This window comes from Ursus americanus, chromosome 16 (assembly GCF_024610735.1).
Source record: "Ursus americanus isolate L20-20 chromosome 16, mUrsAme1.1.p, whole genome shotgun sequence".
NCBI classification, from domain to species: Eukaryota; Metazoa; Chordata; class Mammalia; order Carnivora; family Ursidae; genus Ursus; species Ursus americanus.
In genome coordinates this window covers 2280771-3434203 of record NC_142142.1, presented here as the reverse complement: position 1 = coordinate 3434203, position 1153433 = coordinate 2280771, and the positions used below count along the sequence as shown (strand labels likewise).

At 43.1% G+C, this 1153433-nt stretch overlaps 36 protein-coding genes, 1 long non-coding RNA gene and 4 pseudogenes across 60 annotated transcripts; 21 read left to right on the top strand and 20 right to left on the bottom strand.

Annotated features, from left to right (window-relative positions):
- The first annotated feature begins 10245 nt into the window (after positions 1 to 10245).
- LOC123782778 (olfactory receptor 2D3-like) lies at positions 10246 to 11196 on the top strand. Its single transcript, XM_045783086.2, has one exon. It carries the CDS (start codon positions 10273 to 10275, stop codon positions 11194 to 11196), a length of 924 nt encoding a protein of 307 aa, XP_045639042.1. The 5' UTR covers positions 10246 to 10272.
- Positions 11197 to 21093: 9897 nt separating this feature from the next.
- On the top strand, positions 21094 to 22044 carry LOC123787621 (olfactory receptor 2AG2-like). Its single transcript, XM_045790428.2, has one exon. The coding sequence runs from the start codon at positions 21094 to 21096 to the stop codon at positions 22042 to 22044; it is 951 nt and encodes a 316-aa protein (XP_045646384.2).
- An 11001-nt stretch (positions 22045 to 33045) lies between these two features.
- On the top strand, positions 33046 to 33996 carry LOC148108736 (olfactory receptor 2AG2-like). The gene has a single exon (XM_087868533.1). The coding sequence runs from the start codon at positions 33046 to 33048 to the stop codon at positions 33994 to 33996; it is 951 nt and encodes a 316-aa protein (XP_087724659.1).
- Positions 33997 to 43451: 9455 nt separating this feature from the next.
- Positions 43452 to 44384, top strand: LOC123782780 (olfactory receptor 2AG1-like). The gene has a single exon (XM_045783088.2). It carries the CDS (start codon positions 43452 to 43454, stop codon positions 44382 to 44384), a length of 933 nt encoding a protein of 310 aa, XP_045639044.2.
- Positions 44385 to 57167: 12783 nt separating this feature from the next.
- Positions 57168 to 58100, bottom strand: LOC123782775 (olfactory receptor 2D3-like). Its single transcript, XM_045783084.2, has one exon. The coding sequence runs from the start codon at positions 58098 to 58100 to the stop codon at positions 57168 to 57170; it is 933 nt and encodes a 310-aa protein (XP_045639040.2).
- Positions 58101 to 64988: 6888 nt separating this feature from the next.
- On the bottom strand, positions 64989 to 65933 carry LOC123782792 (olfactory receptor 2D3-like). Its single transcript, XM_045783102.2, has one exon. The coding sequence runs from the start codon at positions 65910 to 65912 to the stop codon at positions 64989 to 64991; it is 924 nt and encodes a 307-aa protein (XP_045639058.1). The 5' UTR covers positions 65913 to 65933.
- Positions 65934 to 75302: 9369 nt separating this feature from the next.
- On the bottom strand, positions 75303 to 76255 carry LOC123782781 (olfactory receptor 2AG1-like; annotated as a pseudogene).
- Positions 76256 to 87901: 11646 nt separating this feature from the next.
- Positions 87902 to 88858, bottom strand: LOC123782797 (olfactory receptor 6B9). Its single transcript, XM_045783108.1, has one exon. It carries the CDS (start codon positions 88856 to 88858, stop codon positions 87902 to 87904), a length of 957 nt encoding a protein of 318 aa, XP_045639064.1.
- A 16871-nt stretch (positions 88859 to 105729) lies between these two features.
- LOC123782801 (olfactory receptor 6B9-like) lies at positions 105730 to 106686 on the bottom strand. The gene has a single exon (XM_045783114.2). The coding sequence runs from the start codon at positions 106672 to 106674 to the stop codon at positions 105730 to 105732; it is 945 nt and encodes a 314-aa protein (XP_045639070.2). The 5' UTR covers positions 106675 to 106686.
- A 9392-nt stretch (positions 106687 to 116078) lies between these two features.
- OR6A2 (olfactory receptor family 6 subfamily A member 2) lies at positions 116079 to 117065 on the bottom strand. The gene has a single exon (XM_045783105.2). The coding sequence runs from the start codon at positions 117060 to 117062 to the stop codon at positions 116079 to 116081; it is 984 nt and encodes a 327-aa protein (XP_045639061.2). The 5' UTR covers positions 117063 to 117065.
- Positions 117066 to 147404: 30339 nt separating this feature from the next.
- LOC123782755 (olfactory receptor 10A2) lies at positions 147405 to 148358 on the top strand. The gene has a single exon (XM_045783062.2). The coding sequence runs from the start codon at positions 147405 to 147407 to the stop codon at positions 148356 to 148358; it is 954 nt and encodes a 317-aa protein (XP_045639018.2).
- Positions 148359 to 164944: 16586 nt separating this feature from the next.
- On the top strand, positions 164945 to 165898 carry LOC123782756 (olfactory receptor 10A2-like). Its single transcript, XM_045783063.2, has one exon. The coding sequence runs from the start codon at positions 164945 to 164947 to the stop codon at positions 165896 to 165898; it is 954 nt and encodes a 317-aa protein (XP_045639019.2).
- Positions 165899 to 182718: 16820 nt separating this feature from the next.
- On the top strand, positions 182719 to 183693 carry OR10A4 (olfactory receptor family 10 subfamily A member 4). The gene has a single exon (XM_045783065.2). The coding sequence runs from the start codon at positions 182719 to 182721 to the stop codon at positions 183691 to 183693; it is 975 nt and encodes a 324-aa protein (XP_045639021.2).
- Positions 183694 to 188372: 4679 nt separating this feature from the next.
- On the bottom strand, positions 188373 to 189320 carry LOC123782747 (olfactory receptor 2D2). The gene has a single exon (XM_045783034.2). The coding sequence runs from the start codon at positions 189318 to 189320 to the stop codon at positions 188373 to 188375; it is 948 nt and encodes a 315-aa protein (XP_045638990.2).
- A 20565-nt stretch (positions 189321 to 209885) lies between these two features.
- LOC123782759 (olfactory receptor 2D3) lies at positions 209886 to 210830 on the top strand. Its single transcript, XM_045783067.2, has one exon. The coding sequence runs from the start codon at positions 209886 to 209888 to the stop codon at positions 210828 to 210830; it is 945 nt and encodes a 314-aa protein (XP_045639023.2).
- A 7326-nt stretch (positions 210831 to 218156) lies between these two features.
- LOC148108735 (olfactory receptor 10A4-like) lies at positions 218157 to 220961 on the top strand (annotated as a pseudogene).
- Positions 220962 to 222920: 1959 nt separating this feature from the next.
- Positions 222921 to 223866, bottom strand: LOC123782762 (olfactory receptor 2D2-like). The gene is given in 2 exon segments (XM_045783070.2): positions 222921 to 223656; positions 223658 to 223866. Coding segments are annotated over 2 exon segments (945 nt in total).
- Positions 223867 to 254394: 30528 nt separating this feature from the next.
- Positions 254395 to 257118, top strand: LOC123782746 (olfactory receptor 2D3). The gene has a single exon (XM_045783033.2). It carries the CDS (start codon positions 255054 to 255056, stop codon positions 255996 to 255998), a length of 945 nt encoding a protein of 314 aa, XP_045638989.2. The 5' UTR covers positions 254395 to 255053; the 3' UTR covers positions 255999 to 257118.
- A 4950-nt stretch (positions 257119 to 262068) lies between these two features.
- ZNF215 (zinc finger protein 215) lies at positions 262069 to 289061 on the top strand. 2 transcript variants are annotated; one of them, XM_045782994.2, is made up of 6 exons: positions 262069 to 262317; positions 269814 to 270390; positions 276255 to 276340; positions 277724 to 277856; positions 278178 to 278273; positions 287491 to 289061. In XM_045782994.2, the coding sequence occupies exons 2-6, from the start codon at positions 269991 to 269993 to the stop codon at positions 288429 to 288431; spliced, it is 1656 nt and encodes a 551-aa protein (XP_045638950.2). In that variant the 5' UTR covers positions 262069 to 262317; positions 269814 to 269990; the 3' UTR covers positions 288432 to 289061. The 2 variants fall into 2 exon arrangements, with proteins under 2 accessions (XP_045638950.2, XP_087724197.1); XM_087868071.1 differs by lacking the exon at positions 262069 to 262317 and having other exon boundaries at positions 267467 to 270390.
- Positions 289062 to 294004: 4943 nt separating this feature from the next.
- Positions 294005 to 314521, bottom strand: ZNF214 (zinc finger protein 214). 2 transcript variants are annotated; one of them, XM_045782992.2, is made up of 5 exons: positions 314276 to 314521; positions 313832 to 313890; positions 313139 to 313227; positions 301857 to 302018; positions 294005 to 300731 (listed from the first exon to the last, which is right to left on the bottom strand). In XM_045782992.2, exons 2-5 carry the CDS (start codon positions 313846 to 313848, stop codon positions 299035 to 299037), a joined length of 1965 nt encoding a protein of 654 aa, XP_045638948.2. In that variant the 5' UTR covers positions 313849 to 313890; positions 314276 to 314521; the 3' UTR covers positions 294005 to 299034. The 2 variants fall into 2 exon arrangements, with proteins under 2 accessions (XP_045638948.2, XP_045638949.2); XM_045782993.2 differs by lacking the exons at positions 313139 to 313227; positions 314276 to 314521 and having other exon boundaries at positions 313832 to 313892.
- Positions 314522 to 319613: 5092 nt separating this feature from the next.
- Positions 319614 to 382042, top strand: NLRP14 (NLR family pyrin domain containing 14). The gene is given in 23 exon segments (XM_045783091.2): positions 319614 to 319753; positions 327018 to 327313; positions 328079 to 328145; positions 331757 to 331910; positions 331912 to 332034; positions 332036 to 332621; positions 332624 to 332692; positions 332695 to 332730; positions 332733 to 333339; positions 336350 to 336380; positions 336382 to 336512; positions 336686 to 336688; positions 338889 to 339053; positions 347544 to 347714; positions 348102 to 348272; positions 350513 to 350536; positions 350538 to 350678; positions 353024 to 353135; positions 353137 to 353198; positions 362929 to 363099; positions 364279 to 364325; positions 364328 to 364403; positions 381814 to 382042. Coding segments are annotated over 23 exon segments (3612 nt in total).
- On the bottom strand, positions 348836 to 349022 carry LOC123782739 (large ribosomal subunit protein eL39-like). Its single transcript, XM_045783022.2, has one exon. The coding sequence runs from the start codon at positions 349004 to 349006 to the stop codon at positions 348851 to 348853; it is 156 nt and encodes a 51-aa protein (XP_045638978.1). The 5' UTR covers positions 349007 to 349022; the 3' UTR covers positions 348836 to 348850.
- A 1-nt stretch (position 382043) lies between the features above and the next one.
- Positions 382044 to 383564, top strand: RBMXL2 (RBMX like 2). Its single transcript, XM_045783116.2, has one exon. It carries the CDS (start codon positions 382129 to 382131, stop codon positions 383305 to 383307), a length of 1179 nt encoding a protein of 392 aa, XP_045639072.1. The 5' UTR covers positions 382044 to 382128; the 3' UTR covers positions 383308 to 383564.
- Positions 383565 to 510117: 126553 nt separating this feature from the next.
- On the bottom strand, positions 510118 to 510548 carry LOC123782723 (MICOS complex subunit MIC10-like; annotated as a pseudogene).
- A 23432-nt stretch (positions 510549 to 533980) lies between these two features.
- SYT9 (synaptotagmin 9) lies at positions 533981 to 722681 on the top strand. Of its 3 annotated transcripts, none has more exons than XM_045783121.2 (7): positions 533981 to 534376; positions 588285 to 588636; positions 597720 to 598266; positions 670652 to 670772; positions 672173 to 672344; positions 674399 to 674528; positions 720278 to 722681. In XM_045783121.2, the coding sequence occupies exons 1-7, from the start codon at positions 534232 to 534234 to the stop codon at positions 720284 to 720286; spliced, it is 1476 nt and encodes a 491-aa protein (XP_045639077.1). In that variant the 5' UTR covers positions 533981 to 534231; the 3' UTR covers positions 720287 to 722681. The 3 variants fall into 3 exon arrangements, with proteins under 3 accessions (XP_045639077.1, XP_087724196.1, XP_045639078.1); XM_087868070.1 differs by lacking the exon at positions 720278 to 722681 and adding an exon at positions 713743 to 714422; XM_045783122.2 differs by lacking the exon at positions 720278 to 722681 and having other exon boundaries at positions 674404 to 674503.
- Positions 541641 to 542133, bottom strand: LOC148108734 (ubiquitin-ribosomal protein eL40 fusion protein pseudogene; annotated as a pseudogene).
- A 14002-nt stretch (positions 722682 to 736683) lies between the features above and the next one.
- Positions 736684 to 758267, top strand: OLFML1 (olfactomedin like 1). The gene is made up of 3 exons (XM_045783058.2): positions 736684 to 737335; positions 739444 to 739732; positions 756449 to 758267. Exons 1-3 carry the CDS (start codon positions 737210 to 737212, stop codon positions 757237 to 757239), a joined length of 1206 nt encoding a protein of 401 aa, XP_045639014.1. The 5' UTR covers positions 736684 to 737209; the 3' UTR covers positions 757240 to 758267.
- Positions 739605 to 906589, top strand: PPFIBP2 (PPFIB scaffold protein 2). 18 transcript variants are annotated; one of them, XM_087868061.1, is made up of 29 exons: positions 760845 to 761074; positions 763727 to 764043; positions 791466 to 791562; positions 810168 to 810370; positions 838910 to 839002; positions 842885 to 842998; positions 853800 to 853931; positions 862944 to 863156; positions 866427 to 866519; positions 870776 to 870887; positions 873219 to 873280; positions 874674 to 874749; positions 875748 to 875851; positions 877636 to 877703; positions 879311 to 879368; positions 880311 to 880352; positions 883836 to 883974; positions 885129 to 885161; positions 885559 to 885700; positions 886330 to 886458; positions 893032 to 893182; positions 893490 to 893601; positions 893831 to 893919; positions 894226 to 894348; positions 895525 to 895650; positions 895956 to 896144; positions 897442 to 897618; positions 899860 to 899925; positions 901137 to 906589. In XM_087868061.1, the coding sequence occupies exons 3-29, from the start codon at positions 791499 to 791501 to the stop codon at positions 901206 to 901208; spliced, it is 2982 nt and encodes a 993-aa protein (XP_087724187.1). In that variant the 5' UTR covers positions 760845 to 761074; positions 763727 to 764043; positions 791466 to 791498; the 3' UTR covers positions 901209 to 906589. The 18 variants fall into 18 exon arrangements, with proteins under 18 accessions (XP_087724190.1, XP_087724188.1, XP_087724189.1 ...); XM_045783046.2 differs by having other exon boundaries at positions 763722 to 764043; XM_087868064.1 differs by lacking the exons at positions 760845 to 761074; positions 763727 to 764043 and adding an exon at positions 739605 to 739732.
- On the bottom strand, positions 904716 to 913161 carry CYB5R2 (cytochrome b5 reductase 2). Of its 2 annotated transcripts, none has more exons than XM_045783060.2 (9): positions 913044 to 913161; positions 911614 to 911754; positions 911250 to 911322; positions 908774 to 908880; positions 908371 to 908500; positions 907686 to 907769; positions 906886 to 906971; positions 905737 to 905836; positions 904716 to 904888 (listed from the first exon to the last, which is right to left on the bottom strand). In XM_045783060.2, the coding sequence occupies exons 1-9, from the start codon at positions 913062 to 913064 to the stop codon at positions 904716 to 904718; spliced, it is 915 nt and encodes a 304-aa protein (XP_045639016.1). In that variant the 5' UTR covers positions 913065 to 913161. The 2 variants fall into 2 exon arrangements, with proteins under 2 accessions (XP_045639016.1, XP_045639017.1); XM_045783061.2 differs by lacking the exon at positions 913044 to 913161 and adding an exon at positions 912700 to 912869.
- Positions 913162 to 916074: 2913 nt separating this feature from the next.
- On the top strand, positions 916075 to 1044886 carry LOC123782766 (olfactory receptor 5M5-like). Of its 2 annotated transcripts, none has more exons than XR_015726915.1 (4): positions 916075 to 917255; positions 917361 to 917504; positions 1011218 to 1011350; positions 1044562 to 1044886. XR_015726915.1 is itself a non-coding variant. In XM_045783074.2 (4 exons), the coding sequence occupies exon 4, from the start codon at positions 1016568 to 1016570 to the stop codon at positions 1017501 to 1017503; it is 936 nt and encodes a 311-aa protein (XP_045639030.2). In that variant the 5' UTR covers positions 916075 to 917255; positions 917361 to 917504; positions 1011218 to 1011350; positions 1016556 to 1016567; the 3' UTR covers positions 1017504 to 1019830. The 2 variants fall into 2 exon arrangements, 1 of the variants encoding a protein (XP_045639030.2); XM_045783074.2 differs by lacking the exon at positions 1044562 to 1044886 and adding an exon at positions 1016556 to 1019830.
- OVCH2 (ovochymase 2) lies at positions 925300 to 941737 on the bottom strand. Its single transcript, XM_045783092.2, has 15 exons — positions 941650 to 941737; positions 939478 to 939587; positions 937380 to 937471; positions 935603 to 935775; positions 935138 to 935233; positions 934750 to 934901; positions 933908 to 934097; positions 932787 to 932810; positions 930904 to 930994; positions 930657 to 930781; positions 929805 to 929945; positions 929352 to 929482; positions 927196 to 927289; positions 926575 to 926706; positions 925300 to 925406 (listed from the first exon to the last, which is right to left on the bottom strand). The coding sequence occupies exons 1-15, from the start codon at positions 941735 to 941737 to the stop codon at positions 925303 to 925305; spliced, it is 1743 nt and encodes a 580-aa protein (XP_045639048.2). The 3' UTR covers positions 925300 to 925302.
- LOC123782767 (olfactory receptor 5P4-like) lies at positions 949528 to 951250 on the top strand. The gene has a single exon (XM_087868532.1). The coding sequence runs from the start codon at positions 949528 to 949530 to the stop codon at positions 950464 to 950466; it is 939 nt and encodes a 312-aa protein (XP_087724658.1). The 3' UTR covers positions 950467 to 951250.
- LOC123782784 (olfactory receptor 5P4) lies at positions 957514 to 958452 on the top strand. Its single transcript, XM_045783093.1, has one exon. It carries the CDS (start codon positions 957514 to 957516, stop codon positions 958450 to 958452), a length of 939 nt encoding a protein of 312 aa, XP_045639049.1.
- On the bottom strand, positions 967407 to 968371 carry LOC123782785 (olfactory receptor 10T2-like). The gene is given in 2 exon segments (XM_045783094.2): positions 967407 to 967456; positions 967459 to 968371. Coding segments are annotated over 2 exon segments (963 nt in total).
- Positions 996995 to 997939, bottom strand: LOC123782765 (olfactory receptor 5P76-like). Its single transcript, XM_045783073.2, has one exon. It carries the CDS (start codon positions 997937 to 997939, stop codon positions 996995 to 996997), a length of 945 nt encoding a protein of 314 aa, XP_045639029.2.
- Positions 1044887 to 1051142: 6256 nt separating the features above from the next.
- Positions 1051143 to 1052087, bottom strand: LOC123782806 (olfactory receptor 10A6). The gene has a single exon (XM_045783119.2). The coding sequence runs from the start codon at positions 1052085 to 1052087 to the stop codon at positions 1051143 to 1051145; it is 945 nt and encodes a 314-aa protein (XP_045639075.2).
- A 9931-nt stretch (positions 1052088 to 1062018) lies between these two features.
- Positions 1062019 to 1063083, bottom strand: LOC123782802 (olfactory receptor 10A3). Its single transcript, XM_045783115.2, has one exon. The coding sequence runs from the start codon at positions 1062961 to 1062963 to the stop codon at positions 1062019 to 1062021; it is 945 nt and encodes a 314-aa protein (XP_045639071.1). The 5' UTR covers positions 1062964 to 1063083.
- Positions 1063084 to 1076184: 13101 nt separating this feature from the next.
- LOC123782804 (olfactory receptor 10A3-like) lies at positions 1076185 to 1077162 on the bottom strand. The gene has a single exon (XM_045783117.2). The coding sequence runs from the start codon at positions 1077103 to 1077105 to the stop codon at positions 1076185 to 1076187; it is 921 nt and encodes a 306-aa protein (XP_045639073.2). The 5' UTR covers positions 1077106 to 1077162.
- An 8400-nt stretch (positions 1077163 to 1085562) lies between these two features.
- NLRP10 (NLR family pyrin domain containing 10) lies at positions 1085563 to 1088646 on the bottom strand. The gene is given in 3 exon segments (XM_045783095.2): positions 1085563 to 1086773; positions 1086776 to 1087204; positions 1088364 to 1088646. Coding segments are annotated over 3 exon segments (1923 nt in total).
- An 8564-nt stretch (positions 1088647 to 1097210) lies between these two features.
- EIF3F (eukaryotic translation initiation factor 3 subunit F) lies at positions 1097211 to 1105068 on the top strand. Its single transcript, XM_045783025.2, has 8 exons — positions 1097211 to 1097623; positions 1100302 to 1100372; positions 1100627 to 1100706; positions 1101131 to 1101268; positions 1103339 to 1103430; positions 1103870 to 1104006; positions 1104142 to 1104255; positions 1104842 to 1105068. Exons 1-8 carry the CDS (start codon positions 1097236 to 1097238, stop codon positions 1104917 to 1104919), a joined length of 1098 nt encoding a protein of 365 aa, XP_045638981.1. The 5' UTR covers positions 1097211 to 1097235; the 3' UTR covers positions 1104920 to 1105068.
- A 39289-nt stretch (positions 1105069 to 1144357) lies between these two features.
- LOC148108733 (uncharacterized) lies at positions 1144358 to 1145405 on the top strand. The gene is made up of 3 exons (XR_015726914.1): positions 1144358 to 1144436; positions 1144942 to 1144989; positions 1145204 to 1145405. It is a non-coding gene; the product is annotated as an uncharacterized LOC148108733 (long non-coding RNA).
- Positions 1145406 to 1153433: the final 8028 nt, after the last annotated feature.

Sequence of the window (1153433 nt, the reverse complement as noted above, 5' to 3'; positions counted from 1 at the left end):
CTTTGTATTTAAAGGTCTGATTCTACTTTTGTTGTGTGTGTGTGTTTTCTTGTTTGTTTTTCGATTCCACATATGAGTGATATCATATGGTATTTGTCTTTCTCTAACTGGCTTATTTCACTTAGCATAATAGCTTCTAGGTCGATCCATGTTGTCACAAATGGCACAATTACATCTTTTTTAAGGCTGAGTAATATTCCATTATGTATGTGTGTGTGTATATATAGATATATATACCACATCTTCATTATCCATTTGTCTATTAACAGACGCTTAGGTTGCTTCCATATCTTGGCTATTGTAAATAATGCTGAAATAAACATAGAGGTGCATGTATCTTTTCAAAATAGTGTTCTCTTTTTCTTTGGGTCAATACCCAGTAGTGGCATTATTGGATCATATGGTATTTCTATTTGTAAGGTTTTTTTAAAAGATTTTATTTATTAATTTGAGAGTTAGAGTGAGTGAGAGAAAGAGAGAGAGCACATGAGCAGGGGCAGAGGGAGAGAGAGAAACAGGCTCCCTTGCTGAAAAAGAAGCCCAGTGTGGGACTTGATCCCAGTACCCTGGGATCATGACCTGAGCCTAAGGGAGATACTTAACCAACTGAGCCACCCAGGCACCCCTCTATTTGTAAGTTTTTGAGGAACCTTTATCCTGTTTTCCACAGTGGCTGTACAATTTTACATTTATGGATTATAATTTCAATATAATAAAATACATCTATTTAAAACACACAGTTAAATTATTTTTGACAAATATATGCCCTTACGTAACTAGCTCCACAATTCTTTTGCGTCAGAAAATTTCCTTGTGCCCCATTGCTGTCAATTCCTATACACTGGTCCCCAAGTAACTACTGACCCAATTCATAAAACTACCACACTGATCCCCAAGTAACTATTGACCCTAGAATTTCATAAAAATGGAATCATACAGTATGAACTCTTTTTTTTCCCTACTTCTTTTGTTCAGCAGAATGTTTCTGGGATTCAACCATGTTGTTGCATTCATCGGCAGTTCACTTTTTAAAAAATCCTGAGTAGTATCCTTTTAAATGGACGCACCATAGGGATACACAACAGTTTATTTGTGCATTCATCTATTGATACACACTTGTTTTTGGTTTTCAAATTTTTGGCTAGTTTGAATAAAGATGATAACAATTATAAATTTTTGTGGACAAAATTTTTCATTTCTCTTAGGAACCTGGAAATAGAATTACCAGGTTGCATAACAAATGTACATTGGATTTCATATGCCTATTTAAAATTTTGTCTCTTTTTAATAGAGTTTGAAATCAAGGGAGACCCAGAGATTGTAGTCTGTGTCTATAAGCATAATACAAAAGGCTTCAGAGAATTTTATGAAGTCAGACCTATGGGAATGCACTGTTTACCTCAGCATTCAGGACTTAATTTTTAATAACTTCCTCTTAGGAAAATCCACCATTCAAGCCCTTGGAGAATTTAGATTTGTGTCTTTGACAAGTGGTTAGCAAAGGTTTAAGATAGAGAAATATTCTGAGTGTCTAGGAATAAAAATCCAGTGAAAACTGCCAAGTGAGATTTGGCTCTTCGGGCTGCAGATTTCACCAACCTATACTCAGTCCTTGACCCCTTCACCAGTGACTCCACTGCTCTGTGCTTAGCTCAGCCCAGCAGGTAAGAGTAGGGAATTGTCCAGGGGACTACGTCTCTTCAGGAGCTTCTGTAAAGTTTGTGAAGAATTGGCCTTTTCTCTTCAACACCATCTTTCCTTTCTTGGTGTGTGTGTGTGGGCAATTATCTTTAATTCTCCTTGCAAGAACTCGGTATAGAAATTCTGCTCCAAGGTGCCTGCAGGGATCAGATTCTGTACAGCAGATATAAAATTAGGATTTTTACCCTAAAATCTCTAGGATAATAACCTTCCACATTGACCTCATTTTCTAACAACTGGACCCTGGCAGATACTTCTCTGTCCTTTGCTGACTCTGTTCCCATCCCCTTGCACTTTTCCCATTGCTACAGGCAGAAGGCTACATGGAAACCTGGTATTTTGATTTTGAAAATCTCTGGATCTAGAAATTGGGATGAATATGACAGCTTTTGAGGACTTTTGTTACTGTAAGACCCAATACCTTGCTCTGTCATCTCTGTCACATTGTATATACCTTACCCTGATCTCATGTGGAAGGTAAAGTGTTTGACCAAGTTATAATCTTTGCTTCTTCTGGAGCTTAAGGTAGGAAAGAGAAAAAGCCCATTATTTCTGAAACTTTACCTACTCCCAAGCCCAGGTGAACATGCCTTATTTTTCCTGCTAGTCATCTGTGGGCATCCATGCTAATAGATATTGTGTTTTTTATTCTTAACTCATGTTTTGTTGTGCCTGTTTGTATAAGTGCTTGTGTTTGGAAATGTAAGTAAAAATATGTATGAATTTATATGGTAATATGTGCATGGAATATACAGTTATTGATTTGTTAAATAGATATTTATTGAAAAACTTATCTGTGTCAAGAGATGGGGATAAAATCACTGATGATCTTTGTCTTTTAAGAATTCACAAAATATTTAAAAACAGTGTTGAAAGTAAATATATATGACAGAAAATATGTATTAATAGTGATAAGTATAAAACCTAGAGAAGCAGAGAGATGGAAAATAACTCAGCTTAATGGACTTCTTGAAAGCTGGGGAAGTGACATGAGAGGAGAGCACTAAAATATGACTAGGATTTTATCTAGTTGATAAAGCAGAAGTGAACTTCCATAGAGGAAATGGCACAGGCAAAGACACAGGTTCATGTACCTTTGGGTATGGCAGAAGCGTGGGTTAGGAGTTAGGAAGAGGGGAAAGATGGCCTTGCAGATATTTGGAGTCAGGCAGATGTGCTGTAGGATTTGATCATGCATTTGGACTTCAGTCTATAAACAATGGATAGTCATTGAATTGGTTTAATGGGGAGTTGAAAATGATACAATTATTTTCTAAAGATTATTCTATTCTATTTTTTGAAAGAGCAATACAGGAGACAGAGAGATCATAGAGGTATAAGAAATAGAAAGTATAGGGTCAGAAAATAGGTTGGTGATAACTGGGAAAAGAGGGGAAGAGAGAGATTTGAAATCTGAGATACTATCTAGTGACTATTTAAACTATCCAGTAGTAGAAATGAAAGGAAGGAAGGAAGGAAGGAAGGAAGGAAGGAAGGAAGGAAGGAAGGAAGGGAAAGTGGCTCCCCTTTCCAACCTTAGTTGTCTTAGTACTTGTGTCAGTATAAGAAAGAAAGGGAGTATTTAGGTAGAAAATAAATTATGGAAAAAACAGTCTAACAGCTTCAATTTTGGTTGTGCTAAATTGAAATTTAAATGAGAAAAAGTGTGTAGAGTGACTGTCCATATGTATATATTAAGTAATATATATTTGTTATTATTATAGATAAAGTATGTCATGTACCAAATAACTGTGTTTATATAAATTATTACATTTAATTCTTGTAGCAAATGGAGAAATTAGAGACTAATATTCTCATTTTACAGATGTGTAAACTGAGGCTTATGTAACTTAAATTACTTACTCGAGATATTCTATATATTAATTTATAGAGCTCAGATTCAAACCAAGTTGTCTGTCCTCAAAACTTATGCCATCATCATCATCATTATCATCATCATTTCTATTATATACATAAGGGAATTGTCACTGAGGTCCACTAAGATGTTTGATATGTGAATCAGAACTTTGAAAAAAAAAGCCTCAGTTGGCTAGAGATTCAGAAGTCATCAACAATTAAATGACAGCTGAAGTCAGAGGAGTAGATGAGGTCATTCAGAGAGAATGTGTAGACTCAGAATGTGAAGAAAAGAAGAAAATGTCAGTTAAACGATGAGCAAAAGGAAAAAGATGCTAAAGGAGGAGATGTCATTAGAGGGAAAAAGGAGTAAGAGAAGGCAAGGGAGAATACATCTTTAAGAGTATCTACAATTTTAATTATGACTGAGAAATCAAGTAAGATAACCAAAAGCAAAATTAATATGTTTGGTCATTGAAAGCTCTCTTTGAATTGTGCAGAATAAATTCATTGAAGAGATGAAAGCACATTATAAAGAGAAGCTTAAAGTGAAGGGTAAGATGATAAATATTCTTTTATTAGAAGGAAAAGCAATAACGTAGGAGATAGAGGGGATAAAAAGAAAAAAGAAGTTATAATTGTTAGAGAAATAACCAGAAAAGAGGTATGAGGAGTTGAGCACAGGAGAATACCCTTACTAGAGTTAAGACAACTTTTTTTTTTTTTTTTTAAAGACGACTCTTCTCTGTGAGGAAAGAATGGACGGATTTCTACAGTTTTGTAGGCATATGTATTTGGAGAGGTGAGTGGCTGAACTTATTTATGTTGAGGCTTTTAATTTCTCTGTGGTATGATCAGAAAAACAAAATCCTGAGAGTGATGGGATGGAACTGGGTTGGATTAGGGTAAGGAGTAGAAAAGAATACCGTTCCCCAACTATGGAAGTGGTATTGGAAAGACACAAGGAAAAAGTAAAGAAAGGAGGCTGTTTGTGGAAGCACTGGCTGTCATAAAAAACTTTTGCATTAGTTGTGATTATTCTCTAGTTTAACCTAGTGGCTGGAATATATATGAGACAAAATCAAATATTAAATGACTTCAGGTTCAGGAAACAGAGAAGAGTTTTGAGGAGTGTCAGACTGCCAAAAACCCTAACAACTAACTAACTAACTAACTAACTAACTAACTAACTTATCAACTAATAAGAATGCAGTCAGGAAAAGCATATTTGATAAGTAGCAAATTATGGAAATTTTGGAAAAGCAGTTTCAGTAGAGTCATGGTAAAAGGTAAAAAATGGTAAAGTGATAAAAAGGGAAAAATGGATGAAAATTTTCAATCATAAATATATTTGGCAATGAAAGAAGACAGAGTGATTGGAAATTTGACAACAAAATGAAAAAAAATTAGTGGCTATAAAGGGTAGCAGAACCAAAGAAAGGCTCTGTGTGTTTGTGTGTGTGTGTTTGTGTGCACGTGCACATGTATGCATTTTAATATAGAGGATATTATAACATATAATAAATGGAGGGGAAGGTATAATAAATGGAGGGGAAAAGAAAAAAAATAACAAAGGAATGTCAAATTGTATTGATATCTCTGAATGACAAACAAAGAAGCTTCTTGTTTTTGTTATTAATTCTTTAAAAGTAAAGTGGACTTCTTCCACAACTATGTGGTCAATTAATCTTCAACAAAGCAGGAAAGAATATCCAATGGGAAAAAAGTCTCTTCAACAAATGTTGTTGGGAAAACTGGACAGCAACATGCAGAAGAATGAAACTGAACCACTTTCTTACACCATACACAAAAATAAATTCAAAATGGGTTAAAGACCTAAATTGAGAACTGAAATCATAAAAATCCTAGAGGAGAACACACTCAGTAACCTTTTTGACACCAGTCATAGCAACTTCTTACTAGATTTATCTCCTGAGGCAAGGGAAGCAAAAACAAATCTAAACTATTGGGACTTCATAAAAATAAAAACTACACAGCAAAGGAAACAATCAACAAAACTAAAAGGCAACCTATGGAATGGGAGAAGATATTTGCAAATAATATATCTGATAAAGGGTTAGTGTACAAAATCTATAAAGAACTTATGAAACTCAACACCCAAAAAACAAATAATCCAGTTAAAACATGGGCAGAAGACATGGGCCAAGAGATACATGAAAAGATGCTCAACATCACTCATCATCAGGGAAATACATATCAACACTACAATGATATATCATCTCACATTAGTCAAAATGGCTAAAATCAACCACACAAGAAACAAAGGATGTTGGCAATTATGTGAGGAAAGGGTAACCCTCCTGCACTGTTGGTGGGAATGAAAACTGGTGCAGCCACTCTGGAAAACAGTATGGAGGTTTCTCAAAAAGTTAAAAATAGAACTACCCTATGACCTAGCAATGGCACTACTAGATATTTACCCTAAGAATACAAAAATACTAATTCAAAGGGATACATGCACTACTAGCAATGGCACTACTAGATATTTACCCTAAGAATACAAAAATACTAATTCAAAGGGATACATGCACCCCAATGTTTATAGCAGCATTATCTACAATAGCTAAACTTTACCCAACATTGACAGATGAATGGGTAAAGAAGATGTGGTATATATATATACAATGGGATATTACTCAGCCATTAAAATGAATGAAGTTGTGCCATTTGCAATGACATGGATGGAGCTATAGAGTATAGTTATGCTAAGTGAAATAAGTCAGTTAGATAAAGATAAATACCTTATGATTTCACTCATATTTGGAATGTAAGAAACAAAACAAAAGAGCATAGGGGGAAAAAAGAGAGAGAGAGGCAAACCAAGAAACAGACTCTTAACTATAGAGAACAAACTGATGGTTACCAAGGAGATGGGTGGGGGGATGGGTTAAATAGGTGATGGGGATTAAGGAGTGCCCTCATTGTGATAAGCATCAGGTGTTGTATGGAAGTTTTGAATCAGTAAATTGTACACCTGAAACTAATATTACACTGTATGTTAACTAACTGGAATTTAAATAAAAACTTAAAAAAAATTAAAGTAATGTGGATTTCTTGAGGAATTTGATTCTAGAGTATGGCAGTCAATTACTTGTTGAATAAGTAGAGCAATGAGTATGTAGTCAGATTCTTATTTTCTTTATGGCTAGTGTATTTGGTGTCATAGTTTTTTCTTATTCAAAGACCGAAACAGAATTCTTTTATTTACTCTTAAATTTTTATATTCTGGATTTTGATATACAGATTATTACTCCATATTCAATGTAATTTTGTCTATAATATTAGGTTGTGATGTAACTTTTATTTTTATGAAAGAATAGTAAAATAAATTCAGCTATCTATTTAATAATCTTTCCTTTCCTAACTGAATTGAAATACCAACATAATTATTTATTATGTTCTCATATCCATTAATATGACTTATTATCTTAATGGGATTCTCTCCACTTCACCCAAACAAAAACAAAACCATCCATTACAGAAATTTTGCTTAATTACCCTTGCATATTTTTTAAAAGGAAACCATCCCAAATCCATAAAGACTGAATTTATAGAAAATAATTATAAATATTGTTATTGTTGAAAAATATTAATGAGTGGAATCAATACCACATTGAGAAAATAATACATCATTACAAAGTGGGTTATATTTCAGGAATGCAAGGTTGGTTCTGTATCATTTGATTTTTAGTCCTCTTTTGTCTAACAGATACCCTAAGTTTTCTCCTTTTGCTTCTTTATCCTTTCACTCCCTAATCCCCAAAATTGTTTCTCTCCTAGAAATTATGCCTTTCCAAGACCATTACTTTGAATCATACACATTCTTAAACTCTTCCTTGTGGTAAGTGCCCTGATTTTCAGGAGTTTTTGTTTGTTGGTTTTGTGTTTTGTGTTTTTGTTTTTGCAGTGTTTCCGTGCTGAAGAAGGACTTTCTCTTTCAGGTGATGATAATAGATGAATCTTGAGCTTTCTATTGCCATCTCTTTTTCTTTTTTTCCACGCAGTTTTCATAGGACTGTTATAGCTTTCTGAAAAGATTTACATCAGGAATATAAGAGATAGTTTTCTGGGATGGTGGGATTTTTTTCCCTCCCTAATTCAGGTAATTTAAAGCTTAGGCATTCTCTATCTTTTAATTATAATAAGCTCGTGATTTTTGTGTAGCTTAATTATTTTTATTGTTTTTATTTATTGCCATGGAAAAATACATTATGAGATTTAAATTTACACAGCCATCATTTAGCTTCACTCTGTCACATTTATTAAATATATAGCTTGATGGTTTTTTATCAATTTTGAAAAATTCTCAACTATTACCTCCTTAAATGTTCCTTTCAACCTATTTTCTCTTTTCTCTCCCTCTGAGACTTCAATTATACTTCCTGGACTTTTTTTTCACATATTCCACATGTCTTGTTTTTACTTCTTATTTTTTGCCTTTCCATCCTTCAATCTGGATATTTTCTTCTTATCTATCTTCATGTTTACTGGTCCTGTTTTTATCTATGTCTAATATGCTGTTAAACCATCTTTTGTGTTCTCATTTTAATAATTTTATTTTTTAGTACTAAAAATTCTTTATTTTTTCCTAATGTTTTTTAATCCTCTAATTAAATTCTCTAATTTATTATCTAATATAAATATTTTTTAACTGACAGTATTTGAAAGATTTTATCTGATAACACAAATATTTGGATTTCCCATGTTGGCTCATGTTATTTTTTGGGCACTCTCCCTCTTTCTCTCCCTGTCCCTCACTTCCCCCCTCCCTGCCTCACTTCTTCTTCTCCCTTTATCCTCATCTTTTCTTTTAAGAAGTAGTTCTGGTTTTTACATTTTATTTTGCTTAGTCCAAGACATTGTGCGTGGAATATTATAAAGCTAATTTGAGGTTCTGAATATGTTACCTTCTCCAAGAGACAATTTATTTTGCTTTTGTCAGAGATCTAGGGAAAGAGAAGACTGTCTTATGTGAACCAGAGATTGTGTTGATTAAATGAGATGGTTCATATATTTCCATTTCACTCCCCATTCTAAAGGTATAGCTCTTCGTGTAACACTTGCCAGACACCATAGTAAGCACTCAGTAACTCAGTTCGTCATTATCATCAGGCATAGCTGGGACTCCCTGGTTGAAGAAGGCAGCCTTGCCATATTACCTTCATCTAGTCTCCATCTCGGGAGACTTTTCTTTCTTAGTATAAGTTCCTGAAAGCAGAGCCTAAGAAAAGAACTTTGGTGCAGATAGTTTATTTGACAAGTGATTCCAGGAAGTGGTGTAAGGAAGCAGTAAGAGTAAGACAAGATGCAACTAAACACCAATGAAGTTTGGATTATTGAAGTTGTTACTCTAGGCCATACATTCTTTATGGGGGCAATATAGACACCAAAGTTCTTAGAAGAAGAAAGAAATCTTAAATATTGCAATGGTTTGTAGCCCTCTAGAGGGCTGCAGCATATAAATAGATGTACAGTATATCTGTGCTGTTAAAATTTAATGGAGATTGATGATTAAGAAAAAAATTCTGAAAAAGCTTCTTAGGGGATATAATAATAATAATAATAATAATAATAATAATAATAATAATAATGATAAATATGGCATAGACAATGGGGGACTTAACTCCATAGAGCTCAACCTGTAAGAAGCATACAGAATGCCTCCCAGGAATATCTAGTGCCTTTATTCATCGATTTCCATTGCCCTCTGGTTAAAGATTGCCTCTGGGGCATTAACTTGCCCATCCTTCCAGCATCTTGGGCAGAATGCCAAAAGACAAGGCAGGAGGTCCTAAAAGTAGAATGTAAGCAGTGCCAAGCAAGTCAAAATTGTCCACTATAGCTGAAGCGGAGGTCAGAGGTGAGCTGAGATTGGGTGTTATGGAGCTGTAAAATTCACTAATATCCAGTTCAGAAGGTCAAGCTCCTGCTTAGTACTGGCTTTTTTGGTTGATGTTGAACAGGACCCTAGACACTCAAGTATCATTAGGTTACATTTTTGAATGCCACATTTTTTCATGCTACTTTTCCTCTTTGTCATGTGAAATATTTGCACCGGGGCAGGATTATGATCCATGGATATAATTTTTTCTTTTCTTCCTTTACCCTTTTGGATTGCTGCTTAAGAAGCCTCTTTTAAAAATGCTATGGAAAAAAGCAAGAACTAATAGCTGCAATTTACCTGTTGATTCTCTAAACCATATTTGAACCTTCTACTCTATTATAAACAAATTTGTCATTGACCTCTGTGTTTTGATTTTGAATTATAAAAACAAAAATAGTTTTTATTGACTAAACAAGTTCACCTTATTCTTAGACTGCTAATTCAGGTAAATACAAAATATTTATTGAGAAGAAAAATAATCAATTGAATCAAAGACAATTCCTCTGATAAAACTTCATAATAGTTAGCAATATGTAAATATGTCAACATCAGGATTATTTGAGAAGCTGTATTGAGTGTGCTACTCAGCCTACCGAATAGATCAAGCAAGGAAAAATGTGCTTAAAAACTATGTAACAACAATATGCATCCTAATGCTAACTGGCACACGCACTAGGAAGTATCTGAAAGCCAATAGTCCAACAAGGTACACTCGCTATCATTGAGCTTGTTTATAAAGCTTGTGAAAATTGAACGTTCAGAATACACGTATTTTCTTTCTGATGACAGGTAAACAGGAATAAACATCAATGGGAGAAGGAAACCAAACTTCTGTGGCTGAATTTATCTTGCTGGGACTTTCACAGGATCCAAAGATCCAGATCTTGCTCTTCTGTGTTTTCCTGACCATTTACCTTCTCTCTCTGTTTGGAAACCTGCTCATAATAATCCTCATTCAGACTGACTCTCGACTTCACACTCCCATGTACTTCTTCCTCAAAAACTTGTCCTTTGCTGACCTCTGTTTCTCTACAAGCATTGTTCCTCAGATGTTGGTCCACTTCCTTGTAAAAAGGAAAACCATTTCCTTTGCTGGATGCTCGCTACAGATAATTGTCTTCCTTCTTGCAGGGTGTACAGAGTGCGTACTTCTGGCAGTGATGTCTTATGATCGCTATGTGGCTGTCTGCAAGCCCCTGCATTATTCCACTGTCATGACCCAAAGGGTTTGTGTCCAGTTGGTCATAGTGTCTTGGATCAGTGGGGCATTTGTATGTTCAGTAGACAGTGCATTTACACTGTGTCTTCCCTACCAGGGTCAGAATGTAATTAATCATTATTTTTGTGAACCTCCTGCACTCCTGAAGCTGGCTTCAGCCGACACGTACAAGGCTGAGATGGCCCTATTTTCAATGGGTGTGATTATCCTCTTGGCACCTCTCTCCCTCATCCTTGTCTCCTACTGGCATATTATCTCCTCAGTGATTCAGATGCAGTCAGGGGAAGGGAGGCTCAAGGTCTTCTCTACCTGTGGGTCCCATCTCACTGTTGTGGTTCTCTACTATGGCTCTGGAATATTTGCCTACATGAGACCCAATTCCAAGACAATGAATGAAAAGGATCAGGTCATCTCTGTGTTTTATTCAGTTATGACTTCCATGTTGAACCCCATCATTTACAGCCTGAGGAACAAGGATGTGAAGGGGGCTCTCAGGAACCTGGTTAGAAGATAGTCTACCTTTAGAGGCAGTGATTGCTGACATTTTTCTTAAGCACTTGGAAGATTGTGATTGACAATAGCTCTACTATTCTCATCCTTGCTTCCCCTCACTTTATATGCCTCAGTTGATGTTCTCCTCCACAAATATTCATTAAATGCCTATTTTGTGCAAGCACTGTGTCCAGAACATCACAATATGAATAAACCTTCATGCCTTCTTAGAAGTTTTCATTACCTTTGGGACAAGAGAGAGCCATGCTCTGTCCTAAGGAGAGTTGCACTCTTTTGTTGTCTTATGGTCTCTCTGCAGTTCTTCCCTGAGGGAAATATATGAAGGGAAAGTAAACTTACCCTTGAAATGTTGGACGAAGAAAAATAATTTGATTAATCTCCTTGAATATATTTCTATCATCCTTCACCCACTAAGGGTGAGGTGAACTGGGTGAACTGGGAAGCCTAAGTTGTCATACCGTCACCTATGGGCTTGCTGAGGTTCTGTTTCCACATTCCTGACTAAATCAACAGTAACTGGTTAAAAAGCCAGCATTCAGTTCAGACATAAGGGTGTCTTCTGGGATCTATGGAATGTTCCCCATAGATGCACTACCTCCAGTTGCCTTATTTCCAATTAAAAGTGATGGAACACTATAGTGTTTCTGCAACTTTCAAGCCCTTGCTGCAATGAGTTTAACTGCACTGCATCATGACCCTTCCTAAAGCATTCCTTTCTTCTTTCTGTTTTCTATTTCCTCCATTTTTTGGTGGGTGATTTTATGCATAGCACCTGCAGATATGAAAGACTGTGCCAGTATGTGCAGTTGTCTGTGTGTGTATGTGTATCTGTTGTCTGTGACAAGTAAGCTTGACCATGTAGAATTCTCTCCCAATAGTATTGAATCTGATTCCTTCTCCCCCCTTTACTAAGTACTACTTTATCTCAGGCCAATTTCATGTGTCACCTAATTGTTTTCCATACCCTCCTCTTCTTCTCTTTTTCTTTTCTGGAGTTTTTTTATTATTAATATATAATGTATTATTTGTTTCAGGGGTACAGGCCTATGATTCATCAGTCTTATACAACACACCATGCTCACCACAACACATGCCATCCCCAGTGTCCATCACCCAGCCACCCCATCCCCCCATCACTCCCCTCTGGCAACCCTGTTTGTTTCCTGAGATTGAGTCTCTTATTATTTGTCTCCCTCTCTGGTTTTGTCTTGTTTCATTTTTTCCTCTCTTCCCCTATGATCTTCTGCCTTGTTTCTCAAATTCCACATATCAGTGAGATCATATGATAATTGTCTTTCTTTGATTGACTTATTTTGCTTAGCATGATACTCTCTAGTTCCATCCATGTCACTGCAAATGTCAGGATTTCATTTTTGTGATGGCTGTGTAATATTCTAGCATGCATATATATATATATATATATATATATGCCACATCTTCTTTATCCATTCATCTGTCGATGGACATTTGGGCTCTTTCCATAGTTTGGCTATTGGGGACTTTGCTGCTATAAACATTGAGGTGCAGGTGCCCCTTCGGATCACTACACATACCCTCCTCATCTTTGTAGCTGTCTGCAATGTCTTATACCAATAAGTGTGAGAGTGCTTTCAAGTTTATCATTCTTTGTTTTTGAGGGAGTAGAGAGAACAGGTGAATTCAACCTCAGAAAATAAAATTAAATGTGTCCTTTTCTGATAGGGAAGGAATAATGTGAGAAGTATTTAAAAAAACAAAATCACATATGATTCCCCCTCCAGAAATAAGTCCTGCCAACATTTCAATCTTATCCTTTCAGAATTCTTTCTTTCTTTCTTTCTTTCTTTCTTTCTTTCTTTCTTTCTTTCTTTCTTTCTTTCTCTTTCTTTTTCTTTCTTTCTCTCTCTCTCTTCCTTCCTTCCTTCCTTCCTTCTCCCTTTCTTTCTTTCTTTCTTTCTTTCTTTCTTTCTTTCTTTTTCTCAAGAAAGCGTGCAGTGGTGGTGAGGTAATAAAAATTAAAATTGCTTCATATACACGAAGAACTTGAATAAGTCTCATTGCTTTGAATGGGGTTTTTTTTATACATTTCACCAAACCCCCAGTGAAAGGAATTTGAATAGAATTGCTGCTAATCTTTCTAGTGGGTATGGAGCTATAGAGAGCTGTCAGCCCAAGAAGATTGGAGGACAATAGCATAATATTAAAACCAATTATACAAACTTTTGGGTTTGCTGATAGGGACAAGAGCTACAAAATATTATTATAAGATTTGGTACTGAAAGTGGCTGGTGTGAACACCCACTGGAAATATTTTGGATAGGAAAAATTAATCACTGAATTGGGGTGAGATTGCCAAATGGAGGGGGGGGGGTGGAAAGAAGGAAAAGAGAAAGAAAAGAGAGAAAAGAGAAAGAAAAGACAAGTCCAAGGTCAAGTTATTGGCAGGTTTGGTTTCTTCTGAGTCCTCTCTACTTGGTTTACATATGGCCACCTTCTCTCTGTGTCCTCACGGGGCCTTTCCTCCATGTGCATGTACCCCATATATCTCTTTGTGTGTCTAAATTTCCTTTTCTTATAAGGATACCACTCAGATTAAACTAGGGCCCACCATAATGACCAAAATTAACTTAATCACCTTTTTAAAGGCCTTCTTTTAGCTGGTCACATATGACTCCCCCTTAATAGTGTACCCCTCTGTTGGGAGGTCATCTAAACCTCTCAGGTGGTTCTATTGCCCTGAGTCACCTTTACAAAGAGTCTGGGCTAATTCTCTTCCATATTCACATATGGTTAATTGGAGTCATGCTTGATTCTATTTTGTTAAATTTGGAGTGTGGAATGCTGTCTCTTCTCTTCAACTAGGGAGATTATGGAAGTCCATAATTGACCTTTAGATTTTTTATTTGTGAAGAAGTACTTCTTATAACATTCATCAAATTCCAGATAAGACACATGAAGTACTCCAGTAGTACTTTTGAAGCTCTTGTCACTTAAGGTGAGGGGAAGCACCTTATTTTCTCATGGAAGGAGGAGTAAAAGACTGCCCTGAAACTTATCTTCCGGGTATTCCTCTCCACCAGCTTTCAACTATCTTTCTTTTATACCCTACAAGTGTTTATGGTTTAATGCCTATATCCTCTATTGATCATCTCCATGTGAGTCCTCTCTCATGTTTAGAATTTGGAGGTACATGGCAAATACTGTCTTATTTTTGGATTTCCAATAATATTTCTATTCCATTACATTAGTGTAGATGCAATATCTACCTGAAATTCTAGGAAATTAAGTCAGTAGTACAATTTAAAAATCATATACCATATGTTATATTTATTTATTCTCCATTACACTCATCATTCAACCATTTTTAAATCTCTTCATCATTTTGTACATTCTAGTAAATTTAAGACTATATTCCTGAGCACTTATTTATCTTAAACATTACTGTCTTACAATATAGCAATTAGGGCAATGCCCTCCACATATTCTTTTGACCCTTATCATTTCAGGACAGCTTGACTTCCAAGTGCCATTATCTGCATCTTTTGAATCCAGACTTTCTTTGGCTGATACTATCAGTTCTGCTCACATGCCCAGAAGGCCAGAATGGCCCAGGGAATTAAGGTCCCCTGCAGCAACCAGATCTTAATTGATGACTGATGAGAGCTGGAGTACAAATACCCCAGGTCCCTCCCACCCTAGGTGTGATACACCTCTGAGGTACATGTTCTAATCTCTTTCTCAGAGTTCCCCAGGAGGATTAAGATCCAGTTGCCCACAGTAACTTGTTTGATGATACAACCTTTATTTGCTCTTTTGCTTTTCTGTTCCACTTCCCCATTCTGCTAATTTTTGCTGAATCACTTCCTAAATAAACTCTTTTTCATTCAAATCCTTGCTCAGGGTCAACTTCTGAGGGACCCTAAATTAAAACGCACTCATTGTTTATAATTATGTTTCCCTTGCTACAAATTGTCTCAGACTGGGCATGCTATCTCCTAGTCCTTTGATGTTAATTGAAAACTGTGTACTCTGGGTATCTGAATGAAGGAAGTAGAAGAAGGGGGAAAAACTAGGAAAAGCTCTGACTTGCACTAGCTTCTGTACCATTAGATGATATTTTTCCATTTTCTGGTCTGGGGAGTCTCTTTATTCCGGAATTAGACATAAATAAAACAGTCTAAGTTCTTTGGGTATGTCAAATTGTAAATTTCCAGATTTGAAGTAAAACTTGTTTTTTAAATATACTCTTTGTTAAATGATAGGGTTGGTGGACATTTTGTCTAAACCTTATCCTATAACCTTTCTTATCTTTAGTTTATGACCTGAAGTCAGCTTTATAAAATACTTATATCTTCAGGGTTATTTTATTTATATATTTGTTTACTGCCTTACTTACTGATTTCCAGACCAAATATTTAATCTAACAACAGTTACAGAAGGTAAAGGTACTATGTAGAGATTGTGTATTTGGATTATAGTTAATTGTTACTGTTTACTGTTATTTTAAAATTTTTAAATATTTATTATTCAAGTACAGTTGACATTTGATGTTATATTAGTTTTGAGTATACAGCATAGTGATCCAAAAATTCTATACATTGTTCAGTACTCACCACAATAAGTATAGAGACCATCCATTACCATACAATGTTACTAAAATATTATTGACTATGTTTCCTATGCTGTACTTTTCATCTCCCTGACTTACTTATTTTACAACTGAAAGTTTGTACCTCTTAATCCCCTTCACCTATTTTCCCATTCCCAAACTCCCCTCTCCTCTAGCAACCGTCAGTTTGTTCTCTATATTTATGGATCTGTTTTTTTGTTTGTTTGTTCATCCGTTTTGCTTTTTAGATTCTACATACAAGTGAAATCATATGGTATTTGTCTTTTTCTGTCTGACACATTTCACTTAGCACAATACCCTCTAGGTCCATCCATGTTGCAAATGGCAAGATATTCTTTTTTATGGCTGAATATTTTATTAGATATACATATCAAATCTTTTTTTATCCATTCATCTACGGATGGATACTTGGGTTGCTTCCATTATCTTAGCTATTGTAAATAATGTTGCAATAAACAAAGAAACATATATGTCTTTCAAGTTAGTGTTTTCATTTATTTGGGTAAATACCCCTACTGGAATTACTGGATCATATGGTATTTCTATTTTTAATTTTTTGAGAAACCTCCACACTGTTTTCCATAGTGGTTGCACCTAGTTATATTCCCACCAATAGTGTATGAGGGTTCCCTTTTCTCCACATCCTCACCAACACTTGTTATTTCTTACTGTTTTGATACTAGGCATTCTGATTAGTGTGAGGTGATATGTTTTTGTGGTTTTGATTTGCATTTCCCTGATAATTTGTGATATTGACTATCTTTTTTTTAATAATATTTTTTATTATATTATGCTAGTTACCATACAGTACATCCCTAGTTTTTGATGTAAAGTTCCATGATTCATTACTTGCATATAACACCCAGTGCACCATGCAATACGTGCCCTCCTTAATACCCATCACCAGCCTATCCCATTGACTATCTTTTCATGTGTCTGTTGGCTCTCTGTATGTCTTCTTTGGAAAATGTCAAGCAAAGCTGGAGGTATCACAATCCTTGATTTCAAGATATACTACAAAGTCATAGTAACAGTAACAGTATGGTTCTGGCACAAAAATAGACATATAGATCAATGAAATAGAATAGAAACCCAGAAATAAACCCACTTGATTAATCTATGACAAAAGAGGCATGAATATACAATGGGGAAAAGCCAATCTTTTCATTTAATGGTGCTGGGAAAACTGGACAGCTAGATGCAAAAGAATGAAACTGTACCACTTTCTTATACTGAACACAGAAATACACTCAAAATGGATTAGAGACCTAAATGTGAGACCTGACCATAAAACTCCTAAAAGAAACATAGGCAGTAATTTCTCAGACATCAGCCTTAGCAACATGCTTATGGATATGTCTCCTCAGACAAGGAAACAAAAGCAAAAATAAACTATTGGGACTACACCAAAATAAAAAGCTTCTGCACCATGGCAGACACCATCAACAAAACAAAAGGCAACCTAGTGAATGGGAGAAGATACTTGCAAATGATATATTCAACAGGGGGTTAATATAAAAAATATATAAAGAATTTTTACAGCTCAACACCAAAAAAAAAAAAAAAAACCCCAAACAATCTGGTTAAAAAAATGGGCAGAGGACCTGTATAGACATTTTCATGTATATTTTAGTTGGAATTTGAGAGCAACTGTGGTGGACACTCATTCATTCACTCATTTATTAATTTAGCAAACATTTATTGGGTACCAACCCTGTGCAGTTACCAGGCTAGAAGCTAGAAATGTGATTGGGAACAAAACAGGCCTAGTTCCTGTCCTTCTGGACTTATATATTAGTGTAGTATGCTACCAGATTAACCCAGAGATCAGAAGGAAAAAGAAATTATTCATGTTAATATGGAACAGACAAAGCTTTAGTCTTTTTGCACCAGAATAAGGAGGAATATGGGAATTTAGAGAGTTTAAAACAAACCCAGTAACACAAAATAATACATACTACTGGATTTTGCAAAGAGGACTTTGGAGATCTCGATACAAAATATGTCACTTCAGCTCATGTAGGGTACATGGCAGGAGGTGAAACAAATGGGCTGAGGAGTGTAATGAAATGAAGTGTGCCACAAAGTGTGCCATGAAGTGAAGTCTGAGCCAGAAAAAGCACCTACACGCGATGCAATAGGATCTCTTTCCTTTCAGACTACCCAGAATGGAGAGGATATTTGTCAACCTGGAAATCACCTATTGAAAATGTTGATTGGCTCCACCAATGGAAACACCCTGAGTCCCCACACCACCCCATACAGGAGAACAGTTAAGGACAACTCTCTAAACAAGAAATCTGCACTGAACTGTTAAAGAGTGAGAAATACAATTTTATTGGGTTATCCTACTATTATTTGGGGTTCTCCGATTAGGTTATGATACTGTTATTTCTGGGTTCTCTAATGTAGCAGGTGGCAAGTGTTATCTTCACATACAAAAAATGAGCAATTGAGAGTAGAAGAAGATCCAGTTTTATAAATGCCTTTTGAAAAAGTTTGTGGCAAAACTGGAGGGGATTTAGAGATATAGTCCAAAAGGAAAGAAAGACTGAAATATTGTTTGTTTGAACAGGGAAATCTTTATTATATTTGGAGGCTGAATGAGGTTGGAGGGAGAGCTTATAACACAAGAAGACCATGTAAATGAGAGAGCAAACAGGACAGGGAATGAACATGAGGAAATAGAATATTGGTAATAACTACAAGGTCAACTCCTCCACAGAAGGCACTCTGGGAGTGTCCTATGGCTGACACAAAACCCACCTTAAGATGTGGGGCAGAGCCCTGATCATGAAAAGGACCCTTGCTTCCTGGTCTATGCAGTCAGCAGTCCATAGAAATGAGCCATCAGTGCCTCCTTAGGGTAGGATAGAACCGTGGAGCGTCTGAACTCATTTAGCAAGAGAACAGGGCAGGGATACCAGGCCAGGAAACATGCCCAAGAGGACTCATTAACATCCTGTTTCCTGGACCAGCATTTCCAGGGGAGGCCATTTCAGCTGAGAAGAGAAGTCCCTGGGAATGTAGGAGTGGAATAAAGTAGAGAGGGTAGGGTCATGGGATAAGGAGGCAGAACAGCCTCCCCAAGGACAGGGCCCTGGCTCACTGTTCTCCCCAGGGACAGTGAAGCCACGCACAGCACGGTCTCCCTTGGGCAGCTCTTCCAATATCTACTTCCTCCAGATTCCTGCTGCTTTCATCTTTGCTCCCAGACCCTAGCAAGAGTAAATGACAGTCTGCGCACCTGGACCCAAGAACTCAGTCTGACAATTTCTCCAGAGCTGGATGGGTTCTCAACCTGGGGACCTGAGAGATAGAAGCAGTTTCTCCTAATTCTCCATAGGTGTGAGAACAGGAAATCCATCTCTGAAGTAGAGCTCCACAGAAACTACCCAAGGACTGTATTAGCCCTCTGTCTCTATTTCATCTCCGGAGCAGAACTGTAGAGGAATAGAAGGACCAAAAGCGGCCCTGACACCTATCTTGGTCAGACTTCTCATACTCTTAACACAACTTAGCAAAATTTAAAGCAGTTGGACACTGCTGGAAAAGCTTATGCTTCCCCCATTTCTACAGGAAAATCCTTGACTCTCAAACACCCCCCACGGCAGTTTGCCTGGTTGGGCAGCTTGGCTTCTCAATACCTGAGGTAAAGACTTTATCTCTCTTTCAGGGAATTGTGCAGCCGCTAGATTTGTTGAGTTGAGGAACAGAGCCCAAAGCAGACCCTAAGAACTTAAGCTACTCTGTTTTCCAGATTCCCTAGTGCTTTGGGCTCTGTACCCCATCCTAATGACCTCTATTCTTGGTTTTCTAAACATGAAGAAAAAAATCCATGAAAATGAAGAAAGAGTCTGTGCCACATCCCAGGTCTGAGTGTCTGCTTCCTGGTGGGAGTATCGGTACCTGTCCTTAGAGCCCAGGCTTTGCTGGCCTCTGATATGGGACTTTTGCACCTATCTGGTGACAAATGCCTCCAAATCAAAGGGCCACCTAAGAACCAATGATATGCCTGTCATATGCTGTAATACCTTTCTACCATTAAAACCCTGTGAACCCAGGAGAGACCAGTAGAAGAACCAGTGAAATGTCCAAATATAGAAGCCACAATATAGAGTAAGGATTTAGAGAAAGATGCTTCACTTACAGATTCTTTGACACAGGATCAGAATTGGATTATCTGCCTAGTTCCCATGATGCATGACCTTGATGCTTGTCAATCCCAAGTCCCATTCTCTTCTGACTTTTCTCTGGGGTTGGGTGTCATACCCTAACAGCAGCTTTCCAGAACAGGAATTCATCCTCCCTATCCCTGTGGCCCTTCAATCCAGTGTAGATACTCTGGCCCTGCAGGAGGGAGAGTGGGGATCTGGGTCAGGTGCAATAGAGGGAATAGAGGATTATTGAGCCTGATTACAACATACAACACATGCTCTTTTGTTGCCAGCACCTTTCACCCTTTCTCCCAAACACAAACACTCTGATCTTCCTGGGCAGGACATCGTCAGTTATCAGATCTTTGAGTTCTCCCAGGCTCACGTGTTTGCGTAACCTGTAAAGAAACACCTATGTTGTCATTGATCCTAAAGGTTTAGCTCATAAAAGTGACACCATGTCAAACACTCCACCCCCTAGTGTCAGACAGTCTAGAATCCCCTCTCTCTCAGACACATGGAGAGTATGGAGCTGGTCCAGAGACGTGACTAAGGTGGACATATTTTAGCTCTTCCTGCGAGGCTTACATCTATAGCCTTCAAACAAATGTGGGCATAAATTGTATGGAAAATGAAGTGGAAGTGCTCGGTTGAAATCACACTTCTGTACCTGCTTTAGAATTTTATATTCAGCACAGGTCTGTTAGGGCACTAACGGGATATTTAAATCGTTAGACAAGCATTATACTTACAACATAGGTACAAAAATAACCAAGGGCTTGGGTTCTGAGATATTACTTTCTAGTGCGAGAGAGATGACTTAATCATTCTGGAAAGATACATGTCCAGGTTTGATGTCCTGAATAATATTTTCGTGTAGTGACGTCTTAATGTTTAGCTATTACTGTGGTGCCTGCTCTCCATTCAGATGGTTCTTTCATCAAGGTACAACCAAAAGTGTCAGAAACTGAGAGATGAAAAGGTAAAGTCCATTTCCAGTAGGAAAGACATTGCCTCATTGGACTCATGTTGGCCATCACTAGGAGCCTGTGATGTTACAAACTAGGGACCACCTTAGCAAAAATTCACTGAGAATGTGTTTGGTTCTAGGCAACTAAAGAAACAACACAGAATGGAGTACGGGAATTCCACCTTGGGCAGTGGCTTTATATTGATGGGGATTCTGAATGACAGTGGGTCTCCTGAACTGCTCTGTGCCACAATCACAGTCCTGTACATGTTGGCCCTGACCAGCAATGGCCTGCTGCTCTTGGTCATCACAATGGATTCCCGGCTCCACGTGCCCATGTACTTCCTGCTCGGGCAGCTCTCACTCATGGACCTTCTCTTCACGTCTGTTGTCACTCCCAAGGCCCTCATGAGTTTTCTGCACAGTGAAAACACCATCTCCTTTGGGGGCTGTGCCCTTCAGATGTTTCTGGCACTGATGCTGGGTGGTGCAGAGGATCTGCTATTGGCCTTCATGGCCTATGATAGATATCTGGCCATTTGTCATCCTCTGAACTATGTGGTCTTCATGAGGCCAAGGGTCAGCTGGCTCATGGTGGCCACAGCCTGGCTACTGGCATCTCTGAATGCTCTAGGACATACCTTGTATACGATGCACTATCCCTTCTGCATGTCCCGGAAGATCAGGCACCTGCTCTGTGAGATCCCACCTTTGCTGAAGTTGGCCTGTGCGGATACCTCCAGATATGAACTCTTGGTGTATGTGACAGGAGTGACTTTCCTTTTTCTTCCTCTTTCTGCCATCATTGCCTCCTATGCACTAATCCTGTGTACTGTGCTTCGAATGCCCTCAAGTGAGGGGAAGCAGAAAGCCCTAGTCACCTGCTCTTCCCACCTGACAGTGGTTGGGATGTTCTATGGAGCTGCCACATTCATGTATGTCCTGCCCAGTTCACTCCACAGCCCCAGGCAAGACAACATCATCTCTGTTTTCTACACGGTTGTCACTCCAGCTCTGAACCCCCTTATTTACAGCCTGAGGAATAAGGAGGTCATGGGGGCCTTGAGGAGGGTCCTAGGAAAATATATATTGCCAACACACTTCACAATCTAAGGAGGATTATGGCTTGTCTCTCACCATGTCTTCTGCCAATCAAAAGTGGTACACAACTGGTCTATATAAGGTACTCTGAGGAGATACAAACACTCAAAATTTCTATTTCAGTGTAGTTGTGAGCATTGAGATCTTAAGCTGTACTCACATGGGACATGTCACCTTGACCTTGGAAGCCCATATTGTAAAAGGCACTAGAAGAAGGATAGCATGGAAGGGGTATCATAGACTCACTCCATGGTAGGGCACCATCCTGACATGATTAGCAAGTAGACCAAGTTTCAGTTTCAATATGCAGCAGTGAGAAACAGCATTAGTTTTAGGGTTACCAAACTCCAGTGGCCTCTAAATATCAGAGGAGGACTGCTCTCTTAGACAGTTAAAGAGGAAAGTATGGTCAGAAGGTAAATTGACCTTTTTGTTTATTAGGCAGATGGTTTTTCAAGCAATTATATTAGAAAGAGTAATAGATTTGTTTATTTATTTAAAAAAAATTTTTAATAATATTATGTTAGTCACCATACAGTACATCCCCGGTTTCTGATGTAAAGTTCGATGATTCATTAGTTGCATATATCATCCAGTGCACCATGCAATACGTGCCCTCCTTACTACCCATCACCAGTCTGTCCCATTCCCCCACCCCCCACCCCTCTGAGGCCCTCAGTTTGTCTCTCATAGTCCTTAGTCTCTCATGCTTCATTGCCCCTTCTGATTACCCCCCTTTCTTTATCCCTTTCTTCCCCTACCGATCTTCCTAGTTCTTATGTTCCATAGATGAGAGAAATCATATGATAATTGTCTTTCTCTGCTTGACTTATTTCACTTAGCATTATCTCCTCCAGTGCCGTCCATGTTGCAGCAAATGTTGAGAATTCGTTCTTTTTTTTTTTTTTTAAAGATTTTATTTATTTATGTGACAGAGAGACAGCCAGTGAGAAAGGGAACACAGCAGGGGGAGTGGGAGAGGAAGAAGCAGGCTCATAGCAGAGGAGCCCGATGTGGGACTCGATCCTGGTACGCCGGGATCACGCCCTGAGCCAAAGGCAGACGCTTTAATGACTGCGCTACCCAGGCGCCCCGAGAATTCGTTCTTTCTGATAGCTGAGTAATATTCCATTGTATATATGGACCACAACTTCTTAATCCAGTCATCTGTTGAAGGGCATCTCGGTTCCTTCCACGCTTTGGCTATTGTGGACAATGCTGCTATGAACATTGGGGTGCATATGGCCCTTCTCTTCACTACGTCTGTATCTTTGGGGTAAATACCCAGTATTGCAATGGCTGGGTCATAGGGTAGCTCAATTTTTAACTTTTTAAGGGACCTCCACAGTGTTTTCCAGAGTGGCCGTACCAACTTGCATTCCCACCAACAATGTAGGAGGGATCCCCTTTCTTCACATCCTCTCCAACAATTGTTGTTTCTTGCCTTGTCTATCTTTGTCATTCTAACCGGTGTAAGGTGGTATCTTAGTGTGCTTTTGATTTGAATTTCCCTGATGGCTAATGATTTTGAACATTTTTTCATGTGTCTATTAGCCATTTGTATGTCTTCATTGAAAAAGTGTCTGTTCATATCTTCTGCCCATTTTTTGATTTGTTTATTTTTTTCTCATGTATTGAGTTTGAGAAGTTCTTTGTAGATCTTGGATACCAGTCTTTTATCTGTAGTGTCATTTGCAAATATATTCTCCCATTCCGTGGGCTGCCTCTTAGTTTTTTTGACTGTTTCCTTGGCTGTGCAGAAGCTTTTTATCTTTTTTTTTTCTTAAAGATTTTTTATTTATTCATTTGACAGAGATAGGGACAGCTGGCGAGAGAGGGAACACAAGCAGGGGGAGTGGGAGAGGAAGATGCAGGCTTCCCGTGGAGGAGCCTGATGTGGGGCTCAATCCCAGAACGCCGGGATCACACCCTGAGCCGAAGGCAGATGCTTAACAACTGAGCCACCCAGGCGCCCCGAAGCTTTTTATCTTGATGAAGTCCCACAAGTTCATTTTATCTTTTGTTTCTAGAAAGAGTAATAGATTTGTAACTGCATTTGTACTCAAGACTTAAGAAGTAGTCCACATCGAATAGATTGTAAATAAAGATAATACCTATGTTGAGATAGTGGATGAAGTAAGTGGGGCATTTCTATACTGTCGAAAACTAAAATTAAAAGAAAAAAGAAAAATGAGTAAAATAGAATGTGAAAGTACCAGCTTTGATGCAAGGTAGAAATACAATAACAGAGACATCTGTTGTATATATTACTTGAATTTTTAAAAAATGTGACTTTACATGTGTACAGACATGTTTTGAAACATCAAAACAATGCGAGGAGCTCATATTCTTGAGGTGACTGTATGTATATGTCTGTGTCCGTAGGAAAGGAGGGATAAAATATGTATATTGATTTTCTAGCTAGCTTATATATGCTTTATTTTGTCGTTTGATACTGGTGTGGGAAGATTATTAACAAAAGGTGGGAACTGAAATGTGTTTAATTAAGAAGTTTTTAAATACCCTGGCTCACATGGTTGGATTTTTTTTTTTAAGTTAATGCTTTGTGAAAATTCAGAAATACTTTTTTTTGTCTTTATAGGAAAATCTTCAATTGCTTAATATGTAAAGCTGAATCATAAGAGCTAAAGCTAATTTATAAAACTAAACCAGGTTCATTATAAGAACAGAAAATTCAGAAATTTAGAATGAAGCTAAAATTACCTGTAACGTTGTCCTTTCATTTTTTTGTTATCCATATATGTATTTTACTTGTTACTGTACATGATGGCTTTAATCGTGTACATGTTTGTACATGTCTGTAATATAAAATTTAGTGAACTTTATTCCTTGTTGGGGGGAACGTTATAGTGTACGAGTAGGGAGTGAGTGACAGAGAGGGAATGGGTCAGAGTATGTGAGAGTGATCTCCGGTCTCCCTTTATTATTTGTGCATCTGGGGATATTAAATTAAGCTCTTTGTGCCTCAGTTTGCTTATCTTAAAAGTGGTGATAATAATAGGACTCATGATGATCTCATGATGTTTTTAGGATGATTGAATAAGATAATAAATATCAGGCACTGAGAGCAGAGCCTGGCAAATAGTGCTTAAGACAATAAATAGTAGGTAGTCTTGAAAAAACTCAATTTTAAATGGCTACATAATATTCCATCATATAAATAAATCTTTAATATAGTTAGGAAATTGCTTACATTTAGTTTTGGTTCCCCAAATTTTCTTGTGAGGGTTTGATTTTAGGTCAAATTTCTAGGAGTGAAATTACTGACAAATGGCAAAGATACTATTTAAAATTACTATTGCAAAGAGCCAAATTGCTTTTCAGAAAGTTAGAAACACTTTGCATTCTGGCTAGCATTCTGCAGGAGTGCCTGCCTTTCTATAGTCTTTCTAGTGCTGTCTTATCATATGAATTCTTTTTGCCAATTCAGTAAACACGAAAGAGATGTAACAGATGTTTTCCTTGATATTACTTATTTGATTTTATCCTAATGATTTTTTTGTAGTTCTTTATAGAAGAAGATTATGAACAATTTGATAGTATTATATGTGGCAACATTTGTTTTCAGTTTCTCATTTAGATACATGATAGGATTTGTGGGCTAGGGAAGTGTTAGAGTATTTACACAGTTGGTATATATCCATCTTTTTCCTTTGTATTCTTCAGAAGATTGTACCCTTCTAATTCTCATTCTTAATTCAGAAAATATTAACATATATTTCTTTTAGATTTCCTTAATGATTTCATAAGTGATATTTAAGTCTTTAATTTTTGTGCAATTTATTTTGGTACATGAAGTAGGGTGAGGCTTTAAGTTAATTGTGTTTCCAAATAGCTGATTTTCCTATTAATTTATCATTATTATTTTTTTTTTTTACAATTGCTTGGCTATATGCTATCTTCTTATAAATATAACAATAAAGAGTATCTCTGGGCTAGTTCTCTAGTTCCAGTGGTCTATTAAGACTTTCCTCCCTCATTTTTCCTCACTAACTTTTCCTGAAGTTTTATTATCTATTTAATCTTCCTGGTTAACTTTTGAATCATCAGCTATATGTCCCCCAAAATATTGGTATATTCATTGCAATTGTATTTAACTTAAATTGATGTGGAAATTTTGACTTTTTGCGATACAGTCTTACCATCCCATCACACCACCCTAATTCAATCTGTTGTTCTCTGAAAATACCATTTCACACCTCACTCTCAGCTTATGACTTTGTATCATACAACCTTGAGAAAAAGAGGAGTCATACAGGACTTCCTCATCTTCCACTACCAAATTTACCAGCACATCTGCACATAGCTTTTTGTCTTTTAAAAGAATCCATTTTAAGGCCAGATCTTCCAATAGTGCTTTTGATACCTAGCTCTCTTACTACTCAGAGAAATTGGTCCTGGAATTACTTGTTCTCCACTGGATCATCTCCATCTCTGTTGGAACATTTGCCATAGGTTACAGACATGCACAGGTGTCTCCCATCTTAAAGTACTTTTCCTTGAACCATATTCCCCCTCCAGGTATACTCCATTTCTTAGAGAAAATCATCTTGAGAGACATGTGTATACCCATGGTTTCCACATTCTTTTCTACCATTCATGACTCATGCCATGGTAATCAGGGTCCCCCCATCGTGCCTGTCCACCCCTCAACCCCTGCAATGCAGTTGTGCTTGTCAACAACGCAGGGGTTTATGACTCAGTTGTCTGACAAAAAAAAAAGTTTGCATATTTTATAAAATGATAAATGTAAATTTTAATATCTTTACCTATGAGGACCAATGATTGTGAAAGGGCTTAGAGATTAAAAACTATATTACAATGGGATACAATAAATTTTTGTAATCCTCATATCTCAAAAATTTTTAAGTAATTTTGTAAGAATATTTCCAACAGTGCTAACTAAACAGGACTTAATTGTCATTAATGTTTTTATTCTCTATCTCTGTGTGTGTGTGTGTGTATTTCCCTAGATGACATTCTGTCTTGAATCGCACTTCCTTCTTAACTTGCATAAATCATCCTGCTCACTTCTCCAAACTCCTTTTTTTCTCCTTAAATGCTAATTGGGAAGACTTGCAATTTGAGGCCTCAGGAAAAATAGTTCATTCATTTTGAATAAAAATTTAAAGAGCATGTATTTTACAGCTTAATAAAATGTAAAATTAGAATAGAATTGGTAATGCAAAATGGTTCAGTCACTGTGGTAAACAGTTTGCCAGTTTCTTATAAACTTAAGCATGCACATATACAACTGAGAAAGTTGACTCTGAGGTATTTACCCCAGTGAACTGACAATTTGTACTCATTCGAAAATCTTTCCATGGATGTTTATAATTTTTTTTATAACTAACAAAAGTGGAAACATCACAAATGTTCTTCAACTGGTGAATGGATTAACAAACAATGATACATTCATACAATTGTATACTACTCAAATAAATGGGAATGGTGGGAATAAACTACTAATACAGGAATATGGATGAATCTCAAGCATATTATGCTAAGTGGAAGAAGCTAGACTCAAAATGTCTGATACCATTTTTCATGACATTGTGGAAAAGACCAAACACTGGTGACAGTCAACAAATCAGATAGCTAGCCTGCCTTAGGTGAGCACTTGGTGAGAATTTAGGGGCTGATGAAATTTGGTATCTTGATTTTGGTAGCGGCTACATAACTATACAAAGTTGTCAAAATTTGCAGAACTGTGTACTAAAAAAGGTGAATTTCACTGGATACAAATTTTACTTCAATAAAAAATTTTAAAATAGGAAATGATAATTTTATGTAAATGAGTGAGGTTTTTAATATTCTGCTTCTGTACCTTCCTTTAAGTACCCATAGAAAAATCCCACTTCCACCTTGTTATTTATGTCAAGACTTTTAATTTTACTATTTTAATATATTGGATACTAAGCCTTTATCAGATATGTCATTAGCAAATATCTTCTCCCATTCCATAGGTCGCCTTTTAGTTCTGTTGATTGCTTCCTTTGCTGTATAGAAATACTTTGATGAAGCCCGATAGTTTATTTTTGCTTTTGTTTCCCTTGCCTCAGAAGACATACCTAGAAAGAAGTTGCTACAGCCGATGTCATCAAGGTTACTGCCTGTGTTCTCCTCTAGGATTTTTATGGTTTCCTGTCTCACACTCAGGTCTTTAATCCATTTTGTTCTTTTTGTGTGTGGTGGAAGAAAGTAGTCCAGTTTCTTTCTTTGCATATTGCTGTCCAGTTTTTGCAACACTATTTGTTCAATAGACTGTCCTTTTCCCGTTGGATATCCTTTCTTGCTTTCTCAAAGATTAATTGGCCATATAGTTGTGGGTCCATTTCTGGGTTTTCTATTCTGTTCTATAGATCTATATGTCAGTTTTTGTGCCAGTACCATATTGTTTTGATCATTACAGTTTTATGATATAACTTCAAGTCCAGCTTTGCTTTTCTTTTTCAAGACTGTTTTGGCTATTCAGCACCTTTTGTAATTCCACACTAATTTTAGGATTGTTTGTTCTAGCTCTGTGAAAAATGCTGTTAGTATTTTGGTAGGGATTGCATTAAAAATGTGTAGCTCGTTTTGGGTATAGTATAGACATTTTAACAATATTTGTTCTTCCAATCCATGAGCATGGAATGTCTTCCCATTTGTTTGTGCCATCTTCAATTCCTTTCATCAGTGTTTTAAATATATATATTTATATGTATATATATATATATATATATATATTTTCAATTAATGAAGTTTACCAACTCATTTAGTGAACTTCTGTGTTTACCATTGCACTCCGTATTATAGAATTCCCTAGGCATCACTTTTCTTCTTGCTGAAATTACATATTTTATTGGGGTGGGTCTTTGGGAATGAATTTTTTTGTTTTGTTTTTAATTTGTCTTCTCTCTTTAATTATGATTTATCTGTACATAGAATTCCAAGTGTACAGTTATATTCCCTCACTGCTTTTGATGGTATTTCTCTCATCGTATTACTGCCAGGAAAAGACCATTATAATCTGTCTTTACTTATCTCTGGGAGAAATTAAAGATTTTAATTAACATTGACATTCTGCAGGTTCAGTACTGTGTGTATTTCTTTTTTTTTTTAATACAAGTAAAAACTTTATTTGTCCACACCAGGATTAAATCACTTAACAGAAACACAAAAGATGGTGGGAAGTTGGCATACACAGCACCTCATTTACATCATATCTTTAGGAGGCAGAGTGTTAATCCCACCACTGTATCATCACTTCTACAAGCAACGCCACCTTCTCTTCCTTGTCCTTCCTTAAATGTCTCTTGCACCATCAGCGGGCTGTTGGACCTAGCACACAGCAGCGCTAATGTGCCTCAGGGTCTTCTTCCCCATTACTGTCACAACACAGTGCCTTCTATGTCTGAAAGCGTTTTTACATTCATCTGTTCATTTGGCCTTCACAACATTCCTGTGAGGTAGGTAGGAGAGTTATTCATTCCTCCCTCTGTAGGTAAGGAACCTGAGTCACAGAATGGTAAAATGACCTGCTAAAAGACAGGCAGCTACCAATGGCTGGGCCTAGAGCCTAGGCAGGATTTCTTTCTTTTCTTTCTTTCTTTCTTTTTTTTTTTAATTTTCTATTATGTTAGTCACCATACAGTACATCCTTAGTTTTTGATGTAATGTTCCATGATTCATTGTTTGTGTATAACACCCAGTGCTCCATGCAATATGTGCCCTCCTTAATACCCGTCACCAGCCTATCCCAATCCCCCACCCCCTCCCCTCTGAAGCCCTCAGTTTGTTTCTCAGAGTCCATAGTCTCTCGTGGTTCATTCCCCCTTCTGTTTACCCCCCCCTTCATTCTTCCCTTCCTTCTCCTACAGATCTCTCTGCTATTTCTTATGTTCCATAAATGACTGAAACCATATGATAATTGTCTTTCTCTGCTTGATTTATTTCACTTAGCATAATCTCCTCCAGTCCTGTCCATGTTGCTGCAAATGTTGTGTAATCGTTCTTTCTGATGGCTGAGTAATATTCCATTGTATATATGGACCACATCTTCTCTATTCATTCGTATGTTGAAGGGCATCTCGGCTCCTTCCACAATTTAGCTATTGTGGACAATGCTGCTATTTCTGAGCTTGTTCTCATTCGTATGGCCTCCTCTTAACAATATTTCACCACTTTTTGTTTATTTCATTAAGAACTTTCTTTTTATTTTCCCTGCTCAATGCTTACAACCTGGTTCACTCTCTTTTCAAGTATCACTGGTGGCAGACAACAATAACACCAAGACTTACATTTCCACACAAAGGCCAAATTGGAAAGCCAAAGGTAAATGAAGGGAAGATCTCATAACTATAGGCTCCACAGGGCACAGTCCTAAGGACTGGAAGTAGTCATGTTAAGAGGATCATAAAGGAAGCGTTGGAGGTGGTGGGTGAGGAAGGATGTGGAAGGAGTATCCTACACTGACACAAAACCCACCTTAAGATGTGGGGCAGAGCCCTGATCATGAAAAGGACCCTTGCTTCCTGGTCTATGCAGTCAGCAGTCCATAGAAATGAGCCATCAGTGCCTCCTTAGGGTAGGATAGAACCGTGGAGCGTCTGAACTCATTTAGCAAGAGAACAGGGCAGGGATACCAGGCCAGGAAACATGCCCAAGAGGACTCATTAACATCCTGTTTCCTGGACCAGCATTTCCAGGGGAGGCCATTTCAGCTGAGAAGAGAAGTCCCTGGGAATGTAGGAGTGGAATAAAGTAGAGAGGGTAGGGTCATGGGATAAGGAGGCAGAACAGCCTCCCCAAGGACAGGGCCCTGGCTCACTGTTCTCCCCAGGGACAGTGAAGCCACGCACAGCACGGTCTCCCTTGGGCAGCTCTTCCAATATCTACTTCCTCCAGATTCCTGCTGCTTTCATCTTTGCTCCCAGACCCTAGCAAGAGTAAATGACAGTCTGCGCACCTGGACCCAAGAACTCAGTCTGACAACTTCTCCAGAGCTGGATGGGCTCTCAACCTGGGGACCTGAGAGATAGAAGCAGTTTCTCCTAATTCTCCACAGGTGTGAGAACAGGAAATCCATCTCTGAAGTAGAGTTCCACAGAAACTACCCAAGGACTGTATTAGCCCTCTGTCTCTATTTCATCTCCGGAGCAGAACTGTAGAGGAATAGAAGGACCAAAAGCGGCCCTGACACCTATCTTGGTCAGACTCCTCATACTCTTAACACAACTTAGCAAAATTTAAAGCAGTTGGACACTGCTGGAAAAGCTTATGCTTCCCCCATTTCTACAGGAAAATCCTTGACTCTCAAACACCCCCCACGGCAGTTTGCCTGGTTGGGCAGCTTGGCTTCTCAATACCTGAGGTAAAGACTTTATCTCTCTTTCAGGGAATTGTGCAGCCGCTAGATTTGTTGAGTTGAGGAACAGAGCCCAAAGCAGACCCTAAGAACTTAAGCTACTCTGTTTTCCAGATTCCCTAGTGCTTTGGGCTCTGTACCCCATCCTAATGACCTCTATTCTTGGTTTTCTAAACATGAAGAAAAAAATCCATGAAAATGAAGAAAGAGTCTGTGCCACATCCCAGGTCTGAGTGTCTGCTTCCTGGTGGGAGTATCAGTACCTGCCCTTAGAGCCCAGGCTTTGCTGGCCTCTGATATGGGACTTTTGCACCTATCTGGTGACAAATGCCTCCAAATCAAAGGGCCACCTAAGAACCAATGATATGCCTGTCATATGCTGTAATACCTTTCTACCATTAAAACCCTGTGAACCCAGGAGAGACCAGTAGAAGAACCAGTGAAATGTCCAAATATAGAAGCCACAATATAGAGTAAGGATTTAGAGAAAGATGCTTCACTTACAGATTCTTTGACACAGGATCAGAATTGGATTATCTGCCTAGTTCCCATGATGCATGACCTTGATGCTTGTCAATCCCAAGTCCCATTCTCTTCTGACTTTTCTCTGGGGTTGGGTGTCATACCCTAACAGCAGCTTTCCAGAACAGGAATTCATCCTCCCTATCCCTGTGGCCCTTCAATCCAGTGTAGATACTCTGGCCCTGCAGGAGGGAGAGTGGGGATCTGGGTCAGGTGCAATAGAGGGAATAGAGGATTATTGAGCCTGATTACAACATACAACACATGCTCTTTTGTTGCCAGCACCTTTCACCCTTTCTCCCAAACACAAACACTCTGATCTTCCTGGGCAGGACATCGTCAGTTATCAGATCTTTGAGTTCTCCCAGGCTCACGTGTTTGCGTAACCTGTAAAGAAACACCTATGTTGTCATTGATCCTAAAGGTTTAGCTCATAAAAGTGACACCATGTCAAACACTCCACCCCCTAGTGTCAGACAGTCTAGAATCCCCTCTCTCTCAGACACATGGAGAGTATGGAGCTGGTCCAGAGACGTGACTAAGGTGGACATATTTTAGCTCTTCCTGCGAGGCTTACATCTATAGCCTTCAAACAAATGTGGACATAAATTGTATGGAAAATGAAGTGGAAGTGCTCGGTTGAAATCACACTTCTGTACCTGCTTTAGAATTTTATATTCAGCACAGGTCTGTTAGGGCACTAACGGGATATTTAAATCGTTAGACAAGCATTATACTTACAACATAGGTACAAAAATAACCAAGGGCTTGGGTTCTGAGATATTACTTTCTAGTGCGAGAGAGATGACTTAATCATTCTGGAAAGATACATGTCCAGGTTTGATGTCCTGAATAATATTTTCGTGTAGTGACGTCTTAATGTTTAGCTATTACTGTGGTGCCTGCTCTCCATTCAGATGGTTCTTTCATCAAGGTACAACCAAAAGTGTCAGAAACTGAGAGATGAAAAGGTAAAGTCCATTTCCAGTAGGAAAGACATTGCCTCATTGGACTCATGTTGGCCATCACTAGGAGCCTGTGATGTTACAAACTAGGGACCACCTTAGCAAAAATTCACTGAGAATGTGTTTGGTTCTAGGCAACTAAAGAAACAACACAGAATGGAGTACGGGAATTCCACCTTGGGCAGTGGCTTTATATTGATGGGGATTCTGAATGACAGTGGGTCTCCTGAACTGCTCTGTGCCACAATCACAGTCCTGTACATGTTGGCCCTGACCAGCAATGGCCTGCTGCTCTTGGTCATCACAATGGATTCCCGGCTCCACGTGCCCATGTACTTCCTGCTCGGGCAGCTCTCACTCATGGACCTTCTCTTCACGTCTGTTGTCACTCCCAAGGCGCTCATGAGTTTTCTGCACAGTGAAAACACCATCTCCTTTGGGGGCTGTGCCCTTCAGATGTTTCTGGCACTGATGCTGGGTGGTGCAGAGGATCTGCTATTGGCCTTCATGGCCTATGATAGATATGTGGCCATTTGTCATCCTCTGAACTACGTGGTCTTCATGAGGCCAAGGGTCAGCTGGCTCATGGTGGCCACAGCCTGGCTACTGGCATCTCTGAATGCTCTAGGACATACCTTGTACACGATGCACTATCCCTTCTGCATGTCCCGGAAGATCAGGCACCTGCTCTGTGAGATCCCACCTTTGCTGAAGTTGGCCTGTGCGGATACCTCCAGATATGAACTCTTGGTGTATGTGACAGGAGTGACTTTCCTTTTTCTTCCTCTTTCTGCCATTGTTGCCTCCTATGCACTAATCCTGTGTACTGTGCTTCGAATGCCCTCAAGTGAGGGGAAGCAGAAAGCCCTAGTCACCTGCTCTTCCCACCTGACAGTGGTTGGGATGTTCTATGGAGCTGCCACATTCATGTATGTCCTGCCCAGTTCACTCCACAGCCCCAGGCAAGACAACATCATCTCTGTTTTGTACACTGTTGTCACTCCAGCTCTGAACCCCCTTATTTACAGCCTGAGGAATAAGGAGGTCATGGGGGCCTTGAGGAGGGTCCTAGGAAAATATATATTGCCAACACACTTCACAATCTAAGGAGGATTATGGCTTGTCTCTCACCATGTCTTCTGCCAATCAAAAGTGGTACACAACTGGTCTATATAAGGTACTCTGAGGAGATACAAACACTCAAAATTTCTATTTCAGTGTAGTTGTGAGCATTGAGATCTTAAGCTGTACTCACATGGGACATGTCACCTTGACCTTGGAAGCCCATATTGTAAAAGGCACTAGAAGAAGGAAAGCATGGAAGGGGTATCATAGACTCACTCCATGGTAGGGCACCATCCTGACATGATTAGCAAGTAGACCAAGTTTCAGTTTCAATATCATGCAGCAGTGAGAAACAGCATTAGTTTTAGGGTTACCAAACTCCAGTGGCCTCTAAATATCAGAGGAGGACTGCTCTCTTAGACAGTTAAAGAGGAAAGTATGGTCAGAAGGTAAATTGACCTTTTTGTTTATTAGGCAGATGTTTTTTCAAGCAATTATACCAGAAAGAGTAATAGATTTGTAACTGCATTTGTACTCAAGACTTAAGAAGTAGTCCACATCGAATAGATTATAAATAAAGATAATACCTATGTTGAGATAGTGGATGAAGCATTGGGACATTTCTATACTGTCTAAAGCTAAAATTAAAAGAAAAATGAGTAAAATAGAATGTGAAAGTACCAGCTTTGATGCAAGGTAGAGATACAATAATAGAGACATCTGTTGTATATATTACTTGAATTTTTAAAAAAATGTGACTTTACATGTGTACAGACATGTTTTGAAACATCAAAACAATTGCGAGGAGCTCATATTCTTGAGGTGACTGTATGCATATGTCTGTGTCCATAGGAAAGGAGGGATAAAATATATATATTGACTTTCTAGCTAGCTTATATATGCTTTATTTTGTCGTTTGATACTGGTGTGGGAAGATTAGTAACAAAAGGTGGGAACTGAAATCTATTTAATTAAGAAGTTTTGAAATACCCTGGCTCACATGGTTGGATTTTTTTTTTTTGAGGTTAATGCTTTGTGAAAATTCAGAAATACTTTTTTTTTGTCTTTATAGGAAAATCTTAAATTGCTTAATATATAAAGCTGAGTCATAAGAGCTAAAGCTAATTTATAAAACTAAACCAGGTTCATTATAAGAACAGAAAATTCAGAAATTTAGAATGAAGCTAAAATTACCTGTAACGTTGTCCTTGCATTTTTTTGCTATCCATATATGTATTTTACTTGTTATTGTACATGATGACTTTAATCGTGTACATGTTTGTACATGTCTGTAATATAAAATTTAGTGAACTTTATTCCTTGTTGGGGGGGAACGTTATAGTGTACGAGTAGGGAGTGAGTGACAGAGAGGGAATGGGTCAGAGTATGTGAGAGTGATCTCCGGTCTCCCTTTATTATTTGTGCATCTGGGGATATTAAATTAAGCTCTTTGTGCCTCAGTTTGCTTATCTTAAAAGTGGTGATAATAAAAGGACTCATGATGATCTCATGATGTTTTTAGGATGATTGAATAAGATAATAAATATCAGGTACTGAGAGCAGAGCCTGGCAAATAGTGCTTAAGACAATAAATAGTAGGTAGTCTTGAAAAAACTTAATTTTAAATGGCTACATAATATTCCATCATATAAGTAAATCTTTAATATAGTTAGGAAATTGCTAACATTTAGTTTTGGTTCCCCAAATTTTCTTATGAGGGTTTGATTTTAGGTCAAATTTCTAGGAGTGAAATTACTGACAAATGGCAAAGATACTATTTAAAATTACTATTGCAAAGAGCCAAATTGCGTTTCAGAAAGTTAGAAACACTTTGCATTCTGGCTAGCATTCTGCAGGAGTGCCTGCCTTTCTATAGTCTTTCTAGTGCTGTCTTATCATATGAATTCTTTTTGCCAATTCAGTAAACACGAAAGAGATGTAACAGATGTTTTCCTTGATATTACTTATTTGATTTTATCCTAATGATTTTTTTGTAGTTCTTTATAGAAGAAGATTATGAACAATTTGATAGTAATATATATGGCAACATTTGTTTTCAGTTTCTCATTTAGATACATGATAGGATTTGTTGGCTAGGGAAGTGTTAAAGTATTTACACAGTTGGTATATATTCATCTTTTTCCTTTGTATTCTTCAGAAGATTGTACCCTTCTAATTCTCATTCTTAATTCAGAAAATATTAACATATATTTCTTTTAGATTCCCTTAATGATTTCATAAGTGATATTTAAGTTTTTAATTTTTGTGCAATTTATTTTGGTACATGAAGTAGGATGAGGCTTTAAGTTAATTGTGTTTCCAAATAGCTGATTTTCCTATTAATTTATCATTATTATTATTTTTTTTTACAATTACTTGGCTATATGCTATCTTCTTATAAATATAACAATAAAGAGTATCTCTGGGCTAGTTCTGTAGTTCCAGTGGTCTATTAAGACTTTCCTCCCTCATTTTTCCTCACTAACTTTTTCTGAAGTTTTATTATCTATTTAATCTTCCTGGTTAACTTTTGAATCATCAGCTATATGTCCCCAAAATTCTATTGGTATATTCATTGCAATTGTATTTAACTTAAATTGATTTGGAAATTTTGACTTTTTGCGATACAGTCTTACCATCCCATCACACCACCCTAATTCAATCTGTTGCTCTCTGAAAATACCATTTCACACCTTCACTCTCAGCTTATGACTTTGCATCATACAACCTTGAGAAAAAGAGGAGTCATACAGGACTTCCTCATCTTCCACTACCAAATTTACCAGCACATCTGCACATAGCTTTTTGTCTTTTAAAAGAATTCATTTTGAGGCCAGATCTTCCAATAGTGCTTTTGATACCTAGCTCTCTTACTACTCAGAGAAATTGGTCCTGGAATTACTTGTTCTCCTCTGGATCATCTCCATCTCTGTTGGAACATTTGCCATAGGTTACAGACATGCACAGGTGTCTCCCATCTTAAAGTACTTTTCCTTGAACCATATTCCCCCTCCAGGTATACTCCATTTCTTAGAGAAAATCATCTTGAGAGACATGTGTATACTCATGGTTTCCACATCCTTTTCTACCATTCATGACTCATGTCATGGTAATCAGGGTCCCCCCATCGTGCCTGTCCACCCCTCAACCCCCGCAATGCAGTTGTGCTTGTCAACAACGCAGGGGTTTATGACTCAGTTGTCTGACAAAAAAAAAAAGTTTGCATATTTTATAAAATGATAAATGTAAATTTTAATATCTTTACCTATGAGGACCAATGATCATGAAAGGGTTTAGAGATTAAAAACTATATTACAATGGGATACAATAAATTTTTGTAATCCTCATATCTCAAAAATTTTTAAGTAATTTTGTAAGAATATTTCCAACAGTGCTAACTAAACAGGACTTAATTGTCATTAATGTTTTTATTCTCTATCTCTGTGTGTATGTGTGTGTGTGTGTGTGTGTGTATTTCCCTAGATGACGTTCTGTCTTGAATGGCACTTCCTTCTTAACTTGCATAAATCATCCTGCTCACTTCTCCAAACTCCTTTTTTCTGCTTAAATGCTAATTTGGAAGACTTGCAATTTGAGGCCTCAGGAAAAATAGTTCATTCATTTTGAATAAAAATTTAAGAGCATGTATTTTACAGCTTAATAAAATGTAAAATTAGAATAGAATTGGTAACGCAAAATGGTTCAGTCACTGTGGAAAACAGTTTGCCAGTTTCTTATAAACTTAAGCATGCACATATACAACTGAGAAAGTTGACTCTGAGGTATTTACCCCAGTGAACTGATAATTTGTACTCATTCGAAAATCTTTCCATGGATGTTTATAATTTTTTTTATAACTAACAAAAGTGGAAACATCACAAATGTCCTTCAACCGGTGAATGGATTAACAAACAATGATACATTCATACAACTGTATACTACTCAAATAAATGGGAATGGTGGGAATAAACTACTAATACAGGAATATGGATGAATCTCAAGCATATTATGCTAAGTGGAAGAAGCTAGACTCAAAATGTCTGATACCATTTTCATGACATTGTGGAAAAGACCAAACACTGGTGACAGTCAACAAATCAGATAGCTAGCCTGCCTTAGGTGAGCACTTGGTGAGAATTTAGGGGCTGATGAAATTTGGTATCTTGATTTTGGTAGCGGCTACATAACTATACAAAGTTGTCAAAATTTGCAGAACTGTGTACTAAAAAAGGTGAATTTCATTGGATACAAATTTTACCTCAATAAAAAATTTTAAAATAGGAAATGATAATTTTATGTAAATGAGTGAGGTTTTTAATATTCTGCTTCTGTACCTTCCTTTAAGTACCCATAGAAAAATCCCACTTCCACCTTGTTATTTATGTCAAGACTTTTAATTTTACTATTTTAATATATTGGATACTAAGCCTTTATCAGATATGTCATTAGCAAATATCTTCTCCCATTCCATAGGTCGCCTTTTAGTTCTGTTGATTGCTTCCTTTGCTGTATAGAAATACTTTGATGAAGCCCGATAGTTTATTTTTGCTTTTGTTTCCCTTGCCTCAGAAGACATACCTAGAAAGAAGTTGCTACAGCCGATGTCATCAAGGTTACTGCCTGTGTTCTCCTCTAGGATTTTTATGGTTTCCTGTCTCACACTCAGGTCTTTAATCCATTTTGTTCTTTTTGTGTGTGGTGGAAGAAAGTAGTCCAGTTTCTTTCTTTGCATATTGCTGTCCAGTTTTTGCAACACTATTTGTTCAATAGACTGTCCTTTTCCCGTTGGATATCCTTTCTTGCTTTCTCAAAGATTAATTGGCCATATAGTTGTGGGTCCATTTCTGGGTTTTCTATTCTGTTCTATAGATCTATATGTCAGTTTTTGTGCCAGTACCATATTGTTTTGATCATTACAGTTTTATGATATAACTTCAAGTCCAGCTTTGCTTTTCTTTTTCAAGACTGTTTTGGCTATTCAGCACCTTTTGTAATTCCACACTAATTTTAGGATTGTTTGTTCTAGCTCTGTGAAAAATGCTGTTAGTATTTTGGTAGGGATTGCATTAAAAATGTGTAGCTCGTTTTGGGTATAGTATAGACATTTTAACAATATTTGTTCTTCCAATCCATGAGCATGGAATGTCTTCCCATTTGTTTATGCCATCTTCAATTCCTTTCATCAGTGTTTTAAATATATATATTTATATGTATATATATATATATATATATATTTTCAATTAATGAAGTTTACCAACTCATTTAGTGAACTTCTGTGTTTACCATTGCACTCCGTATTATAGAATTCCCTAGGCATCACTTTTCTTCTTGCTGAAATTACATATTTTATTGGGGTGGGTCTTTGGGAATGAATTTTTTTGTTTTGTTTTTAATTTGTCTTCTCTCTTTAATTATGATTTATCTGTACATAGAATTCCAAGTGTACAGTTATATTCCCTCACTGCTTTTGATGGTATTTCTCTCATCGTATTACTGCCAGGAAAAGACCATTATAATCTGTCTTTACTTATCTCTGGGAGAAATTAAAGATTTTAATTAACATTGACATTCTGCAGGTTCAGTACTGTGTGTATTTCTTTTTTTTTTTAATACAAGTAAAAACTTTATTTGTCCACACCAGGATTAAATCACTTAACAGAAACACAAAAGATGGTGGGAAGTTGGCATACACAGCACCTCATTTACATCATATCTTTAGGAGGCAGAGTGTTAATCCCACCACTGTATCATCACTTCTACAAGCAACGCCACCTTCTCTTCCTTGTCCTTCCTTAAATGTCTCTTGCACCATCAGCGGGCTGTTGGACCTAGCACACAGCAGCGCTAATGTGCCTCAGGGTCTTCTTCCCCATTACTGTCACAACACAGTGCCTTCTATGTCTGAAAGCGTTTTTACATTCATCTGTTCATTTGGCCTTCACAACATTCCTGTGAGGTAGGTAGGAGAGTTATTCATTCCTCCCTCTGTAGGTAAGGAACCTGAGTCACAGAATGGTAAAATGACCTGCTAAAAGACAGGCAGCTACCAATGGCTGGGCCTAGAGCCTAGGCAGGATTTCTTTCTTTTCTTTCTTTCTTTCTTTTTTTTTTTAATTTTCTATTATGTTAGTCACCATACAGTACATCCTTAGTTTTTGATGTAATGTTCCATGATTCATTGTTTGTGTATAACACCCAGTGCTCCATGCAATATGTGCCCTCCTTAATACCCGTCACCAGCCTATCCCAATCCCCCACCCCCTCCCCTCTGAAGCCCTCAGTTTGTTTCTCAGAGTCCATAGTCTCTCGTGGTTCATTCCCCCTTCTGTTTACCCCCCCCTTCATTCTTCCCTTCCTTCTCCTACAGATCTCTCTGCTATTTCTTATGTTCCATAAATGACTGAAACCATATGATAATTGTCTTTCTCTGCTTGATTTATTTCACTTAGCATAATCTCCTCCAGTCCTGTCCATGTTGCTGCAAATGTTGTGTAATCGTTCTTTCTGATGGCTGAGTAATATTCCATTGTATATATGGACCACATCTTCTCTATTCATTCGTATGTTGAAGGGCATCTCGGCTCCTTCCACAATTTAGCTATTGTGGACAATGCTGCTATTTCTGAGCTTGTTCTCATTCGTATGGCCTCCTCTTAACAATATTTCACCACTTTTTGTTTATTTCATTAAGAACTTTCTTTTTATTTTCCCTGCTCAATGCTTACAACCTGGTTCACTCTCTTTTCAAGTATCACTGGTGGCAGACAACAATAACACCAAGACTTACATTTCCACACAAAGGCCAAATTGGAAAGCCAAAGGTAAATGAAGGGAAGATCTCATAACTATAGGCTCCACAGGGCACAGTCCTAAGGACTGGAAGTAGTCATGTTAAGAGGATCATAAAGGAAGCGTTGGAGGTGGTGGGTGAGGAAGGATGTGGAAGGAGTATCCTACACTGACACAAAACCCACCTTAAGATGTGGGGCAGAGCCCTGATCATGAAAAGGACCCTTGCTTCCTGGTCTATGCAGTCAGCAGTCCATAGAAATGAGCCATCAGTGCCTCCTTAGGGTAGGATAGAACCGTGGAGCGTCTGAACTCATTTAGCAAGAGAACAGGGCAGGGATACCAGGCCAGGAAACATGCCCAAGAGGACTCATTAACATCCTGTTTCCTGGACCAGCATTTCCAGGGGAGGCCATTTCAGCTGAGAAGAGAAGTCCCTGGGAATGTAGGAGTGGAATAAAGTAGAGAGGGTAGGGTCATGGGATAAGGAGGCAGAACAGCCTCCCCAAGGACAGGGCCCTGGCTCACTGTTCTCCCCAGGGACAGTGAAGCCACGCACAGCACGGTCTCCCTTGGGCAGCTCTTCCAATATCTACTTCCTCCAGATTCCTGCTGCTTTCATCTTTGCTCCCAGACCCTAGCAAGAGTAAATGACAGTCTGCGCACCTGGACCCAAGAACTCAGTCTGACAATTTCTCCAGAGCTGGATGGGTTCTCAACCTGGGGACCTGAGAGATAGAAGCAGTTTCTCCTAATTCTCCACAGGTGTGAGAACAGGAAATCCATCTCTGAAGTAGAGCTCCACAGAAACTACCCAAGGACTGTATTAGCCCTCTGTCTCTATTTCATCTCCGGAGCAGAACTGTAGAGGAATAGAAGGACCAAAAGCGGCCCTGACACCTATCTTGGTCAGACTTCTCATACTCTTAACACAACTTAGCAAAATTTAAAGCAGTTGGACACTGCTGGAAAAGCTTATGCTTCCCCCATTTCTACAGGAAAATCCTTGACTCTCAAACACCCCCCACGGCAGTTTGCCTGGTTGGGCAGCTTGGCTTCTCAATACCTGAGGTAAAGACTTTATCTCTCTTTCAGGGAATTGTGCAGCCGCTAGATTTGTTGAGTTGAGGAACAGAGCCCAAAGCAGACCCTAAGAACTTAAGCTACTCTGTTTTCCAGATTCCCTAGTGCTTTGGGCTCTGTACCCCATCCTAATGACCTCTATTCTTGGTTTTCTAAACATGAAGAAAAAAATCCATGAAAATGAAGAAAGAGTCTGTGCCACATCCCAGGTCTGAGTGTCTGCTTCCTGGTGGGAGTATCGGTACCTGTCCTTAGAGCCCAGGCTTTGCTGGCCTCTGATATGGGACTTTTGCACCTATCTGGTGACAAATGCCTCCAAATCAAAGGGCCACCTAAGAACCAATGATATGCCTGTCATATGCTGTAATACCTTTCTACCATTAAAACCCTGTGAACCCAGGAGAGACCAGTAGAAGAACCAGTGAAATGTCCAAATATAGAAGCCACAATATAGAGTAAGGATTTAGAGAAAGATGCTTCACTTACAGATTCTTTGACACAGGATCAGAATTGGATTATCTGCCTAGTTCCCATGATGCATGACCTTGATGCTTGTCAATCCCAAGTCCCATTCTCTTCTGACTTTTCTCTGGGGTTGGGTGTCATACCCTAACAGCAGCTTTCCAGAACAGGAATTCATCCTCCCTATCCCTGTGGCCCTTCAATCCAGTGTAGATACTCTGGCCCTGCAGGAGGGAGAGTGGGGATCTGGGTCAGGTGCAATAGAGGGAATAGAGGATTATTGAGCCTGATTACAACATACAACACATGCTCTTTTGTTGCCAGCACCTTTCACCCTTTCTCCCAAACACAAACACTCTGATCTTCCTGGGCAGGACATCGTCAGTTATCAGATCTTTGAGTTCTCCCAGGCTCACGTGTTTGCGTAACCTGTAAAGAAACACCTATGTTGTCATTGATCCTAAAGGTTTAGCTCATAAAAGTGACACCATGTCAAACACTCCACCCCCTAGTGTCAGACAGTCTAGAATCCCCTCTCTCTCAGACACATGGAGAGTATGGAGCTGGTCCAGAGACGTGACTAAGGTGGACATATTTTAGCTCTTCCTGCGAGGCTTACATCTATAGCCTTCAAACAAATGTGGGCATAAATTGTATGGAAAATGAAGTGGAAGTGCTCGGTTGAAATCACACTTCTGTACCTGCTTTAGAATTTTATATTCAGCACAGGTCTGTTAGGGCACTAACGGGATATTTAAATCGTTAGACAAGCATTATACTTACAACATAGGTACAAAAATAACCAAGGGCTTGGGTTCTGAGATATTACTTTCTAGTGCGAGAGAGATGACTTAATCATTCTGGAAAGATACATGTCCAGGTTTGATGTCCTGAATAATATTTTCGTGTAGTGACGTCTTAATGTTTAGCTATTACTGTGGTGCCTGCTCTCCATTCAGATGGTTCTTTCATCAAGGTACAACCAAAAGTGTCAGAAACTGAGAGATGAAAAGGTAAAGTCCATTTCCAGTAGGAAAGACATTGCCTCATTGGACTCATGTTGGCCATCACTAGGAGCCTGTGATGTTACAAACTAGGGACCACCTTAGCAAAAATTCACTGAGAATGTGTTTGGTTCTAGGCAACTAAAGAAACAACACAGAATGGAGTACGGGAATTCCACCTTGGGCAGTGGCTTTATATTGATGGGGATTCTGAATGACAGTGGGTCTCCTGAACTGCTCTGTGCCACAATCACAGTCCTGTACATGTTGGCCCTGACCAGCAATGGCCTGCTGCTCTTGGTCATCACAATGGATTCCCGGCTCCACGTGCCCATGTACTTCCTGCTCGGGCAGCTCTCACTCATGGACCTTCTCTTCACGTCTGTTGTCACTCCCAAGGCGCTCATGAGTTTTCTGCACAGTGAAAACACCATCTCCTTTGGGGGCTGTGCCCTTCAGATGTTTCTGGCACTGATGCTGGGTGGTGCAGAGGATCTGCTATTGGCCTTCATGGCCTATGATAGATATGTGGCCATTTGTCATCCTCTGAACTACGTGGTCTTCATGAGGCCAAGGGTCTGCTGGCTCTTGGTGGCCACAGCCTGGCTATTGGCCTCCTTAAGTGCCTTTGTTTATACCTTGTACACGATGCACTATCCCTTCTGCATGTCCCGGAAGATCAGGCACCTGCTCTGTGAGATCCCACCTTTGCTGAAGTTGGCCTGTGCAGATACCTCCAGATATGAACTGTTTGTGTATGTGATGGGTGTAACCTTCCTGATTCCCCCTCTTGTTACTATCATTTCCTCCTATGCACTAATCCTGTGTACTGTGCTTCGAATGCCCTCAAGTGAGGGGAAGCAGAAAGCCCTAGTCACCTGCTCTTCCCACCTGACAGTGGTTGGGATGTTCTATGGAGCTGCCACATTCATGTATGTCCTGCCCAGTTCACTCCACAGCCCCAGGCAAGACAACATCATCTCTGTTTTCTACACTGTTGTCACTCCAGCTCTGAACCCCCTTATCTACAGCCTGAGGAATAAGGAGGTCATGGGAGCCTTGAAGAGAGTCCTGGGAAAATACATGCTGTGACACACTCTACCATCTAGGGAGAGCTTATGGTTGGCCCCCAAAATTAATTTCTCTCCAAAGTCAGATTTCTGCTAATTCCCATGGCGAAAACACCATAATGCAAAGGGAATCTTTTACTAGTAAAATGAGGGAATATAATTTGACTGGTCAAATGAATTTGTGTGTCTGTATTTTTACCATTTTATTTTATTTTTTGAAGTGTAGTTGACACAGAATATTACATTATTTTCAGGAGTGCAGCATAGTTATTTGACCGATCTATACTTTGTGGGATGGTTGCCAGAAATGTAGCTACCATGTATTACCCTACAACACTATTATAGTATCATGGACTACAGCCCTTTATCCCCACTGTACCTTTTATTCTGGTGACTAATTTATTCTATAACTGAAGCCTGTATCTCCCACTGCTCTTCAACCATTTTCACCATTCTTCAATCCCTTCCCCACGATGCTCTGGTAACCACCAGTTTATTCTCTGTATTTATGGTCTGTTTTTGTTGTTTCTTTATTTGTTCTTTTCTTCTGTTTTTTATTTTTCTTTATTTTTTTGATGGTATTTTTTTAATGTTTTTTTAATTATATTATGTTAGTCACCATACAGTACACCCCTGGTTTCCGATGTAAAGTTCGTTGATTCATTAGTTGTGTATAACACCCACTGCACCATGCAATACGTGACTTCCTTACTACCCATCACCGGTCTATCCCATTCCCCTGCCTCCCTCCCCTCTGAAGCCCTCAGTTTGTTTCTCATAGTCCATAGTCTCTCATGTTTGTTCTTTTCTTTTGTTTTTTAAAATTCCATGTATAAGTGAAATCATATGGTATTTGTCTTTCTCTTACTTACTTCACTTAGCATTAAACCCTCAAGGTCCATCCATGTTATCATAAATGGCAAGATTTCATTGCTTTTTATGGCTGATTAATATTCCACTGTATAAATATATACACACCACATCTTTATCCATTCATCTATCAATGGGTACTTTGGTTGCTTTCATTATCTTGGCTATTGTAAATAATGTAGCAATAAACACAGGGACGTTTATATCTTTACGAATTGGCGTTTTCATTTTCTTGGGTAAGTACCCAGTAGTGGAACTACTGAATCATATAGTATTTCTCTTTTAATTTTTTGAGGAATCTCCATACTGTTTCCACAGTGGCTGCACCAATTTCTATTCCCACCAACATCGTACAAAGGTTTCTTTTTCTTCACATCCTCGCCAACACTTATTTCTTGTCTTTTTGATAATACCCATTCTGGCATGTTTAAGGTGATATTTCATGATCAAATGCTGTAAATCTTTTTTTTCCATCAGGTAATTTATTTAAAAAAATTATTCACACTTTATTTAAAATTTGCTCTCTGTTTTCCCATGTAGCTACTGAGTTAAATGAGGGTAGGTGATTTTATCAATTTTGGACATGACCTCTGACTGGGGAGTCTATACTGGACCAACAAATGAACCAAAGAAAAGAAAGTTTCAAGTGGGAAGCCTAAGCAAGGCCCATCAGGGGAGCAGACCTTGCAATTTGCACAAATTTTAGACCAACTGACCTTGTTTAAAGATCATGTAGGTAGCCTAATTAACTATTAGTAGTTTATATGTATTGGCATCATGTTCTCTCCTTTTTCCAAACAGCCATTATACGGACCCTCCAACAGGTGTTTTTGTTTGTCTTTGTTTTTGACATGGAGAATTTTTATACTTCCTAAAAAATACTTCCAAATATTACTGAAATAAATAAAATAGAAAGGGTATCTCATTAGCAAGGTCCATGGGAAACAACTATACTTATTTCTTGGCAATAAACAAAACAGACAAACAGACAGAACCAGTTTCTGTCTTGAAATGTCCCTACACTTGCAAAGGGTTCATACGCTTGATATGTGTGAATGTATGAGTCTGCGGATGTGTATTTGTGCTGGAAAGGATGGGACAACATATCAGTTAATTTTCTAGTGGCCTAAATATGCTCTACTACTACCATTTGTTTGTAAACCTGGAAATACTTAAACAAAACCTGTAAGTTGTTTTGAAGCTTCAAAATAACACAGGTCATCCAAATGGCACTATTTTGGGGAATAAAAATATTGTTCTTTTTGGAAATTTGCTAATGCTTTCTCTTTAAAAAAATAAAACAGCACTGTTTCATCTAACACTAAGGAGTAACAATAAGGAGTTTTTTGGAAAAAAATTAATAAAATTAAGAATACTAAAAGAAAGGCAAAAATTAAATAGAATCTTATCTAGAGGTAACATCCACACATTTAGATGCATTTTCTTTCATTTTTAATGCAGGCATGCATTTTACTGAGTTGATATGTGCACATAAAAGAGATTTTTTTCACTTATTAATACATAGTGAATTTTCCCCCTTCATTATATGGCAGCTATATAGAGCAGTGACAAAGAGAGTCTTGGGTCAGTTGTCAGAGTACCGAGGTTTGAATTCAACACATCCCCACTTACTTATATAACTTTGAGCATGTTTCTTAACTTCTCTGTACCTGTCTGCACATCTCTAAACTGTAAATTGGCAGTAATAGTTAGATCTACTCCATAGTCATCGTGAAGATTAAATAAATTAGCAAATATAAATGTAAGACATTTAGAATAGCACCTGGCATATAATGAGTATTTAATAAATCTTAATTCTTACATGAGTAAATAGCCTTGAAAATATTTTTATGTGATGACATAATAGTATATCATATGGATGTTTTATAATAGAGTTGGCTATTTCATCACTTATACATTTAGTGTGTGTGTGCGTGTGTGTGTGCCTGAAAACAACAATGTTAACCTTTGGGTATATGACTGATTTTTTTCCTTTAGAATAAATTCTTGGGGGCGGAATTACTAAAACCAAAGTAAAAAATCTATTTAATATTATTGATATAAAAAGATGAACTGGGGGCGCCTGGGTGGCACAGCGGTTGGGCGTCTGCCTTCGGCTCAGGGCGTGATCCCAGCATTATGGGATCGAGTCCCACATCAGGCTCCTCCGCTATGAGCCTGCTTCTTCCTCTCCCACTCCCCCTGCTTGTGTTCCCTCTCTCGCTGGCTGTCTCTATCTCTGTCGAATGAATAAAATAAAAATCTAAAAAAAAAAAAAAAAGGTGAACTGATTTTTATGTGTTAAACATTTTGCATGTTTACCAGCAACATATAAGTATACTCAATTCATCGCATCTTTTTCATATTAAATTTAATATATAAACAGCTTTTACTAATTTATTAAGTATAACATTTAAATATATTTAATTTGCATAATTCATATTTTTCTTTTTGAGTTGTTGGAGTTCTTTACAGATTAGGGATGCTGATACTTTGTTATATTTGTGGTATTACTTCATGAATTTTTTATTTTTTAATATCTCCGTGGTAAGGATTTTTAGACAGAGAAGTACTGAAAATATTTATGTAGTGAAATCTGTTCATCTTTTCTTTTCTGTTTTCTTTCACTGATTTTACTGCTAGGATATAATTTTCTACTCTCTCTTTAGGTAACAATTTATATTTTTTTCTTCCTAATTTTATAATTTGCATTTAACTTTTAGAATAAATTTCTCATTTATTTTGATTTGGTAAAGTTTTAACTTTCTTTCAAAGTTGCCACCTTCTTAGTAATATTTTAAAATAATTCTTCTCCATTAATTTCTTCTATTTTTAAAATCATATATTATGTCTCATAAATGTAGTATTAAGCTACATTTCTTTGCTATCTGTTCTGTTCTAGCTTCTTTGTCTCCTTACTCTTTCTGAAGATATTTGATTCTGTCATCTACATCTTAAAAACCCACTGGTAATTTGATCATGAATATATTCAATGGGTAAAGTAATTTTTAATTTGCAATCTAGTTTGCAGTACTCAGGCATGCCCTCCAGAACATAGTAAACTTCTGCACCTTTGGAACCCAGTCTTGTTTCCTTTCTGAAAATGACTATTTAACACCTTCAGTCTCAGATGATGACCTTACCCCGTATGTATTTCACTTGGAATGGAAAGTAAAGTATGTGGTAAGAAGGGCAAGGGAAGTAAGAAAGGGCAGCCCCTTATGTTCCCCTCTTCAAACCTCCCACCCACCTGTATGAACCTGCATGTTCATGTTTGATTTTCCCCCTTTACAACTGTCTATTAAAAGCTGACCCCTTCACTTTTACTCTGAATCCCAGTCTCACCTACCAAAGATTTTGCTTCTGCAGAATCTCTTTAATCTGAAACCATTTTCTTCTTCTCTTCTGGGTGATAACCACAAAGATACAAATATGCTCTGATTATCCCATCATAAAGAACGCTTTCCATGGCTCCACATCCCTTTCAGTTACTGACCCATTTTTTCAGCTTCTCTTCAGGCAAAAAAAGAATCTTAAAAAGTGTGTCTATGCCTACTTTCTCCTCTGCTGATTTTCTATTCATATATTAGCCCATTTCCAATCAGCTCTGATTTCTTTCCTTGGACCTGTCCTTTGTCAAAGTCATCATTGCTGTTTCAAATAAAGTGGTCATCTCTCTTTTTTTTTAAGGTTTATTTATTTGTTGTAGAGGGTGAGAGAGCACAAGCAGGAGGGAGTGAGGGGGAGGGGCAGAGGGAGAGAACCCTCATGCAGACTCCCTGCTGAGCACAGAACCCAAAGCAGGGCTCAGTCCCAGGACCCTCAGATCATGATCTGAGCTGAAATCAAGAATGGGTGGCTTAACTGACTGAGCCACCCAGGCACTCCTAAAGTGGTCATTTCTATATCTTCCTCCTTGACCTTTCAGCAACTTCAACACAGTTGACTAGTCCCTTCCTCTTGAAACTGTTTCTTCTCTTGGCTTCCAGATTCCACACACACTTGGTTTTCCTCCTTCTTCCCTTAACTCTCTGCACCTTATTGAATCCCCTTTGCTTTCTGAATTTGGAACTTCCGCTTGGTACAAATATGGACCTCTCTTTCTTCTCATTCAATAATCTCTTCCTGAGTAATTAATCTATTTGTATAGGTTTAAATACCACTTACACACTGTTGACGGCCAAAGACCTGACTACTTCCATAAATCTCAGGCTCATATATCAAATTGCCTACTTGCCATGTCTAATAGGAGTTTCAAACTTAATCTAAAACATAACTCTTGATACATTCTCCTGCCAATCTGTTCTTCCCTCATTCTTTTTTATCTAAATCAGTAAGCACCATCCACGCAGCTGATCAAACTAAAAACTTACATGCATTGTTTTCATCTTTTGCCTTACTGCACCAATATGTAAATAAATCCTCTTGGCTTCAACTATACAGTATATTCCAAATATGTGTACTTCTTTTGGTGTCCCCCTACAAGTATCTTAGTCCAAGTCATCATAATCTGTTATCTGTTGCTCTACAATAGCTTCCTAATAGGTCTTTCCTCTTTCACTTTTGTCCCACAACAATCTGTTTTCTCCCTAGTGTACAGATTGACCGTCATAAATACAAATCAGATTATGTCACTTTTTAAAATTTAAATTCAATTAGCCAACGTACAGTACATCGTTAGTTTTGGATGTAGAGTTCATCAGTTGCATATAACACCCAGTGCTCATCACATCACGTGCTCTCCTTAATGCCCATCACCCAATTACCCCATCTCCCCCTCTCACGTCCCCTCCAGAAACCCTCAGTTTGTTTCCTATAGTTAAGAGTCTCTCTTGGTTTGTCTCCCTCTCTGATTTCTTTCAGATTATGTCACTTTTTGACAAGGGTTCACATGTTCTTGGCCCTGCCTACCTTTCAGTCCATATTTAAAACTGTGCTCTCTTATAGACACTTTAATCTAACTCCATTGACCCCTTGCTTTCCATCACATGATTCAAAATTGTTTCTGCTTTAGGGCCAGTTAGAATCTATTCTCCTACCCTGTGATATTTTGTCATCAAATCTTCTTGGCTTAGTAAAGTCCCGTCTTAAAAATGTTAACTTCTCAAAGAGATTAGCAGTCTACGTGGCATGTACTCAAACCAAAAGGCACTATCACACCCTATGTTTTATTGTCTTCATTGCACTTATCATTATGTGAAACTTTCTTATTTATACTTTAGTTTACTTGTTACTCTCTCTCTCCACTTTTCAAAACGAAAACTTCATGGGAGCATGGACTATGCAATGTATGCGTCATAGCTGCTTCTCCATAAAATCTAGGAATATATAAAACGCAGTCTCTACCATGCAATGTGAAAAGATATGCACATGTGTATGTCTTTACTGATAGAACTAGAGGAATATGCCATGTTCCTAGGTGAAAAGGCTTAACATTTTAAAATATATTTTTTGCTAAATAATCTATAAATTCAGTGTAATAACCATTAGACTTCTAATGGTATTTTTAGAAGTGGATTTTGACAAGCTGAGAAGTAGAAAGTTTATGAACTATCAAGAAAATTGTGGAATAGAAGAAAAATAGAAGAGTTCTGTCTTTCCAGCTAAATCTATAGTAATTGAAATACAGCAAAACAAGTGCAGTAATTGACAAATATGCCAATATGCATATTGAAATTTAGTGTATATTATGGCAGTATTTGAAATTAATGGGCAAAGAATGACTTACCATGGTATTAGAACAAATGGCTCAAATATTTAGGAAAAAAGTGCCATATTAACTCACGTACAGAAATTCTCATAAAATAAATTCCAGATATCTTAAAGATCTAATGGTTAAAAAGAAAATCCTGTGTCAGACTGCCCATCCCAGATTCATGTCTTACTTGTTTCCCAGCATTTATGTGGGGCCATATTATTGGGTTTCAGTGAATGGAATGTGAGCAGAAGTGCTGTCCTCCTTCTAAGCTACAAAGCCTACCAGTGAACAACTTTTTTTTTTATATTTCTTTTTTTTAATTTTTTATAATAATTTTTTATTATGTTATGTTAGTCACCATACAGTGCATCCCTAGTTTTTGATGTAATGTTCCATGATTCATTACTTGTGTATAACACCCAGTGCACCATGCAATATGTGCCCTCCTTACTACCCATCACCGGCCTATCCCAATCCCCCACTCCCCTCCCCTCTGAAACCCTCAGTTTGTTTCTCAGAGTCCATAGTCTCTCATGGTTCATTCCCCCTTCTGTTTACCCCCCCTTCATTCTTCCCTTCCTTCTCTTACCAGTCTTCCTATTTCTTATGTTCCATAAATGAGTGAAACCATATGATAATTGTCTTTCTCTGCTTGACTGATTTCACTTAGCATAATCTCCTCGAAGATGTCGTCCATATATACAATGGAATATTACTCAGCCATCAAAAAGAACGATTTCACAACATTTGCAGCGACATGGTTGGGACTGGAGGAGATTATGCTAAGTGAACAACTTTTTTTATCTTCATCTTTATGGATAGTGACATGCAGGATGACCTCAAAATCCCCAGATTAAAGAGCTCTATCAGCTTGGGTCCATATACCTGTCACTTCATCCCTCAATTAGAATTTACATAAGTGGTTTAAGTTAATCAGAGGAATACAATTATCATATGGTTTCACTCATATGTGGAATATATGAAATAGTGCAGAGGATCATAGGAGAAGTAAGGGAAAACTGAATGGGAAGAAATCAGAGAGGGAGACAAACCATGAGAGACTCTTGACTCTGGGAAGCAAACTGAGGGTTGTGGAAAGGGAAATGGGTGGAGGGATGGGGTAATTGGGGGATGGGCATTAAGGAGGGCACGTGACGTGATGTGCACTGGGTGTTATACACAACTGATGAATTGTTGAACACTATATCTGAAACTAATGATGTACTATATGTTGGTTATTTGAATTTAAATTTAAAAAAGGAATTTATGTAAGTGAAAAATAAACTTCTACCTGTTAAGCCACTGAGATTTGGGATTTATCTGCTAAAGCAGGGTTCAGCAAACATGTCCCTGGGGCAACATCCAAACTGCCTGGTTTTAGGAATAAAGTTTTATTGTAGCACATTCATTTTTTGTATGAGCTATGACTGTTTTCCTGCTACGATGGTATGGTTGAGTACTTATGATAGGGACAGTATGGGCTATAAAGACTAGAATATTTATGATCTGGCCCATTATAGAAAAAGTTTGCTGATCCCTATGTTGGAGTAACTAGTGACACCTTGCATAAAGGAGAACTAGAACTAGAGCATAACACAGGAGACTATTTTTATTACTTTAGGGATGAAGAAAGCCTCTCTTAGTAAAAAAGGAAATCTATGTACTCCTCCCCCTGCTTATTCTGTCCCTTCCTACCTTTTACCTCCTACCACACCTTTACTTGATTAATTCTTTCATCCTTCAGTTTTCAACGCAAAAATCACCTCCTCAAGAATTATTCTGTATGCTTTCTAAAAGTCTATAACTATATGCAAATCCAATAGCCTTTTATCAAAACATACAAGTTTGAGACGTTTGAGAAATTTTTCCTGGAAGACCTCTCCTCTTGCCACTTCTGACACACATTTATTCAGCCTCTTTTTCTGTTACTCTGATTCTCGGTCCTCTGGGCCTGATTTGCTACTCTTCATCCACCTTGAAACATTGGTAACTCCAAGGTTCTATCTTGGATTCTTCCCTGTATCTGTCTCCAACACTATGTCTCATCCAGGATGGCACTTCAGAATTACCTTGGGATATTTTCACAAAACGTAAGTATTGATAAAACCTTTGGGTGTGTCAAAATTCACTTGCATTTATATGTAGTAAATTTCTAAATCTATCTCTCCAGAGCATCTCTCTCTCTTAAACTCCAGCTTTATTTATTCATTCAAAATGATATTTCTTGAGCAACAACAATGGCTGGGCACTTTTCTACAAGTGATAATATAGAGATCAGCAAAGGAGTCACAGTCTTTATTGCCATGGAATTTACACACTAATGGGGAAGTCAGACATTAAGCAAATAATCACGCAATTCTTTTAAATAAAAGCCACCCCATTGCCTAAAAAGCAGCACACGATTTTTACTGTGCTGAAGAATCACCTGGGGCTTGTTACAGACGGAGATTCTGAGATCGACTAACCAATCCTAAGCTGAGAAATATTTTCTTTTTTTAATCTTTTTTTATTTTAATGTTTTTTTATTATATTATGTTAGTCACCATACAGTACATCCCTGGTTTCTGATGTAAAGTTCGATGATTCATTACTTGCGTATAACACCCAGTGCACCATGCAATACGTGCCCTCCTTACTACCCATCACCAGTCTATCAACCCAGGGACCGCTTCAAGTCATGATTTACAAAACAATGGTCTATATTCTTTTTTTTTTTTAAAGATTTTATTTATTTATTCGACAGAGATAGAGACAGCCAGCGAGAGAGGGAACACAAGCAGGAGGAGTGGGAGAGGAAGAAGCAGGCTCATAGCGGAGGAGCCCAATGTGGGGCTCGATCCCATAACGCTGGGATCACACTGTGAGCCAAAGGCAGACGCTTAACCGCTGTGCCACCCAGGCACTCCAATGGTCTATATTCTAAATGCCTTACTAAGGCATAAAACAGGTATTCCTGCCCTCCTTTTCTTAACTTTATCCTTATTTTCCATCACTGTCCCATAAATGTCCCAATCTTCAGCATTTAAAGGATTACAAATGGGGCCAATTCTTTGGTATTGAATTCAAAGCATTTCTCAGTCTGGACTCTTCATCTTGCTCTCTAGCTTCGTAGCTCACTATTTTCCTAATATTACACATTACTCTTAGAAAAAGTCTACCATTTTTTATTCCTTAAATGTACTTTTACATCTCAGAAATCATTAAATTTAGAATTTAAGGCCATGTTAGAACTGAACATCATGAAGACCTTACTTTTCATGTCTATATCCCCAGCTTCTAGAAATGCTCCTGTTCAAAATATATTTGATGAATGCATGAAAAAATGAAGGAAATAATTCCATTTGCCAGAATGTATTCTAATATTTGTGATAGTTTTATTTGTTTATTTGGTTCCTTGTAGCCCCCCCCCATATAGTTGTATGTCTATTTGTTTTAATTTCCGTATTAGCTTGTATGGGCCCAGAGAGTAGACTGTCTCCTTACCCACATTTCATTTTCTCTTCCCTCCCTATTTCCCCCTTCCCTCTCTCTCTCCATCTCTCTTTCTTTCCTCATTTCCTTTCTTCCTCCCTCCTTCCGTTCCTTTCCTTTTCCCCCTTCCTTTCTGTATTTCTTTTTCTCCCCCTTTCTATTCATTATTTAAGTATGATTGACATACAATGTTATATTAGTTTCAGGTGTACAGCATATTGATTCAACAATTAATACATTACTCAGTGCTCACCATAAGTGTTAGTCACCATCTGTCACCATATAATGTTATTATAATATTATTGACTATATCCCCTATGATGTACTTTTCATCTCTGTGACTTATTTATTTTATAACTGGAAGTTTGTACCTCTTTTTTAAAGTTTTTATTTAAATTCCAGTTCGTTAACATACAGTTTAATACCAGTTTCAGGTGTACAATTTAGTGATTCAACACATACATCACCTTGTGCTCATCATAACAAGTGCACTCCTTAATCCCCATCACCTATTTCACTATCCTCTCATCCACTTCCCCTCTGGTAACAATCAGTTTGTTCTCTATAGTTAAGAGTCTGTTTCCTGGTTTGCCTCTCTCTTTTTCCCCCATGATTGTTTTGTTTTTTAATTCCACATATGAATGAAATCATATGGTATTTGTCTTTCTCTGATTGACTTGTATTTCACTTAGCATAGTACTTTCCAGCTCCATCCATGTTGTTGCAATTGGCAAGATTTCATTCTTTTTGATGGCTGTGGAATATTCCATTGTATATAGATACACCACCTCTTCTTTATCCATTCATCAGTTGATGGACAGTTGGGCTCTTTCCATAATATGGCTATTGTTGATAATGCTGCTATAAACATCAGGGTGCATGTATCTTTTTGAATTAGTATTTTTGTATTTTTTGACTAACTACCTAGTAGTGCAATTGCTGGATCATAAGGTAGTTCTATTTTTAACTTTTTGAGAAACCTCCATACTGTTTTCCAGAGGGGCTGCACCAGTTTGCATTCCCACCAACAGTGTAAGAAGATTCCTCTTTCTCCACATCCTCTCCAATACCTGTTGTTTCTTGTGTTGTTCATTTTAGCCATTCTGATTGATATGAGGTGATATCTCATTCTAGTGTTGATTCGTATTTCTCTGATGATGAGAGATGTTCAGCATCTTTTCATGTATCTCTTAGACATCTGTATGTCTTCTTTGGAAAAATATCTATTCATGTCTTCTGCCCATTTTTTAACTGGATTATTTGTTTTTTGGGGGGGTATTGACTTTGATAAGTTCTTTATAGATTTTGGATACTAACCCTTTATCAGATATGTTATTAACAAATATCTTCTTACATTCCATAGTTTGCCTTTAGTTTTGTTGATTGTTTCCTTCTCTATACAGAACCTTTTTATCTTGATGAAAGCCCAGTAGTTTATTTTTGCTTTTGTTTTCCTTGCCTCAGAAGACATATCTAGAAAGAATTTGCTACAGCTAATATCAAAGACATTACTGCCTGTGTTCTCCTCTAAGGTCTTGATGGTTTCCTGTCTTATACTTAGGTCTTTAATCCATTTTGAATTTATTTTTTTTTGTATAGCGTAAGAAAGTAGTCCAGTTTCATTCTTCTGCATGTTGCTGTCCAGTTTTCCCAACACCATTTGTTGAAGAGACCATCTTTTTCCCATTGGATATTCTTTCCTGTTTTGTCAAAGATTAATTGACCATATAGTTGTGGGTCCATTTCTGGGTTTTCTATTCTGTTCTATTGATCTATGTGTGTTTTTGTGCCACTGCCATACTGTCTTGTTCACTATGGCTTTGTAATATAACTTAAAGTATAGAATTGTGATGTTTCCAGCTTTGCTTTTCTTCTTCAATGTTGCTTGGCTATTTGGGGTCTTCTGTAGCTCCATACAAATTTTAGGATTGTTTGTTCTAGCTTTGTGGAAAATTCTCTTGGTATTTTGACAGGGATTGCATTAAATATGTAGGGTGTTTTGGGTAGTGTAGACATTTTAACAATATTTTTCTCCCAATCCATGAGCTTGGAATGTCTTTCCATTTCTTTGTGTTATTTTCAATTTCTTTCATCAGTGTTTTATAGTTTTCAGAGTACAGATCTTTTACCTCTTTGGTTAGGTTTATTCCTAGGTATCTTATGGGTTTTAGTGCAGTTGTGAATGGGATCAATTCCTCGATTTTCTGCTGCTTCATTATTGATGTATAGAAATGCAACAAATTTCTGCACATTGATTTTGTATCCTGCAACTTTACTGAATTCATGTATCAGTTCTAGCAATTTTTTGGCGGGATCTTTTGGGTTTTCTATATAGAGTATCATGTCATCTGCAAATAGTGACAGTTTGATTTCTTCCTTGCCAATTTGGATGCCTTTTATTTCTTTTTTTTTTTAAGTTTTAATTTAAATTCCGGTTAGTTAACTTACAGTGTAAATATTAATTTCAGGTGTACAATTTGGCAGTTCAACACATAAAACACCAGGTGCTCATCACAAGTGCACTCCTTAATCCCCATCACCTATTTAACCCATACCCCCACCTTCCTCCCCTTCTATATTTCTTTCCTAAGTCTACCAAGGTGTCTTACTTTGAACAGGCAAGTTACTGAATTTATCTTAGAAGAGACATAGGAAAATAGGAGAAGGAAAATAAGTGGAGGAATGGGATGAAAATGGGAAAAGTTTACAAGAAAATCACATCTCTCTACATCCCTAAAATGTTGTCATGGCTAAAGCTCCCCACCTTCAAAAAGACGATTTTGCAGTCACTCTCCTGAGAGCCCCTTTGACATCCTTGTTTCTCAGACTATAAATGATGGGGTTCAGCATGGGTGTCACTGCTGAGTAGAACACAGAGATCATTTTATCCCTTTCATTCATTATCTTGGAGTTTGGCCTCATGTAGGCAAATATTGCTGAACCATAGAAGAGGACAACAACAATGAGATGGGAACCACAGGTAGAGAAAGTCTTGAGCCTCCCCTCCCCAGACTGCATCTGGATCACAGTGGAGATAATATTCCAGTAGGAGACAAGGATCAGGCAGACAGGAGCTAAGAGGATGACCACGCCCATTGCAAAGATGGCCATTTCTGTGCTGTAGGTGTTTGTTGAAGCCAGCTTCAGGAGGGCAGGAGGTTCACAAAAAAAATGGTTGATAATATTGTTCCCTTTGTAGGGCAGACGCAGTGTGAATGTGGTGTCCACCAGAGACACAAACGCTCCACTGACCCAGGACCCTATGGCCAGCTGGACACATAACCACCGTGTCATGATGGTGGAGTAGTGCAGGGGCTTGCAGACAGCCACATACCGGTCATAGGACATCACCGCCAGCAGTGCACACTCTGTACACCCAACCAGAAGTAAAACAAGTATCTGTGTTGAGCATCCAGCAAAGGAAATGGTTTTCCTCTTTACCAGGAAGTGGACCAGCACCTGGGGCACTGTGGTGGTAGAAAACCAGAGATCAGCAAAGGACAGGTTTCTAAGGAAAAAGTACATGGGTGTGTGGAGTCTAGAGTCTATGTGAATGAGCACAATGATAAGCAGATTTCCCAGTACAGTCAGCAGATAGATGATCAGAAAAAGGAAAAAGAGCAGGACTTGTGTCTGTGGATCCTGTGAGAGGCCCAGGAAGACAAATTCAGTCACATAGGTTTGGTTTCCTTCTCCCATGAAAATTTATTACTGTTTATAGGTCAGCACCAAGAAAAGAAACACATATTGTTCAGTTATAGAATATATATCTATATCTATATCTATATCTATATCTATATATCTGTGTAACTTAGGTAATAATCAGCATCAGAACTGGGCTATTGATTTCCATCTCTTAACAGGTCCCATATGTCAGAAGACAGAATTCTCTTTTTGCTCAGCAGTTTTGACAGATGAGTCATTTCTGATTTTCTCTCCCTTGAATCTTTTAGTAGCACCAGAGGGGCAGAAATCATCCTGAATATGCTACATGACCAAACCTTAGCAGGACTACATATAGTCCTGATAAGACTATAGTGCTGCTCACAGTGCATCCTTCCTTTTATGTAGGTTTGGAAAGCAAAGAAATTGATGTTGCTTTAAACTAGTTAGATTTTTATGCTGCTGACTATCTGATAACATTTATGAAGGCTGATTTTTTTCATTATTTTTGCAAAATAATCCTAAAGAAGCAATCTGAGCAAGGAATGGGAAATTAAGGGATGATGTAGTCTGTGATCCTGGCCCTTAAATAATTTCTTCCCTTATTTGTTTTTAGTGTGAAGAGGCTGCTGAGGAACATCAGTAAAAAAAGGCTGCCACTCAGTAGCATCCTTTAAACATGCCTTAATCCGTCCTCTGCACTTTATCTCTCTTTGCACAAGGTCCTTTGGCAATAATAATACTAATTTTCATGTGTCGGGCCCTATCCTGGTGCCAGTCATCGTGTACACTTATTTTTAAGTCTTATGTTCATTTGAGGTAGTTATTATTATCCCCAGTACACAGATGATGAAACAAAGATTCAGAAAAAAATTTAAGCTTTCTCACTTTGTCTGTATCCTGCAATTCTTTTTCTTTCTTACTCAAAAACTCATTGTAGATAAGGTTAAATTTTCACCCAATTGTATGTACCTATTCCCCACATCCACTCCTTGAGGACAAATCCACAGACCTCCATTTCATGGTTTTAGAGCTAATCCACTGTGGCAGAGCTATCTGTAGGCACAAAAACAGTCATATATGAACAGATATTTTTAAATAATTTTGGGTGGTCTTAGCCAACAGACACATGAAAAAATGTCCATCAGCAACAGGAAAATACAAATCAAAACCACAATGAGATACCACCTCACACCAGTCAGAATGGCTAACATTAACAACTCAGGAAACAACAGATGTTGGCAAGGATGCAGAGAAAGGGGAACCCTCTTACACTGCTGGTGGGAATGCAAGGTGGTACAGCCACTCTGGAAAACAGTATGGAAGTTCCTCAAAAAGTTAAAAGTAGAGCTGCCCTATGACCCAGCAATTGCACTACTAGTTATTTATCCAAAGGATATAAACATAGTGATTTGAAGGGGCAACTGCACCCCAATGTTTATAGCAGCAACGGCCACAATTGCCAAACTATGGAAAGAGCCCAGATGTCCATCAACAGATGAATGGATAAAGAAGATGTGGTGTATGTTTATATACAATGGAATATTACTCAGCCATCAAAAAATGAAATCTTACCATTTGCAATGATGTGGATGGAAATAAAGGGTATTATGCTAAGTGAAAGAAGTCAGAGGAAGACAATTATCAAAGATTTCACTCATGTGTGGAATTTAAGAAATAAAACAGAGGATCATAGGGGAAGGGAGGGAAAAATAAAATAAGACGAAATCAGAGAGGAAGACAAACCACAAGAGACTCTTAACTATAGGAAACAAACTGAGGGTTGCTGGAGGGAAGGTGGAGGCGGGAATGGGGTAACTGGGTGATGGGCATTAAGAAGGGCACTTGAAATAATGAGCACTGGGTGTTATATGCAATTGATGAATCACTAAATTCTACCCCTGAAGCTAACAATAATCTAATAACAGTATATGTTAACTAAATTGGATGTAGATAAAAAATTAAACAAACTAACTAACTAAAAGAAAGTAAGTACATAAAAATTTACTTTAGACAATTATTGGGTGGTTAAAGTCAGAGGGACCAGAATGATTCTGTGAAGGAATTTGAAGTTTCTTTCTTTCTTTCTTTCTTTCTTTCTTTCTTTCTTTCTTTCTTTCTTTCTTTCTTTCTTCCTTCCTTCCTTCCTTCCTTCCTTCCTTCCTTCCTTCCTTCCTTCTTTCTTTCTTTCTTTCTTTCTTTCTTTCTTTCTTTCTTTCTTTCTTTCTTTCTTTCTCTCTCTCTCTCTCTCTCTCTCTTTGGGAGGGGCGCCTGGCTGGCTCAGTTGGCAGAGCATGTGACTCTTGATCTTGGGGTGTGAGTTCAAGCCTCACGTCAGGTATAGAGATACTTAAAAATAAAATCTTAAAAAAAAAAGCTGAATGAGTGAACAAATAGAGTCAATGCTGACACTCCACACCAACACATTAGCACACCAACATATTCCCTCTCTCAAGAGAAATGTAAGTGAAAAGAAGGGGCTATGTTGACTGTTGAGATGTTGAACTCTGACCCGGGATTAGGACAGTCTTGGTTTAGAAAATCTCAGGATTGATCACCAGGTTAAAGAGAGTGAATGAACTGACTGGTACCCACATCCAAAGAAGGGTGAGTTCAGTGTGACAAGGGACAAGATACCTGGATTTGTGTATACCTGCACATACAAATTAGCATATTCACACAGTCTTGTTTGCCATCCAGGGATGTCTGACTGCAAGAAGATTCTGCCTGTGTGCCCTAGGGCAGGTGGTCAAGGTTCTATCCTGGTCCTGCCTACTCCCACTGTCCAAACTCAGTGACTAAATGGAATAAGGAGGGAATCCCTGAAAAGAGAACATTGAGACAGCAAGGGGCAAAGGAGAATCTGACAGATTAGCTTTTGGTGCAAAAGGAGAGGCAGTGGGTATTCGCAGCCCTTGCAGTCACTCAGGTATCCCTGGTCAGTAGTTTAATCCTCTCCAGAGGAGTTGTAAAACAGGATTCATGAGGCTATCTCTCAAGAGAATCAGTAAAAAAGAAGAGCATGTATTCTCTGTAGAAGCCAGATGAAAAAGAAAGAGGGAAGTGAAGGGCAGAGCCCATCCCAAAGAACAGAACCAAAATTTGAGACTCTCTGAAAGGATTAATTCCCCCTAATCACCTTACCCGCTCTCACCTGGAGGACTGGCCTGGGACAACACAGGACAGCGGGAAGAGAAAGCTAATGAATGAAGGAAGTTACGGTTTTTGCAGCCTGCTAATCCATAGCCCAATAGGCAACTTCCGCTGCCATTTACCACATACTCTGAAGTTGGGACATCATCTGGACTATGAGTCCTATTATACCCCAAGCCAAGGAGCACCATTTTACTAAAATCTCCAAATCACCAAGGAACCTGCCTTAAGGATTTTCTTGGGAGTAAGCCTTTAAGCCTGAGGTCCTAAGAGCTATTGTAAACAGGGCATTCCCTGGAGAAATTTGTGCTATTAACTTTTTAAAACCTTTCTACAATAAGAGATACCCTGGGGCATTTTTCTTTGTGATCACAAACTGAAATATCTGAATCTTATCTGATAATCAGGTACTACTCTGCTGTTTCTCAAACCAATCCTGTCTCTAAATTCTGTCAGAATTTTTAAAATGGAGGTTTCAATAAGGATGGTAACATAAAAGACAGCTGACAAAAGTATATTTTGCATCATCTGGATGATGACTACTGAATAAACTACTGCCAAGGACTTCAGAACTCATGTGTGCAATTGTATTCAAAATGCTTTAAAGTCTTCAGCTAATGGAAGGGGGCAGAGACAAAACCCTAAACTACAGGTGGGCAATGCAGCTTAAGATGTCAGGACTGTTTAAATGAAGGCTTTATTGTAGCTATTCGAATATAGAAGGGTGGTGTGAGAACAAAGTCAGCATATAACAAAGGGCCATATTAACAAATCCAGAAGAGAATTCTTGATTTCCTCATCAGACTCCTCCCTTTCTGAGTCTCCCCCATCATCCACAGCATTGTTCAGGCCAAGAACTTAAGGATATTTCATTACTCTCTTTTTTCATCTTGTATATCCTATCTACGTATGTGTCTTACCACCTCCTCTGGCTCCCCATTGCTGGAACCCCAGTTAAGACCAGCATCTCTCTCCTGGGCTACTGCAATAAAACTCAGTCTTATTGATTGCTTTTCTTGTTTCCATGCTTGTCCACTTAAAATCCACTCTCCACACAATACTCAAAGTGACCTTTTAAAAGTGTAATATCATGATGGCTTTCTGTGGAACCTAAAATAAAATCAATCACCTTTTTAGGACTTCCAAGGTTGTAATGGGTTGAGTTGTATCATGCAAAAAAACATGTCCACTTGGAACCTCATAACGTGACCTTATTTGGAATAAAGATCTTTGCCAGTGTAGTTAAGGGAAGGTTCAAGATGAAATCATCCTGGATTGGAGTGACCCCTAAGCCAGTGACAGATATCTTTTTAAGAAAAGGGGAAGATAGGGGCACCTAGGCGGCTCAGTTGGTTGATCATCTGACTCTGTTGGTTTAAGCCTAGGTCATGATCTCAGGGTCCTGAGATCAAGCCCTGAGTTGGGCTCCATGCTCAACAGGGAGTCTGCTTGAGATTCTCTCTCCCTCCCTCTCTGACCCTTCCCTTGCTTGTGTGCTTTCCCTTTCTCTGTCTCTCTCTCTCTCTCTCAAATAAATAAATAAATCTTTAAAAAAGAAAGAAGTGGGGGAAGACACAGAGACAGAGGGAAGGCCATGTGAAGACAGAGGCAGAGATTGAAGTTATGCTGCCAGAAACCAGGGAATACCTCAGTACCAAAAGCTGGAAGAAGCAAGGAAAGCTTCTCCCCCAGGGCCTTCTGAGGGAGCATAGTCTACAAGATGGAGCAAGATGCCTTGATTTCAGACTTCTGGTCTCCAGAACTATGAATTTCTGTTGTTGTAAGCTAGAAAGTTTATGATAATTTGTTATGGCAGTCCTAAGAAACTAATACAATGGCCCTACCAATCTTGCCTCTGCCTGTTTCTGTGATCTCATTCATTGCCATTCTTTCTGTCACTTATCAGCCTCCAGTCACTCTGACTTCTCTGTTCTGATCTCAACAAATTTATTCCCATCCAAGTCATTCAGTTTTTGGTTTCCTCATGTAAGATCATGCTGGCACACATAATCTGAAAATAATACACCTCACACCTGCCTAGTGAATCTATTATTGCATACATTTATTCTCCCATGCAGAATCATTCTGCACACAATGCATTCAATTCAGCAAAGACATCATGACACAGAATGGCCAGCACTGAATACCCAGGACAGGATGTGGATTTTGAAGCTGGTGCAGCCAGAGACCTCAATGTGACAAGCTTGATTTTCATCAAGGTCTTCTCATTTTCTCTGGCTCCTGCCATTCTTCATCCATAATTACTTTGTTTATAGATGGTCAGGAAGTGAGAGCAGAACTCCAAGTTGAAATGGCTCCTGCTAAAAGATAAAATTTCCCGTATTCTTCTTGCTGTGTGAAAAGAGGGTTTGGCTATGGTTAGCAGCACTCTTTTCTATATGACAAGAATCCCTACAAACAGCTGCATGGCAGATGGGGTGGGACAATTGGGATATTTGTAAGTCTGGAAAATGAAGTACAAATGGTATATGTTTGTGTCATAGGACTTCTGCCAAGAGAAAGAGACAATCAGAGGGGAGAAATGGGCAGAACTTTGATGGTCCCTAGCTATGTTTTTTCATGGCTCACAGACCCTGCAACCAGGGATGGAAATTGGTAGTGTTTCTACATGCAATGAAGTGTTAGGTCAATTCCACTTAATACCTGCAGTTAGAGCTTTAGCTGAAGGTAGAGGACAACAGTGGATTTTCTTCCAAGGGAGGGGCAATGCACTTGCTGAACATCAGTGAGTAGCCGCAAGCATCACCAGTGGTGATTTTGCTATAACTGAAGTTATAGCAGTTGTTAAAAAGGCTAAAGGGGCCATTTAATCCCACAGAACAAGCTACATCTTCTGGGATTGCTTCTCATATGTCAGCCATCCTTTTCCACTTTCCTAAAAGGAGAACTTAATGGGTACTGGCACAATCAAGCCTGCAGAAGAGGGAAGAGCATGTCTGAGGAGGGAAAAGCTGTGGTATATTGGTGTCTCAGATGTTTCTGATAAGAAAGTTCCGATGTAGGAATGTTGCTTCTTAATTCTAGTTCCTTCAACGCAGCAATTGTCCTTGGAGGGAAGAAGTGTGTGATATATGAAAGATGTATGCAGGAATATGAGATCCCACACATTATTGTCTAAGCTAGTAGCTCCCCCATGTGTAGTTGAATTGACTATAGCAGTATTTTGGGACTCTACAGCAAAACAGAACACCCCCCCAAAACAAAACGAAACAAGAAAAAGAGTTCCATATCAGAGTTTAAGTTAAAAAAAATAGTTGATATTTTCTCAAAGGAAATTGTAGAGTCTAGCATATTGACATCAGGTAGGATTCTAGCATCTGTGGATGGCTATAGATGATGTTAGCTTGGGATGAGGCTAACAAGCAGCTATGGAGTTTAGAACCAAAAGGCACTATCTCTGGGTGAAAATGGATTAGTGAACCCGTAATGCAGTATAAATGAAGATCCTGTTTGATATATAAAACTATTCATATAATATGATATGTAAATATAATTTATAATATGTAATATAATAACAAAAAAAGCTATTATGAGGCAAGCAAGCTATAACCACAGAGAAGAAGCTTGAGCAAGATGCAGTTGACAAACTTGAAAACATCCCAAATGTACAAGGGTAAATATATGACCCTTACTGATCTATCAGCCTAAAGATAGTTTAGAGGGAAAGCTGTTAAAAATGTTGAACCAGTTTGGAATGTCTTCATTCCCACAGTTGTATATCAATATAAAGATCATTGCCTCTGAAAGGGCCTATCTTCCAAACACTTTCCTAAATGCCTCCTTCACATCCTTGTTTCTCAGGCTATAAATGAATGGGTTCATCATGGATGTTATGACTGAGTAGAACACAGAAATCACCTTATCCCCTTCACTTATTTTCTTGGAATTTGGACGCATGTAGGTAAATACTGTTGAGCCATAGAAGAAGACAACAACGATGAGATGAGAACCACAAGTAGAAAAGACCTTGAGCCTCCCCTCACCTGACTCTATCTGAATCACAGTGGAGATAATATTCCAGTAGGAGAAAAGGATGAGGGAGACAGGACCAAGGAGAATTAACACACCCATTGCAAAGATGGCCATCTCAGCTTTGTAGGTTTCTTCTGAAGCCAACTTCAAGAGTGCAGGAGGTTCACAAAAATAATGATTAATTATGTTCTGTCCGTGGTATGACAGACATAAAGTAAATGTTGTATCTACTAGAGACACAAATGCTCCAGTGGCCCAGGACGCTATGGTCAGCTGTACACACATCCTCTGGGTCATGAGGGTGGAGTAGTGAAGGGGTTTGCAGACAGCCACATAACGGTCATAGGACATCACTGCTAGGAGGGAACTTTCTGTACACCCAGCTACTAGGAAAAAAATCATCTGAATTGAACACCCAACAAAGGAAATTGTTTTTCTCATTACCAGCAAATGGAATAACACCTGGGGGACGATCGTTGTAGAGAAACAGAGATCAGTAAATGACAAGTTTTTAAGGAAGAAGTACATTGGTATATGAAGTCGAGAGTCAATATGAATTAGCACTATGATGAGAAGATTTCCAAACAGAGTTAGCAGATAGATGATGAGAAACACCACAAACAGTATGATCTGGATCTGCCAATCTGAAGAAAAGCCCAGCAAGATGAATTCAGTCAGATAGGTTTGGTTTTCTGTGCCCATTGATGTTTCTTTCTGTCTAAACATTAGCATAAATAGAGCAATCAGAAGTTGAGTATGATGGAAATCCAAATCCTGAAAGCAAAGATCTCATTGGAAGAACAAATGTATTTGATAGAAAAAATTCTTGGAAGCATTTAAGGTGCTTGATTTTTCTAAAATTTCCATTCCCAATTCTTACTGAAGCTATTTGGAAAAGGATGCTGACATATTATATGGATTTGAAAAAAATATGAAGAGTTCTGCCTTTAGTAGAAATCCCAGGTTTTTCTTTTTTCTAGTTTACTTTTCAGTCAGCAGATTTTGACTTTCATTTCATCAAGGAGCAGAATGAATAATTATCTTTTCCTTTGTGTTTCCAAGGGATCCTTTAACATCCTTCCTAGTAGGAAGGGAATTTTAAGAAACCACTTAGATCATGTTATAATCTACAGTCCTGGTCCTTTCCTAAATTCTTTACTGTGTCAGAGAATCAAGGCTTGATGGCAGTGTTGAAGATTAAGGAATGATGGGCCCTCATCATTACTGAGTCAAGATGTTGGAGACAAGGCCAGACTTAGGTAGCACCACACACTATGGAAGCAGGGACAGCCTTTTGTGGAGACCAAATGGTACCACAATAGCTGTCTGCACAGTCTCTTTTCTGGTGTGACTAGTGTTTGAACTCATTCATGCTGCAGTTTGCTTCAGAGTATCCAATGAGTTGGATAGGTGCATCAGTAGGAAATCAGGCACTGGTCCAATGCTTTGCAGTTAGGCAGAAATACTATTCAGTCTATATATTACTGTACATCAGGAACAAGCAAGGAATAACATGGCTGGATATAAGCTAATGGAGAAGGATATTAGAAAGAGGGAAGGTAGCTGGGGGCATGGGCAAATGGTTGGCACTTGGGGTTGGGGTCTTCTATCCCTGAGAAAGGTTGAAGTACTAGTCTTAGAATTGACCTTTAGAATGATGTCAGAACAGATAGCCCACCTGGGAGGGCTACCTTGAGATAGACGGAAATCAAAGCATGCAAACATAGAAAGGTTTGTTTTCACACATAAGACTCTACATCTAGCTGAACGGTATAGGAAAGATGTGGTCAGATCAGTTGTGGCTGGACCACTGGCTCATGAGCTGCCAAGTACTACTTGATTTCAAGACCACAAGTTGACAGTGAGGTTTCTATTCATGAATTTTCATCCAGATGGAAATAAAATGGGTCCAGCCTGAACCTATAGTAGAGTCCATTGGTCTTTAAGAGAAGGAAGGCAGAGACAGGGAATGATTTGAGGAATTGGCAAAATTAAATGAGAAATATCTTTTCTCAAGAGGATCACTGATAAAGTCTATAACCTCAGTTATAGCCAAGAGGATCACTGATAAAGTCTATAACCTCAGTTATAGCCAAAATAATACATACTGAACTCATTTTCAAATAATTTTTGATAAGTGCATTTTTTCACTGCTTCATCATGGTAAATTTACTTGCAATGAACTATGCATATTTCACGTGTACAATTTGGTGAGTTTTGGTATATGTATATAATAATACATTTTTAAAAGGCTTTTATTGACATATATGATTGTTTATTTACAATCCTATCTTCTGACTGGGCTGTACGTTTCTTCAGGGTCAGAATTCTATCTCAACCCGTATATCTGCATTACCTGGCATATAGTAAATTTTCAAGAAATGTTCACTGAATGGATGAATGAATAACCGAATGTATGCAGCAATGAACAAACTCCTCCTCAACACATAATCCCTGTCACACACACTGCATCCTAGGCAGTGCCCTGTGAGTCCAGTGGGTATCATCCAGACAGTGTGGGAAAACTGAAAGAAGAAAAAATATCTATAATAACAAGGATAAAAGGTCAGAGTAAAGGAAGATTCTGGGAGTTGAAAAGGGGTAGCTAGTTTGAGAGACAATGGATCTTTTGGTTCCTTGCACGTCTCAGCACATAAACTGACCCCCTCAAAAAGAGTACAGTAGCAAGATTCTAAGACTGAGGATTCTAGAGAAGAGAGAAAAAGAAAAATCTCCTCTCACAAATAGGCTGTGGGTTATAAAAATAGGGATGTGACGCTTCTTCCAAGATAGACGCAAAATTTCTGGTTCTGGAGAGGTTTTATTCCTCACTATCTTCCTTCTTCTTACCTGGAGACATGGGATGAGTTTGTTTTGAGATGCATGGAACTACATGGGAGGGTATCTCACAGAGAGTACAGAAGAATGAGATCCAGAAATCCAAGGTGCAGATCCAGAGTTGGGTATTGGATCCCAGTGATTCTCAGCCCTCTCTCCTAACAGCTGGATACATTGAAATGGACTTTTCAGTGGATTCCATTCAAACTCAGGCTGTATTCTTGGATGAGTTAAATACTTATTGAGCACCAGCAGTGAAATGAACCTTATTCTGAGAGGTTCTTGAAAGATGAGGCCCTGAGAAGTGATGCACATGGGACGGTCCCTAGGGTTCTCCTTGGGCACAGCTTACTCTATTATCTCTACACACAATGAGATACCATGGGACTTTTTTTTTTTTTTGGTAGTCATATGGAATACTATGATTCTCTTTTTTTTTCTTATAATAATATTTTTTTATTATATTATGTTAGTCACCATACAGTACATCCCTGGTTTTTGATGTAAAGTTCGATGATTCATTAGTTGCATATAACACCCAGTGCACCATGCAATACGTGCCCTCCTTACTACCCATCACCAGCCTATCCCATTCCCCCACCCCCCTCCCCTCTGAGGCCCTCAGTTTGTTTCTCAGAGTCCATAGTCTTTCATGCTTCATTCCCCCTTCTGATTACCCCCCTTTCTTTATCCCTTTCTTCCCCTACCGATCTTCCTAGTTCTTATGTTCCATAGATGAGAGAAACCATATGATAATTGTCTTTCTCTGCTTGACTTATTTCACTTAGCATTATCTCCTCCAGTGCCATCCATGTTGCAGCAAATGTTGAGAAATCGTTCTTTTTGATAGCTGAATAATATTCCATTGTATATATGGACCACATCTTCTTAATCCAGTCATCTGTTGAAGGGCATCTAGGCTCCTTCCATGATTTAGCCATTGTGGACAATGCTGCTATGAACATTGGGGTGCATATGGCCCTTCTCTTCACTATGTCTGTATCTTTGGGGTAAATACCCAGTAGTGCAATGGCTGGATCATAGGTGTTTTTACATTTGTCCTGATAAAGAATTTGTGGGAGAATTAGTATAACTAGCTATTATTACTGTTCTCATATTATAGGAAAAGACATTGAAAGTCATAAAGATTAAGTGACTAGTTTAAGGTCAATCACATTTGAAATAAGCGAAGACTCTAATCTTTAACATTAAGACTAATCTTAAGGCTATCTCTTTTACTTCATGCTGTACCACTTCCTAATATTCAATACCCTTTAGCAAGCATAAGGTTCATACATTAGTTGTAAGGCCAATGTGTGTTATCTGGGTTATCTCAAACTTTAGGACAAGCATGTGAAAGTGTGTCTGCATAGAGGTGGAGAACTGCCTGAGAGCCCTTGAGTCTGCTACGCAACAATGACATGGACCCAGATAAACAGTTCATCCCTATGGGCCAGGATCTGTGTACTTGCCAGGTGGACATAGGAAATGAAGAGAAGAAATGGCCTACTTTCCCAGAATGTTCAATGTCTTTTTACCTTCTCATTCACGTTCAGTAGTGCAAGAAAGGATATGGACTTTAAGCTTGGCCCTCTTAGGACACAGGTACCCTGATCACCAGGAAAGGCATGCCCAAATTCATGTCCTGTATTATTCCCTATATTACTTTTTTTTCTTGTACAGAAGCTAGAAAATATGCTCAGAATAGTAAAAAATGGAAGTAGAATAGTTTTCCTCTTTTGCATAGACAGAGGAAGAAATACAATGAGAGACATGAAACATTCTATCCTTGCCAACACTGCCCACCTGATGGCCTCAGACTACATAAGAGAGCAATGATAGCTAATGTGTCTGTGGCCTCATAAATGTTAAAGTAGAGTTTACCTGATCCTCTCTTCTTATCCCTCAAGAGGAAGAAACATACCTCTGTTTGACATATGATTGTCTGTTAAATCCACTGGGGAAACAAAAAAAGTGTGTGTGATAGGAAACCTAAGAGTAAGGACTCTTGGACCATATCTCCTCATGTATTACTGGTGCAGAACTCAGAAAAGAAGGGGGCTGCTCATTGTCTCTCCTTCAGGACAGTGGGTAGGACCTAGACATTGCTAGTTGTCTGCTCATAATTCATATATATCACAAGTAATTATTACACCATTAAATTCTCTCCTTAAGCTATAACAAATCAGGCACCAAGTTCTATCATTTCTAATTTATAAATAACTCTGAAAAACACCCTTTTCTCTTTATTTCTTCAGACTATCTTAGTTCAGGTGGTTTTGACTATGATTTCATGACTGTATTGTTGCTATACCTTACTAAATGTTTTTGCTGTCTTCTGTGTTAAGAATATTTGAGAGGTGGGGCCTTGGATTTGATAGGGCCAAGTCTGTTAAATTCTAACTTGTTTTTTGATTGATATTTCTATGGATGGAGAGAAATTTATATTTTCCTAAAAGTAGGAAGAATATTTACATGTCTGGTGAGTTAAACTACATTTAAGTATTTGAAGAAATTACCCAATTTCATTTATGTATGTATGTATGTATGTATATTTTAATTCCAGTATAATTAACACACAATGTTATATTGGTTCAGGTGAATAATATAATGTTCTAACAATTCTTTACATTACTCAGTGCTCATCATGATAAGTGTACTCTTAATCCCCTTCACCTATTTCACCCATCCCCCCACAATAACCTCCCCTCTGGTAACCATCAGTTTGTTCTTTATAGTTAAGAGTCTGTTTTTTGGCTTATCTCTTGAAATTACCCATTTTATTAACCACAGAAGCCAACCAAATTAAATTACTTCTCTGAATCCTTTTTCATTTGGTGATTCAAAAACTAAAAAAATCAATTAACTTTGATTAACTTAGAACTTTATTAAAAATTTTTTTGTATTTTTTTTGCTTTTCATGGAGGCATTGCAGAAAGATGAAAAGGCCTACAGTTGTGTCTTTATAGGGTTACAATTTATGTTTGGAAGGAATATGACTAAAATCCTATGGATTACTATTCAAATAACTGAGTCTTATGTGGATGTATTTTAGTAATGGATGAAACATAAATGTGATCTGAGCTCAAAGTCTGATGAATCCAGATTAAAGTTGTTGGGAAAATGTGGGAGGGCCTGTGGAACCATCCTTTTGAAGTGGTGGAGTGAGGTTTAGCCCTCTGGCATCAGTGAGTCATCAAAAGACATATCAATAGAGGTGATAGTTACCACATAGGAAAGTGAAATCTCATTGTATAATAAGGAAGTTTCTTGACATAGTAATATTAAGTTGAAGTAGTCCAGTTGCAACAAAGCAATAGTGGTGGACATAAGATCTCCATTACTTTTTCCATATGTACTAGGTCTTGTCAGAGAGGAAAAAATCACTATGGTGAAATGAGGGTATATTGTAAACTTACCTACTGTGACAGAATATAGTAAGAATTCAAGGCTATTGCTCAGATGGGACTCACCAACCAGAATTGTGCTATATATTCCCACACCTCTGCACCCCATAAAAAGATGAGGCCTTGCAGTGCCTGGGTGCCTCAGTCCGTTGAGTGTTCAACTCTTGATTTTGGCTCAGGTTGTGATCTTGGGGTAGTGAAATTAAACCCTGCATCGGGCTCTGCACTGGGCATGGAACGTGCTTGGGATTCTCTCTTCCTCTTCCTCTGCCCCCGCTGCTTGTACTTTCTCTCTCTCTAAAATAATAAGTAATAAGTAAATCTTAAAAAAAAAAAAAGATGAGCTTTGGTGAAAAGATGAATGAAAGGTACATTTTAAGTTTACATTTTGGATCATTATGAGTTTAAATTGATAATTTAAAACTTAAATTGGCATGAAATTGCCAATCCCAAGAAGGAAGAGTAAGTATGAAAGATAAAGGTACTTTCTCAACCTGTGCTTGCACCAACCCCCTTATGATAGGTCCTCCAGAATTTATTACTTCATCTCTTCCTCTCTTTCCTCACCTGGAGTCTCCTTGAGAATCACTCCAAGGTGGGAGTGGGACCAAAAGCCTGTCAATGAATGTATTAAATAAATCTCAATTTTATGATTGTTTGAATAGAAAATTATCTATTGGAAAATCTTATCCCTAGGGCAAATGGGTGAAGGAAAGTCTTATGATGGCAGTTTCTACAACAATCAAGGTTCAGGGACTTTTGGTCAGGATTTATTTATTTCTCACACAAATTATTTACATTTCAGCTGGGACTAAAAGCTCTTGCTGTGTTAAACTTGGGATACACACATACACACACTCACAGGCACATATATGTAGCTAATTTACTTGTTAATATATTTATTTCTTCTTTTAATTTATTTCTCCTATTAGTTATAGATCTTCAACAATATGATCACAATTTTATTACAATGTTTAAGTACTTTTACTGTTCACAATTATTTCACTGATTCTACTTTATTTTTACTTTTGTACAAGCAGCAATAAGAAATTTTTACAGCAATTTGACAGAGTAATTGAACAATAGTATTCACTGATCATGTCTCTGTTCAAGACAGCAAAAAGTCAGCAGAGGAATGAATATATGCTCAGCACTGAATAAAAATTCTTTTTTCAGTAGAAGCAAAAGAGAAACCCCCTTTGATTAGAGATAACATGTAATGGTTGTGTGAATATAGATAAGGAGAGAATATTTAATAGCTGTGTGAATATGGATAAGCCACCAAACATTTCTGGGAATTAGTCATTTTATATGTGGAATAGAATAATATTTGTCCTGCTTATATCTTTATAATTCTAAAGACTTAAAATTAACAGTTATTAATATTTATACCTGCAATAATAATGTTCACAAAGCAGACTCTACAGGAGATGCAATGAGGTATACACAGAAATATGTGAAGAGAGACTATTTTAATATACCTTTCGTAATTCAAGACAGATCAAAAGGACAAAAATAGCAAGAATAAAAAGACCTAAAAATAAAACCAATAACGTAGATAATATAAGTACATATCAAACTGTAAACCATCATAATAAAAATTATATCTTCCTTCAAATGTACCTGAAACATTGCAAATATTTTTATAAACCCAATCTCAATTTCAGTGAATAGTTATAATACACACAGTATACATAGATAGTTATCCATAGAGAATGGGAGTGAATAAATTGGACAAGACAGAGATATCAGCTAGACTTCTCTGGTTAGACATTGTTTTATAGGTTGATTTTTTTTTATCAGGAAAATATTTTACATAATTATAAAACAAAATAAAAAATTAAAAGCAATCCCTAAAAACTGAAAGAAAAGTGAAATAAACAAATCCAGCTATGTATCCAGTTCATGATGTGTGTATGGTAAGATCATACAACTGAGTAGTATATTGTTGCCATCGGGAACTGGGATATTTGGTGAAAGGCAAGGAATAATAGGCAGAAGGCCTCAATAGTGTTGCTAATGCTAGATGGTGGTATTTAGGAAGATCAGTTAGTAAGCTGCTGTAGTAAAAGCTCAGGGCAGAGGTGATGGTAATTTGGACCAGAGTGGAATATTTGTGTGTTGAGAGCTGGTATAATCTGGGATGTATTCAGGGGAAAAAATACAACCTAGGATTTGCTGATAGATTGTATACTAGTTGTGAGAGAGAGGGAAAAATTATGAATGATTCCTAAGATTTTGGCTTGAGTGAGTATATGATATCTCTTTCCTTCATGAGCATTAATTTCAGTATCTGTTCTGCCTTTTTTGTTTGTTTTTTAACTCTTGTCCAAAGGAAATATTAATTCTGTTTGTGTGTGTGTGTGTGTGTGTGTGTGTGTGTGTGTGTGTGTGTGTGTGGAAAGGTACCTTTTAATCTTTTTCATTACGAGTCAGCTTCAAGCATTACAGAGTAACTGATTTGGTTGGTTTTCAGGCAAGGGGCTTGGAATAAAGAGGAGTCCCATTTCTTTTTAATTTTAATTTTTAGTTTAGTTTGTGGAACGGTTTTATTTTAACAGATTCATTGGATCTGGGTCTTCTAGATTAATAGTACCAGATAAGAACATTTCTTGCATTTCTGAAACATATCTTAGTGCCTGGCACATGGAAAATGTTTGGTAAATGCTTTTGGAAACATAAAGAAATAAGCAATTGAGCTCCAACTTCGACAAGATACTTTTCATGATAGAAACGTTTCAGTGACAGGTCCTGCAGGTAAGGGCTTTAAACTGTATTAGGAGAGAAAGACTTTCAAATTCTTTTCATGCAGTGGGAAAAAGAGAAGCTGGGACTCAACTAGAAATTGGTTCAAATTCTGATTCTATTGTTTTTTTGTTTTGTTTTGTTTTTTGTTTTTTGTTTTTTTTTTTTAAAAAAAAACCTCTTAAATTGGGAATTCAAGCAAAGTTGAAAGGATTGGATCAGGAAGGAGACATAAAGGAAAAACCTACTCACTGGCCAAAGTGTAATTGGCAATGATGCAGATACAGGAAAGTTGTTGGAAAGACCATTTTTGTTTCAGATGTTGAGTTCAACCATTTGTTCACATTCAGTATTAATTGGGGCTGAGGCTTTTATGGAGCAGGTTCCCAGCAGAGAACATTTGCAGTATGGTTCTCACTACCATGTGCGCTGGCTGCTTTCACACACAAGCTTTAAGGCATTAATATTTTGTAATGAAGCTTATTTATAAATAATATGACATGTAATGCATGTGGCTGTCCTAATGTAATATGGACAGCTTAAGGAGCTGATGCTAGAATCCAAAACATAGGTATCTGATAGGAACTTTTTTCAGAGTCTGGAACTCTGATGTGGACGTGGGAAGATCCCTCCGCAGTAAAACATTTAATATTATTGTGACTACAGACTCATACTAATAAAGAGGTAAGAATTGAGAAATTTTGTCACTAGCAACTAGTAAAATCTAACATTTGTATCTTCAGTTTCTTCATTTTCCTCTTTAGTTTTTATTTCCTGCTTTAAATAGAACTATCAAGAAAAAATTCTGGCCAACTTCCTGTGTTGTTGGGTGTAGGATTGTTGTAGAGGAAAGAAAAACATGAAGTGAAAAATAAAATAATCTCTGTTAGAACAGAAAGGGAATTTCACCCAGATTCTGGGGTGTTGATCAGAGAAATGAATGCATCCTTAGCTATTGATACATAGCTCACGAAACATGAGGACTTATCTCCAATGTGGCAGATTTTCAGAATTTTCAAAATGTGGAAGATGTGAACTCAAAACCAAGAGCAGATATGGAGTCCCATCTAGAAGCTATAGGGCTTCCACATGACATTGGCATCTACTGTCTCTGGATGGACGTGAATCTCCCCAGTACTCTCCTGAAGGCTTCCATTACCTCCTTATTTCTCAGGCTATAGATAAGAGGGTTCAGTGTTGGAGTAATGAAAATATAAAATACAGAGAGGATGTTGTCCTCTATGGCCTATGGTAGGGACTATGGTAGGAATTGGGCCAGATGTACATAAACATGGCAGCTCCATAGTACATTCCTACCACAGTCAGGTGAGAAGAGCATGTGTTGAGGGCTTTCTGCAGTCCCTCACCTGAGGACATGTGAAGGACAGCAATTAGGACAAATGTATAAGAGTCAAGGATAACAGCAAGGGTAAGGACGAGAAAGGTCACACCTATCACATATACCATGAGCACATATATGGAGGTATCTACACAGGCCAACTTCAGCAAGGACAGGATTTCACAGAACAGGTGCCTGATTTCCTGGGACATGCAGAAAGGAACGTGCATAGTATATGAAGTGTATATCACACCATTTAGGAATGCCAGAATCCAAGATGTTATCAGGAGCCAGCAGATCCTTGGCCTCATGAGGACCATGTAGTTCAGAGGATGACAAATAGCCACGTACCCGTAATAGGCCATTAACCCCAGTAGGAGGTCCTTTGCAGCTCCCAAAGTGAGAACTACTAACATCTGAAAGGTGCAGCCTTCAAAGGAGATGGTGTTCTTCCCACAGAGATAATCCGCAAGTATTTTGGGAGTAACTACAAATGCAAAGATCAAGTCCATGAGAGATAGCTGGCTGAGCAGGAAGTACATCGGCACATGGAGCCAAGCATCCATTGTAATGACCAAGAGCAGCAGGCCATTGCTGGTCAGGGCAAACACGCACGGGACAGCATTTGGGGCACAGAGTAGTTTAGGAGCCCCATTGTCATTCAGAATCCCTACCAAGATGAAGCCATTTCCCAAGGTGAAATTCCACAGCTCCATTCTGTGGTTTCTTTACCTATCTGAAATTACATAAGATCTTGGCAAAATAGTTCTGATGTGGTACCTGGGGACTTTCTGGCTTTACAATGTTATAGCCCTTGATCAGCAGGATTGGTTGTTCAATTTATCATATCATATTATACTTTTTCATTCATGAATTAACTCACCAAATATGTACTGATCACATACTCTTATAAGAGCACATTTCTTCTCACTTCTGATGTTTTCTTCAATGTTAGGGGAGTCCCACTGTACAATAATTCTGGGCTTATCTCTGCCTTTCATCCCATTTACTTTTTCTGAGAAATGTGGAGCAACTTAATGTGAAATATTAAAGGGAAAATCTGGACACATACTGTCCAGCCTTCTTTTCAGGAGATTCAGGGTCTTTGAGAGGGCCTAATATGTATCTCCCTCTATCCCATCCAGGTTTTGAACCAATTGAGAAAGAAGATATTTGTGCAGGCCAAAGTATTACCTCTATTTTTCATAAAGCAGAAATTCAAGAATGACTCTTATATGTCAGTGGACAATGGGCTTAGTAATACTAAGCCCCAAATGCATAATTACCTTTGCAATCACAGACAATATAGGAATAAACTGGTATTCCCACAAGGAAGGAATAGTGGGAAAGGGGAACAGATAGATCAAGTACTAGCCATAGTATCTTCCAAAAAAAGAGAAATTTACCCCAGTTCATTCTCCAATTTGATTATGTTTCTCCTTCCCTTGAGAAGAAACGAGAGAGTAAAGACTAGGTATCTTACATTACCATTCACTTGACATAGAGAAAGAACCATCCCCTCCCATTGCTCTTATGTGCCAGGCATTGTGATAGCTCCCAAGTATAGCAGGGAGTACATAAAATATAGAATACCTGACCACATTTTTTTTTTACCATCTCTGAGTTTTACTTTGTTTCTTAAAATTTTAATTCCAGTATAGTTAACATACAGTGTTAGTGTCATGTGTGCAATATAGTGATTCAACAATCCTACGTATTACTCAGTGCTCATCAAGATAAGTATACACTTACCTTGAAGAGTACACTTATCTTTAATTACATTCTTGTGAACAGCATTTAAAGATGGGTGTAATTACAAATGTGAAAACTCATAAAGGTAAATAATAATGGTTATCATGTAGATTGGTAATTAAGGAAATACCTCTCTCAGACTGAATTTCAGGCTCAGTTTTTAACGATGAGCATGAATTATTCGAATGAAGAGGAGTGAAGAGGTACCCGAGCAGAGGATACACTGTATGCAGAATCTCTGAAAAAGAAAGGAGCTTATACTTTCTGAGGAGCTAAATAAAGACTGATGATGTGGGTACTAACTGAGATAAATATGGAGAGATACACATGTTCCAAGTCATCCTTGGCCTTTTAGGGGATATGGACTGCAGTGCAAAGCTCTACACACACACACACACACACACACACACACACACACACACACTCACATAGATGTGACACTAGGCAATTTATATTTTTAAAGGATAACTCTTACAGTTGTACAAAGGAGTAATAGGTAGAAGATGGGCAGGAGTAAGTTATATGTAAGTGATGAATCACTAAATTCTACTCCTGAAACCAATATTACACTAAATGTTAACTAACTAGAATTTAAATAAAAACTTGGAAAAACAATAAAAAAAGATATGTGCAGAAGCGATTGTGATCATACAGGTAAGATGAATCAGGGAAATAGCACAGGTATGATAGATTCAAGATACATGTTGGAAGCAGAAACAACAAAAATTGGTGATTGGCTAGATATTTGCAATGGAAATAAGTCAAGAAAAGCCAGTTTGGGAGGTGATAACTAGAAGAATTAAGAGTGGGTAAGGAACCAGAAACTCCCAAGAGAATGAAGTCTATTTGCTCAGTGTGTATAGATAAATGAGATGGATGGAAGGAAAAGAGGTATTGACTTAGTGGGAAAGCTCGGAATTCAGGGACTGTTTCCTCTTGCAAAATGCATAGTCTTAGCATCTATTCTAGAATTAAGTGACTTATGTATCACAATGACAATATTACAATGTTCTGTATTGTCTACATATTTACCTCTGTCAGCTAACTTATGTTATCCAGTTCAACATGTTTCAGATCCTTATTCAATATTCCTAGTCCTTAATTATTTTTTATTTATTTTTTTATAGCCTGGAGAGACTGCTCTTATTGCTACTGGTGTCAGCCCCACTTGTCCTGAAGAGACTTAGTACACTTTATTGACTCACGTGCAGTAGGCAGGTAATGTCCTTACACAAGACTACTTCAAAGACAAATTTTCCAAAAAAGTTATTTTAAACTCTAATATTAAAATATCTCTGCCAATTCTGTCCCATTGTTGTCACCTCTGAATCAGCGTGGTGAATCCCAAAAGAAAAGGGGCAATTGCAGAGGTGTCTGAGGCTATTCCTGGAGTCCTGTACCTTATATATCATAGGTTATGGCCAGGGTCCAAAGAATTATTGTCAGAATAGTAGACAAAATATATTAAACTCTCATTATGTGCCAGATTTATTCTGAGAGCTTTCTTCCTTCAATCCTATGAAGTGGATGAATTATTAAATCTACTTTACTGATAAGGAAATAGGCACAGAGATATTATCTGGCTCTCTAGGATTATATAGTTACTGAATGACAGAGTCAGAATGTGAACCCAATCTGGTGCCAGAGAAACTTCTTAACTGCCATGTTATTCAGCCCATATTATAAAGAATTTTAAAACACATCATATTACTTTGCCTCAAGACAAAACCTCTAAGCTATATATATTTTGTATATCAGTAGGGAAACCCATTTTTTTATAATAATATTTTTTATTATATTATGTTAGTCACCATACAGCACATCCCTGGTTTTTGATGTAAAGTTCGATGATTCATTAGTTGCATATAACACCCAGTGCACCATGCAATATGTGCCCTCCTTACTACCCATCACCAGCCTATCCCATTCCCCCATCCCCCTCCCCTCTGAAGCCCTCAGTTTGTTTCTCAGAGTCCATAGTCTCTCATGCTTCATTCCCCCTTCTGATTACCCCACCTTTCTTTATCCCTTTCTTCTCCTACCGATCTTCCTAGTTCTTATGTTCCATAGAAGAGAGAAACCATACCCATACGCATTTTTTAAAAATAATTTTATTCTGACTCACAAATGACTCAAATTGATCCTAAGCAAACAAAATTTTCTAGATCATGAACAGAATATTCCAAACCTATCTATAGGAAGCAAAATATGTAATATTTATAATATGTTAATATATGTTAAGCTAGCCCTCCTACTGTCAAATTCCTTCTTTAAGCATAATGATAGATTCAAAAATTTCCTTGCATGTCTGGTGTCTACCTGGTTCATTCCAATTCTTTCCATATAATAGGCTTTCTAATTAATATTAGGTCTGCATAATATTGGACCTTCAAAATTTCTCCTTAATATTCCAAATGCCTTCAAACCACCAATTTAAGGCATATATATAACACATTATTTAATTTTGACATTCCCCTGTGCGAGCTATTTTGACAGCTTTTGCAAAATCTTTCAGGAGTCAGCAAACACCAGGGAGACTTTGGGTTCTCAGGAAACAACAATCCAAGCCTGACAATACGAATACAACATTAAAACTTGCCACTCAGTCAATGTTCAAAGAGCATTTAAGCATTTGTCTAGTGAAATATATGTTTGGTGCCTAGTAGTAACCTAGTACTTTGATGAGCAAAAATTTTTGGTCGGTGCCCTTAAGAATTTCACAGTCTAAAAGGAAAGACATATCCTTAATAAACAGATATTCATAATACAATGTGGAAGAGGCGTAAATGAAGGATAGAGACTTTGTAGGACATCTAAATCTACGGGGCAGGAAAGAAAAAGTGAAGAAATATTTCACCCACTGGAATGGGTGGCTTAAATTATCTAAACATGTAAGTTATTTGAGTTTTAACAATATGGAACTAAAATGAGTCATTCCCATGGACACTAAAATCATCCAAAATAATGACAACTAGGGAATGAAAAGAAGGCTATGATCTAAGTCCCTAGGGTAACACTGAGGATGGATTTTAAAATTAAATATATCTTTGGCAAAGAGAACTGAGAGGAAATAATGACCTCAAAGTTATGTAACTCACTAGGCTTCTCCCTGGATTTAGTTTTATCTCCTGCAATCCATTTCTACACTGTTATAGAAATCTTAATATTACAACTCTGATGTTACTCTGTTACTTAACATACTTTAATAACTTCCCTCAAGATCTACTCCAATCTCTTGGCATATTATGCAACATAGTTCATAATCTGGGGCACCTGGGTGACTCAGTCAGTTAAGTGCCTGCTTCAGCTAAGGTCATGATCTTAGAGTCCTGAGATCGAGCCCTGTGTCGGGCTCCCTGCCCAGTGAGAGCCTGCTTCTCCCTCTGCCTGCTGTTCCACCTACTTGTTCTCTTTCTCTCAAACTCTTGCTCTATCTCAAATAAATAAATAAAATCTTTTTTAAAAAGTTCATAATCTGGCTAGGCTGATCTCTCCAGCCTCACTTCTTATAGTGAGACCTATCCTCCCCTCCCTCCTCCATCCCTATCCAAACCCCACTTCGCTCCACAGTGATCAATTTGGAATTGCCCAAGAAACTGTTTTCTCTTGCTGCTAGGCCTTTCCACCTGCATGTCCCTCTGCCTAGAATGCTTCATTTCTTTCCTCTCATCCCATCCTTCATACCCTTGATCTTTTATTCTTGGTTATAGCTTCCTGGTACTCCAGAACATCAGCTGCCACTACCTCCTAGAAACCTGCCTGTTTCTCACAGAGTGAGCAGCTACCCTGACTATGGTATTTACATATTCTTATACTGATCCTTAGATACAGGGTTTGTGTCTTATTCACAGGGTTTGTTCAACATACAGCACAGAGTCTGAATTATAGAATACCCTTAATGATTATTTGTTGAATGGATGAATGAGACCAACATTACTGCGGTGTTCATTACCAAGACTAACATTACTGAGATGGTCAAAGGGACAGGTAATGGTTCCTAACCAGCCACATTTCCTAACTAGGATCCTGCCCAATTCCTAATCACTCACAGACACTTACTTCATAATATCCACTCAAACGGAGATAAAATCCTTACCTCAGATAAATTAGAGACACTGCTGGTAGATTTTACCATAAGATGTAGTAGCTTGTTTGAGGGAGCCAAGGAGTGCAAACAGAAATTGGTGAATAAAGTGGCTTTTGCCAGTATTGGGGAGGGTACCAGCTGTGAGGAGGTATGTGAGATCAGTGATTCAGGGCCCTCCCATTCTTCTGGCTTTGCAGACCCCCTCTTGGGAATGAGCAACCTTGTCTCTGAGTGGCCAACACTACTGAGAGAAGATTCACATAGGAACAAGAAGCTGCCTGTCTCCTCTTATGTGAGGAGTTAGGATAGACTGCTTCTCTGACCCAGTCACCCTTTGAAGGAATTTTTCTAGCCACCAAGGAATTGTCAGGCTGAGATATTACTTAGAATTTTAAAAACACTTTCACTCCTACTGAGCTCTGAAGGAAAAGCTGAATAAAGGAAAAATCCAAGAAAGAGGCTATGTTAAGAAGACCCAAAAGTAGAACTTAAAATGCCTGGCCACACTTTCCCTGGTGGCCACAGTGAGCCAGGGCTCTGTCTTTTTTTTTTTTTTTTTTTTGAAGATTTTATTTGTTTATTTGAGAGAGAGAGAGAGCGCGCACGCCAAAGCACACTAGAGAGAGAGAGAGTGCACAACCAGGGGGAGCAGCAGGCAGAGGGAGAAGCAGGCAGGGAACACAATGTGGGGCTCGATCCCAGGACCCTGAGATCATGACCTGAGCCAAAGGCAGGTGCTTAACTGACTGAGCCACCCAGCTGCCTCCAGTGCCTTGTCTTTGAGGATGGCTCTTCTGCCTTCCTGTGTGACAATGACTTTGACCTTCCACTTATTTAAAAGGAAATCTCTCCCCAGCTGATGTGTTCCCTCACTGGAGATGCTAGCCTAGGAGACGAGATTTTAATAAATCCCCTAGGTGTGATTCCTGACCTTCCACCTCTGCTTTCTTCTCCTAGTTAATGAGCTCTGCTGGTCCAGAGAGAACCCTCCACCTGTAAAGGAAACATGGAGGGCCATTTTCATGTCTCTGACTGTGCACTTAGTGACCATGCCTTGGGATAGTACTGTGTATATATATATATGTCCCCCATGTGGGTATAGTGAAGACCCCACGTGGTCTCAGAAAACCTGTGGAAGCAGGACTGTCTTAATCTTTCCCCAAGAGGTAATCCTTTGAACACAAATGAGTATCTCAGAGTAAATTAACCAGAACGAATGCATACAGAGTTTCCTGCTTTGTTTTCCCTCCACAGATCTGTTTTCTTTTTGAATTTTCTCATTCAATATTTATTGAACTCCTATGTGCTAGATGCAAGATGCTAAATTATATAGCAATGAAAAAAATAGACAACTGTCCCTCTGTCATGGATCTTACATTGGAACACTTGCAACATGGAAGGGGCAGCACTATGTTCTCGCTGGAAGAGACACTAACCCTGGATAAAGATTTGCCTTTCCTAAATGCAGTGCTTCTGTCAAAACTACTATCTGTGGACTTACAGAATGACCTTATACACTGTCATGCTATTTCACATAGCATTGCTTTTTTTTTTCCTGTGACTTTTCTTTTTTTTTTTTTAATAATTTTTATTTTGTTATATTAGTCACCATACAGTACATCCCCAGTTTTTGATGCAATGTTCGATGATTCATTATTTGCGTATAACACCCAGTGCACCATGCAATATGTGCCCTCCTTACTACCCATCACCGGTCTATCCCAATCCCCCACCCCCCTCCCCTCTGAAGCCCTCAGTTTGTTTTCCAGAGTCCACAGTCTCTCATGCTTCATTCCCTCTTCTGTTTACCCCCCCTTCATTCTTCCCTTCCTTCTCCTACCGATCTTCCTAGTTCTTATGTTCCATAAATGAGTGAACCCATTATTTCACATAGCATTGCTTTTGATCAATAAATGAAGTATACCTTACAGTAAATGAACTATAGCAAAGGGCCCATCCTCATGGAATTCACTGATCTTAGCATGTTCTCCACCATCACTGAAGTAGCTGGTTAGATCGTATGGTGGGAAAACCTTTTAAAGATGCAGTTACAGCACCAGCTAGCTGTCAATACTTTGTAGGGCTGGGGTAATGTCCTCCAGGATGCTGTCTATGCTCTGAATCAGCATCCAATATATAGTGATGTTTCTCCCACTACCAATATTCATATGTCCAGGAACGAAGGGGTTAAAATGGGAGCAGCTCCATTCCTTATTACCTCTACTGAGTCTTAGAAACTAACTTTTGCTTCCTGTCCCTGTGACTTTTCTAGTCTAGAGGCCTTAGTTCCAAAAGAAGGGATGTTTCCACTAGGAGATACAATAATTTCATTGAACTACGATTTGAGACTGCCACCTGGCCACTTTGGTCTCTTGTGTCTTAAATCAATAGGTGATTGATCCTGATCCAAGGGGAAATTGGTTGCTACTATATAATGGAGGTAAGGGAGAGTATGTCTGGAATACAAGAGATCTCTTGGGTATCTCTTAAAACTACCATGACTGTGATTATAGTTAATGGAAAATTATGACAATCTAGTTTAGGCAGTACTTCTAATGGCTCAGACCTTTCAGAAATGAAGGCTTGGGTTACCCTACCTGTCAAAGAACTATGAACCGCTGAGGTGCTTTTTGAGAGCAAAAAGAATATGGCATGGGTAGTTGAAGAAGGCAATCAGAAATACTAGTTAAGACCCTGTGAGCTGTTGCGAAAATGAGATGAGATTTGTAATAGTTTAATAGTTATTAGTATTTCTTCTATTATGAATACACACACGATATTTGGTATATAAATAAACGTATATCTATATATCACAAATATGTTTTCATTTTCTTATCTCCTTTATCCCTGTACCACCTAACATAAGATATATTAATAAATTAACTTTATATCACAGTATTTAAGTTATAGGATATCAAAGGAGAAGAGCAAACATTCTCCAAGGACTTTGCATCTTCTGGAACGAAGGTTAGCCTATTTTCAGTTTTACACAGGATAGTTGTGTTGTGGTAGGTGGAAGTGTGACTTTGTTATTGTCTTGATTTGGAGATTGTGTGGTTTAAAGAGTGTGTACGAGTGCCAGGTTGACAAGAGATGGACTGTGGTAGTCAGTTTTATGTGTCCAGTTGGCTAGGCTTTAGTCCCCAGTTTTTCCATCAAACGTTAATCTAGGTGTTGCTGTGAAGGTATTTTGTAGATGTGATTAAAGTCTATAATCAGTTGACTTTAAGTATGGAAAATTATTCTAGATAATCTAGAGGAGCCTGATTCAATCAGTTGAAAGGCTATAAGAGCAGAACTGAGATTTCCCTGAGGAAAAATAGATTTCACCTGTGGGGAAGCAACTTCAGCTCATGCCCAAGACTTCCAGGCTGCCCTTCCTGACAGCCTGCCCTATACTTTTCAGATTTGCCTTGCCAGCCCCCACAATTGCATAAGCCAGCTCCACGTAATAAATCTCTTAATTTATATCTTCCACTGGTTCTGTTTGTTTGGTTTAAGTCTTACTTGTACATCCAATACAAATTTTTCTGCAATAAAGGGAAAATGTTACCAATTTAGTCATCTAGAAAACTTCCTGCTACTCTCAGTTTTGACAATTTATCTATTACTTTCTTGCTGGTTCACTGTCTGATATCCAAAACCATAGCCTTTTCCTATCTACCTCCTTCTCTGCAGATTTCTATTCAGCTACAGGTCATTCTGTCTTTCCTTTTTGAATGCCACTCTTCCAGTTTTGAATAAAGTAATATAGTTATAACTGGAGTGCAACAGTAACAATGTAGCATAATTATAAAATCTAATTACATACAGCTTTTGATCTTCAATTTTTAAAATCTGAGTTGTGGATGAAGTTGTTAATTTTACTATTTTTCTACTTTCTGAATGTTTTAAACATTTAAAAGTAAAATATTTTAAATATTAAAGTAAAATATAAAAAGCAAACATCATAAATGGAGAAAGAACAATGTACTGTTATGGAAAAAATAAGTTAACTTTCTTGGAAAGCAAGTTCATCAAATAAATTAGAAGATAAGTAAGTACACAGAGGATTTGTATAACAAATGATCTAATGGCTATATAGAAAACTTTAAAAGTCAGACAGTCTAGGCCAGAAAGGCAATATCAGGTTATAAACATAGATGATACTTGAAGTTATAACAATAAATGACCACAGGGATGCTTAACCAAAATTGAAATGAATTTTAAGAATAAAAAATAAAATAGTGAGATTTCAAAATAACATTAATTATCTATTAGGAATTAACAGAGATTTTTGAGCAGAAATATATATATATTTATATGTAAATATATAATGCTGCTCTCTTTTGATAAAAAGACTAGAAAATTCTAGCTTTGGGTAAGAAATTCTCTGATTCAAAATAGAGCATCTTATATTATTTTTAGTGTCTGTGTGAAGGCGATGGCCCATAACGTTTCTTTTTGGCTAAAGAAAAATGATACATATCATTATGGATATACAGTTGTTAGGCTAAAAGTAATGAAAGCCAGGAGACTATAACAGGTTTAGATAAATTGGAAACTACCACAGTCTATAAAATGTAATAATCTATATAAAATAAATTAAAACAATTTCATGTGACCTTATACAAAAACTTAATACCAAATGGGAAGACAATGTAGTTACAATGTAAATAAAATCAAATATGGTATTTAAGCCAATAACCCAATTAAAACTTATGAAATGTGGTTTCCAAAGTGTTGGGGTTAAGTAGTATGCCTGCAATCCTTAAATTCTTGGCAGACTATATTTCATTAACTCACTCATCCAATATTGTTGCTGAGCCAGACAGAATCCATCTCTCTTCTCTCATTTTATAATGGCTGAGTGAAAGCAGTTACTAGGATATTGCATCCACCTTTCCAAAATCAAAAGTAAAACAAATGAGAAGAGGGAAAATCCTGCATATCCAGGCCAAGTACCATCTAAGCAAAAGCACTTTGTGACCTCTTGTCAATGTCAATGCTTCCTTTACCTGAAAAGGAATGGGCTTTAATGAATTGCTACTAGGTTTTCTGAAGGTCTAGCTGCTGACTCTGTTACATCTAAAAGATTATATATGTAGAAATTCCAACAAAGGAAGAAAATTAAAGCCTGAAATTATATATTACACATATAATTTGTTGGAACTTCTACATTATAAAATTATAAATTTTATGTACAAATACATATCATAATATATAACTATATACACACCCAAACACATACATATACACACATATGTATATTAATCTTGTTTTCTCTCTGCCATGATAAGTTTTGCATGCTGTGTACCTTATGGTGTTTCTGTTCCATCCTAAAAGGAGTTGTCTCTCATATTTCCTTAAATTTGAAAAAGTAATTACAATGAAATATCATCAATTGATCATAAAAGGAACCAGGTCCCTAACCCTCTAGGACGCAGTAAACAGGTCCTAGCCATGAAACTGATGATTGCAGAATCTCTTTTTGTGAACTCCTCCTAAGACAGAGAGGGCTTTTAAAACAAAACAAAATCCGTGTTTTGATTTTTAACATTATCTTCAAAGTCCCATTAGAGGATACTTACTTTAAAAAATAAATGTACTTTCCCTGACTTAACCTAACAGTTTTACTGATTTTTCAGTGTGCCCATCCCTTTATTAGTTCTGAAGAGAGTATTTGGTTAGTTGAAATAATTAATACAATTTTCTTTTACTCTTTTTGTTCAACATTATTTGTGTTTTGCTTTTTTAACATAATATTTTTGTTGTGTGTTTTCCTTGAGCAGTTCTTAGTCCTTGAAAGTATTGACATTTCATGATTTATTTCTTCTTAGAGGTTTTCAAAAGAACAAAGAGAAAATTTACTTTTTTAAAATATTTTTTTATTATATTATGTTAGTCACCATACAGTACATCCCAGGTTTTTGATGTAAAGTTCGATGATTCATTAGTTGCGTATAACACCCAGTGCACCATGCAATACGTGCCCTCCTTACTACCCATCACCAGCCTGTCCCATTGCCCCACCCCCCTCCCCTCTGAAGCCCTCAGTTTGTTTCTCAGAGTTCATAGTCTGTCATGCTTCATTCCCCCTTCTGATTACCCCCCTAAATTTACTTTTAAAAAAATTGAATAAAGTTCATTCTAATCTGCCATTAAAAATAAATAAATAAATAAATAAATAAATAAATAAATAAATAAATAAAACAAAACAAAATCAAAATGGAGAAATCCCACCAATAGAACTCTAAAAACTAGTTGGTTAATAACTGATTATTTCTTAGCATCTTTATAAAAATAAAATGATTTTATAACTCTGGTACCAATGCACATCTCATAAAATTCTGGTTATTTCACTCACCACATTATAAAAGGAAGCATTTAATTAAAGCCTAAAAGAAAAGATTTTCTTTGATATCTGGCCTCTTATCCTTTAATTGTGTACTAAGTCAGTATGTTTATAATTGCAGACTTTCACCTAATGTAGGTGCATTTTGAGATTAACTCAAATGAAAAGAGAAGGAATGTGTGAGTCTCTTTAGCAAAGAGAATCTTTCAAGAAAAGGGCTTGGCCACTTGACATGGTTTTTCTGATGGCATCTTTGACCTCCTTGTTCCTCAGGCAGTAGATAATAGGGTTGAGCAGGGGAGTAAAGACTGCATATATGGCTGAGATCAATTTGTTAGAATTCAATGAAGCAATGGCCCGAGGTCGGACATACATGAAGATCACAGCTGTATAGAAGATGACCACCACTGTTAGGTGAGAGGCACAGGTAGAGAAGGCCTTCCGCTGCCCAGTGGCTGAGGGAATGTGCAGAATGGTAGAGACAATGAAGCCATAGGAAAGGACAGTGGCTGAGAGAGGAAACACAAGGATGAGAATGGCTAGCACAAAGTCTACCATCTCAGCCATAGAAAAGTCCATGCAGGCCAGTTTGAGGATTGGGGAAACATCACAGAAAAAATGGTTCAAGATATTATTGCCACAGAAAGCAACTTGGGAGATGAAGTATACCTTTGCCATGGAGGTGGTGAAGCCACTCACCCAGGAACTGATTGTCAGCTGCACACAAAATCCTGTGGTCATCATGGCTGGATAACGAAGAGGACAACATATAGCCACGTAACGGTCATAGGCCATGGCAGCCAAGAGCACACATTCAGTACAGGCAAGTGAGATGAAGAAATAGAGTTGGATCATGCATCCCAGAAAGGAGATGGTATTGGGACGAAGTAGGAATCCAGCCAACATCTTGGGTACTGTGACAGATACATACCAAGTCTCCAGAAACGACATGGTGCCCAGAAAATAGTACATGGGCTTGTGCAGAGACCCAGTGATCCATACAGTGAGAATGATGACCAAATTCTCCAACAGAACAAACAGGTAGGTGATGAGGAAAAGGAGGAAAAGCAGAACCTGTAGCCAAGGGGAAGTAGGGAAGCCCACCAGGATGAATTCACTAATATGGGTGATATTTTCCTTTGACATGGCTAGGACACCAAAAGACAAAGGATTTAATGAAAATAGCACAAGTGAGATCCACATTAGCAGCAAGGTGCCCTTGGGCTATTGGTACTTTATCATTAAACTTAACCCTAGTGCCACAATCTGGTCCTGGGGTGTGATTTGAGAGTCATGAGAGGACAAGATCCTCTCCAGAAAATCAGACATTAGAACAGAACCTGAAAACAAATCCACCAAAGACACAAAGTTAAGAGTCTCAAAGCAGAATCATGAGGTCAGATTCAGGATTTAGGCCTTCAAATCTGGGTTAGAAGGAGGGCTTCAGGTAGTCCTAGGAGTAAATACTTTACTTATCAGCATATTTCCAGATTTCACAGGCAGCTATAAGGCAGGAAACCATCATGATTGGAGTAAGTGCCAAAGCTGATCTAGGGCAAGGCCAGGAAGCAAGGTAGTTCAAATTCCGGAGAAAATAAAAGCAAAATATCAACTGGAAAACACCCTTCTGACAGGAGAATTGCTGACTTTGGCCAACTCCTCGGCTATATAGTATTTCTCTTGAAAATGCTGGCAAAACTGGTTAACAATTACTTGCCTATTTTTAGGGCCATGGCTTAAAAAATTGAAGAAATGTCTGCTCTATTGAGTAATTAAATACATTTGGATTTTTTAGATGGCTCCTAATAGTAATTATATATATATATATATATATATATATAGAGAGAGAGAGAGAGAGAGAGAGAGACTCTATATATATATATATATATATATATATATATATATATATATATTAGTTGTATATATACATATAAAATAGTTCACATTTGATCTCAAATTAATTTGTACAGTTCATCTATACCCTCTCCAAAGACTGGTTCAAAATTTTTATACTACCAGAATTGTTACCTGATTAATTCTATCTACTCCTTGACTCTGAAACTTCTCCTCAATATGGATACTGCTGAGCACAAGTTGCATTTAAGGAGCTGCCTTGAGAGTGGAGAGTCAGGAACTTCAACAACTCAGAAGAGTCCTGGGCTTCCTAGGGTACAGTAGGATCTGAAGAGAGAATTGAAATTTAAAAACACTTTCTTCACAAGTGGGGATAGAAGAAAGAGAAAAGTAGAGATAAAAGTTTGAGCACTGGGTGTTATATGCAACTCATTTAATGAATCATTGAACACTACATCAAAAACTAATGATGTACTGTATGTTGGCTAATTGAATTTAAATTTTTAGGAAAGGGGGAAAAGCCAATAAAAAAAGTTTGCTTGACATTATAAATAAAATTAATCTGAAAAGAGAAACATATTTTTCAAGCACACCAGTAGAGATGACCTGGAAAGGGAAAGGCATAATTTAGGGACCTGAAAAGCACAAGATACAGAATTTTCTAAATGTTTAGTACTGATTTCTGATTTATTATATACCGTGTGGGCCAAAGCCCCCAGATCTCCAATAAAGTAGTTGGTTATACGCGTTGGAAAAATTACCACGGTAAAATAGAACTCAAATTTGACTTCTTTCTCCACTAAAAATAATTATCCTTTAATTAATTTTTAACGACTCTCTCAGGGAGGTCATTTTTGCCCATTGTGAGGCAGTATGGAAGTACCTAGCCTAAACTGAACCAATTACAGAACAAGACTGTGAAGGAATTTTTACATGTGAATGCACACTCATTCTTGTCTGTTATTTTAGGAATCATAGAAAACAAAAGAGTAGCATAAGAGACTTGACAATGACAAAAGGAGCTCCAATACTCAGCATATACTAAAGCATGAAGAAAACTTCAGACCACTGGAACAAATAATTTTAAGAGCTGAATTCTTGTCCATTATCTATCTCTTACCAATTTTGCAATCTGAAGCAAACCTCAGATTATCTAAATTTTAATTCCCTTGAGAGTGAAAATGAATGCAGACAATTTATAGCATTGTTAGTGGTTAAGAGAAAGATCTATTTAATATTTATTGGGGCCTGGTCCCACAATGCATTTTGAAAATATAAAGATGAAAAAGTCAGATATCCTTATTCAAAGTCTTTAGAAGTAGATTACACAAGTAAATAAGCTGTTATAGTCCAATGTGTTACAGCCATAAGATAGATACGTATTCAAGTAGTCCATATGAGGAGGGTCCTAACATTGCCTTTAGAAGTGTTTTATTATTATTATTATTATTATTATTATTATTATTATTATATGTTAGTCACCATACAGTACATCATTAGCTTTTGATGTAGTGTTGCATGATTCATTGTTTGCATAAAACACCCAGTGCTCCACGCAATATGTGCCCTGCTTAATATCCTTCACCAGGCTAGCCCATCCCCTCACCCCCTCCCATCTAAAACCCTCAGTTTTCTTCCTGGAGTCCATAGTCTCTCATGGTTCATCTCCCCCTCTGTTTTCCTCACATTCATTACAAAAAAAAAAAGTGGCCTTCAAAGAAAACAATGGATAGAATTGGAGGGTACTATGCTGAGTGGAAGTCAATCAGAGAAAGACAATTATTATATGGTTTCACTCATATATGCAATATAAGAAACAGAGCAGAGGACCATTGGGGAAGAGAGGGAAAACTGAATGGGAAGTCATCAGAGAGGGAGAAAAACCGTGAGAGACACTTAACTATAGGAAACAAACTGAGGGTTCCTGGAGGGGAGATAGGGATGGGGTAATTGGGTGATGGGCATTAAGGAGGGCATGTGATGTGATGGGCACTGGGTGTTATATGCAACTGATAAATTGTTGAACACTTCATCTGAAACTAATGATGTACTGTAAGTTGGTTAATTGAATTTAAATTTTTTAAAAAAGGAAGAAAGCAATGGAGCTTTTTTATCTGCATCTGGGCAGCTGAGCCCTGCTAGAGAAAAATCACAAAAGAAGACAGATGATACTGCCACAAAAGAAGACAGGTGACACTGCCATAATTTATGGTCATGGAACTCAACTGATTCACAAATAATGGCTGGCTATCCTACACTATGTTTTAAATCAATTCACTCTCCACACTTCCCAAAGACTCTTTGCTGTGATCGCCAATCTGCCACCCTTACTCTCTTCTCTCTCAGCAGACTATTTTACCTTTTATTTTACAAATGAGGCTATAGGAGGCATATTTATTCCATTTCCTGCTATCAATTCATTGTGCTCACTTTCTCACATCTTTGCCCATTCCTTCTTTACTTCTTATCCAAGACCAGTTCCTCCGTCTGCTCTACACATCTCATTTTTCAGGAAAATCATCTATCAGAGACCCCATCTCTTTCTGTATATTAAAATCATTCTTTTCACAAATATTCATTGAACATCTACTATGTGACAGGCACTATTCTAGATACTTGAACTAGCTCACTGAACAAAACAGACAAGAGCTCTAATGTTAAGAAGTTACATCCTAGTGGAAGGATACAGGTAGTAAATACAGTTCTTCTCAAGACTTTGAATAAATACAGTAGGGATATAAATGTAAGAATTGATAAGTTCTGTGGAGAAAATAGAGCAAGGAAGGTAAAGAAAATCAGGACTGCAGAGAGTTGAGCAGGTTCATATTTCAAATAGGATGATCATTATAAGTCTCATTGAGAAGAATCATGAAGAAGTTGACGGTCATTTGGTTGTCTGATGGGAGAGCTTTCCAGACAAAGGGACCAGGTAGTTCAAAGACCCTAAAGTGAAATAAAATGTGAGAACAGCAAGTCCAGTTGGTTGGTGTAGAGTGAGTGGAAGGGAGAAATGAAATCAGAGAAGAAGGGGTAGGAGAGGTGATGATGAGCAGATCACCACAGGCCTTTTAAGCAGTTGTAGTAATGTTGGCCTTTACTCTGAGTAGATTGGGAATACTTGGAAAGGGTTAGAGCAGTTGAATGACCTGATCTTGTTCATGTTTTAAGAATTCTTCTGGCATTGGTCACATGGGTGGCTCAGTCAGTTAAGTGGCTGCCTTTGGCTCAGGTCATGAGCTCAGAGTCCTGAGACCAAGCCCCATGCCTGGTGCTCCCTCTTGCCACCCCTGCTCATGCTCAATCTCTCTCTCTCTCTAATAAATAAATAAAATCTTAAAAAAAGAGAATTCTTCTGGCAGGTTCTTCTTATTTAAATCATTTCCTACAATTTTGAAATGGTTGATGAATTATCTCTTTCTAAAAATAATTCTTCTTTACTGGTCATATTTTTGCACCTGCCTGAAAAAATTGTGCATCAATTCCTCTCTTTCCTCTCCTTTGATTGCCTACTTTCTACTGCTACTACCTCTCTGGTAATATTGCCATTTAAAAAATCTTAGCTTTAGTTTCCCACTCCCTGACTTCTCACCTAACCTTAGCCCCCACTTCTTCAACCCTACCACGACAGTTCCATGTACTGAGAACACTAAGACAAATAGATATTGGAGCTATTTAGTAAAGGAGAAAGAAAAGGGAAGACAATTAGAATATAATGTAATAAGCATTGAAATAGAATATTGAGCATTCTAATTATCAATAAAGTACTAAGTATTGGGAACCCAGGGTAAAGAATAACTCTTTGACAGAGGAGCCCAGAAAGCCCCTTCACAAAGGAGGTGCCATTTGAACTGAAATGAAGCTTGTAGAGTTTTGGAGAGGAGGTGAAATATCAAGGAGACAAAACAGCAAATGCAAAGGCACAAAGTAAAAATAAAAAGTTAATGATGTAATGATATGCATTTTGATTAGAAAGAATTGGTGGCGTGGAGGAGGGAAATGGATCAAGATAAGGCTGGAGCATGAGGTTATATATGACTAGTCCTCTTCACACTTTTTCCCATAACTTTTCACTAATTACCTCCCCATTTCCAGCACACTGAGTCCTACAGCATCTGACAAAATACCTCTTGTCACACTGACCACATGTGGAAAAAAAGATGAGTCTCATTTGCACATTCTCTAATTTTAGCCTGAACTCCCTTGATTTTTAAGATTAGTATTTCATTCTTGAAACTTTGAGGAAGTTGATATTACTGTATTTCCTCCAGCATGACCTAGATCTCTGCACACACTCCACCATTCTGAGTACGTGAATGTGGGCCACATAGGACTACTGTCCTTCACTTTCTCCAAGTTTTCCTACTTGGCCTTCATCATCTTCACTCCTCATCTCTTCCTTCCCCAATATAATCTGTCCAATAATAAAAATATTCATCATTTACTGGGTATCTATCATATGGCAGAATTTGTACTAGGTTCTTTCCATATTTCAGCTCACTTAATTCTCACAACAATCTAATAAGGTAGATAATATTGGTCCCACATTACAGATAATAGGGTCAATAATTTGGCTAAATTCATACAAGTAAAAAGTAGTGGAGATGGAATTATAACCTAAAACTATTAGTTCCCAGAGCCTATGCTCCTTCTACTAAGTAATAATCCTCCCTCTTTAAGTATTGCTTCCCACCTCTCTTGCTTCTCACTGCCACGCTCCCAGTTCACACCCCAGTATTGTGTGTATCCAATCTGCTTTTTTCTTATTTCTTTACCATCTCGTCCATTCTCCTGATCTTCAGTCTTAACCCTCAAATTGAAACCAATTTTCCTTTTTATTCAAGTTTTTCATGTCCAAGCTCCTCATAGCTTTTATACCAATGTGAGCCTTGTGATCAGGTTAAGTTCCAAAACTTGATTTCTCTAGTCATTTCCCATAGTAACTTGCCTCCCAAATATGTATAACATTTAAGACCTCCTAGTACTCATGATGCTTTTCACCCCATCCCTAGTTAGACCTCCATACATGTCTGAATCTACATGGCCTTTCCCACTGCACATTGACCTCTGATCCAGCCACTGACCTGGTATGCTCCACTTAGTCACCATTTCCTAACCCCGAAGGTCTTTATTAGGAATAGAGTGTTGGTTCAGTCAGAGGAGGGGCTCACTGATTGAGTCAAAGGAATAGATGCATGTGTATTTTTTAAAAGATTTTATTTATTTATTTATTTATTTATTTATTTATTTATTTGACAGAGTGGGTGAGAGAGAGAGCATGAGTCGGGGGAGGGGGGGCAAGGGCAGAGGGAGAGAGAGAAGCAGACTCCTCTTGGAGCAAAGATCCTGACATAAGCCTTGATCCCAGGACCCTGGGATCATGACCCGAGCTGAAGGCAGATGCTTAACCAACATAGCCACCCAGGTGCCCCTAGATTGATGTGTATTACTCGGAAGATACTATGGGTGGGAAATAGAAGGAAGGGGAGTTAGGTGAGAACCCAGGGATAGTGCAAATAGAGGGATGTGGTTTGTATAATTTAGGTGGAAGATAGGATGGAAAGAAAAATTGAAAGTTCAAGTCTCAGCAAAGGTAGAGTGGGCATGCATTACAAAGGGCTAGAACCCATACAGGCTATCAAAAAGGACTTGTCCACTGGAGACAACATACATAGATACTAAACAGCATTCCTTTCTCCAGACTGAGCGATTTTGCTAAAATAAATATGATTATGGTCTCTCCAGTTCAAATCCTGTAGTGACAACTGTACATCTGAACTCCTTACATTGCATAGCAGGTCTCTCATGATCTGACTCCCCACATTCCTCATGTCTTAATCTTCTTCCTTTGTTAGATATGCAACTGAAGCTCAAGCCACATTGAAGAATTTTTAGTGTTCAGGGCAACATCTTTCTTCAAGACCGTGCAGTTGTGCATACTGTGTCCTCTACCTGAAACTCTTTGTAGCTCTTGCCATCTGGCAAAAGCCTACTCAGTTCATCCTCTCTATAAACCCCCTACCCACCTTCTTCTATCACCTACCTCCTGCCCATCATCCCCAGCTATCTGGTTTTGTAACATTTTGGACCTTAGAGCATCATACCATGATAACATGTATCACTTTGCTTACCTTTCACCGCTACTAGATTTGTGAGCTCCTTGAAAATACCAATTTTATCCTGTTTTCATCTTATTCATCTTTTTATCTCTAGTGTCCAGCATAGTTCCTGATGCATGGCTGGCACTCAATAAGCAAATAATTCGTGATATTTAATTAAGAATAGGTGTCTTACCATAGTGCATTCTGTTTACTTCTCTTTAGGGATCTGGGTGAAGTAGGTTGTTTTGGTTGAGTCTGGTGTGGAGACCTTGGTTCAGTTGCCCAGTGGCCAGATGTGTGGAGGGGTACTCACAGAGAATATGGCCTATGTTGCCTCTCCACCTGAAAGGACTTGCAGATAAGTTATAGAAAGGAAAAGGGGAAAGGAAATAAAAAAGAGCCTTTGGAATAGCCTGATCTAAAATCCTGGAAAATTGTTTCTCTATGAAACTCAAGAGTTCCATGACTTTGTGATTCTCCTTGCCTGGGAAAGACTCTGGGGTCCAGATGGATTATAAGGAAATGAAAATTTAATCAGCTATTGATTCAAAGAAAATGTAACATAACCAAAATGCAAAGGTTACTTCTTGGCCTGTTGAATGCCCCTGTTGGATGATAGCCCAAATGAGAAGAAATTTTTCTGTTTTGTATGTTTTTTTTTTCTGTAGCTGTTTTATGTGTATCTTTTACCATTCCTCTCTCTCTTGCTCTCATTCTGTTTCTCTGCCACTGAACTTGGGCTGGCTTTGCATGTTGACTCTTCCCACAGACCTACCTCATTCAGGTAGAACCTGGAGATGAATAGGTCAAGGACGCAACAAGCCCGCTGCTCAGTAGAGACAACCATTCTTTAAAAGACACATCCTTGGGGATCTGGTTCACAAGTGCTATAGGATTTTCAAGAACAACAGTGACAAAGAAATTAGAGAAATTTCCCTAGTGATCTCCAAAGGTCAACAAACAGAGAAGATGCTAGATGATTATCAGATGGAGAAACAGAGAACAGCAACAGTTTCATAGCAAATCAGCCTGGGATTGATCCTAATCCTGATTCCAAGCCTTGATTTTCTTTTCTGTCTCTGGTTGTCTGGGAGGTAACTATTACTCATGATGTAGGACTTTAAGGCATTATTATTACTCAAAGGAGTGCTGGTGAGAGGCTAAAAATACAGAAAAGATGATTGAACAGTGTTAATAGTACAAGCTAAACTCTAGGGAGAAGCACAACTTTCTCTCTATTCCCTTCACTCAAGAGAAGAGTACTCCTAAGCATCAAAGACAAACAACTGTACATAGAGTTAAGGATCAAGCTTTGGGGGGTGAAGCAAATTTAGAAGTTGCCAGTTTTGTCTCTTATCTTTTAAGGAAACTTCTCTTATCTTGGCTCTTCCTTTTGGAATGTTTTACATTACTCTTCTCTTCTGTGTTTCATGTGAATAGTTATTGAGAATAACCTGAGGAAGCGGTTTTAGAAGGAGGAATATCCATTTCTAGAGACCCAAGAAGAAAAAAAGCAGGGATTCCAAGCAAAGGAGGGCAGGAGGCAAGGCAAAGGGCATGTGAAACAGGCAGCTGATGGCATCTCTGCTCTAAACCTTAAGATTGAAAGCTTCTCTTTGCTCATTTAATCTTTTAATGTCTCCTTTAACCACCAAAATGTTAAGACCTTGAGGGCTGTGTTTAGACTGTGGGTGGGTCTGGGGGAAAGTACAAAGAGGCTGCTCAGACTTTTAAAGTCTAGGAGTTAGATCAGAACAAGAAATGACCTTGTGTCTCAGATCTGGTCCAGGCCTGCTGACCAATTAAGAGACTGAGGACACATAATCTAACATGCAACAGAATGTGTCTTTGCCTACAATATTCCTTTTGCATGCATCTCTCTTTGAAAACGGCATGTGTGGTAGCAGCAGCTGAAGGCTATTGTCCAATATTTGAAAATTTTCTTAGTTTCCTGTTAAATACTTTTGATTAGAAGTAAGACCATCAAACATAAGTAGAATTTTGGTGCCATCTATATAGCATTAAAGTGAACATATTTTCTGGACTAAAATTCATAAGAACAGAGATAATTTTTTATGTGTGGATTTTTTTATACAAACACATAGTTATAATCTATGTTAATTTATATAAAAATATATCAATTTATCCATTCAATTAGTGAATATTCAAAAGGTGAATATCCTTTATTAAAAATAAATTTAGGTGAAGTGATTATGAAATTCAACAAGAAAATAGTTATTACTATATTTATGTGATTATTTTCATCATTCATCTAATGTGAGGGCTTACATGATATTTTTCCGTTTATGCTTATAAGGAACTCTGCTTCTGTCAATATTCATAAAGTTTACTGACTTGGTTGATTTGATTATCAGTAGCTGAAACACTGGAATTCTAGGATAATTCCAGATACCTTAGAAAGTAATTAAACTATCCATTCAAGCTCTCATGCCAGAAACCTTTGAATTATTCTAAACTTTAATTCCTTTACCCTGAAACACCTTCATCAATCAAATGACTAAGTTCATCTCTATTTAAAAAATTCAAGGACTACCATCAGTAGGGACTTAAGGACATCCGTGAGTACATAAGAGCAAGAGCAACTCTTAACAGAAAACTGAGACTAACTAATAAATAACAATTTTCCCAGGGTGATTGTGTCATCAGTGTTCTGTTATAGGTAACGGAATTCACCTTAGTTAGTTTAGGTAGAAAGAGAATTTGATTCTTTAAAATCATGGAGAGAGCTGGCATTGGGGCTTTAGGCTGAACCCCAGGAACAACATTCAACCTCCAGAATCCCCTCATCTCAATCACTGTAGAAAAAGTTGCTGCTGCTACTGCTGCTGCTTCCTCTTCAGGGCTGATGAACCAGAATCAACTGGCTCCAAAACTGGCCATAATTTATATCAGCTAAATCAATGTCCCACACCCTCCCTCCCTCTGCATATGACTTATGTGTGAATCAGAGTCCCATATAAGCACATTGGAGAGGAACCTAAAGATGAACGAAGTCTGAGAACTGTAGGTTTAGGTTTTCCAGCCTCAGCTTGTTAGAAAGTATTGAAATGGATATGAAGAACTAACACATGATATTTACCTCAGTCTAAAAATTGGAAGAGTTTGAAAGAATAGGGTATGTAAAAATTAGAGCTATGCCAGAAGATTTGGAAGGTGTGGGCACTCTAGCTTTTGACTGAGAGTAGACATACATTCACACAGGGATTTACTCATCAAATATCTATTGACTATTGAATAGATAATAAATAGAAATAATTTTTAGTAATTGTGAGTCATACAGAAATGTCTATGATATAAGAAACTTATAATCTAGTATGAGAAATAATATGTATATTTGAATCATTATCAGAATAAGACAGAGTCTGGAACAGTGTTATAACCAAGATATGGTCACACTAAATAGGAGTTAAATACAGCTAGAGATCATTTCTTTCTAATGGTGTGGGGATAAATAACCAAAAGCTGGAAGTTGGAAAAAATGAGGAAAGCTTCATGGAGGACTTAGGACTGCAGCCCAAGTTTTAAAGATACTATGATCAATCCTGTTTATCTTATATTTTGATGAAAAATTTAGAATAATATGTCAAACACCGTGCCAGATGTTTCACGTATATCCATTACAATTTTTTTTTATTTGAGTATAGTTGACACACAATGTTATATTAGTTTCAGGTATGCAACATAGTGGTTCAACAAGTTCATAGGTTATGTTATGGTCACCGCAAGTGTAGCTAACATCTGTCACCATTCCATTACTGGAAGCCTGTATCTACCATTCCCCTTGATCCATTTCACCCCTACTCCCCTCCCCTCTGGCAACAATCAGTTGGTTCTCTGTATTTACAGGTCTGATTCTGCTTTTTGTTTGCTTGTTTATTTATTTGTTTTGTTACTTAGATTCCACATATGAATGAAATCATATGGTATTTGTCTTTCTCCGACTGACTTATTTCAGTTAGCATAATACCCATCCATGTTGTAAATGGCATAATCTCATTCTTTTTTATGGCTGAGTATCATTCCATTGTATATCTATACCACATCTTTATCTATTCATCTATTGATGGACAATTCAGTTGGTTCCATATCATGTCTATGAGAAATAATACTGCAATAAACATAGGGATGCACATATCTTTTTGAATTACTGTTTTTGTTTCCTTTTAGTAAATACCCAGTAGTGGAATTATTGGATCATTTTAAAAATTTTTTGAGGAACCTCCATACTGTTTTCCACAGTGGCTATACCAATTTACATTCCCACCAGCAGTGCATGAGGGTTCCTTTTTCTCCACATCCTCACCAACACTTGTTATTTCTTGTCTTTTTCATTTTAGCCATTTGGACAAGTGTAAGGTGATATCTCATTGTGGTTTTGATTTGCATTTCTCTGATGATTAGTGATGTGGAGCATCTTCTCCTGTGTCTATTGGCCATCTGTATGTCTTCATTGGGAAGATGTCTGTTCAGGTCTTCTGCCTATTTTTCCCCCCTAAGATTTATTGATTGATTGATTGATTTGAGAGAGAGCAAGAGAGAGCAGGAGAACACAGTGGAGAGGGGCAGAGGAGAGGGAGAAAGAATCCCAAGCAGACTCCGTGCTAAGTGTGGAGCCCCACATGAGGCTCAATCCCACAACCCTGAGATCATGACCTGAGCTGAAACCAACAACCGGACACTCAACGAACTGTGTCACCCAGATGCCCCCCAAGTGTTCTGCCCATCTTTTAATCAAATGGCTGGGGTTTTGTTTTGGTGTTGAGTTGTATAAGTTCTTTATGTATTTTGGATATTAGCCTTTTATTGGATATATTATTTGCAAATATCTTCTTCCATTCAGTAGGTTGCCTTTTTGTTTTGTTGACGATTTCCTTCATTGTGCAAACTCTTTTTATTTTGGTGTAGTCCCAAGAGTTTAATTTTGCTTCTGTTTCCCTGAGGAGACATACAGAAAAATGTTTCTATGGCTAATGTTAAAGAAATTACCACCTATGTTTTCTATGAGTGTATGGTTTCAATCTTCACATTTAGGTCTTTAATCCATTTTGAGCTTATTTTTGTATATATGCTGTAAGAAAGTGGTTCAGTTTCATTCTTTTGCATGTAGCCGTCCAGTTTTTCAAGAGACTGTCTTTTCCCAATTATATATTCTTGCCTCCTTTGTCATAAATTAACATACAAATATGGGTTTATTTCTGGACTCTTTATTCTGTTCCATTGATCTATTTTTGTGCAGTACCACACTGTTTTTATTACTACAGCTTTGTAGTCTATCTTGAAATCTGCAATAGGCAATAGTGATAACTCCAGCTTTGTTTTTCTTTCTCAAGATTGCATTGGCTATTTGAGGTCTTCTGTGGTTCCATAAAAATTTTAGGATTATTTGCTCTAAAAGTTTTGTGAAAAATGCTGTTAGTATTTTGTTAGGTTTTGCACTGAATCTGTAGGTTGCTTTTGATAGTATGGACATTTTAACAATATTAATTCTTCCAATTCATGAGCATGGAATATCTTTCCATTTGTTTGTGTCATCTTCAATTTCTTTCATCAATGTTTTATAGTTTTAGGTGTACAAGTTTTTCACCTCCTTGGTTAAGTTTATTGCTAGGTATGTTATTCTTTCTGGTGCAATAGTAAATAGAATTGTTTTCTTAATTTCTCTTTCTGATAATTTATTATTCGTGCACAGAAATGCTACTGATTTCCTCGGTATTAATTTTGTGTCCTGCAATTTTATTGAATTCATGTATTACTTATAGTAGTTTTTTGGTGGAGTCTTTAGGATTTTCTATGTATAATATCATGTCATCTGCAAATAGTGACAGCTTAACTTCTTATTTACCAATATAGATGCCTCTCACTTCCTTCTTGTCTGATTGCTGTGGCTATGACTTCCAGTATTATATTGAATAAAAGTGTGAGAGTGGACATCCTTGGCTGATTTCTCATTTTAGACAAAAAGCTCTCAGTTTTTCACCAATGAATATGATGTTAGCTGTGGGTTTTTCATATATGGCTTTTAATATGTTGAGTTATGTTCCCTCTAAACCTACTTTGTTGCGAGTTTTTATCATGAATCGGTGTTGAATTTTGTCAAATGCTTTTTCTGCATCTATTGAGATGATCATATGATTTTATTTCTTCATCACATATATTCATTTTTATTTAATTTTCATGCCAACCTTTGAAGGTAGATATTATGACCCACATTTCATAAATGAGGAAACTGAAGCTCAAGGAAATCAAAGTTCTAATAACCTAAGGAATAGTCAAAGCTAACAACTGGTAATGTCAGAGTCTGAAGCAAAATATTTGCCTCCCAATTATTTTCCCAGGTACCCAGTTGCCAGTGAGGCTGTTTTAAAAGCCTGATTATGTTATTTATTGGTAAACCTGAGTGAATGAATTAGAAGCACCTAGAAAAATATATTGGGGGAAATTCTTTTATAGATCCTAAAATATGGTCTGACTTACTGTGATAAGAAAAGAAGTACAACCTAAGAAGGAAAGACTAAGGGATTAGTTCTGTGCAGTAAAGTAACTTATGCTTATTCTGAGAGGAACTAAGTGTTTCCTAAAGGCATACACACACTTACAATAAATGGCAGAAAAGCTGGGCATGATATATTCAATACCCGAGTTTAAATTTGCTGAATGTGTTACTCAGAACTCTCAGAATCAATTCAGTTTGGCAGTAACATCATGTGAATGGAAGAAAAGTAGAAAGTATTATGGAGAAATACTTGAAAAACTAAGTGGGAACAAATGGTTTTATATTTTAATTCAAGTTCGGTCATGTATCATACTTAAGTAGAAAATGAGGTTTGCCTGTGTTATGTTATTGATTTCAAAATCTAAATACATGTGACTTTTTTAGAGTGGTATATTTATTCCAAGCATTCCCACTGAGATTTATTTCAATTTGACTAATATTTATCAAGTGTCTTATCAGTCGGGATTCCAATAAGAAGCAGAAAACAATGTTTGCTGACATTTTTGAGTAGAATTAAATGTCATGACTAATTCACTGAAGCTGGGCAAGATAATGACAACCAACAAAGGATGCTGAGCCAAATAAGGATTAGCAGTGCAGAAACCCAGCGATGGCTGCAGCCTCCAAGGGGGCACCCTTGTTGCAGGAGCTGTATTTGTGGCCAGTCACCCACCCAGGAAAGCAGAAATGAATCCCTTGCCATCTCTTGCCTGGCATCCTTCAACTTCCTGCTGGTGCCTCCTATTCACTCAACCAAATTGGAAGCCAGAAGCCAACAGAAACAGGGTGTACAGTCAACAGAACCAACTCCTCCCATCCCCTCAGTGTTAAAGGAGTGCAAAAAATAGATAACTGGGGGGCAAGGGGATAGAGAATAACCAGCGCAGTTGCCTACTGTGCCAAGGACTGTGGCTGGTATTTTAGACTCGAGGATGAATAAGGTTAGTTTCTGCCCTAGAGGAACTCACAATCTAATGAGGAGCCAAACACAAACTGGCATCTATCAATCAGAATGAAAAGTTACTGTGGTTGAGGCCTTGTTCCTGCTTCACTCTCTGTGGCTACCATTCATGTGGTAGAAGTGCTACAAGCTAAAGATCTAGTACATGCAGAAACTGAAAATGCCTCTGTAGAACTTATTATATGTTTATAAACCTATATAGTAAGAAATTCCACAAATTGGTAAGATCTGTATAGGTAAACATGAATCTATTTTCTCATGTGACCCCTTTGTCCCTCATGTCACTTTGTGCTAATCATCTTTCAGATCTTTGAGTGTGCCGCTATTTCTCTTGCCATCAGCCTTTCCTACCTCTGCAACACCTGACCTTCACTACTGTCCACCATTTTTTCATCTAATTCCTTCAAGTGTTAGCCTAAATGTTACCTCTGCTGGAACATTTTCCCTGTACTTGCATCATCACTGTTCTAACACTGAAGGTAATTGTGCCTTTATCTTCCCTACTAATCTCTGAACTGTTTGAAGGAAGAATCTGTGTCTATTTTTGTTGTTGTTGTTGACCAGTATATTCTCATGGGCTATAATAGTCCAAAGAATAGGGGCACAAAAAATACTGAATGAATGAGTAAATAAATGAATGAGTGAAGTTAAGCAAGATAAGACTTAGTATATTGTAAGTATTGAGTATATTCAGGTGACTAATATCATCAAAATGGATATCGGTAAAAAAGTGGGGTTGGTGTAGGTGGGGAAAAGATTAGATATTAATGAGGTTCATGAATGCTAGAGTGATTCTAAAGTAATAATAAATAGAATGAGTAGGTACTATTTAACTCAAATTGAGAATTCTGAAGTGGTAAAGTAACATTATAAGAGCAATATACATATAAGAAAAATTAGTCCACAAATGTTGAATAGCATTCAACATTCAGGAGACCAATTTTAGACTCCTACTTAAAATGGATAGGATATGGGGCACCTGAGTGGTGCAGTCGTTAAGTGTCTGCCTTCGGCTCAGGGCATGATCCCAGCGTTCTGGGGTCGAGCCCCACATCAGGCTTCTCTGCTAGGAGCCTGCTTCTTCCTCTCCCACTCCCCCTGCTTGTGTTCCCTCTCTCACTGGCTGTCTCTCTCTGTCAAATAAATACATAAAATCTTTAAAAAAATTATTTTAAATTTAAAAAATAAAATGGATAGGATATAGAGAGGCAAGGTAGCTCTTTCTGATTTTTTTTTTAATATTTTAGTTTCTGTTTTTTCTCAATTTTAGTTTCAACTCTGTAGAATTCTCCCTGGTATGCTTCTTTTTCTAATCAGCAGATCCCTCAATCTACCAATCTCATTTGTCTTGGAAAATTTTGTATTCATTTTTTCACATTACTTATGTGTAGGACATATTTTATATTGATAAATTGAGGCTTTCAGCTCAAACATATATTGATGTAATGGTATTCCATTTGTTTGCTGATAATAGTCTTTTTTTTTAAAGATTTTATTTATTTATTTGACAGAGATAGAGACAGCCAGTGAGAGAGGGAACACAAGCAGGGGGAGTGGGAGAGGAAGAAGCAGGCTCATAGCAGAAGAGCCTGATGTGGGGCTCGATCCCATCACGCCGGGATCACGCCCTGAGCCGAAGGCAGACACCCAACCGCTGTGCCACTCAGGCGCTCCTGTTTGCTGATAATAGTCTTATTACAGCATGGAAGGCCACAAGAATTCAAGAGCCCAAAAGACAATTTCTCAAGAGACATATAACAACTGCAAAATTTGCAGTAATACAAATTATTTCATCTCTCATGAAACTATTGTTCCCATCCCTAGAATGAGAAATGAGCTATTATAGTTCTGGAAGGAGGCAACAATTGGAAAAAAAATTGTGAAATGCTCAACAATATTATTAGTATCAGTGGAATTTTGTCATCACTAACCCAATGCAATCATAAACATCATTATAACCACCATCCCTACTACCACCGCCACTACCATACCGTTATCACTTATCCTCACATTTACACATATCTTACTGACTGGATTGCTTATTCCTTCCAGGAATTAATGTTTTTTAACTAATGTGCCCCTAGAGCTACTATCACAGACTCTTATATATAGAGAGAATCCAATACAGTGGATTGTGGAACTAGACTCCACAGGTTCAGATAATGGTTTTGATATTTATTCACTATGCAATGTTGAACAACTTATTTAACCTCTCCGTGTATGTTTCAGTTTCCTGATCCATAAGATCAGGCAAGTAGTCATAACTAACTCATAAAGGTGTTATGAGAATAAGATAGTTATTATATGTAAAGTGCTAATAACACCTAAAATTTATATATGTCAAATATTTATTATTATTTCTCTGCATGTCAAAGTAATTTTTAAATATATACAGTGTGTATTAAAACTAATTCAAGATTAAAGAAATACATAATGTGTCCTGTTTCTAGCTTTAATTTTTTCTCTCTTCCCATGCTGTGATTTCTTTAAGAATGTAGATTTATAGAATAACACTAGTAAGCAGAACCATGAAGTGTCACAGGAATGACATCCTTGCCGAGACACTGTCTCGTCCTCAAGGTAGCAGGGCTTAGCTGAGCAGGAGGCACTGTCCAACACCCATGGTCTTTTTGATAGCATTTTTGACTTCCTGGTTCCTAAGGCAGTAGATGAATGGATTTAGCATGGGTGTGAGGACTGCATACACAGCTGAGATTAGTTTGTTGGAATTAAATGATGTAATAGCTCTGGGCCGAACATACATAAAAATCATGGCTGTATAATAAATTATGACTACAGTGAGGTGTGATGCACAGGTGGAGAAGGCTTTCTTCCTTCCCTGGGTGGAGGGTATCCGCAGAATGGTGGAGACAATGTAGACATAGGAAAGGACAGTGGTGATGAGTGGGAAGACAAGAATGACAATAGCCAAAGCAAAGTCCACTAGCTCAGCTGTGGACATGTCTTTGCAAGCCAGCTTGAGGATTGGTGAGATGTCACAGAAAAAGTGGTTCATGACATTGGAACCACAAAAGGCAACATGTGAAATGAAATAAACCTTGATGACAGAGACCATGAAACCACTCACATAGGAGAAAGCCACCAGCTGTACACAATAACCTGTGGTCATAATGACTGGGTATTGGAGAGGGTGGCAGATAGCCACATAGCGGTCATAGGCCATGGCGGCCAGAAGCACACACTCTGTGCAGGCAAGTGAGATAAAGAAGTAGAGTTGGGTCATGCAACCTGTGAAGGAGATGTGCCGTCTCTGTAGGAGGAATCCATCCAGCATCTTGGGGACTGTGACGGAGACATACCAGACCTCCAGAAAGGACAAGCTACTCAGAAAATAGTACATGGGCTTATGGAGGGAGCCAGTGATCCAAACAGTGAGCATGATGATAAGATTCTCTACCACCACCAGCAAGTAGACCACAAGGAAGAAGAAGAAGAGCAGGACTTGTAGCCATGGGGCAGTGGGGAAGCCCACCAGGATGAATTCACTGACCAGAGTGATATTTTTCCCCAGCATGACTAAAAGCACTGAGAGGTATTGAAGTCTTATATAATGGCACTACGAATAATGAAGATGATTATGCTATCAGACAAGAGACCAAAAGAAGTTAGTAAATCAGACTTCCCTGCAAATGACTCATAAAATAACTTCTGTTAATACAAAGTAATCTTGAAATGTGAAAGCACACATTTCCATCAAAGTTTTTTGTTGTTCTTTTTTTTTTAATTTTTATTATGTTACGTTAGTCACCATACAGTACATCATTCGTTTTTGATATAGTGTTCCATGATTCATTGTTTGTGTGTAACAGCCAGTGCTCCATGCAATATGTGCCCTCCTTAATACCCATCACTGGCTAACCCATCCCCCCACTCCCCTCCCCTCTAAAACCTTCAGTTTGTTTCCCAGAGCCCATAGTCTCCCATGGTTTGTCTCCCTCTCTGATTTCTCCCCCCTACATTTTTCCCTTCCTTCTTCTAATGTCCTCCATGCTTTTTGTGTTTGTTTTTTTGAGAAAGTCTCTCAGAATCAAAATGCAGTCCTAGAAACCAGTGTTGAACTGTTTGTTAACTACCAAAAATTTAAATTAAAAAAAAATGCAGCCCCACCCCTAATTCTCACTCACCTGATGAAATATTTGAATGTCACTACCCATGTCGCTCTTAGGTCCTTTGTCAATAAACATAGATAGTCTCTCCCTTGTGGGTTCCAGATCTCTGTTTAATGAGGAACTCACTTCATGAAGATTTCCTTCCTCCCTAAAGGAAATGTGAGGGATAACCTCACGTCAGAAAAAGTTTCAAAGTTTAATATTTGGGTGATCCATTGGCTATAGTCCTTTGATCAGCACAGTTTCTTCAACTTTATTTGTGGAAATAAGAGATAGTAATTCTTGGAAAGTTCCTTAGTGACTCTCCAGTTGCTTTCAGACAAAAATGGGAATGTTTTTGCTATCACACAGAGGATGCACTTCATATATTGATCCAGCCGTGTATTTCTTCAGACTCATCACTTATGACCCTCTAAGTGGTTTCCATGATCCAGCCGTACTCAACTAGTTTCTGCTTCCCAAACACACTAATCACTCTCACGCTTTGTTTACACTCTTCCCTCTTCCCACTGTGCCCATCCCCCAATCTTTATTGGCTGATTCAAGATTCAAGATTCCACTTAGGAGACATCTCACCAAAACTCAGTCAAATGCCTCAAAAGTATTTGAAACATATCTTTTGGGCCTGGTCCAACACCCAAAAGATCCTATAGCTGCCCACATTTCCCTGACCTTGGGTACAACCTCTTCACGTGTTGAGATTTCTCTCCATTACACTGCAATTTTCTAAAACTCAGGGAGATGTTGGTAAAAGGGTGTAAATTTCCAGTTATAAAATGAATAAGCTCTGGGGATCTGATATGCAGCAAGGTGACTGTAGTTAACAATACTGTATCATATACTTGAAAGTTACTGAGATTGTATCTTAAGTGTTCTCACCATACACAAAAAGTGATAATTATGTGATGTCCTGGAGATACCACCTAATCTTATTGTGACAATAATTTCACAACATATACATGTATCAAATCCTCACACTGTACACCTTTAACGTGCCCTTATAGCTCAATAAAACTGGAGGACAAAAGACTTTGCCTTCATGACTGTGAATCCAATGCTTAGGACAGTGATTAGAAAATACATGAATATTAAATGACTATGGATTAACAGGTGAATTAATGAATCCCTTGGAGCTTTTGGATCCACAGAAAATAGATCAGGGGCAGAGGAATATGAATTCAGGGTACTTTGCTGGCAGAAGGCATCTATCTATCAGGCTGCACATCTTTGGACATAGCCTCAGCTTGCATATCCAGTGTATTGTCACAGCAAACATATCCACAGGGTCTGAACACAGTGGATATGATCCCTGGTCTCAGGTTACTTGGTAGGTTGGGTCTGTAAATATCAGCCAGTGTCTCAGGTCTCCTACAGGAGTAAGGAGAACGGAGGCAGGAGGGCATGTGAATATAGTGTAAGGACAGGCACATCTTATGATGCTGGAAGAAAGCATATTTGTGAGGTAGCCCAACTATTTTAATCTTTGGTCCACAGGGTGTCTTTTGAAAACACACAAATGAATATGCCTCTCTGTTAAATATCACACTCATCCATAAAGATCCATAAGGACTGAGGTCAAGTCCTGCCTTTAGAACAGTGCTCACTCCTGGCAAACAGTTTGTCCATCTTACTCTTCACTTGACACACAGAGGGTGGGAGGCTGATCAGGGACTCATTGGACTAGAGATCTTATGGCCATAGCTCATGGCAAGGGACAGAAGAATGAGGCAGTGAAATACACATTACTGACACCACTGCCTCCTTTCCATAGCAGTATATATTAGCAGAGCTCAGGCTGCTTCCTGGGTGGAAAGGGATTGTACAGTACATCCAGGCGTCCAACCAACACCTTCACCCTAAAGTAGTTCTGGCCTAGTTTTTCAGTGCCTTTGACCTAATTCTTTTCCTTGGGAAAAGCAACTGGTTCTGGGAGCCGAAAATAGTGAGCTTTCCCATGTTCTCGTCTCAGTGGGAAGAATGTAGAGACTGTCCTTTAGGGCGTGTATAATATTCCACATTCTCACCATCAGCCACACAATTTCCCACACATTTACCTTTGTCTACTAGTTAAGAGCATTGAATTTAGAGTCAGAACAAGGCTACTAGTTGTGTCATCTTGAACAGAATATTCAACAATTATGGACTTAAAGATACATTGCTGTGAAATAGAATAATGTTAATAATGCCTACCTTACTGGTTTGCTGTGAAAATAAATGTGATAATGTACAGAAAGCACTTAACATAGGAATTGGTCCATGGTTTTTCTGTCTAAGTGTTAGCTATTACTATATTATGTCACGTTAGACTCACACATGCTACTCACTCACATGTATTCATATAAACACACAGACATTCATTCTCTCTCTCTCTCTCTCTCTCTCTCTCTCTCTTTTACTCATCTTTTTTCTGTTATATTCTGGGGGAATGAGAGAAGCCAAATTTCCTGAACAGGACTATAGCATCTTTGAAGAGCTCTGAGTTACAAATCACTCATGCCTCTTTCTTATCCTCTTTCTAGAATATTGCTTTCATATATTCAAGCATACCCCTGTTACTTCATATTTTCCTCCACTTTTTGGCCATGGATATACCTCTCAGCAGGTTCTATTTTGTATCAGAGAGAAATGAAGAATTCTCTCTTACTATTTTCTTTGTTTTCAGAACTGAAAGCACTAAGCTCTGGAGTCTCCTCTATGGTATCTGAGGAAAGAAATCCTTTCGTTGTACTATAGAATCTTTTTTCCAATCTTCTATGTGCTTATTTCCAAGAGACAATATGGACACCAACAGACTTCTTCTAGAATAAGAAACATGTCTTTTGGGCCTGGTCCAACATCCAAAAGATCCTAGAGCTGCCCACATTTCCCCGACCTTGGGTAAAGAAGTAGTGAATCTTTGTTTTCCCATTCATTCTCCACAATACCCTTTCTCCTGTCCAATCATGGTGCTTGCGGCCACTTCCCCCAATTCCCTCTTCATCTTTCTTGGAGCTTTCTTGAATCAAGATATCAGATCGACCAATCTCACCTGGAACTTTCAACCACTCACCACGGTCCACCTGCCCTCTCTTCAAGAGTGGAAAATTTTGCAGATATTTGCAACTAAACATAGAAAATCAGGCTGGTTTGCCTATTTTTTTACTTCCTGGAGATCCACATTTGGTTTCTGCTTAGACTGCATGATAAGTATTGCAGCATTAAGAAAGTCTGGAGCTGAGGCAGGAGAATATATTTAACCTCTGGCTTGCCCATGTCTTTTTCCCAGGAGGCTCACTGACAGTCTCTCCTGGCTCTAGGGAAACTGTATGTGCTGCTTAGACTATGTCCAGGGGATTTTGACAGGAAAGCTGAATCTCCATTTACCTACTAGTTCCTGTTTATACCTGGACCAAGTTTACTGATATCTGTGGGTGGGATGTAGCCCTTTTCTCTTACTACTGTATGCAATGTAATCCAACACTAAGTCATTCAAAAGCCAAGATAAGAAACCTAACTGGGTTAATAAGATAACCAATACATTCATTTGCTTATTCACAAAATCACAACCAGCTTTTATTAAGCTCTTATTATGTGTAGGGTACTGTGCTATATGTTCTTTGGAATAAAAATGTACGTCATGGTTTCTGCCCTTCAGGAACTTGTAGTATTCTAAGTAAAATGATAAATATACACTATAATGAGCACAGAATGTGACATGTACCAAAAGAGAAGTACAATGTGCTCTAGGAACTCCAATGAGGGAGTAATGCTTTCTAACTTAGGAATTTAGAAAAAAAATTCAAGAGGTGTGATTCCAGACTCATATAGGAAGATAGTGTGGAAATAGTGTGAGGGGAAATAATTTTGGTTCAGCAGTCGGAAGATCCAGTTCCTAATTTAAGTTCTACCATTTTTAAGAACTTTGATCTTATAAAATTGTCTTTATTCCTCAGTTTACTCACCCATAAGATGGGATAACAATAATTCACTTGTTAACATCATATCATTAATGTTAGTTTCAAAAGTAATATGTATTTGAAAGCAATTCATATACAGACGGAGAGGGAGAACCAGGCTTCCTGCTGAGCAAGGAGCTGATGCAGAGCTGCTAAATGTAAAGCAAGAACTATTTGTCAAATATACTCCAACTCTCTCTTATCAGCAAAGTAAAACAGCATCATTATATGGCTTTCATGAGACTGAAAAATCCAGGAAAATTTGAAAAAGAGGTTTTCAACATAGCACATAAAAGCCAAATGTTTGCTGTACATATTGCCATAAGCAAAAAGGGACAGCTTACTTTTTTTATTATAATAATATTTTTTATTATGTTATGTTAGTCACCATACAGTACATCCCTGGTTTTTGATGTAAAGTTCCATGATTCATTAGTTGCGTATAACACCCAGTGCACCATGCAATACTTGCCCTCCTTACCACCCATCACCAGTCTATCCCATTCCCCCACCTCCCTCCCCTCTGAAGCCCTCAGTTTGTTTCTCAGAGTCTATAGTTTACTTTTAGTATTACGAAGTCACTGAAATCAGCCAAGGTCCATTAAATTATGTTCTTTTAAATAAAATTTTTATTTTAGGATAATATTTGTTTTACAGAAAACTTTTAAAGATAGTAAAGAAAGTTCTCATATTCTCCTCTTCCAGTCTTGGTTCCCCTAATATTATCATATTTTATTGCCCTGTACACTTTCAAAAGTGAGAAACCAAAACTGGTATATTATTGTTAACTAAATTCCAGGTTTTATTTAGATTTTACCAGTTTTTCCTTATCCTTTTTATGTCACAGGATCCACTCTAAGATATCACATTCCATTGCACTATTTTGTCTCTTAAGTCCTCTCTGATAGTTTCTCGGTCTTTACTTATGCTTATACTTATAAGGGCTTTTTAAGCAAAATAGGGTTTTCAGTACTATAGAAGAACTCTTGTTTCTAAAATGCTCTTTTTCAGAAAGATTTTTGGATATTTTCTGACTCTGTTTAATGTGAAATGTTAGCAAATTATAAAAGGATTGGATTATAACGTTCAAGTAAAAAAAATCACAATCTAAAATTCATCTGCACAAGGTTGTATTGGGCAAGAAATTAAAGACCAAAAGGGGGGCAAAAAGACCAAAAGGAAAACAGACCATACTGTGAAAAAACTTGAAAGGCAGAGTAAGAAACTTGAAGTTTATGAAAGTTGATGGGAACCAGTAGATATTTTTGAACATGGAAGTCCTCTATGATGTTAATCCTCACTTGTTCTGTAGATGTGAGTTACCTCTGGCCACTCTGAGTATCTCTCCCACCTGAAAGACCCAGTCTGGATCATTACTGTTATCGCCTGTAATGATGAAGAATACTGGAGACTTCCCCAGACACTGCTCTGGCAAAAGAGAATTATAAAAGAATCATATTATCTATGCAATAATTTTAAAGAATGGCAGACTATAAAGATGGTTTGAAACAAACAAGATCAAATGTAACAGGGATAAAATAAAGTCCTCTATGTAAGTTGGGGGCAGAATTAATCAATGGAGAATGAGGAGTACTTCATCTGACAATTAATAGTTTACTTGAAAAATCTTAGGTTTTGTGACATCAAATTCAATATGAGCTATGAGGATCACCACACAACTATGAAAATGCAGTCCAAGTCAAGAGAAGTTTTGATCTTGCTATAATTCACATGGACTCAAGCATCTTTTCATTCATTGTTATAGAGAAATGAATATATGCAGGAAACTGTGTTAAAGACTTTTCCTATACCTGAAATAATTGTTTTTTTTACTTTTTTATAATAATTTTTTTATTATATTGTTAGTCACCATACAGTACATCCCTAGTTTTTGATGTAAAGTTCCATGATTCATTACTTGCGTATAACACCCAGTGCACCATGCAATAAATTTTGAATTCAGAATTCGAGGTGGTTTTTAAAACAAGAAAATAATGCATCTTACTATAAAAAGCTTGGACAATAAAGAAGAGCACAATGAAGGAAATCAGCTTCATGTTTTTACTTCCTATTAACTGGAACTAACCTGTAAGGGGGTTCATATAATAGCTACAACAATGATGCCCAGAGGATGACACTCCAATCCCAGATTGTAACCCCATTTCAGGAATTTATTCTATGGAGATGGTTGGGAGATGTGCCTTAGATGAACTTTTATCTAGTCATTATAAATATAAATTACAATAACATAAAATATAAAAATAAATTATAATAAAAATATTTATAAGGTTATGTAATTGTTTTGGCACAAAAAGATGTGAATATTATATTCGAATTTTAATTAGTAGCAATAAGCAAATAATGCTTGATTTTCTTGCTAGTAGCCTTTCATACTTTATTAAGCAGCGTTAAACTATGGAAAGACAGGCTGCAGCAACAGAAGTCTCCCACATCTGGAGAGAGAAGCTACATGTGGGCTGTTGTCCTCAGGATTCTAGGTCTTGGGTAATTGTACGGAGCTATATTTCTAAAAATCATGCTGAAATACCCTGTCACTATCTCTCCATCCAGACAAATAAGGTTGTGTATTTTATTGGGTAAGAAATATTTATTTAAATAAATATGTTGGTAACAATACCTTTGCCACAGATTGCAATTTATAAGAGTAAGGGCTACATTGCATAGTTACAGCTAACATTTCAGTTAATTTCCTTCTAGTCTAATTTAAACAAATCAGTAAGACTGATACTTTTTCTTTTTTTGAGATAGTCAGATTTTAGATATGTTTTTACAGGTAGAACCAGCATCTGCTTCTTTTTTTGAGATAGTCAGATTTTAGATATGTTTTTACAGGTAGAACCAGCATCTGCTTCAGGGATATAACATCTGTGCTATCTCCAGTATTCTTTGTTCAGAAAAGCATATGCTTTGGGGTGTCTGGGTGGCTTAGTTGGTTATGTGTCCAACTCTTGATCTAACCTCAGGTCTTGACCTCAGGGTCGTGAGTTCAAGCCGGTGATGCTGGGCATGGTGTCTACTTTAAAAAAAATATTTTTAAAAAGCCTGTGCTTAGGTTTATGCTGGGCTGTCATAAGCTTTTTTTTTTTTTTAATATTTATTTATCTGAAAGAGAGAGCACAAGCACAGGGAGCGGCAGGCAAAGGCGGCGGGAGAAGTCGGCTCCCTGCTGAGCAAGGAACCCAATGCAGGGCTTGATCCCAGGACCCTGGGATCATGACCTGAGCCAAAGGCAGATGCTTAACCAACTGAGCCACCCAGGCGTCCCTGTCATAAGCTTTTTAAAATTAATTTTTTAATTTTTTTAAAAGATTTTATTTATTTATTTGAGAGACAGCAAGCTAGAGAGAGAGAGGGAGAGCACAAGCAGGGGGAAGGGCAGAGGGAGAAGCAGACTCCCCACTGAGCAGTGAGCCAGATGTGGGGCTCAATCCCAGGACCCTGAGACCATGACCTGAGTTGAAGGCCGATGCTTAACCAACTGAGCCACCCAGGGGGCCCCTTAAATTAATTTTAAAAACTCTAGTACAGTTGACATACAATAGTACATTACTTGACGTACAATGGTACATAGTAATTCGACTTCTCTATATGTTATGTACATTCACAAGTGTAGCTGCAATCAGTCTCAGTACATTACTATTACAATATCATCAACTGTATTCCCTATGCTGTGTTTTTTATTCCCGTGACATTCATTCTGTAAATGAAAGCCTGTGTCTCCCACTCCTCTTCACCCATTTTATCCATCCTATACCTTCCTCCCCTTTGGCAACCATCAGTTTGTTCTCTATACTTACAGGTCTAATTCTGTTTTTTGTTTATTTATTCATTTGGTTTTTTAGATTCACTATGAGTGAAATCACATGGTATTTTTCTTCCTTAATCTGACTTATTTCACTTAGTGTAATGCCCTCTAGGTCCATCCATATTGCTGCAAATGGTACATCTCATCCGTTTTTACAGCTGAGTAATATTTCAGTGTGTGTGTGTGTAAATCTATATCATATCTTTTTTATCCATTTTAAGCCTGATACTTTTGATGCTGTTACATAACCTAATATTCGCATTTATTATATTAGGAATATTTTATCTGTCATTAGCTCTGTGTTATTTTAAGACCTACATAGGATTCCATTTAATATATAAACTATAAGTCTATGGAGACAGAAGATTAAATAAAGAACTGCACTCAGTCACTAGCTCCCCTAACCTAGGTAAACAAGGAAATGAAGCTAGAAATCTCTATAGTCCAGGATGTGATATGTTGCCAACAAAAAATTCTGTTTCCTGTCTGCTTGCCTTGTAATTCATACTAGAATTATCACGTGGGTCCCTGCTACTCATAGGTTACAGTCAGTGGCTTGTGGCTAGAAGAGATCTCACCAGAAGTCTCCTAATGCTATTCCATAATGAAGCCTGTGCTTCCTTGAATGGCTTCCTCCTTCTGCTTTCCTTTTCTACATTTTCAGCTTCAGAATTAAAACAAAGAGCAAATCCAGGAAAGGCCATTTAGAGAGATAATAGTTCTGCATTTGTTTGCTTATTTAAATATTGAAGTGCAATCAGTCTTCTGCTCAGAGTCAATCCTTTCTGCCCCACCAGGATGCATGATTCATGAACCTGTTCTATGTAAATTACAATAGAGCAGATAACATGGGAACTTCTAGCATGTATTTACAGTAAATGTATTTACAGTGCTGTCTAGAAATCCAGCTGTCAGTTTACAATCCATCCCTCTTCTTTCTCCTGGATTAGTTCCTTGATGGTGCTTTTGAACCCTAGTCCTTAATGTAGGCCATAAGAGCTCCTCCAGACTTCACAGAAAATATAGATCCCAAGCTTAAGAGCACTTTCTACCCATCTCTGCTAGCTTTCCCATCCTTAGCATCTTGGCCCTGGAATAGGTGCAGGGTACGGCGTAGGGCTCTCTTGACCTCTTGATTGCGCAAGCAGTAAATGATAGGGTTAAGCAATGGTACGATGACAGCATAGAGTACAGAAACCAGCTTGTTGGTGTCAAAAGCTGAGAGTGCCTTTGGCCGGGCATAGATGAAGATACTGGCTGCGTAGAAGATGATCACAACAGTGAGATGAGAGGCACAGGTGGAAAAGGCTTTATGGCGCCCAGCAGCTGAAGGAATGCGCACCACAGCACCAGTGATGGCCATGTAGGAGGCCCCAGTGACAGAGAGTGGCCCCAGCAGGATAAAAATGGCCAGAACAAAGTCTGTAAGCTCTGCTGTTGACATGTCAGTGCATGAAAGATTGAGCAATGGGGAGACATCACAGAAAAAGTGGTTGATGATGTTGGGTCCACAGTAGGAGAGGCGAGAAATGAGAAAAACCTTGACCATGGAGATGCCGAAACCTCCAGCCCAGGAGCCAGCTGCCAGCTGCACACACAGCCAACCACTGACAATGACAGCGTAGTGGAGAGGATGGCAGATGGCCACATAGCGATCGTAGGCCATAACAGCAAGAAGGACACACTCAGTGCAGCCCAGTCCCAAGAAAAAGTAAAGCTGTGTCATGCAGCCCTCAAAGGAAATTAGCTGTCCATGGCTCTGTTTGGACCCAACAAAGCCAGCTAACATTTTGGGAATAGTGACAGTAACATACCAGATCTCCAAGAAGGACATATTAGCCAGAAAAAAGTACATGGGTTTGTGAAGGGTGGGGTGGTTCCTAATTGCCATAATGATGAGGGTATTTTCAGTCAGCACCAACACATAGGCCAGCAGAGAAAGAGCAAATAAAAGTGCCCGCACTGGTGCAGGAGCTGGGAAGCCCAGCAACACAAACTCACTTACCCTTCCGCTCTGGTTCTTCTGCTCCATTGCATCGGTCTTGCCCGCTGCTCTTTAGGAGAGAGAAGAGAGGATCCTCAGGAGCCAACAGTAAGAACCCAGCCTTACTCTTGGTGGGTTTATATTGACAGAATGTATGTAATGCATGTAATTCATCACTGAACTGAGGCCATCAGTTTCTTCTGTAGTCTTGAAATGAGCTGAGACAAAAGTGGACAAAAATAAACTGCTTCATATTGATGATAGGATAAAAATCTGTTATGGCCCTTGGAGAAATGTATACTGATAAACTCTTGTAAAAGTGATACTAGTTGGTCCCTGAAGAATATAGATCAAACCCAAAAATAGTAAGAGAGTCTAGGCTGTCCTAAAGTGAGTAAGTGTTTGTAAGCTAGATTGTGACTCTGTTTTGAGGAAATAAGTTACATAGTGGAGGAATAACAGTAATGTATAACACAATTGAGTATTTCCTAGGCATTGATAGTGTGTGCACTGTTTTAAAATATTTGCAGACACTTAATCTTCAGAAGAACCCTGTGAGTTAGTACTATTATTAACCCCACTTAACCCCTAAGAAAACTGAGGCATAAAGAGATTAAGTAGCTTGTTCCGGGTCACACGGACAGTAAGAGATGGAACCAGGAAGTCAGGACCTCAGAGCTTCAAAAATATTCAGGCAACACAAAGAAGGGATTGTAAACTACATCCTGGATTTACATCTAGGGGAGAGAATCTTTAGAGCTCAGCTACAGAAATGACTCCATACTACAAGAAAGAGGGAACAAAGTAGAACCCAAGAAAGTCACAGCATCTATAGAAAGAAAATTCTACGTAACTGAGCACTTAAGAGGAGGACTTGGGACCCACCTAGAAATTATATCAGGAAGTGGATCTGGATGGTGGAAGAACTGAGAATCCCATCAGTTCTGAAAGTTGTGCTCCCTTGGAATGAGTAGAACACCTTCCTTTAGTATTGTTAAAAATTAAACTGAGGCATATTAAAATTTTCAAGCATTTAATTGAGCAACATTGATTTAAATTGGGCAGCACCATGGGGTGCCTGGGTGGCTCAGTTGTTAAGCGTCTGCCTTCTGCTCAGGGCGTGATCCCAGAGTCCTGGGATCGAGCCCCACATCAGGCTCTTCCACTGGGAGCCTGCTGCTTCCTCTCCCACTCCCCCTGCCTGTGTTCCCTCTTTCGCTGGTTGTCTCTCTCTTTGTCAAATAAATAAATAAAATCTTAAAAATAAATAAATAAATAAATAAATAAATAAATAAATAGGGCAGCACCAAACTGAAAGTGGTAAAGTGTGCTCTACTGACAGAAGCTAGTGGAAAGGCTTTTATAGAGCAGACTCAAAAGCAAAGCAAAGGCATTATTTGATTGGCTACATTTTAAGTGGTTGCCTTATTTGGGAAAGTTGTGATTGGTTATTCTTAAATTTTGTTTTCTTGGTTATGAGCACATTTATAACTGACTCTAGCTTAAGTTTTGGTTTGCTTAAGCAGACAACTAAGGCAAGAGAGCCATCTCAATCTAATGGCTTCCTTTTTAAAAATATTTTGCCAATAACAAGACCAGTATAAAAGCATACATGAAGTAGAGGACTGTCTTTGTTTACCTTGGTATTGAAAATAAAATTTGCCCTTTCAAAACTTCAAGCCTCTTCTGGATTTGATGTGAAACAGAAGTGGACATAGTCACATGGGAGTTGGTGCAAAGAAAGGGTTACTGTCTCCCTAGTGTCTCTATATGGTCATAGCATTGGAAGGGAGTCTGGAGATTAGAAAGGAGAATAGGAGAGAATCAGCCAAACACCAGGGTTCTATTTCCCCTCAGGAGTTTCCTTACTCTTTAGTCTCAGGCCTGTTCCTCTGAGGTTAGCAGGGGCAGAATGTGCTCACATATCAAACTTTAACTTGCTAATGATTTTTTCTAGCTTTATTGAGATATAATTGACATATAACATTGTATAAGATATACTATGTGACAATTTGATACAAGTATATATTGTGAAATGTTTACCACAATGTTTACCTCACACAATTACCATTTTGTTGTTGTTATGATGGGAACACTAAAGCTCTACTCTCAGAGCAACCTTCAAGTAAGCAATACAGTATTGTTAATTATAGTCACCATGCTATACATTAAATCTCCAGAACTTATTCATCTTATAACTGAAAGTTTGTACCCATTGACCAACATCTCCCCATTTCCTCCACTCCCTAGCCCCTGGCAACCACCATTATAACTCTATTCTCTGTTTCTTTTTTTTTTTTATTATGTTCAGTTAGCCAACATATAATACATCATTAGTTTTTGATGTAGTGTTCAACGATTCATTAGTTGCATATAACACCCAGCGCTCTGTTTCTATGAATAGCCAAGATACTGAAACAACCTAAGTCAACAATGGATGAGTGGATAAAGAAAATGTGAGATATATATAATATACATGTATATCTTGATGTATAGGTATATATGCACATACATGTATATAATATACATGTAAAATATGATATATATATATAATACACACACACACACACACACACACACACACACACACACACATATATATATATATACTTATGTATAATGCAGTGTCATTCAGTCATAGAAAAGAAGGAAATCCTGACATTGTGACTATACGGATGGACCTTGAGGGCATTATGATAAATGAAATAAGCAAGACAGAAAAAGACAAATACTGTATGCCTCACTTATATATGGACTCTAAAATTATCAAATCTGCTGATGATTTTATACCTGAGTTTCTCTTCGCTTTATGATTTGCCATCAGTATGTCACCATTATTAAGTACCTGAGCCCCTTGCATTTCTCTCAGTACTAAAGTACTTTATTTTTTTTAATAATAATTTTTTTATTATGTTAGTCACCATACAGTACTTAGTTTTTGATGCAATGTTCCATGATTCATCACTTGCATATAACACCCAGTGCACCATGCAATACGTGCCCTCCTTAATACCCATCACCGGCCTATCCCAATCTCCCACCCTCCTCCCCTCTAAAGCCCTCAGTTTGTTTCCCAGAGTCCATAGTCTCTCATGGTTCATTCCCCCTTCTGTTTACCCCCTTCCTTCTTGCCTTTCTTCTCCTACCGATTTCCTACTTCTTATGTTCCATAAATGAGTGAAACCCTATGATAATTGTCTTTCTCTGCTTGACTTATTTCGCTTAGCATTATCTCCTCCAGTCCCGTCCAAGTTGCTGCAAATGTTGTGAAATCGTTCTTTTTGATGGCTGAGTAATATTCCATTGTATTTGCAGTTACAAAATGCCCATATCCCTGGCTGCATTTCTCATCACTCCCTTCCTTAACATTCACACTCAAAGTTTTTATTTATTTCAGAATTCATGAGGGATCAACTGTGCTCCAGGCCACAGATTCAGAGATTTGATACATAAAAAGTATATAAGATATGAAGTCTTTAAATAGTTTATGATCTAGTGGTGGGGACATATCTTCATCTTCTCACCCCTGAAAGTTTAAACTGTTATACTTACCCCTATACTATATACGAGCTTCATAAAAGGGAACCTTAAAATTACAACTGTCATTTGTATCCTTACCCTTGGTCCTTTCTCCTCAATAACTGCCTCATATACCATTTATTGTTCATTTGACCCTCTTGGCCTCAGACATTTTGCTCATCCTTTAATTTTCTCTACTCTCATGTTTGATGCTCTGCATGCTAAAAAAAAAAGAAAAAGAAGGAAAAATTAGCCTTTCACATGGGGACTCCTAATTGGTTTCACTGCCTATAGTTTCTCCCTGAAGCTCAAATCTGACCATTTCACTTCCCTATTTAAAATTCTTCCATAGTACCCCACTGTCTACACAATAAGGTTCAAGCTATTTAACAGGGCATGTAAGTATTCATGATATGCCACTACTATTACCAAAACCTCGTTTCTTGCCACAGCATACATTGTATTTTATACCTTGCAGCTCTTGGCATACAACATGCTTATCACCTCTGTACCTTTGCTCATTCTGCAATCTCCACGAGGGGAGCTAACTCCTAATTAACCTTCAAATCTTGGTTCATGTGGCATCTCCACATAGAGACATTCTTTCTTTCCTTTCCCTGACACTGGTTTGGTGAAGTTCGTCTCATTACTGTTTCCAGTAGAGCCCGTGAAAGCCCAGGTACTCTTCTGCTAGCTCTATCACTGCTGCTATTACTCAGGTGGACATGAAGGAGGAACTTTATGCCAAAGTGCCCTATATGTCCTTAATGGTATAGCAAGGAGTGGACATAATTCTCTTGATGTCACATGAGTCCCTCAAATACAAAATGTCTAAAAAAATGATTCCTAAGCCTGTTATTCCTTTATCACAACCAATAACATCAGTTTCCATGCAGTCACCTATACCAGAAATCTGAAAGTTTCCTAGGTCTTCCATACCTATTCTCCCTACCCAAACCCACATCTCTCCCACAACTAATCCAAGTTCTATCTCAGTTACCTCTTTAATTGTCTCTCATGTCTGCCCTTTCTCCTGTCCTATTTCTCCTGCCTATACTGGTCTTGTTATTGGCAAATCTTTTTTAAAAAAGAAGCCATTAGATTGAGATGGCTCTCTTGCCTTGGTTGCCTGCTTAAGCAAACCAAAACTTCTCCTTGTTTTTTCTTAATTTATCTATTTCAATAGCCTATTACCTGATCTTTCTTCCTTCATCCTCAACCCTCATCAATCTAACTGCCATTTTTGTCTAGAGTGAAATTTTACATAGAAATCTAACCATATCACTGACCCTAAATATATCCAATTTTGGGGAAATACATACTAAACCCCCCAAAATATATTTCTTCTTAACTGTCCTACAATAATCCAGTCATTGCCCACTGTTTCCATTTTTCTAAATATGTCATGATATTCTCTAACTTTGTGATTTGCAGTCTTCTTTCTGTCAAAAACACACAACCCTGCTCCTACAAATTCTTGTTTATCATGTTTCAGTTTGTTAGTTGTGATGCTCCCAAACTACCTGTATTTCTAGACATAGGTTATTTACTAATATTTCTGTCTCTCCTTTTGACAATGTTCTTATTACAAGGTCTGCTTTAGTAACTGATAAATAAAGGTATTATAATGGTTGTATGGGTGAATGGGAAAATGATGAAGGTATGAGATGGGCAGAACTGATGAGATGCAGATAATAGGAATGGCATATAAAGAAGGCAGAATATAAAAAGGAGTTGGTTAGAAATGATCTGGAGTAGGGAATTTAAATGAATTACCAGAAAATTTGACAGAGTTGGAATAATATGTAAGGAAAACAAACATCGAATACAGAAGAGTGAGTAAATCTGCAGGGACGACATAAAACACAAGGAAGTTACATTAAGCTCAAGAGGTTAGACCTTCTGTAGATAAGACAGATGATGTTTGGGTAGGATAAATTTGCCATGTAGACAACAGGTCCAATGAAAGAAGATTAGGTGAAGATATCTATAATATAGAAAGAATTGACTCGAGTGGAGGATTACAAAAGCCATAGGGAGGCCAAGCAGAGTATGAATAAATAAAGAAACCACCTATGAGTGGAAAAGATGTGAAAAGTGATATTAGTCTGAGTATTAGGATGGACCAGATGTGGAAAATGCTGATAGGAGTTTGGGTTTTATTAGGTGTAGAGAGTAACAGGAAGAGGGATGTATTGGACAGAAAGAAAACATGGGGAAATTGACCATTTGAAGAGGAATGAAGCAGGAAATAGAATACACTCACTTTATCCAGATGCCTTTGACTCAGGGTCTTCCTAAGATGACCAGGCTAGTTAGGAAAAGACTTAGGGAATGTGTATAAAAGAAAGTTGTTGCATCAGGACAAAGAAAGATGGTATAGAAATTCCATCTTCTCTTTCTCCCACGATCAGAGAACACAGCCAAATCAGGGAAAAAAAAGATTCTTTTATCTTGCACCTCCCTCCTATAATCTCCCTTTGGTCCTCCTCCTTCTGGTGCATTGGGTTGGCTTAGATGCAGGAGCCCAAGAGACCAAAAGAGATACAAGAGAAAAAAAAGACTGGGACAGACTAAAAAGGATATGTCTGGGAAACTTAGGAAATAGATGTTTATCAGGAAAGCTACATGAAGGAGAAGGTGTCACAATACCCTAGAACCTCATAGATTCTCCCCTTGCCTTCTTCCTTGTTAGTCTCTAATTCATTCTATCATGCCACATTCTTGTTTAAGGGAAACCTTTCAGCTTTGGGCCAGCCCAATCTGAGTTTATATCCTAGCTCAGTTATGAAATCTTGGGCAATTTATTGAACTTCTTTGAGCCTTAGATTGCTAATCTATAAAGTGGGATTAATGTACCTCACAGAGTTGCTGAGAGGAGTAAATGTTATGATATATATAATGTGCTTGGAACATGATAGGTGCTCAACAATGCTAGACTGTTTCTTACTTTATCTTTCAATACCATATGGGTAACATTTCTTAATTCCATGATGTCATAAAGGAGCACTGAATTGAGGGGCGCTTGGGTGACTCAGTCGTTAAGCATCTGCCTTTGCCTGAGGGCATGATCCCAGGGTCCTGGGATCAAGCCCTGCATCGGGCTCCCTGCTCTGCTGGGAGCCTGCTTCTTCCTCCCCCACTCTCCCTGCTTGTGTTCCCTCTCTCACTGGCTGTGTCTCTCTCTGTCAAATAAATAAATAAAATCTTTAAAAAAAAAAAAGGAGCACTGAATTGAGAGTTAAGGTTTCTGGGTTTTAGTTTCATGTTTGTAGTTGATATTTTGTTTAGTGTAGGGTTTGTTAAAAATCAGTTTACTTTCCATAAAATGAAACATATATTATGGGTATTCTGAAGATTAAATGAAACAAAGTTTGTGAAAAGACTTGGCAGAGTCTCAGTCCATAGTAAGCAGTATAAGTAGAAGTTAATAATGTGGGCTCCAGGGGCACCTGGGTGGCTCAATCAGTTAAGCATCTGCCTTCAGCTCAGGTCATGATCTCAGGGTCCTGGGATTGAGCCCTGTGTTGGGCTCCCTGCTTAACGAGGAGCCTGCTTCTCCCTCTTCCTCTGCCCCTCCCCTCTGCTCATGCTCTCTCTCTCTCTCTCTCTCTCTCTCTCTTAAATAAATAAATAAATAAATATCTTTTAAAAAAGATAATGTGGGCTCCACAGTCATACCACTTCTGTTTAACTATTTGAACTTGGAGAAATTATTTAACCTCTCTGTGCCTCAATTTTTTTATCTGTAAAGTGGGAATAAGTCTAATAATCTCACGGAGTTATAAAGATTAAACAAAGATTAAATATATGGATGGGAGTTTCTTAGAACAGTATTTGGAGTGTGGTATTTTTCAATAAACGTTAGCTAGAGTTTAAGAAATATTTGTTAAATTTGAGTCTTGAGACTGGAGAGAAATTATTAGTGGGAATATTAAAGATATAAGAGAAGAATCTTTGAGATTTGGGATTTAAGAGGGATTCTTACAAGTAACTGGGAGGAAACGGTTCTCAGAATTTAAATAAACAATACAAAATAAGTGTGATTGGGCAGTTATCATCATTTGGATCAATGTGTTATTCATAAGCCTCAGCTGATCCCATGATAGGAACAAAGTTCATTGCTCCAGGAAGGGAAATGGCTCAGTTTCCAAAGCTGCTTGGATTTTGGAATTGCAGGTAAGGGCTTATGGAATCTATAACTAAATGCATATAACAAATGGGGAAATACTAGATATATTCTTATTAAAACAGAAGATGGCAAAAGTAGTCTTTATACCCATTATTTCATATTGCTTTGGCAGTTTTTATCAATACAATACAACATGAGAGAAATGAATAATGCATATTTAAAGATAGATGCAGAAATATTTTCATATATGATTATGCTCATGAAAAATAAGAGTACTAAACTAAAACCTGTTAGATAGTTGTAATACTACATGAAGAAGAGTCCATGTACTCTTTGCCCAGTTTCCCGCAATAGTAACACGTTACAAACTATAGTACGTTAATCACTAACAGGGTGTTGACATGGATGCAGGCAGGATAAAGAATAACTTCATCACAAGGATCCTCATGTTGCCCTTTAATAGGGAAACCCATTTCTCCCCTGCTCCTATCGTTTCCTTAAGTCCTGGCAACCACCGTCTGTTCTCCATTTCTATAATTTGTCATTTCAGAAGTGCTACATAATTGGAATCATTAGGAATAGGCTTTTTTCACTGAGCATCATTCTCTGGAGGTTCATCCAGGTGGGGAACCTGTATCAATAGTTCCAACTTTTGTTTTTTATTGCTGAGCAGTATTCCATGCTATGGATGTTCCTCTGTTTATTTAAACATGCACCCCTTGAAGGACATCTGTGTTGATTCAACTTTAGGCTACTATGAATAAAGCTGCTATAAACATATGTACATAAGTTTTCATTTCGTGAGGATAAAAGCACAGAAATGCAATTACTGAGTCATATATTAATTGCATGTTTAGGGGTTTTGTTTGTTTTTTGTTTTTGTTTTTGTTTTTGTTTTTCTTTAGGGGGAGAGGATGGGGAGGGGCAGAGGGAGAGGGAAAGAGATCATCTTAAGCAGGCTCCATGTCCAGCACAGAGCCCCATGCAGGGTTCAATCTCACATCAATCACGGCCTGAGCCAAAATCAAGAGTCCCATGCTTAACTGAACCACCCAGGTGCCTGTGCATGTTTAGTTTTTTAAGAAACTGCAGACTATTTTCCAGAGTGGATGTATCATTTTACATCGCCACCAGAAATGTATGAGTGATAGTTTCTCTGCATCCTTGCCATCATTTGATGTTGTCACTGTTTTAGTGTTTTTGATAGATGTGTACTGATACATTATTGTGATTCAATTTGAATTGCTCTAATGGTCAATGAAATTAAACATCTTTCATGTGTGTATTTGCCACCAGTATATTGCCTCAATGAAATGTCTCATTGTATCTTTTGCCCACTTTCTACTTGGATTGATGTTACTGTTTTTAAACTTGGTGTTTTGAGAGTTCCTTATATGTTCTAGAGTGTAGTATTGTTTACAAATGTATTATCCCAATCCACTGCTTCTCTTTGAGACTCTTTTCTTAGTTTAAATTCAATTAGCCAACAAATAGTGCATTAGCTGCAGATGTAGAGTTCAGTTATTCATCAGTTGCATAAAACACCCAGTGCACATTACATCACGTGACTTCCTTAATGCCCATCACCCAGGTACCCCATCATCCCACCCACCCCTCCTTCCACAACCCTCAGTTTCTTTCCCTAGTTAAGAGTCTGTCATGGTTTGTCTCCTTCTCTGATTTCTTCCCATTCAGTTTTCCCTCCCTTCCCCTATGATCCTCTGCACTGTTTCTTATATTTCACATGTGAATGAAATCATATGGTATTTGTCTTTCTCTGATTGACTTCTTTCACTCAGCATAATACCCTCCAGTTCCATCCACGTCGATGTAAATGGTAAGATTTCAATCTTTTTTTTTTAAACAATTTTTTTAAAAGATTTTATTTTTTTATTTGACAGAGAGACAGCCAGCGAGAGAGGGAACACAAGCAGGGGGAGTGGGAGAGGAAGAAGCAGGCTCCCAGCGGAGGAGCCTGATGTGGGGCTCAATCCCAGAACGCCGGGATCACGCCCTGAGCTGAAGGCAGACGCTTAACAACTGAGCCACTCAGGTGCCCCAGATTTCATCCTTTTTGATGGCTGAGTAATATTCCATTGTATTTATACAGCACATCTTCTTTATCCATTCATCTGTCAATGAACATCTCAACTCTTTCCACAGTTTTGCTCTTGTGGACATTGCTTCTGTAAACATTGGGGTGCAGGTGCCCCTTTGGATCACTACGTTTGTATCTTTGGGGTAAATACCTCGTAGTGCAATTGCTTGGTCCTACAGTAGCTCTATTTTTAACTTCTTGAAGAACTTCCGTACTGTTTTCCAGATTGGCTATACCAGTGTGCATTCCCACCAACAATTTAAGAGGGAAGCCTCTTTTGAGTCTCTTCACAGTCTTCCACAGAGAAGAACTTTTTAATTTTGATAAAGTCTGCTTTATCAATTTTTTCTTTTATGAATTTTTTGGGGCCTGAATTCTAAGAATTTTTTGTTTTACTCTAGTTCCCAAAGATTTTCTCTTATGTTTTTCCTCAGAGTTTTATAGTTTTATATTTTACATTTAAGTCCATGTTCCATCTTGAGTTAATTTTTGTATAAGATGTGAGACTTGGGTCAAGGTTAATTTTTTCATCCAGGGATGCTCAAATGTTCCGGCACCATTTGTTGAAAAGGCTTTCTTTTCTCCATTGAATTACTTTTTCACATTTTTAAGAAATTAATGAGCATATGTTTATGGGTCTATTTTTAGATTCTCTTTTCTGTTTCATTGATCTATATGTCTATGCCTCCATAAATTACACAATGGCCTTGCTTACTGTAGCTTATGTGATAGAGGTGTTAGCTAATGCTATGATGGTAATCACAGTGCAATATATAAATGTATCAAATCAACATATTGTACACCTGAAACTGAATGTTATATGTCAGTTATAAAACTGAAATTCTCTTATAGTTACCCATGCTTTTGCTTACTGTATTCTTCCTTCCTTATTTCAAACTTCTTTTATCATTTCCTTTCAGTTTAGAGAACTTCTTATGCCCATTATTTAAGGTTATGTCTGCTGGTAACATATTCTTTTAGTTTCCCTTCATCTGAGAATGTATAAATTTCCCCCTTATTCTTGTAAGATTTTTTCACTGGATATTGGGTTCAAAGTTGACTGTTTTTCTTCAGCATTTGAAAACTAGGGTGCTCCTTATTTCTAGCCACCATGGTTTCTGATGAGAAATTTGCTATCATTCAAATTGTTTTCCCTTATAAACAAGGTGTTTCTCCCTTGCTGCCTTCCAAAATATTTTTTTTTAATTTTAAGTTTTCAGAAATGTGTCTCTGGATGGCTTGTGGATTTCATTGGGCTTATTCTGTTTAGAGTTCATGCAATTTATTGAATCTGTAGATTTATCTTTTGCCAAATTGAGGGATTTTCAGCCACTACTTGAGTACTTTTTCAGCCCCAATCAAGAGATTGCTCCTCTCCTTCCTGGACTCTGATAACCTGAATATCAAGAGTTTTTGTTATAATCTCTCCAGTCTCCTCCATTCTTTCCTTTTCCCCCTTCATTCCGATGTTGAGCCCATCAATTAGCTTTCTTATTTCCTTATTTTGCTTTTTAACTACAAGATTTCATCTGTATCTTTGCATGTTCTATTTCTTTGCTGAGATTCTATTTTTTCATTTAAGTGTGCTCATAATTCTTCATTATAATGGCTACTTTAAAATCTTTTTCCATAATTCTAACATTTCTGTAATTTTAGAATTGGCATCCTTGATTGTTTTTTTCATTCAGTTTGAGATCTTCCTTGTTCTTGGTATGATGACTAAATTTCTGTTGATAACAGAATATATTGGGTATTCTCTTATGAGATTTGCATCTGATTTAAACCTCCTTTAGCTGGTTTTCTCTGACATTTCTCCTACATGAGAGGGAGGAGAGACATGGCCTTGTTATTGCCAGGTGTGGGTAGAATTCTCGATTCATTATTCACTGTCCATTGACATCCAGATGTGGAGCTTCTCATTACTGCTGGGCAAGGATGAGTGTTCTAGCTAACTATTATTCCACTGACTCCTTCCCAGGAGGAGTAAGAGTGCTTTAGTTACTGCTCCCTATGTGGCCTCTACTGATACTATATGGGTGGCCTCATTACTGCTGGGTGGTGGCCAAAGTCCTGACTCTCCTCTAGGCATCTTCTGACATAACTTTCAGACGAAGGGAGAAGGATATCTTATTACTGCCGGGTGGGAGAAGTCCAAACTCTCCACTGACACCTGGTGGCAGTGGGGCAGAGGAGCTCAGCACCTCCCAGTGGGGGTGAAATTCCTGGCTTCTCACCCAGCCTGGTGATGGTGGAAGTCTAAACTCCCCACTCAACCTTTGCTAGTATGCGTAAGGATAGGACCATAGTTTTTTCTATTGTGTTTGCCGAAGTAGAATGGTCTTTGTCTAAAACATTCTATCTTGCTAGTTTGCCCCTTTCCTGGTTATTTACCTAGAAAGAACACACTTTGGTTGGAGCTTTTTTGTCTGCACCTATCTGCATGTCTAGATTTCTGACTTCTTCAGTATCAAGTCTGGAATATATAAAATCAAATACAAACCCAGAGAACTCACTACCATTTCATTCCTTGGGCCACAACGTCCCTAGCTAGTCAGCCTTTCCTCCACTTTTCAGAGTCTTATGTTTTATACATAATGTCCAGGGTGTTTAGTTGCACTAAGTGGACAGAATCAGTAAAAGTGGAAAATCAATTTTTATAGCAAAATAATAACAACGTGTTGTGAAATTTATAAAATATGTATAAGTAAAATGTATGACAGCAATAGCACAAAAGAAAGAGAGGTAAATGGAAGCTTACCTTTAAAAAAATGTTGCATTACATATGAATAGTTATATTACTTCAGGGTAGATTGCTAAATGTTAAGGATGCAAATGGTAATCCCTAGAGCAAACACATAAGCTAACAATAATTCGATAAGCATAGTTAAAATACCAAAAGAGAAGAAAAATGTTCAATTTAAAGGAAGGCAGGAAATGATGGCAGATACAAACCCAACCATATCAAAATTAGTTGTAAGTTTAGTCTGTTTTAACAGAAATTCATATTTATACTGATAAATTTCACAATAAGCAATTATTTTAGTGTAATTTGGGAGTCATTATGTAGTAATCTTTATGTCTATAAAATTTACTGTATTATTCATGATAAATGAATAGTAGTGTTATATTATAATGCCTATCATGATAAAAATACTTATGGATTAAAATTGGAAAATAAATATTCTCCATATTTACTCTACTTATGCATATTTAATAGGAGTAGACTAATATTTCTATTAAGAGGCAAAGGTCATCACTCTGGGTTAAAAAGCATAACCCAAATATATGCTGTTAACGAGAAATGCCTTTTAAATATAAAGACTATAAAAATAAGCTATGAAAAAAGAATGAAGAAGTGGTGTATAAAGCAAACACTAATTGTAAGAAAATTGGAGCAGCTGAGTTAATAAACTGTATCAAGAATTTTCAAAAAAATAAATACTACCAAAGAAAAAAAGAAAATAACTTCCTAATACCAAAAAGATCAATTCATCACATTGATATAATAATCCTAAATTTGAATGTCTCTAGTAACATAGCTTCAAAATGTATGAAACTAAAATGACAGAATTTAAAAGATAAATAGGTAAGTTTACAATTATAGTAGGAACTTTCACCCATCTTTTCCCAGTAAGTGATGTAATAACAACAAAAATTCAGTAAGGCTGTAAAAGACTTGAGCATAATGTGCTTCTTTTCTGGCCTATGTACAGATAAGTAAGTATACTAAAATAAAAAATAAAAATCTCTATTAGTATTACTTGACTAGCCAAATTTAGCATTTCATGTTATAGTTCGTATTATTTTCCTTTTGTTTAAGAATGGAATTGCTTAGTTTCCAATTTTAATCTATAGGAATTATTATCATGACAGACATAATAATGTAATATTACTATTCATTTAACATCAGTAACCCACAGAGTAAATGCTGTAGACATAAGGATCACTACATAGTGGTTCCCTAATTACATTAAAGTAATTGCTTATTTTTGTGAATTTTTGTCTGTATAAAAATCAACTTCTGTTAAAATTTTGTGACTTGTCACATATATATTATTTTTAAATGTTATAAATTCAAAAATAAAATACTAAGATATATTTATTTATAGACATTAGAAATTAATTCTTCAAAAGTATCAGTATTTGAAAAGAGATTTTTTTCCTGGGGCAAATGAAAAAATTGGATTGTCAGATACATTTTTAGAGAAAATAGATGGAATGCTTTAAAAAAGAAAAGACATCAGACCTACTGGTTTCAAAAGAATGTGGTACAAATACATCATTGATGTGACAATATTTTCTACCCCTCTGTATACACTTCACTGATAATTTCAGTAACAAATAAAAAACTGGCAAGTGAAACAACTTTGAGAATCTGTTACAAATAAATGTACTTTCTGCCAGTCTAGTTACACGGCTGTATTAATTGAATATTAAACAAGATATTTGTTGGAAATTATCCATTTCAGTTATGAAATTTTAACTTTCCAAAAGATAATACAGGCAGTGGGATATAGTGTGTTACTGTTTACAGTTCTTTTCTCTCTAGAGCAATTATATATTCTTGCAATGCTAAGGTCCAACATGGCCAAGAGACTTGCTGTACCTCTCCTTGGTACAAGAATTTTACATCTCTTCCTGCTAAATTCGGATTTAGCCATGTGACTTCCTTTGGTCCATGAAATGTGGATGGAAGTCTATGTCTTTTCTGAGTTGAAGCTTTAAAAGCTATCTTGTAGTTTACCACCTTTCTATTCTTCCTCAGTCATGAGACAATGTTTAAGATAGAGGATGCTCCGTTTACCCAGGTCCTCCAGTGAAGAAAACATGGAGCAACATTGCAATAAATCCACACTGAAAATGTAGCATAAGTAAAATATAAACCATTGTTGGGATGCCTGGGTGGCTCAGTCAAAGTGTCTGCCTTCAGCTCACATCATGATCCCAGGGTCATGGGTTCAAGTCCTGCATCAGACTCCTTGCTCAGAGGGGAGCCTCCTTCTTCCTCTACCTACTGCTCCCCCAGCTTGTGCTTGTGCTCTTTCTCTCTCTCTGACAAATAAATAAATAAAATCTTTTTAAAAAGTAAGATATAAACCATTGTTGATGAAAGCCACTGAGATTTTAGTGTTGCTTTTTACTCCATCATGATCTGTAGTATCCTGACTGACAGCTACATGTGTAATACTTCTGTAACAAATATTCCAAAATTCCTTCCATTTAGGCAAAATGGCTCAGGGAAAATATAACAAAGATGTCGCTCTTCAATAGATGACCCTGAGCAATACTTCCAATTGAATCTAAAGAAAGAAAAGCATGGGAGTTCCAATTCAAGATGACAACATAGGAGGATCCTGAACTTACCTCCTCCAGTAGACACACTGAACCCACAGTCACATACAGAAAAACTTACTCTGAAAGAAAACCAAAACCAGATGAGCAACTCCCACACATTGGGAGAATGAGAAAACAAACAAACAAACAAAAGCAACAACAAAAAAACCCTACATTGAAACAGATGAAGAAGCTGAGACACAATGTCAGCATAAACCCCATCCCCAGCACTGCAGCCCACAAGGAGGAAGCTCACAACTCTAAGCTTCTCACTGAAGAGCTAAGGGTTTGAATCCCTAATCTGGTACCCAATTTTTAAGACTTGCCTCTGAGAGACAAGCCCCCAAACATCTAGCTTTGAAACCAGCAGAGCTGTGTCCGTGAGGCCCACAAGACTACAGTGAGCTCAGAACAGTTCTTAAAGAGCTTCTGCAGACTCACCCACCCCAGGGCCCAGCACGGAGGCAGCCAACTGAAAAGCACTCAGACTTTTTGTAAAATAGGCCTATTTGCTTATCTTGAAGCTTGGCCTGAAGGATGGACATCTAATTTAACACATGTTTGGCAGCCTACTGAAATACTCTCCTAACGCAAATGCTAGTGGGTACCATCTCTGTGCTCTCCCTCTGCCCCACCCCAGGTTGCCAGTAACTCCTGGAAAGGAACTTGTGCACTTGTCTGTTCTTAACTGGCTACATCCCAGGCCACAGAGAAGAGGAAATGTGCTCACTGAGCTCAAGAAAACAATGGATGAACAAAGTGAGATTTCAGCAAAGAGATAAAAAATATAAGTAACAATTAGAAGTTACAGAGCTGAAGAATAATATAATTGAGCTGAAAAACACAATAAAGGGATTCAATAGCACACTAGATGAAGCAGAAGAAAGAATTAGTGAACTCAAAGACAGGATAGTGGAACTCACCCAAACAGAGCAGCAAGAAGTAAACAAGAATGAAAAAGAGTGAAGATAGTTTTTGAGGGACTTACAACAACAGTAAGTGGAATAATATTTACATTATAGGTATCCCAGAAGGAGAAAGGGACAAGAAACTTATTTGAAGAAATAATGGCTGAAAATCCCCTAACCTGGGAAAGGAAAGAGACATCTAGATCCAGGAAGCCCAGGGAAGTTCTCAAATAAGATGAACTCAATTCCCAATTCTCCACAACAAGACACATTTTAATTAAAGTATCAACAGTTAAAGAGAAGGAAATAATCTTAAAAGCAGCAAAAGAAAAACAATTTGTTACATATATGGGAACCCCATAACACTATCAGCAGATTTTTCAGCAGAAACTTTACATGCCAGGGGCGCCTGGGTGGCACAGCGGTTAAGCGTCTGCCTTCAGCTCAGGGCGTGATCCCGGTGTTACGGGATCGAGCCCCACATCAGGCTCCTCCGCTATGAGTCTGCTTCTTCCTCTCCCACTCTCCCTGCTTGTGTTCCCTCTCTCGCTGGCTGTCTCTCTCTCTGTTGAATAAATAAATAAAATCTTTAAAAAAAAAAAAAAAAGAAACTTTACATGCCAGAAGGGAGTTGCACATTATATTCAAAATGCTGAAAGAAAAAAAAAAAAAAAACAGAACCCACCCAACAAAATACTATACCAGGCAAAGGAGTTTACCACTGCTAGACTGACTTTATAAGAAATGTTAAAGTGACTTCTTTAAGCTGAAATGCTGAAATGAAAGGACACTAATTAGTAACAATAAAACATATGAAAGTATAAATCTCACTGGTAAAGGTAAATATAAAGTAAAATTCAGAATAATCTAATATTTAAAGGTTGTGGGTTAAGCATTTATAAAGCTAGTATGAAGTTTAAAGGACAAAAGAAGTAAAAATAAGTATAACTTATATTACATTATAAAATATTATAACAATAATTTGTTAGGGAATACACAAATAAAAAGATGTAAATTGTGACACCAAAAACATAAAACACAGTGAGGGAGGTGTAAAAATGTAGAGCTTTAGGATGGGATCAAACTTAGTTTGTTATCAATTTATAATAGACTGTTCTAACTTGTTTTATGTAAGCCTCATGGTAACCACAAGGCAAAAACCTTTAGTAGATATGCAAAAGATAAAGAGAAAGACATATTAGCATACCACCACAGAAAAATCATCAAATTACAAATGAAGAAAACAAAAAAGAAGAAAGGGACAAAGGAATTACAAAACAACCAGAAAACAATGAATAAAATGGAAATAATTACTACCTGCTTATCAATAATCACATTACATGTAATTAAATTAAATTCTTCAATCCAAAGACATAGAAACAAATGAAGCACAGTTAGTACAAGGAAGGAAATAAAGGTCAGAGCCGAGATAAACGAAATTCAGACAAAAAATAAATAAATAAACAAGAGAAATGATGAATGAAACTAAGAGTTAGGGTTTTTTTCTTTCTTTTTTTTTGAAAAAAATTAACAAAATTTACAAACATTTAGTTAGACTTACCAAGAAAAAAGTGAGAGGACCCAAAGAAATAAAATCAGAAATGATAGAGGACATGCTATAACCAACACAAGAAATACGAAGGATTATATGAACAATTACATGGCAACAAACTAGACAACCTAGAAGAAATAGATAAATTCTTAGAAACATACAGTGTATCAATACTTGAATCATGAAAGAGATAGAAAAACTGAACAAATTGATAACTAGTAAGGAGATTGAATCAACTATCAAAAACCTCTTAACAATCAAAAGGTCAGAACTACATCAAAAACTAATGATGTACTGTATGGTGACTAACATAACATAATAAAATTTAAAAAAATAAAAGAATAAAAAATAAATTCACACACACACACAAAAGTCCAGGACTAGATGGTTTCACTTCTGAATTCTATCAAACTTTTAAAGAAAAATGAATACCAATCGTTTTCAAACTCTTCCAAAAAATAGAACACTTCCAAGCTCATTTTATGAGGCCAGCACTACCTTGATACCAAAACAAGACAAGGACACCACAAGAAAAGAAAATTAGAGGCCAATACTCCTGATGAACATAGATACGAAAATCCTCAACAAAACATTAGCAAACTGAATTCAACAATACAGTAAAATGATCATACACCACGATGAAGTGGGATTTATTCCAAGGATGCAAATATAGTTGAACATCCACAAATGAATCAGTGTGACTCACCACATTAACAGAATAAAGAATAAAAATCACACGAGCATCTCAATAGATGAAGAAGCATCTAACAGTATTCAAAATTGACAATATTCATATCCATTCATGATAAAAAAAACTCTTAACAAAGTAGGTATAGAAAGAATGCACTTCAACATAATAAGGTCCATATATGAGAAGCCCACAGCTAACATTATTCTCAAAGAAAAAAATGGAAAGCTTTTTCTCTAAGATCAGGCAAAAGACGATGATGCCCATTCTCACCACTTTTAATCAGGCAGTATTGGAAGCCCTCACCGGAGCAACTAGGCAAGAAAAAGAAATAAAAGGCATCCAAACTGGAAAGGAAGAAGTAAAACTATCACACTATATAAAAACCTAAAGATTGCACCAAAAACTATTAAAACTACTAAATGAATTCAGTGAAGTTGCTGGATACAAAGTCACATAAAAAATCAGTTGTATATCTATACACTAAAAACAAGCTATTACAAAGAGAAATTAAGGAACAAATCCCATTTACAATTGCATCAAAAAGAACAAAATATTTAGAAATTAACTCAAACAAGGAGTTTAAAGACCTGTATACTGGAAATTATAAGACATTGGTGAAAGAAATTGAAGAAGACACAAATATATGGGAAGATATCCCATGCTCATGCATTGGAAGGATTAATATTGTCAAAATATCCATATTGCTCAAAGCAATCAAGGTTATCCCTACCAAAATTCCAATGGCACTTTTTCACAGAAATGGAACAAATAATCCTAAAATTTGTATGAGACCACAAAAGATCCCCAGTAGCCAAAGCAATCTTAAGAAAGAAAACAAAGCTGGAGGCATCATGTCTCCTGATTTCAAACTATATTACAAAGCTGTAATAACCAAACAGTATGGTATTGGCATAAGAACAGACACATAGATCAATGGAAAAGAATAGAAATTCCAGGAATAAATCCATACATATATGGTCAATTAATTTATGACAAAGATTATACAACAGGGAAAGGATAGTTTTTTCAGTAAATTGTGTTGGGAGAACTGGACAGCCACATGCAAAAGAATGAAACTAGACCACTCTCTTACACCATATACAAAAACTAACTCAACATGGATTAAAGACTTGAATGTAAATCCATAAACTCTAAAACTCTTAGAAGAAAACTTAGGTGGCAAGGTCCTTGACATTGATCTTGATGACTTTTTGGATTTGTCACCAAAAGCAAGGGCAACAAAAACAAAAGTAAACAAGTGGAACTATGTCAAACTAAAAATCTTTTTTGCACAACAAAAGAAACCATCAACAAAACAAAAAGGCAACCTACAGAATGGCAGAAAATATTTGCATGTCATGTGTCTCATAAGGGATTAATATAAAAAACACATAAAGAAGTTATAAAACTCAGTAATAAAAAGAGCAACGTGGTTAAAAGATGGGTAGAGATTTGAATAGACGTTTTTCCAAAGAAGACATAAGATAGCCAACAGGTACATGAAAAGTTGTTCAACATCAATAATCATCACAGAAATGCAAATCAAAACCACAACGAGCTATCACTTTACACCTGTTAGAGTGGCTATTATCAAAAAGACAAGAAATAACAAGTATTGGTGAGGATGTGAAGAAAAGGGAACCCATGTGCACTGTTGGTGAGAATGTAAATTGGTATAGCCACTGTGGAAAAGAGCATTAAGATTCCTGAAAAAATTAAAAATAGAACTACCATATAATCCAGCAAGTCCACTTCTGGGTATTCATCTGAAAAAATGAAAACACTAAGTTGAAGAGATACATGCATCCATATTTTTATTGGAACATTATTTACAATAGCCAAGATATGGAAATAGTCTAGGTGTCCATCAGTGGATGAATGGATGAAAAAGATGTGGTTTATATACACAATGGAATACTGTTTGGCCATAAAAAGAAGAAGATCTTGCCATTTGTGACAACACAAATGATCCTTGAGGGCATTATGCTAAGTGAAATAAGTCAGACAGAGAAAGACAAATACTGTATGACTTGACTTATATGTGGAATCTAAAACAAAAACAAAGACAAAAAACTGAGGTCATGGATACAGGGAAAAGACTAGTGGTTGCCAGAGAAGTGAGGTGTGGGTGGAGGGGTAAAATAGGTAAAGGGGGTTAAAAGGTACAAACTTCCAGTTATAAAGTAAATAAGTCATAGGGATATAATAGGCAGCATGGAGACTATAGTTAATAATATTGCACTGCATATTTGAAAGTTGCTAAGAGAATAAATCTTAAAAGTTCACATAATAAACAAATTTGTAACTATGGTGATGGATGTTAACTACATTTATTTGTGGATCATTTCACAATATACATGAATATTGAGTCTTTATGTTGTACACCTTAAACAAAAGTTTTTTTAAACAATCCTTTATTTAAATTCAATTTAATTAACATATAGTGTATTAGTTTCAGAGGTAGGATTTTGTGATTCATTAGTTGCATATAACACCCAGTGCTCATTACATCAAATGCCCTCCTTAATGCCCATCACCCAGTTACCCCATCCTCCCCCGCCACCTTCCCTCCAGCAACCCTCAGTTTGTTTCCTATAGTTCAGGTTCTCTTATGGTTTGTCTCCCTCTCTGATTTTATCTTATTTTATTTTTCCTTTTCTTCCCCTATGTTCACCTGTTTTGTTCCTGAAATTCCACATATGAGTGAAATCATCTGATATTTGTCTTTCACTAATTAACTTATTTCCCTTAGTGTAATACCATCTAGTTGCATACATGTCCTTACAAATGGCAAGATTTCATTCTTTCTCGTGGCTGAGTAATAGTCCATTATATATATTACACACACACACACACACACACACACACACACACAAAACCTCTTCTTTATCCATTCTTCAGTCGATGGACATTTGGGATCTTTCCATAATTTGGCTATCGTCAATAGTGCTGCCATAAGCATTGGGGTGTATGTGCCCCTTTGAATCAGCATTTTTGTAACCTTTGGATAAATACCTAATCATGCTAAATGCTGGGTCATAGGATAATTCTATTTTTAACTTTTTGGGAAACGTCCATAGTGTTTTCCAGAGTGGCTCTGCTGGTTTGCATTCCCACCAACACCGCAGAAGAGTTCCCCTTTCTCCACATCCTTGCCAACATCTGTTGTCTCCTGAGATGTTAATTTTAGCCATTCTGTTGAATGTGAGGTGGTATGTCATTGTGGTTTTGATTTGTATTTCCCTGATGATAGTGATGTTGAGCATCTTTTCATGTGTCTGTTAGGCATTTCTGTGTCTTCTTTTGAGAAATGTCTGTTCATGTCTTCTGCCCATATCTTAACTTGATTATTTATTTTGGAAAATTGATTTTGCTGAGTTCTTTATCCATTATTTCATTTGCAGATATCTTCTCCCATTCCACTGGTTGCCTTTTAGTTTTGTTGATTGTTTCTTTCTCTGTGCAGAAGCTTTTTATCTTGATGAGGTCCCAGTAGTTCATTTTTCCTGTTGTTTCCTTTGCCTCTGGAGACATGCCTAGTAAAAATTGCTGTGGCCAAGGTCAAAAATTGCTGCATGCTTTCTCCACTAGGTCTTTGATGGTTTTCTGTGTTACATTTAGGTCTTTCATCCATTTTGAATTTATTTTTGTGTATAGTGTAAGAAAGTGGCCCAGTTTCATTCATGTGTGTGTTGCATCCAGTTTTCCCAACACCATTTTTTGAAGAGATTGTCATTTTTTTCCATTGGATATTCTTTGCTGCTTTGTTGAAGATTAGTTGGCCATATAGTTGTGGATCCATTTCTGGGTTCTCTATGCTGTTCTGCTCATTTATGTGTCTGTTCTTCTGCCAGTACCATACTGTCTTAATGATAACAGCTTTGTATACAGCTTGTAGTCTGGAATCGTGATGCCTCCCACTTTGCTTTTTTTTTTTTTTCTTCCAAAATTACTTTGGCTATTCAGGGTCTTTTCTGGTTCCATACAAATTCTAGGATTGTTCATTCTAGCTCTTTGAAAAATGGTGGTGGTATTTTGATAAGGATTGCATTCAATATGTATATAGCTTTGGGTAGTATACACATTTTAACAATGTTCTTCCAATCCATGCATGGAATTCCTAGCATGTAGTAATCAGTCAATACATATTTGCTGATGAGCAATTCTTGGCAATATGATTGGTTATTTTAGCATTATATTCATATGAGATATGCATACACATGCTGTAATATATGAACATCAAGACTAATAATATATCCCATCTAATCATATCAATGCTATAAACTCAACATATTATTATTGTCTCAGCAATATGGAAAGTGAAATTCAGAGAGTTTAACAAAATTGCTAAGCCGCACAAATCAGAGAGCTCCAGTACTGGAATTAAACCAAAGTCCCCGTGCTCATCCCAACACATGTCCTCCTTAATAAGCATCACCCAAGCACTGGGTGTTATACCCAACTAATGAATCATTGAACACTACAACAAAAACTTATAATGTACTATCTGTTGCTTAATTGATGATAATGAAAATTAAAAATTAAAAAATAGGAAAAAAGACATTCAGACCCCCACATAAAGAATATTTGCAGATCTCTTTCCACAGAATATAAAACAGAAGAATAAACTTCTGCTACAAATAAAATAAAAAATAAAATAAAATAAAAAATATACTGCAGTCCCTCAGAATCCAAAACTTCTGTGCTTTTCTCTACACAATGCTACATTCCTAGAGTATGGGTTTAGTTTCTTGAACTTCATCCTATTGGCATCTGATATTCCTGAGGACCCCAAAGGACAGTGGATCCAAGAGAGGTCAGGTACCCTTGAGGAAGGGAAGGAAGAGGAACTAAGGTGAGCCCAATTATACCTGGAGGGAAAACAGATGTCAGCCCTTCAACTGGCCCTGAGGGCAAAAGAGACACAGCTGGGAATAACTCTCCTAAGTCAGGACTGGGAGCATGGCCAGCTCATGGAGTGTGCTCACTTGTGCCTGACAAAGGAGGCAGCAGGGACCTGGCTGATTCAGGTCCAGCCATTAATGGCCCCTCCAGGCTAGAGAGTAAGACTTCCCTGGTTCCTCTTCTGGTTCTTCTGACAACAGAGCCAGAGCTCGGCAAATACTCAAGGGCAAGCATGAAGTATGGGTGTCAGGCAGAGCTGAGGAAGGCAGATCTCCTAATGGGCACAGGTAAGCCTCCCTGCAAGGGCCAGGTCAGCCAAGCACTCCTCTCCAGGTTCAGATGCTCAACTGGACCAGGTTTGGCAGGCGTGGGAGGGACACCTCATTCTCTTCCGGTGTCCACATTGGTAAGATCTCATCCATTCCTCTCATGCGTAGGCCTCAGTTTCCTCTCTCTACTTCATAAGATAAGTGACATCTGAGACCACAAAAAGATTGAGTTTACCAGTTTTCCAAATCTGTCCTCTAAAGCTTTCTGGGTCAGAAACCTTCCAAGCCCTGCAGCCTCCACAGGACATACACTTCCTCTAAGTTTGACTCTCCTCTCATTAACTCAGGGAAGACTTGCCTCAGTGGAACATTCATGAAGCAGAGCACATCCGAGTACACTACTGCTTTCGGGCGATATCATGGGTGCCGAAGGCCTAGAAGAGTGGGTTCTTATTCTGGGGCAGTCAGTCAAATGATTAGCAGAGAGATGTTCCTGCAGAAGTTCTGGAGGGACTGGGTGGGAAGGAGCCTGTGGGCCGGCCATGAGCCATCAGGTTCCGTGATGCCTCCCACTCTTGCACCAGGGTGCCATCTCCTCTTCCCCAGTAGTTTCCAGAAGTTCTATGGGAATCCAAAGGGCCGTTCCATCTCTCCTCCCTCTACCTTTCCAATCCTCTTCACCAGCACCAAACACTACACTTTGTCCTGGAAAGGAGTTTCTCATGAAAGTGGTTTTAGTAGAGAGTATGAGTAGATAGGGAATCCAATGGAAACTCCAGGAATAATAAACTTTCTGAAACTCTTGTATTCTTTTTTCCATCCGTTTATCCAAAAGTACATATAAACAGCTAACTCTGGGTGTGCCTTCGGCCTATGCCTGTAAATAATGAGCAGATCCTGCCCTAAAGGAACTCACAGATTAAATTGGGAAATTCTGAGACCAGTCGATAATTAAAACATAACTGAATAACTAAGTATTTTTAAAAGTACCCACGAATAACCCTATCTGGAAGCATCACAGAGGAAACATATCTGAGTTTTGAAAATGGGAAGGAAGAAGTCAGCTAGGTAGAGGAGGCAGCATGTACAAACACAGATGAGTTTATATGCAAAGATATCAGAGCAGAGATCAGCCAACTACAGCCCATGGGTGAAATCCACTTACTCCCCTGTTTTATATGGCCCAGAGCTAAATGGACTTTTACAGTGTTTAAATGGTTAAATAAATCAAACCAAGAATAGTGCACATAGCATCTGAAAATTACATGAAATTCAAATTTTGACATCTATAAATAAATTCTTATTGGAACTCAGCCAAGCTCATTTGTTTGGGTATCGCATGTATTTGTATTCCTAATGTTTATTAGTTTACCTGTACATCAGGTGTTAAGTATGTGTGTGTGCACTTTTGTTTAGATACTGAGCAGTTGCCACGGAGATCACATGATCCACAAAGTCTAAAATATTTTCTATCTGACCTTTTACAGAAAAACTTTGTTGACCTCTGGTATGGAATCATAAAGCAAAGTAATTATCAGTAAACGGTGAGAGACTCAACATTGGTGGACACTAACGTACCTGGATGAGGAGGAGGAAAAAGGTAAGAACTAAGAACTATTCTGTATTCATATTGCATGTCTTGCTGAAAACCCAAGTGTTGCTTCTATTATATTTTTTCTCATTATGCTTCTGAGCGCAGTCTCTGCCTTGTACTGCCCATGCAGACAAGTTACCAAATTCCTTAACTACACAATTACTTAATCACCTAAACTTCAGTTCATCCATTGGCAATTTGGGGAGGGGTAATAATAGCATCTAAGCCAGACAGTTGTGAGAAGAATACGAAAAAAGTAAAAGTAAAAATACACAATGTAATTCTACTGTGTCCCCAGTAAATACTACCAGCATGTGGTCATCATTCTCATTTCTATTGTGACTGCTTTTATGGCTGCTATATAACAAAGGCAGCTCACTATAAAATGTCTAAAAGCCCCGAAATGAAGTTGTAAATGAGATAACCCCATCCCTTTTCCAACTACTTAAGGGCAATTATTGCTAAAATTTTGCACATTCTTAGTCCGTTTTTTCTGTGCACACATTTATGAAGTTGGAAGCTTACACGTGCACATGTGTGTTGTGTTTTTCTCATTTACTATTATGTGATGGGTATTATTCAATAGCAGTAAATGTCCTTGAAAAAAGACTTAGGTGATTGCATGTTATTTTCTTAATCGTTTGATGCATTGCTGACATGGTCATTTATGGATCAGTGGGTTTTTTCCAAATTTTGACATGATAGCGATACAACATTATCTATGGTTCTGATTATTGGCCTAGATTAGAAACCCTGAAGAAATTCTTGAAGCAGAATGTATGAAACTTTAAGGGACTTCATACACATTCTCTAAAATGCTTTTCAGAAAAATTACGTTGATTTACAGTCAAACTCTATACCATCCCTCTCATTAGCACTGAGCCTTGAGATTATTTTCGCTTTTCTGAGTTTGATGAGAACAGTTGAGCTTCTGTGTTTTTTACAGATTTGTTTAATTTTTGCTTATTTCTACTACTGGGAAAATTGAGTAATTTTATATGCTTCTTCCTTATTGGCGTTTTTGGCAAACTGAACCTTTGTGGCCTCTGTTTTTGTGGACAGAGGTGATGTTTTTCCTTAATGAGGTGTATGACCTCTTTACAAATCATTAGATACTTTTAATTGTTTGTTGAGTGACTACGAATATTCTTCCAAGTTTACCATTTGCGTTTAAAATTTTTAAGAGTTGTTTTGAGTTACAGGGGCACTTGGGTGGCTCTGTTGGAAGAGCATGGGACTCTTGATCTTGGGGTCATGAGTTCAAGCCCCATGTTGGGCATAGAGTGTACTTAAAAAAAAAAAGAGAGAAAGGAGCCTAAAGAGAGAGTTGTTCTGAGTTACAAAAGTATTGTATTCTTAGTAATATATGTGTTTGTGTCAATACAAAGTTTAGATTGTCAACATGAATAATGTAGCATATATGAAACACAAAGAAGAAATTCAAAACACTTATCTTCACACCACTAAGATTGTGACATTTAACTGAATACAACTGCAGTTTTTCGATGTATGGATATAATTTAATATTTTAAAATAAATGTCTTCACATTGGACATAGTATTTTGTGACATATACCATCCACTTAGCTAAATATATTGATTATTTCTCATGCCATTAAGTGTTTTTCTAGAACATAATTCTTGATCCATGCAGAATTCCATAGCAGAGATATAACATTATTTAACTAATTTCTATTTTTATTCTTTTATTCATTTGTTTGCTACTACATTATCATACATAAAATTGAGAAGAACAGTCTTGTAAATACAATTTGCACTCAAGCTTAATCTACTTGTAGCCTGGGTATTGTTAGTTTAAAGTATCTTTGATATATTTTGTGAAGTGTACATATCACTTTGATTTATCATGTTTAGTTCCCTTCACTTTTAACATAAATGAGCTTTACAAGTTTTTAAAATATTACTTTTTAAAAATATTATTATTTAATTTTTTATTTTAGAGAGAGAGAGCGATAGGTGTAAAAGTGGGGTTGGTGGGAGGGGCAGAGGAAGAAGCAGGCTCCCCGCTACCTAGAGAGCCCAAAGTGGGGCTCAATCCCAGGACTCTGGGATGATGATCCTAGCTCACCATGTTACATTAGTTTTAGGGGTGCAATTTAGTGATTTGAGAAGTTTATATTATGTATTCTGCAGTGTTCACCACAAGTATAGCTACATTACGTCACTGTCCCATTACATCACTATTACAGTTTCATCAGCTGTATTCCTCATGCTCTCTGCTTTGTATTCTCATGACTTACTCATTCTATAACTAGAAGCCTATATCTCCCTCTCCCCTTCACCTGTTTTGCCCAATGCCCCATCCCCTCCTCTCTGGCAAGCATCAGTTTGTTCTCTGTATTTATACTTCTGGTTCTGGTTTTGTTTGTGTATTCGGTTTTTTTAGACTCCATTTATGAATGGAATCATAAGGCATTTGTCCTTCTCAGTCTGACTAAAAAATCTTGTTTTTAATTTCCATTTACTTTCTGGTAACTTCTTACATTTTTTTCCATATTTTATAGCCATACTGATTTCAAATGTATGATTATATCTCTTGCCTACTTTTCTTTTCTTCCCCCTTGTCTTAAAATTTTTTTATTGTTGTAAAAACACTTAAGATGAGATATTCCTCTTACATTTTTAATTACACCATACAGTATTGTTAACCACAAGCACAACATTGTACAGCAGATGTCTAGAACCATCACTTAAGCTCAGAATGGGCTCTTGTTTTATAAAAATATTCAGGTTGCATTAAGAAAGTAGTCTTCTATTTATGAGTTAGTAAAATTTACTGGATTGCGTTTTTTTTTTCTTTGAGGTAAATGTCGAATTCATCATTCTCAGCATCTACTGAGATTAATAAATTTTTTCAATTGAATTTTTGATGGGATTAATTATATTTGATTATTTTTAAAGTTACAAACCATACTTGCATTCCCTGAATAAATCCTACTTGGCTCTACAGATAGTTTTTTATTATTAAAGGGCTCAATTTATTTGATATTTTGCACTGGTATTCCCAAATAGGATTGATTTTGGGGCTTTTTTTGTGTGTATTAAATTTGCAACCTTTGAAAACAGGTATACGTAGTTGTCATAATGTTAACTGGGAAACTCTACTTCTTTTTCTTTGTTCTGGTAAATCACAAGATTTATCTGTTCTTGAAGGACTGGATTATTACATCTGTTAAAATATCTCAGCTCGTGGCTTTTTAGTAAATTTTTGGTAAAATTACTTCAACCCACTCATGTTTTATCTTTTTTTAAATCAAAGTAAACCCTACCTATGACTACAAAACCATCAATTTCATTTAAAAACTCACACATTTATTATGTTATTGTATTCTCTTATAATCTAAAAATTTCTATTCTATTTCTAAGGTTATTTTCCATTTCTTATTCTTAACATTGTATATTTTTGTTTTCTCTATTTTTTTTTAAAGATTTTATTTATTTATTTGACAGAGATAGAGACAAGCAGCGAGAGAGGGAACACAAGCAGGGGGAGTGGGAGAGGAAGAAGCAGGCTCATAGCAGAGGAGCCTGATGTGGGGCTCGATCCCATAACGCCGGGATCACGCCCTGAGCTGAAGGCAGACGCTCAACCTCTGTGCCACCCAGGCGCCGCTGTTTTCTCTATTTCTTATTAGATTTTCCAACAATTTACCGACACTTTTTAACTTTTCAAAGGAGAAACTAAGATCTATTTACTAATTTTACAATGTTTAAATTAATTTCTGCTTTTAATTCTATTTCCTTCTTTCAGTGTCCATTTTGCTTTCTAGTTGATTTAAAAACCCAGTTGATTTATTTATTTTCATTTTCATTTTTTATTTATTTATTTACTTTTTAAAGAAATAATACATGTTCCTGCCACATAGTTCAAACACTACTTGTAACAAGTCTAGGAAAAATTCTAAGAAGTTCATATTTTTATCTTTATTTATATTGAGATGTAAACTAAACAGAAGAAATATAAATCTATAAAGATCTACACCTATAATTTGATATGGAAGTCTAAGTTCTTTTTATGTTCAGTTAGCCAATATATAGTACATCATTAGTTTTTGATGTAGTGTTCAACAGATCATTAGTTGTGTATAACACCCAGTGCTCATCCCAACACATGCCCTCCTTAATACCCATCACCCAGCTACCCATCCCCTCATCCCCTCCCTTCTATAACCCTCCGTTTGTTTCCAAGAGTCCAGAGTCTCTCATGATTTGTCTTCCTCTCTGATTTCTTCCCATTCAGTTTCCTGGTTGATTTATCTTAATTATTTCTTATGGTATAATAATAAGTCTTAATTCTCCCCTCCAAAATTTTTAACCTGAATACAGTGTGTTAGGTCAAGTTTGTTGTCAGCAGAAATCTATTGTTCCTCCTAATCCCTTTAATTCTGGCTTTATTGGAATATAATTGATAATTAACATTGTATAAGGTATACAATGTGATGATTTGTTACGTGAATGTATTGTGAAATGATTACCGCATTAAAGTGAGTTAACATATCCTTCACCTCCCATAATTACCTTGTGTGTGTGTATGTGTGTGGGGTGAAGACATTTAATCTACTCTTTGCAACTTTCAAGTATATAATACAATATTGTTACCTACAACCACCATGCTGTATAATATATCCCTTATTTGTCTTATAACTGGAAATTTGTGCCCTTTAACCAACATCTCTCCACTTCCCCCACCTCCCAGGCCCTGACCACCATCAGTCCATTCTCTGTTTCCATGAGTTTGGCTCTTTCAGACACTACACATAAGTGAGATCATATAGTGCTTGTCTTTCTGTGTCTAATTTACATAGCTTAATGCCCTCGAGGTCCATCCAAGTTGTTTGCTGCAAATGGCAGGATTACCGCCTTTGTTATGGCTGAATAATATTCCTGTGTGTGTGTGTGTGTGTGTGTGTGTGTGTGTGTGACATTTTCTTTATCCATTCATCCACTGATGGATGTTTAGATTGTTTCCGTATCTTAGCTATGGTGAATAATGACACAATGAGCACGGGAGAGTAGATATCACTTAACCCCACCTCAAAGGTGTTAAGTGTGCAGCAGTAAATGGGTGTGGTAAATATGATCTGATTTGTTTTAGTAAATATGGTTTTAAAAAAAGCACAAAAAGATCATAAAAAAGAGTAACGGTAGGGAATGATGAACTATTACCCATTCCAGAGCTCAGGCTCTGGCCATTCTTCCTTGTGTCTTTATTCTTAGACAATACAAGGCCCTTCCTCTTCCAACTGAGATCTTGACCTTGCCTCTTCTCCTGACACTAAAAAAGAGTCTGAAAATCAAATCCAGAGTCTGACTCTTCCAATCAAGAATCTCTCTCCATGACCACAGCTGGGGATTCATTTGTACGTCTATGGCTGGAGGAAACTGGACAAGAGTTGAGGAGTTTATCCTCATGAGCTTCTCTTCCCTACCTACTGAAATACAGTCATTACTCTTCCTGACATTTCTAATCATCTACCTGGTCACCCTGATGGGAAACAGCCTCATCATTCTGGTTACCTTGGCTGACCCCATGCTGCACAGTCCCATGTACTTCTTCCTCAGGAACTTGTCCTTCTTAGAGATTGGCTTCAACCTAGTCATTGTGCCCAAGATGCTGGGGACCCTGCTTGCCTGGGACACAACCATCTCCTTCCTTGGCTGTGCCACACAGATGTATTTCTTCTTTTTCTTTGGAGTTGATGAATGCTTCCTCCTGGCCACCATGGCATATGACCGCTATGTAGCCATCTGCAGTCCCTTGCACTACCCAGTCATCATGAACCAAAGGACACGTGCCAAACTGGCTATTGCCTCCTGGTTTCCAGGCTTTCCCGTAGCTACTGTGCAGACCACGTGGCTCTTCAGCTTTCCATTCTGTGGCACCAACAAGGTGAATCACTTCTTCTGTGACAGCCCACCTGTACTGAGGCTGGTCTGTGCAGACACAGCACTGTTTGAGATCTATGCAATTGTTGGAACCATTCTTGTTGTCATGACACCCTGTTTGCTGATCCTGTGTTCCTATACTCACATTGCTGCTGCCATCCTTAAGATTCCATCAGCTAAGGGGAAGCATAAAGCCTTCTCTACCTGTTCCTCCCACCTCCTTGTTGTCTCCCTGTTCTATGTATCTTCAAGCCTCACCTACTTCCGGCCTAAATCCAATAATTCTCCTGAGAGCAAAAAGCTGCTGTCGTTATCCTACACTGTTGTGACTCCCATGTTGAACCCCATCATCTATAGCCTGAGAAATAATGAGGTGAAGAATGCCCTTGGCCGGACCTTCCGCAAGGCTTTAGGCCTTAGAAATGGCATCCCATAGACATTAAGAAGAATAAAGTGTACTGAATGGGGAGCAATCAATTTCCTATTTGGGATTCTTCTGCTCTCTTCCCTTCTCTGTTGGGATGAAACCCAGCTGCTGAAATGACTTTTGGGAAGCTCAGTGGAGGGAAAAGAGCACAGAAGTGGATAAGACCTATTGCTACCACATGGAAAACTCTTCTGCTCATTGTAGGCTTACATTATTTTTCTTCTTGGTACAATGGTATTTTTTTTATTATGATATGTTAGTCATCATACGGTATATCTTTACCTTTTGATGTAGTGTTCCATGATTCATTGTTTGCGTATAACACCCAGTGCTCCCCGCGATACGTGTCCTCCTTAATACCCTTTACCAGGCTAGCCCAACCCCCTACCCCCTTCCCCTCTAAAACCCTCAGTCTGTTTCCCAGAGTCCATCGTCTCTCATCGTTCATCTGCCCCTTTGTTTCCCCTCTCTTCATTTTTCCCTTCCTTCTCCTAACAATCTCCCTGCTGTTCCTTATATTCCACAAATAAGTGAAACCATATGATAATTGTCTTTCTCTGCTTGACTTATTTCACTTACCATAATCTCCTCCAGCTCCATCCATGTCGATGCAAATGTTGGGTAATCATTCTTTCTGATGACTGAGTAATATTCCATTGTATGTAGGGACCGCAACTTCTTTATCCATTCGTCTCTTGAAGGGCATCTCGGCTACTTCCAGAGTTTGGCTATTGTGGATATTGCTGCTATGATCATTGGGGTGCATATGGCCCTTCTTGTCATTACATCTGTATCTTTGGGGTAAATACCCAGTAGTGCAATTGCTGGGTCATAGGGTAGCTCTAGTTTTGACTTTTTGAGGAACCTCCACACTGTTTTCCAAAGCAGCTATAACAACTTGCATTCCACCAACAGTGTAAGTGGATTCCCCTTTCTCCACATCCTCTCCAATGGTAAAATGGTATTTTGACAATTCTATAACCTATCCATTCCAGGTATTTACTTTGTTAATGTGTGTCAATGTGACATACACTGGGATAATATGAAACTGCTTATAATATGAACTTTGAGACACATCTTGGCACTTTATCTTGTTGTGGATAAGTCTTCATTCAATTGGTAAAAAGCCTATAACCCTGTTTACATAATTTATTCATTTCATTTTTGTATGCTCCTGAGACAGTACTGGCTCTTAAGTTAGTTGGTATTTAACATGGACAGAGGAAAGTAGAACAGTAATCTCCATGTGTATTCCTTTATAACCCCAAGAGCCTTAATCACTTCCTTCTTCAGGCTATTTTTCCCAGGTAATATTGTATTACAAAAAAATTATACTCAATATTATCAACTCATCACCAGTAAAGACTTTTGTTGTTTGGCTAACAAATAAGCCACTTAGAAACTTACTTTGGTTGCAGCTTCATTATCATTTTTATTTGTGTGAAGAAATTTACTTGAGATATTCCACTTAAAATTTTCAGATTTCTCTGTTCCTTTCTGTGAGTTGGAAGTAATTTCAATAAGTATTTAATCTAGATGTCTACATATGCTCTATTCTTTAACATTGAGTATCATTAGGTAATAAACACAATCATTTACCACCTAATTTGATAACAGAATTATCTACACTCCTCTGTACTTTTTAAAGTTTTTATTTTCATTCTAAATAGTTAACATATAGTGTTATATTAGTTTCAGGTGTACAATATAGTGATTCAACAATTCCATACATCACCTGGTGCTCATCACAAGTGTGCTTCTTAATCACCATCACCTGTTTAACCCATCCCCCTCTCTCCCTGCCCTCTGGAAACCATCAATCTGTTCCCTATAATTAAAAGTCTGTTTCTTGGTTTGTGTATCTTTCTCTCTCTTTTGTCCCTTTTGCCCATTTGCTTTGTTTCTTAAATTCCACATATGGGTGAAATCATACAGTATTTGTCTTTCTGACTGACTTATTAACTTAGCATTATATTCTCTAGCTCCAAATATGTCATTGCAAATGGGAAGATTTCCTTCTTTTTTATGGCTGAATAATATATATATATATATATATATACACACACACATATATAAATGAATAATTAAATATATGTATACACGCACCACATCTTCTTTATCCATTCATCAATTGATGGAATGGACACTTGGTCTTCTTCCATAATTTGGCTATTGTAAATAATGCTACTGTAAACGTAGGGGTACATATATCCATATGAATTAGTGTTTTTGTGTTCTTTGGGTAAATACTCAGTAACACTCCACTCTACTTTTAAATGTGACATTTTACGCTCAGTCAGTTAAGTGACTGACTCTTGATTTCAGATCAGGTCATGGTCTCAGGGTCTTGAGATGGAGCCTCATGTCAGGCTCCACACTCGCCACAGAGTCGCTTGAGATTCTCTGCCTCCGATTCTCTCTCCCCTACCCCCTCTCATGTGCACTAAATAAATAAATAAATAAATAAAATCTTTAACAAAAAAAAGATTCTCTCTTTCTGTCTCCCTCCACCCATGCCCCCTGATTGTGTGCTGTCTCTCTCTTAAAAAAAATTAATAAAAAAATAAAATAAAATGTGGGGTACTGAGTGGATCAATTGATTGGACATTTACTCTTGATTTTGACTCAGGTCATGATCTCAGGGTCATGAGATTGAGCCCCCCACCAGGCTCCGTGCTCAGCTTAGAGCCTGTTTGAGATTCTCTCTCTCCCTCTGCCTGACTCCTCCCCTGCTTGCACTCTCTCTTTCAAAATAAATAAACAAAATCTTTAAAAAATAAAATAAAGGAAAATGTGATGTTTGAATTTAGGTCATTTTCTGATTTTGACATGATAGGCATACACTGGTAATAAAATAAGTAAATAAATTGTTGAAGTACAGAGATGCCCATGGCACTCAAATTGCTGTCAAGTAATAACTGTAACACTGTGACATTTTTTAACTTAATATTTATTCTTAGCAGCAATCAAGGTGATGATCACACTGATCATGAGTCTCGTGTGTACAGTGTAATGACTTGACATATGTATATATTGTAAAATAATTACCACAGTAACTTCAGTTACCTTCCATTACCTCACATAGTTAAATTTTTTTTCTTGGGGATTACTATGATTTTTAATACCCCAGGTAGCAAATGAAAGTACCACTATGTATGAGTTCTGCACAGCTGCTTAGCTTTTGTACTATAAAAGCAGCCATAATATATAAATGAATTTGCATGGCTGTGTTTCAATAAAACATTTCTGGATATTAGAATTTGAATTTCATATACTTTTCATGTGTCAAGGAATATTCTTCCTCTGATTATTTTTTCTAACCATTGAAAAATGTAAAAATCATTCTCAACTCAAGAACTACATAAAGATCGTTGGAGGGTGGGATTTGGCCTATAGGCTATAGTTTGCCAACATCTGGGTAAAAGCATGAACTCTGAAGCTAAAATGCCTAGGTTTTATCCTGGTTCTGTCACTTGATAACTTGGTGATATTGGGTAAGTTATTTTGCACCTCTGTGCTTTAGTTTCTTCTTCTATAAAGTGAAGATAATCATAGCACTGATTTCTCCTTTTTCACCTTGGCTGAGAGGATTAAATGAGTTAATATATGTCAATCGCTAAGGAACAGTACTTTACAAGTAGTAATTTCTATAGAAATGTTAGCCATTATAGCAATCTGATTATTGGGCGGGGTAGTGATGATGATGGTGAGAATAACAGAAATTATGACATGGGAGGGAAAATTGGGGAAAGATGAGGGCGGAAGTGTTGGTAGGAGTCAAAACCTGAAAGGCCTTCCATGCCAAAGAGTTTGAACACTATTTTGTGCACAATAAAGATCAGTTGAATGGTTTTCAGCATGAAGAAACAATCAACTCTGTTTTTTGGAAATGTTACTTGGCAGTGGTGAGAAAAATGGGTGGTAGAGGAACACAACCTATGAAAGAGACTCCAGTCAAAGACCTTTGTAATTGGGCAGCTAAGAGATTATTAGACCAAAATTCAGTGCAAGGAAAACCACTTCCTAATCTCAGAATTTGAAGTCCTCCACCAAAACGGGTCAGCAGAGTAGGCATTCAGCAGAGCTGACAGATCAGAATAAAATCACTGCTTCTCTGTACTGCATCCGCTCCTGTTAGCCTGCGGGCCAGCAGGGGTTTGAGCTTCAAAGCTGGCCTGCTTGCCAAGATGAGTTCATTGGGAGGTGTGGCTCTGCAGCCTGAGTTCATTAGCCCTGTCCCCAGATCTGATCCTACCTATTCACCTAAGCTTTCCCTTCAGGCCCCAGGATAGGCCACTGGGAGCCTCAGTCAACTGTACTCCCTTAGCAGCAGTGTGCCTCATTAACAACTTTTTAATGAGGTCACAGGCTGTGACTGCTCATTAATAGGCTGGTTAGCCTGCAACCCCAGGGATGGAGGAGAGTGAGATTAGGAGCCAGTGAGAACAGAGCTCAGCCTGCATCAGAGCTGCATCAGAGGGAGAGAGAACGAATCCCCTTTAGTGGAGACTCCTAGGCTTTCACTCTCAGGTCCTCAGGGTCTCCTCTGGCCCTCAGAGACTGATTCTGCAGAAAGAGGCCTGGAGGGACCAAGGCCTTAGAGGGGAGGTATTCCAACAGAGTCCAGTGATCCCACACTTGGGCCAGAGACTCTTGAGGAAATCAAATGCTCTTCCGGTTTTCTTTGATGCTTGCATAAATGGAATATTGCCCTTGCAACATTTTCCCCCTTGCTTTCCATAACCATGACTTTCCTTGCTATTCTCCCTCACACATCCAAGTGCAGGTTCTTTTGCATTATTTCTCAAGTCCTTTTGAACTATACTTGTCCTGGGAGTTCAGAGGTTGGCCCTCGTCTTCTGTCTTCCTTGTGTACTATCTCTTAGAAATCCTATCCATTGCCAGGGTTTTAACAAATCCTGTGGAGATGAAGCCTCCTTGTGGAGATGAAACTTGGGTGTTGGCTTATATCTCCCACCAGAATTATTGCTAGAGTCTCCTAACTGATCTCCCAGTCTCCAGTCATATTGCAGAATTACATGTGCCCCTCATTCTAATTCATCCTCCTTACCGTCTCCAGCATTCTAAGTATGCATTAAAGGCATTGCAATTGTATTTTCCACAGTAAAGACAGTTTGTCATTCATGTTTGTATTTCTGAGGTCTAATTCAGTGCCTGTTGTACAGTAAGTGCAAAATATATGAATAAATGAATGCATAATCCCTAAATTATTTCCTTAACCCTCACCTCTCACTGATATTGAGTTCCATATTTCCAACTGCTTCTGAGACTTTTCTGCTTAGGTGTCAAGGCCTAAGTCTAGCACTGTGCTTCCAGACAAACTTACTCTCCCAATCTCCAATCTTGAAAAAAAATTCCTCTTACGTCTTCTTTTTTTTTATTATTATGTGCAGTTAGCCACTTATAGTACATCATTAGTTTTTGATGTAGTGTTCAATTATTCATTAGTTGCGTATAACACCCAGTGCTCATCACAACTCATACCCTCCTTAATACCCATCACCCTGTTACCCCATCCCCAACACCCCTCCTCTCTGAACCCCTCAGTTTGTTTCCCAGGGTCCATAGTCTCTCATCTCCCCCTTCTGATTTCTCCGCCTTCAGCTTCCCTCCCTTCCCCTATCACCCTCCATGCTATTGCTTATGTTCTACATATGAGTGAAACCATATGATGATTGTCTTTCTCTGCTTGCCTTACTTCACTTAGACCATAATCCCCTCCAGTTCCATCCAATTTGATGCAAATGGTGGGTATTCATCCTTTCTGATGGCTGAATAATATTCCAACTTCTTCTTTTTTTTTAACCCCACCATTCATTGACATAGTCTTTCATTTAATCAGTGAGTACTTACATACTGAATCTCGAGAGTGTAAGAATGAACAAGGTACTGCTCTCACGGAGTTTTTGGCAACTACACAATACAGTTATATAGAAGTAGACAAGTACACAAACAGCTGGAGAGCAAAAAGACAGCCATGAAAAGTGCTGTACTGTGTCATAATTCTTCACTTTGATAAATGCTATCGTAGAAATGTTCACCCAGTCTCTTAATCCTGCTAATTCTTTCTTGGCAAAATTCTTACTCAAATCTTGGCTCAATTCCCATGTTCATTGGCCCTGCCTTTATACACCACAAGCCAGACCCTGAATTCTAAACTATTATCATAAAGGCCTCCTCACTCTTCTCATTGCTCCCCTGCTCACTTCCCAATGCCCCTTTACACTCACTGCTAAGTACAGGATTTACAAGGATGAGCAAAACAGAGTCCTTGCCCTTGGGGACATTGCAGTCCAGTGGAGATGAGAGATATTAAACAAAGAACTGCACAAATAAATAAATAATTACAAATCAATATCATTGCTATGAAGGAAAAGTACTCTGAGAAAGAATTAAAGGAGGGATTCCTAATTTGCATTTGGATCAGAGAAAACCTCACCAAGAAAGTAACTTTTTTAAGGTTTTTATTTTAATTCCAGTTAGTTAATATATAGTGTAATATTAGATTCTGGTGTGCAATATAGTAATTCAACACCTCCCTACAACACTCAGTGCTCATCACAAGTGCACTCTTTAGTCCCCATAACCTATTTAACACGTCCTCTCTTTCTCCCCTCTGGTAACCATTAATGTGTTCTCTATAGTTAAGAGTCTGTTTCTTGATTGGTCCCTCCCCCCTTTTCCCCCCTTTGCTCATTTGTTTCTTGAACCCCACATGTGAGTGAAATCGTATGGTATTTGTCTTTCTCTGACAGACCTATTCTGCTGAGATTGATACTCTCCAGCTCCATCTGTGTCATTGCAAATGGCAAGATTTCATTCTTTTTTATAGCTAATATTCAATATTCCACTGTGTGTGTATTTTATATATATATTTTCCCCCCCTCGGATCTAGGATTAGGGTTCAATTTAGGACTAGGATAAGAGTTAGGGTTAAGGTTATTGCCAGTGAGAGAGTATGGGCCTAATATCCTTCAGTACAGAGACCTTTCTAGAGGGATATGTTTAGGGCGAGTGTTATGGTCAGGATGAGGGGTTAGGGTTAAGGGTTAGTGGGTAACCATTAGTAATTAGCAGTTAGGGTTTGGGTTAAGATTAGGTTGTCAGTTAGAAGAATACTCTCTACTTCCATCCATGTTATCACACACAGCAAGATTTCCTTCTTCTCAAGGAAGTAACATTTAAACTGGTATCAGAAGTAGGAGTTAACCAAGTAAAAATAAAGAGGAATAATATACAAAGCAAAGGGATTTGTATACACAAATATCTCAGTCAGTAATTGCAGAAATGGTGTTGGTGGCAGTATTAATAGTGATGTTGGTCATCAGATAGTCAGCTGGAATGCTCTTTCCCTCTTTGATGGCAACTTTCAAGTCCCAGGTCAAATAGCATCCTAATGTTTTCTATACTTTATCTCTTTTCCTAGCATGTTTTCTATGCTTTATCTCATTTCCTTCTTGAGATATCCTTACTGGGCATGGAATAATTTTTTCCAGGTCACAAGGTTAGGAATCAGTGGAGGAAACCAGAACATTTCTTTTGCTTCAGATATCTCTTTGCTATATTAAAACAACAACAACAACAGTAACAACAACAAATACTTGCACGTGATAAAAATTCAGCCAGATTCCTTCCTTTTGGTGGTGGAGATAAATTTCCCTTCCTTGCATGTGGGTTAGACTTAGCAAGTCACCTCTAAGGAATAGAATATGGAAAGGGGGTAGTGATAAGTCATGTTTATATCATGCACATTCCAATGTGGTGTGATGAGAAGGGTACTTCCCTTTGTGGTACTTCCCCCCTCTCCATACCAAACCCAACCCAACCAAACCCAACCCAACCCAACCCAACCCAACCCAACCCAACCAAACCATCTAATCATGAAAAAACAAGAGACAAGAATATCACAGATTAGAGAAAAGTAAGGATATATGACAACTAAATGCGATGTGGTACCCTGTAATGAATCCTGGTAAAGAAAAGAAACATCTGTGGGAAACTGATCAAATTCAAATAAGGCCTGCGGTCTACTTAATAGTATTGTACCCATGTTAATTTTTTAAGTTATGAGAAATTAACTTTAAGATGTTAAAACTAGGGAAACCTGTACGGAGTGTAGAAAGGAATTCTTACTCTATCTTTGCAACATTTAAGTAAAAAATTTAACCAATATAAAATTATATACAATCAAAAGTAGATATCTGTCTCAATACTGTTGACTTTTTAAATCACCTTTTAAAGTTGCTAAGCATCAGAGAACTGGCTGGCTCAGTCTGTGGAACCTGCCACTCTTAATCTCAGGGTTGTGGATTTGAGTCCCAAGTTGGGTGTAGATACTGCTTAAAAATAAAATCTTTTTTAAAATAAATAAATTTTAAAAAGTTGCTAAGCATCACAAACCAGAAAGATCCAGTTCTAGAATTAAATTTAGGTCACTCTGACTTCAAATTAATTCTTTATTCTACAAAATGCTACTTCCCCTTAGCCAAGAGTTTTGTTTTTTTGTTTTGGGGGTTTGGGGGGGGGTTGTTTTCTTTTCTTTTCTTGAAATTCATCCTGTTGTCATCTGAAATTCATTGTGGTCTCAAAGGACAATAGATTCAAGAAAGGTCAGACGCCATTGAAGAAGGGAAGAAAGGGGAACTAAGGTAAGCCCAATAACACCTGAGGGAAAAAACAGATGCCAGCCCTTTACCTGGCTCTGAGGACAAAAGAGGCATAGCTGGGAATAACTCTCCTATGTCAGGACTGGGTGTGCTCACACATGCCTGAAAAAGAAGGCAGCAGGGACCTGGCTTTGAGTCCAGCCACTAATGGCTCATGCAGGATAGAAAGTAAGACTTCCTTGGTTCCTCTTCTGGTTCTTCTGACAACAGAGCCAGAGCTCTTCAAACACTCAAGGGCAGGCATGAAGTATGGGTGTCAGGCAGAGCTGAACAAGGCAGATTTCCCTACTGGGCACAGGTAAGGTTTCTGCCAATGGCCAGATTAGCTAACGACCCCTCTCCAAGTTCAGGTGCTCAACTGGACCGGGTTTGGCAGGGTTTGGAGGAACACCCCATTCTATTCCTGTGTCCACACTGGGAAGATCTCATCAGTTCCTCTCTTGCTGTGTCATAAGTGAGATCTAAAACCACAAAAAGATTGAGATTACTGGGTTTTTTTCCCCCAGTTCTATCCTCTAAAGCTTTCTGACCCAGACCTGCAGCCACCACAGGACATACACTTCCTCCAAGTTCGACTTTCCTCTGATTAACTCAGGGAAGACTTGCCTGAGTGGAACATTCATGAAGCAGAGCACATCAGAGTATACTACTGCTTTCGGGCCATATCATGGGTGCCGAAGGCCTAGAAGAGTGGGTTCTTATTCTGGGGCAGTCAGTCAAATGATTAGCAGAGAGATGTTCCTGCAGAAGTTCTGGAGGGACTGGGTGGGAAGGAGCCTGTGGGCCGGCCATGAGCCATCAGGTTCCGTGATGCCTCCCACTCTTGAGCCAGGGTGCCATCTCTTCTTCCCCAGTAGTTTCCAGAAATTCCATGGAAATCCAATGGGCTCTTTCATCTCTCCTCCCTCTACCTTTCCAATCCTCTTCACCAGCACCAAACACTACACTATGTCCTGAAATGGAGCTTTTAAATGAAAGTAGATTTCTGACTAAAGGGAGAAAAATCATTGAGAAAAGTAAGAATTCCAATGATGAATGGAAACTCCGGGGAGAATGAACTGTGTCCGGTTCATGTTTTCATTCATCCAGTCATCCTGAAGCACATATTAATAGCTTATCTGGCTAGACGATCTGTAACGATGACTGAGACAGTTACTTTTCTGAAGGAGCTTACAGATCTAGATGTAAATAGGTAATTATAATATCTGAATAATTGAAATATTTTTAAAGGGTATAGGAAAGTAGAGAAGATGACTAGTCCCTTTGGAAGCACCACACAAAAGAGCTGAATTTTGAAGATCAGAAAGGTTAGCCAGGTGGAGACGGGAGTGTATGTAGGCAGGAATGATGTCACATGCAAAGGAAGCTGTCACAGAGACAAAGGAAGCTGACCTGTCAAATAAATGGTAAGAACCTCAACAGTGAAGCAGAGGAAGGACCAAAGGTGACACTTAAAGTTTAGGTTATGTTCATTTTGTATGCTTTGTTGAAAACCTCATAATTGCTCTTATTGTAAGTTTTTCTGATTGTGGCTCTGTCACTTAATTTCTATGCAATTACAAAGTTTCTTGACTACAAAATTATTTATCTGCTCTCAATTTACATTTACTCATCTCTGATATAGAAAAGACAATGATGGCATTTAAATCATAGTTGTAAGAAGAAAATGAGAGAATGAATGTAAAGCACAAAGCATAAATCTATTACTCAGTCAGCATTGCCAGCTTGGTCATCCGTATGGTTATCAACACTTTCATTCATAATGTGTTTAGTGCTATATATTATATAACAAACATAGCTCACTGTAGAAAATTTAGAAATATAGGAAATAAAAATAAGAAAATAAATCCCCACTTTTTACCAGTTGAAGTACATCACTTTTAAATTTTGCTTATACCCTTTCAGCTTCTTTCTATAAGCATATATTTACAAAATTAGAAATTACATGTGTGCAGGGTTGGCATTTTATCTTTTCATTTAATATTATGTGGTGATTGTTGCACTACAGCAATAAATGTTCTTCAAAATTAAATTGTTGCATGATAGTTGCTTAAATTCATGCTTTATAATTGAACCATTCATTCATTTACCTGTTAATGATTATTTTCAAGTTATCACTAATGTTTGGCACTGAACAAACTTACATATGAAATCATTGCCTCCATCTCTTCAACAGAAGAGTTCTTGCATCAAAATGTATGAACAGTAGAGAATCCTCACCCAATTGTGCCAAATTTTTAGAGAGATTAAATTACACAGCCCTAAACAAAATAAGATATTGCTTACTTTACTACCCCTGACTAACACTGAATATTTTTCAATTTTTCAAATTTGATGAAGAAATTGAATTTCTATGTTAATTTTTAATTTTATTACTAGCAAAATAGAAGAATTTTTATATGCTACTGGCCATTGGCACTTTTTGGTGAAATAAAATTTTGCATCTTTTCTTTCTTTTTTGGGGAGGTCATGTCTTTTAAAAAATTATTTATATGACTCATTACTTATCAAGTAGAGAAATGCTTTTTATTTGTGGCCATTACTGCAAATATTTTTCTGTTTGCCATTTTTACCTTTTATTCATGGGTTTTTTTGTGTGTGTTATAAGTATGCTATTCCTTATTATGTCCAAGTATTTGTTCTTCAAATAAAAACCAATATATTTCACTGTAGATAGTATAAAAATATACAAAGAAGAAATTTAAAGCACTTGTAATTATATTACTAAGATATTAACAAAAGAATAGAACTGAAGGTTTCTATATGTATATTCATGCATGTATGCATATATATAAATTTTCATTTTGAAATAACTGTCTTACATTGAACATACTATTTCATAGCCTAATTTATCAACTTTGCAAAACATATTGAATATTTTCCCATGTCATTTGATATTCTTACAACATACTTTAAAATTGCTTCATACCATATGATTTCACTCATAGGTGGAATTTAAGAAACAAAACAAATGAACAGAGGGGAAGGGAAGGAAGAACAAAATAAGATGAAAATTGAGAGGGAGGAGAACTATAAGAGATGCTGAACTGTAGGAAACAAACTGAAGGCTGCTGGAGGGGAGGTTGGTGGGGGGAAGGGATAATTGGGTGATGGGCATTAAGTAGGGCACTTGATGTAATGAGCACTGGGTGTTATATGCAACTGATGAATCACTAAATTCTACCTCTGAAACTCATACAAAGAATTCATAGCATTCCATAGTGTAGATATAGTACAATTTATTTCACTGATCTATTTTTATACATTTAGACTATCCTTTATTATTTGTTTCAATTACTCTATTGTAAATAGAGTTGAGAGGAGAATTCTAGCAGATGAAATTTACACATAATCTTAATCTAAAATTGTAGACATGGAATTGCTAGTTCAGAGTCTCTGATACATACTGTGAAATCCCCCTATTATTTGGACCTACAATGTTCAAATGTTTATATTCTTTCACTTTTACCCAAAATAAATAATTAATATTTTAAATTTTTGAGAAATATAATCTCTTGTTAAAAATTGTATTTCATTTCTGATTAATTTGAATATTTTTCATGTTTTTTTGGCATTTGATTTCTGATTATGTGAATTGAATGATTATAGCTTTACCTAATTTTCTCTTGGATAAACCACAACAATCTCTTAAAATTTATCTTATATATATTGTCCCTATTTGGAATTTATCTTTAATTTCTATGTTAGGCTTTTAATGTTCAAACATTTAATTTTATATGTTCAAATCAATGAATCTTATCTTTTTTAGATTCTGTTTTAGAGTTTATGCTGCAAAAGACCTTCAGAAAGCTAATGTAAATATTAACATACATTTTTTTTCAAATTCAACTATGGCTTCCTATTTACACTTAAATCATCCATATTTGATGTATTTTGGTGTATTGTTTAAGGTGAGAATGTAACATTTATTTTCCCCTCAAGTTGACCTGAAGCTGTTTATTGAATTTGTCTCATATAAGCACTGCTGTTGGGAGTCATTCTGTTTCAATTATTTGCCTAAAGTACAATTCTTCAAAGCATGCACACATAAACATAATAAAACATTTGAATATTAAGAGAGAATATAATAAAACATTGTAAAGTAGTATTATAATATGTTCTAATATCTGACTGTGTATATACTTCTTGCTCTACTTTTCTTAATGTTTTGGAATTAAATTAAATTTACTTTTTTATTTGTTGGTAATTGGCATCTTTATAACACTATTGTTTTCTTCATAAAGACAATATAGCACTCAATTTGTCTAAGACAGTTTTCTAACATTATGTAAGTACATTACATTCCATAAGGGCATGTCTACTTTTAACATGCTTATTCTAAAGTACTCTGTATTTTAATGATACAGTGAAACTTTTTCCCTACTTAGCTTTTTTTCATGAATATTGGAAAACCACTTATTTGCTATGTCAATCCTGAAACTGGCCAACCAATTGAATCTCTTAATATTGATAGTTTTTCATCTTCTTTTAATAATAATGTCATCTTTTTCTTTCTAATATTTACTTCTCATTTATTTTCCTGGTCTAATTGCATTGGCCAAAATCTCCAAAATTTATTGTGAAACTAAGTTGGGAGTCTCCAGAAGGACTTCAGGGATCTGAGACTTCTTCCAAAATGCATACAATATTATACATATTTTTTGAAGGAGAAAGATTCCATAGTTTTTGTCAGATTCTCAAAAGATTGCATGATCTCCTGAATTTAAGAATCTCTGCTCTAATATTTTACTTGTAAGTATAGTGTTGACTGTTATTTTTTACATAGATATTCAGGTTATATTGAGAAAGTAGTCTGGGTTATATGAGGCAAAATTAAATCCCAATGGACTTACTACCATGACCTTCCTTGGGTTCTGAGATGCCTAGCTCCCCTAACTTCTGTCCATCTTTCATAATCTTCTTACACTCTTTTCACATATAATGTCTAGGGGTTTTAGTTATACTTAGTGGAAAGAATAAGGAAAAGCACATCTCTCCCATCTTCCTAGAAATAGAGTTCTCTGATTTTCTTTTCCTTTACAGTTGAGCTAAAGTTTTTGTTTGGATGTGGTTTATAGGGGTCATTAAAATTACTTTTGTGGGGCGCCTGGGTGGCTCAGTTGTTAAGTGTCTGCCTTCAGCTCAGGGCCTGATCCCAGGGTCCTGGGATCGAGCCCTGCATTAGGCTCCCTGCTCCACCGGGAGCACTGGGAGCCTGCTTCTTCCTCTCCCACTTCCCCTGCTTGTGTTCCCTCTCTTGCTGGCTATCTCTCTGTCAAATAAATAAATAAAATCTTTTAAAAAAATAAAAAAATAAAATTATTTTTGTTTTATTTTTATCATTTTCCAGTCCAGTTACTTAACAGAATTTTTCCCTTTCTTCAAGTTAAAAAAAGAAAACTTTCACTAATATAAAGAAATGTTTGTGTAAACCTTTTTAAATTTATTTTGTTTTGTACCTAGAGATTCTTTCAGTTCAAAAAGTCATGCCTTCCTTTAGCTCAGAGATGTTTGTTCTTCCCCTGGTACTTCTTTGAGTATTGTCTCTCTTTTCTTTGTCATGTCATTCTGGAATGCGTATCAAATTGATTTTATTTCCTGTACTTTACTTCATTATTCTCATTATCTTCCTATTTTCAAATTTTTTCTCAGTAATGTGAGTATAATTTCTCAAACTTGTATTCTAATTCACCAATTCAGTTTTCTTAAGTTTCCAACACTATGCTCCACAGCCTTTTAATTTTATAATCATGGTCACCATCCTCACCGCCCCCCCCCCCAGCTACCATGGTCTTTTCTGACGTAAGACTCTCATTTTTATAACTACTTATTCAATATTTAATATCATATAGCATTTTTTGGGAGTATATATTGAAAAAAATTAATGTGTCTTCAGTTTCTTTTAGTTTCTTTTTTAAGAAAGGGAAGAACTATTCTGATGTCTTGGATTCATCCCATTAATTTGGATTATTGTCTTCATACCTCTCATGATTTCTCTATTTACTTATTTTCTCTATTTACTTATTCCGAAAAGCACAGGGCTGGGTTGTATTAAATGACAGTAGGAGTTTCTAATTAAGACCCTCTGTTTGCCGCATCAGTGATCCTTTTATTATTGTTTTTTTGAAGCTTATATTTGGTTTTTCTGAATTTGAGTTCAAAGCTGTAGACATTGCTTCATTTAATTTTTGGTGTTTCAGAGATATCTTAGATTGATCATTATCCTTTGTCAAAAATGATTTTCTCTTCCTGAATAGATGTTTTAGAGTTTTAAATACAATCTTGAAATTCAAATTACTCACCATGACCTGACTAATATTAGTTTGTCTACTCTCTCTTCATTAGTTTTATTGCTTAAAAATGGATTATATATGTCATTAGTTTGTCTACTGCTTAAAAACGTATTATATATGAAATAGGGATGAACATACCATCTGGTCTTCTTGATCTCGGGTATACAGATTTGATTACTCCACTAATTTCACCCTATACTGTCCATTCTCAATGTCAGAGTGATCTTTCTGCATGGCATATATAACAACGTCTCCCCTGTGCTTCAAATATTCAGATGGCTTTCTTTATAGAGTAAGGTCGAAATTGTTGAGCATAGAATAAAAGTCTATTGCTGGAATGTATCCAAAACAAGGACCACATGTTCGTTTGTCTTCTACTTTGTTTCAATTCTGGTTTCTACTGCTCTTAATGTTTTAATTTCTGTTTTTAAGCTTGTGGGGTTTTTTTGTACAGTAGTTCCCAAACCTTTTTTTTTTTTCTCTAATTCTTTTTTATTTATCTTCCAATTTCATCTAATAATTCCTCTATTAGAACTCAATATTCTAGATTACCAAAATAACAAGAAAAGAAGAGCATATGATAGTAAATTACAAAGTAGAAATAAATAATACAAAATGTGATTTTGCAGAAATTCCTATTTTGATTTTCTTAAGTATTGATGAGTTGGTCCTCAGATCAAGGCAGAGCAGTCCAATGATGCATGGTCCAGTGGAAATCTGAGAACTCTGGAATCCAACAAATCTGTTTTGGATTTGAGATTTACCATTTTAATTGCTGTTCTTTAACTTCTCTGGGATCAGTTTCCTCACCTATAAAAGGCACATATAAAAGGACAAAACAAAGGCATGTGTTAACTGTCCTCAATACATACTAAGCCCCTCACTCACCTCCCAAATTTCAGCTGGCAAGAAAGATTCATGAAGAGTAGAAAAATTGTTAATGCATTATTCTGCATTATAATTGTAAATATATTCCTAAAGCTTTGATAAATGCACATGTATTGGGGTATTTTTTTAAAGATTTTATTTATTTATTTGTCAGATAGAGAGAGAGAGCACACAAGCAGGGGAGTGACAGAGTAAGAAGTGGGCAGAGGGAAAAGCAGGCTCCCCACTGAGCAAGAAGCCCAGTGAGGAACTCAATCCCGTGACCCTGGGATCATGACCTGAGCCAAAGGCTGACACTTAACTGAATGAATCACCCAGGCATCCCCCATGTATGTGTTTTTAATGAAATCATGAACATTGGTCTTGTTTCTCAAAAGGTTAGATGTTCTCGGGACTATCACTTCTCCCAAAATATGCCCGTTGGTGGCCCTTTCAGGGACTTATAGTTTTGGTTTGGTATAACTTTTCTGTATACGTTAATGTACAAATAAAGAAATATCAAATCCTCCAGAAGCTGGCCCAGGCCCATCTCTGAGTTTAAACACTGGCCATTCTTCCCTGTGTCTTTATTCTTAGACAATACAACGCCTTTCCTCTTCCAACTGAGATCTTGACCTTGCCTCTTCTCCTGACACTAAAAAAGAGTCTGAAAATCAAATCCAGAGTCTGACTCTTCCAATCAAGAATCTCTCTCCATGACCACAGCTGGGGATTCATTTGTACGTCTATGGCTGGAGGAAACTGGACAAGAGTTGGGGAGTTTATCCTCATGAGCTTCTCTTCCCTACCTACTGAAATACAGTCATTACTCTTCCTGACATTTCTAATCATCTACCTGGTCACCCTAATGGGAAACAGCCTCATCATTCTGGTTACCTTGGCTGACCCCATGCTGCACAGTCCCATGTACTTCTTCCTCAGGAACTTGTCCTTCTTAGAGATTGGCCTCAACCTAGTCATTGTGCCCAAGATGCTGGGGACCCTGCTTGCCTGGGACACAACCATCTCCTTCCTTGGCTGTGCCACACAGATGTATTTCTTCTTTTTCTTTGGAGTTGATGAATGCTTCCTCCTGGCCACCATGGCATATGACCGCTATGTAGCCATCTGCAGTCCCTTGCACTACGCAGTCATCATGAACCAAAGGACACGTGCCAAACTGGCTATTGCCTCCTGGTTTCCAGGCTTTCCCGTAGCTACTGTGCAGACCACGTGGCTCTTCAGCTTTCCATTCTGTGGCACCAACAAGGTGAATCACTTCTTCTGTGACAGCCCACCTGTGCTGAGGCTGGTCTGTGCAGACACAGCACTGTTTGAGATCTATGCAATTGTTGGAACCATTCTTGTTGTCATGACACCCTGCTTGCTGATCCTGTGTTCCTATACTCGCATTGCTGCTGCCATCCTTAAGATTCCATCAGCTAAAGGGAAGCATAAAGCCTTCTCTACCTGTTCCTCCCACCTCCTTGTTGTCTCCCTGTTCTACGTATCTTTAAGCCTCACCTACTTCCGGCCTAAATCCAATAATTCTCCTGAGAGCAAAAAGTTGCTGTCATTGTCCTACACTGTTGTGACTCCCATGTTGAACCCCATCATCTATAGCCTGAGAAATAATGAGGTGAAGAATGCCCTTGGCCGGACCCTCCACAAGGCTTTAGGCCTTAGAAATGTCATCCCATAGACATTAAGAAGAGTAGTGGGTACTGAATGGGGAGCAATCAATTTCCTATTTGGGATTCTTCTGCTCTCTTCCCTTCTCTGTTGGGATGAAACCCAACTGCTGAAGCTCAGTGTAGGGAAAAGAGCACAGAAGTAGATAAAACCTATTGCTACCACATGGAAAACTCATCTGATCATTGTAGGCTTATTTTATTTTTCTTATTGGTATTTCAACAATTCTGTGCCAAGTAATTCCAGATATTCACATTCCTATGTCCACATTTTGAATATTTAAAAACTGCTTATAATCCTAATGTGGGAACACATTTAATAACAGGACAAAATCGGTAAAAATCATCATGTCACTTTCTCTTCCTTTTGGCAGATCTGACTCCATTCATCAGATAGAAAACCACCATATGATCCCTCCCATGCATAACTTTCATTATTGTCTTACTTCAGTTCGCCTGCCCTTGAAGCAGTTCTAAGCTCACTGGCATGTGTTATGAATATAGGAAAGTGTATTGATAATCTCTATGCTTACACCGTTATAACCCCCACAATCATTTTATTTCTTACTCTATTGTTCCCAGAAAGAATGAGCTGAGCTTCCGTGGGCTCTCTCTCTATCCCATATTCAGGTTCTTAAACCTTGTTGAAGTAATGTTATAAATTTCTTTCTTTTTTTAAAATTCTTTTTTTAATAATAATTTTTTATTATATTAGTCACCATACAGTATATCCTTAGTTTTTGATGTAATGTTCCATGATTCATTATTTGCGTATAACACCCAGTGCACCATGCAATACGTGCCCTCCTTAATACCCATCACCAGCCTATCCCAATCCCCCACCCCCCTCCCCTCTGAAGCCCTTAGTTTGTTTCCGAGATTCCACAGTCTCTCATGGTTGATTCCCCCTTCTGTTTATCCCCCCTTCATTCTTCCCTTCCTTCTCCCACCGATCTTCCTATTTCTTATGTTCCATAAATGAGTGAAACCATATGATAATTGTCTTTCTCTGCTTGACTTATTTCACTTAGCATAATCTCCTCCAGTCCCATCCATGTTGTTATTGTGATTCTGTTTTTTGAGATTTAAATGCAATTAATTAACATATAATGTATTATTAGTTTCAGAGGTAGAGGTCAGTGATTCATCAGTCTTATATAATACCCAGTACTCATTACATCACATGCGCTCCTTAATGTCTTATGATTCTGTTTTCATCAAAGTTTAAAATGGATCTAGTTAACTGCAACATTAGCTCTTCTTTAACCACAAAAATATTTCTCATTCTTTTTATAATTTCATAGTACTCTGTTTTCTAGATATACCATAGTTTACTTAATGAATCTTTTACAATTACAAATCATGCTATAAAAAATAGCTTTATATAAGCATTTTCATATTTTTGCCAGTATATCTGACAGACGGAAATCTGGAAATTGGGAAAAGGGTAAATATGTGTATCATGTTGTTATATATTGGCACATTTCCCTCAAAACTGATTGTACCATTTTACACTCCCACCAGAAGTTTACAAGTGTTCTTGTTTCCCCACAGCCACATCAATAACATTTGTTATCAAACATTTGAAATTTTGCTTATATAATAGGCAAAAAATAAGTAAAATTTTAACTTGAAGGAAATAAATTTTGAAGAATATGGAAGAAATATTTGAGTAAGTTGAGAAAATGGTGAATTTAATTCAGACTTCTGAGTTAATAGTTTAGGTGATTAGCAGCTGGTGATGCTTGGTACTCTATTTTCTTTACTTGAAAGGTTCTTTCCATCTTTATTTTAGACAGATCCATCTCATCTTTTAAGGTCCCACTGTGATCCCTCAAGCAGCATAAATCATTCTCTCCTACATGCATCTATTCCAATTTTATCAACAGATATGTTAAATTTTGGATAAACTATGCTGTACTTGTTTTTACATGTTTGTCTTCCCCCAGTGTACCTGTAACTCTTTGAAAATGAAAGTTGCACAAGTATTTCTGTTTTATATGATGTGGGCATTCCTGAAAAACTTATGTTCTGAAAAACTCTACACTGAAAATACTGTGGGAAAATGGGGTTAGGGCAGACCACTCAGAATATATGCAACTCCGAAGCCAGAGTTTTAACAGAAACACAGCTGGTACTTGGAGAGACAACATAGACTGCTCAGACATGCAGTTCAGTGATACTGGAGGTTGCCACAGTAGATAGTTAACATGTATAGTAACAATAGAATGAAAATGTCAGTGATGGTTTATTTAGTAAAAGGATATTTGGTGCCAAGATAATGCAGATGATGTGATGCTCTGAACCAGTGGGGCAGCCCTTATATGGTCATGAGAGTCAGTGCCACTTTCCAGGAACCAAAAGCTGCACAAAACAAGAGATGCTCCCCTTTGTGAATGGAGCCTCAAGTACAGTCATACTTAGGAGATGCCAAGGTCTTATGACTTTCACTTCAGTGTTGAAGGATATCACTTTATCTATTCTGATTTACTTTGCCCAATACAAAATTTACATTATAATGAAATTATTCTCCAATTTTTCAATAGTGTATGAAAGATGAATAAATGAATGGGTAATCTGGTTGAGAAATGGTGGTGACTTGGAATAAAGAATGTAATTTATCAGGTATCTGTAGAAATTAATTCTAAATAATTTTTAGAGGAAGAATTGATAGGATTTGATGGTGGATTGCATGTGAGGAAATACAGTGCTCAAGAAAGGGGATTTGATTCTAGAGCAAGACCAATTCCTGCAGTAGAGTATAGGTGTTCTGAAAGTCTGGAGGAGACCCATGAAAAAGGTATGAAAGAGATTTTTTCTGGAAGGTCAAGCCTTTTCCTTCATATCCCTGCTATGAATCTTATTTCACCTTTTAGAAACATCTTCCCCAAACTTGCAATAACTGAACTTGTCTTGAGACTAGTTGCTTTCATCAGGTTGTCCCAGAACCAGATATGGAACCAAGGACTCAAGTGCAAGTGAGTTATTAAGGAGAAATCATTAAATGAGTGGGGGAAAATAGAGTAGGAATGGAGAAGAAGCTACGCAAACATAATTTTGGGTGCAATCCCAGACTCAGCCTAATACAGCTGGGAGCTCCAGAGCATAAATAAAGCTTAGTCATAAGAAGTAGGCTTTTGTACTTTCATTCCAGTCATCCACTGGCTCCTGGCAGACTGGTGGGTAGGGAAGAGTGAGAATTAATCTCCCAGGCACCACTCTCCCAGTGCCTTAGGGGCATTCTTCTGAAGGTCTCAGGTACATGCTACTAGAAGTAAAGATTTCAGAAGCTGACAAAGGATGCTCAGAGCTAGTCAAAATGACCGAGGAGGATTGAAGAGAAACTCCAGCATTGTCTACTGCAGTCTGCCCTTCAGAAGTGCTATTCATCATCTGAGTGTTTGGGTCAAGAAAAAACTCCAAAGTCTCTAATCAGAACATTAAAAAATGGTCATTGAAAAAAATAACTACTGAAACGCTAAATCTAGAGCTGAGTTCAACATACAGCAACCTCTCCAAGTTCAACATCTACCCAGCAGTGTGAATTTTGATACATTTATTTTTTTCCAGATGAGTAGTTTGAATCAAACACACAAATCCAAACTCATCTCCCAAGATATGCATCGTTCATCAGAAACAATGGAGTCAAACATATACGTATGAAATAAATATTTTCTTATTTAATTCATCATTTTCAAGGCATCTTTATTTTTCACAATAGACTCAGAGGCACACATCATTATATAGGGCAATGATACTTCGTTTCATCTTCCGCTGTTACAGAGGCCTCTTTGGGATTGCTGGGAGTGAGAAAATAGCTCGTGATGATTAATTTATATTTGAAAGGCTTTTGTCTTAGGCGAAGACATGGCTGAAACTTTGGGATTGTTGCTCATAACTTTATTAAATTGTAAGCCAGTCCCTACTCAGAGTTATGTCCAGAGAAATGGGAAATGGTGATGCTATTTTTGTAGCTACATCATTTTCTCCTAGTTACATATCCATCACAGTTGTAATTTCACATTTTTATATGGTTCTTTAATATTTGTCTTCTCATTTAAACCGTATGTTCCATGAGGACAAGAACAATGTTTATAAAATTTCCTACTGAAACTCCACTGCCTGGTTCATGTTAGGCATCCAAGAATTATTTGTTGAATGAATGAACAAACATTCAAAGTGAACCTTGTGCATTTGCTTATTGGCCATTGGAGCCTGTAATACAATTTTTCCTCCTCCAAATGCAAGTACTCAGTATTTGAGAAGAGGGAAAGGATGAGAGGAAGAATGGCAGAGAGAACTCATGTAGCTATTTCTATTCTCACACTACTTTTGGTTGTAATTCCAAGTAAACATGGGAACTAACAGAAATTTATGTTATATACTAGACAAAGAGAAAGGTTATTGGGGGAAGAATAAATAGCTATTCGTTTTTATCCACTGAGCCACCTTTGTTATCACTTTTGTTGGAAATATGGTACACTTCCCTAGAGCAAACTGCAAGATGAATGTGCCATCCTAATTAATTGAAATGGAAAATCCCAGATCATATAGGTGAAGGACGATGCAGAAGGTCAGTATTTTAAATACAGCTTGTGCAAAAATTCGAGCACATATTTGCAGAAACTATGTTAAATACTAAGCAAACAATAATGAAGTCAGATATGGTTACCGCTTTCAGTAAGGAACATGCAATAAAATTTCTGTTTTAGAAGCACTATAAGAAATGTTCAGATATGCATTAGGGTCTTTGGATGAAGTCCTAATCAGCTTGGGGAAATTTTATCTCAAAGCATGGACATCATCTTACTCCTTCAACTTCAATTCTTTTTTTTTTAAAGATTTTATTTATTTATTCGACAGAGATAGAAACAGCCAGCGAGAGAGGGAACACAAGCAGGGAGAGTGGGGGAGGAAGAAGCAGGCTCATAGCGGAGGAGCCTGATGTGGGGCTCGATCCCATAACGCCAGGATCACGCCCTGAGCCGAAGGCAGACGTTTAATCGCTGTGCCACCCAGGCGCCCCTCAACTTCAATTCTTACTCCAGAAGGGTGAGGATTTTAAGACTGTTAGTCAGACTTTCTTCTTTTCATCTTAACCAGGAGTTAATAGTTCCTCAACCAACAATACCCCCATCAACTGCTTATGGTTTTCATTAATATTCTCCACTTGGCTTAGACAATGATTAACAAGTTCTCCTCTCCATGCCTGAAAACAGTCCAGGTCAGAAACATTCCCAAAGAACCAGCCCAATGAGACTCAAAAGTGAGGGGAGATGTAAAAGAATCTGGCATGAAAGAAATGAAATCACTGTCTTAAAGAGACACCTGCACTCCCATGTTCGTTATAGCATTTTTCCCGATAGCCAAGACATGGGAACAACCTAAGTGTCCATTTACAGGTGAAAGGATAAAGAAAATGTGGCATTTGTGTGGATATATAGGATGGGATATTAATCACCCATAACAAAGAAGGAAATCCTGCCATTGGACAACATGGATGGACCTCAAGAGCATTATGCTAAAGAAGTCAAAGAAAGACAAATACTATATGATCTCACTTCTATGTGTAATCTGAAAAAAGCCGAAATCAAAGGAAAAGAGAGTAGGATAGTGGTTAACAGGGGTTGGGGTAGGGTGATGTTGGTCAAAGGGTACAAACTCAGTTATAGGATGAATAAGCTGTGGGGATCAAATGCACAGCATAGTGACTATCATTAACATTACTGTATTATATACTTGAAAGTTGCTGAGAGAGTGGATCTTAAAGGTTTTCACCACACGCATATACAGAAAGGTAATTATGTGAAGTAATGGACATGTTAACTAACTCTATTGTGCTAATCATTCCAATATAAATACATGTATCAAATCATCATATTATATACCTTAAACTTACACAATGTTATACGTCAATTTGTCTCAATAAAGCTGAGGGGGAAAAAGGACACTGGCATGCTCTTCTAATCTTTCTCTGGTGCAAACCTTAGAGAATAGACAGACCCTTAAGTTTTTTCCCTTCGCTCTCGTAGCCTCATGAGTGCAGGAAAGTTGGAGCTGCAGCAAAGATCTTCCTCTATTTATGAGATTGCAGAATCTTCACAAATTTTTGCACTCCTAGGAATTCCTCAAAACTCACACCTGTCAGAAAGTGAACCTATGACTTGACCTGAGGAAGAGGAAGCATTCGGGGAATCACTCTATTACAGTAAACAGCAGGGACCAAAATAGTCCTGAGACCCAGCGTGGAATCCTCTAGAGTGATTGACACAGGCCCAGCTCAGAGCTTCTTTGGAATGACTAATGCTGCACAACTCAGGGCTTCTTTACAGGGACTGACTCACCCACAGCCCAGGATCTACCTGGGGTGTCTGGCACAGCCCTGGACAAAGTTTCTCAGAGAATGTGACATGGCAGAACCCCAGGGTTCACCAGCAATGAGGACTGAGACAAGTACAACCCAGAGTACCTTTGAAATGATTGGCACAGACACAATCCAGGGCTTTTCTGAAATGATTTGCACGGATATAGCCATATTTTAGGACTCCCCTGGAGTGGCTCATTCGGATATAGTCTCAGGGTACTCTAGAGCAGCTGACACAGACCAGGGGTTCTCTGGAATGTGATACAAATTTCATTCACAGGAGGTAAGTAAAGAGCAAAGTGGACGGAGCATAGACTTGAGCTCTCTAGTAAAGAGGATGATGCTTATTACCAAGAAAATGTATCTTCTTTGACATATTTCTAGGAAACGAGAAGGAAGGGCAAAGGTCTCAGGTAAAAAAAAAAAAAACAAAAAAAAGGAGTTTTATAAGAGTTGACAAATTAACTAATCTGGGAAAAGATGGAAAACACAGATAATATATGTATTGGGGTTTAGAATGGTCGAAGCATTTGCACATAGATTATCTAATTTCACAGGGTTAGAGCATCTATGATAATAGTCATTTTACAGTTGAGAAAATAACTCAGAAAATGTCATGTCAGTAGCTCTGTGTCTCACAGCTAAAAAATAACAACCAGAACTTTAACTCTGAAATTATGACTCCAAAGTCCTTGTCATTGTAACTATGTGGCCTCAAACTATCATTTATGTGGGAGTTTCACAAATTTTTCTATTCATTCACTCATTCTTTTATGAGAGAGTGATCGAGCAGGGTGAGGAGGGACAGAGGGAGAGAGTCTTATGCAGACTCCCTGCTGAGCAGAAAGCCTGAGGCAGGGCTTAATCCTGGACCCTGAGACCACCACCTGAGCTGAAACCAAGAGTCAGAAGCTCAACCGACTGTGCCACCCATGCACCGCCCCAGTTTCACAAAGTTTTCTTAAGTATGTTTTCTAGTTCTTCCTTGTTGAAGCAGTGCATGGAATGTCCAAGATGTTACCACAGGAAGGAGACATTCCGGATAGAAGTGTAGCTGGCCAGACCACCTCAGCTAAGTTTCTGTATAACTTCCCCTTCCATAGGGTTCTCTCCCACTCTGATGGCTGCAAACACAATTACATTTATTCAAGGCTCTGTGCTTGCAAGACCAGTAGTAAAACAGTAGCTGGATTATACTTCATTGATAACATCCTGACAACCACAATTGCATGCATGCAGCGACGGGAGATCAGTTCTTCAGAATACCGTCCCAGGAACCTTCCTTCCACCATCTCTTCCCTGCTTAGCAGAGGAAAACAGATCAAAATGTGAAAACCGAAGAGAAAGGTGAGAGAAACGGAAGAGAAAGAGAGGAAAGGCAATATGGAGGGATGGTAAGAGAAAGATCAAGGCAGATGAAGGAAAATACAGAATTAGAACTGTGGGAGGGAGGCAAATGCAAAGTTTTGAATCATGCCTTCATATTGTTTTGTGCAGCCCTAGGGCCCTATAAAGAAGCATGAAGGGGCTGTTTCAGGGGACAGGAGAAAAGTGAAAGCCAAGCAAGTGGGGTTCTGAGCCCCTGCCCCTGTCCCTGACCTTATTCCTCTTCATCGGACTTAAGTGTGGAGATTCTCTGTAGGATGTGGATTGAAAGAAAAAGGAAGGTCATCTCTGCTACCTTAGCTGAGGTTTTCTTTGATAACATCTGAACTTTTGGCGTGAGAACCTTTTCTGAGAAACTTTCTAGCCTTTTGTAACATAATGACTAGTGTCTAAGTAGTATCATCTGGTTGTGTGTCATTAGGACATTCTCAGTACATATAACTGTTTATTTATACCCAGCTCATGTCTGAAATGATTTAAAGTCGCTGACAGAAAAAAAATAGATCACTTTGCTAAACAGCCCAGAAAGTAGAGACTAAAATTTTGGTGCCAACTCATTTTGGGGTATGGCTTAAGTGATGTGCCCCAGAGTTGTGGCTCTGTCCTAGGAAACATTTTGATTAAATATTTGAGGGGAGTGGACATCTGTGGCACAATGAGTGATACAAAGCTATTATAATAAGCTTTTAAAATAATTCTCAGGACATAACAAAACATTTAAAATAAATATATATTGGAAGACAAAACTGAATGTACCATCTATAACACACACACACACATTCAGAGGTCTTACTTAGCTCTAAGCTCAACTGGAGATGCTGTAGCACCATTAAACTGCTCTAAAAATAATTAAATCTTAGGCTACATTAATTACCAAGCACTTAGAGTTAACACTCTGTTAGGTGCAAAAGATACAATGATGACTGAATAGATTTTCCTCCTGGAATTAACAATTAGATAATATAAATATATGCACACTTACACAATTGTATAGTGCTCCAATAGAGTTTTACACAAAGTGTTATACAAGAGTAGAAGAATAATCCTTTTTTTGAGAGAGAGAGACAGAGTGCGAGCTGTGCAGGGTGTGATGGAGGGAGGGGTAGAGGGAGAGGGAGAGAGAGAATCCCAAACAGGCTCCACATTCAGCATGGAGCCCAACTCAGGGCTAGATATCATAACCCTGAGATCATGACCTGAGCAGAAATCAAGTCAGACACTCAGATGACTGAGCCACCCAGGCACCCCAAGAATAATCCCTTGATTACACCAAGGGATCGCAGGGAACTTCACAAAGAAAACGATGTTTCAGCTGAGACTTGCAAGATGAGAAGAAATTATACATAATTGCAGGAAGAGGTTTCCAAAAGCAGAGAGTCACCAGCACAAGTAGGAGGAGGAGTGCGAGAACATGATGTACGCACAGAACAGAAAGTACTTTTGTGTAACCAAGCATCAGCTATGTAGGGAAACATGCAGCTGAAACTGGAAAAGTAAAGCAGACACCAGAGAAAAAGACCTTGTTAAAGGATTTGTACTTATACCAGGGACAGTAGGCAGTGATTGAAAGACATTAAGTGGGTAACTTGATTGGAGTTGCTGTCCAACCACACACAAGTCAAGGCCGGTTTGAAGAGAACCAGAATCAGTTTCCTGCAATATTACAGGTCAGAAGAAAAAAGAGCCAGAATCTACAGGCAGTTGTGGTGGGGATGTAGAAGATGACACTGAATTGGTGTTTAAGAGGAAAAATCGTCAAGTTTGGTGGATGAATTAAAGGATTTGTGTCCAATTCCTGGGTCATGCAGCCGGGTGTGTCATTTCCTGAAATGAGGTAGATAAAAGGAGGCAGGTTGGGGTAGGGGAAGATGATGAGTGTAATTTATAACCCTTATCACTCTTTAAATCTGTGTAAGTTGTATGAGGCTGTATCATTGATGTATGTAGTCTTTGTATCTAAGTTCCTTCTGAATGGGGCTCACTGTGCCTGCATTCTGTCTATACAGATATTTCCATGATCATTTCCCACATTTTGTTCATTGTTCATTCATTTATTTGATAACAATTTACTGGACATCTACCTTGCTAGGAATTGGGATGAAAAGTTGAATAACACAATTTCTACTGTCAAGTAGTATGCCATCTACAGCATGGAGATGGAGATACAAATTAACAATTATTCTAGTATTAAGAGTATGAAAGGGGTATTCCAGCTCTCCAGTGTGCTAATACCTTTCAGATCTTCTCTAGAAATTGTCTTGCTTTTTGCTCTATTACTACCACCCAGTGCCCAAAACTCCTGCTTGCCCTCACCTGTGAGCTCAGACTCATTCCTATTCTCAGAGTGGGTGAGTTGCCTGGTGGGTAAAGCCATGACTCAGAGTCAGACTGCCCAGGAGGAATATCCTGATACCAACACTTGCTGGCTGTCTAACTTTGGAAAAATTATTCAACTTTTCTGTGCCTCCTTGGCTGTGAAGTGGGCCTAATAACAATCCCTGTATCTTCAGTTTGTTGTGAGACTTAACATAGTGCATGCAAAACACTTAGAATAGTGGTCTGGCACTTATTTGGTGCTTATTAAATGTTAACTCTTATTTGAAAATTGACAAAGTATCAAAGTAGTCATTAAAATAAGCAATGCCCAGGTTGAGTTTTTTAAAATGGATAGGAATCAGCAAAAATTCTAAAATAGCATTTTCTCACTGTTTTTGCTCTTTACCTCCTTCCTTCCTTTACTGCCCCTACTCATGTCCTGTACCTGCTGAGTACTTTACTCAAAAACATCTGCTCAGGGAAGGCTTCTCTGACACTCCTCACACCCCAAATGCCTATCTCCTTCTCCACTGTTTTATTCTTCCCCATTGTTCTTACCACCACCTAACATATTATACATCCTATTTACATAATTTGCATATAATCTGTTTCCTTTGCTAGAAGGTGAGGGCAGATTTAAAAAATTTTTTTTATTATGTTATGTTAGTCACAATACAATACTTCATTAGTTTTTGATGTAGTGTTCCATGATTCATTATTTGCGTATAACACTCAGTGCTCATTGCAATACATGCCCTCAATGCCCTTTACCGGGCTAGCCCATCCCCCCACCCCCCTCCCCTCTGAAACCCTCAGTTTGTTTCCTGGAGTCCATAGTCTCTCATAGTTCGTCTCCCCCTCTGATTGCCCCCCCCCTTCAGTTTTCCTTCTTTTTCCTCATGTCCTCCATGCTATTCCTTATGTTCCACACGTGAGTGAAACCATATGATAATTATCTTTCTCTGCTTGACTTATTTCACTTAGCGTAACGCCCTTCAGTTCCATCCATGTTGATGCAAATGGTGGGTATTCCTCCTTTCTGATGGCAGAGTAATATCCCATTGTATATATGAACCACATCTTTATCCATTTGTCTGTTGAAGGGCATCTCAGCTCCTCCCACAGTTTGGCTATTGTGGACATTGCTGCTATGAACATTGGGGTGCAGGTGCCCCTTCTTTTCACTACATCTGTATCTTTGGGATAAATACTCAGTAGTGCAATTGCTGGGTCATAGGGTAGCTCTATTTTTAACTTTTTGCGGAACCTCCATACTGTTTTCCAAAGTGGCTATACCAACTTACGTTCCCAACAAAGGTGTAAAAAGGTCCCCCTTTCTTCACATCCTCTCCAACATTTGTTGTTTCCTGCTTTGTTAATTTTTGCCATTCTAACTGGTGTAAGGTGATATCTCAATGTGTGGTGGTTTTTTTTTTAAGATTTTATTTATTTATTTAACAGAGAGAGAGAGCCAGCGAGAGAAGGAACACAAGCAGGGGGAGTGGGAGAAGAAGAAGCAGGCTCCCAGTGGAGCAGGGAGCCCGATGCGGGGCTTAATCCCAAGACCCTGGGATCATGACCTGAGTCGAAGGCAGACACATAACAACTGAGCCACCCAGGCGCCCCTCAGTGTGGTTTTAATTTGAATTTCCCTGATGGCTAATGATGTTGAACATTTTTTCATGTGTCTGTTAGCCATTTTTATGTCTTCTTTGGAGAAGAGTCTGTTCATGTCTTCTGCCCATTTTTTGACTTGATTATTTGTTTTTTGGGTGTTGAGTTTGAGAAGTTCTTTATAGATATTGGATACCTGCCCTTTATTTGTAATGTCATTTGCAAATATCTTCTCTCATTCTGTGGGTTGCCTCTTTGTTTGTTGACTGTTTCCTTTGCTGTGCAGAAGCTTTTTGTCTTGAGGAAGTCCCAGAAGTTCACTTTTGCATTTGCTTACCGTGCCTTTGGACACATGTCATGAAAGAAGTTGCTGTGGCTGATGTCGAAGAGGTTACTGCTTATGTTCTCCTCTGGGATTTTGATGGACTCCTGTCTCACATTGTCTTTCATCCATTTTGAGTTTATCTTTGTGTATGGTGTAAGGGAATGGTCGAGTTTCATTCTTCCGTATATAGCTGTCCAATTTTCCCACACCATTTATTGAAGAGATTGTCTTCTTTCCATTGGATATTTTTTCCTGCTTTGTCTAAGATTAGTTGACCATAGAATTGAGGGCCATATCTGGGCTCTCTATTCTGTTCCATTGCTCTATGTGCCGATGCCATGTTGTTTTGATGATCACAGCTTTGTAATATAGCTTGAAATCAGGCAACGTGATGCCCCCAGCTTTGTTTTTCTTTTTCAACATTCCCTTGGCAATTTGGGGTCTTTTCTGGTTCCATACAAATTTTAAGATTGTTTGTTCCAGCTCTTTGAAAAATGCCATTGGTATTTTGATCAGGATGGCTTTGAAAGTATAGATTGTTCTGGGCAGCATAGACGTTTTAACAATGTTTATTCTTCCAATCCATGAGCATGGAATGTTTTTTCATCTTTTGTGTCTTCTTCCATTTCTTTCATAAGTGTTCCGTAGTTTCTAGAGTATAGATCCTTTGCGTCTTTGGTTAGGTTGATTCCTAGGTATCTTATGGTTTTTGGTGCTGTTGTAAATGGAATTGATTCCCTAATTTCTCTTTCTTCAGTCTCATTGTTAGTGTATAGAAATGCAACTGACTTCTGTGCATTGATTTTGTATCCTGCCACATTACTGAATTACTGTACGAGTTCTAATAATTTGGGGGTGGAGTCTTTTGGGTTTTCCACATAAAGTATCATGTCATCTGCGAAGAGAGAGTTTCACTTCTTCTTTGCCAATTTTATTCTTTTTTGTTGTCTGATTGCTGACTCTAGGACTTCGACTACTATGTTGAACAATAGTGGCAAGAGTGGGCATCCTTGTCATGTTCCTGAAAGCTGAGAGCTTTTCCCCATTGAGAATGATATTCTCTGTGGGATTTTCATAGATGGTTTTTATGAAATTGAATAATGTAACCTCTATCTCTACACTCTGAAGGGTTTTAATCAGGAAAGGATGCTGTATTTTGTAAAATGCTTTTTCTGCGTTAATTGAGAGGATCGTATCGTTCTTGTCTCTTCTTTAATTAATGTGTTCTATCACACTGATTGATTCGTGAATGTTGAACCACCCTTGCATCCCAGGAATGAATCCCACCTGGTGGTGATGAATAATACTTTTAATGTACTATTGGATCCTATTGGCTAGGATCTTGTTGAGAATTTTGGCATCCATATTCATCAGGGATATTGGTCTGTAATTCTTTTTGTTGGTGTCTTTGTCTGGTTTTGGGATCAAGGTAATGCTGGCCTCATAGAATGAGTTTGGAAGTTTTCCTTCTGTTTCTATTTTTTGAAACAGCTTCAGTAGAATAGATATGCTTTCTTCTTTAAATGTTTGGTAGAATTCCTCCTGGGAATCCATCAGGCTCTGAACTCTTGTTTTTTGGGAGGTTTTTGATCACTGCTTCAATTCCATTACTGGTTATTGGTCTATTCAGATGGTCAATTTCTTCCTGTTTCAGTCTTGGTAGTTTATAAGTTTCCAGGAAGGCATCCATTTCTTCCAGGTTGCTTAATTTATTGGCATATATTTGCTGATAATAATTTCTAATAATTGTTTCTATTTCCTTGGTGTTAGTTGTGATCTCTCCCCTTTCATTCATACTGTTATTAACTTGGGTCCTTTCTCTTTCCTTTTGGATAAGTCTGGCCAGAGGTTTATTGATCTTACTAATTCTTTCAAAGAACCAGCTTCTAATTTCATTGAGCTTCTCTACTGTTTTTCTGGTTTCTATTTCATTGATATCTGCTCTAATCTTCATTATTTCTCTTCTCCTGCTTGGTTTAGGTTTTATTTGCTGTTCTTTTTCCAGTTTCTTTAGATGTAAGGTTAACTTGTGTATTCAGGATTTTTCTACTTTTTTGAGTGAGTCTTGGATGGCTATGTATCTCCCCCTTAGGACCACATTTGCACTATCCCATAGGTTTTGGACCCATGTGTTTTCATTCTAATCAATTTCCATGAATTGTTTAAGTTCTTTAATTTCCTGGTTGACCCAAACATTCTTTAGCAGGATGGTCTTTAGCTTCCAAGTGTTTGAATTCCTTCCAAATTTTTTCTTGTGATTGAGTTCTAGTTTCAAAGCATTGTGGTCTGATAACATGCAGGGAATAACCTCAATCTTTGGTATCGGTTGAGACCTGATTTGTGACCCAATATGTGGTCTATTATGGAGAAAGTTCCATATGTGTTTAAGAAGAATGAGTATTCTGTTGTTTTAGGGTGGAATGTTCTGTATGTATCTATGAAGTCTTTCTGGTCCAGTGTGTCATTCAGAGCTCTTGTTTCTTTGTTGATCTTCTGCTTAGATGATCTGTCTATTGCTGAGAGTGTAGCGTTGAGGTCTCCAATATTAAAGTATTCTTATCAATATGTTTCTTTATTTTGTTTAACACTTGGCTTATGTAGTTGGCTGTTCCCATGTTGGGGGCATAGATGTTTACAATTGTTAGGTCTTCTTGTTGGAGAGACCCTTTAAGAATGATATAGTGTCCCTCTGTATCTCTTACTACAGTCTTTAGCTTAAAATCTAATTTGTCTGATATGAGAATTGCTTCCCCAGCTTTCTTTTAAGATCCGTTAGCATGAAAAATGGTTCCCTTGCTTGCAGTCTGGATGTATCTTTAGGTTCAAAATGAGTCTCTTGTAGACAGCATATGGATGGGTCATGTCTTTTTATCCAATCTGCAACCCTCTGCCATTTCATGTTGAGAGTTATTATAGAAAGATATGATTTTAGTGCCATCATATTGCCTGTGAAGGGCTTGTTTCTATAGATTGTCTCTGTAAATTTCTGGTCTATATTACTTTTGGGATCTTTCTTCTTTTATAGAACCCCCCTTAATATTTCATGCAGGGCTGTCTTGGTGGTCACACATTCTTTCAGTTTCTGCTGGTCTGGGAAGCTTCTTGTCTTTCCATCCATTCTGAATGATAGCCTTGATGGATAAAGTATCCTTGGCTGCATGTTATTCTCATTTAGTACCCTGAATATGTCTTGCCAGCCCTTTCTGGCTGGCCAGGTGTCTATGGACAGATCTGACGTTATTCTGATATTCCTCCTTCACTACGAAAGAAATGCTTTTCCAATAGCCACTTTCAGGATTATTTCCTTGGATCTAAGTTTTGCGAGTTCTACTATTATATGTGGGGGTGTTGGTCCTCCCTCCCAAGATCAATGAGAACGGTCCTCTAGGGCAGAGATTTTTGTTTGTTTAATTTACAGGTGTATTATCTTCAGTATATAGAACAGTGTCTGGTACACAGAAGATAATATTAATGAATAAATTACACTTTTTTTCTAGGGATTGAAAAGTAGAGACTACAGTGAGAATGGGACATAGGTTAAACAAGAAGTAGATTTTGAAAGATAGATCTAATATTATATTATAGTAACTATAATGGTTAACATTTATGGTTAGCATGTGTTATGTAACAGTCACCATGCAAGTGCTTTAGATATATTCCTTCATGTAAGTTTATAATAATCAGAATATCATGGGTCACAATTTTGAAGTTTAGTTATTAATGTCCTGATGAAACCTTCTGCTTCTTTCTCACAGGATTTAATATTATTAGTCTGCCTATTTGAGTTGGTCTCTATTAACATGTAACACTTGAACTCATATTTTTTGAAAGTCAAGACAAATTCAACCAACAAAAGCTGACGAAAAGGTTTATATGTAATACACCTGGATTCTTTCTACTGTCTGACACTATTTTGAGTCTGTGTTCCCTTTTCTTTTTTTTTTTAAGATTTTATTTATTTATTTAACAGAGAGAGCGAGCCAGCGAGAGAGGGAACACAAGCAGGGGGAGTGGGAGAGGAAGAAGCAGGCTCCCAGCAGAAGAGCCTGATGTGGGGCTCGATCCCAGAACGCTGGGATCACGCCCTGAGCCAAAGGCAGACGCTTAACAACTGCACCACCCAGGCGCCCCTGTGTTCCCTTTTCTAATCACATAGAGCCACATGGAGAATAGTTAGCCCAGGGATCAAAATAAGCCACAGTCTCATATTCCATGTCTCCTTGTATAAACTGCCATATTCTGAGTTTGGAAATGAAAAAATACTCTAATATATTGAAGATTCCTCCAAAATACTGAAATCATCCTGAGTATAGGCTGCTTGAGATTAGGACACATTCAGGTCTCCTCCTTGGGGATCATTGGTAACTGATGGCTCACTTTCCTTAACTTTCTCTTTTGTATCTTTCATTTTGCAGAAAACATACCCTGGCTGACCTCACCACCTTTCATTGTGCATTAAGACCCCTCTCCTCAGAAATGCTTAGCCTGACTTCTTTTTTAGTACCCCTGACTATTGAAGAAAGATAGAGTAGGAGACTCAAAGGGAAGCTGTGATTTTGAACTTCTCTATAGAGCAAGGAAAAACCAAGGAATGTATAGAAATATATGGGTGTGTCTCAGTTCAGTCTGAAAACAGGTTAGGATTCTGCCAAAATATCATAAGCCCCAAGGACAGGCTTATTTTCTTACATTTTGGAAGATACAGCTTTTGACTAGCAACCACTATAACAAGAAACATGGACAATGAGGCCATGGGAGGTTTTCTTTCTAAAGGTATAATAGAGGTTTAAGTAATATATGGAGACATCTACCTTCCTAGAACATGAATGCCCAATGAAATCCTAGTAAGAAGAATGATGTGGGAAAACTGGACAATTGTAAGTGAATTTGTTCTTGTGGGCTTTTCAACCTTGTCCTCTAGTTTACAATGTCTACTGTTTCTCCTTTTTCTGACTATTTATCTGGTTACCCTAATGGGCAATGTTCTCATCATCCTGGTCACTACAGCTGATTCTACTCTACAAAATCCTATGTACTTCTTCCTCAGGAACTTGTCCTTCCTGGAGATAGGATTCAACTTGGTCATTGTGCCCAAGATGCTGGGGACTCTGATCATCCAAGACACAACCATCTCCTTCCTTGGCTGTGCCACTCAGATGTACTTCTTCTTCTTCTTTGGGGCTGCTGAGTGCTGCCTCCTGGCCACAATGGCATATGACCGCTATGTGGCCATCTGCGACCCTTTGCGCTACCCAATCATTATGAGCCGCAGGGCCTGTGCCCAGCTAGCAGCTACCTCCTGGTTCTCAGGGTTTCCAGTGGCCACCGTGCAAACCACATGGATTTTCAGCTTCCCTTTTTGTGGCCCCAACAGAGTGAACCACTTTTTCTGTGACAGCCCCCCTATCATTGCCCTGGTGTGTGCTGATACCTCTCTGTTTGAACTGGAGGCTCTGACAGCCACTATCTTATTCATTCTCTTCCCTTTCTTGCTGATCCTGGGGTCCTATGTCCGGATCCTCTCCACTATTTTCAGGATGCCCTCAGCTGAGGGGAAACACAAGGCCTTCTCCACCTGCTCCTCCCACCTCCTGGTTGTCTCGCTCTTCTACAGCACTGCCATCCTCACATACTTCCGACCCCGATCTAGCACCTCTCCTGAGAGCAAGAAACTGCTATCACTCTCCTACACAGTGGTGACTCCCATGTTGAATCCCATCATCTACAGCTTAAGGAATAGTGAAGTGAAGGCTGCACTGAGGCGAGTCATCCACAGGACCTTGGGCCCTCAGAAACTATGACAGATGGAGATGCAAACCAAAGGGGTGTCATGCAAGGACAAAGGAAAGAAAACAGAACTCCTCAACTGGGTTTTGGCCCCTACTCATTCTAAGAGCCATGATATACCCACTAGGATTTTGGACTTTACTAGGATCTGTTTCTGAATGAAAGAACATGAATGATAAGGAAAACTTCTGTAGGCCCAGGATTCTGTAGGACCACAGGACCAACATATCTGAGGATGCTGCTAGTTTACACAGAATGGGAGTCTATCTGAAGGTTGGCAGTTGTGGTGACAACACTACAATTTGCCATTCTTTACTTGTATTAACTTTTCTTGAACTTCTAAATCCATTTTTTTAAACCTCCTGCTTTACATTTTCTATTTGTCCAAAAACTCTGCCTGTAACGTTCAAGGATCTTTTTGCTTAGAAGATCAAGTTATGATAGTGATGATAATAAATAGTAGAGCTTTGTTTCATTTTTTCACTCATTTTTTTTGAACTCACAATTTCAGTACATTTTGATTCAGCATTCAGCATGTGTCAGACACTGTTTAGGTCCCGAAGACACAGTGCTGAATAAAATAGACAAATTTCTTACCTTGTAGAATTTATATTCTAGTGAGAAAGAAAGCAATAAACCTATACTTAAAAACTTCCCCTGGTTTATAAAGTACCCATGTACTACTAGGCTAGCAAATGAGGACTTCTTATTCTGCTACCGTAATTAGTCTGCGCCTCATCTGGAGAAAGACTACTCCACACAGACACTGTGTCAATCTCAAATTATTCACCTTGAATATGAGAATTGTTTGACAGAAAGGGTGTAAGGAATACCAATTTATTTTTTGAAACAACTTCAGGAGAATAGGTATTATTTCTTCTTTGAATGTTTGGTAGAATTCCCTGGGGAATTCAGGCCCTGGACTCTTGTTTTGGGGCAGGTTTTTGATCACTGCTTCAATCTCTTCATAATTAATTGGTCTGTTTAAATAATCAATTTCTTCCTGTTTCAGTCTTGGTAGTTTATAGGTTTCCAGGAAGGCATCCATTTCTTCCAGGCTGTTTAATTTATTGGCATAAAGCTGTCGATAAAAGTTTCTAATGATCCTTCCTATTTCGTTGGTGTTGGTCATGATCTCTCCCCTTTGTTCATAATTTTATTAATTTGGGTCCTTTCTCTATTCCTTTGAATAAGTCTGGCCAGTGGCTTACCGATCTCATTTATTCTTTCAAAGAACCGGCTTCTAGTTCTGTTGATCTGCTCTACTGTGCTCCTGGTTTCTAATTCATTGATCTCTGCTCTAATCTTGATCACCTGCCTTCTCGTGTGTGGGTTAGGCCTGTTCTTCTGTTCCAGCTCCAGCTTCTTGAGGTGAGAATATAAAAACTGCATTTTAGATTTTTCTATTCTTTTGAGTGAGGCTTGGATGGCTATGTATTTTCCCCATACGACCACCTTTGCAGTGTCCCATAGGTTTTGGACTGATGTGTTTTCATTTTTGTTGGTCTCCAAAAATTGTTGCTTAATCTCCTTCTTAATTACCTGGTTTACCCAATCATTCTTGAGCAGGATGGTTCTTAGTTTCCAAGTGTTTGAATTTCTTCCAAATTTTTCCTTGTGATTGAGTTCCAGTTTCGAAGCATTGTGGTCTGAGAATATGCAGGGAATAATCAGTCTTTTGGTAATGGTTGAGACCTGTTTTGTGACCCAGTTATATGGTCTATTCTGGAGAAAGTTCCATGTGCATTCGAAAAGAATGAGTATTCTGTTGTTCTGGGGTGTAGTGTTCTGTATATATCTATGAGGTCCATCTGGGGTGTAGTGTTCTGTATATATCTATGAGGTCCATCTGGTCTAGTATATCATTCAAAGCTCTTGTTTCTTTGTTGATTTTCTGCTTACGTGATCTGTCTATTGCTGAGAGAGGAGTGTTGAGGTCCCCTACTATTAATGTATTATTATCTATATGTCTTTTTATTCTGGTTAAGAGTTGGCTTGTGTATCTAGCTGCTCCCCTGTTATAATTGTCATATCTGCTTGTTGGATACTTCCTTTAAGAATAATATAGTATCCTTCTGTATCTCTAACTACAGTCTTTAGTTTAAAATCTAATCTGTCTGATATGAGAATTGCTACCCCAGCTTTCTTTTGAGGTCCATTGGCATGAAAAATAGTTTTCCATCCCTTCACTTTCAGTCTGGATGTATCTTTAGGTTCAAAATGAGTCTCTTGTAGACAGCAAACGGATGGGTCATGTCTTTTTAATCCAATCTGCAACCCTGTGTCATTTATGGGAGCATTTAGGCCATTCACATTGAGAGTGATTATTGAGAGATATGATTTTAATGATGTCATGTTGCCTGTGAAGTCTTTGTTTGTATAGATTGTAAATTTCTGTTCTGTATCACTCTTAGGGCCTTTTTACTTTTAGAGAACCCCCCCTTAATATCTCTTGTGGGACTGGCTTGGTGGTCACAAATTCCTTCAGTTCCTGCCGGTCTTGGAAGGTCCTTATCTCCCCATCAATTCTGAATGACAGCTTTGCTGGGTAAAGGATCCTTGGCTGCATGTTCTTCTCAGTTAGAGCTTTGAAAATACCCTGCCAACCCTTCCTGGCGTGCCAGGTCTCTGTAAACAGGTCTGACGTTATTCTGATATTTTCCCCTCTGTATGTAAGGATTTTCTTTCCCCTGGCCACTTTCAAGACTGTATCCTTGGATCTAATATTTGTGAATTGCACTATGACGTGATGTGGTGTAGGCCTGCTCTCATTGATCTTGGGCGGGGTCCTCTCTGCTTCTTGGACACAAATGCTTGTTCCTTTGCCAGATTAGGGACGTTCTCAGCTACAATTTGTTCAAATATCTCTTTTAGACCTCTCTCTCTCTCTCTTTTTTTTTTCCATCCCCTCGGGGATGCAGATGATTCTGATATTGGAATGTTTCATTGAGTCAGTAATCTCCTGTAATCTACATTCTTGAGATTGGATTTTTGTTGAGCCAAGTTTCCATTTTTACTTTCTCTTCTACCATTCATTCTTCTGCCTTATTTACCCTGGCTGTCAGGGCATCTAGTTTAGACTGCATTTGATTCATAGCATTCTTAATTTCTGCCAGATTCACTCTCATTTCTGCCCTTACAGATTCTATATTCTCGTTAATATTTTCGTTAATATTTTTTTCAAGACTACACATATCTTGACCATTATTACTCTGAACTCCATTTCTGACAATTTGGATATATCCATATCCATCAGTTCTGTGGCAGAGGCCACAGACTCTGTATCTTTTCTTTGTTGGGGGGATTTCTCCTCCTCGTCATTCTGATGAGGAGAGGTTGCGGGGATGCCCAGAGCCCAGATTATTGACCAGGACCCAGGCAGTGTGCAGTTGTTTTATAGCGACCTTAGGAATGTGGGCTTCCTGATTTTTCAACCTGCCTTCTGGGGGAGGGGCCTGCCACGCTGATATTCAGACAACCCTGTTTGGGTAGAGTCACGCTGCACCTGTGAGGGGGGGATGGGGATGGGCACAATGTGAGCTGGTATTTCCGGGCTTTTGTTCTCTGGCGGCTTTCCCTGGCAGTTTTCCGTGCCTCTTCTGAGAGTCAGAGCAGCAGTGGCCATATCCTAGCCTCTGTCTCAGAACAGAGAGATTGCAATCCACTCTCCACTGAGCTCTTCTGGCCATGTTAACTCTGTTTCTGTCAGTGCCGCTAAAAACCCCACAGCGTCCCGGGATGTGCACCCCACAGCCAGTGTCCCAGCCCTCACTTCCGGGGCTGGCACATCTCTGTCCTTTGTGCTTCTAACACTGCCAGCCGCCCCCCCGGTTCCCGTGCACTCTCCCGAGCTCCCTGTTTCAGTGTGGTTCACACGCGCTCTGGAGCGCCGGTTTTCCATCTGGTTACGCACGCGCGCTCCTGAGCTCCTGGTTTTACTCCAGTTCCAGTGAGCGCTCCAGAGCTCCGGTATTCAGTCTGGTTGCGCCACGTTCCCGGGCTCACGGTCTCAGTCTGCTCTCTCGCGGGTGCCGATCCGTGAGTCCGGCTGCTCCCCAGTGCAGCTGGCTACCGCTTCCCAGTGCCTGAGCGCGGCGGTTCCCTCCCTCTTGCGTTTATCTTCTGATACCTGTGCGTGGATTCACGGCTCCCTGATTTGTACCTCAATACTCAGTGCTGGAGATGCTCGTTTTAGAGATCCAAATGTATCTTCCTGCGTCTCAAGCTGATTTCGTGGGTGTTCAGGATGGTATGGTAGATATTCAGCTCAATTCAGGGAACCAGATGAAAAAAGGGTCCCCTACTCCTCCTCCATCTTTTCCCCGAGATTCATAAATAACAAAGAAAAAAGAATTGGAGTAGGTGCTGGGATCGATTGATAGTAATATATAACATGGAAAAAAAAGATGGATTTTAGAGGTTCCAGTGTTTATAAAATGTGAATGTATTTTACAGGCTTTCCTAATTCTGAAGTGCCAAAAAACAAAAAACAAAAACAAAACAAGAAAGAAGCAGACCCTCCTTGTATTGGTCTGTGAATTATTGTCCTTCTTCTTTTACAAAGAAAGTGCGTGATGAAGGATGGAAGGTAGGTCAGGACAAGGCCCAAGGATAAAAATCTTACCATATTTCAATCTTGCTAAGGCAACTACTCAGCAAGTCTTCTAAGTAGGAATCCAAAAGGTGCTCACAGTCAGTGGCAGATTTCAAGACCGCATGGGAAATTCCTTGTTGCTACTTTCCTCAGAGCTCCCTTCACATCCTTGTTCCTCAGGCTGTAGATGAGGGGATTAAGCATGGGTGTCACCATTGCATAGAACACAGATACCAATCTTTCCTGTTCTTTGGAAGACTTTGGTGTCATGTAAGTCACAATTGCTGATCCATAAAAAAGGATGACCACCAGGAGGTGGGAGCCACAGGTAGAGAATGCCTTGAGCCTCCTCACAGCTGACTTCATCCTGACCACAGTCACTATGATGTAGCAATAGGACACCAGAATTAGGGAAACAGGTACAAGGAGAATCACGACGCCCATGAGGAAAATGGCCATCTCTGAAGTGCGGGTGTCTGTGGATGCCAGGATCAACAGTGCAGGGGCCTCACAAAAGAAATGAGCAATACTATTGCTGCCTCGGTAGGGTAGCCTTAGTATAAAAGTAGTATCCACCACAGACACCACAATGCCGCTGGTCCATGATCCTGCAGCCAGCTGGACACACACCCTCCAAGTCATGGTGCTAGGGTAACGCAAAGGGTTGCAGATGGCCACATACCGATCATAGGACATCACTGCCAGAAAGGCACACTGTGTACCCCCAAAAATGAGGAAGAGTAGAAGTTGAGCTGCACAACGTGTGAATGAAATAACCTTCCTCCTGGATAGCAGGTGGACTAGGGCCTGAGGAACGATGTTGGTAGAAAAACAGAGGTCAGCCAGAGATAAGTTGCAGAGGAAAAAATACATGGGTGTGTGAAGCCGGGAGTCAGCCTGAACAAGGCACATGAGAAGCAGGTTTGCAAGCACAGTGACCAGGTAGACACCCAGGAATAAAATGAACAGCAGCTTCTGGGTGTGGGGGTCATCAGAGAGTCCCAGAAGGAGGAATTCAGTCACCTGTGTCTGATTTGTTTGTCTCATAGTTTGTCTGTTTTTTCAGTAAGAAGTCACTTCATGCTAAACATAGGTCCATATAACCTGTGAAATTATATAAATCAGGTTTGGAGGGCTTTGGAATTGCCCTCAATCACTACCAGCCATTTCCAGTATCCCCTTTATGTAGAAGATGGTCATGCTGTTTTAGTTGGAACATTCTCAGTGTTGGAAAATGTAATATTTTTAAGATGGTGCATTCACTTTTGTGTCATCTGCAAATGTAGAGTAGATCGAAAGAATCATCTTTATTCTGAATATAAAACTTCTGATATAAAAAGATTCAATTAATCTATAAAGCTGGCACGTAAATCACTTTATTATCAACTACAACTCGAGTCTTTTGCTGCTATCGCCACATCTCCCATGTCTTAGGATGGTGTTTTGTTGTAGTTGTTGTTGTTGTTGTTTTTAATTCTTTGGGTATGAGACTCTTGTCTCTTCCCTGAAAGACAGCCACTAAGGTATAAGAAATCAAAAAGAGCCAAAGTACCTTGCAGAACTGACATGTTTTGGAGAAAATGACCTGTTTTTGAAAGAGCTGGGAAACCAAGGTGTAATTGGATAGTATGCCATTATCTCTTTGGCAATCCCATCCCCAGCTTCAGCTGGAATTCTTAAGCATTCATAAACTTCAAAAATAGCAGACACACAATCACAACATTTCATCTGAAGCCATCAGGTGGAGTAGTTATTGTGTTCGAACTAAACAGCACTAATCCATCCACCATCACCTCTCTCTGCCTTGCATTATCTGTCTATTCCTCCCGGAGATTAAAAACTCCTTTGAAAACTGCATCTTTTTCATTTTTGTGCCCTTTGTTAGACACGACATAGGGACTTATATGATTGATTATCATTAAAGTAAATAAAAATCATTTGATCATATGCTTTAGTAGAGTTGTTTAAAGAGCATAGCCCATTCTGATGCACTCAGATGGGAACACAGCTTGTTCTTGACTTTGGTTCCCCTCACAAGAATAACAAACAACTATTCAAGAATAAGACACCGCCTGGAGAAACCTAGAACATGGGGGTGAGGAAACCATATATCTGACAAGGGGTTAATATATAGAATATATGAAGAACTTATACAACTCATTAGTCATTAGTGAAACCAGAGGGACACATATTAGCACATGCCTATTAGAATCACCATAGTGACACAAGAGATAACAAATGCTGCATAGATGTGGAGAAATGGACCCTTACACACTATTGGTGGCATTGTAAATTGGTACAGCCACTGTGGAAAACACTATGAACGATCCTCAGAAAAATAAAATAGAGCTACCACATAATCCAACAATTCCACTTTGGAATACAAAAGAAATGAAAACACTAACTTGAAAAGATATCTGCACCGCAGTGTTCATAGCAACACCATTTACAATAGCCATAACATGAAAACAACCTAATTGTCCATTGGTGGATTAATGAATAATTGTGAAATTGTATATATACAATGGAATATTACTCAGCCATTAAAAATTAGGGAATCCTACCACTTGCAGTACCGTGGATGGTCCTTGAAGGAATTATGCTAAGTGGCATTTACTCAAAGACCAATACTGTATGATCTCATTTTTAGGTGGAATCTAAAACAAACAAATCAAATAATAGAAAAAGACATCAGATTTGTTGCCAGAGTGGAGGGTATGGGGAGAACGATTTGGAGGAAGGTGACTAAAAAGTATAAACTTCCAGTTATGAGATCAATAAATCTGAGGGATGGAATGGACAACATGGTGACTATCACTAACACTGCTTTATAATATATATGAAAGTCTACATCCTAAGAGTTCTTCTCACAAGGTGAATTTTTTTTCCTTTTTTTTTTCTTTTTAATTGTATCTATAGGAAAAGATTGATGTTCACTGAACCTACTGTGGTAATCATGTCACAATATATGTAAATCAGGTCATTAAGCTATATATGGTGATATACGCTGATTATTTCTCAGTAAAACTGGGAGGGTAGAGGGTGGAAGAGTGTCATTATTCGGAGAGATTTGCAAGACTTTTGGAGCAATAATAAAACTTTATGGAACTGTTCAAAAAGAAGGGAGAGAAATTTGAAGTCTAAAATTTAAGACCCTATGCAAAGTTTAGGCTTTCAATCCTTTATCTGTTTAGTAAATACAGTGTTTTTCTCAATATATTGTTTTAAATACATCCCATAGGATGGATAGGATTACCAGGAAAACCAATCATATCAAAGTAGAGTTTTTCAAACAGTTTTAGAAAGCGAATATGTAGTATAATAATACAGGTGCTTCTCTATTAACACATTAGATTTCAAAATGTTGTGGCAGGTCTAATAACCACCTTAAGTTAATTTCAAAATAATGAGCTCAAAGGAGATTTTGAGGTATCTTCAACACCTGCAATGTGATATAAAAATACCTGTGATTCCTTTGGCGATGAAGTCATAGATACTGCTAAGGATAGTTTGGCTTAGTTACCAACATTCAAACAAGAAGGAAATTTTGAATTCCAGTTAGGGTAAAGTACAAATAAAGAAGTAACGTTCACATCTTAATTGAAGAACACTCTGCAGTTCAAGTGAAGAACTCCTGGGCGGAAGAAATGCCCAGTTTTCTCCAAAAGACATGATCACGTTCTATATAATCTGATGATGGAGTCTTAGGCATCTGGATAGGTTCTAATTCATCATTGAAAGAATACATGAATAAATAAAACATTAACGTGAACAGTCACATCTCTGCTGGATGATCGTTTATGGTTCCCTTACAGACCATAGCCCATCTTTCCAGCCATTTTCCCTGCCACACAGCTAGGACAGACTGTATTTTTATACCCACTGATTTTTGCTGGATATAATCCTTTTATTCAGAAGTATAACCACACTACTAGAGTTAGCATCACTTTCCTTGAACATTCATCACACTTTGAAGACTCAGTCACCTTATTTGTAGATCCACTGTCATTAGCCAAGCACATGCTTGGTACTAGGGATAGAGAAAAAGACCCAGCTCCTGAGGCCAAGAATCTCAGATAGGAAGAACCAAACTGTGGTCATGTTTCATCCTCCACATCAGTGTGGTCCCAGGAACATCACAGATTCACAGCAAATAATAGTTTAATGAATGCATGTACTGGACCAAGTGAGCCTTTATGACCTAACAACCACTTAAATCAAACTAATAAAGAATTGCTTCTAAAGAAAAATGTAGTCTGTTGCTGAAATAGCTGACATAAAAATAAATTTTGAGACCACACACCATTTTAAGTTAGTTACTTTCGGAATTATCGTCCATCTAGTGGAAGATACTACCTGGTTAGTTCTTAGAGTCTCCCCAGATCCTTTAGACTTTGCTTCTCTCTCCACCACAGCTCACACCCTTCCCACAGTAGAAATTAACACGTCTCTAATAGCAGGGAAAGTTAAATGGTAAGCAAACATTCTCAGTTCTGATGAAAGAGAGAGAGCATACAACTAAACACTTCTCACAAAGTTTTAAGTGATGCCTGTAATCAGTGGTTAACTTAATGGAAGGACAACCACAGGATATTGCTGATTTCTATACCTTCATCTGGCTAGTAACTACAGGTTTTAAAAGAGTCCATTTAGGAAAAGTATTATCCAGGAACACCTTCCTTTCTTACCCGCATGTTTCCCATTCTCCACTCCCACTCACTCCCAACACATACAAACTCTACAACTAAAGACATCACAAACTTCTAGATACTAGATACATTAGTGTACCTTCAGCATCATGGACTTCCATCATAGCTAAGAACATTACGTTGAAATTACTTTCTCTGTGGCAGGAAGATGTACAAGGGCAGGGACCTCATCTGACTCATTTATTCACAGCAAATACAATAAGCTGGTACAGACTAAGTGTACAACACATGGTTTTTGAGCTAATTTGACTTGAGCCAAACACTGGGAGACAGCATGAGTCAGAAATGAGTGTGACTTGTGATCTGTCAGATGGTAGGAGCTCTCCCTGACCTGGCACAATAGTAGAAGGCTACACCCCTGACCTCTCCTGATTTGTTTTTGAAAGCATATTATTCTCTAATGCAAATGTGGAGTTGAAAATGTTCCCCCAGGTGACTGTGAATCTGCCCCCAGGGTCAGGAAGCTTCTGAAAGGAAATCATGTGTACTGTCAACCTTTCTCTCCTACTATTCTGCCTTTTCCCTAGATTTAACATCCGCTTTTAAGTTCATTTCTCTAAAAATGACATATGAATCAAGAGGATAGGGTCACAGAGCCATGCATTGTCAAATCATCTGACATTTCTTTTAAGAAGATTCTGCAGGAATCCATAGGAACCAAGAGAAAATACTAAATTTCAGTTCTGATTCCAAGGTGTTTTGTGCTCAAAATTACCCATTCCCTACCCTCCATACCCACTTACTGTCTTCCAAACCCAGCTCAACAGAGGCATAAAAATCCCCACGCAAAGGATCAATACTGACTCCAGGGAAGGTCTGCTTATGTCTCCTCTAAGTGAGGACCATGGTTCTTCTTCACAGGGAATTTGACATTGCAGGTGTGGTTTGCTAAGTTAGATCCACTGTGGAAAATACCTTGGCTAAATCTAATTACAGAGGATTTAGCCCTAAGAATGTGATTATTTGGACAAAATCAGTTAAATTTTAAAAGCCAAATTTATGAAGAGATTGAAACCAATTCGCTCTCAATATATGCCAGATTATTACCTTTGTTCACCTTTGCCTTCTCTTTCCATCTAATAGTCTTACCAAGTTTTCTCATCTGGTGAAGGAAGAAGGATCAAATTAGCATGTCAAAGCCAGTAAAAACATGTGAGTGTTGAGGAGGAATCCACTGCAGGTGTATTGGCTGCAGGAGTGGGCAAAGTGGAGACTGCAAGACTGAGGGCATCTTGTCCTAAGTCCTCTGAGTCAAAGAGCTCAGTAAACCCTCTGAGGTCAAAATCAAGGACAAGGCAGAGAAGGGAATCCCCAGCACTCCCTTGTCCTTCTGTTCCATCCAAAGGTCTTACTGACAGCAGGTCATGCTATGCTGCAACAGTTCCATTTAAATGAGGACAACAAAAGGATAGTAGGAGCAGTCTCTGGAGTGGCTGAAGTGCTCAGGAGAATTCTGAATCACTAGGGTGGATCTTGAGCTGTGTGACCTCTCAGAGGTTCCCAAATGGTTATAAGGAGAACAGAAAATAACATGCACTTAGCACTCACATCTCCATTTATGGGCCCCATTACCAGTTCTTCTTACCTGTCTTCTTTTTTGGGAAGTTGTATTGTTGCAATCAAGTATTTGGTTTCTAGGTTCTAGGTTGCAGCCCAGTTATATTACATACTGTATGTATGATTTTTAAGAACTTCATCATTTGTAGAATGGCAATATGATGTGCCCCAGATAATGATATTCTTTGATTATTAACATTTTAACAGTATTTTCTTTATTTGTCTCTATTTGTACCCATAGTTGTTTTAATAACCTGATGCTAAGTTGTAGACTTAATGCCCAGAATATATAAGGAATTCCTACAAATAAGAAAAGTCAGAAAAATCCAGTTTTTATAACGGGCAAAGACCAGAACATATACTTAGATATAGGAAATACAAATAGCTAATAAGCATATAAAAAGATACACAACATAATTAGCCACCAGAATACATATAGTAAAACCACAGTGAGGGGAACCTGGGTGGCTCATCTGATTAGGTGTCTGACTCTTGATTTCAGCTCAGGTCATCATCTCAGGTTTGTAGGATCAAGCCCCCATGTCCCGCTCTGGGTTCAGCATGCAGTCTGCTTGACCCTCTCACTTACCTCTCACTTGCCTCACGAGGGAAGGCTCGTTTTCTCTCTCTCTCTCTCATTAATTAATTAATTAATTAATTAATTAAATTCTTAACAAAATAAAACTACATTGAAATAATACTCAGCTTAATAAAAAATGGATTGAACTGACTGAGTATATGGAGCAATTTACTTTGCTCATTGGGAGCACAATTTGGTACAATCAATTCAAAAGTCTATTTGGAAGCATCTTTGAAAACTAACCTTAAATATATGCCTTCCCTCCTACAATGCAGTCGTTTCACTCCTTTGTGGTATGCATGCCTCACGGAAATGAGTGTTTATATCCACCACAAGTATGTACAAGCATTTTTATAACAGCCTTACTCATAATAACTGGAAGTGGAAACGATATAAAGGTTCATGGACAATAGAAAGGATAAATTTGGCTACAGTCATGCAGGGGGATATTATTAAATATTTTTAAAAGAATGAACTACTTCTACATGCAACTCCACAGACAGAAAGATGTTTAGTAAAAGAAGTGGAACATATAGGAAGTATATTCTACAGGATTCCATTTCTTTGAAGCTCAAGAACAGGCAAAATTAATTTATATTTTTAGAATTCCAAGTAACAGTTACCTTTGAGAGACTGTTGATTTGGACTTAACTGGGAGCCTTTTGGTGCCTGTGAGGATTCTACATTCTGATCTGTATAATAGTGATACAGACATATGCATACATAAGACCACCTTGCTAACTACAGACTGGTGCACAGTCTGTGTGTAAGTAATACCTCATTTAAAGAGAGGGAGAGAGAAAAGAGAAAAAATGAAGTTAAGCATTTAATTCAAACTGCTGGAGACAGGGGTGTGAAATAGCAGAGCAAATCCAAACGCACAAACAGGTAAATAATAAAGAAGAAAACGGGTAAAAAAATAAAAGAAGAAAGCAGTGAAATAGAAAACAAAATATAAATATGATAAGTGTAACAAAATCCCAAATTTTTCTTTATAATGATTACTAAGATAGCCAAAATGGTATCAAAAATTATTTATTAGAGGGAAAATAGTAAAGTAGGGAACTCCAAGTGGCCCTCCCTCCAAAGAAATACAAAAAACATGACAAATACTGTCAGAGCAAACTTTATCAGATTCTGGAAAATAGAAGTTTAGAGCAACCCAATGAATGTTTAGTCGGGAAAAAGACAACACAGGTTTGTGTTGTTTAACTTTCTCTACTATGAAAATGAAATGACATCTCACAGAATGAGATATCTGAGGAGGGTCTAGTATGCAGGATATATAAAGAACTCAGGTAATGCAAAACCAAAAAAGATGAACAACACAATTGAAACATGGACAAAGGACTTAAAAGGTGTATCTCCCAAGAAGACATACAAAAGGCTGACGAGAACATGAAAGGATGCTGCACACCATTAGGCAGGCATTTGGGAATTGCAAATTAAAACCACAGTTAGAAATAGAACCTCTTCCTTTTCTACTGGCAATATTGCCAAGCCACAAAATTTAAAGCCAGGTAGCACTGGTGAAAGAAAAAATAAAAAAGGACTAAATGTGGAACAGAATTGAGCGCTCATACACTGGCTGTTACACGCAACTGATGAATTATTGAACACTGCATCAGAAACTAATGATGTGTACTATATGTTGCCTAATTGATTTTAAATTTTAAAGAAAAGAATTGAGACCTCTTAGATAGACATATGTGAAATGTAACGTACAACAAAGTTAATTTCAAAAATCATTTGGAAGAGGGCAAAGAGTGAAGTAAACAGTATTGGTAAATACTAGTTTACTACCTAGAGAAAAATATACCTGGATTTCTACCTAACGTGACACAAGAAGGTAGACTCTAAATGGGCTAAATAACTAAAAGTTAAAATAGAACAATGACATTATAGGTGAAAACATAAGAGAACATCTTTCTGACCTAGAGCAAGGAACCACCAAAACACAGACCGTAACGAAAAACTTGATGAATTTGATTTCCTCAAAATCTGGGATTTGTCTTCAAAGAACATTATGAACAAAGTTAGAAAGATAGATGAGAAAATGGATGAGATAGTTGAGCTATGTAAAACAAATAAGAAATAAGAACTTAACATCAGGAATTCATAATAAATTATAAAAAATCAAGAAGAAAAGGAAGTAACCCCCAATAGAAGAAAAGCAGAGGATGACAAGGGAATTCACAAAAAATTAACTTCAAAGGGCTACAAGAATAAAAACAATACAGAAATTCATTAGTATTGGTTGGTATACAAACTGAAACAACAAAGAGACCCTATTTACCCCTATTAGGCATGCAGACACTAGAAAGTCAGATACTGTAAAGTATTGGCAAAAAGTAGAGGAGAGAGGAACACTCACTTTCATTTGAAAAAATGTGGAGAGATACAGATATTCTGGGAAGGAATCTGGTATTACTGGGTCACCTTATGCCTGCACAAAGGAAATAGTCACATCACAGAAAAGGAAATGAAAATGATCAAGGAACATAGAAAATTATGCTCATCCTCAAGTATAATTAATATCATATAACAAACTAACAGTGAGATGCCATTTTTTTAACCTAACGGATTAACAAAATTGAAGAGTTTCACAATACCAAATGTTAGTACAGGTGTAACTAAATAGGAACTTTTATGCAATTTTGATAACTATAAATTAATGCAACTTTTTAACAGGACAGTTGACAATATCTGTTGACATTTTAAAGGAATGTACCTTTAGATCCTGCAATTAAACCTCGGGAAGTTATCCTTCAAATATATTTGACAAGGACACAACAATATATGTTCAAGGAAGTTCACTGTGGCACTGTATTCATGTCTAAAGAATAGAAAATCCATATGTCCATTAATATGGATATGGTTAAGTAAATTACAGCATATTTATATGATGGACATAATTTATTTTTAACGAGTTAGATTTATAGGTGCTGTGAAATCAAAACTAAACTATAAGTAATGTGCAAGTCAAAACACAAACACAAACAATAAAATTCAAATTACTAGTATTTCGTTAAGGTGATGAATGATGCTTTGTGGAACCTAAATTGCCACCTGCAATATGATTGGGGGATTAACAAGTGCAGGGCATTTCCTTGAATCCCACGTGGCTATACTACCATCTGATAACCTGATTCTTCCACCTGTTCTCTCTTACATTTTTTGACTTTAAGAGGATATGAATGCATCATTTCGATCTAAAATTTACCCTTTAAAAAATATTTTCATTAGCTTGAGAGAGCTATAGCAATAGTTCCATTTCCATGTGGTCAAACCAAAGTCTTAATTTAAGAGTTGAAAAGTCTCATTCTGTAAAACCGTCCTTTGTGAACTATTCCTACAAAAGAAAAGCTTGGACTTTATGTCCAGTAATTAACAACTTTAATATAAGAGCCCACCCAAACCCCGGCTACCATGTTGCTATTAAGGCCATGCTAACCAAATTCAACTCCACCACTTAAGGTGATCACGTGGCACCAGAACAACCACAAACCAAAATGACAGCACAAGGCCTGCAGTGCAGCTGTAGTACTCAGAAAGTTGGCATCCAGACAATCCAATATCTGCTAATTTTCACGTCTTTTAATTACCATACAAATGAAAACACATGTTTGATAACACACACTGAGAATATATCTGCTGAGCTATTTGGAATGACCTGGGTGTAAGGTTCGGCAGAGGGGTGTTAGAATGAGCTGGAGACTTTAGTCTGTGACCTCAGGTATAACTCCGAGTGCCCTAGGATGTCTCAGAGGATGGCAAGGTAATAAAGTTGAGGGCTTTTAAAGCTCCAGGGAATGCCCTGTTTACGTACCCTCAGGACCTCACCTCTAAATACATTGTTGAAGGGAAACTGCTCTGTTCATAACTGGGACCTAGGAGAATTGGAGTTTGTACGTTGAATGAAGTGAGGCAGAGAGGCTGGGGGTGGAGCCAGACTCCTAGGGATGACTCTAGCCAGGCCCTGGGAGGCATTGCTTAGGAGCCAACCCACAACGGGTGCTGTCCTTCGAGGCTGGATCTGCAGGCTGCAGAAATCATTCCCTCCCACACTCTATCCTCGATGCCTTCACCACTGACCCTGCAGCCCAGTTGCTGCCTCCTCTCTGTCCTCAGGTGAGAGTGGACAAGCTGTTGCTGGGTCTCAGTCTGTAGGAATACTCAGAACCGGTTGGAGGTTGGGAGGTGGGCATGGCATTGGGAAAGGTAAAGTTGGGCATTTACTTTCTTACACATCAATGTTTTTCCTTCCTGGACTCCGAGAGACAACAGTTGTATTCCCACTCTTCTCCAGAGAGCCAGCCCAAAACTCCTTTTCCAGACTTTCTTCATCAGGGATGGGGCTCCTTCCAGGGATCACAGAGGCTGTGCCTTTGCTGTTCTTGCTGTTGAAAAGCAACTGCCTGATTTTCCCTTTCCCTCCCGTGTCAGCCCTTCAGGCTTCCTTGTTTCTCTCAGCTTGCGTGTGTTCCACCATCTCCCATGAGCAGGCAAGGGGCTGGAAGGAAAACAGGAAGCTTGCTTTGAGGAACCCCATCAAGAGCTCCTTGGTCTTGACTGTTCCCTGGGTCTAGGCGATGTGAAGGAATCAGGACTGCACGGTACACTGTTCTGGGAAGGCTGGCACTGCTGCCTCCAAGCCCCTGGTGAGTTAGGACAGACAGCAGAGCGTGGGTCCCATTACAATCCGTGCTGTCCTTCTAGTCCAGAGGAGGATACTCGCCCCCACTGCTGGTGCCCTCACACACACCCCATACTGTGGTATCCTTCACGTACAAGTCAGGCGTGCTGGGTTCCCAAAACACCAGCCTTGCTCAGTATCCAGTTGGCTCAGTATCTGTGACGTCTTATTGCGAAAGAGTTGGTGGCCGTGGGGGTACATGTATGAGAACATGAAATACTTCAGTGAGTACATCTGTGGTGTGTGTTGTCTGCGTGTTTATATAAGATCTTGTGAAGTTGGCAGTGAGTGGGTATATGCGGCCTGTGGCGTGTGCATAGGACAAGGAATAATGCCACATATGCAACTGTGTGTGTGCGAGCCACAGTCACTAAGAGAAGATATCTGGAAAGGCCATAGTAGTTACAGCGTTATTAGGGCCTCAGAGGATAAAAGATGCATTGCCTGTCCCTTCAGTTTGGGGACACAGCCAGACTTAAGATCTCTTCCTGTCTTTCTTCCTTCTTCTTTTTCTCCACGTCTCCAGATTCCTGTCCTCCAAGTCCAACTTCTGTTCCCTGATTTCTTCTAACTTTTCTCCTTATTGTATTTTCCCACTCTGATTTTTTCTTCGTCATTTTTTATCTGAATTAGATAAAGATACATCATTGCTTACTTAATTAGTACAGTTGGCAGTGTTACATGCAATCTTTAGAACATGAAAGAATCCTTGTCCCCAGCCTTCTTTGGAATAGAAAGGATACTACATTTCATCTTATTTCCTTCCTTTCTCACTGATTTGTATTATTCTCCTGTATGGAGCTTTTCCTAATCCACATACACACTTACATATGTAAATGTACAAATCCTACCTTTAAGAGATAGAGAGATAGTTTTTAAGTATACTGTGCAGTCTCTCCCTGGATACTAAGTTTTTGTTGTGCGTTCAGAGTTTATCAATAAGGTAACGGTATTATTTAATGGAACCATGTCTAGAGAGAAAGAAAGATACACAACATGCCTACACACACACACACGTATGAATCTTACCCATACATGTTATTTCACAACACTCTTTTGAAACTCAACAGTGTGAACAACATCTTTCTATGGAAGATACAGATCTACTTACTTTTAATGGCTTAAGGTTAGTGCACCATGATCACAGCAGCTGTTTCTTGAAATGGAGCTGTCTGACATTATGCGAACTACTTTCCAGTAAATTCTTAATTTAATCTTTATACCCACACTGTGGTTTGTGGTGTTCTATCCATTTCACACTAGGAAACAGAGGCATAACGGAGCTGAATCAATTGGCCAAGGCCACAGAGCTAAGAAATAGGGGAAAAGCATTCGACCTATGTCTGTATGATTCACACATCTTTATACTGTTACCCATTTCTCTATATGATATAGATTATACCATATAAGAAAACAATAATTAATTTAATGCCATCACCTGTTGTTAGACTGTGAGTTGTTTTATTCTGGAAACAATCCTGTAAGTGAATATCCTTTGAAACAAAGTTTTATGCATACCTGTAATTATTTCCGATATGTAAAGTCCTAAAAATAGCATTGTTCAGAAAAAAAAGGCAAGTCCATTTTGTAACTTTATAATACTTTTGATTGCCTTCCGGAGAGGTTTTATAAATGTTTCATGCCTACATTTTTCATATCTGTTTGCCCCATTCTCAAAAATACAGTTGGAGATTTCAATCTATTTCAGCTTTGCTAATGTAATGTGAGAGACACAATAGCTACTATTTTATTTCCTATTTCTCTAAGTGAGGATGAATATTCTTTACACAGTTTGTCATTTGCATTTCTTCTCTGAATTGCCTATTTAACATCCTGTTTGCATCATTTCCATTCATATTATTTTACTATTTTTAAAAGCTCTTTGAAGTCAGAGTTTCCTATTTGTTGTTTATATATTTCAATGTATCTGTTCTTGTGGTTTGATTTGTAAATTCTCTTTTTTTATTTTAATGTTTTTTTAATTATATTATGTTAGTCAGCATACAGTACATCCCTGGTTTCTGATGTAAAGTTCGATGATTCATTAGTGCGTATCACACCCAGTGCACCATGCAATACGTGCCCTCCTTACTACCCATCACCAGTCTATCCCATTCCCCCACCCCCCTCCCCTCTGAAGCCCTCAGTTTGTTTCTCATAGTCCATAGTCTTTCATGTTTCATTCCCCCTTCTGATTACCCCCCCTTTCTTTATCCCTTTCTTCCCCTACCGATCATCCTAGTTCTTATGTTCCATAGATGAGAGAAATCAAATGATAATTGTCTTTCTCTGCTTGACTTATTTCACTTAGCATTATCTCCTCCAGTGCCGTCCATGTTGCAGCAAATGTTGAGAAATAGTTCTTTTTGATAGCTGAGTAATATTCCATTGTATATATGGACCACAACTTCTTAATCCAGTCATCTGTTGAAGGGCATCTCGGTTCCTTCCACGATTAAGCTATTGTGGACAATGCTGCTATGAACATTGGGGCGCATATGGCCCTTCTCTTCACTACGTCTGTATCTTTGGGGTAAATACCTAGTAGTGCAATGGCTGGGTCATAGGGTAGCTCAATTTTTAACTTTTTAAGGGACCTCCACACTGTTTTCCAGAGTGGCTGTACCAACTTGCATTCCCACCAACAATGTAGGAGGGATCCCCTTTCTCCACATCCTCTCCAGCAATTGTTGTTTCTTGCCTTGTCAATTTTTGCCATTCTAACTGGCATAAGGTGGTATCTTAGTGTGGTTTTGATTTGAATTTCCCTGATGGCTAATGATTTTGAACATTTTTTCGTGTGTCTGTTAGCCATTTGTATGTCATTATTGGAAAAGTGTCTGTTCATATCTTCTGCCCATTTTTTGATTTGTTTATTTGTTTCTCGTGTATTGAGTTTGAGAAGTTCTTTGTAGATCTTGGATACCAGTCTTTTATCTGTAGCATCATTTGCAAATATCTTCTCCCATTCCGTGGGCTGCCTCTTAGTTTTCCTGACTGTTTCCTTGGCCGTGTAGAAGCTTTTTATCTTGATGAAGTCCCACAAGTTCATTTTTTCTTTTGTTTCTCTTACCTTTGGAGATGTGTCATGAAAAAAGTTGCTGTGGCCGATGTCAAAGAGGTTGCAGCCTATGTTCTCCTCTAGGATTTTGATGGATTCCTGTCTCACATCGTGGTCTTTCATCCATTTGGAGTTTATCTTTGTGTATGGTGTGAGAGTGGTCAAGTTTCATTCCTTTGCATTTAGCTGTCCAATTTTCCCAGCAGCATTTATTGAAGAGACTGTCTTTTTCCCACCGGATGTTTTTTCCTGCTTTATCAAAGATTAGTTCCCCAAAGAGCCGAGGGTCCATTTCTGGGTTATCTATTCTGTTCCAGTGGTCTATGTGTCTGTTTTTGTGCCAGTACCATGCTGTCTTTGTGATCACAGCTTTGTAGTACAGCTCGAAATCCGGCATTGTGATGCCCCCAGATTTGTTAGTAAATTCTTGAGGATTAGTGATGTTGAGCATCTTTTTATGTGTCTGTTGTCCGTCTGTATGTTTTCTTTGGATAAATGTCTGTTCATGTCATCTGACTATTTTTTTATTGGATTATTTGGGTTTACAGTGTTGGGTTGTATAAATTCTTAATATATTTGGATACTTACCCTTTACTGGATATATTATTCGGAAATGTCTTCTCCCATTCAGTAGGTTGTCTTTTAGTTTTGTTGATTGTTTCCTTTGCTGTGCAGAAGACTTGTATTTTGAAGTAGTCCTAATAGTTTATTTTTGGTTTTGTTTCCCTTGCCCCAGGAGACATATCTAGAAAGATGTTGCTATGGCCAATGCAGAGAAATTCCTGCCTGTGTGCTCTCTTCTAGGATTTTTATGGTTTCAGGTCTCACACGTAGGTCCTTAACCCATTTTGAGTTTATTTTTGCTTAGGGCGTAAGGAAGTGGTCTTGTTTCATTCTTTTGCATGTAGCTGTCCAGTTTTCCCAACACCATTTGCGAAAAGCCTGTCTGTTTCCCATTGCATATGTTTGCCTCCTTTGTCAAAGATTAATCCACCATATAATGATGGGTTTATTTCCGGGCTCTCTGTTCTAACCTATACATCTATACATCTATTGTTGTGCCAGTACTATATTGCCTTGATTACTACAGTTTTGCAGTATATCTGGAAACTGGGACTATGGTACCTATAGTTTCTCTTCTTTCTCAGGATTGCTTTGGCTAGTCAGGTTCTTTTGTGGTTGGTTCCATACATATTTTAGGATTATTTGAATTAGTCCTGTGAAAAATGTTGATGTTTTGATAAGGATTGTGTTAAATCTGTAGATTGCTCTGGGCAGTGTGGATATTCTAACAATATTTGTTTTTCCAATGCATGAGCATGGAATATTTTTCCATTTGTGTCATCTTTAATTTCTTTCATCAGTGTTTTATAGTTTTCAGAGTAGAGGTCTTTCACGTCAGTTCATTCCTAGGTAAATTGTTCTCTTTGGTGTAGTTATAAAGGGGATTGTTTCTTAATCTCCCTTTCTGCTGCTTCTATTATTAGTGTGTAGAAATGCTTCAGGAAGTGTCTTCTGTGTGTGCTTCATTTGCCCTGCTGCTGAGTCCTGGCTATTTTTTCCTTCAGTCCAGTAGTCTGCAGAGGCTCTCTTTGCCCTTTGTGTACAGTGCGTGGTCCCCAGATGAGTGGGTCACATTTTGATAAGGTGTGCACTGGTCTACATGTGAATCGAGGCCTGCTGCTGCTTCCAGTACTGAGGTCCTACAAACTGTGTGGGTCAGAAGATGAGGTGTTGGTGGGGTTTGTGATGGTCTTCTGTGGGAGGTATCTCCTGGAGCTGGGACCAAGGCAAGTGTGACTGGGAAGGATGGAACTGCCAAAGTGTGGGTGGGCAGGGCTTGGTGTGAGCAAGTTAGGTAGTGAGTGGCAGCACTGTGCTGGTTCCCAAAAGTGGCCCTGTGTTTATGTTGGGATAAGAGAGGAAAATGGTACCTGACAGCTCCTTTGTTCCTCAAGAGTCTCCCTGTGATCACTGCCTATCTGTGGCATACTCCGAGATGAGCAAATTACTCGCCCTCCTGTCTGCCCCCAGTGTTTTCGAAACTCTTGCTTCCATGTATCTTCCCTGGCTGTTTGCTGTTTCTTCCCTGGCTGTTTATTGTACTGTCTCTTTAAGGGGGGGAACTTTGCTTCCTAACACCCTCTGGGCTCTGCTAGAACCAAGTCTGCTGATTTTTATAAATTCCAGTCTTTAAGTCCCACTGGTTGTAAGAACTCACAAGGTTTGGTCCCTCTCACTTTCAAAGCCAAACGTTATGGGGTTTCATCTTCCCTGTGCAGGCTCCCTGGTATGATAGTCTATATTTGCACCACTGGCTACCTCCCCGCTGCATACTGCCACAGTCCATTTCACTCCCAAAGCATGACTTTACCCTTCCTACCTCATTCATTGTGGGCTCTTTTCTACATTTAGTTGTGGGATTTGTTCTGCTGGTCGTCAGGTCATTTTCTGGGTTACTTACTGATGTAACTGTTACCTAGTTGTATTCATGGGATAAGACAAGCTTAGGTTCCTTCACCATCTTCCCAGGGTCTCAATGTCTTCCTTTTAATTAGAATATTTTATCCATTTACTTTTAATGTAATTCTGAATACAATTGGGATTAAGTCTACCATCTTATTATTCGCTTTCTATTTTTCCCAAGTATTCCTTCTTCTTTTCATCTTATTGGCCTTATGTTTGAGTATTTTTTATTCCATTTTATATAGTCTGTTTGATTTCTTGCTATGCCTATGGTTTTATATATTGAGGTTTATAGTATTCATCCCAGTTTTATTCCTTAGACTTGTCCTCTGAGAAGTAGCAACTCATTGCCAGGAGTTTTCAGTGAAGCTCCTCAATTCTGGATGGCTGGAATTCCAAAATCTTGCTGCTTTACCTGACTTCCCTAATAATTGCCTTCTGGGAGGCTTGCCCAGTCTTATACTATGCCTGCCTTGCTTAATATTCAGCCCAAACTTGTTCAGATTCCTAAAACCACTTTACTGTGCAGCCACTTCCTTTCTGATGCTCTCTTTCACTTGTTCCAAATGCTTTGGCACCATCAGTTATGGATCTCTGTTTCCTCACCTCAGTGAGGCCATAGTGCTCTGCTTAGGCTCCAGATCCATGGACCATGGTCCTCAGAGTGCCTCTTGACATTAAGTTAGTGGGACCATGGAACTGACCTTGCTTATTTCCTTGCTGTGCAAGATTGCTTTCTGAACTGGCTATTGTCCAATGTCTGAATATAGGTATTCCATACTTCCATTTCATATTTGCTTCTAGCAAGATAGCTGGTCCTATAGCAGTTACTTTATTAAGACTGAAAGCAGGGCGCCTGGGTGGCTCAGTGGGTTAAACCTCTGCCTTCAGCTCAGGTCATGATCTCAGGGTCCTGGGATTGAGTCCCACATTGGGCTTTCTGCTCAGCGGGGAGCCTGCTTCTACCTCTGTGCTTTCTCTCTCTCTCAAAAATAAATAAATACAGTCTTTAAAAAAAAAGACAAAGCAGATGCAATAACGTGACTTTAGAGCATCCTCAGCTAAGTGCTGTTTAGATTTTCCCATGTTTATATTTTTCCAATATTGGCAATAGAGGATGACCTATTAAAAACAACATGAAAGAACAAGAACATTAAAAAAGAAAAAAAATAACCCACCCATAATTCCAATATCCAGAGTCAATCACTCCCAACATTTTGGAGATTTTTTCTTTCGGTGCTTTCTGTGCACTTTGAAAGCCTTTATTAACATTGGTCCCTAAGGTATTAGCAATACCACTTGTGGTAAGTACCAGTGGAAGATGATTGTCATTATTATTATTAAGGATATTAATCATTATCTGTGGGATATAGAGGAAACAGAGATGCTCAGGTAACAGCTAGACAATAAGGGGAAAAAGAAAGTGACCAACGTTACATTACTGACAGTGCTGAGAACAGTTATTACCTGTGGAATTTTAGAAGTAATCGTGGGAGAGGAAGTAGTTCTTTGAGTAACTGTCAGCACGATGCTGTACAGTATATCCCTAGGGCTTACTCGTTTTACAAAACTGAAACTTAGTATCGTTTGACCAATATCTAATTTGACTAATAATTGCCTCCTTCCACAAGCCCCTGGCAATGACTATACCACTCTCTGCTTCTATGAGTTTGACTATTTTACATAAGTGATATCATGTAGTATTTGTCCTTTTTGTGAGCATGTTGTGTGTGTATGTGTATTTGTTCTTCTGTATCTGGCTTACTTCACTTAGCATGATGTCCTCCAGGTTCATCCGTGTTGTCACATATGGCAGGATTTCCTTCCTTTTTAAGGGTGAATAATATTCTATTGTGTGTATATTCAAGATTTTCTTTATGCATTTGTTAATGGACATTTAAATGGCTACTATGTCTTGACTGTTATGAATAATGCTGCAATGAACATGGGAGTTCAGATATTTTTTAACATGGGAGTTCAGATTTTTTTTCAAAATCTTGATTTCAATTCCTTTGGATATATACTCAGAAGTGAGATTGCTGGATCATATGATAATTCTATTCTTAATTTTTTGAGATACCTCCGAACTGTTTTCCCTAGTAGCTGCCCCAATTTACATTCCCACCAACAATGTACAAGGTTTTCCTTTTCTCCACATCCTTGCCAACACTAGTTACCGTCTGGGTTTTGTATTTTTTAACTTTTTGTATAGTACCCACCCCAACGGGGGTAATGTAATATTTCAGTGTTTTGATTGACACTTGCATGATGATTAGTGATGATGTGCAACTTTTCATGTACCTCTTGGCCCTTTGAATGTCTTCTCTGGAGACATGTTTATTCATTTTTCACGTCCACTTAAAAAATTGGATTATTTGCTTTATTTCTTTATTTATTTGGCCATTCAGTTGTATGAGTTCCTTATATATTTCATATATTAACACTTTATCAGATACATGGTTCGCAAATATTTTCTATTTCATAGGTTGCCTTTTCATTTTGTTGATTGTTTCCTTTCCTGTACAGAAGCTTTTTGTTAGGTGTTTGTTTGTTTGTTTGTTTGTTTTACCTCACTTGTCTTTTCATTGCTTGTGCTTTAGGTGTCAAATCCAAAATCATTGCCAAGTCTAATCTCCCAAAGTTTACTCCTTTGTTTTCTTCATCAAGTTTTATAGTTTCAGGTGTTCTGTTAATCCATTTTAAGTTGATTTTTGTATATGATGTAAGGTAAAGGTCCAATTTCTTTTCTTTTCCTTTTTTTTCTTTTTTTCTTTTTTTTTTTACATGTGCATATCCAGTTTTCCCAATACCATTTATTAGAGAGACTATCATTTCCTCACTGTGTGTTCTTGGCACCCTTGTCAAAGATCAGTTGACTGTATATGTGTGGGTTTATTTCTGGGTTCTGTATTATATTCCATTTGTCTGTATGTCTGTTTTTAACCATTATTATATAACATGATACACAAATATCCTTGTGAATATTTTTCTTCAATTTGGAGTATTTATTTAGAATAGATTTATTTATTTAGAATAGATTCCTAGAATTGGATTTAGAAATTGGGACAATTATTGATGGTATTATATGATATTAGGCCTAGGGGATTCCTTTCCTTGGAGTTCTACAAAAGAAATGAGAAATATGAAAACTAAGACACTGCTTTTTATTAATTGCACTAGTCCCTAATGTCACTCAAGTTCAGAACTCTGGTAAGCCTAGGTTGGAGTAGGGATTCGTTTTTCCCCTCTCTCTCTCTTCCTCCACCCTGCTCCTGCTCTCTCGCGTTCTCTCTCTCAAATAAATAAATAAAATCTTTTTAAAAAAATACTAGTTACTATTTTGTGATGTGCTTGTTTTGTTTAAGTATTAGCTAATAGCGCAGGTGAAAAAACGTATCTCTCATTGTTGTGTTGTACTTATGTAGTTATAATACTATCGACTGTTTTTATTATACTTAATATCTATTTGCATTTCTTCTTTGTAAGTATTCCTTGGCCCATTATTTCTTGGCCTCAACCATTTTCATAGTGTTTACTATGTAATCTTAATGTAATAAAGGTATTAACTATTTTGTCTGATGTCTCCTTCAAATATTTTCCTCAGTTTGTAGTTTATCTATTATTTTATTCATGATATTACTATCTCAAGAAGTCTTTCGATTTATGTTATACATTCTATATGTTTTCCTTCATGGTTTTTTTAGACAGATTGTATATCAGTCTGATCCTATCCAGATATCACAAGAATTTTAACTTATTCTTCCTGTTTTTTGTTGTTTTACTTTCAGTATTTTACTCTTTAATCCAAATAGAATAATATTCAGTGTATTAAATGATAAGGCTTTATTTTTTTAAAGATTTTATTTAGTCATTTGTCAGAGAGAAAGAGAGAGCACAAGCAGGGGGAGCAGCAGGCAGAGAGGGAGGCAAGCTCCCTGCCCAGCAAGGAGACAAATGCAGGATTCCATCCCAGGACCCTGGGATCATGACATGAGCCAGAGGCAGATGCCACCCTGGTATCCCAAGGCCTTCTTTTTAAAGCAAGAATAATTTATTGTTTTTTAAGAGGTCAAATTAAGTTTAATGCCTGGAAGCTGTTTCACATTTTTCAAGCATATGTTATAATTAAATATGTGGTATTTTGAACAGTTAGTGGTGCAGTTATATACAAGGTAATCCTGCTAACAGTATACATAGTCATTTTGTAACAATATGTGTACAGGCATTTAGTAAAATCCACATGAAGTCCAATATCCTCATATCAGAACTAGCCAAGAAGGCTTTAACAATGTCACACTCCATAAGTAAGTGGCCTGGGAAGAGGGGATTTGGGAAACAATGAAGTGGATTTACATTAGAACCAACTAATAAGAATTAAAATATTCTATTTAGCATTAATTAGAATGGCATGAATAGCAACAAGCTAGAAATATCCGATTTGGTTTGAAATGAGCTTGAATGATACTCTTCTACAATACTTGATGTCACAAATCCAAAGTTTGTTCCTTTTAATTGTGCAAACAGATAAAGAGCCATAAACTCAATGGGAGAGGAAAACCAAACCTTCCTGGCTGAATTTCTTTTCCTTGGCCTTTCCCAGGACTTGCAGACCCAGATCCTGCTATTTATTCTTTTTCTCATCATTTATCTTTTGACCGTGCTTGGAAACCTGCTCATCATCATTCTCATCTTCATGGATTCTCGACTTCACACTCCCATGTACTTTTTTCTTAGAAACCTGTCTTTCGCAGATCTCTGCTTCTCCACTAGCATTGTCCCTCAAGTGTTGGTCCACTTCCTTGTAAAGAGGAAAACTATTTCTTTTTTTGGGTGTATGGCACAGATAGCTGTCTTCCTTCTGGTTGGGTGTACAGAGTGTGCACTGCTGGCGGTGATGTCCTACGACCGGTACGTGGCTGTCTGCAAGCCCCTGCACTACACCACCATCATGACCCCAAAGGTGTGTCTCCAGTTGGCCATAGGATCCTGGGCCAGTGGGGCACTAGTTTCTCTGGTGGATACCACCTTTACGTTCCAACTACCCTATCAAGGACAGAACATTATCAATCACTACTTTTGTGAACCTCCTGCCCTCCTGAAGCTGGCTTCAGCAGACACTTACAGCACCGAAATGGCCATCTTTGCAATGGGGGTGGTCATCCTTTTAGCTCCTGTCTGCCTGATCCTTGTCTCCTACTGGAATATTATTTCCACTGTGATCCAGATGCAGTCTGGGGAGGGGAGGCTCAAGGCTTTCTCTACCTGTGGCTCCCATCTGATTGTTGTTGTCCTCTTCTATGGCTCAGGAATATTCGCGTACATGCAGCCAAACTCCAAGACCACAAGAAAGGGGAATAAAACGATATCTGTGTTCTATACAGTGGTGACTCCAATGTTGAACCCCATAATTTATAGCCTGAGAAACAAGGATGTCAAAGGGGCTCTCAGAAAACTAGCTGGCAGAAAGTCCTTTTCTCAGAGGCAGTGATCTCTGGGTCTGACGTTTAGTTTAGTTAGTTTAGTTTAGTTCAGTTTAGTTTAGTTTTTTGGAGAGAGAAGAGGTAGAGAGCATGCACACGCGAGGGAGGGCAGAGGGAGAGAGAGAATCTTCAGCAGCCTCCCTGACAGTGCAGAGCTGACTCAGGGCTCCGTTTCATGACCCTGAGATCATGGCTGAGCTGAAATGGTCAGACGCTCAACTGCCCGAGGCTACCAAGCACCCCTCTGGGTCTGACTTTTAGAACTATGGTAACATTCTTAAAAGAGGTATGGTACTTTGGTGGACAGTTATGAGTTAGTTCAGGAGACATAAAAGTGAAGGACAATGTGCTAAAATCTATGAGCTCCGTGCTAAGCTAGAACACAGAAGAGAGATGAAAGGATAAAAAGTCAGGTTTTCACATCAAGCGCTATTTTGGAGTTTGTAGTTAATTCAGTTAACGTGGATATGTTTTAAGCATGATCACAATTGAATCTAAGAGGTTGAAACTGGATTATTTTGAAACAACATCTAATATGAGTTGCATACATGATTTTGACACCAAAGGCATTTCAGGTTTAGATGTCCTAGTCATACAAACCTAGGAATAGGCTCTGACAGAAACAATCAATAAATCTGGAAGAGTCTTTAATACTGGGATCATTCATGGCTCAGAGCATTTCCACCTGTAAAATGGCACCAAAAGCAAAATACTTACTAGTTCATAATGTTCTCTCCTGGAAGCTTCAAAAACTGAGTATTTTATCTTACCCCAAATTTCACAGAAACATAGACTGTCAGGGTAAAAATGGAAATTACAGTCATTTAACACAAACACAGGTCTGAGGCTTAAACCACTCCACAATATTTCTATTGAGTAATTATCCAGAATTGGCCTAAACAAGTATAGCTCCCTACTCTCTTGGATCATTCCCTTCCCTTTTTCCAGTTGATTCTTGAACAACATGTGCCAGCCCCACATATTGGAAAATCCTCATACAATTTTTGACTCCCCTGAAATTTAATTTCTAATAGCCTACTGTTGACTGGAAGCCTTCCCAATTACATACAGTCGATTAACACATATTTTGTATGTTTTATGTATTGTATACTGTATTCTTACAATAAGGCTAGAGAAAAGAAAATGTTCTTAAGAAGATTGTAAGAGAGGGGCGCCTGGGTGGCATAGCGGTTAAGCGTCTGCCTTCGGCTCAGGGCATGATCCCTGCGTTATGGGATCGAGCCCCACATCAGGCTCCTCCTCTGGGAGCCTGCTTATTCCTCTCCCACTCTCCCTGCTTGTGTTCCCCCTCGCTGGCTGTCTCTATCTCTGTCAGATAAATAAATAAAATCTTAAAAAAAAAAGAAGAAGATTGTAAGAGAAAATACATTCACAATACTGTACTGTATCCAAAAAAATCCACATTTAAGTGGAGACATGCAGTCCAATTCTGCATTGTTCAAGGGTCAACTATAGATAGTTCTTTGCTATTACTAAGACCTTCCTTATGGTAACTCAAAATCAATTCTCCTGTATCTTGAACCCACTTTCTCTAGTTTTAGTCCTAGAACAATTTTCAGTATCCTGTACCACAACCCACCGACGTCAGTTTCTGTATTGGCCCAAGTACAATTCTCACAGCCAACCACCCACTTGTTTCTGGGGTGCTTTGGCACCCTGTATTCATTCTGGTCATCCTCCTTTGATTGAGCCCACTTTACCCAATGAATACCTCTTCCAAAACCAAAAGAGAAATTAGGATTTTAAAATTGGAGCTTACCACTCTGAGGCTGACCCCTCCATAGGCTTAGATGCCTGTAAGCACATCTCACTGTGGCTCAGCGTCTCCGGAACGGTCGATTCTGGGGTCTACTTTAGGTTTCATAAACCCTTAGTCCAAACAATCTGGCTGACAGCCACTTGCCTGTTTTACCCATACTTTTACTCAGTCACATGTTTAGAGGGGATTCCATGACAACCATTCTACAGTTGCCATGGATATGATTCCAGGAACAAGAGACCTCAGTAGTCAGGAACTGCTGATTCTGCAGTAGAAGACCTCCCCTGACGTAATATCTAGTAGCTACATTTCTTACTTCTTCCATTCATGCTTCCATGCATTCATTTTAAAGCCATTTATTGAGCCCTTACTTCATTTTATCTTATCTGACTCTAGTTGTAGCCAGTATGCCCAGAGCAATGCCTGACACAGAATGTGTTTCAATCAACATTTTTGCATTTGTTACTATCCTTTTAGAATTACTGGATCTGCACCACAATAGACAATCTCTAATCTGGGGTGTGTGAGGATCAGAGAACAATCTCATACAAACAGCACGTGCTAGTTGAAGTAATATAGACAAGGATAAAACAGTAATAGGTGAACTTGGTGACTTGGCTGCCCTTGATCATCTAAATGAGATCTATTTCAATAACAGGAAGAGAAGTAAGGAAATGTAAATGGACAGTTTGGACACTAATTTAGAGAAGTGTCCGCATGAGGAAGAAGGACTAAAGAAGGTTTGGTGGAGAAAGTGGGGTTGTGAGCTTTTCTTTCTTCTTTCTTTCTTTCTTTCTTTCTTTCTTTCTTTCTTTCTTTCTTTCTTTCTTTCTTTCTTTTTCTTTCTTCCTTTCCTTTCCTTTCCTTTCCTTTCCTTTCCTTTCCTTTCTTCAAGATTCCTAAGTCACTTCTCCCTTTTCCTTGAAGACTTTCACCCCTGAATCACTGTCACTTTCCCCAACACGCTACTCTTATTATAGATCTTAGGTATTCTAATTTTCACATAAAATGAAATATTCAACTACTCTGCCTTCTCAGAATTCCTTGATCTCTGTCCTCCAGTGACCTCAGCCACCCGCACCATGGTCATTTCTTCAGTATTCTCATTACCAATAGTTGGATCCCCACTCCAAATTCTGAAACCACTGAATCCTAAGCAAAATAAAATGATTACTGTTTTAAGGCACTAAATGAATAAATAACTGAACAAATAATGGAAAAGCTGAGAGAATTATGCTCCCATTCATTCCAACAAAATAGACACTGATGGGATTTTTTCACACTAACAAAAGCTGCAGTGTCTTTCTGAAAACAAAACGAAACAAAACCAAACCCCCAAACATGCTCTCTCTCCTGCTATGGAGGGAGAGAGGGAATAAACGGCCAGAAACCTTCTAAAGAAAAAATTTCATGCACACACCCAAAAATAATAATGAAGATAATGTATAGATTAGGGTTCTTAGTTGCAAGTAACAGAGGCCGACTATGTGTGATTTAAGCTAAAAGGAAAAATATTGAAATAATGGTAATTCTGGTCCTGCAGCCAGCACCACAGGCCAAAATCCTATAGAATGGGTGTGATGAGACCATCACTGCCATTCAGCACTAGATGGCGCACTTTACTCCGCAACACGTTCAGCCCAGGCCCTGCTGCTGGAGCTGTTGATTCACTGAGGCTGGAACTTGGGATGTTGGTGCTTCTTCTGCCACTTAAAAAAAAAAAAAAAAAGAAAGAAAGAAACTGTGCTGACAAACACCACATCAGTCAGGTGATCAAGGTTAACAGCAGTAGGGGCTCCTGGGGGCTCAGTCCATGAAGTGTCTGCCTTTGGCTCAGGTCATGATCTTGGGATCCTGGGATCAAATCCTGTGTCAGGCACCCAGCAGGGAGTCCGCTTCTCCCTCTGCCCGCCTCGTCCGCTCCGACTCGTGGTCTCTTGTTCTTTCTGTCTCTAATACATAAAATCTTAAAAAAGAAAGAAAATCGAAATAACTTATGATTTTTGTTAATAATGTGTCAGTCGGGTGCCTGCGTGGTCAGTTGCTTGGGGATCCAACTCTTCAGTTCAGGTCCTGGTTTCAGGGTCTCAGGGTCATGGGATTGAGCCCCACATGAGGCTTTGCACTCAGTATGGAGTCTGCTTGGGATGTCTCTCTCCCTTCGACTCTGCCTCTCCCCTCTGCTCTCTCTCTAAAATTAATAAAAACTTAAAAGAAAATATTGGGGTATCAATGTTGATTTTGTTAATTGCAACAAATACCATAATTAATGCAAGATACAATAATAGGAGAAAGTGGGTATATGAGGACTCAGTAGGTACTTCTCAGTTTTTCTGTAAGTCTAAAACAGATCTACAAAATAAAGGCTGTTTTTAAAAAAGGAACGGTTTGCTATCCTTGCTTTTTCAAGTCACTAGCCATTCAGAGTCTACACTGGGAGTATCTAATTGATCGAGTCCAAGTTACATGCTATACCCTAGCTGCGGTGAAGACAAAGAATGTGAATTTCAAGTGGATTCAGATTGGATGGAAGCAGACAGGCTCTAACTAGCCCAAGACTCCCAGATGACTATAAACATGGAAAGGGTACTCAAATGATCAGAAGCCAAAAATTGACACATGTCCACTACCCGTGGCCTATGAAACCAAATCACCCCACTAATGTCTTGACAGATTCCAGACTGGCCATGTGACTCATAATCTACATAACACAATATTCTGAGGATGTGTAGAACACAGAATGTTGGGTGAAGAGATACAGTAGCATAGCACGGCGAATGCTTCTGTTGGGCATTAAGATTGTCCTCATCTGACTGTGCTACTGATGCATCCCCTCCTGCTAGTACAATATCTGCCACATATTAGGTCATCAGTAAAAATTTGCTGAATGAATATGTGGTCTAGGAAACGTATTGGCTCAAGTCCGTTTTCTCTGTATTTTCTTAAATACAGATAGGTTTTAATTCAGAACATGTGGATGTCATGGTGCTACAAGGAAATGGAGTTTGTAGCAAACAATTGGATGCATCTCAAGGATCGAGTCCCCCATAGCGTCAGAGTCCTTTACCTTTCAATGAAAGTCATATGTTGAGAGAAATCTTATACGATTATTCCACTAAAAAATATCTGGACCTTTAGTGAAGTGACTGCAATCTGAAAATTACCCTGTTCAGTTAGACAGCAGATCAGTGCTTCAGTGACCTTTGAAGGCACATGGTCAGAAACCTCATATGTATAAGGTATGAGAGAAAGGCTGGTCATTCTCCTTCCTACTTTGTGCCTTTTCCCTTTCCCTGCTCTTTAATTGGCTGTGGAACATGTTTGAGTCTACGTGCTGGCAATACTTACAAGTTACAATTTTGATTTTGCCTCGCTACTTTACTATGACTTTGATAAAGGTCAACCTCATCACAAACAATTCATAGCACGCACCATACCCCCAATCTTGGAAAATATCATCCATAATTCTGCAATAACTTACTAATGGCCCCCTGAATATTGAAGCATTGAGGGAACAGCAGCGGTACAAGTAAGAAGTGGACTGAGCTTGGAGTTCAGCTTTGTGAGATTTTAGTTTCAAAATACTGAGGGATGGTAATGACTACCTCATAGTTGTGGTGATGGGTGAGATGATATTTACAATTTGCTTAAGACAGTAATGAGCACAGAGGAGGTTAGGAAAAATCTTCTACTTCCCCTTTTCTTTTACCTTGTTCAACTCACCATCTAGATTTAAAGCTCTCGCTGTGGGAGGCTCTCCCTGACATCCTAGTTTGAGTTCTTCCTCTGGGGCTCAATCCTAGACCCTCTCCTCTTAGCGTTTTCGGTTTCTCTCTCTCTTTCTGCAGTGTCATCCTCACCCATAGCCTCGACTCTCACCTACCCACAACTGACACGAATTTCACTCCTCTGGCCTGAGACACCTCGAAGCTCCAGACCGCTCTATCCATATGTCTTTTTGATAATGCTTCTTGGACGCCACAAAGTATCTCATAGTCAACAAGCGAAAACTGAACTCATGGACTTCCGAGAGACTTTTTACTTGGATACGAAACAGAAGGAATGAAGGAGTCAATCAGTCAATCAGTGAAAACCCTGTTATGTACTAATCGGTATCTTTTCGAAATTCTGCCACGGTTTTTGGTTCTATGCAAGTGGGGTGGGGGGTAGCACGGAGAAGGTGAGGAAGATTTTGGCCAGTTCTCCCGGATGGGATGGGGCAGCTGAGAATGTTCCACAGGCCATCCTCCCTGCACCTCACCCTCACCTCCACCCTGACAAGACCCGCACCCACCCACCCATTCCTGGCCCTAGGCTTGGACCTCAGTCTGCGGGGTGGGCGGGGTCTGCGGAAGGGGCGGGACGAAGGGGCGGGACTGGGAGAAGTCCGCGGACTGGGGCCGCGGGGGCTGCTGGGGGCTCGCTCCAGGGGTGGTGCGCGTGCGTGCGGCGGCGGCGCGCCTTGGCTTTTCTGAGAGCCAGATCCCGCGGCGGCGTTTAGGGGCCGGGGTGGTCACGGCTTCGTAGCTGTGGCGTCATTATCCACGCCGGCTCCCTCCGCCCGCGAGGCCGGCGGCCCCCGCGGCTCCTGGCGGACCTGGCGCCTGAGTGTGACTGAACCGAGCCTCAGCTGGGAGCGGTGCCCGCAGGTATCCCCGGGTCAGCGGGCGGTGAGGACGCGGGTGTGCGGGATTGGGAATCCCGCTTGAGTGCGGCGGCCGGTGGGCAGTTAGGCGGCTTCCGGCGCGGCGCCCCGCTGTCTCTGCGGGACCACCTGGCTGGGGCTCGGGGAGCGGGGGAGGCGTGGGCTGCAGAAGCAAGTGGGTGTGCGGGAGGGCGCCGGTCAACAGCGTTTAGCGCCGGCCTCGCTCGCATTCTGTAACGGGGGCAGTGTCCAGGCGCTCGACCTGATGGAAGTGGCTTCATCCGTGGGTTTGGGAATCTGGTGTCGATTCCCCGTGGAAATACCGGGTGTGGTCGGATCGATCAGCTGGCAAAGAAAATGGACAAAACTTCATTCCAACTTGCCTTCTTTCCTAATCGTTCCCAGCCGCTCCTCCAAACACAAAACTTAAGGCATCGTTCTTATTTTCAGACGTGTCATTTGCAAACTGCTTTCTGCGCCCCTTTCTCTGCGCGGATCTCCACAGGCTCCTTTTACCTCAAGCGACTGCCCCACCTGTCAGCTGATTGGTTTAAACAACCCTCTGCCCACAGATACTACCAGCGCACCATAGTCACCTGTTCAGTTTCCTCAGTGCTGTAAAATCCTTTGAACCTGGGTCACCTGGGTGTTTAAGGCTCCAGATGCCTGTCCCCTGCGCCTTATTGAGCCCTCCCTTCCCCTGGTGCTGGCTCACACTCCTGGCTCTTCCTTCTCACTGCCACCATCCTCCTGAGAGGCGTCCGTTCCCTACTTTAGAGTTTGAACTTTAACTGTCCTTGACTTGGTTAATTCCAGTGTTGGTCGCTTACAGACCGCTTGAGCTTCTGGCAGTCACAGCCATACCGTGGACCGTCTATCATCCAGACTGTTCCTTTTTCCAAATCTTAAATGCACGCACGTCGTCCTGAACGGCTCTGTTCTCCTAGTTCTGTTATTATTGATTCCCAGTAAGGTATTAAATTGTATTTAAACCTATACATTCCCAGTATATTGTGTTGCTTTTTCTCACTTTGAGTTGAATGTTTAATTCATCTCCTTCTTGTTTAATTACAGATGAGAGGCTTTGACATTGCCTAACAGTGGAACTTAAGCTGTGTTCTATAGATCTTGATGTGCAGTGTTTTTATTGGTTTTCATTTGAGTTGTATATTGATGCAAAATTTAAATTTAAAATTAGCTGAGAGTGTGTTTTTCTATTTGTGTTAAATTCTAGTTTTCATTCTGATAATAAGTGTGGTCTGTACCATGGGTAGATACTTTTTATATAGGGAACTTTTTTTTGTACCTAATATATAGTAGCTTTTGTAAACGTTTTTGTAAGTGATGGAATAGAAACTACATTCTATCTAGTTTTATATGTTACACTAAGCACGTCTTTCATATCTACTATATTATTACATATTTAGTTTACTTTATCTGTTAATGATTAAGAAAGTAGCCTTAGTCTCTCCTGTTTCCAGTTGGTCTTTATTTATTAACACATAAATTTGAGCTTTTGTATCTTCAGAGTCAAGACGCAAGTCAACCAACAAAAGCTGTTGGAAAGTTTATATGTAATACATCTGGATTCTTTCTACGGTCTGACACTATCTTCAGTCTGTGTTCCCTTTTCTGATCACATACAACCATGTGCAGAATAGTTAACCCAGGGATCCAAATAAACCACAGTCTCATATTCCAGGTCTCCTTCTATAAACTGCCATATTCTGAGTTTAGAAATGAAGAAATACTCTAATATATTGAAGATTCCTCCAGTATACTGAAATCATCCTGAGTGTGGGCTGCTTGAGATTAGGACACATTCAGGTCTCCATCTTGGGGATCATTGGTAACTGATGGTTCACGTTCCTTGACTTTCTCTTTCGCACCCTTTCATTTTGCAGACGACGCACCCTGGCTGACCTCACCACCTTTCATTGTGCATTAAGACCCCTCTCTTCAGAAATGGTGGCCTGGCTTCTTTTTTAGTACCCCTGTCTGTCGAAGAAAGATAGCGTAGGAGCCCCAAAGGGAAGCTGTGATTTTGAACTTCTCTGTAGAGCAAAGAAAATCAGGGGATGTACAGATATATGTGGTGTGCGTCAGTTTAGTCCGAAAACAGGTTAGTTTTCTTCCAGAAAATTGTGAATCCCATGGAGGGGCTTATTTTTATACATTGTGGAAGGTACAGCCTTTTATTTGAACCACTATAACAAGAAAGGTGGAGAATGAGGCCATAGGAGGTTTTCTTTGAAGCGTATGGTAGAGGTTTAAATAACATATGGAGACTTCTACCTTCCTGGAGCATGAAAGCCCAATGACATCCTGGGCAGAAGAATATGGTGGGGGAACTGGACAGTTGTCAGTGAGTTTGTTTTTGTGAGCTTTTCAACCTTGTCCTCTGAGCTACGAGGTCTACCGTTTCTCCCTTTTTTGACTATTTACCTGGTTACCCTAATGGGCAATGTTCTCATCATCCTGGCCACTACAGCGGACTCTGTTCTACAAAATCCTATGTACTTCTTCCTCAGGAACTTGTCCTTCCTGGAGATAGGCCTCAGCTTGGTCATTGTGCCCAAGATGCTGGGGACTCTGATCATCCAAGACACAACCATCTCCTTCCTTGGCTGTGGCACTCAGCTGTATTTCTTCTCGTCCTTGGGGCTGCTGAGTGCTGCCTCCTGGCCACAGTGGCATATGACCACTACGTGGCCATCTGCGACCCTTTGTGCTACCCAGTCTTTATAAGCCCCAGGACTGGTGGCCAGCTAGCAGCTGCCTCCTGGTTCTCAGGGTTTCCGGTGGCCGCTGTGCACACCACATCGATTTTCAGCTTCCCATTTTTGGGCCCCAATACAGTGAACGCCTTTTACTGTCACAGCCCCGCTGTCATTGCCCTGGTGTGTGTTAATAGCTCTCTGTGTGAACTGGAGGTTCTGACAGCCACTGTCTTATTCATTCTCTTCCCTTTCTTGCTGATCCTGGGTCCTGTGTCTGCATCCTGTCCACTATCTTCAGGATGCCCTCAGCTGAGGGGAAACGCAAGGCCTTCTCCACCTGCTGCTCCCACCCCCTCTTCTAAGCATTGCCATCCTCCCAGACTTCCAGCCCGGATCCAGCTCCTCTCCTGAGCGCAAGAAACTGCTATCGCTCTCCTGCACAGTGGCGACTCCCATGTTGAAGCCCATCATCTACAGCTGAAGGAAGAGTGAAGTGAAGGCTGCGCTGAGGCGAGTCATCCACAGGACCCTGGGCCCTCAGAACCTATGACGGACAGAGATGCAAACCAAAGGGGTGGCATGCAAGGACACAGGAAAGAAAACAGAACTCCTCAACTGGGTTTTGGCCCCTACTCATTCTAAGAGCCATGATATACCCACTAGGATTTTGGACTTTACTGGGATCTGTTTCTGAATGAAAACGTGAATGATGCCTGAGAACTTCTATAGGCCCAGGATTCCGTGGGACTGTGGGACCAATGTCTCTGGGGATGCTGCTGGTTTACACAGTTTGGGAGCCCATCTGAAGGTGGACAACGTCACTACAAATTGCCATTCTTGTTTTTTTTCTTGAACTTCTTCATCCATGTTTTTTTAAAACTTCTTCTTTACATGTTCTATTTGTCCAAAAACTCTGCCTGCAACTTTCAAAGATCTTTTTCTTAGGAGGTAAAGTTATGATAATGATGATAATAAATAGTAGAGGTTTGTTTCATTCTTTCACTCATTTGTTTTGAACTCGCAGTTTCAGTACATTTTGATTCAGCATTCAGCATGTGTCAGACCCTGTTTAGGTCCCGAAGACACAGTGCTGAATAAAATAGACAAATTTCTTACTTGTGGAATTTATATTCTACGGAGGAAAAAAAAATTAATAAGGCAATACTTAAAAACTTCCCCTGGCTTATAAAGTGCCCATGTACTACTAGGCTAGCAACTGAGGACTTCTACTCCGCGGCCATAATTAGTCTGCGCCTCATCTAGAGAAAGACTGCTGCACACAGACACTGTCTCAATCTCAGGTTATTCACCTTGGCTGTGAGAATTGCTTGACAGAAAGGGCAAGGCATCCCAAATTAAGAGGACAAGATTCTAGGAAACTGCTGTGAGTAACCCAAAGATTTTTTGTTTACTAGATTTGTATATAGTCGTATTGGGATTAGATGAAATCAACTGTCCTTCTTCAACTTGCTTATCACTCAACCAGTGTAGGAGCCCATCTTTATGATTTTGTCCAGTGAACATAGGCCAACTCTGGATTCTTGAAAAATAGCAGACTTGGGGTGTGGCACCATAGCTTTTAATTTATTGATAATTAACAGAATAAAATGGCATTTACTGCATAGGCATGTCCTCTCCGCAAACTCTATAAATAACTCTAACTCTGTGTGCCATGGAGGTACCAGGACCAGTTCAATCTCCCACACAGGGTACCCTTCACCTATCCTGTAGCAACGGTTCTAGAAAGGCAGCACATTCTGAATGATCACTGTAAGAATTTGCAAATGAAAAGAAAGAGCCTGGGGTTCCGTTTGGATGATAGCAATCAACAATTTAGGAGATTGGCACCATTATACATTTATAATCTCCAATTTAGGCTAAATTAATCACTCCTTCACATGTATTTTACTTGTCCTTGTATGCTAGGCAGAGTAATGGTCCCCCAAAAATGTCCATGTACTCATCCATACCAGGACCCATAAATATGTTACCTACACAGGAATAGGGACTTCGTAGACAGAATTAAAATAACCTTTAGATAGGGAGTTATTCCTTGATTTTCTCTTCCTTCCTTCCTTCCTTCCTTCCTTCCTTCCTTCCTTCCTTCCTTCCTCTCCCCCCTCCCTCCCTCTGTCTCTCTCTCTTTCTTTCTTTCTTTTTTGAATACAGTAACGGGAAATCAGAAGGTAGGTAGGGAATGGGCTTGAAATATTTATCCCTTGGCCTTCTCACCTATATACACCTAAGCCCACAACTCCTGTCTCATGGTTTTCTATATACAGCTACCCTCTCCAAGTCCAAGTTGTCCTTCAGGCCCAGGGTTGGTGCCAGCATCTTTCTCACTCGTGCTAGCCCTGGGATGTCACTATTTCTTGTTAGTTTTCAGAATCCTGTCTTTACCTTTATCTGATGAGTAAAATACCCATGAGCCTAATATGAGTGTAAGAAGGACAGCAGAAGTCACATATTCTCTTCATTCTACCCATGCTTTTCACTACCCGCTTCAAACACACAGACGCATCTGCAGGAACATATACATCTGACACCTGGCTGATAGTAAGTGGTTAAGTAATGCTTGATGATTTATTATTTGATGATGCAAAGATATTCAGAAATACCAAAAAAAAAAAAAAAAGAATTGGAGTATGATCTAAGGTAGATTGATAGTATTATACAACATAAGAAAAAAAAGATACTGCAGGTTCCAGGGTTTATAAAAGGTGAATGTTCTTTACAGGACTTCCTAACTTTTAGGGGCCAAAAAAACAGCAAGAAGGAAGCATCCCTCCTTCTACTGGCCAGTGAATTCTTGTCCTTCTTCTTTTACAAAGAAAGTGCTTGATGAAGGATAGAGGGTGGGTGCAGACCTCCAAGGATGAAGATCTTAACATATTCCAATCTTGCTGAGGGAACTACTCAAGTCATACAGGTAGGGAGCTGATGGTTCTCACCCTCAGTGGCAGATTTCAGGCCCGCATGGGAAATTCCTTGTTGCTACTTTCCTCAGAGCTCCCTTTACATCCTTGTTCCTCAGGCTGTAGATGAGGGGATTAAGCATGGGTGTCACCATTGCATAGAACACAGACACCAGTTTTTTTTGTTCTTTGGAAGAGTTTGGTGTCATGTAAGTCACAATTGCTGATCCATAAAAAAGGATGACCACCAGGAGGTGGGAGCCACAGGTAGAGAACGCCTTGAGCCTCCTCACAGCTGACTTCATCCTGACCACAGTCACTATGATGTGGCAATAGGACACCAGAATTAAGGAAACAGGTATGAAGAGAATCACGACGCCCATGAGGAAAATGGCCATCTCTGAAGTGCGGGTGTCTGTGGATGCCAGGATCAACAGTGCAGGGGCCTCACAAAAGAAATGAGCAATACTATTGCTGCCTCGGTAGGGTAGCCTTAGTATAAAAGTAGTATCCACCACAGACACCACAATGCCGCTGGTCCATGATCCTGCAGCCAGCTGGACACACACCCTCCAAGTCATGGTGCTAGGGTAACGCAAAGGGTTGCAGATGGCCACATACCGATCATAGGACATCACTGCCAGAAAGGCACACTGTGTACCCCCCAAAATGAGGAAGAGTAGAAGTTGAGCTGCACAGCGTGTGAATGAAATGACCTTCTTCCTGGATAGCAGGTGGACTAGGGCCTGAGGAACGATGTTGGTAGAAAAACAGGTCAGCCAGAGATAAGTTGCAGAGGAAAAAATACATGGGTGTGTGAAGCCGGGAGTCAGCCTGAACAAGGCACATGAGAAGCAGGTTTGCAAGCACAGTGACCAGGTAGACACCCAGGAATAAAATGAACAGCAGCTTCTGGGTGTGGGGGTCATCAGAGAGTCCCAGAAGGAGGAATTCGGTCACCTGTGTCTGATTTGTTTGTCTCATAGTTTGTCTGTTTTTTCAGTAAGAAGTCACTTCATGCTAAACATAAGTCCATATAACCTATGAAATTATATAAATCAGGTTTGGAGGGCTTTGGAATGGCCCTCAATCACTACCAGCCATTTCCAGTATCCTCTTTATGTAGAAGATGGTCATGCTGTTTTAGTTGGAACATTCTCAGTGTTGGAAAATGTAATATTTTTAAGATGGTGCATTCACTTTTGTGTCATCTGCAAATGTAGAGTAGATCAAAAGAATCATCATCTTTATTCTGAATATGAAACTTGTAATAATAAAAAAAGATTCAATTAATCTATAATGCATGGCGCTTAATTTCACTTTATTATCAACTAAAACTCTTGAGTTTATTTTATTTTTTTAAAGATTTTATTTATTTATTTGACATAGAGAGAGACAGCCAGCGAGAGAGGGAACACAAGCAGGAGGGGTGGGGGAGGAAGAAGCAGGCTCCCAGCGGGGGAGCCTGATGTGGGGCTCGATCCCAGAACGTTGGGATCACGCCCTGAGCCGAAGGCAGACGCTTAACGACTGTGCCACCTAGGTGCCTCTAAAACTCTTCAGTTTTATGCTGCTATTGCTATACCTTCTCTCACCTACCCCGTGTTGTGTTTTTTGTGGGGTTTTTTTTTTTTTTTGATGCCTTATGCATACAACTGTTGTCTCTTCCCCAAAAGAACAGTCATTAAAGTATAAGAAATCAAAAAGAGCCCAAGGACCTTGCAGAAGTGACATTTTGTTTGGAGAAAATAACCTGTTATTGAAACAGCTGGGAAACCAAGGAGTAACTGGATAGTGTGCCATCATCAGTGGCAGTTCCATCCCCAGCTTCGCCTGGAACTCTTAACCGTAAGGAAACTTCCAGAATAGCTGACATACCATCACGACATTTCCATTTGAAGTCACCAAGTTGACTAGTTTTCTGTGTTCAGACTTAACACTAATCCACCACCCCTAGCCCATTATCTCTCACTGCCTTGCATTATCAGTCTGTTCCTCCCAGAGATTAAAAGCTCCCTTGAAAACTATATCTTTGTCATTTTATTTAAAGATTTTATTTGTTTGAGAGAGACCAAGAGAGCACAAGTAGGGCGAGCACTAGAGGGAGAGGGAGAAGCAGGTTCCCCGCTGAGCAGGGAGCCTGATGTGGGGCTCAATCCCAGGACCCTGAGATCATGACCTGAGTCTAAGGCAGACACTTAACCTATTGAGCCACCCAGGCACCTCTGTATCTTTTTCATTTTTGTGCCTTTTTAAAAGATATGACAGGGGTTTAAACAATCAATTATCATTAATTAGAGAAAATAATTTGATCATATGGTTTAGTAGAGTTCTTTAAAAAGCCTACCACATTCTGATGTCACTAAGAAGTCAACATAGGTTGTTTCTGACTTTGTTCCCCCTCACAAGGAGAACCACTGGCAATACTGAAGAATAAGACACCAATGAGAGAATCCTAGAACACGGGGCTGTACCACAGAGACCAAGACAGATGGCATTAGAAAGGTAAGAGAATATTAAGGAGGGCACGTGTTGTGATGAGCACTGTGTGTTATACACAACTAATGAATTGTTGAACACTACATCAAAAACTAATAATGTACTATATATTGGCTAACTGAACATAATAAAAAAAATAGGTAAGAGAAGCAGCTACACAGTGATGCATTGTCCTTCCGTCAGGCCAGTGCAACATCATGTGGGGAGGTCTCCCCTTTGCCTCCTGTTCCTCTACTAGGAAAAGAAAACGGCAGGGAGACAATCTGCAGCACCCTAACATTGTGGGTTGCTTTCTAGGAGCCCTTGCTCTGATCTCACACCACTGGAACGTCAGGGGAATCAATGGGGCTCAACCACCAGGAATCTGATTGTGATAGAGAAGGGGGGAGGGGCTTGCAACAGTCAGGACACAGATTTTGGCAGACCAAATTCATAGGTGCAGTGCCCAAGGACTAATCCCAACCAGCAGTTTTTCTCATCTGCAAGACCAACTCGGGGTGGGGGGTACTCTGATCAGAGAACAAGGTGGGGTGCAGATCTGCTTGATTCAAATCCTCAAAGGAGTTTTGCTGATCCTAGAGCCTGGTTTGCCCACGCCCAGGAAGGGAGCTGAATCACAGCCCTACCTGCTGTGAAGAGCATCTTCTGGCCCCATCTGACCAGATCCTAGAAGCAGTACAGCCCAGCAGCACTCAAGCTGGGACGTGGGTCGGAAGAGTTGATTGCACCCAGAGCAAAACCAGTACCAGTGGAACGTTCTTGTGCTACACACAGGCAGGGGACTTAATGCATAGCCTTGACTGAAGGTAAATCCCAGTCCTTCCCAACTCTCCCAAGGAGAGCCTTCCTGAGAAATTGAGAGTAGCCTGGAGTGGCCCACTCCTTCCAACTCAGGCAAGAAAGCTGGGACATAACACCATCCACTGTAAAGAGTATCTTCTGACCCCGTCTAACAACTCCGGGAAGCAGTGCAGCCCAGGGGCACTCAAGCTAAGTGACGGGTGCACAGAACTGAGAGTTCGCAGTGCATAGCCAGTGGTTCTGCTCCATCAGGAAACTTGGGGTGTGTAAGACAACAGAGAGTTTAACCAACTTTAGAGCTGCTCTGCCAGGCAAGAATCTAATTGTAGCCCCACTTATCACTGAATACAGCCTTCAGCTAGTCCAACCAAAGAGCCTAACCAGAGCACACTGGAAGCTGCAGAGCCATCCACCAGTCCTACACAGAGTGGCACTAGAGCAGAGAGCACAGCTGTGGCTTCCCTCATCTGCAGAGCAAAACTGGTGACTTCACTTGACCAGGGAATTCAGTGCACACTCTGGAGAATTGATTGGGTTCCTTAAACAATGAGTTGTACAGGCTTTGGGTTCTGTCCTGCTGCCCTGCCAGTGGAGGGAAGCTATTTCATATACTGTTACTGAATATAGTACCCAGTCCTGATCATCTAATAAGCCTGACCAGAGAATCCAGGCAACCACAGAACCCATCCTACAGCCTCACTTGGGTAGGGAACTAAGACAGCAGTCCTACCCAACTGTTTTCAGCCAGTGGCATACCTTCCATGACATTAAAAATGAAAGAAAAGAATCATATGATCATCTCAATAGACACAGAAAAAAAAGGATGTGACAAAATTCAACATTCATTTGTGATTAAAAAGAAAAAACTCTTAACATATTACACATAGAAGGAACATATTTCAGTATAATAAAGGCCATGTGTGACAAACCCAGAGTTAACATCATACTTAATGGTGAATAGTTGAAAGCTTTTCCTCTAAGATCAGAAATAAGACAGGTGCCCACTCTCACCACTCCTATTTAACATAGTACTAGAAGTCCTAGCTAGGGTAATCAGGTAAGAAAAACAAAAATTATCACAATTGAAAAAGAAGCAAAAGTGTCTTTATTTGCAGATGATATTTCATATATAGAAAATCCTAAATGCAAAAATAAAAAAACAAGCAAACAGCCCAGGCTATATCTAATCAATGAATTCCATAAAGATGCAGGATACAAAATTAATATAAAAAATCAGCATTTCTATATGCTATCAACCAATTTTCTAAAAAATCAATCCCATTTACAATAGCATCAAAACAAAATACTTAGAAATAAATTTAAGGAGGTGAAAGTTCCCTACCAAGAAAACTAAATGACATTGATGAAAGAAATCAGACACAAATAAATGGAAAGCTATATCATGTTCATGCTTGGAAGAATTAATACTGTAAAATGTCGATTCTACCAAAAGCTTGCTATGGATTCAATGCAATCCTTATCAAGTATGCAATGGCATTTTTACAGAAGTAGATAAAACACTCCTAAAATTTATATGGAACCCCAAAAGACCCCAAATAGCCAAAGAAATCCTGAGAAAGAAGAACAAAGCAGGAGGCATCACATTTCCTGATTTCAAGCTATATTATAAAGCTATAGTCATCAAAACAGTATGGTACTGGCATAAATACAGACAAATAAACCAATGAAACAGAATTGAGAACCTAGAAATAAACCCAAATATATACAGACAGCTAATATTGTACAAGGGAACCAAGAATGCTCGAGGAAGGAAAGATGGTTTCTTCAGTCAATGGTGTTGGGATAATTGGATATTTACATGTGTTAGAAACTAGACTCACAAAAATTAACTTCAAATGAATTAGACTTAAGTGTAAGTTCTGAAACAAGGAAACCCCTAGAAGAAACATAGGAATAAGGTTTCTTGAGATGGGTCTTGATAATGAATTTTTGATATGACATCTAAGGATAAGCAACAAAATGAAGAATAAGCAAGTGGGACTACATCAAACTAAAAAGCTTCTGCACAGCTAAAGAAACCACCAACAAAGTGAAAACCAGCCTATGGAAGGGGAACAAATATTTGCAAACCACATATCTGACAAGGGGTTAATATACAGAATGTATGAACTTTCACAGCCCATTAGTCATTAGGAAAGCCACAGGGACACGTATCACCACATGCCTGTTAGAATGCCCATCGTGAGAAGATAAGAGATAACAAATGCTGGCATGGATGTGGAGAAAAAGGAACCCTTATGCACTGTTGGTGGTATTGCAAACTGGTACAGTCACTATGGAAAACAGTGTGAAGGATCCTCAGAAAAATAAAAAGAGAACTACTACATGATCCCGCAATTCCACTTCTGGAAACATACATATCCAAAGGAAATAAAACAATAACTTGAAAGGGTACCCCCGGGTTCATAGCAGCATTATTGGTAATAGCCATGACATGGAAACAACCTAAGTATCCACTGATGAATAAATGAGTAAAGAAACTGTGGTATATATACAATGGAATATTATTCATCCATGAAAAACTAGGGCATCATACCATTTGCAATACTATGGATGGACCTTGAAGGAATTATGCTAAGTGGCATTTACTCCAAGACCAGTACTGTATGATCTCATTTTTAGGTGGAATCTAAAACAAACAAATCAAATAATAGAAAAATACATCAGATTTGTTGCCAGAGTGGAGGGTGTGGGGAGAACGATTTGGAGGAAGGTGATCAAAAAGTATAAACTTCCGGGGCGCCTGGGTGGCACAGCGGTTAAGCGTCTGCCTTCGGCTCAGGGCGTGATCCCGGCGTTATGGGATCGAGCCCCACATCAGGCTCCTCCGCTATGAGCCTGCTTCTTTCTCTCCCGCTCCCCCTGCTTGTGTTCCCTCTCTCGCTGGCTGTCTCTCTGTCAAATAAATAAATAAAATCTTAAAAAAAAAATCAGAATACATTAAAAAAAAAGAAGTATAAACTTCCAGTTATGAGATAAATAAATCTGAGGGATGGAATGGACAACATGGTGACTTTATAATATATATGAAAGTCTACATCCTAAGAGTTCTTATCACAAGGAGAACTTTTTTCTTTTTCCTTTTTTTTCTTTTTTAATTGTATCTATAGGAAAAGATTGATGTTCACTGAACCTACTGTGGTAATCATGTCACAATATATGTAAATCAAGTCATTATGCTATATATAGTGATATATGCCGATTATTTCTCAGTAAAACTGGGAGGGTAGAGGGTGGAAGAGTGTCATTATTCGGAGAGATTTGCAAGACTTTCAGAGCAATAATAAAATTTCATGGAACTGTTCAAAAAGAAGGGAGAGAAATTTGAAGTCTAAAATTTAAGACCCTATGCAAAGTTTAGGCTTTCAATCCTTTATCTGTTTAGTAAATATATTGTTTTCCTCAATATACTGTTTTAAATACATCCCATAGGATGGATAGGATTACCAGGAAAACCAATCATATCGAAGTAGAGTTTTTCAAAAAAGTTTTAGAAAGCAAATATGTAGTATAATAATACAGGTGCTTCTCTATTAACACATTAGATTTCAAAATGTTGTGGCAGGTCTAATAACCACCTTAAGTTAATTTCAAAATAATGAGCTCAAAGGAGATTTTGAGGTATCTTCAACACCTGCAATGTGATATAAAAATACCTGTGATTCCTTTGGCGATGAAGTCATAGATACTGCTAAGGATAGTTTGGCTTAGTTACCAACATTCAAACAAGAAGGAAATTTTGAATTCCAGTTAGGGTAAAGTACAAATAAAGAAGTAACGTTCACATCTTAATTGAAGAACACTCTGCAGTTCAAGTGAAGAACTCCTGGGCGGAAGAAATGCCCAGTTTTCTCCAAAAGACATGATCACGTTCTATGTAATCTGATGATGGAGTCTTAGGCCTCTGGATAGGTTCTAATTCATCATTGAAAGAATACATGAATAAATAAAACATTAACGTGAACAATCACATCTCTGCTGGATGATCGTTTATGGTTCCCTTACAGACCATAGCCCATCTTTCCAGCCATTTTCCCTGCCACACAGCTAGGACACACTGTATTTTTATACCCACTGATTTTTGCTGGATATAATCCCTTTATTCAGAAGTATACCCACACTACTAGAGTTAGCATCACTTTCCTTGAACATTCATCACACTTTGAAAACTCAGTCACCTTATTTGTAGATCCAATGTCATTAGCCAAGCACATGCTTGATACTAGGGATAGAGAAGAAAGACCCAGCTCCTGAGGCCAAGAATCTCAGATAGGAAGAACCAAACTGTGGTCATGTTTCATCCTCCACATCAGTGTGGTCCCAGGAACATCACAGATTCACAGCAAATAATAGTTTAATGAATGCATGTACTGGGCCAAAGTGAGTCTCTATGAACTAACAATTACTTAAACATAATTAATAAAGAATTGCTTCTAAAGAAAAATGTAGTCTGTTGCTGAAATAGCTGACATAAAAATAAATTTTGAGACCACACACCATTTTAAGTTACTTTCAGAATTACCGTCCATCTAGTGGAAGATACTACCTGGTTAGTTCTTAGAGTCTCCCCAGATCCTTTAGACTTTGCTTCTCTCTCCACCACAGCTCACACCCTTCCCACAATAGAAATTAACACATGTCTCTAATCTCAGGGAAAATTAAATGGTAAGCAAACATTCTCAGTTCTGATGAAAGAGAGAGAGCATACAACTAAACACTTCTCACAACGTTTTAGGTGATGCCTATAATCAGTGGTTAACTTAATGGAAGGACAACCACAGGATATTGCTGATTTCTATACCTTCATCTGGCTAGTAACTACAGGTTTTAAAAGAGTCCATTTAGGAAAAGTATTATCCAGGAACACCTTCCTTTCTTACCCGCACGTTTCCCATTCTCCACTCCCACTCACTCCCAACACATACAAACTCTACAACTAAAGACATCACAAACATCTAGATACTAGATACATTAGTGTACCTTCAGCATCATGGACTTCCATCATAGCTAAGAACATTACGTTGAAATTACTTTCTTTCTCTGTGGCAGGAAGATGTACAAGGGCAGGGACCTCATCTGACTCATTTATTCACAGCAAATACAATAAGCTGGTACAGACTAAGTGTACAACACATGGTTTTTGAGCTAATTTGACTTGAGCCAAACACTGGGAGACAGCATGAGTCAGAGATGAGTGTGACTTGTGATCTGTCAGATGATAGGAGCTCTCACTGACCTGGCACAACAGTAGAAGGCTACACCCCTGACCTCTCCTGATTTGTTTTTGAAAGCATATTATTCTCTAATGCCAATGTGGAGTTGAAAATGTTCCCCCAGGTGACTGTGAATCTGCCCCCAGGGTCAGGAAGCTTCTGAAAGGAAATCATGTGTACTGTCAACCTTTCTCTCCTACTATTCTGCCTTTTCCCTAGATTTAACATACGCTTTTAAGTTCATTTCTCTAAAAATGACAGATGAATCAAGAGGATAGGGTCACAGAGCCATGCATTGTCAAATCATCTGACATTTCTTTTAAGAAGAAGATTCTGCGGGAATCCATAGGAACCAAGAGAAAATACTAAATTTCAGTTCTGATTCCAAGGTCTTTTGTGCTCAAGATTACCCATTCCCTACCCTCCATACCCACTTACTGTCTTCCAAACCCAGCTCAACAGAGGCATAAAAATCCCCACGCAAAGGATCAATACTGACTCCAGGGAAGGTCTGCTTATGTCTCCTCTAAGTGAGGACCATGGTTCTTCTTCACAGGGAATTTGACGTTGCAGGTGTGGTTTGATAAGTTAGATCCACTGTGGAAAATACCTTGGCTAAATCTAATTACAGAGGATTTAGCCCTAAGAATGTGATTGTTTGGACAAAATCAGTTGAATTTTAAAAGCCAAATTTATGAAGAGATTGAAACCAATTCACTCTTAATACATGCCAGATTATTACCTTTGTTCACCTTTGCCTTCTCTTTCCATCCCTTTAATAGTCTTACCAGCATTTTCTCATCTGGTGAAGGAAGAAGGATCAAATTAGCATGTCAAAGCCAGTAAAAACATGTGAGTGTTGAGGAGGAATCCACTGCAGGTGTATTGGCTGCAGGAGTGGGCAAAGTGGAGACTGCAAGACTGAGGGCATCTTGTCCTAAGTCCTCTGAGTCAAAGAGCTCAGTAAACCCTCTGAGGTCAAAATCAAGGACAAGGCAGAGAAGGGAATCCCCAGCACTCCCTTGTCCTTCTGTTCCATCCAAAGGTCTTACTGACAGCAGGTCATGCTATGCTGCAACAGTTCCATTTAAATGAGGACAACAAAAGGATAGTAGGAGCAGTCTCTGGAGTGGCTGAAGTGCTCAGGAGAATTCTGAATCACTAGGGTGGATCTTGAGCTGTGTGACCTCTCAGAGGTTCCCAAATGGTTATAAGGAGAACAGAAAATAACATGCACTTAGCACTCACATCTCCATTTATGGGCCCCATTACCAGTTCTTCTTACCTGTCTTCTTTTTTGGGAAGTTGTATTGTTGCAATCAAGTATTTGGTTTCTAGGTTCTAGGTTGCAGCCCAGTTATATTACATACTGTATGTATGATTTTTAAGAACTTCATCATTTGTAGAATGGCAATATGATGTGCCCCAGATAATGATATTCTTTGATTATTAACATTTTAACAGTATTTTCTTTGTCTTCATTTAGACACATAGTTATTTTAATAACTTGATGCTAAGTTGTAGACTTAATGCCCAGAATACATAAGGAATTCCTACAAATAAGAGAAGTCAGAAAAATCCAGTTTTTAAAATGGGCAAAGACCAGAACATATACTTAGACATAGGAAATACAAATAGCTAATAAGCATATAAAAGTTACACAACATAATTAGCCACCAGAATACATATATTAAAACCACAGTGAGGGGAACCTGGGTGGCTCAGTTGGGTAGGTGTCTGACTCTTGATTTTGGCTCAGGTCATCATCTCAGGTTTGTGGGATCAAGCTGATGTGTGGCTTCATGTTCAGGGTGGAGTATGCTTGTCCCTCTCTCTCTCCTCCCCCTGTTCATTCTCTCTCTCTCATAAATAAATAAAATCTTAAAAAATAAAACTGCAGTGAAATACCACCAAGTTTCTTAAAACTGGATTACAATGACTGAGGATGTGGAGCAATTTTCATTGTTCATTGGGAGCATAATTTGGTACAATGAATTCAAAAAGTCTATTTGGAAGCATATTTGAAAACTAACCTAAAATATATGCCTTCCCTCCCACAATGCAGTCGTTTCACTCCTCTGTGGTATGCATGCCTCATGGAGGTGAGTGTTTATATCCACCACAAGTATGTACAAGCATTTTTATAACAGCCTTCCTCAAAATGACCACAAATGGAAGCAATACAAATTTGCATGGACAAGAAAAAGATAAATTGTGATACAGTTAGTCATGCATGGGGATGTTATTAAATATTTTTAAAAGAATGAGCTACTGCTACATGCAACCACGTAGACAGAAGATGTTTAGTAAAACAAGCCAGACATATAAAAAGTATATTCTATTTATTTGAAGCTCAAGAACAGGCAAAACTAATTTATATTTTTAGAATTCCAAATCATGGTTACCTTTGAGAGACTGTTGATTTGGACTTGACCAGGAGCCTTTTGATGGGTGTGAGGGTTCTACATTCTGATCTGTATAATAGTTTTACAGACATATACATATATAAGATTTTCTTGAGCTATCCTGAAGATTGGTGCACATTCTATGCAAATAATACCTCATTTAAAGAGAGGGAGAGAGAGAGGAGAAAAAAATGAAGTTAAGCATTAAATTCAAACTGCTGAGTGTTTCACAGAAGTGTGAAATAGCAGAGCAAATCCAAAGTCACACTCAAGTAAGGAAAAAAGAAGAAATCAATGAAACAGAAAACAAAATATAAATATGATAAGATTAACAAAATCCCAAATTTTTCTTTATTATGATTACTAAGATAGCCAAAACTGTATCAAAAATTATTTATTAGAGGGGAAAATGGTAGAGTAGGGAACTCCAAGTGGCCCTCCCTCCAAAGAAATAAAAAAAAATGACAAATACTGTCAGAGCAAACTTTATCAGATTCTGGAAAATAGAAGTTTATAGCAACCAAATGATTGTTTAGTCAGAAAAAAGACAACTGAAACCGTATTTGTGTTGTTTAACTTACTCTCACCATGAAAATGAAATGACATCTCACAGAATGAGTTATCTGAGGAGAATATATAAAGAAATCATGCAACTCAAAACCAAAAAAGATGAACACAATTGAAAAATAGACAAAGGACTTAAAAGGTGTATCTCCCAAGAAGATATACAAATGGCTGACAAGAACATGAAAGGATGCTGTGCATCATTAGGCAGGCTTTGGGGAATTGCAAATTAAAACCACAGTTAGAAATAGAACCTCTCCAGCATGTCTGTCATAATCCCTGGGGGAGAGGGGAGAACATATTGTCCCAGTTTGGGAAGGAAAGAGGATTTGCAGCCTTATCTCCTATTTGCCACATTCTTTTTCTTTCTTCCTTGTATCACCATTTCTGCCCATTCATCCTACGTTCAGTTCAGATGCTGAGTGCTTCTGAATATGAGTAGGTTTTCTAAATTCCCAGCCCCTGCCAGTGAATTTGACCTCTGCATGCTGGAGAAGAGGTTTTGATTGAGGTGTGGTGTTGCGAAGCTACTAAGACTACTTGAAGACTTTTGGTTTGTTCAAGACTAAAGGAGAATACTGATCACCTTTCTCCTTAATCCTTGCCCAGCTAACTCAGCAATGGAGGGTGGCTAGAGGCTGGTTAGACTAGAAGATATTTAGAAAATACTTGCAGCATCAGGTGCTAGAGGGATGGTTACTTTTGGCTATCAGATCGGTAAATGAGGCTAGAGGCAATAGTGTTTAGGGTATGGATTAGTAGGGCCTGGGGATTGGAGCCTCACCATGGTTGCCCTTCCTTGTCCCAGGGACTAGACACGTTGAGGACAATGTGGCTATAACAGATGGTCATGGCAGTCAGTGGCAGTGGAAAGAGGCAGCAGAAGGTGAAGAGGTTATAGGTGATCTCTTGCTATTGAGCCCTGAAACTGCCTTTGGTGACACACTGAGTGAAGGGGACTGGGCCTGCTTGGTGGATGGTGTGGAACAGGAAGAGCTGGAGTGGAGTTTGAGGACTGTTAGAGCTGGTCCCCCTTCACCCTTCCTACCAGTCACACTATCCCAATTCATCCTTAATTCTCTGCAGAGCTGTGTAGTGCTGAGTTCATCCATAGGTTCATATTTAAAAGGTTAAAAACTTGAGAATCCCTATCTTCCCCTTATGCTATGGAGCTAATCATTAAGTTTGGTAAATCCTGGGACTTAGTGAATCTTGCCTTCTTAAGTACTATTCTGTTTTTTTAAATGTTTTTTTATTATGTTAGTCACCGTACAGTACATCCCCGGTTTCCGATGTAAAGTTCGATGAATCATTAGTTGTGTATAACACCCAGTGCACCATGCAATACGTGCCCTCCTTACTACCCATCACCAGTCTATCCCATTCCCCCGCACCCTCCCCTCTGAGGTCCTCAGTTTGTTTCTCATAGTCCATAGTCTCTCATGCTTCATTCCCCCTTCTGATTACCCCCCCTTTCTTTATCCCTTTCTTCTCCTGCCGATATTCCTACTTCTTATGTTCCGTAGATGAGAGAAATCATATGATAATTGTCTTTCTCTGCTTGACTTATTTCACTTAGCATTATCTCCTCCAGTGCCGTCCATGTTGCAGCAAATGTTGATAATTCATTTTTTCTGATAGCTGAGTAATATTCCATTGTATATATGGACCACAACTTCTTAATCCAGTCATCTGTTGAAGGGCATCTCGGTTCCTTCCACGATTTAGCTATTGTGGACAATGCTGCTATGAACATTGGGGTACATATGGCCCTTCTCTTCACTACGTCTGTATCTTTGGGGTAAATACCTAGTAGTGCAATGGCTGGGTCATAGGGTAGCTCAATTTTTAGCTTTTTAAGGGACCTCCACACTGTTTTCCAGAGTGGCTGTACCAACTTGCATTCCCACCAACAATGTAGGAGGGATCCCCTTTCTCCACATCCTCTCCAGCAATTGTTGTTTCTTGCCTTGTCAATTTTTGCCGTTCTAACTGGCGTAAGGTGGTATCTTAGTGTGGTTTTGATTTGATTTGAATTGGCTAATGATTTTGAACATTTTTTCATGTGTCTGTTAGCCATTTGTATGTCTTCATTGGAAAAGTGTCTGTTCATATGTTCTGCCCATTTTATGATTTGTTTATTTGTTTCTCGTGTATTGAGTTTGAGAAGTTCTTTGTAGATCTTGGATACCAGTCTTTTATCTGTAGTGTCATTTGCAAATATCTTCTCCCATTCCGTGGGCTGCCTCTTAGTTTTTTTGACTGTTTCCTTGGCTGTGCAGAAGCTTTTTATCTTGATGAAGTCCCACAGGTTCATTTTTTCTTTTGTTTCTCTTGCCTTTGGAGATGTGTCATGAAAAAGGTTACTTTGGCCAATGTTGTATAGGTTGCTGCTTATGTTCTCCTCTAGGATTTTGATGGATTCCTGTCTCACATCGAGGTCTTTCATCCATTTGGAGTTTATCTTTGTGTATGCTGTGAGAGAGTGGTCAAGTTTCATTCTTTTGCATGTAGCTGTCCAATTTTCCCAGCAGCATTTATTGAAGAGACTGTCTTTTTTCCACCGGATGTTTTTTCCTGCTTTATCAAAGATTAGAGGCCCAGAGAGCCGAGGGTCCATTTCTGGGTTCTCTATTCTGTTCCACTGGTCTGCGTGTCTGTTTTTGTGCCAGTACCATGCTGTCTTTGTGATCACAGCTTTGTAGTACAGCTCGAAATCCAGCATTGTGATGCCCCCAGCATTGTTTTTCCTTTTCAACAGTTCCTTGGCGATTCGGGGCCTTTTCTGGTTCCACACAAATTTAAGGACTATTTGTTCCAGTTCTTTGAAAAATGTTATCGGTATTTTGATCGGGATAGCATTGAAAGTGTAGATTGCTCTGGGGAGCATGGACATTTTAACCATGTTAATTCTTCCGATCCATGAGCATGGAATATTTTTGTGTCTTCCTCAATGTCTCTCAAGAGTGATTTATAGTTTCTAGAATATAGATCCTTTACGTCTCCGGTTAAGTTAATTCCAAGGTAATGTATGGTTTTTGGTGCTATTGTAAATGGGATGGATTCCCTAATTTCTCTTTCTTCAGTCTCATTATTCGTGTATAGAAATGCAACTGATTTCTGAGCATTGATTTTGTATCCTGCCACATTACTGAATTGCTCTATAACTTCTAATAGTTTGGGAGTGGATTCTTTTGGGTTTTCCATATAGAGTATCATGTCATCTGCGAAGAGAGACATTTTGACTTCTTCTCTGCCGATTTGGATACCTTTGATCCCTTTTTGTTGTCTGATTGCTGTTGCCAGGACTTCCAGTACTATGTTGAATACTAGTGGCGAGAGTGGGCATCCTTGTCGTGTTCCTGATCTTAAGGGAAAGGCTTCCAGCTTTTCCCCATTGAGAATAATATTTGCTGTAGGCTTTTCATAGATGGCTTTTATGAGCTTGAGAAGTGTACCCTCTATTCCTACACTCTGAAGGGTTTTAATCAGGAAAGGATGCTGTATTTTGTCAAATGCTTGTTCTGCATCAATTGAGAGGATCATATGGTTCCTGAGTCTTTTCTTGTTGATATGATGTATCACGCTGATCGACTTGCGAATGTTGAACCACGCTTGCATCCCAGGTATGAATCCCACTTGGTCATGATGGATAATCCTTTTAATGTACTGTTGGATTCTATTAGCCAGGATCTTGTTGAGGATTTTGGCATCCATATTCATTAGGGAAATCGATCTGTAATTCTCCTTTTTGATGGGGTCTTTGCCTGGTTTTGGAATCAAGGTAATATTGGCCTCATAGAATGAGTTTGGTAGCTTTCCTTCCGTTTCTATTTTTTGAAATAGCTTTAGGGGAATAGGTATTATTTCTTCTTTGAATGTTTGGTAGAATTCCCCAGGAAAACCATCCGGGCCTGGAGTTTTGTTATTTGGAAGGTTGTTTATCACTGACTCAATCTCTTCACAATTAATTGGCCTGTTTAAAAAATCAATTTCTTCCTGTTTCAGTCTTGGTAGTTTATAGGTTTCCAGGAAGGCCTCCATCTCTTCCAGATTGCTTAATTTATTGGCATAAATTGATAAATTGATAGCTGTTGATAAAAGGTTCTAATTATCCTTCCAATTTCATTGGTGTTGGTCGTGACCTCTCCTTTTTCATTCATAATTTTATTAATTTGAGTCCTTTCTCTATTCTTTTGGATAAGCCTTGCCAGCAGTTTGTCAATTTTATTGATTCTCTCAAAGAACCAGCTTCTAGTCCTGTCGATCTGCTCTACTGTACTTCTGGTTTCTAATTCATTGATTTCTGCTCTAATCTTGGTCACCTGCTTCCTCGTGAGTGGATTAGGCCTGTCCCTCTGTTGCTGTTCCAGCTTCTTGATGTGAGAATATAAAAACTGCATTTTAGATTTTTCTATTCTTCTGAGTGAGGCTTGGATGGCTGTGTATTTCCCCCTTAGGACTGCCTTTGCAGTATCCCATAGGCTTTGGGCTGTTGTGTTTTCATTCTTTTTGGTCTCCATAAATTGTTTAAATTGATTTTTTATTTCCTGGTTTATCGAGTCATTCCTGAGCAGGATGGTTCTTAGTCTCCAAGTGTTTGAGTTTCTTCCAAATTTTTCCTTGTGGTTGAGTTCCAATTTCAGAGCGTTGTGGTCTGAGAATATGCAGGGAATAATTTCAGTCTTTTGGTATCAGTTGAGACCTGTTTTGTGTCCCAGAACATGGTCTATTCTTGAGAATGTTCCATGGGCATTAGAATATAATGAGTATTCTTTGGTTCTGGGGTGTAGTGTTCTATGTATATCTATGAGGTCCAACTCGTCGAGTATGGCATTCAAAGCTCTTGTTTCTATGTTGGTTTTCTGCTCTGGTGCTCTGTCTATTGCTGATAGTGGAGTGTTGAGGTCCCCTACTATTAACGTATTTTTATCTATATGTCTCTTTATTGTGGTTAAGAGTTGGCTTGTGTATCTTGCTGCTCCCCTCTTGGGGGCATATATGTTTATAACTGTCATATCCACTTGTTGGATACATCCTTTAAGAATAATTTAGTGCCCTTCTGTGTCCCTAACTATAGTCTTTAGTTTAAAATCCAATCTGTCTGATATGAGAATTGCTACCCCAGCTTTCTTTTGAGGTCCATTGGCGTGAAAGATGGTATTCCATCCCTTTACTTTCAGTTTGAATGTATCTTTAGGTTCAAAATGAGTCTCTTGTAGACAGCAAATGGATGGGTCATGTCTTACTATCCAATCTGCAACCCTGTGGCTTTATGGGAGCATTTAGGCCATTTACATTGAGACTGATTATTGAGAGATATGATTTTAATGATGCCATGTTGCCAGTAAAGTCTTTGTTTCTATAAATTGTAACTTTCTGTTCTGTATCACTCTTGGGGCCTTTTTACTTTGATAGAACCCCCCTTAATATCTCCTGTAGGGCTGGTTTCGTGATTATGAAATTGGCCAATGACTGGCAATTCTGGAAGGTCTTTATTTCTCCATCCATTCCGAATGACAGCCTTGCTGGATAGAGGATCCTTGGCTGCATGTTTTTCTCTGAAAGAGCTTTAAAAATGCCCGCCCAACCCTTTCTCTCATTCCAGGTCTGTGTAGACAGGTCTGACGTAATTCTGATACCTTTGCCTTGGTATGTGAGAAATTTCTTTGCCCTGGCTGCTTTCAATACTGTATCCTTGAATCTAATATTTGCGAAATGCACTATGACGTGACGTGGCGTAGGTTTGTCGTGGTTGAGCTTGGGAGGGGTCCTCTCTGCCTCTTGGACACGAATGCTTGTTTCCCTTGCTAGATTAGGGAAGTTTTCAGCTACAATTTGTCCAAATATCTCTTCTAGACCTCTGTTTTTCTCCACCCCCTTGGGGATGCCGATGATTCTGACATTGGATCATTTCATTGAGTCAGTAATCTCCCATAACCTACATTCGTGGGCTTGGATTTTTTTAAGTCCAGATTCTATTTTCGCTTTTTCTTCTACTAACCCATCCTCCAATTCGCTAATATGTTCTTCTGCCTCAGTGATCCTGGCCGTCAGAGCCTCTAGTTTTGACTGCATTTGGCTTATAGAATTTTTAATTTCTGCCAGATTCGCTCTCATTTCCACCCTTAGAGATTCTATATTCTCATTAACATTTTCGTTAATACTTTTTTCAAGTCTATACATCATCTTGACCATTGTTACTCTGAATTCCATTTCTGATAATTTGGTTATATCCATATCCATTAGTTCTGTGGCAGAGCCCACAGACTCATTGTCTTTTCTTTGCTGGGGGGGACTTCTCCTTCTCGTCATTCTGATGAGGAGAGGTTGCGGGGCTGTCCAGAGCCCAAATTATTGACCGGGACCCAGGCCGTGCGCCCTTGTTTTATAGGGATCTTAGGGATGTGGGCTTCTTTTTTTCTTTTTTTTTTTTAAAGATTTTATTTATTTATGTGACAGAGAGACAGCCAGCGAGAGAGGGAACACAGCAGGGGAGTGGGAGAGGAAGAAGCAGGCTCCCAGCGGAGGAGCCCGATGAGGGACTCCTTTCCAGAACGCTGGGATCACGCCCTGAGTCGAAGACAGGCGCTTAATGACTGCACCACCGAGGCGCCCCTGGATGTGGGCTTCTTGATTTTTCAGCCTGCCTTCTGGGGGAGGGGCCTGCCGCGCCGATACTCAGGTAACCCTGTTTGGGTAGAGTCTCCGTGTCCCCTGCGAGGGGGGATGGGGATGGGCACGCTGTGAGCCGGTACTTCCTGGCTTTTGTTCTCTGGCGGCTTTCCCTGGCGGTTTGTTGTGCCTCTTCTGAGAGTCAGAGCAGCAGCGGCCGAATTTCAGCCTCTGTCTCAGAACAGAGTGATCGCGGACCGTTCTCCACAGATGTTCTGGCCACTTTAACTCTGTTACTGTTGGTGCTGCTCAACCCTGCAGCGTCCCGGGATGTGCGCCCCATACCCGGTGTCCCAGCCCTCACTTCCAGGGCCGGCGCGTCTCTGTCCTTTGTGTTTCTAACACCACCAGCCGCCAGCCACCCCCATGCGCTCCCGGAGCTCCCAGTCTCAGTCTGCTTCCAGTGAGCACATCGGAGTTCCGTTTCTGGTCGCACGTGTTCCCCAGCTCACGGTTTCAGTCCGCTCTCTAGCGGGTGCTGGTCCGAGAGTCCTCCCGCTCCCCCGTGCAGGTGGCTACCGCTTCCCGGCGCCCAAACGCGGTGGATCCCTCCCCCTTCCGTTTATCTTCCGATATCTGTGCGCGGTTTCACGGCTCCCCGCTTCGTACCTCAATACTCAGCTCTGGAGATGTTCATTTGTAGAGATCCAAATGTATCTTCCTGCGTCTCAGGCTGATTCCGTGGATGTCAGGCTGGTCTGGTACCTATCCAGCTCGACTCAGGGGACCGGCTGAAAAAGGGGTCCCCTACTCCTCCGCCATCTTAACTCCTCCCCTCCTTAATTACTATTCTAACACTGTACTTTGTAAAAGGACGTTTCTACCACCTCACCAACATTTTTAGCTGACATGTATTTCTTCATGGTTTAATTCTGTTGAAAAAGAAATTTTGTATAAAATGGATGCTGCTACAATTTCAGGCCATTTTGTAGCCACTCTGTGAAGTGACCTTTAATAATAGTCTTATGTACAATAATTATAACAATGAAACAATGTTAAGTAATAAAACTTAACATTTTCCAAAAGAAAGAAAGAAAGAAAGAAAGAAAGAAAGAACCTCTTCCTTTTCTACTTGCAATATTTCCTAGCTACAAAAATTAAAGCCAGGTGTCAGTTGTTGTGGGGAGGGGGAAAACTAAAAAGTGGAACAGAATAGAAAGCTCATACACTGGCTGTTACACGTAACTGATAAATTATTGAACACTGCATCAGAAATTAATGATGTGTACTATATGTTGGCTAATTGAATTTAAATTTTAAAAAATTGAGAGCTCTTAGATAAACATATGTGAAATAAATGTACAACAGGGTTATTCCAAAAACCATTCAGAAGAGGACAAATAGTGAAGTAAAAAGTATTGATAAATACTAGTTTATTACATAGGGAAAAATAAAACTGGATTTCTGCCTAACGTGACAAAAGTAGTTAGACTTTAAATGGGCTAAATAAGAGTTCAAATAGAGCAATGACATTATAGGAGAAAACATAGGAGAACATCTTTTGACCTACATCAAGGAAACTTCAAAACACAGACCATAATGGAAAACTTGATGAATTTGATTTCGTCAAAATCTAGGATTTGCCTTCAATGAAGAACATGATGAATAAAGTTAAAAGGTTGATGAGAAAATGGATGAGATAGTTGAGCTATGTAAAACAAATAAGAAATAAGAACTTAATATCAGGAATTCATAATAAATTCTAAAAAACAAGAAGAAAAGGAAGTAACCCCCAATAGAAAAAAGCAGAGGATAACAAGGGAACTCACAAAAATTAATTTCAGAGGGCAACAAGAATAGAAAACAATACTGAAATTCATTAGTATTGGTTGGTATACAAACTTAAACAACAAAGAGACCCTATTTACCAATATTAGGTATGCAGAAACTGGAAAGTCAGATACTGTAAAGTATTGGCAAAAAGTAGAGGAGAGAGGAACACTCACTTTCATTTGGAAAAATGTAGAGACATACAGCCATTCTGGGAAGGAATCTGGTGTTGCTGGGTCACCTTATGCCTGTACAAAGGAAATAGTCACATCACAGAAAAGGAAATGAAAATGATCAAGAAACATAGAAAATTATGCTCATCCTCAAGTATAATTAATATCATATAACAAACTAACAGTGAGATGCCATTTTTTAACCTAATTGATTAACAAAATTGCAGAGTTTCACAATACCAAATGTTAGTACAGGTGTAACTAAATAGGAACTTTTATACAATTTGGTAACTGTAAATTAATGCAACTTTTTAATAGAACAATTGACAATATCTATTGACATTTTAAAGGAATGTACCTTTAGATCCTGCAATTAAACCTCGGGAAGTTATCCTTCAAATTTATTTGACAAGGACACAACAATATATGTTCAAGGAAGTTCACTGTGGCACTGTATTCGTGTCTAAAGAATAGAAAATCCATATGTCCATTAATATGGATATGGTTAAGTAAATTATAGCATATTTATATAATGGACATAATTTATTTTTAACGAGTTAGATTTATAGGTGCTGTGAAATCAAAACTAAACTATAAATAATGTGCAAGTCAAAACACAAACACAAACAATAAAATTCAAATTACTAGTATTTCGTTAAGGTGATGAATGATGCTTTGTGGAAACTAAATTGCCACTTGAAATATGATTGGAGGATTAACAAGTGCAGGGCATTTCCTTGAATCCCACGTGGCTGTACTACCATCTGATAACCTGATTCTTCCACCTGTTCTCTCTTACATTTTTTTTCCCTTAAGAGGATATGAATGCATCATTTCGATCTAAAATTTACCCTTTAAAAAATATTTTCATTAGCTTGAGAGAGCTATAGCAATAGTTCCATTTCCATGTGGTCAAACCAAAGTCTTAATTTAAGAGTTGAAAAGTCTCATTCTGTAAAACCGTCCTTTGTGAACTATTCCTACAAAAGAAAAGCTTGGACTTTATGTCCAGTAAATTAACAACTTTAATATAAGAGCCCACCCAAACCCCGGCTACCATGTTGCTATTAAGGCCATGCTAACCAAATTCAACTCCACCACTTAAGGTGGTCACGTGGCACCAGAACAACCACAAACCAAAATGACAGCACAAGGCCTGCAGTGCGGCTGTAGTACTCAGAAAGTTGGCATCCAGACAATCCAATATCTGCTAATTTTCACGTCTTTTAATTACCATACAAATGAAAACACACGTTTGATAACACACACTGAGAATATATCTGGTGAGCTATTTGGAATGACCTGGGTGTAAGGTTCGGCAGAGGGGTGTTAGAATGAGCTGGAGACTTTAGTCTGTGACCTCAGGTATAACTCCAAGTGCCCTAGGATGTCTCAGAGGATGGCAAGGTAATAAAGTTGAGGGCTTTTAAAGCTCCAGGGAATGCCCTGTTTACGTACCCTCAGGACCTCACCTCTAAATACATTGTTGAAGGGAAACTGCTCTGTTCATAACTGGGACCTAGGAGAATTGGAGTTTGTACGTTGAATGAAGTGAGGCAGAGAGGCTGGGGGTGGAGCCAGACTCCTAGGGATGACTCTAGCCAGGCCCTGGGAGGCATTGCTTAGGAGCCAACCCACAACGGGTGCTGTCCTTCGAGGCTGGATCTGCAGGCTGCAGAAATCATTCCCTCCCACACTCTATCCTCGATGCCTTCACCACTGACCCTGCAGCCCAGTTGCTGCCTCCTCTCTGTCCTCAGGTGAGAGTGGACAAGCTGTTGCTGGGTCTCAGTCTGTAGGAATGCTCAGAACCGGTTGGAGGTTGGGAGGTGGGCATGGCATTGGGAAAGGTAAAGTTGGGCATTTACTTTCTTACTCATCAATGTTTTTCCTTCCTGGACTCCGAGAAACAACAGTTGTCTTCCCACTCTTCTCCAGAGAGCCAGCCCAAAACTCCTTTTACAGACTTTCTTCATCAGGGATGGGGCTCCTTCCAGAGAGATCACAGAGGCTGTGCCTCTTGCTGTTGAAAAGCAACTGCCTGATTTTCCCTTTCCCTCCCGTGTCAGCCCTTCAGGCTTCCTTGTTTCTCTCAGCTTGCATGTGTTCCACCATCTCCCATGAGCAGGCAAGGGGCTGGAAGGAAGACAGGAAGCTTGCTTTGAGGAACCCCATCAAGAGCTCCTTGGTCTTGAGTGTTCCCTGGGTGTAGGAGATGCGAAGGAATCAGGACTGCATGGTACACTGCTCTGGGAAGGCTGGCACTGCCGCCTCCAAGCCCCTGGTGAGTTAGGACAGACAGCAGAGCGTGGGTCCCCTTAAAATCCGTGCTGTCCTTCTAGTCCAGAGGAGGATACTTGCCCCCACTGCTGGTGCCCTCACACACACCCCATACTGTGGTATCCTTCACGTACAAGTCAGGCGTGCTGGGTTCCCAAAACACCAGCCTTGCTCAGTATCCAGTTGGCTCAGTATCTGTGACGTCTTATTGCGAAAGAGTTGGTGGCCGTGGGGGTACATGTATGAGAACATGAAATACTTCAGTGAGTACATCTGTGGTGTGTGTTGTCTGCGTGTTTATATAAGATCTTGTGAAGCCGGCAGTGAGTGGGTATATGCGGCCTGTGGCGTGTGCATAGGACAAGGAATAACGCCACATATGCAACTGTGTGTGTGCGAGCCACAGTCACTAAGAGAAGATATCTGGAAAGGCCATAGTAGTTACAGCGTTATTAGGGCCTCAGAGGATAAAAGATGCATTGCCTGTCCCTTCAGTTTGGGGACACAGCCAGACTTACAGATCTCTTCCTGTCTTTCTTCCTTCTTCTTTTTCTCCACATCTCTAGATTCCTGTCCTCCAAGTCCAACTTCTGTTCCCTGATTTCTTCTAACTTTTCTCTTTATTGTATTTTCCCACTCTGATTTTTTCTTCGTCATTTTTTATCTGAATTAGATAAAGATACATCATTGCTTACTTAATTAGTACAGTTGGCAGTGTTATATGCAATCTTTAGAACATGAAAGAATCCTTGTCCCCGGCCTTCTTTGGAATAGAAAGGATACTACATTTCATCTTATTTCCTTCCTTTCTCACTGATTTGTATTACTCTCCTGTTTGGAGCTTTTCCTAATCCACATACACACTTACATATGTAAATGTACAAATCCTACCTTTAAGAGATAGAGAGAGAGTCAGTTTTTAAGTATACTCTGCAGTCTCTCCCTGGATACTAAGTTTTTGTTGTGCGTTCAGAGTTTATCAATGAGGTAAGAGTATTATTTAATGGAACCATGTCTAGAGAGAAAGAAAGATACACAACATGCCTACACACACACACACACACACACGTATGAATCTTACCCATACATGTTATTTCACAACACTCTTTTGAAACTCAACAGTGTGAACATCTTTCTATGGAAGATACAGATCTACTTACTTTTAATGGCTTAAGGTTAGTGCACCATGATCACAGCAGCCGTTTCTTGAAATGGAGCTGTCAGACATTGTGCGAACTACTTTCCAGTAAATTCTTAATTTAATCTTTATACCCACACTGTGCGTTTGTGGTGTTATATCCGTTTCACGCTAGGAAACAGAGGCATAACGGAGCTGAATCAATTGCCCAAGGCCACAGAGCTAAGAAATAGGGGAAGATGTTACAACCTATGTCTGTATGATTCACACATCTTTATACTGTTACCCATTTCTCTATATGATATAGATTATACCATATAAGAAAACAGTAATTAATTTAATGCATCACCTGTTGTTAGACCATGAGTTGTTTTATTCTGGAAACAATCCTGTAAGTGAATATCCTTTGAAACAAAGTTTTATGCATACCTGTAATTATTTCCAATATGTAAAGTCCTAAAAATAGCATTATTCAGAAAAAAAAGGCAAGTCCATTTTGTAACTTTATAATACTTTTGATTGCCTTCCAGAGAGATTTTATAAATGTTTCATGCCTACTTTTTTCATATCTGTTTGCCCCCTTCTCAAAAATACAGTTGGAGATTTCAGTCTATTTCAGCTTTGCTAATGTAATGCGAGAGAAACAACAGCTACTATTTTATTTTCTATTTCTCTAAGTGAGGATGAATGTTCTTTACACAGTTTTTGGCATTTGCTTTTCTTCTGTGAATTACCTATTTAACATCCTGTTTGCATCATTTCCATTGGTATTATTTTACTATTTTTAAAAGCTCTTTGAAGTCAGAGTTTCCTATTTGTTGTTTATATATTTCAGTGATCTGATCTTGTGGTTTGATTTGTAAATTCTTGAGGATTAGTGATGTTGAGCATCTTTTTATGTGTCTGCTTGGAGAAATGTCTGTTCATGTCTTCTGACCATTTTTTTATTGGATTATTTGGGTTTACAGTGTTGGGTTGTATAAATTCTTTTTTTTTTTTTTAAGATTTTATTTATTTATTCGACAGAGATAGAGACAGCCAGCGAGAGAGGGAACACAAGCAGGGGGAGTGGGAGAGGAAGAAGCAGGCTCCCAGCAGAGGAGTCTGATGTGGGGCTCGATCCCATAACGCCGGGATCACGCCCTGAGCCGAAGGCAGACGCTTAACCGCTGTGCCACCCAGGCGCCCCGGGTTGTATAAATTCTTAATATATTTGGATACTTATCCTTTACTGGATATGTTATTCGGAAATATCTTCTCCCATTCAGTAGGTTGTCTTTTAGTTTTGTTGATTGTTTCCTTTGCCGTGGAGACTTGTATTTTGAAGTAGTCCCAATAGTTTATTTTTGCTTTTGTTTCCCTTGCCCCAGGAGACATATCTAGAAAGATGTTGCTATGGCCAATGCAGAGAAATTCCTGCCTGTGCACTCTCTTCTAGGATTTTTATGGTTTCAGGTCTCACACGTAGGTCCTTAACCTATTTTGAGTTTATTTTTGCATGGGGTGTAAGGAGTGGTTTTGTTTCATTCTTTTGCATGTAGCTGTCCAGTTTTCCCAACACCATTTGCACAAAGCATGTCTGTTTCCCACTGCATATGTTTGCCTCCTTTGTCAAAGATTAATCCACCATATAATGATGGGTTTATTTCCGGGCTCTCTGTTCTAACCTATACGTGTATACATCTATTGCTGTGCCCATACTATATTGCTTTGATTTCTACAGTTTTGCAGTATATCTAGAAATCTGGGACTGTGGTACCTATGGTTTCTCTTCTTTCTCAGGATTGCTTTGGCTAGTCAGGTTCTTTTGTGGTTGTTGGTTCCATACATATTTTAGAATTATTTGAATTAGTCCTGTGAAAAATGTTGATGTTTTGATAAGGATTGTGTTAAAACTGTAGATTGCTCTGGGCAGTGTGGATATTCTAACAATATTTGTTTTTCCAATGCATGAGCATGGAATATTTTTCCATTTGTGTCATCTTTAATTTCTTTCATCAGTGTTTTATAGTTTTCAGAGTAGAGGTCTTTCACGTCAGTTCATTCCTAGCTATCTTGTTCTCTTTGGTGTAGTTATAAAGGGGATTGTTTCTTAATCTCCCTTTCTGCTGCTTCAATTATTAGTGTGTAGAAATGCTTCAGGAAGTATCTTCTATGTGTGCTTCATATGCCCTGCTGTTGAGTCCTGGCCATTTTTTCCTTCAGTCCAGTAGTCTGCAGAGGCTCTCTTTGCCCTTTGTGTACAGTGCGTGGTCCCCAGATGAGTGGGTCACATTTTGATAAGGTGTGCACTGGTCTGCATGTGAATCGAGGCCTGCTGCTGCTTCCAGTACTGAGGTCCTACAAACTGTGTGGGTCAGAAGATGAGGTGTTGGTGGGGTTTGTGATGGTCTTCTGCGGGAGCTATATCCTGAAGCTGGGACGAAGGCAAGTGTGACTGGGAAGGATGGAACTGCCAAAGTGTGGGTGGGCAGGGCTTGGTGTGAGCAAGTTAGGTAGTGAGTGGCAGCACTGTGCTGGTTCCCAAAAGTGGCCCTGTGTTTATGTTGGGATAAGAGAGGAAAATGGTACCTGACAGCTCCTTTGTTCCTCGAGAGTCTCCCTGTGATCACTGCCTATCTGTGGCATACTCCGAGATGAGCAAATTACTCGCCCTCCTGTCTGCCCCCAGTGTTTTCGAAACTCTTGCTTCCATGTATCTTCCCTGGCTGTTTGCTGTTTCTTCCCTGGCTGTTTATTGTACTGTCTCTTTAAGGGGGGGGAACTTTGCTTCCTAACACCCTCTGGGCTCTGCTAGAACCAAGTCTGCTGATTTTTATAAATTCCAGTCTTTAAGTCCCACTGGTTGTAAGAACTCACAAGGTTTGGTCCCTCTCACTTTCAAAGCCAAACGTTATGGGGTTTCATCTTCCCTGTGCAGGCTCCCTGGTATGATAGTCTATATTTGCACCACTGGCTACCTCCCCGCTGCGTACTGCCACAGTCCATTTCATTCCCAAAGCATGACTTTACCCTTCCTACCTCATTCATTGTGGGCTCTTTTCTACATTTAGTTGTGGGATTTGTTCTGCTGGTCGTCAGGTCATTTTCTGGGTTATCTACTGATGTAACTGTTACCTAGTTGTATTCATGGGATAAGACAAGCTTAGGTTCCTTCACCATCTTCCCAGGGTCTCAATATCTTCCTTTTAATTAGAATATATTATCCATTTACTTTTAATGTAATTCTGAATACAATTGGGATTAAGTCTACCATCTTATTATTCGCTTTCTATTTTTCTCATGTATTCCTTTTCTTTTCATCTTATTGGCCTTATGTTTGAGTATTTTTTATTCCATTTTATATAGTCTGTTTGATTTTTTGCTATGCCTATGGTTTTATATATTGAGGTTTACAGTATTCATCCCAGTTTTATTCCTTAGACCTGTCCTCTGAGAAGTAGCAACTCATTGCCAGGAGTTTTCAGTGAAGCTCCTCAATTCTGGATGGCTGGAATTCCAAAATCTTGCTGCTTTACCTGACTTCCCTAATAATTGCCTTCTGGGAGGCTTGCCCAGCCTTATACTATGCCTGCCTTGCTTAATATTCAGCCCAAACTTGTTCAGATTCCTAAAACCCCTTTACTGTGCAGCCACTTCCTTTCTGATGCTCTCTTTCACCTGTTCCAAATGCTTTGGCACCATCAGTTATGGATCTCTGTTTCCTCACCTCAGTGAGGCCATAGTGCTCTGCTTAGGCTCCAGATCCATGGACCATGGTCCTGAGAGTGCCCCTTGGCATTAAGTTAGTGGGACCATGGAACTGACCTTGCTTATTTCCTTGCTGTGCAAGATTGCTTTCTGAACTGGCTATTGTCCAATGTCTGAATATAGGTATTCCATACTTCCATTTCATATTTGCTTCTAGCAAGATAGCTGGTCCTATGGCAGTTACTTTATTAAGACTGAAAGCAGGGCACCTGGGTGGCTCAGTGGGTTAAACCTCTGCCTTCAGCTCAGGTCATGATCTCAGGGTCCTGGGATTGAATCCCACATTGGGCTTTCTGCTCAGCGGGGAACCTGCTTCTACCTCTGTGCTTTTTCTCTCTCTCAAAAATAAATAAATAACGTCTTTAAAAGAAAAAAAGAGAAAGCAGATGCAATAACGTGACTTTAGTTTAAAGCATCCTCAGCTAAGTGCTGTTTAGATTTTCCCATGTTTATATTTTTCCTATATTGGCAATAGACGATGACCTATTAAAAACAACATTAAAGAACAAGATCATTAAAAAGGAAAAAATAACCCACCCATAATTCCAATACCCAGAGTCAATCACTCCCAACATTTTCGAGATATTTTTCTTTCAGTGCTTTCTGTGTGCTTTGAAAACCTATATTAACATTGGTCCCTAGGGGCGCCTGGGTGGCACAGCGGTTAAGCGTCTGCCTTCGGCTCAGGGCGTGATCCCGGCGTTATGGGATCGAGCCCCACATCAGGCTCCTCCGCTATGAGCCTGCTTCTTCCTCTCCCACTCCCCTTGCTTGTGTTCCCTCTCTCGCTGGCTGTCTCTATCTCTGTCGAATAAATAAACAAAATTAAAAAAAAAAAAAACATTGGTCCCTAAGCAATACCACTTGTGGTAAGTACCAGTGGAAGATGATTGTCATTATTATTATTAAGGATATTAATCATTATCTGTAGGATATAGAGGAAACAGAGATGCTCAGGTAACAGCTACAAAATAAAATAAGGGGAAAAAGAAAGTGACCAACGTTACATTACTGACAGTGCTGAGAACAGTTATTACCTGTGGAATTTTAGAAGTAATTGTGGGAGAGGAAGTAGTTCTTTGAGTAACTGTAGGCACGATGCTGTACAGTATATCCCTAGGGCTTACTCGTTTTACAAAACTCAAACTTAGTATCCTTTGTCTAATACTTAATTTGACTAATAATTGCCTCCTTCCACAAGCCCCTGGCAATGACTATACACCTCTCTGCTTCTATGAGTTTGACTATTTTACATTAAGTGATATCATGTAGTATTTGTCCTTTTTGTGAGCATGTTGTGTGTGTGTGTGTATTTGTTCTTCTGTATCTGGCTTACTTCACTTAGCATGATGTCCTCCAGGTTCATCCGTGTTGTCACATATGGCAGGATTTCCTTCCTTTATAAGGGTGAATAATATTCTATTGTGTGTATATTCAAGATTTTCTTTATGCATTTGTTAATGGACATTTAAATGGCTACTATGTCTTGACTCTTATGAATAATGCTGCAATAAACATGGGAGTTCAGATGTTTTTTCAAGATCTTGATTTCGATTCCTTTGGATATATACCCAGAAGTGAGATTGCTGGATCATATGATAATTCTATTCTTAATTTTTTGAGATACCTCCAAACTGTTTTCCATAGTAGCTGCCCCAATTTACATTCCTACCAACAATGTACAAGGTTTTCCTTTTCTCCACATCCTTGTCAACACTAGTTACCTTCTGGGTTTTGTATTTTTTAACTTTTTTTCTAGTAACCACCCTAACAGGGGTAATGTAATATTTCAGTGTTTTGATTGACACTTGCATGATGATTAGTGATGATGTGCAACTTTTCATGTACCTCTTGGCCATTTGTATGTCTTCTCTGGAGACATGTTTATTCAGTTTTCTTGTCCATTTAAAAAATTAGATTATTGGGGCGCTTGGGTGGCTGAGTCGTTCAGCGTCTGCCTTCGGCTCAGGGTATGATCCCAAGGTCCTGGGGTCGAGCACCACATGGGGCTCCTCCACTGGGAGCCTGCTTCTTCCTCTCCCACTCCCCCTGCTTGTGTTCCCTCTCTCACTGGCTGTCTCGCTCTCTTTCAAATAAATAAATAAAATCTTTTTTAAAAATTGGATTATTTGCTTTATTTTTTTGGCCATTCGGTTATATGAGTTCCTTATATATTTCAGATATTAACACTTTATGAGATATATGGTTTGCAAATATTTTCTCCTATTTCATGGGATGCCTTTTCATTTTGTTGATCGTTTCCTTTGCTGTGCAGAAACTTTTTCTTAGGTATTTGTTTGTTTGTTTTATCTCACTTGTCTTTTCATTGCTTGTGCTTTAGGTGTCAAATCCAAAATCATTGCCAAGTCTAATCTCCCAAAGTTTTCCCCTTTATCTTCTTCATCACGTTTTATAGTTTCAGGTCTTCTGTGAACCCATTTTGGGTTGATTTTTGTATATGATGTAAGGTAAAGGTCCAATTTCTTTTCTTTTTTCTTTCTTTTTTTGCATGTGCATATCCAGTTTTCCCAACACTATTTATTGGTGAGACCGTCATTTCCTCACTGTGTGTTCTTGGCACCCTTGTCAAAGATCAGTTGACTGTACATGTGTGGGTTTATTTCTGGGTTCTGTATTATATTCCATTTGTCTGTATGTCTGTTTTTTACCATTATTATATAACATGATACACAAATTTCCTTGTGAATATTTTTCTTCAATTTGGAGTATTTATTTAGAATAGATTTATTTATTTGGAATAGATTCCTAGAATTCGATTTAGAAATTGGGACAATATTTGGCGGTATTATATGATATTAGGCCTAGGGGATTCCTTTCCTTGGAGTTCTCCGAAAGAAATGAGAAATATGAAAACTAAGACACTGCTTTTTATTAATTGCACTAGTCCCTAATGTCACTCAAGTTCAGAACTCTGATAAGCCTAGGTTGGGGTACTTGGTCTAATGTAAAGTCTTTCAAAATCTTCAATCTCCCTTACAGCTTAAGTTTGACTTTGCCAAATTTATCAGTCCAATTCCATGAAGAAGTGAGGAAATGGAACATGCATGACTCTTTAAAGCACAATAACCCTAACGAGTAGTAAATATGGACCAAGCAACATCCTAGAATGTCACAAATCAGATTCTTCCTCACGAGGAAGAAAGGACTAGTAAAAAGGGAATTTCTCCCTTCCCCATATTATTGAGCCCTGGGTCAAATTTAAATTTTAAAATATATGACAAAATTATTTTCCAGAAAGATTGGACTAATTTTCCTACCCACTTACATTGTACAAAAATGTCTTTTTTTCCCCTGCATCCTCGTTTTACAGTTAAAAAATTCTGCCATTTTAAAATTGTATAATTTGGGGAAGGTAGCTGAACTTTCTGTGCCTCAGTTTTTTCATCTGCAAAGTAAGATGAATAATGTCTACCATATAATGTTATTGGGACACTGTAATTATGTAAACCCTTCATGCCTGTCATGAGTTAAATTTTCAATAAAATACTAGTTACTAGGGCACCTCATGGCTCAGTCAGTTAAGTGTTTGCCTTCAGCTCAGGTCATGATCCCAGCTTCCCCCTCTCCTTCTCCCCCTCCCCCCTGCTGGTGCTCTCTTAGCTCACTCTCTGTCTCTCAAAAAATAAATAAAGTCTTTTTAAAAAATACTAGTTACTATTTTGTGATGTGCTTGTTCCGTTAAAATATTAGCTAATAGCGCAGGTGAAAAAATGAAAAAAATCTCTCGTTGTATTGTACTCATGTAGTTATAATAATATCGAATATTTTTCTTATACTGAAAATCTGTTTGCGTTTCTTCTTTGTAAGTATTCCTTGGCCCATTATTGCTTCGCCTCAACCATTTTCATAGTGTTTTATATTTAATCTTAATGTAATAAAGGTATTAACTATTGTCTGATGTCTCCTTCAAATATTTTCCTCAGTTTGTAGTTTAACTTTTAATTTTATTCATGATATTACTCTCTCAAGAAGTCTTTCGATTTATGTTGTACATTCTATATGTTTTCCTTCATGGTTTTTTAGACAGATTGTATATCAGTCTGATCCTATCCAGATATCACAAGAATTTTAACTTATTCTTCCTGTCTTTTGTTGTTTTACTTTCAGTATTTTACTCTTTAATCCAAATAGAATAATATTCAGTGTATTCAATGATAAGGCTTTATTTTTTTAAAGATTTTATTTAGTCATTTGTCAGAGAGAAAGAGAGAGCACAAGCAGGGGGAGCAGCAGGCAGAGAGGGAGGCAAGTTCCCTGCCCAGCAAGGAGACCAATGCAGGATTCCATCCCTGGACACTGGGATCATGACATGAGCCAGAGGCAGATGCTACCCTGGTATCCCAAGGCCTTCTTTTTAAAGCAAGAATAATTTATTGTTTTTTAAGAGGTCAAATTAAGTTTGATGCCTGAAAGCCGTTTCACATTTTTCAAGAATATATTATAATTAAATATGCAGTATTTTGAATAGTTATTGGTGCAATTTTATACATGGTAACAGTGCTAACAATATGCACATCATTTTGTAACAATATGTGTACAGGCATTTAGTAAAATCCACGTGAAGTCCAATATCCTCATATCAGAACTAGCAAAGAAGGCTTTAACAATGTCACACTCCGTAAGTAAGTGGCCTGGGAAGAGGAGATTTGGGAAACAATGAAGTGGATTTACATTAGAAAAAACTAATAAGAATTAAAATATTCTATTTAGCATTATTTCGAATGACATGAATAACAACAAGCTAGAAATATCCGATTTGGTTTGAAATGAGCTAGAATGATACTCTTCTACAAGACTTGATGTCACAAACCCAACGTTTGTCCTTTCTATTTGTGCAGACAGATAAAGAGCCATAAACTCAATGGGAGAGGAAAACCAAACCTTTGTGGCTGAGTTTCTTTTCCTTGGCCTTTCCCAGGACTTGCAGACCCAGATCCTGCTATTTATTCTTTTTCTCATCGTTTATCTTTTGACCGTGCTTGGAAACCTGCTCATCATCATTCTCATCTTCATGGATTCTCGACTTCACACTCCCATGTACTTTTTTCTTAGAAACCTGTCTTTCGCAGATCTCTGCTTCGCCACTAGCATTGTCCCTCAAGTGTTGGTCCACTTCCTTGTAAAGAGGAAAACTATTTCTTTTTTTGGGTGTATGGCACAGACAGCTGTCTTCCTTTTGGTTGGGTGTACAGAGTGTGCACTGCTGGTGGTGATGTCCTATGACCGGTACGTGGCTGTCTGCAAGCCTCTGCACTACTCCACCATCATGACCCCAAAGGTGTGTCTCCAGTTGGCTATAGGATCCTGGGCCAGCGGGGCAGTAGCGTCTCTGGTGGATACCACCATTACGTTCCAACTACCCTATCAAGGACAGAACATTATCAATCACTACTTTTGTGAACCTCCTGCCCTCGTGAAGCTGGCTTCAGCAGACACTTACAGCACCGAAATGACCATCTTTGCAATGGGCGTGGTCATGCTCTTAACTCCTGTCTGCCTGATCCTTGTCTCCTACTGGAATATTATCTCCACTGTGCTCCAGATGCAGTCTGGGGAGGGGAGGCTCAAGGCTTTCTCTACCTGTGGCTCCCATCTGATTGTTGTTGTCCTCTTCTATGGCTCAGGAATATTCGCGTACATGCAGCCAAACTCCAAGACCACAAGAAAGGGGAATAAAACGATATCTGTGTTCTATACAGTGGTGACTCCAATGTTGAACCCCATAATTTATAGCCTGAGAAACAAGGATGTCAAAGGGGCTCTCAGAAAACTAGCTGGCAGGAAGTCCTTTTCTCAGAGGCAATGATCTCTGGGTCTGACGTTTAGTTTAGTTAGTTTAGTTTAGTTCAGTTTCGTTTTTTGGAGAGAGAAGAGAGGTAGAGAGAGTGTGTGCACACGCGAGGGAGGCCAGAGGGAGAGAGAGAATCTTCAGCAGCCTCCCTGATAGTGCAGAGCTGACTCAGGGCTCCGTTTCATGACCCTGAGATCATGGCTGAGCTGAAATGGTCAGATGCTTAACTGACCGAGGCTACCAAGCACCCCTCTGGGTCTGACTTTTAGAACTATGGTAACATTCTTAAAAGAGGTACGGTACTTTGGTGGACAGTTATGAATTAGTTCAGGAGACATAAAAGTGAAGGACAATGTGCTAAAATCTATGAGCTCCATGATAAGGCAGAACACAGAGGAGAGATGTAAGGATAAATAGGTTTTCACATCAAGCGCTATTTTGGAGTTTGTGGTTAATTCAGTTAACGTGGATATGTTTTAAGCATGATCACAATTGAATCCAAGAGGTTGAAACTGGATTATTTTGAAATAACATCTAATGTGAGTTGTATACATGATTCTGACACCAAAGGTATTTCAGGTTTAGATGTCCCAGTCATACAAACCTAGGAATAGGCTCTGACAGAAACAATCAATAAATCTGGAAGAGTCTTTAATACTGGGATCATTCATGGCTCAGAGCATTTCCACCTGTAAAATGGCACCCAAAGCAAAATACTTACAAGTTCGTAACATTCTCTCCTGGAAGCTTCAAAAACTGAGTTTTATCTTACCCCAAATTTCACAGAAACATAGACTATCAGAATAGAAAGGGAAATTACAGTCATTTAACACGAACACAGGTCTGAGGCATAAACCACTCTACAGTATTTCCATTGAGTAATTATCTAGATTGGCCTAAACAAGTATAGCTCCCTACTCTCTTGGATCATTCCCTTTCATTTTTACAGTTGATTCTTGAACAACATGTGCCAGCCCCACATATTGGAAAATCCTCACACAACCACTGACTCCTCCAAAATTTAAGTTCTAATAGCCTACTGTTGACTGGAAGCCTTCCCAATTACATAAGCATTCCGTTGACACATATTTTATAAGCTATATGTATTATATACTGTATTCTTAAAATAAAGTAACCTAGAGAAAAGAAAATGTTCTTAAGATTGTAAGAGAAAATACATTCATATCACTGACTGTATCCAAAAACATCCACATTTAAGTGGAGCCATGCAGTCCAAACCTGCATTGTTCCAGGGTCAACTATAGATAGTTCTTTGCTGTTACTGAGACCTTCCTTATGGTAACTCAAAATCAATTTTCCTATATCTTGAATGCACTTTCTCTAGTTTTGGTCCTAGAACAATTTTCAGTATTCTGTACCACAACCCACCGACGTCAGTTTCTGTATTGGCCCAAATTCAATTTTCACAGCTAACCACCCACTTGTTTCTGGGGTGCTTTGGCACCCTGTATTCATTCTGGTCATCCTCCTTTGATTGACCCCACTTTACCCAATGAATACCTCTTCCAAAACCAAAAGAGAAATTAGGATTTTAAAACTCGAGCTTACCACTCTGCAGCTGACCCCTCCATAGGCTTAGATGCCTGTAAGCACATCTCACTGTGGCTCAACGTCTCTGGAACGGTCGATTCTGGGGTCTACTTTAGGCTTCATAAACCCTTAGTCCAAACAATCTGGTTGACAGCCACTTGCCTGTTTTACCCATACTTTTACTCAGTCACATGTTTAGAGGGGATTCCATGACAACCATTCTACAGTTGGCATGGATATGATTCCAGGAACAAGAGACCTCAGTAGTCAGGAACTACTGATTCTGCAGTAGAAGACCTCCCCTGACGTAATATCTAGTAGCTACATTTCTTACTTCTTCCATTCATGCTTCCATGCATTCATTTTAAAGCCATTTATTGAGCTCTTACTTCATTTTATCTTACCTGGCTCTCATTGTAGCCCGTATACCCAGAGCAATGCCTGACACAGAATGTGTTTCAATCAACATTTTTGCATTTGTTACTATCCTTTTAGAATTACTGTATCTGCACCACAATAGACAATCTGTAATCTGGGGTGTGTGAGGATCAGAGAACAATCTCATACAAACAGCACGTGCTAGTTGAAGTAATATAGACAAGGATAAAACAGTAATAGGTGTGGGGCGCAGGGGTAGCACAGCGGTTAAGCGCCTGCCTTCGGCTCAGGGCGTGATCCCGGTGTTCTGGGATCGAGCCCCACATCAGGCTCCTCCGCTATGAGCCTGCTTCTTCCTCTCCCACTCCCCCTGCTTGTGTTCCCTCTCTCGCTGGCTGTCTCTGTCTCTGTTGAATAAGTAAATAAAATCTTTAAAAAAAAAAACCAGTAATTGGTGAAGCTGGTGAAGTGGCTGCCCTTGATCATCTAAATGAGATCGATTTCAATAACAGAAAGAAAAGTAAGGAAATGTAAATGAACAATTTACATTTAGAGAAGTCTCCACATGAGGAAGAAGGACTAAAGAAGGTTCATGGGAGAAAATGGGGTTGTGAGCTTTTCTTCTTTCTTTTTTCTTTTCTTCCTTTCCTTTCCTTTCCTTCCCTTTCTTCAAGATTCGTAAGTCACTTCTCCTTTTTCCTTGAGGACTTTCACCCCTGAATCACTGTCACTTTTCCCAACTCCTACTCTTGTTATAGATCTTAGGTATTCTAATTTTCACATAAAATGAAATATTCAACTACTCTGCCTTCTCGGAATTCCTTGATCTCTGTCCTCCAGTGACCTCAGCCACCCGCACCATGGTCATTTCTTCAGTAATCCCATTACCAATAGTTGCCATCCCAACTCCAAATTCTGAAACCACTGAATCCTAAGCAAAATAAAATGGTTACTGTTTTAAGGCACTAAATGAATAAATAACTGAACAAATAATGGAAAAGCTGAGAGAATTATGCTCCCATTCATTCCAACAAAATAGACACTGATGGGACTTTTTCACACTAACAAAAGCTGCTATCTCTTTCTGAAAACAAAACGAAACAAAACGAAACCCCCAAACATGCTCTCTCTCTCCTGCTATGGAGGGGGAGAAGGAATAAAGGGCCAGAAACCTTCTAAAGAAAAAATTTCATGCACACACCCAAAAATAATAATGAAGATAATGTATAGATTAGGGTTCTTAGTTGCAAGTAACAGAGGCCGACTATGTGTGATTTAAGCTAAAAGGAAAAATATTGAAATAATGGTAATTCTGGTCCTGCAGCCAGCACCACAGGCCAAAATCCTATAGAATGGGTGTGATGAGACCATCACTGCCATTCAGCACTAGATGGCGCACTTTACTCCGCAACACGTTCAGCCCAGGCCCTGCTGCTGGAGCTGTTGATTCACTGAGGCTGGAACTTGGGATGTTGGTGCTTCTTCTGCCACTTAAAAAAAAAAAGAAAGAAAGAAACTGTGCTGACAAACACCACATCAGTCAGGTGATCAAGGTTAACAGCAATAGGGGCTCCTGGGTGGCTCAGGCCATGAAGTGTCTGCCTTTGGCTCAGGTCATGATCTTGGGATCCTGGGATCAAATCCTGTGTCAGGCACCCAGCAGGGGTCCGCTTCTCCCTCTGCCCGCCCTGTCCCCCCCCCCACTCGTGGTCTCTTGTTCTTTCTCTCTCTAATACATAAAATCTTATAAAAGAAAGAAAATCGAAATAACTTATGATTTTAGTTAATAATGTGTCAGTGGGGTGCCTGCGTGGTCAGTTGCTTGGGGATCAACTCTTCAGTTCAGGAAATGGTTTCAGGGTCTCAGGGTCATGGGATTGAGCCCCACATGAGGCTTTGCACTCAGTATGGAGTCTGCTTGGGATGTCTCTCTCCCTTCCACTCTGCCCCTCCCCCTGCTCTCTCTGTCTTTAAAATTAATAAAAACTTAAAAGAAAATATTGGGGTATCAATGTTGATTTTGTTAATTGCAACAAATACCATAATTTTAATGTAAGATGCAGTAATAGGAGAAAGTGGGTATATGAGGACTCAGGTAGGTACTTCTCAGTTTTTCTGTAAGTCTAAAACAGATCTACAAAATAAAGTCTGTTTTTTAAAAAGGAACGGTTTGCTATGCTTGCTTTTTCAAGTCACTAGCCATTCAGAGTCTACACTGGGAGTATCTAATCCATCGAGTCCAAGTTACATGCTATACCCTAGCTGCGGTGAAGACAAAGAATGTGAATTTCAAGTGGATTCAGATTGGATGGAGGGAGACAGGCTCTAACTAGCCCAAGACTCCCAGATGACTATAAACATGGAAAGGGTACTCAAATGATCAGAAGCCAAAAATTGACACACGTCCCCTACCCGTGGCCTATGAAACCAAATCACCCCACTAATGTCTTGACAGATTCCAGACTGGCCATGTGACTCATAATCTACATAACACAATATTCTGAGGATGTGTAGAACACAGAATGTTGGGTGAAGAGATACAGTAGCATAGCACGGCGAATGCTTCTGTTGGGCATTAAGATTGTCCTCATCTGATTGTGCTACTGATGCATCCCCTCCTGCTAGTACAATATCTGCCACATATTAGGTCATCAGTAAAAATTTGCTGAATGAATATGTGGTCTAGGAAATGTATTGGCTCAAGTCCGTTTTCTCTGTATTTTCTTAAATACAGATAGGTTTTAATTCAGAACATGTGGATGTCATGGTACTACAAGGAAATGGAGTTTGTAGCAAACAATTGCATGCATCTCAAGGATCGAGTCCCCCATAGCGTCAGAGTCCTTTACCTTTCAATGAAAGTCATATGTTGAGAGAAATTTTATTCCACTAAAAAGTATCTGGACCTTTAGTGAAGTGACTGCAACCTGAAAATTACCCTGAGCATAGTCAGTGCTTCAGTGACCTTTGAAGGCACATGGTCAGAAACCTCATATGTATAAGGTATGAGAGAAAGGCTGGTCATTCTCCTTCCTACTTTGTGCCTTTTCCCTTTCCCTGCTCTTTAATTGGCTGTGGAACATGTTTGAGTCTATGTGCTGGCAATACTTACAAGTTACAATTTTGATTTTGCCTAGCTACTTTACTATGACTTTGATAAAGGTCAGCCTCATCACAAACAATTCATAGCACGCACCATACCCCCAATCTTGGAAAATATCATCCATAATTCTGCAATAACTTACTAATGGCCCCCTGAATATTGAAGCATTGAGGGAACAGCAGCGGTACAAGTAAGAAGTGGACTGAGCTTGGAGTTCAGCTTTGTGAGATTTTAGTTTCAAAATACTGAGGGATGGTAATGACTACCTCATAGTTGTGGTGATGGGTGAGATGATATTTACAATTTGCTTAAGACAGTAATGAGCACAGAGGAGGTTAGGAAAAATCTTCTACTTCCCCTTTTCTTTTACCTTGTTCAACTCACCATCTAGATTTAAAGCTCTCTCTGTGGGAGGCTCTCCCTGACATCCCAGTTTGAATTCTTCCTCTGGGGCTCAATCCTAGACCCTCTCCTCTTAGCGTTTTCGGTTTCTCTCTCTCTTTCTGCAGTGTCATCCTCACCCATAGCCTCGACTCTCACCTACCCACAACTGACACGAATTTCACACCTCTGGCCTGAGACACCTCGAAGCTCCAGACCGCTCTATCCATATGTCTTTTTGATAATGCTTCTTGGACGCCACAAAGTATCTCATAGTCAAGCGAAAACTGAACTCATGGACTTCCGAGAGACTTTTTACTTGGATATGAAACAGAAGGACTGAAGGAGGGAGTCATTCAATCAGTGAAAACCATGTTATATACAAATCGGTATCCTTTCGAAATTCTGCCACGTTGTTTGGTTCTATGCAAGTGGGGTGGGGGGTGTCACGGAGAAGGTGAGGAAGATTTTGGCCAGTTCTCCCGGATGGGATGGGGCAGCTGAGAATGTTCCACAGGCCATCCTCCCTGCACCTCACCCTCACCTCCACCCTGACAAGACCCGCACTCACCCATTCCTGGCCCTAGGCTTGGACCTCAGTCTACGGGGTGGGCGGGGTCTGCGGAAGGGGGGGACGAAGGGGCGGGACTGGGAGAAGTCCGCGGACTGGGGCCGCGGGGGCTGCTGGGGGCTCGCTCCAGGGGTGGTGCGCGTGCGTGCGGCGGCGGCGCGCCTTGGCTTTTCTGAGAGCCAGATCCCGCGGCGGCGTTTAGGGGCCGGGGTGGTCACGGCTTCGTAGCTGTGGCGTCATTATCCACGCCGGCTCCCTCCGCCCGCGAGGCCGGCGGCCCCCGCGGCTCCTGGCGGACCTGGCGCTTGAGTGTGACTGAACGGAGCCTCAGCTGGGAGCGGTGCCCGCAGGTATCCCCGGGTCAGCGGGCGGTGAGGACGCGGGTGTGCGGGATTGGGAATCCCGCTTGAGTGCGGCGGCCGGTGGGCAGTTAGGCGGCTTCCGGCGCGGCGCCCCGCTGTCTCTGCGGGACCACCTGGCTGGGGCTCGGGGAGCGGGGGAGGCGTGGGCTGCAGAAGCAAGTGGGTGCGCGGGAGGGCGCCGGTCAACAGCGTTTAGCGCCGGCCTCGCTCGCATTCTGTAACGGGGGCAGTGTCCAGGCGCTCGACCTGATGGAAGTGGCTTCATCCGTGGGTTTGGGAATCTGGTGTCGATTCCCCGTGGAAATACCGGGTGTGGCCGGATCGATCAGCTGGCAAAGAAAATGGACAAAACTTCTTTCCTAATCGTTCCCAGCCACTCCTCCAAACACAAAACTTAAGGCATCGTTATTTTCAGACGTGTCATTTGCAAACTGCTTTCTGCGCCCCTTTCTCTGCGCGGATCTCCACAGGCTCCTTTTACCTCAAGCGACTGCCCCACCTGTCAGCTGATTGGTTTAAACAACCCTCTGCCCACAGATAATACCAGCGCACCATAGTCACCTGTTCAGTTTCCTCAGTGCTGTAAAATCCTTTGAACCTGGGTCACCTGGGTGTTTAAGGCTCCAGATGCCTGTCCCCTGCGCCTTATTGAGCCCTCCCTTCCCCTGGTGCTGGCTCACACTCCTGGCTCTTCCTTCTCACTGCCACCATCCTCCTGAGAGGCGTCCGTTCCCTACTTTAGAGTTTGAACTTTAACTGTCCTTGACTTGGTTAATTCCAGTGTTGGTCGCTTACAGACCGCTTGAGCTTCTGGCAGTCACAGCCATACCGTGGACCGTCTATCATCCAGACTGTTCCTTTTTCCAAATCTTAAATGCACTCATGTCGTCCTGAACGTCTCTGTTCTCCTAGTTCTGTAATTATTGATACCCGGTAAGGTATTAAATTGTATTTAAACCTATACATTCCCAGTATATTGTGTTGCTTTTTCTCACTTTGAGTTGAATGTTTAATTCATCATCTTCTTGTTTAATTACAGATGTGAGGCTTTGACATTGCCTAACAGTGGAACTTCAGCTGTGCTCTATAGATCTTGATGTGCATTGTTTTTATTGGTTTTCATTTGAGTTGTATTTTTTAAAAATATTTTATTTATTTATTTGACAGGGAGAGAGAGACAACCAGCGAGAGAGGGAACACAAGCAGGGGGAATGGGAGAGGAAGTAGCAGTCTCCCAGCTGAGCAGGGAGCCTTATGGGGAGCTAGATCCCAGGACCCTGGGATCATGTCTGAGCTGAAGGCAGACGCTTAAGGACTGAGCCACCCAGGAGCCCCACATTTGAGTTGTATATTGATTCAAAGTTTAAATTTCAAATCAGTTGAAAATGTTTTTTGTTTGTGTTAAATTCTAGGATTCGTTCTGATAGTAAGTGTGGTCTGTACCACTCGTAGATACTTTTTTATTTGAGGAGGTTTTTTGTAACCTGATATATAGTAGCCTTTGTAAACATTTTCATAAGTACTTGAATAGAAACTACGTTCTATCTGGTTTTATATATACTAAACACATTTTCATATCTACTATATTCTTACTTAGTTTTAGTTTATGTGTTAAGTTTTTAGAAAGTTGCCCTAGTCTCTCCCATTTCTGGGTGTCATTGTTGATTTCATCTTTTGTTTTCTGAGGATTTACAATAAATATGTTCCAGTTCTGTTATTTGGTACATTTAACAAGTCATACTTCATTATAATTTGTACCTTCAGTCATTTAAAGTTTCCTTTTTGTCTGCTTTAATACATTTTTGCTTTTAAATCATTACATCCCTGCACATTATTATGTTTTTAATCTTCCCTTTATTTTCAACTTTCCCTTTCCTTTGTTTTTGATGTCTTTTGAGTGTTTATATAGTAAAATTTTTTATCCAGTACATTTACTGTTAAGTGGATATCCGTGGTATTATTTCTACCTTCAATTTAAAAAAAAAATTTTGTGCTTCCTTGGTGTTTGTTTCATTTTAACATTTGCCTGTGAGCTTTTTTCCCTTCTTTCTCCCTTTATGGTAATTTGAAAAGTATCTGGGCATGTAGTTCATTCTTTGGTGGGACTCCATGATACTTCTGAAGCACTTTGAAACTTTTTTCTTTTTTTAATGAACCATGCTTTCTTTAAGCTTAGAGGAGGTTTGTGTTGGATCTCAAAATCTTCCTTCAGTTGATCCACTTTGCCCTGTTTCTGGCGGACATATAGTGGTGGTACTAATGAGCGTATAAATGGTGTTAATACATTGCTACAAGATGGCGAGTGGAGAGAAACACAAGTTTTGAAGGCACTGTAGAAAGGGCCACAAGTTAGAATGTACTGTGAGGTAACTACAGTGGAGGTGGAAGCTGCCTCCGTGTCTCACAGCTAGCTCCAACAGAGTGTGGGAGTGAGAATCCAACAGAACAGAGGGATCAGTAAAGGATTACATGTGAAACGTCTCTTTCAGTCATCTCCCCAACTTCCTATTTCCCTTCCCACCTGTGTAGAGAAGCAGTTCAGCTAAAGTGCCTTCCTCCCACAAAAAGGTTTTTCCTAAATTGAATAAACCGTCTGAGGAGAACTAAGGCTTTTAATGTGGGTGTTGCTTTTCAAAGTTAAATCTTTTCACTCTGTTATGTGGGGGGGGGGGGGGAGGCACAGCCTGACAGCCAGCTCCCGCACTCACTCTAAATCAAAGCCTGCCAATCTGTGCGTTTCACCCATATCCACAAGGCTCTCAGGAAGATCTCCCATTCAGAGTAGATGCCCATTAGGAAACCAACCTGCTGATAGAGCTGAAGTAGAAATTGGTATGGCTCTCTGGAATAGCTACCCTAACTCTTGATTCTTAAGTATGAACAGAAAACTAAGGAACACCAGATGTCTAAAAAACAAGATAAACAGAAATCCTGACCACAGAATAAAAGGGAATTTAAGAAACAGAAAACCTAAATTAGAATTGCCAGAGAAATTTGAAATATTGCAACAACCAGACAAGCACAATGCAATGGAAAAAGAACCATTAATGAACAAGAAAAAGCTCTTATATTTAAAATATGACTGGTAGAAGTGGGTTTTTTTAAATGAAATCTACAAGGTCAAATGACAGAAATCTCCCATAACACAAAAAAAATTTCCAAAAAAATCACCTCTTGGTAGTAAACATGAGCATAGAAAGGCGGGTAGGATGGAAGACTGTTGATTTTCATCATAAAAGTTCTCTTGCGCTTTTGATAATTTTTCCTTTTGCCATGTGCATGGATCCTTTGATTTGCAAAAAGTTTTCCATAATTTTAATTTATTTTTCACCATAAGATTTTGTTCTCTATTATCTTGGCATTTTGGGAGAGACTTTTAAATTTGTCTATCATATCACTGGTTCAGTGAAGTGTCCCTTTTGTTCTTTACTCCTTCTAGTCAAGATTGTCAGTCTCTTAATCCATTTTAATATTTACCTTAATCTCATCCTGTTTTACTAAATGGCTCCCTAATTCTGTTTCATAAATTTACCACTCATCCTTTTGAATCTAAATACATCAGGCAAGTGTCTTTTAATTTTTTAAATAAAATTTTTATTTTACAACAATTTCAGATTTACAGAAAAATTGAGAATATAGTACAAAGAGTTCCCATATACCCCATACCCATTTCCCCTATTAGTAACAAATTAGTATGTTAATTAGACCTATTAATTAGATCCATTAACTAAAGTCCATACTTTAATCATACTTTGATTTTTGCCTAACGTCCTTTTTCTGATCCAGCATCCCACCGAGGAAGCCACGTTACATTTAGTTGTCCTGTCTCCTTAGGCTCCCCTTGGCTGTGACAGTTTTTGAGACTTGTTTTTAATGACCTTTACAATTTTGAGTACTGGTCAGGTATACTATAGGAAGCCCATCTTTTAGAATTTGTTAGAATTTTTCTCATGATTAGATGGGGGTTATGGGTTTGGGGAAGGCAAATCACAGAGATAAAGTGCTATTTCTACCACATCATCTCAAAGGTACATACTGTCAACATGACCTGTCATTACTGATGTTGACTTTGATCCTGTGGCTGAGGTATATGTTTTGGGTTTCTCCACTATAAATTTATTCTTTTTCCCCTCTTCCCACGTTTACTCTTTGGGAGGGATTCAGTATGCAGAGCCCAAACTCAAGGGATGGAAAGTTATGCTCCACCTCTTGGAGGGCTGAGTATCTACACAAATTATTTGCAATTCTTCTGCGTGACAGATTGGTCTGTTCTTTTCCGTTTATTTATTATTTGAGTCAGTCATGTATATTAGTATAGCTTATGGGTATTAATTTTATAGTTTGGATTATTTATTGCTCATATTGTTTCAGCTTTGGCCATTGGGAGCTCTTTCACTTGGCTCCTATGCCTTGGACATGTCTCAGTAAATATGTTTTTGTTTTTGAGTTCTTATCTAGTTTCTAGTACTTCAAGACGCTCCAAGCTTATCTTGTATATTTCTTTATTTTATTTTATTTTATTTTATTTTATTTTATTTTATTTTTTTATTTTATTTTTTTATTTTATTTTATTTTTTTATTTTATTTTATTTTATTTTATTTATTTTTTTATTTTATTTGAGAGAGAGAGCACAAGTGGAAGAGAGGGGCAAAGGGAGAGGCAGAGGGAGAAGCTGACTCCCTGCGGAGCAGGGAGCCTGGTGTGGGGCTGTATTCCAGGACCTGGAGATCATGACCTGAGCCGAAGGCGGACGCTTAACCTACTGAGCCACCCAGGTGCCCCCATCTTGTATATTTCTTGCTCCAGTTCTGGAATAAGCCATTTCTCCATGGAGCCCTGGTTCCTTGTGTTGAAGAATGGTATTAAAAACTGAGATCTGGGAGACCTTTGACCCCCTTTACCCATTTCTCCCACCTACCGCTCTTCTCTGGCAACCACCAATTTGTTCTCTGAGCTTTTATTTTTGTTCGTTTGTTTGTTTTTAAGATTACACATATAAGAGAGATCATACAGTATTTTTCTTTCTCTGACTTTATTTCACTTATCATAATTCCCTCAGAGTACATCCATGTTGTTGCAAATGGTAAGATTTTATTCTTTTTATGGCTGAATAATATTCCTCTGTGTGTGTGTGTGTGTGTGTGTGTGTGTGTGTGTGTAAATTTCTTTATCCATTCATCTGTTGATGGACATTTAGGTTGTTTTCGTATCTTGGCTATTGTAAGCAATGCTGCAATGAACATGAGGGTGCATATATCTTTCCCAGTTAGTGTTTTCATCTTCTTTGGATAAATACTCAGAAGTGGAGTTGCTTGATATAGGGTAGTTCTGTTTTAATTTTTTAAGGAATCTCCGTACTGTTTTTCATACCTCCCCCACTCACCTCCACTCTGGCAACCACCAGTTCTCTATATTTAAGAGTCTTTTGGTTTGTTTGTTCATTTGTTTTGGTTTTTAGATTCCACGTGTAAGTGAAATCACATGGTATTTATTTTTCTGTCTTATTTCACTTAGCATAATACCCTCTAGATCCATCCATGTTGTTGCAAGTAGCAAGATCTCATCCTTTTTTATGGCTGAGTAATATGCCATTGTATGTGTATACTATCTCTTCTTTATCCATTCATCTTGGGTTGCTTTCATATCTTAGCTATTGTAAATAATTCAGTAAACGTAGGGGTACATATATCTTTTCAAATTAGTGTCTTCATTTTCTTTGGCTAAATACCCAGTGGTGAAATTAAACTGGATCATACGTATTGTATTTCTGTTTTTAATTTTTTGACAAACCTCCATACTGTTTCCACAGTGGTTTGCACCAGTTGACATTCCCACCAACAGCACACAAGGTTCCCTTTTCTCCACATTCTTACCAACACTTGTTATTTCTTGTCTTTTTGATACTAGCCGTTTTCTGATAGGTGTGAAATGATAGCCCATTGTGGTTTTGATCTGCGTTTCCTGATGATTACTGATGTTGAGCATCTTTTCACGTACCTGTTGGCCATTTGTATATCTTCTTTGGGAAAATGTCTATTCAGGTCCTCTGCCCATTTTTTAATCGAATTGTGTGTGTGTGCGCGCGCGTGCACGAGCACGCATCAAGTTGTAGAAATTCTTTATATATTTTGGATATTAACCGCTTATCGGGTATGTCATTTTCAAATATATTCTCCCATTAAGTAGGTTGCCTTTTTGTTTTGTTGATGGTTTCCTTTACTGTGCAAAAGTTTTTATTTTGATGTAGTCCCAATAGTTTATTTTTGCTTTTGTTTTTTTTATCTGAGGAGACATATCCATAAATATGTTGCTAAGGTTGATGTCCAAGAGATTACTGCCTGTATTTCTGTTAGGAGTTTTATGGCTTCAGATCTCATATTTAGATTTTTAAATCCATTTTGAGTTTATTTTTGTATATGGTGTAAGAAAGTGGTCCAGTTTCATTCGTTTGGATGTAGCTGCCCAGTTTTCCAGCACCATTTGTTGGAGAGACTGTCCTTTCCCCAGTACGTATTCTTGCCTCCTTGTCACAGATTAATTAAACATATAGTCCTGGGATTTCTCCTGGGCTCTCTACCCATTGATCTATGTGTCTATTTTTGTGTCATTGCAATGTACTTTTTGATTTATCCCTGACAATGAAATGACTCCTATTTCTTCTCTTATTTTTTTTTTTAAAGATTTTATTTATTTATTCGACAGAGATAGAGACAGCCAGCGAGAGAGGGAACACAGCAGGGGGAGTGGGAGAGGAAGAAGCAGGCTCATAGCGGAGGAGCCTGATGTGGGGCTCGATCCCACAACGCCGGGATCACGCCCTGAGCCGAAGGCAGACACTTAACCGCTGTGCCACCCAGGCGCCCCTCTTCTCTTATTTTTTAAGTAAATTGTTTCGTAACTTAATTTCTAGTGGTACTTCCAATTTTACTCATTTTTTATAATCTTATTGATATTTTAGTGAGAATTTATTTTTTAGGTATCGCTAGTATAAAGTCTTAATATGTTAAGCATCTGCCTTTGGCTCAGGTCATGATCCCAGGGTCCTGGGATCGAGCCGCATGTTGGGCTCCCTGTTTAGTAGGGAATCTGCTTCTCCTTCTCCCTCTGCCTGCTGCTCCTCCTGCTTGTGCTCTCTCTCTTTCTCTCTGTTAAATAAATAAATAAAAATTAAAAAAAATAAAGCAAAAATGGGTTGTCACCTGGTGCAGGAGAAATTGCAATTAAATTATGAGGTTTGTTTTAAAAGGACTATTTCATTTATCACTTTTTGTGTGATGTCTGTGTTTTCTGTCTTTTGGGTGGGTGATGAAGGGAAAGAGACAGTATATTGTTATAAAAAGGAAGCAAGAATGGAAGATAATCCATAATATTTATTTTATTAGACAATCTTAAGAATATTATGTGTATTATTTTATCTTTTAACACTATACAAAACATGTTTGTTAAATATAGGTCATATTGGTGTCTTTTTTCATTCTCTCAGGTACCTGAATGTTGTCTTTCTGTCTGAAGCTCCTGGAACTTTTCTCTTATTGAGATAGAACTTGGCTGAAATCACATTGCGCATATATTGTACACAAGTGCTTAGCCCAAGCCCAAGAATTACTAGAATCCTCTAGTTAGACAAATTCAAACTACAGTGGGAGTTCTGTCTAGGAAGATGCAGCCTCTGAACAAGTTGATGGCTATCTCAAAACCTCAAAACCTGATTCTACATGAACGAAGTGAGGCCCTGAGAGCAGATGCGTCCTGGCCACAGGAATCCGTCCCCATCATGGAAACGTACGACTCTGAGGCCTGTCGTCAAAAGTTCAGACATTTCCGGTATCTGGCAGTGTCTGGGCCTCATGAAGCCCTGTGCCAACTCTGGGAGCTCTGTCTTCAGTGGCTGAGACCAGAGGTTCATACAAAACAGCAGATCCTAGAGCTGTTGGTGTTAGAACAATTTCTGACAATTCTCCCTGAAGACATCAGGACTTGGGTGAATTTACAACATCCAAAGAACAGCAAAGAAGTGGTGACCCTCATAGAGGATGTGATTGAAATGCCTAAAGATGAAGGTAGGAATGTAGAAAATTGGCAGTAGAATAACAGTTGACCCTTATGTGGAATCTTTAAAAAAAAAAAAAAGGAAAAAGGAGCTCATAGATACAGAGAACAGATTGGTGGTTGCCAGGGTGGGAGTGGAGGATGGGCAAAATGGGTGGAGGGTCACAAGGTATAGAAACTTCCAGGTATAAAATAAATAAGTCAGGGGGCTGTAATGTACAGGGTAGTGACTATAGTTGATAATACTGTATTGCATATTTGAAGGTTGTTAAGACATTAGATCTTAAGAGCTCTCATTACAAGAAAAAAATTTTTGTAACCATATAGTGACAGATGTTAACTAGACTTATTGTGGTGATCATCGTGCAATATACATAAATATTGAATCAATACGTTGTACACCTGAAGCTAATACAGTTGACCCTTGAACAACATGGGTTTAAACTGTGTGGGTCCAATTATACATGGGTGTTTTTCAATAAATACAGCACAGTACTATAAATGTATTTTTTCTTACGATTTTCTTAACATTTTCTTTTCTCTAGCTCACTTTATTGTAAGAATACCGTATGTAATATATATATAAAATATGCTTAGACTGCTTATTGGTATGGCTTCTGGTCAGTGGTAGGCTATTAGTAGTTAAGTTTTGGGGGAGTCTAAAGTTATATGCAGATTTCCAACTGCTCAGGAGGTTGGTGCCCCTGACCCGTTTTTGTCAGGGGTCAACTGTATGGTTTTATATGTCAGCTATACCTCAATTAAAAAGAAAAAAAGAACCTTAAAAAAAAAAGTAATTGACTCTTCCCATATGAAAAGAAATTATCTTTTCTGAAGCTAGAGGGTGTCAAGGGCAGATCTTGAAGGACTTTACAGTATCAGGAAACATGGATTTTATTCTGTAGGAAATAGAAATAGAGAATGAGATCTCGCAGCATGGGTAGGAGAGTAAAACGATTTGATTTGCCTTTTAAAATATCATTTTGATATCGATATAGAGTAGTGGTTGGCAAACTGTGGCCCAAAGGCCAAATATTTTGGGAGATAGTGTTTTTGGAACACAGCCATGCCCACTGATTGACATTTAGTCTAAGCTGCTTTCATGCTATGACCAGAGTTGATTAGTTATAGCAGAGACTGTATTGCCTGCAAAACCCAGAATCTTTACTATCTGGATCTTCACGGAAAAAGTTTATCAACATCTTGTTTAAAGGATAGACCTGAGGACTCTAAAAACAGGAAAATCAGTTAAGATAGATGAGGTGTTAAAGATGAAGGAGTATTGGGAAAACAAGAGTTTGAACCTGAAGGAATTACGAGCTGCATGTAAGGTGTGAGTGGGTAAGATTTGATGTGAATGTGCAGGTTCTGCCGTAAATGAACGTGGCATAAGTAGCAGATTTTAGGGAGGGGATTTATACAGTAATCATGTGGCACGTTGAGTCTGAGATCTCTATGGGTTTGGAAAGTTACAGGTATGAATAGAAGTAGGAGAAATACATATGCTTAGGGAGCATCAATATTTAAGGGCTATCATAGATCTAACTACCCATTACAGGATGAACGGAGGATGGAGGAACATGTTAAATTATATCATGGGAATGCCATTAGTAAAATCTAAACTCTGGGAAACTACAAGACAATCCAGTTTCTAAAACAAAATAATTTTATTTTTTTTAAAAGATTTTATTTATTTAGAGCATGCATGCACAAGCAGGGGGTGAGGGGGAGAGAGAATGAGAAAGAGAGGGAGGGAGAATCTCCAGCAGACTCTGCACTGAGCACGGAGCCCAACGCGGGGCTCCATCGCATGACCCTGAGGTCATGACTGAGCCGAAATCAAGGGTTGGACGTTTAACCGGCTGAGCCACCCAGGTGCCCCTCTAAAACGAAATAATTTTAAGGGAGAAGTGGAGATATGGAAGAGGAATTAGAAATTAAATGTAAAAGATGTATAACCAGTCACGTGAATGTATGAACTTTCTGTCATGAGGCAATTGATTGAATATTTGACAAGGAATTACTGACTGGGAAGAGTGATGATACTGTTATTGTTGCTGTATTTAGTCCTTATTTGAAAAAGAAATTAAGGATTAAACAGAAAAAGAAAAGCCAGGTAATAAGCAGGCTAGAAAAGCGTAATCTAGGACATCAGAGAACCAGGAAACGTTAGTATCTTGAGCTAAGAAAAGGGAAATATTCAAGAAGGGAGTGTTCAGCAATGCTGTGACAAAAAGATTCTCCTATTAAGATGAATATTGAAGTAATTTACTGAAATTATTGATTATGAAGAAATTGTTAAGTTTTAGAACAGATTCAGAGAAGGAGTTGAGGTGGTGCTTATTTGTAGTTAGTTATATTGGTTTTCCATTACCGTCATAATAAATAACCACAAAGTTAGTGGCTTAAAACAGTGTGAATGTATTATCCTACAGGTCTGTAGATCACTAGTCCAACATGGGTCTCCCTGGACGAAAATCAAGGCATCAGTAGGACTACATTCCTTTCGGGGCCTTGTGATTCCCTTTACCCGTCTTCGGAGTTGGCAGTGGCAAGCCATGTCCGTGTCCTTTCCACACCGCCTTCTCTTCCCCTCCACTCAGCGGCAGTACGCGCACTTGCTCAGGTGAGCATGTTTGCTCGCTCTCTCTCACACTGACCACAGCTGGGAAACCCGTGTTTTAGGATTCGTGTGATTAGATTGTGATTACCCAAATAATACACGGTGATTCCTCATCGCTCAAGGTCCTTAACTTTAATCATATCCGCTGAGTCTCTTTTACCAGTGTATCAAATCAGGGATTAGGGGTGTGGGTATTTCTGGGGTCTGTTACTCTCCCTATCACATGTTCCCCACCACCACTACCAAAAAAGATGGATGGCTGAGGTGTGAATGTGATCATGATTGTAGACTATTCTTAAAGTCTGGGAGGGAAGGAAAGGAGAGGTTGCCAGCTAATAGAGGACTGAGAAAGGTTTTTAGTTTCTTTTAACCTGTCTTGGCTCTCTGAAGAACCCACCCAAAGGGCTTGCCCTTATTTTATCTGACTCAGAACTCTCCCAGGGCAGAGATGGCCACCTGGGGGGCATTTGTCAAAGCATTTAATGGGAAATGTATTAGCCTCTGCCACCTAAGACCATGAACACAAAAAGATTGGGAGGAAAGACTGGGGTATGAGTTGCTTTGTGGAATAAGGTTTTGAAAAGTTCTTACGTATCCTAGAGATCTAGAAGGCTGGGCACATGTTCTGAAAGACCTGATAAGGCCTTAACTCTCACCTCTGGCTGACCGTCAGGCTTCGCATAAACAAAAACTAAAGATGAAGGTAATGTTGAAAAATTACCTGAGTGGTGTAGGCAAGCCTCAACACCTGCAGCCCATCTGCAAAGACTAGGAAATGGTTTCTGTTTGTGGGGTTTTTGTGGGTTTTTTTTTTTTGATTCCAGGTATCTGAGGAAATCTCTGAGGAATCACGAGCTGACCACTAAGCTAAGGGAACAGATTTAAGTGGGCACACACAACAAAGAATACAGACTTTCCAAATCAGTTCAAAAAAGTAAGTGAGCAAGAATTACAACAATCAGGCCCACAAATATATGAAGCAAAAATTGACAGAAATGAGGGAGAAATAGATTAAGAATAATAGTCTTCAGCACCCCACTTTCTTTAGTGGATAGAACAACTAGAAAAAAGACAAAAAAGGAAATGGAAGAACTGTATTAACAACTCTATAAACTAAACTAGACCTAACAAATATATAAGCACTCTACCCAACAACAGAATATATAGTTTTCTCAAGTGCACATGGCACATTTTCCAGGATAGACCAAATGTTGGGCCAAAACAAGTCACAATTATTTTAAACATTTAAGTCATCCAAAGGATCTTTTTTGACCACAACAGAATGAAATTAGAAATCAATAATAGAAGGAAATCTGGAAGGGCACCTGGGTCGCTCAGTTGGTTAACAGTCTGCCTTCAGCTCAGGTCATGATCCCAGGGTCCTGGGATCAAGCCCCTCATTGGGCTCCCTGCTCAGTGGGGAGCCTGCTTCTCCCTCTCCTGCTGCTCCCCCTGCTTATGTTCTCTCACACTCTCTGTCAACTAAAATCTTTTTTAAAAAAAAGAAGGAAATCTGGAAAATGCGCAAATATGTAGAAATTAAAATAAGAAAGATTAAACAGAGATAAATAGAGAATAGAAAAACAATAGGATCAATGAAACTGGAAGTGGGTCATTTGAAAAAAAAAAATTGACAAAGTCTTAACTACACCGACCAAAAAAAAAAAAGACTTCCTAACTTACTCTGTGGTGAGTTTTAACTTGATGCCAAAGCCAGACAAAGACCTCATGAGAAAAGAAAACTAGCAAGCCAAATCCAGCATCGTGTTAAGAGGATTATACACCATGACCAAATGGGATTTATCCCAGGAATACAGGATGGTTCAACATATGAAAATCAACATTCTACACCATACTAATAGGGGAAAATCACAAAGTCCTCTTTTTTTTAAATAAGATTTTATTTATTTGAGAGAAAGAGAGCATGTGCACAAGTGGGGGGGGGGGAGGCACGGGGAGAGGTGGAAGGAAACTCCTTGCTGAGCAGGGAGCCTGATGCGGGACTCAGTCCCAGGACCCTGAGATCATGACCTGAGCTGAAGGTAGACACTTAACTAACTGAGCCACCCAGGAGCCCACAAGGTCCTCTTGATGTAGAAAAAGCATTTGACAAAATCCAGTGCCTTTTCATGGTAAAAGCACTCAACATACTAGGAATAGAAGGGAATTTCTTCTATGTGATAAAGGGCATCTATGGAAAACGTACAGGAAGCATCATACTTAATGGTTAAAGACTAAAAGCTTTACCCTTAGGTTAAGGAACAAAACAAGGATGTCCACTCTGGCCACTTCCGTTCAGCATTATACTGGAGGTGTTAGCCAGTGCAGCTAAACAGGAAAAATAAATAAAATGTATCCCAATTGGAAAGGAAAAAGTAAAGCTATCTTTACTGTCTTGTGATCTGTTCTTATGCAGTTGACCCTTGAACAACATGGGTTTAAACTGCATGGGTCATTTTTATGTGAGTTTTTTTTTTTTTAATTTCATAGCAAAAGCCATAAGGCATTTATTTACAACTGCCCACCCCAGTCTCCGCAGGTCAGATGGAAGACGACTGGTTCGGAGTTCACACCTGCTGCCCTTTGAGTACCCAGAGAGGCCTGCAGAGCCCTTCAGCAGCCCTTGGGATCCCAGGGACTGTGTTACCTGTCAAATTTTTTCACTAAAAAACAATTTTAAAAAAGCCTGTGTTCCTGTATTGGATGTCTTAATGTTGTCAAGATGATAATACTCTTTAAAGTGGTCTGCAGATTCAAATGCAATTCATGGCAAAATTCCAGCTGCCTTTTTTTTGTAGAAATGGACAGGCCGATCCTAAAATGAATATGAAATTGCAAAGGATTCAAAGTAACCAAAACAGCCTTGATGAAGAACAGACTTTAAGGATGCATACTTTCAATTTCAAAACTTACTACAAAGCTACAGATTTTGTAAGGACAGAATTAAAGTAATTTTTTGAATCTGCTACAACCGCGGATGAAGCCTCAAAATGCTATTTTGGCCTTCTTCTCCCTGATCCAGTACTTCTCAACTTCTGGTAGAATATCAGAATCATTTTTATAGTTTTTAAAAACTGTAACATCTGAGCCCCACCTTTGGAGATTCTGGTTGCTGGTAGGGCCTGACACCGTTATTTTTCCAAAGCTCTAAAGATGATTCCTACGAATAGCATGTTAAAGCTCTTACTATAGTCATTAAATGTTTCTCCAGCGCAAGTCTTGTCTCCCTAACGTTTTCCTTCATCTTCCCAGATATAGCCTGCAAGGATTCTGTCCTGCTCCAGAAGGGCAGCATCCAGGGGGAAATGGAAGCTGACTCGCTAACTGGCCATTCCCAGGTGAATTAGGATTCTACTCTTTACTGAAATCTGCTTTTTCTTTTTCAGCTTTTGAACTTTTGCTAAATATAGGTCCTCTAAGGATGTAGGACTGTTACTTCTCCCATAGGACATTGGATCTATTTTATTTTAGTTGATGATACACTCTTTGGGAAATATTCAATCTTTATATTTTTCTGTGCATCTGTTCCTTCAGAATTCAGGACAATAATCAAAGCCATAGAAATAGAGCCCACCAGAGAATGTTCAGAATTACAAGTGAAGGGAGCCAAGAGCAGGATCCCGAGTCATGTCATTAAATAGGCAGGAGCAGAAGAAATCTCAAAGGATACTGAAATGAAAGCATCAAAGTGGTAGAGGAAGACCAAGGAGATGCCACCGAAAGCCAAGGATGAGAGTATTTCAGGGATAAATCCTTTAAAAAATTCAGGAAAATTCAGCCTGAGTAGTGCCTGTTCCCTTACCATCACGGAGATCCTGCTCCTCATGGGAATAGAAGCCAGGTTGCAGGGGGTTGAGGGAAGAAGGTGAGGATGTAGGCAAAGCTGACGTAGATGATTTACTACCAAGTCACTCATGTCTCAGAGTCCTCTGGCTCTGACGGAGAGGGAGGGAGGGATTGGTATATTTCGTCGTGTTCGAAGGTGCCCGTCATGACAAGGTTGAGAATGCTAGACAGGGAAGTGCAGCAAGTGATGGTGTGAAGGTCCTCGTAAGAAATATCTACGCAGTGTCTGATACGCCACTGCTAAGGGCTGGGAATGTGATGGTAAACGAAGGGAAATCCTTTGTGGAAATGACGGTAGAGCAGACAGGCACGCACTGGCAAATAAGGTGATTGCAGATAGTAATAATTATTACAGAGAAAAGAAAGAAGCATAATGCAATGGGAGACTGATGAGGAGGGTGGCTACTCCGTTTTGGGTAATCAGGAAAGGACTGCCTGCCCTGGATGGGAGATGCTGGCAGGCTGCATTTCTCAGTCAGAGAAAACGCCCTACCTCTTCTGCTGCCAGAGGCTCCGTCTTCGTTACAAGTTCCCCTCAGATCTCTCCAAAACTCTGCCTGTTCTGAACTCCTTTTATGTCAGCTATTTTTACTCTATAGTAATTTTTTGTTCCACAATTATTCCAACTGTCTTTTTTTCCTCAACCAAAATAAAAGTTAGTTTAGGTTAAGACTGCACTGGATTTTCCTTTCGCAGCCCTCACAGTGCCAAGTCCATAAGCCTCTAGTATAACTTAATTTCCATCACTTAGAACCCCAAACGTTTGTCAGTTTCTTACGTATTCTGACGACCTACCTTGTTCTTTCCAAATTCATTTCTCCGCTAGTAATATTTTTAGAAGTGACCTTTGATTAAAAAGAAATTTAATGTTTTAGGAACCAGTAACATTCAAAGATGTGATTGTGGAATTCAACGAGGAAGAGTGGGGACAGCTGGACCCTGCTGTAAAGACCCTGTACAGGGATGTGATGCTGGAAAACTATAGGAACCTGAACTCATTGCATCAAGGTGGCTTCCGTGTTATTTACCTCTTCTGCCCGTCGGTAGTCTCTTCATCTGCTAAAAACTAGAGGACGGCTGCAGTGGTTAAGGGCACTTGGGTTTGGGTTCGGGTTTCCTAATATCCTTTGGGCACAATAGCAGATTTTCCTGCTGTGTATCTGAGTGGAAGTCCTTTCTGGTGGAGAGATAAATGTCCACAGATCCGTGGTGACCGCTGGCCTTACCTTTCAGCAGCTCTGAGACTACTGCGGAGGGAGGGAATCTCTTCCTTATGAAAATGGCTGAAGTGTCTGTTTGTTGTTGTTGTTTCATTTTCCCCATGAACAGAACAACTACTTTTCAAGCCAGTTGAGATCTCCAAGCTGGAGAGTAAGGAGAGAAGATGGACAGTAGAGCAAGAAACCGCAAGCACATCTGTTTCAGGTAAGAGCCAGGCAGATACGAGGCAGGTGTAAGAAGCTTGTTTGTTAAACGCACAGTGTACTGTTACCAGCCTTCGAGTAAGAGTCGGGTGGGGGGCGGACAACAAAACCTGGAGGCTTTGGAGGAAGAAGGACACCATTGCCTTTTGTTGGCAGATTCTTTTTCTTCATCGGATAGACGAATGAATGTTACAGGGGAGGGACACGGAGGCTTGTAAAGCCGTGTGGCCCGGAGCGGCCTCCCTGCCCGTCTCCTCATCTGCAACAGGGAGTCGATAACAGTCCTTACCTCCACGTTCCTGTGAGGCTCAAGTGCGTCGGTGTGGGTAGCATGCTTAGAACAGCGCCTGGCGCACAGTAGGGCTACGTAAACGAACATTAGCCAGCCCAGCATGAAATCATGTGCTTCCTTCTAAAGAAAGCAAAGTTCTGCTTCATACTAGAGTGACTTTAGTAGTGTTCCATTCTTTGTTTACCATAGAACTTCTTGTGCCCTTACTTTCTACTTTCATGTAATCTCTTTATTCTTATTAACATTTTGTTTGTGGGACATTATCAATTATTATGTGCTTAATATAAATTTTAGTACATATAGAAAAGTATGAAGAAGAATAGAAATCACCCCATTACCTCACTCCCGAGAGCTATGCAGTATTAACGTTTTGATTTATTTTCTTAGGCTTTTTTCTTTGTGATGATGTGTCTCTGTGACTTGTGAAGATTTGTTTTTTTCCAAAATTGGGATTGTCAGGGATATGTCACTTTATATTCTGCTCTTCTCACCTAATACGATACCGTGGACAATTACCTGTGTCACTAAATAGTCCGTGCAAATGTGGTTTCTCATTCACGTGTAACTTCCCATCGTACACATGTATCATAATATATTTAACCATTCCCCCCGGCTGTTGGACATTCAGGTTGTTGCCAGGTTTTCAGGCATATCTGGTAAGTTCCACAGGATATACCTTGTTAGAAGAGAAACTTCAGCATCAAAGGGCATGAATGTATTTAAAAGTCCTGTTACATTGTGCTGTAGTGTCTACAGAGAGATTATGCCGAGCCGTACTGTCACTACTAGCATATTCTCTCTCTCATTATCACCCTGGCACCCTCTCGTTTGCCTGAAATCTTTATTGATTTGATAGGCAAAGTATTCAGTTTCTTTCTTTCTTAGGTAAATTCCCCCACCTTCCACCCTTTTCCTTTGGACCCCATTTCTCCCTGCCTTCTTTCACTTATATTTTTACCATTTCTGCTTCATCCTCCCATTAGCTTTTCAACATTTTCAGGTCATTGCTGATGTCAACGATTTTTCTCTCAACCTATTACTCTATTTCTCGCCTCTTTGTAGCCAGTCTTCTCAAAATAGTTTCTACTTTTCTCATTTCCTCACCCCATTCCAGTTTAGCTGTTATTCCAGATCTCCGTCTGGAACAGTCCTTACTAAAGTCGTAGAAGACTTTCTTGTAGCGAAGTCTCGTGGATACTTTTTCATTCCTTGTCTTACGTTACCTGCTCCTCGCTCTAAAACACTCGTAGGTTCTTATAATGCTTCCCATTTTCCTCCTCTGTTTCTGGCCTTTCTCGGTCTGTATGGTGGAGACTTCTCTTTGTCTAGCTGTAATTTCAGTTTCTCAACATGTCTCATTTTGTCTTTTCTTACTCTGTGTTTTCTTCTCTATGTTAGCACATCCACAGCTGCAACTCCACTTAGCGCACACGTGTAGGTGACTTACAAATGTGTGTCCCCAGCCCAGGCTGCTTCTCCGAATTGAACAATTTATTTATTTATTTTTAAATAAAATTTTTTTATGATGTTATGTTAGTCACCATACAGTACATCCCAAGTTTTTGATGTAAAGTTCCATGGTTCATTACTTGTGTATAACACCCAGTGCACCATGCAATACGTGCCCTCCTTACTACCCATCACCGGTCTATCCCGATCGCCCACCCCCCTCCCCTCTAAAGCCCTTAGTTTGAATTGAACAATTTATAGACATGTGACATTTCTCTTGGATGTTTTAAAGACGACTCCAATTCTGTAAAACCAAAGCCATAACTTTTTCTTTTCCAGTCCTCCTCTGTTCCCTGAGTGAATGGCACTGCCATCCATCCAATTACATAAGTACGGTGTATTATCTTTGACACAACTTCTTCTCCTTCACCTCTCTAATACTTGGTTTCGTCCTTCTAAATATCCTTTGAACGTCTCCACTTCTCTCCATCTGTAGGGCCACTACCCTAGTCCAGGTGCCAGTGCCATCTCTCATCTCAGCTATCCCCGCAGCCTCTTAATTCATCGTACTGGAAGATCTTGCCAGGCCTCTTTGCTCTTTTTCCCCAGCTCCAGGGTTTGAGCCACATTGCAGTCAAAGAGATCAAGTTCTGTCATGTACTTGCTTAAGTCACTTATGCTGACTGCAGTTTTGCTTACTTCAGAACACACTGCTTCTCCAGCCTGCTTCTCCAGCCTCACCTGCTTCTCCAGCCTCACCTCACCCTGCATCCTCCCCTCGCTCTTCGCACCCAAACCACACTGCTCTGCTTTCAGTCAGCATCACGTGTGTATTTGCATCTCCTGTGCCCTAAGCTCTCTGATAGGTGTTGGAGGACTGCAGAGAAAAGAGTTCCACAGGCCACACGTTCCGTATGTCCGTTGAGTGGGACTTGCCCTCCATCTCAGGGCCTCTGTACATGCAGTTTCCTTACATAAAATGGTCATTCTCCTGTTCTTTGCCTAGTTGACTCCTTGTCTTCCTTCAGATCTCAGATAGTTTCACATTTCCTCAGGGAAACCTGTCTTGATTCATTTTTTTCTGTTATATACTCCCATAGGACCATAATCTTCTCTTTTTAGCATTTATCACAATTATATTTTACTTGTATCTATGTAGGTCTTTGTCTCTCACATTAGGCTTTATGTTCCTTGAGGGCAGACACCATGTCTCTTTTCACCCTGCCTTTTTATCTCAAGCTTTTGCACATTTATAGGAACCAAAGGAAAAAAACTGGGTAGATAAATATTGGATTATGAGAAAGGTAAAAATTATTTTATTTGCTTTGGTCATTTGTAATTCAGTAAATGGTTTTATGTCCTTTATCTATTAAGCCTTTAGAGGTTTATAAGTAAGATCTCATGGAAATTCCCATTATTGATCACAGAGCAAATGAAATACCGCTGAAGTTTTTTATTATTTTCTTTATGGTGTCTGCCATACATATTTTAAAATTTATGTTACCGCATATCTTCCCCCCAGTGCTTTATATCTGTTATTTTTAGGCATAAGAATTTTTCCATCCGCAAATTAAAAACATTTCCTGATTTTTTTTCTGATTTCATCTATTTCATCATTTAAATATAATACTTCAATCAATCTGGAATTTACCTCGGTAAATGTAGTTTATTTTCCAAAACAGTTAATGGACTACAGTGGATTAAAGGTGGCTACAGAATCTTTGTCACTTTCTCCCTCAGGATGTAGCCTTTGTACACCTGAAACTAATGTAACATGGTGCCAACTATACTTCAATCAGAAAAAAAAGTTGCAGACTTTGTTTCCCCTCCCTTTGAATCTCAGCTGGCACTGGACTGTTTAATCAGTAAAATACATCAGAGGTGACACTGCCGGTTCCAGGTCTAACCTGTAATAGGACGTGAGGCTGCCACTTCTCTCTCGGAAGTTAGCAGCCACTACTTCAGCTAGCTGCACATCGCGATGTTTGTGAGAAGCCCAGCACAGCCACACGGAATGTACATACATCACACATGTGTGCACATGTATGTACTTCAGAGGCTCGTCAGATGATCAGAGTCACATCTAGATTTAAGGGCTAATGATCTGAGTTTATTATAAACAGTTTAAGGTAAATTTGGATAGAGAATATAAAACCAGATTTAATTAAACCAGCTTAATTAACTAGTCAGAACCTACGAAAAAAGAATCCTGTGGATTTTAATCTATAAATACAGATAAGCCATTGGAATGATTGGAGAAGTTGGGGAAAACTTTCAGATAGGCCAAAGAAAGGCAGAGATGGTCTGGCATGGGCTGGTGTCCAGGGGAGTTGTGCGCAGACACCCAGGTTTGGGATGACAGGCTAAGGTTTCAAGTGTTCGTTTGTGTTTCAGGTTAGAGGCAGGAGCAAAGTCTTGTAGGTAAAGCATAGTTTGTGCGTTTGGGATTAATAGGAATAAGACAGTGACTCAAAATCTGTTTAGTGCAAAAGGAGAACAAATCATGGGTGTAAAGACAAACTGGTGTTGCCGCTAGAATCAATAGATAAGAGTATCTGTTGCTATAATTATTTAATGTTGACCTGAAAGACGTAACTAATGAATAAAAAAAAATGAGAAATTTAATTAGTAGAAAAGAGGAAAAAAGACTTATTTGTAAATGATAACTTTCTACTTAGAAAACCAAGAAACTCATAGTCAAAACTATTACATCTGTTAAGAGTTTTGTAAGGTGGCCAGATATAAAATAAAAATATTGGTAGTTTTCCTATATGTTAGAACTAAGTGATTTGAAAATAACAAAATACATGAAAGTGATTTTAAAAATAGGAGTAAATAAGTTATATGAAAAATGGGTCATGGAAATATGAGAACAGAGATTTGCTTAGAGAAATACATTTAGGAATTTTGCCATTCAGTAAATACTGCTGGAACAGCTTGTGTTTCGGTTACCTATTGTTTCTAACAAATTGCCCCAAAACTTACTGACTTGAAACAGCAATCATTTTATTAACTCTCACAAGAGTTAGGAGTTGACTTCGGAGTTCTCAGGATCCATCTGATGTTGGCTGAGGGTACAGTGTCTGCTGGGATGGGATGATCACGATGGCTTATCACACCGCTGGAAGTTGATGCTGGCTGCCACTGGGAACATCGGCCCTGTGGAGCAGCGCACCTCCATGTGGCCCCTTTTGAGGGATGGGCTGCTCATAGCATGCCCATCAGGTTCTGGGAATATCCTGAGAGGAGTTGGAAATTGTCAGTCTCCTAAAGGCCAGGCCCAGAAGTGGCATGGTATCACTTCTACCATATTCTGTTGGCTAAGCTGTCACAGGAGTAGCCCATTTGCAAGGGGAAGAAAAATAAACTCCACTTCTCTATGGGAAGGTGTCAAAGAATGTGCATCTATTTCTTTTTATTACTCAAGTATAATTAATATATGGTGTTGTGTTAGTTTCAGCTGTACAGTATAATGATTCAACAATTCTGTGCATGACTCCGTGCTCGTCATGATAAGTGTGCTCTTTATTGTCCTGTCCTCACCCATTCCCCCATTCACCTCCCCTCTGGCAAGCATCAGTTTGTTCATTATATTTAAGACTCTGGTTTTTTGTTTTTCTTTTTTCCTTTGTTTGTTTCTTAAATTCCACTTATGAGTGAAATCTTAAGGTATTTGTCTTTGAATTATTTCACTTACCATGATACCTCTAGATCTATTCATGTTGTTGCAAATAGTGAAGTTTCATTCTTTTTTATGACTGAGTAGTATTCCATCATATGTATGTGTGTGTATACACGCACATATATATACATACACATATATGTGTGTGTATACACACCTATATAACACACACACACATATATCACATCTTCTTTATACATTCCTCTATGAATGAATATTTTGGTTGCCTCTGTATCTTGGCTATTGTAAATAATTCTGCAGTAAACATAAGGGTGCCTGTATCTTTTTGAATTAGTGTTTTCATTTTCTTTGGCTAAATACCCAGTGGTGGAATTACTAGATCATATAGGATTTCTATTTTTAATTTTTTGAGTAATCTCCATACTGTTTTCTACAGTGGGTATACCAGCTGGCATTCCCCCAACAGTGCACAAGCGTTCCTTTTTCTCCACATCCTTGCCAACACTGTTATTTTTTGTGTTTCTGATTTTAGCCATTCTGACCAGTGTGAGGTGATGTCTCATTGTGGTTTTGATTTACATTTCTCTGGTGATAAGTGATGTTGAACATCTTTTCATGTGTCTGTTGGCCATCTAATGTCTGTTTTGGAAAAATGGCTATTCAGGTCCTCTGCGCATTTTTTAATTGGATTGTTGTTGGCTTTTGTCCTGTTGAGTTGTATAAGTTCCTATATACTTTGGATTCTAACCCTTTATTGGATATGTCATTTGAAAATATCATCTCCCATTCAGTAGGTTATTCTTGATTTTGTTGATGGTTTCCTTCACTGTGCAAAAGATTTTTACTTTGGTGTAGTCTCAGTAGTTTACTTTTGCTTTTGTTTTCCTTGCCAAAGGAGACATGTCTAGAAAATATTGCTATGGCCTATGTCAGAGAAATTACTGCCTACGTTTTCTGTTAGGAATTTTACGGTTTCAGGTCTCACATTTAGGTCTTTAATCCATTTTGAGTTTATTTTTGTATATAGTGTAAGAAGGGTCCAGTTTCATTCTTTTGCATGTAGCTGTCCAGTTTTCCCAACACCATTTGTTGAAGAGACTTTTTCCTGTTGTATATTCTTGCCTCCTTTGTCATAGATCAATTAATTGATCATAAAGCTGTGGGTTTATTTCTGGCTCTCTGTTTTGTTCCATTGATCTATGTGTCTATTTTTTTATGCCAGTACCATTCTGTTTTGATTACTTCAGCTTTGCTTAATATGTCTTGATACCTCCGGGTTTTTTTTTTTTTCTTTTACAAGATTGGTTTGGTTATTCAGGGTCTTTCTTGTTCCATACAAATTTTAGGATTCTTTGTTCTAGTTCTGTGAAAAGTGCTAGTGGTATTTTGATAGGGATTGCATTAAATATGTAAATTGCTTTGAGTAGTATGGACATTTTAACAATACTGGTTCTCCCAATCCATGAGCGTGGAATATCTTTCCATTTCTTAGTGTCATCTTCAGTCTTTTTCATCACTGTTTTATAGTTCTCAAAGTACAGGTCTTTGACTCTTTTGGTTAAATTTATTCCTATGTTTTTAATATTTTTTTCTATTTTTGATTTAAATTCCATTTAATAACATATACTGTATTATTAGTTCCAGAGGTAGAATTTAGTGATTCATCAGTTGCATACAACACCCAATGCTCATTACTTTAGGTGCCCATCACCCAGTTACCCCATCCCTCCACCCACCTCCCCTACGTATTTTATTCTTTTTGGTACAATTGTAAATGGGACTGTTTGCTCCCGCCTTCCTCTCCCGTTCCCTCTCCTCCCATTGGGATTGTTTTCTTAATTTCTCTTTGTGCTACTTCATTTTAAAGTATAGAAATGCAACATATTTCTATAAATTTTGTATCCTGCAACTGTACTAAATTAATGTATCAGTTCTGGTAGTTTTCGGTGGAGTCTTTAGGATTTTTTGTATATAGTATCATGTCATCTGTAAATAGGTAAATAGAGTTTTACTTCTTATTTACCAATATGAATGCCTTTTATTTCTTTTTCTTGTCTGATTGCTGTGGCTAGGACTCCCAGTACTATGTTGAATGAAAGTAGTGAGAGTGGACATCTTTGTTTTGTTCCTGATCTTAAAGGAATAGCTCTCAGTTTTTTCCCCTTTGAGTATGATGTTAGCTGTGGGTTTTTTGTTTTTTGTTTTTTAATGAATGTGCAGCCATTTTGATCTACTCTAGTCTGTCCTCTGGCCACAAATTATTTTTTTATTTTTTCCCCCTCGTTAAATACATTTACTGTCTCCTAAGAGACCTCATCTCATTATGGCACCAGGCTTGAAGTCCAGGATCTCACCATCTAAATTATAAATTAGGTCCAAGTTTGAAGAGGTTTCTCTCTCACTGAAGACCTGTGAATTAAATTACAGGTTATCTGCCCACACACCCAGTATACACTGGTGAGGCAGAAACAGAGAAACTATAGTCAATACTCTCATTATATTCCTAGACTCCGCTCTAGGAGATTGCTTTAGTAGTCTAGTTTTCAGTGTAAGTATTATTCAGACGATAATTTCTGCTAGAAATTAGACTAAATCAGGCTGAATTAATAGGTATTTGACAAAGCTGGATGTATCATTGGGCTGCTTTGAGGCAAAAGTCCTCAAAATAGTACCTCAGGGTAGATTAGAAAGGGGAGAGAGAGAGCATGGTTATTCAAGATCTCTTTCTAGACTCTAGTGTAAATATTAGAAGAACAATGACTCACCGAACAGATGAGGATGTTGAGGGAAGTTCTTTCTACATGAAAGATGACATTCTCAGGCTCATTTGTGAGTTGGAAGAGAGTAGTAGGATAGCCAAGTGGCATTGTCTTGGAGACAGGTTTAAAAAAAAAAAGTGAGACTACAAAGCTGAAAATGTGTTTTGGCTACCAATAAAGTGTGGAAGTAAAAGCATTAGATAAAGCTGAAGTTATGTGCAGAAGGATAATAGGAAGTCAGTGAATTTTAGTTATTAAAAAATTGCTAGAATATATAGTATATTGGATGTATTTATACAGAAGCTAAGTGAGAAAGGAATTTTGAGAAGGAAGGTGAGACATTATTAAATGAAACAAATTGAAGACAGGTGAAAACGAGAACTGAATCTTAACTGGAACAGGTAAAGTTTTGAGTTCTAGGAAATACATAGAAAAATAACATAGCACTGTTAGAATCAGGGGTGATTTTGAGCCTAGGAAAAAGGGTGGTTTCTCTGCTACTTTTGATCATAGGTTTTTTTTCTGCCTTTGTTAAATATGGGGAATAATTGCAACTCGTCTGGAAAATAGAAGCACTGATTGTAAGCTTATTGTAGCTGGTTAAGATGTGGCTCCTGTAAATGTAGACATGTTTTTAAAGATACAACTAAATTGCTATTTTAGAAGGGTGTATTTATTATTGATGAGTAGCATAGGTTAAAAGAGACAAAGACAAGATGCTAGAGAAAGGAAGGTTAGGTATAACCCACACAGACTAGTTACAAAGCAGTAATAATTTGAACTATGATATGCCACCCTATCGCAGTTCATATGCTGGACATTTTCCCAAGCCCTCTGTATTCTCTCTAATATTTCTGAATCGCTCTCCTCATATTTTACGATCTCCTAACCTCCCTTTTGATACTTTTATCCCTTTTATTTCTTCTATAATTCTCCTTTTTCTAATCTCACTTCACATTCCCATTCTGTAATTAAGGCCTAAAAAGATGCATATTCCCTTATGTGGTTTAGCATGACTTTCCTAATTAAACAATTTCCCTTCTTCTAGTTCATGGAATTTTTAATTTCTTTTTAGACAGAGAGATAATTTCAGAAAACCAAGATTCAGTTCCAAAGCAGAGAATTTCTGGAAAAGAATCATCTTCTGGAGTGATTATGACAAGACTGACCAAAAGTGGATCCCCTTCTTTAGATGCTTGGATGAGCAATGATTGGTTATATAGGAACCAGGAACATTGGGACATAAATTTACCAGAAGAAGCTTTTGTTCATAAGACAGTCTACACTGAGGTGGGAAACTTTGAAGGTAGTGAGAATAAGAAAATCTTAGATATTGAGACAGTTAATTCAGTTTTGGGTATACAACAAGGAATTCCTATGAGAAAGGGGTCCTCAAAATGTGCTAAGTTTAAAACTAATTTCAAATTTAATTTAGACTCAGGTAAGCAATATTCAGAATATAACGAATGTGGAAATGCCTTGAGCCTGAGTATAGATATTCAGCAGCCAAAAAGTCATACCTTGGTGAATTCCTATGAATGCTATCAGTGTGGAAGAGCCTTCAGCCGGAGTTCATCCCTCATTCGACATCAGATCATTCACACAGGAGAGAAACCCTATAAATGTAGTGAATGTGGGAGATTCTTCAACAGACGTACAAACCTTACTAAGCATCAAAAAATTCATACTGAAGCAAAGGTCTGTGAAGGCAATAAATATAGAAAAGCTTTCAGTGAGAGTGAAGACAGTAATAAAAATTCAAGACTTCGTTCTAGAGATAATCCCTATGAATGTGTTAACTGTGGGAAATCCTTCAGCCGGAGCTCCTCCCTTATTCGACATCAAATGATTCATACAGGAGAGAAACCGTTCAAATGTAAGGAATGTGAGAAAACCTTCAACAGGAGTTCAAACCTTAAAAAACACCAAAAAATTCATACTCAAGAGAAGTCTTATAAAAGGAAGAAACACAGGATTACCTACATCAATGAATTTATAGTAGAGGGAATCCTGTGAATAAATTAAATGCAAGAAAACATTTGTCAGGGGTTCTTCTTTAATTGATATAATTTAATTGAATTAGTGCTGGAGAGAAATCTGTTATTGGGTAGGAATCTGCTCCCAAGTGAAGCCACAAGGGTTTGGAGTTAAATGTATCACAGTACAAGTCTTTGCCTGTCATCATTCTGATATCCATTGCCATCATCATTTCTAGTTCATAAATGGGACCTATGGCATCCTTATATTCACATGATTTATTGAAGTTAGGGAGGAGCCAAGCAATACCCTTGGAATTGATATTTAATAAAACTGAAACTTTCAGTCCTAAGAAGGACATGAGAAACCAGGAGCTCACGAGAATATAGGAAGACTATACTTCTAAGGACTGAACTCTCTGAATTAATGGCAGAGACCACAAGAATGGCAGATTACTCCATGATAATATCCTCGGCTGTCTTGGTGCTGAGCGGGGACTAGAATTGGAGGAGGATTATCACCTGCAGTGGGAAGTGGATTCTACATATAGTCGTCAAATCTGCGTTTTTGAAAGTACTCTTTGGGATGTAGGCTGGAGCAACATCCATTGTCTTGGGTCTATCATTTATTCCAAACATTAAGAGGTCAATAAAGTGTCTTAATACTCTGTGTACTAGTTTCCTCGTTCTTCTGTAAGTTATTTCTGTAATTTACCCTTGGGATCCTGAGCCAAGAAACTTATCTTTAATCTGCCCCCAAATATCATATTGGAGAGATTCCCAATGAATGATGATGGTGGCTTTTTGTTAAAGCTCATATCTTATTCAAAAACAGAAAAGGCACACTGGAGTGTGAACACTTAGGATGAGTTAATGTGCAAAATTATTCTGTCTTCATTTGTTCTATGGTTTCAGGTCTTTAATCCATTTTTTATTTAATTTTTGTGTATGATACAAGAGTGGTCCATTTTCATCCTTTATTGCATGTGACTGTCCAGTTTTCCCAACACTATTTATTGAAGAGACTATCCTTTCCCAGTTGGGTATTTTTGACCCCTTTGTAGCAAATTAATTGACCACATATATATGAGGGTTTATTTCTGGGCACTGTTCTCTTCCATTGATCTATGTGTCTGTGTTTATGCCAGTACCATACTGTTTTGGTTACTATTGCTTTCTAATATAGTTTGAAGTCAGGAAGTGTGATACCTCCAGGTTTGTTCTTCTTTCTCAAGATTGCTTTGACTGTTCAGGGTCTTTTGTGGTTTCATACAAATTTTAGGATTTTTTTTCTATTTCTGTGAAAAATGCCATTGGGATTTTGATAGGGGTTGCATTGAATCTGTAGACTCTTTGGGTAATATGGACATTTTAACGGTATTAATTCTTCTAAGCCGTGAGCATGGAAGATCTTCCCATTTATTTGTGCCTTAACTTTATCCATAGGTATTTAATTCTTTTTATGCAGTTGTAAATAGTATTACAACTGCATAAATTTAACCAAGGAGATGAAAGATCTGTACATTGAAAACTATCAGACACTCATGTGAAAGAAATTGAAGAAGGCACAAATAAATGGGAAGATCTTTGCCATTCAGCCTCAGTGCAGGGAATGACCCACTTGTCTGTCAAAAACCTGTCCCCTCTCTTTGTGCCCATATGCCATATCCCATGAATCACTAAGGCATTCTGCTAGTCGTTATCCATTATATTTATTCACTTTCATTGTTACAGAAGTTTAGCTGGGCACATAGCCACCCAGCATTAAATTTCTCTCTGTTAATAAGTACTGGTCAATGGGGTGTGAACAGAAGTGATGTATGTCACTTCCAAGTCTTGCCCTTCAAGCCTCTAGGCATCATTCTATTCTGCTGACACCTTTCTGTCTCCCTGCTGGCTGGAGAACCGTGAAAACTGTTACAGTGGACTGCAAGTGGAAGCCAGTATTAGGAACGGAATCCTGGGCCACCCATCTACCTCCAGACAGTTAGAGGGAAATAAACTTCAGTCATGTAGAAGCTCCTGGTTTTGTTGTTTTGTTTCTTTTGTACCACAGGTTGCCCTGTACCTTAGTTAATATGCTCACCAAATCTTTTCTGACTCTTCCTTGCATCTATCTGCATATATCCCTACTGGTACTATATTTATATTTCTGGTTACTGTCCTCTCTCTTACATCAACTAGTGTCTCTCCCTTGAAATTCTGTAAGATGCAGGCAGAGGATTTTTGTGAAATACAAATTTTAATGATTGCGCACAAATGCTTAAACCTTTCAAAGACTCCCCGTGAACTTTTAGGTGGAATCTAAACTCTGAAACGACTTCTCTTGGCTTTCATGTTCTAATGTTCTCTTACACTGCACCCTTTGTATTCCACGTGTCAGCCATGCAGCAGCTTCCAACTTCCCATCCGCCGCAGGTGCTTAGCTCTAGGGTTTTCCATATATTTCCTACTCATGGAGACCACTTTCTCTTCATCTAATTTTCACTCCTTGGAGTTATACTAAAGAGATTTCCTTCCTTGAAAGCCACTTCTGACAACTGAAGACTGAGAAAATACATGTACTAAATTCCACATACTTACGTGTTTACAGCACTTACAGGAATTCTATTACAATTACTTATTGGACTGTATCCTAACTACTTAGTATGGCTTGGGGGGGACAAGTGGTCTGTAAAATGTAGCATACTGGCTGGCAACAAATAGTATTGAATGTGAGTAGGAAATAGACCTGACCGCTTATTTTTTACATCTCATTGTAAAATGATGTAACCAAAGACATTTTTTTAAGTATTACTTATTTTGAGAGAGAGTGTGTGAGCAGGGGTGAGGCACAGAGGCAGAGGGAAAGAGAGGATCCCAAGCTGATTGCATGCAGAGCGTGGAAACCTAGGAGGGACCTGATCTCACAACCCTGAGATCATGACCTGAGCCAAAATCAAGAATCTCATGCTTTACAAACTGAGCCGCCCAGGCGCCCCCTCCAAAGACATTTTTAAATGTATACTAATGACCCCACTACTATAACATCAGGACTTTTTTCAAATTTGTGTATTTCTTTGAATAAAAAAAGTATTCTCTTCACACTGAATTAGGATTGAATTATGATCAATGGCCCTGACTGGGCTCTATTTGCTATCATCTTCATAAATGTGAGCTTTGAATTTAGTAATTTACCAATACTGGTTCTGCTCTATCAACCTTTTCCCAAGCACTCCTTGATATCCAGGTTGTTTATTCTTGCCCCCATTACTTCATTTTGATACTGTAATGGATGGAATCGGTTATTTTAAAAAAAGATCCACAGTTGTCATAGACATTAACTATGTACCAGTCTAGCAAGTGAGGAAAATCGTATTACAGAATTTTCCTTGACATCTTCATTGAGGGAAGATGGTAACAGTGGGTTTGACTTCTGAATGAAAATGCGTAAGAGGGCGAGGGGCGGGAGAAGAGTGTAAGGACAGTCCCTCTTGCAGTCTTATGAGATCATTTCTCTAGGAGAGACACTATAAAGTGATCTGAACTCCCACATACTTATGGAATCGGATGGGATTCCAAAGCCTTCCCGTCATTTCCAGAATAAAATCCACCTGGCTCAGCCCAAGTGGTTTGAGCTCACTGTAGGCAGTCCAAGAGCCGCAGGAAGTTCCGACTGAGACCTATGAGGTCTCCAGTAAGTGCGTCTACAATTCGTAGCTTCGGCCTATCAGCAAAAACAAGAAATCAAGCCTAAGCCTCTGCTTGCCCTGAAGTGCTCTAGTGTGAGAGGGCAGGCTGGAAGGTTCGAATGGTCAGCCCGCCACGGCAGTAGTACCCAACTCCATCCCTAAGGGCCTCTCAAGCCAGGGTAGCCTTAAGGATTTTTCCCGCCCGGAAGGCACCGCCCCCGTGGGGCCTGGGCAGGGCAGAGAAGCCGGAAGTGGAACGACACGGAGCCTGGGTAGTAGTCTGCGGCTGCGTCCGTCCTTCTGCGCAAGCGCGATGGGGTTCAGCTGGCCGGGTGGGTTTTCCACCCGAGCCTTCGTGTCAGCTCTGTGGTCCTGGAATTGACAAGATTTCCCAGGAAGACCGGGTAAGCGTTCTGACTTTTAGGCTTCTCTTCTCTCGCATGTGTCACTGGAAGTGTACCGGGACCTCTATTCCCCAGTGCCATGAAAGCCGTTGCTGTTTGGTGTCTGAAGACTTAGTGGTTTCCGGCCGCCTGGGCCTCTCCGCGTGGTGTATTCGGGCTAATAGCGAACCTTTCAGGCAACCTAGCTCTTACCCACCAGGCTGTATTTATTCCTAAGACTACATATTTTGCTCGGTCTGCTTGAAATAACCAGCTCCCATCCCCTGCCTTCTCTTCAGGTTATTTCAGTTTACTCGGACTAAGATTGGAATCACACCCTAACTCCTACCCAAGGTTGGGCTGGACTAGTCCTATGGCACAGTTTTAACTTCATATTATGCAGATGAAAAAACCCTGCATCTGAAGGGGTAGCTCCAACTCCAAAATGAAATCATTAATCTAGACAATAATTTCACTCTTCCTAAAACCCTGTGTGCTCAACTACTAGTTTTTACAAACAGTTCCTCCTGTCTGTGAACTATTTTGGTCTTCTTTTTACATATTAAAATGCTATCCAAAGCCCAATTTTCAGATTACCTTCTGATATATTCATCATACTCAAAATCTATCCAAAATTTGATTCTCTCACCTCCCCTGTTAATACGAGGTTAACAGCTTATCTCGTGGAGGCGTTACTGCAATACCTCCTAAGTGGAATCCTTGCTTTGCCTCTAGCCCCTACCTTTGGTCAATTCCTCCCAGCCTTCAGAGCGACCCTGTTAAGTTGAATCATGTCCTTTAAAACCCTCCAGTGGCTTTTCATGCTATCTTTAACCTTATTTTTTTATTTAGATTCGGTTATTTAACATATAGTGTTATTAGTTTCAGAAGTAAACTTCATTTAACCTTATTTCTTTTTTAGTGAGTATGTTTTCCAAATTTACACTGGTGAGTGCACAAGGGAAAAGTAAAACAATTAAAGAAGGAAACTATCTCCTACTGTCAAAGCTCATCGACACCACCTAGTGGTGTACTAAATGATCTTGTGGCCTCCATTCTTGCTCATTCTCTTCCACTTACTCAACAACATATCCAATCTCCACACTGTTGTTAAAGTCATCTTTCCAAAACGATAGTATTGCACCCTCCTTTAAGATTTGTAATGTTTCTTCATGACTAACATTTTTAAGGACTTCCTGTCCTAAAAATTAGGATGGCCATGATCTGGCCATCCTCTAACCTCTCCTTCCACTTTCACACTTTCTATGCCCTCAGTGTCAAGCTACTTATAGCCGGCCGTCTACATCATTTATTTTCATGATTTCATTTCTTTGCACGAATTACACTTCTGAGACCTATATTTCAATCCAGTAATTGAATATAGAAAATTATAAAAGTTGACAAAAGTAATTGGGAACTCCATACATGATGACATTTATAGCAGTTAAATTCATGATATGAAAATGAAAAGTCTGAATCCCTGATAATGTAGAGATAATTAAGCACCATGGTACAGTAACACAAGGGAATATCATGTAACCATTAACATTTTAAATAAGTTGTATGTAAAAACGTGATTTTATTTTTTATGAAAATAAAACACCAATAAAAATATAAAAAAATAGAAAAGTATGAAGAACATAAAGATAGCCACAATCCATCCTATCAAATAGATCCACTAAGAACATTGTGTGTGTGTGTGTGTGTATGCATATATGCATATATATACTTTTCCCCATGGGAGTATCTATATAAATATATATATATATATAAATAGAATCTTACCCATATACAGTTCTGTATCTTGTACTTTTCACATAAACCGTAAGTATATTATCATTACAATATTCTTGGAAAATATAAGTTTTAATGACTGCATAACATTACACATATAGGACCTTTCCCCTATTTGGGGGGGGAGGGTTGCAGCATAAAAAAATACTGCAGTAAATATCTTAAACATTTATTTATCTTTGTGTGTTCTAATGGAGTTCAGAATGCCGAAACCTGCCACTTTCTGGGGAAATCTTTTGGAACATGAGCCCTTAAGGGCCATGTTATATGCCTTATTATCCCAGCCCTGGGCATGTCTGAAGGGACCAGAGTGAACATCTGATACAAAGCTAGCCAATCCAAAGGCTTCCCATTAGCGTAAGGTTTAGCCTGGCCTCAAAGGCTTGTGTAGAGGTAGTAATGAAAATTGAGCCAATCATCTTCCCCCACTCAGAAGTCTGAATAGAAACCCAGAAGGAAGTTACAAGTTAGTGATACAGAATTTAAAAACATATATTCATGGATGTGGTGGCAATTCTAGACCTGCGGAGTAAGTAAACAGGAGGTCAGTGTGTAGAGAGGAGAGGCTACCGAAAGAGAAAAAAGTTTTTGAGAGAGTGGCTTTGTCTAATAGCTTTCTAGAGCAAGTTCCCATGTGAGAGCTTCTGTTCTTGGATTTTTTTCAATGAGATTTTAAAACATGAATGTTATATAGCTCTATTTTTGAATTAGATAACTTAAGTGGGTCTCTGTTCTTTGGAAATAGAATTGCCCTAATAATGTGTAATCTATTTCCAAAAGATATATGCCTAGACATGAAATCACTGTCAGGAAGAATATCAACAATTTTAAGGCTTATGATTAGCCAAATAGCTTTCCAGAGTCTATCAATTTACCCTTATTGTAAGTAGTGTATAAGTATCGATCACTCTGTACTCTCACTGAAAATAGCTATTATAATTGTTAGTAGAAGTGTTTATAGCTTTAATCTGCTGATGTCCTTTGCCAATTTTTAGATGTCCGTCTTCCTTATTAATTTATGAAAGTTCTTAACTGTCATAATTATGACAAATATTTTCCTATTGTGATTTTCATGTTTTTCACCTACTTTAGAAAATTTTATGTGGACAAATTCCTAGGTATTTTTTCTGAGTTCTTCCTTTTTATCTAATTCTCAAAAAAAGTGCCTATGTGTATGTGTGTTTTCAACCATATAAAAATCCACTTTGGTGAATTTTAAACATTTATGTTAAAGTAGCACAACCCTCTTTAGAAAGAAATCTTATACTAATCCTTATGAATCAGATAAAAATGGGGTTAAATTTGTAGTTCATTTCTGATGCACCAGCCTTCATGAAATCACATGGACGTTCATGGAAGTCAGCCTGAAAACTTGTGCTTTAATTAATACATATTAGAACAATATATATACGATGTATGTCATGAAAGCCCAATTTTTTCACCAAAGAGTTAATCATTTTCTTAGCACCATTTACTGAATAATCCTTTTCCTATTCATAGATCTTCTTAATATGTAAAGTATATATGCATATATACTAAATATGTTATATTACGTTATCCATATACTGGTCTGTTTCTAAGCGATTTACTGACTGAGCATTCTGAACATTTTTTTTTGAAATGTACAAGCAAGTTCGCCATTAATTTCAATATATCATTTACTTTTTACTTTAGGGCAATCTCGTTCTTATAAATTATCTTTGCTCTTCTCCAATGTCTGTTTTTCTTAATAGATTTTTTAAATTTCAAATCTCATTGGGGTTTTGATGAAATTTGAAATAAATCTATAGATTAACTTAGGAACATTTCCTCTAAAAAAATTGTAAGACTGCTCTATGCAAGCCCTCTTTTATTTTCCTCAGATTTTTTTCACTATTTTCATTCTACATTTTTACTTGTTCTTTTTTTTAGAAAAGAAATTTAAGTGTTATTATAAACCATACTTTTTTCTACCCATTCTATTTTCTGATTATAGCAAGGATTTAGGAAACTACTGGTTTTTGTATTTTTATTCACCCTATGGGTTTAACTAGTTCATTTTTATTGACTTTTAAAAACATATTGTAGATATGTTTTTAAGAACATATTGCACTCCCTTATGTTTGCTGAATAAACCTTTGCCTATTCTTTTATATGAATAAAATTAATCAGTAAATTAATATTGAGCATTCGATCAATTAATAATGGATAGTTACTGATCAGTATCATTTTGCTTTAATTTCTTTTGTCTTTTGCTAATAGGGACTAAATAGTCTTTGTTTTTACTTTCTCCTGTTTTGAAAGGTATATGTGCTTTAGTTCTATGAGTTGCAGTTTCTAAGTTTGAAAAAAAATGTATTTATTACACCTTTATTTCTTCAGTTGTTAAAGATGTAGAGTCCCTGCTATTTAAGATCAGAAATGTAGCACATTTTCTTTTGCTGCAGCACATGAACGTAGCGCATTTCTTTTGCTGGATTTCCAAATGAAAACACAGGACGCCTAATTAAATTTGAATTCATATAAGCAAATAATTTCTTAGTGTAAGTCCCATGCAATATTTGGGATATACTTACACTAAAAAATTATTCATTGTAGATCTGAAATCTAAACTCTAAATTGTTGTATTTTATCTGACAGTCATAGTCTCCCTCTCAGGCATTTATATACAGTCTGCTTTTATACTCAGCATTTGTATATCAAATATTTTTTTTGCAGAGCTATTTAAAATTTTGGACATTTTGTAAACAAAATAACAGTTATTCCGTTTAACTGATGTTAGTGCTCACTACTAGTTTTAGGCCATAATTTCCACATTCTTGAGCTCTCTTTAAGAAAGGAACATGTGATGAGCACTACTGGGTGTCATACAGAGCTAATGAATCATTGAACACTACGTCAGAAACTAATGATGTGCTATATGGTGGCTAACTGAACATTAAAAAAAAAGGAACATGTATCATGTCCCCTGTTTTCTTATCTAATCCGTTACCTGCACAATTTAGACAATAATGACGAGTGAGCTGATTAAAAATACTACCATAGGTGATAATAGGGTTTTTAATCTCTCAATTCTGAAGGTGTCATTTCACTGTCTTTTTGACATTTTGTTTTTGGAGTTCTTTATCCGTTCTCTTTTCACGAGCTTTGTAGATAACCAGAATTTTTCTTTCTGCATGCTTTCAACTGTTCTTTTCCCTAAGCTGGTTCTAAGCATGGTTTTTATATTGGTTTTCCCTAAAATCTAGTGAGCATATATGCATTTAGCTCAGATAAAATGTCTTAAGTTCTTTGATCATTGATTCTATTCCACATTCTTTTATCTTCCTTAGAAACACCTTCAGTTCCTACATTGGATCTCCATTCTTTGCATTTCCTATCTGTCTTTTCTCCTTGTTTCCATCTCATTGTCCTTTTTGTATACACTGAAGATCATCTCAAGTGTATTCATTACAGTATTCGATATTCCGCAGTGCCAATTCTGCTCCTATTGCCTTGTACTGTGATCCATTTTAAATTTCCCTGTAGTCCTTCATTATTTTTCTTTTTATTTTAGAGGCTCTTCTCTACTTACGGATTTCTACTCTAGTTTTACTGCTTTCAGGTTTTCTGTCATGCTACTCAAGACAGACACCAGTTTTTTAAAAATTTCTTCAGGAGACTGAAGTGACTAATTTTCATGGGTATCAGGTTTTAACTCTTCACGGTGGTATTCTTTCTTTGGTACTGCAATTCCCTATTATTTCACTGAACAAGTCCCCTTAATTTAGTTTCTCTTGGGCAGTGATGTCTATACATATTTATTTTATCGGTAGTTAGGACTTGTGTATTCCTGCTGACTCCACTCCATTTTACAATGGCCACCTTCTGTCTTCTTCCGTAATTAGGTTACTAGTTCAGTTTTGCACATAGCTCTGAGCTTAGTTCTGCTTCCAGCAGCTACTTCTGTTACCTCTCTGTTCTGAGAATGAATCAGTCTACTGCTTAAATCCCTAACTCTGAACAGATGGAGTATCTTCAGTCTCCTGAAGATTCACTTCTATTAGCTTTTGCGGACATCTTTCACACCCTTAAAGACATTAAATATTGTACTTCTTGTTATGTGGTGTCTGAAGCTATGAATCAACTTGGAATCCTGGGGAGGGGGATGTGAGAGTGCAACGTGGCAACCTCAAAGTGCAGCACCCCTGCAAAAGATGGTTCCTGACTTTTCTGGTTGACAGAACATCTCCAAGACATCCTGTCTCAGATAAAGGGTCATGCAGTGCTTTCCTATCTTAGGTCATAAGCAATCGAATTGTCCTGCCCTATAGTTAATTCTTCCACATTTGAACAACAGGTTATCTACCAGTTTGAGTTTCAAGTTTTGTGTGTGTTTTTCCTGTGGCTTCCTAGGGACTTTAATATAGAGGAGCCAGGATGCTGTTTCATAGCTAGCTAGCCAATTTCCATTCAGACAAAATGTAAGTAAATGTTTTGAAGTCAGTGAAAATAGAGTTGAATATACAGTACACGATTTCATGCATATGAAAATGCACAAAAAAAGGCTAGAATAAAACAGGATGAAGAGTTTTCTCCTTGAATCTTTCATATATTTTATAATGGATATGTATGATAGAAAAAGTAAATACATTTTCATTTTAAATATACAGGCATCCTCCTAAGGATTTCTTCTTAAAGCAAATGATTCTTAGCGGGAGTTGGGGGAAACTATAAATGGTGCTTGGGATTATTTGGGTTATTTATAGAATTTTCTTCCCAGCAGCATTTATTGGGCTAAATGTTAAGCTTTGATTAAAGCAGTTAACTAAATAAATTATAAGGTTTCTTGTGTGTGATTATTGTGGAGATGTGAATTCTGGTCAAATCCCTTATAATATTCATGGCATTTATGAGGTTTATCTCCTGTGTGGACTCTCTGATGAATTCGAAGAGCTGAGCTATGACTGAAACCCTTGCCACACTTGGTGCATTGATAAGGCTTCTCTCCTGTGTGGACCCTCTGATGAATGTGAAGATTAGAGCTGTGACTAAAGCCCTTTCCACAGTCATCACATTTATAGGGTTTTTCTCCTGTGTGGACTCTCTGATGAATGAGAAGATGTGAACGCTGACTGAATCCCTTACCACACTGTTCACATTTATAGGGTTTCTCTCCAGTATGTACTCTTTGATGAGTATGAAGCTTCGAACTCTTGCTGAAGCCCTTCCCACATTCATGACAAGTATAGGGTTTCTCCCCAGTATGGACCCTCTGATGAATACGAAGATCAGAGCTGTGACTGAAGTCCTTCCCACAGTCGTCGCATTTATAAGGCTTCTCTCCTGTATGTACTCTCTGATGAATTTGGAGGTTTGAGCGCTGGGTAAAGCCCTTACCACAGTCATCACATTTATAGGACTTCTCTCCCGTGTGCACTAACTGGTGAATTCGAAGATTTGAGCTCTGACTGAAGCCCTTGCCACATTCATCACACTTGTACGGTTTCTCTCCGGTGTGGACTCTCTGATGAACATGAAGTACTGAACTCCGACTAAAACTCTTACCACACTGATCGCACTTAAAAGGCTTCTCTCCTATGTGAAGTCTCTGGTGAATGTGAAGTAATGAATTTCTACTGAGGTCCTTATTACACTCAAATGTACAGAGTTTCTCTCCTGTATGGACTCTTTGATGATTGTGAAGACTAGAGATCTGACCGAAGCTCTTACCACACACGTGGCATATGTAAGAAACTTCCCCTGTGCAGACTCTTTGATGAAAGTGAACACCTAAGCTTTGACTGAAGTTACCATCAACTTCATCACATCCATACAGCTTCTTACCTATGTGAATTCTTGGATGTCTGTGTAGGTCTGATTTCTGAGAGAAGCATGCTGTGCTGATAGAGCATTGATAGAACTTTTCTCCACGTTGATTTCTCTTGTGGAGAACACACTGTGAGTTCCAATAATAAATTTCTTTACATTTATTACATCCACAGTATTTCTCTTCCATAGTTTTTTTCAGTAGGTCATGTTGACATAGCTCCCCAGTGTACTCCGGAAGGGCTTCTACTGTTGGGACATAAGAATGCTGAACTATGAGCTTCTGTTCTTTTTCCACAGAGAGATTTTTCCTAGATATGCCAAGATGGCATCTGCTTCCTTCAAAACCATGTGAATCATTCCCATAGATTTCTCTAGCATGGTCTCGAGGGGTACGTTTTATTTCTAAGTACTGCCAAGGTATAAACTTTGTATATTTTAAGTTCCTGGGACTTTTGCCTTCAAAAGTCAGTTCGTAGTTCCCATACCCTGGTACTTGGGTGGAGAGTATTAACCATTCTTGATGGTGGGAAAGATCTTGTTGCTTTAGGTCTTTGGATTCTATTCCTTGGACAGTTTCCACATAGTTTCTATTCTCATATATCTGAGCGCTGGCATTCCTCCAGCCTTGCCAGGAGAGATGATTTTCATGTTCTAAATACCTGAGTCTTTCTTCTTGGGGTTTGGAGCTCTCTTTCCAGTTTCCTGGAAGAATAAGCAGATAATCCATTGGTGAGATAAAGGTGGTTTTAAAAAAATCTCAATGTCTCAAACACTGACTTCCAGAATTATAGGAATATATGTGTGAGTGGGAGTGGGAAAGGATTATGACTTAGGCTGCTCCATATCTGGTCTGAAATTCATGTGTTTGTTCATTCATATATGTATTCATTCATTCACTTATTCAGTCATTCCATAGATATATCTGACCATGTACTACTTACCAAGTACTGTTAGAAATAAACAAGTAAGGCTGACTGCTTCATGGAAATCATCTTAAAAACTGAGATTTAATGAGGTTACTCTATTTGGGGCATTATTATAAGAAATAAAATATTGTTTCTATTTTTCTGTTATAGCAGAGTGTGACAGATTGTGTGAAAAAATGGCTGCATTAACTCTGTACCTTTGGGTGTTCCCCTTCCACACTGACTTTAGCTTGGCTGTACAATTTGCTTTGTTTAATGGGACAATAGCAAAAGTGATACAAGCAGAGACTTGCAAGTGCTTACGTACTGGGGCTTGCCCTCTCTCTTTGCTAGTTTTGAAAATCCTATGACCACCACCAGGTAAACAAGCCTGGGCTAGCCTCCTTGAAGAGGGACAAATAGTCAACACATTCCCATTATCCCCACTGATATCTACCAACTGCCAGACATGTAAGTCAGACTGTCCAGCCTCATCTTAGACCATCCAGCCCCAATCAGATCACTCTATGATAGAATACCCATCTAACCAATTAGAATCGTGAAAAATAATGTTTGTTTTAAGTCACTAAGTTTGGGGTAGTTTGTTATACAGCAAAAGCTATAAATAGTCGAAGAGAGAACAAATTTAGGACCACACAAAATTGGTTATGTGTGGAGATCTGTATTTTAGATGTAATCCAGAAAATAAATAAGAATAAAAATCACAAACACCTATTAATTACATAGCCTACGTGTCTTGGGAGATGTCTTGCTCTATCTTCTGTCATCTGATATATGACCCATTTCTGAGAGTCAGATTTCTTCTATCTCAATACAATACCTAGATGAAGAACCAAAATACTCAACAAAATTGGTCCCAGAAGAAACTAATTCTATTACCCAAGAGCTAGGATAACTTTACCTACTGACATGACATTTGTGTAGTTCTCCCACATGACCTCTCGGTAGAGCTTTTTTTGAGAAGAATCCAGGAATTTCCACTCCTCCCAGGTAAAAATAACAGTCACATCTTCAAATGTTACTGCCATCTGGTCAAAGATCAGGTTTTCCAGGAAGAAGAGATCTAAGGGAGAAGATGGAGAAAGAAACAGCCATTCAGCAGGTAATATAAGTGACAAACGATATCAAAAAAGAAAGAACTTCAGTAATGAAGAAAAACAAGAAAGGTACAAGGAGACATAATAATGGGGACGGCTCAATAATGTACGCGGTCACTGAAGCCCATCACGTCATAAGAAACATTTATATGTCTGCTGACCACTGGGCTAAGGACTTCACATATATTTCACGTAGTCCTCACAGCCACCCTCTCGTAGATACTATTATCATCCCAGTTTTAAAAATTAGTAAGTAATGGTTGAAGAAGATTAAGTCAGTTGATCCCCAACCCTTTTTATTCTGGAAATGTTCATCATCTTGCTCCAGTCTGGGCTGGCTGTTCTTTAGTGCTCCCATTTTCTAGATCATACACTTCTTTCCTTTTTGTGATTTACTCCATTAATTGGGAGGTATACACCCAAATGAGTTCAGTCAAGCTTATGAATGTTAATTCCATGGCCACTGAATAAAAGCAAAGGTGAGAAACAGGCAAGGTTTTCTTCAGGACACACATTTGGTTTAAAGGAGAATCTCCAAGCGTGGTTACACTATATGCTTGAAGTCCTTATCATCACTCACAAGTGGCTGGGTATCAAATTCTAGAGTGAAAAGAATTTTTCTCAGAATTGCTTCACTATTGATATGGCTTCATTGTTGTGTCTTAGACCCTTTTTTTTTTTTTTTTTTTTTTTACTCTAATTCCTTTGCAGGCAACTTTTTCTTTGCTCTCTGGAAATATTTTAGGATCCTCTTTTGACTGGCCTTCTGGCTTCAATGGTATGGCTGCATCCTCTGCTTCCCTGAAGTTCACAGGGCTATCAAATCCTTCTTGTGCTTACTCCCCTGTGGAGCATTCCAGGACGTAATGTCTGTAGCCCTATGCAGCTCTTACCACTGTTTCTCCTGTTCCTTTCCAAGTTTTGGGGTTTGGGGGTTTTTTAGGTATTTATTTGTTTGTTTGTTTGTTTGTTTATTTTACTGAGAGAGTGAGTGCACACATGGGGGTTGGTGGGGTTGCAGAGGAAGAGAGAGAGAAAAGTCCCAAGAAGACTCTGGGCTGAGAGTGGAGCCTGAGGCGAGGCTTAATCCCACCACCCGAAGATCGTGACCTGAGCTGAAATCAAGAGCCAGACGCCCAACTGACTGAGGCACCCAGGCACCTCTTCCAAGTTTCTGTTGAAATTCCTCATTTGCTGATGGCTCATTACTTCATCATTGCAGGTTCATACAGTTTTTAGTTTCTTATTATCATCATGAAGTTTTAGAAAGAAGAGATAAATATATGTATTCAAAGTGCCTAAAAATACTTCTTTTAGTGGAGAGAACAGCTCATAAATTGGTTATGTGACAAATTCGTTTCTTTGATGACATTCTCAATTCCAAGTTCAATTAAAAATGTTTAGTAAACACTATGAATAAAGGAAATATACTTTTCATGGAGGAAAACTAGAATTCATGACTATCAAATCATAATCATAGCAGTTAAATAATCAAGAAGTTATGTGAAAAAGGCTGTTATCTCATTTATTATCTCATTATCTCATTATCTCATTTATAGTAAGGTATAATTGTCAACACTAAAGGAATAAGGAAACCAACATTTAGCAAGATTAAGTAACTTTGTACAAGGTCATACAGTTACAAAATAGTGGCCTCCCTACTAAGTCGAAGTCAGAGAAGTCAAAAACAACTTGGGAAAGGGCTGTTAATCAAGATTTCCATGTACGTCCTTATTGTGTTAAAAAGGACAACGGGAAGATATACTGAAATATTCAGGGGTTCAAAATATACCACCCAGGTACTGCTTTCCAGATAAACTACATGAAAATCCATGCCTAAACAATTTAGTACTAACCACAAATAAGAACTCAAGAATGAGAAAATTAAATGTTATTTTTAAATGTTTATAAAATAAATGTTAAAACTTATCATACAAATGAAAATATAAATAAGAAAAATTGGATGCTTAGAAGCCCAGACTAGAAGACTGAAAACTGGAATCAAACAGAAAATAAATGAACTCACTGGTTCCTTATTTTGTAAAAAGTACAGAAAAAGAAAACTCAGCCTGTTGTTATTGGCTTTGTTATTTTTTAAAATATTTAAGAATTTCTTTAAAAAATTATACTAGAGGGGCACCTGGGTAGCTCAGTCAGTTAAGTGGCCAACTCTTGATTTCAGCTCAGGTCATGACCCCTGGGTTCTGGGATTGAGCCCTGCCTCAGGCTACATGTTCAGTGGGGAGTCTGCTTGAGGATTCTCTCTCTCCCTCTACCCCTCCCCTTGCTCACGTGTTCTCTCTCTCTCCCTCCCCCCTTTCTCTCCTTCCCTCCCTAACATAAATAAATCTTAAAAATATATACTAGAGATTGGGTCTAGTTGCTCTTACTGAAAATTCATAAAATTTTTAAATAATTCTGAAGTAATATAAGTAAAAACTGAAAGCCTACCCTCCAGAAATAACTTGAGAAGTAAGCAGGATAGTTTCTACTGTGTCCTTTCTTTTTTTCATGCATACCCACAAATACACATATCCCACTGACATTTTTTTCTTAACAAAGACATAATTCTGGTTTGCATTTTTCACATAATATATAACATACAGCTTCACATATCAGTACATACAGGTCTATCTTATTTGTGGTGGTATTAAAATATGTCCACAAATTATTTGATTCCCTTCCCTTCAAGAGCCAGGTCCCCACCTTTGAGCGTGGGCTGGACTTAAGGACTCACTTCTGATGAATATTATGTAAAAACACAGAAGGGGTGCAACTTTTAAGACTAGCTCTTAAGGGCACTGCAGCTTCCTCCTTGCCCTTTTTCTTGGATCACTCACTCAGGGAGAAACTGCCTTCCATGTGGTGAGAATACTTAAGGAGTCCTGTGAAGAGGCCATGTGGCAAGGAACTGAGGCCTTCTGTCCTCAGTGAGAAATGAGGCATCCTGCCAACAGCCACACGAGTGAACCATCTTAGCAGAGGATCCTCCAGCCCTGTGAAGCCTTCCAACGTCTGCAGTCCTGCTGACAGCTTGGTGCAGCCTCGTGAGAGGCCCTGGGAGTTCTGCCGCTCCCAGCTTCCTGACCCTTAGAAATTCAGTGACATAATAAATGTGTGTTATTTTAAACTGCTAACTGTAATTTACTATGCAATAAATATTACTGTTCTAGCAAACATTCCATTAGCAATTAATTACTATTACAATCAAATTGTTTTAGAAAATAGAAAGTGAAAATTGCTAGCTCATTATGTGGCTAGTGTAATCTTGACTCCCAAGACCAGATAAAGACAATACAAAATGTTAGATTATAATCCCTTTTGTAAATTTCACAAATCTATAAAAATCCTAAATAAAGTATTAGCGAATTGAGAAATATATTAAAAATATGCATCATGATCAAGCATGGTTTACTATAGGAAGGAAGGACAGTTTAATGAGAAAAATCTGTCAATATAATTTACTATATTAATAGGCTACAGAAGAAAACCATAATTAACTGATGAAGAGAAATCATGTGATAAAGTTAATAATGTTCAACACTTTTATATGGTCTTTAAAAACTTTTAGCAAAGTAGGAATAAAAAACCCTCTCAGTTGGTAAAGGTTACATATTAGGAACCTGTATCAAACATTAAGCTGAATGGACAAACTCTGTATGTGTTCCTTTTATTATGGTAAACGAGTGACTACCATCCCCATTGCTTTCAACATAGTACCAAAGGCCTGACAAATACGGTAAGAAAATGAAACGAGGCACAAGGATTAGAAGTAAAAACAAAAAATTTAACTATTTGCATATATTACAGCAATCTACCTAGAAAAACCGAGAGTACACAGATAAACCATAAACTAAACAGAGCTCAGCAAAATTACCAGATACAATAAAGCATAACTGTATCAGCAATCAACTGCTAGAAAATAGAAGACACCATTCACAAAAAGCAAAACAAAGAACAAACACTATCTTAACCAAGAATATAAAGAACTCTTTGAAGATAACATTTAAATTTGAATAAGCAGAAAGAAGACGACCTAAATAAAAGGAGAAGCATACTACCATGTTCTTGGATGGGTTGAATTAAATTCAATATACCCCCAGTCAAATTCCAACTGGATTTTTTTGAGGAACGCAATATACTTTTCCCCCTAAAATTTACAGGGAAGGAAAAGAAGGATATAATATAGAGATTTAAGAAAACCAAGCAGGAAGACTTGACCTACCAAATAGTGACATACCGCCAAACTACAACAGTAAAATCAGAACTGACAAATAGGGGCACCTGGGTGGCACAGCGGTTAAGCGTCTGCCTTCGGCTCAGGGCGTGATCCCGACGTTCTGGGATCGAGCCCCACATCAGGTTCCTCGGCTATGAGCCTGCTTCTTCCTCTCCCACTCCCCCTGCTTGTGTTCCCTCTCCCGCTGGCTGTCTCTATCTCTGTCGAATAAATAAATAAAATCTTAAAAAAAAAAAAAAGAACTGACAAATAGACCAGTCGAACAGCATGGAAGATTCGGACTGCTTGTTTATATATGACACATTAATAATAAAGATGGCATTAAAAATGAAAGGATGGATTATTTACTACATGGTGTTGTGAAAACTGACTATGAGAAAAAAGTGGATTCCAACTTAGTATCATATACAGTGTGGTCACTAGACAGATTAAACACTTAAAGTGGGGGGCGCCTGGGTGGTTCAGTTGGTTAAGCGTCTGCCTTCGGCTCAGGTCATGATCCCAAGGTCCTGGGATAGAGCCCCGCATCAGGCTCCCTGCATAGTGGGGAGCCTGCTTTTCCCTCTCCCTCTGCCTGCTGCTTCCCCCTGCTTATGCTGTCTCCCAAATATTTTTTTTAAAAAAAGGGAAAGCTATAGAGTAAGCAAAAGAAAATGGTGGAGTTGAAAAACATTTACCATTCGGAAATGAATCCAAGAGCCAGTTCTTTGGAAGAAAAATATTAATAAATTAGATAAATTACCAGCTAGCTAACCAAAGGGGAAAAAAGGAGTGAGTATAAATTTTAAAAAAGTTAGAATTGACGTGGGGAAATGGCAACAGATAAAACTCTAACTGAAAGTTAGGTAGGCACTTCCCACAGCTCTTTAAAAATAAATCTTAATAGGAAATATATTTTTTCCTAGAAAACCAATATGTCATAAAGAGAAAAAACCTGAACAGGTCAGTTTTATGAAAGAAATTGCTCAAGGCATCAAAGAACTCTGACCTTCAAAAATAACCAACCCGGAAGTTTTCTCACATAAATTTTCAACAAACTATATATAGAGAGAAACTATCAAAATTTTTAAAACATTCAGGAAAACACTGAGACAGTAAAAGTCAGAAAACTAAATATCTATACTGTATTATTAATGAATATTGATATAAACTTCAAGAATAAATAAAGGAGGGGCGCCTGGGTGGCACAGCGGTTAAGCGTCTGCCTTCGGCTCAGGGCGTGATCCCGGCGTTATGGGATCGAGCCCCACATCAGGCTCTTCCGCTAGGAGCCTACTTCTTCCTCTCCCACTCCCCCTGCTGTGTTCCCTCTCTCGCTGGCTGTCTCTATCTCTGTCAAATAAATAAATAAAATCTTTAAAAAAAAAAAAAGAATAAATAAAGGAAAATATAAGGCCAATAAAATCCAGCAACACCTATATTTATAAAATACTGCCACAGAACTAATTACTCTAAAATGTGGTGGCTTCACACAACAATAATTATTCTCTCTCACAATTTCTCTAGGTCAGAAATTCAGGAATGGCCTAGCTGTGCAGTTCTACCTCAGATCCCTCACGAGACTGTTGTTTTTTTTTTTTTTTAAGATTTTATTTATTTATTTGACAGAGAGAGAGACAGCCAGCGAGAGAGGGAACACAAGCAGGGGGAGTGGGAGAGGAAGAAGCAGGCTCATAGCAGAGGAGCCTGATGTGGGACTCAATCCCAGGACTCTGGGATCACGCCCTGAGCTGAAGGCAGACGCCCCCCCTCACGAGATTGTTGAGTAGTGGCTTGACTGGGCTGAAGGATTCACTTCCAGGGTGGCTCACTCACATGGCTGCCAGGCTGCTTGTGACTGTCGATGGAGGGTCTCAGTTTCTTTGCACTTGGTTATATGGCCTGGGCTACCTCTCAACATAGAGGCAAGCAAACGCTGCATCCTTTCTGACTTAGCTTTGCAAGTCACACAGCATCACTTCTGCTGTACTCCACTGGTTGAGGTGATCACAGCCCCACCAGATTTGAGGAGCAGGGACACAGATCCTACTTTTTGGCGGGAAGAGTAAGTCACACAGTAAGACAAGCATGAAGAGTGAGATATGTTATAGGTGTGGCCTCTTTGGAAAATGCAAATACAATCTGCTATAATACCAAGCACATTAGAGCATGATGGAGTGGTGGTTTATTCCAAAAGGTAAAGAAAGGCCCAAATGAAGAAATCTATAAACTGTCGTAATAATGTCCAATAAGAAAAGCCATATATTTTACTCAGTGCCAAAAGTACTTCTTAAAATGCAACATGGGCCCTTCATTTAAAACTACAAACAAAGCAAGTTAGCAAAACAAAAATAAAGACATGCAAATATATCTCAAATCCAAAAATAAAGCATTAAAAGCATTCCCATTAAGACTGGAAACTCAACAAAGATACTGCAAATTCATTATTTTTAAACCACTAATGAAAGCACTTGACAATACAAGTAGACAATTATAGAGGGTATGGTTGTATATAGGAAACCCAGGAAATCAACTGAAAGTTGTTAGTAATTTTAAGGAAAGTCAATGTCCCTGAAATTTTAATACTAGGTTTGTACACTAGAGAAACTTACACATGTATACCAGAAGATATGTACAACAACATTTTCAGTATAACTGCTGTAATAGCAAAAAACTAGAAGCAATACAAAAGGCCCAACAACAGGAGGATGGATAAATCAGGTGTCATTCTGTGAAACAGTACACAGCAGTGAAAACGCTGTAGCTACATAAATCAACACGGATGCACTATAAAAATTAACATTATACTAAAGAAGCAAATCACAAAAGACTATATAGAGTGATTCCATTTATATAAAACTAAGGAATAATAAACACAACATTTAAGATAGCAGTTGCCTCTTTAGGAAAAGGAGGGAATGAAATTGTGGGGTCAGCAGGGGTTTTTTTTAAATATTTGCTGGTCTAGAGGGTAAGTGTTGATGTTATTTTAAATGATACTTAATATTTTAGTATATTCTTTTGCATGCATGTAATGCATCACAAGTTCAAATTAATTAACCATGTAAAATATAATTACATAATTTAGAAAGTTCAGACATATAATCATTAAAAGATACTTTAACCCACTGAGCCACCCAGGTGCCCCTTTTAAAAGGTATTTTTAAAATGCATTTATGGGGGTGCCTGGGTGGCTCATTCAGGGTTAAACAGCTGCCTTCGGCTCAGGTCATGATCTCGGGGTCCTGGGATAGAGCCCTGCATCAGGCTCCCTGCTCAGCAGGGGGTCCTCTTTTCCCTCTGCCCCCATCCATGCTTGCTCGCTCTCTCAAATAAATAAAACTAAATACATTTTTTAAAATGACATTTACAATAGCAATTAAAAAATACAATCTCCAGGTCCTGGGATCGAGCCCCATGTTGGGCTCCCAGCTCAGCAGGGAGTCTGTTTCTCCTTCTCCCTCTGCCTCTACCTCTCCCCCTCCTTTTACTCTCTCTGTCTCTCTCTCTCAAATAAATGAATAAATCTTTAAATATATATATATTAACAAAAATACTTAGAACCTAGATAAATGTAGCTTTTGAATTTAGAAAACACTCCTCAATCTCAGGTAGGAGAAATAAACATAATTTTGTTATCACTAAACTTATCTACATTTTCAGTGATACAGCAGGTTTGGGGGAGGGCCTGAGAAACTGATTTTCAAGCACTTTTGTGAGAAAAAGGAAAAGTGTTAAAAAGAAATGAGAGGAGACTAACCCAATGGTATATTAAAACTCTGTAACTCTAATTATAACACCATGAGGTTGACAAAGGAATAGAGAAGATCAATGGAAAAGAATAGAAACCTGGATATGGACCTAAATATAGCAGTAAATTCTAAACATGGTAAAGGTAATATCAAATTTGTGGGGATAAAATGGCTTATATAATTCATTATGCTGGAACATCTGACTAGCCGTTGGCCAAAAAAAGAGAAAAAAGGCTGGATTCCCTGCCTCAATTCTTACGTCTTAGTGACTAGAGAGAGTTGTATCAGATATGCATGATATTTTAAACAATAATTAACATAATAGCAACCATTGTTAGTGATTCTGTTTGTCAGGCACTGTGCTGGTTTTTACATGTTTACATCTTAACCCTAGTAAGTTCTATTTCCCCACTTTAGAGTTGAGAAACTGGTTAAGTAATGCTAGATTATATATATATAGATTATATATATATTAACTGAAAAGTTAATATATTCGATATCTAAAACTTATAAGAAACTTTTCTTTTTCCAAAACGAGCCATTTTCCTTTTCTTTATCCCTAAATGTGGAAAAAGAAAGGCTAAATTCCTCTGCATTGCCTATTAAGCACACTACATGCATATAAAGGAACAAAATTAAATACACTCGGACAGCAGTATAAGAAATGAGAGATGGGCCCATGAAAAAGGACACCCCCAAAAGTGGTCTGTGTGTACATTTGTATATTTGTGTGTGTATGTAAAAAATTTAGTAATTTGGTATATAAAAAGGCAGCACCACAGTCAATGGAGAAAGTAAATATTACTAGAAAAATAAAATAACTAAGTGGGAGGAAAAATGTTTAAGTTCTGTCATTTTTCATACCAAAATAAATACCTGATAGGTTTCAGAGTTAAACTTTTAAAATACTTGAAACTATAAAAAACAGTTGAGAAAAACAAAAGTAATTATGTATTATATTTGGGGGTGAAGAAGAGCTCTCAAAGCATAATACTATATAAATAAAAAGAAATAAGATTCCACTTTATACAAATGTGAAACGCATATAAACAAAGAATTCCTTAAAAGCAAAAGGCAAACAATTAGAGAAATACAGCCTTTAACAAATGGTTTATGTCTTTTACATACAAAGAATATCTTTTATCAAATAGAAACAAAAAATTTAGTAGGAAAAAAAGTAATGCATGTCAAGAAGCATACATTACTATGTCAAAGAAGGAATGCAAATGACCAGTAAATGTATGTTAAAAACAGTCAACCTTACTAAAGACTTAAGGGATCCAATTCAAAGCAAAATCTTAAAGATAATACTCAAACCTGGTAAAGGTTCAGAAAAATAGTATCTTTCCTCAGATGGTTATAAAAGTTAATTCATGTAGTATTTCTAAAAAAAGAACTTAAGTTTTTCAAAAGTCTAAAACATGTTTATATTCCTTAACTCTGTTATCCTATTTCTCAGAGCATACCTTGAGGGTATAAAGAGATACACTAAATAGATTATAAGAATATTTAATAGAAAATTTTTATGACAGCAAAATATTGAGAATTACTTAAGTTTTTCCCCCAAAAGAATTTTTTTTAATGTTTTTTTATTATATTATGTTAGTCACCATACAGTACATCCCCGGTTTCTGATGTAAAGTTCGATGATTCATTAGTTGCGTATAACACCCAGTGCACCATGCAATACGTGCCCTCCTTACTACCCATCACCGGCCTATCCCATTCCCCCACCCCCCTCCCCTCTGAAGCCCTCAGTTTGTTTCTCAGAGTCCATAGTCTCTCATGCTTCATTCCCCCTTCTGATTACCCCCCCTTCCAAAAAAGAAGATTTAAGGGGCACCTGAGTGGCTCAGCCATTAAGCGTCTGCCTTCGGCTCAGGTCATGATCCCAGGGTCCTGGGATGGAGCCCCACATCGGGCTCCCTGCTCAGCGGGAAGCCTGCTTCTCCCTCTCACACTCCCCTTTCTTGTGTTCCCTCTCTTGCTGTCTCTCTCTGTCAAATAAATAAATAAAATCTTTAAAATATATATGTATATATATAATTTAAATGAAGTACATATGGCTGGAAGGGAACATATCTAGAATAAAGCCCATATATCTGGAATGGAATGATACATACTTGGAATGGAATATTATATAGTCATTAAAACTCAGGCTACCAAAAAATATTTGGAAAAAATGTTATTTATATATAATATATATTTAACAATGAAAAAATTATACATATAACAGCTATCCATATAGCCAACAAATATTCAATGAGGGCTTACTACATGCTAGGAAATGTTCTCTGCCCTCTTAGAATATATTTATCATGTTCAAACTTTTTTATATATAATAATCTCTCTACATACACGAATGTTAGATTACCTATGTGGCTATATTTGTATGTATGTGTATATGCATGTATGTATATGTATTAGTGTCTGTACAGATTATGTATGGATGTATATCAAATATTAGATATAAGACTAAGTAAATAGATCCAAATGTCAGTAATGGCTGCCTCTGGTTGAAGTGCAGAGGCCTGAGTGGCGCACAGGAATAAGTAACCAATTAAACATGAATAGCCTTCCACAATGTGGCCTCACTTTATACATGCATTCTTAAATGCTCTACAGTTACTAGCCCAGTTTTCTCATTTTCCCCTCAATTTCTGCCTAAGACTAAATGATCATCTTCTGTCTAGAATAATATCTTCCTATTCATGATGATTTTTGAAACCTGAGCTTCTGTTTCTTTTAAGTGCCACTCATTCTGACACTGTTTAATGTGTGATAACTTGAGAAATTATTATTAACCCCATGTGGCTTATCTCCCCAATGTTAGAAAAAGACATTCTTATATATTTCCTTATCTCAGAGCATCAAGAACAGTACAAATTATACAACAGACCTGGATGACTGGCTGAATAAATGAGTAAATGTTGGAAAAAGACACGGGATGGGAGGCAGGGAAATGCTACATCGGGGTTTGGAAGCTTCTCAGGCAAGGGAGGAACATTTTCTTTTCTATCTGGCCCATCCATCCCCACTGCAGCTTCCTCTTACTCCCACCACCCGTGGAGAATTCAGGGGCATCTTATAAATGAGAAAAGACCACCCTACTCACCTGGGATCAGACTATGAGGAAAATAGTGAACATTCCTTCCTCGTTTATGCTCCTCTTTTGGGGAAGGGTGGAGTTTTGAGGAGTCTGAGCTGAGGGAGAAGAAAGGAATGAAAGATTGGGCATGCCTTGCAATTCCCAAACTCACTACATTCCCCATATACTAACTGGGTGTGACCCCCAAACCTCTTACAAAGAGGCCAGAAAAAACCCAAGAATATTTCTGTTCCGTTTCAAGGGCCAGATAGGAGAGTTGTGAGAATTTGCACCCAGCATTTTATTTCTGAACCTTTAAAAACTTAAAAGGTACGATTCTAGTTTGGGCAGGAAAACAGAATTTGATCTCACAGTCCTTCCAGGGATGCAGATGCTCTCTTTGTAATTTAACCTCTGAGTCTCAAGGCTTTCTTAGTTAATTATTAACAAGCTTAAAAAAAACAATAGAAATGCGACCCTTAGTTTCTTTCTAAAAATATTTTTCTTGTTTAATCAGTAAAGTAGAAAAATAATTCCATTGTTCTCTTGTACTTTACTACAACAAATACTGATTTACTATCAAGAGTACCTAGAATCTTAAAGAAGGATCCCAGATCTAACGTTCCCAGGAACTGATCAGTCTCAAGTCTATTACTAACCACTTGTAGAACTTTGAAAATGACCAAACTTCTAGACCTTCTAGGGCCTCACTTTCCTCACCTGTAAAATGGGGGCATGAGCCTTTGCTACCGCGGTCCTGCCTTGGTGATCACAGGTCCCTGAGGAAAATGATAAACAGTTAAGAGCCCTCTTTCTCTAGAGAGAGAGAAACAACAACAACAACAACAACACGATTCATGGACGTTTCAAGAGCAGCACAGGTTTGGGCTCCCCCAACTTGCCACGGGCTGCCCGAGTGTTTTTGGATTCAGGTTCTCAAGGACTGGGATTTGCCCGCGTCGGGGCCACGGATCTGCGCGGCCTCTGCTCCCGCAGCGAAGACGCGCGCGGCCTCCGTTCCACGTCCAGACCCCAACCCGAGCCCCGCCCCAACACTTTTCCAACCCCGAGCACCCCGGCTCCAGGGTCCAAGCTGCCTCTGTCCTCCTCTCCCACTCCCCATACTCGGTTTTAACTTGAGGAGGGCGGCTGTGAAGGACCCACCTACACGGGTGTCTTCGGTATTTCTAAGCCGGAGCCGCTTCTCGGCCCCTCGCCCTCCCTTTTCTGCCACTCTTTCTTCAGCCACAGCTCTCCCCGCCCTTGTCCGCTTCTGGCTCGGTGCTCCCGAGAGTCCGCGTCACTTATGGAGTCTCTGAGGGGGACGCCACCGGCCAAAATAGTCCGTCTACACAAACAATGGCCGCAGCCCGGCTAGATCGAAATGGAAGCCCCGGGCCTCGGAGTAGACACTCGGAGCGTTTCCATGGAGACGGGAGGGGCGGGGCTCGAAAGGAGAGCGCAGGAGAACGTGGCTCCTGATTGGCCAGAAGGTTCGGGGCGCAGTCCAGCTCTCAGCCACCGGCGTTCGGGGGCAGACCTGTGCTGTCTGCGCTCTGAACGCAGGTCGGGGTCTAGTCACCCCCAATGCTAAAGAAATAGGACTGTTCTAGGAGCTTTTAGGGCCCCTGGGAAGGGCGGGGCTGGGGATTCTGGGCAATGAGCGGCTGGCCTCGGAGAATTCTGGGACCCTCAGAACCCGCGAGTAGGGAACCCCCCAATAGGAATCTGGGGAAACCCTTGCTGTCACTTTGCCTTTGGGGGCGAGGGATGGTTGCGCCCGCTATCCCGAGCCCTCGGCGGAATAGGCACCCCACTAGCTCTGGCCCTAGCACTGTCCCTAAACTCGAGGTTGGAGTCGCGCAGCCGCGAAGAGGACCTTTCAAATTCCAGGTTGCCGTTGCCCGGGACCCGCTTGGCTCCTGCTGACGTGCTTGGTGGGGTCGCGCTTTCCTCCTGCCTCTTTTCTTGCCAAGTCCTGGACTTCTCTGGAGACTCCACGCAGAGAGAAGAAAGGCAAGGTGGGACCGAGGCGGAGCTCTGGGAAAGAGCCCCAGAAAAAGATCCAGCCCCTTGCTCTTCTATTATCTTGGTCAGTGTTCTGTTAGGAAATGTTTTCGTTTCCTTAAAGCACTTTTCCTCAAACTTAGACTGAATCAGTAGTATTCAACTATTAGGTAAGGAACGCTTTTTAGAGTAGTCTTCAAAAGCAAGGGATTCCTTGGATTCTATTCTGACAATACTACCCACTCATGATGTGATCTTGGCTGAATAACAACCTTTTTGTGTCACCTTTAAAATAGGCACAATAATAGTAACTATTTTACAGGTTTGTTGTTAGAATTAACTGAGTTAATATCCTCAAAATACTTTTTTTTTTTAAGATTTTATTTATTTATTTGACAGAGACAACCAGTGAGAGAGGGAACACAAGCAGGGGGAGTGGGAGAGGAAGAAGCAGACTCCTACTGATGAAGCCTGATGTGGGGCTCGATCCCAGAACAACGGGATCACGCCCTGAGCCGAAGGCAGACGCTTAACGACTGCACCACCCAGGCGCCCCAATGTCCTCAAAATGCTTAAACTGGTTCCAGGCACATAGAAAGTGATATATGTTAACCATGTCTGCAGTTCAACATTTAGCAGAAGTAGGTGGTCCAGGGCCTACCCCTCTGGCCTCTACCAGGAAATGAACACCTGAATTTCTATGACTCCCAAGATCACATTTTGAAAATCATTGTGTGGGCCCCTCCCTGGCTTACATATTCAGAGTCTATATGGCACAGTGTTTAAAGGCTTGGGTTTTGCTGTCTAACAGAACTGACTTTAAAACCTGTCGTGTTACCCATCAGGTGATTTTGGGCAAGTTATTTAATCTTTCACCCCCAGTTTTCTCATCTGTAAGATGAAGATTTTAATGTGGTTAAACAGTTCTAGTTAAGATCCTGAATGCACACATGTTACAGAGAGCACAAGCAGGAGGGGCAGAGGGAGAGGGAGGGAGAATCTCAAGCAGACTCTGCCCTGAGCGCAGAGCCTGATGTGGGGCTTGAGGTGGGACTCTCGGTAAGGCTCGATCTCACAACCCTGAGATCATGACCTGAGCCAAACCAAGAGTCAGACGCTTAACCCACTGTACCACCCAGATGTCCCTATAGTCTCATTTTTAAGATGTGTTTTGAGACTAAACTATTGTGTATCCAAGGGTCTCAGAGGTGTGACTGGGTCTCCTGGATTTTGAGCTTTTTTGAACTTATTTTGAGAGGGAAGTGGAACCAGAGTTTTGTTTCAAACAACTGGAATCCTTAAGACCTTTCATCGCAGACATGTGTCTTCTCCATGTTAAGGTTGGCAAATACTGGGGGGGGGGGGAGGGATCAGGGCTTTTTCATATATAAGAAAGTGAATGGGTCTCCCGTTTCATAAGGTCATTCACAGAAAGAGCAGTAGCTCTCTACTAAAGTTAGATGTGCGTCATGGGGGAGATTTGTAATGAGCTCTTCTATTCCCTATTCTGATGTCTGCTTCTCCAAAACTAGAGAACTTAGACCTTAGGTCTGTGGATCCCTTAGGAGAGCTGTATAAATTTACTGGAGTTCTTTGACTCCCAGGAGGCCAAGAAGAAGCTAAAGCTGACTGCTGTACTGAGTCTGAGAGATTATAAGTAGACTAGGAAGCAAGAGGGTTTTATCCAGGTGCCTCAGTAGGAAAATGGCAGGAGTCATACTTCTTACTCAACAGCCAACTGCAGTAAAGAAGAAGGCAAGGAAGCTTGCCTCTTTGTCTTCTCCTATCTATGGGACTGCTACCACTTAAAATAGTCATTAACTAGACGTGAGACTCAGTGAAATGACAAAACAAAACATACATACATACATATATGTGTGTATACTTTCAAAAGTAGAAATTTAAATTTAAAAATGTGTGAATTTGTATCTATCTACCTATATCTTCCTAATTCATCAATTTAGCAAGTGAATTGAAATGGTCATTTTTGAGACCCAAGAAGTAGCCTAGATAACTTAAAGAAATACCCCAAACCATAGAGGAAAAGAAAGAGATAGAAATCATAAGAAAAAAAGCTGATAGGCTTAAAGGGTAGATCTATGAGATCTAATATGCAGACACAGAAGTTCCAGAAGGAGAGAAAAAAAAAAAGTGCATAGAAGTAAAAAAATAAATGAATAACAAAATAATAGAAAAATTTTCTGGGCTGAAAAAAATTTTAAAGGCTTGAGTCTGTAGATCTAAAGAACTCACTGTGTTTCAGTCTGGATTAATGAGTAAAGACACTAGGCATATACAGACGTCATTCCTACATGCTAAGAAAAAAAAAAGAAAGCTCATAAGCTTTCAGGCAGAAAGGGCAAGTGATCTAAAAAGAAAAATAACGTTAGACTTCTCATTTGTAATGTTGGAAGCTAGAAAACAGCAGCTATTGACTCTGCTAAAATAAAGGGGCTGCAACCCATCAGCCAAAATATACTCATCTGTCCTCATGAAATGAATATTTCAGGATTTGCAAGAATTCAGAGTCTGTATCATCCAGGCCTCTTCCATCTGAAGAAAGAGCTCAAGAAAGGACTCTAAGCAAATAACAAACTAAAGACAAAGGTAAATCAGAGCAATTATGGGAAAGGGAACAGAGAAATCCATGATGTAAAATAAATAGTGAACCCAAAGTAACATAACGAATGTAATAGATTTTCAGTCCGTGTGCTGAAGGTGAATGGACTGAATTTTCTTATGTAAAGGCAGAGACAGACTGGGTCAAGCTAACAAAATCCAGACATATGCTGTTTACAAGAAAAACCCGTGAGGTTGGTCAATAAGCTGCCGAGCAAACAAAAAGCAGAAATTGCGGAAAACTAATTGAAAGTTCAGAATCAGGGATGGATTTTATACACTGAAAAAAGGCACAATTTATGAGGAAGAATAGTATCAAACCTGCTAAATACATAGGGCAAAAAATTATCAATCTGAGAACTTATTAAATACAGTTCTGTGGGAAAATTCAGTACATTTGTGTCAGAGTTACATCTAGGAGACAAAAGATGAGGTCCTACAGAAATTGCATAGTATAAAAATGTTGGTTTAAGAGTTGTATAGAAACTTATATCCCTGGAACAGAGAACATGTTTTTGTGTCCATAGGAAATGAACACAGATGAATTGTGAGTTTTGCCGTCCTCATCCACATAGACGAATGTGCTCTTAATTGCCTTTATTATGTTCCCACCCTCTTAGTTTAGTTTCATTAAGAATAGTGTCTCTTCTTCCAGCTGCAAGGGCATGAAGAGACATCTTAAAATTTTTTTTCTAAGATGCCTTCTTGCTAGTACTTGTTAAATAAGTAGGCCTGCATTTTCCACTATATTATGGAGGATTTTAAGACAAAGAAGGCCTGAAAAATTAAATTTTAGCAAAACAGGGAAACAACAAAACTGAATTTTCTTTAATAATGCAATAAAGGGCAAGCGATCCTCTTCCTTACGGAAGTTGCTTTGTATGGTAGGGCTAAACCAAAGGGGAAAAGAAACAAAAAAGATGGCACTAAGATGTAGAATCATTAAGTGTTTATGTAAAATTAAATATGCCAGGTATACATCAATTAAATGAAAAGGGGGTAAAAGTCTAATTCACTTTATTAAGCACAGTTTGGGACCCTCAGCTTCTAAAACTGTTACTCTAACAGTCTCCTCTGTTTTTCATGGAATAAATATGTTCTATTTCATGATTTTATAAGCATGTTAGAAATGGTTTGGGAACCCAAACTTTTAACACTCATAGTTTCTCTTAAGATGTATGTACGTGTGAACCTCGGATGTTTTATTCCCCGCTAGAAAGGGCCTAGAAGCCTGCCAGGCCTGAAGCAGGTGCTCAGTAATTATATGGTTTACTGGATGGATTAGTAAAGGGATGCAGTTTATTGGGAGTCAGCCTGTCTGGGAAAGGTCCATCCGCAGCCAGGGTCCAGCTCCCAGACCCTCACTTTCACACGTGTTCTCGTTTATGGGGAAAGCAAGAAGGCTGTGCGCCCACAGGTGTCCTGAGCGGCCACAGGTGTGCCGAGCGCAGAGCGCTGAGTGCAGGGCGAGCTGAGAACCTGACGCCCCCGCCCCCCCCCCCCCAACCAATAGGAAGAGCGGCTGCCGCGCCGGCCGGGAGGGTCTCTTGGCGCGCGCCCTTGGCGCTTGTCTCTGCGCATTTGCTGGGCGCGCAGCCGACGAGGGAGCTTGGGCATGAAAGGCCAGAGAGTGAGTCCCCCATTTCGCCTCAAGCAACAGGTACTTGTTGAGGCGTTTCTTTCACTTTTTCCTTTCCTTCTTTGGCTCTTGGCTTTCAGCGCTGGGATTTAACTTTCGCCCCCGACGCCCTCTGCGACCCACGGTATGGGATGGCCCTCCTCTTCTCTGGGGGTGTTTTGCTTGCTCTAAAATAGGAGCTTAGGTCTCGTGAAGGTCTTCCGAGCGCCCACATTCTTATGGAAGGCAAGGAAGGGAATGGAGACCCTGACCGGAGATCCAGGAGGAGGAGCTGTCAGGCCTCTGGGTGGAGAACGCGGCGGACGTGCGGGGGCCGCCTTGACCCTGCAGGAGAGGCAGCTTTCCCAGCGCGAGGCCGCGGCCACGTGCGCACGTGGGTAAAGAGGCCACTTCGGGTGGGGACCCAGTGTGGCCTTTAAATTGCGTGCAGTATCTGCTTCTTAACTCTCCTGAGGGCAGGTGGGATGATTATCCTCACTTTCGCCAAACTTTGTAAATTCAGGCACGCCTCTCACCTCCCTGCGCGGGACCAGGCGTTTAGCCTTCAATGTGAGAATACTCTCTCCAGCTGGGCTCAGTGGTTTCTCCACGCTGAGCCCTCTCTCAGCCCCTCCTCCTACTGCAGACGAAGCAAACAGCCAAAAACTTTATAGACCCTGTGTTCCACGCTACCAGTTTCTCTCTCCTAATGAGCAAAGTTCGAGAAAGAATTGCGCATGCTTGCTCCCTAGACTGGTCACTTCTACCCACAGGAGTGAGGCTTTAAATAACTGCCCCCAGTGTCCCTCAGCAGTGACCTAAAAATGCCCCGTTTACAGTGGTTGCCCGTGAGCTCCCACCCGCCAGATTTAAGTACCATCAACAGGCATTCATTTCTTCACCTTTTTGGGATTTGACAAATTGATATTGCCTTCCATTTTATCTTAATTGTCCACTTATTTAAGGAATGTATTCTGATTAAGATCGTCACAAATTGACTTAAACCCCACCAAGGTTAGTATTTTGGTATATTTTGTCTGCTTTTACACAGAGGTTTTGTTTTAATTACTTAGTTTTAATTCTCATATTCTTACCATACGCTTTTAATCCTCCATGTGTTGCTTGTTGCTGCATGAAGAGGTCATTTTAATGACTAAAAAAAAAAAAAACGCGTGCCATATTTTTTAAAAAATTCTTTTATGTAGGCTCGCCACCCAGTCTGGAGCCAAACCCAAGGCTTGAACTCTCGACCCTGAGGTTGAGACCTGAGCTGAGATCTAGAGATGATCGCTTAACTGCCTGAGCCACCCAGATGCCCTAAATATGTGCTATATTTTTAATGCATCTGTTTCATTAATCAACGTTGAATTTTAACGACAATTATTTGCTATTTTAAAAAATACCTTTATGCAGAAAACTTTATTTCTATATTTGGGATTCTTGCCATTAGATAATTTCCCAGAGGGGGTTACTGATTGAAAAGTCAGCATGTTTTTAAAGTTCTTCATAGGTGGACACTCAGCTTTCCAAGAGTGTAGCTATTAACATTTATGCTAACAACATCTGCTCCATTCCATTCTCCTCGTCATATTGTATTGTGTTTTTTTTTACAGCTAAATATTTTTGCCATTTTGATAATTGTGAAGTGATATCCTCTGGTTTGTATTAGTTTCGATCTCTCCTTTGGTTTGAACATTTTCTGAAATACTTGTTAGCCATTTACCTCTTTCCCCCCTTTATGAATAGGCTATTAGCAATAATTTGCTATTAGTGCTTTTCTAATCTATTTGTATTAGGTCTTTCTGGTAATATGAACGTTTTTAAAGCCATATTTTAGTGTGAACTATAATGCATATAGAAGACAGCATTAAATGTGCAGCTTAGTGATTGCCACCCGATCATCCACATAAGCCAATACAGAGTCAAGGAAAAGAACGGTGCCAGTGCCCACGCACCCCAGGGCATCTCCCTGATCGTGAACCCCTCCCTCCCTGCAGAGGTGGTGTTTAATCAACTTTTATAGGTGGTTACCTCCTTACCCCCGGCCCATTTAAAAAGTATTGCGTTATCATCTGTACATGCATCCATAAACAGTATAGTTTAGCTTTCTTTTTTCCAGTTTTGATCTCCTTATAAAGTTTATTAAGTAATCTCTACACCCAACGTGGGGCTCAAATTCATGAGGTCAAGCTGCATGCCCTTCCCGCTGAGCCAGCCAGGTGCCCCTAATTCTGATCTTTTTACAAATGGAATTATAGGCTACATAATCTTTTTGGGTTTGGCTTCTTTCACTGATTATGCTTGTGAGATTCGTCGTAGCGGGTAGGTGCATATCCTATATGTTCATTGCTGTGCAGGATTCCATTGTGTGAATGTACCACAGTGGACTTACTGGTTCTACTTGCGGTGGGCTCGGGTTTTTTCCAGGACTTGTGAATTACAAACAATGCTGCCGTGGCTGTTCTTATATGTCTCTTAGTATTCGTGCACACACATTTCTGTTGGGTGCATTCTGAGGACTATAATCATTAGTCGGTAGGGGATGTGTACCTTTCTGGCACTATGAGCTTTAGGCTCATCTTGTATATTCCCAACCCCAGCCCGAGAATCTGCAATTTCTCCAAGAAGCCCTGATTCCTCTTACTGGAGAACAGTATTAGAACCAAGATCTGAGTCTGGGTAAGTATCTACAATTTTAGTAGTTAATGTCAACAGTGCTGAAGTGGTTTTTCCTGATTTATACTCCAACTATTTTTGCCAAATTTCCTATAAATTTTTTTAAAAGATTTTATTTATTTATTTGACAGAGATAGAGACAGCCAGCGAGTGAGGGAACACAAGCAGGGGGAGTGGGAGAGGGAGAAGCAGGCTCCCAGTGGAGCAGGGAGCCCGATGTGGGGCTCGATCCCAGGACCCTGGGATCACGCCCTGAGCCGAAGGCAGACACTTAATGACTGAGCCACCCAGGCGCCCCAATCCTATAAAAATTTTTGCTGTTTTCTTTGATTTGTCATTTGTGTTTGAATTCTTTGAAAACAGCAAGAGGTTTTAATTTCAACATAGTTAACTATATCTTCTAATATCCATTCAGATTCTCGATCATTTCCCTTATGGTGCCCAAGCTGGTGAGTCCCTCCTCTCCTAAGGTGTAATGAATATTCTCTGTTTTCCCCCCTCTGGTTTGAAGTATTAATGCCTTGCGGATTAACTCTGAGATTTGTTCTCTGAGGGTCCTAATTAATTTTTTCTGAATGGTTTACCGGTTGTCCTAATAATTTGCACTGAAATGCTTCCCTTTTCAGTTACAGTATTTCTGTTACACCTAAAATCTTATCAGATTGTCTTTTCCTGAGTTACCTACTCTGTTGCTTTGTTTGTTATGGTTGCATCATAGAGAAGGATCGATGGAGTTACATATTCAGCAATAGAGTGTAAGGCTTTGGAAGTGGTTTCGACCTGGGGCAGTTGGCTGCCCTGGGGACATCTGGCAATGTCTGAAGACACTTTGTCACAACTTAGGGAGACTGAAAGTTCTCATAGTATCTAGTGGGTAGAGGCCAGCAATACTGCTAAACACCATTTAGTGCACCTAAGTGTCCCTCAAATAAAGAATTATGTGGCTAACAATGTTAGTAGTCGTGAGGTTGAAAACTGCTATAGGAGATTCCATTAAAGAAACGAAGAAAGAAAATCAGGCCAGGGTGTATTAAAAGGGTGGGAATATCCTGCTTTCTAGATAAAATGTCACTTCCCCCAGGCCTTCTCATCTCTGCGCTTTCTAGAAAAAGAATCCCTCCTTCCTTTGTGCTCTAGAGTCCTACTAGAGCTCAGAAGGTTGCCATTACATATTTAGAAGTCCTCATCTTCCCAAAGCCCAGTGTTCTGCTCAGGGTCCAGTATCACAGAACAGGTCACACAGATTGCATTTAACCCTGAGTTCCCTGTGCCTAGAAAAGCAAAGTGAAATTAAGAAGCAGTGGTACCTACTAGAAAGAGAGTAAGCTTTGTAGTTTGATCGGCTACTTGTCAGATCTGACCTGGGCAAGTTTCAGGACTATTTTTAAGACTAAAGAAAATTTTCACGAAGAATCTATACACGGTAGACCCTCAACAAATGTGGTCATTATTAACGTGGGCTGAATGGATATTTTGAACAAATGGGCTTTAATTATAAGGGGCAAACATTTACATCAATAGATTGGCAGATTGAAATAAAACCCCTTGGCCATGGATTCCCATTTTAGTTCAGAACATGTTGGGACTTAGGAATGCCTTCACATAAGAGCAACACCAGGCAGACAGCATCTGTTTTCCTCTTCCCAAAAATATAAACAAAGGAAGACAGAACAAAAAAACAGTTCCTTCAAGAAGAGCATGAAATCTTCGGGAAGGAGGCCAGAGTACGTGGTGCTTTCTGTCAGAATTGTAGACGTCATGTAGCAGTAGAAACCCAGTAGGATTCAGAACCATACAGATTTTGGCTCAGAGACACCCGGGAAGGCAAGAGGAAAATGAAGAAAGTGTGGGATTATGAAAGCAAAGGGGAAAGAGAACATCAAGAAGGCATTGTTTTTTTTTTTTTTATAATTTTTTATTATATTATGTTAGTCACCATACAGTACATCCCCGGTTTTCGATGTAAGGCTCGATGACTCATTAGTTGTGTATAACACCCAGTGCACCATGCAATATGTGCCCTCCTTACTACCCATCACCGGTCTATCCCATTCCCCCACCCCCCTCCCCTCTGTAGCTCAAGAAGGCATTGTTAAAACAGCAATTATTAATGTGGATAGCACCCTATTGATGAGGTTGTAGAATATACGTGACGTTCAGTGGGGTGGAGTCCGGGGCCGATGACCAAGAAAGAATTCTTGAGGGGTCTTTGGTGCAAAATTGGTGGTTTATTAAAGCACAGGGACAGGACCCGTGGGCAGAAAGAGCTGCAGCCCCGGGTTGTGAGGGGTGGCTCATTATATACCACGGGGTTGGGGGAGGTGAGGAAAAAGGGAGGCTGAGAAAATACTTTCATATGTTAAAGAAGATTCACAGGATACCGGAAGCCTTGCCATTGTCAAGTTAAGGTGGTTTTGCCCTCCAGCAAGGCATTAACATTAAGGTGGTTGGGAACTTCTGGAGGCTGCAGATTATAAGGACATTTAATTGTATCTACATTCCCTTCCGGAAGCTAGGTTATTGATAGAAATGCTTCGATCTTGTAAACTGCTAAAGACATTTGTAAACTGAGGGAGACTTAAGTCTTGCAGGATTGTGGTATCCCTAGGTTAACTATTTCTTTGTCCTTTAGGGCAGCCAGGAGTGCCTGAGGAATGTCACATACATCCCATGGGGGAGGGGGGTTGCAGGGTGTCAGTTTCTGCTTTGTCCCCAGCTTGCCTTCTGTTCCCTCATCACTATAAGTTAGCTGTGTGCAGTAACTTCAATCTTTGCAGAGGTAGGGACTGTTCTTTTCCTGGTTATAGATACGAAAGTTGAATCCAAAAATAAATACCTATTGGGTTTTGCAACAGGGTGGTAATTGGTGTAAGTTACATCAGTGGAATTCTGGTTGCAAAAGTGAGATTGCAGTGGATTGTGGAAGAATAACAGGTTACGTATAGAAGACTCTGAAGAAGTTTGAGCATGAAGATGAAGTGGATGAGGAGTAAAGGGAACACTTATGTAAGACTAGATTTGGGCATGTTTATAGATCAATGAAAAAGACTGAGAGGTCAGGGAGAAGCCTTTCGGTCCTGAGAAATTTCGGTGTTCCTTTGAAGTTTCCTCAAATTTATTCCTTTTTGCTTCTTTTTAAAAAATTACTATGGAACCTGTTTGGTCACATCCTAATCTGGAATCTAGAATATTTCTGCAGTGCAGTTAAAAAAAAAAAAAAAAAAGACAAGGTCCTAAAATAGCGGATAGCTCCCTAATTACTGTGGGATGAAGTCCCGATTTACTCTGTAATTTTGGATAATTCAGTTTCTGCTTAAGAAGTAAAATCCCCCTTCTGTACATTTTTGTTTCCCTCATCCTTTTCCAGGCCCATTAGCAAGATAGGGGTAAGTGTTTTGGAGGACGGAAGGATCTCAGAGTTCTGTCTGTGCCACTTGCTAGCTCTGTCTCTCTAGTTGCTCAAGAGGAGTTGAGGCATTGAGGACACAGTTTAAGGGATGAACTGGAGGAGCCTGTGCTGAATAAGAAACTGAATACGGCACTTAAGTGGCTGATAAATAAGAGAAAAACAGGCCTCAGAAGAAGAGGATTTGATTGTATTTGAAGAACTGTCGCAGTGGGAGGGAGGGCACGGAAGCGCTCCGTTGCCTGGAGGGTGTTAGGAGAGAATGCGTGATAGGAGCCTGCGGTGAAGTGTGGGTAGTGCTTGCTGATAGTCTGGGGTGAGAGCGTCAGAACACCCTGCTGGAGTGGAACATGGTCAGGGGACCAAGGTCAGTGCTGTGAGAGAGAGCTGTTTTGGGAGCTTTAGCTTGGAACACACCCAGAATATGTGCGGTGTTGGGGAGCGGGCGCGAAAGGAGCTCGGGAGCTGGGAGCGCAGACCCTCACTGGCTGTGTATGGATTTGTGACCAGAGAGCACAGGACAAAAAGCGGTAGGTGGTGGCATATTCCAGTTGTTTGTGCTTCAAGAGTAATGCTGTGTTGGTGGGGCTGCAATAACGATGCTTTATGGGGGGAGGTTTATGTTGGGTGTTGGTCGGGGAGAGAAGGCGTGAGGAGAGTGGCCAGTACTTAGGAGCCTGGTCTGTGCCAGGTGATCGGTGAACTCGACCTCCTTTAATCCGAACTGCGGTTCTCGAAGGGTGATTCTGATCTGCTCGCTGCAGGAGAGTAAACTGAGGCTCAGAGGGTAGAATTGCGTTTATGTCTTACAGCTCATAAGTGGTGGGACTGGGAGTGACTTTGGGAAGGTGAAAGAAACCTAGAGTGGTCTGTATTAGAGGAATGTTTTTATGATAGCAAATGTAGTAAGGGGGCACTGAGTCCTGAGCCTAACACTGGGGCTTCAGTACGTGTTTGTGGAATTTATATTTTTATAAGCATTTCATTATTTTTTTAATGAACCTGTTCTTTATTATTTTTTTTTTGTTAGTTTAACTTTAGCTCTTTTCCTTCTTTTCTTTTTTTCCTTTCTTTTGTTTTCTTTCCTTTACTTTTATTTCCTTGCCTCGCCCTTCCCTGTCCGGCCCTTCCCTCCCCCTTTCCTTTCTTAACATATATGTATTATTTGATTCGAGGGTACAGGTCTGTGATTCATCAGTCTTACACAACACCCAGCGCTCACCACAACACATACCCTCCGGTGTCCATCACCCAGCCACCCCACTCCGCACCCCATCCCCCTCCAGCAACCCTCAGTTTGTTTCCTGAGATTATGAGTCTCTTACGGTTTTTCTTTAAGGATTTATTTTTATTTTAGAGAGAGTGTGTGCAGGAGGAGGGGCAGAGGGAAAGGAGTAAAGAGTCTTAAGCCGACTCTGCGCGCTGAGCACGGAGCCGTGCACCGGGCTCGATTTCACGACCCTGAGATCCCCACCTGAGCAGAAACCAAGAGTCTGATGCTCAGCCAACTGCACCACCCAGGTGCCCCTGTTCATATTTCTCTGATGTTTCCCACTGAAGCCTGAATTTTGATCCGTGAGCAAACTGACAGATGGGTCGTCACCTTCCCTCTTTCCTGATTTTGGGCTGCTGTCGCATCTGGAAGAGCTAAACAAAGAGGAATTGAATAAGTTCAAATTACTTTTAAAGAATGAGACCGTGGAGCCCAGGGACTGCCAGATACCCTGGGCTGAGGTGAAGAAGGCCAGTCGAGAGGACCTGGCTTATTTGATGAAAAAATATTTTCCAGGGGACCAAGCCTGGGATGTGGCTCTCAAAGTCTGTGGCAAGATGAACCTGAAGGATCTGTGTGAGAGAGCAACAGCAGAGATCAGCTGTGAGTGATGATCCGACGGGTCTGGGGCTGGGGGCAGGATGTGCTTCTGAGGCCCGTCGCCATGATTCCATGAGAGGGACTTGGGGGTTAAACCGTTGGATCATTTGAGAAACCCTGAAGAGGCAGGAGGGTTTTGAGTACTATTACTCAGCCTGGCTCCTTAATTGGGGATGATTCAACCATCTTGTACCAATTCGGGTGATTAAAGGAATTGAGTGGTAAGAATTGTCCCATCTAGTGTTCCTTTGCCTGAACTGCAAATGGCCAGAGGTTACATTAAATTTTAAATACCTTAAAATCGGATTTAAAATCTTTGCTAAAATATGAGGAATGAGAAAAATATTAAGGGGCGTAAGCCAAGCTGATATTTCTCGTCATTCCTCAGTATGAAATACTATAGACATCAAAAACTTCTTGTGTACTTGACAAGGCTTTACAGCTACAAAGTTGTATCCATTATTTCCTACGAGCCTCACCATATTCCTGGGAGGTCAGCGTAGACAGGAAGCAGACTTAGACTACGGCACCTGCCTTAGGATTACAGAACGGAGGGCCTGGCAAGAGTCCCTGCTTCAGTGCGGTTGGACAACACGTCACTTCTCCCTTAGCTAAGCTGGTGCAGTCTGAGGCTCTGTTGGCGCCAGTTTTGTTAAGCCCAGATGTCCTAGAATTGGGCCGCTGGGGACAATTCTAGCCCCTGTTCTAGCTATCACTAGAGTTCCCCTTGTCTTTGGTAATCTCACGATCCTGCTGGAATTTGTGCAGGGACAGCCCAGATGGTAGGACCAGAGGACGCCAGGACACAAGACGAACGAGATAATCAGGAGGCAATGCAGGGAGAGTAGATGTGTTTTGTTTTGTTTTTAGACTTGGGAGGAGCCTGAGGGTTTGAAGTGTGATGGGGGTTTATGCCCCAGGGGACAGTTGTTGATGATTATTCAAAAAGAGTCAACCAAACTGGCTCTCTGGCCAAGGTCAGAATCAGGGCCATGTTAATTTCGGTGCCTCAGTGAGAGGAGTGTATGCAAATGCCCAGTCGGGAGTTCACAGTCTCATGCAGAAGGGTATATTCTTGTCTTACTTTACAGATTAAAGAGTCCCTGAGTTTGGCAGGGGCTGTTGGGTTTATGACATCCACTCTCTTCCTTTAGAAATTATCCTGTAATTGAGTTCCAGGAGTGGTGACCAACTAGTCCATATAGAATGTAATTTCTAGAACCAGGTCTTCTTAGTCTTAGTTCAATACCATTTCCATTCCCCCTACGTTGTTTTCAATTCCATGTAGTTGAATTCTAGTTTGTATAAATGGAATTACAGTAGAAAGAAAACTGGAACAGGTGAGCAATTATTCTTAACCTAGCTATGCTGCTTTCTGATGGGCCACATTATTTCATTCAAGAAGTAATTGAGACCTACTTTATTCCAAGCACTAATAAGTAAGAATTGCTTATTGTGTTAAATGATCTTGAAGATAACTTTCTGCTTTGACCTTAATTTCTGATTCAGTATAAGGAAGTTTGTTCTTGTGGTATTACTGGCCATAAATTTAGGAAATCAGGATTCCACCTCATAGAAGTTAATTGTTAGAAAATTTGGAAGATAGATAAAAGTATAATGAAGGAAGTAAAAATCATCCTCATAATCCGAATTTTCTTTTAAGTACTGCATTGTACAAGATATTATACCATAAAGAGTGTCTGCCTTGTAACATGTACCTTCTGGAGGCAATCTAAGCTTGAACTAGTGGGATAGGAATTATGTTAGATGTTCGTACTGAGTACCCTGGTAGAACAAAGAAAAGAATTATTTACTTTAAAAAAATATAGCTTGTGAGATATGCTGTGAAAAATATACCATGTTTTGAGAAATATGAAAGGAACTATTCTAGCGTTGGGGTTCACAGAAGATTTCTCTGAAATAGTGACATTTAAGATCTAAAAAAGGAATTGGACTTTATAGGGTGAAACTGTTTTCATTCTGCTTGGACACTTGGGAATATTTTTAAAATTTTAATTCCAGTACAGTTAACACACAGTATTGCATTAGTTTCAGATGTACAATATAGTGATTCCACAATTCTGTACATTACTCAGTGCTCACCATGATAAGTGTCCTCTTAATCCCCTTCACCTCTTTCCCCCGTCCCCCCACCCACCTCCCCTCTGGTGACCATCAGTTCTCTATAGTTAAGAATCTGTTTCTTGGGGCGCCTGGGTGGCTCAGTCATTAAGCGTCTGCCTTCGGCTCAGGGCGTGATCCAGGCGTTCTGGGATCGAGTCCCACGTCAGGCTCCTCCGCTGGGAGCCTGCTTCTTCCTCTCCCACTCCCCCTGCTTGTGTTCCCTCTCTCTCTGGCTGTCTCTATCTCTGTTAAATAAATAAATAAAATCTTAAAAAAAAAAAAAAGAATCTGTTTCTTGGTTTTCTCTTTTTTTTCCTTTGTCCATTTATTTTGTTTCTTAAATTCTACATATGAGTGAAATCATGTGGTATTTGTCTTTCTCTGACTTATTTCACTTAGCATTATATTCTCTAGATCCATCCATGTTGTTGCAGATGGCAAGATGTCATTTTTTATGGCTGAGTAATATTCCATTGTAGAGATACACCACTTATTTATCCATTCATCTATTAATAAACATTTGAGTTGCTTCCATGTCTGACAATTGTAAGTAATGCTGCAATAAAATAAGGGTGCTTATATCTTTTTGAATTAGTGTTTTCATATTCTTTGGGTAAATACCCAGTAGTGGAATTACTGGATCACATGGTAATTCTGTTTTTAATTTTTGGAGGAACCTGCATACGAGGAACCTCTACTGTTCTCCACAGTGGCTGCACCACCAACAGTGCACGAGGGTTTCTTTTTCTCCACATCCTCACCAGCACTTGTTGTTTCTTGTGGTGTTAATTTTAGCCATTCTGACAGGTGTGAGGTGATAACTCAGTATAGTTTTGATTCGCATTTCCCTGATGATGAGTGATGTTGAGCATCTTGTGTTTGTTGGCATCTGTATGTCTTCTTTGGAGAAATGCCTGTTCATATCTTCCCATTTTTTTTTTTAAAGATTTTATTTATTCGACAGAGATAGAGACAGCCAGCAAGAGAGGGAACACAAGCAGGGGGAGTGGGAGAGGAAGAAGCAGGCTCATAGTGGAGGAGCCTGATGTGGGGCTCGATCCCAGAACGCTGGGATCACGCCCTGAGCTAAAGGCAGACGCTTAACCACTGTGCCACCCATGCGCCCCCAATATCTTCCCATTTTTAACTGAAATATTCGTTTTTTGGTGTTGAGTTGTAGAAGTTCTTTTTTTTCTTCTTCTTTTTTTTAATGTTAAGTAATCTCTATACCCAACATGGGGCTTGAATTTACAACCGAGAGTCAGTCACATGCTCCGCCGACTGAGCCAGCCAGGAGCCCCAACTTGTAGAAGTTCTTTATATAGTTTGGGTACTAACCCTTTATCAGATATATCCTTTGCAAATATCTTCTCTCATTCAGTAGGCTGTGTTTTAGTTTTGTCGATTTGTTTCCTTTGCTGTGCAAAAGATTTTTATTTTCATGCGGTCCCAGTAGTTTATTTTTACTTTTGTTTTCCTTGCCTGAGGAAACATATCTAGAGAAGGGAATACTTTGCTTTTTTTTTTTTTTTTAATATTCTTCAGGCTCTGCTTCAATGTTCGTTTCTATTAATGTTTTACTATAAACAGGATTACTTTAATCTGTGGATTCAGATATATCTTCAGGTCCTCCCTGGCTGTCGCCGTTAATTCTGTTCTTTTCGCGTGGGGCTGATCAGTCTCATCTCCATATAGTCCTCTTTTTTTTCTCTTTAGAGGAAAAGTACAAAGAAAACCTACTTCTTTTTTTTTTGTTTTATTTAAATTCAAGTTAGTTAACATACAGTGTATTATTAGTTTCGGGAGGAGAAATTAGTGATTCATCAGTTGCGTAGAACACCCAGTGCTCATTACATCAGGTGCCTTCCTTAATGCCCATCACCAGTCACCTCTTCGCCCGCACCCACCTCCCCTCTAGGAACGCTCAGTTTGTTTCCTAGAGTCCAGCATCTCTTACGGTTTGTATCCCTCTCAATTTTCATCTTTTTATTTTTCCTTCCCTTCCCCTATATTCATCTGTTTTGTTTTTTAAATTTCACGTATGAGTGAAATCATGTGGTATTTGTCTTAAGAGAACGTATTTCTAGAGTGAATCTAATTTTTACTTTCCACCCCAGATTCATGCTTTTGCATGATCAGTTTTGTTTTTTCACAATTTCTTATGCAGCTTTTAAATCTACAGGAAGCTTTTTTTGTTTTACTTATATTCTTATCTAAACTAGCTGCGCTTTTATTTGAGCCAAGTCCAGTGTTCTTAACACTGCAATTCATAGAATTTGCTTTGATATGTTTATCTCTGTGTTTTATCCTGCTACATTCTGACTTAGGTGATGGAACAGAATACAGAATCCAAATAAAGGAAAAATATTGTATCATGTGGGATAAGAAGTGTGTGTTTGGAGAACCTGAAGATTTCCATCCTGGAGTTGCTTAGGAAGATGGAGAACTGTGGGAGCATCTGTTCAACGTGAATGTTAAAAACTGGTGAGCAGCCACAGACGGTCGTGCTCCAGGGGGCTGCTGGAGTTGGGAAAACAACCTTGGTGAGAAAAGCAATAGTAGGTTGGGCCTCGGGCAATCTCTATCAGCAGAGGTTTAGCTGTGCTTTTTTATTTCAATGCAAGAGAAATCGACCAGTTGAGAGAAGGAATCTTTGTTCAAATGATATCAAAGGACTGGCCCAGCACGGAAGGCCCTATTGAAAGGATAATGTCCCAGCCGAGTAGTCTCCTTTTTCTTACTGATAGTTTCGATGAACTGAGCTTTGCCTTTGAGGAACCTGAGTTTGTGCTATGCAGCGACTGGACCCCACTACACCCAGTGTCCTTCCTTATGAGTAGGCTGCCGAGGATAGTGATGCTCCCTGCGTCATCTTTATTGGTGACAACCAGACTCACAGCTTTTAAGAAACTAAAGCCTTTATTGAAGAACCGGCGTTCTGTAGAGCTGCTGGGTATGTCCAAGGGTGCAAGAAAGGAGTATATTTACCAGTTTTTTGAAGACAAGAAGAGGGCCTTGCGGGTATTCAGTTCACTAAGAAGCAATGAGATGCTTTTCAGCATGTGCAAAGTCCCCCTGGTGTCCTGGGCCATCTGCACCTGTCTGGAGCAGCAGATGGAGATGGGTGCTGATGTCTCATTAACCTGCAAAACAGCCACAGCTGTGTTCACCTGCTCTTTCTCTAGCCTCTCCCACCAGTAGATCCCAGTCTACCCAACCAAACCCAATTGAGGAGCCTGCGCCACTTGGCTGCCAGAGGACTATGACATCTGTGTTTTACAGGGAAGATCTCAGAAGCATGGTTTAACTAAAGCGGATGTGTCGATTTTCCTGGACATGAATTTTCTTCAAAAGGACATGGAGTATGAAAATTGCTATGTGTTCACCCACCTGCATGTTCAGGAGTTTCTTGCAGCTATGTTCTACGTGTTGAAAGACAGGTGGGGGACCAGGGACCGTTCCCTTCAGTCTTTGGAAGATTTCAAGCTACTGCTTGAGAGCAGCAGTGGTAAAGATCCCCATATGATGCAGATGAAATGCTTTTTGTTTGGTCTTTTGAATGAAGATCTAGTAAAACCACTGGAGACCACTTTGAACTGTAAAATGTCACTGGACATAAAAGGGAAGATCCTTCGGTGGCTGGAGATACTGGAGAACAGCGAACATTTCCCAGCATAGCTAGAATTTCTGGAGTTGTTTCTCTAGCTGTATGAGACTCAAGATGAAGCATTTATAAGCCAGGCAATGAGATGTTTCCAAAAGGTCGTCATCGATGTTTGTGGGAAAGTCCATTTGCTTGTGTCTTCATTCTGCCTTAAGCACTGCCTATGTTTATGGACCATTAAACTGTCTGTAACTGTGTTATTTGAGAAGATGTTAAACTCAAGCCCCCCATCTGAACTTTGGTAAGTGGGGAAGTGCCCCCCTCGGGGTGTGAGGGAAGTAAATTTCATCAGAGGGAGGGGAGGGGAATTGTTTAGCTGAGGTCCCAGAGCCGGGTTTACCCTTCAGAGTTGTCCCACCGTGAGGCAAGGAGGCCAAACACTAAAATCCCGCACTGACCAGTTATAGCTACTGGTGGGGAAAGGACAAAAACTTGCCTGTCTTGGCCTGAGGGCAAGATCGAGAAAGGGGCGTGGCTGAGAGCAGTCACCTGGTAACACTCAACAACTAGAACTAATCTCTAGTCCTCCGGGAGGGATGTGGCCTAGTGCAAAGTTGGATCCATTATGGTAGATAGATTTAACTTTAAAAAGAATGCACTCCAGAAGGACTAGAGACCGGAAATTTCTTGCTGAAGCTAGTTGACACAGGGCATCTGTCTGGGCCATGTTCCTCTGTAAGCTACCGGCCTAGCTTACCTTCCCCATTGCCTGGACACAGGTCAGCCTTTGCTTTGTAGTCCATGAAAGGTCTCAGCCCTTTAACACCTAACAGGAGTGTCTGGTTTGGGTAAGAAATAGTAGGAGCTGAATGAGTATTTTGAAAGAATAAATGAATCTTTAGTGTTTGATGCCTATTTTACTCTCTTCCGTGAGTTGCCTTTTCTGACTCGATCCATCTATGTCTAGGGGAAGAATTGAACTATGGGATTTGCTCTAGATTTAACTGAAATTGAGGGTTTACTGTGTGGTTTATAGTTGTATAATACATGGGATATTTAACCAGTTATCCAACTTGATGTTGGTCAAAAGCGTATCCCTATTTTTGATATTAGAAAACTGTGATTCAGAGAAGTTCACCTAGAAAGTAAGTGTACCATCATTGATGCCAGCACACATCAGATAATAGCCAGCATCTGCTTGACGCATGCCGACAGTCTTCTGAGTCCCAGTTCTCCTCATCTCTCAACAATCCCAGGAAGATGCTGTTATTTTCATTTTACTAGTAAAACCCTGAGGTACCAAGAAGATACAAACTTGACTGAGGTCACACATCTGATTAAGTCCTTGGTTTTCCAGCTCAACCCACGCTGCCTCATTGCCATTAGGTACAGTTGCAGAACCATGTCTCTTACAAGGACCTACATTTTTATTTCTCTTCTGCTGTGGGAATAGGAATTGTAGGCTGAGATGCTGTGACCTTTACTGTCCTTGGGGTGTTGTAAATAATCTCCTTTAGTCTGTTTCCTTCATTCTGACTTAGTAGTTCGGTTTAGAGCTCTGATTGAACCCAGGGCATTAGAATGTATTTTATGTCCGATAATATTAGGAAGGCATTCTGGCCTTTATATTGCTAGTCCTCATGCTGCCTTCCCCTCACCTGTGTTCTAGTGTTATCTAATATTAGAGTTGGCATTGTTGCTGAAGCAAGTCTGAGAGCCCAGTATTTTAAGAGGCGCACTATAGGTGGGTGTCTTCTATGACGTAACGTAAATTTAACAACATCTCTGTCCACCATTATATCCTGTGGCATTTCTACATAGTAAGCACTTAAATGTTTGATTTATTGCCTAGTTTTGTCAAATTTAAGGCCTCAGGTGATGTAGAGACAACACTCTGCAATGTTATTCAATCCAAGGTAAGAAAGGTCTGGGGGAATCAATATTTATTGAGTAGTGAAGGAGATAAGGATATGCCACCCCAAAATATGCCACTTTTCCATAAGAAGTAAGAACTCAGCTGTCTTAAATCTCCTCCCTGGAAGCATTTTCTCTACTTTCTTCTTGGAGACAGAAGTTGGCCCTGTGCCCAGGCCGACTCTGTCACAAACTGTCCTGTCTCCTCTGTTCTCTTTAGGGTCCATTTATCTCTCTAACAAGTCATTTGTTTTTCCATAAGTGCCTTTTCTCCCCCTGCCTTTTTCCTGCTAAATTAGCTATATTAACCCCAAATTCTACCTACCCCTTTAAGTTACTCACTGAATTTCACCCACATGTATCCAAAATGCACATGCTAATCCAACTTGTATGCTTTTCTCTTGTCCTTTGTCCCATTTACAGGGCCCCAGCTAGAAGCTTAGGAGGGCACGAGGAAAATACTTTTCCTCTCCTACAGCAGCTGTCTGGATAAGGCAACGTGCTAGACTTTTATATGTCTTAATATGAATAAGGGCAGCTACCAGTTGTAAGGACTTACAATGGAAAACATTTGCCAAGCCTTTTCTATAGATTGTCTTATTGAATATTCACAGTAATCGTAAGAAATAGATACTGTTATCTTGTTTAATGAAGATAATATGTCAGCTGAGGCTCACCTAAGTTAGTAGCGCTGCCGGCATCACCCGTGTTAGTGAAATGGGAGAGCTGGGACGCAGGACTGGCGTTCTAGAGCTTAATCATAAGGCTGTTCTGTTTTATTCCTTATTAACCTTTGTTTGTCATGAGCTTGTTGAAAGTATGCCTGATAAATTATACAACATTTACGAATTCAGAGTGCTTTTGTGTCTGCACTAAACTTGACTATTAGAGCCTCACAATCCTGTGAAGGGAGATGGAATTCCCATTTCATAGATGAAGAAAGCTCAGAGTTCCTAGAACTGAAGTGACTTACCTAAAGTCAGGTAGCTAGTAGACTGGAGAACTGGAGCTCATAGCCCATGGTTCTTAATCTCCGCCCATGTGCCTGGATCTCTACCCACCATGCCTATCCTTACTCTTTGTGGTCTTACATTATTTTTCTTCTTGATACTGGCTCTTTGGATATTTGAAGACCTCTGTTCTCCTTCATAAGTCTCGTGCTCCAAAATGAAGTCTCTCCGGCGTAATTTTGTATGTTGAAGGGGTGAGGGAGTTACTGGGCAAACAAAGCCTCCCAGAGTGCCCAGACTTTTGGGTGCACTGCACCCGCGCCAGGCCTGCCCTGATGCACTCGCCATTTCCAGAATAACTTACTTCCACCTGATACCATCTTCTGAGACTCCCCGGGCTGAAACAGATACATCGGTCTTGTCTTTTTCTCGATTATTTAGGGAAAGGGATGGTGGTCACATTACTCACTGCTGGCAAAGATGTCTGTTCTGTGCTTCATACAAATGAGCGCTTGAGAGAACAGGACCTGTGTGGTAGCAGCCTCGATGAATTAGCCGTGAAGACTTTTTATCAAGACCTGAGACACCCAAACTGTAAACTACAAAAACTGTTATAAGTTTGTCATGGTAAAATTTCGTGGAATTATTTCAGTGTTCTTTGTCCCACCTCCCACTACTACTTATTAGGGAGATCCAATGACAAACGGATACTTCAAATCCACTGTGTAAAATACTCTAAGAACACCCACAGTAGAAACTCTGGGCATGTGGGGGCATGACTAGCTTGTTCTGGGAAAGATTGCATGCAGTGTAGCAGCTGCTGGCGTGTGGTTTTTGAGGCTTGATAAAGAATTTTCTAGGTGAAGAACAACAAAGAGGTAAGGCATTCTAGGCAGCTCAACAGAGCACTTTCAAAGGTAAGCTCTGGAGCATGCTATTTTCAAAATTTTTCTGTTGAGTAATTTACATTTAATAAAACGCAGAGCTATGTCTAGTTAAGTTTTGGCAATTGCATATACCTGTGTAACCAAACAGTCAAGATAGAAAACATCACCTCTGGAAGTTTCCTTCTTCCCTCTTCTATTCAGTTTTCTTACCCTATCCAGTCTCAGCAGCAACCACTTCTAACCTTTTATCACTACAGATGAGCTTGTTCTGTTCCTGTAAATAACTGAGATCGTTCCACATGGTTAGCATGTACTTGTCGTGTCAGTACTCTTTCGCGCAACAAAATATTCTTAAAGATTTACCCGTGCGGGTGGTTGCATGTTTTGATAGTTCATTGCTGATGAGGAGGCCACCATATGCTGGACTGCAACTCCTTCCTTCTCTTTTGAATAGACCCCCGGGCCGTTTCCAGTTTTTGGCTCTTATAAATAAGGCTGCTAGGACTATTCTTGGACACATTTTGTGTGTGATACAGGTTTTCGGCTCTCGGGCTAATACTTCAGAATGGAATTGCTAGTTCACAGATGGGTGTTAACTTGTTAGGAAATTGCCAACTGGTTCTTTAGAGTGGTGGTACCATTTTTTAGGCTTACCAGCAACATAGGAAAGTCCCCACTGCTCCTCATCCTTGCCAGCATTTGCTGTTTCGGTCTTTATTATCTCTTAATTTGATTCTACAGACCCTATCACTTACTTACTTTGGCTGGTTTACGCATCTTTCTCCTTGTCTCCTGGCTGTGCTAGGAGCTGGAACTGACCCTGGTAGTCCTATATTCGGTGCCCATCACTGCTCAAGGCCTCATCGGTGCTCAGTAATATGTGCTGAGTGCTGAACAAATGATTAGCACTGGAGATTGATGCTCTTTGGGTGGGGTGGGGAGGAGACGGGCTTCCCCCTAAGTATTTCCCTTGGAATCTCCATGTGTTTAGTGAGATTGACCTTAGCTTTCAAGTAACCAGACTTGGCCTGGTTTTGATTAAGGGGTTCCTGGAAATGCTCTTCCTTCACCTGCAGACATCTCCCCTACATTTCACTTTCACTGAATGTCATCAGTCTAAAGCCCTAACAAGAGCTACTGCCTTCTTTTGGGCTAAATGGCTTCCTCTTCTACAATGCGAGGGCTCCTTGGGGGAGGACACCATGAAGGTGGCACGTAGTCTTTCCCACCATAGAGTAGCCTACCTTCTTCAAGTCCTTTTTCCTTAACACATGCAATTGTACTTTCGGTGTATATTTAGTGAGTGCATTAGGCACTTTTCCCAGATGATGATGGCTAGGGCTGTAAACAGGTAGAAGCTTTGTTTTCTTTTGCCTGGCCGGAAGGACGGTGAGGGTGAAGGGTAGGTGGTGGGCAAAAGGGAGGAGAGGTGATGTTACAAAGGGATGTTTTGAACAGTTAGCAGTGTGAACATGTTGGGCATTGGGGGCTAGCAGAGCCATTTAGGGAAGAATCTGGTATAGCTAAGAGTGCCTGAGTAGCAGATAACAACTAGGAAGAAAGATGGGCATATTTAATTTCCTCCCGTATTTAGCTTCAGGCGATCTCCGCACATCTAAGTCCATGAGAGGACAGCATATTTTGCAGTAATAGGTTTCTCTAATGATGCCCATCAAACAGTTGCTATCAACTGTGAGCTCACCCTGGGTTATTTAAAGGGTTAAATATTGTGAATTAATGCTGTAATTGAAGTATTTGGAATATCCCCCATTATTTGAGGTAGTCCTTACTGGAATTGAGTTCAAAAACTCTCCTTCTGCTTTTCCTGATGTTATTACCTTCTTTTCCTTCAAAGTCAAAAAAAGTTGAGAGTATCCGTTGTCAGGATGTAATGGACATCTAAGTTGTAACCCAACTGTTTCACTAAGCAACGTCCTCAAACTGGTTTATAACCACCTGTGAAATACGAGAAACTCCAAGTAAGATAAGAAATGACGGGAATATTTAGATATCTAAGAGTTGTATTTGAAAAGCAAGGGAACGCTGTATCCAGGATAGAGATAATTTTGTAATTCTTCCTGCATATTTTTCCTCTGAAGGATGAAATTTCTTTCTTTCCCCGGCGGTTGTCAGGATATTGCTAGTTCTTTGACTCACAGCCAGAATCTGATGCATCTTGACCTGAAAGGGAGTGATATTGGGGACAATGGAGTAGAGTCATGCAAAGCCTTGAAACACCTAGAGTGTAAACTACAGAATCTGAGGTAAGTCATGAGTTATTTTTGTTACAATTGAGACTTTTGTCTGTCCAAATACACTCTTACAGCCTTGACTTGCTGTTCATAGGGCCAGCTTCAATCTATTTTCATGATATGGAATAGCAGGAATCAGATTCAGGGTGATTTCCTCCTGATAGGACTTTTAACTGCTCCCATCCCCCCACTGAAGACCCCCCCCCCTTATTGTACAGTTCCATGTCTCCATTTCCTAAATTAAAAAAAAAAAATTTATAAGGATTTAAAATTTTTCATATTTAAGTGCAGCCTTATGTATATTCGTTGTATCTTCAAATGCTTACAGGAAAGAATGCACTAATGGTAACTGGGGACAGTGCTCAGCAGGCTCAGTTTTACTTTTTTTTTTTTTTAAGGTTTTTGTTGTTGTTGTTGTTGTTGTTGTTTTAATTCATGAAAGATAGGGAGGGAAGCAGAGGAGAAGCAAGCTCCTCATGGAGCAGGGACCCTATGCGGGACTCCATCCCAGGACCCTGGGATCACGACCCAAGCTGAAGGCAGACACCTAACTGACTGAGCCACCCAGGTGCCTACTTCTTCTTCTTCTTCTTTTTTTTTTTTTTTAATAAAGAGGAGTTTTACTTGTTTTGATAGTGAATCACCCTCACCTTATAATTGCAACTCAGTGACCCATACAGAAAGGTGAGGAGAAAGAGCACAGCGGCTGTCAGCTGTCATGGTGCTTGTGTGCTCCCACACACTGTGGATCCTAGTGGTGGGTCTGATTTTTTTTTTTTGTCCCTGAAAGTGAGAGGGTTGACAGTCCTACTTTGTCGCCACATTATGTGACTGATTTCAAGGGAGATCTCATTTTCCAGTGAAAGGTTTTTAATTCTGTTTCTTACAAAATAAAACCAAAAGCAAAACAAAAAAATCCTTGTAGTAAATTTACCTTAGAAATTTTTATAGGGGCACCTGGGTAGCGCAGTCGTTAAGGCGTCTGCCTTCGGCTCAGGGCGTGGTCCTGGCGTTCTGGGATCGAGTCCCACATCGGGCTCCTCCGCTGGGAGCCTGCTTCTTCCTCTCCCACTCCCCCTGCTGTGTTCCCTCTCTCGCTGGCTGTCTCTGTCAAATAAATAAATAAAATCTTTTAAAAAAAAAAAAAAAAGAAATTTTTATAATCCCTGGATTCACTTGGAGGTGGGGCAAGACAGAACCCTGATGCGTGAAAGGCCAGGATAGGTCTGTATTTGTCAGAAGCAAATTATAAACTATACATAGAAAGCATAAGTAAAATCTGGACCAAGCCCTTTTTGACAGTAGGCAGGTGAACTGTATTACCACTGGACATTCTTGAAGTCTCACGAGGTTTTATAGGATGAGATTCACTTAGAGCATGTCTGGAAAGTTGCTGGATGCTTCCTGAACATGGGTTGAGTTCAGTTGTTGGCAGAGACCAGATTGGGGTATTGGTTTTACTGTCAAGTAGTCTTAGGACATTGTGAGGATTTTTCCAGTAACCTGCAGACTCTAGTCTGGAACCCAGGTGAGAAGTAGGTCATTGGTTCTTGCTACTAGCATGTTAGTAGCAAAAAGCTGTTAAATGGAGGGAAAGAGGTTTTCTTAAAGTGGGAGCCATGAGTCCAAGACAAAATGCCTTGGCACTTGACAGAGCAGTAGGACTTGCTAAGATCTTTTTCATCAGTTGACATTTGAACAATATTTTCCACTGATAGACCCAGTTACTAGGCTTTCAAATAGGAAACTGTCTGTCTGGGTCAATTAGTAGGGCTCCTTGTACCAGTAAATAAAATGTTTTGGCAGCAAAAGTCATCAGAGCTTTGTAATCATTGAACATGGCATTATGTAGGACTGGATGTTCTCCCATTGTGGCTGACCCCCGGAAGTAATCGATGGTCTTATAGACCTCCTATTAACACTCTGGAAGAAGGTTCGGATTTGTGCTTGCTTTAGCCCTCATGACAGCTGTGGGCAGTCGACTGGCCACGGTAGTCTGGTTTGTGCACAGATCGTGCTGAGCTTAACACTGTAGAATCGCATTTTGATATTGTACTTTCCCACTGATTCTAGGTGATGTGAGCAGTGAGTATTGATGAATTAGGAGGTCTTTGCCAGGCTGCCTCACAAAATATCCCCAATTAGCATAGGAACTTTGAAAATTTAAAGTATTTAAGAAAACTTTAAATTGCTGAGAGACTCCTATTGTCCCTTGTACGTGAGCATACTAGAAAGGTACATTCAATCGCTGATTTTCATGTGAATATTTCACTGTAATATTTACTAAATGTTCCCCTCCAGTAGAGGAGAAAGATCTGTTCTCCTTGTCCTGATAACTTTTCCGCATGTGGGCCTGATCATAGGGTAGCTTTTAAAGTATGTTGAGCAAATAAGGGGAAAAACAAAAATCTTGGGCATACTAGTAACACCTCATTGTGCCCAGAATCGTTTTTTTGAAGTTTTTTTATTTATTAATTAGAGAGTGAGAGCGTGTAAGGGGGCCGGGTCAGAGGGAGAGGGAAAAGTAGGCTCCCCGCTGAGCAGGGACATGGGGCTCAGTCCCAGGACCCGGGGATCATGACCTGAGCAGAAGGCAGATGCTTAACCGACAGCCACCCAGGCGCCCCTGCCCAGAATCGTTATTTTGCCTAGGCTCTGCAACTGGGGGTTACAAAAGCAAGGGGAGGGAGCAATTGTTGATTCCACCAAATAGCCAAAATGCAAAACACACCCTACATCTTCAAAGATTTTTGAATTAGAGGACTAATATTCCAGAAGGGTAGCTCATAAAATAGTTGCCAGGACAAACTCTTTAGTCGATCAGGATAAGAGGAAGGTGCCCGAGAATGACAACTACAGCCTTGACTTTATTACTAACTTGAATAAAATCTTTTTAAAAGATTTTATTTATTTATTTGAGAGAGAGACAGCCAGCGAGAGAGGGAACACAAGCAGGGGGAGTGGGAGAGGAAGAAGCAGGCTCCCAGTGGAAGAGCCTGATGTGGGGCTTGATCCCAGAACTCCAGGATCACGCCCTGAGCCGAAGGCAGACGCTTAACAACTGAGCCACCCAGAGGCCCCTAGAATAAAATATTTTATAAGAGGTAGATAGCTTACGGACCAGTGGAAAATTTTTGCTTTTCCAGGAGTTTAGAATCCTTTAGCTTATTACAATTATTTATAATCCCGAAGGGCTCAAAAATGAGTCCTCATAAATATGAACAGGCTTTGGAAAAGTGAGTGCACACTTTGAGGTCGGAGTTTCTGCCACCCGCATGGGTTACCCAGCACACAGAGACTTGAGTTGACACCTGAACTACTAGTCCTCTTTTCTCAATTATAAAAATGTCTCTTTTATTCATTAACTTTAATAAACCTTGATAGGTTTGTATCCACAGCTTCATAATCATACCACACAGGGTTTAAATGAAATATCATTTAAAGATTTCAGCCCTAACTTCAAACATACAGTATGGATAAGATAATACATTGATTTTTGCTATCTTAATTTGAATAATATGAAAAGTAAACTGTAACAAATAGGTAAGAATGTAATTTTCTTTGAAGTTCAACATTTGTAGAAAGTTTTAGAGAAACATAATTATTTTTAAAAATATTTTATTACTCCAAGTTCCTAAAATCAATGTTTGGAAACTATATTTAAGTTAACATTAAAGACTGTATAACCGCCATTAACTAAGAATATAGCAAAGGAGAATGATACCTCAAAAGTTGATCCAGATAGTATACTATTTACAATACTGTCTGATTCCAAGATTTACAAGATTCCAATTTATAAAGCTGTTGGTCATTTATGTAACTCATTTTAATTATATATTCAGATTTATATTTATATGCATCTAAATATTAATATAAGTAATAACTATTTGACCTCCAAAGGAACTCTAAGAGTTATAGGAAGTTCTTTAGATTTTTTTGGTTAAATACAAAGCCGTATAATGACCTAAAAAAAACTGTTTGCATTTGTATTTCTCACTGTGGTAAATTCAAGCATAAGTCCCATCATCATCTTTTAAATCTCAGGTTACAGAACAAATGAACTTAATGATTTACGTTGCTTTGTATGAGGCCCTTGAAGCCTGCCCGTTCATCCAGAAGCTCTTCTTGCTGGAACAATTTCTGCAACCGTGTTGTTTTAGAAACAACTCTCCTGCCACCTCTCAATTTCTAATGCCTATCAAAAAAATAATCTCTCACTCAAACAACAAAAAAGACAAAATTCTTGGGCAACCTGGAAATGACATAGCAGACCTTTTCAGGAAAGAACACGCAGCTGTTGTGAGCGCCTGGGGCTCACCCTCGGGCAGCGGACTCTCCTTACTGTGGGAGGGTTGCTCTCTCTGTCCAGGCCTCTTGATCCAGAGATGCTAGCAGCACAGGGGAGCTCGCTCCACTGGACCTCAACTCCTAAAAGAAATTCTGGCATCTTGCATCAGACAGACTCCTCCCCAACCATGTTTTACACCACGAGATGCTTGTTCTTGGAACGTGGGTTCCTCCTCCTGAGTGACCTGCGTCTAGGACCACGTGATGGGCCTGCTGGTCAGAGCCACAGACAGAAATCAATGAGAACAACAACAAAATTATAATTTGCTTGCTTTAATCTTAAAAATTATAATTTGCCTGGAAATCTTCAGTCCTTGTAGGGGCACAATTAAGAGATAGTTGGGTCATTTCCGCAGCTGGACCCAAGTGGAAGTTAATGTGTCTCCTCCATTTTGCTGGCCCATATGTAGGGGTCAGTTTGGAGTCCCCGTCCTCAGCTGAGCTTTTGATTGAGTCATTGGTGGTTGAGGTTACATATTAATATAATTGAGACAAGACCTTCAAACTCTAGAAAAAGTTACGTGTTTTTTTCCTTATGCAGGTCAGAGGAGAGTATTGGTGATCTTCTGGTTTGACAAAATCTGTTCCATGTTTGTAACATTTAGAAATTCAGAAATACCAATTTGAATATTACAAGAGGGACACATTGAAACAATTGATCAAAATTAGAGACTTACTACTACTTAAGGGTTGTTTTCATAAGACATAGCAACAATTTCTAAAGTCCATGTGTCTTATAAGATTCCCTTGTTATGATAAAACAAAGTAAAAACTATTGTTACAAAATATTTTCAGACTTGTAATACCCTCTGCTTTTCTTTTTAGCTGCAAGGGAAAGGGAACATTTTCTTATGAGGCTGAGATTTCATTGGTCAAGAATTAGGAGGTCCATAGCTGAAATTGTGTTAGCACTAAGGAAAAAGAAGAAAGCTTGTAATATAGAAAGGATAAGAACAAGATAGATGTAGGCCATGTAATATTTATATTCCAGTTCAAAACCTTTCTTTAAAGTTTTTTTTATTGTTTCTATTTTTTGCTTCTTACATGCACTACATTGTTTCATTTTTGTGTGATGTGTGTCCAGAAGTGTGCAAGTTATATTGCCCATCTTTAATTGATTAGTTATTACCCTTCAGGGCTCCCCCCCTAAATATATGCTTGAATTACCAAATCCAAAAGGATTAAAATATTTAGAATACCTTTATGTAAGTCATTACAGTCATACAGTTGCCAGCATGTTAATTTAATCTCGTATTACAGAAGCTACATAGTTTACATTTTGAGCTCTTTCAAAACTTTTCTCATTTTTTTGTCATGGCAACACACATGAATATGACCAACTTAATTTTACATACTTTTTATCAATGTATATGGCTACCTTTTTGTTAGACTCTTCTTTCTCACTTTATAAAATCTTAATTTCGGGTCATTGTATTATTGGCTGGTATAATTTTTAATTACTGTTTTCATGAAATATATGTGAATGATAGGCTTTAGGACTTTATAGCCTTCAGCTGCCCTCACAGATGACTGACATCTGATCTGGGTCTTAGGTCTCCATTTCTGTTCTTAGCATTTTGACTTTGATATTTTGCTTTGTAGCATTTGGTATTCTAAAGAGAAGTCTGAGGATAACCTGCCAGTTCACTTCAACCTTTACCTTCCTTCCCACCTTCCCAATTCATAGGCATCTGTTTTCTCTCATTGGTGTTGTCAGGTGTTTTCCTAACTGTGGCGTAAAAGTACTTCTCGAACTGCTGGCAGCCTTTTCCTGCTCAGACATTATTTAAATTGGATTTTTATTTTTATTTATTTATTTATTTATTTATTTATTTTTTAAAGACTTTGTTTATTTGACAGAGAGACAGCCAGCGAGAGAGGGAACACAAGCAGGGGGAGTGGGAGAGGAAGAAGCAGGCTCCCAGCGGAGGAGCCTGTTGCGGGGCTCGATCCCAGAACGCTGGGATCACGCCCTGAGCCAAAGGCAGACGCTTAATGACTGCGCCACCCAGGCGCCCCAAATTGGGTTTTTAAAAATGGTTTTAGTTCTCGTGCTCTGTTTTTCAAGAGCCTCTCTTAGTCATTGATCGTAGCTCTTTTCCTATGTAGATCTTTTTGTCATTTTTTAAAAAGATGATTTATTTGAGATAGAGCGAAAAAGCAAGCGAGTGTGAGCGAGGGGGGAGAGAGGCCGAGAGGAAGGGAGAAGGAGGCTCCCCACTGAGCAGGGACCCTGACGTGGGGCTCCATCCCAGGACCCTGGGATCATGACCTGAGCCAAAGGCAGATGTTTAATCCACTGTGCCACCCAGGCGCCCAATTTTTTTGTCATTTTAATCTTTCTTTCCCCTTCCTTCTTGGGGTGTTTCTCAGATTGTCATTGATTTTTGTTCTTTATTGCTTGAAATATGGATTTCAGTTTTCTCTTGCTTTTTAAACCCATCGCACCCTTTTTATCTGAAGCCAGCTCCCTTCTCAGTCTGACCTCCACTTAGGATGTGCTCTTCTTTCAGAGAATTTGCATCTTCTTGTACATTTAAAGTGTAAAGCAAGCCATTCTAAACATTTTCTTCTGCTTCCCCGTTTTTTCTTTTTCATAAATGGTTCTTATTTTCTGTCCCTTAGTTAAGCTTTAATATTTTATCCACAGGCCCCATAATATTGGAATCTTTTTCCATCTAGAAGACCTCTGTCTAAACCCAGTGTTTCCCTTGTTTCTCTAACTGCCGGCTTGGCTGCTGATATAACACTCCTTTGTATCACTCTGTTTGAGCTGCTGTCACCAAATACTACTGACTGCATGGCTTAAACAGAAATTTATTTTTCACAGCTTTGGAGCCTAGAAGTTCAAGATCAGGGTGCGGGGGAGTGGGGGGTGGTGCATTTCTAGTGAGGCTTCTCTCTTAGGCTTGTAGATTAGCCCCCTTCTCACGGTGTCTTCACGTGCCTTTTGGGTGTGTGCGTATTCCTGGTGTCTTTCTTCTTATAAGGACACTAGTCCTGTTGGATCAGGAGTCCTGTCTTATGACCTCATTTAAACTTAATTATCTCCTTAAAGACCTTGTCTCCAAATACAGTCACACTGGGAGTTCAGGCTTCAACATATGAATTTTTGGGAACACAATTCAGTCTATAACACCTTTTCAGGGCAAGTTGAGATTTTCAGCCTTAGGCTGTGTCCTAAGTCATCCACTGAAGTCTAATTCTGGACCAAGGAGGCTGCTTCTCTTTCCTACTTATGTACACGCTTATTTTGATGAAGAGAAGCAATTCCTGAGGGACTGAGTCGCTAAGTGCTTCATTCAAGGAAGTAACTAAAACAACTCCAAGTTCCCGGAACTTGCTGCCACCTGCCGCCTCTTACTAAGAGCTGGCGGGCCCAGCCTTCTCCCAGTGCAAGCTGTCTCTAAGTAAGTCTCCAGAAGTGTGGGCTCTGCATGCACTGCTTCCTTTCTTCTTCTGCTTCCCTTCTTTATTTTTAGAAACTATTTTATTTCTGATTCATTTTTGCTTTTACTCTTAAGGACTGGGTTCTGCAGAAAACATGAATTGACTCCCACGAGTAGGTGAGCTCTTATTGTGGGAATCACAGCTTCTGCTCCTGACTTCCTGCCCATTTGTTTCAGAAGTCAGAGTGCAAGGACACAGCATCCTTCAGTCCACCTTCCATGTTGTAGTTGGAAGAAATTCCTCCTAGCTTAAAAATTATTATTTAAAAATATTTTTTAGGGGGCACCTGGGTGGCTCAATCAGTTAAGTATCTGACTCTTAATTTCAGCTCAGGTCATGATCTCAGGATCATGGCATCGAGCCCCACATTGGGCTCTGTGCTCAGCAGGAAGTCTCTTTAAGGATTCTCTCTCTTCTCCCTCATGTGCAGACTTGCTCTTGCTCTCTCAATCTTTAAAAAATATTTTTAGTATAGTCATTCATATTTTCATAGGGAATTGGGGAGGTGGGGATGGAAGAGACAAGCCTCCCACCCCTCCCCTTCCTGATTCTCTTATCAGAGACTTGTGCTAAGGAACTCACTCCATGTGGGGAAGCTGGTCTTCAGAATGGGTCACAAAGCCTGGGAGACGACACCCTCTGGCTGGTGAGTGGTGGTCATAGCTCTTCTCTGAGGAGGGTCATCTGTTCTTTGCTGTTTTCCAGCTTGGAATCCTGCGACCTAACTACAGTTTGCTGTCTAAATATCTCTAAGGCTCTCGTCAGAAGCCAGAGCCTGAGATTTCTGAATTTGTCAACCAGTCACCTATTGGATGATGGAATCAAGCTGCTGTGCGAGGCCTTGGGACATCCCAAGTGTTACCTAGAGAGGCTGTCGTTGAGTCTTGCTGATTTGTTTTCCGTGGAATCCTTTTGTGCAGTCTTGTGTGGCTTAGTGAGGAGCTGAAAGGGCAAACTGCTTGGGCCTTGACCCGACTTGGCTCATTTGTCAAGCCTGTGTGAACTCTACATGAAGACCTCCTTTGCTTCCTCTTTTGACTTTTCAATGCTGCTGTTCTTCATGACTGCTTATTTTTACTATTTTCCTCCTCCTCCTCTCCCCTGAACGTTGCTGCAGTGGCATTTGTGATTTTAATAGGTTTGAAAAGGTCGATTCTATAGTAGAGGTGTAAGGGCTGGAAGTACCAGCCAGTGTCCCTGCAGAGGAGAAGAGAAACAAGAACTTTGGGATTTGACTGATCCCTTCCCATCTTTCTCCTTCAGCCTAGAAAGCTGTGGCCTCACAGTAGCTGGTGGTGAGGATCTTTCTCTGGCTCTCATCAGCAACAAAAGGTTGACACATTTGTGCTTGGCAGACAACGTCTTGGGAGATGATGGAGTAAAGCTTGTGAGTGATGCTTTGAAAAATCCACAGTGCAATCTCCAGAGCCTCGTGTAAGAGTCTACTAGGTTTCATGCTTCCGATGTATATTACATTTTGAAATTTATTTTTTTTAAAGACTTTATTTATTTGAGAAAGAGCATGAGCAGGGGGAAGGGCAGAGGGGAGAGACAAGCAGACTCCCCACTGAATGGGGAGCCTGATGTGGGGCTCCAATCCCAGGACCCCGAGATCATGACCTGAGTGGAAGACAGACACTTAACTGACTGAGCCACCCAGGCACCCCCTAGCCACCCTTCAAATACTTGGTTGTGGAGAGACCTTTCTATCACTGCAGAAAGTCTGTTGGACTGTGCTATGTGAGATCTGGCAGGAGGAGGAATTCAGTAATTCACAAATCAGAACACAACAGCAGTTCAGCCGAAAGTCTCACATTTATTACTGAACCAACTTACTGGGGTAAAGGCAAAGTAACAGAGAAAAATCATCTCCCTGGTAAAACATATCTATTGGCCAGGTAGGAGGGATGTTAACAGAGTGAGAACAGGAACATGTGGGGAAAAAGAAAAAGGATAGGAACGTGATCTTCATGCAGCTTAAATATGGGTGCCATCTCAGGAAGTGTGATGCCTTACAGACCCAGCTTGGTTCTTCTCCAGTGACGCCTCTTGGAGTTGTACCTGATTTTATTACCAGTTTTCATCTGAATCCACTGGGGAATGGGACGATTCTGCTTTTGTTTCTTGGCCAGGAATCTCTTGATTCTGAAAGTCTTGTGAGAAGACATGGCGAGGAGCAGTCAACCACACACCAAGATGGCAGCGAAAAGGAGAAACAAAGCTGAAATGTATTTTAAAAGGGAGAATGTTATGAACATATTCTGTTCCCTGCTTTTTCCCTTCTGTTTTCCATAATGATAATGAAGATGACAAGAATGATGGTGTTAATAACTGCCATTTATTTTGTCCCTACTCTGTCCTGGGCCCTGTGCTAAACTGGTTTAATCTGTACAAAAGTACCTATTGGTGTCACATTGGCCACCTGAGTTCTAAGTGCCTCATTGGACAGGTAGGAAATGTGAGGCTTAAAAAGATGATGTAGCTTGCCTAACGCTCACAAGGTGATGGATTCTGAACTAAAGCCTGCCTGTCCAGCTCCATATTCTGGGCATAGAACAGGTAAGAGTGTGTGTGTGTGTGTGTGTGTGTGTGTGTGTGTGTGTGTGTATACATATGTATAGACACCATTAAACAGAAATGCAGCATCCCATGGTATGGGTGGATCACAGTGTGATTATTTTGTTCATGGCTCTTAGACAATTTTAGAATTGATGATGAGCCAAAATTTTTATTTTTTCAGATATGGTTAAATTTTCTCCAGATTGTTCCTATTTCCTGAGCAGTCTAGAGGCCTGTATTTTAATATCTTCACTGGGTATCTATTTTTTTGATCAATATTATTTAGATAATTGAAAATAACTAAAAATTTGATGTTGAGCATCTTTTCAAATGTTCTTGACCTTTAGTATTCTAGGAATTGCCTCTTCATAGGCTCAGTTTTCCTCTGGATGTTTTCTGTTATGTTATATGCTATGGTTATTGATAGCACATATACATTACAGCCATTATTTTTTATATATTGCAAATAACTTACCTAGTGTGTTGCTGTATTCCTAACTTTCTTATGGTCATTTTTAGAATACAGAAGTTTAAAATTTTTGTGAAGTTAAATTACCTTCCTCCTCATGACTTCTCAAAGTTTTGTCATAATTGCAAATATCTTTCTTTAAAAAAAACCTGTCATACTGTTTATGGTTTAATTTTTAAAATGTTGAATTATTCCTAATTTGTTATAAGGCTTAAACTGACTTCCCCCATATGTCAGGTCTGCCTTCCCAAATTATTTATGGTATAATAGATCTTTTCCCTACTGGTTAGAAATGCCACTTTCATTACGTACAGAAAGTACTTTATTTTGATGACTCCCATTCTGTCCCAGATGCCTGCTTTGCTCCATGTAGCCACCTCGGCAACAGGGCACTGTATTTCTGCACGGTGTAAAGAGGTTATTTCATTTATAGTAAGAAACATTCTGAAGAACATGGGTCCAGTTTGTGCAATTTGGTGCAAACCTAAGTATCCCAAGTGAGACCAGCAAAGATGTAATGAGGGAAGAGGGTATCTGATGAGTGTTGGCAAATAGATAAGGGACCAGAGCATGAAATCTGCAAAGGTAGAAATCTCTGGGCAGGAAAGCGGTGATTCTGTCTTTGCTCACACTGTGCTTCCCCCAGGCTGAAGCAGTGCCACTCCACTTCACAGTGAACTCCTCTCGTCTGCTCTCCTGTGCGACAGGAGCCAGACATATCTGGATCTGGGGTCAAACTGGCTGTGAGATGATGGAGTGAAGCTTCTGTGTGATGCCTTTTGGCATCCAAGCTGTCACCTTCAGGACCTGGAGGAGGTTTTCTGTGACCTTCCTTTGGGTGCTTTCACTACTGTGAGGGCAGGGGAGATGAGGAAAGAAGGGATGAGCTGAGTGTCTGTCAGAGAAAAGAATAAACAGCTGATTCCTGCTATCTCACCCTGCCTGAGACAAGCTGGGGAAGTATGTTCATCAGATTTTTCTTAACAGTTACTAGAGTAATTCAACCTCCCTCAGGGAAGGAGGACCAGAGACAACAGACTGAACAGCAGCCATTTTATTTATATATACGTGTGTGTGTGTGTGTGTGTGTGTGTGTGTGTGTGTGTGTGTGTGTGTGTGTATTTATATTTGGTTGTGCCCCAATGAGTCTACTGTGTGTCCTCTGCCTTAACAGCCATAAGGCAGAAACTGTGCTCTACTAGTTTTTCAGGTTTTGGTGTTCTTCAGTTCAGGTTTATAACTAGGTCAACTTTTAAAGAAACTAGGAAGGGATTTTTTTTTTTTCCTTTTGGAGAGAGTCTGCATGCATGAGTGGGGTGGCTGGGGCAGAGGCAGAGGCAGAGAATCTCAAGCAGACTCCAAGCCCTGCGCAGAGCCGTACGTGGGGCTCAATCTCACGACCCTGACACTGTGACCTGAGCTGAAATCAAGAGTCGGATGCTTAATGGACTGAGCCACCCAGGCACCTGCTAGGAAGGGAATTTTTTAAAATATCCAACTAGCCAGTCATTATTAAACAACTGTTTTTATTCTTATTCTGTTCTCTCATTCTGTGGGTGGGTGTACACATCCATGGTATGTGTATATGTAATTGTGATTACTGTACAGATAGGACTTCAAGGTTTCCTTTTCCTAGGATAGTATTTCAGAAACATTTAAATACTTGTATACAAGTTATCTTATTGGATATTGAATATATCTTATCAATCTTATTGAATATTCAATATCTTATTGGATAATGGATGTACTATATTTAGTATTTAATATTTCATTATGTGAATATTGTGGCTAGAGTGAAGCAATATAGAGGTGTCATTTAGTGATCTCAGTTCACTTTCCCACCAGGGTCTCCCATGGGACTAGTCACCTGGGTGAGTCATTACGGGTCTAACCCCCAGCGTTGTTTTTTTTAGAACCACAAACTCTAGATCGTTGGTATACCCAGAGGTGTTTACCTGGACCGGACTGACTCAGGATAACCAAATTTCCACAAGAATGTAACAGTTGATTGTCACATTGGTAAACACCAAGGTGATTGAACTCTTGGGTCCAATAAGTACCTGTACTTTCTTTAGGAAAATATATACAGTGTGATTCTCTGAAGTTTCCTTGATTATTATTCAACTGGAAGACAAAATTTTACTTCATGGAAATTGTTACATCCGATACCTTTACTTTAGCCACAATTTCTGAGTGACCTGGACACACAAGATGTTCGCTGAGCCCACTTTCTCTCCTTACCATTGCTGTAAACACACAGACAAGCTTGTGCTCTCAGCTACCTTCACAGCCTCTATGCAGGCCATGCCAATTCTCTCAATTAAAATGTACAACAAATAGAAGCTACATTCTGAGGGCTTTAAAGGTTTTTGCTAAGGTGAGGCACTTGCCCTCCGGTAACTCATACAATGCTGATGGCAGAGAAATAAATACAAAGCCAATTATAACACAGTCCACGTGTTATTATAAAAGTCCCAAGGAGCAAGGAGTGGGACAGAGGGGACTGAGTTACCCTAGCCTTGAAAGGTGAAGAGGATGTTGTATGCAGATATCCTTGGCAGAAGACAGAAGGGACATGAAGATAGGTGCGGTAGATTTGGAGAAAAAGAGTAGATGGATATGCTTGGTGAATAGGTTGGGGATGAAACATGGGAAGCGAACACTTGAGGGCCGATTGCGAATGCTCTTGAATGCCCTACAGAGGATCGAAAGTATCTTCTTACATGTAGTCTGCTGCTTCTTGGAAAACAGCACTTTAAGATAGATTCCTGGGAAGTGTTTTTATTTCAAAAATATATTCGAAACTGAAAGCCCAGAGATCTGTGGGTTCCTTGGGTAAGCTTCTATTCTGTTTTGTTTTTTGGTTTTTGTTTTTTTAGTTTTGACAGAAAAAAATGTTTATACCCTTGATTTGGGAAGCTTGGTGGATAATAACCTATTTGTGGGAGAAAGGGGCTTTATCCACTGTGTTTTTTTTTTTCCTGCTTATTAAGAAATCCCATTTGTTTCTGCTGGTCATGTTAGACATTCCTCTGTGTGTCCTGGATTGTGGAGAGAAAAGGGTCAAGAAAAAGACTCAGATAACTTGGCTTCTCTCCTAGGAATAAATTAATTAAACTTCACAATTAAGGTCTCACCTCTTTTGTATTTCTTGCAGATTGATGGGCTGTGTTCTTACTAGTACGTGTTGTCTGTATCCGGCTTCTGCTATTCTGAACAACGCACACCTGCGGAGCCTGGACCTTGGATACAATGACCTGCAGGATGATGGGAGTAAAAATTCTGCATGAGGCTTTGAGACCTCCACACTGCAATATTCAGAGGGTTGGTGAGTTCAGTTTTCCATTAGGAAAATGATACCTATTTGGTGGCTTGTGTGGCTAGAAGAAATTTAGTACATGAGCGAGGATGATAAATGGGATAAAAGGTAAGTTACTCTCAGAAATGAGAATCTGAATTTCAGATATATGGATCAATGTGTATTATGTGCTGTTAGTACTGAAGCCATATTTCACATTTCTTTGTGTCCTACTTAGTGCCTTGGACAGAGTATATATTAAGTAAATGGTACTTGCTTTAAGGTCTTCCATGTCCTGTCATCCTTCAGATATTCTATCTGTCTTTGAATTTTTCTAATTAAGGTGAAGATTTTGGGGCACCTGGGTGGCTCAGTTGGTAAAGTGCCCAACTCTTGATTTTTGGCTCAGGTCATGATCTCAGGGTCGCGAGACCGAGCCCTGCCCTGGGTGTGGAGCCTGCTTAAGATTCTCTCTCTCTCTCTCTCTCTCTCTCTCTCTCTCTCCCTTTCCCTCTCCCTCTCCCCCTCTCTCCCTCCCCGCCCCTCCTCCCCTCATCCCACCCCAGCTTGTGCTAGATCTCTTGCACGTGTGCTCTTTCTCAAAAAAAAAAAAAAAAAAAAGATTTTGCTAATCATTTTTTATCTGGAAAAATGCTATCTATGCTGGTTTTTTTTTTAAGATTTTATTTATCTTACAGGGATAGCATGAACAGGGGTAGGGTAGAGGCAGAGCAAGAGAGAAGAGGGAGAGAACCCCAGCCACTCTACGCATCGCGTCTGATGCAGAGCTTGAGCTCATGACCACGAGCTCATGCACGACCTGAACTGAAATCAAGAGTTGGCTACTTAACCGACTGAGCCACCCAGGCGCCCTGCTATTTATGCAGGAGCCCGTGGTCTAATAAAACCTTATCCTGTGTTTTAAGTACTTTTTATGTTTAATCATATATTGTTTAGATGGTTTTTAAAAAAAAAATCTTTAACGGATATTGGCTAGTACATTTTTACTTACATAGCATGAATTATTGACCTCTGGGTCAAGAATTTTGCTCCATATGTGGGAAACCTAAATATTATGTTTCCCTGACTCTTAGAAGAAGGTGCCACTTTACCTATGTATCCATTGACTGTTGATATATTTTTATCACAACAATGATGATATTGTAACTACTGGGTCTGGAATTTAATTTTATCCTGCTTACAACCTAATAAATTAGGCTATCAGTATTTCTTGGATACTGGCAGGAAACACAGTATCGCATCAGAGACCAAGCACTTTATTTCTCCTAGCATCACAGCATAAGCACTAGTGTTTCTGTGTCCGTTTCCTTTGTCCCCAAGTCCCACAGGGTGGATGTGGACAGCTTGGGTGGACACCTGCACATGGTAGTGGGTTATGTCCTAGGAGAGAAACATGGAGCTTGGGAGAACCACCATTTTATAGCAGGCACTAAGCAAGCCTGCTCTTTGTCCTGGAGGGAGACATTACCTCATCCTCATTGCATACACACCCTGGGAAATGGCCCATGTGAAGAGTTGTCAGGGTCCTGCATTTTTGTCAATGAAACATGTAGGAGACCAAAAGACCCACAGAAGAATGTCTTCCCGCAATATTCATCCCTTTTTTCTGCACAGTAGAGTCTTGGTTAATTTTCACATGGATATGCCATTCCACTGGCCACTCTCATTAATCTGACCAACAGAAGTTGGGGCCAAATCTGTTCAGTTTGTCTCCTACACAGTTTAATTAGGGCCACCATCATTAGGACTCCAAGCACAGGATTAGGTCAGACTGCAGTGTTGATTTCAGCTATGCCCTCAGCATCCTGGACTCAGCCAACTGAATGCAGAGAGGACCAATAGGTCTTGTTATCTATTACAACTCACGAAAGGGGGTTTGGGTTGACCTGCTTATCTTGGTATTTTTGGTAATAAAGGGAGCAAAAAATTGGCCCAAAGCAGTCCCATCCCCAATAAAGAGAATCAGTGGTCCATACCTCCACATATAACAAACATATAACCTGAAGGAACACAGCTCACTCCAAAGTGGGATGTGGTGGTCTGTTGATTTGGGTCACCATTACGGTGGTTTGGTTATGTCAGGTAGGTTGGCAGTGTCATCAAGTAATTACAGATGCCTTGTTAGCCATACATGGCATAACTCAGAGCCGTACTGGCATCAGGTGAAGCTTATGAGTTTGTATCAGACTGAAACAAGGTTGTACCAGTTGTGTGTGTACACATGTGACAGGGGTCCAGGTTTGGGGGCTGCCACTGATGACATCAGGCTCAGCAGAATAGTTAGGACCTGCCGTGTCGACTTGAGATTTTCCATTTTCACAGCATGTGGACAAACCTGGCAGTGGGTCAGGTTGCCAGCTGCAGCTGCTACTTAAGCAGACCGCATAATTTTGCCAGGCAGCAGTGCTGGGTCTAGGGAAGGAAAAGAAGTCATGAATTGTTCTTCCTACTCCCTGCACCTTCCAGGTTCTGAGCTGTTCTTCCCCAGGTGTTGGAGTAACTGTTCTTCCCCACAGTGGTGAAATCAGTGTGTCTCATCCCATTGCCTGTAACTTGGCTTTTTCTCCAATCATCCCCTAAAAATCTGCCTATGTTCATCTGTTTTGTTTCTTAAATTCCACATATGAGTGAAATCCTATGGTATTTGTCTTTGACTTATTTCCCTTAGCATAATACTCTCTAGTTCCATTCACATTGTTGCAAATGGCAAGATTTCATTTTGAAGGCTAAATAATATTCTGTTGTGATATATATGAATATGAGATAGATATATATCTCACATCTTCATTATCCATTCATCAGTTGATGGACACTTGGGCTCTTTCCATAATTTCACCATTGTCGATAATGCCTCCATAAACACCGGGATGCATGTATCCCTCTGAATCAGTATTTTGGTGTCCGTTGAGTAAATACCTAGTACTGCAGTTGCTGGATTGTGAGATTAAAAAAAAAGAGAAAGGCAAACATAAAACAACTCTTGGGGCGCCTGGGTGGCACAGCGGTTGGGCGTCTGCCTTCGGCTCAGGGCGTGATCCCAGCGTTATGGGATCGAGCCCCACATCAGGCTCCTCTGCTATAAGCCTGCTTCTTCCTCTCCCACTCCCCCTGCTTGTGTTCCCTCTCTCGCTGGCTGTCTCTATCTGTCAAATAAATAAAATCTTAAAAACAAAAAACAAAACTCTTAACAATAGAGAACAAACCCTAGATTGATGGAGGAAGGTGGGTGGGGGATGGGCTAGACGGGGGATGGGTATTAGGAGGGTATTAGGAGGGCACTTGTGATGAGCACTAGATGTCGTATGTAGGTCTACATACTTACATAGGTGTAAGTCTACACCTGAAACAAATATTACACTGTATGTTCACTGAAATTTAAATAAAAACTTAAAGAATGTTTATATACAGAAAAAAAAGATTTGCCAAGTCCATATATTAAACATTTTCACCATGAAATATAAAATACATAGAAACAAGCGAATAAAGCTGTTTAAAAAAAAATGTGCATAACCTCACCCAGGTCAGTAAACTGAATTTGCCCAGGGAACTAAATTCCCCTGTTCCTCCCTTACGAATTGCTTCTTCCCTCCTCCCTAAGAAGTAACCATTATCCTGATTTTTGTGGCCATCGTTTATTTATCTGCACAGTTACTGTGAGTGTATATAGTCCTAAGCAATATAGTGTTGAATTTTGCCAGGTTTTGCATTTTATATACAGGGAATCCCACTCTATATTCTTTTGTGTTATGTTTTTTTTTCTCATTGTTACGAGTTTGTCATCCAGTTGTTTCATGTAGTTGTAATTAGTTCATTTTTATTGCAGTAGAGTATTCCAGTGAATGACCATACCACAAACTAACCGTTCTGTTATACCTGGACTTCTGTGTTGTTTTCATTTATTTTATGAACAGTGCTGATGAATATTTCAGTAATTAATTCTCAGGCACATACATATATGTTTATCCAGCATAAGTAGGAGTGGATTTATTACGTCATGGGGAAAAGGTTTTCAAGAAGACTACTAATTTATTCTGCCCCCGGTAGTGGGTGGTAGTTGCTGTTCTCTATTCTTGCCATTTTCTCTGACTTTATTTTTAAAGTTTTAGTGAATCAGGTGTGAGTTTTGGCATCTCACTGTGGTTTTAATTGATGTGTCTGGTTAAAGAGGTTGAACACCTTTTCATATACTTAATAGCCATTTGGATTTCCTTTTGTCGAGTTCCTTTTTCACTTATTTTGTTCATTTTTCCATTTGGTGAGCCATTTTTGCCCTTACTGCTCTTGATCTGTAGTGTTCCCCCCCCCCAATATATTTGGTTATGAGCCTTTGTCACTTATATATGTGACAGTAACTTGGGCTTTTCTTTTTTTTTTTTAATGATTTTTTATTATATTGTGTTAGTCACCATACAGTACATCCCCGGTTTCCCATGTAAGGCTCGATGATTCATTAGTTGTGTATAACACCCAGTGCACCATGCAATATGTGCCCTCCTTACTACCCATCACCGGTCTATCCCATTCCCCCACCCCCCTCCCCTCTGAAGCCCTCAGTTTGTTTCTCAGAGTCCATAGTCTCTCATGTTTCATTCCCCCTTCTGATTACCCCCCCTTTCTTTATCCCTTTCTTCCCCTACTGATCATTTTAGTTCTTATGTTCCATAGATGAGAGATTCATATGATAGTTGTCTTTCTCTGCTTGACTTATTTCACTTAGCATTATCTCCTCCAGTGCCGTCCATGTTGTAGCAAATGTTGAGAACTCGTTCTTTCTGATTGCTGAGTAATATTCCATTGTATATATGGACCACAATTTATTGATCCAGTCATCTGTTGAAGGGCATCTCGGCTCCTTCCACGATTTAGCTATTGTGGACATTGCTGCTATGAACATTGGGGTGCATATGGCCCTTCTCTTCACTACGTCTGTATCTTTGGGGTAAACACCCAGTAGTGCAATGGCTGGATCATAGGGTAGCTCAGTTTTTAACTTTTTAAGGGACCTCCACACTGTTTTCCAGAGTGGCTGTACCAACTTGCATTCCCACCAACAATGTAGGAGGGATCCCCTTTCTCCACATCCTCTCCAACAATTGTTGTTTCTTGCCTTGTCTATTTTTGCCATTCTAACTGGTGTAAGGTGGTATCTCAGTGTGGTTTTGATTTGAATTTCCTTGATGGCTAATGATTTTGAACATTTTTTCATGTGTCTGTTAGCCATTTGTATGTCTTCATTGGAAAAGTGTCTGTTCATATCTTCTGCCCATTTTTTGATTTGTTTATTTATTTCTCGTGTATTGAGTTTGAGAAGTTCTTTGTAGATCTTGGATACCAGTCCTTTATCTGTAGTGTCATTTGCAAATATCTTCTCCCATTCCGTGGGCTGCCTCTTAGTTTTTCTGACTGTTTCCTTGGCTGTGCAGAAACTTTTAATCTTGATGAAGTCCCATAAATTCATTTTATCTTTTGTTTCTCTTGCCTTTGGGGATGTATCATGAAAAAGGTTACTTTGGCCGATGTCGTAGAGGTTGCTGCCTATGTTCTCCTCTAGAATTTTGATGGATTCCTGTCTCACATCGAGGTCTTTCATCCATTTGGAGTTTATTTTTGTGTATGGTGTGAGATAGTGGTCAAGTTTCATTCTTTTGCATGTAGCTGTCCAATTTTCCCAGCACCATTTATTGAAGAGACTGTCTTTTTCCCACCGGATGTTCTTTCCTGCTTTATTAAATATTAGTTGCCCAAAGAGCCAAGGGTCCATTTCTGGGCTCCCTATTCTGTTCCATTGGTCTATGTGTCTGTTTTTGTGCCAGTACCATGCTGTCTTTGTGATCACAGCTTTGTAGTACAGCTCGAAATCCGGCATTGTGATGCCCCCAGCTTTGTTTTTCCTTTTCAACAGTTCCTTGGAGATTCGGGGTCTTTTCTGGTTCCATACAAATTTATGGGGCCTTTTATGGAACTGAAGAATTTAACTGTGACATCGGATTATTCTTTTATTGTGAGTGCTTTTTGTAATTGTTCAAGACATTTTTCCCGATGCTGGGATTATGAAGACATTCTATTTTCTAAATGTAAAAGGCAGCTTATGAAGCATTTGAGACTTTAAAATATGGTTGGAGGTCAGTCCAATTTAATATTTTTCCTATGTGGATACTCATCTTTTCTGGCAAAATTTATTGACTCTTTTTCTTCCCTCACTGTTTGGCAGGGCCACCTTTGGTATAAGTCGAGTCTTCATTGGTGCATGGGTCTGTTGCTGGGTTCTCCCTTTGCATTTCCAAACAAAATTTTAAATATCGGCTTACTAAGTTACACACACGTGCATGTGAACCTCTCCTTGTACCTGTGCCTACCCATATGCTGGCATTTTGAATGGAATTGCACTGAATCTATCAATCGTGACAGATCCTTGTTTACTTAGCTCTATCAATAAAGCTTAGTCCTTTTTCCTGTAGTGGCTCTCTATTTTGCTGTTTAACTTTATTTCTAAGTACTTGCTATATTGCAATACTGTTTGGAAATGGGTATTTGTTTTTAAAGATTTATTTATTTGACAGAAAGAGAGCACAAGCAGAGGGAGTGGCAGGTAGAGGCAGAGGGAGAAGCAGGCTCCCCACTGAGCAAAGAGCCCTGTGCGGTGCTCCATCCCAGGACCCTGGGATCAAGACCTGAGGCAAAGGCAGATGCTTAACCCACTGAGCCAGCCAGGTGGAAATACCCCCCGGAAATGGATATTTTTGTTATTTTTTCGTTTTATTCTTTATACATAGAAACACGGTTGGGTTTTGTATATTAACTTCCCATCCAGTAGCCTACCACGTCCTCTAGTTGATTATAACTGCTTATTCATATTTGTTTGGATTTTCTAGGTACAGAGTCCTCTTTTGGGAATAACAGTTGTTTTGTTTTCCCCATTTCTATTCTTTTCCTTTTTTCTTTTTATTGCCTTAGTATCTTGTAAGACACGTGATAGAATGTTAATATGTCTGGAGATAGTGGGCTTCCTGTGTTATTTTCAATGTCAAAAGCAAAATTTTTCAAAAGTAAAATTTCAGTGTTTCTCTCATTTATTAATTTAAAAAGGTTCCTATCTTTAGTTTGCTAAGAACTTGTCTTTATTTTCTTTCTAAATTATGAATACATGTTGAGCTTTATGAAATGTGCCAAATGTGGTCAATCACATTGATTTTTATTATATATATTAGATCTTTTTTTGGGCTCAAAACCAACTTGGTCATGATATCTCTTATATACATTGTGCAGTTTATTTTGTTGATATATGACTATTTTAACTAAATCTTTGTTTATAAGGAGGTTATAATTTTCTTCTTGTGCAGTTCCCATCAAGTTTTGGTATCCAGATTACAGTATTTTCGAAAAATAAGTTCGGGAGCGATCCTTCTTTCTTTTTCCTGGGAGGTTTGTGTAAGATTGGAATTATTTCTTCCTTGAGCTTCGTAGAAATTTCTGGTGAAGCTATATGATCCAGAATTTCCTTCGTGTGGAGACTGACTTCTGATTCTATTTTTATTTATTTATTTATTTATTTTTTATTTTTTTTTTTTAAAGATTTTATTTATTTGACAGAGATAGAGACAGCCAGCGAGAGAGGGAACACAAGCAGGGGGAGTGGGAGAGGAAGAAGCAGGCTCATAGCGGAGGAGCCTGACGTGGGACTCGATCCCAGAACGCTGGGATCACGCCCTGAGCCGAAGGCAGACACTTAACCGCTGTGCCACCCAGGCGCCCCTCTGATTCTATTTTTTAAATAATCATACATTTATATAAGTTTTCTCTTACTGATTAATTTTTCATAAGGTTATTCCTATGATTTTATCCATTTCATCTAAATTTTAAACTCTGTTGGCAAGTGTCTGATATTGTCTGCTCAACTTCTGATTATCTCCAGTGATTTAGACATCTGGTGATGTCTCTCTTCCTGATATTGGCAGTTTAAGCTTTTTCTCATTTTACTTTTCAAAGAACACAACATTGATCTTCTCTATGCATACTTTTTATTTCCTTAATTATTTCTCCTTTTGAGTTTATTTTACCATTCTTCAAGAATTTTTACTTCTTTATCAGAGAGAGAGAGAGCACGTGTGCATGCTTAACAGCACAAGCAGGGGAAGTGGCAGGCAGAGGGAGAAGCAGACTGCCCGCTGAGCAAGGAGCCTGATGCGGGACTCGATCCCACAACTCTGGGATCATGACCTGAGCCAAAGGCCGATTAACCGACTGAGCCACCCAGGCATCCTTATTTTACTGTTCTTAAATTCTTGAGCTGGATGGTTAGCTCATAAATATTTCCTCCTTTTCCAACACTTACGGGGTGTGACTTTTCCTTCAAATCATTGCATTAACTCCATCCTATAACTGATATATGTAGCATTTGTTATTATTGAGTCTAAAATGTTTACCTTCCCTTATGATATTTTTTCTTCAATCCACTGGTTATTTTAAAGTGTATTCCTCAATTTTCAAACGTAAGAGGAGTTTCTTGTCATCTTTTTATATTTAATCTCTAGCATTGTGGTCTGAGAACATACTGTGCATGATTACAGTTCTTTGAATTTACTTGCTTCGTGACCCAGTCTATAGTCCGTTTTTATATATGTACCATAATGCACTTAATATGAAGAGTTGTTGGTTGCCGTATTGTATATAAGTTAATTAAGATTGTTAATTCTGTTATTCAAATCATCTATTTTTAGTGATTTTTTTGATAATTCAGTTGTTCTGAAAAGTATGTTAAAATATCCATTATAATTGTAGAATTGTGTCTTTCACTTTGTAGTTCTGTTAGTTTTAGTTTTCTATATTTTGAGACCATTATTAGTGACTGCAAACTTAGAATGATTGTTTCCTGATGAATTCTTGAAATTTTTTATGTCTCATAGTGCCTTTTGCCCTACGGTTTATTTGTGTGATATTTATCTTGTGTCATAAATAGTGGGAGTGTTGCTCTACCACATTAATGCCAGTTCTGTGTAGGCAGTAACTTAATTTTTTTTTTTTTAATACTCAGCGCCTATATAGGCACTCAATTGTCGAATGGCTCGGTAAAAAGTGAAAATTAAAATTAGTTGGTTGGCGATATCATCAGGTATAGAAGGTTGAGTTTAACATACTTCTTCAGTTCATGGTATTATTATATTGTTATTGGTTTATGCAGGGGTCCTCTAATGACTATTGGTTGGGTAGCTGGTTAATTTATCTCTTTTAACTATTCTCCTTCCCCTGTATAGGCAGCTGGCCTAGTGTGTTTGAAATATGCCATAGAGTTGTGAGTATCCTTGTAAAAGATGTAATTTTTTTTGGTGTATGCATTTTTATTTGCATAAATGGCATGGTGCTAAGAGACCTCATTATATACCTTGCTTTTGAAATACTCAGTATCACATTTCAAAAGTCTACTTAAGTATCTATAATTTTTAATGATGATCAAAGATTCAACGGCTTCAGCTTTTCTTAGTGTGCTTCCCTTTTTATTCCCTGGACTATAATTATGTACTTGCAATTCATGATTTAGGAAGGAATATATTCAGTCTATAAATATCTAGTAATAATGAATATTATAAGTACTTACATTCTTTGAATTTACCCTAATTGTGACCCCCCCCCCCAATTTTTTTCTTCTTCTTAAGCTTCTGGAGTCGTCCTACACTCCCAGCCCACAGATCTACATGCTTGCTCTATGGGGTAAATTTAATTTTATCTTCAGTCTCTCTTCCCTTCAGGTTGGAATACTGTGGTTTGACCTCCCTGTGTTGTCAGGATCTCTCCTCTACTCTTAGAAGCAACCAAAACCTGATAAAAATAAACCTGAGACAGAATACTTTAGGGCATGAAGGAATGATGAAGTTATGTGAAGTCTTGAGGTCTCCTGAGTGTAAACTGAAAGTTCTAGGGTAAGTCTTCATTGGCTTCTCAGGGCGAACGTTTCTTGTAACAAGGGATTTGGGAAGCCACTGGTTTACTGCAGGCCTAAGGATCAACCTGAGTGGGTCCCTGCTTATTTCTGAGGCCCTTATTTTTTTTCCCATAGGACACAATTTTGAGAGATCTACTGTAGCAACTCTAAAGCCAGACTACCTGAGTTTGAAATCTAGCTGGAACTTACTAGATATTTGAACTTACACTAGTCTCCAACCTCTGTGTTTTGGTTTCCTTACCTATAAATGGGTGAAATGATTATATCTATCCATGGTTTATTGTGAGGATTGATCAGCTGAGTCAGTAAGGCAGTACACGTGTTCCCCTACTACTGAAGGTAGAGTGTTCCTATGAAACCTTTCATAAGCCAAAATGGTATAAATCAGAGAAGCAATTACCATTAATTTAGCTGGAAAATTTTTTGAGCATTCCGAGACCCCCAAAATAACCTCTTTTAGGCTTTTCTGATACCTTAGGACAATACGCACAAAATAAATTGACATAAAAGCACTGATACCCACAGACACAGTTCAGAGCTGCAGCAGCTTGGTGCTGAGGTGCATTGTAGGTCCTGGGGAAGGAGCTTGGAGGGGCTGCTCTTGCTGCTTGGGTTCCTGCTGCCTCTATAACGGCTTTGCAACCCAAAAGCCAAATGCTGTTTTCCGTGTGTGTGTGTGTGTGTGTGTGTGTGTGTGTGTGTGTATGTGTGTATGTGTGTATGTGTATGTTAAAAGCAAAAATCTTTGGACTTCCTTCAGTTATCAAAAGCAGCTGCTAATGTAGGTCTCTCATAAAGGTGAAGTCGTGTAACCACAACCTTTGGAAAAGCAGAGGTAGGATACCTGTATTTAGAACCGTGCATATAACACATAACAGGGTTGTGTGTTAGCTCTTGTCATCATTAGCAGTACTGTTTTGCTTCAGTAGAAAAAGGCTCTTCGAGGATCCTCTTAAATCTTAATCTATTTCTACTCTATATTCCATTTTCCTTCACGTGCTGTATTCCCTCAGTGTATCCCTCACACTCCCTTGCCCCACTCCCCATGTTCATTTGTCTCTACTTCAACAGTCTTTCTCTGAGAAACAAATTCTTCAGAGAAATTACCGGACTGTGGGAAGACAGTACAAGAAGAGGTGCTCCCTTGTTTTCTCAGGGTGTGCAAAGACACGTCTGATGAGGAAGCCCAGAAGTTGCTGGACGCTCAAGAGTTAGGAATCCACACCTTATCGTTAAGGGTGATTATAATGATCACAGTGGCGAAGGTGGTTCCTGGTAGTGGTGCCCCTGATTTTAGAAAATGAGATAAGGCCTCAGGGTGACAAGGCCTGGGGCTCTTAGCCTTAGATGCTTTGTGCCCAGACAGTGTTTGGTGTCCGTTGGATGTAGGTGAGTCACTTCTCTGTAAAATGTCTGTTCTACTTCACATGGGGGTTGAGAGGCTAAAATAAAATGAAAAACATAAAGCTCTGTAAAAAGTACAACATGTTTTTAATTGGATGCGAGAAGCCTGGAAATGAGACTGGAGGGCCAGGCCAGGGCAGCTAGAGCATCTGGCTTCCTTTCTCTCCCTTGCACGGATGGCTTACTTCACAGCCTCACCATCTCTGGCATGTTTTACTGACTACTTTGGTTTGTGTTCCGGGGGCCACTGGGTCTAAATCACTTGGGTGTTTCTTAGAATGCAGATTCTTGAGCCCCATATCGGACTTACTGAATCAGAATATCTGGATGAGGGTCCTAGGAACTGGCGTTTTAAATTATTTCCCAGGCAAATTTTAGATACATTACTATTTGAGAATTGCTGGTCTCAACTGAAATGGGAGTCCACTTTCTCAGGGAACATTTTCTGTAGCCTGTTGTGAAGATATCAGATATAGGATTATTGGGATTAGAGCTAAAGACATGTTCTTCCGTTTGACAGAAACCTGACACAGTAACATTTTCTGTGAAAGACTAACTAAACCATTTCAGAGCATCATTGAGGAGGGTAACTTCACCATTTTCTTTTATAAAGTTATGCAACTTTGATAGTAGAACCTGAAAAAGGTAGCACTATAAGGAAATTCACAGTCAGATGTTACTTATAAATATATATGCAAAGACTAAATATAAATATTTGAAAATTCCAAGATTCAATTTAAATATACCATGAATTAGGGATGCCTGGCTGGCTCAGTTGATAGAGCATGTGACTCTTGATCTCAGGGTTGTGTTTGAGTCCCATGTTGGGTGTAGAGATAACTTAAATATAAAATCTTAAAAAATATATACCATGAATATATTATGATTTAGAACAGAAGGACAAGAAGACAAATAATAGGAGGAATGTTATAATTTATGATACCAATTGATTGATGGAAAAAGACTAAATAATCACTTCATTATATGCTGATGAGGCATTTAATAAAATTCAATCTTGTTTTTTGGTCAGGTACTTATTTCAAAAAATGATATGGAATTTTTACCTTGCACTATAACAGCATACTAGAAGCACAGTCATTTAAATTTTGGAAACATACCTGGTGTCCCTGCGATCATATAATCCACAGGCCAGGATTAGGGTGAGGGGAGTGAAGTACTTACTGGAGGTGGGTGTGGGCTGGGGCCAACCTTGTGCAAGTGCAGGGTCAGACTCTGTCTTTAATTTTTTGTATTCAGTTATCATGGATATTTTGCATTAATTTTGACTTACAAAATATTCCACTAAAATGTTTATCTTGATTAGAGTCTTTCCATATCTTCTTAAAGTTGTGCATCACCCAAGTTACTCCCCTCATCCTAAATCCAGCCCTGGAGAAGGAGGGGTTTGCGATTTCAAATAGTGTAGTTATGGAGTCAAAAAGGATAGTCAAAGAATCAAACGGTGATCAAAATAAACTTTAGATTTGTTGGATCTTTTTTTTTCTTTGATTCTTTACATTTTCTTTTAAATAAATTTATTTTGTAAATTCTTGTTACATTTGAATTTATTCTGTCAGTATGTTACCTTCTTAAGTTAGATTCTTACTGATTTCTAGCTTTTTTACTATAAGCATTAAGGTAAAAATTTCCCTTAATACATATTTTAGCTGAATTCCCATGCTTGAATATGGAGTATTTTCGGTAGCATTCATGTCCAGATATTTCCTTACACTGGGTTTTTTTTTTTTCTATGACCCATATGTCAAACAGAAGTGTTTGTAATTTCCAGACTTCAGGGTTTTTAAAGTTACCTTTATTATTTTTAACCTAATTGAGTTATAAGATAATGTGTTCTGTTGGAAAATATTTTTTTGAAATTAGGTAAAACAGACTTTATGGCCTGCTGTCTAATCAGTTTTCTGTGTGTTTCAAAAGAATGTACACTTTCCTTACCTGAGTGGCCTACACATACATATACACGTAAACACCCATTAAATCCAGCTTTTTAATTATGCAGTTCAAATCTTCCTGTACTAATTTTTGCTGTTTAATCAATTATTGAGAATGTTTGCTTTAAATCCTCTAATATGATGGAATTTTCTTTTTTTTTCTGTACTTTAAATTTTTGCTTTAGATATTTTGACGCCATGGTTATCCAGTAACTATGACAGAATTATGTCTCAGGCAGATTTGAACTTGCCTTTTGTCAGCTTAGCAACCAAGGAGAAACGATGTCTTTTATTATACTGCTTTAGTTTAAAATGTCTTTCAAAGACTCTAATTGGTTCACTATGGTTCCAGTGGTGGAGTAAAACACACTTTTTAGGGATTTAAAATCATGGCTCTTACGTAAGTGCAGAATGAGCACTTGTCAAAGACTTCTCAATGCATTAGTAGGGGAACCAGTGGGGCGTTGCTCTAAAAAGCATTTAAGGAACGAAGGTGTATATGTCCGTCAGAAATGGCATTTTTAAAAAAGTCAGAATAACATTTCAAGGTAAATATAAAACTGGTAAATGTCCGGGGTGCTTCGGTGGCTGAGTTGGTTGGGCCTCTGACTTTGACTCCAGGGTCCATCATATCCCCAGGTCCTGGGCTAGAGCTCAGGGGTTAGTCAGCTTGTCCCTCTGCCCCTCCCCCAGTTCGTTCTCTCTCTCTCTCTCTCTCTCTCTAAATCTTTAACTACTTTTTTTCTTTTGAAATGTCCTACAATGTAACAAGTGAGCTTTGGGATTATCTTTCAGTCACACAGAAGTCCTTTGCACTGCTAGCTCATAAGAATGATTTACATTGCTATCAGGTTTCTACAAAATAATCTCTACACCCTTAGCTGTGAATCTCCTGATCAGATAGCAGATTGAGAGTCAAAGAACTGTTAGATTTTTTAGTATGCCTCAGTTTATCTTTTTAAGAGCTTATTTGAGGGAAATCAGTTTCAACTGCGCAGCATCAAAGGAAGTGGCAAGAAGGGCTCCACCCAAAAACAGCGAGGAAAAAGTCTTTTAATAGAGGTGTGAGAGCAGAACAAATTATTTGAATGGCGATAGCTTATGCGTCATAAGCTTTCTTTGGAAAAGGCTAGTTGGCTGTTTGTGATTGGTTGTCCTTAGGTTTCTGTTTACCTTGAGGCATTTACAGGTTTATGTTTTGATCTGCTTGGCTAGTGTCAGCACGCTATGAAGGCGCACACGGGAGTGTCCTTCCGCAACGTCAGCTTCATTCAGTCATAAAGCAAAGTTAGCATAATTATAAAGCACCATGTGATTAACGGGGCTTCTTATAAGACACACAAAGCAATGCACAAGACAAGTCCTACAACAAACAACCTCTGTAACAAACCGAACGTGTTCTGTCTTCACAAACCAAACGTCAAGTCAGCGCATTGTTAAGTTCCTGGCCCCGTGTAGGTTGGCTCTCAGCACTTACTGCTTGTTATGTTCAAGTGGTGAAGGATCGCTGTTCTTTGCAGAGATCAGAGCCTACAGCAGCTAACTTTTTGAAGTGGTCAGACATAAAGGGGTTAGTGCTTGGAGAGTCTAACAGTTGCTGCAAAAATCCTGCCTTGTTGAAGGTATTAGTCAGTCTTGGGCCCTCGCAGACCTGCTCTGTTTCTGCTGGTTCTAAGTTCTGAGGGTGTCATCAGCCGGTGCTGGTCTTTGCAATATCTGGTCTCAGCTGAAATGCCCTAGTTGCTTGTGTCACTGCTTGATGCCGTCTTGCTCGCTACAATTGACTACCACAGGCTGCTACGATTTTAGAAGCATTATGATTTTCTTTATATAGATTTTATTTATTTATTTGACAGAGATAGAGACAGCCAGCGAGAGAGGGAACACAAGCAGGAAGAGTGGGAGAGGAAGAAGCAGGCTCACAACGGAGGAGCCTGATGTGGGGCTCGATCCCATAACGCCGGGATCACGCCCTGAGCCGAAGGCAGACGCTCAACCGCTATGCCACCCAGGCGCCCCAAAGCATTATGATTTTCATACCTCAATTGAGTTATCTTTTAAAATGGAGGCTAAAAGATATTTATGTCTCACTAACCCCTCTGAATCTTAGTCTAGGAGCAAATGAACTTTAGGGTGAGGGAGGTGTAGAAAAAGGCAGGACAACCGTCTTCACCCAACTGTGCTACTGTGATTTATGATAAATATATTTCGGTCTTCAAGCTTCCTGGCTCACAGCTCTAGAAATTTCCTAAGAAAACCCTTGGAATTTCCTAAGCCATAAGAGCAAAGGGTGCATCTTTTGTTATAATATTTGGACTTTCATCCTCAGTTCCTGAAATTGCCCCAGAGCCATGAAGGTGATATCAGTGTCTTGTTATTCGTAATGAGCCCCTTCCAATGATGAGTTTTTGTTAATGAGGTGACCTTTGGAAATCCCCTGAGGATGAGGGGCTGGCTGGGGGGGGGGGTGGACCAACCTTGATTTGGAGCTTAGAATTTTCAGTCGCAGCCCCTGATGGGGGTGGGGTGGGGGGGGGAGTGTTGGAGGTTGAATTCCAATAGCCAGTGGTTTTATCAGTCCTATGTAATGGAGCCTCCATAAAAACCCAAGAGTGTTTGGAGAACTTCCAGGATGGTGAACCTGAATGTATGATCCTGCTAGTCCCCAACTCCATGGGAACAGAAGCTCCTGCTCTTAGGGACCTTGCCCTACATCTCTCTTCATCTGGCTGTTCATATACTACTTCTATAGTATTGTAATAATCCAGTAATAGTGAGGTGCCGAACAAAGGTAAAAGAAAAATTAGACCTCCTTACAACTTAACAGCCCATTGACAAGTACTTAAGACCAGCAGAGTGACCTTCCTCATTGCTTGGCTGCCTCAATGTCAATACTTTGTTAGAGGCAAAAGGCAACCACTGCTTGATGCGTGACATTAGCCTGACCTCCAGGATCCTGTAAAAATCCCTTTGGAAACTTACTTTATCTCTACCCTGCCCCCCCCACCCCCAAGATAGATGTTAGCAGTCATCCTCCAAGCATATGGCCCACCGATCAACTTCTGAAGGATCTCATGATTAGTTTCACTAGACAGTAGTAAATGACCTTTTCCTAACAGCAGCTGGGCCCTTCAAGGTCCTAGAAACCTTGCTTCGAAATTCCTTAGACTTATGCTATCCCCAGCCCCCTCCCAACTTGACAGTATATAATTGGCCACTCCTCACAACCCCAATGCAGCTCTCTTTGCTCACAGGTCCTGTCTTCATGCTTTAATAAAAACACCCTTTTTGCACCAAAGATATCTCAAGAATTCTTTCTTACTGTTCAGTCCCAAACCCCAGCATTTCATATCAGTAAGTATACTGCTTTCCTGAGTCTGTGAGCCACTCTAGCAAGTTAATCGACCCCAAGGAGGGGGCCATGGTGTCACCAAACTATCACAGGTGCTAAAAAAGAATGGCTGAGCCTCGGCCCACTGCCACAGCCAACTGCTCCCTTCCAGGGAATCCCAAGGGGGCTGCACACATTGAAAGCATAGTTCCTGGCTGGGTCTGCCAACACTGCTGCTGAACAAACTGATAAACTTGTCATAAGAGAAGTCAGTAACTCAAGAAACAAGAGTTAGGAAGAGAAAGGAAGAAATTTATTTTGGGTGCTGGTAGCTGAGGGAGGTGAGGCTCAGGCCTGAACAGCCTCTCCAACAGCAGGATGGACACCCAGAGTTTTGCAGACAGGTTCAAGGTTGGAGGGGGGGTGGTACCTGTGAGACAGCAGGCAGAGAGCACGTGATGGGGGGGGGTCGGTATGTGTTCAGCACATGATCTTGGGCAGGGAAGGGGACTTGTGGGGTGTGGTCTCCTAGGCATTCCATTGCTATCAGGGCTTTTCTGGTCTGGCCACTGGAATGTTCCAGTTACCCTCAATGCCTCAGGAAAGTGCAATAAATAACTGTTGGGTGTTGAGGAAGAGGGGTCGCTGACCGACTGTGACTTATGAATAGCCAGTTCGAAGCACAGATTAACAACCGGGACTTCCAATCGGCATCTGATGTGGGGGCAGGCTTGTGGGACTCAGTTCTTCCTAACCTGTGGAATGTGATGCTATTTCTAGGTAGGTGGTGTCTGAATTGAGTGAATTTGTAGGATATTCAGTCAGTGTCTCAGGAGAATTAATTGGTGGGAAAAATACATGGTACCTTAACATGGTCAATATACTTCTTTAAGAGTGAAAGAGAGAAGGGAAAACTAGATTGAAAAGGTATGTTCTTTCCAGTCTACTTAGTACAGCTTATTTTAGGTCATCATTTCCTGTCTGGTCTCCTGGCTTCTCCCTTATTGCATTCTACTCTGTTCTCCACACCAAAGTAGTTTTTTTAAAAACAAAATAGAAAACTATATTGAGGTCTTTTTTCCCTTTCCTTCCACCTCTAATGCTTTACATTCAGCTTTGTCTCTTGACCCCCTCCAACAGTGTAAACCTTTGACAGTGTTATTTCAAACAGAATACTGTGTCCAGCTTATCATTTTGTCCCCATTTCCTTTTGCACATGATGTTCCCTCTAATATTTTTGTCTTCATTCCTTTATTTTTTAATCATAGGTCCTTTACCAGAAGATAAGTAAGGTCTAAGAGCAGATTAAAGGGTGGGAACTAGCAGGTTCCTTTATAGCAATAGGAGGAAGAAAGACTATGAACTCACATATTGTTAATATTTTTGTCTTTCAGATGAAATTAGTTGTTTAAGCAGCGCCCTCTCCTATTTGTCTTTACCTCAGAATCTCCAATACCTAGTACAGTGCCTGACTTATCATAGGTGCCCAATAAATATTTTTTGAATGAATGGAAGAGTATGTGAATGATGTGAGAGCTGGATCAAATTCTCCTTATTTAAAAGGCAGCATAATTTGGGCACCTAGGTGGCTCAGTCGGTCAAATGTCTGATTCTTGGTTTTGGCTCAGGTCATGATTTCAGGGGTCCTGGGTTGAGACCGGCATCGGGTTGGGTTCTCTGCTTGAAGATTCTTTCTCTCTGCCCCTCCCCCCACTTGCATGCTTGAGCATGCTCTCAAAAATTTTAATAACAAAAAGAATTTTGTTCCACTTTCCAATATGTCACTCTCCCCTCTCACCGAACAACATAGTGATTTCTTCTCAATATCTTGAATGTTGCAAGTTTTTCACCACCAGTCCTTTGCATCGGTGATCTTCTCTGTCCACTGTGCGTTTCCACAGAGCTGACTCTTGACCATCCTTCACACGGCAGTTTAAATATCCCTTGTCAAAAATTTGGTTGAGCACTGTTCTCTGAAATACCACTGCCCCCCCTTTCCTAACAGAGCATAGGTGTTTCTTTCCTACAGCTGCTCAAAGATTTCCTTATTGTCTATTTTCATCGACACAGTGTAAGTTCAGTGAGTGCAGGAACCATGGCTTTTTTTTTCCTTCACTGTTCTATTTCCAGCCCACAGCACAGTGTCTTGAGCAATGTGGGCTTTCATTGAATGACTGAATGAAAGCAAAAATATCCCACTCCTCCTGGAGGCATCTGTATTACTTCCCAACGTACTAGCAACTCAGTGAAGTTGTGACTCCCACAGCTTGGGAATGCCCAACTTTTAGGAAACTCCTGGATTCGCATCCTCTGCATTCTGCTGTTGTCCCTGGATTCCAACTCTGGTGGGGAGGAGGACGCTTATTTCCATTTCGCTTTTGTGAATCATTAAGTGCGGGAATCTGCCCTTGGGACCTGGACGAAGCCTGGAAGGAAGGCGGGCCAGGAGATTCATGCGGAGCTTCCGGGTTGATGTGGAGGGGGAGAAGGCAAGCTCAGCAGGCTGGGGAGGGCAGAGCAGGGTGCACAGATGCGTCGGGGGCGCGGTGCTGCTGGCGGGCCTAGCTTTTGGCAGGTGGGGGCGAGGTCTGTCCTGACCAGGCTTGCGGGGAGCAGGAGTCACAGGTCATGTAGCCTTCTCCTGGAGCTTGTGTCCCTAAGGCAGGCACCCTCAGAACTCGGCTTGGGGCGCCATTCATGGCATGGAAGTGCTTGGAAAGGAAGGAACCTCAACCCTGGTCTCCAAAGCCAGAGAAAGCAGGACCCTGGACAGCGCTTAGAGGCTGCTGGGGCAATTTCGGCACTCCTAATAAAGCTGAGATCCCAATCTGTGGGGCCACTCTCCTAAAGTTGGGCAGAAATGGATTTCCTAAAAATGGACACCTGTTATCATTCACCAAAATAATATAAATATCTTTGAATCAAGAGGAACATTAAAAAAACAGTCTTTTGGTTCATATTATTTGAATAAATGAGGGAGTATTAATAGATTCATAGAGAAGTACAAACGTGGTAGCCAGGGGCTGGAGGGAATGTGGAGTTGTTTAATGGGTACAGTCTTAGTTTTGCTAGATGAAAAGAATTCTGAGATTGGTTTCACGAAGTGAATGTACTTAATGCTACTGTAAAGAGAAACTCTTATTTTCATTTACATTAAACACAATACTCTGAATACTGCACTACCTCTGACACTTCAGGTCACCACATGTGTACACATCCAGAAATTCTCCAACACCAGCTGGGTGTCCTGCAGTTCACCTCAGCTCTGACACCTGGAGAGAGCCTCAGATCCCACAGGTTGAAAGCTCAGTCCTGCAACACTGCCCCTCCTCCCGGCTCTTTAGATGCCTATCACAAGTCCAGATTGTACCTGTGCTTCTGACCCACCAGCTATGAAGCAGAGATTCCCAGGACCCCCTCTTCAGGTTTGATTAATTTGTTAGAGTGGTTCACAAAACTGAGGAAAACATTTTACTTAAGAATACCAGTTTGTTACAAATGGTATAACTCAGAAACAACCAGATGGAAGACATGCTTAGGGCAAGGTATGGGGAAAGGGTGCAGAGCTTCCATGCACTTCCTGAGCAAGACTGCCACTCTCCCAGCATCTCCTCATTCACCAGCCTGGAAGCTCTCCAAACCCAATGCTTTTGGATTTTTATGGAGGCTTTGTTACGTATGTGTGATTGATTAAATCACTGGCCATGGTGATTGAGTTCAATCTCCTGCCCCTCTCCTCTCCAGAGATGTGGGGGCGGGTGGGGCTGAAAGTTCCAACCCTCTAATCATGAGGTTGATTCCCTTGGCAACCAGCCACCATCCTCAGGTGCTTTCCAAAAGTTACTACATTAACATAAACTTAGGTGTGACTATAAGGGGCTTGCTATGGTTAACAAGACACTCCTTTCACCGTTATGGCCCTGGAGCTATTTCAGGAATCTATGACAAAAGACTAAATATTAAGAGATGCTCCCATTGTTCTTATTCCTCAGGAAATGCCAAGGGTTTTAGGAGCTATGAACCAGAAATCATGGACCAACACCAAAATATAGAATAAACCACAACATCACAGCTACTCAACTGTATACCTAAAAATGGTTAAGGTGGCAAATTTTATGTTAGGTGTATTTACCACAATTTTAAAAAATTAAAATTTAAAAAAGGCAGTGCCCAAGCTGCAGAGTGACTGGGAGGCTCCCTCCTCACTGTCACGGAGCTTGTGGCATGGTATAGTGCCACGGGATCATTCCATGTGTCTGGATAGCTGGACCGGAACTCAGTCCCTGAAGATACTGGAAACAGACTCAGGGTCCCAGTCCACAAGCGTTAGTGCTGCTTCCACAGATACTCCCCTGACCTTCCTATTAGGAAGGACAGGGATCTCATTCAGTTGACTCTCCTTTCTACGCTGAGGAAATGGGGACCTTCATGGCAGTACCTTTGTTCTCTCCAGCTCTTCCTTGTCAGGGCTTAGCCCTTTGCAGAGATTATTATTGTTACTAGAGAAGGGTGATTCTTCTTTTTCTTGAAATGTCATCTTTATTCCCTGATAGTGGATAGATTTCTTTTTTCGTCTTGGAGCTTCTCTACCCGCTAAGTCCCCATACTGTAGCTGGTGCGGTACTCCATAGGGAATGCCTCTGCACCCCCTTGCCTGGCTCTCCGTCCTTTGATGTACCCTTCCCCATCCACCAGTATTCACATCTTCGTTAATTATTAAGATCTATAGTTTGCTGCCAGTAGTTGTAAAAGGAGTGGCAAATAGTATTCTTTTTCATGGACACCTGGGGGACAGCTGTAAACATATAAAATGCTTATCCATTATCATTTTGCAATTTCAGGTATTGTAATTATTACTTAAAAATATTTCAAAATGAGGGGTACCTGGCTAGCTCAGTCAATTAAGCCTCCAACTCTTGATCTCAGCTTAGGTCTTGATCTCAGGGTCTTGAGTTCAAGCCCTGTGGTTGGGCTCCACGCTGGGTGTGGAACCTGCTTAGAAAACAAAATTCAAAATCAGTGGCCCAGACCATGAGTGTTAGAACTTAAAACAACCATGTATGTTAGAACCTCTTCATTGTAATTTAGCAGGGCAGAAATTCAGGTGGCCTGGGGCTCCCATGTGCAACTGGCAGTTTTGTTGGGACTGAGCCCTTAATCTGTGGGGTCTGTGATAACTCCAGGGAATTAGTGTCAGAAGTGAGTTGAGTTGTATGACACCCCACTGGTGTCAAAGAATTGAGAACTGTTGTTAGAAAATGACACACCACCTCCCCCTTGATTACTAAAATAGCCTCCTGGCCACCTACAAATTTAGGAATAACCACAACCTCCTCAGTTTCCATAATTCACTAGAAAGACCCACAGAACTCAGTGAAGTGCTACAGTTAACGATTACAGTTTATTATAAAGGACGCAAATAAACAACCAAATGAAGAGGTACGTAAGGCAAGTTCAGGGAGTGGGTCTGCAGCTGCCACACCCCCTCCAGGCAAGTGACCCTCCCAGCACATCCGTGTGGTCACTGAACAGGAAGCTCCCTGAACTCTGTTGTTTAATGTTTTCATATGACCTTTCACTGCAGAGGCATGATTGATTAAATCATTGGCCATGGTGAATGAACCCAATCTTCAGGCCCTTTCCCCTTTTCAGAGTCAGGTTCTAACCCTCTGATCACATGGCTGGTTCCTCTAGTGACCAGCTACCATCCTGAAGCTATTTAGGGGCCCCCTAGGAGTTACCCCATTAGCATAAACTCAGATATGGTGGAAAGAGTTTATGGGTAACAAAAGACACCTCTATTGCTTAGGAAATACCAAGGGTTTTAGACAAAGATTAAGTATGTTTTTTATTGTGCCCCAGGCCACCTCTGGTCTTTGACCATAAATCCCTTATAGCAAAAAGATCCTATCTGTCTGAACATAACAGATAACAGCAACATTTGGAGGAGTCAATGTGGGGTAGAGATAGGAGGCTTTTAACTCAATTTCCCAATACATCTGACCATCAATATCAGTATTACAATTTTACCAACAATGTAGGTATAAGACCATATTTCATTATGGTAAACAATATGAAAAATAAAAGTCAAAAGATACTGGCCTATTACAAAAGTCCCATTCAGTCCAGGCCTTCATCATATTGTATGAAAATATCTCCAAGAATGAGGTCACTCATGTTCACAGGCTTCCATTTGATCTTGGCATGTTCCAAAAGCAGGAGTGGCCTCAGTACTACATAGTTTCACTCTTTCAGGCATCTGGTATAATTGAGCTAAGAGATAGTATCATCTCCTGCTTTGAGCCTCTTTCTAAGTGTTAATGAATTTGAGTTTCCCTCATTATGTAACTTATTAATCTGTTTGTTTTCTCTCCATTTATACCCAAACGTTTCCACCTTTCGAAGGGACATTAAGTTCACTCACTGTGCAGATCTAGATTGCAGACAGCAATATTAGTCTAGCAGATACCTCCCCCTCAGTCCACTCCCATTTATTTAGAGTAGGGTTACACAGATACAGAATTAGTGGGCTATTTTTACTATTAGACATAGCTGCATTCACTGTTAATCACAGTTTTCCCAAATAGGGAAAGGTACACTCCATCAGGTCCTTAGGAATTCTGACATAAGGATTTAAAATATAGTTTCTTACTTAGGAGTCATCCGTGCTTTTGGAACTTATAGCTGAAGCCTTGGTCCTGTGACCATTAGGTAAGAAAAAGAAAGTTGGGTGATAAGGGGAAGAAAGAAAATTTATAATGATTAGTCATCTTCCCACGGGAAGGTGAATAGTCGTGCTACCATCCTCTTCCAGTCGTCTTTCCCAGATCCACCAGGAAAAAAAAAAAAAGGAGTCTGTTTAGTGAGGACAATACTTTAGCCCTGCTTATGCTGACTGTGAGCACATACTCAGGAGGACATGTAAGCCAGCCGTCATGTCTTTATCTCCCCATTTCAGATGAACAATGTTTAATTGCCCATTCCAATTCTCTATCAAACTATTACTATGAGGAAGATACATCTCTACTCTTTTTTGGACATTATGGGCTATAAAGCATGTTCCTTGGTCTGAAGAAATATGACTTGGTGATCCAAATTGGTGCAGTCTCTTCTGTCATGGTTCTTTTATAATACTCTGAATATTTGCATCTTCCACTGGGCTTACCCAAAGTCTACTTCAAAGTCAATAACTATTCTTATTAAGACCCCTTGGCTACCAGTATCAGTTTCACTTGCTAGCTGTGTTCCCCCAGGGAATTTGCCATATATCATCTGTAGTCTGTCTCTTTTGTTGGCAGAAAGAACAGTTGTTCGTGGCATTTTGTGCTCTAGGGGTGCAAGAGGAGTATGTCTAGATTCGGGCCATATCCGCATTGCTCCAATGTCTCTGCATTTCATACACGCAGGTAGCCGCCTCACACAAGTACATCGGCCTGTCCACTAGTGAATTCCAATCACCTTGGCAACCTGTGAAGTGGTTCTTGTGATGGGCATCAACATGTTCTACTGTAACACATCCCTCACATTCTCACAGTGATTTCAATAGGGCCATGCCTCATAGGGACATCTTTTTTAAATCTTTTATTTATTAAATAATCTCTACCCCCCACATGGGGTTCAAACTTATGACCCCAAGATCAAGAGTCACATGCTCTGTCTACTGAGCCAGCCAGGTGCTCCAAGGGTATCTCTTTAATAGGTAAGCTTTCCATTGCTTTTCTGTCTGACCATATGGCCAGGCCAATGGACACCACCCACAAGTCAGTAAAAGCTCAAACCTAGGGGCTTATCATTGTTCAGTTCTTCAGTCACCACTAGGAAAACAGCATGTAATTCAGCCAACCACACTGATTTGTTTTTACCCTCCTCAAACACAGTTTTTAGCCTTCTAAACAGGATGCTGTCTGTTCACCTTGGAACTGCCATCCATAAACCAAGCAGCTACTTGTTGGTCAGTTAAAAAGCTGTTTACAGGGCACTGTTAATAAAACAGAATCTTGCAGCTCTCATGTGGCTCCAAAGTCAGTCCAGGGGGCAGAGTCTGCTTGCCTTGCTTGTAAATCCACTGGGTAACTTTCTGTGTTCCTCTGACAGCATATTCCTATACAAACTGTTTCCACTTTATTATAGAAGTCTTCTGGGCACTGCCATCCCCAGTAGTGTGTTGCTGTGACCTCACCCAATTATCAGTGATATTTCTGGGCTAAAGATTATTATTTTTCATTTAAAAATTTTTAATTATGGTTAAATACACTTAACATGAGGTCTACCATCAGCCGTTTTTACGTGTACAGTTCAGTAGTGTTAAGTATATTTACATCATTGTGCAACCAATCCCTGGAATTTTTTCATCTTGCAAAATTGAAGCTCTGTACCAATTAAACAACAACTCATCACCCTCAGCCCCTAGCAACCACTGCTCTACTTTCTCTTCCTATGAACTTGACCATTCTAGATACTTCGTATAAGTGCAATCATTATTCATTATCTTTTTGTGACTGGCATGTTTCACATAGCATACTGTCCTCAAGGTTCCTCCATATTGTAGCAGGTGTCAGGATTTCCTTCCTTTTTCAGGCTAATATTATATGTACATATACACTACATTTTGTTTATCCAGTCATCTGTGCATGGACAGTTGAGTTGCTTCCACCTCTTGGCTATTCACCTCTTGTGAATAATGTTGCTATGAATATGGGTGGGTGTACAAATACCCGAGACCCTGCTTTCAATTTTTTTGGATATATACCCAGAAGTAGATTGCTAGATCATATGATAATTCAGTTCTTTTTTTTTTTTTTTTTTTTTAAGAACCACCATACTGTTTCCCATAGTGGCTGCACCATTTTACATTCCTACCAGCATTGTAGAAGTGTTCCAATTTCCCCATGTCCTTGCCAACATTTGTTATTTTCTGGGGGTTTGTTTGTTTTGGTTCTTTGATAGTAACCTTCCTAATGGGTGTGAGGTTATATGATCATTTATATCCTTTAGTCATAGGGCAGTTTCAGTTAATATCTAATAGCAAGCTAGTAACTGCCTCTCAAATGGAAACTCTCTAGTTCAAAGTCCCGGTAGTCATCACTGTGGGGCATTCACAGGCTTTGCCATAAGCTCCAGTTTATATTCCACATGGGTCTTTGGTACAGAGAATTTGCCCATACCAGCACTCCCGTTTTTATTTTATACTGTGTGGGCTTGGGAGTCTTATTTGTTCCCATTTAGCATGTCTCACTAATATTGCTTGAAGGGTGGATTTACATGCTTGGAGTTTTACAATACTAGGTAGGGGAAACATTACCAAACACAATATCCATCCACGTAATATACCCAGGTAAAAGAGAAATAGAGACCCAGTCACTTCATGTAAACATTCTAGTTTTCACCCAAATCTCTACTTTAATCCTATCAATGCTTAACATTTCTATATTCTCTTGATCTGATTACAGCTCCTGTTAGGGAGACACCAATGGGTTTTTTTTTTAATATTTTATTATTTTAGTCACCATACAGTACATCCCTGGTTTTTGATGTAAAGTTCCATGATTCATTAGTTGCGTATAACACCCAGTGCACCATGCAATATGTGCCCAATGGGTTTTGATATTGCAGTGCACAAGGTTCCCTTGTCTAGGAGTCCCGGAAACTACTCTTGTCCACTGCTGCCCATATGTAAAAATTAATCAGGCAGTAAATATAAGATTCTATAAATAAACTTACAAACTTAGTGATTATAAGTTAGCCCTAAATAAAAACTTTCAAGGTAAACATTCGAAGAATAGAAGTTGAAGGCAAAACTTCCATGTTAGTAGAAGAAAAAGAAAGAAGGAAAGACAAATCATTTGATACAAGAGAATGCAAGAAAGTTGGAAAAAAAGAGGCAACAAAGGTGTGGTTAACAGCACACAATAAGCTGGCAGAAAGAAATCTGAAAAATATTGAGCTATATAAGTATTAGTTTAAAATAAAAATAGATAATGAGGATCATTACATAATAAAGACATTTATCAGAAATACATAGCAGTTCTCAATTTATATATCCAACAATATAATCTTAAATTATATGGAGCAAAAATGTACATAAAAATAAAGAGAAATTGCCAAATCCACAATTATGGGAAATTTTAAAAGCATTCTCAGTGATTGATAATTCTATCAGATAAAAATAGGATAAGCTAGATTTAAATATCTAAGGAAAGAATTCTACCCCAGTATTTAGAGAATACACTTTCCTCTCAAGCATATATGGAACATTACACAGACAGACACAGATGCACAGCAGGTCACAAAACATGTCTCAATAAGAACCAAAGAATGGAGATCATACAAAGCATTTTAAGAAATTACCTCCAAAATCTGTATGTTTGAAAATTTGAAAACATACTTCTTTGTAATTCATGAGTCAAGAAAGAACGATGTGAAAATGAGAAAATGTTAGGAACTGAACAACAGTGAAAACACCATTATCACAGCTCAGGACGTGATGTTAACTAGTACACAGAGAATAAGTTTTAAACTTAGATACAGCAATTAGAAGAAACATATTTTAAAACTCTTAATGCACTGTCTTACCTAAAAATTTAGAACAAAAATAATACAAACTGTAAATCCAAAGAATGTGGAAAAAAGAAAAGAAACACAATAATAGCAAAATCAAAACAGAGTATCAATGAAGAAAAAGGGTGCTTCTTTGAAAAGATAAAAACTTCTCGTGAGACTGGTTACAAAACACAGCAAAACAGAACACAGCTATCCATAAAATAAAATTTTAAATTAAAGAAAAATTAATAACTTAGAAAAGCGTATCCTACAAAAACCAAATCAAGAAGAAATTTTTAAAAATCTGAATAGACTTAAAACTAAAAGAAATTTAGGAAAAAATCTTCCCAGCTCAATAAAGGAATGAAAATTATAGGCCAATGCCCTTTATGCTGAGAAAGGTAAAATTTCTAAGTAAAGTATATGCAAACAAAAATAAATTTCTTTAAAAATAAATACATCCTGACCAGGTAGGCTTACCTTAGAAATAAAATGATTTAATAAAATCTGTTACAGCAACTTATCTCATGAACTGATGTGACGCATTTAACTTACATTCATGCACATTAAAAAAATATTAAAACCTTAAAAATGTATGCAGTAAAGTCAGAAACATAAAAATGCCTGCTTTCACCACCTCTTTCAACATTATGGAGCTGCTGCGGTAAAGCAGTGTAACACGTGCACATGTATATGTACACACATCACATACACAAATACTCAGGACTATTCAGTTAACTTTTCACATAGCAGCCTTTGGAAAAAATCTATTATTTTAAAAAGCCCCCAAACACACTATAGTATTTTTTTTTTAGAAAGTAGAGTAGGATGTCAGAATCTCAAGCAAAGCTATGTTCACCAAGTTACTCTTCACACTTAGTTCCATTCAGAGAATATTAAGGAACAAATGTGAATTGTGTAATTTGTTTGAACCCAAAATGTTTTGTTTCCCTGAAATGTACCTCCTCTTCGGAGAGTAAGAGGCAAAGGCTTTAGCTTGTTTTGCTTGCTCAGGTGCGACTGTGAGAAATGTTCAAGATTATAAAGTCCTTTTATTCCCTAAAGGTGACTTTCTGTGGAATACCTTTATTTTAAAGGGCAGCGCTACGGAAAACTGTGAGCCCTTTGAAGGTTGGCAAACGGAAGAAAATGGCGCCGAACAGGAAAATGGTGCATCCAAAAGAATGACTCCCTCTTTTTTTGTTTTCCAGCAACCAACACCTTCCCCCACCAGGTCGTCTTCTCTTCCCCATTGACAAGTGCAAAAATTCTTAATACATTTTACGTACAAACTGCATTTTTAAACTTTAAATTTTTATTTCATTCTTCAGTGGATTTTTTTCCTGTTTAAAAATGGTTTGGCTAACTTGGATTAGAATGCATTATAATTTTTCTCATTAAGACTAATAGGGAATTTTTTTTTTTTTTTTTAACCTAACGGCTTTTCTTTACGCAACTGAGCTTTCAGGAGTGACTTAAAGACAGTAAGCCAGGGACAGGCTGTCAAGCCGAAGTGGAAAGACTTTCCCCGAAGGCGTCCCCCCCCCCCCCCGGGCCCACCAGCCAATCACGACCAGAAAGAGCCCGGCCGGCTGCGCGCCCAGCCCCGAAGGCACCCACCCTGGCGTTCCGCCTGCGCAGCGGGGACGCCGACCGCGGTTCCGGGGCTCTGCGACGACGCGCTGCCCGACCGGTAGGAGCCGCCGTCGTCGAGCGGGCTCCCAGGCCACGACGGCTGCCGTCCCTTCGCCTACCCCCGCCACCGAGCCCTCGACCAGCAGACATGGTTGAGGCGGATCGCCCCGGGAAGCTTTTCATTGGCGGGCTCAACCCCGAAACCGATGAGAAAGGCCTCGAGGCCGCGTTTGGCAAGTATGGCCGCATCAGCGAGGTTCTCTTGATGAAAGATAGAGAAACCAGCAAGTCCAGGGGCTTCGCGTTCGTCACCTTCGAAAGCCCCGCAGACGCCAAGGCCGCCGCCAGAGACATGAACGGCAAGTCCCTGGATGGTAAGGCCATCAAGGTGGCCCAGGCCACCAAGCCGGCGTTTGAGAGCGGGCGGCGGGGCGGGCCGCCGCCGTCCCGCAGCCGCGGTCGCCCGAGGGGCCTGCGCGGGACCCGCGGGGGCGGCGGCGGCCCGCGGCGACCCCCGTCCCGGGGCGGGCCGGCGGATGACGGCAGCTACGCGGGGGATTTCGACCCGCGGCCCTCCAGGGCCCCACTGCCCATGAAGCGCGGGCCGCCGCCGCGCAGGCCCGGGCCGCCCCCCAAGAGGGCCGCGCCGTCGGGCCCGGCTCGCAGCGGCGGCGGAATGCGCGGGCGGGTGCCGGCCGCGCGGGGGCGAGATGGCTATGCGGGCCCGCCGCGCCGGGAACCGCCGCCCCCGCGCCGCGACCCCTACTTGGGCCCCCGGGAGGAGGGCTACTCGCCCAGAGACGGCTACTCGAGCCGAGACTACCCGAGCGCCCGCGACCCCCGCGAGTTTGCTCCCTCGCCGCGCGAGTACACCTACCGCGATTACGGCCACTCCAGTGCCCGGGACGACTGCCCGTCGAGAGGCTACGGTGACCGAGACGGCTATGGGGGGCGCGACCGCGACTACGCGGACCATCCGAGTGGAGGCTCCTACCGAGACCCCTTCGAGAGCTACGGGGACCCGCGCAGCGTCGGCGCAGCGCGGGGGCCCCCGCCTTCTTACGGCGGAGGAGGCCGCTACGACGACTACCGCGGCTGCTCGCCTGACGTCTACGGCGGCGGCCGCGACGGTTACGGCGGCGGCCGAAGCGACCGCTACTCGAGGGGCCGCGACCGGGTAGGCAGAGCCGACCGCGGGCTCTCCCCGTCCTTGGAAAGGGGGTGCCCTCCCCCGCGCGATTCTTACAGCCGCTCAGGCCGCAGGGTCCCCCGGGGCGGAGGCCGCCTGGGAAGCCGCTCGGAGAGAGGGGGAGGCCGAAGATACTAAGTACCAACAGACTTGGGACCAAAATTCCGTTTTCAAAGAAACTAACGAAGAGAAGAGTCTGTGCTCTGGTAAACTACCCAAGGACTAGTACAAGAAAGAGTTGTTTTTACCTTTTAAGAATTTTCTGTTAACTTCCTCTCCATAATTTTTGTGGTTTTGGGAGGAAAAAGTTAAAACTCGTTTAATTGCGTTTTGGAATTGTTAACGTTTCTTTCAACAAGCTCATGTTAAAAGTATAAGACTTGAACCTGCGTACTAGTCTTCTTATATTTTCAAGTAAAAATTCTTCTAAAGGCTTCCTCCCTTCTCAGTTTTCCTGATAAATGAGACAAACAGTTCTAAGATCTTTTACAAACATCTGCCCACCAAAAATGGAAAAACGGATCATTCTGTTATTTCAAACCAACTAGATTTTTTGGGGGGAAGAGTGAGAGGGAATTGGTGAATGCTACTCTTAAGATTTCAGGGTATCTTTCAAACCCAGGCTCAGTATATTTTTTTAAATGACTGGCAGCAACAACAGAAATCACTTAGATGCTTATTTAAAGGAAGTTCTAGTCACTCTGTAAGTCTTAAAAAAGCAGGTGGACAATACTGGCCACATTTTGGTTTTTTTGCCTTTACTTTGGGAATCTGCAGGACCTCCTGTCCCCTTTCTCCCAAAAATACTGTTCATATGTGTTGAACAAGGATGGAATACTAAAAGGTTTGGCGAACCAACCACAGAGCTGCAAAAATTCCAGATAAACATCAATTAATAGCATTTATTTTCACCACCAACAAATAACTAAGAAATAAGTAGAAAATACACCAATAGTGGATTTGGGGATCATATGGCTTCCATTTCTAACTCCAAGCTACTTGCCCTTGGCTCTAGAGCCAGCCACTGGCTCCTGTGGAGAGAATTAGGCTTCTACCGCAGGGGTGGAAGAATCAAATGTGAGCTGCATCAGTGCTCAGAAGCTCAGAGAATTCCTGAGAGAGATTGGCATTTCAACATCTGAGGATTTCTTCCTGGTATGAGGGACCTGGGTCTACCTGTTCACAAAAGGCAAGGGGATGGGTTGAGTGTTCTGTACTGTTAACTTGGGGAGAAGGGCTTGAGCAGACCGAGATCAGAGAGGCTCCCTCCAGAGTGCCTCAGGAGGGATGTAATAGTCTTCTCTTTCCACCCCAAGCTCAGGGCAAGAAATACCTTTTCCAGTCAGCACCTGTGGAATTTCCTGGTTTATTTGAGAGAAAGGTAATTGCACAGTCAAGGAGCTCTAGTAGCCGCCAGAGAGAAAGGATCAGGTTAAAATAGTAGGATTCATGTTCTGCGTAATAATTGCTGGAGGAAACAGATGAGCACCTGAACAACAACAACAACAACAACAAGGTACTTAAAGAGATCTGAATGTACCACACCCACATACACAACTCTAAAAATACGGTTTTTTGACAAAATAATAAAGTAGGTGAATTACAGGAGAGGCTGCATTAGTGGCCCAGAAGATCAAATGCAAAAAATAGCTTAAAAAAAAAAAAAGTCCAGGAATCAATCTGGTAAAAATGTGTAATAGCTTCGTGGAAAAATTGTTAATGTTTATTAAAGGACCTAAAAGAATAAATAAATGGGAGGTTTGTATCATGTCATGGTTGGGAACACTTTTTATTGTAACCATTCTCATTCTTACCAAATTAATTTGGAAAATCAATACAACTTCAGATGAAGTTACAACATGACTTTTCCACACAGCTCTCTTCTCTTTCTCAATAATACCCATTTATTTGTGTGATCAACAATGGAATACTGAATAAAAGATTGGGCCAACCAGCCACAGAACGAAAAAAAAGATAGCTTCAATTCACTACAAACAAATGATTAAGAAACAGGTAAGAAAAAGACACTAATGGGAGATTTAACTAATAATCCTAAAGCTTATATGGTGGACTAAAGAGCAAGAAGAGCCAAAGCAATTCTGGAAAAAAACAGTAATTAGAAAAGACTCACCCTACCAGATATCAAAACTTGTTACAAAATTAGAGTAATGTAAGCTGTGTGGTATCAACAGAAAAGGATAGACAGACCAACAGAGCCAAAATAGTGAGCCTAGAAACAGGCCCACTTGCAAAAAAAAACATGGTATATGACAGAGGTAGCTTTGAAAGTCTCTGATGAAAGGATGGACTTTTTATTTTTGATGGCATTCTCTGCAAAAAGGTAAAATGAGATTCCATAACCCAGCATACACAAAAATACATTCCTGATGGTTTGAAGATACAAACCTGAAGAGGAAGTTTTTTTAAATACTTAGAAGAAAATAAAGAAGAAATGTATCACACTGGGGTAGAGAACTTTTTAAGACATAAAACAATACTAGAAGGAAAATGTTGATAGAATTTTCCACGTTATTAAGATATGTTTTTATGATAGGATACTTAACAGTGAAATATGAAACCATAGATTGGAAGAATTTATTTGCATTGAAATGGCTTCCAAAAGAATGCTTAGGAACCGGTAAGAAAGAAAAGGAAAAAAAAGGGGGCGAAAGGACTGATACCTTTCTGATAGAGGTATAAATTGACATAATCACTGGAAATAATTTTGGCAATGCCTAGTAAAGTTGGAGGGTGCATACCTTATGACCCAGAAATTCCACTTCAAGGAGAGGACCTAGAGAAACGTGCACATGCACACGTGAGGTTTGCTCGAGATTGAGCCTTACTGCACTCCTGGAATGTTAAAGTAGAACCGGTCTGCCTGGAGTGGATCAACGTGAGGTTTATTCTTATGATGAAGTTCAATGTAGAAGCCAGTGTGAATCAACCAGATCCACATGTAACAACATAGGTAAATATCTCAATATTTGTTGGGTGGAAAAGGCAAATTGCATAAATACAAGTGTATTAAAAAAATATGTGATGGGAGTGACACAAGAAATCGGGAAGTTTAGTGTGAGGAAAGGAAGGTGGGATGAAGAATGGGCTTTAGCTGAACCTGTAGTGTTTTGTTTCTTTAACAGGTGGGTTTTAAGCAAAAATGACAGTGTTAACATCTTAAATTTGTGTCTGTACATTCGCATCTCTTTGGTATTCTATAAATTTGATACATTTCATACTATAAACTTGAACGTGAAAAATAGAGCTTAGCACAGCACCAGCATATAATAGCTATTCAAAAATGTTAGCTATTACACTGAAACTGTCTTGCAGATATAACAGTCTTGACAATGACTGTCCCTCTTGGCTTTGTTTATGGGTGGTGCCTTATTCTATTTGACTCCGTTTATAGAGCCCCCTGTCCTAGACTGTGGTCACAGCTAGCTCACCATAACCTCAAGGGTGGAACTTGCGTATCTGAGAACCAGATCTTAGAGGAAAGTAGGTTTTCCCTTTGACATTCTTTCTGAAGTATAATAGTGATGAAAACCTTTTTCCAATTAACAAAATGCCAATTTCTGAAGAGTAATCTCCTGAATTTTGAACTATTAATAACTTTTAAAAAAAAGTGAGGTGTAAACACTTGGAGATAAAGTCTCCTGCAGAGCTTAGGTGAGTTCAAGAGGCCATAGCATACAAAGGCTGTGGATTTCTCATGTACATATACAGTAGAGAGGCCACAAAGCTTCTTTACTGGAAATTAATGTATAAAGCTATTTTTGTAGGAAGATACGTAAGAGAGCAATTGAGAACTCTTGTTTATAATTGCTTTCATAATGATGAGAGAAAAAGCAGGTATTTCACAGGACTTAACTACTGGGTATAATAGAATGTGCATCTCATATCCAGAGCCTTTATGTTCTCTATCTTGAGCTTGGCTTAGTCTCCTCCTGAGACCCTTATCTCCACATCCTTCTGTCCAGAACAGGATTCCAGGAGCATCCAAAGTATCCATGTGGTACCTGACAGCCTTACCGAGTGTTCCATGGAACATCTTCCATCTCGGGTTGCAACCTGAATCTCGTTGTGGGTCCTGGGGCTCTCCTAGAGTGTTGGAGGTAGACCTCTTTCCTAGAGAGCAGTAGCTTCCCCTTTTCCCTTGCCTCAAGCCAGGTAAGATGGGGAAGAATTTTCTGCTTATATTCCTTCCACCTGGAATCTCTAACATTTCTCAGCCTTTAGATTATTGGGGTTCGTGCTGCCACCCTTTTAGGTGCTACCTTAAAAAAGGTGATACGATTTCCCTTCTCTTCTTGCACAGAAATTTCCTTTTTGGGGACAGTTACTCTGTTCTTGACTCTTGAGCATATTTAAGAACTCCCCAAGCAGAATCGAATTGTGTTTTTCTGTGCACACAGAATCCAGTGGTAGTGGGAATTCTTTTTAGAATTCAAATATTATGTTTGTCGTGACGTTGTTTCTGAAGCTAATTTCTCATACAGTATGGCACATCTAAAAACTCTTCAAAAATTATTCTGAGTGTAAATATTTTGAGGGTGACATTTAATATGGGTATCAAGTGCAAAAATAAACTAGCAACTACAAAGCAGCGATGACTCAGTGGAATGCATTCCACTATCATGTTTACTAAAATGCTCTAGGAGAATGAAGAAAATCTGAGGATGTATTATGAAATTCTTAGGGAGAGCATTAGGAAAAAATAGTGAATCGCTTCCTTGTTATGTTTGGAGGCTGCTTGTTACAGTAAAAGGGTAATCTTGGTCATATGTATGAGTCTTCATTCTGTTATTGAGGTGACTTGGGAAATTTTTTTTTTTAAAGATTTTATTTGAGAGAGAGAGAGTACAAGAGGTGGGGGGGGCAGCTGAAGAGAGGGAGGGAGAAGCAGACTCCCTGCTGAGCGGGGAGCCCCACATGCGGCTTGATCCCAGGACCCTCAGATCATGACCTGAGCGGAGATCTGATGCTTAACCGGCCGAGCCACCCAGGTACCCCTGGGCAATTTTCTTAAAAATTTTGACCTTCAGTTTTTTTCATGTGCAAATGGCAATGATGGAACTATTTTGCAAGTTTAAAATAAAATAATGCACGTCAAGCAGGCAGCACAGTGAGTGGACTTGGGGGGGCCTCATTACAGTCGCGCCACTGTGCTGGGCACAGAGCCGTAGTACAGACTTCCCCTTGCAGTTACCATTCCATTGACCAGTAAAACTGCTTATGTACTAGAAGTCTTCAGAAAGTTCAACTTGAGAGTTTTATTGTATTTATATTCCAGCTGGAAATCTTGGAAACATCTTTGACTCTTTGCAGTCCCCACTCTGCCTCTGCCTTCTGTACTTCCTGACAGCTTGGGTGACCAAAAACTTCTGCTGGCCGGCTGTGCCCCATTCCTAACCAGTCTGAAGGGACAGATGTCATCAAGACCTTTTTTCCCTCAAATCTACTAGGGTTTAGAATTCTTACTCTTGTATAATTGTCTTAGACTTCACTTCACCTCATAACTAAAACAGCTAATACCATGCCTGAATTTTAAAGGGCATGGCTGTTGTTGTTACTTAAAACTGACCCGGGGCCCAGTGCACCTCAGGAAGGCCCTGAGTTGCCGTAGAGTGTAGTGATCTCAAATAAGTAGCACGGAATCTGGTAGACCTGGATTCAGATCCCGTATCCACCTCTTAACTAACTGTGTGATCCTGGTCAGGCTTCTTTCTAACTCTGCTTTGCTTCCCTTACCTATGAAACAGAGACAAGAGTGCTCACCTGGTGAGGTTGTCCAGCTATCTGTGTACTCATTAAATCCAATGACGAGCAGACACTTATGTGGTACCCACTCTGTGTCAAGCACCTTGTTAATATGGGGACAAGGCAGACGACACAGTGGCACATATACTTGGCTGCTGGATTCATGTTCGTTAAGGAAGAATCACAGAGCATTAGCAGTTGGTGGTTGCCCAGATGCATACTAGGGGAATGCATAGGGATCTAACAGGACTAGACGTCAGGGTCCTCCCACCCCCTCCCCCACCTGGGACTCCAGTTTCCTTTTACTTCTTTGCTTTTTGTTCTTTGAGTATAGTTGACACACAGTGTTACATTAGTTTTAGGTGTACAACTTACTGATTTGACAAGCGTATGCATTATGCTGTGTGCACAAGTGTAGCTGCCATCTGTCACCATACAATGCTCTTGCAATATCATTGACTCTATTCCTTATGCTGCGATGTTTATTCCTGTGACTTGTTCATCCTGTATCTGTCCCTCCCCTTCACTTATTTTGCCCAACAACCCCCTCTCCCCTCTAGAAACCACGTGTTCCCTGTATTTATAGGTCTGATTCTGCTTTTTGTTTGTTTATTCATTTGGGTTTTTTGGTTTTTGGTTTTTTAGATTCCACTTATGAGTGGGATCTTACGGTATTTGTCTTTCTCAGTCTGAGTTATTTCAGTTAACACAATATCCTCTAGATCCATCCATGTTGTTTCAAATGGCACGGACATACCTTTTTTTTTTATGGCTGTATAGTGCTCCTCTGTGCTCGTGTGTGTGTGTGTGTGTGTGTGTGTGTGTGTGTGTGTGCGCGCGCGCGCGCGCGCACATGCATGCGTGTGTATGTGTGTGTATTCCTCATCCATTTGTCTGTTGATGAACACTTAGATTGTTTCCATATCTTGGCTATAAACATAAGGGTGTGTATATCTATTCAAATTATTGTTTTCCTTTTCTTTGGGTAAATACCCAATAGTGAAATTTTTGGATCATATGATATTTCTTAATATTTTCAGAAATCTTTTTTTAAAATATTTTATTTATTCGGGAGAGAGAGAGCGCACAAGGAGGGGGAGGGGCAGAGGGAAAGGGAGAGGGAGACACAGACTCCTCACTGAGCAGGGAGGCCGATGTGGGACTCGATCCCAGGACCCTGGGATCATAACCTGAGCTGAAGGCAGACGCTTAACCGACTGAGCCACCCAGGCGCCCTATTTTCAGAAATCTTAGTACTGTTTTCCACAGTGGCTATACCAATTTACATTCCCACCAGCAGTGCATAAGGGTTCCTTTTTCTTCACATCCTCACCAGCAACTTGTTGTTTCTTGTCATTTTGTTTTTGCCATTCTAACTGGTATAAGCTGATACCTCGTTGCAGTTTTGATTTGCATTTCCCTGATGATTAATGTGATGTTGAGCGTCTTTTCATGTGTCTGGTGGCCATCTGGATGTCTTCTATGGAGAAATGTCTGTTCAAGTCCTTCGCCTATATTTCAATCAAATTGTTTTTTTGGTGTCAAGTCACAGAAGTTCTTTATATATTTTGGATATTAAGCCCTTATTGGATATCTTTTGCAAATCTGCAAATATCTTCTCCCATTCAGTACATTGTCTTTTAGTTTTGTTAATGGTTTCCTTTGCTGTGCAGAAGCTTCTTATTTTAATGTAGTTCTGATAGTTTATTTTTGTTTTTGTTTCCCTTGCCTCAGTGAGACATATCTAGAAAAACGTGGCTACGACTGATAGAGAAATTATTGCCTGTGCTCTCTCCTAGGATTTTTATGGTTTCAGGTCTCACATTTAGGTCTTTAATGAACTGTTTTGAGTTTATTTTTGTGTTTGGTGTTAGAAAAATGGTCCATTTTCATTCTTTTACATGTAGCTGTCCAGTTTTCCCAGCACCATTTATTAAGAGAGTGTCTTTTCCCCATTATATAGAAATTAGTTGACCATAAATTGTGGGTTTATTTTTGGAGTCTCTGTTCTGTTCCGTTGATCTGTGTGTCTGTTCTTGTGCCAGTACCATACTGTTTAGATTACTGCAGCTTTGCAATACATCTAGAAATCTGGGGTTGTTGTACCTACCACTTTGTTCTTCTTTCTCAAGATCACTTTGGCTATTCAGGGTCTTCTCTGGTTCCATACAAATTTTAGTATTATTTGTCATAGGTCTGTGAAAAATGCAGTTGATATTTTATAGGGACTGCACTGAGTCTGTTTGTCCACGTAGTGTGGACATTTTAACAATATCAGGTCCTCCAATCAGACATCAGCTTTGGGAGAGGAACTTCTATGTTTGGGCTCTGGGGCTTTTGCATAATAGAGAAAGTGCCAGCTGGAATGAGGTACCAGGATTAAGGTACCACCGTGGCATTATGTCATGACAGAACTTTATCTCTAACCCTGCCCCCACTCATTGCTTGTGGATGGGGTTAGAAGGAGTCGAGGTCTTGATAATAAAACCTCTGCCTACCTCAGACCGATTAAAAAATGGGACACGGAGACTCCTGGTGAGGGTTTTGACCAGCCCAGATGTCAAGAACTGGAGAAGGCAGGCACAGTGGAACATAAACGGTGTTGTAACGTAATGGCTGTGAAGGCATTACTCTGCATAACACCTCTTCTGAGATGTTGGGGGGATGGGACCAAGGTCTTGCAATTGAATCCATATGACATAGCCAGCTAGCAGTAGCATTTGCTACCTCAGCTGTCATGATTGTGAAAGGATTAGCCCTTTCCTAACATCATAGCTGTAGGGGCAACTGTGGTCCAAGCTGTGCCGCTGACCGTGATTGATTGCCTTAAAACCAGGTCTCCCCAGTTTCCCCTGATACTCTGCATAAGGCCAATCTCTTTCCAGGAGGCCAATCTGCTGGGGATTAGTTTTGGACAAGTTAATCCTTATCTCTTAGCTAAGCAATGGAGACACTGTATGAACAAAAGTAGACATCATAAATCCTCAAAGGGATTAGTTCAAAAGAGATAGACTTTGGTTAAGAAACGCAAAATTTTAACTGTGATACGCGTTATGAGAGAGCTGCCTAGTGCTATGAGATACTATAGTGATGAAGGTGTAGTGTGTACAGGATGTTGGAGGACGCATCCTTAAGGAAGCGATTGAATTCAGACGTGAAGGATGAGTAAGAGCTACGTTGCTGGGAAATTAAATGAGACAATATGTAAAGCACGTAGCACATAGGAAGCTCTCCTTAAATAGAGACTGGTTTTCTTACTGCTGTTCTTTTTGGGCATCGAGATAGTTTTTGCTGGAAGTTTAAGCTACATGGATAAGGGTGAAGGAACACAGATAAATCACTAACATATTAATTTAAGAAGGCACACCTTGAGGTTGGTTCCCAGGAGAGCACAAAAGAAGGATGCCCAGCTGTGAATCAACGGAGGCAGAAAGTATGAGATCAGTTTGAGGTCAAACTAATAAGAAAATTAACAGGGAGAATGTAGAGACTGGGAAATAGGCATGGACTATTGGGAATTGCATTTGTATGACTACCCTTTAAAGTCTGAATCACCTTCCTGGAGAATGTCACTTTTCTTCTTTTTCTTTTTTTTTTTATTTATAGAGAGCACGAGCAGAGGCGGGGTCGGGGGGTTGCAGAGGGAGAGGGAGAAGCAGATTCCCCACTGAGTAGGGAGCCCAACACAGGGCTCCATCCCAGGACCCTGGGATCATGACCTGAGCTGACCTGAGTGGAAGACGCCCAACCAACTGAGCCATCCTGGCACCCCTAATTTTTTTTTTTTTAGTAAAATTTTTTATTACTTCACTTGAGAGCGAGTGAGAGAGCCAGAGCAGAAGCAGGGTGGAGGGTCAGAGGGAGAGGCAGACTCTCCACCAAGTGGGGAGCCAGACTCCGGTCTGGATCCCAGGACCGGGGGTTCATAACCTGAGGTAAAGGCCGATACTTAACTGAATGAGCCACCCAGGCGCCCCAGAAAGTCACTTTCTTAAAGGTGTCCGGGCTGTTTGAGTCTGGGACGAACCAGATCCTGTCTTTATCCTTAAGGCGCTCACGGTCTAGTGTGGTTGGCAGATTTTTCTGCATCAAATTACCTTCAGCGCAAAGCAGAGAGAGACTAAGCGCTGTGAGATAGGTGTGGGCCACGTGCTAAGGGAGGAAAGGAATTCTGAGTAGAGGAAACTTTCCAGAGGGTGTGAATTTCAAGGTTTTCCCTGAAACAGGGAAGCTTCTCCTCAGTGTGTGCATATTGTATGTTTTAGAGACAGCTGGGTCCATTTTTTTCCAATTTGCACTTAATTTTAGGATTGTTCTCATCTTTGTTGATTTAATTTCCCTCTGCTAATTTACATCTACTTTATTTTATTGCCAATTGAAAGCCATTGGAACTTCTGAAGTCAGGAGTAGTGATCTGAGCTGCCCTTGACTGTTATATCCCTGGCATCTGAAAGATGGACCGCAGAGAAAGGCTGGAGGCAGAGGGCCCTCCTGTACATGATAAGGCTTACATTTTTTATATTAAAATTGCCCTAGTGGGTTAAGAAACTGGGTGGTGGAGAATGTTTCCGGACTCTGAACAGAGGTTAACCCATGAAAACAGTCCACTAGGTGGCACCAAAAGCTTAAGGATTGTGGCTTCACGGTTCCTTGTACTTGGCACCTAGAATTTGAGCTCCAGGGCCCGCAGCTATGTGGCTGAGTGGTATCTTCCTTCTGGGTATGAGGAAAATGAAATAAGGACAACTGGAAATCCTCCCTGACTCAGATACTGAGCATTGGGTACGGTTGGAAAGGCCAGAAATACATCCAAGTGTATCCAAGTATTCAAACTGGTAGGGAAAGACAAATAAAGCAGTAAATCATGCTGATTTAATTGGATAAGTATTGTGGGGGGGGGGATACACTTTTATACTCCCACATAAATTCCAAGTGGATTAACTTGTATTTTAGGTATTTTTTTCTAAAAAAGTTCCCAGTTTTCTTGAGATATAATTGACATATATCACTGTACGTTTAAGGTGTACAGCATAATGGTTTGACTTACGTGTTGTGGAACGTTCACCAAAATAAGCTTAGTAAGCATCATCTCCTATAGATACAATAAGAAAAAAAAAAAAGGAGAAACATTTTTTTTCCTTGTGTAAGAACTCTCAAGATGTCCTCTCTTAGCAACTTTCCTGTATGTCGTACAGTGGTGTTAGCTGTGCTCGTGAGGTATTTATGTCCCTAGTGCTTACTTACAACTGGAAATTTATACCTTTGACCACTTTCCTTCCATTTTCCCTCCCCTCACCCCCCCCCCACTCCTGGTAACCACAAATCTGAGATCGTTTTCTAGGGTTTAAAATCATTTTATTGTGGTTTAATACACATGCAAGTTACCATTTTTAAGTGTATAGCTCGGTGACATGAAGCCCATTCACAGTCTTGTGCTGGCATCACCACCGCCCAGCCACAGAACTCTTTTCATCTTGTAAAATGGTAAATTAACTTTTCAAGTATAAAAACCAGAGACTACAAAAAGCTTAGGTGTGTTTTAGATAATCTTGAGTTGGGTAAGATTTTTTGAAGCCCAACAGCAGAAGTATTAAAAGTTAAATAATGATACATTTGATTGCATAAATTTTAATTTAGTTTCCATATATATAAGCCTCAGAATTTATGAATTTATCATACATATTTATTCTGTTTTTGCCGAATTTATCTTCATGTGGTCAGAGGACTGTAAGACCGAGGTCCCTATTTCTTGCTGGCTGTCAGCAGGTGCTGCTCTCGGCTCCTAGGGCTACCCCCCAATTCCTGGCCACGTGACCCTCTCACAGGCCCTTTCAGAACATGGCAGCTTATTTCTTCAAAGCCTGCAAGAGAGAGTCTGTCCAGTCCGCTAATGTAGACTCTTGTATATAACAACAGAACAGAACATTAGTTTTACATAACATCTGTATAGCACCTCCATAATCACAGTAGTGATATCCCATCACCTGTGCCATGTAATGTAACCTCATCAAGGGAGTAGCCCCTGCATGTATGTTTATCATATGGAGGAAACATGAAATATGAGTCTTTTTTTTTTTTTTTTTAAGATTTCATTTATTTATTTGACAGAGAGAGACAGCCAGCGAGAGAGGGAACACAAGCAGGGGGAGTGGGAGAGGGAGAAGCAGGCTTCCCGCTGAGCAGGGATCCCGATGTGGGGCTCCATCCCAGGACCCTGGGATCATGCCCTGGGCCGAAGGCAGACGCTTAACCACTGAGTCACCCAGGCGCCCCATGAAATATGAGTCTTAAGAAGATACTAAAAAATCGAATAAGAATATGGGTTTTGTGGGGCTTTCAGAATGTATAGATTATAATTCTATTTCATTTTTAATAAATTTAAAGTCTAAATTCATATTGGAACTTATTGCTATAAAGAAACTATACAATTAAAGAAAAGAGGTTTATGTACTTAGGATAAATATTAGAATATTAATGGAAATAATGCAGTCATTTAGCCACTTAGCCTAATATTGTCCAAATTAAAAAATAAGAAATGGAAAGAGGTTAAGATAATTTTGATCTATATGATTTCTAAGTTTTCTTGCTGGTTCTACTGATAATAACAGAAACAACTAATATTTTTGAGTGATTCTTCTGAACAGGCACTGAGATAATTTACCTCATTTACTCTTCACAGTGATCCTAGGAAGTAGATAACTTTTTTTTTTTTAAGATTTTATTTATTTATTTGTCCGAAGAGAGAGAGAGAGCACAAGCAGGGGGAGAGGCAAAGGGAGAGAGAGAAGCAAACTCCCCACTGAGCAGGGAGCCCGATGCAGGACTCGATCCCGGGACCCTGGGATCATGACCTGAGCCGAAGGCAGACATTTAACTGACTGAGCCATGCAGGTGTCCCAGTAACTACCTTTTTATATCCATTTTACAGATGAGAAAAGCAAGGCCCAGAGAAGGTGGTAGATTTCTATGATGTCAATCCAAGTGGCTCGTTTCTCAGCTTGAAGTTCTAGGAAAAGTTACTAAATGGGCAATGTTCTTTTCCTACTTAATAAGCACTCATATTTCAAAATTACAGAAAATATTTAATGAGAAGGAATATATTAAAAATTAGCATGTAGATTACTTAACAGAGATAAAGCTCCACTGATCCCTAGTTTCTCCGATGTGTATCTTTTGTAAATCACACTCCATTCTTCTCCAAGGACGGGATGATAAGGATAGAACAGGAGGACACCTTGGGTGGCAGCAGTGGCATTGTGCTGTGCAAATTGTAATTTCTTTACAGTTAGCATCTTATCCCTCCATCGTGACAGCTGTTCTGAATTAAGAAATCTCACAATGAATCTTGAATGGTAATTGATATGTTCTTTAAAGATCCTATAGTGATTTTTGGTATCACATCCAGAGAAGCTTAGCTTTGTCAGAATCTTGGGACATCCACTAGCTTTAAATTGACCACTTTTTGGTCGCAGTTGTCTGGATGGAAATTGAAATCACTCCTCTCAGTATTCGATTCCCTATCATGTCTAAGTTCAGTCGTGTCCTCACCTGAATCCTCCAGTTACCTCACAGGCAGCAACTCATTGACTCTTGTCTGGTTTGAGATTGTAAACTCAAAGATGCCCTACTTTCCCCATTATATTATGATACCATTTGCTTTTATTTTTCCAATAACCTCAAGATACATAATAGGATTCTGTCTCCAGACTTGAATTTGTGCCAGAGAACTCAATCATTACAACATTCTTATTTTCTTTTTTTTTTTTTTTTTTTTTTTTAAAGATTTTATTTATTTATGTGACAGAGAGACAGCCAGCGAGAGAGGGAACACAGCAGGGGGAGTGGGAGAGGAAGAAGCAGGCTCCCAGCAGAGGAGCCCGATGTGGGACTCGATCCCGGTACGCCAGGATCACGCCCTGAGCCGAAGGCAGACGCTTTAACGACTGCGCTACCCAGGCGCCCCCAACATTCTTATTTTCATTTGTGTTTTATTTCATTATTGAGGCCACATGTACCAGTGTATGGGTTAGCCTTCCTTTCAGTCTGAAAATTTAATTGTTACAAGCTTTTTCCTGCAGACCTCATTCTGGTTTTGGGTGAGATTCTAAACCTTCTGAAGTTGATATTATGGTGGGTGATTCTACCAAAATTAGAGACCTGAAAAAGGGAACCATCTGTATATTTAATTATGGGGGAAATGTTCCTGGGGTCGTTTGTAATCAGTCTGGGCATCTAGACAGGATGGACATGTAGTTCCGCTTTTCAGATGCTCAGTGGTTTCCAAGAAAATGTCCAGCCAGCTGGTGAGGAATGAAGGGGCACGGAGCGTGTGAGAAGGAGCCTCTTCATGCTTGTGGCTGTCCTCAGCCTTCTGCTCATTTGTTAGTAAAGATTGATTCCACACTTAGGACTGGCCGAGCATGATTCTGAAAGGTGGATGTGAAGATTGGGACCCCAGCGACGATCTCTCTCTTGGTCCAGGGGGGGAAGAAAACCACAAACTAGCAGTTGTAACCCAGCTCCTGTAATAAGGGTACCCATGAAAACATTTCATCTCAGGAGGAGAAAACAGACTGTTGCTTTAGAACCAAAGGAAAATTGAAGACCAGAAATGAAGCTAAGTAAAAGGCTGAAGTGAAGCAGGGTCTGGGTAAAGCTGTTGTGTGTTTCCTCTTCTACGTCTGGTGAAATATTTTTGACACTGGAACTCCAAAAATACTATATAACAAAGTGAATTGAAAAATTGCTTTCTAGAAGCTTTGCGGATGCATCATTACTCTGATGTAAGGGAGTCGTAAGTACTATGAACATTTTGATACGCTAAAATAGCAAACTAAGAAGATTAGCTTTTGCCAAATGGATTTGATGGCCTCGGTAATAACACTGCTTCATTTATTTTCATTATTTCCAGTGGAGTAAAGACTCCACATGTAACTAATATATTTGGATTAACTCCTCTGTGCTTCAATTTTCCTGGGAAGGATTAACAACAAAGCTAGCTTTACGAACCTTGGGGGAGGGAGGTACTTTGTTGAACCCCTCATCTGATTTTATGTGTGTTTCTAAATAGCCGTGTTCACAGGCCTCCAGTGGTGCCCAGGAGAGATGATTACCCAGGCCTCGGCTCCCTAAGGGTGTAACTGCTGGCTGACCTGGACAACTACATAATTAGGGGTGGCTGTGGAGCAGCGCTCAGCTGGGGCTAATCCACTCCTGTGGCAAAAAAGCACGATTCCTGGCCTGGTGCGTGGGCCGGGCACTCTTCCTTCCTAATCCTTTTGGATGGTGCTTTCTCAGCCTCAGACTGTTTCCTCAGACACATTCGCCGGTCAGCGCTTGGCTGAACCCCCAAGCGGATCCTCCGCAGATGTCCGGAGTTCTTTGTGCTGCGTGGCTCTCTGGTCCTTGGGTGTGTGTGTGGCGGAGGCCTTGGTCTCCTCTGGACTCCTGTCCCTGGATCCTCAACTAAGGGCTTCTTACTTAGGTCAGGCTCAGCCTGGGTTCCTTCCCTGCTCTCACTGGAAGTGGGCATTGCATAAGAAAATATGAATTGTAGAAATAGATCCAAGAATACACAGAATATATAAATAGGATAATGATCATGGAAGTAATCTAAAATGTGAAAGAATTCTCTAAAACCACACTTGTTTTGTTCAGATTTCAAAGAAAGAAGTAATTCCCGTGCCATATAAAGTATTGAAGAACATTTTAAAAGACAGTGTCTAAGTTCGTTTTAAGCCAGTATATAAACTTGTTACCAAAACCTGGCAAAAATATAAAAATACGAAAATTATAGGTGCCTTTCACCTATATAGATTAAAAATATTCTCAATAATATAATAGTAATGAGTCACATAACATTGAAAGAATAATATAGCGTGAATAAGTAGGAATGTGGTTTTATAAAATCTAATATTTTATACAGTAGATCAAAGGAGAAAAAAAGTCACAACTGTCTCCATAGTTTCCAATGAAGCATTAATAAAAATTCAGTATCCATTTTTGATACAGACTCAGGAAACCAAAAATATAACATGATAAAATGTATCTATTTTAAGTTATCAACTGACAGCATTCTTTTTTTATTTAAAGATTTATTTATTCATTTTAGAGAGAGAGAGCATGCGTGCATGTGGGGAGGGGCAGAGGGAGAGAGAGAAGCAGATTCCCTGCTGAGCACGGAGCCCAACTCAGGGTTCCATCCCAAGACCCTGGGATCATGACCTGAGCCAAATCAAGAGTCGGAGACTTAACCAACTGAGCCACTCAGGTATCCCTCAACTGACAGCATTCTTAATACCAGAGCAGAAGGAAACTGATTGGAGTAAGACATAGACAGAGATATTGCCATCATAATTATTCAGTATTGCTCTATGGTGTCAGCATATGAAAAAAGGCAAAAGGAATTAAATAAGGAGACGAAATATAATGATGTGCTGATAACATGATTATTTACTTTTAACTGCTTATAAATGAGGAAGGAGCTATTGCTTTTACTGTCAAGAATGAAACCGTATTTTTCACCCCCCCTCATTTTTCAAAAAGAGAAGATTAGAATGTTCCTACATTCTAATTTCTCCCATCGCCCTTCACAGTTTAGAATCATTGGGATTTTAGACATTTATTGTTTCATGTAGCTTCTCTGGCAAAAATAATTAGTGACCTGAAACTAAAACATTGTATGTTAATTATACTTCAATAAAAAAAAAAGAAAAAAATCAGTGACAAGTATTTAACTCCATTAGGATATTTTAAAATTATGTAGTATAACTTTTGTTTTCAATACTTACTGCCAATTTTTTATACCATCTTCCTTTTCATTAAGTTTAAAAAAATTTTAAAGTTATATGATAGTCAGCAAAAGTAGAATCTGGAATAGCTTTTAAGGACAGAAATGTGGTTGTTAGATTTTAAGTTCTTCTGTGGTTGGGAATGTTTTTCAGCAGATTCTGGAAGGGATGCTTGCAAGACCAGATAGAAAATGTGGGTGTGTCTATCGTTTTCAAGGTTCTGCAGTTAATGCTAAACTGTTTTCTGGCATTTATTATCCTAAAGCAGACATCTGAGGCCACCAGGACTCTGTCTTTTCCTCTGTGGTCCATCTTTTCTTTTTGCTTGAATGCTGGGTTGAATTTGTTTTTTCATCCTTGGAATTACAGGTTTTATGAGGTTATACCTTCCCCTCCCCCATTACATTTGCTGTGAAACGTTTCAACCTAAAAATTCAGCCGGTTCTTTAGTTCAAGGCATGTTTTTCTTTTACTTAATTGATTTTGAACCACACAACATATTTAAAGAATAATATGCCATGAGCAAATAAGAATGTGGTTTTTAAAATCTATTAATGTAGTCTTTTATATCAGTAGACCAGAAGAAAAAAGATCACACAGTCATACCCATAGTTCTCAATGAAGCATTAATGAAAATTCAATATCCATTTTGATACAAGCTCTTAGTAAACCAAAAATAGAATGTGTTTCTATTTCTCTTTTAAGGATACTTCTTGTATGTGTATTTCACATGCCTGATTTGTCTTCTGTGTCTCTAGTATTTTCTCCTATCAGTTCTGTCCATACGGGGTCATTTGTTTTGAGGTTCAAGAGTTTTTTTTGAGTATGTATTTACTTTGTTATCTCAGTTTTTTTTTTTTAAATCTCCATTTAAAAAATTTACCTGTCATGCTTTTTCAAACCCTGAAAAATATCTCCTAATCTCACATTGTGCTTTTCTTGTAATTTTGTATTCTGTTTTCATAAATCATAATGTACTCCCAAATCTGGTTAGGTGGGTGAATTGTGGATTTTCTAATTTTTCTTTTTAGGGCAAGAAGTCAGTTTACTTGGGGTGGCCAGAAGATGGGACATGCTCAGATCTGGCAGCTTGGTCCCTCTTTTTCAAGGCTGTTTCCATAGTAAAATTATCTTTGTTCCTTTTCATTTTATCTGCCGAGGGGTATCTCTTTTACTGGAGGGGAAGCAAGGTGGCCTTAGTCAGAGACCGTGTTGGTCCCTTTTAGATACTTGAAGCACCAGCACGTACAAGGAGACATTCTAGATTTTCTCAAGTTTTACTTTGCCATTGTAAAGATGCAAACACCTGTAAGGGAAATTAAAGTTGTAGAGCTAGGCGTGGCCAAAGCCAGAGGCATCGTCTTGGTCCTCAAGATAGGTTTCCGTGTTTGTTCTGACAATCCAAGTTAGCTATGTGCCTTTGGTTTTCCTCCTTTTCTCCCTGCTCCTTTGTTCTCCTCCTCCTTCTCTTAGTTTTGTTTATTTTTGTCCTGGTTTCCTTTTTTTTTTTTTTTTTAAGATTTTTTGTTTATTTGACAGAGAGACAGCCAGCGAGAGAGGGAACACAAGCAGGGGGAGTGGGAGAGGAGGAAGCAGGCTCCCAGCAGAGGAGCCTGATGTGGGGCTCGATCCCGGAACGCTGGGATCACGCCCTGAGCCGAAGGCAGACGCTTAACCGCTGTGCCACCCAGGCGCCCTGTCCTGGTTTCCTTTTTAATGTTAATTGCAAAATATATCATATGTACAGAAGAGAATGGAAATTTCCACATTTAGTTTAAAGAAAAATTGTAAAATGAATTATACTGTATTTTTTCTTTTGTGACTTGACTTTTTCACTCAATATTTTGTGAGATTTATTCATGTTCTTGAATGAAGTAGTAGTTTATTTTCATTATATTGTATGAGTATAGCATAATTTATTTGCCCATTTTGTGGTTTAAATATCAGAATCTTTTCCAGTTCGGGACCATTTTGAACAATGTTTCTCTCAACATCCTTGTATCTCTGGGCCTAGAATATTTACTAAATAATGCTTAGCTGCTTTTCAAGTGTCGTGGGCTCTGGATAGAGTTCATCTCGTCATGTTTGTGAATACCTGTTGTCTTACCTCCTTCCAGCTCGCAACGTCAGCACCCATTTACTTACCAGTGTGATGGGTACTCAGCTCAGTACCAAAGTAATCCCCTGGGTGTGTGGGGTAGGGGAAGCAGCTGGACGTCTCTCTTGCCCTTACCCTGAGGGCACAGCTCTTGGGAGGGAGGCTCTCCTTCCAGAATCCTCGCCTTGATGTACCCTGGATTTGGCTTTCTGTCTCCCAGGCCACCTCGGAAACTCCTGTTAAAGTTCCAAGGATTTGGCAAATGTCCTAGCAAAAATTTCTTCACTTACATTTTTTACTATTGGGCAGATCTTTGATGCATTCAGGATTTATTTTTGTTCTATATACTTTGTCCAAAAGTTTAGTTCTTAAGTTGTTTTTTGAAATCTCTGCAGAGCAGATCAGGTTGGTTCAAATAGCCTTAAGTCTGTATTCTTGTTCCTTTATAATTGGCACGATTGCCTGTTTTAGATACCACCACAGCAGGGCCCTCACCTTCATTAGCTGGTAGTCTGTGCTGTGGGGCTGGATTCTTTCTTTGGACAATGTCATTTTCCCTAAGGTGCCGGTAGGAATTAAATAGGCCTCCTCTCCTGTGAAGGCTCGAGTTTGCCCTCCTTTCAGCCCCAAGTGAAGGTGCAGCGAAGGAGACGAGGGGACTAGCTCTGGTTACTTAGGAATTGACTTGGCATTACTTTCCACTTATTCCTGCACAGGCTTTTCAGTCTCTTGCAGGAAATTATAGTTTGGTATTCCTTTTTCCTGTCTTCTATCTGTTATATCTTTAAATTTTCAATGTAACTGACAGGTAAAATTCAACCTTCCAGAGCCCCTTCACTGATTGATTTTTTTTCTCCTTTCATTATATCCTTCTAGTCCTTTCAATGAGAATTTGGAAGGGATTGGAGATAGGATTTTATCTAATATGTTCATGATGCCACCCTGAGCAAGAATTCTTTTTTTTTTTTTTTAAAGATTTTATTTATTTATTTGACAGAGATAGACAGCCAGCGAGAGAGGGAACACAAGCAGGGGGAGTGGGAGAGGAAGAAGCAGGCTCATAGCAGAGGAGCCCGATGTGGGGCTCGATCCCATAACGCCGGGATCACGCCCTGAGCCGAAGGCAGACGCTTAACCGCTGTGCCACCTAGGCGCCCCCCGAGCAAGAATTCTGTTTTGTGTATTCTGAAACAGTGTTAGCGTGTAAATGTTCATTTCGTTATGACTTTTGGGAATGTACCGTACTCCTCAGCTATTTAGGAAACTTATGCTAATATTTTTTTCTTCAATTTCAGCTTCTTGCCCTGTACTGGATTTTCTCCATCAGGATCTAAATGTGCTCAAACCTCTGAAAAAGCTCTCTTGATCACCGAACCCTCTCTAGCTGTTAGCCTATGACTCTCCTTCCCTTCTCAGCCACGTCTGTCTGTTTCCTTATCCTCAGACTGGTGGGGTTCTTCCCTGAATGAGAAAATGGGAAATCAACCTGTTAAGTCCCTTTAAATTCTATTTTATATTTTAATTGGGAATACATCAAAATTATAGATCAATTTTGTGTGAATTATTATTTTTTAAAATACTGAGTTTTCTCATTCAAGCATACAGGGTGCTTTTCTATTTAATAAAATTTCTTTCATAGCCTTGGATAAAGTAGAGTCATCTTTTTAATATAGATTTCATTAGGTTTATTGCAACATATTTAACAATTTTTCTTCATACAATGAATGCTTTTCCTTCTCAGTCTGCTCTAATTATCACGGTTGCTGCAGGTTGCTGTAGGAGGCTATTGATCTTTGTAGACTTTTCTCATATGGGGCAACTTACTCAATACTTATTACTTCGGATAGTTATGTAGTTGATTTTATTGTATATTCTAAGGAGGCAATTTGCAAAATAGCACTTTTTGTCTCTTTTTTCTTATTTTCATATCTCTGTGTTTTTCTTGTCTTACTAAAATGGGCATAACTGTCAATAAAGTTTTTATTAGTAGCAGTGATAATGAGAATCCTCATTAACTGTGTTTTGTGGGATTCCTTCTAGTAGTTAACTGAGGCATGGTATTTGCTGTAGGGTTTGTTAAAGGACTTTTCCTTTTTCCTAGTTTGCTACAAGTAGTGAGGTTTTGGTTTGTGTGCTTTAAACTGAGAATAGTTGTTTAACATTAACAACTGCTTATGAGAAATCTATCGGGTCATATGTTCCCTTTAAACTGAGAGTGTAGAAATATCTTCAGATAAACCCTACATAGCAAGATGTCTCATTTTTTAATGCACTGATGGGTTCGATCTTCTGATACTGATTTATAATTTTTTCGTCTATATTCATAAGTGAGTCTAGTCTATAGTTTGTGTTTATGTTTGTTTTTCTTTTCTTAAAGTTTAGGTATCAGGGTTAAAGTTTAGGTTGGCCTGTTGGAATTCTGCTATTTTACTGTAAGTCTGTGTATTACTTGCAGATAATATGATGATTTCCATACAGAGAATGGGAATAATCAATAGATAAATTATTAGAATAATTAAGCAAGTAAGCAAGATTGCTGGGTATCAACTTCCAAAAATAGGTACCATTCCTCTATGTGGACAGTTATTATTTCTAGAAAACAGAAAATGAGATAACATTACAGTAATGCAAAAAGCATAAATTATCTGGAAACCAGCCTAACAAAGTCTTCACAAGCCCTTTAAGTAGAAAAATATTAAAAGCTGTATGAGAACCTAACGAAAACTTGATGTGCCGTGTTTTAAGGCAGATTGACTTAACATTGTGGAGGTTAAATTCTTTACATGGGTTAACATATAAATAAAATGAGATTTGAACAAATATTCTAATAGATTTTTTGAGGAACTCAACACATAGAGTATATATAATGTATATTAATATTTTCTCAATTTTAGATATAAATATCTTCTTCCAGATGAGAATTCATCTGTTATCTTTGCTTGTGGCAATCTTCGCCAAAAAAGATTCCTTATTTTTGATGTAGACAAAGCCATCAATGCCTTTTTGTCTAAAAAAGTATTATTCCAGGTCCAAGTTATAAGATATTCTTCTGCATCTTTTTCTTTGTTTCTTTTTTCCTGGAGAATGACATGTCTGTTCTGCCCTGTAGATGTTAGCTGGAAATGGGTTCATTCTATTGAGGAAAATAGAATGAGATCACTGCCTCTCATCATAAACATGGATAGATTTAAGATCAGGTAAATTAAGGCTAGCATGTCAATAGTAACATTGTAGACCTAATGGGCAAGGGATCAATATCTCTAAAAGAATAGCCACTGACTCTTGGCCAACTGGCATTTGTGAACATGAGCCTCGTGTTGCTAGATAGTCTCTATTTTTTCAAAAGAGGGCAGAAATACAACTTTCATGTGAAATCTCCAAATTTCAATTATTTACTTTAATTTGTAAAGTTAAAATTATTTTGTGAGTCCTTATTTGGCTCACAGACCAATGATTTAATGCATCTGAACAGATGTGAAGCCTACCAGTTGCTAATTTCCTCCCAATGTACAGAGCTTCCAGTCAGTCTTACTCCCTTATTATTAAATATGAATGGACAACTATGAATCACCAGATATTTAAGGAATGCCTACAACACAACCAAGGTAGACATACTGAAAACTGATCCCTTGGGAAGCAGAGATAATTCTGGCAACAGAAGACAAGTTTAACTGCATCACACACGTAGTAATCTCCTTCACAAGTCTGATAACTATTTTTAAACTGTAAGCTCTAGAGGGTGTCCTAAATGTGAGGCTTGTGCTTATGGGGAATTCGATACCTAGTGTAGAATGTAATCCACATTACAAAATCCTACTGTGTTGTTAGATTGGTCGCCTCTGGCTCTTTCTCCACACTGTTTGCAGAATAAGAGAAATGTCCTCACACTACCACAGAGTGCTCAGGTTGCCGACAGAATGATGACAGATGTAGTTCGTGTGAGAAACACTGCCATGTCAGTGCCATGTGTCATCGTTCTCGAGATGCAGCAGGCTCCACAGGCCTAGGACAGGATTTGATGACAGGACTTTCTTTGTGGCTTTTGCATTATGTTATCCTAGGATATTTTTAGAACTACATAAAAGGAAAGTGTCAATTCCTTTATATTTTCTTCCATTTTTTTTTCTAGAGCAATAAGACAGAATAAGGCCAACAGCAAATATTTTAGTATAATAGGCTATATGCTTTTAAGGAATAATTAGAGCAAATCACAGATGTCCTTAGTTTGAATTCCAGTCCTACCATGGATTTGTGCTTTAAGATTGGTGAATTCTGAGCTTTTAATGGAAGAGTTGAACAGAAGAATTTATTTGAATGTCTTTACCATTTATCCCTTAAATAAAATTCTGTGCCTTTTAGTGATTCTGTTAGTGACTGAAGTCTACATTTCTCCCCGTTCAAAGTTACTTGCCACTTACTAACTGTAGAAGTTCTTGTTCTCTTTTCTTATACTGAGCAACTACCAAAGCCTAAGGCTGGGGTGTGGTGGGGGAGGAATACAAAGATAAATCAGATGTAAGCTCAGCCCACAGGGTAGTCTTGCTCACCATGCGGAAAGTCGTTGGTCGTTTGCGTTAGGTCCAAAGAGAATGCCATATTATACTTTGCCAGAAATAGAATAATATAGTGGTTTAAAACTGTAGGCTCTGGAGTCAGACTGCTTGAATTCAGATCAGCTCCACAATTTAATAGCTATGTGACCTTGGATAAATTCCTAAACCTTTCTGTATCTCTGTTTTCTCAACTGTAAAGTTGTAGTAAGAAATAGTACCACAAAGATGGTGTGAAGATTTAATGCAATACTATTTGTAAAGGCTTGGGGGCCTGTGTCCCAGAATATAGTCTGTGTACTATAATTTCTATAATCCTCACTGCCTCTTTATGAATGACTGGGATTTTTAAGTCTCAAGCCCCAGAAAGTGTTTAGAGAAGGGGAAGTTTGAAAAAAAAGGTAACACCTTCCTATTTTTTTTTTTTAATAGGCTCTACACCCAGCGTGAAGCCCAGTGTGGGGCTTGAACTCATGACTGTGAGATCAAGACCTGAGCTGAGATCAAGAGTTGGACAATTAATCAGCTGAGCCACCCAGGTGCCCCAATACCTTCCTATTTCAGAGAAAGTTCTGGGGTTTTGGAAGACCATATTCTGCTTGTATCTTTCTTTCAGCCCACACTCCTGGTCTTGCATAGTGATGTCAATTGGTGTGATTTAAGGAAAATCTCCCTGCACTAAAGTTCTTTCTTGAGAGATTGGATGAACAGACACCCCAGAGAGACATAAATTGACTCTCAGAAACTAACACCCTTGTATGGTTATGGTTTGATTTAATCAGCTTGCTTTCCTAATGCAAAGTCAAGCCTAGCTGAAGGAACAAATAGAAATTTTGTTGGGCTAAGAGTAAAGTGAGGAAGACAATGGCATTAGTGAATGCCAGCGTAGAAGTAGAATGCTCAGTGGGTCCGAGGAAAGGAGGAGAGAACATAGTGAGGTAGAAAGAGGCAGCAATTGGGAAGTGAGAGGGATAGAGATTGAGGAAAGGTATATAGGGAGGTGTTTTATATGCTGAGGGAGATAGGAGAAAAGGCATAGAGTACTCTAAACCCTTGCTACTCAAAGTGTGGTCCTCCCATCAACCGAACAGTTGCAGCATGTCACCGGGGAACTTGCACTTTAGCGGGATCCCCAAGTGACACGAATGCACATTAGACTTTGTGAAGAGAGCATAAAAGACACAAGTCCCCACTGTCTCACTGTGGTGAGAGAAACATGCAGGGGTATAGTGGAAGGGAGCAGCCTAGTGGATGAGATGGAGATGCATATATGGGTCCAAAGATCTTCCAGGAGAAAAGTGGTTATAGAGTAGTTTGTGAGGGGTTAAGCTGACTATGAATTATATTTTAGTCTCCACCCTGGCCATCAGAGCCTCAGTGGTATGAGACAAAGCCTGGAAGTTTTTAAGGATTAAAGTTACTGGAGATTCCTAAAATATCCTGCTATTGTTGGGTATTGGTTTTAATTTTCAGCATTTGGTGCTAAACGTACATTTTTGTTCTCTTTTTGTTGAGTATTTAGTTGGGGAGGCTGTATTGTGGGGAGTTATGCAGAGGTAAAATTAGACAGGCAGGCATTCCCCTCACTTGTCTTCCAAACATTCTTGTTTCCAAACACAGCCTCATTCTCGAACCATTCCTTCAAGGGGCCTTTTGCAAGTGAGCAGCTCTGGGATGTTTTTGTTTACAGGCTGTGTCATTGGCTATCTCCTCTCTTCACAGAACAAACTTCTATAGGTTGTATCATTTATTATTGTGAGTTCCACTCCCACCAACAAATTGCCGCCTAAGATTTATCTTCAGTCTTGTTCAGTCTTCAGAGCCCTAGAACTACTGCTCGGTATCTTACTGAATATTCAGTAGGCAACTCAGGCTCAACAGATCACAAACTGAATTCATCTTTTCTTTAAAATACTTTCTCTAGTCTTGGTGAACGTCGCCAACGTGAACTCATTCCTGTGTGCCTGGGGTCGGGGCGGAGAAAGTACAAGGTGAGTGCAAAATATCTTAATTTGAAGCAAGGATTTGATGAAAATTTATGAGCACTTGTCAAAAAGACACAGTAGCCAGCATGAAGAACAGCTGGGACAATTTGAGCATCAAAATAAGTAGGACTGTAACAGATTATAACCTATGGATTAGTATAAGGATTAATGGGTCTATAAATAAATGAACAAATAAATGAATATGTGAAAAGGAAAAGCTTTTTCTTCTAGTACAGTATCAACAAATAAACATGGAAGAAATGATAGAGTTACAAAGTCATTATTAGCAAATATCACAGCAATTATTTAGTCAAGAATCATTAATAGAGTAAAAAACTGTTGGGTAAAAGTTTGATGACAAATAGGATAACAGTGTAATTTCAAAGGATCTCCCTACGAAGTACTTCTTAATGTCAAAGGGAAAACTGTAACTTCATAGAGAAGAATTTTGATAGGTACCACCTTAACCCAGTGCTGAAAATTAGCCTCACTAGGAATGGTACAAATCAACATTGTGTTCTTGGTAAGATGCCTTGAGAAAAACACAGCATCACTTCTGTGACATCCCTGCCAAAAATACAAAACCTGAATTTAATACTGGGGAGACATGAGTAAAATCAAATTGAGGGGAAGTTGACAAAATAACTACCTTGTACTGTTCAAAAATGTCAAGATCAGGAACGAAGCAAGACTGAGGAACTGTTCCAGACTAAAAAAAAATAAATAAGTAAAAAGACATCTCAGTGAAATGTAACACTTGATCCACAGATGGATCTTTTTTTTTTTTTTAAAGATTTTATTTATTTATTTGACAGAGACAGAGACAGCCAGCGAGAGAGGGAACACAAGCAGGGGGAGTGGGAGAGGAAGAAGCAGGCTCATAGTGGAGGAGCCTGATGTGGGGCTCGATCCCATAACGCCGGGATCACGCCCTGAGCCGAAGGCAGACGCTTAACCGCTGTGCCACCCAGGAGCCCCCCCCCCCCTTTTTTTAAGATTTTTTTATTTATTCGACAGAGATAGAGACAGCCAGCGAGAGAGGGAACACAAGCAGGGGGAGTGGGAGAGGGAGAAGCAGGCTCCCAGCAGAGGAGCCCGATACGGGGCTCAATCCCAGGACTCTGGGATCATGCCCTGAGCCGAAGGCAGATGCTTAACGACTGAGCCACCCAGGCGCCCCCCATAGATGGATCTTGAACCAGAAGAAGATCCTTGTACTGTTCTTTGCTCTGAAATACTTTGTTGGGGCAATTTGTGATATTTGAATGGGGTTTGTGGATTAAATGGCCTCAGTATTAATTTTCTCAATTTTGTGGTTATATAGGAGAGTGTCCTTTTCTCTCGGAAACAGCAGTAATGGGTCATCATGCCTGCAACCTGTTCTACACTATTTTGGGAAAGAATGTGTGTGGTGGCCGGGGTGGGGAGTGAGAGGGAGAAGGAATGATGCAGAAAATGTGCCAGATGTTAACAACTGGGCTACCTGGCCGAAGGCATACAGGAGTTCTTTTTGCTATTCCTGCAGCCTTTCTGTAGCTTAGGTAATTACTGAAAATTTATAAAGTTTTAAAAAAAATCACTCTTTCTCTGACACTTTCTTTACTTCATGTTATTTTCTGACCACAGCTTCCTTCTAATGATTCCCCAGAGTGCATGGAAACAAATTAGTAAACTCTAGAAGTAAATTCATTAGATGAAGAAGTAGTAAAACATGATGGTTAAGCTTCTGAGCTCTTCGTCAGACTGCCTGAGTTCAAATCCCATCCCTGTGTGATTTCGAGACAAGCCACTTAACCCCTCCATGTCTCTTATCTGTAGAATGAACATGGTAATAACGCTTACTTCATGATGGTTTAGAGAGAATTATGCCATTTAATGGGCACATTTAAAACACTTAGCACAGTGCCCAGCGTGTGGTAAATAACTAAATTAATGTATACTCCGTTTTTCCCAAAGGACTTATTGAGAGAGATTCCTGCTGAAGAAGAGCTGGTTTGTGTGGCATTTGGTTTACTGGATCTGTAGTGAGCTCTTGCGTGGCTGACAGTCCCATCCACACAATATTGACTTAATTCAATGTCTTCAGTCCATGAAAATGCAAGGTGTTTGGTATCACAGGCTGAGGAATCACCCCTCTGTGAGATTTTGATTAATTAGCATGAGTGGGGTGTTTTTTGTGAATGTAACTTAAAAACCACTTGCTACCACTGTCTGGAATCATCAGAGAATAGGGAGGATGGAGGGAAGGATGAGGCCGCTACTGTTAGAGAGTCAGAAGAACAGAACAAACTTGGCGCTGCAGGCAATGCCTGAGAATGATTCCAGGAGCTATTTAGAAGCTTATTTTAAGAAATATTGGATTTTATCAGGTCAGTCAGTGAGGCGCAAAAAAGCTCAGCTTGCTTGTGATGCTTCTGGAATACAAGAAATGTATCTGCACCAGAGCTTAGAGGAGCAGTGTAGGGGAGGAGATAATAAGGAGCAACCACTGGATGAGGGAAAAAAATTACAGTCTCAAGCTCCTAACTCTCAATCCAAAATAAAGTCCTGCCCAAGTGACACTCAACATAGATTGTCTTTGAAGGACATTATGGAGGTTAAGAGCACCAGTTTTAGAGCCAGGCAAGTCTGCGGTGAATCGTGACTCTGTTATTTAATAACCCGACAGTGTGATCTTTGTAAGTTACTTAACTTCTCTAAGCCTGAGATACTGCAAATAGAAAATGGAGATACTATTACTAGTTTCACAGTGTTATGTAAGCATTAAATGAAGTACTATTAGAATGCCTGTCACATCATGTGTTCAGTAAATATTGCTCCTATTCTGATAGGGAGCATAAAGCAAGGACAAAATAAAGACAAAATCTGGAAGAAAAATTTCTACTCGTCGTTGAAGATGAAATTAATCTTGTCTCAGTTTTTCTTAACGTTTTATTTTGAGCTAAGTATAGATTCATAAGACATTGTAAGAAATAATACAGAGAGATCCCAGTTTACAGGATCTTTGCTCTGTTTACTCAGTCTAGAGTACCCTTCCCTTGACCTCTGGTAACCACTAGACAGCTCTGCACGTCTATGATTTGGTCATTTTAGGAATGTTGTATAAGTGTAATCATATAACATTTATAACCTTTTGGTATTAGCTTTTTTTTTTACACATCATAATTTTGTGGACATTCGTGTAGATTTTTGTGCGTATCAATAGTTTGTTCCTTTTTATTGCTGAGTAGTACTTCAAGATATGGATGTACCCCAGTTAGTTTAACTATTCACCCACTGAAGAATTTCAGGGATGTTTTGGCTCTTATGAATAAAACCCTGTACACATTTGTTCATAGGCTTTTGTGTTAATCTGGGATAAATGCCCAGGAGTGCAGTTGCTAGATCATATAGTAGTTGCATGTTAGTTTTTAAAAATACTGCCAAATTGTTTTCCATAGGGGCTGTACTGTTTTACATTTCTACCAGCAATGTGTGAGTGATTCGGTTTCTCTGCAACTTTGGTGTCTATTTTTAATTTTGGCCATTCTGATAGGTATGTGATGACATCTCTTTCATTGTTTTATTTTTTAAAATTTTTTTATAATAATATTTTTTTATTATATTATGTTAGTCACCATACAGTACATCGCTGGTTTTTTATGTAAAGTTCGATGATTTCTTTTGTTGTTTTAATTTGCGTTTCCAAAATGGCTAATGATGTTGAACATCTTTTCATGTGCTTATTTGCCATCTGCTTATCCTCTTTGGTAAAATGTCTTTTTATGCCCTTTTTCCATTTTTTTATTTGGATTGTTGGTTTTATTACTGGTGAGTTTTGAGAACTCTTTATATATTCTAGATATAAGTACTTTGTCAAATAAATGGTTTGCAAATATTTTCTTCTATAACTTGCTTTTTCATTCTCTTTACAGCTTATAGAGAGAAAATGATTTAATTCTGATGAAGGTCCAACTTACAAATTTTTCCTTTTACAGATCATGGTGACAGCTCTAAGTAATCCTTGCCTAGCCATGATTCCCTAAGATTTTCTTGTAGATTTTTAATAAAATACTATAGTTTTTCATTTTACATTTTAGTCCATGACCCATTTAAGTTAATTTTGTGTAAGGTATGAAACTTAGGTCAAGGGTTTTACCTACAGATGTCCAATTGCTTCAGCATCATTTGTTGAAAAGTTTATCTTTCCTCTATTGAATTACCTAATATTACCTTTGGACCCTTGTCCACAATCTATCAGGCATATCTTTTTGGGTTCCAGTGCCTTGGAACCCAGGCATTTCTGGGTTCTCTATTGTTTTCCATTGTTCTGTTTGTCAATACTACACAGTCTTGATTAATGTAGCTATATAATAAGTCTTAAAATTGAGTAGACTATTTGCTCCTAATTCTTGTTTTCAAAATTATTTTAGTTCCTTTGCCTTTCCATGTAAATTTTAAAGTCGTCTTATCTCATCTGGATCTACAAAAGTCTTTCTGGGACCTTGGTAGTTGTATTATACTTGCATATCAGGGGCGCCTGGGTGGCGCAGTCGTTAAGTGTCTGCCTTCGGCTCAGGGCGTGATCCCGGCGTTATGGGATCGAGCCCCACATCAGGCTCCTCCGCTGGGAGCCTGCTTCTTCCTCTCCCACTCCCGCTGCTTGTGTTCCCTCTCTCGCTGGCTGTCTCTATCTCTGTTAAATAAATAAATAAAATATTAAAAAAAAATAAACCTGCATATCAGTGTGGGGGAGAATTGATGTATTTACTGTGTTGAGTCTTAGAACCCATGAACCGAATATGTCTCTCCATGTATTTTGATCTTTGATTTCTTTCATCAGCATTTTGTAATTTTTAGCATGTAAAGTCCCATATATATGTTTTGTTAGATTTATACTTCAGTGTGTCATTTTTCTAGTGATTGTATATGGTGATATATTTTAAATTTCATTGTTTGTGTAATCATAGCTAGTGTAATAATATTTGTATGTTTATCTTGTATACAATTATCTCGTTGAACCTATTTACTAGTTCTAGGAGAATTTTGTGGATTCCTTGATATTTTCTGCCTAAACAATCATGTCATCTGCATATAGGGTTTTATTTTTGCCTTTTCTATGTATATGTCTTTTATTTCTTTTTCTTTCCTTATTGCACTGGCTGGCACTTCCAGCACTATGTTAAATATGAGTGGTGAATGTCTTGTTCCAATTTTGGGGGAAAGTATTTAGGCTTTTTCCCATTAACTATAATGTTGTTGTTGGGTTTTTTTGTAGATGCTCTATCAAGTTGAGGAAGCTCCCCTCTATTCCTGTTTTCCTGAGAATTTTTACCATGAATGAATGATGAATTTTGGCAAATTCCTTTTCTGTATTGATTATTATGTTAATTCATTTTTTCCCTTTAATCTGTTAATATGGCAGATTACATTGATTTTTTAAAGATTTTATTAATTAACTTATTTATTAGAGAGAGAGAGTGGGGGAGTGAGAGGGAGAGAGACTCTCAAGCAGACTCTGCACTGAGCATGGAGCCTGATGCAGGGCTTGGTCTCATGACCCTGAGATCAAGACCTGAGCTGAAACCAAGAGTCAGAGGCTTAACCAACTGAGCCACCTTGGTGCCCCACATTGATTGATTTTTGAATACTGAATCAGCCTTACATCTCTGGAATAATCCTAACTTGGTCGTAGTGTATAATTCTTTTTATAGATTGTTAACTGTATTTGTACATATTTCATTAAGGATTTTTTTCATCTATATTCATGAGGGATATTGGTCTTTAGCTTTATATTTAAAATATGCTCTCTGTTTTGTTTTGGTATGGGGTAATATTAGCTTCATAAAATAAATTGGGAAGTGATCCCTCATCTTCTGTGTTCTGGAAGAGATTATGTATAATTGATGCTAATTATACTTTAAATATTTGATAGAATTCTCTGGTTAAACCATCTGAGTCTGGAGATTTTGGGGGGGAGTTTTAAAAATCATGAATGCAATTTCCTTAATAGTCACAGTTACTAAAATTATCTTTCATATTGGGTGAGTTGTAATAGTTTATATTTTTTTGAGGAATGGCTTATTTCATCTAAGTTGATAAATTTATGGGTGCAGAGTTATTCATAGTATTCATCTATTAAACTTTAGATGTCTGCAGAGTCTGATTGATATTCCTTGCTCATTCCTGATACTAGTAATTTTTGTCTTCTCTCTGTTTTTTCTCAGTATTGCTAAATTTTTGTTAATTTTACTGATTTTCCATTTTTCTTTCATTATTTTTATTCTTTTTCTGTTTTCATTTTCACTAACTTCTGTTTTATTATTTCTTCTTGCTTTGGTTTTATTTTGCTTTTTTTTAAAGTTTTTGAGAGGGCAGCTTAGATTATTGATTTGAGATTTTCCCTCTTTTCTATTATATAAACCATTTAGGATATATTTATAAATATTGTATTTATCCACATTTTGCTTACCGTCTGCTTTCTTCTTTCCTAATGTTCCTTTTTTATCATTTCCTTTCTTTTTAGAGAACTTCTTTTAGACATTGTTTTAGGGTAGATTTGTTGGCAACAAATTCTTCATTTTCCTTCATTTGAGAATGTCTTGATTTCCTCTTCATTCCTGAAGGGTATTTCCACTGGGTCTAGGATTCTGGATTGGCAGTTCTTTTAGCACTTGAACTATATTGTGCTACTTCCTTTTGGCCTCCGTGGTTTCTGATGAGAAATCTGTCATTTCTCTTATTGGTTGCTTTCAAGAATTTTCCTTTACCTTTAGATTTCAGAAGTGTAGTTAGTTTAAGTTTGGGTGGATTTCTTTCGGTTTATCGTGTTTGGAATTTGCTCAGCCTCTTAAACCTTTAAATTAATATCTTTTGCTAAATTTGGGAAAATCTCATCCATTATTTTTTGAGTACTTTTTAAGTCCCTCTTTCTCCTCTCTTCCCGGGGCTCTAGATTTTGTTTGTTGGTTTGTTTTGTTTTAATCTATCTTGTCTCTGTAGTTCCAATTAGGTAATTACTATAGCTCCTTCTTCAGGTTTACTAATTCTTTCCTCTGTCTTCTCCAGCAGGAAGGGAGAGAAGCATCTTGTTAGTGTCAGGTGGAGGTAGAATTCCAGAATCCCCACGTGAATTATTGTGGTTTTAATGCAAAGTCACTTAGAGAAAAGTCTGGCTTCCTCTTTGGAACTTGGCTGGTCATCCAGACAGATCCTTCAGGTTGGCATTTCCTTGGCAAATTCATGACAGGCCTGCGTATGGCTATCAGGCCATCAGCTTGAAAACATAATTGTCATTATGATGAGAACTAGATCTGCTTCTCAGAGTGGACTCACATTAAACAAGCTCATGGAGGCCATTGACTAAAACCTACAATGCCAATTAATTTAAAATAAGAAGCTTAGCCAGTATATAGGCTCAAAAATAAATGCTTTCTCTGGAGACAAATGAAAACAGAAAGCTTAATTATTAGAAGGCTGCTTAGGGAGCCTACAACTAGGAAAAGAGCAGTTAGTTGGAGATTTTAATGCCTGTGTCATGAAGCCCTGAAAATTGCCGAGTGTACCTCTCCCATAGGGTCATACCTGCCACACCCCCTGATTGGTCATCATACTTGGCTGGACATTCTCTTCTGACTGTGAAATAAAATACTATCAATGTTTGACTTTTCTTTTTCTAAACTTCCTCTGCTGACTAAATCTCTTAAAGACTGTCAAGTTATTTGTGTTAGTACATTTAATGTAGTTTTGTGCAAGTCCTGGCCAGAGCTCATTCTTTCTGTTTTGCAACTTTACATTATCTCTAATTAAAACCATCATTTAAAAAATTGTTTAAAACTCCAGCTGAAGCTTCTTTCCGCATTCTTGAAGGGAATCTTATTGGTGTCCCTGTGAACCCTACTAAAATTGGAAACATTATTTGACAACAAAGACTAAGTGCAAGTTGTTCCTTTTCTTTTCCCAAAAAAAGCATCTTCTTAAGGGACTAAGAGCTGGCAAGAGTATGTCTCCTCTATAACTTCAACTTTAGGAAATAGAGAGATTAGAGAACTTAGAAGGTGGTACAGATGCCTGATTTTGGGGACTTTGGAGGAAAACTGTGGAGGAGGCAGACGTTGGGCTGTAAGGTATCACCTCGTGCCCCACAGAGACATTCTCCCGCAGCTGCTGTCTTTGGAGAATGGTGGACTGCCTTTACTGGACCTGGAAGGTTTCCTTTAGTGTGTGCTGGAGGAATTCTTTTCTCTAGTCAGATAGTTATCATGCTTAGTTAGAATACTACAAATTGACTTCTTATTATCTCATAATAATTTCCAATTTAGGAGCCATTTAAGGAGAGAATTAAACTTTTCTCACGTTTAGGGAGAAAATACAAATTCTCTACTGTTTAATAACAACTCGTTCTGTTGTTCAATAACAAGTTGAATGACAGCTTGTTGAGCTGGTGATTAATCTGATAACCGTAAGTCAGTTTCTGTTGTAAAAAGCACGACTTCGAGTAAAATTTTAAAATTATGTCCAATATGATACTCCATTCCTCATAGGAAACTGCTTACAGGATCAAATTAAAATTCCCTAGCCTAACATACAAGTCTTTATGATAGAGCCCTTGCTTAACTTCCAAGCCTCATTTCCTCCAATTCCCTCTGCTCCTCATAGGCTTCCTGACCTTACGGAGCATGTGCAGATGGTAGACAGTAGTCAGACAATCAGGCAAATAGAAGAAATACCACAACTAGAACAAGTGTAATGAGGGAGAAGAGTGTGTTATTATAAGAACATGAAATAAGATATTTTTTACGTTATCAAGGACACAGGCAGGTCAGGAAGGACTTCTCTGTGGAAATGATGATTGAGTTGGGATTTGGAGAAAGAGGTGGAGTTAAAAAAGCAAAGAGGGGAAGGGCAAATACTGAAGTAAGGAGGAAATGATATGTTCAGAAACCTGCAGCCAGAATGCAGACTGTAGTATGCAAAAGACCAGCGCAGCTTGAGTCGAGGGAGTGATGGAGGAGCGTGTTCAGTTCAGATGTTACTAGAAAGATAGGTATGGGATAAGTCATGTTGAGGAATTTATCTTTATTTTATATGTATATACACAATGGATTATTACTTTTTATTTCACAAAAAGAATGAAATCTTGCCGTTTGCAACCACGATGATGGAACTAGAGAGTATTATGCTAAGTGAAATAAGTCAATCAGAGAAAGACAAATACCATATGATCTCACTTATATGTGGGATTTAAGAAACAAAACGAACAAACTAAAGGAAAAAAAAAAGGCAAACCCAAACCAGACTCTTAACTGTAGAGAACAGACTGATAGTCACCAGCGGGGAGGTGGGTGGGGGGCAGGGAAGTAGGTGACGAGGATCAAGAGGACACTTATCATGATGATCGCTGAGAAATGTATAGAATTGTCGAATCGCTACATTGTACACCCGGAACAAATGTAACACGGTACGCTAACTATATTGGAATTAAAATAAAATTTGAAGAAAAGAGCAACGGGAAGGCACTGACGTATCTTATACAGTAAGGTGGCCTGATAAAATGTGTGTTTTCACAATAACACCCTGGCTGCTGTGTGGGAAACAGATTGCAAAGGTCCAAAGGTAGATTCAGGAAGATCATATAGTTCTCAGACTACTGGAATAGTTTAAACAACTAATGGTGTAGGGGAGGGAGAAATTTCCTTCTTTCCCTCAAGATCTAGCTGGCTTCGGAATTAAATTGTTATGAGACAGATTAATAGGAGAAACAAACCAAAGTTTTATGATGTGTGCAAGAAGGTCCAATAAGGAAATTGAGACCCAAAGGAATGACCCAAGCAGGCAGTTTTATACATTTTAGACAAAGAGAAGATAAGCTTGTAAGGAACTGACAGGATAAATAAAACAGGTATTTGGGAGCTTTAGTTAGTAAGGAATTCTAAGCAGAATTTAGGCTGAGATAGTAGATTTAAAAAAAAATAACAAGATGTGTTTCTGCAACTTTCTCTACTTTAAAGCCCCTATCTCTGGTGATAAGGATGTCTTTATACTTCTGGTCCAGGGCGATTTATTTCCCACTTTCAGGGGGACGAAGGACGGTCTGAGTGTCTTTGTACTGGCTGTTTCCCAAGTAACTTGAATTCAAAATAATCAGTATACCATGTGGTGCATTTTGGGGCAGCCTTCCCTGGGCCCCTACAGTGACAGTAGTTTGGCTGAGCCACACGGTGTGGTAGGAATGAAGTTCGGATAGATCTTAGAGATACTTAGGAAGCAAAATCAAATAGGGAGGGAAGTGGGAGGTAGGAAATCCTTCTTGACTGCATATTCGCAAGGTCTGGGCTCGGAGCTCTTCCTATGCATATTTATAACTCGTTGTACTTGCCACCTTCAAAGCCTTTTAAATAAAGTAGTGAAAATTGCCTACCTACTCTGTATATTGTAAGCTCCATGTGTTGGCTCATTATTATAGCCGCAGCACCTAGTGCCACGCCTGGTACACATTAGTTTTCAGAATTTGTACAAAGAAAGAGTAGAAATAGAAAGACTTTGAAGTGGAGTTCAAATGTTAATAGTTTTTCAGAAAAAGGAATAACATCTTTAATCTGAAAAGCAGTAAGATATCCTGTAAGTAAGATATAATGTTTAACTCTTGATTGTTCTCTGAACTCTTGATTTACGAGTTCAGAAACAGAGCAGGCATGCTTTGTACTCCAGTAATACCCACATCCAATGAAAGCAAAACGAATAGCAACTTTAATTGCAGTTTTGAACAAACACCCTCAGACACAGACACTAATTCTAAGACACAAGAAGCCAGCATCTCTGAAACTGCCTCCCAGCAGTTATGCTCAGAGCTCTAGTCAATTCTTAGAGCTGGGTCAGTGGTGCCCCACTCTCCAGGCCACCTTGAAATAGAAAAGAGCACCTGTACATACCTTCCTCTAATGCAGTGCTGTTTTTGAAATCCGCTTCTTTTGTGCCATCCTCCATCTTCTTTTGGCCCATCACCCCTTCTTGCTGCTTGTAAAATATATCTAAGGATACCGATCCATGTTTCTAGCAACTTGTTCCTTTTGCTTTGTTTTTAAGCATTCTCTCCTGCACCCTTGTGAGTTTATCTGGAGTCACATTTTACATTGGATTGCTTTGGTCTTTTTCTTTCATGCCGCAGGTTTTCTCCACATGTCCAGTAATCCTTTTTTGCCTACTGTAGGCAGCCAGCCTCCAAGATGGTCTCTAACAGTGTCACCTTCTGATATTCTTGTCCTTGTGTTGTTCCCTCTGCCACTGTATCAAGATTGGTCTGTGTGACCTGTAGAATATGGCTGACATGATGGTATACAATTTCACAGTTTGGGGCTTACAAATGGCTGTGACTTCCTACTTCCTGTTTTGCCCTCTCTCTTGCATTACTCCCTCTGGAGAAGCTAACTACAATAACATGAAGAGAGGTCCACACAGCAAGAAACCAAGGCCTCTTGATAACAGCCATACCAGTGAGCTTGGGAGTGGATCCTTGAGTCTCCATCAAGCCTTCAGATAACTGTAGCCCCAGCCAAAATCTGGACTGCAATCTCATGAGACCCTGAGGCAGAATGACCCAGCTAAGCCACATCTGAATTCCTGACCCTCAGAAACTATGTGAGGTCAAATGTTAGTTATTTTAAGCTACTGAGTACTGGAGTAACTTGTAACACAGCAGTAAATAAAAACTATTGATATTTAAGAATGGAGGGAATAGAAGGTGTCAAGTAGGAGTTCTGTGTGTGTGGGTGGGCTTATTTTACTTAAAATGAAGTCTTAGAAAACTTTGTGAAAAATAGGGCCTAGGTCCTGTGTGACAGCAGTCTCATTAGGCACCCTACTTCTCCCTTAGTACTTCAATTAACTTCTTTAGAGACTTTTTTCCAGTGACAAATGTTGGGCTGCTTAAGCTCTTCTCGTGGTAGTAAGGCTGGAATAGTCTGTTCTGTACAGAGATCTTCAATGGATCTTTTTGCTTTCCAGCTCACTTCTAACCTTCACCTTATTTTTAAAGTTAATTAATTAATTATATTTTTATTTTAATGCCAGTATAGTTAACATACAGTGTTATATTAGTTTCAGGTGTACAATATAGTGATTCAACAATTCTATATATTACTCAGTGCTCACCATGCTAAGTCTACTCTTAATTCTCTTTATCTATTTCACCCATCCCCCCACCCACTGCCCCTTTGGTAACCATCTGTTTGTTCTCTGTATTTAACGGTCTGTTTTTTGGTTTGTCTTTTCTTTTTCTTTGTTTGTTTCGATTTTTAAATTCCACATATAAACGAGATCATATGGTTTTTGTCTTTCTCTGACTTATTTCACTTAGCATTATACCCTCTAGGTCCATCCCAGTTGTTGCAAATGGCAAGATTTCATTCTTTTTTTTTTTTTTTTTTAAGATTTATTCATTTATTTGAGAGAGAGAGAGAGAGAATGTGGGGAGGGGCAGAGGGAGAGGGAAAGAGAATCTCAAGCAGATTCCCCGCTGAGCATGGAGCCTGATGCAGGGCTTTATCTCATGACCCTGAGATCATGACCTGAGCCAAATTCAAGAGTCAGATGCTTAACCAACTGAGCCACCCAGGTGCCTTGGCAAGATTTCATTCTTTATTATGGCTGAATAATATTTCATTGTATATGTACCACCTCTTCTTTATCTATTCATCTGTTGACGGACACTGGGGCTGCTTCTATAATTTGCCCATTGTAAGTAATGCTGCAATAAGTATAGGGGTACATACATTTTTTTGAATTAATGTTTTTGTATTCTTTAGGTAAATACCTGGTAGTGGAATTACTGGATCATATAGTAATTCTGTTTTTAATTATTTGAGGAACCTCCGTTGTGTTTTTCAAAGTGGTTGCACCAGCTTGCATTCCCACCAACTGTGCAGGAGGATTCATTTTACTTCACATACTAACCAGCGCTTGTTGTTTCCTGTGTTCTTGATTTTAGCCATTGTGACAGGTGTGAGGTGATATCTCATTGTGGGTTCAATTTGCATTTCCCTGTTGATTAGTGATGTTGAGCATCTTTTCATGTGTCTGTTGGCCATCTGGGTGTCTTCTTTAGAGAAATGTTGGTTCGTGTCTTCTGCCCATATTTTAATAGAATGCTTTGTTTTTTTGGTGTTGAGTTTTATAAGATCTTTATGTATTTTGGATACTAACCCTTTATCTGATATGCCATTTGCAAATATCTCCTCCCATTCAGTAGGTTGTCTTTTACTTTTGTTGGTTGTTTTCTTTTCTGTGCAAATGCTTTTTATTTTGGTGTAGTCCTGTTAGTTTATTTTTGCCTTTATATTGTTGCCTCACAAAACACATCTAGAAAAATGTTGCTATGGCTGATGTGAAAGAATTTACTGCCTGTGTTGTCTTCAAGAATTTTTATGGTTTCAGGTCTCACATTTAAGTCCTTAATCCATTTGTGTTTATTTTTGTGTATGATGTAAGAGGTCCAGTTTCATTCTTTTGCATGTAGCTGTCTGGTTTTCCCAACACCACTTGTTGAAGAGACTGTCTTTCTTCCATTGCATATTCTTACCTCCTTTGTTGAAGATTAATTGACCATATAATCGTGGGTTTATTTCCAGGCTCTCTATTCTGTTACATTAATCTATGTGTCTGTTTTTGTGCCAACACCATATTGTTTTGATTACTACAATTTTAGTATAACTTGAAATCTGGGAATGTGATACCCCTAGTTTTGTTCTTCTTTTCCAAATTGCTTTGGCTCTTCAAGGTCTTTTGTGGTTCCATAGAAATTTTAGGACTATTTGTTCTAGTTCTGTGAAAAATGCTGTTGGTATTTTGATAGAGATTGCATTAAATCTGTAGTTTGCTTTGGGTAGTATGGACATTTGAACAATATTTGTTCTTCCAATCCATGAGCATGGAATTTCTTTCCATTTGTTTTTGTTGTCTTCAGATTCTTTCATCAGTGTTTTATAGTTTTCAGAGTATAGGTCTTTCACCTCTTTGGTTAAGTCTTTTGCTAGGTATTTTATTCCTTTTGGTGAAATTGTAAATAGGATTGTTTTCTTAATTTCCCTTTCTTCTACTTCACTATTTGTGTGTAGAAATGCAGTGGATTTCTATATATTGATTATGTATTCTGTGACCTTACTAAATTCATTTATCAGTTCTAGTAGTTTTTTGGTGGAGTCTTCAGGATTTTCTCTATATAGTATCAAGTCATCTGCAGATAGTGAGAGTTTAGCTTCCTCCTTGCTGATTTGGATGCCTTTTATTTCTTTTTCTTGTGATTGCTGTGGTTAGGACTTCGAGTACTATGTTGAATAAAAGGGGTGAGAGTGGACATCCTTGCCTTTTTCCTGATCTTAAGAGAAAAGCTGTCAGTTTTTCACTATTGAATATGATGTTCACTGTGGGTTTTTCATAAATGGCCTTTATTAGGGTGAGGTGTGCTCCCTCTAAACCTACTCTGTTGAGGGTTTTATTCTGCATGGATGTTGTACTTTGTGAAATGCTTTTTCTGCATGTACTGAAATGATCATATTGTTCTTATCTTTTTTCTCTTGTTGATGTGATATAGCATGTTAATTGATTTGCAAATATTAAACTGCCCTTGCATCCCAGGAATAAATCATACGTGATTGCGGTGAACGATTTTTTAATGTATTGGGATTTGGTTTGCTAATATTTTGTTGAGGATTTTTGCATCTGTGTTCATCAGAGGTATTGGCCTGTAGTTCTCTTTTTTTGTAATGTCCTTATCTGATTTTGGTATCAGGGTAATTCTGGCCTCATAGAATGAATTTGGAAGCTTTCCTTCCTCTTCTATTTTTTTTGTAATAATTTGAGAAGAATAGGTATTAACTCTTCTTTGAATGTCTGGTAGAATGGACCTATGAAGCCTTCTGGTCCTGGACTTTTGTTTGTTGGGAATTTTGTTGTTGTTGTTGGGAGGGTTTTTTTGGTTACTTTTTCAATTTCATTGCTGGTAATCAGTCTGTTCAAATTTTCTATTTATTCCTGATTCAGTTTTTGGAGGTTATATGTTCCTAGGAATCTATCCATTTCTTCTAGGCTTCCCAATTTGTTGGCATATAATTTTTCATAATATGCTTTTATAATCCTTTGTATTTCTGTTGTGTCAGTTGCTCTTTCTCCTCTTTCATTTCTGATTTCATTTATTTGAGTCCTTTCTCCCCCTGCTTTGATGAGTCTGACTAAAGGTTTATTAATATTATTGATATTTTCAAAGAACCAGTTTCTGGTTTCACTCATCTGTTCTCTATTGTTTTTCTAGTTTCTATTTTGTTTATTTCTCCTCTAATCTTATTATTTCCTTCCTTCTACTGGATTTGGGTTTTGTTCTTTTTCTGACTCCTTTAGGTATAAGATTAGGTTGTTTATTTGAGATTTTTCTTGCTTCTTGAGGTGGGCCTGTATTGCTATAAACTTCCCTCTTAGAACAGATTTTGCTGCATCCCAAATATTTTAGACCTTTGTGTTTTCATTTCATTTCTATCCATGTATACTTTGAGTTCTTCTTTGATTTCCTAGTTGACCCATTCATTGTTTAGTAGCATGTTATTTAGCCTCTGTGTATTTGTGGTCTTCCCAGAGCTTTTCTTGTGGTTGATTTTTCATAGTGTTATGGTCAGAAAAGATGCATTCTATGACTTCAGTGTTTTTGAATTTGTTGAGATTTGTTTTGTGGCCTATTTTGAATGAGAGCCTTGCTAAGTAGAGTAATCTTGGCTGCAGGTTTTTTTTTTTTTTTTCTTTCAGTACTTTAAATAAATCATGCCACTGCCTTCTGGCCTGCAGAGTTTTTGCCGAAAAATCAGCATATAACCTTACTGGTTTTTCCTTGTAACTGTTTTCTTTTCTCTTGCTGCTTTTAAAATGCTCTCTTCTTCCCTACTTTTTGCATTTTAATTACTATGTGTCTTGGTGTGGACCTCTTTGGGTTGAATTTATTGGGGCTCTCTGTGCCTCCTGGATCTAGATTTCTGTTTCCTTCCCTAGATTTGGGATGTTTTCAGCTATTATTTCTTCAAATAAATTTTCTGCCCCCTTTACTCTCTCTTCTCCTTCTGGGATCCCTAGGGTGTGAATGTTATTATGCTTGATGAGTTCCCTACGTCTATTTTCATTTATTATTATTTTTCTCTCTCCTGTTCACCGTGATTGCTCTCCATTATTTTGTCCTCGAAGTTGCTGATCCGTTCTTCTGCTTCGTCTAGTCTACTACATATGCCATCTAATATAGTTTTAATTATAGCAAAAAATGTTTTAAATTTATATTTCAGTTATTATTTTGGGCTCTGTGCTGGAGCCTGCTTAAGATTCTCTCTCTCCCTCTGGCCTCCTCCCCCCACTCTCACATGTGTACATGGGCACACTCTCTCCCTCTCTCTCTCTAAAATGACAACAACAAAACAACAATAAAACCAAAAGAGGTCCTGTAGGGCCCTGCAATGCAGTGTCCCCTGTTCACCAGAACCTGGCACCTCTAGAGTGTCTCCCGTGTGTGTCGTGTTCACCCTGCTGTTGTGGCTGAGCTGTTTTTGCCTTCAATCTAGTTGTCTGCAATGGCTCTCTTTGCCGTTATGGGCGGGGTTTGGTCCCTGTGTTGTTAGTGCTAGTCTGGGGCCGCCTTGGGCTTGATGTGAGTCAGACCAGGCATTTGCCAGAGATTCAGCACCAAACTGCAGGGTCCTTTCCCTGTGACGTCCCCTGAAAAGCTTTTGCTGATGGACAGGGCCAGTAGGCATACCAGATGTCTGACCCCAGCCCGCTGCTGGGACCACAGTTGGACTGGTGTGTGTGGTTATCTTTTCCTCTCCCCAGGGTGGGAGTCATTTTGGAGTGGTGCTGGCCCCTGTCAGGGCCGCTTGCACCTGGTGGTATCAGTCTGGATGGACTCCAGCCAAAGGCTTATTGGAGAGTGCAGGTGTGTAGAAGAGTGCAGGAAGGGGTGAGGAGGTGAGGCATGTGGTATTAGCAAGGTTTACCTGGGTCTTCTGTGGGAGGGGACCTGGGGCCAAAGCCTGGCTGGAGGGGGTGTGTCGGTAGGAGAACAGTGGGGTGGGGCATGCTGTTCCCAAGTTAAGTGTAGAGTGTTGGCTGCTGCACTAGTTCCTACAGGTAACTATGTATCTATTGGTGGATGGGGGAGGGAAATGGTGCCCGCCATCTTGGTTGTTCCTGGACAGGTCCCCTAAAGATCCTAAAGATCCCTACTCCTCCAGTAAACGCTCTGAGATTAGAAAATAAATCTTTCCATATACCTCAGGCATTTTTTCAAACTGCTGCTTCTATGCTGTATCTCTGTGGGGTTGTTTGTTATGCTGTCTCTAAGGGTGGGGACTCAGTTTCCTGTCACCTTCCCAGCTCTCCCAGAGCCGAGCCTGCTGATATTTAAAATTCTAGGTTTTAAGTTCTGCTGGTTGTAAGAACTCATAAAATTCGGCCCCTCTGGTTTGCAAAGCCAAATGTTGTGGGGATTTGTCTTCACCGTGTAGGTTCACTGTGTCTGGGTGCCCGGTGCGGGGGTCTGATCCTCTCCCCTCTCTGTGCCTGTGGCATCCTTCTCTCCTGTGACAATCCCGTAGGTCTGCTTAGCTCCCAACTGTGTCTCTGCCTTTCCCACCCTGTTTGATGTGCCCTTTTCTCTATATTTAGCTGTGGAGAGTCTGCTCTGCCAGTCCTCAGGTCTTCTTCTGGGTTATTTACACTGTGGGGGTGTTACCTAGCTGTATCTGTGGGGCAGGGTGAGTTTAGGATCTTCTTACTCTACCATCTTCCCCGGAACCCCTTCACCTTCTGAGTATAGAGTTTTGCGGGTATATGGTTTCCTCTACCCTATGGTACCTTACAACTCTAGTCAGGCTATGATTTCTTCTGGTTTATTGCATTTGTCGGCATTCTTCAATCTGCTACGAGAAGTATGTTGAAATATTTTGTCTGCTGGAACTGCATCCTCACACTTTCCCTCTACCTTCTGTTGTTGTCTTTGCTGTTGTTTACACTATTTAAAAGGTGTTTTTTGTTAATATTTTAGTGGGACTTAGAAATTGGGAAAGGCAAAGTAGCTCTGTCTGCCATCTTGAACCAGAAGTCGTCTGTGTAGCATCCTGTATTCCATTCATTCATTACACAACACTTCACTTTGAAAGATCTCAAGCAGGTTACTGTTATTATGTGTTTTTTCCTGAAAGGTCTCTGGAACCATTGTACCCCCTTCATTTACTCTTTGTCTAGCCCTGCCACTGGGGTCACTGTTTTCTCTCCAGGTTATCCCCATTCTCTTCAACTTTTCCCCTCACTGCCCCCGCCCCATTGCAAACAATCACAGGTATTTTATGAATCCCAGTCTTATGAACAAATGATCCTCTCTTGTCTGGAGACAAGACCTCTAGGAAAGTCCTGGTTAGGAATGATCTGGTGGCACAGAACTCTAGTAAGCTATACCAAATGGGGCTGGAGAGATAGTGCTAAGGTTAGCAGAGAAAGTGAGTATGACAAGGGACGAAAACTCCATTCATGTTTCTTCTTCTGGAAGTGTCCACAATCTTCCTGGGCCACAGGAAACTCCTTCCCATAGATGATTATATCACAAGAAGCCCTGGGGTATAGAAAAAGAAAGCACAGTTCTTGGAATAAAAGAATCCCCTGCTTCTGCCTCTCTAAACCACAGAGAAAGGCAGTTCTGGAAAAGAGACTCCTGATAGCTGTCCAAGTTCCCAAACTGGCTCTATGTATGTGTTTCACATCAAGGTTTAGGAAATGACAACTGCCACTTTATATTTTGAATTTCTTTTTTTTTTTTAAGTTTGTTTCTTTAAGCAATCTCTACCCCCAATGTGGGGCTTGGAGTTAAGACCCCAAGATCAAGAGCTGTATGCTCCTCCAACTGAGCCAGCCAGGCATCCCGATATTTTGAATTTCTGATAGTGATGCTGTCCACGTGTGAACTGTGTGTAATTCCTCTTTTCCACATGTAGAATATTGATAAACAACAGTCATAATTTAAATTTCGAGTCTGTTAATTAGAGTCTAAGTCTTTAATTATTACAATATTGATCCCAAAAAATTGTATTTCATGTGAGCAGCTGGGGACAAATCCAAGAAAGTGGTGCATCTTAACATGTGGACAAAGTATAGTGGGGAAGAATGCAATGTAAATCGTATTTGGAGGTATCTTGGCATGTTTTCAGCATTTGGAAGGTCTAGTCACAGAGGTAGGGGATTCATTTAGGGAAGTAACTCCAGTATTGAGCTTTCCAAGAATGTGACAGAGCCTCAGTTCCAGAAAGGGAATGGAGGATGAGGCGGGTCACAGGTCAGGAACTCAAGAACTGAAGGACTAGTTTCACCAGAGACCTGGGGGAAATGCCAAAATCCATGTAATGCTTTGCTTTTCTTCCTGTTTGAACTAAGTTTTAAAGAATTCAACCTCATTAAATAGAACAAAATCCAGACTTAGTGTGGCTTATGTCTGGAAGAAGAATTACTAGGAATGTAGGGGCTGCTTAAAAATAGTGTTAACCCTGTGCCCTGAGTCTCCTCCAGTCTTTGGAGACTCTCTCACCCAGCTTCCCATCACTGTGGGCCTGGGGATCACTAGGGCTTTCCTTTTAGCAGGTCTAAGACAGATGGAAAATCCCAAAGCCTTTGTTAGATATGAAAGAAAAGCACAGGAAAATAATCAGTAAAAGATGGAATGTCAAAACACGTCATTCCACAAAATCCAGGGATCCCATCCCATTTGTATCTACTTTGTTAAGATTTCTCTGTTTGGCCCTACTTCATTGGAATCTGTGGCCCTTCCTTCCTAGTTTTCTGTATCAGTTTTAATGTTGACTAACTTCTTCCCACCCCTCACTGGTGAACTCCATGAAAATCTTGTCACTTTCCAGTGCAGTCTAAAAGAGAGACTTTGTGGATCTGTTGTCCACTTCTTAAATTCTGATTTTCAGTCTGAAAAAATGGGCTTATTGCTTGTGTGACTGACACCAGGAATGACTTTCAGGGGAGACTTTGACCCAGCTCCTTGTCTACAGACCCATGGCTTTATATCACGGGCTGCGAAGTTTAACCCTCTCACGATCACGCAAATGGTGAACACACTGTCCTTATAACTGGGTTACCCACAAACGGTAACAGGTGAGTTGTTCCCTCAGCTAGGGGCCCATTTTTATTTATGTCAATCAGAATGGTCATTCTGTTTCATGGAAGTAAAGGGGTTTAAGAAAAGCTCCTCTACTCTCTTACATATGGGGAGGAGGAAGAGTTCTTAGAGAGAATGGAGGAAATACTGCAAATAGTAAAGCTGAAAGTAGAAGATTTTAATGACCTGAGAAGGAGTTAAAGCCTGGTCATGAGTTAGGAGTGTGGACAAAGGTGCCTGGAGGTGGCAATGGTCCAGAACAAACTACGAACAACTGCAGATACACAATCAGCATGACCACCGTGGAGAGGAAGACAGGTTCTGGGGGAGAAAGCTCAGAGTAAGGAATGTATCCTTGTCAGACCAAAATTGGTGACATTTGGTGAACTATACGTATTACTATTTTCAGGGGACCTTGGAATCGTTGAATTGTTCACCAGATGATAGCTGTATATCCTCGTGAAATATCTGCCTACAAGGAAGAATGGAAAATAGGAAACAGAATAGACTAGAACAGAATAGACTAGAATGTGGCCCCAACTAATGAAAACCAGGTTCCTCCTTAGGAAGAATTAAGAAAGGCAGGAGTAGCATGAGAAAAGTTTTGAAAATGTTAAATTGTGTTTAAGGTTCTATTCCCAGTCTAGCAAGAGGCACCGATATAAAGGATATTCTGATGAATGCTTGTTTTTTATAATCTTGCTCTAAACCATGTCATTATTCTCCTGAAAATACTTTACTTAACTGTACACCAGTTCCTCCATGTTACTTACAAAACTGTTTGTTTCTGCCTCTTCCATGATTACTGATTTTTTTCTCTCTGCTTAATCTATTGTCTTAGTAGAGTTAGATTAAAATCTCCCTTGTGATCGTGGACTTGTTTATTTTCCTTGTATTTTCAATAACTTTTGCTTCATATTTTTTAAAGTTATGTCATTAAGTACCTACAATTTAAATTTTTTATGTCTTCCCAGTGCATTGTAACTTTTATTAATTAACAGTGGGAAGTCACAGGGAAAGTGAAAGATCTATACTTACATGCTGAGAAGAACATGCAAATTACAGAGGAGTACCAGCATACGATAGTTTCCATGCACAGAAAATTCAGAACCCTGAAAGACTGAGCAGTGTGTTTAGACATACATGATATAGATGGTAAAAACCTATAAGAAAATTCAGACTAGGGGTAACTCAGGGGTAACTTAGGGGGAAGGGAAAGGTTTATTATTAAGGAAGATTATATAGAGGGGCTTTGAAGTTCCTAATGTTCTGTGTCTTATGCTGTTTGGTAGCCTAAGTGTATGTTTTATTATTATTATTTAGTGTATACATATGTTATATATTCTTTAGTATATGATATATTTCTTTTTTTATAATGATTTTTATTATGTTATGCTAGTCACCATACTATCCTTAGTTTTTGATGTAATGTTCCATGATTCGTTATTTGCGTATATTTCATAACGGAAATAACCAAGTAATTGATAGAGAAAGAGATTAAATACATTTCAAGATTGCCCTGCGTGAATCCCGGAGATGGGGCAGCTTCCTCCGGCCTGGAGATGCTGAGACATGTGCTCATGAAGTTGGGCTTATGTAGAAGGCTGTGCTCGCAGCTCAGCAAGGCCTTCCAGGCCTGGGCCAAGCGTATAGCAGGCTGACTTTTGGCTCCCACGTTTATAACCATGACAGTCTCCTATTCTGATTCGAACATTCTTAACTAAATTTTCAATCCTGAGAACACTTTGTATTCTCACCCCCATTTACTTGCTATAATCATCTTCTTCATTAGTCTCTGTTTAGACAATGTATAAAATAACAACTAAATGCTTACTTCATGCTCAGCTTTATGTATTTTCATTTACATATATTCACGTAAACTTCACAACAGTCCTGTTAGTTTCTCCACTTCCCAGTTGAAAGGACCAAGGTAAAGAGAGGTGAGTTAACTCACCCAAGATTTCTCAACAACAGAGTGGGTATAAAGTGAGACATTCTGGCTTCAAAGTCTGTGCTCTGAACCCCCAAGATCAGGCCTTGTTCTTGCCAACTCTCTTTCCGGAAGCTTTGGTCTTGTCTCTGAACTTCAATGCAGCAGCCTGCTAACCGTGAATGACCATCTTGGGGCCAACAGCCTGTCTGCCGTCTTTCGGGTTCTGCCCACTGTGGACTCTCCGTCCTCTTTCTGTTCTTTTTGCCCAAAACTCAGTATTGCTCAGATGCCATTAATTGTGGTCATGGCCTGACGACCACCGTGAGCCAAGAAGGCCTCTTAGTCCCTCTCTGCCCTGTCCAGGTGGGTGAATCTATTGCTGGGTTGTGACTTCTTTTCCTCCCTACGTTTATCTTGCTCTGACTCAGCCGCTAGCTTTGCCTATGAATTATAAGCCATAACAGGTGTGCAAAATAATAAATAGATGAATAATCTGACATGAAGTGAAGAAAAATACTGCTTATATATAAAGAAGGTGTGTGCCTGCAGAAGACACAGAGACTTGAGCGTGGACGTTCTCCACAGACCACGTGGGCAAGAAAGAGGACCCGGAGTGAAATAGTCGTGGACGGCCCTAGGCCACGGAGCAAGATGAAATGGGCACATGATCCCTGGCACAATGCTTGATGCCTAATGGGTGATCAGTACAAAATGTTTGCTTTGGAATAAGTGACTGAATGATACATGCTTCCTGCAGAGCATGAACCTGGCAGAGACAGGACATCGTCATGAAAGGAAATAAGAATCAACTAGTTATCTGGAGGAAAGCTCTGGCTGAAAGAGTCAGAAAAGACCTTGATTCCTCTCTGAAATTTTATTTTCTGAAAGTAGCGAAGGAACTAGGGGACCTGGCAACTGAGGGCCTGTGATGGTTAATCTTATGTGTCGACTTCTCTGGGCCACGGGATGCTCGGATGTTTGATCAAACGTTGTTCTGGGTATGTCTATGAGGCTGTTTTGGATGGGCTTCACATGTGAATCATGAATCACCAGACTGAGTAAAGCAGATGGCATCCTTTATGTGGGTGGGCCTCACCCAGTCAGTCGATGGCCTGGACAGACCAAAAACCCTGAGCCTCCCCTGAGTAAGAGGGAATTCCTCCTGCCTGACGGCTTGAGCTAGATCATTGTTCTTTCTCTTCAGATTCAAACTGAACTATCAGCTCTTCTTGGCTTTCGGACTGGAACTATACCGTCAGCTGTCCTGGGTCTCCAGCTTGCTGACTGCTGATCTTGGAACGTCTCAGGATCTGTAATCACGTGAGTCAATTTCTTACAATCAATCTCATCCTCTCTCATGCTCTATCAAATATACATATTTTTATTTCAGGAAATAAATATATTTATCATTTATATAATATATATAACTTAAAAGGGCAATATTACATTTATTCTTTTAAAAATAAATATATTTATTTATGTATGTATATAAAGAATAATAAATAATTAGGATGTTTATATTCTGTTCTTCTGGAGAATCATGACTAGTACAGGGCCTAATTCTAACCAGTTAGGAGGAATTTGTCGGTGATGGAAACATCGAGAAAAAGAGAAAGGGTAGTATGAGATTTGAAAATGGTAGATATTCTGAAGATAAGAAGAAAAGAAGATTGTAGTTCTGCAGTGGGAGACTTTAAATGGAACGTTGGCTTTAAGAGAATTGGACAATTCTGACTTAAATATAAAATACGCTAGCAAAGAAGGTAAAAGAAGCGGCACCTGAAGATGCCGAGGAGACGGTAGAGGGCGCTCTCTCGTCAGCTCAGATACCTAAGGAGCTTCCAGGAGGAGCGGAGACTGCCTTGCACGCGCTGTTCACGGAGGAGCGACTTAATACACGTTCGGATGAATAAGGTTGAAATGAAGGAGAAAGAGAATTGTGTGCAGAAAAATTACACTCAAGTTTGCTAGAATGGAAAAAATGCTGTGGGGCAAAGAAGAGGAGGGTGGCTTTCTGTTTAGCCCCAGGCTGGGAAAGAACAGATGCTGTTCTAAGAAGGAATGGACCCGGCTTGAAGACCATACTCTAAAGCAGAAGTCTCAGTCCTGATTTGCTTCTACCTTGTCTTTCAAGGTATCAAGATGAGAAGGGTTACGGGGGCTCTGGAGAGAGGGGACAGTACAGAGTGGGATGGACATCAGAGAACCCAGCCCGTCTCCAGATCCAGGACTCATTCCGCCTTCCACGAGTTTGCAGAGGGGATTCTTGATATACTGACATTCGTTATCAAGCACATGTCCTGTGCCTGGCAGTAGGTCAGACCCTCAAAATACAGAGATGAAGACAGCGCGAAGTAGTCTCCTTGGAGCCTGAGGAATTCCAGAGAATGGAACAGGTTCTAGAGATCAGGAAATGTTCTGATTTCCCCAAGGAGAATACGAAATGGAATCCTCAAACTAGCAGTTTCCTGGTTCTCAGACACTCAGGCTTCACGTCAGGTTGGCTTACTCCGTTATCAAGCATCTGGTGAGCAGCGGAAGTGACTTTCAGGCTTCGGAACCGTGGACCCTTCTCACTTCGATTTTGCTCTCATTCCTGGTCCTTCTGTTGCTATGTCCTCCTGGCTTCTGGTCCTTAGCTTTGTCTCTTGGCTATTATTTTGTCCTTTCTTGCTGAATAAAATGCCAGATGTGGCATTCATTCATTTATTTATTCAACAAATATTGATTGAATGCCTATCATATGCCAGACTGTTCTAGGTGATAGGGATATGTCAGTGACTAAAACAAAGTCCCTGACCTAATGGAACTTATCTTTTGATACTTGTTGTGGGGGTGGAGATGAAATATAAACAGATGTATGTATCTATATACTATAAATATCTATATAGATATATGTGGCTATCTATCTATATCAATATCTATATCTATATATATGAAGAAAAGTAGCATACATCAGCATAAGAGAGACAAGGAGTACTAGGAGTTACTATTTTATGTAGTGTGATCAGGGAAGGCTTCTCAAATAAGGTGACACTTGAACAGAGATTGGAAGGAATTCAGTGAGAATCATGCTTTGTTTGGTGGGAAGAACATCCCAGTAGAGGGAAATGCTAGCATAAAGGTAGGAACAGAGTGGGTGGGAAAAGACTGGTAAGAGGTGAGGTCATAGCAGTAGTGAGGGGAAGGGGAGCATAGAATGTAGGGCCTTTCAAGCCATGGTCAAGACGTTGACTTTAACCTGAAACTATGACTCTTGAAGGGTTTAGGAAGTGCCATCATCTGATATGTTTTGAAAGGATAACTTGGACTGTCATATGGAGAATAGTCTCGGGGTGGGGGAGGTAAAATCAGAAGAAGGGAGAGCAGTTAGGAGTCTATCAGAATTATGTGGGAGAGAGTGATGGTGGCCTGGATGAGGTTGCAGTGGTAGAGGCAGGAAGAAGTAATGGAATTCTCAACATATTTTGAGGGTATAACCGAAAGAGTTTGCTGTTGGATTGGACGTTGGGTATGTGGAGTATTGGAGATGGAACATTCCTGGCTTTGGTCGTTATTTATTTTTTAAAATTTTTGCAAAGATTTTATCTGTTTATTTGAGAGAGAGAGAGAGTGAGCATGAGAGGGGGTGGTCAGAGGGAGAAGCAGACTCCCCGCTGATCAGAGAGCCTGACGTGGAGCTTGACCTAGGGCGATCCCGGGACTCCGGGATCATGACCTGAGTCAAAGGCAGACGCTTAACCGACTGAGCCATCCAGGCGTCCCTTTTTTTAAGTTTTTAAATTTATTTTTAAAGACTTTTTTTTCCCAAAGATTTTATTTATTTGTCAGAGAGAGAGAGAGCATAAGCAGAGGGAGCAGCAAACAGAAGGAGAGGGAGAAGCAGGCTCCCTGCCGAGCAGAGAGCCCGACACAGGGCTTGATCCCGGGATTCTGGAATCATAACCTGAGGAAGGCAGACGCTTAACCAACTAAGCCACCCAGGTGCCCCTGGTCATTATTAGTCTCTACAGTATGGCTTATTCTCACCTTCCGACATTACCCACTTCTAGGCCCTTTGGTGGCCAGCTCTGTCTACCCTCGTTGAGAATGCCTGTGCCAGCTCTACCATTGGCCTCCCCTGCCAATTGCTCCTACCAGGCTTGCCCCCAACCCATGAAGGAGGATTAGACAGATATTTTCTTCCCTCAAATTGAAAAACAAAACCAAAAAAACAAATTACAACGGCTTCTGGTGTGTCCTGAAATGTTTATCAATCTAAGGAAAAATAGGATTAACTATGTATGAACATTTAGCCCCTTATTTTCTTTTTTCCTGATTAAAGAATGAATGTTTGGGTGATCATAAAGTGAAAATGGGCGCATAAATCCTGACTAAAGGAGGTATATGTCCTAGGAAAATAAACTTGTGTTTCTGTATCAAGTCAAAAGACAGATGATTCAGAAGAAATCTTTTCCTTCATGTTGTGGTAATGAATTTAGCCCAGAAACTTCTGATGCTAGCAGTAGTCTAACGGCGACGGAGAAATGGTGTTTGTTTATCCACAGTTGAAGTGTGTCTCCTCTGCCCTACCACTGCTTTCTCCCCCTTTACACTAACTGGAACCCAGGCAAATGTCTTTGGCGCTGGACCTGAGGGTGGCATTACTGCACCCTTGGGTCAGACCAAGAGAATGCAGCTTTGCTTCTCTGTTTTGGCTGTTACACAGATGGCTTGCCATTCCCACACACGAACAGGAGCTGATTAGCACTCCGGTGCCCTATTTAAGCTTTTTGGCTCCAGAGAGAAGCTATTTTGAAAAGTGAAAAGATTACACTCCGATAATAGACTAGAGGCCTTACCCATGTGGATAGCTCACAGAGGATTAAAAGAGCGAGCCCAGAATAAATGTGGCCGGCACCTGATAGAACAATGGGGGTGACTGGTTCGTACACTGACTGCAGGGGCTGATTGAAGGAAGTTCCCTGTTCAGATCGTTGGTGCCTCTGTGAGCCAGCACAATGGCGGGTGGTTTAGGGGGCCAATGTCTGATCCAACTGCGGTCTTCTCGAGGAACCAATTAAACCACTTCATACTCCTTTCATATCTCAGGGATCTCAGGTCACGATTGGTAGACTTCTCTCTCCAAAATGTGTTTGATCTTTTTCTGAGTGTTCCTACGTGGCAACATTTTCCCAGGGTCACTAATCATCTGAAGAAGTAGGGGAGTGGGGACATGCACACTTGTTCTCATTTATTTTAAACAAAAGATGATACAGATTGGAATTTTATTAATTTCAGGCCAAGATCCCCGAGAACTGTGTATAAGAAGAGCCCATGGCCGGAAAGGCCTTTAAGCCCTGTGATCAGATTTAAGGAGATCAAGGCTTGGGGGAAGACCAACGCATTTAACTGTGATAATACCCATATGTTAAAGTATTCATTTACCAAGACAAGTTGCATGGTCCAAAGAATACAAAGTTTATTGTAATATTGGTCTCAATGCATTTTCTGTCCAGAAATTAAACAAATATATTTAACAACATTTATTAAACACATGTGTCAAGAACCTTGCCTAGCACTGAAGATTCCGAAAGAGAATTCAGGCATTGTTCTTGGCGTCTGTGATCATTGCAGAGAAAACTGTTGAAACCATACCCTTCCTCCCCAATCCTGTGATTGATAGTGGGGTGCATTTTGTAATCTGCGGTGTTCGTCCCAGGAACTTTCTGGTGTCTTTCAGGTCTATTTTTGACTCAAGCATATTATGTCATAGGTAGAAGTGAATTACAGGGCACCAGTCCAGATTTATAGCCACAGCACATCTCGTATTATCTAAAGTGGTCCGTGGAGTGATGTTTTAGCCGAGTCCTTGTGTCTACAGGGAAGGCGCACCTGCCGCTTGGAGCAGGAGGCCCTCCCCCCTGCAGAGGACAGGCTCATGCTTGTTGCTCCTGCCTGATGCTCTCGCTCAGTCAAAATGAGGCCTGGGAAAATTTTCTTGGGCAGGAAAATCAGGTAGGATGGCGTCTGTTGTTCCAGTTTTTAGGCTTGTGGGGCCTGGCATCTTTTGGTGGATCTGACTATCTGGAAGATAGAGTTTGAACCGCTTTGGGGAAGCTTTCTGATAGGCCTCCATTGCTCTGAGACCAGGGAGTCAGAACTTGCTGTCAAGAGATCTGTAGTCCTTTGGGGAAGTGTCTCCATGCCTCCGAGTGGCATACTGTCACTAGTTATTAACCCGCATTGGGTTTTGGTACTTGTTTTAAAATGTGAGGATTAGAAGGAGCCAATGCTAGTTAGAAATCCAGGAAAGAAACGTAGGCAGTGGTATATATCCCTCGGTTTCAGCCGTGGTCCCGCAGGAAGCTGAATCGGTCTCCCGGCTACAGTGGGAGCCACTGTCAGAGGACCTTTTGAGTCTGTTTCACTTGCCATGCCTGAGCATGCACTCGGGCCCTCCTGAGGCCAGAGTGGCACGACTGACTTCTAAGTTCATTTTAAACATTTTAAAATACACTTAAAATTTTGTAAGGATGTTCAATTTACAGAAATGTTGCAAAGCTACTACGGAAAGTGCCCGTATACTCCTCACCGTTTTCCCCCTGAGTATCTTCCATTACTGGGCTACGCTTGTCACAATGGAGAAGCTAACACTGGTAAATTGCTACTAATTAAACTCCACTCTTTGTTTGGATTTTATCTGATTTTCCTTATGTAGGGTTTTTTGTTTGTTTTTGTTTTGTTTTTTAAGATTTTATTTTTAAGCAATCTCTACACCCAACATGGGGCTCGAACCTAATACCTCGAGATCAAGAGCCGCAGGCTCTAGTGACTGAGCCGGCCGGGCGCCCCGCTTCGCGTAGGGTTTTTGAGTCATTATTCATACACAGTACTGATGGGGAGCTTCCTATTCAGTGTGCCATTGTCCAGCTTTGATATCAGTGTCATGTCAGCTTTATAACCTTCCTCTAAGCTGTGGAACAGTTTACAAGAGACTGGAATTATTTGCTATTGGTTTGAAAGAACTGGCCTGTGACTTGTATCGTCTTAGTACTATTTGGGGACATTACATGACTTGAGACAAAGGCTGAGGGGAGCATTAGTACAGGCAGGTCTTTGGCCCCACACTCCAGTGTGGTCCCCAGCTGAGGTGCCGGACCACGTGGATCCAGAATTCTGACCTCAGCCAGGGTGATCTGTATCTTCTCGTAGAAAGCAGGCTGAAAGGCCCACCTAGTCTCTTCCCCTTGAGCCCATCCAAGAATCTGGGATTTTAAGTCTCTTTGAGAAGGAAAGGCCACACCAGAGCCTTGGAGTTGGTGAGAAAATAACGGAATGAAAACAGAAGAATCAGCGTTTGATGTGATGCTCAGAGAGCCTACTCTTAGCCCTTTTAGGCTCAACTCCAGAATTTTGTTTCAGTCCCAAGCGGGGCCTGGGGTGTGACACTGGGAGCAAGTTCTCAGGTGATGCTGCTGGTCCAGGGACCACATTTTGAGAAACATTGCCTTAAGGTACAGTTTGGGTAGAAAACAACAACAACAACAGAATAAGTGCTTCGTTGTTTCTCTTCGTGCTTCGTTGTTTCTCTTCGTCTTCCAGTTTTCTAAATAATAATTCGGTTCACTCGGAGCTTCCAAAGGACCAGTGATTTTTATTTTCATACCAGTATGAATTCAGGTGTTGTTCCTGACATATTCAATGTGTCTCAGTTACTTGCAGGTATTTGTTTTCTTCTTGGAGCTCAGGTTGTCTCATGTTTGGCCTATGGAAGCCTCTTCACATTGGCTCCATGTTCTTTTGACAGGACCCATTTCAGCGTCTTCAAGAGCTCCCTTGTTTTTAGGCACCAACAAAATGTTGCAGGCTCATCTTATAAATCTCATACCTCCCATTTGAATTCAGCCCTTTCTCCAGAGTCTTCGTTCCTTTTAAGGCATCTGTGTTTTATATTTAATAATCTTTTAAATTATAAAAGCATATTCTCATTGCAGAAAGTGCAGAAGTAGCCTAATCGTGTAAAGAAGCAGAAAAAACAATCCTACCATTTTAAAGGAGCTACTGATAGCATTTTAATCTAGTCCTTCCCGGATCTTTGGCAATGAAATTCTACATTGTCGAAATCACATTGTGCATGTAAATTAATATATTGCATTTTTCATTTAAAAAAGAACGTTCATGACAGTTTTCCTGTATTATTAAAAAACTTTCACAAGCATCATTTTAACAGCAGTACTGTGTCCCAGTCTCTGGATTTACCATAACTTCCCTAATCATTCTCCAAATGTTGGACAACTGGCTTATTCTTATAAATAATGCTTCCAAGGACGGCTGTGTGCTTAAATCTTTTCTCCCATTTTATATTTTTTCCTTAGCATCTATTCCAGAAGCAGAATTCGTAGATCAGAGCATATGAACATATTTAAAGGTCTTGAAAGGTATTACCAGATTGCTGTCCAGGAACCATTATACCACACCCTTGCCGGCATTGAGCATTGTCATTTCAAAATCTTCAGTGTGATAGGTGAAAAATTCACATCATTGTTGTCATTTGAATGTTTATTCTTTTTTTTTTTTTTAAGATTTTATTTATTTACTCATTCGACAGAGATAGAGACAGCCAGCGAGAGAGGGAACACAAGCAGGGGGAGTGGGAGAGGAAGAAGCAGGCTCATAGTGGAGGAGCCTGATGTGGGGCTCGATCCCACAACGCCGGGATCATGCCCTGAGCCGAAGGCAGACACTTAACCGCTGTGCCACCCAGGCGCCCCTTGAATGTTTATTCTAAATAATTAACACTTGATCTATTAGGATATTGCAATTATTTCCTCTGATTTATCATTTGTCTTTTTTTTTTTTTAAGATTTTTTATTTATTTATTCGACAGAGATAGAGACAGCCAGCGAGAGAGGGAACACAAGCAGGGGGAGTGGGAGAGGAAGAAGCAGGCTCCTAGCAGAGGAGCCCGACGTGGGGCTCGATCCCATAACGCTGGGATCACGCCCTGAGCCGAAGGCAGACGCTTAACTGCTGTGCCACCCAGGTGCCCCTATCATTTGTCTTTTGATGTTAGATTAGTTTTTGATACACAGAAACCGTCTATACTTATCTGCTAAAATGTTTTGAAACTTCTTCCACTGGATTTATAATGTCTACATGAGAGACTCTGGACTCCAGGAAACAAACTGAGGGTTACAGAAGGGAGGGGGGTGGAGGGGACAGGGTAGGAGGGTGATGGGTACTAAGGAGGGCATGTGTTGTGATGAGCACTGGGTGTTATATGCAACTAATGAATCACTGAACACTACATCAGAAATTAATGATGTACTATATGTTGGCTAATTGAGCATAATAATACTAATAAAAAGAAATAAAAGGGAAGTTTATCTCCAGTTTGCATAAATTAACTATACAACTGATTTTACTAGAGCACATATGTTCTATAAACTAAGAACTGAGAGCAAAGAAATTTGCCAGTCTTCCATGTAGTCACACGAGTGGTGCCCCTAGCCTCACACTGTCATCTGCGTGTGGCAGGGTCCTTTCTTCCCAGCTCTGCTCCTCTATGCCAGGCAGTTGAGTCTCCCATATTCGAAGGGGTGATCTTTGTTGAGGTGGTCACTGCTAAAAACCAGTTATGGCTGAATAATCCACATGGGCTAACACCTTCAAGAATGTCTCAGCCAGAGCCCTGTGATGGGACTAGGGACAACGAAGGCTTCTTCTGGCCACTCGGCCAGAGCCTGGCTGTTCTCCATCAGAAAAACAGGCAGAGCTATGAGGGCAGAAAGGAAGGATGAGGTCGTCTCAGTATAGGAGAGTGGGGTGGGAGGAACAAGCTCAGAACTCAGTCTAGTTTGCACCCCGGAAGACAACTTCATCCGCATCGCAGAGGTGCCCCAGTGGACGCTCTCTTCCATTGACTCTTCCTTCTCTCTGCCTGTGTCACCCCCCTCCACCCCAGTTTCCCCCTGCACCTCTCCTGCTGAGTCCTTCAAGACCATTGTTGCATCCTCCCTCTGCACTGGGGGAACTCCCTTCATATTTTAGGATGAAGTTTCCTCTTTTGCATTTTGCAGACCAGTCATGTCTCAAGTTTCTCTACTGTTCTCCTTGTGATTTCCTTCTCAATCCATTGCTAGGTTGGGAAAGGTGAGGTGAGGCTTAACTTTCATTTCCTAAAGAGAAAACTGAAAACCAGTTAGGTGTTTTTGTTTGTTTGTTTTTTACTATTTAGCCTAATATATAAACACATTTCAAGTGAGTATTATTTTTGTAAAAGACACCGCAGTCTAATATATTGCCAAGAGAGAAATAATTTGTTATCAGTATGACTCTGGGCCTTGCCCATCTTGGAACAATAAACCTCATCATTATTGTGTTAAAGAGCATTTGGCAATCTCTGAGCCTGGCCTGCTTTTGCAGAAGGAGCCACACTCGCTCTAAAAGGCCCTTCCTCGCTATGCAGAACTGATGTTGCCTGCTCCAATTAATATGAGAGTCAGTTCGTCTCACCTCAAAATGGCGTGCTCCCCACCTGCCACCAAGATAAATCGTGTTCCTGTTGGATTGTCAGTGTCCATATTTGCTTTGGCTCATCTACCACTTTTATTTTTCAGAATACATTTATACAGAGTCACGTTTTTTAGGGGAGAAACATAAGTTCAATATTATTTATATTAGTAGGTAACTTTTGAGGTAGAAAATTTGGGTTTATGATAGTTTTTTTATTTCTTCAGATGGTGATGGCAGTTGGGAAGATTTCCCTCATTGTGAGCAAAACCTGTGAATGGTTATTGATTTAAATGCATGGCCAGTAGGCCCACTTTGCCATGGGACTAGGTTTAAAAGGGTATTTTTCCTCCTCATGTAGCTGAGCAAATGCTGAGCTCAGGGGAAGACAGGAGGTAATTTGCGTAAGGAGATTTGATGATAGGAAAACTCTTGGAGTCCTTCTACGTGGCAAACATGAGGCCCCGGGGTTGAAAACGATACAGAGGACCCTGAACAGGAGCTGTCCCTGGCTGAGTCTGGGCTGCGGCCAAGGGTGCAACCCTTCAGGCCTTGAGTGGGTTGGCAGCTTTGCTTCAATATGTGGTTGAGGTTGGCAAAGGCAGCAGGTTTGGCCACCCCAGGGGAGCCGTAGACCAGCAGCCGCTGATCTGATGAAACCCGTGCTCACGTCCAGTGAGACGGCAGTGGGCGCTGTGTGGGCTAGGGGATGAATGTGCTTTCCGGTTTTCCTCCTTCATATATTTTTGGAAGCAAGGTGGGTTCCTTCAACTGAGCAAGCGTCCAGCACTCTTGCATGTTTGGGCGTGATGGCGGCTTCAAGGAGAAGAGACTGGATTTCTCAAAGTTGCCACTATTCTTGGATTCTGCTTTTCCTTTCCCTATTTCTAATCTATTGGTAATCCTTAATGATTCTACCTCCAAAATCAAAATGAAGTCATCTGCTTCTGTGTGGCTAGCTGGGGCCCCTGGCATTGCTTTCTGGCTTTACTAGCCTCCTAAGCTCCGTTTCAGCTCCCGCCCCTGTAGAATTCACTCTCTGCACAGAGTAAACTTTTGAAAATATAAATCGATCTTGCCATTTCTCCTGCTAAAACACTCTGGTGGCTTCCCTTCCTGCTCATAGTAAAAGAAAATCTCCCTATACTGGCCCGCAGACCCTCCAAGGCCTGACCCCCTCTCTAGCCTCTTCTCTCACTGTTCCTCTGCCCTCTGCACCCCCGCCACATGACTTTCCGTTCCTGGAATGGGATGTTAGTCCCACCTCAGGGCCCAGGCACCAGCCGTTACGTTTGTTTGCGTTGCACTTCTGACTCCTTAGCTTCCATGTCACAGCATCAGAGGGGCCTTTCTTGGGCACCCGAGTTAGGGTAACCCCCCCACTCCCACCACTCGGATATTTTCAAGTTAGCATTTATCAACACCTAACATTTTCTGAGTCATTTTCATCTATCTATCTATCTGTCATTTCTCTAATCCAGGCTACCTACTGGCTTATGGTCTAGTTTGGGAAGGAGTGGTAAGATGAATGAATAACTGAATGAATGGCCAGCTATGAATTTCTCTCTTCCAGGCTTTGACTGCAAGTTTCACGGGAACAAGAATTTTGAATGGATCCTTAGCTCCCAGAACAATGCCCAGTCCCTAGTACTCATTCAATAAATGTTTGTTGAGTGAATGAAAGGGCCAAAGTGTGTAACTGAAAAAATAAAGGAGGTGTGCGCACCTTTACTCCCGGAGGCTATGAAATGCAGCTCACCTGTAACACGTGGCTAAAGCATTCTAGTGCTTCCTAGGAGACAGGTAATGTGCAAAGTGCTTGCCTCATTTAATAATTACAACAACTTTGTGAGTTACATACCGTATTATGTCCATTCTATAGGTGGAGAAACTGAGGCTCAGAGAGATTAAGTAACTGGTAAATTTAAGTCAAATAGCAGAATCTGGTCATTTGATGCTATCTAATAATCTGTTAATATGGTTTCATTTCAGTAAAACATGCTTATGGCAGTCCCAGTTTTTTTTAAATACGATTTTATATGGGCTGCGTGGGTGGCTCAGTCACAGAGAGTCTCTTTCTCCTTCTCCCTTTGCCCCTCCCCAGTTGCGCTTTTCATCCCTTTCTCTCTCAGAAAGGGAAAAAAAAAGATTTTATACATCTTATACATCTTAGAATGGTAGACATAATGGTAGCATTGGTAACAATAAATGGCAAAAGTATCCTTTCTTGCTTGTTTCCTGTGCATGGGGGCAGTGCTACCTTATGGCAGAAATAGCAGCAAATTATCAGTTTATAAATGATTGATATGGGGACAAGGCTCTGTCTGTTTTGGTACAGACTGTCTTTTCAGCTTGTAGGAAAGGAAGAAATGGAGTGAAATAATCTTGTATTAAAGGGTATGTGACAGAGACCTAAACTGAATAGTAATCTCTTCCTCTCATGTAGAGAAAAACACTCTGTTGTTTCCTTTGGAAAGTCCAGGCCTCTTTTGGAAGTGGAAGTTTGCTTCTCCTAACTCCACGGGGTACCCGGCTCCCGGGAGCAGCCTGCTCTGGAAGGTCTTCCAGCTTTAAGTAGGCCTGGCATTTGTCTCCTTGTGTCCATCCCCCTGGGCTCCATGACAGACAGATGGAGCTTGATTCTAAACCGACCTGCTGAGCTTGGGTATGATGTTTTCAGACATGAAATCTTGATTAACGGCAAATGTTAATTGAAGCAGTGAATTATTAAAGTGCTTTTTCATAAATGATAAATGGTGTTGTTGGCTGTTTTGCCTCTTGTGACATCATAAAACTTTCCAAGAAGTTGCTAGCTTTGTCCAAGGAAATCCAGAAGAGGAAGCTGCATTTGATGGCATTCGTGATGTCCTGCTTATGCTCTATGGCCAGGCCTACCTGGGATGACACGACCTTCTCCTCTGACATCCCGCATCACCTCAATCAAACAAATCTTTCCCTTAAATGCGGAACTGTCACCAAGTGATATCATCCAGCCCCCTGCTTCAGTTCCCATCAAGAGCTGATGATTCCCAGTCTCTACCTCCAATTCAGATTTTCCCCTGAGTGCCTGACTTATAAACACAGTTGGACAACTCCTCTTGATGTCCTGTGGGATCTCAAACTTGTATTCATTTAACAAATATCTATCAAGCACCTATCCTGTGTCCCCAGCGCCACTTTGTTCTAGGCACTGCCAGAGAAACAATAATGGACAAAATAGGTATCGTTCCTCCTGGCTCTTAAATTTAGTGGGGAAGGAGGAGGCAGATACCCTCAGGCAGGGAAAGGGGAGCAGGAGCTCTGTGCATTGCAGGTGGTGGCAGCGATAGGGCTTTAATAAGGTGCTCAGAGAATGTCCCATTAGATGACTTTTGAGTAGAGACTCAGAAGAAATTCCAGATGTTTCTAAGATTTAAACATAAAAAAAATTTAAACCTCCAAATAGTCCAAATTCTGTCTTCACATCTCCCCTTGTCCTGTACTCACAGTCTTGCAGAATGTTGCATCCAATCCCTAGAGCCATTACATGAGGTCATCTTCCTTATGACCTCTATATCTGTGGGAGAGAGCATCCTCTCGCTCATCCTGAATTCCTGCCAGCCCCAAGTGGGAACTTACGACCTCACAGAGGTGTCAGGAAGATTCCTCTGCTGCTTGTCTGCCTCTCCTTGGCTCCTCCCCCTGGGAGAAGGAGTGATGGATCTAATAGGCCAGATGGAGGGAGTCTGTCATCTACCTGACCTGTTTCTCTGGTGGTCTCTGGCAGCACTTCTCAAACTTTCATGTGTGCAGGAGACAGCTGGAGCATCTCATTCAAATGCATACCTGATCCAGTCTGTCTTTGCTGGGGCCTAAGATTCTGCTTTTCTCTTAAACTCTCAGGTAGTGCCGATGCTGTTGGTCTGTGGACCATACTCCTGGTAACAAGGGTCTGCAGGGTATGAGAAGGCCTCAGTGCTGCAGGCTAAGTACCTTCTCAGCAGCTCCTCCTCACCTGTAGGGTCTAACAGGTGGGCTTGAGAGCACATGTTAGGAAGCCAATTTTCACTTCAAATCCAAACCAAATCCACCAATCCAGGCTTATCAGATTAAAGCCTATATATTGGTTTCTATTTGACCCCTATCTATTGCTCAGTTGGTTCAGAAGTCAGGAGAGAGAGGAAGAAGGTACTGCTATTTTACAGATGGGAAAATGGACACTTAATGAAGTTGAACAACTGATTTCAAGCCAAACATGGAGGGAGTGCAGACTCAGATTTGAAGCCTATCGGTTTGACCCTAGCATTTCCCCCATTAGCTGCTGTTTTATACTGCCCCCCTTAAAACTACCCTGTCCCATGTGATCTGGTCCCTCTTTACCAGCGATTCCTGTCTTGTAGTGTATGACACTGCAGTCACTGTCCCCTGTCCTGTACCCTCCACACCAGTCACAACTTCCTTATCCCTTTTTGCTTCTGGGCCATCTTCTTACTGATCAACGTGCAGATCAGGATTGGTTTTCCGAAGCTTTTCTTTGATGCTTCAGCAAGAAATAATCCCTTCCTATTTGTCTCTTGCTTTTTACTGTGAACAGAATTCCATTGGTTCCCTTGCAGTAGTCACGGCATTCATGTGTTACATGCCCATTTCCTCTACGACTTGGAAAGAGGAATAGTGTTTGATTCATCTTTTCTTCCCAGCACCCTCCTCAAGCCTTGCACTTATTAAGTGCTAAATATATACTGAATGAATGTTTAATGCCTGTGTTGGACCTAAGTGGCTGAATGCTGCTGTGCTCGGTCTTCCTTTCTCTGTCTCCTCCTCTTCTATCCCTTGCATTTTGTTTGAAGTGTCCGTTTCCTTCTCCACTGTATGAGCAGAAATAGAGAGGGCAGGGACAATGTCTTACATGCTAGAGACCTGCTCATCACTTGTTGAGGACCTCGCACAAACTTGTGGCAGAATAAAAGTTTGGTAATAAAATATTTTTGTGTCCTGAGAAGAGCAAAATACAACCTTTAACTCAAAGTTAAAAGAACCAGCTATTCCATTAATGAGTAGGGTAGTTATCTAAATTATCTGAACTTTTAAAAAAAGACTTATTTATTTATCTTAGAGTGAGAGAGAGAGAATGGAGGGGGGAGGGCAGAGGGAGAGGGAGAGAATCCCAAGCAGACTGCCTGCTGAGCGTGGAGCCCAATGTGGGGCTCAATGCGGGATCCGATGACACAACCCTAGGATCATGACCTGAGCTGAAACCAAGAGTCCAACGCTTAACCGAATGAGTCACCCGGGTGCCCCTGAATTATCTGAACTTTACCACCCTCATCTGTAAGATGGTGGTGTTGACATCTACATCACAGGATTATTGAAGGGTCAGGTGAAGTAGTGCATCTCAAAGAATAGCAGGGACTCAACCTCCAGCTTCCTCTTAGCCGTTCTCAGTGCCAGCATGAGGTTTAAGCGCTCATCCTACTTGCTTCTTTCTGCTTCCCATCCCTCCCTTTTTAGTCCATTTGACATATGCTGCCATGGTCCTCTCCCTGCACACAGTATTCATCCTGATGCTCTTCTGCTTTCAGATCCTATTATTAACAAGATAAAATCCCAGCAGGCTTATCGCAAGGTGCGCCTCGAGCCTCCCCCTGTGCCCTGGCACCAGTTCTTGCTCCAGGAGAAGTGGGCAGCCTCTGCTTCTCTGAACATACAGTTTACTTTCTTATCCCAGGGCAGTTTCTCACATGGTCCCACCTAATAATTATGCCCAACTATGAAGAATCCAAATCTGATCCTCAAAACACAGTGCGGAGCATAATTTCCCAGTCACTGTGTATAAGGTGCGCTTGTTCTGACCTTTTTGTCCCAATTAAGGTAATTGGTGTTCCATTTTCCTGTTGGAGTAGTACTTTTTCTATTATTTGGAAAGGCCCTTTTAATCTTGCCTCACCAATTCCCTTCTTCACCAGACGACAAAGTCCTTGGGAGCAGGGACCCTGTCTTGTACCCCATGTATCTTTGTATTCCAACCACTGCCTACCATGCAGTGTATTGTTTGTTCAGCCCCATATGGGGCAGTATGCTCTCTGCCAGGCACTCAGTATATGAAAATCAATATCAAGATATGGCATATGAGGATTTTTAACCTAATTATGGAGAAATGGGTGGAAGACAGTGAGTGTGGTAGATAAAAATGTCCGTGGAATCTGTGTAACTCCTTTCATCAAAAGGTGAAGTAGGCTCCCCTGTCTCTTGAATCTGGCTGGACTTGTGATGCAGTTTTCCAGTAGAAAGCAGCAGAAGTGACATCAGGTGAGTTTTTGCAACATATACACTCCTTTTGGGAGAAGAGCAGCCTTGAGCCGATAATGAAAGCAAATACATGAAAATACAGCCTGCAGGGTGCTGTGGTGGGTGATATGAGTTGTCTTACTTTCCTGTTGGTGAGCCTTGTTTTTCAAAATGGCATTTCCTGGACTCCCTTTCAGCTAGGGTTCTGGACAAATTAGATTGTACTGATTTGATGGATGCACGCATGATTTGAAAGGGCAAATTCCTGCTCCTTTGGTTATTTTCTGTTGGCAAGGTCCTGGGGCCTGTGGTAATTCTGTGGCAGCATTCCAATGCCCATTTACCAACTCTGTGGCCGCCAGGAGGCAATTGCAGTCGAAGTACTGACAGCTTTCCAACTCTGATTTTCTGATCCCTTGATCATAGGTATGGTGTGTTTTCTTGTGCTAAGGTCAGTTCTGTAGTGTTCTGAGAGTCATTTCAGGAAGACCTATCCTAGAACTCTTGCAACAATTTTGTAAGCATCTAATTCTCTGTATTAAATCTCAGTTTGCTCCAAGTACTTAGTGTGGTTTCTGTTTCCTGCACTGAACATTTACAGATGGTATAAAAAGTATATAAACAAAGTAATGAGAATCCAGCCAAGTGCATGACTAATTCTGCTTGGAAGATTTGGAGAAATTTCCATGGAGGAAGTGATAATATTATGTATCTTGAAGGATGAGTAGTAATAATTATTCAATAGGCAGCTAAGGGTGGAAAGGGCAGTGTAGGCATTGAAAAAAAGCTTGTGTAGAAGCACAGAGGTGTTAAAGGTAATAGTGTTCAGGGAATGAGAAGTAGACCTCTGAATCTCTACTGCCATTTCCAGCCATTTTCTAGTATATTCTTTTAATAATTATACCTCAGTTAATGTTTCCCCACGGAGTGCCAATTTTTATAGAATTTTTCATGTCATAAGTACCGATATGTATGTGTATCTGTGTGTGTGTAATTAGTATATATCTTTATCTCTAATCAACGAGTAGAATAGAGAGATATAAGGGAATAGGTTATGTGACTGGGAATTAGATTGCCTGAATGTTACCCACTCCGTCCATTTTCTCCCCCATAAAAATAGGGGTAATAATAGTATCCTCTCACCAAATAATTCTTCGGAGGATTAACATTAGCACATGTAAAGTGCATAGCACACGGCAGAGATGCAGGAAGCCCTCAGGAAAGCTGGTATGGTACCTGCTTGTTCTTACGGTTGTACTCTCTCAGCCAGCGAGTGCTAGCGGACCAGCTTGTGCTCTTTGCAGTTGGAATGACCTTCACAAGTCTGTTTGTTTGCTCTTCTATCATAGTTCTTTTTACTGTAATTAACTTGTTTTTGAGAACTATTTTGACCCTTTCTGGCTATTAATGGATATGCCAAGAGAGTGCTTGTAGTGCCACAAAATTGCCAAGGAAGATTTTCATGCTGGTCAAAATGCAACGCTTCTGATGGTTCAAGGCATTTGATGTAATGGGCAAGGCAACAGAAGATAAATATCAGTAGAAATTGGTGCAAATCCCTTGACATTTTACAGGATATTGTTGTAAACAGTACTGCAGACCAACAATTGTTTGACAGAATCTAGAAAGAATTGTGGAAGTGGCATAGAGGCTCTGCTAAAACAATTTGAAAACTTATTTAGTTCATACTCTCACTTCCAAGAGAATATTTCCTAAACTAAAAAGGCTATGCCTGTACCTTCTTTTTAAATCGATGCTATCTATTTGTGTTGTCCTCCTCCCATTTTTTGTCACCTTCCCACATTTCTGAAGATTTTGGCAACCTGACTTTTTATTGTCTATTCCACAGACTCTCCTGCCAACTCTTAGAGAAACTTCAGCTGACAAGTTTCAGCTCTATCCAATGGCCGTTAGATCCAACTACAACATAGGCCCCTGTTTCCAGCAACTCTGACCTTCTCTTTACATTAAGAGCCTCCACGTTAGGAAATACCTTCCGTCCACATGAGGGAGTGCCTTCAGTGCCACCCACACACCGGGTCTGCTCTACCCTAGAGAATCTGACCTCTTTTTCTCAACCTTATCCTTAAATTTGCTCCATCACACGATACTTTTACACTTTTATAAACTTCTGCAGTTGTTTCCTATTCTAAAGCAGAACCAAACCCGTCCCTTTATCTTGGTTATTAATCCAACTATTTCTTCACATTCTTTCTTTTAACAACATTTACTTATGCAGCAACTGTTTGTTCTAGGCCCTTGGGATTCAGAACGGAATCCCTATTCCCAGGGAACATTCAGTGTGATGAAACAGACAAAAGAGTAAAACTTAAAACAGCTGGTGATTCAAACTAGTATAAAAACAACTACAGAATTCTGTAGGAAAACTAATACAGAACCAAGACTCCCTTGGGGAGAAAAACTGCAGTTAATTTTTATTAACGGTGTAAGGAAATATCCAACTTTATTCTTCTGCATGTAGTTATCAAGTTTCCCCGAACTCTTTGTTGAAAAAAAATGATTCTTTCCCCATTGGATGGTGTTGACATCCTTGTAAAAAATTAGTTAACCATAGATACAGGCTTATTCCTAGATTCTCCATTCCATTGATCTGTATGTCTGTCCTTATGCCAATACCACACTGTCTTGATTACTGTTGCTTTGGATAAACTTTGAAATCAGAAGACATGAGTATTCTTGTTCATCTTTTCCAAAACTGTTTTGACTGTCTGCAAAGGCCACATACTGTATGATTCCATTTATATGACATTTGGGAAAAGGCAAAACTAATAGAGACGGTAATCAGATCATTGGTTGCCAAAGGTTTAGGGTGGAGGAGGGTAGAATATGTGAAATTCTGGGGATGTTTTTAGGGTGATTAAATTATTCTACATGACAATGGTGTATACATGACACTATGCATTTTTCAAAACTGATGAAACTTTAGAGCAATAGAGTGAGTCCTTAATGTGTGCAAATTTTAAAGTCATTTGGAGGTTGGAGATCTCAGGATAGAATGCATATTTTTTTAAAAGATTTTATTTATTTATTAGACAGCCAGCGAGAGAGGGAACACAAGCAGGGGGAATGGGAGAGGAAGAAGCAGGCTCATAGCAGAGGAGCCTGATGTGGGGCTCGATCCCAGAACGCCGGGATCACGCCCCGAGCCGAAGGCAGACGCTCAACCGCTGTGCCACCCAGGCGCCCCTAGAATGCATATTTTAACAAAAGAATCTAGTCATATTACAGTTATATTACAAAAGTGTACATGGGGGCTTATAATATTCTCCTTATTTTGTAAATATTAGAAAATTTTCATTACTCTTTGGAAAGGTAAGTGAAATGTGAAAATAGATACATGCAGAGATGCGCACACACAAAGTCTGTGGAGTTGCAGATCGCTGTCCCTGGGAAGCAGACGCTCAGATGGAGTTTACCATGCAGGATGTTTATTAAGGAGTGTCCTCGGAATTGAAACCTGTGGAAGAGAGGCAAAGGAAAGAAGTGGGAATGCACAGAGGGAAAACGCAAGCTGCAGTGTAAGCCTAACTTCAAGTGGAGCTCAGGAGCAAGAGCGGCCTTTGAGAACTGTCCCAGGTTGGGTCTAGCTGGCCAAGACTTTATACTTCTGCATTAGCGAGTCACTGGGTATGGGAGAGCCCAGGAAGGAGTGTGACATCAGGCAAGGCAGCTCTGTGCAACCCCTAACGGGTCTGACAGCTACAGGCTGTCTGCTGATAGCACTTCAAGCAGCTGGTGCAGCAAGTCCTCCCTTGAAATGGGATCTGAGCAGTGCAACAGTGGGTCCACCACAGGTGGTAAGCAGATCACACAGATACAAGAAGTCAAGGTGAGCCAGAATCTATCCAGGGGAACTTGGATGTCAGGAGAAGGGTAAGAGGATGGGTTCAAGATCAGGCAGGTTTCCAGAGTTCAGGGAAGGTGCAAGTGTATGGGTCATGCCATAAAAAAGTTGGAGAAAGGAGTGGTGGGAAAGCCAAAGAGGCAAGCAAAGAAAGACTTCACAAAGCCTCAGGATGAGAGGGCTTTGAAACTGTAACCACGTTATGACCTAGAAAGGAGGTTTTTACCCCAAAGGCCAAGAGCCAGCAACTGACTATTGCAATGGGAAGGTGGAAGGAAAGAGTAGTAACTAAGCGCTTCGAATGACATGTGCTTAGAGTTCCACAACCTGGAGAGAGATCTGTGCTCATCCTGCTTAGTGATACTTTACCATTGCTTGACAGGAGGGAGAAAATGCGGTAATTAGTGGAGAAGCCCCTCTAAATCTTTAAATCCCATTTCCAACATAGATGTTCTAACATTCATAATCTGTTTTCTAGATCTTTTCTCCTTCCCAGAATTTCCTTGTTACTGAAAGTGAAGACCTCTGGTCAGACTCCTTCCTTCATGGCTGCTACTAGTCATTCCACGTTGTCTACTTAGTTACTGAGGATCTATGAGTCTTCCTCCATTCTGAATCCTTCCCTGGAACACTTTGTCTCTCACTGATAGACATCTCAGATAACCCTGTAGATCTCAGTGATTGAGCTAATAGGATCTGGGTCTTCACCTCCTTGTGCCGCATTACCTGTTTGCATTGTCTCACCTGTTGATTGTGGGTAGCTTTTCTAAATGGTAGGATATCTTCTCTCACATTGTGTCTACCTAAGTAGGATCTTGTACAAGATTAATGAAGAAAACTTCATTTATAGCATAGGGGTCTTACATGCCAACATCATGAAATGTTCCCTGTGACCTGATGATGAGGCAAAGGTGCCAGTTCTCTTTCTTTGTTCTCAGTTGGACAAACATTACCTGGGCTCCTCCTTCCAAATATCTACACTTAGTCTTTCTGCTACTTTACCTAGAATATCCTTCTCTGTCTTCTAAGTCTGTGGCTCAGCAATGACTTGTATTGTTTAGTTGCCAACCACCTCTTCTCTTTCTTCTAATTTTTATCTGTAACTTGTGATTTTTATGAAGGGAACATATTTTAAGAGAAATATTCCAAAGAAATTCTTGCTGACTTCCTTAATTTTTCTGTTGATTTAGTAGAGATTTGTAGAAAGATACTCTGCAGAATGCTTCTCTGCAGGAGTCTACCTCTGACTGCGAAGGTTTCCTACTTCACATTTCCATATCTTAAGCATATAATTTACATATATATGTAAATAATATATATATATAGGCTGGCTCATTCAAATTCACAGTCATTTATAGGAAGGGAGTCTCCCTTACCTTAGATGGGATGTATTGTCATATTTCTTCAGATTTAATGGCAGTCTTCCCCCCATGTACTTGCTCCCTGTTTTCTAAGCTGTGTGACAAGTTGGAATAGGATAGCGGCAGGTAATGTGGAGAAGGACACATGTGCACTCCAGGCAGCAGAACATAGAGCTCCAAGTTTCTGTGGCAGTTGGGGCTGGGAAGAGCTAGAAATTTAGTATGGCCGGAGCATGGTAGGTGAGAGAAGATTGTGGGAACTGAGGTTGGAGGGCTGGGGTGTGGGTGGGGGCAGGAAGTGCAGGTCCTTTGGATCCCACAGTAAGCACACTGGATTTGTATCTGAGGAACATGGGAAATTTTCTGTTCTCCTTATCTCTATTTTTTTTTTTTCCAGAAACATCTTTTAACTTTTTTTTCCAACTTTTTTTTACTGTGGTAAATGCACATAACATAAAACTTCTTAACGATTTTCAACGTACAGTTCAGCCACATTAGGTGTGTTCATGTTGTCGTGCAGCCATCACCACCATCTCCAGAATTCTTTTCATCCTGCAAAATTGAAGCTCTGTAAACAGTAATTCACCATGACCACTTCTCCACAGCCCTTTGCAACAGCCATTTTACTTTCTTTCTTTCTCTTTTTTATTTTTATTATTTTTAAAAAGATTTTATGTATTTATTTGACAGGGAGAGAGAGGGATCACAAGTAGGCAGAGCGGCAGGCAGAGGCAGAGGGAGAAGCAGGCTCCCCGCTGAGTGCAGAGCCCGCCGTGGGGCTCGATCCCGGAACCTGAGACCATGACCTGAGCAGAAACCTGAGCCACAGGTGCCCCTTGTTGTTTTTTTAAATCTCCGCTTTCCCCTGATACCCTAGCCTCTGGTAACCAACACTTTGTTACTATGAGTTCAGCTTTTTTTCCTTTTTATTTCCACATATAAATGAGATCATGCAGTATTTGTCTTTCTGGATCTGGCTTATTATACTTAACATAATGCCGCCCAGTTTCATCCACATTGTCACAAGTGGTTAAGATCTCCTTTTTTAAGGCTGAATAATATTGCATGTTTTTTTCTAGGAGATTTTTGGTTTCAGTCCTTACATTGAAGTTTTCAATCCATTTTGAGTTCATTTTTATGAGTGGCATAAGATAGGGGTCCAAGTTCATTCTTTTGCATATGAATATCCAGTTTTTCCAACACCGTTTATTGAAAAGACTATCCTTTCCCCATTGAGTATTTTTGGTTCCTTTGTCAACTAGTAGTTGACCAGTTATGCATGGGTTTATTTTCTCCCATTCTGTAAGTAGGTTGAAAATTTCATTATGTTGTTTGTTTCCTTTGCTGTGACTGTCTCTATTCATTCTGTCTCAGGTTGGGGAAGAAGATTCCCTTCTCATGTTCAAGGCTAAATCTTATCTAGTCTCTGTTCTTCCTTATTTCATAAGTTGTCTTTATAAATATATTTTCACTTGTTATTTAATTATGAATGTATGGAAATTTAATCTCTCACATAGTCTTTAATCATGCTCATTTTTCATCTTAAAACCAAGATATTCCTTTAACTTTCATGTGATTTTGTGAGTTTTTAAATAAGAAATATATATTGTCTTTGTCCCTTTCTAGCAGAGCTCCTAAAACCCTTGGAATTTCCTAAGTGATGAAGGGGAGGGGTAAGGGGTGTCTTTTATTATATTAATGAGGTGACTTTTATACCCCAGCTGAGGATGGGGACTGGTTGCCAGGAGGACCAACCATGTGCTTAGAGGGCTGGAGCTTTCAGTCCTGCCCCCAGACCTCCAGGGAAGGGAGAAGAGCTTGAAGTTGAATCAATTGCCAATGGCCAATGATTTAATCAATCATGCCTATGTAATGGAGCCTCCATAAAAACCCAAAGGACTAGGTTCAGAGAGCTTCTGGGATGGCAAACTTGAGGAGGTCCTGGGGGAGTGGGTCACCTGAATACGTCGTAGAAGTTCCATGCCTTTTCCCCATGCCTTTTAAATAAATCAATGATCTAGTAAGTAAAATGTTTCTTTCAGTTCTGTGAGCAGCTCTGGCAAATTAATCAAACCCAAGGAAGGGGTTGTGGGAACTTCTGATTTATAGCCAGTTTGTCGGAAGTGCAGGTGACACCCTGGTGTTGAGACTGGCCTCTGAAGTCCAAGGAGAGGGTAGTTGAAACCTCCAATTTGTCGCTGGTATGTCAGTAGCACTGGTAACACTCTGGGTTTGGGACTGGCATCTGAGGTGTGGGGTGGGAGGCAGTCTTGTAGGAGCCCTTACCCTGTGGATTCTGACCCTATTCTGGGAGGATAGTGTCAGAATTGAGTTGAATTCTCAAATACGCCGGTGGTGTCGGAGAATTGCTCGGCGGCTGTGGGGAGAATCCCCACCACCACCACCACGTTGTAATTGGGTCCTGGAATCATTTTATCGCATTTCCCTGTTTAGTTAATTTCCTATTTTGTTCTGTTCCATCATAACAAAAACAGTAGCTTACATTCCCTTTTCTGCTTCGTCTCCTACTCACGATACAAATCACAATGGTCTGTTATCCGCAGAATTGACTGCCCAGAAAGGTCTGTTGCTAAATGCACAAACCACCCCTAAAAGGCCAAATCCAATAAGTCCATGTCAGTCCTTTTCGTACATGCACTTTGTTTTGACTAGTCCTCTTACCTTGAGATTCTTTCCTTGTCTGGCTTCCAAACCACTTTTTCTTTTCTGACCTCTGCTAGTGCTTTGCCAGCTCCTCTCTCCATTCAGCTCTATATTTTGGTAATAACCAGCATTATGTTTTTGGATTTATTATTATTCTAAACACTAACTTGAATAGTTTCATTGACACTCATAGATTAAGTTACTATGTAATAACCTGTCAACTTCCAAACCAGTCTTTAAACTTGATTTCTTTCTTGAGTTTAAATATATATATTTACATGTGTTTATCTGGCATTTTTCATGTTAACCTATCACAGATGTCGTAAGCTCAACATATCCCAAACCATAATGTTTGCTTCTCAATTTATATTCCCAGTTCAGTTCATAACCCTATAATCTACTCATTAAAGCTAGTAAAGTATACAGAAATCATCCTATTTTCTTTTTATTTCTAATAATAAACCTGTCAGTTTTCTTTGTCAGTAAGTCCCAGATCTATCACTTCATCTCAATTCCCACGACCCCTGTCTTGGTTCAGGCTATTACTCTTACATTGTCTAGACTACTTGACTACTTCAATACCGTGTTAACTCCTCCCCCTTAAGCTTCAGTTGCTTGGTTATCACCTGCTTCACAGTCTGTGGTGATATTTACCCCACTCCTCCTTCCATACCCTCCTTCCCCTTGCCCCTCCCACATAATGATTTAGGTGCTTGATGAGATAAAATTTTGAGTTATGAGAACTTCACTGTACATAGAAAATGCTTAAAGGAGTTTGCTTGGGCCATAAAAATGCCTTTCAGAAACTCACTGGGATTAGTGCTTGGCAATGTGCCAGTTTCCCTCTGCGATCCTAATGTTTTCTGGAGCAGCCTATGAATAACAATCAAGTAAGAAGTCCCTTCCTTGCTGCATGGGGAGATAGAGCCTTTCCGTTTATTTCAACAGTTATTTCTACTGACTGCAAGATGTGAAATCAGCCAGCTAGAAAACACTTATTCGATCACTCATTCATTCAGCCAACACGTATCGTGTACCTGCTGGGTGCCAGGCACTGAGGTAGATGCGGACACACCATGATGGCTGAAGTGGTACCACTGCCTCCTTGTAGTTTAGAGTCTCTGGGGACAGACAAGCATGTCAGCTAGTAGTAACTGCCCTGCAGTATTACAAGTGCTATCACGTGTCCAGACAGGATGCTAAGAGATAACGAGGGTGGTCCACTTTAACCTGCTTTGGAAGGAAAGACAACTTTTGGGAAGAGGTGACACTGAGGTGAGTCTTGAAAGGTAATCGAAGAGTTTGCTAAGTTGACAAGGCCATGCTGCAAAGAGGGAGCATGTTGAGTAAAGTCTTGGATTTAAGAAAGATCATATATAAGAAAAAGATGATATGTAGTTTGGCTCTCTTACAATTCACAGAGCCTGTTGAGAGGCAGGAAATGAGTATGGAAAGATATTCATGGCAAAGACCTTAATGGATTTGATATGTCAAGTCAACAAGTTTGGGGTTTTTCCTACAGATCATGAACATGAGAAAAGATCTGTCATTTTCTGGCATTGGTTGCAGCTTTCTTTTTCCAGTTGGCAAAGTCACTTACATTTGCCCATTTGTTTTCCAACTCCCTAAATTGTGTTGTTGTCACTTCTAATCCTCTGTTCCTTCTCCTTGAGAATTTTATCCTTCTTCTATACTTGGAGAAGGGCATGGAAAAGAGGCGAGCTAGATACCTTTAGTTAATCTGCCATTCGAAGGTCCTCATCAGTGCTTGCTTCCGGCTCTTTATTTTGAAAAACCTCAAAGATACATAGAAGTTGAAAGAATGCTATGATGAAGCACCCATATCCCCCTTCGTTCGGATTTACCAGTTGTCAGCCTTTTCTCGTCATTGTTTTCTCTCTATTTCTGTCTGTCTGTCTCTCTCTGGCAAGTCTTGGGCAATTAGAGTATTAAAAAAATGGTGATCTATTTTTGCTGATCCATTTGAAAGTAGGTTGCAGATATCATGAACTACACTCCAAAGTACATGCATAGCCTCAAGTACCTGATGAATAAAGAAATCCTCCTACATTAGTACATTACCATTTCACACCTAAAAAAGTAACAACCCAAAGGAAACAATCAACAAAACTAAAAGGCAACCTATGGAATGGGAGAAGATATTTGCAAATGACATACCTGATAAAGGGTTAGTATCCAAACTATATAAATAACTTACAAAATTCAACACCCAAAAAAACAAATAAACCAGTTTAAAAATGGGCAGAAGACAGGAATAGACATTTTTCCGAAGAAGATGTAGAGATGGCTAACAGACACATGAAAAGATGCCCAACATCAGCCACCATCAGGGAAATACAAATCAAAACCACAATGAAATATCATCTCACACCAGTCAGAATGGCTAAAATTAACAGCACAGGAAATAACAGGTGTTGGTGAGGATGTGGAGAAAGAGGAACCCTCTCACACTGCTGGTGGGAATGCAGATTGGTGCAGCCGTTCTGTGGGAAACAGTATGGAAGTTCCTCAAAAAATTAAAAATAGAACTATCATACAACCCAGCAGTTGCACTACTAGGTATTTACCCAAAGGATATGAAAATACTAGTTCAAAGAGATACATGCACCCTGATGTTTATAGCCACATTATCTACAATAGCCAAATTATGGAAAGAGCCCAAATGTCCATTGACTGATAAATGGATGAAGAAGATGTGGGTATATATACAATGGACTAGTACTCAGCCATCAAAAAGAATGAAGTCTTGCCATTTACAACAACATGGATGGAGCTAGAGAGTATTATGCTAGGCAAAATAAGTCAGCCAGAGAAAGACAAATACCCTATGATTTCACGCATATGCAGAATTTAAGAAACAAAACAAATGAACATAGGGAGAAAAAGGAGGGAGGCAAACCAAGAAGCAGACTGTTAGCTATAGAGAGCAAACCGATGGTCGCCAGAGGGGAGGTGGGCGGGGGATGAGTGAAGTAGGTGATGGGGACTAAGGAGGGCATTTGTCCTGACGAGCACTGGGTGTTGTACAGAAGTGTTGAATCACTAGATTCAATGCCTGAAACTAACATACTGTACGTTAACTAACTGGAATTTAAGTAAAAACTTGTAAAAGAAAAAGAAAAAAAACAACAACCCAGTAACCCATCACATTATCTACTGCTATCTAGTCCACACTCAGTTGTCCCCAGCTGTCTCCAAGTGTCTTTATAACAGTCTTTGTTTGGATACAGTGTCTAGTCAAAACTAACATATTGCTTTTGGTTGCTATGCCTCTTCAGTGATTTTACATCTAAAGCGGCCCTCCTGACTTCCTGATGTTTGTAGGAAGTGCACATTCGGATTAGGCTGACTGTTTCTTCATGCTGTCATTAAGCTTGTTGTTACATTCCCTGGATTTCCTGCCATCTAACAGGCAGATCTGAGCTTGATTTGATTCCTATTAAACCTCACTGGCCAGAACACTTCCTAGCTGCTGTCTTCCTACTGCATTGCATTGGGAGCTATGCAACGTCAGGTTGTCTCCGTCTTGGTGCTAAGTTTAAAAACATGATTAAGCCAGTGAACACTAGATGTCTCTGTCATAAACCAACAGTTTGGCTTTGAAATCGTAGTTGATTCTTTGAGACAATGTGAGTATCACATTCCCCAGTCATCTTTCACCTAGTCATTCTAGAATCAATTCACAGTCCTTGTCTGAATTAATTATGAAATTGTGGTTGCAAAGGGTGATTTTCTAATTCTCTCAGTCCTTCTACAGTTACTCACTAGTGTTCTTCATTAAGGAGAGCTTTTTTTTTTTTTTTTACCTTAGCTATGTACTAGACTCAGAATTTATTTTAAAATTCTTTGTTTATTAAAAATCAATTGTTACACGGGGCGCCTGGGTGGCACAGCGGTTAAGCGTCTGCCTTCGGCTCAGGGCGTGATCCGGCGTTGTGGGATCGAGCCCCACATCAGGCTCCTCCGCTATGAGCCTGCTTCTTCCTCTCCCACTCCCCCTGCTTGTGTTCCCTCTCTCGCTGGCTGTCTCTATCTCTGTCAAATGAATAAATAAAATCTTAAAAAAAAAAAAAGTCAATGGTTGCTAACATTATTATTTTTCATGCTCATATTGTCTAAAATTCGAACAGTGGAGGTCTCTTCAAGTTAGCTCCTGTGTCCTTTTGGTATGACTCCATTAGTTGTTGAGTACTTTTTTACATTGTTACAGTGTTAGCTATCCCAGACCCACCTTGTATTTTTCCTGTACTACTTTTGGAATTCTCCATTTCTCCAAGGAGCCTTTGTTCCTTGTAGTAAGCAATGGGGTTTGGAACCCCAAATCTGTGTGCTGAGAATGTTTAGTGCTATTTGGAATAGTATTACTTATAGGTACTTTTAGACAGAGCTAGAAAAAAAAGTATATATATATATAATTATCAATTCATACTAATATTCCCTATTAAGATTTAACATCTCAAACATTTTATTAATTTGTTTATATCATACTTTTGTCTCTTTCTTCTTAACATGAAAATCTTGGTACCTACATATTCTCTTTATTCCACAATATACATAAAACTGTTTCAGAATTACAATATTAATATTACTACTAACAGTAAAATATTATAAATTGTTCAGGATTTCTTTGCAGTTCATTTTGTCCTCAGAATAGATGCCACTAGAGGTGTAAAGCCACAGTGTTGTATTCAAAAGTTATTTGAAAAAAATCTGTTTTCCTGGGGCGCCTGGGTGGCTCAGTCTTTAAAGGTTCTGCCTTCGGCTCAGGGTGTGATCCCAGAGTTCTGGGATCGAGCCCCGCATCAGGCTCTTCCACTGGGAGCCTGCTTCTTCCTCTCCCACTCCCCCTGCTTGTGTTCCCTCTCTAGCTGGCTGTCTCTCTCTCTGTCAAATAAATAAATAAAATCTTAAAAAAGAAAAGAAAAGAAAAGAAAAAATTCTGTTTTCCTGTGTCATATCATCAATTCCATATATAGCTAGCTTTATCTCTTTATCTCTATGTTCATTTGTAGGTGTTTTCTTTTTAAATTCTTATTATTTAATTTTATAGTTTGAATATATAAAGCATTTACATTATTCCAAAATCAGAACTATATGAAAATGTGTAGTCAGATAAAGATAAATTATGCGAAAGGGTATATTCAGATAAAGGTATACTTAGACACTAGGTCCTAACCTTACCCCTCCACTTTACTCCCACACACGTTACATAACTGGAGGAGGCAACCACTCAAGTTAGGTAATCACTGTCAGGTTCCTATTATCCTTGTGTTTCTTTTTGCAAAAGTGCACACATATTTATATTATTATTTTCTCTTCTTCTATGAAAGGAAGCATGCTCTCTATATACTTTTTTGCAGCGTTTTCTACTTAACTATGGAAATTAAAATGGAAGTTACTCCATGTCAGGTTGTAGAAGTCTTTCTAATTATTTTTATAGTGGCATAGTATTTTATTATATGGATATAATTTGTTGAACCATGTTTGTGACAGGAATTTGCATTGTCCCACATCTCAATAGACTTTACTATTATGAAAATGCTGCAGAAAATGCAGAATAACCTGTGCATATGCTGTATTGTCTTTTCTAGAGGTGTGTCTTCAAGGTAAATTCTAGAACTGGAATTGCTCAAATGCATAAATATTTTGTAAGTCCTTTCCACACAGAGCTAATCAGCTTTTAAACATCTAAACTTAATACTTAACTACCTTCGTTTAATTTTGATGCCTGTTTATAAATAACAGTTTAAATAATCTTTGCATACACCCTTCAAACATTAACTCAAAATGGATCACAGACCTAAGAGTAAAACACAGAACTATTGAGCTCCTGGAAAATAACATAGGAGAAAACCTAGGTGACCTTGGATGTGGCAATGACTTTAGCTGCAACCCCATACGTACAGTCTTTGAAAGACATAAGTCATAGTCTGAATTTCAGTAAAATTAAAAACTTCATATCTGTGAAAGACAATGTCAAGAGAATGAGAAGACAAGCCACAGACTGGGAGTAAATATTTGCAAAAGATACATTTGATAAAGGACTGTTACCCAAAATATACAAGGAACTCATAAAACTCAGCAGTAAGAAAACTATATTTAAAAATGGGTCAAAGGCCTTAGTAGACACCTCATCAAAAAAAGACATACAGATGGCAAATAAGCATATGAAGAACGACTCCACATTATATCTCATCAGGGGAAGGCAAATTAATACAACAGTGAGATACCAGTACACACAGATTAGAGCAGCCAAAATTTGGAACACTGACAACAGCAAATGCTGGCCAGCATGTGAACAGCAGGAACTTTTTTTTTAAATAACTTTTATATTTATTACATGGTAGAATGACATTTTGGATATATTGGCTAAATAAAATACATAATTAAATCATTTCACCTCTCATTTTTTATTAAGTTTTTATTTTACTTCACATATATATATATTCGTATAGTTAACATAAATTGTTATATTAGCTTCAGGTATGTGACGTAGTGATTCAACTATTCCATACATTACTCAGCGCTCCCCACGATAAGCATGTTCTGTAATCCCCATCACCTGTTTGACCATCGCTCCCGGCCCACCTCCCCTTTGGTAACCATCAGTTTGTTCTCTGTAGTTAAGAGTATGTTTCTTGGTTTGTCTCTCTCATTCTTTTCCCCCTATGATCCCTTGTTCTGTTTCTTAAATTCCACATGTGACTGAAATCATATGGAATTTGTCTTTCTCTGACTGACTTATTTTGCTTAGCGTAATACCCTCTAGCTCCATCCATGTTGTTGCAAGTGGCAAGATTTCATTCTTTCTGATGGCTGAGTAATAGTCCTTTCTATCTATCTATATCTGTCTATCTATCTATCTATCTATCTATCTATCTATCTATCTATCATCTATCTACCTATCTATATCTATCTCCAAATTACAGAAGCAGCCCAAGTAGCCATTGACAGAAGAATGGATCTATCGATGGACACTTGGGCTGCTTCCATAATTAGGCTGTACCAACAGGAACTGTAACTCATTGCTGGTGGGAATGCAAAATGATATAGCTATTTGGGAGGTAATTTGGTGGTTTCTTGCAAAACTGATCATACGCTTACCCTGCAATCCAGCAATCACATTCCTTGGTGTTTTCCCAGAGGAGTTGCAAACACACATCCACACAAAAGCTTGCACACAACTGTTTCTAACAGCTTTATCCATAACTGCCAAAGCTTGGAAGCAGCTAAGATGTCTTTCCGTAGGTGAATGGACAAAGAAACTAGTACACCTAGACAATGGAATATTATTAAATGCTGAAAACAAATGAGCAATCGAACTATGAAAATACATGAGGAACCTTACATCCATACCAGCAAGTGCAAGAAGCCGGTCTGAAGAGGCTGCGTACTGTGTGATTCCAACTATACGCCATTCTGGAAAGGCAAAGCTCTGGAGACAGTAAAAAGATCACTTTTTACTGCCAAGGGTTAGGAATGAATAGGCAGAGCACAGAGGATTTGGGGGCAGTGACAGTACTTTGTATGGTACAATAATGTTGGGTGCATGTCATTATACGTTTGTCTAAACCCTCAGAACATACAACATCAAGAGTTAACTGTAATGTGAACTGTAGACTTCGGGTGACAGTGATGTGTCAATGTAAGTTCATCAGTTGTAACAGCTGTACCACTCTGACAATGGGACACTATGCATGAGTGAAGGCAGGAGCTATATGGGAAATCCCTGTCCTTTTCCCTCACTTTTGCTGTGAATCTTAAATTGCTCTAAAAAAATAGTTTTAGTAAAAAAAAAAAAAAATCTTTGCATGACCTTCTGGAGAACTAGAGTTTTGTTTTATTTTGATTTACTATTTAGCCCTTTTACCTTTACTGCTCTGATACCTACCTACATGTAGTTTTCCTTGTGATTTCTCAATAATCTTAAAACCTTTTATGGATCCTTTTCCGGGGTATATTTTGTAGTTCACAACTGTCTCTTTTTTTTAAGATTTTATTTATTTATTTATTTATTTATTTATTTATTTATTTATTTAAGAGAGAGAGTGAGAGAGCACAAGAGGGAGGAGGGTCAGAGGGAGAAGCAGACTCCCCACTGAGTGGGGAGCCCAATGCAGGACTCCATCCCAGGACTCCGAGATCGTGACCTGAGCTGAAGGCAGATGCTTAACTGACTGAGCCACCCAGGTGGCCCACAGTTGTCTCTTGTTAGCCCACCCATGTTAAGATGTTAGCCACTTATCTTTTCAATGTGTACCTCTTTGTAAAACCAGCTCAATCAATCAATCACGGTATTCACCAGAGGCATGGTATTTTCTGTTATTGTGGTTTAGGAAATGTTTTTCTTTTCCCTTCAAAGAGAACAGCAAGTTAGCAAGATAATTGATCTGTGGTGAGAAAACATATCCCATAAGCATTCTGTAAGTATTCTTCCAGACTCTTTGGTCCTCTAATCTTTAAGTTATGAAAGTAAATATCTTCTTTTCTTCCCACCTTTGAATGTTAGGTCTCCTCTCGTCCTAGCTGCATGTAGTTCAAGTTCTTTGAATTTATAATCTGAAATATTAAGTAACATGTCAGTAACTTTTATCTTCCTTTGATGCTGTTGATGGAAGACATGTCAAATCTCTCTCAAACTCTAGGATACATTTTTTTTTATCAATGCAGGAAAATTGTTATCAATCAGTTTCTTAGTTTCATAATTGTGGTTTATTTTAATTTTTTCCCATATCTCCTTGGGTAATGCGTTGTGCACAGAGTAGATGAGATCTGTGATATGCCTCAGGTTCTATTTTTAGCCCATCGTGTGTGGTTAACATCCATGCTAGTTGAGATGTCCATTCTGATTGGTTAGTATCCATTCCATGCAGGTGTAAAATACATTTAATATCTCCCTAGTGTGATATCATTACACTACTCAGTGGGCCAGTGTCAGTCCCTGATGAAATTTGCATGTATCTCTGGCTAATTGAGAAATATTAGGACAATAAAATTAGTTTGTAATGAAGATAAGTGTATTCAATTTACAAAACTATTCATAGGGTGTGTCACTCCCAAAGTTTTGGTTATGAAATGCTTGTTCTTTTGTGGAAAAAAATGGTAATTTAAAAAGAAAACATTCTTACTTGGCTTAATAAAAGATGCCCACACTATGTCAGTCTCAAAAATTAAAAACAGAGGAAAAAATCAATTTGTGCAATTCGGGAGTCTGGGAACAGTAATCTTTGCCATTGCCTTTAAATTAATGTCCAGGCCTGTTAATTAGTTGTTCTTGACTCTGTCTGTATCATTTTTCTAGGATTGAGATTTGAGGTATAATTTCGTCTTTGGAGTTACTGAGTCTTTTTGCCTGCCTTTTTGCGATTTCTAGGAGTTTTTATATTTCTTCTTTTTTTCACTTTCATCCAAACGATTCAGTTCTTGTATACTTTCATAGTTGATGTTGTCACATTCCTCTGGTTGCAAAGGCCTGGAGGCATATCAACGGTAATAAACAGAATCTAGTAATAAACAAGATTTTTCTGGCTCTAGCCCTCACCTACCATTACACATTTCCCACTCTGCAAATTCTCCTTCTGTTGTTTCCAGAAGTCTATAGTGAGCGTCTCGCACGTGTGCATTAATCAGTCTCTCGGGTGCACTGATTGCATGTCCCCCTGTAGCCCACATCGCTAATGAAGGTGCGTCGTCATCATCAGTGGCACCAGCTCACTCTTGTGACTATGATGTCTGGCCGGTAATGCTAAGTTCTCTTACTCCCATAGATGAGGGCAATAAATACTGGAAAGATTGAAACAATATTTGATTATCTGTTGCTAATAACTGTATGTTAGAGAATTTCAAACAATTGGCAAAGACTTAAAAGCATAAATTTTTTTAATGGAGAAGACATGTCAATTGCCAAAAAAAAAAAATCAATAATATTCTAATGTATTAATGAAAAGTCTAAACAAGAAAGATCCTTCCTCAATATACACACACGCACGTACACACAACACACACACAAACACTTAAAGACATTGGAATAAAATAACAATACATGACTGCATAATGGAAATAACAAAACCTTGATAAATTATAAGCAAAAGCTTTGAGCAAATGTAGTAAGCCAGTTAATAGATAGGAGAAAAAACACCCGCTAACCCTGGCTGCAGTTCCAGGATGTAGAGCTGGAAGAGGAAGACTGGAGAGCCTGGCAAATAGTCTAAAATAATAGGATCACAGTAATAGGGAAAAAAACAGCACCTTGCAGGGAACACAAGCTGGAAACCAAGGAACTGAAAGGATGAGACCAATAATAAAAAGAGAAGTAAAGGAAAAAGGAACAAAGTTCAGGGCCAAAGGTCTGCATGAAAGCATATTCAAAAAAGCAAGAGAATAGACTGGGGGTGAAGGAAGGGCATGCATGGGGTGGTAAGGCAGAGCTTGAAGAGTTTCCCATAAAAACGGGTCCAAATCCTCTCTCATATGTGGTTAGCAGTCACACCCACAGGTGTTACAGATGCCAAACTAATCAAATAATTTTCCAACAGTTAACTTAAAAGTTACGCACCATTCTGATTAGCACTCCAACAAAATTTGAACTTAAAAAAACAACACAGTGCTTCTAAATTTCACATGAAAAACGACCAGATCACACAATCACAGAACTTAGAAAAGAGCAGCGGAAGGCCCGTTCTACTAAGGATGAGAATGCTGAAATGCTCAGCTTCCAGTGCTACCAAAGAATATAAGAAATATTTGGGACAGATTAGAAATCTAAAAACTGTGTAATGAAACAATCAGTATCACAGAAGAACTGAAAAAAGCCATTTATTAAACAAGTTGATCGCTGGATAATAATTTGAGAAACCAGTAATTCAAATCCAACACACACTAAATGTATATTTCTCCCCAAAACGAACCCTTCTCTGACACTCTGACCCTGGCCCCACTCTTCCTCCCTTGTGATTCCTGCACCCTGCCTCTCATACAAGATTCTGAGCTTCTCGAAGAATTGATATAAAATGTACCAAACATATCACAGAAATATAAAGAAAACATTTAAAATCAGCTGTATAGTGTATTTCTGTTTGTAAGGGAAAAGAGATATACAGGTGTATGGGTGTAAATATGCCTTTGCTTTCATACGCCTAAGGAGAAAAAGGAAGATACCGAAGAAATCACAAATACGTTTATTGCTGGAGAGTAGGATTACTCTAGGATAGTGGTTTTCATTTTTTTTGTTTTGTTTTGTTATTTGACTCCTTTGTACTCTTAAAAATTATTGAGGACCCCATGGAGATTTGTTTATGTGACTTATATCTATAGATACTTACTGTGTCAGAAGTAAAAACTAGGAACTTTAAAGAAATACCTATTATTTTAAATGATAACACTCAGCCCATTACATGTTAAAGCATAAATAACATGTTTATATAGAAAAATAATCATATTTTCCAAAATTTAAAAATATTAGGGAGAAGAGTAACATTGTTTTGCCTTTTTGTAATTCTCTTTAATGTCTGGCTAGATAGAGACAGCTGGATTCTTATTCTGCTTCTGAATTTAATCTGATGTGCTGTACGCTCCTGAGAGAATCAGAGTATAAGAGGAAAATAAAATCTTAGTATTATTATGAAAATAGTTTTGACCCAGATCCCCCAGCAACACTAAGGGAACTACTTTTCTAGAAGAGGAGAGGAAAGTTTTTGTTTTCACCAGAGATAGTTTGTGTTTCATAGTTCTCTAAGCCTTATCTATCAAATAGGAAAAATAATACTGCTTTCTAGAATCTTTGTGAGGAATATGTATAGTGTGCTTAGAAGAGAAATAAGCACAACTCAGGCATGTAATAAATGATAGATGTTATTATAATAGGAGTTTGTTATGATGATAGTTAAATGCAAAACCAGGATGAAAACTTCTGAATTTAAATCCACTACGTTTTTCACTGAACCCACTTATGGCTTAGAGGCTGCTCAGAGTTGCAAAGGCTTAATAGGGCCTCTGAAGAGAAAGGAGGCCAGAGAAAGCACGAGTGGTGAAATGAAGCCAGTGCAACCAATTAATCAACCCAGGGCCCTGGTCTATGAAGGACCCACAAGAGTTTATACCCAGAACAGTATTGGGCACAGCCTGGAAAAGGTGATGGGCTGGTAGGTTAGAAGTGAAGGGTGATATCGTGATGTTGAAAAGTGGAGCAGACTGGTCAGAGTAAAACATGCATGGGGGCCATGGCAAGGCCAGGATACTCACCTCAAATTTCACCTGATTCCCCACATTCTCAACACACTTGTGGTTGGGTGGGGTCCATATGGCTGGTTTTGGACAATGGAATAAGAAGGAATAAATAATTTAATATATACATTGTGAAGTGGAGGTTAAGAGGCATGAAGGATAGTTATTTGATAGGAGCCCAAAAGAATCTAATAGAGGAAATTAAAAAAAAATCTCAGGAGATAAAAATTGAAAATTTCACAATCAAATAAATGTGACTCTTTAGACTAAAAGTGTACTTCTGGGGGCACCTGGGTGGCTCAGTCGGCTAAGCATCTGACTTCAGCTCAGGTCATAATCTCAGGGCCCTGGGATCCAGTCCCGCATCAGGCTCCCTGCTCAGCCGGGAGTCTGCTTCTCCCTCTCCCTCTGCGCCTCCCCCTGCTTGTGCATGCACTCTCGCTCTCTCTCAAATAAATAAATAAAATCTTAAAAAAAAAAAATGAAAGTGTGCTCCTGGAACCAAGCAGGGTCCAGATCATGTGCCCCACCTGCGCATTTCACAGTGAACCTGCAGAGCATCAGGATGGAAGGGAATCTTTAATACTGTTAGAGGGAAAATACAGATTACATAGAAAACAGCAACAATTGATAGCTGACTTCTTGGTGACAATAGATGGCAAAAGATAAAAGTAATATTGAGTGATAAACTATTAATCAAGACTAAGACAAATAAAAATATTTTCAGCTTTTTTTTAAGGGGGGGAGGAGCACAGGGAGAGAGAGAATCTTAAGCAGGCTCCACCCCCAGCATGGAGCCCGACTCAGGACTTGATCTCATGACCCTGAAAGCATGACCCTGAGTTCAAGGCCCCATCCCTATGCGTAATCAACTGAGCCACCCAGGCACCTCCTAGCTTTTCTTTAACAAGACCCAGGGGGTTAGAGGGAAAGAATGGCCGTACCTGCAGGTGTGCTGACTATCCCCCGAGGCTCTACCCCCATGCCCTATAGGCAGAGCACTCAGCAGGGAGTTGCTGAGAGATTCTCTCTCGCTTTTGGTCTCCCTCTACCCCTATCCCCCATTCCCCACTTTCTCACTTTCAAAAAATAAATATGTCTTGAAAGAAAGAAAGAAAGAAAGAAAGAAAGAAAGAAAGAAAGAAAGAAAGAAAGAAAGAAAGAAAGAAAGAAACAGCCTACAAAATTAAAAAGTGAAAATTTATTACAGATGCTATTACATTTCTAGAACAGATGGTTATAAAGTCATTGTACTGAATGTATTTGAAGAGGTAAATGAAGACAAACGTCTCATTATAAAACTAAAAATAAATTATGTTCCAAATAGGCAAAGATAAAAACAGATTTAAAAAAAAATAAAAGAACAATTAAAATACCTTGGAAATCAAGAGTACAGTGATAAAAGTAAGAAGCTAAAATATTAATATAAACTCGATATAAATTCTTAAGAAGAGAATTGGATATTTGGAAGAAAGAAATTTCAAAGTCATCCAGAACCCAGCCCAGAGAGACAGAGATTAGAAACTACATTTGTGTAACTAAAAGATAGGAGATCAGTACAGAACAGGATACCTGCTTTTGCCATTTCTATTCAACGCTATACTTGGAGATTCTAGTCAGGGCGGTTAGGTGAGAAAAAGAAATAAAAAGCATGCAGTTTGGAAAGGAAGAAGTAAAACTACCTCTTTGCAGATGGCATGATCTTGTATATTAAAAGTCTTAAGGACCAACCCCCCCAAAGGTATTAGAGCTAATAAATGAGTTCAGCAAGGTTGCAAGATAGAAATACGAAACTCAGTTGTATTTCTATACACTAGCAATGAAAAATTTGAAAAAGAAATTAAAAAAATCCCATTCGCAATAACATCAAAAAGATACAATACTTGGGAATAAATAGAACAAGGAGTATACGACTTGCCCACTGAGAACTACACAACTTCATAAGACCATGTGGCATTGGCATAGGGTAGACATAAAGAGCAATGGAATAGAATCAGAAGTCCAGAAGTAAAGTCATACATCTATAGTCGATTGATATTCAACAAGGGTAGCAAGACCATTTAATAGGGGAAAAGTAGTCTTTTTAACAATGGAGCTTGAACAACTGGATTGTCACACACAAAAGAGTGAATTTGAACCCCATCCTTTAAACCATATATAAAAAATTAACTCAAGATCAATCAAAGACCTAAAGACCTAAGAACTAAAACTGTAAAACTCTTAGAAGAAAACACAGCAGTAAATCTTTGTGACCTTGGATTAGGTGATGTTTTCTTAGATAAGACACCCAGGGCACAAGCAACCAAGGACAAAATAGATAAATGAAAAGTTCATCAAAATTAAAAACTTCTGTGTTGCAAAGGGCACTACAAAATTGAAAGGACAAACCACAGAATGGGAGAAGATATTTGCAAATTGTATTTCTGATAAGGGTCTGGTATCTCAGTCATATGGAAGTAAATGAGAATAATATTGGCATTGGATTTTTCTTCAGCATCACGGAATGCAAGCAAACATCATTCTAATTGGGAATGTGTTAGCACTCCCTTTCAAAGCAGGAACAGAAGGAATGCTATGTGTCCTCATGAAGAAGAAAAGTAATTCCAAACTAATCTATTGATTCAGCGTAATTTCAATTAAAAAAACTACAGAGCACTTGTAGAGAATTTACTAAGCTAATTCTAAAACTTTTATGGAGAAATTATGGGCCAAAAATAGAAAATCTATTTTGCAGAAAAAGACCAAGTGAAAGGTATGACTTACCACTGTGAGATTACTTTATGTCCAAATGATTTCTAGACAAGAGGAATAAACATTTATAATTAGTTTATTTTCCATTTTATTAATCATATGAATCCAGAATTCATTTAAATATTAATAACATCCTACTGAATATTTACACAGCATGTACATAAACTGATAAATCAAGTTTAAGCACTAAACAGATTAAATTTCCCCAAACATTTAAATGTTGATTGCAAACTTAATCAAACACGTCTAAACCTTTAATTAGAATCCCTTTGAATATATCAGAATCTCTTAAGGGCTCTAAAATTTCAAAAGGCTGTCAGAATTAACGTGCAGTATAATTATTATGCTGCTGATCAGATAACCAGAAAACCCCCGTATAAAGTGTTTAAACCAGGGTTTTAAAGTTATCTCTTTGTTGTCTTCATCCTTATACTTATTTCTTACTGGAGTTGCCTTCAAGATGAAGTTCAGCAGTTTTTTACTTTTATACTTTACTAAAATCTCATTAGTTTTTCAGACCCCAAAGAAGAGAGGTGCTATATGAGAACATGAGATTTCAGGGTCTGGGTCTGATCCCCCTCGCAGTTGGGGAGGACACATGAAGTTGAGTCCTTCTTTATAGTAAAGCTTTCCTTGTTACTTGTGAGACTCTTCCATTCTCCATCCATCATATTGATATTAATTTGTGACCCTTGGTATCTTTGCCAGAAACAAGAGACATGTGTTTATTATTCATTATACTTCTCCATATTTTTATGATGCACAAATTTTAAAAATTCAAAATGTGCAAATGTATATAAACTAAGAAATGAGTGTCTCCTATACAACTTACCCTACTTTATTCCTACTCCCTAAGAGAAACTATTAATAGACTTTTTTCTGTAACAGTGCAAATACAACACACATATGTATGCATCCCAAAATATAAATATTATATGCTGTGTAACATAAATAAAATATAAAATTAAAATTACATAGTATATAAATGTGTTGAGATATAAAATATCTTCATTAAATAATCATACAATATACATATTTTTCCATAACTCAGTGTTATTTTATGCTAGTACGCACAGAACTGCATATTTTAATGCTTATTACCTATGACTGTTTCTACAAGTGACAACTACTCTTTCAGATGGTCAGTGCTATGCATCTAATCTTTTAGCTCTTACGAATGATGTTCCAGTGAACAACCTTGTGCTTTTAATTGTATACAACTGTGTATTTCTTTTCTTTCTTTTTTTTTTTTTTAAGATTTTATTTATTTATTTGACAGAGAGACAGCCAGCGAGAGAGGGAACATAAGCAGGGGGAGTGGGAGAGGAAGAAGCAGGCTCCCAGCAGAGGAGCCTGATGTGGGGCTCGATCCCAGAACGCTGGGATCACGCCCTGAGCCAAAGGCAGACGCTTAACGACTGAGCCACCCAGGTGCCCCTATGTAAGTATTTCTATAATTTAGACCAGTGCTGTTCCGATAAGTCTTTCTTAGAAATAAGAATAAGTCTTTCAGTAGAAATATTTTGTGTCTCTTCTGCCTAGTATTGCAGCCTCTAGCTACATGTGGCCGTTGAATGCTTGAAATGTGCTTAGAGTGACTGAGGAACTGAATTTTTAATTTTATGTTAATACACACACAGTGAGTTAAACCAAACTTCAGGACAGACACCAAGTTCTGTGGCCCTGTAAGAGTCCTCAGTTTTTTTTGTTTTGTTTTGTTTTTGTGGGTTTTTAAAATAATTTTTATTTTGTTATATTAGTCACCATACAGTACATCCCCAGTTTTTGATGCAATGTTCCATGATTCATTATTTGCATATAACACCCAGTGCCTCAGTTTTAAGTCAGGAATTTCCTTTACGCCGTTGCTGTGTTTGAAACCCCAGTGACTCCCCTTGGAGGAGGGAATTCAGACTATTCCGGAACCGGCAACAGTGTTAATTCCTTGCATGGAGGCAGAAAGAAGAGCAGTACATATGGAGGGCTGTGTTTTGGCCTCTTCATCTTAACCCTGTTGTAACGCGGTCTTCCTCTGCCATGTTCATGGCTTACTGTCCTATCCAGTAGAACTACATTCTTCCCTTCAGCTAATTAAGGGAGATTGTGTTGGACGTTCTGATGAGAATGAAAATTAAACCAAGCCAGAGATTAAGGACATCTCTTCTTGTGATCAGTGGAACGTTCTACTCTGTAACATTAAAACTTGGGCAAGAGGGCACGAAGTGAGACACAGTACTGAACCCCAACCCCTGAAATGACTCCTAAAGGCAGAGCCTTGCAGGTAGTGCCCAGGTGCCAGGAGGTTGTATCAACCAGGTCCCGCCAGGAAACGCCAGCACATACGGACGGTTTTACTCCGGAGGGCTGCATGGAGGAAGCCAACAAGCGATGTGAAATACCACTTTGCCAGCAGGAAGCTGGGACAACCCCTAGATGTGAGGAGGCTAGGAGAGGATGGGGGAAATCATTCTGTGAGGGCAGGGCGTTATACAGTATAAAAAGGAGGGGTGCCCCCTTCTGCCATTATTTCTTGGTTCTCAAACCCATGTATTCTCTGAAAGAAAGGGCATAATATATGCTTATATAAATATGAATGTAAACATATATAAATATAATTATATGTAAATATATTTGTACATAAATTTATATTTAAATACATTTTTTACTTCATATACAGGTGTGTTTGTGTGTGTGTGTATATATATATATTTATCTTATCTGTTTATGTATTATATATATTTATCTATCTATCTACACACACACATTTGTTTAAGGCATATACCACCACATCTTATCTACATCTATAAACACACACACACAAACACACCTGTATATAAAGTAAAAAAGTGTATTTAAATATAAATTTATGTATAAATACATTTACATATAATCATATTTGCATATTTATATTCATATTTATATAAGCTATATTTTTATATATTTAAGACATACATCAATCCCATTGGATAGCACCATACTTCACAGAATATTGTCCCCTAACTCCTGCCCCTGTTGGGCCTCTCCAGGCTATTTGGCACTCCTGTCAGCCCAGCTGCTTCTAGGGGATTCTACGGTTAGAGTCCATTGCTACACTTCTTTTGCCATAAAATATATTCCTTCGTTGGAGATGGTATTGTGTAGGATGACCTGGCAGTGAATAAGACATTTTGACGTCCGCAAATGGTAGCGTGAGAGTACCGGGAAAGGGAACACAGATCTGGACCCAGAATTGGAGTCTGTGACTATGAGGAGAATCCTCTGCCTGCCCCATGGTGGAAGGAGAATTGAAACAATTAAAAACATGTGTTACTGGGGCAAAAATAAATAACAGTGGAAAGAATTTAACTCCAGTCTTGGAAGTAAATGCCTAAGGGGGAATTTATGTCTGCAATTTATGTCTGTAAAGGTAGCTTTTTAAGTTAGTATGGAAAACAAAGATTAGTATATAAAGTTAAGACAATTAGCTAGCTATAAAAAAAAATCTGGATTCCTACTTTGCTTACTATACCAAAATATAATTCTTGCTGAAACCATAAAATACTAAAGCACTGATAAATATTTTTATATTGTTGGGTTGGGAAAGAGCTAAATTTGTCTCAGTATTAGAAGGCATAATAGGAAATACTGTTCAACCTGACTACTTAAAAAGTGAAACTTCTTTGTAAATAAACACCATAAAATGCTGAAAGGTAGAAGACAACTTGGAAAATTATTTGCAAAATGTTAGACAAAGAATCAATATCCCAGATGAATAGAGAGCTCTTAAAAATCAATCGGGAAAATATTTAATGTTTTAATGGGAAAATGGGCAAAATACTCTGAGGCAAGTTATCAGAAAAACACAAAGACATATGAAAAATGTTTAACCTCATGAATAATCAAACAAATGCTATTAAAACGTGAATGTGTGAACAGGCTTTTCCCTCCGTCACACCGGCAAAGAGTACAGTTATTGACAAACTCAAGTCTGCAGCTCTGAGGGGCAGCAAGCCTGCTCCAGCACTAGTGTTGAGAGCGTCGAAGAGTCACATCACCCAGGACAGTGGTACAGCGGCATGTAGTGAAATGTAGACTATTTCCAGCTGCAGCACACTTCCAGGAATGAACCCTAAGGAGATGAGTGCCCATTACTGCTCTATTTACAATATTGAAAATGTGAGGCAACCTTAATGCCCATCGATAATGGACTGAGAAAGTAAATTATGATGTGGGAATCTCATACAGCTCTTAAAAGGGGACTCTATATTTATTGACTGGAAAGATCTTGTTGAATGAAAAATGAAGGTTTCAGAAGACAGGCCATGTAAAATTATAATAGATTTGTATGCCTATTTATGCATAGAGAGGTGTTTGAAAGGATGGTCACCCTCTCTGCTCCCCTAAAGAAAGGTAAAAAAAAATTAATAATAATAATAATAATAATGCATGCTTCAAGTTTAAAAACAAGTCCAATGCCACAGAGATGTAAAAAGTAAAAGGTGAAAGTTCTTCCACTGATTGCACATGACACCTGCCTCCAGGGATAAGCAGTGTTAACAAATCGAGTTCTAACCTTCAGATCTTAGAACCGTAGCTACTCTTACGCCAACGTGGGTGATATAGAGATATATTGATACTTAGAAATGCAGCTTCTGCTACTTTTAAGAGTATTTCATGGAAGTATTGCTTGCATCCATAAAAGAGCACATGCCACAACTGTACATCTCAGTGAATTTTCCCCAACCGAACGCACCAGAACAGCCAGTGCCGAGAGAAAATAACGCACTACCCCAGGATGTTAGCAGCCTCCAGACCTCCCAGTGCCCCGTTTCCAGTCACTGCTCTGACTGCGCTGACTTCCAGCAGGAGTGACTCATGTGGCCAGTTTTGTATTTTAAACAAATGTAGCAACAGCAGCGGCCGCAGCAGCAGCAACAACACCCGTGTGCGTTGGTGTCTGGCTCAGCTTGCTCCCTGTCGTACGGCTGAGATATGGCCGTGTTGCCGCGTGTGGTCGAAGACGGTTTATGCTCATCGCCGTCTAGTATTCCACGGTGTGCCTGTGCTTGGACACATTTATCCGATGCACTTTTCACGGGCTCCCGCAGCGGGCTCAGTTTATTGGGCTGCTGTGAACATTCTGTGCATGCCCTTCGGGAATCATGTATGCATTTCTATTGACTCTAAACCAAAGGGTAGAATTAATGGCTCGTATTCAGCTCTGGTGTACCCTTCAAAGACATTTCCCAAGGTCCATTTACCTCCCTTATGATGGTTGGTTTTATAGGTCAATTTCTGTAGGCCACAGTATCCAGATAACTGGTGAAGTGTTATTCTGGATGTTTCTCTGAAGGTATATTTTACATGAGATGACCATTCAAATCAGTAGACTTTGAGTAAAGCAGATCACCCTGCGTAACGTGGATGGGCCTCATCCAACGCTTGAAGGCCCGACCTACTTGGAGGGGGAGGATTTTGTTAGCAGGCAGCCTTCACACTGGAAATACAGCTCTTCCCTGGCTCTCCGGCCTGCTGGCCCATCCTGCAGATTCTGGCCTTGCCCGCCTCCGCACCTGCATGAGCCGATTCCTTAAAATAGATCTCTCTCTCTCTATTTACACATCTGGTTGTTTCCACGTCTCTGGGGAACTCTGACTAATACACCCCTACCAGCCAGTGTTTGAGAGTTACTTTTCCTCCTCCACAGGCTTCCTAAACGCGCTATTTCCTGTCTTTGATGTTAGCAGGCTGGTGGGTGTAGTACTGCTTGTTTTAGCAGCATACCCTAGACAGCATTTCACATCAAGATATTTGACCTTTCTTTGACTTTAATAACAGCTCTACATCTTCCATGTTATGTATATATCATCTTTTATTTAACTACCTCCTATTGATGGACATTTAGATTATTGCTGGGTTTTCATTATTATAAATAATGCTGCAATGAAAAAAATTGCACAGAAATCTTTTAAAAATTTTGTGTTTCTCAGGGTGCCTGGCTGGCTCAGTCAGTAGAGCATGCAACTCTTGATCTTTGGGGTCTTGAGTTCAAGCCCCATGTTGGATGTAGAGCTTACTTTAAAAAAAAATGTGTTTTTCTAGACTGCATTCCTAGAGCTGGAAAATTTGGGTCATAAATACACATATTTAAAGTGATGGCCAGTATTTTCAAAGTGTTCTCCAAATACGTACCAATATTATACTCCTACCAGCGGCAAGTCAAAATGCCTAATTTTCCACCCCATTCCCAGGTAAGATGTATTTTTAAAACCTCTCTAGTTTTCATTTTTATTTTATTTGTATTTCTTTGGTTGTTTTCTAGGTTGACTTTTAAAAATATGTATTAGTCATCTATATTTCTTATGGTTTTTCTGTTTATATTTTTCCCCCCTTCAGTTGACTTATTTTGTGTCTTTCTATAAAATATATGAAAGTTCTGTAGGCATATAGGTATTATTGCATTGGATATTTTGTGATGCAAGGATTTTTCCAGTTTTTCATATATTAAGGTGGCAATGTAATATACTTGGTAAGCAAATAAGTTTTAGAATCAAAGTTTGCTTATAACTCAGCTTTGTCACTAACTCGTTGAATAACCTTAGTGAAGATATTTAACCACCACCCTCCCCGCCCCCCACCGCCAAACCTGTTTTTGTAACTGTACAGTACAAATAACAATAATTTTCTCATAATGGGATAATTTGTGGGAATTAAATACTGCATGTGAAAATGTAAAACACCTCGCCATTTACTGTCATTCAAAAATGCTTTTTGTTACAGGAGTTCTTTGTCTTATAACTTCGTATATGATTTCTTGAAGAAGTTTTAATTCTTATGTTAAATCAGTCAATCTTCATGACCTCTCAGTCTCCTGCTGTCCTCTCTCTAAGATAATAAAATAGTGCTCTTTGGTTTCTTCTAGTATTTACATAATTTTATGTTCTTTGAGATTATCAAGCCACATGGAATTTATTTTTTATATGTTATAGAGATTTACCTTCATCGTCTTTCAAATAGAGAGCCAAATACCAAAAGCCATTTTTGTAATCATCAGGCATTTCCTTGCAGACTTTAAATGTCACTGTTTTAATACTAAAATAATATTTGTACTTGCATGTGTTTCTGGACTCTCTTTTATGTTCTCATTGATCTATTTCCTCATTTTTACACTGGCAGCATGTTGTTTAATTTTGTTAGCTGTACGCTATTTTTTCATATCTGCCGGTCAAGCCTCTTTTTATTATTGGTCTTTCTTACACCAGGTTCTTGACTGTTACTGCAGATCAGTGCTTTCACCTAGAATGTAGAATCAGGTAGTCACATCAGCATCCTGTGGCATGATGCAATTCCTCTTCATTTTTCTTTTCAGTGTTTTTCTAATCTTTTAAACTCTTCATTGATTCTTTTTCTTTTTTCATTGATGTTTGGATTCAAAGAATATGTGATCTCTGAAATTGCTCTGAGAAGGTAGAGACAGTTTTGATCCGCGTTTTCTTTTTCGCTGTTTCTATGCTGTGTTCATGTTGTCTCCTTTCTGCCAGTTATTATCTAGAATGGGGACCAGGGCTACCGTCTATAGCTGTACGGTTGAGCACCCACGATTCTAGGGGCGCTGTCCACGTGGTCGCAGTGCAGATCCTGCAGATTCGTTACACAGCCGGCCTGGGGCTCGGTCATATGAGAACTTCTCTTGACTCAAGAAGAGCATGCGTTGATGCTCCTTGATCCTCCTCTCTGGTGACCTGGACACTGGTTTAACTGTGCCGTTAGAAACGGAGCTAGAGCACCATTTGTCATGGTTTGTCATCTCAGTACGGTACTCCGCTTATTGTCAGGGGGCAGGAAGCCAGGACTGGAGCAACCAGTGTACTGAAGCAAACTTTATCCAGAAAGGCGGCGGCGTGCACCGTGGCGGAGTGCTCGACACTACTCTGTGTAGCCCAGCTCCCGTGGTGGGTAGGTGTGGCCACATGCCAGGTTCTCACCAAGGGAGTGTGAGCTCGAGTCATGGCGTCACTGCCAGGAGGAAGTGATTAAGAGACAGACAAGTCTTCTGTACTGTGATATAGTGAAAACATGCCTGGCTTGGAGTTCCTAAAACCCTTGGAAACTCTTTAGTGATAAAAATGTTTTTGTATGCAGGGCTCTTCAGTGGCTCCACTGGTTAAGTGTTGGACTCTTGGTTTCGGCTTGGGTCATGGTCTTGGGGTCATGGGATGGAGCTCTGCACAGAGTCTGCTTGAGATTCTTTCTCTCCCTCTTCCTCTGCCCCCCCCTCCACCACACCACTTGCTCACATGCTATCTCTCTCTCTCAAATAAATAAAATAAATAAAATCTTTTAGAAAACCCCAAAGAATGTTTTTGTATGCTAATTAGATGACTCCTGGCTGAAGGGGTGGGGTTCTAGATAGCTTCTGACTGGTGGCCAGAAAAACCAAGCCAGGATTAGAGGTTGGGACCTTCAGCCCCAGCTCTTCACCTGGGGAGGAGAGAGAGCCTGGAGATTGAGTTAATCTCCAACAGCCAATGATTTAATCAACCATGCCTCTGTAATGAAACCTCCATAAACACCCATAAGTGATGGGTTCAGAGAGATTCTGGTTTCGTGAATACATTGAGTTACTAGAAAGGTTCTACACCATGGCATGGAGGTTCTGCCCCCACCTCCCTGTGCACCCCCTGCTTCATCTTGCCTCATGCATCTCTTCAGTTTGGCTGTTTCTGAGCTCTGTCCTTTGTAATCATAAGCCAAGTGCTTTTCTGAGTTCTGTGAGTCATTCTAGTGAATTCTCAAACCTGAAGAGGGGTTGTGGGAACCCCTGAATTGATAGCCAGTCAGTCGGAAGTCTGGTGAGCAACCTGGGACTTATGACTGGTGTCTGACGTGGGGGTAGTCTTATGGGACTAAGCCTCTAACCTGTGTGGTCTGTGCTAACTGCATACTTAGTGTTGGAATTGAATTGAATTGAACTGTTGGACATCCAGTTGGTGTTGGAGAATTGGAGAAGTGGAGTCAAAAAAGACAACACATCCATCCTTTGTATTTCTATCTTTGATATAAATACTGTGAGGCCCTAGAGGAAGGTGAAACCACAAGATAGAAGAACTTTGACCCTGAATGATAGATAGATGACAACCACCACCAATCGGGAATATTTACATTGGACTGCTGTGTGAGGAACAAATTACTTTTTATTGTGTTAAACCATTCAGATTGGAAGTTGGTTTGTTGTAGGAATACAACAAATAATATGTAGAATCAACTAGCAAAATGAATCTCCTGAGCCATGAGCCCCCACCCCACCCCCGCCACCTTCCTTTCTGGGTTTTTTGGTGTCTTTGTTGATCTTTTGATTCAGAGAATACATGACCTCTTTAATTTCTCTGAGACTATAGAGAGGATTTGATTTCAACATAGACTGACAACAAAGGATACCGTTAGTAATATCCCAATTAATATTGATACTTACCACCAAATATAACAGGCTATCAACCCTAAATCATGATTCCTTTCAGCAGTTTTTACCCCCTTTTAAACAAGTAGTTTGTTGATGGTTCAGTATGAAGCTCTTTGGTTTATAATTTGGACCCTTACTACATAGATCATTTTTTAGTGATTTAGTTTTAATTTGTTTGTTTGGTTTTTAATATCTGTTCAGTTAACTTCAGTCAGCTGGTGCCAAACTAATCTGATGGCTAAACTAATCTTTTAGAACTTATATATTCATATTTTATCCTTATTTTCCAGGCTTGACTCCTGCCATTCTCCCCAGTGTACTGTTTGCATATCCACATTTTATTCTTCTCATTCTTCAAATATATGCTCCACTTTTTTTGTCCTCACCTTGCCCCTCCTATGGCTTAGTCTGGGACAACTTTCTGTGCTTTCATCACCTATGAAAAGCTTAACTAATCCCTCTATAGTCAGCTCCAATACCACTTTATCCATGAGATCATCACTGTATAGATTTTTCCTTCCTCACATTTCTTCATAGCACTCTTTGTATCATTTATTTTATGATGCGTCATAGTTATTTACATGTTTATATCCACCTCCAAATTACCAAGGAAATATATTTTACTCATTATTGTATTTTTTCATGCCTGGCATGGAGTCTAGAAAAAAGGAGGCACCATGAGATGAGCACTGATTTAATGTCCCATGTTAATTAACTTACTTAACAAGTATCATTTAAGCACTTACTATCTACCAGGCATCTAATACAAAATATCCCATTTCAAGTTTGCCTTTATGAGTGAAGAGCTTCCATAGAGCCTGACCCACGGCTTATTCTCAGTGTGAATTTTGTGATTGAATGTGGTTATTAGAGGAGACATTTGCAAATAGTCCTTCTTGGTAAATCAACATAAATTCTCCTACTTGGCCGCTTCCTAGCACAGATGGAAAATTTGAAACTCTTCTTTATGACCAGTCTAGTCAGAGCATATCCCACATTTATAAGCTCAGTAACTCATTCAAGAATAAATACATTGCTTTGCATGGCTGTCAGAGTTCAAGTAGGGTAAGGAGGTGTCTGTGTAGAGTGGCAGCCTGGTGTGGACTGTGTATTCTAGAGCAGGGTGTGGAGGGTGTTGACATGGAGGGGCACCCTGATGGGAGTCAGAGACCAGGTTGGAGGGGGAGGGCATTCACACAGGTGCCCTGGCATGGGACGCTAGAACCCGAGTAAGTAGGGGAGAGCATTCACACATAGAAGCAGATAGGCAGAGTGATGGGGGATTGATTACATACCATGGAGTTGATAAAGTAAGATAATAGAGTAAAGATAATCAGAAGTGAGATTTCTCACTACCATAGAAGAGGGTTACAGATATGGACAGAGATAAAACTAGGATGAACTGTGGTGTTAGATTGGAATTAGATTTGTTTATTTGTTTCTTGTGTATTGAGTTTGAGAAGTTCTTTGTAGATCTTGGATACCAGTCTTTTATCTGTAGTGTCATTTGCAAATATATTGTCCCATTCTGTGGGCTGCCTCTTAGTTTTTTTGACTGTTTCCTTGGCTGTGCAGAAGCTTTTTATCTTGATGAAGTCCCACAAGTTCATTTTTTCTTTTGTTTCTCTTGCCTTTGGAGATGTGTCATGAAAAAAGTTGCTGTGGGTGATGTCAAAGAGGTTGCTGCCTATGTTCTCCTCTAGGATTTTGATGGATTCCTGTCTCACATCAAGGTCTTTCATCCATTTGGAGTTTATCTTTGTGTATGGTGTGAGAGAGTGGTCAAGTTTCATTCTTTTGCATGTAGCTGTCCAATTTTCCCAGCACCATTTATTGAAGAGACTGTCTTTTTTCCAATAAACAAATCAAAAAATGGGCAGAAGATATGAACAGACACTTTTCCAATGAAGACATACACATGAAAAAATGTTCAAAATCATTAGCCATCAGGGAAATTCAAATCTAAACCACACTGAGATACCACTTTACGCCAGTAAGAATGGCAAAAATGGACAAGGCAGGAAACAACAAATGTTGGAGAGGATGTGGAGAAAGGGAATCCCTCCTACATTGTTGGTAGGAATGCAAGTTGGTACAGCCACTTTGGAACAGTGTGGAGGTCCCTTAAAAAGTTAAAAATTCAGCTCCCCTATGATCCAGCCATTGCACTACTGGGCATTTACCCCAAAGATACAGACGTAGTGAAGAGAAGGGCCATATGCACCCCAATGTTCATAGCAGCAATGTCCACAATAGCTAAATCGTGGAAGGAGCCGAGATGCCCTGCAACAGATGACTGGATTAAGAAGTTGTGGTCCATATATACAATGGAATATTACTCAGCTATCAGAAAGAACGAGTTCTCAACATTTGCTACAACATGGACGGCACTGGAGGAGATAATGCTAAGTGAAATAAGTCAAGCAGAGAAAGACAACTATCATATGATTTCTCTCATCTATGGAACATAAGATCTAGAATGATCAGTAGGGGAAGAAAGGGATAAAGAAAGGGGGGGTAATCAGAAGGGGGAATGAAACATGAGAGACTATGGACTATGAGAAACAAACTGAGGGCTACAGAGGGGAGGGGGGTGGGGGAATGGGATAGGCCGGTGATGGGTAGTAAGGAGGGCACATATTGCATGGTGCACTGGGTGTTATACACAACTAATGAATCATCGAACTTTACATCGAAAACCGGGGATGTACTGTATGGTGACTAACATAATATAATAAAAAATCATTATAAAAAAAAATAAAATAAAAAAATAAAAAGAAGATGTGGTCCATATATATAATGGAATATTACTCAGCCATCAAAAAGAACGATTTCTCAACATTTGCAACGACATGGACGGGCCTGGAGGAGATAATGCTAAGTGAAATAAGTCAAGCAGAGAAAGACAATTATCATATGGTTTCACTCATTTATGGAACATAAGAAGTAGGAAGATCGGTAGGAGAAGAAAGGGAAGAAGAAAGGGGGGTAAATAGAAGGGGGAATGAACCGTGAGAGACTATGGACTCTGGGATACAAACTGAGGGCTTCGTGGGGGGTGAATGGGATAGGCTGGTGATGGGTATTAAGGAGGGCACATACTGCATGGTGCACTGGGTGTTATGCGCAAGTAATGAATCATGGAACTTTACATCAAAAACTGGGGATGTACTGCATGGTGACTAACATAATAAAAAAAATAAAAAGTTTAATAAAATATTATGAACAAAAAAAGATTGGAATTAGAAGTATTGGTGTGAATTCATGGACTTCTATATATATATAAGTAGATGTAAACATAAACGTAGATATAAATGTGTGTGAATATTCTGTTGACTATGAGGGCCTGGACGCCTCACGTCAATAGCAACAAGCACATGGTGCCCAGATCTTGACTTCTACATGTCATTTTCCAATAAAAGAGACCAGGGCTCTCTGGAGAAATGGCTCGTTCTAAGGCTGGGCAGAAGGATGAGCCCAGAACATCTTTTTATACCAGAAAACAAGGAAATGCTCAAAGAATGATGAGACATGTCAAAAGGACACAAGAGGCATCTTGAAGGCCATCACATTTGAGTATCAAAGTAAATTGTGGAATCACAACCCACTGAATAAAATAGGAAATAATAGAGAGACATGATGCAGAATAACTGGCCTGTAATCTTCAGAAGTCACAAATACAACACATAATTCCTAATAATTAAATGCAACACTTAATTCTAAACTGGATCCTTTTGCTATAAAGAACATTACTGGGACAACTGGAAAAACCTAATAGGGGGGTCAGACTGCCATAGTATTAATGTACCACATTAGTTTCTTGATTTTGATGTTCATGTTATGATCATTGAGACAATATCCTTGCTCGTAGGAAGTACAAGTCGACAATCTACTCTCAGAGGTTTTTGTACTGTACACACTACTTTTCTGTAAGTGTGAGATTGTTTCAAAATAGAAACTACATGCCAAAGAAAGAATAAAATCGTTTGTGGGATTTTTCTATCCCCGTAAAATCAACTACGGAATTTCCATACCCCGTCCCAAATAGGTTTTCCTGCAGTGCATGCTTACCTCCACAGCCTCGAGCAGCTGCTTTTAGCAAATGGCTCACCATGGCACTGGTCACGCTGGCCACTCCTGTCACCTCTTCACTACTGTTCACTGGACTCTTTCTGGACTTAGGCTGTGCTTATTTTTAGAGCCCAGATTTTACCCATCAGAAGAAAGATATAAACACTTGAGGTGCATTTCAGCATATCCATGTTGATCAGAACTTGAGGTCAAGTTGTCAGAGTCCTTAGTAGATATGATATTATAATTTGTATCTTTTGTCCCATTGCATTATATCTGATTCTCATGAAAACTCTTATTTATTATGCAAACCAAGTGACATTACATATTTTCTCATACTCAGCCTATAAAAGTTTATACATAAAAACATATTTTATCTTACTTTGATAATTAAAATTTTTGAAAATTATCAATAATTTGTTTAAAGTTTGCAAATATATTTAGCCTAGAGAAGTGACAGATAAATATTGTAATGTATTGGTATAAACATAGTATACTCTAAGTGTAGGAAACCAAATTATCTGTCAGAGAAAACACAATATGTTTATTGCCATCTGCCTAGATAAGTTAAAAAAATATATAAATCAAGTTACTGAAGGAAAAATGAAAAACCAAAGATATTCCCTTATTTGTATTAGGGAAAGGAATACGATTGCTTAGCTTGTTTGTGTACTTCCTTTCGAATGGAGGGACTTTTATAACAAAGTTAACTAAATGCAACATTACAAGCACTGCTGTGGTTGTCTGGTATAGGGGTTAGAAGTATGTATCAGTGGGTCATAGAACAGGAAACTTGTTTGGTTACTTTGTCCTTATGGTGGTCTAGTATGTGCCAGCCTGCTTACACCGTGACAACCCACTGACATATTAGTAATTTTTAGTGTTCTATTCAGATTACTAATTATTTTAGTTTCAGTTCCACCACCTAATTGCTCTTAGAATATGGACCAGATAATATACATAAGCTTCAGTTTCTTCATTTGTAACTAAGAAAGTTCATACACCTACCCATAGTATTGTGAGAGGTAAATGAGATCATTTATTCATTCAACAAATATTTATTGAATACCTGCTACATGCCAGTAACTGTTCTTAGTGCTGAGGATATATTGATGAGCAAAATAGGAACAAAATTCTTTACCCTCAACAAACTTGCATTTCTAGTAAACAGTAATAGTTACAGTATATTAGAAGTACTGTGGAGACACAGAGCAGGTCAAGGGGGACAGAGTTCTGGGATGGGGATGGGGGAAGTTACCACTGAGAAAGTGACATTTCAGCAAATTCTTGAAAAATGCGCTGGAATAAATGAGGCAAACACCTTAGGGAAAGAGTGCTCCAGATATGGGGAGCAGCCAGTTCAACAGCCCTAAGGTTCACAGAACCATAAGCATATTCACGGCATGGCAAGGAGACCAGTATAGCTGGAGCAGAGTAGGTAGGAAGGAAGGAAGGAGATGAAACCAGAAAGGAAACAGAGACCCAGAGCACGCGGGGCATTATTGGTCATTGTAAGAATCATGTCTTTACTCTGAGTGAGATGAAAGACCGTTTGAACAGAGGGGTGACATGAGCTTATTTACATTTTGAAAAATTTATACTGGCCACTGTTTAGAGAATGAATAGAAGGACAAGAATGAAAATGGGGAGACCAGGATTAAGGAGTGCACTTGTTGTGATGAGCACTGAGTAATGTATAGAATTGTTGAACCACTATATTGTATGCCTGAAACTAACATAACACTGTGTATGTTAACTCTACTGGAATTTAAATAAAATGAAATTAAAAAAAAAAAAAAAGAAAACAAGGAGTCCAGATCCAGATGATTATAAAAGTGAACATGGAGAAAAGTGGTCAGAGTCTAGATATATTTTGAACATAGAGTTCAAAGGATTTACTGATGAGTATATGTGAAATATGAGAAAAAGAGAATAGATGGGTGACTGCAAAGTTTTTGGTTTATGCAGTGGGAATTGCGCAGCAGAATCCCATCGTAGCTGGGATTGTCTAGAGTGCAGGTGAAACAGGATAGGCTGGGTAAGAGCAGCTCAAGTTTGGACATGATAAATTTGAGGTGCCTATTTGTCATTCAAGTGTAGATGTTGAAAAAGCAATTGGATATATGAATCTAAAGTTCAAGGCAGAGGTCGGGGCTAGAGACAGATTTAGGGGTTGTCATTTTTTACATGACATTGAAAGCGATGAGACAAAGAGGAAGTGTTAATAGAGAAGGGAAGTCCATGGACTGAGCCCTGAGGTCCTCCAGTATTGAGAAATCTGGAGTGAAGTAAGAACCAACTCAGGTTTGGAATGAGGATGTGAAGGAGTGGTCAATAGGGGTGAAGAGTAACCGGGAGGCAAGTAGTATTAAATGCAAAATGTCCAGTGCTGCTGGTTTGTCAAGTAATATGAGGATGTGGAATGAAATATTGGATCAAACGGGATTTAAATATGGAATTAAACATTGGATTTTTGGATCTGGCAAAAATGGGGTCATTACTGATCTTAAAAAAAGTAATTTTAGGGGAGCAGTGGAAGCCAAGTCTGACTGAGTGAGTATGACAGAATGGAAAGAGAAGAACCATATTAGTGAGTATATACAGCTCCTTAAAAAATTTTGCTGTAAGGGGAATAGAAAAAAGGCATAGTAGCTGGAAACAGAAGTAGGATTAAGAGAGTTCTCTTTCTCTCTTTCTCTTTCTTTCCCTTCCTTCCTTCCTTCCTTCCTTCCTTCCTTCCTTCCTTCCTTCCTTCCTTCCTTCCTTCCCTCCTTCCTTTTTTCTTTCATTCTTTCTTAAGTAGGTAAAATAATATTATGTTCACAAGTTGATAAGAAAGTTCCGGAAGAGAGGGGAAATTGTAATTTCAGGAGCAAGAAGGAAAAATTTCAAGAAGGATGTCTTTAACTGACAAGAAAAGGTGAGATCTAGCATATCTAGTAGTGTTCCTGAGTCCTGCTCTTGTAAGCTCCAAAGACCAGATTATGAGCATCTCTTCCCAGCACCAAGTTCAAAGACATCAAATAGGCCATCTTGGGACTATTTACACCACAGAAATCAGCAGAGACTACAAATCTGGGCTCTTTTCTCCAGGTGAGTGGGATGTTAACATCTATGAGCATACCACTGAGTCTGTCAGTGGAGGGGCCTTAGATAAGCAAGCACATAAAGTGCTCATCAATAGGAGAGAAAAAGGGGAATGAATGAAAGTGCACGTTCCAGTAGATGGAGATACGTATGCAACGTGCTTGTGCCCAGTGACTGTCACACAGTAAGTGATTAATTATTAATGTTTATCACCTCATTCAGTCATAGCACATAAGGCTTGCAGGCTATGTAGTATAACATTGTGTCTTTAAAGGGAGGAAGATAAAATATTCAGTCTCTCTGGACTAAGACTTTAAGCTCATCAATTCACTAATTTATTCACTCAATAAACATTTATTGAGTGTCTATTAGGTGCTCCAAATTATGTCTTAGATTCAATTAAGTAAATCCAGTAAATATTTGATAAGAAATGGTAATAGACAAAGTATTTTAGTGGTTATAGTAAAGGACCAAAGATGAATCCTAGTTAAGAAAGATGAACTTTAGGGGCGCCTGGGTGGCACAGCAGTTAAGCGTCTGCCTTCAGCTCAGGGCGTGATCCCGGCGTTATGGGATCGAGCCCCACATCAGGCTCCTCTGCTGGAAGCCTGCTTCTTCCTCTCCCACTCCCCCTGCTGTGTTCCCTCTCTCGCTGGCTGTCTCTATCTCTGTCGAATAAATAAAATCTTTAAAAAAAAAAAAAAAAAAGATGAACTTTAGGGGCGCCTGGGTGGCACAGCGGTTAAGCGTCTGCCTTCGGCTCAGGGCGTGATCCTGGCGTTATGGGATCGAGCCCCACATCAGGCTCCTCCGCTATGAGCCTGCTTCTTCCTCTCCCACTCCTCCTGCTTGTGTTCCCTCTCTCGCTGGCTGTCTCTATCTCTGTCGAATAAATAAATAAAATCTTTAAAAAAAAAAAAAAGAAAGATGAACTTTATACATGAGTTCTAAAACAAATAGGCATGTGTTGTGTGGTGTAAATATATAAAATAAATCAATAATCAAAATTATTAGCAGAACTAAATTTATTATATATAATTTGGGGAATTTTACGCATAGGATAAGCATCACTTATAAGTATGCATTTTATTTTTCAGTAATTCACTGAGATAATCTAATTCTATCCACTTTGGAAATAAGAGCTAGGAAATAAGGAATCTAGGAGCCAGAAGAAAGTTTAGTACCAGTTGTTTAATTCTTTTTTTTTTTTAATGATTTTTTATTATATTGTGTTAGTCACCATACAGTACATCCCCGGTTTCCGATGTAAGGCTCAATGACTCATTAGTTGTGTATAACACCCAGTGCACCATGCAATACGTGCCCTCCTTACTACCCATCACTGGTCTATCCCATTCCCCCACCCCCCTCCCCTCTGAAGTCCTCAGTTTGTTTCTCATAGTCCATAGTCTCTCATGTTTCATTCCCCCTTCTGATTACCCCCCCTTTCTTTATCCCTTTCTTCCCCTACTGATCATCCTAGTTCTTATGTTCCATAGATGAGAGAAATCATATGATAGTTGTCTTTCTCTGCTTGACTTATTTCACTTAGCATTATCTCCTCCAATGCCGTCCATGTTGTAGCAAATGTTGAGAACTCGTTCTTTCTGATAGCTGAGTAATATTCCATTGTATATATGGACCACAACTTATTGATCCAGTCATCTGTTGAAGGGCATCTCGGCTCCTTCCACGATTTAGCTATTGTGGACATTGCTTCTATGAACATTGGGGTGCATATGGCCCTTCTCTTCACTACTTCTGTATCTTTGGGGTAAACACCCAGTAGTGCAATGGCTGGATCATAGGGTATCTCAATTTTTAACTTTTTAAGGGACCTCCACACTGTTTTCCAGAGTGGCTGTACCAACTTGCATTCCCACCAACAATGTAGGAGGGATCCCCTTTCTCCACATCCTCTCCAACAACTGTTGTTTCTTGCCTTGTCAATTTTTGCCATTCTAACTGGCGTAAGGTGGTATCTCAGTGTGGTTTTGATTTGAATTTCCTTGATGGCTAATGATTTTGAACATTTTTTCATGTGTCTGTTAGCCATTTGTATGTCTTCATTGGAAAAGTGTCTGTTCATATCTTCTGCCCATTTTTTGATTTGTTTATTTGTTTCTCGTGTATTGAGTTTGAGAAGTTCTTTGTAGATCTTGGATACCAGTCCTTTATCTGTAGTGTCATTTGCAAATATATTGTCCCATTCTGTGGGCTGCCTCTTAGTTTTTTTGACTGTTTCCTTGGCTGTGCAGAAACTTTTAATCTTGATGAAGTCCCATAAATTCATTTTATCTTTTGTTTCTCTTGCCTTTGGGGATGTATCATGAAAAAGGTTGCTTTGGCCGATGTCGTAGAGGTTGCTGCCTATGTTCTCCTCTAGAATTTTGATGGATTCCTGTCTCACATCGAGGTCTTTCATCCGTTTGGAGTTTATTTTTGTGTATGATGTGAGATAGTGGTCAAGTTTCATTCTTTTGCACGTAGGTGTCCAATTTTCCCAGCACCGTTTATTGAAGAGACTGTCTTTTTCCCACCGGATGTTTTTTCCTGCTTTATCAAATATTAGTTGCCCAAAGAGCCGAGGGTCCATTTCTGGGCTCTCTATTCTGTTCCATTGGTCTATGTGTCTGTTTTTGTGCCAGTACCATGCTGTCTTTGTGATCACAGCTTTGTAGTACAGCTCGAAATCCAGCATTGTGATGCCCCCAGCTTTGTTTTTCCTTTTCAACAGTTCCTTGGAGATTCGGGGCCTTTTCTGTTTCCATACAAATTTAAGGACTGTTTGTTCCACTTCTTTGAAAAATGTCCTCGGTATTTTGATTGGGATAGCATTGAAAGTGTAGATCGCTCTGGGTAGCATGGACATATTAACTATGTTAATTCTTCCGATCCATGAGCATGGAATATTTTTCCATCTTTTTATGTCTTCCTCAATGTCTTTCAAGAGTGATTTATAGTTTCTAGAATAGAGGTCCTTTACGTCTCTGGTTAAGTTAATTCCAAGGTAACGTATGGTTTTTGGTGCTATTGTAAATGGGATGGATTCCCTAATTTCTCTTTCTTCGGTCTCGTTATTTGTGTATAGAAATGCAACTGATTTCTGAGCATTGATTTTGTATCCCGCCACGTTACTGAATTGCTCTATAACTTCTAATAGTTTGGGAGTGGCTTCTTTTGGGTTTTCCATATAGAGTATCATGTCATCTGCGAAGAGAGACATTTTGACTTCTTCTTTGCCGATTTGAATACCTTTGATCCCTTTTTGTCGTCTGATTGCTGTTGCAAGGACTTCTAGTACTATGTTGAATAATAGTGGTGAGAGTGGGCATCCTTGTTGAGTTCCTGATCTTAAGGGAAAGGCTTCCAGCTTTTCCCCATTGAGAATAATATTTGCAGTAGGCTTTTCATAGATGGCTTTTATGAGATTGAGAAATGTACCTTCTATTCCCACACTCTGAAGGGTTTTAATCAGGAAAGGATGCTGTATCTTGTCAAATGCTTTTTCGGCATCGATTGAGAGGATTATATGGTTCCTGAGTCTTTTCTTGTTGATATGATGTATCACGCTGATTGATTTGCGAATATTGAACCACGCTTGCATCCCAGGTATGAATCCCACTTGATCGTGATGGATAATCCTTTTAATGTACTGTTGGATTCTATTAGCCAGGATCTTGTTGAGGATTTTGACATCCATGTTCATTAGGGAAATCGGTCTGTAATTCTCCTTTTTGAGGGGGTCTTTGCCTGGTTTGGGGATCAAGGTAATATTGGCCTCATAGAATGAGTTTGGTAGCTTTCCTTCTGTTTCTATTTTTTGAAATAGCTTTAGGAGAATAGGTATTATTTCTTCTTTGAATGTTTGGTAGAATTCCCCAGGAAAACCGTCCGGGCCTGGAGTTTTGTTATTTGGAAGGTTGTTTATCACTGACTCAATTTCTTCATAATTAATTGGCCTGTTTAAGGAATCAATTTCTTCCGGTTTCAATCTTGGTAGTTTATAGGTTTCCAGGAAGGATTCCATCTCTTCCAGATTGCTTAGTTTATTGGCATATAGCTGTTGATAAAAATTTCTAATAATCCTTCCAATTTCAATGGTGCTCGTCGTGACCTCTCCTTTTTCATTCATAATTTTAATAATCTGGGTCCTTTCTCTTTTCTTTTGGATAAGTGTTGCCAGTGGTCTGTCAATTTTATTGATTCTCTCAAAGAACCAGCTTCTAGTCCTGTTGATCTGCTCTACTGTACTTCTGGTTTCTGCTTGATTGATTTCAGCTCTAATTTTGGTCAACTGCTTCCTCGTGCGTGGATTAGGCCTGTCCCTCTGTTGCTGTTCCAGCTTCTTGAGGTGAGAATATAAAAACTGCATTTTAGATTTTTCTATTCTTTTGAGTGAGGCTTGACTGGCTATGTATTTCCCCCTTAGGACTGCCTTTGCAGTATCCCATAGGCTTTGGACTGTTGTATTTTCATTCTCATTGGTCTCCATAAATTGTTTAAATTGATTTTTGATTTCCTGGTTTATCGAGTCATTCCTGAGCAGGATGGTTCTTAGTCTCCAAGTGTTTGAGTTTCTTCCAAATTTTTCCTTGTGGTTGAGTTCCAATTTCAGAGCGTTGTGGTCTGAGAATATGCAGGGGATAATTTCAATCTTTTGGTATCGGTTGAGACCTGTTTTGCGTCCCAGAACATGGTCTATTCTTGAGAAAGTTCCATGGGCATTAGAATAGAATGAGTATTCTTTGGTTCTGGGGTGTAGTGTTCTATATATATCTATGAGGTCCAAGTCGTTGAGTATGGCATTCAAAGCCTTTGATTCTTTGCTTAGTTTTTGCCAGGGTGTTCTGTCTATTTCTGATAGTGGAGTGTTGAGGTCCCCTACTATTAATGTATTTTTATTTATATGTCTCTTTATTCTGGTTAAGAGTTGGCTTGTGTATCTTGCTGCTCCCCTGTTGGGGGCATATATATTTATAATTGTCATATCCACTTGTTGAATACTTCCCTTAAGAATAATATAGTGCCCTTCTGCATCTCTAACTATAGTCTGTAGTTTAAAATCCAATTTATCTGATATGAGAATTGCTACCCCAGCTTTCTTTTGAGGTCCATTTGCGTGAAAGATGGTACTCCATCCCCTTACTCTCAGTCTGAATGCATCTTTGGGTTCGAAATGAGTCTCTTGTAGACAGCAGATGGATGGGTCATTTCTTTTTATCCAATCTGCAACCCTGTGTCGTTTATGGCAGCATTTAAGCCATTAACATTAAGACCGAGTACTGAGAGATATGATTTTAATGATGCCATGTTGCCAGTAAAGTCTTTGTTTGTATTGGCTGTGACTTTCTGTTCTGTATCACTCTTGGGTCCTTTTTACTTTTATAGAACCCCCCGTAATATCTCCTGTAGGGCTGATTTCGTGGTTACAAAATTGGTTAGTGACTGGCGATTCTGAAATGTCTTTATTTCTCCATCAATTCTGAATGACAGCCTTGCTGGATAAAGGATCCTTGGCTGCATGTTTTTCTCTGAAAGAGCTTTAAATATGCTCCCCCAACCCTTTCTCTCATTCCAGGTCTGTGTAGACAGGTCTGACGTAATTCTGATACCTTTGCCTTGGTACGTGAGAAATTTCTTTGCCCTGGCCGCTTTCAATACTGTATCCTTGCATCTAATATTTGCGAAATGCACTATGACGTGACGTGGCGTAGGTTTGTCGTGGTTGAGCTTGGGAGGGGTCCTCTCTGCCTCTTGGACACGAATGTTTGTTTCCCTCGCTAGATTAGGGAAGTTTTCAGCTACAATTTGTTCAAATATCTCTTCTAGACCTCTGTTTTTCTCCACCCCCTCGGGGATGCCGATGATTCTAACATTGGATCGTTTCATTGAGTCAGTAATCTCCCGTAACCTACATTCGTGGGCTTGGATTTTTTTAAGACCATCTTCTATTTTCATTTTTTCCTCTATTAACCCATCCTCCAATTCACTAACCCGTTCCTCTGCTTCTGCGACCCTGGCCGTCAGAGCCTCTAGTTTTGCCTGCATTTGGCTCATAGAAATTTTAATTTCTGTCAGATTCGTTCTCATTTCTGTCCTTAGGTATTCTATAATCTCAGTAACCTTTTCGTTAATACTTTTTTCAATTCTACTCATCATTTTGACCATCGTTACTCTGAATTCCATTTCTGATACTTTGGTCACATCCGTATCCATTATTTCTGTGGCAGAGGCCAGAGACTCACTGTCTTTTCTTTGCTGGGGGGGGCTTCTCCTTCTTGTCATTCTGATGAAGAGAGGTTGCGGGGTTTCCAGAGCCCAAATTATTGACTGGGTCCCAGGCCGTGCCCCTCGTTTTATAGGGATCTTAGGGATGTGGGCTTCTTCTTTAAAGATTATATTTATTTATTTATGTGGCAGCCAACCAGCGAGAGAGGGAATAGAAGCAGGGGAGTGGGAGAGGAAGAAGCAGGCTCCCAGCGGAGGAGCCCGATGAGGGACTCCTTTCCAGAACGCCGGGATCACGCCCTAAGCCGGAGACAGGCGCTCAATGACTGCGCCACCCAGGCGCCCGGGTTGTGGGCTTCTTGATTTTTCAGCCTGCCTTCTGTGTTCTGGGGGAGGGGCCTGCCGTGCCGATGCTCAGGCAACCCTGTTTGGGTAGAGTCTCCGTGTCCCCTGCGAGGGGGGATGGGGATGGGCACTCCCTGAGCCGGTATTTCCAGGCTTTTGTTCTCTGGCGGCTTTTCCTGGCGGTTTGCTGTGCCTCTTCTGAGAGTCAGCATCAGCGGCCGAATTTCAGCCTCTGTCACAGAACAGAGGGATTGCGGCCCGTTCTCCACTGATGTTCTGGCCACTTTAACTCTGTTACTGTTGGTGCTGCTCAACCCTGCAGTGTCCCGGGATGTGCGCCCCACACCCGGCGTCCCAGCCCTCACTTCCAGGGCCGGCGCGTCTCTGTCCTTTGTGTTTCTAACGCCACCAGCCGCCAGCCGCCCCGTGCGCGCTCCGGAAGCTCCCGATCTCAGTCTGGATCCAGTGAGCGCCGGGATTCCGGTGTTCCTCGAGATGCCTGGTGGCGCGCACCCGGCTCATGGTCTCAGTCTGCTGTTTTGCGGGTGCCGACCACGAGCCCCGCCCGCTCCCCCGTGCAGGTGGCTGCCGCTTCCCGGCGCCCAAACGAGGCGGCTCCCTCCCCCTTCCGTTTATCTTCCGATATCTGTGCACGGTTTCTTGGCTCCCCGCTTTGTACCTCAATACTCAGCGCTGGAGATGTTCATTTGTGGAGATCCAGATGCATCTTCCTGCGTTTCAGGTGGTTCCGTGGTTGTTTAGGCTGGTCTGGTACCTATCCAGCTCGACTCGGGGGACCGGCTGAAAAAGGTGTCTCCTACTCCTCCGCCATCTTAACTCCTCCAATTTTTACATACTTCTTAATCATAAATTTGTTGTTCTGACCTTGAATGCTGGTTCTGTCCACACTAGAGCTGACAAAGCTCTTGGGTCAAAGCCGCACGCCTCTGACCCAGTTGTTTAATTCTTATCCTATTGGAATTTTCTTTAGCATATTTCCTTTTTAGGAAATACTATTATTCTGTTTTTGAAACTCTCCCACTTGGTTTCCCTAATCATATAATATTGTGGTTCTTCTATGACATTGACCTCTATTTTGAAAGAACAAAAGGGTTTCTTCCTCTGCCCTCTCATGTTATTTTGATGTGTTCTGAGAATCTGACCTTTCTTGGCCTCTTTTCTTTGCACAATGTTTCTGGGTAATCATGCGATTACATGCATACAAATAACACACGAATGTGTACACGTATGCATACAGATAATGGCTGTCTCTCTCACTTGGTAAATACTCCGCGGTCTAGAGCCGTGCATCCCAACCAGCCACTTGAAATCTCCCTCAAGATGTCTTATGGATACCTTAAACTCAACACATGTACCTCCTTGAAACCAAGAAATTATCTGCGTCCCCCTCTCCCTCCACTGCATCTGCTCAGACATCCAGTTCTATCAGTTCTTCTTTTAAATATTCATTGTCCCTGCCAATTCCTTAGTTTAGTAATTACTATTTTTACCTCAGTTATTGCTAACAGTCTCCTCTTTTGTTTCCCTATGTCCAATTCTTTTCTCTTTTCATCAGAACTATTTTTCTAAAGATTGATTTATTTATTTGAGAGAGAGCGAGCACGAGCAAGGGGGGGGGCAGAGCGAGAGAGCATCTCAGGCAGACTCCCCGCTAAGCCTGGAGTCCAACGCAAGGCTCCATTTCACAGCACTGAGATCATGACCTAAACCGAAACCAAGAATAGAATGCTTAACTGACTGAGCCACCCAGGTGCCCCAACAGCACTATTTTTCTACGATACGCATCAGATTAAATTCCTTCGTAAAATTCTGCAACTACATCTACCCTAAGGATATAGGGTAATAGTTAATAGAAACACAAATGCATGTATGAAGATGTCAATCACAGTATTATATGAGTGAAAAACGGAAATGACATAAATTTTCAACAATAAGGAAATGGGTAAGTTGGCTGTAATGCATAATCCAATGGAATATCCAGCCTCTAATAATAATAATTTTCCAGGAAACCAGAGCAGACTGAATCTAAGGAATGCTTATTGGAGCTAGTGCAAATTTATGTTCTCATTTTTTTTCTACAACCCACACAGACTTCTGACTTAATCCTCCCAAGAAAACTGCTTTGTGCTTGTGGAAGTCACATGCAATTTCAGTAGATCTCAGAAACTCTGCAAATCTTATCCCAAATAAACTGTAAGCAGTTTCATAAAGGCAGTCACCAATACTTTTGTGCCTGTGCTCTTGCTTTCTTCATCCCTGATTTTTGTCTCTTGAACCCAGAACCCAAATTTAATATCCAATTCTAGTCCACTGGATTTTAACAAATTAGGACAGATTGCCTGGCTCTCTTCAGAGTTCGTGTTCTCACCTGGGCTTTATACATGGGTTTGATTTTCATGCCCCCCCATACATTTTTGAGTAAAGATTTCCTTGCTCCAGCTCCTAGTCCAACGATATGGTAGATCTTCAGAATTTATACATGGAATTCTGAGTTCCCAGTCTTCCGTGACTCACTCAAGGCAACTGATGAGAAGTGGTCACCATACTACCCCTGCAAAAGGGAGCGCAGCACACTTACATGAGGAGAAGAGCTTACGCAGACAGGAAACTGCGGTCATCACGCCAGCTGACAACGACAGTTGGAATGCATGGCAGAGTATTCACAAGAATTGCAGGAAGAGGTATTCCCTGAACCAGTCTCCTTCCCAGGACTGATGTAAGGTGGTTGGGGTGGAGGAAGAGCAAGAAATGTCCATGAGAAATGCCCAGACTTTCTCCTGTATAAGTGACCTACAGTTTGTAGGGAGCCTTGAAAGAGAGGCTTTTCTTGCTGTTTGCTTCTCTAAGAATGAATAATACGTGGGTGGTCTCCATCTAAGTAAAAAGGAGTCCCTTTTAAAGGGATGCAGAGGATTCTGGGACACCAAGTGTCTTGTAGTTAACAGCCGATATCATACGTGTTCCCTATATCTCCTGTATCGCCTTCCTATAGCTCAGCATTTATCTTCCTGGTTTTACATCTGGAGAGAAACCTCTCCCTCTTGTGGGTTGAGGAAAGACTTCATTTCTTCATGGCTATGTCCCTTAATACACATGTGGGAAGGAAGGTGTGTTCTATACATCACTGTTTCCCCAGAGTCCGGTGCAGCGTCTGGCATAGAGATGTTCAATAGATATTTGTTCAATGAGTGAAGTTATGATTGCCTCTTTGCCCCATGGCCTCTGTCCTAGTCCTAGAATGCCATTTCGTGTGTGAAAGTTTCCACCTCTACACAGAGACGAATATATTTTTCCCTGAGGATAGCATTTCCCAGGTGGTGTTATTAAATTTAGCCGTCTGATTCTCCATACTGCCAGGGCACCAATCACCTCTTCAGTCTTCTGTCATCAAGCTTGTTCTCATCAAGTTACCAGAGATCTCCTTGTGGCCAAATCAAACTATTGTATCAGACCTCTCGGCTGCACATCACCCTAATTCTTCTTGAAATTCTCACATGCCTTAACTACATCTGTGAATTTCATTTTCGAAAATATATGTCTCCAGTCCTGATTTCTGTCTTCAGTCCCAGATATTCAATTAACTGTCAAAGAAGAAGCTCAAATTCAGTGTGGCCAAAATTTGGTTTATAATCATCCCCTCAAAAAAGCTGCTTTTCCTGGATTTGTCATCTTGGTTAATTAGCTGGCGTGATCAAGTTATGTTTGTTCCTCTTTTCTTCAATTGATTTAGAAGTTCTGTAACCTATTTCAAGTCCTCTACTGGTTTCCTTAACTTAAATAAACATTTTGTACCTTTATGTTTTTTCTAGTGGTGCTAAGAGTTAGATAGAAATTATGTTGCTGTCCTGTGAATGATATAATAACAATAGCGATGATGATGATGATGAGAGATGATGTTTATTAGGCACTTACTATATGCTGAATACTTTTCTAAGCCCTTTATATGTACTAATTTTACTATATGGGCAACACTTTTCCAAGCCTAATACGAACACTAATTTATTTATTCTTCACAACACCCCTATGAAGCAGATGCTATTATCAAGCTCATTATACTGAGGAAGAAACCAAGGCACAGAGGTTAAGTAACTTGCTCTTGATTATAATAGCTAGAAAGTGGTAGAAGTAGCAGCTTCAGCTTGAGGATCTGCACTCTTGAATTTATTCTTACATTGTTATTCATTTTTTCTTACATTATGTCCTTTCTATTTCAAGAAATCTTTCTTAACAATTCCCACATATCTTAGGACCATAGTACCAACTGTTATTTAGATTGAATTACCACTAGATTCATTGATTGCTACTGTTTCTTGTATATTAAATTTTCACCATCTTGAGATCTTTATGCTAATGCAATTTTCATTTGGCTAGAGTACTTTTATGAATATCTTTTTTTTTTCAGAAAGGAAATATGGATGTGATACTTTCTAAGTGCTTGCATGTCTAAAAATTCTGTGCCATCACAAATGAACAAAATTCAGTTGAATATGGTAATGCAGAATTACCCTCTCTTTAAAAAAAAATCCACAGATATTGCTTCATTGATACTGTATATCCAGTATTATATATGAAGTTACTGGTGCCAGCCTGATTAATTTTTTTTAAGGTAACTGCTCTTTTCTATGTGGGAGCTTTCAGGACTTTATCTTTTGATTCCAAAAATGTCACCGTGATATGTCTAAGTATATGTAGATATTTTTTCAATAATCTTGGCCAGTATTCGGTTTTTCAACTCAGAGAAATTTTCTTCCAGTTCAACTTCTGTTGCCATTTCTTCTCCATCAGCTCTTTTCTCTCCTTTCAATTCCCTCATTATTCAGATTGCAACACCTGGATTTGTCCTCTGTGAGTTTCTCATAATTTCTATTTTGATCCTCTTGCTCTGCATTCTGGGAAGAATGTTTCAATAATTAAACTCTTTAATTCAGTGTTTGGTAGCATACATTCTTCTGTTCATTGCCTCTGTTGAATTTTTTATTTTGGCAAATATAATGTTTATATTGAAAAACACTTTTTTATTGTCAAGTTGCTCTTTAGTATGGCAGCCTGCTGTGTTTTATTAATCCAGTATCCCATTAACAGAGAATAAGGTTTAGGGGTGCCTGGGTGGCTCAGTCAGTTAAGCATCCAACTCTTGATCTCAACTCAGGTCATGATCTCAGGGTCATGAAATCAAGCCCCGCGTTAGGCTGTCCACTCAGCCAGGAGTCTGCTTAAGATTCTCTCCCTCTGCGCCTCCCCCTGCTTGCTGGCACTTGCTCGCTCACTCCCAAATAAATAAATAGAATAAATCTTTAAAAAAAAAAACAGAATAGGGTTTAGAATTCTTTAAAGTCTTCTCCTATTTTCTACATTAACTCTTTTTTTTTTAGTGTTGGCCTATTTGCCCTGATTACTCAGTTTAATACTTTTTTGAAGTGCTAGTTTTATTTTCTCCATGATTTTATTCTCCACTGAAGAGCTACAGGGTTCCCCACCACCCCCGCCCCAGTGGGATAGATTCCTTCAAAGCCTATGTAGTTCTGGCATCTGTAGACCTAGGGAAGCAGCAGTTGGGTTTATTTCCTAGAAGAGCATAGATGAGAAGTGGGCAGGCCCTCTCAGGCAAGGTAATAGATGCATAGGTCTTCACCTCAGGGGAGTCTCTTCTAAGGGGTAAATGACTGTAAGGCCCCCTCAGATCATATAGACGACTATGGGGATTCCGTCCCATCACCATGTTAATTCCTTGGGAGGCTGTAAAGGATGGAGGTGCCAGAAATATGACTGCCAAGGAGGACCCTCAATCTGGACAGGCATCTGTGAGTAGTTTGGGCTCATTTTGGCTTTATCTATTTCCACGAAAGTAGAGTAGCTACAGTCAGGCAGCGGGACCTCAGCAGGCCACGAGAGCTGCCACCTAGCCAGCCTCCACTTGTGTGCAGTGACTAATTCCAGGCAGTGGGCATGTGATTGTCTTTTATTTTATTTTTTTTAATTTTTATTTATTTTTTTAAAGATTTTATTTATTTATTTGACAGAGAGACAGCCAGTGAGAGAGGGAACACAGCAGGGGGAGTGGGAGAGGAAGAAGCAGGCTCCCAGCAGAGGAGCCTGATGTGGGGCTCGATCCCAGAACGCCGGGATCACGCCCTGAGCCGAAGGCAGATGCTTAACGACTGCGCCACCCAGGCGCCCCTGTGATTGTCTTTTAAATCCATTTTCCTTTGAACATGTTTTATGAACCTAACATTACAGGTATGTTGGTTTTGTCCGCCTCTGTTTTCCAATGATGATAACTTTTCTGTGTTTTCTCTTCACCATTTGTTGGGTTGTGTCAGTAGCAAATTGAATTTAGATTTCTATCTTCTCAGAATCCTAAATATCTTTTATGCTTTATTTTTCCTAACTTTAATTTTGAAGTTATGGAGGTTCTCTTCTTTATCTCTAGGAACTATCTCCATTTATCTCTACCCCTCCAATTGTATGGGCTCCAGAGTGCTCAAGTAAAACTTACCAACCAGTTCTCACCCCTATAGTTCTTCTCCTTGGACGGTGTGGTCAGATGAGAAGTGCTATGGACACACAACTCATTTCTGAAAAATAGTCTCCATATGTGGGAAAGGATGGTCCAAATGAATCAGCAGAAGCAAGACATGCCCATAGGAGGAGCATGAAAAATTTTGGAAATGACAGAAGATCTGGTGTGTCTGTGGTGGAGTGTGGCAAGAGATAAGGCTAGGGAGTTGGGCAAGAGCCAGATCCTGGGGTTTCTTTTAATGCCATGACAAAGAATTTGAACATTATCCAGAAGGCAATCGGAAGTTGAAGGCTTTTAAGGAAGGGAGCAATAAGATTAGATGTGTGTTTTAAGCATATCATTCTGTTAGCAGTGTGGAAAATGAGTTGGAGGAGGGGAGAATGGAGGGAGGAAACCCATTAGGAAGCTCTCAAAGAGGTTTAGGTGAGAATTTATGAGGCTTCTCCTAGGGCCGTAGCAATGGGAAGAATAGTGGAGAGATTCAAAAGCTACTTAGCAAGTAGAATAAACAGACTTGTTGTTTGATTACACTTGGACTGAGAAGAAGCCAGAGCCAAGGATGGCTTGGTGATGGGTATGTCAAGTGATACACTTCTTGAGGCAGGGAATGTAGGAGGAGAATTGGGTTTAGAGAAAAAGAGGACATACTGTATACGACTTGTCTAAGACATTTGAATATAAATGTACAAATACATCTAATATATACAGCACACGTATTTAGCAAAATTGCTCCTGAAGGCTGTATGAGCCAGATTGATAGATATGGACATCAATAGCATATGGTTGGTGTGTGAAGAAAGAATGTAATAGTAAATACAATTTCTGGGGTTTTAGTATTATCTAGATACTATATTGGTGTTTTGAGGATAGACAGAAAGAGGAGTCTAGAACCTCAGAGATTGGAGCCAGAAGTAAACAGAATGTGAAGAGAATGTGAGGTCAAAAAAACACGGGGGAGGGAGAGAAGGGAGTTTCAAAGTGTAAAGTAAGCTCATATTCTAGAGATGTCAAATGAATTGAGAAGTACAAAGTGTCCTTTGGTTTTGATAACTGGGAAGTCACTGAAACTCTAAAGGGAAGGATAGACAAAAGATATGGAAGAGTTCCAGTCTCTTCCCTCAGAATTGCATTAGACTTTGATTAGTCACCTTTTGAACAGGTTTTAGAGGAAGTACTTGAGATTAGAAGGAAGTATCTGGGAAAAAAGGCCTGGCTGTGGCTGCTTGTTGTTGGAGGGGAATAGAGAGCCCACTTCCTAGAGAGGGAGAGAAGGGACAAAACAAATCCTGCTCTCACAGAACGCGTTGAGGGGAATGAACAAAGTCACCTCAGTTTTTCGAGAAGCCTACTGTACTTCTGCATAAGAAGGGACGGGAGAAGGCTGGGATACCTGCACGAGCTTGAGGAGGGTGACTTGAAGGGAGGAAAGGTAACTATGCTTCCACAGAAACTGTCCTGGTCCAAGATTATGCTTCCTCCCAGGGGCAGCCTGCATTCAATGACTTGTTGATGCAGGGATATCAGAACCCAGACTCCTTGCCTCAGTTCAGGAGATCTGTGAAGAACATCTCAGTTTCAGAGCTCCCATGAGATTGGCTGAAACCTCAGTGCAACCACATACCACTTTAACCTCTCTTAGCAAAATCCAGTTTGTCCTACTCATTTACAGGTATTGTTCTCAAGGACAGTCTTCAGTAAACCTCCTGCATCAAATCTTGGTGGCAAAGATTGTTCCTGGCGAACCCAGCCTAAGGGAGTGACTGTATATGTTATAACCTGCTCTTCATGTCTCCCAGTTTTGGATCCAACTAGCAGGCACAGAGTTTTGATTTCATTATATAGAGGACAGATCAAAAGGCTCCAAAATGAGAAGTTAACATGATGTAATTCTAAAGCACTAGTTCTCATCTGGGAGCACAGGTTAGAGATCAGGAGCATATGTCCCATGGTGGTGTCCGTCTGTGTCCACCCTTTATATGTTTCTTCCCCACAATCACCCCATCACCTCTTTGAGAAAACACTGTTTTAATACCATGGAGCTGTCTGCACTTGGGGATGGACCTGTTGAGGAGGGTGTGGCACTGCAAATGGAAAGCCTGTCTGTGACACAGGGTAATCCCTAGAGGTGAGAGGAATGGTCAGGGGAGAGCCGTTTTGGTTTTTGTTTGTTTAAGCGAGGTACTTTACTATATTAATATTCTAGATGAAAGAGACCAGTGGAGAAAGAGCTGTTGTGAATCCATGGGAAAGAAGAAATAATAGAAGGGCACTTTGCTGGAAAAGACCCTATCCTACCCAAGCCCTGTAAATTATCTCCAGTAATCTCTTGTCCACACTCAGAAAGCAAGAACTCTTATCCTGCATCTTTAGAATGAGAGTTTCCATCTCCAAACCCCCAAACCCCTCAGGCTGAAGACTGGTGATATTTGATGAGACTGCCAGTGCTTTCTCGAGCCATTTCTAAATGACTTGGTCACCCTGGCTCTCAGCTGCTGGAGGTCATCATGAGACCAGCAAGTTTCAATCTCTTTGGAGATCTAATAATGACTGTGCTTCCTGCTTGCAGCCCTCCTGATGGTCTGGGTGGTTTGCAGTGGTCATCCTTCCCCTTGAATCAAAACCCAAAGGTTAATAAGTCCCTTCACATCTCACAGCTGATATAAGCTATAATTACGGTGAAACAAAACTGGGAGTCCAAGTGAATGTTCCAGCCCCTGAAGGAACTGTGTGCTCAGGAGCAGTCATGCGATAAGGCTTCCTGCAATTAGAAATCACTCTATGTTGACAACTCCCTCTGAGTTTAAGTGGGAGAATCAATTGAATAGAGGAAGGGACGGGACATGCAAGAGGAGGACAAAAATTTTAAAAGCTGTCTGACAAATCACAGCTCAAATATTGAATTTGTTTTGTTTTGTTTTTTGGGTGTTTTTGTTTGTTTGGTTGTTGGTTGGTTTTGGTTTTGGGTTGTTTTTTTTTTTAACTGCTTTGGGGGAAGAAAACAAATTTCCCTGGTAAGAAATTATTGCTTTACAGGGCCAGCTTGGGGGCTATTAACAAGACATGACCTGAGTGCAGTGCTCCCCACAGGTCATAAAGATGGCCATATACAAGAGCTGATCGTAGGGAACGTGGTTGAGGCTATCATCAATGCATTACTCAATTACTTATTAATTACTTTAAAATGGATAGAAATGAGGCAATTAGGAGTTCACAATTCTAATTGGTATTTGAAATCACGGAGGGTGAATTGATGAGCACCAGCTGCTCTGACATTTTGCCTGGTGATCAGCTGCTGGGGAAGAGGCTATAGAGCGATACTTTACAATCTCTCTTTTCACAGCATGGCCACACTCAGGGAGGGCAGATGTTTCCCCTGGGAGAAGAAAAAAGCACTCATACTTCCATTTGACTAGACAGCCATGAAGTCAGGATCTGGTGACAGCATGCAGTCCTGATAGAAAGTAGGAGGAAAGCTGTGTGCGTTGGTCTTTCCCATTGTGGACACTGGAACTAAATTTGCACCAGGAAATGAGGGGTGACTGCCTGTATGACTGAGTTCGAAAGTAAACTTTGGGGACAAGTGGGTGATTAGCCAGCCAGACACAGTATAAATACCAGTACTAAAGCCTACAGAGTCCTCCTGCTTGTTGAGAGTAGGTGGGGTAACCACTCAAGACACCCTCCATTCCTCATTCAGGTCTTCAGAAGGCATTTGGTGTCCTTTGATCCTGTGTCCATCAGTTCTGTGATAAGAAGTCAAGATGCTCAAGGAAGTGGCCTCCTCCCACAGATTTTCTGGAGTTTTCTTTCTCCAAGGAGATATCCTTATGATATTAAATATGTCCTAATATTGTTAGGCATATCTTTCTGTACAATTCTCATCATGTCACAGCCATGGAGAGTTAGTTTTCTCATGTTTAGTAAATGAGTCAAATGATAACAGTCTTTACTGAAAAGTCTGCAATTCTCTCTCTCTCTTTTTTTTTTTTTACCAAAAAAGACTTTAATTTCCATAAGAAAATATAAAATGTGGAAAAAAGCATGTCAGAAAGGAGGGGAAGAGGGCACAAGAGGTAAGAAGAATGAAAGAGGGAATAAAGAGCCAAACAAAGAAGCAGAAGGGAGTGAGAAGAGTGTGGTGAGAAGAGGTATACTACCCAAAAATCTTAGGCATATAAAAGAGGGACATCTCCCCGTCCCTTTCTGTGATGGTCAATTTTATGTGTCAATCAGACTAGGCCATGCGGTGCCCAGACATTTGGTCAAACATTATTTTGGGTGTGTCTGGGAGAGTGTTTCAGGATGAGATTAACATTTGAATTGTTAGACTGAGTAGAGCAGATTGCTCTCCTAATGTGGGTGGTCCACACCTGATCAGTTGAAGGCCTGAAAAGAACAAAATGGCCACATGAGAAGGAACTCACCCTACTTGACTACTGAGCTGGTCTTCTCCAGCCTTCAGACTCAGATTGAAACATTAGTTCTTGGGTCTTGAGTCTGTTGGCTTTCAGAGTAGAACTTACATTATTAGTTCTCTTGGTTCTCAGACCTTCAGACTCAGACTAGAATTACACATCCGCTCTCCTGGGTCTCCAGCTTGCTGACTGCAGCTTTTGGGACTTCTCAGCCTCCATAATTGCATGATCTAATACCTAATGATAAATATTTTATTATATTGTATTAGGGTTATCCAGAGAAACAGAACCAGTAGGAGATGTATATATATATATAGGAGATATACATACACACACACAAATATATATATATATCTCACATACATATATTTCATTGTAAAGAAGCATGTCAGAATATATGTATATACTATTGCTTCTGTTTCTCTGGGTAATTCTGTCTAATAGACCATCCGAGACTTTTCCTTCTCTACGTATTTCAGGGAAGAAGAATTTTGTCTCATATCTATTTTGAGGCTACTTGATGCTGAAGACTTCTCTATTATCATCTAGCTTCTCATAACTACTTTCATAAAAGCCTCAGGTGTCTACCTACTTTGCTCTGGGGCCATCACTTGGGCTTTGGAACTGCCATCCTCCATCATGTTGATCCTGCCACCGCCATGCTGGCCTCCATAGAAGGATGTCAGAGAAGGCCATTTTTCTTTTTTTAAATTTTCATTTAGATTCCAGTTAGTTAACATTCAGTGTAGTATTAGTTTCAGGTGTGTGATATAGTGATTCAACACTTGTATACATCACCCAGTGCTCATCACAACGAGTGCGCTCCTTAATCCCCAGCACCTATTTAACCCATCCCCCCACCCACCTCCCCTCTGGGAACCATCAGTTTGTTTTCTAGAGTTAAGAGTCTGTTTCTTGGTTTTCCTCTCTTTTTCTCCCCTGTGTTCATTTGTTTTGCTTCTTAAATCCCACATATGAGTGAAATCATATGGTATTTGTCTTTCTCTGACGGACTTATTTCACTTAGCATAATACTTTCTAGCTCTAGCCACATCATTGCAGATGACAAGATTTCAGTCCTTTTTATGGCTGGGTAATATTCTGTTTTGTATATATGTATCACATCTTTATCCACCAGTCAATGGACATTTGGACTACTTCCATAATTGGGTTATTGTAGACAATGCTGCAGTAAGCATAGGAATGCATGTATCTTAGAAGGCCTTTTTTTTTTTAGGATTTCATTTATTTATTTGTCAGAGAGAGAGCGAGCACACGCGCACACCAGCAGGGGGAGCAGCAGGCAGAGGTAGAAGCAGACTCCCCACTGAGTAGGGACCCCGATGTGGGACTCGATCCCAGAACCCTGGGATCATGACCCAAGCCAAAGGCAGACGCTCAACCAACTGAGCCACCCAGGCATCCCTAGAAGTTTATTTTTCTTTAAAATTCCATTTAAATTATCCATAGAACCACTAATGGAAAGATGTTACATGTAAATTTAGGAATAAATAGAATTTCTAGTGGACTTGTGGTACCAATTAGTGTTGCTGCCCAGCCTCTCTTCCTTTTTGTCTGGTAATGGTACCCTTCTTCCATTGGGGTAACTGCTCCATTCCCATTCCATTTTGTTCTGGTAGGGTATTGTCACGGTGCCCACACCTCATGGCAAAAGTAAGTGGTCCAAGGGAGAGACACTTGGCCCAAACAAGGATATCAAAACCCTTTCTTGATATTGATATATGGACACTGAGAAAAAGTGTCTATCTTTCCATTGGAGTTACTGAACTCCGAGCGTGTGAACTTGGAGCTGCTGGCAATCATCTTCCCTAAATGCATAGAACAAGTCCATCTCTAGTAGGAGAAAATGAGGCCAACAAGAGCAGAATTAAAAACTGAGGAGGAATATGAAAAGAAGGAGAAGAAAGAGGAGGAGGAAGAAGAATCTATTTAAGTTCCTGGGTCTAGCCACACCTGAAGGAACTGTTAACCCCTGGAATTCCCAGATATATGAGTCAGTGGGCTTCAGTTTTGGTTTAAGGCAGTTTGATTTGAGGTTCTTTTATCTCTAAATAACTTCAAAGCAAACAATCCACAGCATTCTGATTAATACCAGGCTTTTAACATAATCTAAAACATTCTGATTAAATCCAAAAGTGAAGGGCACCTGGGTGGCTCAGTGGGTTAAGCATCTGCCTTCAGCTCAGGTTGTGATCCTGGAGTCCTGGGATTGAGCCCCGCATCGGGCTCCCTGCTCAACAGGGAGTCTGCTTCTCCCTCTCCCCTTCCCCCTGCTTGTGCTCTCTCTCTCTCGCTCACACTCTCTCAAATAAATAAATAAATAAATAAATAAATAAATAAATAAATAAATAAAATCTGAAAGAAAAAAAAAAAGATACCCTTTAGCCCTGGAACCAACAATCCAAACCCAAGGAAGGTAGGTGGGGAGGGGGTCAAATAATCATAAATCTTTCAAAAAACCTAATTATCTGCCTCTGCGAAGTCAAGAAAGTGGCAAAAAGTGGGAAATACAATTGGGATCTGAGATATTTATGGTATCTTGTGACAGTTATGCCTCTTTCCTTGAGATAGGAGGAGAGATCATCTTTTTCTAAGGGTTGGAAAGATCCTTAGGATCTCTTGCCTAGGAGATTGTGGGTTTTTTTCTAAGAAATTTTAAAGATATGCCAAAACAAGAAGAATAATACAACAAATATCTAGTCTCCTGCAACCCAGAATTAATGGTGGTTAATTGCTTACAGACATAGGTAACTTATATGTAGCTCAAATTTTTTATTCACTCTGTGGTATTTCACAACATGATTTGATAATGAGTTTTGCCTGTTCCTTTGGGGTTTTTTTGTTTGTTTGTTTTTTAAAGATTTATTTATTGGTTGCCTGGGTGGCTCAGTTGGTTAAGCAACTGCCTTCAGCTCAGATCATGATCCTAGAGTCCCAGGATTGAGTCCCTTGTCGGGCTCCGTGTTGAGCAGGGAGTCTGCTTCTTCGTCTGACCCTCCCCCCTCTCATGCTCTCTCTCTCTCTCATTTTCTCTCTCTCAAATACATAAATAAAAATCTTTAAAGTTTTATTAATTTACTTGAGAGACAGCGCATGCACTCACACTTGCACACAGGGGGAGGGGCAGAGGAAGGGGGAGAGAATCCCTAGCAGACTCCCTGTGGAGTGCGGAGCCCCGTGCAGGGCTCCACCCCACAACCCCCAGACCATGACCTAAGCTGAAATCAAGAGTCGGACGCTCAACCGACAGAGCCACCTAGGCGCTCCTTGTCTGTTCCCTTTGTGATAGACGTTTAGGCTGTCAGATTTAATAGATTAAAAACAATAGATTAATTGCTGTCATTACGTGTTTTGTGCTGCACACATGGGAGAATTTTTTCTAGTTTGTACATCCAGAGTGGACTGCTGGGTCATAAAGTTTGTATAGCTGCTACCAATTGCTCTCTAAAGTTGTTATGCCAATTCATATTCTTACCAATAATGTATGACAATTCCATTTCCCCCCAATCTTTGCAAATAATTGACACTGTAGGACTTTTTAATATATGCCTATTTGATGACAGAAAAACGGCACGGTGTTGTTGCTTTACTGGCTTTTATTTTGCAAAAACTAAATAAAGCTGAATATCTTTTTGCATGTTTATTGCCAATCAGATTTCTTCTATGAATTTTATTACCGTGACTATTTTGCCGTGGTTTTTCTTCTTGAATTGCAGGAGATCTTTTTTATATCCTGCATATGAATCTTTTGTGTGGGTAGTGTTTGTAGAGTATAGGCTTTGACCCAATCTCTGTTTGAATTCTGGTTTGTCACTAAGCAGTAAGTTATATATCTGTTCTGTGCTTCAGTTTTCTTATCTGTAAACTGGAGAGAATGGTAGTTCCTCTCTCAGGGTGCTTGCGGGAAGATTGAATTAATAGCTAGGAAAGGGATTTAGAGTAGCGTTCCATAGCTTGTCAGAATGGGGAGGAGAGAAAACATGAGAAAAACACAAAGAGCTCACATCCTTTTCCATTACTTTACGGCAGCAGAAACAAAGCAACCATTAGCAGGTCGATACATTATCCTGGTTCACACCTTCTTTTTTTTTTTTTTTTTTTAAGATTTTATTTATTTTATTCGACAGAGATAGAGACAGCCAGCGAGAGAGGGAACACAAGCAGGGGGAGTGGGAGAGGAAGAAGCAGGCTCATAGTGGAGGAGCCTGACGTGGGGCTCGATCCGGTAACGCCGGGATCACGCCCTGAGCCGAAGGCAGACGCTTTAACCGCTGTGCCACCCAGGCGCCCCATGGTTCACACCTTCTAGTATTCTTGTTGGTTCCTCGGTTTTCACGTGCCTCTTTTCCTGCCCCCATTTTGTGTGCCATTTGAGCTTCTACACGTGTGCAAATTTAACACACACAGCACGTGTTCAGGAGAATCTATGAGATGATCTCTCCTTTGGCTCCGAAAGCTTCTTGAAAATACCGGGAACGTGGCCCTTAGCTCCCAGTACAGTAGTGTTTTCTGCGCCTCTGCTCACCAAAGACTGCCTCCTTCAGCTCCATCTCCCCAGTGGCTAGGACCATTACTGCCACTTGGAAGGGATTCTCTAAGTGACCAATGACCGCCTGACAGAAGGTGTTCCCAACTGAAGGAAAAATAATGCTTTAAAATTCTGGTCCATCCGGTTGGTAAGTTGAAGGGCCGTAGCTTTACCGAAGGTTAATTTTGGAATCATTTATGAAATATATTTCGACTTCATTGCTCAGTTTCACTTGAGCAGTCTAGTGCACGTATATTATGTGTGTACAGTACCTGCGCATTAGTGCACCATACACGCACGCGCACACACACGCACACGCACGCACACGCACACACACACACCCACGCACACTGTATTGTGGGAATATCAACAAAATCTTGGGGGAAATGTAGCTCACTGTAGGTCTTCCTGAAGCCCATCTTACTGTTTATTTAAAAGAAACAATGCATTCCGTTTGGGCCTCAGCACAGAACTCTGCTAAACTGAGCTCCTGGGCTGGTAACACATCAGAGAGAAAGGAAGGTGCTATTGCTGACAGTCTTCCTTCAGGAAGAGAGTTAGCTTCGGGGACGGCAGCCTATTAGAGCAAAAGGATAGCAACTTAAGAGAATTGGTTGCTAGCTTTTCTTTGCAGTAAAGCAAGCTAATTCCCCCCCCCCCTTTTTTTGCTGAGTATGAGAAAATGCAACCTATTTATACTGAGTGAGATAATACTAGGAAAGGAGAGGCTGAAAACCAGAAATACAAACCTTGAGATGCACAGGGACTGTAAGGTCACTGGGGGAAGGAATCTTGCCTGTTTTGTTCACCCTTTGCGTGGACACTGAGGACCTGACACTGACTGTCACCAGTGGACCCTTGGTAAGTAAATATTGGTTAAATCGGTGTATGAATGAATGAATGTTTCTTAGGTTTAGGGGTATCTCCTTATTCCTTCTCCTCCAAATTCCTTAATTATTGTAAAAATATAATATTCGCAGTGTTTTCAAAATTTCCAAAAAAGAAAGAGAATAAAAGAAAACACATTCATAATCCACCCATAAAGGTGAAATTAGGTTTTGGGTATTTTCCTGTAGCATTTTTAGGTCTGCATATGTATTTGTCTTTGTTTTTGTTTTGGGTGCCTACTCTTAATTTATTGCTCTTAAGACCACCTCCTTGCAATTTCCAGAGAGAAAATACAAAATAGGAAACAGACTTCGTTTCAGATACACAAACAGTGTGCTGGAGTTTCAAGTATTACAGATAACATTGTTACGGAAGAATGTCAGCTTACTCCAGGGCAGGCAGTATTCCTAAAGAATAAACATCGTTTCTCTTTTCCTCGCACTGGGACGTTCTCAGGTGGAAGTCACTGCGCCTGCTCCTTGACATACTTTCCATGTAGAAGAAAATGGAGCCTGGAAATCATGCTGACAATTGGAGTAGGTCATTCCCAATCCCAAGCCAGAACCAAAGACTATTGGCCACATTCTTCTTTGAAAGAAGCTAAAGGAGATAGACCGGTGATGGGTAGTAAGGAGGGCACGTATTGCATGGTGCACTGGGTGTTATACGCAACTAATGAATCATGGAACTTTACATCAGAAACCAGGGATGTACTGTATGGTGACTAACATAATATAATAAAAAAATTAAAATTAAAAAAAAAATTGAGTCACCTATGGAAAAAAAAAAAGAAGCTAAAGGAGAAAACAAGTCGTGATCCAAAACCAGTACCTGCTTCACGACTGCATCTGCCCCTCGCGCGTCCCACTTCCTGCCGAGCTCTGAAGCCGACATGTTCCTCCACACGTGTTGCTCTTTGTATGTGCGTGTGCACAGACTTATGGCCATGGTACATGAACAACTTGGCTTTCTAGTTTTTTATTTGCCTTGTGAATGTTTTTGAATGTTACTGATTTCTTGAAGGATATGATTTATAATGGCTGCAATATTATTAGTCTTTCAACATTTAACAATTCTTTTCTATTGTTAGATAATTAAGCCTTTTAAATAACACCTGTCTCAAAAGCATGAACTCCAGGGGCACCTGGGTGGCTCAGTCAGTTAAGCGGCTGCCTTCGGCTCAGGTCATGATCTCAGGGTCCTGGAATCCAGCCCCATGTCAGGCTCCCTGCTCAGTGGGGTGTCTGCTACTCCCTCTGTCTGCTGCCCACCCCTGCTTGTGTGTTCTTTCTCTCTGTCAAATAAATAAATAAAATCTTAAAAAAAAAAACACCTTGGTAATCTTAAAAATAATAATAATAATAATAACATGAATGCCAAGTAATAAGGTTGCTTAAGTCAAAGGATGTTAATATATAACTACTTTGGTATACTTCTTCAAAATTATTGTCCAGGCAGGATTTTAATGCTAGTGTAACCCTCACTAACACTGAGCATTATAGCTTTTTAAAAGTTCTTTCAAATTTGGAATCAGGAAAACATTGTTTCATTGTTATTTTAACCAACATTTTTTTCATAACTAAAAGATCAATTTTTTTGGACATTTTTTGCTGCTTTCACCTCTTTGGTGAATTATCTGTCCATGTCTTTTATTCACTAGTATCTCTTGAGGTAGCAGTGTTTCTTCTTGAGTTGGCAGTAATTTTCTTTTATTTACTTATTTTTTAAATTTTTATTTAAATCCCATTTAGTTAGCACACAGTGTAATATTAGCTGCAGGTGTACAGTACAGCGATTCCACACTTCTGTACATCATCTTGTGCTCATCACAAGTGCACTCCTTAATCCCCATCACCTGTTTCACCCCCCCCCACCTCCCCTCTGGTCACCATCAGTTTGCTCTACAGTTAAGGGTCTGTCTCCTGCTTTGCCCCCTCCTTCCACCAACATGTTCCTCTATTTTGTTTCTTACATTCCACATATGAGTGAAATCGTATAGTATTTGTCTTTCTCTGACTGACTTACTTCCCTTAGCATAATACTCTAGCTCCATCCACGTTGTTGTAAATGGCAAGATTTCATTCTTTTTGATGGCTGAGTAACATTGATGGCTGAGGAATATATATATATATATACACACACACAAACACACACACACCACATCTTCTTTATCCATTCATCATTTGATGGACATTTGGGCTCTTTCTATTTAGCTATTGTAGATAATGCTGCTATAAACACTGGGGGGCAAGTATCCCTTCTAATTAGTATTTTTGTATTCTTTGAGTAAATATCTAGTAGTGCAATGGCTGGATTGTAGGGTAGCTCTATTTTTAACTTTTTTTTTTTTTTAAGATTTTATTTATTTATTTGACAGAGAGAGAGACAGCCCACGAGAGAGGGAACACAGGCAGGGGGAGTGGGAGAGGAAGAAGCAGGCTCCCAGCGGAGGAGCCTGATGTGGGGCTCGATCCCAGGACTCCTGGATCACACGCCCTGAGCCGAAGGCAGACGCTTAACGACTGAGCCACCCAGGCGCCCCTCTATTTTTAACTTTCTGAGGCACCTCCATACTGTTTTCCAGAGTGACTGCACCAGTTTGCATTCCCACCAACAGTGCAAGAGGGTTCCCTTTTCTCCACATCCTCACCAACACCTGTTGTTTTTTGAGTTGTTAATTTTATATTCTGACATTTACATTTACATTACGACAGGTGTTAGGTGATTTGTCATTGTAGCTTTGATTTGTATTTCCCTGATGATGATTGATGTTGAGAATCTTTTCATGTGTCTGTGGACCATCTGGATGTCTTCTTTGGAAAAAATGTGTATTATGTCTTCTGCCCATTTTTAAATTGGATTGTTTGTTTTTTGGGTGTTCAGTTTTATAAGTTCTTTATATATTTTGGATACTAACCCTTTATCAGATATGTCATTTGCAAATATCTTCCCCATTCCATATGTTGACTTTTAGGTTTTTTGTCTTTTTTTTTTAAGATTGTATTTATTTACTTGTGAGAGAGAGAGTTCACACACCAGAGAGAGAGCACAGGCGGTGGGGAGGGTCAGAGGGAGAGGGAGAAGCAGACTCCCCTCTGAACAGGGAGCCTGACATGGGGCTGGATGCCTGAATCTGTAAATCTTGGCCTGAGCCAAAGGGAGATGTTTAACCGGCTGAGCCACCCAGGCGCCCCTGCCTTTTAGTTTTGTTAATTGTTTCCTTTGTTGTGCAAAAGCTTTTTATTTTGATGAAGTCCCAGTAGTTCATTTTTGCTTTTGTTTCTCTTGCCTCAGGAGTCATTATCTAAGAAGTTGCTATGGCCCACGTCAAAGAGGTTACTGCCTGTTTCTCCTCTAGGATTTTGATGGTTTCCTGTCTCGCGTTCAGGTCTTACATCCATTTTGAATTAATTTTGGTGTATGGTGTAAGAAAGTGGCCCAGTTTCATTCTTGTGCATGCAGCTGTCCAGTTTTCCCAACAGCATTTGTTGAAGAGACTTTTTTTTTTTAAGATTTTATTTATTTATTTGACAGAGAGAGAGACAGCCAGCGAGAGAGGGAACACAGGCAGGGGGAGTGGGAGAGGAAGAAGCAGGCTCCCAGCGGAGGAGCCTGATGTGGGGCTCAATCCCAGGACTCTGGGATCACGCCCTGAGCCAAAGGCAGACGCTTAACAACTGAGCCACCCAGGTGCCCGGAGACTGTCTTTTTTCCATTTAATATTCTTTTCTGCTTTGTTGAAGGTTAGTTGACCATATAGTTGTTGGTCCATTTCTGGGTTTTCTATTCTGTCCTATTGATCTGCATGTCTGCTTTAGTGCCAGCACCATACTGTCTTGATCACTACAGCTTTGTAATGTAACTTGAAGTCTGGAATTGTGATGCAAACTTTTGGAATCGGTTTGCTAGTATTTGATTGAGAATTTTTGCATCCATGTTCATCAGGGATAGTGGCCTATAGTTCTCTTTTTCAGTGGAATATTTATCTGGTTTTGGTATCAGGGTAATGCTGGCCTCAAAGAATGAATTTGGAACTTTTCCTTCCTTTTCTATTTTTTGGAATAGTTTGAGAAGAATAGGTATTAACTCTTCTTTAAATATTTGGTAGTATTCGCCTGTGAAGCCATCTAGCCCTGGACTTTTGTTTTTTGGGAGATTTTTGATGAGTGATTCAATTTCTTTGCTGGTTATCAGTCTGTTCAAGTTTTCTACTTCCTGTTTCAGTTTTGGTAGTTTGTGTTTCTAGGAATTATTCTATTTCTTCCAAGGTGCTCAATTTGTTGGCATATAGTTTTTCATAATATTCTGTTATAATTGTTTGTATTTTTGTGGTGTTGGTTGTTATATCTGCTCTCTCATTTGTGATTTTATTTATTTGAGTTATTTTTCTTTTCTTTTTGATAGGTTTGACTAGGATTTATCAATTTTATTAACTTTTTCGAAGAAGCAGCTCCTGGTTTCATTGATCTGTTTTTTTGTTTTGTTTTGTTTTTTAGTTTCTATATCATTTATTCTATATCCATTTTAATTTCTATATCATTTATTTCTGGTCTAATCTTAATTATTGTCCTTCTGCTGGCTTTGAGCTTTGTTTGGTGTTCTTTTTCCAGCCCCTTTAGGTGTAAGGTTAGATTGTTTATTTGAGATTTTTCTTGCTTCTTATGGTGGGCCTGAATTGCTATGTAGTTCCCTCTTAGGACCACTTTTGCTGCATCCCAAAGGTTTTGGACCATTGTGTTTTCATTTTTATTTGTTTGCATGTATTTTCAAATTTCTTCTTTGATTTCCTCATTGACCCATTCATTGTTTAGTAGCATGTTTTTTAACCTCTATGTATTTATGGTCTTTCCAATTTTTTCTTGTGGTTGACTTTGAGTTTTAGTGTTGTGGTCAGGAAAGATGCATCGTATGATCTCAACATTTTTGTACTTGTTGAGGCCAGTTTTGTGACCTAGTATGTGATCTGCTTTGGAGAATGGAATGTCCCATGTGCCTTTGAAAAGTGTGGGTATTCTGCTATTTTAAGATGGAATGTTCTGAATATATCTGTTAAATCCATCAGGTTCGAGTGTGTCATTCAAAGCCATTGTTTCCTTGTTGATTTTCTGTTTAGAAGACCTACCCATTGATGTAAGTGGGATGTTAGAGTCCCCTGCTATTATTGTATTATTATCAATGAGTTCCTTTATGCTTGTTATTAAGTGTTTCATATATTTGGGTGCTCCCATGTTGGTTGCATAAATATTTACAATTGTTGGATCTGGTTGGATGGTCCCCTTTATTATGATATTTTGCCCTTCTTCATCTCTCGTTACAGTCTTTGGTTTAAAGTCTAGTTTGTCTGTTATAAATATTGCTGTTCCAGCTTTCTTTTGATGCCCATTTGCAGGTAAATGCTTCTCCACCCCTTCACTTTCAGTGTGCAGGTAGCTTTAGGTTTAAAATGAGTATGTAGGCAACATACAGGTGGGTCTTGTGTTGTTGTTGTTTTAACCATTCTGACACCCTCTTTTGATTGGAGCACTTAGCCTATTTACATTCAGAGTAGTTATTGGTAGATATATATTGAGTGCCATTTTGTTGCTTGTTTTGTCTTTTCCAAGATTTTCTCTGTTCCTTTCTTGTCTTTGTTGCTTTTGGTCTTTCCTTTCCACTTGATTGAGAGTAATTTTAAAAAATATTTTAAGACTAAGACTTTGTCTATAAATAATTTTCCAAGTTGTCAAATTTCTTTTAACTTTATTTTATAGTAATTTATAAGAAACATGTTTTAGGTTCTTAAGTAATTAAGCCTACTGTTTTTCCGCTTTGTGATTTCTTCTTTTATTCTTGGAAAACATTTCTCCATCCTAGAGTCTATAAAATACTTATTTATAGTTTATTCTAGTTTAGTTTGGTCAACTTTTGTTTAGTTTTATTTTGTCTTAATTTTAAGCACAATACTAAGTCATTTCTAGATTCTAGCTTTATCTTTTGCTAAATACCTAACCAATTGTTCCAGCATCATTTGCTGAATATTCCTCCCTTTGCATACTGATTTACGATGGGCATGTAACTATATTTTAAATTCTACATAGAAGAGTGTTGGTTTCTAGAATCTTTATATTGCTCCACTGATCAAACTGTCAATTCTTGCCCTAGAGACACAGCATCTTGGTAACTGAAAGTTTATTGTAGGCTTTATTATCTCATAAGACAAATCTCTCATCATTAGTCTTTCTATCTTGTTTTATTTCATCTTTTGAAACTTTTTACTATTCCAAACTGTATACTTTAAAAATAAGCTATTTTATCTCTTTGTCAAGTAAAAATCAGAAGAACTCTTTTAGAAGATTTTTATTAGAATCACATTAAACCTTTCAATTATTTCAGAAGAATTAAATAACCACCTTTATAATATTTAGTATTCCCATTTGGGAACAAGGTATATTTCTCCATTTATATCTCTGTTTTCTAATTTTCTTCATATAGATGACACATGGTTTTCTAAATTATTTTTCCTTCCTTCCTTCCTTCCTTCCTTCCTTCCTTCCTTCCTTCCTTCCTTCCTTCCTTCCTTCTCCCAATGCAGGGCTTGAACACACAACCCTGAGATCAAGACCTGAGCTGAGATCAAGAGTCAGACACTTAACTGACTGAGCCACACAGATGCCCCTTCACAGATTTCTTATTAGTGTTTATTTGCAAATGTGCTTAATTATTTTTGGGGTGCCTGGGTGGCTCAGTCGTTAAGCATCTGCCTTTGGCTCAGGGTGTGATCCCAGAGTCCGGATATTGAGCCCCGCATCAGGCTCCCCGCTCAGCGGGAAGCCTCCTTCTTCCTCTCCCTCTCCCCCTGCTTGTGTTCCCTCTCTCGCTGGCTGTCTCTATCTCTGTCAAATAAATAAATAAAATCTTTTTAAAAATGTGCTTAATTATTTTTGATGGCGTAGAATAAAATAGTTTCGCCATCATAATTTAGACTAGATTATTGCTGGTGAAAAGAAGCACCTGCTAATATTTTATATGTATGTTTGCATCTGAACATCTTCCTAACTCCTAATTTTTTTAAAAGATTTTATTTATTTATTTGTCAGAGAGAGAGAAAGAGAACACAAGCAGGGGGAGTGGCAGTGGGAGAGGGAGAAGTAGGCTCCCCGCTGAGCAGGGAGCCCGATGCAGGGCTCCATCCCAAGACCCTGGGATCATGACCCGAGCAGAAGGCAGACACTTAACCGACTGAGCCACCCAGGTGTCCCTAGTTCGAATAATTTTTGTTAAAATTTCTTGAGTCTTCCAGATCAACAAAGCAGTGATTTGTAAAATACCTTTTCCCTTACTTTAATAGTGATACTGTTTTTCCCTTTAGCTCTTTCATTGTTTTGCAAATTTACAAAGTATTGTTAAATAGTATTGACATTAGGATTTTTTGTTGTTGCTGAATTTTAAAGGAAATGTTTCTGTTGTTTCCGCATTCAAAATGTTGCGTCTAGATTTTTATATTCATTATAATGTTAAGGAAATTTTCTCCCTTGCTTATTTTCCAAGGCTTTTCTCAGGAATATATACAAAATTTTATGGCATGATATTAGGGTATGTGTGGGAGTATCATGTTGCTTTTCTCCTTTGACCTATTACTGATGGGCAATGTTAATAAATTTGCTAGTTATAAATGCGCTTGTATTCTTTTTTTCTTTTTTAAGATTTTCCTTATCTGAGAGAGAGAGAGAGAGCAAGTGCACACAAGCAGTGGGGAGGGTAGAGGGAGAAGCAGACTTCCCCCTGAGCAGGGAGCCCAATGCATGGCTCTATGTGGGGGTGGATCCCAGGACCCCGAGATCACAATCTGAGCTGAAGGCAGAGGCTTAACTGACTGAGCCACCCTTGTGCCCCTACATAAGCTTGTATTCTAAGAATAAATTCCGCATACTATTTTGGGCATATTATCCTTCTAATATAGTACTAGATTATTTTCATTGGCTTATTGCAGATTTTTACATCTACCTCTAAAACGGCATTGTGGAAATTATAATCTGGCTACCCCCTTCCCCATACTCTAGATGCCTTTTGCCAGGCATCTCTCCCTTTTTTTTTTTTTTTCAAATATTGGGACCATCTAGTCTATTATGTAATTAGAATGAAAGCTCTGGAAGAGCAGAGGTCTTTGTTTTATTTGTTGATGATGCATTTAAAATCTTAGAAGTGTTCCTGACACACAATTGGTATTTAATGATATTTAAATTAATATTTCCTGAATAGATTAATGCATTCTCTCTTTTATTGATCTTTCTTCTTCTTCAATCATTTTATACTACAAATTACACATTCTTTGATTTTTTATTTTGAGTCTTTACCTGTTTAGCTGGAATAAGACATAGAAGTACATATATTATGGCACAATTTTTTTCCCATATGAATATAAGCAAGGTATACTTGCTGAACTTTTGACTACCTGAGGATTTCTTCCCGTTGCCATCAGGAATGGAAAAGTAGCTGAAGTCAAAAATCCTTCTCGTACACTTTTTTCCCTTCAAAATTGTAATGTACTGTTCCATTATTTCCTGAAACTCAGCATTGCTGAAAGCTATTATGAAGCTGGCCTTATTGTCTTCATTTACAACCTTTCCTTTTTGTTTAATGTCAGGATGCTTTATTCTTGAATTTTAAATACAATGACAAAAATAATACATTGGAGTCTTTAAGAATATACAGACGTATGTACTACATAAAGTGAAAATCCCTCTCACTACTTTGTCCTTCTATTCCCCTCTCATAGAACTCCTCCAAATTAACCTCACTCCTCAGCTATAACTAGCCTAACAGTTGGTTGTGTTTTCCTCTAAGTTTGCTTCTATATATTTCTATGAATATAGAGTTTCTTCTTTCTAAAATAAGATCATGTTCTTGTAACAAGGTGCCTGGAAGAGCAAATATTATATACTAAAAATATTTTAGTAATAAAAGCTGCCAAATTCTTCTTTGTGTAGACAGACACAGAGATTCCTCTTGAAACAGATTTTCTTGACCTACTGCTAGAATGCCCCTCCTTGATTTTGTAAATATTAGAGGACTAAGCACTTGCCGCCCTAGGGAAAAGAGACAATAGGGACTTTGGTGTATTTGCCAAGGCTGCCTTTTCTGAGTGTCCCTAAGTATGTAGACATATCTGGTCTTTGGAGTAGAAAGTGGAAAATTTTACATAGGAGCCATGAAGCTGCCGCAAAAGACAGATAAATGTTTAACCCCTTCTTGTTCAAAACTCTACATTACTAAAATCTCAGAGATGGATTAGGATGGTCCCAACCTAGCACAAAGGTCCCAGAGTAAACAAATGAAGAAGAAATTTTGGGTCTCTAGAAGATTACGAAGAAGCATGAGACGTACGACAGAGCTGGAGGGGGTGTAGCCCCAGCAACACGCTAGGAGGTTAAGTCAGTGCAGAGCGTTCCAGCCAGTGAGAAATTTTTAAGAATGGAGAATGGCTAATCTATTTCTAGGAACAGTGACGTCTGCTATCAAATTTGAGGGTATTTCCTTCACTGACTATAATTACCTTCTAATATCTCTAAGCCTTCAGTAGAAATCTGTTCTCTAAAATAATCTAATGTTTGTGGTACTTTGTGGGTATGAAGGAAGAGGAAGAGAGTCTATGCAGACCCAGAAGCAAAGAAAATCTTTCAGGAGCAGGCCGTGAGGAGGCAGTGGGCTTCAGGATGGAACACAACATCAGAATGCAGGACCTCCGTGGGAATCCGAGGGACAATACTACTGCCAGAGGCAGCTGCACATTGTACAGTATTACGATGGCTGCATGAACCATATTTTTTGGACAATAGGATAAGATTGAAAGATGGAGAATTTAGGAAGTACTGGATTGCAAATGCTTGAATTAAATAGTTCCCAGTTGGAATGACCCTGCTCTAAGGGGTGTGGTGGGTAGCCTCCAAGATGGACCCCAGTGATCCCCACTTCTCAGTGTTTGTACCTTTGTGGAAATCCCTTCCCTTGATTATGGGTTAGATGTAGTGATTCACTTCTAGCAAATAAAATACAGCAAAGGTGATGGGACGTCACTTCTGAGATTAGGTTACAAAAAGACGACAAACCTCATCTTAGGCATTCTTTCTTACTCACTCACTCTGAGGAAAGCCAGCTGCCATATTGTGAGCTGCCCAATGGAGAGGCCCACATGTTAAAGAATTGAAGGAGGTTTCTAGCCACTAGTTAATAAGAAACTTAGGCCCTCAGTTCAACAGCCTGGAAGGAAATGACGCATGCAAACAACCTCATGTGTGAGCTTGGAAAGGGATTCTCCCCCATCAGATCATCAGCTGAGACCATGGCCATGACCTGCAGCTTGACTACAACCTCATAAGAAACCTTGAGCCAGCTAAGTTGCACCTGGATTCCTGACCTACAGAGACTTAGAAAATGAACATTTCTTGCTTTCAGCTCCTAAGTTTTAGGGTAATTTGTTATTCAATAACAGATAATTCAGTGAGAGAAATAATCAAGTGTATGTCCGATAGTTGATAAATTTGGGAGAGGACTCTGATTTGGAATTTTGAATGGAATTAAATGTCCGCTAGAGCCAGAGTGTAGGAAATACAATGACGTGTTCGAGGATGCGTCATTGTATAAAGCAGCTGCCACAGGCTATGACACCGAAGCTTCCGTTTCCGTGATTCTGCTCGATTTTTGAGATATGCATGTAAATCTGTCTTAGTACAGACAACTCAAAGGCTCAGGGGGAGCCCAGCAAGACAGCCCTGACTGGTCTTCGCTTCTATCCCAGGGACATACCCTGAAGATACAGAAAGCTACGTAGGAATACTGTGCAGAAGTCTGGTAGATCCCAAGTAAAGCCAATTGCCAGAGTGTAGAGAGGGCCTTGAGTGAGGAGAACCCAAGAGGTCCAGGGAATTCACCTACCAACGGCTACAGAAGAACCACTCTCCTTGGACCTCTGCCCACTCCTGGCACACACCACAGTGTCCTCATTAGTCCATCTCTTTCTAGATGCTTTTAGGGAATTCAGTTCCCAGGATTCAACAGAGCCAAGGGCATCATATAGACAGACAGGGGAGCACCGTATCCAGAGATATCAGGTTGACAGTACGCAAGAGTAGAGGCAGAGAAAGCCTCCTCACTCTCATCAGTATTTTTTTTTTTAATTTTAGCCATGGGTTGTTACAACACATTCCCAGCGTTTCCCATCCTTATATTTGCCTGGTTATCAGCCTAAAAATCAACCAATATCTAAATACATAGTTGCCAAAGTTCTGTTCTATTTTAAATTGTGCTCTTATTTCATATTAACATTGCAAGTGCATGTCTAGAAGCTGGCTGTAACAGGGCCTGGTCAGTCAGATAGTGTGGGGTTGCAGTTAATACAGCGGTTTCCAGACAGACTGGTTGGATTCGGGCTCCGGCTTTCCTACTTACTGGCTGTGTCACCTTGGGCAAGTGACTGAATCTGTCCAGGCTTCAGGTTCCTTACTTATAAGATGGAGATCAGAATAGCACCCATCTGATAGCATTATTCTGAGGATTCAGTGAGTCAATGCTTGGAAAGTGCTTGGAACAGCAACAGCTCCACAAATGGGTCTGCTCTCTGTTGGCCATTAGATCTGTAATAGAACAGCGAATGATGGGGGTGGGGAGAGGGGTTGGGGGACAAGAAGAGAAACTTTAAGCTTGCCCAGTACAGAGTTCCTTTTGCTTCAGGAGTCATCCTGACCCAGAAACAGTGTAAGTGGTGTGACAGAAGGCTGTTTTGTGTTCCCTGAAAATCCCAGATTAATATTAACACTCATGGGTTAGTCTCTGGAGGCTCGGACTTGGACCTGTTTACATGTTAGCCCTGTTGGGCCTTAACTCATGCGTATTCACTCAGACAAGAATGGTTTAAACTGGGTGGAAAAGTCAGCCTTTTGGGACTTTGTTTTTTGTTTTATGGTTCTTTCTTTTGAAAACCAGATGATTTATGCTCTTGCCCCTCTGGGAGCAGAGCAGGTCATAAACTGAAAACAAATGTCTGCAGAAAAAAGAACTTTCCAGACAACAGTTCTTCTAACAGACAGAACATTATCAATTCAGTAGAGAAAGCCAAGCTTGCTTGCTTGCTTACTATTTTTTAATACTCTAAAAAAAACCCCAAACCACACCCCTGAGAGTGGCCGCTTTTCCACGGTCATCTTAAATAAAGCTTCACAGTGAAGCAACTCCTACCGCCAAAGAATAGGGAATGGAGGCCCAAAGACTGACGAGAGGCATGAGCCGCCACCTCCACAGAGCTTGTTCTTTGGGCTGAACTCAGCTACCTTGGAGGAAGGCTTCTGGTTTGAGGTGGGGCAAGGGACTTCTGCAGGGCATAAAGAATCCCTTCCTCTCCCTGAACTAATCCGCACGCACAGTGCACTCTCCGAGTCTCTCTCACACATCTTGCACGCACGTGCTACTAAATTTCACATTTACTCTAAAGCTGTGTGTATATGTGTATGCATGTATACACACGTGTGCACACACACACACACTCTCTCTCTCTCTAGTCAGCTGTGAACACTCACATCTTCAGGACACATTCACAAATACAGGCACATACGTGGTGGTCACTGTCCAGGTGTTGTGTCAGAGAAGATCATGGAGGGTGAGGAGATTACATCAGCTCAGAGGAGGGAGCTTTTTGACACAACTATCAAAGTAAAACTGATTCAAGCCCTTTGTCAGGATTCATGAGGGTCAGGTGCTAGGCCAGCAGTGGCTCCCTGCGGGCATTTATTTTTTTTGTCTTTAAATTCAGTAGTTTGGGGGCGCCTGGGTGGTTCATTTGGTCAAGCGTCTGCCTTCGGCTTAGGTCATGATCCCAGGGTCCTGGGATCAAGCCCCACGTAGGGCTCCCTGCTCAGTGAGGAGCCTGCTTCTCCCTCTGCCTGCTGCTCCCCTCTCTCTGACAAATAAATACATGAAATCTTTTTAAAAAATAAATTCAGTTGTTTGAGATCTGTCAAATCAGGGTAAGAAATTCTACCTGGTTCTGAGATCTTAGAACAGGAGAGAAAGATGAATTTCAGTCCTCAGCCAGTTAGCCTGTATTTAATGGGTGCCTACTGTGGGCCAAGCGGTGCCCTGGGCACTGGGACAGAGGGATGACTGAGACACGATTCCTACCCCATCGTAGTCCAACAGTGGCAATGAAACCAACACACGTGAAACATGAAACAGATAATACAAGGTCAAGCTTATACTGTCAGTGCCTACAAGGACCTGGTCTTGTCAAACATGTTCGTTTTGGCAATGGGATACTGATACCCAGAACGTCATTTACTTTGGGCCACACAACCAGATAATAGACAAATGCTTCTTGATAGAATTATTTTCTCCATCCCTCTGCATTGTTTTGTAATACTGTCTCTCTCTATATATAAACAACTTTAGTGTGGTTCTGTGTTTTAACTAGGTACCACTCCCTTCTCCAAAATTGGGAGGTCCCACACGTAGGACCTGATCTTATACTTTTTCAAAGCTCACGGTGACTGACACAGTCATAATTATCCAGAAGGTGCTCAATTCATCAGCCTAAAGTGATCTGACATAGTCCAGATAGTTCTGCTGTTGGCTCAAGCCTCCATTGGTTACGCAAGAAAGCAGCACAGGTATAAAGAACTAAATCTTGGATACAGAGTCAAGGTAAGATCCTTCAAACTTGGCATAAAAATTACAGACATGTTTCCAAGACCTTCTGTTTTCTTATCCATTTTGACCTCAGGTCTTGTGTAATTATACGGACAAAGATAATGCATTTTTATTTCAGCCAGCAGGGAAAGGTCAGGAGCCTCAGGGTGCTTTTGACTCTTCATATTCACAGACAGAATTGTTGAAAGGTTTTGATATATTTCTCCTAGGGGTTTTTTGAAATGATACCAGGTCACCCAATCATCAAACATTTATTTTAGCAAGATTTTTTTAAATCATCACTCCAAACACTGGGCAAGTTGTTGGCTACAAATTTGCCTGGCTGAATTATTGAACACATACTTTATGCCTGGAAAAAAAAGTAACAGCACAGCTGTTGTATTATTTTCCCAGGGCTTCTGCAACCAATTGCCATAACCTTGGTGACTTAAAACAACAGAAATTTATTCTCTCACGATTTTGGAAGCAGGAAGTCCAAAATCAAAGTGCTGGCAGGGCCGTGCTCCCCCTGGAGGCTCTAGGGAGAATCTTCCCTTGCCCTTTCCTAGCTTCTGGTGACTCCTGGCAATTCCTTGACATTCCCTGGCCTGTTGCTGCCTTGCTCCATCTCTGTCTCTGTCATCTTCTCTGTGTCCTCTCCTCTTCTTAGAAGGAGTCCACCCCCCCCACCCAAATACAGGGTGATTTCATCTCTAGATCCCTAACTGATCACACCTGCAAAGACCTTGTATCCAAGTAAGGTCACACTCTTGAGGTTCTCCCGGGGCATGAATTTGGGGGTGCCAAAGACTGACAGTGAAAGAGATGGCCATGGAGGGAAGCCTCATTTTGTTTCCAAGAACCAGTTCCTCCCATCTTGCTTCTGGTTCTCCACAGTCTTACTCCCTGTCCTGCATAGACCCAGATCCAGACTGCTCACCTGGACTTAGGATTTCATGATCTGTGTGACCCTTTGACATATGACACCGAGTCTTGTGTGCTCCGAGCCGTTGACCCGTGCCGTCATGCGGACCCTGGACCATCTGGACCTGCGTGCTGCCTGGCATCATTTGCCTTTTCTCATTTAACAGATATGCACTGGATATTTTGTAAGAGTCAGGCCCTGTCTCGGATGCTGGATTCTCAGGGATGACAGACAAGTCCTACCTCATGAGTAATGAGGGATGGAAGTAGGCAAAAAACAAGCAAAGAGATACTTGGCACCTAGAACAGTTTCTGGTGCATAATAGGTGTTCAGTAAGTATTTGTGATTTGGTAGAATTAGCAAGATAGTTTTTGATAGTGATACGTGATAAGAAGGAAATAGATTAGTGTGAAATAAGGCATTTAAACAGGATCAACACGGAAGGCCTCTCTAAGAAGGTGATGTTTAAGCTAAAATGTTGAGAAAAGGAAGGAGGCAGCTGAGGACATATGTCTAAGAGAGAGGAAAGAGTAAGTGAAACATCCCTGAACTAAGAACCAACTGATTGTATGTGGGGACAGACGGAGAACAATGTGACGGACACAGACCGAGCAGGGGGGAGACTACCTGTCGGGCAGGTAGAGGCAATTCTGCTCAGTTCTGCTAGACACTGCAGATCAAAAGGAGTTTGGATTTTGAATTTCCACTGCAATTGGAAGCCATTTGAGGTTTAAGTAATGAATCGATGTGATTTAACTCATGAATTAAAATGAATTAAAAGATCACTATAACCCCTCTGAGGAGGAAGGATTGTAGCAGGCAAGACTGGAAGACGGGAGAAGAATGTTTTAGCACATAAACAGGTTATAGGTGTAAAAGATACTGATTCCTTCAGTCTGTAGCGTAACCAGGAGAGGATGGACCCGGCCAAAGCCGCAGGGTTGGTCTGTGTACAGACAGACTCATCCATTTACCTGAGCTTACTGAAAAAATAGCATCATTTTCCATGTCTGCCACAATGTGAAAAAGATTGGAAAGCACTGCACTTATGAACATTTTTCATGTTCTCTGATCATCAAGCTCCTTCTACACACTCTTACTGTGTTTGGAGAATTTCCTGCTGCGGTAACCGGCCTCCAAGATGGCCTCCAGTGATCCCACATCCTGTGATTCACACCTTTGTATGGTCCCCCACACTCAGTGCCAGGGTTTAGTTTGTGTAACTAATAGAATATGACAGAAGTGATTGTATATCACTTCAAAAATGAGGTTATGAAAGCTGTGCCTATACCTTGGGCTCTGTCTCTCTCCTAGATGACTCACTTTGGGGTTCCCAGCTGCCATGTTTTGAGAATACCCAGGTATTAGGCCTATCCAGCCCTAATTCCTCTCCCCCTCCCCGACTCTATCCCCGGAGGCCTGTGTTCAAAGGCAACATCTTTTGCATTTTAACTTGCATCAGTGTTTGAAGTTTCATAGAACAGATTCACTTCACTTTAAGTGAGTTTCACCCCCAATTGAGCCTAAAAACTACTGGAAATCAAAGGAAAATAGGAACGTAATTGGGGGAGAGAAAAACACTTAAAAAAGCTTGTCTACTTTTTCTTTCTTGAATAATAAATGCAAGATATTTTTCTCCAAAATGACACAGTAAAAGGCTAACATAAAAAAAAACCAAAAACCAACTCACAAAACAAGCTTTGAATATATCTTTTAATATCCTAAGCATTTTAAAAAATGAATAAGACTACCTCTTGCCATTTTATTGAGTCAGTATCCTTAAAGTAGTTCACAAATAACATTATGTTGCTTAAAATAGAACTATTTCAAATAGGACACCCAATATATAATGACCCCTTTTTTTAGATCTAAAAGAAAATTAAGGCATTTGCTTTTATTTTAATCAATGAGAGTTAAAGTTATAGTTTAAAAGGTCCACCTCTTCTTCTAATTAAACCCTCAAAGTCGGGCAGCTGTCTACAGTTCATTAAAGGTCAGATTTTGCGCAAAACCTTCATTATCTGAACTTGATGGGTTTCCCTTTCTTTCAATACATTGCACTCTCACAGAAGATGTCTGATCTCAAAAGACCCTTCGAGAAATGTGAAATAAGTCCTCACCCTGGCTCCCTGTTGTGCCCTGACGAGCCTGAAGAATTCTAACCTTTTTCAGAAACACATACTCTTCCATAGGGAATAACATGGTTCAAAAGGGAAAAAAATAGCTTATTTGCTACATTCATATGTATCTAGGGAAGGTGCTTGGTTTGCACCAGAGTCTCTTACTTCCTCTACTGGCCAAGCCCTGAAAAGAGTTCCTCTTTTTCTAGCAAGAAAGCAGAGATTATTTCACACACACACACACACACACACACACACACACACACAGAGCACATATTTAGAGACCTATATGAAAATGAGAGAAATGAGGTGATAGAGAAACGGTCAAGTAGTGCCCATGTATGAGGAGGGAGAAAGTATTTGTGTCGTAGAGGACAGTGATTATTTTGTAGTCATTGAACAGCAGGAAAACTTAGGTCTGGTTAGTGGAAACTCTTAAAGATTTTTTTTATTTATTTGAGTGAGAGAGTTGGGGAGGGGCAGACGGAGAGAGAGAGAATCTCAAGCCGACTCCAGGCTGAGCATGGAGCCCGACGTGGGGCTCGATCTCACTAACCCTGAGACCATGACCTGAGCCCAATGGTTAGTGGAAACTCTTTATGCGAAGTCTGAACTTTGATAAGTTACAGATAGAAAAGGTGAGGTCTCTGTGGTTGAAAAGGGTGATTCTAATGCCGACATGAAAGGCGGAAGTGCAGAAGAAAAGTACCAAAGAGAACGCACACCGGGAGAAACCCAGTGGAGCGCATCCACACTGCAGTGGGATCGCAGATTTCTTAGTCAGGTGGGAGTGGGTTCGCAGCATAATAGGAGCTCAGAGTGTTTTGCTTGTAGTTTATCCTATAGCCACCTGGGCTTTAATCAGTTCTTTAGTAAGCTACGTGTAATTCATTTCACAGAGTGGATTTGGTTTTCCTGCAGTCGTCCAAGGGGATATAAGAATCTCCAAGAATACATATAAAACTTGAACACTCCGGCCAGGCAGTTCTGGTAAGAAATTCATGGGGAGCCATATTGTATGATAGTTACATTTTGGTCTTTGGAGTCTCCCCAACATGGGTTTGAATCTTCATTTCATCCTTTGCTAACCATGTGACCTTAGGCCCAAGTGACTTAGCCCTCAGAGTTCTAGTGTTACCATCTCCAAAGTCAGGATGATAACAACTATTTCAAATGGTTGTGATTCCATTAAGCCAAGCCTGTGAAGCAGAGCATATGGTATATGGCATGGAGCGATTATTCAATAATGTCAGCGATAAATGAACACTTAAGCCAGCCTGGAAAGACGCCGCAGGACATAAATATCCATTGGTCAGATCCTGCCCATCCTCACTTGCAGAAAACAAAATCAAGGTGTAGATCTGATCGCATCTACCAGAGTTGGTGGAGGCACAATACCAGTTCTGCTCTTCTGGCTTTTGGGTTCATTCAGCCTCAGGACGTGGGCTCTGTTCGTTCACCTGGACCCAGTGAACCCACCTGCAGAAGAGGACAGCGTTCAAGGCAGGGCTCAGAGTCACACAGCCCATCATGACCGTCGACTGGCTTTGTGACCGTGGGCTGGCTGCTTAGATTCTGTGCTTATGTCTCCTGAGTTGAAAAGCAGGGGTAGTTAATAACAAGACCCTGCTCCTATGGTCATTATAGAGATTTTATGTGCAATTCTTAGAATATTTTTTAGAGTGTCTGGCACATAGCACAAACTCAAAAAACTAGAGTAAAAAATAATGTAATAATTATAATAAAGTTTTGAAATAGACCTCTGGGATTCCAAATTCTACTTTGCTTCCTGACAAAAGCCTTGCAGGATAGATTTATGGAAACAAAATGAGAGAGAAGAGAATGAGGAGCAGGTAGGTTAGAGGAGGGAAAGGAAGACAGGAAAATTTGCCATAGGGTAACTCAAAGTATAAGCGGTACTGAGGATGAAGTTTTAAATAACAAATAAGACATACAAGAAGAAAGTGTGAGGATGGAAATTTAAAATTCAACCCAGAAGTTCTCTCCAAAACCCCTTGCATTTAGTGAGCACTCAGTAGGCATATGATTAATTGATCGGTTGATTAAATGTGATTAAATACTGAACTTTTCAGCAGACAACCTGAACCTTGGTACTTTGGATAGAGTGAGGGCTGAGAAAAGTATACAATCTTACAGTCTTCTGAATAAGGCTAGAGAGACAATGAAATGGATTCTCTCTCTCCCTCCCTCCCCCTTCCTTCTCTCGCTTTCTCTCTTTGTATAACTAGAGATTTTTGTCCAAGCCATTTATTGCTAACCAAAGATCAAGAAAGGGATTGTTGAAACTCTTCCTTACGTGCTTAATGCTTACATTCTTGCCCATAAATATGCGCACTGACCCCTTTTCTCAATAAGCAGGCAGTTGAGTGCAGGTCAACCTATTTTTAACACCGAAGATGAAAGGAAGTTTGATGTGGAAGACAAGGAAAGGTATTGGCTATTTGGAGTCTTTTCTTCTGACACCTCTTTACTAGCTGGATAGTTCACGACCACTGTGACACAGTCTAGCCAGTTTTGGATTTCATCATCCTCTTCTCTCTTTCCAGCATCCAGAAGTGACTCCAGCAGTTTCCCAGACCTGTCCAGGGTGAGGGACGTCAGCCACTTTGAAAGGCAGCTCCAGGGATGCAAAAAGTGTTACAAAAAAATTACTTGGTGGCAGAAGGTACTTAGGTGTAGGTTTTTGTCAGTCAGCAGAAAGCCGACCTCTGCTCCCTCCCCTGTCCTCATTCAGAAAAGACAAACAAACGTAGAACCACGAGTGTCTACTAAAAAGAGACAGCAGAGGAGTGCCAGGCCCTCTGACCCGGAACATTGCCTTCTGTTCCTTTTCATAGACTCCTTTTATGGTGTATCTTTTAAATACTAAAGCTAATACATCTCTACTTTCTTTAAAGTCATAGAAATAGGAGTTACAACTTCGTAACCGGCAATCATAAAACTGGGACGGAACCACACAGCCCAGGAAGGAAGAGTACAGATTTTGAACGTCCCGGAACCGCCTGCTATTTGGTGTAATGATAACGGACGCATGGGCAAAGTCGGGCCACCCACTCCAAAATCTGCTTTAATTTCATCTCTCTGGAAAAATTCACTCCAAACAGGACTCACGGATTTAAAAGGAGATTGATGCCCAAGATGAGAGAGTGCTTGTCACGGAACATGAGCTCAGTTCTGTCTCCTGGTCCAGGTGAATACAGTGCAGGCTCTAAAGCAAGTGTGGGGATGAATTCCTATCAGGATTAACTAAGCAGGAGGTCTGGGAGGCTTTCACAGGAGTGGCAATCACTGGGAAACAGCAAGGGCTCACTAAAAACAAGTGCCAGTTGAATCGCAGTTTCCTTTGTTGGAGGCAACGATCTGACAAGGAACAGAATCCAACAAAATGCCAACGAGCAGGAAGTTCTGCCACTAGGAGTTCCCAGGAACAGAATCTGGGTCTTGGATGCAGGAGTAAGGGTATGGTCTAAGAGCAGCATGAAAGACTTACAGGATTTAAAAAAAAATTGTCCCCCCAGCTTTATTGAGGAATAACTGACAAATCAAGTTGTATATCTTTAAAATGTACACCTTGATGACGGTGTGCATATACATTGTGAAATGATTACCAAGATCGAGTTAATTAACACGTCCATCACCTTTTAAATTTTTACCTCTTTTAAAAACATCTCTTTTGTGGTCAGAGATTTAAGATCCACTTGCATCAGATTTCAAGTACATGATACCATAACATTAACTATAACCGCCATCCTGTACGTTAGAGCCTTATAACTGAGTTTGTACCCTTTGATGTATGGCTCCCCATTTCTCCAACCCCAGCCCATCTTTCTACTCTGTTTCTATGAGATCAGTATATTTTCTTTGTTAGTTTGGTTTTGGTTTTTTTAGATTCCACAGGCAAAGGACACCATGTAGTATTTGTCTTTCTCAGTCTGGCTTATTTCACTTAGCATAATTCCTTCCAGGCTTATCCATATTGTTAGAAATGGCAGGATTTCTTTCTTCTTTAAAGCTGAATGATATTCCTCTGTGTGTGTGTGTGTGTGTGTGTGTGTATCACATTTTCTTTATCCATTTGTCCATCGGTGGACATTTAGGTTGTTTCCATGTCTTGGCTATTGTGAATAATGCTGCAATGACCATGGGGTTGCAGGTGGCTTTTCAAGATATGCATTTCCTTTGCATATCTACCCAGAAGTGGAATTGCGGGATGCTGGGTCATATGGTTGTTCAACTTTAATTTTTTAAAAACATTGTATTATTTATTTATTTTAAAGATTTATTTATTTATTTATTTATTTATTTATTTATTTATTTATTTATCTATTTATTTATTTTAGAGAAAGAGAGAGCATGAGCAGGAGGGGCAGGGGGAGAGAGAAGCTCAAGCAGACTCCATGTTGAGTGCAGAGCCAGAGGCAGGGCTCAGTCTCAACAATCCCGAGATCAGACCTGAGCCGAAATCAAGAGTCGTATGCTGAACCAACTGCACCACCCAGGCGCCCCAAGATTTATTTATTGATTTTAGAAAGAGAGAGAGAGGGGGAGAGAGAGAGAGTGGGGACAGGGGCAGAGGGAGAGAGTATTCAAGCAGACTCCCCTCTGAGTGCGGATCTCCTGACCCATGAGATCACAACCTGAGCTGAAAGTAAGAGCTGAACACTTAACCGACTGAGTCACCTGGGTGCCCCTTCAATGTTAATTTTTTTGAGGAATCTCCATTTTGGTTTCCATAGTGGCTGCACCAAAGTATATTCCCCCCAGTGGTGCACAAGGGTTCCCTTCTCTCCACATCCTGCCAGCCACTGTTCTGACACCAGAATAGCACTTTCACGTATTCTTTTGGTTAAGGTGAGTCACAGGGCCTGTCTGATTCAAGGGAGAGCAGAAGTAGACTCCCTTTCTTGATTGAAGGAGTGGTAAAGTCACATTGAAAAAGGACATGTGGAATGAGAGGGATAGTTGTGGCTGTCTCTGAACTAATCTATTCGTTTGTCCTTGGGAAGATTATTTAGCCCGCTGATGTTACACTCTTCACCTGTAAAATAGGAAATAGTAACACCTACAACCTCGGAATGTTGTCCTAATAAATTAAGAAAGTGTGTGTAGCGTCTAGTACATTGTAGGGGACACACAACAGCAACAACAAAAAACATGGATTGATGGAGCCCGTGGTGCGTGGCCGCACTATTCCTAGTACTTTACGTACTCTTTGTAGCAAGTCACTAATGCACGTATTAGCATTATCTGAAGAGAAACCCTAGGCACAAACATTTTAAATTAATTTCCACAAGGTTGGTTCCAGAGTAACGCTTCCACCTAGATCACGACCGTCTTACTGCTAGCCACATCCAAGGGTTTTTGTCTCTGTAGGTTCTGTTCACAGTTGATGCAGGATATCACTCCTCCATCAAACGTTCTTCCTCCTTTGGCCCCCATGGCTCCCCTCTGTCCAATGTTTTCTCCGTCACTGCTCCTTTTCAATCTCCTCCTTACAGAACCACATTTTAAATGACAAAGCTCTCTCCCATTTCGCCAGCTCTCCTTGCCTGGAGGAATCCATCCAATATGGCGGCTCAATTTCTGCCTTTCTGTGGATGATTTCCAATCTCCCCTCTCTCCTACACTCTAGGCTTCCAGTTCTACGCGTTTCTTCATTACTCACCACCCATGACCCAGGTCAGTTTGTGAAACTTCTGTGTCTTTCATTCTATCTCATTCCATTGGGTGCAATCTTGTCAATCAATCCTTGAAATGTTTTTCAAATTTAGATGTTCTTGGCAATCAGCTAAGTGCCTTCGGCTTGATCTAGGCCCTCATCCTATCTTACCTGGCTTTTCAAAGTAATTTCTTTTTTTTTTTTTTTAAGTTTTTATTTATTTATTCGATAGAGATAGAGACAGCCAGCGAGAGAGGAACACAAGCAGGGGGAGTGGGAGAGGAAGAAGCAGGCTCATAGCAGAGGAGCCTGATGTGGGGCTCGATGCCATAACGCCGGGATCACGCCCTGAGCCGAAGGCAGACGCTTAACCGCTGTGCCACCCAGGTGCCCCTCAAAGTAATTTCTTAACTGGACTTGTGCTTTCAGTTCCGCTCTGAGGTAGTCGTATCAGGGGTCTATTTCTGCTTGAACACACGCCCTCCGCCCCACCATTACTGCACTAGCCCTCGCACGCCACTCCCTCTGCTTCCCCCTCCGCCGTCACAGCTTCTTTTCCCTCCTTTCAAGGACTAGCTTCCGCTCTACCTCCTTCACGGGCTCCCTTTCAGCTGGCTTCATCTCCTTCCTCGTTTTCCTAGCACAGAGTCGACTTCTCTTTTCACTGTCTGCAGTTATCTTTGTAACTCTGCATTTTCTCTGCTGTTCTAATATAAGATCCTTGAGGCCCCGGCACCATTCGCAGCAGGATTTCAAAGCTTGTCTGTTGGGTGAACACTCTGTGGCATCCTGAAATACCCTACTGCACAGTAGGGTTTGCTATGAGGTGTCCCTAGCAACAGCACAACCTATGGCTGAGTGCCAGCTGTGGAGAGTCAGCTGTAATTGTTTAGAGTAGGACCTGGACACTGGTTTTACTTAAAGCTAATAATAATTATTATTATTATTACTATGATAATAATACCTTACCCTGCCTCCCCGAGTATGAACTTGGGCAGGTGATGCCTTTCTGAGTCTCAGGTTTTTCATTGGTAAAATAAGGATAACAGTTATATAGACCTTGCTGGGCCATCAAGGGAATTAAATGAGATTATATATCTAAAAGGCTGTGGCGTAGTGCCAGGCACCCCTCCCCTGCTCTCAACCGCCCCGCAAGTTCGGTCCTTCAAAGTTATTTCTGGGCCTATTGCCTGAGATGCTGAAGAGGTGGGTGCAATGAGAGGTGCCCAGAGAGAGTTTCCTTCCGAAAAGCTTAGATTCTGTGGTACTCTAACTTGGTGGATATGGGAGACACGCTGGCAATCCCTGGATTTCTAATCAGTTGCTTAGAAAACCAGCCAGGATCTATGTCCCGTCATCTTTCTCAGAAGCCATGTTATTTGACCTTAGTTTTAACGTGCAAGCCTCCACCGTCTCCAAAACACCACGGTGGTCTAAAAGGTCCTGTACGTGGGAAATCCCTCCTTTGTTGGCAGATCTTGGCCCCGAAACTGCATTAGGGGATCTAGCACCCTTAGGCCCATGGTTTTTGCCCAGACGGCGCTTTTTCAAGTTCGAAGCCAGGACTCGGTTCTCCAGATCGGGCGGGTGTGGTCCGAATTGCACCTTTCGCGCCACGCACCCCCCGCTTTGAATGCACGCGGCGAGGGACGGTGGGAGAGGGTGTTGGTTTGCGTGCGGACGGAGGGGTGGGCTGGCGAGAATGGCCGGAGCGCGCCTCGCTCCCACTCTCCAAGCCTGGGCGCAGCCGCTCTGAGCGCCCGGTCGGGAGCCGAGTCCCGCGCTCCTCCAGGAGCCGGCGAGCGCCCCCTCGTCCGCAGCCAGCGCGGGAGCCGGCCCCACCGGGATTCCAGCCCGCGGCGCGCGCCCCTGACCCGGCCCCGCCCCCCGGCGGCCGCGAGTGGCGGGCGGGGCGCCGGGAGAGAGACGCGCGGGGCTGTGCGGCGCCGCCTCCCGTCGGTGCCGGGGGAGGGACGGAGCGGCCGGGCGGGAGAGAGAGAAAGCCCGACCGACCGGCTGCCGAAGAGCTGCATGCAACCGGTGGGAGGCCGGGCCAGCCGGGGCTGGGGCTCGTGCCGTTCCTCGGCGGCTCCCTGACGGCGAGCGCGGACGGCCCGGAGGCGGCGGCTCTGAGCTGGCAGGCGGAGGGTTGTCTCCCGCGCCCGCCTGCCCGGCGCGGTCCGAGGATGCGGGGGGGCGATGCCCGGGGCCAGGGACGCGCTCTGTCACCAGGCGCTGCAGCTGCTGGCCGAGCTCTGTGCCCGTGGGGCCCTGGAGCACGACAGCTGCCAGGATTTCATCTACCACCTGCGGGACCGCGCCAGACCCCGGCTCCGCGACCCAGGTGAGTGCCGCCGCCGCCGCCGCCGCCGCCGGGCGCGACCGGAGGGCCCTGGGCTGGGAGTTGGGGCCGCACCGGGGCCTGAGGCAGAAGAGCGACGCCCGCTGGGGCGAGGAGGGGGTGGCCGCCGAGCTAGAGGAGGGGATCAGGTAGCGGCGCGCCGTGGCCTGATGCTGGACCCGGGCGGGGACCCCGGCGGAGACTGCTGCGCCGAGGCCGAGTCCGGGGGTGCTGGGGCAGGGTTGGAGGGACCACGCCCGCCACCTGCGCTCGGGTCTCCAGGGCTCCGGGGGGGCGGCTCCCGAGCTCCGGGCTCCGCGCTCCACTTGCCGGGCTCTGCGCTCCGGGCGAGGGGAGGCCGCGGCCGCTTCACCAGCGGTGGGAAGGGGGACGAGGCCGGAGGAAACTCTGGGAAGTTGGGAGTTGGGGACGGCCCCGGCTGCGGCTGAATCCCGCTGGGCGCTCCTCACCTTCGCTTCGGAGCGCCCATTTCCCTTCCTTGGTCTGGGGTGGGAAGGGCGGGGCGGAATCTGGCGCTGGGCCGGCAGCGCGGAGCTCCGGGTCCTGGGCAGCCGGGCCTGAACCGGTTCCCGGCGGGTCGTTTGGCGTGGAGGCGGCCTGGGCCTGGGCGCCCGACTCTATCAGCTGCCGCCGCCGGGCACACCCGGCTGGGTGGGCTCGCTGGTCACGGCTGGGGCACCTGCAGTTATCCCTGGTGAAAGTTGCACAGCTCCTAACTTTGGAAAGTTCGTTTATTTTGGCATTTGACCAATTAAGGTTGGAAGAAGGAGTTTTAGTGGAGTCATTTGCTTTCCCTAAGGGCCCTGGGTCTCCCACATCCCATCCACTTCTGGTTACTGGAAGACACATTGCCTCCATATGTTTACTTGAGAGTCTTCCTACCTGGAGAAATCATTTTCTCGAATATTCTCTGAACCTAAATATAAAAAAAAAAAGTATTGTGTTAAAGATGGGGTGAGAAAATGGCCTTTGCCCCTGATGTTCCTGTGTATAAATATTGGAAATGAGCGATTGCTGTGTAAATTATCCAGTACAAATTTGCCTATTTTAAGCCAATCCATTATATATTATATATATGTTATATAGAAGTCTACTTACACAAAGGATAAGTTAGGGAATTATTTGATTTATAAAGAGATATACATGGAGCCTGACTTAAATAGCATTTCCTTGATAGCATATTAATGGGTCTGTGGGGTGAAGAGAAATCATCTGCTGAAAGTTTATATCAGATTTTCCCTATTTGAAATCTATTTCTCTGTTGAAAGAGATTATTATTCCCCGTTGCCTGTGGTTACATTAATTAAGTTTATCGGATGATCCCTAATGTGTTACTTCAAAGTGCAGAATTAAGTAAAAAAATGTTGATCCCAGATGATCTCCCCAGAGGTTCAATGGCCAGCTTTTGTGTGGCTCATTGCGGGCTGTGATGTGCTGGAGAGACCACAGACAGGAATCAGAGTTCCTTGTTTCATGACCTGGGAGTCCCGGATGATGTCCTAAGTGGGCAAAGTTTTCTCCTAAAGCTGCAGAAACAGGAAAATTATTTAGTATGCTTCACCCAAAGCAAGGGCTAGGGTTGAAACATCCCACTTCTTGCCGGTGTCTGCTCCACAAGTTTCCATTGTTATCCCACGTAAGTAAATAGTTGCCTTTGGCTTTATAAGAGAAGATGGATGAGGCCTCTTGCCCAGTCTCCTGTTTAACACAACACATCTTTTTGACTGATTTTATGCCTCTGCTTCTTTTAATACATGGGCTGGATTCCATGTTCTGGGGCTTTCTTCAACCCTTGCCCCTGGCGGCCCTTGAGGAAGAGTCACAGAGAAAAAACTTGGAAGAAACATTTCTAATTCCTTGGCTGAGAAACAGCCACGGTTAAGAGTATGCCTTTTGCTGTTCTTTGAGTTCCTGAAAGCACCGTCACGGTTGAGGTCCTGAAAGCACTAGGGCACGGTGGTTTTTAGGTAACCCGTGCCACTCTGGATCTTTGGTTTGGGTTGGAAGTAGCCTGCTCGTGAGGCAGGAGGGGGGCTCTGAGAGTGCCGGGTGAGGGGCTGAGGCTGAAGCGCTCAGCCAAAGTGCATCCTCTCTCTCAGGGCCCTTCAGCTCAGGGCAGAATCTCTCCTCACTTCCCTCCTTCCTCTCCTTGGCCGCATTGATTCCTACATTAGATGCATTTATCTCCATCCCTCGGAGGCTGTTTGATTGTCCGAACTGAGAGTGGCTCTCATTTCGAGCCCTAAAAGCTGAGCAGCTGGAGTAGCTGCGTTGCACAGCACGGTGCATGGTGCGCTTGCTTGTTGTCTCGTGTGACCAGAATAAGCATACACGGTGGCCCTGGGGCGTGGGTCCCTGACACGGTCCTCTCCGGAAGTGGATGACTTCCTTTTCTGCAGAGGAACTCACCCGAACGCCATGTCCCGGTGCTCTCTGTCCGTGGTCCATCCATGGCTACTCAGCGGTGGTTAAGTTTTCTCAAGCTCAACTGCAGAACTTTGGTTTTAAAAGAAGAAAAGGGACATAATTCCCCATGGGCAGCAGAAGGACGCTGCATCTGGGATGTTTGTTCACTTTTTCAGAGGCGGACTACACCCGAGTCACAGACCAGTGGGCCCTCCAGAAGGGCTCTTCTCTTCCAGGCAGTTGGGCTGCTCTGAGGTGGGAGAACAGCACCTGGTCTTCCCTGACTTGGTGTTAAGAGAGGATCTGATGAAAGAGCAATTTTGAAAAGTGAAGCTGAGTCACGAGTGGAACTGGCATGCCTCACCCAGCTTCTCCTCTGTACCAGCTATGGAAAGTAAAGTGCTGATCTTTAAGCTGAGTGTGGGCACCTTTTTCCATAGAGAACAATGAGAATCTGTTAAATATCTTTATGTTGTTTCATATATTGGTAACGTGGGGCATACACTTGGAAATCCCAGAGCATGGCGTTCACCACAGAGGGAAGAGCAAGGACAGCGGTCCTGAGATAGGGGCGTTCTTGATGTGATTCAAGGAACAGTGAGTTTAAGGGTGGCTGGAGAGTGAAAGTTTGAGAATGACTAGAAATGTGGTTGAGGGCTGGAGGGGAGAGATCACATAGGGCCTTGTCAACCAGTAGAAGGACTTTGGATTTTACTCCCAACGAGCAGGAAGGGGTTGAGAAGGGGCAGCACTCCACCTGCTTGCTCAGAAACTGCTGTGGAAGATCAAGGACCAAGACAGAGAAACTCGTCAGGAGGCTGTGGTAGTGATCCAGGCAGGTGGAGAGCGGCTTGGCCGGTGGGGGTGCGGTGGGGGTGGTGAGAAGTAACTGGGCTGTGGACACATTTGAAGGTAACAGTGCTGGGATTTGTTGATGGAATGGATGTGCGGGGTGAGAGAAGTAGAGAGAAGACGACTCCAAGGGTTTTTGACCCAAGTAATTCCATTTACTGCGGAGGGGAAGACCTCAGGAGGGGCAGAGTTGGAGTGAGGAAGGAAATGAGGTTTCTGTTTTAATTAAAAAAAATATTTTTGTGCATAGTAAGTGTGTGATGTCTCTTAGTTGGTCCAGCAGTCACCTGAAACGTGAATGTGTCCTTTCACATCACCAACTGGTCCGTGCTCACATTTTGTGAGTGGAGACTTCACACTCTCTCCTCAAGAGGGCCAGATGGTTGTAGGACAGCATTTGTTGTTAAAAGACTTTTCCTGGTGTGGAATGAGGAGCTCTGTGTAACTGCCACTCATGGACCTTGGTTGCACATTTTTGCAGTTAAAAACAATGGTTTTTTCCTTTGGCTGTAAGGAGGTAGAGATTTTAACTTTTCTTAACTTGCTGTTTCCACATCTGGAAAAGAAGGGAGGGTTGGATCATGTGATCTCTAGGTTTTCACCAAGTTTTGTTATTGTCCTTGTTAAGTGTTTCCTTCTGCTGGCTGCCAGCCGCGTGTGTGCCAAGCGTTGTATGTAGGTCAGTTCATTTAATCCTCATGATGTCTTCCAAGCCCTTGCTCTCCAAGCGTTCGTCTCCACCAGCATCAGCTGCATCGGGGAGCTTATTAGAAATGCAGACTCTCAGGCCCCACCCAGACCTACTGCATGTGAACCTGTGTTTTCACAGGATCCACAGGGATTTGCAGGCATGTTCAAGTTTGGGAAGTGTGGCTGAGAGAGATTTGTCTGTGTGAGCAAAAACGGAAGCTCAGAGCTAAACTAGCAGCAAGGCCACGGGTTCCATTGAGAAAGGGTTGAATCTAAGTCAAAGTAGCTTCTTAGGTAAACACATCCCACGTACTGAGAATCTGAGAGTTATTGTCAATGGAAATTTCCTCAGTACTTTTCATAAGAGCCCCCATTAGACCTACTTTGTCTGTTCTGTTCTGTAAAGGATTTAATCTCTAACCGTGGGTTAAATGCTGTGCAGGTGTGAGGACCCAGCTTGGTTTGTAGGTTATGCATTCTTTTTGTTCAGGATACTGGGTTTACACTGACCTTGCAGCTTTGTATTTCCAAGAGATTTGTCTTTATTTGCTGGTGCAGGTGTGAAGCAGAGCCTTATGGCTCATCATTAATGACTCCTCTTTTCAAGTGGACATTAACCCTCTTAGGAAAAGCTTTTTCTAAACAAGTGGTTTTCAACCTTGGCTGCACGTTAAAAACATTTAGGGAGCTCTGACGAACAAAAATGAAACCAACAAAAAGCTAGCAATGACTGAGTTTTATTCTCAACAAATTAAATCTGAATCTCTGGGGTGGGGCCTGGTATCAGTATGTTGTTTAAGTGCCTCTGTGGATTCTGAAGTGTAGCCAAGTGGAGGACAACCGTCCAGACCATCAAGCAGAAGATGAAACCAGCTAGTCTTCTCAGAGAAGCTCAGCTCATATCTCTTTCCCGAAAAATTAGGAAAGATGGTATGGAAAGTCAGGGGCCTTGTAACAGCTACCACACACATCGACGGATTCTTAACTTTCTTTTGATAATATTACCCCGAATTTTTATTTAGAGGATTCTGTAAAAATGTAATAAGAATCCATTATGTTCACCCGACCGGGGGCCGGGGTGGGGTGGGGGGGAAGAAGAGCAAATTGAGAAAATTGTGTCCAAATAGTATTTCATTAAAAGGCCAGAATGTGGAACCTTCACTAATGGTCACCTTGCATTGAATTAGAATGAAATCATTTATTAGAAGATGTACATGTAAGATAATAATTAAATGTAGTTTCTAAGGAAAAATCTTCAAAATAATCCTCAAGACTAAATATTAGTCTTATTAAAACTTTCAAAGATAGTCAAAAGAGAGTTAACCTTAAAACACTAGCTTTTTATGAATAGACATTGGGATGATTATGCACAATGGGATTAATTTTTAAAAATTAATGTTAATTGCAATCAGGAAATAGCCTTCCAAGGAACGAGTGGCATATTGGATGCACAATATGTGAAGATAATTTGCATTTACTTCAGTGACATTTTAGGGCTTCTTCATAAATATTTTATTTAAACAAGTGTGTTTTCATCTCTGTGGGATTCTCCTGCATGGACCAGTGAGTGGTTTAGTCATGAGGTAATTATCAAGAGGGAAAAACAAAAGCCCTGTGGCCAGCTGCCTCTTCCAGACTAAACAGTCAGAAGCACAAACTTTTTGATGTGGGCTAACCTCTCAAGGAAGTATTAAGCTGACACCTGACGGAAATCTCCTAAAATGCCGTTATGGATAGAGCATAGGCACTGCCTGCACCGTGAAATCATCCTGGCATTTCTGCTTCTGTGTGTACGCTGCTCTCCTATGTGATTGGCCTGCAGAAATTCAGAACCCCTTCTTGACTGAGTAACTTGAAGGAACTAACGAGTTCACCTGCGGAGGTGTAGAGAAGGGGGAGGAGCTTAGCGAGCGGCCTGCGTGGGAGAACGATCTCACTTTTACAAGGATGAGTGTGGAGTATGCCTTTCTACTTTCTAAATGAAATCACAGTTTAAGCCATAATGTGCATCATGACTTTTTCTTCTAAGAGTTTTATTGGGTTAGTTCTAGGAACGGCTTTAAACCAAAGCAAACCCTTAATGACTGGGTGCCGCAGCTCTCCTTGAAATACTCGTGTGTCCTTGTGCGGGTATTTTATCGCACAAAGACTTTTATATCAACATTGATGGGACTGCACCTGAAGGGGAAAAACACTCACCCGGGAAATCAAGATGACAAAGTGGAATAAAGCAGGAGCTTTAGAGTCAGAATCTGACCCTGCTCTTACTAGCTTTATGACTTTGAGCACGAGATCGAACCCCTCAGTTTATTCTCCTGTAAAATGGGAGTGCGAGGCTGTTGTAGCACAGCGCCCGGACCACGTGCTCCAGAGATTTTTGTGGCAGTGGTGTCACCTGTCCCCAGTTCCTCTTAGCCCTGATCCCGTCCTCTGTGGGCATGCATATGTTTTACCCATTTATAATCACTCAGAGACAAAAGTTTCCATTGGGCTCTTTTCGCATGCTTAGCACTTTATCACTGCTCGTTAGCTGTATGTCCCTAGGCGATCTCCATGTCTTAGGTTCCTTATCAATAAAATGGATTGCCAGTATTCAGATAAAATATAGGATGCCCCCCCTTCGATTTGAATTTCAGATGAGCAATATCGCATGGGATGGATGTATACTAAATGCCTATTATTTATCTGAAATTCAAATTGAACTGTGCACTTTATATTTTTATGTGCTAAATCTAGAAACCCTGTCATAGAATCTATCTCACAGTGCTTGTGAGATAATTACCATAGGGGTGCCCGCGTGGCCCAGTCGCTTAAGCATCTGACTCTTTATCTCAGCCCAGTTCTTGATCTCAGGGTCATGAGTTCAAGCCCCGCACTGGGATCCATGCTGGGTGTGTATCATACTTTAAAAAAAAGAAGAAAACATAAATTAATACTTAACCATAGTACCTGGCTCATAGTAAGTGCTCAATAAATACTAACCATTATTACTATTGTTGTATTTTTTCCATGATGAACAGTCATTGTGCAATTTTTAGGATGACTATATATCTATATTCCGAAGAGTAGGTAAATCTTTTTCACTTAACCATGCTTTTTGGGCATTTCTAGCTTCTAGTTTTTCATTACCTAAAAATACTGTGATGTATCTATAGTATCCTACTCCCTTTTGAGAAAATTTCTTCCCTTCCCTTCCCCTTTCCCTTTTCCTCCCATCCTTCCTTCCCTTCCTCTAATCCCTCTCCCTTCCTTCCTTCCTTCCTTCCTTCCTTCCTTCCTTCCTTCCTTCCTTCTTTCTCTAGTCAATGAATAGGAAACTGTATTGAGGCCCCAGGGCCTTGGGGCTTTGGCAGGAGGCTGCCCTGCCAGCAAAAGAAGAGCCAGTGAAGGGGTCTTTGACCTTCTTCTTGGGGTGCAGGTAGTAGGTGTGCCCGCACTTCTTGTGGCAGGTGACAGTGCAGGGGTGTCTTAGGTGGCAGGTGATCTTAGGTGATCTTAAGGCAGATCGTCCTGTGGCAGTTGTATTTCTGGGCCAGCTGGTGGAGGGAAGGCTCCATGACGCCATCCTCCAGGCCAAGCACCAAGTGCAGGGTGGACTCTTTCTGGATATTGTAGTCTGAGAGTTCAGCCATCCTCCAGCTGTCTGCCCGTAAGAATCAGATGATGCTGGTCAGGTGGGATGCCCTCCTGGTCTTGGATTTTGGCTTTGACATCCTCAGTGGTGTCACTGGGCTCAGTCTCCAGGATGATGGTCTTGCCCTCAGGGTCTTCACAAAGATCTTCATCTCTGCATCTGCTGCAAGACCACGGCCACCAACCGGATCGCCCACCTCCTTGAAGAGGAAGAGGTGGAAAATTTCTTAATGATAAATTATCAACAACGGGTTCAAATTGCTTTCCTGTAGATTGTCAACCTTAAAAATAGAAGCTTCCAGTTATTTTACCAGCAAAAGATGGGTTTATTCAGGAATAAAAGAGAATTGCCATCTGGGACAAACAAGCTGTAGTAGGACATCTGGAAAACAAAGGTACACTTTTAAGGAGGGTAGGTGTCAGTTGGGAAGGCTGTTGTAAACTAAAAGTCCATTGGAGTAAACTGGTTTCCAAGTGTGGTGGCTTCTCACTGGCTGAGCCATTGAGTGGGTGGGGGGATAGGAAAGCGTGTCTTCCCTGGCTGGGATAGTCAAGTAGCATCCATGTGCAAGGTCAAATCCATCTCTTCCTATTGGGTCTGCAGTCAGTTAAGAGTGGTAGGGTGGTGGTGGGTGGGGAGCCCCCCTTCCCAAGCCTCCTGACTCCATTTTAGTAAGGTTTCCCATTATTAATTTTCACAAGATTATGCCAACTATCCCTGCTACGAATCAACAGTAAATCCATTAGCATTAGGTGGTAGTAATGTGAACAAAAACTTGATAATTTAACAGGTTTTAAGTGACTACCTGGTTGTTTTTTTCAATTTGTATTTTTTTATTGGTGGTGGTGGGATTGAATAATTTTAATACTTTAAACCTACTTATGTGAATTTTCTGTGTTTACTCTCTATCATGTGGCAGTTTATTTTTTGGGAATCTTGATGTTTTTATTACTAATTTGCATTAGCTAGAATATAATCATTCTGTCAGATTAGCTCACAGAAGGAGTAGTTCACTGTGCAGTGAATGAGCTCTCATTGTCTGACAACATTCAATCATTATACTAGACTGCCTTTTAAAATTTTAAGGATGCGTCAACAAATAGGGATTCATTGTAATACTCTTTTTTGGGGGGGAGGAGTCAAGCTTTAATTGAACAATGTTGAGAATTTAGAGTTTTTCACATTCTGCCCATAATGGCAAAGAAAAAATTGACACATTGTAACATTCTTTCCAATGCAAAGTACTGCCTTTATTTATGTGAAATGTGAAAAAAACTTTTGTAATATAACTTGGACCTCTTTTTTTCCATGTTCTCTTTCCCTCTTTCCAACACCTCTTTCCCTCCCAGCACTTATGAAGCCTTACTCTAGCCACACTGACCAGATCACTCTTATATTATATCTAATTATAATTAAGTTAAATTAAGAAGACATTGGAGTGCCTCATAATTGCGAGGTACTAGGTTAGGCATCAGTAATTCAAAGATCCATTAAACATGGTTACTGCCCCTATGGAATTGCGATAAAACAGTAATTGCAATTAATAAAATGAAGACAGGAAGGGAGATATATATGGGACACAGTGCAGGAAAAGAGGAGAGACGTAATTAGCTGGCTTGAGTGGATCTGCGGAGGATTCCTAGAGAAGCTGACTCTTGGGCTGAGCACTTTCCCTGGGATGTGTGGGTTGGAAGGACATTCTGGGAATTTATAAAGGTCTTACGACAGAAGAGGGTGAATCTTTGGTAGCAACAGTGAGTGAAGTATGTGTTGGGACCGTTGAGGGATGAGTCTGCTCTAGCGAACACTGGTCAGATCGTGGAAGTGTCGTACGCCATTGTCAAAGTCCGTGGAAGACCTGGGCTAGAGCACTCCGACGTAGAAATCTTGAGGGAAGTACAGTTTACTGTGATGAGTCCAGCGGACCCATTCTCAGCAAAGTACCGCGGGAGATTTCAGGATGAGGGAAGTTCTATGAGAGCACATCTCAAGTCTTTCTGGTCCCTCATGGGAAATAAGCTCAAATTGGTGGTGATGCCACTCTTCCTGTGCAGGGTAGGATCCTGACAGATTAGGATCACTGAATGGCAGATCACCTATTTCAGATACCCAGTCACGTCACCCTGGAACTCGGGTATAATTACCTCACGTAACTGCCTTTAGCAAGTTCAGTTCTCTGGTTCAAACATCTGGGCTCCAGATATAATTTCAGACTATGCCAACAGTGACATCTTGCTTCCTTGCCTGTTTATTTAATAATGAAAAAGCAACATGTTCAGCTGCATTGCAAAGACTCAGTTTGTGGATATGCACAGTCTGTTTTCTCTGATGTTACAGGGCCCAGGAGGGGTAAGCATGGCAGGCCTGCCTCGTGCCTACCAAGCCAGGCTGTGGAGATGGTTCTTTATTCTGCATACAGGGGCTGCCAAGTAGTGGGGACAATCTGTTAAAATACTTGGATTGCATGTCCTTAGGTGGGTTATACACTCTCCACCTTTCTTATCCTCCCTTCCCCTGCCGCACGTGAATGAACTCTCCTCATCACATTGATGGGATATGCCTGGCTACTGAAGACATTTCAGTTTGCATAAGCTATAACACTGCAGACCCATTGAAGGGTTTTAAGTTGAAAATTAAGGTGAACAGATTTATCTTCTAATTATCTCACTCTGGAGACAGGATGAAGGTTGATTGGAGCGATCATGATCGGAGACGCCATTACTTACTCACCAAATGATTATTGAGCATCTCCTATGTGCAAGGCTCTGTTCTATAGAGGGTACGTATCTGGATACCTAGATTATATATATAGTAGGAACCAAACAAAATGAAAAGCTTGCCCTTGTGGAACTTACATGTTGCTGAAAGGAAGATGATAATACATAAATAAACTAATTACATAGTATGTTAGATGGTAATAAGTGCTAAGGAGAAAAATAAAACATGGAAAGAGAAGAGGTGTGGGGACCAAAATGGCATCACTGAAAATTGATGAGTAAAGGTCAGGAGATGATGGGAACAAGGCATGTACATGCCAGGGGAAGAGAATTCCAGGCAGGGGAGCAGCAGGTTTAAGGGTCCTGAGACAGGCACCTGCCAGGTATTAGCCGGGGACGAGGAAGAGAGACATAGTAGGCAAGATTGGAAAGGCAATGGAAGGGTGATCATAGGGCCCTATAAGCCACTGTAATGAATATGATTTTTACGCAGAGTAAGATGGGAAGTCATTGCAAAGTTTTAAGCAGCACAGTGATAATATTTGCCTCAAGAATAGAAAGGATCATTCTGACCAGACTGTAGAAGAGTAATGGCGGGGTCAGGGAGAACAGTTATGTGACTGTTGTAATCATTTATATGAGAGATAATGATGGCTTGGACCAGAGTGAGGGCAGTGAAGAAAGAAGTGGTCAGACTCCAGGTAGCTTGAAGGTAGAGCTGACAGGATTTACCAGTGGGTGGATGTAGGGTATGAAAGAGAAAGGAATTAGATTGACCCCCAAAACTGGCCTGAGCAAGGGATTAGAGGTATAGGAGAAGTAAGGCTGAGTGCAATGACTAAGGGCTCAGTTGTGGATGTATTAAGTTGGAAATGCACATTAGTGAGTCAGTTGGGGCTACAGATTAGGAAATTGGATATATGAGCCCGGAGCTAGGAAAGATGGCTAGACTGCAGATGTAAATGGGAGCATTGTAGGCACAGAGATGATACTTAAAACGAGTCTGGCCGAAGTGATCTAGGAAGACAGGAGAGCAGAAGACCAGCACTGAATTTTAGAGCTCTCCAACACTAAGAGAATGGAGAGAAGTTGAGGAATCAGCAAAAGAAAACTAATAAAGATGGGCCAGAAAATCCAAGAGTGTTGATCTGAAAGCCAAAATGAAAAGCCAAGAAAAAGGTGTATCAGAGAGGAGGGCATAAAAGTTGTGTCAATACTACCCTTAGGTCAAGTAGAATAAGCAGTGAGCGCTGACCACTGCCATTAGTATGTAGGGGTCATTGGAAGTGATGTTGACAAGCAGTTTTGATGAAGAGGTGGGGACAGTAGCCTGATTGGAGTGGTTGTAAGAGGAATTGACTGGCGAAAGTGGGTCAGCGAGTATAGACTATTTCAAGTTTTTCTGCAGATAGCCAAGAAATGAGTAAGTAGTTGGTGAGGGAAGTGAGATCAAGGGTTTTTTTTTTGTTTTTGTTTTAAATTGCAAGAGAGCAGCATCGCTAATGTGATGGGAAAGATCTAGTGAAGAACACAAATACATGATATAGGACAAAGGGGGACAATCATTGGAGTAGTATTCTTGAAAGGGTATTGGGTTATCCTTCCCAGGCTCTCAAGAAGGAGGTGTAGCCTGTAGATATACGCTTAGGAGCTATCAGCATAGAGATGATATTTAAAGCTAAGAAACTAGGTGCGCTTACCAAGGAATGAATGACGATTAAAAGAGGAAGAAGTCAGACAACTCGTTAGAGGTTAGGAAGATGAGAAGGAACCAACAAAAGAGACTGAAACGGATCAGCAAGTTCAGTGGAAGAAAAATCAGGAGTATGGTGGCCTGGAAGTGCAGAAACAATTCTTGGAAGGAGGGAGCGATCCTCCTTGTGAAATGTAGTTGAAAGGTCAAGTAAGATGAGAACCCAGGACTGGTCATTGCATTCGGCACCATGGAGCTTCACTGGTGACCTTGAACTGAGGGATTCTGAAGAGGTTGTGGACAAGTGGCGTCAGTGATAGTCTGACTATAGTCTCTTCAGGGAAAAATGAGGAAAGTTGAAGAGAACATATACTACATTTTTGAGTTTTATTGTGAAAGAAAAGGGAGGAGAAAATAAGTCAAACGATGGTTTTTAAAGAGAGGAGAAAATAGTTACATATTCGTAATTGCATAATTCATAATTGGATGCTAGAGAGAAGTTAAAAATCATGCAGAGGATGTCTCCTCAGGCAAGGGAAACAAAAGCAAAAATAAACTAATGGGACTCTAGCAAAATAAAAAGCTTTTGCACAGTGAAGGAAACTCCCATCAACAAAACAAAAAGGCAACTTACTAAATAGGAGAAGAAATTTGCAGTTGATATATTTGATATTGGTATCGATTGATATTTTGATATACCCAAAGTAGATGAAGAACTTATGCAACTCAACACCAAAAAACAAAAACAAAACTGAAAAAATCTGTGATCTGATTAAAATGGGCAGAGGACCTGAACAGACATTTTTCCAAAAAAACACAGATGGCCAGCAGACACATGAAAAGGTATTTAACATTACTAATCATCAGGGCAATGCAAATCAAAACCACAATGAGATACCACCTTATACCCGTCAGAATGGCCAAAATCGGCAAGGTAAGAAGCAAGTGTTGGTGAGGATGTAGAGAAAAAGGAACCCTCGTATGCTGTTGGTGGGAATGCAAGCTGGTGCAGCCGCTCTGGAAAACAGTATGGAGGTTCCTCAAAAAAATTTAAGACAGAATTACATATGATCCAGTAAATTCCAATACTGGGTATTTACCCAAAGAAAAAAAACCCCACTTAGTTCAAAAAGATGTATGCATGCCTATATTTATTGTGGCATTATTTACAACAGCCAAGATAGGGAAGCAACCCACGTGTCCATCCATAGATGAATGGATAAAGAAGACATGATACACACACACACACACACACACACACACACACACACACACTGAAATATTACTCAACCATGAGAAAGAATGAGGTCTGACATTTACAACATTGTGGATGGATCTAGAGGGTATGATCCTAAGTGAAATAAGTCCGGGAAAGACAAATGCCATGTGATTTCACTCATGTGTGGAATTTCAGAAACAAAACAAATGAACAAACAAAAAAGAAAAAGAAAGTCTTAACTATAGAGAGCAAACTGATGGTTATCAGAGTGGAGATGGGTGGGTAAAGTAGGTGACGAGGATCAAGAGGACCCTTAACTGTGATGAGCACTGAAGAACGTATAGAATTGTTGAATCATATTGTACACCTAAAACTAATAAAACAGTGTATGTTAATTATACTTCAATTTAAGCAAAGAGAAAAAAATGATGTAGGGGATTGAATTGCCTGAGTGATGTACTTGAGTAGGTGGGTTTTTCAACAGTTCATTCGTTGTCAAGGAGTCAGGGCAGCGGATATGAGCCTGTGTGGGCAGGTATGGTTTGGAGATCGTATAGAAGTTTGCCTTAAGATTGCTGTTCCATTATTAGTGAAAAAGGAAGCAACAAGGTTAACAGCTGAGAGTGATGAGAGGGTAGAAGGTGAAAACAGGAGAGGTGTAAATGACAGGCCAGAAGACGGGAGAGTGAGTGGATCGGAGAAGGGCAGTGTAATTGCCGGGCAACGTTAAGGGCCCACTTGAAGTTAATGATCATGAATCATGATACCCACCACCACGGGCGTGAATGTTTTTCCCATCACATACGCCTGTGTTTGTGCAGGCATGAAGAGACAGGAGTTGTGTTTAAGAAGGGACGTGCTGATGTATGACAATGAGAGAAGCAAAAGAGTTGAGGGTGTATAGAATGGAGGGACTGGGATGATCGACTCTGAAATCTCATCTGAATAAAGAGGGGAAAATGTGGAGGTAATGAAGAGTTGGTAGGATTAGAGGGTTGTGGGTCCTCTGGTGTGGGATGATATTGGGAACACAGTGAAGAGGAGAGGCTGCAGTTGTTGGTATAACCAGGTCTGGGTTGTGATTGCGGAGTGAGGCCCTCAGGTAGGGTGAAGGACAAGTTACTGAAGGAGACAGGGACGAGAGCAGAAAGACTGGTTTTGAAGTACTGAATTAACCACAAGTTAAGACAAAGTAGTGTTGGAGCGAGTGACAACAAGCCAGGGATACGGGAGTGCGGAGGTGGCCTGAGGAATGTAGGTATCTGTGACAAGGATGGGCAGTTGCGGTGTAGGGGTGCAGTTGGGCAGTATGAGATTCAGAACTTGAGGATTTTAGAGAAAACTCCAGAAGTGGTAGACTATTAGTATTGATCTAGGCGGAAGTGTTGAAGGAATGTTCTAAGGTAATGGAGTTGGAGAAGAGGGGATTGATATAGAACATATTTAAGGGGTAAAAATAATCAGTATACTGATACAAAGTAGAAGGATCCCAATTCTGCGATTTTTGGCATAAGTGCCTGGGAGGATGGTCGTGTGATTTATTAGGTTTATGACAAGATGTTGAATATGGTTTTTTAAAAATGTATTTTTAAAGATTTTATTCATTTGGAGGGGGGAGAATACAGAGAGAGAGTGAGAGGAAGAAGCAGACTCCCCGCCAAGCAGAGAGACGGATGCAGAGCTTGATCCCAGGACCCTGAGATCATGACTTGAGCCAAAGGCAGATGCTTAACTGACTGAGCCACCCAGGTACCTCTTGAGCATGTTTTATGGGAAAAAAAATAAGATTAATTTTAAATGCATTCAGTTTGAGGATGTATAAGAGATCTAATATAGACATCCAGGATAGTTGACTGGCGGACCATAGGGAAGAAGTTACTAGAAATCAGGGAGCATGAGAAATGGATGAATGCTAAGGCTCCTTCCAACTTGAAGGGTTTGGGGAAGTGATTCTCAGTTCTGGCTATGCATCAGAGTCAATTGCGGGAACTTTTGAAGACATAACTGTGCTGTTCCCCGACTGACTAAATCAGAGTCTTTAGGGGTGATTCCTAAAGTGCCCCTAACACATGAGCCTGGTGTGCATCTGGGGTTGCAAATGACATGCATTTATGGCCTTTATGGATTGAAATTATTTTTTACAGCCCCACTGTCAAAATAAATGCATCAGCCATCTGTATAAAACTTATAATATATTAGGCAAGGAAATCCAAGCAGGAAAATGCTTTTACTATCTATCATTGATCCTCCTCCTTCTTTTTTTTTTAAACCACAGTGGGAGTTATCTCAAATTATTAGTACAGCTGCTGTTGGCACAACTAATAATACATTCTGTAGAAAATTTAGCTGTAGAATGTAACTGTAGCGTCCTGGCGCTAACTAAAATCATGGTCTTCTTTATTGCTAGACATGTAATATGATTATCATTTCTTTTTAATTTAGGATAGCCATTCTGTAAATAAGCTCTGTAAAAACTCTAACTGGCTGTGAGCTTAGAGAGGAGCATGGTTGCTTGATTCCTGTCGTCTATCACTTGTTCTTACCGATAGGTTCATTTCCGATCCGGAAAACCCAGGAAACAAAGAAAGAGGCATCAATGAGGGGCCACATTTGAACCACTTTTAACACTCTACACTGAAAATCTCAGATCAAACGTATATTCAATTGTGATTTTTTTTTTTTTTTCAAATAACACGAGCGTCAGTTGATAGCATAGCTGAGCTAGCTCGAAAGACTCTCCGGTTATTGCCGAAGGAATGAGAAGACCGTTGTTTGCTGTTCTTTAATCTGTTCCACCACAACTGCTACTTTAGATTTAATGCCTCTGTAATATACTGAATTTATAGGTCATCCTTCTTCTGGGACTTTTAAAGTACTTTGTGTGTATTACTTTAATTTTGAGGTAGCTAAAACTCATGTTATGGAATCTATTTCAGAGAGAGTCTACAAAGAGAACTAGAAAATCCCCCAATGTGTTCCTTTTTTCCTTCCACATGCTGCTGGGAGAAGCATCCATTGATTCCAACTGCACACTCCTTTAGAGGCCATTTATGTGTGGATTACTGCAGGCTTCTCTGGGGGGAATCTAATCCCCACAGGTTCAGCTTGAGAGGATCCACTCAGTAGGCCGGTAAAGATTAAAATCACAAGTCTTTCCCATTACATTGGTTTTTTTGATCTTTTCATTTTTATATTGTCTTGCACGTCGATGACTCAATCACAGCTGTCTTCCCAGTGCCTCAGGATGTGGGAAATGGAAAGGTGAATTGGACAAATTCATAAAACAAGGGCCCTATAGTATATGTCTTCATGGTAAAAGATGATGTGTTAGGGCTTGCAGTCACAGCACTAAGGAGAGTCATCAGATTTGATCCAGGGAATGGACAGAAGTGGATGTTAAGTAGTGGCCTTAATAATGCAGCTTAGAACATGGGCACATGTCAGAGGAGGATCAGAGTTGGGTGTACACTACCTGATTTTTAAATGTTCAGGAAATGGCTTCACTGGAAATATTAAAATAGCAAGTGCAAAATATCTATGGATTTTTTAAGAAAAGATTTTATTTATTTTGAGAGAGAGAGAGCACAGGAGCAGGAGTTGGGGAGGGGTAGAGGGAAAGGGAGAGAATCTCAAGCAGACTCCACGCTGGGCATGGAGCCAGATGTGGGGCTCCATCTCACAACCCTCCGATCATGGCCTGAGCCGAAGTCAAGAGTCGGACGCTTAACCAGTTAAGCTACCCAGGTGCCCCTCTGGATTTTATATCCTCTTTATTTGCTCTTTTTTTTTTTTTTTAAAGATTTATTTATTTATTTGACAGAGATAGACAGCCAGCGAGAGAGGGAACACAAGCAGGGGGAGTGGGAGAGGAAGAAGCAGGCTCATAGCAGAGGAGCCCGATGTGGGGCTCGATCCCGGAATGCCGGGATCACACCCTGAGCCGAAGGGAGACGCCTAACAACTGCGCTACCCAGGTGCCCCTATTTGCTCTTTTTCTAAGGCTCATGCTAATGAAACTAACATTCCTATAATAAGCACACTGCATGTGACATAAAGGTCATCAAATAAGACTAATTTTAGTTTGGTAAATAGTGCCATAAACAATGAAGACTTACCAGTCATTAACTTTTAATGCATGAAGTAATATTCAAATGTCTTGAACTAAGTTTGTTCTAACTTCAGAAGTTAGAAACATGAGAATTATAGTGGGAGACTATCATACGTCACCAGTAATGACACATCAGTAGATGAAAGAAGTGGATAGAAATAATGTTGCTATAAGTTTTATTTATATGCAGTATCAATGGAATTTTCTAGTTAACCGAGAGAGAGAATGTTCATGGAACATTTTTTTAAAAAATGGGTCAGTACCATAAAAAAGGAACATTAATTCCAAAAGATTAAATTTTATTTACAGACCATAATGCAATAAAGATATCAATAAGTGGATAGCAAGTAACACCACCACCAGAACCCTAAAACACCTGAAAATTGAACTCTTTCAGAGATCTCTTTAATTAAAAAATCAGATATGGAAACTAAAATTATAGACATTGAAAATACTATGGAGATGAAAGCACATATGTTAAAACTGTGGAGTGCGGCCAAAGCTATATTTAGATGACAATTCATAACTTTCATTGGTTGTAGTAAATAGAGGGCTAGAAAATGACTATACCAAGCATTAAATTTACGGACTTAGAAATGGAAGAATAGGGGCGCCTGGGTGGCACAGCGGTTAAGCGTCTGCCTTCGGCTCAGGGCGTGATCCCGGCGTTCTGGGATCGAGCCCCACATCAGGCTCTTCCGCTATGAGCCTGCTTCTTCCTCTCCCACTCCCCCTGCTTGTGTTCCCTCTCTCGCTGGCTGTCTCTATCTCTGTCGAATAAATAAATAAAATCTTTAAAAAAAAAAAAAAAAAAAAGAAATGGAAGAATAAACCAAAAACGTGTAGGAGCAAAGCATTAGTAAAAACCAGAAGAACATACTAATGAATTAGAAAGTGAAAAATAAAAACACAAATAAAAAGGGTATTAATAAACAAAACCAAGGTATGTTTTTTGAAATATACATAACTAAATATTTTGCTATTCTGACCAAGAAAAAATATGAAAACAGAAGTATAAACCAAAAGGGATGAGAAGAAGGATTTAATAGCAGATATAGAAGAGATTAAAAGAAAATGCCATATATGCCAATGATGTGGAAGTTAGAAACATCTCAGAGCAGGTATAGAAATATTTAGAAGAAACTGAAAGGTGGTCAAAGAACTATTCCCCATGAAAAGCCATAGGTCTAGATATTTGTATAGGTCAAGTCTATCAAAATATCAAGTAATGCATCATCCTCTCTTCTGTTGGAGTCATAAGAGTCATTGCAGATTTGTTTTAAATTCTCATTGCAAAACAATATTTTACTTGAGCACAAGAATTAAAGGTCACTACCACTTTCACTGTCCAGAAAGTCACTGTTATTTCTTTTTACTAGAAGTAGGGTTGCTAGATCTAGGCTTATGCACTTTAAATATTTGATTAAAAAAAAAAAACTGTTAAGTTGTCCTCTGGAAAGATTTGGGAATTCACATACTTTTAAAACTATTTCAAGCATAGAAAATATACAGAAAGCATTCCAATTCACTTTATGAGGCTGATATCAAATCTGTCAAAGACAATAGGAAGAAAGATCTTTATTCACATAAAAAATCAGTTAAGCACATAAATGCCCAAGTTCTATGTTAAATAATAGTAGAATAAATACAGCTTTGTAATAAAAGCATGATATACTATAGGGGCGCCTGGGTGGCTCTAACGGTAAAGCACTAGGAAACCTATCACTGCATGAGTAGGTTTTGTTGTGTATATATAGTCATATATAATTATTTGTTTTAAGTTTTGATCATGTTTACACAGAATAAGTAGCATAAACTTCTCCCATTTTTTTCAATTAGTCTCCCATCCATTCCCTCATTAAAAAAAATAACTTTATCGAGGCATATTTTACATGTTATATAATTCAGCCACTTTTAAGTATACAATTTGGTGATTATTTAGTAAATTTATGAAGTTGTGCAATCATCGCTATAAGTCTAGAACATTTTCATTACCCCAGTAAGATCCCTCGTGTCCATTCACTGCTACCTGGTTCCAGAAGGCCTCGACTGTACTTTCTGTCCCTCTAGATGTGCCTTTTCTGGACATTTCATATACGTGGAGCCCTACAATAGGAAATCTCTTTTGTGACTGGATTCTTTCACTTTGCATGTGGTTTTTGAGGTCCAGCCACGTTGTATCATGTGTCATTAGCTCTTTCTTTTTTATTACTGATTAATATTTTCTTATATGGCTATTCCACATTTTATTTATCCATTCACCTGTTCATGGGCGTTTGGGTTGTTTCCAGTTTGGGGCTATTATGAATAATTGCTACTAAGAACATTTAGGTGCCAGTTTTTGCATGGAGGTATGTTTTCATTTCTCTTGGGTGCAGACCCAGAAGTGAAATTGCTGGGTCATGTGATAACTCGGTATTGAACGTTTTGAGGAGCTGCCACACCGTCTTCCAAAATGGCCGCACTATTTTGCATTTGCATCAGTAGCGCGTGCAAGTTCCCATTTCTCCATATCCTCAGCAACATTTGTCATTATCTTTTTTATTATAGCCATTCAAGTGTCTGTGAAATGGTATCTTATTCACAATACATAAGTTTTTGGAGAAACAAATAAACACAACCATGTCAGATGATGCCAAAAAAGCGTCTGATAAAATTCAACATTATTCTTGATAAAACCTTAGGAAACAAAAAAGCCGCCATCTTAATATTAAGAATGATGGTGGTGACAATGACAATGTTAACAATACAACTATTAATAACAATACCCACGCGACGTAATAGAACCTGATGCTAGATATCATTCTAGGCTTTTTATATAATAGCTCATTTAACACAGCCACCTTGAGGTAGGTTCTAGTGCTGTCTCCAGTTTACAGAGGAGGTAGCCAAAGTGTCCAGGAAGCGATTTGTCTGCCTCCACACAGCCAGGAAGTCATGGAGCTAGAATTTGAATGCAGCCATGCAGGATGCAGAGTCCACCCTGTTAAGCCTTATGCTGCAGTGTGGAGACTCTCATTGCATCTGGGTCCTCAGTGCTGCTTGGTAGTTCTTACTTGTCATCAGCCCGCTTCCTTGCCCTTCTCTACCTCCTCTGAGGCTCTCTCTATACTCTCAAATTCTACTTCTCAGAGAAAATAAAGACTATGCAAAAACAAACAAACCTAACAGAACAGAAATAGAGTAACATGGCATTACAGTATTCGGTAAACATGGCATTTTGAATCAGTGGGGGCAGGAAATGGATTATTCAGTAAATAGTGTTGGGAAAAGCACTGTATTTCTGCTTTATTAAGCAAGTTTATCTTGTGTTTTAAATTTTACAAAAAGTAAAATCATTAAAATTCTGAAGTAAACTAGAAGATAATTTATAATCAGGATTCTGTACGTGTGACAAGAAAACATTAATAACAGTGGCTTAAGTACAGAAGGTTCATTTTTTAAAAAAGACATGTATTTTAGAGACAAAGAGCATGAGCAGAGAGGGAGGCAGAGGGAGAGGGAGAGGGAGAGAGAGAATCCCAAGCAGACTCTGTGCTGAGCAGGTAACCCATCTCAGGGCTTGATCCCACGACCCTGAGATCACAACCTAAGACGAAACCAAGAATTAGATGCCCAGCCAACTGCACCACCCAGTTGCCCCATGCACAGCTTCTAACTCAAAGTTACCTCTTGGGCTAATATGGCTGCTGGAATTCCAGCATTCTCATTTACATTCTTGGGAGAGACAAAAAGAGTCCTACTCCAGCCCAAGTCTGCTCTCCTTCAGTAACCTTTTTTGGAAGTCCTTGCCAACACTTGTGCTCTCATATCTTGCTGAGAATTTAGTCACATGGCCATACCAAAGCTGGGAAATGTAATCTTTTGGTGTCAAGCCAAATTCCAAATGCAATTTAAGTTTCACTGTTTTGGGGAAAAGGGAAAAATAGGTATTGGGTGGCAACTACCAGTTTCGGGCATTATTTTAAGTAGGTGAAGACTTCCTTAGTGTGACCCCAAAGCCAACAACCATAAAAGACAAGCTTGGCAGATTTTGGCAAACACAATAGCAACAGTGTTTTCTTCTGCAAAAGGCGTTGTAAACAAAATGACGGCAGACTACAAAATGAGACGGAATAATTGCAATGAACGGCATGTAATTAATATTCTTAAAATGTAAACAAATATACTAATTAGAAACTTGATTGCCTGTACTTTTTGGAAGGAAAGTATCCATTTTTGGGGTTCTTCTTTAAATGTACATTATAGACTAGACAAAACTTAATCTTATGTGTACTTTAAAAAAAAAACACCATGTTGACCTTTTAGCAAGAAGAAACATTCTGTTGTTTTGTGTGTTTTTATTTGAATTCTCTGCCCCTCAGGGGCACATACTAGGCTCACCTGTTTGATGCTACCGTCTATTAATACATATACATTGCTGGGCTGTTCGATTTAGGACAGATGCAGCTGGGTTACCTGAATGCTCAATTAACCGCTATGGTGAGAATCATCTGCTTTCAGATGGATAAGATCAAATCAGCAGCCGTTTTCAGTTTGATGCTTCATCAAGAAGTGAATTAAAGTGAAACCATTAGTGGTCATTTTTCTAAATACTAATCACTGAATTTCAAATCCTAGAAAAAACCTTGCATGTTTTTAATGATTATTATAGAGTGGAATGTTTTTAACTGAGTTCAGGACTGAGGGACATTGGGAGGGGGTACTGTTTCTGGCCAGATTACTTAGACAACAATAATTCTTCACAGCTTTCTGTTAATATCTTCTGATTAACAAGCAAGTTGGAGCCAACTGATTGCGGCTATTTGGTATCCTTGGTAACCACTGTTAGATGATGAATTGAATCAGTTAAAATTAATTTCCTGTGAAAATCTGCTTCCATGAGAAAGTATTGGCTTTGATATTTAGATGCACAAGAAATATGTTTGTGTATATATATATATGTGTGTGTGTATGTGGAGAATATTTGATAAAAATCTTCAAAGCCTCGTAAATTCGAAAAGTGGGGAAGATGAGGGAAGCCTGCAAGGGCTCTGCTGGTGGTAAGGATTCTGCTTCTACCTGGAGAGGGACAGTTTAAAATGAAGGAACCTGAGGCATAATAGCCACTGTGGGAGCTTTTGTTCCACTACAGGAGTAAGTAGCCTTCCTTCCCTTGTATCTGGGAATGCTGTCATGACAAAGCTATTTGATTGTTACAGAAGTTTGGAAAAAGGTAGAGAACAGGTTTTTTTTTTTTTTTTTCCAATATAAACTCATACATTATATATTTTAGCTCCAAACGCATTTTTAATGTCAATTTAGGAAGCATTTTCCTTTGGTCCCAGTGGGTGCCTTAGCTGAGGCCTGTATCTGCTGCAAGCTGCGCGTTTCCAGAAATGTACATTTTGGGGGCATTGCTAGAACACGGAAACGCAGTGCCGGGCTGTGTAGCATGGGCCAGGATCGCTGGTTGTTGTAATAGCACTGCCATTGTCCCCCATTTGGAGCCTGTAGCAAAGGGGGGGCTAGTGCAACCTCACTGTAGAGATGGGACCTGGGTCCCTGCGCCGGCCACACATTTCCCTAGAGGAGGCTGAGTAGGAATGGATGGCCCTGAGGTCAGTTCCATATCAGATTTTGGCAAATGCTGACTTTAGGACAGTCTGCTTGCTCTCAGAAGAGCTATGTAAGAAAGGAAGGAAGAAAAGTAGGAGCTGAGCTATCACAAGTTAAATCAGTTTCATTTATAAGATTTGCTGCTTAGAATTTTTTTTTTTTTTTAACCATCAGATCTGCCTTTGTTCTACAGTTAAATACTTCCCGGGCAGTGCATGTAAAGTGAATTCCAAGACTGCTTCACCACTTTATATTGTGTAACTTGAGGATAGTTACCTAACTTCTTGGTGCCTCAGTTTTCTTATCTGCAAAAGGAAGATAGTAATGTTGATAGGGGAACCGTAAGATATAAATGAGATCATGGATTTGGGACAGGACTTGGCCTTCAGAGCTCAATCAATGTTAGTTCCCTTATTACTCCCCTCCGGAAAGACTTGTCTGAGCTTCATGAAAATCTGGACGAGTGACTTTGACACCGTCCTTTATTTTTGCCTTCTCTTACTTGCTGTTCCATTAATCTCTCTTTTTATTTTCCACTCATCTTCTGGTACCCTACTCCATGAATGTTTTCTCTCCTTTTTCTTCATCTTATTCCCCCTTGCTTCATTTTATCCTCCACCCTTGTTGTTGGCTCTTTTCTGCTGCTTTTCGTAAATGAGGATGTAATGTAGTCTGGCTCATCATTCACCCTGTTTAACACCAAACTACTTTGTACTGGATGCTGTCCTTGGTGCTGGAGTTACTGTGATTAAGAAAGGCCTTGTCCTTGGCCTCAAGGAGATGACCTTCTAGTGGAGGATATAGACAAGTAAACAGGCCATTACAATTTAGTGCAATAAGGGAAAGTGTGGTGTGTTATGGAAGCACATGGGAGGAGCACCTAACTCAGACTTGCCAGGAGTGGTGTCAAAAACAGCATCTCCAGATAAGAAGTAAATAAGCTCTGATGTGTTATGGAAGTGTGAGGCCAAGCAAAGCATTCAGCCGAAGAGTTTTTAGGAAAGAAAACAACATGTGCAAAGGCTTGAATACTTGAAGTAGGGAGTGACCTTAGGGGGCCTAGTGAGTTTAGGGTTGGCGGAGTTGAATTGGGAGCTAGAGTGGGGAATGTTTATATGACGAGAGATAAAGTCAGAAAGGTAAGTAGGGGTCTTGTGGGCCATGTTAAGAATTGGGATTTTATCCTAGAGGTAATGGTGATCTGTCTTACGGTAGAATCTGTAGGGCAGGCAGCACAGTGGGAGGGAGGTGTAAAGGAAGTCTGAGGTTTCCGAATTAGGCAGCAAGGTCATACAGAATGCACAAGGAGAGCAGGGTGAGGGAATGAGAGAGACTGACTTGAATTTTAGAAGTGCGTGTTTGCGGTATGCAGTAAGTATGACTTCAATTCTTATTTTGAAATTATGGTAGCAATCACATTTGTTACTGCCAACAGTTTTCTTGTGTCTTTTTGCATGATCCTGGTCCTTCTGCCTGTCTTTATGTTTTGGTATGCGTAGCTGGGTAATGATGGCTCAATTATATGCATCCAAGCAGGATCAAAGTGTGAGAACATAGTTGTGGTAGAAGAGAGAATCCAGTATGCACTTCCTGTGAAGGCAATTAGAATAAAATAGAGAGTGTACAGCCCCTGGTATCATAGGAGTTGCTCTCAGGAACTTGGAGGTTGGCTTCTTTCCAGGAAGCAGAAGTGCCATTCTAAGTGAGTCCCATGGCCAGAAACATGGACTGATGGTGGCCCCAAGGGAAGTGTATGAATGAGAGTGTGGGTGGGGGTGATAAGTAGAGCCTTAGCCTGCCTAGACTCAACCTCCAAGATGAGAGGTGTTTCTAAATCAGCTGATTTCATTTAAGAAACAACTGTGGTTATGTTATTGCTGAATTTATCTAAAAATGTTTAGAGTCTATTTTTATTTCTGGCTTCTGTGTCCTTTGAGATGAAGTCTTATGGTAAGTTTATTCCTGCTGAGCTGCGTTAGATCTGGCTTTGATTTGTCAGAGCCTGACCTCTCTTTTGCTTCTAGTGCTTCTCTTTTGCCTCTGATACCTCAGAATTTGTTGACCACATGCATGTTTCTGTAAATTACACCAGTCCTGATTGTATAATCTTTAGTCATATCTCTGTAAGTTCATATTTTTATGATGTTACTCTGTCTAGTTGTTTTTTTCCCCTACAGGTGGGTTCTCATTTCCATCAGTACTCAAGTTTTCCCTTCTGCACCCCCCACATCCCACCTGATACATGGAACTGGACCTGACCTTGGACGCTGGGGCTGATGCCTTATGCTATAAATGGAGGCATGAGGAGTTTTCCCTTATAGGAGGCAGCACCACACATAAGGCCACCTTCTCAGGAAACCCAGGCTTCCCAACCCCCTCCTCATGGCCAGGCCCTTCTACTGACAAATATCATTTGTTACGTTTTGCTTACAGTGTCTCCCATTACACCCAATCCCTCATACAGATTTGGGGGGACTTCCTAAAGATTCTTGCAGTCCACAAAGAGTGAGGAAAACTAGGTGATCTAACAGCTCTATCCTGGCCCTGTGAAGTCCAGGGCATGGGCTGGAATCAGTTCTTGGGAGGCAGGGCTGCACAAAGCCAGTTGGCAAAGCATGCATGGCCTCTGCTCCAGCTTAGGGCATGCCCCTGGCCTGCCAGCACTGCCCTGGCTGATTTCTCCAGACTTGACAGATTCTGGACTTTCCCAGTGTAGATATTCTCTCTGCCACCTGTCCCCTCCCCATATGACCTCTTTCTCTCTCCACAGCCACACTCTCATAAGATGCTTTATCCTTGCTGGATTTCCTTCTCGTCGTCTTCAAACCCCTGTCATCCAGTTTCCACACCCCCCACTCCTCTGAGGCCGCTCTCACTACAGTCATCAAGGACCTGCTAATTGCTAATCCCAGCGGCCACACTGCGGTTACCGCACTCCTTTAGACACGGTGTTCACTGCGTCCTCTGTTCTTGCATTTTGCAACACTGAACCCGTTCTCTTCCTCCTCCATGGTTTTTTTTTTTTTTTTCTTCTTCTTCTCTTTGTCCTTTAACTGTTCGTGTTTCTTAATTACCTAGCTTGGCCACTGCTTTTCTTACTTTCTGCATTTTTCCCAAATCCTCCCCTCTACTCTCAAGGTTCAGCAGCCTCTCTAATATGCTAATAGTTCCCAATCTACTTCTAGCACAGACTGCTGAGCGTCAGCCCTGTATATTTTACCGCTGTGGATGTCTCCATCTGGATAGATGAAAGTCACCTCAGATTCGACATGTCCAAAACCGGAGTCATCATTTTGACCTTTATGCTGAAGCTCTTCTGCCTGGAATATGCTTCCTTCTGGTCCCTCGGGGCTTACTCCTGTCTTCATTGAGTCTCTCTGCTCAGTGAGCATCTTCTCAGAAAGGCCCCACATCTACCAATTTCTTCCCGGACTTTTTTTTTTTTTTCCTTCAGAGCACATATATCTGAACTGATATGATAGAATTACTTTTACTTGTTTAGTGTTGGCCTCCCCCTATTAGAATGTAAGCTCCCTTTATCTATCTGGTTCACTGTTACATTTGTAGGACCTGGACCAATTTCTGGAGCATAGTAGGTACCCGAATACTGAGTGAATGAATAAATGATCCCCCCACCCCCCAGACTGATTTCCATAATCTTTTATCTTGATGGGTGACACCACACCCATCCCTCATCACTCAAATCGGACACCTGGATGTCATTCCAGAAATTTCTGTCACTATTACCACATCCCTGCCTTCCTTTATCCAGCAGTCACCGATTCCAGCTAGTTTCTCAAACCTGTCTTCCAACTCCATTTCTCCATTAGTATCAAGTCCAGGCTCCTTACCATGACGTATGAGAGACTCCTCCAGTCACACAATGTGCCGTCCCTTGCTCTTCATGAATGGTAGAGTGTGCCACGCAGTTTCTTGACCCTTTACTTAAACTGTCCTCTTAGCCTGGAATGACTCTCCCCCTCCCTTCTCACGGAGTCTTTGTATCCTTCTGTTAGCACTCAGCTTTGGGTCTCTTTCATGAGGATTCTCTGTGCTCTTCTCCCTATCACTATACCTTCCTTTAAAACATGATCTGTCCATGAATCTGCCTCTTTCATTTGCTTGAGAATGCTTTGATGGAAAGGACTGTGTGTTATTCATCTTTCTATTGCCCTCCTCTAATCCAGTGGCTGAAGCATAAGTACTTGACAAATACTTGAATAGATGAAGGAAAGAATGAATAACCTGTCAAGATGGGTGTTTTCCGGCTGAAGTCCAGTCATTGTCATCAAGTTATGGCACAGAATTGCATTTTCAAAACCTGAAAGATATTAGTGTAATCTGCAAGATGGGGGTTCCTGGTGTGCTTTGTGCTACAGAACATTCTCCCTATACTTGCTTGTCAGAAAATGCCATATCTTATGTTGTCCTATTAAGACCCCCAATCAACAATAACCAAAAAGAAGAAAGGGCCACTGGAAGATTACATCCATTGGTTTCTGTGTCATATGAATCTGAAGGGTTTCCTGAAACAAGAATAAAAGGACCTTTTTTTTGCCGTGAAGTAATTGTGTCAGGCACATGGACATTACGGCTTAGTGGACAATTTCTGAAGTATTTAGAGGATGCTTAGCTGAAAGTTACTACTCCTTCCCCCAGAGTACATACTGGATTTGAGTTTTCAATGTGAAAATGAATGTTTCTGTTGCAGAATTTTATCATCAACTTGTTGGAATTCATGCCCAGAATTTTTTGAGTTGAACAGTTCTGTCTCAGTGGCATGTAGAGATTCACCAAGAAAGGCACTGTGCCAATGATACTGTAAACTTGTTCAAAGCTATGAAAGCTGCACATGACATGGCAGAGGAAAGTCAGTCCGAAATGGAGGTAAGCACTTAAATCTGCAAGGTGGTTTTAAAACTCTGTTTTAGTGAGCCCTGAGATTCTGCAGCACTGTCTTGGCTACTCTTGGACCTAAGGGTCCACTCCCACTGCACGAGCAACAACACTGGCATCTGGTTTATAGAGGGTGGTTCTGGATCAGATTTCCCTCGATACTACATTTGGCATGATGTGGCTGAATGTAGCTGGACTTGTATTCCGTAACTTAGAAAAAATTTTAAATGAACAGAACTAGGTATCATTTCAGTAGTCAGAGTCCAGATAGCTCAGGAGGACTGAAAAACATAGATCTCCTAGATTGTCACATTCTAACTTTTAAAAGTAGAGGAGAAGGAGAAGACCCCACCATCTTAGAAACTAGAGCCAGTGAGCACAAATTTAAAGGGTTATGGCACCCAAAGGAAGGGGCCAGGCAAATATAATCCAGGAATTTTAAGGAGGCATATGCCACAAAGATGTTTCCAGGAATGCTGGTGGCAAGAATGAATCGGTATTTTGGAAACACCCAAGGAATAATCTGAAGTGTATTATTTTAATTTATGTTCAAACCAAGAAGGAAGGCCTCGCCCTGCCTGGGGAGAGAGAGTAATAACGGGTGCCAGGAGACTTCCAATAGAAGCAGAGACCATGCCAGCAGATAGAGCTGGGCAGATGGCCCGGTCCGCACAGTGCAGGATATGTGGAATCTAGAAATGCAAGGCTTGTGAGCGTGCTGTCCATCTCTGGCAAAGTCCGAAGCCAATTTAGCAGATGGCTTGTGAGCACCTAGGAAAGAAAAGGTGCCCCAGAATTGGCTTTAGTAAAACCAAGTCGTAGTCCTCTTCCCATGCATCCTTTCTTGATAGAATCACTCCTGACTTCAGCAAGATTTTTCATGAGGCTGCTTACGATACGCGACACAAGTTGTTTTTTCACTGAGAGCAAAGAAACTGAGTTGGGGAAAGGGTGTGTAAGGTGAGGCTCTTGTCAGCTGAGGAGAAAAGCCGGAGAGGCAGGACAATACTGCCTGGTGGCCAGCTTGATGGAGCCAGTTAGAGTCTGCTTGAGAAAGGCGTGGGCAGCTTCGATAAGCTACTGTGTTCAGAGTGCCCCCCAACACCGCATTTCTCAAACGGGGAGCCCGGAGCCACCTGCCTTCAGAGATGCTTGGGGATGCTCATTTAAATGTTGATTCCTGGGGCGCCTGGGTGGCACAGCGGTTAAGCGTCTGCCTTCGGCTCAGGGCGTGATCCCGGCGTTATGGGATCGAGCCCCACATCAGGCTCCTCCGCTATGAGCCTGCTTCTTCCTCTCCCACTCCCCCTGCTTGTGTTCCCTCTCTCGCTGGCTGTCTCTATCTCTGTCGAATAAATAAATAAAATCTTTAAAAAAAAATAAATGTTGATTCCTGGGCCTCACCCACCCTCAGGATCTCTGGAGGCACAGCCCAGGAATCTGTACTTTTAACAAGCTTCCCTGGCAATTATCGAGTGCACATACATTTCAGAACTATTGCTTTAAAGATAAGCTCATCTGCTGTCAAAGTTACCAGTTAGAGTAGTAGAGGCATTTTTAAAGTTTTTTATAAGCAGATTCCTTTTCTGTATATGGTTATGACCCAGAAATTTCCGATCTTCCTCTACATCTAATTGCCCAGGGTCAGACCCAACTCTGTTGCCATCTGGTGATAGCCCATTTATGCTGCAAAAGTAGGGCTGATGAGGCAAATCTTTTGAGCTCTTAAAATAAGAATTCTGTATCAGGTAAAGACCTTATGTAAGGAGCAGAGGGGGCACACTTGAAGAAACTTAGGTCTGTACAATTCCTTAAGAAAGTCAGTCTCCATGATGCCTGAATTGGGGTTCTGCTCTATGTGTAACAACCATTGATGCACAGATTCAAAAATACGTGCATAAGTATACATGCGTAAGTTTAATATAAATTATAATATAAATATGAATAATATAAAGTTTAATATACATAATATAAAGTTTAATATAAATAAATATAAAGGATGTGCAGCACACAATTCATAATACACATTATACTTTATTGACTGCATTACAATCGATTCTTCCAGAATGCTTTCCATGCTTTTTGTCAAACATCTGTATCCATAGCAACCTTTGGTTTCAATCGACAGATGAGTGTGGGTCCAACATGCATGGTGGTTGATAGTTTCGTTTGTTAGCAAGTAAGATGAAAGTGAACGACAGTGACACGTGTCCTAACATGACTCATTCCTCAGTAACGGGAGCAGCCTCTTTGCTGAATCAGGTAATAGGTTGAACACTGGAAGAACGTATCTTTAATCTGTTGTGCTGTTCACAGTGTAATGGCTACAGACATGACACACTTTTAATCTTTATAATCGACATGCTCTCCCTCACTCTCTTAAGACTAGTCCATCAACACAATAATAAATCAAGCCCTGATTTGTCATGTTTGAAATCTCCATGGTGTAAATGCTTCTACCATGGCCCATCTCACCTACCGGTATGACATCACTGAACTTGGAGTTGGGAAGGCATGAGCAGTAGCACATCATTATATAGTATTTCCACCATATGGATGCAATGTATGTAAATAACCTTGGGAACACAGGTAATAAATGGAGTAAACGAGTAGGAAATGACAACTTTTGAATATCTATTACTTTTGTTTTCAATATAATTTATACAATTGTAAGTTTATATCATTTAATTTTAAAATAATGGCTGTGTTTAATAACCAGCTCTCAAAATCCCTGAAAATGTAACGATTGGCCCTTCTGAGCTCTGTGAGCTGGCTCTAGCCCACTCCTGAATAGGGGCAAATTTTCCGAACCCGCAGATCCGTTACTTGGTTATGTTCCTGCTTCTATGCAGGAGTACAGATAAGATATTCAGGTACCTTTTTGTATTTGCATAAAATGCAGCTCTTCTAAGCCAGAGCATAGCAGTAACACGCCTGACAAATGTGTGCTGCCCTGGGCATCAGAGAGAAGAGGAATTCCTAAACAGATGAGTTCAGATCCAATAGAACAGGTTTCCCCTGTCATGTCTCGGAAACTATTTATGACTCCTGTTCTTTGCCAGCTTCGCGTTTTGCATCAGTAGATATTCTGACATGTAAGGGTACCTCTCTTGTTTTGCATCCTACTGATTCCAGCAAAACTGTTTTTGATATTTTGATACTCTCCAGTCAGGAAGACCTTCTGAATACAAGTATGTTATGATACTATTATTTCTTTCTTTTTCCATTTGCTTCTCCATCTGTCCTATAAACGGGCAGTCAGTTTGTTATTAAAATCTGATGGCAGACTGGCTGTGGGCATTAGAGTACATTTTGGAGTCATTTGCCCAAAGCCAGAAATAGAAATTCGTTTGCAAGTTGTAAGTTTTTGGAGCTGGAAGTTTGAGACTATCTGCCTCAATATCCAAAGATAATTAGGATTTGAGCTGTGCTTTTACCCCTATTCTTATTAAGACGGACAGTGCTGTGCTGTGTGGTGTCTTTGATAGAATTTTTGGATAGCCAGGGAGTAAGTAATATGCCTCCAGTGCACAATCATATCCTTTCTTCCTGTTTTCTCACCGTTATGCTTACAAGCACATTGCTCAGTAATTTCATCCTTCTCCCCAGGAGCATTTCCTGAAGTGCATTTGAATTTCCCACTGTAGGGACCGAGGCTCTATCAATATTTTCTGTACTGACCCTTGTAATTATGGCACTGAGACCTACTTAAACAGACTTTCGCCTAACAAATACCAACGCAAAATTGCTTTAAGTTGCTAATTGTTCTTTCCTGCTGTGGACAGTGGCTGTATAATCCAGCAACTTGGCTGCTATTTCAGTCATAAGAAATCTTCTACAGGCTCTCAAATACTTCAAATTAAAATTCTTAGGGCACCCCCTGATTCTTAATTGGGTTAAGGAAGCTTCTCTCCTAAGATTGTTAATAAAATTTTACATTTATAAAATGAACAAAAACCATTTTTTATATCATAAAAAACATAAAACAATATTTTGTTCGAGGGAGACCCTGAACCCATTTTACAGTATTGACACCATCTATTTTTTTCTCTTCAAGCCAAATCCATGTTTCATAGCCGCTCTCTTCGTGGGCGCGCAGATGATTCCGTGGTTCTGGTTCAGGGCAAAAAGTGGAACCATGACCGAGGGCTTCTATAAAATACCCTTTGGCCGGGTATATTTCGAGGTGTGAGTTCACAGAGGCAGGCAGGTAGACAGATGGCAGGCGAGGCACCCTGGGCTTCACGCGCGTGCTGACAGGCGGTGCCTAATTACAGCTCCTCCAGTGCGCACCTCCCCGGGCACTGGGCGCAGGCGCTGACCCAGGGACTCCTGGGCAGCCATCTGGGTCCCCCGCCCAGTGTTACCTGGAGGCAGCTCGGTGGGAAGTTTCGGAGAGCAGAAATCTTCCCAGGTGCTTCTGTGTGTTTTTTTGGCATCTGTTTCATTTGAGACAGAGCCCCTCTTGGGTCCTTAATGATCCTCTTTCACCAGAATTGGGAATGTTTCGGCTTCCTCATTGAAAACATGTTTTCTTTATTTGTATTACCTTTAACTTCCCCACATTTTATTTGCAGTTTTTAATTATAATTGTCTAAGTGATATATAAATATATATATATATTTTAAAATGTTTCAAGAAATCACACAATACTGAAAAAAAAAGAGAAAGAAAAGCTTTATTTCTTACTCGTGGGTCCACTCTCAGAGGCGACCATTTTCATTGGCTGTACAAGTTTTAGGTTTCTAGCAATTTCCTTCACAATGTAAATAATATACTCGTGCTTCAGTTTTTTAGTTATCAACTTTACAATATATGTAAACAGGGTGAGGAATTATCCCATTCCCAATTTTTATTTGTTATTATGTTTCGGATCCTTTTATTGGTTACGTGTTAAACTCTAAACAATATTTGAATTTCCATTACCTATTGTATCAACCTTAGACATTATTTACGGGTCCTCTGCTTTGTAAGATGAAGATGAATTTGGTTGGCTAGCATGCTGTTATTAATGCTGTGATGGTGAAATTCTTACATTCTGTATTATAATCATGAAGTCATGCATGGTTTGACCATATGTTACTCCTAAATATTACATATCAGCAAACTGTGTTTTATGGTACATTTGAGGCTTGCTTAACTAACTTCCAGTTGTCTGGTTGGCTGGAATTATCAGGGCTTTCCATTTCTCCTAGAAAGCATTTCAGTAAAATCCATGAAAGGCTGAGGGCTCAGAGACAGCAGGCTTTTCGCTACTATTCCTGTTTATTTCTGCTTCCATAAGTTAAGCCGAATGCTTCCCAGGAAGCTGTTGTTTTTGTTCCAGAACTTGTTTATTCTGGTTGTATTTATTAATTCAATCATGTAATTTAATTAAATATTACATATGCTGGCGAGATATGAATACTAAAAGAGAATTGTTTCTGTGAAAACTGAATCGAATGCCTCCTAAGGCTCACTAAAGGTGAGTCGTGGTTTTAAGTGCTGCTGAAGTAAGAGTGGAGGAGCGACTGTGAAAGACTGAAAACAATGGTAAAAATCTGGGATCTCCTCTCAGATTGCCTCACAGGTATCTCTAACTTCTTATTCTACTTTAAACAAATTCGAGTTGAACACAAACCATATTGTGGGTATTTGTGATGTAAGAAAGACAACACAAAACTATAATCCAAGGACCCATATTCAAAGAAAAGAACTTTACCCTTTATCAGAGAATTGGTGAATTAATAGTTTAAGTTAAAATAAAATATTTACAGTAAGATAAAGTATTTGAGGTATAAGGGGGATGGTTTTTCCCCTTAACTGACTTTTTCAGTAAACTGGCACCAGCCACATGAGCTCAGTGTTATTAGCTTGTGATGTTAGAGTAAGTACGGCGACTGAGGACAGTGATGAGTAGCCTTCAGCAAGCTACCTTTCTGTATGTAGGTTTCCTCACCCGTTAAACTGTGGTAAATCGTAGGGTTTCCGTAGGGATCGGTGAATTAGCACATGGGTGATGCTAATCACACATTGGCCCTTGTTAGGCACTCAACGGTGGAGCTATTGTTAATTGCTATTGTAATTTTGTGATTTTGTGAAACTTAGTAACTGCTGTGCCATAAAGTGGGATTGGACCTTGGAAAGGGAAACACAGTTTTATGTTGTTAATCTTGTGCCACTTGAAGGATTCGATTCCTTGTATCCAAAGTGTTTGGTTATGTTCCATCACTTGTTCACAATTTTGTCATATTTTAATTGGCTTGATATTTGATATTTGTTACTTCCTTTTATGGCATTTTGTGTTTCTCAGACTACTTTATAGTATTTTCTATCACCAAATACTTAAGATATTATGTAAATAAAAGGAAGCATGTTTCTTCACTTTATTATTAAAAATAACCAGTCTCTTGATCATATACGTGGTATTGGGAACCTCCTTTCTTCCTGATGGTATTCTTTGCAGGAGTTCCTGCTCTCATCTAGAAGTATTCTCTCTAACCTAGACAAAGGCGATGGCCTGGGACCCCGTATCACTGGCACTTGAAGGTTAAGCACACTGTTTATTAGTTTCCCTACTTTCTCTTTTTTGAATTCCTTTTTTTCCCATTTAGTTAGAGTATGTGCTCAAGTAAATTTTTCAGAAGATGGACGTAAGATACAGATATCGAGTCCTTGCATTCTAAAAATGCTTTTATATTGCCCTCATTTTTATGGATGATTTGGCTAAGCATACATTCTATAATGAGAATAATTTTCTCTTGGATATTTAAAGGTACTGTTTCATGGTCTTCTTGCATTACAGAATTGCTTAAAAGTCTAAAGGTGCCTCCTTCTAGATCTCTTTATGATGTTCTCTCTAGCCTTGGGGTTTTGAAATTTCATAGCAATGTGTCTGAATATATGCCTTTTTTCATTCATCTTGCTCAGCATTTTCTGGGATATTTGATCCAAAGCCATTGTCTTTCTTTCACTCTGGGAAATGTTATTTTTATGAGAATTTCTTCCTCACCATTTTCTCTTTGGAGGTATGGGCTTCCTGGATTAATCCTCTTTGTTTCCTGGCTTCCCTGCATCTTTTCCCTTTCTGCTCTATACTCTTACTGTTTTGGAAGGCAAAAATTTACATCAGAATAATCTAGTGTGGGGAGTCTTTTGTTTCCTCCTCTCACTTCTCCATACTTTTCTCCCCTTACTTGACCCTTTCACTGTAATTTCTCCCCCCCCCCCCCCCCGCCCAATCATGGAGTTTGAGCATCGAGAAACAGAAAGACAACTCGGTATGAGTTTACTCAGGCCATTGGGTTATATTCCCACGTCCTTACGGGGCCAAGCTCTCTTAGTCTGTTTGGGTTCCTATAACAAACTACCATAGTGTGGGTGACTTATAAATAATGGAAATCTATTCCTCGCGATTCTGATGTCTGGGAAGTCCAATATTAAGGTATAGGCAGATTCAGTGTCTCCTGAGGGCCTACTTCCTAGTTCATAGATGGCCATCTTTTTTCACTGTGTCCTTACCTGGTGGAAAGGGCAAGAAAGCTCTCTAGGGTCTCTTTTATAAGGGAACTAACCCCATTCGTGAGGGCTCCATCCTCATGACCTAAACACCTCCCAAAGGCCCACGTCCTAACACACTGGGTGTTAGGATTTAATATATGAATAAGGGGTACACAGTCTATAGCACAAGCTACCCCAAGACCCTATTTTAGGGGAATTTTGAGACTGAAGATCAGCAGGCTTCTTCCTTTCAATGCCCATGTTAAATTAATGGTTCTATTTATAAGGTCATGAGTGTAAGGTTCAGAACTCTGTGACCAACATTAGTCAGAAGGGCTTTTTGGCAAAGTTCACTTAATTCTTCTCCAGATAACATTAAGTATGATTGGGTGTAATTACCCACATTGGCGTCTCAGTTTGGTGGTGGTTGTGGTTTCTGTCCTTACTTGTTCAAAGATCTGAGCAAAAATTGAGTCCCTCCCTATCTTAGAAGAGAGTCAGGCTCCTTACTATAACCTTCTTTACCCTGAGATAGGCTTCATCCTTATTTTAAACCTAACTTGATTAATAGTAATGATATCTAATTGCAACTTTTTCTTTCTCATTTTGGGACCTGAGATAGGGGCCCCCTTCTAGTTTCTAACAAATTATAAAGCAGCAAACATCTAGAATTTTCCAAAATAGCCTGCAAATTATAAAGACAACCGAACACTTTATGCTTTCATTCCATTTCCTTATATATTTTATAAGTTATTTATGGAAGTGGAATTGTTTAGGCTCGGATGCACCACATTTTCCAAGTGGTATATAGCGGTCCATATGTTCACAGTGGAAAGAAACATCATGACTTCATGACAAATGGCAAAGACGCTTCCTAGACTTGATTTTGCAAGATTGTCGAAGGCTCTTCTGACACAGACTCCAGAGTCATAACAGTGGGCATAAGTAAGTGAGTGCTAGGACTCTGGGAAACCCTGGGAGGAACCCCAAACTGTGGGGCGGGCGATACTCCATTAAGAGTATTTTGGCAGAAGGATCTGAGAGAGACTGTGCCTGGCTACTACTGGTATTTAGTAAAGCTGTGGAGTTAGATGTATTTGTTAGAAATCTAACCCTGCAACCTGCTCCTTGCCTAGTAAATCTTGTACTTTTATAATAGTGTCTCATCCTTTCTAATTATTTCAATAATTCTTATTTCCGTTTAATTGATTATTCACTTAAATTTATCTCATGGGCCTACGTGAGGCAACTTGAGCATTCTATACCTAGGCCTGCTGGACCACCATCCTTTCCTTACTAAGGGATGGGAAGGACTCCGGTCCTCCCACTTCTTGCATTTTCCTGTGAGTCTCCCATGGGGACTGTGGTGAATAATAATATCCCACTGAAAATGAGCCACTTCCATCGGCCCTGCCATCTTCCAGCTGAACCTACCGCTTGTGTCATCCCTCTAAAGCGTACTTTGATGCTTTTGCTGTTTCTCTCTTCCAGTGCTGCCCCTGTTTTCCTGGCCTCGGCTGCCTGCTCATCTCTGCAGTGTCCTTAGGGCTCCCGCCTGATCTCCCACTAGTGATCTAGCCTCAATGTCTCCCGCCCCTTTATGTGTGAGAACCCCGCCCCCTCTACTTGCTGCTCTTGTCTCCAGCACTCACATTTTTGGTCTTTAGGAAAACACTTTTCCTATCTCAAGCCCCGTTTGTATAGAGTGTCTCATGACGATGCTGCTTGGGCCGCTAGTGATACAGGATGCTGGTGAATGCCAGAAAAGTGGGGAAAGTTCTATGCAGCCGCAGGAGAGCCCATTCCATCCAGGGTCCGAGAACCTGGAGAATGTTAGTGGAACACTTATTTGTGGCCCCTTTTCCCACTCGAGTCTCTGTAGCATCATTTGGGATGCCCCCCCCCCCCCCCCGGCTCTCCCTTTTACTCAGCATTTGGGTAGCTGCCTCCTGTGCTCTCTGGCTGGCATTGTCTTCTTCTTTTTTTTTTGGTGCAAAATGGTGGACAGCACCCCGAGGCAGAAAGGGCAGAAAGAGCTTCTGCACCAGGGTTGTGAGGGTGGCTGATTATATACTATGGGATTGGGGGAGGTAAGGAAAAAGGAGGTTTCAAAAGGATTTTCATATGTTAAAAAAGACTCACAGGATACCTCGGGCCTTGCCATTGTCAAGTTAAGGTTGTTTTTCCCTCTAGCAAGGCACTGACATGAAGACAGCTGGGAACTTCCCGGAGGAGCATTACACTCTGCCTGCTTCAAGTATCTGTCAATGGGCTGCAGATTAAAGGTCATTTAATTGCATCTACATTCCCGTCTGAAAGCTAGGTTATTGGTAGAAATGCTTTGTTCTTGCAGATTGCCAAACGTTTGTAAACTGAGGGAGACTCCGGTCTTCCGGGATTGTGATCTCTGTAAGTTACCTGTTTTTCCTTTCCTTAGCTTTAGGGCGGCCAGGAGTGCAGGAGGAACGTCATCTGGGGGTGGTGTGGCTGTTAGCAGAAGCCGGCATTGTCTTTAGTTCCCTCTGTGCTTCTGGGAGGTGCAGAGCCTGTGCAGTGACCAACTTGCATTAAAATGAAGCAAACTGTGTGGTTTATCACAGAGCTAGCTGGAGAACTGTGGCTGCGGGGGCGTGGCCTGGGGGGAGGGGTGGAGAAGTGAATGGGAGGTGGTTGTGTAACGAGTACCGAATTTCAGTGTGGGATAACAGAAAGTTCTGGAGACGGACGGTGGTGATGGCCGCACCACAGTGTGACTGTGCTTCATGCCACTGAAGGGTGTGCGTAAACATGGTTAAAGTGGTACATTTCCCGTTATGCAGAATTTACCACGTTACAAGAAAGAGAAAGCCCAATATAAAGAGAAGTGAGGACTGCAGAAATGTCTTAGGAGAAGACGTCTGTGTCAGCTTATAGCTATAGTTCTGTCCATTGCCTGTTAGGCAGAATTTCTGTGACTCAAGGAGAGGCAGGCCTGAGGACTTAAATCAGTTTTGAGAAGCATTGGTGTTCTTTGTATCTTCCAGTTAGAGTTAAGAATGATTCGCATTGAAATCTAAAGTATTTTTTTTTCTTTATAGCCAATGCTTTTTAGAACAATTACTACATTTTTTGGTTATATACCAGTATTACTAATCATTCTGATGTTGAATGGATGCCAAGTTCTTTTTTTTTTTTTTTAAAGATTTTATTTATTTATTCGACAGAGATAGAGACAGCCAGCGAGAGAGGGAACACAAGCAGGGGGAGTGGGAGAGAAAGAAGCAGGCTCATAGCGGAGGAGCCTGATGTGGGGCTCGATCCCATAACGCCGGGATCACGCCCTGAGCCGAAGGCAGACGCTTAACCGCTGTGCCACCCAGGCGCCCCTGGATGCCAAGTTCTATGCATAACTACTAATGAAAATTAATGATTTAAGAGAAACCATCTTCAATCAGCAGCATGAAATATTTACTGAAACGAAATTGACTTAAAACATATGATTTGTAGGAAATCACCAGTTACATACAAAGACGTGAGAGCCCATGCTTATAACCAGTTGCCAATCATTTAAGTCTGATTGTGTTTGCACAGGCAGATCTATGACCTGGGGGGTACCTTAGGGTTTCAGGTACAGAAGTCCAAACTAGTAAAAGGTTAGATGTTGGACGAGAGCCTGTGTTTTTAGCCATGGACTGGGGTTCAAGCCAGACAGAAGAAAAAAAAATAGGAAAGAGTTGGAGCCCGGAGTTCACTCTCTGTTCTGACTTTAAGCAGCTTGTGGCTTGGAACTGTTTCTTCGGAGAGGTGCTTCTAGGGTTAGTGTAGCCCTAAAAGCAAGCCGATCTGCAGACATTATCCGGCTGTAAGGTGCCTTCTGAAAATGTAATTTCTCTAACACACTCTGTAATTTCTCTAACTCACTGTACCCCCAATTATGTCATATCTTCATCAAGGCAGCTCAGTACAAGGCATGTGAAGTTAAGAAATGACACTTTTCTGCAGAGCCCAGGCTCTTTCCATTGCACCGCACTGCCTCCTGTTCAGAGAAGCATGAAGTACGGTACCATTTTCCATCACGATGAAAAGGTTATCTTAGCGCTCACTCTATATATACTGAAACACACGACTTCTTTGGCAGTTTCTTTTCCTGAAGCACATTTTTTAGTGGATATAAAAATGGAAATGATACACAGCTTCGAATTTTATCATTCATCAAACACTGAGTGCCTCCTGTGTGCCAGACATCATGCTAAGTTGTAGAAGAGACTTTAGACATAAAATCCCTCTCACTTCAAGAATGTGAGAGCTGGAAGGGCCCTTCCATCTCATTGCATCTCATTTTATATATTAGGAAACTCAGGCTCAAATGTGAGTTCAGGCTCCCTGAGGTTACTCAGGTGACGAGAGGAAGGGCCTAGCATAGAAAACAACTCCCTCTACAGCATATCAGGCTGGGTCCCAGTGGAAACAGGCACCATGGTCACATTCGAAGAGAGCTTAATAAGGAACTTTCTACAAAGGCATGGTCAGGATGCAGGGAAACCAGCAAGGGAGAGTACAGTACTCTAGCGCTTGAGATGGTAGAGAGCCATGGCCACCCATGGCCTGAAAGAATCCAGAAAAGGGGCTGTGGCTTTCAGTTAGAGGGACATGTGCGACATGGTAGTCAAGCCGGAAGAAAGCTGAGGGGATGAATACTGTCACTTCATTCTCTTCCCACCCTCGGATATAGTCCATATGGGTCAGACTCCACATCCCAAAAGTGAGGTAGAGAGGGAGGGAGATGGACTTGGGGTGGTAAATGGAAGATGCTTTTTGATCCAGCAACCCACTTCACCTCTGAGTGGAGAAGGAAGAGGTAGGACAGTGACCAGGAGCATTTAGGGAAAAGTCACTCCTCACGGGAGCCAGGAATGAGAAGAAGCATTCTCACCCTAATATTCCACGTTGCTTTATGAGATTTTTCTAACTGCTGGTTCACAAACGTGGTCGTCAGCAACCTCTTAATGTTGTTCCACAGGGTTGAGTAGAGATTTAAATGGAATCAGATCAAAGCAAGACCAGATCTGGTCTAGGAAAGGACTGGGACTGAGGAAGTTTGGAAAGGGGTCCTGTGGGAGGTGCGAAGTATTGGGTCAGTGCAGCAATGCCAGGCTGAAGAAGAATCTCAAACAACACTGTGAAAGCATATGGCAGGCAGATGCAACTTGACACCGAACTTTGACAAGAGCCAGGCAAGGAGGAATTTCTCCCCTCACCCCTTTTAGAAGTAAAAAACAAAAATGGCTCAGGAGAGGTTGCAGGCAGCCCAAAGTCTCACAGGAGGTGAAAGAAGTGGACATCATGTCTCCAGTTGCTGACTCCTATTCTCCTGCTCTGGGCGGGCCGGGGCTCCCATTTTGCACAGACACAAACCAAGGAAGGTTGCCGACCTCTTTGGCTTTTGCCCAGTCCCCACATGTTCTTGAGTTCTGTTTCTTGGTGTTCTTTTCAGGCAAAAAGTCCCCATTGTCTAAAAAATCAGATTTTCTATTATTTTGCAGGAATCTTAGTACATCTGAGTATTTCCAGTTACTCTGCACAGGCCAGAATCCTATGCTATGGAGAACATTGTAGATTTGCAGGCACTTCCGATGAAGCGACAGTGGGTGGTAAAATATTTTCTTAAGTAGATTTTGTTTCCAATTAAATAATTTCTGTGGAGAGTAAAAAGAGACTGGGAAGCCAGTAGGAAACCTGATGACGATTCCCGAGCCTTCCTATTGTGCAAAAAGCTGAGGCTCAGGTACCACAGGATTGGAAGGGCAGGGGTCCAAGAGGCAAAACCCCGCTGTGGGTGTTCGCGGCTGCAGCCACAGTGTCCTCTGAGCAGCCCCTGCCCCGTGTGGCTGAGGCAGAGGGGGTGATGCCAGTGTGAAGAGGAGCTGGTCACACTGATGAGGCTGCACTTTGCAAATAGAAGGTGCAACAGAAAGTGTTCTCTCAAAGCTAATTTTAGGCCAGCTGTTGAGTTACCGCAGACAGAATCATTTGGGCAGGCTTCTGAGGAAAGGATCTGAGGGCCAGAGACACAGTCCTACTAAATATGCCCCACCTTTTATGTCAATCAAGGAAAATGCAATTACTGCCAATTTTCATGTTCTAATTCATTTTACTAGTCCACAGGCTTCTTAGGGTTAAGGCAGCAAAGTGCTCTGTTTATCTGGCTCAGCACCTTAATAAGGGTATGGCCCCTGCAGGCCCGAGTTAATGCTCCTTAATCCTTGCCGTTTGCACCGTGAGCTAGTGCTGAGAGAACCTCCTGTCTGCTGCAAGAATGTAAAGAAGGAACGGCCCCAAACTGTAGCCTCCAGTTGGATAGCACCCGTTGGCTTGTGGTCACTAACGGGGATTTTTATAATGGCTTTAGCTCTGGATACAGACATTTCTGTGAACTCAAGGTCGTTTGGCATTTTCACAAGAACCACAGAACGTAAGAGCCATGCCCAGGACCTTTATGACAGATGAGGAAGACCAGAGAAAGGCAGTGACTTACCCAAGGTCACAAATTATAAATGGTGGCAAAGCTGGTCCTGGAGCCCTGGGAACATGCCAGTTCTTTCCCGAGGCCTCCATGTATAGCTGAGCACTTGTGCCCTGTGCAACATGGTGACCATAGACAGAGGCCTGGCCTTTCTTCTGGTGAAGTCTTTTGGCCACATGGCCAAGTGACCTGAGTTCGGTCTTTGTATAAGAGAAGTGGTTGTAAGTAGGACTTGGCTCACTCCTCTTTCATAGTAAGTCTTTTCCAAAACCCATATTGGGCTATGTATCCCCCGGTTCTGGGCTTCAGCAGCACTCTGTGAATCGTGAATAGCATTGTTGAGATTCTCTTGACTTGTGGTTCCCTGAGGGCAAAGATTCCTTTTATTTATTTTGTACGCTTGTTTAGTCCTTTGCAAATAGCAGGTGCTCAATAGGGGCTCCTTTTCTTGTCCTGGGTAATTCAGTTCAGTAAGCACCTATTAGGCACCTGATGTTTGCTTGTTGCTAGCCCATTTTATCAAGGTACAGGAAGTCTCACTGTTAACCAAGCCGACTACTTTTTGGCGTAAGAATAAGTCTGGATATGGAGTGGCTGAATCCTGAAAGAACAAAAACCGATAATTTATTGAGTGCCGGGACCTTTCTAAGCACTCGCTACAGCCCCAAGAGGTAAATACTACTATTATCCCAATGTTACAAAGAGAAACAAGGTAAGGGGAACTCTAAGGTTACATCGTGGTTGTCGGGCTGCAGACCTTGACCGTGTGATTCTAGAGCACGTGATCCTAATACTGTGCTATGGTGCCCGGACTATAATTAAAGAGAAGGTCTGCAAGATTGCATTTCCCATACAACTTAAGTGCAGTCATCTAAACACCAAAACATGTAATTGTAGCCTAAACTCTATTATATGCTCCTTATCCAAGATGCCTGAGGGTCACCATCCAGAAGATGCCCTCTGGGCTATCGAGGTGTGTAAGGGGCTAAATTCGCCTTCGCTGGGTAACTCCAGAATGCTGTCATTTTTAAACACAACAATATTACTATTATTATTATCTTTTTAAATTGTCGAGTGATACATGTTCATTGTATTAAGGTTAGAAAGACAGTAAATATTCCAAGGAAGGCCTCATGGTCGCACGGAAGGGGTTGTTGACAAGGGGATGCTCACGTGGGCTGTTGCAGGTGATCTCTGAGGTGTTGTGTAATACAGGGTTTCCATGCTGGTTCCATCCCTGAAACACCTGACAGCTCGTCCCCAGCGCTGTCTGGTCTCGCCTGTTTCCTCCATCTAATCACATTACTGCTTTCCCTGCAAGGCACGGGGTGATAGCCTCAAGTTCTCTATGGCCTGACTAACTGAATTTCCCAGTGTTATCTTTATTAGGCCCTCAAGACACACTTGTTTTAGGATTAGGAAGGCGTCTTGTGTTCTGAGCCACCTAAGTGTGCGTATGTGCGCGTGTATGGATGTGGTCTGTATGCGTACAGATCAGGTGTACTCAGTGCTACCTGCATACCGTCTGCGTTAGGTTAATCTGAGATCTGAGATGCTTGTTAAAGACGGACATTCAAAGTCTTCACCCGAGACCTATTAAATAAGAAAGTCTAAGATTGGAGTCAGGGATCAACATTTTTTGTGACCAAACCACGTTTTGTTTTTTATTTTTCATGAAGAAATTGTCAGAAGTAGAGAGAATAACATAATAAACTCCACGTACTCATTACTCAGTTTCAACAACTATTAACCCGTGGTCAGTCTCGTTTCATCTATAATTTGAAACAAATTCCAGGTATCATTTGGATGTTTTCATATGCATCTACACAACAACCACAATATAATTATTGTTTCTGGAAAGTAGTTAACAGTAATCTCTAATGTCATTACATTTCAAGTTTAAATTTTCCTTGTCTCTTTCCTTGTTTCTTAATCGTAGAGTGTTTTGGATGCCAAATCACATAATTAGTTATGTTTCATTCTTCTTTCTGACGAGTGGGATGTTGGGAGCCAAGTCTGTAGCCACTTCTGGCGACTTTACAAAACTTGATGCGTGTTTTTTGGCTATGTACCTTACCCCTGACCTCAGCTTCATTCTACTTTTATTTTTCTTCTCTCCTGATTTCCTCACCTAGTCTATTTTATCTTATTCGGATGTATATGTATATGTTTTTTAAAGATTTATTTATTTATTTTAGAGAGAGAGAGAGAGAGCGCGCACGTGTGCACACATGAGCAGGGGGAGGGGCAGAGGCAGAGGGAGAGGGAGGATCTCTAGCAGATGCCCCACTGCGTGCGGCGCCCACGCGGGGCTGGATCTCACAACCCTGATCGTGACCTGAGCCTCCACGGACTGAGCCACCCAGGCCCCCAGGGCTGTATATATTTTTTAAAGCTGCCTCTAATCCTTTTATTAAAAGGTACGTCATATATGGATGAGCGTGTCAGTGACCTCGAGCCACTTGCCTTACTCCATTTTGCACCAGTCTTTAAGCCAGATCCTGTCATCTGAGCTTCTGACCACGAGTTTCCTCTTCTTTTTTATGTCCCACTCCATCTCAGGCCCAGTGCTCAGCACCGTTTTTCTGGTTCTGATCTTTTTTGCTTCCCTTTTCAGTTGCGATCCCCAGCTTCCGTTCATCCCGAGCAGTGACTGGCTCCTCTGTCCTCGTTGTCCGTTTGCTCTGGCCAGGAGAGGACTAGACACAGACACTGAATCTTTAGGTTCCAACATACTCTCTTTGAAAATTCCAGTCCTCTGGGATGACAAGAGGTTGGGTGGGCAGTTGGAAGAGGAGAGCTTGGGCTAGGAAGGCTGGGGTGGGTATCACAAACGGCCATCCCTTTCCCTGTTTTGCCCTGAGCTCTGTTTGTTGCCGTAAGAAGTAGAGATGGGGCCAGGCTGACATATGAGAGACTAGGACAGGGGTTCCGAATCTCTGGTGCCCAGTGTAGCCTTTACGAGGCTCTCACGGGTCTGAAGCAAACTGGCAAAAAATAAGGACAGTGGAATGGTTTTATTCATAAAGTTCAATACAATATTTTAAGGGAAGGCCATTTGTTTTTGGTGTTAAAATGCTCTTTCTTGTATGACGTGACCGTGAAATTAATGACTTACATTTTAACGTCCGTATTAGCGAAGTGAAAAGCTGATAGCCTGTGTCAGTCTCTTGATTTTTTTTTTCGTGAATCAACAGTGTGAACAAAGGTGAGTGGACAAGGATGGGTATCTTTTGTAGGTTTGACTTGGAAGGAAAACTGCTAAGGACTCAGAAGATCATTATTACAATGATTATCAAGATTTTCATTCATTTGTTCCTTATAGACCAAGGAGCAGAATGAAATAAGGACTGTTTCAGAAATGCTTGGGATTACAGACCCAAGTTCACCAGAATGTACTAAGCCGTATATGCTTTCCATACTCTAGTAGCTTGAAAAATCTGTTTTTTCCTTCTCAGGAACACTTGTTCTTTGTAAAAAGTTAATATGGAAGTGAAAGTCCCTTCTAATTTCATCCTCACAGAAATGGCTTGCTGTATCTCTGCATGGTTTTTAATGTAAAAATAAATACTATTAGCGTGAAAATATCACTTTGCACAGGTGTCTATCAATTGTAGACAGTACACCTTGTTTCCCTCATTTTGGAAGGCAACCTTCAGTCTTGCTGTTAGCTTCTTGCCTCTTTCTACCTCTTAATTTCTGACATCTTTTCTATTAATTTTAAATGGTCAGAGCTGAATTTGCATCCTGTTCTACCGTTGTACTTATGTCTTCCGTGCTTTGTTTATTGCTTGATTCTAAGGGTTGAAAATCAATAAATGGTGTTCATGTTATGATGAATATGTAATTTTATTTAGTACAGAACCAAAAGGTGTACTGTGATTATTTTTCCTTTTCCCAAACAGTTTCCCTCCTGGAATTCCTAACTTCTCTCTCTCTCTCTCTCTCTCTCTCTCTCTCTCTCACTATTCAAAGACAAATAATGATGTCATTAGAAGCTAAACTCTCCATAATGTCGTTTATTTATTTTCAAGTTCTCTTTATCTGAGGAGACCTCCTCCCTTGAGCCCGGTCCTCCTGCTCCAGGCCGGACTGGCCCTTCTCTAGGTGTGGCGCTCACCTCTCACACAGGGACGTCACTGGTCGTCCGAGTGGAGTGTCACTTGCCCGTACTCTCTGTCTCTTCTCTCCTGTTTTCGTCTCCTACATTTATCCTCAAGTACCTTCCCATGATAGGTCCACGGAAAGTAATCTTGCTGGTTTTTGGCCCTCGTACTGTATTGATAGTATGATTGGGTAGAGAATTCTAACTTGAGCACAGGTTTTCCTCAGAAGTTTGTAGGCGTTATTCCATTATCTAGTGTTTTTTTTCTGAGAAGTCCAGTACCAGTGTGGTTCTAATTTCTTTGTGTTCATATTATTTTTGTCTCTCAAGCTTTCGTGATTTTTCCCTAATATTTTTTTTTCTCGAAATTTCATGATAATGTGTCTATGGTAGGGTTATTTTATTGTAGGTGCTCAGTGGTCTCCTATAATTTGTCCTTCAGTTCTAGGGAATGAATGATTTTTTCCATTGATGGTTTTTACCTTCATTTTCTCGGTCTTCACTTTCTGGAAAAATGTAGATATTAGACCTTCTGAATGGATACTCTATATCTCGTATCTTTCACTTAACTTTCTGTGTCTTTGGTCCACTTCAGGTAGATGTTCCTTGACTTTACCCTCTATTACATTTTTTTCCAATATATATTTTTAATTATAAATCACAGTATTACACTGAGAAAAAGGATTGTGTGAAGATAGCTTACTGGGAATGTGATCCTAGAGAGAGAGTACGAGGGACAGAGGGATAAAACAGGAAAACAAATGCAAGGCTTAGCTTTTGAATTGGCACACAGGCAAGCAACTGTTTCTTGTTCCTCTGCAATCTTCCCAGAAGCCTGGAATGTAAGAATTGTCCCTCCCGGAGACAAAAATAAAAAATTGTCCCTCCAGGAAAAAAAAAAAAAAATATTTCTTGACCAGCTCCCATCGCTAGTTGGGCCACGGTGGTCCCAGGGGCAACAGCTCCCTAATATACATCTCTAAATTTTCTGCGGAGTGTCCGACTAGTGGTCAGTAGTCTACTTAGCAGCTCCTTTTAGAATGTCCATGGGTATTGTCTCCACTTGGTTGTTTATGGTTCCTGAATTTGGAGTTTGCAGTTCTCTAGCCAGAAGCTAAGCTTCTTGAGGACAGGAGGAAGTGTGTCTTCTCTTCATTCCTTTCTGCACTTTATACATATTAGTTGGTTACTTCACTGACGTTCAACAACAGCCAGGTAGTTCTCAGAGTGTATCTCAGACCAGTAGCAGCAGCAGCACCTAGGAACTTGTTAGGGAGACGTACTGAATCAGAAACTCTCTGCGAAATTTTTTTTTATTATGTTCAGTTAGCCAGCATACAGTACATCATTCGTTTTTGATGTAGTGTTCAATGATTCATTAGTTGTGTATAGCACCCAGGGCTCATCACATCACGTGCCCTCCTTAATACCCATCACCCGCTTACCCCATCCCCCACCCCCTCCCTCTATTAAATTTTTAATTTGTTTCAGCAATCATGTTATTTTACTTCTAAGAACACTATCCAATGGGACGCCTGGGTGGCTCAGTTGGTTAAGCGTCTGACTTCAGCTCAGGTCCTGATCCCAGGGCCCTGGGATCGAGTCCCGCATTGGGCTCCTTGCTCCGCAGGGAGCCTGCTTCTCCTTCTGCCTGCCACTCCCCTTGCTTGTATTCTCACTCTCTCTGTCTGGCAAATAAATAAAATCTTAAAAAAAAAATACTGTCTTATTCTTCGTTCATTTACCTAGTAGTCTACTCTGGTCTTATGGATCAAAAACCTTCTGGAAACATCCTGTGAATGAAAAATTCATTTCCTCACTGATTTATCTGTATTCTCTGGGAACCTCTTGTTGGCTTTTATACATTGATCTGGATGCTGTAAGATTTCCTTACATGGCTGGTGATTCTGTGCAGCTTAGTCATATTTAATAATGAGGCAGTGGAAAAGCTAGCATGATATTTTAACAGGCAAAATTTACTTTAAGGGGAATTAAGGGGTTATGTTTTGCAAGAATTTGGAGGATTTTGCTCTTGGGCACTAATTCTCACTCTAGTTGCCTTGGTTTCTCCCTAGACAGATTGGACCATATTTTGGTAAAGATTTTCAACCCATGCCCATATTTTTTAGCTCCATATCTCAGTCTTCCAGCCGCCATACTGGAAATGTCTGTGTCCTGGGGCTGAGTTCATAGGTCAGGTTGTCTACCCCCTTAGGTGTATTGTCCTCTGCATCCTCGGCTGCTTCTCTGTTCACATACAGTCTTCCAGGAAAGTTAGTCAGTCGATTATCTTGTGCTGCACTCCTTGTGACTGTCATATTTTTACTTACGTCCCGTCACTTAATGGAAGTCTCAAGAAGGAGAGGATATTAATGCATATCAGGTGTACCATTTTGAATCAAAATCCCCTTAAGTATTTTATGTACATATTTGCACCTGTACTTTATCAATATCAAGTTGAGGTATTGATAACCTCTGCATGCTAACAGTATAGGATATTCAATTTGTTTTTACTTCTTCTGCCTCCCAAGTTTTGTTGGAATTGTTGGAATTTAAGTGTGTATAGCATCATTCTTTTGCTCTTTTAAGTTTTTTTTTTTAAGTTTTTGCTCTTTTAAGTTTTTTCCCCCGAGCAGTTACATTGAACTTTATAACCTATTAACCAGCAATTATTTAGATTTAATGCACTTTGTGCTATATTCTTTGCTTATCACTAATTCCTGTGATACACGATATGTATGTATATATCTTACATAGTATTTCCTTCCTTTCTTAGGTCCTGTATTCTGACATAAACTTTTATTTGTTTGTTTGGAGAATTTCCTTAGGTTTTTTGCAGGAGAAGGTTTTATCCTTAAGAAGGAGAATGGTATATTTTCTGAGTCATCAACTGCTTGAACATGCCTTTTTTCCCCCTCTCTTGTGATAATGTGGCTAGCTGTAGAATTCTAGGGCTACAGTCTTCTTTTCTTAGAACAGGTGGGATCTCGCGCCTGTCTGACTCTGATCACTACTGGAGCCATACTTCTTAGCTTTAGTCACTATTTTATATGTCTCACCGAGTATAGGAATTCATTTGCTTCTTGCATTAATTTGTTTAATGTCAAGGGCCAATTTATTCTGATGGCTCAGCTTGGTTAACTTCTTTTGGGCTGCTCATTTGTCCCATGACTTTTCTTTGGTTGTCGGTTCATGTGTTCTTCGTGGCCCATCGCAGTTTAGGGGAACCACTACTGTTCATCTGTCCATATCTAGTGTATGGACGCCCAAGCCTTTCATTCATTGGACAATAATATTTGCCATTACAAAACAAGTCTTTAGGCTTGCATGGATCCCTTAGGATCGTAGGTGTATAGCTGCGGTATCTGTTCGGTGTAGGGATGTCATGGTGTCTTGGATCTGGTGTTGAGGGATCTTGCTACAGTACTTCATGTCCAATGGCTACATCTAGTAGCAGGGAGAAGAGAGTTCTGATGGTCAGTCCTACTGGTAAGGTCTTCTATGCCACATCTTCCCTGGAAGAACGTACTCTATGTCAGGTCTGGGGAGAGTTTTCATGCACAGTAACCCCCAAGGAGCAGCACCTCCAGGGATCTGGATCAGAACTGGGTTGCCATTTGCCTCCTTTCATCCCTGAATCACCATCTGGTTATTCTCTTGGCTCTTGGTCAAAGAACTAATTATACTTTCCCATTTTTTAGAAAATTTATCTTTAGAATAATTATTTTTTTGATGTTACTATTTTTTTAGTTTTTGTTATGAAATATGCCATAAATGCCAAAGAATATATATAGTGAATACATATGGTTTCAGGATCAATCATAAAACAAATGGCCATGTACCTGCCACCTGACTTAAGAAATAACTTCTCTTCTAAGCAAAACTATTATGTGATTCTGAGCTGATTCTCTGTCTCCCTTTCCTAAGGTCATGAGTCTGAGGTGGGTAGTATCTATGGCCATGGTTACTTCACAGCAGTTTTCTAACACTTTGTTCTGAAAAAAGAGAGAAAAGTGTCCAGAGGATACCCTGAGTTGTTTGCAAAATAGAAGCACAGATGATTGTGCTTAGTGGTTGGTGTGTCTGTGTAGGTCACTATTGGTTTCTGCTGGAAGGTATTCCCTGAACCGTTGTTAACCCACATGGCACCTTTGTGTGAATAAGGAAAAATCATTTTTGCTATTTGCCGGCAATTCTCTGTAATACCAATATGATTATGAACGTGAGTAGTACCTCCCCGAGTTTGCAGGTCACAGCCATAATTCATGGTAAATGTAGCAGGTGGCTACAGGGCTCCTAGGTGGGTGCCATCAGACATTTACTGAATGCCCACTATGTGCCAGGCATTCTTTTAGTTGTTTGGCATTCATGGCTGAGATAGACATTCTTGCTCCATGAGAGCAAGAGCTCCATGGGCTCCCCCATGACTGGACTTAAGAGCAAGCTGTGTTTTTGGGTGTGTGAGCTGGGAGTCAGCTAACAAGCTGGGGTCATTCTTGAGTTGGATCAGGGCCCTGTGGTTACTAGCAAAAGTGGGCCTAGGCTTTAATTTCTTTTATTTAACATGTTGTCTATGCCACGTTAACTCTGAGAGGTTATGTTGTACCAAGGTGATGATTCCAGAGTGACCATATGCTCTGGTTTACCCTGGGTACTGGGTGAACTCTCTTGTCCCAAGTGATTTTTTTTTTTTTAAAGATGTTATTTATTTATTTGACAGAGAGACAGCCAGCAAGAGAGGGAACACAAGCAGGGGGAGTGGGAGAGGAAGAAGCAGGCTCCCAGTGGAGCAGGGAGCCTGATGTGGGGCTCGATCCCACAATGCTGGGATCACGCCCTGAGCCGAAGGCAGACGCTTAACAACTGAGCCACCCAGGCGTCCCCCCCCCCGAAGTGATTATTAGTATCACCCCTTCTCTCTCTCCCTCTCTCTCTCTTTTTTTTTTTTTTTAAGATTTATTTATTTAGAGAGAGAGAGCGTGCATGCAAGCACGGGGAGTGGGAAAGGGGCAGAGGGAGAATGAGCCCAATGCAGGGCTCGATGCCACGACCCTGAGATCATGACCTGAGCCGAAATCAAAAGTCGGACGCTTAACTGACTGAGTCACCCAGGTGCCCCACCTCTTCTCTTTCTTAAAGGTGTCCCAGCTTTGGACAATAAATTTTATGGTCATGTGTATTCATCAGCTTTTTGGCCATGGTAATAAACACCTTCAGAATGTTAGTGACTTAAAACATGAACTATTTTTGCTCATGGATTGGTGGGTCAGCTGCAGCTCTGCCCCAGTCTGGGGTCGGGTTTACGTTGGTTCCTCATTCTGGACTTTGGGCCTGTGCCACAAGTCTTCCCCTTATAGCACCTAAGTTGGAAGACTGAGCTTTATTTAAGATTTCTTCTCATGGCAGAAGGTGGGAGCCAAGAGTCCCTCTGGTCAGAAGTGGCACGGGCCATATCTACTCTTATTTTATTGACTAGAGCAAGTCCCATGTGCAAACTAACATCTAGGGATTGGGAGTGATTCTCCTTCCTTGGCACAGGGGGCGCTGTGGTGAGGGAGAGCGAGTATTAGGTGAGTAACAATATATTTAGCACATTGCATTATTAAACCATACTGCTTTCCAGTGTGCCCCAACCCCAGCCTTTGCTGGTGTCTTGTAGCAGTGTCTGTGTCAGGACAGCGCCCAAGTGATTTACAGGACGCAGGCGAGGAGTTTTGCCTCCTTTTGGATCACAGAATGTGCTAAGGGATTTCACTGGGGTGTGGAGCCAGTTTTGTTCTTAGATTTTATTGGACAAGGTGGGAATTGGTGTTTGCTGTGGCAGCCTGATTAACTGGGACAGGGTCTCCTCCTTTCTGTGTCCCCAGCTCTACCACCTGTCCTAGAAGTTTACACTGTAATTTGCCACTCTCCTGTGTGAGCCGTCAGAACCCAGTGGAGCCTGGGGCCGGACCATGCCCTCTTCCTACCTCATGTTGGGGCTCCATGAGGTGTGAGTTCTGGGGCCCTTTACTTTGGCCTCACTGACTCTCCTTCCTGTCCCCATCCCTGCCCTTGCTGCTCTGCACTTGGGAGTTTTAATTTTTATTGTTTCCTTAGTGTCCCTTCCTTTGCTTCTATTCCATATTCAATACTAATTGGCTTTTCCTTTAAAACAATTCCAGAAATTCCTCAGTTACTGGTTCATGGATGGACTGATGGAACCCATCCTTGTTTTCAATTGTTGGATAGTTTGCTAACCCCCTTGCAGTGGGACTCAAGGAGAGAAAGGTGGCAGACTTGAGCTCACGTACCCATGTGAAACTCCAGTGTTGTCGAGCAGAGATAGAATACTATTTCACCAAAAGGACAAAGATTGATGGAGAGGCAGAGAGGAGATACATTAGATCCGTCACCAGCCCTGGCAGCTGGCATTCTCTCAGGAGCAATCTTTCATGAAGAAGCTGCTTTATCATTTCATAAGAATGATCAGGTACCTTCAGAGTCATGTTGAAAAGCACGCGGACTGTGGGTGGTCAGCTCGGCTCAGTAGGTGAGTGACTCGCAGTAGGGCTGACATGCACGCCTCAGCGGAAGTACCAGCTGTCTCATGTCATGGATTGTTGCCATGCTGTGGGTAATCGATATTGTGAAAATTAACTTATTCCTAATTATCTCCTTCACAAGAATATGAGTCTAGGAAGAAGGTATGGGATGTGCCTGTCATGTTCCCCCTTGTACTGTCTCCAAAACCTAGCACAGTACCTGGCACGTAAGGGACATTTCAGAAGACTTTGGCAGAAGCAGTGCAAATATTGATGATGGACAGTAAAGGCAAAACCTGGGAGAATCCTTGGAGCTCCTGAGTGTAATGGAGCACAGTAAGGGCAGGTGGGAGGGTCCTTGAAAGAAAGGGGTTTACAGCCACCACAGCACCAGGAATGGGTTCCTGTTGATGCCTCAGCCTCCCTGGCTCTACTGTAGCATGGGGCGGAAGCCTGCAGGAGGTTGGACTTTGCTCTGGGAGTTAGGGGCACAGTCACCGCACTGCCATGGAGCCTAGCTAAGGCCACACTGTCCAGGTAACAGATGCTGTGGTCGCCTTGCCATATCTACTCACTGTCACCACTTCAGCGCAGGCCTGCTGACCTTGACAGGCCAGCCCCTGCGTTTATTTGAATGTGGGATTTTTTGGCCACCAGAGCTTACTTTGCTGCTCGTGCTGCCTATGGGAAATGCCCCCCGAGAGCTGCCCTCCAGTCCATGACTGAAGTGACTTGACGTTATAAAGAGCCCAGCTCCTTGCCCCTTGTGTGGGGTGACTGAGGTGTGACGCTTGCCCAGGCACGTCCCCTCCATTTGTGGTAACTGGCTTGGTAAAGCCCCCTCCGCGGGCTGCCTTCCCCGGACCACTTCTCTACTCCCCTGTGTTTTCATCACCTTCCAAACAAACCACCTGCCATTGAATACTTGTCTCAGGGTCTGCTATGGAGAAACCCAAACTGATGGTCAGCGCTGGGTCCCGGGCACCTGGCCACTTACTGGCGGGGGGGCGTTCCTAAGGCTTCAGAGGATTTTGCTCAGACCCTTAAAAACCAAGATTAGGAAGAGAAAGCAAGCGCTCTAGTTTCTCTTGTTTTAGAAAGTTGTTACTTGAACAGTTCCCAGATTCTGTTACACAGCTCTCTGAGATGACCGCTGGAACTGCGCTGCTCACAGGGCCTCAGGGTTTGTATGGCCCTGGGGTCTCCGTTGACCTGGACGGCGTTCCTGGTCTCCCTGAATGTGCTCTGTCTCTTGCTGGAGCAGACTACTCACTGTTTTGAAATATTGCCTGCACGTTACTTCCTCTGTGCTGTGTCTGGGTCTCCCTGTCCCTGCGCCAGAATCAGGTGACCCTGCGGCCAGCTCCTGAGGGGTGAAGGGATGAAAGGGTCATTCTGCCCACACTGTGCAATGGATCGGCACGGGCAGAGCAATCACACTGACCTTTGCTCTTTGCTTCTTTGCAGATATCTCGGTGAGCCTGCTGACCCTCGTGGTCACTGCCTGTGGCCTCGCGCTTTTTGGCGTGTCTCTCTTCGTGTCTTGGAAACTCTGCTGGGTTCCGTGGCGAGAACGAGGCCTGCTGTCTGGTAGCAAAGACAACAATCGGGAACCTCTTAACTACACGGACACAGAAACCAACGAGCAGGAGAACAGTGAGGGCTTCCTAGACCCTCCCACCCCCTGCCCTGACTCCTCCATGAAGATCAGCCGCACCTCCCCGGACATTCCCCTCTCGACCCAGGCCGGGGGTCAGGAGAACTGTGCCCATGGCGTCCGTGTGCAGCGCCAAGTCACAGAGCCAACCTCGTCGGCCCGGTCAGTAACGCCCCTTTCCTTTCCGAATGCAAGGCAGGGACCACCTCACTTCCCTCTCTTGCCTGCAGTAGCACGGATGAGCCCTGGAGCCTGTAACCTTTCACACGTCTATTCAGTGGCAGGGATGTGAAAATGGGAAAACGGGGTGCTTCCCGGCTCCAGTGAGGTTCCTTACCTCTCCTGAGCTCTCTGCGTAGTCTCCACTTAGTACATAGTAATGATAGTTACATGGCCAAGACTTACCAGGTCATGTTCTAAGAACTTCCTGTGCATTATTTTACTATAGTGCACAACTTTGTGTGAGATGCAAAAGTTATCGTTTTCATTTCACAGAAGGAGAAACTTAAGTCAAAGAGTTTAAGTAAAAAGTCATGTGTTGGTACACACTCGGGGTTTGAACCCTGATGCAACCAACACCGGAGCCTGAGCTCTTAACCCCTCTTCCTGCTGCCCTCCTGGTGCTATCGGATTTATGCTCCGTGCTTCTGACCTCACCTAGCTGTCACACACAGGCTGTCCTTGTCGTCCGCAAAGTGGCTGGAGGTCTTTGTCCATCTTCAGCCTTTGCAAGGCCTAGAGTACCCAGGGCTAGGGATGCTTTCTTTCAGTGGGCCGGATGCTCTGGGCTGTAAGCAGCAGAGAAATCATGTAGCGCAGTGATAAAAAGCAAGGGCTCTGGGGTCAGGTGAACTGGCTTTACTTACGTGTGTGACACCGGATACATTGTTTAACCTCCATGTTTCCACTTCCTCTTCCGTGAAAGAGGACTAGTGAGAATAACAACATATGGGTGGTTTTAAGATTGAAGCAGAAACACGTACACCATGCTCTTCGCACAGGCTGCGCCTCGTACGTGCTCCAAAGCCTGAGCTGCCACTTTGGTTCCAGTATTGCTTTTGTCCTGATCATTCTCACTGCGACTGGCCTCTCCCGAGACTCAGATGTGGTGCAGACATGGCTTTGAGGTGAAACAGCCAATTCTGAATCACCACATATAAAGATCCACTTTTAATAGGAGATTTCAGGAAGAGAGATACCAGAAGCAGCTTTTTTTAAAATGAGAATATCTGCTCGAGCCATAGCCAGAGGAATCGCGTGTGCTGTCATGCGGGAAGTATGAGCATAGTTTGGGGGCATTTTTAAAAAATCTTTTTTATTTGTTCTCTAGAAACAGAAATAAGATTTTACCCTTTTTTATGTTAATCGAGTTTATCCTAGAGACTCTGCACATTCACATTAAGTGGGATGGAATATGACAGTTTATAATTTAATTTTTCCACAAACCTATTTTAGCATCATTTCCAATTCTGAATCAAAGAGCTAAACCCAAAATATTCCTCTGTGGGGAAATGGATGGTTGTTTGCCATTTGATTTAGAAGAACTCCTCAGATTTTATCACTAGGATTTCTCTTTAGGTGTAGACTTAAATATAACTGGAACTCTGTTTGATGCTGTCATGGCGTTCAAGCCGTGGCACAGACTCGGAAAAGAATTCCTTCACTATTTTGATAACCAGAGTCATTCAGGTGGAGTATCCATTAACATTGTCTCCTATTTGGTTTTACTCTGCCTGTTAATTTTTCTGATCCGCGTCCCATCGGATACAAGGTGATAGTGCTGTGCTTTTATTAGATACGGATCTGAGGACTCTTCCATAATTCCAATAACTTGATAGCAGTCACAGCACTATAATTATCACAATATTTATTTTAGAAACATGTTCAAGTACTCTCCATATCAAGAAATATATTTCATTTAAAAATAAAGACTATGGTAAAAAAATAAAAAAATAAAAACTGGTATCTTCACCACTGATTTGTGGAAATTGGGTAGAAGGAGAAAAAGACAAAAAGAGGAAAGCAAAGGAATTATCCCTATAAGATGAACTTTACATTTAGATTTATTTTAGTTTTGGGGTCATGTAATTATCTTCTCTTACGGCCAAATCAAGGTTAGTAATATCTGACCATAAGAAAACTAAACTCTTTCTGCTGCATTTGACCTAATACTGATAATTTGCATTGTTATGCATTTAAAGCATTCTTACCTAAATTACTCCTGACCTAGTGTTATGGGTTATGTCTGGAAATACATATCTGTGATTCGTGGTCTCACGGTAACGAGTGGTGTGTATGGTCTTCTAATTCTTTAGCGTTGTGTTATGTTGCGAACAAACACAAAACCTTTTTTACTGACAAACGGGGAGAAATGAATGAAATTTCCTTCATGTTCCAAAACATTTTTAACATTCTTTTTGAGGTAACATTTTGATACTGAATGTGGGGAGGGGCCGGGTACTCTGCACTGAGGTGGTTCCCACCAGTCTGCCCTGCCAGTTCATTCTTCTTCCTTTTTTTTTCCCCTCATGATGCTCCTTACTTGCTCACTGCTGTCTCTTTCTTTCTTGCTGCTTCCCTCCTGCAGCCGTTGTGACTTGTCCCGAGGATCCCAGGGCACTCCTTGACCCAGAGCGCATAAGGCTCAGACTGCCTGTTAAGGGCATCCTGGCTGTCCTTGTGTCCGTCAGTGTAGCTTCTGTCACACCATTGACCTGGGAAGCTCACCCTCTCCTGGCCTCTTGAGCTTGACCATGTGCAGCTCGCACCAATGTCTGTGCAACGCCCTAACTGGGCCTTGTTTTAGCTCCTCAGAGTCTTTCTGGTCAGGGTGAATTTCTGTTGTTTTCCCAAGATCAAGCATGTTAACATTCTGTTTCTACTTGGCTCCGTTACTGTTAGAACCCTCCAAAGTTCCTGTTCATTCTTTTCAATTTCGATGAAATCCCTTTTATGACATATCCTGGGAATATGGATCTTTTTTTTTCCCCAGAATGCTTCAATACCAGAACATTTTAAAGATCTCTATTCCAAATTTTAAAAAATCCCTGGGTCATCAAAATAGAAGGAACCTTGACAAGCCATCTAGTGCATTTCCTGACTCACATCCCAAGGTGGGACCTAGGTAACACTTTGGTTTTATAAAAATTTCAGTTACCACACTGCCATCTTTGCATCAGGCCCGTTAGGGCCTGCATGTTATTGCCACCGTCTCCTCTGTCGTCTCCCTGCCTCAGCAGCGCTCAGCACTACTCCGGAGGATATGGACTCACTAGGAAGCTTCACCTGGGAAAGCTCGTCATGTTCCAGCTACACTAGACTTTCTCTCAGTGCCTTCAGTACCCCTGCCTTTTCCTGCCTTGAGGACTTCACGCATGCAGTTCCCTCTGCCTGGAATGCTTTTCCTTTTCCTCTCCAGCTCCTTTGCGGCTTTAATGTCCCACCGAAAGCATCACCTCCTCAGAAAGGCCTCCCCGACCACCCTGAGGGAAGTGCGTGCTCTTTCCCCCACCCCTTCCCACTCGTCATTCTCTCACACGCTGCCTTGCTTGCATTTCATCCCAGGATTGAACTCTTCTAACTCAGTGATTATTTGTTTGCTCGTCGCCTGTACCCCTCTCTAATCTATGAGTTCGGAGACCACATCTGCTTTGTTGCTCCCTATATATCTAACCCCTATGCCGCCGCTGGCACAGAGCAGACTTTTTGCATGAATGACTGACAGAATACCTTCCTCAGCGTCCAGCCACTTGTCTCGTGTTCTGCTGATGGGAATGGCGAAAGGCCAGAGGTGAAAACTGAGGAAGGGCCTGTATGGGACGAGGCTGGTGGAAGGCCTTTGTCCCAGGTCTTACCTTCATTTAGAGCCTTACACGTAAACTTTTGGCCTTATTTCTGAACTAAGCAATCCCTAGAGTCACAGAAATATTCTGACAGAGTTAAAAGAAGAGGACAATAATTGCATTTTAGATTCGGGTCCCGTTGCTGGCCACAATTTCAGTATGTGGTATGCTGGGATTACATATTGTAATTACTCTAGGAGTAGCACGATTCTGTTAAGCTCTGTGTGTGTGTGTGTGTGTGTGTGTGTGTGTGTGTGTGTTGAAAACATTGGTTAGATGTAAACATTTAAACACAATTTTTTGAATTACCTCTTAGATATTTCTTCAGGTTTTAATAAACTGACGGCTTCAAAAATGGAAGTTGCTAGACTCTCTCAACTCCTATGAGATTCTGAACCTGGATATAAATGTGCATTTTCTCTACTGGGATTGAATTATTGGAAACCGTTACGTCCTTGGCATTTATGTATTTTCTCTAGACAGTTGTAGTAAGCATCTGCTGCGTGCAAAGTTCCATATTGTGTGCTGGTAATAAAGAGGTAAAAAAAAAAAAATACAGCCCTGACCTCAAACGGTCCACACCCTCGCTGGGGAAATAGACAAGAAGAGCACCAGTTATACACATGAAGTGCTCAAATTGTTCTCTAGATTACTAGGGCAGGAGTGTCTCAGATGCTTGGGACAGGGTGAAGACTGGCTATAGGGGCTGATTCAGGCCTGTAATGATGAGGCCTGAGCTCAGATGAAAGCAATGGGAGTGGAAAGAGGCATGAGTTGTGAGCTACTTTTCAGAAGGTGTTGGTGGACAAAGGCTTCTCTTAGAAAAAGGGAATAAAATATTGGAAGTGACACCAAGATTTCAAACTTGTTTAACTTGGGTGGGAGGTGTGGGAGGAAGCAGGTCATGCATCAGAGTTTCTGACTGCACTTGACCACACACCTCCACTGGCCAAGGTGTGGTGCTTATGTCTTTCTTAGCTCATTCATTCTGGAAGCCTCTGAATCCTGTGCTGAGAAAGATCCCCATTTCCTTCTGCCTGTACTCAGTTCACTGCATCTGCCCTTGTCTGAGACTTCCTCTTCTGTGTCTGCCTGTGTTTTAGGACAACCCAACTCTCTTCTCTCTATCACCTGGGGAGTTTCCAAGAAGGGAAACGATCCTATCCCCATTGTTTCCAGATTTCGCCGTCTTGACTTGAACCTAGTAAAGAAACCCACGTGGTTCTGAAATCACAGTTTGCTTCTCTCTTTCCTCTCCTTGAACCCCGAAGCTCTGTCAACACTGGTGCCCCAGAACCAGGGAAGGGATAGGCCAAGTTTCACCTCTGAGATGGGGACACTGGGGTGATGGTGGGTAGAAGAGCGTACACTTGCCTGTAATTGCATGGGAGACCCAGAGGTGGAAGGGATGGTGGGAATGTGAGCGTTGGCTCTCTTACAGAGCCTGGATGGAAGATATAGGCGTATGTGAGGAGAAAGCTGTGGGGGCAGAAGAGTTGAAGATCCTATCTTGCTGGAGAGCTGGGAGCCAAGATGAAAACTTAATTTCCCTACTGAGGTCTATAGCACCAGCTTGGAGGTTGATAATATGAGGCCAAGTTAAGTAGCCAGGTGTGGTGAGAGTACCATTTCCTCCATGACTGTTTCCCAAGCCAGGGGCCTCTCTCTCTGCCTGTGTGGCTCCTTAACGTCTGGTCAGTTCTTATTCTTTTCTGACCTGCTGTGTAGTGTTTGACTATTTAATCACCCACCCCTGGCTAGCCAACTCCTTGCAGGCAGTGACTGGGCTTTGCCTCTCTGTTTCTTCTACCCTACCTGACCCCTTGCTTTTGCACATTCAGATTTGATGAATTCTGGTACTGTCCTCTTTCTTAAAATCCAGTGGAGGTATTTGGCTTTTGGGTCATGGTTCAGGGACCAGGACTTTGTTTGGGGATTCAAAGTGGGACCCCGGAACTGGTTAATTCAAATTTGAGGAAAGGAGGGGAGGAAAAGCTTTTTGCATGTGGGCTCCTGACTCTGCTGACCCGAGGCTGCAACTCAGTGAGGCTCCGATTCCTTCAGGCATTAAAGTGTTTTTGAGTTTGTTGGGGGAAATCTGTAAAGCAGATTTTGTTAATCATCTTTGAAATTAGGCCTTCTCCAGGCTCAACCACCAATCTTCCAATTCAGATCTGGGCCAGCCACATCCAGTCTTTCAGTTCTCTTCCACAACCGGAAAATGTCCTCCACCTACACTAAGGGAGGATGGGAGGTGGGTGAAGCTGAGGGTCTCAACCCCAGTGTCTGGCTTCTCTAAGACAGCGTCAGCGTGTGACTTATTTACAGAGGACCCTGTCTCTCGGCTTTCCTTTTCGCCCCCGGTCTTTGGAAACCATTCCTTCTCTTTCCTTTCACCGTGCACATTAAGTCCCGAGAACACCAAAATACAGGACTCCCCAGACCTGCTCAGAGGACTGCCTGCTTCAGACACAGATCCCTCCTTGTCACACTCACTCCGTGACACTAAAGTTCCAGACCCTTGCCCTGGGGGCCTCTAGTTTACAATAGTCAGGGGCCACCTCCATTGACCATTTTAGAACCATCTTACCTGGGGTGGCAGGAGCCAGTTCAAAACATTCTGCTGCATATCTTTCCTCTCTCTTGCTTCTTCAGACTTGCGTTCCCTTCCCGCCTCCATGTGAGCGGCCTATGAGAGCGATGGGCTATCGATTTTCCATTTCCTCTCTTTTGTCTTCTCATCTGGGGGGCAGCCCTTCTTGCTCACGTCTCAGCCTAGAAAGCTGCAGAGGTTACGCAGGGAGGTCGTGAATTACCCTGGTTCCCTGACTGCTCTGGGCTTCTCTAGTCTGCTTGCCACCTCCCCCAACTCCAGTAATCCCTGACTCTCTCCAGAAAGGAAATTGAAAGTGATTGAAAGAGAGCCCCAGGGAGCGAGAACTATCATGGCCTGTTACAGTCTGCTGTCTGCCTTAAGCCACTGCCTTAGAGAGGGATTCCACTGTTTTCCTAATAGTATGTGTGATTCTGAATGGAGGCAGAAGTGTTGGGAATGAAACTAGTGATGGAAAACGTTTGGGGGGATAATAGTGCTCATATCTGTGCTTGATTTTTAAAAGGAATCGTCAGCTCTATTGGAATTTTGAATGGAGGCATCCTGTGCAGTTGGGATCTTGTTTTGGTCTTTGAAGTAAGATCTCTTCCTGATGCCCTCCCCAGGCCACCACCTCAGCCCCCTGGCAATCCATTGTGGTTAGGAGCAGAGCACATAGGACTTATTTCTGTTCAGATTTCCTGTCTAAGAAAATGTACAAGTAAAACGGAATATGTTCCATTGCTAAGCAGGCAGATTCATTCATGTGTTTTAAATTTAAATTTAAATTTACATGGCCTGGTCCTACAGATAGGGTTAAGACAAAATGTTGCTGTGATGAGTCTAAAGCCAGTACTCAGAAAACCCAAAGGTAAGTTGTTACGCACAGAGAGTCTGCTCAGCAACCACGTTGGGAGAAAAGTGGTAGCCGAGGGGCAGTGTCTGGGTCTGGCATTGACCTAGGACGGGTGTTCTATCAGACATTGGTCCAAAGAAAGTGCATCTTGTGGGCCTTGGGGAAGCACTTTCAGTATTTAAACAGCATCCCTAGACAGTTCTGAAATGGCCTGTTGTAGGTGGGAACTGACACCAGACCCAAGTGTGGCCCTAGTTTGAATACAGTGTGGAGAGAAAAATCAGCAGCAGAGGCCAGAACAGCTACCAGCTCCTATGGCCTCTGCATAGGGCTTGCTGCTCCCTGCCAGTCCCTTCTGCCCAGAGATCCCAGTAGAGTGAGACCGGAGCTGTGTTCCAGCACTGCAGAGGGGCAGTGTCTGGACAAGGGAATGGCCAAGCTGTATTAGCACAGGGAGCCGGTTTTAGGTGTTTAACAGCATCCCCCCCTCTCCTCCTGCCCCTGAGAAATCATACGATGCAGAGAAGATTTAGGATGCTGGATTTCTTTGTAAGAAATTAAAATCTGACAACAGAGACCTTGAGACCACAGGGTTTTTGCACGTATGGGAATGTATGTGCCCAGGGTGTACCCGCTCGCGGTGGGCTGTGTTGGCTCTGACAGCTGCGCCGGGCAGCTCTGTGCTGATGTTCCTGTTGTACCAGGTGGCTGATGAGTGGCCAGGAGCATATTTGAGGATGAAGAGGAGTGTTCAGCATAACAGCGTCTATATCACAAGGGAGAATAATTTCAAACATGTTTGGGGGTCTGTTAATCCCAGTTTACATCTTTGTTTCATAAAGCAGCCTCAAGAAAGGAAAAGAAGACAAATTCAAATGTTTACTCTGCCTCTCCAACTATTTGTCAGTCCCTCAGAGACAGCCTGGCTCTTCCCTTTCACCTCTTGGTGGAGAAAGGCTACTTTAATTAGGGTTATTGAGAGATAACAGAAAATACAACACAATGACTCTGAACTCTGGGCTGAAAACAGACACAAATAACATTAAAAACAGCCTTGCACATAATGACTACTTCTCTCAATTTATGAGGACTCACACAGATAAGGCAGGTTTCAAAGAGAATTCCAGGGAAATCACTAACCCAAACCAATAAGCTTATAGGGTGAAGAGTCGATTCTGTCAGCAAATATTTAATTAGCAAATGTCAGTGTTCAACCGTCTCTGGATCCCTGTATACATTCATAGCGGCTTACCTTTAATGTTGATACTCTAGTGTTTATGACAGAAATAAAACCCTTCCTCCTGATCAGTAATCACCCACGTGGTGTGACAGAAACGCTGTCATGGGGCCGCCATTTGCACCTGTCAGAGCCAGCACAGTCCACTGCAGGCAGACACATCCTGTCACACACATTCTCACGAGAGCAAAAACTGTGTTCTTGTGGTGAAATGCTTTGATTTGAACCAGCAAGAACTTACTTACTAATAAAGTTATAAGCCAGTGACAGGAAATTCTGTGTGATTTAGAGGCGAACGCATTCTCCCTAAGACAACACGTAGCTAACTGTTTCAATTTCAGGATGACGTCATATGTAAAGGTGAACAATTTTATTTTTAAAGCAGTTTGTACAAACCTTTACATTCTGCCAGCCGAATAAGCTTCTTTAATGGCATATTAGTTTGGAAAGTGCATTAAACCTTCAAAGCCCCAAGGTTTCGTGTTCGTAGGTTCATTTCCTGATACCAAGCCTCAGTTTTGAGCTTCAAGCCTTGGGGAGCAGCTTACTCACAGTGATGAGCATTTTGAATTTAGGCCAAAAAAAAAAAAAAAAAAAAAGCCCACAGATCTAAGCTTTTAACAGTGCCTCACAGGCTACCTACATCGCCGGCACAAGTTTCTGAAAGCCCCGTGGCTAATGAGGTGGTAACTTTGTTCTCTCTTCTCTTCGCTCAAGGCATAATTCAATCCGAAGACAACTCAACCTGTCCAACCCGGACTTCAATATCCAGCAGCTTCAAAAACAGGAACAGTTGACTGGAATTGGTCGAATTAAACCAGAGCTATATAAGCAGAGGTCACTGGATACTGATGATGGGACAAGGGGTAACAGCAAAGCCTGTGGGAAACTGAATTTCATTTTAAAATATGACTGTGACTTAGAGCAGCTCATAGTGAAGATTCACAAAGCTGTCAATTTGCCTGCCAAGGACTTTTCCGGGACTTCAGATCCTTATGTCAAGATCTATTTGCTTCCCGATCGGAAAACCAAGCACCAGACTAAAGTTCACAGAAAGACCCTGAACCCTGTGTTTGATGAGGTGTTTTTGTTTCCCGTTCCCTACAACGACCTTGCGGCCCGGAAGCTTCACTTCTCTGTGTATGACTTTGACAGGTTCTCTCGCCATGACCTCATCGGCCAAGTGGTGGTGGATCACTTCTTAGACTTGGCTGATTTCCCCAGGGAGTGCATCCTTTGGAAGGATATCGAGTATGTCACCAACGTAAGTCCAGCCTTTCTCCATTCTGGGGGCGGCTTCTTGGTCCACACGCAAACAGATTACTTATACCTTATTTTATTGCGGGGACGAAGTATAAAATTCACGTCAGTGTCCGGGTAGCTATTGTTTTAGAACCTTCTTGTACCTTCCCAGAAACAGGTCTTTAACAATATTCATTTTCAAAGTTCCCGGAATTATTCATGAAAAGAGTATTAAAGCATAACATTCTCTCTTTTCTGCTTTCTAATTCCTAGCTCTTCCCTAATTGGCAGGAGATATTATCTGCCCTCCTTACCACATTTTCTGTAGAGCTTTCTTAGGTTATTTGTGCTAAATGGATCCTGGCATCCTATTAACTGTAATCTGCAACTACGAGACCGTTGCCAGACTTTCCGAGAGCATTAAGTCCTTGACCATGCTCCCAGGTCAGCCCCGTTGCTTTTCCCATGATCGGATCTTCCTCTTTCATCCCAGAAGTGAGAATGGTTGCAAAGAGTTGGCACCACATTTTTAAGCAAAGAATCAAAGTGACTAGGAGCTCAGTCTGAAAAGATCTGCAGATATTGGCAAACCTAATCTGTGGAAGGTCACATCCAATTTAGAGCTCGGGAGAGAGGGCAGAAGTGCTATGTAATGACACCACATACCCGTGTTTACGTTTTAAGTGAGATTGCAGTGGTGCTATTATTACTCCGTGTCTGTCCTTTTCACCGTCCTGCAGATGTGTATTGGCACTCCTGGAAGAGAAGGAAAGCAGACTCTCTTAGGTGACTCTGATATTTTAAAGCCACTTGTTTCTTTCGTCCGTCCGCATTCCCTCAGGCAGCTCTGCTCACACGTCTTCTAGAATATGAGCCCTTCTGAGGCCAGCACCATTTTCATTCCTTTCCCTGGCATCCAAAGGCGCCAAGCACCATAATCCTTCCTCTGCTCAAATGATGATCCAGCTTGAGTTTGGAGTCTAGTAAGGGAAAAGCTCTCATTCTGTTCAGCAAGAGAACACACAGAATCTCTGCCCAATGACCAAAACCCCACACTCCTACTTTCTCACTCTAGGCCGCCTTTGTGAACTGGGGACTTACCCGCACTATGGCTGTTCCAAGAGACACCTCTTCATGTGCCATGAGATACCGGTGCCAAGGGGGTCCTGCTACTCAGATAAGCAAAGTGTAGCATGGGGTTTGGCTGGCCTTATCATAATGAGGAAAGGAAAGAAAGAGCTGGAGAAGGTGCAGGGAACAGCAGCTGATGAAACTAAGATGATTTGGGAGACTGGAGAAGGAACAGATCTCTTCATTCTTGAAGAGATAAGGCTGGTCCCTGGTGGAAACATCTAGAACAGTTTCCCATGGGATGAGAGTATCGAATGGCAGCCTGCAGAGACCTCCTGGCCCTGAGATCACTGCCATCTTAGTACTCCCCCGAGAGTAAGAGTTCCGTGTCTATTGTTGGAGAATCCTGGATTTCCACTGAGTTGAGGAGACTGTAAAATTATTCATGAAGGAGGAAAACTGATGTGGCTAAAGCCTTCAAAACTCTCAGCTCTTTCCTCAGGCAAATAACAACTATTCTGAGCATTGATCTAGGCTTTTAGATCACCAGCAGGAGAGGGCAGGTTTTGAGAATGGAATTACAGATTATTTCATAATCTGCCATATCGTTGTTTTTTATTGAAGTATAGTTGACACACAATGTTACATTAGTTTCAGGTGTACGGCCATGTAGTTTTAAAATTCCATTTTCAAAATTATTACTTGAGGCTGTTTTGATTGTGACATTGTACAGAGACTGAGCGTGAAGGTCTGAGGTTTGCCAAGTTTCTGGTTTTGTAATATAGCACGTAGGGAGCGCCTGGGTGGCACAGCGGGTTAAGCAGCTGACTCTCGGTTTCTGCACGGGTCGTGGGCTCAGAGTAGTGAGATCGAGCCCCGCCTCAGGTTCTGTGCTCAGCGCAGAGTTTGCTTGGGATTCTCTCTCCCTCTCCCTCTGCCACTCCTGGTTGTGCACGCACTCTCTCTCTCTCTGTCTCTCTCTCAAGTAAATAATTAAATCTTTATAATATAGCATGTATATAACTCAGTGTATATAATGTACATGTACAGATTAATGAACAAGTAATTAAATGGACAGGCATGAACCCAGTGACCCAATGTTCACCTGAGGAACAGAATAGAACCAGTACTTTTACTGACCCTTGGGTTGACTTCCCTCCTCCCATTCCCTCCCAATCCACTCCTGCCAGTGGAAAACACTATCCTGAATTTTATTTATATTGTGACATACTTACAAGACAATATATTGTTTGATTTTGTGTGTTTCTGCTTTTCATAGCTCTTCTTTGACTTCTTTTTTTCAGCCCACTTTGATTAGGACATTTAACAAGAGAGATCAGTAGAGGTGTGGTTCGTGTGTTTTTCATTGCTGTATAATCTTCCATAGCATTATAGTTGGCAAAGTAGCTTTCTTGTATTGATGATATTTGGATGGTAATTTGTTTTTGATGATTCTGAATAATACTCCAGAGAACATTTTTGCGCACATCTCCTAGTTCACATATGCAATAATTCCTCCAGGGTGTATCCCTGATAGAGGTAAGGTGCACACGTGTTCAACTTTTCTAGGCCACATGGACTTCCTTTCCACAGTGACTGCTCACACTGGTCCTCCAACGGATGAGGTACGACAGTTCCTCGTGCTCCACGTTCTCACCAGCTCTTACGGTTGCCACCCTGTTTAATATGTGTGCATGTGCATGCCTATGACACGGTAAGTAATTCGTATTTCCTTGGTTGCCTAGGTTGACCGTCTTCGGATATGTTTATTGGTCATCCACATTTCCTTTCTTGCACAATGCTTGTTCGGCACTTTTTCCTCGTTTTCTTTTCCTTATTGATTCATATATGTGCTTTGTATAGACTGGGTGCAAATCCTTTGTTGACAACGCGTATTAACAAACATCATCTCTTGATTTATGGCTGTCTTGGTACTCACTTGATGATGTCTTTTGATCAGTAGAGGTTCTTATGTTTAATGTAGTGAAACAACAATATTTTCCCTCATAAGTTAGCTCTTTTATGTCTTTTTAAGAAATCCTTCCTTACCCTATGTCATATTCTCCTATATTTTCTATTCCTAATGATGATTTTAATCCACCCAGAATGAAACTGTTTGTACGGTGTAGTCCAGGCCTCCTGTATTAGCCCAGGCTGCCGTAGTGCCGTGTCATACACTGGGTGGCTGAAACAACAGGAATTTATTTCTCACAGTTCCAGACGCTGGAAAGTCCAGTTCCTTGTGAGAGCTTTCTTCCTGCCTTGCAGACAGCGACCTTCTCAACGTGTCCTCACATGGAGGAGAGAGAGAGTGAGCTCTGGTCTCTTTCTCTTCTTTTTTTTTTTTTTAAGATTTTATTTTTAAGCAATCTCTACCCCCAACATGGGGCTCAAATTCACAACCCTGAGATCAAGAGTTGCACGCTCCACCGACTGAGCCAGCCAGGTGCCCCTTTCTCTTATAATGACACTAATCCCATCATGGAGTCCCCACGGTCATGACCCCACCTAAACTTAATTGCCTCCCAAAGGACCCACCTCCAAATACCATCATGTTGAGGGTTAGGGCTTCAATATATGAATTTGTGGGGGGAGGGTGACACAAACATTCAGTCCCTGATACATCCATGTTTTTCCATATGATTAACTAGTTTTCTGACATATTTTTTCAGTAATCTGCAGTGCATACTCTGTCCTATATAGATTTATGTATATGAAAAGTCTGTTTCTGGAATCTTTTTTCTTTATTTTGTTCTTTTTGACTATATTCTACCTATAGCACAATTTGCAAATTACTGTCATTCTATGATAAGGTTTAATATCTGAAAGAACAGTCATCCGTCCAGCTTTTGCTTCAATTCAGTCTTGGCTGACCTTTCACATAAATTTTATTTATTTTATTTTTTGTTGTTGTTGTTCCTTTTTTTTTTTTTTTGATGGGTGAAATTTTTTTTTTTAATAATTTTTATTTTGTTATATTAGTCACCATACAGTACATCCCCACTTTCACATAAATTTTTGAATCACGTTGTCAAATTAATAATTCTTTCTGGTATTTGTTTGGACTTGTATGAAGTCTGTAGATTAATTGAGGGAAATTTTGCATGTTTTGTGATATTGAATCTGTTCATTAAAGACTAAAATTCTTTCATTCAGGCTGTGGTTTTCTTCATGAGGATCCTGCACGTCTCTTATTACATATACTGGTAGTCGCTATAATTTTCGTTGTATCAGATACAGCTGACCCTTGGACAACACAGGTTTGAACTGTGTGGGTCTACTTACACGTGCATTTCTTTCCATAAATACAGTACAAGGCTGTAAATGTATTTTCTCTTCCTTGTGATTTTCTTAATAACATTTCTTTTATCTAGCTTACTTTATTGTGAGCATAGAGTATATAAAACATATGACATATAAAATGTGTGTTAATCGACTATGTTCTCAGTAAGGCTTCTAGCCAACAGTAGGCTATTAACAGTTAAGTTGTGGGGAGTCAGCACCCCTGACCTTCACATTGTTCAAGGGTCATCTGTAGCTTTTTTTCTAAAATTGCCTTTCCTAATTTTTGCTGCTGTATAGTAATGCAGTTTAAACTTTGCATATTTATCTTCAACTTGGCAATCTTGCGAAATTCTTATTCTCATAATTTGATTGCAGAATCTTCTGAATTTGTAGATAATCAGACATGTGACTTGTGATAGTTTTGTTTTTTTCTAATCTGTATGCCTTTATTTATTTATTTATTTATTTATTTATTTATTTATTTATAAAGATTTTATTTATTTATTCGACAGGATAGAGACAGCCAGCGAGAGAGGGAACACAAGCAGGGGGAGTGGGAGAGGAAGAAGCAGGCTCATAGTGGAGGAGCCTGATGTGGGGCTCGATCCCATAACGCTGGGATCACGCCCTGAGCTGAAGGCAGACGCTTAACCGCTGTGCCACCCAGGCGCCCCTATTTATTTTTTAATTTAGTTCACAGACTAGGATTTCCAGTATAATACCAAATAATAATTACGGTAGTAGTCATCCTTGACTTGTTCTTACTTTTAAGTGAAATGTCTTTAACATTTTCATGGAGTATGACATTGCTGTATTTTGTGGATGTCTTTATCATATTAAGAATATATCCTTCAAAAAAAAAAGAAGAATGTATCCCTCCATTCCTAGTTGACTAAGGCTTTTTATTATAAACGTTTGTTTGTCAAATGCTATGATCCTGTGAGATTTTTCTCTGCTTTATTTTTTTAAAGATTTTATTTATTTACTTTAGAGGTAGAGAGCTTGAGCAGGCAGAGTGGGGGGAGAAAAGCAGAGGGAAAGGGACAAACAGACTTCACACTGAGTGTAGAACCCAATGTGGGGCTCGACCCCAGGACCCTGAGGTCATGATCTGAGCCAAAATTAAGAGTTGGATGCTCAACTGACTGAGCCATCCAGGCGCCCCAGGTTTTTCTCTGCTTTTTATTTTATTTTATTTTATTTTTTATTTTTTAAAGATTTTATTTATTTATTTGACAGAGAGAGAGACAGCCAGCGAGAGAGGGAACACAGGCAGGGGGAGTGGGAGAGGAAGAAGCAGGCTCCCAGCGGAGGAGCCCGATGTGGGGCTCGATCCCATAACACCAGGATCACGCCCTGAGCCGAAGGCAGACGCTTAACTGCTGTGCCACCCAGGCGCCCCTTTCTCTGCTTTTTAATTTGCTATGACCCTATGAAGTTTTTCTCCACTTTAATTTGCTATTTTACTCAATTGTATTATCAGTTTTCTAATCTTGAAACAATCTTATATTCCTCGTATGATTCAAACTGGCTTTGATATATTAACCTGTTTTATACATTGCTAATATGTTGTTTAGATTTTTTTCTTCTAATCTGTGCTGATGAGGGATATATGTCATTTACTTTCTCATATGGTCCTTATCTGGGTTGGAATCAAGGTAGTTCTTGAGTTATAAAATTTGTTGGGAGATTATTCTGGATACTTTCATTTTACTCCTCCTAGGTGCTCCTGGAGGCTCCTGGGGGGGTTTGTTTATTTTTCTTTGAGCTAAAAAGAGCTCTTTTAGTCTCTGGTTTCTGTTTAGGTTTAGGAAGTGAACAAGGGAGGAAAGTGGGGTTGGCATGTTTATTCCCCTAGATACCTTCCTTAGGGTATCTGTGGGCTGGCAATGACCTTCAGCTGAAAGCTGCAGTTCCGAATGTGTCATTATTGTGCTATTGTTCTTAGAATGTTTTTCTGAGTATAAAAAGTGGGGAGCATTACAAAGCCATCATTCCATAGCCCTCTGACTTCCAGTGGTTTTTGAGAAGTTGACATTTCGTAGAATATTTATTCCCTTGTGTGTAATTTTTCTTTTCTTTCTTTTTGCTTTCAATATCTTGCTTTCCTTTTTGGTGTTCTGTAGTATAACTATGACATTGCTAAGTGATGATTTCTTTTTATTTATCCTCACGGAGATTTATTGGGATTCCTGAATATGAGCTTGTTTCTTTTTATCAGTTCTGGAAAATTCTCACCCATTTACCTTGCCTAATATCTTTGATAGTCTCTTTTTTTGTTTCAGCATACTTTCAATACCCTTTTTATTTTATCGTTCTGTACACAGTCATTTTTATATTCTGTTGCTCCTAACTCCAACTTTGTAGCTCTGATTTTTTTTTTCTGGTATTTACTGACTCTAACTCACCATGCCTTACTGCCCCTTGTATTTAGTGATTTGTGGTTGTGAGCTCATCTGGCTTGGAACTTGTCAGTGGAAAATTTCAAGCTGTGGGTTTAAAGTTCATTCCTTCAGAAAGGCGATTTGTGAGCTAACCAACATGGAACCATTCTAAACTAAATTCTGAGCTTGAGGGTTTGAGGGCAGCAGAGAGGTAGGGTGAATATAGGCTCTAAATGTGTAAGCACAAGCTTGTATTAATGGTTAGAAACGGGCAGGGAACACTTTTTCCTTGCTTTACCCAGAGCAAGTCCAACATCTACTTATGCAGGGGAGAAATTCTTTTTTGCTTATCCTTTATGGGTATGACCTTAATCCTTAGGACTTCAGCTTTCTGAGCGATTCTCCCACAGTCCTCTAGAAACCAGGCACTAAGCCACCGGATATTCACATTTATCTCCATTCAAGCCCCAGCTCTAGAGCTTACTTACTTCCATGGACTCATACTTTCTTAATGTTTCTGGCCATGAAAAACATATTCCATTTTTGTCCCATCAGCTCTGCGATACATTAAAAACGATTTTGTAATCCAGTATTTTTACCTGGAGAAGTTTCTGTGAGCATCTCCCCTATTGCTGGAAATACCATGTGCTATATTATATTGCTCAAAGTTTGTTCAAAAAAGCAGTTTTATTTGTACTAACTGAGTAGTAATCTGTGTATCGTATGTTTGCCTTGTGATTGAAAAGCCAGGAAGAGCCTTAGAGGTTCTGTAATCTGAAATCCTCATTCGGCACCTAATACTGAGGTGGAGGGCCTGAAGAGTTCAGATTCACCCAAGGTCACACAGCTGAATAACGGCCGAATAGGAATTAGGACTAAGGTTTTCAACACCCAGTTCAGTCAGTTCATGGAGAGTTGTCTCAAAACTATTATATATGCTGGTTTACTTCTCTTTACCTAGCTAACTCCTACTAAGGTCTTAGATCCCAGCTTAAATGCCACTTTCTCAGAGAATATGTATCTGAGACCTGGACGAGGAGGGTAGGTTTTTTCCAGTATTTGTTCCCATGACCTTCTGTACTTTTGTCATTCCTCATCATACCTTCTTGTACGTATTTCTTCAATTTTAGTTCTTCCCCATTAGACTGTTCTGTAAGCGCACAGACTATATCTGGCATATTCACTACTATGTGCCCAGCCTCTAGAATGGTGCCTGGAAGTGAAATAATTAATATGCACTTACTGAATAAAATGCAGCTCCTTAGGAGGGGCTAATTTGGTGAGGCTCTAGGGACTGACTTGGTTGGGGAGTGTTATGCAGTGCTGAAACCCATAAACTAATCTTTTCATTTTTAAAAAATTTTGTTCTTTATTTCTCCAAGGAGATTATGGGTTTTATAAATGTTAGCAGTCAAATAAAAACTAATCCTCACACCTTCCTGTGAAAGGAACAAAATGGCAATTATTGAGTGTAAAACCAGTAGTTTAATTAAACCTCTCAACCAAAGCCATATCAATCCATAACAGTGTGGTGCATCTCTGTGGGACATGTATCAGTCAACAAAAGAGAAGGCAGCATGTGGGGGAAGGTCAGAGTTGGGAGAGCATGAATTTAGTGGTCTGGGTGAATGTTGGTTATATGCCTGAATCTTGACATTTTTGTACACCCCACTCATCACTGGCTCCCTGGCAAATAGGTATTGAGCATTCAGGACTGTCTCTTTCAATGGCACTCTTAGAAGCTGATTGAGAGACCTTTTCGGAAACCTGTGATCATCTTAGCTAGACTCTAATTTGGGGGAGATGCTGTGGTTTTCACATGGTGACAGCAGAAGTCATGAGGTTCCCTCCATGCCAATATGGATCCCAGTTCAGAAAAGGGAAGAGTACAGTTTACAATAGCATAGACTCTCTTTTAATGTTAGGAATTTAGAACTTTACATTTCCATCAAAATTTGACTTTGTGAGTCATTGAAAAGTCCCATGTTTTTCAGTGGCTGATTTAGGAATTTTCCTGTCCTGTCTTCCAAGTCCCTGAGGCCATTTTTAGACCTGATAGAGGTGGATACCTGGAACCACTCAGGAGGAAATATAAGTATTCAGGGAAGTCAGTTGAATACAAATGGGGCAGGCAGTCTTTGTTACTGAAGAAGTTTATTAATTTAGTTCTTTTTCATTCCATTGCACCATTAGTCCTGAGTTACTATCTTGTGATTGTATGGCTATGTCTGATTCAGTGGTCTATGTGTAACATCTGGCTGGTGGGGGTGGAGGGACAAAAAGGGGACCTGATCTGTAGCATTTGTCTATTTCTATGGTGTAAATACTTCTAGTAGGGCTGATTTCAAGCTACCAGTGTGACATCACGGAAGGTGGAATTGGCAAACCTGCTCACTTTGGCTCTTGCAAGCTGGTGCCAGGTGGTAAAGCTGGCTCCAATACTCTGCTGCATTAGTGCTGAAAATACTAAGGCTGGTTGGACAACTGATCATAAGGGAACACAATTTGAAAAACCACATAGAAAGCCCTGGTTTCCAGCTGATGACAAGGAAGCCAGGTTCCTTCCATAATGTGGATGTGGGTGGAGTCCACATCCCTCGGGTCTCATGAGCTGAATCTTCATGAAAATCCATTGAATCCCACCCTATCATTTTTCTCATTCATGATCCTTCAGACATGCCATCCCCTTGACGTCAAGATCATTCAGAGGTAGTGAGAAGTGGCGGAACTATAGAGCAGAACGTCTGGAGGAAGCAGTTACTAAAGCTGCAGGTCTCTGATAGAGACTTGGATAGCTTTTATCCTTGCAGAGGAGAAAGCATTTGCTTTTTACATGAAATATATGACACATTCAAGAGTATATATAATGTATACATATGATTTAACAGTAATAACAAAATCTACATCCATCAATCCAGAATTTAGCTCAAGAAAGAGAACATTGTCTATCTCTTTGAAACACTCTCTCTGCCCTTCTCTGTCCCCCACATTTCCCCAGAGATAATTGATAAACTGTATTTAATTTAATTTAATTTATTTTTTTTAGAGAGAGAGCAGCAGGTGGACAGAAGAATCAGAGGGAGAGGGAAAGAGAGAATCTCAAGCAGACTCCTTGCTGATGTGGGGCTCGATCCCACAACCTAGAGATCATGACCTGAGCCAAAATCAAGATATACGCAAATAATGAGTCATGGAACATTACAGCAAAAACTAAGGATATACTGTATGGTGACATAATAAAAAATTATTAAAAAACAAAAAAAGAGTTGGACGCTTAACCAGCCGAGCCACCCAGATGCCCCAATAAACCAAATTTGATATGTATAATTCCCTTGGTTTTAAAATCACTTTACCACATAAGAATAGGTTGTTCAGTTTTGCCTATTTTTGAAATTTATGTGGAGAAATTATATTGTGTGTATTCTTCTGCAAACTGCTATTTTCAATATTTTGTTTTGAATCATTTATGTTCATGTATATACTGTAGCCCTTTTTTGTTTTTTTTATTTTGGGCAGAGGTTTTAGCATTCCGTTGTGTGGTGTACCATACTTATTTATCTAGTCTCTTGTCAATGGATATTTGAATTAATTTAAGTTTTTTTCTATTTTACGAAATGCTGCTATATGTATGCCTTGTGTACATGTCTCCTGGTAAATATATGCAAGAATTTCTGTTAGGGTCTGTACCTAGGAATGTGGTTTCTAGATCAAAGAACATTATATCTGAAAGAGGTTTGACCAGTGAACAATCCCAGCAGCGGTGCATGAGCCCGTCTTAGTCTATGCTGTCTCCAACACATGGTGTTGGTCCACTCTCTAATAAGTTGACCACAGACTCATTTGAGTTCTGTACACTGACAATCATTCCATGAATTTATAAGGACAGTTTTGTTTTTTCTTTTCCTTTTGACTTTTCTCCCGACACCATCCCTTTTGCTTGCTTTATTGCATTTGCCAAGACTGCCAGGACAAAGGCCCATGGAGTAGTTGCTGCCTTGTTCTTTATCTTAAAGGGAATGCTTTAAGGGATGACTGGGTGGCTCAGTCAGTTAAGCATCCAACTCTTGATTTCGGCTCAGGGTCATGGGATCGAGCCCTGTTCAAGCTTCCTCAGTGTGGAACCTACTCAAGATCCTCTATCCCTCGATCCCTTTCCCTCTGCCCTCCACCCCCCAAAACAAATAAGTACAGTTCTTTAAAAAAAGGAATGCTTTGCATTTTCATACTAAGTAGGACATTGGCTGTAGACTGAAAACCTGAATGGATATTGAATTTTATCAGATGATTTTTATGAATTTATCTAGGTGATCATATGTTTTGCTCCTTTCATCTTTTAATGTGATAAAGTATATTTCCGTATCTTCTAGTTTGGGTAAAAACTTACATTTCTGTGATAAGTTCAACTTGCTCATGATGTACCGTTTTTCGTATACATAGATATACATAAATCTGTGTGTGTTCAGTTATTTGGTTAATATTTTGTTAAAGATTTTTGCAACTAAATTCATGAGTGAGATCGGCCTCTGATTTTATTTTCTTGTTTTTTGTTCATCTGGTTTCATGATCAAATTAAGTTGATGGAGCACTGTCTCTTCCTATTCTCTTGAGGATTCTGTGTACGATTGAAATAATCTTTTCTTTCAGTATTCCGTAGAATTGGCCCATTCAACCTTCTGGGTCTGGTGTTTACTTTGGGGAAAGTTGATTCCATTCCTTTGTTACTGTACTACACGAGTTGTCTATTTCTTTAGAAATCAGATTTTGGGATTTAGATTTTTCTGTGTTTTAAATGCATTGACTTGAAGTTATTGATAATCTTATCTTTTTATTTTCTTCCTCATCAGTGGTTAGGTCCTTTTTCTCATTTCTAATATTAATTTTTTGCTCCTGTTCTCTTTTTCTTTGATCAGTATCATTGGAGGTTTGTAATTTTTTTCTTTTTTTAAAGATTTTATTTATTTATTTGACAGAGAGAGAAGCAGTGAGAGAGGAAACACAAGCAGGGGGAGTGGGAGAGGGAGAAGCAGGCTTCCCAATGAGCAGGGAGCCTGGGATCATGACCTGAGCTGAAGGCAGCCGCCTAACGACTGAGCCACCCAGGCGCCCCGGAGGTTTGATTTTTATTAGTCTTTTCAAAGAATGAACGTTTAGTTTTATTGATTATATTTAATTTTTGTTTTCTCTTTTTTCTTTTGACTGTGATGATTTTTTTTTAATTCTTTAGGTTTATTCAGTTATTTCTTATTTCTTTAGGTCATATACTTATATCTTTAGGTCAGTAACCTTCAGTCTTCTTAAGTCCATTTTATTGAGGCATGATTGACATGCGAAAAACTGAACATATTTAATGTATGCAACTCGATGGGTTCAGGGTAAGTGTACATTCATGAAATCATTACCACCACCAAGGCCATTGGCTTATCTATCTCCTGCCACAGTTTCCTCCCACCTTCCCTATTCTTATTATTATGAGTAGTGGTAATAGTATTTTTGTGTAGTAAGAATATTAGCATAAGATGTACCCTCCTGGCAGGTGTTAAAAGTGCAGTACAATATTAGCTACAGGTGTAGTTAGCTACAGGTGTAGTACCATATACCAGAGCTCTAGAACTGGTGTATCTCATAGAACTGAAACTGTAGATATGCCTGTAAGGCTATACATTTCCTTCAGAGTACTGCTTGAACTGTAGGTCCACAAATTTCGATATGTAGTATTGTCATTATCATTCAGATCTAAGTTTTTCTAGTATTAAGTATGGTTTTTTCTTTGATTTATATATTTTACATCAAAGCACGTTTTTAATATTTCACATTTAGTAGTTTTTGAGTGTTACTGCCCTAACTTAATTAGAATGTGATCAGATAATACAGACTACATTTTGCATATTATTTGATGTGTTGAGATTTGCTTTATGTTCTCTTTTACTTAAGTTTTACAAATATACTGTATGTGCTTAAAAGATTATGCATTACTCACATCCATATCTTGACTGATATTTTTTTTTTCTGTCTAGCATACCAGTTACTGATAAAACATGCTTAGAAATCTCCTACTATGATAGTAGATTTTCAGTTTCTTTTTGTAGTTCTATCAGTCTGCTTCACACACACACACACGTTTGTTGTTTATTTATTTATTTATAATATTGGCACTTGTTATATCTTTCTGGCCTTTTAAGCCTTTTATCATTATTTGGTGTCTCTTGTTACCTAAAGATTTTTTTTTGCCTTCAAATGTATCTTTTCTGGTATTTATAGAAGTATAAAATCTTCCGTTCAGTTAGTTTTGTCTTACATATTTTTTTTCTCTTATTTTACTTGCAAATTTCCTATATCCTTATATTTAAGTATAAGTACTGTAAGCAAGGTAAAGCTGGATTTTTAAAAAGATATATTCTGAAAATCATTGACTTTTAACAAGTGAGATTAATCTATTTATGTCATTGTGAACATTAACATTTTGGGGTTACTTCTACCCTTTTATATTGTGCTTATTTTAGACCTGATATTTTTTCCTATTTTGTTTTCTTTTGAATTAAGTTTTCTCCCCATTTCATTTTCTCCATTTCACTACCTTATAAGCCATCCTATTTCTATTTGTTTAGTATTTCCTAAAAATTGTAACGTGCATGGTTAATTTAATAAACAAAGAAGTAAATCAAAACTAAACTTTTGTCTTGGAACCCTCCTCTCCAGTCACCCCCATTCCAGGTAATATGTTATTATTTTCCAATGTTTTACTTCTGTCTCTCCTGGCTTTTTTACCGCCTCCGCTAGACAGTATAATGAATGTTTCATATAGTCAGTGATTGTTTACGTTTATCACATATTCACCACTTTTGTTTGCCATTCCTTCAGGCTTTCCCGAAAGATTATTTTTCATATTTAGTACATCCTTGAGGTATTGTTTCAGTAGAGGTCTGCCAGTGTTAACTCTCTCAGTTCTCATTTGTTTGACAGTATCACTCTTTCATATTTATAACTGAAAAAACATGAGTAGACATGTCTTTTGTGGATAATTTTTTTCTCAGCAATGAATCTGTTATCTCCTTGCCTCCAAATTCTTGGTTCTGAGAAATCAGCTGCAATCTAATAATTGTAATATACTTTTCTCTTCTCTGGTCTGCAATTTGATGATAATATGAATGTTGTGGATTTTAAAAAAATTTTTTTTTTTTATCTTGCTTAGGATTCACAGGGTATCCCGAGTCTGGGGATGAGTGTCTCATCAATTCTGAAAATCCCCAGCCACAATCTCTTCAAATATTGTTTCTCCCTGATACTTTTTTTTTTAATTTTATTTATTTATTTGACAGAAAGAGACACATTGAGAGAGGGAACATCAGCAGGGGGAGTGGGAGAGGGAGAAGCAGGCTTCCCACTGAGCAGGGAGCCTGATGCGGGGCTTGATCCCAGGACCCTGGGATCATGACCTGAGCCGAAGACAGACGCTTAACTATTGAGCCACCCAGGCGCCCCTCCCTGACACCTTCTGTCTTTTCCTCCTGGAAATAGATATTTTTAGACCTACTCACTCTGTCTTTTATATTTGTTTCTTTGTTTATTACTCCTTTTTGTATTGCTGATGCATCCTGGGTAATTTTTAAAGATCTGTCTTTCAATTCAGTAAATCTCTCTTTTTTTTAATTTAAGATTTTATTTATTTATTTGATGGAGAGAGACAGCAAGAGAGGGAACACAAGCAAGAGGAGTGTGAGAAGGAGAAGCAGGCTTCCTGCTGAGCAGAGAGCCTGATGCGGGGCTTGATCCCAGGACCCTGGGATCATGACCTGAGCCGAAGGCAGATGCTGAATGGCTGAGCCACCCAGGCGCCCCATCACTAAATCTTTCTTTAGCAATTTCTAGTTAGCTATGGAGTGATTCCATTGAGTTTCCCAGTTATTAATGCAATTTTCATTCCTAGCAGCTTTGATTTCCAATGCTTTGGTCATTTGTATAATCCTCTTTCACACATTCAATATGTGTTAAAAATTTCTTTATGCTTATCAATCTACTTATATAATACTCTCAAACAACTATAAAATAGCATGATTCTAGACATCACTTCTGCATTCGAGACAAAAGGAAAGTGTCAGGAAGAAAGGGCAGTACTTGCTTCCTCTCAAACTTTCCATCAGGAAGAGAAAGCTTTCTTAAAAGTCACACCGACGTGACTTATTTCTTATTGGCCAAAGCTGTGTCAAAAAACCATATTCAGGGGGCACCTGGGTGGTTCAGTCGTTAGGCGTCTGCCTTCGGCTCAGGGAGTGATCCCGGCGTTCTGGGATCGAGCCCCACATCAGGCTCCTCCGCTGGGAGCCTGCTTCTTCTCACACTCCCGCTGCTTGTGTTCCCTCTCTTGCTGGCTGGCTGTCTCTCTCTGTCAAATAAATAAATAAGATCTTTAAAAAAAAACCATAGTCACATTTAAGAATGGTACAGAAAACATATTTTTCAATTTTTCATCCTCTATGCTGGAACGTGGCCAGATGAGGGGGTTGGAAATTAATGTCAAGTTAGCCGGTCTCCAGTGTCTGCCCCGTGGCATAGAAGGAGATGCTCAGGAACCTTTCATTGAACCTGAGTGTGAGCTGTCGTAGCCCATCTAGACCCACGGGGGCGCACAACGAGGAGGACAGGGCGGAACGCTGAGAAAGCAGGCTGGCTCTGTTGGGATTCCTGTGTACGCACATGGAGGCAATACCACAGCTCAAGACAGATAGCAGGGTACTGATATTTTTCTCTGTAAAATCTACCCATATTTTCATTATTTTAGATGGAGTTTGGAAAAGAGAACATTTATAGGAGAAATAAAAACACTTATTAAAAAAATCTGTATGGATTTGCATGTGAATGTTTATAGCAGCTTTTTCATAATTAAAAAAAAATTGGAAACAACTTAAATGTCCTTCAGTGGGTAAGTGGATAAAACGTTACATCCGTACCATAAAGTACTGTTCAGTAACGAAGGGAACAATGTGTGCGTAATGACTATGCACACTCAGTAACACGGATGGATCTCGGATGCCTTGTGCTGAGTGAGAGACGACAGACTCAAAAAGCTCCGTGCTGTATGATCCCATTTATATGACATTATGAAAAAGGCCAAACTGCAGGGACCGAGAACAAATCAATGGTTGCCAGGAGTTGGGGCCAGGAGGTGGCGTGACTCCAAAAGGGCAACAGGAGGGAATTTTGGAGGACTGATGGAACCGTCTACTATAATTGTGGTGGTGGGCAGAAGCACTGGGCATTTGTCCAAAATTATCCAACTGTCTAACAAAACAGTGAATTTTACTGTATTTAAATTAAAAACAAATTAATCAAAATGTAAAAATCCCCTATGAGGATGAAAATAAATAATTAAATGAGAGGGGGGAAATCTAATGAAAAGTCAGAAGAGGTAGAGTTTGAAGATACAGAGAGAGTAGGACAATCAATAGAACAAGTTCCCTGAGAAGGTAGGAGACAGAATCCAAAATACAGGGACAGGGGTTGACTTTAGATAAGCACAGGGGCATCTTTTCTTTGTCACGGGGGTTAGTGAGTGTGGGAGCCGAAGCAGGGAAGCTTGTAGGTTTGGAGATGTGTAATGGAAGGTGAAATATAAAAATGTACGTGCACAAGGAATGGCAAGGAGTTTTCACATGGAGGACCAACATTAACCGACTGGTGGTAGCTGACTAGTGGGCCGTGGGAAGGTCTTAGAAGCAATATCACAGCCCAGCAAACGAGAAGACCAGGGTCCAATAGCAATGACTGCCGTAAGTTCAGGACATCCAGTTCCCTTCTGCTATTCCAGCACATTCTCTCTAATTGCTCACTCACGTATGTGCTCTGTATACACACTGTTCTCTGTCTGCAATGACCTTTTTTTCTGCTCCTCTTCTCTGTTCGACTAAATGTTACTTGTCTGAGAAGTCCTACGCTCCACCATCACCTCATTAAGTAAGCCCTCCCTGTATCCACCCAGAACAGATTAGGTGTCCCTTGTGTGTTCGCAAAGTATCCTGTAGGCACCTCTTCACAGCGTTGATCCCATTCGATCGTAAGTACCTGTTTATCCTGGCCCACCCCACGAAACTAGTTGCGTTGAGGACAAAGCCTATGACCATATCTTTGTTACTTAACCCAAGAAATAGACGATAAATGCTTTTGAGTGAAAAAATGAATAAACGAACATATAGTGTGTGTATCTTAGGTAGGGATTCCCTAGAAGCGGAGGCCGGGAGGGGTTCTCGTGCAGGTGATTTATAAGGCACTGCTCTCACGGGAAGTCTGTAGGGAGTAGGGGTGCGGGATAGGCAAAGGCGAAGCTCTGGCCGAAGCCCGTCTTGAGCCTGATCCCGTGGGCAGCTGTGGAGCGTGAAAGGCACCGCAGAGCTCTCCCCCCACGAGAGAGGGCAGTGGGCTGCCTTTAAACCCTGAACTAGTCATTGGCTGCAGGCCATTTCTGGGGAGAGGGTGTAACTTGCCAGTCATTTTTAAGGTGGCCGCCTTCAGCTGAGGGGAATTCTCCCAAGAAGCATGCAGTCGTGAGCTGTTGGCACAGCAGTCACAGCAGCGAAGCAATGGGCGCACCAGCGTGGTAAGGGGGACCTGGGCAAGACACAGCGGGGTCTCCTGCAGTGTGATCAAACAGCACTGAGGGAGAGGGGTTCTGGGGACACAGGGGAGACCCTGACTCCGTGACCTCTGAGATGGAGGGAAATGATGAAGGAGAGGAGGGACCCTCTTCTCCCCACCACCCCCATCCCGCATGCCTTTTTGCAGCCAAGAGTCCGCTTGCTGCCTGGGCGAGGGTACCAAAGGCAGGTGTCTGCCTGGTGAGCTGGGCACTCCTGAGAGAGAGGCTGGCTTTGCAGGGAGCTGAGGCGGGCTCTCCCTGGTCCCCCCTTTACACAATCCGACAGCTCCACGGCTGAACACGCGGGGACTACCCAGCTCAATGGAAATCTGCCAACCTGAAACAACTAAAGGAAAAGTTAATGGAGTTGTCAAGGGGCGGCAGTTTCTTCCCTGAAGAAAGGTGAGACTAGTCAGGTAGAATGTTCCCCTGGGACTGCTTTTAATGCTGTCCTACCTGCGGAAGGAAGCGTTAGTGTCCAAAATAGCAAGCCGGCGCCTGACAGAACGCCTTATCCCACGGATTGGCATTTGCTTGCTTTGAAATGAGTTTTGAGCCTTTGGAGAATCAAAGCAGTCTGTGGTATTTACAATACAGCCTTACTGTCCAGTAGCTAAGTGTAGTCTAATTCTGACAGATGGCTCTCAAGGGAAATTTTCTTTCAGATTGGATTATGCTTCCATGCTGAAATGCTCTAATTAAGGGGAGTCTATAAACATAGTGGGGGAGTGAACGGGAGGGGAAGGTAGGCTGTTTCTTAGGAAGCTGTTTTGGAAAATGGCCATGTTTGCAGTCTTTATCTTTCCAGCCGCACACTCTCAGCCACACTGAGAATTTAGGCCACTGCCTCGCTAAAAAAACGTGGCAGTGCAGGGTCAGTGGTCAGCTTTCGGCAGGAGGCTGTGACTTCATTTCCTGCAAGGTCCTGCCTCTCTTACCTCATCTCCCTCCTATTTCCTTTATTCTTTGTTAAGTGTCTCGTTAACTAACTTTGTACCCATCTTGGTGTGTAACTTTCAGAGTAAATGTATCATTAAGATGAACGTGACTGACTTTCAAAACCTCAGCTGATCTGTCAGTTCAGCTGTGTCAAATGTTGCGAACCTTTCTAATATTTTGGTTTTAAAGTATTTAATACTTAAGCTACTGTTTCATTACATTTCCTAATTCTTACCAATTTGAGACTTAAGTAATTATAGAAAAAGTATACTTGGCTGTCAGATACAGAAGGATGGATTTTGCACGTGTGGGTTGAGAAAAATCTAATTTGGAACTCAGGGAGTGAGTTCTTGGTCTGTATCGTTTATTCAACAAATGTTTTTGACTACCTACTATGTGCAAGACAATGTACTAAGCGTCAAGTACTCTCTTGGAGCTTATGATCTTAGGAGATGGAATATGGGAAGAAGGGAAAGTAAACCCAAAATTATGGAGACAATTGATTACTTACATGTGTGCTTGGTGCCGCAAAGGGGACATAAGTGGGTGTTACTTTCAAGACCTAACCCATCAGTGCATCAAAGAAGGATGCTTGGAAGAGATACCATTGAAACTGTGACTAAAGGAAGGTTAGGTGTTCACCTGGAAAAGGGCAAAGTCGCAGGCAAAAGGGCTGGCTTGTGCAAAGGCCCTGAGACAGAAACAATTTTGTCAAGTTCCAGGAGCAGAAAGTGCAGATTGGTTAAAAAGAGGGGAAACAATGGAAAAGAGACTAGAATTCAGGCAGGCATGACAGCATGTCTTTCGGTCTTTATGAGTAATTTTCGAAGGATTTTGAGCAGTGAAGCAACACAAATAGGTTTATGTTCTTAAAACCTCACTGGCTGCAGCACAGAGAATGGACAAGAGGACACAGTGAGGAAAGGGTCAGGCTGCTGTAGAAGGCCAGGAGGGAGACGATGATTTCTCCCGCTAGGCTGGTGGTAGTGGACGAGGAAAAAAGTTGCAGACTCTAGAATTTTTTGAAAAAGAGTTTTGTTGAAGAATAATTGGCATACGATGAACCGCACGTGTTTAAGGCATACGATTTGTCAGTATTTGACACGTATACATTTTGTGAAACCACTGCCACAAAATGATGAACGTATTTGTCACCTCCAAAACTTGTCTTCTAGCCCTTGGTAATCCCTTCCTGTGTCCCCTCCCTGCTCCCCATCCTCCAGTCCCCAGGCGACTGTTGAGCTGGACTCTGTCACTATAGGATAGTTGGGATTTTTTTCTAGAATTTTATATACAGAAAAACCATACAGTAGGTTCTCTGTTTTGTTTGGCTTCTTTCAATCAAAATAACTATTTTGAGATTCATCCGTGTTGTACGTGTTAACGGTTCAGTCCTTTTATTGCTGAGCACTCTTCCATGACATGGATATACCACAATTTCTCCATTGCTGGTTTGGATTATTCTTATTGGATTATTGGGGTTATTTTCAGTCTGAGACTATTACACATAAAGCTGCTGTCAGCATTCGTGTGTTTTGTGTGGGCAAATGCTTTCATTATTCTTGCGTAATTACCTCAGCGTAGAATGGCTGGATCATATATGTGGTAGTTATTTATTTACCTTTTAAGAAACTGCCAAACTGCTTACCAAAATGGTGGTACCGTTCACACCCCACTGACAGCGTGTGAAGGGTCTTTTTGCTCGGCGTTACACCAGCACTTGGTAGGGCTGGTCTTTAATATTCTACATCCTAACAGGTGTAAAATGGAATGTCACTGGGGTTTAATTTGTATTTCCCTAATGACTTATGATGATGAACATCTTTTCCTATGCTTATCTACCATCAGCTTATCTCATTGGTGGAATGTCTGTTTAATACATCTTTTGTCCATTTTTTAATTGGGTCATTTGCTTTCTCACTATTGACTTGTGAGGGCTCTTACATATGGTGGGTGCCAGTCTTTTATCAAATACAAGAAGTGCAAACGTTTTCTTTCAAGCTACAGCTTGTGTTTTCGTTCTCTTTATATTGTCTTTTAAAAGGCAAAAGTTCTTAGTTTTGCACAAGTCCATTTTATCCATTTAATCTTTCATGAAGTGTGCACTTACGTGTCAAAGAAATCTTTGCCTAATTCAGATTTCTGCAGTCTGAATTTTTTCTGTTTTCTTTGAGAAATTTTATACCTCTAGCTCTTACGTTTGTGCTATGATACATTTTGAGTTGATTTTTATATTTAGTGTGAGGTATGGATTGGAATTCTTTTTTCCCCCTCGATATGGTATTCAATTGTTCCAACACCGTTGTTGCCAAGGGTGTACTTCATCTGTATAACTGCCTTTTTCACTTTTGAAGAAAATCAGTTGATCAAATATGTGGGTCTGTTTCTGGACTCTGTTCTTTTCCGTTGTTTATCTTCTCCAATACCACAGTGTCTTGATTATTGTAGATTTATAAGTCCTGAGATCAGGTAATGTAAGCGCTCGATTTCGTCCTACTTTTTCAAAGTGGTTTTGATTATTCTAGGTTTTTTTGCATTTCCATCTGAATTTTATAGTTAGCTTAACTCTTAACACACACACACGTATGTACAAAACGCTGTTGAGATTTTGATTAGAGTTTCATTGATTATAAATTCAATTTGGAAAGAATAGACATCTTAAAAATACTGAATTTTGCCAATTACAAAGAGTATATGTCTCTCCATTCAGTCCATCTTCTTTAATTTATTTCAGCAATGTTTGTAGTATACATCTCTGGAGCTCTCTCTGTCCGTCTTTCTCCTCCCAGTACTCTAGTTGGTTTGGTCTTTCCAGACTCCCAAGAGCCTTTCCTCAGTGCTGGGAGTCCTCTGGGCTCTGCCCGGGGTTTTCACCTCTACGCTGTGTCCGGGTGGTGAGCTGGGCTCATTGTAGGATGTGTGTCCTTTGTTTCCTGGCACTCAAATATCACTGATCCTCACTGCCTGGTGTTCAGTGTTTTGGAAATCATTGTTTCATACACTTTGTCCAGGTTTTTAGTTGTTTAAGATGTGAGGGTAAATTCATTTCCTGTCTCTCCATCATCTTCTCTGAGACTTGAAGAATGGCTATAGTTAAAATGATTTCCTGTTTTCCAGAGGAAGCAACCCCCAAAGAAGGTGTTGGTACTTATGGAGCTAGGAAGCATTAGACGGAGAATAGATACTTATATGTTCCGTGTTGATAAGCTCATGCATGACGTTCTTAGCATATGCAGTTTGTGCCTCCAGTGACACATGAAGTACAAAACATAGAAATCAGTTGGATACCCTAGGCTGTGGTTCAGAAGCAGGGTCCGAGTTGGAAGTAAGAATTTATGACTTGTCAACATATGCAGTGTATGCTCTCTGAATCCTAGAGGTGGAGGAAGTTACTAGGAGAATCTAGAGTGATGCAGGAAGAGTGTGGGACCAATTCCTGAGACTTAGGGTAACCTGCCCTGGGACAGCCGAAGAGGGAAAAGAAAAACTGGTTGATTGTGTCGCAGAAGTCACTACACGACTGTTTTAAGGAACTGGGAGTGGGTCGGGTGGGTCAAAAGCTGCACCGATGTCCATTGAGAAAGGACTGAAAAGAACCCGTCGGAGGCGCCTGTGACAAGAAATATCCATGATTCTAGTATGGGAAGTTAGCAGTAAGGAATGAAGCCAGCATGGAGCCCACGAAAACGCAAGTGAGAGGGAACAGGGAGGCATTATGTTTAAATAGCTCTGTGACTCATTTGTCTGCAAAGAAGAGAGAGTGGAATTAAGGCGATTTTGTCAAGACGGAAGGGACCCTTGAAATGCTGACGGTAAGAGCAGGTAAAGAGGAAGAGCTTCAGGGTGCAGGAGAGCGAAGGCGAGCCGCAGAGGGCACCCCGTGGCCAGGAGCCCCGTGACAGGTGAGAGTGGACAGAGGACCAGAGCTGCTGGGCTCCGTCTTCTCGGAGAAGGGTGGGACAGAGCTGTGTGCCGAGGGGGTAGAAGCAGCCCCTCCCCCCAGGCGTTCTGGTGGGTGCTGGTCTGACAGTTCTTTTATGGTAAGTACAAAATACAGTTTCTTAAACTCAGTCTCACTTTAAGTTTGGTCTGTTTTAAATTTTAGAACATATTTTACTCTTCAAAATTAATGTGTTGGCTTTTCTCCTATTGGGTAATATGCTTAAACCAGAAAACGTGAGGAAAAGCAGAAGGATAGGTCGTCCTGAGTACAGAGTCAGTCACGATCGCTCTGTCCAGAGACAGCCACTGTGGAAGTTTGGATGTGTCTTTCCTATGAGATCCCTGTCCACGGCTCTTCGTTGGCCACTTTGGTGTGGCTGTGACGTGATTGGGCCGGCTTCTTTACTTTCATGTGTTTCTGGAAAGCAGCAGAATGCACAGTTGTGTGTCTCAGAGGGCACCCTCTGCGGGTGGGTGGGGCCTCTGTCCCTGAACAACTGAACAGGCCTTTGTTCCCTTTGTCCACGTGTCCTGAGGTCAGGGTTTCCCTGGCAGCCAGACAGCCCTGGGCAAACCCAAATCCAGTGTGCAGCCTCCAAGAGGAAGCTTTTCTGGCTCCTTCCCCTCTCTTTGGAGGCCGAGGGGTCTTAGTGTGTCTGAAAGGGGAGCTGGCACCATTAGCCGATGCTACTTTCAAACAGTTCTTATGCAAGGACTCCCATCAGAGTAGGGTAATGCAGGGCCGGGCCCTGGGGAAGGGTCGTATGCAGCTGCCGGGATCTCAGGGCCAGCATCCCTGTGCTGCTGCTGGTGCCAGGGAGTAAGGAAGTTTGCAGCCATGCGCTGCTTCCACGTAGGCCTGGAGGGAAAGGTCTCACTGTTCTTTCACAGCAATGTGGACAGCAGCTCGTTGAAGGGATGGAGGCCCAACAGGAAATTTTGGAGTCTTGCCATATTGAGCCTGAGATCCACAACTCAGTGAGAGCAGAGCATGAGGGAAAGAAGGGTCTAAGGCCCAGTGAAGCATTTGTTCTTTCAACAAGCCTTGCTAGTTAGGCTGAATGCTAGGCACTGGGATGCCCATAGAAACTGAAGAAGAAGACCATCGTCTGTGGTATCAGAGTGGGAGGCCATTCCAAGAAGAAACTCCTCTCTAGCTGCATTTATTCCTCTCTCATCTCGAAAGAGTGAGAAGAAGGAAGCAGGCATATTTCCTAATGAGGGACTTTTCTTAATACCTGGGTTTCCTATTAATAGATGTTTTCAGAATGAAAAGGAATACTCTCTGCATAGAAGGAGTCCTCCCGTAAGATCATGCAATGCTTAATAACTGTAGCGTGACCACACTCTCCTAGAAAAAAATTGAGTTCCCCTCCTCCCAAAGACCTACACAAGCTCCAGCAAGCCACCTGAGAATCTCGTGTTGGCCTCTGCACCACCCGCCCCAGAATCTGTTAATCTGTTCCCAAAAAGAAATGTCACCAGATGGCCCTGCAAATGTCACCTGGCCATCAGCATGGCTTCACCCAAAACAGGGAGGCATTAGAGAATCTAACCCATAGTTCATTTTCTTCATTTCAGGTCAGTTTTGGGTCCTTTCCTAGGCATATAGTATTTTGTTAACACACTGGGTTGGACAGTAAGGTCCATAATTGTGCTGCTATTAAAGAAAATTGCTTTTGCATTTAATGGAGGAGGGTTCCAGTGACTCACAGATCCTGATCATTTTGGAAGAACTCCTCTCTTGTTAGCATTTAATGCCAGGTTTTACTGCCCTCTGCTTCGTGAACTGTGTACTCTCTCAGCATTCTTAATACCTTGAGCTATTTTTAGCATGTAATCCCATCCAGGTATCAGAGCCACCAGACCTTTTTTTTTTTTTTTTTTAAAGAAGAGAATCCTTCTGTATTTTCAGATTGTGTTTGAGTGGTTTTTAGGAATTGAGCTAGTCCTTTTTCAAAATGGGTTTTTCTTTTACTGTCTCTTTAGATTTCATACCCAGCCATGGGCATTAGATCAGGTCTGGTCCTGGCTGTGGTCTGTGTGTTTCTCAATTCTAGCAATTACCAAAATGTAGCTGACATCAGTTTGATCCTGGAGAAGGGGAGGGAGCTGAGCTCCGCAAACTGAGGAAGGTACAAGCCTCAGCTGGTGGTGGGGCAGGAGGGGTGTGGCAGGCCTTTTGGGCAGAGGGGCCCCACGTTGGGACTCACCACAGCTTTTGAGGAGTGGCTTGCAAAGGGATTCGGAATATTCACAAGTGGATTCGGAATAGGAAATTTCCAGCAGGTTCCTGCCTGTCATCACCACCATTTACTCTCCTCGGTGGGGGTTGTCAGGGGATGGGAGGGGGGAGAGGGGGAGTTATTGGTTAATGGATACAGGTGTCTGGGATGACACAGAAGTTCTGGAAATGGGAGGTGATGACGGCACATTGTGCGTGTACTTCACACTACTGAATTGTACACTTACAAATGGTTAAAATTATAGGTTTTGTGTAATATGTATTTTTTTCCACTATTAAATAAATATAGAACACCAACAGCCTTCTACCAGCATGTGAAAGAGACCTGTAGCTAGCAGAGGAGAGCCCCAGCTGGGCGCTGAGACAGTAGAGACAGTCTCGCAGCGGTGGCCCCTCCAGTGTGGAAGGGGCTCCAGGAAGTGTGAGCTGGCCTTTCCTCAGCTCCTGGGACCTGGCTCATCACCCATGGATACTCTTCCTCACAAAATTCACTCCTTTGATTTCATTCTCTTGAAATTCTCACTTGTTTCACCACCCCATCCATGAAGTCTCTCCTGGGTGCTGAGTATACCCACTGGGGGGAGGGGGAGTCAAAGTCTTGATTAGAAAAGTTTTTTCTTTCCTAGAAATCATTGGCATGGTCAAGGGACAGCTGCACAGCAGTTGCAGGGCCTGCTTGGGGCTGGATTCCCCAGCAATTTCCATGGGGGGGGGGTGGGGGGCAGGAGAAGGGGACTCGAGTAATGCACACCTCCTAGCTGCCAGACCCCAGGTTCGGGGCTTTTATGGTTCCCACGGAATTTTCATACAGTGAAATAGGTGTTATACCCATTTTACAGAAGAGGAGATTGGGCATAAAGGAGTTCATTCCTTGCCTAGGGTCACACAGGTAATAAGGGGCAAAACACAATTTGAATGTAAGCCTATTTAAAACCTGTGTTCCAAAACCTACATTGTTTCCATTATACCACGCTTCCAAATATCTGTCCCAGTATAAAAATAGACTCTGAACCATGCCTGCTCAACTCTGTAATAAAAATGCATCTGTATCCTTTTTTGTGTCCGGCACACTTAGGAGAGCCGCTGGTGTTCCTGGTGTTTTCGTCATAGATCCCCGCCACCCCGTGAGTCACTCGTGCTGGTGGGACCCATCCACAGCACCTTGTCCCCCAGTGTCGTTTTTGATGAATAGATGATACGTCAGAGTTTGAATAAGGGCCGGCCGGCCAGACAGATTTCCAGAGAAGTAATCAATAAAGGATGCTAAAACACTGTGGTGGAGGAAACTATTAATCAGAATTTCTCTCCAGGAGCATATTACACGTAGTTGGAACGAGAACTACCGTTGGCCACAGAGGGAGAGCCCTGGCATTCCCGAAGAGCCCCGAGGGCAGTGAATGCTCACTGTCCTGTCTTCTGATGATGTCAGTCCAGCCACCTGCAGGCTTCAGACTGACTGTCCGCGGATGGACAAACTTCTTTCTCTATCCACCAGTACAGGCAACTTCTCTTCTAATAAACACTGAAGAAGTATGTGAATAATACCACTTTGAAGGGTAGCCCGTTGCTCCTGCCTGAGCTGCCCACACGCACTGGTCTGTTTTGCAGGCTCAAATGTCCGCTCAGAGACACAGGCTTCCCAAAATGCAGTCCTGTGGCCTGTGTTGACTTTCTGTCATCTTCCTTATCTCAAGACTCATTGTGAAGGCCTCCCTGTGTCGTCTCTCATTCCATCCCCCCTTCCCTCAGTGCCCACCCCCCAGCTCCTTTTATGACTGGCCTTGCTATTCCTGCCACCACAAACTTTTTTTCTTTTTTTCTTTTTTAAGATTTTATTTATTTATTTATTTGAGAGAGAGACAGCCAGCGAGAGAGGGAACACAGCAGGGGGAGTGGGAGAGGAAGAAGCAGGCTCCCAGCGGAGGAGCCTGATGTGGGGCTTGATCCCAGAATGCCGGGATCACGCCCTGAGCCGAAGGCAGACGCTTAACCACTGCACTACCCAGGCGCCCCCACCACAAACTTTCAACCTGAGAGAATGATTTTTCCAAAAGAAATGAAGGTGGGGCAAGAGGTGGAAAATAAACACGATACGGAGCACCTGGCTGACTCAGTAGGTAGAGCATGCGACTCTAGATCTCAGGGTCATGAGTTCAAGCCCGACGTGGGGCATGGAACCTACTTTAAAAAAAATTATAAAAAAAAAATATGTGCGTTTTGACACTGCCTAAAAAGAAACAGGTAAACTTCCAGCTTTTATAAACTTGTCTAAAAATGTATAAAGCAACTGTTTTTAGAGGATTTCCAGCTCTGACCCTCTCTCTAACCCTCATCCTGTTTGTGAGTGATGATCACATGGAAGTGTGGTGAGGGGTGAGGTAAGCACCCACTTGGTAATAAAACCAGTGATCTTTAGGATACGATGCTCTTGTCTTAAAAAAAAAAAAAAAAACAGATCAAAATGGCCACCTTAAAAAGTCCTGCTCCTGCATGAATAGCCAGGGTTTTAAAAATAATTTTTAGTGATTTTTTTTTTTTTTTGCACCTTGACAAATAAAGTGGTATGTATTTCCTATTTTTTAATGGTTGAATATCATGAACTTTGTTGGGGGAAGAAACTAATAGTTCAACAGTTCCTAAGACCTTTAATACAAGTAAAGTATTACCTGTGTGTCATTTGGGGCAGTGGCTACATTTTCAAAACTCTGCCATCAGGGCTAATTGGCCAGTGATGCGGCTAGCCAGGGTCAAGCTCCTGTAGCTGGTGCAAGAGGGCCCTGCGGCTTTGGGCAGCCTGTCTGATGGCAGTCCCCTAATGCACGATGCAGTGGTGATACTGGCCTACTTTTGAGAGTAGCTCCTGAGTTCTGGGCTCCCTGTGTGGCGGCTGTGTGTTGGACGGGAGCTCCAGACCGCTTGTTCCCTGCCCAGACCCTTAGCCTGTCATCATTGATTTTATGGGGAAAGAAAGCATTTCCTTTTGTAAACACCATACCAGCGTCTTCAGTAAGATGATGTAATGGGATTAATGATGCACTTTCCAGAATGCTCATCGATTGTGAAGATGGAAGTGGAAATTTGAGATGAGGCTAAGCTCTGTTTTGTCAACAATTGGCCACTCTGTTAAGCAAAGTATCCTCAGACAAACAGTGGGCTTAGTTGAAAGATTGGCTGATATTTGAATACCTCGGGCTGGGAGGATTCTGTCTACGTTACAAGCATCGCCAGGAATGTGACAGGCCTGAGAGTGAGCAGAAAGGAAGTAAAAAATAATGACAAACACACTGTATGCCAGAGCCTGCTGTATGGGTGAGCTGGGGTGATTGGCTTGTGACTCTGTTTTCCAGGAAGCAGTAGGGAGTACCGCAGAAGTAGTAGGGACAGGATGGAGTGAGGGGAGCAGAGGGACCACCAGACCTTGCTTTTGTTTGCAGGCCTAGGTCCACCATCAGCCTGAGGAGGGCCTAGATGGTGAGCAGTTATGTGGCTCTTCGGCCAAATCCCAACTGACTCGACAGGCTGTCTCTGAGTGTTTGGGAAATGTGTGTGTGTGTGAGACATGCTGTGAGATTTTTCCCCAGTGGAGCAATCTCTAGACTTCCGACATAAATGATCTCAAAGGAAGTGGGCTTTTTCCTTCTTAAAGAAGCACAAACACATACAATCTTAGAGTCACAGGAGTTTCTATACGACTGTTGTGTAAGCACTCAGAAATGGAGAAGAGGTAAGGGTCGCTCCCTCAAGGCAACTGGGTCTGCATAGCTGCCCTGAATGTCTGCCCTGGGATTGAGAGAGTAGTTCCTTAAACTCATCAGAAAGTTGTACGACAAACATTCAAACTGACAACAGTTGCATTGTATTAAATGTGCTCTTGCCTTGTATCCTTGGAGGAAGTGAGTTAAAAAACAAGACCCAGACATCATAGTTTAAATTTTGGAAACACATACTGCCTCTGGCTCATCATTATCTGAATGACAAAGGAAAATGGTGTACGGTAGATATTGATGTTATTTAAGAACAGTTGGTGATGAGGGATGGGTTGTGGCATAGATTGGGGTGATAGTTTCGTGGGTGTATACTTATCTTCAAACTTATCAAGTTGTATACATTCAACTGTGTAGGTTTTTGTACGTCAGTGTACCTCAGTAAGGTAGTTTTGCAAAGGAAAAAGAATAGCGACTCCACCATTAGCAAGCCTGTGACAAGTGTAATTTTCATCCAGCGCTGTGGGGAATAGTATAGAATAGCGTGACATGTGCCCCTGCAGTTTCGGGGGTGGCGAGGTGCACCTGTGCGACACTGAAGGTGCCGTAGGGAGCGGGATTTGTACAGGGATGGCACGTTTGCAGAGATCACTGTGAGCTGAGAGAGGTACCACAGAATAAGTAGTTTGGCTGTGGTCCCTGCAGGTTTGACTGGGTGGAGTATGTTGAGGTGCAAGAACAAAATCTTAGAATTCCTGTTTCTATTATCTTTCTGGTTTCTCTTTTTTGGTGTATGTTTATTATATATAACTTGTTAGAATTTTCTTCATGGAAGTAATAAGTCAGCAAAGATACCTACGTTGAGGATAATGCCCCAAACTCTTTAATACTGCATGTGTCAGTTATAAATTTATTTCCTCTTACTCCAAATTCATCCTTCATTGCCTGCTCTGGAAAAGTAAATGGGAACCTTTAAATATTTTACCTTTACCACCTGGCAATGCTAAACTCTGTCAGTAGAGGGCGCTGGACAGACAGTGCCGGAGGAAGGGATTGTCTTCCCGGTTCCGGGGTTCTCAGGCTCCCGCCGGGAGGCCAGGCTTCTCCAGCGCCCGGCTCCTGCCGCAGGAGTAGCTGCCTTAGTGCCCCGTTCTGGCAGTGAGAGCATCTGCTTCAGCGCTGGGCTCCCCAGCACAGGGGGCCTCTCCGGCACTCGGGCCGGCGGCTTCCCCGGGCACCCCCTCGGTTGGTTTTGCAGCCGAGCGCCTCTGCTGAGACCCCTTCCCGTGAACAGCTCTTCCTGGCGCCTCGATGGCAGATTCCCGGCAAGCGCCAGAGGGTGGACTTCCAGTAAGTTCTGCGGGTGCAGCAGCGCGGCGACGGGGAGGGACGGCTGTGCCCTCTCCGACAATGTCTGCGGCTCTTCCTGGAGGGAAGGAAGGATCTCATCCCTGAGTGCTCTATCTCAGCGCTGGGGAAATGGCTGCTCCTTCTATCCGCTACTCCTGTGTTCTTTAAGGTTCTCCTTCCTCCTTGCTAGCCACTCCCTCATTACTCCAGTCCTTTGGTACAGTTAATAATTCTTCATAGTAAACTTCCCCTGTCCAAATTACTGGATGGTCTTCTCTCTCCTGTCTGGACCCAGACTGGTAACAGTGCACTTCTATTAGTTAAAAAAAAAAAAAAAAAAGAATTGAGTCTTCACTGCCAATATATGTATATTTTCTTATTTATCAATTATAGTCATGTACTATTTTACTAATTTTCATAAATGTGTTAAAACATACACAAAAATTTTAATAAGACAAAGGTGAAATTTTGTATATTTGAAATTTTGTTTTTAACTATCTTGTTAGTTATGGCTTTATACCGTCATTATTAAATATCTCAGTATAGATCATGCACGGTTAATCGTTAATAATTGTAAATAATTATCTACCTTTCAAATAATGTTTCTGATTGGGATCGAGAGAGGCTGCTCGCTTCCATCTTTATATTAGTCTAAGTCACCCCCTTATCTCCTTTCTAGCTCATTACCTATTCCGCAGCCATCATAATCCACGTAAAAAGCATGTCACTCTCTCGCTTCAAACGCTTCATTGGCTCCCCACTGCTCTTACGATAAACTACAGAACCTATCTGCAGGCCATTCTGAGAAGGCGGCCAGTTCGCAAACATGTATGGCCCCAGGCCATGGCGAATCTGATGGTCCAAACCCTGGCAGGACCGACTTGTTTCTTCCCAGCCTCGTCACCTGCCCCCACTCACCCTGCGAACCTGAGTCAGGAAACGTACCGAAGGATCCCAGGTTCTCAGGTGTGGACTCTCTTCCTCTGATCAGACACATGACCCCTTCCTCAGTTCTGGAAAGATTTTGAGTGAATAATTCCGATTCCTGCTTCCTCGTGCTCTCCGCGGAATGGTGTTCTCACCTGTGTTCCCTCTTTTTAGTCTGACGCTGTGCTGCTTCTTGGCAAGACGCTGCCCGTGCGCTGGGCCCACAGTAATACTTTACACTTTGTTTTCAGAGGCTGTGGTGGTGGCCTTCGGCGTGTAGGGCTGTGGAAAACCGTCCCTTGTCTTACTCGGCGCTAACACGGCCGCTCGGGAACACTCTCTCCGGCTGCTCCTCTGGAAATGCTGTGCTCACCGTTTCTCCCTATGGCTTCGTTTGCGCAGTTGGAAAAGATATTAATACTTGTATCTGCCTACGGAGTTGTTGTGAAGAACAGATGAGTTAGTGTTTGGACTGGTGCCTGTGCTAGAGTAGACAGTTCAGCGAACACTGACTTTTTTCCAAGGTCCACACCAAGACAAAAATACATTTCCAGAGGTTTCCTCCCCGCCCCTCCGCTTACACACTTCCACACCTGACCCTACTCAAAACCTGAAAGAGGAAGTTTGCTCCTTCCTACCATCAGACCCCTGCCCAGCGGGCACGTGTGGGACACAGGGGTGCCGGACGGCGTACAGGTGTGCTGCCATACTGATTTCTTCTCAGCTGCTGGGAGGCCAGGTGGGCTCCCGCCCCCTCCAGCCTCACCGCCCCACCCGGCTGGTTTCCTCTGGGGTGTGCTACAGATAGAGCTTTCTTTGTTCGCCACAACACAAAATATGAGGGAAGCGCTGTGTTAGTTGCCTGCTGCTCCTCTCCCATCTCTTCCCGTTATTCCTTTCGGCCCCAGCCCGTCCCACCTTTCCCTTAAACTCTCCGCCTGCCTCAGCCAGAAGGAATAGAGCATCCATCTGAGGCAGATTACCTCACCTTCTTTCATGTACTTCTACCACCGTTGCTGCCTGATGCGTGGGTCCAAGATGCCTTGGACCATCTCTTACGTGTACATACAGGGTTAGAGAACCGGGAGGGCACAGTGAGATGGATGGGGTTGACTTGAGAGATCATCTGGTCAAATGATACCGAGACAGCGGAGAGGAGCCTTATCAAGATTCAGTGGAACTTGTTCCGTCACTTGGAGCTGGAACTGGAGTGCCACAGTTCTCATAACTGGTCCACAGTGGTGCTGTTTGCATTCCTCGTGCTGTGTCTTCTCTCCCCTGTTATCCTAGGAGCTGCCTGGGGGGCCCATTCCTTTCCTTATTGCCTTGTGTCTGCCTGGCCCAGGGCCCTGTACAAGTAGGAGCTCGTGAAATGTATCTTACTGAACTCGATTGGTTGCACCCAAGCCGTTTCCTTGGATTTCGTTTGGAAATCAAACTTAAATCCTTCCAGTGGAATGGTGGTTTCTCTTATGCTCATCAACTGTCTCAGGTCTAGGTGGAGAAAACTGACAATGTGTTGAGCTTATCCAGGAGCTGAGATTGGTCACTGAAGTTCAGGTCACAAGCAGTAACGAGCTTGGTCGAAGGATGGAAGAAGCAGTTTCATGAGGCCAGTTGTCTGGATCCGAATGTAGTTCTGGCGCAGAAAGAAGACTGAACTGTTGGATGAGTCTGCTGTGTGCATCTTCAAACTTGAGTCATCTTTCCAGTTCTTGAAATTTAATTTTGTACCTTTGCAACTCTGACAATCAGCATCTAGATTCTCCCTTGGGAGAAATGGCCACTTTTGCGTTTCTGTGGTCTAAAATAGGAGCGGTGGGCATCCGGGCCATAGCCGAACCTGACCTGCTTTGGGGGCTTGCTCTCTTCTGCTCTTGCACTCTCTCCTTCCCAGCATGGCTTGACTCTTATAATGTAGCCCCCCACAAGGAGGGAAGAGGAGGATGCCCTGTTGCACATTACCCCCCTGGACTCCACTAATGCTGTTTTCCCCTTGTCATCTAGTTACTTAAACCTATGACTTGAGAGCACTTTCTGAACCATCTAAAATGAGTCCTTTGTAGACAACTGTCAACATTTTACAGTAGATGCAATGTGAAGTAATTATGATCATCAATATTTAAAACTCCACTTGTGGGTTCTGTTATTTGGAGAATCATTATCTTCACTTTTTTCAAGTTGTAATATTAAAACAAGCTAATTCGTGCATCCCACAGTAACCTGTTGAATGGTTACTGTGTGCCAGGCACTGCGTTGCTCTGTCTGAGGGTCTCTCCCTTCATGGGGTTTCTACCGGGAGGGAAGGGAGGTAGATATTCAATACGTAATTACACAGATTGCTATTTAATTGCAAGTGTGAGAAGTGGCACAAGAAAAACCATCCGATACTCCAAGAGCCAGTAACAAGAGGGCAGAACTTGGTCCGAAGCCTGAGGGAGGGTTTCCCCAACCAAGGAGGTAGTGTTTATGCTGAGGGCAAAGTGTGAATCGAAGCTAACCCAAAGAAGATGAAGGAGAAGTTCTGGAAAGAGCATTTCATGATGAAAGGACAAGCCATGTGAAGTGTTTGGGATTTCCCCCCCCTTAAACAACAAGTAGAAACCTACTGAAGGATTTTTAGGAGGAGAGTGACATGAAATTATTTGCATTTTAAAAATAGCCCTCAGGCTGTTATGTGAAGAAGAGACTGGAAGGTGTCTAGGGAAATTGTCAAGGATTATATTGGTATTGTCTTAATGTTGTGAGAGTACGAAAGGGAGCCAATGTCTGCTTGTTTGGAAATACAGGATACGAATACCAGCATCATAAGAAAAAAGTAATATTATTCTTACATTGGTCTTTAAGACCTGATAATAAAATTTTTAAAAAATTATTGGTATTACTAAATTTTGTCTCCCAAGCGAGTAATGCAAATGAACCAACTATAATTGGATAAGAGTGTCCTAAAGATAAAGAGGCAATGAGAAGTAAACCCCTGATATAATAGTTTTCAGATAAATGGGTAACTAGAGACCCCCAACTTACTCCTCCTACTTTTTTAAGGGTACCTTGGCAGGAGCTAACAAAATCAAGACATAACCCAAGAAAAACATTTGCTTGTCTGTCATCAGCCACATCCGTTTTGGGAAAATATCCACAATTTTAAAGATATTCTGCCCTGGGAGCAGGAGTTGAGTGAGTTGTCAGATCGACTAGGGTGGGGAGAGAATAGATGGCCAGTATGTTAATTCCTTCTCTTGTCTCTCTCTCTTTTAAGATTTTATTTATTTATGTGTGTGTGAGAGAGAGAGGGAGAGGGAGAGAGAGAACAAGCACAGAGAGAGAGGGAGAAGCAGATTTCCCGTTGAGCAGGGTGCCTGACGTGGGGCTCGATCGCAGGACCCCAAGATCATGACCTGAGCCGAAGGCAGATGCTTAACCAGTTGAGCCACCCAGGCATCCCTCCATTGTCTTTTTTATTTGTCTTTTATTCTTGATATTTTAACATATAGAAAAATGCAAAAAACAGATGTTCATGTGTTAATATCTTGGCATATTCGATTCTAATATTTTTATAGTTATAAAATAGTACAGACATAGTCAAAGCCCTCCCAACCACCTGACCTAACCACTGAAGTTGGTGTGTATCCTTTCCATGTATATTTTTAGTATTTTGCTATGTGATTAGGTCAGTAAACAAAATATGATATTGTCACATGTTGAAATTTTTCATAAGTAGCATTACAATTTGTATGTCCCTTTGTAACTTGCTTTTTTTCCTTCTAATATTATTTTCTCAAGGTTTATTTCACACTGATACTTGGACATATAGATGATTTACTTTAATTGTTATTTAGAATTCCATTTTGTGAATAAATTAGTTTGCTTATCCATCTCACGCCTGATGGATAGTTGCATTGATTCCACTTTCTGCTAAAAAAAAAAAAATCTATAATGAACATCCTTCTATATGTCCCTTTGGGGCATTACTAGAAATGAAACTGGTAAGGGTTGGAGTAGACACATAATTCAGTTTTTATTAGGTATTTAAAAATCACTTTCCCAGGTCATTATCCCAATTTATACTCCCACCAGAAATGTAAAGTTTTCAGTATCTGTATGTGTTCCCCAAAATTTGGTTGATTGCTTAATTTTGACAGTTGTAGCTCATTCTTTTAAGTTACGTTTCCCTATATATTTATGACATTATATGTATTGCCATTAGGATTTTTTGCTGATTCCCTAGTCATATAATTTGGCCATTTTTCTTTTAGGATTACTTTTGTTCATTAATTGTTAGGATTTTTTTTTTTACTTTCTAGTTATAAATCATTTTTCAGCTATGCATGTTGTAAATACCTTCTCTCATTCTAACACTTAACTTCTAACTGTGTGTTTTATCTTTGCCATACAGAAGCCTTTACTTTTAATATGGTCAGAATTACCTCTTTATTCCTATGGTCTGCAGTTTTAGAATGCTCTAAGAGATCTTTCCTTTCCCCAACTTCATAAAAAGAACCTTTTAGACTGTCTTCTAAAACTTTTAAGTTTTCTGTCTTACAGTTTATTCTTTGGTCTATGTGGAATTTTTTTTATGTGAGCAGTGAGAGTGTTCTCTAAAAGAAGTCTGTCTTTGTCCCTGAAGATATCTATATCCATTATCTAATGCCACAGCAATGTTGCATAGCAAATAACTGCAAAACTCAGTGACATAGTTATTTTGCTCCCAAGCTTGACTGTTGGGATCAGAGTAGGGCCTAATGGGCCTTGCTCATGGCTGTGTTGTCTGCTGGAGGCTGGCTGGGCAGCTCTGCTGATGTTGGCTGGGCACTGTCACACATCTGGGGCTTCTGTTGGGACAACAGTACTTAGCTCTGCTCCACGTGTTCCCCAAGCTTGTTCTCCTGGGAGAGGCTCAGGAGTAGGAGAGAAAGTAGAAGCACACAGAGCCTTTGGAGACCTAGGTTTGGAACTGACACACGGGTACTTTGGGATCATTTTATTGCTGGCCCGGATTCAAGGGGCGGGGAAAGAGACCACCTCCTTATGGAAGGAACTGAAACCTGACTTGGCCAAAAGTATGTGCAGAGAGGGGTGGAGCACTGGAGCCATTTTTATAGTCAGTCCGCCGTAACGGCCACTGTCTCAGCACCGTTTATGAATAGGCCACCCTTTCAGTCTACTTTTGACATAGGACAGGTTCTCAGGCATACTTGGTTTTCCTCTGGGCACGCTTCCCTTTTCCATCAGTTTATATTTCATTGATTTCCATAGCATTTTAGTAACTGTTGAATCCAGCAGTGTGGGTCTCCTCCTACTCAACTCTGTTCTCAATTTTCCTGTCCTCCCTCTTACGTGGATAGGCTATTTTTAGCCTTTCATTATTCCTTAAGAATTTTAGGGTCAGCTTATTCGGCTTCATGAAAAGCAGTGTAGACATTTTTATTTAAATCATATTGAGTTGATATATTAACTTGACTAGAATTGACATACTTATAATATTGATTTTTTTTCTACCCTTAGACACTTTATTTCTCCATTGCATTCATTGTTCACTGAATCATTGAAAAAGTATTTATCGAGCCAGACTTAGCAGCAGAGAATCAAAGCAGAAAGCGTCCTAACTGTGAGGACTTAATATGCTAGTAGAGGAAACAGACAGTAAACAAAAAATGCATGTGTTAGGAGGTGAGAAGTACCATGAAGAAGAAAAAATGGTGTGCAAGGGGTTAAAGAATGGCAGTAAGGTTAGTACTGTTTTATATAGGGCTTTTTTTTTTTTTTTGGTCATTCAGTAATAACGTTCTTAAAATTTTCTTTATAACGGTTACAGATTTATTTCTCAGTACAGTATAGTTCTTTATGCCACTGTGAAAGCTGTCTTACAAATTTCAGTTGTTTTAGCTGGTGAATAAAAATGGTGTTGATTTTTTGAATGTTGATCTTACATGCAGCAAACTTTTGTATTTGGTTATTGTTAAATTAGTTTGCCGGGGCGTCTGGGTGGCTCAGATGGATAAGCGTCTGCCTTCGGCTCGGGTCATGATCCCAGGGTCCTGGGATCGAGCCCCGCGTCAGGGTCCCTGCTTGGCGGGGAGCCTGCTTCTCCCTCTCCCTCTGCTGTTCCCTCTGCTTGTGCTCTCTTGCTCTGTCAAATAAATAACATCTTTAAAAAAAATTAGTTTGCCAATTCTCTTTAGGTTTTAATTTTAACACAATACAACTTTGTTTCTCTTCATTCCTCCTGCTCATTGTTTCTTGTGTGGGCACTGTTAGGGCCTCCTGTGTGGTATTGTACAGAAACAGTGAGGGCAGGGATTCTTCTTAGAGGGAGACTTCTGGCATTTCAGCAGGAAGTGTGATGGTCTCAGTGAGTGTTTGATAGGCACCTTTTATGAGATTAAAGATCACTTTGCTTACTAGTATCTTTTTCATGAATGACTGTCATATTTTAGTGTTTCTTCTGAGTCTATTCAGATGATAATACTGTTTTCCATGTGTCATTTCCATCCTTGTATGTGGTGGGTTATAGGATTACATTGTCTATAGGATTATCATTCTTGAATGCTGGTGATAAACCCAACTTTGTCATGATGGTTTTTCCTCTCAAAAATTGCCTTATTTTGCTCTCTTGTAATTTCTTTAGTGTTTTTGCAGCTATGTCCATAAAGGCAGTTGGCCTATTATTTTCCTCTCTTGGACTGTCCATAGCTGGTTATGGTATCAAGGTTATACTAGCTTCACGAAATAAATGGGACAAAGTTTCTTCTTTAAATCTATTTTCTAGAAAAATTTGTCTGAGATAAAGAATATTGATTCCTTGAAGATTTGGTAGGACTTACCTGTCAAATTATCTGTCATACAGCGCTTTTTGAGGCGGATTTTAAATAACTGATTTAATGGTTATAATTTTTTTAGTTATCCATTCTTGATTCAAAGACTGGTACCTACACTTTTCTAGATATTTTCTGTTTCATTAAATTTTCAAATTTCTGGGCATAAAGTTGGTCATAATATTCTCTAAGATTTCTAAAAATTTCTAACATAGGCATAGTTATGGCTTCTTTTTCCTTTCTAACATTGTTTATTTGTTCTTTATCTCTGTTTTCTTGGCCAACTTTGTCAAAGATTTAACTGATTTCTGAGAGCTTTCAAAGAACCAGTTTTGTATTGTTAATCCTTTTGACTTTATTTTTTGATTCCCCCCCCTTTTTTTTGGTCTTGTGTTTGTTTTTGGTGTTAGTCTGTTACACTTTCTCTAACTTTTTGATGTGGTTTTTGGTCATTCAGTTCTAAGTAGCTTCTCATTCCCATTATAATACCTGTTTTGACTGGTGAATTATTTAGAAGTATGATTTTTGAATTTCCAGGTTTGTGGGTTTGTTTGGCATTTTATTGTTGATTTATAATCTTACTGCATTTTGCTCAGAGAACATGATTTGAAGAATATCAGTGTTTTGGGTTTACTGAGGCTTGCTTTGCAGCTTTCTGTGTGGTCAGCTCTTATAACTGTTGCATGGTTCCTTAAAAAGAATGTATTTTCAACTTCTGGTTCTTTATGGGAGGAACACGGAAATTGCCTCTCCATCCTAACAACAAGTAAAAAGCTGAACCGACTAAAAAACATCACCAGTTCTTTTTTAGAATCTAAAAGAGAGATAAGGACACAGGGCAAACCCCCATGACTAGAGAGACCAACAGGCAACTACTGAACGTAACAATTTCTGAAGTAAGGACTCACTTGTGGAAACCACTGCTGGAACTAGTGCCAGGGTAGAAAAACCTGATGAATTGCTAGAGGCCCTGTGTAGACAACTCTGAGAATTTAAAACTCCAGGGGGACCCAATCATAATGGAATGTCACAATTTTGTGAAATTTACCTCCAGCTCAACCAGGTTTCCATAGTAAACATCAGGGAAAAATCCCTTCCTGCTTCTGGAAGGCAGAAGGGAAAAAGAACCATTTGGCACTGTGCCAAATGAGGGTACTCTGTTCGACTTAACAAGACTTGCGCTTGGGAGAATGTTTAACCAGAGCCTAACCTTCTGGCATATTATCAGAGCTTAACTGACTGGGGGAAGAATATTCTCCAACTCCAGTCAGCTCTAGGCATCCTCTCCCACTTAAAGATGGGAGGAAAAAGAAAGAATTAAAAACACTTGTGAGATTCACAGTCCAGAGGCACAGGCTCATTAAAAGGCTGAGCCCTACTCATAGGACTATAGAATGCTTCCTCTCCCCCCACGAGTCAGTACCACGTGACTGAAGGCCTGTTTACGGCAGTTCTTTTTATCCAGTACATCGTGTCCAGCTATCCATAAAAAATTACAAGGCATACACCAAAAGGCAGAAAGACACAATTTGAGGAGACAGAGCAAGCGTCAGAACCAGACATGGCAGAGACGTTGGAATTGTCAGCCTAGGAATCTAAAACAACTATGGTTAATATGCTAAGGGCTCCAATGAATAAAATACAGAGCATGCCAGAACAGATGGTCAGTAAGCAGAAATAAGGAAATGCAAAGAAATAAGCAAAAATAAATGCTAGAGATAAGAAACACTGTAACAGGGATAAAGAATGCCTTTGATGGACTTATGAGTGGACTGGGCGCAGCTGAGGAAAGACTCTCTGTGCTTGAGGATATCTGAATAGGAGCCTTCAAAACCGAAAGGCAAAGAGAACAAATATTGGGGAAAGAAAGAACAGAATATTCAAAGACTTTGGGACAACTACAGAGGGTGTAACATACATGTAATGAGATTACCAGAAGAAAGAAGGAAATTGAAGAAATCTTTGAAACAATAATAACTGAAAATTTCCCCAAAATTAATGTAAGACACCGTACCACAGATCCAGGATGCTCTGAGAACGCCACACAGGATAAATTCTGAAAAACCACACTGAGGCGTATCCCTTTCAGACTGCAGAAAACCAAAGAGGAAGGAAAAGATCCTGAAAGCCAGAAAGAAAAAAACACCCGACCTATAGAGAGACAAAGGTAAGAAGTACCAAGGTGTTGAGAGACAAGAACCACCAACCAGCAGTTCCGTACCCTGCAAAATTGTCCTTCGCATGTGAGGGAGCAGTGAAGACTTCCTCAGACCAAAAAACAACTGAGGGGGATTTGTTGCCAGTAGACCTGCCTTGCAGAAAAAAAGGTTAAAACAAATTCTTTAGAGAGACGGAAAATAACAGAGGTCAGAAACTTGGATCTATGTAAACAAAGGAAGAACGTCAGGGAAGAATTAAGTGAAGGTAAAATAAAAACTTTCATTTTTCGTATTTTTAATTGATCTAACAGATCAATTTACAGATAACAGTTTGTTCAAAATAGAAAGAACAGTGTAATTGATCACATATGCTTATGTATAAAACAGAATGTCTTCTCCTGTTACTGGATTCAGGCTTCCATACATACCCCTTAGATCAAGCTTATTAATTGTGTTTTCAAATAATTTGTACTCACATAATTTATTTGCTTGGGTTATTACTGAAAATGCTATGTCATAATGTCCTGCCATGGTTGTGAATTTGGCATCTCTTTCTGACCTATATGCTGGTTCAGGATCATTGTATCTTCCTGATGAATTGTTCCTTGTGTCATCATGTCTGCTGGAAACGAGACCAGCTGCACAGTATGGAAAACGAGCTAGAGGGGCTTAGTGACAGAATATCGTTTTTCTGAAGAAGTAAGATATCTGATAATAGAGCACTCAGGGCTGGTCACCCTCTTTAAGGAAGTTTTCAAGGACCCAGATCCTTCTAACTTCCTACTTTCAAATTCGTAGTCACCGAATGCCTGCGCTACCTACAGTGTCAGCTCAGCATTACGTGTAAGAAGATGATAGAAAGTTGAAAGACAGGTGTCAGCTAAGACCATTCTTTTATATCAGGAAAATAATAGCCTACCCTTCTCAGAAGTACCATCCAGCAGATTTCCAGCTATGTGTTCTTAGCGAGAAATGGTCACAATCATCCCTTGCTGCAAGAGTCCAGAAAATTGAGTGTTTTTTACCGGGCCCATTGCTGCCTCAAACAAAATTGGGGTTCCATTAGTCCGGAAATGGAAAGATTGAATATTTGGTAGAAAATCATCTGAGTATGCCATACTTGCTTTATCCCTAATAGTGTTTTTCACCTTAAAGATCCTTTGGCCAATATCATATGAACTTCTGGTTAGTATTTACCTTGCATACATTTTTCATTTCTTCGCTTTCAACATTAATATGTTGTTACACTTTAGGGATGTCTCCTAAATAGCATAGAACTAAGTTTCACTTAAAAATTTAATCCACATGAGTATATTGCTGTTACTTACATGTGTATGGATTTATTTCACTGTCTTAACTATTTTTTCACTTTCTGGTTAACATGGTCGGTATTTTTTTTTTTTTTGCCTCCTCTTTTTTCTTGTTGTTTATTGAAGTGACCGCTATTTTTGTTGTCCACTGTTCCTTTTTTGCACCAGTTACTTATATTAGGAACTCGAAACATCTCCCTTATACCCTTCTCTTGTTTTCCTCGAACATTCCATCAATCACCAGTTTCTGTAAATCTCAGTTTCTACATTTAGCTTGAATCTCCATTGCTACTACCTTGGCCCAATCTGTTATCATTTCTCTGCATAGTCTCCTAATTGGCCCCGTGGAATCCACTCTTGCTACTATTTCTGAGTGATTTCACTGAACTAGATAGAGAAATTAGTAAGAAAACAACTAACCGAAATTTTCCCAACTCACCCACATGGCATGAATTGAGTACTTTTAACACCAGTAGTCATTAAAGGAAAATGATGATCCTAAGTTTTTTCACATTAGCATCTAGGTGAATGGTGATGCATTTATTGGAATGGAGAATTCTAGAAACAGGTTTAGAGTGGTAGGTCATGAATTCAGTTTTGTACCTGGTGAATGGGAGGCGTCTGTGGGCCATCCGAGTGGAGATGTTGGATAGGCCCTTAGATGTATGGGTTTAAAACTGAAAGGTAGGCTGGCCTGAGCATATTGAAGGCAGTGCGAAGGGATCATCTCAGACGGTCTAGACGGAAGAGGAAGCAGCGCCTAGTACCAAACCTTGGGGGCATTCTGCATGTAAAGATCCAGTGGAGTAGAAGCTTCCCAAAGGAAACTGAAAAGGTAGAGTCGGAAAGAAGGAAGAAAAGCAGGAGAATCTAATGTCAAATCCAGGGCAAGTGAGTGCGTCACAAAAGCACGTGGATCACCTGTGACAAATGCCTCTGAGAGGTCAAGATGAAGACGGAGAAATGTCCACTGTGTTGGTAGACTTGGGAGAGCAGTTTGGAGGAAGCCCTGACTGCGTAAGCCAGGTAGAGGTGGGTTGAGGAGCAAGTGGCAGGTAAGGAATCGGAGCTATTTTGTCTAAACGGCCCTTCGGAGAAGTTGGGCCAAACAAGAAAGTGGCAGGCAGTAGCTGGGAAGAGGGCCATGTCTTCAAGGAAGAGATTTGCTTAGGGCGCCTCGGTGGCTCAGTCAGTTGAGCATCTGCCTTCAGCTCAGGTCATGATCCCAGCCTGGGTTCAAGCCCCGTGTCGGGCTCTCCACTCAGGAGAGACTGCTTCTCCTTCTCCCTCTGCCCCTCCCTGAATTCGTGTGTGTGCACACTCTCTCTCTCTCTCAAATACATAAATAAAATCTTTTTTAAAAAGGGATTTATTTAAAAATTTAGAGAGTATGTTTACTGGTGATACATAGGATGCATTAGAGAAGAAAAGGGTGAAAAATGAGAAGAGCGGAGATACTTCATTTCTTCATTAAGTTTCTAAAAGGGGTGGAATGTCAGTCCGCCTGATCAGATGAGGAACCCGTCTTACAGCGGAGGAAGGAGGATAAAGATTCGAGGTCTTTGTTAGGATGTTGAGGGAGCAAGCTGGGGGGACTTCCTGTCCAATGACTTCTGTTTTCTCCATGAAGTAAGAAACAAAGTCATTTGCTGATAAAATAAAAATAAAAGTTCAGAGGTTGGAGAAAGAGTAGGAAGCCTGATTGGTAAGTAATAGCTTACATTCTTTTAAATTTCCAGTGTCGGGGACATGTATTATTTCTAATAATCACAGAAACCCAGTTAGGGGGCGCTTGGGTGACTCAGTCGGTTAAGCATCTGACTCTTGATCTCAGCTTATTAGGTCTTGATCTCAGGGTTCTGAGTTCAAGTCCCACGTTCAGCTCCATGGCAGTTGTGGAGCCTACTTAAACAAACAAAGTGCTGTAACCTTCACTCTAGAGATGTGGAAACAAATGTTCCATACTTTGCCCAAAGTGGATGGCAGAGCTGGGACTGAACCCCTGATCTGTTTGCCTTTCAGCTGACACTTTAATTTGAAACACTAGAGAGTGGGGCAAAGACAGACTGACCCCCTTCCAGTTTCCGTGGGTTGTTGGAATTCTCTGCTGTCCTTCACTGGCCTGTTTACAGGTCACCTGGATATTTAAGATCCTTCGTGACCCAGTTGAAAACTCTAACCTGCGTGAGCAGGATTTGTCGTCTTCCGTGGATACGTTTATTTCTGTTAAATGTAAGGCATCACAAGGACTAAAATAGAACTTGGGGTCAGATTCCTTCATGGCTGGGGAACTCTGCAGCTGTGACAGATGGATGAGGGAGCAAATGCTAGCGGGAGAAAGGGAAGAAAAAAGATTTGTCCTAAACTGAACCTTCTATCTGGACAGCGAAGACTTTCCTCCTGGAACGGGTTTTCTGGATTGCTAGGGGCCCTTGCTTTGTGTCCTGGGGTATCTGAGTGAGCTGTTGAGGCCCCCAGCCTCCCTCCTCCCAGGCCTACCCTCATCCCCTCTCACCTGCTTGGATAGTGAAACCCTGCAGTAACCTTTTCATTTCCAGTCACACGGAGAGCTGTGATAATGGAGTTTACGCAGTTTTTGTCGACAGGGTTGTGGAGACAAGAAAAACTGAAGAAACAACTTAGAAACCATCCAGATGGGGGTGGGAGAATGGGAACAGATGACTTGTCGGGAAAACAGACATCCCAGTCCAAAAAGTACAGCTTTTATTCTCCTTCCATGTTATGGGGAAAAGCATGTTCTTTTTATTTTTTTTTTTCCCCTCAGCCAAAAATGAAAAAAAAATTCGCATTTCTCATTTTGTGTCTTTGCAAGCCTAAAAATATTTTAAGACTTTATAGTATACCATGTTCTGCTAATGTTTGCATTATGTTTTATTGCCGGTTGTATTTTATTTGCACGTCTGAGCAAACGGATGGGAACTCCTCAGGGTCTGGGGACTCAGTTTACCTTTGCAAACCCCAAATTCTAGTGTCCCTTGCCATGCTTGACATCTCGTGGGTGACAACTTTTTTTTTTTTAAGTAAATGAATGAATGAGCTAATTATACTTTTCTTGCTCAGTATTCTCACCAGTTTAAATTGGCTTCTGATTCTCTTTGCTTTCTCTTTACCGACATTTTCAGGGGATTTCTCACCTGTTTTTAGTTTTTGCTTTTTCTGGTTATTATAGTTATTATTTTAGTTTGTATAGATCTCACAGGTTTTTTGTTATCATGATTGTGTTACTTTCTAATCTAACAGGCAGAGTACAGCATGGTGATTTTGATACAATTTGTGTTATAATATTCATGAAGATGGACATCATTCTATACATTAATTGACCATTTGGTTGGTTTTTTTTTTTTTCCTTTTGTGACTTGTCTGTTTCTTTTATTTCTTTTTGTATTGGGGTTTACATTAGTTTTTTCTTGGTAATTTTTAAGATCTCTTTGAAAATAAAGGTGTCAGTCTTGTTTGCTTTGTGACCTAAGTAAACGTTTATGAATTCACGTAAATGATGTTCTTGTACTGAAAATTCCACCTTTGGAGACATGCTTCGAAAGGCCTTCCCATTTCCGCCCTCATTCCTGAGATTACAAAAATCACTGATACCCACAACCAGAGGCATCCAAGACAAATACTTACTGAGCACTTAACCATTTGCCAGCCCCTGTTCCAAGAGCTTTGCACATGCTACCTTCTTTATGCATCACAAAAACCCTCTAAGGCATATGCTCTTATTATAACTTATCTTACAAATGAAGAAACTGAGATACAAAGAGGTGAAGTGACTTGTACAAGGTTACGTAGTGAGTGGCAGAGCCTGGAATCAAGCCCCGATAGTCTCACTCCAGAGGCCGTAATCTAAACTGCACTCTATACTTTAAAACTTGAATCCACTTGGAATGTATGCGATGTACATATAAGCTAGTGATCTTAAATAATTTGTCCCAAATAATTGGTTATTTCAACCCCATCTGATTAAGCCAACATTTCCTAAACTGCCAATATTGTCATATAACAGATACTCATATTTTTAACTTTTGTACAGTCTGCACCTTTGATCCTTACATATCGACATCACTAAACCACCTTTTGTAACCCAAATTTGACATTTAATACATCAGGTGATAAAGCTCTTGAAAACTATTTTAAGTGGCATGGCTAAAACAGATCAGTTTCAGCAGTATTTTCATCTTCATTTGATTAGTGGTCTTTATATAATTGTTTAAAAATTGTATCTCATCTTGCCCTTATTTTGAAGCCAGACACAATAGAACATATATTGTATGATTCCATTAATACAAAATTCTGTTAGTATGGAATGTCCAGAAAAGGCAAATGTGTAGAGATTCAAAGCAGATTAGCGGTTGTCTAGGACTAGGGAGGTGATGGGGAGTGACAAAATAGGTGTGAGGTTTCTTTTTTAGAATGATGGAAATGCCCCAAATTAGATGGTGGTGATGTTTATAGAATTCTATAAATGTACTAAAATTCATTGGGCTTTACAGTAAAAACAGGTGAATTTTATGGGATGTAAATTATTTTTAGCAGAGCAATTAAAAGAAAAGCAAAAACCTACACACACGCACACACAGAAGATGGGACATTGAAAAGTGCTGTTATTAAGCATAAACTATAACCCTCAAAATGTAATAAAATTGGGATAAATACGGAAATAATTAGAATTTGAAAGCAGTTCACTGTTATCCTCAAAGACATGTTTTCTTACACTTAGCCTATTGATTCCGGGATCTATTGTGAATGAAAGAGAATGCTGGGAACATGTTGTTAAAAACTGTGCTCCTCAAGTAATGGGTGACTAAGGTTTTCACAAAATTTTTAGTTCTTAGAGAATAGAAACCCCTTTATCAAAAATATCCAAGTGTGTTTCTCGGGTTTTGTGCATTTGTGCCCACAATGTTTTAATGAGATAATTACGCACCCAAGTAGGGGACTGCCTATGTAGTGGTCTATTTTTGTACTTCGTGGGTCTTTTTTTCCCACTTCTCTTTTTTGGTAGCAGTATACTGGTATTAGAATTACAGTCTGTTAATAAGACGTTTTACTATCTAGTAAGACAAATAAGTGTCTCATTCTTATCAATGGTGAAAAGATTGGTTATTTCATGGATGTAATCTTGCAAGTAATCCTTTATATGATTTCGGAAAGATGTTTAAAAAATGAATTGCGACATTGCTATGGGATTTACTTATGTTTATGTACAATTTTGGTATGAATGAGCATAGTTACAAATTTAAATATTCCCATCTGGGAACATAGAATATCTCCATTTACTTTGGAATTTTTAAAAAGTCATTTAATAACATTTTGTAAAATTTCTTTATCTGGATTCCTTACATTTCTTTTTAAGATTTTTCCTGTGTACTTCAAATTTTTGCTGCCATTGAGAATGGGCAATTTTTCATTTTCAAAATCTGTTTCACTGGTATATATAGAAAAGACTTTTTAAATTGAGATATAATTTACATTTGATAAAATGCACAGATCTGAAGTGCTCAGTGTGATGAGTTTTAGCATTTGTGTTCACCCACGTAACCACCGTCCTCAACAAGGTGTAGAACATTTCCATTGTTCCAGAAAGTTCCATCATGTCCTATTCTAGTCAGTCCCTCCACTCTACCCTAACAGCAGCCAGTTTCTGACTTCTATCACCACAATTTCCTGTTCTTTTACTTAATAATTTGTGTAGGAGGGAATTCTTTTGCTTAACATAGCTTTTGATATTTAACCATGTTGCGGAGCCTATCAGTAGTTCGTTCCTTTTTTTTTTTTTTTTTTTAACTGAGTAATAGTACAGTGTATGAACACACCAGAATCTGTTTATTCATTCTTCTGCTTTTGGACATTTGGGTGGTTTCTAGTTGGGGTTTCTTTTTTCTTTGTTTGCTTTTGTTTTGGCTAATATGAACACAGCTGTTACGAATATTCTTGTGTAAGTCTGTGGGTAGACATATGTTTCATTTCTCTTGCGTAAATACCTAGGAGTAAAATTCTTTGATCGTAAGGTAGATATATGTTTATAAGAAACTCATATAGTTTCTTAGTACGTTGCACGATTTTGCATTCACACCAGCAGTGTGTGTGAATTCTAGTTGCTTCATGTCCCTGCTGATATTTGATGTTGTCTTTTTATTTTAGCCAATTTAGTGATGGTGTCTCCTTGTGGTTTTCCTCTAGGACTAATGATATCAAGCACCTTTTCTAGCTTTCTGTGTATCTTCTATAAAGCTTATGTTTTAGCTTTTTGCCCATTTTTTGTTGGGTTGTCTTTTGATTTATGATTTTTACATACATGTCATTACTAGTTTCATTAGTTTCGGTAGTTACTCATGTGGTTGTTGCTGATTTCCAGCAAAGCAATCGTATCTCCTCTGAAGAGTTGTATTTGCTCCTTTTTTGTAATAATTTTACCTTTTACGTGTTTTTCTTACTTTATAGCATTGGCTAGAACTTCCCAAACTGTTGAATGACAGGAGCGATAATTGGAATTCTTGTTCTGATCTTGAATTCAATGATAATACTCTTTGTGTTACATTATTGTTCTGTTAGGAATGGATGTTGAATTTTATCTAATACCGTTTCTGTTGAGATGTTTCCTCTTTAATCCATTAATGTGTTCACTAATTTTGAGACATCCATGCATCTTGGAATATACCCTACGTGATCAAGGTGTATTATTAATACCCAAGGATTTTATTTGTTAATATGTAGGATTTTTCACCTATATCCATACAAGAATTAGCCTATAGGTAGTTTTGTTTGCTTGTTTATTACTGTTTTGGTAGAGGTGCTTTGTCTTTTGTGCATCTTTGTCAGATATTAGTTTCAGGGTTATACCAGACTTAATATAAGAGTTGTTACTATTTTCTCCTTTGGAATATATTTTAAATAAATCACTTATGTATGTCATATTTTCATTCCTATCCCCCTACCCATTTTACCCTGGAGTGATTTCCCTTAGCTTACACCTCCTCTTCCCATATTGTTACTGGCCAGTGCTGAGCTCCAGATGTTCCCAAGCCCCCCGTTGACCTGCTCTTGGTCTGATTGCTACACATAGAGGCTTTGTCAGTGTCGTTTGTACAGGCTGGCATTTAATTTTGGAATGAGTTCTCCTGTACTAAGAGGGCATTTATGAGTGCATTTAGGGAAGCAGCAAACTCAGCTCATACTGACTCTGAACCATGAAGTAGATTGAACTATATGAAATTACTAATAGTCCATCATTTTTTTATCTACAGAAGTGGAGCTTTCACATAATTCAGCCTAATAGGTGGACTCTGTCCTGCCAGATGTCTAGGAGCACCTGAGGCTAGGGAAGCCTTCACATCTTTTCTGTTGGAGAGCGTAGAGGGAGATGCCTATATTAGGTATGGGCAAAGTGTTGGGTGTTGGGAAAGATTTTCTGATGAACGTTTTCAAGGTTCTTTTTACATTTTGCTAGATTGTCCTAGAGAGTTATGTTTCGATATCCCAGAGTTGATCATTTAGGGAAAATAATCATTTAGGCCCCTGTCATGAATCTTCCTTACCAAAAGGAGTGTCCTGTCATACCCTATGGCATCTGACTAGGTAAGTAGCAGAAACGTGTGCACAGTGAAAGCTGTGGTGAATTCCATAACCAAGTAAGCGACTTCTTAATGACTAAGGATACCATATAAAATCCAAGATAATCGTAGGAAATTAGCTAAAAACAATGGAAGCTTGAACAGCATGAGTTGCAGGCTTATTGCCGTGGTCTCCTAATTGGTTATCACGATCCTATTTTGCCTCCCTGCTTCATGATGTTCTCTACACAAATGCTAGAATGATCCCTTTGAATTTTTGGCTGATTCTTGTCACTTTTTTGTCACAAATCCTCTGATGACTACTAGTTTCATCAGAATGAGAGCCAAAGTCCTCCAGGGTTTGGCCCTTGTCCCCCATCATCTCTGACTTCATCTTCAATCCTTTCCCAAATATTTTCTCCACTCATGTTACACTGGAGGCTCCTTCTACTGTCCAGACGCGGCTGTGTCCGGGACATTTTCTCTTCCTGAACCATGTCTCCGACATATGCAGATGGCTTGCTTCCTTGCTTCCTTTAGGTCTTCTTCTCAGTGTCATCATCTCTGAGGTCTTCCCTGACCGTCCTATTTAAAATTGAGTTCCTTCCACCACCTCCTATCTGCCTATAATTTTTGGTAACATTTTTTACCATTTAATGTACAATATTGTTTACTTTGTAATTTGTTTGTTGTCTGAGTTCTAGAATATCAGCTGTAGTGGCCACTCCGTCATAGCAAAGATTCTTACCCTTTTCCCCCCTTTGTATTCCTAGCACTTCGTATAGTGCCTGGTACATGGTAGGTGTTCAAAAAACGCTTGTTGAATAGATGAATGAGTAAATTTAAAGTGAAGACTCTTTCTCTCTCTTTTTAAAGCATGTCCAGGTCTCCCCTGCCTCCCCCAAAGCTGCCTTTATTGTCCTGCGTTAATGAACTACGCCTTTGCAGAGAGAAGATAGAATTCCTACATAACATAGGCTGTCATGATTCTAGGGAGTCAAGGAATTCCTCAGGTGATCAGGGCAACCTCGGCACCCAGGTTTGTCACCCAAAAACACATGGAATGGCCTTGGGCCATTACCAAGAAGTAGACTGCCTGTAGCAGTTGACTTACTCTTGCTAGAAATGCCTGTGAGTCTCCACTGGAGCACTGGGGGGAGAAAACTGCAGACTCTGCTAAGTCCTGGGAGTTGGGGTGGGAGGTTTGTTCTAAAATTCTAATAGGATATTTTGACACCTTCTGAAAGTCACCACCTTTGAATGGAAACTTAGGGTGGCAGAGAGCCCAGGGAGATAGAAAGTATCTTCAGACCTATCCTTGACTCAGGTGAATTTTGTGACCATGGGCAGCTTCGTCCACCTCTCTGATGGTAACCGATAACCTTGTATAGCTTCTAGAGTCGTACCATTTTGGAAAGATATTTTATGTGTTTTATATCCTGTATTATTCTTTTCATAGCCTAGGAAATTCTTGTAGCATCTGTGTGTCTCCTTTATCCAGCTCGTAGCTCAGGATGTAAGAGTGTTTTCAAATGTGGGTCGAGCTGTTGGAGAGGAGTTTTTGCTCTGTGCTTTCCCTGATAGAAAAAACCCTTCAGTCAAGGTCTCTTCTCTCTCTCTCCTTTCTTCTCTTCCCCTTCCTGTAGAGACAGCTGATGCTCATTCAGGATGCATTGCGCTTGATAGTTCTGGACCCGCTCTGTGCCATGCATTGCTCTGGGAGGTGTGGGGGCGACACAGGTCATGAGTTAACGTGTACTTCAGACATCGTGCTACATGTTTTACATATAGTAGTTCATCTAATTTTTAAGAAAGAGATGATTATTGTCTGTATTGGAAGTACATCTGAAATGTTAATTACATCTACATATCCCTTTATTGTAACCAAATCTCTTATTTCCCTAGAGAGTATTGGGAACATTTAGTGGATATGGAGGGAAGTGGTCTGGTCAGATGCTTGTGCATGAAGGAAAGGCAGATCCTCTTTTGCTGAAGCCCCATTTGCCCTAGTTCTCGAACAGGTTTCAGTCAAGGTCCCGTCTCTTTCATTCCTTTTTTCTCTGCCCTACTAGCTACAAAGGCAGAAATGAGCCCGCGCTGATAAACGGTGGAGGTCAGCCCTGAGGGTAGAAACCTTGTGTGGTAAAGGGAAGACTCTGGAGACTTGTATTTCCCAGTTCAGGTCCCGCACACTTCCTCAAGTCTCTCTCCACTACACAGGAAAGGAGAATTTGGCCACCTTCTCTTTACCAACCCCTAAGAGCCTCTTGGGCTAGGCAAGGGTCTCCACGTGGGAACACTGCAGGCTCTACAGTCAGGCTCTCTGGTTGGGGCACGGCTCCAGCCCTCACTAGCTGTGCAACCTTGGGCCAGTTATTTAACCCCTCTGGCTTAGGGTTCTCTTCTGTCAAATTCCGGGGCCCCTGATAAAAGTGCCAACAGGAAGAAGATATAGCTCCTACTTTCAGGATCTCACAGTCTAACACAAATATCTCTAATTTCATGCGATAATAGAAATATGGACAAAGGGCTTCCCGAGCAGAGAGCACAGGCTTGGAGGGACCTGAGGTTTGCACAGTAGGGATTACTTGCAAGCTGGGTCTTCAAAGATACAAAAGAACATTTCACCAGCAGAGAAGGGAGCCGTCATTCAGGAAGAAGCCGCAGCACACAAAGGCATGAAAGGGCAAGGTGTGTGCAGGGAGTTAAGAATAGTTCAGACTGATGGGGGAATTGGACATGTTAGGGGAAATAACAGGAAAGGTCATCATTTACAAGATAGGCTCAGAGCATCTGGGACTTGGTGAAGGTTTTTTTTTTTTTTTTTAAAGATTTTATTTATTTATTTGACAGAGATAGAGACAGCCAGCGAGAGAGGGAACACAAGCAGGGGGAGTGGGAGAGGAAGAAGCAGGCTCATAGCGGAGGAGCCTGATGTGGGGCTCAATCCCATAACGCCGGGATCATGCCCTGAGCCGAAGGCAGACGCTTAACCGCTGTGCCACCCAGGCGCCCCTTGGTGAAGGTTTTAAGTAAGGAGTGGAGTGATTGGATCTGGGTTTCCATGGAGGATAGATTGGAAGAGGTAGAATTACCCCCAAGTCATCTTTCGGAGACCGATGCAAAGGGAATAGAGAGGAAGTGTTGCAATCAAGACACATTTGGGAGGTCAAATAGAGTGACTTGGTGACCCATGTACTAAATGTACTAAACTCTAATAAGAGTTTACATGCACTAAACCCTAAGAGTTAAACGGTGATAGTGATGGGGACAGAGAAGTGGGATGCCCAGTGCTCATCTCCAGTAAAAGGCTAAAAACACCCAGGTCCTGTGATGATTTTCTGTGGCGCATGTCTCCATCCGTGGTAGAATAAAAGTAATGTGTTTATGATTATTCACACCACTGAGCCTGTTGGTTTCATTCACTCACTGCTATGCTTCTCTTTAGAGGGCGTTTTTCCCAGAGAATCTCATTCTACCATCTCCAGTCAATGCAGATTCTTAGTTTCGATGGACATTTTTTGGATGACAAGGATGTTTAGAATGCAAGGTAAATTCATAATTATCTCCAGCTTGTCTTAATGTTTTCTTTTCCCCAGAAGCCGGTGATACCCATCGTGGCAGAGCCATCACACGTTGCCCAGGCTTCTAAGGATGCTCTGATATTCCAAAATGATGTTTGTGCTTTAATAAGAACAAATTTTCATCTCCAATTACTTCTGGGTTTTTATTCCTACTGAGAATTGATAGATCTATAAAAAGTCTTCAGAATAAATCATTTTACATTCAAATTCAATGTTAAAGCCTTTGGCCCTTTAACTTCTGAAATCTGCTTTGTTTTGACAGAGGACATTTTTTGGTTAGACATGCTCTCTGGGAAAATAGGAGCATTAAAAAAGTCATGTGCAAATCTCAATCTCTTAGGGAAGCATGTTGAGAAATAATAAGAAGGTTCAGGAAGACTCCAATACTTAATATTCCTGTGCTAGGTGCACCAAGGCTTGGAATTCCCCTCCTCGTTCCCATGTCCCCCTTCAAATTATACATGTTCCTAAGACGCACAATGAAGCTTTATTAGTCAACAGCCGTCACTGCTCTGACCTCCCACTCGCAGCGTCTGTCCCTCAAATACAATTGCGAGCTCCACCAAATCCTGTCTCCTTAACCTCACTTCTGATAACACAGTTGCCTTGCTGCAGAACTAGTGTCTCTTGCCTATCAGTGAATGTCTGAGATCAGGGAATTGCAGGATATCAGGGCTGGGATAGGCTTTACATTCGTTTGACCCCCTCTGCATATTCCATTCTTTTCTGAAGCAGAGAAACCCGGCAACAGGAAGGGGATTTATCACTTTCAGAGATAAGCAGACTGTGGTTTTGCATTGTGATAGAGAAGAATCTTCCCAAGGCTTCCACTTTTGGGTCCGAGTTCTAATCCTCGGAGCCATTAAGAATAAGTTTAGTCTTTCTTCTGTGTGACACAACTTCAAATACGTGCGGACAAGAATCTTGTCTTTCCTGGAGCTTTGAGTCCTTTCCTTAAAGCTTAATAGCTCCTCGTTGCTCTTTCTATAATGCTGACCCCCTCCCGTGTGGTTGCTCTTCTCACCGTCTTCCAGGTGATTGCATATCTCTGAAACTGAGATGCCCAGAACAGGATGAATGTTTCGGGTGTGTGGCGGCTGGTGTACACCCCTTTCTAGACTGTCCCTCTATTGATGCAGCCCCAAACAAATCTGTTTCTGGTCGTTACATCACGTTTTGATTCAGGGTAGGATTAAACCATCAAGACTGTTATTTTCACGTAATCACACCTGCTTCAGAGGTCACATCATTGACTTTGTTGTCCCTCAGATGGTTCATCTTAATAAATTGATACCGTTGGGCTTTAGCCATCTCACTTACCCATCAGGATTTTATGAATCTTGATTCTGGGCTCCAGTGTTCTTATTGTGCCTCTCATGTCTTGGCCACTTTCTAGGTCTTCTTGCAAATTATTGATGCAATAATGGAACTGGATAATCCCCGACTGTTGGATCACTGAGCAGCACCCTTTGGCATGGTTGTCCAACAACCATGTACAAGGGGATCGGGAGACACCTCACCGGGTGCCGTGCTGAGGCCCACATTTACTGTGCTCACTCAAGTGCACTGATCTGGGGGTCAGGTTGTCCAGATCAAAAAAGGAAGTGATGTTAGTCTGCCTTTTTTGTCCTCAAGTGCTGAGAAAAGCCGAGCACCCAGTGAGCCCTCAGTGAGATACCGAAGAGAATGTCTGCCAAATCACCCCATCTTCCCTGGCTGTGTCGGGGAGTATTCTGAAATATGAAAGACTCAAATCTCAGCCATCGTGTCACTCGAGACAAGCAAAAGCTACCTCTTTTTTTTTTTAACAGGAGGGAAGAGAGGTTGCTGAGATTGAGCTATTAACATGCTTCTCATCATTAAGTTTTCCCTTGTGCTGTTACTGTGACGAATCCTGTGCAGCTCTAGGGTACAGCTGCTTCCCGTGTGGTGGAGGCGTGATGGGAGCTCCCCAGCCGCTAGGTTGTACTCTAGAAGCCTTTGGGGGAAAGCACCGATCATGGGCGCAGGTAGGGAACTGCCGCATCCTCTCCCCTAGGGGACCAGTCCTTTCCTGAAGCTGTGTCTGAGTATTCACCAGCACAGCGGACCAGACTGGGAAGCCCAGACTGAGAGTCCTGTCGCAGTGGGGGCAGGAGGATGTGTAAGCCAGCAGCGGAGGCTTCCTTCCACCTTGAGCCCCTGTGCGCCATGGGGAAGCCTGTGCTCTGGGCATAGAGCAGCCATTCGGCATCAAGGACTTGCCTCTCCATTTGCCTTCGCTGTTCTTCAGGAGTTCATGTGACAGAGGTGACAGTATCCTGGAATAGGGAGGTGTATGGAAAAGGAGAAAATCGGACAGACTCTAGATATTTTGGGAGGGAGAGCTAACATGACTTGCAGATGTGGGAGGGTGAGAGCAGAGGAGGAATATAGATATGCTGACTACCAGATTGTGGGCTTCGGCTTCTGGAGGATGTTTTTATCAAACTGAGATGAAGATGACTCGGGGGGAAAGCTGGCGGCAGGGGAGGGAAGTCAGCTCCATTTGCGAGCTGTCAAGGCCGGCATGCCTATTAGACAATGAACTAGACATCTAAAGAAAGCTCCTGAATGTATGAGTCTGTAATGCCAGGAGGAGCCTGGGATGGAGACATAAATGTTGGGGTCAGCCATGCAGAAGCCGCGTTTTATACCAGGGAGCTGGATAAGATCATATAAGATCGTGATACTGAATGTTGTAGTCAGCCGTGAAGTGCTTTACACACGCATGATGTTATTCTCCTGTCCATTCCTAGCTGAACCCATCACTAGTCCAAGTAAATGCTGTCTAACATCGGGCCAGTCCTACGGAATGTGACCTGGAGTCCTATGAGGGAGCGATTCAGGAAAGGAAAAGGAGGGGGCTGACCACAACCCCTCCCAGCACCCTGGGAGGGCCGCGGGGCTCACTTGCGCCCCAGCACCCTTTGGAGAGCGTCATCCTCCAGGCGCACTGCCAGTGCAATTAATCATGTTAATATCTATAAATAAAGTGCAATCAACAGTTACTTTAACAGTGCATCGCTAATTATTGGTAGGATCTGTCACTGGAAAAGGGTGTTTTTGCCAATTTTGTCATGTCTGTGGCAAGTATCAGGAATACAGTTAGAGTTTCTGAGAAAACAGGATGATCACATCATTAGCAGCTTCCATGTTACAGGTGGGGCAGGTTCAGACCGTCAGTGTGATTATTACAGTTGGGGATTAATAGCCCTTGAGAGAAATGTTGCAACTAGGATTTTCTCTCCACTTGCTAAATGACAATTTCTTGCTGCTGTATCTGTCTCACAGGGACTCTGTAAGAGGCTTTCTCAGGGAGTCAGTGGTGCTGGAGAAATGGGGGCTTGTCCCCTAGCATGGTGGCTCACTGGAAATTTGACCCAAAGGCCCCAGGGAGCTAGGCTACTGAGGCTTAGCAGCACCAAGTTTTCATTTGTGTGTCAATCCGTTAATTCAAGGAATACTGACCAAGCTTCTCCCAAGTGCTGGCCAGTAGGAGGGGTGGGTGAGTGGGACTTCCCCTGAAGAGTACACAGACCAGTGAGAGTGAGAAACATGTGATCAAGGACAGTGGTGGTAATCGTTACCTCGTATTCAGTACTGACTGCATACACGTGTTTTCACATTTAATCTTTTTAACAATCCTGTGCTTTATTTATTTATTTATTTTTATTTTTTTAAAGATTTTGTTTATTTATTCGACAGAGATAGAGACAGCCAGCGAGAGAGGGAACACAAGCAGGGGGAGTGGGAGAGGAAGAAGCAGGCTCATAGCAGAAGAGCCTGATGTGGGGCTCAATCCCATAACACCAGGATCACGCCCTGAGCCAAAGGCAGACGCCCAACCGCTGTGCCACCCAGGCGCCCCAATCCTGTGCTTTAGATACTAATTCCAGTCTCCAAATGAAGAGACTGAGAACAGAGAACTGAGACACTGAGGAATTAGGTAGCTTGCCTCATGTTGCATAATGGTAAGTGAGGCACTGGGACTTGAACTCAGCTCCCGTCAGCTGCAGTCTGGCCTCAGGGCCTTTAAAATACAATTATGTCATCATCTTTCTGTTTCAATCCCAATTCCCACTCTGCAGAAGCAAATACTTCCAGCTACTTTAACTGTTTCTTTTAAAATATACCTCCATGTATTTTTAAATGCTTTATTTTATTTTTAGTTTTAGCTTCTATTGAATTTTATTACGGAAGATGAGGACATAGCTCCTACGTTCATGGTACATGCAAACTCTTCCCCATCTTCTCAAAATAGTTATAGATTTGTGGAGGTAATTATGTCTGTGCCGTTAGTGTGTAAACGTGGTTGATAGCTGAGCCATGTAGCATGCTGTGGATTACATTCTCTTTTTCCCGCAGGAGCTGGTCATTTGTATCTCTAGCCTGGTTCTTTGCCCTGACCTCCACACTCATACCTAATTGGCCATGTGACAGCCCCATTTGGATCCCACATTTAATGAACACAAAACTGAGTTCTTCATCTCTCCCAGAGCCCAGTGCCTTCTCCCTCTACATGTAGAAATGAGGGTTAATAGAAACTCCACTTTTCCATTAACTCAGGCCAAAAATATTGGAATCATCTTTGACTCATCTCTGTCATTTAATCTACTAGAAAATCCTCTTGTTTTAGCTTCCAGATCTGATGCCATCTTACCACCTCTCCCGCTTTCTCTGGACCAAGCCACGTTACCTCTCACTGACGGATGATAACCTCCTAACTGATGGCTCTGCTTCTACCTTTGTCCGCTCAGACTATTCTCCGTGCAGCAGCCTGCCTGAACCTGTTAAAATCAGGTCACATGGTGCTACTTTTCTACTTTATTCCTTTTAATGGCTTCCATTCCCACTCAGAGCTAGGGCAGAATCCTTTTGATAACCTGTACCATCTGGTCCCTCACAGCCTCTCTGATCTCGTCTTCTTTACTCTCTTCCCTTTTGCGTATCTCTTTTTCCTTTCTCGGGCATGGCAGGTGCACTCCCACCGCAGGGCGTCCGCACTCTCTTTGTGGTCTGTGTGGAGTCTTCCCAGGAAGTTGCACTGCCTGCTTTCCTGCCTCATTTCCCCACGTCCTTACTCAAAAGGCACGCTACGCTGCAGCCTTCCTGCTTGGTATTTATTTTATTTAACCCCTCAACACTACTCAGCCCCCTTCTCTACTTTTTTCTTTTCTACATTTCATTCTATACGTGTGTTATACGTGTATTTATGAATGGGTGTAATCGTGCTCCTTGTCTAGCTTCACAAGAAATAGAAGCCTCGTAAAGGTGAATGATTTTTACCTGCTTGATTCACTGATGGATTCCCAGCACCCAGAGAGTACCTGGAAAATAATTATATTCCATAAATGCTTGTTGAATGAAGAATAAACAAATGAATTATCTGGGTTTTATTTGCTGTATGAGGGTGTGTGTTTCCATGTGCCTACACTAATTCATCGCAAATTGTCAGACAGGTTAGGTCTCTTAACACATAGATGAAGTTTTCTTTCTTTCTGTAGAGGACAGCCTTTTAGGGCCTGGGGCATGGAGTGGTATGGAGAAAGCAAGTGAAGATAAGCAGTACGTAGGACCAGTGTCCACACGCACGAGTCAGTTCTGAGATCTCTGCACAACTCCGGTGGTTTGTTTACCTTGCACAAACTCTACACTAGTCCAGTCCATTCTGGACACTAGTCCAATAGAAATCTGATTAGTTTCCTATCCAGTAAAGTCTCCGAGTTTGTTCCTCAAGAGAATCTGGACTGTTACGGCACTTTGCATGGCCACATAAAATTTAGGATTAATTTGTTAAGTTGTAATCTGATTGGAATTACATTTAACGTGTAGATCAGTTTGGAGAATATCTTTATAATATTGAGTCTTCCAATCTATGAACATGGTGTATCTCTTCATTTATTTAGACCGTCCTTAACTTTATTCAATAATACTTTATTTATTTCCTGTAAAAAAAAATATTGGATATTTTTTGGTAAACAAACTCCAGAGTACTTGATGGGAGTTTTTTTGATGCTATTTTAAGTGAGGTTTTCTTTTTCTATTTTTTTTAGCTTGGTTTTTTTTTCTCTGGTATATAAAAAGAAAATTTATCTTGGTTTCCTGAACTCGTGGACATTAAGCCATCAGTCATCGATGAACACGCTTATTGATTCTAATAATTCTTCTGTAGGGTTTGTTGGATACTTTTACACATCATGTCAGCTAACAATAATGACAATTAATTTTTATGTCGACACTTTATGCCTTTTATATCTTTTTCATGCCTTATTTCACTAGTTAGGACCTCCAATACAGTGTAGAATAAAAACAGTTATGGGTCTTATTCCTAACTCAATTGGGAAGCTTTGCACATTTCACCATTCAGTACACCATTGCTATAGCCTTGTTTTTAGATTCCTTCCATCAGATAAGTAAACTCCCCTTTCATATATGGTTTGGGAAAACCTTTATCACAGATACTTGATTTTCTCTTATTTTTCTACATTCATTTAGATAATTACGTGATTTTTTTCCTCTTTATTCTGTTAAGGACATCTTAAATTAACCTTGTAAATTGAGATAAAACACATATGCTAGTAATAATGTGTTACCATTTCATGTTTTTTCTGCAGTCCATTTTCTAATATTTTGTTTAATTTTTTTTTTGAATCTCAGTTCATGAGTGAAATTGGTCTGTAATTTTGCCTTTCTTGTAATGGACCTCTCGGATTTTGGTACCTCAAATTTGATGGCTTCAAAAATGAATTGGGGAGTATTCTCTCTTTTTCGGTTCTCTGAAAGTGTTTGCACAATATTGACTTTATTTGGTCTCTAAATATTTAATAAAATTCCCCAGTGAACCCAACGAGACTTGAAAGGTGTTTAATTACATATTCAGTTTCTTTAGTGAGCAATAAAAATTCAGTCTTTAATTCTTCTTAATTGATTTTACAAATTTTGTGTTTTGAAAAATTCATCAATTTTGTCTAATTTTTAAAATCGGCGTAAAGTTGTTTATAAATTGTTTTTTTGTCTTTTTAATGTTTTTAGTAAAGATCTGTAGTGGGGTTGCATTTTCAACCATGGCATGGTTATTTGTGTCTTTTTTTTCCCCCTACCTCCCTTTTTTTTGTCTGTCGTGAAAAAAGGTTAGCAATTTTCATTAGCTTTTTAAAAGCTAACTTTGGCTTTGTTTGGCTTTCTGACTCTCTCTAAACGTATTTGTTTTCTAGTTCATTAATTTCACTCTTATAGCTATTATTTCCTTCCTTCTACTTTGGGTTTAATTTGTTGTTCTTTTTCCAAGTTCTTCAGGTCGATGCTTTGATCACTGATAATCAGCCTTATTTTGTTCCATGTTATGCATTTAAAACTAAAAATTTTCCCTTAATCTGATTTTTAAGCATTTGTGTAGAAAAAACCCTACCGTCCTTTTCCTGTGTGTTTCTCCTTTACTCTCACACCACTAACACGCTCAGGACACTTCTGACACCAAACATGTAGGGTCATCCCACACCAAACATTTCCATGACACCAACTTGGTATCCTAAACTTTAGCTCAATTCTGATGCCATCTACGTGGAGATAGCGTCAGATCCCACAGGTTAAGGGCTCAGGCCCTTAGTCTCAGGCTCATGAGCTCGCCTGCCGCTTTAGATGCGAATCATAAGTAATGGGTCCCTGGGTTACTCACAACTTCTGTCCAGTTGGCTACGTCAGGGATTCCCGTGGCCTCTTCTCTGTTGGGATTGGATGATTTGCTGGAACAGCTTGTACCATTCAGGGAAACACTTACTGACTTTTACCAGTTTATTAAAAGATATGATGAAGGATACAGATGAACAGCCAGATGAAGAGATTCATAGGGCAGGGTCCTGGAGGGTCCCAGGCATAGGAGTGTCTGTCCCTGTGTAGTTGGAGTGTGTCACTTTCCAGTATACAGATGTGTATACTCTGAACCCAGGCCTATTGCAATTTTATGGATCCTTCCTCATGTAGACGTAATCATGTATGAACCCCCTTCCATCCGCTCTCCTCTGGAGACTAGGGGGCGGGGCGAACATTCCAAGCTTCTTATCATGGCTTGGTCTTTCTGGTGACCAGCCCCCACCCAGGAGCCCGCACAGAGTTGCTTCAATAGAACAAAAGATGCTCCTAGTTCTTTTTAGCACTTAAGAATTTACAGGGATTTCAGACACTTCTGTCCCAAGGGGGACACAGATTGAATATATAAATCGTAATATTACAGCATTGTTTTTATTTTGAAATGTATTATTTTCATTATCATCTAGTTCAATATACTTCTAATTTTTATTGTGATTTTTAATTGTACCCATGGTGTATTTGGAAGTGTATTTCTTAGTTTTCAAACATATAGAAACATTCTAATTGTCTTTTTGTTACAGATTTCTAGCTTAAGTGCAATACAGTCAGCCCTCATCTTCCCTAAGGTCTTGCCCAGGCCCTGCTGTTCATGAACCTCCTTCCAGAATGTCTTCCATGACATCAGCTGTTATCTCTGTGTTATGTTTGGGTACAAAAGCACTGGACTACAACTACCTCTCGCCTTTCCAGTACAGACAAGTATGTGTGAAAAGGCAAGTTGAAGTGAGAGCACTGTGTGCCTTCAGGAAAGGGTTCACTCAGTGAGCTTGAGGTACTCAAACCCTACACATTTTAAACAAAGAACTGGTCTTGACTCGTTCTCGAGAGAGAACCTCTAAGCCCTTAGAATATCCTGCCTGGTAAGAATTCTTCCTATAACAGATCTTGGGCCACACCAGATACTTTACATTAACAATACAATAATGGTGAACACCTATTTTTGTTCACCTGGGGCCCTGAGCCATGCTTTTTTTTTTTTTTTTTAAGATTTTTATTTATTTATTCATTCGACAGAGATAGAGACAGCCAGCGAGAGAGGGAACACAAGCAGGGGGAGTGGGAGAGGAAGAAGCAGGCTCCTAGCAGAAGAGCCTGATGTGGGGCTCGATCCCATAACGCCGGGATCACGCCCTGAGCCGAAGGCAGACGCTTAACCGCTGTGCCACCCAGGCGCCCCCTGAGCCATGCTTTTTGATCTCTGTTGAAGGGAATGAAGACTGACTCGTTAAGGTCAGTCATGTGGACACTCTTTGCCACCCACAGTAAGAACCTTGGACATCAAGGTATAGGTAAATTTCCCAGCTGTCAATACTTGATATGTATTGTCACACATCATGGCTGGGAGAATTAGGTGCTGTCTGTGTGACTCCACTGGGAGAGGACAACTGGTGTCTCCTAGACTCCCCCCTATGAATCTTTTTCCTTTATTGATTTTACTTTGAGTCCTTGTGCTGTAATAAACCATAACTATGAGGATAACAGCCTGTCTTTTTTTTTTAATTTTTTATTATGTCGTGTTAGTCACCATATAGTACATCATTCGTTTTTGATGTAAAGTTCCATGATTCATTATTTGTGTATAACACCCAGTGCTCCATGCAATACGTGCCCTCCTTACTACCCATCACCAGCCTATCCCATTCCCCCACCCTCTCCCCTCTGAAGCCCTCAGTTTGTTTCCCAGAGTCCAGAGTCTCTCATGGTTCATTCCCCCTTCTGTTTACCCCCCTTCATTCTTCCCTTCCTTCTCCTACCGATCTCCCTGCTATTCCTTATGTTCCACAAATGAGTGAAACCATATGATAATTGTCTTTCTCTGCTTGACTTATTTCACTTAGCATAATCTCCTCCGGTCCCTTCCATGTTGCTGCAAATGTTGGGTAATCGTTCTTTCTGATAGCTGAGCAATATTCCATTGTATATATGGACCACATCTTCTTAATCCAGTCATCTGTTGGAGGGCATCTCGGCTCCTTCCACGATTTAGCTATTGTGGACATTGCTACTATGAACATTGGGGTGCATATGGCCCTTCTCTTCACTACATCTGTATCTTTGGGGTAAATACTCAGAAGTGCAATTGCTGGGTCATAGGGCAGCTCTATTTTTAACTTTTTGAGGGACCTCCACACTGTTTTCCAAAGTGGCTGTACCAACTTGAATTCTCACCAACAGTGTAAGAGGGTTCCCCTTTCTCCACATCCTCTCCAACATTTGTAATAACAGTCTTTCTGGGTCCTAAGAGTCCTTCTAGCGAATCATCAAAAACCTGAAGGTGATCTTGGGGACCTCTAGTACGGTGGCACTCAGAAGTATTAAGGAAAATGGGGAATCAAAAGTCTGTCGATAATGATTCTCTTTGTCTAACTGTGTAACCTTCTGTAAAACCAAAGTTCAATAATTTTGGTGATGTTAATGTCATACAGATATTGTTAAAGAACAGTTCATCAGGATTTCTACTTAAGTGCATCAGATGAAAAACATGAGATAACCTTCACTTCCTCTTGGGGCCCCTCATAACAGTAAAGGAACTACAAAGGGCATTAGCAGTAGAAGACTTTTGCTTTGACCCTTTATTTATAAATATAGACAGTTAGGGATATCCTAGGAAAACCACCGTCATGGTCCAAAGTAAACAAATAGATCAACTGATCACTGGAGAAAAAGACATTAAAAGAAAAGAAAGAATTCTCATTAACATGGATCACTGAGGACCAGGCAAGATCAGTGAAAACAAGATATCTAAATATCTTTTGGGGAAATTTCAGAAGGTAGAAAGTACAAAGTAAAAGTACAAAGAGACAATCTTAAAACCTCCTTGAAAGGAATAAAAAATCTACAAAAGAATGGCATCAAACACGCCAGCTGGAACATGAAGTACTTGGGAGACATTGCGACAATGTAAAATGATTCTAAGAGAAAATAACTTTAACCTAAATTCTGTGCCCAGCCAACTTCTTTTAAGAATTAGAGCACAATAAAGATTATTTTAACTATCTGTGAACCCTTCCTGGAAAAAAAATTTTCAAGGACATACTCAAGCAAAATGAAAAATCTCAAAAGGGGGGATGATGCGGGTTTTAAGAAACTGCAGTGAGCAAAGAAATGGAAATATTGTAACTACAGTTTAAATGTTTGTTAGTTTGGCTGTGAAACATAATGGAATAGCAAAAAAGAAAACAAAAAAACGTATTTTAAAAGAGAAAAGCATAATTAAATTCTGGGAAGAAGAAAATTTAGATATAAAACGAACAAGCTTGATTTAATAGACACATAGAAATTTAGCCCTGGCAAATGGAGAATCCACACTGAGCACGTTTGAGCCCAAGTGAATGGGACAGGAATAGGAGAGAATAGCATAATATTTTAAATGGTTGAAATCATTAAGGCGTATTTTCTGAATCAAGGCAGTAAAATTAGAAGACAAAAGTAGAGTCCTCTGCAAAATGTGTCCTTTCAGAATTTTTAATGCCCATTATTAATTTATACATAATGAAACTAACCAGTTTTAAGTGTACAAGTTTTGCCACATGTACACAGTCATGTAATCACCACAATAGTGACATAGACTATTTTTGTTACGCCCAGAGGTTTCCCAGTGCTCCTCCAGTCAGTCCCCTCCTCCCAGCCCCCAGTCCCTGGTTCCCATGGATCACTTTGGGTCACCGATTTTGCTTTTCCCAGAACTTCCCGTAAAGGGAATCATACAGTGTCGCCTTTTGGGTGTAGATCCTTTCACTCAGCATGACGCTTTTGCGATGTACTCGAGTTGCCTCTTTCATTAGTAGTTTTCCATTTGGTTGCTGAGTGGTATTCCGTTGTATGGAATATACCACACTTTGTCCACTCACCATTTGATAGTCCATTTGGGTTTCTTTTCAGTTTGGGCTCACAACAGTTGCATCCATGTCTTTGGATGGATGCGTGATTTTATTTCACTTGGGAAAATAACCAGATGCGGGATTTCTGGGTCATTCACCAAGTGGATGTGTAGCTTAGGGGAAACTGCCAAATGGTTTTTCCAAAATGTTTTTAACATCTTGCATTTCCAGCAGAGCTCACGAGAGTCCATTGTTCTGCATCCTGGGCGATAATTCATACCGTCAGTCTTTCATTTCAGCCATTCTAGTGGGTGTGTAGCGCTGTCACTATGGTTTCATGTAATTTTGACGGTCTGTTCAGATCTTTGGCCCATATTTTTGCTAGGTTGCTTCTCTGAGTTGTAGGAATTCTTTATGTATTCTGGATGTAAGTCCTTTACTGGTTGTATGTTATGCAAATATGATCCTTCAGCCTGTGGCTTACTTAACCTTTGCCTTTCCTAAGAATGAGTGTGAAGAACAAAAGATTTTTAACATTAATGAAGCACAATGTATCAGTTTTTTCTATTCTGCTTTGTGCTTTTTGTGTACACCAAGGAATCTAACCCAAAGTCAAAGATTTTCTCCCGTGCTTTCTTCTAGCATTTTCATAGTTTTAGTTCTTACGTGATCCATTTCCGTCAAATTCTTTCCTATCATGTGAAGGAAGGTTATGGTTCTTTTGTTGTTATTCCAAATAGATATCCGACTGTACCAGTATTATTTGTTAAAAAGAGTATCCTTTCTTCATTAAATCATGTGGTCCCTTTGTAGGAAATCACTTGACCATATAAACAAGGGTCTAACTCTGGCCCGTTCATCCTGTTCCGTTCATTAGTGTGTCTGTCCTTTTGCCAACACCTCCTTGATTATTGATTACTGTGGTTTTATTCTGTGCCTCATAGTCAGGTAGTGTTAAGTCCTTCAATTTTGTCTTTCTTTCCCAAAATGATTTTGATTATTCTAGGTTCTTTGTATTTCCATATACATTTTAGAATCAGTTTGTCAACATCTATAAAAGGTATGCTTGGCTTTTGATTGGAATTGCATTGAATTTACAGATCACAGAAGGATCGGTAGCCTAACAATGTTGGATCTCTTGATCTGTGAATGTGGACTATCTCTCCATTTATTTATGTTCTATCTAATTTTTCTCAGCAGTGTTTGATAGTTTTCATTGTATAGGTCTTCCACATCACATGTCAGATTTATCTGTGAGTATAAATGTAAATGTATTTGGAGGCACCTGGGTGTCTTAGTTAAGCATCCGACTCTTGATGTCGGCTCAGGTCATGATCTCAGGGTTGTGGGATTGAGCGCCATAGCAGGCTCTGTGCTGAGCACAGAGTTTGCTTAAGATTCTCTCTCTCCTCCCTCTGCCCCTCCCCACTCACATACTTTCTCTCTCTCTCTCTAAAAAAAATTTTTTTAAATAATAATAAAAATAAATAAATGTAAATGTATTTTTAAATTTCAATTTTTAATTGTTTTGTTTCTAGTATATAGAAATAATGTTGCTTTTGCATTACCTTATTGGCCTTGCTAAACGTGTTTTCATAGTTTTTTATAAATTCCTAAGGATTTTCTCCATAAACAGTCATTGCATCTGCAAATAAAACAGTTTCAGTTCTTCCTTATTAAGGTATATATCTTTCATTTCTGCCTCCTTTCACTGGCTGGACCCTCTAGTGCAATGTCGAATAGAAGTGGTGAGAGCAGATGTCCTAGCCTTGTTCCCCAATCTTAGGGGAAAAAGTCTGTCATCATTAACTTTAATATTAACTGTAGTTTTTTGTAGGTGTCTTTTTAAGAGAAGGAAGCCCACTTCTATTCCTAGTTTGCTGAGAGCATCTATCCTGAATGGGTATTAACTTTTTTCAAATGATTGTTTTATGTTTGTCGATACGGTTTTTCCTTTATAGTATGTTGATATGGTGATTTACTTTGATTAATATTTTCAAATGTTAAGCCAAACTTGCATTCCCTGGATAAATCCCACTTGTTCAGGATATATCTCCTATTTAATACATTGCTGGGTTTAATTTGCTAAAATGCTATTGAGGATAATTATGCCTGTGTCCATGAGGATGCTAGTCTGTAGTTTTCTCATAATATCTTTGTCCAGTTTTAGCATCAGGTTATTGCCATCCTCGCATAATGAATTGGGAAATATTCCCACCTCTTCTACTTTCTGGAAGAGCTTATATAGAATTGGCATTATTTCCTACTTAGATGGGCTCGACTTTTCTTTGTAAGAAGATTTTTAACTATGACTTCAATTTATTTAGTGGGTATAAAACAATTCAGGTTATCTATTTTTTTCTTTAGTTTAGTATGGTGGTTTTTTGGCTTTCAAGTAATTTGTTCATTTTATCTAAGTTGTCAAATTTATTGGGATAAAAATGTTCATAATATTTCCTTATTTTTATTTTAATGTCTATAATATCTTTGTAGATGCACCCAGTTCCATTTTTTATATTGACAATTAATATTCCCTAATTTTATTCCTGATCAGTCTTTTTTTTTTTTTTGAAGATTTTATTTATTTATTTGAGAGAGAGACAGAGAAAATGATAGCACAAGCTGGGGGTAGGGCAGAGGGAGAGGAACAAGCCGGACTCCCTGCTGAGCAAGGAACCCTATGCAGGGCTCCATCCCAGAACCCTGGGATCATGACCTGAGCCAAAAGATGCTTAACCGACTGAGCCACCCAGGAACCCCCTTGATCAGTCTTATTAGGATGTTGGTTTCATTGGTTTTCTCTAGGTGTTTCCATTTTTTATATTTATATTTATATTGTTTTCTACTCTTATATTTATTATTTCCTTCCTTTTATCTATGTTGTGTTTGATTTTCTCCAGTTTTTTGTGTTCCTAAGTTGAAGATTGGATCATTGTTTTGAATGATACCTCTGTTTGAATGTAAGCATTTTTTAAAGATTTACTTACTTAATTGAGAGAAGGAGAGCAGGGGGAGGGGCAGAGGGAGAGACTCTTCAAGCAGACTTCCCCTGAGCGCAGAGCTCACCTGGGGCTCAATTTCATACCCATGAGATCATGACCTACGCTGAAACCAAGAGTCAGAGGCCCGACCAGCGGAGGCACCCAGGCACTCCAGAACATAAGCATTTAATGCTGTACATTTCCCTATATGCACTGCTTAGTCTGTGTCCTACAAATTTTGATATGTTGTATTTTCATTTTCATTCCATTCAAATTAATCTTTAATATCCCTTGTGGGTTTTTTGATTTGACCTGTGGGTAATTTAGAAAAGTATTGTTTAATTCCCAAATATTTGAGGATTTTCCAGATAGTTATGATTGCATTCTAGTTTCATTTTAGTCTTATTTGGAACATACTTTGTATGATTTCAGTCTGAATTTAATGAGAATTTTTTTTTATGACCCAGAGCATGGTTTATCTTGGTGACTGTTTGGTGTATAATTGAGAAGAATATGTATTTTGTTGTTATTAAATGAAGTAACAATGGGTAAAGTAAATGACAGGTCAAGTTGGTTGATATTATGGCTCAGGTCTTTTATATCCTTACTTCTTTTCTGCTTGCTCGTTCAGTCTTACTGATAGGGTAGTGTTGAAATCTCCAACTCTACTTGTGGGTTTGCCTATTTCCCCTCTTAATTCTATCAGATTTGTTTAATGTGTTTTGAATTTTTGTGGGTAGATGCATATACATTTAAGTTTATGTCCTCTTGATGACTTGACCCTTCCTTCCTGGTATTATTCCTTGATTTGAAATCTCCTTTGATATTAATACAGTAAACACAACTTTGAGTTGTGTTTACATGGCTTAATTGTTTTTAATCTTTTTAACTTATCTTTGTCATGATATTTTAAGCGGGTTTCCTGTGGACAGCATATATACTTGGGTCTTGCTTTGTTATACCTATTACTTTTTTTAGTGATTACTGTATTGTTTGAAATATACATATTTACAGTATTTTAATGTTTATTATTTCCTTTCTTCTGCTTACTCTGTTTTTACTTATTCTTTTTAGTTTTCATTTATTTTTTTTCTTCTGATTTCTTAGAATGGAAGCTGAGGTCATTGATTTGAGATTTTTCTTCTTGTGTAATAGAGGCATTTTGGTGCTATAAATTTCCCCCTAAGTGCTGCTTTAGCTGCATTTCACAAATTTTAATAGGTCATGTTTTCATTTTAGTTCAGTTCAAAATGCTTTCTAATTCCTCTTTTGATTTCTTCTTTGATCCATGGGTTATTTAGAAGTGTGACATTTAGTTCAAAATATTGGAGATTTTCCAGATATCTTTTTGTTATTGATTTCTAAGTCATTTCCACTGCAGCCAGAAAATACACTTTGAATCTTCTCAAATTTAATTGAGACTTATTTTATGGCTCAGAGTATAGTCTTTCTTGTTTGGTGTTCTGGGTACCCTTGGAAAGAATGTGTATTCTGGTGCTGTTTGGTGAGTGCTTTTGTAATGCCACTGGTTACACCCAGTCAGTTGGTAGTGTTGTTCAAGTATTAAAACCTCTGACTATAACTTGTCTAACCTCACAATTCTATCAGCTTTTGCTTCATGTATTTTGAGAGTGTGCTATCTGGTGCATAAATATTTAAAATTGTTATGTGCTTTTGATGAATTGACCCCTTTATCATAATGATGTGATCCTCTTTGTCCTGGTAGTATTCATTGCTCTGACATACACTTTGTCTGATATTAATATAACCACCCCAGATTTTTTTTTGTTAGTGTCCATGTGGGATATCTTTTTTTTATTCTTTTACTTTTAATCTACTTATATCTTTATAGTCAAAGTAATATCTTATAGAGACCATAAAATTGAGTCTTGCTATTTTACTGAATCAATCTTTGCTTTTTATCTGACTGCTTAGATCATTTACATTTAGTGTATTTGTGGAAATAGTGGGTTTAAATTTACCATCTTATTGTTTTCTATTTCTGTGAGATTTGTCTCTTGTAATTGTATTCTCTTTCCCTTTCTTCTTTGTCTTGTTGTGGATTAATTTAATATTTTTAAAGCATCCATTTTATCTTCTTTTTAGGTGTATTAGCTATACATCCTTTTAGTATTTTAGTCATTTCTTTTGGGTTTATAGTGTACATCTTTAACAGAAACAGCCTAACTTAAAGTAGTATTGTACACTGTGTGCTATATACAGTACAAGAACCTTATAATTCTAGTTTCATATCTTCTCAGTGAATAATCCCAATAAAATGATAATTTCTTCATTTCAGTATCAATTTTTCAATCCTGGAAAGGACTCTAAGTGGCCCTGCTTGAGTTCCATACTCATCTCTGAATAGACAGCAATGGACATGGGCATGAATATTTTGCTAAGCCTGAATTCCTGCAGCAGCCCTTCTAGAACTTCATGGAATTGGAAAGGAGCTCACCAGAAGAACCTAAGAAGAGGAATGCAAAAGTGCACTAATTAGACAAAAACTAGAGCTATCATAGACCACTACAGGCAAAAAAATCATATTACAGATTGGCAGGTGGAGAAATCACTCATGCTTGCTATAAATTCCCAATATATTTTTGCTGACAGTACTGAACTTGGCCACACAAAGCAAGAGCAAATGAAGCATTCTTTATATGATATTTTCCTTCCCCTTATCTCCCCCAGGGCACACAGCCACCAGTGACACTCTGCATATCTGATTCCTGTCAAGCTGAAAGAGAAGCCAAATACTCCACCACCCTTTTATATTTGACTTTTATCAGCACTCTGGAAAAATTGTTACGAACAATAGAAGTACTTCTGTGTGGGGGAGTTTCTCAGCCTTGAGGCTGTTGACATTTTGAACCAGATAGTTCTTTGCAGGGAGGGGCTGCCCTGTGCTTTGTAGGGTGTTTAGCAGCGTCGCTGGACTCTCCCTGCTAGATGTCAGCAACACCTGCCTCCCCAGTTGTGACAATACAAATTTCTCCAGATAGTGCCAGGTGTCCCCCAGGAGAGCAGCATTGCTCCTAACCAAGAACCATTGGTTTAGGGAATGTTTGCAGTGCCATCAACTCCTGTTCCATATCCCTGCAAGCCTGTCCGTCTTTAAGGGACTGTGTCTGATGTTCCCCCACTACAAAAACAGCTCCCAGCCCCTGGAGAAGAGCAGTGCTCAACCACCCCAACCATAGCCAGTGTTAAAAGAATAAGTGAGTGGATGGATGGATGGATGGATGGATGAAAAGAAAAATAGAGATTATTCACAGTGTTACTCTGGGGAAAGGAGTGACATAGATTATATATATATATATATATATATATATATATATATATATATATATATATATACACACCATATCTATGTATATATGAAAAGGGGATATTTTCTGTATTTGAATTTTATCATTTTTACTTTCATGACTTAGAAAATTTTAACTGTTTTATTTTTAAAGCACTTGGAAAATCAAATCAAGCATTTTCTCTTTATGTCTTTAATGTTCTGGGGGTTTTGTTTGTTTGTTTTGTTTTGTTTTGTTTTTGGAAGTACAAATGGGGACTTTAGCCCTAGTTGACCTTTTGAATATTATATCACCAAGTCTGAAGCTTGATTTTTTTTCTTTTAACTCATGAGCAAAGAGCCGTACTTTGAGTATTTGTGAGTGGGATTTATGTTGGGAAGAAAATGTACTTAGCACAAAGGTAACTGACTTGTCACATTCAGTTATGTGCACCGGGCTTGAGGGTAGGGTCTGGGGTGCTCATCTCAAACCCTACAGAGCTTATGTAAGCACAGGCCTTCCAGAATTGTATGCTGGGGAAATTGGTGATGATGAAGCTTCCTAGGCATGATTCTGGTCACTCCTGTTTTCCTTTGTCTAACTCAGATTTTCTGGGCAGAAGGAGAGGAGTCGGTGGTGATCTAGGTGCCGTGGCAGCTCCCTGAGGGAGGAACAGGTGTTTTCGCCTCTCTGCTTAAGGCAGGCAGGCAGGCAGAAGTCAAAGGGCAAAGGAATAGGGCAGGGAATGTGGAAGGAAAAAGACAATTTGTGGGGACAGCTGTTGTTTCTCTTTCTCCTGTGCCACCAGCAGGAAGCTGGGTCAGATCCTCTCTCTTCAGGGAGAGCAGACACCCGTCCTGCAACGGGGAGCCCAGCAGCATGAAACGGTCCAGTGCCTGCCCCGTGTGACATCCCCACTCCTGTAGAATTCTTGTCTGTCCCCCTCACTCCACCCCAGACGGAAAGGCCCATCCCCCTGGGTCTCTTGAGATCTGGGCTCCAGGATCCAGGAGAGCCAGGCCTGCAAAGTGAGGTCATTTATTTACACGAGGCAAGCAACGAACGCAGGAAGGTGCAGAGATCCATCTGCCTTAGCGACCAAACAGCTTCCCTTCGCCTCATCCTCCTGCAGAAGCGGTCAAGGCGGGGAGGTTGGGCGAGGTGACCTTCCAGAGCTCAGTCTTTGCTTCTAAAAATAGAAGCATCCTTGGAGAATCGAGGAGGAGGGGAGGCTGTGGATGTTGAGGGCAAAACCTGGACTCCCCAGAGCACTGTCAGTATGAAACTGTATTAATTAGACGCAGGCACCTAGCTCGATAATGTTAGGTATCACAGAAATTGAAACTAAATGAACTGGCTTTTTCCCCTCCTCCTTTCTGGTAACACTCTCCTTGGGCTAAAAAGAAGGAAAACCGTGTCTTCTGACTTATTTGAATGGCTGCATACTGCCTGAGGAGATGTCTTCCCCAGCAGAGGGAAGCAGGGGCTCCTTAGGGACACACCAAGAGAAGGCCAGAGCTACAGTTAAGTGGGAGCCCCCAAGGTGAGCGGGAGGGGGTCACCACCCATCTCCCTGGATGGAGCCTGCATGGGGCTCAGTGTGAGGCGGGGTGGGGCCAGGTGAGTGTCTGCGCGTGTCCAGGACTGCGGATGGCATGTGTGGTCTGCAGGGCCCTTGTGTAGAGCCAGATTGTAGGGTCTAGGTATTTCAGGATCCAGTGGCTCTGTGTGTTGGTCTACACACGTAGTGTGTGACCGGTTGTGTGCAGTGCTCTGGCGGGTGGAGGTTTGTGTCTGTGTGTGTCTTGTGTGTGTGCACATGGGTGTGTTTTGGGACGAGGTGTTTGCTGGAGTGTATTGAAGTATTATGGCCGTCCTGGGGGCGGTGTAGGGGAGGTGTAGGGCTGTAAGGGGAGGAGGCATAGGGATGGTGACTATTTGGAAGACTTTGTAGACTGATGTGGGGCCTGGGGGGAAACTCGGGGAAGCTTCCTAGGAAGCGGGGCGCGGCTGTAGGGGGATCTGTTTGAGAGGCCGCAGGAGGCTGCGTGGGGCTTTGTGCAAAGCAGGTCTGGGCTGTGGTGGGGGTGGGGCTGTACCGTCCTAACAGAGCACCTCTTAGGGCAACTCTGTCCTGGAGGTTCTGGGGGATTGTGGTGGCGCTATGAATAGAGCCACATGGGGGACTCCCGTGGGAAATAGTTCAGGCTCTGGGGGCCGCATTCAGAGCCGCGGGGCCGGTGTGAGCTGCAGAGGGCTGGATAGGGGATGGTAGAGGCCCTGCGTGGCCCCCACAGCCTTGCCATCTGAGCATGGGCTGTACTTCCTTAGGGGTGGGGGCTCCCGAAGTCCAGACATCTGTTCTTCTCCGTGGGGCTGACGTGAAGGGAGAGACACCAGGGACTCACAGGATGAGCGAAGGAGCCATTCGTCCCTTCCCATGCTGCCCTGCAGCTGAGCTTTGTGCATGCCCAGCTCAGGACACTTTCTGAAGCGTCTGTTTGTACTTTCTCAACAGGACAACGTGGATCTTGGAGAGTTGATGTTTTCCCTCTGCTATCTTCCAACTGCTGGCAGGCTGACCATTACCATTATAAAAGCAAGGAATTTAAAGGCAATGGACATAACCGGAGCATCAGGTGGGACATTCTCAAGTTCAGACTTCCTCATAGGGTTTTAGAGGCTTACAAAGTCTCTGGTAGAGTAATGACGTGCATGGAACCAAACTACCTCGGTTTAGTCCCAGTGCTAGACCTCATGGCTGTGTGACCCTGGGCAAGTCCCTTAATTTCTGTGCGCTTCGGATTCCCCACCTGTAAAATGAGGGTAACATTAGTACTGGCTCATGGGGTTGTTGTAAGATTAAATAAGTTAATGCACATAAAATCGTGAGAGTAGTACCTGGCACATACTAAATGCTGCCTAATGTGAATAATTATTATTGTTCCCTCCTAGGTCTTCTTCACCATAACTGTGAACTAGTCCTAAAGTTTACATGTGCTGATGCAGTTTACCTAACTGGGTGTTTCCTCAGATATAAGCAATCACCATCTCAGGTCTATGGAAGATTGAAAAATAATCTTATATCCTCATAAAAAGCCCATCAATGAACTATGCAGTTTGGTATTGCCAGTGAATCGAGCATGTAACTTAAATTCTAGACCAGAACAAAAAATGCCCCACTACGCAATTCCTACTGTACAGCCTCCACGGGGGCTCCCAAAATGTGGTCATAAAACACCCAGTCCACTGGCTATAGATCACAGAAATCAAAGGACACCGATGCAATACAGTCTGCTTACTGTCCCCCAGTATTTTTCCGAGAGAAAAAAAGATGGGGCCCCCTCTGGTCCTCTGTGTCCCTCCTGGACAGTGTTGAGGAGTCAGTAGTTGCGCAGGTCATGCAGGAGAGAGGGCATCCCCCACTGAGCAGAAGGAGAGTGAGGGGGAACCAGAAAAGTCCCACTGGAAGTGGGGACCAGCTTTGTCACCTGTCCCCCTCTGCTGGTGTTGCACCACAAGCAAGCCGTTGGCCTTTCTTTCCCTGCCATGCTGCTGCGGACAGCTCTGGGGCACGAGGCCCCTGCACTCCCCAAAGTTCTCCCTGTCATCTAGGCGTTCTGCCTGTCCCTTTCCTAAAAACCTGATGTTTAGGATTATTCCCTGGGGTGGCTCAGAGTTCGGGGCCGGTGGCCTACTTCCCCTGCCTTGGAAACACTTTTGCATCTCTCCCTGTTGAAGCCCGGCAGGTCTTGAATCTAGCTGCAATATTTTCTACTTCGATAACAGATGTTTTCACAGTCCTTTTAAATTCCACACACTTGGAGGAGACAGAGTCTTGTGCTTTTTCTTGAATGAATGTCTTAATTAGCCTAACGCTCGTCGCTGCCCAGGCATCGTATTAATTAAAATCCTCAAACTCCAGGCCACAGGCAGAGGTAAGGGAGCTCTGCATCCCATTGTGGAACCCTACCATGATGAAACTGCCCCCTGAGCCCACATTATCCTCACAGTCCCCCTGCTTCTCCTGGTTGTACAGATCCCTACGTGAAAGTGTCACTGATGTGTGACGGCAGACGACTGAAGAAGAGGAAAACATCCACCAAGAGGAACACTCTGAACCCTGTTTACAACGAAGCCATAGTCTTTGATGTCCCTCCCGAGAACATTGACCAAATCCACTTGTCCATAGCCGTCATGGACTATGACCGGTGAGATGCCTGGAGCTCTCTCCTCCGGGCAGGTCTGCCACGCCCGGGGCAGGGAGGGCAGAGGGGGCGCGGGCATCAGATGCTCCGCTGGTGTCCCAGGCTACAGGGAACAAGGCAGGGGAGCATGCTGGGGAAAGCTGACTGACAAGGAGTTAGCATTTTCCAAACCATGTTATAGCGTCCTATGACCCAAGTGCTTCGTTGCTCTCCCCGTTTTCATTTCTTTCTCCTTCCCCATCCTCCCCGTCCTCCCTGCCTCCTCCCCTCTCCATCCCTGCACACTCCTCAGAATATCAGCCTGGGAAACCAGGGCCCTGCAGGTCTTAATCTTCTCCCGCGCAATCCTGCCTGGCCTTTGTGGGAAGATTCCACTCTAAATAGCAGAGTGATTCCTTTAGCCACGCCACCAACATTTCTAAATACATAACTCTGTTATTTTTTTCCCTTCTCCCAGTGTGTTTAATAAAGATCATTTCCATCCACTTAAGTCTGAAAGCAAACAGAAATGTTCTCTTGAAAATGCTAGAATCAGTATGGATGACAGGGTACATTAAAATGTATAAGATGCTCGACTTTCTAATTAATACAGCACAGAAGAGATATTTATAGCTTGCATTGTAGCCAATTGTGTATTTAAAGGACAGATTTGAAAAACAGTCATTTTAATATGCAAAGGAAGTACCAACAGGGAATTAGACATGTTAAACCAGTCATTAGACTGAAATGCAGAGTCTCTTTTTAATTGGAAACCTCCCACGTGGTCTGGGCACAATTATAAAAAAAAAAATCATTCTGACTTCGAATATAATCTTACAAATATTATTTGTAGCTAAGAATTTTCCCACATACCCCTGAAATGTCAGTAAAGCAGCTTCAGTACCCCAGACACTCTTTCTAGCAGATGCCTAGGTCAAGCAGAACATCTTCCAACCCAGGGAACACATGGCTTGGCTCAGCAGCCTATGGGTGTGACAGCCCACGTTGGGCAATAGACCTTATCCTGTCTTCTCTGCAGGAAACACAACACCAATAGTGTCAGCCCACAGGAGGGGCCACTGCCCACCAACCGTGGAAAGCTAGGCCAGCTTTTTTAGAGCGATTGCCAAGTTCCCGCATCGACAAATCTGATTATATGAGCTCTGCTTCAGTTCAATTCTCAGTAAACTCATGAATCTGCCTGGAAAAATCCATGGCAGAATTCATGGGGCTTCTGCATGCAACTGAATTTAATGAGCATAGACTCGAATATCCTTCACACTCCCCCACCCATGTCTCGCCCTTATTCCCTACATACAAATAGGAGAAAAATCACTCATCTTTGCAGGAAGGAAAAAGAAAGCCCATGAGTTTGGATCCCAAAGAGTTAAAGGATGGGCATATTGTTCTAGTTATGCAGACAACTTCTAACCAAAACCTGGTAAGGGTGAAAAATTGTCCCAAGGCAGGGACATACCCAGGGAAAGTTTCAGAGATATTAGCCCTGAAGTTACAGAAGCTTAAGTATCTTTCTATAGGAGGGAGTCATGTTGGGTCAAAGAAGCAAAGATGGGCTTGGAAGGAGGGGAGAGCATGAGCATGCATGTTCTTTGAAGAGAGGGGTTGCCAGGAGACCGGGAGCTATCTCCACCCTGCCCCCTTTGTAAGCTGCAGACCACAGCTACCCGACATGGTGCATCTCCTTTACCCACATTTGGTTGCCTCTTACGGGAATTTGAGCAGCCATTAATGCAAGGAACTCCTTTCAGATGGCCTCCTCTTCATTACATAGGTTTGAAGACCTGGAGGTCAACCTAGTTCTTGAACCAAAGTTGTTCCCCTTAGCTTGCATCAGGGACAAGCCAAGGTGTGTGATGGCCACACTCCGCTCTTCCTCTCTGTGCCCCCAAGGACAATATTGGATCCCAAGTTCTATTAGGTGTTAAGCTTGTCCTGTAGTTTTAAATGAGGGAATGAAAAGAACCACCCTTCCCCTAATTCCTACTAGTTTAATTGAGTAGGTGTTGCTCTTACATACCAAAATTTTAAGAAAAAATTATTGTGGGCCATTTTCACAGTGTAGGTCATAATGAGATCATCGGCGTGTGTCAAGTAGGCAACGAAGCTGAGAGGCTGGGCAGAGACCATTGGAGTGAAATGTTGTCGTATCCTCGGAAGCCCATCGCACACTGGCATTCCTTGGTGGAGGTAAGACCCTACGCCCACATGTTGCACTTCATGAAAGAATAAATGGTTTGCTGTTGAAATGTAGGAGCCACCAAAGTGTGAGCGTAACTCTGTGGTTACTGATGGATTTCTCTGGTTGCCTTTCCTGGGCCTGTTGAAGTTGTGTTCAATCTAAGGTTGTTGAGTCTATGCACCCTACCTGTCTAGTAGGTTTTGAACATTGATCATTCATCACTCACTTTGTTTATCTTCAAAAATGATCGAGAGTCTCTGATTCCATGTTATGGCTTTGGGTATCTGCAAGATCTGGATGAGTGTGGAGTTTCAGGCTGCCATACGGTGACTTACGCATAGCATCAGATAGAACTTGAGACTGGGAGAGAGGAGGCCCAGATTCCAGGACCGCTCTAGCATTAACCTGTGATATTGGACAAGCTGGATATAATCAGATTCAACTGCGTGTGATAAATATCCAAAAAAACAACAAACGCAATGGAAATTTATCTCTCTCTTACACAAAAAAAGGTCCAGGGATGGCTAGGTGGCTCAGTTGGTTAAGCCTCTGCCTGCAGCTCACATCATGTTCCCAGGGTCCTGAGATCAAGTCCCACATGGGGCTTCTTGCTCAGCAGGGAGCCTGCTTCTCCCTCTCCCCCTGCCCCTCCTCCTGCTTGTGCTCTCTCTCTCTGACAAACAAATAAATAAATAATCTTTAAAATAAAATTAAAAACTAAAAAAGGTCCAGAAGAAGCCAGTCTAGAGTTTTATAGTGGCTCTGTGATCAATAGAGACCTAGACTTCTGTCTTCTGCTTCACTGTCCCAGTATGGGTTTGTTTTGTTTTTCGTTTTTTTTGTTTTTTTGAGGTTACCTCATTGAATAATATGGCTGCTAAGCTCCAACCATCACATATCTTCCAGGTCACAGGAAGGTGGAGAGATAAAAGCCAAAAGCATACACATTCTCTTTTAAAGGATTTTCCTTGATGTCTCATGTAACACATTTACCTGTATTTAAATTAGTCACAGAACAGTCACCTGGACACATGTGGGAAATGTATTCTTTTGTTGGGTGGAAATATGCCCAACTGAAAACCAGGGTTCTGTGCATGAGGAAGAAGGGAGGAGTGAATACTTGGATACAATAGGCCATCATTCTGCCTTACACCTTTATTCACTCACCACCCCCTTCCCCCATCACTTCTCATTCATGCTTCCCCCATCCATCTTTGCCCAAGGACTCACTCTCCTATTTATTTACTAACTCATTCTCTCAAAAAGAAATTGCATTCAGTAGGTAACATTCGTGAGAGTCAAATGCTATATTAGATAAAGAAAATAGATGTAAATAAGAAACCTTCCCCCGAAGAGCTTATAGACCACAAAAGAGACAGAAGAAGGCATGCAAACCAATCATTAAAATGCACAGTCATAAGCTTTAACGTCCACATCAGGTGCCACGGGAGCACAAAGGAGGGAGGTGAGATTGTCCGTGAAGCGTTCTCCCTCCTGCTCTTGGTGAGTGAAGGAAGGGAGCCCCTGGGAACTGGGACTCCAAGGAGCATGGGTTCCAGGCAGAGAACTTTCCTGTCATTCTCCCAGCGCAGGCAGCTCTGTTGCCTGCAAAGCCTTCCCGAGAGGCCAAGACAAGAGCCTCGCAGTGCGGGATCTGCCGCCATCGAGAGTCAGGAGAGTCAGGCTGAAGCAGACGTGCTGGGCCACTGTGGAGGGGCAGCGGGCCCGGGGAGGAAGGCGCCGTCTCCCTTTGTTGGAAACCGAACTGGAAGGAGAAGAGCAGCACAGGCCTTACGGACTGATTCTAAGCTGCGGGGCCGTTGGGTGTATTTGAGCAGCGCCTAGAGCCCCCTAATTTACAGATCCCTGCGGACACCTCTGCCCCTGGGCCATTGAAGCTAGGACTCTTTCTTTCCTGGACTCAAAATTAATCCCTAAGGGAGACCCACAAACCCCGTGAACCACCTGAAAAGCAGCTGGGAGACGGAGGCAGCCCCAGCTGCCCCTCGATTCTTCAGCTCCTGGTGGAGCTCTCCAGGGAGTCCGTGTGTGGGCTCACGATCCTGCCTGCGTCTGTCAGGAGGAGTGGCCATCAGAGCAGTTATAGTAGACTTTTTGCACACTTGTGAGCGAGCCACTGCTGACTTTAATTCTTGCTTGTAACCTGGAGGGTGCCGGAGTGTCACAGAGCTCTCCGCTTCTCAGGGCACGGGGCGGGGAAGGAGTGAGGTTTTGGGGTGTGGTGTGGGGCCGAGACGGGAGCCCCGATTCGGTGCACAGGCAGCTCCTTCTCAACACCCTCGCTGGGGAGGAAGGACACGTGGTGTGTTGCACACTGGGCTCCCGAGAGGCAGTGCACGCACGGTACCCAATGGGAAGTGTAGAAGCACGCCTCAGAAGCTGCCTTCGCGGCCGAGGAGAACGCGCTGTCTGATTTTGCAAACCTAGGAGATACTCCCGAAACCCTGAGCGCTTGGCTTTTTGCAAATGTGTGTGTGACAGCTGTGTGAGTGAGAAATCGTGCTTCTGGGGTTAAACCACCGAAACTTGGGGTCGTTTGTTGCAGCAGCTAGAATGGCTTCGACCGGCACGAGGGGGGTTAGTAACTGCTGTAGCAGAACCACATGGCCGGCACAGCGAGGGTCCCTCTGCTCCGCGGTGTCCTGTCTCTTGGAAGTACGTGCCCAGGGCTGCACATCCAGCCCCAGAGCGGAAGCCATACTTTCCTTTTGAAAATAAACGTGCAGCTAGCAGAATTGGGGCACTGGGACCGGATGAGATGAAGAAAGGATTGGAGAGGTCACCGAGCTTTGCGGATGGCGGAGGACGGAGGTGGCGGGAGCAGAGCCCGTGGGTGCAGACGCTCACCGTGGAGTTGGATGGACCTACGTTCAAACCTCTGTGCTGCCACCCACAAGTTGTGTGTTTTTCCCTTTCTGAATCTCAGTTTTCTCATCTGCAGAGTGGCCATAACAGTGTCTGTCTCCCAAGGGTGGTTGTGAGGAGTAAACGGTCTGATGGCTCCATGGGGAGCACCGTGGTGGGCACGTAAGGAACGCTCCGTGACGTTCTCCATCATGGTTGTTGTTGTGCATGGCCCACACTGGGAGGGACTGCTGTGTGTCCTCATGGGACTCTTACCCACAGTGTTTGTCACAGAGGATAAAAGGGAGGTTGGAAGTCCCCCATCCCCTGTACCCCGGGGAGCCATCCCCTCAGAATGGGGGGAGGGGTCATTTGAGGCGCAACTGGACATAGGTGCACGTATTTAAGTTCTGTGTTTTCTCCTTTCTTCTTACACTCTCTGCGAACTTTTAAATGTTCTGCTTTAAAGCAAAAACAGAAATTAAGCCCCAGCTCTGCGTGTGTGTGTGTGTGTGTGTACATAAGCATGTGTGTATGAATGAATGAGAGAAAGGGAAGAGAGAGAATATGGGGTAATTAGGGTTTAGTATAAAGGGAGGCTGACCTGGCAGAAGCCGTCACTGCTGGGGGCTGAGGGACCGGGTTAGGACCGAACCCTGAGCCCTGCAGAGATCTGGCAGCCAACTCAGGGCTGCAGCCAACACACCCTGACCTTGCCAGGGCAGGTGGCAGATGGAGTCTTCAAAGCCAGTGAGTTCAAAACTCCATTTTTCTCGCAGGGTTTCTGGATGGCTTCACTGCACACTCAAAGGTCAGCCAATACAGCTCCCTTTACTCTCCATGATGTCAAAGGCTTGGGAAGCTGTGCAGACTCCCCCAGAGCCGACTGCCTGGGACTTGGGGACAGGAGTAGCCCCTCCGTGGGGCCTCAGAAGGTGACAGAGCTCTTGGAGCTCCCACCGCAGCCCCGTCTTTTGTATATCCGAGAGAAGATGGTGTTGGCCTGGCCACATCCCAGCAGCTTTCCCACCGTCCTGCATGTGGAGCTGGCCTCCATCACGAACCCCAGCAAGAATAAGAAAACAGCTCCAGGTTTTCATCACTTCCCACTGTAGTGCCGCATAACCTCTGCATTAACAAGTAGTGACCTGGTCTCATGGGAAGAGCAGACACAGACACTATTTGGCTAAATAAAGTTTTACTTTTCCAGAAGAGCGAGAAGGTAGACTACCCAGGCAGAATACCTGGTGAAGATCAGCAGTGTTATCCTGCCTGGCTGAGGTTCCAGGTTCTAAACCCCAAAGTCCTACTCGAGTTGTGCTTGGGTGTGGATAAGTCTCCTCTCTCCAAACTCAGCCCTTCATAATGTATGTGTGTGAGGCTAACGGGGTTCTGCACCCGGCTGGTCTGCTGGTCTCCAGGGCCACCTCACTGAGCCCAGTGCGCCCTGCAACGAGGGCTTAAACAATCCCCATATAACTGAGGGACCCCGATTATAGTACATAGTACATAGTACATAGTACACCTGTCTGGTATCTACCACCCTCTGGAGCCTCCTTAAAGGTGTGAACTTACAGCTGTAGAACTGAAGCAAACATCAGCTACCCAGACTCCCCCGGGCGCTATACAAGCAGGCCCTTGAAGCCAGCTCTAGATCGTATCCGCCAAGTGCCCGCAGAGCCTGCCTGGAGTCTTCAAGGTACACACATTCCCGGGAGATGCCATTTGATTGCCCTGGTTGGGTCTCCCCCGGCCCACTTTGCTCTAGGTCGGAGGTCAGAAATGTGAGCCAGTGCCCACTCCAGCTTCCTGAGGAGGGCCCAGGCAGGATGGGGAAATTGATGCAGGCGAACCCCACTGCTCCCCAGATTTTGAAGTGAGCGAGTCAGAGGCTTTAGCACTTTGGGCAAATTGTTATTTATAAAAGATTGAGGAAACAGGAGTGATTCTCCAGAAAGGAGAGGGGTTGGCTGGAAAGAACCACGCAGGAGATCAAGTTCCTATCAAAGGAGTTTGAATCTGTGGCAGGACTTGGGTCCCGGGTGAGGACTAGACTAGCAGAGAAGGAAATTGAGACTGGTTGGGGGGCGTGGGGTGGATCTGGACTGAGGGATAGGAGGGGAGAGCCCTGGAAAGTGCTGCCGCTCTGAAGCAGGGGGGACCTCAGCTGCCCATAGCACCCCCCTTGCAGGTCTTTGGAAATACCATGAATCCAGTTGTGGTAAGTCGGGAATAAACTGAGGCTGGCGATCACGTGCTTGGCCCTCTGAAGGGGTGGCTCAAGAACCGGGTCAGTGAGCTGAGCACAGGCCTAAGGTGTGTGTCAGGGGTAGTGATGGAGGGGATGAGGAGTCGGTACCCGGAGGGCCACATGCTGTCAGTCTCTCCCCCCCACACACATAATCCAACAGAAGGTCTCGGCGTCTCAGAGAACAGGACGCTTGCTCTAGATGGGAACTGAGAGAACAAGAAGCATTTAAAGTACATTAAATAGTGTAAGAAAATGTAAATTTCTTTATTCTCTAAAATGAATACCACCCTGGTAAGGAACAGGAAGGGAAAAAACATAAACTTGATCTTGCTCATTAATGTTTCTGGTCTTTTCTAGATTATTTCAGTCTCTCTGGGTTAAATATTCAGTCAGATGTCATGTTCAATTTCCTTACCACAGTTATTTCCCTTCTTCCTCAAGGCCTCTTCTCCTCCCTCCTTCCCAAGTGTAGGGAAGTCCTGTGGGGGGGGGCAGGCTGCATGCTTTATCTCACCTGGGACATTGTCCTTCTTGTCTTTGGCCATCAGACGCCACTGTCACTGCCTGTGCTGAGGATCTCTGCTCATGGAACTTGCGACCTGTCCTCACAGTACAAGCCAGGCATGATTGCTTCCTTGGAGTTTGGCCCCTAAAAGGCTGACCAGACCCAAACTTGGTTCTTGCCAGCCCGACAGATCTCTGAGGGCTGGTGGCACCTCTCACTTGATGCCCGGCCTAGGAAGCCTGAGAAGTCTTTGCAGCCCTTCCCCACTTGCTGGACCTCCCTCGAATCCTGTCAGCTAACAGTCACCTCCTTTCCACACCCTCCAAACATCAGGGACACATGGGAGCTGCAGGAGACTTGATGACATTACAGGCGCCCTCTGCAAGCCCGTTCAGTTTTGTGGCCTTTTCTTTTTTTTAAAGATTTTATTTTTGTTTTTTTTTTTTTTTTTTTAAGATTTTATTTATTTATTTGACACAGAGACAGCCAGTGAGAGAGACAGCCAGTGAGAGACAGACAAGCAGGAGGAGTGGGAGAAGAAGAAGCAGGCTCCCAGCAGAGGAGCCTGATGCGGGGCTCGATCCCAGAACGCCAGGATCACGCCCTGAGCCGAAGGCAGACGCTTAACAACTGAGCCACCCAGACGCCCCCTAAGATTTTATTTTTAAGTAGGCTCCATGCCCAATGTTCAAAGGGTTTGAACTCACAACCCCGAGATCAAGAGATCTACCCACTGAGCCAGCCGGGCGCCCCATGTGGCCATTTCTACATTGTTTCTCTAGCCTCATGTTGATGGAGGGGCCACATCCGCCTTCAGCCTCCTCCTCAGTCCACCTGAAACTTGGGATTTTGGGCCTGAGGGGTGAAGTCAGGACCTCACATGAGAGCCGCTCTTTTCCTCTCCCTCTCTCTTCTGCCAAAGGCTGTCTACTTCCTCCTCCCAGCTGGTGGAAACTTCTGTAACTGAGCTAATGCAGGTTTGCTCCTTGGTGAGTTACAGGTGGAGACTACACCCTGGGGAGCTGTCACACAAAGGAAACTTCATTTGCAGCAAATAAGGAGATCACAGGGAGTAACTTATGGTGCCACGAACCCCCGCCCCCCAACCTAGCAAGGATGAGCAGGTTCTTTTTCTTTATTTATTTAGGATAAAAATAAAATAAAGTTTAGGATGAATATTCAGAAAGGGGAGCTTTGTCATACTTGTAAAGGCGGACACAGGTTGTGCAGACATACTCAGAAAACATGCGTATACCTTCATCCTCTGTTTGTTAATGAAGCTTGTGCTCCTTTTAGGGGACTATGCTTTGACGTCATAGTGAAGCAGAAGTAACTGTTAGACAAGGAGAAGGGGCTCCGGGCATGCTTCTGGAGTGCGAGGGCAATATAAACTGACTGGAGCCTTGGGCTCCTTATCTTGGAGCCCAGGGCAGGGCCTTGCTTACTTTTGAAACAGCACTGGCCGTTGGACAGTGACTGATTGTCTCTGATATGGTCGGGCTGTTTCCTGGCTGGGTGGACAGTAGTGGTATTTGCATGTCTTTGTAATTCTGACATCTCCTGGGAAGTTGCAGGAGGTGTGCTTGTGCTAGCAGATGAGGGAAAACAGCCGGGGACCTAGAGGGACTTCTCTTAGGTCACGAAAGCTGTATCTCGTCTTTCTTTTGGGGGGACCCTGACTCCTTCTGCTTACACTTCCTTTATATCTAGCATGATTCCTCTCTACGTATGTGTTATGCTCAGGTGTCCAGGGTTTCCTCTCAACACGTAGAGGGAACATTTGGAATTTAGGTGTATCTCTTTTCTCTCAAAAAGGCCTGGCTTTCCAGACTCTTGTTTCATGAGGGACTCGCTGCTGATTGACCTTGTGTTAGGATTCCTTGCATGGAACAGCATGATTTGCAGAGAATGGAAATACTATCCCTGTTACACAGGTATTGAATTAGTACTGATGAATGAATGAATGAATGAATGAGACATAGCGTGAAAGTATTTGGGTTCCTTTAGTTCTAAAGTTCCACAATTTTCCACTCGACGAGTCCAAAGTGGAAGTCAGTTCAGGGCAAGATATAAACGGTGCAGACACTGAATTTGCAGTGGGCTGTTCAAATGAAAATGGTCCTTATTAAGCTCCAAGTTTTGATTAACTTTTCTCCATTTAGGAGAAGGATATAAGAAGAGGTCATTTCCTCCCTTTGTTCCCACTATTTAAAAATCGATTCAACTGAGTAAATATAAAGATCTTACTGGCTTTATCCAGTAATTGGTGAATTGGGCAGCATCCCATCTGGCAGATCGAAAGGAGCTATACAAAAGATGAAAGACTTCGGTAGGCAGAAGGAGGTAAAGCAAAGTTGTTCTAGGAAAGAATGGATTGGTTCAGGCAAGACCACCTTCCTTTGGGGGAAGTGAGGGGTCAGGCAGGTTACCTCACTAGCGCTGACCAGGTAAGTCCAGATTGACTGGCTAAAGGTCACATTCCTGGGAGAGTCTGAAACTGCAGTTGGGTTATGTGTTAAGTCTTGATTTGCTGACGTGCGGCTTTAGCACAAGTGACTCCATTTTGGGCCTATTGTTTCCTTCTTTCTTTCTTTCTTTTTTTTTTTAACATCATGAACTGCCATCTGGTGATAGCTTTGCATTTTGAGTGCAACTGAGAAATGTTCAGAACAGTAACGAGGCACCATAGTAAATCATGAAGGGCCCCCTCGAGCTGATGTAGGTGGCCAGATCCTAGAGTACTTCAGCGTCTTCTTTTGCAAGAGACAGAGGAAGCAGAAACACCACAGAGGTGTCTCTGACGAGTGGTAGACAGTTGCACCCTGAATGAGAACTGATCAGAAGGGACAAGGACATGAGTCTATCAGTTGGCTTTTCTCACCAGGGAAACACTTCAACGGAGGTTTTATACAATGTAATGATTCGCTCCACCTATCTGTGATGATACAAAAGAAAAAAGTATCTAGAAAAGTATTTTTTGGATAAAATAAAGTACTTATAATTGAGATTTTTTTTTTTCAAAAATCAAACTCTTATTATTGATGAGATTTAGCATGCCGGTATTCGCAAACACCTGCAGGGCCACTGAAGCAAAACCAGTGGCAAAAGACATAAAGATACCCTCCTGTCTGGGATCTGAAAAACATTAACAAGCCTTTTAGAATCCGTGCCGATTGTTACAAGCAGCCAGAATGTTGTTTGGACAAGTAGGCATGGTGAGTGTTAATGGGGTATCGGATTTCCAGCTGGTGGAAGAAATGGTCAGCAAACAAAGCCAAGAACACTCAGTATTTCCCAAGCAAGTCTTCTTTCTTGTATTGAATTAGCTATACCAGAAAAAAAAAAAAGACACTAAATATTTTCTCATCTTTAGCTGGGATGCAAAATCAGCATTCTTCCAAGTGTCTGTAGAGATAGTAATCATGCAAAACATGGAAACGTTTGGGAGTAACACTAGAGGTAAAAGAGATAATAATAACGTGTTGGAAAATAACATTTCTGCCTGAACAGAAAGTCAACTGCGTTTTGACTCTCCTCTCATTCAAACTGACCTTGCCCCAGCAGTCACTGCCCTGGAGCGCCTCTGCTGCACACTTGAATACTAATTAAATAAGAAAGTGGTTCACCGTGGGCTTGGGCCTTCAGCAATCTTCCATCTCCAGGAATGGCATTCAGAGGTGATGGTTTATATAGCGGGCCAAATGCACTAGAAAGGTTCCTGCCAGCCTCTGAAAGAGTCACACCCCCACGTGATATCTGGGGGTAAACGGGAACTTCCTGGGTTAAGGGGCCTGGAGCAAGGATAGCGCATCTCGGCAGAGGATGGGGGTCTGGAAGGCCACCGAACCTGGAAATAAGTCTTTCAGGAGCTGTGCCTGTTGAATGTTGCTTCCCAACCATCACCAGATCAACTGTTGATAGGGCAAAGCTGAGTTTATTGCTTGCCTGGTATGGAATGGGGGAGCTGAGTTAGAACTGGGTAGAGATCATGATGTGATAGTTTAGGTAGACACAGCAAGGTGAGGATTCTGAGGCCAAGATTCAAAGAGTTTTGGGGTAGTGGTGCCTGGGTGGCTCAGTTGGTTTAGCGTCCGACTCTTGATTTCGGCTCAGGTCATGATCTCAGGGTCATGAGATCATGCCCCTCATCGGGCTCCATGCTGAGCGTGGAAGCTGCTTAAGATTCTCTCCGTCTCCCTCTGCCCCATCCCCCGCCCCCCCGCCAGTGTACACACTTGCTTGTGCACTCACTCTCTCTCTCAAAAGAAAAGAAAAGAACAAAGAGTTTTGGGGTGTAAACTTGTCTTTTGATGCTCTCTAAGGAAGAACCAACCAATGGTCTTTTGAGAATTCCCTGTAATGAGCAATGATGTTATTTGCAACTTTTATCTCTCTTGGCAAAGGTCTCTAGGAGTAGTAAAGTTGTGTTAATGAAGACAGTAGAATAGTAAAGTCAAGTTAACATAGAACATACTCTATAGATGGTTAACTGTCTTGGGGTAGATGGCTTTAGTTCTCACACCCCAAGAATAAGAAGCAGGAGAGCTGACAAGGGTTCTGCCGAGTTCTGCAAGTGCCCACAGACAGTGTGAATATTTATTGGTTGCCTCCCCAGCATCAGCCCTCCTTTCTGACGGCTCTGATTTCTCACTGGGGATTCTAGGGAGCCTGACTCTATCGTTGGTTCCAGTGATGAAACTATGACCCTGTCCCAGGCTAAACCGGTCAAGCCAACCATGGGGATTAGCACTTCATAAACTGATTCAGTCACAGAGGATTGGAGAACATTTGGTGTGAATGTTTGGTCAATGATGCTGTCTTTCCTCTTGGATGTAAACAAAGAAGCATATACCCCAGCAGCAGCTGTAGCCCTTTTGCATCTCTAGAAGATTCGGGCTTTGGGTGAGGCCAACCCCATGGATGGCAGAACAGAGAGATAAAAAGAATCCAGACCCTTGAGTCTGTGATTGAACTGCTGGTTCAAGCCCTTCCTGAACATGGTGTTACCTCTGACCTTTGTGAATATGTAAGCATATAAATTCCCTTTGTTATGTAAGCAATATGAGGTAGGATTTCTTTTGTTTGAAAGAGAAACATCTTATCTGGGACGCTGGTAAACACCCATCCCGCTCCTGACCCGTTTGGTGTTCCCTTGGAGTGAAGAGAACCATTCCCAAAGCTGCCATGAGATCAGCTCTTCTGTCTTGCTCACTGTGGAATGTCTAGTCCCTAACAAAGAATGTGGCACACGGTAGACACTGAATGAAGTTTTCCTAAGGAAATATCATCGAAGTTTGGTTGCTTAGCTCACTTGTTGAAATAGTCGTGGCTAAAAGAGAGACTCTCCGCTCTTAATGACACACATACACTGTATAAAGTTAGGGGGAGGGATGCCTGACTTCGGCTCAGGTCATGATCCTGGGGCCCTGGGATCAACCCCACATTAGGCTTCTTGCTCAACGGGGAGTCTCCTCTCCCTCTGTCCCACTCCCTGCTCATGCTCTCTCTCTCTTTCTCTCTCTCTCTAAATGGATGAGGTCTTTGAAAAAAAAAAACAAAATTAGGGGGAAAGCTGCTTTCCTTTTGTGTTTGTATCATATTTTGCAAAGGGAAATTCAAACCTTTATGGACCTGGAGGACCTGTGGGCTGGCTGTATCTGCTGGCAGCTCCTTGGGTTGATAAAGTCACCGTTCTTCAGGAATGAAGGTCAGTCACATGCCTGTCATTTCCCATGATGTCCCCTGCCATGTACCACAATTCCTCTGTGAAGAATGAAAACAAATCTCTACTCTTTTAATAACAGTATTCTAGCAACTCTAACATTATCTTTTAATCCCGTTCTTACTCTATTTGATTTTTGTTTCTGAGCTAAAGCCCAGTTGTATGTGTAAAGCCTGTGATCAGTAGTGGTGAGTTACGTATTTCATTACATGAAATATGATGACATGATCATTCAAATGCTTAGAAATAAGGAAATGGGGGGAAAAACTCACTGAGCAATTACAAAGTGCAACTTGAACTCTAAGGCTTAGGGCATACTACCTTGAGTTGTCCTCAGTCTTCTAGAAGGAGAAGCAGTTGTGAATGAGGGGCAGGAAAACAAAGATGTACTTTCCCCCCTAGGTAGCCGAGGATACTGTACATATTGATGATAAATGTCCAGATTTAGAATGTTTACTAGAAAAAGGTCATAACGCCAATCAAGAAAATGCCATCCAAAGAGATTCAAATTGACTAAAATTAAGCAATGTAAACATTCTGAATTTTCCTTCCTGATATTAATGCTTAATGAAGTCCCTGAAGGGGGCGTGGAGATGCGGATTCAGTGTTTTTAGTTGGGCCTTATCTATATTCTGTCTCTCTGCTGCCTGGAATCATGGTCATGTTGAGGAGCAGAGCTGAATGGGAACAGGCAATACTACTACTCAGGAGGGGAAGATGGGCATGGAGCCGGTAGAGTCCGTAACTAAGATAGGGAGGTGGAGTGCTCCCTTCTTAGTTCTGGAAGCTTCCATACAGGGGTCATGAGTGGAGCCCTCCAGTGGCAGTGACCGTCGCTGCAGATTCAACCTCTAACAAAGAAGCCAAGAGGCAAGGCAAGGATCAGGGTGGGCTTCTGTTGGAATGGTGGCGGAGCTCTTCACCGCAGACTTTTAGGATCGAGGTAGGATCCAAGCAGGCTCTCAGCTTGGCAGGCTGGGTCCATCTGGTGGTGGAGGCGGAGGGTGTGGGAGTTTGGCTCACCTGAGCACCTAAGGCCCAGGAATGGGTTGACATCCGAGGTCCCTGGAAGATGGCATCACGGGACCTTGAGGCGCGCAGGGCAGCCGCAGAGCTGCAGTTCTGCCTCTGCACCAGAGCCGCAGGTGAAGCCAACAGTGCGTTCGTAGGGAGTGGTCGGGAGTGACAGAATCTGATCTTTCACTTGCATTTAAAATTTTACGTTCCTTAAAGTTGCAAAATGGTCACTCACAGGATTGGCGCTAATGGCTCGTATCCTACTGCTTAAAAATAATGTGACACTTCCTTTGCTTCTCAAGTATGGAACCAAAGTATGGTGTGGATGTGGGCATACCTAGAACTAAGCCTTGTATCAGGAATAAGGATCCAGAGATCCCTGTAGCCAAAGAAATAGTAACTCAGGGGAGCTCTACGTGCTCAAGATAACAAGGGGAAATCTGGGATCCTGCCACCACTCACTGAGTCCGGCAGAATCTAAGCCATCCCACACAGTGTGCCCGCTGTGCCACTCCCATCCTGCTGCTGCCCTCACACGTCAGTGGGCACCAAAGTGTTACTAGCAGAGGCCTCGGGAAAGCTGTGCTTTGTTACAGGGAAATGGCCTTTAGCTCCCGCTGCTGCTGCTAGAGGAGATGCTTGAAAGCGAGAAAGGGAATAATGGGCAAGAAAAGGACTTTTGAATCACATGGGAGTCTTCAAGGCCTACTCAGCCCAGAAGATGTTCTTCTTACTGCTTTAAGCCACTAATTCTCTAAAGCCCCCAGCACAGATGCAGCTTCCTTCACTGTCTGCAGATGGTGTTTGAGTTCATGGGAGCCCAGGAGACTGTCCTGCTGCAGAAGGACTTCCTCAGTAGCAGGAACTAGGGGCAGCATTAAGAATGGGAGCAGCAGTGGAAATGCAGTGCAGAGCCCTGGGTTGTCGTCAATGTGGATGGCTCTGAGCTTACGAGTCCTTGAGTCCTTGAGCAACTACAGACAGAAACTGCTCTAACTCTTTGCTCAGTGAATCAGCTGCAGGACCAGAAGGGGACTCCATGAGCCAAGGAGTGCTGGGGAACCAGGGCTGTGAAAGAGCAAGCAGGTCTGCATCAGACTCAGGGCTTCACCCATTCCCATCCAGGGAGGAGGGTTGGAAGGTCAAGGCTGGCCCCCTCCACCATCCCCACCCCACCATGCTAAGAGAACATTAGGTGGCCTCTGTTTTCAAGGATCTGTGTTACTGAGTGGGACCTGCTTGCTGAATAGCTGTTGAGTGGGGTGGGGCAAGAGGTTGGATAAGGGCCCTACATGTGGTTGAAGAAGCTGGAAGAAGAGGAGGTTTGGGGGAGAGGCTTGAAGGGCAGTAACCAGCCACAGGGAAAGGAATCTGGTGGAGGAGTGGGGGGCGGTAGGAGATAAAGACATTTCAGTGAGATCTGGAGTCCGTTTTGCTGGCCAGAGACCAGGGAGCCTTTATAGCTCTAGGAGGTCTTCTGGAGGATTGATATAGATTTGCATTTGGAGTATGATATGAGAACTCGCTGGGTCCGGCCCCCAGACTGGAGGGTCCATGGAAGTCCTACGTGATTCTAAATTATTTGTAATCAGCTCTTTATATGCATCTGTAAATGTGCAAATTTAATAAGTTTGTTCTTTGCCAATCGAAGCATATATCCAAAGGCTTAAATTAATTGTTTAACACAGTGCTGTCCAGTTTGGGGAGGTTTTGTTTGGTGAACTATTTCCTGAAGTCAAATGTAATTTGGAGATAAATGCAAGGTTGAAGCAGACAGAAGAGGTGGAGAGCAAAATCATGTAAACAAAGAGGAAGGCATGACCGGTGACACTTCCGGTGGGCTAGCCCGGTTGTGCCTCATTACTGGGGTCCAGCAGGGAGGGGAGCCTGATCCCAGCTTGCCCACTTAGAGCTCTGGTACTCTGCACCAGAGCAGACTGCCTACTCCCTCTCAGGTCAGTCTCCTCCGAGGGAGACCGACTGCCTCAGTAACCATTGTGGTGACTGAGTGACGCAGTGCGTATGAGCGCACCCAGCAGAGGCTGGCAGGGCGAGATGCAGCGAGTATGGGACGGGTGGGAAAACACAACCCTGCCCAGCCTTTCAGTCACTGCTCCTCGACGACACTCCGGCACTGCTCATACAAGGTAACCGTCCTGGCCGTGTTCCAAGTAGTCGTTTCTCTGGCTTTTGGAAGTTTCCAGTGTTTCAGAGCCTTCGATGCCAAGAACGCAAGGGTAGCACTGTATTTCAGTAAGCTCCCAATTGTTCTAGAATAGAGCAGCGGCCTCAAATGGTCTTAGCTAGATTTGGAGTAAGAAATACATCCTACGTCATGATCTACCAGATATAAACTGAAACAAAAGTTTCATGAAATAATACACGTGATGCATTGTTTGAAAAATTGTTGTCATTAAAAAAAGACTACCGGTCACGACCCATTAAATTGGTTTCACAACCCCAGTTAAGGAGTCACAGTTCACACTATGAAAAATGCAGTACAGGGTATGCACGTTTAGCAGGCCCGCTATAGTTTTGATGTAGTGTGAGAGTTTTAGGAGGGAAATGCGGAATCATAACCAGCTACATGCATTTTTTAGGGCTGTCCAGAATGCTTTTTCTCCGTAAGAGTGGGTTTTCGGCTTTCCGTCACAGGTGTTTATCAGAAAACACCACCATCCACTGGCTTTAGCGTCTCTACGTGGGAGGCTGCAGGCCTGACTTGGTGGTGCTTCCTGTGTGTGAACACACATAGGTTACTTTTAATCACAAGTAATATTTAACCCTCCGGTTTGGTGCTGTACTTAGCCTTACAACGCTTTAAACATCACGGAGACACCAACTGTGTGTTTATAATTGAAAAATGTTGTGTAAAGCCACAGAAGGAAGGAAGAGGCTATTCTTGTTGGATGTGCAAGTGGCTGCTTCGGGAGAGTTCCCTGGGGGTAACTTCTCCACATGGACTCCTTCTCCCCTGCTGGGTGTGGGGTACTGTCCTAAGCACTGAGGACCCAGTGCCCACTTTCAGGGAGTCTGGTGGGAGGAGTCTGACAACAGACCGTATAATCGTTGTTTTCAAAATGTGTAAGGGAGCGTAGAGGAGAGCCCCAGCCGCCCACTGGAGAAGGCTGGCCAAAGAGAGACATGCTGGCCTACTGGGGCGGGCTCTGCACAATGAGTAGGGATCTTCCTGCCGAGCAAAGAGAGGCAAGAGAGGAAGGACGAACACATTCAAAGGCATGGAGATGTGGATGGACGGCTGGTGCCTGGGGCAGGGGAGTTCAGGATGACTCAAACACAGAGTCCTTGGGGGTGGAAATGAGACCTGAAACAGAGGGAAAGGCTTGTTCAGCCATGATAAGGAATTTGAACTTTCTGCTGGGGCGGTGGGGCCTTTGGAATGATTTTCAGAAGAGCTGCAGCAGGCCCAAAGCTATGCTTCGAAAGGATCACACGGCCCTTGTGGAGGAGCATGGGCCAGAGGAATGAGGCTGGGGGCAGATGCCGCTGTAGGGTCCGGGTGAGCTGTGCTCATGCTCAGGTGAGAGGGGGCACAACTAGAGGGGTGGGTGGGAAGAGTCTGCTGAGGTTTATGGGAGGCCGGAGAGAGAGAGGAGTTTGGGGTGATACCCAGGCCGCTCTGCTGACCGGATGGATGCACAGTGGTAGAGAAGGAATAGGGTGTTGGGGGCAGGAATGAGAGGACGGGGAGCTGACGTGCAGAGAAGGGGATAAAGGAGTTTCAGTATATGTGCGGAGAGCAGTGACATTTGACCAGTGCATTCTAAAAGATGCTTCTCTGGAAGATACATAGTGTTCACAACTAAGTGACTCCAATTTTAACCATCCCCTCCCCCACACTCACGCGCGCACGTGCACACTACGCTTCTGCCTCCTGCCCTTCTCGTAGCTGACAGCCAGTCAGATTCTAATCTGGTCCCAAGGCAATGGGCAGAAGGCCAGTTTGTTCACCCAGATATGAAGTGAAAAAGCCTATGCCCGTAATCTGCTGACAAAAGGCTAATTAGCAGATGTTTAAGCTCCAGAGTCCTTGAGGAAGAGCATAGCAGAAAACTCTGAGCTTCACCAACAAAAGCTCCCCCTGAATTAGGGGAGGTTGCAGGTTTTTCCCACGTGGCCTGTGTATCAGTACTGGGGAATCCAGACTCACCTGTGACCCAACTGTGAAGAGAAGGGCTGTCCATTCACACAGGCTGAGTCTTCAAAGTGCAGCCCTTTCCTGCTGAGGCCTAGAGTGAGGACTGAAAAACTAATTCTGGAACAGCAGTCACCAAGGGGCTCAGACAGATGGGTGTCCTCCAAACAGGGAGTGGGTGAGGGGGCAAGGACTAGAGAGAGGCACAAGGGGACAGACTAACAGTGAGGCAGTCGGGGTCAGGTTGGTATCATGGAGCTGGCTGAGACAAAAGGAAGGTTAGCAAAATCTGTTCGAGTCCTTGTCAAATTAAACTTAATAATACTTTAAAATCATTCTTCAATACTATGCTCATCTCTCTGCTTTCTTTCAAATTTATTAAATGTCTTGAGAGAGAGAGCACTCTTGTGGTTCCATATGCATGGGTTGGTTGGGCTGACTACCCTGAGTTTTTATGTCTGTATGTCTCCTCACCTCAAGGAGAGCAGTTTCAGCAGAGTGGTGGTATCTGGTCGCATCCAGCCTGGAGACAGAGGAGGGGTTCATAAACATAGACAACTCTTTCACTTTTCTGGCTGAAATGGGAAGGCAAGAGACAGGCCAGTCACTAGACAACAGTGAAGGCTTTCAAGTTCGAGATTTTTCTTTTTCAGAAGCAAGAATCTGAGCATTTTTTATAGGCTGAGGAAAAGGCCAATGGGGGAAGGAAAGATCAGAATTACAGGGGAGGGAAGGGATGACGGATGTGTGGGCGTTCACCTGGAGACACATGGCCCTGGGCCTATACCCGGCTCTGCTCGCAGAGCACACAGATGCTCCTCCCTCCTGGCTCAGGCACAGCATGGCGCCATCTTGCCCCGGTGGCCTGTGGAAGCAGATGTCACTCCACAGGCAGTGTTAGGAGTAGCTTTGTGCAGAGCACCCAGGATTTACACAGTGCCCCTTCCCACCTGCCCTAATGACCAGAACTGAGGCCCAGATGATCCCCTGCCTCCTCTCTTCCTGGGTCTCCAGATCCCTAGGTTTCTTCTGTATACTCCCTGCCTGTTCCCATGTCCTGAAAGCACCTCTGCCCTTTTCCAGCCTGGCTCCACCTGGATCCTGCTGAGCCTTTTGCCAGTATCCAGACGTTGCTCTTATTCTTCCGTCAACTTTGATCAGAGTATCTGGAACAGCCCAGCCTCTTCCGCATGCTCTGCTCCGCACTTTGAAACTGACCCTTCAGATCGACGGCACCCTGTCCTCCCATGCATCTCCCATGTCCTGCCCCTGACACTTGAATGGGCATGCCACACCTCTCCCTAGACCTCATCTCTCTTTTCAGCATCAGCCTTGATGCAGGAGTTTCTTCCTGCTAAGTCCTCTCCTCCTGGCTGTAATTCACAGCCCCCACCTCCATTCACTTCCAACAGGTCCTGCTGTGGACAGTCTTTGAGCATTTAATCCAAAGTCCTAAAGGGCTCAGAGTTGATGCGAGAGGCTGCCCCTCACAACTCAGAGTACAAACGCTCGCCGTGTCCTTTTGGCTTTAATCAGACAAGCTAAGACATTGGAAGAGATGAAACAGCCTGAAAAAGGTTTCTAAAAACCCAGATTAATAGAGAAGACAATGTTGCAGAATAGAATGGAAGAAATCCCACAAGCAAGGGAGGCGCTGAGGCACACACACACCGTAGAAGAGGAGAAGTCACTCGGGTTTCATAATGGTGTGAAACCTTCACCGAGAATGTGAATTTAATCTTCTGGGGAGTTTTCTGTGTTCCAGAAAACAAGGAGAAGGAGGCTAGGGGGAGCCAGTGTCAGACCTGAGTGTGGGCTGAGAGAGAGGAGAGTGTGTGATCTCGTGTAGCCTGTGCTGATGCCAGCAGGGCGGCCAGGGCTCGGGAATGCTGAGTGGTCCCCACCAAGGCTGCCGTGGAAACGTTGGATAGGAGCGGACCCCCTGGCCAAGCCACAGGAGCTTTAATCAAGCAACACTAAGCTTGTCAGAAGACAGGCTAGGAGGTGAGAGGTGGAACTGTAAGCTAACATTGGAGAGTCCGAGCAGATAGACTTCAAGGTTGCAGGTCAGGAAAACGAAGCAAGGGTGGGACACAGAGCAGCTGGGAGGCAGAACCCTACAAGGGAATTGCGCTGAGTATGTGACTTATAGTGTCTGCCCCATCTCAGCCGCCCCTGCATGCACACACAGCTCCACCCCTACCATCTGTTGAAGAAGCAGTCCTAATCACCATGGTTTGCAACATGTATCCCTGGCCACAGATTATTGGGTCAAGAAGGGCGCATGTTCCCAGCAGCCAGTCTCTGGGCTGCCCGGTAACATACGCCATGGTCACATGATAGCCCACGGTGGGTTGGGTCCATTAGATACTGCCAGTGACCCTGCATATGTCAAGAAAAGGAAGCGTCGGCAAGCATATGAAACAGAAGCTTTAGAGGTCTCGGTCGGCCATGGAAAAACCACATTCTAAGTACACTGAAATTGTAGTGCGTAGACGTGTATGCTCAGCAGAAGATGAAGATGAAGAAGCCAGGCAGCAGAAAGGGAGCAGAGCACAGCTTCAGGTAACAGTGGGCCGGAGCCAAGAGCCAGAAGCTGTGATGCAGAGGTCCTAGGAGTTACCTTGGACCTGGCTTAACTCTAGGAGCTAATTGGCCATAGGACCTATGCCTACCAGGGTTCCTGCTCTCGAACTTCTGTGAGAATCCATTTCCGTTATTGCCCTGTGAGTGTTTTCACGATAAATCACCACCACCATCCCTAGCTAAACCTTTTTATTGAGTTACCTTGAGTGAGCCTTTATTCCTTGCAACCCAGACTTAGCAGAACACGTATGGACTTGGGGCTGCCCAGAAGTACATTTGGCGGATGTTGGATTTGGGCCACTCCATTTGTTGTCACATAGTTTGCCACATTCTAGCTGTGTTTAAGATGAAACCTGAAGATGGTGGAAATCTCCCTCAATAGAAAAGAAGCTAGGGGGCGCCTGGGTGGCTTAGTTGTTGGGCGTCTGCCTTTGGCTCAGGTCATGATCCCAGGGTCCTGGGATTGAGCCCCACATCGGGCTCCCTGCTTAGCGGGGAGTCTGCTTCTCCCTCTCCCTCTGCCGTTGCCCCTGCTTATGCTCTCTGGCTCTCTCTTTCTGTCAAATAAATAAATAAAATCTTTAAAAAAAAAATAGAAAAGAAGCTAGAATGAGTAGAACAACACCCAGGAGAAATGAGATCTGTCCCATTGCGAGGAAGCCACAGTTTCCGGAAGAGAAGCACAGATGAAGGAGAAACCCCAAGTACTTGAGTGTGAAGAAAGCTGCGTGGAGGGAAGCGTAAAAAGACCCTGGTTGGTGATTCGCTGTTGTGAGGCAGCTGTGAATGGGCCCGAAGATCTGATGGCAGGATGGCCTCCTAATGGTCAATAAGGTGTAACAAAGAGTCAGCTGAGACTGGTCAAACTACTGTTTCTCGTGAGCCACAGACAATGGTTTTGTGGGGGGGAAATGAAGGACTTGAGAACATGAGTGGTGTTTTCCTTACTTCCTCCCCTTGTCCTTTGGAACTCTGGAAGGAATGCCTCCAAGATCATCAACAGTTGCCTCACAAAACCAGGCTGATGTTTAGATGAGGTTCTGAACCTGGCTGAACGTACCAGAGGAAATCATCCTCAGCCAAGAATGAAGATCTTATGGAGGCGTGGGGGGACTAGAGGTAGATTAGCTAATCCCATCAAGAGGATTTAAAAGTGAATACCAGGAGGAAACGGGAAATAACACAGCAAAACAGCACGCTGGACTAGTCCCTCTGGATGATATTAAGTAGGATGTGGGAAAAAGAGTTTTGGGACTAGGGGTGTCCTCGATACGTGGAAGGTGAGATCCGAAGCCCAGCCGTAAGGGACCTCCAGCGTTCTAACGTACCCCACACAGAGAACAAGCACAGTAACCCAGCACAAGAGCTGTGGACATGCAGGTATATCAGGAGACCACTTAGAAACGGGCAGGCTGGTGTGCGGCACCCGCCTGGAAAGCCATGCCCCTGAGGCAGAAAACTCATCGAGAAGGTACACGTGGGGCTTAGCAGAGTGACCCCACCAAGGGAGGCTCACAGGCAGAGGGGCAGTGCGGAGGCAGACTCTCCTCATGAGGGAGAAGCCCACCAAGGAGACAGTTCCTGGAAGTCTTCTTTGGTTAAAAACAAGAGGATCTGGCAAGCTCTTGAGTCGATTTCCTGGCAAGATGTACCGGTAGACCTTGGAGGTGAAGAATGAGGTCCTGCCACCAACTGGCTTGAACACTGAGAAATGTATCCTCTGGCTGAGGAGTTAGAGTTGGACAGGACTCAGGGATTGCAGATTCCCTATGGTGGTTAATGACAAGGTCAGGAACTCTGGATCTTTCCAGGCTGCTGCGCCGTCTTCCCTTTTTGGTCCATCTTCAGATTGGTGGCAAGATGGATGCAATCCAGGCATTGCGTCCAGACATGAAAATAACCAGAGGTGAATGCACTTCTCACTTTCTGTTGGGAGCAACAATTCCTCGAGCTCTTAACAGACTTCCCCCTTACATGTCATTGGCCAGAAGATGCCAATTTTTGAATCTGTCACTGGCAAAAGGAATGGGATTATGTGGGCCAAACAGATCCAACTCCAGAAATGGATCCTCTTCCCTGGAGTTGCATAGGTGCCTGGGGAGTAATGGAAACTGGCAAATCCAGGGTTCACTTAGGAGGGAGGAAATTAGCAGGGAGTGGGTGCTAGGCAGGTAATTAACAGTGTGCTTCATAAGATATCTTCTGAAAAATGTAGACAGTGAGTTCAGGTCAGAAAAAATATATATGAAAGTAAGAAAGAGAAGAAAGAAAGAAAACATGTAGAAAAACAAGAACACTTTGGCAAAGTAGAAGTAATTAGGCCCTTGGGGAAAATTACCATATCATCATAGAGATCATGGTAGTGAAAGAGATCGTGTTTGATATGGTCAGATTCTATCCTCAGCTTTCGAAGATTTTCAAATACTCAGAACAAAAAAATAGGGAGGCATTTTCAATTGCTGGGAGCCTAGATAGAAGAGACTCCATGTATTCAGAAAGCTCTTTCCAGTGCTTTCTGACTATGCGGTCACACATGATAGGAAGGGAAGGACTCAGGAAGGCATGCCTACTGACATTTCACATGGACACGGACAAAGGCTGAAAAGAACACGTAAGGAAGGTGCGCTCTTGCCTTTGTCTTACTACCTGGTCTCTCACCACCTCGCACAGTCCTCGTCCCTCTGCGTCTCTGCTGCACTTCCACTGTCTAGAAATATAGGCCTTGCTTGTCTCACCACTTCCCTAGAGGGCCCGCGCCAGACCTGGACTTAGAAATTGGTCTTCTGCCTCCACGGGGAAGCTGGGCTTCTTCAAGGAACTGTGGACTGGCCCAGGGCCGCTTGTTTCTCACAGCGGGGACACTTGGAGGCATCATGCAGCAAATTTGCTTCCATGAAGGTTTTGGTCAAAAAATCTGAGGCTATGTGCCTCTTCATACTCTCCAGGGCTAAGGACCACCCAAAGTTCCTGACACCCAGAGCACCCTGAAGGGACGTGTGTCCTACCTCCCACTTGGTGGTTAGCTGGCCATGTCACACCCATCAGGGCACAGAGGCCTTCCCTTGATTTGGAGGATAGTTTTCTACCCTCAGGCAGACTCCCTTCATGCTGACAGGAGACGCCATCTCCTTGTCGCCTAGCGATGTCTGTTTAACCTTCCAGCTGTGACTCCCTCCATTCCCCTGAGGTCCACCACCCATAACAGCTCTGGGCTCCATTGTCCTCCTGGAAACAGAATTCTCTAGCCAACGTGGGCACCACAGGACAGCCAATCGAGTCTGCAGTTCGTGTTTGCTGGACCAGCAGCCCCCACTGAGAACCTCTCTGGGTGAGAGGCGGTCCTGGCAGGCAGCCATGGCCGGTGCCCCACCTGCCTCCTGTTACATCTCGCACGTGCCTTCAGCACGCTGTGCACCAGGGGAAATTGACAGAGATGAGGAGCGCTTCCAACGATCTGGCAGTCTGCCAGTCCCCATACCCATGGGGGACCTTGGGAACATCCTTCCACACAGCCTGGTCTGGTCTTGGCCTTCTCCTCCTGTTCCTGAGCCCAAACCAGGGTGGGAGGCAGTAACAGGCCTGACTTTCAGGACACTTGTCACTTTAAGAACCAAAGCCCCAAGAGTAAGTCTGGAGCTCTGGGAGCTGCTCTGCACAGGGCTTGTGCTGCCAGCACTGTGACTCTAGACTACTTCCCTTGGAACCCTGCTGTCCACACACCTCTTCTCAGGCACTGGCCCCTAGCCTCTCTAGCTGCCCGCTCAAATTGGTCTCCCTCCTTTATGACACTGGGCTTCATTGGACTTCTGTCAGCAATGTTCTCCTGTCCTGGTGCCTCCAAGTGTCCCCAGATATTCACATGAATAATAGGACTTTCTCCTGAATGCCAAGCTATCCCCAAAGAGCAAACCTCCCCGTCCTCAGCCTCTGCCATCAGCTCTGCTGCCCTTTGCTGCCCTCCCCTGGCCATCGGCGTCAGTGCAGGTAGCTTTTCGGCACTCTGATGGCTTTACTGAGACTCTTACTCAATAAACGCTTATTTAGGGCCACTCTGTACTACGCAATGTCTAGACACTGAGCATTCAGCAATAAAAACACATGGCACTTTCTTTCCAGGAGCACAGTCTAGTGAGGAAAAGTGGAGAGAGAAAGAGAGAACGGGAATGGATGAATTCTAGTGGACCCCTGGGGAAGCCTGGATTTGCTTATCATTCCACAGACTCTACTGCCTGGAACCTGCACCTGACTCCCCTTCCCTTTGGGGGTGGAGTTGGGGACCTTTGACCTCCCTCCAGTAGTAGAGTGTGCCAGTCCTGTCTGCCTTCATCCCCCCTCGCATGTTATGGTTTGTTTTCATTGATAAACCGCTATTTCTGAGCAGGTGCCAGGCATTCTGCACTAGAGATAAAGTGGGGGAAATGCTAGCCCCCATGTCCCATGGAATTTAGAGTCTAAGGCCATAGACACAAGTAAGTAAATCAGATTGTTTGATAACACTTACGGTGAGCATTACCCTTTGCTGTGTTCGGCCCTGTTCACATCTAGTAAGAGTCCTGCACAGCAAAGATCGTGTATGGGACCCCTAGTTCGGGGGCAGCAGGAATGAGCCAGACAGGAGCAGAGCCTGTGCGCGTGACAAGCGTCTCGGGAAGTGCTGAATGCGTGACGGGGGCCGCAGACCAGAGGCCTGAGAACCAAGCCCGTTGCCTCCAACAGGCTATGCTGCACGGAGCAGCTCCTGGGCCTTCCCCTCAGCCTCGGCGCACCCACCCCTTCCGGACACTGTCTTGTCCCCACCATCCTGCTCTTCACTCGCGGGGCCAGATGCGTGAGATCTTTAGCAGGGTCCTAGTCAGGTCAAGGATAACTCGAGCAGTGTGGTCCAACACTGCAGGAGCCATATCTGCTCTGTTAGCCTGTGATTACCCAGTCCTGGCACCTGGCTCAGAGGAAGCACTCCACAATTCTGTGGTGGTTGTTGAATGAATGCATGAATTGCGCATAATTGTCCCGGCAGGAGCTTAGCTCCCGCAAAACATTTAGTCATGATTGGAATCATTTGATCAGTGGAGACAGCCATTCTGGTTAATCCAGACCTGGATTTATAACCTAATTTGGTGTGTTGGCCCCCAGCAGGGTGTAGACCGCCGGAGTGATGGTCTGGTCGGGGCCAGGGGTGCAGAGGGATTGCGAGAGCACATTCCCCAGATTTGGGAGCCAAGAGCCTCTGCAAGGTCTGTGCTCCTTTTGACGAGTCCTAGGGGGCCCCGGTGCAGCTCCTGACTGACTTTCACTCGTCTGGCAGGGACTTCAACACATTTTGCTTAAAACTACAGCTGGCTTGTAATTCCGGCCTCAGACGGTAATTACAGCTGCCGGGGCTCCTTGGAGAGATAATTACAGAAAGGATTCAGCACATTCATTTTATCTGCACACTTAACCATCAATTAAATCATTACCGCCTAATCCTATTCCAGAGTCTAGAAATGTTCTGTGAATGTATAAATTTGAAGGCATGAAGTTTGTTTTCAGATGGTTTTAAGTGAAAAATTGCCCAGTTTCCAGAGCGAATGGAGGCCCTGTGTGTCTACACTGTGGAGGCAGAGCCAGGGATATTCTGGTCCTGCCTCCCTGGAAGTCCGCCACGGGAGGGCCAGGCCGGAATGCACTGGTAGGGCGGGGCCCAGCCCTGCCTTTGATCTCCCATGGGGCTCAGGATTTTCTAGAGTAGGATTACTATAGAGACCTAGAGGACAGCTCCTGGGGACGGATGGGAGGGTGGCTCATTTTCCCAGCAGGCTCCTGGGAGGGATTTTGTAGGAGCCCTAGGCCACCACCCACTAACTGAAAGCCAGGGAGGAGGTCTTTTCACTGTGGGAACCCAGAAGAGCTTGGGATTGAAGACAAGCTCGAGAGTCAGACCACTGAGCTCCTGTTTTGGCTCCAGCACTTCTGAGCTGTGTGTCCCTGAGCACGTTTCTGAACCTCTCTGAGCCTCAGATTATTCATCTCTGTTCCCGGCACAGTAATAGACTTGCCCAAATGGAGCAGCTTGTGAATGAGAAAGTCGCGTAGCGTGTTCAGTACAGTGTCTGCCCTTTATGGATGCTAGGTAAATTTTGATAATCGTTGTGATTTGACACACCAAGATGTCCAGGGGAGGGAGAGAAGAGAAGGGCACCCGACGGAGCTCAGCCTTCCAGTGCTGTGAGATGTTGTGTTTCGGGGTCTGACCGGTCTCCATCTTGTAACCAGAGCCCCCTTTGCAGCAGGAGACAGAGGGAGCCAGCTTCCCTGTGTTCTAGCGAACACATCTGGAAATTGCCTGCCCACCACGTGTCTCACCCTGGCACCTCACCCCAATTCTGTCTATCCCTGCGGCTCTCCCAGGCTTCCTGTTACGGAGAGAACCCAAATTCCCGAGCGTGCACACAGAGGCCTTCACAGCCTGGCCCCTGTCTGTCTGGAGGCCTAGCCCCTCACGGCCCCTTGACGTGTTACGCCCAGCCGCACCACGCAAGCTGCTTCTAGGAGGTGGAGACACTGTGCTCTGATGATGTCCCTTTGCTTTTGCATGTGCTGTCCCACCTGCCTAGGACGCCTCCCCAGGTCTTCCCTGCAAACGTGTACTTACTTTGGATTCAACCCAAACAGAACGTCCTCTCGTCATATATATACCTTTGTGATAGCTCCCATAATGCGATTTCGCCATTTCGTATTTGTTTTCCTGAATAGACTGTGAGCTCCCTGAGAACAGGGAGTGGATCTCATTCATCTCTGAATCCCTAGGCGCTTGTATAGGCCCCAGCGATGAGTAGGTGCTTGGCATTGGCTGGATGAGACAGAGACGGAGGGCCCCGCTTCCCATGTGCTCCCAATGAGGAATGCAGGCCCTTCCCTGACTCCTAGGTTGGGCCTCCTTCACTGACAGCCACTGCATGATTTCAGCAGAATGTACCCGCTGCAAAGCGGAGTGCCCAAGCCCTTGCAACACCCCAGGCCTTGCTCCACAGCACGGGATCTCCCTCTCTGGAGGGGCTATCGGGGAAAGTCTGTAAGACCCACAAGGAAAGAAATACAGCAGGGAGCCAGGCCCCCCCGACTCCGGGACAGTTCACATTTCGAGATGGTCTGCTGACTTTGCTCAGGAAGGTGTGAAGGCAGGAGATGGGGAGGCGGCAGGGGTAGAGGCTGTGCCCTCCAGGAAGGCTTCGGAGTCTGTTCTGCAAACAGCCTTAGCCATCCGACGTGCCATCCTCAGGCGTGGGGACCTGGCTTGAGGCTGGGGGGATGTCATTGCCTTCGATGGCACCTGTGAAAAGGACCTCAGCCTCTGTGCACCCCCCACAAGCCGGAGACCTGCTCCGAAGAAAGCAGCCCGTGCGTGTGCTTGCGCTGGCTTCGGCAGCGTGACTCTGCCTACTTATTGCAATTTCACGCCGCGATGATCCCACTTCAGTCCAGGCTGAAAATGGCAGCTGTGCCCACTGCGTCTCCAGCGTTGTGTCGTGCGCGGTTTTGTTCTACAGACTTATTGAAATCGTTTGATAAAGTGGCAAAATCTCTGCTTCAGAACACAGAGAATTCTCCCAAAATAACTCACCTTTTATAGGGCCTCCAACATAATTTTGCAGGGGGCACAGTGAGTTAGAGGCCACTTCTCTGCAACTTCCCTGGAGATCTGAATCTCCATTCCACCCCACAGCCACTGTCACCATCCTTGCCTAACAGCGGCCTGTGGTTCCACAGTGGGATGGGTTGGCACCGATGCGAGACACCCACCTGCACTGGTGATCAGTGCGGGGCCATGGCAGGGCCAGGGACAGCAGGGGCCTCCGTCTTCACAGAACGAAAGAGGATGGCCGAGGATGTTCCTGGAGGTAGCAGGGAAGGGAAATCGAGGGGAGGCAGGAGGTTTGACAAAAGGTGGAGGAGCAGAGACGTCAAAGAGCAAAAGACAGCGCCAGCACCCCACCCTGAGACCCAGGGGACGCGCGGGCCTAAACTGCCTTCTGCTGAGAGGGCTGCAGAGTTGTGGCTCCAAGGGAGAACCTGAGGCGGGGAGGCAGGTGGAAGGTTCGAGTGAGGAGTCAAGGATGTAGACGATGGCATGTGGAGGTCTGGAATTGGTTCAAAGAGAGGTTCCCTTCGGGGAAGGGGAAATACAGTGGGAGGGATGAGGTGACTGGACAGTGGGGGCAGAAGGAAAGGGAGTGAGGCCTGGCAGGCTCAGCCTCAGGGAGCAAAGTGTGCCTCCCCTGGAGGAAGTAAGGTGACCAGGCTGTCCTGGGGTGAGAAGATAAAGCCATAACCCCGCTCAGACCAACTGCCCTCCCAGAGCTGTTCGCAGGGGACTTGACCTGAGCCGTCTCTCAGCCATGCATCCGTTCATTCATGCATCACCCAGTGCATCCGTTCATTCATGCATCTCCCAGTGCTTCCGTTCATTCATGCATCACCCAGTGCTTCCGTTCATTCATGCATCACCCAGTGCTTCCGTTCATTCATGCATCACCCAGTGCTTCCGTTCATTCATGCATCACCCAGTGCTTCCGTTCACTCATGCATCACCCAGTGCTTCCGTTCACTCATGCATCACCCAGTGCATCCGTTCACTCATGCATCTCCCAGTGCTTCCGTTCACTCATGCATCACCCAGTGCATCCGTTCACTCATGCATCACCCAGTGCTTCCGTTCACTCATGCATCACCCAGTGCTTCCGTTCACTCATGCATCACCCAGTGCTTCCGTTCATTCATGCATCACCCAGTGCTTCCGTTCATTCATGCATCACCCAGTGCTTCCGTTCATTCATGCATCACCCCGCGCTCATGAGTCTTACGTCTGGTGTGCCCACGGCCTTCCCACCACCTTAAGCCCTAACCTGCCTGCCCGACCGCCACCTCCCTTCGTCTGCCCTGGACTGTGCCCATCTAAGCTGTCAGTCACTGTCCTGCCTTCTCCCCGGAGCCGGTCGTCGCCCTCCTAACAAGCAGGTGTGCCTTGCCTGTAACACAGTACCTCAGATGAGTAACAATAGCATGTGAGCTTTCCTACATCGAGCAGCGACTCTGCCCAGGGCGCTGTGCTAAGCACTGCACACGCATCATCCAATTTCACCCTCACCCTGTGAGGTAAACGATATTATCTCCCCCGATGAAAGAACTGAAGCTTGGCTAAGTTTTCCAACATCTTGAGGCGAAGAAGTGGCGGAGCTGGCATATTGAGGTAGGTCGTATTATATGTCCATCGTTACGTGCCCTCTCTACACCCTGCGAGGATCTTACACTCCAGTTACTCTGGATGAGGCCCTCTGACTTGCTCTGGTGAAGAGATGGGGTCCCAGCTCCAGGTGAGGGCTTTAGGAGACATCCCGTGCTTCTACTTACCCCTCGAGCTTTGGGCATCTGTCGGGGAATTACGGAGGTCCTGGAACGAGAAGACACAGAGGCAGACCTCCCCGGTCTGGAGCCCGATCTGACTGAGCCCAGCAGAACTGCATGCAGCCCCCAGACCCCTGAGCAAGAAATACGTGTTCATTGTTACAAGCAGCTAGGACTGGGGAGTGGATTGTCATGGCAGCAAGGTGCAGGGGCAGTGCTTAGGAAAGGCTCCGTCTTCCTCTCTTCATCAAGTTGAACCAGGCAGCCTACAGCTGTCCCGGTGGCTCTCTTCTTTTTCTTCCCCTGCCCTCTTGCCACGTACCTACGCGGAGCACAACTCTCAAACCCGCTTCTGTGCCCGTCAGCTTGGAAGACACGGCTGCAGCAGACACGACCCCTCCCTCACGCGGTCAGTCCGTGTGCGGCTCCCCCAGCCCTGCTGCTTCGGAGAGACTTTCCCTCTGCGCCGTTATTCCCTCAGCTCAACTAAGAACGGAGAACTAAAACAACGCCTGAGAATTTTTGGAAAATTCTTGTGTTTTCCTCCTGCTGGCGCTGATTCCCTCTCCCTCGTGACCTCACATTCCCAAGTGGTTTGTCAGGAAAGTTGTTTGCGAATTTACTCTCAGTTGTTCTGCTTCTGATCTTTCCCCCACCTAATCATCTGCTGCTTCGACATAACCATGATTTTCAAAACCGGTAGGCGTGCAGTGAACAATACGCAGTAATATGGATTAACTGAAACCTTTTTTTTTTTAAAAAAAAAAAACATCCTAAACACTTAATGGGATACCTTTTTTATTTTAGCAGCCAAGATATGTTCTATGGGTTTTTTCTGCAAATGTATTTTTAAATGTTGTATCCTGATAAGATTAAACTTCGTAACAGCAAAGACTTTATTTTTACAGATAAGAACATGATTTTCTCTAATGTGAAAGGCTCTGAACTGTAAGCATATGTTCTGCTTCTGCACCATTCCTTCTTCTGATAAAAGAACCCCGTCCCCCCGAGGACCCACCCCACCCCCTCTGTGTCCCTGTGGTCTGGGGGACGTGACCACACACTTAGCTCCAGAAATGCGTCTGTGGCGCCCCGGCACATTCGGGCATCAGTTCAGGGTGGCAACGTGACCCAAGTCAGGCCCAGGGGTTTTGCTGGAACCGTCAGGAAGAGTCACGTCTTCCCATTGGGCCGTGGGCTGTGAGGGTACAAATGTGGTGTCGCTACTGCTATGTCGCCATCACACAGAAACTGCCCCAGAACAGAGCAGATCAAAGGAGAGCCGCGTCGAGATGTGGAGAAAGTGGTAATGAGTCCAGGTGACATTGTCTGAGTGTCTGGAGGGAGGGAGAGACAGAGAGGCAGACCGAGACACGGTAAAGTCGTGTGGATAACGTCACTCAGCAGCTCAGGGTGGAACTGACCAGCACCTGCCCAGCTCAACAAGGTGAAGAGAAGAGTGACAGCAGGTGGCTGGGGCTGGGGAGCCTCAGAGGGTGGTGCCGGAAGGGTAGCCGACAGGGCCCAGGCCACAGGGACGAGTTTCAAGACTGACAAAGGCAGGCAGAAGCGGTAGGCCAAGGCTGGGACCAGACACTGACGGGAGGACAGGGCCCCCCTGAGGCAAGTAGGCGGCCCTGGGACTGCAGGTGAGCGGGGTGGCCCTGCGAGCTATGCCAGCTCTGGGGGCTGCAGGGGTGAGTTGGGGCCCGCCTCATGCCTCTGCCTTGTGAAGTGCAGGTTGCTGCGGGGAGTCTGGGAGCCCCGGGCACTCGGGGTATGGAGTGGTGCCGGCACTCAGCACCTTCCTCTTTTGGTTTATTCTAGTTATGGGTCATAGAAACCAAATGGAGCTAGCTCGGGACTTTTTGTAAGGAGAGGGAAATTATTGGAATTCAAGAACAGAAATGTATCTAAGTTCCAGGAAGGTCTGGGGCTGGCACCTGGAAACTCTGGGAGAAGCTAGACAACATTTATTTTCTGTCTCACTCTGCTCTCGTCTTCTGTTTACCTCTGCTACATCCCTCCTTCCCTCCCCTCCCCCTCTCTCTCCCTCCCCTCCCCCTCTCTCTCCCTCCCTGTCCTCTACCTCCCCCCAACCCCGCCCACGCACATGCACGTACGCATGCGCATCTGTCTCCCTCCATATTCTCGTTTCTCTGTTTTCCTCTTTCTTTCCCTTCCCTGCTTTCTCATAGCATATCTTTCATTCCCCCATCTCGGGTGGGGTGCCAGCTGAGACAGTAGGGTGCAGGTGAGGGGGGATAAAGGGAGAGCCATGTCTTCCAGGACTCACTGCTGTGGTTGGGGGCGCTGCAAGTGATGGAGAGGAGGGGGTCTTGTCAGCCTGAGCTGGGAAGACACTGCAGACTCAGCCCCGGGGGCTGGCCGTCACCACTTTTATCATCAGTTCCCACAGCAGTCTTCAGCTGTTCTGATGTCTGCCCTCCCACAGTCATCCAGCCAGCATTCACTGAGCACCTGCCACGGGCCACGTGCTGTTCCACACACTGGGAATGCAGTGTTGAGGGTGAAACTTGCATTCTGGCAGAAGGAGACAGACCAGCCACAAACACGTAAATGGAAATAGGTCATGATAAGTTCAAGGATGAGAATACGCCAGAGAGATGTGATGGGGTGAATGGGGCCACCTTGGTGTTGGGAAGTGACACTTACCAGAAATGTGGGACAAGAAGCAGACAGCAGAACAAAGACTTGGGAAGAGCGGAGCGGAAGCGGTGTGGCTAGGCCTGGCACGCGAGTCCCAGGGAGTCTGGGTCCAGGGGAGGAGGGCAGCTGCCGCTCATCAGGACCCCCGGGGACAGGAGTTGAGCTCGGTCTCCTCACCTGCCCCCTCTGCCAGCGCATTGTGTCTCACAGGCCAGGTGCTGCACTCAGAGCTGTGAGAGCTCAGCTTCTCCACAGGTAACACCAACCCCTAATTCATCCAGAAAGAGCTGCCTCTTCCTGGCTCCATCCTCGGTTGCTTTGTCCCCGTCTCCCCGCGTTTCCAGCCCCCTGATGCAGGTCCAGGGTCCACACACACTACCTGTCTGAGCCCCTACCCTTTGTGTCTGCCCTCAATGGCTTCCTTTCCCCACACGGCTCAGCGGTTCCCTGTCTCACAAGTCCTGCTTGTTGCTCGCCTTTCTGCCCCCAGCCGCACTCCAAGTCTCTCTGCTGGTCATCCTCAAAGGTCTCAGACCTGCTTCTCCAAGCTGACAGCCCCTCCTGCACCTCTTACCCCCAGCCTGGACCCAGCTCCTCCATAGTTCCCAAGCACAGCTAGTGCCTGGCTGCGGCGTTTAAAGAAACTTGCCTAAGGGCTGGGGGTGACCTGAGTGATGATAAGACCAGCAGATCATATGAAACTGAACATTCTCTAACCAGGGAAGGAAACCTCCACCTCAAGTCGCAGTTGTCCCTGCCAATCTCGGGAGACTGCCTGCAAGGAAGACACCACGTCGTTCCTCAGAATAATACGGCCTCCTATGATGTGAGCCTCTCAGGCCAAGATGAGATCTGGGCTTTATCTGATAATCTAAGTCCCCCAAGGGACCCCCATCCCCAAGAGCTTCTCCCTGGGGCCTCGCAAACACTCTACAGGTGGTTCCTGCAGCAGGGAGCTGGGCTGAGGGAGACGCGAAGCTGAGGTCAGCAGTCGTTCCACTCACCAAGTGCCGAGTGTGCCCGGAGGGGCTCCTGTTTCTCATTCACGCCGAGGCCCGGTGTTTACAGCATTGCAGAGAGATACATTCATGGCCAACTGTCAGTCAGATTTTTCAGAAGACAGCAGATACTCAGATAAAGGAAAATTGTGCTGATAGGGTTTTTTTTTTTTTTTTTGACATTTTGGGAAGTTGAGATGAAAAGTTAATGGTAGGAATAATACCCCAAAATGTTGATATTATTTATAACTTCATATAAGCCTCTAAATCTTTGGGGGAAAGAAAGTGTCATCTATCATACCCTCTTTTCTTTTTTTTTTTTTTTTTAAGTATTTATTTTTGAGAGAGAGAGAGCATGAGTGGAGGGAGGGGCAGAGGGAAAGGGAGAAGCAGATTCCCTGCTGAGCAGGGAGCCCGATACGGGGCTTGATCCCAGGACTCCGGGATCATGACCCAAGCTGAAGGCAGACGCTTAACCGACAGTCACCCAGGTGCCCCCTATCATACCCTCTTTTCAAACAACAAACATATTTAAGGATCTCTCTCTCTCTCTCACACAAAAAAGTAAACTGTAAAACATTACAATTTTTAAATTACCACATACCTGACTTTTCAAAACGAGTTTGTTCAACCTATTAGCTGTATTTATTCCCTACAACTACCTCCCAGAGTTGAAGCTCATTTTGAGAACTTCTCCCAAGTTTCCTCCAGGAGGAACACATCCATACTCACGCCTGGAGAAGGGAAGGGGGGATCATGGTGGGCCTGGGTAAGCGGAGGGGGTGGGGAACCCCTGCTTGAGGCCGCCATGTAGCAGGTATTTTCTCTCTTGTGGTATCGCAGCAATCCATAGGCTCTACAGCTGTTCTCTCTGGCCTGTGTAAACTCTGGGCATGGAGGCCCATCTCCAAGAGCATGTCTGCTGAAGCAGGTGTCACCAGCCAGTTCGGGTGAGGCTAGTCCCAGGAGGTGCCCAGGAAGGAGGCCCCCCAGTGCCTGCCATCTCTCCCTCAGGTAGTCTGGAAGCAGCATCAACAGCTGCTCAGCTGTTTCCTCCTCATTTTAAGCCACTCTCCTTAGGAAGGAGAATTCAGATTTTACCAGGTCTCCCTCCTTCAAAAGCTTCCACTGGCTGGCCATGGCTATTTATGTTCCCTAAATTAATTTTCTGTTTTTCGCCTTTTCTCCTGATGCGTCCTTAACCTAGAGTGCCTTTCCTCTCCATTCTTACCATATAAATGCCACGTAATCCTCAGGGTTCGGTTGAAGTGCCACCTCCTGTGTGAAGTCTCCAGTGAGCGACACCCACTTAGCATGAAGTACTCCCAGGGTACTTCGATTGTGATTCACACTGACCGCTTACTGCCTCTAGCTTTTGCTCTATAGTGAGTTAGATCATCTGTCTTCTCTCTTGACTGTGAACCCCTTGAGGTCTGAGATTGTTTCCTCCCCATGCTGAAAAGTAGGGGCTTTCATTAGTCGCTCAACTGATGTATTTAGCTGACATGAGCTCATTTCTGGACCTTTGCTACAGATGGTGACTGAGCCTTTCCACTGTGGTCCATATAGAAGTTTCTAGCATGTGATCATCAATAGGCAGGAGGGGACTGGTCAGTGTGAGTCCCAAGGGAAGATTAAGACACATGCAATCTGCACATAGCTCTTCAAAATGGGTAGAAGCATCCAGAGGAGAGGCGCAAGTTACCCACACGTGCGGCAGGCTGGGTGCATCTACCTACCGTTGTTGGCCAATGAGAGCTAGAGGATACTGGGGTCTTGCTCTGTAGCCAGAAGATACTTACCATCAAGCATCCGTTTTATTGTATACTAAACACTGGTGGGTTGGTAGGTAGATAGATGACTCTTCATTCATTATCTCTTTGGTATTTATGCTTGTAGCCCTTCATTATTTTTCAGAGCTCCGTTTGTCCCTTTTTAGGAAATGCTGAATTTAAATACTCTGGTCCTGTTTGAAGACCAGCCAAATAGAGCTCTCAGAAGCCAAAGCCAGCCACCTCCTCCCCATCTGCCCCGACCGACACTTCTATAGGGCCAGCGTGAATGAGGACTGTGAAGGCAAGAGGGGTGCTTCAGCAGCTCCAACGTAGTCTCCACCCTGGCTTCCCTGCTCTCCTGTGTGCTCCCCGTCAACCTCGGCACTGCTTGCAGGCTCCAAGTCCCAAAATACAAATCTGGCCTTGCTCTTCCCCTACTCCAATAGCTGCACTTTGTTCAGACCAAGATCAGGCTCCCTATCCTGCCATTCCTGGGCCTCTGTGACCCTGCCTCCATCTCTTCCTTGCACTTTGTGTTGAGGCCATGCCCAATTTCTGGTGGCCTGCTCCATGCTTTTCGTTCACCCCCGTGCCCTTGCTCCTGCTTTGACTTCTTGTGCTATCCTCTCTACCTCTCTTTGCTTGGCGAGATCCAGCTCATCTTTTAAGCATCTCATCAGTTATTTTCTTCAGGAGGCATTCTGGAGATCCTCCTCCTATGAGTTCAGTGTCTCTTGTATGTGTTCTCTCCCACTGGTACCCCGGGCCTACCCCTACCATGGCGTTTGGTGCCACTTGGTATTATCTGTGTACGTGTCATCCACAGCCCACCTGACTGCTCCTTGAGGAGAGCAGGTGTTATTCGTTGTTGTATAACCAGTACCTGGCAAAATGCCTAGCACAAAGTCAGCACTGAATAAATTCTTGTTGGATAGAATTCCATTTCTTCTATCTTACAACTTAGAAAATGATTGTTGATTTGTTAGATGGATTCCGCATGTCATATTTTCAAAACTACAGCTACAGTGGTTCTGTTAATGTGTAAAAGTAACCCAGGGCTAGCTCGCTCTGAAAGCCAAAGAACCTCCATTTTCTTGAAGAGCAAATGAGCTCGACCTTCCTTCCAGCACTCTGTTCTCCAAGTGCAGAATGATGACAGTGCCAAGTTCCTAGTCTTTGTTCAGATGGGATTTGGGGCAAAAAAAATAAGTTCTCAAAAGGGTCTGGGCAGAGAATCATCTTAGTTTAAAAACAGGTCAGAAGAACAATGACCATCTCCTTCAGAATTCCTTCATGCTTGGTCTCACCATGCCGGCTGCCTATCTCCACAATCTTTCAAGGTGCTTCTTCATATTTTTTGCATCATTTATTGTCTGTATTGTGGCATTCTGTTCAAGTAGTTCTCAATCAAGTTTCCTTTCCAACATCACCTTGCAGAGGGATGTGGGGGATTCAGTCATTTATTTATCAACAAATATTGATTGAGTACCTAGGATGGGTATACATCCGTGAGAAAAAAATAGACAAAATTTCTTGCCCAAGTGGAGCTTATATCCTATTGGAAAAACCAGGAAATAAACATTGTAAATGAGCATATTATGTATTATGGAAAGTAATAATCACTAATCAATAAAAAGAAAAATACAATAGGGCAAGTAAGGGGAACCAGAAGTATAATAGTGGGTTTTTTTCTTGATTGGTTGGTTGGTTGGTTGGTTGGTTGGTTGGTTGGTTGTTTTGAGGGGGTGATGATAGAGGTAATGTAGGTCTCACAGAGAACTGAAACATTTGAGCAAACGGTTGAAGGAGAGGAGGGGGAGGAAGCCACGTGAGTATGCAGGCTGAGGGGGTGGCCAATACAAAGGCCTTAGGGAAGTTTGGACAAGGAGCCCTGAGAACAATGTGGGGGATGCAGGGGAGGGAGGGAAATAGGAGATGAGAGCAGAAAAGTAACAGGTATGCAGGGCTCAGATTACATAGAACCTAACAAATCTTTATAAGGACTCTGGTTCATACACTGAGATGAACAGGAAGCCGTTGCAGGATTTTGTAGAGATGTGATATGAGCTGAAGTTATAACTGATCCCTTTGATTGTATGTTGAGAATAGACTATAGGGTGTAGGGGTGGAGGGGGGAGATACGCTAGGAGTCTACTGCTGTTACCCAGATGGAAACTGTAGAGGCTTGGACAGGTGTAGACGCGGAGTAGTGATGAGGAGTGGTTATATTCTGGATATATTTTTGGAAGGAGACCTAATAGGGTTTCCTGATGTAGGGTATGACAGAGAGAAGTGAAGGAGGATTCAACGTTTCAGGCCTGAGCAGCTGGAAGTGAGCCGAGGAAGACAGTAGGTAGAGCACCTGTGCAGGGCAGTCAGAAGTTGGACCTACCGAGTTTGAAGCGTCTCTTGGATAGCTACAAGGAGACATCAACTGGAAGTTAAATGCAGAAATCTAGAGTTCCAGAGAAAGGTCAAGCTGACGTTGTAAAGATGGTTGACGTATAAATGGAGAAGAGGCCCAAGGACAAAAAACTGGGACATTCCAATACTTAAAGGTAGGAAAAAGGAGAGAAAGCAACAGAGACTGAGGAGGAGAAAATTATTGATGAAGTAGTAGGAAAACCAGGAATGTCCAAAGACCTGAGAGAAGATACTGTTCCCAGGAGAAGGGAGTGGTCAGATCTCAGATGTTGCCAATAGGTCAAGTAGGATGAGGACAGAGAACTGACATGCAGTTTATCAATGTGCTGGCTGTTGGTGACATGGGATACTAGGTTGATGGTATCCTTCCAAAATTCTTATCTACCCAGAACGTTTTTTGGAAATAGAGTCTTTGTAGATATATTGAGTTATGTTAAAATGATATCATACTGGATTAAGATGGGCCCAAAATCCAATGACTCATGTCCTTATAAGAAGAAGACCATGTGATGAAGGCACAGAGAGAGCCAACAAGGAGAATGCAGGGTCATGGTGGAGCAGAGAGTGGAATGATCGGCTACCAGCCGAGGAATGGTGAGGATTGCCGGCAACCACCAGCAGCCAAGAGGAGGCAAGGAAGGATTCTTCCAAAGAGTCTTTAGAAAGACCATGGCCCCACTGATACCTTGAATTCAGACTTCTGGCCTCCAGAACTGGGAAAGAATAAATTCCTATAGTCTTAAGCCACCCAGTTTATTGTATTTTGTTATGAAAAGCCTGGGACACTGATGCCCTTGGTGCCGTAGCTCAGGCTGCTGTAACAAAATACCGTAGACCGGAGGGCTTACTCAACAGGTGTCTATTCCTCACAGTTCTGGAAGCTGGAAGTCAAAGGTCAGGGTACTGGCCTGGTTGGTTCTGGTGAGGACTGTCCTCCTGACTTGCAGATGGCTGTTTTCCTCCCATGTGCTCGCATGACAGGTGGAGAGACAGAAGGAGCGCTAGCTCTCTGATGTCTCCTGTAAGGGCTCTAAGCCCATCATGAGGGCCCTACCCTCAGGACTTCTTCTCCCCCTAGTTACCCTGCAAAGGTCCCATCTGCAAATACCATCGTACTGGAGGTTAGGGCTTCAATATGTGAATTTTGTGGGGTACACAGTTCATTCCATAGCACTTGATAAAACAGTCATTTTACATCTCTGTACCTTGATTTCCTCATCTGTAAAATGGGGATAATAATAGTATACCCACTTCAGAAAATTGTGGTAAGAAGTGAGTGAATTAATAGATGTAATAGTCTTAGAATGGTTCATACTAAATGCTATGTAATAGTAACTATTATAATGATTTATAGATCCAATCATTATGTTTTGAAATTAAAACACTCATTTTCATTTGTTCTTTGTTTAATTCTCAGTTAGCTCATTAACTTGACAGATTATATTTCCCTAAACTGCTAAACACTAATTTCACACTTAATCAAATTCTCTTAAACGTTCCAAATTCAAGGAAAAAAACTTATAATCTAGCAAATAAAATTCTCCTAATATTTAAGCACTGTTTAAGCAATCGATTGACTAAATTCCCTATTTCAAACTGAAGCCACAAGTTTCAAGTGTGGTTATGTCAGACAATTCAAACGTCTAACACAGTAGGTGTTAAACAAAATTGTTCTCAAGCACTGTTAACTCTTTCTTTTTAAAGAAATTTTATTTTTTTAGGCAGTTTTAGGTTCACACAGAAAAACTGAGTAGAAAGTATAGAGAGTTCCCATATAACCAGTGTTTCCACACATGCACACCCTCCGCTGCTACCAACATCCCCCGCCAGAGTGACACATTTGTTACAGTCAGTGAACCTGCATTGACATATCAATATCACCCCAAGTCTGTCGTTTACATCATGGTCCATTCCTGATGTTGTACATTCTCTGAGTTTGCACAAATTTACAGTGGCCAGTATCCATTCAGATAATGGCATGTATCATACAGAGTATTTTCACTGTCCTTAAGATTCTCAATCAAGCACTGTTAACTCTCAGATGCAAATAAAAAATCCTATACATTTAGATTAAATTACCTGAAGCATATCAGCATCTTAAAAATAAATTTATAAACTTAGCGTAGTGGATTTTCCTGAGCATTGAAAGGTTAAATAAATGTAACTAGTCAAGTTATCCTAAATATATCTATTAAAATCATAAATCTAATAATTTTTACTATATCATATTATTAAGCACTTACCTCAAAAACATAAAGCGGAGTTGTGATCACAAAATGGGTTATTGCACTGAAACAAATAAAACCTACACAAAAGCGTTATTACTTCATCGTTCGGAATTCTTGTTTGTTATACCCTTCTGGTGCTGCAAAGGTGATCTTCCCGAGAGCAGGAAGGGAACGATCAGTTCTTCAGTGGCAACTGAGACTACAGATGGCCCTTCAGAGGTCTGAGTCCCAAATTGCAAAGGTCAGATACCTGTGCACAGACGTGGGAAAGGGCAGGATTGCCCCCCGGAAAGTTTCACCAGAGCTGTGCCCTCGCAAGGCAAGTCCCTTCTTCTGGCTGGCTTCTGCAGCTGTGCTGTCAGTGGGAGGTGACACCAGGCTTTCTTAGTGGGACTTCATTTCACAATCTAGTGCCTCTCATATATCCCAGGAACATTTCAACCTTCACCCTAATCCAGTCGTTTTTATAACTTTTTTTCCTTTTTCTTCCCCGATTTGCATAGATGGAATTCTGTGGGAGCACGCAAACACACACATACACACACACACACACAATCCGTTTCTCCCCACTATCATAGCAGTTACAGTTAAGTTTCAAAATAAGTAAAAAATAAAGATTTTATTTATTTATTTGAGGACAGGAGCACCATCAGGGGAAGGGAGAGGGAGAAGCAGACTCCCTGCTGAGCAAAGAAGCCGATGCAGGACTCAATTCCAAGACCCTGGGATCATGACCTGAGCCAAAGGCTGATGCTTAACCGACGGAGCCGTCCAGGCGCCCCTACAGTCAAGCTTGATGAGACTTCATTTACTCTCTTTTCTTGCTCAGTGTCCGGTTACTCTAGCCCTTTGCTGACAAGCTCTTCAAGAGTGTGGTGTGCCTTGGTCATCTTTGTGTTTCTAATGGTCCGCACGTTTGCCTGGTGCTCAGTAAATGTTTGTGGAATGAATTAATGAATAAATGTAATAAATGATAAACTTGGAGTAACAAACTGCAAATATGCAACTCCATTAAGTAGAGTAAGTTTTGCCTTGCAACAGTTCCCTGACTCGTCCCGCCATCCGAAAACTCTGACAGCGCCCCCGCCCCGAACCTTTTCCGTGACACCTCACTTGCAGCCCTTGCTTCTCGCTTGTTCCTGACGAGCCTTCTCAGGAACGGCGTACGTGTCCCACAGGCCAACACTCGTTGCCTTTCCCTGAAGGTCGCCTTGACAGCGGGTCTTAGTGAACTTTCCTACGACGTCCGGACTGTTGAGAGTTATTCTCTGAATTGAAAATCCTGTTTAGAAAGGCGCTGTGAGGGAGTTGGCATATTGGGGGGGGGGCATAACTGGCCATCCTGGGCATGTTACTCAAGAGCATACACCTGGAACCATAAACACATGATGGCAGGTGCTGACTCTGCCGTTCGCCACCTTTGTCATTTGACCTTTCTCGGACTAGTCACCTCTGTAAAACTGTAAGTGTGGTATCCGTCGCAGGGGGTCCAGGCGCGCTGCACGAGGTGAGCTGTGCAGAGCTCTCAGGGTAGAGCAGGGTGCCGGAGTTCTCCACAGGCAGTAGTACTGCCCACGTGGACTCTGCTTTTCCAGCTGTCGCCCCTGTCTCCTGACTGAGGGTACAGGCACATTCACACGTAATACGCTTCTTAAAGGGGGGAGGGGCAATGCAGAACAAAGAATGCCCTCTTTGGAGAGAGAAAAAAGAAGCCAATCAGATTCTAAGCAGGAGGTCATGAGGCTTCCTCATATAGTTTGCAAAGCAGGGGTAAGTAATAATCAACAAAATCATGAGATTTTTATGGTTTTTAAATAAAAATTTAAAATACGAGTGTAACAATAATGAGCCCATGTAAGATTGAATCATGTAATGAGTCACTTCAATTTCTGACAAGCTTCTTAGTTCAAAGCCCTTAGATACTTCCTGTAATCAAAACCCATTTTCAAATTCACAGGAAGATATTATCTAATGATCCACCCAGTCTTTTCATGTTCTTAATTTGGGGTCAGTTTCAATGGCCTGTCTCACATCAGCTGTCATTTTTGTGATCGAAATGTCACTTCACATTACAGTTTTCATTGAGACTGTTCTCATCCTTGGTTTCAATTCAATTTAATTCAAATGGGATCTGTATGTCTCAGGACAATTGAATTCATTTCAATTCCGCTCTGTTCCGATAAGATTGTAACCGCTACTTCCTATTGATGCCACTGAAGTTTCTGATGCCTTCCAAACCCCTGGCGCTGCCTGGGAGGTCACTGGTCAGATAGCAAGGATGCTGCTGCTTCTGCCCCTGGAGATGGGCCTGGTGCCAGCCCTGGAACCAGCTAGGCCAGCCTTCTGGCCACCAGTGGGCACCGCCGTTGTGGTCTCTGCTGCTGGTACCACAGTCTCTACCACCCCGTCTCCCCACCAAAACCCTGCTGGGTCAGTGCTCTTCTCAACTATAGACAAATCTTTCCTCACACGTCGGTTTACAGAAATCTTGGCTGAGAAACAGCCCATTCGGTTATAAGAGTTGGAAAGGTGTTGTGATTTTCTTATTTTGTTCTCTTTGGTTGAGTTTTTCCAGTCTTTCCCCTGACAAAAGACAGACAGAAGGGGTTGGGCCACAGCACAGTTCACCCATGCCACACTCAAAATTGCCCTTCTCCTGTAACAACTACTTTTTTTCATACCTGAATTGTATATCTGACTTGCCCTAGGAGAAGTTCATTTCCAAGAAGCTTCTCTTGCAAGACCCCTGGTAGAGATGACCCCATCATTCCACCAGACTTTGAAACTCCTTTATCCTGTCCTCTTGTGGGCTGGCAGACCAAATACATTCTGGGGTCTTTGTGGCACTGTCCAGAGTGGGAACACAAAGGATACTGGGACCAGCCAGGATCAGAGCCCAGAAAATAAACCCAGCCAAAGAAGAAGACTGGGCCCCTCCACAGTATTCCCGGGGACTGAGTTTGACTCCAGCTAATTGCAGACACAAGGACACTCACCAGGTAAGCAAAACCCAGCTATGGAGATCAAGTCAGAGCTGTGCTATCATTTGGCCCCTGGCAGCATGGTCTCTGCTGATGGTAGCCCTGGGTGTGAAGACTGGTAAAAGATTGGCTAGGGTCACAGCCCAGGCGTCTAAGCAGGCTTCAGATAAGGCCATAACCCACCAGATACAGAGGTGGCCCCTCAGGCTGGGTACTTGGGGAGGGCTCTACCCAACGCAGTGTGAAGGGCCTGCTCAAATGGAAAGAAGGAACTAAGGTCAGAACAGGGCAGACTGAGGTTGTGCGTAGAGCTGAGGGGCAAATGAGGTACCCATGCAGGTCACGGGCCGGTGGAATCCAGAGAAATGGAATAATGAAGTTGGAAGCGAGAAGTGGGCTCTGGCACATGCTGCATGTTACCGGCCCAGACTAGGGTTTCGTAAAGCTCCTTCATCTGATTGAGAGTGCCTGGAAGACCAAGGCAGAAGCTCAAATGTATAGACTGGACTTACAGAGTGAATTTAGGAATGATAATAATTGCTGAAGCATAGACTTTGAAGGGAGAAGTCTTGAGTTCAAATTCCGGCTCTGACACTTAGTAACAGTGTGACTTAGGACAATTAATCTTTCTAGATCTTTGTGTCCTCCAGTAAAGAACCTCATAGGTTCTTTCTGGGGTCCTTTTAAGAATTTGTAAAGTTCATATCCTGGTGCCTGGCCCATAATAGGTATTCAAACACTGAAGGAATATGGTACCTGGCCTAGTTGGCTAATAGCAGCACAGCTCATTCTTTGGTGGGGCTAAGCCTGTTGACAGTTTGCCTTCCCAGACAAGGAGGACTCAGGGACTGGCAAGCTGGCCTGCAGATAGGGGTCTCACTGCTGAGAGAAGGGGCTCTGGGAAGATCCAGCTGGATGTGGGTGGTGGGTTGCAGGAGAGCCATTCATAGCATGCTCCAGGGCCGCAGCAGGTCTGGGAATGTTGTTTTGAATCTCAGTATAAGACAAATATCTGTTCACATTTTCCTTCTAGACTCAGAAAGGAACATTCCCTTTCCCACAGCCCCAGGCACAGTTCAGAGTGCGGGTTACAGTCAGACATGACAGCCTGTCTACATTGTACACTCTGGCCCTAAGTTAGAGCTTCACATGTGAACGTTTTACCTGGGAAATGCAGTCCATACCTTCCAGTGTCAGAATGTTTGTGGCTCTCCCATAGTGCGTGTGTGTGTGTGTGTGTGGTTATTGCTGTGTCTTTGGGAGTGAGTCCGGTTTTCTCTCTGGGCCGGCGGCATTAATACCCTTAATCTGTGTTGCAACATGCCCTGAATTTAAATTAAATCAGCGCTGCACAGAGTGTGAAACGGGAGAGATCCTGCTGCTGAGTCTGGGCTCCACTGGAAGAGCCCGGCCTTCACAGCTTTTAGACCAGGAATGGACGCAGCACCACACAGACACCGCTCCCCCCAGCCTCATGTCTCCCCCTCTACTCCTCACACCGAGTCTGCCTGTTCCTCCAGCGGGCCGTGCGCCTCGCCTGCCTTTGTGCCTTTGTACGGGCTCTTTCCTCTGCCCAAAGTGGCCTTCCCTCCTTCTCTCTGGTGGGCTCCCCTTCAGCCTAGATGGCCCAGCTTGACTTAACTTTCAGAGTCCTCCCTGTAGACCTCCTCAATCCCCTCGTCCTTCTTTGCCCCTGCGCCTTCCCTGCACACCTGCTCCTCGGCCCTCACCTTGTCACTTCTCCCCCTGCAAGCTCTGGAAGTGGGGTGTATGTCTTACTCGTGGTTCCCCAGCATCTCGTGGATGCTGTGTGTCCCCAGCATCTATCACAGTGCCTGGCCCTTGGTAGCTACACATTAAAAACATATGCACGCTTTCCATAGCGTTGTAATAGATCTCGAAATCCGGTTCTGAGGCCTCCGGCTTTGTTCTTTTTCGACATTGCTGTAGCTCTTCGCGGTCTTCCATGGTTTCATACAGATTTTAATGTTATTCATTCTAGTTCCAGGAAGAATGTTATTGGTATTTTGATAGGGATTGCACTGAATCTGTAGATGGCTTTGGGTGGTGTGGACATTTTAACGATACGAGTTCTTCCAGTCCGTGCATATCGGAATATCTTCCCATCTGTTTGTGTTGTCTTCAATTTCTTTCATCAGTACTTTAGTTTTCAGAGTGCAGGTCTTTACCTCCTTGGTCATATTGATTCCTGGATCTTTTATTCTTTTTGGTGTAATTGTAATGGGGTTGTTTTCTTAATTTCTCTTTCTGCTACTTTGTTATTAGTGTATAGAAATGCAATAGATTTTTCTATATTAATTTTGTATCTTACAACTTTACTGAATTCATTTATCAGTTCTAATAGTTTTTTGGTAGTCTTTAGAGTTTGTCATCTGCAAAGAGTGAAAGTTTTACTTTTTTCTTACAAATTTGGATTCCTTTTATATCTTTTTTGTCTGATTGCTACAGCTAGGACTTTTACTATGTTGAATGAAAGTGGTGAGAATGGACATTCTTCTTTCTAATCTTAGAGGCAAAGCTCTCTGTTTTGCACCATGAGTATCATGTTAGTGGTGAGTTTGTCATATATGGCCTTTATTATGTGGAGGCATGTTCCCTCTAAGCCCCAAATGGTGTGGTGCTGACACAAAAATAGGTGCACAGATCAATGGAACAGAATGGAAGGCCCAGAAATAAACCCATGCTTATACGGTCACTTAATCTATGACAAAGGAGGCAAGAACGTACAATGGGGAAAAGACAGTCACTTCAATAAATGGTGCTGGGAAAACTGGACAGCTACGTGCAAAAGAATGAAACTGGACCACTTTTTTACATCATACACAAAAACAAAATGAATTAAAGACCTAAATGTGAGACCTGAAACCATAAAACTTTTAGGAGAAAACATAGGCAGTGATTTCTTTGACATTGGCCTTAGCAACACTTTTCTAGATAGGTCTCCTCAGGCAAGAGAAACAAAAGCAAAAGTAAACTATTGGGACTACACCAAAGTAAAAAGTTTTTCAACAGCAAAGGAAACCATCAACAAAACAAGAGACAACCTATGGAATGGGAGAAGATGTTTACAAATGATTATCCAAAAAAAGGTTAATATGCAAAATATATAGAGAACTTCTATAACTCACCACCAACCCCCCCCACAAATAATCCTATTACAAAACGAATAGAGGACCTGAATAGACATTTTTCCAAAGAAGACATCCAGGTGGCCAGCAGACACATGAAAGGATGGTCAGTATCACTCACCATCAGGGAAATGCAAACAAAACCATAATGAGATACCATTACACCTGTCAGAATGGCTAGACCCCAAAACACAAGGAATAACAAGTGTCGGTGAGGGTGTGGAGAACAAGGAGCCCTCATGCACTGTCGGTGGGAGTGCAAACTGATGCAGCCGCTGTGGAAGACAGTATGGCGGTTCCTTGAAAAATTAAAAATAGAAATGCCATATGATTCAGTAATTCCACTAAACTCCAAAGAAAATTTCAAAATTCCAAAGAAAAATGAAAACACTAATCTGAAAAGATAATATGCATCCCTGTGCTTTTTGCGGCATGACTTACAATAGCCAACATATGGAAGCAACTCAAGCGTGGCATAGGTGTGTATGAGTGTGTGTGTGTACACACACGTATACATAATGGAATCGTATTCGACCGCAAGAAAGAGTGAGATCTTGCCATTTGTGACAACATGGAGGACCTAGAAAGCATTATGCAAAGTGAAATTAAGTCAGAAAGACAAAATATGATTTTACTAATATGTGGGATCTAAAAAACAGAACACATGAATAAACAAGTAAAAAAAAGACTCTTAAATACAGAGAACAAATTGGTGGTTGCCAGAAGGGAAGCAGTGGGGAGATGGGTGAAATAGATAAAGGGGATTAAGAGATGCAGACTTCCGGTTGTAAAATAAATAAGTCATGGAAGATGAAAAGTACAGCATAGGGAATATAGCCCATAATATTATAATAATGTTGTGTGGTGACCGGCGGTGACTACAGCGCATCCTCGTGAGCACCGAGTAATGTCTCGGATTGTGAATCAGTAAGTCGTACACCTAAAACTAATATAACACTGTATGCTAATTATACTCCAATTTAACAAAATAAGAAAACATATGTGGATGAAAACCAAAGCATCCTTTTTGTTTCTTCTTCCTGCAGAAACGATGACTAGTGGCAAGAGGATCGTTTGTGCCAAGGACACAGTGGGACAACCACCTTACAGAGATCTTAAGTAACTTTTCCCACCCAACAACACCCGGACGACTCCAGTGACCAAATGCTGAGCTGTAACCACGGCAATAACTGGCCTCTTTCTGGATCCGGTTTGGTGAATATGAATGGTCTGGCCATCCGCCGGTGGCCTGAGGTGGTGTGCTACGGGGGCGGCACGACTGTCCTGGCCAAGAACCAAGATCAGACTGTGGTGTAGTGAGAATACTAAGAGTACCCTAGAGCACTAGGCTCTTAGTGATTCACGTGAGGCCCTTGGTGACGGGGTCGTAGCACCTGCCTGGCAGCGTCACTCTGACACCATGTCATCTGCTTGAATGCCCTGGAAGGACAGAATATTTAAAAATAAATCCAGGTGCTAAATAGGCAGGGGATCTCATCCACACTGGACTACCTTTGAGCTAATAACTGTCTTCAGAAAATAATTTTACCCCAAGAAGTGCTCCAGCTTTGCAAGGAATAGCCCCAGGAGGGTAAGAGGATAAGCAGGCTGTTCCCCTGGAGAAAATCTAGTGCAAGGAGGGCTGATTCACAGCAAATTCACTGCCCCCTCCCATGCACATGGCCAAGAGTACCAGTTGATCTTCACCCTCTCTTGTGCTAAACCCAGATTCTGAGGAGTCAGAATCCCGGACCATGTTTTCTAGGTGGCCAGCAGCCACTTCCTGGCAACCGGTGTCCACATTATAATGAAAGTTACTTGCCATCTCTGTTCTAGAGGCCTGCGTCTCAATGGCATAAGCATTCTGGAAGACCCTTTTCCGGGCATAGTTGTCCCTTGGGGGAACAGCCGCAAGAACAGGTGTACCATTGTGTGAGATAAGTTGACGGAGAGGTAACACCACCGTCCCCCTGAGGAAGACACAACTTCTGGGGCTTCTTGGCCTTCGTGCTTTCTGGGGTATTTCCATATGCAACAGCCCAGAGGCATTAGCCTTGGGCAGCCACAGACAGACTTCCTTTCACTTCCAGACACATATATCACTTTCACAGCACTTGGGGAATGGAAATACCTACAAGAGTGAAGGTCAAGGGCTCTCCCCGGGTATTTCATTCATTACTCCGCTTCCTTTGTGACCACGTCAGCCAACCCACTGCCAGCTCTGCTCCTCATCCTCGTTGCTTCTGCCTCCATACAAATGAAACCAAAGGCCTTAGCGTACCTTGGGGTGGGCAAGAGGGGTTGACTGTTACCTAGTGGTCCTCTCTCTCCCATTATGGGTGCAGGGTACCCCAACCACACATTGCACCACTTCTCCCAGATACAATCCTAGGAAGCTCATTGTCTTCATTTGAATTAACGTTTCGCTGTGGGACTACCTGGGCAGAAGCAGGATCATTGCATGACTGCAGAAAGTTCTTATTGCCGCAGCTCCCTGGTGCAAGACACCCGACACTGATCTCACATCTAAAAAGGAAAGAGGCCTTTGGTTGTGTGAGGCAGTGTTACTACACTCCAGCTTCACGCGTTTCCCAGCCTGCCCTAGACCATTTCCATCTCTGATTGGCTTTCAACCGCCGGGATCCAAAGAGAAGCCAAGGTTCTGCCTGCGTCTGATGATGTGAGAAGAATTCAACTTTCCTTGCCCAAAGTTCCACCCTGCCTATTCCTCCCCAGTCAGACATCCTCCACCATGCCAGTGCTTCGAACCAAAGCATGAAGGACATGTGCCAGCAGGACAGCCAGCAGAAATACTCTCTAGAGCCAGGCAGATGAGCCCAGAAGAATGGTCCCAGAGAAACCAGACTGGCCCCGATAGATAGCAGGCAGCCATCCCAATGAACTTGGACATGTCCTTGGCACTGAGAGCCTGGGTAGGAGATCCTGGGGTAGCTGTGCCTACTGTACCCCCCACCCACCCCCCAAAGATCTTCCTGCCCAGAGAGCTAGGAGCCCTGGGTACTACTGAGTATGTTACTGGTTTGTTGGTATGAAATGCGAGCTAGCTTTGTAGGGGCCAACAGGCAAAGAAGCCTGTCCACATGGCAGGCAGGTGGCTTTGTGTCTAGAAAGCTTTGCCTAGGCAGTCCAGCTGTGGCCAGAGGCTGTTTTTGAATTCCAACTCCCTGAGCCCATCTGCAACTCTGCCTCTGTTCTCTTGCATTCTGTTTGGTTTCCCTTTAGTTTCCTAGTAAATGTTCCTTTTGAAAAATTCCAACCTTGTCTCATTGAACTTGGGGGGAAGGGGGTTCACCAAGGTCTTTCCCAGGATAGAGAAGGAAATTAATATGCCTTGGAAAAAAATGGAAATGGCAGTGAGAGGGTCAGATCTTAGGAACAGACCTCGCGGGGAGCTGGTGCCAAGAGATGGGAGAGGCCAAGTGACCCCCCACCCGGCACGGATTCTCAGCCCCTTCCTCTGGCTGCCTTTGTCTTCAGGCTGCTCTGTGGTGGGCGCGCAGCTGCCAAAGCATCTCCCCACCGGTGCACTGGGCACATTCAGTGGGTGACGGGATGTCCAGGAAGTACACTGCTGCGTGACCAGAGGGGGCATGAGGGAGGGAGGGGTAGGAGTGGTTTCTATAGTGTGGCTTCTAGAGTTTTCAAAATGCTCCAGCGATCACGACTCTAAATGGAATGACTAAGTCTTCATGACCATCAATAGAACTAAATTTCAGATGAAAAGAAGAAAGTCTTGCATGTTCTCCTACTTAAGCCAAGGAGACTGACAAAAGATAGACATGGCAAGCTGTCTTCGTGGCCATCCTGTCCTGCACTGGTGGCTGTTGGAGTTATCTGTCGCTGCGTAACAGCACTCAAAGCTGACCGGGTCAGAGGGAAAGTTAGTATCCTTCACGGTTATGGGGATTGGCTGGACTTAGGTGATTGCTCTCTCTTGGAGTCTCGGGGCTGCTTTCAGATGGCAGCTAAGGCTGCATCTGAATGCCTGACGGTGGAATATTCCTGATGGGTTCATCACTCACACGCCCGGCTCCTTCTCTGGGACGACTGGTTGGGCATCTCTCCCCACATGATTAGCTTGCGCTTCCTCACACCAGGAGGTCTCGAGGTGGTCAGACTGTTGGCACAGCACTGGCTTGCCCCAGAGCTAACATTGCAGCTGGTCCCAGTAGATGCTGCACCGTTCTTGTCAATAACCTAGCAAGTAACACAGAGTCATCCCTGCCACACACTACTGGTCAAGAGCAAGTCGTCTCATCGGGCCAGCCCAGACCTGGGGGAAGGGATTATATGAGAATGGACTATGAGCAGGTGTGGCTCACTAGGGCTACTTTGGAAATAGCAGGGAGGGGGAGGGCACGTGGAGTCAGAGGGCTTCCTGGATAGCTGTCACTTTAAAAGCACATGATGGGCAGTAAGGAGGGCACGTATTGCATGGTGCACTGGGTGTTACATGCAAGTAATGAATCATGGAACTTTACATCAGAAACCAGGGATGTACTGTATGGTGACTAACATAATATAATAAAAAAAACCATTAAAAAACAAAAAAGCACATGCAATGCTTAACATGTGCAAGGGTTTGGTGAGCGAGGCAATAATAAGGGGCAGAGGGGGAAGGGCTATCCGTAGACACTAAAACAGAGCAAAATCTAAAGAGAAGCCATGGTTATCACTGATACAGAACTTACAACGTCCCAAGAAACTCAGGAAAAATGTGATTATCGTCATTCTACGGAAAGCTCAAAAGCTTACGTTGGATGCTTTTCTCTCCGTTCATCTCTAGGCCAAAGGGACACGGGCCACAAAGGCTGTCCCCTTATGTCACTGCTAAACTCCATCATAGGGTAGATTTCTTTATGAAGGCTGGGTGGGCACTGCCAGACAGTTAAAGTGTATTTATCAGCAAGAAGGTTACTGATCATAAACTCACTGCGTCTTTTAGTTTACAACACATGGCATTGCTTTTTCTGTACTGTTTGAAAATTCAACTGTTACTCCAAACAGCAAAGGTAGTAAAAAAAAATTTTTTTTTATTTCTTGGCTCAATACCAAACTTACTGTAGCTATTAGTCCGGTAATTATCAGTTGCATTAAAGCTATTTCCAAGCCAGCATCTGACAGGTAATACTAATAGTCTTTCCTATCAAGTGAACATCATCTCAACCAAGACACTGATTTTAGCACGATTTAGATAAAATTCCCTTTGCATGGCTGTAGTATCCGGATGTGAATTTATCAAAGAAAGGCAGTTTCTCTAATTTACCAAACTCAGAGCTGTCAGAGAATAATAAATACCTGAAGATACTTATGTTCAGGGCTTCACAGATGAGCTCGTGGGCTACGTAAACTGGTAAATAAACCTTCCTGAAGCAAGTGGGTTGTTTTTTTTAAAAGATATCTGTTTATTTATTTGAGGGAGAGAGCAAGAGTGGGGCGTGAGGGAGGGGCGGAGGGAGAGGGAGAAGCAGACTCCCCGCTGAGCAGGGAGCCCAATGCCGGACTGGATCCCAGGACTCCGGGATTATGGCCTGAGCCGAAGGCAGCCGCTTCGCCAACTGAGCCCCCCAGGCGCCCCAGAAACAAGTTTTTTATCTTCATTTTAAAAAAGTAATGATTTTTAAAATGTCTTTCCCCCTCAGTTTTTAGAACCAAATTAAAGATTTTAAATATAAGAAAAAGTTTCCAACAATCATTACTTTAAAAGTGTGCTAGAAAGTGCAAGCAAGAGAAGAACCCAGTGCAGAAAAGCAATGCTGTAAACTGTTCATTTCTTAAAGAAAAACGAATGCACCAGCCCTGTCTTCTTGTCCACCAGCTCACGCTGGAGCTCTGCCAAGGACTCAGTGGGCCTGCTGGCTCCAGCAGTGTTCATGAACTTTCTAAACCAAGCAGCAAATCCGCATTATGGTGAACATTATGGGTATTATTTTTCAGTTACGGTCAGTGTTATCTGGACCTAAAGAGCAAATACAAAAATGTTTTATTGAGAATAAGACGCAGACAGCCCTGGGCCAAGCCCCATGGAGAGAACGGTATGTTTTGGCTCCTATTTAAAAACGAGGAGGAGCTGCTGTATGCTACTTTTCAAATTAAAACTCTGGGGTTGAAAGTACTTCGACCAAAGTAAATATTTTTCCAAAATACATATTGGTTTTGTCTTGCTCTCTGTGAAGTTAAGTGAAACCCTATCTTGAAAAGTACTGGTAGGTTTTGAAAAAATTGTATTTGTTTGAGTAGAAGGAACCAGAAGACGTGTAAACGTGGCCTTCCAACGTTTCCCACACTTGAAAGTCACGTCGAGGTCCTGCTGGTCTTGCAGGGTTGGCCAAAGGAAGCTGCCCGGGCGGATCCCTGGCCCGAATCGGGCTCTTAACACCTGCTGGCCCTGCCTCCGCGAGTCCTGCCGGGTGAGCCTCAGGCCTTGCGGTAGCAGTCCACTTAGCAGCTTTTCCAAAACCTCTGCGGCTTCTGGGGGGATAATGCCATTTGGGCAGCAACTGCCACTTGGTTTTGGTTCTCCCCAATCTGACAGATGGCCCTTTTGTCCCCAGAAATGCAAAGCAAGGAAGAGTGGACCATGTCACCAAACGGAATAACAAGGACAGCCACTCTGTGTGTGTGTGTGTGTCTGTGTGTGTGTGTGAGTGTGCAGGGAGTGGGGGTACACACCCTCTAGAGCCAGCCCAAGTGCAGTGTTCTCAATTTCATTCTACATTTTAAAGCTTATCGATTTTGGATGTTTAAAGGGAATAAACATGGAATTTCAAAAAATGTAAGCAATGGACTTAAAAGAAATCCAAGGGCTATATCCGTGACTTTAAAGAGTCCCGCAAAACCAGAAAACTTAGGTAAATCGTTCAAGCATTTATTAGATCTGATAGGCCGGATACTGACATTTGGCCGAATGGCTCTACTGTGTCATTTCCCTGCCCATGGAGACATAGCTGCCACGGGCGCCTTCTAAGGACTCTTCCTGTGCGTGAAGCTTCAGCGGGACCCACGGCCCCTCTTGGGCCCTTTCTGGTTCGGAAGAAGCCAGAGGCGGCTTGGGCAGGCTCAGGAAACCTCAGCATGCTCCTTATGTCTCCTCATGTTTCCACGAGGAGGGTGGGTCCTCGTGGAGGAAGGCGTTTGTATAAATGAGGGAAGAACTCATGACCTTCTTTGCTCCAGGGGACGATGTAAAATGACTAGTTTGGGAAAGGCGGATTTCAGGCTTGAAGCTGTAATTATGAGGGGGTTAAGGACCAGGAAGAAAGGTTAACTAAACTTTTACCCGCCACCTGAAACTATTCTAGTGCGTGATCTCACCGCTTGGGTTCTAACTGTAAAACATTTGCCTTTTTCTGGTGGACAGAAGCAGTGGTTAGAGACCAGCTGGCCCTGTAAGATGCAGACGGATCTCAAGTCCGTTACCTCCCAGCAGAGCGCTGGTTGGAGACGGCCCTGCCCTGGGGTGGGGCTGCGGATCCACCCCGTCCCTGACCAGCACTAACCGCCAGGCCTCACCTTCCCCCTGTAGCCCCGGTCCTCAAGGATTCTTGCCCAGACCCGTCGGTCCCTGGTGCACCCCGATTAGACGTACCTGAGAGAGGAAGCGTAGTGCCCTGGTGGGTGTACTTGGCTCCCACTGTTCTGGGCTTAAGAGGACTTTGGCAACCCCCGAAGAGCTCAAGTGCACCGTAGAAACGAGACACGGGGCTTTCCGCCTTGACCCAGCCTCTCACGGATTTTTACTTGGCGGTGCTCGGGATCCTGCTGTACATGTGCTCACACGCACAGGCACACATACAGGGATTGTGCAGGAGCGTTCAGAAGAGGCTGGTACAGAGCTTCCTGCCCTTCCTAGGCAGAAGAAAATGACTGAGGAGAACATGAGCCCAGGCAGAGCTGGGAGACTTGACCTTGACATCTCTGCAGCAAGGGGCTCTCTGGGTCTTTGAGAAATGACTGCATGGAAATACCAGAGCTAAGGCAAGGTTCGTGAGTGCACTCGCCCCCTAGCACAAGCAGCCCAGTTCTCTCAGAGCCTCTTATCTCCTTAGACACCCCCGACCCTCGGTCATGGCAGCTCTCTGCTCTCCTTTTATGCAAGAGTCTTCATGACACTCCCCTCCATAAGCCAGTCTTCAGCCACAAAAAGCATCACTATGGATGACGTCACGTCTCAAGGGCCACGATACGTGGGTTCAAGAAAGGATCAGAGCCTGCAGCATCACGTGTAGGGTTTGTCAGGGCCTACCATTTCTGGGGAAAGATCGCCGTTCATGTGGACCCCTTGCACAATGCGGGGGTAAGGGCACTGTCACCCCCACACAGTCGAAACCCACATATAACTTTCGACTCCCCCCGATTGTAACTACTAGTAGCCTACTGTTGACAAGCCTGACCAATAACATAAGTAGTTGATTAATATACTTTGAATGTTACATGTGTCCTATACTTTATTCTTATAATGAAGTAAACCAGAGAAAAGAAAATGTTATCAGGAAAATCATAAGGAAGAGAAAATACATCTTTCGTACTGCAGTGTAAAAAGCCAACGTATAAGTGGACCCACCCAGCTGCTGTTGTTCAAGGATCAGCTTCTTCTCACATGAGAAGTTTTGGGGCGACGTGTTCTCTGCTCTTCACCCGTGGTCTGTGTGTCTCTGAGGAACTGACTGGAAACGTAGCCGGGGTGGGGCCTGTGCGGTCCTAGCCTCCTATTGCCCAGAAACCCAAGTGCACCTAACTCTGAGGGAGGGTTTTCTCTGTGTTCTCTGAGGGTGGGCTCTCTCCCCACCCCTCCCCTTGTTTCTCACTGGGTCTTCATTTGTAACAAGTGATCTGAAAGGAATTTGACTTGAGAATTACCTAAATCCCTTTTAATGATCAGTGATGTCCAGTGCGGACCCTAACACCAGGACTGGCACTCCAGGCAGAGGAAATTCCTTTTTCTTTCTTTTTTTTTTTTTTTTTAAAGATTTCATTTATTTATTTAAGACACGGGGTGGGGGGGAGAGAGAGAGAAAATGAGCACGGGGAGGGGCAGAAGCAGGCTCCCCACTGAGCACGGAGCCCCTTGCAGGGCTCGATCCCAGGTGGGATCGTGATCTGAACTGAAGGCAGAGGCTTAACCGACTGAGCCACTCAGGCGCCTCCCCACTTTGGCTTCAGTCCTCGTACAGATTCTCTCCATATACCCCCGAGAACTCGCCGTAGTCCTGTGAGTAAGCCGGGGGAGGAAGAGGGCAGCAGCCAAGAGTTCCCCAGAAGGGCTTCTTGATGAAGAAGCTGGTGTTAGATGAAGAGGGAAAGACAGTCCGGGAGTGGGACCTCAGTCAGGGGCAGGAAAGAGGGAGAAGGCGGAGCGGCCTCTTTCCCTGGCCCCCTTCCTCAAGCAACAGCCTATAGTCCCTCGCCTCAGGCTGTGATACAAATCTTTATCCCGGGAAGCTCACGGATTTGTCCACAGCCCCTGCGGCTCAGCCCTGTGCTCCCGAGACTTCAAGACAGAGGTTTCTGGGGGGAAGGGGTACGAAGAGCAGGAAGGTCTCTCCTCCAGACCGCGGAGCCCACGCCAGCCACCGCTGCCTGCCCCCTGAGCCCACGTGGGACTGGTCTGAGATGCGGATTCCCAGGGCCTGAGGCGCTCCTGACTGCAGAACGTTTTTGAATATAAAACCACTCAGTCCCTTCTGTCGATTCAGTCAAATCTGGTTGAGAATATCTATCACATTTACTGGGGGAAGGTGGGGAGGAGGAAGAAAAGAGAGAAAGCTTATGGGCACTTTCTGTAGAGGGAATATGTTCCCCTTGAAAGATAAAAAGGAAAAAGGACTTCCATCTTAGCCATAGTAAGGTAGCTGCCTCAAAAGTGTCTGCCCTCTAGTGGCTCAAGCCTCAAAGAAATCTTTCGCACCAAACTGACTGCGCTTAGGCCTGGAACACTCACAGGGACCAGCCAAGCAGGTACTTCGTGGTGGCAAATGTAATCCCTCAGTGTTAGGTCCTAGGGCTCTGTCCCCAGCGGGCTGAATGTTCGCAGGTCCTGGAGGCCTCACTTCCTTGGGGACCTGTGCTGCAGAGACCAAGGGTAAGCTCTATGCCGGAGAAGACACGGAGCCCGGGTAAGACCCGGCTCTCCCACACACGCTGACCAGCCCTGGCCCTGGGGCCTGCTCAGTCAGGAGGCAACATGACGTCATCTCCTGGCCGGCAAGTCTTCTGCAGCTGCACCCACAGCTCTCACGCCACCAGAGGCACTAGTCACGTCCCATCCCCATCACTGGTGCTCACTAATCGGTCCCTTCCCGGCAGTCCATCCATCCCCCACTCCCAAGACCTCCCCAAGCTGAAGGAATGTCGGCAAGTCTTCAGGACTCTTGGCAAAGATGTGGTACCAGGTGCTCAAAGAACAGACTCTCTAAATAGGCCCCCTGAGCCCAACCAGCTACACCTGGCGTTCGACTGGTGCCAGCGAGGAGCAGACATTTGGCCTCCAGGGAGAACCCCTTCAGAGCAGACTGCCCGGGGGGGTTTCAAAAGCCAAACCAGAGTGATCGCCAAGAGAGGCCTTGGAAGTTCTCGGGACTCTGGTGCATATGGTTTAAATAAATCAAGGGGATGTAACGTAAAGGATAGGGAATATAATCAATAATTTTGTAATAACTCTGTGTGGGGACAGGTGGTGATCAGAGTTATCATGGGGATCAATTCATAGCGTATAAAAATATCAAATTCGGAGGCACCTGGGTGGCTCAGTCGGTTAAGTGCCTTCAGCTCAGGTCATGATCCCGGGGTCCTGGGCTTGAGTCCCGCCTCGGGCTCCTTGCTCAGTGGGGAGCCTGCTTCTCCGTCTCCCTCTGCCTACCACTCCCCTGCTCGTGCTCTCTCTCTGTCAAATAAATAGATAAAATCTTTAAAATCAAATCCCTGTGATACACACCTGAAACTAATAGGACATCGTATGTCAATTATACTTCTATTAAAAAATAGCCACCAGTACAACAGTGACAAAGAGCCAGGCTTGAGTATTCCAGCAAAGGAACGCTGGGCGGCCCCTCTCTCATCCAGGGGCTGCGCCAGGCAGGGCCAGCCTCTCCGCTTTGGGCCACTTGAGAGGATTCTGGCCAGAAAGCATTTCCAGGAAGGCATGGAGGAGTTGGGGCTGGAAGTCCAATACCAAGAAGACTGCTCTGAGTAGAGTCAGGCCAAGAGAGAGGGAGGGGAGGGTAAGGAGGCTGAATGGGGGTGAAGGGGGTGTCTCAGGAACTTCTTGCTCATGTCAAATGCTGTCCATCACTGACAAATGGCAAGGCCGGTGACACAGCAAAGTCCGTGTGGGGACAGAAAGCAACGAAAGGTATATCTGACAATGATTGGAGATTCCACAAGCATTTATCTATGACTTCCATTTTTTGTTATCTTTATGAGCTGTTCTGGGGGGTTCTGTCCTGACTCCCTACATTCTAACATAAATCTCTAAAGATTTTTAAATGATTCCTCAAATATCTCATTATCCACTAGAAACATAGCAACTTGCTTCAGTAACCTCTTACCCCGGCATTCTCAGTCAGAAACTCTTCTTAATGTCTAATTTAATTCCCTTCTATAATATGTCTCTCTCTCTCTTTTTTTTTTTTAGAGAGGGAGAGAGGGGGTGAGGGGCAGAGGGAGAGGGAGAACCTTAAGCAGGCTCCACACCCAGCACAGAGCCTGACCGAAGATGGATCTCACGACCCTGAGGTCATGACCTGAGCCGCAATCAAAGTCAGATGCTTAACCAGCTGAGCCACCCAGGTGCCCCTAGTACGTCTCTTTTTTAAATCCCACCCTGAAACTGCCTCTAGTCCTTATGAAATTCCACAGACCACTCCCTATTGCTTCACTCCCACCTCCTTCCTTTCCATGTAATCCAAAGATATGAAAAGATGAAAGTAGCAAATTAGGAAGAAAATAAATCTATCCAGGGGAAAATGGCAGGAATTAGGAAAGGAAGTATGAGGTGCCTGAATGGCTCGGTCGGTTAAGCGTCCGACTCTTGGTTTCCACTCTGGTCATGATCTCAGGGTCCTGGGATCGAGCCTTCATCTGGCTCCGTGCTCAGCTCGCAAGGTCTACTTTTTCCTCTTCCTCCCCCTGCTCACACGTTCGGGCTCTTTCTCTCAAATAAATAAAATCTTAAAAAAAAAAAAAAAGGCTGTTTCAAGTCCCCTACCCACTTGCCATTTATATACAAACAACTGTGAGCCTCACAATGGATCTTCAGTACTGAAAAGTACTTTTTTTTTTAAACAATTTGGTGTGTCCCCCCGCTTCTTCATTCAGTGCCCCTCCTCTTAGGTTTTGAGGTTTGATTATCCCTGCAAAGTCCTCCCCATCACGTCCACAGTACTACATAGCTTGTAAATCCGACACTTCTGAGAGCTGGGTCTTCATAGGTATGTGGCACATGTTGAACCACGGTGAAATTATCTCACATCTGTCCAGTTTGCTAAGGCCTAGAAAGCACTGAGGCCTTCAAAATAATATAAGATTGAGGTCCATGCTAAAACCCATTCATTAGGTGAGCTTCTGTAACGGAGCTGAGGTCTCACGTCGTCCATGCGAAATTCGAAGTGTCTTTCAAAGAGGCTGTCAGGCGATAGGACCAGGCTACAAGGTGGGCACAAGCATATTTAGACAAGGGACCAGTTCTGGAGGAAAAGGAGGCCCAGAAGAAGAGCAAACGTGTCCGTCTTTCAGGAATTAGTCTAGGCAAGGATGTGTGTCCAGACAAGGCTCTAAGAGCTGAGTGGGAGACATATGGCAAAATTGGGTCCAAAAGAGGCAGAAATTGGGTCCAAAAGAGGCATGGTCAGTTCTGAGAGGCAGCCTTGCTAGTCAGAGCTCAAGGGCTGTCTGCGTGCCTACCTGCCCACTGGGAATGTACCTCACACTTACCCTATTCCTTTGCTGACATTTTACTCATGCTAGGATCTTAATTTAGACATAACTTACTTGCAAAGCCTTCCCTGAGCCTGGGAAATTTAGACTCAATGGAGGAGGAATTGGCAGACAGTCCATCCTCCTAAGCAGGGAGGAGGTTTGCCAATTGGCTCCATCGTCCTGGCTGCAGTGTGGATGATAGACCAGAAGGGGTCAGAATGGAGGCTTCTGTAGGCAATGCCGAACCCAGCCTCAAACTGGACTCCTCCCTCTAGTGGACTTGAGGCACTGATGAAAATTCTGTGTGGACTATCAATGACTGAGTACTGGCGCTGGGAAATGGTCACAGTTAGGCTCCCTAGCAGACAGGGAACTGAAGCCAACTTGCATGCAAGACCTTTCTGGAGGTGTGCTCAGTGGACAATACTGTGGGGGAATGAACGGTGCATCATAATTATGCATCCGTGTGCTTGTCTCCCCCCCAGACTCCATCCTCTGTTGGAGCAAGGAATGTGTCTGCTGTGTCTGTCATTGTATCTCTAGAGCTTAGTCCAGTGACTGGAACATAACAGGCACCCCCCAAATATTTGTTAAATAAATGAATTAGAAGTAGTAAATAAGAAAGCCCTAAGTAGGGGCACCTGGGTGGCTCAGTCGTTAAGCACCTGCCTTCGGCTCAGGGCGTGATCCCGGCGTTATAGGATCGAGCCCCACATCAGGCTCCTCCACTATGAGCCTGCTTCTTCCTCTCCCACTCCCCCTGCTTGTGTTCCCTCTCTCGCTGGCTGTCTCTATCTCTGTCGAATAAATAAATAAAATCTTTAAAATAAAAAAAAAAGCCCTAAGGAGGTAGCAATAAAAAGATAGAAGAGGGCATTTATGATATATATTTAGGAAAATTAATAGGTCTTGGTGACTGATTAATTGACTAATTAAACATAAGAAAAAGAGTGAGGAAGAGTCGAGAATAACTGCTACATTTCTGCATTTACATGTAGACAGAAGATAGTGCTATTTGGGGAGAGAGAAAATGCAGAAGGAAGTCTAAGTTTGAATAGAAAGAGACACAGCTCAAGTTAAAGATATCTCTTCTATATCCAAGTGCAAATGTCCAGTAGGCAGGTGAAAATGGGATTTGGAGCTCAAGCAGCCCAGGATATTCCTTTTCAATTTACTTCTGCCAAGAACATCCCGTAGACCCCCACTGGAATCTCTTTCCGTTTCGTCGCCATGTTGCCCCCTTCTGCAACTCAGCGGGGGCTTATCTTAGGTTGTTGGGCTGCCATAACAGCAGGAATTTATTTCTCAGAACTAGGGGCCAGAGTTCAAAGATCAAGGTGTCAACAAGTTCAGTTTCCTCTGAGGAGTCTTTCCTTGGCTCGCAGATGTCTCCTTCCTCCTGTGCCCTCACACGGCGCTTGCTCGGCGCACACTGCACCCCTGGGGTGTCTCTGTGTACCCAAATTTCCTCCTTTTATAAGGTCACCAGTCAGATTAGATTAGGGCCCACTCTAATGGCCTCGTTGTACCTTAATTTCCTTTTTAAAGGCCTTATCTCCAAATACAGTCACATTCTGAGGTGCTGTGGGTTAGGACTTCAAAATCAGAATTTTGCAGATGGACGCAGTTCAGCCCACGAAAGGTCTGTATTTCTTCTCCTCCTCCTTCCGCAGCTCTGCCTCAGAGGCAGCCAGCCCACACCCCTCCATCAGAGAGCACCAATGTCCAGGGGAGCCTTCCCCTCAAATTTCCAAGATTCGGTCTTCAACATGTTATGGAGACAGATGGAAGAGGGGATTATTCTGCCAGGAATGTGGGTGAGGAGGTGGTAGGGAGACTTGTAGGGTAAGTAAGAGTCCACTGGTTACAAAAGGGAGAAACGTTCTAGGCTAAGCGAAGATGCCACGATGTTAAACTTCAGAGGGAGTCTGGGGACACTTAGATGTGGCGGTTTGGAGGTTGAATGTGGGGGATGGTAAGAGCTGAAGCAAGAGGGGTTGGCCGAGGTCACGTTTTAAAGCTCTTTCCTGTTGGCATAAAATCAGCCAGTGCTTTACGTGAAGAGACATGGACAGGGAATTAGAGGGCTGCTCCGACCCCTCAGGCAGGAAACAATGCAATTACTTCTAAAAGGCTGGAAGGTTGGAGGATGTTGTTGAGGCAAAGAGCGGGTGGGGGTGGGGGCCAGAGTGGGGAATAAAATACAAAGGGGAAAATATGGGGGAAAGGAAAGGAGAAGGAAAACACGGGAAGCATCTTGGTCCGATCTAAATACTGAATTCTAGTACCAGAGGGTATTCTGTCTAGTTAGTTCTTCCTCCTCCGGGAGGCAGAGTCCCCGAGGTGGCGAGCACTTCTCTGTGACATGGAGGATAGAGGGAGCAGAGGAGTCTCTAGAAATCAGGGAGTCGTGACATACAGAGGCACAGCCGCACAAGGGCCACCTGTGATGAAAGTGGCAAAGAATTCCAAGAGGAGCTGGGAAGCTGGATGAGATCAGCCTCAGCGGAGGGACTGGGCTGGGCACTGACTGGTCTGGTTCTGACTGGTCATCTAGGGCTGTCAACTCAGGATGGGGACCTACAGATCAAGACTAGTGACCTAGATCCAGCCACACTGAGGACACAGTGGTGCCTGTCAAGAGCTTAAGTTTCCTCTCTCAGGATACAGGGGCAGAAAAGCACAAGGGTCAGACACTTGCAGAGGAGAAAAGCAGGCTGTCACTGTGCTTGGTCACTGTCCTCATAGTGAGCTTATGGCAGCGATCAGGCCAGAGATTAAATGTAAGGAAGACGAAAGAGCCAAGCAGATGATTTTATTCCAATTGTAGGCTAAGGTGCACCAAGCCATTTTTTCTTTCCATCGAGTAAGGCCTGCTCTAAGTGAGGATGGCCGAAGTCAAATCTGTGATTATCTGTGATTATCTCCAAAGGCAGTTTAATCTTTCTTTATGAAACCTCTGGTCACAAGAACACGAGGGTTTCCGCTCAGGGTCTGCCCCATGGCTCATCAATCCCAATGGGCCCAGGGAGCCAGCCATGGGCTTTGCTGTCTCTGGGATCCTAAGAGTAAAGCTCTCCAGCTAAGACCGGAGATGGGCAATTAGTGTGGACGGGCCAGTCTTGTGCCTATGAAGCTAGTGACTGAAGAGAGATTGGTGTGGGCTTAAATCGGGGGTGGGCAAGTAAGTGCCTGCCAGGCGGGACTGCAGGGCTCAGGCCAAGCTCTTTGGAGCCCACTGTGGAGACATCAGGCCAACAGCCACGCTGGGCACAGCCATGCTACAGCCATGGTCTCCCACTGCCTTCTCACCTACTCGCCGTAATTCCGTAGACCTCTTTAGTCTTGAATGTGTACTTCATTGTGAAAATAATGTAAGCATGCTACAGAAAACCGAGGAAACGATTTCCCACAACACCAGCCTACAAAAGTCAGTTGTAATACCATCAGAGTTTTCCCTCTGTTGGACCTTATCCATCTGAGTTCACAGTCTCAGCATTAGGACTTGAGGCATTCCACGAATAAAATCTACCAGAGCTCCTTCAGCGTAAGAGTTGTTCCAAGATGCCGGGTGCAAGACGTTTCCAAAACAAGCATTGTCACTTGGAGAAGGAGGCTGGGCCAGGCAGTATTGTTTCTGAGAATTTAAGAGGAGGAGTCAGACGAAGTTCACCTCTTGTTGGGGGAATGGTTCAAGGATGGTTATTGGAAATAGGTGGAATTAACCTTTGGGATGAGGAGGCATTGTTTGCAACCTTAGCAAGGGGCGGGGGAGGAACAGTTAGGGGCCAAGGTCATGTGGAAAACAGAGAGGAACATCTGTCTAATGGAGACAGGGGCTTGCAAATGCACCCTGGAAAATTCCGTCTTTTAGTGTCTTTTGCAGGGACCAAATGCAAATCCAGATCTTCTGACTCCTGGCCAGAGTTCTTCCCACGTCTCATAGACGCCCCAACCTTCCCCACTTTGGTAGATGATTGATAAAGAGCTGTGGGTATTCTGGACCCACCCATGGAAGGAGAGATTGAGATCATTAAAGGCCTGGACAGCAAAGGCCAAAAAAAAAAAAAAAAAAAGGAAGATTTTACCACTTTGCCCTAGGGATATGATGCATCTTGGACTGGACCAGGGCCTGCAGGCATTGCGTCCTATGAATTGCTGGCCTGTAGCTACAGGAAGAGGATTCTGCTTCTGAGAAAGCTCAAGACTTCCTTACAAAAGGCGTTCCATGTCCTGATGGCTTGGCTCTGGAAGCATCGCTGTATAGGTAGCTACTGTCTTGCCCCGTAATACAGTTCTTCTGAGCTCAATCCGCTGATTTTTCAGCTATCAGCCCCGGGGCAGCCGGGCCTGTGGCTCCTTGTACCATTCTCCCCAAAGGGCAGTCAGCCTGTGCACTGGCTCTTCAGAGACAGGGGTGTCACCAAGCTTTAATTTTTTTTCCTTGCTGTGCCTTTAAGAGCTGCAGGAATGCAAAGAGTCTGGAGGAGGGGTGGGGTCTCCCAACAGGACTTCTGGGAAAAGGATCCTGGGAATTTTTGCCAGAAACTAAACTGAGATTCCAACACGGGGAAGTTGGGGGTGGTTTGTGTTGGGTCAGGCCTGTGATTGGACTGCAGAGTCCACTAGGGAGGACGAAAACAGAAGTAAAACGCGAAGAGCCAAGGAAAGGGAGGAAGCCCTCCCCACCCTCACCCCCACCCCAATGCGCGTCCACCCAGGCCTGCAAGAGGGTGCAGCCACTAGCCTGGACAGGATCAGTGTGTGCGAAGGGTGATGGTAACAGATGGACCCAAGGAGCTCTCTACCCCAAGTCGACCTGCAAGGCCTCCAGGGACGGGCTTGCCAACAGCTGGACTTGATCACCGGCTTGCAAAGTGAGATCACGCATCTGGTGGAATAACAAGCAGGCTTGGCTCTCTGGCTGTTTTTAGAGGATTTTCGCAGCAGGGGCTAGAAAGCCAGAGACCACCACCTGGACCCTTAGGTTTTCTTAGAGAGCACAGCATTGGAGATTCCACCCCTGGGCAGTGTTCAGGACAATGACGGCCCTTCGGCGAGCTGCTGCTGTCCTGGTTCTGCTCCTGGCGGCTCTTCTGCCCCCACCCCGGTGTGCCCAGGACCCGGGCATGGTGCACTACATCTACCAGCGCTTTCAAGTCTTGGAGGTAGGTGGCGTCTGATCCGGGCTGCAGCCTCCCGGAAGTCACCTTATCTTAGCCCAGCTTCCCTGTCTACTGAGATGCACGCTCCCCACGTAGTGAATGCTAAATACGTTGCCAGCATCGCACGTGCGAGTTTTCATAGTCTCGTGGTTCAGAGCACCCACTCCAGAGTCCAGGCTGTACCACTCCCCAGCCTGGAGCGGGACTTCACTTCCTGCTCTGATCCAGTGATTTTTTTCATGTAAAATGGGATGATAATAGAATTGACTTCCTATGGCTATTTTGAAGACTTAATACATAAATCCATACCTAGGATGTTACCTGGCCTGGTGGCAAATGTCCAAAATGTTGTTATTATTCAACAGTTCAACTTTTAAAATATAAAAATTGAAAATTTGGAGTCACTTGTTTTTTCCTGTTTTACTGTATCCGGATGGTAGGTAGCAGGTTTTTGCTTTGCTTTTCGTCTCTGTGTGATAAACATGAGGCCACATCAAGTCAGGGTGTTGTACCAAGGAGCGGCGTCTTGGCTTCTTTGCCGTGCCGCACTTGGGGTTAGAAATGGGCAGGTTTCAGCTATGTCAGAGAGAAAGTGCTGGGGTCCCTTCTCCAGGCGCCGCAGCTGCTCCTTCATTAAAATGTGTAACAACCCAATATTTTTGCCGCACAGACAGGTGCTTAGGGACAAATGTGACCCTCTGCCCAAGTCCTTGACATACTCCTGGCGATTATTTCATACCTAATTGCCTTGCTTTTATACAAGTTAAATTTTGATGAGTTATTTATCTTCTTCCAAAGACACTTTTTTCCCCAAAGACACTCTTATCTCCAATATTTATTCTCTATATTTTCTGAAAAATTTTGAAGTCCAAATTAGTTCATCATCTAGTTAAGTAAAATAACTCCGAAGTGCAGGCTCAACGCATTTCCTAAGGTTGTCCAGCTAACCAGCCGAGGCCTGGGAGCAGGGGAGGCTGTCTCACTTGTTGTCTCCCAGACAGCTCCTCCCCAGTGTGCCTCCTTGAAAGCGCCAGAATTACGCTCAACCATGGTCCCTCTGCATTCAGCACCGACTTACTCTGGGATTAGCGCCGCCAGATCCCTGCAGGTTTTCCTCAGTACCCAAAAAATGGATCTGCAGACAAGGGTATAAAGTACAGACAAATGCTTGGATGGCTATGAATGTGGATTTGAAAAAGATAGGGGTATAGTTTGTATAGATCTCCCCATCCTGGGCAGGACCTGGAGAAGTCAAGTCCCCGAGGGCAGTCACTGACGGCCAGTGTGACACTTACAAACTGATACGCACCCTGAGGGATTTGTGTCTGAGGGGTACGAAAGAAATAAGAGGATCGATTTAGGGAGTTTCTCTCTCTCTCTTTCCCTCTCTCTTTCTCTCTTTCTACCTCTCCCTCTCTCTTCTCCTTCAGAGTGAACAGCCTTACGTACAGCTGTTTGGAGTCTCAGTTTTTATAACTTTTATGGAGAGCATTTTGATAGCCTGCCAAATGAGCTTTAAGTGTACATTCTCTTTGACCCAGCCACCCCGTTTCCAGTCTTCGTTCATCTTATTCTTCCTTTCAGTAAATACTAGTTAAGTACTATGTGGTAGGCCCTATGCCAGGTGCTCAGGAAGGACCTTACTTCTGGAAATCTCCCCTAAGATAATAACCAGATAAGTACATGAAGATGTAAATATAAAGATTTTTTTTCAGCATTGTTGAAAAATCCATAAATGTCCATCAAAAAGAGTCTAATAGAATAAATAATAGGACCTCAATGCAATGGAATTCTGTATCATTAAAATTATCATATAGCTATCTATTGTACATTAGCAAGTGAAAGTATGTTACAAAACATACATTCTAGTAAAATCACATTTTAAAATATATATTTATATATGTATAATGAAATGCATGGGAAAACTTTTAAAAACTGATACACAAACAAATCACCGGTACTTTGAACGAAAGGATTACAGGTGATTTTTATTTTCCCCCCTTACAATGATTTGTGTTTTAAAAATCTTTTTCAGTGAATGATGGCTATTTATATTCCTTGGCTAATTTAAATAACAAGCAGTAATTTGAGCATTTATTTTCTGACCGAAGCAAGGACTGGAAAAATGTACCCAAGCCACGAGAGCATACATTCAAGACTTCCGAGAGTTCTCGAAGAACATAACCGCTCTGCTGGGAAGATGCCAGACCTACACCAGTGAGTATAAGAGCGCAGTGACGAACCTGGCCCTGAGAGTCGAACGTGCGCAACGGGAGATCGACTACCTGGAGTACCTGCGAGAAGCTGACGTGTGCGTGGAATCAGAGGACAAGACCCTGGCAGAAAAGCTCATCCAAGAGGCGGAAGAAGAGAAGAAGATCCGGACCCTGCTGAATGCAAGTAAGAGAACGGTGTCTCTGACGGCTCTTCTAGGGACTCCAGCTCAGAGACACAGATACTGCACAGATAGGGGTCTGGCCAAGCAGGAGAGTAAGAACCAGGTGTGTGGTTTTGGGTGCAGGTGCTGGGAGAGAAACCTTAGCAGGGAATAGGTGTCTGAAGGAAAAGAGATTCTCAGAGGGCAGCTTTTCATTTCACAGAGAGTTCCTGAAGGCCCCATGGAAGGTCAGAGCTTCAGTGTCAGGGTGTCAGAGATCAGCCCAGGAAGGGCATCTCCAGATAGACCTTGGTTTGGAAGAGGCGTGTGGTCCCAGATCCTTCCAGAGAGGGTGGAAGGTTGGTGGGGATAGAGGGGTGAGCACATCGTGTCTGCACCCCGCGCTGGCTTTCTTACTGCTCCTCTCGCCTCTGTTCTTGCCTGCTGTCTGCTCTCACACAGACCTCCGCACAACACAAAATTCATCCTAGTACTCCTCTGTGTAGAATTTCTTTTTCTGTTCCCCATCAATTATCAACAGCAAAAATTCCATTCAAATCTCTTGGCCTTTTATATGGGAAAGGTCCTTTATGAAGTAACCCAAGTTGATTTGCAGCTGTTCTTCTCCAATAATTTACCCACGTGCAGTTGCAATTTTAAAAAATTATATATGTATGTGTATATATATATATATATATGTTTTTTTCTCACTCCCCCTTTTTGACTCAAAAATGCTGTGAATTCTCAGTGAATCCCTCCTGCCAGGCAGATTGGCTTCTAGTGCTCCTGGAGCATCTCATCAAATCCTCCAAGGCAGCGTCACTACCCTCAACCACGTGTATCTGTGTGTATTTACTCCTCGACCAGACCGTGGACATACGGGCATCTTCATTTCTGTATTCACAGCATCTGGGTCAGCACAGCCCAGGGAGGAGGCTATAAAGATTGTCTATAGAAGAGATACTGATGGCAGAGCCCCTCAGAATTTAGTGTAGGGGAAGACAAGCCTGTAAACAGCCACAACCGTGTGAGTAGTATTCGTCTATTATTTTCAGAGGCTCTCTGCTCAAGGGCAGACTTCTCTGCATTTTGTATACTGGGACCATCCCCTACTTTTTCTTCTTTGCCATTTCTGTTAGTAATTACATCTATCTTAGTTTTCTAATGCCGAGTAACAAACGACTCCAGATTTGGCAGCTTAAACCAATGCATATTCATTATCTCAGAGTATCTGTGGGTCAGGAGTCCAGGCACAGCTTAACTGGACCCTTCATTCAAGGTCTCAGGAAGGTACAGTCAAGGCATTAGCAGGGCTCCATTCTCATCCAGAGCTCGGGTTGGCAGAATTCACTTTCTCACGGCTGTTAGACCGAGACCCTCAGCTTCTAGAGCCTGCCCATCTACACTGGCAGTTCACAGCGTGGCTGCTGCTTCTTCAGGGCCAGAAGGAGAGTGAGTGTCTTCAGGAAGTACCCAGTCCCTCTTAAGAATTTGTATCTCGTAAGTCAGGCCCACCCATAATAACTTTCTTGTGGATTAGCTCAAAATCAGCTGCTTGGGACCTTCATTATATCTGCAGAATCCCTTCATCTCTGTCTTACGGTGTCACCAAATCCCGAATGCTAGCCTGTCATAGTCGCAGGTGTTGCTCACCCTCAAGAGGAGGGGTTATTGGGGCATGTACAGCAGGGGAGGGAATCTTGGAACTCTGCCCACCTCATGCTCTCGTCTGCTAGGCCCCGCTGGTACCCACCTTCTTCCTACAAGGCTCCGATCCTCGTGTAGTCCATCCTTGGCCAGCAGGGACTGAGCCAGCTACATAGTTCCTGCTAAAATCCTTAAGACTCAAGTCAGCCCCCTTGTGTGGGCAAACACCTTGGGATTACGGGCCAGGGAGGGGTTGTCACATCACAGGGTTTCCTTCACACATACATGCCGTCTTGCAAAGAGTTTCTTTAGAAACCCTGAAGGGAGAGAATGGTGCAACTTCCTTGGGAGATTTGATCTTTTCTCAGGAGACTTCCAGAAAATTCTGACATCACTAAATGGTTTGCATTTGGGGTGCCTGTGTGGCTCAGTTGGTTAAGCGTCCGACTCCTGATCTCAGCTCAGTTCTTGATCTCAGAGTCATGAGCCCACATTGGGCCCCACATTGTGCTCCACACTCAGCATGGAGCCTACTTAAAAAAAAAAGAAGAAGAAGAAGATGGTTTGCATTTACTCCTGGAATATTTCTCAGTCAACTAGGAAGGGTCAGATACTGGGGATGATAAGTAAGATAGAACTGCTCTGTGATGAAGCCGTTTCCTACAGAGCTGTTCTCAAGTCTTTAGCCTTTATTTAGAGACAATCCCCAAATGACATTCACATGAGGGCTGCGATCCCAGGGTTGTTCTGGGGTTAGGTCAAATTCTTAAATCTTTTGAACTCTTACACACACACTCTCCTCCTCTCCTCTCTCCCTCACTCCCCATCTCTTTCACACACACACACATACACACACGCACACAAAATTTAGAATGCAGTGAGTGAACGGTACTGCTACACAACCTGACTTATATTTAAAAGTCATTCTGAATCTTTGGCGCTCGGTTATTAGTAAAAAGAAATTTTGCATTGCCCTTGGCCACTTATGCCAAAGCACGCTGCCTCAGACACCCAGACTGAGAGTTTATCCAACAGTTTTTCCACAGATTCCACAGGCTGTGTTCTTGCGTGGATAAGAGTATTAACCTCTTTCTACCTGTAAATAGCTTGTGAAGAAAAATTCTCAAGGCAGTCAAAACAAGCCATTAGCGCAAATTTTATTTCCTGTTTCATCCCAGCTCCTTTTATTGCAAGGGTGCACATACGTGACCTCAAGTAACCCTGTGTCTCGTGAATTCAATAACTTCTATCTTCTGTTAGATCAGGTTTCAAAAAGAAAGTCGGTTGCTGCATATACTTAAATGCCTATGGGATCCATTCAGTTGTTATAAATGTGCCTGCCCCATACTCGAAGCCATTAAAAGCAACACAAAATGAAAGACAATAAGCCGACGGGAAGCCAAATAAAACAGCTCTGGGAGTCAACTCCCAAGAGCCACTAGTTTGTGACCAGCGGTGCGAAACATGAAGAGATGTATAGCTCTCCTTTGCAATAGTGTATTTTCCGCAAAGGAGGGGATTGAGAGTGTCCACATAAGTGTAAGTGCAGAAGAGAGAGAGAGTGAGTGTGTGCGCACCGTGTGCACGTGTGTGCGCCGTGTGCACCTGTGTGTCCATGCATTCTCTACCCAGAAGTTGCTGCATTGTGGGGCCAGCAACGCCGAGGTGTGTGCAGAGCTCAGCCCGCCCTGTCTCCTGCAGAGTCCCATAGGTCAGTGCGCTGGGTCCAGAAAGGCCTACCTGCACAGCACTTCTGTTTACTTACTTACGTGGAAGGCCCGCAGTCTAGAAGGACAGCTCCAGTCCCATCGCTGCGGATGCGAATAGAAGGTCCCAAAGTTGTTTTAGCTGACGACTTGGCTCCAGGTAGAGTGAACCCGCATTCCTTCTCTCTGACTCATTCATTTGCTCACCGAGCCAACGAATATCCCCTGAATTCCAGATATATGTTGGCGTTGTGCCAGGCACTAGAGACGGAATATGGAACAGGGAAACATCCTTGTGCCGGAGTGGGCGGCCGTCTAGACGAAGCCAGGGTCGCAGCCAGGGCGATGAGCGCTCTCGCAGGAGCAGGGGCGCCGGCATTAAGCACCGAGGGAAGGTCAGGGCTGCTGTGCAGGTGGGGGGGGAGGGGCTGTGGTAAAAGTAACCCCCAAGCCGAGTTTTCATAATGGAAAAGAGCAGATTAAATGGAGAGGAGAGGAGAGGCTGCTTCTGTGGGCGCCCAGAGGCCTCGTGGCGCTCCTGTTCGGGCGCGGAGAGCGGATGGAAGAGCGGGCCGGGAGCTGGCTCCTCCGCTGCGCCAGGCCGGGATTTCAGCCCGCGGGGAGTGAAGTGAGGCGACCCACAGTAGCGAATAATCACTGAGCGCTTATTACGTCCGCAGTCGTCTTTAAGTGTTTCTCCGCTTGGGCCGCGGCGGCCGGGTCGCACCGCACCCCGCGCGCGCACTGCGGTTGTCCCGCATCTTCGACGTGAGGACGGCGGCGCGCTGGGAGCCTGAGCCATCTGCCCCAGGTCTCGGGGCGCATGGAGCCAGAGCTGGGACGCAAGCCGGGGCGGGCCTCCTGCACAGGCCGCCGCTCCCGTCCGGCTGCTGCGCTGCGGAGTGGCAAGCACGGTGTGGCCGGGCTCCGAGGGAGGCCGGGGACCGTCCTCCTGACCGCAGTGCCCAGAGCTGACCGGCAGCGGGGAGGGTGGCTGCGCGCCGAGGGCGCGTGGGGGCCAGGCGGGCCCTCTCCAGGCGGCTCACCGGGGCTCGCGGGGTGGGAGCCGTCTGTGCCGAGCCTCGGTGCCCGCAGCCAGGAGGCCCAGCTGTCTGCGATCTCCTGGTGGGACTCGTCTGAGGACTGCGGCCGTCCTCTTGGTCACTGGGTGATGATGATTCCTACTCACAACACAGTATTATTTTTTTATTTTCTTAGAAAGGTTTTATTTATTTATTTCACAGAGAGAGAGCACAAGTAGGCAGAGCGGCAGGCAGAGGGGGAGGGAGAAGCAGGCTCCCTGCTGAGCAGAGAGCCCAATGATGCCAGGCTTGATCCCAGGGTCCTGGGATCATGACCCGAGCCAAAGGCAGATGCTTAACCGGCTGACCCGCTGAGCCACCTAGGCGCCCCCCGACCTAGCTTTCTTGAAATATTTTGTCTTTCTCCACGAAAGTAACACCTGCTGATTAAATAAAAACGGTGACTATCATCTGCACTATCATTACTCGATTTACTTCTGTGTAAAGGGAGATAACACACCAACAGCTGAACACACGAACTTTGAGTGTTTCTCAGCCTCTTGTGTCACTGCTGCCTGTCCCCGTCTCCCCGCTGCTCTATGCCGTGTCCAACGTGCTATTCTGAAAGCATAAAATACAGGTCACACGCCCCTGCGTTATTCATGCTGTCTTCTCCAAATCTCTCACGGTGCCTGGAACAGAGTAGACCTCAGTATTTTCTGCCCTTGAGGAACAGTTCGTTAGAAAGTAGAGGCAGCTATTTGCCCAAGATTGCATTAAGCCCTTCTGTCTGTTATGTTGTCCCCAGCCCACAACAGCCCTGCCAGGCAGATACCATTACGACTTCTTGTCCGATGAAGAAACGGGTGTGGAGTGTTTCATGCAGCCCTGTCTGTCTCCCACTGTCCTGCTCGGTTCAGGAGCGTGCTGCCCCGCCCCAGACACAGCAGGTGCATGGCAGCCTCCATTTCTGCTCACCGTGACCTCACCCCACTTGGCTCAGTTTTCTGTTGCCATAATAATGCAGCCTAGCAAACCCCTCTGTAACTTCGTGGGTTAAAACCATAATCATTGATTATTTCCCAGGAGTCTGCAGGGCAGCAGGGCACTTCTGGGCCAGACTTGGCTGCTCTTGGCTGGTTCCCCAGAGGCACATTGCCCAAGGGATGGCTGGTTGGGAATGGTCTCAGCTGGGATGGCTTGTATCTCCTCCACATGGTCCCTACTCCTTCAGGAGGCGAACCCGGGCTTGTTCCCATGATGGAGGCAGACCTCTGAGAGAGAAAGCACAAGCACACTCAGGTCTGGTCCCTTGTACTGAATTCTTTCGGCCAAAGCAAGTTCCAGGTCTAGCTCTAGAGCCCACGCTTCCACTAGGACCTTTGACAGCATCTCATAAGGCTTTTGGTCCTGATGCTCCTGGAAACAGGCATTACACAAGATCAGATTTTACGTAGGCAAATTTCTGTATGGAAGTAGTAAATTGGGCCGTAGTGTGACTGATGGTTTTGAGGCTGCTGCAAAGCTCAAGTTCAGGAGAGCAGGTCCTAGACTGAGACAGGATGGTGAGAACAGGATGAAGTGAGATCTATCTCACGGGAAGAATCTGTGGCGCGATGTCAAAATGACTCTGTTTTCTAACCAGGCAAATGGGAGAATGGCAGTACCACACCTAGAAATTGAGAACGTTTCTGTCTCTTTTAGCTTGGTAAGAATATTACTACAGGAAGAAAGCAAACAAAAAACACTATGCAAAAACCACAACAACAAAACAAAAACGAAACACCCCACACAAACCAGCTCTGTTTTTAAATGAAAAATAAATACAGGCAAAAAGTTCATAATTATAACCTTGGAATGCTGAAATGTTGCAACAGTCAGATAATTGATTCAAAATGGAGCTGTTTGGTCAGATGTTCCTCAGAGGACTGTCCACTTTAATGCCTCACTTCCCATGAGTGTTGACCGGCCCGGGTCCTCCAGGGCAGCATTCTCAAGCTTCCAGTTTCAAGAACCCTTTACATTTCTAGAAATTATTCAGGACCCCAAGGAATTTTTCTTGATGTAAGTTACATCTATCGATCTTTACCGCGTTCATAATTAATATAGAAAAATTGCGATATGTGCCAGATGCTGTCTTAGGGCAGGACACACAGCAGTAAAAACAACAGATTAGACAAAGCCCTGCCCTTGTAGGGTTTACATTCTATTGTGGGGAATCAAACAAATAGGTTAACAGATAAATTTAAAATATGTCAGAGAGAGGATGATAAATCCCGTGGAAGAAAATCAGCTAAGGTGTGGGGGTTCTGGCAGCTGGCCAGTGCCCGAAGGAAACATCCGAAGGAGGTTGGCCGCGTCGGGTTCCAGCTACAGGCAGCCCGCGGTTGGAGTCCGCCCGGCTCACACCTCTCCCACGTGCGTTCCTGTGAAGCTCTCGACTTGATGTTGAGAACAGAGCTATGCAAGCAACGAGCCTCGGATCAAATCTGTTTACCTTCTCACAAGCTGCTGCTAATCACTGACAAAGGGAAGCTGTCAGGGCACCAACGTGGGGACCATGGAAGACTTTGAATTCAGTGCTGGGAACCTAGAAAACCCTCTAAGGTAGATCTACTAAAGACTTCCATATGACTCACCAAAACCAACATATAGCGCACTTACTGCGTTCTGGGCCCTTTGAAAGCCTGGACTCCCCATCCTGCAAAGTCGAATCCTTCTGTGGCTCACTGAGTACCATTTCACACAAGCCAGCCTTCCTGCTCTCCTGCCATGCATCTTCCCAGGCACTCAAGAGTGTGGAACAGCACCTGCTAACGTCTGTACCTACCTCTTGCTATTAAGATTTTCTTTTTTTTTTGACAGAGAGAGAGACAGCAAGAGAGGGAACAAAGCGGGGGAAATGGGAGAGGGAGAAGCAGACTCCCCGCTGAGAAGGGATCCCGATGTGGGGCTCAATCCCAGGACCCTGGGGTCATGACCGGAGCTGAAGGCAGACGCTTAACCGACTGAGCCACCCCGGCGTGCCTACCTCTTGCTATTTAAATCTGTCTGATTTCTAAGTTGGCAGAGCGCGAGCTGGGATAGAAGTTTGAACACTGATACTGCGTTCTCCGAATCAAATTGATTCTTGAGTTTGTGGACAGTCAACAATAAGAGATTAGATAGGAAGGATACACGTCATGCGTCCCGGGCACTCTGGATAAAAATATAAATAAGACCCAGCCCGTCTGCCGTGCTTGGAAGCAAACAGAGTGAGTAAGCAAATCTGATTCAGCACAGTAACTGCTCTGGAAGAGACCAGCATGCAGTGCTTTGCACACACGGGAAGGAGCACCGATGGCTCTGCAGGCCGGAGAACAGTGTTTTGAAGGACGAGTAGATGTATCCCAAGTTAGTGAATGTGAGCTAAGGAAAACTATGGGCAAGTTCTAAAACTTGTAAGAGGTCGGGGCAAGGTGACGAGTGGCCAGCCCCCCCCCCGGGGGGGGTGCACGTGCCAGGAGGAGGTCAGATGAAGGACCTTGAGTGCCATGCTGAGATATTTGAAACTTCTTCTGTGGGCAGAAAGCACGAAACAGCCCTAATTTCTACAACAAATTAGGTCTGCACTGCCAAGTTCATTGTATTAGCACGGAGCTTTTATTATTAATTGCTCATCTGAGAGCTGCCATCTTTGTCATTCCAGAGCCTAACATTGTACCTGTCACTTGATAGGTTGACTAAAGTTTATTAACATGAATACATTCCAGGTAGTTGAAAAAGTCAAGTTTTAGAGCACAGAATTTCAAGAAGCAGTCAAAATACTCATGATTTTATAGGAATTCTTTTTTTTTTTTTTTTTTAATGAATCTGTACCTCTTTTCCCCAAGCAAACCTGGGCTCGGTCTCTATTGCTATCTCATGCATTCCATCACCCCCATCTTTGAGGGCTCCCTCCATCTAACCAGTTACTAAGACCTGACCTCTTTTCCTGAGTATTTCTCGAATCCATACTCATTTTTCCATGTCGTTTCCATTATTTGGATATCTCTGATCTGGATTGTACTTAGAGACTCTCTACCTGTTTCCCTGTGCCCCGTCTCTCCCACCTCAACCCCCAGTCCGTTGCCCACCAACACCCGGACCGATGTTTCTAAAACATAACTAGAGGGGAGTTGAGTCACTCCCCTGTAGAGGGACAGGTCTCACCAGGTCTGGAGAGTGTTGCCCTTAAATAAGGGAAAAGTATTTTAAAAATTCAAATAAGTGATATTTGTATATGAAGTCCCTGTGAGGCCTTGGGCCAAATCCTCTCCTAATTGCTTCTCTGCAACTGTGCCTGAGGGAAAACCAGAGATTTGCATTCTCTGGTTTGCAGGTGGAACTTTGTTTGCCATTGTCTCCGTTAAATAATTTGCATCTTGACTGAACTTAAACGTTTTTAAAATTTATTTCCTTCCCCAACCTTTTTCTCCTGCTAATTATCTCTCTCTCAAGAGCAGCACAGCAGGGAGTTAGTTCTCTCTTACCCTTTTACTCAAACACTAGAAGTATATTTTCTCCAGATTCCAAAAGAGGAATTTATAAAATTATAGACTCTCAGCCCTGAAGAAACTCTAGAGAAGAACCAGCCTAAACCCCTCATTTCAGGGCTAAGGGCAGATCGACCAAGGGACTTGTAGGGAGACACCAGAGACTGGGTTCAGACCATTCAGGCCTCGGACTCCCAGTCCCGGGCTTCCTCTTCAAGGGAAGGATAGCACAAGGGGAAATTCTGTGTTCTGTATTCTCAGAACTCTCTCCCTAATCAAAACTATCTATCAACACTCTTCTTGTTTTGCTATTTCTCTAAGGATTCTGCATGTAGCAGGAGGAGTAGAAGGAGAAAGGAGAATGGTTGTTTTAGTTTCTGCTGTATATTAAGTGAACATTTTCTCACTTGTGAGACATTGAATGTGCCTTGTTCTTAGACACAGTCCCCCTCTGTAGCTGGGCTGGAAGCCTGCTAACCGTCCTCCTGGAGGGATGGGCCTGTCCCTGGGGGCTGGCTGCAGGTTCACCCTGCCTCCGGGTTCCCAGTGAGCTCAGAGGACCCATGGCCGGGTGACTTTCCAAGGAACTTGTCCAGGCCTTTTCTTTCCATTTGGAAAATGGAGATTAAAATATTGACCACTTAGGCGTATTATAAGCACTTACTGCAAGTTGACGTAAATAAAGCACTTCTCACTGTGCCAAGCGTATTTGTATGTATTTGCAGATGTTTATGAATTTTTCAAGGCTTTGTGCTTGTTCTTCAATTGGAAACAGTTTCTGAGCTTCCCCAGTGGCCCATGGACCCCTCCTCTTCCCCATTAAAGACATCGGTGAGCAGTTGCAGGCTTAAACCCTCATTCCTGCATCTTCTGCCTACTTCTGCCATAGGTTCTTTGACGAGAACCTTGGGTCAGATTTTTAAATGAAATAATGGATTTGAAAGCATCTTAAAAGCTTTAAAGTACTTTACAAATTGTTTACTTAAGACAGGCCTGTGTTTGGAACTCCAGACACACAGCACTCAGGAGGCTGTAGGAAAACATCTGTTTGAATGAAGCTGTTTTCTTCATTAATTCAATAGATATTTATTGAACCCACAAAGCACTCAGGCAGTCGGGTACAATAGTCACCATGAAGACAAAAGCCTGGCTTTTGTGGGCTTATAGTTGAGTGGGAGAGAAGGACAATAAGCTAGTAAATAAAACAGATGACAGAATTATGGAATATGACAAGCGATCTCAAGGAAATAAGAAAGATGTTGCAGTAGACAATTTTAAATTTAGATGCCGTAGTCCCCGGAAGCCCCTCAGGGAGATGATATTGAAACTGAGATTTGAGGGATGAGAGGAGCAGACTGTGGGAAGATCAGGGAAAAGAGTACCCAAGGCGGAAAGACTTACAAATGCAAGAGCCACGAGGCAGAAACGAACTTGACATGCTCCCGGAATAGCAAGAAAGCCGGTGTGATCACTACCAGTGAGAAGGGGGAGAAGAGTGGAGGATAAAGTCCCGTAGACAGGCAGGTGCCATATGGTGTAGGTACTTAAGGGCAAGATAAGAGGTTAGGATTTTATTCCAAGAATAGGAGGAGAATGGTTTTAGCAGGTCAGCCCCACAATGTATGTTTTTAAAAAGATTAATTCTCCTGCTTTGTGGAGAGTATATTTTAGGTAAGCAAGAATAAAATCGGGGAGACAAATTGGAGACCACTGTAGTGGTGTAGGCAAGAGGGCAGGATTCAGGGAGCACAGGGATGAGTGGTGGGAAGAGGAGGAGAGAAACATATTTGAGCATCTTAACTAAGTATAACATAATTTAAAGGTTAGTTTTAATATCAGAACTTGTAGGTGGTGGGGAGATGGAGAGAACGAGGTTAAGAATGACTCCTAGGGGACGCCAGGGTGGCTCAGTCGGTTAAGTGTCTGCCTTCAGCTCAGGTCACGATCTCAGGGTCCTGGGATCGAGTCCTACATCGGGCTCTCTGCTCAGTTGGGAGGCTACTTCTCCCCCTCCTTCTCCCTGTGTACTCTCCCTCTCTCTCAAATAAATAAATAAAATAAGATCTTAAAAAAAAAGTGACTTCTAGGTAAGAAATGTGGTTGGTGGTTTTTGCTTGGAATGGGAAGAGTAGGGAGAAAGAGAGTTTCTGCATTGGAAGAATTCTGCTTGGACGGGTTAAGTTTGAAGAGATCTAAGTAGGGACCCTGAGCGGGCAGTTGGATAAGTGAATTTGGACTAAGTCGAAATCCAGATAGGATGTCATTCCAGAGGCAAATTCAGAATTCCTCATTAGTTAGGATTTACATGTATGCAGAGCCATAGATGGAATGAGGCGGCAGAGAGGAGATGTGAGGACAAAGCACTTACTCCTTGAGTGGAAGAGGAAAAAGAGCCCGCAGTGCATACCAAGAAAAAAATCCAGAAAGATGGGAGGACAAACAAGAGGAGGGGTGTTCCAGAATCGGGAGAAAAGAGTTTAAAGGGGAAGTAGTGATTGAGTAATTAAATTCTGCTGAGAAGTTGGTTAGGATGTAAGACTGAAAGTTGACGCTTGGATTTGGCCACTGGACGTTGTTGGTGACCTTGACAAGAACTGCTTCTGTGGAGTGGGCAGGGGAGTTTAGACCAGCCGAGGCCTGGGGCCCGATGAGAGCAGCTTAAGGCGTAATTGGAGATGAGGAAACTCCTCAATAGAGGAGAAGAGAAAGTGGATTATATAGAAAATAGAAGTGAAAAATGGGGCCACAGTAGAAAGTTTTGTTTGTTTACCAAGGGGAATGGTCTAGGAGGGCAGGAGAGACTATTGAGGCTAAGTCCTTGAATAGGTTTAGAGGGGATGAGATCCACTGCAAAAATAAGGGGAGCAGGAGGGAAGGCAGAGAACATGGGTTCAGATACAATTGGTTGTGAGATTCGATGGTGAGGAAACTCATTCATTCATTCATTTAGTAAATACTGGCCTAATATGTGCCATTTGCTATCTTAGGGACAAGACACACAGCAGTGAATGAAACAGATAAGAAAAATTCATGCTTTCGTGACATTTACATTCCATTGAGGGAAATCAAGCAGTAAATATTTTAACAGATGCATTTATAATATGTCAGAGAGGAGATAATAAGCACTATGGAGAAAAATGAACTAGGGTAAGGGGGTTATGGCGAGCTGGAGAAGAGGGCTGCCATTTTTTACAGGGTGGTCAGAAAAGGCCTCAATGATGAGGGAATATCTGAGAACAGGCCTTCATGGAAGTGAGGGAGGAAGCCATGTTACCTGTCTTGGAAAGGTGGTTCCCAAGCAGAGGGATCAAAAAAGTGACAAAGTCCTGAGGCAGGAGTGTGCTTGGCACAGTGTAAGGAATAGCGGGAAGGCCAGTGTGACCGAATGAAATGCAGCAGGTGGGAGTAGAGAGGAGGCCAGAGAGACAGTGCGGGGGCAGCGCACATGGCCTGGAAGGTAAAGACTTGAACTCTCCTCTGAGTGAGATGGGAAGTCACTGGTGAGTTTTGAGCAGACATGCGACATGATCTGACTGACATTCTTAAAAGATCCCTTTGGCTGCTGTGGGGAATGCAGCACGGGAGTCAAGGATGGAAGTGTGGCCGCCCTGCAGAAAAGTACTGCAGGAACGCGGGCAGGAGATGATGCACTTCTCGGCTTGCTTCGATTTCCTCAGTGAAATAAGAGGCAAGATCTTCATTCAGGCTTAAGGAGAGAAGAGAAGGCATGATAACAGTGGATGATGAATTGATTAAAGGACTGTGGTAGAATTGCTCTCCAAACAGCCGGCAGTAACAAGCAGTTTGCTGCAAGGCTTGTTTACCTCAGAACCTCTGGACGTCTCTGACTGTGTACCTCTCCTCCTCATGTCCAGTTTCTCTCCCTTCATCCTGTTTCATGTCCTCTGACTCTAGAGAGCCCCCAGTTGGCCTGAAGAACCCAGGCATTTATTGAGAAGAAAATGACGACCCACTGGCCCATCCAGCTTCTGATACCAAAGCCTTTGCAAAGACTTGAGGGAGACCCCCAGAGAGCCCAGTGCTCCTGGAGTGTTCTACACCTGGCATCCCACCACCACACACTCCAGCAGTCAATGAGAGACCCATACAGACCTCGGCAGGATTTGAGGGATACCCAGGGGATTCCTCATGCTTCTAGTAAGCCACCCCTCCCCACCTCCATGACACTGCTCACCTCACAACAGACTGTGTATCGGGGCAGTTCCCAGAAGTTCACCATTAGAACTGATGACCCACCTTTCCTGAAATGACCAGTAGAACTAATTTCATCCTGGCCCGTATCCCTCTTTAACTTGGACACCACAAGAATTCCAAGACACCAAGGTCATCTGGAAGATAGCGTGTTTAAGGGTCAGGTGGAAATGGCTTCCACCACTTCTGTCCACATGCCATTGGACAGAAGACAGGTCAGTGGGTGCAGCCTAACTACAAAGAAAGCTGCGAATATATAAGTAGGGAAGAGGAAAATGGAATAGCATTTGGTGAACACAGACACTGTCTCTGCCATAAGCAGAGAAGAAACGAGTAGAAGGCACTCACAGAGACAGTAGTGACCCAAAGATCAAGGGAAACGAAATCTTCAGGAAAGGGGAATTCATCAATACTGTCATGCTGTGGGAAGATGAAGTAAGATATGAACATAAAGGTCTGAGTTTTCAGTTAGGAAGTCCCTGGTGATGCAGTGATGCAATTTCTGTGAAGTTATTGTGAAGTGAAAGATGGGAGGTGAAGAAGTTGACCCAGAGAGCATAGACTATTCTGGAGGAGAAACTATAAAATAATAGAAGGAGTGCAGAAAGTAGAGAGTGGTGCCTACTCGAAGGAGAATTGTTTTTGAATCTAGGCAACGTGTTTACAAGCTAAGGAACCAGCAGCAAAGGAGAAATTAGAGATAACAGAAAGGTGGCAATTCATCTAGGGAGTCAAGAAGCCAGGAAAGGGTGAGATCAGAGCACAAGTGAATATATTAGTCTTGGACTGGAGGAATGATGTGGCCTCCTCCAAGATATGTGGGAGGGTAGCCAGGGTAGGAACACCTTAAGAAAAGTTTATAGTGAGGGACAGAAAGTGGAGGGACTTCATGGCTATTGGTATTTATTTTTTCAAAGGAGTTAATCTGCTGTTAGCGAAGGGACTGAAGGGGTAACGTGTGTGTATGGGGTGTGGGGCAGATTGGAGATACCTGCTGTGGAAGATAGGGGCTCACCATGGAGAGAGCAGTATGGTGCTTAGGGCTCAGCTGAGGTTGGAGAGCCCTTACGTGTAGTGGCACGTTTGTGAGATTTTCTCCACCACTCACAACTCTGGGACAGAGCCAGATGTTTGAACTCATCCAGGACAGGGATTTTTGTAGAGTGGGTGTTGTGGAATAAGGAGGGCCTGGTGGGTGAGGGTGCTGGTGAGAGAGGTATTACAGTGGTGTCAGCTGGATAGGAAAGGAAGCTGACAGAGCCTGGGAGAAAACAGAGGTCAAGGGACTGGAGGGCACGAGGAAATGGAAGAGCAGAGTCCGTGAGAACAAAGAAGTGAGAAATGGAAGGGTAAGGAATTATTGCAGAGGGTGGGGTAGTAGAGTTTCACATTTCTATTAGGGAACAGTTCCAGGGGATGGGGGGAGGGGGTCCAGAGTACAGGCATGGTGTGGGGGGTTGCTAGAGGAGGTTGAAAGCACGGTGCTATGGAGTTGAAGAGGTTCTCTGGATGCATATGGGGTAGTGTCGCAGCGAGCTCTCAGTGATTTAGACTAGAAGGAGTTGATAGCATGAGATGCAAAGGGAGGGCTTTGCATGCAGACAGAGGAGCTGGAGAAGTGTAAAGCCCCCCCCCCTTTTTTTCCCCACTTCATCTTCCTCTACCTATTTTAGACTCTGATGATCCTGTTTGGATTATGGAAATTCTCTCCTAATTGGTTTCCCTCCCACGTACCCACCATTCACACAACTGCCCGCTTCATTACTCTTGACCAGGATTCACTCGTGCTCACAAACTTCAGTAGCTCCCTCCCTGCCTATCGAATAAAATCCATATTCCTTAACCCCACCCTCAACGCTGCAGGCACAGAGCTGGTTCCAACCCACTGCTTTGTTTTCTGCCTCTAGCTTGAGGCAACAGCAAATATTTAGTTTATATTGGTTTAAATTCTGCACTGCTTTACTAACCGAAGTCACGAATGTGGGTTTTTGAATCGTGAAGAATGTTATTCCCAACCATCTCAGAATGGTACCCATTAAGGGTCAATTCAAATGTAGATTATCCCTTTCTTCAAATGACATCACCATTCTCTGTCCTTTTGTAAAAAATCCACTTTAAGCTTTCCATTGTAGTGAGGCAGGTACCTATAAAGCAAGAACCATTCCTAGATTATCATTGCACCTCGGAAACTGCCCCCAGCTCATAGCACCTAGCTGAGTATCTCGCCTTTTGTAGGTGTCCGGTGTCTGCTGACTACAAGCAGGCATTTGTGAACACATAAATGAATGGATCGGTGGAGTTCTTATAATATTCTAATAGGATTAAGGGCCAGAATCCTTCACTAGAAGGTGATCTCCTCAAGGTTAGGGTTGATATTATATTTTTTATCCTCAATACTTACTTGGCATGGTTCTGGGAGCATTGTAAGCAAAGTCCACAGTAAGATACCTGGCAAAATCTTGGCAAATGGAATTGAATCAGGCAGCTTCACCCCTAAGTGATTCTCCCTGTGTCAACCCCAAGAAGGTGAACAGGGTCTCTGACCCAGCAAATAGCTGTTTATATCCTGACTTGAATAAAACGTTGACTCTAATAATTGGACAGCAGTTCCCTTAACAGAAACCCCTTTATTCATTTAATGCTTTGATTCTTTAAATCATACCGTAAGTTGTGATTGATCTATGTGCGATAACTTTATTCTAGACCCTGAAGGAAAACAGTAATCTGAGAACAGACACATGAAAAGATGCTCAACATCACTTATCAGGGAAATGCAGGTCAAACCCACAACGAGCTATCACCTCTTCCCTGTCAGAATGGCTGGTATCACAAAGAAAGAAGTAACAAGTGTTGGCAAGGATGCGGAGTAAACAGGAAACCCCCTCTACTATGAGTGGGAATGTAAATTGTTGTAGCCACTGTGGAAAACAGTAAGGAGGTTCCTCAAAAAATCAAAAATAGAACTACCCGAGGCTCCAGTAATTCCACTACTGGGTATTTACTCCAGAGAAAACAAAAACACTAAGTTTGAAATGGTACGTGCGTCCCTCTGTTCATTGCACGTTATTTACGGCAGCCAAAACACAGAAGCAACTGCAGTGTCGTCAGTAGAGGAGCGGGTAAAGAAGATGCGGTGCCTGTGGATGTCACTCTGCCGTAAGGAATGCAGCCTTGCCGTTTGTGACAACATGGAGAGACCCAGAGCGTATGATGCTAAGTGAAATAAGCTAGAGGAAGGTGCCGTATGGTTTCGCTTATCTGTGGAATTAAAAAAAAAAAAAGGCAGAAGCAGACCCATAAATACAAAGAACAAACTAGTCATTGTTTGGGGGAGCAAAATGGGTGAAGGCGAGTGGGAGGTACAAGCTTCCCGTTACAAAAGGAATAAACATGGATAAGAGGCACAGTATGGGGAATATTGTCAATGGCATTGTCATAGCGTTGTAGGGGGACCGAGGGTAGCTACCCTTGTGAGCAAGCTTAACATAGAAGTTGAATCACTGTGTTGTACACGTGAAACTAATGTAACATTGTGTGCCAGCTGTGCTTCAGTAAACAGAAAATGCAAAAGTAATCTGTGAGACAAGCAGACATGTCATGTCTATAAAGCACCTCTCCTTTTTCTCCTGTTTGGCCAGGCTGTGACAACATGCTGATGGGCGTAAAGTCTCTGAAAATAGTGAAGAAGACTGTGGACACACATGGCTCTTGGATGAAAGATGCTGTCAGCAATCCCCAAAAGGTTTATTTCTTAATTGGATCCAGAAACAAAACTGTCTGGGAATTTGCAAACCTGCGGGCATTCATGGAAGATAGCACCAAGCCAGCCCCGCGGAAGCTAACCCTAACACATTCCTGGCAGGGAACAGGCCAAGTGATCCACGAAGGTTTTCTGTTTTTTCACAACCAAGGGACTCTCAATGAGATCATCAAATATAATCTGCAGAAGAGGACGGTGGAAGATCGGATGCTGCTCCCAGGAGGGGCAGGCCGAGCGCTGGTCTACCAGCACTCCGCGTCAACATACATTGACCTGGCTGTGGATGAGCATGGGCTCTGGGCCATCCACTCAGGGCCAGGCGTCTATGGCCATTTGGTTCTCACAAAAATTGAACCTGGCACCCTGGGAGTGGAACACTCGTGGGACACTCCATGCAGGAGCCAAGATGCCGAAGCCTCCTTCCTTTTGTGTGGGGTTCTCTATGTGGTCTATAGTTCCGGCGGCCACGGTCCTCACCGCATCACCTGTGTCTATGATCCATTGGGCGCTATCAGTGAGGACGACCTGCCCAAACTGTTCTTCCCCAGGCGGCCGAGAAGTCATTCCATGATCCATTACAACCCCAGAGATAAGCAGCTCTATGCCTGGAATGATGGAAACCAGATCATTTACAAACTCCAGACAAAGAGAAAGCGGCCTCTGGAGTAATGCAGCCCAGCAAGGGGGAGAGCACTAAGGCTGTGGACACTGTTCTCTGGGACATGGAGGCCGCAGGCCCTTTGCAATACAAATCCCTCTGTTCCCATACAGGGACAGAGGCTAGAAGTGGGCTTGCATTTGCATCCTTCCCTGGATGGTATGGCCTGAGTTATCTTCCAAGAGCCTCGATGAGAGTCTGTCATTTGGAAATGTTCAACTTCCGTCGCCCATCCAAACCTCCTGGCTCTCAAGGCCTTCCACATGCTGATTCAGTTTATGTCCAGCCTTTCCTTTACCCCCACCACCCCCTTCCCCACCACCCCATCCCCGCCTACAGTTAGAAACGTAGCCCACCTCCTAATACTCCTGGCTCCTGTCCTGGCCTTTCCTGACGCTCTTTTCTCTTTCATAAATGCCTATTGGTATTCTTCCATTTTTCACCACCCAGCGAAAGTATCATTTCTTATTCATGTTTAATCTCTATTTCTGCCAACTCTGCCCCTTCACCAAGCTGAGGAGATACAAGAGGAAAGTCAAACCACTCACATTTAAATGCCACTTGCCAGTTACAAAGTGTGTACCCTCATGTACATCATTTAATTTTCATGCCACCCCGTGAGACATGCAGAAGACGTCTATATGATTGCCATTTTAGAGATGAGAGAAGTTTAGGTGAACCATTCAGAGGAACACAGCCTCAAAATGAAAACAGGGCTAGAAAATACTGCAAATCCCATAGTCTTTCCATTGCCCCAAGGGAGCATCAAATACATGTTTGTTCACCCAGCCTTTTATAAGCAATGCATTCAGCATCTCATCCTAAAAAATCACGGTCTGCCCCCTGCGGCCAGTTTTCATGCTTGCACAAGACCTTCCCGTAAGCCCTTCAAAAGCTACTTCCTCCAGAAAACCAGCCTACAGCCTAAGGGTGAGGACCCCACCTGTAGCCTCATCTTGTCTTACCTTCCCCTGTGTCTCTCTCTCTGCTGGAAACACAATAAAACCGACACTAAGCAAATAAGCCTCATCAGGTTAAATTTGCGTACGTGCCCTCAGCAGACAAGCTTGCAGGAAGTGCTGCCTGTGATTGGACTCGCTGTGAAGCTCGCCAGCACCCTGAGGCCCGGGGGAGGGAAAGCTTCTGGAATCTGGATGGGAGCCAGGTAGCGGGCCAGTGACTCCCTGTCACAGCAGGCGTGCCAAGTGGCACAGGTGACAGAGGACAGCTGTGCTTGTGCAGAGGGGCTTCTTCAAATCTTTCCCACGTGTTTGTCCAGTTCAGCCCAGTGTGGGTCACCAGCGCAGGCTGCGGTGCCAGTCCGTGTCATGTGCTGAGGCCTCTGTCTTTCCAGGTTAGTCACATGAGAGCGCTTGTTTTGTGTGCTTGCAGCTGCTTTGCCAACTCTGCCAAGCTCAGGGTGGGACTGTGAAGAGATGTTTTTCCCCCAGAGCATTTGAGTTGATCTTTGGCAGAATGGAATTACTCACCCCATGCATACAGCGCAATTACCCGCAGTTCTAATCGCTACAGAGCCCCGATCTGTTGTGGAAGGAGGCAGGTATGGATACATAAACATGGCGATGGTACCCACTCCATGGGTTTACAGACATCATCTACCCGGTGGGTAAAATAACATTACCGATTTCACTGGAATAAGGCACGTGGGCTGCCTCAGGAGGAGGGTAGAGCGGGATTATCGGCGAGTGGAATTATGTGTGGGTCCCGCACACAGTGTTCCTTTAGAGGCCCAGAGGAGGGTTGCCTTTCCTCTGTGATACACCTGGATTTGACAATTCTGAAGGGTGCCCCTGACGCTAACAACCCACCCGGGTGCTTTAAATTCCTGCAGCTAGAATCACTCTTTTAGGTCAAGGTATCATTTCCCTGCTAATGGGCCCCTTTGTTTCCGGGAAGCCAGGGCAGGACAGCACGAGGGCCCATGACTTCTTTCTGGTGAACTGCTCAGCTCTGGGGTCTCTCGTCGGATCTTAGGATGCAAGTCCCTATGACCTATAGCAGTGGTTCTTAAACTTGACTGTGCGTAAGAATCACCCAAGGAGCTTCTAGAGATCCTGATACCAGGCCGTACTCCCAGACCATTAAACCAGAACCTCTGGAGGTAGGACCCGGAAAGCAGTATATTTTAAGCCCCCTCCCCCCAAAATGGTTCCAAAGTGTGAGTAAGCTTGAGGGCCAGTGACTTACACCATTTTTTAAGGTAGTTTTTAAAAAGTAGCTGTACGGTTCTAAGAGCCAATTAGCATTTTCTAGGGGCTGAGGTTAGGGCAGTGTGTCCACTGGGGCAATAACATGTGGGATTTGGAAACACTCATGAACTCATGTGAACTGGAGAGCCTAGGTCTACAAAAGCCTCTAGCTGCTATTTTAAGGAAGTGAAAGAGAACTGAAGGGTGTCCTGCTGTAACACAACTCCCGTGGGCCCCAGCCTTCCTCTGCTGGCTTTGCCTTTCGTCTGCGTCTGGCCACGTTCCTGCAGTGACCAGAGTCTCCTCTTTGCCCCGGGGTGGCTTAAGTTCTGTTCCCACGTAAAAGTTTTCTGGGCACACTGGTAATTTCAGACCACCAAGGTAATTTGAAAAAAGATGTGTCTTGTGGAGTTTGTCCAGCTTGTAGAAATGTAGATTAAAAGTGAGGCCCGGGCTGTAGTGACTCCTGCCAGCGCTGGGGACTATGCCAGTCTGCGGTGTCCATGCCATCTGCGGCCCACAGGGATTTTAATCAGCTGAACTGAGCAACCAGTCCTGGGAGGCCCAGGCAAGGCAACAACCTAGCAGTACAGCCAAAGGGGATTCAGGCCGTACACTGGGGAGAAGTGCTGGACTCAGTCCTGCCCTGATTCTAGAATCCATTCCTGTGGTCCGAGGTGCCAAAGCTTTTCTCCTGTCTGTGGAACCCCGCCTTGATGCTGAGCATAGGGAAGGAAGTGTCCTTAGCTGTGCCTTCACAAGACCCGGAGCAAGTGTCTTTGGTCGGGGATGACCACTAGGGGGACCTCCACCCCAGGTCGCGGGGTTCAAGCGCGCCCAGGATCCAGGGTGACTGAGAGCCTTCCAAACGGGTTGTTCAGAGACCGGGAATGAGGCTGCCCTCGGGTCAACCTCAATTTGGACTGCATCGCACGAGTCCGGGGAGTCCGAACACCCAAAGGGTTGCTGCACTGAGTGCGCCTCTAATCGATCCGTCTGTGGCTTCTCTCTCTTTGCAATTCTCGCTACAAATTGCTTTTCTGCTTCCTCGTTTTCATTTCCTACGGCCGGGGAATGATGCTGAAGGGCCGGAGAAGCCCGGAGGACTGGCAGCACTAGCGCCGGGACCCGCCCGTCGGTCTCCCCGGGGCCGGAAGGGTGCAGGAGGGGGAGGTGACAGGAGCGGGGCGGGGCTACCAGGGGGCGTGGTCCCCGGGAGGCGGGGCTTGTGGGCACTGAGCGCGTTCCAGGGGGCGGGGCCGCGGCTGGGCGGACTGGGCATAGGCAGGTTCGAAGCGGTGGGGTTGAGGAGGCCGGTCCCCGAGGAAAGGGAACTGGCGGCGGACGGGTGTCTGCGGACTGCTGCGCTGCCCGAGAGGGAAGAGGGGTTGAGGGGCGGTCCCAGGGGAAGGAGGGCGGGAGAAAGCCGGGGCTCCGGGACGAGCCTCCCGTGGGTCCCGCCCCCGTCACGTGGGCTCCAGACCCGGCCGCTGCCGCTCGGTCCGCTGGTTGGTCCGTCAGTTGGTCGGTGGGTCAGTGGCCTGCTGCTCGGTTCTCGGCTCTCATGTTCGGAGGTGGGAGGGACACGGGAGCGGCCCGCACACCTGAGCCGCCCGGAGAGGAGCCCCGCACCCAGGTCAGTGGGCTCTCCCCACTCCCCAGGTCCCCTGCGCGTTCCGGACCGGGCGCCCCCGCGGGTGCGTTGCCTGGGGAACCGAAAGCCCCCAGATTCAAGAACCACCCGAGGAGTGAGGGTCAGTTCCAGGAAGGGCCCCAGAGCGTGTCCCAGGTGCGAGGACAGAGACCCTCTTCCTCCTCTCTGGCCAGAAGACTGGGAGGAGGGTAAAACTCCCGTGGATTTGCGCCGAATTTCCACCCAACCCTGCCCCGGGATCTACGGACTATCCGCGCGCCTCTGCAGGTGCCGGCAGGGCCCTGGAGATGCGCAGGACGGTCAGTCACCTGAGTTCTGTGCCCTATGTCACCGAAGCACCCGCGTAATCTAGAAGAGCCCACGGTGGTCGGGCGGTTTAGGGTCTGTTTGCCCAAACATCTCTGTTCGGGTGTGTTCAGAGGCAACGCCTTGACTGAGACCAACTCTGTAATTGCGAAAACGCAACATGCCTAACAAAATCTCAAGCCACAGTGTCCCAGTAGACTGCCACATGGGGAAGGTTCTCCTTGAAAGTGGGCTCCTCCTCTTCCTCGTAACATCCCAACTCCAGACCTGCAGGTTTTCTTCAAATGAAAATAAGATTATATATTGAAAAGCTAGAATTTCCAAAGTTTTCGGGGGAATTGAAACAGGCATTCCAGCTAGTCTTTAATCCTCTTGAAAAACAAACCCAGAATGTTATATTTTTACTTTTAGAGCAGCTGGTTATGTCGTATAGATCCGCCCCCCTTTCCATATTTTGGTCTACTTCCTATCTTTCTCTTGATCTGTCTCTTTCCTTTCCTAGTTCCTTAATTGATTATAATACAAATCTGAAGTGTTTCCAAATTTTATGTTGCATTTTGTGAAGTTAAATGCCCAACTGCAGAAAGGTAGTTGGCTGTGCACAAAATTCATCTTCAGTATGTTCAGTCTTTAATTATTATTTGAATATAGAAAACACAAAATATTTAAGATTATTTCTCTTTTAGGCTTGAGAGGCAGCCCATTAGTATTCTGCTTACATCCATCTTTAAATGACCTTGAAGTGGGAAATGAGAAAGATCAGTGAATTTCTCGCTTACTGCATTCATCCATGATTTTATCAATACATTTATTATTGTTCTTACATAGAGATTTGATGATGTGCCAGTTACTAGCTTATTGCTACTGAGGAGACAAACAGATGTCTACTGGGGTAGTTACAGCAGGTGTGTTGGCTTTAAGACTGAGCAGAATGAGATAAAGGCCAGGAGAGAGGGAAGAGCAAAGAGTTGTGGGAATTCCTGTCTTTCATCTGAGCAGGGAAGATCTGGGATAATTTCAAGAGGCGGATGACTTGTGTGATGGATCTCAGAGGATTTCTCCTGGGTGTCTCCAGGCAGAGGCGGGTAGAGCGTCGCCTGGGCTGAGAGCTGTGTAGGCGGGCAAGCACCAGCTAGCGGTGAGAAGTGCCAAGTCGTCTAACTGGGCTCCCAGGGCGAGTGCTAAACAGTAAAGCTGGTGACAAGGATGAAGCACGGCCCCAGTGGGCCATGAAGGTCAGGTGCAGAAGTCTGGAATTGGAAAGCATGGGAGCCAATGCCAGGTTTTAAGCAAGGGATTGACTGTGGTTCGGTGAGCTTCTCAAAGTTCGGGACCTTGGCCCTTGACCATCCCAACCCCTAACCTGATGTGGAGAAAAATCCAGCAAATATTTGTGGAATGAATGATCAGGCAACAACTTAAAGCTGAGCTTCTCAACCTTTAACAAGCTTAAGAATCACGAGGGGGTTCTTGTTCAAATGCAGATTCTGATTCCTAGGTCAGCGGTGGGATCTGACCTGCATTTCTAACGGGTTCTAGGGTGGTGCCCTTCCCTCTCTTTGGCAAGGATTAAGGGCCATAGTTTGCAAACCTCGGAATTTTAAAACTATTTGGGATGAAGTGGGTCTGGGATGGTGTTTCCAAGTTCCCCCCGTGATTCTGATGAAGGCCAAGGTGGGGCCTGCTCAAGCCTATGGTGGCAGTGCTGTGGGAAGGAGTGAGCCGAGGGGCCAGACACTGGGGCTGAGGGGCCAGTTAGGACATTGAAGGTCAATCAGGATAGAAGAGGGGAGGCCTTATATTGGGCCTGAAAGAGTGGGACAGGTAGGAGAGACTCTATGGAGAGGTCGAATCTATGGGCCAGCGGTTCAGGGAGTGCTGGTGTCTGTCTTTAGACGGACAGGACAGGTTCCAGAAGTGAGGAGGGGGAAACGATTCTGAGAGAATTCAGCTTCGGAGAGGAATGGCGTGCCCTTCAGGCTATAACATTTGATGTAAAATTTGGAAGTTGGTTTTGACGTGGCCATCAAAAAAATTTTTTTTTCCTGAATTACGAATCAGTTCATGACGCTTCCCTGCTTCAGATCCTCTGGCGGATCCCCTCTTGCAAAATATGAGAAGGAAGAGCTAATATGAATGCAGTGAATGAGGCAGCTAAACATTTATTAAATTCCCAGATTGTGCACCCCCATTCTAGCAGTGACCCTCAGGGGGTGGGGGGGAACTTGTGACTCTGTCAGCACTTGGTGTGGGCACAATTAGACTGCAGCTTTTGGCAGCTTTGTGTTGTCCTGAGTCACTGTTTTTCCTGCTTCCTCCCTAGAGCAGTTCCACGTTACGTTTCCTGGCATCATTCTTCGGTTTCAACACTTGATGGCGCCTCTGAGTCTCAGTGTTCCAAGAACCCACAGGTGGTCTCAGAAAGGTGGACTGTATCCCTTCTAGACCCTGAAAGCCAGGTCTTACTCGCCGCTGGGGATCTTCACGACGTCCGTTCTTATCTCTGACGCACTCAGTAAATAATCCAGGAGACGCCGTCCTAGACCAGTCTGTTTAGCTTCTCACAGCCTTGCGATTTTCCAGGGCGCTGCGAACTCTTCGGCTGTGTCTTCAGGAAACATATGACTTCTCCTTAGTGCTCCTAGGTAATTATTACTTTGGGGCTCCTCTCTAATTCTTGCTTTCATTTCCTCTGTCTGTCACATCCACGTTTATGCCCACAGAGAACTGACCCTTCTGCATCACGCTCTCGTGACCGTGTTCTGGGTGGTGCAGACATCTTGGCCCTGGAATAGATCTTTGGATGGAAGGTCTACACAAGATGGGATAGGATTGCCTCCGTGCTAGGATGTAGTGTCGTTGTTTGCACTGAAGGCCCTGCGAAGGCTGGCAGTCGTGTAGCTCAGAGCCGCGTCTCACTGTTCCCCAAACTGAGGAGCTCTCTGGTTTCTATCTTATGCGCCTTTCCGTCTCTGCACGCACCATTTGCTCTTCCTGGAAAGCTCTTTCGTCCACTCTGTGAGATGAATGAACTCTTACTAAAACTTAAGGATGCAAATCAAACCCTTGAAACCCCTCTCCTCCTTCCACCTCCAAATCACTTCGACTCTTCTCTCTGGCGTATACATATAGCGTCAAATGGAGAACTCTGCTATGGTACTTGGGCACTGCATTTGCATGTCTCTGTCCACACCTGCTCCAGACCCTGAGCTGCTGCAGGCCTGCATCGGCCTCTGGGCGCAGCCCTACACTTAGCAGATGAGCAGGAAGAGGCTGTGGTAAACATGGGCCCTACCTGGCTGGTCTTTGCAGTGTTTGCCCCAGTAAAGGGGGAAAGGGGTAGGCTGTTTTGCATCAGAGATGAGGGAAGAAACAAGAACAGAACCTGAAAGACTGGGACAAGCCCAATGAGGAGTGGCGCACATGGCTAGAGTCAGAGGGTGGGGTGGGGAGGGGACACTGGGAGAGGCGAGACTGGAGTCTTAGGCTGGGGCGAGGTCATGGAAGGCCTCGAACACTGTGGCTAAAGAATTGAAATTTTATTCCCATGACATTGAAGGTCTTTCAGTGTGGAAAAGACAGGGTGAAATCTCTGCTTTCAGGTTGATCCAGGGCCCCATGGAGGGACAGAAAGCAACCTCCCGTGAGAATGTGCTGTTGGGATAACCCATTGAGGTAGCTTAGAATGTAAGTCAAGGCAGTGGCAGTAGAGCTGGAGGGGGAGTGGTCTTGCCAAGAAGTCCTGCGGGATTGGGTGACTGACCGGATTTGGGGGAGAGGGAAAGGCAACGAGTGGGACACTGACACTTTGTGCTAGTGTGCTGCGAGCATAATGAGGCATAGTCAGCATGAGAGCATGGAGGAGATTCTTGGAAGGGGGAAGGGAAGTGAGGATGGTTGATCATTTTGGAATCAGAAGAGAGCCTTGGGTACACACACACACACACACACACACACACACACACACGGTGAAGCTACCCAAAGGAACCTGACTAGGGTCACCTGCCAGTGGTGGTAGAACCCAGGCCTTCTGGCCCTCTGGCCTAGGGCTCTGTCCTTTGGAGCACCATGAGTTGGCCAGAGAAGTGCTGCCAGAAGGTCCAGATGGAGATTCCATTAGGCAGTGAAAAGTGGGAAAGAGACCAGGTTTGGGGTGAATTCAATCTGCAGAACAGCTGCGACTGGAATCTTGCAGGTCAAGGACTCAGAAGGGAAGTGTCTGCTGGGAGCCAATGCCAATGTGGGTGTGAAGCCTCCTGAGTCCTCCTTCCTGTTCTGTGGCCTAGCCGTATGTGGGCTGATGGGAAGCAGGGAGTGCTTTATGGTATGGACACTCACACTTGTTAGTGCTGTGTGGATATATGTGTGTTAAATGTTTTCCTGGGAATACAACCACCCCTTTCTCAGTTCTCCAGAAACATGTATTCTAAGACCCAAACACTTTCTCCCCCTGGCAAACTTTAGGGACCCATCCAATCAGTCAGAAGAAGTTGCCTGTGTAGTGTTGGAGTGGGGGTGGTGGGCGACCTGTGCGTAGGGCCAGTATCAGGGATCCAGATGGCTGGGGGAGGGCCTTAGCTGTCGGTGAGGAGAGAGGACCTTATCTAGAATCTGCACTGCTGCCTGGAGACTCAGCGGCCCTGAGGCTGGATTTCCTCTCCTCCTCACCTCTCCCTTCCACACCTTTCTGCCTCGCCGCGCTCCTTCGCCTCCAGCTTCCCAGGGCAGGTCCTGCCCTTGCCATGGCACAGTGGTCCCCTTAGTTTGCTGAGGCCGAGCTGGGTTAATGCATGTGAAACATTTAGATTATTGCCTGGTGCGTGGTAATTGCCAAAGGAAAACAAATACAAGGAATGCTGGGATTCAACCTAGAGGGAAAACTTGTCAAGCCTCGTGGCTCTTTCGAACTATGCAGCTGGATCTGGGAAGTTTCTGCCTTATCTTGTCTTGAGTTTTTGGTTTTGCGGCTATTTATTTTTTATTTATTTACTTTTACTGATCTAAAAATGTGTGCAGAGCCTGCTCGTTCATGGTAAAGAATCAAGGCCATGTAGAGATGGCAGACTGGAGCTTTGGGTTGTCCGTGTCTCAGGAATGACTAATGCAGCGGTGAGTGGGTGGAGGGCCTTCTGACAAATCTCCAGGAACAGCTTGTGAACCCAGGTGAGACTGCGGGGAATCGAGTAGCCTGGGCTCTCCCCCACCTGTAGCTGCTGAGCTGGTCCCAGGTGGCAGCTCTGCTTTGGGTACATCTGTTTCCTCCTGGTGAGAGAGGCAGAGGGAAGGTTGGTGGAGCCAAGCCCCGGGCTTGCTCTCTGCCTGTTTAGGGTGAGCCAGTGCTTGCTGGTTGCCGGGAGTGTGCTCAGTGGGCAGTCAGAACTCCTGCCCTGACTCTCGGGCGAGCACATCAAGCCACAGTGACTTGTGTGCACGGTTGGAATGTACCAGTCACATGGAGCTGGGCCTCGGCTGGGCAGGGACCGCTGTGCCTGGGAGGGCCGCTCCTGTGACTGCACTGGTATCCCGAGAGGTCTTCGCAAACTTCTGCAACCTGCTTCTGGCAGAAAAGCCCAGAGGGCCCTGCCAAAAGGAACTCCTGAGGTTAGCAGACCGTGCGTGTGAGTGTGTGTGTGTGTATGAGAGAGAGAGAGAGAGAGAGAGAGAGAGAGAGAGAGAGATGGAAGGAGAAGGTAGGAAGGAAGGAAGGAACGGAGGGAGGGTGGGGTAGTTGTGTAGGAGCCAAGAGGCCTGTTGTCGGAATTGGGGAAAAGGGCTGAACCGCAGCTCAGGCCAGAGCACCAAAAATGAGCCACTTTTCTTTCCTACACACGCACGTGGCACCTGCTCTTTCTTCAGGGACAGTACTTCCTGCCCCCACACCAGGCCTCGTCTCCCCTGACTTGGAGGTTTTGGCACAATTAGCTAGCTGGACACCACTTCTTCATGAAGGCGACAGAGGTGTGGGTAGACTGGGCCCCCGGAAAGCTGCCTCCAGAGGCAGGATGGGGGGCGTCTCGCTTTGGTGGGTTTTACAAAGGGCTTGTCTCACGAGGTGGGTGATATTCCCATCTTGAGGGAGGGAAATGTGCCAGAGAACTCAAGTGATTTTTTTAAAAAAGACCCCACGTATTAGATTTAATTTATTGTCCAAATTGGGATACTTTTGAGAGTGAAAGGAGGCAGACAAATGCTGAGCTGGGTGGGATCCTGGGGTGACAGGGCTGTCTTGGGCGTACCAGAGGTATGGGGTATCGAACTCCAGATTCATTAAGCAACCAGGGCAGGAAATTGGGGGGGATCAGGGAGAGAGGGCCGCCGTAGGGGGGAGGGGAGAAGTTAGAACTTGAATTTGGGCAGGAAAGGCAGATTCTTTTAATTCAACATTTTACCAAAGCAAAGGAATCGTTCTTGGCTCTGACACCTGACCTTGACGGGATGTCATGAAAAAGTTTTATTACATAAGCTCTTCCTGTGACCAGCCAAGACATCTGGTGCTTCGATGCAGTGCACTCACCCGGTAAGAACAACACCCCTGTGTGTCCGTCTAGGTTTTGGCCGTGCCAGCTCCCTGGAGCTAGCTGCACAGTGCCTCAGGCAGGGATGACTGTCCTGCTTCTGGAGATGAGGGCACAGACTCCTGCCCCTCGCCCCCACCCCCCACCCCACCCCGCCAGCGTGGCAGGCCACAGCTTTCCTCCACCATGAGGTTCTAGTCTCCCTGTCTCTGAGGACCCTGCTTTCCCAAGCGAATGGACTTTGAACCAGACGGCCTCCCTCTCAAGCCCCCTCTACATGGGTTTGCTCTTGCTCCTCTGAGCTTTAAGTTCCTCATCTGTTCAGTGGGAACAATAATAAACCTGTTCCATTTGGTTCTGGTGAAGATTCAATGAGATGATGTGCATAGAGTGTTGATCGCGGTGCTTGGTGTGTCCTAAGGAGTCAGCAAGTGGGATTATTACTGTTTTGTCAAGAAGAGTGACTTAATCATCTGGAGGGCTTTTTCTGAAATCTCGGGGGTCGGGTATTCTCCAGGCCTCCAGGGATGACAAGAAAGGACAGCCATGGTGAAGGTGAGCAGGAAGTCCAAGAGGCAGAAGTGCATGGCCGGTGGGAAGTAGCCCGGTTTCAGATGGCTGGTCACCAAAGTACAGCACAAAGGTGGCAGAGAGAGCTGAGAACCCCAAGCAGCTTGATGAGATGTTGGGAGGTGGGGGGAGTGCAAAGTCCTGTCCCGTAGGCTCCAAAAATCAATGCTGAGGGTTTCCTACCTGACCATGTAGAAAAGCCCATATAACTTGCCTCAGCCTAGTTGAATTAATAGCAGTCCTGGCCTTAGACCTTGCTAGAAGATCACCCCTCTTTCTTCTGCACTGGCCAAGAGTGGACCCACTGCACTCTGGGAGCAGGCGGAAGAGGGAGGGATGCTTAGGGTTGCAAAGCTGGAGTCTGTGCCCAGCAGCCTTTGAAAGGACCCAAGGACAGACAGGAAGGCACTGGGGCTGTGATGGTGATTTTCAGGTTGGGGAGGGAGCCATCTTGTTCTATGTTCCTCAGAGGGTAGAGTTGCAGGGCCATGGTGGGGATGGGAGAGGGAATTAAAGAGGAGGCAGATTTCATTTCAGTGTAAGAAATTCTGTGATGTGAGAAACTCTGCCAACTCAAGCTTACCCCGAGGGTGAGGCGGCGGGCTCAGAGCCTGTGTTGTGGTCTGCCTGAAGAGCGCGTTGTCCAAGCGGTATTCACTAGAGAGAGGTTTGTGCAATCGCAGGGGAGGCAGGATTTGCTGAGAGCTCTAACTGAAAGTGCGGCAGGGTTGTAGAGATGGTTGGCTTCCAGGTGGAATGAAGGGAGGAGGCTGGGAAGGGTGGTCCCAAAGCTGGGTAGGAGCTTCTCTGTCCCAAGTCACAGGCTGAAGTCCTGCTCCATAACGGTTGGGAGAGAGGACAGGCTCTGAGGAAGTGGCTTTGTGGCCTGAAACTCAGAGGCCTATGATCCCGAAGAGATTATACTCTTTATATTCTCTGCTGTGCCTACCTGGGCTCTGCCACCGACCGGGGGCTTGAAGGCTCTTACGGATCATGGCCCCCCCTTGAAGATTTCAAGAACACAGCATCCTGGTGTTTGAAGAATAGGGCCAAGTGGTCTGAGGCCCTGGGATCGCAGCATCAAAGAGGGGATGGTGGATATAGGAGGGAGCCATCCAGGAAGGCCGTGGGTACGACACTGGGAAGTCTGACTGTCTGTCTGCAGCCTGGGCCACGAGCCAGCTTCCAGCCCCTAGATTTGCCGGGGAAGGGCTGCGGGCAGCGGGGGCCTTTTTCAAGTAGGCTGAGGTTTTGGGTGGGGTACATGGGTGGCGGATGGAGAGTGCTGTGGTTAAGCAACGTGGATGCCTGAGGGGCACTATCCTGGCTGGAGTGGCAGGGAGGGAGGCCATGGAAGCCCTCAAGTCAGAACCGGCCCACTGGATTTAGGACAACTCCCCCTTTTAGCAACAGAGTTAGAGCCTAACTCCGAGTGCTCTGGTGCCAGTGGGCTCGTGACCTCATTTATTACGTCAGTCACCGGATGATTTTTGACCGTCCTCTGTGCTGAGGACGTGATGGTGGGCACCAGAAATGAGTAAGACATACCCCGGCTTGGATCGAACTTAAGGAGTGTACCCCTTCCTCAAAATAGGCAATACTAACCACAGAGCGGTGAAATTCAGAGAAGGGAGAGGTTGGGGCACTTGGCTTACTGAGGAGCTGGCATTTGAGATGTGTCTTGAAGGAAACACAAGGACCAGAGACACCCGTTTCTCTGGGTCCAGGGCATTTCTAGCAGAGGGGACAGCAGTGGACAAAGAAAGGCATAGGGACGGTAAATTAAAGGGCCTATGTGGACAAGAGCCGGTGGTTTGGTTTGGCTAGACCCGAGGAGTGGGGTTACATGGGGAAGGAGGGGTTGGAAATCATCATCTATCAAGTCCCCACCGAGGAGGAAAATGACTCAGGAGAAGTGACTTTTCCCAAGGTTCTCCAGCTGGCAAGAGGCTGAACTAAGACTTATGCCCAGTGCACCTGATCCTCAAGCCCATGTTGTTTCCATTCTATCTCGCCACCACGTGGAAAGGTCAGATTATTCAGTCTTAAGTGTACCACGCAGATCAAGCCCTCATGCTGAGGCAGGAAGCCGCTCAGACGGCACGTGTCAGATGACATTAACCTGTGAGAAGCACTTGGTGGACATGGCCAGATTGTTGAGGCGGCACAGCCAGCCCCAGTGAACACATACATACACACAGAGACAAATTTGGGAGTGAATTTCTAAAATAGTAGGAAGTTGCCTAGTTGTTCATGGTGGCATAGAAACTGTTATTTTCCAAGCACTATCGACAATTACTGATTTCCTGGCTGAATTCCACCCACTCCATAAAGTATATTAGAATGGGGCAGGATAACCTGGAATCTTCTCTTAATTTATACAAAATGCTTTTTGGCTTTGGCTCCTTTGTCCTTAGTAACAAGTTGCTTACAGCCCACCTCATCTGTTGGGGACCCCAGAGTGTCGGCAGTAAAGGGAGATGAAGCAAGATGGTGCCTCTGGAGTGGGTTGGAAGGGTGGGGTGAGGGATGAGAGTCAGAAAAGCCTCTGCAGGAACCCAGGTGGGGGGTGTGGGTGGAGAGGAGGGGCCAGCAGAGCTCAGTAAGCAGGCCAGGAGCCTGCCCGTGCAGGAGTGTGGAGTGGGGGCTGGGTGCTGCGTGAAAGGAGGGCATTGTTTCCACCAAGCATGTTCAGGCTCTGAGCAGGTGGGTGCCAGTGGTGGCTGCCCGCTGAAGTTGGGTTCCTCCTTATCTCGTATGCTGTAGAGACAGCCAGTCCTTATCGCTGATCAGGTCTACCCAGAGCCCCATCCTGTGTTGAGCGTGGCTGCCTCCCCCCGCCCCCCAGCTCAGAACCCAGATCTGGCCCTGGCAGCTACACCCTGCTTCCTCAGGGTGGACCTGGGGTCCTTCCGGCTGCCCAATGGGATGCTTCCCCTCAGCCCAGAGAGCAAGCCTGAGAAGAACACCTTAGGGAGGCTGGGGTGCCGATCGGGTAATATCTGGGCTGCAGTGACTTGGGATCTCGTGTTAACAGGGGACTGCAGGTAGGACAAAGCCCCCCTCCGCGTCCTGCCTACGGATCAGGAGCCCTTTGAAAACTGTTAAGAGCTGCTCCAGAGTTACAAATCCAGTCCTTAACTGTCATGGTTATTTGTATTTGAAAGAGAATTTTAAATAAATGTAGTGACAGTTGAATGAGGGATGGCGTTGACGAGAAGGTTTTTACAGGCGACATGAGACACACATCTTGTGGCATTGCTGTGACCCGCCGCGTGTGGAAGCCTTCCCCAAGTAACTCTTGCTTGGCTCTAGGTGTCCCCTAAGAGTGTGATGTCCGAGGGAAGCAATTGTGGGGCAATTCTGGGTCACCAGTACAACTTGACCGTCTTCCATCAAGGCCACCTCTGAGCTAAAGGGGCTCTCATGATGCCAGTGCCCAGGGCCAGGGGCTTCCTCCCCACGAATGTGGTTGGGATATGGCCCTTCCTGTTCCCAGCCCCTGGAGCCCAGCTTCAGCTTTAGCCTCCATGTTTGGAGTCTCCCAGATCCGTCTCCCGGCTGTGACTTCTCTGCCAGGTGCCTGCCCCCAGGTCGCCCATGAACAACATAAACCCTGCCTGCTCATTGTCCCTAAGTGGGATGCCTGGGGGCCGCCACTGGAATGGCTGAGGAAGGCACCAAGGGGCTGTAAGAGGAAGCGCAAGATCCGTGGGAAACTTTCTGCTCGGGGAAGAGCCAGTGGCCTGGATCTCAGACACTGCTAGAGAAACACTGAAGGCCTGGAGCAGGTGTGCTGTGTGTGGAGCCCCAGGGCCTGCCACCTGGGGGGCTGGCTCCAAGGGATCTGGTAACTTCTCAAAGGAAGTCAGTGTCATCTATTTTTTCCCCCTCATCCCAGCAGTTGGAGCCTGATCAGGGGTCTTGGCTCAATCCGTCTTCTGGAATAGTGCAGTTAGGGCCGTGTTCTCTAAGGGTGAGAGGCAGAGTGTTGCGTATTTACTGGGCCAGGCACTGAGCTGGGGTGGTTTACTCTGTCCTCTCTCCTAACCCTCTGACCAGCCCTATGTGAGGCAGGCATTATTATCTTTGTTACACAGTAACCCGAGAGGTTAATATATATTCCCAAGGTCAAAAACTAACCCAGCTGTAAGTAGCAGAGCCAGGATGTCCACCCAAGTCAGTCTGACTGCAAAGCTTGGACCCTTGTCTCCTGCCTCCTGCTCCTCTCCTCAGGGGTCAGGAAAGGAGTGCAGGAGCTCAGGGTGCAGAACAGGGGTGGGTCGGGAGTGGGGACGCCTGTTGCTGCTGCCTTCCCCTGCTGCGGCCCCTTTCTACCCCTTTCAACCGGAGTCTGAGGCACTGCTCGGGTATCTCCCATGGGAGAATAGCCCTGCTTTGTGGACAAGAAGTGAGAAAGATGGAGAGAGGCCCCCAGGAGCTATTGTAGACGCTCCCACTCCCCTGGGAGCAGACTGACAGCCGTCTAGAAGCAAGACCTCATGGGCGCTCAGAGAGGGGAGTCCGAATGCGGTGCAATTCTCTAGCTGACTTGTCTTTGGTCAGCAGGACTATGTGGGCAAACAGGGGCTTTCTGGATCACTTTTCTTGGGGAAGTCCCTGAACCACTGTGGCCCAAGTGCTGTCAGGGGAGGGAAGCAATCCTGGTGGCAGGCGTCTTGTGATGGGTGAGCTGAGCTGAGGGGCCAAGCCTGCCTCTCCTTCCCCCGACATCACATGCTGAAGTCGTTGAATTGGTTGGAAGCGAAGACGGCTGGGCCCAGGGCACTCGGCTCCTTGAATGCAGCTAGCTGGTCAGGCTGTGGCATCGAGAAGGGTTTCCTTCTTGTAGCCTATCAGTCTGGCCTTGCTAAATGGCCTCGCTCCCTGCATGACCCGACGCAGAGCTGACGTACAAAGATAAAGGACTGTTAGGAACTGCCCTCACCTGGATGCTGTTTAGGTCTGAAGGTGCAAAGCCAAGCCTTCCTCAGGCTGAGAGGGAAGGGAGCACCTCTGGATGAGAACAGAGCCCCACATTTCTGGACGGGCGCTGCCCCTTGGCGACAGGCTAGTGCGGCCAGGATCAGACTGGGGCGTGTACTAGCCCGCCAGGCCTCCCATAGCAAAGTGCCACAGACTGGCTGGGCGAAACAACAGAAATTTGTTTTCTCACAGTTCTGGAGGCTAGAAGTCCAAGATCAAGGTGTCAGCAGGGCTGGTTTCTTCTGAGACCTCTGTGTTTGGCTTGTGAATGGTCGCCTCCCAATGTCCTCACATGGTCTTTCCTCTATACCCGTCTGTGTCCTTATAAGGATACCAGTCAGATTACATTAGGGCCCACCCCACTGACTCATTTTAACTTAGCTATCTCTTTAAAGAACTTACTTCTAAATACAGTCACATTCTGAGGTCCTGGGTATTAGATGTCGACATAAAATTTGGGGAGGGTGAAACAATTTGGCCTATAATGGTATTTCCCAGAATCCTCAGTGAACGAGCCTCCATGTCCTGGTGAGGGATGGAAGGGCGCTCCCTGCTGGTCCTGCCGAGGGAGCAGGACAGGCAGGTAGACTCCACTCAGCTGGTGGAGAAGCTCGACTGGCCTCATCCAAAGGCTTAGTCTCGCAAAATCCAGGCCAAGCAGTTCCCTGGTCGTCTGGGCTCCCTAGCAGCAGCGGGTTCTGTGTGCTGTCTTCATCTGGCTCCCATGTGGCCTCAGCCCTCCAGTGAAGACAGAGCTGCTAATACCCTCCTAGTACCCTCCAGCCCAGGCGTGCAGAGGAAGCCCCCTTCTCCTCCGACAGAGGCAGCAGCCAGGCTCTTGTTGCCAGCACACACAGCCTTTGGGCTCCTACTGGTCTCAACTAAAAAATGCAAAAGGAAAACTATTGCATTGATTCAAAATTAAACCGTTTGACAAATGTTGAATGTTCAAAACACAGAATAAATTTTGATTAATCCAATTAGTATTTATCCAGAGACTGCCAAATTCTGGGGTCTGTGTTCCTCCCCAGGCAGCTTGGGAGGCTCACAGGAGGTAGCTGGCTACAGGCTAAAGTTATGTATGAGGCCCCTGAACATTCTAGATGATAGAGAAAACTTGCCAATTCAGATGTGGTTTTTTTTTTCTTGTTGCTTAGCATTCAAAAATAATAGAATAAGGAGAAATGCCTGGTTTTATCATCTGTTAGGGGAAGTTACATCCTCTTCTCCTCTTGTTCCTGTGGAAATATACTTGCATTCTCAATTGCCTCTTGCTCATACCAGGGCCGACCCTGGCCGGTCCTTCTCCAGCTCTGATTATCAGGCAGCAAAGAGAGGGGCCTCGTGTGGAGAGAGTGGGAGGGGAGAGGCTGCCGTGGACAATCGCCCACCCTTACTCAGAAAACTGGCCAAGTTTTCTCTCTTCTGCATGCTCCTTCTCCCTTGCTCTCCACTCAGCGCACACACTTAGCATTTTGTGTCAGCCGACATTTCCTGAGTGTCTGCCTGTGTTGGGTTCATTGCTGGGCTCTGAGGGTAGAAAGGTGAATAGCACATACTCCTTGCTCTCAAGCATCTTAATTTAGAGGGGGAGACAGACATATCGAGGAGTCGTATAACCAGAGCTGTAAGTGAGATGATAAAGGCGAGTACCAAGTAGGGCAGAAGCAGAGGGAAGCACCCAGCACCTTCAAGCCCTGGGGTAATGGTATCAGGAAAGGCTTCCTTGGGTTGGCGCATGTGGAGAAGGTCTTAGAATATGTGGGATTTGAAAGTATTGCTGGAGAAAAGCATCCCAAACAGAGGAAAGAGAGAACACAGGGAAATCCTTCTGTATTTAGGGAGTAGGAAGTGGCTCAGAGGGGCTGAACTGAGTGGGAAGTGCAGCTGGGAAGGTGAATCTTACGGGAGGACTTGGAGGGCCGAGCTATGGAATACAGCGTTGTTCCTGAAACAGTGGGGAGCCATGGAAGGTTTGGGAGCAGAGGAGTAATGCCATAGGCTTTATAAAGCATATCCTGCCTGCTCTGGGAAAGATGGGTTGAAGGAAAGTCAGCCAGAGGCAGGAAGCCTAGAGGAGGCGGCTTTGGCAATCGGAGAGAGGGATGATGAGGGTCTGAGCGAGGGTGGGCTGAGCGTTTGGTCAGGAGGTAGGACCTTCAGAGAGCCTGAATGGCACTGCAGAAAGGATGTCATCTGTGTTGCCAGAAGTTTAGGTCCGAACCTCAGTATTGGTTCTGTTGGTCCCCAGCAAGGCAGGGTGAATCCCGTGTGTCCCTCTGGAAAAGCTCAGCTCCCTAAGTGCTAGATTTAAAAAAACAAGCAAATAACAACAAAAAACCCCTTTGTTATAAAAAAATTCAAACATATACGAAAGTAGAAGGAACCGTGTAATGAGTCAACTTACACATCAGCCAGCTTCAACAGTAAGCCCTTGCTGGTTATATTTCTAGGGGATAATTTTTTTAAAAGATTTATTTATTTATTTATTTATTTATTTATTTATTTATTTATTTGAGAGAGAGTGCACACATGAGTGGGAGGGGCAGAGGGAGGGAGAGGAAGAATCTCAAGCAGACTCTGCGCTGGGTGTGGAGCCCGGCACGGGGCTCGATCTCACCACCCCGTTAGAACCTGAGCCAAAACCAAGAGTTGGACACTTACCCAGCTGCGCCATGCAGGCACCCCTGTGGGAGACGATTTTTGCAGTGAAGCTTTTTGAAAGTATTCAAGTTGAGGTTACACTGGAATCATTTCTCTGAGTCTGTCGTCAGGTTGAGACACTGAAATGACTTGACGACCATTTGTTCCTCCTTGGAGGTAAAATTGTGCGTGCACGCGCGTGCGTTCTCCGTTGTGAGGAGGGCAGTGAGGGTAGATTTCTTTGTGTCCCGGGACTGAGGAAGCTCACTGCCGGCAGTTTGTATCTGCGGGTAAAGTTCTGTCTGCCCAGGGGGGCGGGTGAGGTATGGACGTGGGAGAGAACGGAGGTGTGGACGGCTGGGGGGGTAGTTGGCAGGGTTGGACACCCTTGTTACCCACTCACTGAAGGATGCCTCTGGAGACTAAGATATCAGCTCTGGGGCCAATAAAGGTGTTCAGAGAGTGTGGCCCGTAGAGTTCCCAGTGCATCCTTTTCCCCAGTTAGCATATCCACCTGGGTTAGAGACCTGGATGACTGCCTCCTGCTGGGGACAGGCCACTTCCCTGTGGCAAGGCAGCTCTGGAAAAAGAGTGGGAAGGGTGGGGTGAGCCACACGTACTGGGTTCCTTCCCCCATTCCCTCAGTCAGATACTTAGCTGTCCCCCAGGAGACGAGGTCCAAGAGAATGTCAGCCCCTATTGGCTGTCTCCATGGCAACATGAAACAACCCAAATGGAGGTGTGAGCATGGGTTGTGGGCCAGCAGAGGTGTTCTTGGACAGGTAGCGGTGGGGATGCTGTCTTGGAGAAAGGAGAATCTCCTTGAAGAATGAGTTTTGATGGACAGAAACTGCAGAAGGGACCTTTAGCTTGAGGGACAGCATGAAAAGGGCACAGCAAAAGGAGAATGCTCTCCTATGGCTGGAGTATCGAGAAGTCAGAAGAATACAGTTGGAAGTGGCCAGGCTCGGTGAGGAAGGGCTGCAGAGTGGTAAGAACTTGACCTTGCAGTCGGACTGCCTGGGGTCAGACCCATCTCCACTGCTTCCAGGACGTGGGATTTGACCAGTCACTCACTTCACCTCTGCCAAGTTCCAGGTTCCTTGTCTGTAAAATTTGGATAGCAACAGTTACGAGTATTGAGGTCTAAGACACCTATAAATGCTTAGCTCGGGGCAGAACGTGTGTTTAAAAAATGGCAGCCATTATTCTTACCATCGTGTGTCCAAGACAGTTTGGGGTCAGCTAACAGATGTCTTAGATGTCAGACTCGTGAGTTTGGATTCCTGTGGCAGAGGCCAGGGATGGCTCAGGTGAGAGGAGGCCGTCCAAGGCTGAGATTCGGATACCTGGATACAGGCTGGGTGGCTGTGGCCGGGGGGGAAGACGGAGCTCCCTGCCCGCGGAGATCCGCGGGCACCTCTCTGCTGTGGCAAGGCCGGGGAGGGTCACAGGAATGCAGGTCAGGCAGGCCAGGAGCTACCCAGAGAGAGCAGGAGCACACTGAGAGTTTCAGATCATGCTGGATCTCGGGGGCTGCTCAGAAATGGCCAGAAAGCTGATGAACATTTGGATGCTTTGTTCTGGAGCTTACAAAGTGGTCTAGTTTTAGGAGTGGCAAACATGGAGATGAAATATGGGTTGTCCAGGGTGTGACTGCAGAAGAGAGAGGAAGTGGGGGCAGGGAGTGGAGGCTGAGACACAGGACATGGAGTGGAGGGGGAGGACCTGGAAGAACCCAGAGAGCGTTCTGTCCCAAATGCCCAAGGAGGAGCGTATCGGAAGGGTTTGGGTGTGGGTGAGATGCCAAGGAGAGCAGTTCTGTACTGCCTCTCACAGGAGGAAGAGCGCATGTAGTTCGGGGGGCGGGTGGAGGAGCAGCAGGGGGGCACAGAGGTGATCTCATGGCAGCAGGTGCCAGAGCGAACAGGAGGTGAGCGCCTTGGCAGTGAAACCAGGGAGAAGCATGAGATGGTAGCCGGAGGAAGTGTTTGAGGAGAGCAGGGGCTTTAATACTCCTGTGGGTCAGGAGGAAGGAGTAGGAGAGGGGAGGGAGGCAGATTCAGCCTAGAGAGGGAACTACGGAGAGGCTGGGCCTCAGTGGGGCTAGATGAGGGGAAGTCAGAGGAGGAGAGAAGGGGAAGTGAGGGATTCTGTTTCTCACCAGTGAGGGATGTGGTAGTGCGCTGAGGAGTCTGGTAGGAAGGACGTGCCAGATTAAAGATCTGGGTGCACGAGGGTCTGGAGGAGCGGAGGCACCTGAACTTGCCTCCCCAGGCAGGGGGAGTTGGGGCAAGTCATGCCCCAGAGGCCGTGTGAGCTGGGGAGGTGGCTGGAGGGAGGTGGGCGGGTGTCGGGGATGGTCCTGTGTGCTGACTGCTGACAGCAGCAGGGCCAAGAGGGCCTGCTGTCCAGAATGGGAGGGTGCTGGAAGGGGAAACGGAGTCAGAGGAGGTGTGGGAGGGTTCCTGAGGTGGGCATTGAGGGGACAGGCTGCCATGGCCTGGTTCTTCTCAGGGAGAAGGTCCTTGCATCCTGCTGCATTATTGCTGGAATAGGATGGGAGGCTTCCAGACCCATTGCCTGATGGGTCAAGGCCAAGTTCTAGGGGTGAGGTGGGGGACCCCTCATAAGCTGGTCCTAGCCTCATTTGCTCTCATTCTTTCCGAGTTCTCTGGTCATGGCAAGCTATGTGCATACATGAGTGCACACACACACACACACACACACACAAGCACGCACACACCTGCCTCCCAGCATACCTTAGGACACGTACACTCTTTACTCCTTTTGCATTTCTGCATGCTGCCCTCTCTGCGGCTTTCTGGGGTCGCTCACACTGCGCTGGTCACTCCTTCCGCCCACTGCCTTGCCCCGAGGAAGCTCAGCCTCCCTCTCCCCGCAGTGCACTGGGTGCCATGTTGCTACATGCATGTATCTTTCTGGAATCACCAGGGCCTCTTTGGCGCCAGGCACCGATCAGCTTCCCTTTGACTGTTCATCCGCTTGAATGAGTGGGTGTCGGACTGAGCCTTATTATCCATAAACGATGGGCAAATGGTCGATTTTTGAAGCTGAGCTTCTCTTTGCAAGTAATTGCCGTGTGAAGTTTTACATGTGACTTGCCTGTTGAGCTCGTGACGTTGTCAAGTTGACATGAGCACTGAATTGCCATCTGAAATTAATTTTAAAGATGATGGGAATTTCAGGGGAATGATGTTTTCTTCTCACAAAGGAGTACCACGATGACTTTAAAGTTAAACCATTAATTTATGCATTTCTGAAGTTGAAGTTGGTAAAAGCCAAAGTTTGTTGGCTCTGCCTTACGGATCCCAGATAGGGGCCCAGTTCTACAAGCAACCTTCACATTCTGATTGACATGGATGAGAGAGGGAAGAGTTTTGGCCCTTGCTAGATCGATAGCATTCATTAATTTCCTCTTAGCATCTGCTACAGGGTTTTACAGATAATGGGGAGCCAATCGTATTTGTTAAATGGATAAACAAATCTAAAAATATGTATGTTGATTTTATGCGTCCTGCATTTTTATGACAATTGTTTTCTCTTCTGTGTTGTCTTTTTTTGAGTAAAATATGATCTTGTAACAGAGTTTAGGGGGCTCAGGGCAGCGCGCAGAATCCCCATGAAGATACCATATGAAGGGCAGAAGGTAGTAGTCCTTTGTCCCCAGGTGTTCGGAGCCCCGTTTGTTTGGACATGGAAACCAGCTTTCCGTATCCCAGCCTTCACTGCTCTGAGCAGATCTGCAGGGTAATGCAGTGTGGTGGGGAGAGCAAGCCGGGTCTTCCGTGACAGACAGACTGGACTCCACAGAAGGACTGGCAGCAACCATGTGACCTCAGGCTGTGTCCTAACATCTTTGTATCTCGATTTCCTCTTTTGTAAAATGGGGCTGATGAATATAATCTGTCACACGATGACCGGGAAGATTAGAGGAGGACAGAGTATTTTCCCAGGGGCTGCTGCTTCTGTAGGACCGGGGAATCTCTGTGGACCTCTGGAGCAGCGGCTTTTACAGACAGGCGGGAACTGCGGGGCACGATGTGGCGAGCCGTCGTTTGCTGTCTCGTGGGTGGTGGGGGGCCGAGGGGCAGGCAGCGAGATCTTCCGGCGTGTGAAGTGTTGTGGCTGAGGCATGGTCCTTCACATCCCAGCCTGGAAGGGGACACTCATTTAGGTCTACTGCTCAGACTTGCTATTTCTGAGACTCTCAGAAGGAAGGGAAAGAACCTTCCATCCCGAGTTCTCTAAGTGGCTGCAGTAAGCCCTCATGGCAGTGAAGACACAGATGGACTTGTTGTAAGCAGTGTTAAGAGGCACCTTGATGGGGGGCTTGGTGATGCTGTGTCCCCTGGACCCTGTCTGGCTCCCCAGCTCCCTCTTCTCAAAGGCACAGTGTCTGGCCTGCCTGCCCTGCCCCTCGATCCCTCTCCTGGCTGGAGCACCTGCCTTGCTTGTCTTCTGAGACCTGCCCCAACCTTTCCTCGGCAGGCCTGGGTTGAGGCCCGTGGCCCTGGTCACTGAGATTGCCGTGGCCTCTATAGGACAGTAAGCCCTTGAATTGGGGAAAAGGACCAGCTGGGAGGCAGAGTGTCAAGAGCAGAAATAGGAGGTGAGAACAGTCAGAGGAAGGGGAAGCAAGTGTTTAAAAATACGAAATCGTCCTGGATGGGACCCAGCATCAGCTCCTCAGTGTTCTAAAGCCCAGAAGGTCCGATGGGCTGTTCGGGTGTGAGCCGTGACAGCCTCACGCTCGCTCACACCCGCTTCCTGGCCAGACCCCGTGCTCCTCCTTGTGGGCTGGGCTGTGGTGTCTCACGCTCATCAGGTCTTTGAGGGTGGTGTTTCTCTTAAGAAGCTTGCCGTTGGAGCAGGAGGGAGGATGTTGGCCCTGCTCCTGAGGCTGGGGACAGCTGAGCCGGTGGGAAGTCCGGCCTCACAGCGCCCGGAGGTGAGGTGTCTGCGCCTGCTGCTGTCGTCGCATTCTTCGGGGGAGGGCATTGCGCAGTGTGACCGAGTCCCCTGCTATGATTTTGTGTTGGTGGAAGAGCCGTTTGGGGTCGTGGAGCCTTGTCTGAAGGACTGCGGTTTGGGGAGAAGGGCTTGAGCTCTTTGGGTAAGAGCTTAAGTGGAAGCATCTGGGTTTGGATGTGCCAGACGAGCCCGGTGGAGGGGCAGTGGCATGTGACAGGACTTGGGCTGGGTTTTCAGTGGAAGGGCCAGAAAGAAAAGGGACTCCTTCCAGCGGGTTCCGTGGAGCCGGGCTCCAGCACAAATGTTCTTAGGGATCTTCTGGAACTCGCCCAACAGGGAGTGGCTGGGAATGCCCAGCGCACACAGCTCACTAACCTGGCCCCGCGGGGAAGACAGACGCTATGCAAGAAATGCTGCGTCCGTCCCCTGCTGGTCCCCGACCCCGCCAGCCTGGGCTTCGGGCCCCTCAGGCGGTTCTGGCCCGTGTCAGCCCCCAGCCTCAGCGTCACTGGCTGACCAAACTGAGCAGCCTGACCTGGGGTGTTTAGGTGGCAATGAGAAGCCTGTGTGTGAAAAACATATTTACAGCCGAAAGCGCCAAACGGGTGTTTGTTACCAGAAGTGACTGACGCTGGGATTCCACTGCCGCAAGGTCAGTGGCTTTTTCACCTTCGGAGGCTTTCTTGTCGCTCTCCTGTGCAGTTTTTCTGAGGCTACTTAAGCTTCTTTTGGTTAGAAGAAGAAATCCAGGGGCGCCTGGGTGGCGCAGTCGTTAAGCGTCTGCCTTCGGCTCAGGGCGTGATCCCGGCGTTCTGGGATCGAGCCTCACATCAGGCTCCTCTGCTAGGAGCCTGCTTCTTCCTCTCCCACTCCCCTGCTTGTGTTCCCTCTCTCGCTGGCTGTCTCTATCTATCAAATACATAAATGAAATGTTTACAAAAAAAAAAAAAGAAGAAGAAATCCAGGCTCCACCTCTTCCCTTTTATCAGACTCAGATATTGGCTAAAGGCGATCAGCAATCTGGTAGCGGCTCTCTCAGCGCCCTGGCCCCCCGTCCTGCTCCGACTGCTCTGTGTTCTGACAACCCCCTCCAGTGTCCTGACAGAAAGCCAGCGTCTGTGGCCTTGGCCTTCTGTCCTGCTGCAGAGACGGTGCCTGCGGGCCCTGCCACTGCTCTGATGCCAAATGGGCTGCTTTTCCTCCTCGTCAGACAGAGACCTCCAGACTGGGCAGGGCCTCTCAGGGCCCCTGCCACCCACGGGAGCCTCTCAGCTTCCAGTTTAGACCAGTGACCTCTATTTTATCCATGTGCTCCTTTGTGGAAGGAGAATGGCTATCGTTTACCTGTCCCATTGTATTTTGGAAGCAGGTAACTTGTTTTAAGAACCACAGATAGAGAGGAATTTTGCCCCTGGTCAGCTTCCAGCTGCCTCCTTCAGGCAGATGTATGGTTCTGTCTTTCCATTCAACTCGCATGAGCTGGCCTGCTCTGAGCCGGGTCTGGGGCTGAGCTCTGGGCTTCAGAGACACTGCCCTGCCCACAAAGAGCTTACCAGTCACACAAAGGAGTCACACACATAAGTGGCCAGTGTTCTAGAGAGTTCCAGGTGCTATAAGGGAAGTCTGTCATGGGCATGGAGAGGGGGACTGAGCTGGAGCAGTCACTGCCATGTGGGGGATGGGAGGGGATCCCTAGAATCATGATGCTGGATTTGGGCCTTGGGTGAGAGCAGGAATTGAGCAGGTGGAATGGGGGTCATGGGCTAAAATGTTGCATGTTGAAGGGGCCTTAGAGCAAAATCAGGAGGGGCGAAATGGTTAGCACTCAAGAGGGGGCCAAGTGTGGCTGAGAGAATTATCACTGCTGTGGTTGTGAACTCCCAGCCAGCTATATGCAGAGGACTTCTGCATACGTTATTTCACCGAGTCCCCATAATCCCACGATGTGTATATTTTCACCTGCACTTTGTAAATAGGGAAAATGAAGCTCAGTGATGTTAAGGAACTTGTCCAAGGACAGAGCCCATGACGGGAAGAATGCGGGCCCAAATGCAGCCTGACTAGAGAGTGCATGCTCTTGACTATGTCATGGCTCCTTCACCTTCTCTCTGGCGTGCGAGCTGGTGAACAGTCATACAAGTGCTGGAGTGCCTGGGTTAGGTGTGCTCTTGGCAGCAGGGTGGACGGGAGGGGTGTGTGGGAGTGAGGCTGTAGGTACGAAAGGCAGTCAGGAAGCCATTGTGGTCATTCTGATGAGAGATGATGTGGCCTGACGTGGGGCAGGAGAAGAGGAAGGGACAGATGTGAGAGGGGCTGACGAGGGAGACTTTGCTGGTTGTGGAGACCCAACTGGATGTGGATGACAGACGGGAAGGCCCGGGATGACTCCCAGGTTTCTGTCTTGGTGACTGTGGTGGCATCACCACAGCGGGTGGGGAGCATATTGGAGAAGACCATTTTGGGGGGCCTGCCAAGTGTGAGGGCATGGAGAGGGTAGTGGGTATCAGGTGTTGGGGGGGCACACCTATCACTCAGGCTCTGGTTTCCCACTGACAATGAATAGTTCTATCAGTGAATCTGTGAAAGTGTCCTCAGGGCTTACAGAATGGGGGTGCCCTCAGGGGCCGAGACACATGGAAGAGTTGCAGGAGAGATGGCTGTGCACTGCCACTTCTCCTCCCTTTCCCGAAAAAAACAAAGAGATGGGGAGATCCCATTGAGGTAGGCAGGATCAGCTTTGGTTTCCTGGAAGAATTGGCTTGAAGAGAAGATGGGAATTTAGTAAGGAAAGCCACTGGCTTGGGCATAAAGCAGGAAAGCAACTGGTATAGTCAGCTGTCGTCTGTGCACTGATGACTAAGACATTTGGATGGGATGGGGCAGAGCTTGGCCTGAGTGGTGTGCTGGAAGGTAATCTGCAACGCATGTGGCGAAAGGCATGAATTCTAGGGGCTGATGGTGAGCCCCTGAGACTTTCTCAGCGGAGTGCCTGGTAGGAGTTGTGTTTGCATTCTTTCATTGGCTCCTCAGCTTCGTTCAGTATCGGAGTCACCGAGGAGCTGGGACGGGATACAGAGCTCAGGCCATCTTCTACTTAAATGAGGCTGGACCTCTGTGCTTGTGTTGTTGTCCGGGTGACTGATGAACACCAGTGTTTGAGGACCACTGAGTCAGGTGAATCTTCAGTGCAGGGTGGGTGCACGGGGCTGCCTGGAGGCAGGCAGCCAGTTAGGGGGTGCTTGTGGGAGTCTAGGGTGCGGTAGTGCAGGGACAGGTGAGGCTGTGGGAGCAGATGAGATCACCAGCAGCAAGTGCTGGGAGAGAAGACCGTCAGGTCTGACTCAGCAGCCCTCGGATCTCCTGATTGCATCCTTCTCCATCCTAAACCCTCTGTGTGATTTCTATGGCAGCACTTCCTCAATTCACCTGGCTGTTCCTCCTCAGTCCCCTTTGTTGCTTCTTCTCCCTGATGGCTGTGTTGAAGTGTTCCAGAGAGTTCTGGGGCCTCTTGCTTTTCTTCTTTTTTCCTTCTTTCTCTTCCTCTCTCTCTCTCTCTCTCTCTGCACTACGTAGGTTACTTCATGCAGTTGTTTTGAATTCCATCTCTCTGCAGATGGCTCCCCAATTCTCTCCAGCCAGACTTACCTCCAAACATCAGATTCACATCAGACTCGTATTTCAAAATGCCTTACTCAACATATCTTCCTAGATGTCCCCTAAAGCATCTTTTTTTTTTTAAAGGATTTTATTTATTTATTTGAGAGAGAGACAGAACATGGGGCGGGGGAGGGGGAGGGTAGAGGGAAAGGGAGAAGTAGACTCCATCCCAGGACCCTGCGATCATGACCTGAGCTGAAGGCAGATGCTTAACTGACTGAGCCACCCAGGTACCCCCTCCCCCCACCTTAGGAATGTTTCCAAAACAGAATCTCCTGATCCCTTCTTCCCCTCCATTTGTTCCTGCACCCCTCCCTCTCTCCCAGAGACTCAGGGCAAAAACCTCGTAGTCATTCTGACCCCTGTCTCCCATGTCCACTCCATCAAGAATTAGAACATTTACCACCATCATTCCGGTCCAGGCTACCTTCCTCTCTCACCTGGTTTTCCTGCGCTCACCAGTGCACTGCACCGCCACCACCCCCGTCCATCTTCAGCCAGTGTTCCTTGTGGCAAAGGTATCCTCCTGTGACCAAACCCTCCCGTCGGTTCGCATCTCAGAGGCAAAGTGGAAGGGTGGTGTGCGTCCTCAGGAGAGCTGCCTAAGTTTTTGCTCATCAGCAAAGTGGGAGAACTCCTCAGTGGCATGTGGGGATTACGGGAGACAGCGCTGGGTAAGCTGGAGAGTAGCTAACAGACGCGTGCGGGAGAGGAGGGAGGAGCACACGCCGAGTCTCTGCTCTGTGCCGGGCACGCCGCAGTATCACCTTTTTAAATCATCTTGATTGTTTTTATTTTGATCACGAGGATATATCCACACAATTTAAACAGTCAACTACTTGTACCTGATTTGTTCACACAGCTGTTGTCTCCCCACCTACCCCTCCCCATTGCTCTTCTTCAAATGCAGCCTCTTTACATTTCTGAGTATTTTTATCCATATTGCTGAAAAATGCTGCGTTTGGCTGTTTTGTTATTTTTTTTCACTTGTCATTATCTAGAGACTTCTGAGTCCTCACTCGAGAAGGGAGGAATCCTCCCCTGCCTTTCCAGCCCCACCCCCACCGCTCACAAGCGCGTTCCATCCCCACCGTGCTCCCCACGCACTTCCAGTTAGATAAAGTCCCGGGGTTTCTTCTACTTTTTTGGTTTCCGTGCAGTTCTTTTGTCACTTGCTTGGTTTTCCGTTTTATTATCATGGAATTAAACAAAGTCCTCACCAATTATATAACTCTCTTTGGGTGTTCTGATGCACGAGGTGTCGTGTGAGTTTCGTGTTGCGGGAGAACTCATCCCCGAGCTTTGGGAAGCTCTCCAACGTGGAGCAGCTGCCCTTTTACATTTGCTGCAGAGCCGTTGACCTTACGTCTCCTATCACTTCGTGTCCTTGTGGGCTTATGTCTTCCTAAATAAATTCCTCTACTGTTGTTGCAGTGGACAGCTGAATTAGATGTTCGGTTCAATGTGCTGTATTTCCTGAGCTCGATCTTGTTTACTTTCACTGGCAACAATGCGATTGGTTATACTGATTTTATAGATGGGACGTTGAGACCGAGAGGGGTTAAACAACTTGTCTAAAGACCCACAGCCGTTACGCAGCAGAGCGCATGTTTTAACTCAAGACTGTCTGGCTGTGAACCCTACGGTCTTTCTTCTGTGTGCTCTGAGAATAGAGTTCTTATCGGTTGATATGGGATGTGGTCGAGAATGTTGGCACTGCCATCAGTGTCCCTTGTATGTCTTCTTCCATCTTCCTTTTTTTTTTTTAATGCTGAAAATGGCTTCTTGCTCTTTTATCCCAAATTGATAAATGTCCTATACCCTGTTAAGAAGCTGCCCCCCAAGCATAGGGACAGCAAGATGTATGTCTTAAAATGACCATTTGGGAGCAGCTCTGGTTTCCGGGCAACCTGTAAATGTGGGGAAAAGGCTGTGGTTGGTTGTGATACGGTGACACTTCTTTACCACCTGGTGGCCATGTGGGGAAGGAGGAGGCGTGTGGTGAGTCCAAGTTTGGTGGTGGTAGGTTCTTGGCTGAGGGTTCCTTCCCCAGGCCTTGCCTTCTACTTGGGGACACTGTCCTCCTGCACCCCTCCACCTGGATGCAGCTGTCAAGGAGTCTGGTCCCAGCTCTGGCTCAGCTGTGTCCGTGGCACAGGAGGCCTTGCAGGCGTAGGCGTACCGGGGACTCTGGATCTGTCCCCGATGCCTTCCTTTGTCCGGGCCGTGGGCAGCCTGCCCGAAACACTGGCAGCTCTAACCACTTTCACTGAGAGAAAGGTACTTCATAAAATGGAATGGCAGCTTGCACTTCAGCATGGGTGGGATAAGTCAAGGCTACTCGCCAAGATTCATCTTAATCAACAGTCCCCGCTAGTGCAGGGTCTAAATGACCGCCCGTCTGAGAGTGCGTCAGAGAATGGACGGCTAACTGTGGCTCACTTTCTGCACTTCAGAACCCCTGCTCCTGCACCCTGATCAACGTCCAGGTTCCCAGCTGGCCTTTGTGTGGTACAGTTCGGGTGGCTGTGACATCTGTCACCAGACACTGTCTTTCTAAAACATGGCGGTCCCATGTTGGCTTGGCTTATAGCTAGGGGGTCATTTTCTGGCTGGCTGGTAGCAAAGAGGGTAAAGTTCTGTGTTAGTGGGACATCGTCACAGATAGGATGATGTGACAGCATCTAGAGAGGCCTGTGGCTGAAGGGAAGGGGGAATGGTATGTGGGCTGCACCTTTTCTTAACATTTGCACCTCTTCGTTGTAGCTAGGGGTGAGCTAGGCTCTTGGTAAGCGAAGTCAGCCTACTCCCCCACCGTCAGTGCAGGGCTCCGGGAAAAGTCCAGGTGTCCAGAGAGTGAAAGCTGGTTTTGGCCACTAGAACGACTGTCACTGGACTGAGCTCGTTAAGAGCACCGTCACCCTCTGCCTGCCCCTCTCCTTCCTGGGCTGGGTCCGTGCTGTGCCAGGCCCCTGGTTGGGTCTCCTGTCAATGGCGGAGAACGTGATTTCACTCCCACTCCCCCCACCTGCTTAGTTGGAGCTTGCCCTGCTTTCGCTTGGGCCTTCGGCGTTTTCCCTGGAATGCGGCTCTCTCCCAGCTGCTTTGGGTCGTCGCCTCTCACCTCGCTTCTCTCCGGGAAGCCCCACCTCCCTGATGAACCCAGGCTCCCAGGGGAGGTGCTGTGTCCCTGCAGGATGAACAGACGCTGAATGCTGCTGTCTGATGGGTTTGCCACTGAGGCCCCAAGTTCCTTGAGGGCGGTGATTGTCCCTGTCACCTGTTACTGAAAGGAGCTCTAACCTCAACCATGGTCAGCGGGGAAAAGGCCTACTAGCTGCCAGAACAGGAATGATCGGCGGCCTTGTGGCTTCCCTGTTCTGATGAGAGTCTGTGCTCACAGATGGGGGCTGGAGGCCTCACATCGATGGCATGTTTGGCCCTTCCACGGTCTCTCTGTCCCCCACACCACTGACACCTCACAGCTGCCCCGTGACAGCGGCTGGCGGGGCCCCTTCTTACCCAGGTATCCTGCCATCGCCTCAGACCTGGCAGGTCTGGAACTGAGCTCATCAGCTGCTCTAAACAGGTTCTGGCTTCGGAGTGCTCCCAGCCTGCCGGCCCAGGCTCCCGGGGTGTCAATATGATACACCTTTGACTCACGTTTCACTTCACACCACCTCCCGCGGGTCCACCCAGCTTGCTGTTTGCCAAGTACAAACTCATCACTGGGCAGAAGGCCCATGGGCCTCCTTTTATGGCCCTTCTGTTGCAGGGGGACGTGGCCTGGGCCCTCGGGGCTGGGCACCTTCCAACTGTCCTCTCCCTCTTACCCTGCTAATAAGGCCCCCTGTAGGGCCTTCTGTTGAAAGATGTGACCTTTCTTCTCAGAAATCTGTCCTGTTTACATCGGAAGCCCCTTGGTGTGTTGCGTACCGGCATCCAGACCCCTGAAGTGGTGGGTGATTCCCAAGCTCCTCTCGATAACTGCCCTTGTCACCCTTACATGAGTTCTGTGGAAGGTTCTGACTCACCCTGAGCGGCCGGATGCCCTGGTAGACTCTCATTAACCGTTTTGGTATTTGCCAACTCCATCCTGCCCTTACACGCTTCCCTGCCTTCCCACCCGCCCTCTGCCTGGAATAGCATTCTCCCCCTTATCTTCTGAGAAAGCTTCTACTCACCCTGCAAGACCCGAGGAAGCCGCACACCCGCCTCAGTGAGCATACAGCCCGTACTGCGTCATAAGGACTCGTTCACACTTCGTCTTCACCACCTGCGTGGTCCATGGGCGCGGGGACTCGGTCTGATGGATCAGTATCTCCCCAGTACCCAGCACGGCAGGGCTCGGGGAATGTTGGTGGAAGTATTTGCTCATCAGCTTCCGCGTGCCAGGCACTCAGCTAGGCACTGGGCGCAGAGGGGTGAGCGAGGCAGACGGGGTCCCCCTGCCTCCATGGGGAGGGGGAGCAAGGCCAGTTACCAAGGAAGCAAGTATACGGACGAGATACTTGAGAATTGCTGTGCTTCGATGGGGCTGCTATGGATGGAGGTGTGCCAGGAAGGCCTCTCTCAGAAGACACAGGGAAGCTGGAACCTGGAAGATGGGAAGAAACCAGCCGTGCAGAGAGCTGGGAAAGCGTGCTCAGGGCTGAGGGGATGGCAGGTGGAAAGTTGCAGAGGAGAAGGTCTTGGAGTGTTGGGGGGCAGACAGGAGACCGGTGCTGCTGGAACATGAGCAATGGGGAGAGCGATGTGGGGCTGGCCTGGCCGGATCCTGCACTGCCTCTTTCGTAGGTCACAGTGAGCGAGCAGTTGGGACTTTTCATCAGGAGCAGTGGGAAGTCCTCAGAGGGAAGTGTTTCAGACCTTCGTCTCTGAGTAGATGGGAATATGCTGATTATTGCCCTGCTTCTCCTCCCCGCCCCTTCCTGCTACCTCTCCTTTCTCCCCCACCCCTGCCCCACCCCCTGGCTTGCTTCCATTCAGGCCCTGAGATCTGTACATGGTGTTTGGGGTCTCCAGGTATCCGGGCTGCTCTTCTCAGCAGGGCCAGCTCTGTTCCTTGCTGCAGCCTCGCCTGGCTCCTGCCATAGCCCTGAGGTGCCGACGAGGCTCCCACCCCCTCCACAAGCTCCCATTCTCCTTCCCAAGTTGATTGTGCAATGGTTCTTGGCCTGCTGAAGCCCAGTGCCTGTTCCCAAACCTTCCTTGGCCTTTGCTCCTATGAATCACTGCCCTTCCCCTCCACACACATTGTTGCTTATCTCTCTGTGCCATGCCAGGGGAACCAGCCTCTTGGACTCACCCGGGTTCTCCCTCCCTGAGCCTACCCCATTGAGTTTAAAGTCTCTCCTCCAGTGAGCTGTCCTGGCACAAATACATCCTGAAATTATTGCCTCACTTCAAAAACAAAAACGAAAACAGCTAGCTTACATTGAGCACTTACTATCTGTGAGGGAATGTACGAAGTATTTTCTGTGAAATAGTCATTCCTCATTTAATCATGACATCAACCTGGTGAATGGCATTATCCCCATTTTACAGATGAGGATACTGAGGCTCAGAGGTCACATAAACAACAGAACAGTGTTTGAACCCGACTGTTTGAGCTGCTACGGCCTGGTACAGTCCCCTGTGGTTCTTTGTGGTCCTCAAATCTTTACCCACACCATCTCCAAAGCCACTTCTCTATGGCTGCTCGCTTTGCTTTCTTCTCTTCGAAAGTCCAGCTCCACAGGGAACGTGAGCTGAGACCCCCAGGAACCCCTGCTTCCTGACACGTGCCATCCTGGGGTAGAGGAGCCAGGCCTCTGTTCTCCACAGTGCTTACGCCCACTGGGCATGTGCATGGCTTTTGCTGAAGGAGCAAATGACTCCTGCCTCCTGTTCATAGACATGACCTAGGGATTACAAATACATTGTCAGTCTCTCCCTGCCAGCCAGGGAGAAGGTGGGAAGCCAGAAAAATGAGAAGAGGCTGCAGGAAGACCATTTAGCCGAAGGACCTTTCGTAGAGGCAGGGTTGTGCGGAGATGGTACCAACTGCCATCTTCTCCATTAGATGGGGGATTGGCTGCTCTGTGTGTCCTTGGAGAAGCTCTTCAGTCCCGAGGAGATGGGCTGTTGCACCTTGCATAGTGTCCGGTAGACTAGAACTAAAATGGTAAGAGGAAGGGCTCCAGCTTCGTAGGACAGATCTCTCCCCACGACAGTGTGCTGGCAGCCTTCCGAGGCCAGGCCCTTGTTGACCGCCTGAGAAGTGAAAGTGGTCGTAGAGGGCTCAGCCCGGATCACACCTACCCCACGAAAGCATTGCAGGTGCGGGATGAAGGCAGCCGGAGGACAGCTGCGCACTTGCTGAGACTGTCGTGATCCCCTCTGCTGCAGGACGCGTCCTCTGGAGTCACCTTCCCTGACTCGTAGGGGTGCTTCCCAAGTGCTGGCTGCAGCTTCTGGAACCTGGGACTCTTCACGGTGGCTCTTATTTTCAGAAGCGAGCGGGATCGCATGCTGAAGGGTCGTGGAGACAGAGCGCTCGTGCCAGGAGGGCGAGGCTCTAGAGGTGGCAGGATCGGGGGTCGCCTGCCAGGATCCTTGGGAGAGAGTGCCCCTGGGCCGAGGAAGGAGGGCTTGCAGGCTTGTGCGCATCACGTGGACCTCTCTGTAACTCTTCCTTTGTTCTGTGCTTGCATTTTCAGTAGGAGGAGGAGGAGACCGAGGGCGAAGGAGTCATGGCTTCCGATGCCAGTCACGCGCTGGAAGCAGCTCTGGAGCAAATGGACGGGATCCTGGCAGGTATGGGCAGGGAGCCCTCGCGGCTCATGGCTTGCACTCCACACTTGCGGAACCGTGTTCTCCCCTCTGACCTTTCTTTCTGGCTCAGCGAGAAGCCCCTCGGTGGATTTATTGTATCTCATTGTGCATGCCAGCTCTGTGTGTAGGAGTTCAGACTCGCAGAATTCTTTGCTACCTGGTGCGAGGTTAGGGCCGCCGAGACAGCGTGGGCGCACTGCATGGTGGCAGGTGTCGAACGGCGGCACAGCGTGGGTCCCGGCTCTAAGGCAGCTTGGCTGCAGTAAGATCGCTTTTACTGCAAATTGGCCAGAACACATCATGGCTTGTCACAGTTGAGCCGAAATAAAACTTAAAAGTCTGGCGACTTTGCCACCAGAATGCACGTGTCAGCTCCCTTCCCCAGCTAGTCTCCAGTGTCTTTGGGAATCAGGAGGCAGTTTGGTATTGATTCATCTCATCACCTAAAGATTGTTGTTGGGGTGCCTGGGTGGCTCAGTTGGTAAGCATCTGACTTTTTTTTTTAAGATTTTTTTTATTTATGTGAGAGAGAGTGAGAGAGCACACACATGAGCGGGGCGGGGGGAGAGGGAGAAGCAGACTCCCCCTCTGAACAGGGAGCCCGGCATGGGGCTCGATCCCAGGACCCTGGGATCATGACCAGAGGTGAAGGCAGACACTTAACTGACTGAACCACCCAGGTGCCCCAGCATCTGACTCTTGATTTTGGCTCAGGTCATGATGTCAGCGTTCTGGGATTGAGCCTCACGTGGGCTCCATGCTTAGCAGGGAGTCTGCCTGAGGATTCTCTTTCCCTCCCCCTCTGCCCCTCCTGCTCGTGCGCACTCTCTCTCTCTCTCAAATAATTAAATAAATCTTAAGAAAAAGAATGTTCTCTATGTCATATTGTATTTTACCTATCATAACTGACTTAACATTCACATTTGTCCATTAGGAATATTCCTTAGAAAAGACCCAGTAAAACTGGTTAATTGGAAAAGGCTCCCAGTGGGCTCTTTGGGCTAATTAACTCTTCGACAGGGGGGAGCCCAAGCCCATGCTGATTAGAATAAACCTGTCATTGCAAATCTTTCCCGAAGGTCCCAGGTCCTCCTTCTGTTCTGACCTGATAACAAGTCAGTGGCCTTATTTGCATGCCGGGCATGCTTTTTTTGGGACTTTGCTTGTCATCGTGTGGCCCTTCAGCTGGAGGAGGCCGGGGAGGGCGGTGTGGGGGGAGGCAGGCTTGGGCTGAGTGTGGCTAAAGCCCAGGATGTGTGTGGGTACCTGATGCTGCCCCTTGCCAGGCACTTGGCTGCTGCTTCCACCCTGCGGAGACAACCTGACTCGCTGAGGGTTCTGGGTGTTGGGGCCTGGGGTGGGGCTCGGGTTGTGTGTTGACGAGTCTTCATGGTCTTGGTGGCACATGTTGTAGCTGTCATCTTTCAGGCTCGGTGAATTTCTCAGCAAACAGAAGGGCTCTTGAGAGCCCTGACTAATGCTTTTCACAGGCTCCATAGATCGGATGTCCTGGTCTAGGTTAGGGCCTCTGAAGCCCCACTGAGAGGAAATAGTCAAGAGCGTGGGTTTCGCAGCAGGACTTTCATAGAGTCTCATCTGGAAGCTGCCAGGGGCTCATGTGAATGGAGATCAGAGCCACAGGGTCAGACCCTCACAGCTTAGAGCTCTTGGATAGCTGTGAGAGATGAATGGACACCACCTAAAGAGGGCAGTTGGCATGGGGTCAGTGCTCTTCCTGCCTCCCAGTTTCTGCACATTGGCATTCTGAAAATCATGAAGCCTCTGGCAGAATGCCCTGTCTCAGAGAGCTATATGTGACCCCCAGGGCCTTTGGCCTAACAAGGGATCTGCTGGTGAGGGTCTGGGATGGACAAGGAGGAAAGGCCTTTGGCATGGGTTATGCAGAACCCAGGAGGCCCATCCTTCTGCCTTCCTAGCACAAAGTTCTCCCTCCTCCTTCTCTTTCCTTCATCCTCCACCCTGGCTTATTCCTTCTAGGAGGGCCTCTTGGGCCGCTGTGCCTGGAACAGGTGTGAGAGTTTTGTAGAGAGGCGATCTAAGACAAACCAAGGCATTCTTTGCAGATTGGTCAGGAGGAACCCCTGCAGCCAGGCTGCTTGGCTCAGATCCTAGCTCTACAACAAGCTGTTTACCTGACCAGGCCTCAGTCTCCTCATATTTAGAATGGGAATAATAATAGTACCCACCCTAGAGGGTTTACACACATAAGGTGCCAAGAACAGTGCCTGGCACATACTAAGCACCAAAAATGTTAGTTTTTGATAAATTAACAAGGGATAAAAAAAAGTCTTCATTATGTTACATCTTCTCAAGGACGTGGTAGAGTTCTTACTTACTCAGGACCTCATTCACCCATTTGAGTTTTGTGTCTTTCATTGTATAAGGCTTGTGCATGCCTTGCTGGACTCGCCTGGGGTCTGCAAGATTCACGCATGGTCTTCTGAGTGGTCTCTGCCCTGTTCCTGGCCCTTTACAGGCTGTCTTCCACAGAGCAGCAGAGCCATCTTTGAAACATACATCAAATCCCAGCATTCCTCTCTCCAAAGCTCGTCAATGGCTTCCCATCTCAGGGTAAAATCTGAAGTCTTCAACGGAGCCAGCACTTCCAGACGCCACTTGGCCTTTGGCCGCCTTTATGGCCATACCTCCTACCACTTTCCTCCTGACATACCTTGCTGTAGCCTGCACGCCGGCTGTCTCAGGACCTTTGTGCTTGCTGCCCCCTTTGCTGGAATGCTGTCCTCCACATACCCTCGGATCTGATCTCTGCCACAATGTTGCCACATCAGAGAGGTCTTCCCTGACCCTCTCTAATTAGCACCCTCCCCCTCCCATCACTCTGTCCTCATATCCTGTCTATATTTCTTTATGGCACTGATCGTCATCTGACCTATTACATTCACATTTGTCTCTTTGTGTATCATCGGCCTCCCGCACCAGGTTGTAGGTTCCACGAGGACCGAGGCTTTGCTGCTCCATCTCCAACACCTCAGTAGGTCTGCCAGCACGTATTCGGTGTGTAATGAGTTCTTGTCACGTACACATTTTATTTACTTTTGTGAATAGGCTCCTCCTCTATAGTGTCTGCTTCCCGGGCTGTGCATGGAACTTCATTTATTATTTTCTCTGGTGCCCTTCACTGATTCTTCTGCGCTCACAAATCACTACTTTTTTTTGAAGATTCAGTGTTTGCCATGTCCCGTGAACCATCTCTCAAGTAGTAATTAGACAGGAACCATTTGGCAGATAATTGAACATTGAGGTAATTAGTGAGTGTCTGGAGGGTATACGTTCTACACTATTTGTGATGACAAGAATGATAATTATTTTTTATTTTTTTTAAAAGACTCTATTTATTTATTTGAGAGCTAAAGAGAGCATGAGCAGGGGGGAGGAATAGAGGGAGAAGCAGACTCCCCGCTGAGCAGGGAGCCTGATGTGGGGCTCAATCCCAGGACCCTGGGGTCATGACCTGAGCTGAAGGCAGACGCTTAGCCAACTGGGCCACCCAGGTGCCCAAGAACGATAATTATTGAATGTCTTTGTGCAGAATACTCTTTCGCAAGGTTATTAATACCCTCCTCATATTCAAGGTGGTTGGGCCAAACTGGATGAAAGAACGTAAGAGTTTTTATGGTTGTTCAAGTTGAGGTTTGAATCCCAGCCCCGTCACTTAGGACTGGCTATGGGATATTTAGGCAAATTGTTCAATCCCTGTCTGAGTTCAGTTTCCTCATGTACAATAGTGGTATTAGTACCTATTTCATATTATTGGGAGGATTACATTAATGCAGAGAAGGCACATAGGAAGTGCTCAGTTGATATAAGTTACTGTTTGTTGAGATTAGTACTGACACTATGATTTTTACCGCCCAAGGTCACAGTGCTGGTAAATGTCAGGATTTTGGGTCCAGGGCCATCTGAGGCTCTTCCAGGCTGCTTTTGTGCCCACACTGGTTTTATGATGATGTGTAATAGAGCCCCGGGGGCTCTGTGGGGCCATCTGTAGAGAAGAGTTAACTGGGAGTGGGGTCAAGTTCTGTTCTTGCTCCCAGTTCCCCAGCCAGAGTGACTCTGCTCTCGTCTCTCTTACGCATCAGACTTCCAAGTAAGGTTTCCTTTGCTGGAAGGGCGGCATCCAAGAGAGTGTTTGAAAACTGCGTTACCACATCACGATGCCACAAATCCCGCGGAAATGACATTTTTATGTGAACGTTTACATCGTCCTTTCTGTATTTCTATCCTGGTATTAGTTAGAATGACGTCTAGTGATGCCAACACTACCAAAACACAATTACTTCTGCAGCTGTTAAGGTGCTCAGATGAGTACCCACGGACTGTATTCTCTCACTTTCTGAAGACACAATTACCACTTACTTCAAATGGAAGAAAGTTTTACAGGCTTCCTGCGTGCCCCACATAGCAATCATTTATGCAAAAACAACGTGGATTCCTCCTAAAACGGACAAAGTTCCTTCAATAATGATTCCTAGTTATAACGCTACAGAACAAGGGATTTCTCTTTATTAATTACTCTGTACTATGATAGGCTCAGGTTCACGTTCTGAAACTCTTTCCAAAAAGAGTACACTTAGGGCATGTGGTATCAATATTTATGTAATTAAGTCTTTAAGACAAAAAAAAAAAAAAGTGTCATGGTGGCCCGTATCTCCAGGCACCCAGTGGCCCTGGGGGTGTGAGGAAAAGAAATGCCTTGCAAGCAGAAACAGGACTAGTAAATGAAACACCTTACAGGGTTGAATTCTTGAAACCTGAATGGGTGTTTCCCGGGTGTGACGGTACTTGATTGGAACACCAAAATTCTATCCTGGAAAGTTGGAAAAAGGTGACTGAAAGACCCCAGCCCCCTTGTCAAAATGATTTGTTTCTAGTACAAAAGACCATTGTTGTTAGCTTCCAGTACAGTATTAACCTTTGCTCTTGCTCCTGATTAATCCGGTGATTTGGCCTGCAGATGATACCATAACTGAATTACGCTCTTGACAATTGCAATCGAACTGTATATTGCTGGATACGTCCCTCTGGGTGACCCAGAACAACTGCCACATAGTCTCATTTTGCATGAGGCTTAATTTGTGGGGTAACAGGTTCAGTGGCTGCTCTGTGAGGCCGTTTCTGTGATAGTAGCAGAGAATCCCGTGGTCAGGACACCGAGGACCATGCATTCCTCTTCATGGTAGCAGGAGGTCCCTCGGGCAGGCATCTGCAAGCTGTACCCACCGATGAGGACCATTTAAAAGGAGGCTGTTTTATGACGGTTAAAAAAAGAGGCTGCTCCCTGCCTTTCTGCTAACTCTGATTTGTGTCTGGGTGTTGGGTTTTTGTTTTTTGTTTTTTTCAAGATTTAGGTTGGGAGCAGAGAAAGTTCTGGTCAAGACTAGATTATTCACCTTGACTGTTGAACGGCTTCAGCTGTGGCGTTGAAGGCTGCTGCTGAGTCCGGGCTGGGAACGTGGTCCGTTAATAGGCCATGTCGGGGCCCTGTGTGAGGTGGGTCAGCGCAGAGCCGTCATCAGTGAGGGAGGGGCAGAACCGGAACTGCCTGTTGCCCACTCAGGATGCAGGCTGAGAGGGCTCGGCTCTGATTCTGACCCAGAGTGGAAGTTCGGAGGGGTCCCGTGGGCTGAGCTATCAAAGACTAATCTTTATGTAAAGGGATCAGAATGGCCCACGGTGGCAAGCCCTGTTCGACAGCCATCATTTCGATTTTCCCTCTCACTGGCGGAGCCCTCCTCCACAACTTCAGGGCTGCGTAGCCTCGTTTTCTATGCTCTGAGGGAGTTGGAGTAAAACTGGAGTTACCACTCCTTCCTCAGATACTTGCTATAGTTGCAGGTCTAGGAACTGACCTGCAAAACCAAGTGGGCCTGGTGTTTTCTTATTGAAAGGCTTTCTTTTCTTCACGGTTATAAACAATGGTTTAATTCTCCGTTGAGTTTTGGCAAGTTATATCTATCTAACCCTCTAATTTTACTAAGAGCTTCAGTTTTGTTTCTTGGGGTTTTATATAGATTTTATTATGTTTATCTTATTATAGATTTTATTTATTTACTTGAGAGAGAGAGAGCACGCCAGCGCATGTGCAAGTAGGGGGGGGGAGCAGAGGGGGAGGGAGAGGAAGAAGGCAGGAATCCCCCAGGCAGACTCCACGCCGGAGCCGGAGCCCAATAAGGCCTCGGTCTCACAACCCTGAGATCATGACCTGAGCTGAAACCAAGAGTTGGATGTCGGATGCTTAACCCACGGAGCCACCCAGGTGCCCCAAGTTCTTTAATTTTGTTAACATAACATGGCTAGCCTACATTTTTTTTTAAAGATTTATTTATTTATTTGAGAGAGAGCGTGCCCATGTGCACGCTCCTGAGGGGGGTGGGCAGAGGGAGCGAGAAAATCTTAAGCAGATCCCATGGTGAGCACGGAGCCCTCCTGGGGCTTGATCTCAGGATCCTGAGATCATGATGACCTGAGTGAAAATCAAGAGTGGTCGCTTAACCGGAGCCACCCAGGCATCCTAGCTATCATATTTTTTAAAGATCTGCTACACTTGTTATATCTCTGTTTATATTCCTCATATTGTTTAATTGTACCCTCTATTTTTTTGTCTTGCCAGAGTTAATCTTTTTTTCTTTTCTTTTCTTCTCTTTCTTTCTTTCTTTTTCTTTTTGAGAGAGTGGCGGGGGCAGAGAGAGAGAGAGAGAATGAGAATATGAGAGGGAGAGAGAGTCTTAAGGAGGCTCCATGCCCAGCACAGGGCCAACCCAGGGCTCAATCTCATGACCCTGAGATCCTGACCTGAAACCAAGTGTAGGTCACTTAACCAACTGAGCTACCCAGGTACCCCTTATCAGAGTTATCTTTTCTTTTTTTTTTAATAACAATTTTTTATTATGTTATGTTAGTCACCACACAGTACATTCTTAGTTTTTGATGTAGTGTTCCATGATTCATTATTTGCGTATAACACCCACTGCCAGGGTTATCATTTTTATTATTATTTTCAGAGAACTGACTTTGGTCTTTGTTGATCAGTCTTATTATATGTGTGTGGTATATTTGTATATATTATTTCTCCTGTAAATAGATAAATTTGTATATATATTAGTCCAGGTTCTCCAGAGAAACAAAACCAACGTGTGTGTGTGTGTGTGTGTGTGTGTGCAGAGAGAGAGAGAGAGAGAGATTTCTGAGAGATTGGGTGATTGATTGATTTTAAGGTATTGGCTCACGTGATTATGGAAGCTAGCAAGTTCAAAATCTACAGGCCAGGCCAGCAGGCTGGCGATCCAGGGAAGAGCCAGTGTTGCAGCCCCAATGTGAAGGCTCTCTGCTGGCAGAATTCCTTCTTTTTCCAGGGAGATAAGTCCTTTTCACTGATTTGACGAGGCCCCCCCCCCACCTTATGAAGAACCATCTGCCTTAGTCACGATGTACTGATTTCAGTGTTAATCTTGTCTGAAAATACCTTCACAAAAACCTCTAGAATAACGTCTGATCAAATATCTGGGTACTGTGGCCTAGCCAAGTTGACACGTAAAATTAACCATCACAGTATCTATAGATACGTATGCATTCCGTAGCAATACTTACTATATATTCATGTTTAACATTTGAATAGTTTTAGCATTTTCTTCTCTACTTACTTAAATGTATCTGTACTCTTTTAAAAAACAAATTAAAAAGCCAATCAATAATACATATTTTCAACTGCCTGCTCACTTCATTGTGTTGTGGTTAAGTGTCTCCAGTACTTATCCTTTGAAATTTATTGATACTTACTTGCTTTATGGCCTGGACTACAGCGCTGTCGGCTGTCATTACTGTCCCTGCGTGGTTGGGAGGTGTGCGCCTTCTCCCAGTGGTCGGGGCAATGTTCTCTGCTTGCTCAGTACATGCACTTTGTTTAAATCTTTCCTACCATTACTGATTGTTTTTTGTCTGCTTGATCTAATCAGTTTCTTAGAAATGCATATTAAAATTCTACTATAGAGTGGATTTTGTCTCATAATTCTGTTTTGAAGCTGTGTTTTGTATTATATGAATATACATTTAGAATTAGTACTTCCTGGTAAAGGCTTTCATCATCATATAGTTATACTCTTCATCTCTAGCAATGCTTTTTGTCTTTATTTTTTTTTAAGATTTTATTCATTTATTTGAGAGAGAGAGAGAAAGCGTGATAGAGCACGAGTGGGCAGGGAGCAGCAGGCAGAGGGAGAAGGCCCCCTGCTGAGCAGGGAGACCCATGCGGGACTTGATCCTAGGACCCTGGGATCGGGACCTGAGCAGAAGGCAGATGCTTAACAACTGAGCCACCCAGGCGCCCCAGTGCATTTTGTCTTAAAGAGTGTTTTGTCTCATGTTAATCTGGCCGTCCCAGCTTCCTTTTGGTTATTATTTTTCTTGGTATTATCCTTCTTCCATCTTTTTTCAATTGAAAGCTTTCCATGTGCTTTTGTCTTAAGTGTAGCTTTTGCCACGGCATTATAGATGCGTTTTCACTTTTTAACCAAGTTAACAATATCTGTCTTTTAATTGGCCAGTTTAGTCTGTATAGATTTATTTTGACAATACATCTGACCTTTTATCCACTTAGCGTCTGATTCCTCCCCATCGCACACTTTCTGTGGTTCCCTCACCCCTTTTTTTTTTTTTATTGTTCAAAACATTGAATTATTTGTATGTGCTTTTATTCCAGAGTCAAGCCCCAGTGTCCTTCTCGGGGGGTGGGCTTCTCCAGGTGACTGAGGGTAGTGCCCTTTCGTATCCCAGCTCTGGGCAGAGCTCTCCCCTCTGACCTCTCCCTGTGCTCAGGCTGAGCTTTGTCCCCTGCCCCCCTTGAGTGGCCTGTGGCCCAGGTGATAGGCCATCGGGGAACTGGCAGTGGTGCATAGGGCAAACACCAGCTCAGATGCTCTCTTAACCCCAAGGTTCTGAGCTCTGAAGATTTCCGTCAGTTCATTGCCTAAAAGAGTGTGTATACATGGGTTTTTAATTTTGGGGTGTTCTTGGATGGTTTCCTCTGTACAGCTAGTCTGCCCCTGCCTGCCCTGTTGCTGCTATAATGCTGTCACCTTCCTTGGCTCACTGTCCCCTTCCTCCTGTCTTCAGAGCCCACAGTGACAGGTCGAATCCCCAGGACATGTCCCTCTGACCCAATCTTCTGCCTCCCTCTTCTTATTTAAGAGCTCATGTGATTAACAGTACAGGATAACCGCTTTGTCTCAAAATTCGTCACCTTAATCACATCTATATAGTCCCGTCTGCAATGCGAGGTAACGCATTCATAGGTTCCATGGTTTAGGACTTGGACATCTTTGGGGGGGTGTCATTATTCCGTCAATAATGATTAAGTAACATCCCATTAGTCCCTTCCTTAGTTTTAAACCAATTAAGGAATAGACAAAGGGGTCAAACAGAAAGAGAAACAAAATAGTGGCTTTATCTTAGTTTTACTGATTAGGAAAGTTCGCTTGACCCGAAGCCACCATCAGGACCTTGAATACCAGACATCCCAGACACACACTTACATCGGAAATTGAATTGAATCCCAAACGACAGACCTCCACAGGCAGAGCTGGTCTGAGAAAGCTTCCCAGGAGGATGGTGCTTGCATCCAGGAATGGGCGACTCTCTGCAGAGGCCCTTCTGTCAGCTCTCTCATCAGAAGACGTGTTCTTCCTTTGAGGAAAAGTTGAGTGAGGGGAGGCAGGGGCGAGGCCACAGATATGGCCTTCATGGCAACCACCTTCCCTTCCCACAGAAATACGGAGACAGGAATAGGTCCCCCTAATAGGATTCTTGAGTCTCGTTGAGACTTCCTGTATGGCCTAATCTATGGTCAGTTTTTTTTAATTTGAATGTATTATTGAATATGTTCGACTAGCTGACACACGATGTTACATTAGTTTCGCCTGTGGAACATAGTGATTCAAAGGTTTATACACCCCCATATATCTCTGTTACAGCCTCGCTGACTATATTCCTTATGCTGTGCCTCTCAGTACGCTGGTGACTTACTCATTCCGTATCAGAGGAGCCTGTATCTCCCCCTCCCCTTCACCCATCTTGCCCATTCCCCACCCCCGCCCCTCTGGCAACCCTCAGCTGGTTCTCTGTATTTATAGGTCTGATTCTGCTGTGTGTGTGTGTGTGTGTGTGTGTGTGTGTGTGTGTGTGTGTGTTCAGATTCCACATATGAGTGAAATCATGTGGTATTTGTCTTTCTCAGTCTGATTTATTTTCGCTTAGCAGAATACCCCGTAGGTCCACCCATGTTGTCATAAACGGCATGATCTCATCTTTTTTATGGCTGCGTGTGATATTAATATATCACATTTTCCTTATCCATTCATCTGTCTACCCCCATGGACCCTGGGGTTGCTTCCGTATCTGGGCTATTGTAAACAATGTTGCAGTAAACATAGGGGTGCATGTATCTTTTTGAATTAGTGTTTTTGTTTCTTTGGGTCAATACCAAATAGTGGAATTACTAGATCATATGGTATTTCTATTTCTAATTTTTGGAGGAAACTCCATGCTGTTTTCCACAGTGACTACAGCAGTTTGCACTCCCACCAACAGTGAGTGAGGGTTCCTTTTTCTCCACATCCTCACCAACACCTGTTGCTTCTTGTCTTCTTTTAATTTTGGTCATTCTACTACGTCTGCGGTCAGTGGGACACAAATGCTTCACATGGGCTTGAATGCAGTGCGCCCGTCTAGCTGTCGGGACAGACTTCTCTGTCCTTGAATGCAGTGTGCCCGTCTAGCTGTCGGGACAGACTTCTCTGTCCTTGAATGCAGTGTGCCCGTCTAGCTGTTGGGACAGACTTCTCTGTCCTTGAATGCAGTGTACCCGTCTAGCTGTCGGGGCAGACTTCTGTGTCCTTGAATGCAGTGTGCCCGTCTAGCTGTCGGGACAGACTTCTCTGTCCTTGAATGCGGTGAGCCCGTCTAGCTGTTGGGGCAGGCTTCTCTGTCCTTGAATGCGGTGAGCCCGTCTAGCTGTCGGGGCAGGCTTCTCTGTCCTTGAATGCGGTGAGCCCGTCTAGCTGTCGGGGCAGACGCTGGGGCAGACGCTGGGGCAGACGTCGGGGCAGGCTTCTCTGGCCTTTGTTCCGATAGATCACCACTTGATTCGTTATTTCCTATTTAGCTCTGCTTGATCTGTCCTTTCCCAGGCGCCATGGTCCCAGTGTGCTATCTCCGACTATGGATTCGGTGTTCAGAATTTCTGCTTAGGATCTGTGCGTCCAGGTGCCTCAGTGAGAAGGCATGGAAGTCCCTGAGGCGCTCAGGACTGCGGAGTTGCACGGTTTCCATTTACAGGCTGTGCTTTCGGCTTCTCCTTATCGAGAATGTTGGGGGCGGTCCCTTCCTCCACTTACACGGTATAGAGTAGAATTCGTCACTTCCTGAAGGTTTGACAGAACCAACTTGTGAAAACATTTGGCCTGAAACTTTCTTTGGAAAAAAATGAATATGGTTCAAATGGTTCAACAAATGACAATTTAAATTATTTTTTATGGGAGTACTCAGATCACTTTTTCTTTGTTTTGTCATTTCATCCAGTGATTTTGTGCACGCGTGTGTGTTTGTGACTGTTTTTAATAGCTTGACCCAGTGTTCTAATAGGTGGAGTCCTTTGCTGTCCCTCTTTGAATACCTTATATTTCAGTCATTCAGTGTCATAATTTTTTGTGTGTCTCTTCTATGTCTCTCTTAATAACATCAAAGGACTGGATTTTTTTCTATTCAAAATTTTTAGTTTAAGTAGGTGTGTTTAATGCATTTATAATAATTATACTTACTGGTATACAGGGGTGTTAGGGCTTATTTCTCTGTTTTAACTTTTTTTTTTTAACTTGTTTTTGGTTTTGTCTTGCTGGCCTCTGTTGTTGTTTTTAACCTCTGCTAGAAAGTTAAATATCTCTTTCTAGCCTTCTAATGCTCATTCTTACGTCTTTAACACGCCTCCTTACCACAAAGGCTAAAGGTAAACATCTTCAAAGAAGAGGAATTCTTCGCCATTAATACCTGACTCTTAGAATGCTTTGATTGCTACCACTGCCCCATTGTCTGCATTATTTATATGTAGTATTCCAGTATCATTTTGATTCATAGCTTCCAAATTATTGTGATTTTTAATTGACGGTGTTTATTTTGCTTAACAAAAAATTTGAGCAACTGCTCCGACGTAATTGATTCTTTCACCCCACACCCCCTGCTTGGTGCGGTTTCCTTCTTCATGAGGTAGACCCTTGAAAATTCCATGAGGAGTAAATTGCATGCGTCACCATCTGAAAAATGTCCTTATGTTATTCTTGATCTTGAGTGACCGCTTACCTTGTGCGGGTTACAGGTCGTAGATGCTGTTTTGTGGTCATTGGGATTTATTGCCCACGAGAAGCCTGTTGACAAGATAACTGTACAATATTTGCCTTTTCTCTCTAGTTGCTTTTAAACGTCCTCTTTGTCTTTGGTGTTCTTGAGTTTCACCGTGTGTGGTTTCTAGGGTGGGCGTGTTTTGATATGTATCCTTTTGGGGATGCAGTGTGTGTCTTCAAAATGAGAGGACTCAAGTTTTCAACTGTGAGGAATCCACAGTGGTTTCCTGTTTGTTGCCTCTGCTTCATTCTCCAGGCTCTGTCCCACCTTCCACTCCCATAATTCTCTCGTCTGTTCTTTCAGCTGTCCACTTAACTTAAAACTAACGTGTTCTATTCTTTGTCTTGGTTTCCACTCGGTTCTGTTTCAAAATTTCCTGTTCTTTTTCTTATGCTTTCTTACTCTTTCATTGAGGTTTCTATTTCTTCCTTTTCCTCTTGAATGATGTAAAACATAGTGTGTGTGCCCCAATAGACCAGCATTCCCAAATAGACAAATATGTACTCAAAATATTAATTGATTGGTTTGGACTTACGTGTATTTATAAAGACTTAGGTAAAATAGTATATTTATGAATTTCTTGTCTTGGTGGCACATTTTTAACAATTTTATTCAAGCATTATGTTTATCTCCAATATGCTCTTTTCGATCATTACGAACACTACCTTTTGAATAATTTTAGCAATCCAGAGTAGTTGTAGAGCGTTTGGAAATGTTGAGAAAATGCGGATCCATGTTTGTAGGGCCAAGATAGGACCTGAGAATCTGTATTTCCACTGAGCTAATGCTATGTTGGATGAAAGTGGTGAGAGTGGACATCCCTGTTTGTCCCTGACCTTAGGGGAAAGGGTCTCAGTTTTTCGCCATTGGGTATGATGTCAGCTGTGGGTTTTCATATATGGCCTTTATTATGTTGAGGTGTGTTCCCTCTAAACCTACTTTGTTGAGGGTTTGTTTTTATCATGTATGGATGTTGTACTTAGTGAAATGCTCCTCTGCATTATTGAGATGATCATACGGTTTTTATCCTTTCTCTTATTGATGTGATGTATGATGTCGATTAATTTGTGAACATGGAACCACCCTTGCATCCTAGGAATAAATCCCACTTGACTGTGGTGAATGTTTTTTAAAATATATTGTGGGATTTGGTTTCATAATATTTTTTTTGAGGATTTTTACATCTGTGTTCATCAGAGGTGTTGGCCTGTAGTGTTCTCTTTTTTTGGTAGTGTCTTTATCTGGTTTTGGTATCAGGGTAATGCTGACTTCATAGAATGAATTTAGAAGCTTTCCTTCCTCTTCTACTTTTTTGGAATAGTTTGAGAAGACTATGCATTAACTCTTCTTTAAGTGTTTAAAAGAATTTACCTGTGAAACCATCTGGTCCTGGACTTTTGTTTATTGGGAGTTTTGTTGTTCTTGGGAGTTTTTGTGGGTTTCTTTTTTTGGTTTTTTTTTTTTTTTTTACTGATTCAGTTTCATTGCTGGTAGTCAGTCTGTTCAAATTTTCTATTTATTCCTGTTTCAGTTTTTGAAGGTTATATGCTCCTAGGAATTTATCCATTTCTTCTAGCTTTTCCAGTTTGTTGGCATGTAATTTTTCATAATATGCTCTTATAATCCTTTGTATTTCTGTTGTGTTGTTTTCTTATATCTCCTCTTTCATTTCTGATTTTGTTTGAGTCCTTTCTCTCTCTGTCTCTGTCTCTCTCCCTCTTTGTTGAGTCTGGCTAAAGGTTTGTTAATATGAATGATCTTCTCAAAGAACCAACTCCTGTTTTCATTGATCTGTTCTATAGTTTATTTAGTTTCTATTTTGTTTATTTCTGCTCTAATCTTATTATTTCCTGCCTTCTACCCAAACAAAACATTTGAGTTTTGTTTGTTCTTTTTCTGACTCCTTTAGGTATAAGATTAGGCTGTTTATTTGAGATTTTTCTTGCTTCTTGAAGTAGGCCTATATTGCTATAAACTTCCCTCTTAGAATAGCTTTACTGCATCCCAAAGATTTTGGACTATTGTATTTTCATTTTCATTTGTCTCCATGTCTTTTTTAATTTCATCTTTGACCCGTTCATTGTTTAGTAGCCTGTTATTTAACCTCCGTGTATTTGTTGTTCTTCTCAGACTTTTTCTTGTGGTTAATTCCTAGTTTCATAGTGTTGTAGTCGGAAAAGATGCATGGTATAACTTCAGTGCTTTTAAATTTGTTGAGACTTGTTTTGTGGCCTAATATGTGTTCTGGAAAATGTTCCATATGCACTTGAAAAGAATGTGTATCCTGCTGTTTTTTAAGATGGAATGTTCTGAACATATCTGTTAGCTCCATCTGGTCCAAGATGTCATTCAAAGCCACTGTTTCCTTGTTGATTTTCTGCTTGGATGATTTATCCATTGATGTAAGTGGCGTGTTAAAATCCCCTACTATTATTATATTACTCTCAATTACTCCCTTGTGTTTATTATTAGCTGCTTTATGTATTTGGGTGCTCCCATGTTGAGTGCATAAATACTTACAACTGTTATATATTCCTGTTGGATTGTTCCCTTTATGATTATATAGTGTCCTTTTTCTTTTGTTACAGTCTTTGTTTTAAAGTCTATTTTCTCCAGTATGAGTATTACTACTAAGGCTTTCTTTTCACATTTGCCCGATAAATGCTTTTGTATCCCTTCACTTTCAGTCTGCATGTGTCTGTAGGTCTGAAATGAGTCTCTTTAGGCAGCATAGAGATGGATCTTGTTTTTTATCCGTTCTGTCACCCTGTGGCTTTTGTTTGGAATGTTTAGTCCATTTACAGTCAAAGTAATTATTTTTAGGTATGTACTTATTGCCATTTTGTTACTTGCTTTGTGGTGGTTTTTGTGATTCTTTTCTGTTCCTTTATTTCTTGATCTTTTCTCACAATTTGCTGGCTTTCTTTACTAATATACTGGGATTCCTTTCTCTTTATTTTTTGCATGTCTGTTACCAGTTTTTGATTTGTGGTTACCATCTTACACATATGGCAGTCTGTATTAAGTTGATGGTCGCTTAAGTTTGAACCCATTAAAAGATCATTTTTGAAAAGTTTATCTTTCACATAGTATTTCTGAACTGTATGACATACGTACTTTGTATAAGTGAAGATAGGACTGTTTGTTACTGCAGCATAACAGCCGAAAAGATCAGTAGCTTGAAGCAGTATAGTTTATTTCTTGTTCATATTCTAAGTTCCCCCCAGATCTGCTGGGAGCTCTGGTCCCTGTCATCACCCCTCTTGGATGTGGGCTGATTCAGTCTCCACCGTTACCAGAGGCCAGTGCAAATAGAAGAGATATGGGGAATTACATATTGGTTCTTAAAGACTTTCATATTTATTGGACAAAAAAGTCATGTGGCCTTAAGTAACTTTGAGCAAACTTGTAATCCCACTATGAGCTCAAGTAAAGGAGAACCAAAGCATATATAAATAACCCTAATTATTACTGCATACCTACTTACTTGCCTTTGAAAGTAATCATTAAAAGGCTTTCAGTAAAATCCTATGCTTGCATTTTATGTGGTCTTATTTCCTCTAATAATTACTGAATCTGTATTAAGCTTTAGTTTTTGCATCCTTAAAATAAAGATTCCCAGGTGACCTCCCTAAACATCAAAATTTAGTATCGATTGTGGTGATTTGCTAGTGCAATGGTTTCAACTTGGGCTGCACATTAAAGTCATCTGGGGAGCTTTTCATTCTTCCAGGTCACACCTCAGACCAATTAGAACCTCTGATGTGGGGCCCAGGCATCTAGAGTTTGTAAAACTCAATGTGCATATAAAATTGAAACCCTTTGTGCTAATCTGTCTTCCCCAAAGAGTGCTTCATTGTTCACAATAAAGTGATAGAGTGCCCCCAGAGAGAAACTTTTATTAGGGTTTGAGTCTAAGGTGAATTGCCCTTTTCTGAGAAGTAATTTGGGGAACAACACCTTGTCTCTTTTATATTTTGTGTTTTCTGTTATGTTACCATCTCTTTTATCTTGCTCTGTTATCCTCAAGTATGAGGGCATGTAATTTCTTCTTTGTTGTATCTCGTGTTCTATTTTGATTTGCTTCCCTCTGTGGTTGTAATTTTTCATAGGAGGTAATCATCCTAAGGGACTGTGTGGAGTACAGAATTGAATATTCTGGGTGATTTTTGCATTTGCTAATGCTGGGCCCTAGGAGTTTCACCATTCTGGACCATTTTGTGAGCCTATGTGTTGATGTAAATTGCAAAAAAAAAAAAAGGGGGGGGATTTAAGTATTTCTTGTATACATGGGGCGCCTGAGTGGCTCAGTCGTTAAGCATCTGCCTTTGGCTCAGGGCGTGATCCCGGCGTTCTGGGATTGGGCCCCACATCGGGCTCCTCCACTGGAGCCTGCTTCTTCCTCTCCCACTCCCCCTGCCTGTGTTCCCTCTCTCGCTGGCTGTCTCTCTCTCTGTCAAATAAATAAATAAAATCTTAAAAAAAAAAAGTATTTTACGTATACATACATCACATACAAACATAGGCAGAGAACAAAAATAGGTTTAGATACACATGTGTGCACACACACGTGCACGTGCACGCACACACACACGCGTGCACACACACCTTGAACAGTAGGGAGACATCCCAAGGCTTTAGGGCAGGGAAGGCCCAGAGAAGGAAGAGACTTGTCCAGTACCACAGAGTGACATAGAGCGAATGAAAATCTCAGTCTTCCCACCTGCCCTGGCCTGACGTGTCCTCCGTGTCCTCCGTGTACAAAGGTATGTATGTTAGAGCGTGTCCGAGATGATCGGGTACTACTCAGCATTTGCTTGGAGACTGGGAGGTCTTGCTCTGTTCCAGTCCATTTTCTTCCCTGAACTCAGCTGTGGCCCTTCCCAGTCAACTCTCCATTGGATTTGCAGGGCCCAGAAACTGCTGAGTGCACACTGGAGTGTGGGTAATCGGCCGTTTCCCAGCTCCCCAGAGCCATGGGCTTGTTTGTGGATTGTGACCCACAATTCCCTCTAGCCTGTGCTTTCAGAAAGCAAACCAGCAATCAAATAGTAATTGTTTCCTTCTGTGTGGATTTTTTCCTTGCAAAGACTGCCGTGGCAACTAGGAAGCTGGCTCTTAGAAGGGTGGAGGGGGCCTACATTTAGACGTCAGACCTGCCGTATAACTAGGGATGCGGTGGCCCCATTGCCCACATTTTCCAGCAGAGCCCTGATTCCTGTTGGCCTTATAAACAATCCGAATGCCCTAGAAATTCCACCGCCGACACCATATTTTCTAAAGTGTGTTTTATTGCTGAAAGAAGCACAGAAATCTTTTGTCAGACTGTGTCACCCCGGTTTTTGGTCTGAAAAATAGACCACTGTGTTTATGCAAAGAAGACTTTTTGTTTGTTTGCTTAAATGGTAAGGTTCAGAAAGGCAGAAACAGTCTTGTTTGGGTCACTTGAAATTAGAAAGAGCTGACCCAGTCCAAGCTGTCTCCCTCTTAGCTGTTCCTCCAGGCACACGTGCAGATAGTCAGTAGTCAGATGCCCCTTCAGCACGGGCAGGGGCTGGGACGCCAGGAAGTCCACCCACTGGGCCAGGGACCCTGGCCTCAGAGCGTCACAGCCCATGACGGGGAGAGGAGATGTCGATTACACGGTAACTCATACATCTGGAAAGCGTGAGTCCCTAAGGCGATGTAGAGATCCTCCAAGTGGAAAGATCCAGAAGGATTCCAATCCGCTGGACGCCCTCACCAGAGCTGGCACTGCGGCACGGGGCCAGCCCGGAGTCGGGAACCATTCCAGGAGGAGAGGAGAGGGGAGCTTTTTGGTGCCATCTGTGCAAACTGCCCTACCACGTTAACTTCAAGTTAGGAATTGAACAGTAGGAGATTGGCAGCTCATTGTTTCAGCTAGTGTGTTTTGGGTCATGGTCAGGGCTGGCTGTGTCCTCCCAGTTGTCTAGGGGTGTGAGCTTCCATACATCGGTCCAGGTTTAAAGATGGTGTCTGCCGAGTTTGCTGTGTGAATGGTTCTGCTGGGGGAAGAAGTGGTTTTCTAGGCTTCCTTTCCATCTCTGACCCCTATCCCCTCTCTGTTCGCCCTTTGCCAGTTCCTTGCCGTGGCGTCCACCCTTCTTACCAAGGTTCCCACCTCTCTCTCGTTCCAGGCACTAAAACAGGCGCAGATATCAGTGACAGTGGCTGTGAGCCTGTGCTGGCCTCCCCGGCCTCCCACACGAACCCTTTTCCAGTGCTCCATCTCGTTGAGGACTTGAGACTGGCCCTGGAAATGCTGGAGCAGCCTCAGGAGAGAGCAGCCCTCCTGAGCCAGATCCCGGGCCCCACAGCTGCCTACATAAAGGAGAGCTTGGTGAGTGGGCCCGTGGCCCGTTCGGGAGGCCATTGGGAACATAACCACATAACCACGGGGCGTACGGAATGCCACACTGACTGGGACTGTTACCTCATCTGTGTACCTTCCAGCCTCTTCTTGCTTCCCATCCGGCTTTGGCCAGAGCCCCCACTAGCTGGTCCTTTCCAGCAGGAGGGGAGAGCCCCAGGCCAGCAGCTCAGGCTGCACGGCCAGCCTGCCTGTGGCCTCCAGTCACGCTCTCTGAGAAGGGAGACACCCAGGGCACCCAGAGGAGAGCAAAAAGGAGAGTTCTTCCCTGCGGGATTACAAGCACAACTTCCTAATTATAATTTCAGTGGGGTCCCTATCTTCGGCTGTCCCCCCTGCTCCTTTTCTCTTACAATAGCTGCACCCTTCACTGCCGCCCCTGCCCTTCAGACCTCCTTGCCCTGGGACGCTCCGTCCCTAGAGCGGGATGCAGGGTTCCTGACCCCACTCCCGCTCTCTCTAGATCAAGGCTGCATGTCTGCTAGTCTCTAAGGGAGGCAGAGGAGAAACCCGAGCTGTAAATACATGGCTTTAGTGACCGGTCTCCTTCCCCGGGGAGACCAGCTGGTCCACTTTAAGAGCCTCGTGATAGTCGGGATTGGGAGCAGGTGAGGAGCTTGCCCGCCGAGGTGTCTGCGATGCAGCCATTGCAGGGTGGGAGGGAGGAACCTGGGAAGCTTGAGGGAGCCTGTGATTGCCTGAGCTGAGTTTGAGGATGAAAGCCAAAATGCAGTCTTCTAAAGCTGGAGTCCTGCAGACTGATTCCAAACGGGAAAGTACACACTGACGTGGGAAAGGCAGGAATGGGCCCACTAAACTGGGAGGTAGAGGTTGACGTTGGAAACCAAGGCGGTTGAGACATCGTTGTCCAGAGGCCACGTCGTTTGTGATGAGACAGTTTACATGCCGCACGTCCTAGCTGTTCGGGGCCCTCCATCAATACAGCCTTCTACCCGTGCCTCCCTCCGAACGCTGAAGAATCCTTCGTTGTAGTCATGTGGTACTCAGTAGTTTCAGCGTGTAGGCTGCCTGCCTGGTCCCCTGTGGTAGGGAGCGTAGGGACCTCCCAAAGATGTCTGTGTGCTAGTCGCCAGATCCTGTGAATATTACCGAACACGGCCAAGGGGAGGGCAGCGGATGGAATGAAGGTTGCTGATCAGCAGAGTTGAAACAGGAAGAGCAATTGGCGTGGATCGTCCAGGTGGGCCCAGTGTGGTCACCGGCGTCCTTAGGAGGGGGGCGGCGGAAGGGTCGGTGTGGGAGCGGTGGGAGCTGGCCTTTCCAGGTGGAAGCAAGTCAGGAGCCCAGGGCCGCGGGCAGGGGCTGGGGGCTAGCAAGGTGGCCCTCCCCTAGAGCCTCCAGCCGGGGAAGCAGTGCTCCCAGCACCGTGGCTTTAGCCCAGAGACACCCACTGGGGACTCCTGACCTCCAGAGCTGTGAGAGCGTCCGTTTGCCTTGTTGGAAGCCACGAGGTTTGTAGTCGTTGGTGAGGCAGCAGTAGGGAACACAGCCGGATGTTGCCTGGAGAAGGTGGGGAAGCCTGTGGGATGGGTCTCTGGTGGGCCTGTTGCCATGTAGGTTTGAGAACCGCCTCGTGTCACCCCCAGATGAAGACTGCCCTCGGTGGGCTCTCAGACTTACGCCACGACCAGACAGAAGACCGTGTCCGCCCCTCCACCCACTGTTTCCAACCCGTGGCCGGGTTTCGCAGGGGGGCTTTGAGGAGTTTCGTTCTCTCTCCCATCCCAGGCCAGAGGGTCTCTGCCTCCCTGGAGTTCCATCAGGAATTCCGGCTGTTCCCATCCTTCCAGCTCTACGAGGCTGTGCCTGCCTCCCTCCAGTCCACTGTGACCATCTTTTGCCCACCTGTGTGGACAGCTGAGCTTTCCTAGGCCCACTTGCCACGGGTGTGGACACCCTTCCCTCCCTCTGTTCCCGCTCGCCTGACTGCAGTGTTTTTATAAAGGGAACTTGCTGATGCCTCAGGAGAATTACTGATCCTTAGCGCCTCCATCTGAAATCCTGGATCCAGATGCATTTAGAACTCAGAACTTAGCTTCAGAAAGGTGAGACCGTGCGTCTACACTGTAGGATATATTCTCTCTCTAGCAGAATGGGAGCAGGAACGCATTGACCTTTCTTCGGCAAAGCGTATGAATATCCAATGAAGTGGGATAAAGAAAAACTATAAATATTCTCCTGCTAGTTCAGGTCCAGTTAGGCTGCCAAATAAATTCGGCACCAGTATCTTTAAAAGCATTACAAAACAAAACCTTTGGGTCTTCAGAGCTTAGGGGTTTCCGAATGGCAGGTCAGGGATGGTGAGCTTATATGTGGAAGGTTTCCGTGTAGAACACAAAACCTTAAAACCAAATGTTAGCTCTCGGATGTCACTGCTCCCAATATCCATCAGCCAGAATTCTCCTGAAGTCGCTTGTTGACTCTGTCCGTCCTTGGGCTGGCCTGTCACCATGTGCCGGGGGCCCATTGGAAACTTCCAGACAGAGCCTCCTCCTCGGTTCCCTGAATCCTTGCATCAGGCTGCAGAGGAGTTTAGCATGTCCCCTCTCAGCTTGCTCGGGACCTTCACCATCCCGCAACCAAGAGATTCACTGGAGTGGCTTCCCCAGCAAACGCCCAGTCTGCCCAGAGTGCGGGAAGCAGCTCGCGGTTTTATCCTTCACTGCACAGTTTACGATGATTACGTACTTCTGCCTTGTGTGAACATGCTGCGTTTATGTGACCACTTCTCTAATACTGACGTTTAGATTCTTCTTCACCTTTCACCAATACATAGCTTTGCTGCAGAGGATGTCCAGGAATATTTGTCTTTCTCTCTAGATATTTCCATAAGGTAGAGTCCTAAAGGTGGGATTAAAGTAGAGTTAACAGACCAAATACGGGAGACTGTATTAAACTAGAGTTTTAGATAAGCAGTAGATAAATATCTTAATAAGTATGTCCCATGCAGTCTGCTAATCCAAAGGTATTCCTATCTTTACGCCTCTGACACTTTTTTCCCAAACCACTTTTCAGGAAGATTTTACTCATTGATATTTTCACTGGCAGGGTTTGAGGCACATTCTTGATCGACAACAATCACTAAGATGAAACAGCTTTACTATCTCTTAGGAAAAAATGTCTTTTTACCACTTTTGCATTTCTTTGCCTAATGGGAGGCCAAACATTTTTTTTGTATTAGTACTTTTCTGTGTGGTCTCCAAAGTTTTGGTCTCTACCCCTATCTGAAAAAAAATTCATTTCCACGTACTCATATACACAGTATTGTCCTAGTGTATGTAAATTATGAAACATGGCCCCAAATGGAGATTTTTTTTAAGGGTCAGGTTAAAAAAATTGCACTAATACTTTCTTCCCACACAGCCCAGAGATCACTTTGGGTGTCCCTGCCGCACCCTGTTCATGTCCTATGCTCTTCTCTCCCCTTCCTGTTAGGGTTTTACTGCTTTTCTTCCATATTGACCCTTTTAAAGCCCTTTTGCTTTATTTGTGGCATTTTCCTCACTTTGTTTTTTAAATGCTGTTTGTAGTGCTTTTTGAGACAAAACTTTAAAAGGATTGTAATTAACTATCTTTCCTGTTTGGGTTTCTTGTGTTCCTTTTATCCCTACAAGGGCTTTTCTTAACCTCAGCTCAAACACTATTCACCTGGATCTTCTCCAGAAAGCTTACGGTTTGATCTAGATCTTAGGGTTAACTTGAATTCACCTGCAGTATTTCTTAGTGTGTGGGGTGAAATACGGATCTAATTTCTGTACTTATTAAAAAAGGATTCTTAAATATTTTTGATCCAAAGGCAGTCAGCATGGTTGTTGGTTTTTCAAGCTCTGTTGCAGAAAACCGCTTATATTAAGATTTACAGATCTGTTTTGAGGTTCTCTACAGTGGTTGGGGGGGAATGCCTTCCTTCGGAAACATTGTTGCATTCAGAGTCTTTTAGAGTAATTACGGCCATCAGCAACCTCTGAATGGTGTTCTTTTAGGGTGGGTCAAAAGTTCATATAAACATGCCAGGATACCAGGACAGGATGTGAAGTTTTGCTTCTGGACAGAGACAGCCTGTCTGTATTAGATCTTGCATGCCTAAAGTCCTTTTATAATCTGGGGGCGTACACATTCCATAGTAGGTCGTACCTGTATGGAAATAGAGGCCAAAGTAGTGAACAAACCCACCAGTACTTTTTCATTGGTTTTAGATAGGTACTTTCAGAAGACTTTGCCATTTCAGTTGTAGTCTGTGGACCAGCAGCCTTGCCATCCCTGGTAGTTTGCTTGCTGCTTGGTGTCTTTATAAAAGGGCAGAATATGGGCCCCCCGCCCCTTTTGCCACTGAACCATCTCCCAGTGACTCGTATTCACATTAAAGTTTGAGACACACTACTTTAAAACACAGAGACTCACTTTTATTTAAAAAAAATACATGTGGCTTAGAATAGGGACTAATAAGGCAGCTCGAAGGATCAGGCGGGCAGCTTTTATGCCTTCGCATCCCTCGCGTGTTTGTCCTGTACTCCTCTTTAGTCAGCTGGCTTCGCCACATCCCCCCATTGCTGCTCCGTCCTGCGTTGGCCTGGTGTGGTCCAGCTCTGCCTTGTGCCCCCGTCAGCTGTTCTTTCTCCAGAGAAGTGGCATAAACAGGAAGGAGCTTTGTATGTCACTAACAAGAAACCCAGAAGATGGGTGGTCCCAGGGTCAAGTCAGTGGCTCTGGGATGACCTCAAGGGCTCTGGCTCTCCCCGTCTTTCTGCCCCATGATCCTTAGGGGGTTGGTGTTTCCTCAGGGGTATCACTTACAGGCAGTACGACTGTAGCTCTCGGCAGCGTGTCCCGAGGGAGGACTTGTCGTTTCTCCCTCCCCTCCCCTCCCCTCCCCTCCCCTCCCCTCCCCTCCCCTTTTTTCTTTTTTTTCTTTTCTTTTCTCCTTTTTTCCCAATCAGGAAGGGAAATCTTTTTCTCTGAAGCCCTGCAGCAGACTTCCCACATGCTCCCAAGGTCCAGATTTGTTCACATGTGCATACCGTAGCTGCAAGGGAGCCCGGGAAGCAAGTATGGGCACTTTCTTTCACCGTGCTGGGAGGTGGCCTTTGTCCGGAAGGAAGGATGATGGAAGGGAGTGGGCATGAATGGCTCTTAGGAAGACAGCCCAGAGCAACTGCCACATGGCCTCGGACTTGATTTTAGTCTTCTTGTTGACAAATTCTTTTCATGTTTTCTCTCCTGCATTTATTCCGTCTGCATGTGTGTGTCAAATTCCTAAAGGAGAATCTTAATTGGCTTTTGCGTCAAATCCTCCAGGCCTACAAAGAGATGTTAGGTGCAAAGGAAATGGAAATTAAGGACCCTTCATTTACACACAGCTGTGGTTTGGCTGCCCTTGGGTGTGGTGAGAGGACTGTGTGGTAGAGGACGCTGTCGGGCCACACCGATGTCGGCAGCTGGGGTACACAAGGAAAACGGGGGCTGTGGAGGCAGAGGGGGCTGTGGGGGAATGGGTGGTGGTTCGAACAAGAACAAATAGCAGACGAGTCCGGGCCCTGCCTTTGTCTCAGGTGCAGAAGGAGCTCCTGGTCCTAGAGTATCGCAGGCAGCTGTGTCTCCACGGTGGGGCTGGTCTCCTGCTGCGGGGGGCTGGCGGGCTGGACAGAGAACTGTAGGCAGCAGCAAAGACTCTGCCTGGGGATAGTCAGAAACAGGCCAGCCTCCTAAAGAGCCCGTGGAGCAGACCTGCCCAGGATTCAGTGGTGCTGGGTTGTGAGTGAGTTTCCAGAGGTTTGGGGCCTAAAACAGGGTCTTCCCTTCCTTGGCAGGCAGTGGAGTGAGAGAAAGTGGGCTCCAGGCCCAGAGGGTATGTGTGGGGGGCTCTAAGCTGGGGACCCCCTCTGGGGCTTCATTGAGGAAAGGAACCAAGTGCCCAGATTCCCTTGGCCTGGAACTGGTATCTGTATCTGAATTCCAGGCCTCTCACCGGGAAGTCGGTAGGGTAGCTGGGAGCTTCTGATAAGGCACTCCTGTAGGGAAAGCATCCTGGGGTCCAGGGTGAGCAGGGCCTGACCGGCAGAGAAGCTTCTGTGGCGCTGTCCTGTGTGAGCTCAGGAGAGGAAAGGGGCGCCCTTCACATGGGGAAGGCCGGGCCCACCTAGGGTTAGCGCTAGAGAAGATGAAGCTGAGGCCCTGACTGCAGGGCTGAGGCCTCTCTGCTGGGCTGGGCACGGAGCTGAGCTCCACCAGGGGCGGCCTCCTTCCCTGCCCTGCAGCCGCCGCTTTGACCTGTGGCGGAGTGAGGGTGATGCCCTCAGGGAGAGCGTGACCGTTTCTGGTCAAGAGCCCCTCAGTCCCGCCAGATGGTCCTGAAGGCCAGAAAAGCTAGAGGTGCTCATCGGTGGCCCTGACACACAGCACGAGCAGGGGGCATTCATGCCGCTATGGCCACATCCCGGAATCTGGCTGGATCTGAGTGGGGCTTTTCCAGGGCCTGGAAGGGGTGTCCCTGTTCCTCTACGCCTGCTTGCCTTGGCTGGATGGAGGCTGGTTGGGGAACCAGGGCTGAGCTGGGGGTAGAGCCCATCAAAGGACTAGTCTTCCGGCGGGCTCAGCAGGGCTGGGGACAGCCAGCTAGCAGCAGGGTGGTGACTCAGGTCGCTGGGTGATGCCCAAGAGCTGTCAGAGCCAGCAGCGTTTCTGGATGGAGCAGCTCGGGGGCTTCTCTAACCATTCAGTATAGACGCCTCCTCTCGTCCGATAAAGGGCTAGGTGTAGCTTGCTGTTTAATGGCTTTGGATGCGGGTCAGGGGAATCCTGCATAAAGACCGGAGGCTTCAGGGGCTCAAGATGAAGTCCAAGGCAAGGCTGGTGAAGCCAGAAGCAGCAGAGTGAGGACAAGTCAGGGCGAGCTCAGGCTCCGGGGGGGGGCAGAAGAGGTGGGCAGAGAACCCTCAGCGGGACCATACGCCAGGCCTCTCTCTGCAAGCAGGGCTCCCGGCGTGGCTCAGCCACCCAACAGGGCCCTGGCTTTCCTCCACCAGGCTGCAGGCGTCCTGGCCAGTGTGCTGGGGCAGCACCGAAGCAGGGTGAGGAAGCATGGGAGGTAGGGAGGCGTTAAGAGGCCAGTGGCCTGCCACTGGCGTGTGACTTTGGATGACCCTCTTCCCTCCTCTGGGACTCCATCTCCCTACTGGACGTGACAGCTGGTTTGACAGTCGCCTGCGGGATCTGGCCAGGCATTCCATTCCTGGCTTCATGGTCGGTACCAGGCACGGCCTTCCCCCAGCCGAGGACTTTTGGTTTCTAAAGTGGAGACAGGTCAGGGAGCCTCTGCAGGTGCCGTGGCCCCACAGTCCAGGCTTGGCGGAGGCTGACCTCTCAGGAGCATGAGATGGGATGGTGGGGAAGTGAGGCCCTCTCTAGTCTGTGTGGTCACCTCTGCCAGCCTGCCATAGCTTCGGGAGCCCTCGGTTCCCTTCTGCGCTATCTTTCAGGAAACGGAGTGGCCCAGGCCCAGGAGGCACGGGGCCACCCCCTCACTACTCCACTGTCTTGTCACAGACGGCTTCTTCCTCAGCTCTCAGCTCCTCAGACAGAGCCCCCTGCCAGTCCTGCTAGATCAGCTTGCAATCTCTCATTCTGGCCAAAGCAGATCTGTTTACCATATTGAAAAGCAGGAGGAGTTTCAAGAAAAGGTAGGGAGAGAAAGCTGCTCTAGGAGTTCTGAGCTGGGAGCTTGTTTCTTGTGCCCTGTAATTTGTCTCTGTGTCTATTCTGCACCCAGGGCCTAGAACAAAAGATGGATCAGGATATGTGCATGTTGGATACACTCGTTTTGAAAAGTTACAGGGGTTTTATAGGGAAACTTTTTTCCTCTGGATCTTTTTTTTTTAAATAGATTTTATTTATTTATGTGTATGTGTGTGTGTGTGAGAGAGAGAGAGAGAGAGAGAGCATGCACAAGCAGGGGGGAGTGAGAGGCAGAGGGAGAAGCAGGCTCCCAGATGAGCAGGGAGCCTGATGTGGGACTCGATCCCAGGACCCTGGGATCATGACCTGAGTGGAAGACAGATGCTTAACCTACTGAGCCACCCACGTATCCCTTCCTAGGGATCTTGAGAGAAGGGCAAACTTGGTGCTTACATTTCAAGGGGGAAAAAAACTAGAGCTTATGTGAGCCAATTCGCAGTATGAGTTTCTTGCCTTTCCCTTGAGTGAAAGCTGAAAATCATAGGGATAGGCACCAATCACCACTACCGCCACCCCCAGCTGTGCTCCCAAGGAACTCATCCCCTGAGCAGGGCTGGTGTGCTAGTCCTGGTCTTTGTTCCTGTGCAGTACTGGACGAAGCCGCTAGGTGGGAGTCAGGGATACATGCTAGAAAGTCTAAGTCCCAGGGAAGAAGGTACAGGCTTTATGTAAGAAAAATAGCTTTGTTTATTTCAGTTAGAAAGATGACCCAAGCTCCCCTCGTTAATGAAGCCGCTGGACAGCGTGCCTGGCTCAGGTGGCAGAGTTCTTTCCCATTTTCCGTGGAATCTGCTGCACAAAGGGCAGGCCTGAGAGGCCTCTACTGTTCGTGCTGGGGAAGAGGAAATGGGAGGGCTGAGGGCTGCTCCGGGAGCAGAGACCTGGCCTTCCATTGTCAAGGCAGAGAAGACCCTCTCCAAACCCCTTCGTTCCGGTGCCTTTTGCTGGGGCGCTCTTAGGATGGCTCCTCGCATTCCAGGAGGCATTTCTTGGCCCTGTGCTGCCAGGCCCTGCCCTAGAGGAAACCTGTACCTTGGATTTCTTTAACCCATCTTTCCTGGCATAGCATCTCAGAGTGGGGACCTTGCAGCGACTGTAAACCTTGCAGTTTTCACTTTCCTGGATTTGTGCTGCCCCCCAGTAAACTGTACCCTCCTAAATTCTAGAGGTCTGGCTCCTTTCAGACCTGACTTGAGGAAACTATTTCAGTCCCTAAGAACCAGTGTTTATAAATGACCAGGAACGTGCAAACACTGGTAGACGAGCAAATAAACCCTTCCCCACCGAGTTTCCTGCTTCAGGCCCAGGGGACATGGTGGCTGATGTTGCCAGGTTAGCATAACTTGGGGTCTGAGCATGTAGACACCCACCCACCCTGCACCCACCAGGAACCTTCTGCCCTTTCAGGCACCACTGGGAGGGAGGCTGGCTCCGGAGGATTCGTGCTTCCAGGCAAACTTTCTCAATACCCTGTGCTTTAAGAAACTTCTGAAAGTGGTTTCCTAACCTCTGACTATTCAAATATGGCCCTGAGATCGTCAAATACCAGCATCACCTGGGAGCTTGTTAGCGATGTGCTGTGTCAGGTCCCATCCTCAACCTTTTGGGTCAGAATCTGCATTTTTGCAAGAACGCCCTCCGACCCAGGTGGTTCATTATAAACGGCGAAGTCGTGCCCTGGCCAGGGGTCAGCAACCCCTGGCCTGCATCTGGCTCGCTGTTTCTTATGCCGCATGAGCTGAGGATGATTTCTATGTTTTTCAGTGATTGAGAAATTATGAGCATATTTTATGTGAAAATGGTCTGAAATCTAATTCCAGTGTCCACAAAGAAGGTGTTAACATAGCCACACTCTTTGGTTTACATGTTAGCGGCGGCTGCTTTTGAGCTTCCAAATGGCAGAGTTGAGTGTAACCGAGACCATATGGGCCGCAAAGCCTAAAACATTTGCCATCTGGTCCTTTATGGGAGAAGTCTGCAGATCCTCGTTCCATCTCCTTGTGGCGGTGGGTTCCCGTGCTTGTGCCCCACGGGGACTTGGGCTGTGGTGGCCAGGATGCTGTTTTACAAGTAGGACTTGCTTACCAGCCCAGAGCACCAGTGTCCTCGGGCTGGGCCCCTCCCTGTCCTCCCCCTCCTCTGCCCTCTCCCTCCGCTCCCCAGTGGCCAGCCCACCGTGCAGCACGCCTGTGGAAGGACACAGACCTGTGTCTGGCATTCCATGGCCATCCTGACACCTGTCACCATGGCCCAGAGCCCAAGGCTCGGGGCTGAGCTAGAGCTCGGGATGCAGGTGACCTGTCAGAATGGCATGTGACCCATGAGACCCCATCAGTCCACAGTTCTGCTGCATCAGATGCTGCTCGCTTCTGGCGGGGGAAGTAGAGCCTTAGGAAGCCGTCCTCAGTCCTCCTCACACGTATACGGGAGTCCAGCCACAGAGGCGACTCTCCTGGGGTTCCCTGCTAAGCCCTGGGATTGGGCGGGGGGGTTAGCTACCTGCATTTCCCTGTCCAGACCCGACCACTCTGTCCTCTTAGCTGTGTTTTTAGGCCCCGGATGCTCAGTAGCTCCATGTCGTGCCCTCAGCTGGCTACCTCGTGTTCCAGACATGATGAGTCGAGTGTGGTTGTTGGGGAGTGACTTGCTTTCGGGAAGGCCCCCAGGGCTTTCAGGGTCACCATAAGAACTCCTATTTGTGTGCCCCCTGTGGTTCCTGAGAACCTCTTCAGCAGTGCGGCCCAGGCAGGCGGTACACCAGATAGCAGGACCATCCCCCACGCTCCTTTAAGGGAAGGTTAAACCTTTCAGGATAACTGCATAGGCCAGATAAAGCCCAGGCCCTAATCCTTTGGGAGTCACACAACGTTCTGATAATCTAGAAACTTTGTTTTCAGAGAAATAGTGGTTTATACATCCAAATAGTACTTTTTATGTATGTATTTTATGACCCTATTCAGAGGCTTGTCTTATCCCCCCAAAGCCTGCCTGTGGACCACTGAGAGGTGCCCCAGGCCGGGATGGCCTCCTGAGTGAGGTGGTGCAGCCATGGGTTTGTCTGCCTTGCCAGCGGGATGACGGGGCCATAGCCACCTGCCACCTGCCACCTGGGGTTAGTGAGTGAAAAGGTGTGTATGGCTCCCGTGTCCTAGGTCGCTCTGCCCACCAGCCACACACATGTCCTGCTCCTAGGTCTTTTCGAGTGTTACTCTGTGATTTTTTTAGTTGAATTATAAAATACACTTTTTTTCCCTCCCAAGGCTGAGGTAGCAATTGCTACTTGAGGGCACCATAAAAATATGTCAAGAATTTAGCTGCAGCTTGTCTAGATTCCTCCCTCCTCTCCTTTCCCTTTCTCCACCCTCCCGCCTCACATTTATCACATGTGAGGTGAGTTAAGAGATGAACATCAGCTCCACCTTTTCCTCTCGGTGGAGCATTGCTACCCTGGGGAAACACACCTTCAAGACTCGTGTTCTCCTAGTAGAATTTTAGGCTTATCTTGCCGGTCTTAGCACGTGAGCCTCACTCTTTCACTCAAAGAATGTTTAAGTTCTTATTGTGTGCGAAAGAATTGTGATAGGCATGGAGGTCAGAGCTCAGACACATGTTCTCCAGTCTGGTGCAGTGCACAGACCTGTCAGCGGTCCATGGTGGTTCTGTACAACAGGACAGGTGGTGAAGTGGAGAGGGGTATGGCTGCTGAGGAGGGGCTGCCACTGGAGCCAACCCCACGGGCAGGTGGGAGCTAACAAGGTTGAGAGAGGCCACCACATTGCTGCCTGGTCCTTTCCTTCCTCCTCACACCAGAACCTACTGAAGACGACCGAGCCATGACCCAGGGGGTGCAGGGGCTGGGACTGTGCCCCGTCTCTCCCCATCCAGCCCCCAAACCCACTCTGCCTCTTCTTCCCTAGGGCCCCAGAAACACCTTGACCACATACTATGTGATGATTCTTTATTTGCTCAGGGTAGGAAGTCTGTTTCATTTGCTTTGGACGCCGGGCAAATGCATGTTGACCAAATGAATTCTTCCTTCGGCTTTCCCAGACGTTCAGACAGAAAAAAAAAAAAACCCAAAGCTTTACCTACCCCTGCAACCTTAGAGAGCTGTTTCCCCAACACATCGGACCCTAGTCTGGTCAGGGAACTTGGACCAGGTGGGGCCCAGGCCTTGATTGAACTGGGCCAGAGGCGAGAAGGGCCTAGAGCTCAGCACAGGGACAGCAGAGCCTGCTTTTCCTTTCTAGCCTCTGATCTGGGTGTGTCTCCAGGAATTTACTCCTCCCCTCGTGCCAGCTGCTGGCCGGAGCTCTCCCGCTGCCGCCTCTGATCTCTGCGGACTGGGCCTGCTGGCGATTGTGCTGCCGGGCCCGCTTCTGGCCAGGGCTGGGTGTCCAGGCCATGGGAAGGGGCGTGCCGCAACCCAGTAGAGCCTTTTCTTCGGGCCTGCAATTGCAGGAACCCCCCTGGCGACCCCTGAGGGCCCCGGGCAGGCCCCCGCCTTCACAAGATGTACGTCTGCCAGTCATTTGCAGCCGCAGAGCTCGGAGGCCTTGAGGCCTTGTGTGCAACCACAGTTCCCGCTGTGGCCACATCAAGGACCGCTTTCATAATCCCTCTAGCCGAAGGCCGCACGTTAAGGGCCAGGCAAGGGAGAAAAGCTATGTTTAGGGAAGCTCTCAGAGGAGTGGGGGGTGAGTGGCGGTGAAGGGCAGCCTTGTGGGGGAGGAGGGGCAGGCCGTGCCGGGGAGACCACCCTGGGAGGCCAGCCCAGGAAAACAGGCACAATTGCCTGTCTCCCCCAGCCCCTGCCCTCCCAGGGCTCCTCCCCAGAGCTCTCCCTACATCTCGTGGGCACCCGCATGAGGGGGCCTCGCCTTCCCCCCTCCGTGGCTTCTGAGGCAGCTAAGCTGGAGCGGGGGACACCCAGCAAGGCAGGCCTCGGGCTCAACAGGAGCTGTACCCATCCCAGAGCTGACTGTGCCCCAGGAAGGCCTGGTCGTGGTGGTGGCTGACAGCAGCCCCAGGCCAAACTCCCCGATGGCAGATGTCCCCTGGGTAGTAGCAGTTGGCCCCTGGCAGACAGTGCCACCAGAGCCAAGGACAGCAGACACCCAGCGGGCCAGCAACCCAGACCGGAGCTGGTTCTGAATATGTTCTTTTTTGGAAATGACAGTCTTTTCCTCAGGGCCCAGCCTGACACCCGCCTGGAAAAGGGGTAGGCGTGGGCTTCGGGGTGGGGGTCAGGCTGTGTGTGGGAACCAGCAGCTCCTCCAAGAGTAGCACTTATTTTTAGTCTTCTCCCCAGTCCCAAATAAACTGAGAGCAGCTGGGAGCCTGTGGGTAAACGCAGAGTGGAGCAGAGACAGGAAATCAGGGTCTCTCGGTAATGAGTTCCAGCCACTGCAGAAAGGGGAAGCCAGACGAGGAATTTTCTTCAGGACTGTTTCCCTCTGGCAGGCTCTGGTATTATCACCAAAAAGAACGTTCGTGTGTGTGTGTGTGTGTGTGTGTGTGTGTGTGTGTGTGTGTGTGTTTACAACTCCTGTCCAAGTCTGTCCGTTTTCCCTACCTTTTTGCTAGGTTTGATTGCTCGGCGGCTCTAAATCCCAGCGCTGGTGCCTGTGTGTGTCTGGGGGCGGAGGGGGAGGGCTCTGGAGCAGCACGGTCTGGGCTGAGCCCTTGTGTATCTGTAACTGTTTAGGGAAAGGCTGAAGGACAGGGGCCGGGGAAGTGGGGAAACCTGAACACAGCTTGACGTCCCGAGGGGGAGGGGGCAGACGGAAGGAAGAAGAGAGAATTTGGTCTCTAGCCAGAGAAAGGGCTTTTCCACCAAGGAATCTAACTGCGGACATGGGTGCCCAGCATGGATGGGGACATTGATGTGTACAAGCACTTTGCGTGGCTGAAGAGGGTAAGTGACTGGCTGCTTTATCTGGGTCTCCCTGGAGATGAGGGCAAGAGAGACGCTGGAGGGGGGAGCGGGGGGGGAGCATTTGTCCGGCAAAGCCCTGTCGTGGCCAAGTTCTCCATGAGAATCTAATTATAGGCACTAGGGGAGAAAACAGTCAGCTGTCTTTGTTTCTCCACTGACGTTCTGGTGAATGAACCTCTGTACAGAAAGGCACGAACGGAGTGAAGAAAGTTAGGTTAACTCTGGCGCTGAAACAGCTGGAGGCTCCAAACACTGTGACCAGAGAAAGGTGTCCCACTGCCGTGGGGTTCGAGGACGCAGAGAGGCAGCTGCCGCCTTGCAAGTTCAGACCTCGGAGCTGCTCCGCTCTGATGTCCCCGGGGCAGAGTGCTCGCTGCTGTCAGTGGGAGAGCTTCTGTGTTTCCCGAGGAAGCCTCCTGGGGACTTCTCTTCTGAGCGCTCTGAAGCCAAGGGTTGGGGCTGCAGCTTGTTGATGCCCTTTCTGTAGGGGACGAGCTCAGGCGTGCGGTGCGAGCTGCGAATGAATGAATGGAGTGGATGTTGGGCTGGAGTGGCACCCACACTCGCAGAACTCGGGCTCTTTCCTCCTTCGTGACCATCTTTAAACCGGCCGAGATGGTTGTCTGTGCATTTTCACACGGAGGCTGAGTGTTTCTCAGAAGCAGGAAGGGCAAAAAGCGGCTGACAGATAAGAGATCGGACCTTGTAACAGAGGAGGGACAGGACGTGTCCAGCTCGCAAGGCCCCCGATCCCCACCCCCAGACGCGGGGACACTGGCTTTTGCGGGCACCCTCTGCAGCATGCATTCTGCAAATATCTATAGAGACGGGGGTGCTGGGCGTCCGGTGGTGAGCAAGGTGGAAGCCGGTTCTACCCTTGTGGATCGGCCCTCCGATGGGGCGGGCAGAGGGTACCGTCCCAGTAAATAAAGCTGAAGTTACAAATTGAGTGCAGTGAGGAACGGGCACGTTAATAGGCACCATGGAGGGCGAGGAACGAGGAGGAGGAGCAGTCAGGGAGCCCTCCGAGCAAGGAACACTTCACTGAGACCTGAGAAGTAGGAGTGAGTCAGGTGGAAAGTGAGGGGAAGAACATTCCAGGCAGAGAGGCTAGTGTGTGTAAAGGTCCTAAAGCAAGAGGGAGTTGGGCAAGCTTCAAGACGGAGAGAAAGCCCGTGTGGCTGAGCTCCGTGGTCGGGGGGCTGGCAGATGCCCGGTCACACAGGGAAGGGGAGGGGAGGGTACGGGTTGTGGGGGACATGGTTTGTGTGATGGGGGACTTCTGGCAGGAGAGTGACCTGGGACACATGGGGGGAATCCAGTTTGTATTTTAGGAAAATTACTCGCTGGGATGTGGTGTATGGCAAGCCGTGGTGTGAAAAGTAAGGCGGCTGCACAAAACTAGAGCATTGGGGCCACACTGGGACCAACTGGTACAAACCCTCCATTTAACAAAGCCCCGGAGAGCCTAAGGACCTCGTGATGATTAGTGTTAGAGCTGCTTGTGGTGCAGCCTGACCTTGAACCCTGCTTTCTGTCCCCCAGGCCAGTTCTCTTTCCTCCTCTCTTTTGCCAAACATGTAGGAAATTATTGGTTTAGAACCCAGCAGAAATGCCGTGTGTGCTCAGCTCCTGCTCCGCTTTGGGACGGGGGCGCTGCAGCCAGCGGAGAGTGCGCTGAGGGGTCCAGAAATTTTGGCAAAGGTTTGGATCCATTATCTGAAGCATTCAAAAGCCTTCACTGGAGATTCTGGGGGAAAATAGGGGAGGAGTGCACTTGCCATCACTTCCCATCACTGAGTTTGTTTCCCTATGTATCCAGACGAAGCTGTTAAGTCAGCAGGTCTTCCAGCTGTGATGTGCCTGGGACCATCGGCGCACATCCCAGTGGCTCAGACCCCACACCTCGTGCCCAAGTTCTGTCTGTAGAGGAACTGATTTTGCATGTGCCGCGATGTCAGAAGGCCCTTTGTCCTGAGACCCAGGCTGTGCAGGCTGGCTCCTGTGCACAGTGCAAGTCAGCTGAGGGAAGCTCGAAGCAGGGAGACGTTAGAAACCACTGGGATGACTCCTAGCAAAACAGATATTTTTCTTCTACTTCTAGAAAGTTAAGGATCATTAAAAACAAAGCACAAAGCATATGACCTAGGAAGAATAATCAGGTATCTCTACCCGAAACACTACTGCCAGATTCTTCTCTTTTAAATCCCCTTAAAAAAAAATCCCTTCATCTTGTGACCCTAATCCTGAGCTCCCAGGACTTGCCTTTAGTCTGGAAAAGAAAGCCAGGCTCACCTGCCTGTGTGACCTTTGAGAGTTTTTGCAACCCAGCCTCAACTTATCTTTTTAGTCTCATCCTTTGTATCTACTCTGAGCTTCCGCGTGTGCTCCCTCCCTTTTCTGGGCTTATGCCCAACGCCCTCCTCACTGCCACCCACTTCATGTGACGCCATCAAGGCGCTCGTTTTCCAGCAGTCCTCGCTGACCCCATCCCTGCAGTGGGCTCCTCCCATCTGCCCGGCTCACACCTCCCTTCTCCCGCTTGTCCTCAAGCCGAAGTGGCTTGGAGAGTGGGTTTCAATTGGCCCAGGGTTTTGAAGGTACAAACACTATCTCCTTCATTTTCCCATGCAGAAGGGGTGACTCTAGAAGAGATGGATGAGGGGTGACCTGGGGCACAAACTAGAAACCCTGGCCCTTAGGACCAGCCTGGGAGGGCAGGGTCTCGGAGCAAGACCAAGTCTCTGAATCTGGGGGCAACGGGGGAGATGCCTGTAGGCAAGGAGACACAGAGCTAGCAGGGAAGCATTGGCTCAGAAAAAGGGGACATTGTTCTGTGGCCTTTGGGGGATGGGATACCATGTACTGTTGTAATTAAGAACACGTGGTTTGAAGTAAGGCCCGCACTGGAATCTTGGCCTTGCCGCACCTGCTAGCCCTGTGACCCGCCGTGGATTTCTTCATCTCTGAAATAAGAAGGTAATAGTGCCAGCCGCAGACAGGTTTTGCACGGGTCAGGTAAGCTAATGTCTGCTTCTGGCCACTGTGAGGGAGGTGGGAACCAAAGGGGGAACGGTGGGGCCAGTTGGGTTCTCTCCTAGCAGCACATGCTAGTCCGTTCCTCTCCAGCTCTCGGCCCCTTGCTGCGTACCACGTCGAGGTCTGGAACTGAAGACCTGAAAGAGGCAGCTGTGACCCGGCCCACAGGGAGTAACCAGAGTTCCCAGCAGCTGCTGGCTCTGGCCGGCTTGGCCGTGGCTGCTGAGCGAAGGCTGACTGGAGCTGCTCCTTCAGCTCCCTCGCCAACAGAGAGAGCCCAGGGACAAGGCAATGTGCTGCAAGCATCCAGAGGGCCTCTGCCCCTCAGCTCTTTGGTTCCTGACTGACTCACCAACGGCTCACAACTGCCCTGCTTTGAGATCAGTGGATCCAGCCCACGTAGTCATGAAAGAGTGTCCAAAAATACTTCCAGGCAGGGTCTGCGGGGCCCACCCACTGCCCTCTGTGTGGAGCTTATTTTCCCAGGAACAGAAATCCCACCACTGTCAGCGTCTTCACACTGTTGCTGGTTTCTAGCACATTCAGTGTTCATGCCAGCTTCCAGGCTGCAGTCACAAAAGAAAAGGGAATTACCGTGGGTCCCCTCTGCAATGAGCTTGGGTTCTGTAGTAGAATGTGGAATGAACTCAAGCTGCTGATGGGTGACTTTATTTTGTGTCATCTGGTACTCCAGTGATTGTTCCAGTGGCCTGGGCCAGAAGAGCCGCAGGACAGACACACAGGCATCCGAGCTCCAGACCTTGACTACCTTGCACTCAAGTTGGACTGCAGTGCAAGGGGGAGACGTAGGCAGCAGCCTCTGAAAGCCACTCCTACGGGCTGACAGCAGGGATCCTGGATCCAGCTCCTTAGGCTCACGTCTCCTGTCCATGTGACCTTGGGTGATTGGTTTAACCCCCCAGGGATTCGGTCTCCTTGACTGTAAAATATGGATAGATAATTCGATATATGGAAAGTGCTGAGAAAATTCATTGCAGGCATTCGTTATGGTGGCAGTGATCTGGACCATCAGCCTTTGGTTGCTCCATAGTCGTGGGCTCCACCATGATTCTGGGTGGAGAGCTTTTCCAAGACCATGAGTCAGGTAACAGCGGGTATGGTCACTCAAGGGTTCTAGCTGTTTGCAGTTTCCTGTAGGTACGTGCCCTCTTTAGCCGATGTACCCAACGTGCCCAAGCATCCTATTCCTCGGTATAATTGAGGAGCTAGAATTCCACCATCTCTGACCTCTGGCACCTGTGAGTCCTGTCTGTCAGCTTCTTGGAGAGGCCCCCAGGCCTCTTTCCCAGCAGGGTTTAACAAGGTGACATCATACCAGGGCCCTTTGCTAAATAGCTTGTGGATACGGCAGAACAGCACAGCCATTGGTAGCGGGCTGGCAGCCGTGCCTGGGGATCCCGGGCTCCTCCCTGCATTCTTCCCTCTTCCATCTCTGTGTCAGCCCTTTCACACCTTTCCATTTGTCCCCAACTGTATGCTCCCATCTCAGCTGATGTCACCACCCACTTCACTTTCAGGGAGCGGGGAGAGCCACCCGTAGAGGAAGCTCTCCTCTTCTCTCCCCTTCACTACAAAATGTAACTATGTTCACAGCCAACATTTTCAACGTCTGTTTCATGGGCCAAGGCTACCTCGGGATCCTGTCCTCCTGACCCAGCCTGGTTCCACTGCCTCTCGTTCCTCCGATCCTTTCTTCTCTCACCTCTGCCCCGCCTGCTGGTCCCTGTCCTTGGCAGAAAATGCTTCTCCTCCATTCTTAGGGAAAAACAAATCAAGACTGTCTTTGACCCTGTACTTGCCTCTCCACACCGCTGGATAACTTGCCTGCCTTTCACCATCAGGAAGCTTGAAAGAGTGGTTTGAAGACTCACCGTCTCCCTGACAACTCCCAGGCCCACCGCGCACCGCCCAAGGTCCCTCATGACTTCTTCACATTCCTTCTATAACGTTCTTCCTGCCATCAGTTCCCAACCAACTTTTTCCATCCGTCTTCCCCAGAATTCATTCCCATTTGGGTCCCAAAGGACCCGTTCCTCACTTCGGCCCTCCAGCTCATCCCGTGTTTTCCACCTCTGGGTCTTTCTCTCCTGCCGACTTGACTGCTGGCTCCTCAGCAGGAGGAGGCACTGGGCATTTCATTCTGGTGTCTCCAGTCACAGCACCCTCTCCACTCCAGCCCCAGCACCTGATGCTGCCCCTCTGTCCCCGAAAATGTTTTTAATCACAAAGAGCCAGTGCGTCTGTTGGTATTGGCAAGATGAGGGAAGTGCGCACTTGAAGAACCTCCCGTGTGTCCCCTCCCCCTGGCTTTCCTGTCCTCCCTTCACAAGATACCAGCACACTTGCGAATACGGATTCTCCTGCAGCCCAGTGCTGTAGGCCCCTGATGTATCCAGACACCTCGTCAGGAGAACTTGGCAAGGACCAAGCTTACCCAAGGCTATAATTTTGGAACAAGATCTTGGTAAATGAAATGCATTTCTTTCACTCCAGGTCCTCCTCAGGGTGAGCAGTAGGAGCTTTCATGTGCAGCACACCAGCTCCCTGCCCGGGCAGCTTCTAGAGACGGTCTTCACGGGATCTTTTGTTTTCTGGGTTAGTCTGAGAAGCCAGAGCGTCCGAAGGGTAGTGATTGTCTTGGTTTTATGGATAGTCTTTCTGTATTGGGAAGACTTTCCAGAGATCCTGGTCTCCCATTCTCCTGGGGAGATTCCTTCGTAGTTTTCATTCAGCTCATTCACTGTAAAGCCTCTCTTCTCCTTTGACGGTATAATCGATTCGCCCGTCTCCTGTGCCACTGCTGGCGGCTTATTCTATGACTGTATTTATCATGTCTCACTGTCCGACTACAGAGCCTTCTGAGGGTGGGGACTGAATCATTTGTTCAGCACGGAGTAGCGCCTAGTAGGTATTCAGGAATATCTGAGTTGTTGAATAGATGCATGAAGAACATGCAATTCCAGGAAATTTAGTCACAACCAGACCGCTTGCCGCTTATGAACTTGGCGTTGCATTGCCCTGAAGGTGGTCATTTAGATCATTTGACAGTGACAACTCTACTAGCAACACTTATCCTCCAATTGAAACCAAAAGGTAGAGGGCATAAAGAGGTCAAGGTCAGGATAGATCTCTCTCACTGGACTCCTAGTAGTTAAGGATCTGATTGCACTCCACTCACGCTGCATTTGGAAGAAACTTCTTTAACTCTGTGCCAAGGATAGTAAACTGGCTTGACTTTTCTTTGCTTAGAAAAGGTGGAACGGGTCCTGGGAACAGTTGTTTTTATAAGAACTGCCAGAAAATCCTTTAATTCCCTAACCAAAAAATCTAGGGAGATTTTCTTATTTACAAGCAGTGCCTACGCTCAATCTCCCTGATAGAGAACCTGAACTATGTAACAGGAATTGAGTACAGCCTCTAGGATCCACTTATTTTTACTTTTTTTTTGTCCCCTTATTTTTAAGGTCTGCATTTTTCAAGTTTCTAAGCAGTTTGGTATGTGAGTGGTACTTCTGAGCTTGAAGACTAGCTTTAGCGACTCCGATGTCTCCCCTGTGCCTGCAGCCATGGCTCACTTGAAATTGGTTTTCTGGATTTGATAAAATCCCCTTGACCAGGCAGCCTGGAAATACTACACATTTTCTCTTGTTTTCTTATTAAGCTAAAAACACATGTCATCTACATTTCTAATGACTAAAGAAGGGGGAGCCGTCCCAAGACTTATCTGAGACCAAGGCTTATCCAGCACATTGTTCAAAGTCTCCATGTGTTTACAAGCAAGGGACCATCCTATAAAATGATCTGACTGGTTGGGACAGTATATGTCCCACAGTAACTGTGGCCAGGATTCTGAGGGAACTGGAATTCACAGCTTCGTAGAAGCACTGAAGGAAATAGGGCTTTACACGCTGAAGACTGTAGATCTCTCTGTCAAAAGAGGGGGGGCAGATGTATTTCGGACCCCAGGGCAGCAGCTCTGAGAAGTAGCTATTGGCTCTGAAGAACACCCTGATGGCTAGAGCTGTCACACTGGGGAGCCGACTGCCTTAGGATTTTCCCACACCCCCTGCTTGCATACCAGATGATACCCCCATGTGACCTCTTATCTCCCCAACTTGACTGTTCTAGAACCAGGCCTTTCCCCATGTTCAGAGAAGTGAGGTGCTGACGGGAGGTCCCCTAGCGTGTACCAGTCAGGGGATTGCTACAGAAGCGGCCCACCCCGCATCCCTGGGAGTGGACCAGAGCGCGTACGCGGAGGGCATGCTCTCCTGGCAGAGGCTGGCCGGGCTGTGAAAGAACCCTCCCGGGGATTCTGCATGGCTCCCGGCCCTGGCATTAAGCACTCCATCCAGAACTCCGCAGAGACCTAACATGGCTGTCCCTTGGCCAAGCTACAGTGGAGAGGCCAGGCCAAGAGTGAGCAAGCATCATGGAATCTAACGAGCCATCAGAGTCAGAGGGTGATGGCTCTGAAGAAGGTGCCAGGGCTGATGCGGCTGGCACGCTCATGTCTAACTTAAGTGGGACCTGACTTCCAGATTGGAACAGAAATAAGACATTGAAGTTTTTATCATCGGTCATTAATTAGCTATTGAAGTTCTCATCATGCTCGTTTATTACGTGTGTAGCACGTACTCCGTAGAGCACGGAGTAAACTGCTCACAACGAGGAAGAAATTGTGGTCCTGTAGATCTGACTCAGAACATGGGCATCTTTTCGGGGATGACGGAGAAATGAACACGTCCTCAGCTGTTTACTCCACGAGCATGATCCCAGAGCGCTTGGTTAGCGGTGGGGTCTGTGTTGTCACTTAGGCATTTTTTTTTCTTCCCAACCAAAGTATTTTGGTTATTGTTCCCTTGGGCTGTTTGTACAGATCTTTACAGATGCTCCATCGGTGTCCTGATCAAAAACATTGCCTTTTTGTTCTCTTGCACAAAAAGAATGACTTAATTAAAAAAGTCAGTATAAGGGAGGAACTGCTTCTAACTGTACTTTGGTCTTTTAGCTTAAACAATGCCGTTTAAATTATTTCCATATTTCCACGATCATTCAAGAACTGGAAATACTAGAGCAATCCCTCTATAAAGAACATTCTGTACTTGTATTCTTTTTGTGTTTAGTGACCTAACTGACCGTCTTCATTGATTGCTCTGCGAGGTAGAACTTTCTCCATTTAAAGGCTGGGAAGACCTGAAATGAGGGCAAGACCCGAAATGAGATCACGCATGGTTAGTGCAGCCCTGCCTCCTAGCCATTCTTAGCTGCCATTTTGCAGAGGTCCTGCCTGTGTAGGAGGGGGCTGTAGGAATTCTGTATGTGCACTTGGAAGCCCCACAGCAAAGTGTCCAGGGATCCCCTTCCTTGAATTCCAGGTGGGCAAAGGGTGGGTACAGGGGACCCACAGCACCTGGCCTCCCAGCTCCCAGACTTCACATCTGTTGAGCTGTGTAGGACGAGTCTTTCAACATAACTTCTTAAGTGGTGGTTAGGTGGTTTCATTTTCTTATCACCCTTCATTTATTCGTTTCCCATTCATCCTCTTAGCCCTACTTTACCTTCCTGTTTATTGTTGTGTTTTCACTTATTTTTATCTCCCCCCCATCCATCCCCCACCATGCATGCGCAGTGGATACCCATGGGCTGTTGCATCTTGTAACATTCCCTTCCTTAACCTTCTTGCTCTACATGGGAAATCATGGAGACCAACAGATGATGGATAGGAAATCCTCCCTTTCACACATGAAGGAGACTGGGTGCCATTTTTATCCCAGTACATCCCACACAGACACACTCTGTGCCACAGAGTAGATCCCTGTTGGCCCTCAATGACGATCCTGATTTTAACTATAGTTGGCTCAGAACTGACCATTCTTTCTTCAACTGCCAGTTCAAGAAGTCAACAGTAGGCAGAATTTCTTTGTAACTTAGTATTTTCCCCAAATAGCAGGAATTCTTTCTTGTTTCCAAAGGAGTAAATTAGGTCAGTTGATTTATCACCCTTTGAGACAAATGCATTGGCCAGGACTTTTGATTGCAAGCAACAGAAACTCGGTTTGAACCGGTGCAGGTTAAGAGGGAACCAAAGGGAAAGCAGAAATATATTGTTGCCTTTAGACCACACGAGCCAGAGATGAGAATACCACCAGTCTCTTGGCTTTTGTTTGTGTTTCCATGCATGTTGGCTTCTTAGCTGACTCCTGTGCAAATCTTCTTCATCCACATGAATGAAGATATGGCTACTGACAAACCTGAGAACCTTCCAGCACAACCACTACCATTTTCTATTCCCAAGTTTAAAATTTCTGAGGAAGGATGCGACCATTCACGCTTGCATCAGGTGGCTGGGAGGGGTGAGAGTATCTCTAAGAAGGTGGCAGCCCTCACTTGTGCAATATGCTTACAGTAAAGCTGATGATCCAGCCTATTCTGGTTGGACGGACAGGAGAATGTAGGGTGTAGAAGAATTCTCTGTATTGATCTTCATTTTTCCCCCCTCTGATCGAGAAAGCAAGGGGAAAATTGACTAGTCTGGAGGTTTGTTTGTTTTGTTTTTACAACTAATGGTAGTTCTTTTTTAGGTCTTAAATGTCCCTGGATAATCTCATTCCTAATTAAAATGCCGTGCCCCGCCCCCCGCCAAGATATGGAAGGCCTACTTTATTTCTTGTGTCTGCTGGCATTCAGCTCTCAGTGTATGAGGAACTTATCAAGAGTAAACTCCTTATTCACTGACCTGTGGGAGAGGTGAAGGCAGGACTCAGTCTACATTAGGCTAGTCTCCTTGTTTGGCCCCAGACTTGTGTTTCTGTAGAGACTATCCATGCTGGAATCTTCCTGGCCAGTGCTCTCCTTCCTGGACACACACAGTTCTCTCTCCACCCCCTCCCTGCTCTCCTAATCACTAAGGCTGATTAACTCTCACAATCAGCTCTATGACCCCAACCACAGAACACCCTGCATGGCTGCTACATCATCCTAAAGCCTCTCTTCTCTGCTTAAGAATAGCTTAGAAAGTAGCCCCACCTTAGACCGTTGATTGTTGGAGCTGTGTGTTAGGCTTGCTCAGCCCTGGCAGCAGTAGCATTTGGGGTCTTCTAGAAATCCATTAACCTTGCAAGAGTCAAGGTGCTGTGTTTTTTCTGTTCTTGAGGACTTTCAGAAACATCACTGTCAAGGCCTCAGGAAGACCTTGATCTGACCGTTATGGACTGTGTCTTCTATATGCCTTCGAGAATTCTGGGCTTTATAGCATGGATTTCCCAGACTCTTGAGAGCAAACCTTTGAGAAAGGCAAAGGTGGTTTGGCTTCAGTAATCTAGGCTGAAGTTTCCCGGTTATTGACAACATACGTGCAAGAAGACCTCCACATCTCTTCCGTTCTGTGGTACGAGAGAGGAAGCATGTTCCACTGTGGCATTCTTTGGTCAAGATGCAAGAGGACATGGAAATGTCCATCTGTAGTTCCCATCCCGCCTCCATAGAATACACAGATTCCTTGGCCCCACACGATGTATCAGGTAACTGACCTTGGTTATAGTTTGAGGAGCAGATCTGACCATAGAACATTTGAATGAGAAGATCCATTTTCTTCTGTCACATCTGTAGAAATAACCATCAAAACAGAAGAGAACATCAAACAGATGTATATCCCAGCTAGCACGTTGGTGACCTGTTAGACGGGTCTAGCCTTGGGGATCACCTCGTTAGTTGAATATAAACAAGAGGTCATTTTTGCTCCTCACCGGGATGGGCATCCTTGAAGGAGTAGAAGAGGGTAGAACTCGTTTAAGTTCACCTGCCATGCTGGAGTGTGGGGGAATAGAAATTCAGCTCGTAGCACCCGTCAGAATTCGACCTGTCTTCCCTTGGTGCGATTCCAGCATGGGTCTCTCAGTCTGACCTCACGCACGGAGAGCTGGGCAGCTACTCTATCATGGATTTACCTCCTAGAGAACGTGGGCAAGCATTTCAGAGACTCCCAGACCTGAGCCACTCGGGGATCCAGATGGACAATCTCCAAACTGATCTGAGCTTCTATTGCAGTTTCACTGTTAGAATGAGGGAAACCGGTATACCCTTGGACAAACAAGCTCTTTTTAAAGTAGGACAAAAACCGAGCTGGGTCTCAACTCTCCTTAAACATGTTTCTGAGTAACCGGAATGACATTTTCATAACCACCTGCCTTTTCTGCCCTAATGAAATTCCTCACCTTTGGCCGATGAGTATTGGCATTCAACAAGATAATTCTAAAATAATCCTCTTCTTGGCTCTGTGCTCAGTGGAGACGGTGTTTTATCCTGGTCTGTGCCTTTCTACGGGATTGCAGTTTTCAAGGTTATCGATCTTATCTAGATTGCGAAGACCTGGCTCAGCGTGTCAGGAAAAGCATGGGAAGGCGATACTGCAGACTTGTGTTCAGGACACTGTCTCTGTTTCACTGCTGTTTAACACCTCTCGGAAGCTTGCTAGCGAACAGTGGTGATTTTGGCAGACTGAACGTGAGGGGAGTGTGCTGTTACTCTCGAACAGTGATTTGGGGCAAGGGAGGTGCCTTCCTGCCAGGAGCATAGTGTCCTGATGGACCAGCGTGCCTGGCGGGAGAGGGTGTGTCCTTCAAGGCTGCTGTGGGAGGAAAGAAGTACCAGGAGCCATCATTGTAGGTACTCAAACAGTGCTTCTAGATTTTAAAATGTATTTTATTTATTCAAGAAAATACTTGAGCTTCTTACAAAAATGGTTATGGTTGAAATAAAAGCCCACCTTGACCGAACCTCCCACCCCCAGCTTTCCATAGCCCAGACACTTCCTCAGAAGAGAGCACTGTTAGGGTTGCTGTGTAGCCTTCCAGACACTGGGTCCATTTATTTTCATGCATGTGTCTTGTGCCCATGGAGCCCTATGGTATTGTTTTCTAACATCACTCTGTACAGTTCTTTGGATCTTGCTATTCTCACTATCCAATATGTCTTCTATTATTGTGATGGTTCCTAAGTGTCTGCCTGATGTGTTGGAAATGCCACAGATGGTCCGCAGCGTGGATGTACCGGGGTTTATTTAGCCACTCCCTTATTAATGGACACAGGTTCAGCGTTTTCAACCCTTACTTTAAGTGAAGTTTCATACAATTCCTATATATAAAACAAAATTTGTACTTGATCTCCTCAATTAAGCCATAACAGAAAACTTACTAATTTACTGCAGAGTCACTTAGGCAAAACATCCATTTATGCCTCGTTCATACACTTTGTGCCTCGGTTCCTTTATCTGCAAAATAGTACTTCTCTCAGAGGATTATGGGAAGCATTAAAAGAGTTAGGGCGTGTAAAGTGCTCTCAACAGCACCTGGCCTTGCTGAGCGGGAGTAAGTGCTTGGGCCACTTGGGATTGGTCTGCATTGAATTTCTTTTGCCTTTGGCCCATGGGATCCATTAACCTTTGACCTAGAGGGTAGCCCCAGAAAGCAGTGAGTTCTGCTGGGCTCTGTGTCCTGGGAGGACAGCATCACGGATGTTGGATGTTTACCCCACTGCCCTGAGTCTCTGTGAAAACTTTGAAGTTTCTCCGTTCTGTAGGAAGAGTCGTCTCTCCTAGGCAGTCAGTTTGAGTTCATTCACCAGACTCATCAGTGCATCTTGTAATTCACTGTGTTTTGCTTTTCCCATTGGCTGCTAGAGTGGATCCAGATTTTTTTTCTTTTTAACCCACGGCTAGCATCTGTTCACAGACTCTATGGCACACATTTTATGTGTTAACTTATGACATCAGCTTGGTTTTGGGTCGGTTGGTAAAAATAGCCGCGTCTCTGGGTGATTGTATGGGTAGCCCTATAACGTGAGGAGCGTACTGCGCTCAGTTGGCCTGAGGCACGGTGGCACGCTGGCCTGCCGGAGCCTGTCCTCAACCTCCTGCGGAGAAGGGGCAGCTGGCCGTGCCGGGCGGCCCCTCACACGTGCTGACTGTGGTCCTGGGGCCAGACACGCACAGCTGCCCGTGGGGGCGGGGGTCCTTTCCTCACCAGCGTGTGAGTTATTCCACAGAGAAGCACTTGACCTGCTGGTAGCAATTACTTTCCTGTCTTTTGAGGTTCGGAGAAAACATGGGTTATAATTACATCCTTGCATACTCGCCAGAGTTTGACCATGTGAGGAGCAGAATTAACGTCACAACAGTCAACTGCCATCCACACAAAGAAGTCGTTTGTGATTGTGAAGGCCCTTTGTCTGTGGTGTGAAGGAGCTTCCCTAACAATGAACAAGATGCGGACTGGGAGCCAAGGGCAGTGGTGTGGCGGTGGGCACTGTGGCCTGGCCGGCCTAGAGCCTGTGCCTGGCACAGCTGCCCTGGAAACCGGCGCCCGGGCTGCCCCCCCCCCCCCCCCGCACCTCCAACGGCAGGTGCTTTTCTCACAAGTGACACTCCAGGGCTTGAATGCGGTCCCTGCTTCTGTCCCAGGACTGGGCCTGGCTCTGTCCCCTGCCCTTACCTGGTGTGCCCTGGGGAAGGGGTAGGACAAAGGAAGGAAGGAGGTGCCCCTTCTTCATGGAGGGGGTGTTGGCAAGCCCATTCTGAAGGTCAGAACATGGGAAACGGGCTCAGGAGAAGGGAGCCACTCCGGGCCTCTGTACCTGGGTTCCTCTCTGACCCACTCCTTTGCACAGCCGTAACTTGCCTTCGGAATGGAGGATACTGCCTCATAACCCTCCCTCATTTAGCCCTCTGGACCAGCCCAGATTATGGTGAGTGTCACTTACCCATTTAGCAATAAGATCTGCTTTTTCGGGCTGCCAAACCCCTGAATGGCCTACTCAGGGCTTCTGGGTCTCGGCCTTCCATTAAGCATGGAGGAAGGGAGTGTTGATGGCATTGGGCCAATTCAGTGCCATTAGCAGCCACCTCTCTCCCTCCTCCCTGCCTCCAACCAGGTCAGACACACCCAAAAAGTGCCTGCAGCCTCCTGTCTCTTGCTCAGGGCATTTTATAAATTCTGCCTCCCATCTGCCAACTCACAGCTTCTCCCTCTCCTCTGTTTTCCGTTTTCTGGATACTCTGTTTCCTGTTAGCTCTTTGAGGTCCCTCTGACTGTCACTTGGGGTCTCCAATGGTCCACCTTTTCCTGCAGTGTTAGAGCTGAGAGAAGCAAGCACACGGGGATGCCAGCCTGGCTGCTGGAGCCCTAGTGGAGGGGAGGGATTGGCCAGTCCTGGAAGGGACGTGTGACTGGATGAAGGGCTTTGTGGCTGGTGTCCCCCAGCCTCCGGCTCCCTGCAGTGCTCTAGACGGGCCTCCGTGCTGGGAGGGGTGCCTTGGCTCTGCAGAACCCTCATGTGAGAGTTAGGAGAGACTGAGATCTGTGCGGGACTGGTTCCCACAGAGTTCCCTGGTGAGTGGTCCCAGCTCCCTGGCCCTCTCAAAGAGTAGACTCATTGCTGTTGGTGCCCCTGGCAGGCTGTGCCTCCACCTACAGCGGACCCGACGTGCCCAGTCAAGTCGAGCATCGCTGGGTCTGGAGTTCCATCGAGGCCCTCCCGGCCAAGGGTGAGGTCATCCAGGGGGTGGTTTGGCCAGCTTTCAGGGCACACCTATCAATGGTCCTCCTCGTAGTAGTTTCGAAATCCTGTGGTTTCCTGTTTAGGTGGGTGGTTTTGCACATGCAACCAGCGAAACTGTCCTCACAAATTGCGTACTTCATTTAGAAGTTGGTGAGATGTTTTTCCAGCCTTTTAAGTGTGTGCTTTGTTTTTCCCCCTTTCAGTCCCAGGTAAATCACCAAGGTGCTGCTAGTAATGAGACGTACCAGGAACGCTTGGCGCGTCTAGAAGGAGATAAGGAGTCCCTCATTTTACAGGTGGGTCTATTTTCATGGGAAACAGCTTATCCTGTTAACTCCAACTCTGTACGTACCCTAAGTGGGAGGGAAGCACAAGAGGTTTTTTCTGTTGGATTTATTCTGTTCCAAAAGTGTATGTTTTTAAAAAGACTCTTCTTGAAACAAAGCAGAAAGTAACTGAAGGCACAGCTTAACTGGACTTGGCCTTGGGGCTGTGAATGCATTCACTTATTCATCTTGTACTGCTGAGTAGCCACTTCTTCCATACACTGGAAGCTCTGTGGCCAGGCTGATGAATGAGGCCCTGTCCTTTAGGAGCCCAGAGCCTTGTAAGGGAGATAAGATGTGTCTTCCTGTCTCTAATAGAACAGCCCTGAGTGGTATGGACGTAGGGTGGATGCTAACTGGATCCGGCCCTAATCATCTGGAGCTGGATCTAGACTGATCCCTTTAAGGCCAAATGCCCTGCAGCTGGTAACATGGGCTAATGAGTCTTCGATGACTCTCTTGCTTCTCAGAGAGGAACGCCAAAACTTTTTATGGAGAAAGATAGTCAAAGGAACATTTTCTGTTCTGAAAACTCACGTTCCTTGGCAAGACATAGTGTTGAGCCTTCTCATGTGAGGCTTGTCGCTGTGATGGGGTTCCGTGGCTATGTTAGCTCTCAGATGCGTAAATCGAGCATTTGTTCGCTGTCTGGTATGTATCAGACACTGTGATTGTTGATTTGGAGAATAAGAAGATGACTATTCCAATCCTGGCTCATTAAAAAGCTTTTGAATGGTGGTAGACTGGACTGGTAGTGAAACAGAAGAGCGGGCAGGTAGGGTTCTGGAACCCTCCACAGACTGGGCTTTAGCTTAGAGCACTGGAGTGAAGAGGCTGCCATACGTTTGGTTTTTGTCCTTCTACTTCACCTTTTTACTTCGTTTTATGAATGTAAGAGTAATAAATGATTATTTTAGGAACTTTGGAAATCCAGTCAAAACGAGTTTAACATTTGACCTTTCTTTCTAGACTTTTTTTTTCCCCCTGTCCTGACCCTATTTTAAAAAAAAATTAAGCTCAGACCAAGCATACAGTTATATAATTTTGCATCTTCGGGGATTTTTTTTTCTCCATAATTTGTTCATTAAAAAAGATTCGAGTGCCCACAACTCGGCAGACACTGGTTTTAGGTGCTAGGGTTGTAATGGTGACGAAAATAAACTAACTCCCTGTTCTTACAGAGCGTGTGTGTGTGTGTGTGTGTGTGTGTGTGTGTGTGTACGTGTGTGTACAATAAACCAGTACGTAAAATGTTTCTGGCAGTGATAAATACTGTGGAGAAAAATAAGGCAAAGGAAGGACTGTGTCATCAGAGGAGACCTCCCTGAGATGAGAGGGGGAGTCCTGAAGGAAGCGAGGGAGGGCGCCCCTCAGATGCCTGGAGAAGCACATTCCAGGCAGAGGAGGTAGTCCAGCACATACCCCGAGCGAGGAGTGTGCCTGGTGTGGAGGAAGAAGCAAGCAAGGGTCTATGTGGCTGGAGTTTGTGACTGTGAAGAAGTCTGGTAGGGAGCTGCCTTCAGACAGGTAGGAGGGCCGGATTATATAGCACATGATATCACATGTATCCTCAGGGATGTGTAATTTGAAAGTCTATCCCAATGACATGACTAGTCAGTGTCCAGTTTAAACTTTTGCAGCAAACAGGGTGATCTCGCAAACTTTTGAACCAGGAACCTTCATGGCTGAACGAACATTCCTGTTTTAAAGGAATTTAATTTAATAAAGAAGTCCTATGTGGTGATGTTCTCTTTGACAGGCACAGTTTTTTAAAAAAATTCTGAATCCTTGAATAATCCTTATTGCAGCAGTCCTAAGACAATTGGGAAGCTGCTTCTCGCAGAAGTCAGAAGTGGATCCTAGTGGTTTCTATTCCAGGAGCTTGTGAACAGACTTTGGGAGCCGCTCTTAGGTGATCACTCTGTTTTGTGGTGGCCCCACGGAGCTAGTTAGCCCCTCAACACGGGAGAGCCTCTTCCTTAACTTACAAGGCAGCTCAGCAGAGTGAATTAATTGAAGCACGTGGCCCAGAATGTTTTCTTAGGTCTCCTCGTAGAGGAGCAAGGCAAGTCACACATAACAAAATACTTGTTTACAGACTAAGTTCAAAACAAACCCCAAATCTTCCGTGCTCACTGCAGCACCATATATACTAAAACCAAAATCTTTTCTATCTTCATGAGAATGTAATTTTTTAAGGTAAGGCTTTTCACCCCCTCTCTTTTTTTTTTTTTTTTTTTACCACTTCTGTATTCCCTCGAATGCCTAAAATTATGCCTAGCATGTAGTAGGGACTAAAAAATATTTACTTTTATTAATTAAAGGTCACATTCTAGGATCTTTATACATTTGTCCCAATTTTCTGGGCCTCTCCATGGTCCTTCTAGTGAGTATTCAAGTTGGTAAGGACGTTTTAGCCCTGTGTATCCTGAGTGTTACGCACAGCTGGGCTGCAGGCTAGGGAGTGCAGGAGACCTGGGATTATTCCTCCAGGTACCCCCAGCACATGGCTCCGAGGGGTGGAGCAGATGATATGTGTTAATCCCCATAATCAGATTAACCCTCACACATCCTTCCCAAACAGAAACTCTGGAATCCAGGGAGCTTTGAAAGGCTACCCTCCCTGCCCCCCCATCCTACCCTTTTGAAGACGGGGTTGGTAGCTCTAAAAGCCAGGACTGCTGAAACCACCACCACAAAGGGTTAAGATGGGCCTAATTGACCGAAGGCACCTGTTTTGGGGACTCTAAGTGGAATATTAGCACACTACATATCAACTCCAGGAATATGTTCCAATCATTCTTTAATCATGTGGGAATATAAAAATGGAAAGCTTAAAGTAGCGGTATTAATTGAGATTTTTTTTTCTTTTGTAAAGGGAGCTTTATGATTGATAGTCTATTTAAACACTCAGCAGTGAATTCACACTAACTCCTTCACGCTCCGGCCATCATTCCATTACAGACTGAGAAATCACTGGGAAAATCTGTATGTGAATGGCCATGACTCCACCATTGGTTAAAAACCCGAAGTGTCTAAAGGATCTTGATTTCTCTGTTTGGGGAGGCCACTCATTCTTTCTTCATCTTCCTGCTCTGAGGCTCCTTTTTAATAAAAAGGAGGATCTGGGGGCACTTTGCTATGAGAGCAGCCTATGAAAATCTTCTCAGTATGTATTGAGGGCATAATTTAAATGACTTTCTCTAAATGGGTTTTTTATGAATTCCAACAGATCTCTCCATGATTTTTAGGTAGAGGACTTCCCCGCCTGCTGTATGGGCCGTGTGGCTGGTGTGTGTTATGACTTGGAGTCATGTTTTGGCCTGTGAGGCACAAACACCTTCCCCGAGCCAAGTTTTGTCAGTGCTAATACATGCCCTTTACATCCCACATTCCTTAATTGCTTCAGAAGCCTCGCCTGATAGGTGAGCAGTCCTCACACCCTGATGAGAGACGGAAGGTCATTGGTTAGTTTCCCAGGAGTTTGGCCTGCTCTTCCAGGCGAGGTGGCAGGAGCCCCGGCCAGCCAGCCCAGATATGCCTGGAGGTCCCGACTGCCCGAGCCAGCTCTGCGAGAGGACTGCGGAGCAGGAGGCCAGCCCAGAGGCAGCGCTCCTGACCGCGGGGTGTTTCTCTCTCCAGTGCGTCCAGGGCAGGGAAACGCCGCAGCGTCAGTTAGGCAGTGGCAAGGTAGGAAGGCAGCTGGAGTTTTCCTCATCCAGGACCCTCGCTCCCCCCACCCGCCGCCTGCCAAAAAGAAAAGCCATCTCTCTGGAAGGATCGGCAGCGTGGTTTCACAGGTCCCGGTGAGCCTTCTCTGCTCCTCCACCATTGCTTTATTTCTTGGAACAGGTGAGTGTCCTCACAGACCAAGTGGAAGCCCAAGGAGAGAAGATTCGGGACCTGGAAGTATGTCTGGAAGGACACCAGGTGAAACTCAATGCCGCTGAAGAGATGCTTCAACAGGTAAGGGGGGGCGCATGCGCACTCGCGAGGGCCCGCGGGTTCCAAAGCAGCTCGTGTATTAAAGTCACGTTCTGTGTCCAGGTCACGGCGCTCGCTGCTTACTTCCCCATCCTGCCTGGAGGTGGGCTGGGCCGCTCCGTGTGTGGTGTTTATACAGCAGGTGAAACCAGCCGAACTGAGTCGCAGGGAGGAGAGGGCAGGAAGGACTGGCCTGAGAGGAATAACCTGTTGGGCAGGTTAGACAGATTCCCGGGTGGCACTTTCTCCTGCGTTCAGGTTCAAAGTCACCCTTCTCTTCTCCAGCCAGCAGCTCCAGGGCATCTGGGGTGTTAGAAAGTCAGTCGGCTTCTCTTGGTGCCTCTTTCCCATCTCACTCTTGCCCTCCCCACTCTGTGTAGTCTTTGATAGAGTTTAATTCATAAAGACTATCTCAGTGTAATGGTTGTCGAAATGAAAAATTTAGCTGTCTTCCTACCATTTAAATGACTCTCTTCAGTGCCTTGTTTGCCTTCGGTCCTCGTTGGTATCAGGCGTGCATATAATTTACAGAGCTGCTCCCGCCGTGGATACAGTTAGTCCTCTGATCTTGTTACGCTTCCCATCAGAGGGACGTTTTCCCCATTTTTAAATCTTGCTGTATAATTTTCTTACTGCCACTTAGAAGCTTTTTTTTTTAGGGTAAAGTGTGATAATCATTCTACTCTTGACAAGTTTTACCCTATTGTAAAGGATGGGGTGTTGAATTTTGATTCAGTCTTTTCAGAGTCTGTGGAGAAGCTGATAAGAAATTTTGTGAGGTCTGTCAAGATGATCAACCTAATGTCCTTGAGTCCTTCTTGCATTTTCAGTTATTTTGGGAAATAGACACATAAACGTCATCACGGTTTATGCTTTGTAACTTCTGCTGTAGTGCGTGGCACGGAGGAGGTGTTCACTAATATTTAAGGAATGACAGTCCCTGAACACAAATGGGTTCAGTCAGATAACTGCTTACGTCTTTCCCCCAAAGCTCTAACATTTTTTATTGTCATGATCAGCATTCAAATTGTTTCTTGGTAGAATGGTGATGAACACAAGCTTTGAGTCTGACCTTCGGTCTTAGGATAAATGTTTTGGTTCCCAAGTATTTCTTAGTTTTGAGTGCATTTGAAGAACTTTTTTTTTTTTTAAGTCAGTATTTCTATGCAGGTATCTTAAGAAAAAAAAAAAAAAAAAAAAAAAAACTAGTTCCAAAGCTCAGAAGCTGTTTGCTCTCTCGTTTGCTTTCTTTTCATCTCTGATTAATAAGTTACCACATTCTTGGCTCCATTTGATTTTTCTATTTAAATTGCCTGCATTTCTCTTGCTCATCCTACTCCCTGAAAATCTGAGTCTCAGTAGGAATTGAGTTTATTTTTTCAAGCAGAATCTTTCTTTTGAAGACCAGGAAAGAGAATAGCCTGATAGAAAGATCTTGAACGGTGGGAAAGCATTTTCACACAGAGTGATGGGAGAGCCCCCTAGACTGTATTTTCAAGGCTGAACAAGGTGTGGCTTTGAGGTGGGGATGAGGGAGGAAGGCCATGGAGTGTTACGAAACCCCAAAGACCAAGAAGATCTGAATGTGGAAGGGAAGCGTGTCAGGAAAATGTCAGAGGGTTGATGTTTCAGGAAGGCAGTGCCTGGTGGGTAACCCCGTAGTCAGGGGTCAAAGTTGGCTGCAGGGGTGCCTGAGCCACCTGACTGCCTGCCCTGGCTCCTCTTCCAGGCTCTGCCCCCTTGTCAGCTTCTCTGGGCCAGGGAGTCCGATGTTGGGCAGCTGGGCAAGCTGTCTTGTCCTTCTAGGCGTCAGCCCACAGACTGGGTTTTCGACTTTTGAAAAAGTCTTAAGCCCAGATACCTTTTATTTCTTGTGTATTTAAATCTGTTTTGTGTTACGGGTGAGGTCCCAGGCACAGAGGTAGATGTCGCGGCTTGGTAGAATTTGGAGTGCAGTAGGCCTTAGGTGTCACGTCTCAGGTTTAGAGATCTTCCTGAACTTAACCAAGTTAATATATTTTTAAAGATTTTATTTATTTACTTGAGAGAGAGAGCACGCGCAGGTGCACACAATCAGGGGAGGGGCAGAGGGAGAAGGAGAAGTTGACTCCCCACTGAGCAAGGTGCCGGATGTGGGGCTCGATCCCAGGATACTGGGATCATGACCTGAGCTGAAATCAAGAGTTGGACACTTAACCATCTGAGCCACCCAGGCGCCCCTAAACCAAGTTATTGTTATGCTCATCACTTTCCCTGTGTTCTTTCCATCTTTCAAGGATAACATGAAGGGAGTGTGGAATACTCACTTTTGGCACATTCTAGGTTCTAGTCATAGGACCCATTTGGGTCTCAGCTCCCACTCGTGTGTCTGCTGTGCTTGGTGGTACCTGAGCTGGAGATGTTTGGGTTCCCCACTCCAAATCCCGGGTTGAACATTCTGGTCAGCACATGCTGACCCTTTCCTCAGATGTGCTTGATGCTGTTTGAAAAGGCACTTAACTCTTGCCCCACAGTGCTGAGGCGGTGCCGTGGAGAGCTCGGACTGCGTTCGCCTCTGTCCTGGGAACTGGGGGCAGGCACGGACTTGCTTGTCTGCGGGTGAGATCCTGGACTACAGGGCTCTTGGCTTCTGGTGATAGGAACAGGGAAGACTCCCAGCCCTGAGGCAGAGAAGGGAGGCAAACAATTGCCTCTTTTTGCCCGCCCTCAGAGACTGTTCCTGTCCTGAGCCAAGCCCAGCCTCTTGCTCCAAGGCCCGAGGGGCTCTGAACGAGGTCCTTTCTCACCAAACTGCGTATTGACACTGACGCCCTTGGGGACTCTGTTCCTGGTAGCACTCCTCCCGGCTCGGAGTAGCCTTGTCTGCAGGAGGCAGCCGCTGCTTGCCTTGAGCGGACTGTTCACGTAAGCCCAGTGCTGTTAGATATTCTCATTTTTTCACAAGAGGCTGGAAATCCAGATTTAAAGATAAGTCTTTCTATTTTAAAAATACTGGCAACTAATTTAAATGGAAAAAAAGAAGACTGTGTAAACCACACCACGCTTACCTGCAGGTGAGGCCTGGCCCACAGACCTCTAACCTGCAGCCCCTGCTCTAGACGCTGCCCCCTCCCCTGGCGGCAGGAGCACTCGTAGGACTTACGGAAACCCGAAGGCAACAGCATAGCCCCAGCTCTGTGCTTACTTACATAGGCTCCAGCAACACCACTGAGCCATGTCTCCCCACAGCTGTTCTGCCCGCCTCCTTCCAGGAGCCGAAGACGGGCCGGAGTTAGCGCCTCACCCAACTCATGAGCCTCACACCCCTCCACCTGCCCCTGCTGAATGCTGATCTCTCGATCCCCATCTGTTTTTTTCTATGCATTAATCCATCTGGTCTCCAGAATGAAGGAGCATGAAGACCTTGGGGTTAGACAGGCAAAGCAGGACCAAATAGCATCAGCGCGCGCTGGTCCACACGAGCAGCACATAGACGATGGACCCATTTGAGGGCAAAAATCTTTGTCTGAAGCCCTCTGCAAGATTCAGGGCGGCAAGGGGGCAGCTGTGAGCATCTTTGGGGACTGCCTCTGGAAGCACCTACTCAGGTATGGTCTCGGACTCACTGAACAGGTGTGGATTTCCCAGGGAACCTTCTCCATTAGAAAGAGTCATTTTCCAGAAAATCTATAAATGGGTCTTCCTGAGGCCACAGCCTGGGTTCGTTTTCCCAGGTCTGGGTAGTCTGGGCCTCGGGGCTGACCTTCGCCTTCTGTTTCCTGAGCAGGTCAAGACATTGCCTAGCAGTGTCTCTGAGGGCTGTGCTCTGGGCTCTCCAGTATTAGCACCCCAGGAACTCAGACATGGAGCAGCGGCCTCCTTGTCATACCTAGCTCAGACTGGCAACAAACTCTATGTCATAGGGCGGGTTCTCCGTGGCCTGTGGATGCACTGAGGTCCCTGGTGGCTTTTCTGAAGTGGCCTCTAGAGTCCATTGGAGTCCTTCCCACCACGCTCCTCAGCCTCTGACCTTTCTCCAGAGGATGATGACTTCAAGGAAGAAGCTGATGCTACTTAGTGGTTAATGGACTTTACACAGAGCTGGCAGTGAAATGGAGCGCCGTCCAGAGACTAGCCATTTACAGATGTAATCAGTGTCAAGAGCAGCAAAGATGAGCACTGTCAAAAAGAAGACAGGCTAGGGGAGCCACATGGGGGGGAAGAAAGGATGAAACCTCCTTGTGAGGACACACCCCTGCTTTGGGGTAACGTTAAAGGACACCAGCCTCGATTTCAGTCCTCCCACCTGACCTGGAGCCCTAGGTGTTAGGCAGCCTCCTTGTTTTGGCTGCCCTTTTAGGTGAGGTGTGGAGAGACAGATTTCAGGGATTTGCAGTCAGTTCCCATGACTTTCCGTAGACTCACCTCTTACCGTCGATGTGGGAGAATCGTCAAACCTGTGTTCTTATGTGTGGAGAAGGCGGACGACCGTGTGCGCTCTACATTGCCCACCTCTTAGGGCTGGAGGATGGTTATTTCCGTTTCGTTAAAACAGAACTATGTCACAGATCACCAGTTTGAAGACATTGAGCGTGGGGATTCGGGGCCCTCGAGTTGAGTGAAGGACAGTGGGTCCAGGCATGTGAACTCCACGTGTCGTCAGCACCTGGCTGGTAAATTTCCCAGAACGCCTCTAAGGAGAGATTTCTGTCTCACAAAGAATATTAAACAGAGCTCTGTACGCGGTCCTGTGGGAGCACAAGTCTGTCTCAGGAGGTAAGACACTTGAGTCACGAGTGAGCAAAACAGGGATTTGCTAGTTATCCCCTAACCCTCCCCCTGGGAGATTTCTGAGGCAGAAATAACTGCTTTTTTCAAGTTGATCTTTGATGTCGCATCTCCGTACCACCGCGTGAAGTGGGTGCTTTACCCTCTGTTCACAGGATGAGGGTTCTGAGGCGCAGAGAGATGGTTTCATTAGTGGGGACTGAGTCTGGACTCGAACCCAGGTTGACTACAGGCACCTCTCTGTGGTGTTACTCACGAAAGCAGCTTTCTGGCACGGCCTAGGCCTCTTACTTCAGAGGGCAAAGGAATGCATTTTTCTTTTCATGTCTTTCCATGGCCCCAATCTTTCCTTCTGGTTTCAGATTGCCAGTCTGGCTCCAGTCCTCTGTCATTGGTCAGTAACTCCCTGGGTCGTGTTCCACACTTAAAGATGGAAGTAATTGCTTCAAGATGTGGCCCCTTAAGGAGAGAACAAATGGAAAGGCCACTTCTTTTTATCAGCTCCAGTCTCAAACTGAGCTTTGGAAAAAGGAAATGACGGTTCTCTCGGAGATGTAAGTTTTTTTTCCATCTCCACGAAAGGAGATGGATTTGCCCTTCTGGAGGAGGTTACTGGTAGTGGTGAAGCGAGAGGGGTGAGTGATAATTTTGTTCATTGGGGGTTTTTTCTTAAAGTTTCATGACCTAGTTTTATGATGCTTCATAGTACAACAGTCACCTGCCTCACATACCACCCCTCCTCTTCCTTTGTGCTCTCCATAGGCAACCTTAAAACAGTTGGGAGAGCAGAAGCTCATGCAGCTGGTGAAACCTGTCCCCCTTATCTCCAGCCCCTGCCTCCCCACACCTCACCTCTCCCTGCATTACTGTAGCTGCACGATTCCAAGAGGTTCCCAGCCGGATCCACCGTGTGGATCTGAGTGGGGACCGAGCCTTGCCTTGGTGCCCCAGACAGAAAGGCTGGATCCAGAGAGGACTCCAGGCTTCAGCGTGAGAGCTAGGGAGCCAACAACCTTTCTCTTAAGGCACAGGCTGAGTAAAAGCAGCTAGCAAAGGAGACGGAGGAGAAAAAGAAAGATCAGGAAAACCGCAAGGATGAGGTGGAAAGTAGTATCTAGACTGATCAGTGGATGAAGGGTATGTGGTTGAAAGCTGAGAAGTACAGGTCGCATCTGAAAGTTAGGACACTGGTCCCTAGAACCAGAACTATTTCGGTGCCCCACCTGGTGAAGGCAGAAGCTGGGTTGCAGGCATGCAGACGTCTGGTGGAGAAGTGACGGGAAAGTGAGGAAGAAGAGGCAGCAAGGGTACATTATTCTTTTAGAGCTTGGCTGTGAAGGGGTGAGGGCGGGGATGAAGAAAGAGCACATTCATACCAGCACACAGAGCATGCGTTTGCCTTGCGAGAGCAGAAGAGAGTTGATGGCGGTTGCTTCAGGGGAAGGCAAGGTCAAGAGGGGAAGTTCTTTCGAATGTCAGAAATTTGATCATGTTTATAGCCTGAGGAATGGGAGCTGATGGTGAAAGAGATTAAATGCCTGTCAGAGTGGATGATTAATGGTCCTGCCCTAGTGTGGCGCAGAGCGGGTGGGAACTTCCTCACAGGCAGGACAGAGGTGAGGGAGAGCCTAGGACCAGGTGAGTAGGCGTCCTTCGGAGGGAGAAACCGGACCAGAATTCGGAGATCCCAGCCAAACGCTACTGACTGACTGGGGAGGTAACTTGAAAGCCTGGACGTCAAGCTGTGTGGGGATGCAACGAAGTGTAGAGAACGAGACAGAGTCAGCAACAGGAAGGTGGGTCAGATGGGGCAATTCCAGGGCAAGCTCTAGAATCGTTGCTCCTTGAACATACGCTTTTTATGTGCAACCTGGAAACTTACTGGGCTTCAGCGTGATTCTTAAAGGGGAAAGAACCCAACATGAGTTGTGGGCTTGCTTGCTCTAAGACACGGATGTAAGAGATTTGAATGAGAGATGATTCTGGGAAACTTTGAAATAGAAAAGATGTAAATTCAACGAATGATCAGATTATTTTTAAATATCTTTTCACTAAACAGGAGAGGTTATTTGAGGAGAAGAGGGAGAAATGGTGGGGCTTATGGCTGGAGAAGCATGGGAAAGGTTTGGAGCAATCTCTAAAGGGAACCAACCAGCGATGAATGCAGGGGTGCGGCGGTACTGGAAGATCAGCTGTAATTAGATGGCATACATTTGTATGGAAACCAGTTGGCTTCGTTAAGTGTCGTTTAGCAGCAGTTTCAGGCCATGGGGACTAGAAACATAGACAAAAGGCTCTGAGGTTTGGCATGGACTGGGCTCTGGCAAAGCAAATGCACTTCAGGTCTGGGGGCAGGGATGAGCTGGATGGGGAATTTTCTGGTGGGGATGTGATACAGCTGAAATGACCTCAAGGTATGAAATGGATAAGGAGGCAAATATTACTTAATGGTAGTTGATAAGCTAGTGGCCACAGAAGAAGAAATTAAAGATTATTTAAGTCGCTAATTGAGAAAGTTTAAAGGTCAGAGGACTGTGGCCAGAGGAGACCATTTCAGAGCTGAAGATTTTAGAAGCAGAGTGAACGCATTCTGGACAAAGTTGAGGGCCAAGTGGTGACCATCCCGCGGAGAAGTTGAGGCAAAGTGGAAGCAAAGCCCGTTGGCATTGTGGTCAAGAAAGGTGAAGCCAGAGTGGATATGGGCAGACTAACAAGGATGTCAGAGTTACTGAGGAAATGGAATGTGCCCAAACTACCTAGAGATAAAAGCCCTGAGGGTCTGGACAAAAGCTGACAAAAGCTCTTGGGTTCTGGATGTCTGGGAGAAGTTGCTACAACTGAATGGTGCTGCCTTAGAAGAGGAGGGCAGACGTAGGTGGTCAGTAAGGACAGTCGTGGTCTGGAAGCAGGGAGAAAGTTGTCCAGTAAGTTGGATTGTCGGGGCAGAGTGGACTCTGCTTGAGGTGACTGGGAACGGTCAGTCAAAGGACGTCAAAGTCAGGATCGGTTTAGGCTGGAAGGAGAAGGAACAGTTGAAAATGCAGGGTAGTTAAGCCCTCTTAGGACACACATGGTGGGGGGTATAGCACATAATAGTGCCTGGAGGCCATGTGGGCCTGGAGATGGGACGTGGAGCCGGACGGGGATGAGCGTGGGAAGGCTGATTTTGAGTTCAGGGAGTAGGACAGTACTTAGGACAAGGATGAGCGGTGACCTTAATGAAAGGTAGAGGCTTATGCTAATAGAGTAGCTGGACTATGATCGCTAATAACTGGAATGCCCATGTGCTACGTCAGGGTGACCGTTTGGAACATGACATGACCACCTGGAGGGGCTGTTGGAGCTTTAGTACGACCACTTAGATTATTAGCCTCGTCAGCTGGAACGTGGGTGTGACCAAGTAAAACAGCTAGAGGGATTTTGACAAGAGTGGAAATAGAGTAGGTTCTTAAATTTTCAAGAGAGATACATTCTGAGGCTTTTTTGAACCAACGCAGTGTCCTGAATGTAGTGAGTAGACAAACTGCGTCTTAAGGTAGTCAAGCACTCAGGGGGCCGTGTTTTCAACGGTCGTATCCCTGGGCCTTGACATCTGGTAGATATTTAAGAACGTATTTGTTGAGTGAATGATTAAAGTCTCATGGAAGAGTATTTTCTCCGTTGTCAGTGCTCCAAAGCAGTTGTGTGCTGGACCTTGATTTGTAGAATTGCTCTACTTTTTCTTCGCATTGGTGGCTGGAAAGCTCCTGTGTGCAGTGCGGTCCATCTCTAGCAGTCCTCAGAACCTTCGGGTAGGCCTTTTATACCAACCGTGGCTCTGGCTTTAACTTCTTTTCCTACCTGCTTTCATTTTATGATTTTACATGTTAACTGAAATTGCCCATTTTTCATACTGCCTCAGATCGTTTTTGGAACAAAGCAGGTATATGAAAGGATGGAGAGGGAAACACAGAATGAGGTGGTGGAGGTGGAAGGAAGCAGGGAGGAGGGGGAGGCGGGAGTGAGTAGCTAGTGTCAGGGAGGAGTGCATCTTAAGGTAGCCTTAGCGCCAGGCCCTGGTAGAAAGTGTGTGCTCAACAAAATCTTGACAGTTTGCGGGGTGTGTGGGTGGCTCAGTGAAGTGTTTGCCTTCAGCTCAGGTCATGATCCTGGAGTTCCAGGATCAAGCCCCACATGGGGGGGGGGGGGTCCCTGCTCAGCAGGGAGTCTCCTTCTCCCTGTGCCCCTCACCCCGCTCGCGCTCGCTCTCTCTCAAGTGGATAAATAAAATCTTAAAAAAAAAAAATCTTGACAATTTGACAATTTCCTTGACTCAGTGAATATTTGTTGATTGGCTTTTTTCAGCACGTATTTTGTTATTTTTCTTAAAATTCTTGGACTTCTTCCTTTGTTTGGGAAACAATGTGATACGTTAGACAGAAATGAGTTTTGGAGTGCGACAGACTTTGGTTTGGAAACTGACTCGGCTGTTGTTGAGTGGCATGTGTCTTTGGCCAAGACAGGCCAGTCTCTGGGCCTGGTTGCTCCTCTGTTAAATTAGGATAATATTTACTGTCAGATCACGAGGAAGGTTTTTGAGAGCATGTATGCAAAGTACCCGGCGGGGTCTGGCGCCGAGCAGGCTCTCACTGAATCTGTGTGTCTGCTCTCCTTCCCCCTCCAGCTTTACACACATTCACCTGGCAGACTCCTCAGGACCCAGTCACCTGCCGTTCCGCATTGAGCATTGCTGCCTCTGCCCTATACGCTGGCTTCGAGTCGAGCTGAAACAGGAAGAGCCGGCCTCTTCTTCCCCTGCTCAGTGAGCTCATTTCTGCTGAATGTCTAGATACTCGTCCCCTCACATTAACAGATGGAGAGCTTGTAGCTTGGCTTTGAGGGCCTTTCCCAGTTAAAATCTTGGTCCTGTGTGGTTTGGCTTATGGTCTGAGGACAGTTCAGAGTATGTGAAATCATAGCTGTTGATCACCATTCTGGTACTTGGGTTGGGCTGCCCAAGAGAATAGAGAATGTTCGTCCTGTGACGGGATAGTGTATCTTTTCTGGCTGCTCATTTGGCTGGAGTCTCCAAATCCCCATATTCCAGTCTCTTTGCTGGGAACTGCGTAGCCAGTGTCTACCATGTGCCCAGATTTGGGAGCTCATGGACCATTGTCTTTTGCCAGTGGGGAAGTGTTACCCCTGGACTTTGGGAATGCTCGTGGTTTTTGAGGACCTTTGTAATCCCTAGTAGTTCCCAGCAGCTATTTTGTCTCTCACCTTTGTTTGTCTTATTTATGCTTATTAAGTGTATGTGTTAATGGCAGGTTGTTGTCTGTTACTGTTCTAGTGATGGCAGGACTTAAAACCTCCCCTGGTCCAGCCTTACAGTAAGGAAAGGACAGTCTTCCTACTTAATCCCCTAGTGGCTCAGAAAGCTCCATAGCACATAGGCTAGGAAAAATCCATATCACATAGATAAGATTCTAATCATTCAATAAATACTCATTGAATATCTGCTCTATGCTCTAGCTCCCTTCTAGGCTCATTGTCATGAAACCTTACAATGAAATTTGTTGAGGACATGGGCTGAACGTTCAGCCCAGGAGGTGATTTGGAATCCTTGGTTTTGAAAAATATATTGTTAATGTAAGCTTGATTTGTTTGTTCGTTTGTTTTAGTTGAGAGGACCTGCTGGTTTGCCTTAAATATAGAGGTGGAGAAATTTAGGTCTTTGAACAAAACTGTCCATTTCTCTATATTTGGAAATAATGGTTTCTAGAGGCAAACGTGTCTTTGAGAGCTATGGTTCCCATCGTTTTTCAGAACACAATGGGTAGTGGCAGGGGCTGTGCTCTCTCTGAGTGACCCAGGAGCAGCCCAGGTCCGTCCCTACTAGACCCGTGGCTCACATGCAGCAGTCTCAACTCTGTTGTGCAACATACAACTTAGAGATTGCCTTCTGCACTCTGGATGGAGCTACAGTTGCCCTTGTTGCCATGGGGGCTGTGATTTTGAGATCTGGTTTTGCTTGCAGGAGCTGCTAAGCCGCACATCTCTTGAGACCCAGAAGCTCGATCTGATGACTGAAGTGTCTGAGTTGAAGCTCAAGCTGGTTGGCATGGAGAAGGAACAGAGAGATCAGGAGGAGAAGCAGAGAAAAGCAGAGGTGGGTGTGATACACTAAATTCTGGAGGGGGTGGGGATCCATACTGTGCTAAACTCAGAGCAGAGAAAGCTAGCCTAATGTGGACTCAGGCCATCTGGTCAACCCCAAGCCGGGCAGCCACTGGGCGCCACAAGCATCTATGCACTAGAGACGCAATGATCTGTTAATACCAAGTTATCATGTTTTGCTGTGGCTGCAAATTTCAGCCATGCCCAAACCACCCAGTTTTGGCTCTAGGGCTTTATCCTCCCTCAAGCTGCTGACAAGGATGGAAAGGGAAGCAGTAAGGGGGAAAGGATCAGACAAGATGTGAAGGGACCCAATATGTCCTCTGTGAGAGCGAAGGTAATGACCATGTACTGGGATGAAGTCCACTGTCCAGGAGGCCACTGTCCCCCTATCAAAGGAATGCATTTCACAGACCCAGATGGAGCCCTTAGATTATGTGTTTCTTTTCTCCTGATAAGTCATAGGAGGGAGCCCATGTAATGTTTTCCTGCATTGTTCCTGTTTTTATTTCGGGGTCCATAATGCCATTGGCCAGAGCAAACCAGACTCCTTTTTGGGATAAATGTTTTGGACAAATTCTAGGCTCAGAGCTGCTTTTGTTGAGAGAGAATATCCTGTTTTAACCTTAGATAACCACCTTCCCTGTACCTCTCTACCTAAGTCCCCCTATTTGCACCTGGTGATATAAGATGGGAAAAGAAGATAGGCTTTCGGTTTAGAAGCACCTTGGTTCAATTACTGACCTAACTGCTTAACAGATCTTTGAACTTCATTCAATAAGCTAGCCGCTTAATTTCTCTGAACTTCAGTTTCTTTATCTGTACAATGGTAACTGTGTGAAGTCCAAATCAAATCAAAAAAGTTAAGTCCCTGTCACAGTATCTGGCACAATGTAGGTACTTGGTTATCTTCACACACACAGCCCCATTTAGGAATCTCCAAAATCTGGAAGTGGATCTTGTTCCTTTCTATTAAGCACCGCCATTAGTGTGCACTGAAACCTGCCCTATTTCTGTGTTTACTGGGTTAACACTGATGATAGAGACACATCTGATATGTGGAAAATTCTGTGCATTGCTTTTGAGAAGCTGCTTGTTGGTAAGTAACGTTGCCAAAAGAACTCTCAAGACAGTGTCTTCTAGTGATTAAGAGCGCAGGCCCTCCAACCAGGTGTTCCACCTGTAATGCAAGCTGAGCTGCTCATTAGCTTTGAGATCTTAGGCAAGTCACGTAACCTCTGCTTCTTCCTCTGTAAAATGGAGAGAGTAACTTGCGGTTTCCTGGCTGGTTCTGAGCAGGGAATGATACCACGTGTGTCGTCCTTAGCATAGTGTTGGACACGTAGTAACAGCTAGCTTTTATCAATTGCTTACCGATTGTGTCCTTAAGCATGCTGCAGATGGAAACGTAGATTAAGATACATTGAAAAACTGTAGAGGTCACGCAGACTGAAAGCTTATCTGGGTGAAGTGTTAGTTGAATAGACTTTGCTTCTTAAATGTTCAGAAGGAAGGAAACTGAAATGTCTCTAGGTTCAGAGGGTTTTTGTTGTTTTTTTCTTCTGTTGGTTTTTTTGTTTTGTTTTGTTTTCTTTTTTTTTTTTTTTTTACCAATGTTTCAAGCTGTGTGATTACATGTGAACATATGTTAAGGCTCTGGGAGCAGAATTCAGTAAACTCTGAGACGTCTTAAAGTGGTAGAGACAACTCAAAACCACTTAAATTCTAAAAAAAATAAGTAAAGACGGGAGGTTATTAGGTCACACAACTTGACGCGTCTGGGGTTTAAAGTCCAGTATCTAGATCCAGGAGACCTCACAATGTCATTAAAAACCGGCCTTAGTCTATGGCTTGGTTTTGCGTTAGCCTTATTCTCGGGAAGTCTCCCCGTGTGGTGACGTAGATGGCCGTCAGCAGCTCTAGAACCCACCTGCCAGACAGCCCCTGCAGAGAGAGTCTCTTTCTCAGAGGTCCAGCAGAAGCCCCAGGACTGCATCTCGTGGGGCCGGTTTGGGTCACGTGCCTGGTTCTGACGTGTAGGGAGCACGCGGGTGGGCGTGAGTCCATCCAGGAGAGAACGCGGAGTTAGTACCAACCTGGGACAGCTGAGTTCCGTTCTGGGGAAGACGGGATGGAAGGAGGGCTCCTGCTTCCGGGCCAAGTGTCACTAAAGCAAGCACTCATTTTGCTGTTTGCTTTATTTTTTCTTTTCTGAGGGATTATGTTTCGATCAGAATTTTTTGTTTTTGTGTTCCATCAGGCCATTCATGCCTGAGACGACATGGACCCTTTGCCGCTGGCCTCAGTCCTACCAGATAACAGCCCTTCCCAGTTGCTAGTACAAACATTAGGTTTCTATGTGGAGAAATTTTTTTAGGCTGTTCCAACCTGCGATACGCCATGAACAGCCACGTGACCTGACACGCATTTCTCCTTCTTAGACCTGAGCATAATCTCTGCCGGTGTGCTCAGAGGCTCCGCGACTCCTTGCAGCCCTCTGGAGCACCGGAGGCTTAAAACCACGGGGCCGCTGCTACCGCTGCCCCATCGTCGTGTGTGGACGTGTCCGAGGGGGGGCATTTAGCTAAGGTCACCAGAGGCTACATGAATAAGGGGAATGCTGCTTCCCAGCCTGCACTGCTGCTGGGTTTTTTCCAGTGAATATACTTAGCCCAAGGCCTCATGGCTTGTGGTTTGGAAAGGCAGGACCTTTCTCTTTGTTTTGTTTGTTTTCCGGGGTAGCTGGATCTGAAGTTTCCTCTGTGTAGTTCAGGCTTTATCCCCAAATTCCATTTTATGTTTCAGTGAAAATTAAAAAAGGATGCTGTTAACAAGAGCATTGCAGGCTGCTTTTTTCTGTCTGGCTCTGGTCCCCCCCCCCCCCCCCCCCCCCGCCGAAGCCTGTATCCTGCCTGTAAAAAGTTACGGAAGTGATTCTAGATGGTTGTCTAGAAACCTGAGGACTTCAAGGTATAGGTTTCTTGTCAGATTGAAACCATCGTGGCAGCGGCCTTCCTTAGGAATCTGTCGGTGAGATGTGGGGGAAAACTGGGTTTCCGTTTGCCTTTCCTCGTGAGCCTTTTGCAGTGGTTCTGGGTCATTTCAGGAGACCCAGGCTTGGTTCAGTTAGGTTTACTCCTGAGAAGCAGGACTGCAGAGGAGGAATGGCTGCCATGGAAAGTAAATACCAGAATTAGGAGGATGGAACATAAAAGAGCCAGAGGCAAAGGGAACCCTCTGGGTGGCACACCGTGTCACAGGCACGTCCTTCAGGAGGTGTCTTCCTTGGAGAAGGGAGTCTAGTTTCCCCCACACTGGAGTTGCAGGGGGGCCTGAAGCAGATCCCTCTGTGGGTCTGCGTGCAGTCCCAGAGCATCCTGTAAAGAAGGGAGCAGGGCCTGGAAAGCGGAGTCAGCCCTGTTGATCAGAGGTATACGCAAGTATGAAGAGAACCAGAAAGAGGCTTTAGACGGAATATCTTGCAGCACGGGTGGTGGTATCATCCTTCTTCCTTCCTGGGGTTCGCACCCTGGAAGGGACGAACTCTGATTTCTGAGCTGGGCAACCGGAGGGATGGACTTGGAGCACAGAGCAGGGGCTGAGAAGATGGTATTTGCTCCGGGAAGAACTGGCCTGAGCGGGGGAATCTTACGGTTTTTATTTTATTTATTTTGTTTTATTTACTGATTTTTTTTTTTAGCATGGGAAGTACATTCCCACAATTCAGAAATTAAGAGTTCATAAAGGTATATGCAGCAGAAAGTCCCCTTCCATGCCCCCCGCGCCCACCGTCAGAAACACTGTGGTCAGTTTGTATCCTCCCAGAGTGACGCGCGGACGAGCCGGTTTATATGGAGAGAGAGTTACACACACACATACACATATTCTCGCCCTCATTTTTGTACACGTCTAGACCTTCTAATTTAGCACTCTCGGAGTTTATTTCATACCAACCACATTTAAAAAATGTATTTCTATTTATATCTGCGTATTACTTCATTATCTGACTGTGCCCTAATTTGCTTGACCTGTCCTCTTCTGCTGGACATGTAAGTGGTTTCTAAGTGTTTGTTATCACAAAGAACACCTCTGTGAATGATCTTGCACGTGTGTGAGGATAGTGGGGTGCAGTCCATGGGCCAAAGGCTGCAGGCATCTGAAATCTTGACAGATATGTCCACGTTGTCCTGTGGAGCATAGAGATTATGTTCCCATCAGTGATGTGTAAATGCCAGCCCAGTATTAAACTGAGCATGAAGGACGAGAAAGAAAGAGAACTAAGGAAAACTGTGAGCAAGTTTAACAGGTAAGAAGGGGTGGAGAAGACCATGATTATGGGAGGTGCTCGGTGGTTTCACATAGAAAAGAACCACAAAGAAGGACTTTGGTGGCTAGCGAAGCAGGAGTAATAAAGCCAGCTGAGGGTACAATACAGAGTGGCAAGTAGAACCTCAGAAATGTCAGCTGGACTTCGTGACGCGGGACCCAAGAATGGGACACAGCTACAAAAGGGTCTGCCCGGTGGGGGGGCTCCAGACCTGTTGAGAGGGGAGGTGGGCCAGCCCTGGAGAGAAAGAAGTCTAAAAGTCCACTGAAATGCTGAGCCTGAGGATGGACGCCCTGGAAAATAACACGTGGGTCAGGAGAGTGGGAGGGCAGTGTCCCAGAAGGGTTGGGGTGCAGCACACAGTCCCCCTAAGCCGAGGAGGAAAATAGGCGTGCTCTGATACAGATCCCCAGACACGTGGAGGCGGGCAGCAGTTTGCATGGCTCCCCAAAGTCTCCTCCAGCACAACACGTAAGTATTTGAGAGGTTGGCTTTTGGTGCCCCACCCCTTACTTGTTTTACCCAGGGGGGCAGAGAAGGACCCTGGGAAACTGCCACTCTGGCTGTAATGTTGCAGCAGAGGGAAGACTGGTTTATGAGGGCAAAGCGTCGGGTACCTTGAGAGAGAGCAGCCACTGTATTGTGAGTCCATAGAGCGAGACAGGGGAGCCGGGCATGGACACACGTGCGCTATAGGCTTTGGTAAATCATAGCTTCGAAAGTTCAGAAATAACACAGAAGATGACTCAAGAATGTTGAACTTAAAAATAATGTGATTTCTGACCGCAGTCTCAAATAACACTGACAAAAAGGAGAAGCTTAGAGGCATCCCGAGAGGGGCTCGTATAAAAGCTGGAAAGGACCCAGCAGGGTGTGGCTGTGTGAGCAGCGCCAGCAAGGGCGAGCCCCGAACAGAAGGACAGTGCCAGGGATGGGAGAGAGACTTTAAAAGTTACATTCTCCAGAAGAAGATCAAAGAGAGAATGGGCTCGATTCCCACAATGCCTCTGGCACAAAGAACTTAGGGCCCTGGTCCCCAAACTGCTTGTTGTAAGTGAATTTTAAAATACCCAGGAAATGAGGTGAGTTACTAGCAAACTAGGAGTTTACCATTTTCTACCCCCCGCCCCATCATGGCCAAGAAAGTTAGCCAGGTTCTGTGAAATTTGGTCTGTTGAGGCTGGGGTTGACCCTATGATGGTTTGTGGGAGGCTAGGAGATGAAGTAGGGATTGCGTTGGTTAAGAGCGAGTTACATCAACTTGACCTCGTGTGTTGGGCCAGGGACGCATCATGCAGGGTAGACCGAGTAGACGCGGACTTTGAGAGGAATTGCGCACACTCTGCCCAGGGAGTCTGGAGAGTGAGCTGGAGGAAACAGGATGGGTGCTAAGAGAGGTACCCGGTGATCATAGCACCTAGAGACCATCTCTAGGAGGATGTATTGGAGAGGGTGATAATCCTCTGCCCTTAGCCGTCCTGCCTGTTCAGCATTTTTAACGTATAATGTGGAAGCTGTTCTAGAAGGTCTTGAAGCTCTGATGATGTGAAACCAAAGAAAGCCGGACTGGATCAGCCGACATTGGGATCCATAAAAACCTTCCTAGACGGGAGCGATGGCTAGATGGGCAGGAAGAGGGTGAAAGGGGTCAGAAGAACCTGAGGCGTGGAAGATCACTAACAGTAGGGAAGGAAGCACTGTGAGACAGAGCCAGGCAGCTTGAGGACAGGAACATGGCTGTGATTTGACCAGGAAGAGGACCCTGAGGAAGAGAGGTGCCCCGCCTGGTGGAGACAGACCTTGTCTGCCTGGAGGCGGGGCGGGGGGCGGGGGATGGATGGGGGTGATGAAATCTGACAACAGGTCTGGACTCTTCATTTGAGAGGTTTAGCAATAGAGAGAACAAAAGAAGGAAGAGGGCAGTGAAATTCTAGAAGCTTCTATAAGAGAGACCAGCAGGTCTAAAGACAAGAGCAGGGCCAGTGCATAAGGGACTAAATAAAGATTCTGGAAAAGAATGGCCAGTAAGGTGAGCATGCCAGGGAGTGCAGAGCCGCTGGGCCTTTGTTGTCCACGATCAATGCCATGGGCCTTAACTGTGTCCCATGACCATTAGGTGTTTTCCATTGTTCACCCAGTTCCTTTCTTACGGATCGAACACTTGGCAAAGGAGAAGCAGAGGAGGGAAGTGAACTCACATCTATCAGATGCCCCGCGTGTGCCAGGCCCTGTGCCAGGTGCTTCACCTAGGGCTCACTTGATTAACCCTGAGATAGACCCTCATTTCCACAGAAGTGAAAACGAGCCTGCACGAGTCTGCAGCTCGCACACTTCGCCTGCGTCATGCCGGGGCTGCTCACGGCGCGGCTGCCCATAGCGGGCTGACCTCCCTCTTCGGGGAGGTAGAGGCTCACGTTACCTTGAGGGATTGCTTTTGGCTCCATCCTTGATTAACCTGCCGTCCTTCCTTCTGCCCCAGGGCTCTTGGTTAGAGGGTTAGATGTACAATTTTTAGAAAAGTGGCCTCCATGCTAATGAATTGCCAGGTCCATCTCCCCTTCTCCTCAGTATTGCTTTTATCCACACCTGCCTTTCCTCTTCTCGTGCCTCACAGTGACCACTCGAAATCTGTACCCTGTTGTGTTTCACTGCTGTGTCCTTTGAGAAGGTAGCCTTGCCTGCTTTACAGAGATCAAGGCCATTGGGAAGATCTCCCTCACCTTGCTGTTACTCATCTAAGACTGCCTGACCTTCAACGTTCCTTTGTGCTTAGCGAATTCCCCCACCTTGGCTGCCAATTCCGGTGCCTTTCCTCCCTCCTAATTCCTCCTGTACAGCTTCTTGGTCCTGCCTGCTACGTGGTTAAAGTACCAAAAGACTTTGAGACTTCTCAGAAGAGAAAGCATGAACAAACTGAAGTAGACTGTCTTTTCCCCATGGAGCACCTCCCAGTGGTGGCCAAGTCCATGGGCAGTAGAGACAGAGCTGCCCTGTGATGCCCGGTGGCTCAGGCTAGTCAGGCGGGAATCCTCTGGCTTTGTCAGGTGTGTGCACTAAGCCAGCAAGGGGTTTGGAAGCTGGTGGTAAACGGAGCACAGGCCAAGTCAGAGCCCAGGGTCTGCACTGGGCCTGCGGATAAGAACACAGAGGGCAGGTGTGGCCCCAGCCCATTGGTGCATGGCCATCAGGGTGCAGGGACCAGTAACAGTGGAGCTGGGTAGAGGTCTGAGGTCCAGGGCACTGAGGCCCATAAGACTCACCTTGATTTCTCAGCCCAGTCCTCTGGTCTTGGTAGAAAAATGTCTTGTTAGATGGTCCTGGGGGAAGACAGCCGGGGATGTGTGGGGGCCAGTTCAGGGGGGGGCTGAGTCACAGGGAAAGTGGCTGCAAGGCCAGGGGCCTGCTTCTGTGGGCAAGGACTGCAGCTCAGACCTCAGTCCAAATCGCATCAGCAGAGAGAAGAGTTGGTGCCCTCTCCGCCCCAAACGGCCACTCAGACCCCGTTTCCCATCTACATTGGAGAAGGGAATTATAAAACAAGATATGGGTGGGACTTTGTCTTCTCAGACACCATTGTCTTTGGTGAGGATGGACAATTTCCTTCTGGCCCACCTGGGCAGTTCCCATGGTGCCCGTGGCAGACCCCAGTACCAGACGCCGGTGCTCAGAATATCAGTAAGCGGGGCGGGGAGACCTAAGCAGTTTCATTGGCTGACCCCCTGCCCCGGTCCACCCAGGGCTCTGCTCTGCTGTTTCCAGGTGTTCCCTTAAGTCCACATCCCCTTGCTAGAGGCTGCTCGCAGCTTCCCCCAGCCCCTCGGGTTCTTGCTGCCACGAGTGACACCGTCGTCTATGGTGTTAACCCAGGCTCATGGCTCGCTCTCCCCTTTACTCCCACCCCGTGCCTGCCGTCATCACCTGGACTCACGCCATCCCTTCCTCTCTACCCTGGTGGAACTAGTCACTCTGCTCCCTGGAAGCCCCGTGTTTTCTGGGTGGTGGCCCTTACAGCCTGTCATGGTGATGTGTGTGTCTCCCCACTCGCCTGTGAGCACCCCTGCTTGCTGTGGCCACGGGTGACTAAGCGTCTCTGGAGCAGAAAACGGAAAGCCCGGTAGAGCCGCGAACAAGTGCAACTTACAACTGAGCAGCTGTGATGTGCAGGGATTGCAGTTATTTTTCAAAGTTGCCATAAAAGGCCAAGATGTTCTCGAGGCTGCAGAGGAGTGTGGTTTGGAGTGGGAGGTAAGGAGTGAGGTCTGGTACGGGGTGTGAGGGAGAGGTCAGTCGGCCGTGTTAGTGTGCGTACGTGTGCTGTGTGCTGGGGGGCGGCTGGCACCTGTCGCGTGTGTGGGAGGGGTTGCGTCCGTATGCGTGCCTGTCTGCTCTCACCAGGCCCTGTGCGTCATTGCCGATGTGCAAGGAGGGCCCCCCAGTGTGGCACTGGGGAGCTGCTGGGGGTTCGTTCAAAGTGCGGCGCAGCCCCATCCATGGGGCAGGTCTCAGGAAAAAGGCCGTGTCTTTCGGTTCCTGTGCGGAAAGTGGGCGGTCACCCCTGGGGCCACCTGCTGCTCACCGTCTGCGTGCCGCCCTCCTCCTGGGCCGCTCTTGCCAGGACCTGTGTCTGAGAGCTGACTGACCCTGAGCGCCTTTTCTCCTCTCTCTCCCTCCCTGCAGTCAGTTCTGAATGTGATCAGTGAGCTGCAGGAGCAGATGTGTAGGCTGCAGCTGGACATCCACAGGCAGATCCAGGAGCGCCTCTTACTCGGCAGGGGCTACCCTGACGAGGCGGCGGCTGGTGACAGTGCCGCCGGTGACAGTGCCGCCGGTGACGGCGTGGCCGAGCCCCCGCCCTGCAGCCAGGACTGTGCCTGTTGGGAGGGGTCACCTGTAGGAACCACACTTAAGTATATCAGAGCATGCGTGTGGGGGCATTTCACGGGTGGAGGGGCTGGGGTTTCTCCTAACCACCAGTGCGTGCAGTGGCTTAACACGGCTCCCTTGGTCCCTGGAGGCTGAGCTCTGTGACCCTCGCTGAGCAGGGTCTGAACAAGTGAGGCCAGCCCTCGGACAGGTGGTGGCACTCGTCTTCCGCAGATCTGGGAATGAGGTGTGTCAGGTGCCCTGAGGGATGGGGCATTCGTGCAAAAGAAAGCCAGGGGAGTCCCCTTCCCATACATGATTCAGGTATTGATTCTCCCCCTGGGCTGGGAGATTGATTAAAGTTCCATCTCATGGGATTTTTTTTTAAAGATTTTATTTATGTATTTGAGAGAGAGCAAGAGAGAGAGAGAGCATAAGCCAGGGGTGGGGGGAGAGTCAGAGGGAGAAGCAGGCTCCCTGCTCAGCCCAGGGGACTCGATCCCAGGACCCCGGGATTGTGACCCGAGCTGAAGGCAAACGCTTAACTGACTGAGCCACTCAGGCGCCCCAGGATTTTTTTTTTTTTTAAAGAAAATATAGCATCATGAAAGAATCCTTTCAAGTTTATTTTTAAAGAAGTTGATCCCAGTGAGAAAATAGAACACAAATTTCCATTTGCTATGACCGTGAGGTCATCATCTGAATGTCTAGGAAAAATTTCCCCCTTAAGCACATTAGAGGGATTTGACAACCTCTGGGCCCCATGGAGTGTATCTGATTGGTGTCCTGGACTTGGCCCCTCACACCGGTGGGACTGGGTCGTGTGTGCCCTGGCTGGGCCTGGTGATGGAAGCTGCATGGAAATGACGTGTGTCCCCGAGACCCACTGTCAAAGAGGACTTGAAAGCCTGAGGGAAGGTCAAGGTCACGGTAGCCATGAGCACTGCAGAGGGTCTGCCTCGGCTCTGTGGGTAGTTACCACGATCCATACTCCACTGTGGAACGTGGGGCAATTCTACCCAGACTCAGGCATTAGGGGAGGAGCTTAGGGGCAGGGGAGTGAGGTTGGGGGGAGATTTCCTTCTACCTTAAATAAGAGGGGAAAAAAAATGAGAGTCCAGATATAAGTGTGGATTTGGATAGGGAAGTGCTGAGAAGGTGCTGGGCGTACCCCATGTTGAGTGGGTCACCCCAGAAAGACGTCTAAAAGAGGCTAAAATTTGCACCAGTGTTTATAGCCAATGATGGGCAGCAGACAACCTAGAAAGAGGAGGATGTGCCCAAGAGGTCACCAGAGCCTGGCTGTGTCGTGCTCTGTGTCCCCTGGCGGTGGTCTCTCAGGCAGGGCCAGAAATGTGCTCCCCGAACCATCCTGATCAGCTGCACGTCCCACCGGGCCTTGAAGTCTAAGGCTGCAGGTTGTGGGTGTAATGATCTTTGCTTGGAAGACATTTTTTTTTTAAGGGTATCAAAAAAATGTTTTCCTTACCTGTGAGAAAATCTTGATGAATTACCCTACAACATTCAAGGGTAAGCAGTGTGACTTTTTGGCGGATTGTCTCAGCTCCAGGCCAGTTAAATGCTGAATTGAATTTCACATTTCGTTCATCAGGCGGTAATGCACACCTGCTGTGTTCCAGAAGTGAGCGAAACAGACTTGGAGGTAGCCAGACCCCTCACGAGGTTCTCAGTGTAGGGGGAGAGCCAGCCGTGAGCCATCGTATCAGTAAATGTCTGGTTGCAAATGGTGTAGGAGGGCCCCAGGGGGCCCCGGGAGAGTGTGGAGGTCCAGTCGGCGGGAATGAACCCGGCAGACGGCTCCAGACAGGAGGGAGTTGTGTGCGTGACGGCCACGGTGAAGAACTAAAAGGAGCCAGTGTGGCTGGGGCCTGACTAGGAGAGGGTAATACCGAGAGGCAGGCAGGGCAGTGCTGATGAGAGCTGAGGAGGTTTGAGGAGCAGGGGTGTGCTTTAATCATCTTGTTCCCCTGGATGCTGTGGGGGTCAGGGGCTTCAAGAGGGCAAGAGGACAGAGGAGCAGGCCCTGGAGAGACTGCCCAGGCCGTGGACACGAGCTGGGGAGATAGGAGAGATTCCTTCCCCTGGAGGTAGAATTAGGAAGGCTTGGGGATGGATTACATCTGTGGGGGAGAGCGAGGTGCCGAGAATGGGCCCCAGGTTTCGGGCACAGGCGAGTAGGTACGCGGAGATGCTGTTTAGTGGGACGGGAATGTCTACAAGGGGGAATTAAGTGTTCCACCTGGGCCACGACCGTCCCGACGCCTGCGTGCAGGTGTTAAGTAGGGAGTCTGTGGGAATCTGGAGTTCAGCAAGTCTGGAATTGATCACTTTCAGACTAATTTTTCTGATAGGAACCACTCAGCAGGACCAATGGTCCGTTAAAGGAGCCTTGTTTTGGGACAAGCGTTCTTAGCCGTGTCATCGTTGGTAAAAGGGTAGTTTAGAGAGCAAGGGCCCTGTAGTCAGAAGAAACAAACCTGACTCACCACGGGCAAGTCGTTCAATGACCCCTTCTTCATTCAGCCACCTTCAGTGGCTCCCTACTGGCCAAAGAATGGCATCTGAGCTCCTTGTATCCTCATCCAAAGCCTTTCCAGGAGGGCCCCACCTTATCTCTCTGGCCTCACCTCCCACTGCGTGCCACCTATCCTCTGCCCAGCCCCACAGCCCATCTCCCTTTCTGCCTCCTGCGTCTGCCCTCTGCTGGGATGCCTTCTCCCTCCCTCCTTCCTTCAAGGGGACCCATTCTCCTGCCCCGGAACACTAGCCTGGCTCTATATTTGGCATTTGGCCTCTTAGTGTTTTCTGTCCTGCTGGTTGACCCTTCCTCTTTGGAGCCTTCCAGGCTCCGACCTCCCAGCACAGAGAGAGGCTCCCACCTCGCCTGCTGCCCGATACTCTGTATGAAGCTGTCTCATTTTGGCGTCTCTGTTGCTCTCGCTCCCGAGTCCTACCTGTCCTGGCCTCACACACTGTGCATGATCTGGGCACACCCCGCGGAGAACGTGGATGTCAGAGAGGGGCAGGCAGAGCAGGTTCTAAAACGAGGAATGTTTTCCCCTCCTGTGCCTGAAAGTCCCTGGCTCCTGTTCTCTAATGGCCCAAACAGCTTTTCCTGGCACGGGACCGTGGTTCAAGAGTCGAACCGCGGTGTGGGGCATGACGCGGTGCTCCTGCCCCTGGCACCCTCTGCATGAGCCTCGCCAGGGTTACAGATCCAGGGAGCATCGTGCTCTGTCACCATCAGAACGCTGTTTCTGTCCCTCGCCCCTCTAGGAGTTACTGCAAGAGCTCAGGCACCTCAGAATCAAGGTGGAAGAGTTGGAGAATGAACGGAATCAGTATGAGTGGAAGCTGAAGGCCACTAAGGTAAGAGGCAGTTCTGACGCTTTCGGAGGGTCGCCGAGGTTGCTGGGGAGGGTCTGTGTTCCGGCTCGGGGTTTGTAGTAGCCTCCGCCGGAAACATGCACATCGACCCTACCCTGTGCACACGCAGACAGCTTTGATCCAGAAGGCTCTTCTCACAGGGAAAGCCCCCTGGGATTATGCCCTGCTGGAGTAGCTGGGTCTCCTTCCTCCTGCTGTGTCCCTTAGCAGCCCGAGACTGACATGGGACCAGGAAGGGGCTGTGAGCAAGTGAGAAGTCTTAAGGGGGATGAACGCCAGCGTTATACTGGCTGCATCATTTGAAATATAGCAGTCGCTTTAATAATGTTTTTAAGAAGGCATGGTTTATTTTTAGCCTTGAATGGGAGTTTTATATATATATATAAATATACTTTGACTATTGTTTTAACTAAATCACGTCTCTATTGAATTGGGGAGCTAGGCTGCCTTGGGAGGGTGGGGGAAAGGAACAGCCTGGGAGCAGCATTCCTGCGTGACGGGGTCTCTGAACACACATCTGCTATTTCACTAAGGTCTCTGCAGCGCCACCCAGGGTGTTACCAGATTTTCATTTTTACTTCTCACTAGAGTTTTATTTATTTATTTTTAATTTTTTTTTTTATTATGTTAGTCACCATACAGTACATCCCCGGTTTCCGATGTAAAGTTCGATGATTCATTAGTTGCGTATAACACCCAGTGCACCATGCAATACGTGCCCTCCTTACTACCCATCACCGGTCTATCCCATTCCCCCACCCCCCTCCCCTCTGAGGCCCTCAGTTTGTTTCTCATAAGAAAGGGATAAAGAAAGGGGGGGTAATCAGAAGGGGGAATGAAACATGAGAGACTATGGACTATGAGAAACTCACTAGAGTTTTAAAAAATCCTGGAGAATTTTCTTCACTTCTAGTTTGTAATTTTATTTTTTCCTTTAAGTTAACTTTTAATGATTATAAAAATAATGCTCATTATAGGGGATTTTTAAACCATAAAAAATGAATAAAGTTCACTTCTGTGCCACCCAGGAGCTACCATTTGTAATATTTCCTTCTAGGAAATAAAACTCTGTTAAAACGCTGAACATGATAACCGATGTCTGCCTAACCTATTGTATAAAATGATTCTCTTCGCCATTGTATGGATGGGGAGCTGAGACACAGAGCAGTTGAGTAACTTCCCCAAGATCTTACCAAGTCAGCGCAGCCCTGGGCGGTGCACACCCGCTTATCTACGGCTCTGTCTCTAAGGGCACCCTTGTAAGTACTCTGCTTCCGTTCCTGTTCTGGGAGCAGTGGTTTTCTCAGCTCAGAACCTTCCGTCACAGGGCTCCACTCAAGCGAGTCCTGCCTCGGGGAAGCCTCTGAAGTTGTACACACCGCTTCTTATAAAACCAGATAACTCTCTTTAGATCACTGAGCTCTTTGCCTTGGCGTATAGACCCTTGAGATACGACAGGCTATTTAGTACCACCCAGGTGTGGGGCACCTGCTGCGTGCCGGAACGTGTCAGGCCCTTTGCCCACGGTTTCCTCGTTTGATTCATAAAATAAGCTAGTGAGGTCTATGGATTTATTATCCTCATTTTAGTGGTGAGGAAACTGAGGCTCAGAGTGGCCAAGGTGAGGTTCCGATCTGGATCTGTGTCATTCCCAAAACCATGCTCTCTTCCTTATAGAATCCTGATCCCCTGCGGTGAAAACCCGTACTGTTCTTGAAAGTTCTCTTCAGTTTTCTGTGTAGAGCTTGTCAGTCCCTGAAGGCCTTTCAGGTTCCAGTGCAGCAGCAGCAGGGCGTGCTCCCTGGGATTAACGAGGCTGGGTACTTGCAGGGCGCTGGGGCACCCCTCTGCCTGGTGCTAGCCTGCCTTTGCCTCAGACCGCTTGCCACACAGCTGCAGCCTCAGCGGCCGTGGCAGGAGCGTCCTTTGCCCTCGTGGTCAAGTAGCTTGTGGGCTGTTGGAGACAAGACTCCCCAGCTATGGGGACACCTGCCATTTCTGGCAAACTGGCACATGGGAGGTTGGGCCCAGCCACTTAGTCTATAGGGTTTGAAGTAGAGGACCTCACGAGAGGCAGGCCTCAAAGAGAAGAGACGACCTCGTGCCAGGTGCTGGGCTCTGCCTCCATGGGCCCCCATCACTGAGATCCGCCGCTATTCCTGCAGACAAGCGTTGGGCATCCAGATTCCTTGCAGAGACCAGCTCTCGCTTGGACTGCAAAGAGAGGGGAAAATGGTTGTGGGAGGTACAGGAAAGCTTAGGAGACTGTCTTCTAAGAATAGCATGGTCCTTGTAGAAATGAGAAGAGTTTGGACTGGCTCAGGTTTTCAGAAGCCACTGATGCTGTCGGTGGTCAACCATGGCAGCGAGGCCCTCAGTGAGCTGTGGAGAGCTGCCGTGTGGCTGTGGGTCTCAGCAGGCAGTTGGACATAGCCAGGCTAGGCTCTCTGGCCTCTGTGGGTCGATAGCACAGAGCCAAGGGGCAGCGCTCCATAGGACGCTTTGGAGTAAGGAGATCTACCCCTTGCTGCCTCCTTTTTCTTTACATGGTCATCTCTTTTCCATTTGGGGGATATTAGGGAAGGTTTACTCAGGGACCCTGAGGTGGGCTCAGGGAGCCCTCGCCCCATAATGGCGGCCTCCACCCATGCTGTCAACTCCGAAGCATGAGGGCTGCAGTGGGTAGCACTCGGCTTGGAGCAGGTGGGTTTTGCATGCCAGGCACTGGTGCTGGTGTCTCCCCGGAAGTGACGTGCAGGGATATTGCTTCCTCCCGTGGTTTCCTGTGAGCAGTGAGTGGGGTTTGATGTAAGGAATCCGCGAGCACAGGGGCCGGGGCAGAGTGGGCGCCCCGTCAGTGTGTCCTGAAACGGAACGCAAGGCCTGTTGGGCAAGGAGCCACCAACAGGCTCAGGGCTCATCTGGTTACTTGAAATTGTTCAAAGGTTAACTCCGGCCTCTGTGGGAAAGGGTGGCCCGTTCTGTAACCTTGAGGCATGATGGGGGATGTGGCTGGGCTCCCCCACGGGGAGGGATGGCCTCCCACTGCACACCATCCCACAGGGCTCTGCTGTGTGTAGATGGGCTCCGGAGTGAGTCCTTACTTCCTTTCTTTGGTTTGATGCTCGGAGAACTAGCTGGTTGTCCACAAGGAAAGGAGTACGACGAGAGGAGTCACGGTGGCAGCATTTATCGAGCACTTACTGTCTATTGAGCATTAGGCTAATTTGTCCGTGACCATTATCTTACTTAATCCTCACCACGGCCCTATGAGGTAAATGCAGTTTCCCCATTTTATAGATGAGGCAAGACTCGGAAAGGTTAACTTGCCTAAGGTCACCCAACTAGGAAATGAGAGAATCCAAGTTAGGCTCCAGGGCCAATGTGCCCGGTGGGATGGGACCAACACAGTTCTGATCTTCCCCTGAGAATGGGAAGGCGCGGACAATCCCACCTGCTGTTCTGTGTGAAGTTTAACCTGCTCTGCTTCGTAGAGAGACGGGCACCATCCCGTACGGGGATGCACGTACGTCTGTGTATGAATGTGCGTATGGGGTTCGTGACTGTACTTACTGCTTTATCTGCAGCAGTGTATCCACTCAGCACACCTGAATGCCTGTTTGTGTGGACAGGTGGGTACGTGTGCATGGGCGCCTGGAAGCCGGGCAGAGCCCGTGGCTGTGCATGACGGGTGGGAGAGTACCTGTGGGGGAACTCTGCACTCACTCTGTGTCTAGCAGTAGTGATTTGATTTCCACTGTCCTTCCTGTACGGGCTGGGAAAATGCGAGATGTGTGCACCTGTCACAGTGATACACAGACATGCTATTATGGGAATCTCTTGGGAGAGGGAAGACCACAGCCAGAAAGAGAATACCCATCAGCAGCCGTCCCATTGCACACCATCCCAGCTCGTCAGGCCTCCGTGGGGATTGGGCCTCAGGGCGGGGAAGGGAAAGAGCCTGGTCAGGTAGGAGGATACAGGTGACCAGCCCCAGCCATGGGCGGGGTCAGATTGGCCAGGAAGAAGGAGTTCAGGGGGCAGAGCTCCCCCTTGCGGGGAGGGCAGTAAGCACCTCCAACTGCTCGCCTCTGAGGCCTCTGCTCCTGCCTTGCCCACAGGTCCTAGGACCCGCTGGTCCTGGGACCCGCTGGTCCTGGGCTGTGAATGACTTGAGGTTCTCCATCACAGTCTGGTAGTCCCTCTGAGCTGCTGGGGATCCTCTGTTGCTCTTCCAGGCTGAGGTCGCCCAGCTACAAGAGCAGGTGGCCCTGAAGGATGCAGAAATTGAGCGTCTACACAGCCAGCTCTCCCGGACTGCGGCCCTCCAGAGTGACCATGCAGAGAAAGGTAACTGGCTGGACTGTGATAGGATGTGGTTGCCCCAGGCCCCTGGCACATGTGTCCGTGAGTGGGCGTGTGTATGCCTGTGTGAGTAGGCATGCTGATGTGCACATATGTCCTGTGTGCAAACACGTCCAAGTGAACAGATGCACGTGTGTGTGTGCGTGTGCGTGAACGGGCCTATGAAGCACAGCTCTATTGTGGAATCATGCCGTGAACTTGTCAGTGCAGTCTGATCGCTAAGCTCCGTGTAGCCACCTCTGGACCTTTTCTTTCACTTGATTGAAAGGACCTGTTTTTGTGTCATCCCCACGGGGGAGGCTTTAGTGATTCACTCACTTGATGGATGCGCGCCTGATACTCAGACTAGACCCTCAGGTCGCAGAGACGATCAGTTACTGCTCATCCTTTAGGTCTCGACTTCAGCGTTACCCCTCAGACCTTTCCTGGCCACCCTACCTCAACGAGGTGCCCCCCAGTCCTATTTTTCTCTAACTTGGCATTCTCCTTGTTTCCATCCTAGCACTTAAAACATATCAGGGCTGCATTGGGGGAGGTCTCTTGGTGTAGACTGTCGTCCTCACTGTGGGGCCAGGCCTGTGTCTGTCTCTTTAAGACCGGATCTGCACAGCATTCAGACACGGTGGGCTCCTAAGAAATACTAAGTGAAAGGATGGTGAATGGACCTTGATAAGTTCATGTCTGCTGATTAAAAAGAGGGAATGAATCCTCAAATCGTCTTTTTCACACCTATTTACTATTTCCAGTTATTCACCTGGTGTGTAAAATGATCACACACCTTCTGACTTCTCCTCCAGCTCCAGGCTGCAGAGCGACGCTGGAGGAGGTCCTGGAGCCCTGGAGATTGGCCCCACTGCCGGGTCCCCTATCAGCCTTAGCGGTGCTTAGCTTGGGTCCCTGGCTGGGGTGGGGAAGCCATGCGGCCCTGAAGCAATGACTCGGGCTGGAGAAGGAAATTGGTGACCCATCTGTTCATCCCTCCCCCAGCCTTTCTCGGTGTCTTCCCAAGCCTTTGAGTGCACCCCTACCTGCCAAGGCGGAGGCTGGGGCCCCCTAAGATATCCTAAACTCTCTGCAGTGCTTAACCTGCACAGAACGCTTTCTGTGCCCCGACTGTAGTGCAGGCAGCCTTCCGCCGCCACCCTATGCTTCTCTATAGTCCAGACCTTCTAATCCATCATCAGGTAACTCTTGGAGCTGGTCCTTTGGTCATTTGCTGCTCAGGTTGGGTTCTGCCCAAAGCACGGAGGTTTGCCAGTCTTTCTACGGAGCTTACCACCCTCTTCCCAGAGACGGAGCTGCAGAGCTGATCTTCAGCTGCCGAGAGCCTAAGACAGTGAGCAGGCACTCTGTACTTCCCCTGAAAATGAATCCCTATGACTGTTTCCACAAAGTCCACACATTGACTCTTCCTGTTCCTGTTGGAAGTGGGATGCCTGTGCTCCGGTTCCCTTGTCTCCTGCACTCGGCTTACGTGGCCGTCCCTGTCCCTTTTGCAGTAATCAGTTGAGAAATGGGGATAGGTCCTTGTTTTGAAACTCCAACTATGTGACAATCCCTAGACCTAAATATTTATCAGAATGACCTCCAGCTCCTGTAGGCATTGGCCTTTGGCCCTGCAGACCAGCTGGGGAAGAAATCAAGGGTCCGTCTTAGGCCCAGAGTGAGAGCAGGGCATGGGTTGTCCACCACAGATGGACACAGGTACCTTGGCCCCCGGGGAAATTCTGTAGGTTTATGAAATAAGATAGTTTTCCTTAACAGTAGAGTTTGTTTTAATATATTTATGGATGTGTCTAAACATTTGTTAGTCAGTTCTGATTATACCATTTTAAATTAAGCCAGGTATCCCGCTCTTTTACATAATCATTCTTTTCTCCTCTTCATTCAGCTGTAGACTTTTTTTTTCTTTTTTTAAATTCACCTGCTACAATCCATGGGACTGTAGGCTTTTCTCCAAAACCAGTTAGCAGCCCAGGTGCATGCCCACTCAGGTAATTAGCAATAAATGTCTGTATTCTTCTGAGGTGTTGATTTGAAAAATTGTAGAGTTCTTCTGTGTCACCTTTGAGTAAATGGCATTTTGATTTTTCCCTACTAATGTCTATAAAGAGAAGATAAAATAATAGGTTCATTCATTCATTTACTAGTCCAACAAATATTTAATGAGACTGACTATGTCAGACATTGTCACGAGGCTCTTAAAGAAGTAAAGGAGCCCGTGTGCAGTTTATTCACAGGGAGAGTGTCTGCAGCTTAGCCTGTGGGGATGGCTGTCTGTGTTTACATAATTCTTTCTACACCTAATTCTTTTAGACCAAGAGATTCAACGTCTGAAAATGGGGATGGAAACCTTGCTTGTCGCCAATGAAGATAAGGTAAGACGGTCATCGGGCAGCCCTGTTCTTCCTCTGCTGACATCTCTGTTCAGTGCCTACAGGTCTCTGATATTCTGGGCGAGGCCAGTGACCCAGGGACGTGTCAGGAGAATGGCTTCTGCCTCTTAGAGACTGAGCCTCAGCCCCCGTTTTTGGCGTTGATGCCCGGGAACTTCGCCTGAGTGAAATGTCCCAAAGGCAGAGTAAAGTCATACCTGTTTGTGCGGGTGTGGGGGAAAGAAATACCGCCGCGGTTATTGCCAATGTCATAACTGCTGCTTAGACTCCTGGCACAACGTGACAACGGTGCGCTGATCTCCTGTGTGCGCAGTCTGGTGGTGGACTCATCACGGAGACACTAGGCAGCACGTGATGTGCTTACCCCCGTGCCTTCCGTCCTTCATGTCCGATTCCCGCGTCACCCTAGAGTGGCCCCTCTGTAACCGGAGAGCGTCTACCTGGGACGGACACAGCTCTGAGGGTCGCAGCCCTGCGTTTTACAGAGGAGGAGACTGAGATTCAAAGTACTTGAGGGTTTTGTCCAAGCTCGGGTAATAGTAGGTAGTGGAGCCAGGATTCATCCCCCCGCCCCCCAGTCCGTCTAATGCCAGAATCTGTGTGGCCTCCCAAGCCCCCAGACCTTTGCTGAAAGAAATGATCTCCTCTGGGAATTCGACTGTTGTGCAAGGAATCTCTGACTCCCCCGGAACAGGGGAGGGTGTTGGGGATAAACACGCCGGCCGCCGGCATTAGTTTAATCCATCTTCGCGTGTAGCTGCAGAGGACAATGGTCGAACCGGGAAACAGACTTCTGAGGCTGCCTCGGGGGGGGGGAGCAGGGAGGTAGTGAGCTTCCAGATCGGAAACGTTTAAGCCCCTCGAAGGCTTGTTTATGGCTAGAGCCTGGACTCCTAGCCTCCGAGCAGAGGCAGGAACGTTCGCAGCGGCCCAGGGGGCGGACCACCGAGAACCCCGGCTCTGTGGGAAGGAGGCTGGAGGCTGAGCAGCGGCCCAGGGGGCGGACCACCGAGAACCCCGGCCCTGTGGGAAGGAGGCTGGAGGCTGAGCAGCGGCCCAGGGGGCGGACCACCGAGAACCCCGGCTCTGTGGGAAGGAGGCTGGAGGCTGAGCAGCGGCCCAGGGGGCGGACCACCGAGAACCCCGGCCCTGTGGGAAGGAGGCTGGAGGCTGAGCAGCGGCCCAGGGGGCGGACCACCGAGAACCCTGGCCCTGTGGGAAGGAGGCTGGAGGCTGAGCTTCGCGTTGAAGTGTTCCTGAGGCTCCATGTAGCATCTCTTCTCAGCGTGCCCCCACATAGTGTGGGCCCCCACGCGAAACCCTCTGAGGGGCCAGCGGTGGTGTTGACGTGTCGTCTGTTCTCACGCTGTGACAGGACCGTCGGATAGAGGAGCTCACGGGGCTGCTGAACCAGTACCGAAGGGTGAAGGAGGTGATGATGGCAGCTCAAGGTGAGGGCGCGGAGCGTTCTGCCGTTTTCTCCCAGAGGGATTCCGTCCACTGCGTTAAACCCAGGGGCATTTCGCCAGAAGGCTCTTTGGCTTCGTTTGGAGAAGATCCTCTGTGGGGGATGGCTGGTTAGACTGTCCTGGACGGTGGGAAATTGGCAGCTGTTGACTTCTAGAAACTGTGTCTAATGACAGTCCAGAGCTCCCAAAGACTGAGCGGATACCAAGGAAGTAAAGCCATCAGTGTGAGCCCTTGGGAATCCGCATCCTTGGAGACCCGCTGTGTGTCTTTCCAGGATACCCCTTAGGGGCAGTGAGTGCAGTCAAACCCGGACCAAAAATCGGTTCGGTACCCTCATGGGGGATTAGAGCTTGTCCACCTCCTGAGGACTCTAAAAGCTCCCCCAGCAGATTCCCAGGGACTCGGGGAACCTTCTCCGCGTCTCTGGGTGCCTGGGTTCCCGGAGGAAGGCACAGGGCGGGGAGAGCTGTCCGTGTTTCGTATTTGCTGCGCCGGCTGAGTATGCCGTGAGTGCTCGTGTGGGCACGGCGGGGCGTGTGCCAGGCTGCCTGCCTTCCCCTGCATGCCCTTGGCCTGGGCTCCGTATCGCAGGAGGGGGCCGCTCTGGGGGTGTTTAGAGACCTCTTGTTCCGGCTGAGCTTCTGTTGGCCCTGCACACGTCTCGCTGCCCTGTTTCCTCTCTTCCTTTGGTATTTGGGGTCAAGTCAGAGCCCGATTGCCTGTGGCCAAGGAATGAGAAGGTTGGGGAGGAATACTAGGGGTTTCTCTATGTTCAACACATGAGCTTTGCCCTTGAGATGAGCTTCATGACAGCCCTTCATATGCCCTGAAGAATCTTACGAGTCACACTCTTCATGTACCTTTATATATTTCGTAGGCTTTCTTAATGAAGGAGAAAGACTGTTAGAATTTTGCATAATTACAGGTTTCTGAACAACTCCCGTGGTAGTGATACCCCCGTCTGCTTTAATGCTTCCAGGGCCTTCAGAACGAACTCTCTCAATCAATGAAGAAGAACTCGAGGGAAGTTTCAGAAAGCGGAACGCTGCGAATAAAGGCCCTGAAGAATTATTTAAACCAGAGGTGCTCCGTTTCATCCATGATGTGGGGTTTCAGCAGGCCCTAGGAGCTCACACTGAGCTTGGGGGAGGATCTAATCAGGTACCTGTCAGGTCTAAATCTTGACAGGTGAGAAGTTAAATATGGATGGAGTGGCCCCAGAGGCCTTGGGGAAAGGATTGAGGGCGGGAAGGTACCCAGGTCCTGGCCTGTGTTCTGACCGGGAAGGACGGTATCGTGGATACTGGACTTGGAAGGATAAGAATTCTCAATCCAGTTCCTTGTTTCTTTTTGTCTCTCCTCCTGGGATATAAGCAGAGACCGAAGGTGGTTTCATTTCATTTCCCCGTTTCTCCAGTGTCCGTAATAGTGCCTGATGCCCAGGAGAATACAGCTATCTGTCGAATGGATGAATGTGTCTCGCTCGTCGAGGGGAATAAATTTAGCTATTGCAGGGATCTGCTCCTATCTCAGACACCCCTCCAGCCCCTATAGCCAGTAGACAGATTTTCTTTCTCTTACACGAGTGTCTCTGCATTTAGACTAGATACAAATAAGCGAATAAACTCATAGATCCTGATCTCAGGTAGAGAAGGGGCTTCGGCCCAGGATGTAAAAGGTTCATGAAACTCTAGATGGCCAAACTGAAGAGGATCTTAGGGAGTCTAGCTGAACTCTCTTAATTAAGGGAGGGGCAAAAGTGTCACCAAGCGACCCGGTTATCAAGTCAGACAAACATTCCAGGTTGCTGACTATCATATGGCAGCGATGACTGACGCTCAGTATCCCTGTGTGGTCACTGATGACTGCTGTACATGGCTCTCACCTCATTTCTCCTCAGGACACCCCATTGGGATTCTTACTTTATTGTGAAGCTGAGGCTCAGAGAGGGTCATTAATCTGCTTTAGGTCACACAGCGGCTAGATGGCAGAACCTGGAATTGGACCCGTGTCTCTCTGACCAAAAAGCCCAGGCTTTTAACAACTGTATTATAATGCCGGGTTTCTCCCAACAGTAGACCAAAAAGGTACTTACTGGGCTCTAGAGAAAAGGTCACCTTTGCACTTAGTACAATACTGAAAACGTCGAACTGTGTCTTCCTTAGACACCACCATTAGCTCATGTTTGGTCCACCCATAATGCTCTTCCCTTTTTGCTTTCTCACTAAGCCCATTCTCGTTTCTCAAGTGTTCTCCCCTCTGAAGCCCTCTTCTGAAGTATCCTTCCCTCCCCCGATGCCTATATTGCGTTATAGATAACAGTACCATAAGAACGTCTACACTGATCTTTTATCCTGTCTACCTGTCTGCTTGTCTGCTGTGGGAGCACCTACCCCACACCCAGCATGGGGCCTGGCAGGCCATAGACATTGCTTATGCTTGCTAAGTGAATATATCAATTCTAGTGCTTCCCATTGCAAGCACCAGAAATTGACTCTGGCTAACCTACACCAACAGGGCATGTTTTTGAAAGGGTGTGTGGTGGCTTCCGGCATGAAAGAAAAGCTGCAGACGCCGGCTCAGAAAGGGCAGGAGTGGCAGGGTCCCCAGGGTGCAGGTGTCAGGACTCTAGTGCAGGGATATGGACTTAGGTCTGGGGAGGAGGGGCATGTTGGCCCAGGGTTCCAGTACTCCTTTCTCCTGGCCATCCTGGAAGAGCAAGGCACACGTATTGACACAGCCATCATGGCTGTATCGAGGGGAAGAAGTGGAACTCCTCAAGGGGAATTGTCCAAAGAAGGAGAAAGGATGGTAGGTGGTCTCCAGACAGTAACTGTCCCCTACAGTGACTTCTGTCTTTGGTGCAGATGCCTCCAAGATGTAGCTCTCCCACCGTGGGGCCACCTCCACTACCGCAGAAATCACTGGAAACCAGGTAGGGGTCCTGATCTTGTCCCCAGAGCTGCTGTGCCCTCAGCGCACCCTTGGGGTGCCTGCATGGCAGGGACTGGCCGTGCATGGTGAGCACAGCCACATGTCCTGGACACACCTGCTGCCCTTCCGTTGAGCAGCCCTCCAGACCCTGGCAGTGTCCACAGTGTGGCCCACGCCGTGGAGCAGTCACGAACCGTGTCTACCTCACCTGGCCACAGAAGGGCTTCCCTTCCCATGGGTAAGGGTCTGGGCCACTGTCACTGAGAAGAGACCTGGCCAGGGGTTGGAGTCTCAAAGGAGAGGGGGCTGCAGGTCATTTGTGCCCACCAGCACTCCTCGGGGCTGAGAGCATTCCATGACATAGGTCTCATTTTCATCAGCCCCCTCTTGAAAGTCCTTCCTGCTCTCAGGAGTCCTAGAGCCCTGTGACAGTCCCGGCTCCCCAGGGAGAGACATTTCTTCTACAGGGAGGTTGGTCCAATTGCTTTGGGGAGCTTCACATGGCAATGAGCTTATAATGGGCTGGCCTGTGGGGTCACCTGGCTGCCACCTGTCTGGTTCCCTCTAAAATGAACCCATTTCTAGCTCCCTACGTCAGCAATTTAGAACACACTTCCAAGTTGGGCCCCATGTAATGGAGATAAAGAGGCTCCCCTGCCTGCCAGGAGCAGGCTGTCTTTCAGCGAGGGTGTCTGAGAAATTGGCCATAAGTATAATGGAAGCTTCCCCAGAATGGTGCTGAGGCCCCAGAACCTACGTACTCAGGACCCCACTTTCTAGAGCCATTGTTTCCCTCGGCCTTTAGCCCTAGAGAAAAATATCAGTGTCAAAGATGGCAACTGGCCAGTCAGTTTTGCACAATAAGTAATTTAGTTCATGAGTTCACTCGGGGAAGGCAACACTGATTGACTCACATTGACCAGACTCACAGGAGACCAGTGTACGAAGACATTTTGTTTTATTCATAGAAACCGAGAAACATCACTGCCAGGGAGACTTGTCACAAGGTAGCCCTTGTAACCACGGGTGGCATGGCCTCTTCTCTCTACAATCGGTGCCCTCCTCTGGAAAATAACCTCTGAAAAAGCAGATTCCTGTGAGGAGACTAGTCAGGGCATACAGAGCTAGGGCAGAGGGTAGGAAGACCCTCGCAGGTGATTCTCTGGAGCTGTGGCTGGCTGACGCACTCCTCTCCACTCTGGTGTGGCACAGCTCCTTCCTCCTGGATCACGCCTCAGACACATGGACGAGGCAGTGTCCACACCTTTCCTGTCGTCTGGTGCTGCAGAGTCCTTTGTGACTACAGAACACTGAGCTCCCGCTGATGTAATAGAATTGAGTGTGGATTTTCAAATGCCCAGGCCTGTCGATTTGGATTTAAGTAATGCTCTCAGGCTTCAGCAGCACGTTGTCCGACCAGGCTATCCACCAAGATGGGCCAGTCTCCTATGTAGTGGTTGTGATGAGGGGGTGGGTTTTTTTCCTGACCTTGACCCTACAGCCACTTAACAGACTACTGGTAAAACACTTGGTATGTCCTCTGCGTGAAGGACACACCTCCTTCTCCAGTAACTGTTTCCGTGTTTGCTTTCTTTTGTGTCTTTCCAGGGCTCAGAAGAAACTCTCATGTAGTCTAGAAGACCTGAGAAGTGAACCTGTGGACAAGGTCAGCCCCTCAGTCTCTCCGTAGAGATTCCTGAGTTACTGACCCAGCAGTGCTGGGACACACAGGTCCCACCTTGTAGAGGCCTTTCTGAAGCTGAGAGGGAGGCAGGAAGTATACGAACCTTCTGAGAAAACCAGTCAGTGTGGCCCCAGGCATCACAGAGCAGGCAGGGCAGAGCATGCTGCCTGGAGTTGATGGGGAAGGTGTAGAGGTGAGCACAGGCAGGTTCTGGGGAGTGGAGGGGAGCGGGAGGCTGTAAGTTCAGAGCCGTGAGTCAGGTCAAACCCTAGAAGGGCTTGAGTCCCGGCCCTACATCCCCAGAGCCACTCTGGGAGCATTGCAGGGATTTTGAACAAGGAAATAATGTGGATACAGTTGATGCGCCCAGGAGTGAGTTCTGGGATAATTAGATTGGAGAGGAAGCTTTTTTAAGAGTCTAGAGAGAGATGCGAGGAGGGCTTTGTGGCCCCTCATTTGAGGGTAGCCCTTGACCATGTGGATGACCCCCGTGCTGGAGGGGTAGGTCGCAGTTTCTTGAGCAAGGTCACTGGAGACCAGGGCCCCTTCCCTGATGGAGCACCTTATGGAGGCCTGCTGCATGCAGTCCCTGGCTTTGAGCAGTGCGCCAGCACTGGTGACGACAGAGGAAACCCATGAAGGCTGGAGCTGGCAGGAGCCACGGGGCCCCTTTGGTGGCTTGGCCCCTGTGGTCCTGTGCCTCTTGCTCTCCCTGGTCAGATTGCTGGCAGCTGCCCAGAACTTCTGTCCACGGCTTAGACGATGACCTGTGTTTCCTCCGTGGACGGGGATTACCTGACAGAAAGACGGGGAGGGAGGGAATGAGCCTTGCAGCTGGCAGGCTGGCGGTCCCGGGTTGTTGTTTGTGACTAACACCGGCCTCTCTTTCTCCGCATGATTGAAATCCTTCTCGCCCCTGCGCAGCGTGTCAGTGGGAGCCAGCTCTCCCCAGCGGTAGAACCCAAGGTACGGTAACCGCCGGCCCCTGTCGTGATTGTGTGTCTGCTGGGGTTTTCACGGAGCAGGGTACGGCTTTGCACCTGTAAAATACATGAATTATAAGGGGAAGAGCGCAGGAGGAAAGACAAAGCTTCCTCTGCCGTTCTCTGCTTGTGCGCGCCCTGCTGTGTAGTGTAATTTCGCCTCATTGTCCGTGGGATGGGATTTCTTAGTGTCTCCTCCATTTTACAGGCTCAGAAAAACTCATCTTTAACAAGGCATTGTCCATCTGATTGCCGGGAAGGGGGAGGTTGGGATTCCCACACACACAGGAGTGGGACAGCTCTCATCCTTTCCGCGCGCACGTGCGTGGCTGAACACAGGGGCACACTCAGCCACCGGGGCAAGAATCTTTCCGTGGAATCCCCTCATGCTGGCGTCTGGCCCTTGCTTTCTGGGAGTGAGAGCTCATTCCATGTTTCCCCGCGCTAGTAGACACATCTTGTGGACTTCCTAGAGTGTGCGCCCGCTGATGCCGGCTGTCCCTCTGGAGCCCCTGGAATGAACCAGTCTCCCCTGCTCCTGACTGCTCCAGAGTCCAAGTTTCTCAGGCCCGAGTCGAACATCCTCTTCTTCAGTGTGCAGACCACGAGCCTTTAAAGTTCCTATTCATTCTCCGTCAGCACTGTTTCTCCAGCTTGTGCCCCGGACCACACTCGAGCCTGTTCTAGATGGGGCCTGATCTAGGGACGGCTCTTGTCCTTACCGCGGTCACTCCAGGCCCTGGGCACGGGGTAGTTTTTGTGCCTCTGCTAATGTGCTGTCCTGGTGCGCTCAGCCTGTGGCAGGATTGTTCCCCATTGAGAAACAGTAAAACAGGTTGTGGGAGGCTGAAGGAAAAGTGCCTCGCCTGAGTCCGTCTGACGCAAAGCCGGTGTCCCTGCTGCTCGCCTGCGCTGCCTCTCCGTTCCAGCGTACGGCAGCTGGGATTTCCGTTCCTCCACAACCAGCCTTATTCTTCTGTTCCTTCTGGGTCCTGTCCTGACCTTGACCTTCTCCAGCAGTGAGGCCTTCCTTGCCAGCTGTCCTTGGCTGAGCAGAGCTGAAAGCCCTTTCTGTCGCCCTTGATTCCTTTGGTTGTCTTTCTTATAGGTCTGAGCTGCCCATATCTGGGTTAGGTTCTGTCCTCCTTCCCGCTCAGCTCCTCAGTGAGCACCGAGGACAGCCCACGTCGGTGGCCTCAGGGGTCTCTGCCCTGTCTTGGGCGGCGGTGGGGGGTGGGGTGGCATGTGTGATGATACAACCGGAAATCTGGTTTTGAGAGCCCTCCCCCACCTCCCTCTTTCCCGTGTCATGGGGAACCTGGAGTCACAGTTGCCTAAGCCTTTTGAGCGTTGCCTTTTCCACAATCACAGTGCTTCCAGGTCTGACTGTGCATCAAGGTAATCTGAAATGCTTGTTAAAAATACGGACACTTGGGACACCTGGGTGGCTTAGTCCGTTAAGCATCTGCCCTCAGCTCAGGTCATGATCCCAGGGTCCTGGGGTTCAGCCCCACCTGGGGGGTCAGCAGGGAGCCTGCTTCTCCCTCTGCCTTGCTGCTCCCCCTGCTTGTGCTTTTTCTCTCTGATAATAAATAAATAAAATCTTAAAAAAAAAAAAAAAACGCTTGGGGTGCATTCCCCGGGGTGGGGGTGGGGGGCAGGGAGCGGGGATTCACGGGACCAGGTGCAGCCCAGGAGCTCTGTCTTTGCACGTGTCCCAGGTGACCGTGGAGCAGCTGGTGCAGGGACTGGCATTTGCAAACTCTTGGTCTGACCAGGTCCAGTCTCTACCTCGTGGGTCATCATGAGCTTAAAAATCATGCGGTCTCCCTATCTTAAGGTTCTGAGTATCTCTACTTCACCAGCCAGTTCTTTCAGACTTCCTTGGAAATTTAGTCTCCTTTTTTTCCACATCTCTTCTTTCTGAGCTAGTTTATAGGGTTAGTAGTCCACGTTCAGTGAAGGAATCGGATTTCAAACCATTTCTTAGGACATGTATTTTGTAAGCACACCAAATTCAGAAATTCGTTGGACACTTGGACTTTAAATAAAACTTCAAAAGATGCCTCGGTCCTTAAACTCTCCATTACTTTTCTGACTTGTCCGTTTTGAAGTCAGAACTTTCATATTACTTTTCTTCTGGGCCCAAACAAGTAATCCACAGTCGATTTCCTTGGTAATGTTGCTTCGTTTTCTCTTCTTTTTTTTTTTTTTTTTAAAGATTTTATTTATTTATGTGACAGAAAGACAGCCAGCGAGAGAGGGAACACAGCAGGGGGAGTGGGAGAGGAAGAAGCAGGCTCATAGCGGAAGAGCCTGATGTGGGACTCGATCCCGGATCGCCAGGATCACGCCCTGAGCCGAAGGCAGACGCTTTAACGACTGCGCTACCCAGGCGCCCCTGTTTTCTCTTCTTACTCAAATGCATCCCACTGGGTTTCCCTTAGGTTTGTGGGTTTAGGGGCCATTATGTCCTTTTTCTAAAAAAAAAATTCCGGTATAGTTAACATACAGTATCATATTAGTTTCAGGCCCACAACATAGTGGTTCAGTAATTCTGTACGTTACTCAGTGCTCATGGTGGTAACTGTGCTCTTGGTCCTCTTCGCCTGTCCCCCCACCCTGTGACCAACCCTGTGTTCTCTACACTTAAGAGTCTGTTTTTTGTTTTGTCTCTTTTTCACTTTGTTCATTTGTTTTATTTCTTAAATTCCACACATGAGCGAAATCCTATGGTGTTTTTCTCTGACTGCTTTATGTCCATCCTGACCAACTGAGTGCACTTCTTTTCCCTTTACATGATCTTGGTTTTTTGGGTACCCTTCCTGTGGCCAGGGTGTGTGCACAGGCCCATTGCACTGGGGCCGAACCTCGTGCAGACTATGACCCTAAGTTCGTAAGGGAATAGTCGGCATGTTGCCCCCGGCCTGTTTTCTCTTGTCATCTCTCGAGTGTGTGCGTCCCTTCTCGCTTGGCCTTAACCTGGTGTTTTTCAAAGTAACTGTTACCATAATATATAAATATAATTTATATATGACATATATCATAAATGTATGTTATAAAGCAATAGGTATACCCTTTACTAGAATTTGGGTTTGTTCATTCAAAGTGCTCAAAGGGTCATTCACGGCTGCTAATTCATCGAGCGTCCAAGCGTCCAGCCAAAGGGCAAAGGCCCCCCCTTTGCAAGACACTTCCACTTCCTGTTCAGGGTCAGTTGCAGTCAGCCCTGGATTTGGGCCTGACTCTGTCCCTGTCTCATTGTGTGGCCCTTGGGCAAGTTTCTTTCTCAGAACTCTGGTCCCTTTCCCTGGACTAAATGATCTTTGCAAGGTCTTTGAGTTGGCCTAAGTGACAAATGGCTCTTGGAAAGCTGAGTTGTCCCTGCATCCAAAGATTTCCTAACTGGGTTTGAGTCTGAGGCCGATGAGTTGATTCAACACGTCTCTCTCTCTCCTTCCAATAGGACAGCCCTTTCCTGGCAGAGCACAAATACCCCACGTTACCTGGGAAGCTTTCAGGAGCTACGCCCAACGGCGAGGCTGCCAAGTCGACTCCCACTGCCTCCCAGCCCGACCCTGCAGGGAGCAGCCTGCTGCGGCTGAGTGAGCGTCCAGGCCCTGGGGCTGGCGTGTCCTGGGGCAGTGGCCTTGGCACTTCCGGTTACCGCCGCGGCAGCCCCCAGTTGGAGGGGGTGGGGGGACAGGACGGGCCGTCCCTCTGGTCGGCTTCACTGGCAGAGATGATGGCTCCCTGTCTGGGTACATTGTTTCCTTCGGTGAGCGCCGTAGAGCGCCAGACACCCAGGCTGTGAGTCCACCCTTTGTTTCTGCACTCACTCCACCCCCATTTGCCCTCTTCCAGTCCTCCTCTCTTGGCCCTTCGTGTCTTTCCCATCATTCCTCTGTTCCTTCCCTCGTAGACCCCTGACTGCATCCTTCCTGTCCCTCCCTCCCCCTCTGTCGTCCTGATCTCTCTCCTGTCTCTGCCTTCCTCTTGCAGCCTCCCTATTACCAGTAGGATGATATGCACTCTTCCAAGGGAGAGTGTTTCCTTAGGGAAATGGAGTGGCTAGTGGGCAAGGATGTCCATCCCCAGGGACCCTTTTGGTACTTAGGGCCTGGAACCGTGGAGGTGTTTGCTGCTTTTCATGCAGAGTAGGCCATTTTCCTCAACAACAACAGATCGGTAGAGCTTAGGAGGGAATGTTCTGGTCCCTGCAGAGCTCTCCCTACCCCCCTCCTCATCCCTGGTAGTTCCGAGCCGGCCCGTGGGTTGGCTTCTGCCCTTGGCCAGTTCTGCCTCTGGCTGCGAGAACTCTAGAGAAGCTCTTCAATGAGTCTGTCCTAGTAACACTGAGACTCTGGACTTGCAACAGCTTCAGACCATTCTAGTCCGATCTAAGGGAGCCTTGGTACCCACACGAGAGCAGCATGTGGCCCAGGCTATCAGCCCCTGCCGCTCTCCCTCCCTCTCCCTACGTGTGTGTGGATGCCTCAGCCTGCCAGGGAGTGGCCCCAGGAGTATTTGGCCCCCTCACGTGAGGCCGCCTCTCCCCACACTGACCCTGTGGGCCAAGTTAGTCACCGTTTCCCCCCCCCTTCTTTTCTCGTGGGATTATTTTTCTTTCTGTTTGAGTTTTTCTCTCTTGCTCGATGACTCTTTTGTTTATTTCTTTGCTTCCCTATAACTCTGTTGGGCTGGACTTTGGCCTCTCTTGCTTCTTCATGTGGCTTCTCTGCTTCTTGATTGCCTGGAGATCGTGGCCGGAGTGTCAGTGCCCCCGTGTTAGGTACTGTACCCTTCCAGGTGAGGTGGGGAGTGAGATGCCCTTGTTTCCCTTCCCAGACACCCTCCCCTTCTGGAACATTCAGCCACATCCGCCTCCTGCCTGCATCCCTGCATCTCCCTTGGGAGAAGGAGGAAGCTCCTTGTTGGAGTTACCTGCAAGCACTTGAAGACATTAGTTCACCCCGATTGGGAGCCTTATCCCGTCCCCTCCTCAGAGAGAGAGGCTGGAGTGTGCCTGAGCCCCCTGCTGGTCTCTGCGATGAAGGTGTAACGTTCTGCCCAGCAGGCAGAGCATACTTTCCCACTCCCACTGAAGGATGGCCCTGGCCTGGGGATGAGGTTTCGAAGGTCGTGTTCCTTCCTGTCCTTCACACACCATTCCATTCTTTCCATCTCAGGGGAGACAGAGAGTGGTTGGGACGACACTGCCGTGGCCAACGACCTCTCATCCACGTCATCGGGCACTGACTCAAGCCCCCAGTCTCCCCTGACTCCAGATGGTAAACGGAGCCCCAAAGGCATCAGGAAGTTCTGGGGAAAGTAAGTTGGTGGTGGTGATCATAATTGTGTTGCTTAGAATTGATACTCTTCTTGACCGGGCAAAGAACCACATAGCCCCCTGTTTAATTAGATGTTGGAGCAGCAGTAGAAACAGAACGGCCGTTAGAGGGAAGAATGTGAGCTCCCTCTGAGGGCCCAGAGGAGGAGAGCACTAACCCAGCAGTTGCCTTAACCTGCCCTTCTTCCAGGCGTCACTCCTTCCCACGAGCCCCGAGCACATTCTCTGCAGCTTACACCACATGCACTTTGGGAGAGACCCACAGATGAGACCAACTGCTCCCTTCCGAGGGGTCAGTCTGTGTCTGAAGAAAGACTTGCTGGCCCCACTGACCCAGTCTGTGACATGCGGCAGAAACGGGTCTCCTACCCCACATCACTCCTCACTTGGACCCCACAGGGCGTGCCCCAAATCCCAGAGGCAGAATGAGAATGGAGACTTGGGTCTGGGGAGGTGTCACGGGCCGTGATCCTTGACCTGTGGGAGGCCCTGGGCGGCAGTGCCGTGGGGAGTCCGGGGGTCCAGCTGGTGTGGCCTGCGTAGGGGATGGTCTCTGCCTACGTGCTCCCAGCTGCCCCCTGACAGTCTCCACGGACTCCTCTCCACACAGAATCCGAAGAACTCAGTCCGGGAACTTCAACACCGATGCCCCAGGAATGGCAGAGTTTCGACGAGGTGGGCTCCGGGCGACAGCAGGGCCGAGGCTCTCTAGGACCAGAGACCCCAAGGGTCAGAAATGGTAAGGCTCCCTCCACTCCATAGACCGAGAACTTCCCTCCTGAGAGCCAGGAGCCCCTAGTGCAGAGCTTCTCCCCCTTTCCCAGGCACACTGATGTAAAGGCCAGAGGCTCCGACAAGCTGCTGTGGGTGGTGGGCCCTCTGGCCTCCCTGGGGACCTCAGCAGCTCGCACGCATGCGGTCGTTCTCAGAAGCTGGGCACGCTGGATGGAGAAGCTCTGGTGCGAATCATAGACCTGAGTTGTTAGCGGCGAGCCCTAAACCAAGTTCTGTCACTTCTCTGTGCCTCAGTTTCCTCATTTGTGAAGTGAGGAGTCAAAAGAAGTATTTTATTAAAGTTCTCATGAGGACTACATCGCTACCACCCATCTAACCCAGGCATCAGCAGGCTGCCACTTCACGGGTCGACCTCCTCCAGTAAATGCGAAGAAGGGCATTGTCCCCCACCACCCGAGCAGGTCACGCTGCCATTTTGCCTCCTAAGACAGGGCACCAAACTTTGCTGAAGGGTGTTAGCTGAAGGGGGTGGCAGAGGGTATATGCCATGGGAACCACTATGGGAACTTTTGCAGGAGTCTCCCTTCACGCCCGAACGAAAAAGCATGAAAAGAAGTTAAACTTTTCCTGGACCGCCCTGTCTGCACCAGTAGACACTCTCCAGTTCCTAGCTCTGCCCCCTTTCCTTAGGCCGCCCTATTCTCAGAAAGCGTGCCTGCCTCAGGCCTGCGCGGGCCAAAGAGTACTCCTGTGTTTTGAAAAATCCCTTTCCATGTCCTCTGATGCTCTGTTCCCATCAGACAATTTCCACAGAATATTACCTCCAGGAACTATCTCTGAAGTCTGAGTTACTCAGCCAAGATCAGGCTTCTGGGGGCCTCTGGTAGCCTTTGTCAGGATTGGATTGCGACATTTTCAATCTAACCCAGCAGTGAAAAGTAACGGTTAAGTCTCTTATATTTAATCCCTCTGAGACCGCCGTCTGCCCAGGGCCAAGCGCAGGTAGTGAGTAAGATATGCACAGCTCAGATAACAATCCTCAGAAACAGTGCAGTGGAGACGAGAGAAGCACGTTTCCCCGAAGCATCCTCTTGTTGGTGGACCTTCCCCACCCCCCAGAAAGGGAACCCATGGAAGCCCACTCCCCTTCCCCACCCTGCGACCCCCGGGGTTCTAGGCTTTCTTGGGTTCGAGACACGGGGCCTTTCCAGATCCACTTGCGCTTTGATGGGCGTCCTCAGACGTACTGTCCAGATGCCGTGCAGAGAGATGTGAGGATCGTAGGCTTCTGTACCTGCTGTCTGGGGACCGAGGCGTTGGCGTTACAAATGTAAATGGTCAGTACACGGTCGCCTGGGGAGGCAGGAGAATCTAAGGACATGGTCTGAGAAGGCAGAGACCCATTCAGAGCCATTAAAAAGTGAGCCAGAGAAAGCGTACATATTCTGCCAGAACGTTCTAATTTGATAGCCGTTTTTTCAATTTAGACTTAAACGTTTCTGATTTTTGAGACATGGAAAAAAATCTACAGTAAGCTTGCGTGATTAATCACAGCTCCCATTCTGACGATTTCTTTAGCGTTGTTTGAGTGGCAGGGGTGTAAGAACGTTCTCTAAGACCCTTCGGCGTTTTTCCTTAGTGCAGGACCGCATGGTTAGGACGCCCGGCCAGCCATTCTGGGATACGCTAACCAAAGTCAGGAACTTCTCAGCTGAAGGAAAAACTGCCTTTCTAGCCATAGGGCTGCCTCGTGTGAATGTCTTTGTGCTTTGTTAACCATAACAAGGACCAGGAAGAGAGAGAGAAGGCCGTCCTGAGGAACTGGCTGCTATTATGCTAACGGTGCTTGTGGTAAGGCCCTGCGTTGGCTGGTAGAAAAGAAAGGTCTTTATTACTCATCAGCAGAAATTTGATATAAAGTAATGTCCTCTGGTATTTATAGATGTTTCGGTATAGCCTTAAAAAGTCTCGTCACCAGTATCGCTGTAGCAGAAGTACTTGGTTACGGAAAGTCTCCAGCCCCAGTCTCTTTTTTTCTAACAAAATATTTCTTTTTAAAATAATCATATTTGATAATGACATTTCCTATGACTCTTCTCTGAGGTTTATAGAACAAATTTTATTGTATTTTTTTTCTCTCCAATAAAGTTTTACTGATTTCCGTTCCAGTCGGCTCTGCTTCACAGAGTGCCTGTCACACCCACAAAAAATGACATTTTATTGTTAATTTAGTTTGCAGATGTTTGTCTTTTTTTTTTTTGTGAATTGTCTGCATTTTTTGCCCATTTTTGTTGTCTGTCTTACAGACTTCTCTCTGCTATGTATCAACACATGAAGCTATGTCTAATAATTGTGATAAATTATGTTTTAGGCTTGTTGCAGAATTTTACTTTATTCTGTGACACTTGGACATATGGAATTTTTATGTTTATGTATAACGAGGTTCATGAACTTTTTCCTCTGTGGTTTCGTTCATGTTAAATTTGTTCAATGATTTTTTAAAAAAACGGTGTCTGAATCCTCTATTTGGGGATTTATTTTGGTATGTGGCAAGAAGTATTTTGATTTTCCCAAGAAAAAGCAGTAGTGTATATAATGTTGAAATCAGGCCGACTCGATGACCTGGCTGGATCTCATCTCTGTGCAGAGATGATTTCTGCATTGGCCTCCTGAGTCCGCCGTCCTACGGGACTGTAGCTTTATGAGGGTCTCCAGTCAGACTCTTTCATCGCGTTTCTCCCGTATTCATGGTGTCATAGTTCATCTTGAACGTGAGAAGGTCTAAGCTTCGAGGTCCTTTTCTTGCACCTGGGTGTCTTCTAGGATCTAGAGAGAGTCCAGTCAATGTGCCAACAAAGCCGTGTGTTTTGCAAAACTTTCCCAAGTAAGGTATTTTAACACAACTAGTTTTTGACTGCTGACTCTTTACTCCAACCTTCCCTCCGTCTACACACTGCCTTCTGCCGGATGATGTTGGAGCAGCATGGGCATTTGGGGGATCTGGCTAAGGGGAAGTTGAGTTTTGGGTCTCCATTTAGTTTGGATTTGTTGGGATGTGCTGATGTGGTGTGCACTCACTTCGCGTTTAGTTGACTAGCTGTCCCGTGTAAAAATGGCTCCCAGGATTCCTGCTACCTCCCAATGTGCCAGTCCACCCAGCACTCTGATACAAAGACACTGAATTGGCAATCATGTCCCAGTATGAACGTGTCCGTTGGCTCTCAGTATCAGAAGTATGGGGTAGTGGAAAAGAAACATTGCAAATGTATTCACAGAAGCTATTCTGTGAAAATTTTTTCCAGTCATTAGACCTGCAAAATCCCAGGCAAGGGATTTGGTTCTCCTGGATGGTTAGTCAAAACAGAAGTGCTGTCTAGTCGGAAATGCACTTACTGATGAAGTGTATCCAATTACAGATGCACCACATGCTGTCCCTCTTTCATGGAGATGGTATATCTGATCATCTCTTACATCATTTTCACCGCAGTTTGGAAAGATGCTTTGGAGCACGTCAGTAAAGCACGTGATTTTGCTGTGCCCGAAGGGTACCTTCTCTAACCTCTCTAAATTGCTTAATTGCACGTTCAACTGAGGGGGACCCCAGAACTGAGAGAACCTAGTGGGGTCAGGGGCGTGGAGAAGCAGGGTCTGCCACTGTGGGGACAACGCAGGTGTAGGAGGGTAGAGACCATTTACAAAGAAGGACATGGGAATTCTGTCGAAGGTGAGCACCAGCGCTTGGAAGGTTTCGAAAAGGTGTACAAGAGTGAGGTTTTCAAATCATGAACTCAAAAACACATTTTTCCTTCAGAACTGAAATACCCCTCTGATATATTGAATATATATTTTTTGCCAATTTCCAGAAATAAGAAAAGGAGTGAAATCAAAAGCTAATAGAATGTGAAATAAAAATGATAAAATGAACATTTGAAATTGAAAGTATTCTGGCATTAAGAACAGACAACCAGGGCGCCTAGTCAGCGTTGTTGGTTAAGTGTCTGTCTTCAGCTCAGGTCGTGATCCTGGGGTCCTGGGATCCAGTCCCCCTTTAGGCTCCCTGCTCAGTGAGGAGTCTGCTTCTCCCTCTGCCCCCCCCCATACTCTCATGAGTGCTCTATCTTTCTCTATCTCAAATAAATAAATAAAAGACCTTAAAAAAAAGAACAGACAAACCGTAAGCGACTTTTAACTATAGGAAACAAACTGAGGGTTGCTGGAGGAGAGGTGGGTAGGGAGATGAGGTAACTGGGTGGTGGGCGTTAAAGAGGCACTTGATGTAATGAGCATTGGTGTTACGTGCAGCTGATGAAATGACTAAACTCTACCTCTGAAACTAATAATACACCATATGTTAATTGATTTAAAAAATGAGTATCTCAAAAAAAAAGAATAAACAAAAAAAATTCTAGGTCATATCAAAAGCAGTAATTCATTAAAAGCAAAAGATAAATTACAGGGGCGCCTGGGTGGCACAGCGGTTAAGCGTCTGCCTTTGGCTCAGGGCGTGATCCCGGCGTTATGGATCGAGCCCCACATCAGGCTCCTCCGCTGTGAGCCTGCTTCTTCCTCTCCCACTGCCCCTGCTTGTGTTCCCTCTCTCGCTGGCTGTCTCTATCTCTGTCGAATAAATAAATAAAATCTTTAAAAAAAAAAAAAAAAAGATAAATTACAAACAAAAATAGTGAATAGGTCCCTAGATTAATGTTCATATACAGTGAATCATATGAACACACTGGAAAAAGCTGAAAATTTCTTCATTTAACATGATGTAACGCATCAGCAAAGATAACAGACTCGTAGTAGGAATTTATAAAAATATTTTTAGATTTTGTGATGTTTTTCAGTTTGTTTAAATTTGTAATCTTTTGTGATTTCTCATTCTAAATATTTGTTCCTAAGTCCATATTCAAATTTTGTACTTTTCTTAAGGAGGTCCTCCCATTTTCCAAGTTCTAGGTCTCACAAAACCTGGAGCGATACCCATGGCTCATTACTCCATGTGGCCAGCACTTACCCCAGGACACCTAGAATCATGCTTGCTTGTTCTTTTCTTTTTTAAAAAAATATTTATTTATTTATTTTACATTCTAATCACTGACATTTTATTTTTTAATTAAAATGCAATTAATTAACATATACTGTATTATTGGTTTCAGGGGTAGAGGGCAGTGTAGACTCATGCTTTCTTGTCATTCTAGTCTTTTAATGCCTTCACCTTAAGAACAACTCAACCAGGCATTCCAGAACAATTTTTTAACCAGCATGTTAGGGGTACTTTCCCGGAAGGAACCTTACAGACGGTCTAGTTTTCTACATTCCATAAATCCTGGTTTGTTTTTTCTTCCAATGAACATAAAGCTGCTTTGTCAACCTCCCCCCATCTCAGACTCCATGGAGGTTTCGGGTGTGCCATTATATTCACACTTAAATGAAAAATTTATGTCTTTAAGAACTGATGGCTTTGTAACACCCAGTCATCCTGTCTAGGAACATGATCTCGCTCCTGACTTATTCATGACTTGATGTTGCACGGTTACGTGTTATCGTCACCACCTCCCCCTGCATGCCCGCATCCCCGCACACATGTACATAAGACCGAGGCATTGCTTGTGAAACAACTTTTTTTTTTCCTTAAGATTTTATTTATTTATTTGACAGAGAGGCAGCGAGAGAGGGAACACAAGCAGGGGGAGTGGGAGAGGGGAAGCAGGCTTCCTGCTGAGCAGGGAGCCCGATGCGGGGCTCAATCCCAGAATGCTGGGATCATGACCTGAGCCGAAGTCAGATGCTTAACAACTGAGCCACCCAGACACCCCTGTGAAACAACTTTAATTCTAGTTGCTATGAATGAGATTTTTAAATTATTGTAACAAAAATGTTAGTCTGTGTGCTGTTGATTTTCTAAGTCATATAAATATGACACGCATGTGTTATAAGTAGCCACCTTCCTGGGTTCTGTTGGGATTTCCAGGTGGACAGGCACGTCATCTGAGAAGAGTAGCTGTCTTTTACCTTCTAGCTGCCTTTTTCTCTCTTCTTATACTGGCTGTACTCTTAGACCCATGTTATCAGTCCTGATAAAAATACTCTTTTTATTGACTTTCATGGGAATGTCCCTAGTGCTTCATTAATAAAGCATTAGCTGTTTAGAAGAGTTTTTTTTTTTTAATGTTAGAGAACGGACCCTGTTTTCCTAGTTTTCTAAGCATTTCCCTAAAGATAGTGTCGATCCATAAAAATCTTGTTGATAATATAATCATCCTCGTAACGTGTCACGATTCTGGGCTCGTGGCACATGTGCCTCGTAAGCGGACCGACGGCACATAGACACAGCCTCCTGAGGACCCCATGACAGACCCGTGCTCACAGTCCCTGCAGAGTCGAAATTCACACCAGGTGTTACCACAGGAAACTCTAGAGTCCACTGCAAATGCGTGTTGTAGGGACTTTTGTGTAGCTACATCCCGTGATGGGGATGGTTTAAAATACAGTTCCCTTTCCTGTGAGGCTCCGTTGTGCTCAGATGCAGCCTCGAGCTCTCCCACTAACAGGGCCATGCCGTTTTCCTGCTCCCCAGTGACGCCAGCGCCCCCTTTGGCCAGTGGAGCACCGAGCGCGTGTGTGCGTGGCTGGAAGACTTCGGTCTGGGCCAGTACGTGATCTTTGCCCGGCAGTGGGTGACTTCCGGCCACACTTTACTGTCAGCTACCCCCCAGGACATGGAAAAGGTAGGGACTGAGCCCCGGGAAGGAGGTTCCCCTTTCTCCTCAAACCAATGTCTGGGGAGGTGAGGCCCCACTTCTCCTTCCCTTGCCCTTACACGCACGCGCGCACGCGCACACAAACACACACAAGGGGGCGTGGAGGAGGCCAAGATGTCCTCTGTGACTGCAGGTTGATCCCAGGCACTGTGCAGGGGTCCACTGACACCCCCCCACACACACACAAGATGGACTGTCTCCACCCAGACATGGCGCCCTCCGAGGGTCAAGCTGCCAGCAGGAAGTTCACATCTGTCTTATCTTTCAATTGCAGGAGTTGGGAATTAAGCAACCTCTGCACAGGAAGAAGCTGATTTTAGCCGTGAAAGCCATCAACACCAAGCAGGAGGAGAAGTCGGCCCTGCTGGACCACATCTGGGTGACACGTAAGGACGGGCCGTGTATAGCCTGTCTCTGGCGGCTGCTAAGGGTAGATGGCACTGGCCTGGGAGCGCGTGCCTCAGAGCCTGCGCGCTCGTTGGGAAGGGCGATGGGGGAATTCCTTACGGGGAGTACAGCTGGGTCTGCAAGAGGATCATTCGTTGCTTTTTATCTGCATTCACAGTCTCCCATTCGCGCGAGCCCGAGCACACCTGTTCCTTCTGGTTTCTGCAGGTTGGCTTGATGACATTGGCTTACCACAATACAAAGACCAGTTTCACGAGTCCCGAGTGGACGGGCGAATGCTGCAGTACCTAACTGTGGTGAGGGTTTTCCCTTTCAGTGTCGCCTGTCCCTGCGAGCCCAGCTCAGGTATCCCCACGGTGCTTATTCTAAACTCGATTCCACCTCCTCCCTCCTATCCCTGAGGTCTCTAAGTGGTATTGTTGGTCACGCAAGAGGTCCAAGGTAGCAGCGTAGGAACCACCGTGCTAAGAGAAGCTGCTGGCGTGTCCATGCGCACCTTCTGAGATGCGCTAGACTTGTCTGTGTGTGGTCTGGGAAGGAGTCTTAAGGGTCTTAGTCACCTTGGAAGTTCTGGTTTATCGACACAAACTTTTCTCTTCCAGAATGATCTCCTCTTCTTGAAAGTCACCAGCCAACTACATCATCTCAGCATCAAATGTGCCATTCATGTGCTGCATGTCAACAAGTTCAACCCCCACTGCCTACACCGGCGGCCAGCCGACGAGGTGAGGGCCGGACGGTACCTAGCCTGGTAGCCCTGTGTCGGGACACCTGCAGGATGAGGTGTGAGAAAGCGAGAATGACCTCAGCACAACATGGCTGCCTTCTGAACCCGGGTGCTGGGGATTCTTTCCTTTGCTAGTGCTTCACGGTGCCCCAGACGCCCCCCGTTTGCCTGCATTTTGTGTCCCACCACAGAACACTAGTCCTCTAAGCTCTCACCACTCTCGGGGAGACCCATGTTCGGGCCAGAGGCGGCAACAACAAGTCTTTGAAAGCCATCACAGTGATCAAAGATGAAGAGCAGGTGGTGCAAAGGAGAAGGAGGGGGAAGCAAAACGGAAAAGTGGGGTCAAAGTAGAGAGAGGCGAGGAGAGCCCATCCGGAACCAGACATTTCAGATCTCCGTACTTGTGGCCACAAAATTAGCTGACCTCTAGTCCCAGGCGCACGGGATCGTGAGCCAGTTTTGCTAGAGAAGAAACAGTGTAGGTAAACACCGCAGCCCACGTCCTGGAGAAGTGCCTGGTCATGTGTTGGGTGCCGCGGAGCTCTTGCTGGGCCCTGAAGCTAAAGGTTTGTCAGTCACACCCTGTCTCCCGTATTCCTAGGAACTAAGTGTAACGGTGCTGTAAGATTAACTCCTCTTCCTGAGGGATTAAAAACTCCTGCCTCCTCCTTCCATTTCATGTTCTCCCTATTGAGCAAATAAGTTTTGAAATCCTTCTTTGTGTCACACACGGCGCTGAGCATTTTGACGACTAGATGGCACTTAGGTGTAAGCATCTTCATGCGTGTTCCCCTAAAACATTTGGCCGCAGCCCGGAGATCTCTTGTCTGTAGAACACTTGACTTGTAAACGATAGTCCTCTTTCAAGTTCTGTTGAATCACTGAATGAATGACTCTGTGCCCTCATTGACTAGTCCCAGCCAGAGAACTGGGGAGTCACAGGGTTCTGGAATCAGACATTTCAGTGGAAAAGACCTTGCAAGATTCTGTGAGAACTCTATGTCTTGGAAACCAGGAAGGCTCTCGGGAGGCTGGGCTGGCTGCCTGGCCCTGTGGGCATGAGGGCCGTCTTCCGGTCGGGCATCGGGCAGGCTGATTCCCAGGGGCTGGCCCCACGGGAGACCACAGGTAGGACTTATTCGACCTAACTTTCTCCCTCTCCCTCTCATAGAGTAACCTTTCTCCTTCCGAAGTTGTGCAGTGGTCCAACCACAGGGTGATGGAGTGGTTGCGATCTGTGGACCTGGCAGAGTACGCACCCAACCTTCGCGGGAGTGGTGTCCACGGAGGCCTCATCGTGAGTGGCTCTTTAGACTAGCCCACCTGTTTCGTGTAAACCGGGGTGGACCCAGGGAGACAGCCTTATCCAGGAAGCCACCGCTTTCTGCTGGTCTATGAAAATGAGGTCAGTCAGTCAGTGTGTTAGCATCTACTCGGAGCCAGGCCCTGTGCCGGGTAAACAGAGGGGAGTGGGATACAGGACAAGTGGGTGAGCATCCACCCCTCTCTGGAGACACCCCTCAGCCCATGAGGGCCTGTTTCTCAGTGCCCCCTCCTGGAGCCATCTGTGGTCCTCACCAGGTGGTCTCTGTTGTTTCTTAGATCCTGGAGCCACGCTTCACTGGGGACACCCTAGCTATGCTTCTCAATATTCCACCACAAAAGACGCTCCTCAGACGCCACCTAACCACCAAATTCAATGCCCTGATTGGTCCTGAGGCTGAGCAGGAAAAGCGAGAGAAAATGGCCTCACCGGCTTACACACCACTGACCACCACAGCCAAAGTCCGGGTGAGTTGCCAGGCCCTTCCCGGGGTGGCCACAGGGGACTGCCTTCTGGCATGCCTGTCGTGCTGCAGCGGGCCCGGAGCCAAGCCAGCAAGGGCCTGGGGCACACGGATGAGGAGGCTGTCTCAGGTCCTGTCCTCAGAGATTGGTCTCCTCGTCTGTCCTTGCTCAGCCAGTTCCCTGCCGTACCCGAGTCTAAGGAAGAGAGTATTCTTTTTTTTTTTTTAAGATTTTATAAATTAATTTGACAGAGAGAGAGACAGCCAGCGAGAGAGGGAACACAAGCAGGGGGAGTGGGAGAGGAAGAAGCAGGCTTCCAGTGGGGGAGCCTGATGTGGGGCTGGATCCCAGAACGCTGGGATCACGCCCTGAGCCAACGGCAGACGCTTAAGGACTGAGCCACCCAGGCGCCCCGAGAGTAGAGTTTTCTGCACACAGACAGACACCACATCCAGGAAGCACTGCTCTCGGGCAGCTAGCGTCTGTCCTCTGTCCCAATGCCACCTTGAGTCATCTTGCAAGCAGATCTGACTTCATGATTCTGAGTTCCCTTCAGCCAGGCTCATCCGTGGGCCGCCCTGCCGTGGGGGTCTTCGTCAGAACTGTCCTGCCCCCCCAGGGAGTGCTCCGATGGCCTTGTGCTGGGGACGCGGCCGGTGCACAGCTGTCCAGGGGTCCCGAGGTCGTGTGAGCAGCAGCAGCACTCAGTGGGGCTCTCTGAACCCCACAGAGCCTGTGAGGAACTGCCTGAGCCACACTGTCCTCCTCAGACTGCGGGCCCCCACACACAGTGTCCCCAGCAGTGCAGGGATGCCTAGGTCTAGCTGCAGTTCACGCACAGACTGCCGTCCCCAAGGGAGCGGGATCACGCATGTGTCTGGGGAGGCCAGCAGATACAGTGCCGAGAGAAGCCTGAACAAGCAGGAGGGGCCGCCTAGGGCTCCCGGTGCGGCCTCCCCGGGGAACGAGGCGCTGCGAGCCACCATGCGTGAGGCAGGTCCTCCACCTCGGCTCCCTCGAGAAGTTCCCGGTCTCCCCTGGGGAAAGCACAACGTCACTCGTGGGCCAGCAGGGCCTGAGTTTCTCATACACAGTCTCGGAGGAGCAAGATACTCTCTCCTTGCTCAAGCTTATTTATCTGTTGGCCTTTCCCTAGCCAGGAGCTCTATTTTGTTGAGAATTTTTCCAGACGTCGTTTGCCTTCTTCCTCTGCTCATGGGCCCGCTCCTACATTGTGAGTCCTGTCTGCACACCGATTTGATAATCCCCTTCTCCTAATCTTGCATTTATTGTGTTTTAGCCAAGGAAACTAGGATTTTCGCATTTTGGAAACATAAGAAAAAAGAAATTCGATGAGTCGACGGACTACATTTGCCCCATGGAGTCCAGTGACAGTGCTGGTGACAGTCACAGGGCCTACAGTGGCTGCCGGGGCCTCAGCCCCCTCGATACATCTGAACTGGACGGGCTGGACCAGGTGGGACAGATTAGCTGATGGCCTTGCTACCTGTCCTCTCTGTGCACCCTGAGAGCTTCATCGTAACACCGCGTGTGTCCCCATAGAGCTGCACCTCACCCCCCACCCCTGTGCATGCCTCACAGAGAACGTTCCGGCTGCTGTGTACCCCAGGCCAGTCTCTCTCTGAACTCTGGGGGTGGCCAGGGTGTGAACTGGCACTTCTGCTAAGGGGCCAGGCTTTGGGGACTGTTGCCAAAGATGGACGTGGGAGGAAAGACACAAAGGTGCTTGTACTTCTGTAGTCATTCTTAGTGGCCGTCTTCAGCACCGGTGGAAACACACGACCCTGGACACGGGTCCAGAGACCACGGACGATCCCCAGAGGCTCGGCTCTCAGGCCCCTCTGCTGGGCTCCCATTGAAGGGCAATGTCAAATGCCTTAGGCCTGTGGCCACAGAGTCGTGGCTGAGATCCCAGGGATGGCAGCAGGGACTCCTGCCGCAGTGACAGCGTAACTGTTGTGCCTTACCCACAGAGGTGGTCACTTCTTTCTGGTAATAAAGACAATATTTATGTAGAAAGCAAACAGCGCCGCATACCTTTAACCTTTAACCTCACTGGGCGGGGAAGAGAGCTGGGCACAGCTGGAGATGGAGTCCTGTGTGTTGCCCAGCGTGGCAGCGGGTGGCCCTGAGCCGGTGCTCAGCCAGGGGCGCACTCGGCATTTGCCAAGTGTGGTGGACAAGGGGGCTGGAGCGGGGAGGGACCCTGTAGCCTTCCGAGAAGGTCTGTGGCCTCTTCGCTTCAGGCTCCACCTCCCTTTGTGACGCTGTGGGGAACCTGGTGCTCACTGACTGTCCATCACATCTGTCGTGCAGACCCCAGAGTCGGCTTCCGCTTCAGCAGCGTGAGCCCCCTAGGGGGGAGGGGGAGACAAGAAAGCGGCCTCGTGGAACCCGCCTCTGTTCTTTGTGTGGTTTGTTAGCCTCTCTGCTGTTGACCTGCCTGGGCCCATAACCGTTGTGGGGGCTGGTCTGTGTGTTGGCAGAATGGGACCAGCCCTGGCCTCCTGATTTAGAGGCTGGCTAACTGATAATGGCTCTTCCACATGGGCCTTGTCTGGACGAGGACTGGCGGGAGAGACACATCTCGCCAGTCTGGGTTCCTGCTCATGAGATTCCAGTTTGCCCAGGGCAGGGTTTGGCCCTACTGGGTCCCCTGGGCGTCATCTGCAAAATAACAGCGGCCTCGTAACCGTCTGGCGGCAGGGGCAGGGCTTGATGGCCCCATTGAGGGCACTCTGATTCTGTCCCAGGCGGAGGCAATGCTCTGATTTGCTTCTTAAACTACCAGCAGCCCCAGGGAGGACCAATAACCCTAGGCCGTGACCTCCTGGGACCCCTGAAGTCAGCCAGTGAGAACTGGACGAGTGCTCCAGCTGGCACGGCTGGTGCTTGGTCCCAGTACCCTGGACACTGAACGACAGTGCTTCTCGGGGGCTGGTAGCTGGGCATGGCTGTCGTCGAGCTCACGGGCAGGCTTTGTGCCTGATTTCCTATAGTGTCCTGGGGAGAGCGTCTCTGCATGCACCTGTTTTTAAACCCCGCATGAATAACATCACTGCATTTCTCTGTGGCCTCAAGCAGGGCCTGTGTCCCTTTGTGGGCCTCAGTTTTCCCACCTGGAAAATGTGGGATGATAGTTGAAGCCCTCTGAGGATGCTTCTAAATCTACAGTGTCTACGCGGGCTTAGGGAAGAGGGAGCAGACCAGCATTACGTGAGGAGGAGGGGAGGCGAGGGAGGCTGCTGGCAGTGAGGAAGCTTGTGACCCGCTCCCCGGGGTGCCCACCCGCACCGACACCGGGGCGGCAGCATGTGGGGTCCCGTTGTCTCCGGAAGTTGTCGGTGTATTCAGCATGCTGAGGCCCTCGTCCCTGCCGCTTCCTGCTCCTAGAAATAGCTGGAGCACGGAGCACGTGTGGCAGGGCTGCTTCTGAGAGGCCGTGTGTGCCCATCTCGCGTGCACCCTAGTGTCGGCGCCAGGACGGGCCTCGGGAGAGCGCGCACATGGCCGCGCGGGATGCTGGAAGCTCCGGCCTTCCCAAGGACACGAACAGCATGTGTGCTGCGCAGCTGTCCCTCCTCAGGGCCTGGGCCCCCTCCTCAGCCGCTCCCCCAGGACAGGCCTTGCATGCCTCCCTGTGAATCACAAGCTGAGTCCGTCCGCGTGTGCTGACCAGACTGTGCCCATTTTACAGATGGCCCCTTCGGAAGGTGCTGTGACGCAGATAGGGCTCCTCTCCCAAGACATTCACCGCCTCACGGTAGGATTCTGACCCTGTCTCCACAGTAGGCCAGGTGCCGGGGTGGCCCCACGAGTTTGGCGGCATGACACCCATGGCCTGAGACCTCCCCCCACCCCCTGCCAATCCCAAGCCTGTGTCCTGGCCTCTGCTAGGAATTCGAAGGATGGTGCCGAGCACTGTGGCCTGAGCAGGAGCCAGCCCTCCGTGGGCCTGCTGCTGAGCCCTGGGCTGCTGGGGGCACTGAGAAGGGTCACGGGCCTTGAGCCGAAACCAGCTAAAGCGTGCCAGGTCTTGGTCCTCTTCCCAGGCTCGGAGCTGGTGAGGAAACCAAGATGCTTGGCAGTTCGGGGTCACCTGCCTCGTCAGCCCAGTGCCCGGGCCTCCTCTCTGACCTGGTGGGCGCTGTGCTGCCCTCTCTGCCCATGAGACACACGTATTTCGTGACATGCCTCTGACTTCATGGATGTCCTAGGCATGTGGACACATCCTGGTGTGCCTCGTGGGGACAAACGGTCTCATGAAGGGGCAGATGGTGTCGGGGAGAGAAGCCGCTTTGGAGTAGGCCAGTCTGGTTCGAGCTGGTGCTCTGCCTCTTCCTAACTGTGGGACGTCAGGCGAGTCCTCTCTCCGAGCGCCAGCTTCTTTATCTGTAGAGTGGGGCTGATAAGAGCCTCTTCGCAGACAGACGAGAGCTGGCGGTAAGAGACAGCCACAGGGAAGGTTCACAGTGTGGAGGCCCCGCACCTTCCCCTGCCCGTGAGTCCTGGGTGGTCCCGTCACTGAGCCCGCTGGCTGTGGCGTCGGTCCCCGCGGAGGCCCCCGTCACCGTCCTTCGCTCACTGATCTGTCAGGGCACATGAAGGCTGTACCCAAGGACAAGATGGAAGGGAGTGGGGGGGACTCCCTGAATCGAGATGGGAGCATTTTTATTCTTCTGTTTCCCCTGGCTCACACACTGAAGGGAATGCACCCAGCCTTGCCCTCATCGCCACTAATAGGCCTTGGGTGGTCTTGAAATGGCAACTTCACGTCTAAGGTATGAGCGATGTATTGTCTTGATAGCGCAGTCTGTTCTGATTCCGTACGTGGGGTCCCTGGAACCCCGTGAACTTAGAGGGTGCGAGTGTCAGACGGGACCACACCGAGCGTCCCACTGCTTCCCACGTAGCTGCTGCAGGGAAGCCTTGACCAAAACCCCGCTCAACTGCCCCTGGGCTGTGTCCTTTCAGACGCTGCTGAGCCAGGACCAGCTGCTGAACGACTCTCGCCTGGCCGCTCCCAACTCTGAGGACTGGAGATGACGTTCTTCGTGGCCGAGAGCCCAGAGAGGCACGTGTGGGGGCCCTGAGTCTTTGCGTCCAGGGGGAGCTGGCACGGCCACCTGCAGAGCCCAGACAGGCTGGCGGGACACCTCGGACGTGTGTGCGGACAGGAGCAAGCAGAGCGGGGAACAGATGTCCAGCAGGTGGCCCTGGGGGCCTGGTGTTTTCAACCATGCTGTGCTCCTCACCACAGCTTTTATACCTTTTCTACTTTTATACGTGGACTGCACCCCACTTCTGTGGGAGGGCAGTGAGACGTCAGCACAGACTCAATGGCTCATGCTCTTCCAGGTGACGTTTGGGAGGTTCTCGTGCCAAAGGGGAAGGGCAGGGAGTTCATAAAAGCTCTGCTGGAAGAAAATTCTGGGAAAAAAAAGTTCAAGCTGTCCTGTAGTGGCTGAGCTGGCTGAAATGACAGGGAGCCCCTCCTGGCTGCTTCCACACATGGGGTACTTCCCTTCCCAGGAGCCCGGCCAGGGAGAGCACAGGGAAGGAGCAGTGGGACTCCTCCCACGGCCCTCACTGCCCTCGTCCTACCCTCCTCTGCAACAGGGCGTCAGGTGGTCAGTGTGGCTGGGCCTCCTCGGGTCTGAGCAGAGGCGGCCCCAGCACGCGCAGGCACACTGGCACCGTCACCCTAGTCTGATCACACAGCTCCCCCCGGTGGACGGTCCTCGCACACCCCGAACGTTTCCACCCAGCTGTCCGGCCCACAGCAGCCTGTTCCCTGTGGTGTCCCCTACCTGGGGAGAGGCCCAGGTACGTGCCCCCAGCCATACCGTCCCTCCCAGCCAGTCCCCCCACCAATGACAGCCCCATCCTCTTCCTCCCTGTCACAGCTCAGGCATCGTCTCTCCTCTGCTTTCCAAAGCTGGTCTCCTCCTTGGTCTGTCACCTCCCCAGTTGGTCCTTCCAGAAGTTGTCCCCTATCCCAGAGTGGCCTTCCCCCCAAAACCCCATTTTCATCCTGTTACCGTTCTGCTCAGAACCCCTCAGTTCCAGAATTGAGAGAGGAGTTCAAAAGCCTTAGGCAGCACCCAGGGCCCTTCTGAGTCTTCAGCCTCACAAACCCACTCTGTCGCCTGTGCCCCTGTCTTCCCTCACTGTGAGGTGTCGTTTTCCCCCTGGTCCCCCTCACAAGGCCAAGTTCTGCCCGTCAAGAGCCAGCAAGCCACCACTTCTTTCAGGAAGCCCTCACTGATGCGTTGCTTGGAGGTGCGTGTGTCCCACTGTGCTGTCTGTGCTCGAGCCTGGGACCGCCTGGTCCTCCCATTGTGCGTCTGTCTCGCTCACCACAGCCACTCTCGGCACAGACGCACCGAGCACCTGCTGTGGGCTCACTCCTGTACAGACGGGAGTAAGAGAGCCCTGGTCCTCAGACCGCACCGGGACTCCACGCAGGCCGTGATGCCGTGTTCCGTCCACTCACCCCTTCGTGTGTGCGGGTTAAGTGTGTTCCGTGCCAGGCTGAGAAGGGCCGGAGATCTAGGCACGAATGTCAAGGTCCTTGTCTGAGGTGCTGCTGGTCTAGTGGGTACACCTCTGTTTCAAACACGTGTGCTGAAAGTTACAGGTGCTCTGATAGAAAGTAGTAGTCATGTTTAACGGAGAGCTGGGGGAGCGGACGGAAAAGGCTTCAGGAAGAGGGGCTACTTGATTTCAGAGATGAGTCTCGTTCCCCGAGTGTAACAGAGGGGAAAGGAGCTCCAGGCAAATGGCCCTGGAACATCCCAGCACATCCAAGCAAGTGCCCGAAGCCGCTCAGACCAGAGCAGGGTGGCTCAGCCTCTGTGCGGTTGTCACTTAAGGCTGGATAGCTGGTCGTGATGGGGGCTGTCTCATGTGCTGCGGGACGTCGAGCACCGTCCTCCACTTCCTGGAAGCCGGGAGCACCCCTCCTCTGCTTGTGACAACCAAAAGTGCCTCCAGACTGCGCCGAATGTTCCCCGGGGGGCAAAACTGCCCCTCATTGAGAACCACTGATGGGGTAAAAGTGGGAGGCCCAGGGAAGGAAAACCTGGTAAGGTCAGCTGCTGGCAGATCAGGAAAGGCCCTGTGAGCCAGGTCCTGTGGAAACACAGGTGGCCGGGCGGGGACCAGCGAAAGCAGGGAGTAAGCAGGTAAGCTCTGTGCTAGAGGAAAGAATGAGGGTGGGTTCTTTCTCCTCCTCCTGCACCCAGCGGAGTGTCTTCCTCCAAGTAGGGATCTGCTGGGGGGGCGCTGAACACGCATGGGTGAAGGCTCGCAGCCCCTCCCCCCCACACCCACTGCACCCCTACCTGCCCTCTGTGAGACCATCCCTAGGCAGGGCACAGCTGCACTTCGGTGAATTCTCTAGAGCCATCTTACCCTCTCCTGTACCCCTCACACATGCACGTGCACGCACACACTAATCCAGTGACACTTGTCGCAGCAACAATGCTACAATGCCAGTTTTTGCAGAAAGGGAAGGACTTGGAATTAAGCACCCAGGTCTGAAGGCCAGCGTCGCTGCCTCCTGTTGGAATGACGGGAGGACAACAACTTCGTCTTAGAGCCTCACTTTCCTCATCTGTAACTCGGAGAACAAAGTCCCCAGGGAATCTCTGCCTTGTTATGAGAATGACTCAAACTAAGGTGCCGGACGGGTTCTACCCACGCCAGGTCACGGAGCAGCACGTCAGCCTGGCCACAAACAGCCAAGGCTGGTGTGGTCACGTCACTTGGGGTTAGCAGTGGGAAGGATTTCAGGAATACTCCTGGAGCCTAATCTCCTTTGCAAGTTCCGAAGCTTCTGTGCTCACCACCCACCCCGCCACACCAGAATGGGGCCTGGCATTTAGAAGATGCTAAAAAAACAGGGCCCTTGTCTCCGTCCATTGCGCAAAGCCCAGGGAGTCTAGCATGGCTGGGGCCTGCCTGCCCTGCGGCTCTACGACTGCTCTAATGCCTTGTAACACCGTTCCCACTTCCAGGGTCTCCTGTGGAAGAAGAGTGCACATGGGGGTGCCTGGGCCCTCTAACAGGTCTGACTGTAACAACAACGTTCTGGAGAGGGGAGTTCGAGAGAGAGTAGTGGAGTTGATATGACCCCACTTGGATCCTTCTGGAATTCTGCCCCTGTACTTTCGCCAGTTCTGACCTCCCTTGGACACACACAAGACCGTTCACATGTAGGGCTGGCCAAGGCCTCCTAACTGCCTGGCGGGTTCCCCACAGAGCCACATCTCCCGGGCCATCTGCTTTGTCCTGAAGTTGATTTCATTAAACTATGGGGCAAGATTCTGAAGTGGAGTTCCTCCGAGCCTCCCAAGCTAGGAGGCCTCAGAAACCAGTCTGCCTCTGGCCCCTTGAACGCTTCTTAGGCCCACCCCGAGTGAGAAGCCACGTGCCGGAGGGTGCGTTACAAGGCACTTGGGAGCACATCCCGGTTTAATGTGGTGAGGCGAAGCTCGCTCTGAAACAGATGCCAGGAGCCAGGCAAATCTGCCGGGAGCGAGGGCGGTATCAGTAAGTGAAAATCATATCCGTGGTGTAGCCCAGTTTCTCCAGGTTAGGGCGAGCAGCCGTCTGGATCAGGGGCAGTGGGCCACACACCAGGATGAGCGTGGACGGCCCAGGAGGAGGGAGGTGCTCCTTGATCATGTTGGCGGTGATGTAGCCTGAGCTGTACTTCCAGCCTGAGATGAAGCACAAGGAGAAAAGAGCTGTGAGGGTGCCGGGTGCAGCCCCTGACCCCAAGCCTCCGGTCCTCACCCCCCCACCTCCAAAGAGGGAGGCAAGGCTACTCTCCAAGGCTTAGAAGTCTGCACTGCTGCTCTCTGCAGAGAAGCCGGGAAGCAAGGACATGGGAGACCCAGGCAGCCTTCTTCAGTATTGACCCCGGATCCCAGGCTCACTGCTGGGACCGTGAGGCCCCCAGCTAGTGTCTGATGCCGCAAGCAGGGGCAGGGATGGAGAACACAACGGTGAGGTGTGGTGTGAGTCAAGGCGCGGAGCTGGGGCTGGGCAGGGTGGAGCAGGCCTGGGGTCTGTGGCTCAGTTGGGGGGCGCCCTCTGCTGGGCATTGAGCTATATGACAAGGCAGGCACAGCCGGGTGCCATAGCAGAGGCAGCTTGAAGGTGCAGGGTGTGGGTAGTGGCTGGGTGCTGGCTAGGGCTGCCGCAACTGCCTGGGGCTCCCCATGTGATGGCTGCTGTCCAGGAGAAGCTGGGTGGTAAGGGGGCGAGGGGTCCATGGCCATGTGTGTGATGTCTGGATGCTTGTCGAATGTAGCATGGGTATCCCTTGGGTATCCCTCCAAGTCCCTCCTGAGGTTTAGTGCGTGTATGGACTGCTGCTATCAGACACCTGCCCCTGACTGCTCTTACAAGCAGGTTGTCCCCACTCCTCTCTCCCTCAAGCGCGGGGACAGAAATGATGGTCTCAGCTCCCAAGCACAGTCCTTTTAGCAAACAAACCCAGGGACTAGTTCTGAGGTGGGTCAGGGTTGGAGCTAACCCACAGTGGGGACCATGGGGATCGTACCAACAGGAGGCCTGTCCAGGGTGTACCATAGGTCGAACTGCTCTGGGTGAGTTCTGGCAACTTCTTCAAGCTCCTTTCTCACCAAGATATCCTCCTCTGTCTAGAAAAGAAGCAACAGGAGCAAAGCCCCTCTGGGGACGTCCTACTTGGTCCCCACACTGAGCACATGGCTCAGCACACTTCTGCCCTAGCTGCCCCCACTCGAGTGGGAGTGCTCTCGCCATGACTCCTGGGGCAAACAAAGGTTCTGCTGCAGCTCCCGCACTCCCAGCCCTCTCTCTCGTGGGCACTGCTGTCCAGCTGGAGGCCACGGCCGGGCCCCAGCGGGGTGGCCTCACTCAGAGGTCCCACCCCCCCACCCCCAGTTGGAACCCAGTTGGAACGAGCTGAGTGTGGGCCCAGGAGATCTTCAGGGAGTGCAAGGGGTGAAGGCAGCAACATGTAAGGTACCAGCCGACACAACAGCGCGGGAGAGCTGAAGCAGCGGGAAGCAGAGGCTGGAGCTCGTCCCCGGCTCAGAAGTGCCGCAGAGAGGGCCTGGGTCTTAAAATGTTCTCGTCACCGTTCTTGGGCCAGCAATTCTACTTCTAGGATCCTATTTAAGAAAATAATCTAAAAGGCATCAAGCCTAGGCAGTATCGTTCATTTTATCCTTTACAACTGTGAAAACTGAAAACAATCTGAATGCAGAAAATACAGTAAATTATGGTGCAACTTGATACAGACCGATGAAGATATAAAGAGGTTCGATGAGAAGAAAATGTTCACGTAATGTTGAGTGAGAAAACCAAGCAATACATAAATGTAACTGCAAATACTGGTGTGTAGAGAAGAAAGAAAAGTCAAGTATTTAGATACTTCTGTATTTTCTGACATTTCTACTGAGGGTATCTATGATTTTATACTCAGAAAAACAGAATTCCATGTGAAGGAAGGAAAGCTTAGTCCATAGGGTGGCTGGGGAGACAGTTAAAAACAAAAACAAGTGGAAAACCAGGCCTGGACTTCTCTCCTCTGGCGGCTGCACCCCCAAACCCCGGCTGAGCAGGGGCAGTGAGAGCTGGGGTGGGGGGCGTGAACACGGGCGCCCCGCTGAGCAAACATGCCATCCTGCCCCTCCAAGCTCAGGGCCAACTCGGCAGAACTGACCTGGTTGGCAAAGATGAGGGACATCCTGGTCCTGTCGCTGGGGTCCTTGGTGATGTGGCGAATGAGCTGCAGCATGGGCGTAATCCCTGGGACGGGAGCGGGCGGGACACAGCTAGCAGCTCGCCCTCCCCCTCCAGCACCCGTGATCCCCGGTCTGCAGCCCCTAACAGTCTGCCTTAGCCCCAGTCCTACTTGTCTCACGCCTGCCCCCAGACTCAGAGTGGAAAACTGCCCTTCATGTTGGTTCCCCCTTCTGTTCTCATGTCCACATGGCAAGATGGAAGGAGCCCTGGCTCTGAACAGGCTGGTTTCACACCCAGCCCCCGCCCCCCCTCTTCACCCCCCCATCTTGCTGTCTGAGGAGGGTGAGTCAGGTGCCCGTCTGAGCTCTTCGGTGTCCCCATGCGTGCAACAGAATGAATGACAAGTAAGTGCGATCGTTTTATAAGCACCTATGATGGTGCCTGGCGCATTGCAGGTGTCCTTACACATCTGTTCTAGTCTTTCAGACATGAATTCTCAAGAGATGGGAAGCATCGGGCTTGACCTGCTGGGAGACCATGTGTGGGCCTACTCAGCTCGGTCCCCAGACTCTTCCAGGGGCCCCAGCCTGACTTCCTGGGGCGGCCAGCATGTTGGGTCAGGGGAGCAGGGTACGTGGGGTCCGTTCCCAGGCCTGTCACCAACCCTGCACTCCCATCTGAAGCAGCCATGGAAGGGTCTCCTCCAGGATCAAATGACTCCAAAGTGAGAAAGGTCTCGGGGCCCACCCTGTGGATGAAGCCCCGGAAGCCTCTCACCTGTGCCCCCAGCGATCATTCCCAGGTGACTGACCAGCTTCCTTTCAGGCTCACTCGTCTTGTATGCCTTGATTGAAAAGTTCCCTAGAAACACAGAGGCCCCCTCTGACTTCTGCAGCCCTTGCCTGAGAGCTTGTAAGAGATCACGGGCTTTCCTTGGGTCTCCCAGGAGGCACGGCCACCCAAGGAAGGGGCCGCACGGTTCTTAACCAGAGAAGCCTGCCAGGGCGGCCCCCTCTGCCATCCCCGGTGCCCCGGTGCGCAAAGTGGAAACCGAGCCGAGGACTCGCTGGACCTTTTGCTCTGAGGGAGGAGGGGTTCGCGGTGAAGTTAAGCGAGCCTCACAGAGCACTGCCAGCCACAGCATGAACGAGCGAGTCAGTGAGGAGTACGTGGTAAGGACGAGTGTGGACGCCATCCCTCCGTCTTTCCACTGCTCAGCCTTCGCAGGCACCTCTTCTACATCGGGCATCATGCTGGAGGTCCAGTTTCCGTGAGGAAACACCCCAGCACTCTCCTACCTTAGTGAAGCTTACGATCTCGTCAAGTATGTGTGTTGAGTGAATGTACGAAGGCTTTAAGCACAAGTCCTAGGACTCAACCCTGAGAGGTTTTCTACAGCAGTGGAACCACCACAGGAATCTTCTTCCTTTCAGCGGGAGGCCCAGTGTGAGCCCCCCAGTACCTGGCTCATGATAGAACAGGCGACCGCTTGGCCCTCGGAAAAGGATGGTGTCCCCAATGTTCATGTTCTCCAAGTGCTGAGTCATCTTCCCCCCTTCTGGATAATTGGGGTGCACGTCTTTGAAGTAGATCTGAAACATAAGACAGCCTGGCTTGTATACCCTCAGACTGGAGGCCACAGCTGCATACAACTCAGAATTCCATTTGCTGCTGGAAACATTGCTGTGCGAGTCCTCTGCACTCACAGTTGCTCGAAGCACCCCTGAGGACTTCACCGAGCCCGTAGCTTCGCTGTTCCATGCCATTGCCGCAAAGCCCTTCCGAGGACATGGGTTCCTTCTCCACCCCACCACCTTTCCTAGGCTCGGGGGGGTGAGGCAGCCGGACGCGGCGGGCACACTTACCTTTATAATCAAGTCCACAAAGCCTCGGTCATCATCGCTGGACACCGGCGTGTAAGCCCTGACCACCAGAACACCATCAATTTTGGCCAGGAGATGGACATAGTTACCTACAGGAAAGGCATCCCATGTTAAACGTGAGCACAGCCCGCCGAAACAGGACCCAGGACTCCCACAAAGGGCGAGCTTCAGGGAGGCGAGTGCCTGGTGTGGCGGCGTGCACGGCAGCAGGGCCGGGCGGGGAAGGCGCCCAGAGCCGCGATGCCTGGGTCCCAGGCCTGCCCTTGTCGCTCTGCATACAGCCCTGGGCAAGTGACTTCGCCTCTCCGGGTGAGTGGGGACGATAGGCCTGCCCTGCCTCCCTCCCGGTGGAGTTGGGAGCTTCACGTGAGTGCCCGCTGCCGGCGTCAGAGTCCCCTGTAGAACGGGACGAGCTCGCTCAGGTTGGAGGCTGAGTATTAAAAATAACAGAAAGGGGTGCTTCCCTTTTAAAGCAAAATCTGTTGCCTTCACAAAGTCATTTCTTCCTGACCTGGGTGGATCGCTGGGGTCTGTGAATGAATCACCGCCCCCTCATCTGGCCCCTGCTGCCTGGCACAGGGCTGGCCTAGGCTCACACGCACGCTGGGTCCCCGGGTTTAGACACCACAGACCAGGAATTCTAGAAAGAGTATCGTGTCTTCCTGGCCTATGGCTCTGCTTGAGGAAAAGTAAAGTTTTGAGCCGTGGAATTCTGCCCCTGCAGGGTAGAACCGAACGGACCGGGACTACCTCCCAGTGTCACAGGATGGGCGGGGCTGCTCAGGTCGCTGCTGGATCTCCAGTGGGACACTTGGGTGACTACGAGGAATAGTGGTGTGAATAGTGGTGCGGGCAGGAGCCGCTAGGAGACAGAGGCAAGAGGAAGCTCTGTGCCATCCCAGGGAGTAGAAACTGCAGGAAAGACGGGGCGGATATGCAGACAGTTGGGGAGAGCTGGCAGAGACAGAAAGGAGGAGGAGGAAGGGCAGAGAGGAGGAAGGCGGCACCTGAGGAGCGGGTCCTTCCAGTTGCTTCGGAGTGGAAGCCCTGGAAGTCCTCGGGGTCTCTGAGGAGGCCCTGAAGACTGAGGTGCAAACACTCGGGGTTAAGAAAGGACAGGCTCTACACTGGAATTAAACTGAAGGGAAGGGAAAGAAGAAAGAACAGGCTCAGCCACTCTGGCTATGGCCTGTCTGCATATTGGGGACACGCAGAAATAAATGCCCGAGGCAGCTTCCTCCTGAGAACAAATGTGAACCCGGGGACCTCAGAAAGGCTTGTTCAGATGCAGCCAACCTAGGCCTGGCCTGGCCATGTCCATCCCCAGAGAAAATGGGGCTGCCCTGGTGGGCCCCATTTCTCACCTGCTTTGTTTCAGCTGAGCTGGGAGTCCCTCATAGCGGACTCTTCCAGAAGCCTCTAAACTACCTGTCATGCTAACTCTGCACTGCCTGCACCAGGGTGAAGAAGACGATGGGTCATGGCAGATTCTAAGAAATTCTATTTCTCATCATTTTTCCTTCTTTTAGGCTTCTTGCCAACAGGACTGACCCCACAGGCCAGGCAGAGGGCTGGAAGGCAGGCTGACGCGGAGCTCTTGTGAATGGAGACAGGAAGAAGCAGCAGCAAGAAGGCTCAGGGGCCAGGCTGGCTGCCTGGTGAGTGATTTCATGACCTGATAGAGGAGAGGTCAAGGTTTTGTCCAACACACACAGTACAAGGAGGCAGGGATTAGGGTCTCCACCAGACTGGCAAGCAGCACTGGCAGTTTGTTCAATGCTCTGAATCCCCAGGCTGTGGACCTAGCAGAGGTTTTCTATCTCACTAAGACGGACTTGGGCGTCTGGCAGTGTTACAGACTAGAAATGGGGTAACTCGGAACTCTAGGCCTCCTAGGGCTGGTATTCATGCTGGGTCCCTCCTTGTGTGGGTCTGAGGTGTCTGCTAAAAAGACACCGTGCAGGGAAGACACACCTGACTCCCTCCTGCCTCTCTACATATTCTGGGCCTTTCTCCTGACTGTAGAGGACATCAGTTCCCTCCATCCCTCACATGAACACAGCACTTTGCACGTTGTCAATTTTCACACCCATCGGTCACTTTACCTTCACAACAGCCCAAGTGGCAGGCAGGCCCGGGAAACTCCATTTCATAGACCAAGGCTCAGAGAGGTTGAAGGACTTGCCTAAGGTTGCCCAGCAAGGAGCCTGTGATGAGGTCTTAGACTTTCTGATTCTAGATTCACTTCTTTTCAATACTCACTGAGACATCACTGTGTCAGCCCAAATCGAACAATGAGAAAGGAAACGGACTGCCCCCTAGCATATCTCTCTACAGCTCTGAGATTACCTGTCTTACGAAAGGTTAACAGGGCAACCTCTACAGCCCCACTGAGTTTCAGAGAGGAAGAGAGTGCCTGCAAGACCCAGTCCTGGTGATGACCCCAAACCCCACTCACCTACAGGAAGCCCCAAGACATGGTCTGGTGAGGGCAGTCCAAAGCGGAACCTCCGGGTGTTGTGGTTGATTTCCTATAAAATAGAAAACAGAGCAAGCTCTGTCAGCTTTCCAGAAGCCTTTCTGAGCAACTCAAATGCCTGGAAAAGGGCTCTATTTGGTAAGAGCCCAGCGCGTGCGCGCACACACGCACACACACACACACACACACACACACACACACACACACGGAGGCAGTGGGGAGCAAACTGGAGGCCATGAAATGCCTGTCCCACGGCCCTGCCTTCCCAGCCAGCACATTCTCCACCACTCTTGTCCTCTTCTCTTTCAAGCTGACAGTGGGGGGGGTGGGCTGACTCCACTACCTCTTTCTCAATCAGGGGCAGCGGGTACTTGGTTTCAGAGTCCTGTAAGGTGGTATGTCTTCTCCGTGAGTTCATATTCCTCAGGGCCAACAGGACCACGGTGACTCCAATGATGGTGATGGCAAGGAGCAGGGACGGGTCCTAGCCGGACAGAATGTGAGCAGAGCACCTCAGGTCCTGCCTGCCCTGGGCACAGCAGCGCCCTCCCCCCACACCAAAGGCACAGAAGAAGCTGGGCTGTGCCCAGAATCCAGACAGAGGGAGAGGTAATAAAACAGAATGCAGGGTGCCTGGGTGGCTCCATCCGTTGGGTGTCTGCCTTCAGCTCAGGTCAGGATCTCAGGGTCCTGGGATTGAGCCCCACATCAGGCTCCCTGTTCAGTGGGGAGTCTGCTTCTCTGTCTCCCTCTGCTCCTCCCTCCAACCCCCCCCACCTCCACGCTCTCTCTTTCTCAAATAAATAAATAAAATCTTAAAAAAACACACACAAAGACAATGCAGGCTGATCCTATGGAGGACCTGGAGGATAGGGAGGAGCCAGCTGCAGATGAGACAAGGCCAGGCAGAATTAATGTCACCAGGCCCTTCCTTCCCAGCTGCCTCCAACTTGGTACATCCAGGGGTACAAGTCCTGGGAGTCCCCTCCTTGAGGGGATGGTGCTGCTGCTGCTGCTGCTTTTTTTCTCTTTCTTTCTTTCTCTTTCTTTCTACTTTCTTTCTTTCTTTTTTTTTTTTTTTTTTGAGAGTGAGGGTGGGTGGGGAGGGAGAGAGAGAATTCCAAGCAGGCTCTACCGTCTGAGTCTGATGTGGGGCTCAATCTTAGGGCCTTGGGATCATTTCGGAAGCTTAACCAACTGAGCTACCCAGGCACCCCTGATGGCACTGCTTCTAACCCACAGTCTATTATGAACGTCCCAGCCCCCGAAGACAGAACTGAAGAGGGAGGATAGACGCTGTGTCCTCCAGCAGGTACTTGCCGCTGACTGCTAGGCAGGGGATGGGGCTCACCACCCCCAGTACTCCCTCAACCAGGTTCGGGCGGGTTGGGGTGGGGTGAGTACCTCCGATCTGGGGGTGCTCCATTACCTTAGCGCCTCGGGACACACCAGCACCCTCCAAGGCAGGCGAAGGCGGCCTGGCCACTCGATGCAGCCACTCGGTTGGGCTCTCGCCCCCGCCCCCAACCCCGCCCCGCCGCCCGCTCCGCCGGCCCGCCCGGGCTCCGACCCCAGCCAGCGGCGGCGGGACCGGGGAAGGGCCGCGGCGCCCCGCTCGCCGCCACCCCACGCTGCCCTGGCGCCTCTCGGGCCCGCCCCGCTCCCCGCCCCTCGCGGCCCCGCCCGGCCCACGCCCTGGGCCTCGCCCGCCGAGCCGGCCCGGGACCCCGTCGGACGTCCGCGGCCTCGCCCCGCCGCGCCCCGGGCACCCACCCGGAACGAGACGCCGAACATGTCGTCGAAGTGGGGCTGGCTGCTAGGCCGCGGCGCGTCGGGCCAACTCGGGGGCGCGTCGGGCCAACTCGGGGGCGCGCCCGCAGCTCCGCCTGGCGGACCGGGAAGCCTCGCAGACTCGCGGGCCGACGCCGGGGGAGGCGCTAGGCCGGCAACGCGCGCCCGGCCGCCCCCGCGCACCCCGCTCCCCCCTCCCAGGAACCCCTGACCGCTCCGCCGCCCCGCGCACAGCGCCCCCCCCCGAACCCCTCCGCGGACCACCCCCGGCAACCCCTGTCCGCACCGCTCACACGCCCCCGCCCGCGGGGCCCGCAGAGCTCCTCTCCCGCGCGACCCTCGCCCTGCCCCTCCCTGCCCGCGGGGCCGCCACCGCTGCGGGGTCCCGGTTCCTAGCGGCCATTCGTGGCCCCCCGCTCCGTCCTGCCCTCTCGCAGCACTCTCGGAGCAGTCGGACGCGAAACTTCCTCTCTGCACCTGGTCGGGACTGCAAGGTGGGAGAACGGGAGGCGCGTCTGCGTGCGAGGAGGGTTCCTGGTAAAGGAAATGGGAATTCAGGCCAATTCAGAGAGCGCATGGATATATTCATTCGACGCGCGTAGTGAGCTGCTGCTGTGGGCCTGGTCTAGCGCTGGGTGTTTGCCCGGATGGGGGTGTAATGGAGTCAAGACGTTCCTTCGAAGAGCCCATTCATTCATTCATTCATTCATTCTCTGTTGGGACAGAGAGAGGACTGGTATCCAACACTAGACCAACAGGAGGCGGAAAGGCAGGCACAGACGGTTGGGGGGGGTCATTCGCAGCACATTTCATCAGTTCTCCCCCTGCGAGTGGCAAAGGTAGTCCCCGCCTCATGGGCCTGAGGGAGGCAGACAAGCCAAGAAATGGATTCCCTCCCCATCCCCAGCCCCAAATACACACCAGCACAGGCGCGTAGTAAGTGGACACCTCCCGTAATACTTGCTGGTACCAGGGTATTATTGTAAGAGATCTTAATTATTGACAATCTCATAACTGTAAAATGATGACTTGTGAACCTAATATCATACCTAAGAGCCGAGGAGATTGAACATCCTTCATGTGTTTATTTCCCATGGTGGTTTTTTCCTGAAACGAGCAAAAAAATGCCTGCTCATGACTTTTGCCCATTTTTCTCTTGAGGTGTCTTTTTCTTACTAATTTTTAGGAGTCTTTTATATATTAGAGACCACTTCTTTGCCAGTTACATCAGCTACGAATATTTTCTCCCGGTATGCAACTTTCTCCTTTCCTCCCTTCCTCCCTTCCTTCCTTCCTTCCTACCCTCCTTCCTTCCTCTTCATCCCTCCCTCCCCTTCTCTCCCCTCTCTCCCTTCTCTCTCTCTGTCTCTTGATGAATAGCAGTTTGTAATTGCAATGTAGTCAAAGGTATCAGTCTCCAATCTTTTGCCTTTATGGGTTAGTGCTTTGAATGACTTGTCTGTTTCTATCCAAGATCATAAAGATATTCTCTATTTTTTTGACAAGTTTTTCCTTAAACATTTAGGTCTCTCAACCACCTGGAACTGATTTCTGTGTAATTTTTCTTAATTTTTTCCATGTGGATAATGTGTTGTCTCAGTAATATTTGTTGACTTGCTTACCTGGTCACTGGCCTGCAATGCCACCCCTGTCTTCATGTATGTATGAGTCTGGTTCTGGTCTCCCTGCTCTCTTTTAATCTTGTTGCCCAGCCCTTCTGCCAATACCATTCTGCTCTAATTACAGTTGTTTATCACGACTGTTTATATCTTTCTTGCATACATTCTTTGGGTCTCAGTTCAAATATTGCTTCTTCCTTAGAGTTGCCTGATCCAATCCCCCAATTTAAGTGGATGTACCCATTATATTCTATTCATGGCTTTTACTTCAGCTTGTAATTACACATCCTGTATATTTCATTGTTAAATGGCTGACTCTCACACTAGTCTCGACGTTCCATTATGGCAGAGACCTTGTTTCTCCGCGACTGAGCACAGTGACTGTCGCGTGGAGAACATTCAATAAATAGATAGCGATTGAATGAATGAATTCCTCTCTGCCCTGCCACATTCAGCACACTAACACACGGTAGATGCTCCGGGAATGCTCAAGACAGGAACAGTCCTTCCATCGGTGTCCCCTTTTTTGCTGAATTTGTCTCCGTAAGACATGTCAGCAGATGACATACTGTTTTTCCGACCTATTTGCTTACTCTTTCTCTCCCTCTACTACAGTGTAATCTCCATGAAGACAGGGCTTGCTGGGTTTTTTGGTTTTTTTTTTTTTTAAGATTTTATTTATATATTTGATAGGGAGAGAGCAGAAGCAGGGGGAGCAGCAGAGGGAGAGGGAGAAGCAGACTCCCCACTGAGCAGGGACCCTGATGAGGGGCTCGGTCCCAGGACCCTGGGATCATGACCTGAGCCAAAGGCAGATGTTTACCCGACTGAGCCACCCAGGCGCCCCGGGACTTGCTCTGCGTTAACTCCTGTTGTTTCCCAGGCCTCAGAACAGCGCCTGGCAATTGGTAGATACTCAATAAATACAGGACGAATGAGTGACCGAGTGACCGAGCGGGTGGATGAATGAAGAATGAACTTCATTTTCTCCCTCTGGTTCAACCAGCTCTTTCTTTTTGGCTTTGGAATCATTGGGAACCTCTGTTTTTCTAGTGGCTCTCTTAGCACTTGCCTCTACGCCCCATTCTCCCCCCTCTTTCTCCCTCCGTGTGAGCACAGAGGCAGCGGCACATCCCCCTTTGTTACCCGTGGAGCAGGATGAAAAGCAGGCATTTGTCAGGCTCCCAGGAATTCTGAGAAGGCAGTGCTTGCCCTCTCTCCTCAGCACCCTGCACACTGTAGATGCGCCGCTTGTATACCCACGTTCCACCTGGTTTGGCTCATCTTTTACTACTCTCCTGAAACAGACCGGGAGCACACGTCTCACTCTAGGCCTGCAGCTTGGTCGTAGGGCCTGGCAAAGAGGACTCCCTCAGCAAGTGTTTGCTGGAAAAAGAGTGAATGAATATCTGTTGTCATTGTTTTAGGATGTGTGAGACTCTGCCCCACAAGACAGCTTCTCCGTTGGGGGGGACAAGCCACCTTCACTGCCGAGACTCCCATGGGGGGACTGATGCTGTGGCCAAGTCAAACTCCCCTGAGCCTTTGCTCTCTAAACAGCGTCTGGGCTGTTGTGGGCTTTTTCATTAGCTTTTTGACCTTGAGAATGATTTATTTCCATTTTGCCCCTGAACAGATGACCACCTCTGAGGTCCTAGCTCTTAAGCCTACGTTGTGGTAGGTTGGGTAATGACCTTCCCAAATAGGCCCACATCCTAAATCCCAGAACCCATGAATACTGCCTTATATGGCAGGAGGGCTTTGTAGCTGGGATTAACTTAAAGATCTTGAGATGGGGAGACTATCCTGCATTGTCCCGTTGGGCCCATTGTGGTCACAGTATTCCTTATAAGAGGGACGCAAGGGGGATCAGAAGGCAATATGATGCCAGAAGCAGCGCTTGGAGTGACCGTCTTGAAGATGGAGGGAGAGTCCACAAGCCAAGCAAGGCAGGCAGCCCCTGGCAGTGGAAAAAGGCAAGAGGGAGGGTTTCTCCTGAGAGCCTTTGGAAGGACCAGCCCTGCCAATACCTTGCCTTCAGCCCGGTGAAACTGATTGTATACTTTGGCTTCCAAAACTGTAAGAAAGACACTAATACATTTGTGCTGTTTAAAGACAGCAAAGTTGTGGTAATTCAAGATAGCAGCAACGGGAAACTAATATACTAAATCCACTATTATTTTTGTGTCATCAGGCTTGTTTCTTTATATTTGGATTCATTCCAGAAACATTTCCTGGGATTTGGATCAGAAAAGCCCGGAAGCGCTCCTCCCCTCTGGTGCCGAAGCTCTTGTTGCTCTAACTGTGTGACTCCTTCCTCCTGCGAACCACCTCCCTCCGCCGCCTCCTGCCGCTGGCTGCGTCCTCGCCTGGTTCTCGGCCAGGCCACGCGAGTGGCCATCCACTCCGTCCCTTCCTCCTCACCCTGGCTCTGGCCTGTCCATTGTGCATTGTGCACAAATGTCATCCCGAACAAAGGGTCCCAGCAGACCAAGCCGGTTGACTGAGCCGAGCTTTATGAGAGAACACTGGTGAAACACCTCACCCGCTCCAAGCACCCAACGCCGTGACCAAGGTAAAACCTTGCTTGAATTGGAGTTTCCTTGGTTTTCCTCTTCAAGGATTTTAAACGAAAGTGTATTGATACCACCTGATCCCAATTCCCCACTGTGCCCTGCAGGCAGGCAGAGAACGGTAGCAACACTTCGCTTTCTGGACCGTCTTCGGACCTCGATTTGTGTAACAGAGATATGACATGAGAAACCTTGCATGCACCTGGTAGTCGGGGACTGACATGGGCCAGATGGAGTAAGACGGTATAAAGGTAAGAATCTTTCTTTTTTTAATCCAATTAGCCCACATGTAATACATCCTTAGGTTTGATGTACGATTCATTAGTTGCGCGTAACACCCAGTGCTCATCACATCACATGGCCTCCTTAATACCCATCACCGGGTTACCCCATTCCCCCCCTTCTGTAAGAATCTTGAGACCCCAGGAATGAGCAGAATTGCCAGAAACAATGTCTTTTGAAAGTGTCCAAAGAACGGCTTGCAGAGTCCTCTCCCCGTTGCCCCGCCCTCACCAGGGTAGCCCCCCCCCACCCCCGCCAGCGGCTACATCCGCAGAGCTGCACCAGCAGGGCTAGTGAAGTCCCCTCGTGTTCACAGCAGTGCCTCCCACTCTTCCCAGACGATCTGTCGTGGCGGGGGCTGGGTTAGAGCCTCCAGACAGCAGCAGTTTGTGAGTTCACAGCTTGGACTGCGGGGGACAATGGGGTGTAAATGGGGCAGCAAATGCAGTTTCTAGGGCAGAGGTCCACCTGCACAGATGGGGTGGGGCTGCCAGCCTGGGGCTGGGAGCCTCAGACCTGTAATAGCGGAAAGGTGGGCCTTTAGGAAGTGGAGGGGCGGGGGCAGGGTAGGAAAATGTCCAAAAGAAAGAAATGAAGGGAGCCAGGCCTTTCTCCTACTTGGACACAGCCAGGACTTCGGTTGCTCGCTAACTTTGGAGACACACAGCGTCTACTAGGTGCAGACACGAGGGGAGCCTCGTTACCACCCAGGGTGTAATTTACAAACGCATGATGGAGGCTAGTGGGGAACACCTGAGTCTGATCACGTTGTCCGGGGCGCAGTATTCGGTGGACGGCTGTACCAGGTGTCTGTGGTTAAGAAATCTGTGGCCTGAGCCCTTGTATTACAGTTTATCCTAAAGATCAACAGTATCACCATGATGTGTGTATGCACGGAGCCTGAGAGAAGGGAATCAGAGAACCTGCCTTCACCACCCATTCGGGCAAAGGACTTGGTCACTGAGCTTCAATTTCTTCGTCTGTAAAATTAGGGTCAATAATACTACTTATTTCTCAGGTTTACCGAGAGGACTGTAGGAAATAATACAGATAAAGGATTTGGCCTGGAGTAGATAATAAATGCTAACTCTTACTAGCTTTTACCTATGCAATCACTAGAGTTAGGGACCTGGGAGTCATTTTTTCTAAGTGTGATTTTTCCCCCTCCATTTTAAACGTAATTGGTCATCTGAGCTTGTTGAGTCTGTGACCACAGTGTTTGTTGACACTGTTTTTTTCCTCCTGTCATCTTGTAGTCCCCGTCATAGTTTATTTGGGCTCTTGTGTCTATGCATCTCCTCAGCTGTTTCCTGCCTCCACCCTCTCCCTCTAGCCATCCATCCTGTTGACTTCTGCCAGATTAATTTTTCTTGAATACAGGTCTGATTTTTTTCTCCTCTGAGCTCAAATGGCAATCATTCCCATCACCCGGCTGCAAGGCAGAGGCCAACGTTCTTTCTGTCAAAATAAGGCCCTTCACAACTAGGACCTAGGCTGTGATTTTAAGTAATCTCCCCTCAGTGCCCCCTGTCAAAGCACCAGCCACACAGAACTGCACTTTCCACCTTGGATACCCCTCTGCTTCATCTTTCTGACCCTTTGTTCATGAGTTTCCCTGAATGGAATGCCTTCCCTTCTCTGTTTACCTGAAAAACTTCTGATTCTCATAAGACCCAGCATAAATGTCTAATCCTTAGCTAAGCTTTCCCCGAAGCTCCTAGGAAGTCACTCCCTGCCCTGTGCTCTCTCTGCACTGACGCTCACGTCTTCCAGCATTTACCCCCTTGTACTGGGGCAGCTGAAATGGCTCTGAAATGCTATGCGAGAAATCAGAGATTAGGAGTTATTTGCTTTTGCATCCCCAGAGCCTCATTGCAAGTCAGGTGAGAAGATGGTGTTCAGTGACGACTTGTGCGTGACCGTACGAAAGAACGAACGAAACAAGTGACCGATCGATATGCAGTAGGGAAGGACGGCATAGCACCGGAGTCGTGGGGACCTAGCCGCGGATTCCCCAGGACAGGCCGTGTGGGGGCAGGGGGAAATCTCTAGGCTGATTTGAACGAGGTGTGGGCTCTGTCTCACTTAGCAGCTGTGTGACTCTGTCACTTCAATTTTATAAGCCTCGGTTTCTTTTTCTGGGCGCGGGGTAAGCGTCCTCACCTTTCCACACCACACGGGCAGTGTGAGAAGCAACTGACGGAAGGTGCGTGAGGACGCAGTCTGTGAAGGACTGTAGAGCGGGAAGGTTCCAAGGACGCTTGTGCGAGGGCTCACCGCAGAGCCGGATGACGGCCCCATCCCGTGGCTGTCACACCCCGGAGCAGGCAGCCCTGGGCCTCTCTCAGGCGGACAGACAGACGATCATACTGGCTGAACTGAAGCCAGCTGACCAGCTGCAATGGTGGCAGATCGCATTCCATGGTGGGGCTGGGGGGTACAGTGTGCTTGGCGGGCCTTTTCTGACAAGACGAGAGGAGCCGTAAGCAGACCCAGAGAAGAAGGGAGGCACGTGGAGCTTGGGTGCTTGAACTCCCCTCCAGGGGGAAACAGCCTGAAGTCGGGGTATCTGGTCACCACGTGGGACGGTGTCTGACTCCGCCTTGTGTTGCGAGTGCCCAGCATGACACCAGGAGGACATGCGCCTCAGGGAGGATTTCCCAAGTGACTTTTGTTCATTCTACAGTCCTGTTGGGGCTGGAAACAAGGAAAGGCTGACCTACGGAAGGCAAATCTTCCGTAGGTTTCCAGGAAAAGAAGAGGGCCTCCATTGTGAGGCTAGACACAATGGACAAACTCGGCACTGGCTCTTGAATCCTCCCCTAGTTCTCTAACTTATAAAGGGAAAGACAGTTCAGTCCAGATCCCATACTTCATGCCCAAAACATCTATGGCCACCTGCTGGCTAGTGTTATGAACCTGAAGATCTCTCGGGGCTGTGGCGGTCGCAGTGACATGCTCGTGGCCAGGCTGGCTGGACAGAAGGGAGGCTCCCAGGGCTCTTACCGAGGGCAGTCTTTGGCCCAATCCTGATTCCAGCATTCACCACCCAGGCAGCTGCGTGCTGTTCCCTGGACAATGAGAGGAAAGGGCACCTCAGATATGGCCTCATTAAAATAGGTGGGGTGAGGAGGTGGCTCTCTCAGGGGGCCTGGGACCGGAGGGATAGCAAGGCCACCATTTTGGCCATTGCAATGAAAGCAACAGCCAATCCTTTCAGCAGTACAGCGAGGCTCTAGAGAATGTTCTCTCTTCTATGTACGTAAAAGATTCTAGGGCTCAGAAGCAGGAAACAATCTGTGTGACATCACTCAATGAGTTAAGAGCTCTAATGGGAACATAATCAAGTCTTGCAGCTTCATTTGTAATGTCCGCACGGATTATAGCTGTGCCTGTCAGTCACCCGCAGGATCATCTCCGAGGTCCCGTCCCCAGCCGCTGATCAGCTGGCCTGTCCAGCTCAGCTGAAAGACTCAGTAGGGTGCAGAGGACGTAGGTTCAGTAGAAGAATGTATCTGTCTTCTAAAATAAAAACAAAACCTTTGTCAAATGACCAAATACTAGATAGATATTAAAAAAAAAAAAAAAGATTTAAGCAAGGGGCACCCGGGTGGCTCAGTTGGTTAAGCATCCGACTCTTGATTTCTGCTCAGGTCAGGATCTCAGGGTCCTGGGGGCAAACTTCACGTCAGGCTCTGGTCAGCTTGGCATCTGCTTGTCCCTCTCCCTGTGGAGAGGTCAGAGAAGCAGACTCCCAGCTGAGCCGGGAGCCCCACATGGGGCTCGATCTCAGGACTCTGAAATCATGACCTGAGCAGAAATCAAGAGTCGGATGCTTAACCCGCTGACCCAACCAGGAGCCGCCTACCTGCTTTTTATAGTCAATCTGTTGAGCTACCACATGGTGTGTGGCCCCTGGAAAACACCGCGTACTGTGAGAGAACAAGAGTAGACAGAAGAATGATGTCTTAGTATTACTATGAAAATAGTTTTGACCTCACAGATGCCCTAAAAGGATCTTAGAGATCCCCAGCCATCTAAAGGCCACATTTTAAGAGCCTCTGCTATCAGTCAATTTCAATTATGGCTGTTGATACAAAAATCTAAGTGGAATGTTAAATAGAACCCGGCAGTACATTGAAGATGAATGTACCATGCCCAAGTGGGATTCGTTTCAGGAATGTAGGAATATTAGGAAATCTATTAATTAAGGATTTAAGATATTAATCAGAGAAGAAACCATTTAATTACTTTGAAAGATGCTCAAAGTATTTTACAAAATTTATACTTTGATTAGAAAATACTTGGGAGGGCCATGATAAAATGTCTCTAATTGCCAGCCTCATGTTAAAATAAACTAGAAGCACAGTATGAAGGGGCAGAACTTTCCTGAACATTCAGGAACTCAAGTTCTGCCTGGGGAGGTGGATTGCCCTTGATGGTGGTGAACGGGGACAGGGCAGCAGATCCTGATGGGTATCAGAGGTGGTGGCTGAAGAATTAACAGTCAACCAGCTTAAACCATCAGCTGCCACCCTGTTCCACTGTCTGGGTGTGCTTACATCCTGGTGAAGCAGCAGGCAGCGGTGACTACCCGGGTCTTCCCAAAGAAGGTTCCTTTGCAGAGATGCCTGGTGGCCATCTGCAGGCTGAGCTGCCCCCTTGCTTCCTAACAGTCTGGCTGGAAAGGAACCTGGAAGGGTCAGGGGGAGGTGGCTCTGCAAAGGCCACCTGGAAGGGGGCCAAGAAAACCCATCTTTATTACCCATGGGTCCTCCCCAGCAAGCCCAGACTGTAAGGTCTGAGCATCTCTGTGGTGCCGGGCACTTAACAGATACCCGGGAGTGATGAGCAATGCTTATTGTATTCTAGAGAAAGAAAGAAATACGTATGTTCCCCAAAGTGGTTATTTCACCCAAGAGTAAAATATTGAGTTCATCTTGACTCCCCAGGTTTTTGCTCCAACTCTCTGGTCTCCAAACACTTGAGATCCCAAATCTGCAATATATCTCACATCCGTCTTCTACCTTTGAGCTCAAGTCCTCAGTACTGCTCACCAGGGCTGCTCCCCCAACAGGTGATCTGTCCTTATCCTCCTCACACTCCCAAATTCACCACCAAAAAGGGCTCTTTGATCGTGTCACTCCCCGATCACAACCATCCAAGGGTTCCCCACAGGGCGTAGAATAATGGGGACATTATTCTTGTGGGCCTGAATCAAAGGCCAGTTTTCTAATCATCTCATCCAGAACTTATTTCAGTACTTTTCATATTCAGTTTTTCTGTACACTTTTTTCTTCTGTTGTGAATTTTATTGACGTGTAAAACACGCGCAGGAAAAATGCTCAAGTAAAAAAGTACTTTGAATTTTCAAAGAGCATCACCAGAACCCAGATCAGGGACCGCATTAGCAGATTCCCAGCGGGGGCCGTTCCAGACGTTCCAGACAGTACCCCCCCAGGGTGGGCGCTACCCTGGCATCTACTAGCATAGGGGAGCCTCGAGCAGGTTTAGCTTTATGTGAATGGAGATCACACAGTGTCTGCTCTTCGTCACCTGATTTGTACACATAATTTTCATTATTATGATAGAAATTACTTGAAGAGAGGCACTATATCTTGTTCCTCTTTGCACCTCCTCCCCCCTGCCCTGGGCTCTGGTACGGAGATTGGTACGGAGAAGGCCTCAGAGGAGAAATAAGCCAGTGACAGGATGTCGACAATGAATGAATGTAAGTGAGGGATAAACAGGAGTTTTTTGTATTATTCTTTCACCTACTCTGTAGATTCGCGACATTTCAAAAAAAAATAATTGAAGGACAAAATTGCTTACTGAACGATAGAAGTCATCCAGGTTGTAGGTATGCTGTTTAAAACAGGGCACATGTAAACCCTTTTTCTTGTCCTTCTTAAGTTTCTACGTATAAAGGAAAAGGGCCCTAATGTGTGAGTTCAGTGACAGAAAATCAGGAAAGTCTCTCTTACCGAGGTCTTGAGGGGCTATCTGTGGATTCTTTCATTTGATTCACGAAGTATTTATTTGGCATGTGCCGTGCTCTGAGCACCGCCGTGGGTGCTGGGAAAGAGTGACGAGTCCGCCTTGCTGAGCGTTGTGATGAAACTCCTGAGAGAAGGTTCTACCTAAGGCTTTTATTCCTCCTCATTACAAGGAATATTCTGTCTCCACACTCTGTTCTGTGTTCTGCGTGTCATTTTATAAAACTAAAAAAAAAAAAAATTAAAAATAAGGTGCTTCAATTTTCTCTGTCCTGACAAACTATCAAAATGGCAAATGATACAAGTTTCCCTGCCCCCTCTCCCCTGCTCGCTCAGCTCACCATGTTTTCCACAGGGACCGGGAGGTCGCACGTGCATGTCAGTGGATGTCAGGGAACAAACAAGGAAAAGAGAAGGCCCAGGCTTCTCCATGCTCGCTGGCATTACACGGAGTGGGATACTCACTCCCTTTTCTTAGTGGACAGATTCGTGAGTCAGGCCACAACGTGACCCCCTAGTTAGCCATTTCCACTAAATGAGTCAGTTTAGATGGGAGTCTTGCTTCTCGTGACTGGAAATATTTCAGTGTTGCTTTGAGCAAAATGGACAATGACCATGTCCTACACAGCTCTGTGTGATGGCTCTTGGGACGTGTTAGCCTGGCTAAGCCACAGCCTCCAGTTAAACACCAATCAAGGTGTTGCTGTGAAGGGATTTTGCAGATGTAATAAAAGTCCCTAATCCGTGAACTTTAGGTCAAGATCATCCTGGATAGTCTGGGTGGGCCTGACTTAATTAGTTGGAAAGGCCTTAAGAACAGAGCCGAAGCTTCCCCCAAAAGGAGAAGAAATTCTTCCCCAGGGGCCAGTACCTTCAGCTGTGCCTGTGGAGTTCCAGTGCCCGCAATCTCCTCTTCTCTTTTCTTTTCTTTTTTCTTTTCCTTTCCTTTCCTTTCCTTTCCTTTCTTTTCTTTTCTTTTCTTTTCCTTTCTTTTCTTTTCTTTTCTTTTCTTTTCTTTTCTTTTCTTTTTAAGATTTTATCTATTTATTTGACAGAGAGAGAGACAGCGAGAGAGAGAACACAAGCAGGGGGAGTGGGGGAGGAAGAAGCAGGCTTCCCGCCAAGCAGGGAGCCCGATGCGGGGCTCGATCCCAGGACCCTGGGATCATGACCTGAGCCGAAGGCGGAGGCTTAACCGAGCCACCCAGGCGCCCCTTATCTCCTCTTGTGACTGCCTGCCCCATGGGTTGAATTGCTTGGTCACCCTCCACAGCCCTGTTAGCCAGTTCCTGGTGTATTCGCTGGCTAGGCCCGCTGAAACAAAATATCACAAACCGAAGGGCTTAGAAGAACAGAAGTTTATTGTGTCATGTTCTGGAAGCTATAGGTCCGAGATCAAGGTGTCAGTAGGGTTGGTTCCTTCTGAGGGTGGTGACGGTGCCTCTCCCCCAGCTTTCGGCGGTTTGCTGGTGATCACAGGTGCTCTTCGGCTTGTAGATGATGCATCACCCAGTCTCCCCCTTCACGTTCGCGTGACGTTCTCTGTGTGTGGGTGTCTCTCTCCACATCCAAGTTTCCCCTTTTATAAGGACACCAGTCATATTGGGTTAAGGCCCACACTAAGGACTCCATTGTAACTTGATGACCTCAGTAAAGACTTTCGCTTCAAATAAGGTCATGTTCTGGGGTACTGGCAGTTAGGACTCCCAACATATCTTTTTGGGATTCTCTGGTTGAACCCTGACTGATACACTCTGTGGGTATCTCTCAGTCACATTCCCCAGAGCAGCTTACCGGAAGCATTGCGGTCTTCGGGTAGAACATTCCATGTCTCCAAAAACATCGACTCGTCCTCTGATATGGAGACGTTTAAATCTGAGGGTAAGCATACACAGTTGCTCAGATCACACACACAGGGCCAGTGTTTGGGACTTACCAGAAAATTATTGTTGTTAGAATTCTGGGGCATCTCAGTCAGCTGGACGGTGGGTATTTTCACTGAAAAGTGGAGTATTTTAACTCTCACCTGGGTTTGCCATAAGCAGCTGCTTGTGTAACAAGAATGAACAACTTGAGAAGCCGACCCCTGGCTTTGTAGGGTTTGGGCAGAATGCCCACGGATGTGAGGACTTGGAGGGGAGCCGTGTGCCTGGGGACTGGGGGTCGGTGAAGACCTTTCATGTTTCCGGGCCTCTGTTATGTGTCACACACTCGCTCACGGCCCAGCGCACCTGATCTGACTCAGTCCTCACCATATTCTTGCGAGGCATGTGTTCTCCCGCGGCAAGGCGAAGAAAAGGGGTCTCAGATGACTCTCAGATCACACGTCTCATACGGATAGGCCGTGACTCAGACACAGTTCGGTCCTCATTCTTCATGGATTCCACATCTGCAAACTCACCTACTCCCTTTCGTTTATTTGTAACTCGGGACGAATGGTGTTTTCATGACCATGCAAAGACATACGCAGAACAGTGAGAAATCTGAGGCACCTGATGGCCGTGCCCCTTGTGAGGTCCAACGAGGCGACGCTGTGCCTTCTTGTTTTAGCTCTTATACTGTAAACAGGTGTCCTTGCCGTGGGGTTTTTTGCCTCTCTGTGCTTTTTGTTGGTGCTTTTGCGGTTTGAAATGGCCCTGAACATACCGTAGGGCGCAGGTGCCCCCTGGCGTTGGTAAGCGCAAGGAGGCTGGGATGTGCCTTGCCGGGAAAACACGCGTGGTGCATAAGCTTTGTTCAGGCGCGAGCTGGATGGGTACTGGCTGTGAGCTCAGTGAATGGTCAACGACATACAGCGGAGAAGGTGACCTTGCACAGAAACACCCGTAAAACCAGGGGCTCCCAGGAGCCTGAGCCCGTACTTCCGCTCCGAGCCGTGGTTCAGCAGTCACTGATTTGGTGCTCACGGCGACCTTATAGAACCGAGCTGCTGCAAATACTGAGAAGCCCTTGCAGCCACGCTGGGCCGCAGAGGCTGCCCTTTCCCACCACATGACGACGATGGGAATCGGGACCCAAGAAGCTGATGCTGCTGTCGGCTTACCCGTTTCAGGGATGAAAGAGACCGTAGCCTGAAAGCCCCTGAAGGTCACGTTTTCATCCGACTGGAAGCTGATAAGCATCACTCCAGAGGAGCTCAGCACAGGGGCAGGGGCGGCAAAGCCACACAACCGAGCTGGCGAAGCCCAGCCCAGGCAGCCGCGGTCAAGGGCCCGGCAAACAGCCGTGGCGTTGGAGAGAAAAAAAAAAGGTGTCCTTTAGGTAATTGTTAAGAAAGAAACTTTTTTGGTGGGTGTCCCAATTCGTTTTCGAAGTAGAGGGGCAGTTCCTTCTTTCTAATGGGTATTCAGCTCCGGCAGTGCTTCAAACCTGTTTCTACCCGGACACTCCCACTGGGAAAGCCGCCAAAGGAACTGGTTGGAGCCACAGGGCTTATTTCAGTGGCACTTGCCCCCTGACCCCTAGATGGCTCTGTGGTCCTCCCTCCCGCTCTTCCCGCCCCTGACCTGGGAGAAGGGGGGGTGGTCGTGAGCGCCTAGGGATGGAGCTGGGGGCGCAGGGCAGTGAAGGAAGCTGGAGCCGGTCCCTTCTATTCCCAGGAAGGAGTCGCCCAAAGGGACTGGGTCCGAATGCAAGGGGAGCCGAGGCTCCAGGGGACACACACCTATTTCCTCCTGCCCTTCCACATCCCTGTGCACGGTCACGTAGTCAGAAGTGCAGTCCCCGCTTTCCTCTACTTCCAGACTCTGAAAGGAAAGCTGACAAGACAAGCACATCATATGAACGAATGACCTGATTTTGAGCGCGCAGAGAAATTTGGATTATTCAGCCTGCTCTGCGATGTGAATGGGTTAAATTACTTAGGGAAAGAGGCTATCCCACAGACTGCTCACCCCAGACACATCTCAGCGACCAAATAAGGGCCGGGCCCACACAAATGTGGGGAAAAGTGCAATTATTTGAGCTCCCTGGCGCCCTCCTATGAAGAGCAGACAAACAGCAAAGAACAAGCAGCGATTGGCCAGCACCGACCTTCAACTGACTTCGAAGAGAGGAGTAGTGGGAGGTAGGGCTGATGAGGTAGGGATTCAGATTTTAAACACCCAGATTTAAACACACTCAGTGGAGCCCACACTGGGCGAGGGACCCAGAGGGCTGCGTGGAGGGGACAACGTGAAAGTAAATGCTCACTGATGGTGAATGTAGGCACGGGGAGACGGAGACGGTCAGAAACAGGATTCATTCAAACATTTCTAAGCCCTTCCCGCGATGCTTTCTGGAAACAGTCCCTTTTCTCTCCCAGGCAAATAGTATGTGCATAGTTATGACTTGTAATCCTAATTTCCCAGTTCCTCTGGGAGGGGTCCTGCACGATGCCGCGGTCACTGCAGGGGGCGAGGGCATCACCGCACTGACCCACTGACCCACGGCACTCAGTACACACGGACCGAATGACTGGGTGGTCTTGAGGCCCTCCCAGCTCTGGCACGTTTAGATTTTCAACTAAATTTTGTCTTCTTCCTCCTTCCAGAAATCCACTCACACTTCAACTTTTATCCTCTATCACTCATTACAAAGCTTCCCTTAATTCTGCTTCCTCCTGAAAGTTGCTATTTCAACTGTTTGGGTCCAGAAGCTTTGAGAAAGAGATCTACACTTCTTTCCCCTGTGTCTTCTCCCACTCCTCGGTAAAACCTGCGAGCTCTTGTTCCTGCTCCAGACGTCAGACTGACTGTTCCAGGGCCTTCCTCTCCCACCTGCTCTCCATCGCTCAACTGTCAATCCAAGTCTTTTTCCCTTTTGCTGGGGGATGAGCTGAGGCCCGGGTAGTGAATGCTCAGTCCTCTTCTTTAAACTCACTTTCTGTGGGAAATCCGGACTGTGGGCCACACCTCTTCGTGTGTTTGCTTGTTTGGTGTTTTAAATGAAAGGCTCCATTCTCTGGACTGTCCTAACTCCACACCTGCTACGACTCTCGGGCTTCTTTTTGCCTCTTAAATGTATGAGAGCCTGGAGGTCTTGTCCATCCTTACGCCTCCCCCTTTATCTTCTACCTCTTCTTTCCCTCATATACTCTCTCGCTCTCAATTATCTTTTTAAGAGAGAGACTTCTAAATCAATGCCTACATCCAACCTCATCCTGCCTGCAGTCTTAAACCACCGGGTGGCCTCTTTCTGCCGATGGCCCGCTGGTGCTTCGTGAACAAACAGGCGGCCACAAACGCTACTAACCAAATGCGGACTAAACTCTGCGTCCCGACATTGGAAACTCCCTGTACTTACAGCTCAGCCTCACCTCCTACGACCCCTCCCCATGCACCCACGACCCTCTGACACCAGCCTGTCCCTCAACCTGGTCTGCATGGCTCCTCTGTGCTTGCTCTGTTCCCTCTGCATGGGAAGCTTGATGTTTGGGGCCTTCTTGGCATTGACTTTTGTTAGCCATTACTTACAAAGCGTTTTGTTAGCAGTTTAATGGATAAGGAAGAAATGCTTGTTTCTAGAAGGGACTAGAAACTGATTAAACCAGTTACCGGGTACAGATGAAGACAGCCCTCCAACAGAAAGCACACAATTGCCATATAGTGGTAAATGTGGGTAGTTACAGGGAAAATAGGCTGGTCTGTTTATTCAATGCCTATTTATCAAGAGCCTTGTACGCCAGGGACCAGGAATACAGCAGGGAATAAACCTAACTTAAACTCACATACACCCACACACAACCCACAAACACACACACACAACAACAACAACAAACTTCTTCCCTCATGATTTCTGTGGAGATACCAGAGCAAAGTTAAGGGTAACCAGAGGCAGTACCTTAATCAGGTAGTGTTTGGGGGCTTGAAAAACCCAGTTACAGTTGGCCATATCACTATAGTCTTCAGGATAGTGAAGACTCTGTATGAGGCCTTCTTCAAAAAGGACAGTAAAGGAACCGCAACCTGAATCTGAAACACAAGGGGAAACGTCGCGACAACAGCATCACTGAAGCAAAGAGGAATCCTTTCGTGCTCCCTCGTGTCTCCCACAAATGACGCAGCGGCTGACTCTTCAGACAGAGGCAGCACGAAGGAAGATGTCTGTGTGCTGATTTTCCAGGGCTCATTCAGCCCTCCCAGCTCCTGAGCGATAAACACGAGTTAGCAGGACTGTGGAAGGAGCGCCTGCAGGGGCCTCTCCCCGGGCCCATGGTCCCCTCTCCCCATGCGTGCGGGGCCTCAGGCTTCTCTAGACGGCCTGCACAGAGTGGGATAAAGCAGGAGGTCTTACCAGGAAGGTAGCTTGGCTTTAGAGCTTTGTAGGTGAGGTTGAACCCAGCTGCGTAATCGGTGGCATCAGAGCTGAAATTCAGCCGCACAGAGTGGGAGCCAACCAGAACTGAGGAAGCGACGCTCTTCCCACAGAACTTCCCTGCAGCACAAGGAGGAAGAGTCGTGCTTCGGAGTCTAGAAGCAGCACCCATTGAGAGACTTACGGAGAACCGGACTGTCACGATAGGACAGGACTATCTAAGCCAGGGTTTCTCTCCCTGGTACCACTGACATTGAACTGGGACATTCTTGGCATTCAGACTGTCTTGGGTATCATGGGATGTTTCACAGCATCCCTGGCCTCTGCTCGCCAGATGCCACTGATACTCCCTGTACTCATGACAACTAGAAACGCTCTGAGACGTCGCCAGGTATCTCCTGGGGGCAAAAATCACCTCCTCTTAAGAACCACAGAAATGCTCCTCCATCTGCATTTCTTGCGTAAGTGCCCTTTGCCTCCACTCATGGTTTTCCATTGCTACCTGCCTCCTTAGCTGGACGGTGCAGTAAAGCTCATTTGTGTGCCTAGGAAAGCAACATCCTGCCTGAGAGGCCCTGTGATAGGTCCGTATTTTACTCCCGAGGGGCTCCAGGCCTGGCACATGAATCTAGGAAGCCTGGTTCCATGGAAAGCAGATGCAGCAAACAAAACGGCTCAGATTCAGTTCCTTTCCACAGTCAGTCCTGAGTCTCCAGCTTGGAAATGGGCAGTGTTGTGTTATAGATGTCCTGGTGCCAGACGGACGGCCTCCCGGCCCCATGAAGCCCTCCCAGCACAAGTGTCCATTTGACAGCGTGAAAATCCGCTCACCGAGAAGTCTGTCTTCTAAGGAATAGATCGAGAGGTGGCTGTGGTGACAAGACTCCGCATCCAAGTGGGAAACACTGAGCAGGACATGCATTTTCTCTGGGGCCAGCAGGGTCCAGACACAGCGTCTGCAGGCAGATCCATTAAGAGGGTGTCGTTTCCAGACAGAACATGACTGTCACGGTCCAGTTACTGGGCACAGTCAGACTGGAGGGGGCAGTTGGGGGAGGAGTGGCAGGGGGCTACTCACTGCCGGCTCTCGTAATACAGGTGGGGGCCTTCTGGGAAGTGCAGCTCGCCCTCAGACTCGCGGAGCACACGATCCTGCTCGCTGCACGGGGCTGGGACAGACAGCCATGAGAAGCAGGGTGACTGGGGGCCCGTACAGACACTGGAACGCCTGGCTCGTCGTTAGGCAGGCTTCCTCTCTTGTGAAAGCTTTCCCTGCCCTGGCTTCTGTGATGCCTCATTCTTTCCGTTCTTTTTATATGCTGCCTAACCTTGAGGGTCAATGACTTCTTCTCCTTCACTGTTCTTTCTCTGGCATCATAACTCGACCTCTACCTGCATGTATTTCCCAGGTTCCATCCCTGCTTTCCTCTCTCTCTACACAAGCCCTCTGACCGGTCTCATTCATACCCTGAGTTTCCTATTATTCTACTCTCCTGAGCTTCAGACCTGTTTTTCAACCATCTCCTAGATATCCCCTTAACATGCTGCAAATAGTCTGCAAAACTGCTTCCGCTTCTGATTAGATTTAAAAAAAAGAGAGAGAGAGAGAGATTTATTTATTTTAGAGAGACAGCAGGTGCGAGTTTGGGGGGGTGTGGAGAGGGAGAGAGAAAGTCAAGCAGACTCCACGCCTAGCATGGAGCTGACGCGGACTTGATCCCGTGACTCTGAGATCACCACCTAAGCTGAAACCAAGAATCGAATGCTCAACCAACGGCACCCCAGGTGCTTTCTGATTAGATTCCTCCGATGTGCCCTTTGCTTCATCTCATGCTCGAAACTTGGGTTCCAGCCTTGGCTCTTCCCTGCCCCTCCCCGCCCTTCATAGAAGAGACTACCGGGTCCCAATTCCTCTTGTTTCTCTTCCCATCCTTTCATTCTCTGGCCCTTGCCCTCGGTCTCTGGAACTAATGTGTAATCTCAGAAGTCCCCCCAGCCTATCCCCGACGTGCTGTTCTTGTACCACCAGAGTAGTGCTCTAATCTATTTATCTAATTCAAGTTTCTTTTACTCCGTCAATCCGAACTTTTTAGACAGGCATCCGAAGTTTCCACCGCTTGGTCTCAATTTAGTTTCTAATCTCCCTCATCGAACCCCATCACACACATCCCCACTTCAGCTGCTCTGACTGACGCTCTGGTCTCTTCTACCCCCTGCATTTGCAGACCTCCATTCTTTAGCATTGTCTTTCGAGAAAGATGATTCCTCGAGCTGCAATATTTTTCTTTACCTGTATCCCATTTCCACCGGACGATATTCTACTGGTTCTTTGTGGGGGCCTTTTGTGATTCAGCCAAAAACGTGTCTGTGCTCCAAAGCCTCCCCTTGCTTTTTTCCCCAGCTAGTCACTCCTCTAGTTCTCAGGGTGCTTTTCCCCCATTGTTCTTTGTAGAGGGTTCCACAGACTCATAGAACCACTGACAATCTGAGCTAAAGGTGCCTTAGAGACCACCTGGTCCAGACTCTTTTCTTTATGGATGGGGAACCTGAGGTCCGGAGGTAGGAAGGCGCTTTCCCAAAGCTACAGAGTGGATTCATTGCAGACTTGCCGTGTAACGCCGGGAGAGAGTCCCCTGTACCTGTGAGGACACCTTCAGAGTAAGGCGCGTAGCTTATTGACCACATCTGCACCACCTCACCTCCCGGCCCCTGACTGTCGGATCCAAATCCAGGGTTTGGCAAATGTTTGCTGAGTTGAGATGGAGCTCTCGAGAAGTGAAATGGGAGGGAACCGGGCTCCCTCTGGGCGCCGGCCTGCGCTGACTGGCAGGGAATGGCTGTGGGTGCCCCGAGTGTGGGTAGCTTTATACCCAGTGAGCAGGGAGAGCTCGTGCAAGGACTTTTGGTTATAAAGGGAACCTACATTCAGAAATACTAGAGCGGGCTGCGAGCAACACCCACCTCTGGAGCTCTTTCTCCGCTTCCCTGGGAAAGAAAAAGAAAGACGCTGTTCAAGGTCTGTGGTATCCTGACCCACATTTCAAGAAGTTAGCATTTCCCTGGCTCCAACATGCAGGCATTTTTAAGTCAATATGCAACTAATGAAAATCTAATCGGTGGAAAGAACAGAAGGGATAAATTGACAAAGCAGGAAAGTGGCCTTGGTGTTTTAATGAAATTTCACTCCCTTCATTAAGTGGGCTAATTAAGAAACAGGCCGTGATTAGCTTGGCGTTTACACAGAGCAAGAGGTTATCCACCTCTCTCATTGTTAGTGAGAAGGGAGGCTGGAGGCGGAAATACGTGACCCACAACCACAGAGGAGCTGCTGGTGTAGCTATGACTGGAGGGCTTGGACGCCTGCCCCGGGACCACACACTTGAAAACAAACCCAAGTTCTTACCGAATGAATTTGAATTAACCCCTTTGGGACAGAATAGAAGCCCTATTGAAGCTGGAAGCTACTAGTTAGAAAACAATGAAGTTGGCTTTGGAGGCAGAAGCGAAGTTTCAGTTAACTGCCTGGTCTGGAAGAAGGGCGTGTGCAGACCCTGACCTCTTCAGACTCCTGGAACCCCGATCTGTGCCAGCACTACTCACATTTCGGGCCGGATTGTTCTTTGTCGTGGGTGCTGTCCTGCGTGTTGCAGGATGCTTAGCAACAGCCTTAGCTCCTACCCTCTAGATGCCAGTGCCACCCCCCCCCCCATGGTGACGACCAAAAATGTCTCCAGACATTGTCCTCTGGGACGCAAAATTTCCACCGGTTCATAACCACTGTAGCTTGCTACATCTCGCTAGCACACTTGAGAAGTAAGGGCTGGAGTTGCATCACTAACTGCTAGTTTCAACTACAGGCAAATTTGACAGAGCCTAGGATGGATGGATTCATGCTGCTTTGAATAGTTGTCTGCTGCACTGCATACCGTATTTTACTCATTTTAAATTTTAAAATGTCACAATTCTTACGTGCTACACTAGAAACAGAAGCAGAGGCTGTCCGCTCAGAGGCCCTGACTTGCCTAGACTGCCGACACTCTCACTGGCCCCAGCTTCCTGACCTTGTGTGCTGGCGTTATTACCAGTTCGGATGTGTTTGTGGATCCAGGGAAGCACTTTTCTAAGGTCTGTGAAGATCCCAGGGGATCCTTGGTCATCTTTCCGCATGTTGTTTCTCCAGCCTCGGCCACAGCCCAAACCCCAAGAAGTCACACCAGCCAGAGTCCAAGCCCCCTTCTTATTCCGGCACATGAGGGAACCTCCTGAATCTCCCTGGAGGGGAAAAAGCCTCTCTTACCATCATTGTCAGGTCTGTGCTCCCTCTTTTCCCCACAGAGATGCTAGTTGAGGGTCAATGACATTTCTTCGCTTCTGATAAGTCGGACTCGGGGCCCAGGAGAACAGCCAAGCACAATTCACATTAAATCCTCAAATATCACTGCAAGCACACCCTTTTCTTCCCCATCCTGGGGGGATGTTTGTTTCATCAATCATCAGACTTTCTTCCTACTCCTGTCTCATCCTGCAGACTCAGAGTAGTCTTGTCCAGTAGTGAAACTCACCTCAGGTCTTGGTGAGCAGGAGGAATGGAAGGAAAGGAAAGTTCCCATTATCCACAAATTAGAAACCTCTAAAAGGGAAAAAGCCAGCCAGCCTTCAGGGGTAGAGAACCCTAAGCCCACTGTTGGCATTATCTCTGTTATTTTGTCTTTTGGGAAAAGTAGAAGACCTCCTCTGAATCCACACTTCCTGCTAAAAACAGGTTGTATAACTGTCCCTTTATTTTGACTTGACCTCCCTTGTCACTCCCGACCCTTCTTTCCAGAGTCCAGTCTTATCCACAGCCTTCTTTTAGCCCCTCCCCTGATGACAAAGCTGAGGGAAGCCCTGCCTGGGACATTTCAACCCAGCCACTCCCACCTACCTGACATGCATCTCTCCCTCCATCTGGGAAACCTGTGCAGAGAAAGGTCTGCCCACTGACAGGTTTCTTTAGGGTTAACAGAGCTGCCATACACTCCTCCTGGGTCAGAATGGGCAGGTTCGCTTCCTGCAAGACTTGCGAGAGAACACCATCTAGAAAACAGAGAGGTGAGAGCCCCAGCAAGGCACTCTCACCCTTCCTGAGTTGAAGACGCCACATTCAGGTTTATATCTTTTGGAAAGACCTGAATTTCTCAGTTTAATGGCTATTCTGTTTTAAAATGTTTACACAATGGTTTTTTTAAAAAATAGATTAAAAACAGTATTTCCTGATTACCCACCAGAACGTTCTGAAATCTGATTAAAAGAAGTGGCATAGAAGTTCTTACCTTCAGCCGTGCGGCCCCAGCCTGCAGTTGTACAAAGAAACCCAGCCTCAAATCGTTCCTTTGGCTCTGGAAGGCACATGGGCCCCACAAACTGGCCTGAAGAAAAGAGCAGGGCAGGTCTTGTCTCATCCACGGAGGAGAGGACATCCTAAGCCACTCACCAGATAGCCTCTAGGTGGTTCCCGAAATATCTCGGGAGAGTTGTGTTCTCTGTGCCTTGCACCTCCAGGGGTCACTTAGCAGACAGAGAAGGGCTCTCTCCTGACTCCACATAATCCTGTATCTGAAGCCACGTACAAGAGGGTTTCACGGAGGGGTCCATCCACCCCAAATCCCTGTCTTGAAGTGCTTGACCCAGAACTGTTGGACATACGCTACGTAACATACGTTGTAGGGAATGTGCTATGGAGCAGAAGTTATAGGGAACACGGTATAGACGATTCACGGTGAGCCCCAAATGTTTACCAAAATGAAAGGCACCATCCATCTTCAAAAGAGCAATATCATAGTCCATCGGCTTCTTGATGGAGAAATAGGGATGTATGATGATGCTTTCAATGGTGAGGGTCTGCTCCTCTGGCTCTATATGGCTCAAGTCGTGTTCTCCAGCAGTGACGTTCAAAGGTGTTGCAATATTTCTATGAAGAGGAATCAGTAAAGTGAGTAAATTTCATTTAGCTTCTGAGGACACTTGTAATGATTGACAATCTGGCCTCTTTCAAATGACATGGATGGATAATGTGTGAGTGAGGATGCCGAAAAGAGAAAGTGAGAATGATTTCATCACTGCTAGTAAAAATGCAAAGGTTCCCAATTTAAGTGGGGGACTAGTCAAGAGTGGCCTCAAATGGAACCAATAATAAATATAAATAGAATACTTTTCAGTGTTATTCATAAAACCTCTAAAAATGCTTATATGTTGTAACTCAGGGGTCTGAAGCCATAGTGGATTTTATTCAGCTGCCCTAGGTAGTTGGCCTGGTCTCAGTACCAGTGATTCTTTGAGAATGATTGGTGATTCCCCTTAAGTGTGCAGCTCTAGTGTCAAAGACCTAATGCTCAATGTATGTTATGAAAGACATAACAGCATCGGAACTTTGATATCTCAGGGAGTATGCACTCAAGAGTCGGGACGGATTAAAACAGTGGGAGGTGGGGATCTTCTCATTACCTCCTGTATGTTTGTAATTTAGAGGCGTGGTGTGAGATGGGAAAGACCATTCTATTTCCCTTCATCCTGTAGCCAGGTTATCTGAAAGGAACTCAGTAGGATGCATTGAGGTGGATCAACAACTTTGGGCTTACCATCTTTGGGGACCCTTTTTCCCCCAAAGTGATGATTTTATACAGAATTGGAAAGGGCATCATTTTCTCTTGGTATATTTCCCTGGCTCTTGGCCATATTGGCTGCCTAACCTAATACACAGCATCTCGTTAGCCCAGTCCCTCGCCACACTGCACGGAAATGATCAGTTGACTCATCTTGAGACTATTGGCTCTCCGCGGGGGACAGGAATGACATCTTATCTCTGTATCTTTGGTAGCCACCGAAGTGTCTAGCACCAAGTAAATATCCAGGGAATGTTTGCAGACTTGAAATGAAAGAGGGCAAATATGGGACATGATCTTGATTGCAACCTAGTGACTACCAAGAACGCTGATAACAGTAGAATGTTTAGAGTAAACAGGAAATTGGCTAAAGGACGGAAGTTGTTAGATCGCGGCTCAGAGAGGCAGGATGAGAAGGAAAACAGACATGGGCGCCTTCTTTACGTTTTACTGGCCTCCCTTTGTTTTCTTTTATCAATTTTTTTCTTCAAATTTTTATTTAAATTCTAGTTAGCTAACATTCTTTGCAACATTGGCTTCAGGAGTAGAATTCGGTTCTTCTATCAACTTTTTAAGATGTATAATGAACAAGATTATTTTTTTTCACTGAAATTTGAGAGAGAATTTTCACAAATATGTCTTTGCGATTCTTGTTTTCACTTAGATATTATTCTTTAACTACTTCCAGTCATATTTAAGTAGACAAAGTATTCCACTCCCACAAACAAAGTATGTTTTCTACCAAGTTGAGTATCCTTTGACGATGTCGCTGATGCTTGTGTTATGCATTTCTGTTATGTTCCTGTGCTAAAGTATACATCACACATTTCCATGTTTTGATACAATTATTGCTGCTGATTCCAAAGGAGAAGGAGGGTAGTGTGGTGTTCACCATGAGCTAGGCCTTCCTTACCTGTTCGCAACGCAGTGAGCAGCTGTAATCACCCACTGTGCAGCGATGATGGTCCCACCACAGATGTGCTTCTGCCTTCGTTTCAGAGACACCTGGTTTGCAAAAAGCCTAAGTGAGCAAGTTAGTGCCCTGGGACCCCTCCCCCCCCAAACCTGGAGACTGAACATATTCTGAAAAACAGACCCCAATATTTTACAAATACTAGAAATTATGGACTGTGAAGGAGTAAAACCCATTCCGTGACAGCTCAGAAAGAAGAGCAGTGTTGGAACCAGAAGATTCCCAGCCCTGGTCTGTAGGAGAAGTAGTTAATTTGAGACAGTTGGCTATAAGGATTTAGTAGAATTGGTAGTAAAAATGATTGATATTTATTTATTTATTTTCATAATACTGTTGACCCAGACTGTTACTCTAGCAATATGAACAATTTCTGTGAATGAAGAGAAAGAAAGAGAAATGTAAGATATAGCAGAGTCCAGAGAAACAGATTTGGGAGAAAAACAGGTGAAGGCTAAGAAAATCTTTCAACACATGCTCCAGTGCTTCCAAGCCTCTTAGAGAAATCGTCAGTGCCTACAATTTTCTCATGCTCTTAGCTCTTTGACCTCTATCACTGCTTCAAGCCTGTTTTTTAATCTGCCTCTACCAATTACTTTCTATCTTCAGTTTATCCTGTTCATGATATTTGACTCTAAAATGCTTTCAGGGTATACGTAAATGCTTTTTTTTTTTTTTTAATAATTTTTTTTATTATATTATGTTCGTCACCATACAGTACATCCCTGGTTTTTGATGTAAAGTTCCATGATTTATTAGTTGCATATAACACCCAGTGCACCGTGCAATACGTGCCCTCCTTACTACCCATCACCAGCCTATCCCATTCCCCCACCTCCCTCCCCTCTGAAGCCCTCAGAGTCTGGAATGGATGTCCCAGAGTCCATAGTCTCTCATGGTTCATTCCCCCTTCTCTTTACCCCCCCTTTCTTCTTCCCTTTCTTCTCCTACCGATCTTCCAACTTCTTATGTTCCATAAATGAGTGAAACCATATGATAATTGTCTTTCTCTGCTTGACTTATTTCGCTTAGCATTCAAGTAAATGCTTTTAATTCCATTGTCAGAATTAGAAAAGAAGACATTTATTAGAATTGTCACATTTTCAAAAAGTGTTCAATGAACAATTGAAAAAATTTAATACAGAGAAAAAGAAAAAGAGTAAGTAAAAGTAAGTAAAATCACTGACTCTGACTTGAATATGAACTTCTAAATTGATTAGTCAACCAGTTGATCAAATAAGCAACTGATCAATTAACTCTTCAACCAAGTAATTAATTCATCAGTTAATCAAATGGCCATGACTTGGCCATTCGGTCAACCTACTAAACATAAACTCAATCAACCAACCATTACTAAATATCCGCTGACCAAAAATTAATGTGACTGACTTAAACAAAGTTAAAGTAAGGAGCTATTACTCACAAAATTAAGAGGCGAGAAAACAAAATGGCTCTCGGAATAAAGAAAGTTGGGAGAATTTCAAGGATGATAAATGTGAACACTGTAGGCTAGAAACAGATGCACAAAGGCGTGTTGATGGCATGTGAAGACCAGGAGGTTAGATCGGGAGAAGAGTCTTAGGACATCAGCTTCTAAGGAGGCAGTATTCTTGATTATTCCTTAAGAGGTCCTATGATATAGGTATAAACCTCCAAACAGAAAGCAGACCTATGGATATGACACCTTTGACTTACCAGGTCATCTTTAACTATAATGAGATAATTATAGTTGTCGAATTAGAGAATTATTCTTTTAGTTGTAAATTCAAGAGTTTTTTAGGTTACTGAAGTGGGGTTTTTGTCTTAGGGGCTGAAAGTTTGGGGTGCCATTTCCAATTTTGGGGGCAAGCCAGTAGCGCATGTAATTATTCTGAACATACATTTTCTGGAACTCAACGGATGGACATCCTGAGGGACTCGGATCCTGGCACACACTCAGGAGATCTCTGGTGATGAGTTAGGCAGAAAGGAGTGTTTCTGGGACATCCGTTCCTGAGAAAGCTCATAGTCTGTCCATCAGAGAATGTTCCCTGAGACTCACCTGCCAGGGGTAGGTACCCTTTTCCACTTGGCTTCCCCCAACAATGCGACTGAAAATGTTAAGGTAATTCCAAGGCTGTGCCTTCACCAGACTCCGCCCACAAGTGGGAGCTGGGAGAGAGAGAAGACAAAAATTTAGTGATTAGATAGCTCCTAGAACTGAGGAATACAGGAAGCTTTTCTGAGCAAGAAAAAACTGTAGGACATGGAGCATGTGGAAAGATTACATGGCTTTACGTTAATTGTGGGATTTGCTGTGATTTGCAGTACATGGGATTGTTCAGCTTTTGTCACCCAGAACAGGCATATCATCAAGAGATCTACTGCTCTGATATGAAGATGAAAGACCTCAGAGGTAGAATTCCACTGGGCCAGCAGGAATGTAGCCCCCTTGATTCTGAGCAATCTGGCCCTTTGCAGTCTTCGCACCGCACTCTGCTTCTATGGCATTTATCACATGACGTCGTGGTTATTTCTATGTCCTTCAACCCAGTTAGACTGTGGGCTTGTCCAAGTGAGGAACTTAATCTTAGAAATATCTGCATTCAAAGTATCGAGAACAGTCCATTATGCATAGAAGCTGCTGAGTGACTGGTGAAGTGTTTGGTGCCGTACTCTGCCTTGGGTTGTGTACATCTTCTCTGCTCCACCCAGGAGACCGAGCCTGAGGCCATGGTCCGTGCTACCCGGCACACTCTCAGACATTGGGCTTCGTTCTCTGTGGAAGTAGAAAGTGGCGGGTTGCTCAAGAACGTGCCTGGATTCACACACCAGAGTGGTGTTAGGCTCGAAGGGTTGCTGGGTAATGGCAAAAGGAGCTCTTTCCTTTTTGTGGAGAGGACTCTACCCCTGAAAAAGTTGCATTTACTTATTTAGCCTCAGTGATTTTTGGGCCCCTCAACTGGCAGATGAGCTAGATTAAAGATGTTCAGCACTGCCCGGTAATTCAAAGATGGCGTACCTTCTGTCCCTTTGGTAGGTCATTCTTTTCTACCTGTTTTCAAGGCGGGCCCAGAAAGCCCTGCCTCATGATCACCCACTTCTTTTCCCAGCTGGACCCTTTCTTCCTTATTCCTCAGCTTCGGCGTCACCTCAGCTGAGAAGTCTTCCTTGATTTCCTCAAGCTGTGTTAAGTGTCTCTCCTGCACTGCGTAGTAGGCTTTCCTCCCCGCTTCTCTAGATCGTGCCATGCAGCGTTGTGATAATGAGTAGTGTGTCTGCCTCTCTCACTGGACTATACACTACACGAGGGGAAAAAACCCTATGTTTTATTCATCTCTGTATTTCCAAGGTTTTGCACAATTCCTAACATACAGTAGACACTTAGAAAAGTTGGATGGATGAACCGATGCTTTTTTTCTGGAGAGCATATCTTTGAGAGCATAGCTATTTAGATTAATATGTTAAAATACACAAAGGTCTTACAAATGACTTCTCATTCAATCCTCATTCTATGCCATGAATCGAGCACTATTGGCCCCACATTACTGATGAGAAAATGAAGAATCACAGAAATGCACAGCTAATTAACAGCAAAGGATGGATGTCACACTGAGCCCTTTGATTTTGAACCCAGTGCAGGCATGACATTGAATCAAAAGCTTATTTTCTAACAGTTTCAGTTGAATGAATCATAAATAAATTAGACACAAAACTTACTATTTCCTGAACTCATTGAGGCAAAGACAGAAAACAGGATGATTCTTGGGGCTGGCACAGCTCTGACTATGGAGAAGCCTGCCAAGAACTGTCCTCACCTTATGTTACTTGAGGGAAAAGAGACCATTCATAATGTGCCACAGTAAACATACTTCATATTTCCCAGTAAGATAATTTTCCAAAAGATTACAAATGCTTTCAAATATATGTTGATTTCCAGAATTTGCTCCATGGAAAAGGATGGGATTATGTAATGTGTCCAAATAAGTGAATAATCCCAGTTTTCTCCAGATCAATGCCATTTGTCCAGGTTGTATGCCATGAATGTGTTATCCAGTTTCGTATGCCGAGTATGGGAGAGAAGCCCAAAATAATGACATGAAAAACACTTAGGTCTCCAAAATACATCTGCTTCTGTTTTCCCAAAGGAACGTTGCATGGAGTAGTGATGCCCATTGCCAGCAAAGGTTATCCCTTCAGATGAAGGTAGTTATAGAGTTCACTTGGAACTTACCTTTGGGGAGAGAGAGAGTTGCAGATTTGCCTTGGTCCAAGCACAGCATTCCAAGTAGTAAAAGGAGAGTATTCTTGCTCAGAGTCATTTTGAGACTCAGTTTTTCCTAGAAATTTTAGAGAGACTAAGGAAAACCAAATAGAAAGCCTGTGAGACCAGTAAGAAGCCAATTTAAAAGAAAGTTATTTATTAACCAAGACTTGAGTCATTCAACCATGTCCTTACGATGTTTCTGAATGTGGTTTCTTGCAAAGATCATTGCGAGATGTGGGGAGTCAACCACAGAAGCATGGTCTTGATCGAGCAATATTACATGTCCCGTCACACCCACATCGATATGCTGCCTCCGCCAGGCTAGCCCAGTGGTTGGTGTCTAAGGTTTCATCTGCAAACAGTACTTGCTTCTTAGTGTATAGGTTACCACTGTCTACAAGAGGATCGAACATCCAGGTTGTCTCTGTTACGAGGTTCTGCTGCATGCTGGCAAACAACCCATCAGAATATGCGAAAACATTTTTGTTTCTCTTATTTTCCCGTTGTAAATGGGTGGTTATAGCCACGTGTTAGGAGAGGGGAGGAGAGGAAACATAATTTGATAGCACACTCGGGAAATCAAGCTGCCAGACAGTCGTTTAAGGTACTATCTATGGGGGCATTTGCAAATCTACATTTCCTCACCATTTTTTATATTTCTAGAAGGCAAACGCTAGATCTCCTTCACTTATACACCTGGTCGACAACGTGGCACAGGGAGGCGGCTCTGATGATGCGCGTGTCTTTCCCTTTATCGGCTGAGTTCTTGGCACACGGTCAGTGTGTGAGAGACACTTGTGGATTGACCGATGCCAGCTATGCCCACATAGGAATAGGAGATTTTTCTGTCAACTTTTACAAATTACCTGCCCAAAAGAGCAGATGTCAAACCAGAAGCCTTTAACTTCCTGTGACAACTTTTGCCCTTGTACAAAATAAATCGCTAAAAATACATCACGTGCAGGGGCGCCTGGGTGGCGCAGCGCGTTAAGCATCTGACTCTTGGTTTCGGCTCAGGTCATGATCTCAGGGTCGTGAGATTGAGCCCCAAGGGCTCAAAGCTCAGCGGGGAGTCTGCTTGGGACTCTCTCTTCTTCTGCCCCTCCCCCTGCTAGTACTCTCTCTCTCTCTCTCTCTCTCTCAAATAAATAAATCTTTAAAAAATACGTCACATGCAAATAATACAAATGCAAAACAAAGAAGGAAGGACACGCAAACCTCCAACAGGCATTTCCACAGATACTTTAACCCTGAAGCTGGAAAACTTTGGCCTTTGGTTTGGGGGTTCGTATTAACCATAGAGATAATCCAGCAAAATCTACACTATAATCAAAATCTTAATCTTTTTTTGACAGCAGGTGATCTTGCGGTTCCTGTTACATTTTATCAATCACTTTCCTGAGCAATTTGACTAGGAATATGGCCTTCTTGACTTTAAGTCACTATATTTTGTCTCTTTATTGTACACTACTAATGTAAAACTTGCAGGAAGACTTAGATGTGCCCGCGATGTGCCAGGTTGACAAGCCTCAGGTAGGTGTGGAGGCTCCTTTAACCCACAGAGCCTTTGAGCTTTCGACCTCGTGTCAGTTTCTAGTATCACAGAATAAGGAAATTTGACTCTAAAATGAAAAATGATGAGATTTCCCTTGCCCTGCGAGAGTGGGGCATTTTTGTTGACTGCCACACAGAAATGTCATAGGATCTTGCTTTTTTCCGTCCGTTCAGAAGAAGACATTCCCTTTAAGTTCTCATATCGACATATTCAACACGTATCACGATGATCAGAGTTAGCAACGCACTCTTTCCCAACATAAAACTGGTCTTTAAAAGTTTTTAATCTAATCTCTTGAAGGTGTAAACTATGACCTCTTGCTGTTAAAATCTTTATCTTTAGGGAAATTGTATCAGGTTCTGGAAGACTAAATTTCTATAAGGCCAGGTCCCCAAGCTTCCCGGAGTTCCAGGGATTATAATAACTGTACATGACAGTTACTTGCAGAAAGGGACATATTCAAGTAGCATGATGGTATAAAATCAGTTTTTCAACCATGAGACTGTAAAATCTTTTGGAAGGGAAAAAATATCTCTCGTGGGAATTTAGACCAAAAACTGTACCAAATATGCATTTGGGGTTCATATTTTACTGTCTCTCTTCTGTAGACTTTCGAGTTGAGAAAATAGCATCACAATTTATCCTGAGCCAGTGAGCAGAAGAGAGCTAGTGGAAATAAAGAACAAAACTTCTTTGGGAGGAGAGGAATACTGTCAGCCCAGGCTAGACAAGAGTAACACAGACAAACTCTACTAAAAAAGAGGTGCTCAAAATTTGAAATTATAAAAGAGCAAATGCAAAAAACAGAGAAAACCAAGAATATGTGCGCAGACACATCAAAGAACAGATTTAGACCGTCAAGAACTTCCGGTAATAGAATGATCTAATAGACACTATAAAATATTGGTTAGTATTTTTGAAGGAATAGGAGAATAAGAAACCTCAGAAGGGTTTTTGTTTTAGAAAAGAGCACAGAAATTTGAAAAAAAAAAAAAGAAACAGCCTAGAAATAAATAATATACTCAGAAAAAAATAGATTAAACAGATTATACGTAAGTGAAGAGAGAATTAATGAGCTGGAAAATAGCTCTTAGGAATTAGCCAGAACATCACACACACACACATTTATATACACACAGATGCGAAGAATGAAGACGTGTGCTTGGCAGTATCTATCCGTTTAAATTGGGCAATGCTTTTGACCCAGTAATTCCACTTCTCAGAATCTACCCAAGAGAACTGGTACATAAGCACCGTGAAGCATTGGCAGGGTGTAGCTAAATAAATACTAATTAAATACTTGGAATACCATGGATCTTTACAGAGAATGAAGGAGATTAATACATACAAGGAATTACCTAAAAAAATGTGGGTTTTTTTTGAGTAAAAGAAAGCAATTTCAGAACAATACAAACAGTGACATCATTCACGAAAAACCATATGGACATCAGGAACAGGGAAGAGATTCTTGGTTATCCAAGGGAGGGTAGGGATAGAGAGAAATAGGAGGTGGGGGAAAGGAGGAAGTATCTTCAATAACTGCGTCTCTGTCTATTTCAGGTGTCTGGGATTTGGTGGGGGGATTGGAAGCATAGGTGGGAGATGCCAATGCTGAATTGATCCCGGGTCAGTTTCACACAGAGAAAAGCGCCGTGGCTCTTCTTGCAACTCCGTGAGGTGCGACGAACCATGACTACAGGATAGTGTTTGAGAAAACAGTTCTAGCACCTCGTCATGGCTGCTGCTTAGAAATATCACAGGTGACCAAAGGATAGCCCACGTTAATGGTGTCGGTCCAAGTCAGTTTCAAAACTCATTAGACGTTTGCCGTTGTAGTACCTATAATGAGAAGAGCAAACGACGCCCCTGAGACCTTGGGATCTCAGCCAGCATAAGGGGTGGGCAGACCGCAACGCACCTGATTTTCTCCGTCTCCTTGGATTTTCTCCCACTGGATTTCCAGTGGGATGTTAGCAAACGTGTGCGTAGCTGACGCTGAGGTCAAGGTTTGTATTCTAGACGGTCCTGCTGCATAAAGAAGCCTTGCCCTGCAGAGATGATTCCCAGAATTTGTCCCTGTCATGATATTTGACCAGCAGGTAACATTCATTCCTTGTTACTGATTATAAACATCCCTTGCGTGTCTGGTAGAAGCTAATAGCTGCTTATCTGAAGTAGATTCTCGTTTGTGGATTATCTGTTTACTACCATCCACTGCTAGGTGTATTCAGATGCACCATCTCACTTGACACAGCAACCATCTGAGTTAAATATTATTATCTTAAATTCAGAATGAGGATATTGAGTCTCAAAAGGGTTGTGTAACTTTTTCGAGATCATCTGGCTCATAAGTGGCAGACCTTAAATTTATCCCCGGAGATTTGGTTCTGAAATCTGATTTTATTTTCATTGCAGCAACTCTACTCATGTTTTCCATATCATACTGGTACCCACATCCTATCCTGAACTCATTTGAGTCTTTCATGTATATGTTTTCTTTAAAAAATATGAGATTTGTTTTAGATTTGTGTCTTTTAAACCTCTAACACAGTCCCAGGACTAGTTAATGAAGCTAGAGATTTAGCATTCTTCTAATACCGTATCAAGTTAATTCATATGAAAAATTGATCAAATCACATTGGTTTAATCATCACTACACAGGGTACAGTTTTTCAGAGTAAGACTGACTAACAATAGGGTACCGATACTTATTTACCTGTGTATTTTGTAAAAAAAAAAAAAAATTCTTTTTAATCTTGAAAGTTTTTTAAGTAGCAATTACTCCATTTGGAAATTCAGGGGACTAAACAGGGTCAACTTTGTTCCTTTCAAAAACAATTACATTTCTTCTCTTTCTTTTCTCTCAAGTAGCAGACTTCTGATATTCATTAATACTTCCAAAATATTATTTGATATTTGGTAATATTTTTGATTTGAAAGTACTTGCTGATTCTTTTCATTGTTTGGTACTTGCTTTTTCGGTGGTCTGGCTTATTTCTTTCTGGGATGCAGGGATGCTGGGATACAGGGATGACCTCAAAACTAGAGGTAGCTACAGGTTAGTTGATCTTCCCTTTAAAAAAAAATCCTATGGTGGTATCGTATTCCCATTTCCTTTGACTCAGCGACAAATTCTTCTCTAACCAAGTACTTCCCTATTCTGTCCACTATGCTCAGTCTTTACCACTGCCACTCAAGCCAGCACCACATGGCACCTGGACTACCACAAAATTCTGAAAGGTCTTTCTGTTCATTCTGTCACTCCTCTACAAGTTAGTCCCTTAAAGTAGCCAGAGTTATCTTCTCATTACGTAAATGAGATCATGACATTCTCTTTAAAATGTTGCACTGTCTTCCCATTGCCCTTAGAATAATGTTTCAACTCATGACGACTCACAAAGCCGTAGGTGATCTGGCCTCTGCCTAGTTCTTGAGTTAATCTTCCATCACTGTACCCACCACATGGGCTTGGCTGTTCTTCAGAAGTGCAAAGCTGTCCCTTGGGGGCCCTTTCCACTGCAGCTCACATGTGGCGCTCTTCCACTCCCTCGGCATGGCTGGTCTGCTTGTACCATTTAGGCATCATTTAAAATATCTCTGCCACAGAGAGGTTCCTCCTGACCAATTTAAAGATTTTGTTTATGTATTTATTTGAGAGACAGAGAGAGAGCGTGAGTGGGAGGAGGCTCAGAGGGGGAGGGAGAAAGGCAGAATTTCAAGCCGACTCCACGCTGAGCGTGGAGCCCAACGTGGACTCGATCCTACAACCCCAAGATCATGATCTGAGCTGACACCAAGAGTCAGACACTTAACTGAGCCACCCAGGCCCCCCTGATGAATTTTACTCTATCAAATCACCTTATTTTAAGTCTCCGCATAGTGCTTATCATTGTCGGTAATTATCTTGCTTGTTTACTTTTCTTCCCTTTCTCTTTGAGTTGTCTGCCCTCCACAGTAGAAGGTACTACACATGAGGGCGTGCCCATGTGTTATTTAGCAGAAACTCACAGGCACCTAGAAGGGTCTGACAAGTAGAAAGTGCTCAATAAATATTTATAAATGAAAAAATAATCTGTGCCTTTTAGATACTTTCCAGATAGAGTGAGTCAAGTATGCGTTCTGATATTTGATTTTCTTCATTGGACAATTGCCTGGATGCTATGTACTATTCAACTGTAGTCATCAATTAGGAAAGAAATATAGGGTCTGGTTTCAAGCTTAGTTATCAATAATGTGTGTGATAGTGAAATTTGCTAATCTTTGTAGGCCACGATTTACCCACTCCTTATCAGAGATGAAGTTGGAATGAAAGGACAAGAGAGTGAATGTACTAAGAAAATGTACTATAATGAGGCATCTCTGTAGGCTCATTTGAAGTTTGTGGTCACAACTTAAACGAGTCCAGTCAGTGCATCTGCATGTTTTTCCCCGGACACAGTTTGGTCTAAGAGTATAGGTGTAGAGTAAGCTGAAAATTGCATTTAGCCAGAAGTCACTTTTGTTAGGAGAGAACCAAAAAGAAGAGCTGCAGGGAAATGGAGGTGCCCCCATGGGAATGATTATAATGATGGTTTGCGGGATCCTCAGAGAGTGAATTATGAGGAGATATGTGAGGAGGGCATGAGAGCCTCAGTTTCAACTCTCCAGCGTATCCAACCCTTCCCCCCAATGCCTGCACAGCTATTAAAGTACAAGGTCCTTAGTTGTGGAGATTGGCAACAGTCTAGACAGTTGCAGGGTTTGTTTGGTTTTTTTAAAGATTTTATTTATTTATTTGTCAGGGAGAGAGCACAAGCAGGAGGGGCGGCAGGCAGAGGGAGAAGCAGGCTCCCCACTGAACAAGGAGCCGAATGCGGGACTTGATCCCAGGACCCTGGGATCATGACCAGAGCCGAAGGTAGACACTTAACCGACTGAGCCACCCAGGCGGCCCCACAGTGGCAGTTCTGCTTTAGCTTTTTGTGCTGATTGTGCACTCTCACGTTATGTTTGGTTGGTTGAGGTATCCTTGTACATGAAAGCTCACTTCTGCACTCTGAACATGTTTTTCAATACTTGTTAGCAGTGTATCCAAGTATTTTGTTGAGAATGTTTTAGGATATTTCATGTTCACAGTATTGCTTAAAATGAAAGTCTGCTTTAATTTTAATTTTTGCATTCTTAAGATTAAACCTACTCATTAATTTTTGTTCGGCGAAATGATCCTGGATATTCCTTACGCTTATGTATTACCGTCTCGCTCTCACGTGGCGGGCGTAGTATAAGCGTGGAAGCATTGTGCCCACTTGTTCTGTATATGTTATCGTACATGATGTTGGAGTGGATCTTCTTGGTAGGTCTGTATGGTAGCTGACGCACAATGAACAATCCAAAGTGGATGCATTTCTCCCGTTGTTCTCGGGATTAAGCTCTACACACAGCTTCCGTTTACAGCCAACCTGGAATCATGTTAACCAGGTAAAGTGATGTTCTGCTCTTCTAACCAACAAATCAACCCTGGAAACTCAGTGTAGTCTGACACAGAATAGATTTAGTTTTTCACTCCTAGTATATTTCCGGTTATTCTGTTTTCCACACTCCCTCAAATCCCAGGCTGGTGGAGGTACCACTGTCTTCTAGTTGTATCATGGAGACTGTATCACTGCGGAAGAGGAAGAGAAAGTTGTCCACTGGTAATTTAATTTGATCTAGAAGAGACTGCGTTTCCTCAACTAGCCCATCTGCATGTACTATTCACAGTCACACCCGCACGTAACCACAAAGGGCCTGGGAAGTGTGGTCTCCAAGGTGAACAAGATAGGAGCAAATTGGATATTGCTAAACACTAGCTTAAGGTCAATCGCTTTGACTTTTCTGGCTCTCATCAGATTAAAGTGTTCATTCAACAACCTGAACTAATCGAATGATGCAAATGGGAGTGTTAACTGTGCCCTGATCTGAGACAACGGTCTCTGGATCTTTGGCCTTAAAGGAGTGAACGTTAATATTCTCCAATCGTGCATAACGTAAATATGTTTGGGAACAGTTTGTGGGGTGTAAGCATTAGACAAAAGGGATCTATGTTTTTATTTTCTTAAAGGTTATTTATTTAATTTCTGTACCCAACGTGGGACTCAAACGCACGACCCCCAAATCAAGAGCCTCGTTCTCTTCTGACTGAGCTAGACAGACGCCACTGTTCTGATGTTTTAATAGGGTGAATAGTAAAGTAAATACATTACCTATGAGCTCGTTTCATTTATTCTTAATATACACTGGTTTTTATTTCAGTAGGCATCATTACAAATAAGATGGAGACTGAAAACTACACCATGGTGACAGAGTTCATTATTCTGGGGTTAACAGAGGATCCTACACTTTGTGCCATCTTCTTTGTGGTTTTTCTAGGAATCTATGTTGCTACCATATTGGGCAATATCAGCATAATCCTGTTAATCCACAGAAGCCCTCAGCTGCACACCCCGATGTACGTTTTCCTCAGCCATTTAGCCTTTGTGGATATTGGCTATTCCACCTCAGTCACACCCATTATGATTGTGAGTTTCCTAAGAGAGAGAACTACTATCCCTGTCGCTGGCTGCGTAGCACAGCTTGGCTCTGATGTTATCTTTGGAACGGCGGAGTGCTTCCTGCTGGCCGCCATGGCCTATGATCGCTGTGTGGCCATCTGCTGTCCACTTCTCTACTCCACACACATGTCTTCCAGAGTCTGCATCATCCTATTGGCCGCTTCCTATCTGGGGGGATGTGTGAATGCTTCATCGTTTACTGGCTGTTTATTGAGCTTGACTTTCTGTGGACCAAATAAAATCAACCATTTCTTCTGTGACCTCCCACCATTAGTGAAGCTTTCTTGTACCCATATTTATGTTGCTGAAATATCTCCTGCCATCCTAGCTGGGTCGATCATTGTAGTCACACTGTTTATCATAGCTGTTTCATATCTCTGCATCCTGCACTCCGTCCTAAATATGCACTCCCCTGAGGGAAGACACAAGGCCTTCTCTACTTGTACTTCTTACCTCAGTGCGGTCACTTTGCTTTATGGGACGGTCACGTTTGTCTATGTCATACCGAAGGCAGGTCACTCGTCTGACCATATTAAAGTGGCGTCTGTGTTCTACACAGTGGTGATCCCCATGTTGAACCCCTTGATCTACAGTCTGAGAAACAAAGAGGTGAAAGAGGCCATGAGAAAATTGATGGCTAGAAGACATTGGTTATTTTGAAAGAAATCCAATGGTGATTCCGGAAACTGGAAAATGATAGTTTACAGAACCTATATGATAGATGTTTATGTTTTCCATTAGCCTTATCACTTGATGTGAAGAACTATCTTAAATACACAATGTCAGTATGTTAACTAATGCCCACTTTAATTTATAATTTTCTAGAGTCACAAAATATATCATTTCATGAAATTCTGCTGGGTTAAAATTAAATGTACATATTTCAGGTTTAGGAGACTTGGAAAATACAATTTCACTTTTTCTCTTCTTTGTTCCTTGTTTACAGTCCATGATTAGAGAGTGTTTTCTTTTTCTCCTGTTAGATTCTGTATTTTTAAAATACAGTTAACATTTTCGAAAGCATCGTGTACTCAACGGAAATGCAATTGTTGGTAGTGTTGCCAGTCCAGGTCACTTTCTCTGGAAGACTTGACCTGTCTTGTACAGGGTTATCAGAATCTTTTGAAACAGTTATGCTGGAGTCTTGAAAAATTTTATTCCCACCTAAAATAAAACAGACCAAAAGAGGGGCGCCTGGGTGGCACAGCGGTTGGGCGTCTGCCTTCAGTTCAGGGCGTGATCCCAGCGTTATGGGATCGAGCCCCACATCAGGCTCCTCCGCTTTGAGCCTGCTTCTTCCTCTCCCACTCCCCCTGCTTGTGTTCCCTCTCTCGCTGGCTGTCTCTATCTCTGTCGAATAAATAAATAAATAAAATCTTTAAAAAAAAAAAAAAAACAGACCAAAAGAATTTATTCCATAATTTTGTCACCAAGATGACTCAATCCAGGTACCACAGAAGGAACTCTGAAGGCTGAGCCTTTGAGAGCTCCTTTAAGAATTCCCAGTTTTTCATATTTCTCAAAGGCTTGTCTGAAAACAGTTGTCTTTGAACCTTTGCTGACAAGCCTTTGAATAGTAGGAAAAACTACCGGGGAGTGGCGCTGAGGAGGGGGCTACGGCATAGTGGAGCTTTCTTTCAGCAAGCCAGTTGGTACTTCCAGGGTATAAAATTACGGATTAACACACCCAGGCTGCTGCAGTCACGGAATATACCTGCCATCCTTCTTTGTAATATCTCCCAAGGTGTTCATTGCCACCACTAAGGTCACGGCTTTGTTTCAGGTGTTTATGATTGAGCCTGGATAATTTTCAGATTCCTTAATTACCTCCCTGCCTCCAGAATCTTCCCCACGACTTCCGATTCATCATGTTTGAAGAGTAAAATAGGCTTTTCCAATTATTACAAAAGTGGTGTTTGTCAAATGAGTCCTAGAGCAAGAGTAGATTCCAATTCTCACCAGTTCAGTGGTTCTGGCATATAAATTGGTGAAAGTATAAGTCTTTGCAAATAGTCAGGGATATAAAGACAGCCTACAGAAGGAGCTAGGTTAAAGAATGGTAACTCCTGGTAACTCAGCTGTCTGGTGGATGAAGTTATTTATTCATAGTTTTTTAAAAAAAATAACACCAGAGAATCCCAGGCTAGTCACCAGGTTTTACAGTGAAGTAATCAGGCAGTGCCCCTCTCATCTCCCTGGACCGCTTATGTTCCACATTTAAAAAAAACATATTTATCAGCAATTTGTGTATCTTCTTTTCTGTAATGTCTCTTCAAATCCTTTGCCAGTTTTATTCTCATATTGTACTTTTGTTCCTGATTTGTTCTTGCTCTAATCTATCTATAAGTCCTTTGTCAGATTTGTACATTTTAAAGTTACACTCCCATTCTGGTTTGCCTTGTCGCTCTCTTAATTGTACCTTTTGATGAACGAACATTTTTAATGTTAACGAAGTCTAATTTAACAATATTTTCTTTATTGTTTAGTGCTTTAGCGACAAGTTCAAGAAATCTTCATCCAGTCCAAGGTTACAAAGATATTCTCTCATATGTTCTTCTAGAGGCTTTATACTTTTGAAACTCAGTGTTGGGCTATAATTTTAAATATTTTGTTTTGTCTGTGAATTCAAAAAGGCGAGGCCCACACTTCTATTTACTGTGAGAATGTGTGGGACTATGTGATTTTGCTTGTATTACCAGCTCCTCCTCCAAGGCTGCTTTCTAGGTAAAATCCTTGGAGGGTAAAGGAAGGGAATTTTTGGGTGAAATGATTTCTTTTTTGCACTTGGCTTTCTTCTAGATTTTTGTCTGTCCAGGCAGTCCACACTGTTATCCAAGGATTGACTAATTCCTTCTCACCCCTTCAAGGTCTCTCAGTAGAATGCAGGCCACACTACGCACCTGCCCTCAGGTGTGCAACCTGCAGCGGTTCTCTGCTCACAGGGAAACACAGGGAGATAATCCCATTTACAATAACACCACAAAGAAAAAAATAACCTAGGAATAAATTTAACGAAGGAGGGGAAAGACTTGTAGGATGAAAACTACAAAATATTGATAAAAGAAATTAAACAAGACTCAAGCAGATGTAAAAACATCCTGTGTTCTTGGGTTGGAAGACTTAATATTGTTAAAATATCCGCACTACCCAAAGCAGGTTCAATGTATCCCTACCAAAATCTCAATAGAATTTTGTTATAGAAGTAGGAAAAATAACTAAAAATCATATGGAGGCACAAAGGGCCCCCAAACAGCCAAAATAATCGTAAGAAGGAAGAATAAAGCTGAAGGCATCACACTTCCTGGTTCCAATAATATTGCAGAGCTACAGTAACTAACACAGTATGGTACTGACATAAAGACAGACATACAGGGCAATGAATAGAATAGAGAGCCAAAAATAAACACACGCATGTACAGTCAAAAAACTTTTGACAAGGGCACCAAGAGTACACAGGAAAAGATAGATAGTCCTGTCAATAAATGGTGTTGGGAAAACTGGATATCCACATGCAAAAGAATGAAATTGAACTCTTATCTTACACTACACACAAGAATCAACTCAAAATGGATTAAAGATTTAAATGTAAGAACTCAAACTGCAAGAAGAAAACCCCTGGAAGAAAACATAGGGGAAAAGCTTCATATCGTTGGTCTTGGCAATAATTTTTTTGGTATGACATCGAAATCACAGGCAACAAAAACAAAAAGAGATAAGTGGGACTACATCAAACTAAAAAGCTTCTGCACAGCAATGGAAACAATCACCAAAGTGAAAAGACAAACTACAGAATGAAAGAAAATATTTGCAAACCATATATCCGATAAGAGATTAGTTTCCAAAATATATAAGGAATAACACAACAAAAACAACTCAATAGCAAAAACACTAATAACTTGATTTAAAAATGACCTAGGGGCGCCTGGGTGGCACAGCGGTTAAGCGTCTGCCTTCGGCTCAGGGCGTGATCCCGGCGTTATGGGATCGAGCCCCACATCAGGCTCCTCCGCTATGAGCCTGCTTCTTCCTCCCCCACTCCCCCTGCTTGTGTTCCCTCTCTCGCTGGCTGTCTCTATCTCTGTCGAATAAATAAATAAAATCTTTAAAAAAATAAAAAAATAAAAATAAAAAAAATAAAAATAAAAATGACCTAAAGCCTTGAATGGATGTTTCTTCAAAGAAGACATAAAAATGTAAAAATGGCCAAGAGGTACAAGGAAAGATGCTCAACATCACTAATCATCGTGTCGATGCCAGTCACGACCACGATGAGATATCGTCTCACATGTGCCAAGATGGCCGTCAGTAAAAAAAATACAAAACAAAACAAAAGACAAGTGTAGGTGAGGATGTGAAGAAGGAGCAAACTTTTGTACGTTGTTGCTGGGAATGCAAAATGGTGTATGGAGGTTACTCACCAAGAATAGAACTACCGTATCATCCAGTAACCCCACCTGTAGATATTGGTCTAAAAAAAAGACATCGAGCAATTATTTACACTAGTACCTTTGTAAGTAAAGGTGTAATAAGTGCAAAACATATTTCGGGGCCCTCTGAAACTATTCACCGTGAGACTATGGCTTAGTCCAGGGTGTCAGAGGATGCCTCAATGGTGAAATAAATTTAAACCTGAGACCTAAGGTGACTAGGAATTAGTCTTCCATTGGAAGAGGGTGGAGTAATGAATACAATCATAAAATGGTTTGTAGTTAGGTAAAGACCGAGATGTAGGAGTATCTATTTATCTCTAGGTCATAGTGTAGTATCTGATACATAGAAAGATTTTCTGAAAATTGTTTAACCCTGAATCAACAAACATCTGTTTAGTGCCTCCTATATTCCCAGCACTACACCATTAAAGAGGGATACAAAAATAATTAGTCATAGACACTGCACTTTCACACCGGGGAAAGAACAAGATCTTCCAACTATAATGGGTACGAATCAAGCGGTGTGAACAAAATGTTGGGAGAAGGACAGGAATGAAGGGAATTTAATCCTCCCAGATATGACCTGGAATGTTTTTGTGGAATCGATGGCTACCTATTTGTGTCATTCATCAGCCACAGTCAGCCTTCCTTAAAACCTAAAGGAATAGTATCTTTGTAGGACAGAGGGAGTCTAATAGCATGTCCACTTCCTAATTTGCTGGATTTGAGGTGTTTGAGCTGTTAGACCCTCCTAATGTGGATCATCAGGTTTAGCTTTGTTCTGAAGGTTATTGGTGGGTGGGCTCAGTCTCAGAATCAAAGGAACCTGACTTTCAACCTTAAGGAACATTCTGCTGTGTGGCCATGGCTCAAGAGTACAGCCAGCGTCGATTGTGGCCATGTATCTTTGACAACCTGCCAGTCCATGTGGCCGTTGTGGATGGCAGAGTCCTAAGAAAAATGTTAGTGTGAGCTTCATTGTTTTATTAGGAAGCTTACATGTTGGTGGATCAAAGTTAGCAAAGGGGAGAGGGAAGAGCATGTGTGTGAGAAATGTCTGCCACCAACAAACATGGTGTGTATGTCAAGCGTCCTAGGTCAGATCCATATTCCATGTGAAAAATATATATGATTTTTTTAAATGTTCATCACTTATGTTGAAAATAATATTGCAATTCCAGTGGATTCATGTTTGTAAATTAAGCTATACTAGCAACCCCAAATTATCTCTAAACATAGGTGACATGAAAACCTGGACCACTGAACATAGCCACATTTCGGAAATGCCACAAATTGTCACAGCCGTGTCAGTCATGTTGATCTAATAGTCAACTTCAATGATAATAAAATGTTATAATTATTTGCAATTTAATTAAGTTGAAATGCTTAAGTTTTTCATTTAATTAAAAAAATAAGTGGAACCTCAGAGTATGTATTTCATTCACACACTTTTATATAATCATGTTTACATGTTATTTTCCTGTCCCGATAGATGTGTGCATGCGATTTCTCTATCCCAATGGATTCTCAATGTAGTTTTCCAAAACAAACAAACTAATTAATTTGTAATTACAAGTGAAGTAAGTGACTTGGGCCTTATCTCAAATGACACAAGCCTCGCTCTGCCTTCAGTGACAATTCCTTGGAGCCTATCCCTAGTGTCGCTAATTTATCCTTGTTCTTTTTTAAGGACACAGAAATATTTGCTTCTCTTATATGTACAAAGAGTTACAAGTTGATTATTTCAAGTAAAGTATTAGTAACTGAGCACTTATTTGTTGCGTACACAGCGCTTGGTCTTTTCATCCACATCATATCATTTTTAACACAAGAATCACATGAGGTATGTATCATTATTTCCTTTTTACAGGTAAGGAAACAGAAGATCAACAACTTCTTGTAACGTGCCCTGATTCCATAGACAGAGGCAGAGCTAGAAACCGATCCCAAGTGTGTGTGGCTGCAGAGTCCGAGCTGCTTCTGCACCTCGCTTTGCCTTCCCTGCTAGCTCTCACAGACAGCTTTAAAAACATTTGTGTCTTTCATCCATTTATTTTTCATTTCAGGTTGAGGCTTTGTCTTATTAAAATGCCAGGATGTGAGAATTCAGACATGTAACTCTAGGGCTGTTCATACTGTAGGACGTCATTGCCATGATTCATATGTGACATTGAGTAGAATGTGCATGGCTGCTGACAGTCGTGTATGTATGTTTTCTTAATTCTTCTTCAGATAGAAGCTCTTCAGGAAAAAGCAAATTATTCAGAAGAATATGTTGGTCTTTAAACTGGAAGAGCCATGCAAATGACTGACTGTAACTAATATATTCTCCCCTGTCCTTGATTGTGTGCTCTAATTTGAACTAAGGGAATATTATTCTGAAATGCTAATCTTTCTTTCAATCCAATTTCCTAGCCTTCCTTGCATCCATACCTCTCTAACTACTCTCTCCCCCATCACCATCATATGCTCCCACTTCCTATTTCCCTGTAGTTGCTTAATAGAACTGATGAAACCAAAGCTTACTAATGCAGGTCCCCAAATGCTTCAGTTCACTTTCCAATTAATCCCAGGCCATAAAAATACCTGGACTCTTCTTATTGCTTCATACAATCTCAGAAGGATGAAAAAGCATGGTGTAAGAGATAAGTCCTGGAAGATTTTGCAAAATGTCCAGGATTTAGCTCATAACAATAGTAAAAATTCTGTTTGGCCCTTTCCTCTTGAACATAGACACTTTCCAGCCCTTGGTATCAATTATAACTAAGGATGTAATTTTTTCATTCCAGGAAAATGATCGAGTAAGAAAGAGATGTCAAGGTCAACTCCATATTTTTTGTCCAATAACTGGATAAATGGTGATAATATTTACTGACAAAGAGAATACTGGGGCAGAGGGACATTTGGGGTGGGGGTGGAAAATCAAGAGCTGGCCTCTCCATGATCACCTAGGTGATTTACCGTTTATGTTATTACAGTCAGTATCGCCGTAACACCCTTGTACGTATTCCTAGTACACGTGGGGACGACTTGCTCTGTGGTATACAAGTAGGAGTAAAATAGCTGAATTCTAAGATCATTGAGTCTTCAATTTTAATATTTTCATGGAATTTGAAAAGAAAATTTGTGTGCACAAAGTACTACGAATGAGGCTGAGTTACCATTTACAGATTGTAATTGTACCATTCTGTTTAGACATCTACATTAAATGTGGGGTAATTTCAACCAGTTTAACCTCCTCTGGTTCTGATTCCAATAGGCACCATTAAATGGACAGATGGAGACTGAAAACCATACAACAGTGACAGAGTTCATTATTCTGGGATTAACAGATAACCCCACACTATGTGCTATCTTCTTTGTGATTTTCCTGGGAGTTTATATAGTTACCATAGTGGGAAATATCAGTATAATCCTCTTAATCCGAAGCAGCCCACAGCTTCACACCCCGATGTACCTTTTCCTGAGCCATTTGGCCTTTGTGGACATCGGGTATTCCACGTCAGTCACGCCGATCATGCTCGTGAGTTTCTTAAGAGAGAAAACGACCATCCCCGTCACTGGCTGTATCGCCCAGCTTGGCTCTGACGTCACTTTTGGGACTACAGAGTGCTTCCTGCTGGCTGCCATGGCCTATGATCGCTATGTGGCCATCTGCTCTCCCTTGCTCTACTCTACCCGGATGTCCCCAGTGGTCTGCTTCCTCCTGTTGGGGGCTTCCTACCTGGGTGGGTGCATGAATGCTTCATCATTTACGGGCTGTTTGATGAATCTGTCCTTCTGTGGACCAAATAAAATCAACCATTTTTTCTGTGACCTCTTTCCACTCCTGAAGCTTTCTTGCGGCCATGTTTATGTTGCCGAAATATCTCCCGCCATCTCTTCTGCGTCGGTCCTCACAAGCACACTCTTTACCATAATCGTGTCCTACAGCTGCATCCTCCGCTCAGTCCTGAATGTGCGCTCCACCGAGGGGAGGAAGAAGGCCTTCTCTACCTGCACTTCCCACCTCACCGCAGTCACTTTGTTTTACGGGACAGTTGTGTTTGTTTACGTGATGCCGAAGTCGAGTTATTCAGCCGATCAGGTCAAAGTGGCATCTGTGATCTACACAGTGGTGGTCCCCATGTTGAACCCCCTCATCTACAGCCTGAGGAACAAGGAGGTGAAAGGGGCCATGAGGAAACTTATGGCTAGAACACATTGGTTCTCCTGAATTGCATTAGATATGAATCCATAAATAACAAACCAATGATTTGGGGAAACATTTGTGCTGGATACTTTGACAAAGTTTACCATTAACTGTATGGCTTCGATAGTGAAGAACTATAAATATAAAAAGCCAATGTTTACTGCCATATAGAAAGTGAAATATATCATTAACATCGAAATCTGCTACATTCAAATTAAATATGAACTTTTTCAAGGTCAGAATACCTTTGCGAAATAGTTCCGTTCGTCAGTTGTGAGTCCTAGTTAAATAAAGAGAGCTGGGGCGCCTGGGTGGCTCAGTTGATCAAGCGTCTGCCTTTGGCTCAGGTCATTATGCCAGGGTTCTGGGATCGAGTCCCACATGGGGTTCCTTGCTCAGTGGGGCGTCTGCTTCCCCCTCTGCCTGCCACTCCTCCTGCTTGTGCGCTCTCTCTGACGATAAGAAATAAAATCTTTGAAAAAAATAAAGAGAGCTATTTCCATCGAAGATCAAACTTAACTGAATGCCATCTTGTTAAATAATATTTGGCAAAAAAACTTGTCCCCAGCAGATGTGTAATAAATGGTGACATTGACAAGTCAGGCTGTTCAGGTCACTTCCTTTAAAGGCACTGCCCTGCCTTTGTCAACGGATATTTAAACTTTTGGAAACATTGATGTCAGTGTCTCCAAAAAGGTGCTGTTTTCACTTTGTTTAAGCCAGAGCAAAGATCGTGATTCATGTGTGGCCATTAAGAGATCCAACCCAGATAACACAGAAAGAACTTTGTATACATCTCTCTGGACTCTTCGCAATATGAGTCTTACCAGATGAGTCTAGACTAGGATTTCAAAAGCTGAAGTTTCTTTGGAGAGGGAGACTGGGATATTGGGACTTTCTTTCAACAATAATTGATAGATAAGAGGTATGAGATTATGGTTCAGGCAAATAAAACGTTTGCCACACATTTTGTAATGTCTCTCAGGGAGGCGTCTACTGTCACTGCTTCCTCCACTGACCTTTTTGAAGGCGCTTATGATCCAGTCTGGTTATGGCAACTGTGTCTAAATTGATTCCCTGCTTCCTGTACTTCTTTCACAATTATTTATGATTAATATTTTCACTAATGTATTTTATTATTAGCATATGAATAATGTCAGGCAAATTCTGCGACAGTTTGGAGGGACCGCTTTACAAGCTGACCTGGGTTCTTCACTGGTCAGATCAAGGAAACCTCCTTTTCTGCCTGGAAGCCACTCTGTGGAATTTCTCTGGTCCTATTACCCTGTTCATGCCTCTTTACTTGCATCAGCTATGGGCCTGTAATCCCACCAGTGCAATAATTCTAGGGTTAAAGTCAGCACAGACATGGCCCTTTGTAAAGAGAGGGCCCCCGAAGGTGTAACTTCAGTCTCAGAAAGGGCGTCTTAGGAGTCGTGGTGGGAGCTCTGCTCTCTGGTAGTTGAAGTTGGTTTCTTTTTGCTGAGTGTTTCTGGAAGTCTCTGTCTTCATTTTTCCTCTTAGACTTTGCTTTTCACCAGGCTACCTCCTCAGGCCTCTGCCCTACTCCCCCTCCCCATGATCCGCTTGAATGATCTTATCTTCTCCCCTGAGCTCAGCTGCCACCTGTGTGATGACAGAATCCCCACATACCCTTCCTGGGAGCACAGATGAACTTCTTCACTGGCCTTTCCCCGCAGACTCTCAAACTCAGTGCGCCCTGACTTGAATTTATCATACTTCTCACAAATCTCTTCCTTCTCCTCTGGTCCTTTCTCGGTAAGTGGCATCTCTTTGTAAAGCCTAGTACTGCAAGAGATTTGGGGTGACCATCACTGCACACCCGTCAAAATAGTCTGCCTCCCTCCACCCCGTTCCTTCTGTCAGATGGAAGGCATGTTGCATGCCGACCGCTTCCTTATCTGAGTCTCTCCTTTCTAGGCACCTACAGACTCTCCCGTTGATCAGGGTAAGTCCGTGCAGAGGTTTTTCCTCCGTATTTCCACTCTACGGATTCAGTAATCGAGTCACCCAGATGGAGCTGGTGTGCTGTGGCACTGGTACATCTTTTGTTGGAGAGGATATACATCGGCGCCTATTCTTTCCCTCCCAAATTCTAAATCAACTGAGGATATGGCAAAAAGAGAAGGCACGTAAGGGAGCAAAATATGAGCCTGTACAAGTGAAGAAGCTGATATTAGAGTCTGTGACACGTATTTGTGGACACAGGGTTTTTCGTATTCTGGATCCCAGTATTGGAAACACTAAGGTCTCCCCAGTGAGACTGGGTCTTTCCCCATCTGTTTGCAATATGGCCAAGAGTAGCCCAGAGCACTGAGGGCAAGCTCACTCCCAAGAGAGACGGGGAAGGGGAAAGGCTGGGATTGCTCTCCTGGGTTGAATTGTGTCCCTCAAAAATTCATATGTTGTAGTCCTAACCACCAATATCTCAGAATATGACCTTATCTGGGACTAGATACAGATATTACAGATGTAAGTAGTTAAGATAAAGTCATATTGGAGTAGGATGGGCTTCTAATCCAATATGACTAGTATCCTTATTTAAAAAAAAAAAAAGGAGAATTTGGACACAGACAACACACAGGGAGAACCTCATGTGAAAATAAAGACAGAGAAATGGGTTATGTTTCTACAAGCTAAGAAACGCCAAAGATTGCCCACAAATCATCAGAACTAAATGAGAGAGCTAGAACAGGTCTCACAGCCCTTGGAAGGAACCAACCCTGCTAACACCGGATCTTGGACTCCTAGCCTCCAGAACTGCGAGACAATCCATTTTTGTTGTTTAAGCCACTCCGTTTGTGGTACTTGTTACAGCTGCTCTCCACCGATCTAGTTTTCCCCTCCAAACTTACCACCAGCTAATCTGCCACTTCTAGGGGAGGAGGGAGTGAAGGCTAAGGAAGGTGTGTTATGCTTGGTTCTCTCTTCCAAAGAGGGATAGAGAATAACAGGAATGGGAAAAAGCATTTTCCCCAAAGAGCACATCAAAAAATAAGGAGCAAGAATATCCCTGGGAGAACAATCAAAAACTCCTTTTGTAAGAATTTTTTTTTCAAGTAGTTTCCTGATGATTGTGTCTTGCTACTTAGAAGGCAGAAATATGAACTAGGAGAAAATCTTAAAGATCCTGAGCTGTTGTGTTGTTAAAAGATTTCTAGTCTATCTAAATTTCAGGAAAATTGTCTTCTTCTGGCGTGGATTGGGACTTAGGAGGTCACTGATATTCCTCATTTCTGTGACCCTTACCTGTGGCAGAGTATTGGAGGAGATCGAAGGCAGAGGGGTGAGAGGTCATTTCTTGGGGGTGAGGAAATCATTGAATACTGTGATTGGGATGGTGGTTACACGAGTGTTTACATTTGTCAAAAGTCATCTACCTATACACTTAAATCGTGTGTCTGTAAATTATACTTCAATAAAGTTGCTATTTTAGAAGATTCTATAAGAGAGTACTCCTTTCTCATTTTAATCTGAGGCTACAGGCAGTGGCGACAGGATTCCTCTCTTTCTTAATTATTGCTCCAAGCTGTTCCCCCACCTGTTACACCTCCTCTGGTTCCCAGATATTTATTCGTTTTGGTGCCTTTCATCCCTTTCCTCAGCACTATGCCTGTACCAGCATTCACTCTCTTTCTGCTTAAAAAAGTTCTATTATTTCTTCTTTTCTTACATGTTTGCAGGTGATAAATTTTAAGCTTGGGTGGGTTTGTTTTTGGTCACAAAGAGTCTTTGCAGCACCTTCATTCTTTTTTTCCCGCTTTTTAAATGTTTTTATTTTGAAATAATTATAGATTCAAGGAGCTGAAACTATAGTACGAAGAGGTCCCGTGTCCCCTTTCTGCGGTTTCAGCCAGCGGTTACGAAAGTGCCCCATCAAAACCAAGACACAGACACCGAAACAACGCATTTCTGTAGTTCTGTGCACCCTCGTTCTTGAAGATAACTATTTTGGGTAGAATTCTAGGTTACGGTTAAAAATCTTGGAGCACTTTTAAGATGCAATTGTTTTCTTGTTTCTATCATTTCTCTCAAAAATTCAGCTATCAGCCTTCCTCCCTCTCCTCTCCTCTTTTTCAAAAGGAATAGGTCTTGTATCTCCCCCTTGTTGGGGAAATCATCAAAAAGCCGTGACTGCCCGTTGACCCAAGAGCTGGACACAGGCATTCAGTGGCCCCCGGCCGCCTGGCCTGGCCTTGGAATGGGGGTTCGGCTTGCCTTTCCCGTCCCAGGGGCTGCTCCAGGGACACAGCCTGGAGACAGTAACTGGTATTGAAAACACCTGCGCGGTCTGCGCGCTGCGTGGCGGCTCCCACTTCAAGCCTCTTTACAAGCGTTGGAGGTGTGGCCGGTGGGATCATTCGCCATCTTGCTGCCGCCCAAGACGAGCCCTGAATGTAAGTTCCCTTTGCTTTTGAGAACTGCCACCTTCCACCCTGGAGTGGCAGCCTGGTTTTTTGGGTTTTCCCTGCCCTGTGTGGAAGGGGGCTGGTTTCCAGTCATACCTGGGAAGCTCCCAGGAGAAGGTTGCAAACCAACACCCTGGAAGCTTTTAACGTCTGCGTTTGGCTTCCTGTGGTCTTGTTGCGATTTCCCAAAGTGCGGCTGCTGTTCTGCCCATGTTTGGAAGGTGCAGGGTTTCTTGAATTTGTAGCTCGCGGTCTTTCATGTTTGGAATATTATCACTGACTATTTCTTCAGGAAATATTCTTCTACTCCTTTTTGCTTGGACTTCAAGGGCACGTGTTCAGTCTTGTCACAATTTCCTGTATAGCTCTCACACTTTTTGTATTTTTTATTTTATTTTTCTCTAACCAGTAACATGTATGTTCTCTACTGACCTGCTTTCAGTTTACTAATCCTCTTTACTGCTGTGTCCAATCTATGAATTCATCTGAATTCCTCATTTATTTTCCATTTCTAAGATTTAAACTTGGTTCTTTTTGTTTTTTAAAAAAAAATGTTTTCGTATTCAGTTCTCTGATGTGATTCTTCATCTTATTCCTCTGTTTTTCTTAGATATATTTTTAATATTTATTTTGAAGTACCTAGTTTTTATGCATTTGGTCCTGGCAAATTATTGGCATACCTTGTCCTTTTGTTTTTTGAATGATGGGCAAAATAGGTAAAAAGTTGTAGAGGCTCTAGATGAGATTGTCTTCCTCCAAAATGTATTTAATTTTCTTCTAGCAGGCTGATAGAGCACTGGGTTAATCTCTTTGAAGAAATGGAATTTGAGTCCCCAAAGGGGTCATTCATAAAACAAAACAACTCCGCGTCTCCTCGTACAGTATAACTCCTAAACTTGCATCCTGGTGGAACAGTGGTGATATTTCCAGTGTAGGTTAGGGGCTGTGCTTTGTTGGGGATGACCTATTTCTGGTTTGGCTTTATTTCTTGGATGTAGCAGTTACCCCTAAGATCTAGTCTTTCAGGACCCCCAGTAGAAGCATAAGGTATCATGGGTCCCCTCTACCTCGAACAGCCTGTTCTCAGCCCAGCACTGCAAAATGCCAGAATCTGCTGAGATCTTCAGCCTCCCCCAGGCAGATTGTCACCTGGTGTTTGGATGTCTCACCAGCCCACGTGCAACTTGGAAGTCATCAGATTCCTTAAAGAGAAATGACACGTAGGATTTCAGACTCACGTCTCTACAGTTCTTGCTCTCCAGGATCTCGACCTCACAAATCTTAGCTGCCTAGGCATCTCTGACCTCAAACTTCTTGTACTCACCCTGCCCCATTGCCAAAACCCCCACACTGTAGCTTTTTTCTCATTCTCCGTTCCTGTTGGTATCGTTTGGCAAATGCATTTATCTGTGAGGCTCAGGGAAGGACTTATTGAGGAAATGACATTAAACGGAGGCGTAAAGGAAAATAGGAGTAAGGCGGTTATTGCTAGCTGTTAATGCAGTTGCAGAAACAGGTGGGCGAAAGGAGAGCTGTGGGAGGTTGAACTAATTATCCTTAGCTCAAAGTACAGGGTCTGGTACACAGTAAGCATTTGACAAATATCTGTTGGTTAAACATTAATTCTAATTCAATGAATATTTATTTGATCTCTTTATTCCTCGCAGTCGATTATGAACTGAGGAAACAAAGTTGAATAGATCATGTGCTTTTCTTTCAAGAAGTTCACAACGAAATGTTTCTTAAAAATACAATGGTTTCCATTCAAATGGTAAAAATAAAGTGCTAGTTGCCATTTTTTAAACTTAAAAAATGTTTAAGGTTTTTAAATTGTTTGATGTATATATTTAAGGTGTACAACATGATCTTTGACACACACGTGGAGAAACGATTAATGCAGTCAAGCTCATTAACATATCCATCTCCTCACACAGTTACTTTTTTGAGTGCGGTGAAAACAACTGAAATTTACTCTCTCAGCAAATTTCCAGTATAAAATACACTATTAACTGCACATATCGTGCTGTACTTTACATCTCTAGAACATATTCATTCTACATAATTGCAGCTTTGCACTCTGACCAGTGTCCCCCCATATCTACCACCTCCCCAGCCCTGGGAACTACTGTTTTACTCTCTGCTTCTGGATTCCACTTTCTTATATTCCCCATATAAGTGAGATCAGGCAGTGTTTTTATTTCTTTGGCTCATTTTACTTCGCATAGTGCCTGCAGCATCCATGTTATTGCAAATGGCAAGGTTTCCTTTTTTATGGCTGCATAATATTCCACAGTGTATAACTACCACATCTGTTGACACGATTGTGAGGCTTTTATCTCATTCTGTTAATGTGGCCTATCACATTGATTGGCTTGCATATGTCAAAACAACCTTGCATCCCAGAGGTAGACCCCACTCAGTCAAATTTGAGACTTAATGAGATGAAAAAGTTTAAGATGATTATATGAGGAAATAGAGACTTTCACGTTAACTAGGGGACACTTGTGAAAATGGAATGGTGAAGTTTGTGAAATAGCGGGTCAGAGAACTTGTAGCCAAATTTTAATCCAGTGTGAAAGAATGGGATCTGGAGACCCAATATGTTCTGACACCACCTATGATCAATGAAGCCGTGACTTGAATCCCAGTTAAAGGCCTTCAGGATCTCTCCTCACCTGCATTCACTCTAGCACAACCTCATTCTTCCTTTCTTGAGATTCTTCTTCCTTGCAGGGTTTTCTCCCAAGATGCTTTGCTGCCATTCTGGAATCTTCACCCATCAACTTTACACAGAGTTTGTCCTCTACCTCTTCATTTTAACTAAACCTTGTTGTCTGAGAAGGGCACAGTTGCTTCTCAGCTCTGTTGAAAGGAAGTTGCTCACTCCCCTATTCTGCAGGCACCAGCCACAATGGTGATATTCTCCTAGCTTCTTACTATATTTCCAAATCATTTGTTTGCATATTTATGATAAAACATTTTCCACGTTGACACCAATCTTATCCAGCTATGAAACAATATATGGTTGACCCTTGAACAGTGCACGGGTTATGGACACTGACCTCCACAGAATCAAAAACCATGTATAACTTTTGACTCCCCCCAAAACTTAATTGGGGTGCTTGGGTGGCTCAGTTGGTTAAGCATCTGACTTCCGCTCAGGTCATGATCTCAGGGTCCTGGGACCCGGTCCCATGAAGGGCTCCACGCTCCTCACTCAGTGGAGAGTCCGCTTCTCTCTTTCCCTCTGCCTGTCCCTGCCTCCCCCCCATTGCATGCACTCTCTTTCTCTCTCTCTCAAATAAATAAAATCTTTTTTTAAAAATCATTTAACACATATTTTGTATGTCATGTGTATTACATACTGCATTCTCACAACAAAGTAAGGCAGAGAAAAGAAAATGTTAAAATCATAAGGGAAGAAAATACATTTACAGTACTGTACTACACTTATGGAAAAAATCCCCATATAAGTGGATGAATGCAGTTCAAACCCATGTTATTCAAGGGTGAGCTATACTATTGTCCTCTGAGTCTTTTACTGACGACCCAGTTTCTTCCCATTTATTAGCAAATTGCCACCAGCCTCTTGATCTTTTCCCATCTCAGTCCCTCAGCCCTCCAGCATTGGCACCTTCACACCATGCAGCTGTGCCATCAGACAATGTGACCTCGAAATGCCTAGACTCCTTGCAGCGTCTAACATCTTCCACAATCCACATGAGAACCTTACTACAATGGCCTCAATTAGATTCTCCAGTTATATATAGCACCTTCCACTTCTGTAATTTTCATAAATTAGAAGCTTTGATTTTTATGCTCTAAGTCAAATAACATTTGAATTATTTGCTTTTTGAGGACTCAAAAAATTAATTGTGAAACCATCTAGCCTATTCCTTTGCTGGGGAATAGAAAGAATAGCTCTTTGACAGCCTTTTCTATATTATTCCTGAAATCTGGTATGCTAAAAATGTCTCTTTCGCTGTAATTTTCATCAGTTTGTTTTTCCAGAAATTCATCCATTCCCATCTAGTTTCCTTATTTCTTTGAATAGAGCTGAACAAGGTCGTTCTTAAAATTCCTTGAAATTTTTCTGTATTATGGCCTTTCACCCATTTCAACTCAAAGATTTCGTTTGTAGTTTCTCCTTTTTTGATTAAGTAAATTAGTGATTTTCCTTCTCCCTTGTTGGCTCACTCTCCCTCTCTCTTTCATTTTTCTCCTTTTCCATTTTAGTATAATTTTTTCCTTCTTCCAAAAGCAACAAAGATCATGAAAATAGTTTTCCAAACTTTTTCGATATGTTTACTACACTCACATGTGCGTGTGTATACATGCGTGTGTATGTGCATATGTACATATATATGTAATAACGTTTCAAAATATTTTTCTCATTTTAAAATATTTTAAAACTACATCTGGTTTTGTAGGACCAGGGAGTGAGACCAGGGTATATCAGGCAATTAGAATGCACTTTAATTGCTTTGTACCCAAAGTGATGATTTTATTGGGAATACTCTACTTTTTCCACTTCTATTTATCAGCAGTCTATACATTTTTAAGTGTTTTATTCACCCTCTGAGGGATGAACCTGTCTTGCCCAGCACCTTCCTTAGGGCCGTCTGCATTTCTTTGTTTCTGAGACTGTAAACGATGGGGTTAAGCAGAGGTGTCAGCACTGTATAGGTGACAGCCATCAGCATGTCCTCACGGAACGAGTCCCTGTCCTTGGGCCTCAGGTAGACAAAGCCAGCAAATCCATAGTGTATGCACACCACAGTGAGGTGGGAGGAGCAAGTGGAGAAGACCTTATACCTCCCCTCAGCAGAGGGCATCTTCACAACTGTGGACACAATGAAGACATAGGACATCACGATGAAGACACAGCTGCCTGCCAACACAAAGGCAGAGAGCCCAAAAATAACCATTTCGTGACGGGAGGTGTAGTCACAGGCAAGGGAGACCACAGGCGAGATATCACAGAAGAAGTGCTGGATGGTGTTGGAGTCACAGAAAGACAAGTTGAATACAACGATGACGATGCACAGAGAAAGCAGGAAGCCAACCATCCAAGAGGCCGTGATGAACTGAAAGCAGATCTTATGGGTCATCAAGATGGGGTAGTGCAGTGGCTTGTGAATGGCAGTGTAACGGTCATAGGACATGGCAGCCATGATGAAGCAGTTATTGGCTGCCAAGCCAAAGAAGACAAACATCTGCGTGGCACACTCAGGAAGAGAAATGGTCTTGCTGTCAGAGAGCAAGTCCGCTAACGTGCGGGGGATGATTGCCATAGTGCTACAGGTTTCAGAAAAGGACAGGCCACAGAGGAAAAAGTACATGGGGGTGTGAAGGTTGTGGCTGAGCTTGACGGCCACCATTATGGACACATTTGCAGTCAGGATGGTCCCATGGGAGAAGAAAATCATCACAAAGAGGAGACCCCGCAAGTCTGGGAAACTGGAAAAGCCCCACAGAAGGAATGTGCTCACTGTGGTATGATTGCTCATCATTCAGTAGGCTCAGTAAACTTCTCCCACAGATGTTGACGTTCTTGAGGTCAAGACTCAAGAGTATAAAAAGCACTGAGGTCACTTGGCCTTTAATCAAGGGCTCCTGGGCAATGACAAGACAACTCGTAATGAGAGAGTCTGAGAAATGGGAGTTAAATGGACCCGACTGAATTCGAGGTCAGAGTGATGAGGAGAAAGACTCTAGTAGAAGAGTCCGCACGAATGCCCTAGAGTAGGTTGAAATATATTCTGGAAACCCCTTCACTTATCACTCCTTTCTGTCTTCTATAGTCAGAATCTGCAGGAAAGAAAAAATGCTTATTACCTTCAGGATTATGAGAAGTAACAGGTATAAAATGTGATCTAATCCTAGCTTGGCATACAGAAGTGCCTAACAGCATTGACTGAATCAATACTACTTTAAGAGGTAAAAAATTTTGAATGGCTTCCGGACATTCTTGGTATCTCTAGAGTTGCTCACCAGAAGGCACTGGCTGCTTGGCTAACAATTATGCCAATGAGTAGACCTAATAAATGAATTTACCATTTTGAAATTTGTACTGGTTTCCAATTTATGAGGCTGGAGGTGTTCAACAACTGTTTCCCATTCAGGCAGATCTTAGAGGCAAAATGGTTATAAAAAGACTATCGCATCCTGGATGACTCCTTTGTGTCCATGATGTCGTCCTGATGAATTCTTGAGCTTTCAGGAAAACTTCCAGGACATTTTCTAACTGAAACACTGGTAGAAAGGGCTGCTTTGCAGCACTGCTCTTTTTAGAACTCCAGTTCCTCAGGTTGTTTTCATCCCTTCTTAAACTAACCACTCTGTGTGTGAGATGACAGGATGAAAGTAACCCAGGGACCTCCCACACAACGTGGGGTTTGGGTTTCAGGCACTATTGTCTGGGAAGGAAAGGAAAACATTGAGAAGACATCAGTGTGGAGTTGAAGGCTGGGGAAAGAAGGGTAGAGACACAGCTTCTGTAGGATCCACAAAGCTTGAAGAAAAAAGGGAAAATATACCTTTAGTTAAAAAGTGTGTATGCTCTTTATGTACTGAATTACTGGGCCAAAAAATACAAGGAGGTCAATCAGGTAACCAGTATTAACTCAGCATCTGAAATATGCTGGTCAATATGCCATGCACTTGATAGAATTTTCTCAGCAGATTTCTCCCAACAGCTCCATGTGGTAGGTATGTTGGTCCTGATGTTATGAAAATTGACACTAAGGTTCAGGTTGCCTAACTGCGATCCAAAGCCAATCCATTAATTCCACAAATATTTATTTGATCACATAACACATGATTGCCTTAAGTGCTCCTATGACAGGATATCTGGGTCACCAGGGGAGCATTCTCAAGACTTCCATATCCTCACATCCACCCCCAAATTTCTGGCAGGTGTTTCCAAGAAGAGAAAAGAAAAACTTCAGGAAAAATTCACATGTGTAGATTTTGAAACTCCGACTGTGATTCTGTTACTTTCTTTTTCCATTTTTATCGATTATAAATCTTTCTCTCCTCACAATACTCAAAGGAACTAGTGATTGAGAACATGTCAATATGGCGTCATACCCGTTACTTCCCGTCCCTCTCCAAGGGCAGAGTTTGAAGGAGATGTTTTCTGGGCCAGGGTTTTGTGATCAATTCACCCTCCTTGGGCTGTACCACTTCTGTAGACTGAAAGGGACATAACTGACTTCTTTTCCTAAAAACCCCTTTCCTGTTTTATCCATGCCCCCACCCTTGCTAGAGATCTGGTGGATTTAGTATGTCTAATTCCTCTGAGTTAGCAGTGAGACAAGAATTTGAGGCTGTTTCTTGACATAAGCCAGCTGGCAGACTCTTTTGTCCCAGCACCATATCAAAACCCCACGCTGTGGACACTGTAAACCGATCTGCCTCCTAAGATGTACATCAAAACCATGGCCGGTCTGGGGACTGCTGGGACCACTTCGTCACTCATCATTCCCCACCAGCCTGAACTGGAGCATTTTACTGGCAGCTACGCTTGATTTGTGCTCATGGGGCGATGTTCAAAGGTAAATGTTTATAACCAAGTCTTTGGAAAAAGCGTGTTTAATTTTCTCCCAACCCAATCAGAATAAAAGTCCGCTATGAGTCAGGTTTTCTGTAATTTCCAGAGAAGATATTGATATTTTTAATGGGAAAGTAAAGGAGTGTTTTATTGATTTATAGGTATGAATTCTGGTAGGAAATTTAATAAGATTTACATAAATTAGAGGTTCATAGGTTTATGTTTTCTCTGGTTGTAAGTGGCTTTCTGAGCTCATATATATGTGTATATACGTGTGTGTGTGTGTGTGTGTGTGAGAATACACACACAAACTTAGTTCTTTCAGTGAGGCTATATTAGATCCACCAAAGAAATACTTGCTTTTAAAAATCACAACTGTTAAATATGAAGCCAAATGGTTATACCAAGAGGTCAAAGGGAAAAGGGTGTGAAGGTTAGCGGGGGGGGGGGGGGGGGACACACAAAGAATCAAATTGCCAGTGGCTTACAGTGAAATGTACAATTAAGTAATGGGAGAAATATGGAAATTGCGAGACTTCATAAATGTTTTTCTTTACTCTTTCCTGCTTAATTCTTTTGATATAATAAAATAATCGAATTTGCCTTGAAATTAGACCTGGACTTATACTGGAGTCTATTTTGTATTGAGGTAGGGGGTTGAGCAGAATTAGAGGGACCTGTGTTCAAATCCAAACTCTGCTTCTATTTCATTCATATATCCAAGTAACCACTTTTCTCCTCTATAACATGGCTCTAAATATACCTCCTTGAGGGGTTACAATGCTATGCACATACACTGATCGGGTAAGTGCACGGTACCTGCTAGTTCCTTTCCCATTTGCTAAAACATCACATGGTGTAGAGACAACGTCTCCGGCAGGGGCTCAGCCACCCTTGCCTGCTCACAGGTTCCCTGTAATGCTGAACGTGCTCTCGTGCGGAAGAAACGGTATGAAGTCGGTCCCTCTCGGGCTGCACACTCGCCTCGGGGTGGAGTTTGCAGTCCTCTTCTCTGCAGCTTTCTAGCTTCTCATTGCTTCATCGATGTGCTCATTATGCCAGGAATAGGAAAACAACAGCATTTATTCTCCATCCAGTTGTACCTTCGTTACATTCAGTACCTGTTAACTGCCGAGTAACCCTCACAGCTTGTTGTTCGTGGATAGAGCACAAAGTTCATGATAAATAGAACTATAAAATACAGTTCCTACCTTATGTCAGAGAGGAATCCCTTCCAAACTCTTAAAAAGAAGAGAATAGTAAGCTGTATGAGTAACTTATGCTGTTTTCTACAGTTCCTTCTCTAATGTCATTTCAGGATTAGTGTTTAAGGCAATTTGCCCTTTGAATGACCGTGACAAGTTCACTCTGTCTGGAATTACAAGGTCTCTTATAACCATAGGGTAGCATCTTCTCTATGCCGTATGGTTGGAGCTGAGTTCCATGCGCATTCCAAAGAGAGTTTTGTGGTCATCTGAGACCATTACCCCTTGACACGGCTTGGAGTTTCTTGCTTCCCGTTAGATACCAGGAGGATTGTTCTCTGTGGACCTGGAGCTCATTGAGATGCGAATGTCAAAACAAAACATTGTTTTCATTTTGATACAGTATAGTGATTATTCAGTGAAGTTTGCTCTTATTTATGTGAAAAAACAATTTATTTGAAATTTAACTTGTTCAAATACATTTTGGAATATGAATGATTCCCTCGGGTGTTTTACTTGCTACTCAATAACATTATTTCCATAGTTTTGACAATATGCCAAGTCCTGGAGGTCTTCTGTCCTATATGCAGGGCTAGGGAGAGAGCCTACCATACAGGCTGTTGCCTGGGGAATCAGTCAGAAGAAAGGTAGGAAAAACGATGAACACAGAATGATTGTTGTGAGTGCTTCCGCATGCAGTAGCTCTTTTGTGGAAGGCCTTGGTGAAGACGGAAATCCACTGTAATTGAAACATCCATTGACTGCAATGCCACTCAAAATTTTCCCCAGTATTTCATGAATTTTTAAAACCACACTGCAACGATTATCTTGTCAGCGTCGGTGTATCCAGTGCCTAGATAGTTCTGAGTATCTACTATTGTATCGTAAACAATCCCAAATTTTCGTGGACTTAACTGAATTCCTATAGACTGGACTCAATAAAGATAACAGATACATTGAACATCACGTTGACGCTAATCTGGGTGTTGACAGTTAGCTGTTGTCTGAGACCTTAAATTAGAATTCAGCCGTTTTTGTATGTGCGTGGTGACTGGGTTCTGTGGGTGAGCATTCCACGAGAGCCACGTGGGTGCCAAATCAACTCTCGAGCCCTACCTCACTTGTACTGCGTGCTTTTCATTCAGACTGCCTGAAAGTAACACTTGGGTTCTAGGAGATGAAAAGAAATTACAACCCTTGATGGGACAGTGACAAAGTTCTGGAAGAGCATGTGGGACTAGAATTATTGCTGTCATCGTTTTTGGAAAACACCTTATGCCACACATTAAGATTTTACTATATTTGTTTTACCACCTGTCTCTTTGTACTTTTCCATCTATTAATCCATTTTATGATATGTGTCAAAGGAAATTGCAGACATCAGTTCACTTCCTCAATAGTTTTGCACACATAGCAATAACTAGAGTTTAATACTTCTTACATATTTTATTCTATGCAACTTTATGGAAATTTACATAAAATATGTGAATCTTAAATGTACAATCACTATGAATTGGCAAATGCATCAACCTGTGTAACTCAAACCCTCTCATTATATAGAATATTAGCATCAGCCTGGGAACTTCTATGCCCCTTCCCAGTGAGGCTTAGTTCTCCCTTATAGAGACACCCATGGTCCTGATTGTTTTTTCACAATGGCTTTTCTTGCAGGCTCTAGCATTTCATACAAATGAGATCAAACCTCATGCCCTCTTTTTTGTAAGGTTTCATGGTTTTCTTTTTCTTTTTTTTTTTTTAGTATATACAAATGCAACTGATTTTCGTATGTTGATTTTGTATCATGCAACTTTACTGGATTCATTTGTTAGTTCTAACAGTTTTTTGTAGAGTCTTTAGGATTTTCTATATATAAGATCATGTTATCTAAAACCAGACTATTTTATATTTCCCTTTCCAGTTCAGGTGCCTTCTATTTCTTTCTTTTTGAATCTTGCCTAATTGCTCTGGCTAGGACTTCCAGAACTGTGTTGAGTAGAAGTGGCAAGATTGGACATCTCCATCTTGTTTCTGATCTTACAGGAAGAGCTTTCAGCTTTTCATTATTAGGTCTCATGTTAGCTTTGGCTTGTCATACATGGTCTTTATTATGTTGATTATTGCTTCTATATACAATTTGTTGAGAGTTTTCTATTATAAAAGGATGTTGAATTTTGTCAAATGCTAGTTCTGCATCTATTGAGATGATCTTATCATTTTTATCCTCTATTATTTTAGTGTAGTGATTCAGATTATCAAATGAAAAGGCAACCCATGGAGTGAGAGAAAATATTTGCTGACCATATATCTGATAAGGGATTAATATCCAAATATATAAGGAACTCATAAATCAATAACAAAAAAACTGATTAAAAATGGCTAAAGGAACTGAATAGACATTTCTCCAAGATGACCCGCAAATAGCCAATAAGTTTATGAAAAAGTGCTCAACGGCACTGATCAACAGGGACGTGTGAATCAAAGCCACCATGAGCTGCCACCTCGCTCCTGTTAGAATGGGTACTCTCAGAAAGACAAGAAGTAACAAGTGTTAGGATGTGGAGGAAAGGGAACCCTGTACACAGTTGGCAAGAATATAAATTAGTATAGCCACTACAGAAAACAATATAGAGGTTCCTCAAAAAATTAAAATAGAACTATATGAACCAGAAATCTCGCTTGTGGGTATGTATATGAAGGAAAAGAAATTAATATCACAAAGAAGTATCTGCACACCCATATTCATTGCCACATTATCACAATAGCCAAGATGTGGAAACAACCTAAGTGTCCGTTTATAGACAAACAGATAAGGAAACTCACATATCTATAATGGAATATTATTTAGCCCTCAAAAAAGGAAATCCTACCAATTGCAATACTGTGTATGAACTTGGAGGACATGTTTAATGAGATAAGCCAGAGACAGAAAGACAAATATTACATGGTATCTTTGTGGAATCTAGAAAAGTTGAACTTAATGAAACAAAAAGTAGAATAGTGGTTGCCAGGGGTTAAGTAGAAGTAGAAACGGGATGTTATTGGTCATAGAGTACAAACTTATAGTTAATATATAACATGGTGACTATAGTTAATACTAGCGTATTGTATACTTGAAATTTGCTAAGAATAAATCTTAAAAGTTCTCATTACAAGAGGGAAAAAAGTGTGTGTGATGCTGGATGTTAACTAGACTTATTGGGATGATCCCCTCACCATATACACATACGTGGAATCATTATGTTGCATACCTGAAACTAATGTAATATTATATGTTAATTATCTCTGTAAAAAATAACCAAGGAAATTGGAAAACCTAACATTACAGCTCAAGGAACTGGAAAAAGAAGAAAAAACTAAGCCTAAAGTTAGGAGGAAGGAAGGAAATAACCATGATAAGAGCAGAAATGAATAAAATAGAGACCAAAAAACAATAGAAAAGATCAAAAAAACTAAGATCTCATTCTTTGAAAAGAAGAACAAAATTGACAAATCTTTGAGTAACTAATACAAAAAGAGAGAAGACTCACAATTAGAAAGGAAAAAGGACACAGTACAGCTGATACCACAGAAAGAGAGGATCATAAGAGACTGCAGTGAACAACTACACACCAACAACTTGGAGAACCTAGAAGCAATGGATGAATTCCTAAAAACATACAACCTAACAAGACTGAACAGGAAGAAATAGAAAATCTGAACACCAATAATGAGTAAGGAGAATGAAGCAATAATCCAAAACCTTCCGACAAAGAAAAACACAGGACCATATAGTTTCACTGATGAATTCTACCAAACATTCAAAGAAGAGTTAACAAATTCCCCCAAAATGAAGAGAACACTCCCAAACTCATTTTATGAGGCCCACATTGCTCTGACACCAAAGCCAGATAAGGACACTACAGAAAAGAAACCCAATTCAACAGCATGGTAAAATATTACATTCCAGGATAAAGTGGGATTTATCCCTGGCATATAAGAATGTCTCCACATATAGAGGTCATAAATGTGATGTACCACATTAATGAATGAAAAATAAAAATCTCATGGTCATCTCAATAGATGCGGAAAAAGCATCTATAAAATTCAACACAGTTTCATAGTAAAAACTTTCTACAAATTGGGAATAGAAGAAATGTACCTCAACATAATAAAGACCATAAATGACAAGACCATAGCTAAAATCCTACTCAATGATGAGAAACTGAAAGCTGTCCTCTAGGATTAGGAATAAGGATGCCCGCTGTTATTACTCCTTGTTCAACATGGTACTGGAAGTCCTAGCTAGAGCAGTTAGGCAAGGTAAAGAGATACAAGGCACCCAGGGGCGCCTGAGTGGCTCAGTCAGTTTAGTGTCCAGCTCTTGATTTCAGCTCAGGTCACAATCTTAGGGTCATGGAATAGAGCGCCACATGGGGCTCCATGCTCTGTGTGGAATCTGCTTGGGATTCTCTCTCTCTCTCCCTCCCTCCCTCTCTGCCCCTCACCCCGCTTGCGTGTATACTCTCTTTCTTTCTCTCTCTAATATAAACAAATCTTAAAAAAATAAAAGACATCCAAATCAGAATGGAAGAAGTAAACTGTCACTGTTCTTAGATAATATGATTTTACATATAGGAAATCCTAAAGAGCACCAAAGAACTATTAGAACTGATAAACAAATTCCGTAAGCTGTAGGGTACAAGATCAACATACAAAAATCAGTTGTATCTCTATATACTACCAACTATCATGAAAAATTCTATGTTCTGTCTGTATATAAAGTAAGAGTCCTCGGTTTTTTCAGAGAACTTTGAAAGGTGGTACTTACTTTTCTTAAAGTTTTATCCATTTCAGAGACAGAGCACGTGCGAGTGAGTGAGGGGAGGGGTGGTAAGAGGCAGAGAGGGAGAGAGAGAGAGAGAGAGAGAGAGAGAGAGAGAGAGAGAGAGAGAGAGAAAGAAAGAGCATCCTGAAACAGACTCCCTGCTGACTGCAGAGCCTGAGGCGGGACTTGATCCCAGGACTCCAAGACCATGACCCCAGCCAAAATCAAGAGTTAGCTGCTTAACTGAGCCACCCAGGTACCCCAAGAAGTGGTTCTTATAAAATTACTGTTCATTGTTATTAATTTTTCCATCAGTTGGCTCTAACAATACAAGAAAGGAGGGATGGAGGAAAGAAGGAAGGAGAGAGGAAAAAGGGAGGGCTGAGAGAGGGAACCAAGGAAGGAGAAAAGAAACATGCGAAGAGAAAGGAAGAATCATGAAAAGCAGTCATGAAGACTTACCTCTCTGTGACTTACTACGGGAGCTGAAGGATATGTTAACTAACTTGATGACGGGGATTATTTCACAATGTATATGTGAGTGAAGGCGTAAAGTAGTAAACTTTATACACAATTCCTGTGTGTTAATTATACCTCAATGCTGAAAACAAATCATAGAGAAAACTTGAGAATATGGATGATTTAAATTTCATTCAGAGATTATTTTGCTTTAGGCAGGTATTTGGGGTGAGGCAGAACCTTCATCCAAAATGGCATTGAGGTTTACTGGAAACTGGTCTCAGTCTTTGTCATGTTTGGTTTGCTCTTGCTCTGAGCGTTCCAGTTGAAAGCATGGGATTTTTACTAGGACCTTTCCTTCTAGCGTGACCCCGAACTATAATCTCCCCAGCCTCTTACAGCTTCAAAAATCTGTTTGGCTTATTGGCAAGTAATCTGGGTTATATGCTGTTTAGCCCCACAGACATTACTTTTCATTTAGCTAATTCCTCAAAATGAAAAGTGATATAGAATGGTGAGCTCCCAGTAAGGGTTTGGGGGTTTTTTTTGGTGTTTTTGTTTTGTTTTGTTTTGTTTTGCTTTCCAGGATCGTGGACATTTTGCTTTTGTAGCTCTTACATGCCTTCCACATTTTTAATGAAGACACTGTCCATTTCCCACCTCTCCCAAGAGAGCTCTCCCAGTTGTGAACTTTTAGCACGAACTTCCTTTGTCTATAATTCTCCTTGAAATTCTTGTTGACAAGCATTTTTGAAGCAACTAACATGCAGAGCTTTATCAATAGATACATTGTGACTAAAATCTGGGTCTACTTCAAGGACCTGGCTGGCGGAGTGCTGCAGTAGTTGTGAGCTGGAATGGCTTTTCAGAATGCCCTGGTGCCCGGGTCTTGCTAGCAGGCCCCTATAGAATACAGAGTTCTTCCGTACTCTCAACCCATTGTCTCCTAATGGGGACAGCTTGCGAAACTATGGTACGATATTGCTGTTGATGTTGCTATAATCTTTATCTTTTTTGTAAACAAAGTACTATTACAGTCTGTGTCGATTAATTTCCATATCTTAAATCTTAGTGGTTCTGTTTCTGTTGTTCATTATTTGCACCGGCTCCCCTCCCACGTTTGCTACTTTGTTTCCTTTCTTGCTAGTCATTGTCTTTCACCTGCTAGTTATTGCATTTGAAAAGTTGTTGATAGGGATCACTGTGGCTTGAGTTGTTTGCTTATTCAGTTCACCTTGAGGAAGAATCTTATATCTAAGTTCAAGGCTTGAGACTACATCTTCAGGGCTGCAAATCTGCGGACACTTGGTCATTTCAGGTTTCCCCTTATCCTGAGGATGTGTGTGAGCGGTATCATTCAGAACCGTCACCTGGACATGTCCTCAGTTTTGGCTTATCGTCTCCTCCCAGAAGAACCCTAAATCCTCTGCCTGAGTTGGTAACAGCACTTCCTTCTGACTTGTCAAATTCTCTCACAGCAAAAGCACTTTTTTAATAAGGATTTTTAAAAAAATATTTCTAAGTAATCTCTGTACCCAATAGGGGGCTCAAACTTACAGCCCTGAGATCAAGAGTCACATGCTCCACGGACTGAGCCAGCCAGGCGCCCCAAAAAGCATTTCTGAGTGTTAGGTCAGCTTCTTTGGGTTCTCAGTTTCTGGTGAGACAATTCCTTATTATTGTCTAATGCTGTATTTAGGATCTATTTAACCTTTTATCATCTGCTTTCGTTGTGCTCACCATTGGATTGGTTAAAATGATCAAGGCTGCCATTGCCCCAAAGGTAAATCATATGCTTATGAGTGGGAGATTAAACTTGCACATATGTACACAGGTAACCATATTACCTGACAAGACATGTCCTCACCTCCTACATCTTTGCTCAGATGTTATCTTCCCAGTAAGACCTACATTGACTCCTCCTGGCCCCTGACATGTTAGTCTTCCTTACCCTGCTGTTTTTCCTTTCTCTAAGCATGGCTCTCCTAATAATCTGAATCACCAACTTGTTTGTGTCGTTGCCTCTCCCATGCTATAGGATAAATTCCATGAGGGCACGTTTCTCTGCGTGATTGTCACTTATATTCCCCGTAGCCTAGGACAATCCCTGGAATATAAGATAATTCAATATAATTTTTGATGAAAGAACAGATGGTGAATAAAATAATTAATGCCCTATGAGTTTGTCAGCGAAAAGATTTTGTGTCTGAAACACTAAAGAGGGGGCATGGAAAGTAAATTAGTGTGATTGTTGTCAGCCTATAAAGGTGGTTAAGTCTCTACAGGCTACAGTCAAAAATTCAGAAGAGAGACCATCCAGTTCCTTCCAATTTCCTGAGCGGGATGGGTTTGACCACGAACTCTTCCCAGACTTTGTTCACTCCTTGTCCCTAAGGAGGCCAGGAACCCTGCTCATTCCCACAGAGAAGCCACCCGTTTTAACCTGACACAATTCACAGGTCAGTCAGGGCCATCCCACCCTCTTCCCCTCCGCGTACCCTAATATGGTGACTGGGCCAGAGATCAAGTGCAGAGGCCAGAATTTCATGGGTCCACAAAGCCCATCCTCAGCAGATAACCTTCCTGCAAGAAAAACAATTCCAGCAATTTTCTATCTGGTTCCGCTTTGTCATTTCCTCTCAGATGTACTCAGTCATACCTAGAGTTATCACACTCATTACAGGATAAAATGTTACTGAAAATGGACACAGTCTAAAAGGTTTTGAGGTACAATAACCCTAACTTACGGCAGAGGACATTTGAAGAAAATATATGATTTAATTTTAAAAGGGTTTCAACTGATAAGGTATTTCTTCACATGAATCAATATGTGTTTCTAATTATGAATTTCATGAAGGTAACTCACTGTGGGCCTCTGATTTATAATTTGATATGAAAAAAATCCACCCCTTCATTTACTAGAAAGCTCCACACGGGCCAATGACCTATGGACCCATGTGCTTAGACCATAGACACTATCTCCTTTTATTATTATGGTATAGTATATCAAATATCATAAAATAACAGATTTCATTAAGAAAATATTTTTCTGCCAAGCTCTCTCTTCAGAGCCCGCTTCAGGTCACTGTTCCTGATGAGGGGGTTCAACATGGGGACCACCACCAGCTAGAACACAGACCCCACCTTGTTCTGGTCAGTTAAGTAGCAGGACTTGGGCATCACATACATGAATGTGTTGGTCCCATAGAACAGAGTGACCAGGGGGTGCCTGGGTGGCTCAGTCAGTTCAGCGTCTGCCTCCGGCTCAGGTCATGATCCCAGAGTCCTGGGACGGAGTGCTGGGCAGGCTCCCTGCTCAGCGGGGAGGAAGAGCGCCTCTCCCTCTGCCCCTTCCCCTGTTCATGCTCTCTCGCGCGTGTGCGTGTTTTCTCTCTCTCTCAAATAAATAAAAGCTTGAAAAAAAGAGCAGAGTGACCACTGTGAGGTGGGACGTGCAGGTGGAGAAGGCCTTGTGGCGACCCTCCGTGGAGCGCATGTTCAGGATGGTGATGAGGATGCAGACACAGGAGACCGCTGTGACGCACAGGGATGGAGCCAGCCGGAAATGAGGGGACAGCTGCGGGGACGCTGCTCTCAGAACAGGAGAGTTTAAAGGAGCCACATCGCAGAAGAAATGGCTGACTTGATTTAGTCCAATCTCTACTAATCGGCTCCAGTTAGCAGGAAGTGGAAACCCCAGCAGTGGAGGAGCAAGTGCAAGAAGACCATCTACATGAGTGGCGGTGGTGGCGGGCGTGATGACGGGTCCCTCAGGAAGGCGCAATCTGCGGCGGCCATCGGAGCCTGATGTTTGTATGTGATTTACGTTGAATTTTGAGCGTGCCTGTCAAAGTACAAACAGCTCTCGTTCCTGCGCATGCACTGAGACTGCCTTACGGCAAGTTCTCCAACAGCAGAGCCTTAGACTGCCGTTCTTACGCAAGTGGTTTAGTGAGGTGTGATCTCCAGGGAGACTTCCAGGGATGAGAGAGAAGCAGGAGAAGCCAGACGAAGCTGTGGGCGCTGCTGAAGGGTGGCTTCGTCCTGATCCCACGGGCAGCACTGGAGCACGGAGCGACGCCTCAGACGTGTCCCACCCGGCAGCAACGGGGTGCGTTTGTCGTTGCTCCTCAGTCGCTGTTTCCTTCAGTCGTTGGCTCTGGGCCACCCTGGGAGTAAGGACGTGCACTCCCCGTCATTCCAGTCAGCTGTGTTCCTTTCAGTGCGGAGCAATCTTCAAAAGAGCAAGGCTGTGAACGTTCGCAGCTAGCTCTCGGAGGAGCAGTTCACTGGCTTGGCAAGAGAGCTCTGGGAAAGGCGCAGAAATGTCTGTCCAGCTTTAAAAGCCCCGTTTTGCTGTTACCTACAGCTTGCTGGACGGTTGCATCGCCTCTGTTCGCACTGAGCTTCTGTTAGCACCGAGTGGAGGACGCCCAAAGCAAGTGTCTCTCCTCATAGAATTCCTTCTTAATTTTTCTCTGGGTTTTAACCCAAGACTTCTTGGATAGGTGGCATTTGTTCTGAACCTTGAAAAATGAGCAAGAGTTTGAATAAGTAAACTCGGGAAAAGGGATTTTCAGAAAGAATAGACTTCAGTATGAAGAAAGTGCAGAATTTAATCAGGAGACAGCGTATTGACTGGCTTGCCACAATTATTGAGGGTTATGAGAGTAGATACTGGAGAAAAGACTTGATAGTACGTTAGGTGGAAAATAGCACAGATGGTGGAGACCACGCTGATGAGCGAGGCAATTAGAAGCCATGGTGAGTCTCATGAATGGCAGTGCAGTGACTGGGGATTTTCTTTTTCAGCAAGATCCTCCCCAGCAGAGTGGCCTCAGGAGAAAGAAATCACAGTGCTCATGCTGCGTGTTCATTTTCTTCCTACTCGCCTTCTTCTGAACACTTCCCGGGCACTAGCTTCTCAAGACCCGCCATTCTCTTGCCCTGTGTTTAGGGCAGAGGAGATCTGAGGGACTTGGCATATTTTCAGAATTATAAAATAATTATATTTTACTTCCGTAAAGTTACGTCCCCTGAGGGAATATCTACATCCCAAGATATAGTTTTAACAAGTTGAGTTTCCATCATTTTGATTGTCATTAAGAAGAAGTGCGAACATCACTGGAAATTCTCTATGGTAGGTCAAGATTTAAAAACCTTTTTGAGGACATCACACTGGGTATTAGATCCACAGAGCATAAGACTTCTGGTGTCTAAAGCACTGGTCTCCAGATAATGGTCTCCAGTGGCCCAAGAAATCTCATTAAAATTTTCGTGGTACTGAGTTCCATCCTTAAGAAATGGAGAAGACACAGCCTTTTATGTGATAGGAGACTCTAATGTCAAAGGGGACAATCGCTTGAAAATTATCCCTGAATTAGGGCATATATGAACTCATAGGAAGAACTTCAGAAAACCATACTTGAGTTGTAATACTGTACGTTCTTCCTCCAGCTTATGCCTTATGATTTTAAAGAACTGGGAGGTGATCTTCCTTCTGTGGAAGGTAGGAATTTTAGAGTTGCTTTACTCCCTACAATGAACATTTTTCTATATCCTCTAATAATTAAGTACCCATGGTGTTAATAGCCTGTTAGAGGGTATTAAAGAAACTGGCCTCAGAGAAGCTGGAAATTAAGAATGTTGTCAATTCCCTACTCCTGGTAGAGATGAAATCCAAAACTCTCCACAGGGGAAGATTTGAAGAACTGAAAACAAAGGAATAGGATAGTAAGCTCAAGGTAAAATTCAGGTTAATAAAGATGGTAAGGCTTGGGAAAAACAAATAGAAGAGCTGGAAAAATGGATAGGTATCTTGCTCTCCAGTACCTACCAGCATCAGGAAGAATAGAAATAATGTCATATTGACATAATCTTCTATCACTACTGTACCAGAATAGAATGAAAAAGAAAACAGAATTTACCATCAACACGTATGAACAGAAAGTTTCATGAATGTTTTCAACCAAAAATAATGAGAAATGTCGTGCGGAGTACAGACACCCACACAGCCTGGACCTTTTTCTTCTCAGAGAGGCTTGCCAAAAACTTGTAGTGGATGTGAGCAGAGATGTGTTGTTTTCATAAGGCTTCTCTGGTGATACTGGCATGCCCCTTAGCAGATGATCACATATGTTGGTCAAATGTGATTCAACACGGCAGTAAATAGGGATCATGTCTAGAGTTCACAAATGGTAGTTTCTTTCTCCTAGACTTTAAGCAACCACTGCTAGTGTATTGAGAAATTTATTTGTTCACCTCTTGTAAAATAAAATAAGCAAGAATGTAGGAAACATCTATACATGTATTCACACTACTAGGTGACATTCTTCCTCTTAAAAAAATTTATTAGAGAATGTGTGCATGCAAGCAACGGGAGGTGGGGGGTAGGGGGAGGGACAGAGGGAGAGAAAAAGAGAACCCTCAAGCAGGCTCCCCTCTGAGTGTAGAGCTCAAAACAGGACTTGATCCCAGGACCCTGAGATCATGACCTGAGCTGAAATCAGGAGTTGAATGCTTAACCAACTGAGCCACCCAGGTGCCCTAATAGGTGACATTATTCTTAATATCTATTTAGAGAGCAACCAACCATCTTCAGGACATGTCCACACAAAATAAGTACTAAGCCGACCAAGTAGTGTATCGATGAGTACACTGACGTAATAATTATGGAGGCTTTCCAGAGAATAGACTGTTTCATTTTTTCCTTCAGATTTTGTTGTTGTTGTTTTTTAAGATTTTTTTTTAAGATTTTTTAAAATTTATTTGACAGAGATAGACAGCCAGCGAGAGAGGGAACACAAGCAGGGGGAGTGGGAGAGGAAGAAGCAGGCTCCCAGTGGTGGAGCCTGATGTGGGGCTCGATCCTGGAACGCCGGGATCACGCCCTGAGCCGAAGGCAGATGCCTAACGACTGTGCTACCCAGGCGCCCCTTCCTTCAGATTTTGAACTAATCTTAGTAAAAACTGTGCATTCATGAGGCTCATGTTACAAATTGGGGGACATAAAATTTTAAAATAAATCTCTGCCCTGTCTAATATAGGTGTCAAGCTAAAACATTTTTTTAATTTAAAATTTAAAATAAACCCTCCTCTTAATCACAATAAAATGGGATGTAAATCTAAAAGAAGAAATGACCAACATAGGCAGGGAGGTCTGGGGAGGCTTCAGAGGGAAGAGACATCGAATTGTTTGTTCATGAGAGCTAAGTTTTTAGTGGGCATAGGAGGACAGGAAGAACATTTTAAGTTATAGAAAACAACATGTGCAAAGTAGAAGAGCCATGAAGGACATATGGTTTTTTGGAAACAGTGGGATGTTTCCCCTCTAGGGAAGGGTGACAGCAGGGAATGAAGCTGGACAGGTGAGACCTTGAATGCCATACTAGGGCACTTTCGTGAGAGAGGTTTTATTATTATTAAGCAAGTGTGTCCCCAGACTCTGGCTGCCTTGCTGTGAACATACTGTGTGCACACTTGCAGCTGTATCACCTTCAGCAACTCAGGTAACTCGCTAAGCCATAGTTTCCTCACCATAAATGTGGTCATAACAGCTCTTATTTCTTAGGATAGCTGCGAGGGTGTAGGAGATTGTATAACTGACTCATGCAATAAAGGTTAGAAGTTATTAGAATTATCTGGTGTGTAAGCAAAGGGGATCTGAAAGAAGTCTATGTTGAAAAGATGTAGTGTGATTATAGATAGAACATAGAAAAGCTGGTGGTAGGGGGCGCCTGGGTTGCTCAGTCGGTTGAGTGTCTGACTCTTGGTTTTGGCTCAGGTCATGATCTCAGGGTCCTGAGATCAAGCCCCACATTGGGCTCCAAGCTCAATGGGAAGTCTGCTTAAGATTCTCTCTCTTCCTCTGCCTCTACCCCTCGCCCTGCATGTGCTCGCTCTCTCTTCAAATACATAGGGGCGCCTGGGTGGCTCAGTCGATTAAGCATCTGCCTTCGGCTCAGGTCATGATCTTGGGGTTCTGGGACGGGATGCTGCATGGGGCTCCCGGCTCAGTGGGGAGCCTGCTTCTGCCTCTCTCTCTGCCCCTCCCCCCGACTTATGCTCTCTTTCTTGAATAAATAAAATCTTAAAAAATAATAAAATCTTTAGAAAAGAAAAGCTTTTGGTACATGAAGGATAGAACTGGAAGAGGAAAAGGTGAGGCTGTTACAGAAATTCAAATGAGAGGTAGAGTAAAATGTAGGAGACATTTTTTAGTTAGGATCCTAGAATCTAGAAAATGTAGGCAACAAAAGAGAATGAGGAATCAAATTAATCTAAATGAGGGCCTGAAAACTGGGTAAAAGCCTGACGGGAAATAAAATGGTGCAGGGGAAACAGAGGCAGAGGGAACAGCATGTAAGAAGGCACAGCAGCGTGAGGCTCGCGATACGCTCGGGAAAGCGAGGGCGCTGCTGCCGGGTTGGGTGGGTAGAAGGAGGTGACAGAGCTGAGCCAGGAGCAGTGTTTACGGGCCAGTTGTGATGAGGATTGGGCATCATGCTGGGGTATCCGGATTTCCTTCTATACGCAGCGTGTAGCTATGCACTATGTTTGACACTCTCAGTGACTTAACATATCCTGTGTTTAGGAATCTAACATGCGATCACAGGGTGGTGAATGAAATGAAAATGCAACAGATTTGTGACTAATGGACAACTATGCAGGTACCATATTCACCCTGTGGGAAAGGTCCAGGAGAAGAGCAGGGGAAATAAAAACAAAAACAAACAACAACAAAAACAAAGATGAGAGCAAAGAGACATCTGGAATTTTGGAAGTGACTTATTGGTAAAAGGATCAGGAAGGAGTCAAAATGGGTCTGATGGTGGCTCTCTGATGTGTGTAACGCAATCTGGAAATACAGGAGAAAACTCTGACATGTGGGGAAATATGGACAGGTCTGTTCTGAAAAACTTGCATTCGACACTTGAAGAACACTCTCGCACTGGAAATGTGCCGGAGGATATTGGAGATTCTTTTTTGGTAGTAGCAGAAGTTGAAGAGTCCTACAAGGTAAGTGGTAGCTGAAGCAGTGAGAATGGAAAACATTTCCTTTAGAGGTAAATAGGGAAACCTTCGGAGGAACAGGAGCCTGGTATGGTCTCAAAGACAAGCCATATGGGTCTAGGTTGAAGATTGCTCAGGTGGGTGAGTTCGCCACGTAGGAACTATGTGTTGGCTGTGAACTGTACCGTTCTCTCCTGACCTTCCCCTGTTGGTGGCTTATTGACATTCTAGTCTCCATTTAAGCATGTCACCTCCTCAGAGAGGGGACTTCTCTTACTTCACAGACAAAAACAGTCACTGACTCTCACATCACAGATCCTATGTGTCTGGCTTCCTATTGTTTCCCGTGTGCAAAAATGCCTGGCACATCGCGTGCATTTAGTCAGTACGTATTGAATGAATTCATGACTTCTGTAGTCACTTCACCACCCTGTACCTTGCTTTCATCTTTTTAGAAATCAGAATGAAAATTCCACATAGACTTGTGAGGATTACATGAGACAGCTTTATCTAACCCCACCATGTTATAGGTATTAAGTGGGTGCTGGTTACTGGCCTGACTCCTCTTGTATTCTTTGCCCAAACTACAATGCAAATAGAAAACAGCAACTCTTCAACCATCAATATATTTGTTTTCTTCTTCTTTTGTTTTTAATCTTTGTGATTCCTACAGAATAATTTCCAGCCAGGGGTTATCTCGTTCTCTTGTACACCCCTTCGGTTTCCACTGCTGATTCTTTACTATCTTTCTTTCCCTTCAACTTTAACAGTGACTGAAATTAAAATTAAAATTCTTTTGTCTTCCTATCACTTTTCTGTCCTCACCTCTTATAAGATCAGATGCCGAATGAACAATCTAAATAGAAATACGATTTGCCAAATTGATCTGAAGAATTTGAGTTGGTTCTATTCATATCTGCACTTCAAAGTAAACCATATAACAAGTATACCTGCTAGAAAATGTCCTGGATGTTTTGCTAAAAATTCAAAACTTGACTAGAATGTTAGGACTGCAATACGCCATTCTAGAATGAGACAGTACCTTCAAAATCATTTTGAATTCAAACTAGACTGTTATATTAGGCATTTGGAAAAAAATTTTCAATGAGAAATTCTTAAGCACTTAAACATTATTGATATGTATTAAAAGCTAATGATATTATATATCTCAAGCTTCAAATACTGCCACGGATAGAACCTAGCAGAAGTTATATGTTGCATTCGTTTTTATGGTCTAGTCGTTCCTACAGTTACCACCTTTGGAACTGCTTCATAATGATGCACTGATGAAAAAGGATTGGATTGACTTCCCTAAATTTTTTATTTTTTATTTTTCTTAAAGGTAATGGCCTTTTTTTTTTTTTTTAAAAGATTTCATTTATTTATTTGACAGAGACAGCCAGCGAGAGAGGGAACACAGGCAGGGGGAGTGGGAGAGGAAGAAGCAGGCTCATAGCAGAGGAGCCTGATGTGGGGCTCCATCCCAGGACTCTAGGATCACGCCCTGAGCCGAAGGCAGACGTTTAACGACTGAGCCACCCAGGCGCCCCAACTTCCCTAAATTTTTAAATGCCATATTCATTGTAAAGAATTTAAATGATTGGATTATATTGCTTATTTAATCAATAGTTTATTGAGCACTCCTAAGTACCAGGTTACCAGTAGATCTCAAAAAGTATTTGAAAATGTGGCATCACAAAATCAAGTGGGTGAGAACAAAGCAATGTCATTCAAGTTTTCCTGCTTACGTGCACATCCTGATCGGAAAAGAGAGAGATAAGAGTGCTTTTGTGAGTAGAATCCAAGAAGATATTTGGTCATTTATACAGCTTCTCATACTAGCATCATTCTCATCACGCTGACTCTTGAACTTGACTTCCGTCAGTTGCATTTAGGGTCCCTTTCTCAGGCTCTCCCATGAAGGGTTGCCTGAAACGTGCCCCAGGTCCCTTGACTAAAGTCTAGGTGACATCTGTGCTGCAGCAGCTTTTTACAGTCGTCTGAGTTTTAGCCTCAGGAAGCGCTCCAACTTTGGAAAACTGTTGCTGCCTCTGCACCAAGAAGATGAGCAATCATACCACAGTGAGCACATTCCTTCTGTGGGGCTTTTCCAGTTTCCCAGACTTGCGGGGTCTCCTCTTTGTGATGATTTTCTTCTCCCATGGGACCATCCTGACTGCAAATGTGTCCATAATGGTGGCCGTCAAGCTCAGCCACAACCTTCACACCCCCATGTACTTTTTCCTCTGTGGCCTGTCCCTTTCTGAAACCTGTAGCACTATGGCAATCATCCCCCGCACGTTAGCGGACTTGCTCTCTGACAGCAAGACCATTTCTCTTCCTGAGTGTGCCACGCAGATGTTTGTCTTCTTTGGCTTGGCAGCCAATAACTGCTTCATCATGGCTGCCATGTCCTATGACCGTTACACTGCCATTCACAAGCCACTGCACTACCCCATCTTGATGACCCATAAGATCTGCTTTCAGTTCATCACGGCCTCTTGGATGGTTGGCTTCCTGCTTTCTCTGTGCATCGTCATCGTTGTATTCAACTTGTCTTTCTGTGACTCCAACACCATCCAGCACTTCTTCTGTGATATCTCGCCTGTGGTCTCCCTTGCCTGTGACTACACCTCCCGTCACGAAATGGTTATTTTTGGGCTCTCTGCCTTTGTGTTGGCGGGCAGCTGTGTCTTCATCGTGATGTCCTATGTCTTCATTGTGTCCACAGTTGTGAAGATGCCCTCTGCTGAGGGGAGGTATAAGGCCTTCTCCACTTGCTCCGCCCACCTCACTGTGGTGTGCATACACTACGGATTTGCTGGCTTCGTCTACCTGAGGCCCAAGGACAGGGACTCGTTCCGTGAGGACATGCTGATGGCTGTCACCTATACAGTGCTGACACCTCTGCTTAACCCCATCGTTTACAGTCTCAGAAACAAAGAAATGCAGACGGCCCTAAGGAAGGTGCTGGGCAAGACAGGTTCATCCCTCAGAGGGTGAATAAAACACTTAAAAATGTATAGACTGCTGATAAATAGAAGTGGAAAAAGTAGAGTATTCCCAATAAAATCATCACTTTGGGTACAAAGCAATTAAAGTATTAATTAATTACCTGATATATCCTGACATCACCATTTTTTCTAGTACAAGAGTGTATAGTTTTAAAATATGTGTAAATATGTGTGTGGTGTACGCATGTATGCATATCAGCATGCTTAAAGAATCCAAACATGTTTTTAGCACAGTATTTTCACAGTAGGTGTCTGGTGTCCTTTCTAAAAACTTTTTGACTAGCCCTATATTGAATATTTTCTCCTACTTTTTTCCAGAGGTTCATAGCTGTGCATTTTACATCTAGGTCCATGTCCTATCTGTGTTAGTCCTTATGTAAGGACTGAGGTTTATGTCGAGGTGCTTCTGCCCTCCATGGTGTCTCATTGCTCCAGCACCATTTGTTGAAAGGCCTTCCTCCTTTCACTGGATTGCTTTTGTACCTTTAAAAAAAAAATCAGTTGGGCACGCTTGTGTCGGTCTTTGTCTGGGTTCTTTAGTCAGCCTCATGTGATCTGTGTGTCCTTTCTTCCACTAGTACCACCCTGCCCTGATGACCGTCGCTAAAGTAGTAAGCTTTAATATCACATAACGTGATTCTTCCCACCTTATTCTTGTCTTTCCAAAGTATTTTATATATTCTAGGACCTTTCCTTTTTAGTAATGTAAGCATTTAGTGCTATAAATTACCCTCTCTGCACTGCTTTACCTGAACCTCACATGTTTTGATATGTCGATTTTTATTTTCATCTGTTGTATGTATTTTTTAAATACTGAAGTCCTGGGTCTTTTTTTTATCATTTATTTTCTGTTTAGCAAACTTCCTTTAACAATTATGTAAGCTCGCTTTGTTAAGAATAAATTCTCATAGCTTTCTTTCATCTGAAATGTCTTTATTATTCCATTTCTGAAGGCTACATTTTGCCAGTCGTAAATTTACATTTGATATTTCTTTGCTTTTACTACAGACAGTTCATCACTTATGATGGTTTTGACTTGTGGTTTTTTTACTTTACATTGGTGTGAAAGCAATATGCATTTAGTAGAAATCCTACTTCAAATTTTGAATTTGGATCTCTTCCCATCACTCATGGTGCTGGGCAGCAGCACGGAGCCACAACTCAGCCATGCAATCGGGAAACTGATACACACACAACTGTTCTGTACTTATACAACCATCCTCTTTTCACTTTCAGTACAGTATTCAATAAATTACATGAGATATTCAACACTTTATTAGAAAATAGGCTTTGCGTCAGATGATTTTACCCAGCTGTGGGCTAACGTTAGCGTTCCGAGCATGTTTCAGGATGTTCTGTAGGCTGGGTGTACGATGTGCCTTTTCAACCCTGTTGAGGTGTAGCTGCAAGCGCCGTGTGAGTGTGTGTGTTCAGCTTCCTGTTGAGCGCTACTGACACAACTCTAGCAAAATGCCCCCTGCAGATGGTTGAGGTGGAAGTCCAGCTGCCCAGTCCACCCTGATGGCTCTTTCTTAGTGATAATGTGACCCTGGCTACATGCCTCCTTGCCTCTAAGTAAGCTCAGCTCCTTGTTGGGCTCCACTGTCCTTAGGGAAGGGGGAAGTAGAGAGCTGGTTCACGCTGTCTTATCGCTGCAGGGTGTGGGTGAAAGCTCAGCTCGGCGGGTGCACTCCCAAGTAGGGCTGGAGGCAGGGCAAGCAGAGTACCATTAGCCCCACCTCACATTCCTTCGTTAAGTCTCATGCTGCCAGGTGACAGTGGAGGCTCATTTCCCTTTTTGGACCCAACTGACATTACCTGGGCAAGGGAATCGGAGGATGGGTGGTGTGAACATAAGCAACCTGCTTGGCCTCGCTGAGACCTGGGGGTGGGTGGCAGGTATGATTTTCCGTAGGTATTTTGAGTAAGGAAGGTATGGCCAAAAGGTTTTATAGTCTGTTAAGGCCACTCTTTTCCAGTTCTTTGGCTAGGAGAAACTGGGTTTTCTTAAAGTTCTTTTTGTCTGTGCTTCTTGGTGGCTCTGGATGGGAGGCTTCGGTAGTACCCTATCCAGGATGTAAAGAAACCCAGGGACTCACTGCTGTGTTGTTACTCAGGTCCCAGAGTCCCTAGGAGGCCGCCTTCTTCTTTCTACCTCGATAATCTTCCTGTGCGTATTCATTTTATTTATAACAAATTTTTTGTGTTGGTGTGTGTGTGTGTGTGTGTGTGTGTAACAAGAGGGGAGGACCTGAGAGGAATGGAGCCACTTCATCTTCAGTGGAACCAGAAGTGTATGCTTTCAAAAATTTAGAGATATTTATCTACCTTCTAATTTATTTTTTGCCAGAAAGTTGGTCATTAGACCAAGTTAGCCTGACATATCCAGCAGAGAAATCTAGACCCTGAACTCTGAACAGTAAGGGTTGACTGGAGGGGAATGTGTCCGGGACAGATGAAAGTCCTCTAGTGGTGACGTTCTCTCCAAGAGGCCCTCAGTCCGGCCTGTCAGAGAGCGTACGCCTTAAAAGAAGGCGAAATCTTAACAGGGTATTTGTGACCTTGAGCTTTTGCTTAACCTTTATGTGCCTTAGTCACATCCTGTAAAATACAGATTAGGAAAAAAAAAAACTTCGTAAGGTTATTCTGAGGATTAATTGGGTGAATACGTGTAAATCCCTGCGAGCGGTGCCTGGCATGTACTAAACCATCTGACAGTCTTCACTCCTGTTGCTCACACTGGTACTACTGGTACCACCGCTGTCACTAACGTTTGATTTCTAGATCTTCTAACTCTCCAGCCACGCAAATACATGAGAGAGACATTATTCAGCAGAGGGCGATGACAGAACTTTTTACTAAATGAGGCTGGGATTCTAGTTGCCACTCTGTGAAACTGTGGAGGCAGTGGCGTAGCTGTGCTGAGCACGAGTTTGTGCAAAAGCCTGTCACAGCTGTAGCAGGATCTGACCCAAGCACTCAGTCACTGGAGTCAGGCTGAAGCATTCAGATCGGTGGCCTGGATTCTATGGCAGCAGAGTCAGTGGTTCACACCAGACAAAAACTCAGTCATCCATTCCCTTATTAATTTTTCATTCATTATGTCAAATATGCACTTACGCTTACTGTGTGCCAATTAGATGCATGGGGAAAGAACAAAGACGCGGTGTAGCTATGGAAAGCTTTCAGCATTGTGGAGAAAATAAATATTAAGTCTGTAAGTGCACTGAATATTCTGAAGAAAATACGCAGAGTTCTACAGGTGTGCTTAATTGGTTCCGGAGCCTCAGGAAGGCTTGCCAGATAGGAAACGACACTCAAGTTGGTATCTATAGCATAAGTAGGTGTTACCAAGGGGAGGGGGGTAATGAATTCAGGTAGACGCATTGCATGTGAGAGGGTGCTGAGGCAGGAGAGGCTATGGACATATTTAAGGATTTAAAAGAAGACCGAATGATTGATTCTTAGACTTTGGGTATTTGGAGACCAAGGGAAGACTGGTGAGAGATAAAAATAGAACAGGGGCTGTAGTCAGGACCTGTGAGTCATTTTAAGAATTATTGCCTTTTCAGGGGCACCTGGGTGGCTCAGTCGTTAAGCATCTGCCTTCGGCTCAGGGCATGATGCCAGAGTCCTGGGATTGAGCTCCATATCGGGCTCCTCCGCCGGGAGCCTGCTTCTTCCTCTCCCACTCCCCCTGCTTGTATTCCCTCTCTCGCTGGCTGTCTCTCTCTCTGTCAAATGAACAAATAAAATCTTTTAAAAAAAAAGAATTATTGCCTTTTCAAATGCTACCAAACATTTAAAGAAGAGTTTAATACCTATTCTACTCCAACTATTCAAAAAATAGAAGAAGGAAAACTTTCAAATTCATTCCATGAGGTGCGTATCACCCTGATACCAGAACCAAAGATACCACAAAAAGGGAGAACTACAGGACAATATCTCTGATGAAAACAGATGCAAAAATCCTCAACAAAGGACTAGCAAAGAGAATCCAACAATCCATTAAAAAAATCATTCACCACAATTAAGTGGGATTTATCCCCAGGCTGCAAGGGGCAGTTCAGTATTCACGTATCAATCAACATGATACATCACATCAGTAAGAGAAAGTATAAAAACCATATGATCATCTCAATAGATGCAAAAAAAGGATTTGACAAAGTACGACATTCATTCATGATAAAAGTAGGTTTAGAGGGAACATACCTCAACATAATAAAGGCTATATATGAAAAACCCACAGCAAACATCCTACTCAATGAGGAAAAATGACAGCTTTCCCCCTAAAGTCAGGAACAAGAAGACAAGGATGTCCACTCTCACCACTTTTATTCAACATAGTACCGGAAGTCCTAGCCACAGCAATTAGACAACAAAAAGAAATAAAAGGTCTCCAAATTGGTAAGGAGGAAGTAAACCTTTCACTCTTTGCAGGTGACATGATACTATATATAGAAAACTCTAAAGACTATACCAAAAAACTACTAGAACTGACAAATGAGTTCAGTAAAGTCATAGGATACAAAATAAATGTGCAGAAATCCATTGCATTTCTATACCCTAATAATGAAATAGAAATTAAGAAAACAATTCCATTTACAATGGCACCAAAAATAATAAGATAACTGGGAATAAACTTAACCGAACAGTTCAGTGACCTGTACTATGAAAACTATAAAACAATGATGAAAGAAATTGAACACAACACAAAGAAATGGGACGACATTCCATGCTCACGGATTGGACGAACAGGTGTTAAAATATCTATACTATCCAAAGCAATCCCTATGAAAATACCAACTGCATTTTTCACAGAACTAGAACAAAAAATCCTACAATTTATATGGAACCACAAAGACTCCAGATAGCCAAAGAAATCTTAAAAAAGAAAAGCAAAGTTGGAGCTATCATAATTCCGGACTTCAAGTTATATTACAAAAATTGTAGTAATCAAAACAGTATGGTACTGGCACAAAAAGATACATAGGTCTATAGAACAAAATAGAAAACACAGAAATACTCTCGCTGGCTGTCTCTATCTCTGTCGAATAAATAAATTTAAAAAAATCTTAAAAAAAAAAAAAGAAAACACAGAAATATACCCACCATTATATGGTCAGTTAATCCTCGACAAATCAGGAAAGAAGTTCTGGTGGGAAAAAGACAATCTCTTCAACAATAGTGTTGGGAAAACTGGTCAGCTACATGCAAAAGAAAAACTGGACCACTCACTTATACCATACAGAAAAATAAATTCAAAATGGATTAAAGACCTAAACAGGAGACCTGAAACCATAAAAATCCTCGAAGAGAGCACAGGTAATAATTGACATCAGCCATACCTATATTTTTCTAAATGTCTCCTCAGGCAAAGCAAACAAAAGCAAAAATGAACTGTTGGGACTACATCAAAAGAAAAAGCTTCTGCACAGCAAAGAAAACAATCAACAAAATTAAAAGGCAACCTACTGAATGGGAGAAGATATTTGTAAATGACATACCTGATAAAGGTTTAGTATCCAAAACATGTAAAGAACTTACAACACCCAGAAACAAAAGAATCCAGTTAAAAAGTGGGCAGAAGACATGAACAGACATTTCTCCAAAGAAGACCTCCAGATGGCCAACAGACACATGAAAAGATGCTCAACATCACTCATCATCAGGGAAATGCAAATCAAAACCACAGTGAGATACCACCTCACACCTGTCAGAATGACTAAAATCAACAACACAAGAAACAACAGGCATTGGTGAGGATGTGGAGAAAAAGGAACCATCGTGCACTGTTGGTGGGCATGCAAACTGGTGCAACCACTGTAGAAAACAGTATGGGGGTTCCTCAACAGTTGAATATAGAAGTACCCTATAATCTAGTAATTGCACTACTAGATGTTTCCCCAAAAATACAAATATACTAATTCAAAAGGATACATGCACCCCTATGTTTATAGCAATATTATTTATAATGGCCAAATTATGGAAGCAGCCCAAGTGTCCATCAAAACATGAATGTATAAACAAGAAGTGGCATATGTATATACAATGGAGTATTAGCCATAAAAAAGAATGAAATCTTGCCATTTGCAATAACATGAATGGAGCTAGAGAATACAATGCTAAGTGAAATAAATCAATGGACAAAGATAACTACCATATGATCACACTCATGTGGAATTTAAGAAACAAAGCAAATGAACAAAGGAAAAAAAAGAGACAAAGCAAGAAACAGACTCTTAATATAGAGAACAATCTGATGGTTACCAGAGGGGAGATGGGTGGGGGGATGGGTGAAATAGGTGATGGGGATTACGGAGTGAATGCATTTGTCATCATGAGCACTGAGTGGTGTATGGAAGTGTTGAATCACTGTATTAGACACGTGAAACTAATACAACGCTGTATGTTTACTGGAATTAAAATTAAGTAAATAAAATTTGCCTTTTTTCTAAGCTCTTTGGGAGAGATTAATGAAAGAAGTCATCTATTTCGATTTATGGTCATGGTTGTATGAAGAATGAATTGGAAGAGAGTAAGAGAGGGTAGAGGGAAGCTGGTTAGGGCTGTATTAGGATTTTCCAGAGATACAGAACCAAATACATATATATGAATATATAAATACATATACAGAGAGAGAGATTTTAAGGAAGTGGCTCACATAATTGTTGGAGTTGGCAATTTCAAAATCCACAGTGCCGTCCAGCAGACTGAAAATTCCATAAGAGTTGGTGTTGTAGTCTTGAGTCCAAAGGCATTTTCCCTCTTTTTCAGAGGACCTCAGTTTTTTCTCTTCAGGCTGTCAACTGATTGAACAAACACCCCCCACATTATGGAGGGTAATGTACTTTACTCAGAGCCTCCCGATTAAATGTTAGTCACATCTAAAAATACCTTCACAGCCACACGAAGACTGGTGTTTGACCAAACGACTGATCGCCATAGCGTAGTTGACACATAAAATGAGCGATCACAGGAGTCCTACTGTAGAGTAAATGCATAAGGTGGTAGTTGAAATACAAGTGCCGACAGTGAAATGAAAAGAAGCAGGAAGTAAATATTGGACTCTGAATGTATAACATGTTGTGACTGGATGCAGGAATGTGAAGGGGAAAAAGAAATCAATTTCTCTCAGGGTTCAGAATCCATACACTGAATGAGGGGCCTCTTCCTGGGATACAGAATAGTGGAGGGAGCAATTTGGGGTAGGAAACGATACTTCCGTTTGAGATAGTCTGTGCTTGAGTTCCATTAGACAAAAATACTTTTGTCTAAAACATTAAAGAGAGGACTGGGAAAGAGAAAAAAGTGTGGTAGTTGTCAGTTTAAAGGTAAGTTAAGCTTCACGGGGGAAACACAATCCAGGCCCCTGCAGCTTCCCTCACAGGTTGTGAGTCTGCCCATGAGCAAGTCACTGCAAGAGTTGTTTGTTCCCTTAGTCCCTGAGGAGTTCAGGAGTCATGCTCACTCCCACACAGAAGTCACCTATTTGAGCTGACAGAACATTCACAGGTTAGTTAGGGGCATCTCGTCCTGTTCTTTATGAGGTCCCCTGCAATGAGGCTGGAACCAGGGACGGGACAAAGGCCAGCGTTTATGGGTCCACAGAGCCCATCCCCAGCAGTTAACCTAACTGCAAAAAAATGTTTCCAGTAGTTTTACTGTCTGGTTCCATTTGGTCATTTCCCCTCAGAATGTACTCAGTCATAATAATTATCATGCTCATTTCAGGATAAACTGCTGTTGAACTGGACTTAGTCTTAAAGGTTTGGAGGTACAATAACTTTAACTAATGCAGAGAGAACTGCTTTTAAAAAAATATGAATAAAAGTTATTTTCAGTTGATTAGATATGTTTTCATGTGAATCAATTTGTGTTTATAATTTATTTTTTTTAAAGGTAACTCACTATAAGCCTCTGATTTACAAATTGATATCAGAAAATCCCCCCCTACTTTACTCTAAAAAGCTCCATGCTGGCTGACATATGGTCTGACATATTTAGACCACAGATACTCTATATCCTTTTTATTATTATATATATGGTATATTATTTTATCAAATACTATAAAATGACAAGCTTCACTAAGAAAATACTTTTCTGCTAAGCTCTCTCTTCAGAGCCCCCTTCATCTCGCTGTTCCTGAGGCTGTAGATGAGGGGGTTCAACATGGGGGCCACCACCATATAGAATACAGACACCACCTTGTTCTGGTCAGTTGAGTAGCAGGACTTGGGCATCACATAAATGAAGGTGATGGTCCCATAGAACAGAGTGACCGCTGTGAGGTGGGACGTGCAGGTGGAGAAGGCCTTGTGGCGACCCTCCGTGGAACGCATCTTCAGGATGGTGATGAGGATGCAGACGTAGGAGACCACTATGACACACACTGTGACTACGATGATGGAGCCAGATGTAAATGAGGGGACAGCTGCGGGGACGCTGCTATCAGAACAGGAGAGTTTAACTAAAGGAGCAAAGTCACAGAAGAAGTGATTGACTTGATTTGGTCCACAGAAGAGTAAAAAAGAGAAGCAAATAGTGAAAGAGGAAGCGTTGAGAACACCACCTACGTAAGTCACCGCGAGTAGGCGAACACAAACTCGTGTGCACATTTTGGTTGAATAAAGCAGTGGGTTGCAGATTGCCACGAAGCGATCATAGGCCATGGCAGCCAGCAGGAAGCACTCACTTGACCCAAAGAAAACAGCTGAACCCAGCTGCACGGCACAGCCAAGATAGGAGATTGTATTTCTCTCCACCAGGAAGTTTGCAAGCAAGTTGGGAGTGACAGAAGATGAATAGCCTACGTCAGCCAAGGCCAAGTGGCTCAGAAAAAAATACATAGGGTGGTGAAGCTGAGAAGAGATCCTGATCAGAATGATTGTGCTCAGGTTGCCAGATATGGTCACCAGGTAGATGCTGAGGATGGTCGTGAAGAGGATGGCTCGAAGGACAGGGTCGTCGGTCAGGCCCAGTAAAATGAACCCTGTCACTGCAGTGCGGTTCCCACCCCCCGGGGAATCCATGAGGCAACGGCGCAGCTCCCCAAATGAACCTGTGCTGAAAACATTACAGCTGTTATAAATCTGATGGCTTCGTTTTCGTTAACACACAAAGAGGTTATTATAAACAAGTAAATATTCAAACTAAGTTTGGACTTTTTTTACTTCAGATTAAAAAATTATATTTTGCATATAGTTTTAGAGTAAAAAGTTTGTGTATTTATGTATATGAGTATTCTGTATTTTAAGAATTGTTATCAGCAGAAACTAGGAAACATTCAAATGTATACCCTTTTCTCTTTGTATATTTATAAAATGTATTTAAAGTAGCTTTAAAGCTAAAGATTAAAAACATAAGACTTACATAAAGAACGAAAGGAATGGTAAAGCATAACAGAAAGGATAAAAATGTGTAAATATAGGCTATTTAATAGAGTCTTGAGTAATAGCTAATGTTGTTGAATGCTTACTAAGTGGTGGGCACAGGGTTAAGAATTTTGTATATACAGTTTTTTAATTTCTATGAAGTAATATTAAACATTTTTATGTGATTTGTGGATGAAGAAACTGACCTAGAAAATATTAAGAAATTTATCTAAGTTTACATAGCATGTGGTTGAATCAAGATATGAATCCCAGACAGTTTGAATCTAGTTCATTCCTTTGATGACTACGCTATAAATGAAATTAAATAATACTTACGATGAAGCAAAGTCTCTTGGAAATGGGCGGATAACAAATCACGCTTCCTGCTTGAGGATAGCTAACGCATAAAAGAGGTCCTAGTTCATCACAAAGTTTACAATATCAGTAAAATAAGACCATTTTTTAAAAAGGAGAAATATAATTTTCTTAATAGGACAAATAAGAAATAGAATTTCAAATTAAGGTTAAAAATGAAAAGTCACCTTTTGTAAATTTATTATGTACATGTAATATTTACAATTAAAATATTGTCTTCCCAAGTAGATGTCAATCTAATTACTATGAAAAACATATTAATATCTAGGGCATAATTAAACTACATTTATTCAAACAAAGCAAATCATTTACTAATGTAGCAGTGCTTTCTCACTGGAGAATTATAGAATAAAACAGTTTTATTTTTGACATAATGTACAGCTGAATGAAGTTCCAGGCTGAAAAGTTAAGAAGTTGACCCATGTCCACCCAGCGAGTGGCCGGACTGAATCTCATCAGCATGTTTTCTGGCTTTGTATTCTGGACTTTGTCCATAGTATCTGCTTGTCTGTAAGCTGAAGCATTCAGAACGATAAATAAAGGAAGTCTTTCCACAAGATATTTACTAACAGTAAGTCCCAAAGCATCTCAAGGCTAGTGAATTTAGTAGCATTATTGCTGCGTTCCAAGTTTAGATGGTGTAAGAAGACCATGCGAGTTTCTGGTCTTGGGAGAGGATAAATGATGACTCCTGGTACCTGGAAGTATGCCTGTTTATATGCGCTAAATAGACTGCAGAAATGTAGGTTAATTCAGCTAAGGTCACTTGTTAGCTGCCGGCTGGGTTACATCTCCCTGTTTCTGCACAATGACTTGAGAGTACAGATAGAACTTTAGAGAATGGTATTAAGTCACAAAAGCCAAAATCCTACCTCTTGAAACAAGAATTCCTTCATCCTAGAGCAAGAAACTCAGTCATGGTTATATGGCAGCCATGCTATCTTATATTACTGTTTGTCTTTGGGAGTAAATCTCTGAAGATTCCAGAGACTGAAATGTGAATTTAAACCACCAGGGAGCATCATCACATTCTTCGGTAAATATTGAGCAGTTCCCTTCATGCAGACACAACTAATCTTTAAGGTTCTGTCAATTCTCAAGTGATCTCTTTATTTTTTCTTTTTATCTTGGTAATGGTGTACGTTCATTTGATGATTATTGGGAGTGTAATGTAATAAATTCTGGCTAAATATTAGCTCTAAGTATACTTTGATATTTCAGGTTAAGGAATACTAAAAATATATAACTTGCGCTCCATTCGTTCAAAATGTGTCCATTTTGTATTTTATAGTGATATCAGTAAGGCACTCGATTAGGGTACCTGGGGTAACGGGGTGGAATGCCATGTAAAGTTGAATTTTGAATAACACGAGTTTTTAAACATGTATACATTTTTTTCTAGCAAAAAGTTTTAAACGAGGATCTTTAAAATTGTGTATACATAGGGAACTGTGTAGTAAAAAGATATTTGGGATGACTTCCTGATCAAACTTAGCCTGCATGCCTCAAAGGGATGACTACTGACTAGGGGTTTTTCCGACTGGAAGGATGATGGTAGAAACAGCTGTCTTCAACCTGAACACTCAATCTAATTCTCTTCCTAAACCAAACTGTAGAAAGTCCTGTCTTATCTTCCTGATGCACCCTTGATGGATTTTCCAGTAAGAACACTAACCAGCCTTCATTCAGACTTGACTCCTTACCGAGCACTGTGCTTGATTTTTTAGTTACATTTTCTCTTTTAATCCTCATAATAATTTGATGGACTAAGTATTTCCATTTTTTTAACTTTACCAAGACAGAACTAAGGCTTAGATTAAGCCACTTGTCCAGATGTGCTCAAATGGTAAAACTAAATCCTGGTTCAAAATTCAGGTCAGACTAAATGCTAGAAGGTGTTCTCTTAACTAGAACTGCCGCCTGGGCAACTTAAGATTTGAGTGCCTCAGTGATGACCACTGGTTCCCAGCCAGTCCTTGATTTCGTTTTCTCTCTCCGCTTAATTCTGCCTAATTCCCTAAAACTGACGGGGCCCACTGTCTGGCCCTGAGTGATGTAGTTTTTGGAATGTTGGTGAGGTTGGTGGGGTCCAAAGCTGACAGCCAAGAAAGAATTCTTGAGACGTCTTTGGTGCAGAAAGGTGGTTTTATTAAACCATGGGGACAGGACCCATGAGCAGAAAGAGCTGCTGCCCCACGGTTGTGAGGGGTGGCTGATTATATACTTGGGAGTTGGGGGAGGTAAGGAAAAGAGAGGTTTCAAAAGGATTTTCATATGTTAAAGACTAGCAGGATACTGGAGGTTTTGCCATTGTCCAGCTAAGGTTGTTTTTCCCCTCTAGCAAGACATTAACATGAAGACAGTTGGGAGCTTCCTGAAGAAATATCACGCGCACTTCCCACCCAGGAGTTGGGGGGGGGGGTGGTTGCAGGATGTCAGCTTGTGCTTTGTCCTTAACTAGCCTTCTGCTCCTTCATCACTATGTTCATCAATAACCAGCTCTTGTTGATTTTACCTCCTAAGTTCCTATCAAATGTGTCCACTCCTTGCATCTCAATGATGTGGGAAACAAAGGCAGAAGAAAAAGTTGTAAATTTCCTTTCTACCTACAGCCCACTGACAAGTCCTTGAAACAGGCAAAGTGACATTCCTCTAGGGACTCAGCTGCCTCACTGTTAATACGTTGCTAAGGGAAAAAGGCAATCTCATCCCAACCCCCAGGATCCTGTAAGTCTACTTTAACATATAAAAATTCCTTTAGAAATTTTATCTCTAAGTCCCCCAAGATACGTGTTGGCAATCATCTCCCAAGCATATGGCCCACCAATATACATCTGGAGGTCTTATTGATGGGGTTTTGAAATATAAGTGAGGTTCAGTGGGGTGAGGTCCGGAGCCGACAACCAAGACAGAATTCTTGAGACATCTTTGGTGCAAAATGGTAGTTTTATTAAAGCACGGGGACCGGACCCATGGGCAGAAAGAGCTGTTACACTGTGGCCCTGAGGAGTGGCTGATTAAATACTCAGGAGTCGGGGAGGTGAGAACAAAGGGAGTGTCTAGAAGGACTGTCGTATGCTAAAAAGACTCTTAGGATACTGGAGGACTGGTTATGGTCAAGCCAAGGCTGTTTTTCCCTCTAATGAAGCACTAACATGGTGACAGTTGGGAGTTTCCTGGAGGAATGTTACATTCCTCCTATCGCATGTCTTTGTCAATGGGTTGCAGGTTCAAAAGAAATTCAGTTTTGTTTACATTTTCTTCTGCCTCAGCCTCCCTCAATTTCACGGAGGGGACGGTGATGTCAGGGCTTCAGGAAACTGAGTTATGGGTCTCTGGAAGTTAGGCTATTGATAAGAAAGCTTTTTCCTTGTAAATCTCTAAGACATTTGCAAACTGAGGGAGACTCCTGGCCCTCAGGGCTGTGATCTCTCTCAGTTAACCACTTGTTCTTCCTTTAGGGCAGCCAGGAGTGCCTGAGGAATGTCTCACATATCACAAGGGGGGGGGGAGTAGGGCGCCAGCTTCTCTTTGTCCTCAGCTAGCCTTCTGCTCCCCTCATCATAGTGACTAAGGTTTTATTAGACGGTAATAAATGACCTTTTCCCAACAGTAGCTAGCCCCCTCAAGGTCCTGGAAACCTTGCTTCCAAAATTCCCTGGAGACTTACGCTCTCCCTAACTCCCTTCCAACTTGAAAGTATATAACGGGCCACTCCTCAGGACCCCAGTGCAGCTCTTTCTGCCCACGGGTCCGGTCCCCATGCTTTAATAAAACCATCTTTTTTGCACCAAAGGTGTCTCAGAATTCTTTCTTGGCCATCAGCTTCAAACCCTAAAGTCTTTCCTACATCGTCAACACAGCAATAGCTGTCCTTATTGATTTTCCTGTATGCACATTTGCTCTTCCAACACAACACCAGAGGGGGTTATTTATTGAAAGGATTAAATATTATTCATTTTTTGCACTATCGAATAATTACGGGCCCTTAGTTGCAGTGGCTTATAAAGCAAACAGTGGCCCACTGACCAGTTCTTCACAAATCCAAATTCCAACTCCCTGCAGGGAACCACTTTTGACGCTTTAAACTAGTTCATGTTGGACATACCCCAGTGTCTGTAAATAATACGCTTTCCTAAAGAAAAATTAGGATTTCTATCTGTGTTTTGCTTGTGATATTGTGATGAATAATAAGAAATATGTTTGGTCTTAGTCTTGGTTTCTAGCACTGACCTCTTAAAACTTTCAAAATTTCTGAAGTGGTGAGAGCAACTAGGAGTCTTTTGTTATGTTAATGAGGTGACTCTGGGATTGCAGGTTGGGATTGGGGCTGTAGCCAGGGGAGACCACCATGTGATTAGAGGGGTCGAACTTCCCAGTCCACCCCCTGACTACTGGGGAGGAGAGAGAGGCTGGGTACTGAATCAGCTACCTTAAACAGTCAGGCCCAGGTACTGAAGCTTCCAGAAAACCCCAGAGGGAGGGGCTGGGAGAGCTTCCAGGTTGGTGAACTCCGGGAGCTGTGGAGAGAGTGGTGAGCTCGGAGAGCATGGAAGCTCCACACCCTTTCCCCATCCCTTGCCCTGTGCGTCTCTTCCATCTGACGTTTCCTGAGTTAGATCCTTATGTAATAAATCGGTAATCTAATATGTAAAATGTTTCTTTGAGTTCTGTGAGCTGCTGTTGCAAATTAATCAAACCTGAGGTGGGGGTTGTGGGAACCTATAACCGAGAGCCAGTCAGCCAGAAGTACAGGTGACACGCTGGATTTGTGCCTGTTGTCTGAAGCAGGGGTTGTGGGAACCTCTCCTCTGTAGCTGGTGGGTCAGACGCACAGGCGGTCCCTGGATTTGGAATCGGCAGCTGAAGTGAGGTGGGGGGGGGGTTGTGGGACTGTGCCCTGAACCTGTAGGATCTGATGTTCTCTCCAGGTAGATAGTGTCAGAATTGAGTTGAACTGTATGACAGTCAATGTCCGTAGAAGTACTTGGTGGTTCCGGGGAGGATGCCCCCCCCTCACACTAGAATTAATGACTAGAACTTCTACTGCTGTTTTCCCTATTTATTTAATTTGAACATAATTGTTACAAGGAGAAAAACAGTGGTTTTTCCAAGTCTGAGAATTACTACAGATATTATTGGTTGCGTTAATTATAACAAGGTCAGAACAGAATAATCAAGGGTTAGCTATCAAAACAATAAGTTTAGTTCAGTATTTTACAAAAATAAAAGAAAAATTAATTTATCACAGCTGACAAGCAAGTATCAAGTTTGAAAGATACACAGCAATAAACAAGTAGAGGTAAAGTAGAATCTCACAGGCAAGTCTTTTAACAATAAGCATCTCAACATTATTCTAGCTGAGTAAGAGATATGAATCTTAGCCCCTCAAAATAGGTCTTCAGTTCCTTTAATTATACACATGTGAGAAATATTTTTCCAACATTTTGTTCGTATCTATACAGCAAGATGTAATGGCGAACTCAGTTCATTTTTGTCTCAAAGTCTATTGTTACTTAAAAATGCAGTTTCTTAATCTTTTGAATTTGCGCTACTGATGTGAGCCCTCTGGTCGTAACTCTAATCAAGGCTGATTTAAATAACTTGGCGGTTAAAATTTGTATTTCTATAGGTTATACCATTTTTTTCTTGGTCCAAAGTTTTTATATAGTCATCAATTGGCATTCTGCACGCCTCCACCGTTCACGTTCATACACACACATATACGTTCCTCCCCTTGCATTCTTCATGATCTTGGATTTAGTAATGGATGCTTAGGAATGATATCAACAACATGAGCAACAAAAGAAAATATAGGTAAATTTGCTTCATTAAAGTTAAAACTTTAGTGCTTTGAAGGAAACAATCAATGAAGAAACAACACATAGAATAGGAGAAAATATTTGCATGTCATATCTAATTAGATCCTTGTATCAAATTATAAAGAACACTTTCAATTCAAGACAAATAACTCTGTTTTTTAAAAGATTTTATTTTTAAGTAGTATCTACACCCAGTGTGGGGCTCAAACTCACAACCCCGAGATCAAGAGTGGCAAGTTCTGCCTGAGGCAGCCGGCCACCCCACAAGTAACCCAATTTAAGGTGGGCATTGTGGGGCACCTGGGTGGCTCCATCAGTTGAGTGTCAGACTCTTGATTGCAGCTCAGGTCATGATCTCAGGGTTGTGAGATCGAGCCCTGTGTGGGGCTCCACTGGGTGTGGAGCCTGCTTGGGATTCTCTCTCTCCCTCTGCCTCTCCCTCTCATTCTCCCTCCAAAAAAAAAAATCAAATGGGCACTGTCCTGCTTCTGGAACCTTGGCCCCTTCACTGTTGCAGCTGTCGCAGATGCCTCTGTGACTCACTGTTTTTCACTAGCAGAGGAGGAAAGAATGTTTGCACTAGAATTTACTGTCACTACTACTACTCTGATGCTACTCTTATTTTTTATTATCATTATTATTCAGTCCTACTAGTCTGGTGGCTCTGAAGCCAGGGCTTACTTATCTTATTGCAATTATAAGCAAAGACATGTTCAAGCTCATTAGAACAATTACTTACCTTTGATGTGGAAGTTGTTTTGCTGAAACTAGACTTTGGGTTTGGATTAGTTGGTGCAGAGTAGATGGTTTTAATGACTCCTTGGGGAGCAGGGCAGCCTTAGCTCATAGTCAATTTCAGAGACCGCACTGAGTCTGAGGATTAGTTCAGGGATTCACATCTCCTCTATCTGGAACTGAAGCTGAGGTGCAGAACTGAAGACTAGCCCCAGAGACCTGGTAGGTGAGACACTGTCTCTGCCTGTCTCTGTCTCCCCAACCGCTCAAGGTAATACATCTGCAAGGCTCGGCACCTCCCCCAGATAACAGGGGCATTAGACCAACAGGGGATGTCATTAATTCTTAACTCTCTCTCTCTCTATATATATATATGTATATGTATATATATATATATATATACACATTCTTAACCATATATATATATATATATATATATATATATATATATATACACACACACACACATTCAAACAGAAATTACTGGAGAAATTCATCTTCTCCCACTTTGCGGCCTGAAACTCCCTGGCTCTTTGAAATTAAACAAACCTGGCATCTTTAATAAAAATTCTAAAATCTCTGTTAACGGCTTTATGGATGACTGGTAAGTACTGTCAGAATCTGAAGCTTGCCCCACCACCGAGAGGGGCCATCTGGGCAGGTTTCATTCAGGAATCAACATAGGCTTGAAAATAATCTCCCACGTCAGCTGCATTCTGGCAAATGTACACATGTCGACTAAGTGAGAGATGAGAAAGATTCTAGGAAGGGTAGGATGTAGGTTTCAAGCAAATAGAATCTGACTTACAGTGAAGCTAGGAGAGCATAAATGAGGCTAAAGAAGGCATTTTTAAACTCCTATAAAAAGATGACCTTTGTAGAAATAACCCATGGCCAGAAAGATACCGAATCTTTTGCTAGGTCGTTGTACAGTAAAACAATTATCGACATTTTCACGTTCCATCATCACAGATGTCCTGTTCTGTCCTGTTTTATCAGATTGCTTTTCTCAGCTGAGTTCTCTAATAGTTAAGGGGATGAATATTTCAATTTTTTTCTTTTCAAGTTACACACAAAGTGTATTTTAAGCTCGTACATTTACAAATTAAGTACTCAGGGGAGGAGTATCCAAACACATAATAATAGTACAAAAACAAATTCAAAAGCAATATGAAATGTGCTAAAAAGGAATTTGAAATTGAGCATAACTAAGTACATGGACTGAAGCACAAAGGTCTTCTGACTTAACTGCATGTGTTTGTGAATAAGACAAAATAATTCTGGAAATAGAATGGCTGGAGACCATCATGGAGCTGAGTATGTAACAGGGCATGTGTGTAACATACAAGGAGAATATGTAACATTTGAAGCAAGAATTAGCTATTTAGTGCTATAGTTCTAGGTATTCAGTTGGTCAATAAAGGGCATTTTTTCACATAAATTGGTACTGAAAGCAGTAGGAAAGAAAAGGATGTGAGGGTTCCGTCCAGCAGTGAACACACGGTGAGCTCTTGGAGTGCCTGTCCATGGGGGAGAGGATATATGTGGAGTACCAAATGCCAGCATCTTATTATCTGATTCATTCAATCTTTATCCATCTTACCATCATGCTTTAAGTCATATGAAGATGTCAACAGTGCCATGCCAGTGATATCTTCTTCTTTTTGAGTTTGAAAATATATTTATTCTATCTTTCACAACTGAGTAATGATTTGGCTAGTTATAGAATTCTTGGCTGGAAATAAATACTTTTACATTGGCATTTTGAACCAATGGATTGTCTTCCGGTTTTGAGCATAGCTGTTGTGAGGTGTGTTGATGGTTTTCTAATACCGTTTTAAAAATCTCTCTCTCTCTCTCTGTAAAGTTTTTAGGATTTGAAATTTTATGATGATATAACTTGGTGTGTGACTTTTTTCACGTACTAAACTGGGTAGCTGATATTTTAATATCTTCTTAGATAAAGATCAAAGCATGATATAGCATCAGAATTCCTTCCATTGAACATTTTAGACCATCCTTTTACCCAGACGTTTTTATTCTTCAGAAATCAATTGCTACAGTTGTTCTCTAACGTAGGTGGAGTGTTACCAGAAGGCATGTCTGTAGTGGTGTAATTCAAGGAAGGAGCGAGAGAAAATAGCACAAGAGAAAATCCATAGGAGCAATGTCATTTAAAAAAAAAAAATCATGTTCACTGTTTGTACACATTAACAATTTGGGAGTTCTCCGTATGGAACTGACACCAGAACTGTGCTGAAGCAAAGCTATTTACATCTAATCTCAGTCCCTCTGATTATTCATTGTTTTCCTCAATGTCTGCTATTTTCTCACTTCCCACCGTCATCCAGAAGAAAAAAAATTCAAGAACAAACAAAATGAAAAAATTCGGTGCACCAGACCCAAACACCTCCTCCATGAGTTCCCAGAAGACCAAGAACATCAGAGGTCCCTCTTTGTGTTTTTCTTAGTATTCAATGTCGTCATCCTGGCACGGAAACAGGAGACAATTCTGATACCCCAATTTGGTTGCAATTTCCCTTGTCTCATGCACATTTTAGTCTGCAGGGGGCGCTGTCTTTCTGCATACTGCACCATCTCCTGTTCAGAGCACAACCGATGTCGCCATGGGCACCTTTATACAGATTCATTTCTTACGTGCTCTGCTCACCAGGGATGATTGTCTCCTGGCCAGAGTATCCTATGGCGAATCCATGTCCATTGGTCACCTTGTGAGCTATGCAATAGTGGTGTGTAAAGAAATCCAAAATAACTTGCTGGCCAGGACTCCCTTGAGTTCAAGGGCACATGTAATGGTAGCCTCTCTCCTGCTGCTTGCTGACTGGACCATCATCCATCTCTTGTCTTATGGAGTCCCTCAGACTCTAGCTCTTCGATATTAGGGATTCTGATCAACAGAGAACCAGCCTTTTTTTTTTTTTTTTTTTTTTTTTAGTGTCTCTGTAAAGATCCCTAGTGCTATTAGGACTGTTTTCATCTCCCCCAACCTGGCTTTAGTCCCAATGATTCTCCTCTCTGAAACCTTTTTTAGCTACATTTTCCACTTCTCATTCCTGGGTCTATCCAACTTTCTTGTTTGAAATTCCAAAACAAACTGGCTCAAGCCTTGTCCTGACTCGGACGGGGTGACCCTGGCCACGAGCATGCCGAATCCCCTGTCACACACCTCAAGGCATTGTTAGGGAAGGAATTTCCCAGAGACAGCGCCAGAGATAAAGACCGTTGAACGTACTTCAAAGGAAAGCAGTTCTTGCTGTTAATAATCAAACTGAACTGGTGTCGCATGGCCTTAGAAACAGGGATACTATGAATTACAAAAATAATTATTTGTCAAATGCAGAAAATCAAAATGTTTTACATAAAACAAAAGTAACCATCCATATTAGAAATTTTATTTAGTGGTTGTTTATTGTTTTCTCAAATAAAAATTTTCTTTATACCACTCCTTTTTTCTCTGTTGCACTCTGGGGGGGGTCTTTGGGTGGTAAATACAGACGGCATTCGTTTCTCAGGTTTGTAACATACCTTGTTTATTTTGAGCTTACGTAGTCAACAGCAAAAATCCTGAGTTACTTCATCTGCAGGCTTTGCTATCTGAAGGAAAATACACATCAAATTAATTTTAATTTCCAAGTACTAGGTGTATCATTTTATTGCAAAATGATTTTCTCTTGTACACCTTCCTGAACAAATCCTACAGGTCAATATGTTGATGTCATTCAAATCAGTCACGGACAGATGCCATCAATCAGGCATCTGAATTACAATATCCCCAGTATAATCACAGCCCAAATTGTCTCTCTTCTCAGATCATAAAGAGGCCTTCCTCAAGCCAGGTAACGAAACCATTTAATGGGAAGTCACGGCATGGGCATGACTCACAAATACAAGGACAGTAAATACAAGAGTGAAGAAGCCTTTCTTTACTCTGAAGGTTGAACTTTTCCACTCAGATGATAACACCCACATTTCTTCCGGGCCTATTTAAATTTTGGTAACATTAGGACAGAAGTATAAGTGAACATTCCCAGTTGCTTAACTTACTCCACACTGTTAATATGGGGACTTTCCACCAAGGAAAATCTAAATGTATAATTAAGTCTCAGACCAAATGCGACAGCCGCTCCAAGGCAAACATGGTAATTCAGAGCACCCAGCAACTCACAGTTCAGCCAGGGAATCATCACACCTGTATGAGTTCCTGGTTGTAGGAGAACAAAGTATTAGCGGTTTTGAGTTATGCCTCTGACACCTTTACTACTAGTCACTGCCTGCAGGCGTTAACATTACCAAGACTCTTGCATCCCCAGAGAATGTTCGCTCTTAAAGTTTGGCCCCAGCTGAATGCATGAATCATTTGTGTACCTTCCTTCAATTCAGGTCCTTCCTAAAAATTGCAATTAAATCTCATGACCCAGAGATTCTTCTTGATACCTTCCCCTTCAGAATCTCGCTGGTGACTATCTGAGACTCCTAGATCTAGAACTTCTTTCCCAGTTGTGGGAAAGGGGGCACAGTGTAAGTTCTGGCCCCAAACTGCCATGGCTGGTTTCCCTCAGCTTTGTTGGTATCAGTTTCTCTCCTCACCTTTCCCCTGCTGGGCACTTGCTCAGACAAGATGTAAGTGTCACCTGCTTTCTGCAAGAACAGCCTTTAAGAGGCCTAGCTGTCCCCCCTTCTCTCCCCCAGATATGTAATTCCTATAATTGGCTCATTTGAGAATTAGAATTCCATAGAAAAACCAATTCCTGATAAAAAGCACATTGATTATCATTTGGCCTGGGACTGGACACAAGATGTGACAGAAAAGGCAGTAGTTCAGCTGACTCTGCCTCTGTGCCTTACTCCAGCCCTCTCGATAGGCCTATAGTCCTAGGGACTCTCAAAATAGAAGTCCTGTTGCTTGGTGTCAGGGTAACCTGCTTGCGGTCAGATATGGCATTTGCAAAACCATGGACTTCTTTGACTCAGCAAATCAAACCTACATTTCACTCTATGCTATTGCCTACAAATTCTCTCCTCTAAGCAGAATGAAAAGTCATACATTTACCTGCTACAAGTTATTTAAATTGGCAAAGTTGACTGGAAAAGGCCACTGGAACCATGTCTCTAGGTCTGACACAAGCACATTTCTCTCCCAGCTTCCTCCTGTTTGGTGTGAATTAATGAACTTGGGAAATGCAGAGAGACAGCAAATGCGCTTTCCGGTTGGAGACTGTTCTCGCCTTAGCTCTGGCTTGCTTTGAAGGCCGACATTGAGGGAAGTGTGCTTTGCAGTGATGCTTTATGGGATGTGCCATGTCACTTCATTAATGACTTAGAGGGCCAGGTTCCAAAAACTGGAGAACTGTCCCTAGCCACATCCGGTGTACCGATTGCCCCAATTTCAGTCTGGAGGGAAATGGGGAACGGAGAGAGAAAGGGAAGGAGGCCTATGGAACCATTAGAACATTTAGTTCCTGACCTGGCTTTGAATATGATTTTATTCCTTCATTTGGTCAAACAGGAAATATATAGCCATAGGAAAAATGAAGACTGCTCTTTCATTGTCTGTTGTGATAAATATGCTAGCCAAGGCCACCTTTTCTTTGCAAATGAAAATGTCCCATATGTGCATCCTAGTCATATAATCTTTGTATGACCTCACCCTGTCCCCTAGAAAACATTCCCTGGGCACCCTCCCCAGCCACAACTTCAAGGCCACTCACTGCACATGCCCTGCTAGGGGCATGAAGACAGTTCCGAGTATCACACCGAAGGCTGTGTACTTGAGAATCTTCCCGAGTGCCTGCACCAAAGCATCAGAATGCGAGTCCTGTCATCATTAGCTACCAGGATGATTCAGGGATTTTATTCCCCAAGGTGGCTTGAATCAAATGTAAAGTATCTCCTAGAAACTCTGTATATAGTGTTCCCTTGGTACCCAGGAAGCTCTGAAATAACAAGAGATAACAGACTCATGACGTTTTATAAATACTCACAGGTTTGTCGGGATGGAACACAGAAACCAAGTCTTCCAGTCAGGCATGACGAAGTCTGTTTGTCTCACTGGAAATACTCGAAGTGGACGCTTCCAGAACGTTGGAAATCCTGACTGACTGCCTGATAGGTGCTTGGTAAGTTTTATTCATTTCCAAGGCTGCCATGATGAAAGCTACAAGGCAGTCGAGAGAAGGGGTTCAGGGCTGGGGCTGTGACGAGGACAGGGCTTTAGGACAGGTATGCTTTGCTTCCATCAGAGAAGCAAATGGGGAAGGGTTGAGTGACTCTTACTTGGAAAAGCTGGGGTTTTTTGTCAGTGTGCTGTTCTCTTAGGAAACCGTAGCATGGGCCTGATAAGCTCAGGAAGCCTCTGAAATCGTATGCAGAATTTGTGTGAGTGAGACTTTCCCCGAAACACATACTTCATTTTTACCAGATTCTCAAAGTAGTTCGTGTGCCCCTCCCTTCCCGGGGGTCAAGAAGAGTTCTTAGGTTAGTCAACAAAGTCGTTGGACTTGTTCAAACTGTGAATGGCAAAACACAAACCAATACTCCCAACTACCAAACATTGACTATATTAGTTAAACACAGTAGATTTTCAAGTGCCTGAACAAACGAAGAAGAAGCATGACTGAACTCATTTTAGATTTTCTCATAGGAATCTAAATTCGCAAATAAATAGATATTAATATATATACATAAATTGTATCATAAAGAAATCATAAGGGGGAGGCAGTGTAGTTTAGGCTGAAGACTCTAGAATCATCCTACTCGGTTTCACATCCTGGCTCATCTACTTTCTCTACTTTGTGAATTTGGAAAAAACTACTGAATATTTCTGTGCCTCAGTTTCCTCATTAAGAAAATAGGGGAAGTGATAATTATGTACTAAATAAAATAATGTATAAAGTAGAATGAATGAATCTTGGCATGTTAAAAGTATTTAAATAATCACTGGTTATTATCACTAAGTTTGAGAGTCGTTAATCAGAATGCTATTTTATTTTTTAAAGGGACTATAAGTTTTCTCTTAGATAGAAAATTACAAGTCAAATATTTGTTATGAGAAATTTATTATTTTGTTTTTCCTGGAATTTGTCATCAGGTCTAGCTATATTCTAAGAACTAACAGACTAAACATTAATATTATCAGTAAGCCTCAAACTAAATTTCCCATGAAGAAAATCAGAGTACATACTGGGTTGAAAACTGTTAAGAAACAGCATTCAATTAGAAGATTTTTGAATCAAAAAAAAAAAAAAGCATTTCCATAGGATAAATGATGAATTAATATTTTGCTCTTCAAAAAGAAATTTTAAAAAAATCTAGAAATTCGAATGCATTAACCAGGAACTGAATTGGCAAATGTGCAATTATGTCAATGATACTAACATAGGAAAAGTATTCTGTCGTGCAAGAGCTGATCGATACAGCTAGAGTCAGTCCATTGGCTCTTTGGGTCCTTCTAGAGTTACTAACTTGTTCTGCATCACAGTTGAAGTGAGAACCATTATATTTTGAATGGAGGCAGGGAGTTTTGACCCATTTTAGAAATAAATAAGAAAGAATGTCTTCTTGCCTTTAGATGGCACAGAATCCAGAACAACAAACATTTTACTGCATAAGATTGTTTATGTGCGACTCCTGAAGGTCTCAATGTTCGGTTTTGCTTTAAGCAATTACTGAGAGAAATAAGACCACAGCAAAATAGGGCATGTCTATCCTAAATAAGCCAGGAGTGTTAGAAACGCCCGTACTTAAACAGTTCCTTACCATGTCCTGATATGAGCTAGCCTGGACGTCTTAGGGCACCTGTGACGACTGCTCCTCTCCCCAGACCTTAAAGATATAATTTTCCCGAAGATCTATCCTTGAACCCTTGCTGTTTCCTATTTCTCTGTCCCTGAATGGTCTCATGGATTCCCACAGCTTCTGCCATCTTCTGCCCATTAATGGCTCCCACGTCAATATTGCTATCTGCGCCTGTGTGGTAGCCATCCAGCACCGCTCAGACTGAATTCAGCCCCCTTCCCTCCTGCTCCACTCCTAGCCCAGACTTTCTCTTTCTATGAAAGCACTACCTCACAGTGACTTGTTATAAATACAGTGGGAAATCTGCTTCTTCTTCCCTTCATTATGTCCTCAACTTTATTGGTGCATGTGTGTGTGTGTATTTAAATTCTGTCAGATCCTTAGGAAAGAGAAAGAGAAGGTAAAATTTAATTAAACTATCAATTCTCAGGTTAACATTATCCTGGTCTCTCAGACTTAAAACTTGAATCTCGGTCGATTGCCAAGCAGCACAGACTCTGCCTTTGGGGTCTCTCTCCTTCTTACCATCCTCGCTGGTGTCCCTACTGACGGCTCTCTCCCTCCCTTCAGTCTACTCTGCACACGCTCCCAAAGGAACTCCCTGGAAGCCCAGCTCCAGTCAAGTCATTCTGCTCTGATGTTTAATGGGTCCACATTCACTACTGATCTAGTTATTAAAATCTCCCTCACACGGGAAGCTCTACAATATGGCACCCCACCCCCATCCAGTTTGCTTCTCACTCCTGTCTTTCAGATGTACTTGCTCGTAACAGAAAGGATGCTCACAGTCCCCAGACATGCTCTGAGCTGCTCTGTCTCAACATTTGCTCAACTGTCCCTTGCTAAAATGCCTTCCTTGAATCCATCTTTCACTTTTTGAGGTTCTTTCTATTTTCCATGACCATCTCAGTTCATTCCAAAGGCTGCCTACTTCCTACAGGATGCAGACCAAACTCCTCAAAATGGGTGAGGCCCTCAATTATCTAGCCCAGACGTGCATTTACTTATAGGCAGTACTGTCCTTACAGCCAAACAAAAGGGAGCCTGCCTTGGCCACATTCTTTAGGGCAATTCTGGGCCTCTTCCTACTGTACCACACTCCATGGGACAAGGCCAAAGAGATGTGCCCCCCACCCCCTGGCTCATCCTATCCTTCCTTTCTAGACCATCTTCCAGGTACCAAGACCCTAAAATCCCATGCCCAGATGGCTCTCAGAGTCTACAAGAGTCTCTTTCCCAGATCGCCCTTAGAAGGGTAAGTCACAGTGCTGATGATGTCCCCATACTTAGGGCTTAAGAGAAGCCAAGGGATGGCTCTTTGCAGGGGTGTGAACAGATGCAAGCATGGGGGCTGGCACGTTCACATGCGTGCAGCCACAAGCGTGGGCTAGAGGCAGGTTCTCTCACCACCTCCTTCCAGCATGGAACGACAAGGATTCCGCCTTCCAGGTTATTGTAAAGGTGTACTTGTCGAGGAGGAGGGCTAGAGTACATCTTATTAATCGTTATCTTTACTTTTAACGTTTACTTATTAAGGCACAGATATGTAGGCCCCCATTTGTTATTCTTGCCCTGGGCCCTGCCAGTGTCAAAGGCAGGCTTGCTTCTAGGGAGCCTGTGTTTTAACCACACCAAATACGTGCGGTTCTTTAAAGCCTTGTCTTTCTCAAACATCAGTTCCGCTGCACCGGCCGTTCTGTCATCTGTGTGCCTGAGAGTCCCCTGGGGCTTTCGGAGCACGCTTTAAGAGGCTGAAAGGTAAAAATTTGATCCCAGGGTCCTGGGATCGAGCCCCACATTGGGCTCCCTGCTCAGCAAGGAGCCTGCTTCTCCCTCTGCCTCTACTGCTTCCCCTGCTTGTGCTCTCTTGCTCTTTCTGTCAAGTAAATAAATAAAATCTTAAAAAAAAAAAGGTAAAAATTGCCACCTTTGTCACTATTTTTAATACTACTCAGGAAGGACGAGCCAATACAAGGTGAAAAGAGGAAGGAATGAGAGATCCTATACAGAAGTGAGGGAAGAAGTTCATATCTTTTTCATGTTCTATGAATCTGTATATGAAAAACCCAAAAGAATCGACTAAGAACTATTTTTAAATCATAGGAAACTATAGTAAAGAAGATAGTTATAAAATTAATTTATAAAAATCAATAGCTTTTCTATATATAAACAGTCCTTAATTAAACCACAAAATGAAAAAACTTCCTTTACAATCGTTACAAAAAGATACAACATTTGTAAATAGACTTCAAAGAAACATATAGGATGTTTATCTGTAAGTTTAAAGAGAACTTTAAAACTGTTTAGGAAAGTCATTGATAAATGGCGTACATACCTTACAGAAGTTTGATTGTAAAGCTGTCAATTCTCAGCAAATTAACAAACCAATTCAACGCAATAGCATTCTAAGTGAAAACAGGATTATTTTTTTTTTTTTGGAACTTGATAAAATAATGCCAAAGTTCATCTGGAAAATATACATGTGAGAATAGCGAGAAATTTTGTTACCCGATATCAAAATCAGTTCTATAGTACTGTATTTAAATGTTTGGTCCTTGTTCTAGAAGACACTACAAAGAAAACAAATCAGAAATTGACCCAAGGACTTATGAATGTTTTACTATATGATAAGGCTGGAGTTTCAAATCAACAAAATCAGCTGGAAAATTGTTTCACCAACAAATGGCATTAGAACACCTGGCTAGCTCTTTGGATAAATAAGTGAAAAAAGTTGACTACCTCATTCTTTATGTCAAAATTAAACTCCAGATAGAGCAAAGATTGTAATGAAAAATTAAATCCGGTAAATCCAGGAATAGAGCAAGAGATAATTTTAAACATCATTTTCAATTAAGGAAAGCTTATCTAACTATGTCACAAAGATCAGAATTCAAAAAGAAGATTGATAAAGTTGATGCCAAACCCTTTAAAATTTACTGTGCAGCACAAAGGAAAAAAATACCACACCAATGTTGAGTGACAAACTAAGAAATAATTTGCAACACATGTATCAAACAATGGCTGATTTCCTGAATAAACAAAGAGGCCCCGTAAATAAAAAGCTAAGAAAATGCTAATAGGAAAATTAGCAAGAGGACCGAACCGAAGTGAAAAAGAAATACACATGCAGATAATTGTTTGAAAAAAAGCTAATAACCCCTATTCATCATTTTTAAAAAGACAACATGCGTTGCCCAATATTCACCATCATGGTGGCAAAGGCTTAAAATTTGGTAAGATTTCGGGTTTGTGGGAAAACCAGCATTCTCGTACAGTCTTGCTGGGTGTGTAACTGGGTGCAACTTACTTGGAGGTCAATTGGTCAGTCTCCATCAAAAGAGAAAATGAATGGGCTCCGACTTCTCTGAGTCTGTTTCGGCAGAATAAAGCCCCGTGGCTCATGACATTCTTGAACCGTTGGGATCGTGAAGCCAAATTTCCGTTATCTGGCACTGGAACAAAGAGGTAAGAAGCTTTTATTTTTAGTCCAATCATTTTGAAGCCATATTTCTTCTTTTTCCAACAAGAGAGAGAACAAAATGGCAAGAGGCAATCGGACCACAGTGACAGAATTTGTCCTTATGGGATTCACAGACCGTCCGGAGCTCCAGCTGCCCCTCTTTGCGGTGTTCCTGGTCATTTATCTCATCACCTTGGTGGGAAACCTTGGCATGATTCTGCTCATCAAGGTGGATTTGAAGCTCCACACCCCCATGTATTATTTCCTCAGCCACCTGGCATTCATCGATGTCTGTTACTCATCTTCCATTGGGCCCAAGATGCTGCAAAATTTATTGGTGAAGAAAAAAACCATCTCCTTTTCAGGCTGCTTTGCCCAGCTGTACTTCTCCAGTGCTTTCGCCACCACCGAATGCTTCCTCTTGGCCACGATGGCCTATGACCGCTACATGGCTATCTGCAACCCCCTGATCTACACAGCCATTATGACCCAGCGGGTCTGCAAGGAGCTGGTGATAGGGGTCTACACCTACGGCTTCCTCAACTCTGTAATACAAACAGTTCTGACCTTCCAGTTGTCCTTCTGCGACTCCAACATCATCCACCACTTCTACTGTGCTGACCCCCCTCTCCTGGCCCTCTCCTGCTCCGACACCGGCAACAAAGAAAAGCAGCTCTTGATCTTCTCAGCAGTGAATCTCACTGGATCCCTCCTGACAGTCCTTATCTCCTACGTTTGCATCCTCTTTTCCATTATAAAAATCCAGTCTTCCGAAGGCAAGTGCAAGGCGTTTTCCACCTGCGCCTCCCACCTCACTGTGGTCATCATCTTCTACGGGACGTTGTTTTTCATGTACCTGCAGCAACCCAAAGCAGGGGATTCGTGGAAGTACAACAAAGTGGTCTCTGTGTTTTATAGTCTTGTAATTCCCCTGCTCAACCCTCTGATCTATACCCTGAGGAACACGGAAGTAAAGGACACCCTGAGAAAGATGCTGGAGGGCAAAGAGCCATAGTGAGCGAGTTGTCAGAACGTAGCTTTGGGAAAGTAGGCTATGCTGACACGGGGTAACCAACATGGTTGAAATTTTGCAGGCCCGTTGCCATGCAGCCAAGCCAGCTCGGATTTTTTTAGAGACCAAAAGTACCGGGCCACTTGCTTGACATGGTGATATTGAATCCAACCAATTACCGTGGACTAATCAGAATCGATTTACAAGCTACACAGTTAAGAGCTACACCCTTCCTATGTTGACAATGAAGTGGCTTACTACCAATTAGGTAATAATATGAGCTCTAAATCTGGAAAGATCCTCAAAAAGCAACATTCTGGGTGAAACTATAAATTTTTGAACCTGAGTACAAAACCCACACATGACTGACTGTGTTATTAGAAGCATTTTCTAGCTTAAAACGGCCTATATTGCAGCAAATCACTTGTTAGTCTTGAAACGTATTTCTTCATAACATATTACAATAGATGGTAGTTAAGTTTCAAGACCAGATCGTGAAAACTTATTTAATCTAAACGTAGTTGAAATACTGCGTGTTTAAAATGAACAGTAGAAGTAATAGTATTATAGCAAGAATAAGGGGAGGAAAGAACAGAAAAACTACGAATCAGTGAAATGTGGGGGGGTTTTGTTTGTTTAATTAGAAGTGATAAGGTTTAGGCTGCTTTCAGAGATGCTAAAAGTGGTTATTTATTCAGCAGCCGGGGCTTAATTTCTCCGGGCTCTGGAAAGCACAGCCGCAGTGCAGTGTGGTGCGGAGGGCGGAGGGCGGGGTCCTACCTGACCTCAAGAAAGGGAAAGAGGGAGAGTCTCCTAAGAGAACCAGGCCAGAGTATGCATGTTTCTGAGAAAGGAAATTATTGCCTGAAATAATCTGAATGATCTAGAGAAATACTTTTCCATGTTCTTTATTTCTATTTTCACAGATCTGACTGTCCCACTTTCTTAGAGATCTATATAAATCTGTAAGTTCTTGCTGTTGTGGAGGATAGGAGCGAGAAAAATCTTTTAATTTTTTTTCTTTTATTTGGGCAAGAATATGAGCATTCTAGGTCTTTCCAAGTGTCAGTTTTAATACTTCATCCAAAATAATTCTGAAGATGCACAAAGCTGCCATAAACCATTAGATATTCTAAGTTGTTTTCAAATGTGATTATTGTTTTGAATTTTTTACAAAAATAGCTAAGAACGTATCTCACCACTCAATTACATAGAAATTTAAAATTAATCAAGAAGCTAAGGGGCTCCTGTTGCCCCCAGGTTAACCCTTCGGATAACATGGGGCATCTTTTGTTTCCTCGCTGCTCCTGATGTAGTACTTTAGAAGAATAAAAGTGGTTAAACGCTTAGAACGTCTTTTACTTAGCTCCGACAGCCTTCCTGGAGACTGAAATCGTAGGCTCTATTCCAGAATGCTTGGGGGTGGGGTGTTGGCCGTGATTCAAAAGAAAGGTATTACCAGGATTAAAGAACAAAGTGAGGAAAGGTGTGAAGCAAGGCCAGGACCTACGAGAGCTTGCAGAGATAGCAAACACGAGAGGAGCGAGCAAGGTGGGTAGGATAATGCTGAAGGATAATTAGAGACAGATTATGGAAGCAGGAGATTAAAAAGATTATCTGTTCACCTTGCACCCCAACACCTACAAAGGTTCCTGGCACAGAACAGAAACATCATAATTGTCTTCTGAACCAAACTGAATTCTTCTATATTTATTCCTGATTCCAATGGATGGGTGGACATGGTGCCCACCCATGGCCCTGTGGTTGGGAAGTAACAGAGGGGAGGAAGTTACTGCAATCATGGCAGGAACACCATTTTTCAATATGCCCCTCCAGGGTGACTAACATCTTTTTTTCCATTTTTTAAAGATTTATTTATTTATTTTAGAGAGAGAGAGGCAGAGCAGGGAGGAGGGAGGGGCAGAGAAGCAGAGGGAGAGAGAGTCCCAAGCAGACTCTGCACTGAGCATGGAGCCCAATGTGGGACTCCATCTCATGACCCAGAGACCACGACCTGCACCAAAACCAGGAATTGGTGGCCCTACTGACTGCACCACCCAAGTGCCACAAGGGAGGCTAACATGTTTAAGGCAGGAAGACACACGAATGCAACACAAACTGGCCAGTGAAGGAGACGCATCAGGGAAGTTGGTCTCTTGGGAAGACAGTAATAGCTAGAGCTGACAACGGACCATGACAGGCGAGGGACCGTTACTATAGGAATAGGTTGTTGTGAGTCGAGATAAAGAAAATGAGCGCGTACCAACACTCAGATAAGAAATTTATGTTTTCAATAAAAAGCCATACACGTTTCTCTCCCTCTCTCTCTCTCTCTCTCCCTCTCTCTCTCTCTTTTTTTTTTTTTTTTTTTTTTTTTGAGAGAGAAAGCACAAGACGGTTGGGGGGGGCAGAGGCAGGAGGAGAGAGAGAATCCTAAGCAGGCTCCACACTCAGCTCAGAGCTGATGCAGGGCCACATCCCATGACCTTGAGATCATGACCTGAGCCGAAATCAAGAGGACACTTAACTAAGTGAGCCACCCAGGTGCCCCACGCCATCCCCATGTCTTAAATATTTTTGGGACTGGTTCCATGTCTGTTTAGTTTAGAAAGAGAAAAAAATAGTAAGTAGATATCATATGTTTTAATATATGTCTCTTGGCAAATGAATACTTGGTCTAAATTTCATCAGTTCTTTGGGTCTTTTTAGAGAAAACTGAAGACAATATGTCATAATGCTTTCTCTGTAATGGCTTCCCAGGTGTTGAATTTGTGGACTTTGTTCAATGTGCTTCCTTGATTTTCTATAAAACAGAGTAGAAAATTAAGAATATTGTATTCATAGATTATGAAGGATTTAAGTCTATGTTTTCGTAAATTTCCCAAAGACCTAAAAAACAAAGAGTTAGTTATGAGGAAGGGTCTGAATTGGCTGATGTGAGATAATATTTTCTATTTCCTTTCCCACTGGGGCTCCTTAGTCTTATAACTTTATCTCCCTGATTTGGGCCTTCTGGTAAGAAAAGTCTCAGGTGCGGAATCCAATCAATTACTGACATTAAAAAATATAGGTAGCATGCTATACATGTGCGTGGTATTAAAATGGCCATAGTTAAGCCACATGAGGAACCGACACGGGCATGCATCTTTGTTCACTTACAAAGCGAGGCTGTTTCCGTCAATACTCATATTAATTATACTAATTTTTCAGCCCCAAATAAACAAATATCTTAATATGTAGTGTTACCAAAATAAAAATGTTTTACCTTTATTGGATTTTCAGTCTAACATTTCATTGAAAGTGAAAAGAATAAAACTGCTCTCACATATAAAAATATATAAATCCATTTTCCTCACGGTAATCCTAAAAATGGATGTCTTCTGACACATTCACCACATAGACAGTTTCCGTTAACAAATGTAATATGTAATTAAAACATAAATAAAATGTATTACTATAAAATAATACTCATTTGCATATAAATGCTGAATTCTTAACTGGCTTACATTTAAACGTCTTTATTTCTCCTCATTTGGTGTGCTACTGATTTGCCATGCTTAGAAACAGGCCAAAAGGATTTTTTTTTTATATTGACCACGAAAAAGGAAACATGAGAAGGCAAATACTATTCATTTTCTTTTGTCTTATTTGATGTATAGTAAGTATTTCAAAAACTTAAGAATTTTAAAACCTCAAGTGTGTGCCCCCAAATATTCAGCTGTGTCCTGGATGTACAATTCGAGCCTTCTTTGGAGAGTTAAACCAGTGCTCAGGACTGGCTCCTGCCTGCCTACAGTTAAGCGGCTCATCCACCAGCGAGACAGGGAGCCACTGATGTCAGAACTTGGGGAGTTGAGGCTCCTGGGAAGGGGACAGATTTAGCCCTAGTCTTTCAAGCTCCTCTTTTTTTTTTCTTTTTTTTTTTTTTGCTGTAAAAATACAAACATTTTAAAAAGAACTAGAACTTCCGTCTCTGGTAAGATCATGCAAATTGCAGCGAAGAGAAGGTAATCTTTATTTTTAAAATCAAACAATTATCTCTTATACCATTGCAACAGCTGGCCTGTCCTAACAAACAGTTCCCAGCAGGTTTGATTCTGTGTCCTGAAAGAAAAGGTTTTATTCCAGGAGCTCACTGTCTTTGCGTGGCTGTGGCACCTAGACACCTACCGACCTGCATCTTCTGCCCCCTCCTTCCGGTCAATCCCTCTTGCTGGTCACCTGGGACATGGTAGGAGAAGGAATAGAACGGCCAGCCTGCACTCTCCAGCCCCGCTCTGGGTCACCCCAGCCCGGCGTGCTGCCCTCCCGTAGGTTTCTCACACGTGGGCAGGAGTAGGGAGAGCCCCTCATGTCCTTTATGGGTTTCCCACAGACTTTTATTCCATCTGTGGGGTCTTTCCTCTGAACCCCCTTTTTAACTGTCCTTCTCCCTGTCACCTCTTAGTTCATCTGAAAGCTGGTGTCATAAATAGTATCCTTACTTCTCACCTGCCTTAGCAAAACTAGCGAGGAGCTGTCCTTAGAACTATCTTTCGGATGCAGAGTTTCAATTAGTAGTGAAAGTAATAGAGTAATGGTCAAATTACTAATGTAGTCATGTAAAATTAGTGGTAAAATTAATGTAGTTATAATGTAGCAACTTGAAAAGAAACTCTAATTAATGTTATTTATGTTGAGGGGAGTAATTTTTATTAAAAAAATGTTAAAATATCTTCCACGAACATTGGACTATCTTTCCTTTTTATATTTACCACGAATCACAGAGAATTCCTAAAGTGTTCATAGGCACAAAATAACACCATGGGCTTTAAGAATACAGCACTCTGTTCTGCTTTAATGATTAGCTGTTGAAACGCTGTCGGCTAAGCTTTGCCATCCTGGTCCCGTCATGTTCCCAGGACATCAAGTTGTTGAATTTATCAGAAAGAGGCTCTGCCTGTGTGGTCACTTCACTAAACCCATAATGCACTTCTGATCACACCTGTAAGTTCACATTTGGGAATATGTGACACACGCCTGCATGCCAAACAAGCAAAATAAATCATGCTGAGTCCTTTTTTTATTTAAAAAAAATGTGGTCTTGGGGTACCTGGGTGGCTCAGTGGGTTAATCGTCTGCCTTTGGCTCAGGTCATGATCTCAGGGTCCTGGGGTCAAGGCCCACATCAGGCTCCCTGCTCAGCAGGGGAGCTTGCTTCTCCCTCTCCCTCTGCCCCCGCTTGCGTGCTCTCTCTCTCACTCAAATAAATAAATAAATAAATTAAATAAATAAATAAATAAATAAATAAATAAAATCTTTAAAAAAAATTGTCTCAAAAAGCAGAGCTTCAAAGCCTGTAGAATTGCTGGTGGGGTAGAAAGGAGGAGAAGGGAGATGGAATACAAGGTCCTCACTTGAGCCCCAGGTCTGTTCTGAACCATAGTATCGATCAAGGGGGTTGGACCATCCCAGTCTTAGCTTTCGTCTAGAAAATGGGGAAAATCATCTCTTACAGGGTTACTCTGGGATCAAATTGTAGAGGGTATGCTAAGGCGGATTTTAAACATTTAAAAGTATAAATAGCTTTTATCTTTAATAACCAGACTCCCACTTCTGACTTGTGTTCAACTTTAAGAAATGTTGATTTGAAGCAAGTATTTGGAAAGTTCTTACCTAACGAAATGTCTCTACCGAGTATGGAAGTTTGCAATGTCTCCAATAATGGATGTTTTTTCTTTCATCTACTTGACTGGAAAACTTAGTACAGCCCATTTCCAATTTCCAGGGGCCTCAGTCCTAATGTCTGTTCTAAAGTCAGTGACTTGGAACGTGGACACCCTGTCCATGGACACACAATTGCATGTGGGAACAGACCATGAAAGTCTTCTTAATTCATAATGAATCTCCACTGACATTTCCTTGATCCCGGACCCCTCCAGCTCACATGTTCCCATAGAACAGACATCTGACGTTCCAAATTGGGCCACTAGGAACTCCTCTTTGACTTGTGATGGCCCCCTTTGTGGAAGGCAGCATTCTCAGGCCCACGACTGTGACTGCCCTGAGCTGCTCTGGCTGCACGCCAGTTTCTGGAAGAGCAGCTTGAGGTGAGCTGTGGGTTAGAGGCCAGGCTGTGTGGGTGGGCAGTGGTGGGGCTCTCACTCACTTGCTCCTTGCTCCTTGCCCTTGGCTGCTGCTTGGACTAGCAGCAGGCCTGGAAGAAGTTTCAAGGAAACAGCCCCAGAGGTCCCATTCTGCAGAAGCCTCTTCCCCTACCATTTTCTCTCCAGGGCTCTCGACCTTCCATGAAGGCTGCCGGGATGCGGATTCCACCTGTTCTCTCACACCAGGTGGAGGGTGAGCAGGGACCTGAGACAGTGAGGCTCTAAGGCTGCCCAGGAGGGAGGTCTAGGGAGCAGCTGATATGCCATTTCTCAGACTCTGTGGCGGCGCTTGCTGTTGCTCTACTTCTCTGAGGAAGAGAGCAAAATCTTTCAAGTGCTGATGAACCGTCTGGGAAATTGCCATATTGCCTATGAAATACAGTAGGTGCTCAATAAAAGCTGCATTTTGGGTTAATCTACTCTCTTTCCCTCACCCTTCTCCTCTCCTTCTCACTCTCTCCCACATGCACACACACACCACCACCATCACCACCACCACCACCACCGCCACCACCACCATCACCACTGTCATCATCACCATCATCATCATCACCACCACCATCATCACCACCACCACCATCACCACCATCATCATCACCACCACCACCATCATCACCACCACCACCACCACCACCATCATCACCACCACCACCATCACCACTGTCATCATCACCATCATCATCATCACCACCATCACCATCACCACCACCATCATCATCATCGTTATCATCACAGGGATGCTCCGTGGGGACAACAAGCTCAAAATCTTAATGATCAAATAATCACCATCTTCTATATCACAACCAACTTCTGCTTTTCACAGTTTTGTGCATGGACCTTTTGCCCAGTTACCTGGCTCAAAAAAATTTCTGTTACTCTTGGCCTCTCCTTATTACCTTCACATTTCAAAGAGGAGACAAGATGTATCCCATATTTCTTTATGCATTAATGCAAGACTTCTTGCATTAACCCCCTTCCTTTCATTCCTATTACTACCCTTAATATTACTTCCTACCTGGACCTCTCTGTGTTTTTACTTCTAATCGCCCCACCTCAAAGATCGTCAGTAGTTTACTTATGTGTGAGGTTAGTGAGTGATAATATCAGCATTTCAGATCAGTGGGGAAATGATGGATTTATCAACCAATTAGAGCAAACTTCACCATACACATACTTTTTTTTTGCCCTAAATCTTATATCAACACAAATTCAATATCAATCTGATTTTAATATAATAAATGGAACTTTGAAAATACTGGAATAAAATATAGATGAATATTTGCTAGTGTGGAAATAGGAAAAGCCTTTCTACGAAAAGAACTAAGTTCAGAAATTGTAAATAAAGGTGTGACAGTTTCCATTACACTAATCCGAAAACACGAGCATCAAGTGGGAAGATGTTCATAACGTGTGTATGACAGAGTTAATACAGGCAAATAAGATAAATCAATAAAGAATAGTTATAGGGCATGAGGGAACAACTCAAGAAATAGAAATAGCCTAAAATCTGCAAAAGATGTTCAATTTCATTAGTATTCAAGGAAATACAAAGTAATACAATGAGATCATCTGTCAGCCAGCAGGTTGGCAGTGATAGTAAAGGATATCAATAAGCAGTTGAGAGGTAGGAAGAGAGCCATTTACAGGCTACTTTGGGGAGTGAAATTGGTATAAAATTTCCAGAGGGCAATTTGACAATATTCACCAAAAGTCTTAAATACCTTTTTGATCCAGCAACTTCCTATATGAGACTTTATTTGATGAAAACACTCCAAGAAATGTACAAAATCTGTGCATTTTATAATTTACTATAATGTTTATAAGAGTAAAACATTAGTAGCAATATAAAGATAAATCAATGAAAGATTGACTAAAGCAATAGTGATACAATATATATAATAATGCATCCATTAAAATAATGTGGATATAGTTTATTTTCGTGAAAATGCTCATGGTGTATGTATAAAGGATTTTAAATTACGCATATGATATCATTTCATTTTTAAAAGTTATGGGAAGTATATAGAGATTTACAAACTCCTAGTAGTGGTTGGTATTGGTTATTTCTAGGCGATAGAATCCCAGGTGTTTTCCACTGATTATTTAGAAATAAACAGCTCAGTCGGTTAAGTGTCTGCCTTTGCCTCGGGTCATGATCCTGAGATCGAGACCCGCATCGGGCTCCTGGCTCAGCAGGGAGTCTGCTTCTCCCTCTTCCTCCTCCCCCTGCTCGTGCTCTCTCTCACTGTCTCTCAAATAAATTTTTAAAAAATCTTAAAATAAAAAATAAGAATTCAGGATAGAGTCTTAAACACTTAGCCAAGATTGTAGCCTACATTTTGAATTCCGGTTACCTTCCTAGTGCCCAGTGTCAAGCCCAGAGGCAGGGAGCCAAGTTAAAGGCTGCGACCACGGTCATGTACAGTGAGTAAGGATAGCAGGAAGAGGGGGAAATGAGACAAGGAGGAGTAAAAAATGACACTGGGGTTTCAGATCTGACAGGGAGGCCCTTAGCTCAAAGGAGACATGGTTTAGCTGGAAGATGCTGGGTACTTAGACACGCAGCACAGAACCTTGCACATAGCAATAATTCAATGTTTCTTTAATGATCGAACATGGTTCCCTGTGATCCTTATTACAGTTTGATGTATCCGTACTCTATCGGCAATATTTTCTGGAAATTGCAAGAAGAGACTGAGAGAGGCAGTTTGATGCAATAAAGAAAACACTGAAGCGGGAATGGAGAGATCTGTCTGACCCCCCAACCAGCTATGAGTCACCTCACCTTGTCTTCCACCTAACAGTCCTCTTGTTCCACACTGGGACTTCAAGGCCACTTTTTCAGAGAGGTCTCCCCTGACTTCCAGGTCTCAAGAAAAAGAAGGAAGTCCCTTGCTCCTGTTCTCACTTGTCTAGTTATCAGGATTCAGCTGATACCTAGGAAATCACGAATCTCTGCCCTTCTTGTCTGGACTTGCCACTGACATAGTTTCCTTATTGTGTGTTGGACTTAACCCACATAAAGAACGCACCGAGGAGTCTACGGAACACCCGGGATCTCAGCCCCAAAGAGGTGGCCCATTCGCAGGGGTCCTGATCCCCGCACTTCCCATGCCTTGGGCTCTCCACGCCCCCGGCGCTGAGCACTCTGCATGCAGGGGTGTATCGCCCTTCCTCTGCGCACTAGCAGATGGAGCTAGAGCAGAACTTGGGGAAGCCAAGGGGCGCGTCCCGCTCCCACGGTGTGCAAATGATGCGGCTCAGACTCAGCCGTGGGGAGAGGATCGGCCACCTGCTGTTACTCACGGGGCTCGAGGTCTGAGGCCCTCCTGAGAGGTTTTACAGCTTTTTTTCACTAAATTTTTTCCTTTCCTTTTAAGAAGGAAAAAAAAAAAGAGATAGTGACGTGGCAGGCATGTTATTGGAGTGGCGGCTGAATATAGCTTGAAAGCTGAAAGACAGAGCTGGGTTTGGGCCCCAAACTGCTTCTGGGGAGCGCAGTGGTGGGCTGTGACCTATTGTTTCGTGCCGGCGGGGCTGGCCTGTTCGCCCGCTGCTCTCAGGCGGGAAGGCCCAGCGCTGGGAACACAGGGGAGCCGAGCCAGCCTGGCTGGAGACCCGTCTCAGCAGCTACCCTCGCACAGCACGGTATTCCGTCTGCCAGTTTTTTTGACAATTTAAATCCCATTTAAACTTCTCGGTTTTGTAGTGAAAACCAGATTTTGAGATGTGATATCTGAGCACCTAACAATTGCTAAAATTCTGTGATAAGAATAAAAGAAAAGAAAGGAACAACCTCTAAAAGCTTACAGATCCTTGCTTCTTTAGTAAAGTGGCAACAAATCACTCATAAGCGCCTGCAAAAAAAATCACTAAAAAGAAACATTTTAATTAAGAGCCTTTAAAGCGTTTTTAAAAAACAGTTACCATACCTTAAAAGCTTTGCAGACTTCAAGCATAGTATAATAAAAATATTTTAAAATATTGATTTAAAATTCAAGTTGAACTGAACTGTCAGATATATTCCCCATGCCTTCTGATGCGTTCAAGTCTAGCTTTTTAAACCTCTTTCAGCCCAATATATTGCCTATGACTTCTAATTTTAAATTAACTTTTCAAGAATCATCTGAGGCATTGCCCCCAGCAGCCCCGTACATGCGTGTCCTCGCCACCTTAAACGTCTGGTCCCCAGGTTCATACTGTGGTATAAATGGGGGGAGTCTGTCAAGTCTGACTTTTAAATAACTTGAGAAAATGGGCTCTTGCAACTTTCCCCTGGGACTTAATACTAATCCTGCTATTGAGAAAATTATGAGGATATTATTAGGAAAGCTACAGCACTTGTACCCTCTTGAAAAATAGGAGCATTGTGGTCACCAGGCAGCCCTGTCTTTATCGCCTTTGCAAACTTGACATCAAATCGCATGTTATTTCTGCTTTGGGTAAATGGTTTTCTTTGTGTGCCTTTCTTCGTTATAAAAGTAGCAACAGCCGAAACCAGCCCAGTAGAAATAATGTAAAAATGAAAAATTAGGCCAGACCAAAAGAAAACTGCCCCCTCTCTCCTGCACCAGCTTCCTCCACTGCACCCACGGCCTAGGATGAGAGTGGCCATTGACAAGTCTGTTGCCCCCACTGGACAGTAAGCTCCTCGAGGACGGGAACTGCGTCATAATCTCACCTGGATGCTCAGCTTCTCTCATTGGTGTTCACTTCATCCTCCATTCGTAGAGGACGGTCCTGGTCCTTAAGGAATACTACATGCAATTCTTCAGAACAACGTGCTGTTTAAAAGGAGAATGTGTCAGCAAAGCAAGCAACAGACTTGTCAGAACAACCAAGGACAGTACCATCTAAAAACCACCCACGGGGAGGCGCCCTGCGGATCCAGCCCACACAGCCGTCCTCCTGATTTGGAGAATGGATGCATCACGACACCGGAACCTTCTGCCGTTTGATGCTACGTCATAACAGAAATGCCCTACTCTGATTCCAGGCTTAGGGGAGGGGAAGGTTTCCAGGCCACTGGAACTTAGATTTCTTTTTTTTTTTTAATTAAAGATTTTATTTATTTATTTGACAAAGAGAGACAGCCAGCGAGAGAGGGAACACAGCAGGGGAGTGGGAGAGGAAGAAGCAGGCTCCCAGCCGAGGAGCCTGATGTGGGGCTCGATCCCATAACACTGGGATCACACCCTGAGCCGAAGGCAGACGCTTAACGACTGAGCCACCCAGGTGCCCCTGGAACTTAGATTTCTAATTTTTCTTATTGTAATTGAGTAAGGTGGCATTTGATCATATCCATAAGTCTTTTGTGAGCTTTGTTAGGTTGACTCGGGATCCCCGAATCAGATCAAAACTGGGACAGAGAGAAAGTTTCTGTGCAGGGGTGATGGTGAATTTGCAAGCTGGCCCCTTCTGGATAACACACCTACCTTCGAAAGCTCTCTCTCTTGCATGTCCTCAGCCCCATGCTTGGTGCCGAGTGGATAGGCTGAATTGGACATGATCCCAGACTGCGAGAGTCTCTTGAATGAAACGTGGAAGAAATATGTCCCGTGTACTATGGTAAAAGATTGTATGGGCACAGTGGGAGCCAACGAGGGGAACCATCTGTTCTAGCTGGGTGTAGGAAAGGAGCCGTCTGCGTTCTGGGAGAAAGCTGTGTTTCCCATACACATCCTCCAGGATGAGGACAGCATTCATTAGGAGACAATGGGGAGGAGACACTAAAGAAAGCATAGGGAAAATACCAGGGAACCTTGAGGTTGACTGGTTTTATTGATTAATGTTTTTACAAGGCTGACTGAATGTAAGTGCTTAAGTAACCTCAGAAAGCATTTAGAGGGGGCGCCTGGGTGGCTCAGCCGTTAAGCGTCTGCCTTCGGCTCAGGTCATGATCCCAGAGTCCTGAGATCGAGCCCCGCGTTGGGCTCTCTGCTTGGCGGGAAGCCTGCTTCTCCCTCTCCCACTCCCCTTGCTTGTGTTCCCTCTCTCTCTGTCTGTCAAATAAATAAATACAATTTAAAAAAAAAAGCATTTAGAGGGTTATGTAGAGTAAATACATTTTTGGAGTCTCCAAATGCCTTTATATTTCGAAGTGTCTCCTTTATTAAGTGAATGAGGAACCCCAAAAAATAAGAATGTGGAATTCTTTCCCCTAATGCAGAAAAAGACCACAATACCCAGTCAGGTCTAGGGCCAGGAGTCCGCAGGCCCCTAGCCAGAATAAGGGACTGGGTTACACAGTGGTTAAAGGCTCCAGAGTCAGGTGGCCTGAGTTTGAATCTTGGGGCCACCACTCACATAGTCTCTCTGTTTCAACTTCATAAAATGGGGCCAACAATAGAACCAGCAGCATAGGTGTCCTGGGGATTCAGTGAGAGAACACGTGTAAAGCACTTAGAGCAGAGCCTGGCCCGTGGTAAGCACTCAGTCAATGCCCACTCGACACGGAAGGGGGGCCGCTGGCCTCTGCAATCTTGCAATTACAGCACGCAAGATCAAGCAATTTAACATACACGCTTCTTGCCATGTCACCCCCTGGGGCTCTTTACGGTCAGAAAATGAAATGAAGAAGGGGAAAATGTCATGAAAAGAAAGGAGTAGTGTACAAGTGAAAAGAAAAGAAAAAGAATGAAACAAAGAAAAAGGAAATCGAAGAGACCATGGGAAACATCAAGACAGAGAGGAAAGGTGCAAATGAGCCCAAACTTATTCTGAGAGGGGCTAAAAGTGACAGGGAAGGAGCCGCATGGTCAGCCGGGCTGAGAAACGCCTGCGTCTTCACCACACCTACACGCCTCAGTTACTGCACGTTCCTCTCCTGTCTGTACCTCTCAAAGTTCTACTTCATATTGGAACAGTTCCCCGTGCTCATGAGAAAATACTTGAAAATATCAGCAAGCATTTTAAACAAAATAAATGACCTATAATCTCATCAGCCTAGACGTATCCACTGTAAATAATACCAGCTAATTCCTTCCATTTTTTTCCTAAAGTGTGTAAATAACAAAATTAAACTGATGTCTCTCGTGCAGCACTAGATACAAGGAGCGGAAGGGATTCTCCACATTAGCAGGGAAATGTTTGGAATGTGACAGAGAGGAAGCCGCTCTCTCAGACAGGATGATTGATTGGGGAAGGCCTCTCTGAAGAGGGGGCATTTGAAGAGAACGTGGAAGGAAGTGAGTCACGGGAGTAGCTGAAGAAAGAGTGCTCCAAGCAGCCGGGGGAACAGAATGTGCGCAGGCCCAGAGGCAGATGTGCCGGCATGCTAGAGGGGCAGCAAGATGTGTAGATGGGGTTAAGTGGAGTTAGCAAGAAAGAGGGGGACAGGAAATGAGATCGAGACCCCGCAGGAGGTCAGGGCATGGAGGGCCTTATAGGCTTGGGAATGATTCTCAGTGAGCCGGGAAACCACTGGAAAGTTCTGAGCAAAGGGGTGTCCGGTGTGTGGGCACGTGGGTGCCACCGACATGGCTCAGCTACTCGGTACACACTCATCCCACCTCCTTTCACCACTGACTCACTTAGTTTCCCACCTGCTTCACATATGTGTGCCCTACTTCATGATTTCTACTCTTTCACCTTCTTTGGATTAATAACTTCTCCATCTTCGGAATGACCGGTAGCTGCGAAGCCCCACGACTCCTTCTCTATCTCACCGGTTTAACTTCAGTTCCCAGTGCTGTCTGGCTCAGGTCATCTGGGTGAGCTCGTTTCACCAGGACACGTTACAAGCCAGCCTGTGGAAGGGATGAGCTTGGTTCAACGGTCCGCCAAATGCAACCCCTTGTTCCAAGAAAAGAGGTGAAGGAAGATTCGGGAAGGGTGGTGTGGTCATCCTCAAGTAGCATGGATCCTCCCAAAGCTTGCTCTGTCCTCTTGATCTTGCTGCAACTACTGTCACGGGCCGCGAGTGAATCCTCGGCTGCCCTCCCTGCCCTTTAGTTAGGAGCTTCAGATGCAGAGTCTGACGGCCCTAGGATGCACGCCTGCGCTCCAAGTGTGCGGGAGGTTACAGAAACACCTGGCATCTGCCACCTCGGTCGTGGAAGGTATATTCTTTCTCCCACTGCAATGCAAAAGACTAGGGTTTCCAAAGCACTGGAAGGGGATTTAGATGCTGAAAGGCCTAGAGAGAATAACCAGTGTCTCTTAAATATGGCTATGAGCTCTTTCTGAGTGTGTCCTTGGCCTCAGCCAATAAGTTTTGATTTCTATTTCTATCATTGATGATAATTTCAAAATACTTTACTGAAATCTCATTTTCATTTTGACTGAAGAATAAATTAGAAGAAACATTTTTTCAATTTCCAAGTGGCTATGTTGTTTTTCACTAACATTTTATTACTAAATCTAGCTTTATCGAATTCTGGTCAGAGAATGTAGCATGTGCCATAGTTCTGCTTCTTGGAATTAATTAAATCTGCTATATGGCTATTATGTTACCAATTTTTAGAAAAATACTTAAAAAGGAGTGTTATCACTTTGGATGGCAAATATTTTTATCAAAGTATTAAAAGAATAAATACTAAATTGGTCAAAGTTACCTATATTTTACTTGACTTTGGCTTTTTATGAGTCAAATATTGAAAAAGTTATATTAAAATCTCCCACCATTATTCTGCTATCTTTCCCATTTTTGATATTTTGCTTTATACACTTTGGCTCTGTGTATTTTGGCCCATAGGCATTCGGACTTATTGCCTTGATAATTGTCGAAGCTGGGTACTGGGTACTGAGTACATAGCAGTACATTACCGTGTTGTGTTGCCTTTTGGATCTGTGTCAACTTTTCCATAATGCCTTTTACATCGTCACTCAATATTGTTTCATTAGTCTGTCTATAGTAAAGGTTGGGTTCCCTCTGAAGCAGACCCTAAGATAAGGTTAAGTGCACACAGTTTATTTGGGAAATGCGGAGAAAACATGTATGTGTTCATTTATGAGCGGGGGATATATCTCATTTAGAATGTGTTTTGAATATTTGAGAATTAAAGGCATGTGCTCTCTGGTATGCTTTTCATTTTCTTATCACAAAATTCGGTATTTATGTTATTGCATCTTCAGTAATTAGCCTCACTGGCCCATGCCAACCGGAAAATAGGATATATCCTACCACTCCTATTCCTGCAGTGCCGCGCTGTGAGTCATGCGAACGCCGTTCTCCAATCCTGACTTCCCTTAAAAACCCCTGAACACAAGCGAGCGGAAAGTGGGTCTAGGGGTGTCATAATAATGATGGCGACCACCATGCATATAAAGAACCCCAGACAGACACAGACGGAATGATACAGTTTTTAGTAGAGCTGATACATAACGTTAGCTTAGCTTCAGGTGTATAGCGTAGTGATTCAACCTCTCTATGTTATGCTGTGCTCACCACAGCGAAGCCACCGTCTGTCACCAGACACGCTATTACCGCATCATTGACTCTATGCCTTATGCCGTGCCTCTTATTCCTGTGACTTGGTCATTCCGTACCTGGAAGCCTGTATCTCCCACGCCCCTTCGCCTGCTTTGCCCACCCCCCACACCCCTCCCCTCTGGCAGCTAAGTTTGTTCTCTGCGTTTATAGGTCTGATCCTACTTTTTGCTTATTCGTGTTATCTTTTAGATGCCACATATGAGTGAAATCATATGGCATTTGTCTTCATCAGTCTGCCTTAGAATAATACCCTCTAGGTCCATCCATGTTGTCTCAAACGGCGCAATCTCAGCCTTTTGTGGCACAGTATTCCACTGTGTGTGTGTGTGTGTGTGTGTGCACGTGCGTGTGTGTGTGCGTGTGTGTGTGCGCGCACGCCACATCTTCCTTACCCATTCATCTGTTGATGGACATTTAGGTTGCTTCCGTATCTTGCCCGCTGTAAATAATGCTGCAATAAACATAGGGTGCATTTATCTCTTGAACTAGTGTTTTTGTTTTCTTAGGGTAAATACCTTGTTGTGGAATTACTGGATCATAGGGTAGTTCTATTTTTAATTATTTGAGGAACCTCCATACTGTTTTCCACGGTGGCTGCACAGTTTGCATTCCCACCAACAGTGCACGAAGGTTCCTTTTTCTCCACATCCTCGCCAACACTTGTTTCTTGTGTTTTTGATTTTAGCCATTCTGACTGGTGGTTGTATCTCATTGTGGTTTTATTTGCATTTCTCTGATGATGAGTGATGTTGAACATCTTTTCATGTGTCTGTTGGCCATTGGTATGTCGTCTTTGGAGAAATGTCTATTCAGGTCCTCTGTCTATTTTTTAACTGGATTGTTTGATTTTTTTTTTTTTTTTGGTGTTTGGTTGTATAAATTCTTTATATATTTTGGATATTGACCCTTTATCAGAGGTAACCTTTGCAAATATCTTCTCCCATTAACTAAATCGCCTTTTTGTTTTGTTGGTGGTTTCCTTCACTATACAGAAGCTTTTCTTTTGATGTAGTCCCAACAGATTATTTTTGCTTTTGTTTCCCTTGCCTCAGGAGACATACCTATAAAAACGTTTCTGTAGCCAATATCAAAGAAGTTACTGCCTGTGCTCTCTTTTAGGGTGTTTTATGGTTTCAGGGCTCACATTTAGGCCTTTAATCCATTTTGGGTTATTTTTGTGTATGATGTGAGGAAGTGGTCCAGTTTCATTCTTTTGCATGGAGCCGTCCAGTTTTACCAGCACCATTTATGGAAGAGACTGTCTTTTCCCCAATGTATATTCTTGCCTCCTTTGTCATAGATTAATTGATCATGTAATCATGGGTTTATTTCTGGACCCTATTCTGTTCCATTGATCTGTGTCTATTTTTGTGCCAATTCTGTACTGTTTTGATTACTTTAGCTTTGTAGTTTATCTTAAAATCTGGGACTGTGATAACCTCCATCTTCGTTTTTCTTTCTCAAGATTGTTTTGGCTACTTGGGGTCTTTTGTGGTTCAACAAAATTTTAGTATTATTTGTTCTAGTTTTATGAAAAAGGCAGTTGGTATTTTGATAGGGATTGCATTGAATCTGTAGGTTGCTTTGGGTAATATGGACATTTTAACAATATTAATTCTTCCAATCCATGAGCATGGGATGTTTTCCCACTTCTTTGTGTCTTCTTCAGTTTCTTTCATCAGTGTTAATAGTTTACAGAGTACAGGTCTTTCACCTCTTCGGCCTCATTTATTCCTAGGTATTTTTATCTCTTTGGTGCAATTGTAAATGGTATTGTTTTCTGAATTTCTCTTTATGTGACTTTGTTATTAGTGTATAGGAAGACTACCAATTTCTGGACATGAACTTTGTGTCCTGCAGCTTTACTGACTTCATTTATTACTTCTGATGGTTTTTGGTGGAGTCTTTAGGATTTTCTATGTACAATATCATGTCAAGAAATGAAGGATTTTTTATGTGTCTCATCTCAGAGATTCAGTGCAATATGAAGAAAATAAAATAGAATCTAAAATAAATAAAATAGAAAAATAGAATCCCAATATGGAGAATAGAGAAAAAGCAACATTTCAATAATTCTACCATAAACATCAATGTCAAGCAAGTTGTATCTCAAAGTTACATTCTAGTCCTGCCCCTTCTACTGGGAAGAAGTCAAGGTAGGGAAATAAGGGCTCCCTCAGATCACAGCTGTACTCAGAAAATCTGCATAATTATTAAAGCTATTATTATTAAAACTATTATTATAAAACCTAGAAAATAAAAAATTAACTGCACATTCAAACTCAAAACATTAAAAAGGGAATAAAATGTATAAATACAAAAAGTAAGGAGTTATGATCAAAGAAGAAAACAACTACAGTATTGTATCATAAAGGTATTTTCTCTTTTTTTTTTTTTTTTTGAGAGGGGAGAGAGGGAGAGAGCAAGGAGGGACAGAGGCAGAGGGAGAGGAAGAGAAAAAACTTAGGCAGGCTCCACAGCCAGCATGGAGCCTGACATGGGGCTCAATCTCGCAATCCCGAGATCATGACCTCAACTGAAATCAAAAGTCAGACACTTCATCGACTGAGACACCCAGGCACCCCTATTGTCTCTTTTTTATGATTTTCTTAACATTTTCTTTTCTCTAGACTACTTTATTGTAAGAATATTCTGTATAATACATATAGCATACAAAATATATATTTATTGACCATGCTATCAGTAAGGCTTCTGGGTAATAGTAGGCTATCAGTTGTTCAGTTCTGGGGGAGTCTAAAGTGACATGGGGATTTTCAATTGTGCGAGGGGTTGGTAATCCTAACCCCCATGTTGTTCAATGGTCAACTATGGTTTGAAAACAGGAAAATAATACCCCAAAATTTTTAAAGTTGTTTCTTTCATTTTATTTTATTTTATTTAAAAATTCAGTGAATAGGAGTGTCTCTAGAAAAATCTAATCAAAGAAAGAGTTAAAATTGAAAGACAATATTGCATCTAAGAGACTGTTCAATAGGTACTGAGAGTCTAACAAGAATATGAGAACACAGAACTTAACACCTGACCTGTACATAAACATATCCCACTATTAAAAATAGCAGAAGTGTGGGAGGTGTGGAAGTTTTATTTACCTAGTTTCCAAATTCATTCTTTGAAGCTAGCATAACCTTGATGATTTTGCCAGGCACACACAAAAAATGAAACTTTTATGTAAATCTGTGATGAATATAGAGCCAAAGTTCTAAGTCCAATATACGACATTTGAATTCAACAATGTGTTAAACAGTCAACACCATGATCAGGTAAGGTTTAATTTCAGGAGGTCAAATGTGAATAAAAACTATGTTAATATAATTAACTATGCTAAGGGAGAAAAAACAATAGCAACATGTTAATTATCATTGAAACACTAAAAGTGTTCCCCAAAACATAAGAAACAAAACAATTCAGGAGAGGCCACCTATTGCCTCAGATGAGAAAAAAAGTACTAATACATTTTTTTGGCTATAGTTTATGAATCATAACAAAAGTAACATAGAACCGTTACTGTTTTAAAATACTAAACTTAAGTAAATAATGTAGCCTCCCACAATCTCATTTCTTAGAGACTGACTACTACTAAAACTTCATGTGTTTTCCTCCAGGGCTTTTTTCTTCTTCAATTTCTTTTTTTTTTTTTTATACTCTTATTTTTTTTTTATTTTAAAGATTTTTTTATTATATTATGTTAGTCACCATACAGTACATCCCCGGTTTCCAATGTAAGGCTCAACATTAGTTGTGTATAACACCCAGTGCACCATGCAATACGTGCCCTCCTTACTACCCATCACAGGTCTATCCCATTCCCCCACCCCCCTCCCCTCTAAAGTCCTCAGTTTGTTTCTCATAGTCCATAGTCTCTCATGTTTCATTCCCCCTTCTGATTACCCCCCCTTTCTTTATCCCTTTCTTCCCCTACCGATCTTCCTAGTTCTTATGTCCCATAGATGAGAGAAACCGTATGATAATTGTCTTTCTCTGCTTGACTTATTTCACTTAGCATTATCTCCTCCAGTGCCGTCCATGTTGCAGCAAATGTTGAGAACTCGTTCTTTCTGATAGCTGAGTAATATTCCATTGTATATATGGACCACAACTTCTTAATCCAGTCATCTGTTGAAGGGCATCTCGGCTCCTTCCACGATTTAGCTATTGTGGACATTGCTGCTATGAACATTGGGGTGCATATGGCCCTTCTCTTCACTACGTCTGTATCTTTGGGGTAAATACCCAGTAGTGCAATGGCTGGATCATAGGGTAGCTCAATTTTTAACTTTTTAAGGGACCTCCACACTGTTTTCCAGAGTGGCTGTACCAACTTGCATTCCCACAAACAATGTAGGAGGGATCCCCTTTCTCCACATCCTCTCCAACAATTGTTGTTTCTTGCCTTGTCTATTTTTGCCATTCTAACTGGCGTAAGGTGGTATCTCAGTGTGGTTTTGATTTGAATTTCCTTGATGGCTAATGATCTTCTTCAATTTCTTTTGCTTATATTAATAAATACATTGTTGTAAAAACTAAAATATTCTAACAATACATTGAGACTAAAACTAGAAGTCCTCAGGGCGCCTGGGTGGCTCGGTTGGTTGAGCATCTGACTCCTGATTTTGGCTCAGGTCATGATATCAGGGTCCTGGGATCGAGCCCCACGTCGGGCTCTGTGCTGAGCATTGAGCCTGCTTGGGATTCTCTCTCTTGGCCCCTCCCCCCACTCTCTAAATAAATAAATAAATATAGTTAAAAAATAAGTCCTTCTTACTCTCTGCTACCACTACTTGCAAGAGTGACTCAACAAGAGTTACAATTTGATGCACGTACTTCCAAGTCTTCCGCATGAAGTATATATATACGTAGTTGAAATGCAAATAGAATCCTCACTAAGCATATGGGATCTAATGTAGATTATAAATATGTATGTTTACCCAGCCAGCTAGATCTCTGCAGGTCTCCCAGCAGTGGAGGGTTTTCCCCTCAAAGATGTACTGCAGGGAACACAAGAGAACACATATAGATAGATCAGAGAAAAAGCAAATAAAGGACTATTCCAGTCTCTTCTGGTCTCACCAGATAAGTCATCCTCCTCTCATATCTCCACTTGTCATTAAGCAATGGAGGGAAATATGGAGCCCATTTTCCCATACTTAAAGGATGAATATTCCTGTTCCCTGGGCTAGGGCAGGAAGATGGGGAGAAGGACTGAATAATGCCAAACACATAGGGCATAGGACATAATATGGGAGTACCACAATTTATTTAATCATTTCCTATTGATGGGAACTTTTCGTTGCTACAAATATTGCTGCAGTAAACAGTTGGATAACAAATGCTTCCAGAATAACAGTCCTAAAAGTAGAATTGCAGAGTAACCGAGCAAATCCACTTTTATTTGTACGTATTGTTTCATATGTTAATTCAAAAAGCAAAACATATATATGGTTTTAAAAGTTCCAAAAGGACAGGAGAACCAAAAATTGAAAAGCAGCGATCTCCCTTTAGTACTTCTATTGGCCAACACGAAATTTATATGTATGTAGATGTATATATCTACATATACAGGCATGACATAAAGAAAGAAAATACAGGCAGGATAAGAAGCTCAGCTTTATTTAAGACCAAAACAAGGCCAACAAAATAATAGTGAGATATTAATTCTCACCCACTAGGTTGTCTGAGATTTAAAATTTTTAAATTAAGATCCCCAGTGCTGGTGAGGCTATGGAGAAAAAAGGCTTTTTCATTTTCTGGAGAGTAATCTGGCAGTATTTATCAAGGTTAAAAATCTAATTTTCTTGTACCTAAAAATTGCACTTCGAAGAATTTATTCTAAGGGAAGAAGTCGTACGAGTGTGTGAGGGTGGATTTTATGTGTCAGCTTGACGGGGTGACACGCACACCTGTGCATACACATACCCCGGCAGCACTCAGGCGCCCAGGCCGCTGCTTTCGGGCTGGATCCAGCCCGTTTAAGGCACCAGCAGATTAGAGGTCGGGGGAGAAGGAGGTCAGGATACGTGCTCCCACACTCTGTCTCTGCCCTGGCACCATGGCTCTGCCTAGCTCTCCTTTTAGGCGGCCCTCTGGCACAGCTCTCGGCGCCAGCCCCCGCTGGTCTCTGGTAGCTCTCAATCCTTTTTGCCATTTGCTGCCTAGATGTGTAATGCTTTTACTGGTTTCAGGGTGTCTCACCATCCTTCGTGGGTCCCCTGAAGCCTGCTAGGCCTTGGTAAATAGAACCTTCATTAAATTCTCTTCCAAATCCCCATGAATGTGCTTTCTCTTTCTGCAATCCCTTAGAGAGTGGATGAACCCGAGGTTACTGAAAATGGACAAGATATAGTCTTGATTTGCAAATTGGCTCCTGTACATGGAGAAAGACCAGAGAAAGAAGCAGACCACTCGACATTGGTAGATGGCGGGTTTAATAAGCATGGGAACTTAGATTCAAGGCTTGTCTTCGGCAGCTGCAGGATGCGTGGATATCTGCACCCACCCACCAGAATCTTCGAGTTTACATAGAGGCCTTAACTGTTACATATGCCACCCCAGATGGTCTCAACGACACCTTACTCTTTCAAGTCTGTGTCCTTGAAACTGGCTGTTATTGTGGGAACACTGGGCAGAACGCACATTCTAAGGACAAGAAAGGGGGTGAGGAGCCCCTGAATGCCTGGAATCCAGCTTTTGGATCAGCTGGTGGTCATGTCCTCTCCATGACCTCCTCCAACATATAAGGACTGCAATCTCTGAGTTTGCTTGTTGAGAAATTCTTCCTAATCGGGATGATCCTTGCTGGAGGCGACCCATCTCCCCAGTCGTATCGTCTTCAAGTGAACTCAGAGGAAGTGAGTCATTGAGCTCGGGCTCTATCTGAATAGCACCCAACTATGGCTCTAATTCTCCCTGATGGGGCTGGCCGTTATAACCCAGATCTCAGCTGGGCTTTCCTTACTCCTTGGGACCGAGAAAAGTCCCCGATGATTTAGCCACCATCAGACTTTTAAGTCTGTAAATATTGAAGAGAAACAGACCAAATTATCATTATTTTCCTGCGAAGTCCAAGATAATCAACTAAAATGAAGACTGTGTAGGCTTCCTGGTTCCATAATAGCCATAAATCCTAGATCATTATCGATTCTTCCCTCTCCCTAACGTCCCATGACCTATGAAATACTAATTTTAGCAATTTTAGTGAACATTACTTGAACCTTTCCACCAGACTCCATTTTTGTTTTGAACTGCCCAAACTATCCAGGTTCTCGCAGCAATCAAGTCCTCTCTACAAGGGCAGTGACCCTGGATGAGGAACTGCAGGCCACTAAGACCACCAGGCTGTTGAGGTCAACGGCAGCACAAAGGCATCTAAGCTCCAGCCTGGCCAGCAGGGGGCAGCAGACAAATGATCAAGTGAACTGATGCGCAGGAAACATGAGATGTACACATGAATGCGTGTGTATGAATGTGTGTGTTTAACTTGAGATCCCAATAGGAACACATATGCTTTTCAAATGCCAAGGACACACTTACATAAATTGATCACATATGAGACTTCGAAGACAATCTCAATAAATTTCAAAAGATAGAAATCGTACAGGTACAGTGTTTCACCAAAATAAATTAAAACTGAAATTGATAATAGAAAATAGAAAAAAGGGTTTCTAAGCCCTTCTGATAAATGACTTGAGTTTTAAAAAATAGCTTCCATTTTATGGCATAATTAAAACGAGTCATTATCCTCAGAAGAAAGCAGTGTGTATCACTATTTGTCCAAAGTGGTGAACTGAAGATAATTTTTAGCCTTAACACTATTTAAAAATTGAGAATGATTTATAAAATGAAACATTCTCTCAAAGTGCTAGAAAAATACTAATATAATAAAAAGAATAAACTGATACATGTCAAGGTACAAATTAGATAAATTACAGAAAATCAGTATACTTGATTTAAAGGGGAAAAAAATATCTACTTTTTTGAAATGACCAATAATTGGCACCTCCTGGGCAAGTTTGTTTGAAGAAGTTTAAAAAAAAAAAAGGAGATGTAGGAAAAGAGAGAAGAAAATGCAAAGTCTGAATAAGGAAAACTATTTCACCACAGATAAAAATAATTTGCCAGGTTCAATAAGAAGCTATGTACCATTTTGTAACATATAATTTAAAAAATATAAATGAAGGGGCTTATTGTCCACACCATTCTAGAGCAGTAGTTTCCAATCTTTTTCACATCATAGCATATTTGAAAATGGTAATGTTTATGTCATAATGCAGTTAAAAATTTTTTTTATTTGTGCCTGGGGCGCCTGGGTGGCACAGCGGTTAAGCGTCTGCCTTCGGCTCAGGGTGTGACCCCGGCGTTCTGGGATCGAGCCCCACATCAGGCTCCTCCGCTAGAAGCCTGCTTCTTCCTCTCCCACTCCCCCTGCTTGTGTTCCCTCTCTCGCCGGCTGTCTCTATCTCTGTCAAATAAATAAATAAAATCTTTAAAAAAATTTATTTTTTATTTGTGCCTGATCACAACAGGCATTAAAACTCTGGCCCTCCCAGCACCTCTGTATTTATGGTCATCTGGTTGGAAGCTGTCTTCTAAAAGTCCCGGTTAATGCAATGTGCCAAGGTGAGGGTAAGGGGAGACAATAAGGAAGAAAATGCTAAAAGAAAGAAACAAAATGATCAAAATTATCATATTTTTCAGATATTATTATCTAAGTTGCTAGAGAAAAATATGGGGAACACCCCAAGAAAGAACCAGAAGCAAAAGGGTTGGAGTTTATTCAGGGGAACTCTAAATTCAGAATCAATACATGCAGGCAGGAGGAGGAGGCATTAGAGCTAATTATCAGAATGGTTAATGAGGAATTACCAATGGTTGGTCAATCCCCTTTCCCCTGCTTATGCTGAGCAGTAGGCCAAAGTCTCATTTTCTGTGAAACTAAAGCAGTGAGTGCGGGTAGTGGGAAAAGAGACTCAGGATAGTTTTCCGGGTTGGATCGGAAAACCATGATGGTTGGATGCAGTAACAATCAAAACAATTTTAAAACCGTTGACATAACTCCACACAGGGGCATGTTCTGTTCCTCCAAGCAAATGGAAGGAAGCTCATCAGGTTACAAAGTCCCACTGAATGGTCAGCATGACGGATGGAGGCTCAAAGCCAGGTCTCCTGATAAAGTCCAGAACGCCAAGAATCAAGGGGAATGCTACAAATTTTTCTTGAGAGAAAATATAATTTCACTCTGAAGAACTAAAAAAACCAAAAACAAACAAACAAACAAAAACACGTGACATTTCTCTTCAGCCACACATTTGTTTCAAGAATGCAACAGAGTTGGGGCGCCTGGGTGGCACAGCGGTTAAGCGTCTGCCTTCGGCTCAGGGCGTGATCCTGGAGTTCTGGGATCGAGCCCCACATCAGGCTCTTCTGCTATGAGCCTGCTTCTTCCTCTCCCACTCCCCCTGCTTGTGTTCCCTCTCTCGCTGGCTGTCTCTCTCTCTGTCAAATAAATAAATAAAATCTTTTTAAAAAAAAAAAAAGAATGCAACAGAGTAGTACGCTCAAAAATCTGAGGAAAGCTGATTTTGAACCTAAAATCCTACCTCCACATAAGCACATTGTGGAGATACAAAATAGAGCCTTTTCAAACATAAAAGAACTCAGAAGGTTCATTGTTCTCAGACTCTTCCTGAAAGGACTATTCAAAGATATACTCCAGGTGTATCTGGCTAACGGAAGATCTCTTCTTCCCCCCACCCCTTCACACCAAAGTGGTAAGAAACAGATAAACCACATAACTAAACCCAAATAATCATTGCTGCACACAATCTCAACATACAGGGTGAGGGAGTGGGTTTGGGGAGGAAGAAAATAAGAGTGTACTAAGGTTTTAATCTTATTGAAGGAGAAGGCTGTGGTTGATAGAGATTTGGTGAATGATGTGCCAATCTGAAACATAAGTTGAAAGCTTTAAAAATTTAACTCATTCAAAAACTTAACTCACCAGTTTACACTGGGATGCAAATTGGTACAACCACTTTGGAATACAGTTTACCGTGATCTAGAAAAGTTGAAACTATGCATAATCTAAGTGTATGCTTTCAACAGTCACCTTATTTGTTCTGTGTCTATTTTAATTTGGTTGTACTTTTTTTTCTTAATTCTGGAGATCATCATTAAGAACAGATACTTTTCCCCCTAGAAATATCACTTTATTGCATGAGAGAGCATTCCAGAAGTTCTCTCCAGTTCCATTCCAGCGCCTTACGCCTCATCACCCATCCATCAATTACAGTCGTGCCAGTATTATCCTAATCCCTCCCTAGTCTGTCCTCCCTGTCCCTTCTGCCAGCACCCCACTCAACCAGGACAGCCTCGTGAGTCAGCTGACCAGAATCTCTGCCTCCACACTGGTTCCCTTTTAATTCACTCTCTCCTCCACACCTACCCAAAGACATTTGCAAAATGCAATCTGTTCATGCCCGCCCTTGGCTTAAAACTCTTCAACGTCATCGGGGTATACAAGAGACTTCAGTTATAGTTGACATCATATTATTCAAAAGCATCCTCTAATGATAATGCTTCTCTTAAGTTGTTAGTGGTTCCATGAATAGCCTTTACGTTCTTCTCTGTACTCCACACATGAAATATTTCTCACAGAAGAAAAACAGCCAAAGAAATCTCAAACCGAACCAAACTCAAAATCAAAACAAAGCAACAGAACGTTTCCGGTAGCTTCTTTAACACAGCACGAGGGTCCTACATGGCTGGCTCCCGCTACCTCTCCAGGCATGAATCACACCCTCAACTTCTCTGGGTCCTTTTCCTGGGATTTGCTTCTGGCTGCTGCAGAGCCTTTGTTGTTTCTGCTCACAGCACTCTTTCTACACCTGCCCTCCACAGATTTTCTCGCGATTTCCTGCTTAAACTTCAGATATTAATGCAAATATCACTTTCTTAGAGATGTCTTTCTTGACCTCTTCAGACCAGGAGGAGCGCGCGTGTGTGTGTGTGTGGGGGGTCATTGGTTTGCATTACCTATTCCTTCAAGCACATCTTCACTTGTAACGATTTGCTAATTTGTGTGATTATTTGATATACGTCTTTTGTGATTTACCACGAGCTCCATGTGGGCAGGAACACGGTCTATTTTGTCTCTATTTTAGAGTCCGGCACGGAGGGACGCCCAGCTACATAGTAGTTGAATGAAATAAGTGGGACCTGAGGAGTAGAGGCGGTGGTCAAAAAGTTGGAACTTGGGATTAGAGGGAAAGATACCCTATTTCCACTTTTGCCGCTTAGCCTCGGACAATGTATGATAAATGAGGATCACAGCAGGGCCCAAGTGACAACACTGTTAAGAGCATTAACTGAAGAGCTCAAAGCACTCAGCCCATGCCCAGCTCCTAGCAGGCACTCCAAAGTGTGACTTATTATATTTTCATACTTCTTTATTTTTCTTCTTCTATAGTTGCAAAATCTTCATGTCGGAATGTTCTCCCTGTCTGTCCATGCTCTTTTCAATGTGATTTGATGATCTTTCAAGTGCTCCTGAAACTTCCGTTTCTGGCCATCTATAAAGCATTTGAATGACACTCGGGAGGAGGAGATGACGGCATTACCAGAACTGGGGTGCAGAACTGGGGTGCAGAGCCGGGGTTCCCAGGCTGCAGCCCCCAGCACGGACTCCTTCAGGGGCTCACAGGATGTGTCACTGAGGTGGAGGCCTCTATGCTCTGCTCTTGGTCTTTTTTTTTTTTTTTCACTTGTGTTGCATTCTCAGTGTTTTGTTTTCTTCGGGGAAAATAGAGCTGTGTGTTGCTTATAGATTTGTTTTGTTTTTACCTCAGATTCACGTGCTTAGGTTAGACAAGTCTTAAAGCCTGAAGAGTTAGCTGGGGAAAACTATTGCTTTCTCCTCGGAGTTGAGATTGGCCAAGTTGTCGGAAATTCACGATTGACTGAGACTGTCTGAAGTTTGGCCAACTTCCCCAGGATCCACAAGCGTTTGTTACTCTTACTTGTCAGTGGTGGCGGGAGGTGCTCAGTGAAGGGGAACATCTGGATTTAAGGAGACTTTAATTACATCACACAACCCTACTGTAGACCAGTGTTTTAACTCTGGGAAGAGGCTTCAAAGGGTGGCTTCATTAGAAACGCAGGAGTCACTTTAACCTAATTGCTCCCTCATCACAGCTTAAAACTGACACCTCAACCTTCTAGAATAAGCTCATAGTCCCTGGTTCCTGACACCGTTCGCCCTCGGTAAGGGTTCCCAGAGGACCTGAACGCGATTACTAATTTCAGTAAATGTTTTCATGAGTTCACTGTGGAGTTAATGTTTAACAAGTTCCACAGGAACCAATTTCCTGCTTGAGGAAACTTCCTCACCAAGTTCCCTAATTATTCCCAGACAGCCCTCACCCTGTGGAATCCAGCCAGCCAAGGGAGGTTGTTAGTCGGCCACACAGGGCAGCCACAGTTTAGTTACCAAGGAAACAGATCAGCTGTACAGAGCGCCATGTTTGACGCCGGGAGACCAGGGAGCTGTAAGCATGTGTATTTCTGCTGCCTCTTGTTTTCTTTTAGCACAAGGGGAATGCCAAGTAAATCCGGGCACACATCCTCCTCTGAAATCACTGAGAAATTGTCTACGGTGAATTCTCTGGACCACTTTGTGGTCTCAGGACCTCTCTGTACTCTGACAATTTACAGAGAACCTCAAAGAACTTTTATTTATACAGATTATAGTAATTGATATTTACTTTATTAGAAATTAAAACTAAGGCATTTAAAAAATATTTACTTATTAACTCCTTTAAAAATAACAATAGTGACCCATGACACATGAACAGAAATAACATATTTGATGGAAAATAATTATATTTTCAAAAAACATTTAGAAGAGTGGCATTGTTTTGCAGTTTTGCAAATCTGTTTAATGTCTGGCTTAAGAGGACATAACTGAATTCTCATTCATTCTGCGTGCAATCTGTTGGTATATAATGCATCGTGTTGCTTCTGGCAAACTCTACTGTACATTTCTGAGAGAAGGAGAGAGAAAAGGCAAATAATATCTTAAAAGTAATTTTGACCTCACAGAACGCCTAAAAGGGTCTCCGTGTCTGTCAGGGGTCCCCAAACCAAGTTGAGAATAAAAGATGGTCACTGAATAGCTTTATTTCTAAATGAAACAAAGAAACAGACCAAGAAAAAAAAGGTTGCAGTTATTAAGATGGAAATGTCTGTGCCCTATTCTTGATATTTCCACTGCTTTTGAGCATTGCAACCTGTAAGGGGTTCTGGCCTGCTGATGGGATACTGTTATAATGACATCAGGGATAGTCAGCTCCTGTTTCTGGATGATAATCAGAAAAACAGAGAAATAGCCCGTCTAGAAGGCCTCACACCGAAACCAAGCTTGCCATATTTTTATTTTGAAACATTGACTTGATATTCTGTAAATTGCCAAATATCACAAGTCTACAAGGTTTATTAGCAAAGACTAAAGCGTTAGCAAAAAAAGGAGGCCATACTTGGGAACAGTAACAACAGAGATTGAAAGAACTTTCATGTGCAGTGAATGCTTGCTTTCCCCTCTCAAGGCCTGGTGGAAAGGTTGGAAATTAGGGGAGATGTGAACTTTCTAAAAAGAATTGCCTTTGTCTAACATCCGCAAAGCAACTGTTTCTTATGCCCAAATTGCTCACACGGGGTGTCAGGAGAGTGGCAGGAGGACACGTGATGATCTCAGGTCTTGTTTCTCCCGCAAGAACGGTCAGTATTTGATCTGAACAATTCTGCCCACAATCTCTGCTGATGACCTACTCTGGGACTACCGTGCTAGCTGCCGCGGTCACCTCCAGGAGGGTGCTACAGCCTGGGATGGACACTGGGACCACAGCTCAGGGCATGGCCATGGGGAAATGCTGGGGCACATAAGCCCATCGTGAGAGTGTTTTCAGTCCCTTTGCTTCCCTCCTGTAAGATGCAGTAAAGCAGCTTATGGGCCGAAAGCATGAACTCTGACATCCAAGAAGCATGTGTTCTAATCCCACACGGCCACAAAATAATCTTGAATCCTTGGACAAATTATGTAGTATCTCTCAGCTCCTCTGTTCAATGGTATTGTTGTGAAGAATAAAAGGAGCTCAACCACATAACGGTATTAGCCAGATGTATAGGAAATGTCCAATAAATACTATTTTTAAAATGCAAGTTTGATTTTGTTTCTGCATTATGGAACATCCTTCAGTGACTCTCCCACACCTTTCAACCCTGAGTTCAAATTCCTTGCTTTAGCTCATAAAATCATTCGCAGTTTGAATTTATTTTCTGGCATTCTTCAAGTATTCTGTGCAGCTGTCACACCATTCCCCTTGAGATCTTAAAATCCGTCATGCTCTTCAGGCCAGCCTTTCTCTAGATGTAGAGTCTTCTTTCTTGTTTTTGCCATATAACTAACTCTAAGCAGTCTTTACAAACTATGACCATAATCATCTCCTCCAGGAAGCCTTCCTGGACTCCTAGTCTTAAGAATCTTACCCGGTGAAGTCTCACAGCACAAGTGTTAACCACAGTTCTAATACTCACCACACAGTGTTGTTAAGAGTTCATTTATTTGCTCAGTCACTCAAAGTAATCTCCTAGAAGTTTTGTCTAACATCCCACACAGCAACTGGCACATGTTAGGTACCCAATAAGTGGTTTTGAATTTATGAATGGATATTCAAATGAGATTGCAGACATAACCTACAATTGTGAATGTATAATGTGTGGGATGTGAGATAATGATTATGGTGATGGTGATGACATGATGGTGATACTGGTGGAGATGGTGGTGGTGAAGGGGGTAGAGATGGTGAAGGTGGGGATTTTGATGGTGGTGGTAGTGGTCATGGTGGTGGTGACAAAGAAAGGAGACGGGAAAAGGGGAAGAACAAAGATGTCCCTCAGCCTTTCTACTCCTAAGCCTAACAAAAAGATACATCCACACCTGTTAAGGACATGAAACTTGCCACTGCATTTGTCATTTGCCCAAACTCTTTGATCCCAGGGCTGATGTGATTGCTTCTATTACTTTCTGTGAGTTCACCAGAGATGGTATTGATGAACCATGAACAAGTTCAGCTCCCTCAGCTTTCAGTGATGAGATTAAAGCAATTATATGCTTGAGCCACTAGATGGCAATGAGGATTTAGTCCATCTTTTGGCATAGTTCACTAAATCCATCCCTGAGCTTTCATTCAGTTAGGGCTTAGAGGCACCGTCCTGAAGCTTCTTTCCAGATCCACTTCCTTTATTCCTGATACCCTTCCCCCAGCCTCCTAATATTAGCTCTTTATTTTTTTTTATTATAATAATATTTTTTATTATATGTTAGTCACCGTACAGTACATCCCCGGTTTCCGATGTAAGGCTCGATGATTCATTAGTTGCGTATAACACCCAGTGCACCATGCAATACGTGCCCTCCTTACTACCCATCACCAGTCTGTCCCATTCCCCCACCCCCTCCCCTCTGAGGCCCTCAGTTTGTTTCTCAGAGTCCATAGTCTCTCATGCTTCATTCCCCCTTCTGATTACCCCCCCCTTTCTTTATCCCTTTCTTCTCCTACCGATCTTCCTAGTTCTTATGTTCCATAGATGAGAGAAACCATATGATAATTGTCTTTCTCTGCTTGAATATTAGCTCTTTAGTCCCTGGAATCCCTACAACTTCGCAGCTCTCTGTCTTCCTCCCTCTGTGATCCATGCAACACTTTGTCCATTTGTCCTTCTGTCTTCCTCAGGTAGGAACATCTCAGCACCAGGCCTGAGACACACTGATTCAGCACATCTCCTTCTCTTTTGGATTCTTTCCATGGAACTTCAGACCTTCTGGAGTCTCTCCATCTTAGGAAGACCTTCCCTGGATCATGCACCCCTCTCTAGGTATTGCCCTGTTTGTTGCCCTGTTGCCCTACTTCAGAACCTCTGTTCTGAGCCTGACCTATATATCCCAGCAATCTACTTGACTTTGATTTCACACCGACATCCCAAGCCTTACTCATCCAAAATTGAATTTCTCCCCCCAGATTCTCCCTTTCTGGTATTCCTTATCTCAACAAATGGAAACCCCACCCACTTTCTGCTCCAACCAGAAATAGGAGTTCATCCTTCTCTTCTCTCCCCTACCGGCGCCCCCACACAATCTGTTACGAAGTCCTGTCAATTTGATTTCTTAAGTACGAGGAGACTCATCCACACTGCTCACCCTCCCCGCTACCACCCCAGCCAAGCACAGCGCTCTCCCTTGGGCTGTAGCAATGGTCTTCCTTCCTATTTCCACTCTTGAACCCCTTCTCTCAATAAGAACCCAGAAAGACATTTTAAAACTACGAACAGGTCCATGTTACAACTTTGCTTAATTCACTGACCACCTATAATTGGCAGGTGAGTTCAGTGTTCTTGTATCGACAAGATTTTACTTGGTCTGGCTTCTGCCTCCCTCTTCATCTAATCATCTCATTCCTCCCTCACCGTATAGTCTCCTCCCTTTACTGGAATGATATTAAGTTCCTTCCCATCCAGACCGTCACACACATCCTTCTTTCCACATGGATGATGCCACTCCCTACCCCCTCATGCTGGAGTTGAGCCTGGATAAGTCCTACCTGTCTTTGAGGTTCAGTTTCAGTGTCACTTTCTCAGGGAGGTTCCTGAGAAAGTCCTTCCCAATGCCACTGCTCTCCCCGTGCCCCCTCCAGATCAGATAAGGTCTTCCTGTGATGATCCCAGGGTATCTTGTGCTTTTCCTGTTTAACAGTTATCACAAGTGTAATTGTGTTTTTAGTGTGTGCTTATTTGTTTAATAGTTATCTCTCTTATTAGGCTATCTTGCTAAACTTTGTGCTCTCAGAACCTAGCACAGTTTCTGAAAAATAGAAGTCATTCAACAAATATTGTTAAATAAATAAGTGATCTTCAAAAACAATCCCACGCTGCTTTCTAGTCACACAGTAGGTGAATATATTCTTTTTTAAAAAAATATTTTATTTATTTGACAGACAGAGCACAAGCAAGGAGAGCAGCAGGCAGAGGGAGAGGGAGAAGCAGGCTCCCGACTGAGCAAGGAGACCAATGCGGGGCTCAATCCCAGGACCCTGTGGTCATGACCTCAGCAGAAGGCAGACGCTTAACCAACTGAGCCTCCCAGGCGCCCTAGGTGCATAGACTCTAAGATAACCTGATGACGCTAGACGTGATCTATACGTTCTATAAGTCCCGGAACAGAGCCGTTTGATCCTTTCAGTAAAGAACTGCTCTTTTCAACTCATACACGGAACAGATTTTCACTCAGAAAAAAAATCCCATCTCTTTATTTAGTGTTTTCTTAGAGCTCAATCCAATCAGTGCGGCAGAGTGGGTCTTCAAAGCCAATCTGAATTACATTTTTTAAAAGTAATTTGGGGGACGCCCAGGTGGCCCAGTGCGTTAAGCAGCTAACTCTTGATTTCAGCTCAGGTCATGATCTCAGGATCCTGGGATGAGCCCTACATTGAGCTCTGCACTCAGTGGGGAGCCTGCTTCAGGATTCTCTCTGTCCCTCTGTCCCCCCCCCCAACGTGCTCTCTCTGTCTCTAAAATAAATAAATCTTTTTAAAAAAGAAATTTGGTAATATTTATAAAAGTTTGCAAAGTCACAGTTGCTTTGACCCATTAAACCCATGTTGTAAACCTACTCTACAGAAATTAAAGCCCCATTATTTATATGTGTATAAAACTAGTTTATTTAGCATACTGCAAGGGGCAAAACCTAACATAAACACCTGTATGGCCACCGATAAACAAATTTTAAAGAATCTTTTATACCCAATATTAACAAACATTATACATTTATGAAAAAAAGAATAAAACATTAATATATGAAGATACCTCTAATATATTAACAAATACATAGAAATCGAGAGGTTAAGCTTACTCATACCAAGACATGCAAATGGTTGCCACCATTTATTGAGTAGAGTTCACTCAAACAGTGACCAAATATCACACGGCTTCTCAGCACAATTAGAATGGGTGTGAATCCACTTTTCTTCGCCACAGTTTCACCAAAGCTTTTTTCATCTCACTGTTTCTCAAGCTGTAGATCAGTGGATTCAGCAGAGGTGTGAGAAGTGAGTAGGACAGTGACATCAGCTTCTTGGTTTCTGGGGAGTAGCCAGATTTGGGTTGTAAATAAGTCATATTGGCCGTGCCATAGAAGAGGGTCACAGACGTGAGATGGGAGGCACAGGTGGAAAAGGCCTTTTGCCTCCCAGTGGCTGATGGCATCTTCAGGATGGCAAAGAGAATCCGAATGTAAGACAAGAGAATCAACACGAAAGGAACTATGATAATCAAAACGGTGCCGGTGAATGCATAGATTTCAAACAGAAAGGTATCTGCACATGCAAGTTCCAGCACTGCTGGGGTTTCACAAGAGATATGATTGATCTCATTGGGGCCACAGAAGGGAAAACTGAAAACCCATGATGTTTGCACTGTACCTAACATGAAACCTAAGGCCCATGACATCATAAGCAATTTCATGAAAACCCTTTTGTTCATAAGCATTGGGTAGCTCAGAGGGTGACAGATGGCGGCAAATCGGTCATAAGCCATCGCCCCCAGGAGAAAACATTCAGTGCCACCAAAAAAAAGGATGAAATACATCTGTGCAAAACAGCTTATAAATGAAATCGACGTTTTCTGGGTGGAGAGGACCACCAGCATTTCGGGCATAACGGCTGCACTGAAACTCACATCCACCACAGACAAGTTCTGAAGGAACAGGTACATGGGAACATGGAGGCTCTGTTCCAAGGAGATGACGACTATGATGATGGCATTTCCCAACAGAGTTACCAGGTAGACGACCAAGAAAACCCCGAAGAGCTGCTCCTGGAATTCAGGAGAGTTAGAAAAGCCCAAGAGGATGAATTCAACCACAGAGCTTTGATTTTGCCTTTTCATTTCCGTGGTGGAGAGTATTTTGTTTTTAGGGACATTGTATACAAATTATGAAGTCACCGTCCAACAGCTGAGAGTCTGTGTCTGCAATTCACCCCAGATATTCTTGGCAGAAGATGTAAGTAGGAGCACCTCCTAAGTTCAGTATGACGATTTTAGAAATGGCCAAATACTCGGATTAATAACCCTTTCAAATAAAAAGCAGGAAGTGAAGATATGGCTCAGAAGTCTTGTCTGAAAAGTATAAGATAATATCAAAATGCTCTTATAACTTATACATTATATAATTTGATTTTAAGCCCAGCCTTAAAACAAACATTGATATTTTATAACTGAGGTTCCATTCCCATGACATGGCTATCACAATCATGTTTTTCTCAATTTTATATAAGTAGGTATTTTTAAAACTACCAAAAACAAAGTATTAAAAAGTAGGCAAAGGGAAAAAAGCCACAAAAATTTTTAAAACAACCTAATGATTCAAAGTTACATTTATATTTATTATAAATAAATTTATATTGATTTATATTTAAATATTTATGAAACATAGTAAATATGAAAAATACATCTAAGTTCAACCCCAGTTGTGGGTTACTGCAGAGTTTTCATATTTCATTATCTTAAGTGATCCATAAATAGCGTGAATTGCTTCAGGATTATTGATTTTGCAAACACTGGTCATGGCCAATTATACCGAGATTGCCCTGCATGGGAAATTTTAAAAGCCAGTTCTCTATGGCTAATCCTTGTGACCATGATATTTAAGAATCATCCAGTTCTGATCATTCTAAAACTGATTTAAACATTTCCTCTCTGTCTTTTCTCTCTCTCCTATTTTCCTTCTCATCAGGAGTTCATTTAATCATTAATTATTCAACAAACACTGATTGAGCACGTACCATTTTCTAGGTTCAGTAATCACAGCACACATTGGATCCTCAGCTCAACAGAAAGTGGGAAACAATACATAAAATAGCATTCCACTGTTACCCCAATACTTCAGTCCTATCTGTTATACCTTGCTCTGTGTTTTCCCATTATCAGCAAGTGACATTTATGTATATATAAGAAAGAGGGGGTTAGAATTTATGTATACTCATGTATATATTATATGTTTATAATATTTACAGATTATATATGAGCAAAATCTAACTCTGTCACTAAAATACGAACTCCAGTAATCCAAGAATTTGTTTTCTTCTTTGCTACATTCATAATGTCTACAATGGCCCCTGGCCCATAACTGATACTAAAGCAATGTGTGAGGAATAATGGAATAAAAAAAATGAGGAAATATGTGATATCATTAAGGAAGAGAGTGTCAAAAAGAAGAGTGAAACCAACACACAACACTGTTGGCAAGCAGAGGTAATAACAAGGGGCTATGAGACATCTCTGTGAGGGATTCAATACTTCTGAATGGGGACGGAGTGTGAATAACCAAATCATAGCATGTCACCAGTGGAAGATCCGGCAGGCAGGGTAAGAAGGCATTACGACAAGGGATGACTTGCTCAGATCAAAGGTCTTTGATGACACCCTAGCATTGCAATGGACACCTACTTGCTTTAGTGTGATGTTTTAAAAACCAGCAGAAATACACTGTGGGAGATGAGGAACCCAGGAGAACAGGACACCGCTCATGTCATCTTGAGTAAAGACCAGTAGGACATTAGCAGACAGGGGAAGACAACTTATTTCTGAGTGTGACCATATCATCCATTAAAAGTAAATGTCCATACTAACTATGCTAATTATAGTTTGCCTATCGAAATCAGTAAAATGTAGTCATAGGATCAAGCACCTAAAACCCATTTCTGATGAGAAAAAAGAATAAAGTGTATTCAGTTCCAAATATTTAAAAGTGAATAGATTTTAAAAATTGGAAAATTAAGAGTGTAATATAAATCAAATAGAGAAACTTTGCAGAATGGATTTAAGCATCTTATAGAAAAAAACAAAAACATTCATTACTGGTAAAAGGCCACTGACTGCAGTGGCCGCACCTTTCCTCTGGAACTTAGACACCCCAATGCTATCTTGTAGAACTCCTGAAAAGAAAGATTTAGGCAGGGCACTCCCTAAATAGGTTCCATCCTGCCAGATAAAGAGGTGGGAGTTGCACTTATTTACCAAGTTCTCTTCCAGCTGCAAAAGTCTAAGATTTGATGATTGATGTGTGCCAAGTACTTATGCCTAAACTTTTCTCTGAAAAAAAGAGAAAAAGAAATTCACCAGCATCAAAACCAAGGAGTCTACTGATTCCCATGTGTCAGCTGTGCCCAGTGATTCCTGAGCGTGGAGACATCCCTTCAACAGCATTTCCAACGATCAAGTGGAGATGAACTATAAATGGAAACCCACGAACACCCACACGGCAGGGTCCTCCCTTTCTTACCTATTGACTCCGTCTCTTTAAATTTCTCAATACTTTATCAGAAGTTTTACCTCTACTCAAAAGCCACCTGCTCATACGTGCAATTCAGTGCTTCAGGGCACTGATTCTAGAACATTATATGACCCTGAATCATATGCCCTGTAGAATCCCTCCCTGGAGAACTTGGGATCACATCATAAACACTTTCTCCTATTTTTGCATGATGACTGAAGAGGCTTGACCTTGGCCCCCCGGGTGAGAATCCTCAGGAGCACACCCCTGGAGCATCACCCCTTCATATTCCTGTGGGGAATAAGTGCCTCTTCACACGGGAGACTCCGTTCACCATGACATCTCCAACGGAGGTGAAAGGCTGACTGCAAGTTGTAAACCGGGAAAGAAGAGCTCGGTGGCATGAGAGCACGAGCCAAGGCAGGTGAGCTAGAGGTGGGGGATGATTGGGTGGAATGCAGTTTGGGCAATGGTGAGAAAGTAGTTAAGGCAAGTAGATTGAAGCCTAGTTGTAGAAAACTGAATGCTTACTCCCACCATCAAGGAACTTCTGATCATTTGTAGAAGAAATATAGAGCCAGTGAAAATTTTTGAGAAAACTATTACAATTGATTTTATTGAAAGAGCTTTTAAGCTATGACTCACATAATCTAGGCTAGTTGTGAGATTTGAGCAAATCGTTTAACTTTCACTGATTCTGTAACTTTCTCTGTAAAATAAACAGTGGTTAATCTCATCAAATATATGTGAAAATCAAGGGATTCAGGGATCAGTCTACACTGCGTGAACAATCAAGGAGACCATTTGGCTCAGTCCCCACTGAGGGAAGAGATGGATCACTCTGCAGACGTGGCTCTGTCCTGAACGGGCCAATGTGGTTGAATGCAGGTCACCTTCGTCTCCCTCTGTCTGCACGTTCCTGGAGCAGGTTCCTTTCTCAAGGAAGCTCCCCTCCCCTGGCAGCAAGAAGGCCGCCAACAACACTTAGGGCTTCGTTCTACCTACACTGTGTCCCGTGGGAAACATAGCGTTTTCCTGAGGTAAAGGGATTGGCACTCCCACCTTCCAACCCAGGGAGTCCTCCCATGTCGTTCACCAGGCTGGAATTACATGCCCGGCATGAGCCAGTCCCAGGCACCAGGCTGCGAAATGCTGCATGACGTGTATTCTCTATGATTCATACCCCGTAGTTCCCATGGGGGCTCTGTCCTCCATGCTCCATTTCTTGTGTCAGTGCCGGTAACGCAGGTGAGGTGCAGTTTGTAAGAGGTCATCAAAATGGGGAGTCAGGATTTGTGCCCTCCATATATGTATATTAGACAAGAACAAAAGTGTAGAAACAATTCAGATACATGCAAAAGGGGATAAAAAGGAAGTTGAATTAAAATAAAACTATAATTTCATCGCCAATAGTACTAAATAGATAAAAGAAGAATTAAAATATAGAAATATTCACACACCTCCCTCAATGATTGACAGATAAAATAGACCAGAAAGACGTAAAAATGAGAAAGTTATAATAATAAAATGTTGCTTTAACAGATAATAACAGAGTAAATATGAGAGAGAATCAATACTTTTTATGCTGCTAACTTTATGTTTTCCTTCCAAAATATTTATGGAATATTTACAAAAAGTCCTTATATACTTATAAGAAGGATACATCAATAAACCTGAATTTTGGGGTTAATACATATAACATACTGTGAAATAAAACAACCGGACTACAGCCGATGCATAAAAGAAAACTAGAGCCTTGGAAATTTCAAAACACTCTGAAGGTATCTCTTTAGCTAACAGGAAGTTGGAAATGAAATTCAGACTACTAAGATAGCAGTTTCAAATGAAGTTATCGCAATTCCATGTGAAAATGTGTCCAAAACTGTATTCTCAGTCTTCTCCTAAACCTGCTCCACCATCAGCATTCCCCTGTTCAGGGAACAGCAGCTCAAAGCTCCAAGTACCACAGGCTGAATCATTTTTCCTCCAAACCCATGTCAACTCCATAACCTGCCTGTGGTTCTGTCTTCAAAATACAGTGTATCAAATCTGAACATTCTACCTTTCCTTGAGCTAACACCCTGGTCCAAGCTACTGTTGCCTCTCAACTGGATAATTCCCATGGCCACTCAACTTTTCCCTTCTTCCTCCCTTGCCTCTGCTCGAAACCCTCCAAGAGCACCCTATCCCTTCTGGTTAGAAGTCAAATTCATGTATTAGAGATCTATTCCCCTGTTACTCTCTGAACTTACCTCCACCACATCCTATTGTCCATTCTCATCCAACCACGCTAGCCTCCTTGCTGGCTCTTGAATGAGACAGGTACGTTCCCATCTCAGAGCTACTGTCCATGCTTTTACCTGAACATGGACTATTACTCTCCACAATGCTAACTCCCTTATGTCCCTTGGCCCCAGGGACAGCTTCTGCAGGAGCTCATCGCAAGTCAGTGCTTGTGAAAATCAACTCTAACCCCAGCTCTACTATCCTGACTTATTTTTCCCCACAACATTCCTCAGTGGAGATGCATCTATTTTTTTATAATAATATTTTTTATTATGTTAGTCACCATACAGTACATCCCTGGTTTTTGATGTAAAGTTCGATGATTCATTAGTTGCATATAACACCCAGTGCACCATGCAATACGTGCCCTCCTTACTACCCATCACCAGCCTATCCCATTGCCCACCCCCCTCCCCTCTGAAGCCCTCAGTTTGTTTCTCAGAGTCCATAGTCTCTCATGCTTCATTCCCCCTTCTGATTACCCCCCCCTTTCTTTATCCCTTTCTTCAGTGGAAATGCATCTAAATCTGGACATGGGAAGGTTAAAAATAAAAAGATGGAGAAAGATAGACCAAGATGCTAATCAAGGGAAATTTATGGAACTACATTATTATCGGAAGAAGCAGACTTCAGAGCAAGAAATGTTCCCAGGGATAAGGAGGGCCACTTCGTAATGAGCAAAGGTGCAACTCTCTCCAAGAAGATACAACAATTCGAAACCTGCAAGTAAGCCATAATATGGTTGCAACACATATTAAGCAAGTATTGACAGAATCACAAGGAAACTTAAAGGACTGTCAGTCATAGTGGGAGACTGTAACCCTCTTCTTTACATAATCCTTAGAAGAAAGAAATAAAAACCCATCAGAAAATACTCACATCACACCTTAGTCCAGTACTCATGTAGAGAACTCTGAGTCCAGCACTGGGAAGAAAGCACATTGTCACATGCAGTGTTCAGAAATCTGACAGTACACTGGGCCACAAAGAAATGATCAGCATGTGTTAAAGGGTTCGCGCTGTACAAAAGGTCGTGCGGTCACAGAACCCTTCCGCCGAGGCTCTAGAATTAAATATAACCGGGAAATAACCACATGTTTGAACCTGAGAAATACTTGTCTAAATAACATGTGAGAAAGGAAGAAGAGGCAAGAAAATTAGAAAGTATGTTGCAAAAACAAGAATGAAGCACAGAAAGCGGCCGTTGCGCTAAAGTCAGCGTGAGCTGCGGACTAAGTGTGCACTTCCGGATGTTGGATAAAATCAACAAAACATAGGCAATAGGCCTGGAAGGTTATTATTGAAGCAGCATCTCTTAATGAAATGGAAAATAAGCTTACATAGAGAGGTGATCAAAAAAGCCAAACGTGGGGAACCTGAGTGGCTCCGTGGGTTAAGCATCTGCCTTTGGCTCAGGTCATGATCTCGGGGTCCTGGGATCGAGTCCCGCATCGGGCCCCCTGCTCTGCGGGGAGTCTGCCTCTCCCGCTCCCTCCGCCCTTCCCCAACTCATGCGCGCAGTCACACTCGCTCTCTCTCTAATAAATAAATAAATAAAAATCTTTTAAAAAAGGCAGACGTGGTTCTTTGAAGAGTCCAATAAGTCATAAACCCATGGTTGGCTTAAGAAAAGATAGAAAAGAAATATAACCATTACCAGGCATTTTAAAACAGGGTATCACCACAGAACATGCAGACATTATGAAAAATGTTTCCCAATAAATATGAAATTTAGATATGTGACTTCTCAGAAATATAGAACTTATCCAAATTGAAACAAGAATAGAAAACCTACAGGCCCAAAACTCCTCAAGATATGAAACGGGTAATTAAACATTTACAGGTTAAAAAGGAAAACTCCATGCTTAATAGATTCGTTAGTAGGTGTTGCTAAACATTTAAGGAAGAAATAAATTCAATCTTACATAAATCTATCAGAAAATTAAAAAGAGGGTAGAGTTTCCAGCTACTTTTGGAGTCCAGCATAACTGTAACATCAAAACAGAGCAAGGACAGTTACATGATTGGAAAATCACAGGCTAATCTTCTTCACGAATGGGGGTACAGAAATCCTAAGTGAGACATCATGAAGTAAATCCTGGAATACATAGAAAAGGGTAATACATAGTGACCAAGTTTGCTTAATCCCAGGAATGCAAAGTTGGTTAGATATAAGAAAACCACAATGAATCAGGGAACAGGACATCAAAAACTAATGACGTACTGTACGGTGACTAAGATATCGTAATAAATAAATAAATTATATATATATATATATGAAAACCAATCAGCAAAGCCACCACATTATGGATAAAAGGAGAAAAATCTCCTAATCATTACAATTGATACAGAAAAATCTTTAAAATCTGAACATCCATCCCTGACAAGAACTCTTGGTAAACTAGGAATGTGAGAAAAGTCCCTCAATCTGATGATGGATACCCACAAACTGTAGCAAAAATGGCATTTAATAAGGAAAAAGTAAAAACTTGTTCCCTTTGGGTTGCTGAACACAAGGAAGATAGCCACTCTCACTGTCTGTACTCAGTATTGCCCTGGAAGCGTAGCCTGTAGGGCAAAGGGAAAAATGAAAAGTATAAGGATTAGAAATGAGATAAAACTGCTCATTTTTGCATATGATATGATTGTGCGCACAGGACTCCCTAATGATCCCTGAATGATGTATTGCCGTTAACAACAGAGTTTAACAAGTGTTCTAGATAAAGAATCAACAACAGAAGTAAATGTTATATCTAAGAGCAGCAGCAAATGGTATAATAGTTGAATTTAAAAATTTCTGAAGTATCAAGTTATTAATAAATCTAACCAAAAAGGACAAGATCACTACTACAAAAATGTTTATACACAAGCAAAAATATTGGAAAATGAAAATTTAAAAATATATCTAAGAATCAAGGACTTGTGAATATATCTTAAAAAAGAATCAAGGACTTGTGAATATTTCTTTAAAAAAAAAAGGCTGTCTAAAGTCTATCCTAAGAAAAAGTCCATAATGAAATACGTGAGTTAAAGGTTGCGTAGAGTAGCTCTGAAATACAACAAGCTCCAAGTGTGACTATCAGAGTGGTTCGCATCTGATTTTGTTTTTGAATAATGATTGTGTCTTACTAGCAATTAAACATGCAAATCAGATGAACAAAGCATTGTGGGACAGAATATCTGGAATTGGCAGGAACTTCGCAGAGGGACACTCATACTCTGTTGGAGGATGTGGCTGGTTGAACACTACTGCAGCAAAATCTGAGACAGTACCACATTAGTAACCTAGCACTCTTTGATCTGGCAATTCTATTTCCTAAAATTCAATATATAGTAAATGCACGACGGGATGTGTAGAAGGATGTTCACTACAACAGGTTCATAATAGTGAAAAGTTGGAAGTAAAATATTCACTTGAGGAAATTGGTCACAATACTATGTTTACTTATTTAGAAAGTGATGCACTTATTAAAAAGCACAAAGCAATCTACGCACAGACACAAAATGATATCCTTGAGATACTACATGAAATGGAAAAGTTGGAAAACAGACTATAAACTCTTCTCCTCCTATTCTGATGAAAAGAAATGTATGTACACATACCCGGTCCTTGGACATACACGGGAAAAATGAAGAGCCTGGACATAAACAATCTAGAGTGATTAGCTCTAGCAGTGGAGTCAGGAATGAGAGTCGAGGTGTTTTTGAGAGACTTTGCATTTTATATATCTATGTACTCTTTGAATTTTAAAAAGTCATTACTTTTGTAAAAAAATTAAAAGCAAGGTTTTTATTTAAAAATACAAAATGAAATGCAGCAGCATAAAGGTTGGGGTAGAGAGGGCATTAGCATCCTAGAAATTTTCCCCAAACGACAATACCAATGAGAACAGAAACCTAATTTTCGTATTCCAAAAACTGGTACATATCTTAACCTAAAATGCACTATGTGAAAGCGTTGCCAAAAAGCAATGAGGGTCGAAACATGATGCATGAAGATTCAGAGGGGATTCCACAGGGGCAGTTTGGACAAAACTAGAAGAGTTCTCTAGAACTTGGGGTTCTCAAAGACATCCCTGGACCTGCTCTGACACAAGGGAAAAGCAGGTAGGCATAATGATCAGAGGATCTCACACCAACACACCCCAGTTTCGGGGAGCTGTCCATCAGGAGGACGATATGGGGCCGTGTGAGCTCTGATGGTCTGATGGCAGAGGAGTAGTAAAGGAACAACGAACTCATCCTTGTCATAAAGATGTAAGCCGTGCTGTACAGCAATGCTGCTCCGACTTCCAAGTGCATGCAAGTCACCTGGGGATCCTTTTAATATGCAGATTGGAAGTCATTAAGTCTTGGGTGGGAGCTGAGAGTCTACATTTTTACACCCACATGGAGCCCTTGTGTCTGGCCAATAACAGGTAACAGGTTTAGAGAGAATGTTGTTAAAGTCACACGTAATTTTCATCTCATCAGAATCACTTTTTTTTTCAAATTTTTGCAATTGCTTTAATTTACATTTTTTTTACTTTTTTTTTTATTATATTATGTTACTCACCACACAGTACATCCCTGGTTTTTGATGTAAAGTTCGATGATTCATTAGTTGCGTATAACACCCAGTGCACCATGCAATACGTGCCCTCCTTAATACCCATCACCGGCCTATCTCATTCCCCCACCCCCTCCCCTCTGAAGCCCTCAGTTTGTTTCCCAGAGTCCATAGACTCTCATGCTTCATTCCCCCTTCTGATTACCCCCCCTTTCTTTATCCCTTTCTTCCCCTACCGATCTTCCTAGTTCTTATGTTCCATAGATGAGAGAACTCATATGATAATTGTCTTTCTCTGCTTGACTTATTTCACTTAGCATTATCTCCTCCAGTGCCGTCATGTTGCAGCAAATGTTGAGAACTCGTTCTATTACTCAGCTATCAGAATCACTTTGAAGAAGGTATCAGAAATAAAACATCAGTACATATGAAAGTAGAGCCCAATATGTTTATTGAAACTTCTTTTTAATGACACAAGCCAGTAAGGCCTGGATGTCATTCTGCAGGAAGGATCAACTGTTGTATTCTATGTTCTATAAAAAATGAGTAACAATAGTCAGTCATTGAAAATAGGGATCCCTATTACTGAATGTGGAAAAATAATACATTAAACACGTTTATACAGAGGAATATGAATGTTTGGCCATTTATAAACTTTATATAGAGTTCAGTCAAACAGTGACCAAATATCACACGGCTTCTCAGCACAATTAGAATGGGTGTGAATCCACTTTTCTTCGCCACAGTTTCACCAAAGCTTTTTTCATCTCACTGTTTCTCAAGCTGTAGATCAGTGGATTCAGCAGAGGTGTGAGAAGTGAGTAGGACAGTGACATCAGCTTCTTGGTTTCTGGGGAGTAGCCAGATTTGGGTTGTAAATAAGTCATATTGGCCGTGCCATAGAAGAGGGTCACAGACGTGAGATGGGAGGCACAGGTGGAAAAGGCCTTTTGCCTCCCAGTGGCTGATGGCATCTTCAGGATGGCAAAGAGAATCCGAATGTAAGACAAGAGAATCAACACGAAAGGAACCATGACAATCAAAACGGTGCCGGTGAATGCATAGATTTCAAACAGAAAGGTATCTGCACATGCAAGTTCCAGCACTGCTGGGGTTTCACAAGAGATATGATTGATCTCATTGGGGCCACAGAAGGGAAAACTGAAAACCCATGTGGTCTGCACAGTAGCCACCATGATCCCTGAGACCCATGAGAACATTACTAATTTCATGAAAACCCATTTGTTCATAATCATTGGGTAGCTCAGAGGGTGACAGATGGCAGCAAATCGGTCATAAGCCATCGCCCCCAGGAGAAAACATTCAGTGCCACCAAAAAAAAGGATGAAATACATCTGTGCGAAACAGCTTATAAATGAAATCAATGTTTTCTGGGTGGAGAGGACCACCAGCATTTCGGGCATAATGGCTGCACTGAAACTCACATCCACCACAGACAAGTTCTGAAGGAACAGGTACATGGGAACATGGAGGCTCTGTTCCAAGGAGATGACGACTATGATGATGGCATTTCCCAACAGCGTTACCAGGTAGACGACCAAGAAAACCCCGAAGAGCTGCTCCTGGAGTTCAGGAGAGTTAGAAAAGCCCAAGAGGATGAATTCAACCACAGAGCTTTGATTTTGCCTTTTCATTTCCGTGGTGAAGAATATTTTGTTTTTAAGGACATGGTATACAAAATATGAAATCACCGTCCAACAGCTGAGAGTCTGTGTCTGCAATTCACCCCAGATATTCTTGGCAGAAGATGTAAGTAGGAACACCTCCTGACTAAGTTCAGTATGGCGATTTTAGAAATGGCCAAATACTCGGATTAATAACCCTTTCAAATAAAAAGCAGGAAGTGAAGATATGGCTCAGAAGTCTTGTCTGAAAAGCACAAAATATTATCAAAATGTTTTTGTAACTTGTACATTATACAGTTTGAAAATTAAACTCAGCCTTAAAACAAACATCGATATTTTATAATTACAGTTCCATTCCCATGACATTGCTATCAGAATCATCTGTGTTTCTCAATTTTATATAAGTAGAAATTTCAAAACTACAAAAATTAAAGGATTAAAAAGTAGAGAAATGCACTGGGTGTTATACGCAACTAATGAATTATGGAACTTTACATCAAAAACCAGGGAGGTACTATATGGTGACTAACATAATATAATAAAAAATATTATTATAAAAAAAGTAGAGAAATGGGGAAAGATACCCACAGAAATTTATTAAACTACCTAATAATTCAAAGTTATAGGACAGTAGACTTATTATAAATATTGATCATGTTCAAAATGCCTGTGGTGACTTGGTTAAATATGAAATCTCAGCAGTTAGGTGATCTGTAAATTGTGTGAATGCCTTTAGGCTTACTGATTTTTGCAGACCGGTCATGGCCAAGTATATTGAGATTGGTCTGCATGAGAAACTTCTTTTTATTAGAGAGAATGGGCTAGAAGCAGGGGGTGGGTTGGGGTATAGAGAGAGGGAGAGAAAAATCTTAGACCATGTGTCCAGGGCAGAGCCCAAGGGGGGAATCATGACCTGAGCCAAAATCAAGAGTTGGACACTTAACCAACTGAGCCACCCAGATGCCCTAGCCTGCGTGGGAGATTTTAAGAGCCAGTTCTCCATGGCTAATCCTTGTGACCATAATGATTTAAGAATCATGCAAATTTGATCACTCTGAAACTGTGATTTAAACATTTCCTCTGTCTCTGTCTCTATCTCTGTCTCTCTTTTCTCGCTCTCCTACTACCCTTCTCATCGAGAAGTTGATTTAATTATTCATTATTCAATAAATACTGTTTGAGCACCTACAATGTTCTAGGCTCAGTAATCTCAGGGACGCATTGATTCCATGTCTAGAGAACTTGAAACACTACATAAATAGCATTCCACTATTACCTCAGTTCTTGAACTCCTAGCTCTTCTATCTTGCTCTGTTTTTCTCCATTATCACCAACTGATACATTTAAGTGAGGAAGTTACATTTTGCATGTATACATATGTATATATTAGATATTGATAATATTTACATATTATAGATACAGAAAGTCTAACTCCCTTACTAAATTTAAACTCCAGGAATCCAAGAGTTTGTTTTGTTCTTTCCTATATTCACAATGTCTACAACAGTCCCTGGCCCATAATTGATACTAAACCAATGTTTGATAAATGATGGAATAAAAAATGAGGAAATCCACTATAGCCTTAAGAAAGAGAGTGTTGAAAGGAAGAGTGAAATCAGCACACAACACAGTTGGGTTGGCTAGCAGAGGTGATAACAAGGGGTATAAGACATTTCTGTGAGGGATTCCATACTTCTGAATGGGGAGAGAATGTGAACAAACACAATCATAACATGTCACCAGCGGAAGATACAGCAGGTGGAAGGAGAAAGGCATATGGAGGAGGGATGTCTTGCTCACCCTAGCAGTGAATGTATTCGATGTATTTGATGACACCCTAGCATTTCAATGGAGACCTACTGGCCTTTTCTGTGATGTTTCAAAACCAGCAGAGATAAACCGTGGGAGGTGAGGAACCCAGGAGAACAGAAGGACACAGCTCATGTCATCTTGAGTAAAGACCAGTAGGACATTAGCAGACAGGGGAAGGCAACTTATTTCTGAGTTTGACCATATCATCTGTTAAAAATAAATGTCCATACTAACCATGCTAATTATAGTTTGCCTGTCGAAAAGTCACCTGAAATCAGTAAAATACAGAAACAGGATCAAACACTTAAAACCCATTTCTGATGAGAAAAAAGAATAAAGTGTATTCAGTTCCAAATATTTAAAAGTGGATAGATTTTGAAAATTGGAAAATTAAGAGTGTAATATAAATCAAATAGAGAAACTTTGCAGAATGGATTTAAGCATCTTATAGAAAAAAACAAAAACATTCATTACTGGTAAAAGGCCACTGACTGCAGCGGCCGCACCTTTCCTCTGGAACTTAGACACCCCAATGCTATCTTGTAGAACTCCTGAAAAGAAAGATTTAGGCAGGGCACTCCCTAAATAGGTTCCATCCTGCCAGATGAAGAGGTGGGAGTTGCACTTATTTACCAAGTTCTCTTCCAGCTGCAAAAGTCTAAGATTTGATGATTGATGTGTGCCAAGTACTTATGCCTAAACTTTTCTCTGAAAAAAAGAGAAAAAGAAATTCACCAGCATCAAAACCAAGGAGTCTACTGATTCCCATGTGTCAGCTGTGCCCAGTGATTCCTGAGCGTGGAGACATCCCTTCAACAGCATTTCCAACGATCAAGTGGAGATGAACTATAAATGGAAACCCACCAACACCCACACGGCAGGGTCCTCCCTTTCTTACCTATTGACTCCGTCTCTTTAAATTTCTCAATACTTTATCAGAAGTTTTACCTCTACTCAAAAGCCACCTGCTCATACGTGCAATTCAGTGCTTCAGGGCACTGATTCTAGAACATTATATGACCCTGAATCATATGCCCTGTAGAATCCCTCCCTGGAGAACTTGGGATCACATCATAAACACTTTCTCCTATTTTTGCATGATGACTGAAGAGGCTTGACCTTGGCCCCCCAGGTGAGAATCCTCAGGAGCACACCCCTGGAGCATCACCCCTTCATATTCCTGTGGGGAATAAGTGCCTCTTCACACGGGAGACTCCGTTCACCATGACATCTCCAACGGAGGTGAAAGGCTGACTGCAAGTTGTAAACCGGGAAAGAAGAGCTCGGTGGCATGAGAGCACGAGCCAAGGCAGGTGAGCTAGAGGTGGGGGATGATTGGGTGGAATGCAGTTTGGGCAATGGTGAGAAAGTAGTTAAGGCAAGTAGATTGAAGCCTAGTTGTAGAAAACTGCTTACTCCCACCATCAAGGAACTTCTGATCATTTGTAGAAGAAATATAGAGCCACTGAAAATTTTTGAGAAAACTATCATTGCAATTGATTTTATTGAAAGAGCTTTCAAACTATGACTCACATAATCTAGGCTAGTTGTGAGATTTGAGCAAATCATTTAACTTTCACTGATTCTATAACTTTCTCTGTAAAATAATCATAATGCGGTTAATGCCTTCAGGGCACCTGGGTGGCTCAGTTGGTTAAGCCTCTGACTTGATTTCAGCTCAGGTCATGATCTCAGAGTCGTGAGATGGAGTCCTGAGTTGGGCCTCACACTAGGTGTGGAACCTGCTTAAGATTCTCTCTCTCCCTCTCCCTCTGCCCACCCCACCCCCCACTGTCCAGACTCTCTCACTCTCTAATATATATATAGCTAATCCTATTAAGTATAAGTGAAAATCAAGGGATTTGGGGTTAGGTCTACACTGGGATGATCAATCAAGGCTCAGTCCCCACTGAGGGAAGAGATGAATCACTCTGCAGACGTGGCTCTGTCCTGAACGGGCCAATGTGGTTGAATGCAGGTCACCTTCATCTCCCTCTGTCTGCACGTTCCTGGAGCAGGTTCCTTTCTCAAGGAAGCTCTCCTCCCCTGGCAGCAAGAAGGCCGCCAACAACACTTAGGGCTTCGTTCTACCTACTCCGTCCCCTGGGAAACATAGCGTTTTCCTGAGGTAAAGGGATTGGCACTCCCACCTTCCAACCCAGGGAGTTCTCCCATGTCGTTCACCAGGGTGGAATTACATGCCCGGCATGAGCCAGTCCCAGGCACCAGGCTGCGAAATGCTGCCTCATTTGTATTTGCTATAATTCATACCCCTAGTTTCCCTGGGGGCTTCTGTCCTCCATGCTCAGTTTCTGATGTCAGTGATGGTGACACAGGTGATGTACATTTTGTGAGAGTTCATCAAGATGTAGGGTCATGACTGTGCACTTTCCTCTATGTGTATTAGACTTGAATGAAAAGTGTATAGAGACATTTGACTCTCTTTTTTCTTTTGTCCCTATGTTCGTCTGTTTTGTTTCCTAAATTCCACATATGAGTGAAATCCTATGGTGTTTGTCTTTCTCTGACTGACTTATTTTGCTTAGCATAATACACTCTAGCTCCATTCATGTTGTTGGAAATGGCAAGATTTCATTCTTTCTTATGGCTGAATAATATTCCATAATCTATCTACATCTTGATCTATAGATAGATATCTCTTCTTTATATCTATCTATATCTATATCTATATCTATATCTATATCTATATCTATGTAGTATTATAGATAGATACAGCCTATCTTCTTTATCCGTTCATCAGTCAATGGACATTCGAGCTCTCCGCATAATTTGGCGATTGTTGATAATGCTGCTACAAACATCAGGGTGCACATGCACCTTCGTATCAGTATTCTTCTATCACTTGGGTATATATCCAGTAGTGCAGTTGCTGGATTGTAGGATAGTTCCATTTTCAAATTTCTGAGGAACCTCCACACTGTTTTCCGGAGTGCCCGAACGAGTTTACATACCCACCATTATTGCAAGAGGGTTCTCCTTTCTCCACATCCTCGCCAACACCAGTTGTTTCTTGTGGTCTTAATTTTAGCCATTCTGACTGGCGTGAGGTGATATCTCATTGTAGTTTTGATTTGTATTTCCCTGATGATGAGTGATGTTGAGCATCTTTTCCTGTGTCTGTTGGCCATCTGGATGTCCTGTTTGGAAAAATGTCTGTTCTTGTCCTCTGTCCATTTTTTAACTGATTACTATGGGTTTTTTGGTGTTGAGTCATATAGGTTCTTTATATATTTTTGATACTAACCCCTTTATTGGATATGTCATTTGCAAATATCTTCTCCCATTCAGTAGGTTGTCTTTTCGTTTTGTTGATTGTTTCCTTTGCTGTGCAGAAGCTCCTTATTTTGATGTAGTTCCAGTAGCTCATTTTTGCTGTTTGTTTCCCTTGCCTCAGGAGACATGTCTCATAAGAAGTTGCTACAGCCAATGTCAAAGAGGTTGTTACTGCCTCTGTTCTCTGCTAGGATTTTAATGGTTTGAGTTTACTTTTGTGTCTGGTGTAAGAAAGTGGTCCAGTTTCATTCTTCTGCATGGTGCTGTTCAGTTTTCCCAACACCATTTGTTGAAGAGACCATCTTTTTTTCCATTAGATATTCTTTCCTACTTTGTTGAGCATTAATTGACCATGTAGAAAAAAGTTCCTACAGCCATGTCAGGTACATTACTGCCTGTGCGCTCTTCTAGGTTTGAATGGTTTCAGGATTCACATTTAGATCTTTACGCCATTTTGAGTTCACCTTTGTGTATGGTGTAAGAGAGTGATCCAGTTTCATTCATTCCATGCACGTGTTGTCTAGCTTTCACAACACCATTTGAAGATAGTATCTTTTTCTTATTGTATAATTTTTGATTCCTTTCTCAATAACAATTTGACCGTATAATCATGGGTTTACTTATGGGCTCTCTCTTCTATTCCATGGATCTGTGTGTCTGCTTTTGTGCCAATATCATACTGTTTTGATTACAACTCTGTAATATATTTTGAAATCAAGGATTGTGATACCTCTAGCTTTTTCCCTCATTTCAAGATTGCTTTGGGTATATAGGGTCTTTTCTGGTTCCATACTAATTTTAGGATTATTTGTTCTAGTTCTATGAAAAATGCTACTGGTATTTTGAAGAGATTGCATTAAATCTGTAGATTGCTTTGGGGACTATGAACATCTTAACAATATTTTTTCTTCTAATCCATGAGCATGGAACGTCTTTCCATTTGGTTGCGTCTTCTTCAATTTCTTTGTCTTCTTCAATGTGTTACAGTTTTCAGGGTACAGGTCTGGGTAAGTTTATTCATAGGTATTTTATTATTTTTGGTGCAACTGTAAATAGGATTGTTTTCTTCGTTTCTCTTCTGGCCACCTGTTATTACTGTATGAAATGTAACAGATTTCTGTACTTTGATTTCGTATCCTGCGACCGCACTAAATTTACTGATCAGTTCTAGTAGTAGATCTAAAAGATCCCTTGAAGAAATCATTCAGGGATCAGGGCTATAAATAGTATCTAGCTCATGAAGTTGTTGTGAGGATTAAATGAGAGAAAAGTGTGGGGCATTTGACACAATGCCTGGCACACAAGAGCTACAGCTCGTGATCCTTTTGTCGTTGTTGTTCTGTGACTACTGTTGCTGTTATTGTTATTATAGCTGATCCTCACGGTATCTCAAACGGTATTATTATCCCCCTCATGCTTTTATGATGAAGAGGCTAATGTTCAGGAAAGAGAAGTGGCTGTGAGGATGTGGAAGATGCAGAGCCAGTATTTGAAACTAGGGTCATTTAACTCTTGCTGTGTGTTCCTGGTGTCTCCTCAAAGCCATGCTGCCTGTCACTTCAATCATATTTCACACATATGCAATTACAAAGATGAATATTGTATACGTAATTTACATTTGTATTTTCTAGCTCATTAGACTTTCTACTATATCCTTCAAACATGCTTTTGACAAGCATGTAACATCAGAATAAGTTCCTTTGTTTCTGCTTTCACTGCGGCCCAAATCCATAGTAGGTGGTAGTTATTTCCATGTGGCTTTGCCTTGGCATATCACCGGAAACTTATACTTTCCCTCTTGCAATTTAAATCATCTGTATCTCAAACCTTTTGACCTCTTGTGGCGGACATGAAAGTGTGCTGTTCAGATCCCTCTCCAAGAACAGATTCACTGCCCAGATGCAAAGGAGGTGATCATCTGACTGCTGTGTGCTCCTTCATGGTCAGACTGGCTTCCAAGTCAGGCCACGCTCTTCTAGGAAAGCCTCCGGTCAAAGACCAAGCAAGGGTCTTGCCAGACAAACAAAAACTGAAGGAGTGAATGACCACTAAAGCATTCCTGCAGGAAATATTAAAGGGGACCCTTTGAGTGGGAAAGACCAATAGCAACAAAGACTACAAAGAAACAGAGAAAATCTCGAGAAGCAGCAACTTTACAGTTAATACAACGGCACTGGATTTTTATCTATCAACAATTACTCTGAATTTGAATGGCCTAAATAGTCCCCTCTAAAACACAGTGTGTCAGAATGGATATAAAAACAAGACCCATCTATCTCTGCTACAAGAGACTCATTTTAGACCTCAAGACACCTGAAGGTTGAAAGTCAGGGTGTGGAGCACATCCATCATGAAAATGGCCATCAACAGAAAGCCGGAGTAACAATATTTATATTGGACAAGCTAGACTTTAAACCAAAGACCACAACAAGAGTTGAAGAAGGGCACTATATCATAATAGAAGGGACAACCAACAAGCTGGAACAATCGTAAATATTTATGCACCCAACATAGGGGCACCGAAATCTATAAAACAATTAATAACAAACGTAAAGGAACTCATTGGTAATAATACAATTAGTGTAGGGGATTTTACACTCCACTTACAACAATGGACAGATCATCTAAACGGAAAATCAGCAAGGAAACAATGGCTTTGAATGACACATTGGACCAGATGGACTTAAAGATATATTCAGAGCAACTCAGCCTAAAGGAGCAGAATACACATTCTTTTCACATATACATGGGGTATTCTCCAGAACAGATCACATACTAGGTCACAAATCAGGCCTCATAAGTACAAAAAGATTGAGATCATACCATGCATATTTTCTTTAAAAAAAAAGATTTTTAAAAATTTATTTGAGACAGAGAGAGAGAACAAGCAGACTCTGCCCTGAGTGCGGAGCCTAACATGGGGCTCCATCTCACGACACTGAGAACACCACCTGAGCAGAAACCAAGAGTCGGGCGCTTAGCCGATTGCTCCACCCAGGTGCCCCATACCATGCATATTTTCTGAACACAATGCTGTGAAACTTGAAGTCAACCACAAGAAAATTTTGGTAAGACCGCAAATACATGGAGGTTAAACAACATGCTGCTAAAGGGTAAATGGGTCAACCAGGAAACCAAAGAAGAAACAAAAAATAGATGGACTGAAATGAAAATGAAAACACGATGGTACAAAACCTTTGGAATGCAGCAAAAGTGGTCCTAAGAGGGAAAGACATAGCAATACAGGCCTACCTTAAGAAGCAAGAAAAATCTCAAACAACCTAACCTTACACGTAAAGGAGCTAGAAAATGAACAACAAACAAAGCTTAAAGCCAGCAGAAGGGACATAATAAAGGTTAGAGCAGAAACTAATGATATAGAAACTTTAAAAAAAACAGATCAACGAAACCAGGAGCTGGTTCTTTGAAAAATTAATCAAATTGATAAACCTTAGCCAGACTTATCAAAAAGAAAAGAGAAAGGATCCAAATAAATAAAATCACAAATGAGGGAGGAGAAATAACAACCAACACCACAGAAATGCAAACAACTACAAGAGAATATTATGGAAAACTATACGCCAACAAATTGGACGACCTGGAAGAAATGGATAAAATCCTAGAAACATATAAACTACCAAAACTGAAACAGGAAGACACAGAAAACTTGAACAGACCAATAAACAGCAAAGAAATTGAGTCAGTAGTAAAAAAATCTCCCAAAACAAAGTCCAGGGCCAGAGGCTTCACAGGTGAAATCTACCAGGCATTTAAAAAAGAGTTAATACCTATTCTTCTCAAACTATTCCAAAAATAGAAAAGGAAGGAAAACTTCCAAATTCATCTCTGAGGTCAGAATTACCTTGCTACCAAAACATGTAAAGACTGTAGTAAATAAGAGAAGTAGAGGCCAATCTCCCTGATGAACACAGGTGCAGAATTTCTCAGTAAAACACTAGTTAACTGATACCAACAACACATTTTTAAAAATCATACACCAAGATCAAGTGGAATTTATTCTTCGGCTGCATGGGTGGTTCAATAGTCACAAACCAATCAACATGATACATCACATTAATAAAAGAAAGGATAAGAACCATATATATCCTTTCAATAAATGCTGTAAAAGTATTTGATAAAGTGCAACATCCATTCATAAAAAAACCTTCAACAAAGGGTCGATGGAGGGAACATACCTCAATATAATAAGGACCATATATGAGAAACCCACAACCAGTATCATCCTCAATGGGGAAAAACTGAGAGCCTTTCCTCTACCAACAAGAATAAGACAGGGATGTCCATCCTCACCACTGTTATTTAACGTAGTTCTGGAAGTCCTAGCCTCAGCAATCAGACAGCACAAAGAAATAAAAGGCAAGCAAATCAGCAAGGTAGAAGTCAAACTTACCCTGTATGCAGATGACATGATACTCTGTAGAGAACACCCAAAGACTCCACCAAAAAATTGCTAGAACTGATACACGAATTCAGTAAAGTCACAGGATATAAAAATCAATGTACAGAAATCTGTTGCATTTCTATACACCAATAATGAAGCAGCATAAAGAGAAATCAAGGAATCATTCTATTTACAATTCCACCAAAACCTGTAAGGTACCTGGGAATAAACAATCTGTTTTCTGAAAACTATAAAACACTTACAAAAGAAATTGAAGAGAACATAAAGAAATGGAAAAATATTCCATGCTCATGGATTGGAAGAACAAATATTGTTAAAACGTCCATATTACCCAAAGCAACCTACAGATTTAATGCAATCCCTATCAAAATACCAGCAGCATTTTTCCCAGAGCTAGAACAAACAATCCTAAAATTTGAATGGAACCAAGGTTGCCAAAGCAACCTTGAAAAAGAAAAGCAAAGCTGTAGCCATCGCAATTCCAGACTTTAAGCTATTATTACATAGCTGTAGTAATCAAGACAGTATGGCACTGGCACAAAAGTAGAGACATAGATCAACAGAACAGAATTGAAAACTCAGAACTGAATCCACAACTATATGGTCAATTAATCTTGGACAAAGTAGGAAAGACTATACATTGGGGAAAAGATGGTCTCTTCAAAAAATGAGGTTGGGAAAACTGGACAGCAATATACAGAAGAATGAAACGGGACCACGTTCTTACACCATACGCAAAAGTAAACTCAAAATGGACTAAACACCTGGAGACAGGAAACCATTAATTCCCTAGTGGAGAATACAGGCAGTAATACCCTCTTTGACGTTGGCTGTAGCAACTTCTTGCTAGGTATGTCTCCTGAGGCAAGGGAAACAAAAGCAAAAACGAACTATTGGGACTACATCAAAATAAGGAGCTTCTGCACAACAAAGGAAATAATCAGCAAAACGAAAAGACAACCTACTGAATGGGAGAAGATATTTGAAAATGACATATCTAATAAAGGGGTTAGTATCGAAAATATATAAAGAAATTTTATAACTCAACACCAAAAAAACCCCCAATAATCATCAGTTAAAAAATGGACAGAGGACATGAACAGACATTTCTCCAAAGAAGACATCCAGATGGCCAACAGACACATGAAAAGATGCTCAACATCACTTACCATCAGGGAAATGCACATCAAAACTACAATGAGATGTCACCTCACACCAGTCAGAATGGTTAAAATTAATACCACAAGGAACAACAGGTGTTGGCGAGGATGTGGAGAAAGAGGAACCCTCTTGCGCTGTTGGTCGGAATAGATACTGGTATAGCCACTCTGGAAAACAGTATGAAGATTCCTCAAAAATTTGAAAATGGAACTACCCTACAATCTAGTAATTGCACTACTAGGTATTTACCCAAATGATACAAGAATACTGATTCAAAGGGGCACATGCACCCCGATGTTTATAGCAGCATTATCAACAATAGCCAAATTAAGGAAAGAGCCCAAATGTCTATTGACTGATGAACAGTTAAAGAAGATGTAGTATATTTATGCAATGGAATATTACTCAGCCATCAAAAAGAACGAAATCTGGCCATATGCAATGATGTGGAAGGAGCTAGAGAATATTATGCTAAGCAAAATAAGTCAGCCAGAGAAAGACAAATACCATATGATTTCACCCACATGTGGAATTTAATAAACAAAACAAATGATCATAGGGGGAAAGTAGAGGCCAACCAAGAAACAGACTCTTAACTATAGAGAACAAACTGATGGATACCAGTTTGGGTGGGAGGATGGTGGGTGGGGAATAGGGGGAGGCGGGTGGGGGGATGTGTTAAATAGGTGATGGGAATTAAGGAGGGCACTTGTCCTATCGAGCACTGGGTGTTGTATGTAAGTGATGAATCACTATATTGTACACCTGAAACTAATTTTACACTGTATGTTAACTAACTAGAATTTAAATAAAAATGTGAATAAAAAGGAAAGTGAATATTTGGCTTGAGATTTAGACTTTCAGGGAATTTTTTCTCCTGAATGGCCTTATTTAGTTGATCCCCATAAGGAGGAGGATGAGAAGGAAATTTCTGGACAAACACTAATGAAAGGATTTCCAAGTGTCTGCTTAGTACTCTACGGAAAAGAAGATTACACAACATTTCAATATTATTCAAACTGCTTTTGACCATTTGGTACCAAAATTTCTTTTTGTGAATATCCAATCAGTTTTGTGTGTCTACTTCTCATTTTTGGCTGAAGCGATAGTAACTAAAAAAATTGTTTTTCCCACAGCTGAATGACAATAAGAATAGTGTTTTCCCCCTTTATTACCATCCCTGGAACAGGAACTGAGGACAATAGGAGCTCACGTGAGATGGATTCAATAAAGGAGCCCCTCTATCTGTGAATAGCAACATTAAAATGGCAAGCAACCATCAAATGTCCCAAATGTTGCAGGATGAGAAATTATTCTAGGAAAGATCAGACAGTCAGCGATGTGACTCAGGACCATAGAAAATATGCACAAATAGTTGATCACTTGGTTTCCCACAATAAGAATCATCCTATGTTCATAAACAAAGTGTCTGGGGGCACTTTGGGCCTACGAAGGGAAATTTGACGAAAGTCTCTAAAGACATTGGTCTATAATTGAAGAAAGATAACTAGTGGTATCAAGTGAGACTTCCGGGAAGTTCTCATGTAGTTCTTTGCTCACCATCATTAGACAAATATCTGGAAATAAACCAAGAGAATTCCTGTTTTTTTTTTTTTTAAAGATTTTGTTTTTATTTATTCGACAGAGATAGAGACAGCCAGCGAGAGAGGGATCACAAGCAGGGGGAGTGGGAGAGGAAGCAGCAGGCTCATAGCGGAGGAGCCTGATGTGGGGCTCGATTCCATAACGCCAGGATCACGCCCTGAGCTGAAGGCAGACGCTTAACCGCTGTGCCACCCAGGTGCCCCGAGAATTCCTGTTTTGAATAATAATCTGAAACCAGGGAGGTACTGTATGGTGACTAACATAATATAATAAAAAATATTATTATAAAAAAATGAAGTTTTATTAAAACACACACACACAAATAAAAAAACAATTGATTAAATATTTTAAAAAAAGAATAATAATCTGCGTGAGTCCATGAAGTAGACCCAGTTTGGTCTCCTCAGAATAACTATTTTTTCCCTACTCATTCACAAAATAGATTTTCACTCCAGAAACAGAAGTCTCATCTCCGTACTGGTGTCTTGAAGCTCTACCCTGTTAGTGCAGCAGAGTGGGCCTTCAGGTCACTCTGAAAGTAGCAATGACTTTGAAAAGCACTTCTGCCATAGCTAGTACAACTTGTAAGCACACCTTCTCTTCATTCCATCAGATCTACTTTAAAGAACCCATCGGGAATAAACATCAGTATCACGAGTGTGTGGAACTAGGTGTTTACTGAAGCTTTGTCTTTATGACGACAATCCTGTAATGACCTAGACGATCATAACAGAGGAACAGTTTAACTGCTGTATTACATATTATATAGAAAAGGACCAACACAGTACAGTGTCGAAAATATGGATCCCTAATATAAGTGACCTTGGAAAAATAATAAATGAAGCACGTTCATACCAAGGAACGCAGAATGCTTGGCCGTTTATGGAATTGAACTAGAGTTCAGTGACCAAATATCACACAGCTTCTCAGCACAATCAGAATGGGTGTGAATCCACTTTTCTTCGCCACAGTTTCACCAAAGCTTTTTTCATCTCACTGTTTCTCGAGCTGTAGATCAGTGGATTCAGCAGAGGTGTAAGTGATGTGTAAGCCAATGACATGACTTTCTTGGTTTCTGGGGAGTAGCCAGATTTGGGTTGTAAATAAGTCATATTGGCCGTGCCATAGAAGAGGGTCACAGACGTGAGATGGGAGGCACAGGTGGCTGATGGCATCTTCAGGATGGCAAAGAGAATCCGAATGTAAGACAAGAGAATCAACACGAAAGGAACTATGACAATCAAAATGGTGCCGGTGAATGCATAGATTTCAAACAGAAAGGTATCTGCACATGCAAGTTCCAGCACTGGGGGAGTCTCACAGAAGAGATGGTTGATCTCATTGGGGCCACAGAAGGGAAAACTGAAAACCCATGTGGTCTGCACAGTAGCCACCATGATCCCTGAGACCCATGAGAACATTACTAATTTCATGAAAACCCATTTGTTCATAATCATTGGGTAGCTCAGAGGGTGACAGATTGCAGCAAATCGGTCGTAAGCCATCGCCCCCAGGAGAAAACATTCAGTGCCACCAAAAAAAAGGATGAAATACATCTGTGCAAAACAGCTTATAAATGAAATCGACGTTTTCTGGGTGGAGAAGACCACCAGCATTTCGGGCATAATGGCTGCACTGAAACTCACATCCACCACAGACAAGTTCTGAAGGAACAGGTACATGGGAACATGGAGGCTCTGTTCCAAGGAGATGACGACTATGATGATGGCATTTCCCAACAGCGTTACCAGGTAGACGACCAAGAAAACCCCGAAGAGCTGCTCCTGGAGTTCAGGAGAGTTAGAAAAGCCCAAGAGGATGAATTCAACCACAGAGCTTTGATTTTGCCTTTTCATTTCTGTGGTGGAGAGTATTTTGTTCTTAGGGACATTGTATACAAATTATGAAGTCACCGTCCAACAGCTGAGATTTCGAGTTGAAAATTCTTGGCAGAAGATGTAATAATGAGTTCATTTTGACAGATCTTCAAGTTGGCAAATTTTGAGAATAGTCAATACATTGTAAGAGTGAATCTTTCAAATACAAATGAAATGAGGAATTTTGGCTCAGAAATCTTGCTTTTGAGGTATGAAATAGCAGGTGTTCGCTGGCAACTTTTTTGATAGGTTGAAAATAAATCCTATTCTTAAAACATAGAATCCATTTTCCATCACATTGATGTACGCGTCTCTGTTCTTTTTAATTTTATTTCCTATGTGATTTTTCCAATAAAGATTTTGAAATAAACAAGCAGCAAAAAAGGACAAAAATTTGTAACTATTAATTCAAAATTGAAACAAATTCTGATGAATATTTATTACAAATGCCAAAGTTCAAAATGCATGTATATTGCCTTGTTAAAAATGATATACATGAATAATATACCCAAACAAATAGAGAAACACTCAAAAGGGGTTGAATTTTAGATGTGCTTATCTCAGGTGAACATAAGTATATTGTTCCCAGCATATCAATTTTTGGTTAGAATGGATACTGAAATTTGCCTGAATAGAAAACTTTAGAAGTCAGTTCTCCATCAGCCATCCTTGTGACCATAAAATGGATTTTGGGGCTATACAAAATTCCATTTATGGTTATTCTGATCCTCTGATTTAAACTCTCTCTCACAGCACAACATCAAATAGCAGCCCCTGCCCCCTAAGCCAGCACCCTGTGACTCCCATCTCCCTGGTTTATATTTTGTCATAACACTTGTCACCAACTGAAATCACACATATCTACCTGGGTTTTATGCTTATTATCTAACTCCACTTTCCGGAATGGAAGCTTCCGGAGGACAGCAACTTCGTTCTGTTCTTTGCTGTGTTCTTGGTGCCTGGAACAGATAATAACTGATACAATAGATGCTAACCCGGTATTTGTTGAATAGATGGAAGAATAAATATTAAAATTTGGAAGCCTGGGCTCGGCCCTTAAGGAATCTAGTGTCTAAAGGAAAAATAAATCATGGGAATAGAGAGCCCCAGAATTAATCCATGACTTTGGTAGATGTTTGCAGCCCCTGTAGGATTGGAAATACCACTGGATTAGAGGATTGGGCCACAGTCCTGACTCTGCTACTACCTCCAAGATGACTCTCTGACTCTTCCTGTACTCAGGTTCCTCTGTGTGGTTGGGAGCAGAGTATCCCTTTTGGACCTGACATGGGTGTTTCTCTGATTTGTTCACAGAAAACTGCAGCCTTCCCCTCCATTCAGACGAGAGTGAGGCTGAAGGGAAGGTAGAAAAGTGGTGGGTGGGTACATAGGAGGCACACATGCCACCTGAGTCCTTCAGACCTGCCAGTCCCAAGCACAGCTGACCATCTTCCTCCAAGTCTAGCTGCTCTTCTGAGCCCCTCTCTGGGCAGAGCACCTCACTTCTCCCCCTCCTCCTCCCCAGACCAACTCTCCTCTGGCCCTAGCATCCTATTCACTGTCAAGCCCACAGGTCTTTAAGATCTGGAGTCATGGCCTCTTTTCTTCCCCGCCCCTCCATCATTCAATGGTCTCCTAACTGGCTTCTCCATGTTTTGTGACTTCTCTTCCAATCTGTCCCTCATACCTCTGCCAAAATCATATCATCCTCCCTCCCAGAACCTTCAGGGTCTCCTCTTGTTGGTAAAATAAAATGCCCACTTCTCAGGCTGGCATTTAAGGGAAACTAGATAGGAACAAGTGCTTTAGAAATTTTAAAAGACTTCAGAGGGGAGGGGGGGTGGGGGAATGGGATAGGCTGGTGATGGGTAGGAAGGAGGGCACGTGTTGCATGGTGCACTGGGTGTTATACGCAACTAATGAATCATGGATCTTTACATCAAAAACCAGGGATGTACTGTATGGTGACTAACATTATATAATAAAAAAATATTATTATAAAAAAATAAATTTTAAAAGGGAAAAATTACTCCTGAATGGGGAGGGGAAGTAAACCACCAAAATCACAGGTTGTCATGCGTGAAAGGGCCAGGAAGTAGAAGGAGGAAGGCACAAGGAGGCAAACTGACTTGTTCAAATCAAAGGTGCTTAATGACATCTTAGTAGTAGAATGGGGGTCTCCCGGCCTTTGGAGGGTGCTTTGGAAACTGGCAGAATTTCACTGTGGGACATGAAGAAACCGGGCAGACAGGACAAGCAAGCTAAGGAAATGTATTGTCTTGAGCTCAGATTATTAGGACGTTAACAGATAGTAAAAGGCAAGTTGATTTACAGAGTTTAACCATGGTGATAAATCAAATGTCTGTATTAACTTTAACAATTGTATTTTGGATATCAAAAAATCTCCTAAAATTAGAAAGGTGGACTCTGCAGGAAAAAAAAAAGTAAGTACCATTTGTAGTATTTAAAAATATATACTAAGTTCCAAGTATATGAAACCAGTAAGTTTTTAAAATATGAAACTTTAGAGTATCTTATTTAAGAATAGATGAACTTGAAGGAGCTGTCCAAGTTTTGGAACAAATCTAAATCACTGCTTTCTTGAATGATAAAAAAAAAAAGAAGAATGGGGGCGCCTGGGTGGCTCAGTCAGTTAAGCGTCTGCCTTTGGCTCAGGTCATGATCCCAGGGTCCTGAGATTGAGCCCTGCATGGGGCTCCCTGCTCAGCGGGGAGTCTGCTTCTCCCTCTGCCCCTCACTCCACTTGTGCTCTCTCTCACTCTCTTCTTCTCAAATAAATATATAAATAAATAAAATCTTAAAAAAAAAAAAAGAAAAGAAAGAAAGAAAACATAAAAGAGCAACTGAACCTGAATGTTCCACCTTTCCCTTTTGCATGAGTTACCTTAATGCTGACCTGACTGATTCAATGACCTGTCCTTCCAGCTCTACTGTTAACTTTCTGTACGACCTTGGACAAATCACTTCTTGCTCTGGGTTTCATCTTTGTGCATGACTGGCCTTGTTTCTGACCACCTCCCACCCCAGCTACAAAGCTCTATGAATTGATGATTAGGGCAAGCAAACTACTTAAAGCTCTAATTATTGCCCCAAGTTTTATGTGACTTCAAAAGGCAGAGTACTTGACATTCTCACCTGAACACTGATAAGCGTCTTCAATTATCAGTCAGAAGAACTATAAATGGAAGGCCTGCTAACAGGTACATAAGCAGAATCTTCAGGTCCTTGCCTTTAGTTCTCTGCCTCTGACTTTCATCCCATTTAATCAGATGCTTCACCTCTTTAGTTAAAAACAAAACAAAACTCTCCCATAAATACACCTCAGTGATTCAGTGTACTGATTTTATACCATTATATGTCATTGAATGTTTGCCTCTGGAGAATTCTTCTCTGGAGAACTTACACTCAATTTATATGGACTTTCCCCTGTCAACATAAGAAAACTCAACTGCACAAACTTGAAACAGTATTCTTTCAGGTTTCTGTAGGGATAAATATCTCTTCACTCAGGAGACTCAATTCCACCATGATGCCCCGCCCCCCCATTAAGGAATGAAAGCAGAGGCTGAGTGAGTGTTAGCAAACAGAGTGAAGAAGAGAGGAACGGTTGGTGGCATGAGCAAAGGCGGGTTTATCTAGATTGATTGCATGGGATGGACAGTTTCTGCAGGGATAAGAAACATGTTAAGACAAGCAGGTTGAAGTTACTTTGTGGAAAGCCTAGATGTCATTGCCAAAATTTTAAATATTTTCCAGTAGAAATGTGGAAACACTGAAAATTTGGTGGGGGTGGAGGGGCATTAGTAATTCAGGTGCTTTTATAATTGGTACTTTTTAACTTGAAGAGAAAACATCTGGACTAGCTGTATGAACAAATATGTAACTTCTCTGGCTCTATTACTTTTCTGCTAAAATAACATTGTTAATCTCACAAGGTTTGTGTAAGAATCAAAGAGTTCATAGTTTAGCCTATACTGACTTGAGCAATCAATGAGACCTTTGGCTCAGTCCCAGCAGAATGTAGGGTTGAATGAATCTGTGGGCTTGGCTTTATCCTAAACTCAGATGAGGTCAACAGGATCTGGGTTCCCTTTCTCTATTTTTCATCTCTGCTTTCCCAGAGTAGCTTCCACTCTTAAGAAGCTCTCCCCTCCTAGAGACAATAAGGCCGCGGACACTTAGAGATACATTCTCTCTTATCTGTGTCCGGTGGGAAACATACCAGGTATTCTGTGGGGCAAAGGTATTTATTCCCAAAAAATAACAGTTCAAGGACCCCTCCCATATCATTTGCTGTGGTAGGATTACATGAGAAAACATGAACCACACAATGTGACTGATGAGGATGGAAAATGTTGCCAAATATGCACTTTATGGCACCTACCCCGTATCTGAGGATAGCTCTACCCCAGCTGTGCAGACCTGAAAAAATTTAATGAAAAATTCCCTGAGAGAAATAAAGGTAATTGTTGGCAAAGGAAGGAGACTAATGAGTAATGATGAGTCAACTCTCAAATGCCCTTATATATTTATGAAAAGGAGCATTGCCAACTTTTAATTATTGCATGAATGTAAAGAAACCCAAACATGTTTCGTTAGTTTTGTTTTGTTTTGTTTTTGCAAGATAGACTGGAAGGACGTATAACTAGGATAGAATGAGTGAGTAAAACAAGAAATATTGCAGAGGGTACGTTGATTGTCCTGAAGGACACGGATGTCGTGGGTGAAGAAGACAGGATTTCAAATCTTGGTGAAGGAAGGATGGAGAATAAATAGAAACGGGGCAAGGGAAGTCTGTAAATGAATCACTTCAAGGACTTTACACACTTTGGAGTCTGGTTCTTAAGTCCAGGAGTGAAGGGGGAAAGATTATAAAAGAAGTCAGGGGGTGAATAGTTACACATCCTACTAATGAAGGGACTTTTTTTTTAAGGTTTTTTTTATTATATTATGTTAGTCACCATACAGTACATCCCTAGTTTTTAATGTAAAGTTCAATGATTCATTACTTGTGTATAACACCCAATGCACCATGCAATACATGCCCTCCTTACTACCCATCACCAGTCTATCCCATTCCCCCACCCCCCTCCCCTCTGAGGCCCTCAGTTTGTTTCTCAGAGTCCATAGTCTCTCATGATGGAGGGACTTTCTTGACCATCTCTTCACTCAGGCTGAGTCTGACAGAGCATTGCTAAGAGCGCAATATGGATGTTGTGGAACATAGATATTATCATCTTCCTGAGAAGCATGTTTTGTTTTGTTTTGGGGGGGGGTTGTTTGGGGGGTGGTTGAGGTTGGTTGTTTTGTTTTGTTTGGGTGAGAAGAGAGTTAACATTTCTGCCAATGTTCCAAAAAGGGAAGAGGAAATTTTAACTTGTCTGAGAAACAAGTAGTCAGTGACAACCATGACAAAAATGGATTTGCACACCAATCCAATCTCAAAATTACCACTAACATAAATTCAGTCTTTTCCTGGCAAATGCTCTCCACATATTCCCAAGAATACTCACATTTTTAACCTGCTTAGGAGCCCCACCAGTTTGTGGGTTCTACAAAAGGCCACTTTCATTTTAAGAGTCCAAAGAAGGGGAGGAGAGACAGGAAAAATGTCGGGACTAATTGGAGCTATAGCAGCTGATACGTTGCTCCGTGTGGCTCACGGATGATGCCTGCTCCCCCACCACCCTCCTCTACTTAGGGTTGCCAGATTGAGCAAATAAAAATATAGAATGCTCAGTTCCATTTGAAGTTCAGATAAACAAGTAATCTTTTGGTATAAGTGTACCCCATGTAAAAAATATTTATAGTATATATATAGAATATATATATATAGAATATATATATTCTATATATATATATATATCTGTATATATATAGAATATATATAGAATTTATCTGAAATTCAAATGGAACTGGTCATCTTGTATTTTGTCTTGCAACCTTCTTCCACCTGCCATTCTCAAACCCCACTCTTCCAGAGGGGGTCCCCATGGCTGTTCCCTAGGGACAGAGCTCCTCCCTTTGACCACAGCCTTCTCTTTCCCATGGTTTGTAACTCCCACTCCCCGGAGGGAGGCTAAGTCAGGTAAATCCAGCATTTCTCTGCACCTGGAATCACTGCTCCCTTCGATCACCGAGCCCTGGAGCCCAGCTGTACCCATTCTTTCAGACTTCTACACACAGGGCTCTCATGGCCTCTTCCTCTTACCCAGCCCCCTCAGGGAGCCCGAGACCGTCAGACACACTTGTATTTGTGTAATGTCTGTGTGACATATTATTCTGTCTGCTCAGGATCCTTTCCTCTGGGCAGCCACTCTTCCATTCCATGTGTTTCGAGAGGTACTGATCCTTTCTTACTTAGCCCTAGGGGTGTGACCTAGGCCATCAGACTTAGGCCTGTCTAATCAGAGAAGTTCATTTTTCAGACCACAGTGGTCGTTCAAGGCTTGGCCTATACCCAGGGTCAGGTCAGAAGCCACTCCCAACTTCTCTGCTAGACCTGTTGGTAAAGACGGTTCTGTTCCTTTTGGGTTGTTGACTGTAGGGGTAGTTGAAGTCGACACCCTTATGGCCATCTTCTCTGACACCTAAGAGTCACTCTCTGAAGTAAGAAAGGGCAACTATAAAAAGAGCAACAGAGGGGAGAGAGAGTGAAAGCCTTGATGCCATTGTTCAAAAGAGCCGGACATAGCTAAAACTAGGAATCCGTTATCTTTAAAAACTAACACAGTGGGTCATTTAATTTTTGCTTCAGCTAGATTGAACTGAATGTGAACCCTGAGCAAAATAACATGTCTAAACCTCAATTGAATGTTAGATCCATGCTTTTTTTTTTTTTTTAAACAGACCTCTTTGGCCCCTTGAAAATCCAGCAGTGTGGCTGGGCGTCTGTTCCATTGTTCCCAAATTCTCTATGACATTCAGGAGCTAGTCTGCTGTGAACATCTATGCTCTTGGGTGGCAACACAACCTCGCTCATGGGATGCCAGCCTGTACATTACTACGCTGTAGTAATGTAGTACAAATTACTCTTTAAATGAGTACGTGCACACACATGCTGTTTGTTACACATATTCTGGATACAAACACCATCTATGTGTTCAATATGCTGTGCACATAATTATCAAATGTGGAACCACCAAACTTCCTGTGTGAAAAGAGTTAATAATAGTCTTATGATATCCCAAGTCGACTACCCAAAGCTAAATTCCCTTGGATTCGGACATCTGGCCATGTCCAGCAGATTGCTGGAGTTGGTACACGTGGAATCAACTTGTGAGGAGTCATGACAGGAATAAAAATATGAAAAGCAAAATGAGGAGTGTCTGTAACCTTTCTATGGGGCACTGAGGGTCCAAGGCAGCACCAGCATTCTTGGCTGTGCTGGTACCGGCAGCAACAGTTGGGGCAGGGCTAGGTTTTCAGTGCCTGCACCAGGTCCTCAAAGACCTCTACCCTGTTGGTTGAGGTGCAGGAACTAAGAGAGCTCTCTGAGGAACCCCCAGAAATTGATGGGGCTCCTAACTGAACTTCAACTTCCACATCTGTGAAATGAGAGTCAGGAACTGACCCCACCTCCATCTAGAATTCCTTTGAATTCTTCTTGTTTTCTATACAGAGGGAGCCAAAGCAGAAAAAGAGATTATGAGTTATCTCTGGGAACTGACTTCTTTCCAAAAAGAAAAGGGAGGTAATGGCATCACTGGGGACAACAAGTGACATGGTATTAGTACAGAGCTAGGTCAAGTCACAGTAGAGTTTCTAAGACCAGAGGTCTGTGACAAGATATGGTTCATTTCCCACACAGAAATTCTAGAAGTTTCTAGAAAGATGGGAAGCTACTGTTTACTTAAGCAGCAATCGATCGATCACAAATACAGAGTCAAAGGGATATCCATTATGACACTGTACAATATTTCCTGTAAATGTTGATATTGAGATGCTTCTCATGATCCAATCTTGTAGAATGAGCACAAGCCACAGTTTATTTTATTTAAAAGCTTATTTCATAGAAGAGAGCCCAGTCACATGTTTGGTCACTGCCATTAACATTAAATTCCACAGTAGAAGAGGTTATAAACAGCTTCTCGAGGAGGAGGGGATGCTAAATAACTAAATTTGAGCCATTGATGGTAAATGTGGTTGTTCGTAGGGACTCAGTCCACATGGCCTTTCCCCATGTCCTATGTTCCAAATTTTCTGATCCCGTATTATCTAATTTTCTTTTCTGTTTGCTCCCCTGACCTTCCACTCCTTCCAGTACCTATTAATTCAGTCTCTCATCTCTCCATTCCTTTTTACAGTCTGTCTTCCCCCCCCCCGTTGTCCCTCCCCTCACCCCCCTCCTGACCCTTCAGCTCTACTGTCCCATTTATCTGCTTCCCATCCTACTGCTCCTACCCTCCACGTCTCTCATTTCTCAGTCTCTCTGCCTTTTCCATTAGGACCCTCCTTTTGTGTCTCTGCTATATTACCTTTGTCCACAGCAGGACATTTCTGCTTCTCTTTCCATCCATTATTCAAGCTGGTTTTGACAGAAAATGAGTTCCTGTCGTGGGATGTCTTTTTATCTGACTGTCCAATCTTGAACGATACATCACTTATCTGAACACCCTTTACCAGATTCCTTATTTTAGATGGATTCAGGGGGAATTCCAAATCCCAGGCCCCTTTATGCTTTCTAGATTTCATTTGTTCTTTAAAATACATGCACTCCTGCTTTACCAAGGGAGAAACTTTGAGGGAGAACTTTAGCTCAAAGCTTGAGGAGGTCTCTTTTTTCAACATGTCCAATAAAAACTGCAGACTGAGGGTCATCTCCTCATTCTCTGCCTCTTTCTCATCATCCAGAAGCTTTTTCAGTTCTTTCCGGGACTCTTTCCCCAACTGGCTCTAGTCCTCTTTCACCAGATAGGACATGGCATGAAGAAACTCCTGGAAGCTAATGTGACGGAAGGTATAGAACGTCTTGAGGATATGTTCCTCTTGGTAACGCGTGCTGCTCGGGAAAGCATCGAGGTTGGTCCCATCTAAATTGTGCTTCCTGAGGTCAGCTTCTTCAAACATGAACCTCCGGTGCTGGATCCCCTCAGCTGCCAAGGAGCACAGACCGCTCAGGACCCTGTGCCCAGTAAGCTCGGAGCAGCCTGCATTGTCGCTGGGCGGCAGGAAGGTGGAGACATAGGCCATGAAGATGTCCGTGCCGTTCCTGGGAGTCTCTGAGATCTCTCTGCCCCTCTCCATCTGCTCCTTGAGCCAGGAGCAGATCACCCAGCAAATGCATGGAATTTGACATGATTTGTAGAGAACGTCATTTCCTTGTACAATGTCAAAGGCATTTCTGGCTTGCTCCTCATCTGTGAAATAAGAGCTGAAATACCTCCTCCTCTCCTCCTCCGAGAAGCCTAGCACGTGAATATGGAGCGATTGCTGCAGCAAGGGCTTCAGATTCTGCAAAGCCACCGGCCGGGTGGTGATAAGGAGTGAACACATGGGAAACAGCTTTCTCCTAATTAGACGGTGCAGCACGGTCTCCATGGGGCTCGGACTCAGCCTCTTCCAGCCCTTTGCAAAGGGCCTCTGCAGCTCGTCAAAGCCATCCAGGATGAACAGCAGCCGCTCTCCTCCCTCAGCATCTCTTCGACGGGCGCTCGGTTGTCCCCACAACACCAGAAGAGGAGCTGGTCCGGGTTGCCCTCCTGCAACAGGACCACTTCTCTGCAGCTGACATAAAAGACATAATCAAACCAGCCTGGGTACAGGGTGCCAGTGGCCCAGTCCAGCACTATTTTTCTGGCCAGCGTTGTCTTTCCAGTGCCGGCGGACCCCTGTAGCACCACCGTGGGCGGGGTTTGGTAGGGCTTTTCTCCTGGATCAAACAGAGTCTCCACTGAGACAGAGTCCAACTCCTGCTCCAGGACGGGGCAGGCGGACGATTCTGGTCTCCCTGGGCTAGACTTGGCCTCCAGGAGCAGTTGATTGTAGCTGCCACAGATCCCTCCCTCTTGCCTCTCCTCCAGGCAGCGCACACGCTCTCGGTATATTTCTCTGTAATCTGAGCCAGACACATGGGGTGTTAGCGGGTCAGACGGGAATAAAGACAAAGACGGCCCTTCAAACTCTGGACTCTGCTGTGTAGTTTCATCTTGTATGCTCTCTAACTCGTGTCTACCTGAAGGTCATACTTCGAGCTTCAAGGGGAGGGGCCCCTGGACATGTGTGTTTACCCGCACACAGACACGCACGGTGTACCTGTGCACATCGGTATGAGTGTGCAAGTGTGTGTGCATATCGGTGGGCTATGAGTGGGTGTCTGTATCCACACAGGCTCGTGGGAGGGCGCTTATGCAAGTTCGTGTATTTTTGTGTGACAAAGGCATGTCGGCGTGCATCAGCACGTGGGTGTTTGTAAGAATATGCAAGTGTGCAAAAGTCTCCATGTGTGTGACTGTCCGAGTGTTTCTATGAAACGGCCCCGTCTGAAATGGTGAGGACAGAGTGGAGAAAGGAAAGGGAAGCTGGAGGATGGTGAAGTAAGTAATAGGAGCCTGTTCTTGGTCATGATCAAGTCGGAGCTCTAGACAAACCAGCTCCCGAGCCAAAGCCATGAGTGTATGTCAGAAGAGCTCTCAGGTGTGACAGGGGCCTATGGACGGAGCACAGGCACCTCCCCTGGCACCCCACGAGAAGGGACAGAACTTCTGGTTTCCATGCCCACCCTGTTCTCTAGGACGGCATCGATCCACCAGGTCCTTGAGAGAGCAGGACGCAGGAGCAGGCTGTCACTGTGGGAGGCAGCCTGAGCTGCCTGCTGGGACAGCAGCTAAGGAAAGATTTGACCCCCACACCCCAGTGCCATTTCTGCTGGTAGTAGAAACCCCTTCACCAGCACCACCTTCAATCTCTAAGCCCCCCTCTTCTACTCTCCTCTTCTCTGGCACTACAACTGGAGGTAGGAGGTGGGGCATTACGGCCACAAGGTAACTGCCATCTTCCTATAAAACCCCACCCTCCGCTCAGGCCCTACCCCAACAGCTGTCAGAGCCTTCAGCTGGAGACCACCAGGACCCTGGGCACTGGTGCTCCTTGGCAGAGACAGAAGGCAAGAGTGAGAGGCAGCACACACTACAGGCTGTGGTTGTCTCTGGAAGTGTCATGGGGGCAGGGGAGTCCTGATGGCATCCTGAGCTGCCCTTGTCTCCTGCTGTACTCACCATTCAGACAAACGTGGCTGAGCTGGTCCACAGATTCCAGCAGGTTCATGACCCTCAAGACCCCGAGCACCACCTTCACAGCCTCCCGTGCTCCGTACAGGGAAATCAGCCGAGAAGCCAGGTCCACCGCGCCCAGGCCCTCCAGCTCCCCACGCGCCAGCCGCGGCCACCCTTCAAGCAGGCTCCTGTCCCGTAAGTGGAACTTGAATAGCTTGAAGCTTTTCTCCTCAAGATCGCTCAAGGCCCAGAGCAGTGCATCCCGGGGGTTGTGGGTCTGGGCCATGGTGTTGGCGTGAAGGGCTGAGTTCAGACCAGTGACTGGGAGAAGCAGGAGAGAGGGGAAGATAGGCGGGTGCTGAGGGAAGAGCAGCCTGCAGACACCTCAGCCACTCAGCTTTCTGGGTGCTTAGCAAGCTGCTGAGCGCAGGCCAAGGGAGATGAGAGAGGTGTGTGCCAAGTTCCAAGAAAGGTGAGCAGGTAGGGCAGCAGGGAATGTTCCTCCTCATTCCCCACTGTGCCTCTTTGTGAGCTGACGCGTGTCCGGGCCAGCAAACAGGAAGGAAGGCACGTGGGTGTGTAGTTTCTCGTATCTCTCCATCTCTCTCCTCCCGCCTCTTCCCTCTCACGCGCACTGTGTATCAGGCCCTAAATGCCTGCATAAGGCAGTTTGGGTGAAAAATATATATCTCTCTTAAGTTTCACTAGTGAGTGCCTCCCTGACTTTGTGAACCTACACAGACTTGGAGCATATTTGCTGGGACTGCTGAGGAATGGCTAGAAGGTAGAAACTCTACACTCATCAGCCCCTCGGCTTCACGCAGGATTTCAAAGCTGGAAGACTTCTAATTCAGATAAGGAGACGAGTTCAAATAATAAAAGAAACAGCCGCTTTGAGGGCTCACTAATTATTATCTCTTTTGATCATCACAGAAACTGTCTCGGGGATCGCTTGAGATGAGAAATTTGACAGGGAAGAGTGGTTTTCCAGAACTTTCCAGAGCTGGCCCAGTGGACAAAGAGGGAGGATTTAAATAACAGCCTCTGATCAGGGTAAATAGGGACAGAAAGAGGTGAAAAGACAAAGCCATCCAAGACAGAAGCAGAAAGCTGGTCGTTAGACTGACTGCTACCCACACTGGAGGCGTACGTAAACATGAAGCAGCAGGGAAGGGAGAAGAGGATCTTGAGTTGTGTTTAAAATATAGAACTAACACATTGGTGGGGTGGCAGTCTTCAGAAGAAGAGAAGCAACCATTGGCCGAAACTTTCAGAGGCCAAAACTAGCCCTCTGATCTATAGTCAATGCGGAATCCATCTCTGTAGCAAAATGTCTGAGAGCCAGAAAAAGGCATTTGGGAACAGGGAAAGTTGCTGAGATTCAAATATCAGCATCTTAACTGCACACCAAAAACAGAGAAAAAAAATTCAGGAGTATATTAGAATACAAGGGACTTTGGGTGCAAGTCATGGGGTAGTTTGCAAAAGCAAGCCTGTTGACATAGGAGCGATTTACAACAAAGCTTCAGACTCCCCTGAAAATCTCTGCTGTTGGCGGAGGTAATTCAGGAGAGAGGAACAAAAGGTGGCACCAGAGGCTGCCAAGGGGTTGTGGGGTCTAGGCTTCAGGCCATTTGGACTCAAAGAGCTGGAGGCAAGGTACCTACCTGATCCAAGAGCCCAACAAGCCAGGTCCTGGGGACTGAGCGGAAACAGATATTTTAGTCAGACCGCAAGCCAAGCCTGGATCCACTTAGCCCAAACCCACTGGTTTACGTCTGCTTGGTGGTGCTTGTATTAAGAGGATGGGCGGGGGCTCCTGGGTGGCTCAGTCGGTTAAGTGTCTGACTCTTGATTTCAGCTCAGGTCATGATCACAGGTGGTGAGATTGAGCCCCGTGCTGGACTCCACACTGGGCGTGGAGTCTGCTTAAGATTCTCTCTCCCTGTCCTCCCCCCATATCTCTCCCTGTCCTCCCCCCATATCTCTCCCTCTTAAAAATAAAAATAAAAACAAAACAAAAAAAGGATGGATGGGATGACCCTGAGACCTCCCCTTTGATACCTGCCAGGCCCTGGCACACATGGGGCTGGAACAGATGAAGCGTGCCTGGGCCTCCTCGGAGCAGCACAAACACCCATACTTTCCATCTGACTCAGTGGTGAGTACTGCTCACCAGAGGAGAACTGGGTCTCACTCCTCCACATGGGAGGGGCCAAAGGGATGACTTGTTTTGTCACCAAGAACAAGAAAGAGCCCAGCAGCCCCTTCATCTCCTCTCTGAAGCCCCAAGGCTCTCCTACAACTTGAGCCGGGCTAGGTTGAGGCAGTTTGACTTGAGAGACAAAGGAATTGAGGCGCTGTCACCACCGCATCCTCGGCTGGGCCACCATTTCTTTAAGTTGTTGAAACCACTGGAGGATGTGCTTGACCAAAGTGAAAAGGGAGAAGGACAGGAGCTCCGTGAAACAGGAATCCAAACAAGGAGGAAAACAAATCCCTCAAGGTCAGAGGGCCTAGAGCGCTGGGACAGGACAGAAGCCCTGACTGAGAAGAATGGGATGCTCAGACCATCTCCAAGGGAAGAAAAGAACTGACAGGCTAACCGATGCTGCCAGGCCCTCTGGAAGACCCTACTGAGAGGCTACTAGAAGGTATGGAGAAACTAACATTAAGTACCAAGAAAACTAGACAGATGGATAAAATTTAAAAATACTAGTTCTAAGAAAAAAAATAAGAAAGAAGTTTACTAAGAGTAAACTACAATACTCAGGTGTAAATAATGTTTGCATAGAAATAATAACAGAACAACTGAATATTGATCTAACTAAAATGTATAATATAACCATATTGAAAGGACAGTGGTGGAATGTTCTGGAGTGTTCTGGCAAGGAAGTCAACAGATAATGCATAAAATTGATGAGTCAAAAGGTAGCAGTAGACATGTATTATTTAGAAGTGCAGAGATGCAAGAAGGAACAATTTAAATATATAACCAGCTGCTTCAGAGAAGAGAGACTGGACGTAGTAGTGGGGGGGGGGGTTGGGGAGGTGGACCAGGAAAGTACTAGATTTGGAGCATAAGCTTTTTAATGTTAATTGACCTTTTAAACTATGAGCATATATTCCAAAAAAATAAAAATTATCGCAGTAAGAATAGGGGATAAAGAAGTAGAGATAGTAATAGTGTATTGCATATTTGAAAGTTGCTAAGAGTAAATCTTGAAATTTCTCATCACAAAGAAGTTTCTGGAACTATTTATGATAACGGATGTTAACTAGATTTACTGTTGTGATCATTTCACAATATAAACATATTGAATCATAATGTTGTACACCTGAAATTAATACGACGTTGTACATCAACTAAACCTCAATATAAAAAAGAAGAAAGAAAAAGAAAGAAAGAAGAAGGAAGGAAGGAAGAAAGAAAGGAAGGAAGGAAGAAAGAAAAAGAGAGGAAGCAAGAAAAAGAGAGGAAGGGGGAAAGAAAGGAGAGGAGAGGAGGAAAGAAAGAAAGAAAATAATGTGTATAGACATATCTTTCAGGAAGCTTGGCAACAAAAGGAACTGAGAGGTCCTGAGAAGATGTGGGGAATGTGGGGCCAAGGGAAGGTCTTGTTTGTTTTAACATGGGAGAGGGTGGGAAGGATTTGAAAGCTGATAAAAATCATCCGACAGGGGCGCCTGGGTGGCACAGCGGTTAGGTGTCTGCCTTCGGCTCAGGGCGTGATCCTGGCGTTATGGGATCGAGCCCCACATCAGGCTCCTCTGCTATGAGCCTGCTTCTTCCTCTCCCACTCCCCCTGCTTGTGATCCCTCTCTCGCTGGCTGTCTCTCTCTCTGTCGAATGAATAAATAAAATCTTTAAAAAAAAATCAACAGAGGGATTGGGTTAGAAATGCAGACGAGAGGGAAGTACAAGGGGAAGAGAATGGGGCTGTGGATTGAGGTAGGACTCAAAGCAAAGGCAGAAGATTGGCCATTGACAGGAGGATGGAGGGAACATCTCCATCCATGCCTGAGGAAGTGACAGGGTCGTCGGCAGAGCAAGGCAGGTCTGCAGGTTTTGGGGTTGGATGAGGGTACTCCTGTCTGGTGGTCCCTGTACTCTTTATGAAGGATGAGTAAGAGCATCTCCTAAGACTGTGGACTCTGAGAAACAAACGGAGGGCTTCAGAGGAGAGGGGGGCGGGGAATGGGACAGGCTGGTGATGGGTAGTAAGGAGGGCATGTATTGCATGGTGCACTGGGTGTTATACGCAAGTAATGAATCATCGAACTTTACATCAAAAACTAGGGATGTACTGTATGGTGACCAACTTAATAAAAAAATATTAAAAAAAATAAAGGCCAGTGTTACATTTTCAGGGATTTTGAGAGCCAGTTATTACAATGCTAGTAACTCGAAGTCAGTCATGGTAGGAGTATTTGTACTATAGAAATTGGCCAATGCCAAAACTAGGGCCATTTTTTTTTTCAGGGAGCTGGTTGTTAAACACTTACTAGCATACCACTGAATGATAATATTCTAATACTCATAATAATAATATTATCTGTTATAATATTCTAATTTGCATAATAATTCTATTGTATCTAATTCTTTTATAATAAATTCATATTCTAATATATATTCTAATATATATTATTAATTCATAATACTACCGTTGATAATGTTCTAATCCTTGGTTTGGGTTGTAGGTTCTGTTCATTGGTTAAAAAATGAATGAGTGTTCTACTTCTTGGTTTGGATAATAAGTCCTGTTCATTATGTTACTTAAAAAATAATGAGTGAGGGGCGCCTGGGTGGCTCAGTCAGTTAAGCTTCTGCCTTTGGTTCAGGTCTTGATCTCAGGGTCCTGGGATGGAGCATGGCATCTGACTCCCCGCTCAGCGGGGAGTCTGCTTCTCCCTCTGCCTCTGCCCCTCCCCAGCTCGTGCTCACTCTCTCTCACTCTCTCTCCCTCAAATAAATATATAAAATCTTTAAAAAAAATTTTTTTTAATAATGAGTGAACGATTGAAACAAAAAAGGAAGTTCATGAATGAGCCAAAGTGTCATGAACCAAAGATAGAAAAAAGATAGAAAGAAGATAGAAAATGATAGAAAAAAAGAGCACTAAGTTCCTTCCATCTGGGAGACATCAAGTGTCAGAAGAACCTCCACTAATGAATGTGGTCCGTGGGCACCTGAAAAGTCCCATCCCACTCTCCGAGCAGCACACCGGGCTGCAGGATCGGGGGATGGGCACATCCAGTCCAGTGCAGGTGACATTCACCACGCAGGTCTGAGGCTTCAGGTCTGTGACGCTGCTGCCTTTCAGCTGTGTGGCAGCTGTTCCTCGCCACCCCAGCCTGGAAGGGCTTTCAGACAGAGGCCCTCTGTGCAAATCCCAGCGTAGCAGAGGAGTGTCCCCGCACTACTGGAACAGAACTTCCTGAAACCTGGGGGCAGTGAGCAGAGACAAACTGTGGGAGGCAGCCTACAAGCCTGCCTGTGCCGGGACCTCATCTGCATAAGGGCAAGTGGGTGGCTACCCAGGTAGGGTTCCCGCACCTCCCTGCCCCACCAAGAAAGCCTCAAGTCCCACTTGCAGCGCTGAGAGAGCGTAGGGCTCCCCCTCGTGGCCCTCCCACAGTTGGAGCTGTAGTCAGAGCTCCCTTCACTCCAGCTGGTCATTGAAGAGATGGGATGGGTTTATCAAGCTACAGGCCCTAATTTTAACATGAGCCTGTAGTTATGACCTTCATCTTTTCAAGCATACTGCTCAGGAGAGCCAGGATCCCAGGTGTGATGGTGACTTTTCTGTGTTAATTTGACTAGGGAACAGGATCTCCAGATATTTGGTCAAACGTTATTCTAGGTGTGTCTGTGAAGGTGCTTTTGGATAAGTTGAACATTTAAATTGATAGACTGAATAAAGCAGATCGCCATCCCTAATGTGGGTGGGCCTCATCCAATCACTTGAGGGCCTACATAGAACAAAGAGCTTGTCCCCACCTGGCGCAAGAGGGAACTTCACCTGCCTGGCTGCTTGAGCAGGACACTGGTCTTTTCGGGCCTTCAGACTCAAACTGAAACATAGTCTCTTCTTGGGTCTTGAGTCTGCCTGCTTTTGGACTAGAACTACATATTGGCTCTCTTGGCTGTCCAGGTTGCTGACTAAAGATCTTGGGACTTCTCAGCTTCCATAATCACGTGAGCCAATTCCTTATTTAAATATATGTATATTTAATATATATATGGTTCCTCTGGAGAATCCTGACCAATGTACCATGTGCACAACGCTTTTCCCATATTCAAGGGGATAGCTCATCTTCTCTCTCCCCATGCCTTCTGCCCTTTCCTGATGAACCTAGGCCTCAGAGTGTCTGCTTATAGCATTCAGCCTGCCTGGATCCCTGTCAGTGATTGGAAAGCCAGCGTCCTGGATGTATGTATTTCCTTGTCCTGGCTGGTCAGCATCCCCAGGAAGACCACGCCAATGATCTCTCCCCACCTGCCTCTTAGCTATATGGCTGGGGAAAAATACAAACGCTAACCAGATCCTTGAGGTCTCCAGGCTCAGCCGGGCCCCCCCATAATCGACCAATGCCTTCGATGGCTCACTCTTGGTCTCTCTTCCACCACGCAAGGGCTGAACCCCACCCTTGCACTGCCATTCTTAACAGATCACCTTGGCTCCATTTCCCTGAGGAAAACCTCACTTGACAGGAGATCCTGCAAATTCCCTTCATTCCCCAATTCGAAGTGTCTCTGATTCTTCATCCATCTCTTTCTCTTTTCCTCCCAGAGGGAAAGGTCTTCAGGCCATTGATGTAAAGGCAAAGTGTCCACACCCAACTCAAATACATGGGCAGGAGGTCCCAAGGGTGTGCATGGTCAGTTTGGGGCAGCAACGCGTCTTCATCAGAGGTGATTCTCTCCTCTGGCCTTCTTCCCATGGAATGATCTCAAGGGATCCGCCCTTGCTAAGGCAGACTCCCACTAGGCCCTCGTACGGGTGGCCACAGCCTAGGGCAGCCTCTGTAGCACGTCCCTCATCTCGTGTAGGACCATCACTTTCATCTGCCTTCTCCATTCAGGTCCTTCTCCCCACCTCCTGTTTCATTAGAAGGCTCTCCTTCTCATTTCAATCTTTCTCTTTCCTCTAAATCCTTATCCCTAGTTTCAAATATACTTAAAATGTTTCCAGCCTTAATTGTCCCCTTCTCAGCCCTACTGTTCCCCCTGCTACTGCCTTAAATGTCTCCTCTCCTTCCCACCAACTCTCTTGAGAGAGTACCCAGCACTCTCTGCCATCAGTTCAAACTAACTGTCCTCACACGTGAGTTCTTATCAGGGCTAAGAAGTCCAACCTCACCCACCCACCTTGCCAACTAGATGCCAGGACTTGACCTAATTAAGGGAGTTGGTTAGTTTCCTGACAGGCAGATATTATCATTCCCACTGTACCAAGAAGGAAACTGAGACTCAGAAAAAATTATAGATTGCCCAAAGTTACGTAGTATGTTAGAGTCAGAGCTCCTTCCAATACACAGCAGTGAACTAGCTACTGCATAGAATAACTGCTGTATATCAGGCACATGCTAAGAGTCTTAGAGAGGGTCACTCATTGAAACCTTTCCCAAAGTACAGACTAGCATCTCCACCTGACCACTCTACAATTCTGCTTGGATGTCTAATAGACATCTCAAGAGTGACATCTCCAAAATTGAACTTAGGATCTTTTCCCAAAAAATTGTTCCACTTGCAGCTTTCACTGTCTCAATTGATGACAACTTCTTCATTCTAATTCAGCACACACACACACACACACACACACACACACACAATTGGGCTCATCTTTGATTCCTCCATTTCACACCTCACATACAATTTCTCAGAAAATCCTGTTGTCTCTAAAGGTATCCCTGTTCTACCCACTTCTCACCACTTCCACTGCTACTCAGACAGATCATGACTTTCCCCTGCTCCAAACCCTGCAATGGCTCCCCACCTCCCTCAGACTAAAAGTCGAAGTCCTTACCATGGCTTAGGACGTCATTAATGATCTGCTCCACAACCCCTCTTCAAAGGTCCATCTCCTGCTCTTTCCTGCCATGATCTTAACACTCCAGCCACCAAATAGCCTTGTCACACACTCCAGGCCTGCTCCTGCCTCAAAGCCTTTGCACTGGCTGATCCCTCTACCTGGAGGCTGCTCCCCCCAATACAGCCAGCTCCCTCTCCTCCTTAAATCCACCCAGATCTCACATTCTCGTTGTTACCTACCCTAACTCCTGATTCCCCCTCATTCCCCGCTAATTTCTCCTTTTTCATAGCACTCATCACCTTCTAACATTTTATATAATGTATCCATTTGTCTCTCTCCACTAGTTCGTGAATTTTTCGAGGACAACGATCCTTGTTTTGTTCATTGATATATAGTCCAAGGGCCTAAAACAGCGTCTGGCACATATTCAAACTGGTGAATGAATAAGCCACCGCACTGACATCTTATGACGCTGTCAAGAAGTGCCTTTAAAAGGCACTTCAACATTCACCATCCCTTTGAAGTCTGAATGGAGAAACTGCGACCCATTCTCTGCTCTCTGGGTCCATCTGGCGGCAGCTGCGAAGACGGAATTGGTCCTCTTCTCTCCGCGCGGTCCCAAGTTTGTTCGGAACTATCTAACTCGGTTCTCACTGAGTGTTCATCGGACCAAAATCAAAGAGCACAAACTCAGAGCAGGAACTTGTAGTGCCCTGAGAGGCATCACCCGTAACCAATAGGCGCAAAGATCTAGTTCACGTGGTGCATATTCAGCCTATCGGGTCCCAATATTCTTCAACTCACCCCCTTCCGCTCCTAGCTCCCTCTCTCTCGACAAAATGGCCACACCGGCAACCCCGGCGAGTGCTCCTGCCGCCACTCCAGCTCCAGCCCCCGCCCCGGCCGCGGCCCCAGCCTCGGTCCCAGCTCCGGCCCCAACCCCAGCCTCAGCGCCGGCTCCGGCTCCAGCGCCGGTCCCAGCTCCAACGCCGGCTCCAGCCTCAGACCCGGCGACTGCAGCGGCCACGACTGCGGCTCCAGGCCAGACCCCGGCCTCAACGCCAGCCCCAGCGCAAACTCCGGCGCAGTCGCTGCCGGGTCCTGCTCTCCCAGGCCCCTTCCCCGGCGGCCGTGTGGTCCGGCTGCACCCGGTCATTTTGGCCTCCATCGTGGACAGCTACGAGCGACGCAACGAGGGCGCTGCGCGTGTTATCGGGACCCTGCTGGGTGAGTGGTCAGACCGAATTGACGTTCTCTTCTACCTCCCATCTCCCTTTTATCTTGCTCACTTCTCGTCCCAGCCTCATTGATCTCTTACCTATTCCTTTATTCCACCTTCCAGCCGCGATTTATCTCCTTAAGGAACTTGAACTTTCCTGCCAGATTGCTGTCACTTTGGTCGACATAAAATACGTAAGGAGTAGTGAGTTATTGAGTAAATACCGTATGCCGAATGATTTACGTTTTGTTTTTAATCTTCCCAGTATTATTTCAGGTCAAGTGTGATTAGCCACAGACTACCAAAAATGAATTCAGATGCTGACTAGAAGTCGAAAACGTTTGGCTCCCTAAACCCCGTGACTTCGCCCCCCCCCCCATTCTACGGACTAAATGTCTTTATTTTTCAGGTGTTTACAAAGACGTTTTTAACCAGTTGGCAAAGGAGTGGGGACATCTGTAAAAAGACACCCCCTTCAACAAGTAAATGAAAACAAAGTTGGGCAGAAACTCCTTCAGGGTTTCCATAATATTCTGCTTTCCTAGACATTTAATCCTGGTCTTTTGTAGTCTCCCTGATATGTTAATTTGTAAAACTGAGAGGCAGTAAAGAAGGATTATTGATAATATGCCCCTTTCTCTGGGGACTGCTGATCGCATCAAAGTCATTTTCACTCCATCTTTGTCACCAATTTTAGATACCTTTGTGGATCCACTCTAGCCTCATTCATCGTTTTTCTTAAATATGTAATAGTTCTTCCACCATAGAAGACAATGGGTGTGTTGCAAAGAGGACAAGATTTGTAGGGAGGTTTCTCCAAATATTAATCATGTGCCTTGGGACAAATTACCTAAAGTCTAGTTCTTTGGGGGGCTACTTAGTCTTTGCAAGAACTAAATTATTACCCAAAGCATCTAACTACTGACGCACAGTAGGTACAGAACCGCTATTGGTTGCCGTCCTGCTCCACAACAGGGCTATACACTCCCCTCCAAAACCCGCACGTGTGCGCGCGTGCGTGCGCACACACACACACACACACACACACACAGTCTTCTGCTCTCTGTTTTTGAAGGTTCAGCATTTTACAGGAACTTCAGTTGTTCCATTATCTTCCAGACATTGTCAGGGTTTTCCTCAAACCTTTGTATTCTCTTTATCACAAGTGCCTTCCCTGGTTTCCCTCATTTAAGTTCCACTCATTTTCCAGGATTCCAGGAAAAGTGTTAAATATCAGTCCTTTATCTCACACTACCACCCTCACCTCCATTCTTAACCTCCCAAAATATAATAGTATTCTGTAACTGTGTCCTGTTTTCAGCTTCTGTTATAAATGATTTTTGCAACACTAACTTGGCACTTGACAAATGCTGATTTACTCTTTTCGCTCCACTGCCAAATGTTTCAAACTCACTGGAGCTATTTAACTAAAGAAACAATTCTCCACCCAGGGAGAGCACTAAGTGCCCCAGATACTGTAGTAACCCTAGTTAGACCAACTATTATCTAGATCTTTAGATCCTTCTTCCAGACTGGGATCATGGTACAGTGCTAGGTCTTATAGAGGCAGTACTTACTGAAGATTGAAACAGACTGCTCACTAGGAGCTTATAAATTTTCTCAGATATTAATTCACGGAACATACTTAATTTGGTTAAATGAAGTCACTGGTACCTTTTAAGTACCATAAAACTGTTAGGTATTTAGAATTCAAAGTTTGATAAAACAACTTCTTCTCTAACATTAAATTTAAGATGAAGATCTACTTATATGCAAATAATTAGAATACAATGTGATAAATGCTCGAATTGAAAGGTATTATAGTGGCATGGAACTATAGAAGAATGAAAACTTCAGAAGTTTGAAATGGTCAGCTTTATTGAATGCCAGTGAGAGATCAAATAAGATAAGGCATATTTATCCACTGGGTTTGGAGGCATAGTTTCAGCTACGGGAGCAGAAACCATAGTGAAATGGAATTAAACAGACACCGGTGTGGCAGCATTGTGGGCTGTGGTAGGGGGGGACGTGCTTGAAGCCTTGTGTGGGTGGTGCTAGTAGGTTAGAGAAACATGGAGAACTCAAGGGACTAGCAGTCTTAGGTCAAGAAACAAATGTAGTGGGAATAAAGGTATCAGAACTAGAATAGAAGCTTGTAGTAAAAGATTAATACTGATGTTTAAGGTTCACAGGTAAAAGTTTTCTGGATGATGATGGGATTAAGGTTATGACCATGGGACTGGATGGCTGAAGGGAGGTACAGGTGAAGCTCCCTAAAATTGTATTCCGAAGCTAGGCCTCTGTATGGGTGGCCTACATAAACATTGTCAGAATTTTCCAGGTAGTTTTGCGGATTGAATTATAAGAGAAAACCTAGTGGCTGGCAAGTGAAGGTCACAGAGTGAAGATCTGGCACAGAACCGGTAGCAGGAAAGAGCAGATAGCAGAAGAGCTTGTGAAGGAGGAACAGACCCTGTTTGTTGGTGGTTAAAGAAAACAGTTCACTTCAGAGCTTCAGTTTTCTGGAGAATCCTGGTTCCATTGATGCACATGGCTGAACTTGGAGCTTATAAGTTCAATTTTTTGTTCATTGACATTGAGGAAGCTTCTGAACGCATTTGGAAAGTGGTTGGAGGCTGTTGACAGCTCTAGGGTTTTATAACACGTGGACAATTCTCTCTCACAGGAACCGTTGACAAGCATTCAGTGGAGGTTACTAACTGCTTTTCAGTGCCGCACAACGAGTCAGAAGATGAGGTGAGTGGGTGCTTGAGCTGCCACTGTGTGGTCTGTAGCTGTTCGTTCGCTAGGCTCTCCTTAAGGCTCCCCCTCCCCCCTGCACAACATGTTGAGCTCATAACTAGAAGTTCTATAGTTCAAAGAGCTTTTTTCTTATGTGTACATACTTGTGGGGCCTCTTTTGTCTCCTGGGGGTGGCTCCTTGTCCTTTCCTTCTGTTTTTTTCTATGGACTTCTGGCTTCTTAGCTTCCTTTTCTGCCTGCCTTCTTAGGTGGCTGTTGACATGGAATTTGCTAAGAACATGTATGAATTACACAAGAAAGTCTCTCCAAATGAGCTCATCCTTGGCTGGTAAGTCGGAGTGGGGGGATGGAAAGTTTCGGTAATTGCCCAGCTTTTTGCCACCAGATGAGACGTTATACTGTCTTTTGGAGACAGAATACTGGGAGTGTATTACCTCAAGGATCCACGAATTTAGTGTGTTTACTGGCAATTCTGGTCTCATGAGGCCAAGAATATTTACTTCGAAATGTAGCTTTTACTGAGCAAGTATTTTTGCCCTGCTGGTGACTTAATAATGTTGCAAGAGCTCTGAGAGTCAGACTTTGATTTGATTTGATACAGTTTTCAGGTTATTTATTCTTTTTACATTTGGGGTGTCACTGGGGGGTAACACTACCATGGGAGTGTCAGATACCGAGAGATACCCATGTCACCATCGTGTTTGGTCTTAATGTCACATGTAGACATGAATCCACACTGTTCCGTTTTCCAGGTACGCTACAGGCCATGACATTACAGAGCACTCTGTGCTGATCCATGAGTACTACAGCCGGGAAGCCCCCAACCCCATTCACCTCACCGTGGACACGAGCCTCCAGAACGGCCGCATGAGCATCAAGGCCTATGTCAGGTACCAGTGTTTTGGGACACAAGGGCATAAAAGGCTGTGTAGGTCATACCATGTCTGGATGACACCCACCTCCCCCCAAAGCAGGTTTAATCCTTCAGTATATAGCTCATTGCCTCCTAAGGAAGCTCATTCCTCACTCTTAGCAGTTATCGTTAGAAGGGTTTTACTCTGAAACAAAATCTGTCCCTGAAACTCACTGATACCAGTTGTACCCCAGATTTCTACTTATTGCTCTTTTTTTTTTTTTTAAGATTTTATTTATTTATTTGACAGAGATAGAGACAGCCAGCGAGAGAGGGAACACAAGCAGGGGGAGTGGGAGAGGAAGAAGCAGGCCCATAGCGGAAGAGCCTGATGTGGGGCTCGATCCTGTAACGCCAGGATCAGGCCCTGAGCCGAAGGCAGACGCTTAACCGCTGTGCCACCCAGGCGCCCCTCTACTCATTGCTCTTAATGAGTTTCAGATGACAGCCCTTTAGATATTTGTACAAACTGTAACGTTTTCCATGTTATGTTTTCTATATACTAACTCTTCACGGCTCCTGTAGCTGATTCTTACGTGGTATTTTCATCACGATCCTTCACCACGTTCTGTTTTTCTGAGGTCACCCTTTTGTTTGCCGTTATCTTGAGAACTGAACACAGTACTTGGGGTAGTACGGATTAAAGGATGACTGTCCTTTTTTGAATACATCTGTTACCCCAGGGTAGAGTACAGTTTTAATGACAATAACATTATAGTTTTGACACACTGAGCTTGCAGGCAGTTAAAATGCCCATTGATGGGGGAGGTTGGGAAAGGTACAGTGGCATGCTGAAGAAGGGGCTGCTAGAGGAGTTGGAAGGATTATCTTTTCTGGTTAGAGTGAAGGCCTTTGTTAGTGCCTATCTTACTGAGTTTGACTTTATGCTGTTTGTGTGTGTCATGATGTAACCAGTTAACCATGATGCAGAAAAAACAATGGTGGTGGATGCCAGGTGCTTATGGACTAGTTGGTGTACCACTAAGCTTTAGTCATTGCCTGATTTCTTAGCCTTTCCAGATATTTCAGACCGTTTGTGGTCCAGTTGAAAGGAATATTGTTGACATAGTAAAGGCACTCACCTTTAGTGAGATTACTTACAGCACCCAATTTAGTCTTGGTGGGCTGGAGTCAGTTGGCTTGTTTCAGTGCTGATAAAGGGCTGGCTCAGTCTCATGGAAGACCTGTCCTGTTTCTTCTTTCCATGGGCATGAATATCTGAGCAGCCAGCTCCACAGGGAAATCCAGTGTCTTGTTTCATTACTGAGATTGCACAGTGAGTGAAGCAGTGCTCTGAAGGGCCAGGTCACGTCTGAACGTGGGTGCCCTCTCGCAGGCCAGGGCTTATGTGTGGAATGAGCTAGAGGAAAAAAAGTGGCCATATGCCCCCCAGTGTTCATAGCAGCATTGTCCACAATAGCCAAATTGTGGAAGGAGCCGAGATGCCCTTCAACAGATGACTGGATTAAGAAGACGTGGTCCGTATATACAATGGAATATTACTCAGCCGTCAAAAAGAATAGTTTCACATTTGCAGCAACATGGACGGGACTGGAGGAGATAATGCTAAGTGAAATAAGTCAAGCAGAGAAAGACAATTATCAATCATATGGTTTCACTCATTTATGGAACATAAGAAGTAGGAAGATCTGTAGGAGAAGAAAGGGAAGAAGGGGGAATGAACCATGAGACTGTGGACTCTGGGAATCAAACTGAGGGCTTTTGAGGGGAGGGGGTGGGGGATCGGTGATGGGTAGTAAGGAGGGCACATATTGCATGATGCAGTGGGTGTTATGTGCAAGTAATGAATCATGGAACTTTACATCAAAAACTTGGGATGTACTGTATGGTGACTAACATAACATAATAAAAAATTATTATTAAAAAAAAAAAAGTGACTTGCTCCCACAAGATCTCAGATATAGATGGTTCCAGCCTTCTTATCTCAGAACCATGGAACCTGTACCCTTGGTATAACTGCTTTCCAGCCTAGACTAGGAAGCTCTCTCCCAGGTCCATTTGTTTACCTTGACTTCTCTCTCCCCAGCACTTTAATGGGTGTCCCTGGGAGGACCATGGGGGTGATGTTCACACCTCTGACAGTGAAATATGCATATTATGACACTGAACGCATTGGAGGTGAGTAACCTTCCCATACCCTCTTTTGAGGTCTAGCATTTTTCAGGGGAGGGGTTTGCCGCTCTCTAACGAGTGGAGGGCCTTGGGTGGGTTGAAGAGGAACCATTGATCTGAGGTTTGTTTATAAAGGTCATTCGCCTTTATAAATGGGCTTCCAGTAATTATTTGTGGAATTATTAGAGGTGGGAAATAAATTATCAGCACCGGAGGCTATGTGGCCATTCATATAAGAGCAGAACCAGTGATTAGCATACTGGGTACAGAAGTTGAGCTCTAGCAGGAGGAAGAAAAGCTAAGAAGGGCAGGCAGGGGAGTTTAGAGAAGTTGGCTGTGTCCAGAGGGAGGTGGGAAGGTTAGCAGAATGGTTAGAGATCATCTCTTTCCTGATGGGATGACTGAAATCTCTGTGCCTCTTCTATTCCCCATCCCACTCCCACAGTTGACCTGATCATGAAGACTTGTTTTAGCCCCAACCGGGTGATTGGACTCTCAAGCGACTTGCAGCAAGTAGGAGGGGCATCAGCTCGCATCCAGGATGCTCTAAGCACAGTGTTGCAGTATGCAGAGGATGTGCTGGTGAGGAGGGGGAAGGAAAGAAAGGTGGAGGGCATAGATCTCCACTCAGAGATCACTGAGAGGTGTGCTGGCGAAATGGCAGTCCTCGGTGGTGAGAATTAACTGTGCCTCCTTGAATCTTTGTTTGGTGCTCAGTCTGGAAAGGTGTCAGCTGACAATACTGTGGGCCGCTTCTTGATGAGTCTGGTTAACCAAGTACCCAAGATAGTTCCCGATGACTTTGAGACCATGCTCAACAGCAACATCAATGTGAGTGCCGTCCCTGGGCTTCTGGGAGTTTGTGTCTTCCCCCACCTCAGCTCATGCACAAATGCGAAGGGAGTCGGGGGAGATGACCCGGAGGGGAACAGAGGAGGAGGGAGGAGGAGGGGCTTTGCCTTTGGCCCCTTGCAGTCCAGGTTGGGAGAAAGGAAGAGATAGTATATGTGCTTGGAGGTGCCCCCGCCTTCTCTTCCTTGATTCCGTTATCTCCGGTACTGCTGATACTACTGTGCCTTGTTAACTGGATTCATGGTTGAAAAAAATGCTAAATCCAGAGGTTAATGAAAATGCATTTCTTATTTCCCCATCTGAGTTCACAGACGCTTCCCCCTCTATATTGTACCCATGGATCTTGGCTAAAGCACCCCAAGTTTATTGGTGTATCAGTAGAGACGAAAAAGTGTTCTCAAACATTTCCTTCTTATCTTCCACCTTCGACTCCTGCCCAGCCTCTTCCCGAGCTGCCCTTTACCCAGGACTGTCCTCATACCCAGTGCTCACCATGAGGCTGGCGAATGACAGACCTTCTGCTCTCTGCCCAACCCTCACTCACTGCGGCTTCTTCCTCTTCCAGGACCTGCTGATGGTGACCTACCTGGCCAATCTCACGCAGTCACAGATTGCCCTCAATGAGAAACTTGTAAACCTGTGAATGGGCCCCACGCAGCACTCCTGCCAGTCTGGGCCACCCTAGGACTCAGAATGCAGTGAAGTAGAATGGTTTTCTTGTGGTTTGAGTCACACTGAGTCAGTCAACTGCCTGTGACTCTAAATAAATATAGCCCACCTTTTGTAAATGAATTCATCTTACATGAGTTTACTGCTGCGTGGGGGGGAAGAACTGTTGCAGGGCTCACACAGAAACCAGGAAGTGAATACTCTGGGTAGAAGTAGATATATGCTTATGACTCTCCATCAGTGGTTGCACCCATAGCCCAAGCTCAAGCCACTTTATCTTCACCTGACTCCAGACTAGATAGTCTTCTTTGCACACTGGTTTTATAGAGATACTTTATTCCCACTCTTTTGCCAATGATTAGAGCAAACTAGACCTCCAAAAAATAGATTTTTATCAGTTCTCTTCCATAGCACCTTAAACGAACGGCAGTATAGAGTGTTGCCGGTGTAGTTAGGGGTACCTGGAGCATGTGCTAGTGAGTGAGTGGAGAGCAAAGAAGGAGTGGGTACAAATCTCAGTCCTGGGACCCATGAGTACATGCTGGTGGAAAGACAGTCTTCTGAGAATTAACTGCACTTGACCACATTTTTCTTTTGGCTTTCAGTCTGGAAAGGTGTCCACTGACAGTACTCAGAGCCATTTCTTGATAAGTCATGTGGTTTCCACAGGAAGTAAAAATGAGACTCCATGGAGGGAAAATAATTCAAGAGAATTGGATACTCAATCTGAACTGAAAGAGTAGAGAGTGTGGCCAGAGTCGTAAACTACTTGAATAGTTATTTCAAGAGCTATTTGCACTGTGGTTTGGGGAGGCAAAATTTAGGATCTATAGATTAAAGAGATTTCCCCAAAACTCCAAATTTCTTGAGTAGTATATGTAACTTGAGACCACCCTTGGGTTATGTGGAGATCTGCCAGTGGCAGAATCTAAGCAAAGACTAGATGACGTTTCCCAGGGATTTTGTAGGATAGAGGTAACCTCAGACAGCCTTTTCATCTGATATCCTAGTTCTGCCTTAGCACAGTGAGATGTCTTAGGTTGAGAAAAAAATGGGACATTATTCAGGAACTGAGGGTTGGTTACATATTGGAGTGAGAAGGTGAATGAAGGCAAGTGGGTATCAAAAAAGCCTAGATCCTGATTCTGTTTCTGAGACCTATAATCTTAGGAAAGACAAATCTGGGGGTCATAAGATGCAGATCATAATAATACATAGCCCATTAGAGTATTGTGTGAATTTGATGAAGTAATGAATATCAGGTTAATGTGCAGACAAGAGTGCCTGGTAAGAGTAAGCATGTTGTAGGAAGTGGGAGCCGTTAGGTCTAAAGCTGAGTGCCGTTCAGAGGTAATAAGAAACCTGTGAACCCCATCCTGGATCCCAGTTCTGATTCTAATATGTAACCTTAGGAAGATATGTATAGTAAGGATACTTTTTTACATGTAGGCAAACATAAATACATGAGATGATAAAAGATGCCAAACTGTGAGGTTAAAAACAGCATCACAATGAGAAAAGGGTTGATCAGAGTTCAAATGTTTGTGTTCTATTTTTTGGGTGGGTGGTTTAATACCAACTTTAGTTTTTTTAAAGATGCGTGCTAAAATTGCAAGGTTGATCGCTGAAAATACATATAACCTCCAAATGAAAGTGATAGGAAATAATGGAATAAGAAAAAGGAAAGAAATTTTTTAAAATTGAGAAATGAGAAAGCATGAAAAAAGTGGGTAAAACACATTAATAAATTTGGCAAAAGTAAGTCCAGATATAGTAACTACAATAAATATAAAAAGGATTAAACTAATGGGGGGGGGGAAAGGATTGAATTTTACAGCAAAACAAACCCCAGCCATACTTTGTTTGCAGGAGACACAACTAAAACATGGACACAGAAAGTTGTCCTGCAACTGTTAGCGGACAAAATGTTGAATAAAGAAGACTAGTCTCAGGAGACAGTGCATATTAAAGTCACGGTGCAAATCTAACCCTTCCTCTTTCCCTTGAGGCTGCTCAGAGCCTGGTACCTTTGACCCTTCTGAGAAGCACAGAACAGGGGACAAAAGAAATATCATCTCTTAAGAAGTGTACTGTCTTCAAGCCGAGGGCAGCCAGAAGCATTTCTTCTAGAATTGAGATGATAAACCTACAGAGGCCCAGAAGATTTTCACTGAGGAGGTAAACGTAGACCCTGGGGATGAACTTGGAAGATGGTAAGGTGGTGTTCCTGGGAGTGAGAATAAGCTGAGCGAAGCAGAGGTAGGCTGTGGCCTGGACACAGTGAAGAGACATGGTGCAAAGGACAGCTAGCAAGAGAATGGTTGACGCAGGCTTGTCAGCACCAGAATAGCTTAGGGAGACCTCTACGAAGTTTCTGAAAGAGAGGAGTGCCTTTCAGGGTGTTGCTGTTGGTCATCTGAAAGGTAACCCATCTTCTGTATCCCCAAAATCGTGTCCAAACATTCCGCAGACCTTAGCCACCCCAAACGAACTAGTCCTTTCCACCCTAAAAACCCCTCCATTTCTCAGCCCCTCTTCCCCACTGAAGCTGTTGGGTGCTAGTTTACTCAGTGTCAGCTTCGTTCTGGTGGTTGCTTCCATAGAGAACGTTAGGGTCATAGGCATAAATGGCATATTCCCGTACCGTCCCTTTTACTTCCCTGTAAATCCCTTCCAGTTGACAGTGAGATCATGAGCATTTCGAAATTAGGAGAATCCTTCTCAGTGGATGGCCTAACCCTAAAATAAAGTACCCTGAGCCCTTGGACATCTGGATTCTAGAAGTACACATTGACTCATGAGAGAACAGATCGATGCCACAGGAATGCATCCTCCGGTATACTGAGCCTGTGGACTTCACCCTGTAAGAACACTGATTCTGGACCACTTGACCCAGTGGGTTGATAGATGCCAAGTGGCAATGAGTCTGTGCAGGTATCTCAATGACACACTGATAGTGGGTATTAACCCTGTGCACACTAACACCGTTTGCTGTGTATTCACTGTTTATTCCTTTAGCGTTAAGATTTTAGTATTTGTCAAATATCATGCCAGCACTAGGTGAATAATGTGCACTCCATGTTCCTGGCCTTGAGGTCACATTTTGGTGGGGAACAAAAGTAAATAATTAGTTGAAAAATGGTAGAAAATGAGTGCTGGATCTAGCACTTACCTGAGTACCTGTTGGTCAGTTCATAGTACAGAGGGAGCTGCACTCAGAAAAATTGAGTACATTACTTAAGGTAGGAAACACAACTAGTAAGTGATGAAACGATTTTAATTCGGGTCTGGATTTTTTTTTTTCTCTAGTCCTCTGTTAAACAGTTTAGTGGCCCAATGAAATATAGAGCGAAAATGAGCTTAATAGGAGCATATTACAAGGATTGACCAGCTCTGTCATAGGCAGCCTGGGAAGATTCTACACAGGACATGATACTTGAGCTGGTCTTTATTTTTAACAAGGAAATTAGGAAAGAATAAATGGGGCAGAGAAAACACATTAAAAAAGGCTTAACCTTTTCAGAACCTAAAGAGGCTAATGCACGAGGCAGACCATAAGGGCCCTCAGGTCTCCGTAGGATTTTATTCCGGAAGTGGGAAGGCACTAGATAATTAGGGATTTCAGGAAGGTCACCTGGTAGTGTAGAGGAAGGATGGGAAGGGAGAGGAACAGGAGGCAGGAAGACAAGTCAGAGGGCCACTGATTGCTCAGAAGACAACGGTGGTGGGGAAGGTGACCAGATTCCATTTGAAGAGGATGTTACAAGGCGGACTCAGGAGGGTGCAGAGACTGGTTGAACTTGGATGGTGAGACATGGAGGTAGGATGTTGCCTGGTTTCTAATACAGATTGAAGGAAAATCCCGGCTACTCCAGAGTGGTGGAAGTTTAGAGGATGCAGAGATGTATCCAGAATTAAGGTTAGAGGGGTAGGTTGGGACCTGATAAGAAGGCCCAAAATGGATTCATTTGCCCCTGCCCCAACTTTTTCATTAGTTTCAGCCTCTCCCAGGAATGTCACCTTTTAACAGTCAAATCTGAAATTTCTTGAGGCAATCTGCATGATGAAAAACCCTGCCATTTCTTTCTCCCCCCTCCAAAAGGACATGTCCTGGCCTGAAATAATCCTTATATTTCACTGGCAACTTGCCGCCCCCCTTTCCTACGAAGACCTTCCATTTTATACAACTCCTGGGACGTATGTCCTTGCTAGATGGGATGCTGCCCAACTCATGAATTCCTTAACAAAGCCAATTAGATCTTCGTATTTACTCAGTTGCATTTTGTTCTTTAACAGACCAAATGGTGAAGTCCTAAATGCAGCTAAGTTATTGCGACGTCTGATAAACTATGGGGCTGCACAAAATCTTTTGAGGAAAGGCAGAAGAGTTTACTCATTTGAGTAAAGTAATACTTACCAAGTGCCAGCAGTATGCTAAGCAAGAAGTCCTGGTGCCTGCTCAGAACCTGCTGGAGGGACCACAAGTAAAGAGGTGATTGCTTTGGGGATATCACAAGGCATTGGAGGTTATGGATGGCTTCCAGTTAGGAAGTAAAACCCAAGCTGGAGGAAACAGACTGAAAAAGGAGAGAGGAAAACATTCTAAGCACAGAAAGCTGGCAAAGGCTCAGAGACACTGTCAACCATGTGGCTCCGTTGTTGCTGACTCTTGGCCAAACTAAGGAGATGTTTGTAAGGAAAGAACACTCTCTGCCTAAGTTGCCGGAAAAAGGATGGTACTGTATTTTTTATTTTATTTTTTGCAGCCTGTGCTAACGTGCACAAGTTTGTTCTTACTGTGAATGTGTGTTCACACATTTCTCTTTGTATGTGGTTGTGCATATGCTAAAAACTTCAGAATGTGTCTGTGTGAGACAGTATGTGTTGTCTATGTTGTGGGACACCGCAGTCCTCCGATTTTCTCTCATCCCCCTTACCTAGTCTTTTCTGTGCTTTAGCCTGCTCCTTCTGATGTGGGAAAGACATAGGGTTTGAAGTAGGTGGCCAAGAAAGAATTCTTGAGATGTCTTTAGTGCAAAAGGTGGTTTTATTAAAGCATGGGGACGGGACCCATGGGCAGAAGAAGCTGCACTGGGGTCAGGAGGAGTGGCCCATTATATACCTTAAAGTTGGGAGGGAGTTAGGGAGAGCATAAGCATCCAAGGTTTCCAGGATCTTGACGGGGCTAGCTATTGTTAGGAAAAGTTCATTTATTACTGTTTGGCAAAAACTCAGTCATGAGACCGTTCAGATGTATATCAGTGGGCCGTATGCTTGGAGAATGATTGCCAGCGTGTATCTTGCAGGGGTGGGGAGTAAAGGTAAAAGAAGTTTCCAAAGGAATTTTTATATCTTAAAGTAGACTTAAAGGACAGGATCCTGGGGGGCAGTCTAAGATTGCCTTTTTCCCTTAGCAAAGTATTAACATCGAGGCAGCTGAGTCCCTAGAGGAATGTCACTCTGCCTGTTTCAAGGACTTGTCAGTGGGCTGTAGGTAGTAAAGAAATTTAATGATTTTTCTTCTGCCTTTGTTTCCCACATCACTTCCTCCTCTGAGCCTCCCTTAAGGTTTCATTCCCCCAGGCTTCCATCCTGGGCCTCTTCACTGTCTACTGCACACCTTGTGCTGGAAAGATTTCCTAGAATCCTTCGACTGCGATTATTGCCAGTTGTTTAAAGATGTCCAATCTTTAGCTGTAGCTCTGTCCCATATTCAGAACTGATTGCAGACTAGTTAAATGGACACCAGATATCTCACCTGGAGGTCTCAAAAGCATCTTAAATTCAACATGCTCCATACTGAACTGATTGTCTCTTCCTCCCCCACAAATCACCTCCTGAATTTCCTTTCTCAGGTGATGACACCCCAGGTACTCTGTTGTCAAAACCAGAAACCTTGGGTGAATCCTAGATTCTCCCCTCGCTTTCCACCCTTGTGATTTAATCAGTCATGCCTATGAAGGGAGGTTTCCATAAGAACCAAAGGACAGAGTTTGGAGAGCTTCTGGGTTGGTGAATTAGAATGCATCTAGGAACAGCGTGCATGCCAGGAAGGTGGTGTATCCCCAAACTCCAGAAACAGAAGCTCTTGCCCTTGAGACCCTTGCAGACCTCACCCTATGGATCTCTTCACCTGACTGTTGATTCAAATCCTTTAATGTTCTTTAGTAAATCAGTGATGGTAAGTAAACTATTTTTCTGAGTTCTGTGAGTCACTGTAGCAAATTAATTAAATCCCAAGGAGGGGTTCCGATTTATAGCTGGTATGTCAGAGCACAGTGGACAACTTGGTCTTGTAACTGGTATCTGAAAGGAGTAGAGGAGGGCAGTCTTTTGGGACTGAGCCCCTAACCTTCGAATCTGACACTGTCTCCAGGTATATGGTATCAGAATTGAGCTAAATTGTAGGATACTCAGCTGGTGTCTGAGAATTGCGTTCTGTGGGAAAATTACCTGCACATCTGGTCGCAGAATTGTTTGGTGGGAGTAGTAAGTGCAGAGTAGAGCCAAGTTTTCCTTTCACCCTCTTTGACCCGTTCTTGTCACAGCCCAGGATAAAGTCCACACTTCCTACCAGAGCCTGTAAGGCTCATCCTGATATTGTCTGACTCTCCACCTCCATACCTTACCCCCCAGCCTGGGCTTCCTTTGCACTTCATACCTTACCCCCCAGCCTGGGCTGCCCTCTGCCTGAAACATATGCCCCCTTACCTGGCCTACACTGCTCTTCCTGGAGGCTTCGGTCCAGGTGTCACCTCTTGGAAGGTGCTCCTGTGCCGTGGTTACATGACATGCTCCTCTCTTCACATTTGTCTCACCACTTGGACTCTTCTGTTTACTGTCATTAAAAAACAAAATTCGGGGGCTGGAGAGGGGGGAAAAATTCAACATCTTATTGGCTCTATTCAGTGATTCAGAAACCAGGTAGCATCGATTCCAGCCGATAGAAGGGAACTCTGAGGAGCTGTGCAGAATGAAAGACTTTCATAGGCAGAAGGAGGGGAGAACAAGGAATATACTAGTGGACTGATGGATTGGTTGTGGCAAAGTCCCTTTCCTTTATGGGATGACAGGGGTCTGTGAGGCAGATTACCTCACTAGTGCTGACCAGGTGATTCTTGGTCTGGTTTACAAGTCCGTGTCTGGGAGAGGCGGAAACTAATGGAGTCTCAGTTTGGTGATTAGCGTATGCTAAGTGGGCTTGGCATAAGTGACTATTTTGGACCTGTTCTGTTGTTTTTTTTTTTTTAAAGATTTTATTTATTTATTTGACAGAGATAGAGACAGCCAGTGAGAGAGGGAACACAAGCAGGGGGAGTGGGAGAGGAAGAAGCAGGCTCATAGCAGAGGAGCCTGATGTGGGGCTCGATCCCAGAACGCCGAGATCACGCCGTGAGCCGAAGGCAGACGCTTAACCACTGTGCCACCCAGGCGCCCCTGGACTTGTTCTGTTTTTAACACTCAGTAGGAGCATAAGCTCTATCAGGGTCAAGATTGTCTGTCCTGTTGATTGTTACATTCCTAGGTCCTAGAGCCAACCTAGACATGATACCTTCTCAGTAAATGTTTGTGACATGAAGGAAGGAATACTGGTGGCTTGCAGGATAATTACCACAAGGCAGTCTGGACACGGTAATTCATCAGGAGTCGTCGGGATCCTTTGGAGAGGGCCTGGAGGGAGGGTACAAGCAGACATTAGGTTATTTGTTTTACTCATTTATTCTACAAATATTTAATGATGCCTGCTCTGCACCAGACATAGTGTGGGTGCAGATCGCCCAGTGCGTGGGGATCTAGAGGCAAGCAGCCTGTGCTCTCTGCCTCTATGGGTTTCAGTCTTAGGAGATGCACAAAAAAAAACAAACATGGCGAAATGGAACACGTGCTATAAAAGAGATAGAAACAAGTCTTGGGAAGACACAGTACAGAACACGTTTAAATCCACATGAGGGTCAGAGAAGGGAAGAGACGTAAGTTCCTAGGCACAGAAGAGGAGGAAGAGCTTTGAAGGAAGAGGGAGGAAGATCAAAATATTACGCTTAATTTTACAATGGCCCATGTGTGGAGTGTTGTGCTTCCAAAGATACAACAGCCTAGAGGTGAAATAAGGTGGCAGTAACAGCCACGAGACAGGATCTCTGTCGCCCATCTCTTACCTTCTCTGGGGGGTGTGCACCCGCTTACAGATCCTCCAGAGAGTCGTCAGGGGTATTTTACAAGTTCTCCGAACTTGGAGTCAACTTTGTCTTTTGAAATTTTAACTGAATTTTACAAAATAATTTTTTAACATAATTGTCATTAAAAACCTTATTTCGAATAGTTTCATAAGTTTCTATTATGTAGAGAAACTAATTTATTTAAACAGTTTTTTAGCGTTGAACATGTGGGCTGTTTCCAGCTTTGTGCAAATACTTCATTCCATGGTGAACAGCTATGTGTAGACACGAATGTCTTGAGTTTCTATTTCTTTAGAATAATTTTCATCCTCTACTCTGTGTGGCACATTGTCACCTGGGAAACCCACACTGCCACCCAACCTCTGCATGTGAAGGAGACCATTATGAAAGCACATCTCCAGCTTCTGCTTACCCTCTTTCTACTGTAGAGGAAGGGAGTGGGAAGCTGAGAGGGGACCAGAGAAAATAGGATTCCTCTGCCCTCTGGGGGTCCATAAATGCTACAAACCTCTCTTCCTCCATCAGCCTAACCAGTCCCTGTGAAAACTCAGAGTATCTTTGGAGAGCAAAGGATTCTAGGGACGTGGAAACCTGAATAGGGTTCCCTCTTATCAACCCCAATCTATCTGCTCTCCTGAGCCTGTGGGCTGCTTGGGTGCTGGGAAGTCTCTGGGCTCTGCTGGAGTCGTGAGAGAGGATTTCTTTAGGGCTCTGTCCCTGGTGGGCCAGGGAAGTCCTAGGAGGCTGGTACAGAGGCATCTCTAGCAAGGGTATGGGCCAGTGATCTGTGGACCCTTGAGGGAAGCAGGTGGGGGCTCTTACTGGATTCTTGCTCTGGCCAAGAGTACTTGAACAGGTAAACTGAGTCTTCCTGTTCTCCTGAGGCTGGGTGTATGAGACAAGGACTTCAGCAGGGGATTGGCATCTTGCTTGGTTCTGCCCGGCTCATCCTGGATGAAGAGACCATTTTACCTTCCAACACCCACAGAACAGCCAACAGCCAGATCTAACCCCAGCAAGCCTCACTCAGTCCTCCTTGAAGAATCAAGGGATCCGTTCTTACTGGAAGTTTACTTGGCAGAGCTTATTACTCTGATAACAGGTTCTAGCCGAGCTGATGAAGAATTAGCATTTCTTTCACGTACTAGCCATGGTGAACATTTCCAGGGGTGTTCAAATAGGGCCAAATCACTGGAACGGCGTTGTTTCTCATTGCGATGTTTAGGAATCCATGCGTGCTCTGTTATGCAAGCGTTACAGGGCTAACAAAAGTCCAGGTGTTTCTCCCAGAAGGGAAAACAACTGCGTTTGGTGATGATCTAGGCTGTGATTAGGATGATCTGTCTGATCTGTTCTGGTCTGTCGTCTGCGTCGTTGGGGTTGCGAGCCCCGTGCTTATGTTTCTGTCCCATGTTGATGGTCATCACTTTTATACCAGTCTCTGTCCCACTGTGTTGGTCCTCCTGTCGGTGGTAATAAGGAGCACAGCTCTATGCCTGAGGCCTTCTGAGTCATGGCCACTAGAGGGCTGCCTTGCACCACTTAAAGGCCATTGGTTGCCAGTTCACATTCCTTGTTCCTGAGTTTTCCAAGGGCCTAGTATGGAAAAAGCACCTTCTGCTTTGGAAGGGCTAGGTTGGTGCAAAATGAGTGACCAAAGCTTCTAGAAATGCTTCACCTCCAGAACCACCTTTGGTCATCTTTGAGCCACAGGGTGATGACACCAAAGTATCTTACTCTGTCCCCACCCCAAAATCACTCTAAACACATACTAGTTTCCAAAACATGGTGTGGAAACAGTTTTAAGTAAAACTCCTAGGGCCCACTCCCTTTCTGATCAGATTATAAGATACATGCCCTTCCATACAAAAATCCTGGAGCTGCCACTTCCCAGGATAGACCCAGGCCCTAAAGACCAAAATGAGGTTTCTGGCTTTCTATCCAGGGAAGGGGTGGTGCCAGAGCTAGTGTATAGCCCCGGGACCTCTATAAAAGAATAGGGCCTTCCTACATGGTACTAGAGTGTTGGGCAGGTGTGAGGGTTCCTCACCAAACTCTGGAGGTTGGAAGAAGGAGAAGGTGCAAGGCAGGATTGTGTCCAAACCATCCAGGTAAGACTGCTCAGCTGATTGAGGGGGCAAGAGATGGGTTGAGGCAAGGGTTAGCGGGGGATGGAAACCCCAAATTTAGACCTAAAAATTCAGCTGGAGGGGGAACATACTTAATTTGGGTCCCCTGAAAGCAGAACATGTGACGGACTTGGGGGAAGAAGGTAGTTTATGTGGAAGGTGATCTGTATCAGAAAAAGTGCCATGAACTTGGTGTCTTATAACAGTAGAAATTTATTCTCTTACAACTTATGGAGGCTAGAAGTCTGAAATCCAGGTGTTTGTGGGGCTGTGCCCCCTCTGAAGCCTTCCTTGCCTTTTCCAAATGCTGGTAGCCCCGGATGTTCTTGGCTTACAGCCGTTCCTTGCTTAGAGCACTTCTGTCTCAGCCTGTCATCATAGGGCCTTCTCCTTGTGTGTCTGTGTCTAAATCTCTCTCTTATAAGGACACTGGTCATATTGGATAGGGCCCACCCCAATGACTTCATCTTAAATTTATTACATCTGGAGAGACCCTATTTCCATGTAGGGTCATATTCACAAGTGCCAGGGCTTACGACTTCAACATATCTTCTGGGGGGATACAGTCAATCCATATGACCCAAGAAGCGGAAGTGAGTGAAGACAAGGCAGGGAGGAGAACCAATACAATGGAAGGTTTTAAACTAGTTATTTCTGCTCCACTGAGAACCCTCTAAGGAACTACGTAAAGTACTCCTCAGAATTCTGAAAGACTCGACTGAATGACTTGAAAACGGCATTTAACCAGTTCTTCCACGTCGAAGAATTTCTCAGGAGGTTAACTTCTTCCTACTTGCAGCTCCATCCCCTAGTGGGCTACGTGTCCTTTCTTAGCTGGTGAGGAGAACTTGAGATGACATGAGAGCAATGTGCACGAAACCGTCCAGGTGTGCGGAAGCCAGGCGGCCCCGTGCTGTGGCACAAGGCACCGAACGTGTCTGCAAAGGCACACTTCCTGCGCTGCCGAGGCCTGCTCCTGCTGCACTCTGTCACTGACTCTTTAAGGCACTGGTCAGCTGCAAGCCCTTTTTTTTTTTTTTTTTTTTTTTTTTTAGAAAAGGCTTTCGACAGGAAGGTGTTAGTGGAATAAACTACAGTTCCCCTGCTGCAGCTGCTTCTGAGGCACAATATTTGTCATCTCCTTCCCCCGCAACCCCAACATCAAAGCTGGTCTGGGCTACTCATCCCGGAGGGCTGAGCCCTTGTCTGCTTTGCCGTTACCGGGCTTTGTTGGCTGTGATTGCCTGGTTACCGTCGTCCCCAAGGCTGAAAGCATCAAGAGACACGCCAGCACACACGTCTCAGATGGATCTCCCTGACCCCATTAAGCAGCAGCATCCTTAGCTCCTCTGGACAGTCAGGGGTGATTGCTCCCTTCGGTGTAAAAACACTCTTTTTACCCGATGGTCCACTGCCTTGAGCCTGAAGTGGAAAAGTCCCGTGTTAACTGGTAGAAGACGTCCCCCTGAGAATCAGGATCTCGAATCTAACAGAGCCAGTCACAGAAATGGGAAGCCGTTTCTGGAAAGAGCTCAGCAGAGTGGTGATGAAAGGAGGCAATCCTCTTTCCACCCCTTGCTTCCATCGGCCCTGTGTTTTCTAACTACTGGGCACATAGCACTGTGTGTGACCTGAGAGTTTAATGCATACACTGCATCCTGGAGGACAGTGACCTATTCCACAGGATGTCGCTCCAAAGTTGGCTCCTCAGCTAAGCCTTTAATTTAAAAGGCCATTCTCACCTTCTACCCTTGGTTTCCAAGGAATGAGGTACATGGTAAGACCCCTTGTTTTATAAAACCATTGTCACACATCCCTTACCATAAAATACACCCTTTCAGCCGAGACTTCACTATACAGAATTCCAGGTTGATAATGAGATACTCCGTAAGCCTCTGGGAAAGCACAAAGCATGCAAGATAAATCCGTATTCCAGAAAGATTTCAGTTCCAGGAAGAACATACTGCTGCCCTGGGCAGGGTGGGGTGAGTCTGAGGTAATCAGCGTACCACCAGGTGCGGGGGCAGTCTGGTCGAGGAGTGACACCACAGTGAGGACCCAGCCTGTGCGAGTGCAGGTTGAGCGTTCGGCCGCAGCGGTAGGTAAATCAGCGTTGGTGAGGGGAGCCCCGTGTGGCAGGCCCATGCGAGCCTCCATCTCTGCCACACCCCCGCTCCATGCGTGGGCCCATGCCCTGAGTTGAGACAGAAGCCAGTAGACAGTCATTCTGTGCACCTGCTTATTGATGCTTTCCCTGCAGCAGCAGCAGCTTTCCGATGAGCATTGACATGACACTCCAAGGTCTGCATAATCTGACACCTCTCCTGTTCATCCGCCATGCACCTGTCCCCCAGGCTTCCTTCTCTGCTACTCCAGTCTCGCTTCATCCAGGCCTCTGACCAGCCAGCTGAGTTATTCTCCAGTGCCCAGAGGGCCATGTTCATTCTTGCCTCAGACCATGCCTCCCTACACGCAAAGTTGACGGACAAGCGTACTGCCCAGCCGGAGGATTTCCCTCACCACTCGCCTTTTGGACTTGTCCTGAGTAGGTATGTGGTATGGCTACAATTCATTTTTGTTTTGTACCATTGTATGAAGTCAACCCAAACATACTCGAGGCTCACATTTTTCTATTTCAGTGGTTGTAGGGACCACCGCCACAAGCATGGCTGAGCTAAGGGAGCGGGTGGGTGCAACAGGGCTGTATGGCACAGTGTCTAAATCACCTTTTCGTGTGGCTCACTTATTGCTCTCGACCTGTCTGGACCCAACCCCAGATGTGCTGTTGTCATCGTACAATGAACTGCCCACTTGAGACTGGTCAACTCGTCAACATAAATCACCCAGTTTATGACTGGTAGCCCAGATACAATGGGCATTTCTAGTCATATAGTGTCTTGATACGCCATTATCAGGTATTCATAGGCTCTGCTTGGGCCCAGCACACCACGAGCTGCTTTTTCAGATACGAGTCATTCTGTGCTGTAGAAGGTATGGGTTAGCTCTCAAGCCTAAAGATCTCCTATTGGAATTTTCCACAGACCACACACTGTTCTGGTCTAATAGGGACCTCTGGCACTAATGGACCATCAGGTCAGAGAAACAAGAGTTAGGACAGCTGGCACGCCCAGATACTTAACAAAACTTTTCACTGCATATACAGTCTGACTCCTGCAATTGCTCCTAAAATCTCTACCATGAATTTTAAGAGCATTTTGGTGGTGGCGATGGTGGTTGGTTGGTTGGTTTTTGTTTTGGAGCTTAAGGGCTGAACATTGACACTGACTTGTAACCAGCTGTCAGCCCTGCCTGGCCCCTGGCTCCAGGTTTCCAAATAGTCCACAGCAAGCATCGCCCAACCCAATGAGAGCCATAGTTAGCAACGGTGGGACCACGTGGATGGGGATAAATGAAGGCCTGTTCCTGCCTTAGACAGCAGAGTCGGATGTTAAGAAAGATTATCTGTCAGTTTGTGTGGACTTCTTAGGTCTCTATCGCCACCCCCTTTGTTCACATATAGAAAGCCCTGAGGACTCAAAGTAGGGTTGAGAGGGTGTTCTTGTCCTCCTGTCATTGTGTGTTTGGGATGGAGAAGAAGGGAGGTGGAGGTTAATGGATGAGATTGTGCTGTGGTTGTGCAATTGGGCCTATGAAGGTGAAGCCACACTCCGGGTGGGGGAATGGGGATGGCCTCACATCAGTGACATCATTCAAAGTGCCGTTCACCTGGAGATGAAGCCCATCTCTCAGAACAGAAATGGGTATCTTAGCCTCCCAATGGTGGGCATGCAGGTGTCAGGATGTCTAGGGAAGAAACCTGATGGGAGAGTCCACCTTTTGGAATCAGAGTATAGGCATCTGCAAATGGCCAGGGGAATGGTGCATGGTCCTGGACCCTGCATTTGTGTATTTTGTGTGGTGGCTTGGTTTATTTTCCTGTTGTCTTTCCTCTAAAATTCATAAAGTCTTTGAAGATCTAGCCCGTTCTAGCCACACTAAGAGAACATAGGGATTGTGTCCACCAGGAGAGAGTGTTAAAAGGGAACGTTGCCCTTTGGGGCAAAACATGGGTGGTAGCAATGGGAATAGAAACTGCTGGGAAAAGGTGGGCCTTAGGGGCACAGTGTAGTGTGCACATGGTTCTGGCCACAGTGCTTTTCTCCCAAGTCTTAACTTTGGAGAGGATGGACCTTGTAGTATGAGGGGCGGTTTCCCTTTAGGGCTTTCCACGTCTGTTACACTGGAGGATTTTTCCTTCCACGGTTTATTCCCCAGGGTCATAGACTCCCAGGTTCCTGTTCCTCATTTTGCTGTAGTGACTCTTGGTCCTGAGTCCCGGTTTGGGGTTTCTCCATTGCTTGTTTGTTTGCTCTCCCAAAAATGTGCTAGACAGTTTGGCCCCCACGTGGCGGAGGGATCTCACCTTGCTATGGAGTTGCCAGGACCCTAGTTCACTATCTACAGCCCATCTCCTTTTATTTGGGGTAGTCTAGAAGGCCCTCCCTAATATGCCCAAGGAGTTCCAAGAAGGGCATGTTCTCTTCGTCTTCTTTGCATTCCTGCTCCTAGCTTAATCCTCAGTCTCCCACCAGCTGCCCAGCTTGCTGTCCTCCTGCTCCCTTTGTCCCACGAGTGGACCGTGCCCTGCCCGCCATATTCCCCAAGCCTCATTCTGACGAGGTTGTGGTACATACGCATCGGACTTCTACTGGAGGCTCGGGGCTAACAGAACAGCACCAGAGAGCAGGAGCCAACCTGAAATAGCATATTAGATACCTTTGTTCCTCCAGCTCCTTGCTCAGCCCTGACTAGGAGTTTCTCACCAGCTCTTTTCTTTCTCAGACTCTAGCCCTCTGCCATTTCACTTTCTCTTCTTACCCAGCCTTCCTCTTTCTCTCCCAGCTCCAGCCTTCTTCTTTCCACCCATCAGTTAGCCACCAGAGGACAACTCTTACCTTCCTGTTGCTTTACTAGGCAGAGCATTCGAGTTTCCTTGTTGGCAGCTCTTCTGTATAAACTAAATGGGACCCTTCCTCTCACAGCCAAAAGACCCATTATTCAGTGTTCAAAGAAAAAGAGCCAGCTCTTCATCTGAGATGAATTCTGCCTGTCTGGTTATCTATGGTGTAAAGCAACAACTGTTTTTATGTCCTCACAGATTTTCTGCGTTGGGTCAGGGCACTCACGGATGACTTGTCTCTCTTCCATAATGTTTGGGGCCTCCGCTGGGAAGACTCGAGCAGCTGGAGATGACTTGTAGGGCGAGGGGTTGTCATCTGCCAAAGGCTTCTTTCTTCCATGTGTGGTGCTTGGGTGATGTGAAGGCTGGGCTCGGCCGGGACTGTTACTGAAGCGTCTACATATGACCTTTCCTTGTAGGTTAGGCTTCCTCACAGCACAGTGGCCACATGGTAGTCGGACTGCTTATATGGGGTCCCTTCCAGTAAACTGAGAGGCCATCACACAGCATACAGATTCACAGGTATCATAGACCTTACCTCTCAATGAGAAGAATGTCGAAGATTCCACAACCATGCTTCAAATCTGCCACAGTCTCCCTCCCACAGAATGCTGACACGTGGCTCCTGCCATTGGTAAGGGTCAAGGGTCCTTTCTCTGGGGCTTCGGTAGGCTCTTCCGTCTGCCTAGCCCAGGGGTCCTCCAGGGATCATCCCAGAATGTCTGGGTTGTAGCTTTTCCACAGCTCTCAGCCCTGGCTCAGGACACCTGAATTTGGGCTTCTTATTTGTATATCTAGGGGTGTCAGGATTTGGAGGTGAGGGCCTGGGAGTCCAGCACACCTGCTTTTGGCTCTTTTGGCTACAGAACTCTCGCCTTGTGCCAACTCCCTGGGTCCCTGATGATGTCGAGATGTGTATATTACTACTGCCACCAGTGGCCTCACCAAGGCAGGCTGTGGGGACCTGGCAGCCAGTACCCAATGTCAGCCTCAGGGGTCTCTGTGACCCTCGTCTCTGAGCTAGCATGGCTTAGAGTGGGGTGATGCAGGACCTTTCTTGTTGAGGGTGTCTCCTTAGGTTCTTCTGTCCTTCCATCAGTCCCTTGGAGAAAGAACATCCTCAGACACTTGTCTAATAACATACGAGTCAGCAGCTGTGGTTTTTGGTTCTGCAGTGTCGATGGGAGGTCCCACAAACCCCACACATTCTCCAGATAGGGGCATTCTCCACTCACCTTTACCCAAACAATGAAATACGGCTTCACACACTTGTAACAAGTTGATTCTGGAGTCCCAGTCCACCACTCCTGAGGTCATGGATATGCCAAGAGTCTCACCATCAAGATGTGGTTTCAGAAACAGTGGTTCTCTTTGGGAGTCAGTCCATGCATGTCAGTCCATAAAGCCCACTAGGGAGTGACAGTGTCTGCTTGCTATTTGCAGCATTTTGCTGAGGACCAGATGCTTGGTAAATACTGGTTAATGATGCATTTGCACAACTTTGAGGGCCATGGGAAACCATGGGTTAGAGAGATGACTGTTGCCTAGGGTGGCAAACTCCGAAGCTGCAGGGACCAGTTATGTAAGTGAAAGAAGCTGGCTGGCTGGGGCCTGAGGCCCACAGGAGAACACGTGCTGCTTGTAAGGAGAGCAGCCACTTTTTGGCCCAATGCCTGCTATGCTGAAGGCGGGTCCAGGGGTTGCCAGATTTTCTTCGTTTTCAAGAGAGGACAACAGGTCCAATCTATTAAATCTCTCCATTAAGTGTTGTCAATTTAGTCAATGAAAAACAAAACCACCTTTGTGGGCTGGATGCAACAGGTGCACTGCCACTTGGAAGCCTGTAACCTACAGGGTTCACTGCAAGTCTGGTTTCACCCAGTTGCCCCTGATCCTTAGATTAGTGTAGCTCAAAGGCTACTGCCCAGCGCTCCCCCTTCAGGGAACCCTGGCACCTCCACCCTACCCCGTCTCAGCCTCCCCACAACAGCTGCACTGAAAGGTCCTTCTTAGGCTTTCACGACCTCTGCAAGAAGATTATACCTGTAAATCCCCACAGCCAGCAGCCCAGGGTGGGGGAAGGGCGGGGAAGGAGCGGCCAGCCCTCCCTCCCCATCTCTCAGCCCCTCTCCCCAGGGCCTTCCCTGGGCCGTCCTCTGCCACGTACAGATGAAGACACTCTACGCTAGTTGAGCCAACACAGCAGGATTTTTTCCAAAGTAACTTTAGTAGTGATGAAGGGAAAGAACAAGGAAAACAAACAGAGCTGGCCTAGAAATGGGTGTGTTTTCAGAGCTTGGTCCTCCGAACCCAAGGGGACCACTCTATGCCAAATAGCGGGGCCAAGGGAACCGGGGGAATAGGGAAGAAGTGGGTTTTCATTTGGGTAACGAGGGGGACTCCAGTAAAGGACTTATGTGCTAGGGTAAAAGGGGCTGGAAGGTGGCAGAAGCCCTCAAAATTCCGGGAGTAAGTATTCCCGTTCCTGAGAAGAGGGGTAATTGAAGTGGAAGATTGGAGGGAGTGAATGGATGTGACTGTACGCCTGGCAGGAGGAGGCGTCTCTGCAGAAGGGGCCCGAGTACGGCCAGCAGAAGGGACAGCCTCTTAGCAATCCCTGTCCCGGGAAGGTTTGAAAGCTGCGGTGCCCTAGTGACGCCGGAAAAGATGGAGCGGTTGCCATGGCGACGCGGAGCACACATCGGAAATAAATAAATAAGCCGTCCCGGCTGCAGCAGCCGCGCCCCCGCGGGACTGGAGCGCGGGGGAGGGGGCCCCGCGGGCCCGGGTCCCCGCAGCCCGCGCGTCCCCGCCATTGGCAGAGCCGGAGGGGGGGTCACCCCCCCCGGGGGGGCGAATGGTACAGTCCTCCGCCCGCGCCTCGGCCCGCAGGGAGCGAGCGCCTAGCCCAACGCAGCCGCTGCCGCCGCCGCGTAACCCGGAGCCGAGCTGGGAGGCGGCGATGGAAGGAGTCAGCAGCCACCGGACCCTGTCCTACAGCCGCTGGAGCTACGACAGGTAGGGCGGCCGCCTACAGAGTGGGCTCCCCCGGCCCTCCGCATGGCCCTGCGTGGGCGCCCTCCCCCGCGCGCACCCCGGCGGGACAAGCGGCGCTGGCGGGGAGCAGACCCCCGGGCTGCGCCCGGACCCTCGAGCGTCCGGGTCGTCGGAAGCAGGAGCCGCGGATCCCCGAAGCCGGAGCCAGGCGGAGGGTGTCCTCACACCTGCTGGGCAGAGCCGGCACAGGAGGACACCGGCGAGCTGCCACCCACCTAGCACCCCACCCCCACCGGCGCCCGGCTGCCCTGCGGCGGCCCCCCAGCGCGGGGAGCGTGCAGGGGCTGCCGGGCCGCGGTGCTGTGGGGCGAGGAGCGGCCCCCGCGGTGGGGGGCGCCCCGGCTCGCGGCCGGGACCTGCGGGTCGCCGCCTGCTCGGCGGAGCGGGAGGGTAGTCCGGGGCCGGCTGTCGGGGCGCGCGCGGCGGGGACCCAGAGAGGCCGCGGGCGTGGGCGGCCGGGCGCCGCGCTCCCCACGCACTCGTCCTGCCGGGAGAAATCGTCCTTCCAGGTGAAACGAGAAAAAATGAGGACGGCGGAATGAGCTGGTCATCAAGCGGAGATTTATTCTGAGATTTTTGTCCTTTCTACCTATTTTTGGTGTGTTAAATATCACTTTGCTTTTTAAAATGAAACCATAATGACAGTAGATAGGTTTTTGTTGTTGTTTTCAAAGTGCATAACCCTGTGAGGATCTCTGGAGTTAAATTTTCTGATCCATGGCCCTAAATGGTGAGAGGTGGAAGAGAAACTTCACGAACTGGGCTGCTCTCCCCTCCCTCCAGTGCTGCTCCTGGCGCGCTCCTTCCCTTCCCTCTGCTCAAAGTCTTCCTGCATCTTGACAGCCGGTCTTCCACATTCAGAGGAACAGGTGTCCCTCCTGCCCCAGCTGCATCCCCCTAGGACCCTATTAACTCTCCGCCAATTGAGCCCATCTTTTTCCCTTTTCGCCTTTGTCTCTACTGTCGATCTCTCAGCCTGTAAATCTAGTCAAGCTTGTCAGTCTCCTTCCTCAAGAGGAGTGCAACTGGTCCACCCCTTTGTTTGCTTTCAAGGCCTTCTTGGGGGGGGGGGGGTCTGAATTGGTTGATTCTGTTTCCTCCTGAACCCTGCACTGCACAATCCTAGCCATCTGCTTGCTGCCCACTCCCCAATTTCAGTGAAGGTGCCCTTTTGAAAAGTAGTGTTTTCTATGGAGAGGAACTCTCAAATAATCAGAGTATTAAACTTAAAATAACAAACCTCCAAGCTTGTGTTCAAATCCCAAACCACACGTTCATGTACTTACTCAACAAATATGTATCGACTGCAAACTGAGGGGGGGGGCTGGAGATAAGTGGATAAAAAGACAAAATTCCTTCCCCCAGACGAGCTCACAGTCTAGATTCTAGTAGAAATCAATGGTAACATGTGCCAAGGACCTAATGCATATATAGGAGGGAAATTTTTTATTGAGACAATTCTATATAATAACTTTTTCCCCACAAAACAAACAAAAACAGCAAGACTCTGGAATCAGACAGCCGGGGTTCAAATCCTGACTCCAGCTAAGTCACCTGGAACAAGTCACTTTCCCTCTCTAGGCTTTGATTTCTTTCTGTGAAATGGGAAGGATTACGAGGATTAGATGAGGTAACATAGTAATAAGTGGTACCTGTTGCTGATTTATTCATAAATATTGTAAATGTCTCTGAGAACATAGAAGCTTAGTTTGAAAATCATTGTTCTCTTTTTTAGACTCCTGAATCAAGAGCTTTCCCGGGGTTCTGTCCTCAGCAAGCTTTTCTTCTCACCCTGACAGTCTCAACACCTGGGGAGCCATGGGAAGAAAGTCGCTTCCCTGGTCTGTGTCCAAAGTAACTGAATCCGAATCTCCAGATGTGGAACTCTGGAGTCAGGATTTGCATAATCCTTCCCAGATGATTTCGGTAGGGCTGTTTGGCTTTTCCTCTGGAAGCATCGGTCTGTAGCATTCTCCAGTTAGTACTTAGTTTTTAAACGTTTTTAAGAATTGAATTATTTAAGAATTGCACAGTCCTTAAGAGACTGTTAAAAAATACTATATAAGCAACACATGTATGTAGTACCCAGGTATTAAAAGTGAAATTCTGTGATCCTGTTGCCCTCATCCCCACCCCCTAGAAGCAAACCACCCTGCCCCCCCCTTAACAATTAACCCTTTCTGGCCCTGTTCTCTGGCTTTTGCCCCTACCACATCTTTGAACCCAGGAAACCACTCTCCTTCACATCCCCAAAGAAACTGACCTCTCTGCATTATATTACCTCTTCTTTTCATCTGTTTCTGCCTTTGCTTCTCAGGCCATGTATGTATCAGTTATCTGTTGCCGTGTAACAAATTAAACTTAATGACCTAAAATACTAGTTCTTAAACTAGTTCTTAAAATACAGCAATTTGGGCTGGGCTCTGCTGGGCAGTTTCTGTGGTCTGGCCCAGGCGTGGCTTCTCTTGGCTGCGCTCACCCACATGTTTGGTGCCTCAGCTGGGCGGGCCTGCACGTCTGGAGCCTCTGTCCCGAGAGCGTGGGAGGCGGGGAGAGAGAGGGAGGGAGGGAGAGATGCTCTCTCATCTTCTAGCAGGCTAGCCCAGATTTGTTCACGTGCTGGTAGAAGATTCCCAATGAGGAAGCAGAAGCTGCTACAAGGCCTCTTGAAGCCTAGGTTTGGGACATGCCCATCACTCTGCCCCATTGTATTGGTCCAAGAAAGTCAAAATGTCCGCCCAAATTCAGGGGAGAGGAGTAAGCTTCACCTCTTGAAGGGAAGAGCTGTAAAGAATTTGTGGCCATTTTTACAATCTACCCCAATATGCGGCCTACATTTCTTTAATTGCTGACCTCTGGTCCCCACTGTCTCAATGTGAGCACATGCCAAAGCCCCCCTCCCTTCCATTCTATTCTATCCCATTTTATTCTCAGGCTATACCCTGGTCCCAGTTATCACCTCAGTGCTTTTAACATAGAAATCCATATCTTCAATTCCAGTCTCTTTGCTGAGCCCAAACCATACATGTCTAAATGCTTGTGGACATCTCCATGTATACATTCCATGTATACACCCCGAACTCAATGTATTCAAAGCCAGACCCTTCACTGATAACTCTGTTTTCCCTGTTTAGCATCCTTCTAGCCAAACAAACTCCTCAAAACTTTGACGGTCACCTTGAACTCTCCCAAGTCTAACCATTCCATCTGTCTCTTCTTATCTACATCCCTGATTGTTATGAAGATGAAATGATTTATGAAAGATGACTGGCACAGAATAGGTACCCTCAAGTCCATGTATTATCAAGAGCTTGGCACTTGGCTAACCTTCTTGCCGCCATTCAAGCTCTAGTAATGATTCCAGAGGTTTCAGGGCTTATGTGCATTACCAACTAGCACTCTTCACTCACAATTTCTGGACCTTCGCCATTCTAGGAACTTCCCTTCAGTTATTTGCAGGATGCGTTCCTAGATGTTGGCCCGGAAGATTGCTTCCCTTCTGATAACTTACACACTACTATCCCATTCCCTGGCCTCCTGCACCTCCCTCACACATGCCTCCTACCACATTATCGAGTCCTCCAGTGCCTTCATGTCTGCATTTTCTCCTGCCAGCCTTTTCCTGGCCTCTCTTCTTCCTTTCCCAGCCTGGACCACATGGGAGATCATCTAACTCACTCACTACCATCACTTTCTGTTTCCTTGCACGTGCTCGCCGCAACTCCAGCCCTTCTTGGACCAGCGTTAGAATCCCCACCTCCTTGGTCATCGTGGCATCAGAACACCGCCACAAAAACTGTGCAGCGCTGCTGTCGCCACATTCAGGCGCTTCCTCTTCAGCTGTGCCATCAGCAGTCTTCCCCTCCTCCCTGCTCAGCTTCACTCCCATCCCCCACAGCAGCTCTTCTGCATCCTCCTCCAGGCCCCTCTTACTGGACCCTACTCCACACTCCCAAGCCCTAAGCAGATAATAGTGCCTCCTGGTCCTTTGAGAAAAATTGATCACGTTGGGCTGGATCTTCTGTAACTTTCCTGACTCCACATCACTGCCACGCCAAGAGTTTCCCCAACCAGACAGTGTAATACAACCTGTTCCCCCCACCCCAACCTCCACCTGGTCATCGTCTCTCCCTTTTGCTCAGCTCTAGTTTTCTGCTTTGCCCTTGGCAGATTAGTCACTTAGTAATGACGTATTATATGCACAGTTTTGGCCGTGCTTATCTCCCCCACTAGACAGTAAGAGAAACTCTTTCTGAGAAGGTGAGAGTTCAGCAGAGACCTATAAAAAAACAAGGGAGTGAATGAGGGAGAATGTTCCATGGAAGGGGAATGGCAAGTGAAAAGGTCCTGAGGTAGGAGTGTGCTCAGTGTATTTCAGTACAGCAAGGAGGCCAGTGTGTCCTCATGTCCCTTTATAATACCTCCTTCCTGCTCCTCCGCAAACCCCTACCCTCCTCCTATCCTCAGACAACCACTGATCTGATTCGTTTGGATATCCTAGAATTTTATATAATTGGAATCATTCAGTGTGTACTTGTTTCTTGTTCTGGCTTTTTTCATGCAGCCATAGTTATTTTGATATTTTTCCATGTTGTTGCATGACTCAGTAGTTTCTTTTTTTGCTGAGTAGTATTCCGTCATGTGGAGATGCCGCGGTTTATCCATTCTGCTGCTGCTAGACACATGAGTGGTTTCCACTTTTTGGCTATTACAAATATAACTTTTGTGATTGTTTATGTGCAGGCCTTTGTATGGACACATGTTTTTATTTCTCTTGGATAAATACCTGCGAGTGGGATGGCTGGATCACCTGGTAAGCATACATTGGGTTGGTTGTTGGTTTTGTTTTTTGGTTTTTGTAGGTATATATTTAACTTTCTAAAAACTGCAACTTCTCCAAAGTGGTTGTACCATTTTACGTTCCCCTGAGCCGTGTATGAGAGTTCCAGTTCCTCTATACCCTTGGCATAACTTGGTATGGTCAGTCTTCCAAATTTTGGCCAATAGTTATGTAGTGGTGATGGGTTGTGAGTTTATTTGCATTTCTTTAATGATTAATGATATTGAGCATAATTTCATGTGCTTGTTTGCCATCCATGCTTCTTTTGGGGGAAGTATCTGTTAAAATCTTTTCCCCATTTGTTTCTGGGTGATTTGTGTCCTTACTGTTGAGTTTTAGAATTCTTTGCGTATTCTGGATAAGTGTCCTTTATCAGATATGTGACCTGCAGATATTTTCTCCAAGTCTGTGGCTTTCTTTTCAGTCTCATATATTTTGAAGAGCAGAAGTCTTGCTCTCTGCAGCCCGATTTGCCAATGCATTATATTTTTTTATGTTCAGTTAGCCAGCATATAGTACATTATAAATTTTTGATGTAGTGTTCAATGATTCATTAGTTGTGTATAACACCCAGTGCTCATCACAACACATGCCCTCCTTAGTACCCATCACCCTGTTACGCTGTCCCCCCACCCCCTCCCTTCTGTAACCCTCAGTTTGTTTTCCAGAGTCCAGTCTCTCATGGTTTGTCTCCCTCTCTGATTTCTTCCCATTCAATTTTCCCTCCCTTCCCCTGTGGTCCTTCACTCTATTCCTTACATTCCACATATGAGTGAAACCATATGATAATTGTCTTTCTTTGCTTGACGGATTTCACTTAGCAAAATACCCTCCAGTTCCATCCAAGTCGATGCAGATGGTGGGTATTCATCCTTTCTGATAGCTGAGTAATATTCCATTGTGTATATGGACCACGTCTTCTTTATCCATTCATCTGTTGAAGGGCATCTCTGTTCCTTCCACAGTTTGGCTATTGTGGATGTTGCTGCTCTGAACATTGGGGTGCAGGTGCCCCTTCTTTTCGCTACATCTGTAGCTTTGGGGTATGGATCTTGCTTCTAGGGTCTTATCTAAGAAATCATGGCCTAACGCAAGGCAACAAAGGTTTTCTCTTAGGAATTTTCTAATTTTAGGCTTAATATTTTAGGTCTGCTCTTCATTTTGAGTTAACTTTTATATATGGAAGGAGGTTCATTGAAAAAAAAAAAAAGATATCTAATTGTTCCAGCACTACTTGTTGAAAGGACTTTTTTTTTTTTTGCACCTTTATCAAAAACCAGTTGTCATTGTATTTATTTCTCTCTATTCTGTTCCATTGATCGATCTGCTTTTCTCGATGCCAATACCCCACTATCTAGATGACTATAGCTTTGTAGAGGGTCTTGAAATCAGGTAGTTTCGGACTTTCAACTTTGTTGTTGTTCTTCTTCTCCCCCCCCCCCCCAAATCAGAAGACCCTTTATTACTCTAGAGTTGTGAAGATCTCTTTGCAGTTACTGCAGTGTTTCTGGCCCTCTCCAGGGCTGGTCCCCAATCCTCAAGCTACTTGGCAAATAAAATCAAAAGGTTACTTGGTGAGTGTGGAGTCAAAGCAAGGTCAAAGGAATGACTTGGAGAGCCACGCACCCAGGCCCGGAGAAACCAGGATGGTCAGCTTCTTCAAAGCGGTTTGGCTGTTCTGGGTCCTTGTTAATTTCACATTCCTTTTACAAAGAGATTTTCAAGTTCTACAAAACGAAACAAAGCAAAAGCCTGCTGGGATTTTAATTAGGATTGTGTTGAATCTATAGTTCAATTTGGGGAGAGTTGACTCTTGGTAATTTGGGGCTTTCCACCTATAAATGTGCTATATCTTTCTGTTTATTTAGACCATCTTTCATTTCTCTCAGGCGTATTTTGTAGTTTTCAGAGTATAAGTCTTTCACCTCTTTTATAAGATTTATACTGAAGTCCTGCCTATTTTTCAATGACATTGTAGATAGTATATTTTTCATTCAATTTCCAATAGTTAATTGTGAACGTATAGCAATACAGGGTTTTTTTTTTTTTACTGTAGTCCTATATAGAACATAAAATTAGCCATTTCCTTGATTTCTAAGTGTACAGTTCAAGTACGTTCACAGTGTCATGTAACCATCACCATTATTTCCAAATCTTGTTCATCACTCCAGACAAACACTTTGTACTTAGTAAGAACTAACTCTTCGTTGGCCCCTCTCCCCAGCCCCTGGTAACCTCTAATTTCCTTTCTGTCTTCATGAAGTTGCTTATTCTAGATATTACATGTAAATGGAATCCTACAGTATTTTTCTTCTGCGTCTGACTACTTCACTTAGCATGATGTCTTCACGGCCCCACGTTGTAGTGTTCGTGAGGACATCGGTTCCTTTCCTGACGAAATAATATTGCGCTGTATGCACAGACCACATTTTGTTTCTCCCCTACTCTGTCGATGGACACTTGGGTTGCTTTTGCCTTTTGGCCATTGTGAAAATGCCACAGCGAACCCTGGCATACAAGTGTCTGTTCTAGTCCTTGTTTTCAACTCTCTTGGGTGTATAGTAGGAGTGAAATTGCTGGATCATATGTGAATTCCATGTTTAGCTTCTGGAGGAACCACCCAGCTGAGTCTTTTTGTTTTTTGGTTTTTTTTTTTTAAGATTTTATTTATTTATTTATTTATTTGGGAGAGGAAGAGCATGAGAGAGAGAGAGATATCATTAGGAGGAGGGAAGGTAGAGGGAGAAGCAGACCCCCCACTGAGCAGGGAGCCCGATGCAGGGCTCGATCCCAGGACCGTGGGATCATGACCTGAGCTGAAGGCCGATGCTTAACTGACTGAGCTGCCCAGGTGCCCTGCCCAGCTATTTTTCACAGCAACTGCATGATTTTTCCTTCCCAGAGGCAGTGCCTGAGGTTCCCATTTCTCCACATCTTCGCCAGCACCTGTTATTTTCTGGTTTTAAACCATCCTGGGACGGACGAAATGGTTTCTCACTGTGGTTCTCATTGACATTTCCCTGATGACTGATGTTGAGCGTCTTTTCACATGCTTCTTGGCCATTCATGGATCTTCTTTAGAGAAATGTCCATTCGAGTCCTTTGCCTGTGTCTTTCGTCTGTTTTTAAATAAACTCTTTATTGAAGTATATAACCTGCATGTGAAAAAGTGCACAAGTCATAAATGAAGAATTTGGTGAATACACTCTTGTAATCAGAACCCCTCCTTATCTCTGCCCTCTCACACGAGGGCTACCACCATCCTGACTTCCATTAGACTGACTTCTAACTGGAGAGATTAGTTCTATTTTTAACTTAATTTAAGAGTACCAGGGGTATTCTTTTGTGTCTTCCTTCTTTAGTTTAACAGTGGACTCATCCGTGGTTTTGCATGAAATTGCAATTTGCTCACTCTCATTGCTGTGTAGTGTTCTGTACGGATTTACCGTAACTCATCCATTCCACTGTGATGGGTACTTGAGATGTTTCCCAGCTTTGGTTATTATTAATACTGGACATTTTAATGCATGTCTTTTGGTTGATATGTTTTGGTGGTTCAATTTTTTTTTCAGCTTTACTGAGATAGAATTGATACCTAGAAATTATCTATATTTAAGGAGTACAACTTGATGTTTTGATATACGTATACATTGTGAAATGAAGACTACACTCAAGCTAATTAACATATCCATCACCTCACATCCTTACCATTTTCTCTTTCTTCCTTCCTTTCTCTTTCTTTCTTTCTCTCTTTCTCTTTCTTTCTTTCTCTCTTTCTCTTTCTTTCTTTCTTTCTTTCTTTCTTTCTTTCTTTCTTTCTTTCTTTTCTGTGTGTGTGTATGATGAGAAAACTTAAGATGTATCCTCATAGCAAATTTCATGGATAAAATAAAGTATTGTTAATGACAGTTCCCATGCTGTACCTCTGATCTCTAGACTTCATTCATCTTGGATGACTGAAACTTTGTACCCTCTGACCAACATTTCCCCATTTTCCACATCTACCTAGCCCCTGGAGACCACAATTCTACTCTTTGCTTCTATGACTTTGACTATTTTAGATTCCACATAAAGTGAGATCATGCAGTAGTTTTCTTGTCTGGCTTATGTCACTTAGCGTCATGTCTTCCAGGTTCATCCATGTGGTCCCACATGGCAACTACCTTATTTTTTCAGGCTGAATAATATTTCATTGTGTGTGTGTGTGTGTGTGTGTGTGTGTGTGTGTGTGTGTCACATTTTCTTTATCCATTCCTTTGTCAACAACATTTAGGTTGTTGCCGTATCTGGGCTATTGTGAATGATGCTGTGAGGAGCATAGGAGTGGAAATATCCCTTTGAGATCCAGATTTCATTTCCTCTGGAAATATGCACTGAAGCAGGATTTTAGGTCATATGGTAGTTCTAGCTCTATTTTTAATTTTTTGAGAAACCTATACTATTTTCCGTAGCGGTGGTACCAATTTACAGCCCCACCAACCGTGAACAAGGTTCACTTTCTTGATAATGCCCTTTGAAGCACAAGTTTTTAATTTGGAGGAGGTCCAATTTATCTATTTTTTTCTTTTGATTATGCTTTTGGTATCATATTTACAATTTCATTGCCAAATCCACAATCATGAAGATTTACCGTTTTCTTCTAAGTGGTTTTAGAGCATATATTTAGGTCATTGATCCATTTTGAGATCATTTTTGTCAGATGTGGGTCCAATTCCATTCCTTGGTGTGCAGAAATCCAGTGTTCAGTTGTCTCAGTGCCATTTGTTGAAGACACTATAGAATGGACTTGGCACTCTTGTCAAAAATCAATTGGCCATAGATGCATGAATTTATTCCTGGACTTTCAGTTGGTCTGTATATCTATCCTTATACCAAACCTCACTGTTTTGATTACTGAAGCTTTGTAATAAGTTGAGAGAGATGGCGAGCGAGTGCGCTTGTTGGAGGTGGGGCAGAGGGAGAGGAAGAGAGAGAATCCCGAGCAGGCTCCGTGCTCAGTGTGGAGCCTGATGCAGGGCTCAACTCGGGGCTCGAACTCACAACCCTGAGATCATGACCTGAGCTGAAACCAAGAGTCAATGCTTAACCGACAGCGCCACCCAGGTGCCCCTATAGTAAGTTCTGAATAGGAGAGAAGGGCAAGGAAGCAAGACGTGCCCGTACTAAACATGTCTAGGGAGGGCTGGGACTTCCAAGAGACTGGGTCGCTGAGATGGCACAGAGGGGGCGTAGAAAGAGCTTGAGCTTTGTTATTAGACGGACCCGGTTCAAATCCCAGCCCCATCTCTAACTAGCTGTGTAAATGTAGCCCAGGTGGGAAAGTCTTTATTGTTTTGGTTGATTATAAAAATCGTGTGTGCCACTTGTAGAAATAGAAGCAAAGTTGAAAGAGTTTAGAAGTGTATCAAGTAGATAGCTACTTAATATCCTTTAGTCTGTTTCCCCATCTCTAAAATTGGGATGATGATTTTCTTGCAGTGCGGGGTCATAGTGAGAATAGAATCGTGTGCACTCTCAGGCTGCGAGTTAGCGACAGACCACACGCATGTCCACTCGAGGATCAGGTAAAGCGAGGCTCCTGGAGCTCATTTGTGACAAGGGGACCGCTGTCCAGGAGTCTCTGCAACACATCTTGGCTCCTTGGTTCCCACACAGGACACGCGGTGCTGGTGATGCTCCCGGCAGAGGTAGTTTCTGCCACGTTGACAAAGTAGCCAAATTCTTATTGTAAAAGCAGCTCTTTGCATTCAGTGCGCACTTCCCCGCTGGGAGAGGACTTGACATTAACACAGTGTGTGCTTCTGTTTTCAAAAGGCAGGCCCTGTTGTCACAAGAAGAAAATGTTAGGCTCCCCTCATTCTTAAACCTACTTGATGTCAGCAAAGCCACGTACTTTCGGCCAGAGTGGGGCTGGGGGCGGGGGGCGGACATGAGTCAGTGTCTGCAGGCTCCCGAACAAGGGCTCTGGCTTCAGCTTCCTAATGTTCCAGAAAGTTCGCAGTATTCAAAGCACTTGCACAGGGCATCTGTGACCTTGGGAAAGCTATTTATCTGCTGTGATCCTCCGTGGCCTCATCACTAAAATGGGCTTAATAGTATCTCCAGGAAATAGCACCTGTCGTTGTGAGGACTCAGTGACTTAATATTTGTGAGGCTTAATAAATACAGAGTGCTTGGGACAACGCCTGGCACGTGGTGAGTGCTATTTAGCTGGTACATAGCAAGGCTCCTCTACGAATATCTGGACTTCCTGTCCCGTTGAATCTGAAAGTTAGGTCATTTCTAGAACAGGGATAGGTGTGGTGGCCCGGGCAGGCCTGCCCCAAAGTGGAGTTGTGTGAGGGGAGTGGGCAGGTAAGAGAAGGAGGCTGAGGCACCTAGGGAGTAGTCCAAAGACTGAAGAGACAGGGCTGATGAGGACCTGGTGGGGACCAGTTGGGACCGGTTGGGTGAGGGGGGCGCAATGGCAGGACCTCCAGGCTAGGGATGAAAAGAAGGGTCAGATGGGATCTTGGGGGCTGGGGACCTTAGCCAGTACCTGAGGCATGGGTGACAAGGTTCAGCTTCCTCAAGAGGGCCAGGCATTTAGCCCCAGTGAAGAATTCACAGGCACATCAGGACACTGAGACAGACCCTTCCCTTAGGACTTGGACTCAGGCCGCAGCTGCTGAGAGACCACACAGAGCGAGAGATGAGCTGGCTGATTCTAGTCCCTGCTGCTGGCGGGCCAGAACCAGCAGAGAAGCTGGGGGGACAGGGCAGTAGAGGGGCAGAGCAGGCGTGGGGGCGGCCAGACCGCTGTGGCAGGTAAGTTCACAAGCAGCTTATTCTGGGATGGAGGTGATGCTTTTCCTGGGTTTTATGAAGCAGGAACATGTGTTGTAAAGAGCACTATGAAGGGAGTTCGAAATCCAGGATTTCATTCTGGCTACTCCATTAATTCCCATTCTGGCTCTGGGCAAGTCACTTGGCTCTCCGGGCCTATTTCCCCTGAAGGTGAAGAGGCTGGGCTGGTTGGCTGAGCACTCTTGGAGTTCTGGTGTTCTGTGAGTACATGACCCATGGCCTCGGTGTGTACTCTGTGGCCGGCAAGGCCAGGGTGGGGGATGGCAGTGGGGCCGACTGGGATTGGAGGTCCTGGCCATGGCAGTGCCAGCTTCCACGTTGCTGGCGGGGGAGGCTGGGGTGGACACCCGGCCCAGGTGATTGGAGGTTCTGCTCTGTTCCAGAGCTTTTGGAACATAGCTACTTATCTTTTGATGGATTTATAGCTGTATAGGACTGAACTGTACTGGGTGGGGCAAATGGGAGTGGCGGTGCAGTGATAGTGGAGGCCTTCCTGGAGGAGGGGGCTGTGACGGAGGTGGTCTATCTCCCATGCAGGTGGTGTGACTGGGGCTCAGGGTGTTAAGGGAGTATAGACAGGAGTAAGTCATGGATGTGAGGCAAGGATTTCTTGCCCACACTGAGGTTGGAAGTCATCAGACAGTATGGTTTCCCAGGTAGGGTGACAGGATGCTTTCAAACAAAAGCAGAAAGACCCTGGGGGCAGGGACATCATTTCTGTGACCAAAGGTGGAAAGAAAGGCACAGTCTGGAGGACAGTCGTTAAGCGGGGATTCACTTGACATCTGACTCCTTCATTCTGAAAACTCCTGTGCTCTGGGTCTCATCTGGGGCGTTCTGACCCAGCAGGTACTTGGAAGGCCATCCGGAGCAGTGTGGTCTGTCCTGAAGTCCGAGCAGTTAGAGTTCCTGGCTCAGGTGTGTGTTCCGAATCAGCGCCCCCTCAAACTCTGAGCAAATGTTTTGGTCTCCTCTAATCTGAGGAGTAACAAAGAGAACCCTAGACAGATATGTGTGTGGGGTGGGGTCTGCTGATGAGCACCAGGCCAGGCTGTGGGGAAGGCTGTGGGCATCAGGGAACAGCTTGCCCATGCTGTTGCCAGCTAACGATGCTAGAGAACTGTGCCAGCCGACTGGAGCCTAGTGTCAGAATGACGGGCAGAGAGTCAGGCCAGGGGGATGAGGGCCCGGCATCCAGGAACCTTTGGAATCAGGCAGAGCCTGCATCAGGGTAACAGGGACCCAGTATTATCTTCTTACAAGGTCACATTCCTCAGCAAAGATTTAATCCCACCCCGGCTTTATCTCTGGGCACTCTCCAGCACCACGGACCCACTGATCGCAGAGCCAGGAACCCACAGTGCACCCAGAGGGCACGCTCCTGGCACCGGCCCCTCCCTCCACAGTCTGGTTTGCCCTGGTGGGACAGTCTGGGTGGCACTCCCGTCCCACCATCGCCAAGTGTCGGAGAGCCGATGCAGTGATGGTTTGGGCACCCCGGGAGAAGGCCTCTGAGAGTGTGTTTTTCGGGCAACTGTGTGTGTGCACCAGTGACTGTGTAGCTGGGGTACGAGTACGTTGTGCCGGGGGGGGGGTGTGTGCACCACTGAGTGTATATGGGTGAGTTTGTGCACCTTTGCAGGGAGCTGCATATGTGCCACCAAGAGTGGCTATGTGGACGTGTGTGTGTCATGTATTCAGAAGCAGTTGTGCCGGAGAGAATTGACTTGGGGGTGGGGGCGGTGGGGAGGGGAGAGACTGGTCGCTCTCTCCCTGCCTCTTCTTCCTCAATGCCTTGGGAAGTGGGGGGAGGCCGGGCACACTACCACTTTCCCTGGTGCAAGACTAGGCGTGGTGGGGGGCACGAGCCTCCTCTGGCTGGGAGCTTCAGCATGGCTGGGGGCTGCAGAAGCGTGGCAGACAAGCAAGTCTCTGAGGTGCAGAAGGGGCCGCTTAGATGTGGGAGTGGATAGACATCTGGGTGGCTTTGGGTGATGAGCTGTGGGGGGGGGGGGGAGGATCCTGCCCCCTGGGTCCATCCCAAAGGAGCTGGAAGCAGGAACCCTGCTTCTGCCGCTGGGGGCTCGGGGGCAATCCCGGGCCGCATCAATGTTGGATGAGCCCAAGCTACCTTCTCATGGCCTGATACCATCTAACATGGTCTCACTTTTAGTGTAACTGGAGAGCTCAGGGCTCACCCGAGCCTGCCACTGGCGATCTTCTCAGCACGGTGCTGCCCTGTGGGGACCGCAGCTGGGGTGGGAAGGCCGGGCCAGCCCAGGGGGGACTGTCCCGGGACCGGGTGGGGGCCAGCCGGCCCAGCCTCTTTGGGCAGGGGGTTTGGGTCCAGCCTGGCCTCTTGTAGGCCCCTGAGTCGCGGTGCCGGGTTACACGTCCTCCCGCCTCACCCTCCCTGGGGTGTCATCTGTCCAGCCACGCATCCTTGGGGCAGTTCAGTCCCATCCCCCGCCTGGCTTTGGGGGTTTCCTGCTCAGGAAGGGGCTGGAGGGGAATCAGCGAGAAGGACAGAGAGCCCCTTGGGGAAGGAAGGGGAGCAGTGGCGACCCTGCAGAGCCTCCCGCTGCAGGTGAGTGTCGGGAGCCCTGAGTGCGTGCTGGGAAAGGGGGAGGGCAGGACTGAGGTCTGTGGGTCCGGGCCTCACCACCTCACCACCCTGACCTTTTCTACTCCGGCTCCCCACACCCTACCCCTTATGACACCACACCCGGCCTTGCCCTAAGAGGCAGGCCTGGCAAAGTAGGCTGGTGCTCCATTGAGCATCTGGTACAGTTGGCATGTTGGGCTGTGGCCTCGGGTGGTCCAACGTGGACAACCGCTGCAGGGGCAGTGAGGTTGCATTGGATCAGCAGCCTGTTTTTGTAAATAGTTTAATGGGACCCAGGCACATCTACTTGTTAACATGTTGTCTTTGGCTGTTTTCACACGACAGCCTCGGAGCTGAGTACAGCTCCGCTTGCAAGCCTAGAATATGTACGATTACTCTCTGGCCCTTTAAGAAAACGCTTGCCCACCCTCCTCATATTCTGCGGTCCTGGCTCCTCTCCTTTTTACCCTGCGCCCGGGCTGGTTCCCTGCCTTTGCCCGGCATGCCCTGCTCACTGGCTCAGCCAGGCTGAGCGCTCTCTGCACCGGGAAACACAGACCTCGGGGACCACCTCTTCACATCTTGTCACTGCTGCTTTCTCTGGCAAGAAGCGAAGATAACCGGGGGCAGCACGTAGTCCCGAATCCAGCAGGTTCTCCGAGAGCTGAGGGGTGAGCCCTGCAGCACCCCTGTCCGACCCCAAGCTGAACAAGGAGCAAGGTGGGTTAGCTGACGGTGAGCACCTTAGTCTGGCCCGAGGGGCTGAGCAGACCAGTTCTGGTGCGGGCTTCCTGTCACCTCTCCCTGTGGGCCAGGCCAGGAGCAGGTGACAGCTGAGGTCCCCGTGGAATGGTGGGGAGACAGTGCTGTGTGAACAGATAATTGTAGGGCACCAGAATGCTCTGGAGGGAGCTGGGGAGCTCCAGCGGCAGGGGCTCTCCCCTTCCTGCTGTCTTATAGCTTCCAGACCCTGCGGCCCAGTGTGCCCTCTTTACCCCAAGCCTCAAGCCTTTGTGAACAAGACTAGACCCTTTTCTTCAGTTCCTGTTCCCACAGCTGAGTTCCGGGGAAGAGCAGGAGCCAGGGAAGCCCCAGGGCCTGAAGACAGAGCTGCAGTCCTGCCGCGCCATCGCCAGGTGGCGCCCTCGAGGTGCCGGCTCCTGCTGGGGAGGGCCTGCGGGTTCTAACGCTTACCCTTAGTCTAATCACAGCCTGCAAGGCTGTGGTCCCCCACATTCCGAATCCCGCCAGGCTGACCAGCTCTGTCTGCCGTCCAGACTCTGGACTTCAGGGCATTTTTACGTGGGAGTCCGAAGGGGTCACTGGGGATGACCTGCAGTCCTAATGCTCATTGCCTGCCTGCTTATCCTCATCCAGACAGGGCTCCCTGAAGGCAGGGACGGGCCTACTCTCTGGAGCACAGGGCTCGGCACTGCAGCGGGGGTGTGTGCTGCGAGTGGTGTACACTAGAGACAGTGTTGCCACCCCTGCTCGCCGCTGGCGCAGGTGCGCTGGAGAGAATAGACTTGGGGGGGTGGGGGGAGGCTGGCTTGCTCCTCCCTCCCTCTGCTTTCCCTGAGCCTTGGGAAGTGGGGGGGGGGGGCGGGTACGCCACCCCTTCCCCTGGTGCCAGACTAGGTGCGGGGGGACGTCAGTCTGCTCTGCCTCCGCCTGGGCCGTTGGTTCGGAGACAGGAGTAGCCTTTCCCTCTCTGGCCTGGTCCTGTCGGTGCCAGCATTCTAGGGGGCCTCTAGAGAGGAAGAGGTGCCCAGGGGACACGGGCTAGGGCCATAGGAGGCTGCTTGTTTCCAGGGAGAGTGTCCAGGCATACCTGGCGTTGTCCGGCACTGGGAGCAAGCACGCATCATCAGGACCGGAGAGAGGGGCTGGGACATACTCCCGCATCTGTGGTGGCCTTGCCCCCTCACCTGGCCCCAGCTCGGACCGTTCCAGGAGCCTCCCAGTCTAACAGCGCCCAACTGAGTGGCTGTCCCAGTGTCCCCTAGGAAGGTTTGGAGGACTGCATCTGTGTTGGGGAGGACCCCTCCCCAAACAAGGGATTCTGATAGCTAGGGATGATGTCAAGAAGGGACCCCCACCGAGCCCCAGAGCGGAGTGAGTGAGGTGTGAAGTCGGACCCCTGCCTGAGGGGCATGATTGTCGAGCATCCCTCACCCGCTGTAGTTCCTAGGAAGAAGGGTGGAGACTGTGTCCCATTGAGTCAGCAGAGGCCAGGCCAGCTTGTGCTCTCGGGTGTGACCCTGAGAAGGAGCCCCTTGCAGGGTCTTCTCCCTGATGGACTGACACGGACAGGCAGGTGCCATTTCTCTGCCTGGAACAGGCTCCACCGTAAGACTGGCATCATTCACTGGGGTAATTGCTGGTTTGGGTTCGATTTCCATTCAAAACAGTAATCCCAGCCTGAGCTGGGTGTCAGATCTGAAGGTTGATTATTAGTAACATTTATCAACAGCCTCTCTCAGCTTCAGGCAATTACAGCTAATCTGCGGTTCCTGCTCCCTGTCACTGCCAGCCTCTTCCCTGCCCGCCCCCTCGCCCCCTCTGTTCCCTGTTCCCCTCTCTCCTTCTCCCCTCCCCTCCCCTAAGCAGCCAGCCTGAGGGAGGGCAGGAGAGGGGAGCCACCTTCTGAGTCACTGTCCCCCCCCTCATGTAGGGGCCCCTGTGCACGCTGGGCCCCTGGGCTCTTCATTGGCCATCTCGTGTAGCAGAGTCTCGGGAAGTCTGAATCCAGATTCTTTCAGAACTGAGAGGGATCCCTGTGGTTTGCAGAACGCATGTCTCCTGGCTCCTTGTCATATGGTGTATTTTCACCTGCCGTAGGGGCCCTCTTGCCCCAACTCCTCTGTCCTCCCCTTCAGGCCAGCGTGAGGCAGCGTGAGACCAGCATGAGGCACGTGGGGCCTTTATTTACCTCAGGCACAAAATTTCAGGGACCACTGACAAGCTCAGTAATTGACATAACTAATATTTCAGTGCAATACTTTTGAAAATCAAAATTAACGCAAAAACATCCATAATGAACAAAATCAAAATGTGACTAGAGGGTCCTACCCTCGATTGCAGCATTTGGCCTCCCTGCCTCACACTAATTCCGGCCCCTCTAGGACCTTGTCATTGTTTAGAATGTGGTGGTTTTGTGTATGGGGGGTATTTTTGCATTCAGTTCAGCTTAAAATATTCTCTTGATGGCTGAGTCTTTTGGCACCTCATTCAGCTCCCCCTCATTTCCTGTGGGGCCCTAACCCCTGCTCCCTCCATTTCTTTGTGTGTACTACGTCTGGCCAGGGCTCAGCTTCTCTCTGAGGGGGGCCCCGAGCCTGGGCTGGCCTTCCCGGTGCCCATCCTCCACTCCATCCCTCTGGACCCCTCCATGAGGCCCGCAGGTTGCCATGGTAACTGCCAGTAGCTGCCTAGGCCTGGGCAGACAGAGCATGCAGGTGTCCCTGCTGTCCCATGATCCCGTCCAGCCAGGCCTGGGTGAGTGCCCACATGCCTGACAGAGTCCCTGATGCACGAATCTCAAAGGCGGCTCGCGTGTGGAGACGGAGAGTGTCACATCTTTCGGAATCCCTCCCAGGGAGAGGACAGCATGGAGCGCCACGAAGGTCCGTCTGTGACAGGGAGGCAGGGCGCTGACGTGAACGAGGGTGCTGGCTCACCAGCCTCCGCAGGGGGCAGGTCGGCGTCCCTGAAGGGCGTCCGCGCTGCTGAGCGCAGTCTGTGAGCCGAGGCACACCGCATGGAAGGCTGCCCGCCCTCCCCTTGCCCTGCCCCCCCCCCCAGGCCAGGCTCAGCTAAACAAATATTTCAGGAAGATCGGCGTGGAAGGGGCGCCCAGGACGCCAGATCCTCTCCGGGTCTTGGGGCGTTGTCACGTCAAGGTCCAGAGGCAGGTAGTTCAGCCGCTCGGCGTCCAGTTGCTGTCCCGGTAGGCGGCTCTACGTCTCAGGGGAGCCGTGTCAGAAGCAGGCCTGCCCTTGCCGTTCTGCTCGAGCTCCCTTGCGAGGCCTCCGCGGCACCACGGGATGGCACCCTCTCCATCACCTGGCCTGGCAGTCTGTCATCCAGCACCCGCTCTGCCACTTACCGGGCAAGGCACTTCCGCTCTGGGCCTCGGTTTCCTCTTCTGGGAAATACTGATGATCGTGCCCTCCCTTGGGGGATGTGCTCACCAGTAAGAGCTAACATGTAATCAAAGCACCGTGACAGACTGAAAAGTCATGCTCCGCGGGGCTCTGGAGGACAGAACTGGAACCAAAGGGAAGTTTATTTGGGCTCGAAGTGAAGAAGAAATCGCCAATGGCCGAGATGGAGGGACCACTCTAGAAGGAGTGAGCACACCAGTGCTGGCAATGTGCATGGAGGGGTTTCATTATCACCTGTCCATCAGCTTAGCTTCCCAAGGACTTCCCGCCCCTTGGGTGTGACCTTGAGTGTGACTTCTCCCAGTGTCCTGAAGCTGCCCCACCCCACCTCCACCCGCAGCGGCCTGGAGGTGAGGAAGCTGGCTTCGCTGGCTTTTTCCTGTTCCCCATTCCCTGCCCTCATGTATAGACCAGTGTAGAAACTGGAGAACTTGAGCGGGAAGGAGAACTGGAGGACCTTGTGTTTGAGGAAGTACTGACCTGAATATTGGTTTGAGATGCCCTCTGACTGGAAGAAGTAGCCATTCTGCCTGCAGTAGGACAGAAGGCATCTGAAAGAGAAGTTAGGAGAGGTGGAGGGATGAGGTCTCTAATTCCAGATGGGCACACACATGTGCTCCCCTACCTGGAAACTGCCCCATGCAGCACACCCGCACACGAACCCTTTGTGCTGACTTCCCCACACGAGCTTTGGAGAGAACCATAGGCAGAGAGTTGGGAGACCTGTCTTGGACCTTCCTCCCTCTGAGCCTGATTTTCCCAGCTGGGACCTGACGGGGAGGGGTTGAAGTGCCCTCTGATGGTCTGGGGTCTCCTGCTTTGTGGAACCCATGAGAGTTGCTTCTCCTCCATGACCACTTAGGGGGTCTTCATGAGTCTCTGTCTGTCTGCTGGGCAGACCTTGGAGCCGAGGTTTTCAGGTCTAGTCAGAGTGGGGTCGGCAATGTCCGGTTTTGCATCTAGACATTATTTTCCCCTCAGAAATTTGAAATTACAACCCAAAGATTCCTAATTATTGATCTAGGCACCTCATTGAAAGTCTGGGTATCATTTTTGTGAGAACATGGCCAGGGATGGGCAAGAAAGGGGAAGAAGTGGGGTGGTGGAGGTAGGGGAGAGAGGAGACGTGATGTGATCCAGGAGTTTAGCGTGGGCGCCTGGTCGCAGGGGCGCTGGAGGGGTTGGCAGGACTGGGGCCGAGTACATCGGCTTAGCTTCTGTCCTGAGGCAGTGGAGAGCTTCTGAAGGGTTTAAGCAAGGTCAAGAGACAGGATCAGATTGGCATTTAGATCGGTCACTCTGGTGCCCGTGGAGGAGGGCCTTGAGGGGAGCAAACTGGAGGCAGATGCTGTCCTGATGCCAAGATCTGGGCAACAGGGACGCCCTCCTGAGGATGTGGACCTAGGGAAGGGAGTGGACAGATGCTTGCTGGCTGACATCAGAAGGGCTTCATGGCTGCTGGCCTGGGCAGGGGAGGTGGACGGAAAAAGCAGGAAGCTACGCTGGCGCCTTGGGGGCCTGATGTGTCACTCACAGAGACAGAATAAATAAGTCTTGTCTATAAGATGAGACTCACAGGAAGTCCTAAGCCGCGTACTTCAGTGCGAGCTGCTGTGAGCGTGTGAGACATTCAGGGGATGTGTCCAGGGAGCAGGTGGGCAGAGGGTTCTGGAGTTCAGGAGAGGAGTGGGCCCACGATGCAGGCATGGATGTTCTTGGGTTGTGGGAGGTGGGGGGGCCTGAGTGGCTCAGTTGGTTGAGCGTCTGACTCTTGATTTCAGCTCAGGTTGTGATCTCAGGTTGTAAGGTGGAGCCCCGCATCAGGCTCTGCGCTGGGTGTGGAGCCTGCTTCAGATTCTCTCTGTCCCTCTGCCCCTGTCCACCGATGTGCGCCTGCACGAGCGCTCTCTCCCTCCCTCCCTCTCTCGTCCGTCTTTCTCTCTCTCTCTCTCAGGAAAAAAAAAGGGTTTTGGGAGGTGAAGCCCTGTGAGGGGAAGACCCCTCAGGTGCCTTTTAGGTGGAGTGGGAGGAAAAGGCTGGGGACACAGACGAGGAAACCCCAGACCCCCCGGCAGTGTCTCAAAGACGCACCAGCGCACAGCCTGCGACCAGCCCAGGGCGGGCACAGCGGCAGTGAACGTGTTTTCTGGCTGTGGTTCCTCCAGATGGGGACTTTGTCCTCAGTGCACCTGGCTCTGCCTGGGTTGCTATAGTAACCGCAGATGCAGGCATACAGGGTCTCTGTGTTGCCATGGAAACCAGCAGCTGGGTGTCCCGGAGTGGCATGGCCACTGAGGCCTTGGGGATTCAGGCTGGTCCGGAAGGGCCTGGGAGGGGGACCGTGCCCAGTGGAGAGGGTTTCTGTGTCCCGGTGAATCCATGATGGTGATGGTGGTTGTTGGTGTGACTGTTGCCACGGTGATGGAGGGAGACACCCAGGTGGCTGTGGCAGCTCCGGTTGGGAGCTGAGAGCAGCAGGAATTGCAACAGGCTCCCGGTCTCTGTGTGCAGCCTGAAGCAGCACCAGCCTCCGGACTCCCCGGCCTTTGGCTGCCATGGAGGGCAGGACCCTCTGCTTTCTTCCTGGGTTGGCACCCCTTTGCCGAGACAGGGGTTTTGTTCCCAGGAGGCACTCCCTGGCCCATGGGATCTCAGCATTCAAAGCGCCACAGGAAGCCTGGGGCCCTGAAACGGGGCCACCGAAGAGATCGGTAAGCATCCGGCAGCGCTGCCTTTAGCCTGAGGTCCCACCCTCGGGTCCCCCCTACCCACCCACCCTCCTGGACCTTCCCCTTCCCCGTTACCACATGGGGTCCCACAGTCCTCCCACAGCCTCAGGCTCTAGACAGGTGAACAGGGAGGCTGTACTCCTCCCCCTGCCCCAGATGGGAGAGATTTCCTCCACCATGGGAGTGAGGGCTCTGCCCTTGGCAGCTCCGCACCCCTGCCCTCCGTCTCTTCTGGTGGGCTTCTCTTCCCGGTCTCCACCCGCCCCCACGCTTCGCCCCCGGTGCTGCTCATTACTGTCCTCATTCTGGGCTGCCTGCTTGCTGTCCCAGAGCCCCTCCACCCTGATCCCATTGGATTCCCAGCTGAAGTGGCCAAGACCAAGGCCCTGAGAGGGGCCTTGAGTGACCATGGTCTGGCCAGACAAGGGGCAGGAATGAAGAAGTGAGGCGACAGCAGCGTGGAGTCACCCATTCCTTTCCCCCTCAGGAGAACAACCAGGAAGAAGCACTGGAAGGAAGGAAGGGAGATCGCTCGGTGAGCTGGCAGGGGAGGAGGGAGCGCTGACTGGGAGAGGGCCACTCACAGGAGACTGCAGGGAGGTGGAGGGGAGGGAAGGACATGAGCAGCTCGGCGGCCATGGACCCTGTGTGCGCTGGGGGTGTGTGTGAAATGGGGCCCAGGGGAGGGGTGACCCCAGGCAAAGGCTGTACTCACTATGGCTGTTGTGACCTTGGTTTGTTCCTCTTAGATCCTTCTGTGATCCTTCTGCCCTGTTCCAGCCAGGTGGTGCCGCCCAGAATCCCAGGCTCTGCTCCCCTCCTATCCTGGGACTCTTGGCCAGGCCTCCCCCAGAGAGGAGGTGTCCTCGAGCTGTGGCCCAGGACCACTGAGGGAATTCCTCCCCATTGTCCACATAGCCAGACCCCCATGCTACCTGCCCCAGGCTGGCAACCCAGGCCTGTCTTTTACAGTCACAAAGTAGATCTTTTCTAAGACTCCTGACAGGACCTCATTTGTTTTCACTGACGTCAAGGGCCCCAGGATGTATCATTGGCCCACAGGATAGGCAGAAACAGCTACCTTGTGAAGGAGGGGGCTCAGTCCTGGGTACAGATGAGGCAACATGATGGGATCCCCTCACCAGCTGCAACATGGGGTGTTGAGGGTTCCTCGTACTGAGGAATCTGCCTGCCTTCCAGGCACCAGGCTAGAGGAATACGGGGGCATCTGGAGCTCTCGTGGATGTTGGTCCTGGATTTCTGATGGGGTTTGTGATGCATATGCCCTACGAGGGAGGCTCTGTGCAGAGCCATGGGTCTCTGGTATGACCGCATGGCTGGGGCCCCCTGTGTTCTCCTCTTCGACACAGAGCCTCAAACCAAGTTGACTTTCTAGCCTAAAGAAAATCTCATGAAGAGAAAGATGGGAGGCATGGGGGTGCCGCTTGAGCTTACTGCAGAGGCTCTAGGGAAGGAGGAGGAGGAGGGGATGCAGGGAGTGAACCCCAGAGGGATGACTCTGCATATGGCTCTCGTGAAGCTTGAAGGCTTCCGCTCATTTGTCTTCTGCAGCTCATGCATCCTGAGCACAGTGAGCTGACAGCATCTCCTTCCTACACCCACCACGCATAGACCATCACGGCCACAAGAGTCTTTGAGATCCCACCGCCCTTGTTTAACAGGCAAACTGAGGCCTCAGGGCAGGGTCACACTGCAAGTTCATGGCAGAGTCAGGACCAGAACCTAGGCCCCCCGCTCAAGGCCCTTTCTCTTCACTGCAGGCCAGGGAGCCAGCCTCACTGTGGGGGAGTCAAGGGGCTTACTGGGAGTGTGTGGTCTTTTGGTTATGACCTTGCTTCATGTAGACGGAGGCTCTGAGCATGCTGTGACTGTATATTTGGCCGATGGCTAGCTGGCAGGCACTCCTGGCCATCCTGGGTTTCTGGGATTTGGTGCCTCTCACACCGGGCTCTCAACACCATTCCAGCTCTTCCATGTTTAAAGGCTCTGCCAGTATCTTTAAAAACTGTGTAACTCAAGATGCTGCCAACAGGCGTGACTTTTCACCCATGGCCGGTCCTGTCACGGCACACGAGGCTGTAACTAGATGGACAAGGGAGGCGAGGAACCAGACAGCCTCAGGGATGAAGGCTGAGTTACAAGGCTGTATCTCTGCAGGCTGGAAATAGTCATAATTAAGGGCAAAGTTACATGGTCCAGCTACGTACGGACCCAGACGGCAGAACTTCGTCACAGTGCTTTTGTCCGAGGTTCTACCATCATACCAGGAGCTTCTGTGTCTATGAAGACAGCTCCTGCAAACCCCGGCTTCTGAGTTACTTGTTGTCTTCAACTCACTGACCATCACCTCTGTTTCAGCAACCCATTACCATGATCTGGTCATCATTTGAAACCATTCCGCCTCTGAAGTTTTCATCTCCGTGTACCTCCTGTGTGCTCTGTCTCCCTTGCCTCCACCATATCTGTTCATAGAAACCTTCAGGCTCCTGCCTCTTCCTTTTTCCCCTCACCCCGAATCAGCTCTTGTTCCCCTCCAAGCTCCAATCTGGACACTATGGCCTGTTCCTTGAACAGCTCACCATTCACCACCTGGCGCCGTAGCCTCCCACCCCACGCCTAGAACATGGTAACTGCCTGCCTTCTCCAGTCCTGACTTATTAGAGGGCTGAGATGGGGGGTGGGAATCCCTTCATGAATTGACCCTTGTCCAACTTCATGGTCCAAAGCCTCAACTGAGCCCCCAAGCAGTGCCCAGCAGTCCCGCTGCCGACGTCTACTCCAACCACACCCCACCGCCAGCTATTTCAGAGCTCTCACATACCCCTCTGCTTTTCCACACACAGCTTCCCCACTCACTCCCAGCAGCTGACCTAGACTCTCTATAAGGAAAAGAAAACCTACCAGGAGATAATTTCTTTAACCTCTGCCTTGGGCTCCAAACTGACCTGCATCCATGCCCATTCATGCCTCTGGCCCCCATTATACCGAGAGATAGATGTCCCTCTTCCAGTTAGCCACTCCACAGAGATCTGGTAACCCTCCCCTCAACCCCTGCCCAAGGACCCCCTTCTGATGCTCATTCCCTGTCGTCTGGATCTACATCGTCTCCACTCTCCTGGCTCCTTCCATTGTAACCCAGTTAGGAAACAAAACAAAACTGCCGTGACTTCACAACCTCCTCTGTCTTCTCAGCCAAGCCTGTTGAAATAAAAATCCGTGTTTATGCTCTCCATCTCCTCAACTCCTGCTCAACCCACTGGCTTCTGTTCCCACTATCCACCTGCACTTCTCGTGCCCATGTCTCCAGTGATTCTTTCCATAAATCCTGCTGCAGCCTGCGAGGTCCTAGTTCATCTCTGCGGCATTTGACGTAGCTGAGCAGCTCTGCCTTTCGAAGCACTCTTCTCTTAAGTTCCGTGACCTCGCACTCTCCTTTTCTGCCTCCTCTTCTGATAGTTATTTCTCTGTTTGCTTCTTGAGAGTTTCTTCTTCTGTTCGCCGTGGCCGTGCTGAAGTGGTCCAGCATTCTGTCCTGGTGTCTTTCCTCCCTTCCACTTGTTTCTGCTGATGGAGCTGATTGCCGTGGCTTCGACTTCCATCTCTAAGCTGATGACCACAGCTGCTACCTAGACATTTCTCCTTCGTTTCCTTTTTTTCTTTTCAGGTCTATCACCTTCTGCATCATGTGTTTTGAAGCTCTGTTCTTAGGTGCATAAACATTTCAGGTTGTTATATCTTCTCGAGAAGTTAATCCCTTCTTTAATATGAAATGTTCTTCATCTCTGGTAATATTTCCAGTCAGTCTGTGCAATCACTCTGGCTTTCGGTTGACTAGTGTTTACGTGGCATATATTTTTCTATCCTTGTACTTTTCATCTCTCTAACTTTACATTTTAAAAGGCTTTTTTTTTTTTTATATTTTAGAAAGCATATCATTGTGTTATTCTTATCCAATTGACAAACTTGGCTTTTTAACTGGAGTGTTTAGACCATTTACATTTAATGCTGTTATCAGTATGGTTAACTTTAAATCTGCCATCTTGCCCATTGGTATTCTTTTTGTCCTACTTGTTCTTTGTTCCTTTGTCTTTTTTTGCTCTCTTTTAGATTGGGTGGTTTGTTTTTTGTTTTGTTTTGTTTTGGTGAGTCTATTTTATTTCCATTCTTAGCTTATTAGTTGTAATTCTTTTTTTGTTTGTTTTTATTAGTGGCTGCTCCAGGGTTTATATTATACATCTTCAACCTTAAAATAATATTATATCATTCATGAATATTATTGAGAACTTTACAACAGTGTTACACTTCATTTCTCCTTCCTGTCTTTTGAACTATTGCCATGCATTTTGTTTTTAGCTATGATATAAACCCAACAATACACCATTATATATTTTTTTGCTTTAAACAGTCAATTATCTCTTTCTTAAAAAATAACTTCTTCATTCATATACCGTACAATTCATCCCTATGTAATGTACAGACTGTGGGTTTTAGGTCGTGCAACCATCACTACAATCAGTCTTAGAACATTTTCATTATCTCTGCTCCACCCCTGAAAAAAGCTGCATGCCCATCAGCTGTCACTCCCCTTTCTTCTACCCACCCCCAGCCCTAGGCTACTGCTAACTTATTTTCTCTACAGATTTGCCTGTCATGGACATTTCACATGAATGAAATCACATAATATGTGGTCTTTGTGACTGGCTTCTTACCTTAGTAGAAAGGCTTCAAGGTTCATCTACGTGGTAGTATGTCTCAATAGTTAATTTCTTTTCATTGCCAAATAATATTCCATCGTATGGACATATTTTGTTTATCCATTAGTCAATTGATGGATATTTGGATTGTTTTCACTTTTTTGCTGTTATAAATGATGTTGCTGTGAAAATTTGTGGACACGTTTCATTTCTCTTGGGTACCTTCCTGGAAGTAGAAGTTCTGGGAATCTACTGTTCAGCCTTTTGAGGAATTGCCAGACTGTTTTTCAAAGTGGCTGCACCGTTTCACATACCCACAAGCATTGTGTGAGGTTTCTAATCTCTCCACATCTTTGCCAATAAATGTTTTATTTGTGGTTTTTATGATGGCTAGCCTAGTGAGTGTGAAGTGGGATCTCATTGTTGTTCTGATGTATATTTCCCTGATGACTAATAATGACTAATGATGTGCCTACAGGCCATTTGTATATCTTTGGGAAAATGTCTAGTCAGATCCTTTGCCCATTTTAAAAATGGGTTATTTGTCTCTTTATTACTGAGTCGTAAGCATTTGTTAGATATTCTAGATACAAGTCCATTATCAGATCATGATTTGCAAATGCTTTATCGAATTCTGTGGCTTATCTTTTCACTTTCTTGATGGTGCCCTTTGCAACACCAAAGTTTAAATTTTGATTAAGTCTAGTTTATCTATTTTTTCTTTTGTTGCTTGTGCTTTTGATGTCCTATCTAAGAAATCATTGCTTAATCCAAGGTCACAAAGACTTGTGCCTACACTTTCTTCTAAGAGTTTCACAGTTGTAGCACTTGCATTTAGGTATTTGGTTCGTTTTGAGTTAATTTTTGTAGAGTGTGAGGTAGAGGGTGCCAGGTCTTTCTCATTTAAATATTCAATTGTCTCAGCACCATTTGCTGAAAGAACTATTCTTTCCGCCGTTATATGGTCCCGGCATCCTTGCCAAAAAGTAATTGATTTATAAATGTGAGTTTATTTCTGGATTCTCCATTTACTGCCTTGATTGATGTGTCTGTCCTTACACCAATGCCACACTGTCTTGATTACTGTAGCTTTGTTCTAAGTTTTTGAAGTCAAGAAGTATGAGCTCTCCAAATTTGTTCTTTCTAAAGATTGTTTTGGCTGTGCTGGGTCCCTTGCATTTCCATATGATTTTAGGGCCAGCTTGTCAATTTCTGACAGAGAAACCAGCTGGTATTCTTTTTTTTTTTTTTTAAAGATTTTATTTATTTATTTGACAGAGATAGAGACAGCCAGCGAGAGAGGGAACACAAGCAGGGGGAGTGGGAGAGGAAGAAGCAGGCTCATAGCGGAGGAGCCTGATGTGGGGCTCGATCCCAGAACGCCGGGATCACACCCTGAGCCGAAGGCAGACGCTTAACCGCTGTGCCACCCAGGCGCCCCCCAGCTGGTATTCTGATGTGGGTTTTGTTTAATCATCTGTAGATCAATTTGAGGAGTATCACCATCTTAAAAATATTTCAACTTCTGATCCATAAACACAGGATGCCTATTTATTTATTTGGATCTTCTTTTATTTCTTTCAAAGAAGTTTGCAGTTTCCATTGTAAAGTCTTGCACTTCTTTTTTTAAAATTTATTCCCAAGTATTTTATTCTCTTTGATGCTCTTGCACGTTGAATTGTTTTCTTAATTTTATTTTGTGGATCGTTCACTGCAGGTGTATAGAAACGTGACTGGTCTGTATCCTGCAAGCTTGTGGAACTTGTTTATTCTAATAGTTTTTTGGCGGATACCTTAGATATTCTTTACACAAAACCATGTCGTCAATGAATACAGATAGTTTGGCTTCTTCCTTTTTAATCTGGATGCCTTTTATTTCATTGTCTTGCCTAACCACCTTAGCTAGAACCTCCAGTACAACGTCGAACGGATTTGTCAAGAGCGAGCATCCTTGTCTTGATCTTAGGGGTAGATGATGCATTCAGTCTTTCACTGTTAAGTATGATTTTGGTTTTTGGTTTTTCATAGGTGCCCTTTATCAGGTTGAGGAAATCCCCTTCTATCCCTGGTTTGTTGAATGATTTTATCATGAAGAGGTATCGAATTTTTTCAAATGCTTTTTCTGCATCTACTAGACATTTATGTGGTTTTTCTCCTTTTTTTCTATTGATATTGTGTATCGTGTTAAGACTGATTTTTAGATAAGACCCCTTTGCGTCCCCGGAATAAGTCCTACTTGACCAAGATGCATAATCCTTTTTTATATGTTGCTGGATTCAGGATTTGCGTGTGCGTGTGTGTGTGTGTATGAGAAATAGAATTAAAATTGACAGGGCTTCCCCCCGCCCACACCCAGTGCTGTAAAGATGTTGCGGCACTGTCTTCCGGTTTGCATGATTTCATGAGGCGTGTGCCGCCTTTCTTTTCTTTGTCCCTGTTTGCAGTGTGCATTCCCTTCCCCTATCCTGGCTGCTTTTAAGATTTTTTTCTTTATCACCAACTTTCAACAATTTGATCATGAGGAATCTTGGTGTAGCTTTCTTTATATTTCTTCTGCTTGAAGTCTTTCGAAGTTGTTGGACTTGTGGGTTTATAATTTTCATCCAATTTGAAAAGATTTGGGGCATTATTTCTTCAAATATTTTTTTCTGCCCCCGCCCCCCCCCCCCCGGAATTCCAATTACATGTATGTCGGACAACTTGGTCTGTTCTACAACTCACTGGTAACTTCTTTTTTCAGCACTTTTTTCCTGAGCTTTATTTTGGAATATTTCTATTGCTGTGTCTTTGAATTCGTAGTCTTTTCTTCTGCAGTATCTAATTTTATGTAGCGTATTTTTGGTTTCAGCTCTTGTGTTTTTCAACTCCAGAAGTTTGATTTGGGTCTTAGCTACATCTTCGATTTTCTCTCCTTATTATAGTCTTAGTTTCTTCTCCCTTCGTTTCTATATGGAGTAAGGCCGTGACAGCTCTTCTCAAGTTCCGGTCTGCTAATGCTGTCATCTTTGTCATCTCCAGGTATTTTCCTCGTGACTGATTTTTCTTGTAAGTATGTGTTTGATACTCCTGATGTTTTTGCATGTTTGGTAATTTTTGATTCAAGGATGGTTGCTGTGAATTTTGCATTGTTGGGTGCTGGGCTTTGTTTTACTCCTTTAAAAAGTGTTGGGCTTTGTTCTGACTCAGTTAAATTGTTTGGAATTTGGATCCTTTTGCGGTTTTGTTTTCATCTTTGCTGGGGTAGGGCCAGAGCAGCCTCTAGCCAAGGGCTAGTCCCACCTCACCACTCAGCCAGTAGGGCTCTGCCTGACGTCCTGTGTGTTACGAGGTCTTTATACTCTGACTGATAGGAACACAGACTATTCCCAGCCTTCTGTGAGTTTCTGGGACTCTTCTGCCTACGCCTCTCTGGTGATTTGTTGCCAGCCTCACATCAGGTCAGCACTCAGCCGAAGATTTGATCTCTTTCCCATCTGCACCAGTCCTGCAAACTCACGGTCTGTCTTCCATTTCGGGGCTGTACCTGTGGTTCCTTCCGTATCTTCACCTGGCAAACTTCCCATCATCCTTCAGGGTTCAGGGCCACCTCTGCCAGGAAGCCTGCTCAGTCGTCCTCAGTCACACAAAGTGCTAAACGCTAGCATCGGTCTTAGCTTTAATCATGGGTTCCATCTAAATGTGCTAGTTGGCTGTGACTCTAAGGGTAAGGCCCTGTCTGGCTTGGCTCTGTACCCTTAGTGAGGACTATGCACAGAGTAGGTGCTCCATGTAAGTGCAGCGAGTGAATGAAAGCTGGGTATGGAGGCGTGGCTGGTGGAAACAAGGAGACCCCAGGCCAGCTGCCTTCCAATGCTTGGATGTCTCCAGGGCTCTCTGACCCAGAGCAGAGGGACTCCGTGCAGCAGAGCCTTCCTTCTAGAGTGGGACGGGCCTGGGTTGAGGGTCTCTGCTCTCCCCTGGTCTGCTGCGCAGGGGCTAGCCTTGTGCGAGCTTGCCTGTGGCTGCATGATGCCTGCTTCAGAGGGAGCTCTAAGACCTCATCGCAGCCAGCGTGGGCTGAGCCCATGGACGGTCTTAGGGTGGCTGGGCTTTGGGCTTCTTAGCAGAGCCTTCTCCTGCACGAGAGTCATAAATCGTGCCACAGGAAGCCTGCTGTGTCACAGGAAATTCTTATCAAAAGGAGATTTTAGGCTAGGGCGTGATGAAGGGCTATGATGACTGGGGTGTGCGGCCACGCACCGCGACTCTGCTGGGAAAGGTCCCA

Coding starts and splice junctions, on each gene's coding strand:
- LOC123782778 (XM_045783086.2), top strand. CDS start 10,273: ATGGGAGAAGGAAACCAAACTTCTGTGGCTGAATTTATCTTGCTGGGA.
- LOC123787621 (XM_045790428.2), top strand. CDS start 21,094: ATGGAGTACGGGAATTCCACCTTGGGCAGTGGCTTTATATTGATGGGG.
- LOC148108736 (XM_087868533.1), top strand. CDS start 33,046: ATGGAGTACGGGAATTCCACCTTGGGCAGTGGCTTTATATTGATGGGG.
- LOC123782780 (XM_045783088.2), top strand. CDS start 43,452: ATGGAGTACGGGAATTCCACCTTGGGCAGTGGCTTTATATTGATGGGG.
- LOC123782775 (XM_045783084.2), bottom strand. CDS start 58,100: ATGGGAGAAGGAAACCAAACCTATGTGACTGAATTTGTCTTCCTGGGC.
- LOC123782792 (XM_045783102.2), bottom strand. CDS start 65,912: ATGGGCACAGAAAACCAAACCTATCTGACTGAATTCATCTTGCTGGGC.
- LOC123782797 (XM_045783108.1), bottom strand. CDS start 88,858: ATGTCAAAGGAAAATATCACCCATATTAGTGAATTCATCCTGGTGGGC.
- LOC123782801 (XM_045783114.2), bottom strand. CDS start 106,674: ATGCTGGGGAAAAATATCACTCTGGTCAGTGAATTCATCCTGGTGGGC.
- OR6A2 (XM_045783105.2), bottom strand. CDS start 117,062: ATGGAGCAGAAGAACCAGAGCGGAAGGGTAAGTGAGTTTGTGTTGCTG.
- LOC123782755 (XM_045783062.2), top strand. CDS start 147,405: ATGGCTGGAGGAAACTGGACAAGAGTTGAGGAGTTTATCCTCATGAGC.
- LOC123782756 (XM_045783063.2), top strand. CDS start 164,945: ATGGCTGGAGGAAACTGGACAAGAGTTGGGGAGTTTATCCTCATGAGC.
- OR10A4 (XM_045783065.2), top strand. CDS start 182,719: ATGCCCAATGAAATCCTAGTAAGAAGAATGATGTGGGAAAACTGGACA.
- LOC123782747 (XM_045783034.2), bottom strand. CDS start 189,320: ATGAGACAAACAAATCAGACACAGGTGACTGAATTCCTCCTTCTGGGA.
- LOC123782759 (XM_045783067.2), top strand. CDS start 209,886: ATGGGAGAGGAAAACCAAACCTTCCTGGCTGAATTTCTTTTCCTTGGC.
- LOC123782746 (XM_045783033.2), top strand. CDS start 255,054: ATGGGAGAGGAAAACCAAACCTTTGTGGCTGAGTTTCTTTTCCTTGGC.
- ZNF215 (XM_045782994.2), top strand. CDS start 269,991: ATGCAGCCTCTGAACAAGTTGATGGCTATCTCAAAACCTCAAAACCTG. Junction 270,391..276,254: donor TGAAATGCCTAAAGATGAAG/GTAGGAATGTAG, acceptor TCATCTTCCCAG/ATATAGCCTGCAAGGATTCT. Junction 278,274..287,490: donor CGCAAGCACATCTGTTTCAG/GTAAGAGCCAGG, acceptor ATTTCTTTTTAG/ACAGAGAGATAATTTCAGAA.
- ZNF214 (XM_045782992.2), bottom strand. Junction 302,019..313,138: donor TCCTCATAGTCTGATCCCAG/GTGAGTAGGGTG, acceptor CTTCTCCCTTAG/ATCTCTTCTTCCTGGAAAAC. Junction 300,732..301,856: donor CACAAATGTCATGTCAGTAG/GTAAAGTTATCC, acceptor TTATTCTTCCAG/GAAACTGGAAAGAGAGCTCC.
- LOC123782739 (XM_045783022.2), bottom strand. CDS start 349,006: ATGTCTTCTCACAAGACTTTCAGAATCAAGAGATTCCTGGCCAAGAAA.
- RBMXL2 (XM_045783116.2), top strand. CDS start 382,129: ATGGTTGAGGCGGATCGCCCCGGGAAGCTTTTCATTGGCGGGCTCAAC.
- SYT9 (XM_087868070.1), top strand. CDS start 534,232: ATGCCCGGGGCCAGGGACGCGCTCTGTCACCAGGCGCTGCAGCTGCTG. Junction 672,345..674,398: donor GCCGTCATGGACTATGACCG/GTGAGATGCCTG, acceptor CCATTTTCACAG/TGTAGGTCATAATGAGATCA. Junction 674,529..713,742: donor ACTGGCATTCCTTGGTGGAG/GTAAGACCCTAC, acceptor ATTTGAGGACAG/GAGCACCATCAGGGGAAGGG.
- OLFML1 (XM_045783058.2), top strand. CDS start 737,210: ATGACGGCCCTTCGGCGAGCTGCTGCTGTCCTGGTTCTGCTCCTGGCG. Junction 737,336..739,443: donor AGCGCTTTCAAGTCTTGGAG/GTAGGTGGCGTC, acceptor TTCTGACCGAAG/CAAGGACTGGAAAAATGTAC. Junction 739,733..756,448: donor CCGGACCCTGCTGAATGCAA/GTAAGAGAACGG, acceptor CTGTTTGGCCAG/GCTGTGACAACATGCTGATG.
- PPFIBP2 (XM_045783040.2), top strand. CDS start 761,003: ATGTTCGGAGGTGGGAGGGACACGGGAGCGGCCCGCACACCTGAGCCG. Junction 894,349..895,524: donor ACCGGCGGCCAGCCGACGAG/GTGAGGGCCGGA, acceptor TCCCTCTCATAG/AGTAACCTTTCTCCTTCCGA. Junction 897,619..899,859: donor AACTGGACGGGCTGGACCAG/GTGGGACAGATT, acceptor CCCATTTTACAG/ATGGCCCCTTCGGAAGGTGC.
- CYB5R2 (XM_045783060.2), bottom strand. CDS start 913,064: ATGTTCGGCGTCTCGTTCCGG. Junction 911,323..911,613: donor TGCCCCTGATTGAGAAAGAG/GTAGTGGAGTCA, acceptor TCTATTTTATAG/GAAATCAACCACAACACCCG. Junction 908,501..908,773: donor TTGTGGACTTGATTATAAAG/GTAAGTGTGCCC, acceptor CTTATGTTTCAG/ATCTACTTCAAAGACGTGCA.
- OVCH2 (XM_045783092.2), bottom strand. CDS start 941,737: ATGACTCTGAGCAAGAATACTCTCCTTTTACTACTTGGAATGCTGTGC. Junction 935,234..935,602: donor GGATGGTGCCTTTCATTTTG/GTAAACATTTGG, acceptor TCTTTTCTTCAG/GCCAGTTTGTGGGGCCCATG. Junction 930,782..930,903: donor CTGTATTACGAGAGCCGGCA/GTGAGTAGCCCC, acceptor ATCTGCCTGCAG/ACGCTGTGTCTGGACCCTGC.
- LOC123782767 (XM_087868532.1), top strand. CDS start 949,528: ATGGAGACTGAAAACTACACCATGGTGACAGAGTTCATTATTCTGGGG.
- LOC123782784 (XM_045783093.1), top strand. CDS start 957,514: ATGGAGACTGAAAACCATACAACAGTGACAGAGTTCATTATTCTGGGA.
- LOC123782765 (XM_045783073.2), bottom strand. CDS start 997,939: ATGGATTCCCCGGGGGGTGGGAACCGCACTGCAGTGACAGGGTTCATT.
- LOC123782766 (XM_045783074.2), top strand. CDS start 1,016,568: ATGGCAAGAGGCAATCGGACCACAGTGACAGAATTTGTCCTTATGGGA.
- LOC123782806 (XM_045783119.2), bottom strand. CDS start 1,052,087: ATGAAAAGGCAAAATCAAAGCTCTGTGGTTGAATTCATCCTCTTGGGC.
- LOC123782802 (XM_045783115.2), bottom strand. CDS start 1,062,963: ATGAAAAGGCAAAATCAAAGCTCTGTGGTTGAATTCATCCTCTTGGGC.
- LOC123782804 (XM_045783117.2), bottom strand. CDS start 1,077,105: ATGAAAAGGCAAAATCAAAGCTCTGTGGTTGAATTCATCCTCTTGGGC.
- EIF3F (XM_045783025.2), top strand. CDS start 1,097,236: ATGGCCACACCGGCAACCCCGGCGAGTGCTCCTGCCGCCACTCCAGCT. Junction 1,097,624..1,100,301: donor TGTTATCGGGACCCTGCTGG/GTGAGTGGTCAG, acceptor TCTCTCTCACAG/GAACCGTTGACAAGCATTCA. Junction 1,100,707..1,101,130: donor AATGAGCTCATCCTTGGCTG/GTAAGTCGGAGT, acceptor TCCGTTTTCCAG/GTACGCTACAGGCCATGACA.